The sequence below is a fragment of the Bombus bifarius genome, unplaced genomic scaffold (genome assembly GCF_011952205.1).
Source record: "Bombus bifarius isolate JDL3187 unplaced genomic scaffold, Bbif_JDL3187 scf7180000007977, whole genome shotgun sequence".
NCBI classification, from domain to species: domain Eukaryota; kingdom Metazoa; phylum Arthropoda; class Insecta; order Hymenoptera; family Apidae; genus Bombus; species Bombus bifarius.
Genome location: NW_022884362.1, coordinates 3,136,481 through 4,181,617, shown reverse-complemented (window position 1 = coordinate 4,181,617; position 1,045,137 = coordinate 3,136,481). Strand labels below are relative to the sequence as shown.

Below are 1,045,137 nucleotides of genomic sequence, written 5' to 3'. Positions count from 1 at the left end.
AACTGATCCAGAGCCGGTTTCTTGGAAGAAAATGCACTTACCTACTTTCATTACCGGGATCACTCGACGATCGAGCTCGCTTTCTGTATCATCAATGGAAACATCAGGCGAATGAATGCACAGAAGGAAGGCTTGTTTACGTCGTCCTTCGCAACAGGATTGCAATTTACCATTCAAACAAGACTCGTCTCTAGTCGGGTTCATTACCAATGTTACTATAACTTGTATGTACTTCATAGAGTGGTTTGTACAACTGGAATTGCATAGTTACCGTAGCTATGTATTACTTGATTATTTTATCAGATATAGTTATTGAAAAGGAATGTGAAATTTATTTTAATTCATGTTGTAATTTACCTGTGTTGTAGCCTTTAGAAAGAGGCAGTTAAAATTTAAGTGAAATATAAGAGTTACGTTTTGTTAGAAAAGCAGTATCCAAAAATTATGAAATATGTGAGGACAAAGATATTTGCCCAGAGATAAGGAGAAAACACCTTTTTTTTTGTTGAATTTAAATCTATTTGATATTATAAGTTTAATCAATACATTTTATTATATAATGTGGTATTATTTTTATTTCATTCAGAGGATACAGTTATAGAGATCTAATAATTAAAACAATCTTGATGTCTAATCATATAATCTATTATCTATATCATTATGCGATAAAGTATTTATGAAGAAATTTCTCCTTTATTTTAGCTTTCATTGGTGAAAAAGATAAAGGAAATTTTACCAATGAATCGCTTTATAGTAGATGATCAGTGTTTAATTTCTCGGACCAAATAGTTTTTCTTAATGTTTGAGAAAGTGAATATAATTAATTCGTTATAAGCTGCATTTTCATTTGGTCTACAATTTGATAAACATACGTTAAATGTTTAATGTTTGAGTAATTACTCCGACTAATTAATACTCAAATACTAGTAAGTATTACAGCTTCAAACAACTAAGAATTTAATATCCTGTTATTCATAAGCGTTCATCTATTCTTCATTTCCATTTATAAAGTAAATTTTTTTAAGTAATAGTGGATACTTAAAGTGAATAAGAATCGAGTCTAAGACTTATGTCAATTTTCTGACATTATTAGCGAAGTTTATGAAATTAGTAAAAACAAAATTAATATCGCCTCTCATCCATTTTCACACATATTATTTTAATCATCTCGTCATATTATACACACGAGCATATATACGATTATGATCTATATGTACATAGCAATATTTTCTTACATGACGATAAACCGATTTAGCAGTTACTCAGCTGACCGTCTTAGAACTTTCCAAGGGGAAAGTTCTTTTCACGAGACTGTTTTCGCGTTCACAGTTGTAAGAGTCGATTTACAATTTCATACGATATCTTTGTTTCCTTATCTTTGTTTCTTCCAGCATTATATAAAAATTCCAAACGTTGTTTTTGATGTATGCAATTATTCTTAAAAAGTACAGTAGTTTTGTTAATTACTGAACGCTAAAAACTGTAGGTACGTTAATCCTTATCTGAAATTTCTCTCGTATCGAAATCGTATATTTTCTTTTGGCACTAATTATATCAATGACTCATTAAATTGATTTAAAAGGAAACAATTAGAAACGTGGTATCTTTTATGTTAATTCTATTTTAATATAGATATAATTACAATGGAAAATTATAAAAGAAGACTAAATGAACATTTATAATCAATATAGCGACCTACTAATTTAAATAATCAGTCATCAAATCACATAAAACGATACTTCTCATTGATAGAGCTCATCTTGTACTTCGCTTACTAAATGATCGATACGAAGAAAGTAACCAAAACCATTTAACAAAAGCACGGCACGTACAATTACTAAAAGAAGTTCCTGCTCTCTACTTGATCATTCATATACTCGCTATTGCTGTCATAGATGAATGTTTGTTAAACATGTAAGCCGCTATAGCGTGTTGTCACTTATTTATGTGAAACTCTAGTCAACGCCGGGTCACGAAAGCTTGCATCAACCAATCGACGATTTCAACGATGACGATAAATTCCGGCAAAGTAGGAGGCGGGTTCTTGTAACTATGGGCTGCAATGTTGAAACCCACGGGCACATTTTGCGTGACTCGCTTAGACGATAACGAACATCGGCCCAGCTACGTATTTCTCGTATCACCGGTCGATACAATTTCCCTCGGTTAACGAGCCACAATGCCGTCACGTAACTTCGCCAGCCAGTCGTTCCGCGATCGTCATTCGTCATTGTCAAAATTCCAGTGCAATAGCCAGTTAAACGTCTAACAGTGGCGAGGAACGCGGAAGGAAGCTCATGCATAATATTTTTGATAATGATAGCTTTCTACAGGGCCCAAAGTCAGTGACTCGACGTGTGGGTGGGTATTATTATACACGATGATGCAAGCTACGAATCTTCATACAACGTTACACCTGTGTCGCGAACGTGATAGCTGTAACCTCGTTGCACACAGAAGAAGGTCAATGCACATGGAGTAATCCTCACCTCGAAGTGCATCATGACATGATCGTTTGGCACGTTGCCAACGCCATTGTCTGTAATTTGTCCTGTAACTCTTAACGCTATGTTCATACTAATTCTTCCCTTCGTAAACCTCTCTGACGCGTTTAATTCGATGTTATGCATTGTTTCTGCGACATGTTATTTGTAACGTTACGTATCTATTATTACAGGATTATCCAAGGTGATTCGATTAGAGGAGCCAGGACAATTAAAGGAAGAATTTAAGGATGGACTGTTGTCACGATTGGTAAGTCCATATATGTAACATATATATTGTATATACATGCACCGTCACGTAATAAATATAAGGCAGAATTATAAAATTGCTTTTTCCATATGTCACGAACATTCAATCTTCGACTTCGAACTGTATAGGAAAGAAAGTGTACAGGATACGTGTTTTTGAGATTTTAGAGATATACATTCCTGTTTTCTTGACATTGATACTTGTTACGAATATGAGATATTAGTATGCAGTATAGTATAAATCATAAAGAATAATACTCTACATATATTATGATTTCAATAGTATATTATACATTCAATAATATTAATACTATATAATTCGTATAAATAACTTCTCAATGTCTGTGATATGAACCTACTAATAAATAGCAATACTTGCTAAAATTTAAAATAAATAAAATCAATCGATTAATCCTATTATTATCATCTTCTTGAGTATAATCGTTACAGAACATTGGAAAGGAAACACAAGTTTCCTTCTCTTTTTTTAAAAAAAAGTACCAATGTAAAATTTGAAACTATGTAGCTTCTAAAAATATGTCAGACAATACGTAACACGTTAAATGTACCTTACAATGATACTTGTTGCAACAGAAATGAATATTCATGCTTCTAAAAAAATACAATGGGATCATATTTTTCTTCGAAATCTTTTGAATGGGTCGCTCTTTCATCGAGTTAAACTCCGTGAATTAATGTATACGCGTATTTCTTGAGTGGTTCAAAGAATAACCGGTGTTGAGACATCAAAGGAAATGTCGTTGTACCGTAGAAAACTAGTAAATTGCAACAAAAGGACGCGTCTGGGAACGTACGAATTTCGGTGGTAGAGATCCGACAGATAAAATAGAACTTCATATTGCTTTTAAGCTTGTGCGTCTTGTGAAAAAGTACCTACAAATTCTATTCTTTGGTTTGCGCGAATTTCGTCATTTTACAATCGCGGAAAGATAGCAACGAGTCGACGCGAGTGAATACTCGCCTTGCAGAAACGTAATGCTGGTTGCCATAACTGCAGGCTGCCAGCTTGATCGTGTAGAATGATTACCAATGATCCGATGGTAACTGGAATCTTGATGAATGATAGAAATATAGATTTTTTTCCTTAATCTCATTACAATACGTTAAATAGTGTATTTTATGTTCAAATTTGAAAAAACCAAAGAAATTGAAAAAAATTAAGTTTCAGGTATAATCTATATTCAAATTTGCTTTACTTCGTTCAAAATATTGTATATTTCTATTTTTTGTCGACGCGCAATAAAATTATTGGATTTTACATCTATCTTTGCATTAATAAGAAATTAATACAACATTTTGAAAAAATGAATGGAATTTAAATACATTGAACTGCAATTTCTTTGAGTTTCGACCAGTTCTTGATAATAGAGTATATACGTGTTCTACACCAATTAAAAATTTTCTAAAATTATCACATGCATACGTACGGTCAAAATATTAAAATTTTATCTATATAAATTTTGATTACGCTAGTATTTTCCCCTGGTTGTGATATTAAACACATTTTGGGAATTATTTTGGAAATTATTTATAACATTGGTAAACTTCATTTCTTGCTTCGTATTAATAAAGAAAGAAAAATATAGACATAATACAGAAAGAAATACCTGAAAAGAAAAGTGATATAAGTTGAAAAAACTGAAAGCGTAAATTGCGTGAGTGCTGTTATTTTCTACGATTATTTTCTGCCACGATTTAAGAATTAATTCCTGGAACGAGGTAAATTTGACTTATACATCACTTTCACACTCGTTCTCACGCAATTGCTGCTCTACAAATACAATCACCAGATCCGCTTTTATTTTACTACCTGTCGTAATGTATGTATATATCATACTATGCTATTATTATGTATAGGTATAGTTCAAGCGAACCGACCGTCCTTTATGTCGAAGAAACGTGAAGGTCGATGTATAAATTTCGTAACTAAAATTCCAATTGGCGAAGTTCCGGTACAAACTTGATACAGTTCAAGCTTGCCGGTTACCTTCTCTTATTTTTATCATAGAAGGAATAATCTGAAAGGTCGTTAGTTGCGACTGGTTATGCGAGTTTGACTGATGGAGAAACAGGAACAATTAGAAAGTTGAAGGGTATAGTTTTCATTCGATCTAAGTTGGAAACGTTTATTAATATTTCTTTCGCCTCTACTATCTCCATTACAATCATTAACAAAATTAAAACGAAACATTTACCTTCAACTTGTGTAAATTATATAATGAGTCGTGGGTGAAAATACTTCGAATTTTCATTGAAGGGCGGTATATCAGAGTTACGATTATAAAAAGTGTTGAGTTGTCCTCGCGATTTATTCCAATCTAATTTACCTTATAATAATATAATTAAAATATAATATAATAGTAAGCGTGCTGAATTTTATTGTGCAGTCCCGCGAGACACGAACTCGAAGACACAGCTTGACAAAGTGAGGGTCTCCTTGAAATGAAATTGTAACGGTACACTTATGACGCGTGTGCAAGCTGCGTTCTCTAAGACTAAAACCAGCACGGAAGCCTACCGTGGAATGTGGAATTTTTATTTACAACATTTTTACAACCTTCCTTACACACAGGGTTAATGATTTTGACAGGGTTTTACGTAAAAAGTCTATTCGCGATACGGAAATGAAAGAATCCTTGACCTTTCGAAATCTCTCCTTAGAAGATCCTGATTGGAGAAATAAAGTTTAAAAAAGAGATAAAATGATTCCATTCGATATAGGTTTCGTTACTGATAATTATTCTGAACAAATACTTAGAGATCATTCTTTACATTTCCACTGCACGTTTCATCAAACATGCTTATCACATTTGATTCCAATGGCAAGAATGGATTCGTACCTTCATCGAAAGAAACAAAAGTTCGACTCGGTAGGCAGCCATGACAGCGATTTGTTTATTACCGAAGAAAAACTCAAGAACCTTCACCTTATTCTCTTATTTTACAAAAAGAAAAAAGATATCAATGAAGAAAATAGAAACAATAATCAAATTATCGATTTCGATTCAATTTCCTCGCTGGATTGCAATGTGCCTTAAATTCTCGATATTCTCTTCGGTAATAATCGACGCGCGACGTACGAATCACAGTGCCACCCATCGTCACCGATGGGCCACGCCGCGATCACGGCGAAAAGGGTGCGCCATCGAAGCATCGCGTCTTCAGACAATACGGACAGATCAAAACGCACGGGGACCACCCTGACGAACACGGGAGGGACTAGAGGATCTAGTAATAACCGAAGCTGATGTCGTGCAACGGTGGTGCGACGCCCTGTGGCAGAGCATAATCCCTAGCTAATTGATCAAGGATGCCGCCGCTTTGGCTACGAGGTTGTGGCTGGGAACGGTGTTCTTGAACAGGAGCAGGGCCAAACTGGGCTGGTCCCTGATTATACAATTGAGATGGCGGCGCTGGTTCTTCAGGTTGAAGGAGAGTGGTTTGTTTAGTGAGGGGGGATTGAGGAGCAGCAGGCGTGAAAATTGGCGGTTTCGGAAGACTTGGCTGCTGTCTGGGCGCCAGTTGCGGTGAATAGACGGCTTCGGTGTGAGTTTGGGGCTGTTGGTAAGCTGGCTGTCCGTATTGAATCTGTTGAAGGGGTGCAGGGCGAGGTGCTGGCGCAGGCGCGACTGCTCGAAGTGGCGCAGGTCTGGCAGCCGGTTGTTGGTACTCCTCTTGGTAGTTTTGTGCTTGCAGAGCTTCCTTGCTGGTAGTGTCGTCAACCAGAGTCGGTGGTGCGACCGTGATACCCTCGCCAGCGGGTTGGAAACCGTATTGATTCGCTCCATATTCGACTACACGTACTTTGCCGGTGTCATCGACGAATCCGTATTTACCCTTCACTTCTCCGGTTGGTAGTTTCGTCTCGATCTTAAAAGACCCATCCGCGCCTTCGAACCCGTACGTATACGAGCCGTCCTCGTTGTGCCTGTTGATCTGCTTCAGGATGGCCACCGGGGTTGGTTTCGGGGTTGTGGGGCCAGCCGATTGCCGATTTGGCGCCGAATTAGCGGCATAACTTCGGGGAGTCGGATGAGTCGGTCTTGGAGACTCGTATGCTGAGTATTCGTCTACGTAGTTGGCATCTGGTTGCTGGTATTGCTGAGCCGATACTACTAGTATGGCAGCTACCAGTAATAGTACCTGGAAGAAGTAAAAAGCTGTGTTTGATCGAAAGTAGTGCGAAGATGTAATTGATTGTAGAATGCTACGTTACGATATAATTCATTTTTATTCGATTATTTAATATTTCGTGGTTTTATGACAGAATACATGCGAAAGATATACACAGTGTTAGTAAATTATTGGCGTCGTCGTTCTTAATCGTGCCTTTCCAATCGATCACTCGTATCTCGTAAGTAGATCATAAAGATCATTACTGCAATTATCGAAACATCTACTACTTCCGCTATTACTTTCCGTCCTAGAATATGGTTATATTTCGCAGAAAAATGTTGTTACACAAGTATTGTAAATTGCTCCATAACACAATCGCTTTTCGTTTCAACGAATCAGTCTAACCAGCACGATATTCGATCGATAACTATGGTCTATTAAAAAAGATTCTGTAATAGAAATATTTTCCAATCTTTTTTGCTTGCAATTCGTGTTTCGCATAATTTATGATTGCATAGTCGAGACGTGTCTAGCGAGCAACGCCGATACCACCGTAAACTTAATCTTCATGCGGTCAGTATCCTGGAAAGTATTACAGAGCTGTTAATCTGAGACTTCATAAACCGTAATTGTTCGCAGAAAGGTCTAAACGCAGTGATGCATGACCCTCCGGGTTACCAGAACCTTAACCGCCAGACGTGACTTTATTACACCACCATCGAGTAGATAACCGCATTCGAAGGATACCGGATTCTTGACGTCGACTCGTTATACACGGTAAAAGTCTTGATCGCCGTTGTATCGGCGGAAGACGAGCGCGACAAGCAATAAATGCGAGTGTTTTGCCTGTATTTATTCCTCCCCGTGGAGATGTACACGATTGGTAAATCGATCATCGTAAATTACACGCCATTCGCCGAGTTTTACCGCTTCCATCTGCGTAACGCACTTCCTGCAGTTCTGCCCGAATGGTCACGAACGAGAAACGCTTACTATCGTCACGCATACTGTTCGTATTTCTGTTCGGCGTAGCTCATTATATAATGTCTTTCTTCGAGCGAGTAGGCGACAAAAAAATATCGATACCGCCCGCGTACGCTCTCATAATTTTTCGAGTAGCGCGGAAAACGCTCGAAAGGTACTTCCGAATTATAATGTAGTAACGCGGTTGTACGTCGTTGGTGACTATTAGTTGCGTAATGGTAATTGTAACGGGTACGCGATATTTTTATGAGCGAATAACGATCTCCGTCGAATCACGCGAATTACGACCATGAGGCGACCAGATTTCTCCCGTGTTCGGAACGTCGATCACACATAAAGGTCTGGATCGAGTGATTGCTCGGAATTAACATTTATCTTTCGCTCGCCTTACGAAACCGCCGAGCAACGTGTCTGGTCTATAAGCTATCCCCTACATCTATCAAACTCTTGCCAGACGTCGCCGAATTATTCTGTCTGCTTTAACGAGTCAAGGTTTTACGAGATCCAGCCGCGGTGCACTAGTAATGCACAAATCACAAGCACAGTTCCGTCACGATGAAAAACGATCACATCACACGCGAGATTGAAATTTTTGCAGATGATAAAGCGACGAACGATAGTCACGATGATGCCGATGATTTACAATGACCGGTAGAGAGCACGCGATTTAGAAGAAACTTTGTCAAAATCTTGGCCCTCGAAGGGTTCGTTAACGAGAAACGATGACGATGGTGACGCACTAAATACGTACCGTCGCGACCGTGCGCATTGTGTTCCAGGTGGTTGGTGTGTTAGTGTGTGTGAATGTAAGTAGGCAGCGAGGCTAGAGTACCAGCGGTTGCTCGAACTGAGGCCCTCATATACCTTACTGGGGTCCCCCGTTCCTACCCCCCTCTTGCCCTCTATACTCCTGTTAGCTCTGGGGGACTTTCACTATCTATTCGACTCCTGTATATACGGCCGCCTTGTCTCGTTACAGCACCTTATATCCCCTAAATATTCCCCACCAGACTAGCCCCGGTTCTCGAGAATCTGGAAAATTGATCGCAACGTGGACCGATCAACAACTTTGACGCCACGTATATGTATTTTATATACGGCTAAATAAGGACTGCGTTCCGCTGTCTTTCCATATTTTTCTCCATTTTCTCCATTAATTGAGATTTTTTTATTACTCATTATGAATTATAATGTTTGTCAAGGAAAGCAACAGCATGTAGAGGTTATGGTTTCTGATACTTTTTCGAATTGTTCTTCAGTTTGTTAAAATTGAGTATTTGATCATATACAGGGAGGAGGGAAAGCTTTCTTAACATTGTTCGCTTTATGTACCGAATGTAATATTTTTAAAGATTCTAACTAGTATTGCATAACTATATTATGTAAAATAGTGTTTATTTCATGTACTGTTTTCTTTTACTTGTTACGCTCTTGTGTTCAATATTAATTATAATTCTGTAAAATTAACGCGACTCTTCAAATTTCACTTTTACAAGGATCTATCTGTCCGCAGTTTTCTGCCTACCATAGTAATTAATTGGAGCTTGTAATTATTTGGTGCGTCGGTGTTCATAGATAAGAAGCGGCAAGGACTGTTTAGACGTCGGGTTTTCGAGCGAGAGAATGGATCCAATTTGTCCCAGTGTCCTCTTATATTACCGTTGCAGTAACTCGTATACGGGACACGTTGCCCGGCAGGTTGTTCTGGTTTCTCGTCACTCTTGAAAATCATTCTTAAGTTCTCGATTGGACTACCGATCTAACGTTCAACAATTTTTATTGTCTGTCTCGAACCTTTCACTGTATGCCTGATTCCTGCACGATCGGTCACCGTATGTGTCTTATTACGGCTGGTATCGGTATATCTACTTCGAATTTAGTGTCTCAAACGCTCAAGGTGTTTATCGATGGTTTGTCGATGGATGGTTTGAATTAAGTTCACAATTCTACGAGAATGGAATTTTAGGAATCTGCGTATTGCGTCGCGATATAGTCACGAAATTCGGGAACTTTTTATTTTAATGGAAGTTGATATAAGAACGTAGAATGTTTGCTTGATTCTGTAAGTTTTCTATTGTATTAGTACGATATATATTTTATATTTAATACGCATAGAAACTTGTATTATATAATCATTTGTAGCCTTCTATTAAATATTTATCACTTAAATATTATATTTTGAAGTTGAGCAGAGGTTTTTTACTTATGAGCACTTCACATTCAACGATATTTTTGCTTTAGATTAATAAATGGTTAATATTAATAAATATTTTAATACAGTATTTATAATGCAATTTTTTTAAATTCTAGTGAACCAACTTTCTACAATTTATTATGTGTCGCTATTCACGCATGAATATATGTATTAGTTTGCGACATATTTTACGGATATCCGGTATGAATATCTTATAATGCGATTGCAGTTTCAAAGTTTGCAATCCTTCTTCCGATATGATATTAATAATAACACAAAAGTAATATTCGACACACGAAGTTGTTCAGCTGCGGGTTTCTAAGGTGAAATTATTATGTAAAAGTGGCGATGTAGATATCGAGGTCACGCTACAGAAATTATACCTATAGCCACTGAATGAAATAATTTAACGAATGCACTTTTACCATGAATACCGGTACCAAAATTTATTCATGTTTCTATATATTCTGGATTTTTCCGATACTGGGTGAAAAATATTTCACCGCGAGAAATTTGAAATTTTGTCTATGTTGGTTCGTTAACTCTCTGAGTCCTGTAATTCCAGTTACGCATGCACTATGATATTAAAATATGAATTTGTACAAATATCTGGAGCTTACTAATTATTTTATACAATATATTAAAAATTCCGTATTTGATACGGATTTTCCATAAAAAGGAATGCATAGAATGAAATTATAGTTTAACAGCTCTTTATTTAAGAGGTGCCATTCTTTTGTATACAACTTTTTACTTACGGTTTAAGTAAATTTGATATAAAGAATATCTTAAAGTAGATTTAATTATTATTTATTTTTAAATTTCTTATTGATTTATTTGTTCTTTTAATAATATAGTATAGTTGGATATTTTCAGCACAAACTACATAATTTAGAACTGTTTAAGAATGGAATAGAATAGCAGTGGTAAATATATTGTCTCTTACGTATATATACTTGTAATTCACTGAAGACAATAATTATTTATCCTTCAGCTTTCTTTAAGTGAAAAAATTTCAAAGTTCAAATGTCATTCAAGTACTACCGTTAGAAGCAGTGTTGCCTAGTCAGTTGTCGCTTTATAATGACTTACAATTAACCAATGGAAGTCTCTGGAAATTAGAAAATATATTTAAACATCGCGATTGTTAAATTAAAAGTTTTCATTCATTAACGTAATAACTTGATGTCAATTTGGAAATCTATTATTTGAGGCGTTGAAACGCAAGAGAAGCGTTAAATAATAGAGTTTAAAGCGATAATCGTATGAAAAATTTACACGAAATTCGTAGACTATATAGCGCAATACTTAATTTTTACAATATCCTAAAAATAACAGAATGTTAATCCTTTGATAGTGAATAAAATGAAAAGAAGTTTTAGATACAAAAAGTAGACGTTTCCAATTTTTATACGAAATAGGTATTAACAATTGTGTTACGCAAGATGACATTTAAGATGTGAATTTTATGATAGGTATCTGCTACATTTGATGATTTACTGAATTACATTCAGACTACATTGTTACAGAGTTAAAATAAAATCTCACTAAAACATAGCATCTATTCTCGTAATAGTTCATTCTATTTTCTATCTATTGCTTTACCGTTTTAATGGTTCCTCATTTTATGATTACTTTGATTGATGTATTAATTTTATAAATTTTTAACGATTTTCCGTAATTTATATAATCGGTTAAATGATTATGACATCGTTTTGGCTAATAGCGAATAAGAGACTGTGCTTGATCGTGGATCGTAGACTAGTTATACATTTATGGAATGAAATGAGACAGAATCAACTAGCTAGCACGCGTTTAATCCTTAATTATAGTACTGCCTGTAACGATACTTTCGATCTTGTAAGAATAATTACGCCAATGAAGTAACGTTCATATAATCAATTCGATAGCTAAAATCACGTGTCAAAGCGCACGTGTTGCTTCTCCAGTAATAACGATGCGATGGTAAACTTGGTCGAGTAAAGATGTGTAGAACGTGTCTTTAACCTAGTTATCGGCTACTGAGAAATAGAGGATTTTAAGATAAAATAAATAATAATAATCTAATAATACAAAAATTGCCCATGTAAGAGAAAGAAGCATACCTTTTTTTATTATATTGTATCGTACGCGTTTGTTTTCTAAAACTTTACGAATGATACGCAAATTCACTATTATTTCTTATTTACTACGATGTTCATGTTTTATATTTTCATGAATTGATATAAAGAAATGGAACCTAATAATTTACTAAATTATTTCATTACATATAGTTCTCACATTATATTGGTGCAAAAGGATCCTGGTATTTTTGGAATTCCTTGGAGTAAAAATTTTCGCGACATTGATAAGGGAAAGGGAAAAAGAGAGCATCGGTTCTATCGGTTGTCACCTTGAAACTGACCGAACGCAAGGTCAAATCGCGATTCGGCAAGACAAAGCTCGGCTTTTAAAACCGAGCTTGATACTCGTCGTTTTCACTTGACTTTTGCGAAATGCGCAACTGACCGCCTTGGTTTCCGCCGTAAAATTAGCGGTCGATCGGCGTTTTGTAACTTTCTATTGGCACGCTGCTCGTTAGATTTGCGGTTGATCGATATATTTTGTATACCTGACGACTCGCTTCCGTAATTTCTCTCGAACGTATAATTTCCAATAATTAAGTTTCTGGTGTTTAAGCCTCTCGTGAAAATTAATTTGTTTATCGGTGTTGCTAGAAAGTCGTACGAATCCTCGTTGCTAATCTAAAATGTAATGCAGACTATCGTAAGAACTAAAGGCGAGCTATTGTGAATTTTTAAAAGCAAATTCGTTTTACATTAATTGCGTGAGAATAATAACTTTTTTTCTCCATGCATTTGTTATGCATTTAAATATATAGAGGAGGTTGGAGAAATATTTTCTTATATCCGTTGTTTCTGCTTTGGCATATGTGTACTGATTAATTGGATATAGATATATCAGGTTTGTTAGAGCTTAAAAGTGTTTTAATAACACTTTGAGTAATTGAGTACACTAATGTAATTTTAATTTTAAGAACTGAGACTTCCTTAAACAAAAGATGATTCATTGAATGTGCAAGTACTTTTTGGATTCACTGTAAATGGAAAGGATATAATGAATATGTAGACTGTATAATGATAGTTTAATGAGAGTAATCATTTTTATATAATTTCCTTTATATAGCGATTGTCGAATTTCACCTTGTTAATTTCTTCTCGCCAGTTTATGTAACGTTTTAAGTAGGTAATATGTTTTACCTTTTTTTTAATGATGCAATCTCTTTTGCGATAACTGTCATAATTTCGTTTTTTGAATAAGATGTTCAAAGAGTCTCTTTCTTTTATATTTCGTTGCGATGAATAGTTTTATGTTGTGATAAATAGAACATCTTTTCTTCTCGAATATATTGTCCACAATCAACAACAGAGCGAACGTTATAGAAATTAAACGTAGTCACATTCTTAAATTCCTCGCATCATTTCGTACTATCGTCTGAAAATAATTAAGAACTCCCAATTTGGAATAAACGGACAATTTGTATAGATTAACTTTCTTTTATATAAAAGCCATGAATCTTCAATACGTATAAGTACTTACGTAAGCATATATATCTAACCGCTTAATTAATGAATACAAAGCAATAATATAAATCGAAATCATAAAATACCACGTGAATCTCTATAATAAATACTATATCATACCCTATATAAGTTTTACAATATGCTTAACTCGTTTCAAAGTACCAATATGAAATTCATTCGTAGAAAGGCAGCAACATTAAGAATTAGCATGAAACAATTAACTTCAATACAGCAACGTCTATTTTTCTAAATTGCCCCGTAATCGCTATTCTCGAACAATGATCGACCTCAATCACAATTCCCACGTAAATCTCTGAGTAACCCATCCACATCCCTCGTATGAATTATAATAACCCGTAATCGTATTACGTGTTGGTAAGAAAGGCAGAAATGACCCGGTGTGTCTTCTCTTTCCAGGAATAATAAAATTGCGTTTTCAAGGTTCGTCGAAAGATTCCATTCGTTGCAATTTAAAGCTCGACTTCCAGCGGGCGTGCACCTCGCGATTAAGAATCACAATAATTGCCCGCCAACGACCCAGATTACATACTCCTTCGCGCGACTTCATTTTACCGATGACCTGTCTGTATGCCGCGTTCTCAATGCCAACCGGTGAAAGGGAGATTGGCCGGTCAATTTCGTGTGTCCACCGAGGAACAAGCAAGTGCGCTGATTCCTTTCGGCCTCTTTTAACTGGCTGAATTGTGTCAGTTGATCTGTACAATTGGCGCCAGGGCACCACCTTCGCCTTCAGAAAGCTGTTTAACTCATTAGGGATCAAGCTATATTTATCACTGTACGATTTTATATGCATAAGGAATTTTATTAAATTTACTTTATTTGATGGATTTTGTGGGATAGGCGTGATAGTAAGGTATAAGATTATGGAATTTTATAGAAAGGTATGGAAATTTACTAATTTAAATTTACTAATGCAGTTATCTTTACAGTAAAATGTAATTTTGTAGAAAATTGGTAGAAACTATTGTATTTATTAAAGTATTTATTAAGTGTTGAGTATGTATTTCTATACATGTTGAATTTTATATTTTCATAAACGCAACATTAATGGAAAGCATAAATAAAGTATTTTTAGACATAATTTATGTTTCGGTGGAAATACATATTTTATGCATCTTTAGTGCCTGTACGTGTAAAGTTAGTCAATCCATTGTTGCTAAATTTATATTATGAGAAAGCTTATTCAAATAGGTCAGTTATTTCCAAGTTGATATTAAATTTCATGGAGAATGTGTCTTCTTTCAGGAGAAGGTTCTCCATATGATGTAATCATATACGGAGTGATTCATAAAAAATTGTCTGGGGTACAGTTACATACAGGGCAAAAATCGAAATAGAAATCATTATAGAAATATTTTGTATAATAATAATGCAAGGAAAATTATACAAGTACTCATATATTGTTTACATTATAAATAATTATACTTTTATGTACAGTTCTATTTGCAAGATAAATTTTATTCCAAATTATTAAATAGAATTTTTTTCTACTCTAAACTAATAAATAAAACTTTATTTACGTAAATGAAAGGAGACAATTTTTTCAATTCAAAACCATATCAGAGAGAATGTACTGAATTATTTCAGCCTCTTAGCTGCCAGATACGAATGCGATTTAGAGCGGAAACATTGCGGGTGGTGCAGAGGCTTCCGGTAGAATCCAAGAGAAAGACTAAACTGTTTTAATATGCAATATAGAACGATATGACTTGTTGGAAGGTATGCAAGGTCAGTCCAAATTGCAAACTCCTGCCTTTCACGTGTCACTCTTTTCGAAGCTACCCTATGAGATTAAATTAAATGGATGGATCTTTTATGGTACTTGACAATTTCCATAGGTAATTGAGCGTACGAAGATGTAGAAGTCAATTACTAGATTACATTGGGATTATTCATTCAGGAACTCACATTATCGGATATTTTAGTGTTAATGATAACGGACGTTGTATTATACATCATTCATGTGAATAATTCGATCACTATCGTGTGTTACCAATTTATATTTTTGTAATTAAATATTCATCACGTTTTGGTAATGATAATACAATGATTCAAGATTATCGTAATTTGTATTGGAGTTTGTAAAGAGATAGTCAAGTTTGCGATATAAGATATCTTAAAGTATTTTAACATAATTAACTTTAATTGGAAAATTCCAAAGCGAATTTATTTTTAGTTTATTTCGTCTCATTGATAATAATTCATGTTAATAAAATAATAAAAACAGTATAAGATTTAATGTATCCTTTGTATTTGTTTTATTGTTCATGATAAAGAACTTCTGAGTATTGTTGAACTAAAGTCTATTGAAAGAAGAATACTAAGAAAAAGAAATAATTACCCATTAATTCTAGCACTAATTATTTGTTTTGCAACATGGCGTGCTGGATATTTGTTACATTGAAGCACGAGATTTTTTATTCTATAAAATCTGAAATATTTATTATGTTAATATAAACTCTGGCGCCTCCTCGTATGTATCTCCTCGATAATGTTTTGTGTTATTGTTACATACATGTATTCAAAGAATTTTCATTGCTTTCATAATTTGCAGGTGTTCTACTCTTCTACACCTTAGTTTAATGATAAAAAGAATTACAGCACGCAATGGCATTATACTTTTTAATTGAGCCATATAAAATCAAATTGGCACGCACAGAAATCAGATCAAAGTTGTTTAACATTTCAAAGGAGTATTGCAACAATTTTTTTATCGAGTTTCGATTGATCTTGTTTTCACCAGCATTCTTTTCAGCAGACAGCCTTCTGTAATTGACCATACTCCACTTTCTATTTCTATGTAACAATCCGAAACGTTATTACATCCACTACGTGTTACTAACAATGTGGTCACGTTCTATCAAAACTGAAGTTATTATTACGAAGACACGATTAAATGGTGTTACATGCGAGATTGAGAAATTCTTTTCTGGCTCGAGCTATATTTTTTGTATGTAATTAATAACAGGAATTATAAGCAGAATTAAGACAATATCTAATTATCAATTTATTCTTTTTGTTCAAAGTAGATATTCAGTAAGTCTGTCGTGAAATCTAAGCATTGCTGGAGGAATTAAAAAGTTGAAGATATATTAAATATTTTTCTGTGATGGATTTAAAAAATCTAATGCCACTATTATTAGTCCATTAACTTAATCTTACTCCATCTTGCGATTTAACACTAATTGATCATATTTTATTGTAACAAGTATCTATCACTTCTAATATTTTTTGATCTTTTTATTGTAATTTTGACTAGTTTGTCAATCATCTCTGTTATACCATCGATAATACGCAGCTCCTTTTATCGTCTCCAAACTTTGTTTGAAAGCATAATTTTTTGCCCTAACCAAATTATCCGCAGTTAAAGGCTCCCATATATGTTGCATTAGTAAGTAACAAGTAAGTAAATGGAGTAAGTATTGGTTTGGCTTTTATCTCGTGACCTTTAAAGTTTGTTGAGTATATTTTATCGTTCATACTCCTTTCCTATAGTTCTAGATTCTATCAATCGAAAATCTTAATCGAACCAGACAGAATTTACACAACATATCCCTAAAGAGAGTAGCAATGGATTGCTATAATCGTGACTATGAACTAATATTCCAAGGATTTCGAAGACTTTGCACTCTTATGAAACATGGCAATAGCAAAACTATTCTCACGTGAATCCACGTACGAACCGAATAGATTATTTCTCCGACATGAGAAACGTCCATGAACGCATTGTCCTATCTTTACGGCCAAACAATTGCTTCTCGTTATTTATGGAAGGCCAGAGTGTATAAATTCTTAATCACGCGAATAATCCGATAGCGTTCCTTTTATGACAATGCGTGTGGTACACTTGTTTCCATTTTTCAGTCTCTCACGTCCCGTGTTTCACGGACATCTTGATGCACCATAGCTGTGTGAAAATATCCACGTAATTAAATGGTAAGAACAGAGTACACGTGCGAAAATTTGATGCGTATCGATAAGTTGAATGAGGAAAATTACTCGTCGATGTTTCCATTTATCGAATCGATCGACTACTGTATAATTGAAGACTATCAGCAAGGAAATGATATTTCTTTTTCCTGAGAACTGTTAATTGGAATAACTGTTTATAGAAAGCTATTAATTACACTAATCAAAGCGTTTTAATCAACGGAAGTATCGATGAGTACGTTTTTATTCATATTTCATAATATTATTCTCTGATTTGATAAGTTTCAGTATAGTTTCGATACATAGTGCTAACATATGTTATATAATAAATGTTAGAGACATCTCAATTGGTAGTCGTATTTTATTAGTTTCGGTTTGATATTTTATTCAAGAGAAATTTTATGTTAGCGTATAAGATTGAAGTAAAATTTTATCGTTATAATACGACACTATTGTAAAGATAAATTTTAATTATCTTAGTAATTCAAATGTTACAGAGTTTTCACATAAACGTAAAGCTTAATATAATAATTCATCAAAGGAATAATTTATGAAAGAAGTTTAAATAACAACAAACATAAATCTAGTTATAAATAAAGATCCTTAATAAAATTCCAGAGGAAATATTCCGAGTATAATTGATCGATCTTCCGTAAATCACGTCGAACGAAACTCTTTTAGTTCGATAATAATAATCACACATCGATAATAGAAAGACGAAAATTGTGCATGTGCGTGACGCGAGTAAAGGAAAGCGAGTTTTAACGATATCTGGCTCGGCAAACTGTGGCACCACGCCTTGCATCAGAATGCCTTGAGAGTGAACGCGGAATCGTAAAGCTGCGTACGAGCATATCGATGAAACACGCACTGTCGTGCAGGAAATAAGTTTGCCTTGCCGCCCGTGCTGCCTTTATCTTTCGTCGAATACCCGCCAATCTTTTGTTCCTTTTGTATTTTCCCTTCCTACCTTTTTATTCTTATTTCTTTTTTGTTAACTACACCTATGTCGCGCTTGATAGAGTGACCGATATTTATTTATAGATACTGAGATTGCGTTGAAGTAGTTTAGCAGAAAGAATGTCTCTTTTTCGTCGCAGGAGTTCCTATCGGCTTATTACGTAAGATATATCTTGTTAGAATAGTAGAAAAGAAAGAAAGTGTAAGAGAGATAGAGCTAGTTTAATATTAGAAAATTATGGTGATAGTATTAAATGTTACATGTGTCTGATCCGCGGAAAGGAGAGAGTCGTCTTTTATATACATTAGTGATTTATTACATTTATTGTATTTTTGTACTTAAAATTTAGTGTATAATTCATTGAAATTCAGTTGATAGTATTAAAAGCTGAACGTCTTTGATTTAGAAAACAGAGCGAGTGAGTGCTCTTCTATGTATCTTGGTTATTTACTACATTTATCATAAATGTTTTTCATCTGAAAAAAGAGATCGTTTTATTTTGTATTGAAACTACTATATATCTACCGAAGCGAGTTCGATGTAAACACAAAATTGTTTATCTTATTCGATGTTATTCAGAAGAGATGCACTTCACGTCCTGAATACCTACATATATTTTAAAATACCGTTTTCATTAAAATTCCACTATGTATTTATGGAATATTATATGCATGTGGAGAAATATAGTTTATTTACAAATACTGTATTACCTGTTTCCATGAACATGTTTCTACACGTACATTTACACTGTAATGATTGTAAAAAATGCTTATTATGCCCTATAAATATGTCATACTAAAACACTTTTGAAATATTTAGAATGAAAGTACAGTAAGAAATAAGAATGGCATGAGCCAGTATATTAAAGAATTGAATTAAAGACAATTTACATGAACTTGAAATTACATATATAAACAAAGGAACGAACGAATCCGAACCTTCAACAAGACCACAAACCATATGAAGACATAACCAAATCCAAATACAATTCTCCATTAGATAACAGGATAAACCAGACAGTTTGGTAAGAATCCGCGATAACGCAACCAATTAAAGAAACTGTTACACGAAACAGGATTAACTCGCTTTCCATTTCACCTTGCGTAACGTACCCGACACTGCCCAAAAGAAAGGAGTTCAATTTTAAACGAAAGCAATGTCTCGCGAGCCGACATCGTGCTCGTATATCGAGTATAGATAGTTAAATAATCTCACGGATATCTGAACTAATCTAAACAACAATGTCTAACAGAGATGTTCGATACAGGAGACGAAACCGATGATATTTAACGTGCAAACTGCATTACATAAAAATCAGTCACAGTGGGTGGGTATTGAAATTCGAAATAAAGAATAGAAGGTCGAAATCGTTTGCATACAGCCTCTTTCACAAATGTTCATTTCTAGCAGAATATATTTTACCAGAGAATGGCAGATTTTATAATTTAAAATCTATGTTATATATACATATACAGCAATATATATTGCTACAATTTTCGTTTAATTAATCGTTGCTTGATAATTGAAATTAATTTCCACGTTTCGTACGAAAGCAGCGGATGTCCTAAGACTTTTGAACGCGAATGTAAGTTCGATAAAGGGCATCAGGATACGCTTCCACGGGAACGATCGCGAAGTAGATCGGCTAGATCGAGAGAAGCCCGAAGCGAGGGCACGTATATTGTGAAAGGTGGGCATGGGCGGTGGTCCGTGGCAGTCTCCACGTATCAGGTATGCGTAACATGCAACTCCATGCGGGACACTTCGAGATCGGGAATAAATGGTTGCACCGGGATGCCGGTTGAATGGTTCCTGTTATACCCACACGCTCGAGTCGCTAGTAATTTCCATTGTCGAGCTTTAACGCCAATCCTCTTCTTAGGATCTCATTTCCTACGCGAAACAAAGAGAATCGACGTGTGAGAGTTCGAAGGTTGATTCGAGTTACCACGCTCTATAGACTGTTACCAGCGTTATAGACACTCCCGTCCATAAATCATTTGACACTTGCCCACTTTGGGCAGAATAATTGTTAGAATGTACAATAGCTTTGACATTATGTTATTTTTAATATTTGAGGAAAATGTCAAATTTAACTCATTCGTTTATTTCATTATTCGTTTCGATTAACACCTGTACATATATTTGAATGATAATGTGACTAATAAGATTATTAACTTATTAATTAGTTAACTATAGATAAGTATGGCTGAGAAGCAATTAGAATTACTCGCATGTTTCATTTCAGTACACGTTAATTACATTAATTACGGAGATGATGGTTTTATTTGTGTGACTGATAGTTCACGCATAAAGATTGATCTTTCCCATATGTCCGAGTATCTTCTATATATCATGCTTTCAAGTAAACGTCAGAAGAACAAGTTTCCGCACTCATTACTTATTGCTATTTTATCATTTCAATTAATCGTCGTTAACTTTTATGACGGTTGAGTGCGGAACATATAGCTTAAAAGAGAAACTATAAATCTGTTCGTCCTTCCAAAATTGTTGAATATGTAGCGATATCAACATAATTATCGCTTATAAATACAATATATAGTCCTATTATTCGATCATTTTCAAATTAGAGAAGAATGTCAGTGATTATCATAAATTTCAAAATCAAAGTAAAATACTAAAACTTCAAAAATTGGAAAAAGATATTAAAGCAAGATATTAAAAGTTACAATAAATTTTCAAATTAAGAGATGCTACCAAAAACAACGATAAATTTCGAAAATAAATTAGGATTGCACAGCATTAAAAATTAAGGGCCAATAAAATATCAAGAAATATTATAAAATCTCTCGAATAATTCTCCCATTTAATACTTTTCGTATTAAAAAACAGAAAATAACTGATTGAGCACAAACTTCGTTATAAAAGTTATTTGGCTTGTCCCAGTCAGACGAGAATGAGAGTTAACATCAGTTTCCTCGTTTTAAATATATGTATGCGCATATCTCGTCAAAGTGGGAAGAAAGCGGTGAAACAGAAAAGTTGCTTTCACATGCAGTTAAGAAACATTAACAAAATGCGTACCATCGTACGACGAACTTTTCTCGGTCTGAAAAGATATCGACTTTTGCCATATGTACCGGACGTTTTTTGAGAAAGTAATTGGCGCATCACGAGTAAACGTTAGAACGCGTACGGATTCAGATGTCGAGGAGAAACTTGGAAGGCATTCGACGAGCGCGGAACAAAGTGGAAGGAAAAGAAAGTTAGACAGCCTCGAATTTCATATTCGAACGGTGCTCTTTACAATTTCATAACTCTCTCATAACGACCGCAGCCAGCGATTATAGATCAACGTCGATTATGTAGAAGAGCGTTGCGACAACCACGAAGCGGTAAAGCTCGCGACATGAAGCGGTAGTAAACGATCGCTGACCATCGTCAACGACGAGCCCCACTTCCGAAGGCGGTGAAACTGTGCGCCTATGGCGATCCAACCGATTTCTGCGAGGAAAACGATCGAAAATTATCTCGTAACTGTTGTATCTGCCGGAAGGGTTGCAATGATTTTGACGTTGAATAACGCAGTCGAATACAGAAAACATCGTGCTTGAAGTCTTGAAATACAATAGAATTCCATATACCTAAATTTGTCGAGGGGCAAAAAGTTTATATAATTGAAGTTCGTATAATAGAATCTCACCAATTTTTCTCACTGCCTTTCATTTTTCGTTTACACAATAAGAACTCACGTTTTGAAATGAACTCAACCAGCAAAGGTTCAGTTGATCGGGCATTAACTAATATTTCGTTTCGACAGAGTTCAGAAAAGTTCAATAGAGTACAAGATGTATATGACATTTATACAAGTGGAACAACCATGAAAAATATATCAGCAACGTGTTTGACATAGGTTTAAAAGGCCGAATATTATCTCTATACAATATGATGTTTAACATTCCAATGTTGTTCCAATCGTCCTAGTATTGGATACTTTGTATTAGAATAGACAACTATAGAGTATCTTTCACATTGGATTGAGATGTTTTATACCATCGTGAGTTCGGATTTTTATATTTTCACATCATACCGATTTTCTTTAGAATTCTTATAATTTTCTTTGTACGTCGAAATTGCATCTCACGACAGTCAGTTCGAACGCCTTCGAACAACAGTACGTCGCGAGTGGTTGTCCTCCTTGATTTTTAAACAGCAGGAGGAAATAAAAATTCGCTGGAGAACGTAGCAGGAGAGGCTCACCTACAGGTGCTCCGGATAATTACACGATGTGTCCGATGCTCGAGAAGCGTGGATGAAATTCCTGGGCGTGGCGACAACCTTCCTTGGCACAAAACACTTCCTTGGTATGTGCATCGGCACAGCTATCTGTTTGCTGCATGAAACTAAAGTACTAAAGTACAAGAACGCAAGGTCGGTCGTTTTGGAAATACGGCTGCTAATACCAAAATATGTTCAGTTTTCGTTACTCGAGACGCAATAACGAAAGGTATCAAATTATGGAAAGCTTCCTTTATTTAATTGGAAAGTTTTGGTGTTTCTCATAATATTTTGGAAGAAATTAAGTAAGTAATTATTATAAGCACCTATTTCAAAAAGAGAAATGTTCTTTGTTGAGAAAAATTCCATTGCAATTTGATTTATGAATTATTTGTAAAGAGCATTCATATATTTTTCATTTTCTTTTTACCAATTGCAACCGCAAAAATAATGACAATATAGGTACATATAAATGAAAAAAGGACAAATAGTAATTTAATAAAAAAAACTTAATGCTGTTAATAAATAATATCAAAAGTAAGAGATAACAGACAACAAATTGTATTACCCTTTTATTCCCATATGACATAATATAAATTTCATAGAAATAAAATAAAAATGAACTATGTGATTATCGATTCTCGTTAATAAAACGCATGGGGGTTATAGAATATTATCTTATATATTTTACATACAGAGCTGCTTTAGATTTATTGCCACATGCAAACCTATAAACTGCCTGCATATCAACATTTCTCATTAAAGCTCTTATCAAAACGCACAACAATTTTGCAAAAGTTCTTTATTACACAATACATTAAGTTATCATAAAACTATGAATGAAATTGATACACGAAATAATATTAGTATCCCTAACATACAAATACATGCACCTTCTTCCATCAATTTATAAACAACTATTCAAAACGTTTCGAAATTCCTAACTACTATAAACGTCCAACGTCTACTCTATTATTATTACATTATCTGTGCTGCATTCTGTATGTCTACCGATTTCTGTATACACATTCGAGGACGATTAATTGGTCAATACAATGCATTTACGACTACCATGAATTCTATAGAAAAGATAACCAGTCGGGTAAAATGCAAATGTGTCGTCGTCGATTGTTCACCACAGAGAAATCTCGCGGGCATAATCGCGACACACGAAGGTGGATCGCCGCCTACGTTGGACGTTGAACGAGTCGTTTGCTTGCATCGTTCGATCGATAGCATCGGAAGGCCACACGTAGTTATGCCAACCTCGCGAATTTTTTACCAACGTGTCAAGTTCAGCCATGGTTGCATTCGTAATTCCACGCGACAGGATGATTAACATTGACGGGAATTATGATCAGGATTCCATTTCGCATAACTCACGAATTGTTCATCCCATTCGAAGGTGGGGCGGAAGAACGAGGCTTGTTCCTCGACATTCCGTTCTTTCTCGATTTTTCTCTCGGAATATTGCGTATCTTTTAATCCTCCAATTCCCATAAGCATCTACTAGGATACATTTTTTTATTTATGATATTCACGATATAAACAAATTGATATTTTAAAGACCCTAGTGCATTTTAGTATCGTATATAGTTATAATATAATATCTATTTCAATAATTTTATGATTAAATATACTATTAATAAGATACTATTAATATTATGACATAACAATTAAGAAATCGATAAGTATGGATTTATAGATCTTCGTGTGTCGCTCGTACGATAAATGGAGGAAGTGGGAAGTCACAGTGGTCAGCTTAGTAAATGAAAAATTAGAAATTGAACTAAAAAATGAAACGATATCCTTAAGCGTTATGTGAACAACTTTCATACCGATGAAATTAACAAAATTTCCAACATTTTATCATAATCTTGTACTATAATCTGTGCTATGAGAGTTAGACGATTAAATTGTAGATGCAGATACGTCCGTACACAAATCAAGATTTCTTTCCTATTGTCAAATGATATACGCGAAGTGGACAATATAATCGTGAAACATGATGCCTTGAGCGTTTAGGTGATACAGAAAAACGGCTAAATAACAAGAAATGTAAATAACTGACAATGAGTCATAGAAGTAAGAACGAAGAGGTAGACAGAACAAGTAAAAAGAACTGGTAGGAGAAGAGGTAGAAAGGCGAGGAAGAGGTAGAATTTTACAAAGGAACTACTTTCAGAGTCTAAATGGACATGTTGGAGTATTACCAAGTGTTTGGAAGATAAGTAAGAGTGAGAATCGTGTAGAATATTAAGTAGCAGAGTGTCTTCCTGAACATACTATCCTGTGTTCTGTAGATTGTTATCTTGAATATTGATGCGTTCGATGCCATATTAAGATATGGGTGATCTATAGCAGCTCTACAAATTATTATCGATACGAAAGCTCAGTTGATTTATATCAACATTCTGCAGAAAAGATTTCTAGGAAATTTTCGAAAGATAAAACGTAGATGTAGAAGAATATCGAAATGTTCTATGAGACGATAGAAGATAAATTACACTATGGAGATACTTCTGCTTAGCTAACATTTGAAGGACGAGAAATTGATGTTTAATGCAATGTTTGTTATTGTAACGGATTATTGTTTCACACTGTTGCTCTTATTAAAAGGAGTAAAAAAGAACGGAGCTAAACAGATATTGTTTTGCGTAAAATGAATATTTTAGATGCCGCTTATATACGTAAATATTATTTAAACAATTACAAAAAGAAACTTTAACTTTCTCATAGTTCGTACAAAAGAATATCCCGATCTTTATAGCTATTTGATGCCATCGACAAGTAAAAATATATTATTAATATGTACATAGATTGAAAACTATGTTTTTAATAAACAATAGCTACATGTATAAAAATTACATTAACAAAAAAAAACAAATCATGAGTATGTTGCCTAATTTGCAAGATGTACGTTTTTAAACTTCCTATCGACATATTAATAAATAAAAGAAATATCTGTCCTTCAAATATTAACATTCACCAAGAAAAGAAACGTAACAGCCTAATTATCAGAAAATCAGCCTAAAATTAATGGTTTGGGAATCGAATAAAAATAAACGAACTGGCCCAAACTACAATCTCTGCAACACGTCCCGGAAATGCCTACGAATAACGCAATATTTACACATGCTAACGTGATCGAAGGATCCCTATCGCCTGTAAGTAACCGAGTAAGAGGCTAACCCGGCATTGGGATCGATGGGTGCCGGACGACCTTGAATTCCGCTTTGAGTCGGCGCGGCTGGATACGCGGGTCGCTGTTGTTGGGCCTGATATTGCGGTTGATACTGCGGTCGATATTCCGGTTGATACTGTGGCTTCGGCTGATACTGCACTTGCGTAGGATACCTGGAAAATCGGGGAACAAATTCTGTTGGTTAATTTCATTGTTTAGCCCCGCGAGTCTAATTGTAAGTCAAGAGTAGCTGTCAGTTGTGCAAGTCACGTTCACTGCGCTTTCGACTGAGATTCACGTGACATTTACAGGGTTCGTTGTAGATACGTGTTCTTTGTCCACGGAAATTTCTCTTCGAAGCTTTAAAATGAACAATGTCGTTGGTAAAAATCATAGTTTGTAGCGAACAGAGTTTTTTTCTTCGCGATACCGGATGTGGCTATGAATATAAATTTAGGTACAAGAATAATATTTCATTACTTTAAGCTAAATCGTTGCAGTGAATAACGTATCACTGATATTGAATATTGATTAAATTCATTTAGATCGAAGATTGATCGAATAGAGGAAATTTTCGTTAATAATTAAAAAGTTCTTGAGTCTTTAAAGTTTGTAGTTTAGTTTTAAAATGCGATCGTTGTGTCTATATTTCGCAAGGATAAAAAAACTGACTTTCGATCAGAATAGTCAATTTCTTTGGTTTGGATCAGGTAAGGATTTTCGATCTGAATAATTAATTTCTTACCTGGGTGGATTATAGATCGGTGCCGGAATTGGTCGCGGTTGATTCTGGACCAAAGGTTGACGAGGTACAGGTTCATATCGTTCTCCGTTTGTATATCGAGGATCCGTGTAATAAACAGAGGGGTCCTCTCTATATTGGCCATCGTCCTCGGGTTGATTTGGATTTGCGATACTGTTACCAGTCAAGGTTGGCGGTGGTACGTTTATACCAGAACCTGCTGGTTCGAATCCGCGTCTGGACGCTCCATATTCCACTTCTCGAATATTCCCAGTATCATCGACGAATCCGTATTTTCCATATACTTCTCCAGTTGGATATTTCGATTCGATCTTGTAAGAACCATCCGCTGCCTCGTATCCGTAACTGTAGCTACCGTCCTCGTTATGTCTGGTCATTATTGAATTAATTAGTACTTGTAGGTTTTTTTTGAAAATATTTTCTTGAATATCGTGTTACGCGGAATTTTTAATTATTTGAATTTTTGGATTGTACGCAGATGTTGGGAGATATTTTAAAAGCAGAAGTTATCTTAATTTTCGTAAAATATTTTCGAAATAGGAATTATACCCTTATCTTCGTGTTACATTCTGAATTAGTATTTGAGTTTAATATTCGATAGATGTTAGAGATCCTGCATTTATTTACTTCAAATACAATAGTATGTTTTATATGTAGCCTATTATGAAATGTTGTACAATACTATTCTGTAATACTCAACCATATAGTTTCATTGAATTTTGTTATCCCTTGTATCAGTCACGCTCGAATCGCGTTCAAAGAAAAGTTACAAAAACGCGCGGAAGTAGACTAGTGTAGCAATACTTGTGTAGCAATAACCTATCTATTGCAGAATTGCATGGAAATGTGAATTTGCCCTTGAAACTACGGATAAACGAATATTTTTACGAAACTCTTCGAAGTAACGCCTACCTTGAGGGTTGCATGAACTTTTAACAGTATGCACATTGTATTGCTTCACAATATATTTATCTAGATTGTCATACATTGCACGAACATTGTCACGTGCGAAAATGTTACAATGGCGTAATTTTACAGAAATTAAGATTAATAAATTTAGATTACTATATAATGGAATCTACATTTTTTACAATATTTTTCCACTCCCCACAAGATGTTAACTAATGTCTTACAATACGTAGCATTTCATTATTCTTGGCTACTAATGGTAAAAATTATAATCGACTTAAGAATACCGAACTTCCTTTTTGGTTAAAGTTTCAGTTTCACATTCAATGTAACTTGCTACACACCGTCTAAAGCTTTAATCCTTTCTTAAACCTTGACCACACAGTTTTAGTCGGCAGTTCGAGTCAAGAGATAAATTGTCTCTGATAAAGGAACGGGGCGAAAGATACATTCGATATAGCGTTGCCTCTAGTCGGTTTAAATCTATGTCGTGATAACGAAACAGTACTCACTTATTTATCTGCTTTAAAATGGGCACCGGCGTGGTCACGGGGTATTGATTGTGCTGGGCGAGCGCAAGGCCGATGCAGAACAAGAGAGACAGCACCTGGTGACACAAGTTTGCATAAAATCGTTGGCATTCGCGGATCACTTTCCAATAACCTCGTGCACAATGGAAAACGGTCGAGATTGCGCAGTTTAAATGAACTTCTACTTTTATTTGCCTTTACAATTTATTTTTACAATTTATTTTGCAAAGGAAAAGGACATTCTATTATAATTTACAGTACTCTGCGTTATCCAATACTTTTATCTTATATGTGTTAATTAATATTGATTAGTTTTTGATTCGATACACGATGGAAATTTATATTTCTATAAAGATAAAATCATAAGAATTACTTGACTGAACGAGAAAGAAATTGATATTAAATTCTAAATTGAAGATGTGTTCAATTTCTTCAAAGCACGTTTCGTACGTGTAAAATAAGGAGACACTTGTACCTTATAAGGTAAATACTAAATCGGGAAAGTAAAAGTAACAAGATATGTTTGTTGAAGCACCTTTGTTAAAGCGTTAGAAAGGCAAAGGCATAAATCACGATCCGATAACCTAGATATTTTATCTTTGTAGTCTCATCAGTGAAAATTCGAACCGCGAATAACAAATTCCAAAGTAACAAATACCAGTAATACAAAACGAGAACAATTTAGTGTTAAAAATTGCGCGTTTGGCTCGAGTTCTAATATTTTAAAGAAACTAATTGAATTTTCAGAAAGATTTAAAAAATACCTATGTGAAGACAATTTTCTCAAATCGAAACCAAATATTTTATTCGTTAAACATACATTTTATGCAATGTATATGAATTTACATTATCTACACTACATCTTGCATTGATATCCTTGTAATTTTACTTTCTTACATACATCTATGTCGAGGTCTATAATCCTGAAATTACAAAAGGGGTGAAATTAGGTTTACTAGCCGCTAATTTCACTCACAATACTCTACAACTTTTCCTTGTTATTATTTTACAATTATATAAAAATAGCTATGCTTATTACTCCCCATTATAACAAAAAGGGAAAGTGGACGTGTTTAAATGAGCCATCAAGCCATGAACAAGGCAACAAAACGATTTGTGAGACTAAGTCTGACACGATGACACTGTTAATGCAAAGTAACATCACAAAAAAGTGCTCTTCCTAATGAAAAAATCATCGATTAAACGAAAAGTGCATCGCAAGCCTTCCATTCACCATATACCACGCATCCTATCAGTAAATAAAAATAAAATCTAAGTTTACGAAAACCGAAAGGAAAGATTTGGAAACTTTGCGAAGCAACTATCTGATAACTTTACAAAAAAATGTTGCAAATCTTTTCTTAAAAAAATGTTGCGAAATTAAGAAACGAAAAGAAACTTAAATGCTACAAATAACTATCATCCGTTTAATCTAATCACCAATACAGTCAAATAACTCGAAACACTGGTTTGATTCCTTCGATTAATTACAACTAAAAAAACACTAGCTCCAATAACAAACCGGTTTATGCCCAATTCCCGTATTCCCGTTTAGTCTATCCGAGAAACAATGAAACACCGTGGCAATGAAACACTAATCGATAAGGAAGGAAAACCCATTTAAACACCAATACAATCGAACATTAAACTCGACACACTGTCCCAAGACTCAAATTAATTACAAATGAAATAAAAGACACTACTGCAAATATAATATCGATTCTCATATCCAATTATCATGCGACTAGAACGACTCGGTTATTCCCAAGAAACAATGAAACACCGTGAATATGAGACACTGATCGATGAAGGAGGAAAAGCGAGGAATACTCACGGGAAGACGCATGTTTCGTCGCTGATGAGGCAGACGCGATTGTGTTATAGGATCGTGTTATACCGACCGCGAGTCAACTTATATAGGTCCCCTTCGGGAGCGGCGGGGCCCGCCCATGGGCCCGACCACCGCCTCAACCTCGTCGCGATCTAAGTACCAGAGTTCACCGCACCGCAGCACGACTTTGAAAATTTTCTAACACGCCAATTTTCATTCACCGTCGAGCGTGACGCGTCTCCAGGGTTTTCGGTCCGTGATCCTCGTTGCATAAACCAGATCGCAGGGGAACCGCGATACCATCGAATCGTTCCGGACAGAGCTCGACGATTGGGACCACTGCCAGAATCGATGTTTCGGAAAAAGAACAAACTTTCGCACTACCACGTGTGAATTGTAATTCGATCGCTGTTTGCGTGATGTTGGTTGAGAACGTGGTATGGAGAACCGATAAAGAGGAAATGAATTGCACGTTTTATTGTGTTGATCCTTTGCTGTTTGCTATATTATTCTAGTTTAGTCCAGAATAGTCGAATTACTTTATCAACGCGAATTTGTTCTTCGCTTGACCTGAAATATATTTTTCGAAGTTCTTATTTCCGTACAGTCGAATCTTTCGACATCAAGTCGTTTGAATTCAAGTAATTTGACTAATTTGAAGGAGAATTTAGTGTGGATTTGAATCTATTGGATTGCTTTTGTAAATTTGAGATTTATAAGATTTTGTTGATGCAATATCAAAATGTTTTTTACAATAGATTCATGTTTTGGAGAGTCTTTAATTTTATATGTTTAAATACTTGTTTATTTATATGCAGGATCGGTTATAATTATTTGAAAGAAATTTATGTTCTTTTAATGTTAGTTATTTGGTAAATTGAGAGATTCCGTGAACTTTTTATTTAAGTGAGATAAGTTAATGTTGAAAATTTACTTTCTTGACTGACAGACCTGTAATGATGCCTGTAAGTGCGTTCAAGCGAAAGCTCTTGACTAAATATGTTTGTCCGAATATCCGCTTATTCGTTTTATACAAACAGGATTCTGCAAGGTGATCTTCTGGAAAATACATACATACTTTTTACAAGGACGTTACATGTGATCTCCACAAAAATAAATTATGTATCTCTTATATTCGTATCTGTATAGTAAACTTGAAGTCTAATTCCATTTCTTATAATCGTTTCTTTGCAAACGTCTCTACGACAAGTTAATTAGTGTTAATTCTCATAGCAAAACAAAATATTAAATATAAAGAAATATCTTAGAAAAAGAAATTGGTATTCTAATATGTATTATAGCATTAATAAATATATTACCTTTTATAATAGTAATACATATATAAACAAACAAATATATTTATACGTTTATTTTACGTATTTTATATATTACTTATATTTAAACGCTTTATGAAAATTTAATATTTTCTATTGTGAATATATGTTTAACAGTATTCTCAGCCATTCCCTGATAATGAAATAAAATTTGTATAATAATACTCCCACTAGACTACTCGTCTTTACGTTTTGTTATCTTGTTTGAAATAGATGGAAAGGGAAGTGTTACTGTCGTAATTACACAAAATACACAAAATGATCGGCTAACCGAGAACGTTCCCGATCATACAAGAGAACATCTTGACATTTATCGTGGCTGTATTAAGAGCATTATAAGACTGAACAGAGTGAAATATACCTATACACTTACACTCCTTTGCCTATTGCAACCTAAGTGCCCGTGAGAATCAATTTCTGTAGAAATACCTTTCACGCTCAGAAATACCTTTTTTTTTTTTAAACGACACCCTCTTCTTATGTAATATTCTTTGTGTTTATAATCCACTTACATTTGCCAGTTTTTATTATGACAGATATAAGAATTCCAGAAATGGCAACACGTATAGAATTCAGTATTATATAATGGTACTAAAATAATACAAAATTAAGCATAATATAAAAAATACTGAAACAAATCGTTCAGTGTATAATTATTTATATGGTAATCTAAAAATTCATGTGTGGTATTTATGTAAAAAATTGATATTAGTAATTACACCCTTATAATTGTTTGGTTCATATATGTATATGTAATTTATAAACATTTATAAAGTCTTGATCTTGCAGGTTAGAAAAAGATAATATTAAAATTAAGTACCTTCATTTTTATCGTTAGTACATTACATTTAAAAAACGGTACAAAACTAACATCTTGTGGTCTACGGATTTACATAACAAAATTTTATTAAAGTTTATTAACTAAATTAATTACTAGAATTAAATTATAATAAAAATAGCGTCTGTATTTCATCCTACTAATATCTACACCTTATTTTCCACATCAACCTTTCCTTTTTTTCTATGATTTACTATTTAGTTGCTCCTTTCACTATCAAACATCCTTTAACTACATATACCTCCACTGCCATTCCAAGAGAATTTTCCATTCATTTCACTGTCTTTCCTATATTTATGGCATTTATCTCCTTTAAACTAATTTTCCAATATTTCAAATACTTCGAATAAGGCATTCGAGTCATCGCACGATTTACGATTTAACATTGTCGAGCGATCGTGATCGTAATGTATAGGTACGTCACGAAGACGCCTGAACGCGGTTTGCAGTGAAAGTACGAAAAGACAGTGCTCCGGAATTTATAGCCGTGGAATGATAAACAGGGCGTTCAAAGTGGACGAAGTTATCGTTACAATTGAGTAGTAGCAAGAGAGTTCAATGCTCGTCCATCGAAGGGACGTTAGGCTCATTTCGTTTACGCAACGCTGTTACGTACGACATAATTTGATATTAATGCCGGTATTCATGCTACTGAAACAGAAGTGTTCACTTTCCTTCTTTTATCCTACAAACGTTTTACCAGTCTTCTTATCTCTCGTACAATCGACATTACTGACTTAGTAAGTTACTTTCTTTTGTTACGGCTACCTCCTATTTTATAATCGCGATGGATAATTAAAATATAGTAGAGTTCTGGACATGCAAGTCGCGTGTATTATTAAGGTTATTTAATTCGATCAACATTTTTTAAAAAAATGACACTTTTTAAATAGATAACTAAATAATGTAACTTTTAAGAATCAAATATTTGTTAAATGGACAACTATATACTAACTAACCGAAATAAAAGTCGTATGTATCAAAATTGTATCAAAACTTTTCTAAAGTATGACACTTTTTAAGGAGATAACTAAATAATAACATTTTTAAGGATTAAGTATTTTTTAAAGGGCCAACTATGTACTAACTGACTGAAGAAATGGTTAAATAATTTTGAGTAAACACGGCGATAATAATGAAGAAATAATTAATGAAACAAGAAAATATGTAGTTATTGCATTATTTTTTATAATTATATATATAATGTTAAATAATAATATAATATATGTATAATTACATAAAATATGTATTCTTCTTAATATTTAAACAAGTCGTAGATAGTACTAAAATTAAAATATTTAATTGAAATGCTGGTAAAGTTTGGTTTTCGAGAAAAGTGTTTATTTTGATTCAACTCAAAGTGCTCTTCTTGAAAAATGACTGATGTTAACATTTTTTCACGAAGACTATTGCAAAATGGATGAATGTAAATACGCACTTACATAGTCTGATCGGAGTTGTGAATGAAGTTCTCCTATTCACCGTAAGGGAACGACACTTTGCTGAGAAAGATAGGCGCTTCAAATTGCGCCTGACCAATGATTGCCGGTTTTACCGCGATGCATAGGTGCAAACAGAGGAAAGGTACTCACGGGAAATAATGGAAAATTAGAAATAAATTAAAAATAAATTAAACTGAATTAAAATTATTATATAACGTTCATTATATACTGAAGGTTTGATTTTGATTCTCATCTTCAATATAACGAAGCGTTATATTGAAAGAGTTTGTTATCTTAATTAGACACAAATGTCCTATTTTTTAATTCAATCATTGGCCATCGGAAATTTAAGATCTTTGTCTTTCAAAAATAGCTTTATCACGTAACTAATTATATCCATGCCTTTTATCAATTTTTGTTTCATCAAAATTTCTCACTTATAACAAGAATTTGTAAATAATATCGCTCATTAAATAATACCTATCGAAAGTAACCAATCATATTTTTGTAACGAACTACTAATTTAACGATAGCTATCGATATTAAATCTATGGCCGTTACAAAAAACGAAGATAACAAGATGAAAAGCTGATAAACGGCCGAGTTGTATATTCATGCAATTACTTTAATTGACTCGTCCGCTGGTTTATCGAGGGCTACACGTACTGGGGCGTGCAGAAAGTTCCGTGACTGTCGATATTTAATCCGATTGCACGTTTCGTTAATTCAAATCTCGATTACCGCGCTATTCGAGTGTTCGACACAAATTTCGATTACCAAGTTCAGCGAGTGTTTTACAACCGTTACACATGATATGCGAAATTAAAACGCCACATAAAATAGGCGGGGAGGACACATAATGAAAAGAAAATTATTATAGCAGCCAACTTTTCGCCCGTACTGTCATATATTTAGCGTATATTTCTTCAATGAAACGGCAAGTCATGAAACTAATGAATACCAGCTTGTGGTCGTATTGAAAAAATGAAGTAAATTTAAGGGCCCGTGATACGCGATTTAGGGACACGTTTTGGCGGTAGGTATCGTCTACTGGAGAAATAGAATAGCTATTTCTACCTGTTTTATTATCTTTTTCGACGTAGATCTCTTCGTTTCTTTCAAAGTAGGATCTGATTCCAATATTTGGTATTCCATTCTGCAATTAGTTCTATTTGTATTTGTATTAATTGTATTTAAAGTAGAAAGCAGTAAATTGGTTGTGATTCTTTCAACTAGTAATTCCTTTAAAAGCTTGTCATTTTTGCGGCATTTTAAATGCAGGATTCCAGCGAATAGTGTTTTAAATAAGCGTTTCATTACATAATCAGAGCGCCTAAATGCTAAAATGAACGTTGTATTTTTTAAATACATGTGGTGGAAAATGTATTTTTGTAGTGAATGAAGCTACATCACTGCTCAAAGGTTTGATATCACTTTTAATATTCACGGTTTGAGAAAGAAGGCATTTAAGTGTTTTGCTTTAGTAAGTATTCTCTGCTCTATTACTATTCTTTTTGCACTGTATTGTTACATCTGTATTTTAATTTTCCGAAGAATTATGTTTAACACAAATCAGCTGAAACGCCTGATATCGGATTTGTTGTTTGTTCTTAGAATTATTAACAAGCCTGTATTTCTGATACTAAGCGTTTTTGTTGAGACAGAGATGTGATTATGTGTACTTATTTATGTTTGTTATATTGCTTTAATCCTACGATAGCGTAACAAGCATAATACATATATTTATAAAAGATTTCTATGAATGTTCGAATATTTATTATATATGAGCAACTGTATATATTTTTCGTATAAATACAGACGCGAATATGTGTGATGGAAATATAATACAAGAACAGAAGGGTATCATGAGAAGCGAGACAGAATTGCAAAGATTATTTTAACCACATTATTCACGGAATAAGTTTGATCAATACAACCTTGGGGCAGTAACTTCGCCAAATTCACGATCTTACGAGTGTCGTCATTAATTCTCGCGAAAGAGTTGCGCAGCCTCAAATCAGCCTAACATCACAATCGCGGCAAATTGCACGATGCTCGTACTATGACTCGAATCAAGCGCCATTCGTCGTTGATGCATCGAAACAGTCTGCACTTACAGATTCACCGTATCGTTCACATTACTTACGACATGGCGAGTGTAAATAACAAGAATTTCAGCTTGATTGCGCGTTATCTTCGGGGCTTCGATGATAATGCTAACAGAGGCTACAATTATGCCGGTGGTTCGCTCCCTTGAGTCAAGAGTGAATCATGGTACTGCAGCGCACTGTAACCGGTCAAACTGCACTCGAATTATTTTCTCCCATATATCATAATCGGGAGCCAATTATTGGTCACCGTGTCGTATTCGGTTCGTGGTCCGAGCGTGCACCTGCAATTGAATGCGATTTGGCTCGCGACGCGAATAAGCGCGCCTTTGTTCGACTAGCATAAATCAGCGGACTTAATGATGCAAACACGCACGAAACATGGTATTTAGCGGTGTTCCTTCGGTAGCTAAGGAAGATGTCACTTCTCCGCATGCAGATCGCGTGTGCAAACGTTGAAAGATTTATTTAAGATCTTTGTACGTGATTATTGGTTTGTTGGTTGTTAATATCCTTTACGTGCGTTCTTCTAAGATCCAGATTATAATTACTCCGATACACAAAAAGCATATCGAAGTGGATTAATTCATTAGGTACAATGACACTAACAGCAAACTTAATATTTACTAACAAACTTTGAGAAAGATATTCGATGATAAATTCTTATACGTACGAATTCTTATTGAAATGTGCACTAAAACTGTAATAAGACTACAGGGTTTTATTTTTTAGAAAAAGAAAGAAAATTATATTTACGTAGAAGTCTCTGTAAATAACTATTTAAGAAGTACAAATATTTCGTTAAGTTATATCCATTTTTTCTATATTTTCCAGCATCTGTTAACGTGTTTCTAGTAATATATATACACATGCACATATACGTTACATTTTTGTATTGTACAAATTTTGTGAATATATTTATTAAAATATAGAATTTAAAAAAGTGATGATAATCCTGTGACGATACTTATAGAGTAAAATGCAGAGTAGAACCATATTGTTAAAAACAGATAATATCTAGTTTGTTTGAAAAATATCAATATGTTTAATCTTGTTGCTAATTTAAAAAAGCGATACTAGGATAGGAAGCAGGTACTTTCAATCGCAAATCATTAATCATTTTCTATCAGTGATAAAACTACTTACGTCCGCATAATAAAACCAGTTCGCTATCTATCAGTAATTAATAACAACAATATTCTCGATCGCGATACTGAATTTATTATATCGTACCGAATTAACTGCACGAGGTAGAAAGGAGCATAATAATATCAAGAAAACGATCGTCGAACTGATCTGAATTCTAATTTTAAATGATTTACAATCAAACATTATTTTTATGATATTCAAGTGTCCTCGCAATGAAACACTCAACTTGTTCTACCTTTATGAAATCTCGAACAGTGAGGCAAAAAGGAAGTAAAACGTTGATATTTGATTTTAATGTTACGACGTGATTCTTACAATTATTTATTATTATTACACGAACGATTGCAATGGTATATTGCTATCGTTATTATCATTATGTGTATTTTCCATATTACAAAATGAAATATTTTTTATAAACCACGAGCTCGCCATAAACTATACTACATCGCGGATAACTGCAATTTTCGAACATTCAACAATAATTTGCACACGTTTATAAATTTCAGAAACAACACTGTTATCGTTGCTATTGAGACAAACTGTAAGCCGTTTTCCGAGTGGCTCAGGTATACGAGGACAAAGAAACGCGTTGAATTTATAAAGAGCAAAGGGACCAGGTTGTAGCAATCGAAATTTTAATTAAATGACAGATCCGCCTTCGTGGTCGTTAAAAGTTCTTTATAACGCATACCATGTGTCACCGTCTTTATTAAATTTCAGTCCACGAAAGAAAGATGAACCATTAAAGTCTGAAATTATATCGCCATAAAAATATTAAGGAAATTTATGTTAACAAATTTAATCTATTTCTTTTTTCCCGTAAAAGTGTGTACGTTATAAATTTGACTAAAAATTAATGATATTCGTAATGTTTTTTCTTTTGTGAAAATGTGGGATATTCTAATTTGGAACTTTGTCACTATATCTAATTTCTAATAGTTATCTTCGACAGAAATTGACTAATTATTTACTTCTTAACAGTAACAAATTCGTATCATTTAATTTGTCCATTGGATATTTACAATATTATTTATATTTAGAAAGAAGGATATCATATCTTGTGAAATGTCTAATCAATTGTAAATATAAAAGTGAAGTATAAAGTCGATAGAAGGATATTTATACACATGAATTACAACTGAGGAAATTCTTCTCTAAACAATGTTTACAAACAGTATTATGTTCTTCAGTAGTAAATTATCTCAGCTAATATACACAATTGACCTACAAGTTTTGTAAAACAACAATCATGAAATCGTCTAATAATATGCCTCAGAATAGACTCGAACATTACAGATAAGTTAAAATACAGTACGCAATATAGAAAGTATAATAAGAGATAATTTGACTTCACTTAGCAGGAAAACTTGCACTTAAACAGCTTTAACAACACGCTCCCGGCGTGTTCACCGATTTAAACAGCAAGTAGCCTCAAATACCTTGGCCGTATGAAAGCTAAAAAGTCAAGAGTCGTATATTTTCCCGCGATGCTCGCATGTAAATGAAAATTCTGTGTGGCGTCCAATTAAAACGATTCAGTTGGTAATAGGACGCGCAATAGCACCATCGGGCCTGTAATTTTCTGTGCCTGGTCGTATCTGATCCAAACGAAAATTGACAGGGCTTTCAAGTGCAATGAAATATGTGGATTACGATTATTGTTAGAAAACTTTCGCAATAACCACGCCCAAGGTTAGAAAAATGAACGATGTCGTGTTTCTTTCGATGCATTTCGCAACAGGAGTGAAATTAAAGTCGATGGAAAGGGGAATTAATTAGATGTAACCGGCTGTAATAGCGGTGAGGCTGCTTATTTTCTTGTTAATTATACGATTTATGTTAAAATATAATAGACAAGGGGATTGAAATTTATTAAATGTCCAATTTTTATCTTTGTCGCGATAGGTTGTCGATAGCGTAATTAATAATTGGTAGTTTATTTTGTGAGTTTTGCCATACCATCGAAATCAATTTCATCGTGAGATAAATACTTCATGGAATTTTAGGAAATGAAAATTTTGCATTTTTGGATTTTTGTGAATTTGTTGAATATTTTCTTCGGTTTATTAAAACTTACTTTGGACAGATGTTCGACTGAATACCAATTTCCGTAGTTTATGAGAACCAGAATTTTCTCTTGGACATTGATCTCCGTTTCTTCTTATCTCTCATATTATTACAAATCATTATACATAAACTGCCCACAATAACGAAATATACTTTACAAATTTAAAAAATTAATATTAAACCTTCGAACTTAGATCGAACCAAGATTTGACAATTCCACGAAATTATCTTCTCGAAAAAATATTGATTTTACAGAACAATATTCGTATATCGTGAAAAATAAATGGTGGAAAGACAAGGGATACTTTCGATAAACAATCCTGCCAAGGTTCTCGCAGGAGTTTAATGAATATTTAATGCACTACATTCAACATTCTCTCGATCTTATTACCGCTTTCCTCTTTTCTTCCTGGGCCACGGCAAAATTGATATATGGCGGCGTATTATCGACATTCGGTCGTTCGATAAAAGCGCATCGGAGGCTCTGCGAAAGTATGTATTATGGGTACAATTACTCGTGACGTCAGTCGAATCCAAAATAAAAATATTCAGAGGGTGCAAAGGCGTGAATCGTTATACCCCGAGCCAGCAATCAATAACCCGGCTTTTAGCGTTCTTTTTTTCTTGGATTCTGTTGCGCTTGGAACAACCCGCGGCGATAGAATTTTGCTTTATTTTTTGCCTTGAAGGAATGAACGCTTATTACGTGTATAGCCATACAATATGCGTTTAATTGTCTAGAGATTTTACATTAGAATTACTGATCAGTAAGATATGAAACTTGTAGCAAAGAAATTAAAGTAAAAACTTTTTAATATGTGAATATGAAATTGTTGAAGATTATAAATATCAATAATTAAATGAAGCAAGGATCATCACTGAGCTCGTATTATTTGTGATCTATTAAGATATATATTTTACTATGTTTACATCGGCATTGAAATTATCGACGACTAAAATACTTAAACTTCTACAAAAGAAATAATAATTAAAAGTATATTTTATATTTATAGAATACGCTTACAATCCATGTATTTTGCAAAGGAATATTCAAATTATCGAAAATGCACCGCGGTAAATCTATAAAATTTCTATGAAAAATCTCGAATTTGTCATTTCGATCGTATCTTGGTAGCTTTAGCGTTAATACATAAAAGATGCTAAAATTGTATTAGTGGTGAATCAGAATGATCGTAGAATGATGACTTTTGTGTAAAAATTTCATCAGAGACCCTTAGAATTGCCAATAGTAAATTTCCCCTCCGATATTAATCACAAATTCCAACGAACTGTAAATGAAATCACGAGGAGCAACGCTTTCGCCTCGATACGAAATTAAATGATCCGTCCAAGGTTTGAAAAGTTTACCACTTGATGATTCAGTGAATGAATTTACCGACATTGCTTAATGAGACTCGTTTTCCCTTGTACGGATTCATTAACGTTTGTAACTTTAACATGATTTGACGCAAGTTAAATTCGTAGCAATCACTTGTTGTATTTATGACAAAGTAATAAATAGTGGATATAGATACGCACACGCGTTCATATACCTATGTATATGCGGGTAGTGAAAGTTTATACAAAGTCGTATACTTCAAATTCTAGATCTATAACTTGTTAACTTACGAAACAAATTGTGCAAATAAAAATTGTATTTCTTGAATCAAAACATGTAAACAACAAATCCAAGAGACTACTGAATTTAACGATGATTGTGCCTTAAACGTTGTACTTTAACGATATTAAAAATATATTAGGTTCTCCATAAGATCGATGTAAAATTTTAGCGCGTTGTCTTCTCTGTAAATATATTAAACAAGTTGTATACCTGTTATTAACGATTGAGGGGCAGCTCATAGTAAAAGCGGCCTTTGTTAAATTTTTCAATATTTTAAATAACAACGCATTTTAGTATTCAGAAGCGAATCTCGCAATATGATGAAATTGATATTACAAAAAAATGGTTTACATAATTGAGATGTACATCTAGAACAGAAATTAAGGTTATTTAAATTCAATTATTTATACAACTATTAAACATGCTAAAGTGTTCTTTTGCCTATCTGGAAAAAGACGAACATTCACAAGGATCACAGTTTTTATGAACCTATCGACCGATAGAAAAAACTTCTTATTTCCTCGATGCAAAATAGATTTAGTCCTAAAAGGGTTACAAGTTCCTGACAATATCGTGTTTCATACTCCAAAGAAACGAATAGATTAAAAGGAAGAATTGTTTACGCGATAGACGCACGCTTAGTAAGGAAAACGCAAAAGTGCAGAACGCAACGAGTATTGGCGAGTAGTCGTATAAGCGAAAAAGGAGTGCATAAAGAGTTGTCAAGGAACGGACACTATGGTGAACTTAATGACGACAAGGGAACGAGTTGTCGGATAGGTTTGCCGGCTATTTGTACACCTCAAACGCGACTCGGCCGAGACTCACATTCCCCTTGAATATTCATAAGATACGCTGGCTTTTCGTAAACCCATGAACTGAACTTTCTCGAGTAATCGCATTTACTTCGCATGCACTGAATTTTCATGCAGAACGGTCTGATTCAAAGTGCAGCACGAATTAATTTCACTGATCATGATTCTAGATTTCGCGCGAGCTTCGACACGTTTGCAAGTTGCCCTTGCCACTTTAAAAACCCGTTAAGATTCACCAGGACTTCGTACAAAGTCAGCTTCATCGAAAACGAAAAGAAAGAAACTAATGCTTAAATGGTTTCTACAAGGATATACTAGAAATTCCCTTGTACGTTTTATTCTTTTATTCTTCCTGTCTTTTACATCGAAAAGAGGAAAGTCTGGTTGGAAACGCATTTGAGAAATTTTACCAGGAAATTTCATGTAATATGGTATGCTTGAATGAATTTAATTTGTTCTGGAATTTGTATAATTTGCTCTAGCAACTGTATGTTATAGCATGCAATGACTGTTATTAATATTCGGACACCACGGTGTTCGAGAATGTTATTAAATCGATTGATTTGTAATGTATCAAAGTATTTATTACTGTTAGTAGAAACAGAATCGTTCTTATTTTATGCACACAATATTCTGCACAATGAGCGATAAACTAAATAATGTCGAAGCTTAAAATCCCCCAAAAATTCGAATAACGAGTAACTTACATTAATTTTATATAAAATATATATATACGTATATACAATATACATACTTCAAATGCATAAATTTAACATATAAATTCGATGTAACTTGCTCGTTAAATAAAATTTGTCTCCAGTAACTGCGTTCGTCTTATCATTAAATCGTTTCCAATGTATTTCGTTTCATTGATTCTTCTAAACTTTCTAACATTTAACTTCGTCGAATTTTATCACACGGTTTTTCTCAAATTCCGAGGACACGATATATTTCCAGTTTCTTTTATTCTCAAGAGATATTTAACTTAACAACACACCCGTTCCAATCACATGACTCACAACGTTATTTATACTCCTTCCACTTTCGAGTCAATCGAACGGCAATTTCCTCTGCAAAGGGACTGCTTTCGTTTAAAATAAGCATATCGTCGCGCGAAAACATCTACCTAAAACAAAATCGAAGTACGCTTTTTCACCTGCACGTCAAGGTCCATGAAGCGAATTGACACACACTTTGACCTCCTATTTGCATGTCGCGGTACGCGAATCACCCGATATTTATAATCACGATTTATAATCATAGTGACGCTCTTCGAAAACCACCGGTTTCATATCCATCGGATACGCCGATTTCCATGCAAAACTCGTGATACGCTTTAATGTGATGGGCTGTCACAGTAAAAACTCGCGTCAGTCCGTACTTGTGTTTTTCTTCATTTGCCGGATGTGAAGGTGCGCGGTTAAACATCATTTCGGAATGATTTTGCCCTCTGACAAGTATCCACCATCTTACCCGTGGAATTGCATTAATATCGAACGACGAATCACGAATAACTTGAAAAGGCAATTACCACCTAACCATCTGGTAACAGATAACTACAATATCGTATTGTAATGTGTGATAAAATCGTTCAAATCGAATTTGTATGAGTAATATTTCACCGTTTACAACTTAAAAATATTAAGTTACAAACTGTGTTCAAAATACTAGTTTCTTACAGAGCTTCTTCAAAGATCTGGCTTTTGGGTAGTTGATGTAAGTATGCATTATCATAAAATACGATCATTATTCATAGAATAGGATCAGAGGTCAATTTTGTTATCTTCAATTTATAATTCTAAAGAACTCTAACTAACTCTCATAGCAGTAACACCTGCAATAAATATATTGTTTGAATTCACTTTTGTAGCAAGAATGCAACGTATGTATAATGTATGTTACCTGTTGCCAACGTAGATAGGTAGATGTAGATAAATAGAAGTAGATAATCGTGAATTTTTTAGCACTTGATCTATTTAAGGTGTTTATTGTTTATTGTACACTTTTCCAATTTACAGTAGCGTTTATTGTTAAGTAGACTTGACAAAGAATTATTTACTATCTGTGTAAAATACTGTATTAGTACTACTCTATCATGTAGATAAATATATTATATGTTAATAAATAGAAAAATGCATTAGAAATGCTTCAACGAATCGTTGATGACTCTACGTTGAAACGACGACATGATATTAAAAAAAATAGATGTGACTTTGATAAATGTTTGAAAATTTTTCATCTAGAAAACCTCTTCTTATTAAGTTCTGCTCAATCTCGTTTGGTTTCTTAAGAAATTTTGAAAGACACAGCTTAATTTACTTTTCAATTATGTTAGTCGACACGCTTGAATTAATCTTCATTATAGCACTCAGCTTGTAATTTAAAAGTGGTCATCGTAAATTTCTAAATTTGCACAACAATTATCGTATACGTCAGAGCAATTTGATAAACGGGGCATTTGCTTGATCTTCATGAATATAAACTTTTAATATTTATCAGCCTACTTTAATCTCAACCATCTTAATCACTCTGCGCCTTAAATATTCTTTGAAGATTTAATTGAATGCCGCCGTTTTTGACTGCATGTAAGTAGGCGTATAATATCACAATTAAAATTTAATTGAATAAAATTCTGTTCGAAATATTTTGATATATGTGCTTCTTCAATGTCCTTGTAATTTATAGAACAAGTTAACAATAAAAAAAGCTATCTCCATCTTTTTATGTAGACCATTTAAATTTGCTTGAAATAATTTAAAAACAATGGAAAACCACTCAGAAACAAGCTATTTCCAGAATAATTATTGCTTTGGTTTAATAAACGTTTTATATATAATTATAATTATAATTATTATTATATATAGTTATTATATATGATTATATATAGAATATATATAATTATTTTTATTCGTGTTATAATATTTGCAACTAAAATTTATGGGATTTTTTTTAATTTATATTTATTTTGTAAGCAGTTTTGTACATAATATTTTATATCTTAATAAAAAGCTATGAAATTAAGTAATAATTCAAACTCCCAAGCGAATAGTGTAAAAGAATCAATAAATAGAACTATTTTCTTATGAATTGACACTGAAGTTCGTAATCTCTTCAAATGTAGTTGTTTTTATATTCCTTATTGTTTGGTCAGAAAATTAAAAAATAAATTTACCTTAAAAATGTATACGCCAAGGAAACCACTCTCAAATGAAAAGCCGTCCTAGTGCATTCTTTGATTAGGTACTGTATAAATAGAGTTTTGTACCAATTTCGATTGAAATTGATCCTGACACATTATATGAATCATCCTGTACATTTTCCTGACAAGGTAACAAGTTATATGTTTTATATAAGTAGATACATGTCGTGTTTCGCGTGAAAAATCACCGTTCCATCGGTTTTTGTTCACGTAAAATCGATCGTTAACGCAGGAATGCGTGCCAGACGTTGGAATGGATGAATTTTATGAATATTTGAACTTGCTTGCACCATTTAAATTGCTGGTGTTCCGGTTACCATAAATGGCAATTCGTTTTCGAAAGAAGAAATCAACCAGTTCACTTTTACATACTATCACAAACTTATCTGACAGTAGATAAGAAGAAAAGCATATAAGATATGAATAATTATATTTCATTTAGGTAATCAAAAGTAAGAGTTTTCGCTTCACTATTATATTATTACCTACTATATCAATAAATGTATTTTGTTAAAAAGCAATTTAAAAAAAAGTATTTTAATCAGAGAGATGTTTGATTTGTTGCGACACAATAATAAACCTACGGTTATTCCCTTTTATCACAATTTTTATTTAAAATAACAAACACTGCTCGCAACGTCTTTGCTCGCAAACATCGGATCTATTCCATAAGTTGTCGAGAAAAAACGAAGAAAACGTAAGATAGTCGCCACGGTTTTTACGCAAACGACTCGTTCCGTCGCATATCTCGATTCCACGCAATCCACATTTTTAACAAACGTGTTTCATTTCGTGGAAAGGCACATACGTAGGTTGCGCCGACCAGCAAAAGCCCTTTAGACGAAGAGTAAATTTCCTGGCATTTTTTATTCGCGTCTTCGCATCGCGAACGATGAGAATTAACACATCAGCTCGTGGCATGAGAAGCATGCGATCAACAGAGAAACCGACGATCCACTTTCCGGACGGGAACGTTCCGTGTCGTTCGGAATGTCTTTTCGGCCGGGAAGAGTCACTCGGAGCTCGTGAGATGTGCATTTTTTGCAAGGCCAACCGGTGCTTATACCTCTACGATTGGGCAGCCGAGATCGTTCTGAGCTCAAATTTCTGATATACAGAGGCGCGGATGATTTTTCAAAGTCATGTTACTCGGAACAACGACGTGGCTGTTCGTGCTCCATTTGCATATGCGTTCGGGCATAGGCCGTTTTTCTGTTTCGCTTGTTTCTTCTCAAAATTCCCCGAACGAGAGGTCTGATTTTTAATAAAAAGCAATTAAATTTTCGAAGATAAGAATTCAAATGGTTTCCAGAATTGATAAAACTAAAAAAAGAAACAACTTCTATTTAGTGAATTGATACTGAAATTTAGAATTTCTTGAATTATGATTCTTTCATATCCCTCGTTGATTATTAAGAAAATTTGAAAACAAATTAAATTTAAATAATTTTATGCCGAATAGAGATTCTGCGTCCAGGTTAATCTAGGTACTACATATATACATATATGCCCTTGTTTCCTTTTAGTTTTTTTCTAGTTTTATTTTAGTTTATGTTATAACGATATCTTATACAGGTTTTAAATAACAACAGATTCGTATACGAGGTACTTTATATTAAATCGTCTAATAAAGCTGTGTCGTTTATTTCTCTGTCATTTAGAAGGTTTGCTACCATTTTCTATAAATACCAATAAACGATCGATTTTGAAATATTCAAGACTTCAAGATTCAGATATTTGTAAATGGTACAAATATTGTTCAAAACAACTGTTGCTTTATTTCCTTTATGAAACTCGTACAATAAACAACATACTGGAAATGAAGAAACATGTCGTAATTTCCAATACGTAGAAAATGCGATATTAATTTTGAGACTACGAAATTTAAAGTGTAAAGATACACAGAATGCATATAATACACAGAACAATATAAATTATAGTGCGTATTACAAAAAAGGTCTCAAAAGTAAGGAACGTGCTATACGATGTGACTATTTGTAGTATTTGTCGGTCCCCCGTAATACACGAAATTCGTCCTGGAAACCTTGACTCGGTTGACTCATTCATAGAGACGCGTGAAACTGACTTACCCAATCGTCGTGAATAATCTATCCGTATAATTAATGAACGATATGGCGGGCTGATGGAACGCGACCGACATTGAAGTTACGGTTGCTGTTGTATCAACGAAAGTGTATCGCTCCCGAGGACAAATGTTCGTGAACGTATCGGATCCTTCGCATTTGCAGTGACATTTTAATTTTATAATCCTGTGGGCCGACGATAAGATTTGTTTCGCGCTTTTCGATGCCTTTTCTCTGTTTTTAACGATGTCAAAAGTATTCCACAAACGACAAATATTCTTGTTTTAACATATACATTGTTGAGAAATATTTATAGTAAAACACATCTATATTCGCGATCATGCATAATTGTTGATCGATCACCACCAACATACGACGATCGGACGTGACCATAATTAATTTCCGCTGCCGGAATTTCGTGTGAACTGCATTTATTAACCGGTTCGATGTGTCGGTATTTATGGATCGTGCGCGGGAACATCGTACCCCGTCCATCATGCTCAAGCAAAAGACAAAGAAATGACCCCCATCTAAGGCACCCCACAGTCACGAACCAAACTTTCCAGCTGAGGATCTCTTCTCGAACGAAATCTTGTCGCTTCGGAACAAAGTCACGCGATTAATAATATTCTTCTGCATTTATTAAGATCGTTGTCAAGGTATGACGAGTAAAAATTGCTCGGAGGCGTGATGAATCGAGTCGAAAGAAAGCTTCCTCGTACATCAGTTGCTGCTGGTAATCTGTCATGAGTTCATTTAGTTGGTAGTTCGTTTTTTTTACATCGCTTAATACGGAGGTTGCTTGTCTTATCATCGGTTATTAAGGGTAATCTGTCATTGGGTACTTCGGTTAATTCTTCGTCTGACATTGTTTGGCGTGGAAGTTCCTCGTTACCCGTCGTAGCATACGATGTTTAGAAAGGATTTTGAAGAATTTAAGCTTGAAATTAGACTAATGAAAGTTTCAATTTTCAAATTTTATACGTAATAATGAATTACCTGCTAGCTCTATAAAAAATTAGGTACGTGATTAATAAATTAATTTTAAATTTCATTTTGCTGTTACATTTTCCATCACTGCGATTTTATATACATATAAGGTGCTATAAAATAATTTTATATGCGTATAATGAATACTAAAGAGATGACAGCGAAGACATAAAAGGAAAGAAACACTCAGGAAAATTTGCATTGCATTACATCGATATTCAATTTTAACTCGTTTATTACACTTATCTCACAAAACAATATGATTGCCTTTCTTCAGAGTTGAACAAAACACAGAATACGTATAAACGAAAGTATTAATTTTGGACGAGAGACGCACTATATTTGTAATTACATCACATCGTGTAGAAGAAATCATGCGTCTCATTATCGTAAAATTGCGCGGCAATTTTAGACGATACGTAGTCACGAACTTTGAAAAATGAAATATACGATGATGCCGAGTCGCATTATAACTCGAAGAAATAATTTATTATCGTACTGTAAATAATTGACGGGCATTTTAATGGTTCTGACAATTACAATGCAATCATAAATAAACGATTCGAATGAAATACGTTTTTCGTTGACCGGTCGACAACCACTGTTGGTACTTTTGGCTGATAATAAAACTACATTTCATAAAAAGCATCTCATACGTATCGAATACGACTTTGAATTATATATTCGGACCTGCGTTTGTTATTTTATACAGCAATGGAATACAAATCGTGTCGTAAAAAATTGCAAAATCATACCGCAAAATGTAAATCGTTCGATCCAAATGGAAAAGTATTTCAAACGTCGTTTGCGTGATTTCGCGTGCAAATTGATAACGCACAGTTATTTCGGTAAAAGGAGAATTAAATGTATAAGGTATAGAAACTTACTGTGGCCGAGTGTGTCATTGTATTTTTACTTTCAGATTGAGTTATGTGAGAAATGTATAAAACTGAAATAAAATAAGACGACGTGGTATGTAGAACACCAAGAAATTCCAAGCGGATTATAAGAGGCTTCAAGGCGAGGTTGATAAATTGAAAGTTGCGACATCTTAGGATCACTAACCTTTCTAAGTAGGGATCACAGTCGCCTCGATAAAAATTGTTAGTTATAATATTTTATGCGATCTTGTAGGAAATTGATGAGTTTCTATCCCAGACAAAAATTTAATTCGAATAAAAATTTTATTAGAAATGAAGAAAACACATATGAGAAATATCTATTGTGAATGCTAAATGCATGAAGTATTTCAAAAATTTTGCTTATTTAGAGAATATTTTCTTGAGACATTATCTTTTTAATTTACGATAAAAAAGTTCAGATTGTTCCAATGTAACTTAAAAATCTCAAATTACAACTAATTTATATTTCGTACTTCGACAAACTATAAATATTCTACTACTAACTCGTGCTTCTGCAATGCCACTTACTCAAGTGGGAAAACTGCTAGATTTCTTCTCATTGTCAGATGATATCTACGCTCGATGTACTTTCTTTGGAACTTTCAATCCGTGAATTATACACGTAGAAATTTCCTTATCGAACTGCGACGTACATCGAGCAAAATATTAAATTTCATTGGTACGATAATAATCTGGCCATATTTCACGCGAAACGATGTCCATAATGCGTGCTGGTAGGCGGGGGTGCTCACAAACATGGTCGGTTTGTTTCATTATAAATATCACTGTCCAATCTTAATGTCAATCTCTGGTTCGAGCATGCTACCGTCTTACGTGCGTGGCCCGACGAAAACGACGAAAACTGGCCGATAATCTTCCCCCGAGGCAGCAGTGTTCGGCTAGTCGATTAATTATGCAAAACGAATGTGAAAAAATAAAAAAAAAAAAAAAGGATTGGGAAAAGAAGAGGCAGCTATCATCGAAATTTAAGGTAAACTAAACGCTAATTATGTCGCAAGTTTGGCACTAAATCATTTGCTTGAGCGGTCATCGAAGAAAATTATTAATGCTTATGTGGATAGATTGCTACTTAAGGTTATAAATTAAGACTAAACGGTACTTTTCTAGACATAATGTACATGTTGGATTAGTTTTTGGTATTGGTTAAGAAATTCTTCCTAGGTGTAGTAAATAGTTCTTAGCTGTAACACAGATTTCATTTGAATCAGAATATGGAGTGTCTGGTCCAAAGTCCTTAGTTTAAAGTAAAATCTAAGTACGTAAATTCAAATGTGAAATGTCGTTTCATTTACCGCATTGATACGTATCTTTCACGAACTAGATCATGTAAGATACGAAACAGATATTATTAGTGAAATATATTGCTATCTTTCATAATGTATTTTATATATGAAACGCATTATATAGGGGATATTGCAAAATATACACAAGAATGAATTGAAACAAGAGGACAAAAAGAAAACTTAAAGAAAGAAAGAGAAATATTAATTTAAAACTCGTAGAATCACCTAATCCTTTCTTTAGGAGTTCAAGTGTTCGACATTCATGCTATAGTTTCCCTTTAGGCCGATAAAAATTTAACTAATCCTTTTAAAAAATTGTGTCCTTAAAAGTCAGTCTGTGTCGTTCGATAAGTAAAACACAGCAGGATTTCTTCGAATCTCGTCAACTTCCGATCTCGACGACCACCCCGTCTTTACTGGCGGTTTCTCACAGTGGTTCGATGAAAAATTTCACGGTGCCTGCTCCCTCGTTTTCGTTCGTTCCGCCGATTAATTATGCGAATGCCGCCTCATTTGTAACATCGAGGCGTTCCTACCGCTTAATGGTTACGAGTTAGCTACGAACAAGTCGCGGCCTCACGGAACCCGGTCTCAGCATATACGCGTCATCGCGTTTTATTTTAACGCGCGTATGCACTTGGTCGCAGTCGTCGACGTATTATACATTCGAAACTGGAAGCTGTGTTAAATACGTGGGAAGAATTGGTCTGACGTTCGTAGAAACAGGCGCTAATTCTAGGATGTAAACGTCAGTATAATTATGTAATAAAAATTTATTCAATATTTTATTAGAATATTTTATGAGAATATTTTATTAGAATATTTTATGAGAATATTTTATGAGAATATTTTATTAGAATTCTTCAAAGCCAAAGGCTATTACCTAAGCGGTAAATAAAATTTCTTATTATGGGTGATTAATCATTTTTTATTTAAAACATTCTATTTCAAAGTTTATTCTTTTTTCTTGTGTCATTCCTCTTACGCATTAAGAAAGTTGAATGAATTGTAAGATTGAAGATGATAATTGCTAGAAACATATTTAATTCGAGCAGCTTCTTTGACTTTAAGTATTTGAAATTCAGTTGTGTTTTACGTTAATCAGTTAACATAAATTAGTCCTCCTTTTTGTGGTTATTACAATAGATAACATCGGGCTGTTCCCTGATATAAATACTTTCTATTTTAGCGTATACGTATTTCAAACTCCGTGGCCTTAACATGATTAGCATCTAAGAAAACCAACGTCAGCAAACCCTTGCACGTATTACCGTTTTATGTTCAGTTTCGCGTAAATCCGCAGAATTGACGTGATCTGCATAGTTTCCAATGTCGAGAAGGCAACAAAGGTCTACCTTAATTATCGAGTACGTAAGCCGTTATATGGTATAAACAATCGTTGTTATCATATAAAGTAGAATTTTAAAGGTATCAGAAGTTAATTTTACTCATAAATCAAGTGATATAGTACGTTGAGCTGTTTTTGTAGAACTGAAACATTCGTAATTAGGTTCAAAACGGAAATACGAGTCATACTACATATCATCGATACGGATTTTCGCCGATTTTTACATGTGTTTGTCCTTGTGACGTCAAACTTCTGACGACCTGAAGCAGAATTTCTTACGTCAAGATTTAACGCAATCTTCATAATCGTCAGATGAATTCTCAGTTCTTTTCATTTCTTGTTAATTTCCTGTAAGCGGCCGCTTGAATTAAACTGTAATCAGTAATAACCCGATCAGATTAATAGGCTTTTTCATAGACTCTGAATCAGAAAAGTGAAGAAATAGACTGTATGCAGCCATATCTTACAAATGATTTCATCTATACCTGTGTCTTTCGAAGTTCAAAAGATTAATGAACCTGTATAATGGATCAGTATTTTCCGAACTACTGATGGATTGCTGTGGTTAGTCATTGATTATCTCGCGAATTTTCTTGTACATTGTTAATTACACTTGAAATTTCTTTTTTCGGTTTGTGTTCTTTTCTCATTCAGAAATTTGTTCCATATTTTGTTTACTGATATTGTATCATATAAATTTCAATGTATGTGTCATGTCTGAATAGTCATATTGATCGGACATACTTAACCTTTCGCATCACAATGTATCGTATGTTTCACCTGAATTAAAAAAAATCATATATCATAGCGTGTTTTGTTGTTTGTATGCGCGCAATATTTGAACGCACGCAATGTTGATCATCTTGATCTTAACGATTAAATACACGTAAATATATTGATTGCAATATACAATAGATTTGTTGATCTAGTCACGTAATAGTCCTAATTCAATATTTAAACAGGTTACTTTTATTAATTAATAATAGTAATTCTCTCTTCGCTCTGCAATTTTTACATTTCGGAACGCAAATACAATTAAGTGAAACTGTTTTTGTATTCGTTCAAGAGCATTCCGAACTGTGTGTGTATATATAATATAAAGTAGATCGTGTTCGATAATTAATTTGTTTTTATTGTCACTTTCAGAATTCCTAATTTAATGATCAGATCTTTCTTGATTATATAGAGGTTTCTTCCCAAGTAAAAAATTATACTATGATTGATATTAAATTTCAAAACAGTGTTCTTAAAATAGCAGCTAAATCTTTCAGACCATAAGACATTTCAAAACAAACTTGCGTAACATTGACGCAGCGGAAAAGTGTAAACTGCGAAAGATCAACTTGATTGGCAATGACATTTTCGAGATGAAAAGTGTTGAAGTTTTCGTGATGAAAAGGTCCCGGCAGTGTTCTCTCTCAAGAATCGTTTCGATTTTAGTTCCGTTCGTTTCAATGACATCATTGTCCGGTTTAGTGATCATGCGAACTCGACAATAATTATGGATTCGAAATGGTTTACTGTAATCGCAGCTACACCGGTTCTACAGCTATTTATAATGATCTGGTTTGATACAGGCTGACAAAACGCCATTAATAAGCAATGAAATATGACCGAGGATATATCATGCTTTAGATTTTTTGTATGCAAAACGACTACTGAGCATCTCGCATTTGCGGTTAAGAGTCATTTGCAGTTTAGTTCTTGAGAGACAAAATTTGTCTTATACTTGAAATTGTCGCCTGGAAATAAAAGATAGAAATAACTTGAACAAGCGGTGGATGTTTCTAATTTTTTATATGTGAAATTGTTTTGTGGAATCTTTATAGTATACGATATAAATCATTTGGAATACGCTTTTAAATTTGCAGTTTATAATGTTAATCTTGAAGAGTAGTATTAATACGTATTAATTATTACAAATTTTATTGAAATATATTACAAATTTTATTAAAATATATTTTACGAAACGTACTTCAAGCCATGTTATCTAGCACATTTACATAACTGTGATCATCATTCAGAAGATTTTCAAGAGGAATCTCTGGTGGATTTACCGAAATAAAATTCCTCGATTAATATTAATCATCAAGTTGCCGACATCATGAATGAAATCTGTCAATGGCATTTTCACTGAGATGCGATCGAAATGTAATAATTATACAGTTTCAGCGTGTGATTCGAAATTTGCGGTAGGTTATGGTTCGATGATTCACAGGATGAGATTGCAATTATTGCTTAATGAGATGCTCTTCCTGGTATCGAATCCATTAATACGTGTTATCGACTTTCTCGATACGACCGTGACTTTAGCGGGATTTAATACAGAGACCTTGACTCACTCATTCTGGTGGCGCATAAATATATTGTAGAAAACATATCTTTTACTGTATATATTATCATTGAAGATAAATGAAGATAGAAACCTGGAGCACTAATTATTTTAAGATCATTAATTGATTCTTCTAAATTTGTATTTTCTTAAAATTAATTTTTGATTTAGAAAAATGAAAGAAACCTTTTTTGTAAAAAGGATTGATTCGATAACAACATGATATTTTATCCGTCTATGTAAGAATTTTAGTTTCTTACGTCTGATGACGTAAACTTTTCATCGAAATAGAACGTAGTATAAATAAAAATGTATTTTCCGAGTCTTTAAATATTAAAAACTTTGTTCTCTCGTAAACGATGGTACTTGAAACTATTACATAATATTAGTAAATTATTATAATTTTAAGTATCTTTAATCTTTATAAATAACTGTCGGATACAAAAACGAGAAAATGACATAGAAATAGTTTTCTATTTTATAATCCAAAATATGCTTGCTGATTTACATATCTTCAATCCTTAATCCTTACATAACAAAAAATCTTTCTCAATGATTGAAAAAAAGGATTTTATATATTCTTGCACGCATTAACATCAAATAAAATTCATCGTTCCCTTGAACCAATATTATAAACGTTTTTTACAGAACGTATTAAATATTGTTTAAAGAATAACTCAATATTATAGTGGAATGTTATGCGTTATTATTATAAACATAAAGAATGTAAATCAGTAAAGTACCGTCCAAATACTATTTTCATGTAAGATTAGATATTTTATAAATCTGTTTCTGTAGATTTCATTCCGAAGAAACCATTAATACTGTTCTTGATATATCTGTAATATGCTAATTTCTCATGACACGTATCATATTTATGCCATTAATCAAAATTCGAGGTTGGCAGATTTTCATCTTTCAAGTAAATCAAGACGCCTGGTTGGAAAAAGACAAAAATCAGGTAATCTTCGATACAATTTGTAAGGGCACAGACGTCCGGGTTCAACGTCTGTTTGATGAGCAGATTATATTGATACATATTCATTAAGTATTTTTTCCCATATGTTGCTCAAGGTTTTACCTACAGTAATACTTTTATTTGTGCTTTCGTTTTATTCAGCAATTACTTTATTAAGAACGAAAAGGACAACAACAAGCAATAAAAGTAGCTTCGTTGGTTAACGATGGTGTTAATATTCTCCGAATGATAGTAATATTTGGACAATAATTAATATTTCTACGAGTATTTAAAAATTAATAAAATTATAAAAGTATAGAAAATGCACATAATACGCAAAAGAAGAGAGAAGGTATAAAATATTCAATTTATATTAAAATATAAAATTTAGTAGGTGAAATAAATCTCTGTTTAAATGCTACCCTTTTAGTTTTGTTCATAGAAATGTAAATTTGCATAAATATTCATAGCCTAGTAATATTAATTCTCATGAAAAAATAAAAAAATACTTTCGGATACTTTAATATAAATGTAAGAGCAAATACTCAATTTTCATATTCATAGAAAATTATTCGTATGTAAGGACTTTTTAACTTTAAAACTGCCAGATTGGTGAAAATGATCAATATGAAGGTTTTTATAGAAATTTTATAGATTTTCAACGATACACAAGACTTTCTGTAGATTTGAATTGTTTTTACAAAATAAACAGATAGAAGCTCATCTTTCTTGTTATACTATATATTTTTTTATATATCCAAGATTTTATTTGTTTTTCAATAGGGATTAATTTATCATGAACGCGCAAAAATGTGTGGAACTTTCAAGTATGTCTACATCCTTTTTAGAAAAATTGAAAGTAAGCATTATTTAAAAATTACTGAGCTCGATATTCGTTATGTAAGAATAATTATACAATGTAGAAATAATTATACGCTCTTAGTAGTTCTTAATTCAGTTTACGTATCTGATCTTTTTTTTTTCTTTTTATTATCCAAGGTAGTTGAATTCGATTTGCATTGGTATAATAATCAAGTGATTGTGGCTTGCCGTATTGGTATACATATATAGCTGCAAGGATAACTGAAAGGTGAAAACAGAATAATTTCAGAGTACAGAGAATACGACCGAACAAACTTGTATTTCAATAATTTATAATATTCCAATTCTGTTGAAATAAAAGTCTTTTTATTTCTAAATATTTCTCATTAAAATCTTTCTCAAGTGTAAATAAGAAAAAGATATACTTCTTAAAATTTCTTATTTCTAAAATTGTAAGTTTTGTAAAATTTGTAAAATTTGTAAGTTTTGTAAAATTGCGAGCTTCAAAATACGAATCAAAAATCTGCGGAAGACGTTTTAAAGTTGTCAAAGAAGATTGAGAGGAGATTCAAATTGAATAAATCGTTTAATAATCCTTTTACATGAGGCGCGTAAAAAGATAGGCGAGAAGTGAAGATAAAGTCACAATTTCAATTCACAGAGCTACCTTGTTAAGATTTATGACGTACACTTGCTTTCCCCATGGTGCAAGGCTTAAGAAGTTGCATACTTCGATTACAAGGCAGCAGAGCAAACAGGACTATACACTTATTTCTTTTCTTGTGGTACATGGAAAGCTAAAGTTGAAGATGTACAACGCAGTGATTAAGACCTTTCGGACGTATTCACGGGAGAAAACGTTTCTATTTCAACGCTTCTGTTAACTCATATAATGACGGTACATAAAATGATTCTAGAGAGCTATATGATGTTTAACATGCATTACATACATATAACAAATATGTATCGATATGCAAATAATGTTGAAGATATTTTATAAGAAATTTTTAAAAGATAAAAATTAAGCTTGATAAAGGGAGAGTAATTCTTCTCGCTAATTCTTCTCAGTATTGTGACAGGTTTACAAGAATTTTGGTATATTAAAATAATTAATGCATAGTTAATTGGTACATTGTTATAATAGTCTGAAATTTGTATTCTGTATTACGCATAATCTTTTGCATTTAACATGATATGTTACTCGCTATGCCACGTTATTTCTGCATATTTCAATTAAATAAAAGTATAATTTTATTGTCTAATTATATTTAATACTTTTGCTTTGGTAAGACTTTGTGGAAATAATATGCTTCTACGTTGATACATGTTTTGAAACGTTAAATTAACTTTCAAAATCGAAATCGCAGACATATTTGATATAAGGAAAGTACCTTTATCTGAAAAATTATTCCTCATTTCCATTATATTTTATTTTATTCGAAGCTACTTTACATTTTACAAGATTTATTCACTTGTTTAACCGATACTTCTTTAACCTTTTTGTTACAAGGAGAATCTGTACGCAGCGTGCGCTGTACGTAGCTGTTGCGTAGATAGCAACTTTGTCAGTTTTGATTAGGTTTGAGTAAGATTTAGTTTAGTTGCGTTCGAAATACAAAGGTTGAAGTTAAGTCTCTTTGTATGTTTATGCTAATTCTAGCCTAGAAATCTTTCACTTTAACTAGCTTAATAGAGTATCATATGCTTATTTGTTTTTCATTGAAATATCGAAACTTCTAAGTGAACCATTATTCCTAATATCTTTTCACTCTTTTATATAGTTACGCACGACCCACGTGAAATATATTCGATTAAGCTTCACGTGATTTATCGCTCGGATGCAATTTATACTATGTAACATATAAATAATAGAAGCAACGATTATGAACGCCAAAGCATCTAATAATTGTGAATGGAAGACGCAACGATGGAAATCTTAGATGTAACGATAACGCATTTCTACTCAGGTGCATTATGTATGTGCATCGCGATGCAAACATTAATTCGTTCCATTATTATGCTAGACCTTTTGTGTAAGTAGCTAAATACTATTTTAAGACTGTGTCGATAATAGTTTACGAGTACAGAAGTTGGATTGTAAGATCTTTAATTTCCACGAGAGATATTCTTGCCTACCATCGTTAATCATACGAAGATAATGCAATCAGCTAATAATCAGAAATCAGCTAATAAGTAGTCGCTTATGTACCGTGTACGGCGATATTCCACAAATCAAATCAAGCGAAAACGTTTCCCAAATTTAAGTAGATACGAAACTTTAAATTAGAAATATTAGATATTTCGTTTAGTTTGTACGAAATTAACCGAAATCTTCGTATTACTTTTCGCTGTGTCATTGTTTCAAATAAAAAAATATCTTACTATTCGCGCTGGATTTGTCTCAATGCCAACTCATAGGCGAGAAAGTTGTACAGTTATTCTTCGAATAATAAGAAACTATAAGAAAGTATACCATAATGATCTCAAGGGCCTTTTTCAGCCACGTTACACGACATAAAAAGTTTCGACCTGTCCACTAACAACAGAATAATTTTCGTTGATCGCGATTACGATTCACACTCCAGAACAAATTTCAAACGAGAAACTTCCACGGAAGCGTTCTTCTATGAAGAGGATCTCAGCAGGCAGCCTACGTCGTTTTTGCTTTTGACTGGAGCTTAGGTCAGCCACCAGGGGGAAAAAGGTATAAGAGATTTCGCATTCTATATGACCAGTAGTTAGTTCGGCGACAGTAAATTGGAAAGCAGGAAATGGAAAAAAATGTAGTCGTATATTTCTTAAAGTGTAAAAATTTGCTTAATTAAAATCTTTGGACGTTTATATTACATCGGCAGAACTTCGGGAGAAAAGGAACCATTTTTTTAACGATCGAAGCAGTTCAGGTAGCTAGTAAACGTCCAACAAGAATTTCGGATTTCTATAAAATTTTCGATTTAATCTCGTTTAATCGTATATAAATGTCGTGATTTTTAAATGAATATTTCATTGAAATTTTGTTAAAAAAGTACAGTGAAAACGGAGAACAATTTCCATTGAGTGAAATGATTACAAATATTTATGCCAAGTACATTATTTCCACTAGTTAGATTAGTAGCAATGGAAAATATATTGGTATTTAAAGAAATTGAGCAGTGCTTCCAAATATTAATTTGTTGCGTAAGAAGCGATCGATTTCATAAAAATATAAAATTTTTCATGATTTACTGGCTAAACATAGTAGCATTTATCACACATCAATTTCATATATTATGAAAAAAAATATATATATATGTATAATTTCATTATATAAAGTGACGAGAGACAAGAAAGTTAATTAATATGGCCACAGGTGAGAAAATTAAAAAGTTATCCACGCCAGAATTTTATATCGCGTACAATGACCGTAAACGCGAAATGATGTGTATATATATCTATGTCTTAACAGAATGAACGCGTTAACATAAATTTAGGAGAGATTAATTAAATGCAGAGAAAACTATAAATTGACTTATCATTTAAAACATCTTACGAAGCAATAACCAACCTGTTCGATAAAAAAGCCAGTAAATTATTATTTCAAAGAAAACTATCAAAATGCTCGTATTATAAGCCGAATGAATTATGTGGTAGTTTTAAAGGATATTCTGCTAAAACGATGCTGAGGATGTTGGGTCTGCCTGTTCAAGATACAACGATGTTTCGTTGAAACGAGCATACGGCGTTATTGTTGGAAATTTTCGGTGTGGTCGACCGACAAAGCTGTACTGTTATTCTTCGAATAAAACGAACCATTAATTTCGTTCTAGTAAACAAAGCTATATCTCTTTTTTTAAGGTTGATAGAAAACAGTACAATGAAATCAAGGGATTTAAGTGACAAAACTAAAAATTATACTGAACGAGTTGCTATTTTTCTTGACAGAAGAATCCATTGAAAGAAAATGATGAGACCAAAATTGAAGCTGGATGACAAAAATGCACCTCTCTGTGAATCATGAGGAAAGTAGCTACGAACAATGAAAACTTTCATTTTTAATATTTGTGGAAGAAATTCGAAATTTCTAAATCAAAATTTCTAAAAAGATTTTTGCGGATTATCGGTATAAATTAAATGTACATTCAGGTCATTATGCATTTATCTTAAGGAACATTCTTATTTTAATTATAGATCTATCTACTGATCTCTTTTACTTTTATTCTTCATTCGCATATAGCAAATTGGATACTTTTTCCATTCTTTTTTTACGTAGATAGGATCTCGACATATTTATTGTTATTCCTTGATCGAAGATTATTACTGATTAATTAGCAATTTTAGTCAAAACGAATCTCGTGCAATACTAAATTCTGTAAAAAAGTTTACTGATTATAACGTCATTGGAATATCAAACAAAAAAGGTTTTTTCCGATATGTATCATAAACTTTTTGTTCAATGGTATCTTGTTTGGCATCGAAAAAAGAAAACATGAAAAAACAAATCAAGCTGAAACCATTATTTGGTTTATTGATGCTTTGGTTTATATAAATGTTAGTAATTAAAGATTAAAGTACTTACTCGCTGAGAATTCTTTATTTAATTATAAATAATTGTATTTGGACAGAATCAAACGAATTAAATATAATAAATATTTAAAAATAATCAGCATAAAAGAGCGTTAATTTGAGAACACTAAAAATTCCTTTTTGATAGATAAATATTTTTCTTAGTCAACGTGATTTACATTTCATATCTAATTACATGCTATTGCTTTAAACCGAGATTGTTTTCCACCGAATTTAATATTCATCTGTTAAGAACATGTAATTCTAAGCAAATGCGATACGTAAGAACCTAAGAACGTAATACTGATTCATTGGTCGTAAAAACGTCCAATCCAACAGAATTTATTTGTTTACGTCAGAAGGTCAATAAAATTACACTTTTACGTATAGCAATCTATATCGTTTTAGTGTTAGCTTTTCTCATTATCACGATACAATTTATGGCAGTTGATAAGTAACACTTGGATACATGAAACCTTCCATAAACAATAATAACTAACACTTTTAACATAAATAACATCATTGGCATTTTTATTTGTCCTTTATGAAGGAATGTGGAAAAAATATCACTGTTAAATATTTGTATTATATAAACATTCCTATAAGACAGAAAGAGAGAGAGAGAGAGATATTGTGAAAATTGGCTCGTTTCGAATTCACGCATTTTCTAAAAAAATCTCGTAGTCTGCGAGATAAAACCATGAACGAAAAATTTAGCCGAAAATCATCCTTGCAATCTAATACCTGCAGAGTAGTCCAGTGTTATATGCGTATCATATATAACGATGTTAATCTATGCCAATATTTTCTAAAGTTAATGTTCGAGCAGTGTCACAAAGTGTACTAGTTTAAGATTCGCTGTTGTCCAATTTAAGAACTCCTGATGTAATAATGTTTGTCTTAAAGCATCTCTCCTCGACTAGAACAAAGTATCCATAGTAAAACTATAGAATTTCTTTCTTAATTAAGACATGAAAATCTGCAGTACTAAAAATCCTTCCTCGAAAAGAATCGGTTTCTTCTAATTTAAAAATTAACGTCGCACCAACAATGTAGGAAGATTAGATTATTTTGTGCACTATTATCTATTCGCCAACTATAGTCCTTGACTTGTGATGAGTTCCTCGAATTTTTATATTTCAATCTTCTTCTCATTTGGCAAATATAAAAGACTTGATATTCCAAGAAAACCTTCAGCATGGAACTGAAACGAGAAACCAAAAGTATTTTTCAACACAAAATCCGTCACAATGAAACTATTCAATTTTATACTTAATTAGGCGAGCTTTCAAACAAAGTAAACCCTTCGAGCAATTGCGAAACATTCCTTTGCTTCTCACGTTCCATATACGTCATATCATCGAATCTTAACAGAATCCGTAAAACGCTTAATTACTTTCACCTTCAATTAAAGCAACAATTCTCATCTCTCAATGTAATCACTCTCATTTATTTCTCTCGCAATATGTACGGACAAGCTAGCTCGTCATCAGTCGCCTTCGTTCAGCGAGCGGAAATTAAGTCGATTCTATCGCGAGATTGCCCATCTGACAGATTGATACCAGCGATGAAACCAAGACAAATCAACAAACCGTGTCAAACATAGAGACAAAAGCGAGAAAGAAACAAATAAGAAAATAAGCCCTTCCTTCTCGTTCCTTTTCGAGCAAAAAAAGAAATGTAGAATGAAAGAAAAAAAAACAAGAACGGCAAACGCCCACCGCGAACGTAGCCGTGTCTTTAATCAAAGCTTTATCTCCGATACACAGCAGCCAACCTGTAATATTCGCGACGCGGCATGTCGGTACCTTCGTCCACGCACCAAGTACGATTTATTGCCGACTGATAGCGCGTCGTAATGCATTCATTATATCGGAAAGTGCACGGGCCGCGGGTGGACAAAAGTCAGCGCGAGATGGTATCCTGGCGGTTGAAGAAGGGCGATTTTTGAGGGACGCGGATCCACGACCCTCGCCACGGCAGATACGCATCCAGATGTCGGCCTTTCGCGCGCCGACCCCATGGCCAACGACGAAACAATGCTCGAGGAACTCGAGGAACAATGCAGCAAGATATGCCTAGGTCGCGGCTGACCTCCAATACAAGCCGACGCGTTTGCGCGATCGGCGGAATTCCAGCGAGAGGCCGCGCGACCGAACAGCCGACAGAGTGGCACAGCCGCTTGGCATGCGAGAAATGCAGATAAAGGGAAAATTTAGCGCCACGATCGAGGGCCAGCTCGATGTACCTTCTATAGGGTCCGTGCATAGCGACCAGTGTTGGCTCTTGATAGGAGAAAAAAAGTGTATTCGACAAAATATGACGCGGAATCTCAGGGTGCATGAGTGGCAAGTGTTAGGAGGTTTAAGAGGGTATATGTGAGGAAAATTGTATACTTAGGTGGAAGTGATGTTTAATGTTTCACCGCAAGAAGCGATAGGATCTTAATACCGCATAGTTTTGTACATATATGTATACAATGAGATTGTAATATATAAATAAGTATTGCAACATGATGTACATTTCTTCTACGAAACGAGTATTGAGTATCAATGAGTATCACTTCTCACTGCTCTAAATCTGTAGGCGCGTTATAGATTCGTTTTCCCCCAATATATTTGGGAAAGCTTGAATATCTTGGGTATATAAAGAAGATCGATGATCTTTGGTTTGATTGATATTGCAAGGGTTGCGAGCAAGAAATGGGAGAAGCAATAGAATTTATTGTGGGATTTAGGTAGGAAAGTTTGACATTGAAGAAGCAATTTGTAGGTTGAAAATCCGATTACCAATAACTTTTCTGTGTAGGTATAATCTTAAAATAAGGATGAAAAAAAAAAGAACTATAGTCCATGGTCTTGTTAAATTATCGTCTCTCAAATAACTATAATATAATTTTAATGAATATCCGGAAATTAATTGTTTAAAAATTTATTCTTCGATATTCCTACTGCAATTTCTTTGAATTTCCTTCTCAAAAAACGTAATTGCACACCGCAGTCGAAGGAATTCTGCGACAAATAATGGTTGCTTCTGTTCGAAATTCTGCATGCCTGGAATCAGATCCGGCCGATTAATCGGTAAACGACATTATTAATTTTCGAGTTGAGTGCAAAAAAGGCATCTGTTATCTTTGCGAATTCGCGAAGAGATATATCGTTTCGTGTAATTCAGCTTCGCGTTTTAGCGCCGGCTTTTTTCAGACTGTATTTATACAGACCGATAATACAACAAGGTTCCTGCTTTAGATGGAATCACGTTTCGAATTTTGCCGATGCTCGATAATCGAACAGTCCAATCTCTGATCTTCCTTTTGCACGCGTTGTGCATTGTTTGCCCACCGTTGTGTATAACTGCGAATTAAAGGCAAGTAGACCAAACCGTTCGGAAATTATCCACGGACATCTTCTGATCGACAAAATATCTTTAGAGTATGTAAAAAGTAAGATTATATGTGACTTTTATAACTATTTTCATATAACTAAGTCTTCAGTTAAGATCAGGCTAGTAGAATGAAAAATACAAGAAATTATAATAAAACTCATTTGGATATTGAATAGAACTTTGTGTGAAATAAAATTAAAAGATGATACTTTGAAAGTATTTTATAAAGATAAATCTATACCTAAGAAGATAAAATTAGAAGGATAAGAATATTGATAAAAAATTGTTTAAAATATTCATAAAATTTTATTTAATATTATAAAGATAAAGATTAATATTAAAATATTATAATGCACTATATACTAAATGGTATTTAGGGGTATTTTTCTGATCGGAAAATATTAAATTCTTAAATGCATATTAAATGGAAGTAAGACATGTAACAGTTCTTGCTAAATATATTCAGCAAATAATAAATTGGTCAGAATGTCTTTTAAAGAAGTACTTGAGTTGGAATAAATCTCTGAATGCTATTAATCTTGTGTGATTCGAGTCAATTTGAACTTGATTCACTACTTACGCGGCAAATTGACCATTTTTTAAGTTAAATTATCAGCACGAATTTCCATAACGTATCATTACTGCTCATTTGCCCTGCAAGGCATTCGTATTTTCCACTGTAGATTTACAGGTACAAATGATTTCTCGGATACATTAGACTAATTTATCCATTTGCATTCATACCAGAAAGAATAATACCTATACTGTTCATCGAGTGCTTGATAAAGCAATTCGTGATCAGGTATAAGAGAAAATGTTTCTTATCGTTACATTAACTTAAATAAAGTCGCAGCCTTCATAAAATTAATAGAGTTGAAAACTCCAATTGTAAAAATACAATTACTTTATATTACGGCATTTATAAGCTATCAATCTGTAAAAAAATAATATTTAATACGAAATATGTTAATGTTTATTTTACTGCATTCGCTCTCGTCGAATATTGTTTTAATTTCAATTACCCTTGAATATGACGTATCTGCCAGTATCTCTAATCCAGTTGTCAATATAGATATAATGGAATCAGAAATTTGATATCATTTGAAGAAACATTTACTCAAATACAATATACCAAATGAGATCAAAAAGATCGTATGGTCTAACAGCTAAATAATAAACTAATTCGGCGAAAGATTATTTACTTATTCAAGTAAACTAACGCGTAATTATTTCAAAATAATACTGATCCAAATATATTATTTAAATAATCATTTTTCAAATATTTTATATAAATAACGCTCGAACTTACCAAAATAGAATACCAAAACGCACACTTCTCTATCATTTTATATTACGCTTGATTAATAAATTACTTTTTATCTGCTAACGCTTTTCTAAACGTAAACATCCCGTCAAAAAATTCAGCTGCTCACATTCAATACCTCTATTCAAATTACTTATCTTTTACTTCAATTTCAATCCAAACTTCCGTATTAATATGCATATTACAGCATCCATAAACATACCATTGAAACGATCCTTTTCAATCACTGTCCATTTCGATAGTCTCAGAATTCAACGATTCGTTAGTAATACCATAACACTATGGTATTACACATACCGTTACACCTATTTGGATGATCCCTTCGCGGCTAATGTACATCGTAAATAGAGTTCAGCGTCCGATATCTATCGGATAAATTTTATTCGTGAACCGTTGGAGCGGTAGCCAGGCGACGCGAGGTATCCTCAAACATAAATTCCGAGCGGGCGTATCGTTAAAATCTCCGTGGAACGTGCGCGCGCGCACACCGCGTCACCTGGCATTCCCGGAGATTTCGATGCGTGGTCGCGAACGAATTCGAGAGCCGGAGACGGGGCCCGTGATGACGTGAAAAACTGGCGGGATCCTTGCGCTCTTAACTTAACGAAGGTCGTCCCGCTTATACGCAAGGTCGGTTATTCATCCGCGTTTATTGCACAAGGATTTCATTAAATCGCTTTGTATTCCCCAATAGTCATCGACGTGGATCTATCGTAACGCCAGGAGAAAATAGCAGAACGGTTCCGTGGCTCGATTCGACGAATCTCTGATGTTACCCGTTACGAAGATCGTGCAACCCACGATCAGAATGACTGGAAAAGGAAGAAGATGATTGCTCGATCGACCATGTCCTGTTGGGTTCTTCCGTTGTACTAATTAACTTTCGATTTTCATCCTTTTATCGTGGTACGTTCACGATTTTAAAATGCCTGACGAGCTCGCGATTTTTGTACGGTTTTATTGCTTTTTTATAAAATTAGTTTGAACGTAGTTTTACGAGCCGAAACCAGTTTCGACGAAATTTTTACGAGGATTTCTTTTCCTCTTTGCAGAAACTGTTTCGTTGCAGTTTACGTCCTTTTGTTGCATCACGCCGGATGGTACATACAACTCGCAACAGCTTCATAAAGATTGATTTTATTGTGTTCCAAGAAACTTATGGACAATCGCGATACAATTCGAAGCTAGCCGCGTGATGCATCGTTCGAGTTTATTTTATTCGGTGCAATTTTCGAAGACTTTTACTTTGTCTCCGAGTGCTTTTTCTTTTAAACAGTACCGAATTTATGCCTGCGATAAACACTTCGATCATGGTAAAAGACTCCTCTTCGTACAAAAACGGCTTCGAATGACCTTCGGAGAACACACTGCACGTTAAGATTTGAAAATTGTCCTTACAGTTTTATGGTTTTCCAAAAGAATCTGATGAGTCACCCTTATATTTCGAATGAATTTGTTAGCTTTTTAGCGAAAAATATTTCTATATCTATCTGCTAATTTGCAGTGAAAATGTTACACTAATAGTCGTTTAAAATTTTTCAGATCGATTTTTACTGTCGATTTTTCTCTTTCTCGTTTGAGTATTTCGAGAAACATTCAACCAATGAGATGTTTATACTGGAGATTGGTCCAACAATCTGTGTAATTAGAATGTTCATACAAAAAATATATATATCGTAAAATTTTCAATCGACACTTCCTATTTTTCTGAGTTTATAAGTTCATAATAAGTAAACACAGAAAAAATGTGACTTAATAAAATCAACTAAAAAAGCCAAAGTAATCGTGAGTCACAAGACAAAATGCTACGCAATAAAAACTTATTGTAAAGATATGCAAAAGGAAGGAACTCCTCGTTCCCCGTGCATAAACACGTTATGTACATAGGTATTCAAATACATGTTGCTGTACGAAAACTAACTAAGAAGCATGTAGATAATAATATCGGTAATAGTATGTTACTTTTATAATATTTTTTAGATAATTACATTCCATTCTTAACATCACCATACAACAACAACGCTTCATGAATACGTTACATACTGTCAGTCGTGTTTCTTTAATCAAACATTCGATCGATCCTTTTTTTTTCTTCGTAAAGGTTCATCCTTTAGGTTGATTCATTAAAATTTACACATCCGATACAACCATGTAGGATGTAATATTTCCGACGTGATTAAGTGCTCCCAATCAGCCGCAATAAAGACATGTACATAGCAAAACGACAAGAAAAAGCTGCCGAAAAAATTCGTTAACCGTTTCGCTGGCAATTTACTCGTTGGAAGTCAGAGAACCGTGAAAAATTACAGAAAAGGACGGACATTAAGGGCACGTGGGCGGTAAATCCAGAAGGCGAGTCTGCACTTTTATAGAGCACTCTTGTCTGTGACAGATCGCTGATGACCTTGAGCTCGTGGTACCGATCACTATCGAACTAATTAAGGTGCCTTCGAAGAACGAATATCACTGTTGAAAACTCGTATACCTTCATACATACATATGTATATACTATATATACTACACGAGAAAAAACCTGAAAGTGTAGCACGATGCTCCGCCTAATTCGGATTAATATTTATTAATAATTCTTGTATTAATTAGTGCTACTCACTTTCACGGCCTCGTGACGGAATCACGTTCGCGCTGTCGCGTCGATGAAGAGTTTTTAATCTTCGATCGTTTTATAAGAGTTCAATGTCAGATAGCTGATTTAGTGCAACTATGCTCTCGGGAATTTGATCAAAGATTTTTTGACGGTCTCATGTTTTCTTTTCGAGAGAGAGAGATATAAGCGAGTCATTTATAAGTTACACTGATTAATCTCATAGGTAGAAAAATGGCGATTAAATGGTGAAATTAAGGGGCGATTGTTTATGCATTTATGGGAAATTAATATATAAAAAAATGTAGATAGTATGCATAATACTTATTATAATGTTTCAGGCGTGAAGCAAGTCTCTATTTGCGTTACATTTCTTTCACTGTGTTTATAAAGATACAAATTTACATAAATATCCGCAATCTAGCAATGATACCATAGGTATAATTTTTTTAAATTTATACCATTTCTTTGCGAAAAACAACTTTCTTGCAGTTTTTGATCCGTAACGCGAGACTTTAAGCTTAAACATCAACTGCTTCATAAACGGTTTCAAATTTTTACATATACAATTATATGTACAAAGATGATTTATTATTCGATATTTAACTGCAGATAAAATATCACGTATAGGTACGTGATTAAAAATAATTCGAAGGATACATTCCACATATTCTTACAGCTGAAATAAGCCGATATTGTCAGGATACAGTAAAATGTAGCATTATATATTATATTAAAGTTTCTTTGACTGAATAATGAGCACTTAAACTACATCATAAATGAACGTTACCTGATCGCGAATGTTAATTACTATTCAGCTTTGTGTGCATGAATAACACGATTGGTGGTACTATTAAGGGTTGGAGGTGTCAGAGCGTGCATTTCATTATTCTTTGCAACTAACAAAAGAAGGAAAAGGAACGCGGCAATACATCAGCGTCACATTTTCCTTGTTGTTATGTTCTGATTAGGACGAGATAAATTAAAATGTCATTTAATTGCGTTATATGTATTATAGTTAACGCTTCGACATAATGTGTAACGTATGTTTTACAATACTTTCACTTACACCATTGCGTAGCAACAAAAACGTAATCAGACGTGAATATCACGGTCATAGCTTTAGCGCATAAACGAGGTGAACTAGTGTCTTGGAAAAAAATGCCGCGATGGCGATCAGGTCGTTACTATGCTTCATTTGCTAGCAAGGGAGCGACCAGAAGGTACAGTAATCCTAGAAGAAAAGTTCTTATAACATCGACGAATTGTCTCTCGGTGGCAAATTTGGGATGTCATTGACTTGGTACAGTTTCTTGTCTTTATCAGTAACTCGATATAAATTCAATCTTTTCAGTATAGCGATACGTGATGTATAAATTAAATAGAAATTAGTACATTATTATGAATCAAAATTAGGTCCACAAGCGAATTTATCTACGAATGTCCCACTAATAATAGAAATTAAAATTATTAGGACAGGTTTTAAATCCAACCCTAATATTGCCGATATTGTAATCATTCTATCATTGATGCGTATTAATGGACAGAATCTAATTAGTTCCTTTTACTTGAATGTAAAGGAAATTTAAAATTTATTTTAAAGTTTATTGAGACTTATTCTTGGGGATATTTAAAGTTTCATTTCTTGTAAAACTCTTTCACTCAAAATTTACGTATGCAGAACACGAATATAGAACGCAATGTTTCGAGTGAACACTCCCTCAATTCGATCTTGTAACGCTAATAAATTCAGGAGACGAAGCAAATTCACTTTCGAGAATTTACCGAATATGACTTGCGTTTCGCATACAATTAGCAACAAATTATCAACTGTGAATTTCTATGCTTTTTACAGAATCACACGTACATGCATTTTACAGAATGTTCACGTAGCTACAGATGAATGATAATTTGAGCTGAAGAATTCTAATGAAGAATTTTTTCATTTTCATAGTACATCATTTTTATAACCCTATAAAGATACTACAAAGTTTGATGTATTTAGACCCAATTAATTAATATGGAAATGCTAATAAATACAACGGTGTTCATAGGATATCAGCCATTCTCGTTTCATTATCTGTCTACTTCCACCATCCATCGATTACCTGTCCCTTCAGTCAATTAGATGAAAACGGAAAAAGCCCGGAGAAATCTTGCCAGAGGAACGCAACATTGCTCGAAATTCATCCGATATCACGGTTTCAGTGTTCAGGAAACTTGATAAGCATATCAAGCAAACATTCTCGTTTCGTTCTCCGCCTACTTCCACTATCCATCGACTACCTGTCCTTTCAGTCAGTCAATTAAATGGAAACGAAAAAAGTCCGAAGAAATGTTGCCAGAGGAACGCAACGCTATTCCAATATTCCCCGATATCTCGGTTCCAATATCCACGAAAGATCCCTGTCCGTTCGATTCGACAATGACACGTATCAGTAGGGGCGCTAGAGGGGGGGCGCGCGATTCGTCAAGCTCTCATGACGTTCCGGTTAGCCGAGGTAAATCGTAGGGAGCACACGGTGGCAGAGGTTGAGAATCGCGTGTTAGAGAGAGGGTAGAGAGGCGAGTAGAGGCGATCGGTTCTCTCGGATCAGCTGTGAGAGCGGCGTGGCGCCGTGTGCCGCGGCTCTGACCCGCTGTCAGTTGCCCGAGCCCTGTGCTACGGTTAGGACCGTGCAATCGTCACCTTTTAACGAGCACGAGACAAGCTTGCGTGATCATCATCGAAACGACTGGGCTCTCACGGCCGCGTCGTCTAGTCCTCGTTGCGAATCGCGTCGTTTCGTCGATGAAGATTGATCACGGTCAATCGAAACACGGTACAACTTGGAGATCAGGATCAAACGAACGTCGTTGATACGTGAACTGCTCGTTGTCCACGGTCGATTTGTAGAACGTGAGTCGGATACACGGATTAGCGAAAGAAACAGGCAAGAGAGAAACAGTGATCGATCGCGTTCCGTTTCGATCGATCCGTGTCGGGGCGCACCATCTGCTTGAAATCGTGCCCCATGATCGACTGGGATTTCTAAAGATCACGAGCCGCTCGTTGAAAGCTTGAAATTGCGCTTCGATCATCCGCGATCGTTGATCCTTACGTTTCGAACGTGCCGACTTGAGGGAGAAAAAGATAAAGAAAGGGAGAGGAGATTGCCGGTTCGAACATCGTGGTGGTTTTTGTGGTGGAAAAGTGATTCGAGGTTAATCAAAGAGAAGCTCGACAAAGCCAAGGGCCGCATGCTTCGCTAACAAGTCTCAGGATGGTCTGGTAGAGGAGGAGCCTGGTGGTTCGATCGCGAGAAATGGCGTGCGGAATATCGTTCGAAGCGACTGCCACGAGCACGGTACTTTTCCTGCTGGTGAGTAGCATTCTTTAAATTATCGTGAACACGTGCATGTGTTTCATTTGGATAGCCGTTTCTAATAGATTTGATAAGATGGTCACCGGTAAGCGGTACTTTCACTTTTTACGCGAAGTCCTGTACGGCAGAATAGGTAGACTCGTATTCCTGAAGCCTGGCTTTTTCATTGTTTATGGCGAAACGAACGTCACATCGCTCGTGGAAATACGTAATGTGTTGTACTCGTCGTCGAGAAGTTCGTTCATGTTCGGAATGTTAAATTTAAGAGGCGAGTTATCGGCTTTAAATCACTCGAGTTCGCGATGCTTTTGTTTACGTGCTCGAAAGACGAAGTTCGAACGTGAATTATTTTTACGAGCGGCTTAGCTCGTTCGTGTGGTCACTTGGTGTAAAGTATCGCCGGTACGGTTGAGGTACTTTCGAGATGCATTGTACTGTACCTAAACGCTATGTTTGGTAAGAGTAACATTCACGGTGAACTCGGTGGAATTTAAACTTGATCGTACGTATACCTTAGACGCACACAATTTCGTGTGCTATCTCGTTCTGTAAGCTTTTAACCAGAGATCGTTGACCCGTAGCGGTTTTAGTAGTATTAGTTGTATATTAAACGAATAAAATATTCTGCAATGAATAATAATGAGTAAATAGAAATATTGTACATATTTTATTATTTAGTAAATATATTTATTTATTCATTATTGCCATTTACTCGGAATACACTAAATTAAATAGAGAAATATAATCTTCAATGTTTCTTGCACAATTTCTTATTAATATTATTTAATTATTAATTAATTATTAAGTAAAAAAAAAGCTCGTGCATATTTATGAAAACGGATATTAATTGAAATCAGATGCATTTAAAAGAATGATATTTAATACCACTTCTTATAATCGAGATGCATTTACGAACATCAGGTATAACATTAATATTTATAACTTCCTGATGTTTTAAGAATGCGTAATCTCATTTCAAGATTTTCAAAACTTACGAAACACTTATGCATCGTCAGATTTTATACTCTCGGTATATATACTATAATATAACTTATGTAATTTATAAAATGAAAAATTTCAATGACAATGTGCCTAAGAATAGTTGTCTGTTTCATAAATTACATTTACTTTAAATAACTCCAAATTACATCACAGGCGTAAATGTCATGAATTCGCCAACATCAACCTTTGTTACGTCCTCAACGCGATCCGTCATATACTTTCTGAAACAACACCCTTTATATACAAACCGTGACATTTTGTCCGGTGATTTCATCAATGTTCCTATAGCATGTTTAACAATGTTTTACTTAATTTCAAAGTTGAATATGTCTTTCGAAAGTAACTGTAGATACTATAAGGTTCTATATAATAATATTCTATAATATTAAGTTAGTCCTGTAATTTTGTCTTAAAATATTATATTTTGTAACTATTTAATTATATTTTACAGTACGATGATTATATATTGTTAACGGGTGAGCATTTTTTTAGCAATACCGTGTTAATGATGTGCAAATTACACCGGTTGAAATTGTTAATTCAGGTATTTGCAATCATCCCTATTACAATAGACTTTCACCAAGACAGTAACGCCTATTGTTAAATTCTGCAATCATAAATCATCTCGCTGCCCTGTATGATCTTTCGTTTAAATAGTAATGGAACATTTATACACGAAAAGTATCAGCGAAAGTTATCAAAATTATCGAAACAATTAATTTTCAAAATATTCGAATTCTTCGTAGAACTTACTCACAAATTCAACTATATATAATAGTTGTGTTATGAACAATTTTATTTCTATTTGTTTCTCCATATTCTAATTTCTAATATTTTGAAGCACTATAAATATGTCTAAAACGATATGCAAATTTTTATTTCAAGCAACAAAGAACTAAAATAAATTGAATTTCATATGAGTACATTTCTATTTATATATTTACCACGGTATCACATATATAAAAAAGATACTCGCACCACTCTTTCGCCAACTCCCTGAATTACCGATTCCATAAAAATTTTCTGACATGCGGATCACAACCTACCCCACGACGACACACTTAACCACATCCGGCGGCACTACCGATCGAAGCAAGGTATCCAACCCGACCACTCGACGATCACTCAAAAAGTCATTATCACGAACCCGTTAACATTAACCTTCACGCGCCTCGAGCGTGGACAGTTGCGCTGCCAAGAACACCTCTTCCTCGCACGCAAACCGTGACATTTCTCCGCTTGATTTCATCAACGTTGCCCCGTCATATTTAATAACGTTCAACGCACTCTTACAACTTTTCTTAAGATGACAACTTCGTTAAGACATTGACTGCCATGCGGATTTTATATATCTTGCCCTTGCTGTTGCGATCGATTGGAACATACTATGCCATAACAGTTAACTTTTGCAAAACATCGTATCGCATAATATTTCACTTTTCTTCTGACAACGTTATCCAAGTCATGAATTTTTATTTAGCCGACGAAACTCATCTTACTTTGATTATTCTAAAAAATTTAGTCACGTGGGTCATCGATAATCACCGTGACAGTCAACGCGTTAATCGTTAGAGAGCGTTATTCTATTACGGCTGTAACAAAACTATTCTATCTCGATGCGTGCAAGCGAATCTAGTGGCATTCACACACAGCATGACACACGCATCGGTAGGTGTACGACTAGAGTCAAGGATACAGGCGTTATCTCGCCGGTGATTGCTATACTTCACGCAGGATACACGGCGAATGGACGATTGTGCATGCTCGACCGAGGTTCACGTGCAAATGCACACACGTCGTCGCCGGTGAACGCTACTCTCGTTATGCAAGCTGGTGGAATGTTAAGCTGCCATGGTTCCTTCGGAAGATTACGCTTCGATGATTTATCTTGTGCAATGGAACTCGCAAGCACAGCTAGTTGAAATGTTCTGCACGAGATCCTGTCATGTCAAAAATCGGCGCAAAGGTTCGATTCGTGATTAGCCGTGTCGTTTAATCCATTAAGCGTCAACGTTGCGTTAAGTCAACATTTCATTGGTTATTCTTTGCCAGTCCATTCACACGATGGAATTTTACTTCTCAACGGCGCGTTGATTAAGAGAAATTCAAACGATTTGCTAAAAATTTCTCCATTGTTACTTCTCCTTCCATCTAGATTCCATAATATTATGGAATTTGAAGGAATTGGAATGTTTAGAGCATAACGATGAAAATATATTCTACGTACAAGTACTTTTATGAGTAAAAGTAGGATTCTAACATGATATAATTGAATATGAGAACCGCTTATTAGATCCAAAGATATAAGCCTGTTAAATGTGGATTATAAATTGACGAATTCCTATAAAACACCAGAGGTACAATTACATGAAAGCAAAATTTCAATATCTTCCATACTTTTTAATGTTTCTCAATATTTTAATATTATGACAAAAGATATTGTTAAAGTTATAAAAATGTCGTAACGATATATGTTTAGTTGCAACAATAAATAAAATAACAATTTTGATAGTATCAAATTGTATAATTCTGTGTAACAATGCATTCCCTTAAATTCCGGTGACACTTGACGTTAAGTACGAACTTATTGTCCGCTCGTTGCGACGAATAAAATACGAGTAATCGATATTCTTTTCACGCATTCCTTGAAACGCCAGTTCGCAAATTTTGTACATTGCACTCACTTTCTCTGCACGTATTGGAAGAATATAAATCATTGCATTAAATTCACCGACCATTGTAACGCATTGTAACGTCCTATTCTTCGGAGAAACTGGAAATCTTCACGTTAACCTAATAATGCTTCCTTTGAACTTGTAAAGTAAATCCTACACACGTTCTATATAAGTATCGTATATTTCTGTAGCATGACATAGTGCATCTATTTATATAAACGTTTTATATGTAAATTTTAGTACAATATCATTCTTCAGTGTCTCGCAAAGCTTTTCCACAGACACGCTTGATGATAGTTTAGGTATATTATATAAATAGTAGGATCTCGTGTGCATTTATTACGCTCTTGTAATGAACAAATAGCATGCTGTGCTTGCACAATACCTAACTACTACAGCTATTATTCTCGCACTTCAATATTTAGTCATAAACATCTCGTTACTTGTACTCGACCGAAATAACAAAATGTTAAACTGATTCTTACGCGTATATTCTAATTGTGTGTTTATAGAACGTATCTCGTACATTAATTAATCATAACCGCTTACAATTAAGCAGCTAGTGACTTAGGTAGGTACTGATCATTCTAATAATTACACGAGTTTCTCATTATAGTACAAGTATAATAGAGATACCCGTGACGACTATCCGCACGTAATTATCTTTCATTGTAATGTTTCTTTAACCCTTTTAGTAGTATGTAAAATGTTTCACAATGTACGTGTATTACGCTCTGCTTACTTATTACTACACTGCGAATATCTGTATATTTATGAGCAACTTAAGGGTATAAGAATGTATATGATATACAAGAATATACGAAATACCAAAAGTAAAATATACATTGTAGTATCATAATGTTTAATGAATTAGTATATTATTCTATACTATATGCACCGTTTCTTTCGCTATTTTTTTGATATCTGCAACACTTTCTATAGTTTCTATATAGAGCACTTAATTCCTTCTTATCGTAGAAATTTCTTAAAGCTCAGATCAGTTTTCCGAAAGACTTCTTTTTCTTCTACCGAAACTTAATGAATCAAACTTTTCTACATCCATCTTCCAATTGTGAAGCTTCCACTCAAATCTACTTCAATTGGAAACCAGAGTATTGTTCAAAATCACTGCTTTCAAGCGTCAGTGTGTTTCTCCGTTATTTTTAAAATTCCCAGCTCGTCAGTATCCCGTGTTCGTTCGAGTCGAAAAACTGAAAATTCCGTCAGGATAATACCGCTGTGGCGTCCATTCGAATTCCTGACGCAACACTCGCGGTGTCCCGGAGCTAAGTAAAAACAATTAAAAGCTCGTATTACTGTATCGCGGCCAAAGAGAAAAGTCGAAGGAATTCAAGACAAGTGGGATAGCATCTGGGGAGGTCAGCCGAGGCAACGTGCGGGCCTCCGCGAGGACTATGTGTGTGCACGTGGCAAGAATCGCGCGAGAGTATCGAGCTTCGTCACGCAAGCGTAATTAGCGGCTGTAAAAGGGCGCCTCGCGGCCGATAGTAGTAACAAGAATTTCGGAGATTAACGACCGATTAACGCAATTAATCGGCCATGCTTCTTTAAAAAGTATTCGGCATGAACGCCTGATTAATAATCCACACGGCGCTTTTGATAATTACGAAGTGGCTGATCTCGATGCTCTGATTTCTATAAATGACCCGTAGCTGGTTACTGAAGGAGGATGGAGGAAAAATGAGATCAAAATTTCGATTACAGGATAAGATTGTTTGTTATGTTTTTTATGAGGCGAATTTATACTGTGAGATGATGTGGTCATCTTGTTAGGGATTGTGATTAATATCTTGCTTGGGGGTATTGCATAATATTTTGGCAATGATATTTTTAATGTTTTGTAATAAATTATATGGTTTTTGTATTATATATCGGTTAGTAGGAAACTTTGTGAGCATTTATTTAGAGGGTTTCGTTATACTTTTTGTAATTTCAGTGATTTAAATCGTTTAGAATAATTTCCTGATAGAATTTTGAATAGACCTGTAGTAGTTTGCAGTGTTAGTTGTGTTGGTTGTTCTATTTTCAGATTATTTCTAAATAAAGTTAAATTTTTGCAATGAGAAAATACGAAAGGATAAGACGCATAATATTATACAGAAAGTGTTTCCGCACTATTGAATTTACCATAGCATTTAAATACGAACAAACATATTTTTCGTGTCATTTGATAGTACTTTCTTACGACTGCAAAAATCTGATACTTTGAAATTATCCATTTTCGCCATATAAATTACCCAAGCTTGGAAAACTAAAAACCTTCAAATATTAAACACGAAATGAAAGCTAGAAATACTTCAATATTCATAAAACAAATCCATCAATTGTTCTCCGCGGTTCATTTACCACGTCAATAATCCGACGAGCTTCGTCCTTTTCTCAAAGTGACCTGGTCGAATAAAGACGCAACAAAGATGAACAGCGGCATGATTCGAACGTTAAAAGCGACACCACGAAACATTCGAATGGTTTTTTAATTCGTCCGCGGCTGCAATACGCGGCACTCCGGTGCAAAGTTTAATTAGTGGAGCATGCAGAAGCACGTTCAAAGGTCCAAGATAATTGGATAACGAGCAGTTTAAAAGACGATATGCCGCGGTTAAAAAAGAGCAAACGAAGGTTACCGGCCATGGGGAAGTGACGACAAACGATATAGAGCGTGCGGGCCTGTCCCGGTTAATTAAATCGCGAAACGGCTGGAACAACGGGGTCCTGGAACTTGGCGAAAATTGATACCAACTGCTGATACACCCTGCTGTGTTAACGAGTGACCACCAATGTCCGGTTGGTGGCAAAAACTGGCGTACATTTGATGCTTGCGATAACTCCTTTAAGTATATTCGTAATGCCTGTATAGACAATGTTGCTACGTTTTGATCGCCTATGCCTTGGTTAATATCGCGAATCTCGAGAGCGCGGCAAAATTTTGATGAGCCTTGCAAATCAGATTTTACGCTGGTACTCGATGTTATTTAGAGCAGAATTTGCAACATTAATATGACACAGTACATAACGTTTCTATGTACGGTACTGTAGATTTGTAGTGGTGGTAAATTTTAGCAAAGCTCAATGTTTGTTCACCCTGTTAATTGAGATAATCGAATTTAAGTTTGGTACATAGTAATTTATTTATGTTTTTCAATGTGAAATTGTACCATTAATTTTGATAATAGAATCTATCATCTTCATATTTGTACTCGATAAAAGAAACTTGTATATGAATAGTTCGTTACATGTAAAATGATTAATTTGATAAACACGTAAATTGTACTTAGAATATAATAGCTAAGTATACTATTAGATTGCGTTGAAAGATACGTATTTAGTGATGTAAAAATCGTAGAATACTTAACAACGATCTATCGATCTAAGAGAAATGTGCCTATATAATGAATACATAATACCTAGAAATGATCATAAACAATCGAATATAGTAATTTCAATAACTAATAAATCCTATCATCTAAACAAAATACTGCATAAATAACATAGTCAGCCAAAGTTCCTCTACAGATACAAGTATGTACATACAACTTGAACTCAATATCTCAGTGCAATATCCCTTTGCGCAATTCCTTACGCAATTTTGCCTCGCGTATGTAAGCCGCAGTGCAAACAAGACTCCTTCAGCGAGAAGAATAGAACGCATCCCTGCGAGTGACCCGCACGTCTCAGATCGTCGATTGAAATGCCACAGAGGGCGCAGTTCGAAAAATTGAACAGCAGGCAGACTCTTTGTACAAAGAGAAAAAGTTCTTCGACGGGGGGTAGACATAAAACCCGTTTAATAGAGGATGACGCGTTTTTCACGCGTGTCACGGCTCGTGGCCTTTGTTCAAAGGTTATAGTGACCGAAGGTCATGGTCAAAGGGGACGATCTTAGCCGACCAGACGATTGGTGCACGTGAAATTGATGTTCTACCCACTGGATTATATTAAATTATTATTAATTACGATTATTACCAGGCCGTACCATGCTTGTGATTAATGCTTGGATTACAAAGATACATTCTCTTTATCCTTTTTGTCTGAAGTGTCTCTTGCGAGTCGAAGTCACCTGCTGTTTTTTTTTTTTTTTAATTTATATATTGCTTCGCGTTATATGGACGTTGCTACAATTTGTTGCATAGCTGACATTATTTATACGGACTTACGGTACCGATAAAAGGTTCAGATTCGGTAGGTATGTTTCAGTAGGAAGCAGTAAGATAAGCTGTGACAAAGATAAGCCGTATATCATTTGTGTTCATGGCGAGTTAGTAAATTGTAATTCATTTTGTACGGTATCTTAAAGTAATTAAAGTTAAGGTAATTAAATGTGATATGGTAAGTTTAATTTTGTCATTTGTTCTGTTTGTCACGTATCGTTAATAATTGAATCTGAGAAAGTAAGTGTGACTGAAACGACCTTTAATTTATCACTGATAAAATATCAGTGAAAAACTATGAAAAACTATGTTAAAGGTTCTAAAAAATGTTAATGTTTCCAAATGCCAGCGATTCAAAATCTTCATAACAGATCTTCCAAGCTTCGTCATGTTTATTTGTCGATGACAAGTTATTCTCTATCAGCCTGACCTAACATGTTCATCCTTTTATCAGATTCGCATATAACTAGCTATAGCATCGCCTTGAGTTATTCATCGTATTTTCCTTCGCTTTCTTTTTCTTAATATTCCTATAATAGAGAGTAAATAATAATTATCAGTTTCATCTGAGAAGAGGAAAAATATTCGCTATTGTTACGGATCAAATATGTTCAACTTTTTACCATACAGAATTTTCATAAAGAATTTCCATAAAACTCGATAAGGGAATATTCGTTAAAATCAGGTTTCAAATAAAATAGTCATTACCTTAATGTGAAAAATTTTCATTTACTCTTGACTTGTATCATCATCTACGGATTACAGGCTTCACGCATGTATATGAGAATATATCACGCATTCCAGAGGTTGCAAAAAATGCGCATAAATCACTATACTCCGGTCACTACCTTACGGTTCTGTGTTTGACATTCGGTGATGCACCTACATGAAAGAACGAATGCCTGATTGACATTGAAAGATCGCGTTGAACTCCAATCTGCCGTTTTTCTGGCTCTTGTTTTGCCACAATGTCACGTAAAATTCTGCAACGTGATAATTAAGCGCCGTTTTCTTATACATCGATATATAAATTTCATATTTTGATTACTTCGTTAATTACAACTGCTTATCCTTCATCATCGTTAATTATCATTTTTTGTTTCCGCTAGTCGATGTATCGATGTTTAAACGTTTATAAGTTAATTTGAATTACAGATTTAATAAAAGTTGTGGAAAAATTAACGACATATGATATTTGATATTACAATTTGACGTAAATGTATAAAATAGTTCTTTATCGATTCAATAATAGCGATAATTAATGTATCGACAAACTTCTTCTTTTTAATCCTTACGCTAATAAATGACTTACATCGACTACAAGAAGTATTGGCACATATTCTTATTCGACGATGAAACATTTTTTTATCAGATTTGCATTTCATTTCCGTAATATCAAATTTTCGTTTTCACGCAGGATGTTCAAAATACTTACTTTCAATTAACCAGTAAGCAAATGTTATAATAAATACAATGACGTGCCCATACTTTTCGTAGCCATTGTATACCGACTACGGTGTACGAAATATTTTTCATTAGAAAAGCATTTGAAAAATTTAAAGTACACGATAATAACAAAACTAATAAATGAATAGGTACTAAATTGATTTCGTTAGCATGTAATGGGAAAAGCTTCGTGGAACGAATTGCGCTAGGAGAAAGAAAGAAAAAGGGTAAACAGAAGAAACGATCCAGTTCTGTAGGAAACGTCAAGTCAATTTCACGCGGGCCACTTTTTGCTCGTCGTTAAAATCCTGCAGCCTTGCGCGTTGTTTCTAGAAACCATCGGTGAAAACCGGTCCATCGATATTACGAGAGACTTTATAGTCCTCTCCTTGGCATCGGTCGCCGATGTTTCGCAGGATGATCGCAACGGTACACTAGAAAAGAGATCACGAAGACCGTTCTGCTACCAGATTCCACTGTTTCGTCTTTGTCTAGCGTTGATTGTCGAAGAGTGTTTTTACGATACTTGGTTGCAGTCCAACTCGTAAATGATCGCTGGAGAACATTCTTCGGTGGGAAGATTGAGATAATAATAATTTCGAGGGAACATTTGGACGGTAATGCAGGGTTGAAACGATGATGGCGTGAAAGATCATGAAAGCGTAAAATCTGACGATTCTTAAGGGTAGTCTAGCGTGTCTGCAGTTTGGATGCTAGCAATAGGTCACAGAATCTGGTACAGTAGATCAGGCTTTAATAGGGATGGCAGTAATTTACGGTATAGATTGGTTTAATGAGAATTTTAAATGAGATTTATGGGCTTAATTTCACAAGCTTTCACAGCTCTTCTCAATTCTGTTTCGTTGCGAGATTTTATACTGGAATCATTATATCAATTCAATTTAACGTATGATATAAATTAATATCATGTATTCCTTGATATTAGCGCTTATAATAGACTGGTAGAAAATAATACAAATTCTTTACATAAAACGAATTAGGAAACTTAATTTTGTATTTATGTTTAATTTACTTCAGGTATGCAGAGGAAGACGAAAGCATTCACGTTGTTCAAATACTGAAGTAGAAAGAGTAACATTTTTTTATACTATCAGATATATCGAAATATATACGAAACATCGGGATTCTGAATCCCAAAAGAGGATCGTAGAATAGGCATATCATACAGTGATTACATGATAATACTACGCGTGCTTAATTCGGCGTAGGTCGATGATAAGTGTTGTGACATCTAGGTACTGTATGTTGAAAGTTAGGTAAAAATTCGTGGGAAGACTGATTAGTGATCTCTACTTGCAAATTAATCCGAATTTTTTGGTCAACTGGATACATTGGAATGCCAGACGTGTCCCACATCACTCCTCGTAACTGTGCTCTGCCACAACGTAACAGAAACTTTCGTAACGCTCGAGTTCCGGCAATACTTCTATCGATCTTTCATCAAACCTTACGTTTATACTTGTAACACTTTTTCTCTCTTGCTGGAAGTTTGAATTGTTTTAGCAAGAGTGAAACGATATTGAAATCGAATCGATACTGTTACAACATGAAATGTAAATTACAAAAGATCGTACTACATGATTTAGTAAACTAAACGCCAGTGGGAAGTAGAATATATGTATACCTAGTAGGATTTGAATGTAGAATAATTTAGATTGTTTGTATATAGCTAATAAATATTAATGCAAACATATAATACGAATGCTACAGATAAGAAATACGATGAGACACAATTTGCCTGTTCTAAGAAAAGTCATATTTCTTAGATAAGCCGAATTTCTCAATCTATGAATAACGTAATACATCAACTATCATCAAGCATGTCCTATTGGAATGCAAAATATAGGAGGTTGCGAGAAAGGTAATAAATCTGCCAAACAATATGAACAGCTTATTAAATTCAAAGGAAAATTTAATAAATCTAACGCTATTTCTATTCACGTCAAAACTGTACCAGAAATTGTAAATTACCAGATATTAGTTAACAATTTAGATATAGACTGTACAGCGTTGCTAATGATCTTTCATAATGTGGAACCAATAAGACAATTCTTTTCAATATATTCAATCAATTTTACATGAAAACTATCTTTTCATTTGATTTTGTCGAAAAAGTTATTGAGTCGCTTAGAAATCGTTCATAACTGAATTTGCCCTATTACAAGACAGATTACCTTACTCAAATCTCCATTCCTTATCGTTTGTTTGAAATAAGATAACAATTCACAATGTTTGTGATAATTTCCTGTCAGTTTCTCAAGTTGCTTAAATATTTAAATTTCCACAAGTGTTGAACAGGGGTGTATAAAAAAAATCAGCCTTCACAAGCATATTATTTTCACATTCCTTTGCAGCTCGCCACCAAAAGAACAATAAAATTCAACTATTTCTAACTTCTTTGCACAATTTCATAACATCGCCATAGGATTACGCGACACTATACCAATCCCAACGGGTGGAAAGTGCCGTTGTCTGTCCCGCAAGAATATTCCCAGTATCCAGGATGCATTTCTTTCTCCTGTCTGCGACCGCAAAATCTCGATGCGAGTTTCTTGTAAAGCTTGTAACGCTCTGTCAACGTTCCGCTGAAACGTCGCGCATAATGCGCGGCTTCTTATTAACCTTGTTAAACGTCGGCAGAAGGTGGCGGTGCCTCGATAAGGAAGCGGAAGAACAGAGAAGATAGGTCTGTAGGTTCGATGTACCGTTAGGAAGCATTAGGGGACGCGCGGAATTTGCGCGTTGCATTGTGGCGAATGTGTACCTAAGGTCGCAGCGGCTTGATAACGGTACAGTGTAACGGCGAAAACGACGAGTGTTTTTCGTCTATAGCACCGTTCAGCCTGGAAAAAATGTTAGCCAGATTTCGTATGCCGGGAGGTCGTCGTATTTTCTTGAGATCAAGGATTATCTCGCAAGAATGAGAGAAACACGAGAGACCAGGTTTAAAAGCTTTTGTGGCATTTAATGCGTGTTCTATAGAGGCGAATAAAATTTTAATAATGCGTTCCGAAGATAAGATACGAACTTTCGTATGGTTGAGGAGACTAATTTGATAATCACGGATTTACATGTTTATCCTTATAAGTTAATAGGATATTTATTTTAGAAAATTACATGGGTTCCTATCTTATAGCGTTATCAAATCCTATCTTTCCGTATTACTATAAATTCTCTGTTTAAAACATCGATTTTAAACATCGGTTTGATTTTAGAATGATGAATCTTTGTTTAATTAGACATTCCATAATGGGTATCCTATTCTAAACTCTGGAAGAAAATATTTGTAAAATCATATTGAACGTATTCCGATATTTTTATTTCGGTATTTAGAATGCAATTCTCTAGTTGCATTTGATGTATTCGATGCTCTAAAATTTAACATTAGTTTCATCGAAACAAGTGCATACATTGTTTAGTTAGTCCATAACTTGTTAAGGTACTATATCGTGCATACGCAGCGATAGATGTAATCAAAATATCAAGTAATTTGTAGGACAATGAAATTATTCTTTATTGTAATGTAATCATTCTCAATTCACCCTTTACTTTAAGCACTCATAAGTATATAAGATTTAAATTTGATTGACCCATAAGGAATTTTTAAAGGATTAGTCGTGCAATGATATGATGCAGCACTTTGCCCTTGTTGTCACATGAGAACGAATCACAGACAACGATCCCTTACCCTCATTTCCTGTGTCACCAATGAGGAACATCCGTCGATAGTTCATAACAAGAACGAAGTGCTTTTGTTTATTACTAATTCCGCCTGGTGTATTGTCAAGTTCCTGTCATTGCACGACCAAATGTTCATCGCGACAAATTGATTCAATCTACTTTTCTCTACACAATACCTCGTCGGTCATACTCGAGTCAGTTTCCTTTTATAATCCTTTGAATCTCAAATATTCTTGTTTTTTTCACTACATTTTTACTCCACATATATGAATAATTAATTAATAAATAATTAAGATATCAAATGGCAATACAATGTCCGTTATGATGAATTATCATAAAAATTTGTTGCAATGTTTCAGTGTTTTTATTGCTATTACTACTAGGCAACAATTAACGCGAAAATGAATTTTCCAAACTGGTTCGTAAATCGAGAAATTTTTCAATCAAATTTCATTCGCACATAAATTCATTTCGATTCAAGAATAATTAAATGGAACTATTTTTATTGTTTATTTTAATATCTGTGTCATATATTATATGCAAGAATTCTTTTTTGTCGCTGATATAAAATGCACTTCATTTGCATAACTTTTATAGGAACCGCAACGATATATGTTTACATTTTTATAGCAAAGCAATGCAAAATAATGCAAATTAGTCCACATTGGAATGAGAAGTTATGGGTGGCGCCTAAGCGGTTGTTTCAAAAAGATGAGTAGACATATTATTACCATCAAAAAGGAGGAACGAAAGAAACATAGGTAGTTAAATTAGTCTGCAAAATATTTACAATTTAGCATAAAATAACAGATGCGTAACTCTGTGAGTATGTTAAAATAAACTAATTTTTAGGTGAAACAAAATACTATTCCTGTTCGCTCGTTTCATTCTTTACGTTATTGAATACTCGTAGTCAATATTATTATTATAAGAATCTGTATCGGATAAAAATAAAAATTTCTCAATTATTTGAATATTTTGGTGAAATCGAAAATACCAAAAAAAAAAAAATCCATTGATGCATTGACAATTAATTTCATAGTTATTCCTCACTAATTATGTCTAGTATTCTTAGACTCGTTGCCCTGTCATGTAATAATCTTTGTAACTTATTAATGTGAAATTACTACAATATACCATAATTGGAATTCAAGTAAGAAACTTTTCTCTTTTTGTCTAAACACGGTGACGGTATAATGTTATTTCATTTCACTTTTAATTCTAACAAAGATCGTTCCATTGCATCCACAAATTACAAGAATAAAAAGTTACATTATCTCGAAAATAATAATACTACCACGATAACATGATCGATAACCGCCTCGTCTCTCTCAATCTTCCATAAAAGTATCTTTCGTGAATACCAGTAACACTCACTAGATAAAAATTCTCCCAAATCATTCGAGCACCCTATAACTAACTGCTAAAAGAAGAAGCTAAGCGGAATCAACAATCAAGTTACCTGTACCACAAGAGGGCAAACAACCAAAAAACGCAGTAACAAAAAATAGAATATTAGAAATGAAGAGAAGCACAAGATTAAAAGTGTTGGGGAATGTCGGCGGGATCAGAAACGCGCGTTCCAAAGTGCGAAACTTTCGCCGCGCGAACAATTCTGGAAATAATGTATGGTGGGCCACACTTGGGACGACGGACGTGCTCGTGTCGGCCGTATAGGATGGCGCCAGGTATTTTTAGACTCGTACGATAACAACGACCAGTCGGATTCCAAGCGAATAACTGTCCCAGGCAAACGAACCACCTTGCAAAATCCCGCTGTCGCTCCAAGATCGTCACGCGGCATCGCTTACAACCACCCCCGCGTCTAGGTTTCTCGCCACGCTTCGCGTCGATGCGATATAAAGCTCGAGAAATGTCTGCCTACAGCTCGCTGGCCTCGCTATAACTCACTGTGTTTTAACTCTAACAGTGTAACGCGGGACTCAGGCGAACCGTTAAATATACAGTGTGTTTCGTAGCTGTAAAACCATCTAAAACTTGCAGTTTTTATATGCGTGTTTCATTACGTGTAACGAAGTATCGAGGAACAACTCGTACATTTTAATTGAAGATAACTTTAAAAAGTTAAGAATCTAAGGTTTATTTGCTTGTTTTCCAACAAGGATAGATTATGTAAACTGAAAAAATGAAAAACGAGCTACTACAGCTCATTTCTAAGTATAGAAACAACGTGACAGAATATTCTAACATAGACAAATGGAACTCGGGACGAATTAAAATGAAATTTCAACAGTAACTTTTACAAGTTTGATGGATTAAACGTTGCTGTGATACATTTTGTATATCTCGTACTTGTATAAGAATTATATTATAATTATGTTATATGTTACATATTTATAAAATAGATGGTTCTTTATCATCTGTATTAGAATTATGCCAATATCTATTTTTTTACTAGATTATTTTCTCCTATCATTTCTATCTATTTATCTCTTTCACACATCTTGTAACATAAGATATTATTTTCAACTTTAATTTTCTAGTTATTTAAATAAATTATTTAAGCGGATCTCTTAAGGTTCTTATCTTAAGAGATTTTGCATCCACAGTAATTTATACAATTCCGTCGCACAGTTATACACGTTTACAAGCGAACGTCGTAAAAATGGTTTCCATATATCGACCAAGTATGCAAGTGGTTCCACATAAATCGTTTAAAGTAACGTTAATATCGTTCGCTTTTTATTTCATTCTTTATTGGAACTCGTTAAAAAGCTATTAATATATAATGCAAATTGACGTCATTGTTTTTAAACACACCGTGATTCACGTTAACATCGATCGATATGCGTTCTTCTGTCGTGTAGCGTCGACATAAAACTAAAGAATTTTAACGAAATCATCAGTAGATCCAGCTCAGGCCAATCTGACGATCAAACAAAGAGATAAACGTTCACTTCGTGGCAACAGATACGAGCTACGAGCCACAAGTTTGCCTGTCCGCCCCGTAGCATTGTCATAACCGTTTCGATCGGTCATGCCGTAACAGTATTGTTTGTGCAAATGTATCTATCGAGCTTCGACTAAAATCCGCTCCGTGTCATTAGGCAATTTATCGGATAAATCATTGCGACACTTTGAAATTGATAGGCGGCATTGTCCCACGTACTCGCGATCTCTATGAAAAGCCCGCTCGAGCGTTAGATCTTAATCACAAATAATTACGAACAATCTCGATCGTCGTTTGCAGATGCCGAGCTCTGACTATTAATCGGTCGATGTGCGTGGTCGCTATGGTAAAATCGATTCTAGATAGTGGAAAATGTTCTTGTAATGAGTCACATGGAAATTGCCGGTAGTGAAAACAAATTGCACGTCTATGCGAAAGATTTTATTACGTTTATGGATTAAAGATTCTGCAGAATCGACGTGTTTAGGATAGTAAAGAAATTATATCTATCATTTAAGCTGCTATTAATTTTGCAACGTTGGCTTCTGTATTTCAATACTCTTGTATTTCGTGCTTTATATTTGAACTGTACATATTTTTCTTATCTTGCTTTTATAGATTGTTTTCCTCTTCATAAATATATTCCTAGTTATTTTTACAAATATCGCGATATTATGAACACGCAATTTAACAAACAAAATTATTTCTTCAAACCAAATTTGTATCTTATTGGTTCATGCAGGAAACGTGCTGCTGATTTCGCATTACAATACTTCTTTTTAACCATCAAATGTTACAAATGTAAAGAAAATAGACATATCGTATCATTGCTGTGTGGTCCTCATTTAAAAATCTCAAAGTTCTTATCGTCGCTATTTGCTGCACATTCAGTACAAGTAAATCTACTTGTATACCCGTTTGGACTAAAAAGTCGTGCGTCACATTAAAATAAATACCCCATGTAGCTTCTTCATCTATAAAAAAAAAAACGTCACCCATTCTTTTCACGTTGCAATAGAATCACAAACTCCATAAAACATTCTCTCAAAGATCTTCATATATATATCTAGCATATCAAAATTTATTTGTTGCACAGCTCTTATCGTTCTTTCTCGAGCACGTTCCCGGAGCAGCAAAGACAAAGCGCCAAAGGGGGATGCTCGAATAAGGGTCAGCTCCTCGTAGAAGACTCGGGAGATTCGGTCAAGAAACGAGATGTGGGTGGTGCTGAAGGAGGACAGGCTTCTACATATAGTCGAATGCCAGTGTAGGGTGGAGTTTTGCGAAGGGTGCTGCGCAGGCAGATTATTCGTACCGGTTTTCTGGAATGGTATGCGTCGTGTAGGTCAATCGCCGATGCGCTAGCCTCTGGATCGTTCGGTATACAGGGTGGTCCTTGTAAAGTGTATGATGCGCGTGGCACCCTGCAAATCGACTTTATCTTCAGCAATTTTCCCTCGAACGTTACGAGGTGTCGTTAAATATTGTTTTAGAAAAATCCACAGAACGTTCCCTGGCTACAGGGCGAGATAAGAGTCGATTGACTCGATTACTGGTCATTAACATAATGCGAGATAATATTTACTTGGCGGTTGCGACTTTTCAACCTCTAACTGCTTCGATCAGATGCAACCCGGTTATTTCGTCAACGACTAATTTACGTCAAGGACTTAACCAGGTGTTGAAGCGTACTGGAATTTATTGAACGAAGATAAGGGAAGCCATGAATCCATCGAACATGTGGTTAAGAGGCGTCGAGACACAGATAAGCGATTTCGCGACTCCTTTCGAGAAACTCCTGTGTTGCGAGTCTAGGAACTTTAAGTTGAGGTATTAACTGGCATATTCCAAGCGGCGATTGATTGCACCGATTGGTGGAAATTAATGGGCGGTAATGTTACGGTAAAAAAGGCCTTTGAGTGGGAAGGAAGGTTTGGTCGACGAAAGGCATGGATGGAAACGAACCAAGGTGATGCACGCCTCCAGGTGTTAATGGCTGGAGTATTCGAATTTATCGGAGCTTTATGATTTAAGACACCGTGGAATGAGTAATATATGAGCACTTTTCGAACAACGTTAATTAATTGGTGTCGTGTGATTCGAAACCATGTTTCTAGGAGAATTGTGGTAATTGGGTTTCATCTTACTGAAAGGGGAAGATACGAAGAAACATAACGTAGTATCGTGGAAACTACAGGTAGAAAACAATGAAAGTGCTGAGGGACCGGGAAGGATAGGAAATCCCTTTAGGACAATGGGTAATTGGAAAAGGTGTACGTGACCATCTTGGGTCATTAACAGCTGTAAAATACATGTGCGTGGTGGGAATACCGAAAACTGTGGTATAAAAGGACGTTTGGTGTAGAAAGTAAGTTACGACTAGTTACTAGTGAGTTACGACTAGTTGCAGTGACGAGTAGTTGCAGCCAAAAGTTAGTCGTTACTCGTGAGTTGTGAGTTGTTAGTTGTAAGTTGTAAGTTGAGTAGTTGAACAAATTTAGTTGTTTCAGTTGTATCACTCTGTTTCAATCATTTTAAATAAATCAATCAAATAAAGATCACTATAGTAATGTGATTTGATAAACAGTATCTTAAACAATTAAGTGCATATATACAAAATTGATCTGCATAAACACCGAGTGACAAGATTTTATTCGACTATTTTGATTAATTTTTGCGTAAAGAAATTATCTCCTAGAAAAATATTTCGTCGTAACTATTAAAGATGTGTTCTATTTATATCTTCAGATCGAGATTTTTTTGAAAACTTCCCGAGAAATTGTCCTTCGTATAATATTCTTGATCGCAGTGTGTATTTCGGCACGTGAATTCGGGCGGCTGTTTGTGAAACTAATACAACGAAGCTCTGCTAAATAAAACAATTAGAACCGTTTAATTGCGCGATCGTCATCGAAAAGTCACGGGAGTTGTAAAGATTGTTTCGGCAGCCTTTGGCTTACGGACCACGCGGAAGGTATAAAAGCGTGTTGCCTGTTATGACATCGTTCTGCCATCACCGAGGTTGTAATTTCTTCGTAACATCGTCGGTTTCGCGGATCCACGGCTTGTTCGATTTTAAGTTATCCTTTTTAGGGCGTAGCTTAATTTACTGCGTGCATGTGATTTGCATCCGTTTAAAGGAGAGGGAGGGAAGTCGATTTATGGCAGGTAAATTCTTAATGAAGTGACAAAGTGCGTGAGCGAGATCGAGAGATTAATTTAAAGTGCGCGGGGAAAGGTCGATCAGCAACCTGGTAATAAATTATTTTATTACAACTTTGGATTTACTCCGCCTGGTGTAGAGTACTTGTTACATTGTATTTTCAAAGCATTTAAATTCAACACGCTGCGGCTCGTTTATTGAATGTAGGTGATTTATAGGAAAATTATAGACTCCGTCTGGAAGAAACTGTAATAACCTCGCAGCACTTTCAATATTAATGTATTCACGTTACTTTATGCATATATAAATTGATTTAAATTTTGGCTCTTGTAATCTTTACTTTAACCGATGTTATATATCTTATGTATGCAATCGTCACAGTTCCTGTGAGCTATCATATTGTATTAGACAAATATTTACTGAGTTAATTAACGTGAAACAAATATGGGTTTCCATAAATGTCTAAACTTTATTTATGACAATCAATATTTCTGAATACAAACGTGATCTCAAAATTAAATCAATAGATAATTTTTCTCGTCGTTAAAATCACTGTCGCATAAAGAAACAGAAAATGTAACCTATCATGCTCTTTCCTCTAATCACAAATATAATTCTTGTTATTCGAAAAGTTACGCAATCAATGAAATATAATGAAAGAAATAATCTATATCACAGCCCATAGAAAACAGTAGCTTTGCGCAATGCTTACTTAACAATGCAAGGAAAGAATGGGAGTAAAATAACATTTATACTTGACGCCGTAAAACTACGAAACAAAGGGTCGTCAATTTAAAACTTGACCATCGGCTATGTGAATCGAGCTGCAGATCTGCCGTGTACCTACACGTGTAGACGCATAGGTGGAACACGATGGCGCCAAACTCATTGACATCGCGCCCATTACTTATTCGCCGATAGGAAGGTCGCAAAAAAAATACCAGGCTAGCCTGCGAACTCTCGATGGGTTTCGTGCTGTCGCGTAGGAGTTTACCTCGTAAATCCTCTTGCCGGCAGGAAAGTAGATCGAAGATTGTGTCACATTCACGTTTGAACCACGTTACATGTTGCTCCCGTTTCGACTTTTAATCCAATTATTTTAATCGAGAGGTATCGCTCGTGTAATTTCTTCCATCCAGCCAGGTATCGTTGCTAGTAATCGTTCAGAAGTTTTCTCACCGGAGCAACCTTGCGTTCAGCTCAGAAAAGTTTCGAGGAAACCTGTATCTGATCTCTTCTTTCCTGCCTTTGCATGTTTTGTTATGATAGTAAACATCGGCTCAAGTATACTTTTTTTACTCTATACTAGTTTAAGGTAGAACTTCCAATTTTTTCAAACAATTCGTCCCTAAACATGTATTATCCTAGTGTAATTTTATAAATTAGTTAATTTCAGTTTTTTTAGAAACTTGGGATCATTACTGTTTCGGAACACTTTGACCAGATTTATACTCATAATGAAATATGAATCACATTCTATGTATTACATTTTATAACAACGAAATAACAAACATAACAAAATGAACAAAATAACAAACTGATGCATGTTAAATAGATTAATACAGAAACTTAAATAATTGTCAAATGTTCTATGATTGTAAAATGTCTGAAACAAAATTTCAACGTAAAGTGGAATTTGTTATTCGACAACATAATTGTTTGTTTCATGAATGTATAATTAATTCAATAAAGAAGTAATTTAGATTTTCTAACTCCTTTTGTTTTTGTAAAATTGGACGAAATTTGCAATCTTTTAGAAGATTTACCTATATCCGATTTGTAGCCTAGTTGTTATTCAGTTTGTCTCAGTATTTTTCTGCTGTTTCTTGTTCGATGATGGCATGAAAAGGAAAACACAAAAGAAAATAGCAATTATAGAGTCAAATGTTTCAACAATTTGGAACGTTAAAACACTTAATTTATCTGTTTTGAAGTAATATATAAAACAACAGGAAAATACAGTTTTATTATGTCGTAAATTTCGTTGACAATTTTATCGAAGACTTAGAATGCGACAAAGAAACTTAATAAGAAAATTTATGTACCAATTACTACGTCGGTCTCGTTTTTATACCGATAGAATACAGATGAAGCATTGTAAATGTAAGAGAAGGCAGCTAATTCTTGATTCTTGTAAACACGAGGATAATCCAGAAAGAATCCACATATAAAAGTATTTTTAAAATCTACCTAGACATTCAACGTAATTAGCTCATCACTTTACTCGTCGTATTTTAATTACAAAGCCTATTTACGTCCGTGATAATAATACTAAAATATATGATTTAAATCTACAATTATATTTATTAATCAAACGGATGACGATGCTACAATAATCATACAGTTGTGTATTTGCAATTGAAAAAAAATTTCTTATAACGTAACATTTTCACATTATGATATGCATAATTTAAGTATTCAATATAGAAGTCACAACGAAACTGAATTTTCATAAACTTGGGTGGAAATTATTCGTTAAAAAAGGAAAGTTAAATATCAAATATTGTATATTATATAGAAATATTAACTTATACTGTTACGAATGATCGTTCAACGAAATTAATATACTTTTTCTCTAAGAGAATACATTTCATATAGTTCAAGTTAACATATATATAAACAAATAAAAACAAATATCTAATGTTCTTCAAGCAGTCATTTTTCGTTAGAATCCGATGGAAATAATCTATTCCATTTTTAACATTATATGTCAAATACACTGTACATACAGATAAGAACCTCAGCATTTACTAACACCCTATCTGTTAATATTCTTACAATAAAATTGTAAATTTAGATCCTAAATGTAAAATGCATTGCGACAAACAAACATACTAAAGTTCACGTATGAACGAGAATCCCTTGTGGTCGCTGGAACTTTCGCTGAACGTCTACGTGTACGGTGTTTATCTAAAACCCGTCATCGGTTACCATTAATTTCATTCAAAATCGACGCCGACTTTTTCTCGAACCCACCGCGTGGTACCCGGGGCGTCGCATAAAACCAATCGATTCTCACAGTCGAAGCGTTTCCCAGCAAGTTTTACTTACCATCTGGCTCCGATACGCCCTGAAGCGGTTGTACTTGCGGAGTCACACGGCTTCGATGGCAAATTCGATAAAAAGACCAATTCTCCGTGGTTTTCCTCGCGCCTGGTTAAAACCACCTGAGAGTTATGTCCGCATTTGCGGAATTTCACCGTGTAGCTGGTTAATCCATGGCTCCCTTTCAGCTTCCTCGAGGTTATGTTTCGCTATGTTTACTGTACGCGTACCGATTTTAGAAATTTAGAGTTGTGGTTAGTGTACGAACATGCAGCACGGCTTGTAAATTATGATACAAATAGCACGAGGGGCGTTCGGCGATTTAAAATAAGACGAAGATTAAGAATTACGAAATAGACAATTATATTATATCGTAACAACCACGCAGTTACGTATCCACAATGTAAAGAATGTATAAATATTCTTTACTATCCTGTGATAGTCCTAGAAATTGAAAGAGATTATTCTAGAACTTATCATCTTTTGTCACTGTATTCTACATGGAACTTATTCCAAAAAATTATTCTTTTTCATTAAAAGAATTATTTATAAGATTAAAAACGATGTAATTAAAATTATTCGACGGATTGACTCAACTTTATTATTATTATTCAGCTAACTTTCAAAATGTAATTTTCTCAAAATCGAAACTTTTATCGCAATTTTACTGTTCTTCTCCCTTTTTTGTTTTTTTTTTTTTTTTTATTATTTTGAGTCATCGAAACGTTTTTAATCCACCTATACCATTTACGACTCACAGTGTATGTCATCATGCAAGTACGCGCGTACCTAATTGATTGTCAAATATAATTTTGTCGAAAGCGAAATATCTAACAGAATATTACTGTCCTCGACTTTTACTTCATTTTAAGCTTTCAAAGCTACCTTACTTCTCGTATACCGCAATTTTCAGTTCACCGTGTACGTTTATCTAAACACTGCCATTCCTTGCGTCATATACATATTTGGGCCGTTGACGCCAGTCGCGGTAGGGTTGGAAGACCTCGCAAGGACGAATAAACAGGCTGGCTGAAGCAAACAGCCACGTGTCCTGGTCCATCCTGAACCGTATCTGTTTTTCTTTTGTGCACGCGACGCGCTTCCCTCACGAGCTTCCTTCGGCCCGGATGCCTGACTACTGTTTGCTTTCTGTTCACCCTGGCAATTTAAATTTTTGGCGCCTGGTGGTCGGCCGTGTAACATAGCTCTATGGAATTTTTGTTGCCCCGACCGTGGTACCAGAACGTGAAGTATCTCGAATCGAAACGAAACGATTTTGTTCATCTCTTTCTTACTGGAGGCGGGACCGTTTCTCATCAGCGAACAATCGACTCGCCCTCGATTGAAAATTGAAGAGCACAGGCATTCCGCACAATCATTGAGGATTAATGGGGGGGAGGTCTGACATCGAGAGATCGAATCGTTGGGAGATGATTGGTTTGCATTGCTTGTTGTTGTATGTTGATTTCGGATAACGACCTAAGGAGAGATGTCTGCTATGTTCAGGATATTGATTACCTATGGTATGATTTGCGGTTTTATTTGAAAGAACAGAAAAATGATCTTTGTGCGGCAACACTGTACATATGTATATTCGATAATTTCACTTATATAATTATTGATGTTATTTTCTATATCGAAATTCAATTCATTTTATTTAATACATATTAGAGAGTTAAAAAATGGTTATCTGTTGTTGTCGATCAATTATCAGCTGTATTATTAATATCTTATTAATTTTACTTACGAGATTACGGATTGTTTCTTAGATTGAAATTTATTTTATTTTATTCAGCAAATAACAAGCAATTAAAGGTTGATTAATTTTTGTTTTCAATTAATTCGAAATTTTAATATTGGTTATTTACTAAAGATTTCCTAAATTAACAATTCATGAAAGAAATTTATAAATAATATTCACTTTGATAACTACATAGAGACAAAGGCAACGTAAACACGAGAATACCGCGTCTTTCCTTATTTTTCATACGTTAAATTTGACAAATTAAAATTGAAATATCTGCCAAACCAATAGGTTTTCGACATAAATAGCTGAACATTTTCTTATAGAGAATGTCCAGCTGAATTGACTAATGTATTAAAAGATATGCAATTCTATTAAAAAAAAAAACATTGGTGACCCTCATATGTCCTCTACGCATTCACCTACAAAAAAAAAACTAATCATGTTAAATTATGTCTCCGTCGAAACCATTCAACTGGTGCCTAAAACACTTTCTATTATCAAAAAACAAGCAAGATATTCCAACTGATAAAGTAAGGTGGACTACCCTGTATATCTATACAGTGATCACAAATTAAGATCTATCTCTAAAAAATGAATGTCTCGCCTGAAGAAATACTAAAAATTATATTTACAAAATCACTCATTCAAAATCAATCCATAATAGAATTTCTTTGTTTGAAGTATTCATTTCCACACGATCAGTATCGCAATTAAACTTCAACCTAATACGGATGTCAGATTCAATAAAAGGTTATGGTTTCTTTCAAGAACAAAGGCTGAAATAAAATTACATGAAACAAACAAGTGAAAACGACGCCAGAAATGATATTTAATGGGAAGTTAAATTGATCCCATCCCCAAGGTGAACTTGAGCGATTTCATTACGACCGGATGACGTACGCGAAGATCCGCGACAGCAGAGTCTTAAGAGCAATTAAACGCTCTTTATGAACGCACAATGTGACATATTTCCTGTTTAATTCCGCGAACTTAATGCGACAACGGGTATGAAGCTAATATATACATGCGTACATACGTCAGGAGAGCTCAGTATGTATTTTTCTCGTTGCGGGGAACTCTACGGATTTGTGCAAATCTCCTATCAAGGAGTTCCTCGAAGCCGAAGATTATGGCACTGGATATGCAGTAGAGTTACGACGTGAACACGAATAATGTGTTTTGTCGAATCAAAAAGAGGAGCCGTATATCCGTATGATTCTAGATGCACAGTGTGAAATCGTAGTTATTGCTCCTTTTTGATTGTTGGGGAGAACAAAGTAAGTTGTGTGAATTACAAGTTCAAATATTTTTTAATCGTTATAGGAAAGTTTCTGATTTCTATAGTGTAAAGTTTTGAAGTTTGGGTACTGGTCATTTCGACTATCGTATGTGTTCATTTTTCTTAAAACAAAGTAGTTGGAAAAATTTGTTTAGCTATAAGTTAGGAAAAGAAGTTGAAATATTTTTAAATTATCCTTTGACTATTTTCAATTTCTAGTTTAAATGGCTCAATTGTGAGATTATTTTATCTATTTTCATCGTTTATTTCAAAACTGTATTGATAACCCATCAGCCAAACTGGAAACAATAAATATTATGTACTTTGCAATCATTTCGCTTTATGTAATGTAAATAAATAAACGTAAATTTACAATCATTTATAATTATTAGTTGCTTTCATATGTCGCAAGAAAACAACATTATTAAAACAAAGTAAACACCCAATAACATTTGCAGCTCGAATAACTATACTAAACTTTCTTATAACTACAAAAATTTACTGCAACATCCAAGAAGAGATTAAGAATCTCGAAAAAGTTGTTATATTTTCGTCGGGAATATCTCGTATCTATAGACATCCCCATAAAAGTAAAAATCTGTATATAAAACTGACTAATGCAATGGAAATGTTGCTGAACGCGCTTGACACGCATAAGAAAGATCTAAAAATAAGATGTACATTATAAAGGGATGGTAGTTTCACTCGAGGGAATGTGTCAGTGGCCAACATCTCTTTAAACCATAAAATTCTTCGTTTTATTGGTTTCCATTGGTTGGCTAATAAATCTACGGCGTTTTTTCGTATTCGTTCTATCATAAAAATGATATCGTTAGAATATAGCATATGCCCGCAAATGGTGGAGTAGCAGGCGTTATTTAGGGTCAGCAGGACCGGGCGGCATTGAACGACCTTCACGAATCAGGGTCCATGTACCTGCCAGATTAACACACCCGGGTTCTATTTTTACGTTCTACCTGTCACGCACACTCGCCTCTACGACCGTCGTAACTGGATATTCGGTGACAAACCGCAAACCGTACTGACCACTGTGACCGCTTTTCGATGCTACATCGACAATTAAATCTGCTCGAGAATACCTTCACCTTTCGTGTCATTTAATGATCATTGCTAATGTTCAAATAGTGTTTATTATCTGTGTTATATTTCCGTGTACGTTGTTAGTTTGACTTTTGAGATTGAACTTAAACGATTAATTACTTTCATATTAATTTCTTAATTAACTTTTTAATTAACGATCTTAACTAACTTTTATTTTCATATATTCTATGCTTATAAGCATCGTTCATTGGTTGAAGTTACGATACGTTTAACTTGACGTTAATCGTTATTTGATTACCTAGTTAGTTGCAGTCACCCATGAAAGACTTCACATTTTATGCAATGAACATTTTTATAAAAATAAAATGCTACAAAATTTCGCTGAGAAATTGGAGCATTCTCTACCGAGACGATGACTGAAAATTGTTTTAGTATTGCTTCATACATAATATTAAAAAATGAATATATTATTATATAACGTTATTTATGCTTCATTTAAACGAAAGTAGCTCTTTCGTGTATCGAAAGACGATGGGATGATTGATAGCATTGGATCATTAGAAAGTTTGCAGTAAAGAAGTTTACAGTAAAGAAGAATGTTAATAACACGAAATCTGAATTGTCAACAAGTTGATCATCGGAATTTGACAGTTATTCTGAGATGTGATGAAACAAGGTGTACGTTTAGGGCCGTTGCTTTGTGTATTGGAAATACTGAAAAAAATTATGTAATGACTTGATGAATTCATTTTGAAAGTCACCGTTATTTCGTATACGTTAATCTAACCTGCTTGATAATATTATGCTAAACTAAAGAAACTTTGGAATGTACTATAATACCAAAGTAAATGTTTTAAAAACTTCTACTAAACGTGACGTTCGCAAAAATATTTAGTAAAATGTCAATTATTTTATTGGTTCGTACAAGGATTGAAACAAGAGATAGAAGACTCTTATAAACAAATGCGCACTCATATCGAAACCTTGAAATTAAACGTCAGAAATTATTCCACAGTCGTATAATTACTTGCACGCAAACATCACACTGATCAAGATATTCAACAAAAAAATAAACACTAATACTTCATGACGAATGATAGCGATGCGGTATGCGAAGTATTTAATAGGAACGCATGAATGAATGCATGTGTAGAGTGTGTGTAATTAATACGACTTTAAATTGACGACGATATATGTGTCGGATTTAGGTTGGAATTTTGGGCGTTCGATGAACCTTCACTCAATTTTACCATCGCGGATATAGCTGATATTTATTGGTACAAATGTGCGCACTACAAGAGGCTATAAGTAATAGCGGCGATCGGATGGTCGAGATGTTGATGACAACGAATTCAGGTTCGATAACGAATCCACGGTCCATGGGATGACGAATGCGATGTGACACGTATAACTCCACGTACAAGTAAAACTTATCTGCATGAACTCTCCGAAACTCCAAGTGGAACTGCCCTTATACATTCCTCTCCCCACCTCTCGGGTCAATCTTTGTTTTTAAGGAAAGCCATATAATCATTCCATCCCTCTGTCAGGTACACGTCCCTCCCGTGACCGTGGCTACGTTCAGTGACCCGCTATGTCACTTCGAGCCCAAGCCCATCGTCATAAAATCGGATTAGAAGATTAAAAATATTTCTTATTTTTATTACTTAAGTGTAGCTATAGTAAAAGTCTGCACTAGGGTATTGGAGTGTTTCCCAACATTCCAAAAGGAAAGTCCCGATGTTCTTTCATCTCCGACATATGAATGTTATTAGAAAAAAAAACGTACGTTGAAACTATATAGGAATTAACTCACGACAGTGTAATTACTTAAACCATAACGAAATGAATGAGTTAATAAGAAATGTAATATACAGGGATGAACTTTCGGATGTTCGCGGGGAGACGCGATTTCGAAGAAGCGCGCCAACGGGAGTCGTAAATTCCCGTTACGATTTGACTAATCGACGCCACGAATCGTTCGATCTCTTATTTCTTGTGGGATAATAAGGGTAGTTGATTGAAGATAACACTGTTATTAACAGGTTACTATATATTTTGACTGATCCAATAACTTCAGTGTGATACAAGATTGAGTATTTGATATGACAACTACGAACGAGTACGACCTGAGACTCCTTTCGTGTTGACGATGATGTTGACTGTTTTTATGTCGATTGACTTGTAGATTCTTGCTGTTCCTTACACTGTCCTCTGACTCGAGTTGATAAACTCCCTGATGAGAAGGACGTCGCACAGACCATTTCACGCGATGTAACAGAAAAATAAATCAGGTTCGTTATCAAAAAAAATGTATAACTCTTGAAATCTTAAATTCTACCAATGATAATTCATTTCGTTATTATCTCACATTTTATGACAACAAAATACAAATGTAGAGATGTTCCCCAGGTAAGAAGCAATATAAGTGCGGAAGGATAGGTCATATACCTGTGATCCTTTACTACACGGGGGTAATTAAGAAAGCCCTTAAGGCAGCCCTTGAGAGTTGCCAGACATTTACGAGACAGTTGCGAGAGAGTTAGGAGCAGAGTGCGGTGTTAAGAGCTGTAACGAGAGTCGAAGAGAACAGTGCTGACAGTGCAGAATCAAGAAGTATTGTGAGACGAGTGGTTAATTGAGTGTTGTGAATTGAATTCTATTAGCTGTATCACATTACTGTATCAAGTTCCTGTTAAGCATTGTTTTCCTGTTTTATAATAAAAATAACTTGCAAACGAACAAAGATTATCCCACGCGTTTATCGAACGCGTTTGCACCGATTGAGCCAACATCCACGCCGCGATCTAGTGTAAACCAGCCTTAAAAAAGTTGAGGAATAAAGAAACGATGTGCGCATATATCTCCGTTCATAAATATGTATCAAAAGACATCAGAAAGTGCAGTTAATTTTAAAAATCATAAAAAACTTATTAAGACGTTTGAATATTATTAACTCGTTTGGAATTTTGGGTCATAATATATTGTACATTATAATATAAAAATTTCGTTAATTATAAATAGGACAATTAAATTCTCTTTTCTTATCTACAATGATGGACATACATGTAAGTAGGTATACGTTCTGCTAACTGTTTGACCGAAATTATATATATTTTTTGGATAGCTATTACAATTTAGCTAATATTTCATGCCATAGCATAATAATTCTGACTCATTTTTCATTTTAATAATTATCGCGTCTTGTATGAGACTAGTAGTTCTCTTAATATGCATGAAGGAAGAGATATTTAGCTAAACTTCACTTCCGGGTTGTGATAACGGATCTCTTAAAAAATCAAGTTTTTAGACTGGTATAACTACGAGTGCTACGCTGTCGTAAAAATGTTCTTTGCGCTGCAGGGGTCTTTGATGTGGATAAGTCAGAAATGATCTTTTGTTTCATATTTTTGGAACGTGAGTTTTTTTTTTATTGGTTTTCGTTATTTAAAATTCACTTTACAGTGGGATATTTTTTATCGTATACGCCTACTTATTTTAACGTTTGCAGCAGAATAAAAAAATGATAGCTCTTCGCCTTTGAATATTCTATGAATTAATTATCGTGAACATAAAACAGTCACGAATTAGAGGGAAAAAATACCTGTGAGATATGTTTCTGTATCTGCAAAACATCAATCGTCGTTTTTATACAAGCTTGGAGTCGTAATAGGACAATTGAAAGTATTTTTTCTATAGGTTTCTAACATTTAAAAATTGTAAAGTAAATGTTTAAATTTTACGATAGGATATGTGTAGGTAATAAAATGTAAATTCTTAATTGTGAATATGAGGACTAGAAATTGAAAGTTTAAAAGTCTTTCAATTTCTTCTCACTTCAGTCGCATATTTTTCGCTATTGAAATACTTCTCACTACCGGGAAAAGAATGATAATGATTAAATCGTGAGAATTATGATTTATGGAAACTAATTGTAAATAAAGCTGCAAGCAACTCTTACAAATACGTATAATTCGTTGCCATAACTCTCATAACTTCATGTAACAAAGTACTGTTATGTCGGAATTCAATATCCTTAGTAGCTCTAAGAAATGCATTTGCCATGAGTTCAAGTCACGGGTTAACAATATACTGGAGTTTACTGATGCAACGAAGCATAAATCCATTCTTTCGAGTCCATTAATTTTAATAATTTAGAAGAAGCAATAAATATTCATACTAGTTACCCTATCTGTTAACTATTTTATGTGTTGTGGGATATGCTTCAATGACAATAATTAGTCTTTTTTATTCATTTTCTCTACTCATTTTCATAGCCTCTTATTCCAGTATTATTTCCATATACATATATGTAAAGAGTTGCATTCTGTTAAACATTCCATATGAAAAAATTAGCTGTTAATGAAATACCTTGAACTAATGTTAATTTTAAAATCAACGAATTCATGTACTACAAATTTATGAAATAATAAAGTACGTAAAAATAATCATATCTGTTTTTTAAACTCATCCAAAAATGATTATTTTGATAATATAGCCGGAAAAGGTATATGATGCTATCTTACCCATGCAGTCCCCTATAGTGTATATTTTCGATGAAAAAGAGAAACTGAGTAAAAGAGTATAAAGGATGTATTATAATATATCAAGTACGAAATTTCTTAATTTTATTCATGAAACCTTTCCCTCGAGTCGACCCCAAAAAATAAACTTTCATAATGTAGTGCTATTAATATTCGACTACCCCATGCAGACCTGTTAAATTTGTCAACTTTGCTGCAGGGAAGCATCTTGGAGAACATTTTACTAAGAAATAGCTTGCATATTTCCGAAAAGAAGTAACAGAGTCGCTTCCAGTCGATATAAGTTATGCACAATTACTCCAAAATGTTCTTGCAGAACGAGCTTTTAATAAAAATAAATAAAAACAATTATTCTAGTACTGAATTACTGTTTGATACATATATACGAGAATGCGTGCCTCGCATAATATCCAGGGACTCGAGCAAGGATCATAAATTATATTTTTGGTGGTATGAAAATTTCATGAGGATTATAACATCGTTATATTTTCCAGTTGCTCTATTTAATTTTATTACATTCTCCAACGTTGCAAGTTTTACTTGAGACCAAAGATCGTTCCTAATGGTCATATATACGACAAAGGAATCACATAAAGATCCGTTTGTATTTCTGGAAATCTCGCGATACAGTATCGCGATAAATTGTGGATGTTTTTTTAATAAATTTATTGAGCCATTAGGTCCTTTTAATTATTCGTAGATGCTTCGAATCGGCCACAAAGATTCCCACCATGTGGAGACGATTCGTGTAACAGAATATGAATGATTTGGAGAATATCTACATTGTCTCTATATTATTTGGAAAAAAGTACACTCGACTGTTTTGTACAAAGTATTGACTGTTTTGTGCATAAGATAAGTTGCAAACAAAATTATTAAAATTATTAATTGTTAGCTAATTTTCTACTTAGTTTTAGTTACCTGTATAACTAGCGAAATTTACACGAGAAACCAAAAATTAGTGTGATTTAGCACTCTATTTGCACTTGTTGTATAAAAGTAAAGTATGATGTTATGAACATGACAGTTGTAAGATCTTGTTGAGACTGAAGTATTTCATCCGCACGGTACAACGATCTGTTGATGACTGAAGTATTTCACCCTCACGGTACGATGTTCTGTTGATGACTGTCCTAGTATGTTGCTTATTCTCTCCACCAGTCGTTGGGTCTCGTCCGTCCGTCGTGCCTTCCCAGCAGGGGGTTTTCTCAGGGGTTTTCTCTGACCTCTGAGTCATGTCCTCAGGGGAGGACAGGTAATTCAGAATTTCTCAAAGAAGGGTTAGGACCTGTCCGGACCATAAACGGACGGCTGCTCAAAATCCCGAACAAATTGTATACCTAGCGAAATTTACTAGAGAAAGTAAGAAATCGTCAGAAATATATTATATAAATTGAATAACTAGCGAAATTTACAGGAGAAAGCAAAAAATCGTCAGAAATATATATACTATACGTATTCGTCCTTAAGTTTTTAAAAATTTATAAAAAACGCAATTTAAGTGAATTTAAGAATTAAAAATTGAAGTAAACAGTTAATTAATATTTTGTAGGATATCCTTTTAACTTTATAATTTCTGCACTTCTTGCAGGCATTGAATTGACTAACTTCGACGTTATATGTGACGAGACCTTGTTCCACTCTAACAATAGAAAATTGTTTAAGTCCTCTTTTAAGGAAATTTTATATTTTCTGAGCTGACGTACAAGGTAATTCCATAACTGTTCTATGGAATTTTAGATATGCCGGTGTATTATGCAGGATCCACATTCTGATATTGTACACAGTATGCTCTGGGTTGTTATCGTGCATAAAAACGAAATCATCCTTAATGCTCATTCTTTCTGTGTTCAGAAAGAAGATTGCATTTTAAAATGTCAATATAAATCCTGTGATTCGATATTTTGTTAATAATTTGTAATGAGCCAACACCAGCTGCGCTCATGCAGCCCCAAACGATTACGGAATCTCCATGATGTTTCACTGTAGACTATAAGTTTTCTGATTTCAGTCCTTCATACTTTTTCTCGTAATAGTACAGTGTTCATCAAACTCGGCAATACTAAATTTACATCCGCCTGTGAAAATCACTTTATTACAGTACTCCATAGGCGTACTAATATTATTATTTACGAATTGCAAAAACATATGTAAAGATAAAATCAGTTTTGAAATAAATTTTTTTCGCAGAAAAATTGACACAATATACGAATTAACTTCGGAAGAATAACAATATCATTACAGATTCGAATTGCTGCTTATTCATTGACGATCGTGTAATAATTCCGTTTATTTTCTCATTTATAAACATTAAGCGTGACATCGACGTTGTTCGAGGTAGAAGTAGAGGCACGTGTGCGATTTTGCAACGAGATTTTCATCGGATGATTCAAGCCCGGTATAAATCACAAAATTTCTCGTAATTCGTCGCGAATACTTGCCTCCTGTTTTAATACTTTCAACACTTCGCGTGCAGCGAATTACTTTTTTCGCAGTGCACTCGGCTGGAGGATAAAAATCGCAACAGCCATTAAAGTCACCTCGTATTTCCCGTGATTTATGACCGACCGAAGCTCGATTGCCGTTTTATATCCTTCGGCGCTTATATAGTTTCTATATGTACACGAGTGTGTTTACGATTTTCTGTTTTGCTTTCAAAAGAAATTCGTTTCCGATTTCGAATCGTTCAAATTTTTATGAATACATTTAAAGAAATAGAATTTATATGAAAAATTGGGTCACCCGCTAAGTATTATGATAAATACTTTGCTTCGAATATTTTATATATTTTTGCACATTATGTACGTATTGAAATCACCACTGACGATAGGAGTGTACGTGCATATTATGGAACACCCTGTACATACTATCAAAGATATTTTCATATTTATTTATCGATGTAACCTAATTACAAATTTGAAATCATGAAGTAATATTATCTGCTTAATTAAAGAGGTTTGCAATGATTTTATTCTTTATAGTTATTGTAGCTACGCAGAGTAGAATACTATAAAAGATTTGGCAAATTGAATTTGATTGAAAAATTAAATTGTTAACGGGCAAAAATAAAATGGATATTCCTATTTGTCAATTCTTTTTAAAACCATCTTGTTTGTTGAGAGACTCGATGTTTAGCTTGTTTAAGAAAGATTATCGTATCTAACACAAACGATGATACTTAGCATTGATAAGTATCGACAAATTGTATTTAATTGTAATGTACTATTACTATTCATTCTAATAGACAGCTTAAATCTATAGTCTGTTGATCTTAAACAAAGATAATAAACGTTGTGTGTAGCTGTTACATATATATATATATATTTACCATTAATTTCTATTCTTTCACGAGATTCTAATGTTGTTCCTGGAAATCGTTCATTGTCAAGATACTTACCAGTGTTGGTATATGTATATGTATGCCAAATAAACTTGGATTACTGTAACACATTTTTTACTAACTTGACATAATCTTTGTCGCACTTATACGTTCCGTGACACGTCGGTTTTGCACGATTTTACATTCAGGTCACATGTTCCACTAATGATCCATGCTACCACTTGTTTTATACGCTCAAATCAATGCTCCAGAAGTGGGATTTTCTAACGAGAGTTTTTAACATCTCGCTGCTAATATGCCTCAGACATTTATAAGTATACACCAGCATGTTTATAAATATTGGAAAGATTGCTTGATTTGTGATAACAGTATTTAAATTCGACAACAATGCCTAAATGAATGATGAATTAACAATCAGGAAGAGCATTCACTACTTTTTTATCAAACCAGCAGATTGCTAATAATATGATTTACTATGAATTATTTATCATGTACAGTAGCTATAAACGTCACTTTTATTATTGTCTATTTTATCACTATACATCTTTTAATTCCATTTAATATAATACTTTATTATATAAAGACTACAGAAGATATTTGCACACTATTATACCTTCTCTGGTATGTATATTAAGACGATGCAGGAGTACGCTTCTGTTTAACTATAATTTTTAACTGTTTCGTTTGTAAGTAGATACTTGACGTATATGTCAGGCGTACATATGTAAGTATGTGTAATATTACGCATCGCCTACTTCAGCAGCAGTCTAGACGTGAATGCACTACGATCGAGTTTATTATAAAGCTACATCTAGCCGAAGGCGTCGAATATATATGTACGTAGGTCGAGACGCACGAGTTTAATATTCACAGGTAATCCTATTCTAGAACCATTGTATATTCTACACAAGCGACACGTGTCGTTTCTGCAATCAGAATTATATCAATTAACATTATGTTCTGACAGTACACGCATACCATTTATACGAAGATATATTATGAAATGATCCATGAAAATATCACTTGATAATCATTTTTATCTAAATTGTCCAATTTGACCAGTATGCAGCATTAAATTGGCGTGGCTACAAAAATAAAGCACACGAATGTCACGTGTTATCATCATCACGCGATTACGGAATTTACTGTTTCTCGAATTGCTTTTTACAACCATACAATCTAACTCCAACCATATAAACAGTAAATCTGACAATAAGCGTCATCACAAAGATAGAACAAGGGGATCGGTAAAAAAAGGACCTTGAGACGCTAAAAAATCGATAGCAAAAAGAAGTAGCACAAGGCCACGGTCGCAGCTTCCTGAAGTTGGTCTACAATCTCTGTTCGGGCATCTCACGATAATCCACGAGGGAAAAGTTAACGAACTTCAGGCGAATTCGATTGGGTGCATTGTTTTTGTCGTTTCATAAACGGCGTCGCGAATTCGCGAGATGGTGTCATGGCCAGAGTGGAAGATGAGCAGCGTCCATTAGATGCAAGAGGGTCTGTCATCATTCACCAAGAGTATCTGACACGAGCGTAAAAGAATTCGGCAACGCGGAACGATCCGTGATCGATCAGCCGGTTCCGGCGTGCGTTGCGCTGCATCTTCGTGCGTATTAAACCGATTTACATCTGGCATAATTTGTCACGGTCGGCCAGAGCAGAAGCGATTCGCAACGCGTCACGGTGATTTATACTGGGATGTTCAGACGACATAATGGAAACAAATGATTGGCTAATGAGTTGTAAATCATGCGGACGAACCGCGTGAAAAGTGACCCCGCGTATCACTCTATCATCGCGTCTCTTGATCGTGGAGGAAATTACTTGTCGCGAAGGTTGTTTAAGGAATTTTGTTATTGCGATAATTATTTTTATTTACCAGAGAATTACGAGTTTATTGTCTCTCCCGCTTTGCATCACTTTTATATCGCTCTTTGAAAAATTCTCCACTATTTCTGATGGCTTAGCATGCATTCCATCAGATTCATTCTTTAGATATGATGACGCACTGTAGCTACTATTTTGAATCAACAGAATAAACCAAACTGTTTTCTTTTTTTGGTGATTTTAGTAAAAAATTGAATAAATTCGAATGTTTCCTTCTTATTACGTATTGAAATCTTTGTTGCGCTCAAAATTCACAATAGTTTTGAATCTATTCGAGTAATGGAATAGCTTTTTTATATGGGAAAACATCTTTTATTTTAAAGCATTTTATGCTAAGCTAATTACTAGTTTCACGCCAATAATTATCAAGCTATGTTTTTGATGTCTTTATTCTTGATATTGCAAACTGATCTTACTACTAATTATAAATAATTGATATCATAGAACGAAGATTATATTATTTCGTGCAATTTACTAGCCGGAAGCAATTTTCGAACATGTCCTTGAAACGTTATATCGAATAAGAAGAAAGATTGTTGGTTGCTGAAATACTATGAAACAAAAGACTGTTCCCACGCATAAGTATGAAGTTCCTTGAAGAAAACGTTTTCAGGTTCTCTACGTGGAGAGGGGAGGAATGGAAATAGCAGCAGATGCACGATGCATCGGTCGGGTGTATCGATAAGGTCTCGACCTGCTGCAACTTCGTGCATTCATTCGTAGCTATTCCAACTCCGGCCCACTTAAACTTACTACCTGTAATCGTCATAATGTTCCGTCGACGGTGCTCAATCACGATAGAAAATACGAAGGCACAATCGGTGCGATTAGTTGACAAGTGGTGGGAAATGAAACGCGTGGCACTTGGAATTATTTCGTTTCGATCGCGAGTTCCATTTATTATATTGCTGACATACAACACCATCTCCCTTGGGTCTGTTGGAAATTATATGGAGTTTCAAATTTTTACGTCAACGTATGTAACACATTCTAACCGAGAAAACGAAGTTTATTAATATCTAGCAATTGAACTGTTCGTACAAACGGTTCGATTGAGCACTAAATTAGTACTTATAAAAAACGCTTATTATTATACTACACTCGCGCTACAAGGATAGAAAAGATTCTACAATCTGAAATAAGTCGAAACGACAGAATGACTTTTTATTATTCGAAGCTTGATTTTCTGCTAAAAATGTTGAAAATTATCTTATAAGTTCAACTTATTTTAGGTCATAATATCTTACCTACCCTTCCGTATCACGAATTATGGCCCATTCTGTGTTAAGATATTCTATGACCTATAATATCCAATATAACGTTCACTCGTAATAGGAATTATGGTTGACAAAAACAGATTGTATCTCCAATGAAGTTTAGTTCGAATTCTAATACTAGTTTCAATTCTTTAGACTGAATGTTACTAAATTATATATATTACAAATTATATACGATGCCTTAATATTTTCATTGATTCAAATTTTCAGCTTCAAATTTAAAATGGTAATTTAAGATAAATAGCATCCGATACCGTATTGTGACGTGAACTCATTATACATGCAATATAACCACATACTTTGTAAAGTCAAGTAGTATTTTTAATCTAGCCAAAAATGAAGATTAACATTAATTACATGACCAATCGAAATATTTACATTCACACCGTACGTATCACATTTGTACTGTTGGTTGAGTGGAGCATTCTGAGTTGGCTGTATCGAGCACAAGCAGGTACAAATGGTTGAATCGAAGCGAGAAATAATTATTATTCCAAGGTTTATAGATTGCGTGCTATCCTAACGGTTTTCGACTCGCGACTACGCCCGTTTATCGTCGCTATGGATATCGTCACTAATTAATGAACGTACGAACGATCACGGAATGGCGCCAGATTTTAGCTACCTTCAGCATGTAACATGGACACCGTAAATTAGCCGCGTCGAAGCCGACTTTTTCCCTGTCCTTACTGTTAAAGAACAAGCACACCTAACGAGAACTCCACGATTCTATTTCCACGTTTATTTGTAATTCATAAGAGACTGCCTTTCGATCTTGATTGAGTTATAACGAACGATTAACAAGGAACGTTACACCGATTATCGCGATTACTCTTGCCAGGTAACATATCCACAGGCGTTTTAACACACGCGCACGCGTGTATGTATGGAAACGAACGTCGCATGTAGAGGATAAAAGTCTTCCAATTGATTTCGCATTGCTCCTTTTTTCGTACATTATAGATTTTGACGATAAAACTGTTAAATGGCAAGGTTATTTTGTACTTTTTATTAAGGTGAACTATGAGTGTTTATTGAAAGTTAGTGTTGGTCTGAATCTAAAATTGTTGCAAATTCATGTGTATGCCAAATTTTTCTGGAAGTGTATATATTTATTGAGAATTATTATTAATATTAGGATTTGTTTGAAGTATTTGTTTATTAGGAATGTAAAGGAATTTTATGAAATTTCCTTCTTAATATCCTTTTATTAACAAAAATGATGTTTTGGTTTGAAAGACCCAACTATTTTTTTTCATTAATAAAGCATCATTATTTTGAATTTTATTGTAGCAGATTGACAACCTCTATAAGTAAATAGCGGTAGTAGTATATTTATCAAAAACTTACACAATTATAATTCTTATAAGGAAAATTAACATGACTGGAACAAAATACTGAGTTAACAGAGCTGATTAATTATTTAATTAATTAAATAATAGGAAACACACGGTGATGAAGTTTTACATTTGTACCTGTTACTTTGTAGATAAAGGATTCAACATGTTTATAGCCAACTGAGCATCTAAAAACATATATCCGAATACCAGACCATAAATAACTCTGTGCAAATATAATTTATGCCCGTATTTCATGAAAATTCAAACAATACACCGAAATAAAACAGAGACTACAGATCATGTTCGATGTAACGAATTATAGCTTATGATATCATCTAACTTTCAACTGCCAACGAATCGCTTCACAAGCTCCACTTTCATACAAGCCATATATATTGCCAACGAAAATCACAAAGTTGCTAAATATTTCTTTGAGACCTATTTCACGAGGAAACAGAGTATAATAGACAAGTCGCACAGATAAGAAATTGAAAGACAGTCAATCACATGTAAGAAGCACGGCTCAGCAAACATAGATACCTTTTGGTTTCTCTAGTCTGGACAATTATTCTACCGTCCCGCCGACGCGACGGTCGGACTCAATAACGCCAGTGCACAAAGTATTGTGCAAGTGTGCGTACTATGTAGGAGTACCTTGGTACGGCCGATATGCCTTTCACATAACTGTGAGTAAATGCCAGGCCGTGGCTCTCCGTACTCCACCTCCCAGATGAGACCTATCCTATCTATTCTGACCGAGCAATGCACAAGTAATAACTTGTTGCCAGGACGATCAGTTATGACGAAAACGCACCATACACGGAAGTTTTCGTGTTTCGAGGTTGACGTAGGGTTCCGTTGATTTAGCGACGATCGATGAAACAGGTCGTTAGAATCGTTGGATAGAGACGTCGATCATCGGAATGTTTTCGTTCCATCGTTCGTTAGATGACAGCTGCTTCTCTGTTTGATATCTAAATACAGCTAGTTACAGACGTCTGCACACACCCCTCAAATCTGGAACGTTGTCATAACATGTGAAATATTATAACGGTGTGTTATAATATTAAATAAATATTATAATATATGATATGAACGAAATATTATAGTAATATATTAGTGTAGTAATATTTTTCACATAACAGCTCGAGTTAATTGAATTTAGACACATAGATAAAAGAATAATTTTTGTATACACATTAAAAAGAATAAAAACATGCAAAATAAAATTTTATTAATGCATGCATACATTTGTTATATGTATATAGCGTTAAACAAATTCATTTTGTATTGGTACTTAAGTTGTTATTTTAAGGAAAGGGAAATTAATATTTTCAATTGCCAAAATTCCTCTATTTTCTTTTTTAATAAGGTTTATAAGATACAAAGTGTCGCATATGCTTTTCATTTGAGTTTTTGCTATTCTTTCACCACTCTGCCAATTTATTTAAAGTTTACACCTATCAAAGATTAAATGTTAATTAAGCAAACAGACGAAATATTAATTAAAAAAAACAATGTGGTTTTGACTTGTAGAGAACGATACTTCATGGAAAATCGGTAATGCAGAAATGGCGCAGTAGATTTGCGAGATCACGAATAGTGGGTTATCAATGCCGATTGAAATTCTGTCTTAGCTTATCGATTATGCAATTAGCGACGTATCGTGAAAGAAGACAGATCACGATTACAGAGGACGGGCCCGCAATCGTGGTCAGCTTGTGAGTGGGAACACAGCATTGATTTTAGATTATGTAAGGTGAACTTTGCAGGAATATCAGAAACTAATCGCATGCGAGAACAACCTCGAATCGCTCTGGCAGTATTATAAAATATCAACTAATAATAAATAGAGCCGAGGAAATAGATAGCATAATCGTGTGTGGAGAGCATGATGGTTTTATATCGAGCGCTCTTAATGGTTCAAGCGACCCGAATAATCAAAGTGCTTATTTAAACGGTTTCCGACTTTTTCAATATAATTTGAATGTTTAATGATCAACGATTAATAATTTGATTCACAGAATTCTGTGTGCTATGCGAACCGTATCTTGTCACAGATTCTCATATAAGAAACGATATAAGAAAGTAATGTTTATTTTTCAGCAACTAGTACAATTTAAGAAAAATTGTTTGGCAGATAATTTTCAGTGCGAAATACTATAAAAACAGAAATCCCATCCTCAATGTTTACTGTATTATAACGATATTAGATTCTTGTTATTATTATTTCATTTTTTTGAAGATTACTTCGTAGCAAACTTGTGAATTGACTGTATCAATAATGAAATTCAAATTGTTATAACTGCGGAAATACTAAGAAATTTTTTACTTTGCATTACTTCGGAAGTAATTTCAGAAACAATTCTGAATGTTGCTTATCCTTAAATATAATATCTATTGCAATTTTCAAATTTGCATTTGAAAGAAGGACGAAAGAAATTGAATAAGATAAACTATTCCGAAATTCCGGATTAAAATCGTGTTGGCCCACGGAGAGAGGTAAGAGTTACTTGACTGACAGTTCACGTGGATGGAACAAAATTTATTTTCAATCGCAACTTTCCCCCCAGACATGACAATCAAAATGAAACCCGGAGCGTGCGAATATAATTATCTAGATCGGAGGAAAGTCGGTGATTCAAATGCATTCCTTAAAGTTTACCTGACTTTTAAAATAATTTGCATATATGTATATCGTGAGAATTATATCTGAAAATATTTTATGTATTAATTCCCACTGATTTACCGTAATATTCTTCCATTCGCTTTATATAACTTTCTAAATGAATATTATAAATATGAATGTACAATATATAAACATTATAAAATCTATAACTACGTATTACAACATATGTAATATATAATATACTTAACATAAAATATTATTTAATATAACATTTAATTTTAAATAATATTCAGTTTATAATTTATTACAAATATGCAAATTACAACTCAAACATACCTATAATAAGAAAATACTAAAATCGTGCGAATTAGAAGATATTGATTCACTGAAAAAGAATGTTCATTCATGTAAAACGTAATTAACACACTTAAATCTCCACTTGATGCAATTGACACTGGCATTGTGATCAATTTCCATAAAACCTCACTTCGTCATCGAAGACGCTAGCTTCCCGTGATGGACATTGCAGATTGCAAATGCCAAGATCAAATGTACGACGTTGACCCATTTTCGAGGATAAATCGCTGACCACGATGCACCTCATTTTCTATGACTCTACTGCCAGCTCGCAATCCTTCTTACACACCCGTCACTAACTAATGTCACATCTTTCTCGCGTTGCACCGGTATAGTTATTTCAAATATCCGGCACGAGAAAAATTCTTCAAATCGCTGCAAGTGCACGCTGTAATCTAAATGTTTCCGTTCTGAATAATTCTATAAGACCTCGAAATTAAATAGACGATGTTAGATGACGAAATAGATGTGGTTGAACGTGTTTAGTCTTGGCAAAAATAAATAGCTCGTTTGTTACGCTTGGAAAATTTTATTTATACGTTTATATTGAGTAATTAGCACTTGCATAAGGTATTAAAGATTGTATACACTGTTGTACTTTCATTATACTTAACGAAGATTAAATGTTCGTAACATTCGTCGTATGTTTACTTAATGTAATACTTAACGAAGTGTTTAATGTTGGTAATTGTTGGTAAGTGTTTAGTGTGTAATGTCCTTCGAAAAGGAGTTCGTCGTCGAAAATAAGACGAAACAGGGAGTCGTAGAGGATATTCACAAAGAACAATATAGGGTGCCGTTCGCTGTAACGAGACTCCTCTGTCCGATGAAAGAATCGCGGAGACGTCCTTGTGTCGGTCGTGCAAAACGCCTTCACGTCTCAATTAAAAGTTGCTTTAAAAACTGACGGCCGTTCGAATCACTTTGCAGCTCGTGGATGGAGAGAATAAAGAGGAGGTTATGTTCCGTGGCTTCGTTTGCTTTCCTTGCCATAGACTGTTTGACTCCTTTCACGAGCAGTCGCAAGTCGGTGTTACGCGGATTAATTTCGAGGACCTTGACAGATAAATGAGCGTGATGCAGTTTTACAGTAAATGGCTTTTGTCCTCTGTCCGTCGCATTTTTTTTTAATTAAAACGATCCATTCGAAAAGAACGCGCGGAACTCGGATAATTTATTGGAAAATGTTTCGTTGATGATACCGGTAATTAATTTGATTGCTGTTTTTTTAATGAGATGGTTTTATCCGTTATACTGGGTGTGATCGAAATAAATGAGCGAACTTTTATATTGAATGTTAAGAGAGAAAGAGTTCTTTTTAAATATAAAGAAAGGTTGTATAAGCGTGGAAGTTTCTTTTCCGAGATTAAAACACTTTTTGTTTGTATTGGAATGTTATAAGAATGACACATAAGAATGACAGAACATGCAGAGTTACAGGTAATGTTATCGTTTCTCATATGTAGAGCTACAAGTACCGTAATCATTTTTTTTTCTTTTGTAGAAATAAGTGATAACAGTACTTGTAACTGACAAGGGCAAGTCACCCTGACATTGAGTGCCACAGTGAATCCTCTACCTAAATGTTTGACAAGCGTAAGAGTCATTTCTGTGAAATTGCAACTCAGATAAAAAGCGTTTATATGTCAGAAAGAACAAGTTTCCAGAGCTATATTTGTACAATCTATTTTCGTCCTGAACAAGTAAAATTCAATGCTACTGCTCAGCTACTTATTTCAGTTACAGCCTGTGTATTTTAAAGTAACTTTAGTTACATATTCATACAAGTAATAGTTTCTGTTATAAAATTTAAGAATAGGTTTATTGTTCGTTAGAGATTAGTTAATACAATGGAAAGTTGAACTAAATTTAGAAATACCTTTTACTTAAACTAAAACATAGAATTATAAATCGTTCTCTGTAATTACAATAATGGAAAATTGGGATTAAAAATAATTAATTTTCCAACACACTTTAATGTAATTAATACAAAAAACTTGTATTAACGTTAGAATATAATAGACTATATAAATTATAATAGAATATTTAACTTTTTAATATTTGAAAATATGTACTGCCGGATTCACCATGGAGATCTAACAATATTTCTTTCTTTATATTCAACACAACATACACTAAGAATTGTTACCCTTCACCAATAATCATATCGATTATTCACAAGAAGAGGTCATATTTATGAATCATAATCATTTTATGATAAAAATGCCTAATTTGAATAATTTCCAATAATCTTAATCAAATGTAATATTATTTCCTTTCACCTTTGGATTATTTGATCTTTGATTCACTTAAACTTAAAATCTATATTCTAGAAAATCATAATATCTTCCCTCCTTCTATCATTTTCTCGTTGATCCAAACAAAGTTTATATAATAGCCATGCTAAGCCTTTCACGATCGTGTTCGATCAGAAATTGCGTTCAGACTGGCACGGGAGACAGAGTTCACGTTTCTAATGTGTGAGTTCTAGACTCGAACACACTGTTAAACTGTTCTCCTGCTCTGCTTTCCTGACGTAATATAGCAAGGCCGCACTAAGAAATTGTTCATTACGATCTGTTCGTCACTCCAATACCCAGAGCAATCGATTTCATAATGATTTGTTATGACGACTTTTCACACCCTTTGTAGTAACAACGTTGGTGAACGTACGACAGAATTATATCAGTGATCTATCTGCAAAGAAATTGTAAAATTATGAAAATACATATATAGTACTTACGTAATTTCGTTTTATGGAATGAAATAAGTATCAGTCGTACGATATTAGAATTCGGAGAATGAGCGAATTTGAAATAATTTAATAGTAATTGGTTAAAACATACTTTTGAGATATTCATGCTGTTAATAAGATAAAGACAAAGATTTGTGAAAATTATGCGTAGGATATAGAAAATGCTTGTTTAAGAACGTACAAACTTATAAGGAACAAAATTCTATGATTCTACGAGTCAAGCTTCTCAAATTAAATATTAAATTGTGTTTATTAGATCTACGTAGTTAGCTTTTATTAAAAAGGGAATCTACTGCTTCCTAGAGATTCAAAATTATATAAATATGAAATAATTTTTCAAATAAACAAAAAAATATACTCACAGTATTATATTGTCTAAAGCATTAAATAACTTTTAATTATTCTGACGTCACAGTTAATTTTGTGAACTTCTGAACCGCCGTTCTTAACATTTTAATATCATTATATTTCATCTAGAATTTTTCTCTACAGTTGTATTTCTGATATTTTCAACTCTACGTTCAAAACAAATAACAAAGAAAGTAGACTTCCTTCGTTTCACGCGGAACTATTGTAGGCGTAAACCATAACAACGGGCTTATTATTCAAAAAAGTCTGGTTGGCATTGTATCTTTTATTAGCATATAAATTATCGATAATATGTTCTCATACGTCTGAATAATGTTTATCGATTGCTTCGAGAATCGTGCGCGATAATTATACGGAAAAAGAAATTGCTAGAGATAATTATCAAAAAAGAAAAAAAGTATCTTCTGGTTAATTTCCTCATTACATTGCTTCTTTTGTTTTTACTACGAAGCTCAGCTGGTTATGTTTTCCCTAATTTCAACCTATTACGATTCTCTTCTGTAATTTGTCATTTTTAATACTGTAAGTTTCGCTTCACGGAAACGATTACCATACATTAGTCGATAGGATTAAAATCGTTTCGCTCAGATAATTGTTAGAAATTATGAGCATCAGATTATGCGTATCGCTCTTAGACATTCGTCACAGTGAACTTTTATGAACACGCATGGAATACGTATATATTTATTGAAATAATGTCATGTGCTTATGTACAGGTAGTATTTTATTTATGATATCATATCATATTCATAATGTATGATAATTCATGATATCTTATGTGATTGGAGAGATATTTTTGAACAATAGGATTTCAAATGTTTATGGAAATTTAGATTTTTATGAAAACCACTAAAAAGATGAGGCCTAAATAAAGATGGTTCATCTTAACTATTATAATACTTTTAATGAATACTTTACTTTCCATATTTTATACAACTGCAAATGGTTGTAATAGATATCTATGGTAGGTAATATATATAATTAACTCTTTCTGTGTATATTTATTAATGTAATGTATTCGTCTATGTGTAACATGTAGTTATATCTATTTTTATATACATTTAATAATATAGAGATGTCTATATGTACTCACTGTATGCATATCCATAACAGGTCGAGGTTACTTTTGATATACATCAATATTTAAATCCTCATCTTTCGTTATAATTTTTCTACGACGATGATATTATGAATTTCTTACTGTAAATCTCCGTCATTTTAAAATCACGAGTTCCCGAGTCAAAAGCGATACTCTTAACCGTGTTGCAGTCTTCCTATCATTTTCGATCAGTTGTATTTTTCTAGCGATAAAAAATACTTTAAGTTTGAATAAAATGTAAAAATGTTCATCGTATCATTTCTCGTTTCAGTTTCATGTTAAACATCTTATAACATTATAAGTCCTTTTTGCTTGTTAAAGTGGAGGCGAGATCGAAATATAGAAGTTCGAGGATCGCAGCAGGGTTAATTTACTTCCTCGTAAGCCACGTGAAATCATTTTAATACGAGGAAACTTTTCCATGCCGTCCTCGAGAGTAGAGGCAATCGTTTATCCCGCGTTTCGCGGATTATAAACAAGCGATGCCGGTTATAATGGCTTCCATTACGACCATATTTCGTGTGAGGAAGTCATACACGTATGCACACATACATCGAGGCCGAGCGATTTATTGAGCTCCGTTGAACTGGCGTAACGCGAAACCGTATTGCGAGTAATTACTTGATGAGTCTATAATGCCTTATAATCAAGCCGTCGCGGGTACACGATCGTATACCTGATTAATTGCGAATTTCTTTATTATTCCGTTGGTCGCGTTCATTGAATCGCCGCGGGACGAATCGACAGCTTCTGTTTTATGAGAACGTTCGATTTATGGATCATGCACTGGTGGACTATAAGGAAAAAGCAATGTTTCTTTCATGGCTCTTCAACTTATGTGTATAGCCGCTTTAAATTACGATGGCTCTCACGTAGCGTGATGTTGTGACCTCGGTGGAGAAAAGGATTAAACAAAGAAGAAATGGGTTAAAGAAGGAAATTAGACACCAAACGAAATTTGAACCAAACGAAATCCTAGCCATGGGTAAATTTAATCCTGTCAAAACGAAGCTTTCAAAATTTCGACCATCTTCTCCTATAACTCCCAATATAATTTTAATTTTTCTTTTTTGGCAATTTTTGGCTATGGAGAAAGAAAAACTGTAGGATCATCAGACATTTATGTGCGGATAACTTTAAAAAAGAAAGATATGTCAAAAAAATATTAGATTGATTCATTATAATAAAACATGATCTAAGCGAGCTTCACGGTATGACTATGTAATACATATTTTTATCTCTTAAATCCCATTTTATTTACAGATCGTTATATAATATCATACATTACTATATTAGAGTCTAGACTATAGTATTTGATGAAAATAATTTCTAATTATTTAATATATAATTCTTCCCTTAATCAAAGAAAACTTTACTTATAGAAGATTAAATCAATAAAGAAAAAAGGAAAGACAAAAATTCCGTGATATTCAATCGACCAAAATCATTTAATTACGACAGACTGGGCATAAGCGAAATTCCAAACTCCTTGGCGCCAGGCGTCGAAACGGCGGTCTTTACCACGGCTGTCGGGTTCCCTGTGTCGAAGAATCCAAACAGTTGCCCACGCACGAGGAAGTCATTAGGATGATGTATCCGATACCAAGGCGCCTCGTCTCAGCCGTTCAATCAATGACCCGAATACTTTTCGTCCAACGGTCCGTTACTTTTCTACAGAAACGGTGTTCGCGTGTTCGCATTCGGTCCTGCTCACTCGCTCGCTTGCTCGGTTTCGTGACCTCGTGCGATTATCCAATACCGAAGAAAGAATGTAATACGTAGACGTTTTCATCTCTCTCGTCCTTAATACATGGCAAAGGTAGATTTTATCTACTTGAGCTGGTTTCGTATATAACAAAAATAGACAACCAGGAGGAGACGCGCCTTTAGTCGCGGTGACGATGTTCGCGTTCCTTCACTCGTTTGTCGACACACTTCGCGCGACCTTTTGATGCCGGCATCAAAAGGTCGCGCGACCCCGTGCGTGATTCAATGACGTTTTTCGTTTTCGTTTTGATCGATGGTTCCGTGGAGCGTAGGTGTTCGGTGTAGACAGTGGTTGTTCAGATTCGAGTAGGTTTGTTTGCACGGGAACCTTTGTCCGTTAATGGACTGCAGATGTTTATGGGGGTACAATATTTCATAATATACGAAGCATTAGATCGTTTTACGAGCTTTGTAAGTTTCTTATGGAAAGAAAAATATGACATTAGGAAAGAACAATAGAAGCAGGATCGTCAATTTGCGGTGTGAAACAAAAATATAGCTCGTAATTGAAAGAGAAAAAAAACTTAATTTGTGCTTTTATTTCTGCGTATTAAAATAAGCATAGGGTAACGTGTGACAATCAGCTCCAAATCTTGGTTTACTCCCACAGGGTTGATTATCTCAAATAATATAATTATCTCGTATGGTTGTTTGTCAAATAACATAATAAAATTCTTGAAAAATTTAAGTACCTATTGCTAGAGCGTGAAAACATTAGCATTTAGATAGTTAGATATTAATAGTTCTTCAAGGATGAATTTAACAAATTACTCTTACATATGTATCTAACATGCCAATTAAATCAATATAAATAAATGAATAGAAATCTAAGCAGTAAAAGAAATAGAATTTTCTAGTCCAAACTCAAAATTTAATTCTTTTATTCATCCAGGATTAACCGAAAAATAAATAGACCGTAGCTAAAAGTTGCTTTCCTGTTTGACTATATAAAGCACGGCTGCACACCTTACGTAAATTATATAGAACTGGAGTGTGGGAGGACTGAAACATTTATTACGGTGTCCCCGAGTACGAAATTACGCCACTGTGCATTGTGTAAGCATTGCCGGGCACACGCATGCTAGTTAAACTTTCGCTGGCGAGACATTGAAAACTGACCCTTACTTTTTCTCAGTACACACGCTCGTTCTGCGTGCACGCAACTCGATAGCACATACGTATCTCGCAGAAATTCGCAGGAATTCACAAATTTCAAGAATATCTATATTCAAGTATGTATTATTATGTACGATATTACAAAAATTTGTAAAATATTCAATGTATTCAAATAACAGCTCTATATAGTGACCTTGAATTCGAAAGTTAACTCAAAAGCAACATCGATTCTTATTATTAAATATCGCAATTAATGCATACGATCGCGTATTAACCGCTTCTTGTCTGAACCATGATTATTCAATTATAATAACAAAAACTAATTGGTCATGGTCGGCACCGAACATATGAATGATTATCAATGAACATGTTTCGTTGCCGTTATTGCTCATACGCTCATTGTTATCGCCGCTAATATTACGTTTGTTAATATATATATATATTATCGTTATTAACGTAGCAGTATGTATATATAAGTGAATGTTATATGCCTTAAGTGTATTATCAAGCCTACTAAAAGTTTGCATCTGCATGATCGTTTATATAATTGCATGTGAATAGTAATTTGAAGTTAGCCTAAAAAAATTATTATAGGACTGAAATCTTGCTTAACGAAGCTGATCGTTTAAAAGATCTGTTTTAAAAATGTTATATTGTTCATACATTGTATATTATAAATATATATTATAAAAATTATTTTTCTAATTCTAATTTATATTCACATTCGTACACTTTATACATTTAAATTCTATATAAGAATATATATTTTTGAAATGGATTAAAATTATTTACTGAATAATATAACATGTCACATTTTGTATGATTACATTTAAAAACATATGATATACAATAAGTGAAAGACAATAACGCAGTAAATAAGTAATTCATGTTGCTTCTGCTAACATTAATTTATATAAATACTATCAAAGAAATATATAATTGATTAAATAATATATCATTCAAATGACAGGCGACAATGAATTGTGCAAAGAGCATTTTCAAAAAAAACAAATAGAATAACTACATTATAAAGCAAGCCATATTACTACGAAAACACATCTACTCTATGTTTATTCTAGCACGAGATAAATATCTGCGTTTATAAGCCTCTTAATTACATTAGCAAGCTGTTTAATAACATCATTAATCTTGTTTATTGCTGTCTCAAAAGTTAACCATGATTACAGTTCTTCTATAACACTAGTTCTACTAGTTCTTCTAGAATAACACTGCATAGAGGAGAACAATTCAATCCAGAAATTATCGTACATTTCGCATGTTACAAAACGAAGAATAGACGTTGGTAAAGTTAGAAAGCGATTAAACGGCAGACGAATAAAGTTCATAGCTTTATAATAAACTGAACGTGTCATAAGTGCCAACTAATCCTTGTTTCATGCTTTAACGTGCCATTATTATATTTGCTTCTTTTAGTCACGTTTCGCAAGATATTTCACTCGTTTTCAGGGTTTTCGTTTTAGACAAGTGGCTGGAATCTCGCAATAAAATCCCGGTGACACTGTTCTCCGGGTGCGATTCAAAGCTTTGGCTTCTTTATTTTGATCATAAACTCTATACCACTTCTTTGTTCCCTTGTATCGTTAACCCTTAACTTGTATCGTTTACTCATACATATGTAGCCATAACAATTTAGACTAACATATTTGGTATTTATTCGGTTGCATTCACTATCCTGTGCCATATATGCGACAAGAAATAATCACTTTTACTGTGTAAAATGTCGATCACTAAATAAAATTAATTATATGGAGCTATTACAATTGTTAAAATGACTATATATGCTATATCCGTCACAGAAATTTTACATCATTTACATCATTAGATGAACAATTAATCGATCAAAACTATGCAACAATACAACTGTACTTGTATCCATACAAGTTAGACGTCCAGAAATCTTCAAAAAATCTTTGTAAGTAAATTATTTATATTTATCTATTATTTACCAGATTTTTATTATGATATAGAATATACAGTTTTCTATAATCCAAGGTAGTAATTTTCAATACTTTGATCTCTATATACTTTGATTCCTAATAATTGTTCAGATTTATCGCATTTTCTCCAAGTATCCTAATACTTACGAACTAAGTATTAAGCTCCTACTTTGGTTTCTTTGACACAAATTTTATTCTACAGTCATCAATAGTTTCACTGCTAAATATCCAAAATCAATAATATTAATTGAGAATTAACAAGTCTTATTACGATATCGCTTTGTCATACATTTCGAAAGATTACGATTTCTCGTAAAAAGAAATGGATACCTAAAGAACGAACTTCCTGTCTCTCCTTACATCACTTTACAGCAGTAACAATTTTGAACTTACTCAACGTCATGAATTGTTTTGCTGCACGATAATTTGCCAGAACGTTGGCATGAGCGGTATCGAGAATATGAAAGAGCGTTATATCGAGCGGAGTGTTAAAGCAGCGTGATTAGTTTCGCCCGATCATAATTCCGCGGATTTTTTTCCGAAAGAGGCGTGGGAATGATCGAGACTGGCGCGCAATCGCCATGAAATCCGAGGAAATTGCCATTGTTGCGCCGAGATACGCCGCTTATTAATTGATTCTTAAACCGTTGTTAACGCGCCAAAGGAGAAGATCTGCCAGGATTCTACTCGGATACAACGAAGCACACGCGTCCTTTCGCTGATTACTTTCGTAAATCGCTATAAATTTCAAGGATACGAAGTTATTTCTGAATCATAACTCGCGAAACGAATTATCTTTGTTACTTGGTGGAAAAAGTCGTAGCGCAAGAATGAAGTAAGAATGTAACATTCTTTGGAAGAGCGCTCAAAGTGTGAAACTCACGGCGATCTTCCCTTTATCGTCGACCTTTTCCTTTCCTGGCGACGCGACGCGACGAGTTATCTTTTAAATAGATGCCCGAAGCTGTTACGAGGTTATTTGGATACCACGTTAATGGAATGTTTTGGTTTATTATTTTCCAGTTAGTAAAATAAGAGTAATAAGGAAGATATGCGAAGAAACGGCTATAGTGCAGTCTTCCTTTGACTTTTGTTTGGAAACGCTGATGTCATGGTGTGGCTTGTATCAAATGGATATCCATATATTATATAAGATACAGTGATTACAAAAAGTATTGTTACGTACCCTTATTTCCTAATGAAGTTTTTTATTAGCTTCTATATATTTCATATTCATAATGTCAGATTTTTATAGTTATATAAGTATCTTCTTTTAATCGTCAAAATGGATATAAAAATCAACAAATTAACAAATATAGATTTATCGTGGTTTTATATATTATATCAACATGAATTTATGTATTTTACAGAATGGAAAGAAACAGGAGTGAGGTTCGTTAAAATTACATATATCCAATAAGGAGACTTTTAGTTGTATAGTTACTTCGACTTTTAAATCAGAAACAGACAACTTGTCATCTTAAACGACTGAACCTGTTCAGATCATTATTCAGTTGGGTACCTACATTGTCTAGAAACAGTGCTATAGTTACTCGAATATAGCGCGATAAAAATCAGGACTAGCTTAATATAGAAAAAACACTTACCTACCTGAAGAACTTGTCCAGATGAAAGAAGAAGGAAGTTCGTGTAGGTACAGAACAGTTAACTGAAATTATATATTTTGAAAGCAATTAAAAATGTTTAATCCTGAAGTAGCAACATTTGTATTTTTTCGTTATAATTATAAATATTATCAATATTTCATTATAATTAAGAATAAAGAATAATTTCTAATTCTTTCATGCATAGATCTAAATTACGAATACAAGAATACATATTTGACCTTATATGAAAAAACATTCTACTTAGATACAGAACTTTAATTTTTCAAGAGAACTAATCAAAATATATGATACCTTACCACATAAGTCATGTTACATTTTCTCACTACACAATAATCAAGTACAAAACTACGAACTTCAAGGTTATTATCCTGTAGAACAAGCTCGTAACTTTCATGCACTCCTCAACATCGACGTCGCCCTCTGTTTCATCGTGCACGTCTTGATCGTCGAAATTCCTAACTTGGAACTTCGTTTCTTAAACCAGGAACTTCCTACCATATTCAAGGTTACTCGTCAAAAATGAAATAATTTTTTTCTCGGAGAAAAGAACGTGCCAATCAGAAACCGTCGTACGTTACGTAAAATTAGTCAATTTGCGTCCATCGGCGAAGTAAACTTTTTCCATCGAAAAGCGTGAATGTCCAAAAAACAAACAGCGACCTTGGACAGATGATATACATACATCGTCATCGACACAGCACCGCAAGGGAGGAACGACCGGAATGAAACGAGATCGAAGCTGAGTACAGCGGAGCTGTCAGGACAAAAGCGCTCATTGACAGACGGTGCGTCGTCAGAAGAAAGACAATTTAGTCTTAATGGAAAAAAGACTCGCTTACATTGGGACAAACGGGTTGGACGAGCTATCTACAGGGAAGGTATCGAATCATGTGTGTATACACGCTGCCACTGAAAAATATCTGGATACTTGCTTCTCTTCAACAACGTGTAATTCAATCACGAGTTTACAAAAGGACACATCCTCGAGTATTGGAATCTGCAACAGTGAAATAAGTTATGGCACAATTTTAAAATACGAACAAGTTAATGCCGAGCCTCTATTACCCTAACTACGATCGAACGTAATTTCGTAATACGTATACCACTTATTCTTATAAAGAAATAAATTCCACAGTGGTTACGAAAATTATTTGCACACCACTGTATTTCCTGATTAATTAGATCCATGTATATTAAATTTCGTATCATCTAGTAATACTCTCAAATTATTACAAAAATGTCATGCTGTGAAAATGAAATGCAAAAAACATTTCATTGGAAGATAAAGAGTGTGTAGTCTGTGTGTCAATAGAAGAAACAATCGAAATCGTAGCACTAAAATCCTAATATCTGAATTAATAAGGAAAGCTGGAAGAGGATAGCGAATTTTATTCATCGGAACTGTTCGGTTATCCAAATTGCCTTGCTCCCGACCTGTTCGAATAAACGAAGTTCTATTCTAAAATGTCAGAATCGACAGTGTACGCTTGTGTGCATGCTCCTCGCCACACCCAGTCGCAACCTTGATTATGAGCCTATATGAGCCATTTCGCATATTCCTCAGAACTTGATACGCTCGTGTCATTTACTTGCTGCGTATACGCACATTGATTCCTCGATCACGTGCTTTACGCCGACACGTCGGCCGACTGAAATCAAACACGTCAGTTCTACCAAAAATAAATAAGCCCCGAGAGGAATGTATTTATTTCGCTTGGTTGAAAAATATGCTGACGCGATGAATAGGAGAAAAATACCCGAGTACACGATTGATGCCCTCTTTTGGTTAGGTTAGCCTCGAGTAAAAATTTTGCTCGAGTATTTTCGATCCTACTGAACGAGATAACGAATTACTTCAACTTACATGGAGTTGTACATTCAGTTGTCGCTCCTTTTGACAGAATGTAAAATGGAAACATGTTGTTACGCTTCGTGCTGAGTTCTTGAGTAATTAAAGTAATTGAGCCCATCTGACTTTAGAGAAGAGTGTCTTGTAAGTGTATCGAGCAAAATCTTGTAACGTAGGTTTATGATAATCGTTGTTTGCTGTTTTGTTGATAGTCAGGGGCAAATGTTAAACGTGTTTAAGATATTTTACTTCAATGATAGTGCCACTCGTTGTCTGGAGTGAGTGTGATTTCATTCACTTGCAACGAAATTGACTTTTCATGACTGGACGAGAAAATTATTATTCTGAAGAAACTGTTCAGACCATTCATAAGTTCTGTTTGATAAAACATAACTCCTGTTACTATATCATTGTATTACATCTTTTAAGTTAAGTAGAATAAATATTAAAACTATTAAAACTATACTACTTTTAGTATCTTCTGTATCATTTAAAAGAAAACCTTATGTAAATTCTTCTATACTTAATTAAAGTTTCTAAATCTAGATCAGATCAGAACGAAGGATATGAAATAACTGTGTGTGTGTGTGTGTGTGTATGTTAGATAACATTTTTTCCACTTTTCGACCAGTTATTGTTAAGTAGGTCAGACAGTTATATATCGCGAAAGACATTAAAAAGAAGCATTGAAACGGGGGCGACAGCAACAACTTGGCTCGCGCCCACTTGCAACTTCTCAAATCCGTGATTCCTTCACGATGAGTTTGCTTTTGAAACGGCGCGGCGGCCGCACCTGTGAATCGCCGTCATTCATATCTTCATTCGTATCATTCGTTGCGTTTTAATTACGTTATTGCGTACGATTGCGTCAATATTGAACTCTTGCTTACAATGCCTAAGAGCGAGCAATCGATATCGTTTGATGTTTTCTTTTTGTAGATTAATTTTAGGACGTCGCAACCGCTTATTGGCGTACCGCGGTAGAAACGGTGTACCTCATTATTTAACGTCACCTTTCAGAGAAGCCTAATGAGCTCTTAAAAACTAGGTTCTCGAGTTCAAACTTGTGCAACATTATGTATGTACAAACGTGTGACATTAATCGTGTTTTAAGTGTTTTGTCTTTTTATCTTTACAACCGATTAAACAAGGATTTATTGCTTAACGACGTTTCCTGTAAAAATTTTCAGACAAATTCTTCTTTGGTATTTTCGTTTAAAGTTTGAGTAAGCAAACTCCTCTAACAATTCTAATTACTCTAAGAAATGATGTGTAATTAAAATATATTAATTACCGTGAAACGTTACATTATTATGGTGTCATTATCTCCATTCGTTTCTTTCCTTCTACTTTTGCATTCCAATTTAATACTACATTTTAGGATTTATATTAATATCCAATGTTCCATATTAGTATTTTCTATTCATATTTGATCCCAAATTTCATATAGATTTTTATGACATAAAGTTTATGACATTTTGCTGTGTTATATTCTCATAATCATATTTCGACTTACATAGAACAAATTTTAAAACAAAAATTCCGGACAAATTATAATTAGGAATTACAATTAGGAAATTACAGTTCCATTTTAACATTGAATCAGACAATGTATTCAAGGTTTGCCAAACCTACCGGTCTAGTCTAATCTTATCGATACACGTAATACTAACGTCCAGCTTGGCTGAGCTCATTCTCACCCTTTCAAAAAATGACGATTCTTTGGCGGTGACGAGGCCTGGCTTTAAAATGGCCGCACCTGCATATTGTTTATAACGCAAGAATATATCTGCTCGATCTGGTCCAATGTTTGTCCGCCTTTGTACCCTTTGTACCCACGCGAATTCCACTGTTTATGACTAACTACTTCATTACACGCGTGTACCCTTAACGAAGTCGTTTTTATTAATAGTAATTGAAACGGTTGATCATCAAATTATCAAATCGAACGAAATTCGTCTCATAACTCGAACAGATTATTTCATAAGATAAATGCTTGACAAGAGTTCGTTCACCTTCGAACACTTGTCAGTAAAGAGACGTTAATTAAATCTGATTGGAACGACGGTCACGTCGAAAATACCGTCGAAAAGAGTCAATGACAAGATCTTTGGATCGACTTCCTTGGGGAAGTTACAGAAAGTTTGAGGTTCTGGGCATAGTGTTTTTTTCAACCCTTAGTATACCAAAGTAGGATTACTCAGGGACTTAAGTAGAATATATTATGATAATTTGGCTTATATGCTTTTCAAAGAGACTTATATCATATTGTTATCAGGTTTAATCGCTGTTAAGGACTGCTCTTTGTAAACCACTATGTTGAGAGTTAAGGAAACAAAATGAATTACTCCATATATAACACTTGCTTTTCTGTTTCTTTTGTGGTCAAACGTTATGTTTAACTTGAAGTATATCGTATTTAGATTATTAAACTGAATTTATTTCGATTAATTCTTTCCTCTTTTATAGCAATATCAATCACGACAAGAGATAATAAATATATTTAATATATTTGTATTTCGTCCAAAACGACGGATTTTGACAAACACATTTAAAGTATATTTACTGTTTTATGAAATTCTCTTTACATTTCATGCTGTTCTTCGTAGTAAAATTAATGTGTACGCCGATCCTTCACATTCCACGGTACGTTTTACGTATTTTATACAAATAACGTAACATAAATGCGAGTCATCTGCATAGGGAGTAAGTGGGCGAACCGAATGACCTCATCCGAGGTGTCCATACGACAATGCGCGTTCTCCTTTCAACAGGAAACCGTTCTAGACCAATCTTTGCTGGTTGTCGTTTGAACGTTGTCGGCCACTTTATAAATCGAGTGGATATCTCTCATGCTTATACAGATTACGTATACATGTACGATTTATGGTAGCGCGCACGAGCCGAAGTTGAGTTTATTAATTCCAGTAAAGTTCGGGATATCCCAACAAAAAAGTTAATTTCCTAAAACTAGCTTCTCGATTTTCTTTCTTTCTTTTTCTTCGTTTTATCGAACCTCTCGTTATCATATGGGTGTGGACGAAAAAAATTTTCGTCAGATACAAATTAGCTACATCAATGGAATTTAATAAAAATTTCGGAGTCGAGCTGGGTGGCGAATCTGACAGTACGATACTTCTTCCTTCTCAGAATCTTCTTTCACAATTTGAACAAAAAAACGGGACATTTTGATAACTGTTGATTTATTTATACGAGAGTGTTCGGAATGAAACATTTAATTTCTTACTAAACGTCGATGTTAATCGTACATAACTTATTTCATTCAGCTCGTTTATCAACACTTCACAATTTACACTTTGAGTTTCGGAATAACGTTGTAGTAATAAATTAATATGGTGCTATACTAAATAACGTAGCATTAGGCAAAGAATTTATACGCAGCAATCTAAAAGTAGTTTTACAAGCTTTTATGGAGGCAGCGATAAAAATTCCTTTCCGGTCGTGGATCTCTTCCTTATGGTTTCGACGTTTTTCCTTATGACAATTATTAGGCATCCATATTAATATATTTTAATATACAAGATGTCCCAGTTTTTTCCTAATAAACTTGTTCTATATGTTTGAACCATGGATATAAATAGAAAAAGTTTATATAAAAAAAGTCGAATGGTATAGTTAAATTCATAGTAGCTTCTTCTTCTATTACTAACTTCTATTACTTCTTCTTGTACTAACGACTTCTTCACAAATAGGTTAATACCTTCGTCTTATAAACGAACTGAATCGACTAATATATTAAAAAATATATAGTACTTACTATACTACCTTGCTGTACTTACCTTAAATAAGATATGAAAAAATTACTTACTAATATCCATGATTTTTCATTTCTATTTTATATGACATCTTCGTAATACAATTATAAATACTTTTTGTTTGCTAAAATGAAAGCAAGATTAAAATATAAAGAAGCATTAATTATCAAACTAACATTTGCGACGAAAGTTATATACATCTCAATGTTCCCAATGAAATTTCATCATATCCAAAAGTGTCCCTCCCATTCAAACGAGCCTTATGATCCTTCAAACATACAATCCTTTTTTTTCATACGCGAACATCTGTTGCAAACGTTCGATCGCCATCGTGCTTAATACCGTTTCGAATCGTTTGTTCGAGCTGACGCAATGGTTGCTGATGACCTTCCGCGGGATTGCAAAAATTCAATTCAGAGCGTTTTACGGCGGATCGAAAGCGAAACGACGATGAGCAAATCCAAACCAAGGAGGTCTCGACCTCTTTAAAATTATTAACGACACCGGATCTCGGGCTTTCGTGCGGCAAATAAATGTTTTTACGCTTCTTTTCGCCCTCTGTCCCTTTTCTTCTGTTCGTTGCCGTTGGACTGTCTCACTGGGAGTCGTGTAATAACGATATAAATTAAGACTTTATGCTCGTAGAAAGCGTACGGTTCGTGGATTTCGAAGTTTTGGCTGATTGTGCGACGAATTTCATTTCATGACTTTTAACAGAGCTTTTGCCGTGAGGTAGCGCAATACTGGTCTCGACGATGAACCTTGACGAAAGAACCGCGCAACGATCAGCCGTGCTCTTTTACGTCCGTTTAAGACTTTTTAAGAACAATTAAAGAATTCAAAGGGATCCCGAGAACTACGGCCAACAGTGTATTAGTATTGCTTGAATATTTATTCACATCTATAATTCATTGGTTAATAGAAAACAGTAATCGTTTTATGTTCCTTGGAATAAAAAAGACGATTGTAAGTATAAAAAGATTTACAAAGATACTTCCACGAAACACATATTAGATACACGTATACTGTTAATATGAAAATTAATTTTTGTCATCTATCATCGCAATTTTTATGGTAAGCCTAGAAGGTTCAAAGAAAATTATTAAAGCAACAGAAAAATCTATGAACAGAACTTACATAAACATGAATAGAATTTATATAAAATATTCCTACATAAATATCTGTATGATTCTTTAATGTAAAAAATATTACACTATCTTAAGTGAACTATTACCTGTTTGACAGTATAAAAGTTATATAGTTCATAATCTTTTAGCTTGTATAAAGGATTAACATATGCATACATGCAGTCACATGAGTATGTGTATACATATGTGAGTGTGTGTGTGTAAGAGTATTCAAGCTCAAGAAACTTTCGAACGTTTTGTAAGGTATAAAAGATATATTGCTCAGTATTCTCAAATGAATATGCAATTTAAATCTGACAGCAAAAACAAAACTGTTAATTGCATGTTATGACTGAGTTTTTACGGACGCACATCCCGGTGAGGAGTGTTCTTTGAAATTCCATGGTCAAAGTCACGCTGTGGATGTACTCACTTATCTTAATTTACAACATTTAAACGCATGAATATTGACCAAAACACTGAATGATTTTACACTGCTTTTAATTTCATTCACACCTGTTATACATATATACATACACAGGACCCTCGTGTTTTCGTTTTCAGCCCGAGGAAGAAGGAAATTGGAAATATGCGAAAATTACTATTTACAATTTTCAAGTTTCTTATTAAGCGCTTATTTCATATGTAAACAAAATATGCCAATTATGTTAATTAGATATTACTTACATGATATTTTGTTTTCATATTATTGCTACATGTATGTGACTTGAAATAAGAAAATGAAGACATATTACATACTGTTATTATATAAATATACTTATATATTATACTAGTATAAAGTATATTTATCAGCATCGATATCGTTCGATATAAGAATACTTTTTCTGTATTATCGATTTATATAAAGAAATTTTAATAGTTTTGACAAAGGTTATAAAACTGAATCTAAATTGTTTGTTTAATTACTTCATTAAGGATACTTACAACACATTTATATCATAAAAACATAATATAACGAAGTGAGCACTTACTTTCATTTCATAGTTTATGTGATGAATCTATCATATCAATAATTATTTAACAAGATAATAAGAACTAACCTAAACTTCCTAGCATCCCACCCTCTCCTGGTTTATACGGCGGAGACCTGCTAGATAGCCTTACTGTTGAGTCCTCTAGCAGATCCTGAGCGAAATACTCTTTTCGCCTTTCTTCACATTCTTCTCTCTCGCTCTAACTCTAACCACTAAGTAAACTAACTTCGAAACATTGAATTTTATCTGAACTTTAACAATTTACACCTATTATCTTTGTTTAATTTATTTCTATTATCGCAAGGAATTGAGGCATCGCGCTATAAGAAACGCGTTCTTAAGGGATGGCGAAGGCCGCCAGTTTTAAATACGCTAGAAAATGAGACGTTTGGGAAGATAACAAGGTGACAACTATGAAACACGAGTTAAAACTCCCCGGCGTAATAAGCTGCGCCTGTTCGTGTATTTTACGGCGGCCATAACATAATTTATAAATTGCTCGGATGCACCTGGCGTGACCTTCGTGTGTCCAATATGGTCCGACGCGATGGCGCTTTATCGTTCGCGCGCGAATTGAAAAATAAACGCGACCCGACATGCTCCGCGCGTCCTCGGATCGTAAAGTACTTACGAACTTGTTCACCGATTCCACGTGGCTTTAATGGCCCTCGCAACAGTTCGCCTAACTTTTACACTTTGCACTTTACAGATACTGGAAACGCCACACGTTAGCCTGCACGATGCATATCTCCATGCAACGTTAACAACGTACTTTTGTTTCAACTGTTCTCTGTATTTCTGTCTTCAGGATTCTCGCCCGTTCCATAGATAGCGATTGACTTGAGGACGATTTGGTTCTTTGTGTTCTTTTATGAATTCTTTACCATTTTAATGTGAACGCATTGTGAGAACCGCATGTTTCAATAAATTCGTTTTGTGAAAGTGGAGATTTTCAATATAAAGGTTAATATTGACAATCTGAAATTCTCATTCTTATAGTAATAAAATTAAGAGGTTTGGATCTTCTTCGGTATAGGTTGTTGAGGATTCATGCGAAATTTTAACCTAGAATTTCTTTGGATAGAACTTTTACTTTTATCAAATAAAATTTCAAACATTTGACTCAACGAATGATTATATATTATAATGCCTTATATATAATAAGGCATTAATTAATAGTAACATTGATGAGTATCTTAGATTTTTTATAATTTATGATCTTTTGGCAGTAAAGAAGCTTGGATGTAGACAATCGAATTATGAAATATGAAAAAGTTTGTTTGCTTATGAAGAGGATTGATGTATACATAGAAGAACTTGATACATTTACATTTGTACAATTAAAAATTGAAAATTAAAAAATACAATTGCATTCGTATCTTCATAGCACAAATGAGTCTGAGTACAGACGCTATGACAAAGTTTTTTACCTAAAATTTAAGGACGCGATATCACTCGAGAAATGAGAGTATTCTGAAACTCAACATTGCAAGATATTAAAATCAAAATAATCACGGACGCACTCGTGATTCTCTTACATTCTCCAAAATGCAATAATACTAAACCACCGCTATAAAATGTTACTTTAAGAGCGATCTTTAATTGCTATTCAACATTATAAATCCTTTCCGCATTCCACTGACCGACCAAACATTTTCCAGGTACTGCTGCAGGCGGCACTGGTGTGGGACGAAGTACACGGTGCTCCAGCGAAGAGAAACGACATACTCGCGGGCACGGAATTTCTGTCAGTCTTCATAAACGGCGCCATGGCCACGCCGCCACAGCGACGTAGGGGTTTCAGACGAGGAGGACACACGTCGTCAACAGGAGATAGCGCGACAGCGGAATCGCATCAGCACGAGGCTTCGATTTACCGAATATCGCGAAATCCTGGCAATAAACAAGTCGTCCCGAGAGCGCGCAACACCAGTGGCCGAGAAGAAGTCGTTCGATTTTATCCCATAAGCCACAAAACGTTAGAAAATAGGCAACAAAATCTAGCATCGTTAATCGACGAATTGAGCACCACCAGTGACATATCTTCGACACGGCTGGCTCCTCAAAGTTCAATAAGTACGACGACGGTCACGTCGACGACAGCTCAAGAGAAATCACCATCGAGGACAAACGCAACGAGCAATTCGACGAACAAAGCAGTCAGCCGACAGAAAGTTATAGGTGTCAGTGTGACGTCCACCGTCGAAGCTACGCCGTACAAGGTCAGGGTGGAACATTACGACAATACAGATGCGACAGTCGTGTCTCGACCGCCAAGCTCCATCGGAATTTCGTCTAAAGATGTTACGAAAGAGTTGAAGAATGGCACGACAAGGCCTCCTACAACGAGGACTATGAGCTCCACGACTGCGAGAACATTGACCACGACTACTACAACGACGACGACAACCACTTCTAAATCGCCGAGAATGACGACACCGTCGCCTTCAAGCTTCGTCACTGAGGAACTTAGTAACATCGTATCAGAATCGAACAGGAGCGAATTCTCCGTTGACGAAGGCTCGCTGAGCACCAGTTGGCGAGTTCAAAGTTCGGTTACGCCTAGATCGATGAACAAACACACTCCTTCTTTCGTTGAACATCAGAAGGAGATAAATAATAATAATAACAACAATACGAACAATCCTTCAGGGGACATGATCACCCTGCCAACAGAGGAGAACTACGAGTTGCCGGAAGAGAACGCCGAATCAAAGGAGTTCAGCGAAGAACCAATGGAAGTACAGTCAGAGCGCTACCAGGCCCAAGGTCGAAAGGCAGGCAGACACTTCGACGCTTCCCACTACAATCGTCCAGGCTCCAAGATGTATAGCCAGCCATCGAAGAGCTATAAGTCACCACGGCCGTACAGCGAGCCAGCTAAATTGTACAGCGAATCAGCGAAGGGCTATAACGAACCTGAGAAAATTTATGGAGAACCAGCCAAGGTGTACAGCGAGCCAGCAAAGGTTTATAGTGAACCAGCGAAGGTATATAGTGAACCAGCCAAGGTTTACAGCGAACCTGCAAAAGTCTATGGTGAACCAGAAAAAGTGTACTCGGAGCCATCGAAGGTTTACTCGGAACCAGCTAAAGTTTATTCGGAACCAGCGAAGGTTTATTCGCAACCTGCCCAAGTTTATAGCGAACCTAGCAAACTTTACGACTCAGAAGGTCAACCATTGAGTCGCGAACGTGGCGGAGAACCAGACGAGCAGAATTACGAGGTGGATGAATCCGTTAGTGTGAGTAGCAATGGAAACGTCCATGGACCACAGATTATGCTTACGGAACCTTCGAACGCTTCCGAAGTGGAAGATGGTCACAAAGTGGGTTACGTGGTCGAAGGTAGGAACTACAGGAAATACAGGGTCGAAGAGAGAACTCCGGACGGTTTTATCGTTGGGGAATACGGAGTGGTGAGCCACGATGATGGTTCTTTGAGAGGTGTTCGCTATACTGCGGATGGCACCATCAATCCTCGACTCATATACGATGCACTAATGAAATTCCTCGCTTTATGAGATGAATCAGCGATGGAAGGATGGATAGAAGTGTAACGGAGGCGAGTCGACTCAATCGTGTCGCTTTGCTAGAAGAATGGCGAGACGAAGCGAAATGACTGATCTTTGAAACTGCTATTCCCAACTCAACTGCCTCAGAGTAATTTTAAGCATCGGGTTTCTTAGAATCTAAGGATCTTCCATGATTGTCTATGGCTGGTGATATGGGAATGATAGATGGAGTATTTGGATTGTTTTTTGGTGTGTTAAGGATTGAGCATAGAAAGACGAGTCAAAGGAGCAACATGTTAAATTTCGACGAATTAAGATCTCGAGTTTCGTAAATTCTTATAAACTGTGCGAGATACTTCATCAGATAAATATTTCACTAAATACATCAACTATAAAAAGAGACGTATTTTTGCATTATCGGCAATTAGATGATTATATATGAAAAAAATATATTTTTACATAACTGACGCAAAATGTATTAAAAAGCAAAGGTAGAATAAAATATTTCTCTTATTTGAAGTACATTGAAACTACATATGTGCTCTAGATATGTGTACTATGGTGTTTCTAAGCGTTATATAGAAGCATATATGTCCGTTGAACACATTATAGAATAATAAGGAGATGATTAATAACAGGTATTAAATAAAGATTATGCTTAGAAAATAATTGAAGAGTGACTCAAAAATACATTAGTAAAATCATTCATCATTTCTTCGTAGAAATACACGTGTAAATTTACTATGAGTCCTAATTTTCTAGTTGAAAATACACCTCTCAAACGAAAACATAAATCACAACTACAAGTACATAGTACATTATTCACAATTTTCTGAGCAATTAATACATTTTATTCGATTATGAATGAAGAAAGTATTTACACTACAGTAGAATTTTATTTATCTAAACCAGTCGGGAAACGACCAACTCATACAAAATAAGAATTTATTGATCCTCCCATTATCTTTAATTTTTGTTCTTATAATAAAAATTCGCTAATTACAATTGCATTTTAATAAATACAGTACTACTGTATGTTCATAAAAATCTTATTAATAGTAAGAATAATTTCAATAAACCTATCAATAACTTGTTTCAATAAAAATTATTTTTAAGATTACCAACCGTCCAGTAACTTATAGAGGGGATTATAATAGAATCATAATAGAAAAAATATTTAGAAATATTATGTGTTTTCTAATATAATATTGTACATATAAATGTAGAGCATCTGACGTAAATGTTACAAATAAGAGAAATATTTCAATCGATAAACTAAAGTATATGTATTTATGATTCATTGTACTTGAGATATTATTATCAAAGACGCATTGCAGAAGATCGAGAATTCAATGTCATCGCGAAAAGTACCATTGTGATAAATGCATGGTACACTAACATAAGTTCCACGAATAAGCAAACTACTTGGACTCGTTAGCATGGATAGTAATCTTTAGTTGGTCGTCACTCTGTCGTTTCTAAGGTCTGGAAAAGGTCACAGCGATCCTCCACTGACTTCGCGATCGGCTCTTTCGTCAGAGAGCTTGAAATTATAAAGAATACAAAGTTAAAGATTATTCATCGATGGTTATGGGAAAATTGAAGCGTACAAAGCGAAGATAGATTCTGAATGGTTTCCCTTTATGCATAAAATGATTTGTGTTCGAAGGATTCTAATGGCAACTTTATCAAGAATTTTTCTTTTATTACGTGACTTGTATTTCAAAATTTATAGAAATCCAACTTAGAATTTTACAATCTTATTAACTTACATCACATCAAAATACATTGATAGATAAAAATATTCGTACAGCTGCAGTGTAGAAATTAAAAAGCGATATTTCGTATATTATTAAATATATTCAAACGTATATGACTATGTACTATTCACAGACATTTACGTTAATGAATGTACAGAAATAAAAGTTAATTGCACCTATTACTGTCCCGGTGCATAATATCTATTGCATATATTAGTTACATATATAATATAGAATACAAAAAATATTGCTCGTTTTATCTCTACGTTCCAACTGTATGAACATTTTTGTTTCTCATTGTAATTCTATAATCAATCTATTATGCATAAAATATAAACAAATACTTGGGTACTTTCAAATAGTGTACAAACGATAAAACAACGATCCAATCGCTGACTCGCCCAAAGCGACGCGACAATGTCGATAGAACGAAAACGACTGATTCTTTCGCTCTTGCCAACGCAACTGCCTCAACGATTAATTTTTAAGAATGGCCTTCCATGATCTCGCTGTTAGGCATCAACATGCGTGTATATCCGTACTGTCAGACGGAGACGGGAAAACGGTCGCTGGACGATTCGATCAGGAGCGAAACACAGGGAATTCGAAGCCCGGCCAGTTTCGTTGCGAAACTTGACAGATGAAAGTGACTCCTTTCGGTGGCGAAAGTACGAACTTTTGTATGCTACCCGATGGCCTTTGACGGTCTCGTCACGCGTCTCGAGTCGTCCGAGAAACATTTCTTTTCCCTTTGTTCGTCTAGCGATTAAACACGTTCTCCGCTGCCACGCGAGCAGGAGGTCCTCGATCATGGCGCCACGTAGTTGCGTAAATCTTTTGTGATCGCGTTAATCGCAAACGTATGTTTCTCTCTTCCGAGATTCGTTAAACTAGAAGGTGGTGGTGGTGATGGAGTAACGACACGGTGTTCGGTTGTTAAGTCGACGATATCGCAATATTAATTATTGTTATTGGGAAGGATACCCTTATTACGATTGGATGCTTGTATTTCTCTTATTTAATTGTTTCTTTTGGTTTTACTGCGTCGCATCTTGTTTCAGCGTTGTACGTTCGTACAATATTTAAAGCTGAAGAAAAGTTTCGTTTGGTTAGTGAATTTTCATATTTGGTGGAGTTTAGAGGGATTATAATGTAAATAATGATCAGTTGAGTTATTCGTAAATGGACGAATGATATTTTATCATTTATGCATGATGTTTAAATAATTTTTGTTACGTCTATTACGTTTCATAAAATTATGCTAATGGTAACTAAATACACTTCAAATTTTCCCATTCATTCCTTTTTTCCATAACTTTAATACCTTCCAAATTTTTCAATTAATCTTTTCCTACGGATACTGTCAGAATCGATATCACAGCGGATATTTCGAAACAATTTTAATAATTTTTTAATTTGAAATTTTTTATGAATCATCTGTATGGATATGCTGCATGTTTTTGCGTTCCAACTTTTTCTTCAAATTCCAAAAGATCCCAAAATTTTTTTTCTAACCAGTCATCGTACAAAAATTAATGGAAGAAAGACACAAATCGATTGATTTTCCAACTAATATCTCGCATTATGTATCTCCATACTTTTTAATATATTGAAACTAAAAGTTTAAATCGAAAAGACCTCGCACGACACAAGTAATGAAGTAAACGACATCGATCTGACAATCCCTCGTCACCTAAAGTTTTGAAAATAGCGACGAACGAAGCAGCGAGATATCCAAGAGAATCGACTAAACATGTATGTCGCGTGCTTTCGTCACTGTGACGCTTCTGTGATGAAAAAGCACATCGAGAAGTCGCAGCTGCCAGGGCCTCCATTTTGGATCACTTTAAAATCTTAATTTCTTCGAAGGCTCCGCCGCTGCGACTGAACTGCTGACTTGTCACGGCAGCGTCTCTGCGCAATTTTTAAGATATAAGTTTCTATTATAGAGCAAGGTAGCGTTATTTGAGTCAGCTAAGTCTTAGCATCATCAAATTCAATTAAAATTTTGCACAGAATAATCAAACTCATTTCATATTGTGAGACGCTACATCTCATAACTATTATATAAAATTGCCAAAAAATTGTCAATTCTTATGCAGATACAAGATAGGATAAAAAATCTAATTGGAAATACGTAAAATTGAACAATTAAACTTACAGAAGTTATTGTTTCATTTCATTCCATCGTAATCTAAGTTCAGTTTTTGTATAATAAAACATCGTTTCTCCCTTTTTCAGTGAATATATTCTTTTTAGCAAAGAAAGCGATAAATTACTGAATCTCGATACAATTTCAAATTATCCAATTACTTTGTCCTCCTGTCACGTTGATATATAAAAACTGAAAGATTTTGGGTGATTTTATAATTATGAGGTGTAGCGTATTAGCTTTTAATATAACAACGAAAGAATAAGAAACTATCGCGTACTTTAGGTCCAACAAGAATAAGCGTCAAGAAGAATAACTTAAATAATCTTATGGTATTTATGGTAATTAGAACCGAGAATTATTAACTAAATTAATTAATTGAAAAACTTCTTATCTTTTGATGAGTAGGAATTATATCCTCGTAGAAAAGTATAGGCATCAAGCTGTTACTAACAACGAATTTAGCTTTAACAACGAATAAATAGCTCAAAAATTGTTATAACAATATTTAGCAAATCGTAAAGCAAATTGCTTAGTTTGATTTGAATAATTCTATCTTACCCTAAGTTTTGTAAGACGTTTCGACGTCAAGGAAGTATCTCATTCGTGGAGAAGACCGTAGAGCGTAAGACGATAACGTTATTTTATTTAGGATTAAATAGCTCATTCTTCCTCATTACCTCAATCTTTGAGATAGTTCCTCCTGCCATTTAAATAACGTGTCACGCGTACTCACCTTAAATTATATACACGATCTCGATCGTTCGCACGCACGTTCGCTCGATACTTTTCTGATAGCCAAGAAGAAAAGCGAATCTCGAAGCGATACGTGCTGATGGATCGTATCGAATCGATGGAACTCGTTCGTTCGAATGTTGCTCATCCTCGTAGGCTAAGTGCGCGTTCATATTGTCTTTATTTTATATGTAAAAGATAAAGTATTCCGATATGTTATACACGTGATACCGTTACGATTAAGTACATTCTGTCTCCCTTTTACGTTAGGCGTACGTAGTCTAATGATTATTATTAATTATTATGCATAGCGCTGTGCAACCATTGTCATTCGTCGAATGCAACTTTGTAATAAATTCCATTGTCATAATATTTTCATTTGTACGATTTCTTTTCACCTTTAAATTATAAGAACTACGATTTACAACTAACGAGATACAGCATATTAAATATCATACGAAAATTCTTTCCTTTTCCATTTTTATACGTTTTTACATTTACTTTCTTTAGTGATAAACACACTTTTATTATAATTAGAATAATTTCCAAATAATAGTAAACCTAACTAACGGTAACTAAAAGTAGGAAAAATACAAATTGTATAGCATCATATGTAAATTTTCAATTAAATATACGTATAGTAAATAGATTTTGCCATTTAAATTCATTACTATTCTATCAGAGGAATTTAAAACTTCATGAATAAATTCGGGTATCTAAATGACTATTATAGAAATAGAAACCACATCAATAAATTGAAAACAATCTTTGCAAAAAAATATTATAAAAGAACAACGATGAAAGAAAAAGAGGACGAAAATAATATCAGCTAAGAAATTTACATTTTTATACGCCTATTGTTAACTTCACCTCGTTCTCGTGAACTCACCATTATTATCGACTGTAAGTAAAGTTCAACAAACATCTTACAATATATACACACTACAGGTCAAGCAAGAAACTTATAATTTACCGTCATGAATACGTTATTCTCTAACATTTAATCTATAACGTTCGACCATATAACTTTCACGCTGCATTTTTAATTGATACATGAACCTCGTCAGTATCAAAGATTTTTCCTACGATTATTATAGTGATTTTTCAAGAGATAATTCCTCTGCAAGGCTACCAGCCGGAAGGTTGAGGACAATAAGCGCACTTGGCAGTTTACTGGGCTAAGAAACGATTTATGCGGTCATTATCGACACGAAGGCAAGCCGATAATAGTAGGGTCGAGAGAGTCGTCAGATATTGAGCGATCAATTCGCGAAAATAAGGGGCTGTGTCTGATCCGCGAGACGTATACAAGCCTAATCATGCGGCGATAATTCACACTTATGAGCTTTAATTCTTACTCTTGGTCGAGTCGCAGGTCCACAATTTTGTCACGACACGGGAGAAAAATTAATTTAAGTGTTACGAATTAGCCAGGGGCTACGAAATGTCGAGCTGTGAGACGTATCATTAAACGAATGAATAAATTCATATACGAGACCTGCAATGACTTACATTATTTTCTCGGATTTTTTCATGAAGTTTCTGATTTTCGTCATTTTTGTTGCATTTGTATGGTTTTACTCTTTTGTCGGTGACTATGATATGATAAAAATGTTTAAATACAGTTCAGTTAAAGATCATTGCTGGTATTATGTTTCATAAGCATGTTTGTTAGCATGTATCAATTTTTATCGAAAGAAAGAACATAATAAATAGCCTATGGATCTTTATGCAAATTTGTTTCTTCGTAGATGAAAAAAGAGAATCTTCAATATATAAAAATATGTTCTATGCTCTAAATGTTATAGCACATAATTCTATTTTTGATATTTTTAGAGAATTTTGTGTCTGCTCATTTCTGCATATTTACAATTGGCATAAATACGTGAATATGTATCTGCGGTTTAGTAATCAATTTAAATGTAGTAGGAAATATAACACAAAAGTAATTCTGACTATAACATAAATTAAATGTCTAAAGCATATTATGCGAAACATTTTGAAATTTCATTAGCATAGTTATAACACTTAACCATCACGATTCTATTGGTAAGGCTTAAAACGAATCTAAAAATATATATAGAAATTACAAAAAAAGACGAGTTATCATAACGAAATATCTATATGCATCCTTTCATTTCATCTTCAAGTTCTATAATTCTATTACATTATTCGATTAATTAAGTTTCAAGCTTAGTCGGTTCGCTACAAATTACAGCCATCGCGATCGTAACGTTCACGTACGTGCGAGAACGAGCGAGATGCTTGGATCGATCGAGTCGATATATAACGCTAAGGAACGAAGGGGGTGTAATAATTTTCATATTCAGTGCAGCTGCACGATGATCAGTAAAGGTCGATTATTCAAGTAGTACGTAAGAAATTATTTCAAGCAAACAAGACACCATCTTGCTAACAGTGCAGCTCTTTCCCATGCCCTAACTCCGACATTAATTGTATTTCGGTTCGAAATATAAATCATATTGCAAGTTCACCGTTATCAACGTACCTGCTGCTTGACAGCCGGGATTGATACAAATTCAATAATTACCCGCGGAGATACTTGTGTTTCCGTTGAAAATCCGTGATAAATAGGTTTTGAAGGTAGCAATTACGGTAACTAATTGCAGACAAAAATAGTTCTTAATTGGAGTCGATAAATCAGCAATTGATGCGATTATTGGGATGTTTGATGAATCTTTTTCTTAAGGTCGTGATTAATGAAAATCTTCGCAGATAAGCGCATTCACATGCGAGTCACTCTATATAAATAGACTTCAACATTATTGAAATTTATTTATTAGTCAATTATGAACTTATTGTCTTTCCCGTCTCGTATCATCTTTATATTGCTCTGTGAAATGCTGTTTATTATTTGTGACTTGGGATGGCTTTCATCAGACTTCTACTGCACTTTCTAGTCGTCTATTGTTGTTTTCATAAAACATTAAAATAAATCAAAATGATTTGTTGTTATTATATATAGAAATTTATGTTATTCGCACAATTCGAAATAATTAAGCTTTAGCATTCTGATGCTCTCCTCATACTCGCTGTTTAATTTGGTTCACATGTATTTTGAAATAATTCTGCGTTAGTTTGGTCGCATAAAGAACCAATTTTATCTGAATTATTTCACCCTATTTGTTTGTTAGATAATATAATTCTGTTCGTTTGAAATGTACTATAATATCATTATATAGTTAAAGTAAGAAAGATAATAGTTAATCTATACTATACAGTCGGGTTGCATTACCATTTTACGAATATTAATATCTCATTCTCCTGATCCTCTAACTCCACATTTTTCCACCCGTCCAGGCAGCTTCGCTTCCTAGATCCGAGCCATATACATCGAAAACCACGATACTCTTTCTTCCCGATGCTCCTATTAATTTACAGGATCGATGAACAGAACCGGTAGCGTCTGAATCGCTTGGAACGATACACGTTTCACGCTTGTCTAGTTGCTCGCCGGCTACTCCGTCTCTTTTTTCATTCCTCTCGATTCCAGCCTCTCTCCGTAAGCCACGATCTCGATTCCACCAAGTTCGTTAAATTCATCCGTAGGCGATAGAAATGAAACTCCGGTTTGAATTAAAATATTCACGCGGTTAGATCGATAACTTCCCCCGCCTGTGTGTGGAACTCCGACCGCGCTGCTTCATTATCCTGGCGCCAGACAGGACACTCCGAGGCCCTCGTGTGTGTGTTTTAGCTACGGGGGCAGTGAACGTCCTTGGTGTCTTTCTGGGGTCTTTCCTCCTCAGGGTACGCTCGTTGCGCCGCCTCGATACTCTTTTTGACGCCCACCCAAAGCCGGTGGGAATCGTGCATCAGGCGGTAAGACGATTTCTATGCTCGATATCGAAGTTTTGCATGGGAATCCAAGCCTTCCTGCGGTTGCTGCTCGAGACTTTTACTGTTTGGTAGAAACGTATCTGTTCCTTTTTTCCTCTTTTAGGCGGTTGGATATCTCGTGGATTGGAGGAGGAGGTTTATATGTTGGGGTCCATTTTCTGATCCTCGAATGGATATTTTTAACGTGCATAGGATGGAAGGGTTTTTATGATGCTCATGGAGCTTCGGCTTGGATACGGATCTTCTGGGAAGAAGGCACGAAAGTGGTATTTTAGAAAGAAGCATGTTGCTCGATACGTTTGGATTCATTTGTTCGTACGCATTATTTAGACGTAATTTATATTGAAGTGGCGGCAAATTGTGTGTTGTTAACGTATAAGCTGTAGTTAGAAAAATTATTTGTAATACCGGACATTCGATAAGTTTGTAATAGAATTTTGACAATTTCGTATGAATTTAGTAATTATATTATATGTATAATAGTATTGGTAGATTAAATGGTCAAATATATATATCGATGAAATTACATTATATTCATTTAGAACTATTTTATGAATTTATAATTACGATTTTTATAACATAATTTTTCTTACATATGTTGAATCATACGTATTTTTAGCTACAATGCGTTCCTTCTATCATAGATAGCATGTAATTGAATGATTTCACGTATTAATTGGTACAACTCGTTTCTTATTCTTTATATGTGACACACGACTATTTATTAGACATTCTATTTACAACTTTTGAACTTATAAGCGTGAGATATTGTCATTGCAAATGATAAAAAGATATCTCCGACTAGAATTCTTTGCATATTAACTATTCCGATTATCAGATTTTAAATACTTTCGCAAATGAAATAAAACGCAAAAAAAATGAATGAACAAATAAAGGAAACAAATTTAAGAAGCACGCATTTAAATTACGAAATAAAATGAAAAAGTAACTAATGTAAGATAAAGATAAAAAACCAACTTTTTAAAAATATTGATATTTCAATTTATCATTGCGAAACGGTATATTATATAATATTACAAATCTAATAAAGAAATAAAACTGTAATATTCGAGTATACAAACTTTCAAATATATCAAAAATGAAAAACTTAACCCATAACCTCCCGATCAATTATTATTATTAAGGGAACAGTATTAAAAGAAATTAAACATAATATTTTCCCAGCACTTCGCGCCTAATCCATCTGCAACCCGAAGAGCACGGTTGTAAAGGTCGGTAAGGTGGAACATTAACTTGCCATGATACGGTCGGATTACCGATGCAGCCGGCATGATCAAAAGCCTTTGAAAAGTTGCAATTATCGGCAAGTAAACATTGCCACGTGACTCTGCCACTCGACATTATCCACACTGGACAAGAAGGGATCAACTGAACGCGAATAATAGAGAACATAGAAATAACGAGACGTTGAGAAGAGGGCGGAGAAAGAGCGACGGTCTCATTGTGCAAATAATTGAGATACTAATCCCCTTTTCCCGAAGTAGTGACAGTCACTTCGATCGAGTTGAACGAACAATATTTAGGAGTGCGTGCTTGAGAGGGCGTAACCCCGAAACGATGCGCGTCGCAAAAGCGAAAAGCAAACTCGGCCTGCGGCTGTACACGTGATTTTGCATGCGAACGCTCCCTGGCTGTGTCTTTGCCTTTCCATCCTCTTTTTTCGTGTCACGGGATAGGTATGTGCTAGGCATATACCAATATTTTAAATATATTCATTTTTTTCTGCCTACTATCTTAAATCTGTTATTGACCTTAGCTGTAGTACATCATTAGCAAATGTAATTTATATCAGCAGGATAATGATCTTGCTGGTAACTCCATTGAACTTCCAGTTTATTAATAATTTTAGGAAATAGAAAGAAAAATGAAATAAGTCGAAGATTTAGATCGGAGGAATTCAACTAATTCGATGATATTTCTCTTCGGAATAAAATTCCAAATATGAATAAGAAAAAGCCGCGAACGTAGGTTTCTTCTTCTTTATAAACCACTTCCATTATACTAAATACTAAAAAATTTGTGAGTTATGTATTTGTCTTTGAAATTTTTTTACCATAACGATACCATCATAAACATTGTGTTCATTGCAGATCGTCTCATCCCAAAATCGATATCAATAAACAAATTTGAGAAACGCAACTAGTTTGATATCTCTGTACAAAATTCAGGATTGAACCTTACGACCTTTAATTTATCAAACGAACATTCAAAACTTCCAACGCAGTCTGTTTACAATCATCTGACGACTCCGTTTCTCTTGAGCGCAAGTAAGGGGCAAGCACAAGCGACATCACAGCAGCCGAAGGAAACCGAGTTCACGTTAGAGAGGGAAGACGCGATCCACGGGGTCCTTTCGTCCAACAATAGGTGGGTAAACACGGAACAAGAAGCTCGGAACCTCGAATGACCGCCTACGGTGGATAATGAGGAAGAAATTAGTGGTGCGTGAAGGTACGAAGAGGCCACCTGTGCCTTAGCCTCCACCGACAGTACTCAGGCCGACGGTGAAACAGGCACTCGTACATATCCATCGTCCTTCGCGTCATCACTCCTCCCACGCCCTTCTTTCTTAAAAAGGACTCGCCTCGTGACGCGAACAAGCACAAAGGTAGTCCTCGAAGGCATTCAGCTTGCATAGATCCTTGATAAAACATTGAATACTCTACGTCCATTCATGTCGTGTGTCGTTTTCCTTTGCTCTCCTTCTGCCTCTTTCTTTCGTTCGTTTTCGTTCTATCGTGGCCCTTCGACCCCGTCGTTGTCCCTAGGAGAAGCGAAGAAAACGACGTTTCATCTCGATCATAGAGATGTACGAGAGCACGCACGATGCTGGTTGTATGTCAGGATATGAGGTTGTCAACCTGTCAGTGAATTTCGACGACGAGATTCTGGTTCTATTTATCGGACTCTTTCATGAAATCTTGGAGACAGGAGAGAAATAGGTTGTTTTGGGGTGATGCAGAATGTGTTTTTGTAAATTTAGTCAAGAGACATTTGGTTCCTTCGGTTGTAGCTTCGTTGATCTTTTTGAATTACACAGTGGGATTTTCACAGTGGGATGAAAAAGATGGAGAGACGAGATATGAAAAATGAAAATAAAATTCAGCGGTTGCAAATTACTAATTTCAAACTTTGCAAACCTAATTTTTATTTGAACATTTTAATTGTTTCAGAAAATTCTGCGAAATAATACATAAAAATTTGGCAGTTTGGAATACGTTTGCATAACCGGTTACTTTAAATTGAATTAATTTAATCTTCCTGGCGTCAATTTTCATTCAACATCTTAAGGAACAGACAGCTCCAATCAGCTCACCTGCAATAAAACCGTAGTCGACGTCCGCCAGGTAGCACGAGACATTCGCTGTTAATTAGATACTTTCGAATAAATTATCGGCAGGCTAAATCCGGTTAGATGGTTGGTTAATTAAGTTCTGCTCTTAGGGTAGCGGGTGTCTTCATATTTTACGAGTGATCGTATACGTCATCAGCGGTGATAATGGAAAATAATTTGTCATTCCACGCAGCACGAAGGAAAAGTAACCAGATCGTGTTAAGTGATTTGTCCTTGCCATCTGCGGGAGCCGGCATTATCCTGTAGAGTGAATGTAGATGGCCCGATTTTCGGGGAGGGCGGCTTTTAGCCCTGTCAGGACGAACCAACGCCGAAATATTAGTGTCAAACAGGACGTTATACATGCTCGAGCACGCAGACGAATCAATCATTTGCTGTTTGAGAGTGTTTCTTAAGAGAGAATCTTCTTGTCCATCCAAACGGTTTTGTGCGCATTTTAGACAGTTCGCTTCGAGATTAATTATCTGTTTTCGATTGGAGTCGTTATACATGAAAGTATTTGAACATTTATTGTAAGAATCTATTACGAATATATGTATTATGCATGTTATAGAAAACATTTTTAAGTTTCATTGATATTCAGTGCAACACGATTATTATGATTGTGTTGGTCAAGTTCGAAATAAATGGAGAAAATATACGTAAAAGTTATATGATATTTATTGCAAATATACATTTTACAGAAATTGTAAAAATACAAGATCGATTGAACAGTCAGTTGATCATCATATCGATAAGTCTCAATACAATAGCAGTATGTAATTACATAATCAACTATACCCACGTACTATATTTACAGTTGATACCTTGTAATTTCTATGTATATGTACGTTCTCTGGTTTGTTATCAAAATATTTACACAATTTACTTTACGTACAGGTACGTTTCGAAATATTAATTGAAATAGTTCTATGAATTAGAAATAATTAATTAATCGAGGCATAACATACTTTGATTATGTACTTAGATGCTAGCATAGGATAGTTTTAGTAACTTCATATCAGAATAAGAATATAAGAATAACGAGAATTACTTAAAGGAATGTTTGTAACCAGACCAAACTACGAGGTCGAATATTTCTTACAAATTACTGTTTGCAAACTTCACAATTTTTAATTTTGTAACTACTTTAAACATTACTACAAATCCAAGAAGCAACTAGAACGTACGTGTGTCGTTCAACGATATACAGGGTGGTTGGTAACTGGTGGTACAAGCGGAAAGGGGGGGGGGGGTGATTCTACGCGAAAAAAGAAGTCGAAAATATAGAATAAAAATTTTTTTTTCAATTTTTCCATCGAGACAATGATCTGCAGTGAGATCCGTTATAACGAGACGTGATGAAGTGCGCGCGTACCGAGCTAAAATTCAAAGTCGATTTTCTCGAAAACAAAGCCTCAAACGAAAAATTTTCATTCTATATTTTCGACTTCTTTTTACGCGTAGAATTACCCCCCTTCCGCTTGTACCACCAGTTACTAACCACCCTGTATACGAATAATTAAATTCTTCATCGCGCAACATTTCCGATCGTCGACGTCTCGTCCATGCACAAAAGGGAACACGATCAAGGTTTGACATTTCATATTCCCCGGAAACTTTCCCACAAACAGTTGACGGGCAAAGACATGCGGGCCGATCTCCGCGAAGGTAGCTTTTTTGTCTTTCAAGTGGCCGAGGGCTTTCCAACTCACATGCGTTTAGGTATTCACGGACAAAGCGGCGCACACGTCGTTTCAACGTACACTTCGTCGCCATTATTTTGACCCTCTTGGTTCGCTCCACCGTGCTCGCACTTGCTCACACTCCGGGATCTTGTCGGCTCCTCGAAGACAAATATTTATATCGCGAACGCCCGCTGCGCCATTGTGAAATCTCGCGGCAACTCTTGCTTCTATTAAGGTGTCGAGCACCTTCTCGTCGCTTACCCTCGCAATTTTGCACGTGGGATTTTACAGAGAGGGGAAATCGTTTGGTACTAGAGCCTCTAGAGCTTCTTACGTCCATCGAAATGTATAAGTGAAATGGGGAATTTGATAGAATCGTTTGTATCGTAGCTGAGAAAGATCTACCTCTCTTGCGCTATTTTTATGTGTAAAATTGAAATTGGTATTTTTAGACGAAGAATAATTTCTTGGAATTTTCGAAAATAAACAATGGCCAAATATATAACACATCTGGTAAATGTTTATAGCTTTAATGAAGTTAATTGTTGACGCGTATTCCAATTTGAGCGTCGATATAATTACATCACAAAAAAGAAAAGAAAGAAGCAGAAGAAGAATGACAAAATGAAGATGATGATAGGAATTCGGAAGGTATAATCATTTTCAAATAAGCTAATAGTAGTTAAAATGTAACTATCTTCTGTCGGAAAGGACCACGGAGATGAACGTATCACGCATGCGAGAGCTTTGTAGGCGGGTGTTGGAAGAGGCGTGGTGACGAAGCAGGCTGCGTAGCATCCCCTCGTAGCTTGAATGATTTTTTCAACAGTAATTTACGCGATAATACAAGTTATAACTTTAAAACAAGAAGGTACTATATTTCTACTTTATACCTGGCATAATTTTATCCCAACTTACTGAAACAAATTTTACTAAACGTATAAATAATCTGCTACTTTATTATTCGTTACAACAATTTAAGAAACTCTTTGTAAATTAGATGCTTTACCATTCGTTTATTCGAATATTGCTAGACATGCGATTTCTGCCGGTGGAAATATATTTTGCCGTCTGGTTGACCTGAAGAAAATCAAGATCGGCGAAAATCTGTTTCCGCGAGACGAATATTATACGAAAGGAATAGGAAAGCTCCATTTCTACGCGGTTGGAGAGGAACGGGCATAAATCGTGGCTGTGATAATGGAATTCTCAACGGGGGTCGCATTGACACGGCTGCGAAGTGTCGTACCGTAGAGGTAAATAGATCGACGTCGTGACGATGCCAACGCGGGTGTATCAAGAGGGTGGTAACCTCCTACTTATAGTTACAACCATTTGTACAAGGTGTATCGCGAATCGATTTCGCTCGGTTTGATGCCCATTCGTCTATATATTAAAACGATCCCACAACGAAATATTTCGATATACATTTGCTTCGCCTCGGATAAATGCTTAAAGCGATATGCATTATGTTCCCAATTTTTATGATTGCATACTTTGAACGATAATTTATTTAGTTTTTGAAATTCTATTATATTAGTATAATAAATTCTTTTAGAGGATTGATTGATTTCTTAATCGTGAACTGATTTTACCAAATAATACTATTTTAATGATTTAACAATTAACAATAGTTATTACAATATTCGACAACTTATTAACAACCAGTTGCTATTTAAATACAGTATTTATATAGAAACAATTAATTTAATTATATCGTGGTTAAATTTTTCTGTAAAATGATATAGTTGTTTAAAGTATAAGAATTATCGATAGAAAGAAGCTTCAATATCAGTCATTATTTTTTAAATTCTATGCAAATAACTAACTTTATGTACTTATAATTAGTCAATTATGCCATTTCTGATACCAGAACTGATAACTGATCCAAAATATTCTCTCCCTCTTTCTCTTTCTCTTTCTCTTTCTCTTTCTCTCTTCCCCTTCTCTCTCACTCCCCGCTCTCCCACTCCCCCTCTCCCACTCCCCCCTCTCCCACTCCCCCTCTCCCACTCCCCCTCTCCCACTCCCCCTCTCCCACTCCCCCTCTCCCACTCCCCCCTCTCCCACTCCCCCCTCTCCCACTCCCCCCTCTCTCACTCTCCCCCTCTCTCTCCGTCATTCGTCAAAGTAAAAAATCATAACATCTCCAAAATAGAAGTCTCCGTTTACTCGAAACTCAGTATCATTTCACATTATATCACTGTACCACGTAAATCTATTTCGATACGCGTCCGATTTTCGCCACACCCTGTGTACGCCATACCTTACGACCAAATGATTAGCTGACGAGGAACGGTCCCCGTGTGAACTCTCCCATAGAAGAAACACGTGCTCCATTTTCCCTCCTTCTCCTTGTAGATATTCGTTCGTTCTCGATCTTTTTCTCCTATCACGCCAGACGTTGAGCGTTGTTCGCATGAATCACGTCCCATCATGTAGATCTCACCCTCGCTCGACCTTCGTTTATCTCATAATACGACATTGACCGGATCCTTCGGGATATTCCAGTAATAAAATCTTTACTTGTCCAGGTAACCTAGGTTTACTTGTCAAATTATCAATTCCATTAATGTGACTACAGTGGATCACTCTATTTTTCATTTGCTGAGTATGCACGTTGTTTCTTCGCGGTATTGTAATGTCATTGAAAATTTAAGTGCAGGTACTAGGTTGGAAGAAGTGCGTGTGAAAATAAAAACCTGTAGAGGGACGGTATAACGATGAACTACGACAGTATGTCGTTATAGTATCTTTATTTTATTTATTTATTTTTTTATTCAGTATTTCTTTATTGCATTAGCACAAAAATTTTTCACCGGTCAAACGTTGCTCACACCATATACTCAGCAAATGCGTAAGTTGTACTGAAACTTCGAAGCTTCGTGCGGAAATAAGAAAAAATAAAGCAAAAAATATGGAAGCTTTCACCTGGAATATCTCAAACTTTTTCTCACATGAATTTTATCGATACTAATTTTCCTGGATTATCCAACTGAAAATGTGCGACCGTTTAGTAGAAACGACGCGAAAGTATTTCTAGACTAGACTCAGGTATAACAATCACGCTTCTGTACACACCAACATAATCCGTAAAAGCTGTTTAGGAAGGGATAATCAAGTGGCTTTTTATGAGCCTTTGAATTAAAATCGCCACTGTCACTTTGACTTAAATATACTATATCTCACAAATCTTCCAGAAAATATGTATTTAAGAATATAATGGCCATTGTAGAAAATTATTGTTATTGCTTACGAACAATATAATACGAACAATAGTTTTGTTGACTTTTCGTGGGATTCGGAACAATCGAGCGTCCTTTACAAATTGATAGAATCCAAAAAAATAAGGTGATAACACTAAAAGGGTTGAAAACCTGTTTTATTAGCTGCCGTAAGCTATAGTTTAAGAAATTTGGAAATCCCAACTTTTTATTTTGTTACGACTTGATATGATTTTTAATTGCACCTTGAGGGAAGAAACAAAAAGAAACCTGAAAAAAGAATGCCAGTAAGATAACCGTTTGGGAAGCGTATCTAGTCCTGTAGTCCGTTGACAAACAAAGGTGATACTGCGGTGAGTATGAGAAACCATGGGTTAAGAATATGTATAATCCCATGGTCACTGATCAAATAGGAATTTGCTTTTTTTGTTTCACTTTCGTCATTTTGTAGGTAGATGAAATTTGTTGGTGTGGTAGAGTTGTAAGTTTAAATATTAAACATTGGAAAAGAAATAATTTATTTTATAAGAGGAATTTTATGTTATAGGAGTTTAATACACTTTTGAAGTATTTTCGAGGAAATCGCATTTAAAAATTTCTCTATTACGCGTATATCAAGCTAATTCTTCACTGATATATTCAAACTCCATTTTCACCAAAAGGAAGCTTTAAACGACAAACTTTTATCTTATGTTTCACATATATTATCGCGTGTTGAGCCTATTGCTGTCTAGTTGCTAATGAGTCAAATACATGTGTACTTACCTAACAAGTTTTCGAAATCGATTTTCATGAAAACAAAGCCTCAACGTAATTTTATTATTCTCCATTCTTATTTTATTTTGAACTATACAATACGGTGACAAAAAGTATTTGAACACCATTGTACTTAATATATTTGTATTTATATCAAATAGTAATTAATTAGGTTCAAACATATTAAGTTGCATATCATTTAGTGAGATACTTTCATATGATTAAAAAAATTTGATATGAAAATGGAACGTAAAACTTGGTAAAAAAATAGTTCGTCGGAAAATAAGGTGTGTGCAAATATCTTTGATAGCTACTGTAGAATCTTCTCTGATTTAATTTGCATCATGGATTTCAGATCACAGTGTATAAATAACAAAATTAATAACACGCAGTTATTTATATGAATAATCACCAATGATAATTCATATTAATTAAAAAAATTTTATTTTGGATGTCAGGTAAAAATTGGCCAGCATCGCGGAACAGCGATTTTAAGTCGAGAAATCATCGTCAGAACGATCTACCTGCGATGGCGCGGCGATATATAGTTAAAATCTTGTGGCGCTTCCGGAAGCGCTTTGTTTGGGGTGGATGGGTATTGAATAGCGCGCATTTCAAACCAAAGAAGCACTTCGTCAAAAGGCGAATCGGCCGGCGAGGACGCAAATGAAAAGAGGAGGCGAACGGCGAAACGGCGTCGACGAAATTCGAGATCTCAAGGAGGAGAAATGAGAGTAGTGCGGGCCTTTCTTAACAAAATAGGATAGAGAGAATAATAAACAGGGACGGGGTGGGAGACGGGTAAGGGAGAGGGAGAAGAGAATTCTATTACGTATTGCTGGATCGAACAGCATTCCTGAAAGGAATTAAGTGTACTCTTTAACAGTTTTATTTATTTAGGTAATCTGATACTAATATTTATTGATTCATTTGTTCAGGCATCAGTGAATTTATAATATCGTACGTTACTACTTCATAAAAAAAAATTACTACTTATAAAATTCATATTTTGAGACGCTGAAATGATAAAGGATGTAAATGTGCAAAATAATAAAGAGACTATAGGAACTATATTCAGAATTGTTTAATTCTAAAATTAACAGCTTTATATATATATATATATATATATATATATATATATATATATATATACAATAAAAACCTAACTGTCTACATTCAATTTAATACACATAAGAAGGGATGATTCTACTTTATAAAAAATACAAATATTCTAAGACATATTCCAAAAATTCTTTTAATGTCGTACCCTATACATGTACCTACTATTCATAAACTTATCCATAAACCGAAGGCCTTTTATTTCAACCGAAGTTTCATTACGAAACTAAGTACTAGTCCCGCAATCAAACCAGCCTTCGATTATCCGGTTTCCTCGAATTACAGGCAAACATTTTACGTCCGTAGAGTTCTACACAAAACGATTTGCTTCCTCTTGTTCCCATCGCGATCTGTTGCGATCAACGAAATGTAGAAAGAGGGTAGAAACGTGTGAGAAGCGACAAACGAGAGCGCAGGTCAGGGAAAGACGAAGGGAAGCTAATGGGGAACGGCAGAAGAGCAGAGTAAAAGGAAAGGCCGAAGTAGGTGAGGCCACCGAATAGGCTTACAAAGAATCGAGCTTCAGCACTGTCAGCGGCTGACAGCGGGCTCGAGTTACGTCACTGGCTAGGCTGTTGTGCTTTTTCAGGGCGGCCATTGAACAGTTCCTTCACAGTCAGTGCGGGTAGGCGAACTACAGTCGAAGGCAAGAACGCTAGGGGATCTTTTTCGTTCGGGAGACAAGAAGACATCTTTTGCCCTTTCATCAAAGAGGTGGGAGTGGTTGTCCCCGAAACGTAACCCCGCCATATTGAATACGTTTGCGCATGATGGAGAATGCTCCATAGCCTTGAACGGGTAATACTGTTGAGAAACTTTCTGTTAGATCGCGACAGACGGTTAAAATGGAGAATTTTTTTAATCATTGTTTATGGTAGTCTCAATTGAAGCTATGCAGAAATTGAAATTATACCTTCAGTCTTGTAACTTTTGGGGGAGATAGATCTGTTCTAAAGATGTTAGGGGTTGAAACGTTTGATTGAGTAAATTTTGAAAATATTATTTATTGGGAAGGAATTTATTGAAATGATCTGAGATGAACAACAAGAAAATTTGCTACAACGTAGGACAAACTGGCGTGGAGTAATTTTTAGTAGAGCTATAGATGTAGGTATATTGCGACATTTTAATGGAGCGTCATCTGTTTTCAAATCCGAGCTCTTGTGTCTTATTCGTTTCGTAAGTGTATATTTTAAAGTGTATTATTAAGTGTATTTCGTAAATGTATATCTTTCGTGTATTAATAAAAGATATTATCGTTAAATACATCAGAATTAATGTTACGCAATTATCAAAAATCGTGCAAGTTTAAAAACGTCGTGATACGTATCAATATTAATATATGTCCAAACTCTTGGCGTATTCAAATATACAGGATCTTTAACCGGTATAAAAAATTATCAACTTTTTACCACTCGTATACAAAAGGAGAGAGAGAAGTTTATTCAACATACTCGACGCAAAAGATTCCCACCAACTGTCCTCTTTTTCCACCGGTAATAACGAGGAGCATTTTCATAGTTCTTGGATAGGTGAATACGTAACCAGAGGCCGGATGTTCCCGCCCAGGATGGATCTACGTCTTGTAAGGTACTCTCAAGGAGTTTCTTCGCCTTCCTTTTCAACCCCTCGAGGTGTAGCGTCTCTGATTTCTGATCTGGTAGCCGGTGCAGCTACTTGTCACTCCGGTGCACGCCCACTTTTCATCGAAAGAAACTCGTAAAGTAAACGACCATCTTCGTTCGTTACGTTTTTCTTCGAGATCTTAACCGACGACTGATTTTCATAACAGTGAACATCCGGCCGACTAACGAACGTTGGCATCGGGACGCGTCGTATCTTCTTTTCAAATTCGTGACTCGTTCACAGAATTTTTTTACCAAGATCATGCAAGAAATCATAATAATGGTCATTCCAGGGGATTAACGTCGTAGGAATTCTCACGGTTGAGGGATATAGTCAGTTTCGTCGCCGATTCTGACCATTCGAAGAATCGATCATTTTTAATAATTTCAAGCATAGTTTCAGAATTGCAATTTTCTATATATTTCTGATAGAAATCAATCATACTTGTCGAGAAAAGATTTGGAGAAATTTTTGAGGATAAATACTAATAAAATGCAAATTTTCTTGGTATTACATGTATGCTTATATAAGGATAGAATAGATAGTTAAAGTATTTATAAATGAAATTCGTTGAAAATTCCTTTGCATTAAATGTAACGAAAATGATTAACGAAATTAGAAATAAAAGTTTCTATTTTATTTTTTCATTGAACTATTATACATTGAACAATGAAATTTTACTAAAAATGGATTTTAGAGGCCCACATCTACTTGGTGCTTAAAAGTTAGGAAAATAATATACCTGTGCCTTTATATTATTAAGGTATATTATTAGTAAGGTATATTATAAAGTCATATTATTAATAATATATCTTAGTACTTTATATTGTAACGAAAAATATACGAGGCACTGGCAGAATAATTTCTTCATGAAATTTAAATAAAAAATTACTTAACTATTATAGAACATCTGTCAGATCTTCTCCAATTTTCATTCTCTCTTTCTGTATGATTTATGATAATAAATAGTTATAAAAAAAAGGTTTTCGATACATTTACAATAGCAAATAATTTAATCAGACAATAGTTTAATTAGACTTAGATTTCTCCATTATTAATGTATAAAGCAAAAACAATAGAATTTAACTTCTACCCTGTACTGTTATGTATCCTGTATATTCCCTGTAGAGGTCCTATAGAACCCTTAGAGTAATTCTGTAGGTTTTAATATTTATAACGGTTAAAAGTTAATACCGATAGAATGTACATACCTACCTACCTGGTCCGTAATTTTTTAGAAACTAAATAGTCGCCTCCTTAATTACGTTCCGAGTACATCCATAGCTCTAGCCTCGTAATATTTAAAAATCTATATAAGCTCTTAATCCCCTCTACTTCCACCTGCACTTTCAAAACTAAGCAGTCAATAAATTATAGTTTTCACAGAAATCAAACATCACTCTCAATTTCGATAAAACTTCAAACTTTTCGCATAATTTCTTAGATAAGGCGATATAATACAAGTGGTCTTTAAAGGTCTTTTGACAAGTTATAATTTCGCGGTCCCAAGGGAGCGCCTCGTTTCCCATGTCAAATTACATTTAACCAGAGATGCGCGATCGTTCTCATGAGGCAATAACCCCGCATATGGCGGATTTTACATCATATAGGACAGCCACTTTCCACCCTCGTTATTCAGGTAAAACGCGAGGGCATCAATGATGTTCGCGTCCATACTGTATCGACCCAACCATATGCTCCGCGTTTCCCATAACGTTGGAAATGCGTACACATTGGCCCTGTTTAGAAGAAGAAGCAACAGGTCTCTTTGCCAGGTCATTGTTCTAATCGCGGTGCAAATAAAACGATTTCGTGCATCACGCAAACAAAGTCCGGGGTAGTTCCGAGTGATGTACAATGTGTTAAAACGAGTATATTACATCGATTACTTGAGAGGAAGCAAAATTTAGTATCTAGTGTAATCAGAAGGAACAAAGGTAAGGTAATCTTAATAATAATCTTAATAATTGATATACAGTTTTCATTTATTTATATTGTTACACTGTTATCGTTTCAATGTAAAATAAATTAAGTTTGATACAATATCTCGAATAAAATTTTGGTTTAAGCTAAAATGTCTGTTGAAATTAGAATTATAATTTACTTACTTTATTACGGAGTTCATCAAATTGTGTTATAATAAACAATTTAATGTCGTATTCAAATATTTTATTACATTGATAACACATTATAATTCGATACAAAATAATTTGTTGATGCAATACGTAGAAAAAATGTACAACTCTTGAGACCATTTGCAAATCATAAAAATGCGGTATTGTTGACAGACGGTAGGGGGTTGCAAAGATTTAAAGAGGCGGGCAGGTGAACTCCATAAAAGGCAGCTTCCCTAAAAATATCCAAGGAACAGAAACAGAGTCAGTCCAGAAGCACGAGCTTATCCTCCATTAACACAGTGCTTGCCGCTCTCTGGCCTTTACCTCCGTCTTATTTTCGATTTTGGAGCCGCTCAAAATTTTGGCGGCGTCCACCGTGCGCCATAGTGTCTGTCAAGTCAACCGTATGATCGCTATGGGATTATCACTTGCTCCAATGATCCTGAACGAGAAGGCGCTTCGACTAGGAAAATGTCAACCTAATTTTGCAAGATTTCTTCCTCGGTCTGGAAGACTACAACGTCTGGAAGGGTCTAGCTTCTTTTCACGCTTAAATACAGGACGCCTTTGATCTTCGACGCAGAGAGCAGACGATGTTACTTTTTGTCGTGAGATTAGACGAAACTTCCGATTTTTCAAAATTTCGTTTTCTCAAATTCGTTAATTTTAGTGTATCGATTCCGCTGAAGGGAACACCTTAAACGTTGGTTGAAATTTCATCGACTGAAATTTGCTTGTCATACTCCTTTTTATTCGGAGACAAATGAAAATTGTATGATTCGGAGAAACATATAATTTCAAAATGGGTAAACTGTAGCTATATATTTATTGTATGGATATTTTAACTTTTTCAGGTTGTAATTTCTGAGAGTATTGGTCTCCCCAAAATTACAATGTTGGATAATACCCGTACTTCGACCGGAAAGAGTTAATACCTTATTGTCTATCTAATGAAAGTATAGATTTATTTATGAACAATGTATGCATTATTGTGTCGAACATTACATATTTTGTTGAACGTATCCTTTACATATTACTTTCATATTTTTGGAGTAAAATAAAAAATGAAAAATACACGTAAAGAAGTGCATCTGCTGCTATTTAGTATAGAATTGGTGCTTTGGCTTTCTAGTTACTTTATTACAAAAGTATTATTTCATTCACGTCATCTACTACGTTATGATATAATATACGTAAAATATTGAATAAAATAAAGTAAAATTCTATAATATACATATAAAAAGTTAAAGTACAATCTAATGATCTATGCGATCTACCAAATAACATAAATTTATTAGAATTCTAGAAATGTACGTGTTCCAATAGTTATGATCACGAATGTATATGGTGCTCACAGTAAACCTGTTAAAATTACAAAACGATTTCCAGTGATATCACAATCTCCACGAATTAAATTACATTTTTTCAGATCCAACTCGGAAGTGTGGTTCTGTAAAAGAGTGATTCCTACGAGAACAGAGAGGGAGGCGCCATAAAAGAATCTCCCAGTGCCTCTTCTGCGGTTTATAAGCTGCACTCGCTAAAGAAACGAGCCTTTCAGAACTTTCTTAAATGAAATACCAGTAAAACGAGGCACAAATATTGCATAGGTTCATCGGAAGATTGTCGTTCCTGCGACGAGCCTCTAGTACTACCGTAGATGTCGGAAGAGATAGCGGCAACATAAGAAACGACTAGAAACTTTACCTGGCCCTTACCAGTTTCTGTATTTAAACAGCTAAGTACGAGACCAATCCTAGGTCCTGCTTACGTCTCCTTTTTGCTTCCAGCTTCCTGATTATCGTTTTCTGCCGATCCACGGTCCTTTTTCACTAACGACTACGAACTAGACCACCCGTCGACCTGTTATTGATATAACTCTTTGTCCGAATTAATGATTATACGAAATAAGGACAATGCATATTGGTGGCACTTAGAGGACAAAAGCTTGGACTGAACTGGCTTTGTGCTGCTTACGAACTAACCCTATTATCAGTATCCTATTCTCGGTCTGGCGAGTGTCTCTATACATACTAGAGCGGATTTCAAAGACAGAAGGATCCTTTGCACCGAAATAAAGGTGTTTCTACGAAGACAAATAATTTGTAATTATGATAATTCTAATGCAGTTACTGAGATTTAACAATCATAATGCGCCAACCTGTCAACCTGCATCGTCTATCGTATTTACAAGTACTGTGATGATGTCATTTTACGTGACAATTGTGAAGTAAGCTTTGAAAATTTACGTAAACACGAGATTTGTTTTCATGTTTACAATCGTTTAACATCACAAATACCTTCCACTAGATATCTCTTAATCCTTATTGAAATGTTTTTCCTATTGTTTACAAATACTTAGTATCTATCATAAAAATCACTAGGACTTCTGTTAGTTACGTTTATTTATATTCTTTTAAAATTTAAATAACTGCTGTCGTAAAAAAAGTAAACTTTTCTATAAAGTAATTAATTGGTTTTATACTATTTTTATATTCGAATTGAAAATGACGAGAAGAAGATATGGGTATTGTAAAATAGTATAGAAAACTGGAAGGAGTAAAACTCTTAACTTCAATTAAGTTAAACATTACATTTCCGGTGAATAAGTAATCGCGCGTTACCTTTGCATTTTGTATGAAACAAGATCGATAACATTATATTCCACCGCCAATTTGTCTCCCCTCCGACCCCTTGAAACAGCAACGGCCCCCTCGTACGATTCACTGAACACAAGTACTCTAAGTTTCTGTACCAGTTTCTGTAAACTCACCGTGTGATGCCAGACAGTTGTGTTTTGATACCAAGCCCGCAACCAGCTGTTTAGATTTGTCTACCTTTTCACCTTTTTGCTCATTTCACCTAACACTCCGATTAAAAACAACGAAAGATAATTCGAGGTTTTTTATATGAGAAAGGGGGATAAATTTTAATTTGATTAAAAATTTAGGGTATTCGTTTCTATCTTTGTCTACTTTACGTTTTGATAGTGCAATAAGATCTATGACTTATCTACATTACGATTAAAATTTAGCAGCATTTTGTTATCTGTATGAATCGCTTCAAATTTTCAAGTTTCCATTTATACATTTAAAATTCTGTCAAATTCAAATATGAGTAAAAGAAAAATAAATAAATAAATAAAATAAATAAATAAATAAAATAGTATAATTACGTCTCTTTTAGTGAACATTCGTCCCAATGTTCCCTGAACAATTGTATTTTGATTACGGACCGTTTAGTTGCATTTGCCTTCTTGACAAAGCGACTCGAATCTCTCCTTCATGTTTTTTCTTCCTTATTGCATGTACCACTGCAACAGAGAATAGAATGACGTACCTTTGTGAAACCTCCTCGGGACAGTTACGTGGATAATCTTCTCTCTCGACATATTGCGCCAAAGCTAAAAACGAGCCACGCTTCGATGAGCATTTGCTAAAGTTGAACCTTTCAGCCTCGAATACCGAGCAATCCGTGGGTTTAGAGATGAACTCGAACGGATTTCACCATCACAAATGTCCCTACTTTTTCTTGGAACGTTCAATTTCCATTTGTTGTACTATTTAAAAAAAAAAGGAACTTATGTTAAGTAGAATTATATCAATATTATGAAGGAATTATAAATAAATTATGAAATTTATAATAGTTTGATTAATTGGTATTTGAGATTACGCCCTCATTCTTGTGCTATCGGTACATTTTATATCAATCAAAATTTTGAGCTTCGTATCATTAAGGAATAATTAACACGTTCACGCCGGCGCTTCTATTTGTTTCTCGCCGTGGGGCAGCGCTCGTATTCGTATAGATGTTTTTTCAATTAGTATACGTTAAATTTCCATTATTCAAATTTTCAACTATATGACAATTTTTTCTAGCTATTAAACGAACTACTTTTCCGGTGGTACACGCCGCCTGATGGGAGATTCGAGCATGAACTACCAGTTGTACACGCCGACGTGAACGTGTTAACAAGATTAGAATGGTTACAATGCAGAAAAAGATCGCACAGATAATTCATCTATCTATTATTTTATTTTTCTATCATGCACATAGTAAGACAATATAAAACACCTATTAAGAATATCTATATAATCATAATTCACTCTTACAGTTGTTATTATCAATCACCACTACTAAATATTAATTACCACGTTAATTTTAGTATTCAAAAATTCGTACTTGTTCTTGTCTCTTATTCACATACTACCACCTATCAATTTCACTTATTAATCTCCAAAAACATATCTCTCTTCGCTAGTTAGTATGTATTTCATTCAGATAGTTGTCTCTCCATTATTTCGTTAATTATTCGTTAAATTAATCGCGGATCCCTCTCCCTATACCAGACATATTTTATCGTATCAATCTCCATACAATATTATGCCTAACAAAAAAAAAAAAAAGAGAAAGAGAAAGAAAATCCACCCCGCGGTTGATAGTATCGAGGAGATCGTTGAAACTAGTATGTGTAGGGTGATCTAGAGCACGATCGAGAGATCCAATCTCCGTAATATTACGTCGGTTATGACGGATTCTTCGCGTAATTCGTGCACTCAATCGGCGAGTGCACGTATACAGACCACCCTAAGCCGAGTTCCCGCACGAGGGGTGCGCTCGTCATCACAAGGGATCCAGCATGAGATAATTCAAGATGGAGTCAGGGAGTCAGGAAGCGACGCATCTGCCTTCGCATTATTCCATGGTGTATGTTCTGTTTAACCTTCTTCATCTCATATCTCTCAACGTTCAACGTTTCAACTGCGATGCATTCTTTCTAATATTCTCACTCTTTTCCGCCTTCCCTGCTTTGTCTATTTTTCGCCCCCTATTTCTTTCTTTCTTGGCTTTTTGTACCTGATGTTTTCCATCCACACATCAGTGGATTTCAAGAGCGACGGATACGTGGTTTTGTTTCGAGTGGAAACGACGTTTAATAAATTAGTGCTTGTATGTTAGTGCTTGAAATAGCACGGCGGTCGGTTTAAGACTTTTTTACGGTTTATTGAGTTTATGACTACCATGGTAAAAAATGTAGTAAAAGAATTGTAGTCATTTATATGTTTGTGGGAAGTTTAAAGAGGCAAGGATATATTGAATGAATATAATAGGTATAAAATTAAACATGAACCATTACTCCAAACAAATAAGAATATCCTTTTGAATAAAGTAATTACATACACATTAAATTGCATACACATCTGCAGTTTAGTAATAACCGTTGATTTCATGAAAAGCTAAAACAGTGGTTTTGCGAATGAAATATTTTAAAGATATAAATAACAAATTCTTTCGTATTTCTTTTCTAAAAAGATACCTGCGTAATGATTGTTCATGTATTTTAGAAACCGGATATAAAATATTATTTCATCTATATTTATAGATTTCATTATTCTTAGTACGAAGATAGATATCTAATATCAGGTTTCAAGATTGAATTGCAACATTAAATGTTTCACAACTAGTCTTTTACAGCATATCTTTAGTAATAGATACAAGACAATATTTCTATAAAAGTATAATTAGTTACGGTAACTATTGAATAAAAATTAGCCCAACCTCTATTAATTTCTAATAAATGCTGTGATAAATAACACATTGGCTGTATACATAATATGTGTAGAAGATATATCAATTCTTGAATGAACTAATTGTACTGCCATTTAATAACATTCATACTTCAGCATTACGAATATCTCTAACATTTCCAAAAACGAAAAGCTAAAATTCATTAATTACCTCAAAATCTTATTCGAATCTATCGCTATCCGTCAAATTCATTCCAACGATTTTTAAACAAATTCCATTCCAAAATTTCACTCCCTTTGAGATTCCATCCTCGAAAAACATATAAATAAAGGAATCAGCAAAGCAACCGCTAAGCTACTGATTATCTGTAATCCCAGTGCAAAAGTGTTGCTAAATTAGTTTGGTTGCGGAGGGGGGTCACTGCTTTGGCGATCGTGTGGCACGAGGTCCACGATTACGGGCAAAAGGGGTGGAAGTGGCTTCGTTTTCACCTCGCTACCGGTTGAATAGCGGCGTGAGTGTGTGTCTTCACAAAGGGTGAGAAGGGCAGGAGACATCTGACGTCCTTATTCGTTCGCCACCTTTCCCCTCTGGCTTGGGTGACGTTCAACCCCCGTCGAAGCAGGGAGGAACCAGCTCCTTTCGAAAGAACCGCCCTTTTTCGAGGGTAGGGAAGCTGTTGGCCAATGAAGCGTTCCGACGACGTTCCACCGTTTGTTTGAAAACGGTCACGAACCGTGCTTACTATCAAGAAGTCCTGGCTACGATGACTGTCAGTCACGTTTCATCGCGGAGCCAAACCCCCTGGCTTCGAGGGTACAGGAAACAACGTCGAGTAGTCTCTCGGTTTTTGGGTTGCGGAAATTCTACGTGCCACATGTCAGTTCTCAGTTAAAAACAAACCACTCGCACGCTGATCTCGCGCGATTAAAAGTGCATCAACTCAAAGTTGGTTCTTCGTTCTTCTTGGGATTGTTCTTGTTTGTTGATCGCAGTGTGTTATGGAAGAGGCAATCCAAATGCAGTCTCAGGAAACACAAATCGGACATATGCCCGTGGTACAGCCGAAGATGTCTGCATCGTCCAGTAAGTTTCAAGATTTATTTCATATTTTTGTTGACGTTTATAGAGAAGTGAAGAGTAGTGTTGGAATCAGTTGTATGTGTAGATAATATGCCGTAGAGCAATATGCAGTGAGGTTATTCTTTTAAATTATTGGTGTGGATTATTTGATTGTTTATATTCGTTGGTGGTATCTTGAAAAAGTGTGTATAAATATATTCTAGAGAGAGAAAAATTTCAGAAGATTTTGTTCTTCGCCCACTGTGCAAATGCTAGTTTATTTTTCGTAATCATTCCTGGAGCAATTTATTTTCAACTTAGAAGTAATTATTTATATTTTGTCACTTTCGTATTTTTCAAGTCTATTTTATTGGAAGTTTTTACATTGTTTATTGTAGATAGGACCTGCTATCTTGAAATACAATTCACATAAAAAGAAGTATCTGAACGATATTTTTCAATTAAAAGTTAAATCGCAATATTTTGAGAATGAAAAATTTCTCAATATTAAATGTATCTCTATATTTAATATGTGAAATTAAATTTTATACAAAATGTTCTATTTCATAGAACAGTGATCATGGTCCTTTTTCGACTCTAATAATAACTAACTTGCCAAAAAGATTTTTTTTCAAACTAAATTTGGAGGCACCTGTACTTTTATAATGGTACCACATAATTTTATCTGTCCAGTAATATTCTACTGCATGATATTGTACAAAGTACCTTTCCCCTAACAACTGGTTTAAGAAATTACTCTAAAGCGTAATAAAATTCGTCATCGATACCTAGGATGAACACAGACATAATTCAATAATGTTGTGTAATCGAATGTAAACTCAATTAATTAATGTAAAATGTAAACTTAGTTTCTTGTTAACACGTGATAAATATCCGAATGGCATGCCGACATTGAAATTTGATGAAAAGTTATCTTTTCATCAATATGTCGTTACATAAAAGCTAATCGATTTGAAATCATAATTCTGCAGGAACGTGTTCGTAAATAGGTAATTATAAATATCCCGCTATTAGGTACAATCATTACATTGACAAGTTCAAGATTTTACGAATACATTTAAATAAAAACTGAAATCTCTGTGTTTACTGTTTACATTCAACCGCAAAGTATTGCTGAATTACATTTCTGCTTGACTTATAAGTAAATAAGAGACTACGTATCAAAATATTTTTCTGGTGTACTATGAATATGAAAGAAAAACGCCTTTATGTATTATATATTATGCATTATGTAATATATTACATATATTACATATTTTATAATATATATATATATATATGTTACGTTATTGAATTTGTTTTAATGATATACACAACACTGAAGAGGATAAATCATATAAAATGACACACATAACAACTATTTTTGACATTTATTTCAACTTTTACTTCAACAAAAAATGCTTTTTAGTTATATTTAATACTAACAAACTATTACTTAAAGCACTCTTTTTCATATTATCGTAAGTATCTATAAAATTGTTACGACTATTATCATGAAATATGATCCATGTAACTGACACTGTATAAATTCATATTAAATCGCTTTACAATGGACGATATTCAAGCACTTTCGCTTGCAATCATATATATGATAGTCTCATAGTCTCACAAAACTAAATTTCTCAGTACAGTTCAATATGCAAATTTTCACGCATAACAATTATATTCTAAATGTTAGTATATTTCTCTGATTCTCAATAAAATTAACTATAATTAATGACAATACACAAATGCAATATTACAATTACGGTAATACAATATAAATTAATGATTTGCTTGATCTTTTATTCTTTAAAATATTTAAACATGAAACTCGAAAATTGTCAATCTAGCAAAATTATTTCATTTGTTCAAGGAAACACCCACAAAGAATTTTATATTATCTTCTTGTATTTTGTTACATATTTCAAGATTTTAGGATTGTTTGCAATCTTTTGTCTTCGATGTGTAAAGAATATATCGTTTGCTAACATTTTTTACAATGACAGCTGTGCTTACCGCTCAAGTAACGATAAAACGGGATAAGGTAAGTTCTAAAATTATGTTTGCTGTAAATACCATTAGGGGCTAGGTTAGGGTACCTAACCTTACCTGGTGTCGCTGTGCTATTATATCACTATATATAATGCTATATATAATAATTACTACTTTTATACATCCTGATACCTGAAAACAGGTATCAACTTTGCCAATTTCATTACATTCATCAATGCTACTAGAAATTAACCTTTGACAGGATAATAAATTTCAACTTCTTCCTTTTTCTCACTGAACAAAGTATATTTTTTACGTTCTTACAATTTCAGAGGTTTTGAATAAAATTGTTATGTCATGTTGGGCTAGAATTCTTGTGTAGTTTGACATATTATTTAGGGTAATTACTTCGAGTAAATAATAATATGAATATTTACGAAGTTTCATAAAAAATTCAGTAACATTAAATTAATTGATCTAATTTGTTGTTTCAATTGTTGTTTAAATTGCTGTTTAAATAACGATACATCAGTGTGTTAATGTAGACTTTAATTTAGGAAATCCAGTTCATCTAAAGAAAATATATGTAAAACTAAGATATAAATTTTTATTTCACATATCTGATCTCATGAGACTGGCTACATTGTTATTTATTTTACGACTACCCACGAAGTGTTTTAAAACGATTATAAAGAATTTTGATAGAACGCTTGAAAGTGATCGTGTATTATCACTATTTCGCATTTTAATTGTTTTACATAGTATTACAATTATCATTATTATATTTAATATTTCTGTTACAAAACTTATTTTATTGCAACAAAAAAAATTAAAAATTATAAATAAAAAAATTAAAAATTATTCTATCTCTCGAAATTAAGATACAAATTCACGTGCAAATAAATGTGATCAATTAAAACACTTTTTCTTCTTTTTTTTTATTAGAACTAATTCTTTCTTTCGGTATTTCTAGGAATCTACGTCCTCCTAATTATTATAGTTTCCGTTTAGTTCTTTTTTATTTCGTAATCGAAGTTATGTGTGTTTCAAATATAGCAATACCATTCTCTTTCTGTCACTTACGAAGCATTAATCACATCGGAGGGTGCAGGGATAATTATCCTGTATCAAAAAAGGGTGCTTGCCATCACGCGGCTAATCTCGTGTGAAACAAATAACATATGCAGTATTTAAACGAGACGGATGATCGTGCATTTAAATGACTCGTCTCCGGTGGCATTCAGCCATGAGAAAATAATGGCAGATGGTCAACATATAATGCGGTAACCACGAATCTCCGTAACGAGGTAACAGGTTGTCGTGGGTGGTTGAATTCGAGCGTCATTTGTCGAAAAATCAATGCATATAACTCGTTGCTGATTGACTTGAAAATTATCTTAAGACCCACTTGGATAATTTTCTTGCATAATTAAATTGGCAAATGTATTTTATAAAATATGAATATGGTAATAATTGATTCGACGGAATTTTAATCTTATATTTTATTGAAATATTTTTTAAAATTATATTCATTGTATTTCAAGGCATAGAATTTTATACAAAGACGTGATGGCCGTGACTTAATGCTAATCTAAATATTTATTGAAATATTTTTACAAATTATTACGATATATTCAAGCGATGTATTAAACATTGCGAGATTTAATACATTGAGAGAGTATTTCTCGAGAGAATATATCTCGAAACTGCTTTAATGACAGTTTTCATCCAAGTTTCCTTCATTTTAATAATCAAAATAATTAATAATAATTAATAGTGAATAGTGAGGCAGAAGAACAGATACATGAAAATCGCGCGGATCTTTCGCCGAAGCGTGAATCGGACATCGCAGCCCCTATAACTGTAACGCGACGAACAGATGACGAATGATCGCGCGTGCGTTATATGCACGTATAGGTGTATATCGGTGGTAGGCGTTTGTTTCCTGACACATGCCGCGAAATTTCCATACCCCACTAACGATGCGCATAACACCTGATGGACAGTGACATAACGGTACGAACAATGATGATGTCACCCGAACTGTTAGGTCTTATCTGAATATCGTTGAGAATGAAAATGTTATTTTAATTAATATGATTGGATAGTTTTCTGGTGTACAAAATTAAAATCATAGTAGAATAAATCAGGAGGAAATCTTCATGATTATATATTTTAAACGAAGTATTATTACTATGATATCATTAATGGATTTCTCCTATCTTAGTAGTTAGAATTTAAATCATTGAAATATCTGAATCGTAAAAATTAATAACCAGTTTATGAAACATGATATTAAATATGCATTGCATGTTAGATACCTATGCGTCTACATTGGATTTCAATTTCATTTCGTAATATTTCACATGAGAAAGATAAATTAAATTCGCGCCATTCCAAATGATTTATGTAGCTTATAATTGAATGTCACGAAAGATTTTACTTCCGTAATACTGTGGCTAAAAGTCGTTTTATCCGAAAATTTCTGAAGCTCTTCGTCGCGCATTATCTCAAGGAAAGATTATATCCTAACTTGCCCCGTTTAATATTTAAAGATTCTACAAATAAAATTCTATTTCTTTGCAAAATAAAGTTGTCAAATACAGTTGTGAACAAAATTTTAAATTCAAGTATTCAAATATTTTATATAAATTTATATAGTCCGAATAATTAATTTTTATTAAACGAAAAAAGAAATAGATAAACTTGAATAGCAATTACGCGCAAGAAAAGTTATCTAGCTATTACGAAGAAGTTCTGACAGAACTTAAAATTATACTCAACTTTTCGTTCGACGTTCGACGTTCGACGATATACACGATAATTTACCCCTTTTCACCCCTTTACCCCGAATCGCGACGAACTTTTCCCTCAATTTAGTTGTCACGAACATCTAACATCGAAGTTGCCCAACCAATGGACTTGAATGATGATAAAATCCAAATAAAATATCGCTTCAGCAGGAGTGAATCATATCCAATGTGCGAATCAATTCCCAAATTAATCATCTGATAATAATTGTTGTCTTACGGGTGTAATATTAAATTATTTACAGATTTTTATATCTTGAACGCATTATATCACGCTCAAAATTATATGGGGAAGTTACCGTCATTCAATTTCTCGGCAATTTATTTATTTTACAGAGTTAAACTATTTTACCAATCTCTTCTTAAACTGCTTAATTAATGCATCAGATTAGATTAAAAATTTAAATATATAGGTTTTGAAAACTTCTGTTCAATAATTTTCGATTACTTACTTCCAATTAAACATTGAACATAATGTTTCTAATCTTTTATTTTTTAGTTAACTTTAGGTTTCTTTTTTATTTCTTTTATTTTATTTTTTTCTTTATTATTTTTTTATTTCTTTACGTATTAAAGACCAAGCAATGGAATAATGTATAAAACTAATATATACACGGCGTTATTGGAAGAAACCTAAATAAAATGTTTTACATATTGTTCTAACAAACTTTACAAAGAAGTGTATAAAACTATAAGTGTTTCAACTTCTTCAGTCTCCCGCAACCATAATGTTAAAATATCAGAGTTCAGATGTTGGATTTAAATAACGTTGCTCTTAATAATGTATTTAAATTTATAATATTCACAAAAAAAAAACGGCTTATACGCAGGTTCAATTTCGTGACAATAATCGTCCTATAGTAGCAACGTAACAAACTAAAATATTTTAAAGCGAATGACGACGACTAATCGTGTAAATAAAAATGAAATTATTAAGAGACGAAGGGAGACGTAGAGAAAATCATTGAATTTTGCAGTCCCCTTTCCATTCGCGATTTGCGTGTGGTTAATGGTAAGCAAGCATGCGCTTTTGCGCATTAAGCCGGTGTCCGTCTCCTTTCTAGACGAGGGGCGAGCTCGATCACTGTAAAAATTCCATGAATGATTGACAAGCCAGAGAAAAGGAAAGCGACGGAAGAAAGATGACCAGCACTTGGTAAAACATAGACTTCGATTCCACAACGATGAAAAATTCAATCGCGAATGACTCGCGAGCCACGCCGGTCGAATGCAAATTTGATGCAACGCTCGAATATCGGCTCGTAAAACGTGCATCGCGTGATTCTACCACGAGCATGTGCGTTCCTTCGTGCACGCCTCTCTTCCGATACTCGTTCATTGTCCTTTGGGAGTTAGTTTCCAATTGCTATTGAGATAAACACTCGTATGCAAGAAACAACAGGCTTCTTTTGCTTCAGTCAGCTGATAAATCCGATGGTTTCACTTCGCTGACTTTATTCTTGCTCGTCCGTTTCTTATATTTTGCAAAGTGAACATTTCCGAGGATATGATTTGATTCATTTATTTTTCAACGATTTTTATTGAATCATGATAAATACAGTTAGATGTATAAAGAAGTAAATGATTCTTTAGGGAATTATTTTGTCGTTTGATTGTCTTACTAAAAAGAATTTGAAACTCATGATAACTTTTTTTTGTAATCTAACTTGCGCTGAAATTATATATGATACTGCAATACTTACTATGTAGGAGAAAAGGGAAAGAAAAGTAAGTTAAGTTTGAATATAAATTATTCTGATTTAGGATGATTGCTTACAACTCTGTTCTTTCGAACTTAGTTCTTTATTGACAGTTTTATAGATCTTCTAAGATACTATATTTGCTGAAATTACAATGTCACAAATCCTTGGAAAAATATTTTTTAAACAATTGTTGCATGCTAATATGAAATTGTGCAATTTCCAAAATCTTTAAATAAAATTATTAAATTATTTTTTAAGAGCGTTTCAAATTTTAAATAATATATACTTCTAGGTGTTCACATCATTTTGTTAAGTTTTTATCAAATAATACCAACGTATGTATCTTATCGTATCAAGAGGCTATTTGGAAAGGCATTCGCTGAAGTTTTAGTAAAACTCTTTCTGTACGTGAAAAATATACGCGTTTGCGATTCAACTTTCCCTTTATCGTGGGAGAAAAGGGTCTTTAGTGTCGTGCAAGGGTGCGTCCCTGTCATTGCAACATGCTTGTCGCAGTAGTTAGTACGCGCGCATCATATTTCGTATAATGCGTACATTTCCATCGATATTTTACGCGAAGATATGCTCGACCCTCTGATGCATGTCTTTCTTTCTATGTTTCAAATTTTAAGTTTCGGGAAAAATGAATAGATTTAGATCGGATTAACTGGCGTAATTTTGTTGGATGAAATCAACAGGTAGTTCCTCGTTCCTAGTTGAATTGATAGCGTTCATTTACGTAGTTCATTTCAAAGCTTTTTTAAATTTAATTGCACTGAAAATATAGAATTATATCGATTCTTCCCAATGGAACTTAAATTGCAAATATCGTTGTGACTTAAAATCGAAATTAGGAAATTTGAGAATTAAAAAATTATTACGATCAAATAATTTGAGATGTTAAATTGGGTAAATTCCAATGCATTAAATTCTCTGTATTATAATTAAAGTAGGTATAACACAAGATAGCTTATTCTTTCATGTCTTTAAAACGAAGTTTATAAGTAAACTAAAAACTATAAAATTGGGACGTAAACAACAATTTATCTTACCTCTAAATATCTATAATCAGTAATTTACTTTGTATATTTCTTGAATATTTTGAAATATTATGTACTCAAATTTTATACATTCTTGCCCATTTAAATTATTTATTTATAAATGCATAAATATCCGTACTCTATTTTTCAGTTTCGTATTAACGTCTTCGTCTTCTGTTGTGCATTCTTCCTTATATTGTTCAACATAAATGGTTTAGCTAATAACATCATTAAATTATTAAATTCTAAGAACATACAATATCCTTTGCGCCACTAATTCCAAACGCGAAAGGATGTTTCACTACAATACTAAATACTGTTACATCCTCGACCATTAACCTCCCAAATAGTCACCTTCAAAAATACCTAAAGGAAAAAACGACGCTAAAAAATCATTTTCAAACCTAACTGAAACTTTCCTTCCTTATCTCTCAAGCAAACACACCCAGATTATCCTTTGTCCAACAACGAATTGGACTGCCGATATACTTTCCTCGTGAGTTTCTCTTTTAGTGTATGCAAGAGAAAGGGGAGGGGGTAGAGCATTGGCGGGGTGCTACGAAAATGTTTAACCTTCTCCCATAATAAGATCCACGTTAAGTAAGATAAAGGAGCCGAGGAAAGGCTGATCAAGGGAGATCAGGTGATACGAGCGAAGTGTCGTGTTTCTGGCTGCTCACTTAAGAGCTGGTGAATGCAGCAGCCACATCCGGTCCATTCAGCCCCATTCACGAGTCTCGTCAAGCTCAATAGCGTAGGCGGAGCCCGCGACAACGAGTTGGTACCCCCATTATAAACGTACCACACCCTTGCTGTTTTATATAGAGGGCCAGCACGAACAGGTATAGAGGCGCGTACGTCCAGGAGGTCGTTCTAACTTGGCGACAAATCGATCCATTCATCGGCAACGTCATTCACGGGATCCGTGTTTTCGATGGTAAATGGGTTCCCGATTCAAAATACTGGCATTCTTCCAACTTAAACGCGCCTTTTTCCTTTCTTCTGTGCCATCAGGAACGGGATAAGAATACTCCTTTTAGGTAAAGATCGATTCAGAACCAGAGACTTCTATCGTGCGTTCTCTTCGCTCGTTGTCGAACGTAAGAAAATTGGTGAGGCATAGAGTATTCGATAACTAAATATGCGTGTGTTCGTACTTTGGAACTTGACGGGTACTTGTGGCTATATGTATAGGAGCTTTTGCTATTTTTAAGAAAATTGTTTCAACGAAGTTTGCATTGAAAATAAACTTTTGAGAACACTGCATGTGAGTGGCACGCGTTATTTTTGTAGTTCTGCCAATTTCATGTCATGCTTTCATTTTCAATCGCTTTTAAACGTTATCGGATTGATTTGATGCTGTACCTACGCTTTATTTGCTTAAATGTTTCATTACGAAGAATGTATGTATGCGTCCTGAATAATAACTTGCTGGCAATATATGTATATGTTTTGTGTAGCATGGAATCATTTCTATTTTCATTTACATGTTTCATATTATAAACTATTACAGAGTAATTATTCTACATGCACATATTGTTCCTATCAATGAAAATTATTTACTTTATTTAGGCTAAAAATGACTTTAAACCTTGGGCTTCTAAAGTGAAAAAGTGAATTATTCTGTAATGGTTATTGCTCATATTGCAAAAGTAGAATTCCTTTATTTTCTTCCTTTCTACTAGTTTAATTATTTGCAATTTTTGGTTCAGATATTTAAAGTATTCAAATTTAAAGATACATATGAACCTAAACTATTACATTACTAATAGCTATTTTTTTTCATTATACTTTCGGCGCCTAATCAATTTATACGAATCGTTTGATTAAATTAATTTAGTCAACTAAATTCGTTCACAAAACTGATAAAAAGATATTTTTATATTATTGCAGGTCGTATTCTTTATGATATTCCCTGTAAGGTATGTCGGGATCATTCGTCAGGAAAGCATTATGGGATTTTTGCTTGCGATGGGTGTGCGGGTTTCTTCAAGAGATCGATACGAAGAAATCGTCAGTACGTCTGCAAAGCAAAATCTAAAGGGGGTTGCATGGTGGATAAAACGCATCGGAATCAATGTAGAGCATGCCGCTTAGCCAAGTGTATTCATGTCGGCATGAACAAAGACGGTAAGTTCCATGATGTATTATAAAATTTATCTGTCGGCTATAACGTAAAATGTGGATAAATTTTCCACATTAGGAAGATGTTAATGTTAGAGACAATATTCAAACAAATTTCTAATTCCTTCCAATATTTTGAAAACGAACATAATTTCTCAATATTTTGTCGTTTATATCTGGTTGTAGAATATATATACGATAACATAATACAGGGTGCGTTACGGCATTTTCAATGAATGTTAGGAAGCAAGTAGTGGAGTTAGAGGCTTGAGTAGGAGGGCGTTTAACGCTTCAGGCTATGTGATTTCATTTGTTATCATGTCGCTGTGGACATCAGACCATCGAGTGTTCGTAGACGATAGTTTCGTAAAAAGTGTCGAGACAGTTAACAGAACTCTACGACTCTTTCGTCGCCATTTCAATATTGGGTGTCATGAGGAAGAATGTCATGCGTCATTCCAAGTCGCGATATAATGTATATGTAATATATACAGGGTGGTTGGTAACTGGTGGTACAAGCGGAAAGGGGGTGATTCTACGCGAAAAAAGAAGTCGAAAATATAGAATAAAAATTTTTCGTTTGAGGCTTTGTTTTCGAGAAAATCGATTTTGAATTTTCGCTCGGTACGCGTGCACTTTATCACGTCTCGTTATAACGGATCTCACTGTAGATCGTTGTCTCGATGGATATAATATAATAGTTGACATCATTGGCTCATACTTTTTTGAGGACAGCGGAATCACCACGATTGTAAACTCAACTCGGTGCATCAATATGATCAACAATTTCTTGAAACCAAAATTACGGAGACTTTCAATCTGTGATTTTTTCTGTGGGGTTACCTCAAGTTATGTGTATACGAAAAAAAGCCACAAATATATGTTAAACATTTATGGTGTAAAACTTTTTGCGAATGAATACAGTGCTAAAGAATTCAAGATAACTATACGGTTTTGTACGCATTTAAAATTCTTTAGAAGATTATATTTATGACACCGATAAGATGGCTTTCTGTTAGAGGTTGCTACCTCGGATATCGATGGTTTCGGGTGTAGAAAGTACCGCACCTGGTCTTAAAATTTGTAAGGGTCGGATAACTGCCATAGTGTGTTCCAACGCCTCGGGTTCGCGTTAGCTTTCATTGTTTATAGTTAGGATGTCTGTGAAACCTCAATGTTTTAAGCCTCTCAGCATTATTTCGATCAATTACAAGGCACAGAAGAATGGATGGATGAGTGCCGAACTTTTTAAAACCTGGCATTTTTCGAAATTTATTCCTAATGTTCAAAAATATCAGCAGAAAACAGAAAGAAAGAGGAATGTTCTGCTTTTACTAAATAACGCACCACCCCATTCCGTTATAGAATTAAATACATTAAGAAATGAACTGTTTGACATTATGTTTCTTCCACCAAACGTAACATCGTTAATGCAACCGATGGATCAGGCTGTAATCGAAAAATTCAAAGGATTATATAGAAAAAATTTGCTTAAAAAATCGTGCTTGGGAACACACAAAACTTAAGTGTAATATAATTTGCAAATAATTTAACATTAAAAGATTGTTGCTATACAGGGTGGTTGGTAACTGGTGGTACAGGCGGAAAGGTGATTCTAATTTTTTTTTTTCTTTCAAATTTTTCCATCGAGACCGCACGCGTACCGAGCGAAAATTCAAAGTCGATTTTCTCGAAAACAAAGCCTCAAACGAAAAATTTTTATTCTATATTTTCGACTTCTTTTTTCGCGTAGAATCACCTCCTTTCCGCTTGTACCACCAATTACCAACCACCCTGTATATTAAACGAAGCATAGAATTTATTGACTGTGAAAAATCTTAGTAAAACATAAGGAAAATTTATTTATAAGATCTTGCAGTGTATGAGGTAAATAAACACACCTCGTAATATATGTTAAATGATGTATTAATGTAAATTTTTGTATTTTTCAAGCTGTGCAGCACGAACGGGGACCACGAAACTCAACTCTGCGGAGGCAGATGGCCTTGTATTTTAAAGAACCCGAAATGATGGCCAGCATGGTGCCCCCACCAACGACAGCTTTGAATCTCGCTTTGCCCAAACCAGCGACAGAATCTCGAGTCTCCGTAGCTACACCAACTCCTCATCATCTTCTTTCACATCCTGTTTACTGCAACAGCTTGGCCATGTCGAAGGTATATATGTATATATTAGAAGAATTTTGCGAATAATATGTTGTTTAATTCACGAAACACGTTAATAAATTAGATAATCGCTAGATTGCGGATACTCACATTTACAAATTCATATTTCTATGAAGCAATGGAGTATAATGAAATATATTGTAATGTAATGTAATGTAATTTAATGGAACAGAATGGAATGGAATAGAATCTAAACAGAGATTAGTTTCACTTAATTAACAAGTACTATACTTCCGATGTTTTATACATTTTTGCATGTCATACGCATTCTGTGTATGTTTGCATTTTCCGTAAATGCATAAACGTCGTATGTCTAATGATTGATATCTGTGAAATTGAGCTCGTCACATCGAAGTGGAAAAGAGGATTGAAAAATAACGTTTTAGGCTTCTATAAATTCGTATATTTGGAATATAAAATATAGAACGGAAGATGAATTTTGGCAAGAATTATCTACGAATAACATTAAATTTTATTCTGTTGTTTAAGATAATTTTATGGAGTATTTTTACACGTAGAAATATTGAACGATAGAACGGTACAAGCTCTAAAATCCTCTATACAGAATTTTATAATTTCTGATTCTCAAATTTTAGAATACTTTCCATTTCTGCAGATGCTAACCAGCTCACCATCTTATTCTAAACACATCCACTAAATCTACAACCACTGAACACGAGGTTTTTATTCAAATTTATAGATACCACTCAACATGGCGGGTTTGCCATCTGTACCGTTGATCCCGGCGGTAACGGCGGAGTCGATCTGCGAACAGGCAGCCAGATTACTTTTCCTGAACGTTCATTGGGCCAAAGAACTAGCAGCAGGAACTGGCCTGGTCCTGGAGGATCAATTGACTCTATTAGAATTCTCGTGGAGAGAACTATTTCTCCTCGCTGCCGCTCAAATCCTTCCAACGTTAGATCCAACTACCCTTCTCCCGCCCGCTCCTCATGGTCTTAGTCTGGCAGTCGAAGTGAATCGATTTAGAGAAACACTGGCTGGTTTTCACGCGATGAATCTCGATCAGCATGAGTTCGCGTGCATCAGAGCGATCGTACTGTTCAAAGCTGGACTGGATAGCGAACCTACTCCAAGCAGTAGAAGTAGCACTGGATCAGCCTCTCCTAATGTTGGAAGTAGACTCAGGGATGCCGCAGCAGTCGCCAGATTGAGAGATGGAGCGCAACTTGCTCTTGGTCAAAGATTAAGTGGTGCATCGTTAGGTGCTCTGAGGTTTGGAAAATTACTCTTGTTGCTCCCTTCGCTGCGTTCCGTTTCTACGCATGCCATCGAGGAGTTGTTCTTCAGGAGGACTATCGGCATCATTCCTATCGAGAGGATCATCTGCGATATGTACAAGGCTGCTTAAATGGTATGAATTCGTTTAGAGTTGTAATGATTTTGATATACTTGCCTCCTACATATTAGATATTTAGTCGGCCAAAAGGAATGAGATGGATACAGTAACCATTTCAGTGCTTCTAGTTCTAAGAACAAAATGCGTGCATTAGAAGAACATGATTGAGGACAATCGTGAAATATTCGATAAGTAAATGAATCTAGAATCTTATCTTTTCTTCTTATCCCCGCATCATTTCTTCTTAAAGAAGCCTCTCAATTCTTCTTTCAACTTCAACAAGATTTGACTCACTCAGTGTATAATTCGATATTTTGTATTAAAATCTAAAAAAGCAAAAAAAAAAAAAGAAAGAGCAAATTAGAAAATAATATATCAGCTGGATTTGGAGTAAAATAGTCAAAAGTTTATAACATTTTCTTGAAAATCTAATATATAAAGTTCATGGAAGGCCAGGCCAACGAACCTCAATAAAATACTTAATGAGGAAATGTCTGTATAGAAAATTGTACAAAGTTATGCCATTAACTGCAAAGATAGAGTTAAATGTATTGAATAGCATCATGTAAAGGAATGGAATATATGAAGCTGTGATGAAAGCATATCAAAAAAAAAAAAAAAGAGACAATGCGTAACTGGAGATAATGTACTAGAGATACGCGATGATAATATATATCCATTATTTTTGTATTATATACAGGGTGGTTGGTAACTGGCGGTACAAGCGGGAAGAGGGTGATTCTACGCGAAAAAGGAAGTCGAAAATATAGAATAAACATTTTTCGTTTGAGGCTTTGTTTCCGAAAAAATCGATTTTGAATTTTCGCTCGGAACCTGTGCACTTTATCACGTCTCGTTATAACGGATCTCACTGTAGATCATTGTCTCGATGGAAAAATTAAAAAAAAATGTTTATTCTGTATTTTTGACTTCTTTTTTCGCGTGGAATCACCCTCTTTCCGCTTGTATCACCAGTTACCAACCACCCTGTATATTTGTGTATTTCACCTAACTTGACCACCTTAAATATCTGGCTTATTTCTTATGATAGGAAAAGATATCAAAGGAATATTCAGTTCGATGTGTGATAGATAAACAAATTTTCTCAAGACCATCTTTTTCGAGATTTCAAGCTCATCGAAGTATTTCTAAATGGGATGACATATTTTCATTACAGCAGTCTTATAGCTCATAAGAAACAAATTCAACGACGAGCACTATGTTAATTAATGGCTAATTAACTTATAAATGGAGGAATCTCAATTTCATTGGAACAATGTATCGTGTACTTGTTCCTGATGCTTAAAAATGTAAAGAAATTATTCATTTTCTGTCTTCAAAATATATTGAGTTGAATGGTGCATATTTCGAACACCTCCTGAAATAAATCTTTTGCATTGAAACATACAAATCTTACCTTTATCTACTTACCGTACAAACATGATTTTCTCGATAAAGGTCACGTAAAGGTCAACATATTGTACATTTGCACCTTCGAACCGAATATTCTCTTCTTTTATTATTTTTTCCTATCATAAGATATAAACAGGACATTTAAGGTACTGAAGTTAAGAGAAATATCCTATATTATATTCTAGATGTCCTACATGTTACTATAGTTATATATATATATATATCATAACTATATATATATATATGTTTTTGTATATAGTTACATATATATAGTTATGATAATTAGTAAATTCATGCACAACTTATTTTATTTTAATTGCGTTCGTGGCAATCTGAAACTTTTTAAAATGTAAAGTTTTGTTATTGAAATTTTGTCAGTAATCGAAGATTTTATATAAATTTTCAAGTAACTAGAAAAGTTACATGTGTTAATAAAATCAAGCAAAATGAACGCCCGCAAGTATAAAATAGATATATGTACTTATGTCTGTACGAAATAGTATTATATAGCAATGACTAATTTTATGAAAATAATAGGCGCCTATAGCGCTACTGTATATTTGAATGATACATAGGGAATATATAAATATGTTACTAAAATGTTACAAATTATTTAATTGTATAAATATACATTCCTTTAACCCGTTTTTTCTTGTTAAATGTAGAAAATTTTTCTTTTCTTCGTTCCTTGCATTAATTTTTAATTTATAATTCGCATTTAATAATTCTTAGTCTTATGAACCGACATCTAAGAAACAATTGAAATTATACAAAAACACATCTGTCTTGGATTATAATTCGTGTTACAATATACTGTTTAAATAATGTAATAATATTGCGAAGTATTTAAAATGAATGATTTAGAAAATAATTCTCTGTCGCCAAGCTTTCTTGCTTTAAAAAAAAAAAATACACACACTTCCTACTTTTCATAGAAAATAAATATTAATTACATTACATGTGATGATATCTATAATGTTATGTTTGATGACTTACCCTAGGCCCTCTCGCGCTACGTCATGAAAATGATAATACTGCTTTTTATTGTTTCCGTCTAAACTGCACACCAATCTAAGATATAGAATGTTAAGAAATGAATAGCAATTTATTTTGATAAACCACTAATAAGAACTAATGAAGAAAAAGAAAAATAAGCACAAACGGAAGGCTAATGCTTTTTTACGGAAAGATTTCGAAACGTCCTGTTTCCGCCGACAAGAAAAAAACTTTCCCCGACAACAGAAACATCTAAATTTTACCTGCGTTTTCCGTGGCACAATGAAACGCATTTCACAAGAATTTTACGGTGATTTGAGTGGTAATCGCTGCACAAAAGTTTCCCGCATCGTAGTTCCTCAAGGCTGTCAGTATATTTAGAGGTATTTCCTACTATGGTAGACCGACGTGTAATCACTAAGGCGGGTAAATAATCGTCTTGGTTGACCGGTGAAAAGGCATCCGAAACATTCAAAGGAAGGTGGCTGACAAAGTCTGCATCGTGCTTTTTGTACGCAAATGTCACGCACTCTTCAGAAATATAACGCTCTGTTATTTTTAACGATGATCTGAGATCAATGATCCTTTCGTAGCTGATTATTTCAAGTTACAATCAAATATACGTGGAATTTCTTAATTGAATTTCTGTGTAATTGAATTTCTTTGGAAATATTCGAATTCTGCCAACAATTACGAAAGCTGTTTACCTTATCAAAAAGTGAGTAGTTATAACATTTATTGCTATTGAAAATTTCAATTATATCTTAATTTAAATTTCTACGTAGAGATTCTTGTTAACATTAACTACAGAATATTAAAACCTGAAACGCAATTTTTTTATTCTTGATTTTCGTCTTATTTCGACTTTAAGAATCAGCCCTTAAATTTCCTTACACCTGCAGCCGAACACCCTGTATATTAGCTTCTCTGTTGAAATTACAGATTAGGTTTCATAAGTTTTGTGGAAGATTAATGTGTTTGAAAAATTTTAGCACTCGTAATGTTTGATTATAATTATTATTAATGTATAATTCATAATAGGATAAACGAAATTTCCTTTGATAATAGCTTTTAATTATTAGTTATAAAGTAGGAAATGGAAATTATCTTTTTCTGTTATATGCTAAGTTGTTTTATTTTCGTTAAAAACAACGTTATAGCTATAATTGGTCCGAGGACACAAAACAGTTAAGAAAAAAATATACTTCAGAATTGTAAAAATGTTCTCACGAATTCTTTCTTCGCGGAGATGAATGAGAAAGCGATGCGGGACGGAAAATGTATCGGCGCTAGCTCCTACCGTGTTCGAGTGACTCTTCTGATTCGCATGACTGAACTCTGAAATGTTAGCACTTAACAATCATTGTGTTTCTTTGCTCATAAATCTGTTTACATCGATACTCAGCACCTCGATAGCTACCAACCCAGTTCCTTAGATAATCGAAGGATCCAGTGATGTAACGAACTTCGAATCATTTTTCGAAAGCGGAGTTATGTAGTCGGAATAATGATTCGAAAGTTACACCGTTGCACAATTATCGAATAATCTACTGCTGTATAAGAATACGCTATATATAGGTTTTGATTACAAATTAAGTGCATAGAGTAAACAGAACACAAATATTATATATGTAGGTCTTATAGATAGAAATGGTTTAATTATGTACATAAAAGTTTATCCAAAGTTTTTATCCAGACATACTTGTAATTTAAATATTCTAATATACAATTGAAATATCTCAGATTAGAACTTACTTTGAAATTTGGTAACAAAAGGCACACTTTTTTCTTTGTTGCGCATATCTTACAACTTTTTAGAATTAACCAAATATAAATAATAGAATAAATAAATTCTACACACTTTGATATAGTATTTCTTTAAAAATATTTTATTATAAAAGCTATTATTACTATTATTGTTTTTTACTGTTGGGTAAGTAGTTGGCGAAGTAGACAATCTTTTGATCATAAAGCGTGGATTAAAAGATAACCACCGAGATCCCAAAGGCTCAAGGATTTCGAATCCAAACATTATGCTCTGACAAATTACTCAGGTAAACAGTCCGCCCAAAAGTATCGGTGGCCGTTACCTACAAGGTAGCTGTAGCTACAGGACTTTAACAGTTCGTAGAATTTTCTGGAACGAGAAGAAGTAAATGGTGTGTTAGCCAGGAATCGAGTTTCCTTGAACAAGATGCGGAAACAAAACAACTGATATGATTCACCGAAAGATAGACTAAATTCCGAAGCGGTTGCTTTTTTGAAATTTAGAAAAGGGATCGAAGTTGTTTCAATACAACTTGGTTTTGAAAGTAGGATGGATTAGAATCATTTATTTGTAATTTGTCGAAAATTCCGTTAAACGTTCAATATTAAGCAATTGAATAAAGATAAATTAAGACATTTTGCAGATCATATTGGGGACAAATCAGGAAGAAGAAGTGAAAATCGCAGCAACAAGAAATCGAAACAAGAAGAACGAAATCGCATCGTGCCGCTCGCAATTAACATCTCGATCTAATGAAACCCTCGAAACACCGTATGTTACAATTTTCTACATTCAGCATCCGCGGTAGGGCCACCCCTGTGCGCCACTCTTCAGAAGAGTGGTGCTTCTCTGTTCGAGGAGGCAGCGCTTTTCAGCATGTAATACTGTAACGTTTCCAACCGAGCGAATAATAATCCCCGATCTCGATGGTGAGATCGTCGAAAGAACGAATGGAAATCACAACGGAGCTAGTAGCAGCGGCAATAACAACGAAAACAACGGTAACAATGACGACGACCAGAACAGAACGATCGGGACGTCGTCGTCGACAACACACCAGAATTCCTTCGCTTAAAATAAAAGAGACCTCCCCAGCGGTTATTGTATCAATCGTATCGATACAATTGCGTAATTGCGCGTGTGTATGCTCGGTACATTCGACCACGAAGTCGACAAGTGGTTCCCACCGGTGGAGCATGTCAGCACCTTGCCGCAAGACGTCCAATGGGGTGAGTAACACGCGGGTCATTTCGAAAAACAATAGCGGGAACAATGTTGGTAGGATTTATACTCCTCCTTTTCTAATTCAATGTATTATTTCGATCGACTGTTTCTTGTCTTTTTGCCTTCATTGCGTTCCTTTTTTGTTACGCGGCAATTTTTCGATCTGGATAGAGGTTCTTGTCGCCGTTTGCTGCTAATTTGTCAAGCACTTAATATTTGCACTTAATACTTTCGTTTCATTTTGTCTTATTACATGGAAATATTAAATAAAAAAATTTAGAATTGGACAAAATGATAATAGATAAATTTATTTTTTCGATTTTATATTAATCTTTCTACTTGCTAGTTGTATATTTTAGTTAGAATATGAATAGATGAAAATATTAATTTTGTAACAACATAAAATTCTACATATTTTTATTAGCATACTTAAAATAGTAAATACCATCTCTATCTCTTTTCATTTCATTTTATATTATTGTTAGATATTTATTTAGAATTTGACAAGCCACATTCCCGAATCACTAAAATTATAATTACAGCACGAGAAGAGAATCTGAGTCAAATCTCAATGAATTCCAAAGTCTACAATACCTCGTACAAGCTTTCTTTGCAATTTTACTTCACCTTCTTTCTCTCGTTCTCTCTCTTTCTCGTTGGCCATTCCTCCCCGTTACTGTCGCTCGGAACAAGGTAACCGGACGAAACAGTAACAAAAAGCTGTCGAGGCACAATGGGGGCGAGGATGTAATTGCGCTCTCCGTCGGTGGGTTAACAAAGGGCACTCGACTATATGTTACAATCTCGATTTCGTCGCCTGATCCTCGAGCGACTAGTCGTCCTCCGCGTCCTGTCGAAGTTTTCGCCATCCGGAATCGGCAAGGGGTGGGAGCTATGACGGTGGTCGAGTGGCCTCTCACAGGTTAGCCGCATTGTACGCTTTGTTTTGAGGTAACAAAACAGAAAATGCGCTCCATACGCGGCCGGCATTGTAGTCAATTAGCGAGCAACTGGAGCACCGCTGCACTGGGATTGCTGCACTTCACCGATTTAGATTTTGGTAACTTTGCTGGGAGACTCGTTACGTCACCGGGAGAGGACTGGCTCTATTCAACTGTTTCATGCTTTTGAGGTGTCGTAGTTGGTTCTGTGTACTTGCAAGATACTTACCTATGTGTACTTGTTTGATAAGCGAATAAGTAATCGCTTCGTTGGTCAGAAGTATTTCTTTTTAAGCTTCTTTTCTCGTAAATTCGCTTAATTCTGCTACTTGAGTCATTTTCGATTCAGCAGTATTTTCTGTATTGTTAAGAAGTGCCTTAAGTTTGAAGGAAATACGAGAATATCGTTACTGACACACATGATCTTTTATTTCTATTTGTGCAAAGATCTTTCGTAAAATATTACAAGCCCTTTTGCTCTGTGAAACGAGGGAACTGAAATATAAAAATTCAGAATCGCAGCGGAGTTGCAACATCCCGTATAAAATTCCTACAAAATTTTATAAAACGACGTCGAAAATTGTATAGACGTCGATATAGAATTTACAGAAATAAATCAATTCTTCGTTTTCTTTCAAAAATTGTTCAAAATTTTTTCGAAATGACTAAAATTATTAGCAAAAGTATTTCGACTTCGTTCAGTTATTTAATAAAAGAACATATAGATGTATCGAAATACGGGAAAGCAAGAGAATACTGCTGAACGTCGCCGCTAAATCACACGCGCTGGAACGTCTTGAATTTAGCGTTAAGGCGCGCGCTTCGCGTGACGAAGCACCCCTGGTTTTTCGTCGTGAATGAATATTTGCACGTGCTCTGGGGCGTCTTGTGTCAGGAATTTAATAAAGCAAAGCCGTGGATGGCCTGCACGTACATTTTCATCGGTTTTGAGCGAAGCATGGCGAACGATAACGCTCCCTCCCCGTTTATGTGAGTACTTAAGAGATGCCAGCTGGGCCCTCCACCCTTCGCGACGTCGACGATCTTTCTGGCTAACGCATTTTTCTTAACTCCTCCAAAATATTTGGCTAATTCATCGGAGGGATAACGTCGGCCTACGTTAAACCGGGAATAGCATCTTTCAGTGTATTTAAGTTGTTTGTGATATAAGTAAAAGATATAAGGCGAGTTTGTGTATTTTTTAAGATGTCAGTAATAGGTTTATTAGATTTATCTATAGTTGTAAATATGGTCATATTTTTACATTGTTATAGAATTAATGAATTATCAAAGAAAAATGTGAAGTGCATGCTTATTACGGTGTTTACTTATTGACTTTTTGTTAATGTCATAATTACATTTTTCGGAAATCGTTCTTAGTTTCAACTTTTCACACTTGATTATAGCGAATATATTATTGTATTTATAAATAAAAGTACAACATTTTTAATAATTCTAATACGCCACGAATATTATTATTTGCGAAAACTTTCTAAACACAATTAGCTACGACAGGGTTCGAAGAATATAAATAATTAAAAATTAATAAGAAGAAGTTTGAACTCAATAAACAATTCGAAGCAGCTTTCACTATCCTTTTACTCCTTACTACTGGCCTTACTATTTATTCCAGAAATAAAATATATAAATAATATAAAATATAATACAATGTAAATATAATATAGCATACCTTCCAGCAATTAACACAATAATTAAAATATTTCCACATTATCGATACGTACACTATTCTAAATGTGATTCTGATTATCCGTAATAGATTGCAGAAAATAGAAAGATATATTGCAAACATTTGTAAATAAATGTTTATATCTATTAAATTTAATATACTAATAACTCAGACCGCAGAAACAAAAAATCGTAATGTAAACAATAATTTTCCTCGACCCAAAAAACTGCTCTTATTCGCTACCCCCTCTTCACTTCTACGCCGTTCTACTTTTTCCTCTAGTCGTAGCGATTCACGTGGGGGGTTTTCGAGTTCCAGCGGCGCTCTCCTGTAAAATGCCGCCCCATTGTTAGCCCCCGTCGACGCGCCCATTATGTCTACTTGGCTGATGGGAACAGATTATGTTGGTCGTTGTCATTGAAGGGCTCATCACCGCCATGACACTGATGCCTCAAGCATCGTAAGGGGGAGGGCAGTAGGACGCACGCTTATTGTCCGAATAAATTATGTCGGGCGTTGATCGTGCCTCGTCGACTACCCTTACCGGTTGCTGAGTGAAATGTCACGGATCGAAAAATAGGGTATCCGTTGTCGAGTGATTTGATTCCTTTATTTTCGCGATCGTCTCTGGCCGCCGTCACGTGCCACTTCCTCTCCACGTTCGCGTTAATCCTTTGAGAGACAACGTTTCTCCGGAAAATTTGCCCCCACCTAGAAAGATTAGTAAATTTTCTATGAGATTTTTGACAGGATGATTTTTTATCTAAGTTTTGACACGTGAAATGTAAAATTCTACATTTATTAATCTCTTAACAGTCAAGTTTTTCTTCAACTTAGACATTAGAAGTAGAAAATGGCTGTCGTTTATATGGACATTTAATAGATAAAGAATAGTCCTAAAAGAAGGAGATCTCCTATCCGTGACAATTAATGTTTAAAACAAGAAAACAATTAAACGGCGAATGCATTGGGTTATGCCCGCTATGGGAATGTATTTTACTTATTAATTACGTGCTCTATACGTCATGGATGTGAGCATCACGGGGTTAATTTATTATTAACAACCTTCATGCTTATATTCCTTTTATCTATGTAGTTTTTTCTATTATGTCACTATCATATATTTATGTAGTGAAGATTAATAATAGTTGAAGTTAATCACGGGGTTAATTTATTATTAACAACCTTCATACTTATATTCCTTTTATCTATGTAATTTTTTCTATTATGTCACTATCATATATTTATGTAGTGAAGATTAATAAAAGTCGAAGTTAAATAAAAATAGACACCATATTTACTTCATATTTTCAATTACGATGCACAGAAACGGAAACAACTTTCATAAGCTTAAGATTTCCAACTCCAAACCTAAATGTAATTGACAATATCGCTTATGTAAATATAATACGATTTAGTTGGTGACCAATTGCAATCATTCACGATCTAACTCATGGTATATCTACTCGTATTGCCTCCACAACAAGCTCCCAATTTATTACAACTGTCACAATAATTATAACAACCGATTAGCTTCAGAGATTCATTTGCAAATGCCTCAGTACATTCAGGATACACTTGTTAAGGCACGAGTTGCTATGTTCGTAATAATTAACTTGGTTAACGTGAAAAGCGAAGCTCCTTCTTAACGAACCCGTCTAATCGGTTAACAGGTTTCACGTTAAAGATTTCGCTAGGAGTGCGCACGCGTAGTTATACGGACGTGCTAACTACATGAAAGTGCATTAAAGGATGCCAACAGGGGGTCGAGCATAGTTCTACCTGACGTGGCTACCGTTCAAAGCAGCTAAGAACCACCCTTTCGGTATTATTTCGGTATTCTTCGACCAAGAAACTCGGCCACAAGTGTCGATCATTATGGATTTTGCAGTGTTACCACGTTCTCGGATTAGACAGAAACGAGACGCACGTTGTTGAACTTCTAGGCGGTTCTCAGTCCGTGTCCTTCAAATAAGCTAAGATCATCGTCCACCTTCTAATCTGTTTTCCGATATTAGTGACTTTAATTGTTAAAATTGGCCGAACTTGGGTTCGACCATTTGACAAGTGTACCAAGGACACTGAGAAACAAAGTCTGTTGAACTTTCTGTTCTTCTTTATTGATCCTTCTTTTGTATTGAACGTCCTGCAGGTTTAAGAAATGTGATTTATGAATTTGCATTTGTCATGGTGAGAAATTGTGCTTACTCATGATCAGATAGTTGAAAAAGAGGGACTCGTTAAATGTGATAGAGAATTGCGGCACAATTATCACATACACTAATTGACTGTCAAAAATATTCCAAATAATTTACGAAGTCTAAGTAGGAGAATTATACATATTATAATGACGAACTTATTATAATTTTTATAAGATACAAGCCTTATACAATCTATCTGTAACATGTACAACGATCGATGAACAAGTATAAATTATCCTAAAATATAAATTAATGTATTATATTTATAATATTTAATGTATGTATTACAGAATATATTAAATATTGTGCCTATTATATATTATCATTCTCATAGTACGTACACATTTGTTCCTTTTTTGAGACATAGAACCTGTTCTAAGTACAAACAAATGGTCGCATATATTCATTATAAAAAAATACGCATTTTTGTATATCTAATTAAAATTATGCACGACCGTAGTTCAAATGATAGAGGCTCAGAATAAATATGAATTCGTATATTCAGAGTTAAACATTATCTTGTTCATACAAACAAGGATCTACCGTATAGTCAATCAGATATCTCTTCCATACATATCCTAGTCCTTATGTCCCGAGTTTCTAGTAATGAACATAAAAATATTAAAGTACATAAGACATCCCTTAAAATGAACCATAAAGAAGTCATCCATTCTGAAAGACTCCGCGTCGTTCCCAAAACCCTTGTGCAAACATAATTTTTTATCGTATCTACGAGAACTACGTATTCCCCAGCTTGATATCTCTGCAAACATCGCGATCCAGTTTCTTTCGATTTGCGGTCCCTTCCATTGTATAACGCAATTCCTTTCGTACATGGTCGCTGTTAGCACACAGGCAACATATGAAAACAGCATGGTCGCGTTCCAAAGACGCGATTAAGACGACAAAAAGCTCGCGTGTAACGTAGACTGTAGACAATCCCGAGACCGGCACGATGGTCTCAGGCTTAAGACCGCATGAAGAAGGATCCACGCACTCTGGCTGATATTCAAAGAAAACGGGTCTCTTCACAATGGCTGACTTCGTAAGGCAAAAATCAGAAAGTTAGGGCGTCTCGTAAGCGAAAAAGGGACGACAGTCGAAATATCTGGATCCCCGAGGGACATGCAGCTGCTGTGAAACACGCAATGATTGGCCACCGTCACTCGTCAGCCATGCTGGATTTTTCCGGTCTAGCTTCTTTTCACAATGGTTTCGCGGTACTGAAAAAGGGTCAGGGGCTCGACGAAATCGGTATCGTTTAGCCGAAGATTCTCTTGCATCGTGTGTGCTTTTTCTTGTACTTTGTATGAACGTTTTCCTTTTAGCTTTGTTCGATGACGTACGATAGGCCTCCGCATCGTAACAGGGTCGTATAACGCGATCAAAAAATTACTATCGCTTCCATAGAAGGCGACTGAAGAGAAATTGAAATGGTTATTAAGGAAATAATTTTCAAGAGACATTTCCAGATGCAAAACATACAAATTCTGAAATTGAAGAAAACTTTTATTGCTTAGAAACAAATTAACACGCATATTACTTTCTACAAGTTTTCTTAATATTAGATAAGTTTAAAAAGGTACAATGACAAATGAAAATTATTAATACTTGTATGCAAGTTCCAATTTTAAACTTTCTTTTGATCATAACTGTATGCGTTTACTTATAGTAAATGTTAAAAATAATTGAACATGTAGTTTATTGTTTATTTATTGAAATATTTCGATACTTTACAAACAAGTTTCGTTCGTTGTGTATATAGAAAGGATTTGGAACAGCAGAACCTTGAACTTGAAACAAGGAAAGCTTCAACCGAGAAAAGCTGAAACGAGAAGAGGGTTGCGACAGATTTGCCTGCGATTGCTGGCCGCGTGCCGCAACCCTATGGATTAAGCGCAATTATTGGAACACTTTGGCAAACCGCAACCCGTTTCACACGCTCCTTCCATATCTTGTTATGAAAGTTACTAACTCTGTTTTCCAATGGAAAAATGGAACAACAACATTAGTACGGTAAATCCGGCTGGATTTACGTCCTATAATTATTGCACCCTATAATTCGTACGTCAATCATTCGAAGGCATCTTATCATAGACTAATATCAAAAGATTAGTAATTATTATAAATAATTATGTTTAAAATATTATAATTAAAATATTCTATATTTTGTTCTATATAGTATATCTATGTTTTTTAAGATAGGCATATAAGTATATCAAAAAAGGCGAGATGTTGACATATATTTACTTATAACTTGATATTTCTTTATATAACTAATCACGCGACATTTTTCTAGATTTCAAAAAAAAACAAGATTTAAAAAACAATAATATAATTGTAAATAAGAAATATAATTCAACAAAATATTAAAATATCTAATCGATAAAATAAATTGACGGTCTTATAACAAAAACAATTCTTGTCAAATTTTTCGAGATTTTATTCGGTCTAGTAATCATAAACGAATAACGTGATGGAATCGATCTTCTAAAAAATTGTCCATAACCTGGCTCATTGCCGATGAAATTAACCGGTTCCATAAAAGTAACCTTTGTCACGCTTCCACGACTTTATGACTTTATAACTAATTAGATACAATTCTGCTATATAATTGCGGGTACACTCACAGTGATTGTGTAATACGATGAATATTTTACTAAAAATAAATCGGCATGTATTCAACAAAAATTACTACAAAAATGCTAAAGTGCTCTTTTGCTTTCCTCAAAAAAGACAGGTTTGAGTAAGAATTATATTTATTGTAAGCCGTTCAATTTAATCTACCTATCATAATTTATACATCTTTCCATTAAAGAACTCATATTTCATGCATTTTTGGCTCTTATGCCGTTTTATTTACGATTCTGAATCGCTATCAACCAGATAATTCACGATTTCGCGTCTATACTTCCTTTCACATTTCATCACATCGACATTCACTGGTTAAACAATAAATGGTCGACCCTTGTTCCGTTGTATGCGTGTGTCCTCGCATATAAACGTTGCAAAAACGTGACTGTGATTGCGGCAAATCGCATTATTGCGAAACACCGGTATGCAAAGTCCATTTCAAGTATTAGGTACCTACGTTGTATCGAATTGGCAATAATTAGGCGCGCACACACACAAAGTGTGTGCATGCGATCTGCTCGCTTTCCATACAAGACACTCGCATAACGAGCCAGCTGGTAGTGGAAGGTCTGGGAATTAATTGCTTCAATTGAAATTTTCGTTTTGCAAATCGAGTCGTGCTACTCGCGTTCACGATTTGTACGAGTTTCGCCGTGAAAATTTAAAATTGTGGCGCTGAACTTACGAAAGGAACGGATTGGTTTTGTGTAGAAATATATGTTGCTTTGGGGAAAGCTGCTTCTGTTCATGAATCAATAAATCTTGTAGTTAGTACGCTTTCGATCTAATGACTTCATGCAATGTTCGTTTCGTTTTCTAGTCTAGTTATTTGTTACCTTACCATAAGAATTTTATCTTTATGTATGCTTTCGAGATCATTTGGTTTTAATTTTCTGGATTTTATGTTATGAGATTTGACTATCATGATTATATCGATAAAGTTCATCAAACAAATCAGAAAATATATATAAAAATTAGAAAATATTTAATATATATTTCATACAGATTAGAAAAAGGTATCTGAATAGTCAATTCTCGATCGTATTACTAAACCTCGATATTCAGGCAGTCATGTTTAAGACTTATGTGCTTAAGATGACTACTCACGCTGTATACTAATTTTTTACTAAATATATGGCTACAGTAAATATCTTGTAATCTCTGTACATATTTTCAGATCAGCTTCAGACTTTACCAACATTATCACGACAATCGTGTCTCATCACAGTGTTAATGAAATTTCGGAATTTTTTATGTAACACATACAATACGAACATAAAAGTTTTCTATGCTAAATGTTCAAATACTTTCTTACTGAATCAATGTACTTCATCCTGATTGAAAACTTAGAACTAGGACATTTAGAACGTGTTGCAAATTACCAATCAGAATGTCTTGCGTGCATATGTGGCTAGCGCATGCGGTGTCAGTCCGTAACCGGGCGTCACATGCGACCCCTTCAGATGCGGCTTGGGTTTTGGCTTGCTATAACTCCGATAATTATGTTACCAATGCGTCGAAGGACAAAGAGCTCTCGAACGACGTGGATGGCTCGCGAACGAGAGCCAGAAGAGAGATGGTTGCTTGGTAGCCCAGCTGCCGGTAATCCTCCCTTTGTAATTTGCCTCCGTGACCCCTCGCCCCACCATTTTGCCAATGGCGTCGATCCTACGTTGGTTTCTTTCTAAAAAAAAAAAAAAAAAAAAAAATAGAATAGAATAGAATCGCTTCAATATAAGACGAGAAACGCATCGCTTGAACTGTATGGTACGTGCGCGACTTAATCGAACTTTTGATTCCTATCTTGTTAGCGTTACTGTCATTCACGTAAATGTATTTTAGTTCGCTCATATAGCTATTGGTTTTAGCCTTATGAAGTTTAAATATTTAAAACATTATTTTATTACAATTAATATTTTTTATATATGTGCAAGCTTATATTTTATAAAATTTGTCCGAGTAATTCGAAGATTTTACACTTCATAGTATATGGTTTGTATATGCATATCGAATGTCGAAATAAATTTATTATATTTATTCTTCTCCCCGCAATATATTTTTCACATTCAAAGACTTTATCGTTTCGTTGCATTATCATCATTTTAAATATTACATTATTACCGTTAAGGAACTACAATTAAAAATGGGAAAATATAAGTAATATAGAGCAAACTTAATATATAAACAAAATCTAGTCCATCTTTCAAAGATAAACCACAAAAATAAAACCTATACTACTACACCATATAACACTATAACTAACTATACAACTGGAGAATATGAGTTATATAACTATATAACTATATCTAAACTACTAAACTATAACAAAACCACTTCCAGCAACTCTATATATAATGATACAAAACATACTAAAAGAAACTAAAATCCCGAAAAGAAGAAAAGAAAAGAAATAATACAAGAAAAATAGGAGAAGAAATATCAATACAAGAAGTAAACTCCGTTCTACGCCACTGGCAGGCGGTTGATGTCACCGTGGCCGTGCCCTTTGGATAATAGAGTCCGCGACTTTAATGGACTCGCTAATCCTCTTCCCTGTTTGTCGGTGAGTCCATCCGGGGGATGTATTCAAGGCATGCACGAAGGTAAAAATCGGGGCAGGGTGGTGTGACTGCGGTACGGTCACAGTTTAGGGCTGTTCTCTAACGGAGACTGCAACGTGTGGGTTGTCGCGCGAACGAAGGGCGACGACAAGGGGGTTGTCGTCTACCCTGTCACGTCCCGGAAAGCTGAAAACCCGCCCCTTGTGCGGATCCATCGGTGCGATGATACCTTGATTTCTCGAGTGACGAATTGAGTGCGCTTAATGCGAAGCGGTGCGTTTAACGACGTAATTTGACGTAATGCCATACCATCTTGAAGCCCCTCGGTTCGCTTGGTTAAGTCCAGTTCTGTCGCGATGGTAAATTGTTGTTCGGTTAACCATGGAATATATGGTATCGTTAAATACGTTTATCAAAATGATAAATGTCGGCTTTTTTCTATTGAAATATGAACAATGTGTATTAGTTTACGAACGTCAATTTAATTTACACTTGATATTATACGAGAGGAAAACACGTCTTTTCATCTGCCCGTTTATGAAATATAAAAATGAAATTATAAAGAAGTGGTTTATATTTCTTGGTATTATCAGTGTATCTAAGTATTTAACTGTATTCTTAATTAGACAAAAATTTAAATCAAGTTCTGTTCTATATCAGAAAAAGAAACATTACGATACCTATTGGTGATAAGGATCAAATTGAAAGGAGATATGTAAAATACACCATATATGTTTAACTTTAATCGTATTTCTATCTTACGGTATTTCTTCTTTATTTTCCATTGAATTACCATTCAATTCTGTACTACTTTATCTTACAAATACCAATATAACAACCTAAAATATCTTAACATCTGTAATATTTAGCATTCAAAACCAACATTCAAAAATCTTAAGAAATCCTATTCTCAATTTACCAATAATTTCATGAATCCTGTCAAAAAATAATTAACCAAATCTGCTAAACACTCTACTTCGCTTTCTTTTATTTTCTACTGAACATTCAAATTTTTACTTTCAAACCTTTTAACAAGAAAAAAATATACAAAAATCAGTTATCATGCAAAAGAACGACTTTCAAATGAAAACCAAAAATATCACTTTTCATGACCAAGCAAAAGTTCTATACAGCAATCTTGCAACCACCTTCCAAGTTTGATTACGCTCTTCGAGGGATTGAGTTACTCAGATTGTTTTGGAATTGCAACAATTGTTGAATGTGTGGTGGTAATTTGGACGAGTACTGCGGCGCGGCGTTAAAATTTTGCTGAGGAAGAGGGCGATACTGCGGTTGCTGCGGAAGAATTGGTTTCTGGCCGCCGCCCAATGGAATTGATCTATAGTCCGGTTGCTGAACGCCAGAAGCAAATTGCACTTGCGGCCGGTATTGCGAGACCTGGGCCTGCGATAGCTGCTGAGGTTGGCTAGGCTGAGCTGGTCCCAGTTTTGGAATTGGTTGCGCCGGAACTGGCACTACGGGTGGACGAAATTGCTGTGCGTGTAAAAGTTGCTGGATCTGAGCTGGTGCTTGGTTCACTGTACGTAAGTGACCAGCTTGCCTTCTGTCGCGAACGTGGTCTGAAAATTTTCAATTTGAGAAGTTAGAATTACGATGGTGGATTGGAGAAATTGTACGAGAAGAGGACGAAATACAAAAGAGATGGCTGCAGTCATTGTTAAACGAAGAATTTATCTCGTAAGTTAAAAGCTAAAAATGAAGACAATGCATACAATGTGCGAAATCTTGTAAAATTTTCAAACTATAATACCCGTTATAATATTTAGTGGACGAAACGAATCTCTGCTTCGTTTCCTTCGTTATGTCTATGGGAATAATGAGTTTGCACAAACGTTTATGATTTAATATAATATAATATAATGCTCGAATAATAAAACATCAAACTGACATAATATAATGTTGGAATAGAAACTTGATGTGAATATTTCTAACAAGTAACTGATACTCGAATGTTAGAAATGCAAGGAATAGCTAAATACTTGAGGTTAAGGTATGACATAAGAGTGTACAGTCAACGAAGGATTTGGGTAAAGGTGAATTGAGAGTGAAAGTAAAATTCCTACAACGATATAGATCAATATAGGTACTGAGGGAACGAGAGCTGAAAGATCAGACTATTAAAGTACAGGTTTGTTGTAATTAACATGTTTTAAAAATAATGAAACTTTACTAAAATACTATGAATATTTACACACAATTATTGTTACAATCTTATTAAGAAGATGCAAAAATGTAATCAGAAATATGATATAATTCGTGAATTTATCGTTGAAAGAACAAAGTATATAATTTACCAATGGTAGCGTATTGAAATTCTTGTCCCAAAAGGTCACCAAACACATCACCAGTAGCATAAATAGGCACCACGGCCAATATTAAAACCTACAATTTTTAACAATTGTTAATATCCATCTTAAATGAATCATAGAACTACCTTAACTAAATGGCCTCACTCGCAATTTTGGAAAAAAATATATCGAAATCAGTTAAATATTTCTTATAATTAAACGAAGATTTGTTCGTCGCTTTATACTATTTATTATCATTACTTTCGAAACTATTTATAATTAGCGTAAAATGAATAATTTAACAGCTTTACTGCGGAAGATAAACATTGAACGTATCTATGGAACAACAAAAGTTTACTCTCTAACACGACTCACTTCGCATCTTGTAACGGAGAGATGAACGTGTTGACAGTAAAATAGAAAATTATACGAGGATAAATCATTTCTCCTAAATGTCATAAAAATGCGTGCATATGTGAAAATTGCGGATAAAGATAAAAGAAAAAATTGAGTTTACGATCGAGAAAGCTGGCTAATGCAATTTGCCAGTCTCTCGCGATACACACCATTGCACACTTGTAGACATTTACATAATTTAAACAATACGAGTAAAGTAACTTTTCACGAAGGAAAAGGCTGAAAGCAGTAAATGCCTGATACACACCTTTCGAACGATGTAGTGGTGCGATTTCTCGCTTGTGATAATAGATTTTTGTGGAAGATAATGTAGGTCAAGTAACTTTCAACGAGAACTGCTATATAATCGGCTATGAATTTATATACCAATGATGTTTTAGTCTTTCCTTATTGTGATAATTTAATTGACTAAATAATTAAGTAGAAGATAAGCAACTTTTTTTTAACTGTTATACATTTCAATAGGTGCAATATGCAATAGTTTTAGGTGAACGATATTTATCAATTCTCTGTCAATATTATCATTAGTTAGTTATTTTAAACTTATTCAACTTGAAAATCTAGGTTTAATCTCATTCACATAATAAATTAAATTGTCATGAATAAAAATGATATTTATCAATTCCTCGTTGACTGACGAGAATGTGAGAAAACAACAAACTTATAATTGATTATCTGAGATTTATAATTAAGATCTACTCTATACGAATTTACTAAAATTAATTACGAATTAACTTCCACTGTGTATACAATGAGTAATAAATTTCTAAGCTGTCACAGGAATAGATAAATCAATCTTCTTAATCTTCCACTTCATTGAGAGAAAATGTATCTTTACATGAAATTGAAAAATAGGAGAAACACGCACTGTATAAAATAATTTTCACATTATTCATCCTTTATCTAAACTGAAGTAAGACTAAAATATCCACACAAAGCATACTTATAAGAACGGCAGCAAAACATAATTAACGTTTTTCAAACAATCTTAATTTATCTTTACTAACTACAGTAAGAAGGATATATAAAAAAAATGGATTTGCTAAACATAGAAAAGTATTGCTTAAATGTTTACAGATAGTATATACGTGATAATAACAACAAAGCATAATTTATTTATTTTTACTAATTCATTATCACTTAGAAAGAAATAAATCAACGTAAGGAAAAAAATTCGCCAAGCAAAGCAAACATTTGTTTAATTTTTCAGACAAAACATAACAAAACAATTAAAATTCATTAAATTTATCTTTAAGCTTCCAATTTATCTTTATCAATACAAAAAAATATATGTAAGAAATATTTACTATATTTACTAAGAAAGCATAAAATTTTACTAAACATAGAGAAGAATATCTTAAATTAGAAAGGAAAAGATACAAAAGATCAATTTGTACTCACAAGGAACTTCATGTCGAAGGTGTAGGCGAATTCGGGATAGGAGCTGAACGAAACTGGCGGCCGCAACGCGACGCACTTCTATATGGGCGACCGTTTCCAGGGTAAATGGTCCGGCCAACCACTAACTTTCACGGTTGGTTGGTTTCGACTGAAATTTTTTTCTCCATCGTACAGGTCTCCCGCCCGTTCGTCACGTAACAAACGCGGCTCATATGAACGGTATGCAGTATTTCTGTCGCCGTTACCCAGGAAGTAATTCGACTAGGTGTACCAGAAAACCTGGAACTGTGACGATTCCATTTGAAATTATGCCTCGCTTAATGATGGGTTATTGTCCATTTAAATCGATTATTTTCCACTTGGTCAAGGATCACTAGGTATTTCATTGAAGTTATTGAAGTGTGATTGCAGAGGGATAATTACTTGTTACTGTGTCACAGATACTGTGTCAAAGGTCATTGAAAATTTTATTAAAAGTAAAAGAATCGAAGATTGTGTACAATTTATTTTTTTTCTTCTGCAATGTTTATTTGCCACAAAATGTTAATAATTAAATTTCTCAGAAGACAAAGTGAACAATTTCATTTCTTATACGTTTTTGCAATATCGTTACTTACGTACACGATCAATATTCAATTTTTCAAAAATTAATGATTTATTTCCAAAAATTTATTTATAATCAGGAGATGATATAAATAATAGTAAATTGCAAGGTAGGTTTGGAAAAGCAGTATTTGTCGTGTCTTCATTTTTCTCTACTTTTTAAATTATGCAACTGACCAATGTGACTTTTGAATGGCTGAATTGTTAGTAGTAATTAAAATCAGTATTAATTAGTATTATACGATGTAGTTTACTTTACTATGTGATTTATGATGAGGAACTAGTATCTCTCTTTTCTAATATATACCTGCCAACTATTATTAAAATACGTTACGAAAAGTTTTTCCGGCGACAATTACGTATTCTCAAAGAGGAAATTAGATGCTCACTTTTTCCAATCATATTGATTCAATGTACAAAGTATCTATTTCTCAAGAATTCTGCTTTTTCTTATTAGTGTTGTATCAACTATAAAAAAATTTTTTTTTAAATACATATGTATAAAATTATTATACGATCTTCTTAAGAAAAGTATGATGTTAATAAAGCTTTTTTTGTAGTGCTTTCAACAATTTTAGTATTAATTATTATTTCGCGCACCATTATGCTGGGAAATAGTGTCCGTAATCGTGTTGTGTCCAAAGTAATATCTATCAGTCGTTCGTTCATAAAAATCTAGAGTCACGAGAAAGTTGCTGCCATTAAAATGTAAAAGTCATATATAGTTAATTATTATTATTAGCATTTCGCCCGTAACACAAATTGTGTGGCTGTTGTTTTCGCATTTTGTAGTGCTATTTGAACATGCCGTGGGTACTTTTATGGATAGTACGTGGATATTAATATGAACAGCTAGTCTTTAATAAATGAGATCTATAAATACCGTGTTCTAATTATAACATTATAGAAAAAGTAAGATTATTAAACAGCAACAAATTAGATTACTCGAATTAAACTAGATTCTATGGCAAGCTAAAGAAAGTTACTTGTATTTATGAGTATCGTTAAGTTTAAATTTGATGTGTCAATATCGTCAATATTAAATTTTGTCAATCAGCATTCCCTTCCAAGTGTAGAATAACGTTGTTTTATCGCACTATTTGCTTTTTAAACTTTCTTTTGTCTGCCACTATATAGATATATATTCCTCAACCACATGCAAGGTTTCAATTTAGGTTACATTATCAAAATGTCAGCTCCCTTAAATGAACTTTTCCTGGAAAACCTTCGTTACACCGCTAGGAAACCAGAACTGCTTTTCTTGAGTGCGTAGTATATCAGAGGTTAATTTAAAGTTACGTAAAAGTCGTTTGATCGGCTTTTCTCTTCGAACGTGATTGACTTTACTGTACTTTGGAATTTACTTGACGGTGATTAACCGAACTGTAAAAAGAAAAAATAATAAAGAGGACTTGATTTGGCAGAAAAGTCAAGAAATCAAACCGACTGGAATAAGAATTAAATTGCTAACTTAAAACAGAGTACACAATTTATGGAATAATACAAGACTTTTAGTGTTCAGTTCCTACTTACAACATTAATAGTAAGGAAGCTCAAAAATAAACATTCAAAAATTGTCCATGGGTACCCTTTGATGAAAATAGAGCTATTAAAGAGATATTAATTATGATATTTAAAAACTGAATTTTTTCATCTACATAAGTGTCACATATAATTTATATTAATGTAAAGATTGTGAATATATGATTGTGTATCTACTTTTAATTTAATAAAACACTACGTACAAATTTTTATGCACTTCTTGCCTTTATTTTTGTTTTCTGTTTGAGTTTAATTTATTATTCTTTAAGTGCTTTGCCAACTTCTAATTTATACCTATTCTTTCCTATTTTTCTCTTATTTTAACAATAACACATAATTCTATATCTTAGTATAGGCTATCTTATTAAACATAGGATTAAGACGAAATCGAATAAAATCTATTTCCAATAAACCAAAAGTTAACATCGACGTAAATATAAGTCACAAATGAATAAAACATGTACGTGGTAGGTAAAAGACGTATTTCTAGTCACGTAACGGTAAAGCTACCGATTGCAGGAAGCATATGCATCGGTCACTTCCGTATTCCTAAGTCGACCGTATTAATATCTCGCATAAAGTGAACCGTTTCTACGGAGACACTTTATATTCGATAAAAAAAGCCACGATTTAATCGATGACTGAACAACTTGCTCGCGGAAACAATTGACCTTAATGTTCTACATTCACCGTTCTACTTCTTGTCTAATCTAACACTATGCAAAACGCTCGAATTTTATTCGCTAATAATTAAACATCATTATGTATATACTCGTGAATAATAAATCTGCTACTTTGTGTCTGTTTCATTCTTAAAAACTGGAGGTCAAAAAGATTAACTTGATTAAATCGCGAGGATGATTGGGTTAACTAGATTACACGTTCGAAGGAAAATCTTCGAGTGAAAGTGGATCATATGCGAAACCGGATATATGAAACCTCGTGCGATTTAGCGCATCGAAATATAATTCCTGTGGTAAACTTGATCATCATTATTTAAAGTAATCTTTAAAATGCGTTACATTATACATTCGTAAGTATAATATTATGATAGACGATTGAATAACTATCTGTCCATGATTTTAATTATATGTACTTATGTCTTATAGTATAATTAAACTTACAAGGATTCATGATTGTAAACTTGACCACGAAATTCATTTCATTCGTTTCATTCGCGTACAATTATAATCTAAATGATTGGCCAGTCACATCGATTGAAACAATTAACTGAAATACGTTTGAGTGAAAAATGTTTTATTAGAAAACGCTGAAATATAAAAACTATAAAAACAGACAAGCTTATTGAATAATGATCGTTGAATTTAATCACAATAATTGTCGTTAATCGAAGACCACGTATTTATGCGTTAAATCGCAATGCAATAGGTCCTTAAAGGAATTCACAATATGGCGCTCTACTTTCATTTTTTCTTCTTTCACCGGAAATTGCATATAACAGGGAACTGTGTATATTCCGCTTATATTTCCGTATGTAAAAATTGATGGAGCACCAAATGACTTCCGTTATAGCAATACTTTTCTTTCATTCCATTTCATGGTTGTTACAAATTACTATTGAGTGTTCTGACATCGTTAAACGAAAGAGAAACGTCGAATATTTTGTGATGCAGTGTTCGATTTCTATAGGTGAAATTTAGATACATCTAAAATTTCAATACAATATGTTAAAAATACATATCACCGATCACAATTACTAACTGCGGATATTTATACATTTACGAGAATTTAAAAATCCAAAAATGCAGAGAATATTATGCGAAAAAATATACAAATATTTAAAAAATATACAATATTCATTAAAATATTATTTGAAAGATGGAACAGAACTGTATTTATGTTTCGTTTACTCAGATGTGGTCATAAAAATATAAATTTGCATAAACAAGCAACTAATGACATAAGTAACAAAATAGAAAACAATATCGTATGTTGAAATAAATATTACTTCGAGTATAGCAAACTGTAAAAGCAAGCAAAAAGCTCCTTCCTTCGACGAGTAAATATGTATTCATCGCTGCTATTGTTATAAATGTCTAATTAAACAAAATTTGACAGAAAATGTTAGTATAAATACTGTAACTTTTTAATTATTAAAAATAATTAAAGATATGCTATTTTCAATGAGTATAGAAGAAAACTTTTCTGAAACAAAAACGAATTACTTCTTAACATGTAGAATATAATATTATCTGAGTATTTCAGTTCACGAGTAACTTAAGTATATAAAATAAAATGCAATCGCAGCGACAGCGTTGATTTCTCTGTAATTGCATACCACGTGAAACGAATCTGACATTGATAAAAATATTGTCGCGACAAAATACACTTTTCTTATACAACCAAAGAATTAAAAACGTTTAATTTAAAGTTCAATTGCAATTCAATTTAAAATTCAATTCTGAGTCAATCTAAAATATCAATTCCAACAATTCCAATTTTTATAATAACTGTTATCAAACAACTAACATTTAAATCAACAGAATAAACGTTTTCATTCTTTCAACGTAAATTCGAAATTAATAATGAAACTTCAACGGAATAACAAATAAATTGATATCAAGTACCTTAACTCTATCTTTGTAATCGCACCGAAAATCTAGAACCCATCGGCGACAATCTTTTCCAACGTGCGAAACGTAAAGACATCGATCCAAATAATTGAAACGACCAATTAAAAATAAAACGGAATATCGAATCAAAAGCAAATATAGAAGATACAACTTAATTGAACCAACGATTATCTTCAATATTGTCTTTCGGTAACAGGACGAACTCCATGCTCAGGTTCTTGTGCTCCAAATTGAGCCTGAGTATACTGTGACTGCGATGCATAGACTTGGCTATATCCACTTGATTGACCTTGGTACGCGTCTGGTGATTGAATCTGGCTTTGATATTGGTTTTGATTTGGATACTGATTTTGACTTTGATATTGATTTTGTTCTTGATATTGACTCTGTCCTTGATATTGACTTTGACTTTGATATTGATTTGGAGGTTGATATTGAACTTCTGGAGCGCCAGTAGGTTTAATTGGTTGAGGCACGTATGGCTTGTCAAGACGATAATCGATTTGATTAGCGATAATGTTATAAGGAATTTGTGCTTGGTATTTCAATAAACTCTGAATTTGACCAGGAACATTGGTGGAATATTGTGGTACTGGTTCAGCTGGTAGTTGTTGCGGTCGTAGCTGTCGTTGATGTGGAGCTTGTCTTCTTGGTCTAGAATATGCCGAACCTGATTGCGGATCTTGTGGTGGACCTCGTATTCGTTGTGGGGCAGGCGCGACCACTGGCGGTACTGTGTGTACGGTAGGAGATGTTGGTTGCTGTCTTAAAAGATCTTGGTAGTAGTTACGGACCTGCTCTACCTGCATTTGGGCGGCTGGCTCAGGATTAAATCTAAAAGTTAATTCTTTCGTAAAACTATTAATTCTTTTATTACTGGTTTAATTTAAGGGTGATTAAATTCAGAGTTATTATTCAAGAGTAATTATAGCAATGCAATATCAAGAGCTAGATGTATAGTGGCAAGTATACGAAAAAATTTAGAATAAGAAAGTATATAAAAATTCAACATAATTTAATTTGTAATTATTAACTGAAATTTTGAACGAGAGGTAATCAATTGAATTTATTCGCCATTGAAAAGGGTGACTATAGGTACCGGTTAGAACTTCAGATTAGTCAACTAGTCCAGTTAAATGTAGGATAATATGGTATTACTAGGCTAACTGACATTTCTTTGCATAATTATCCTATATACAATACAATGATATACAAGGGTAATCAATGAATCCTAGTATTAAGTAACATGGATAATTTTACTCGTTAAATATTCAATTTACCTGTATTGTTCAGGAATTAAGTTGATATACGGAGTTTCGGCCTGGTATTTCAATAGTTGTTGTAGCTGAGGCGGAAGATTGGGATTATATTTAATTTGAGGTTCAGCCGGTGGTTGCGGAAGTCTGCGGTGTTGCTGTTGCTGTGCAGCAGGAGCTTCCGGTCTGTATTGTGGCGCCTGTCGCCTCTGTCTAGGCGGACCACGTGGTTTTCCACGATAAGCTGGTCGTCGTGGTGAAGGGGCCGGTTCCTCTTGGGCTTCGGGTTGATACCGAGGTTGATACTCAGGTTGATATTCAGGTTGATACTCAGGTCGTTGATTACCTTGTGATGCTAACAAATTTTCATATCTACAAAAAAATTTACAATGTATTATATGTATATAGATCACAACTTTCCTTTGTTTATTTCATCTTCTTATTTATTTCGTGTTTAAAAAAAATTAAATAAAATGTTTTGGTTATACCAAATTCAATACGTCAACAAATAATACTAGAAATCATTCTACTAAGATATTGTTAAGGTTCTATTATATCATCAAACTGGATTGAGATAAGTAATATTATATCATTGTATTACATTGAGACACTATTATGTCACATTAACATACTATTACATAATTACATTACATGTAAGATAGCTATCCTTATTACGTCATCTAGCAACTGATAATACTTTATATAACAGTGTTTAATATTCACAGTACTAGTTCTAGATCTTTTAAAACAACTAAATACGAAAATGAAGTTGGAGAAATTAAAAAGTATTATCTTATTATGTAATATAAACATTACCTATATGGTTCAGGAATGATATTAACGTATGGAAGTTGTGCTTGCAATTGGAGAAGTTGCTTGATTTGCGTAGGTGCATTATCCAAAGGCCTCGATTGTTGTAAAGCAAATGGTTCGGGTTGTGGTGGTGGTTGCGGTTGCCTTGGTGCATGAGCCCTTTGCCGATGTGGCGCTCTTGGTGCACTTGCAATTGCAGCTTCCGAGTATTGTGCTGTCTGCTGCGCTCTTGGCTGTGGTTGTCGATCAAATGATCTCCAGTTCACTCTTAGTCCTTTCAAGCAGAAAAGGAATTTAATTTTTGACTTATTCAGAAGACATTACGCATTGTTGCTTCCGCGTGTTAGATTGAAATTAACTTATTCCGGGAAAAAGCATTCCACAGATTTTCAATACATTATAAAAGACTACTTTCATAAAATTGATATTTTACATTTATGTTTTAATTATTGTGACAGTGAAAATGAATACAGTAATTATCAAGTATAAATATGGAGGTAAAACGCTATGGATTCACTTACCACTGGGATCATTATACTGAAGAGATTTCGCAGACCCTGAATTACCATCGTAGGAGCCTTGAATAATTGAATGACTATGTCCATCCGTTGATCCTTGGATGTTGTATGACCCTGCACTAGGTCCTTGTACATTGTAACTTTCCGCTGGGCCGCGACTGGCACCATGAATTTGAAAATTAGAATGACCATCGCTAGCACCTTGTATTTGAGCGTTACCGTCTGTTGCGCCTGTAATACTAAAGCCACCTTCGTTTGATTCTGTAAAATAAAAAGGTTAAACATGGTAAATTATATGTTAAAATTTAAATAAATTAAGTTAGAGAGATCATTACTTGCTTCATACATGTAATATTGTTGCACGAATATTATTAGAAAAGTACTTAATACTTGTGTATGTCTTCATTATCAACTTGAAAATTTGTATTCTTATAAAGTGATTCTTTAGTTAATATTTTAAAATTCAATGAGATATTATTTTACGAAATTATTTCAGTACATTTTTATACGAATAATTCCAAACAAAGAAAGATAAAAAGTAAGACAATTACTTTCGCAGATTATTTTTGCAGATATATTGCCAAACTCTTCTTGAATTTTCCAGAAAGATTTATAGTAATAATAATTATTAAATTGAATCAATATATGTACGTACGCTTTTAATTCAAATATGTAACTATGTTCGTTTCATTAAAAATTAGAAGAACATATTAATTAAAAAACAGCTTATTTGAAACACTATAGAGTAATTTGCGAAATATGTCCAAACTATAATACAAATGTTAAAGTACTTCGACAAGGCTTTAACAAACGATGTTGGGCAAATCTGATCGTAAATTTGTATCAGCCGGAAAAATAGAGCAATGAATTATGCAGAAAGATTTTTATTCTCGTGGTAGTAGTAGGTATCGATATCTTATCTGCTTTCTACCGTTTTGATCTGTGTATTGGATTCCTTTCCCTTCCTCTATTCGTAAACCCTGGGCGACTCGATTCCCGTCACTGGGTCCTTGTATCGAGAATTGTGCCAAGCACGCTGGAACTGTTAGTAACAAAAGAACCTACAAAAGGATTATAAATACAAATTAATTATTTCGTCTTTGTATGGTCAGCATTTATTTCTTTATTGAATTTCATCTATTTTTAATTTTATTTTATTGTAATATGAAAATACTTCTAAATATCAGGAAGTGCTAATTGAACGTATTGAGTAGCAACCCATTAATTAAGCGTTTATTAAGCGTTTCCTGCTATCCAAAAGAGGGTTGTATTACACAATGATTCAAGAACCGTATACTTTCTAATTACAGTGTTTAAGGTATTCTAAACAAAGTTCAAACGACATATCAACGCAATATTGAGTTTTTCATTCTTTCACCGGTATACATCAGTTAATTATAATATTATTATTAATAGATATATTCATTGGAAGAAATAAATAAATTTCCTTATTGATAATGATTTGTACCGAGTGTAATTATTGCCAAAATTATCGTAGATAACTTTCAACTCGAGTGATTCGAAAAGGAACTTAGAGGAATTCGTAGATAATTCGTAGATCATTCGCAAGATACAAGTATCCTTGGCAGTGAAGTGTTTTGTTCTACAAATATTCTCATTGACGCAGTAATATTGAAAGGAGCAATAATAATAAAAAAAATCGAAATAATTCGATTGCGTAACACGAAGTTCTAATCATAGTATTATCTAATATGGTGGAGCTTGGTTCAGTGACAGCTACGATTACGCACTAGTTCATGTCCTGTACGTTTATATGGAATTGCATTTCGAGAGCGGGGCAACGTGACTACGAGGGAAAGTGGTAACTTCAAGACCAGATTCTTCGTGATCAAGCTAATAATAACACATTTCAGGACTATAATGAAAATTGATACATTTGAATGATTCAAGCAACGATTACTCTTATTCAAACTATGCAAATGTCCCAAACGTACAATAATGTACGTACCCACATATACATATACATACTATTGCCTCTTACCTACAACCATCGGATAAGGTTAATACATTCATTAGAGCTCATTAAGTTAATTAAACGAGCTAAATCAAGATTAGTCAAGTTACGTGTCGAATGATTTATCTAATTTCACAGCATCTCCTGTAATGATATTTTATACGTGAAAATGTATACATGTATACATGCATTATCATCTAATTATGTTAACAGTTATGTTAACTATTTTCTTTTATAATTAACGTCCTAAATAAACAAAAAACACTTCAAGAAAATATTATAAATAAATTTGGATTAAAATATTATTTTTCGATGGTAATTCCAACAATTATCGAAACTGTCAAAGCGTTTAACAATAAATTCTTTTTTATACACTAAACAATTAATTTTTTGTACAATTCTATAAATAACGATATACAACGACTTTGATAAGTAGCTTTGTATCATTGAAATCTATTTTAAGAGAACAGACTATCTGCACGATCAGTAGTTGCATTTTAAATTCAATTAGAAAGAAATCGATTAAAATTAGAATTTTACAATTTTTCTATTTATTCAAATAATTCTAGTTTTTTTAGGGATTCGGCAAAAGAATAAAATTCTACTGAAAATTAAATAATAACTATAGGAATTATAATCGATAAAAATTATTTTATTAATATTTTGAAAGCACGATGAATAAATAAGTATCGAATGTCCAAGATTTTAGAAAATTTCCAAGCACATATTATAGTGTGCATCGTTTCCATAAAATGTTCTATCTTGAAGAACTTTACTACGCCAGTCATAAATGGTCTTCACGGTACCAAAGCAGATTTTTCAATATTTCTACTATCTGTAGTTAAAGTTTCTGGAGAAAGGTGAATTTTGGTAATTATCAGTTTAATTAGATCTGAACCCGATAAAATGCCAGTTTCCAGAGGGGAAAGTTTTGCGTGTCTTCGATTAGCAACAGCAATTTCCGTAATCGGGAAAAGGCGACGAGTTGCTATACCTTTCCTTCGAGCATTCCACTCGCAAGAAAAAGGAACGAAATCTATCTGGAAACCGGGACTAAGGCAGTACAGCGTGCAACTATCGAGCACAGCATTGCAAGAATTACACGCTCGCCGGTAGAAAGTGAAATATAAATTAACCGGCAGGACACGCCTGCTTCGATTATCCGTGCAAGAAAAAAGGATCTGCGCTACGAGTTCAACTTGTCTAGAGTCTAGAAGCGACTCCGTGTCAAACCAATATTAAAAAGTCGAACGCGACACAGAATATTAAATTTTCCAGGTCAACATTCTGCTGTATGTTTAGATCGTTTTCTTTATCGTTCCCTTTAAAATTTGGTTTGATCAAACTTATTACTTTCCTCGTTTAATTTTAATTGAAACAATTGATACAAGTTTTTGTTCCATTTTATTGTTTCTTCCTTAATGTTCTATATAAGCCATAATAAGAAAACGAATTAAGTTTTTAAAATCAATTACCAGTATCGTGCAGAATATTTTCAACTTTAAATAGGATAGTCAAATACCGATAATATAATATAATTATAAAATAAGATAGAATAGTAAATATAAAATAATAGGATTGTAGAAAATATAGAATAATAAATGTAATATGTAACAAACAAAGATAAGGGATTATTATTATTATTATTATTATCTAGGATTATTGCACATGTTTTATAAACTTTTTTTTATTTTCTAAAAATCGGCACGTAATATTTTAAATAAACTGGGAGATGTTGTATCGAGCATTTCTCGATCTTCAATTTAGAATGGGAGAAAGTCTTTTCACTTTTACTAATGACATTAAAATATGTATGTGCTCTGTTTTTGTCCTAATTGTCATGTAACTGTAAGACATGGTATCTAGTAAAGCAAACAAAAGAATTAAAACTACAAATGGTATAAGATACAGAACTGTAGTTACTTCTTATGGAACTTTCATTCTGCACGTTTTAAATAGTGACTGTGAGCAGGAAACTAAAAACAGTACAAATGCGAACAAGATTATCTTTCAAGTTTACTATCATTATCTTTTTGGCTTTCTTCGAACTATCATTCGAAGCAAATTAACTGTGAAATTTACAAAATCAATCTTCGTTAACGAAATAATATGTAAACCATGCATATCTTTTATTGCACAGAATTAAAACTTTTATGTAAATTTTTTAATTTCAATACTTACTTATTTATTAAGATAAATGAATGCAATATGTTGTTTATATTCCGACAAGCAATTAATTTAACGACAAATCAATCTTTTTAAGTATTATTTAAGAAATATTAAATTAGAAACATATGATATACAGCGGCAAGCTGTAAATAAACAATAAACAAAAAAATGCTTATTCATAAATTCAACATAATATTACGAATAACCCTATTTTTAGTTTTAATAATAGTAGTAATAATAATAGTAATAAGTGGAAATTTATGCTCCAAAAAATTCTCATTGTTTATTATTTTCTAGGTATCTCAGATTTTCTCGATAAACATCAAAATAATTATCTTATTCGATTATCTTAAACCGATTATTACAACAATTCTCGGCGCAACATAAATAATATTACGGTCACGTTCAGCCGTTGTACTCGTAAAATGGGAAAGCGTGACATTTCGAAGAGAACCATGTCTTCTTAACCATCGATAAATAAATTTATGTACTCATTTCTTGTCTGAGAAATTACTTACAATGTAATTATAATGACAGATTGTGAATCTGCCGCAGAAGCATACATTCCAGTTGTTATGTATTTTAATATAAACTTAGTTTGTCATATTTTTGACGGCATAGTTTTACATGACACAATTATAGTTTTAATTATTGTATAAAGATGTAAAATAATATCTTTTCTTCAAAATGAAATGATTAATGTTCCTTATTATTTAATAAAATGAAATCAGATTTATTACTGTAAGATCAATATCACTGTAAAATATTACAAAGCTCTTAGTCAAAGAAATTTTGAAGTCAAACTTGTCTTTAACACACTAGTGCCCTAAATTCATAAAAATACTCCCCTAAAGCATTAACTATATGGTTATCTATATTCTAGATTATATTATAATTTCTAAGTGACCCATAATCTACACCATAATTGCAATTAAGATCTGCATCTCTTGCATCTAATTTCTATCCTATCCCAGAATGATCATAAAATTATTATTACTACATTAAATTCAATTCTTATCTTCAGCATCACGTAAACGTAATACAAAGGTAATTTCACCCCGAAATAATTTCACGACCAATTTCATGCTACGTTCACGGCACAAACGCGACGACTTTCCTTTCGACAAACAACCCGTGCTCAATATAATTAATCCACGGTGCGTAAACTCGTATACCGTTTTACGAACGTGTTACGGAAACGCGCGTCGATGTGGGACATCTCGTGGTAATTAACCGCACGCGACACGTTTAGTTCTGCTACATTCCAATTTTCAAATCCTAGACACCTATTACACGTACGTCTAAATTTTCCTTCGCATATTACATACTTCGAATATGAACCACAAAATAAAGCGAGGTGGAGGGATAAAATAAAATCACGCATTAAATAATTCCCTTCGTCCGAATGAGAATTCACTAATCAAAGAGCAAAAGTTCTATCATCAAGAAATTAAATTCATCTTATTTTCAATTTTAAAGAAAATTGAAATGAAATGGAATTGGTTTAGATGGTTAGTAAGCGTATAAAAGATACGGAAAAGAGTTACTTACAAGCAAATTCATGGCGAGAAAGCAAGCTGCTCGATGCGTTCAAGGGTGGAGTGTATCTGAGGCGGCCGCGCGGTCACCGGAACAACTTTATATGCGGCTACGTAAAAGGCGCCTTTCGGCGACGGGGATGTGACTTCTCGTGCCACCTCCACCAGCCCCTGGTTTTATCGCCTCTTTGGATTACCGTTCCACGGAACTGGCTTTTCAATTCGCCTACTACCTTTTCCCGCGGTTCCCATCAACTAGTCTCACTACCAACAGCGATGGTTCCTCTATGCAAAACAAGACAACAGTTATGGTCGACTACTACATATTTCACTATTGATATATTGTTGTGATACCGGAAATATTGTAACAGGAAATGTTTTAATTACTCTAGAAAGATTCGCTCCAGCTGTCAAATATTAGAATGATTAGGTACTATAGTTTGAGTGTTTTGCATATTTGATGAATACTAATAATAAGCATTTTTGTATCTTTAAATTTGCCAGAAATGCATAAACATGCAATCCAATTATAAATGGATTTATAATTTATTTATTATTATGAATTGCATTTATAATGGATTTATATTGAATACAATAATAAATATTTTTTTAATACATTTTTAAATACATAGAATATATGAAATTTTAAAAAAGTGTAGGATTTATAATATTGATATAAATAATGATGATGTGGATAAACATAAATTAAATATAACACGGAAGAGATTTCTTTTACTTCACTTTCATTACACATACATGTTAAAATCTATAGAGATACAGATTTTTGCTACTTCCATGCAATATATTGAGAATATAATTTTGCTTTATTATCATTAATTCTCTGAAATAGCTTAATAATAACAATGAATAATTAATTATTTTTTTAAATCATTTTAGCCGCTGATTTAGATCAAATACTAGTTTAACACGTGTAAATAATTTAATTAAAATTGTAATTATATTCTTTTCATCGTTCTTACTATATCAACTATACTAATCTATATCAAGATACAAAAGAAGATTATGTGGTCATTACCGATCATGTTAAAAGTTTATCTTTCATCTGTTAACTTCCTTGTAATTCTACCATATTTCTTCAGACGTGATAACAAAATTGTGCATTTTGATTACATCTTTCATCAATGTTTATTTTTTCCCTAACACTTTAAGAAATTACATTGAACTGTTGCATTCCTAAGCCGTGTGCACTTCAACAACTAACAAGTGTTACGAAGCTCGCATCGTCGTAAGTACATTTACATGGTTTCTCGTTTCTAGTGAAGGAGTACTCGATTGCATAGTTAGAAAATGTTGAAGCTGTCGACAAGGAATGGAATTTAAAGACACGTTTCCCAGATAGCGACCACTCAAAGGTTACTATGTAACTTAAGTAATCATTGCAAACAAAGAAAATAAGACAACAAGCAACAATAAGAAAAATAAGACAAATACGCATCATTTTTGTTCTTTATAGAAGAACAATCTTAAAATTCAGTGTACCATTAAGCAACTCCTTGTTATTAAATCTATTTCTTTCTGAACTTCAGGATTAAATATGTATGTCTGATATCCTCCGAAATATCTCAAAAATATTCATTGTTAAAATATAAATAACACCCTATTTTCTATATAACTTTATGAATTTACCATTTATTTTTTACTATAACAGACTTATACCTCTTAAAGTAGCTAAACTAACAAGTCATTGCCCATTTCAATTAAGTCGTATTAAAGTACGCTTCTTTAACCATCAAATAAAAAATGGAAAATCAACAAAAACAGACTCGTGCCTTTTCGGTATAGTCTCCATATGTGTCTCACATTCAGCAGTCCAAAAGAAATTCACCTTCTCTCCATACTAGAAACTACGAAAGGCAAAAAGAAATAGCAGAATAAGGTCGTAAATGGAATCTCAACGCATCGAAAAAGATAAAGAACGAATATTAAGCAAGACTGGTAGAATACAAGTTAATTGTCCAAAAGAATTTTTATTTAGAAACAGATTAGAAGCATCTACCACAATTGCTATCACAAAGCACATAAAATCTTAAAATCTGAAATTTATGTATCTTTTTATGCAATTAACGATATAGGACGTCTGCTCAAATTCTATATTCACATAATGTTCTCATATATGTATAAGTGCTCTTATAAGTCACCCATGAAGAACAGGATTCTATTTAGAATTCTATATTTACTGTATTATTGCTTCATGCAGTAGAGTCCCCGTTTTATTAAACACTTCGTTAAACAAATTATTCGAAAAGTTGATGCGACAAGCAGTTACCATAAGACCTTACGTAACGCATGACAGCAGGTATTTATCTTCGTATTCAAGAATAAATTCCAGCCTCTATATTGACTATTAGCTTCTGTAGTGAATCTGTGACTAACTCTGACAATTCGTTTATCCTACTATTCTAACTTACTCATTAGATATTCATGAAAATAACCAACATGCAATTATAGTAAAACTCTTCTTCGGATCAATTTCATTGAAACACGATCGTAAGATATATGTGAACGTATTTGCATCAGATTAAATAAGAAATAAATAAACCTTCACGGCATAAAATGAATGAGAAAGTACTTAAGGAAGTCGTAAAGTCACAAATTACCAACTCAGCATGATCACGTACTAGTACAAGATATTCCGTGCAGCATGGTTTTTACGTTTCGAACAATGTATTGCAATCTTGTTAAAGTGTATCGTATCATATCGAAGATTTTATTCTCCTTATTCAATCTTGCCGGAAGAGAATGGAAGGATCCGAACAAAATACGAAAAGCAAAAGGAAAGCATAATACAATCACGTTTCACGTATCAAGTCACGCTGATCCCATCGATTTCCTGTTCTCGCAGGATCTAGAATGAAACCAAATATCTCATGATTCACGGTTGCCTGTAGTTTCTTGTAAATTAAACGCACATCTATTTGAACAATTTGAAATTAATGTTTTACTAAACTACTGAAACATTAGCAGATTATTAAAAAATATTATTATTAGTGAAATCGTACAAGTTGCAAGATACACGTTACTGTAGTACCAATAAATTCTCTTACACAACAATAAACAGCTTGGTAGTAAAACACATGAAATTCTAAAACTATATTTTATCAATCACAAATCAGTTGATTCTTCCACTTCATTTGAAGTTGTAAAGTTATAAAAGAGAAATCTACCATTTATTATTTGTGATCTGTCAATTCTCCAATATTATTAGTTGATAAATCATTCAGAGAAAAAATGCAAATTGCGCACTCTAAGAAAGTGCAAAAACTGAAAACGATTATCCTTTGGCACATCACTCAGATAACTTCTAATTTATTAAATATATTTTCTACTTCATCGAATGAATCAATTAGGCGAAGGGATTAATTGCCATGTCTCTGTCCGTTGCAAAACTTCCGGTCTTACGGTATTGCACCACTTGCAAACGAGGTGAGACCTTTTTAATTACAGGTAGCCTGGACTAAACAGAACCGAACTCATGACATCGTTCTCCTCAGTTCATATATTTTCTCGTACGTTGAGAATTTTACGAAAAACTTGTGTTGCTAGGTTTCATAATGAAAGTGACAGCATTTCTCTGAACAAGGAAGAGCATGTAAATCGGTCTCGCGGCCTTCACGCTTCGTGAACGGATTCGCGTTGCTCTCGACAATTGCGATTACACTCATACACGCGTTCAATGTACTTTGCTGCGCTGCAACTTTCGTTTTTCCACTGACCACAGACACAAATGCATAATTCACCAGCATGTCTTCGAGTTCGTCGATCTGAGAAAAGGTCGATGAAATTATAATCATTATAATTTCGTTCGTGTAACAAATAACGAGGGTAACAGATAGATAAATTATAATTTGCTGAGTGATGAGAGGATTTATTCAACATCGAGGTCGATGGTTACGTGGTGTACTTCATTATATGTTTTAAGTTAATTATATGTTTGCAGCTTTTCTTCTAGGAGGTGTTCGATCAATAATGAAAATATTATACTTGATTGTATATTGTATTTGCATGTCATGAAAATTTTGCGACATATTCTTGACTTATTGTTATCACCAAATCTTCAATCGTCATTTTATTTGTATACAACAATGCATAACAAATGTTTATAATTTAGAGAAATGGTTTGTTTCTATTCTTCTATTATCACATCGAAAATTATTTATTACACGAAAACATTTGTTAAAGTTAGTCTCTATTTGAAACTCGAACGAACATGAAGTGTCGTAATTAAATTCAGATTTAAATATTTACTTTTAAATAATTTGAAATTCATTGAAACTTTAATTAACAAGAATTTGAAGATCAAAATTGATTAAATTACTGAAAGCACTAGTATTATTTTACGAGTGATAATAAAAAAAGAGCCTCTGAGATATGTTACAAATTATTATATGTGAATTATTAACAGTAGAAAACGTTCAAACGTGAAACTTTCAGAAATATTATTATAGAATTATTGGTTACGTTTCTGTTACTTATCTCTTCTGCAATTCAATTGTATTTTACTTGCGAAATCTAATGAAATAAATTCAGCTTTCGATTATCACTTTAATTACGACACGTACGAAGCCACAGAGTATCATATTCCTTATGTTTGGAAAAATTTACACTCCACTTCAAATAGTGTAAAATAGATACAATAACATAAAACACAACATACAGAAATCTAAGAAAACAATTAATATATTCCGTCAGAGAATCTACGATACAAAAATTTCAATTGCTTTCTTAATCAAAAAAAAAAAAAACCATTGCAATTCTACGTGATTTCACCAAATTCCAATCGGAAAAAGAAAAGTCTTCTAATTAGAACATTCGTTACGCGCAGATATTTCCACTTCTTTATCTAATTAACGAACCGACATCGAGGCCAAGAATTACGTATCATTACTTCCTTATACTGTTCATAAGCTCCAGAAGCTTGAAGTCCAAGTTTCTATCCAGATATCATCTGATATCTCAAGGAATATCGGTACGATAGATCCTATGATCATCGATGCAAACAAATCGTTTGTATTTATTTTCCATCTGTCGATCAACGTTCGATATCACGTATCGCTTTCTATAATCGTGGTTCGAGCACGCGTCTTTATTAGAAAGGTGGAAACCATCTGACTTTCTACGTTACACTTAATGAGAGCAGATTTATTAACGAGTAGCCGAGCAGATCGGCAATACCCGCGAAAATATTCTTCCTTGAGCTACGATCTTAATAAATTCCGCTCGGAAGCGGTTCTCGAGAGATCGATAACCATTTCGTAATCACGGTCGAGTTACTTTTACGCCGGAAGTTCCGTTCACGCCACGTCCATTCGTTCGCGCGGACACGCGAGAAACGTTTTCATGGAAACGAAGAATGATTTCCACTTCAGTATGGGAAAACGTTCCAGCACGATAAAGCGAAGGACTTGGTGGGATAGAAAGTATCCGAGCAAAGTTGCTTTCTTTTATTTTAACCCTGCTACATCCTTTAGATCACTTTCGATAGAATCGCGTTTTTCTATAGTTAAATGGTTTATTAAATGTCAGGAAAATATGAAAAAATATTTCTGCGTTTTCGGGTTTTTTGTTTCAACTGTACACGAGAGATTGTTTTAAAATTAAAAGATTCGAGGACTACGGTAAGGTTAACAAACATACAGTTTTTGTATAAAAGTAAGATTGTACTTGTTATTTTCTGTTTACAATCAATTGTAATTAATGAATTATAGTTGTTAAATTAGTGTGAATTGTATAGCGACATAAATTATGTAGAGATTAATTCTTTTAGTTGGAATGTAAAGAAGATCTGAAAAAATATTTACTTCTAAAAGTAATTAATTTTATACATTCTACTTATGGTTATGTTTCTTGTTCTAAACGTACAATAAAATTTATAAAATTGAATTTTATAAATTCAGTTATTATCCAAATCGAAAGATTAACAAATAATCGTATCTATTTAAAGCTATAGAAAAGAACAAAAAAAGATGTTAAAGTTGAAAGTTGGAATTACCAGAGTACACTTCGTTGTTTAGCCAGGAAGTGTAGACCTGTCTTTGTTTTTTAACGCGTCAAGACGAAGAATATTAATCTTCAGCAGTTTTTCTGTGCGACGGAGAAAATCGAAGGTTTGAGGAAAATATTTTAATTTAATTTGGCAACTTATTTTATCACAAGTAACTAATAACTTTGAAAACAAGCGTGATCAAAGATATTCTGTAATCTTTTCAGAGCAATATCTTCTCATAACTCTATTTAATGATTATATAAAAAATACAGAACGTTTCATTAATACAAACATTTGTTCTGAATGTGTTCATGAAAATTCTAAAATAAGATTGTAAGTAAATTTATAAAAGTGATAAATAATTATTTCTAAAAATTTGTAGCGATGAAGAATAATTTAAAGTAGAACTGTAACAAAAATGAACTGAGTTATTCAAATTCACTGTATACCGACAGAAAAATAAGATTTCCGAATATTCGTTTCATGCTAAATTCAACAAAATATCCAATTTTATTCCAGATTTTAAATGAATAAAATCTAAAATAATGAAATAGATGCGAAAATAAAATAAAATAGTTTATTGCCTCACTTCCTCCAACACTGAATTCAAACTAAATCTAAACAGTCACAAAATCCAACATACTAACTACAAGTAGCTCTAAACCCCAAATTCCATCCCCAGATACCCTTTCCTCAAATCCCTCAATCCTCCCCACCCGCCAATCTCAACGCGTCGATCCACCAAATAAACCAAATAAACTCCACCTGTTTCATATTTCAGTCCTCTCAATGCCTCTGACTTTCTTCAACAGGCTTAGCCGTCCCATAGTCGCCTTCGTACTGATCGTTATTTACGTAATAAACCTTGCTTCGATACCGATATGGCCCTTTGGTCTCAGCTGGAAACGGTTTCGGTACGAACAACGATTTTGGTTTGTAAGAAATACTATTCGCGATAACTTCGTATGGTAACCGTGCCTGATACTGCAACAATTGTTGGATCTCCATTGGCATGTTTTTGTCGACGACCAATTTTTGAGGAATTGGCGGCGGTAGCCTCTCGACTGGCACTGATATATGTTCCACTTGTGGCTCCTGTTGCTCTCGTTGCTCGTAGTCCTCTTTGTACACTATTTTGCCTTGCAAACTTCTATCTGCGTAGTCTCTTCTGGATTTCTGCTGTTCCTCTTGTTCATAATTCTCTTGTTCGTATTGAGAAATGCCAGCATTTGCTGGTTGCTGATCGTATTGTTGAGCAATTGGAGCATTGGATGGATAAGCGAAAGAGGCTGAGTCAGGATGGATACTTTGTGGCTTGAAGTCTTCTAGAATCACTTGTTTCGCGTGAGACGGAGCATTTGAGTATCTGTATTGAACTTGATTGAGATCAGATTGAGGTCCCACCGGAGCTTGAGGTTGTGGATAGACTTTGTATTGAAGTTGGTTTGGATCTGGTAGTTCTTGTACAGGTTGAGGTTGAGCGAATGTCTTGTACTGTATCTGGTTGGGAATTTGCTGAGGTTCCGGTTGAGTTTGATGTTGTAAGTACGATCTATGTTCCAAATGGTCGGATTCGACTTGCACGAGTTCAGATTGAGATTGTTGCTGACTCACGTGTGACTGTTGAGGATGAGCTGATTGTCGAGGATAAGCTGATTGTTGAGGATAAGCTGATTGTTGAGGATGAGCTGATTGTTGAGGATGAGCTGATTGTTGAGGATGAGCTAATTCTTGTTGTTGAGGGATTTGGGAATTTTCTAGGCGAGAGTGGAATTGGTTCTGCGCGCCGAAGAACTTCCAATCAACCTTCAGGCCTGTAAAGGAAGATGCGCGTGATAATTAGTAACCGGTTTTTGTTTGTGTGATAAGCAATCTGCAGATATTCGCACAAATGCATATCTTTATAGCTAATACTAATACTACATCTAACTAAATTCTAAATATCTTTATATCTAATACTACATCTAACACACATAATATATGCATAATTAATGTTCAGATCTTCATTAGCAACGAATAAAACCTTATACATAAATCATCTTCAATAAAAGACACTTCCTGAATCTAAAATTTTCTAAACCTCTTACGAAAACAATTACATAATCATTACATCAATTATACAATACACGTGGCAAACAAACGATATACAATTACACAACTATCTAGCAATTACTCTATCTCGGTACAATATGTACATTAGTAACACCCAATTAAGTTGTTCGAGAACCAAAGACAATCGTCTAAACAACTCAATCACGATCAGTTCGTACATTCAATCAGGAAAAATAATTCCGATTCTGAGTAGCTGATCTCTATTATTCATAAAAAATATTTAATTATCCAAGTTTTCAACTTAGCTCTACTCACCATTTGGATCATGGTACTTAATTTGCGCCTGGGGTGTACGAACAGAACGCTGCGCGTTCTGTTCTTGCGCCACCGTCGTCGAAACCAAAACGATAAAGAGGATCTGCGAACAGATTGAATCGCCTATAAATTACTGCTTATGAGAAGGCTCCCCACCTTTGTGAAGGTTCTCCATTTCTCTAAGGACGAACGCAGCGATGCTGTAATAGGTAATGGGATTCGTTAGAAAGTAAAGTCTTCCTAGACGGTCGTCTTTCTCCGCGGCTCATTGGAAATCAACGCCACCGACGACGTCTCACCCGGAAGCGAATTCGTACGATCGTTTTGTTCAATAAAACATTTGACTAGCAGAAACGTTTCCGCCTTTGTCCCGCAACCGCTTTTGTATCAACTTGACTCTGTGCTATACAGAATGATCCACGCGAGGGTCTTTGCAGTCAAACAGTTTCACTTCCTTCTGTAATCGTTCGAAATTATCATAAAGTTAAGACTATGTTCGCCAGCGTTATGAACCGCGCAGAACGACTGTTTAATAACTTTTAACTGTGGGAAATTAAGGCTGACTACGTTTAGGCTCGAATAAACGATTTCTTTCGTAATATCGATTTGAATATTGGATCGCCGATTAGCTTGAATGAATTATGCATATTCGTGGTTTAGAGTAGTTCGGTTGATGTTGTTACGGAATTTTAAATGTTTCTAGGTTGTGACAGCTTCAAAAGCTATATAGATTGTTAATTGTAATTTTTCAGATTTTTAATCTTACCTGTTATTCGTTTTATGTTGAACAGTTCCTTTTCTATAATTGAACGTTTGATAGAATTAAATCTCATGTAAGTAAAATGTAAGATTTTTGTCAATAATTGATATACATATTTATCTAAAATTTAAATGATAAATTATATACATATGTACAAAGAATTTTGTTCAAAGCTGAAGTTCATTACTCTTTTAAAAATTATTTTCACTAATAATTATTTTCTTCTAAAGCTAATTAACTTCGTTGAAATCAAATTTTACTGTGTAATTTCAGAAAAGAAATCTGTTCGGAAGATCCTACGGTCGATTCAAGATTATCATGATTCAAGATTGAATCTCACTCTGTATGTTTTAAAATTAATTTTTCTAAACGAAGTTTGTATATATTATAACACGATCATATTTCATGCACACGTATAATAAATTACAACATTTATAATAGTATATCATATTATATGTATCATATATATCATAGTATTATATAAAATCAATCTTTATTTCTTTTATTAATACTAAAAACGAGAATTCGTCTAGTTTAGAGTATGAAACATGCATGAGTGAATCGAACCTTGAACTAGCGTAATGCTAAGCCACTACATAATTAATTCACGATTTCTGCTCACGGTTCTGTTTACATGCATGGAACAGAATAGCCGCCAAGAAGAAATTAGAAGAATACATTTTTAGAGAAATAAATTAGAAATAATTAGTTGTAACAAATGTTTCATAAATATAATTCAAACTGCTCTGATTTACTGTAATTTTCAATTTCAAATAACCTACGACTATTAGAAGATTTGTAATTAACAAGATCCTAAACAGATAAAGTAATAAAGCTTTTAAACTATAAATCAAATTCTGATTTACGTGAGAGGATTCATGTACTTAAAGAAATATCTAAAAAATTTTAATTTAGCTTACTTACTAGTTTCATTAAATTAATTAAAATTGTCAAAAAGTCTACAAATGTGTAAAAAGAAACCGAGCTCTCGGCATTAAACAAACTTTTCTACATAAAACAAACTACCAGATATAAAACTAAATTAAAATAAATTTCTCCATGCAAATAAGTTCTACGAATGACACAAATGATAACAACATGAAAAATTCAAGTGACTGTGCCAAGCATCTACAAAACACAATTTTGTACCATAATACCGACACTGCTATTTTTCCTACTCGAGCTTATCACGATAAAAAGCAACAAGAAAAGAGACTACTCGTTCCTGAACACTAACTAGTAGTATTCACTTTTCGTAAACATTCGACTCATCGACTCAACGTATCGGTAAAATCGCGATCCATCACTGACAACCCCTTGCAGCACAAATACACTGCAACTTATACGTGTCACTCACTAAAGACTATCGTAAAGGAACAATATAAATATTCGACACTTGATATGCTGTATCTAACATCGATAGAAAATAGAAGATAAAGTTAAAAAACTAGGATCACCATGATACGATTTTGAGCAGAGTCGAAGGGTTTCATGCACTCACTCGAAGTCTCATGGCTGGCTGCGAGAAAATGATGAACGTGGATGCTCGGTTCGCGGGTCTACGAGCGGAAATCAGTCGACGGAGCTACCGTTGCTCTTCTATATACTCGGAGTCGAGTCGGTGTAATTGGTCGGCTAAGCAGACGGCCGGTGACTACCTACTTTTAAAGTAATTCTGCCTCCGGTAACGAGCGAACCACCGAGGCCCTCGGGATATTATCTGGGCCGATTGCAAGAATGCGTCGCTGGCGCAACTTCGTTACAAAGTCGATCTAAGAAGCTGCGGACACTGGGGTGTCCGAGGTTACCGAGATTTGCAACAATAGGGGGAACAGTAATGGAGTATCGACGATCGACGGTAAAGTCTGTCATTGATGATACTTCCAAGAAAGGTAGAGAACCATAATGGCGAGCAAAATAATTTAACTTAATTTTTAAGAATTTACCCCTCTGTTGCGTTCTTTTGGTCATTTTGCATGTAATATATTATATATTATATTTGTATATATTTATATATGTTATATTTTTCTATTTGTAGAAAATCTCTTCCGAAGGATATGATAAGAATTAGAAAAAGAAATGAACGATGTAGCTACTTAGATGTAAGTTATTCGTATGCTTCTTTGACAAACCTAATGTTTCTAATTATAGATAGAAACATAGAGCCATTCTATAAGGGATAAAAAAAAGAGAATACAGTTCCAAAGACTTTCAAAGTCTCTTTATCTGCAAATCAGAATGTAATGATTCAATAGAAAAACAAAAGCCATTCCGTCATACGTGTCGTAAGCGACTGCTTTGCATATAGATTGTGCATACCTATGTTTATAACGTGCAAACGATCTTCCAGAATTGGTATGAACAGCGTTTATTGGCGGGGCCTAATAATGGCCGCAAAAATATTTACTAAAGTGAAGTAAAAATTTATATTTGCTATAGCCAAGGTAGATGCCATCTGCTGTATCCCTGAACTTTCAACTATAAAAATACGACAGGGCAAACCGTAAATTGTAAGACTTGTAAGATCTACAGCTGTATCCTCACTTCTCGTGTACGTATGTGCATCTCAATGAAAATATACGTGTACGATCGATTTCATTCAATACAAGATTTTATCGAGTCTCTTCTGAGATCCTCGTATGTATACATTTTATCATGTATTACATTTTTATCACCTTGTTTTAAGATCTTTTAGATACTACATAGCAGAATCGTGTTAATGTATAATTTAAATTAAAATAAAATTACAAATTGGTAAAATTACTGATATTATTATTACGTATGTTATTAGGTATATATCATTAGTAAAAAGTTCCTGCTTTTAGTAGTCACTGTATAGAACGTTCCATGTACTTATCCTATCAGCATTCGAATATATTCGATGACAACCTTGTTAAACGCAATTTTCAGAAACGTTGCCCCCTCGTTGCGAAAACACGATTCGCGGAACTTGTTTTCGAGGCGAAAATTTATTAAATCGATCAGTGTGAAAAAATGTCAGCTAATGCGCAAAATTAGAGGATATTATGTGGACATTATAGAAGGGAACCATAATACGTTCTAAACGAACTCTAAGAACCTCATAAACCAGACTTCTAAGGGGGCAACCTCGGCTTTTTTTATCGGACCAGAAAAATCACGGTAATTTTCGAAATTACCAGATCCTCGTTACCATCATTACGACACGTACTTCTCAAGAGAAACAGAAACACGAAAGCAGGAAGTTTTTGCTTTAACCCAAAGAACTCCAAGAACGTAATCTTTTTCCTTTACATCAATTTCAGTTTCAAGCATGCTCGTAATTAATATACTAACAGTTGTATCTCGTTCAAACGGCAATGAAGTGTTATTGCACCCATTATACAAAAGTCGACCGATTGCAACATCATTTTGCAATACTCAGTTGAGAAAGATGGTACTTATATATATTTATAAATTTGATTTCGTAATATTTATACAGTTAGGATTAGAGCACAGACGTCTCTACGTTTATTTGAAAGTATAGATAGAAGTATACAAAATGTATACGATACGCTAAAATATATAGTAGAATATCCAAACTAATGTACTTGGTGCAGTTAATCGCCATTTAATAGAGATTTATGTAATCTCTACCTAAGACCATAATTTGCATATGCTTCGCGATCTAGATATAATATTTGATAGAAACATATAAATACAGGAATTAATCAATATTAACTTCGAAATATAATGAAGTTTTTATAACAGATTCATAACTATTTTATCATAAAACAATCTCTGTTCCCTTACACGTAGGTTGAAAGAATGCATTACGTAAAAACAGAAAAACCTTCAGCACAATGCACTTGTAACAAACAATCCAGGAAGAAAAAATGAAATAAATTACATACTCCGCGTATTTTCACCCTCAATTGCTTAATTTCACCGGAGATTAAGTAGAGATTAGTTGCTACCGAGAAAACTGAGAAGCCCAACGATCAAAAGCTTTCTATGCATATAAAGCCTGAGAAGATTTTATTTTATTAAAATAAGAACACTAAAACTCGGGTATTAGTATAAAAATTGTAGATACACTGTTCACACAAAAATCGTATAAAATATAAATGTGACCTATTATTTCTTAGTCGCAATAATTTTATTGCCAAACCGCTGTATTGATAAACTATCACAGTGAATGTCGCTACTTTCCCAAACTTTTCACCGGTTGTATGGAAACCTCGAAAACGATCTATACAGCGTATTTTGGTGAACGTTTAAAGTTCAACGTTCTACAGTCCTCTGATCGTTTCAGTGAATACAAGTGGCAGATATTTCTTTAAAAGTCGACGTGTATAATATTGAACACAAGAAGCACGTTGAACGTTGGAAACTTATGGAACAGTGTAACTGAAAAATCATTTTTTCCTAAAACGTGATAAATATATTTTAGAATGTTATTCGACGTCTCCGTTTAATTATCTTCTGCGTTCCGTAGAGTTTGAAAAAGTCGACGATACAGAGATCCAGCGAACAAGTGGAGCTACAAAGCCGAATGATCGAGATGGAAGAGAGACTGTTCTTGCGAAGTTAATTAATCATGCATGCCTTGTTCCACAACGTACCAAAAAATGCAGCACGAACCATCAGCGAGGAAAGTTCTTCGATGATATTCGAAAGGCTTGACGAGAAAAAAGGATACATTCTGCGGAAATGGGCGGAGAAAGTCCATCGTAAGTAAGAACTACGTTTCCACGGAACTGCTCAAAAATAGAAGATTGTTCGATGTTCACTGCTGGATATTAAAACAATTGGCGATTCTTTTCATTCCACGTGCATGATGAAATTACATTTTTACTTGATTGAAGTGAAGTTATGCAATGGAACATCGCCATTAGCAGGTTTCCTAATTAAAAAGAAATAATTAAAGTACAAGATTTCGTTTGAAATAATGAGAATTTTAGTGAAGTTATTATCTTTCTATTTTGAAAATAATTAAAGAGACGTAACTTTAGCTTATGTAAAGGCTAGTTAAATGAAATGATTTCATTTCTTGAAATTGTTTTTTATTTTAGTCGGTAATTTCGAATAGGATAATGGATTTAATTTAAAGACAATTTTCATAATTTTCAATTTTCGTATTATGTATATATTTAAGTAAATAATAATTTGTCAAATATTTTATTTAAATGATCCTTAGACTTTGAGCACTACGCTTCGTATAATTGCGTCGATCAAATCGAACAAAATCTCATTCGATGATGTTGTAAAAGTTGACTGGCTGACTCACCAAGATGTATAGTAATATGGAAATGAAAGAAAGGAGAGTAATGACGCGGCAACCGAAGGAACGTTAATTATGATAATTGCAGAAATCAGAAGTTATTACTGTGAAACGTTGGCATTGGCTCGTAGCGAAACGATAGAATAAAATTGATATCGATCACACGTTGCAACTACTACAGTTTTATAAATTAACAAATATGTATAGAAAATAGATAACTTCTGAGAGGATAATTTGTTCCTGTAGTTTCTCTCTTTGTCTCCTTTTTGTTTGATGCGAGGTAAATGCTCTTAAAGATTGCCTATAAGGAAATGGAAAGTGGCTCGTTTGGACACTGCATTAAACACGCGCTTCCTTAAAAGCGAATGCTCATAGGACAAAGAAGGAATGGTTTCTGTAAATATATTTAACATGTATAATAGAATATATTGGGTGGTTGAGGGTGGTTACAGAGAAAAAAGAAGTCGAAAATATAGAATAAAAAATTTTTTTTTGTTTTTTTTAATTTTTCCATCGAGACAACGATCTACAGTAAGATCCGTTATAACGAGAAGTGATAAAGTGCACGCGTACCGAGCGAAAATTCAAAGTCGATTTTCTCGAAAACAAAGCCTCGAACGAAAAATTTTTATTCTATATTTTCGACTTCTTTTTTCGCGTAGAATTACCCCCTTTCCGCTTGTACCACCAGTTACTAACCACCCTGTATATGTTATATTTACAACATAAATTTTTAGATATTTCATGTGCTATCTTCTAAATGAAATGTAAACAATCGTGTTTTTCTTACATTCAAATTTCTTTATTATGCAGTTTAGTATCTTTATCTGTTGTGATATATTCAAGGTGCACTAGGTATGTGGCAATATTGAGAATATCTTGGCAATCAATAGATCATAAATACCAGAAAAAGTAACAGGATATTATGTTGTGTGCTGTGTAATAGTAAGAAAGTTAATTAATAGTACAAGGAGCTAAGCAATTTTTCTTTCGTTTTTCACGCTATAAATTTAAAATTATTTCAATATCACGAGTATGCAGGTGTTTTCAGTTGATGCTTGCGAAACGTTTTGCCAGAAATTATACTAAATTCGCTGATTACATACTAGAATTGGGGATCCCGAGATTCTTGTAAGTTCATAAAATGAATGTATTAGCAGAAAGATAAAGTACGATCGAAAAGAAATTATATTTCCCTGTCACGGTTCTTAAAAAGTTGAATATTAAAATATCAGAATTAGAATAATTTTATATATTTTAATACCACTATCTCTATCTAATCTTTTTTAATCAATATTGAAATTTTAGAAGTGAAAACTGATTTCAATTTAAAAATTATTCCATTAATTGATGATCTAATTTCATTTCATATTGTACAAGAAAAACTACTAATCGTTTTCTTTTGCGTGTATAGAATGTATATGTAAAAATGCATATGAAATGATGAAATATTATTACGAAAAACGTAATCGAACGCGAGACTTGTAAGATGAAAATTAGTGGAACTACTTTTCATCTTACAAGAAAGATACATAACGTGGCAAATTATCTAACGAGATTAAAAAACGTAATAACTATACATTATGATATTCTAAAATTGAAAGTACGTTACCTTCTATTCTCTCTCATTCCTTCGCTTCTCTTTAAAACTCTGCCGTTTTGTTAAAATCGTATCTATGAATATCTTCCTCTTTTATATTCAAACAAATAATGAACAAAATTCGTTGAAATCCTCTCTTTATGATATTCAAACAAACGTAAATATAAAGCAACAAATTTATAGAAGGCTATCGTAAAAATACATTTCGTTATATCCAGAGAAACGCTTGTGAAGCGGATGTCGAATTTAGGAACAAAAAGTAGCGATAGAATGACCTCAGATTGGTGGTGAAATACTCATTAGTTAATCGTAATGCGGAATTGCAATAAACATTCTTTATAAATCAAGTTTTCGTAACCCAGTTTGACTACTATTTCGTTGCAGCGAAAAAACTGACTTTGTGAGATGTTGCAAGGGGATGCTAACATTAATAAGAAGGTTTTATATTCTCAAGAAACAATTGCCATATTTCAATTTTCTGATTTGTAGAAATGCATAAAACATTATATCCAGGTTCCAAAGCAAACCTGAGAAATATAAGTCGATTACTTATAATTCAGTAGAAATAGATTGACTATTTGTTCTGCTATAGCGAAAGTAAAGAGAGTTGCAATTTATTTTTTCTATTGTTTCGGAATTAATATAGGTACGTATGTATAATAAATCATAATATATATGTATACGTACAATCCATGTATGTCATATGTAATTTAAATATATATACTTCCTTGATAATCCATCTTACATTATTGACTCTTATTTAGTTAAATATAAAGAAAGATTTCTATCGATATACGTATATTGCGTTAATTAATTTTCTATTATAAGTTCGATTTAAAATATTATTTTATAATTATTTTGTATTTTCGACACTAGCGCAAAGCGGCAGAATCGCGAACCTTTTGTACGAGTTACTCGCTGCTCATAAGATAATATACAAGTCGGTAAGTAAGGGTTCTGATATAATCGGAATTGCACTACCTACAGTTGCAAACAATAGATCATCTGTTCTCACCTATATTTTGTCAGGGCTTGCGCTATTATTTTAACGTTAACAATGATAATTAATCTTAATTCTTTTATCAAACGGGCTAATGATCTTGCTGTTTCCATTTCCAAATTTATTTTAAATTCTTACAATTTTACATTCTACATTATTAATTGATTACATTACGAAAAATTTTTTCATTGAAACATTTTTCATTGAAAAAAATTGCAAATGGGCAAAAAATTTATCTATAAAACTAAAAACAAAATGCAATGTAAAATTGATTATAGCAAATTAAACATCAATGGAAATAGTCGATTTTTTCATCAAAGTACATTATTCAATACAACGGAAGCAGTGTTCAAAATGTCTTGCTCTTTAAACATTGTTGCACTTAAAGTTACATTAAACTAATTTACATTACAATAAAATTACATTAAAATAATTATAATTTTAATGCACATCCGACTTTTCTGCAACAAGATTCTCAATTCAATTCTCACTCAAATCTACGATCTATAACCATAATTATTTATTGTACATCGAATATTGTAGTGTAACAGTGAAAATGCTGATTCAAGAAATGTCAGAGCGTGTTAGAAAGAGGAAAGCCGAGTGGCGGTGGAAAGGCGTGGTAGAAGATCAGAGTGCAATCTGCATTATTCTGTAGCTGAGGCGCGCGGGCGGCCATCAAGGACTCTTCAGGTCAACGTGATCCAATCTGCCGTATAAAACGCCCCTCTCGACGGTCCTTCGAGCACTGTTGTACTTCTCGTCGCCCCGTTGTCGTTATTTCTCCATTATGTATGCGATATTCGTAAGTACTCGTTTTCAATGTTACTTCGAAACTTTTCACCACGCATTGTCAAAATCCAACAAAATCGATTACTTTTTCGTTGCATCTGTGGTATACTTGTAATACCACGTAACAAATATGCCACTCGTTTCATCGTTGTTACTTTTTTAACTCGCCCCGCTTTTGTAGCAGTTCATTTATATCTCATCGAGCGTTAATTCGAAGGAAATACAAAGAATAAGTAATTTTGTTTAGGAGATGCTTATTTGTTCGACAGAACACTGTATTAAATGATTTCCATATGAACATTTTGTTTTATTAAATATTTCAAATCTATTATTTAAGCTTCTATAATTATTTCCTATCTTCAAATATTGCTGACTAACTGATATTAGACATCTTGCTACCATGTAGCAAATATAATGTGTTTAGTATAACTTAAAAAATAAAATAAGATATCGAATACAAATTAATTGAACTGTATAATTCATTGTGACAACAATTACATATCTCGCTCTTCTCTACTTTGTCGTTTCTAAAGTCATGAACTTAAATTTCCAGGCGTTACTATTCTACACGGTTGCATTGGTCTCGTGTCAATCGACGAATAGACAATACCAGTCACCTCAACAGGCAGCAATTTTGAGTGACGCAAGATATCTAGCTGGAGATGGAACCTTTGGCGCCGCTTATTCACAAGAAGATGGTGTGGAATTCAAAGAGGAAAGCGACGTTTACGGGAATCGCCGTGGGTCTTACTCCTACGTCGATCCTACGGGTCAAAGACGCACAGTGACATATACGGCTGGGAAAAATGGCTTTCAGGTACGTTAGAATGTGGCAGAAAATCCTAGTTCTTTTTCCATTTAACATATGTTTCTTTTATTACATATGAAAAATAAAATATCAATATTGACAAGAGCTAAGCTATTACAGTAATGTGGAAATTTATATAAATTTTGAAGTTAGAAAAACTAAAATTATTATAGCTTAGTTTTATATCTCGTTCGGTGAGATAGAAATTTGTAAGTAAATATTGTATAAGAAATTTTTTAATTGATTGATGGTTATTAATAATAAAGTTGTCCCTTTCTATATTTTTCGTAAATCATCGCAATTATGCTACTGCAATTCATCGTTCACCCTCCGTATATTTAGGAACATTTAGTTACTCCTACACACTTGTTTACAAAGATACGATAATTTATTGAAGCACAATTAAGACAAAACACCTTCTAACAATAGTACACAATTTGAATAACTTTTCTCACGATAAGCTATATTATTAATAGCTATTTGAATATCACACTCATATAACAAAACTCCCTCGTTACTAGCGAAATGATTCGTTTATGACATTAAATAGTAAATAGTAAACGTTACAATAGTTGCTTTGATATTTACTATTTAACATTTAAATATTATTCCGATTCACTTTTCCTCTTTTATTTGAACAGGCCACAGGCGACGGCATTCCCGTTCCACCCCCGCAAGTTCCACCTCAACCAGAGTACGTACCTCTACCGCAATACAACCCACCCGATTATCAACCACCGCGATACAACCCATCCTTGCAATCGTATCAACGTCAGAGTCAACCAGTTTATGAAGCACAACCAGCGCCTCAGCCCCAACCTCAACCTCAACCTCACCTTCCACCTCAACCAGTGTATCAATCTCAACCACAATACCAACCTAGACCTCAACCACCACCTGAAATTCAATCCATCCCTTCCTACAACCCACCGCCACAGTATCAACCTCCGGCTAGACCATTACCACAGTACAACGCTATAACGACGCCACCACCTCGAAGGTTTTACCCACCTGGAAAGTTGAACTTCAATAGGACTCCGGATGGCTACTCCTACACGTTTAATAAAAGTTAAGAAAAAGGTAACTAGGAATGGGAGTAACTTCTAATTTGTAATTTGTCACTCGTAAAATTTGGCCAATAATATGGAAGAATGGAATAATGTACGAGGGGGCGCAGGTTGTCATTTTATAAGGTAAATTTAGAAAGATAAAGAACTTTCATCTGACGAAATTCGTTCATATTAAAATTTTAAAGAAAATCGTCTTTTTTCTTAACGATCTATTTTAAACTCGAGAGAGAATTGATTAATTGATTATTATGTGTTAGTTTGTATGCATCTATCATTTTGTCGATTTTCTTCGAGGTGTATGGTTAATATTTAAAACTTACTGGGTTCAGAAATAGAATGTACTTATAAATTAGGATAAAATTGAATATCGTGTAAATTATACTTAAAGAGGAAAGGAAAAATGGAAAGAATAATTAGAATAATTCTATTAATTTGTGAATAAGTCTCTGGAATCCTATTATAGAAATTATATGACGCAAGAGATTTCTGTGTATTATAATATAGATTTTCGCTGTGTATTGTGTAATATATTGTGTACTTTTTGTAATTTATTAGAGTAGAACTAACCTTAGAATATTTGCTAATTTGCTCTTATTATCATTTATTCTGAATTTAGAGAGCTACATTTTCAAGAATTTCCACGTTTTATTTTGTATATCGTAGTTTAATAGTTAACATAATGTTTTTCAATGATAGCCTATCTAAAATCTATTAAACCAAGCGTATCACAAAATTTTCGAAAAATTCTAAGAAATCTACTATCCGTAAATATCATAGGCGGAAATTAACAAACGATAAATTAAATGTGAGAGCATGCATTCATAATTAGGAGATTGTAGGTAGCCAGAGCCTTGTCCATGATCTTACTGCAAGGTACCTCGCGTGAAACAAGTTGAACTTCCTCTGAAACACTGCATACAATCTATATAAATTCTTGAGGAAACGAATACAATATTTATTTTGCCAATTAGGGAGGATTCCTTCGTTCACTTACGTTATCGCTAATTATGGGTATAGTGTCAGGCAAATATTCGCGATAGAATAGATTAGATTAGTTGGAAAGTTCTATCGACTTCTTTCACTTAAAGTTTCTTTTAGTTCGATAATTTATATCCGCAAATATTCTATTAGCCAGAATAAAAATTTCCAATTACAAGGAAGCATTTTCCTCATAACATTCGCAAAGTGTACCATGAAATGGAGAAAGTATGCTTCGTGTATCGATGTGTCATTTCATTATGACTCCTAGAAGAACTCCTAAAAAAGCGAAGAAATTATAAATTCTATACTTCAGAGGGAAAATGTAGACGATAAGTTTGAGTAGCGTTTCAGCAGCGTAAGGCGAAGAGTACCAATTAAAATTTCTCACTGAAGTGTTGGAATGAATTTAAATGGAGAGAAAGGAGAAGCATTAAATAAGAAATGTCGATAAGAATTTCCGACAGATCGGACAGTTCGCGTGAAATTAGCAGCGGCGTCATGTAAACTATTCAGCATTTTACAAACTCCATTGCATCGAATTTTCTTAATCGCTTCGATTGGACGACGCCCTGCGTTTCGCATAGCAATTCCCTGTACAAATGCGAGCACTATCCCGCGCACTTTGGGGTCACGTTACTTTCATTGAACAACCTTTGACGTATCCCATGCTATTGCAACGATCTACGAGGGATCCCACGATCCATGAGGGAGGATACGTGATCTTTTAGGTGTGATTCATACCTTATTGTAAATATAGGTTGAACGTGTAAGGCATCGCCTCTTGAAACAGGTTTCAGTAGGTTACAATAATTTCAATTATGCTTCATATCCTACTATATTGTATTATATCTATTTCTGTAATTGGAACAGAAGACTAAGATAGGATAGAAGTGATCGAACTAATTTCTACATCTAATAAACTGATATAAAAATGTACATGATCTCATTTCCTCGTTATAATGTCTTATTTTTATTGTTCTTGTATTACTACATTTTTCGTCTCTGGTATTATCTCCAGCTCGTTATAATTAAAATATTGTAATAAATAAAATATACTGAAATAATGTGTGAAATTCTAATAAAAGACGGCAGTAGTTGAACAAATGACCAATTAAGAAAATTAAATGTCGGATAAATATTATTAAATAATAACTAGTAATTTAAAATTCAATCGAAATATTATAGTAGCGTATCACGTAAATGAAATCTCACAAGTAAAATAAGTATAAGCACATAAAATAGTGTGCATTTAGAATGAAACGTACCTAAGTACATATACAAATAGAAACAGAAATTAGAAATACTTATTCCAAAAAACATATTTAGACCGTAACCGTTCAAATTTACCTCGTGAAATTTGTACAATATTCGTCTCTTAATAGTCATCTCCTGAAACGCCATACTTTTGCTCTCACCTATCCGTCATCGAATGCAACTGGCACGTCATGTCAACTACGCCCAGCTCGAAACGGAAGGAAAGTTAGGCAAAGACAAAGAAAACTTAGACAAAGGGACAATTATCTTATTATGCTGGCTCGCGAATAATACCCGTGCAGTTGGAACGAAAATAAAAATGTAGTTGAACAGGGCGTCCGTTTATCAGTATTGGCAATACGGGTGCGGCAAGGCAAACCGGCCGTATCGAAGCAGGAACTCGATATCCTTAGTAGTGGACCCAAAGAAACGCATACCGTAACGTTTCGCGTCACGTCGATGTCCTTTAAGAAAGTCGATCACGGAGTTAATTTATGGCCAAACGGGTGCAGTTCACGCTGGATGCAGCATGCGAGCACCGGTTACATACTTGTCGAGCCACTTGAATGCCCTGCATCCGTGTTACATTTGGTCACTTCATCCATTTTTTTCTTTTTCCATTCTACTGTCATAAGTTGATAGATAGAATTATGACAAGCTTTTAAGCTTTTAGTATGTTTCAACGTAGAGAAATTAGTTGCTCGTATACTGAATTTTTATTCAAATTCGTAGGTATTTTTATGGAGACAACTTGTATAAGAAATTTGTCTTACTCACTGAATATCATAATAAGTGACTTACTTCGAAAATGTTTGTATATCATGCGCGTCTTGTAAATTTTTGGAGATTTAAATTTCCCATAAATACATAAATATACCCAATCTAGTTATCAAATAGCTTATTTATAACAAATATCAATTTCTGAAGCTTGATTAATTTAATGAAACGCAAAAAATATTGTTGAATAATATTTATAATATGAATAATGTTTTTAAAATTCTTATGCTATACAAAACAAACAAGATAGGAAAACTAGTATGCCATGTATTACATTACGCGTTTCTCCAATATTAATTCAGAATCATTCGAATATATTTCAGTAATGTGAAAGGCAATGTTTTACTTTTTCAGTTGTCTTTTATTTATAAAGGTATATTGGTTATACATTTCGTTTTATGATTATGGCAGTAATATACTGACTCTGATTAGCTGCGCGTGACATCAACAGTATAAAAGTAATCTAAAAACAGCTGCTAGAGGCAGTGGCATCAATCATTCACTCCTCACAACAGAAACAAACAGAAAATAAGAGTAATAAAAGAGAAAATAGAAAAAAACATAAAAGAACGAGAAGAACAACTCTCATCTTATCTATATTAAACTTATACTTATTTAGAAATTCATATGCCAATGTGCCTCCTTAACACGTTTCAATTTCAAATGATCAAAACGAAATCGGATAAATCCCAGAGAAAAGGCACTATACGTCTATTAAATATAATATTCCACTCTCGACCGTACAAAGTACCACGATTATAAATCATTACGCTTTACATCGCATAAACGTTTCATTTCCGCATGCAATTCTCCTCGAAACAAGAAAAAGAAAAACTCTAGAAGAAACGCTGGATCGCGTTAGATCCTCGATAGACATATTATTGCAATCTCTACAAATTTACATTTTCATCGACGGCGTGCAAATGGCAGGCGTAATTTTTCGAACTATGTCATGCTGATTTCTGGTACTCTTCGTTCGTAAAAATCAAGACCGTAAATTAGTTTTCATATTTGCACCTTCGTGTCGGTCGTTGTTACACTCCGTTTAATCGCTCCATTTAATCCCTTTAATCACCTCTTTTTAATTCTTCAATTTTCTATCACTGATTCATTGTGACATCAAACACAATAGACGGACGTGGGAAAAGTGGAAATCCGCTTACACGAATCGTTCAGCTTTGTATCAAATCTTCAACGACCTAACTCCAACTATTCTAAATTCATACAAACTATGTAAAAGATGTTTCTCGTTAACTGCATTACAAGAAAGGCCGGCATTTTTGTCTTATTTTTCTCCATTTCCTTTACATCGTTACTAATTAAGCCGCTATAAACGGTTATTGTTTATGCATATTTATCGCGCGAGTGTCAGCGAACGTTTTCTATCAAAATTACTCGCAGAACCTCCTTTTCTGTCTTTTCATTCACATTTTGTCTTCATTTTTCGTCTTCGTCCTTCCTTTTCTTCGTAACAATCGCAACTATTGTCGATACGATTAACACTATATTGCACTAGTTAGAATTATACAAAATATATACCTAACGGTATAGGTATAGCTTTTTTCTTTTTCTTTCTTTTTGAAGTATACCATTTTAGGCACCGTTATCCTGGAAGTAATTTGGATCGAAAATAAGCCGGAAATGAGTCGTACGTGAGGCAGGAGGCACGGCAGTTTTAGCAACATTATGTTCTCGCTGACTATATAATGTTTTATTCTAAAGACGAGAGGAAGAAAGCGCTGTAGAAGCGAATCCTATGAAGTTATTGGAAGAGACAGTTTGTTCACAATGCATGTCTCTCGCGGGCACTCGATGAACTAATATTGTGAAACGATATTGCTGCTAATTTTTACATTGAGTAATAAAAAAAAAGCGTACGAGGTTTCCATTGATTAAAATTGAATTGGAAATCGGTAAAGTGTAATAAAAGAATGTTGAAAGATTAAAAGGCATTAGATACTCAAGCTTATAAGTACACGTACTTATAAGTACACTTTTGTTTTTTCATGTTCTCATTAACTGTAATAAAGCGAAAATCTGTCGTATATGTAATATAAACCCTTCCCTGGTTAAGTACATATTCATACTTCAGGTACCAAGGATAATCGTAACAATAAACAAGTTTTTAAGCAAACAGTAAAAGAAATCTGCTTGATCTAGAATAGATTATAGAATATAAAACATCTGGGTATGTTTTGTCGTATCCGGTAAAATATTTGTGTATCAACACTTACGCTACACAACAATAAAAACTACACGTTTGGTATTATAAATCGATAATGTGGCTAATAATACATCGCCTTTGGAAGATCAATGAATTTCATTTAAAAAAGAACAAAAATAATCATATAATTAGAATATAACCTTAACAGATAGTCAAATAAATGATTTTTAAACTAGACAAAAAATTTCTATTTAAAAAGAATTTCTTAATCAAATAATATTCCCGCAAAAGCAATTACACGCAACACCACATACGCACCGTTTTAAAGCGCCGAAACGTATAATTTAAAAAACATAATTACTTCGAAACAATAAAATCTTCAAATTGTGAAACATACGAAACAGGTCGTTGATCGTAAAATGTGTAAAAAGAACTATAATAGCATTGAGAACAAACCTGTACATTACATGGCAGATATTGCTAATGGCTAAAGATAGCGGAAAGCTAGCTATGTAGGAACGTATACTATTAAGTAATCATACTTAAATATTGGCGCAATAGTATAATCTCTTACCATATAAATCAGTATCGCGTCAATACCTAAATACCTGACGAATATAATGTATGTCCCAATTTATTATATATAATATTCGGGATACACAGTAGTACTCCTATGTTAATTCGAAATCTTTAATTTCGGTGATATGTGCAATGCAAAAAAATATTGTTCTCTGTTATTTCCTGAAAGCAGTGCACTTTATGTTTATTGACTTGTGATCAACTATCGGACGAACGAATTATGCGATATTCAAAGGATTCGTACAACAATTTTTAAAAGTTGTATTTAGTTTCCTTTGCAGCGTGAAACAAACGATAAACTGTGTGTATCCGTTAATATTTATAGAGAAATATACTACTGTGTATCTCTCGTTATAAATCAGTACATATTCATTACAATCACAATACGCATGACATCCTATGCAGAAGTTCTGGTCAAAATGGAGTAGAGAACTTGTACTATGGTAAGACACGAATCGATGGCGCATAATGACAGGAAGGATAATTCTAGCTGCATAATCCCGAAGGATCGACCAGTCCACGAGCGATCAATTCGGCCGTTGCAGGATCGCTTCCTTGTTTACCACTCGAATGCTGAGATGGCGTTTGCTGCGCGTGAGGTTCGAAATGGGAACGTACGTGGAACATAAATTCAGCCTTATCTGTAAAATCTGTACGGCACATAAGACAGAAATGCCTCTCAGATGCGTACGCTTGCGGAGGAGCTGTAGATCCCGGGAAATATGGTGCTGCATGTTGTGGCGGAGCCGATGCTTCCAAGTGAGAACTGTAACAGAAGATGTTCAATTACACAACAATAAATTATCAAACAATTAATGATGATGTATGTATTTTGAGATAAATACGTTCATTACGAACAGTTAGAAATATGTTCTTTCTATTTTCTTTTCAATTATTTATAACATTTTTCCCAACATATCGAGAATTAAATATTGCTAAATAATATAATTATATTACTTACATATTCCATGAATTTCTATATTGAAGCTATTATAATAATTGCGTACAAAAATTTTTCAAAATTTCTTATACGCTAATGAATATTGTATTTAATAAAAGTATCTTCTATTAATAAATATTATTTCTTTTATATTCTTTCCAGTGAAAATGTTGTTTTAGAACAAAATTTTAAATATTTATATTTACTACTACAGATGTAAACATAAACAGAAATTACCGAGCATGCTGCATCCATTCATCTCTTGTGGCTAATGCTCGACCGCATAATTCACACGCCCAACTAACTGGTTCTTCCTTCAATTTGTGTATAGTATCCTGCCGAGATTGTTGCTGCTGCTGCGGTTGTTGTGCTTGTTGCTGTTGTTGCTGAGCTTGTTGCTGTTGCTGCTGTTGTTGCTGCTGTTGATCCGAATTCGGAGCTGTAGGTGTAGAAAGTGGCGCCACTCCCGGTCTGTGTCTCAACTTGTTCATATGAATAACTAGTTTATCTCTGCGGGCAAATGCTTTACCTAGAAGCAAAAGCCGTAACATCAGTTAAACTCAAACAAGTACATAAATTATCGTACAATGCAAAGCAACAGTTTAGACACACTTACCGCAAACTTCGCAGGAATACGGCTTCTCCCCTGTATGAATACGCATGTGAATAACGAGTTTATCCTTACGAGCAAGACCTTTGCCACAAACGGTGCAAGCGAACGCCTTTGTCGCCGGTTCACCTGTATTTGTGGCCTTTGACGCAAATCCCGGGCGAGACGTTATATTGTTTGTAGTTCTTAATGGCTGATTTACTGTAGGAGCTCTACTCCCAAACTGCTGATCCATTGCACCAGGAAATGGAGGCATTACACCACCAGGACGCATTGCTGCTGAGTAATCTGGAGACCTATTTCGAATTTTGCAATCAATATTTTAACATTTATATTCTGACAGATAATAATTACTGTGCCTCTTATTATAAAAAAAAAATCATTCCAACGAATAGCATAACAATCTCACTTCTTGTAAGATTTGACACTAGCATAAAAGGAAAACTTACCATGTTCCGATAGAGCGGAGTACGCGTACACCATCGTCATAACCCAAACCATCGTCGGGTAAGGTAAAGGTTGGATTAGGTGTCTGAGGTGTCGCAGGTGGACCAGGGCCAGCAAGCCTCGCTTGTGCAGCTTGTTGTGCCATGTGTTGCTGTACTGCAGCATGAGCCACGGCATGCGCTTCCACATAAGCCGATCGCTGTTGTTGCTGGCTACCATTAGACATCTTGTCCTTATCAGTGCCCTATTAATTATTGTTTTATTGTTGCATTATGTTTTGTACCAGCATAAGTCGTTTTTGAGAAGGACAGGCGCCTTCTTAAGTTTTCATCAAATTTTTTCTTTGATTAGTCATTGAAACAGAGCAAATTAGATGTTAATTCGTAGATGATAAGAGATTAACTGACCTTAGCAATTTTTACTTTTGTGGTAATTTGAAAAATGCCCACTATCAGGTATTCTGCATATTAGTAGCTCTTAACAAGCATATTTATATAATTTAACTATTTTTTCAACAATTAACAGTATAACCTACAGTAGCAACTTCTTAAATTAATAAAATTTTTATTTTTTAAATATTTCTATAGCGATTTGTAGATTCCGTTATGGTGGATACGCGATAAAAGGACCTTTAACTATCATATCAGCTACAAGATAAGACATATAAAGCTTTTTGTTAAAAACTTAAAGCGATTAGAAAGAACTGATGCAAGGAGATCGATTTATTTCAAATTTCGAACTGGACTTTCTCAGAAATGTTGCTATCACGAATTATCAACTTAGTTGAGCAACATGCGGATCACGCTTCCAGAGATATCTTGGTTGTATAAAAATACGAGATTAATTAGGTTAATAAACTCGATTCGTATTAAAACAATCATAAAATATAAGATTATGTAAAATCATAAAAAAGGAGATTGTGGTTAAATTTATCATAAACGATGGAGAAACTAAGTAAGTGGGAAAAATGGACAGATGTATTACGATTTTCAATAACTGATACTTGTCACAATGTTTGGGACAATGGTCATTGTATTAGTAAAATATATTTGCAAAATACAATTATCGACACAATGCGTTTATTTGATTGTAAAATTGAAGGAAATCTGTAGGAATGAACAGCATTTTGCGACATTTCTATCAATTCGAGCACAAAAGCGTAACAGCTTCGAAACCGATATGGGAAAACGATTAATCACGGGAACTGAGCTGAGCGGAGCATGCACGAAGCCGCACTCGGTGCCAAATATCTATTAACGATAATCGATATTTACCAGAAACTGAGTTTCAAATAATTCTTCAGCTAAATGGAACGTATTCGATTCCTTGTGAACTGATGTGAAACATAATTAACGCTTTCCAGAAATGAAAACTTCGGAGGAATATTTTTTAAGTAAAAAAAGTGATGGAAAAATTGGTCATGCAATTTCCTCTAAAAAAACACTAATTGTTGTGATAATTGATGAAGTTCTCCTAATAACGAAGCATTAAGCTTTTCAAAAGTAAAAATTTTTTAAGGAGAATTTTAGAGACAAAGTTCAAAAATATTTTTCGAACTGATAAGAAAATTCAAGTTGCATAATAATGTTCAAAAATCACTAATTATCCGAAGCAATTATTGAAATCGATCTCGACGAGAATTTACGTAGTAAATTCTCCAAAAATTGAAACGTTTTGTAAAAGGAATTCTAAGGAAAAGTTATAGATATTCAACAAGCTGATTAAAAAGTGAAAATCGTGCAATAATCTCTAAAAGCCACTCGTAGGAATACAAGAATATTGAATATTTAGTGTAAATTGCTGGTGATTAAAAATTTGCATAAAAACCGGGGAAAACTCTAATATACTATAAAAGAAGCTGTCGAGAAATCAAAATTTCGTCCACGTGACGCTGGTTCGCGACACGAAGGTATCGGAACAAGCCGGAGAGAATGGTCGTATCGCCGAGAAGCATCACAGAAGCCTGTATCCCCCAGAGACGACATCGAATACATAAAAGACAGGGACTTTCGAAGGAACCGAAAAGATCTGTTCGCGTAGCCTGCTCCGTCAAGGTCCTCCGGGAAAGAACGATGACCGAAACGAGAGAGACAGGAAACGAGAGTGAGGGAAGAACGACCGGGAAGACGAAAGAAGGGAAAGAAAGAAAGAAAAAGAGAGACGGAGAAAGAAGTTAGCTTACAGAAAGGCAGACACGAAGGTTCCCACAAAAGACGAGCAAACGCTATCGGGCTGATCTCCCGGCTCACGTACCTACACACACTTTGTTCCCCTGCAGAGGCCGAGGAAAACCGCACGGTCCCAATCGACTCACTGGGTCGGATGTCCTCGAGGAAAGATATCACTGACACCGTCACAAGGCGAGCAACTCAACGGCACATCACATCAGTGTCCATCGCGCGTCGTCATGCCGCCCGTTCTGCTGGGAGTTTCCGAACTGGGTGAAAAAAATTGAGCGACCACGAGGCTCGTCGTCCAGACCGGAGGTGGCTGGTAGAGACCAGAACACGTTAGCCTTAGACTCCGATAACGAAGAATTTTTAACGCGACAATGACGTTGAGAAGAACAACGGAAACTCTATGACCACGCGCGTTCCTTCTTTTCGCGACGCCACGAAAGAATCTCGCGTTTTACGGGGCAACCAGAGTGTGTCCCGCGGAGCTAGCCGCCGATTCCCGGCGCGGGAGGATGCAAGGACAAAGAGACGAAAAAACGTCTGGTCGAAGCAGAGGGGATAACCCTCTAGCGAGAGAGTGAGGAAGGGAAGGAGAACAGAGAGGGTAAGAAGAAGGAAAGAGAGCAACGACCAGTCGACTGGAGAAAGAACGAGCTATATTCAGAGGGAACGAGGGAAACGAAGGCGACTAAAGAAAAAACCGGAGAGAAAGAGGGACAGAATGTGTATGTGTGTGTAAGAGAGAAAGAGGGGAGGGGGAGAGAAAGGGAGAGATGAGATAGCCGGTGACACACGGATGCAGCGCGGCGTAACGATATCGAGTGGAGGTCTCCACGGAATGCACCGTGGCGATGTGCTGTGGAGAGCAAGACCACACAGGGTGCACCGATCGGACGAAGACAAAACAAGGAGGAAGAGGCGGAGGGAAATGGAACGGCGACACTCGGGTTATGGAGCCAAGTATGCGCGAACTTGGTATAAACGGTTCTATTCGATCGGTGAGACTAAGCGCGTCCCGGTGAGCAAGCGAAATTGGCGCGACTAGGTGCGGGAACAAGCACCGAGCGATACTGAACCGGTAGAAGGGAAAGAAGAATAGGCACGGGAGAAGCGATATGCGGACGAGACGGCGCGGTGCAACGATATCGAGTGGAGATCCCCGCGGAATGCATCGTGGCTGGCGCGACGACGAGAACACGCGAGAGAGAGACAGAGATAAAGAGAGAGAAAGAAACAGAGCGAAAAAGAAGGGGAGATTCGGAGAGCGAGAACGAGAGGAAGAAAGAAGGGAAAGAGAAAGAGAAAGGCAGGGACGCCCTAGAGAGGCAAGTATGCGCGCGAAGAGACCTTCGTGTATACCTTGTGTCGTATACACAGACTACCGAGTCACTCGCTTGCCGGATACACACAATGACGGAAGAGAGTAGCGTAGCACCAGTCGACGGCGGCGTCGGCGGCGGCGCTCTGCAGTGCGTCGGCCCGCTGACCTTGACACTGACATTGACTAAGCGAGCGACTGAAAGAGAGTAGGAGAGGACAGAATCAAATAGAAACAGACAGATAAGGAGACAGAGAGAGACTAGAAGGAGTGACGTATCATTGGATGGTACATATGTGCGATTAGGCTAAACTAAACACGATACATAAACGCGAGCAGCCACCTAGCAGTATATAAGTACCGTTCGCTTCCTCTGCTTTCTTTGCTCCCTAGCTCTCCTCGGTTGACCGCATCAACGATCAACCGGGTAACGAGACTTCGTCGGCCGTTTACGACGGGGTATTCCAGACCTCGAAACAGGTTTTCAGAGGTGTATAGGTCTGCTCCTCGTTGCACCTGTGCCCGGGACAAGGAGATCCAACGGGCCAACTAGCAAGGGAAGGGGATCGAACAATCTTGGATTGGGGAGCGACGAGACGCGTAGTGGAATAGAGACAGAGAGGAGCTGGTGAAAGAAGGACAGGGGAAGGGTAGAAAAGAAGACGAAGGTAAAGGAGAGAAGGGAACGGAGACGTTGTACCCGTGAACGGAAAAGAGTGAGAAAGAAGGAACTAGGCGAGACGTCGAAGAAAAGGAGAACTGACTTTCGCTTTCTGTGCGCGACGCAGCCTAGCCATGGAGAGTCGATCAATAGCGCCGCGACGGTTGCACACACGTATACACATACAGGCACACACATGCGTGCCTTTTACAAACCCTCTATCCCGACTGGTCGCGTGATCTGTCTCTCTTTTGCCCTATCTGTTCATCCGTGTCTGCTTATCTGTATATTATCCCCTCCAGCTGGGTTCTCTGCACGAGGAGTCGCGTGTGTGAGGGTGGAATTATTGGGATCATGCTTCGTTGGCTAAGCAAGGGGTGCGAAGGAGGAACAGAGAGAGAATCAAGGACCTCGAGCTACCGATCAGCGACGCCCCTCGTTCCCTCTCCTTCCTTTTAGTCGGTTGCACGGTTTCGCATGGCCCTCTCTCACCCTCTTCATCTGCTGCGGTCTCTTCTCGCGCGCACATTCGTACGCTTATCGAGCATAGTACAGAGGCGAAATCGGCACGAAAGAAGGTGGAACGGAGAGACAACACTGGGCAGAGGTGGTAGAACGCGAGCGCGTGTCGCGTAAAGGGCTTTTTACGCTGCTCGAAATGTGGAACTCGTGTCGGCCACCCATTCGACGCATAAAGTCACTTTAACGCGTCATGTCGGAAATTGCCACCCGAGTTTACGAGCTTGTAAAGAGTCTCTGGTACTTCCTAGAATACGTACGACCCCCATCGTACGGGGATAGCCTGATTCCTTCTGGCTATTCGTGTCCGGCTCGTACAACGATAAATTTTCCAATGTTGCCCTGGAAAAAATTCTTGCTCTCTCTCCCTCTTTTCTCTTACTCGTTGCCTCCACGAGATACCATGAGCTTTATGTCAGACCTTTAATCTACCTTTATTAAGCGCGCTGTCTCCTCCATTTGTAAGGCACTTGCTCCCAGTCGTAAACCACGTGCTCTCGCGAGGATATTAAACGCGCCTGATGTGTCTCATGAAATCAATTAAGAGCAAATAAACTGGTGCTCCATAAACAAGTATTCCTACGAGTTGCTCGTTTGTTGCTATATTTAGTGGTAACGTTATAAATATACTTTTAACTAGACTTCTTGTGTTTAAGTGAAGTATACAGACGTACCATTCATGCGAACAGAATATTCATTTTTCTTTTTATAGATTAAAAAAGGGTCATATTATACATATAATTTAATCTGTTATTTTTAACTATATAATTTAATGTCGTAGATAATAATAAGCATTGGTCGTTGAATAATGTGAAAATAATAATGGGATGTATAATTATTGTTTTGGTATTAAAGATATTGAAGAAACAGTAACATGTGTTTTAATGTATAACTTTCAAGAAATTAGTGAATGTTTGTTTTTGGAGAAATTAATTTTTGAGAACATTTTTGTTTATTATTTTGAGTCATGCACTATTATATGCATCTATAAATTTATATATAAAATAAATTTAGATTCCTGTTGAACCTTTGTCAGTAAAACACATAAATACATGTCAGTAAAACAAATAAAAGCATACATAGATTATTACCTATTCATTTTCTACGTAATATAAAAACCTTATATTTGTTATTTATTTTTTAAAATATCTAAATTATTATATAAAAATTTAAATAATTATGCTGCATATTTCTAAATTTGTTTGCAATAATATTTCTATAATAAATATTATATTCTAAATTTATATTTACTTAGCTTCTAACATTATAAATCAAAATGAAAATTTCGTATGTAAACAATTAACACCCATATTTAGCTTAACTCGTTTATGCATATATTAAATAATCTGATTTATGTAAAATTAAAATTATTTCAACAAAATTAGAATTAAAGTTCGTTCATGCTTTTCTCACACTACACAATGGGAGAAATTTTATTTGTAGCTTTTCATTCACGAATGACTTAAATTATTAATTGTTAATTAAATGAATTACAGATTAATTTAAACATTTAGACTTACCTGGTTTACCGATGCAGCGAGGTGCTTCAAACTGTCCGCGTAATTTTTTAACACAGTATCGGTCGTCATGCAGCTCACCCGAAACTCGTAAAACATATCCAATTTGTATACGCATCTCTGACAAATATTTTTGGGCAAAGCGTCCTCTTTCGTTATCTGTGATAATATTATTGGTTGAATATTTTGTTTGTAGAAAATATAATCTCCAATATGTATATAAACATGTTAGGTTATATATGTTTGAAGTAGATATCCATACGCATTATAATATTTTGTTAAAGAAATATAAATATAAATAAATATATATATAACATAGTAATTGAAGTGAAATTCAGGAAATAAAATTACAACAGTATATTTATATTTCTTTAACAAAATATTATAAAGCGTATGAGTACCTAATTTAAGCATATACAACCTAACATGTTTGACTTGTCATAATTAACATTTTTTAAATAAATAATAATTTTAAATTGTTGAAAGGTTTTCGGAGTTACTATATATCTCCCTTTTTTGTAAATAATCAACTTTTACTTCTTAATTGCCCTTATTAGTATTACAATTAAGAAATATCACAATAACCTAAAAAGTGACTTATATTGATTATTATATGTACAAAAATCGTGTAATAATTATAAATGTCAAAATGTAAAATCATTAAATCGATACATAGCCTAAGTTGTAATTGTTGAAAATTTCTGTATTTGTAAACTAAAAAACAGAATTATTATAACAGACCATTTAAAAATTAGTTTGCGATTCTTCTTTTCAAAATAATCAATGAAAGTTCGTATTATTTTGTGAACACTTTTGCTTGCTATTTCATTCAATATTTTTACGACATAAACTTCTAATTAGAGCAATGATAAAACGTATTGTAGCAGGTTTCTACAGTTCTCTATTTCCAATATCCTATACGCACTCGTTTTAACATAACGTTGTAATATAATGTTTACCAAAGAGACAAATATTAGTTAAATTTAGCAATAAAGACAGTAAATCTTAACTAATTTTACAAATACAACAAGAAATATGACTTACTACAGCAGGAATGCAGGAACGTATTTTAAAAAGTAATTGTCTCTGTTCGCCTTCTTTGTCGAAGATTTGAAGCTGGTGATTGCTCTTCAACGAACATAATCTACACAATTCAGTGAAACTGAAATCTTCGTTCATTGCCATTCTTATGATTCACGATTAAACACAAACGCTGAACAATTGTTAGGTTATAATGTCTGTGAGGTGTATTTCCACGCACTTTTTCGAGACAACGAAGATTAGCGAGAAAGTGGCACAGAATTATTATTCGTGAACGTATCGAGAAATGAAAGTTGGTTAAAATTTTAAATATTAAAAAACTAGAAGTTTCTAACAAAATTAAAGTAACGCCACCATTTCTTTCCTGCCGTTTCACTGTTGTTCAGCGTGCAGAATGCCTGATCCCACATTGCGCGAAGCTTGACCATCTGGTGGGTGGAGAAGGTAACAACAAAGGGTTGCGTATGATGGTAAAACAGGTAGAAACAGCAACGAGAGCAGCAAAAGTTTTTAAATAAATTATTTGACTAAAATTAAAAAACTGTGATTATTTATTTTACTGATATACTTTTATTTACACAAATACTTTTTTTTATATAAAGACATATTAAAAAGTATTTGTACATACTTGGAAAAATAATATTATTAAAAAATGAGTACAAATAACATTGATCATAAGTATAAAATAATCTAAAACAAGAATATTGATTTGAGATTTTAGTAGATAATATATAAATAATTTATGTAACCGTTTATGTTCGTAACATGAATTCATATTCCATAATTGCACGAATGTATTATTTATTAATAACGAAAGCTGCAAGCATTGCAAAGTTCAGTATAAAAATCGAATATATGAGAGTTTTCCTACTAATTTCTGCGAAGAGATTTGGTTTGTGCACAAGATTGAGAACACTGAAATAAATATTAGAATATACATATACGGAAATAAAATACTGGCATTATGTCTCCTAATATTAGACAAACTGATAATTTTAAAGAAAAAGTTCGCAGTAATTTTTATAAAATGTGGTGTTATTACGGCTGTGCAATTATATGGATTATTTTTGGTTTATACGTGTCTCAAACCGAGCTATTCTCGAACATACTTATTAGTAAAATAACCGAGGTAAGATCCAACTGTTATATTAATTTAAATATTTATATTCGTGATATTAGAATATTAACTTCTTCATTGTTATGAAACCATACATTATATCAATATGTTAATCTAAATATAGATATTTAAATTTTTGTATAATGTTTCTTTCGAGATGATGTTATTTTTCTTTTCTTGGAGACTGAATTTACTATGAAAAATAAATTTTCGTATTTTACAAAAAATGGTTCTTCGTTTTAATGAAAATTGAATAGTATGAACACCGTTGGAAAAGTTGCAAATTATAATAAAATTACCTTTCAATCATCCTTTTAAAACGATGACACATTTGAATTCAGTATAATAAAAGTTCAAACATTACTCTTTCAAGATATGATATAATTCGCTCAAATTAGAAATTTGTATAATGCGTATAAGTTACACAAAATTTACTCATGTAAAATAACAATTTACAGGCATTATCACTGCGTGAAGATTCAGAAATATACAAAGTATGGAAGTCACCTATACAGTTAACTTTTACGTGTCATTTTTTCAATGTTACCAATCCCGATGAAGTGATGAGTGGAAGTAATCCATATTTCAATGAAGTTGGTCCATTTACTTATGAGTAAGAGATTAAATTGAACGAAAGTACTTATGTTGTACGTCTCGTGTATTAAATTTTAATGAAATTTATATTTTTCTAGAAATGCAATTGTATTTATTGTTAACATATTGTTTCGAATACGCTATTTTGTCATACGTCATGTTTTATATTTCTAATTTATGTTTGCTAGTTAGTGTATTAATTAGGAAATATTATAGTATCGTAAAGATATTATATCTTGGAATATTTTAGATGAGTAATATTTTAAAAAATGTGTTTATCGTTTAATTTTAGTTAATTATTTGAATACACATATACCGTAAATATTTGGATCTAATAAGTTTTTAAATATTTATCAATCCTTGTTAATTCGTTTTTTAACATGTATATTATAATACATTTAGTGAAATACTCGAGAAACAAATTATAGATGTGGACGATGCGATGGATGAAATTACATATACAACAAAGTCTATGTACAGTTTTAACAAAGACTTGAGTGTGAAATTATCTAAACATGACAAAATCACTATATTAAATCCTGCATACATTGGTACCATGTCGATGGCAAGTATAATTGCATATGAAGATGAAAGCTCTATAACTCGTTTTTTAGACATCTTCTATTTAAGTTAAAAAAAATAACTTCTTAGTTCGACAATAATCGATTACGTAATTATTCAATAGTTTAATATTATTATATTAACACAGAATATCTATAGTAATCTAATATGTAAAATATTGTCCATACGATTTATTTAAACGTTTATCCTTTCGCATACTGAATTATTTAATTACCTTTAACTGTAAATGGTATGTATAATTTTAATTAATTATGTTTGTATAGCTCTCCAGCTTACCTCCTGAATATATGGAAAAATATGGTAATAACATACCGAAACTATTTCCAAACCGTAGTTCCATTTTTCTGAAAGCTAATCCTAACGATCTGCTTTTCAATGGAATTAAAGTTTCGTGCAATTTAAGAAAATTCCCTGAATTGGATGTGATATGCAAAACATTGGACAGTAATCTGCCACAAGCGTTGAGAAAAACCGACAAGCAAGATGATTATCTACTCAGTATCTTTCAGAGGGTAAAAATTGTTTGCAAAAATAAAACATATTTTTGCAACATATTTTTGTATTTTTAATACTTTGTCATAAAAATTTTTATTAAAAATTCTTTACATATTTTAATAATAATAAGTTTCCAACATTTTCTACTTTTAAATTTAGACAATAATGTCAAGGAATGCAGGAATTATTCAGATATTTTCATAACAGCTAACAAAATGTTTCATGTTTCTAAGGTGTTCGAAAAATATTCATAGTAATATTTAAGTAAATGCGTATATAAATAATACTAATTTTCCCAATTGGTAGATGAACGCTACTTTTCGTGGGCCATTTTCTGTTAACAGAGGTGTTAATGATATAACGAGATTAGGAGATATAACATCTTATATGGGAAAAAGAAAACAAACAATGTGGAACTCTGAAGATTGTAATATAATAAGAGGAACTGACTCAATCATTTGGGCACCATTAATAAAACCATTGCCTTTTGTTTCAACGTTTGTACCAGATTTATGTAGGTACGACATTATTTTTTAAAGTATTACTAAAAACTTTATGCACATTCTCATGTAATACGAAATATTATTTCTTATAAAACTTTTAAACCATGTATTTTTTGTATCTGATATCAGGAAGAAAGAAATCTTGAGAATAGAGAAATAATTATTATTCAAATCTTTTATCTTGAAATTTGTTGTTACTTCATTACACTGGCTAACTGTTAAATAAAAATAACTTTATTTAAGTTAATATACCGTATCAGTTATCAAGATGTATGTGTAGAACAATCGAAGCGGATTATAAAGATGAAATTTCGGTACGAGGTTTAATTGGCTCACGATTCGTCATGAAGGAAAGGACATGGTTTTTAAACACGACGCAGTGCTATTGTTTATTAGAAAATAAAATACCAAAATGTTTACCACAAGGCTTAATCGATGTCTGGGAATGTCAGGTAACATTATAATAAAATAGAAATATCTTCCTTTAATTTAAGATTTAATATTATTACAGAAACTGCCGGTAATCTTATCAGAGCCACACTTTTTACACGGTGATCCACAGCTGTTAAAGTACGCAGGTGGTTTAAACCCTGATGAAAGGCTGCATGAAACTTACATCATTATCGAACCATATACCGGAACGCCTCTTTCTGGACAGAAAAGGATACAACTAAATTTATATTTGGAAAAACAGTCAGTAGAGTTGCTTTCAAATGTCAGCGAGGGATATTTTCCGCTTATGTGGTGCGGAAATGTAAGATCCTTCAAGACAGTTCCTATCATTTTATCTTGTTTACTAAACATATATGATTTCACTTACGAAATGCAATTGATTAAAATTATACGGTTCAATTCTCAAGACATATCGTTTATTATGAATTTATTATGGATATTATACTTATATTATATTACATTTATTATGAATAGCGAATGTGGTAGATTTTTCGATTTCAAAGTTGGCACCAAAGTATTTCGCGAATGATAATAAGAAAAGAACTTTACTAAAAATTGAGTTTATTATGTTATGTATGTATTTGTTCGTTTTCTTTAAAAATGAAAGTATGATAAACAAGAGTAAAAAATATAATGGAATAATATTCGGGAATCTTAGAGACCAAAAAATTAATTCTCCTCGACGGATTCATAGTTGTGCTTGATATTTGTTCAATCATTATATTGTGCAATAAAATAATATTGAATTAACATTTATCCATCAGTAGGCAGGGAATTTAATTTCATAGCAACGAAGCTGATTTGATTCAATATATTTTATTCACTATTCATTCTTAAGAAAGTCTGATATTTCGTCGTCATTGGAAAATTCTGACAAAGAAATTGAATAACATTATACATTTTTACAAACAGATGTTAATTTATGAATACAATCTTTCATTACATCATAGTCCAGATCACATCAAAATGTACAAAATATAATTACAATTTTTCTCAGATATCGATAGACGAACTAATTGTCTAATAAATATTTTACAGGGAAACACGCCAACGTTAGAGATTATAGGATTCACATATCAAACGCTTCGTCTAATAACAATTTTTCGGTATATAAACATAATTCCTTTGATGATTGGAATTCATTTGACTTTCGTCGCTGTAATGTATTGTAATTGTACAAAACGCAAAACACAACCAACATTTGCAGAATCGTTACTAATATCATCAAATTCACGATCCAATAATATCGCACAGAGACCCTCACGTGCACAAGCATTTGAGGCATTTCAATAAATGCACACTACAGTTCATAAGTATTGTGAAAATTTAGTTTAGTTTAGTTTAGTTTCTTTTTACAGCTTAACCATTAACAAACGTAGCAATACTATATTCATTTGGTTATTAAACATGTATACGTATTACATGTATGTAATCATTATTTGTATTGACATCCAAAGGCTTTTTATCAAGTTAGAAAAATCATGTTAATCCGACTTACAAATCAAAAATTGATTTGAAAATAAAAAGTTTCTCAAATAATAAAATAATTCTGAAAGGTTTGACATTTACAAATGTCAGTTTTGTTATTGCGTGTTACCATTTACAAGCAAATTTAATCGCATCATCACATTCTATTATACACAGCCATGTCGATTATACAGAATAAAATCATTACAGTTTGATTTATCCGGAATTTTATGATTAAAATATTGAACAAGTGTTCGGATATTTTTGAACAGTAAACACGATGCTAACGAAGAAAGTTACAGCGCACTAGAGTGTTTAAAAATAATTGATTATTTCTAAAAAATGCATATAGATTTAATGTTTTATACAGTGATAAATTTACAATTTACGATGTTGCATACTATTTACTCTTACAAATTTAATGTAGTAACAGTCGCATCCGTTCGCTTAAATTGGAAATATTAGATTGTTTATTAAAATTTATACACATAGGCAAGAAAATTACTTTTTCGTTTATACAAGTAAATAAATAACTGTATGTTACCTTCTTTTTTAGAAATTTACTATAACTTTAAAATGCGACCACTACTACATTAACAGTAAGTCCACGAACGCTAATCTACTTTATTGCTAAACTCATTTCAAAGCGTACTATATAGTTTAAAAAATATTGTATCTCTAGCTTAAATATTTACAATGAATATAATACACCTATCTGTTTATCCTCTTTAAAATTAGATACGCTTTCTCGATTTTTCTTCCATTACGATCTAATCTTATGATCACCAAATTAATTGTAATACTTCACGATTTTACAATATTCTTTAAATTACAAGAAATCCGTAAATTACAAAAATGCTTAAGTATAACGCAGAGATAAATACACAATGTACACGAACACTCTTAAAAATAAATACTCCATGGGAATGTGAATTACGTTAATGATAAATAATGATAGCTAATATGTCACGATTACTGTACAGATATTCGACAGCGTCTTAAAAAAGATCTAATCTTAATAATTTCAATACATTCACTTCTTATCGAATTTCTATTATTAATAATCTATGCTAACAAATAATTTTTGTACAAAATCGATTTTTATATCGTATACACTTACACGTACACGTTTTTTACATAAATTATTATAAAAGTTTCTTTTACAAATTTCGCGATCTTTAACTTGTATTCTACGTCTGATAAGTAGGTATCACATATATTGTATATCGTAAGACTATATCACAGTTCATAAGTATTAGAACATTAACGAAAAACTAGAACTTAAATAGTTATAAAGAAATTATTAGAATCGTTAAGAATTACTATCTCATTAAAAATCTTACATCGTAAGGAACTCGTATGTGAAACATTAAAATAATATCCTCGACAATTATCTCAAAAATTTCTTTCGTGTCATCATTTTTCCTGTTACATTTATTGTTATCTGATTCTATGAATACTATATATTCTTAAAATTAGTTCTTAAAATAGTTCTTAAAATCAGATTTTGGCCAGAATTTCCTACTTATAATAATTTCATTTCAAATTTTTTCAATGAGCTTTTAGTTAGTTTTTGTCAGCCCCATTATGTGTCTTGGATCATTATCTTGCGTGAATACAAAATTCGGTCCTTTGAATTTGAAAAAGACGAAGTAATTGTTTTTTCGATAATCTACATCAAATATTAATTTTCGTACGGAACGAGCAGTATTCTGATACTTATGAACGGCGGTATATATGTTGACTCGGATACGAGACGTACATAGCGAACGTGTTAATTTTACATTAAGTCCTTTTTGCATATGCAATTATAAATAGATTTAGGTCATTACTTTATTGATACAATTTGATTATATCTATGATGGAGATCCATGAACCGGATACTAACGCTAAGAGAGAAAATATTAAAAGTACACTGTTCTTCCAAAGTCTCCAGTTATACTTACCCAAGTGGCCATCCCAGCACGAAACTGTTTCCACGGTTGCTGGGATTGCGATGCCAAGGATGGAGAAAAATACTGAACCGACTAGGGAAATAAAAGGTTCGAGTTTTGGAACCAGACATGCCACAGCAACTGAAAGGAAAAGAAATTGTTAAATAAAATTCTATAAACAAAAGTCTATACACTGAAACATTTAAAATACGTACTTATTGAAATATATAAGAGAAAAGTATAATTTGTTCGTCTTGATATTTCAAAGTTTATTATAAATACACTTGTCGTTCTTCAAACCAAAAGAATAATCTATGAAGGAAGGCAACATTCTATATTTTGCAATTCTTACATAATAGTCGTCGCAGAAAAATTAGCTAACAAAAATAAAAAAATTTAATGATTCGTTAAAAAATTCAAATTCATATATATGAAAATTCTATGCATTCAATTTAAATATCGAACATAGAGAAGATTTTAGGTATTATATTATAAAGTATTATGAAAAAATATATCGAAATTTAAAAAAGCTGCGAGAAAGTTGCGTGTAGCGAATACTACGTAGAAATCAGTGAACTAGTGTATTTAAATTCAGTTGTTTGACAAGCTTATTAAGTAACATCACAACCGAGGGAAATCACAGCTTGCATTATAAAGAGACAGAGTTATCGCGTCGAAAAGTCGAAACATCAACAACGTAAACAGCAAGGACGTGAATATCAAAGTGGTAGATCCTCAATGAATTAAATGCGAACGAGTCATTGAACGGTTAACAGTGAGTCATGCGGTTACGAAGCCAACAAGTATTCCCCTAACCCGGTCTACGTCTTTCTATTGCAATTCACGTTCCTCTCTTACTTCCTTAGGAAAATAACACACATGTCTGGTACACACTCAGTGGCGTAAACCGGTAATAACCAGAAGGGTAATCACAGCTTGTTATCTCGGCAATATCAAAACGTTAATCCTTTTATCGTGACTCTGCTTAATAAGAACAATTTGTTGCGAGAAAAAACCACATGGAAAATGACAGCAATTTGTGATTTAATTGCATCTTAGGCTCTTCCTGTCAAACAGTGTCGACATGTTCTACGAGTAAAAATAAGTAAGAGAAGGAAGAACATATTGCGTCTTGTAACTATATAACTAGTAAAAAATCGTGTACATATGTATCGTAATAAATTGAAAAGTAGAGGAAACTAATGTTACAAATATTCTTTCTTAACAATTGACCTTAGAATTTATTATCGTTTCCGTCATTTTCCTCAAAATCCGTTTGTAGGAAATTAGTTCGAGTCTTCTCAGATTATAATTGTTTGGAAATGAAAGCAACTTACTTGTAAACAAAGCTATAAACATTCTTATCGCTGTTTCAGATATTCTTTCATATTTATGACTGAATTTCTCTTTCATTAATCTCCATATTATATCGATTGGCACGGTAAATTGCAATCCGTAGGTAAACAAAACCGCTAGAGCGATAAGTAGTTTCACCATCTGTCCTGGGCTGTAAAACAATATATTGGCTTATACAAATTTTATTTCCATTTAAGAGCATTTAAGAACATTTAAATATTGTGTATAAAATTATGATAAAGTATCCTCTATGAAAAATTCTGCGAATTGTAGATACCTCGAAAGCTATCCATATGTGTAATATTAAACTCCAAGAATACAATCATAAATTCTTTCCTCGTGAATAATTACGTATATTTCATGAAGCAGTTATAAATCATTTATAAATTGAAATTTATTTAGAAATTTGATTAAGTGAATTTTAAATTGAATTTAGAAAATCGTGATTATTTTATTAAGAATTAAATATTTTACTCTAATTCGTAAATCTTTATTGAATTGAAGATAAATAACAAATAGTAATGTTTCATATACGTATACAGTATACACAATAGGTTATCTACTTTTTGAATTCAATTACAAGCAACTTAATAAATATTTGATTCGTAATCGTACTTACATTTCTGTTATTGGTATGTTCAGCGTGATAGTTGCGTCAACTGCTTCCCCGTATTTCAAATAACCGAATACACCCAGTGTAGCGTACAAAGCTACCACTATAGTCATCGTTATATTCAGGACACTCGGGCAACCAAGAAAATGTTGCGGATTCCGCATGCTGTTTTCAACAGGCATCACCTAAGAAATTAATCTTTTTATTATACCATTACGAAATCTATAAAATTCTATATTTATAAAATTCATACCACTATAAATGAAATGAATAAATTTGAAAGCTTTCAATTTCAATTAACTTATCACGATAAAAAACTTTGCTACATATTTTAATTAAATGTCCTGGACTTCGAATCTGTATTAAGATTTTTGAACTGTATTAAAAACAAAAAGAGTAAATATCATATAAGAATAATATTATTATATCCAGAATATTGCAGAAATATTTTATTCGTTATATAATAATGTTTAAACTATGGGATCTTTAAAATTTTGTATAATTAGAAATTAATTCATAAAACCTTCGTACATAGTAATAAGAAGAAAAGACTTATTTTTCCAAACGATACTATCTCATATTTATGCTATGATTTACAGCTATGACTATTTTAACAAACAACTAGAGTTTAGTTATTGTTTCAAACTTACAACGCCGATGCCCTCGATGGCGAATAACACAGTAGCGAAAAATATAGGCAAGTGTTCGACCGGCGCTATCAACTTTATGTTCTGTGGTGATTCAGTTCCACTGAAGATGTAATACAGAGTTATCGCAAAACCGACCAACATGGAAAGGTTGGCCATAATGGAGAATGGTACCAGATACTTCAAATTTCGAATTTGTCCCAGCAGCAACACCGCAGGAATCAACGTGAGTATGTACATGCGAAGAGATATGTCCATGCCGGTGTGGTAGTCCACAACCTAAAACAGAACCACCAATAATTTCGTAAGAAAACTTTTATTACAAAGAGCAAAAATTAGAAACGAGTCATTTTAAATTGAATTTTCAAATTCATCAAAATCGAATTTGAAACTTCGTGAGGTCTCGAGACTCTTGGAGCTCAGAATACTTATTTTTTCTAGGAAGCATCTATTTTGTCAGGCACTAAGATCTTAATAAATTCATTCATAAAAATTGAAATGATTTAAAATAGAAAATTCATATTAAAATGTGTGTAAAGCTTATAAAAGTAATAAAATTTAGGAAATACGAAAATTCAATAGAAACTCAGTTTTATGATAATTGTATCCTAGAAATATTTCATTCAAAATCCGCTGTTCATCCAAATTTTACCATAAGAAATTTCCATATCGTTTGAGGGAAAAAATGTAACTCGCATAAACTATTGTCACTATTTTATACGATCGTATAGAGCTTTCATAATTAATCTTTTCGTTTTTTATTTCACATTTTACAAGTGGATCACGATATTTGAACTGAAAAGAAATGAAATATTGCAGATAAAATAGAATTGATGGGACGTCCTGTCTTATTTAGCGTTGAATCATCCGATTAGTTAGTTACAATCCATTCAGACCGTAATTTTTGTTCACGGACAAGCAAACAAGGTGGACCCTGCAGGTTAAACGAGTCAGAACGAGTCTTGAGGCTACGCGTTGGCACAGATTTTCAATTGTGATCAAGGAAAAAAAGAGAAAGATGCACGTGCAACGATGAACGAGGACAAAGGAAACGAGACGATCGCAGATTAGAGTGGTTTTACAATCTACCTTTTGATGTGGTTAAGGAGATGAATATTATTTACAGATTCTATTCGCTTGTAGATTATAGAACAGTAAACATAGAGAGAGAATGGTAGATTATTAATTTGATATATAACTTAATCATAATATCGTACTTACTATGTTATGTTGTTAAAAATAATGTTTGTTAATTCGAATTCTAAAATGGAATTTTTAGTAACCATTACAGCAATATATTATAGCAATATCTTTGCTATTATATTTTGAAACCAAAAATTTGAATTGCTTTTATACGTAGATATTCACAAACAGCACAATGAATAATTATTAGGCAATGAATAATGAAATATGACTAGTTGTCTGAACAAGGAATTATTGTGCATATATTTAAGTAAACTTCCACGTTAATGGCTTATAAATGTAACCGATACGGTGATTCACAGACCACTTGGAAATAGAATGGAAAACTTTTAATAAATATCTATCAACTATATGAAAATTACAAGGAAGAAACGTGATACGTCGCATTTTATACTTTTTACAGGGAATTCATAAGGTTTCTTTAACTGTTCAAATACTTTCCTGAATCTGTACATGTATAATTGGCAGATATTAAGAACAGAAACTCAGCATTCACGAAAAAATTTTTCATGTTAGTATTCAACTGTTGATATCGCCTTTCCTATAAACAAATTCCTATATTTTAATGTAAAATTACATTGCAAAAAAAAATTACTATAATATTAATATATCAATGCGGAAATGTATTAATATAACACTATTTTATGATACAACCAATTATTTATAGTATACGTTGCCAATAACCGATACCAACATAATAAATTATTTTAAATTTCTTCAAATTGGGGAAATAAACGACAAAATGATAATAGCCGAAGCTAATAAATAAATACTCCAATATGAACATTTTTCATTAAAAGAACGAACAATTTCACGTTTATTAATTTGTTAAAGATGAGTAGTAAAAAGGAAGATCCTATTGATCGCAGCGGCAAATTTACGTAGATAGATAAAATTGTTAGGTTGCGAATTTTCCACTCGTTAGTTAAAATTGTGGATAACGAATGTTTCAACGCTGAAATGACATTATCAGACTGATATTCAAATTATCGGTATCTTTCGAGCACCGACATGCTGTTTCAACACTCGATTCAACTGTCGCATTTTTTAAATATAATTCATTGATATCAATGCTCCACCAGCACTTCAACTATTTGTATATCGGAAATATAATCGAGGCATATTAATATTTTTAGCGGAATATTGTGTTTTACTGTCTATTTGCGTTTTAAATTTGTCTGAACTTCTACAACTGGCTATCTTTTATCGAACGACTCTTTGGTCAAAGTATATTATTTGCTTTGTTAGCAGGGTATTGTGTACTTATTGTTTCTTTAACTATCACGAATGACAAGTGAGTACAAGGAAACTCGTTTTATAGTTTTCTACTGCCATTGTTTTTTTCTACGACTGCACAATATAACAGACTGCTATTATAATAACTGTTGGAAACCAGCGTGTAAGATTTACCTGTTTGATCGAGGTCGATATGAATACCACATAGACGCACGTACCGCCCAAGTAAGTCGCACACAATGCAATATTTACTAATATTCGACTTGCGTTCGCGAATGGCCTTAATGTTTTCGGTCCATTGAAAAACGCAGCCTCCGCTGTCTCGGCGAATGTCATCTGTGGTGTTTTCGTTTTCTTGCATAGCACGTGGGACGAACGAACCAGTATGTGGACACAATGCGCGCATATTATACCGATTATTATAGTACCGATTCCACCGAATAACGCTCCGCCATTCTTAACCGCATTTGGCATAGCAAGGATTCCGGTGCCAAGAGACGATTTTAATAGGTGAGCTAGAGCACCGAAGTCTCTGTAACAAGAACAATTTGTATATTTATTATGTTGTACATTTCTCGCGATTTCTTTTTCTAATGGTAGTTCTTTTCTTAAACGGTATACTGCCGGTCCAGAGTAATAATAACCAATGACATTATAAAAGAAGTCAAACAAGACAGTAATTAATAAAACTATCTTTTTCAGTTATTTTGTACTATTTCGTATAGTATCAGATACTCTAATTAAATTAAAATAAAATATATTGAATTTACTTATATCGTAACAATGAAGTGTAAACGATCTTGAAATTCACTGGTCAATAGTATGACTAGATTTTATGTTCTGATATGAAGAAAAGATAACTTACGAATTGGTATTTTTCTTATCACGGTGTTCAAAGGGATTGTATAGTTCGTCCTTCTCATTGTATTCTCCGATCATGACAGTAGCTATTTTTGTACTGATCACAGAAAAAATACGTCATTACATTATGTGTCGAAGATGCTATCTTGTTTCGTGCCTCTTGATACTATCATATATTTTTCAAAGTAATTCAGAACATGGGAGGTTAAAGTGGACAATTGTATAATATTTTACGACGTAGAAATTTATCAAATAAAACCTTTTATTCTAATTGGAGTACATTACTCATTTATAATCTGTTTGAAAGATCCTATATTTTTCAATTTGGTTATATTTATTTATATTTGGTTATATATATTAGAAGAAAGTAAATGTAAATTCTTTTTTCAAGTACCATACGCAAGAAATATCTAAATATGAAGATTCTATAATTAATTCTAGTTAATCAATGATTATTTATCATTGGAGAATAGGGTTTCATCAAGTTTCAACAAATAATTGACATAAATATAGAAATAAACGTGTAGCAACATACACAATACACAGTGCCTTACGTTAATAATGATTGATAACGAAAATTTTATTGAGATTAGAATTATCAATAAAAATTCAAATTCACTTATGAAATTAATGAATTTAATGAAAATTAATACTAATGACATTATCAAAGAGGTTCTACGTCTATCGATAGGAATGATACAATTAATAAAACCTACAAATAAATTTAATTTGATATTGCACATTTAATTAACGTGAATGAAATTGCAAATAAAAGTTAATCCATACCTGCTATTAAATTCCTGCATAGGACTTTCTGTAGGTTCTGACTTTGTACATTTCCCCATGGTGAATCTAAAACAACATATACACAATTATCTGATTAAAATCGCAATATCATTTTACTACATACACGCATAATTTTTAAAATAATGATCTCCGCACCTTAAGACTGCTACTTTTGAATTCTATTCGCCAAAAACTATATTCTATAGTATAAATATGTGCTCCTTTTGTATACGAATATTGTAGATGCTTATAAAATTAAAACGAACATGAATAAAACAAGAGAAAGAACACTTCCTCAACTGTATGCAGATTTTTATCTAAAACTTTCACGAAAAGATTAGGAGTGCGTTCACATATGACCCGTACAAAAGGATAAATTAAATATTTAACATTATATAATACATAGTATATCAGTGCCAATATCTAAAAATCTTAACTGTATATATTATACGTCATAGTACTATGCAAATAATACTTTCGATAAAATAGATTAAAACTTTGCGTATTAATTAACTTCAATATTTATGTATCTACGCTCATTATTGCATTTGTCCTAATTAAAAAGCACATCAGATTTCCAAAAGTATTTTCTAGAATCACAATTAATACATTTGCTACTAATCTTCGATATTTTATCGATCATATACTACAGGAGTGATTAAGATAGAATCTCTGTGAGTTGAATTTCGTGGTAGCAATATTTATATCGTTAAAATAGATAATCAAACCAGCAATGATTAAAATCTATACGACTGCCTATCATATGACGTCACAAATGTCAACATCAAAAATGATGACGATCTCAATGACAATGTCTCAAGTTTAATTTGATTGCCATTGATAACGATGATGTTTGAAAACAAAATGATTTTTAAGGTGGTACATAGGTACTTATGTTAGACTTAAGCACGGCACCAATGTAGCAATCGGCGAAGGTCTTACTTTTATCGATAAAAATTTTCCATACGGATATGGATCGCCATTTCTTACTTATCATTTAGATTATTTCCATGACTTAAAAAAATTTATGTCTGTTAATTCTCTGATCGATTATCTTAAAAAGCTTTAAGCCTCGTTCATATCACATAGCGCTTTGTTGCTTGAACCCATATGGTTTCAAGTAATTTTATTGGTATGAATTTCACTTTGCATTACTGATTCACAATTTACTTTTATATTTGGATTCACCATTATATTTATTAAGAATTCATTATTATGGTATCTTATAATGCATTTCAATAAATTTATTTATTTATTTAATATTTTAATAGTAATAATATAATATATTTCAAAGTTACTAAAATTCATGTAACTTGAAAACTATAGTTTGTTCAGATTAGTCCAATTACTTAGATTCAAGGGACTTGAATTCAAGTGATTTAAATTCAAAATTGTGTTCATATAAGTCAAGCTATTCGACTTGAAATTATATTGATTCAAGTAACGCGACTTCAAGTGGATACCAAATTCAAAATGCATATTTAAAGTGGCATTGAAAAATGCGATTACGTATAATATATACAAATGTTAATTATAATTATAGACATGATAAGATTATAAAATTGTAAAAATTCAAAAGAATTCGGCTTGGTTTCAGGAACCGGTATCAACAAACACGAAATTGCATACAGTGTTAAGTTATCAACAACGATCAGCTACAAAATAAATCGGAGAAAAGGAGAGAAAATAGATTAAAAGTTAAATGAAAGAAAATTGTATGCTATCCATTTCGAATCAACATTATACAAAATAATTTCATGATATTATGTAAAAAAATTTGCAAAATGTTTTAGACGCAATATCTCAGCTCCACAATAGTTACACTTGCATCTGAATATCGCAGAACGTACATTTACATTTATTAACGACAACAATTAACATAAGCGAATTGTGAATATAACACATGATTCAACATTTATTATCGCATTGTATTAGATAATTTATTCACAAAATGGTTTTTATTGTTATTGTATTATAGAAAAAGATACACGTTTTTCTCATACTAATATGCGTTAATAGCAGGTGCAAATGGCTAAGATGCCATAAGAATGGATAAGATGGATCAGAATTGCGTTGCATAACATTCGATGCTACGACGTAAGGTTTAATTCGATCATTCGATACAAAATAGAGCTTAATGTCAGCATTTACGTATTTTAGATTATTTGTGATAACATTTTTCCTACTTTGCGCAAGGTTAGTAAACGATTATTATCGTCGGTTGAATAAAGCAGAAAAAGAAAAGAGAATTTTATGACGAAGGACAGTTGTTGAAAAATCGAGGCACAAGAAGCATAAACTTCGCAAGTCCTTGCAATTATTTCGTTCTTATCTGTCTGGTCACTTTTTTAATGCCACGATGATACGAATGCCACAATGTAACGAGAATTTCACAATATCCATTTTTCTATTTATTTCTATTTATTTTTCCGTGATCACAATGATGTGATCCGTTAAACCCGCAAGATCGAGGTATCGACAAGACTCGTTAAGCAATCGACCGATCCTACGTACGATTACAACGTTCCAACTCAGACATATCCTTGAATGCTTCCATGGTACACAATCTACGTGGGATTTTCTAACATAAGGATGCAAAAACAGTTCACGATGTGGCTAATAAATATTCAGATGTGAGCAAGAGACAGAAAGGAGTCACGAATAACCACAATGCTTCTTAAACGTAAATTATGCTTACTATTAGGCTCTAGGTATACCGAGCTCGACGAGTATGGTTAATCCGATGAGATCTGGAATCCTGGACTGAAAATGTCGATATCTCAGGATAATGTCTGCACGAATTGTCGTGGCCGCTTTGTGCAAATTCGCACGAGCGTGATTTACGAAAGGTCACATTAGAATTGATTTCCTCTTGTCGTAAAATGTTGCATAATGCGCTATTATTGTGCTTAGAGCTGTTCTATTTCGTACGAAAGTACTTTCATTATATTTTAGTAACGCTGTTACATACGAATATTCCGTTATTTATTGCAAATTTATAGGCGGACAGTTTCACTTACAGATTTATGATAGAAAGTGGTAGTGTGCGCTTGCGAGAATCTATAAGCAAGGAAATCGATATGAAAGAAATTGTCTCCTTTCGTTAAAATATTAATAGATAACAATTTTCTATTTAGAAAATATTGTTATCTTTTCTTATTCTTTTTTATTATCTATAAATTTCTGAACATTTTTATGAAATCCCATTATTTTCCGACAGTACGATGATATAGACGACATTGTATGGCTCCGAGATATCTCGTCCGAAGTATCACGTGAACGACATAGTCTGTTAAGATATTTCGTTCACTTATGCGAAAGAGTTAACTCACAGCGTAGTAATAAAATTTAAAAATTGCTCGTCATAAATCCTTATCGCGTGCATATACATATGTAATTGCGCAGATCTCAATTATCCTGGAACACATCGTTTCCTATTTTCCCACCTGTTAACCACATTCCACGATAAATTCACATTTCAGTGTCCATCTGATACACTATTGCACGAACGCAATGATAGTTGACTTCCGGTACACACGGCGGGCACGCGACTCGTATCTCAAATTGAAAATTTATGAATCTATAATCAAGCAATATGGCCATTTTTTACCATTTTATACGTATATTGAAAACTATGTTCTTTCAACCTTTTTCTTATTTTTGAAGAAAGTAGATTTTTTTTAATATTCTTAACCATTTCTTGGAAAATATAGATTTCATTTATGTTAGTTGTAGTTAGTTACGTTAGAATAATCATATGTATAAGTCTGCAAGAAGACTGTGAGTCATTAAAAATAGTTTATATTAATTAATTAATTTTCTATTTGTTATTATAGAATTTATCTTAAATTATTTATTCAAAATATTTTTCATATTAAGCCATCAATTATTCAAGATATCATTTGATGTAATGTATTATTTGCAAAAATTCACAAATAATACGTTCCTACTATCGACAATTTTACATAATTTTAAATGCCGTTTGTATCGAGCGCTGAAATTGCCCGATTTTATGTGGTGCGTAGTTTCCAGGAAATACACACATGTATATTGTGAACAAAAAGATATGTGGTTTAAGAAAATCGTGATGACGAACTTTGAATTACATACATTATTGCGAAAAACATGTTAACGTCAAGATTTCTGTTACGGCAATTAACATGAACACAAAAATGAGCCTTCCGGCGATACATATTCTATCGCACATTGCGGCGAAAAACAGACATTTCCTATAAAAAATGCTCTAAAACGATAGTCTCTAGAAAAAGAGATACTTTGGTTTTTAAGGCAATTTACCTCATATATAATAACTAATAACTTGGTAATATTAAAGCAAAGTATATTAGCATTTTTAATAAAAAAAAGTATGTTAGCATTTTATAATAATGATAATAGTAATATATATTTCTATTTTTTAAGGAATAATAAAAATTTGTAACATTTTCTCCAAATTATCATTTAAAGATACCTAATAAAATACAAGTTTATAATTAGCGATTTTACTTAGATTTCAACAGGCGATTGCAGCTATACGTTCTACTAAAAAACAAATTAATATTTATATTCAATAGAATTAAAATAATTTGGAGGTTTTCTAAATTCTAGTACGTTAAAGATAGTTGCATCAGATAAAGATTAATGCATGTATAATTTCATTTTAAATTCTAATCTTTGTGATAGATATATTAAATATAAACTTTAGAAAATAATTGAAAAGGTAGAAATGATTTTTTTAACAATTTTAATTAATCTTTCTTGTTAAATTTCAAACGTGTACAAGAATACCAACTTATGGAAATAAACAAAGCCACTTCAAAATCCATATCAAACGATTGCGAAAATGTATTTCACGACTACACGTTGCAATGTTTACGTAACGTGCATTCATTTCAGAATCCATAAAAATAAATCCAGAGTCTTAAATATGTCCCTCTAAAATCGCTTGTCTTTTCAAATGGTAAATGAACAGACATATTATCTTTACAACCTACTCTTTTTAACTCATTTAACAATTACACTTAAAGAAACATAATTGTACTTCAGCTCTACGGATTCAATCTTTTTCTCGATCAATCTCATATACCTTGGGCTCTTTAAACAAACAAATTAAAAAAATCTCGAGATCTACCGATAGAAAATTAATTAACATACGTTCGTCGTAATCTCTACATAAAATCTCCTCAGGTGAAGATTCAAAAACGATTTGAATAGGAAGCACAACGAATCGTTCGTGTGGGGCAAATCTTATCGAAATTGTGACGCTCGAAAGTCTGATTTTCGATTTAGGGATATCCAGCCCATCGGAACGCACTGATTATCAATAAACGTTCTCGATAATCGCGAAACGAATCGCTCGTTCAGAGATTATTTCATCGCATAACGCGAATTATCAACAGCTACTTACATATTGCTTTAAACGATTCTTTTTAGCTTGAAATACGTTGCTAACACATTCTACATAAATGTACTTACCTGTATTCTCGGTCGTTAATTCCGAATTCTCTTGAGAAATTGCTGATGCCTTCCGATTGTTCTATCAAGGACATCAATAAAAAAGTTCGATCTTTGATCAACTTGCAATTCACATTCTCGAACGAGCCTCTTGGAAAAGATCCTTCTTCCTCGAATCGTTTTTTCACTGATTCGATCCTCCTGAAGACTTGAATTATTTCGGCCTCCTTCCCGTATCTTATTTATCTTTCAACACGCAATAGTAATCTCGTAGGAGATAACGATTTATCGGCGATTCTTAGATGAGTCTTGACTACTATCGTGCAGTATGATTTATTTTGATACAGCGCTAGATGATCCTCACACACGAAACTCGACTGTAAGTGTGCTTCTGTTTCCACAACCCAGCTTCTCGATCGTCTTTCGATGATTGATATTTTATTATCACCGTTAATTACTTGTTTATACTAGGTTTAAGATGATTTAAGGGCAATAAAATTCATACGGCAGTCGCTCTGTCACCGTTGCGAGGAAACGTGCGTTAAAAGTATACAGGAAACTGCAGAAATTTGTCAATTCAACGAAGAAGACAGCGTTGTTGATGGGTACAGCTCGATGAAAATTTTGAAACGCGAAAGCGTTAAACCTGATGAATTTCGGCTTTTCAAGCGACCGCGTTGATGTTAACGTCGAGACGTTGTCCTGACGTTGTACTTACTTCGCCACTGTCAGTGAACGATCTGTTCTATCGTTTCCTTTTATGCGTCTCGCAGGAACTCTCAATTCCATAACCTTCAATTTTTTCTATATTCCCCAATTCTTCGAGCGTAATTTAATTTACTTTCTGATTCTTACGTTTAAAAAATCTTTCCAACTATTCCACTTTTACTAACACTGTTAGTAAACTGTAGACTCCCTAAAAATCTTTTTCCTTCGAATTTGTCAAAATTCCTGCTAAATTACAGGAAATCCTCGATGTTTCTTTAATCAGCGTCTTCTTTCCAATGATATGGCTGGAGAGGTTCTCGCAGGAAGAATGAAAGATATCGTCCACGAACGTTGAAAAAGTGTCAACGTATTAGCAAGGAGGAAACGCGGCGCAGGAAAACTCGCGCGTGGAACGGTGACAGGCGTCGTACACGACTGGCCAGGTTTTTTCGGCGTTACGCAGGTATATATACGAGCCGGTGTGTATAGAGACAGAGACGCGCGATTCAACTCGCTAGTGTCCCGCTAGAATTGACGTCGTAACTCGAGGGAGGGGAGATAGAGGCCGTCCTCCTAATATGTTCTATCGAACGTGCTCGCGAAAAGACGGTTGTCGTTCGAGCGAGTCGTCCTTAGCATCGTGACGATCGCGCGTACCGAGGGCCACTGGAACCACGCGAATCGACTCTTGCTCTACCAAGCCGATCTCGTATCGTCTGTATTTCGCCTCGTCCCTTTCACCTTCCTTCTATCTCCTTCCGTTCAAATCAGCTTCGTCTTTTCGCCCAATTGAAACGATCATTCCCTCCACCGAGCTACCCTCTCTAATGTCACTGATCTCCTGAACTCTTTTCCCTGGCGACGCTCTTTTTCCTCCTGTCACCTCTTCGCCGACCCACTTCGTGATTTCGAACGTTGCGTAAGTGGCTCAAGCGGATGAATCACGCCGCACTGATACAGTTTCGACGTACGAGAATGTCAAAGAATTTGGTTTATGGGGGAAATGGGGTAATTAGTGATAGTTCGCGAGAAGAAGATTGCCCATTATTAGACTGCGGATTTTTATGAACTTATGGGAAATTTGAAGATAGAGAAATGCACAGAATGCACGTAACATGCGAAGATATATAAAATATACGAAGTACAGTAAGCTTTGCAATATTTAATAAACAATACAATTTTCCACGTAATTTCCACTTTGTACATTATATTTATAGAAACATGAATTTCCATAAATATCCATAGTCTTGAAATTGCTTAGAGGAAGGAAAATTGGGAATTACTAAACTGCGGATATTGATATATTTAATTTAATTTATAAGTGTAAAAATATATGCACTTGTGACAATATTTATTGGATTAAATAAACCCTTCTACTTAGATTCTATTTCTTTGACTATGTTCACAAAAATTCAGATTTACATGAACATCAGATATTTGCAGCCTAGTAATTATTTAGAATGGGGAACACCTTGCCGATTTTAATAGGGTTGAAATATTTTGTCAACGTCGATGTACTTAATGATTTCCCAATGTACTTTAATTTACGAGTTACAGGCAAATAGTTACAGGAATTTAGCACCTCATGAAAGATAGACTTCGTTAGTGTTTAAATATTTATATGGTTATTCGTAAGTAACTATACGTAAAACTAGTGATGAGGAAATACTAGGATTGGCAATAATATCATAAATTGGTATTAGTAGAAATTCGTCTTCAGATTTTTGTCTCTCGATAATCGTGTTTACGTAATTACATTAATAGACTGATTTACATTCAGAAATGAAAGAAATTTTGGCTACTTTTAATCATTAAGAATAAATTAATTAATTGCTAACACTAAATGATAGATAATGATGATTAGTGATTAATAACGTTATACAAAGAATGGTAAAATGGGACGAGATATTATTCTACGTGTAAAAATACGTAAGAAGATGTAGAATAGAATTTTTCGTTCAAGGCCTAAAGACAAATATGAAAATTCGTGGAATGCGAATAATTCGACAAGTTCTTAAATAAATACGTATGTTTAAACTCAACCGTCTCGAAACTAAAACTTTAAATGAAACAAAATTTCAAACAAAGAAATGTTTATTGTATGCGTGCTATTAACAGTAATTAATATAATTTAAATTACAATAAATTTTAATTAATAATAATTATTCTTGCCTCACAATTAAATATATTTATTTCTATAGCGTGAAATTTGAAAGTGAACTTTTCGACTGTCTTACGAGTTAAATTACATTTTCTTTATAATCAACCAATGAATCCTTTCGAAAATATTTTCTATCAGTGATAGGGTCTCTTTTACAAATACGATAGATAAAACATTTTTCGAATGAATAAGTTGTTTTATCACTTATTCGTATGTTAGTTAAAGTTAAAAAATGGAGCAATCAGGTATGTTTGCGACAATCAATAATGATTTCATATAGACGGTATTAATTCTCCTTCCACTTAAGATATGTTCAGGTGAAATTATAATCGTAACTTGGAATGTTGAAACAAAATAAAGATAATGAAATTACAAAGATAAAATTCATTTTAAGCAGACGCATAATTTATACATTTAGATAAAATAATCACACTGAAACCTCGTTTTTATTATTCAAGCTTTACGAATTATAATCCTATATTATCCACGAAATAGCATAACAATAACATATTTTACTATTTATTATGTGTACATGTTACATATACACGTAGTTACTATTTAAATCAGTGATTGTATTGATATCAAAGAACTTTTTAAGTCGTAGAAATGTTTTTATCAGTTTAAAAGATTCTGCAATTTTGATTTATAAATCGAAAATCAAAAGTTGAAGATGAAAGATTTATCAAGCAATAAAATATTTCTACGAGCTTTGACGATTACAAACTATAGTTTTATTACAGCATACTGAGTTTCAAAAAACAATTTAATCGGATCATAACATGTTATCCTGTGTAACTGTGATGGTTACAAGGAATTAAATTATTGTAGTTGATTTATCCGTAGTTCTATAATTAAAATACATCTTATAAAAAGCAACGATATTAATTACATTTTTCTGGGTACTTTCGAGCGGTAATATAATTTTAAATATATATATATAATATATATTATTATTATATATATTACATGCAATATCATTTTTGTAATGTATTTTGTAGGTATAAAAAAAATATATATAAAAGAATTCAAAGCGGAGAATCATGTCTTTTTTGGATAAGAGAGCATTAACGGATAAAATTGAGAAGTCCGCATATTTTGAACAAGAACACGAACATAAAGACGATTAGCAGGAGTCCATTTGTATACCTATAATTGTCTGCATAAATATTCAAATCTCTACGCTTTACATATTAAATTATTCATGCTGATTCAATACACATTCGTGTCAGTACGATCGTTCACGCTCGCCATCGACTAACTCTCTAACTCTAACTTAATGCAGCAAACGAACTTCGAAATATAACGACGCTTCGTAAAAAAAAAAAAAAAACAAAATAGGAGCGCACTTAGATTTGTTTAAAAATTCGTGTGTAGTTGGTAGTTGAAATGATTAAAGTTAGGCACGTTGCTGGGGATGGACACTCGAATTTCCTGACTTGGCATTTTCTCGAGATAGAGGAGGTGCAGAAAATAAGTAAGTGATGAACACATATTTTGCGGAAAGAGAAGATCCAACCCTTACGTATCGGTTACTGCGTAACGCGCGACGTTGAAATGTCCGATTAGCGATTCGTAGGCAATAAAATAATGAATTGCATTGAGTTTAAGAAATGGAGGAAATGGCATTTTGATTAAAAAAAATTCGATCATCACTGGGTTTTTCCTGTTTGTAAACGGTCGTCGTCAGTTGTTGATCGCTTAAGTTATTTCTAAAGACTCGATTTTATGATCTCACTGTTGCGCTACAACAACATATATCATGCAAACTACATCTCGATACATAATTATTTATAGAATTTTCTCGTTAGCGGCATGCTTACGTAAGAGTTAATACTTCCGGAATTTAAACATCACGCCTTTCTGATGATGTTATCTTTGCAATTATGTGGAGAATCGGTTTCGATTTATTCCTATAAGAGTGAAAAATACAAAGGAAATTAAGACTTTACGTAAGATTTTATTCGAATACTCGTCTTTGTATTATTCTCATATTGTCATTTTGAATATTTCTAATTTTTTTCTGTGGTATTATATTAAGCTCTATAAAATAAGTAATTAATAAAAAACAAATATCAGAAAATAAGTTTACGGAAGTTTAAGCTATCACGTAAGAAACATTTATACGTATGTAAATATAAGCAGTTTTTATGAGATACGAATTCATTGACTTATAAAACTGTTTGAGATCCCTTGAAGTTCTGGCAGAGAAGCAATAGAGCAAATTGATTCGCCGTTTTCACTAATTAACTTCAATAATCAGCATCCTTTCTCTTTCACACCACCATATTCTTTGATGATAGACAACATACTCTCGATTGTTCCAAAAATCTGATAAAAGATAAAAAGTTGGAAAATTATTCGATATGAAACACAGATCTTTTAATCCAATATTATTTCATCCATTTAATCATAAAAGTCAATAAACAGAAATGTTCTATCATCCAAAATCTATTTATTCCATTTGGTTCGGAAAGAGTGAAATATTTTTATTCTGTTTGGGGCGGAAAAAAGAAAAAAATAAATATTTAAAACAACTTAAATTGTAGAGTGCAGTAAATTTTCATCTATAAAATCTATGAGTACCGCATTACATCTATGAGTGTTCAGTCAAGTTACTTAATTCAAGTAAATGAACTAAAAAATACGGAACATTAAATCATTGAAACGTTTTAATGGAAACATTTTAACTTTTACTTCGAACTGTAGAAACTCGACTGGAATAGAATCCAATTGGAAAAATAAATAGGACTAAAAAAATTAGAGTGCACACGATTTCCAAGTAATATTGAATTGGTTATGTATCAAATGGGAACCTAAGCAAGAATCTACTGTTAAATTATAGATTAGATTTTGTATTTTGTTTTGTAATCCAGCAAAGAAATATGTAAGCAGTTGAAACGCGACTAGCGAAATATACATTCTGCATTTTGCACGTTTTGTACTTCTACATTTTGTACACTTTAAAATATCTTCATTTGAAATGAAATAAGACATAAGAAAAATAGGCACAGCAAGTAACATAAAGTGCAGGAAAGTAACTATCGTATGATGAAGTATGAAACAACTAGGCCTTAAAATTGACGTAAAAATATAAATGATAACGTTTATATAAATGTTTGAACTCAAAGTTCGTCATTTCTACTTCTCACTGAAATTGCATAATTGTCTAGCCGCTAATTTTGCCCGCTAATTAGGGGAACCCCTCAAATTGTTAAAGTTCTATAGCTTGACAGAGTGGATAATCAATTTTTATTAGAAAATTGATATCTGTATTAATTTCCTTATCTTCCTGAATGGTTTTCTTATAAAAATTTTCGTTAAAAATAAGAAGGCATTATAGATATCTTCTCATGATTGTCTGTAATTTGATAAAGCGTCCTTTCGACGCTAACAATTTTTATTACGATACTAATCTTAAAGTTGTTAGAACTCCACCGTTGAAGGACAATTTATTTTATGTAGATATGAATTTTGAAATATTTTAAGAAATATTGTGATTAATTAATTAGTTAGTTAATTAAGATATTATTAATGTTACAATTAATATAGTACTTCATAAGTTTGTTACTTTATTATGACGATTAATATTAAATACAATTAATTAAATAATAATAATTTGGTTACTATACTATTGTTCACGACGATAATAATTACTTCATTATGTATATAAGAATTATGAAATAAAACGTAGTGCTATATCTATTTAAATAATGGTATGCAATTTCGTATGTCTGTAAACTGAAAAATAAGATGTGAATTGAAACTTGTTTCTTCTACTAAATATTATAAACAGTACTTTATTCTGTATATTTTATATATTTTTATACGTAATGTATATTCTACAAATTTTTGCAGTTTCAAATTTCCCATTAATGCAAAAAAAAATCGGCAGTATAATTACAATTAATTTTAGGATTATCGTATCAACACGAGTAAAAAGGAAGCAATCTAACACAACAAATCACATTATTAAATGGTAACGAATCAATGAATAACGTTTCGCGTCAAGCATAGTACGCTAATTATGATCACCATGTTTATCACTGGATACACGCATTATCAGCATCGTTAATTCGCAAACTTTTAACTCGTTTAATGAAGAATCCGTATTACGTAACATCGATGATTGTACAAAACTCCCAGAAATTATGTAAATGCTCAGGGATTGCGTAAAGTATGTTGAACGAGCGAATTATGACATTCACTTTCGATACTTACCAATAACAGAATCCAGATCAGAGTAATACCGATGTTTTTTACGAGAAGAAATCGAGTAGCCTGTTCCCATTTTGTTGCAGTTTCTATCACTACAGGAATCAATAACATAACTGTGGTCATGCTTAATGCTGCGAGAAGGCTAAGTAGTGGGACCATTTCTGGAATCGAAACTGCCAGTATTGCTGCGAATGTTTAAAAAAACAAAGAGTTGGTAACATCAAATAAAATGTCGAATAATGTTGTGAGATTCGAGAAATTTTAGAGATAATAAATTTATAATGTAAGAAATAAATGTGAAAGTTGATGATATGTGAAAGTTTTGAGGTTGATAACAAAAATTTCAAAGAAGCTATAATATTATTTTATTACCATAATATAATAATCGTTTTATTAATAGATATTTTAAAATAAAATAAGAATATACAGTATAAAATAAATTGTAATAGTGCGATCTAATAGTTGTAAAATATTTCGTCTTATAAGTCAGTCCTGGAAAGAATACATTAAAATTATGTACTAACGATAAGTATGAAGCAAACAGAAAGAGAAGCAGAAAGGAAAAGCAAGACCAAGATTAAAATATAAACAAATTGTAGTAATTAATATGAAATAAATTCACGATTCGTATATGTTATTTTATTAATTGATTTAGCTTACTCGTTGCAATTACGCCGCAAAAACGGAATATCGCTTCTCCATAACGAACCATTTTGTTAAATTTCGACCGAATCATCGGCCACAATATTGAAATTGGTACATAAAAGACCAATCCAAATGAGAACAGAACGGACAAAGAAATGGTTATTTTAACCGATTTCGCAAGTCTGAAATAATAACAATGAAATCATTTTTAAATAAAGTAATTTCATGTGAAATATTCGGTTTAAATACAAATTCAAATAAAAATGAAGTAACAAGAAGAGTTTGATTTTTATATAAAGGAATCGATACAAAAAATATGGAAGCGAAAAATAAAAATTTATAGATATATTTTTTATTCATCCTATTCTCACGTCTGTTTAAAAATATGCGTTCTGAATTGATGGGGCCGCAATTGAATTATGATAAGGATAATGTATTATCGAGTATGCATGTACCTTTAAGCTCTCGATATTACGAGAATGGAATTTGTTTATTCATGTTACAATAACGTGCATTCTTCCATCGCGAATAAGAAGAATACTTTCTTCGAATCGCGTATACATAACTCGTGAATGTGACAGATTAAATAAAGAACAGTCGAGCAGTATCTGTCTCAATAAAATAAAAAACATTTTGAAAGAATGTTGGTAGAGAATAAAATATAAAATAGGAATGCGATAGTAATGTTAATAGTCAACAGAAATTTCCCACAAACCGTAACGATCGTGATAAATGAGTCTTTTTAACGAATGAATAAAATACAATGTTTATGTGTATTTAGTAATATTCATCAAATTTACACCGACAATACTGTTATTTATTGTACAAGGATAGTAAGATAGAAGTGATATAAAAATCGTGTATTATCTGAAAGAGTAAACCGAAGCGTTTGTCTAATGCTAAGTGTCGACTTGAGAGTAAAATTATCGCGTGTTGCTCTCGAGAGCGTTTCTTTCATGTGGACATTGCATTTAAAGTTTAGTTACATGTTGATATTTACGACTGATAGTTGCGATTTATCCTCGTATGGATACAAATCATATTACTATCGGACAATTACTCGCAGCAGTTTCGAATTCTTGAGAGAACTCTCGTGCGAGCTGTCACTCGAATCTCTCCTGTTCTCAGGTAAAACAACGGAAACCAATATCAATAGCTAGATCAATGATCAATAGCTAATGTAAAGACATCTCGCAAACTGTGGCCAATAGGGTGATTATTATTTTCGGCTTTCGAATTTTTTTCGTACTACCTCCCGAAATAACTCCAATTAATAAAATTTATATTAAAATAAAAAAAAAATATATATATATAGATATAATAATATATATATAGAAAATCAGCATATGACTCGAATAGGTACTAGACGAGTTTCAAATTTCTTTTTTAATAATTTATTATAACTTTACGATTTGTCCAGTAAATATTAAGCAAATTTTTATACGCTAGGTTGGTTTACGTAGCCCGTGGATGACAATCGCCTGCATAATGCCATCTCAGGATGGGTTTTGAATCTCAAATGAACACGATTCTGAGAGCTCTGTCTGACAGGAAGTTCTCGGTGAGTTTTCTATCGCCTACCTGAGAGTACAAATTCCAAAGATTACTCTCGAATGGACTCTTAATTTGACAGTAATCTCGCGAGAAACTGTTGGAAATGAATACTTAGCATAAAGCTGTAGACAATGTCACATTATTCGTTAAGAAAGATACGGCTTGATTGATACGAGGAAAATTATCTTCGATTCAGATATCATAACGCTAAAATATTTGCTTATTATCACCTTGTAACAGATGACATGTAAACGGGGATCATATTTAAAAGTTTAATATAAAAGAAGACAGAACGCCATGTTTTCGAGATCTTATTATAAAACTTGTTCAATAAGTATCATATTTGAAGTTGACAAGTGTCTGGTAATTTATGAACGGGACTATAACTAATAAAAGTCTTATCAACAATGAATGTTTGCAAGTCAAATCATTTAATTGAAATAATTAAAAGATTTGATTGAATTCGTTTTATTGAAATGTTTATAGCACTTTCTTATAAAAAACGATCGATTACTCTTCTATATCCATTCTCTATTTTATCCGTATACCAAGCGGAAGATTAACAATTAATTTCGCAATAAAATTTTTATTTGCGACAAATATCATCGATAATCAACATGATTATTATAAAGCAGCAATCTTGTTAACGAACAAATAAATTAGACTTAACATCCTTTCAAAACACAATTGATCGATACATTTTTAATACCAGTTGCACCGTTGAAATTACACGTCATCATCATGATCTTTCTTATAATTAACACATTGAAAACGTGTGAATTAACGCTTTCCATTTTTTAGATATCAAGAACAAAGTGCGTTAATCGACGTTTTCCATTTTATTTTATTTCACATATCTCCCAAAAATATACAGAAAATGAGGTAAAACTTATTCCAAAATATACAGTAAGACAACTACGTCTTTCATAAAATTAAGGAAAATACACAAAGAAACAAACGAACGAAAATAACAAAAAGTTTCGTTTCGAAATTACACTCCTTTTTACGCAGAAAACGCATCATCGCGCTTGTCTCGAGTATGAAACGTTCGTTGAACACGAACAGATAGGAAAAAGTCGTCACTGATAAGGAAAGTATTCGATGAAATGTAGTAGTTGCACACGTATGTGTATACAGTGGCTACAAAAAGCATTTGCAAATATCTTTATTTTCCAATGCAGTATTTTTTTAATTATTTTTTTATTTTTCCATTATTTACGTTTCATTTCCATAATATCAAATTTTTGTAAACTTATGAAAATATTACCAGAGGTAAAGTACTATCATAAGAGTAATACGAACTTTATCATAATTGTATCTAATTAATTAATATATACACACAATTGTGGACAAAAATAATACATAAAATAATGAAAAATAGAAGAATAAAAATTAAATAGTAGAAGTGAGTACCAACGAAGTTTAATCGAACTAGTACTAGTGTTATATACTTAAGTCATATTTATTATACTCTTATACTCTTATAGTACAAGGATTAATTAGTAAACAATTGAAATTAATATTTACATTCTTATGTAAGCCTTGTTTAACTAAATTTCATTGGCATCTATTTCTATTATCTATCCGCTTATTTTTATTCGTGACTGTAAACGTAGTAATAAATGCAGTGATATAGGTATACAAATATACTTTTTGTAGCCACTGTACAAATAACAAAGCGAAGATAGATAACGAAGTTTGCATGATAAGGAATGCCATGGAACACGTGGAAATTATAGTATTGATTGTGAGATTCCCGAGGGCATACATACAGCCTACATACCGAAAGATTTCACGAATTTATCACGAACAAGTCGATCGAATTTTATAACATGTCTCAAAATTAAAGAGTTAAATGGCTACGAAGCTTCGGAAAAATATTTCCATTCTTCTTATATTTGCAATTATTCTATAGAAAAGTAATATGAATTATTGCTATCGTTATCGCAGTTGTCCTTGTGGAAGAAACGTCGTGCTTGTATAATTGTGTTTTAACAATTGCTGATTGGAAATTGCTTATATCATAATTGCATATATCAATATAGTGTGCGAATAATATTATGTCTCGAAAAATGATTGATAGAGGTGCAAAGGTTTCGTGGAAAGTCGCGAGGATTTTTATACAGTTGTGCTTAATCCCCTAACCTTGATATTGAAGTGTCGTGAAAAACGTTAAGTATCTTGTTTAAAAATTGGGATTAAGAAGTGCAAAAATGTATTTACGAAATGCAATATACAAAAATATGAAAAATATTCAAAATGAAATAGATGTTATAATGTTTAATAGGTGAAATAAATCTTTATGTAGATCTAATTGCCATAGATATGTTAATAAAAATATGAAATTACATAAAAATCCGCAGTCTAGTGATTAATATTTGAATATTTAATCATTGAAATTAGATATCACGAAAACTTTTGACTCAACTTTAGAATTTAATTATATAGAACATATACTTGATAAATACACAATTTTTTATTTATATATGTATTTTTTTAATGTAACAGAAAAATTAAAAAAAAAATTACAAAATTTGCAAGAAATGACACGATTCTTGTTTCATTCGAAACAACATTTTGCATCCTTACTCGTTCGTACTATTCCACTAACAGTTCTTCTGATAAATTATAAGTTACAACGAATTCGAATGGTATTATCCTGCAATTAGTCACTGTCAAAATGCAGTTAAATTACCACAATCATATTGCGATAACTCTTAGTCCCTTTTCTTCCATCATTTCATCATTTCTATTCAATGCGTTATTTTATATACGTTAAACATCACAGGACAGAAAACAGCATGACAGAAAAGACGTCAATATTGTTCCAAGAACGCAATGTTACACTGGACTATGGAAAATTACCGTAACTTACTGCAAATAAGCACTTTCGATTAAACACTCATAGAGCCCAGATAATTCATTCTTCTACATGAATTCATCGTAGATGAATCAAATAACAAGTATGTATCAGTACGTTCTGCTTACCAAATACGACGCACCATTTCGTTATCCTAATTTCTATCAAAAAAAAAAAAAAAAAAGACAAAGTTGTCGACAGAAATACGTACTCGATGCCATACGTCCCAGAAATTAATACCCTCCTATTTACAGTTAATGTTCCGTTTTTAAGATTAATTACGATCACATACCAGAGAATTCGCGCACGTTTGTTTTCATTAAATACGGGCGATTATTAACGTCGATAAGATATATCACGTATGTTACGCAAATCATGTTTTGGCTAGGTGGAATGCGAAATGTTTAATAACGGGAAACATAGTACAAAATAAAACATTATTATGTGCTTTGTCTAGACAGATATCTGTACGTGCTAATAATTACGGAATAAATATCATAAACGATGTAAGCACATATAAAGTAAGTGTACGTAAGAAATGATTTTTAACACGAAAAAGTTGCAAATGAGATACGTATAAATATAATAAACATGGATTATATAAAAGTGCTAAAATGATCTATTTTTACTTTCAGGGCTGTTGCAAAATAGAGCATTAACACGTATAATCATAATAGTTAAAACTATAACGTGATAGATAAATTTAAACCTAATCCGATACAATTTTTACAATTTATCCTGCCTCTAAATGTATATATTCTTTCCAGATAGGTGATAAAAGCTGAAAGTTCATGGCATGCAAGTGTTAAACGTTGTCAAAATTAAGTGTCAAAATTAACAGAAATGCGATTTTTGTTTCAATTAGAAATCTTCGCCTTCTGCATTTACTCCTACCTCTTCGATTGTAAATTTAACGAAACTATTTGCGCATTGCGAATTGATAAATTCTTATCAAAAATTTCATTCAGATTATATTCTTATATAAGCTTTATTTTTAGCGATAAAACGCAAAAACAGTAAACGATGAAATTTTGTATGGAAACATATATTTGGTTAGCAATGTATCAACCTCTTAACACACAAAGACGTCTGGGAGACGTCAATTTTTTCGTATGTCATTTTAAATGTTGACGTCTCCGAGATGCCAAGAGTTGTGCATAATTTTACGCTGAGCTGTATTAAATTTGCATAAATTTTTAGTACGCATCGAGCTCTATTTCGTTTGTATTATATGTCATAAAGAGTTAAGAGAAGGTATGCGATGATATTGTATTAAAAAGAATACATTAAATACGTATCTACTTTGTTTCGCTACATCGACTAATGTCTGCGAATTTTTCGCTTGATACACGAAGACCTGGATTAATATATTAATCAAAGCGATATCGTTTATCTCTTCGTATTTCCTTATGACTATCCAAGTTATCACTTTGTAAGAAATTGAAACGTTAATGAATTTTTCCTTCTTTTTTTTTTCGTTTATATTGAAATATTTTATCCCGTTAACTCTAAATTGGCACGAAATCTCGAAATAGACGTAGCTTAAGACTCGAAATGTAATCTGTTAATCTGTCGATTTATAATTTTGACAATAATTTTAAGGTGCACTTAAAGATGAAATCTCATTAGTAAAACTTGAAGAATACCTAGATTTCTGTACGCGTTGTTGTTCTACTGTGTTCTTTTTTTATATATATAATATTACGCAAAGAGTTGTATTCTGCATAATAATAATAATTCACAGTCTAATTATTGAGATTATTGTTTAAGGAAAGATTCAATTAACACGTTAGGTTTTTAAATGATTCTCTTCGAACCTATACTTGACTACGAATATATTCGCAGGTTATTGCAATGACCAAACACTACTCGTTTGAGGATGCAACGTGTTGCAGCGCGTATTTGCAAATAAAACGATCAGCATGCTACTTCCGTCGTCAAAACACGTCCTTACGTGCCACTTTCTTAACGCGTATGAATTATGTATGTTGTGTTTCATTCACAAACACAGGCTACTTATTATTTCGCGGAGAAATTTCGGTAAACATGCGACTCGCAAAAGGCACCGATAGTTTTTCGAGAAAATAATATGAATATCCTGACGATGCACCGAAATGGCAACGAGGAACATTGCAACAAAGGAGTCGTTGGAGCCACGAAATATAGAAACGTAATTACGTTTGTCGTCTGTTTGAAAACGTGTTTATGCAAAAAAAGGGGAAAAAACATAGCCTTTCACGATTGATAGATGATGATGAAGAATGTTTTCGCAAATAAAATTTCAAGTTTATTTACTTTTGGACATTTCTTGATTAATACTCTTGTATGTGTATATATTTCCTTTCTTCGTTATTGAAATTATTTGGGTTTCTGTAAATCATATTTAACAATATTGTTTCTTTCGTACAATATCAAATTAACGATTGAACGATTGAACAAGGAAGCAGGAGACGTTAATTCGAGTAAATTGATTTGAGTTATCGCTCACGACCTATTCTATTGCAAATCATGTATCTTCATTGTCACTTACGTATTTCTATGAAAAAAAAGTACTCTTTCAATGATAATAGACAACATATGATATACAGAAACGCTATTTTTACTATGCACAGAAAATATCAATATTATCATAACTCCTCTCTTGACAAAAGTATCTTGAACGCGTGTACAAACACTTTGAACAAGTACATATCGTACGTAGATCAAATACAGTTTGGAATATTATTGGAGGTAAAATATATTTCATGTTATGAAATTTTATCTCGATGACATTGTTCGTAGTATTTGAGCGTATTTGATAAACGTTTTTGCTATTAAAGACATTCATAAGTTTCGTTCCATTAGTTACATTCGTAGCAATTATAATTTGTTTATTATTTGTAAACAGCATCTCTGTTTTATCCACATTAAAATTTCTTATAAAACTATATCATACTTTACCAAATTAAATCTCCTTCACATTTAATAATTTTATAAAATTAAATTTCTCTCATTTACATTTATTCTTACCATCCCTAGCCTACTATCTTTAGCAAATACATATTACGAGAAAATTTACTTATCTAGCAGTATGATTGAATATTAAGAATATGTGAACTGATGTGCGAAATAATGTTGTACTCGAATAATATACGCGTGGAATACGTTTGTCCGAAAAAATCTTTCCTTTGATTATTTACTTGATGTATATGGTTATGTATTGTCAATACATTAGGTGAAAAATCGAATCTCAAGAGAAGACAGAACACAGTGAATGCAGTGGAATTTAATATCGATTAAATTTATCAATACTGTATGTACATTACATACTAATTTATCAGTATCATTCAATCATCAGCTTTCTAGAAGCTATGATACCATCTTATATTAGACGATCTTAAGGTTAAGATCTTAGACTAACTTGATTATTGACGTGAGTTAGTGATGAATCTAGTTATTTTAGTAATATTTCATAGTTAATATAGTGTTAGTAATATAGTAATAGGATTCTGTATTACCTATATTATTAAACAGAAACCAAATTTTGGAAAAAAGTGTAACAATTCCTTCTCAATTCTTATTCTGATTTCACAATCTCTCTTACATCTTCCTTAGTCAATTTTCCGATGCTCATTCGCCTAATCAGTATTTTAATAATCGAAACTGCTTTCGTTTGTTAATATATCCTATCTATCGCTTCAGAATATCCGAAAACAAACAAGTTTTATCATTTTTTTATAGCGTGTTTGTTTTTCTTCGTTCAATTTAAAACATTATTTCTTAACAGGTTATACGTAGTATAGCATAACTTTACTTGAAAGATAAAAATACTACTTGAAATAGTCTTCAACTTTTCCGTACTTTATATACTTTAACAGGATACTAAACAGGACATTTTTTTTCAAGTTGAAAGTATATTTGACATTTTTTTTTTTTTTAGGTTGAAAGGATCATTGAGAAAAATCACTTACGTTTCCTCCAGCGGTAAATTTTTAATTACCGTGTCGCAGGTATTCTTCATATACTTGTTATAACCAAGGAAGCCAAACATCGTGCACAAGCAGGTATTAAGCAATATGTTGCATGTTATCAATCGTGGCAAATGTTCCGGATTCTTCATCGAGTTCTCCAGTGGTAGGCACAAGGTCACATTATGAAGAGCGTACAGGAACAGATTGCAATACATCGGAACTGGCAAAGCTTGCGTAAAAGCTTCTAATCTTGCAGGATCGGGCAAATCTTCGAAGAGATAGTACAGGGTAACGGAAATACCAATTAACATAAACAGAGCACCGACCACGGAAAATGGTGTCAGATACTTCAAGTTCGGAATGAAACTCAATAGACAGACGAAGGGAAACAATGCTAGTATGTAGATCCGATCATCCATTTTAACGTCGAAGAAAAATTCAATCAGCTGAAAATGAATAATTTTTTTAGTAATTAATAATCTCTTCGGTAATGAATAATTTTGCAATTGTATAAAACGTAACTTATAATGAATTTCGCGTGGTTGTAAAACTCGTACGAATGTAATCGCAATGGTATGATAAATAACGCGCATTGGATGCGTTGTAAGAACATCTAAACGAATGGAGAAAGGATGGTAGTTTGTACTTTTCTGAGGTATATACGCGTATATACGTTGTACGAATGTAAGATAATATGAATGATCGATCAGATAAAATATGCAACATATGATGAATAGGTTCAGAGTATGTGGTCATCTTCGAGAGATGAATTGTTCGGGTATATCATACGAATTGCTTAAGCTCTTAATGTATAAATTTTTCTTTTTATTTAGCAATGAAAAATGAATGGACCTTTTACATTAAAAGACGACTAACGAATGAAGATGCATATCTTTCATATATCTTTTCTAATATAAATGGTCTAGGGCAATGATGATTTAGTGCTTGAATCCATAAAGATCAATGACTAAAGCAATCAGAATGTTTTTATGTCTATGTTATATCACAGATATGTGCGTTAGGTGATCAATTAATGAGATTTTTCGGTATAGAAGAAGAGATTCTACATTAAAATGTTTCATTACGTAATGAACTTCTGATTCGCGAATAATTACAATACAAGAAATAGGAGGCATGTTAATGTTCATATAACTGGTGAAAAACAAAAGATCACACTAAAATATCACAGTTATCTTCCACATAAAAACTCTATTTGCACAAAAGGACTTAAGGTGTGTGTAAAGCATTTATTTTTACAAGCTTGTGCATAATGATAGAGTGAAAACGTCGAAGGTAAATATTAAATTTAAGATCGCCAATCAGTTATCTCAGTACCTAAATAAATTAATGGCGAGTTGAGAATTAAATAGCTAAATAACAATACCAGATATTTATGCTTTACCTTATGTTTAATTTATGCTTATGTGTATCCAATTGTCATTAAGTTATATAAGCAGAGTTCAGTTTTTTATATGAATTTCATTTGAAATTTAATAACACAGAGTACTGCCAACTGGTGATACAAGATGAAAGAAACTAAATCTACGTGAAAATCATGTCGAGAATGTAAGGCAATATTTTTACAGGAAATTGTATACAGGGTGGTTGGTAACTGGTGGTACGCGAAAAAAGAAGTCGAAAATATAGAATAAAAAGTTTTTGTTTTAATTTTTTTTTAATTTTTTTAAAAATCTACAGTGAGATCCGTTATAACGAGGCCTGATAAAGTGCACGCATACAGAGCGAAAATTCAAAGTCGATTTTCTCGAAAACAAAGCCTCAAACGAAAAATTTTTATTCTATATTTTCGACTTCTTTTTTCGCGTAGAATCACCCCCCTTTCCGCTTGTACCACCAGTTACCAACCACCCTGTATATTATATTCATTTATACATTACACATTAGGCATTATAATGATAACCTAATCCTAAAGCAAATTGCCATACAGATGAGTCTCTATATTTTGATCTCAATAGGTCATTGACTAAAATTATTTCAAAGATTCATGGTAGGTGTTATTAACATTATATTTTCGAAGATAAAAAATTATGATAAAATCTAATCGCCTATTTGCTTATAAATATTACGACACCTGATGATCTCATACAGCACATGATAATTGATCTAGATAATTGAGAAACTAATTAGTCCAATAGAACTCCGTACTTGTATAAGATAACAGTTTGAGATACGTAATAGAAAATTGCGAAAGCTATTTATAAAAATCCTCAAGAGAAAAAAAATTTAATAATTATATGATAGTGCTTATACAATTCTCTAACCTAAACTTCACTGTGAGGATTTAAGATAAATTACATACACAACTCAAACATTTGATTTATGGAATCGTTTACAGAGTGTGTGATCAAATAACGGCATGTAAAGCATAGTAGAATATCTGATATAAACATAATCAAAACCTTAATAACACGAATGTCATAATTGATTAAAACAATAATAGAGTAAGTGACAAAAATATCGTTTGATTCTACCGTGCAATTCTGTCTGGTATTATATTGAATATGTGAGTGCTCTGTAACAGTTTCAAACGAGGTTTAGTAATTTGCTAATAGTTTACCAGGTTTGCTTTATTTTGCAGTAAGTGTCTTAATACTTGTGAGGATCAATCAGACTTAGAAGTGTATCAATCAGAAAGGAAGTAACAGTTTTCTATAATTCTGCAATTTCAATTGTACATTAAAAAAAGTAATATTTAATTTTCTCTAATTTCTCAATGCCGTAAATTTTGAAAAGGAGAATCACAATTAAAAATTGTGTCATCGCTATGAACTTTAATCATGTAACATATTAAACTGTTTGAATGCTAGGATTCAAATGGATGATTTACGAGAAGAAAATGTATAGCTGAAAGTATTAAGTGAACATTTTTATGTATTCGAAAGAAATTTTATAATTCTGTAAATCTAATAAAAATGACTGTGATCGCAGGGTCGTTCTTTCGATATGCATCGGCGAATCGAAAGAAATAGGAAACATCCAATGAAAAACCAAGGCTGAGTTCATTGAAGCAAGGAGTTCTGCCTGATATTCTTCAAATTCTGATCATTTCTTTGTACTGTAACATTCAAAGATAATAAATGGAGAATGAAAAATACAGAAATTACTAATGAAGCTGCATACAGAATTTGCAAGTTATTTACTAGAAACATGACAGATCATACGCATAATTACTACTAAAGACAGTCCCAGTAAATATTCTGCTTCATTAATGTAATGCAGAATTATTTAAATATTTTGCAACTTCTGCGAAGCTTATAATCATAATAAATATTTCCTACCATTCATATGGATGTCAAATCTATTTCAAACATTAGTAATACAATTATGGTAATCGTGTTTCGTTACAGTTCCAATGAAATTCCAAAAGATTTCATTTGACAAACATATCTATCTATAAGAAACTTTCATGAGTGTTTAAATTATTCTTGTTAGCCGCTAAAATTTGCATTCAGTCGCAAAAGTCTACACGTTTATATCTCTTATTTTTAACATAATTGACGTTGATAAAACCGAAGGTTACATAATTTCAGAAATAAAATTTTTCCAAGACTGTTGTCTTGACTAAAGCTAAATACTCGTAATATTTTTAATCCATCCATGAATACATTGTAAGACGTAGGAAACAAACAGCATATTCGATTCGTCGATGATGAAAAGAAACGACCCCTCGACCTCAATCTTCGTAAATGGAAATGCTCCTTACGACTCGATCCTCACTTGCTGAGACGAAGTGGAGACATAAAGGATGTATATCACTGCGGCCTGAAAATGCACGAAACAGACGATCACGTTGGTCACGATGCCAAACGTTTTCCCGTACTTTCGAATCTCTTCTGGACCAGTTTGGAAGGACACCTCCGCCGTTTTCGCGAAATCCAACATCGGTATGCGATTGCGTTTGCACAACACCTGAGCGCATCGCACCTGCGTTCAGAGAACTCGTTTTCAGTTGCGATTCCGCGTCGTGAAACGATTTCCATGGCGACCGACGCTTTGTAAACAAGACACGATCTTTCCAAGGGGAAATATTTGAATACGGGAAACCGTGTAATTTTTCACGATATCACTTTCCAAATATTGTTTCTTTTCGCATGATGTTTTCACGTGTACTCGGCGGTAATTGGATCTGATATTTTGAAAACTAATTTCGGTGCCTTTATAGGTGAAACAATGTATTTTTGAATACTTTAGTGATAGAACGCATCGATTAAGTTTTTAAAAGCTGCATCTACTTCTTATTAATTTATCGATTGTATTATAATATATATAATTACAGGTCTACAAATTTCTATAAATTTTATCAATACTTGTAATTTTGTAACGTTAATAGTCTTTTTTTCTTCTCAATTGTTCAATTTCAATGACTTGCCAAGATTTTCTTGCACAATTTAACTGATATTATTAATGGAACGTAAGTTTCAAGTAAATGGGAGTAATTAGTACTAATATTCTCTTTTACAATCGAAACAAGATTGATAATGAAAGAACAACGAAAGCATAAGAAATAATTTTTCGAAATTACCAGCAATTTCATTGTTCTATTTCATAGTGAAAATTTACAAAATTGTAAAATCGTAAGTAGATATAGAAATAAGTCTGCGTATGACCGATAAACTCTAATTTATCGATTCACTAATATCATTATTGGTAAGTTATTGCGTAACAGGGCCTTGATCATGAAAAAAAACGAAATGTTACATCCGTGGTTATAATAATCGGTAATGACGTAACATTTGCAATAAATGAAGACCTTCGTTCTTCGAAGACAACGTTTGTTTTCCACAGTTATTACTTTAAAGATTGGTTTGGTACACTAGACACTATGTTTCTCCAAGATTCGTTTCTTCCTTTGGCATTTGTTTATACTTGTGTCTCATTCACTTTGTACGTACCCTAATATTTTTGTCACTTTGCAAAAAATTTGCATATTTCCTTTAGAACAAATATTTTGGGTAGAAATAGAATAACTCCTGTGATTTTTTCATCCTATGTTATTTGAAAGTCGAGTATTATACGTATCTAAGATCTATTAATTATTTGTCAACTATAATAACAGAATAATAAAAAAATATTCTGAAATAGAAATGAATGAATCGTAACGTCCTTCCTTCCGAACCAAACAACTCTGATTTGGTACATTGTTTTATATCGATGAGGATGATTAAGATACTTGACTTCGCGGCATTCTTTTAATCACTTTGGATCCAATTATGTTTCTCATTCTTATCGAGTTTCTTGAATTGGAGGAAAGTATAGGAGAATTGTTTTATTGATATGCGTGGTTATAAACGTATGGTAGTGTGTTTCTCGGAATATTAAAAATCAATTTGCTCATCAAGACAAATGGTAAAACCGGTCATAAAGATTCGAGAATCACAGCAGATTAAGATGTTTACAATAAACGAAACATTTTGTATATTAGATTTGAATTAACAAATATTCAATTCTATGTCGATTATGCGAAAAATTTTCACACATATAGGCTCCTACAATTCATATTCGAGAATAATTGAAATGAGAATAATTCTAATTGCCATATTGTAATATAATATAAATTGTTTACTCAACTATTGTTTACTATTTATTATTATATTTTAATATATCAATTAGCATAAAAAATTACTTGAAAATGATTTATTTAATTTTTGATATAATATGTAATTGCTTTCTTCAATAAAAATAAGAAACACCTGTATTCTGATTGTAATAGACTTAAAAAGGCTAAATTGAAGGGAAAGTGACTTGTTCTGCATATGTTCTCTATACTTAACTTTCACCAGAAAACATTTAACCAAATAATACGAATAATTCTGCCCTACTTCTAATTCTGCCTGCTTCATCGCACCTTTAATCATTTTCATATGATTATACAACGCCTTACGTGATCGTTTCGGTTAGTTAATCATTACAAAAGTCTCTCTACTTTCATTCTCTTTGGCTAGCTTGTCCTGTTATATCCAAGTTAAGTACTTACCAGTGCCACCACGGTATGAGTGCACAATAGGCCAATAACGATGCTGCAAATCACTGACATCGCGTAGCCAGCTCTTCGGAACCCATTTGGCAAGAAAAGCACGCCGCTACCAATCGAACCTTTACACAGATGCATGAATGTGGCAAAATCTCTGGAAGAGTTTTTCAAATTTCAATCGAATTATTTGAAACTAATTAAATCGACGAATTGGAAAACGACACAAGTCCAAAATAATTTTATTTCGATTATCTAAAATTTATGAGACGATTTCAAGCATAGTCGTGCATGAATGTTCGTCGGACTTAACACAATTGTGTTTTAATTGGGCCAATAAAACTAATTTTGTTAAATTACGAAATCTATTATATCGAGGATAAAGCTATTTCGTAAAATATCTGAAGGATACAGCTTTTGGATTTGTAATGTTCTGCAATTCACCGATTTAATTCATTTATCCGTTATGCATGTTTTTGTTTATTACGTGAACGCATTTTTCATTTTACAATATGCAGCTCGTTCTTGGAACGGCAAGGAATTAGTAGGAAAAGAAATAGACTTTTTCTTGCCAATCTCTGCTCAGACTATAATTCCATTTCGTTTGTGCAAACTCAACTACAGCACTAACTTCAATTTTTCCTCTCTTATTAGAATTATTCTTTAAGTAAGTTAAAATATCTACTCTACTGTATAATACTTGAAGATAAGTTATGTAATAAAAAGAACTTGAACTTTTTACTGGGAAAGATTCGATAGGATGATATATATTATCGATCATTAATATATTTTTAAATACTACGTTCAATTATAATATAGAAGATCCACTAAATCCCAATTGTTAGTTTATATCTGTCTAAAATGTCTTGACAGTTCAATTTTTAAACCAGAAAAAAGGTCTTTGACCTCATGTTTCGTTTCGCATAATTAAAAATTACGACTATCGTGAAAGATTAATGATCAAGTAAGAAGACGAAGTGCATATTATAGCTTCTACGCTGCATTTAAATAATTGAAAACCGAAAGATTCTATGATCCACTGGATTACTCGGAATCTACAAATTCAATAAAACTTCTATGAAACATCACTTTTGTTTAAAAAAAAATAAAAGACAATCGCGACGATACAAAATGGAAGAAACTTCTGATAAACCTAATAAAGATCAAAAATACTAATCTACACCATATATATATTTTTATTCCATTTTTTCTTATAAATCGCGAATATTACCATTAATGATAACATCAGAATTAAATTTGAAACTTTAAATTTTTAAAGAAAAGGAATAAAGAAGTAAATGAAGTAACAATTCCTACGAAGTCAGCGGTCCCGGCGGACGATGCGCGAAAGGATCGTAATCTTCTTCCTGGTGTTCGTCCTGATTCGCATTGTCCACGCGTTTCGCTTCTGCAAACCTGTGTCATCGACAAGCAACGAGGAGGACAAATAAAGAACATTTCAAAGCGGGTCTGGGTTAACCTCACTTGTCGGCCATATCACGAGTTCCGTAGAACTCTGCAAGGTCCTTCCCCTTCTTTTTTCTTCGTTGAAATATCCGGAAGTTTCGTTGCTGGACTTCCAACGATGATACGCGAAGGCAGTTGAATTTCAATCGACGACCTCGTACACTGCCAGACAATAACTGACTTCTGTTTCTTGACCCATCACGATCTTCTAACTAGCTTCTTTATCGCAATATGAAAATGTATAATGTAGCATATATTGCGCAATAGTTCTTCTTGAACGTGAAAGCTGAAGTTCATTATCTACTGTCTGTTTCCTTGCTAACCGTGGAATATCAACATCTATCAATCTAATTACTGTCTGTATCTTCTCACACAATAGCTTTAAATTGCCTATAAATGCATAAAACGTTCACAGTACAGTAATTGTCGCGTCCTTCGTTCACCAGATGTAAGACGGAAAAAATTTCCTTACGAGAAATTCCTGTATACTGTTAACTAGATTTCCGTGTGAAGCAAATTTATCCTCTTTCATTTTTGTAAATTTGTGCACTGTACAAAGGATTTAGATAAGACAAAACGTCTTAGAGGAGGGCAGGGGGCATACGTGAGATAGTTAGATATTTCTATCGTTTCGAAAGTAATGTTAATTGCGTACTGTTAGAAATAAAATTATGACTAACGAGGTAACATATTTCTTTTTAAATTATTGTTGCTCGTTTTCTTCGCAGAAAATACAATTGGCTAAGGGTAAATGTTTTTTAACCTATCACAGATCGTAGGTCTGAATAAAATTGAAATTATATTATTAAGTGAGACAAAATATGTAAACGCGCGTACGAAACGTTATACACATTATGGAAATTTTCATTTTGTTCAATTTTTAGAACAACTTACCTAATTACTTGAAGGATAATAATTAAAGCGTCCTCAATAAATATTCATATGTAATAATTATACATGGAGTGACGGGATATGATTATTATGCGTTGACAACCTGAATATAGTTAACATTACTTTGCTGTAAACAAACATCGATGGCTATTCGAACAAAGTTGAAACTTCTGCGACTGTTGGAAACTTTATAGAGGACTAAAAATACTACCTAATGTGAGAATAAAAAATTCATTGTTCGAGTTTATGATAATAAATAAATATACACTTATAAATTTAATTTCTTTGAAGAAAATAAAATTTGAAAAATTAGGAGTGTTTTGTCGGCGTTGATTATTACTCGAAGGGCTTGGAAACAAATAACTACAATGTTATTTAAGTCGTTAAAAAATACCATCGCGAAGTAAAATTATCAGAAACAAATCAATGGATATACATAACGCGAGATATATCTTTTCTAGAGCAGGTAACGAAAAACTACATTCGCTACGTAATATCGTATTTATTAATCGGATCACATTATCGCAGATATCGTTACACAGATTCATCTGTACATTTAAACTAACTTTTTTTAAATAAATCACGATGCCGTAATACGTATATACATATATAAATTGTGTCGGGCGTGGTATCGATAATAAAACCACCGTTTAGTCAGTGAGCCGAAGCACGGTGGCACGAACCCGATAATAAGTCTAATAATCAATTATAATACAACGACGATGAAGGTACTATCATCGAGAAAAAAGGAAGTTGCTAAGGTCGGCACAGTCCGCTCGACACTCTAATCGCTCTCGTTCTCACAGTCATCAATTAAGGTATAAAAATAATAGCCTCCAGTCAGCACACTAAATTAGTCCGCCAACTGTACATATACGAATGTGCAGAATTCATATCTGAGCATTTATCGTCCTTCGTTTCTCTTTCTTTATTCGTATTTATGCGTTTTCGTCTCGCGACACAAAGGTAGCGGCTAAAAAACGGAAACTCATTCGCAAGTCACACGGCTTCGGTTTTGGTTTTTCATTCTCCCTTTCATTCTCTCTTTTACTCTTTGTTACACGCTCGCACATTCGCACAATCTCTCCTTTACTATTCGCGTAAAAATAGTTAGGCACTAAAACAATAATATAAGTAAAATCCGTCAGTCCTATGTGAGTTCAGCTAAAAGTTAATCACATGTTTCTTCTTTTAATCATTTTTTCTTCTCTCTCTCTCTCTCTCTCTCTCTCTCTTCGTACAGTTAACGTACATTGTAATAACTAGGATCACTGTGATTAAACGCACGAATGCTCGATGTCTTGACGGTCGCTAACCCTTTTTCCCTTACTTTTTATAAATAACGAAATTGGTTGAAGCAAGGAACTGTGTGGTACGTAGTGTTTCTTACCGAGTCGTTACATTCAAGTCATACGATCCGACTAATTCTAGGTCCGTTGACCTATCAGTCTACCTCACGACAGCGAATATGCTTCCTCTTTTTATAGTAAAAACGATATGCTTCTCTTTGACGTTCTCTTTTCTCGCTTTTTCAACACGCAGTTATTCGTTTAGTTCTTCTTTTCTTGTTTTTATTACACGTGTATATTTTTAAGTGAGAATATCTGGGACATTTGAAGATTCGAAAAATTTCGAAGAAAAAGAATTCTCTTTTTGATGTAATCATATTTTCAGGAAATTGAAAGGAGAATGAGAATTTTTAGGAGTATGATTAAAAGTATTTTGTTGTACGCTGCAGAAATATGAGGCTGGAAGGAAGCAAAGCATGAATACAAAATATACGAGAGAAATATATTAGGTGGATAATGGCTCTGGACTTCATTCCATAGTTTCTAATGTTTAGTCTTCGAGGAAACCAAAACGAATGGATAGAATAAAGTAAGGATAGAGGCAGGGAAAAGAGCAACAAGATGCGAGGAGAAAACCAAACGGTTAAATAAGTATAAAATAATACAAGAATCTTGAAGGGAAATAGATACGAAGGAAGAAGATAAGAAGTCGAACTGGGAAGAAATTACAGACACATACCACAGACAGAAAATGACAGGTATTAAAGAAGTGCAAATGGAAAAAAGAAGGGAGAAAGACCTTGCTGAAGCCCCAGCGCAAATGAACAGGACAGAGCAGTCACAATGGTAATATAGTGGAATAGTAGAAAGCAGATATAACACGCATTATAAGGAAATTAGAGATAACTAAAGAATGAAATATTTAAATGAGCACTACGAAGGCAGAGATCAAAGCTTACTGCCAGGTTCAGATGTGCAAACGAAGAAAGAGGAAATATGTATGTAGTGAAGAAGGAAGAAGTCACTGGAACATATGCTGCATGAATGTAAAAAGGTGAAAGTAACACAGTTAAAGGAACAGTAAAAGAAATACTAAAACAGGGAGAGAAAAAAGGAGCGGAATGAATGCGTTTACTGCTGGAAAAACGGAGAATCAAGGAAGGACAATTCAAAGAAAAGACAATTCAAGAATACTCTTGAAACTAAAGTTCACATTCAAACACACACACACACACACACACACACACACACACAGAATAAATGCAACGCCTCATCTTGAGTTCGAAGGGTATGAAGTAAATCTAATTACTAGTATAATTTGAGAAAAACTAAATACGATAGCAACATTGAATATAGTTTGGATAATTTTAGATATAATTTAATTTGCTTTTATAATTATATTTTTAATACTTATATATAATTTAAATATTCAATATAATTAACAGTTTGGTCTAGGAAAAAAATAACATGTCCATTTCTGTAGAACTTTAGATAAATAAAAATAATATGAGAATATTTTTAAATATTGTTAAACTTGAATAATTATAGTAATTTTGAATAAAAAAAGTCATTTGAACAAAGGATAAGAATTCTTCGAATATTGAAAAATGCCCCAAACAAACACTTAATCGTAACAATCATTGAGAAATTTCTACACGACTCGATTAGAGCAAAAGTTTGACAGTTAGTTAAGATCTAAAATTTATGAATATCTATATTGCGGTGATCAAGGATATTGTCAAAGATACATTTTCACACTATCTCACCCGATATGTGTGTTCCTACGAAAAGCTTTTATACAATCAATTCGTACACTCGACCAGGCTTCTTTCTCTGCTTCTTCATTTTTTCCCTTCCAGAATTTCCAAGGAAGAATTTCTAGAGACTCAAGAATCAACATCGCGGTTTTCGAAAGGGTGTCTCCTTATGAATTTTCTTCTTTACATATGAAGATATTCTCTTCTCTATGTATATGAAAATCTGCGCGATTGTACATTTCACACGCACACAATAAATAAATTACATTAATCACAACGCAAGTTTAAATGAAAGGTACAAATGCTATATGGAATATGAAACTGTCGAATTTGCAGCATGGAATGTGTTAGTGATCGTAATATCATTTGTGTTCGGCTATTATTAATCTTTTCATGCCTACTTACATACAACGAGAAAAATAGTTAATTTATAATTTTCTATTATGTCAAATATTGAAGTAAACAATATTTTATCAGCAAATTTGACTTTGAAACGATAAGATAACAGAGTGATATTTTTACCTCTATTTTATAATTAATATAATACGTTTCATAAAATGATACAAAATTTTCATCAATATCAATAAAAAGAATTGAATATTTATAAACGAATTTGTAATTTTAGACTCATGATGGAGAAAATTAATTAAAACAAAATTTTTAGTAAAATGGCGAACGACAAATACTTCGATTCATTGTTCTATTACTGTTCATTTTACGAATACTTTGTTCTTATTTATTTTCTCTATCAAAAGTTTAAACATATTATATTGCAAAAATTGTAATACAGCAAGTAAAAATATTATAACTGTTATTCTGAAAAAATAGAATATTTTTCGATAACTTTACAAGGATAATTTTGATAAAAAAGGAAACTAACGTCTCGCATGAAAAGACTAATAGAATCAATTCGGTGTAAATAGAAAGCATATAAATATCGAAAACATTTCCATCACGTCATTTATAATTCTATACAAAAGATGATTCGACAATAACAAAAGCAATTTTGTAGCAGCAGATAAAGATACAGTCTTAAGATATAAAGATACAAATCTAAAATGCACTGATGTATACATTTCGAAAAGTCCATCAATGATTACATGAAAATAACAAAAAACTTGTTCTCTACTGGACTGGTTTATCAAGTAATCAAAAGTTTGTCGAACAAACTTATTCTTGAAGTTGGTTGCCTAAGTATGCACAACTGCTTGGTGCAGTATATGATACGAAAAAATGCAATTCACCGATTTATAAAAATCTTTTGAAGTGGACCCTATTAAAATACAAATTATATTTCTCAAAATACTTCAAACCTTCTATCAATAAAAAAATGTCAGAATTAACTGAATACTTATTGGACAATTAACAAACGCAATAATAAAAATTGTTCTTTCTTTTTTGTGTCATAATTAACGATGTTGCAGTATTTGAAACTGAAGATATCTTTTAAATATATCATGGATACAGTGAAAATCCATTTATAATATATTTCAAGATTTTCACTCATTGTGTAAAGGTACTCAAGAATAACCATATCCTCCGTTCAACGTGTCGTACATTTCGCATTAATTTATATACATTAGCAACTCGTTATAATATGTTACATGTAATTCAAAGTTGATAAACAATGAAAATGTATAAATGTATGTATTAATCTTTAAAGTGTGAAAAAGGTAACTTTGGTTTAATTTGACCAAAGTTCATAGAAAAAATGTCATTTTTTTAAATTATATTGTTTCATATTATGCGATCGATTATCGATTGATAAAATTATTTTGGCTCACATTCTCCGATTAGTCTATTCAACTGTTTAAATTGATTTCATAAAGTTGCTCGCATGTATAAAATAAGAAATTAAATTGACGATAATTTTCGCAATCATTATCGTCTGTCGCCATGATTCTTTTCATCGGACTATTAAAAGATACATACATATTTAGAATGTTGCACTTTCAACAAATAAGAAAATTTGGACCGAAAATTTGATATATCAATATATCTTCCATTCGACACTGCAAATGAACACACATCGATGTATATGCCATACGTGATTCTCAATCTGTTTGTGTAAACGTATATAATTTTCATACTCGAATTAGAAATCAATCAATTTCATGTCAGTTATTAATAGAATTCCATAGTGTCTGAAATAAAGTCTGATTCATAAACTGCATATGAAAATCACAAAAACGTACCGAAAATGTGAAGTGAAAGTGGAACAATGAATAGAATGAGATGATAAGTGGAGCAATCAGCTTCTATAAAAATAGTCTATGGTCGTCAATCTCATTGTATATTAAAGAATCTTGATGCTTTAAGCTCACAGTTCATGATCTACAACATTATTTCCTTGGCAAAAAAATTTGTTTTCTTGTCAGATTTGTCTTTCGCTTAAAACAAAGCTAATAAAACATAATCAACTGCAACTTTGAGAAGAAATTATATAAAATTCTATATTCAAATTAAACAATACTTCAGAAACATCGCTAGTCATAGCAGACGTAGAAAATAGAAATATGTCAGATAAAATCAATGTTACAGATTCGTAATAATGGAAATAATCTTCAGCACTTGAAGCCTAATGCGAACTTTCTTAATCGTTAAACTACATAATACTCAGATTAATTTAAACTCGTAACTATTGAGCTTCTTATTCAAGCGCAGAATATATCTTTCTTTATCTTCAAATGTCTTCCTTCTTATCAATTAAATGAGCCAAACCATCAAGATTCTTTAAGTATTTTCATTGACAAGTTGACAAACTATGAACTTCCCGATTTAGCTGTCATTTGAAATCAGACAACACTCGAGGGAATCGCATTCAGCAAGTCCTTCGCCACGACGAAGAGAAAACTCGTCCGATAACAGGCTTTCTGGCAACATAGCTGCTGAATCTATGCTATCGAAATAACGATGGGGCCAGACAGAACTCTGCCGAAAACGTCTGATTGGCGAACCAATGATAAATTCCACTTTGGTCGTACCGGTCACTGACGAAGTCTCTTGATTCAAGGAATCCGGATACAAAGAGGAATCGCTGTGCCGGAAGCTGCCGTTCGTTGAGCACCAAGAACTCGGTGGTTCGGTGCAACTCTGAAAAACATCAATACCTATTATTGATTTTTGTTCCACTTGCTTCTACCTGCGAACGAGAACTCGATTTTTCAAGATTTGCACGTAGCTTGTATTTCACTGCGTTTCAATTCCTCTGAGGCAAAATACACAACAAAATCCCACAATGATCAGTGCTCTTATACCGTCTCTGGTATTTTACATGATACATACTAATATGATGACTATCGAAAGTGTCTCTAATATATGAGAATGCGGTGTGCGTACGAGATAAATGGAAGTTTTCTGAACCACTTTTGAATGTTTCTGAATGTCTGAAGTCCGATACAGATATCTGCAGTGACGATCGAAAGTTCGGAAGGTATCTCTCAGAGGTATACTACATATTTGTTAGATTAAACGTTTGAGAAAGTTCGATGAAAAGATTTGATATAGTTTGTATAACCATATGCTTCTATAAAATGTAACTAATAATTACAATACGTTATTAGTAATTTTAATATAAACTAGTAATGAGTGGTTTCAGATTTACCACTTTCTAATTATTATTGAGAAAGAGTCTTGAGAAATTCTATATGACTATATGTAATTTCACATGATTTAATTAGAATAATTAAAGAAACTGTTTTAATAATTAAATTTATGCCTAATTCGCGATTATAGCGCAAATGAAATTTGAATTTTTTATGAGATTAGCTCTGTTCAATTTCTAATAACAAGGAAATACAAGCCAGTTACTTTGTCTCGTTAAATATAAAAAGGAGAAGAAATAGATTTAAAATCTCACTGTATAAAGCATAATAAGGTAAATATAAATTCGATGTGCAGAAATTCAATTTGAAGGAAGTGTAAAAAGCATAAAACAGTATAAAAATAAAAAACATGAAAAATACATAAAGCATAGAATACTCTGCAAATTCTTACTTTCTCTTATAATATTGAATTGTTGCATCAAATAATAATAGATCATTATATTTCTTATTTGTTACTGCAAACATTATTTATCGACAAATCTTATTCCTTTTATCTTTATTAGCAATTATATCTTATCAATATTTTTCTCCTAAAATTTCTTTTCAAAATCTCCTGATAAAAAGAAAAGGCAATACGTATTAGAATTAAAAATATTTTACTCTAATCTAAACTGTTCTTGAATTAATTTTGTCTGCATGAGTAACTTACCAATGCATAATTGAATCGAACATCCGATCGTCACTGCAAATATCGAGAAGACCGCTCGCACTTTAAAGAGTGCAATGAAAAACGACGAGATTGTAAATTAGTATTTAATTCGTAGTATCACGTAGCACTGGACGTGAGGTGGACAATGAACCGCAAGGCCAAGCAGGTAAGCGTGTGGTCGATTCATTTTCCTTTACATCAATCATTATAAGTACGAATCTGCGAGCCACGTCATGGCTCTCGAGGCTATATCCGCATACAAGCAACGCTAGCAAATAAGATCAAACTTGAGCAAATGAAAGAGCAAACAAACTGAAAGATTAATGGACATTCAAAACGAGGGAATCTTCGCTAGCGCGGCGTGAAAATTTACGGTAATATCGTGTTCGACGTGCGTGCTGAAATAAATTGCCCGTTTCTTTTTGAATTCATAACTGCAATAAATGTAATCTTACGACAAAGTGGTGGAGAGACGGAGATATCGACGTCAGGATGATCGAAGAGCCAAATTATCCCCGACATTCGCTTTCCGATAAAATTATCTGTCGAATTTTATGATTTATAACTATAAGGATATTGTAGATTTTACTTACATTAAACATTAATCGTTTCACCTTAATTTGTTTTCAATTATTCGAGTCACAAAATTCGACAAAGTACGTTATATCAATTTGCATGCATCTTTTTGTTGCAAAACATAACTAATACTACTATGGGGTCAATAAGAAAAAGGAAATCAGGTCATAATCAATATTTTATGCAGGAAGATGTGTTCTATGGGGTGGTATTTAAGTATTCAATGAGTCAGTATATTGAAAATATAGAAAATCAGATAAATCCCCAAATGAAATGTGTGAGAAACTGAGACGTCAAGTGACATAAGAGCTAAGATTACAGATTAAAGTTTAATTATATGGGTATTCCCAATCTGAGTTATCATCAAGTTATAATACCTTATGCAATCTCATAACATTCGATTACTCAAATCCTCCCATACGTAGAAATGCAACTAATGTCTTTTAAGTATGAACGTATGTTAAGGTCGCGCGTCGCAAGTGCTGCTACTTTTTCTTCACTGAAATAAAACAAGGAAAGTAATATAATATATGGCCGATACCGTGAGAACCAATTCAACTAATTTAGATGGAGATTGAAGGGAGGCTTACTACGGGTGCGTGCGCATGCCAAAAACTAAAGTGAAAATAATAAACAAATGAAAAATAAAAAAAAAAGAGGACAACTACAAATGTGTGTACTACTTGACGAGACGAGAAAACAGGAAGATGAGGATAAAAACAGGCTCATAGCTCACCACATCCAGGAAGAAGCATCGAAGCAAATGATAATAAAAGAAGCATAACTTACGAGAAAAACCGGCGGCACGCGAGAAGGGGCCATTTTCTGTATTGGACCGCCGGGGACGGGCTCGAACGCACGCTCGCCTGCGCTCCAGATCAGACATTTTGGTTGTGGATCGTCGGGCGATTCGTCGTAATTAAGACAAATGTCGGTCGAGAGTCTCTGTATACGTCAGAGTTTCAATAACGTTTTCAGGAATGATCGAGTGTATCATAGAGGATGATTAGATCGGAAACGATTCCACATTTCGATAGATAAGAGTTAACGTACGTTAAGGACGGGTGCTGTCGCGGAGGAAAGCATGGACCGCGGCGAAGAGAACGACGAAAGATAGGACCGATAGTGAAATTAAAGAACGTTTTGTGAGTGTGACGCAACGATTAGTAGTAGAACCAGCGTTTGACTGAGAAAGATTGATTATACATTGGTACACGGATGGCGCAAGAGGTGAATAGAGAATAGTAAAGATTAGCGAGTCAGCTGTATAACCGATGAAACAAATAAATTCAATCGACTATAAGTAGCTACAGTGAATGACCCTTGGTCGTTGGTTAACCGGGCTGTCTTTTTGTTGTTTTATGGTGAGCACAAGTCAGCGTGTCGAGACGGGAGAAAATTAGAAGGTCCGAGAGGCGTAGGAGACGGACTCGGTTCGAAGGGGGCCGCAATTAGAAGCAGCAGATATCCCTAACAGTGACTACTGGCCGTCCTGGAGAAGAGGATACTGGTGGACTCTCTACTACATCGGGCCGTTGGACAACGATGACTTCAGCCAGTTGCTCCAAAAAAATTGCTTTACGGATCGTACCTTGCCGTTCTCGGTATCAACAGATGTTGACGCGCGTGCCAGGCTGTAGGAACGGCGTGCAGGGGCGGGCGGTCTTCGAGGAGGAGTCGTCCCAGGGGATGAGGACGTGCCGAGGTTGTTAGACTCCAGCGAGTCTCGGGCGCGGGACAGCGAGGAGGATTTGTTTAAGGAGTCTCGGCTGGAATTGTTACGCGGCAGGGACCTGTTCAGGGACTCCCTGTTTGTCTCCTTGCTGTTTCCAGTTCCGTTATTATTTCCACCGCCGGTGCCGTTGTTGTTGTTACTATTCTTGGTCAGGCTTTTGTTCCCGAGGGAATCTCGATTTGAGTCACGAGCCTTCGACAAAGACTTGCCACCATGACTGTCGCGACTAGAATCACGCGGCGGCCTTGTTAACGATTTCAACGATTCCTTGCTATCGTTCCTTCCGTGGCTAGGTGGTCTGGGTGCTGCTGCCTTCGTCGTAGCACCGGGTAAAGGTATACGGCTAGGACGTCGCCGGGGCGACGGTTTCACCTCGACGGCTTGATGATGATCGCGAGCCGACTCTGTGCTACTTCCTGGCTCGAGACCATTCTGCTCACACCTTGGCTGATCACCGTCCGCCTCCGGATCTATTTCCGTTGGTGGTCGCTGCTGAAGTCTTTCTAGTACGCGAACGCGCGCTCGTGTACCTTCCAATTCGATGTTTCTCTCCTCCAGCTGCAATATATATTAAAATGTCAAAATTTCGATGGGTACAAGTAGAGATAGTTAAACGAGTGATCTAGAATTTCGGAAAATATATTCGATTATGTATAATTAAAGTGTTATACTATTATGTAATATATTAATGTGTTATATTGAACACATATTATGTACTTAGTATTCGTTTATCTAATGTCTATACGTATGAATATTTACGTATTTTCATAATTAATCATTTATCGTATAAACGTAATTAAAATTATGTAATTATATAAATTACCTGGAAACGTAAGTCGTCGTTTTCCTCCCGTGCCTTGTCTAATCGTTCGGAAAGAGTTTCTGTACTTTTTTGTACTTCATCTAACCTTTTTTGTAGGACCTGTAAGATATCGATTTACCTTGTAACATTTTCATTTAAATATGTGTAAGATGTGTCATACTGGAAGAACTACTCCCAATACAACGATATCTGATATTTCATAGCCTATCACTCAAACACAAAGTTAATGAATTTTTTATATGTTGTTAATTCTTGATGGAAATAACCAACCACTGGTTAAGTTAACCTCAAAATCAATCATAATGCCTCTACTTTACAAATTATATTAAAATCCTAGAATATTAAATTTTGAAGGAAGAAATTTTATAAATCTTAGCTATTTACCTGATTATGGACGGTAGTAGTGATTAAATGCCGCTGCAGCTCAAGAGGTGAGTTTTCTCGTAGAATGGCAGCTATCTTCTTCGAGTCGACATCCTTAACGTGCGCAACTCTGGTAGGTGACACAAGGACGGAATCCAACGCACCCAGACGTGCTCTCCTTTCATTTACACTCGCCTCCACATCGATATCGCGTAGCTCCTCATTATGGGCTGTGACGTCCAACAAAACGTTCTTCTCTATGGTCCTTGTCCGGAAGCGACTTTTATGAGCCTTTGTGGACGTCGCAACCGACGCAAACGCCGAAGACTTGCTTTTAATATTGCTAACGTTATTGCTTTTCGGCGGCGAGACGACAGGCGCCGCGGATGCTATGGGTTGCAACCTCTGAGCACCTGGCGCAAGGACATCCGCGGATGCTTCGCTCAGTCCAGCCCGGAGTCGATCCTCGAGACCAGTTTTCAAAGCAGACAACGCGGCTAACTCGGATTGAAGTTCCTGCGCTCTAGCTCGACTGGATATCGTCTCCGCCTCGAGCTCTGCCACCTTATCCAGAAGTTGCTCCTTCTCCCTCCTCAGCGTCACTACTTGAGAATCTTTGTCTTTGTCCTGTTTATCCTCTTCGGTCGGTATTGTCGTTGTCTTTTCATTCTCCAGACACGTAACCTTTCTCACAGCATCCAAGATATCGGTAGACGCTAGATCTTCAGATGCTACGCTCTCTAATCGACCTTGCAAACATTCTACCTCTTCTCTGAGTCTGATTCCCTTACGATGGATCACGTCCAGAAGATTCCACAGCTCGTCTTCCGCCTCGTCGAGAACAGTAGGTCTAGGACTATTCGGCCTTGGCGCTATCGCTGTTGAAGCACTGTCCTTGGAAGATGTTTCCGTGCTAAAGCCAGAATCCTGGACCGTGGCGCTACAGTTGTTCTTCGTGCCGCCACTGTGCGAGTTACTGCGACTCCTCGGCAACGAAGACGATGAAGATTCAGCACCTTCGCGCGGAACTCGTCTCCTAACCTTCCCGGGCTCCCATTCGTTGATTCGTCTCGATGATGGACTGGATAGCGGTAAAGGGATGTGGGAATTTTGGGTACAGGACGATGACGTCACAGACGCTCCCGCGGATGCCGTCGCGGCCATCTTGTGCCGGAGGTTTGGGAACGTCTCGATGACGAGGTCCCGGAACTCGAGAAGGGCGCCGACCTCATTCTGGAGCTCCTGCAGGGCGATCAAGGACTTCGCCTGCTCGTTTATCAGGTAGTGAAAAGGACCTGGTCGTAGGGGCATGCAATCCATGCCACCGCCACTGCTGCTGTTTCCACCGCCACTGCTGCTGTTTCCACCGCTGCCAGTACCACTGACGCTTCCGACGGCGCCTTCTGTTAAGGCAGCGCCAATGCCACACTATGCAAACAAACAGATGTAAAGGTCAAATTTTTGTATATATATATATATATATATTTCAATAAACTAATATAAAACAAAAAACATTGTGCGTTTATTATTTCCTTATAAAACGAAAGAAACTTTTCGAACAACCTAATATATTTTTTTGTTTGGGTTCGACGATACAACATTTGGAAATTTGTGATTAATTATTATCGTTAGATGATGTTTTAAGGGCGAGTGCAATCAATCTTTGTGATTCTATGCATTGAGCAACGTATTTCAATTTTTTCGAGTTGCGGTATCTTTTTATAATAATCAAACATCTCGCAGATCTTTTGCTTTATTTTAATGTATCCTGTTTTTAGAGAATGAATTTAATTGCGAATCGATTGCAATGGAAATTCTAAAATTATTAAAGGCGTGCTGTAGCAAATAATACAAATAACGTGGAATATTTATTTACCACATCTTTACTACGAACCTTGTGGCAACCGAGTATTTTGAAATATATATATAATATCTATTCAATGCTTTTGTAAATTATAATTTCATTTTATACAATTATGCTGTATTTTCGTATCGCCTATCTTTTAAACTTTCTTCTCTTTAATACCGTAAATTTAATGAGCATGGCATTAGATATAAATATGTTTAAAACAAATTGGTTGGTAGATGATATTGCATGTTTTTATTAAATTTTTCTTACAAAGTAGGCGGTATTCGTCTCGTGTTTAACTTCCATAGCTAAGACGCACGAGCTGTAATAACTTTAAGTTTCTAATTTTTCTAACAATGAGAAATTGCTACTAAATTATTATACATGTTTTCCAAGATAATGTTCCGAAAAAGGAAAACTTGTTCGAAAACGTCTATGAAGGGCATTAAGATCATACTCATTTAATCTGCTATAACAGGAACATTATTTACTTTGGAGAAAAGATTATACTTGATTACAGTTTCTTGTTTGATACGAAAGGAAGAATAATTGCTCTAAATAAGCTTTTCGGTGTCGGTACAATGATTCGAAAATAAAACACACTAGTGCAGTGATAAATAGGTAAAGTACAGACTTTAAAAAGTATATTTGTTTCGTAGTAATATCTTTAATCTCAAAATTGGGAAACAGGTTTCAAAAATCACAATACAACCGGGAAGAAACTCTACGCCAAAAAGTAAGTCGAAAATATAAAATGAAATTGCTTCCTATGAATCTTATTGTTTAAGAAAATTTACCTTGGATATTCTTGCGTGCACCTAACTATGTCATAATCAAACTCAATCTCTTTTTTTCATTCTATTTAAAGTCGTCCCGTCTACCATGGTCATTTCGAATACAAGGTATCACACGAAAAGGTTCTATTCTACGTTTTCGATTACTTTTTCACACAGAATCACTCCCTTTCCGGCTGTAGCGTCGTGATTGCAGACGCACCCTGTATATATATGGAACTTTCGAACAATAATTACTACCAGTTATCCGCTGTAACAGCGAAGAACCAAGCAATGAGAATTTAATACAACGGAAATGAGTTTCTCGATAACTGGTGCTTGCATAATTCAAGTTCTTCAATTAGGGTTCTCATTAATGCAACAATGAAACCGCAAATGAATAATAATATATGTAAGTATTTTATACAACAAACTGTATTACTGCATATTATATTACGAATAAAGTAAACCAAAGTTTAACTTTTTCCTGATCTTTGCAAAACTCTTTGAAAATTTGTTAAATTTAATCAAGATAAAAAGGAATTGTTACGGAGAATCAAAGATTTTCTTAAAACATTAAAAGTCCGGTCTCGAGTTTTTGCTTCGTTGAAACGAAAGCGAGATTGGGATATAATAAATTGAAGGATTGCAGCAGGATTAAGAGACATAGGAATAAATCCAAGGTGTTAGAGCTCCGAAGACAGTATAATCACGTTGCGACGATGCAATATGACTGCAGGTGAGGACGAGGGTACGAGTTGCATCTAGGAACGACACAAATGCAGGAGAAACGTCAACTTTCTTGAGCGAAAATAACACGTGAGCAGAGATGGAAGTTAATCGCGTACATGCTCACGAAACGCAAAACGCGTGACAGGTGTTGTCGCGTGTAAGACGTGTCTCGGTGTTCCGTCTGTTTCACTCGATTGTCATCTCTTACATGCCACGGCTCTACGACACCGCGAGCACGCGAAATCGTCCTGCTAATCTGGGTAATTTATTGCATTCGAAAGTACAATTTCTACCTTTGGTTTGGGTTAGGCTTCTTAAGGCCCTCGCAGACTGATTAATCTATCCTCACATCATACATCACTGGCCTTCATAGTATCGATAGATTATAGACGGCTCATGCTGGATGAAAAAAGTTTAGGATTTTTAATTTTACTTCGCATTCTACATTCTCGATACAGAGGTTAGTAATGAAATGAAATAAAATCCTAATTTTAGATTATTTATGATATTAATAGCCGAATGATATTAATTAAGAGTTAACGTTGATTTTCATATAAATGATATACTGTGGCGTACAAAGGTTTTCAATCTCTGGACAGGTAGATTTTTCATTGTATATTTCAGAAACAATATTGCAACACATATTATTAAGTTGTTTCGAAAGTTAAATTCTATTTTATATTTGACTAGAATGAAAGAGGATTATTTACAGTATAAAAATATAAGATATAAGATATACAGACAAAAAGAATATGAATTTACATAAGCATGCGCATTTATTTATAACATTTTATTGTAACAACTTCAAAAAGTAAAAAGCATCAACCTTCTACAAGAAACTAATTGTTCGATCCAATTCCTTTTATCTGATCGAAATAAATTGATAAATTGCAAATCTACTTATCTGTTTAGACCTTTACAGTACACTATTCCTTTCTTTATAATTCATTATCGCGTCGATTTGTCATATTCAACGATCGCAATTGATCGTCTTTGATGCTTCGCTCATTCATATTTTATTCGAAACATGTTTCTTGCTATAAAGCGTATGAAATATTATGCGAGATTTATTTCAATTGCACTAGTAGATACCTACAATATCAAGAAAGAGTGCATAAAAGAAATATTTCCGATAGCGTTCTAAATTTTTATATTGCAATTTCTTAAAAACTTGTAGTATATCTGATTGAGCAATTATAATTTCTATAAATAATGGCAAGTAACATTTACTTCTTTGGAGTTGCCTAATTAATTCTGATCACTGCGGAACATGTTCTATACCAGTTTCAAAGGTCGCAGCGAAGATTCTAGCAGAAATTTCTCCGAAACTCGTTGAAGAATTAATTAATATCCTTATTGTTTGATTCGCGCTCTCGCTCTGGTACGTTTTCATGCATTTTTTCCTACTTTTTACTGACGTGGAAAGCAGGTAATCAATGAAGTAAAACAATAAGGTATCATGATGCGAGATTTTATGTACTCGTTTTGTTTGTACTTGTACGGTCAATGGCATTTAGAATGGATCGAACTATTCAGTAATCTTTTTTTTTAATTTTAATTAGACACTCGAGAAACCGAATAAAGTATAAAGTGTCTATAGTCATCTTTGGAACGCTTCCACGATTTCTATAATTTTGTTGTAATTGTTTTATTTTCACAACGTCTTCTTATTCGTTATTGGCAATAATCGTTACTTTCGTTATTCGTCGATAAAGATCACGAACACCGCGAGTATGCTCGTGTCAACTCGACGCGCAACATGTGATCGGTATGCTTTCCAAGGGGATCTAGGGAGAGCTGAAAAATAACGTGTCCGAGTACGCGCGATGAGAATAAAGCGACGAGAATCAGGTTATTGGGGCCTAATATCCGTCCGTTTCTCCGCTGCGAGTCGAGCCGAGCAATTTTCGAACGCGGATTCAACGCGATGAATGAAAACGCACGGGGTTTACGCGTTCGAAGAATTCTCATTCGAATGGATACGAATTATGAATCGAGAGCAGAAATTGCACCATGGTATCGGTGATTTTGTTATCGATTCTCGTTGCAAAGCATGATTAAAATTGATGGTGCCTTCGTGGATTCGATCGGGACGATGACTCAGAAGCACAGATAAGGCTGAATGGTGGGAATGAAGCGAGCCTGATTTCCAATGTAAGTTTTATCGTGGTCGTTATACAGTTTGAAATATGAAGAAGTTAGCGTCCAGCTTTTTATCTATGAACATACAAATGTTGGAGCAGTAGATTGTGATTTAAGATAAGCGGTTAATGGTTTTGATTAATAACTGCACTGTCTGTAGAGCCGAAGAGTTTCATCATGTTCGATATTGCCCTTGTTAATTTAGATCAACAGCAATACGGCTATAGCAGCGATTTTCAACCTTTAGAAGTAACAAAATAATTATTCAAGTTCTGCGACACAGCAAAAAATATATTCGGTTCAAGACAGGATATTCACACCGGATGGCTAATGTTGCTTTTATGCGACAGTCTAAGGGAAAAGAGGTCAATGCTCCTGACTAAATAGGTATTGTACGTTTCAAAAATTCTTGCGGTGCACCAGCATGCGGATTGAAAATCGTGGTACGGATAACAGTGCATGTAGACACGTGGTTTTACCTAATCCATGGGCCATGATCGAAAGAAAAAGAGATTTTGTTTCGTCGTTAAATTGAGTATTTTGTTTGAATTTCGAATTCTACTTTTGTTATTTCATGTTCTTTATGGAAGGCATTCCATGAATGCAATTTTGATTGTATTATTTGTTTCATAAATTAAGAAGCTGTAGACGTAGAAATAAGCGTATTTGTCGTACTGTATAAAACATTTGTGGTTAATAAATTAAAAAATCTTTCTCTCATTTCTACGAATAAGAAGACTTTTAATGTCTTAAGGAAATCTCTGAAATAAAATTAAAACAAGAAATCCCACGTATTGATAACGGTTCTATCATATTGTGCTCAAACTTGAGGCACTTTTACATTTTAATATTAAAAAAAATACGAGTCAAAATTGACTAAAAGAACGTAACATGATTAAATATACGGTTTCGTACAGATTTCTCATACTACGATTTAATATAAACCGTGGTATAAAACTTCCTCCTTAAAAAGCTGTAAACTTAGAATCTTAAGTATACGGTGTTGTACAGATTTCTCGTTCTACGATTTACCGGATAGCCTGTACAAGGTGTCCTATCATTTTGTGCGGCACTGTATGAAACGTGAATGTCGCGCGAATGCGACAAATCCCTTCCGTGTCATCTGCTCTTTCTAAAAGAGCCGCCTAAGTGTGCGTGCCAAGCGTTTCCGCCGATGTTCGAGCATCGTAATGCATGACACGACTAGTCAAGCGGTAAAGCAGGAAAGTAAGAGAAAACGGGGCTTTTGTGTCAAAGTGCCCCTTGTAATAATTCCCGTAATGAGCGAGGAACAACCGAGAAGAAACGTGGCGGTACAATGCTCGTTGAGCGCGCTCCTTTTCGGTAGCCATGGAAAAAACACGGTGTATCCTCTTTCGCGAAGTGTGCCTCGATTAATAGAGATTCAAAATGTCATTCAACTGCTGGATCTTTGAAGAGAAGTTGCTGTGCAAAGTCGAATTGGAAAGTAAGGCTAGAAAGTAGCGTTTTGATCAATTTTTTTTTCAACTTTGTAGTTTTCTCTTTGTTATGGGAAAATAAAGCGATCCACTTGTGTTGCAATTTATCGTTTGATTTAAGTAGATAGAATTGTTGGTTTTGATCAATTTATTTTCAACTTTGTAGTTTCCCTTTGTTATGGGAAAATAAAGTGATCCACTTGTGTTGCAATTTATCTTTTGATTTGAGTAGACAGAATTGTTAGTTTCAATCGAAAATAATGATTTTGTTGATTTGTTCTGAATTCTTTTTTTATATATTTGTTTCATATATGTGCAACAGTAATTTATTTACAATCGTTGCTAATAATTAATTGATATCTTTTATAGAAAAATTAATTGCTTTTGTTAAATCATCTAAATATTATCTTTTTATGGATTAGGATAATTTAGAATGAGTCTAGACTACTTTAGTGCCTACATAATAAACATTACCGTGTAATTACATAACATAAACTGTAATGTTAATATAAATTATAGCATACGACATCAATCATAAATGTAGGTTAATATCTTTTAATATTATACACATCAGCAGTATCATATAAGCAGTTCTATAGAAGCATACATTAAATGATATACATATAAAGCTTTCACAGAAAAAGTTCTATGTTTTACCTGTTTCTTGATAAATTATTTTTAATTAGTAAACATTATTAATTGGCAATTTTCAAATGGGAACGAAAAATTGTTAAAACAAAATCCACCTTATCGAGGAATAATTAATTATTTTCTTCATCGTTACGCGTTACAATTCTTTTTCCGTTTCGCTTACGAAGAATCAAGTGGGTAGCTGTTTAAACGTAGAAACGTTACACAACACAATATACGTATGCATTATCGTGCATTACTAAACATAGCTACTTATTTTACTTGCAAACCAACAAATACCTACATGCACCAAATCATCGAGTGTAGATTAACGAGAGGAGAAACTATTTAAACTAAACTGCGATTTTCAACTGGAAGACTGAAAAATCAGACCAGAAGAAACCGATCAGGATCACTATCCGAAGGAAAACTTTTTCTCCTGTTTAAGTGAATAAGAGCAAAGCATGTCTCGGCTAACCGATCATTACACAGTTGAATCTCAAAACGAGATAAAATACTCGAAATAATTGTTCGATTACACGTTGCACGTTGACTAGTACGACAGAGAAAAGGTCAGCAAACTTTCACTGAAGTGAAACCTTATTTTAAGCAAACATTGAAGGGCTGTGATTAAACTATTATTGCATTACTACTCGGCAATTACCGTGTAATAGACACGCTGACTATTCATTAAAGAAACTGCCTGTACAATTGTTTCACGTCCACATATTGGGGATAGATAAATTACTACTGGAAACACCGTTTTACTCTACCGTATAATCATATTGCTAAATGTATAACGCAGTTTCGCAACAGCATCTTATACTTTCTCATAATTTTTTTTCGTTCTATGATTCGAAATTTATTTTATCCGAGAGATTGCTATCTATCGAAGTCTAACGCTAAAAGTGCACGAATTTTCTGTCTCTCATATTCCGTTCGAATATATCCGTTTTATTACTAATAATTTATCTTAAAAACAATTTGGTATTCCTTTAATCAGTTAACTGCGAGATTTGGTTTTAAAAATCTCATGGGATTAGATCATGAAGTGCGTAAATAAATACAAACGACGACGAGTATATACGTCAAACGCTGTTAACTAATTAAATAAAGGAACTCGAATTTTTCATTGATAAATTTTCGCAATAAATGTACTTGGTGAAAACGATAATTTTTAGCGATTAAAATATATTTATAGTTACTGTATAATTATGTCAATATGTTTATAATTATATGTATATAATCTGTAGTATTATTTATCTCAGCTAGTCCAAGTAAATATAATCCTACTGCATCTCAAACTAAATTGCCTATACAGAAAATCATCCAATATAATTAAGTACACTATTTTATTGTTTTCGTGTAATGTAAACGTTTGCCCAGATTTATTCAGCGGATTCAATATCGAGGAAATATCTCCCACATGAAACGCGTTAACTCGTCTTGAGAAATAAATGCACCGCTTGCTAATTAGTATCAGACAGCACTGAAGTATTACTAATATCGCGAGCGAGCGCAACTGCGTTTAATAAGAGCGTTGCAGTAATTCGTAGATTGTATCAAAGATAGAATTATATTATAGAGTGAGCCGGCTACGGAGGTGTAGCCAAATATTTCTGTTGCTAACGGAGATTTTTTTACTCGCAATCTTATACAACCCTAGTAAGTGATAGTTAATAATTTCATTGTGTGAAAAGGCCCTGAGATATTTGCTGAAATAATAAACTAACAACAATCTGATTCGGTATCGTCGGAACTTTTCTTCAAATTATTTCGATTTAAGATATATTAATACGTGAGAAGAAATAATAAAAAGAAACATATGAGAAAATCTAGAATCTAATGAATTTTATTATATAACTCTTCAAAACACTTCTAAAAATAAATTCTATATATATTTTATTTATATGTCCAAAAATAGTTCTCGTACAATAACAATTAAAGGAAAATTGTATAAGACACAATATTTTTAATTTCAGGTAACTATGAATAAGATTAAATTCTAATATTATTATTATCGTTTATTATTATCGTATAACGATTATACGTCGCGTAATATTGCCATAAAAAGCTTGCTATTGTTATAAATACTATTATAATTTTTGTATATTACAGGAAATCCTATGAAAGTTCTCATGTTTAACTAAAAGACAATTCCAAGCATAATAAAAGCAAAGTTAATTGATAGTCATAGAAAATGCTATATTCTACACGAGTAGATATAAAGCGATAAAGAAACGTGGGAATGTTTCAGCGCGGATTAATATAATATCTATAATACAGGAATCAAAACTGTATTTATATACATACATATTCAATTAATTATGCATTTTTACCGCCATATAATATCAAAACGATTAAAGTGACAATAAAGATCCTTCCACTTATGAGATTAATCGAACCATGTGCGTAATTTGATATATAAATTAGTTTCAATAACTGTGATTTATAAAAGGATTATTATATTGGCTCGATAATACGGCATAAATTGGTACGTTCAGGGAAAAGCAACAGGATTTAAAATTAATTTACGAATTGAAAGTCAGGTGTAGAATCACACGACGCACAAACTATAATTTTCATAAACAGGTTTCTTGAATGATTGGAAAGTATCGATGAGGAAATGATTGAGAATCACTGTACTATTGTGAATCTCATAAGGTTCGAAAAGGCAGTAGGACGGCAACGTTGATGGTAGGCAAGTGATGTGCAACTTCCGCTCTAACGACATTTCCATTGGCTTTCCATGTAATGTGTTAATTAATCAATCCTTACATTTTTTAAATGTTTTAACTCTAAATCGTTGAGTAACCTGAGTTATTGGTTTTGTTCAGAAGAAATTACAGCTATTTCATATTGCTATTAAGTTATTATTCGTTAGCTTTCTCTAACATATATTCGATATCATTCAACATCGATAAATCCTATAGTAAGTAAAATATTGTACTTGTATCTTATATATTTATTTATTATTTATTTGGAAACTAAAATAATTTTATTTCATCTTAATATGAAGTAAAATTAGCGTTGAAAGTTATTTTTGGAATACAAGTGAGAAATTAGTTCAAAGAAAAGTATATATAACTTACTATTTATATATATAATTCAAGTAAAATCAGATTGTATAATGATTTATTAATATATCGTAACAACATATTAACCCATATATTTATATATATATTCCAAGAATATTCCAAGAAAATCGATTCCAAAGGTTTAACATAAAGAGTTTAGTTTTACGAGCTATAAAGATCAAGTCTACTTTCAACGGTAGTATATTTACTTTCACTCTTTATGCTCTTATTTCTTTTATCTTTCTTCGCTTCCTGTTTTATCACATGCTTTTGTGTATCTTGTAAAATAGGATACACTCCGGGCATTAGAGTACCATTGAAACCATTGAAAAGGTTTGAAATGTCAATAATGGTGTGAATCGCCTGATGGGAATGAATTTGTGACATCACTGCTTCCATTTTATTCAGATTCATATAACGTAATAATTTCCTTACCTTGATATTTAGTGGAATCAGAGAATACATATTATTTTTATTCTTATGGGTATTTTACCTGTATCATTTAAAATAAATTTAATAATCAATCTATCAATCTATTCTCACGCGATGAAAATGTAAATCCTATTCGACGTAATAAAAAAAAAAAATAATAATAAATACTACGAAAATGGAACGTAGAAGGTTATAAAAAAAGTACTTAATTGGAAAATAAACAAGTTTCGCGGATACTAAAATTAGAGTGGAATACAACATTTCCTTAAACAAAAATTAAAATATCAGAGTAGAATACGATCGTCTAAAGAATAATAGTACAGAATATTGTGAACAAATAAGGAATATGAGAGAAGGTGCTCGTTCTGGGAACAATATAAAATCTATTTTCTTGAAATTGCTTGGATCGATGCTGGGCCGTATCAGAAATAGGCATTCGATCAAGAAGAATGTTCACGGACAATAGCAGGCGCTAGATGGCGGAGAGAAACGATGAGCAACAAGAACACGGAACGTAACTCAAGGAACTTGAGGAACACTCGACCCTGAATGAGATCAACGATCGAGTTCAGTGTCAGATCGCTGGAAAAGGAAAACGGGGTGGGTCGAGGGGAGAGTAGAGACGGACATCGTCTACTCTAACCTGTCACGCGCGCTTCGAAATGAGAGTATAGCTGCTTAGCCTGGTCTGCAAAAGCAAGGATTTCCTGATCTCCTGTTTCTGTCTGCCTTCACATGGCAACGCGCGCCGCTCATTAATCTCCCTAGCAATTTTCCTGCAAATTCGTGCTACGCTCTTTTGTTTCGCTCGATTGTTACTAACGACAACCCTGAACAGGCAATTGAAATAATTGTCACGATCTCGCATGAAACTTGCATAAAATTACACAGGGTCACGAAACTACTCGAATATTCGTAGACTTCTCTTATGAATATATTAGATGCGTTATGTGAAACATTTTGAAATTTCATTAACATTTTCATGATATTCGACTATCATGATTGGATTGGCAAAGCCTGAAACAAATTCGAAGTATGAAAGTTACAAAATATTTAGTACAAGTATATCTGAAAATCTTGTCTTGTCGCTTAATTACTTATATTACATAATTTTTAGTCAATTTATGTACCTACGTATTCTGAGATAGATCATGGATAAATATATACGTATTAAAAATTTGATTTGATCACCGCAGTTTTTTCAAATTTAATTATCTTATATTTCTATCTGTGGACGACATAATCATTTGTCAATCTATTAAAGCAGAACGTCAAGCAATGTCAGTATTGCAATCGTAAAATGAAATAAAAATACGCAATATGTTTGTGATGCGTTGCAGATGAAACTGATAGTTTGAAATTAGTATCGGACTATAGTAATAAACAGGTTGCATAATCTGTGAAGATTCCACGGATTATTTCTGCATTAATTACAGATAATTGACCCAATTAAATGCATAATCGTTTGCTCGTCTCCTTGAAATTCAGCACCGTAATGTTGCATCAATTTCATCGTTCTAATCTTCTGAATACAGTAAATTTCAGCTATTATGGTTTTTAATTTCGTTTAGAGGTAGTACTAAATTTTTATTTTGTACAGAGAAAACAAAAGGAATTAAAAAATAGAAAATAAATTAATTTTTAATGTTTCACTGATTAGATATTTGAACGGTTTATCGATTGATCGAATCTTTGATGGCAAAGAGATTTAATTTCTGTTCAAATGAACATTCACAGACTTCTACTGATATTCACAATTATTTCCGATAATTTCTTTAGCGTGCATTTACATACAAATTACATTTCTAATAAACTTTATATTGCAGTGCTTCAAACGAAAATATCAGATTCTAATAGCGAAATGCGGAAATAATATCTTAAATTTAACTTCGATCGACACGTTAAAGCAGTTAACACAATGCTTCAAATTTTATTAACTCGAAACTAGTAATTTAGCTGTAATTGAGAATCGTTATATTGTTGGAACGAGAAGTTCCTGTCTGCATTCCTATAATTATCTATTGTAATTTTCAGTTTCAAATACAATATGTATCATTTAATTATAGTATAAGTATACTTAGTAGTATAAGTATAGTATAAGTATGTCAATAAATTTGTATCCAATTAAGGTAGGAATGCCATATTGCTGTTAATTATATTCATACTACAAAGGAAAAATCATTTTAACGTTTCTCTTGAAATATTACACTCCGATAATTGGCAACGAAAAAATAAAACTCCAAATTACCAATATTCAAATGTTTCATTGACGTTCGATAAGTGTACGTCACTCAATTGACATTTAACCATTTACAACATGCTTAGGAGTTTCATGTAATTACCGAACATAGAATAAGATCATTTAACGTCACTCTTGAAATGTTATAGTTCAATAATTAAATTGTTCATGTTGAAAACGGGTAGTGGACTCAAATAAACGATAAGACATTCTAAACGAATAACACACGTGAAGACATACTATCATCGTTGCGCTCTCTTAGGGAGAAATATGGACAATAAATGGTCAGCGATTTTGCATTCGATCCACGTCTCAACAAAGAGGAAGAGCACCGTCGAGAAATCTCGGAAGTCATGATTTATACCGGTTATATTTTTACGTTGCATTCCCGTTCCTCTATACCGTAACTCTTCCACAACCCATGAAAGAAACATTAGAAAATCGTTCTACTGTTCGGTACAGAAGCTATTCCACACTGTGAAATTCCTCTAATTTTTATTGCGACAAAAAACATGCAACGATTGCCCGCATCCGGGGTGAAACGTATATATGTAGAGTTTCTTCAAACTTGATGTTTTATTCACTAGGAATAAAACTGTCAGATTAATTTTCGATGACTTTCTAAATAACGAATGTTAGATTGATTTTCTGAAGTTAATCCAATACGTTAATTTATTGGTAATATGAAACGATTTTAATATCTTATCCAATTTTGCATTCTATTGCCATATCAATATCTTTATAAGATTAAATCATTTGCCTTTACATTTTAATTGAATATTATATTTAACTTTCATATTTTCATTCAATTTTTAGTAATGTCGCATTTTGTCCCATAAACCGGAACGTAATCGTAGTTACATTTAGCAATTTACAACAAAATTTGCATAATCATATTATATTTTATTATTTATACCAAATGAGATGAGAAATGCATCTAAAATGTATTTTAAGTTCCATAAAAATTGTTTTCGAATTTGTATATAATTTCCATATTTATTAATAAACTGAGTATATGCTGCTCACGTACATTTGGAAAATAAATGACAGATAATTCTGTTGCAGAAACAAATTTTACGAGTTACGAATTAAATCACCAACGTCATTAGTATTTGTAATTTATAAAACTATTGTAAACGCTACTTGTTAAAACAATAGAATTCTACAAGTTGCAATTCTATATTTTGGAAATTCATCACTATTATTAGTTAGTGACTTATTGTACAAGAGAACGGAGGAAATCATTAATTTTGCAGTTTCCTAAATTTTGTGAGAAAATTTGTGAGCAAGTGGCCAGCGAGATATCAGCGGTTGCACAACGTCAGACTTTTCCCAGTGCGGGCAACTGATTGCAGCATTTAATAGCCTTTAGTGTATGTTGTAATTTTCCTGGAAGCATAATGCGTCCCAGTTGAGGAAACGAATCCCACCTTTACTCGTCAACGATGATTCATTCCAGGCTCGACAGACAGTGCCGCTTCCTTTTGCCGTTATTAAACCCGTCAATAAACCCAACGGCTCTATCTGCCTTGCCAACTTAGAGTTATCCCTCGAGGAACTAATGTCGCCTTGCAAATTGCACGAATATAACAATTTTCAGTTTATACATTTTTTCTTTACCTTACGTTGTCTAAAATTTAGAAATCTACTCGATGGTAATGGAATAAGGTATCCGTATTGTTAATGATCAATTAGTAAATATACCGTTTACAGTTACTGCAGGTATCTTTATATTATCGACCTTTTTCTACCACATTTTTTATACCGTATATTCCTATGTTTTTAGAATGAAATTTAAGAATTAAAAGTGACGTGTTATTTATATGTCTATTAGGATGCTTCTCTCACATATGCTAATTGCTTTATGAACATCGTAAATATTTAAAGATACGGATATTATTTCTTGATCGTCAATTAGCCAAATTTTTATTTATGATAAATATTTCAAAATAATATATAGCTTCAATTTAAGTACTTTATATTAAAATTTACGTTTTGTTCTACGCGTTAAAATTATTTTCGCCTGATTAGGATTCAACGTTGATCCATTCCTAAGACGAGCGAATAGTTATATACTTGATCTAGTCGTAGTTATAAGTAAGTAACTAAGTAATTATAACTAAATTGATAAGGTGAAATAGTCCCTAGTGTTTTTAAAATAAGCGTTCTTTCTTTATAGTCAGAAAAATTATTATGAAAAATATATTATGAAAACTGTTCCTATCTTCCTAATTCACCGTGCTACTTAAATCAAAAAGTGTTTAATACCAACCATCGTACGAAAACCAACAATCGCACGTAACATCAAAAATAATGGCAAAATTAGTGAAATAGGATGTAAGAAATGAAATAAAATAATCACTATGTGTACTCACAACTCCACGCGTAAACATATATCTACGGTAGGACATTAACACATTGAACTGTAGGTACAAATGGAACCGTAACTTTCATGAAACGAAATGTATTTTACCTGCAACAACATTAAAGAATTTATTAAAAATACTGTCATATTATTTTTCTATATTTAATTTATGACAAATAAATAACTCGTGTATTTCGTTAGATAATATTTAATACTTTTTATTAATCATTATGCACTCCAAACTTTGGTTTCAAATTCATTATTGCTAAATTCAAATATATAAGAATAATAAAGATCAAAATAATTGAAATCGACTAAAATTATATTAAAGAAGTTTAAACGAAAGATCTTCTTAATTTAGATGCAATATTGCAAATAACAATGGTATTGTAGAAAGGAATTAAGCATATAAGAATTATATGTTCTATAATATATTATTATATAATGTTACTATATATGACGTTATGATATATTGTTATTATATATTATATAACTATTATAAGTAACAAATTTTTAAAAAACCTATTTCAAACTTCGTCTTCTCCAACGATCAATTCTTTCACCGTGTCGATTTCTGTTGCATTCAACACTTAAATCACATTGATAAACTTAAATCGTAGCACAAATATTAAATATTAAATCACACACAGTTTAATATTAAAGCACAGTTCGTTCTTTGAAAAAAAATAAAAGAAAATGCTACAGATACTTTGGTGATAGTAACACACATATAGTCGTATTCAGACATGTGCGTTTACCTTCTTGCTCAGGCAAAGACTGTTCGGTAAAGACGTTAGCAGAATATACGAATATTGCACTTGGAAAGATAGTTCCGTCATTGGTTGTTGGGCGGTTCTAAAATCTAAAATGAATGGGATCCGGGTAGTGACAGAAGGTAAGATTAGAACATTCTAGACAGTAACGCAGGTATAGATCAATAAAGTTATTTACTTTATAAATAAACCTAGGAATTAAGAATTGCCCAGCACTTGGATTTAGGGATGGGTTTAGGGATTTTCCAAACAATTGCTTTATGAAGGTTACACGTTACTTTACAGTTCCTGTTACTTTACAGTTCCTGTTAATCTTTCTTACACACTAGATTCGGGTTGAAGTTCGAAAGTTTCTCACAATGAACATTCCAGGCTAATGAATGTTCCAAAAATAAATTCAAATCTCCTTCAAACGATTTTGATTTCTCTATATACAGCTCAATTTCTTTCTACTGTAGGAATGTTATTCTTATAACTATACCAATATCATTCAATGCTCTTAATCTTAAAATTAATTAAAAGCTGATTTTCAAACAATAATATTTCAAATAATTTCTGATTATATCAATATCGCCAATCACATCAAAAATGCAGATATTTCTTCGCAATTTTTTTCATACACAATTTCAGACACATATTATTCTAAAGTGAATAATATTAAAATAATTCTAAAAGCAAATGTTGTTATATTGCAAAATAATCCCATATTGTTTACAACTCAAGCGCAATATTGATAATTCGGATTATATTTGTAAACAATTTACTTAATCTGGGCATAGAATAAAATTAATTCCTTTATGTTATATTTCAGATATAAACAATGAAGTAGCTTAGTGGCGTGTGTATGTGTATATAATAAAAATTGTCTTTTACTTTTATTACATATGAAATTTACACAAATTTGAATATTACACGCGCTTTAATTACATATTTTATAACGTAAAGAAATGCAAAATTTAACAAAAATCGCACCATTTCTTAAACCGTTCTCGTTAAGCGATTTTTGACTTGAAAACGGCGATCAGGAACGAATAAAACGATGCGAAGTTAGGTCATAATGTGGCGGATGCTTTAAACTTTAAACTTTAAACTTTAAAGGAACAAAGTGACCTCTTCCTCGACGAGTCACGCGGCAAAGAAGGCCATTACTGATCGAGATATCCGACCGATTCGCCGGAATTTATGAGCAACCCACAGACAACGCGATCTTTCCGAATGATCTTTGGATAAACTTGCCATTATCGTTTTCACCCGCGACGATTTGCTCTATCGTCCAGCCTCAGGTGCGAGGAATCTATTGTTCCACTTAAGGACGGTTTATTTTCAGCACGTGCGCTCAGAGGGTGTATTAACGAGCAACGCCTTTTCAGGCGTCATGGATTTTAATGAAATAATAAAGAGCCCAAGAGCAGGTTCTCTATGTCGTACAATTGTACGTAGGGCATTGAATATCAGAAATAGCGCTGACAACATTCGCCTTTGAATCGTATATTTGGGCAGAAAGCATTTTTTAGTAGTTTTAGTAGCGGATTCGATACTAGCAGTCTTGATTTGTTTAAAGATGTCCGATAGATGAAATTATTAGGTTAAAGTGATTGGTCAATTCTTTTGTTTGTTTTTTATAAAAAAAAAAATGAATTTCTGAATGTTTCTTTCAAACGACCTAACGATTGGAAATATGTTGACAAATATTAGTAAGGTATAAATAATGAAATAGACTTATCAATATGCATTTATTGTATCGAAACAAGAAAAAATTGTTATGTAAATACAATATGATTATGAACGAGATACTAATATGTATTAATTATTAATTAAAAGAAGCATATACGTATATAATAATGTAAATACTTTAAACTACTTTGCGGATGTCGTCGTGGAGGATAAATTGCAAAAACCCGTAAAACGTGTTGAAGAAATTTAAAACTTTATCTATTTAAAAACAAACTATTTAAGTCTTCTAAAAAGAAATTTCTTCATATAGAAAAATTCTTTCACTTTTCAAACACTTTATAAATTATCCGTAACAATATTTCAACTTATTCTAAGACGAAACCCTTTTTCAAATCATGTCATCTTTCTTAACACACACTTACAAAAATGCCATGCCTAAACATTAACAAAACTTTAAGTAACCATTTAACAAAACGAAGACGATGTCGCACAAAACACCTATTCACAAAAAGCAAACTTTAGTTTCCAGTGTTCCCGTCTTAAGAATCGTGATGATTGTATGACGATCATCACGAACGTCTAGCCAAGATAATCAGAACGAAATTTAACACCTTGGAGCGACGAAGTACGTATGTGGTACGTAGTGCTCATCTAACAAGCAATGCTTATCGTTAGATACAACATCCAACAACAAGGTTTCGAATTTCAAGAACGAAGGAGCTTTACAGCCGTTCCGCCTGAACGTTTATACCAGTATATTCACGGCACACTTTCTCCCAGCTTTTTACCGACGAGCCAGCTTCTTTCCGGTCGCAGGCCGACTTACACCGCGCCCAGAGCAAACATCTTAATACCATTAAATGCAGCTCTTAAGAAGGCAACACGAAAAGAGATGAAACACGCGATCGTGGCCGAGAAAGAAAGCGACTTTATCGCGAAAGAGAACCCGTGGATCACGTGGTGTGATTCACGAGCCACCGATGCTTATCACGTGGCTTTTCTTTTCACCCTAGGAAATAAGTCCCTGGACAAGGCAAAGCGATTCTCCCCTAGCCTCGAAGCACGGTAATCATTCGCATAATAATGCCCTAGCCGGGCGCGGCTTGCGCGCTCCTCTGTGTCACTCGTATAAGGAGCGAACCGGTGCCTACGCGGTCGTTCCGCCGCCTTTTCTGCTCGATCCTTTGTGCCTATTTCCCGTATGGCTTGCGAGCAACGAGGAAAGGAAAGAGAAGAAGATCCTGTCCGCCTCCACGTGCTGCAAACTCTTCGTTTGCTAAGCGAAGTATATACGATATACAGTGACAAGCATGTAAATAGGGAAAGTCCAAAAGCAATTGAATTGAATTTGTACTTATTACCTACTTGAGATAAAAATTGTGAAGCTAGTTTATGTTGTAGAGCTTGAGAATGCGAAAAATATATTTCTAAGCATATATTATACACGAGTACAGAACATATATTTTTAACCATACATATACTATAAACAACAGAATAGAGATAAAACTTCACGTAATATAGTAAGTTAAATTTTTACGAGTAAACATTCTTCTAGTTATAGACATAAATTTGTACATTAAAAATTACTTACATCTTAAGCAGTTATCTTTTTCTCTTCAATTAAGAAACTAAGATATTCTTCGTGCCATTAGACAACTTCTACTCAATCACTCGTAATTTTCACGATGGAATTAATTTTAAATGCTAAAAAAAAAAAAAAAAAAAATAATTAACAAAATCGCAACTCTTTCCCGTTACAAAAATTCAAATTCTTCGCATAACAATGAAATGACGCCCCAGAGCAATAAAACTTAATCTTCCCTCTATCGGAGCACTCTGAAATGTTTAATATCACGGTATCATCTAATTTATTTACACTTCTCTCGAAAGGATCAATTATAAATGCTACAAATAACAGTTTATCCATTCGACGAATTTGTAATTTCTCCTACCACTACCTAATTCCTTGCAAAAAAACTAACGCGGGTTCCAAAACGACGAAAACCTCTCCACCAGTCGTGCCAAATCCCTAGAGAGCGTTTCATGTTCATACCAAGATGGGTCGCAATACCCGCTGCTTTCTTTACTAGCGGTATCGCTCAGACCACCTACTATGGACTCGTAGGCAGCCACATTAATTAAAGCAACATTACACTTAGTTACAGGTAACTCTAAATGTCTTTGGCCGATGGAACGCCTTAGGGGCCAAACCGTGAAGCCGTAGGAACGTTGATAAGAGAGAAGACGCCAATCGAGCGAAGAGCGGCTTGCCCCGAGCAAACGATACGCCGATTCGCACCCGGACAAGGCTACACAGTCCGATCTGTGCCCGCGGCAAAGCGCCCGCTTGCAGAAGAGAGGTGGTGGCCTCCCGTCTCAAGGACACTGGTTAATGCATCAAGGTTTGCGTTTGTATATACTGTCGTATATACGAATATGTAGTAGTGATGGACTTAAGTACGTTACAAGTATGTCGAACATTGGCTGACCAGATCCCAGATCCTTTATAAGTATTTCGAGAAAAAAGAAAGAAAAGAAAAGAAGCAGTACTTTCAAGTAAATTCGAACGTGAACACGACAGATTCGTGTTCTGTATGAGTACTTTGAAAAATGAAAAGACTAGCTGCAAGTAGATTCGAACACTGATGGAATAGGTTCGAGACTTTACGAGTCTCCTCTCTTACGATCATTTTTCTTGATCGTTATTGAAATCCTCTATTGTAATTTTCATGCATGATTTACATAATTTTATGTTAATACTGTTTCGTAAGTTCGTCACGCGAGTCTTCTTCTTACTTGAAGAAATGTCTATTCGTTTTAATATCAAAGTAATTATAACTAGATTTTCAAAACTCGCAGGTACTCGTTCCATGGTTCGAACACATCTCTCGTGAAGATCGAATACTTTGCCAGGACAATGAACGAACCGTTTACGCTATGAGTAATATTCGAACCTTACGAAGAGAGTCATATTGAATATGACTTGGATTTATAAGTACGTATTAAACTTGATTCCATCGCTAATGTGTAACTGTTGTCACGATGATGCGGTGGCAGACATGCAAACACGCACGATCAGCAGCACGTCTCGTTCCGGCAAGTTCCCTTTCGAGTCGAACGGTAGCCGTTTCTCAACCCATTATGATATCGACGAAGAAAAAAAGACGTTTACCTGAGATCGGCCCCGGCGAGATTTTCACGGTGAATCACAGGTCGCTTTTGTACCCGTGTCAATGAAATTTCATTAACCGTCATTTATTTCGTTTACGTATTACGACTTTTCTTTTACGGTAGAACATTCCATTTATGGGAACTTCGTTTATTGGAACGTAGGTAATGCCGGATTATCTGAACTTTTATCGATTCAATCCACTTATCTGGATCTGAGTTCCTATTATGCGATCAAAAAGTAATAGCTAGTTGGGAGAATCGGCGATCTTTTATGAATTCCATTTATGTAAACTGTTCTAAGTTCTACTGTATACCCATTTAAACGGAATAAACGTTTGGTGCTCTTCGTTCTTTACGATAGAATGTAGAATGGTATTCCAATTTGGTATTTCTTTCTCTTCTTTTCTTTCTTTGCACGATTGAAAGGATTATCAAAGTTGTTAAGCAGTCTTCTGCGTTTAATTCTAATAATTGCTAACAACTTTTATCTGAAATAAAGAACTTTTATTGTACATTGTGTTGCTGTTTCCCCTCTTCTTAGCCGTGAAAGTATTATTAAAGTTGCTAAGTGTCTTTTCTATGTAATCCTGATAATCCCGAACGTCTGTAGTAGAAATTTTCATGTTACGAAACTAGTTCATCTATGTAGTGTGTCGAAACTTTCCCAAACCAAAACATCTCCGGAAGAAGTGGCATTAACATCTTCAATTTTCATTGCTTTCTAAACAACAAATTTATAATTAAGATACTAACGTTTACATTTCTAATTCCTTAGATCGAACATCGTGGGTTTCATTTGCAATTCTCTCTTCTGAAAACTATCACCTCGACTATGCTAAATTATGCAAACGAAACGTTGTACAACTTTTTTAACAACAAAATTCATTATTGCCTCTTAGATTTAAATGGAAAACATTTTAAATTAAAATCAGCAGTTGTTGCGTAACTATTATAAATAAAATATCGCTAATTTGCAAAAGAAGATCCTCTTAGTCGATTTTATAATGAATTAACGTACGCTGAATTTATCGGCTGAAATGATTAAATACGATTAGTATTCCGATAATGGCACGGGAATGATCCTACGCGCGAGTCTACACGTACCACTTCAAGTTCATGGCTCTTTGAAGAAATTATCAGCCAGACCATCTACAGTTAACAATATGTGGGTGCCAGCATGATGAAGCAAGAGAAAGGCCATGTTAAAGTTCACGCAAGGATCACCTTGATGAACTTGTTACCAAGTAACCAAAGAGCCATAAAGTATGTTTCTTACACAACATCATGGGCCAAATACGGCTGGCCACTTTAACCATTTTCACGTGCCATGTATGCTACTTTGTTGTTCTTTTTGCACAATCTTTTTTATGCCTCCACACTTCATTTTGACGCGTATAAATACTTGTTGCAAGTAACACTCGTGTTAAACGTTACATGGTGCTTATCCTCTTTTTCAATTCGTGCGTGTCGTGCTGTCACGGGTGATTCATCTTATCGATAAATCGTACATAATATGTCGTTATGTTTTGGTTTATTTAAATTTTATTGTATTATCCATACTATCGACTCGTTTTTACAACGAATATTGTTATTTATATAAATTACGTATATTTAAGAATTTATGACTTATCAAACGATATTTCGCATATTTAGAAACGCTTAACAATTTTGTTACGACGAATCGTTTCTAAAACGTAAAATGAATCATTGATTAAAGAAAGTATAGTTTCCAGAAAATTATGAGTCTCCCTTATTGAAGATAGAGGATGAGTCACATAGAGCTAATATTTGTTCATTCAACAAGATGTTATTGATGATCATTACGGAATTATCACAATTTTACTCTTGAAGATTTCGACCAAGATTATAATATTGACGTCTCTATATATCTTATTAGGTAGTCCTTTTATACTTAAACTCAATGTAACCAACATAGTGATAAGCAACTGTAGATAATTTGGAATTTGCAATACGTGCATCAGCAATTGCTTATGACTCAATCTAACATGTGTATATATACACATGTATCATAAATAAATGATTAATATCTGTCAGCAATCATACTATTAAGGGGTTAAAACGAAACAAAAAGTACAGTACACACGAGGATCAAGACGAAGAATGATGGGGTTTCCGATACACGAAATGATCATTGACGAGGAAACGGTTTCTACGTACGACATGCGAAAATTTCACCAAACTTTCTCACGCGATTTATTCCCACGTATTTATCATAATCACATAAATCGTGACCCTCGGAAGAATAATTTCTAAATTCGATTGAAAAGGTGTCAATTTTTTGTATATCAGAGAAGAAAGATTTAAGAAACGGGTAATTATCTACGGAAAAAAGCTCGCGAATGGCAATAATTGGGCGTGCATAAATTAACATACAACACATGCCGAGTGTGTATTAATAGCTTTCGCTATTTAGATGTGAATAAGATTGACGTTCTTCATCCACATTGTTGATTTATACACTGTTAATTTATGCAAACTACTATTGTTTCTTTTTCCTAGCTCTCATATTCCAAGCAATCTTAATGAATTACTACTTTCATTGAACTTATACCGATCTTTCCAACGAAATATCGCAGATAAATGAAATAAACGAAACGAAATGAAAAATGTGTTTTCTACTTTCTACGAACTCTCCGATGATTTAATGCTGCTCTTGTGGGTGTAATCTTACATTTTGTAGGAATTAAAGTTACTATCATTGTACGTTGTTTTATTGCTATTCATACACCATGTTATGTATGTGAGGTATTTGTAACGATTCTATTTTTATAACTAACACCTTTCTTTATGAAACTTACATTAATGTTCGTTTCATTACAGTTATCATGTAGGGCGTTCTATTTTTCTCAACAATGCATAATAAAATCTCGTGTCACGTTTCGTTAGTAAAAAGATATTGTGATACTATATCGCGTAATAATATCTTATCTGTAATAATGCAATTATATTTGCTTTATAATATAAATAAAACCAAATACGTTCCGCCGTGAAATTTCATAATAATTCATTACCAGTCTACGAGCTATTATCCTGTTTCTTTATTCCCGCTTCGCGCTATTCCTACCGACTATCCAACAAACAGGATCACTTTCTTCGAAGGTAGAACTGCCTCCTTGCTAAAAGGAAAGGAAAACCGCCTCCGGCGTTTAATTACACCGGTACATTAATCACACCCACGTTGCGTAAGGTGGACACGTGAAATCTATGTCGATACGTTGCGATTCTCTATTTTCCAATTATGCACCGATGCCGGAATAATAAGCGTAAGCAGATCGAGACAAATGCCGCCCATTAAGTTATTTCACCTCGAAGCTCTTGACCTTCGACATTCAATGGAATGCTCTTGCCCGAGGAGGACGATGATCCTGAAACGCGCAGACCTTGACCCGAGCTATCCGACTTCGCGCGCCGTTTCATCGGGTTTCTGATAAACGGCTGGTACTCCATTTTCCAAGATTGTTAGATTACATAGTTCCTTTATTTTCACTAACCACACTAAAGGATCAAGCAAGGTGCGACAGGAGAATAATCGAAGGAATACTGATCGGTAGTAGACCGCGGATTGTTATACATTTAGACGAAATTCGAAAATATAAAAACATACAAAATGCATGTAATATATACAAAAATGTATAAAATATTCGAAAAGAATATTTGTTATAGCCTAATGTAATAGGTAAAAGACAAATCTTTGTTGAAGTTCTGTTTTTTAATTATGGCCATAGAAATATAAGTTTGTGACGATAATTGTCATTTAAGAATCAGATAGGCGAAGAATTATTAAACTCATAGTTAAATATAAAATTCTCTAAATAGTAATAATTGGTAGTAATTGGTGCATATACGAACTTTTAGAATAAATAGCTGAAATGTGCTAAATTACGATTGAATCTTAATATTAATTAAAAATTTCATGATTTAAATAAAAAGCTTTAAAAAATATAGATGGAATTGATTATTATTGTATTTACAACAGAATTATGAATTTAATATATTATTATTCATTTAATGTACTACCTACCTACTTCCTAATAGTACTATTTCATTAAATCTATAATTAAATTTGAAATGCTTAATTATCGAAATAGCTTATTCGTTTTTCATAGTTACGCTGCGAATGTTAATGCGTTTGTGAAAACTTTAAATATGTAAAAACACACAGCACATTAATACTAACTAAAAAATAGAATATTTCTTATAATATTTAGCGAATGAAATTAATCATTGCTCAAGTTCCATTTCATTACTTATGTTCGTAAAAAATCGCACATCCGTATTCTATAATTGATATCAAAAGTTATATATGAGTGTTAATAATTTCAAAGGAGGAAAATCAAATCGAACGAATCAACTAGAAAGTTCGCAAGTAAAACCAATTATTTATTGCTTGCAGACACGTCGAATTTATGACGTTGCGTAGAAAGCTGAAAATATTAGACACTGGGTTGATCGACTGCTTGATTTTGCATATTGATGATAAGACAGACTAAAATTGGTTATTCAATATCGCTAGAAAGAATCGTTGCATCGATCATCGCAACCTTCCTATTGTAGTTTAAAAATTTATTGTAAATAATTGAGATATAGAATAATTCGAGAAACAATTTATAAGATAATGAAGTTTGTTAAGAAATTACGGCAAAATGCAAAATAAAAAAAACAGCCTGCATGATGTGTAATTTTTATTTGGAGAAACCTTTCGTGAAATATATGAAAATCTAACCTGAAATATCTGTATTTTTGTTCTTCTAGTGTGAGTATATGAAATTTAAGAGAAACTTTCCTTCGTAATTGGAAAAATTTAGAAAATAAACTTAATATTGATATGAAATATTACTACAATTAAGTAAAGTGAAACTGCCGTTATATGAAATTTATCGGTTTTGTGAAAGTGCTCTTTTTGAAATTGCTTTATTTTGAATTTTAACTAGTTCTCTAGTGACAAGTTTCGATCTAGAAACGATGTCAGTTTCTATAACAGAGAACGTATAAGCGATTATTAATACAATCACATTTTTCATTTCATGCGAAATTACTAAACTGTCTGCTTTAACCTCGCACATTAATAATATACGCGAAGATCATTGACTGATGAATTCGTATCGCCAGAAACTTCAAACTTAATACAGCAATTTATTTACTTCCTATTTTCTCCTAATTGCGATCTTCTTTTTAATATGTACGCAGATATAATTCACGTAGAAACAATTTATAAAGCGTAACGGAAATATTTCTTTAAAAAGAAAAAGAAAAGAGGAGAAAGAAGTTGTACTTTCCTGTGAAAACAGAAGCATAAAAATATCTTTCGTTAGTCTTTGCTCGACAGGCTATTTGTGCAATATACCAAACAATAGTGGTATGTCGTGCAAGAGAATTTGGTGACCGAAGTCTTGAATCAGTTCCAGATACGTTTTGTTACGACGAAGCAGAACGAAACGAAGTAAGAAGTGTTAAATAGAAAATTAAATGAAAGCTTCAATTAAAGTATGCTTTCAAAAGTACTTGTGCCGTTGCAATTCCTTTTCATTTCTTCAAAAGATATCGAATTTAAATTTATAACAATATTGTTACAAACGAAACAAAGTAAAAAAAGTAGGAAAATTATTTACTACGTATAAATGTACCAAATGCCTATGACATAAAAATTATTTAACTCTAATGATAGGCAATTAAGATCAATTAAGATATTCATTCAAAATGATATCAAATAAGCTTTTTTATTGCATAAAATGGAACGAGATTTCTAATCTTTATTTGAAAAAACAACCTACTTCTATAGCCTACACCTTACATTCGCGTTGCACTTATAGCTACAATAAACAGTAGCAAGACCATACCATAAAATTCATTAACGCAAGAGTATACAAGAATTAAATTTTTTGCCTCGCATAGTACCTACTAATGATGTATCAATCATCTAATCACCATTAGTGAAACGTTAATTAACCAATCACGATTTACGCCGCGGAAAGATCGTGAAAATATCTACACACATTATCTCGATAAAAGCGATAAATACGAATCTAAATATCGATATCTCTACAAAGATTGAAGAACAAGAAACGCGTATAGTGTACTTACTTGAAATCTTTTGAAGGAGTCGAAAGTTTATGATAGCGGTAAATGCTGACGCTGCAAGAAATAGAACTACGGATAATTTTATGTTCGAACCGATGTTCTATTATGTTTCTACACGGTTCACTGATCAAACACGAGGATTGTCAAAAAGTAATCAGAAAAAACTAAATTTTTAAATGACCGCTGAGAACTAGAGCAAAACAGATCGGATCTGCTTCTCCGACTTTCGATCTCGGTTTTGCTCCTACATTCGAGCATAAGTAATTCGTGTCATGTAAAATAAATAAATAAATAGTTACTTGAAATTGGAACAAACATATCGCAGATATGACTTTCACCTGACAGTTCGATCGGTGGTTAGATTCTAACGCTTAAATTTTAGGTCAATATCACTTTTTACTGTAGCTTTCAGTTTCGGCGCGTACTAATTAGACGACTAGATCAAGCGAATCGTTTGATATCTGCTTCGTAAGAGGAGAGTTTCCGTTCAATACGTAACCACTTCTAAATAGATCATAGCAGAAGGGTCGAATTATTTTTAATGAAGTACGTTCTAATTTTACTAAAATTACATGGTGTACTGAACTTTGATATTTAACGTGATATTGAAATGCACTTGGATGGTTTTCTTTTGGGTGAATCTAATAATAAGAATATCGATGTTGATTATAATGACGATCAAGAGACGCGAAGAATGTGGACGAGAAATTTAATTTTATTATACACAATTGCTGGGATTTCTATTATGATTACACGATGGATTTGCACAGATACAAATTCATACTTTTACCAACGTAAGCAAAGAAACAGTACCTAAATAGAGGTACGTTTTATCCTTTTAATATTATAATCGATATTCGACTTTGAACATCTTTTTATATGTTTCTGCATTACATATATTCTGTTCATGTTTGCATATTTAAATTTCTCATGAATATGTAATCATCCATAGTCTACGGTATACGCTAATATGCATACACAGGCTCAATAATGTTAATTACGATGTAAGTTTCCTAACGAGACAATAACTTTCGAAGATCTTAATAATTCGCTAATGATCCTACTGGATTACGTCGTTTCCCTAGAACTATCCTAGCACTCATGAACTTAAATACAGACTTTCAAACAACCGTAATTACTACGCCAAAACCACAGAATACATCATTAAACTTCTCAAATATCACACTGACTTACCCCTACGAGCGACCCAGTTATTCGAGCGCAGGCTTTTATTGGTCCTGCCTGCGTCTCTCATGTGTCTGCCATGTGTTTCTCTCTCTGTGGAATCTCAGTCAAAAATGAAAATCGAAAGCGAACAAGCCAGTGTTCGCAAAACTAGAGGCTCACTCATTCGGTGACCCGATTGTCCAGTCCCCGAGGGTTTACATAATACGCTCGAACGTGTCCTGTTATGGAATCTATCGATCGCTGCATCGATATAAGGCGATACGAGGACCAGCTGTCATCTTGTCTCTGATCCTGTCCCTGTTCTGGCCATGGAACCGTTATTCAACCATGAACCCGATTCACAACCCTCTTACATGAAATTAATTCGAGCTTCGCCGTTCCTCTCTTAAAAGTCGAGTCATCATCTTTTTGAATTTCATCCGCTCGGATATCTTCTTCGTGTAACAGTCACGACGCGCGAGAAGCGCGATATGATTGAAGCTGCATCCTGACTCAAGCAACAACGAAGAATCTTTTACTGGTATTTCAGTGTTTCTTCGTGTTTCTTCACGTTTCTGTTGTCTGTAACAAAACTTACTACTTGTCGTCTTGTTATCTGCCCCTGTTCGAAGCTTAAGCTGGGTCCTCGCTAAAGCAACAACAAGGAACTTTCTGTTGATGTTCCATGTTTCTTGAAAATGTTGTTAGTTGTTGTCCAATGATCCTTCAGCTTTCGTTATGTTTCTGTTGTCAGTAACTGAAGTTAATACTCGTTGTCTCTTTCTATTTGGAAAGACAAGGATCAAAGAAAAATAATCACACATATGGTGATAGGAACAAGCATTCCTTCAGTGTATACTTGCTGCCAGGAACGAATGTTTTTGTTTGGATTTGGAAAGCTCGAAACCCGAAGAAAACCAAATGTTTTTCTGATTACAATGGTTCAGTGTGAATACAACGTTTGTACAAGTTGATACTTGTTGGCTACTATTTGCAACAAGCAGCAACAACACTAGCATCTAGATCTTTCCATCCTCGTTACTTTATGAACTAAGAAAACTCGACTTAAGCTTTATGAAGTTTAATATTACAGCAGCAAGAAAATAGCGAAATAACCATAAATTCTCCTGTCTAATGAATAGTTATGTATTAGCTACTTATCCACACGTAGTCTAGTTAACTAACTTTTTTGAAGAACAAAGATAAAACTGTTACATAAGAACTAAGGCGACAAATAGACAACAAATAGCCAACAAATAGGTTTTCCGTTGTAGCTTCACTGAAGAAGCAACATAACATGCTCAGGACGAAGGAACGTCCACGTGATTTTGTAACACGCGTGTCGCCGGCGGCTCTGATAGAAACGCGAGTCTATTCGACGAGTTTAATTTATTTTCTAGCATAATTAATATTCGCTCGCGTTGCACGTGTGCCGCAGTAAGGGTGAAAGCACGAAAGTGGGCACGTCACCTTTAACGAGCGAGACGGATTAAGCTTTTTATCGAAGACAGCCAGAGTCTTCGACTAAAATTATAGTTCGCCGACGAGTCGTTAGCCATGGGTTTTTAAGGTTTCAGAACTCGTTCCGGCAGAGCGAAATTCTTGCGTTACGCGTCTTTGATGAACGAAAAATATAAGATATCGTACGGTCTTTTGCCGGACAATTACGCGAGTAACAACGCGAGCTAATGAAAATTTATATTTTCACTGACTGCGGGTATTCGAAATCTATTCCGGATTCAAATGTCCTTTCATACTATCAGATTGTCTGAAAATTTGTTAAGTCTTCATTACATTTAGACTACGCTGATATTTATGTATTTATGGAAAGCTTAAATTTGCAGAAACGTGTAATTGGATTTATTAGATGTTTGATTTGATTTGATAATATTTTTAAAGCAATTGCATATATTCGATCAAAACTTGGCTAAATTGCACCAAAACAGCAAGAACATTAAATCTTTACAAAACTGAAATTAGCAAAATACAGTTGTCAAAGAAGTGTATTGGTTCAAATGGTTCTTACTTTTTGAGGTAAATATCCGTGTTTATCTCGAAATAGTTATGCATACAATAGCCTAATAGAATTACAAAAGAAAAGAGAATTTCTCCATTTAGACTCGGTTGGATCTATTCATTTCAAAACAAATTACACTTATCGATGTCGTTTATCTCGAGACGATATGAATTAGAAAATTACATTATATTTACGTAAAAAATATATCACAATCAATAATATGATCTTTGTTAATCTTTAGTATTATCTCCCACCGTACGACTTGTTTTCCAATCTTTTCTTTTTGCACAAACTTTATTGGGTAGACACGAAATAATCTTGAACTACATTGTTAACGTTTTCATAGGTTTTCCATTTTTCCACTCAGATGATGCTGAAACGATCTGAATAAATGGTGATCAGATCGTGTTAAGTCAAATGAATATGAAGCATGCTACATAGTTCTTCAATTATATTCGTTAATTTTCCTTTTTCTGCATCACGAAACTTACATTCACTCGATTGTTCTTCTGATGGAGTACGATTTCTCTTTTATTGACGAGATATTGCCAATGTCATATTGGTTATTTTTCAAAATAAACTTATAATCATAGCCAAAAAAGGCAATAAAAATTATTTACTACAATATTAAAGAGTCACGTTTATTCAAATTTATAAACAAAAAAAAAACATTTTACTATTCCGAGATTTATATGCATTACATCACCATCTATATTATAAAGTTCTAGAATATGTATTATGAGTCAGGTGCGATATACATATGTAAAAAATGTATTATACAACAGAAAAATTGCATAAAAATGTATTACGTAATAATCACGTTACTCGCGTGTAATGTAAGTACCACACTGAAATTCTCTGAAAGTTTTGACTTCTCTGACTACCTGTGAACAAAGTTTACTACGCTACTTGCACACTATTACAAAATATAAAATATTATTTCTAGATAATATCTAGCTAATTGTATCCTGAAAACGTCTTATATTGCATTATTTGCTGGAACAGAGAGATTAATGCATCAGCAAAATTCTTTAAAAAAAATTTTGCATTCAAATTATATACCTATAATTAGGACAACATTTCCTCAATTATTAGCAATATTGAATTAATTTGTCAGTTTTGTTCAATTAAGAGTCATTTTAGGATATCTTTAGGATATATTTGTATTTACGTAGGTAGCATATTTGTATTTAAAGTTATATCTGAAGCGATGATTTTGAAAAGACAAGTAAAAATTGTATTCTTTTATAGAAAACGATATCATTTCGTTTGAAATGTGTAGAAAGATAAATAATTCTCGTAATACGTTTATACAAACTATTTAAACTTAATTAAAATTTTTTATCGTCCAAAGTTACGAAAATTTTAATAATTTTATACACTTGACTAGTTTTGTATCGTAATAATATATCACGCATAAAATCCATATCTAAGGATTTAAAAATTTTTGCCGTATCACTAAATTCAATGAGAAATTTTTACGAGAAACGAAAAACAAAATGATACAATATATTTTTTAAGGCTACTGAAGAAAATTAAATCGCATGTTTACATAAATACAGACGTTTTCTTTCGTAGCCTCCAATGTTTATTCATTTTATTAAAAAGATTTATATAAAACTTTCATATATTCTTTTATTAATTATCTCCTATCCTTGTACAACTGTTACTTTCTACTGATTTGCAAAGTCAAATCACCTAGTACGTCAATAGCTCGTTTGGATAACATATTCCCAAAGATCCTCTATTGTTCTCTGGTCCAGTGATTTCATTGCTCGATGTAGAGTAGTTCATTTACATTTATACGAAGCATCTATTTTGTAAACTTTCATAATATATACAGAAACGTTAAAGAGTTTTTAGAGTGAACGATTTAGAGAATATGTAGGTAATTATTTCCTTATCGTTGAGATTTTTTGCATTTTTGGAATTAGGTACAAAAAATACGTACTTTCAACCTTTTACAGGTAATAAATGTCCAGTAATTTGACGCATAGGAACTCAGGATATGAAATTTATAATACTATTGACGCTTTGCCAGAATTTATCTCCGGGTACATTGTTAAAGGCTTAATCTCTACAAATTAAAAGTCTAATTGTGAGAAGAAATTATCTTAATTAGTATTGACGGTAGAATATATTCACACACATATAATTCAATTTATCTGTTGAAAAATATGAATTGATAATATCCATAACAACTTCAATAAAATTATACACAGTTAAACAGATAATTTTCTGACGTCAAAAATTTTATGAATTTGATAGAAGTTCAGTGATAAAGTAAAAGCGAAAGGTTGATATTATAGAACGTTCAATCATTAACTGCAATGTCTTTTTCTTTACAATTTCGTATTTTTACTACCGAACAATCGGATCAGACTCGTGTGTATTTATTACAATATCATAGAATATTCTACATGAGTTACTTTCTAGAGGAACTAATTATTGTATTATCTAGACATCTAAATTAATATCTCTTCCACTTGCCTATCGTTTTAATTTTCCATCTTGTCTCTCCAATCCATTTCAACTCGCAAACTTTACGAAAAATGCACACATACACACACACACACACTGTATGTATATTAAGATAGAACACAGCCTTCACCATGAAATCTAATTAGCAAATATAATTCTGCTCTCCTTCTCTTACGTCATATTTTATTATCCTATTTATTCGTTTTCACAATAAAGAAATATATACGTTACACAAGAGTTTAAGCAATCTCCCTAACGAGACCGATATATTAATTGTTTGGAGCAAACGTTCGAAAACGTTAATCAACATAGCGGCTTGTTGCATAAATCTCGTGTGTAATTAATCAGGAAACGGATGAAAAATGTTTCATGGAACAACCGGAGAGACAAATGGAAAAAACGAGTCTTCTTACGGAGCTCTGCTGTCCGTGGCCGGTAACAGTGGCTGAATTTCTAAGAAACTGCGGTTCAATTAAACCTAATTATCCTGCTAGTTCCATGGTTTCCTTCCTTTCCGGAGCAGAACGGTATCCGATTAATCGATAAATTAAATTCCACGCCGCGGAAGGAACAGCTAACGGGAAATAATCAGAGTTTCGATCGTGCCACGTGGGAAGGAACATTTCCGTTCGCCATTCATTTCTGTATGACAGGCCACGTGTTTACGTAACGGACGCATGTTTCGTGATGCGTTTTCAAGACAAAATTGCAGGTTCGTCAATTAGATTTGACTAAACGACTCGTTCAGTTCATCTGCACGCGTACAGCGAACTGGATCTCTCTCGGCAATTTGGAACGAAGGTATGACGAACCGGAAATAACAGCAAGTGAAGATCTTGAGATCTCGGATTTATTTTGACATTGAACGTAATTATACGTAAGGATAAGATTTATATTATAACATCGAAGAATATGAATTCTTTAATTAAGCAGTTAAATGCGTTCGACGTGTATACATGTCAATCCAAAACTTTATTTTGCTACAGTTGAAGTGTATACACGTCGGCTAAAATAAAAAATTACCATTTACTATAGAAACACAAAATTTTAGTAAAAAGTAATATAAATTACATTTATCGGCATGTTTCCTTTACACTTCCTGTAAAACTATTGTCTTTTATAAAAAAAAAAGTTTGAAAACAAAAGTTCGGTTATTTGATTATTCTCTTTGGTATATCGGTTATGGTCCGTATAATGTATCGCTTTTTATAAATTGGGTTGAATATTTTCCCCAATGTATCGTCTATTCCTCGAATTCTTTTCTGTTCTATTTACTTTACTTTATTATTTTTTGATAATTTTTAAGTCTTTAATAACAATACCTTTTTCAACAATGGATTGCTAATTTTTTATCGAATAAAAATGTAATCCTTCCTCATTTTGTTTTGCTTTTTTTGTAGGATTTATAATAGGAGCATTTATCATGCGGTCGACGTGTATGCTCGTCATCGCTTGATTTTACACCTGCGAATCCCGTAACAGATTTTTGAAACTAAACTCCGCAGTTAACGGGTTAAACTAACATTCTATAATCTCTATCTGTCGTTACACGAGCTCCAAATCAATAATTCTTAAAGATTTTGGTAAATTTCTATTCATTTCTAAAGTCTACAATCTTATCTTTTGTTCTAATAAATATTTACGAACGAGGGTGTATTTCCAATTGTTCAGACGGTGCAGCCTTACGGCCGATTCTCGGCTGGCACGATAAAAGAAAAAGGAAGTGGAGACACGAATTCGCGTCTTCTAATTATCGAACAGCACGAAGGTTCTAGGTGCAGCCACGACGACATAGCCACACCTAAACGACAATAGGTTTACTGGCCCACAAACGCTTAATCTGTAATTAAACTGGGTTTGCCTCGCATTTACCTAATTTATTCCCGAGCAGCGCCCACTGGGACCTGCGTATTATTTGCTAATTTTCCCTCTAATAGGAATGTCAATTAAGTTTTAACAACCTAATAATAGTCTCACTAATAGGCCGTACTAAGGGAATATTTACATAAGTTTTAAATTAGCAAATTAGTTCAAATATTTAAATATCTTTGTTATTCAATTATTTTCAACATTATTACTATTAGTAAGAAGCATAAAAGTTAAAGAAGTTTCTTTCTCCCAAGTTTTTCTCCGCAATTAAGGGAAATTTCTGGTTAAGATATTTTAATTATACATTTTTTTACTACCTATGAAGGTATTAGAATATTTCTACGAATTTATCAAATGTTTATATCCCATATTTTATAACATTAAACGATTGGAAAGCGTCGAAATCAAAATATATCTGGACAAATTTGTCGTCGTTATTTCGTTTCACCTCGTCATAATCAAACTATATTTGTACACCTCCAATTTTATTGTTTTACCGGCGAAAGTAAAATCCTACGTCAATCCTACACAGTGTCTCCATTTCAAAATAGTCGTATTCCGTATAGCCAATTTCAGCACGACAAAGTGGGCGATATTTCAAATAGGCTAACCCCACCTCAGTAGAAATTACACCAGTTCAAACAACGATGCTGATCACCTGTACGCAAACATAATATGATTGAAAATGACATCGTTTCATTTTTACGAAGTGAAGTGAAACATGAAACGGGAAAAAGTTGGAAAATATAGAAAAAGTTCAGGTAGAGCCATAATAGCGGAATATGTATGTATGTAAATACCATCTAACGTAAACCGAGATGATCCTAGAAATTTGACTATATGTATATGTATAGAAAGATCAGATATACAAAATACAAGTCCTGGTTGACTATTTACACAGGTGTGGGAATTGGATCCAAGATAAATTTGCAGTAATAAAAGATAGCGTCTTTTTTTTATCGGAAAGCAGATAATTATATATAAAAAATTTTAATTGTTTATGAAATAACGTTAGGTTACAAAAAAAGACATAAGAATTATTATGTATATATGTAGTAAGTAAATTTAATATGAAAAGAAATTTTAATCTTTCTTGTAATACAATTAAATAGACACATGTTATTATATCAATTTGAGAATATTAATTCCATGTATAAGAAAATTATAAACAAAATCATTTTATCTTTGGAAACTAACGAAATATAATAATAGTTCAATGACTTTAAATGTAAATAGAAAAAATACAGTTCTGCAACATAGAATGGCGTCGAATTATTTCAATTTTATCGCGCAATCTCTTTTACGCTCACTGTGATAAAAATATCGATAAATTCTGAAAATGTCAAGATTTATTACGCTGCATTGGAAAAGTTCGAAAGCTAAACGTTCATAACTCGTGTTCACCGTGCTGATTCTCACCCATTAAGATACGTATCTACGACTGGCAATACCGAAGGAATTGGATGAGCTCTCACAGTTGCTCTCTCAGTACACCAAAAAAAAAAGCACAGATCTCTTAAATTATACCTTTATTGCCCTTTGCCAAGCTAAAGTGTTCGACTCGCGTCGTTATTACCGCTTCTCCGCAAGCTGTTCATTAGCGTCCACTTTTCACTCGAGTTTTTCCCGCCGGATATTTTGTTCACGCCATGAAAAACACACGATGCGAAAATTTACACAGAATCACGAGCACAGCCGGTGTTCTGATGAACACTAAAAATCGTTTTCGTTTTCGTGCCCATCCTGAGGCGTGACCGTGAACGTTAAATAATTGAGCTCTTCGACAATCACTGACTTTTATTCGCTTTATACACGCAGTGCACTTATTTGGTCAGAGCAAGGCGCTTTCTATCACGGTTTCATTAAAAATTTTAAGGATACATTACTTATCAGGAATTCTTCTGCAATCTTCAGAAAATATCAAACGAGCGTGTTTTTAAGTATACCCTTTAACCGCTGATGATAATTCATAATTCATGTGATTAAATCATAAATTCACTTTACGTCATAGCTTAGTTTTATCGGACATTTTGACATTTTAGGATATTAATGTTTAATTTGAATTATTTTTCATTATATAAACTACAGAACGCAAGAAAATAAAATATAGTAAAAGTTAAATAAAATTAAATTGGAGGTCGTCATTCTACGGTACTAGATGAGAAATACTCTCCCTGCTGATCTTTCGGCCGTTTTCAATCCAATTGTACTTGTCTAGCATTAAAAAATACATTACCGCTAAAACATTGTTAAACGTCCTTTTGCTTATCGAGATAAGAGCGAGGTTGAGATATAAAAATTCAAAAACCGCAGCGAGATTAAGCAAATTTTATGATATCGCATCCGGAATAGTAACAAAATGAAAAGAACTAGAATAATAATCGGTTGAAGGATAATCGATAATGGAATTTACATCATCGATTGAATTCTTACTTTCGCTCGTTACCTTCTGCACCATATTTGACCAAGAAACGAGTACTGTTTGATCATTTGGACAATTACGGTGAAAAGTAGCGCAACCGTAGTTTTCTTCCGACAGTTACAATTTCGCTTTCACGACTCTCCTGAATGGACGACTGCATCGTGTAATATTACACCGTCTTACAACGTTCACTCTTACATTGCCACGACTTTGTTCCATCGATATTATTTGATAAGCTTTTACTACTTAATATCTATATATCCTTAACAGACTGCATGGAGTGAAAATGAAACGAAACGGTCACCGCAATTAACCTCCGTGTTTAGAAATCTTCTCAACTCTCTCTCTTAAAAACTAGAATATACGTTATACCATCTTATATAAATTCTTCAAACTTTCATGAAATACATTATCTTTCTTTAATTGTTAAATAATTAAATAATCGAAATAGTAAAAAAGTATCTTGCTTTTGGCATTTATATCTATAATAAATATCATTTGCTTTGTAAAACATGTTATCAAAAATTATAAATTGATGAAACATGTCCACATACGCAGTAATAGTAGTATTAATGAGAAATTTTAACAGAACTGGAAATTCTCTTTTATGAAATGTGCAGTTGTTTTATCGCGGGAATAAGTAATAAGCTTTCTATATAAAACCATCATTATTAACGCGTAGGATGATTTAATATATTATATCGCTTCCTAGTTTCCCCCAAACTGCTTGAAATACATAATAAGATATGAACTATTTGCTAAAAGTATTCGGCCGAAGTAAGCAAGTAATTCCATCCGCTGGCATGTTTTTACATAATTAACACGCGGTTTACTTGTATTGCGATTTTCTAATTCTTTCGCAAACTAGTCAGACGCGGTTTCAATGGAACTCGGATAATCCTCACAGCGTGACCATGAGAAAGTAAGGATACGTAAAAAGTGAAAGCAATGTAGGCCAATATTGAAACAAAGGATGCCATATTGGTTAAACAGTCATAACAACCTCGTTACGTCATTTTGTTTTAAATAAGATAGAATCATCAATGACATTTGAACGACAAATTCGCGTAAAAATAATATTCTCATCAAGAATACATTATCTACAATCTTTCCATAATTCGAAGTTTCGTGTTTGAAAATTTTGATTTTATAAAAATTAAAAACTGATATACCCATTGTTTCTCCAAAGCATAAATTTTAAAATAGATACCAAAAGTAAACGTATTTCATGAGTAACGTCTATGAGATAAATCAACTATTTGTTTCGAAAAACAATTCTTTTCCTCACTTTTCATTCTTACGATAATTGATATTAATCCTAAGTTGCGTACGTGTTTATATCCCAAAAGTACGATATACTATACGTGTTGAACAGTTACGTATAAAATTCTAATTATCAAATATGTTAATTCACCAGTCAAATTGCGTAAAGTTAAATAATTTACACGGTTAAAATAATGTTTAGTTGCAAAATATTCCTTTTGGTATATAATTGCGCTAAATATATGTATATATATATTTTTTTTTCTAAACATTCATCAAAAAAGAATAAAGGCTATATTATACCCAATTTAGAATATCTTTCTCTTCCATTGTACAATAAAAACACTTGTTTGAAAACTTCATACGTACATGTTCTCAATCATGTAAATCTACATTTTAACGAGGGGACTATCGTGTTTGAAAATCATTAGCCTGCGTATTATTCATACTCAACGACGATGATACCGTTAATGCAAAAGTATCAAGAAGACGAGTTGACCCATTTAAAGCAGTTAATCAGGTTTAATAAGAACATAGGATGAAACTGCGCGCAATAAGTGCTAATAAGTAGTTCGATCCCGTTCGATTGAAGTAGATTCAATCAAAACATATGTCTATCGTCGGTTTTATCGATTTCGAACGTAGTACGTGCAACATAGAGAAACTTCTTCGGAAGAGAAAGAGAACTAGACGTGTTAAAGGAAACGAATGAGGTCGCAGGATGCAGCCGAGTGCCACTTCGTAATAAAATAATTTACGCTTTGCTGCAGAAAGTATTCCGCAGCAGTATACATACCATGATGCGTAACGTTATACAAATGCAACGTGTTTAACATAAAAATGCCCTGTATTGCAAAATGAATCGTTTATTTAATGTTAATTCTGTTACTTTCGTCATTTTCGAAGAGGATATAGAAAAAATTGTAAAATGTGTTTTTACGGTTGATTAGAATGAAATAGGTGATTAATCATTTGTTTCGAATCCCTCCCCACCAAGTTATAGAAATATATACGTTTTCTTTACCATTTCTAAAATAATAAAATAGTAGAGTTGAGTTAAACGCACATATTTAACAAGAACATTTCCTTGAGATCTTTAATCGGTTGTAAAACGAAATAACTGGATATAATTAAATGAAAATAAATACAGATGCCTGGAAATTTGCACAAATCTAACACAGACAATTTAAAAGAACACAAAGCAATACAAGCTAAGTAATTTGTAATTCCGCGTAATCCTTTCGTTCTATCGCTAACAACCCACGCAAACAGTTAATGTAACCATTGATAATGGCAGATATTATACGGAATTAAATATTAAACACTCAAATCTTAAATCTTAAATCACTTCTATTTTTTCTACGGAATTTTCCACTTGTAGACACTTGTCAACAAGGAGATACATAGCAGAGCGCAATTTACGATGCTCTTTCAGCCCCTTGTATTTGCGCAGCACTGTACTGGCATCGGCGATTCAATAGGTGCATACGACAGTATACACGCAATTGCGTAGTAGCGCGTGTTAGACACATGCAAAATCAATCATCGCGATGCTGCCCCAAGTATTCGAGGTTGACGGACTGTCTACCCAAACGAAAATTCACGTTTCGAGGACGATATACATTTGAATACAATGGCGTGTTTCAATTTTAAGTTTCACAATGTCGAATCTTAAAATTGATCGTACGTAGTCACGAAACGAAAAGCTATTAAGCTTAATCACTAAAATATTTATGATAATCGATGTAGACAGCGAAACGAGATAAATGCAATTTTATTTAAGAACTATAGAATTGCTTATATCAATCGACGAAAATGCTATGAATTTTTCCATATTCACTAATGAATTACTATCTCGCTTCCTTGCTGACTTACTTGTTCTTGAAATAAAATATCGTCCGTTACCATTCCTACCGTAGTTTCACCACGACTCATCACACGGCTTTGAAGTTGAAAGTTTAATATGCAATTGCTCCGATCATTAATAACAACTATTCAGCATCGTTTTCTCCCGCGTTAGAAGCGTTTGCAACATTCTTAATAACGTCGGAAGAACGATCATCAAGCAGTATACAAAGCCGTCTTTTATCTTCACGTTTGCTTTTACTAGTCGTTGAATAATATCCTACCAAAATAAATTTAAACACCTGCTGTGGCGAAATCACGCGATAGAAAATCTTTCGGATAGAAGGGAAAAATAACGAGTCGTAAGTTCCAGGTAATTTAATAAATATCAGGACAACATTTATGACACCGTGTTGGTACGTACCATCCTTATTGTCATAAACGTCGACCTATTTTTATTTGGCGTTCAGTCACCCAGCTTAACTGTAGGTCTTCTACTGTACATACAATAGACCCCCGTTCGAAAATGCCGTGACAACGAACCGTTCCTGAATTCCATTCGTGAGCGTGCAGTTTGCAGTTGGTTCAGCCGATATTGCGTTCGTTATGGAAATAAATACAATGAAAAATCCTAGGTGAACTGAATTAGGAAAACCGATGCCATTTTAGTGACTTTTCACGTATGACCTACATTTACAATTCTGCAAAATGAATTATGCATACAGCGAATTACAGAATTATTCACACAATGGAGAATATAACAGAAATGTATAAAATAATAAGTAATTACAGGACATAATTGTATTATATCTTGGCATTTCTGTAACATTGTTCAGCCTATCTAGTCTATTTTAAGGTGGATAGATATTTTAAAGAATTTAACAATTTTAACAATTTAATTAGTAGGAATCTTAACTTTCTCGTCACCTTCAATTAGTTATTACAATATTTAGAATAATTAGAAATGTTTTATTGCTCGCTACATGGAAGGAGAATCATTGACGATTAAACAAACGAACGTTCTTTGGCGGTGAGCTATTAGTCTACTTAAAGCGCACATGCTATAATATCAATTAGTAAACGATTTCTTTATGCAACAATAAGAAACGTTTAAACCTGCGTTTTTATATTCTAGCTCTTTTTTCTTTTAATTTAAATGTTTAGTTAGACTCTCTTAAAATTTCAGTAACGCGGCAACTAAATTAAGACACTTGAATTCGCATACAAAAATTAAATTGAAAAAAGTAAAGAAGATCAAATTTATGAGATATTCATTAACATTAACGCAATTCAGGAACTCATACCATCGTGCACCGTTCTTTGCTTCATGCTTATCGAGCACAGGATCGCCATTCATAGTACGTGGCTCTGTACGTGCATTGAAGTCGTATGACAAATTAGTAGATGAAATAAATTTCTGCTTAGCTCCTATATATCTTTAACTCTATTCACAAAAACATAAATTTTCATAAACATTCGCACTCTTATCGAATTATTAAGAACCTACGCATGCTTATTATTAAAAAGATAATAAAAGAATGGAAAATATATATCATATTATACAGTTTGAGAGGTAACTGTATAACACTGTATCTTCGTATCAGAATAAAAATTTCACGCGTAGAAAGTATAATCGACCAGTGATAATAATTGATAACGCTACGTCAATGGTGATAAGAAATAGTTTTCGGTAGAAAGCTAACGTTTCAACTGAACCGATGATAAAACAGACATCTCTTACGAATGAACTCGGACATAAGCAATATTGAATCGTGGTTATTATGTAATTATCATACTTCCCGTAGATATCGAAGCCTAGAAGCGTAGTGAAAAGAAACTCACAGTTTAAAGTGTTACAAGAGAAAACGCATGCTACTCGAAATAGATATATAAAATTATGGAGTACGCACAGTGTAACAAAAAAGTACCTAATATCGTTCTATTTTAGACGACTGTTACTTTTACTGTTGCTGCCTTTCTCTGATCGAGATACAATCAATTTTCTAGGTTATTGGTACAGTACATTTTTTCAAATACATACCGAGTCCGCAATAATTCTTGCACAATTACTGATGATTTTTCAACCTTCTTGTTTAATTTTCAGAATTTTTTCGGGATCTTTCCTACGTCGGCGGATATTTTCTTAATTAATCGAATTTTTCTCAAAAAAAAAAAAACCAAACATTATTACCTACCATCTTGAGCGATATTTCACTGCATATTTTTCTTAGACTTGTATAAAAGTGCTAAACTTTGCAGAAATTAATAGGAATGAATTAAAAGTTCGTATAATTTTATTGAACTGCTTTTAAAAATACCAGGTTAGAATTATTCTTGGAATTACCACAAAACTTAAATATTAGAATTTTTACGTTAAGTGGAAAATAGTCTTCATTGTATGTGATGTAATAAAATCCTGTAATTTCCTCAAATGTTTTGAGGAATTTAAACGACTCAGTTTGCCTACAAGGTGTAAAAAAGTATATTTACAGAAGAAACATGCAAAATGGTGCTATCATATGAGAAATACGTGGTATGAAATATGAGAAAGTCATGAGAATTTCAGAATGATGTAAGTGAAAATATATTTAGTATGACGCTATTATCTTCAATGTATGTATGTCTAAATTCATTAAAAAATTCTTCACATAAATTCACAGTTGTTACAAATCGTTCTCTTGTTTTTTAAGGAAGATGTAGTTGCACCATTTTTCCCCTCAACTTTTCATCATTCTCACATATACCTTCTAACAAATAATAATTCTTTATGTTATAGATATTACCATTGTTATTATTACCAAAGACTTCGAAAAGAATTTATTAGCGTATCGAACATAACGAGAATTATTTTAAATAAAAATGTTCAATTTCGAAGGAGTTATGTCCTTACAAAATTAAAGACTTAAAACCGACGAGACTTTCAGGATAACCTAACATAAGAATTTAAGATAGAATCTAATACGATGCAACAAAAATCTGAGAAAGGATCGACAAAATTTCTAGAAACTCTAGTACTCTTTACGAATAAGGCATCAGCTTAACGAACTACGAATCTGGAATAAATACGACGAATCAGATGTAAGATCAGAACGCGGTTATTTCATGATAAGTTTCTACCAGCTCTCACCATATATAATATTTCCGCAGATGAACGAGGGAAAGTATAGCAGTATAACTAGGCAAAATTTCGATACGCTGTATCCGTGAATCGAAAAGAAAGAAAGGAATCGCTTAACAGAATGATAACGTATTATCTGCGTAAGAAACCGATATCCTAAATGCGTTCGAGTCCAACCGAGCGCTTTCTAGATGGAAAAGCATGAATAGTCGGAACTCCCCGATGGTTCTGCGAGTCACCGTATTTTCACATCGTTAATAAGCAGGTAGCTTGCACTCTGATAGCGACGATGATGCAGTTGCTGACAAATGAACGAACAATGAAGCTACCTACTTTTATCGCTTCCCGTGTTTGTATAGTTATGTAAGCTAATTGACCACGACTACGTCTTCTCCAGTTCGCTAATTCGCGACACGTATTTTGTATTCAAGAAGACAGGTGCTTTAAACGTGTATATAGTGAATGGGAACGATGTTAGAACTTAAAGACTGAGATTTAACCTTTTTGACTTGTACTTTTCTTTTTTTTTTTTTTTTAGAAATTGGTAATATAAGAGATGTATGTTCCAAGAGAAGATGAGAAGATGAATAGATAAAGGAACGTGGCTCCGATAGGTTACTTTTGATGGATCTAATACAATTAGAAAAATAGAAATGCGTATTGAAAGTTTCACATCTACAAATAAGATCGTATCATACATGTTCATACGTACATATCTACATTTTTATCGTCTATACATATTTCAAGTGTCAGAATTCAAAGTAAGTCAACATTGTATTAGAACATCAAAACTGTTAAAAGATGATCTTAAGGGTTAAGAATGGAAAATTAGAAAAATGATATTTTTGCAACTCCGTTGTTTCCTGAAGTCTACTGTTTGCGCCAACGTTATGCGTTTAGTAAATAGATGACTTTTTTGTAAACTTCCAGATAATGTCCTGTTCTTCCCGAGGTAGGTTACTCTTAAAATAGTAAGGACGAATTAGAAACTTGATCTACGAAACTCAATAATCAGTCTAGATTACGTTATAACGTAAATATTAATATGTTATTTAAGCTTTTATTTAACTCCTTATGATCGAACAATGATGTAGATATGTTCGCGTATCAACCAATCTGAGAAAATGAAATTACAAAAATGAAAATCACACGATACGTTGTATAATACTTATCACTATTCATTATTCAGAGTATATTTTCGACTCAGACAGATGAATCGTGGTTTTCAGATAAAGAGACAAATTGCAAGTTACAACAATCGTCGATATAATCTAAAAGTCACTTTGACCCCTGCTGCCAGTACTTACAAAAACATATTACTACGAGAAATAATTTTCATGCAACATAAATTGTAGGTATGTTTTTCTAGTAAGGAAAAACTTGCAAGAAATGATGCAAACCTTCGCTGAAAATAACATTTAATCAAGCGTGCATTGTACTATTCTGACTAATAACTGTAATACGTAGCTTCATACAGGGAAACTATGTTCATTTTAAAAAAGGGGAAAAGGATCATAAATACCACGTTTTTGCTGTACATTTTATGTAATCGTGCTAGTATCCTATTACATATTACTGCTATATAGTCGAATATTTTTTTTATGTTTGTACAATATTTAAGAAAGATTAATTTCGAAGAAAATTCATTTATCTGAACAAAACACGCTATTAACCATCTTCCTTGGCAATATCGATCCAAGTTCGTAAATATTTGCTGTACGATGTATACATATGCATTTTGAAGCAAAGAAGCATTCATTCTTCGTTTAAATTAATATATGTAGTTCTTTCACCGCTAGAAGAAATGACTGCTAAATTGCTTGGATACCGTATATTCTGCATTCTAAATAGAATTACCTAGCCGTAAAAATTAACGTTGCCTCCAGATACTAGTAATTACAAATAACTGTACCGAAAATTGAATCATTATTCCAGTAGTCAAACGAATTTACAACTAATCTCAGCTTTTTTTGAACTATTTTATGTATCTCAACCATTTACGCAAAATATTTGAGAACTATTTGAATAGTTAAAGAGTAATCGCACTATGTTATACTCAACGCTGTTACCCAATGCGTTACATGCCCATAATTGACAAACGGTTAAAATATTCCTATTTATTCAAGAATATCTGATGCAATTCATCCTTCAATCAAATAAAACTAGATTACATAATTCACTACAATAATTCCAAACAAGATAAAAGTAGTATTTCCACGTCAATGTTAAAAGGATATTTTCAATTTTTTTTTTTTTTTTACCCCACTAGAGTGTCCTTTTATCTTCATATCACTTTAATCCTAAACGTGATATCAAAGCTCCAAACTTTGTACGTACAAAAACGAACAATTATGAGAGAAACATATCACAACTCTCCCTTCCATTCTACGCGCGTATGCACTTATAACATGATGCAGGTCTGCGCCAGAGGAAAAACAATAAGCAAAAAGGAAAAAGGGGAAATACAATAAAAAAGAAGAGAAAAATATATCGAGTGAAATCGTGATTACATAATACTAGACAAAATGTCTAATATTCATACGTCTCGAGACTAAGCTCCGTATGAATCACACGTGGCCATTTTCCTATTTTATTTTATTTTCAAACTACCAACGATACAATGAGGAAGTGCACCAACTAACTTGGTTGGTTAGTTAGCATGGACGAACTCTCGGCAAACAGGTGTTCTGAAAATGTAGCAGATGGCGGATGATGGGAATCAAGACAGAGCAAGTGAAATCGCGTTGAAACTCATCGGTAACACGAATATCTTGTGCTCGAGAAGGAAATCTTGTTTTATCCTGGCACGATTGTTTCCTCTACAATATCTCTGTACACATATCGGGGCACGCTAGAACGAACGTAATTTCTTCTAAAATCTACTTTATTATAGCACCTGTTCGTTTTAACATATATTGAGACAGAAGATATTGTGAACACTTCCAATAGAAAACTTTTATGCCCATATTGTATGTATTCTGAGAAACATTTTGAAATCCCATTCGTTCGTAACTAAATTTATTTAAAAGATAAAATCGCCCTTAAAGTTTGATAAGGTAATAACACGTAACTAAGAAAATAACAAAATATATGTGAGTCAAAATTAACTCAACCCTCGTCGTCCAAGGGTGGAAGACGAGTATTACAACTACGACGAGAATTTGGCGAACAACGTGACGAACATTCAATGGCAAGTAAATGTAAGTCGTAATCGTCTTCGCTCCTCAAATAGTTTCTATCGTCACGTTTATCATATGTACACACGTGTTCACGAAACTTGGAGAAATCTTTTTTCGCGTAGAACCGCAAGTGTTTGAGATTCACCGTAACATAAAGCGATGTAAAGTGTTGATAACGTGCCATTATGGCTAAGTAGCTACCGACCGGCTAGCTTGACCATGGATAAAACAGCGGCCACGCTCTACAAATCAACAGAGAAAATGCATGAACGCGGTGCCATTTCGTTCTTTTATTTGTACAGGATACTCGTCCGTGGATTTCACGGTACGCAGACTCGAGACGCGACTTTTTGCAACAAAATGATCCTGCGTAGAAGGAATTTTCGCTTAAAACGACGATTGACGCATGTCGAAGGGTAGCGCTGGATGTAGCAATTTTTAAACAAAACGCGCACAATTATCGACTACTATCTTATAGTGTATTTTTTTATCGTATAGAGTATAAAATATTGTGTGTTTGAAGAGATTAATTTTTTTTTTTAAATAACGTTGTTCTTAATAGTGGTGTATATATAATAATATTAAATAAGGTAAATCTTGTCTATAATAGAATCTATTAATCCTGATGAATTAGTATTCTAAATATTAAGACTCGAAGGATAATGTAACACTATTGTAAAAATGAACAATGAAGAATAAAAATTTATAAACATTGTAATTCATATTTCTAATGTGTTACTTTAAGACTAAATTGTCTCTCCAACTGATTGTCATTGTTAAATAATTTGGATGAATAAATCGCAAGACAATCTTCATTTTTTATTCCTGTGATATCGTATCAGATGCAAAATATGGAAACACTCTACGGTACTAAATTCTTAATGATACATTATTTGTATGAAAATTCGACATATCTGATAATTTGGTATTATTATATTTCATAATATGCTTTTTCCAAGCATACAGAATTATAGAAATTCTACTGCATGTAATTTGTATGTCGTAATTCCCAATGCGAAAAAAAAACTGAAATTAATGTTAGAGTTCAAAGCAAAGTGTGTTACAAAACCATGTACGCGTCGTCTCTATTAAATCAAAACCATAATTCGTGCCACGAATGTAACTTGATATTATAAGGCAATTAACATCGTTGAGCACTATATCTATGTCCGCTTTAGATATCACCATACATACTACCATTCCTCCCTTGGAAAATGCAAAAACATTTTCCATATGAAAGTTACTTGACTCGTGCTTCAAATTAATTCGATTTTATTGTAGATATTGTAACGTTTTTATTTTTTACGTTGTAAGTATTTACAAACGAAGAACAAGAATAAAAAGAAATTTCATCAATTTTCATTATCAGACAATTGCCTTTTGTAAAACGAAAATTTCACAACGATATCGATGCAGAATATGCGAATCTATGTCTGTCAATTTGCAACTGCATACTTTTTATCCTGATGAGTAATGCTACTTGACAGGTGTCTCATTTATTTTATCTATCTCCATCTAACAGACTATTCGACAAATAAAGATAAGTCGAGTAGCGTTACCAATTTAGAAAGATGATTCATTATTCAACAGGGTAGTCTTTACTAAGCAGATGAAAAAGAAAAAAGATCAATCATGCCACGATATAGTCGTTCTAAGAAGATCGCATTCATATTTCCTTCCTACTATAACAAAAATAGGAGCATCAATTTATCAAAGTGATTAAAAACGACGATAATCAGTACTTCCCCGATATACTTAAACCAGAGATAAAATATATAAACCGGATATAATTAATCAGCTGCTAGCAGCAATTGACCATTGACAAGTACTCAGACAGAATCCAGAGACCAAAGGTTAGCAAATCCTTGGAAAAATCTGCTTTGATAAGGAAATATTATCACGTTAGAACAACAGAAGAATAAATAATTCAAGATGAAGCATTACTCAAGGTGCAACTATTACACAATACTAATTTAATAACTAGACAGTGAATTTCTATGCAAATTTATATTTTTATAAATAAAAAAGTGAAGCTTAAGCAAAGATTTGTGTCACCTATCAAATATCCCAGTGAATACTATATTTTGAATATACTATATATCTTTGCATTTTATATGAATTCTACGATATGTATTTTTACATCTTCGAATCTCACATCCTCGTAAAACCCCTAGTCTGTTAATAACCTATAATGTATCTATTTTTAAACATCAAGTACCTCCTCGTGCACAAAAATGGCCATCGAAGATCCGAGCCTGAGTCAAATTGGTCGCATCCAGAGCGCATCTTAAATAACTTATAAGGACGATACGCAAAAGTACATCGAGATGCGATACGGTATCTGACCACTCGTAATTAAGTGCCTGCTGCCGGTTGTAGTAGCCGCAGGACCGGAAACTCCTACCTTCTAGACACCGAGGATCTTTTAAACGGTGTACGATAATTGCGGCGCAATCAACGACTGAAAAATTGTCCACCATGTAAGTACTCTGTCGATTGTTCGCGCTAAGGAAACCAGCCAAAAGTAAAAGTGCTCTCTCGAGACTATCGAACTGATCGCAAAGAGGAAAGGAAGGACCGCACAATGCGTGAACAACAAACACGCATTAACCCGAGGAAAGAGAAGGGCAACTGATGGTTACTCGACGGGAATGTGTGAGTACGTGAGCGCAATTACTGTAATATTTGCACGTGTATCAAGAGTATCGTAACGGAATGGAATAGCGTTGTGTGTTAAAATCTTATCAAACACGAACCGTGCTCGCTACCGTCGCTGGTGGATACGAAAATGCATTACGAATTGATATTTACGATCAGTTCTGGAATTGCTCAGAAGGAAAGTGATTTAACGGTATTTAACTAGCGACTATAGTTACACGGGTTTACTAAAGTTGAAGAATGATGTTTTGCATTTTAATGGTAGCGATTCTTATTGTACCGCATATTGCTTATTGTTTGTAGTGGGAAATACGATCCTTCTTTTTCGAGATTGACACTAACCGTTGAATAGTGATTATAGAATGCCTTATCGTTCGGATTTAAGACAGAAAGATTAATAAAATTGTGTACATGAAAAGTTTGAACTACCAAACTAAGATTTCATTCAGTTAAATATGAACATATTTTTCATCTGAATCGAGTGCATATACGTGTGTCCTTTGTTTTTCATTATAACACGTATTGATTAAATGCTTGTTATAAATGAAATACGATAACTTTCCAAGAATGACACTTCGATACTTTATCTTCGTCGAATTAAAAAGATAATGATTATAAAATTCCGTTTTAGTAAAAAGTAAAAAAGGATCATTAATAGAATTCTATCTTCAGAAGATTTATTGTTATATATGTATATTTATTATTATATTATATTTTTTCATATTTTCAAATTTCTATCAAGTTAATTATAGACATATGTATTCGTTCATTTGTTTGTTACGTGTAGAGTACGAATAGAATATAAAACAATAATATGTATGCGAAATAATATCTCTTTTTCAAGAGTAGTATTGTACTTTATAAGAGAGTGCTTTACAAGATATACATACTTTTAAAGAAACGCACAATAAAAGCAATTATTCTCTGTAAATAATAAGTACTCGAGTTACAAATTCGAAAGTGTTTTTCACACTCACACACACATTAGTACGAATACACGATATGCATATGTATAACAGAGGTTAGTCACATAACGATTTTGCAATACATTCACGTAAAGGTTAATGATACGATATTTGCAGCTAAGAATAATGGCCTTGGACCGTATTTACGGGACATAAATTTGAAGCACGAGACATTTGAGCGCTTTCGCGTAATCAAAGTTGATTACATAATTACAATCTTTAATTATTCAGTACGAACACGCCAACAGTGAAGATTGAAAGCATACAAATTTATCTGATACATTACGTGAAAATTCTCGATACGAAATCGAGGACTCTTGTACTCTCAAGAGTGAGTTATTGTTGGTTTTGCACGCAACGTTTTCGCCTTATTTCCCTTGAATTCGGAGAACTCTTTGTTCAAGTTAAAATCTACGCAGTCCGTGAACTATTCGCCGAAATATTATCGTTCTATTTACACAGCATTAACAAACTTCCGTATATTTACACAGTATTAACGAAGCTACTATTTAACGACAAATTTTAGTCATAATCAGAAACAAACATTCCTATAGATCACGTGCTAGTAAGTATACAGAGCGATGTGGATAAGTAATTATTATTAAAGAAAAAGGCAAATTCTACGAACAGACTGATAATCTTGAAATTGTGCATTGAATTTTGAATTTTTGTAGTACGATGGTATTCCGATAATCCGATATTCAATAATCCAACGAGTCACGAATAATCCAATTTCCAAACGATAGAAATATACACGAAAAAGAAATTAAATTACATATTTATTTTATTTGACACATTAAATTCCAGGAAAATCATAAAACAAAATTAAAATGTAAATTCAAAGAGATATCAAGATCAGCTTCAAAGGCAGAAGATTAAATTCAAGTGAATTTGATAATGAATGGTTTTGATAATTTCTAATTTTTATACATTGGTATATTTACCCACACCCGATGGGAAACACTCGGGCATCGTAAATACATCATTATATAGACACATAATTTAATAAATTAGAGATATTCATTATTCGATATTGAACGTGTGAACGGAGCTTAAGAGAAACTTTAATTCGTGGAAGTTTCTGGTTTGCTTGGCAAATAAGCTATATACCATGTACTTTTCGAGAACAATTACAAAATACACGGTGGTCTGTTTAACGAACCGTCAAACGCGGCTGAAGCATGAAATTCATACTGCCCTAGGCAGGCTTGTTTAGAAGAATTGTCGCACGCTATGCGGAACACATAAGCTTACTTCCATGACAATTCGCAGCTCCAACGTGAAATATAACTACGAGTAATTGCGAATTTTATATTTTGCGAATCAACCGACCGGATTATCGATATTTCACGGTATAACAAATTTTCGAGATGTGCCAAAAATATTGTGCAACGAGAACAAATTTTACTAAACCGCAAGGGATTACTTTCCCCCAATTAAGTACCATACCAAAGCAAGAAACAGTCATATCGAATCGAATTACAATGAAAATCATTGAAACCTGTCAAACGAAAAAAACTTATCACCTTGTATAAACATCCAAAAATTCCCCGAAATCTAGAAAAACCCCCAAAAGAACATCACAGTGGAACATAAAAATGTCCTCGCTCGTCGATCAATTCTTCCAACGATCTTTCGAGTTGATTTAAATAATGATGCAACGCGTTCATGTAATAATAAAGATCAAGACATTGATAACATTATGTGGCAACGCTCTTTCTACGAGACACAAACACTAAGATTAAATGAACAACTGTGTACGACTTTAACTACAAAGCACTACGTAATATAACTGCACTATACTCGCCAAATAGAGTACAGCTACATACGTTAGTTACGCTATAATATAAATTACTAAATAAACTAAATTTTATTCGAATTACACAACAACTGTAACGAGTTAGTGCTCCGATATTTATAGCTTGTACTTTACAATGCGTAAATCTCTCTTGAAATTTAGAAATTAAAAAAGAGAAAAGGAAATTGATCGATTCGTTTCACAAATCCTTTCGCAAGATACTACATAGAATTATGATTAATCATCTGGAGATATCTATTTTAGATTATTCGTGAACGCACAGGAAGCGGAAGATAACTTCAAACGCATTGCTTACAAGCGTGTGCTGCGCAGTCACGTGTACACACACACCGTGAAACGACTGCTTAACACGTTGACTGTCACTGCGAGAATTATTTATTTACTCCGTGAAATTTATCTTATTTATCCATTCAAAAGATTCAATAACGTTGATCAGTGACGACCACCATGGCGGTCAACGTGTTCAAAGACAGTTGATGATGTTCGAAACGATAATGCACGCACGTTCGTGATGCGAAAGAGTTTCAACGCACACGTGGTTCGCGATGCAACGGCGTATATACACGTGTTGACATTGCATCCGAAGTACAGCAAAGACAGGGCCGTTTCTCAGACTGGCTTCCTAATCCGGTTAAATGATGGTAGAGAGGCAGCTCTGCGGCTGCTTCTTCGACTGCGGCTCAATCATTCCTTCTCTGAGGCGTTACGAGGCCGTTCAACCGTCTTTGAGAGGAATGCCACGGACTACAACCTATCGACTATAGACGCGATTTTCTACCGATCCCCGCGAAACCGATCTTCCCGAGGATCCAGGATGACAGCTTATAATATATAAATATATTTATTACGTTCGTTATCAATTATGCTATGTTTGTTTGTTATCGCACGTATGGATATACGCGCTTTCAAATTTAAATTCAAATAAACTTTTTACTCGACGTTTGTTCCGACGTAAAAGGAAGTTACCTGTCCATATTAGATATCGTGCTTTTCATGTTTACCTCATTTCTGGTTCGTAGATCCGTAAGTTAATGACAAATTGAAAGTTTCGTAAGAGTTTCGTCACAGTATTGAAAGAACATTAACCATATAATATTTAATTTCAAGATGAAGCCAACGCATACAGATTTTTACGCTCTCGAGAAAGTTATTTTCTCTCTGAAGAAAATCGAGATACGTATGCGAGTTAAAAATACAAAGAAGTTCCAGTAAACCTAAACTTTCATGTTTTTACGCCGATAAATGTTTTATACGATGAAATACATAGGTATTACTATTAAATATGTTTGGACCATTCAAAGGCATTTTTGTAATAAATACAACATTTATATAATAAAAATTGTATTGAATTGGCAATGGAACAATAAAACGCGCGAACGTATAGTCCGAATCCGGTATCTCTAGGAACTTCATTCCTGGATTATCTTAACTGTCTGTCCCCTAACCACGTAATGTAGCTAAATTACATTTTGCTACATTATTCTTATACAGGTATCATTAACTTGACACTTTACACCGACTACAACATTTTACTTGAACTCGAAAATTTCCCTTATCTCTGTTCAAACGCGGAAAGAAAATTTCACACCCATGATAAAAAATTTATAGCTTACTAAACTATCCTGTTACCCAGAACAGAACCCATATCAATACCTGTTTCCTACCTGTAGCTATCATTCTCGACACTTTTTCAAGCGAACTTTCAGGACTCGAGATCTGTATTTTTCCGAAGATCGATACTGCAAATTGCTCGATCATTACTATGTCGAAGTAACGATTATGTAGTTTCGTAGATAGTCATCTTAATCTCGTCGAAAACCGCCTGTTTTTAATCCTGGACAAGCGACGTGGCTCGAACAGGGTGAGGGTTGCAACACACGCTCCGCACACGTGATAAAAGTGGAAAGGCTCTTGGACTGTGGATACAACATAATTATGCTATGGAAAACGTAAGGTTTCACTATGCCGGATGAAAAGTTCCCTTTATAATACATTTCGATTCGATTATCGCAGTTAAACTATGCAAATTTATACTTTTATCTACTGTAGGTAAACAATTGTTTTACTTGGTATTATTAGTGATTCATCGAGCTTCGGTCGTGTTTCTAATAGCGCGTCGCGCTTTGTTCCGGCATTTCGGGTCAACTGAAAAGGTGAACTGCAATGTTGTTCATGAAACGTTGGAACAAAGCGATGATTTATCTCTAATAAAGTTTTAACCTTCAAGGAATACTTTTTTAACCGTTAACAGATATTCGATATCATAATCCGCAATAAAAATCGACTGTATTTAATCGATAAGACGATAAGACTCGATAAATCAACAAGCAAAACCGAGAAGCACAATTATGTGGTAAGTGCTGCTTGTGTTCAGCTTTCAGAAAGCTTGAACCATCTTGACCGATATTTTCCCGACTGAGCTCTTCTTTCCGCGCTTCTGCTAAGTGTTGGAAACAGGGAGAGATGTAAATAAGATACAAGCGCGAGACTGATCTCAGGAAAACTGAAGATTCTAAGAGAGCTTGCGCTGGGATAAATAGAGGACTGGCAATAATTTAATTAATAATTTAACAATTACTTTTGGAATTATTCATTATCGTTAGTGAAACGAAGGATTTACAATTTATAACGTACTTTATACAATATTTTTATACGATATTTGAGAAATCTTGCAAACGTTTATTTTAGGTACTCTCACGTCTGTATTTTATAAACTAAAGTGATTTTCAAAGTTTTGTTACAATTAGGAGAAACAACTAACGAATATCTTGAAATTTAAAATTTATCAGCATCAAAAGTATGTACAATATTCTTCATCCTCTCTTTGTTAGAAATATTATATCGCATTATTATAAAAATATTATTATCATAGAACTTTTCATAATTTCTTACTTCTATATAAAATTGGTTTCCTATATAAAGTTTTGCTTGCTGACAGGTTTTGAAACATCTCTTTTACCTATTTGAATATACGTAAAACCGCAAATTAAGATTGTACAGAACTACAACTGGTAAAAGTCATACATAATCACTGAAACGTATTTGTCTGTCGGATACAAGCTCAGCTGATTCTAGCCGATTACATCAAATCTAGTTACACCGATTACAGCATTCTCGTCTATCTTCTCTCCTTTATCCTACATTGCGGGAATAAGTAGAGCTTAAAAATTCAAGGTTAGATCCTCTTATTACTCTCTTGTTACTCTCAAATTCAAATCGACTTTATTATGAATTAGGTTCATTATTTCCAACATGTTAATTCTTTGATTCATACATTCCACTTCTCTCAGGATTGACCGAAATAAAAAGATACAAATCGATAACATTTAGATACATACCTGATCGTATCTACTTTTACTCAAATAACAACAGTTAAATCAAAGCTCTATCTACTTCCTAATAAAATAAATAACAATTAATAAACAAGCAATTCCCTACGTAAAATCTACGAATAATTTTTGAATACGTAATTACAAATCTACCGTTATAAAACTACATACTTCGAAGTTGTTCAACAAGCTTGTTTAGTTCATTCCTCCTTAGAATCAATTTACGATTCGAGACAGAGAAACGCATTGCGAAACATTAACATCGAAAATTATAGATTTGCATCGATACTTAATACAGACAGATTTAAGACAGACTATCTGTTCACAGCTGGCTGACGAAACGTTCTTCGCAAATTACGAATATAACCTGTTCGATCTAAGATGACAGAGCATACAACATCGTCCATCTCGTGCTTTCATTACCGCGTGAAATAATGCCACAAATCGCGGAGAAATATAGGTTTCTTGTTTAACATGGAACGGTATCCAGCTAGATACTTCGCTCTTAATAACGGCGAAAATATAGTAAATTGTAAGATGGCTGGAGATTACCGTGTAACGCGTTATTCTTTCGTTGTAACGGGAATCGAATTGCTGGCTGCATGTTGCGTGTCATTCCCATTCTGCTAATTCCGTTCCATTCGCGACCAGACATTGTATGCCGATCTTTCGCGATATCACTGTGCGACACGGTTGTAGAACGATGAATTAATATCGAAGCGATGCAAATTTTTAAATAAAGCTGTGTCACCAATGTCGTGTTATTTATTACACTCATACATAGAAGAAATATGAAAGTAAGATTATTCGTAGGCACGTTGTATGAATATATGTATTACGTATGTTACACGAAACATTATAAAATTTCATTTCCACTGTTGCTAGATTCCGACTATCGTATTCCACTATCAATCGACATTATATTGGTAAAATTTGAAATGAATCTGAAAATGTATATAAAGTTACAAGATATTTAATACAAGTATATATTTCGCAGAAATCAAAACAGAATTTAAACAGTTTATTCATTATATTAATAAGCCATAATATTCAGTGAAATTATATTTAGTATTTATTATATACATAAAATCATCATTTGTAATATAGATCGCATCTGATCACAGTTCTAATGAAATTTCAAAAATTTGGGTTTGGTTTCCTCTATCTTAGAACGTGTCTATCTCTAACATTGCCTAACCAAAACACAATAAGTATATATAATGAATTTCAAACTGACTGAAAAAGTGCAAACATATAACATAATAACAATACTATACATTTCATTACAATTAGACCGTGGGTTTTTATGCAATTTCATACTTCTATCAATATAACCTTCAAATGAAAATTATACACAAAGATTTGTTTCATCGATTAAATATTATAACAAGTATGTATTTCACTCTAAATATTTCTTACGTTTTTCAATATTACACGTATTTTGTATATTTTTCATAACGCGCATAAAAATCTGCAGTTTAATTAGAACGCTGTAATTCTAATTATTACAAATACAATTCGCAATAAGTTCATCAAATACAATCGATTCATTCAATTAAACAATTCTTTCGCTGAAAATTCTTTTTTCCTCTTGGAGAAAATTTTTGTTTTAACATTTCTACTAGCATACTTGCTAAGCATCAAAATGCTTGGCCACGAATAATATCACAGAGCTCGCAAAGAAGCCGCTGCAAAGCGACCAGCTCGAACCGGAAGACACATATCGAGAGGTTACTGCGGTTCAAACGCCTTGCTCGCTTTTGATTACAATTCAACCGTTGTATTATTTTTCCTGGGGTGGCAATGTCCGATGTCTATCGTGTAGACTCGTGTCCGATAAAATGTTACGACGCTGACACGTTGCAGGCAACGCAGACGAACGCATTTCAAACCCCTCAAGAGTATCATACACAATGCACCTCGAAGTTCAATGTGCGTGCGTAAACGAACTTGTACAGCGAGTGCGGTAAATGAGCCACTAGAATCGAAATCGGCGCATATGGTGAGCAAAAATTCAATGCGCGTGGCATGTGCAAGCTACGAAGCAGTACAACGGCGTGAGCCATTGATTTTTTCTCTGGGAAGTTTCACCTATTATTCTGCATGTTTAAAAGAATTTGTTCATAAAAGAAAAAACATTCGTTCATAACTTATTCTCGCGTATTTACCATCTGCTAATATGCAACAATAAACAAATATTTGAATCGTAAATTATAAAATTTACAAGGTGATTGTAGATATTTTATCTATCGGCTAATATCCTCTTTCGTTCATTTTAGCGTAAATCTACAATACCTTTTTAAAATAAACAAAATCTAACAATTTTTTATATTATTCCCTAAAATGATTAGTTTTATTTCTATTACCGATACGCTTCGCGATTGTTCCAACGAGAAATACGTCTATATACTAATTCACGATATACAACTCACAATATTTGGCTAAAAATAGGCGAGCAGGATGTACTTAAGAAGACCAAGTTATCCACATAGACGATTTTACGTTTCAATGAATTTGCACGTTCGATGTGCAATCTAATGAATTTAATTTCCAATTAGAAATAGAAATAGAGCTTTGCAACGAAAGGTCAACGGAAATTGTTCTCTTGTAAAAAAAACACCTTCAAGTTCAACAATGTATCATTGGAATGCTCGCATTTACGCGCATTTATGTAATACTGCAACGAACTGGCATTTTTAACAATGATGCACCAATGCGCAGGTAGGAAACGAGAGACCAGACGAGTGGAAGGTTGGAGAAGTCAGCCAAGCGTACCGGCGAACATCCGCTTCCGCAGGATGTACGATTGTCATTTTCTTTTTTAGGCTTCGACTGTCCTGACCACGGCAATTCATTGAAAACTAATTTCCCCTAATCGAGAGGAAACGAACGTGTCACCAAAAATCAAAGCTACAAAATATTCTGTCGAAACGTATAAGTTGATAATAGAAAATAGAAAATAATTTACGTTCATCCTTGTACACATGCTCGTCTCGATTAACTATTTGACAATGTAATAAAATAACTAAGAATTTAAAACGAACAATTTAGAAAATAATTACGTATTTCTGTATCGTCAACATCACTTGCATTTTTGATATCAAAGACAAAGAAATATATTTTCAACTTTCTATAGGAAATAATAATAGAAACAAGATATTAATAATCGTATCACGTATCGTACGTACATATGTATAAGATGTGAAATTCGTAACAATTGAAGTGTGAATTTAAATAATGTTAAAGAGTCATTCTTTGCAAATGAAAGAAAAAGTACCAGTTATTTTCGATTTGGTTTCGAAGAACCAGGAAATAGAACACGTCGTCAGACTCTGTAGATAGAAAAGATAGAACTGGTTAAAATAATAATTTTGAAACGAAACTCACACCTTTGCCTTTGAAGAAGGACGACAAATGTCATTGCAAAGATTACAAAAACGATACATGCGATCGAATTTCATTAGGAATACACGATGTGTGCTTATCGACGTAACCCTAGATGTATACCGTCTAATCAAACAGGTAACCAAACACTCGACATTACGCGCAGATCTACACCTTGTTTGCGCGTCTACATATACAAATCACAATCAACAGTTTACACAATCGAAGTTCATATAATACGAGTTCACCAATTTTCCTCGCTACATATTTCGATTTTTCGTTCACTTTAAGTGAACTTAACCAGCGAAAGTTGAATTAATCGGATCTTAACTAAAATTCCCACTAAATGAAGTTCAAATAGACTTTCGCTGTGCATATATCATAGTATTTGTAATAAACAAGGTGTACGTTAACTGGTGATACAATTGAGAAAGGGATGAATCCTCATAGAGAAGTATCTGTCCAGTATACGTGTACTAAATGCTAACTGTACATTTCGACCTGACTGACTTCTGTTTATGGAATTTTATTATGTCAAGAGTATATTTCAAGAACAAATGTGTTTCACAAGAGTTCAACGAGAATTAAATACAATCATAATTTTCGTTTTCCAAGAACTAAAAGTGCGCATTCTGCGTATTTGTCGTACAAGATTATTGCTTTATCTTGCAAAAAAAAAAATCCCCTGCAAAAAGTGAACCTCTCAAGCGTTCGAATAGAATCTCGATTGCTCGCAACGAAATCTTGAGTCGGCGCTATGTGGCGTCTTCCCGCGCGTACTATCAACGCATGACTAAAATCGCTGAAATATAACGCGGGGAATTTCTTTAGTTTCCCAGCCGGTTCTCGTAGTTAAAGAGTTAAACAAGCTGCTCGATACGATACACCTATGTTTCATTTAGATACGCGTATACCGTCCCTTTCGATCGTTCGAGTCTTCTCATTTCATCTCTCTCATTAACGCTCAAATTACTCGCGAAGATCGTACGACGCGTAAAAGTGCGGTCAAAGCTTAGTGGAATGTCTGTTCGCCTCGCTTTATTAGGCGATCACCGATCTACTGGTATGTACACGGTATCGCGTACACGGCATGCAAACGAGCCTCCTATCTTTTTCTTTCTTTGCTCTTCAGCATTTCTTTCATTCCTCCGTTTGTACGGCCAACCTTTCGCGTCTTCGTTCGTTCTATCGGGAGTTTGAACGTGTGTGGCCGTTTCTTCGTTCGCCTTGCTGAGGTCGCCTAGTTGCAAAACTCGTTCCCCGGGCTACAACACGCTCGCGGTTATCTTCGCTCGGGGAGAAATAAGAGGGAAAATAAAGGGAACCAAGAGGGAAGGAAACGAAACGAGACGATACACTTGACGCCAAAAGAACGTTGCGTACGAGAGGCAACAGACCGAGTGCTTTTACGATACCATTCGGGTCAGACTAACTGGAAAACTATTTGACTAAAAAGTTTTTGCTCTTCTGTTGCTATGGATATGTATCGAAATTGTTCATCTGATTCTTTACCATGTAAAATCAGGTAAAGTAAACAGAGATATTGCTTAGATCATGTTGGTTAGATTTCGATAAATTAGATAGAGCACGTAGAGAGACGAGCACATAATGTTTCACCGTAAGTATTAGGAGTCCTGATATTACTGATATTTAGAGTACATTAAATATTTCTCACTTTATTTTCCAATTGTTTGATTACGAATTTGTTGTTTCAAATGTCAACTAAAGTAAAATTTGTTAAAGTCAATGTAATATAAGCAGGCTGTTCGATATTGATGTATTTAATTATTATTTATATAAAATACCTTTGAAAACGGCAGACTGAATATAAATCGATTACAAACAAGAAAAGTCGGATGTGATTCGTAACATTGCACGTTATCATCTCGCACAGTTTCACAAAGTTTATGTGCTGTTTCTAATACGCTCGTTTTCGAAACGCGAAGAACAATTCAAATCTCAAGAAGACCAACGCTTTACGAGGAAAGTAATATTCTGACAAAATTATAGAGTCGAAATGCATAAAATTCGTACGAACTGCTATCTAGCATGATCAAAAGGTACTAAACGAAGCATTAAGTCTTCTGCCTTCGTTACAATAGCTGAAAGTGTTTTAAAAAATTCATTTTACTCTGAGAATTAGTTCCGCGATTGCTTACGTTTCGCTCGCATCTGTTAACGAGAAAAAATATCCGGCAGTTACTGGATTATCACTTCGAACATTTTACGTGTCATTCAAACTTTATTCTCGAGCACTGCAAGAAAATTAACAACTTCCTGACGCAACAACCTCTTAATGCATTTAAACTGTTTTCGAAAATTTGCTAAGATGACAAACGTCGCATAGAAGATGCCAAACATAATGAAACTGCATCTAGGTGAAACGGAGATAGCTTTCTAGAATCGTTCTTTACTCGGCTTTAACAAAAAGCTGCACTATTCGCCAGTAAAAGTATTGCAAGAAGAAGCCATTGGCGAAAATAATAAAAATAATTTCGCACAATTTCGCTGCTATATTTTCACCACTTAAGAGGACTATTGTCGATGTAGAACTGAAAAACGGTGGATTGAAGATTTTAAATTATGCGGTCTACAATAACCAAGATTTATGCTTGGAAAGTTTCATAAACACAACATTAAGTTTAACTATGTTGAAAGTTTGTGTCTCTGTTGGAATTTATTAACAGATACTAAAAATGCTGTGCATTAGAGCATGAGTGCATTTAAAATAGTCGGAACAGCACTTAATGACTCGAAACGGGCTACCAAGATTATCTTAAACAAGTGTATAATATATCTACAGAATATATTAAATATAATTTATACTCACTAATTTATGAGATCGCTTCAGAAGGTACTGTCTTACCTGAAACATAAAATAAAGCATACGATTAGAGAAACATAAAACTTCAACAAGGAAAACAAAGGTGTTATTTTATTTCTAATATTCCATGCTAAAAACATAACAATTGCTTTCGATATTTGGTAAAAATTAATCTACGATTATTTAATAGAACTTAAAAATAAATAAAACTGATATATAATTTTCTCAAAAACATGAAATCATCGTAAATCTCTCCTATTTTCAATTCATTATTTCTAATGTATTTTACAAGTACTTGTGCTTCTTTTCTTAAGTTCATTACGTTTACACTTTAATACAAGTTTGATACTTTTAGCGTAGTTTGAAAAAACACAGGAACGGAATTAACTTGTTCAGTGAACAACGCTCCTAAGGAAGACTATTACAGAGAAAGTTTTCCAATCATGAACCTACAACATTACATTTGTTACTTTAGGAAGCGCAGCACTAGTTTCAAGGAATTGTAGTCAGAGAGAGAAAGAGAGAATCCAAATACTATATTCCTCGGAATTAACCATCGTCATAATCGAGGTATTAAGGAAGTGAAAAAAAGTTTTGTTATAGTAAAATCATTCCTCGCTTCTTCACTTTCTCAGGCCTGTAATTTGTTCCGTAAATCATTGTTTCAAATGATGCGCACCATTCAGAAATTTTACAAAAAACTGTATAATATATTGTAAAAATATTAATCAAGAGAATTTATTTCAATAAACACTCAATCGCGTAGGTTTTAAAATGTTTCTCACAGTCCATTATTGGCATAACGAACAATTCGGTCTGCCAATTTACCCACGCCTACACAACGAATCGCACCGGGATCCCAATTTTCCTGCTTTCTAATAAAACAAATAAAAAGAACCAAACGAGAAGCGTTATTTTCTCGATTGCGGCAGCAGGCTCGTTAGAAGACCCGAACAGAGTTTCAGTTCGTGGTTGCGAAATTGTAGATTCATCAACTACAAATGAGAATTTACGTCTCATGAGGTGCGGGCAGGAAGATATATACATAGAAAGTACGTGCATTGTTCAACCAAAAACCAACCAATTTAATACTTTTAGACAATATCCGAACTGCATCAACATCTTTTCTCATTTCGGTCTAATTGCAAGCAATCCCACAAAACTTGACACTAATTAATCCCAGCTTTACATACATGCAGCTTCGCGTTCTTACGAATGAAATCTATATACCTAACAATTCTTTTTGCTCATCTAAGAACATTTTTCTACGATAATTGAGGATGAAAGACGATAAACTTTAAACGAATTATTCTTCTTTAAAACTAGAGTTCTTCTTTCATATCTTTCGAAATGAAAAAATTGTCGAATTTTATATCCATTTACACTATTAACTGTAAATATCAGGACACACACTCGCTACATTTAACTTAGCCAAATTTTATTATTTCTATTTACTAGTCGGTACTTTACATCATACGATACATACGATGCAAATAACACATACAATAAATATATAATAAGATATTCAATTTGAATTAAATATTAGAAGAAGCTGTACTGATATACTTATGACCAGCTGTGTTATTATTCATTATTTATCCAATAACAATACTTTATTCTCATATAACACGTTTCTCATATTATAAGAATATTACCCGTAATATTCACCAACACAGGACTACAATAATAATAGAGAATAAAATAATTGCATCTTCTATTATCCATAATTTTCTAATTAAATCACATCCTGCCAATAATAACCAAGTATCGAAATATATTTTTCGCGGTGCTATCCGTAAGAACAGAGCGTGGCGTGGGTCGAAAATTGACGAGTTCGACTCGCGCCGTGGCATCGCAACGTTCCGGCCGCGGCAGGATGATATAGGAGTTTCACGCCAATTTATAATCCGAATAAATCATTCCGGGGGTGGGCGTCGAGCGAGCACGATGCAACGATTTCCACCGGTACGCGGGTCAACGATCCAGAAACGAACATCGATCCCTCACGCGATCTTGACGAGTCGCTGGTCCAATAGAGCGGCACTTCCTAGATCCCACTCACGTTTCTTCGCCTTTATGAATCCTCTGGTCCTGGCGATGTTCACGATTGTCGCTGATAACAGCGACCAAGTCGTACACACGTGCACGTGGCTTGTTCTTATTCTCGTTCACGTGACGCGTGTGGGCTAGCAATAAATACGATGCACGAGGCCGAAAGAAAGAAACAAGGACAGGGAGTAGGAAGAGAGTAGAAAGAGGGCGCATCTGCGGAGACAAGAACAACGAAAAGGAGGACGAAGAATGCGGAAAGAGAATGGGAAGAGTAGAAAGTTTGTGTGGAACAGAGTGTTAAAGAAAAAGGAACGTGAAAGCTTAGGGACGTGTTGCTGCTAGAGGAAGTAGATACCTAGAGTCGATAGAGATTTGAATATGGTCTTTTGCAATATAAAATTCGATATCTTGGTATTCTCGATGACTTTTTATAGGACGATAGGAAATAGAAGATTAGTCCCAAATTGTTATTCATAATATAAATAATATCCCGTTTTCGAGCAAATTGTTATCAAAATATTTATTTATTTTTTGTCACAAATTGAACAGATTTTTTACTGTATATAAATCGTGTAAAAAGAAAATTGGACTTTTCCCTAGATTGTATTATATCAAGATTCTGTGAAGAATTCGTGCAAAGATTAATTTGCACGTAGAAGTATTTTTGTGCTAAAAATATGCTGTTGAATTTCATTGCGAAGTTAATAAAACAAGAGTTTTCCTAAGTAAAGCTATAGCTAATAACTAGGAATTAAATAAAACACAAAAAGTCAATTAAAAAAACCAAAGAAAAAGAAATGACAGATGAAACAACTTCATAATTTGTTGGAATTCGTAGAAAGAAAGAAGAGAACTACTCAGCCGTTTAATATAATAAAGAAGAGCAATAAAAACGTTCATCCTAGTAGAATACTTCTTACAAAGACGTCGATAATCTGCTATTTGATGCACAAACCTGGTGATCATACCTAATAAATCGTCAATTTTAAAAGGAAAGAAATGGAAGAACATAATGATTCAGAAGAAATACAAAAATTGATACTGCTTTACAGAAAAAGGAACAAGAATAATAACAAAATAGAACCGAAAGAAGGATAGAAACCCGTGAAATAAAAGATAAAAGGAATTAAATGGGAAAAAAGGGAAAGTTAAAAGCATACGGGAAGAACAGGTAAAACAACGACGATGGAAAGCGAACTCGTGGCAAAGGAAAGAAAGATATAGAAGGACAACAGGAAGGAGAAAATCATTAAACGTCAGAGATATCATCTATCAAGATAGATCGATATAATTCTCGAGGCTGTTACGTAGTAACCAATGATACACTTACAGGTAGGCAGGACAGTACAACTCCTCTCTTTTGCTTCATAGCGGATTATTGCGAGACACGTTCGGATCGGACGCTTGTTTAAATCTTAACGTCATGATGTTCGTAGAGAATTGTACGATAGGAATTCTCTTATAATGATTGTTAGATAATTCTGTCGCGAGTGAACGAAACGACAACATGGTCAATCATGCGAACATAATTTGTGTCATGCTTGTAGCACATTCTTGTGCACAAAATGATTCATTATGAATGATTTACGCAATAAAAAAGTACCGATGCACGAGTACGTATTTTTCAACTTTATGTGATATCTCGAAGGGACAATTCTAAAAATTGACAGAATTTCATAATAGTGATTAATAGATTGCGGATGTTCATAGATTTATGAGTTTGAAGGTAACACAAAAATACACAAATATACACGCTTCTGGTTAGGTTTCATTTGTTTAATCCCATTCAGAAAAATGTGATTTTGCATATATAGTATAGTATTTCTTTTCATTACTATGGCATAACCGTAATTATTATCAATGTATACTAATTTGTATCCGTACAGTAATTGGAGCTAAAATACAGGAGAAATATATTATTGCACGCAGGGCCTGGAAACATCATGACCCGAAAACAGATTTTTGAATAATAAACATGTCAGAGAATCGAAAGAGCTCGTGGACACGGTAGAAGAAAAATTCTATATGAAACTAGAGTCATAGCATGATGCTTCGTTTAACGATTTTAACTTCGCTTTATGATTACCTCAATTGTAAGTACGCCAATAGAAGCACAATTTTTATCAGATTTGCGAAACTTATCTAAATCTGTTACATCCACTTGGTACCTACAAATTTCCTGTTATCCATTTACCAATTTAAAAATTAAATACATACACGGTCGAACGTTACACCTACAAGACATTCTCGTACCAAATTCCGCGTACGCGTATATCTAATCACCGCGAGCGCCATTTTAAATCTGATATCCCAAAGGCAACAGAATATTATAATTATCTTTAATGCGAGCAATCTTCATTACCGTGCACATTCGCCGAGTAATTCGCGATTCAGAACGATAACGTGGAATGCAAGTGCGTGCACCGGATGACAATATGTACAAACAACTACATATACCGTCACGTAAAAAGACTAACTCGTAACAAACATGGTAGAACAATGAATGAAAGTCGATTATTACGAGCCAAGGATAGTTATCTATCGCGGAAGACAAGTGCCGCATTCCATACGTTCAATATCGATGCCTCTTCCCTACTTAAAACTTTCGAATTCGTAGATATTTGCTTAAACATATTCGACGATACCTATCGTTTCTAATTATGTTGATTTCGAACGTGAAATTAATATTATTAAGTACTACTAATAGAATAGAACTTATCCATATTATAAATTTGAACGTATGTAGTAAATAGAACATTGGCAACGATGGTATTGCGATTATAAAGTACATCCGGTAAGTTCCTGAAACGAAACTGTACGCGTGTTCTGTATCGCGTGTCTGATTAGAATTACTTTATTTGTAAGACTAATCTGTGCTTTCCTTTTGCCACGAGCAAATAACATTATTTGACGAAGTAATTCGTTCCTTGCGGTACAGGCTTTCCGTTTAATAATAAAAAAAAAAAGAAAATAATAGTAACACGCGATGTAAGGTACTGAAAATTAGAGAAAAAAAAGGATGATTAAGAATAGTTTTTTAAATGACACTCATCCGATACGTTCGTATTGTACAAACATCAAGCGTGTGTATTTAACAATATTTTTCAATATTTAATGTCATTGTTCCTGGTTAAAACTGTTCCCCTTTGCATCGATGTATAATTAATCTTCATTATTTTTTATATTCTTGTTTACACGATAGAAACTATGTAACAGTAAGATTAATCGAGTTATTATATTGCATAATATGAATACTGAAAAATCGAAAACACGAAAGTTGAACGACCTTTCGCGATAAACGTCGATATTATTGCTAAATAATCTGTATTGCGCCACCCTTTATTATGATGTCTCCTTGGCGAGAACATTCGAAAGAGCTCGCAGAAATAAAAGTTCGCAGCAGATAGATATATCTTGGTTGCATAAGAATCACGAACACGTATGTAAAACAACCATTGCCTCGTTGTCGCGTCGCTATTCCAACTTTGTGTCTATGATCGATAACGGAAAGAACTCGTGGGAAAGTTACGTGATACTACCATGAGATTACGACTATTCGATCGTAAATTCAATTCCAATTCCGCGCAACGAATCTCGACCGATTTGATTAATTTTTAATCGATATCAAATTTTAATGAAATCGCCCATCGTATAGCGAAAATCACATCGAATAATAATGGAGATGAAGCGAGATTTGTGTATTTTGAATTATTCTCTGAGTTTAGTATTGCAGTTTAATTATGTTACATACAGATATGCAAGTAAGCAAATATTACCAATAAAAGCACAAATCAGAACATTCCTATCACCTCTTCATCGGTAAGAGGAAATAAATGCTTTCTTAAAGCGCATCTTATCTCGTTATAACATTCCGTTGGTTCGTGTGAAGAATTTAAAGGAAACAGAAATATAGCCTTGTTTCCAGATGAATTGTCAATTAAAACTTTAGAAAACGACGGCATAAAGCATTGGTAATGACATTTTTCCCCCAATTCAATCCAACATAGCTGTATCATCAATGAGAATTTATATTCCTCGTATCAATTTGCATGCGTAGCTGCGAACGCTCGTTTCCTCGAAGGCGTTTTAATTTTATGGATTTCCAACTTTTACATTCATTTTAATTAGGTGTTAAGTTAAAGTAAGCTACAGCTCTTGATCTTGATACGACTCTCTCCGAAACCAGCGAGTGCACACTAAATAATCATCGTTCGAGACCGTAAAATTAGAATCGAAACGCGAAAAATGCAAATACGCACGTCGTTGAGATATAGCGTTTAAAATTTTAACCTATCACAGACAAAACATTTTATCGCCAATTATCTATATCCATCAGCCAGATAAATATTTTTTTAAGTCGAAACGAGTATTATTCCTAGGTTATTTATGATTTATTCCTACTTAGAAATTGTTATCACGTCAAACATTTAATTTGATGAGATATTTTTGCATTATCTTACATAAATCGCATTTTAATCATTTTACTTTCTCACCTTTTATCCATAGAGTTGTTCGAGTTAGATCTTTTAAAATATTATTTTCAAATATTTTCATTTATTTAAATATTCGCGTTATTAATTTACATTTGACTTTAGAACAATGAATGTAAGTTCTACGTTGATTACAAATGTTTCATTGTTTTTAGCGATTGTTATAAACTGTTAAACCTTGAGATTCTTAATTTTAATACAGAATACGAAACGAGTACACAGTTAAACAAGCTGATTGGACACGCGTACTGTTGATTGTTTCAGGTCAGCAAGGTAATAAAAATGCACCGTTATTCTGGGTAAGCGAAGTTTGTCGCGGTGATTCGTTAAAATTTATTTCATAATGTCTTTATCGTGAGATAAACGTCAGAGTGCATGCGGCAGATACCGATCGACTGGCTAATCCTGTAATTTGCAAAGCCTGTAGCTCGGTAATTAATTCATACTGAACGGGGCTGAAGCTGAACGAGAAAAAGGAAAAACTTGATATTCTTTCGAAGAATAGTCATCTGATTATGGATATCGTTGCGGTAATTAATTGTCGAGAGAGATTAGATAAGAAGGCGCTGCTCACGGAAAAGAAAGCAGTCACTCATCAAGAGAAAAGTAAAAGGAGTTAACGTGAAATTTTTCATTAAAGAATGTTTCCTTATGCGCCTGACAATAAAAGGAAACTCTGTATAAGTCATTAAGCTGACAACATGTTTTGTCCATACGATACTCTTGCTTTTTTCGAAAAAGGATAGCACAGTACTTTAAGATAAATAAATCGAACGAGATTAAGTCACGATTAAATTGCAATTTTCTTACTTTCATTTAATTACGTAACACGAGATTAACACTTTTTATTAATAAGGTGTATAGAGTGTCCGACTTTAATTCCTAATTACAAATTATACGTAGATTACTTGCTGTACAAAAAATGGTTCACTGAAGAATTGAAAGGGAAACATAATTCAATGTAATTAATTTTTTGTTACGTAAAAGTCATATGTAGAACAAATATGTACTATCAGTATATATAATCGTTTTTTTAAATGAAGTAAGATAGTATTTAATATATTAATCAATGTAGCTCGTTATTTTCTATAAAGAAGCATCAGGCTATTTATATTGAAAAGCCATTTTTAGTTTAGCAGATATTTTAATTTATATCTTGGAAAACTTATCGTATAAAAGACGAGAAATTTGTCATATCTTATACGATAAGTTCTACAAAATAAAAGTTAATATATCTGCTAAACTTATGGATCTTCGATATCGAAGATTTTAAAGATATTGGAGATATTTTATAATAAATATTAACAGATTTTACTAGATATAAAATTGGATATCCTGCACATGCGTAGTTGTGCATTTTAAAACATGCTTTTTATTTTATGATTTCTGTGGAAAATGAAGCTATTATTATCTTCTGGCATACTTATTCATAACATACACGTGTACACAACTATAGATCAGATCTAGTGTCGACACATTTCTGTTTGGTAAAAAATGAGCGTTAATCATCTAACGACCAGTCGTAAAAACTTGCACCGTCCTTTTGTGACCCACTTCCTTTCTTTTGTTTTGAAATGCGAATTCGACGGTGTACGGATAACATTTGGCAATAATTTTGTTAAGAAATGAAAACAAAGCAAATAAAATATATGACGAATATTGTATAGTGATCAAATAAAAATTGTATGTGTGTTCATAATTTAAAGAATGAAATTGAAGCTTAAAAATTACAAAACGATATTTTTGTCGCGTATATTATAAGCAGTATTGGTAGTCTTATGTTTCTATTAAATATTATATAAAAAATTAACAAACACAATAGTATGTTAAAAAATTGCGATAATTTTAATCATGTCAACTAAAGACATTAGTTAACTGATTATTACGATTAAAATATTCTATAACTATTATACATTATTGTCATAAATTATACAATTATGATAAAACATATATCTCAATAAAATAAATATTTATATTTAAATATACTAACTTACCAGCTATCACAGTTATTGTTAATTAAGATTTTCCTTGCCAAAGCAAAACAATGATTGTAATTTCTTCAACATATCCTACGCCACAATACGACTGAATCAAAACATCGAATAGAGGACATACTAATATGTATATCACCTTCAACGAAGCTCGACAACGTAATGATTCTAATCGATCATCAGTAATCTAGAGGCAGGTCTAATCTAGACATCAAATATATTTGATATATGACTCAAATAGATACGTAACATTCTAGAAGTATGTAGAAGCCGCAACAGATACCAAAAAGACATCGAAACCAAAAATATTTCCATGCGAATGACGACAGTATTTATTTGATTAAAAAAGTTTGTAGCGGAGTTCGTGTCAGTTAAAAACAGTTAATAGAGGAAAACGATGAACATCCTAACTGTAACTTAAAAAGTTCGATGAATTTAAAAATATATAGCTACAAATGAATTTCAAAGGTACACAGATTCTCTTTAAATTTCGCATTAACGTTTTAGATTTAAAAAATATATTAAATACGAATTAATAATAATATACACATTAGTAATATATACACGTATATATTTTATTCAATCGTGTTTTATACGGTACTAGTAAAATCCCAAAAGGTTTCATACAACATATACTATAAAATATCGTATTATACACCAAAGCTCTCTGTAATAAGAATTGTGGTAAATCAAATACTGTCGTGTATCACTGTAGCTCGCTTATACGGACAAATTTACAGAAGTCCTGCAATGCCGAGAATTATATCCGACTGGAGGCACAGATCGCCCTCTTTCAGAGACCAGACTGTGTGCGTAGACGCACGCACGTTCTTTTCCTTCCTGCTGCACACGTATACGTCTCGTGACCTTATGTAAGCCAGTGTGTCGGAGGCGTCCATCGATATTTTCGGCGTCGTAATAGGAATAAGCGAAAAAAGCAAACGAGAAAGTAGCCCGTAACCGAAACTTCGTTACTCAGACCGGTTTAGGTACCTTTACGGTTGTCTTTAATTACGTGGTGCAATAGCTAGTGGCTGACCACCGTGTTGCTCGAATTTCTTCTCTACGTGCTGATGACGTGATTCAAAGAAGACAATTATACTCCGGAGTCCAGAAAAAGACGCCATTCATCGTAAATAATAACAATTCTTATACTTTCTTGTTAAACTTTCAGTTCCTTTCGAAATGTCGAATAACAAAATTCTTTGACAGTAGATCCCATTTTCGTTAATTTCCTACTTAGACGTGTAGAGTTTCATAAGGTAAAAAATTAGGTTGAGTTAAGTACGAGCTAATATTAGAAAGGTTTGGTTTTGACGTCCCTTATTATAGATCACGTCATATGATTTTTTTTTGGCTCAAATGAGATTATATTATTTTACATTGAAGGATGATCTGAGGACTTTTTTGGAGTTTTAAGGGTTTTTATATATGACAAATTTCTTGTTGTATTTACTCAGGTACGATATATGGTGTATTTTATTACATGTGCTTTTTATATTAGGATATTATATTTAACTATACTTAACTATAATGTTATATATAGAGTTACCATCTTTTTTTCTCACCTATTAGTCGCATAATAATAAATAAACACGCTGTTTCTATGTATCTTTAAGATTCTTCCACCTTTTTTTTTTGTTCAGATAAGTAGGCACTGTAGATTTGGATTTATTAAAATTCTATTCGATTACGCCATACACCTAAGCATGTAGTTTGTAGCAATGAACTATGCAAAGATGTTTCCGCGTCATGCAAAGTTACACAACACGTTGCAATGCTACGAATGTAACCCTTTGCCCATGCAAATCATCCAAATAGCAACATCGCATTACCGTCACCGTGGATATATATAATTGCGATCGATTTTATCGACAGCCTTAGGACGCAGCCGATAGAAACTTCGAAATCTGCGCCTGACTCAACCACAGGACGGTTGTGAAATCAACGAGCAACGATTTCACCGGCAACTAAAGATCGTCAGAAGCTTCGTAGAAGCGATTTAACATGAAGTTCGTGGTAAAAGAAACAAGGGCCAAGGTCTGATAGATTAAATAAAAGGAAAAAGAACTACAGAAACACTGTAAGTCACATTCTCCAAAGTAATAAATAATTGTATAAGATATTAATTAAAAGATATTAGTGGAATTTGTAAACGACAAAAATTGAAGTTGATATGTACGAAGTACGCGAAGTACATAATAATTGTATAAAGTAATTCAAATTTTCCATCTTTTCTTAAATTTTAACAGTTTTTAACAAAAAATAAACGAAAACAACGTCGCGACGATATTTGCCACTGATTAGCCAATTTATTTTTAACGCCACGAGGTACACGAAATTTATTATCATTGTATGATACGGGACTACGATTTGTAATAAAAATGTCTCAAAGAAATCCAAGCGGGAAAGAAACGTTCTCACGATTACTCAACAGCTTACAGGACAGAAGTTAGCTCTCGAGAAACAGAAAAGACATTAAATGCAATTTTAATACCAGCACGATAGATATGCATCTATGTACACAAATCACGGAAAGCGAAACAATGATCGCGCGAATTGAACGGTGATACTTTATCGTCGTTGCTAAAAGTGTCGACACTTCATTTATTTCCGCGACGCCCACAATCCGTCAGTGTGAATGTATCTTTATCTTTAATGCTACGTGCACGGCTACAAGAATTATTTAAATGTGCCAATACCATTCCGGACAAGGCAAAAGCGAGTTTTGTAAGCGAGTAACGTGAATATTATAAAATGATTGAAAGAAATGAAATTAATTTTTCTATTTTATACAATAACAAATATCCGAGAACAGATTAAGAGTTGTACAGAGAACTCCTACTTTCATAGTTATATGTGTATTTGTATAAATATACATATATAGATTTATGTTCATACAAAATGTAAAATATTTATTATCGTGCACTGTACTTTAATAATAATAATGCCATGTATACAATATAATATTATACCAATAAAAATAATATATCAGAATAATATATAATAATACTTCAAGGCAAAATAAATTCCATTTGAAATTATGGCAAAGAAAGATTTATGACGAGTATGTATCATCAAACATCCGACATCTTGACATTCAAAAAATTCTCAAATAAACATTTTTTAGTAATAAGTTTTAATAACTTGGTAGTATTTGATAAATATAATAAATATTATAAATAGTTACTTTCTAAATTTGCAAACTATTCGAAACTTATATTATGCTTTCTTAAATATCGTCGTAAAATAATGATCAAACGCAAGAGAACAATACCTCAATACAAGAATCTTATATATCTTTTCCTATCTCACACGACATCGCTCATCTCATTTTGCTCTTTAAATTACGAGCAATACTAAAATTTGTACGATCATATGAAATGGCCTGAAAAGAGGCAAGCACAAACTCACGAACTTGGACGTTCTGCCACGATAATCGAAACGCGTTGCACCATAATTACATTCACCGGTGTAGGTTGCCCTTCGATTTTCGTGACGCCCGGCCGACGTGAATTTACCTTTAGAACCACGTGCGAGCCTGATGCATGGTCGAGTACGTATATAGCGGGCGTCACCGGGAACTTTAGTGCCTGACTTGCATACATTATAGTCTTTCACGCATACACCGTATCGTTGTCCATAATCTCGTACGTTTCTTTCACAGTTGGAGGGACGAGGACGCACTGAACGCGAGAAACACGGAGCAGGATTTCTCGGCGTACAATTAAACTGAGCTGACCCTTGAACCCTGACGCTTCATACGGCAGATAATGCAGGCGAGCTCCAATATTTGTCCGGATTATGCAAACCTCTACGGCACGGAATCCGGTTTCCAAATACAAGCTAACAGATCGTTCTACGTGTAGGTAGTTAACACTAGAACCTCGAATGAGGTAACTTTTTTCTTACTTTTTCCTTTCTCACTATTTTGGTAGTCCTAGGCCTGGGAACGTGATGCTTGATTACTTTTCATATTTTTGTTGAAACTTTGTGTAGGTATACAGATCGTTGTTATATCTGTATTTATGACATTACGGATAGTGATTATATATAGATGCTAATTTCTGCGAAATATCGTAGAACATAAATAACAGAAACATATTATACATATTTTTATAATTGTAGATTTCTCTTGTCTTCATAATTTAAAATCACCGTTTCATTGTGATATTTCGTTAGTTTAGTGCCAACAGAATATATGTATGAATAAGAAGATACTTGAATAAAAAAATAGTTCATTGATTATGAAGCTAATGAAAAGAATTAGTGAACGTAACCGAAGGAGGCGATGATATAACATCGTCGTAATTTCATCTCAGCTAATTAATTTACGTCTAACATTCTAGAAACTTCTTTCTAACATGTATATCATCTCCGAACAGTTATCTTCGATTTACGATCAAATCGATTAGTACATAACCATAACGTTAAGGTGCAAAAAGTTGTAATAAATTACATGTTTTCTCTGATAGTCAAACAAAATTTTAGTTATGGATAGTTAACACAAATCCAACGATTTCGAACTGAGAAATTGCGCGTATAAACTAAAACAAAAACGTATGAAAATCGCAAGAAACTCATCACTGACACGTGAACACCTACGGTTCTTACGGACCTGAGCATCGTGGTTGTTCGATTAACGAACCGTGTCCTACGATATCCGTCGTTAATTTCAGCCTGCCGGCACCACGAGACCATCAATCAGCATCGATCGAACGCTATTATGCAGAACTATAGCAACTATTCGATCCATCAATCTGATCACGACAAAAAGGCCTGTTTTGTTCTTATAATCTTTAATGGGTTCAATCTTGTAATCGCTAATGCTGCAAACTTGCTATAATAACTTCAATTAAACGATCTGGAAATTTATACGGGTGTATGTTATTCGTTTTTTATTGGTTTAGAATTTAATCAAATATTTTATGAGGCAACCATATTAAAAGTATAGTATATTATATTAAGTTTTATAACGAATAGATACTTTATTTTGCATACTTCGTGTATTTTTATATATTACGTGTAATACGTGCATCTTTGCAGCTTCAGATAATATATCTGGATAAAAGATTCAGGATTTATAGGGACTTCTCAACTTGAAATGACGTACATCTATAAAACTTTTGAATTTAAAAATGTTTTCATACATTCCTTTAGCTACGCCAAGCATAAAAGAAGAGTATATAATTAAATTAACATTTGTAGCGATATATTAAAGAAAAAAGTAGAAATTATAAAATCCATATGAACTTCAATTCACATTTCATGAAATGAAATGCTACGCTATTCTTTTTATTAGCATTTCCATAGAATTCTCTTAATAGGAATTATACGTTTAGAATTTCATGAATAGAACATCGTGTCATTAAAAAAACTCTAATTAATGCTAAGAATTTAAAAGCGTACTTTCTAAGAAGACAAAAATTGTGATACATCATAGGGTTATACCGTTTGTTTGATGTATGCCCACGTAAAGCAAACATTAAGATAAAAGTAAAAATATTTATCCACGTCTGTTCAACAAAGAAAACAGATTTAAAAAGCTGTGTCAACTTCTTGTAGTGAATTTTTATTGAAGAGCGTTTTGATTATGTAAAAACTTTCACGAAAAATACCGTGAAATTGAAACGTTTATAAGAAATAAGCCCACACATATATGAAAATACTGTTCATTCGTAATTAAAACAATGTTGTATTTGGTTGTTTGAAGTCTTTTTGCAAATTATATACACTATATACTATATAATTTGAGACATTAAATTGGTTACTATAATTTATTGTTATACAAACATACAAACTGGTCTAATCTCAATTAGACAAATTGAGAAGTCTCAAATTCTCTCATTAATCAATAAGCATTGTACTTCCTGTAATTTTTTATTTTCACTTTTTAAAGTACTCTCTCCTCCTTCTACTTTTTAACTTTACTCGCTGCTTAAGTGTTTAATCATTCACTCTGCTCATCATTTTTTCCAATAACAAAGCACCATAAAATAAAACAATGCACATATCGTGATATTAATCTTACAGTCTTATTTTAAAATCTTACTTCAAGATATTTCGTTCTATACCTTTGATGCAATTTATTGTAACGGAAGTACTGACATAAGAAATCGACTGACATTCGTGTTTCTTCTTCACTGGGCCACAATCTTTTATGACTGATATAAATTAAAATGCAATGCACCATATGACAGTACACATAAGTCAAACACGTCCTCTTTACTAACAAGGTTCGACAGAAGTAGGTCGTACGATCTGCTTCTTGTATTGATGCGTTTTATTAAATCGCAATATATCGTAATCTACCGGTGAAAGTAACATAACTTTGAAATATATCAGTCAATCCTCTACTTTCTTAATATGAATTACATCCGCCTTTACACGATAAAACATAAAATTCCTTGTTATTCTAGTTATGTATTATGCAATTCACATCGTTAAAATAAATATATTTGAAGAAAAAATATAAAAGACTTGTTATACACGTTTATGAGAAATTAATTTCCTTAATTGAATACAACGTACAGGTAGACAAGCATTAAACTGAATGAAACCTGGTCATAAATGTAAGACAGACACAATCCTGACAAAATGGATGATTAACATATATCAATAGCGACTTTCTTTATATCTTTTATGCCTGAAAACTTAAGAGATAAAATATTTATGTAACTTAGTATGATCCAACCCTCCATAAAATACCTCTTTTGAATGAGAGTATGTACTTACATTTCAAGTTAAAAAAGTACGATTTTAATGCACACGCTGGAACGTATTTGGCATAACAAGAAAAATTTACACGATTTTATATCTATATATCATTGTAGGTATAAAAAAGTATATAATAAAGGAGTTAGTGACGTAACTCGAGTCCTTGTCCTCTTTCGTTTTTCTCAGTTGGAATTTTCGTTCAAAATTCATATTACGTATTATGTATATATTAAGTATTGTTTAAAAATATTTTAGTCAAATGACAAAATATGAATAAAATTACTTTGTTTGTTAAAAAGATAACTTGTACTCTTTTTAAAGAAGAATGTATCCCTATACAAAAATTCTAAAAAAAATTTTAATATTTTATCTTTTATCTTTATTTTTATTGTCCGATTTTTATCTAATAAAGTTGTCCATTAATTCTCGAAAGAAGCAATAAACCGAATTCTACGGTGAATTAACAATGCAAATGATAATCAACAGTTATCAGAATAATAGGTCGATCCACGATCACTAAAGTATGAAAAATATTTTCTTTGGCAAGCGAACACGCGCATCGATATCACCGTGATTTACTGAAATAACACGTTGGATCGAGCATGCAAGAAGTCCTACTGCTTTCCGCGTACAAATACCACGCTTGATAGTCGGCCAGCCTTGCAATGCGGAGGATCGAAACAGAAGTTTATTTCCGTGGAAACGTAGTGCAAACGACCTGTAACGTTTTATTACACATTCAATCCAGCTGGAACGCAATGGAATTTGTGTGAATCAGGCACTGTGGAAAACGCGCTCGACCAAAGCCGATTAAGATGATAATTAGAAAAATAGAAACTATTCGGCGAGCTTCGAAGGTTAAATGAAATTTGCATTGTAGATATACGATAACTCGATAATGATTGAATAAAATCATTTTTCCTTTTCTTATTAGGCCAACATTCTTGAACTTCTTTCCTCCTACATTCTTCGAACATAAAATTATTGTTCTTTTGCTCATTCAGGTTCTTCGTTCGATCGTTTTGAGAATGTTTTGCTGGTCGTTGCTGCAATGATTTCTAATTAGATACAAGCCTTAAAAGACTTCTTATAGATTTTCAGTATCATAATGAAACCCGATTATCAATATCGCCTATGTAACCTCGAAATCGTCGATCGATCGCGGCGGGAGCCTTGATCTTGCCGAGTGAAAACTAGTTTCGCAAGAACTGCGGAGCAGTCACGCCTTCGCGCTTCCGGATTTCTGATGCAGATTAGGTATTAGTCAGCAACGGCGTATTCTTTCACCCAATCAAGTAGCAACGGACACTTGTGCCTAACGACACGTGTATAATTTACTTGACGAGAAAAAAAATAGAATAATTGCGGAAGCAATAGGCGATCGTTCGATAGAGATCCATCGCGATCGCTGCGTGTGTTACCAGTCGAGGATCGCGGAATTTTATACATTTAACAAGTTACTTTAGGAGAGGGAAAGAACAGTTTTGAGACGTGGTGGAAAAATAAATAACTGCAGTTTAATGGATCATTTGAAATATGAGTGAATCAGCGCTCTACGTTCATCTTTGTATTGGTGGTATTACGCGTTTGATTGATTCGATCGTAACTGAGATAAGAATGAAACGATTCTGATCAATCATTAGAGTTTCTAAGAGTATTATAGCGCTTTTTCCATCGTTTCAACGATCTTCTAAACGAGATTACGCTCCTCGATCGACGAGCTGTGAAGAATGATAACATTATTTTTCACTGGTTAATGAGAGATGTTTTATAATAGAAATTAATGAAGACTGAGAAAAGAAAAGTTTCTATAAAACGTTATTTAAGATACATCTGATGTATTTAATTTAAGAAATGGTATTTTTATGAAGAATGATTTTACAAACGTTAGCAATGTAATGAATACTACTTTTATATAGTAGATAACTTTTCATAATTGACAAGTGTTGTACAATTCTTTTGTTACCTGACGAGCTTCTTATCTTCAGATTCTTCACTTTCTTAATCATAAATCAGATTGGAAAGATTCTTTTAAACTAATACAGCAACTGCTCGTGTTAATTCAACTATTGATATTTAAAGAAAATAAAAATGTATTTATATCATTATATATTGTACAGTATATTGCTTTATTTTTTAACAGGTAATTTAAGTTTAGAGTCTACTAGCTCCATAAAAAGATAGTAATTTGTCCTCCTAGTTATTAATTCATCATTCATTCATTAATTTGTACACTTTAATACAATTCACATACTGTCGTTATGAATTGACCAAAGTGTACGAATATTTACGAACGACACCCTTCGGTAGGTACAATTTAATCTACTGGATAGAAATATTGAAAATATTCTGGAAATATTCCTTCATAGAAATACAGAGAATTAAAATTGAAATTTTAATCAGAAAGTCAAAAATAAACGTGTCATATTTCGCGAACTGTCACATCCTGTTCCTTGATCCATGTACGAGCACAGTCTGCGAAAATTTTCTCGCGTCTTGTATTAATTTCCGGTCAGACTCGGTTCGAATTGTAATTACTCGACATTCCTCACGGAATCGTAGACACGTATTGTTGAAAAATAATGCGATGCGTAACGGCGTGCAGATTCGATCGATTTAGATACCGTTATTTTTCTATGAAAAGTATTATACTCGTACATTTTTGTACGTCTTTCTTTCTTTTCAATGAATTCCTAACACTTTGCTACACGAGCATCCTCGACACTTGAGAAAGCAGTAAATTTAATTTACAGTTGGAAGACTTCTTCATTTTACAATATATTAACGAAACTATTGTATACTTAAGAGAAAAGAAGGATAAAATGTTCGTATAATTACTTAGATTCGCATACCTTGACCTTCGTTATATTTATATAAAATGAATTATTCCAATTCCTATTGCATTCACACGGATCTTACAATTACATTTTAAAATTGAACTATAAAATTATACAAACGACAAAAATTTCATTTAATTTACTTTTACTTATAGATCGTTTGTATTTAAAGTAAATTATCATGTATACATATATATATATATACGTACTTCGAACTCTGTTAAGAAATCTTAACGTAGAAAATTTAACCTAACTTAAAACCGCATAACATTCTTATGCAAATATAATTATACTTTACTCAAAGCAAATTTGAGATACGATAAAACGAACAGAACGAATCCGAACGCTAATGAGTCTACTATTTACTGCATATTTAAAAAAATGCATTCTTTGTATGAAATAAATTCTTTTATTAATTTGAATTTTCTCGTTTTTATTCTTCCATTTTCAAGTTTAACAGTAATTTGAAATTATTATATTCTAACATATTATATTTATATTATATCTTCATAGATAAAAATGAAACCATAGAAACAATATTATTTTTTATTTAATATTTATTACCACATGCTTATTAATTCCTCGTTATTTAATAGGCAAGAGCGAAGGTATTCTTGCAATAGCCTTTTCCATCTTCATTCCTCGTCCGTATTTTCGCTGCATGAAAGAGAAATGTAAGTCTGTCGAAGAAGGAACACCTGACATTTGATTCGACAAGTAAGCGAGTGAACAGGACAGTGAGTCGGTGAAATATCGGACGAAGGTTATCGTTAAAAATTACGCTTTTTCCTATGGAATTGACTGCAGAATGAAATGAAGGACGTTCAATGAGGCGTGAAATAGCGGTAGATTCCTTAAAAAGTTAAGTGACTTGAATCGAAGAGCATAAATTCAATCTAAGATAATATGGAGATTATTTGTCTCTTTCATTCAAACAGTTATCGATTGACGTTGACAACTTTATTCTAATTTATTCAGTTTACCCTCGCTAGAGATACTTTCACGCGCACTTAAAATAACAATATGAATAAAAGATGGTAGTTAAATACGTTTTTGTAGAGAATTATATTCACTTCTGTAGAAAGTAGCCTGGAATTAAAATAAATAAGTACTCGCTAAGTATAAAATTATACAGCAACATTGCGCACGAAATCGTGATTATAAGATGTAAGTTTCAGTGATGTAATTTGATCAGGAACTTGGCGATTACGTTCACGAAATCGTAAAATACCGATATAAAACATGAAGCAGGTAATGTAAATTTAATTTTATTTATAATCTTACAGACGTTATCTAAAAAATATGTAATCCTACGCCGCATAAGTATATAATATAAAATATATGTTTAACGGTGTTTCGCGTCTAATACTTTAAGAAATTCATGCAACACCTTTTCTTTTTCTTTCTTTCTTCGTACATAGCTAAATAAAATCACAGGCGCACGTACAAAGCATTCGCTCGCATACTTTCAGCTACATCTACTTGACGCATTTACGCTCCAAAGTACATCGTAAACACCGAAAGAAGCCACGCATGTTGCAAACTACGTACATCCAAAGCAAGAATTTAGGAAAAGATAGGTCGTTAACTTGTTCCGCTACGTGTAAAGGATCATTATACAAGAACTTTACAAGGAGAAACGGTATGCTACGTCTACGCGTATGTGCACGCATTACGATGACCTACCAAGATGAATTGCAAATTCATGGTACTTTGTAAGACAGAAATAGACTTTTAAACCAGATGAAAATGTCTGCGGACTAAATACGCCACCACGATGCCCTATATTCAGCAGCCAAATACAGAAACAGAACGCGGGACAAATGTAGAGGTATAACGTAGTTACATAGCAAACATTTGGGTTTAATCATAGCATCTTGTTTTCATATCATCAATGTCTTCAATCGTCTTTTCTTTTATTGACATTTTATTGACCCGTTGCATTGTTCAGGAGGTTCTAAAATAAGAAAACTATTTCACAGTGTTTTACACTGACAACTAGCTATTTTATTGCATTTTCATTTTTATAAAATCAGTTTCATCAAGTCACAATGTCGTACAATATGGTATAACTATAACAATAATGATAATAATAATTAAATTTACTTATTAAAATAGGTAAGTATAACGATAATACACCCGAGACTTGGTTGTCAGGTTGCTGATAACAAATTCCAAATATATCCCTCTCAATTTTACCTTAACTAAAATAAATTAATTAAATATCTTACTTTATTTAATGAAAATGGAAAAACAAACTTTTCCACCAAATACATTAGAGGTTTCGAAATAAATACACAGTAGAACGGTAAAGATTTCCCAACTTAATATGAAATATAAAACTCGAATATTGGACATAATTATATAGGGAACGGCGCGATGATCATTGAAAATTTGTTAACTTTCGAAAAAGTTCCAGATTAGCGTGATAAACGGCCGATGGAAGAGTAGATAGCAATAAACAAGGGTAACAATAAAATTAAAAGCGAGATAAGCGACTCGATGGCGAAACAGTCATACGCGGCGGAAATGGAAAGAGAAATCTGTTCATCAATGTTTTTTCTGCAGAAAAGATATGAATCCTTATATATAATTATAGAATGCACGAAGTATGAAATAACATTAACCTCCGGGTGTGTAAAAGTTAGACAATCAAATTGAAATCAACCATTCTTTATCTTTTTAAAGTAAAGAACATCTGTTCTAATTATTTCCTTAGTTGCATTATATTCATTCTAAATGAACGTCAATATTATACTTTCGAAATATTTGAATTTAAAAAAGGAAACGCTACACGAAAAGTACACGAAAAACAGATTGGAAAATCTTTATCGAAATAGAGAGAAATATAGGAAGAAATTGTTGTTCGGGATTTAGAGTGGCCGTCAGGTTATGCCTCAGACAACACATTTACCTTTTTTGGTGAACTCCGAATTGTCTACCTCCCCAAGGTGTAAACCTTACGACGCGGATATCATTAAGAGGCTAAGAAACACTCTAAGTGCCCGATGGGTCAGGGCAAAAGTAAAGAGCTGACAATACCAGAGGATATATACCCAGGAGAGTACAGTTAAATCGTGGAAAAGCCGGGGACGGAAAGTCAGGATTTATGTCCTAAAGACGAGACGAAGCTTCGAGTGACAGTAGCAACAATGTCTTACCACAGTCTTCATCAGAGCGTCGTACTGTTCGTGTTATACTACACCGTATTCTGTCTCAACAAGATCGTACAACCGTCAGAAGGTCAAACTCTTCGTGTATACTAAAGGTGCAAATACATTATCAAACCATAATAATACTCGATGTATTTAATTTACCTCCTCCTTGAGCTCCTCAATCTCATTCAACCTTCTCCTTAATCTCATTCAAGGTTCACAATATCAACCGATTTAGTTGAGAATTCGCAACAATTGTATTTCGTTAATGGTTGATTTACGTATATTACAGTATAGATATATAAAAATATAAGAGTTCCGACAATTGTTAAAAATCTCGTTTGTAGAATTCTAGTTTTCAGACTTATCGAAGTATCAACATACATCTGAAATATTTAGAAGAATAATCTTCGAACAATCGAACTATCAAAAAGCTTTGTGTAAGAAATGCAATGTAATTATTATTTTTAGGACCAGGGAAAGTTAAATCTCTCATTCGAATATCTTAAAATTACGCATTTCAAACATTCCAGAGAAGAATATCCGAAAAATTCAATTGTTTAAAAATTCTACTTGGAATAATCAGGATAACTGTAACGATAAGAAAAAGTTAAATGATTTACTGAACGATGAAGTCATTTGAGTAAATATTTCTTTAAAAAGCTATTTCATTTCGCTCGTTACAATTGCCGTGTCTCATTTATTGCGAAATTGTACAAATTGATTCCTCTCAGATGGATCGCGAATTTCTGCTTCCTCGTTTCTGTCGCTAACTACGTACGAGATAAAGAATCAAAGTTAAGAATAGCACGTCAAAAGCATTAACGCGTGACTTCGTAAATCTCTCGGAGGACGCGAGTCTATTTAATTGCGGAAGCTAATGACAGTTGATGGCTGGCATACTTTCGAAAAATAAGTTTCGCAACGCACATTTTAACGAGGTTGCAAAGACATAAGAATGGGTACCCATAAAATGTTCAACGTAATTCAATCTCAGTTTCCGAGACAGAATCATCTGCGTTCATTTCACGCTAACAGCTTTGTTCTTGCTTTTCCAGCATTCCGCTAAAATTCTATATTCTGGGAGAATTGTCGTTTTATCGTTGCATTCCGTGAGAAATGGAATAATTTAAAAATGCATGGAAATACGGATTCTGTCGAAACGCTGTGTTATTGGATTCATTATGAAGCGGCACAATGGCAAACGAAATGAAATATCGCTGTGGTAAACGAACATTTACGAGTACTTAGAACTTCAGTCTAAATGGTATATTCGTAATAACGAAACTCATAAAGATCATTCAAAGGGCTTCGACCCTTCGGTGTAATATACAAAAAGCGCTATTATAATGCGAGCGCACGTGCAGGAAATTAAATCCTACGTATGTGTGTAAGTGTATGAATAACAATATATATTCAGCTAGATAAAGATCATTCACTTTGACCACTAATATATGTACATCCTTGATATTTTTAATACTCTTTATCTGTTTTCATTGACGATATATATATGTACATTACATTTTTTATTATAATCTCTTAATATGAATTTATACTATTAATGTTACTTACTGGTGTTATACAAGTTTCTATATTTATCATTTTACATAAATTCTCACAATTTAGATAGCTTCGTAACATTATAAAATTGTGCCAACGAACGATCATCGATGGACTGCGGATTTTTATACATTTATGGGAGATTGAAAGGTAAGAAGATGCACGATATATACATAAAACGCAAATATACGTTATAATACTTAATAAATGAAATACTACTTACACTGAAATACTAAATACACTGAAAATCCTACTTAGGTTGCATTACTTCAACAGTATTTATAGAAATATTCATTTGCTCGAATATCGGCAATCTGATCGTCTGAACATCTTAATAATAGAATACATTCGCGAATCGCTAATTACAAGATAAACGTACATAAGGCGACAATTAGTCGGCATACATTTTCTCTCTGGAAAACCTATGGGGAAAGTAAAAGGTTAGACCGCAGGAGCGTGTAGCCAGAGATAGAGATGCGTTCACGCGCATGCAAGTTCAGCAAGGACAAAGGAACGTGTCGAGGATGATGGAAAGCGAATGCACGTCGGTAATATTTCGTCTGACCGCGTCGACCAAACGCTCCGTGCTAGTTTCACCAGTGAAATGCAAACCATTCTTACGCGGCCAGCTACTGAAAGTGTCGGTGAAACCATCTAGCTTCCACTAATAAACACTTGCATGTATATTTACGATTTACGATACGTTCACTGGGCGTCTTCGTCGGCCAACCGAACAGATGTGTGTCAAAGGGTTCGTCTCCGGACAGGATGTCTGCTTTTCCTGTTATACATTCTCCTCCCGCAACGGAACTTTCGTTTTTAAACTTCTGGATCACGTTCGGACAGAGAGCTGGTTTGTCAGAGCAAAACAATAAAATAAAATATCGGTTGGTTTACAGCGGGATCGATGTCGAAACCGGTATCGGTAACGAGGAGTCCGATGGATCAGCAACGCGGATGGTAGTCAAGGATATCAGGTAAATTGCTTTTCGAGCTAGAATTTAGAGTTTCAAAGGCACGCACCGTTTCCAGGAAGCTACTTTGAAAAAGTTTCGAGCACTGTATTTACGTACAGGAAGAGCGAAGCGCAATTTTTATGACGGACCGAAGCAATTATAGATGATTGAAAGGTACAAGTACCAAAGCAGTTTTGAACTTCGATCCTCGTACGTAGTCGTCGGCATTGTGCTTTTGAAAATGTAGCAAATTGTTTAACATAATAACGTATCATAGGAGTATGATACAATTGCTTGCGTTAGAATTTCTTAATATTTTTTCTTCGATTTTATAGCCACGCCAAAGTATTCATTTTATCCCTTCGATGGTTCGTTTAACTTTTATTACTGCCTCAAACAACAACGTTGCTGAAATATTGAAATCCGCGAAAGCACACTGTGTAAATAGATTGCTATTTACGAGGTAAAGTACTCCCAGAACCTAACACAGATGTATTAAAGGATCAGCGTATAAAATAACCACCTTGGGATACTATCTCGTGCCGCGCATCTATTTAAGTTGCCCAACAATCTGGTTACTATAAAGCACCTGTACAAACATCTGCGTCGATTTGCGCGGTCTACGGTGTCTACAGGAATTTTATAACAAACATCTTGGATATCAAATAACTACTTACACCAACCTATGTTTACAACTTGGAAGCGGACAATGTATGGAAACGGTTATTGTGGCTCGGATATAAAAGAATCATTAAACGTTTACAGACGCGTACAGTCCGTGCATTGTCCCAAGTCTTGGAAAATAGACGTTCGATTCTTTCAAACGATGTTCTGATCGTGAACCATGCCACGATGTAACACGTGAACAGTTTTCAATGCCAGCGACTCATTTCCTTCGTGAACAATGGACGCGACAACGTAACGTACACCGTATCTCTCTCCGTTTAATGTCACTTTGTTCGAGTTCGTAAATTGGTGGCATTGTGTAAAACTATAAACGTTAACCGAGAACAATTTTTCTGATTTTAGAGTAACGGGTGAAGGATAGATAGGCAAAATGGATAAAAGGAATATTTATAATAAATAGGGAAAGGATAAATGGATAATGCGATAGAGGGAACTATTTTTAAAAGCTATTCAGGTTGGTGGGCGGGGAATATATATAAACAGAAATATTGGAACGATATTTCAGTTGGTGGGGGAAGTATATTTAATTAATAATATATAAATTAATGAGAGAAGCATAAATTGATAATATAGAAGAAGTAAATTATAGTCTATATGGATAGGAATATTTTTAAAAAAGTATTTGAATAGGAAAAGGATAAATAGACAATGTGGATGGAAATATTTAAAAAAGTTTATTAAATTCATGGGAGAAGAACAAATTGGCAAAACAGATAAAACCGTTTGAAAAAATACTTAAATCAATGGAGGAATTAAATCGCCACAATATTATAAGAATATTGAAAAAGAAAATTGAAAAAGCATTGCATTACTTGAATGTTAATTCATTGCGTTTTAAAAATATCTGTTTTTCTTTCAATGTTGACTTGAATAATAAGTCGATATATACTTTTTATTAAGTCTAATACTTTGCAAAGAACCATTAATATCCCCGATTTTTTAAATACAGATATCGCGATCAATTCATACTTTCCGCACTTTCGTGTATTTCAAATTCTTTTACGTGTAAAGTGAATGGAAAGAGCGTGTAGGTAAAATTATATCGGAATGCTCGAAAGGTAACTAGCCTTATTCTCACCTTCAATCAATAATGATGATTCACAAATAGTCCTCATTATCTCCTCATGGTAATAAGATAGGGCTAAAGAAAGGCATAGAGAATAGAAATACGTATGAGTCATTTGCATTAATTATGAAACAATACCCCTAGGAAAATACGAGAAAAGGTCGAATAAATGGTATCTACGATTATCATGCTTCTTAATTAAATATTAAATCTAGGTACTAATTAGAAAATTGATCAAAATCGGGATAAGTTGGGGTACATGGTAAATTCTATATCACGAATCATTATTTTTTATTTCAAAATTAGAACAAAATGTTGCGAGGAATATTTATTTAATTTTCTACCAACTTATTACGATACGATCATTTTTATTCAGGAAAAAGAAACTGTTACATTTAATTTAAACAAATTATTTTTACACTATTTGTTTTTAATTGGAGTTTAATGCCGATTTTATACTAGTAGAATTCTCTCGGGCTTATCATTATTAATATCTGATTTTTTATTATTATATTATTATTAATTGTCACATAGCACATTTAAGTATGCATTTCTTTGTGAAAGAACGAAACTTCAAACACGTAAAATATAACTATTACTAAATTACTCAAAACTAAATTTAAGAGATTCACTACAAAACCAAACTATTATTCTATAACTGGAATTTCTACACGTTTTCGCTAATTCGATAAAATAAAATTCTTACAAATACTTTTAATTCTTATTCTTATGTATATTTCAACTTAAAAAGTATTTTTAAAAAAGTATTTCAACTTAAAAAATCCCTAACAATAATTCCAATTATAAATACGCTATAAATATTCAGAAATAAGAGGGAATAATTCTTTCCCCTCCCAATTTACGAATACTTGGTAATGCTCCAAAATATTTTCTTTTACACTCTCAAAATTGCACGCTCCTTCTTTAGAACCACAAAATCTTTTGTATACTTTCAAAAATATCCAGGCTTATCGTCAATAAAAATCCATGTTTATCATGTCAGAAGGACAGGCTAACCGCTCGATCATCATACCTCCCCATAATTTATCCATTAAATCCTCTTTTAAAAAATTCGCGTGCTAGACGTAGATAATGTAGAGAAGCAACGTCATGATAATAATAAATTTCGTCGAAACATAAAAACCTAATCTCTTCTGTCACGTTACTTCGTCAAACTTTTTCTGCCCGATGTATTTTTTTGTAATTTCCTCTTTCCTTTCTCCTTCATTAAATCGCAATGAAATGAAACGCAAACTCTGATATATCTACCAACTAGACTCGTTTATACAACAATTACTCTGAATAATTAAAACTCTAAGACACTGTGCCCATATAAATCAAACCATCCGACTGTGAAACATAAAACATGTCTGTGTCCATTCACGAAAAAAAAAAAGAAAAAAAACGATACATACTCGATCAAGAACAGTACACATTTTTGCTCGAAAAACTTCGTAGAAACTTCAACGAATCGCAAAGGTGGCGCAACGCTAAAGAGTAAGTGAGCACCTCGAAACGCTTCGCTGATCAAGAAACTGGTCAAAAAAGGACCGCGACAAGACCAGAAATTACTTATTAGCCTGGCTATTACGTCTCCACTAAGAATGAGACCCAATCCGGCACGAATTCACAATATCCGGAAAGAAACACGTGCGTTCCAAATAGTTATTAACGAGAGGAACAGTGATTCAAAGATGCTCGTGAATAAAAAGAAGAAAGAAAGAAGATAAAGGACGATCGTGCGAAATGTAAATCGGCGGTGAATTTTTCAAGTCGATTCAAAGCGAAGCCGCGAACAGAAAGAAACTCGATTGAAAGGTCGACGCGCGTGTCCTTAAAGAGATCGTGAATAAACGATGATTCGAAGCTGTTAGGCGAGGGTTGGAAATTGAACGTAGAAACTCAAGGTTGCGGATGCTTTCCAGCTTTGCACAAGTAGAATGTAGGCGGGTATTGTCATGCCGTGGTGAACGTTGTCCGAGTTTGAATGCGACATCAGACCGACGCGACGAGACGATAACTCGGCATTAATACGAACAAACGCGTTCCCTTCGCGGCTTTAATACTTCAAACGATCGTGTAGCGGTTTACGCGATTCCATTTTATCTTTACGTCGCGCTTCGCCGCTATGCTATTTTGAACGCCGACACTGCGTTCATAATTCGTGTGCATTCGCGCGAAAGGACATTTTTTTCTCGCAAACATCTGTGTCAGACATTACAAAAATGGAAGCAATTAATATCCGATTAATAGCGTTGCAAAACAGCGAAGGCTCGTTATTAATAAAAGAAGCAAGTATGGAGAAAATTAGCGATAATTATTATATTATATTATACATAGTTTATAATATATAATTATTATATTATGTAGAATAGAATATATGTATATAAGTAGTATACGTATAATATAATAATTATGTATTATACATAATATAATAATTATGTATTATATACTGTTATTATGTGTTATTATATAATATTATTATTAACGTAATAATTATCGCTAATTTTCTCCATACCTGTTCTTTTTATTAGTAACGACTGCTCACTCCCTTCAAACAAGTACATCGCAACAATAGAAAGTATGGATACTGGTTGTGAAAAGTTCATAAACTGATCACATGAATACGTAACCAATTCGAACAAACTTTACACCAGTTGTTTGCAAAGCAAAAAAATTTTGAGTCCACGCGATCGTTGCAACAACCATCCGAATGTTTTTTAATTAAAAGTTTCCACCAGTTACGTTAAATTCCATTCCTATTTGGCAATCTCGTGTACTTGCATTCGTGTCATTTAATTGAAATCGCGTGATCGTACGTGAGAGAAAGCTCGTGTCCGATTCGAATTGCATGTTTAAAAAAGGTCTGCTAAACATTATTATTCGATAGTTAACGAACAATTGTGATATACGTATATGTTCTATATATATACATATATGCAAAATTTCACATACATTTACATTTACAGGAAATTCTGATAAAATATTAATATAAATACTGTTCAATGCTACACTTGCAAAATTGTAAAATATATTTGATCTATCCTATTGCAAAATGCTAATTTTAATTTTGCGAGTTAATGAAACATCGCTAAATAAGAATTTCAATAAATAATACTATGTAATGATACTATATATCATACATTATAGAAGTTGATAAATTCATAGCTACACAATGTTCTTTATTTCATCAATGCTGTGAATTTCACATTATACATATGCGTTCACTTTTAATTATTGTATTATTGCATTGTGAAGAACCATTTCTTCCACTTAATTAAGCTTCGTGAATAATAGCTTAAGTATTCTTTAATATCTCTCAATTAATTTGAGGCCCTCTTCCTATTTCACAAATACAGACCGTTCGAAAACAAGGATCCTTGTAAATTGCACTACCGTACAAAAGATCACTACGAAATGTAATATCTTAAAATAAGGATATCAATAAAACGAACGTTTTAATTGCAAATAAAATTGACATTTACGAACCGTCTTTGGACCTATTAAAATTTTTCTCTAATAAAAATTACATTTTTGCTGCCCCTTCCTTCGACGTTATATACTGTTTTCAATAATTATAAGCAAATTAAGTTGAATAATGAATCTAGAAGATAATCTGCTCGACGTAATAACGAAAAAAATATGGTCATTAAAAACGAATTAACCTTCAATTACTCGTTAATCTCATATTGCTCCTATATGATAATTAGTCGAATAAGAATTGTATTGTGTATCTTGTCTATAAAAGTTTATTCATATAATTGACTGTTACTTCGATATCCAAAAGTTGTAAACTTTTATTATACCTTATTTTTTGATACTTTTATCGAGTGTTTTATCATTAATTATTAAAGCATTTGATATAGTAATCTCCTAATATATTATCTTTTTCATTTAGCAAGAATCTCATTAAACGAACTGTGCAAGGCTTTCAAAGCCTCACCTATGTAATTTCTATTCACCGATAATTGACTACCGAATTGTATAAGCCATTGAAATTAAATATCCCACGTATTGTAAAACATTTTCATTCTAATACATTTACACACAAATCATAACATCGAAGACAACTAGATATATTTTAGAAGCTGAGAATAAATCCCATAATCATTAGTGCAGTAAAAAGACAAGTACGAAATATAATACTTTATTGATCAATTCAATATTCTTTTTAATTGGCAATATTATCATAATGTGGGCAACGGTGTATTCTTTATTTTCAAGTGAAAATCATTCTTCACTCTCTTGATATCTTTACATCGAAATTTATACAAAAATTTTCAATATTTAAACTTGAAACTTACTTACAAAGAGCAGCATTTGGTTTACCCACGTAAGAATTAAATTAAATTGAAATAGTTACATACATTAAATAACAAAATATTAATTCACGCAACTAACTGTAATCATAATACAAAATTCTATTTTAATCATAAATAACCTTCGTTTATATTCCTCAGCATTAAACCAATATTTCTTTATATTAAAGTAAATATTGGAAAAAATTGGTAAGTATTTTCTAAGATTAAATTTCATTGAAACATTTCAACCTTTAACTCGCAATACAACTTTTCACTTCGATGAATCAAACAAATTAATAATGCGAACGTAAACTTGCCGTATGTAAATTTTTGCACATAGGCCAACGTTCGAAATACTCAGATGGTATGAATAACCATGAAATTAACATAAATTAGAAAATCTGCTGTTCGCGTAATTTATGCGGGATGAATGCCTCCCACTCGCGATTTCTTAAACAGACAATGCGCTATTAAGAGCGCGTTACTAATTACATTTATCCTTGTATTTCAGTGGCTAGGTAGTACAAGCGCTTTAAGGAGAGATCGAACACACAATTCCGTGTGAAAATGCAAGGAAAATTCTGCGCTGAAAAACCACGATGTGCAATAAAAATGAAGTAGGAAATGAAGTAAGGTATTTTAAATGGCAATATTTCCTTCTTATAACAGAATAATATTACGGTAAACGCGTTTTCTTCTTTTATTTCCGAGATCTTAAAATACAGTACCTCACGAAAGTGTTATATTGGAACACTTGTAGAAACTTTTACACGATTTACAATTATTTCTACACATTTCAGAATTCTCTTGCATAATTGAATCGATATTGGTAACGAAATTTTTTACGATACAAAAGTTATAAATTTTAGCGGTACTAGCATATTCTCTTGCGCAATAACTTAGAATGCTGTTGCAACACCCTTTCAAACTGATTAACTTTTTCGAAATTACATCAAACGATTTGTTTTTTTGTGAGGATGTTAGATGCGTTATTTAAATTTTCATTACATGCTCGGATAAAAAAGTTGAAAAATGCAATTACTTTCTTCTTGACGACTCTGACCAATTGCCATTTTTAAAAAATTGTTATTCTACGTCCCTTAGCAAAAACTTCTTAACTTCTTAAAATTAACTTCTTAAAACAACCCAAGTCGTTTGGTCTAATTTTAGAAAAGTTGTTCAATTCCAAGGAGTGTTGCGACGGTTTTGGAAGTCGCTGCATTTATTAAGAATATGTACCTATATCTTAAAAATGTATCTATCATTATTCTAGACTATTATAGACTAGAAAAATATATAATATTAACGTTTCACGTCGTACGAAATCATACTGTTACTTTTCTAGATTCGTGCAACGGCGAAACGCATCTCTTTTCCTTCTACTGAATACACAGTGACTTCCTCTTTCAGTTCCTGATTGTACTATTCATACGTGAATACCATTCATTACGAATTAATTACAAACATGCATACTAGATAAGTCCGACAGATGCATTCATGTACGTATTCGCGGGTAACAGATCTATCGAGATACTGAAATACTGATGCATCAAAAATTTCTCTCTGGATTGTGACAACGAAATAAATATTCGAGCAGATCGTAGCTATGAGACATCCTCTAACTTTATTCTAAATATTCGTGATAAATTAAAAAAATTCCAATTAAGTTTAACAATTACATGCGAGAATTAATTAAAATTGTAAACTCGTACAAATGGTGGCAATTAATAAACGCTAACTACGGGTACAATTAGTAACAGCTGCAAAATTATGCGTTCCAGGAAACAAAAAATGTAGCCTGTTCCTTAATTTAATCTGAAAATTAAGACGCGGTGCTTTTTTCGCTCCTTTGATGTAAAATTCCTCAGATTGTTCGCAAAAGATACGATTGTGGGCAGCAGAATATTTGATAACTTGTATCAGATTACATTAAATCTGTTCTCTAGACAATTCTTATCGAACTCATTCTTTTGTGCGAAATTCTATTCTGCCGACACGTTCAATAATTAGAGCCGCACTGCAACACATATTTTATCAACTAATCAGAACAGAGGATTATGAAATAAAACAAATACGCGTACATAATACGAAATCCTGGAAAATTCTGTTAAAATATATTTCAAAAATTTCTTCGTTTGATATTACTTTTTAGATAAGCGTCGGGGAAGAATTTAAAGAATTATTTAAATTAAAAAATTATTAGGTTAAGGAAGAACCTTTTTTTAACTCTTCTATAATCTCATTGTTTGATGTTACGTTACTGTCACATATTAGAAGAAGTTAAAACTAATATTCTTCTTTTGTCGATAAAATTGCGCAATTTATATAAGACGAAATCAATTGACGAAGCGAGTTAGTGAAACGTACATCGACGCATTTACGTTTGTAAAAAGAGATTGATGAATAAAAACATTAACAGCTAGTTTACGTCACGAGTACAAGCATTAATCACATGTATCTGTTGTACTAAAATTTTCATATATATATGCGTACATTTTCTACGATTATTCACCGATACCTTTACCTTAACGTGTAACAGCGACTTCCTGTAGAATATAACATAAAAGGTAAAAAGCTAATGATCAAACCTGTGTCACAAATTATGGTCCGATATCGTAATAACACTCTTGTATCGTTCATTATTTAAATAACATCGAGGCAATAACTTCGATATACATACATAACTCTGCTTTAAATATATATTATTAGTCTCTGAAATCAATAATATGTAACATGCTGCGCAATAAATTACTGTTTACGAACCTGTTTGACTATTTTTCATTTTTTGACAAATGCAAAAAATATAATACATTGATAAATCGTATAGAAAATTTACTATTATGATTATTATATTAATATTTATTAATTCGATTACTATCGGGGATTATTCTGACCTCTTAATTTATTTGAAAAGACACGCAATTGTATCTTTTCTATTTTACTACCTTTAAGTGAAATTTGCCACCACGTATTTTCAACTTCATAAAAAGTTCGTTATAAGCAGCACAATTACCGTGGAAAATTTATATACGTCTGTGATCATATATGAGTTACACGCAAGATTTTACGTCTCAGCGGCGGAAATAACTTGTGCAAAGAACAGGAAAAACAATAAACAGGAAGGGTTCGCGCAGAAAATGCGCAAATCCATCCAGACTAAACAGGAAAATTACATCTTTACACAAAAATACTGGTTCGGTTAACCGGTTCAATGTTACTGGTTTAATTCGGATAAAACTTTGTCTGCCATTCTTGATATGTGATATATCTTCCTAATAATATTATCGAATAATGCAATTTATTATCAGATACAGCGTACTTTAAAAATAAAAAATGTATAGGTAGTTCCATATAGAGATGATCTTAAAACCGTTTAATCTTTCTAATGATATTTTTCTATCGGCTACAATATTCAGAACTATAATTTGATCCCGTGGAACATTTATATGTCGGGTTAAGGTTGGAATTTTGGGCGTTTGATGAACCTTCGCTCAAATTTACCATCGCGGTTTTAGCTGATATTTATTGGTACAAATGTGGTCACTACAAGAGTAGTAGCTATAAGTAATAGCGGCGATCGGATGGTCGAGATGTTGATGACAACGAATTCAGATTCGATAACGAATCCACGGTCCACGGGATGACGAATGCGATGTGATACACGTATGACTCCACGTACAAGTAAAACTTATCTGCATGAACTGACCTGCAGTCCAAGTGGAACTGCCCTTATATATTCTTCTCCCTACCTCCCTTTGTTTTTTAAGGAGAGCTATATAATCATTCCATACCTCTGTCAGGTACACGTCCCTTCCGTGACCGTGGCTACGTTCAGTGACTCGTTATGTTACTTCAAGCCCAAGCCCATCGTCATAAAATCGGATTAGAACATTAAAACTTAGAACATTAAAATTTCTTAGTTTTATTACTTAAGTGTAGCTATAGTAAAAGTCTGGACTAGGCTATTGGAGTTTTTCCCAGCATTCCAAAAGGGAAGCCTCGATGTCCTTTCATCTCCGACATATATATTCGGAAATTAATCGTTCAAATATTTACGTTCGTTTGCTGAAATATTGCCTGCAATTATATAAGGAATAATAGAAAATATGTTATTTCGATAACCAGCAATATCAAAAATCTATAATTTTTTTTTAATACATTGCGTGTTATCAGGATATTGTAGGAATGTGATATACATAACACAGATCATTAATAAAAGAAGGAAATTTTAAGAAATATATTAGATAATAAAAACACGTTTACTAAAAAAAAAGAAGATCGTTTCTTTATTAAGTCTATCATATTGAGAATTACGGTTTCAACAGCAAAAATCAGTATATAGTTGGTTCATCATCGTTGCGGCAAATTGGCTTGCGTATTACCCTGTCTACACTTAACATGCCGCTGAAAAACTGCGGCGTTACGTCCTGTCCTATTCTTTGATTACGTACTTCCAGATGATCGTTTCCCGACATGCTACTAATTTCACTCCTAAGATTCGATAAAAATGTATTATTACTATTGCTCGTCGAGTATAAAAAAAGAAAGAAGAAACTCTATTCAGACGATAGATTTCAAAAATTTTCCAAAGATTTTAATTCCTTTTAATAAAAATCCCTTAGAATTCCTTTTAATAAAAATATAAAAAAATATAGAAGAACATAGAAGTACATATTTAACTCGTTAAGAAATTCTATAATATAAATCCAGTTCGTTTACTGAAAAAATTTTCAGGACAAATCCGGTTCGTTTACTGAAAAAATTTTCACTGATGTTTATTTTTACTCGTTTGCCTTCCTGCTTAACTTTTGCAATTTTAGCTACAACTCCAATTTTTATAGCATAGTGTACAAGTTTGACCTGTGTCACGAACCAATAGATAAACAGATATTATAATCGTATTTCATTTTATGAGGAGATCGATATGAACTGTTCAATGTATAGAATGATTAATTACGAATACACGTTGAAAACTTGAATGTTCGCCAATTTGAATTTCTCAGCTGAGAAATGTCCCGTTTAATGAATAATGGGAGAAACGTGAAGCTGTATCCTCCAAGAATTTCAATGGAACGGAAAGCAGAAATGTCCCGAAGCTATCGCATACGCGAAATTTATAGTTAACCTTATAAATCGTACAATAAATTTCGCATGGCTGCAATGGAGGATATAGGGAGGTTACGCATAGGTGTCTATGTATCTCTTCCTGTATCGGTTTTATCGTACATGCATATCTAACAATAAAGCATGTTTTACGGTTTATTTGTCGCTCATATTGCCATAAATATTAGAAAATTTGCGCTCACATTATTTCATTACTGTTTTACGCTTTGATTGAGAAATCGATAAATTCAAAAATAAAGAAAAATCAATAACCGATATTTATTTAATTATTAGAAATAATTTAATATTTATTGTTCCTACTTTTAACTTTCAAAATTACATGTTCCAGCGTAATTAAATTGTCCATCCTTGCAGCTCTGTCATTCTTTAAAAATTTCTCAGCTTTCGTGTATTATAGAACTTTGTCAAATAAAATTATTCACAAAGTATCTCGGCAAGAAGATACAAAATTACATTTCTCATTGAAATTACCGATTTTGAAAACTACGCAAATTTAAACATTTTCTATTCGTTTTCATCATAAACTTTGTATAAACCCATTTTATTCTAAACTTTATTATAAGCTATTTCTCGTAAAAATATATTTTCATAAGAAGCATTAGACTGTTATATTTTAATGGTTTCTATACACGCCACGTCTTGCAGGCTTCTTAAATCAGTAATTCCGTTAAATTACTCAGAAACGCTGGTTTTATCCTACTTAACTCTGCAGCATCTGTGGCCAGCATCTATAAACCAAATAGGAAATCTCTGAAAGCTAAGAAAAGGATCTTCCAACGCAAAGCGCCTGAAACGTGGGATTTACCAACGAATTAATTACGACGACGATATTCCACAGCGAGAAACGTTCGTCATCGCGTAATACGATAGCGTGGGCATTTCCATAAGCGAGATTAGCGTTCGTGGACGACGATTGAACAGACTGGCCGGAAGGAAAGACGTTCGTCGTGGTTTTGTCTGGACTTTACGACGCGGTGCGTTGCGTGCGGATACGTGGAAGACCCGTAGGACGAGCACTTTTACTTTCCAAAGCGATAAGTAAAACCGTGCGTGACGCCCGTCACATACGAACATCTTCGCACACCACGGAAAACAGAGTCGGATGAACGCCTACGAACTACGAAACGAACGAACAACGTGGGTTCTCACTAAAAACCCCCTCGATGCGCATGCACGCACGCCCACCCACCTAATCATCGACGTATCGTGTGCTCACCTACACCACCTTATAGCACGTACATATTAAGAAAATCGGAATAGAAGCTGTTTAATAAGCCCGAAAAAAAGACGTGTCAAAAAAGTGAACGTGAACGTGACTAAGAATAGCGTTCACACCTTATACGATTCGTACAATTATGTATCGACTCGAGGCAGACCGCATTCTCAAAGTTTTATGAATCGAGAGTCATATTTTCGAGAAAGATAATTTTTTGCAACTCGCTAAAAAATCGTACGAAGTGTAATTACTTTCGAGGGTTGATTAAGAAGCGGTACTAAATTGATATAGTTCGATATACTTCGATATAAGAGAAAAGTAGCATAGTAATTCTCATGTTATCCGATGAGAATCGAATTCCTGACGAACGTGTAAACTACCCTCGTATTTTAACATTTAACGCGACACATCTGCAATCAACTCGCGACTCACGGTGTGAAATACTCGAATTTCTACGATTTCATAGAATTATGAAATTTAGATGAACAGAATAATAGGAACCAAAAAGATTCTGGATATTCCTTTTTCGTAAGTACGACGTGAATTTGATAGAATTCAACGATGTAAATTAATTAAAGGAAATTTCTGTTCTTAGTAACCTAGAATCGAATTTTTCAATGACCGCGTACTTGCTTACTTAGCAACGTTCTATTGACCTAATTGAAATATGTACGTAGTATGTAACGCAGTGATTAAAAAACAAGGTAATATATTGGAATAACGAATTATGTATTTGATTGGTATCGAAGGTATAAATTGTTAAACCTTCGTATTCCGCTGATGCCGCTATGTCGTATGCGAATTCTCATTTAATTTTATTTTTACCGCTATGAAATGGAAGAAGCCAAGAAAGTTACCGTATAAATAAAAATTCATAGACATTTAGAGTTTTTCTCTTTTCGAAATGTAACTTTTGAATTTCAAAAATCTCCGCTGCAAAAGAATGCTGGAATTTCTAGCTAATCGTACCTAGAACTTCCGAGAATGCATGAGATTAACCTCCTCGTTTCCACGATGACCGTATGGCTACATATTTAGAATTCTAAAGTAGAATGTTACTTTCGTCTCGGAAACTAATCATAGAATTGCGAATAAGTTTTATTCCATTTGTAAGCCGTTCTTAGATATTTCTAAATGTCGAAATATTTGTACGAATTACTCGTTTATCATGAAACAGATAAAAATATCCTAAATAAATGATGAAAGGGTGAATCAACCGTTTTGCTGATGACCTCTCCCGAGATTGGAAAATATATTAACATATATTTATACGCGTCTTCGTATAAAATATGAGATGTATTTAATCAATGAATGAATAAAAGAATTGCACGCTACACTTCGTTATTAGCGAACGATCCTCACATCTATTACATATACATACGTAATATAAAATTACACAGCAGTGTCTCCCATAGACAACGCTAACATAATATACCTTGATTTCTAAAAAAAAAAATGAACATAACTCATCGTGGTAACATATAGCCCCTATCAATTTGCAACGTATAAATTATAGTAGCATTAAATTACTGCATCACTCCCTTAATCGACTGAAGAATATCCACTTGATGAAGAATAAATTTTTTAATTATCCGATAAATTGAATAATAAATACTTCTATGCAATACAATACGCTAATTTATACCGGATCATAAATATAATTATAAGTCTACAATAAACAAGAATTTTAATCTATACATACAAGCTATAAATATAGACTAAAATTTTCTGCAGTAAATGCAACATCAATGCGCTGATAATTAGCCATTTCTCGAAGCTTACGTAAACTTGACATAATTAGGAATAAAATGCTCCTTTATTCTCAGTTAACGATTGATCATAAATCAAACACACGTGTACGCTTCATGGCGTACTACGAAACACGCGATTAAAGTTTGTAAGACACACCGTACGTGATAATGCGACGAGAAAATTCTAGTAGCGAAGCAACGAATCACGCAACTCGAGAATGTTAATTTCGTATACCAATTCGTCTAACTACATCTGTTAATCTTTAGCGATCTCATCTTAAAAAGTCAGATTCATCGCCTCAAGGGTTTATGGCCAATAATTAATTCAATAACACTAAATGACAAACATTTCACGTTGATAAACTTCAACTTCGTTGATAGTAACACAGTCTTGTAACACGTTCACTGTATACGTCTTGAATCTGAGTCGGTGTTACAAATATGGTGAATTTAATAGAACTCCATATTGTAATTGAATTAATTTTCTGTGATTTATAACGTTGGCACACAGAAGTATAAAAACGTAACTATTAATCGATTAAGCTTGTTTTCTTGATATATGTTTCCCATTTCCTGGCAATCTGATGCTGCTGCTATTGTTTTCTTTAGATATAAAAAGAAACAATAAAAACTTTTCACAAATCACCTTACAATTACCGGTCCTTTTTAACTTTTTCAAATGTCCTACTTTTTGTTTTATAAATCTATTTAAATTTTTGAAAAACCCATTAAATGATTCTTTCGCGAATAGAACCTTTCACAAAAACCAAAGCATTTCTCCACATATTTTCACTGCACACACGCATCGTGATACAGTTTAAATTCACACGGAATAATTATTCTAAATTTCATTAAAGTCACCCATATCTTCCGCTCGCCTAAACCAACATTAAACAACTACAACGAACAGCCACGAAGATTTTAAAAGCAGGCGGATAGTACGGAACAGAACATTGAAATAACACTATTTTCTAAGTCATGTAAAATCTGGTAATCATCGATCAACTGTTTCCAACATCGGTTACATTTTCACGTGTTACAACCTAATAACACAGACATTAATGAAAACCAGATCGCCAATGAACGCGTTAACCTGCTGCTTAATGACTTCCTAGACCATCAGCGTATCTTGCCAATTCATCATCTCGCTATAACCACAGTTCCATCCAGATACTTGCCATCACGATTCGGCGCAGAACCCCTGGTCGCGAGTTCCGCATTGGTTGCAGTCGGCGAAATTCTTAACTAAAATACGCGAGCCAGGATCACGAGACAGCGGTTAGCCGTTCGTTCTTCCGTAATCGAAAATTTTGCAAAGCTTATCGGCACGCCACAGTCGCCCGTACACGACTATATAGCTACCCTGGTTCTCTATAACCGTACCACACAATCGACCGACCAACGAATCCATATTCCGTGCCAGGATGCACCTGCCTCCCTGACAAATCGCCAAAGTTATTCCAACGGCAAAGCACGATTTACCCCTTCATTAGAGTCGAAGAATCTGTAACGAGAAGTAGGTGGTCGGAAGGAGAAGCGAACTCGGCTCATGTAACCGCAAGCACGCAGTTTTAAACGAGAGAAATTTCTCCGTTGCTCGAATTTCTGCTTGCATAATCAGTACCTACGCGGAGAAAGTGAGGTTCTTTATCGGGAGACTGGTGCCCGGAGAATGTCAGCGTTTTGTCATTTGTTGCCCTTATACGACATTTTTCATATACAGATACGTCTATCACTGGCGAAGCGTGATAGCTTTGATACTTTGTTATTCGGGGTTATTTGACACCAAAACTGCGGGGATAACCGAAATAAATAACGCGTAATATTTTGTAAGAATTATTGTATATCATAATATTATGTTATTTTATATCAGAATGTTCGTAGATCTGCGGTGGAACAGTTTGAGGAGTTCGAATGATTTTTTTGCAAAATATACAATTTATACTGAGTTCTCGACTTTCTTCGAGAGAGAAATATCATTTACCCGTTGTATAACCAGTTTTGCATAATACTTTGTACGATAGTATTATCAATAATCCTCTTAGCAACGATAACACGAAAATTACAGATTTACGCGCGACTAGTAATTGTAGCATAGACCTAATTTTAATGGTCGGTTTAGCCTCACTACGTTATCTGTCTGATTACTTTATCTTCGCACGTGTACATTATAAAATCAATTATACGTCATACGATTTCGACAGCTGTTCCTATTACATATTTAATTTTCTTCGATTTATTCAGCCTCACTTTCGATAAGCTTTGCTCGACTTGCGCATTCAACGTGTTGACAAATTAAATCGTAGAATCCTAGATAACACAAAATAAAGCAAAGCTGATATTCTTCGCTTATTTTTCTATTTTTCTTATTTTGTCCCTCATTCGTGCACATACAATGTTTCACGAAACGCACAATACACGTTCTTCTCCGTGGCCAGAGACAAAGAACTCTATAAATAACAGATGAAATTAATATTTCAATGTGCATTACCCCACACGACTTTCTCAAATGAGGTGACCGATAGATACAAATGTACTTGGTGTACACAAGCGTACGAAACGAATGAGTCACGATCAGACGTAACCACGGCTCGGTCGAACGCAGCCTGTAATCAAATAGGATCTCCGTACGATCCAGTGAGCAAAACGCATACTCGTGAAAGTCCGGCACCTCGCGTTACGAGCAAAACTCGTTCAGTTACACTTCACTGTCTGAATATAATAAAGCCAATACGTTTCGATAGAAACTGAATTCGTCCATACTGCCGATCGGTTCGCGTGTTGCAAAATCGAAAACACGAGGAAACGAGTTCACGTACATACATCGTGAATCATTCTCTCCGTTAATTGCTCCTTCGACCGGTGAGAAGAAAGAATTCGACCCAATGATCTGTACGATTCGAATAAAAGATGCATTGTATGGAAACAGAAACGGGTATCGATTCGTACAATAACAATGGACAAAGTTCGTTATTAAATAGAGATTGTCATTAAGTACAGGAGAAGATTTTGTACCTTTCATTTTATATTGTATTTCGTTACTTCACGTGCATACACGTACGTGTGAAAATGCTCATGAAAGTATTTAAAAACTTATCCGCGATACTTATTATTCGATACTTTGATAGTAATTTAATTTTAGTTTAATTTATTTAATTTGAAATTGCAAGATAGACAATTATACATATATATAACTGACGTGGTTGGTTGTAAAAATATGAATGTCATACAGGTGTTGCGATATAAGAAGCAGTCCTGCAGTAGAGAAATAGAAGAAATAAAACACGATACATAGTTGAGATTTTGTCACATAGCGAATAATAGCGAATGTATGAAACGAACGATGCTCTATCCAGGATGTCAAGTTTCTAATGATCCTGTAATTCCTTCCTTATTGCATTCGGAAGTAGATTAATTGTAATTTCATATTTTCATTACGCGTTACACGGTTGATTCGATCAGTCAAATTGTAAATCAGGAAACCAAAGGAGAAATGGTACGCTACATGAAAATCGATTGGCTCGGCTCCATGCCGCGGCGTAACGATGGTAGAATAGATGCAATGTTTCCTTCGTGAAATCACCTCGACAAATCATTTCACTTCGTGCAAGGATCTCAGATTTCCTTTCCATTGCCTTTCATACGCCAGACGTGCTTTTGACTTCTCCTACTTTTATTCTATCCTCAACTAGAAACGTCTGGACAATTTGTCCCTTATAGATTGTACAGACTGATCAAAATAACTAGAAATGTACAGTTTTAATTAAACGCGAAATGGACATGTAACATGTACAATTAGTACTTAACCGGTATTTATGATTAATACCTGATAGTATGCTAAATCTCTTGAATAAACTGCTGATCCTCTAACACAGTCTTTTCTGTATATTATAATTGACATTCTACCACAGTACAGTTTAATCTATGTATTTTTTCTCCATATTCAAAATTAGAAATAACTTTTGCAAAAAAAATTAATTCTGTTCCCTTATTATCTTTTCCGTTTAAACCGATCCGATAGTGGCTCGGTTAAAGAAATACGTACAAATTATATTAGTCTTCAGTTATTGAAAAAATACATATTCTTACTGCAATACGCGCTAGAACTTGTGCAAAACGCTACACGTTTAACTGCTCTACTTTTAAATTATGTGAAGATTAGATAAGAAATATAGAGATCGAAAGCAGAGTAAATAGCATACGCATTGTAAACTGTTCCTTTTTTCTCCCCCCCCCCTTTTTTTTTTTAGAACGACAGACCTAAAAATTTAAGAGAATAGCAAGTGTGCCACCGTTAGAATGATCCGAGTAGTTCGCAGAATTTGATGACATTATGTTAATCGGACCTACGAAAGCATAACTGGAACTAACAATGAATTGCACCTCGAATAGGGTTAATCTGGTTTACGGAACCGTGCATTGTTATTTGAAGAAAATCGAGAAAATACCAGAAAATGTAGGATAATGGGTCTTTTAAGAACACAAAATATAAGCTTATTCTTTTGTTGATTCAATGCATATAGATATAAATTATTTCTAGCCTGAATTATTACTTAAAAGAAGGAATGTATCACGTATATCAACGTCGTTAAAATACAATGAAGCAATAAAGATAAACGACCAGAATCAAGCACAAAGTGGCAGTCTTTATTTATTACTGAAAATGCATGTAGAAGTTTGTGGAATATTGTGTTCCTATTGTGTGTTGTATAAAACATCTTGAAATTTCAGTAGTACTGTGACGAAAATATTGGCAACACTTGAAATCAATTGGAAATTAAATATAGAAATTACAGAATATTTACTGTGAACATATGTTCGATAAAAAATTAGGATACAGCAAGAATAGATATCATAAGAATATATTAAATGTTAAAAATGCTTCTACTGAATATTACGGTCTATTAATACAATAGTGTTTAAGCAGCATTTTTTGCGATCTATGCGATACTTGCACTAAATATCTCGTAGTTTCTATGTACATTCTTAGATTTTTCTCCAACTGTACCGATACAATCATGATTATCGAGTCTCGTTACAGCGCTAATCGAATTTCAAAATGTTTCGTATAAAACACGTAATATATTCGCAAAAGCCTTCTATAGATGTTCGAATACTTTCGTGAGCCACTATAGGTACACGCCAGCGACTGGCTGTCCCAGCGTTCAAAAATCAGTGAAAAATTAAGGAAGTAATTTTCACTACACATCAACTTTCATTTGCACAATTTCTTTCTACGAACTTTTATTTTCTAATCCCAAATACACCGCTAACCAATTTCGAAGGAAAAAAATTCGCGTCACAGACCAACAATCGCCTCTTAAAGTTCACTCGTCTGTGTCGTTCGGCTCGGTTAATAAGAGTAAAGACGATCTACCGGTTGAAACTGTTCCCGACGATGCGGCGTTCTACCGAGAGTATCGGCAACATTCAACGAATGCAAACCGACCACAATAACGATACCGTTACCAATTTTTTAGCGCGGTTAGCACGCGAATAGGTTTACCGAGGAGAGCCGCACGATGCGCCACAATCTTCCACTCGATAGTCATGCCACTCCGCGCAGTTATACACTCGATATCCTTGCGCTTCGACGTGCCCTGCGGCTTGCGAGTGCGCTACGAAACATGCGCACGCGAAAACCAAAACAAAACAAGAAAATACTGCGCGTGCAACGTGTTTCACCGCAAATATTAGATCGAGTAACGAGCGCGGATCAATTTTAAAGGGACGCGCGCGTTTCGCAGACCAGATGTGCTGTTGATGATCAGCGATAATTAATGATAGCTAGATAAAGTGATTCGGGGCTTGAAATGTTATTGTATGTTTATGTGGAATTAAATAAAAATACATTTATATGAAAAATACTCGATTCGTTTTCACGTGTTGCACGTATGCACCACGATTTCGGAGTCACCCTATTCATTGCTTGTTGCCTCAGTATCGAACCAGTCGCTATATAGAACTCATGGTAGATTGAGAATCATAATAACGCGAGTCAAGAATTTGAGAACCTGAATACAGTTACGTATTTTAACTTCAAAATTTATCGTTGGTTTTATGACCAATTAAATTATTCTCTGCTACCATACATCTTTATGACTTGAAGAAATATAATCAACGTTTTGTGATAATAAACGTAGAACGCTATTTTATGGAAACTAGGCAGTGAACTGACCTACACCATTATGCTTCTTAGCTACATATTAGCTGCGTATATTATACACCAACATTCAAACACATGGAATTTGTTGTATCGACATATACAGGGTGGTTGGTAACTAGTGGTACAAGCGGAAAGGGGGTGATTCTACGCGAAAAAAGAAGTCGAAAATATAGAATAAAAATTTTTTTTTAATTTCTTTTTTAATTTTTCCATCGAGACAACGATCTACAGTGAGATCCGTTATAACGTACCGCACGCGTACCGAGCGAAAATTCAAAGTCGATTTTCTCGAAAACAAAGCATCAAACGAAAAATTTTTATTCTACATTTTCGACTTTTTTTTCGCATAGAATCACCCCCTTGCCGCTTGTATCACCAGTTACCAACCACCCTGTATATCTATAGTCAATAAATAATGCTACATGCGCACACATACACACATATATGGATATAATGAAGTAATAGCTAAATAATTCACTTAATTTTCAACACACCACGATTCGATTATAACGCGCTCTCACGCTATCAAGTAAGTAGTCTCGAGCGCATCGGAAATTCGTGAGGCCATTCGACGTTAAGCAACGCGACACGAGTCACCGAGTTACAACACAACCTCGAAACGGCACCCGCGACTAATTAATGCGTTTCGCGTGCAGTTTCAGAGTACCGAGATGTTGGAACGTTAACTTCGACAAAATTTACCTGTAATTATATTTCAAAGGAAAATAAAATTTCTCAGAAATTTTAAGAGAAAAGTAGATAAAAATAACAATTTCTGATCCTACTAACTGCCTCCGAAATAGCTTCGTCTTTGTAATTATTATCCTCTTAAACACACAATTGCTTGTATACAATAAACCATTATTCAATAGTACAGATACAAATGTGAAATCTATAAAAGAACAAATCTAGCATTTTGCAAATTGCTTGCAACAGATAACAAAGAGAAATGATAGTGTATAAATTAGCATTCCGGATAAAAATGTTTGCAACTGTATAATTATATGTAATTCTTATTACAATTTCTGGCTAAAACAATTAAGACACTGATAAGATAACATGTTTCCGGCTAATTTAATTACACGAACTGTGTCTTTATTGTTCGTAGATTATAATATCTGTTTATAATGAAAAACGATTAAACGTTGGTATTATTTTGTGTCGAGGACAGAAATGCTAATGGCATATGGTTCAAGAAACGAAGGAAGCTCGCGTTCGGAACCTCACGACGCGGATTAAATAATCGATCGAACTCGGACTATCATTTAAATCACACTGTAATTTTCGTGTTCACAAAACGCTTACCCGATCGTACTCGATCCACTAAATCCACTTTCACCGTTTACGGTGCTCTGCAGATAAAGCTCGTGACGATCTTCACTTTGAATATAGACCAACGGAACGCTTCGAGTCTCTTGGTCTCTAAGCCTTTCCGCTTGCGATCTAAAGAATACAAATATTGTAGTCCTTCTGAATGCGATGTTTACACGGTTCACTGGCATCTCAAACTTTATGGCAATTCGGAGAATATTCGAAAACGTGAACTACTTTTCTTTGAAATAAAAAACGAAACATAAATACACTGTTCAAAACCCTTTGTAGTCAAATTGAACTGTTCGAGAATTGAACTCAGTCTGTGGGAGGGAACATTTCTCTAACTAATTATTGTTAATAGAAACACTATTCTTTTTCGAACGGTTTTGTGAAAAACATATAGGATATTAAAGTTTGGTCGCAGCTTTATCGTTGATTAATAATTATCGAATTTACCCGATCTGCGAAGACAAGGCTTCCCTAAACTGCATAATGTTCCTCGCCGCGGCAGCGTCGCGGTTCAGTACACTCACAAAAATTCCATTTGTAGTCATCGCTTCGGTGGTGGTCACAGAATTTGAAATCGTTTGAACAGGTTGAGTTTGTACTACTGTAGCGGTCGCCGGGTATTCGCCTGCAAGGAAGCCCGACTAGATTTCATGACGCACGAATCGATGAACTTTATATCGTACTCGATTTCCGAGTCGCATAAGCCGTGATGGAAAGAGAATGAGAAAAGAAGGAAACATGGGAGAATCGTTCTTACCGGTAGAAATTCATTTAAGAAACGTAAAAAAATTATGAGACAAACGAATATTGAAAAAAGAAAACATATATGTATATGCCGTGTTAATTTCTGTTTTACTTAAAAAATGAATTTGTTGAATAAACGCGAAACGCAATTAAAATTGTATTTACGTGCACTGTATGTAAAAATGTGTGTTATAATTTTATATATTTTATATAGTCGCATTTGTGGGACAGCCCATTCAGTATATTTTGTGATTTTATGAATGCAACCGAACTTTATCCAATAAATTCTATAGTATCTACGTGTTATACGATATACAGAATAAATATCAAACAATGTAATTTGACGATGAATTCTTGCGAAAACGTTTCATTAAAAATAAATCAATACATCGACAATCTTTCAATAAATTCATTATGGTTACTTTCTTCTCGAATATAGAAAACATCTACAATATATTTTCGTAGAAATCTAATAAAAGTGGAATAACAAAAGAATAAATAAAGAAATAAAAGGCATAAGGGAGCTAATGTATGAATCATTAAACACAAAAATCACTATAGGAGAATCAATAAGCCCGCATGAGAGGGTCAAACCCTACTCTACCATCGTAATCAACGATTGAAAATACTTGTATTGTCGTCCGTGTGCACGGTGGAAGTGGAAGGTCCTTCAGGATTCGAAGGGTCACTGGGAGTTTCGTACCACCTTGTTTCGACCACATGATTCTCCGGCCAGTCGACCGAATCCCTGTCTGCCGGTATATCCTGTTCATTGATCGACACTAACAAATTGCAGCTCGTCAACGGTTTTATACAGACAGATATAAAACACGACAACTATCAATATTTGATTTTATATCGGTAGATTTTCAAATAAATGAACTGCCAGATAGAAATTTTCAATATTGAAATGACACTGAGCAGCAAAGATCGTGAAAGTACATGCTTATATTTGGAACACACAATTATCATTAATAAATTGAATGACTATGGGATGTGGAGAAAGAGAAATTGAATAATAGTCGTTGCTTTATTAACGCACACTATTTAGTGATTAATTTCAATAGTATTAGTTTGTTACTATACACGTATTATTTTGATATTGTTAAATCGTGTTTATTAAAAATGTACGCTGGCTATTCCCTATAAATTAACGCGAGTTATTCCGAATGAATTATTTTATGGTAAAAATTGAAAAAATTGTGACAGTATCGCCTTTAATGTATTTTTGATACTGTAATGCAGTACCTATTTGTATGACGAATACAATATTTCTTATGGGGGAAAGTTCCTGACATATCTATAACGATAACAAATAAAGCAACTCCTAATGATAATCTGAAAACGTTTCAATTTGCCTGAAGATAGATATCCAAGATAAGATCCTATGCAATTTTCATATGGCGTTTAAATGATTGTAAAAATAAAAATAAAGAAACTAGTTGAGGACATTTGCCACAAAATCTTCGTTGTCTTCACACGCATAAGAAGAAAGAGTTTAACTAAAACTTTCTACCTACTTATGTAAACATAGGTTCTATGCAAAGGATATTGAAGTCTAGAAAAGAAAATATAAGTTTTATATTTTAAGAAATATAAAAACAAGCCGCCTGCAAGAAAACAACATTTAACTTATCATAACTGAACGATAATGAAATTTTCTATTTGATTGTTAGTTTAAACTAAAGATTAAATGCTTTACGAAGAAGAGAAACGAAAGCTTTGTCGTCCATGGAAGATAAATTCTTTTATGGAATATGCTTAGGTTAACGACCAAGTATAATAATAATTTACCACTCGAGACTTCTAGCATCACGTGAGTTAACATACTTTCCGTGATTTCAGATACTTCAGAAGCGCCATCGATCATTTCCCTCTCGGATTCGAGTTTTCCTCCATTCTTCAATCTCATCAAACGTTTCAGGTAGGAAGCGGCATTCGGTAGCTTCAATCTGATCTGTTCGTTATGATCGCTAAACGAGGTTTCGTTGAAAAGCAAGACGAAATATCGCGGCACGTGAGACATTCAAATTGTTAAATAAATATAAATGCTCAAAAACATTTTCTTTACCCGAAACTTATAAAGGCCGGAACGAGAAATTAAATTAAACCAAATTAACAAGTGCATGCTACAGAACAGTTCGTTCGCAATTTTTTTGTTATACGAATATTAGTGATTACTGATTTAACATTTGGATACGGATGATATTTCTACATTTGCTGCTACGTATATTAATATAACTTATATGGATATTTTTCTTTCTAATAGAATCTTACATATTTCCTTTTTCGATTTTTAAATAAAATGGTACTTTACGCATTTTTAGTTAAATATTAATAAATATAAAAATCATTTTATAGAGATTTCATAAATCTAACCAAGTAATAACGTTAATATTGAAATAAAATTATTAAATACATTTTTCGATGTGGCGTTAGATACTACTTGAATTATTTAATGATAAAAATAAATAAGACTAATAACTTCAATAAATAATACTTTCTTTGCTAGTTAATCTAAACGGCATTCAAATTTGTAAATAAATTATTACACACCAATTACATTACATTTCTTTTTAAAAACACTCACAATGCAATATAACAAATATAAAGCAGCAAATTAAGAAAATCACATACACATATGTATAATTAATAAAATAATTTAAAGATATCGTACATCTATAATAAAATAAAATAATACAAAAGTAAAACATATATAAACTGGGAATTTTCTTAAAGGTAAATAATAGCACCGCTTTATACTTAAGTAACCGAACTACAAACGATATTATAACAAATTCATAAAAGATTACGACTAATGCAAACAAGATGAAATTACATTCGCAAACAGGAGAATTATTCATTTATAAGAATATCAAATTTATTAAAAGTAAACAGAATTTTCCGAGTGTCAAGCGTCCAAGTTTAAGGTCTCACTCACCTTCTTGGTTATGTTACTCACGATAGACAGACTCATATCTTTAACACGTTTGTCAATGGAACCCTGCGAGTGTAATTCCCCCCCGTTGTTCGCCATGGAGGCGTTATTTTCCGCCACGTTTTCCGATGAAGGCCCATCACTCATAGTGAAAGTCAAAAAATCCACGAAGAGGTACACGGAAACTAGGCGTAGACCTTGTTACTTGTCAATTTTCACATCGTGCGATTTGACATTACCCGTCGGTTTTTATCGACCGTCACTTTTTCGTTGACATCACCTTCGTTGTTTTCCTTCGCTCTTATTACAACTTCAACATTTAAATAGCAATCGGTGAATTGCTACGTTACAAGACACTATTTGATGTATGTACTTTCAAACGAAACTAACCAAAAAAAAAAGAAGTCGTGGTACATCGAGTTACGTATATTATACACGGGTGATATCTTATTATGCACTGTTCCGCCTAAATTTCACGTGATTATGACAGTTTGTATCAAACGAGCCTATACGACATTGCCAAGAAATAACTATCACTATTATCTATATCGGGAACAGAGTATAATCGAATTGTATCAAACGCATTCATTTCCAAAACGTTTACGGTAAATGAATTTTTCAGTACTGAATATTATGTATGAAAAATGAAACACAAATGCTTACAGGTTATCGAAAGAAATTAACAATTTGGAGTACATACATACTCGATTGGGAGGACATGGCGATGCAGGAAGCAGTGGTTACCGGACACATTGTGTCACCGTGCGATTACCACGAAAAATGACAAGCGATAATTCACTTACCTGATAAGCGTAAGGTGTACAAGGAACGTAAAATTCTCTGCTCATAATAATCGAAGCTCGGAACGGTTGTAAAATCCAGCTGACGAATCTTGTGCAAGTGTCAAAATGCCGGTGGCGCCATCTTGAACTCGTCTGGAGTCGAGGTCGTCAAGCTGTCACGAGGAAAAATTCACGATTTCTCTCAAGTGTAAATGCCATTTTTGTGTTTCCCTCATGAAGATCTAATCACGTTAGCTTAATCGAGCCTGTACACTTCCATACGAACTTCAAAACGTTACGAGGAACTCGAACACATGCGTTGTCAAATCACAGTACAAGTCACCAACACACAATACACATTTCACGCTGCTATTAGAATAAGCGGAGCTATCAAATTAATCACAATGCTCTCGACTGGACGGTATCGTTACAGATGCTTGAAAAGTCAAGTGGTAAATCCCTGTTCGCTGTTCAAAACTTCTCACGGAACATTTATGCGATCAGAATTACGGCATTATACCACCTTACTACGCCATTTTCATGTGCAGCTGTCGACTTAACTACAATACGAACAAACCACCGTTCGCGTCCACTGGCAAGAGCCGACTGCCGCCAATCACGAACATCAAGCAAATAATAATCATGGCTACCCAACGTTTCGTTACACTAACGCCATCAGGCAATTTATGTATTTGAATCGCAACTTGACTTCCGTCGGTAATGTAAATGACGACAAATTTTTTTACCTTTGTTAACGGTCTTTATGTGTATGCTATTTTGTATTTATCAACATGTATAAACAAAGCAAGAAAAAATATACACATAGTTGATAAAAATATTATTTTTATTCTGTATCAATACATTATATGTATTTCCGTATCGTGATATAAACCACGTGTTAAACGTCTTCGATCAGTTAAAAATAAACCTAATGAGAAAGATTCCGAACGACCTTGTAGTTGTAAGGACTTGCGCAATCTGATATATACTTTTTATACATATACGTATATAGTACGTACATAAATTTCTAAATATGGAATAATTCCTAGAAGTTAATCTCCGAGTTTTTGATTTACATGTATGTATATTAATTTTTAGGATCCTACAAAACATATAGCGTAATTTATAATATGAAATAATTTCATTGTACTTCTTGAAACTAAATAAATTTTTCATAATATAAAAATTTCTACCGAAATTCGACAAATTTTATGTATTTTTAAAGAAAATATGGAACATTAAAAATCAATAAAACCAAAGTATTTAAAAAATATAACCTAATAAAAGTTCATATTTCAGTCTTTTATCGGAAATTTATAAATTATTTACAACTCGTTGTAAAGTTCATTCTACAATTTGCATCCAACACTGACACAACAGCATTTAACACCCTTCGCTCCTACCAATGAGCGAGGTGGATACTTCGAAGATGGATGTTTCTTCTTTTGTGATTCGATCACTATATTTCGCGGTATTAAAATGTCATTCCATGGAATCTCGACATCGTCAGTAACGCAAGCTTCTTCCTGCACTGGCTGTATATCCATTGGCTTCTCGAGTACAAGATCACTCCATGGAATTTCTAGTGTAGAATCGCAACTATCGGGGCTGTCTTGTTTTGATGGTAAGGTTTCCGTAATAATCAAATCTTTCCATGGTAAAAGCATAGTTCCCAGAGATTCTTTTTCCACTGGTTCTTTGTCAACATCTGTGTCATCCGTTTGTCCATTACGATCGTTCAAAGGAGTTAACGAAACTTCTTGACGAATTTTCATGCCGGCTGCTGGTAACGCGATATCCTTCCATGGCAATTCGATCTTCGAATCACACAATATAGACACATCTGAAAATTCTTTGCGTAAGTCCCTTAAATACGGTTCATGCCACATTTCCTCCTCTGGATTATATACGAATGTTTGTCTCTTCCTTTTGCATTGATCTCTCCGTTGTTGCCTGTGCAACTTTTGTTGAATGCATGTACAGCCTGCTATTTTCCTTTTATTGTCAGTCATAATAATAGGATATTGTGAAATATACGTATTTCACATTCAATAATATTAAGATGTGTATTGATATTTCGATATGACTTGTTAATTTTATCTATCTTATCTAACCTAGTGTTATAATTGGGATCAACGTAGTTTGTTTTGTTTTGCCATATATATCATTATTAATCGGGTATATATATGTATGTAGTGAGAAAAATAATTTCTTGGAACAGGTGATGTCATACTTAGATAAGCACACAAAGTGTATAATTTATATAGTAATAACAATTTTTCCCCCATTATCTCCTTTGTATTTCGGTTTAATTATTCCGAAATATAGATTTAATTATTTTAGGTTAGTTACTATACTTCCTTTAAAGAAAGGAAACGGCCTAAGGTGATAACTGAATAGGATGTATTTCAAATTTATATGATCATTGTTAAACTGATGTAAATACTTACAATTAGTATCAGTGTCAATGTATATATGCACATATATAGTACAATATATACAATACATACATACTAAAAGCAGAATTCGTTTAATCACGCGCATTGGCCAATCATTTGTACCTCTCATCACGACATCTACCGAGAAATGATAGTATAATGTTAAAAATCCACTAGTTGCCGATAAAAGGAAATCCGTGAAGTCTCTGGCTTAATTTCACAATAAAAGGTGTAAAAGAAAACATAATAATATTATTTTTTATTAAAATGTTTCCACTATAAAATTTATCTGTTAAAATAATCATAAGTACAATCACAAATACTTTGGTTAAATATGGAGGAGAAGGTGCAGAAATAGCTGACGGATACTGATTTGACCAACGCGGTAAGGCTACGTTTAGAAGGCAGCCATCTTGCAATCCCTAATCAAAGATCTTCGGCTAGCGGCTATCGCTGTCTGATTTTCAGCCGGTTAATATCAACACACAGTTCAACAAATGGCTTTAAAACGAATTAATAAGGTACGTGAATGATCAGAGGTGTTCGTATTGTACAAAGACAATCGGGTGTTGATGTGATGTGTGTCGAATGCGGTTGAACGCCCTTAACGATTTTGCAGTGAAGCAATGTGAGCCAGCATTGAAAATCATGTTGGCTTTTCCCTTTTTTTTTGCATTCTTCGGTTGTGCTTTGATTTACTTGCGTACCCGTTTATGTCGACATAGTGCATTACGCACGTTGCACAGTGCCACTTTGTGCCAGTGGACGTAGCTACGGTGACAGTGAAAATCTGAAAAAATTTTAAGTGGCTAGCCGATAAATTGCCGGAAGTAACGTAAAACCGTGCATTACATCTATGTATACATATATGTTTACTCATATATACATATATGCATGAAACTATAGATAACTTAGAAATTATGAAAATTTCATTAGAGCATTCATATTCCATTTGTGGATGGAAATAGCATTAGAAATTTTCTAAGTGATCCATCACCTATTTGTATCATAGCTCAATATAATTTTCACCATGTGACTGTAGCACACATTAGTTGGATAAAGTGAATCATTTAGGGATTGATATACTTTTTGTAATGCCTACCAACAATTTGACCTGTCAGTCGTTATAATATTTTTTAACCGAACCATTATTCACAGTGGCAGGGCAAAAAATAGAAAGTTCTGGATGCATTGTTCTATGAGTAATCATATAATATACTATAATCATAATGAGTAATCATACTAAGTACAAAGTGATATGTCATTTATCTTAGCTTTGATTCTGTAACCATATGCTTATTACAAGTATTTGTGTAACAAGTACTTCAGGTATTTAAATCCGTAGTCATACTTTGTTTTATCACATCATTAAGTAGTATTCGTTTGAATTAATCCTCCAAATTATTATAACTTCACTATAACTTTATGGCTATATTTTAATATCTGTATTGATACTTTGCATTATTTTATCTTATATTATAATACTACTATTATAGTATCTTTGGATGATAATCTTGTATATAAAGAAGTTGAAGTTTTTCAAAGTATATGATATAAATGATTAAATTATACTGTATATTTATGGATTTGTATATTATATAAAATCTCCTAATTTATTTGTATCTTATATGTACAGGTGTACAGGGTGTTTCATTTTTATCCCACCAAGTAATGTCACTATATTCTATGATTAAAAATAAGAAAAAGAATGTTATATAAACATAGGATTGTACGTGTCTTATTACAAAGTTATAATAAAGATGCCAAATTTATAAATGACTGAATCCTCTTTGTTGGTTGATCTGAATTCTCATGGTTGACCATGTTTACTAAAGTTCTTGTTCAAAGTTTTGTCTGTTCTTGTAAATACTAAATTGACCTATGAGGTTGTTCCATATAAAATCAAACAAGAAACCAGTTATTTATAATTTTGGTATCTTTGTTATAACTTTGTAATTGAGCATTTATAACTATGTTTATATAACATTTTTGTCTTATTTTTAATCATAGAACGTGCTGACACCATTTGGCAGCATAAAAATGAAACATCCTGTATACATGTATGTAAGAATGTTCTAGAATACTTTGTTTACACATGTTTCACATATAATCTATACATCTATAGATATATACATCATAAAACTTAAAATTTCATCATGCACTGTATGAAGATTATGTTATTAGTAGAATGTATTATTTAAAAAAAAAAATTAGTTTAAAATATAACAACTTTTTCAACATGGAAACATAGAATAAGTAGAACAAGTTATGTATTAGAAATATGAATTATTATATATAAAATACGAATTATTTATAATTATAACTTCATTTATATTATATACACATAATCCTCAGAGAAACTCTTTATTTATGTTACTAAAATTTGTTGGTATATTTAGGAACTTCAGGACCTTGGTAGAGATCCACCTGCGCAATGCTCTGCCGGTCCCGTAGGAGATGATTGTAAGTTCTTTGAAAGTATTTGTTTCTGCATGTGCTTCAACTAGAAATTGGCAAATCATAATTTGCCTGCATCACTAGTATAATTGTTATCATACTTTATGTAAAAGCACATTATTGCATTTGTTTTTCTAAAAGATATATGTTAATTATTATCAATGGTAACTGGAACTATTTTTTCATTATTACTGATCATTTTTACAAATTATATAATTTTTTGATGTTGCTATAATTATATATTAATTGTTTTTTAATTTTTATGATGATCAATTATGATTTGTAGTGAACTGTAATTTCTACATCTAATCGTGTAATTGCTTTCAGTATTCCATTGGCAAGCAACTATTATGGGACCAGTAAGTATATAATGATCTTAATACTATTTCTGAATTAATTAGATTAATATTTATTAACTTAAAAGTACATTCTTAGAATTATTAATGAACATATAAATATAATTTGTGAGTATTATTTTCAAGTATCTTCGCTTTCACTCTGATACTTAAAGGTAACTTCTAAAATAATGAAACTCATATTATGTTACTTATGACTAACAATTCTACTTAAAAATATAAAACCTAATGCATGTTATCTTTACTATGATGTTTCAACAAGATTTTATGAATCACCTCTAATTCTGTTAAGTCATATAATCCTATTATGATATGATAGTTGTATAATGTAATTATTATTTGGTTTTTACATTTAGAATAATTATGTTTACTACTTTTTATTAACATTAATATTGCGAACTAATTCATAATTTAACTTTATTAAATATAATTTAAATAAAATCTTTTATTATGAATATAAATAAAAGCTACACTATATATGTTCAAAGTATTTACAATTAAATATTATCACATAATTAGGAGTAAATATTATTTTCAGCCTGACAGTCCATACCAAGGAGGAGTGTTTTTCCTTACAATTCATTTCCCCACAGATTATCCATTCAAACCACCTAAGGTATGTTAATTACTTTTTCAATAACTCCTTCTATAACAATATACAAGAGGCATATTAATTCCTTATGTATATATGCAGGTTGCTTTTACAACTAGAATTTATCATCCAAATATCAACAGTAATGGGAGTATTTGTTTGGACATTTTAAGATCGCAATGGTCCCCAGCACTTACCATATCAAAGGGTGTGTACAAACTTTTGAACACAATGTGAACATAAAACTAATGAAATAAAATTTTTATGAAACCTAAAGTTTTAAGATAGTCTTTAAGAGAGAAAATTCTCTGTTGCTTTTTTAGTTTTACTATCAATATGCTCCCTGCTCTGCGATCCAAATCCAGATGACCCGCTGGTACCAGAGATAGCAAGGTTATATAAAACTGACAGGGAGAAGTACAATGAATTGGCACGTGAATGGACGCGCAAGTATGCCATGTGATGCGCCAATCTCCGTTGACTTCAACATCCAAAAGCCACCCACAAACAGCCCCAGCCTATTGCCACTTATGCATCAGCACCGATTGAAATTAGCTATGGCTCGTCTACTTTAAAACTTAAGCCAATACTCGGGCTCGAAGAATGCTCAGACAAACGTGATCAAACTGAAGTTCCCTTCGTCCCGAGAGGCCTGCGAATATTGAGACGTTGCCACAATGGCAATTAAGGCAATTTAAAAGGTGGTCACATAACATTATATATATATATATATAAATCAGGAAAAAAAGAAACATGTCCGCTTTGATTTTCATAAATAAAAATGGAAGTAAAATATAGGAGAGTGAAAGTAGGATTTGTATTTGAATTTAATAGTTTAATTTTTAATTATTGTGCTTATAATATCGCAACATTATATACCTACTTTCTCAGTGAAATGAAAACCTTGAACTGACAGTACACCTATTGTTAGTCTTAACGCAGGTGAGCAATGTTTGCCCGTCCCTTGGAACGATACGGTCACTTTTTTGTAAGACTGGGCTATATATAAATACTACTGAAACTATACCTGTATGTTTTGTTCAATTATTAAAATTCCTTACCTATCTAACAAATTCTACGAGTAACTCGAAATTTATGGTTTGGTTCCTGTGTGTGTGTAGCAATTTAATTATGCATATCGTTAATCGATAAATTGGACTATACATTTTGAAATAATTCAACGTATACAAAATAAAAAAGTTTTGGTGACTTAACTGACCGCGACATAAGTACCTGCCGTTCATGGGCCCGTGCGATATTGATATCAATCAAAGGCATTCACGATTTCTTATGACGTGAAATTGACGTCGTTTGGCTTTATTTAGGTATAAAAAATGTAGTTATCGATGTCACTATTTATCGATAAATGATGAAAGCGAAATACGTTTTATTTAAATTCTTACCTAAAACATATTACGAAATAATTAAGAAATGTTTTAATGAGCTCTGGAGCTTAACAATGGATTTGTAAAATCCTATGAATTCATTTCATAATAGTGCGTCATTATAATTATCAGTAAAGTCATGCGTCGTACCTTGCGAATTAAGAATTCGCCCGTCGCTATGTTTTACTCTCGAATCAATGCGTTTATTATTGTTTTGCGTGTAAATTTTTCTTTAAGCGATAATTTTTTATTATTATTTAGTATTTGTCTTAAGCTTCCTTTTCATCCACAATATAAGTATAAGTACCTTCTCTCTCTCACTTTCTCTTTTTCTCTCTCTTCTCTCTCTCACGTCCTATTATTATATTACAAACTCTTATACCGTACGAGAAAAATAACCGTTAAGTAGATTTTAGTTCCCTCAAGTACTCACGATATGTTTTCGGTAGTTACATATTTTCCTATATATTGTGGCTGCAAAGGATTCCAATGAGATATCAAATTGTTTCTAAAATCCATTTAACGCAATTTTTACGGGAAGAAAAGGACGTGTTGTCATTCAACATGTTTATTGTTAGTTTGTTCAAATTAATCTAGGAACAATGCACCTTTCGTTGGTGCTACCAGTGTTTCGGCTTTTAATCATAGAAAACGAATACAATCCGAAATATCGTAAAGATGGTCACTTAATTAGAAAGTAAGTAAACGATTTTGTCTTGCGAACAGTGTAAAGTGCGTTAACGAGCAAGTCTTGAATGTAATCGGTGCTTAAAATATGGCAAGCTCACGGAGCAAGTACGAAGCCTAGAAAAGACAAATCGATTAGTATGTAATATGGTATATCACTTGTTAATGTCGATTTTGTCTCATACGAACGTCTACTACTGTAATTTAATTACAACTAAAAATGCGCGGCAAATCAGGTATTTAAATATTTGCCTCGGAAAGTGGATCATCGTTCATCTCTATTAGAAGGAAAACTACTCATGTGTAATTAATTATTATTATCACATCTCATGTGTAATTATTATTATACATATTATAATTAATTATTATTATTTTAGCATTAGCCCTTTATATAATAAATTTCACATGATGATAAGGTATAATCATTCTAATCACTTATAACCATAATTATCGGCTATAAAAGAATTGTTTTGTTATTTTCGTTCTGTTCTAAATTCTATATAAACCTACATTCTACTTATTACTGATATTATTGTTTTTTCTCTGCATATTTAAAATCTGTAATATACTCCATGATCTAATTTAGATTTCGTAAAATCGACAATTTAATGCTTCTCAAATAAGAGTTCCTTGTTAATTTTAAATACAATCCATTAGGCATTTAAAGAGAAAAGAAGGTATATTGTAAATATTTGGGAATTATCTTTCTTAGCTTTCAAACTCCCAGGATAAAAAGAATTTTCAGAAATAGAACTGGTGTAGCTGATTGATCCAAAGTTTCGCCACCGTATAGGATACAGGATCAATGTATGACGAAATTGAAACAAATAAAGGACCTTTTGTATAATCAGACTTGGAAGTAGCAGATGTCTTTGTCAGACTTTCACAATGAACGGACTCCGTTCGTATACGTTGTAGGATCTTTAGATATGTTGAAAAAACTATGAAGCGGTGAAAGTAGCAATGCTTTTCCCCTTTTGCCCTGGCTGTTCTTGACCGCAGTACGTCTATTTTACCGCAGTGTTAGCAGAAACCTGCTAAAGCAATGTAGTTAATGATAGAGATAAGAATATCTTTGCCCGTTCAACAAGATTCTTTGAAAAAAAATTCGATAGAAACACGAATTCAGCTAAAATTCATCCATTTCAAATCATGTTTAATCACTTTTTTCGAGTTAGTAGTCTAGTTAATGTCCCAGTACGAATGTTTTGGAGAATTTTGAAATTAATCCAGCTACAATGCCAGTTACAATGATTAAAAATTAAATTATTGATAATGTAGATAATAGAACTAATAATATCGAACGATAATATCAGTTCATTAATAAACGAAATAAGTCGAATGCGAATTCACTTCTTTTACTTGATCTAATTTAAACATTTGATTTCATTTTATTTTTACTTATTGAAAATTAATTCGATCGAAAGCTGTTCCTGTTATGATTTTTGAAAATATAGAATGCAATAGAAATTGAAAGTTCGAAAGAAACGGAAGAAATTTAGTTTTTATCGCGAAAGTTACATAATATACATTGGAATATTTATAGAAAATATTTAAAGAAGTTTCGAAAAACATTTTGCAGATATATGATCATTGCAAAAATAATATTTATTGTGCAGTATATGTATTGCCAAAATGTATACATCTCAGTTAAAATTTAAGAATGAAAATTTAAACAATTTATAAATCTGTTATCAAACATCATCCTATAACTTCAATGTATACTATGCATATCTTTTCTTCAGTCACGTAGAATGTGGATTTATGAATTAGTAATAAGTAGTTTCAGCAAATAAAAAATCGATTAATAATCAAAATTTCCGTATTAGTATTTGTATATTCGTTAGTGACGCATAATACTTTTTATTTATTATAATTCTACTTTTAGCATCATAATATATAAAGAATTTATGGAACGCCTACTCACATTATTTAGTCACCGAAACACAAACATCTTTTTGATTTTTCCAAAGTCTTAAATTTTATCAATTATGTCAATAAACCTCTGAATTTTAATATTTACATTATAATAACGATATAATAGGTATCTTCTTGATGCATGGAGAATGTACTCTTTATCTCAGATCATACATTAAGAAGAATAGAAAGTTTGAGAAAACGAACTTATACCTGATCCAATAATATTCATATCTAAGTGTTCTGTTAAGATATGTATGTGTAATGTTAATAGATTTACACCTGTTGCTAATCAGTTTCTATTCTTTCAAAATGTTTTTCTCACGCACATGACCTTCAAAAATATTCATAGCACGGCAATGTTCAATAACACATATCTCTCAACTAGTAATTTTAATTTAATAATTTTATGTAAAAAATGTAAAAAGACAAATGTTTCAATAAAATCCGCAAAAATTTTGAAATATATGCAAGCGATAAAACAATAGCAATTGGAAGGCAGAAATATTTTAAGAAAATTGAAGTGATTTAATAATATATATTTGAATTAAGAATGTTGGTTTTACAATTTAACACTTCGTTTTTAGTCGTCAAGTGACACAACAGCCAAAAAATCAAAATATAGACCAGTTATATTTTAAAATATTCTTCTATGTTGTCTGTAACTTTGCTACGATCTTCGAATTTTTATACTTCTATCTTGCTCTCATATTAGTCAAAAAAAGAATTTGTAATGTTTCAAGAAGACGTTTAACATACAGTTGAAACGAGGAAATACACATGAGACATTTTTCATAGTTTGGCCAGACTGTGAAGATATTCTTTTTCATAAGAAAAGTATAATTGAGACGAAAATGACGAAAAGAACGTAGCAGAGTTAGATACATGTATATACTAATACGTATACTGTCAAGAATACCAACGATAATATAATTGAGCATAAAATGACTCTTATCAATATTTTGGCATTTGGGATTCATATATTTGTTTATAACAGCATTGCTAAATTCTAATTCTTTTAATTTTAATTCTTTTTAATATATCAAAACATTTATTCCAGCCAATAAAAACACACATTTTATCTGTTGTGCACAGTTTTTTGCATCATAAGAGATAAACCAAGTAACGTCGAAATTTAACATGAAATATATGAAACACGTCATATTAATTAATATCTGATTTTACATCAAATCAAATAATAAAACACATAAGACATATGTGTACACTATACAATCTACATACTTAAAATATGTATAATTAAAATATGTATATTTAAATTCTGACCTTATTTAATTTATTGTTTAATATGCAAAATAAATAAATAAAATTTACGTTTCTACTAATTACCATAAGTTTTTTAATATATTAAAAAACAATTAATTCAACAACGTTGCTGTAAACAAATATATATATATATATATAGGACAATAATCTTGCGAATACCGTGGTATTCGAATGTTCATGCGTGTTACTGTATGCGTAAGCAGAAAAGTAAGATTGGCACGAAGAGACGAAGTAAATATAAAAACTCGAGTCCATCGCTAGTCTGTAGTACGAGAACGTGTTTCGATCTATCGAGCGGCGCTTTGGACCGTCTGGTTACGGTGCGGTTTGTTCAGTGTCAGTGCTGTTCTCGGCACGCTCGGCGATCGAGGTTGAGAATAAGGTGACTTCGCTGCTGGTGGATACACGATTGTGAGAAGAATGTGCCGATAGATCGACAATCGGCCGACTTCCTGCACCCGCCGCGACCTTTTCAAAACGTTGATTGCGATCGCTCAATAAACGCGTATCGCGAGGGCTTCTCAATCAGACGACAAGCCGCAGCCAAGTGGTACGTAGCATTAAAAGTAACGATAGTCAGACACGTTGTTCGCGATCATTGCCAGAGCTTAACAAAGAGAAGACGTTTTAAATCATTTGAAAGTGGTATATATCACGCTGGTATTGCAATTAGCGTACATATTCGAGCTGCGGTGTCGCGTTCACTCGTCGAGAACACGCTTTATGTTTACGAACAAACGCACGCATTCATCCAACGACTGATTCTTCACTGAGAGTTTTCACTAACAAATTACATTGTGTTACATGACCGAGCGTAATGTGACAACGTAAACGAGCCATATTTTCTACGTCGTCGTCGTATTCGTTGCCAGCTTTGCAAAGAGCACTATACTTTCGAGCTAACAAGTGATGAATACCGAAACGAATATTTGAAATATTGGTAAAAATTATAAATATCATCATTACGTGTATTTTGTCTTTTTTATAAAATATTTCACTCACAAACTTTGTAGATATATTCTTTGTCTTTTAATGAAAACGTTTTTATATGTTGTTCATTATAAAGTAACGATAAATAAATATTTTAGTTTTGGTTAGAATACGTACACGTAGCGATTGGTTGATTGTTATCAATGTAGATGAACGAAATTAAGATTACGATGCAAGAATCTTAATTTCTTGATAATTAATAATTAATTTTAATTATGAATTGTGCGGACTAAAAATTGAATTAAGTGGAAGACTACTCGACCTCTTGCTCCTTATACACTTTGGTTTCTATTTAAGTATGAAGATAATGTTTGAGGATATTGATGCGTGTATCTAACATGAAATTAAATATGCATGATGACTACTTTTGTTTAAGCGGTTTAAGTGCTGAATGAGAAACTACCTTTTAACATGTCCGTTCGTTTAAATTCCACTTTTAAATACCAGAACTTTTAGATAAACCCATTTTAGATATATATTTTGTACTTCTAAATCTAACTTTATTCGTGTGACATACTAAATCTATCATTTATTTATTAACATATCATATGGCAATACGATATAAAGTTCATAGAGAGAAAGTGTGTTAGGAAGAACAAGCTATTTGAAATATTGAGAATCTAAAGACAGAGAATCTAAAAGTTTACCTAAATCGAATAAAATAAAAAGTACTATTGCGTATAATATTAAATTCATAAATTTATCGTTAAACTTTATTTTACTAATTTCCACGCACTCTAATGTATTTCAAACGGATATTATAACACGGACGAAAGAAGATTGACATTTTTTCATTGTAACTTACACATATATTTTACGATAAATAAAGAAAATTAATAAAAAAACAAAGAAAATAAATAAAATAACGAGTATGGTATATAATAAAATCTATACAAGAAAATATCTTAATACAGAATTACCAACTATAGCACTCATCTGAAAACGGAAGCGCAGAATAGACATTATTAACAGGTTCCACAGGGCGCATTCAACTTTCTCATAGATTAAACACGAAAGATTGTTCGGTACGCAAGAGAGAGTGAACAGATGTCTTGTAAACACACAAAATAACCAGACTATTGTAAATCATAGTTTCCCGGATATTCCTTACCGAACATGTTTCGAAAGTTTACGATTTAAGAGAATCGGCATTTATGCCGGAGAAAAAAAATTCGGTCGAATCGCGGTCACTTTCATGCATAATATACGTGTTCATTGAGAACGGTTCGGCAAAAAATGAGACATTAAAAAATGCAGCTCGTTTACCGTGGTTTGTAATTTTCTTGTTACATTGTTTCCATCTGGCGTTTGACAGCTTCCTTCTCGATGACACAAATTTCTAGCTATATCCGTAGTAGTGGCAGGTACAGATAATTAAAAACTTAAAAACTTTGGACTTTTATGACATCTTTTTTCTTGACATCTCGTGTCAGCTTTGTAGTATCTTATTTTTTGCAAAGAATTCGCGTGTAAAAGGATAATCGCGTGCACGAGATTTTGTTCGATGAAGATTTCAAAACCGCTTGGAGACCAGTTGGAAACCTTCCTCCTGTGTCGTATGGTTGATATTAAAGCCACACGGATCATCGTGACTGATAAAGAAGCATTGAAAATCACGAGTGAATGCAATGAAACACGAATACATTAACGAGCATAATGAAATAAACGTTATATTTTGATGGCACTTCTATTCGACTTAAAAAGTACCTCGAATGACTCCTTAACGAAAATCTAACACTGCACCACCCAATTGGATTTTTTATCCATACGTTCCAATTGTATATTCGTGTTGAGAAATCCGGTTCAGTATACTATAATTTTGTATTCAGTGTTTTATGATGATATCCACATATTTGCATTACACGTGTATATGCTTGTAATTCATCCTATCAGCACGTGAAGCATCATGTACATATTTGAAACTTAATTGACTTAAATAGCGTTCTTGAGTGTCTAACGTGTCAGAGTGATAATTTTCTAACTAATTTAGAAATCTTCACAGCAGCTAAAAAATGTTTCAAACGTATAATAAACCTTCGGAATAAATTAAAAAATAAACCAGTGCTATGAAAGTAGTTAATTCTCGTTTTAAGATAAACGAAGTAGATTAGGCTATATTATTTGCGTTTTAACAATTATGCCATTAACAACGAAGAAAAGATTAACTTATTGAAATTTGCTAGTAATCTAACTTATTAACTCAAGTCAAGGCTAACGCGAACAAATCTATATCATCACGGCCGTACACGTTTTAATTTGTAATTTGACTGTATTCACGAACATGCTTTATAAAATAAAGCATATGTACTTTACGGTATCAATGCATCATGTTTGGTTAAAATTGTCGCTTAATCTTCTTTTCTATTTACAGACTAGAAGATAGCCGAATTTGTTCAATGATGAAATTATTAGCAGGCGTGGAAGAGGTAAGCGACCAAAGCGAGAAGCAGTCGAACAATGAGGAACTGCACAATAACAACCATGAAAAGCAACAAAAAACAGATGTCACGCAAGAAACGATGAAGTTGATTAACGGCGAGGTAAGCGCACGTTATTATAATTATTACTACTCGTATTTATTTATCATTTATATTTATTCATGGCAAATATATGTTTCGTTCTTCGAGATAAGATAATAGATTCCGACAATGAGTTATTTAAAACAATAAAAAGTTGAGAGACCGACAGACGATATCTTTTCTTTCTTGGCAAAATCTTCTGCAACTAAGTAGATAATCAGTCGAAAGGATGCAATTGCATGTTTTGAGTTCTATTATTATATGTTTTAAAAGTTGAAGCTTGGTACAGAACGTTGTTTAACGTGAGATGAAGATAAAAATTTTGTATAATGTCAGTTATGTTTATCGGAAATAGAATAGAATAGTCATATGAAACGAAAATGGCCGAGACTTTTTGCGAAAAAACATCGCGCGTATTCCAGCCACAACTTTCACTTTGACTGGTCCGTAATTACTGTTAGATCACACAGTAGCGTATTCTACAATTGTGTTGTGCCTGGTATGCTCTATTTCTGTTTGACGTACAAAACCTTCAGCTTTGCAAAACGTCGATATGCATTTCCGAGCATATAGGTTGTTCACCGACGTGTATGATTCTGCTTTAACGTGATTCCATACCTATCAAGGTTAACGATGAACTTCCAATACAAACAACGAATCATCGGGCAGTATTAACACTTTTTCTCTGCATAATTTTGCTTGAAATTGTTATCGAAAAATAAAAATTCTGGGTTTGGGAATAAAACGGACGATTGAAATTTCATGGAAAATTTAAAATGTACAGAATACGCGTTATACGAAGAAATATATAATATGTTGAAAATAATTGTTCATTAGGTAATATTTAATAAATTAAACGAATCTTTGTTTAGGTTTAATTCTTCCGTCTACGTTTATAAAAATATGAAATTGCATGAATGTCCAGAGTCTAGCGATTGTTTTATATCGCAGAAACGAAAAGATCAGTAATAACAGTAGAAAGTGAGACGATATATCTGTATATAATATTTCTTTAGATATTTATGGATCTTATATCTCTTTTACTGTGAAATCATGTTCTGGTAATACGAGTTCGAACAATGAAAAATCTACTGTAATTAATTTGACTGAAAGTGTTTGTTTTCACGGAAAGAGCTTTCGCTTCAATTGCAATTAGAAGATCAATAATACCATGAAAAAATGAAAGAAACATCGATTTTTAAATATCTTAATTACGAAATGATCACAGGATATTGGCGATTTGAACTGTGTGTTTTTTTTTACGTTTATTAATATGTTTATTATAGTGAAGGCTTAAGATTGTTTGAAAGTTTCGCGACACGTTGCAATCATCATGGTAAACAGACATAATACATACATAACTATACTAGCTGCGGATGAAGAAAATAGCAAGGCTGGTACCAAGTAGTACTAGAGCTGCTATGCCGAAGTGAAAAATCGATTTCGCTAGTGAAAGATACAGGAAAGATAGAGAAGAAAGCCCGTAGTATAAACTTGACACACTGAGATGAAAGGCAAGTCCCGTTGTGGCCTACTTTACTACTTTACAGCTTTCGTATCTCAAGATAGCGACCAAATTTTTGCTCTTATATTCTGAGATTGCCTATGATCTATTGTGCGTGATATGCTTAATTGCAATGAAAACTATCACGTTTACAAAGAAACGCAAATAATTCGCAGAGAAACTCATCTGATTAAATTTGTAAGTTGTAAAAGAAATTCTGACATTCAATTGCCTTTTCATTCTGCTTAAATTGTATAAACTATTTGATTGAATTAACTGTTAATGATGCGCGAATGCAAATATTATAAATGAATTATTAGAAATTTCTATATTATAGAAGAAATTCTGTCATTCGTCTGCATTTTTATGTTGGTTAAATCGGATATTCATAAATCACCGAACGATCTGGTTAAATCAGCTACTGATGATACACAAAGACAAACATTTATCAATGAATTATCTCGTGTCTTCGTCACGGATATGATGTAAACATTTGATATTTTGCTTAGATATAATGTAAATATTTAATGTAACATGGCTCTTTTTAACTAGTTTTTAGTCTACTAAGTTATATAATAAAAATGACTCAGATTAAAGTGTATTTAATAACGAAATAACAGATACTGATTGCACAATATATATATTAGTGTTATTCCAGTTCGCTACGAATTTCAGAGGCATAAAAATATCTTCTGTTTATTTATAATGTGTTTACAACGTAGTATTTGTTTATAAATGTAAATATTTGTCGATTCTTATAGAACGTGTTTTCATTATTATATGATCATACAAAAAGCTTTATCGTAAATTACAGCTATAGGTCATAAACCAATATAACGTAGAATTTTTTACTACCCTGATGTAACCTGGAAATAATAATAAATCTAAACATTACACACATTTTATCTACAAAATTATGTAAAGTATTACCTAAGTCCAGTGATAAACTTTCACTCTAGTTTGGTCTTAACAAAGTTAGGATTACTACAAATCGTATATATATATATTTTCATGTACATATAAATTTTTACATCCATATTAACGCCACGTATATACTTATATTTATGTCAATGTGCATTCCTTCTTATTAGTTTACATAGATCTATCTATTGTAAAAACCCCCATCTACAGTACCGACGTTACATAATATTCTGTTGATATAGAAGAAAAGATATAACTAATGAATTTATTATCGTTACAAACTAGCGAAGTGTTAAGTTGACAGGAATAACTCACTCTTAATTAAAATACTATAATCTCATTACTATTATTAATTAGCATTGCGTAAAGTATAAAATATACAAGTATAATACATGATATAACATTTTCTAAGATCGAAATTATTTTTTTTAAGATTGAAAAATGTTGGGTACATTTTGCTCTGAATACTCTTTAGAATTTTTCACCATTTCACCGAATTAATTATTCAATTAAAAAGCTACAATACTTTCAATACTACTTTCATCGTCCACAGTTTAGTTAGCCTAACTTAATATTTAAAAATAAGAGTATCTAAAAGAACAAGATCTTTTAACATTACTAATAAAAAAACCTTGTTTTGTAAAGTTCTTGTGAAAAAATATTCCAACACAAATACAATTGTTAATAGAAGTACTTAGATGTAGTTGTAATTCCTTTCAGGTATACCGTAGGCTTTCCAGAAAGGTGGACGAGTCACCTATAAAAGATAAAAAGATTACGCTTGACGATGAAGAGAAAATGAGACGTCTTCTTAATTATGAAGAAGCTCCTGAATATCTTCAACATAATCCTTATATTCGTCACGGATATCGAGGATATCTTACAACAAAATTATGTATCGAGAGGTTCGTACTTAACATTACTCGATATCAATATGATTTCTCGATACGTATCAAACGTTAGAAACACTTCCGATAATACAAGAGAACCATACATATTTTCCACAAAATCTCACGTTCAGTCGTACTTACATTTTTTAAATGATATGTAGCTATTATTTGTAGGTATATATGTAATACGAAAGGTTAAGAACTCGAATTACACATTGTATAAGAATACATAATAAATAATTTGAAAGGATTTCTAAATCTTTTCCAATAATAAAAGTCTTTTTCTAATGATCGCTTATAATATTCGTTTGATAATTTTAATCTACAGTTAACCCGTGTTGTAAATAAAAAATAAATCATTACTTATGTCTTGAATGCACAAAAACAATTTCGAAAAGGGGAATATTTATTTCAGTATATTCTGGTGGACAAATGAAACAGTAAACATATGGAGTCACATATTCGGATGGATGTTATTTTTCGGTCTGACTCTGTACGATCTTTGTCTACTAAATATTCACGCACCCTTTGGTGACAAAGTGATAGTAGCACTTCTACTGATCTGTTTCCAGGTAATATTCAGAAAATGTCTTTTTCAATCGTAACAATTCGAGTATTCACTATTACAAATTTACAAAAATAAATTGTTTAACATATGACAAATTAAGAAAGAGTACAAAATGAATTGTTTCAGGCGTGTATGATATTATCTTCGGTGTACCACACGTTTTCCTGCCGAAGTGAAAAAGATTATTGGTGTTTTCTATCATTTGACCTATTTGGCATTGCTTTGAGTCTTTTATCCATATATATGTCTGGAGTTTACTACGCTTTTTGGTGTCACAAGGTAAATAAACTATTATCAATTATCATACAACTTCTAAATTATGTATCGTCAAAGGTAGTATTTAAAAGTTTAAATTCAAATCTAGATTTTAATCAAATATTGCGCACGTTAACTTTTTCCCTACTTAGACGATCGATAAGGTAATCGATATAACTGACTTGTGTTTAAGAAGTTTCGTGCTACGTGTATTATCGATTATTTATAAGAACCGGTGAAAGTAAAATTTTCTTTGAACGAAAGAAAATATTATTCGATATACTATCCAAACAAAGCAAACACGTATAAAGTAAAAATAATAATCAAAGTACTAAGAATGTCATTAAATAAACATAATGGCTATTTTTATTTAATTAAACATCCTCGTATAACATTTATACTAGAATTTGTTAATATTAAAATACAAATTAAATTAAAAAATAAAGGTTTCTTTCGTGCAGAAGAAATTATTTATAATTACTAAACAGTCGTAAATATTTATTATTTCATGCAGGAGTTGCAGAGATTTTATTTGATAACGGTGTTGGCAATTTTTATATTTGCAATGATTCTGCAAATACCAAAATTGAATGTCAATGGAAATGTCAAGCTAGTCGTTTTTGTCGCTTGGGCAGCTTATGGAGTGCTGCCAACGCTGCATTGGAGTATTGCTATGGGTGGCATGGACAACCCGATCGTTAGAATGTTGCTTCCAAGGGTGCTAGGAATGTATGTTATTAGCGGTGTAGCGTTCGTTATTTATTTAAGCAAAATCCCGGAACGATTTTGTCCAGGTAATCAGTCATTTTTTATTTTCTAACCAAAATACTGAAATTAAATTAGATGCCTAATTTTTTGTTATAAAGAACTTCTCATAAAAAAAATGAGATACTTATAATAAAAGAGCCGCCTTAAGTTATGTAACATTATAACTTTGTTTTTAATAATATAGATTATTTCACTAACTTTAATTAACCATTGTTTTATTAGGTATTCAATCAATAAAATATAACATAATTAACAAAAATCCGAAATTCAGATTTTGCTAGTAACGTTATGAAGTTGGATCGTATGAATATTTAATACAATTTATCTGACGTCAATCGACCGATAATTTAAAATGGAGAGCGTTAAATTGAATAAACATGATATGGAGTATATTTCCCATCCAATCTATAATTTTATTTTCATTACATACACTGCCGATCATAAACCTTAAGTACATGCTACTACATGCAGCAGTTGCTAATGTTTAATACGAATCGAATGCCTTGCAGTGCTTTTACTTTCAAATTACTTTATTATAAAATTATTATTTCATTCTCACATCATATATATATATATGTCTGATAATATAAAATACTAATTAAAATAAAATGTGTTAAAGTTTTTCAATAAATGTAAGCAATAGGTGTCAAAATACCTAGAGTGAAATTTGTATGAATATATTAGGTTTGTTATATGAAATTTTCCAAACTTCATTAGCGGTGTAACGAGACATGATTATCGTAATTATATTGAAAACTAATCCGAAAATCTATATAGAAGTTAGCACACAATTTATTGCAAACATATTGCATTCAGCATGAGTAGTGGTACTAAATATATAATTAACATTAAATATAATCTCATTAAATATTCTGGTTTACTAATAATCAGTAAGTGACTATTCAAATACTTTAATGATCTTTTTGAAGTGTATGCTTGCTATAAATATATCCTAATTCTTATATACATTTTCAGATTCGTTTCTAAATTTTCTAATATAATCATATAGTTATGTTTCATTACAATACTAGTGGAATTTTCAAAATATCTCATATAACATACATAGTATATTGAGGAAATGTTTCTATAAATATTCAAATACTTTCGTGTATCAATGTACCTGCTGGAATATTATAGGACTATATTATGTATTATATCCAAAAATATTGAACAATGTACGGATGGTGCAACAAATACTGCTACTACAATTTTCGCGAACCATTATATGACTAGCATTTGTACGTATTTCTTTCTGTTGGACACAAAAGAAGCTTTCACAGATATAATTGAATATAAAACGATACGTGTATAAATAGCGAAATTTATTATTATTGTTGCGTGATTGATATATTATTAGTGTTTTATTTTGTTGAAGGGTGGGTAGATTATATTGGTTCGTCTCATCAGTGGTGGCATGCATTGGTTGTATTGGCTCTTTATTATTGGCACAATACTGGAATGCTCTACGTGGAATACAGAATGAACCACGGCTGTCCAAGTAATATAAGATTATTATGACAGACAGACACTGACGATCATTCAGGTATAAAATACATATTTCATATAAGAATGATAACCAATTAAAAAAAAATTAAGTTACTTAAGCTATAATTCTATATTTTACAAATATAATCTTAAACTTGTTATATATTTTCCAAAAAATTAACTACTTTTAAAGATCACATGGAAGATACATGATAAGTCTATATTTTTTAACTTTTTTGTTTTCAAGAAAGTATGTTTAGTTCAAAAACTACGTCGTGCAAAAATATATTGTCTTTTAATACTAAATCCAACAATTTTTATATACAACCAGTAGAGTAACTAATGTTGTGGCAATCAATATTTGTAAAATACTCAAGAATAGAGAGATGGTAAGAGCTCGTGTTTTATAACCAAATCGAATGAAAAAAACGATTTAGATAATATGTTAATATCACTTCTTTATAATGGACAAAACGCATGACTTATCAGGTTTCTTTTCTGGTAGCCTTCATTTGCAATTTTTAAGTTTCAAGCTGATTGCTTCTTTTCCTTGTTTTATTTAACCACATTTATACGATTGTGAATTGTAATAATGACGTAACATGTATACGTAATTATTTCAGGCCATGGTTTTATCATGGAATGTGCTTGCGCTATGGAATTCAATGTTTGGTCGTCAGAATATTACAACAAACTACCGTTTTACGCTATTGAGAGAAAGACAACTTGCGTAATCGTGAATCCATTGCAAGCATACCTTCATCGACAGGTGTTCTGATGTTACAGTGCGTGAAATCTGTAGAATTTAGTTAAAACAACGTTAATACGGGTCCTTTCAAAGTATCTGAAACGTTCTAATGTTAGTCATTTTTATTTATGTTATATTTATAAATTTTAAATAGACGTACTGCAATTTCTTTTTATTATTTCAATTTTTATAACAGACATCTTTCTTAGACATTTATTTTATTCCCATGTGAGAAACAAGCTTGCGCAATGCTTTTATTGCAATAATTATAATTTACAATAAAAAGCAAGGTTGCAAGTATTAATTGATTATTATTAATAATATGTAACTCATAAAGACGCAATGACGAAAAGTATTTTGTAATTGCAATTGGAAATTTATCCGCAGGTGGCAAAAGTTTCTAAGTTTGTACATAATTGACGCAACAGATATTTATTATTTAATAAAATAATAACATTGGAAGAACGTGAAGAAATTGAAAGAACTACTTCTGCAGTTGTATGTTATTAAATAACATTTGTAAAAATTGCATTGTGTGATAGTAAGGTAAAAGTAATATAGTAAAGTATACACATTGATTTGAACAGTGCCTGAAAACTTGTAAATAAAGAGTTGTAAATGAGATAAATGCGAAAGTTTTCTACAAAAAAGAAAATAAGAAAAATTTAGTCATAAATTTGAACGTTTTGCTATATAAAAGATACTTGATTATTATATAAAAATTATTTATATTCTGTTTTCAAACATCATAAAAAATTATACCTTGTTACTTCTATAATGGCAATAATAATATATTTTTCATTAGCTTAGATTTTTTATTAACTGATTCAATAATTGTAATTCTCAGTTATAATATTATGACCACTAAAAATGAATCAATATATTTAGTTAAACATTACATATTAAATTATACAAAATACCTGAATTAAATATTTATGCGATTAATGTCAGCTATAGACTTTGTCTTCACTTAAAATAGCTGTGAAAAGTGTTATTTTGCATAACTATTTGCAATATTTGTTTCAATATCTTGCACGGTTCAATACATATCAAAAAAAATTACGAATGTCCATTCTGTATCTGTAAACAAAGTAGTTTAAATAATTACACTTTTATCAATTTTTTATATGATTTTATCTGAAGTAAGAATTACGTATTCTAACAAAATATAATTGTAATAGAATGTTATTACTTCCAACTGTTAAATAAAATCGTTGCCTAAAATTATATTGTTTTTATTTATTTTTTACTAATTTCAATAAATAATTAACTTTTTAATGTAATATAACAATAAATTATATTAAAGTATATCAAGTAAAAATTTTTTTACAATTATTATCTAAGCCATAAAAAAATATCTATAATATTGTTACGATATTATTGTACTTTTCCAAATTATTTACTACGTATTTGCAACAGTAAAATGATGATTATATCATTTATTAAATTATAAAATAACTTCTTCAAATAAATTTTAATTTTCATAATATATTTTAATGCAAGGAAACTAAAGAACAAAATGTAATTTGTATTGGAAACAAATTCATTATGTACATATATAAAATATAATAAAGGACTTATTTGTTTTTAATTTATCATATAATATATTGAAATCAGTTGCATAAAATTATAAAAAATGACAAAAAAGTAGCAAAAAAATAAAATATTTAATATATTAAGAAAGTTATAAAGATTATATTCGTTATTTCTAGTATATAGGTCGAGGATTATTTCTACAGGCATTTCACTTTCATGAATGTCGAAATCACGATCGAAATTCATAAAATATGTACGTCTGGATTCTATATCATGGATGTCGAAATATATATTCCTATATGTACAGATATGTTACCAAGCTTAAGAAAGCTACATTCCCTATATTCTCACTAGAAAGTGATTAAATATTTTCCTTTGTACTTATCACCGACAATTAGTCAAATCTGTATCTAAATTTTGACAAACTTCGGACTTAATGGTATAATCATGTATTTTACAAATTTTTGAAGTAATTTTTATAACGGAAAATTAACTCACTTAAAGAATTAGTGCAAGAAAATAGTTTTGAGTTTCGTGTACTTGACACTTTTGAGTAGCCTTCGTCTTCCCATGAGGTGTTTAGTGGAGCAAGACTCATTTTCATTGTATTGACTGTCTTGTTCGGTCGTAGTGTACGAATTTCTCATATATTTATCAAATACGCATCTTTTAACAAATCAACATGCCGAAAAATAAGGGTACGTAAATAATTGTGTTTCTTTGTATTTTTTTCCTTTGTAAAACTTGTATAGAATTATGTGCAGAAGGTCGTGGACTTTCTGTACAATGTGGTTAGTTTCTTCTAACCTGTTAATGTCAAGTATTTCTTTAGAATCGTTGAATATATCGTTGATAGACAGAGGTTGAATATTTTTTTTTGCAAAATTTACGAGAAATAATCGGAATAATAATTTTTAAACTTATTTTTTTTTAGGAAAGGGAGGTAAAAATAGGAGAAGAGGTAAAAATGAAAATGAAACAGAAAAAAGAGAATTGGTTTTTAAAGAAGATGGTCAAGGTAAAAATCTTAGAAATGACATTATGATATATATCTGTGTTTTATTATTTAAATCCTTTGAATTGGGTTTATTTTTTTCAAAATGATACCATATGTTAATAATATTAAGTAGACAATATTTTAAATTGATAAAATAGTTTTATAACTTTAAAAAAATGTTTAGTCCATATAATTAGGAAACATATTTTGAACAACTAAATTTTTATATTACTGCTTCATGTAGAATACGCACAAGTCACAAAAATGCTTGGCAATGGGAGGTTAGAAGCAATGTGCTTTGATGGAGTAAAACGATTGTGTCACATTCGTGGAAAATTGCGGAAAAAGGTATGGATAAATCAAGGAGATATAATATTAATTGGCCTGCGAGATTATCAGGATGCAAAAGCAGATGTCATATTAAAATACACATCAGATGAAGCAAGGAATTTGAAAACTTATGGTGAATTCCCTGAAACTGGTAAGTAATCACTATAAAATACTCGAAATATGAATGTATGTTCAAACTGTGAAAGTATATAAGCTAAATTCGTGAAATTTACTTAAAAATCATGTTCTACCTTTGTTTTTGATATTTTTACAGTGCGTATCAACGATACTGTCACCTTTGTGGAAGATGGTTTTGATGAAGATATTGAATTTGGTGATGAAATTAGCGATGATGATGAAGATGATGTTGACACTGTAAGTATCTAATATCTTCAATAACATTTACAAAATATAATTATATGTTTCTTGTTGTATAATTTTAATTCTATTTGTAAGTAAAATATTTTTGGCTTTATAGATCTGATAACCTTCAATATAACTATATTTGAAAGGTATGGTACAAGAGTGCATGAAGATACCTATTTGTTTCACAAGATACTATTATTTGTTGAGCAATTAAGATAATTAAAATTTTTTTGGAATAAGTAGTCAATTTCTTGTATCTATAAATAAATTTTCACTTGTCCATGTAATATTGTGTTGCAATCTAAAATTGTGAAATCCTGAATTTTCAGGATTCGTAAGTGTCATTAGACATATGGTATTCACTATATAGCCTGTCTTTTACTTTCATATGATTTTAGGTAGGGATAATATCCCATGTTGAATGGGTATCAAATATGTCAATTTTTTAAAATTAACCTAAAAATGTGCATTGAATAAAGTTCAATGTTAGAGAGAGTAAGCTTTTAAGTGTGCTGTTTGCCCAAATTGAGCTGCGAATACAAATAGTTATGTATTTATGTATAATATCAGTACATTGTTCTTGTAGTAAATTTCTTTTGTATATTTCTTCGTTAATAACTAAATAAAGTGACATACATGCACTGTCATTGCAATTTTGAACAGGGGAAGTAGTGAGCACCATACATCACTGCAATTATACTTCTATATGTATCAAAGCGTTTCATTGACTCATTTGTTACATAACATGTACAATTTCCCAAAAAATGTAATTATGCGATTGTATTTTCGAATAGGTCAGTGTAATATTTGAATAATGTAATATTGAATTCAAATGTTTTCATAGATGAAACTAATTTCCATAAAAGGTGAACTGCATATCTGAGAATTACACATATTTATTTCAAGAAACAAATTATTCGTTATATGAGATTTTTTACAAATATTATTTCATTCTTCTGTACTTTGTATTAAAAAATTGTCAATACAGTCAAATCATGTTAACTGCTGTATAAAACATTAATTCCATGAACATGTATTAGATGAAATTAATGTCAACTGTTAACAACGAATAAAAATATATAAAATACTAAGTTTCCTATATTCATTCAATTCCTTCAAGTCCATTTAACTGTAAAAAGAGTTATTTATGTAAAGATTACAGTTCTCCTCAAAAAGTTAATACGAAATGAAAGTTTACTTATTTAATAAGAATTTAGTAGGAATTTAATAAATTATTCCCATATACCATAAATATTGAGTAGCTAATATTGTTTCATGCTTAAGTATCAATGAAATTTCAATAATGTCTTCTCCACGTACTTTCTGACTTTTGCATGTTTAAAAATTTATCGTGATATACAACAAAAATTACTAAAGTATAATAAGTAGGGTTGGGTATAATTTCATATTCTTGATGTATCATCCTTTTTTGTTACAAGTACATCAAGAATTGTGATGCAACAGTTTATTTATTACATTGTCGTTGATAACTCTATCACACAATAGTATATGATAAAATCATACCTTTTCTCCATTTCTGTTACTTTTTGATATCGTACGTGTGTACAATGGCTTTATAATTTTAATATAACATTGTATTAGTTACGTAGGAGTAAAGCGGAGGAAAATTAGAGTAGCCGCATAGTGTATACGCGTTATTCATAAAACCAAAACCAAGAAATATACAAAATTACGTCAGAGCTAGAAGCGCACTGATGCGATACTGAATGTTAAATACATTTTTATTTGAACGCAGGTATGGGAGGACGTCAAATCTCTACATATTTTATCTACGTTGATAATTGTTTTTACGCGAAATCGCAGTAACAGAACAATCATAAGATATTAAAACGACTCTATTATAAACTTTAGTCAGAGTGCCAACGTTTACCTTATAAATTTAAATCAAGTTCTATGATCGTCCTGTACATTTCGTTAGAAGAATTAGTTACAACATTTCACTGAAGTACTATTAGTAAAAATTAGAATTAAACAAACGAATTAACGTTTCAGACATTTAATTTCGTATATAACTTCGTATTAAAGTTGTTCGGATTGAGGAATGAAATAGGTTTGTTCTACCATGTTCTTGATTTAAGAATGTATGTAGTGGGTGATAAGCTTAGGCAATTACAAAATGTGTACGTATTTTTTATAGCGTAACATTACTGGCTTATAGAAAATATTTATGAGAAAGATTTATAATTATGATTTTATAGTTTATGAAGATACATACATTATACCTGCATACTGTAGACAAATAAGTAGCATATAGAATAAATAATTTGAACTTTTTCTCAATTAAGAATTAAGAATTTAATTATTGCCTTATAAGCATATATTATGTTTAATAAATATATATCATTAGAATTATATGTATATATTATATTGACATTTGTGTTTAATTAAACCAATCTTTTTTAATAAAGTGAAATAAAATAGAAATAGAATTTGTACGTACAATATTCGACAAATTATAGATACAGACTTATACGAAATTCGTTATATGTAAACAAGTAAATCTGATTTATTTGTATTTTAAGTAGAAAAAACAGGACTAAAAAGCATAAACTAGCCAGTGAAGTTACGTGGTCGACACTGTATTTGCATATTTTTTATCAACGTACTCAATAGAGTATAGATAGTAGTTATTAGTAAAAAATGTACTGATATACTGCAGAAAAATGACAGTGAATAAAAAGATTCTGTCTTCAATGGACTGCAATAATAGTTCGTCGTGTTACATTGGTTTCTTGCGTCTCGTGTAAAAGGGAAAATAGTTTTTTGTTTTGTAATACAAATAATGTATCGTAACAGTCAGAATATTTAAATGCCAGTATCGCAACGTCCGTAATGAATTATATAATAAATGTTACGACAGTACATAGGAGCATAATGTTTTATTTTGATGCGTGTGTGATTGTGCCTTTGGTCCTTAGGTCAAATAGGCTCTAGGCAAGTCTATTAAACATAGAATAACAGTCATTATAGATAATAATTTATAAACTTCAGATGCATAATTATATCTTCTCAATATATTATACATTAATAGAATAGCTTATTTAAAGTATGTATATTTATGTATATATGTATATATATATTTTTTCTTTTAAATACATACTATATACGATTCCTTTCTGTGCCTTTTAAAACTGTGTTATACATTGAAAGCTAACGCTGCTTAAATATTAAGACGTGTTTCGAGTCGTAAGAGTTTAAACAACACATTTTTCTCTATAGTCATCATGCCATTTGCCTCCTCTTTCGTTTCTCTTTTTTCTTTTATAATAATTTTAATAATTTACACGATCGCGATACGAAGAATAGATCGTCGATTAACATTCCCTCGAATCTCGAGATTTATGCATGTAACATTTGTCCAATGATTCCGCTATATAAATAAAATATTCATGTTTTAATCTTGCAATTATTACAATCGTATAATAGTACATTTATATAAGTTACGCTAAGAAATTATCATATATACAATTAAAAATTGTTAGGAAATATTCTTTTAAATAAGTTAAATTTACATTGTATTATGATCCACGAAAACATTTATTTCTTGTAGCTATTCAAATCGGTAGATAGACGGACATAGTTCGCACTTTCCCAAACAAGTTCCCCTATTTTGCACCTTGTCCAAATTTCCAATGATTCGAATAACAACAAGAATTTGTTTCTTCTTTTAGAATCTGTGTATGTGTGTGTATGTGTGCAGTTCATCATCAAAAAACGTGACACGAGTGTTGCTGACCTATCAAGCGGTATATTGCGCGGATAGATACACAATCATCCTAAAGCTAAAACGAACTGCCAAGTGGCGAGTTATGCAAAGTCACCGAACATCTGCTCTTTTTCGATTCCATCTCGCGTATCTGTTCCATATTTCAAAAGTGTCTATCAAATATATATCGCCGTAATGTTTGGTCGGGCCTGCATCTCAGACGAATATTTTCTTTTACGATTTCATCTTTCTTTTTTTTTTTTCTCTTTGATTGCTTTTGTCCATATTGTTCCTGTAAGCGTTTGCTCCTTCGTTAGTTTTCTCTTTCTGTTTGTTTTTTCGCTTTGAACAACACGAGAAAGGCGTTGTACATGGACGGGTTGGCTTAGTGAAGACTAGCGAAGTCAGCTAGTCGGACTAGCGACGACATACGTTATTTAATCGCAAGATTAAACGTAAATATATAAGGCAACTTAATGCAACCGAAAGGCAAGCAAATCCGAAGCATAGGCCATGAGTGTGAGAGTAAATTGTCGTGCATATTTTTCATGTGTTTTCACCAAGCACCGATAGAATAATTCGCTATATTATTTGATATAGACGCGAACAGGATCTATATCGATAGATAGATACTCTTCATTTTTTGATTTTATTTTTATTTTATTTATAGAATTGTCTCGTTTAACGTTCGAGGATACGTTAAATCAGACAAGACAGGTGCTTCCTTCGATTAGTGCTAGAGAATTTGCTTTTTTTTATAATTGATTTTTTTCGTGTTTTATTATGCACGATTAGCAGATGACAAGGAATTTCTTCTTGTTCCAATAATCGCCCACGAGACCCTTGTTGCTTCACTGTTCTCGCCTTTCTTCCATCATGAATCGATCGACGATCTTTTGCATGGACTCTCGCAATTCGTCTGGACCACTGGCGGTTCCGCTGGTCGTTGTGATTACGTGTACGGTTCTCGTTATTCTGCAAAGGAGTAAATTTTAGCATTGTTTATCTTAAACACAAAGTCAAACTAATGACATGATAAATGAAAGATATATTAAGCTTATTCAATTATAGACATTAAACTAATTTAAGTTATGTAACAACGAATAAAAATGTTTAAACTCAAATAATGAGTTTTACTTCTATTCTATTTTATTTCGAATCTTGTATTAATAAATTCACCAATTTTTTTTTCTTTTTTTTAAGAAGACCTAATTCTTTAGATTATAAATATAAATATTAATAACACTTTCAAATACAGTGAATTTGACCCAGTTTGACTGGAAATTTATTGAAAATGATTCCGTTTTATAAATACCTTTCCTGAGTTTCAGGGTCCTCTTCTGTCGTTGTCGTTTCCATGTAGGATGGCTCGCTAAGTTGCAAAAAGTCAGATTCTGCGTAACAAATGAGAATTTATGAAAAGACATGTTCCTGCGTGTGGGATATACAATATCTTACTATTTTAGCGGTTCACATAGATACAAGTACCAATCGTATATATCTTTCAATGTTACATCATGCCCAAAACAAGGGGTAATACTAGACACATATAAAAAAAGTAACAACATCGCTATACATTTGACGATACATAATATATAATACGCATTTTCACTCAGCCAACTATGCAACCGCTTTTCTTACATTTCATGTACATTATCTCAACATTTCGTTATAAATATTTTACGTATTCATTTAATGGTCGTGTTTAACGATGTTTCAGTTCATAATGTCTGCCACAGGAAGTGAATAATATATCATTGAAATTATACTATGATATATGAAATATAATATTCGACTCCCTATATGCTCGATTATGAAGTACTTTACGCATGCGATCTACGATTATCAGAATAATCTTGATTTGAATTCTCCTTCTTCGAATTTCCATTTCGTCACGTGTAGTACAAGTACTATGGCACTAATAGCAGCGCTCGAGAGTCTATATAGATTAATTTGTAATCATTAAGTATGATATAATTACTGAGGCACGTTTAAAATATTTCTCACAAGATAGGTTTCGATTCTTTGGATTTTTCATTGGTGAAAATCCTCGTGTTCTGAGAGTAATGGAAGGAAGACAATTGTGTTATATTTTTACGTAACGTTACGTAACAAAATATAACATTTATAAATTAATAACTAGAACGTTTATATGTATTAAACGCATCCTATTATATAGAATGCAACAAAATATGATTTAATTAATGGTTTACTTTATTCGGGGATATTTCATAGGATACTGTGCATCGATTCTACTACATGAACATATATTTTTGAGATAAACGCTGTGTTGCAAAAAAAAAAAAAAAAAGAAAAAAGACAGACTATTCAAATAAAGCACACACATTACTTCGCTTCAATTACTTCAGAATCCCTTGGAGTTTCACTGACAAAGCAAAATGAAAAGAAACCTTCCTTGTAAGCAGGACTGTGCTGCACGCAGCGAGCTCGTGTGAAGCGCTGATAAAAGCTACTGAATAATAAAGCGTTTAGCAGTTAGTCATAAGATATATAAGTACTAAAACTTTCCGATACAACAGAAGAGTATTCACTACGGTGAAAACTGAAATGGGGATTTCTTCGGTGGAAAATAAGTAAGATTACGTTTGTAAGGATAAGTCTACAAGTCGTATACTCTAAAAATCGAGTCTATCGAGTCTTGACCAAACGCTACCCTACGTAAAAGGATACTAATTTAATCGTCATGAAACTATGGAGATACAGAAACGCTACGTCAATACACGCTATGTCGAACAAATTTTTAGACGAAAACGATATATTACTCGTTCGTACTGTAAACATTTTTCTAAAAAAATCATTTCCAATGAATAAAGAATCAATATCAAAGTATATTCGAAATTCCAACGACTAAGATAGAAAAAAGTATTTGCAAATTATACACTCGTCGACAGTTCGAGCTTTATCATCGTATCAACAGTATCGTACTTACAATTTTCGACCGAGGAAAACGCTCTCTCGTTTTGACCGTAGCTCTTTGAAACATCCTGTATATAGTGGCAATAAGTTTAAAGGGGCGCGTACTAACTACATCAGTTAGTGTTGTTAGACGAACGGTCAAGTGTTATTGCAAGTATTATTACGGTTTTGGATTTATCGGCTTTCCTTGGAAACGGAATGAAAGAGAGGCAATTTTGTGCATTCTCATATATTTGCGTTCCTCCAACACTTTTCTTCCAAACATTTCTCTTCCTTTCAAAGACATATTTTACGAATAGGAAGATTTGTAGATTTATTAGGCTTGTACGTCTTTTTAAATATTTAAAACACACGTGTTCGAATATTTATTTCAACGTTTAAACGGATGAATATCTCTTTTAAAGTAACTTCTTCGAATTTGACAAATATGAATCTTTTATTTAACATGCTAATCGAAGAAAACTAATTAATGCCCAAAATCTCTTGGACATAAGTAATCTTTTAATTTATAGATCCCCTAATTTTGATTTCTATTAGGAATAAATCATATAATATCTATATTTGCAAAAATGAAAATTAATTCGTTTTTGTTAATGTCAAATGAAAGTTTCTGGTTGCGGTATAATCCGGTTGATCAGTAAACACATTACACTTTTACAAAATTACAAAAATATTTATATTGCATAAAATTTGTATCAAACTTGCAAACGACTGCTTGACTTTTTTCAAAAAATTTGACTGCTCGATTACGAGTGTAGAAAAGTACTAGCACTAGAATTAGTCGCGCTTCTATCGTTAATTATCGAAGATTAATCTTTAAACACACGCGAAATTATTTGATCAGAAGAAAAGTACAGGATCATCACAAGTGCCGTGTAAACTTGCACAGAATCACGTCGGAAGTGCATTTGACGAACGAACACGATTAGTGCGATCGTTCAGCCATTAGCGTAATAACATTTTTGCAAACTCTAAACACAAAGGTTGGGGCGTTTCCAGTTTCACACAGGTAAGAATCTAACTCTAAGATAAACATTCTGCATTGACAAGCTGCATCGATCCGTACGAAAAGTACCTTTCGAAGCGGTGGAACGTTCATTTGGAACTCAATCTGTCGAGCGATCTTGTATGGTGTAAAATGGTTCGTGTTCAGACGCACGTGTACATAGATAAAGGTTACTTACATGACGATTCGCCTAACAATCCTAACGTGACTAAAATATACGATTTGTTGGTCCCTCTACACTTTAGCTTTATCTTGAGTTGCTTATTGTCAGAAGAGCTAGAAAGGGTAAATAGTGAAAACTATAGGACGCATGAAATTAATGTGAGAATTCGAGCTCTATTATTTTAGTTTTTCTTGGGTACGTGCATCAGGCGTAGAGAAACGCTATTACGTGGAGGGATGAAAAAGTGGAATTATTGCCTTGTAAAACGCTGCAAGAGACAAACTTAAAGATTGGTATAAAATGCGATAAAGTATCATGCGAGGTGTCGATTATATTTTAAATCATGCAGCATTCGATATGTCGCGTCGATAGAATCGATCAAACGTGTGAGAAAAAAAAAAGCTTGCATACGAATCCTTTTGAAGATTTATACTTTCTCTATTACCTGTTTCGTAAGTACATGTACGATGCTCTATATCTCTCTTGAATATCATACCTACGTGATGATTATCATTCTTGCAATTACATGCTCTAGATATTAAAAGCTAAACCAACGTAGTAGAAAATTAGTTTTAATAACTGCAGTTATTATTTGTCTACGATTTCTCTAAAATTAGCATTAAATCGTGTGCCTGTATTTATCCCATTGTTGCTTTCAATATTACTATAAGGTATATTGAATAAACATATATGTAAATCGTCAATATTCAACTTCTCTGGGACTGTGCATACTGTAAAAATATCATTTGTTTCTTAAAACACTGTGTCTAGAAATGTGTAGTTGGAGGGTTTCTTTTTTTAATCCTAAGCCTATACATATATATGAAATACTTTATAAATCTTTATCAAACACTAATATCATATTCTGTTAATTATGGTAAAATTATGAAAAACAGATGAAAACGAATTTTCTAAATTTTATATCACAGGACGAAACGTTGTATTACTATACTTATTTATTTCTTTTCATTCGAGAATCAATGTTTAATTTACAACGACTTTCAGTTATCATATCATTATTATCATATTATTACATAAAATATTTGAATAAATTTAAGAATAGGTATAACATACAAACGAAGAATTTTAATTCCACATATTTGCTAGAGAAGTACCAACATCGAAATACTATAACGTGACAGCATTTGAAATGTTACGCGTCTTTAAAATCGTTTCATTCTTACTATTAACAGAATAAGTATTTAATGTTTAATCAAACATTTATGAACTCTAAACAACCTACTTGAAAATATTAATAAATTAATAATAAACTGATACGGAGGTATCAACTTTGTAAAACTTAAACTTGATAGCAATTTATGGTGTATCTAGAAATTTATATATTTTAAATCTTTCCCAATTCAAATTCCTCATAATAGAAATAAATAAAATGAAGGGTAAATCGTACCCAGTTTGCCTCGGGTCATTGTTAGAGAGGGTGTAGATGGCACGTTGGAACGTTCGTGGCTCCAAGACAAGAATTATTGCTAGTAGGACCACCAATGTAGCGGCAGCTACGCTCATCCAACATGCGCAGCCCGCTCTACCGGAAGTCTTCGTCCTAGGTGTTCCCTCAACTGTACTTCGCCGTGTGCTCGAGCAAACCGACTGTATCGAACTGTCTGTTTCTGTCGCTTAAACATTACGTCCTCCTATGAATTTTTTGCTATCCGATTTGCATGTATACTCTTTTGATAAATTGATTCGACTGAATTCTGCGATCCCACGCCGTGATTAGTATGAAGAAACAGCGGGCGAAGTATGCGAAGAAAATAGCAGCGATCATCGCGTCGATGTGTTCGATCGATGCTTTTGATTTTTTATTTTTGTCACATGACAAGGATATTTCGTGTTTTTAAACATCGATGACCCGAAAGCTGAGAAACTTCCGCGTGCGTTATACCTCTTGTTATTGACGATAATTATGTCCTTTTGAGGATTAATTATTGTAGATAATCCGGGTTAAATTCACCCCAAACGTAAAGCTTTTGTTGATGACTTTGCGAAGCCGAAACGAATTTTTTTAAAGATTTGCCACTGAATTTTTTTAGTGGATTGTTACAGATATTTCACATATATGAGGTACGATATGGCCAATGCGTTATAGGATCACCCAATTAATGCGACTTCAAGGCTGATAGTAAAAGATCTTGTAGATTTTTATCGCGTGAAATGATTAATATTCGTCGTGTAATTCTTGGTATGTTGAAAAGTTTTGGGATTAAATGGAAAATCCTGTGTATGTGATCTTTAATACGTGTACCATCGCTATTTCCTTTTGTATTAATGGATTGGTATTATTATGTATTATATTATCGATGTGGAATTTCGTAAAAGATATCGGACTGATTCAATCTAAAAAGTAATATCATATCTTTGTATCAGTACGCGTGAAGGTATTTGCAAAATTTATCAAGAAACTTATATTTTATAATTTTGAAAAATGTTTAATTCGATATTCAGTTTTAAATTTTCGAAAGTGATATGATATATATTTTTCTATAGTAACTAAAGATAATATAAGATAAAGTTTTCAATATGCATAAATACTTTCAATTTTTTAATTCGTTTCTCTCTTTCTCTACAAGTAAATTAGAATACGATATTTCTTTTTATATATGTGTAATTTTAAAAATTCCTCGGGTACAATGTTTGACCACGAATGACCATCAATGTGAAAAGTATGCTAGTCCCAGAAGCACCTGATTGCAACTTTATCCGTTTAACCAAAACCAACGATAGGGGGGAAAAATAGGATAAAACTTCTCTTTCAACGAAGCACATTGAATCGATCACCAACAACCCTATGATGTAATACTCGCCCATGATAACTTCACGAAGAATAAAAAAACCACACACGTATGCAGATTTTACGACTGCATTTCACAAGCTTTGTTTTTCCTTGCGAATGGTTATCATCGTTTTATACGGTCAATATTCTTCCACCTTGTGCAAATACACCTCCAGTTACAAATGTTATGCAAGCTTAATATCATGCAACATCGTGTGCAAATAAAAGAAATATATATATATTAAATTAGCCACTGACACAATTTGTTCGCAATTTATCAGCAAGAAAACCATATTCAATTATCTTCGTTGTCTAAAAGTCCATCTTTTCATTTAGAACTGACTTAATTTCTTTTAAAAGTAATAATTATAAAGTCATCTATCATTTATATAAATTTCGAATGATTGTATTTTTTACTGAATATCCTTAAGTTTCCAAAGCCTTTAAAATATACAGTTTTCTATAGCTCGTCCTAACATTTTCTTCTTAGTTAGTTCATCCTAATCTATTTCCTTTCCAAATGTTAACACTTATTCTTAATTCGAAGAAAATCGTACGAACGTCGTACGTATATCGTTTAAAAGGCCCGAATTAGTAAGTACGGACTTTGCAAGCTAAACCGAGATTGGAACAAAAACGATAAACAGGTGCAGTTGCATGCAAACAAAGCGTGCCACAATAAAAGCATACAGAAGACCGCAAAATTCACGTTCTCGGATTTGACTGTCTCTCGGGTAACTTGGTTAGCGGGATATGTACATTGCTTACTTAGAAGGTTAGCTGTGAGTGCGGTACCTTGGTCGTCCTCCAACGGGGACAGTTCCGCACCTTCGTGCAGTGCTACATCAGACCCGCTGGAACTGCCCAATGTACACCTCTTGCTTGGAGATCTTCTCCTCGATCGTGGTGAATCGTCACTTTCAGTATCGCTGTTTAAATCATGCCGCGAGCTACCATTTTTAGTATACATGTCGCCATTACCGGAACTAGGCGACGTGTCTTGAGAGAGTTGGCTCTCCCATTGCTCTACTTTCTCGTCATTCAGGAACGAACGATCTGTCAGACTGCCATGGGCCCACGGCTCAGACATCTCGGTAGTGCTCTTTATGATCTTTGCCGATAGCTGTTCGATATTGAACGGCAAACTATCACGGCCTTTTACAACTGGCATCGGTATATCACCGTAATCGCCACTAGCCGCCATCGCTCGTGCGATTCGTCCCGTTTGTTCCGTGTCAATGGATTCGGTCGCGAAACAACGTACAGTCGTCACCGTCTTCGTCACGATCTCCCTCGAGACCACTTCGTCTGTGACGCTTCTCTGAACCTTCGATATCGTTGTACGAGTCGCGCTATCGTAACTGCTTGGCAAATTCTCTACAATCGTCGTCTCTGTCGTGACAAATTTATCCGGTCTGGATAAATCTGTTTCTTTATCTTCTTTAGTCGTGACTGTTACGGTTTCTACTTTCTTTACGGTTTCACCTATCTGTTCGAACTTCTCAGAATCGAATAAATTATCACGCGTATCTGCTGTTTCAGTCGTAGGTCTCGTTTCGTCCGATACTTCGGGTTTTATCGAATCGCTCTTCTCCTTATCTTCTTCCAGTTGTCGCGCTTCTTTCTCCCCGAGCGGTTCCTCTGACAGCTCCTCGAGCAACTTGTCAGAGCGTTCTACTAAATCTATCGACCGCGTGGCGAGTGAATCTATCGTCACTTTTGGCTGATCGTCGTCTGACTTTAGTGTTTTACGTTCCTTCGACTCGGTACTTGTTATTGTTTTGCTCACCGTCGTTTCGTTATCCATAGATTTCTTTACTTTCACCGGTATTTTACTTTTTGGGCTGCTCTTTTCCGGCGAATGCCCTTCTCGGAGCGGCTTCGATTGCTCGTTTGTTTTATACTTGAGACTGTACGGCCTGCAGTAGACTTCGGAAGCTTCTCCGAACTCTAGATCTGTTTCGATGGACGACCTGGTAGAGTGTCGCGGGGCGGGAACAGGTTGCTTTGTTGGAGCAGAAGTAGCATGCCTCTCTACAGTCCCATCAATCTCAGCCGAATCATGCCCTGACCCATCCAAAAGGACATGGACAAGAACAGGAACAAGGACATAAAGCACATTGATACACACTAAGAATTTCAAGTCTAGCCCAGCTGCGACAGTTGGACTGAAAGATTCAGCGTGTTCTGGTCTCACAAACGTACTTGTGTGTACGCGCATACACACGAAACTCGTGTGCCCACACACGCATGCATATTTTACCGCATTATATGCCTGTGTGTGTGTGTGCAGCACACATCTACATTTAGTTTTTAATTTAGTTAGTATCAATACTGCAACAGGATTAGTATGTTTATAAAAACACTCATCATATATAAATGGTGTCTAGTCGTGGCGCCTGAATCTTACTAAAACGTACCCTGCAAAACAACTACGTTTCATAGTATCAGAACAAAAAAATTAGAAAGGAATACTTCTTATTTCTCTGTTTCTTTTCGATCTTTAGAGTTTGCGGGGAATCCAACTTAAGAAGCGTGATTCTTGTGAACTGACTAAAAAGCGATTACTCCTTGTAACAATGAAGAGAATCGGTGTAATAAAGATAATAATTTTTACTTACCAAACTAAGTAAATATAAAAGAAAAATTCTCTAAGCTACGTCGTCTCAACTAAACATTTATTTATTCGACATTGCTATATAGAAGATAGATCGAAGGCGTCCCAAGTATTCGAATTGTCGTACAAAGAACAGAACTTTTACCGTTACTCGATGACGTTTACTCTATTATGCCGCAAAGAGGTATCTATTTAGTAAGAAACGTGCGCACAATATTAGTGTGAAAGCGTCGGCAGGTGCTAACTATGGAAGATAAAGCTAAATATAAATGAGGGCACCAAAATAGATTCTGCTAATGTATTGATCTTGGGCCTGCGATCTGTGTTCGTGAGTTTTTATACTTTCTTTGGCCATACGTTACCTGATTTTGTCGATGATAGTGCTTGATCGGCTAAACTCTGTGCTCGTCTTGCAGCCTCTTCGGTAACATCTGAAAAAGTAGGTAAACGTGATGTAAGAAAACGGATAATGACAATTTAAACATTGAAAGCAATGATTTGACAAAGATTAGATGAATGATGTTTTCCCTGCATGGCATACCTCGGTTCATGCTTCGCTAGTTGTGGTTTCCTGTTAATTCAATGAGATATATTACTATATAATAAATATAACGTATGATACGTATTTATGTTATGCTATAACAATAAAGAAATGAATAGTGAGAAATATGGTTTTTGTTGCTTTGGACCGATAATCTCATTATCGATGGATAATAAAACATTTGATCGTGGATAATATTAAAATATAGCATAAAAAACCTGGAAACATGCATTAAAGAAATGTTAAAAAAGTTAAAACGCACAAACTGAAAATAATAACAGCAAATAAATAGAAATAATGTAAACACGTTGTTTTGCATATGTCTTTTACTACGGTCGATCACGTATTTTCTTTTCGTTTAGATTTCTCATACTATAAAGTGCATGTATTAGATCGATAATTACATAAACTGTCTATACACGTGTACGCTAAAAGTAAAACAGATTTTAAACAAAACCATAAGTCATAGTATTCTTATGTTATTACTAAATCACGTATTCGTGATAAACATTATTCCTTTATTTTTGCAATGAAGATAAAGAACACGCTGTTTCACTTTATAGTACGTTCGACGTTCTTGCTTTATAAAAGATCATATAAACATTAGTACACTAAAAGTGATTGAAATCAGAAGTGTTAGAGTTCATTATGAATGACAGAGTGCAATGGCCTCTTTGGCCATTTTGGTATGACTACCAAAACATAAGTTATAGAAAAGCGTCAACTTAATTAATCATGTTACACACAGCTGGTATGTAATATGGATAACGCAATTATTGCAAGATACCTTCGATTCTACTGTCAGTGTACTCGGCGGGACTGGGTGGTGGGGTCGCTGCCGTCCGCACAGACTTTCTTACGACTGTGGTGACGGTCTGTCGTGTGTGAGGCTCGAGGTGCTCTACTTCGCTAATCACGTTTACTATTCTAACCGTACTACTGGAACTATCCGACGAACTACTGGAGCTAGTTAATCGGTCTCTCGAGGAACTAACTTTTTGTGGAATGCGAGATATTTTCTTGGATATCGATTCGCTGACACGATCATCGTCTTTAGTGCTTACATCGGACAGTCTGAGCTGTGCCTCGGAACCTACGCCAAAAATAGGATCGTGTGTACCGAAAACTAAAGGGGTAACAATTTCTGTCGTAGATTTCACGTCTCTCCCATGTTTTAGAGTTCTTGATTCGGGCTTCGCTTGCTTGGCGTACATGGTGTCCACGTTTTCGTACAAATGAACGTCTTGAAACTGTACTTTGTCCCACGCTGCATCGCGATTCATTTCTTCTAAAAATGCAGTTACGCCGCTTTTATGTTGGCTGCTATCTACGACGTACCTTTGTTCTACTTGACTCGGTAACATTTCTTCGAAAGATCTTTCTGTATCATACACCTTTTCGCCAACAGCTTTGCCGGCATCCGATACCTTTTGTACACTCTCAGACACCTTCGTGCTGACTATGGTTTTGGTTTCTTTTACGCCAGTCTGAACTTTGTCTTTGGTAGCTCTCGCATCTGCAACGGATTTACCCACAGCAGCATCAACATCTTTTCTTTTTCCAGACGCCACCTCTCGGGCACGAGCTTCTTCCTCTACGGCCTCCTTTTTCGTTTCATCGACAAACTCTTTCACATCGCCAGATACTTCATCCGCAGCGTGTTTTGCGCTTTTAATGAGGCCAGAAAAGAAGCCTCCACTCTTTTCCTTGACCTTTTTACCCTCCTTCGAAGCTTTGTCTTTCGCTGTTTTTGCTCCATTCACGACTGTGTCCACTCCAGATGAGACTTTTTGTTTTACGATAGAAGTATCCTCCTTAACTTCTGTGACCAATTTTTCTTTCGCTGCTTTCGCTCCATCGGTCGTACCCTGAACAGCTGTTCCTACTTTTTCTTCCGTTTTCTTAACCGCATCAGTAGCTTGAACGCCTACAGCTTTGCCAGCATCCGATACAGCATATGCAGCACCAAGTACCTTTTCACTGATTTTGTCCTTCGCATCCCTTGCAGTAGTTGAAACTTTCTCTCCAACATCTTTTACATCCGTAACTACTTTATCCTTAGTTGCCTTACCACCCTCAGCGACTTCTCGCATAACAGTTTCTGCTTCTGCTTCTACGCTTTTCGCTCCCTCGATAACTTTATCGCCGCCAATTCTACCAGCATCAGATACCTTTTGCACGGCACCAGTTACTTTCTCACTAACTTTGTCCCTAGTGTCCTTTACACCAGCTATAACTTTGTCCTTGGTGACTTCCATACCAGCAACAGCTTGTTGTTTTACCGTGTCAACTTCTTTTGCTTTGCTAGCAAGTGCTTCACGAGCACGCATTTCCTCTTCAGCGGCTTTTTTCTTCGTCTCATCAACGAATTCTCTGACGTCTCCTGAAACCTCATCTGCTGTGTGTTTGACACCTTTGATCAATCCTGACAGAAAACCACCGGTCTTTTCTTTAACTTTTTTAACTTCCTTTCCAGCCTTATCCTTTGCAGCTGTTGTGCCATCCACCACTGTGTCTATTCCGGATGTTATCTTTTGTTTTGCCATTTCAGTCTCTTCCTTGACCTCTTCAGCAACCTTATCTTTTGCGGCTTTCGCATCATCAGCCACGCTTCGTGCAGCTGATTCTACTTTTGCTTCGGTGTCTCTGGCTCCTTCAACTATTTTATCAGTAACTGCTTTGCCAATGCTAGTAACCGCCTGTGCATCTTCGGATACTTTCTTGCTTACCTTATCTTTGGCGTCTTTGGCAGCGGTTGTAACTGCATCTTTAGCATCCTTCGCGTCAGTAACTACTTTATCCTTAGCTGCTTTAGCACCTTCAGCAATGTCTCGTGCAGTTGCTTCTGTTTTTGCTTCTACTATTTTCACTCCATCGATAACTTTTCCACCTACAGTTTTACCTACGTCTGATGCTTTATGTACTCCTTCAGATATTTTCCCAGAAACTGAATCCTTTGTCTCTTTTACAGTAGTTTTCACATTATCTTTTACTGATTTTAATTCCGCAGTTGCTTTATCTTTAGCTGCGTCGATGTCTCTCGCCTTTTCTGCTAGCGCCTCGCGTGCGCGAGCTTCTTCCTCGACAGCTTCTTTCTTCGTTTCATCCACGAATTCTTTAACGTCTTCGGACATTTCATCTGCCGCATGTTTTACACCCTTAAATAAACCAGAAAAGAAACCGCCACTCTTCTCCTTGGCTTTTTTAGCTTCTTTCGTAGCTTTGTCCTTAGCAGATGTTACACTATCTGCAACTGTGTCTACCCCTGAAGATACTTTCTGCTTTACAATTTCAGCATCTTTCTGAACATCCGTGACTACTTTATCTTTTGCTGCTTTTGCTCCACTCGCTACGTCTTCTGCAACTGCCGCCACTTTATCGTCAGCCTTTTTAACACCATCCACGATGCCTTCCTTTAATGCTTTACCAGTATCTGTCACTTTTTGCTTCCCGTCGATCACTTGTTCGCTAACTTTGTCCACTTTGTCCTTGGCAATCGTCTTTATTTTATCTTTAGCGTCCTTGATCTCAGCAGCGGTCTTATCCTTTGCTAATACTACGCTGTCAGCCACATCATGAACTTTAGTATCTACTTGTTCTTCAACTCGTTTCACACCATCGATTACCTTCTCTCCAGCAGCTTTGCCAGCATCTGACACCTTTTGCGCAGCTTCAGATACTTTTTCACCAACTGTAACCTTAGCATCTTTCACAGCAGTTGCAACTTTGTCCTTTGTATCCTGTATTTCTGTAGCTGTCTTGTCTTTTGCTGCAGCCATGTCTTCAATCTTCTTTTCCATTGCTTCATGGGCACGAGCTTTTTCTAAAGAGGCTTCTCTCTTTGCTTCTTCGAGAAAGTCCTTAACGTCTCCTGAGACGTCATCAGCTACCTGCTTCGTACTCTTAAACAATCCAGTTAGAAAACCGCTACCCTTTTCTTTAGCTTTCTTAGCTTCTTTGGCTGCTTTGTCTTTTGTCGCGGCAGCTTCATCTACAATTGCAGTTGCTCCTGATGAAACTTTCTGTTTTACTGCTTCAGCGTCGTCTTGAATTTCCTTAGATACTTTGTCTTTCATTTGTTTCGTCTCAGTTGCTATTTCATGACCGACTATCTCAACTTTATCCTTGACTTTTCCTACTCCACCTGTAACTTTATCTCCAACAGCTTTACCGGAGTCCGCTACCATTTGTGCACCCTCAACTACCTTCTCAGAAATTTTATCTTTAGCGTCCTTTGCGGCTGCAGCAGTTTTATCTTTAGCATCTTTCACATCCGCTGCTACTTTATCGTTCATCTCCTTTGTGGCATCGACTATTTCTCGAGCTGCACTTTCGGTTTTCTCCTCAGCCTGTTTCACTCCATCAGCTACCTTTTCACCAGTAGCGTGGCCTACGTCTGATATCTTTTGCGTGCTATGTGATAATTTAGCAAACACTGTGTCCTTGGTATCCTTCGCAGCAGTTGTAACCTTATCTTTTGCGTCTCTTAATCCTGCAGCTGCTTTATCTTTCGCTGCGTCAATATCTTTCAATTTCTCCGCTGCTGCTTCACGAGCACGGGTTTCCTCCTCGACAGCTTCTTTCTTCGTTTCATCTACAAATTCTTTGACGTCTTCGGACATTTCATCTGCTGCATGTTTTACACCCTTAAATAAACCAGAAAAGAAACCGCCAGTCTTCTCCTTGGCTTTTTTAGCTTCTTTCGCAGCCTTGTCCTTTGCTGCCTCTGTACTTTCTACGACTGCATCTATACCAGATGATGCCTTTTGCTTTACTGCTTCAGCGTCTTCCTTGACTTCTTTAGCAGCTTTGTCTTTTGCTGCCTTTGCGCCATCAGTAATACCGTGAGCAACAGTGGCCGTTTTATCTTCAACTTTTTGTACCCCATCGACAATTTTCTCGCCAATGACCTTGGTAGTATCTGATACATTTCGTATTCCCTCTGATACTTTCTCTGTGATTTTATCTTTTGTGTCCTTTGCAGTGGTTGCTACTGTCTCCTTAGCATCCTTCAAGTCTGAAGCTACTTTGTCTTTCATTAATTTAGCTTCATCCGTTACTTCGTGAGTTGCTGCTGCTGTTTTATCACCAATAGCTGCACCAGCATCTGATACTTTTTGCAAGCCACCAGCAATTTTCGCCCCAACATCATCTTTTGTGTCTTTGACGGAGGTCACGATTTTGTCTGTTGTGCGTTTAATTCCAGTAACTGCACTATCTTTTGTTCCAGCCATATCTTCGAGCTTCTTTTCCATTGCTGCGTGTGCAAGAGCTTTTTCTTCAGAGGATTCCCTCTTCGTTTCTTCGAGGAAGTCCTTAACGTCTCCAGAAATTTCATCCGCAGTGTGCTTTGTTCCCTTGAACAATCCAGAAAGGAAACCGCTACCTTTTTCTTTAGCTTTCTTTGCTTCCTTAACAACTTTGTCTTTGGCAGCTGGTACAGTATCTGCTACTGTATCTACTGCTCCTGATACTTTCTGTTTCACAGTTTCAGCGTCATCGCGAACTTCTTTAGACACTTTCCCTTTTACTTCTTTCGTCTCAATTGCTATTTCATGAGCAACTGCTTCAACTTTATCCTTAGCTTTTTCTGCGTCATCTGCAACTTTATATCCGACAGCTTTGCCAGCGTCTGAGACCTTTTGCGCACTCTCAACTACTTTCTCAGCAATTTTGTCTTTAGTATCTTTTGCAGTCGCAGCAGTTTTGTCTTTAATATCCTTTACATCAATTGCCACTTTATCTTTAACATCCTTTACATCGGTCGTCACTTTATCCTTCGCTGCTTTTGCACCATCTGCTACTTGGTAAACGGTAGCACCTGCAACTGTTCCAATTTGTTTGATACTGTCTGTTACCTTTTCGCCGGCAGTTTTGCTAGTATCGGATACTTTTTGTGTAGCTTCAGAAACTTTATCGCCAATTTTATCCTTGGTGTCTTTTACTCCTGTTACCACTTTGTCCTTCGTATCCTTTATAACTGCGATTCCCTTATCTTTCGCTGTGTCGATGTCTTTTAATTTCTCTGCTGCTGCTTCACGAGCACGAGCTTCTTCTTCGACAGCTTCTTTCTTCGTTTCATCCACGAATTCTTTGACGTCTTCGGACATTTCATCTGCCGCATGTTTTACACCCTTAAATAAACCAGAAAAGAAACCGCCACTCTTCTCCTTGGCTTTTTTAGCTTCTTTCGTAGCTTTGTCCTTAGCAGATGTTACACTATCTGCAACTGTGTCTACCCCTGAAGACACTTTCTGCTTTACAATTTCAGCATCTTTCTGAACATCCGTGACTACTTTATCTTTTGCTGCTTTTGCGCCACTCGCTACGTCTTCTGCAACTGCTGCCACTTTATCGTCAGCCTTTTTAACACCATCCACGATGCCTTCCTTTAATGCTTTACCAGTATCTGTCACTTTTTGCTTCCCGTCGATCACTTGTTCGCTAACTTTGTCCACTTTGTCCTTGGCAATCGTCTTCATTTTATCTTTAGCGTCTTTGATCTCAGCAGCGGTCTTATCCTTTGCTAATACTACGCTGTCAGCCACATCATGAACTTTAGTATCTACTTGTTCTTCAACTCGTTTTACACCATCGATTACCTTCTCTCCAGCAGCTTTGCCAGCATCTGAAACCTTTTGCGCAGCTTCAGATACTTTTTCACCAACTGTAACCTTAGCATCTTTTGCAGCAGTTGCAACTTTGTCCTTTGTATCCTGTATTTCTGTAGCTGTCTTGTCTTTTGCTGCAGCCATGTCTTCAATCTGCTTTTCCATTGCTTCATGGGCACGAGCTTTTTCTAAAGAGGCTTCTCTCTTTGCTTCTTCGAGAAAGTCTTTAACGTCTCCTGAAACGTCATCAGCCGCTTGCTTCGCACTTTTAAACAATCCGTTTAGGAAGCCGCTACCCTTCTCTTTAGCTTTCTTAGCATCTTTGGCTGCTTTGTCTTTAGCTACAGCTACACTGTCTGCTACAACGTCTATTCCAGAAGAAACTGTTTGTTTCACGGCATCGGTGCTATCTTTGATTTCCTTGGTTCCTTTATCTTTCATTACTTTTGCCTCCTCTGCTAATCCATGAACAACTGTGTCTGTTTTGCTTTTAGCTTTCTCCACACCATCTACAACTTTCTCGCCAATAGTTTTGGTAATGGCTGATACTTTCTCTGCTCCTTCTGATGATTTCTCCGAGATTTTATCTTTCGTGTCCTTTGCTGCAGTTGTTATCGTCTCTGTAGTATCCTTTACGTCTGCAACAACTTTGTCTTTCGCTGCTTTGGCATCATCAGCCACCTTGTAAGCAGCAGCTTCTGCTTTAGCTTCTGCCTGTTTTGTACTATCTACTATCTTATCACCCACAGTTTTACCAATATCTTTCACTGCTTGGACACCATCAGATACAGTGTCACTAGCCTTACCTCTGGTGTCTTTTACAGCTGTTGTCATCTTAGCTTTTGTATCTCTCACTTCTGCAACTGCTTTATCTTTTGCGAGATCGACATCTTTTAGAGTTTTTTCCATAGAAGCACGAGCACGTGCTTCTTCTTCAGTTGCGTCTTTCTTTGTTTCATCATAGAATTCCTTCACTTCTTCGGAGACCTCTTCAGCTGCGTGTTTTGCTCCTTTGAACAGGCCCGAGAAGAAACCTACACCTTTTTCCTTAGTTTTCTTTGCTTCCTTCGTGATCTTTTCCTTTGCTGTATCTGCACCATCTGCAACCGTATCTATATCTGATGAAATCTTTTGTTTTACTGCAGCTGTATCTTCTCTAACTTCTTTTTCCAGCTTTCCTTTCGCTAATTTTGCATTTTCAGCTACTTCGTGAGCAGATGCTTTTGCTTTATCACCAGCTGTTTTTGCACCAGTTGCGATCTTTTCTTCCACCTCCTTGCCAGTGTCTATTAGCTTCTGAGAGCTGTCAGCTACTTTCTCGCTGACTTTATCCTTGATATCCTTTACAGTTATCGCCGTTTTGTCTTTCACGTCTTTCATATCAGCAATCACCTTGTCTTTAGCTGCCTTTGCACTATCACCTATTTCTCGAGATGCAGATTCTACCTTTTCTTCCGTATATTTTATTTCCGTTGCAACTTTATCCTTCGTGTCTTTCGCGGAGGTCACGATCTTACCTGTTGTGTCTTTAATTCCTGCAACTGCTTTATCCGTCGCTTCAGCCACATCTTCGATCTTCTTTTCCATTGCTGCGTGCGCAACAGCTTTTTCTTCTGAAGATTCTCTTTTTCTTTCCTCAAGGAACTCTGTAACATCGTCTGCAACTTCATCTGTTGTATGTTTCGCACCCTTGAATAGACCAGAGAGAAAACCGCCTGCCTTTTCTTTAGCTTTTTTAGCTTCTTTCGCAGCCTTATCTTTCGCTGCCGCTGCAGTATCTGCTGCTGAGTCTATTCCGCTTGCTATCTTATGTTTTACTGCTTCAGTATCTTCTTTAACTTCTTTCGCTACTTTATCTTTTGTTGCTTTAGCATCTTCAGCCACACTTTTTGCAGCAGCTCCAGCTTTTGCCTCCGCATCCTTTGCTTGTTGAACAATTTTATCAGTGACAGCTTTGCCTGTATCTTTCACCTTTTCTACAGCACCTGTAACTTCTTCACTTACTGTGTCCTTCGTATGTTTGGCAACTGTTATTACTTTAATTTCTGCATCTTTTGCACCTGCTGCAACTGTGTCTTTAGCATCCTTCGCTGTCGCAGCTGCCTTTTCCTTCGTTGTTACTACGCCATCAACCACAACATGGATCGCGCCATCCACTTTTCCTTCAATACGCGTCACTTCATCAGCTGTCTTTTTGCCGAACACTTTCTCAGCATCAGACACTTTCTCTACAGCTTCCGATATCTTTTTGTCTATTGCGTCTTTAGTATCCTTCACAGTTGCTGCTGCTTTGTCCTTCGCGGCTTTTGCTTCTGCAACAGCTTTGTCCTTTGCTGCATCAGCCTCCTTTAACTTTCCTGCCGTTTTCTCACGAGCACGAGCTGTCTCTTCTGCAGCCTCCTTCTTCCTTTCATCGACGAAATCTTTGACGTCTTCGGAAACTTCATCAGCCACGTGTTTTGCGCTCTTGAAGATACCTGAGAAGAAACCACCTGCCTTCTCTTTTGCTTTCTTTGCGTCCTTGCTAGCTTTATCCTTCGCAGCTGCGGCGCTATCTGCAACTCCATCAATTCCAGAAGATACCTTCTGCTTTACAGCGTCGACATCTTCTTTAATCTCTTTTGCAACCTTGTCTTTCGTTTCCTTTGCACCATCACTTACTCCTTTCGCTGCTGCCTCAACCTTCGCTTCTGCACCTTTCACTCCTTCGGCTACTTTGTCACCAACTGCTTTACTGGTATCAGCTACTTTCTGTGCACCTTCAACTACTTTGTCGCTGACTTCATCCTTGATGTCCTTTGCAGCAGTTAGAACTTTTCCTTTTGCGTCTTTCACATCTGTAGCGGTTTTGTCTTTCACCTCCTTTGCTCCATCGATTACTCCCCGAGCTACACTTTCAGTTTTCTCTTCAGCTCTTTTTAGTTCATCACTTACTTTTTCACCAACAGTTTTACCTGCATCTGATACCTTGTGAGTAGCATCAGACACTTTTGTGAATACTGTGTCTTTAGTATCTTTCACAGCGGTTGCAAGCTTGTCTTTTGCATCTTTAGCGTCTGCAGATGCTCTGTCTTTCGCTGCTTCCATATCTTTTAATTTTGCATCTGCAGCAGCACGTAGACGGTCTTTCTCTTCTGATGCTTCCCTCTTCGTTTCCTCAAGGAATTCTTTAACGTCGTCTGAAACTTCATCTACAGAATGTTTTGCACCTTTGAATAAACCAGACAAAAAGCCACCGGCTTTTTCTTTAGCTTTTTTGGCTTCTTTAGCAGTTTTATCTTTCGCTGCCTCTGCTGTATCTGCTGCTGAGTCTATTCCGGTTGCTATCTTATGTTTTACTGCTTCAGTATCTTCTTTAACTTCTTTCGCTACTTTATCTTTTGTTGCTTTAGCATCTGCAGCCACACCTCTTGCAGCAGCTTCAGCTTTTGTCTCCGCATCCTTAGCTTGTTGGACAATTTTATCAGTGACAGCTTTTCCTGTATCTTTCACCTTTTCTATAGCACCTGTAACTTCTTCACTTACTGTGTCCTTCGTTTGTTTCGTAACTGTTATTACTTTAATTTGTGCATCTTTTGCACCTGCTGCAACTGTGTCTTTAGCATCCTTCGCTGTCGCAGCTGCCTTTTCCTTCGTTGTTACTACTCCATCAACCACAACATGGATCGCGTCATCCACTTTTTCTTCAATACGCGTCACTTCATCAGTTGTCTTTTTGCCGAACACTTTCTCAGCATCAGACACTTTCTCTACAGCTTCCGATATCTTTTTATCTATTGCGTCTTTAGTATCCTTCACAGTTGCTGCTGCTTTGTCCTTCGCGGTTTTTGCTTCTGCAACAGCTTTATCCTTCGCTGCATCAGCCTCCTTTAACTTTCCTACCGTTTTCTCACGAGCACGAGCTGTCTCTTCTGCAGCCTCCTTCTTCCTTTCATCGACGAAGTCTTTGACGTCTTCGGAAACTTCATCAGCCGCGTGTTTTGCGCTCTTGAAGATACCTGAGAAGAAACCACCTGCCTTCTCTTTTGCTTTCTTTGCGTCCTTGCTAGCTTTATCCTTCGCAGCTGCGGCGCTATCTGCAACTCCATCAATTCCAGAAGATACCTTCTTCTTTACAGCGTCGACATCTTCTTTAATCTCTTTTGCAACCTTGTCTTTTGTTTCCTTTGCACCATCACTTACTCCCTTCGCTGCTGCTTCAACCTTCGTTTCTGCACTTTTCACTCCTTCGGCTACTTTGTCACCAACTGTTTTACTGGTGTCAGCAACTTTTTGTGCACCTTCAACTACTTTGTCGCTGACTTTATCCTTGATGTCCTTTGCAGCAGTTAGAACTTTTCCTTTTGCGTCTTTCACATCTGTGGCGGTTTTGTCTTTCACCTCCTTTGCTCCATCGATTACTCCACGAGCTACACTTTCAGTTTTCTCTTCAGCTCTTTTCAGTTCATCACTTACTTTTTCACCGGCAGTTTTACCTGCATCTGATACCTTGTGAGTAGCATCAGACACTTTTGTGAATACTGTGTCTTTAGTATCTTTCGCAGCGGTTGCAAGCTTGTCTTTTGCATCTTTAGCGTCTGCAGATGCTCTGTCTTTCGCTGCTTCTATATCTTTTAATTTTGCGTCTGCAGCGGCACGTAGGCGGTCTTTCTCTTCTGATGCTTCCCTCTTCGTTTCCTCAAGGAACTCTTTAACGTCGTCTGAAACTTCATCTACAGAATGTTTTGCACCTTTGAATAAACCAGACAAAAAGCCACCGGCCTTTTCTTTAGCCTTTTTAGCTTCTTTAGCAGCTTTATCTTTCGCTGCCTCTGCTGTATCTGCTGCTGAGTCTATTCCGGTTGCTATCTTATGTTTTACTGCTTCAGTATCTTCTTTAACTTCTTTCGCTACTTTATCTTTTGTTGCTTTAGCATCTGCAGCCACACTTCTTGCAACAGCTTCAGCTTTTGTCTCCGCATCCTTTGCTTGCTGAACAATTTTATCGGTGACAGTTTTGCCTGTATCTTTCACCTTTTCAACACCACCTGTGATTTCTTCACTTACTGTGTCCTTCGTATGTTTGGCAACTGTTATTACTTTAATTTCTGCATCTTTTGCACCTGCTGCAACTGAGTCCTTAGTATCCTTCGCTGTCGCAGCTGCCTTTTCCTTCGTTGTAACTACGCCATCAACCACAACATGGATCGCGCTATCCACTTTTTCTTCAATACGCGTCACTTCATCAGCTGTCTTTTTGCCGAACACTTTCTCAGCATCAGACATTTTCTCTACAGCTTCCGATATCTTTTTGTCTATTGCGTCTTTAGTATCCTTCACAGTTGCTGCTGCTTTGTCCTTCGCGGTTTTTGCTTCTGCAACAGCTTTATCCTTCGCTGCATCAGCCTCCTTTAACTTTCCTACCGTTTTCTCACGAGCACGAGCTGTCTCTTCTGCAGCCTCCTTCTTCCTTTCATCGACGAAGTCTTTGACGTCTTCGGAAACTTCATCAGCTGCGTGTTTTGCGCTCTTGAAGATACCTGAGAAGAATCCACCTGCCTTCTCTTTTGCTTTCTTTGCGTCCTTGCTAGCTTTATCCTTTGTTGCTGCTGCACCGTCTACCACTGTGTCTATTCCAGATGATATCTTTTGTTTCGCTATTTCAGTATCTTGTTTAATCTCTTTAGTTACTTTATCTTTCGTTGCCTTTGCGCCATCAATCACGCTTCGTGTAGCTGATTCTGCTTTTATCTCAACATCCTTTACTCCTTCGACTATTTTACCGGAAACTGCTTTACCAGTGTCGGCTACTTTCTGCGTTCCTTCAGATACTTTTTCACTTACTTTATGTTCCGCTTCTTTTGCACCCGTTATAACCGTATCTTTAGCGTCTTTAGCACCTGTTACAATTTCGTCTTTAACATCTTTTGAGTATGCCGCTGTTTTGTCCTTTGTAGCTTTCACGCTGTCAGTCATACCATATATGATAGTATCTACCTCTTCTGTGACTCGCTTTCCTCCATCAGCTACTTTTTCACCAACAGCTTTACCAGTATCCGAAACTTGCTGCGCAGCCTCAGATACCTTTCCACTAATCGCATCTTTAGTGTCTTTTACAACAATGGTGATCCTTTCCTGCTCTTGCTTTGCTTCTGAAACTGCTTTGTCTTTCGTTGCATCGAGATCTTTCAATTTCCCTTCTACCACTTCCCGTGCACGATCTTTTCCTTCAACGACTTCTTTCTTTGTTTCATCAAGAGCATCTTTGAATTCTTCAATAGCTTCATCTGCAGCGTGTTTTGTACCTTTGAATAATCCAGATAAAAATCCACCTGTCTTTTCCTTGGCTTTCTTAGCTTCTTTCGCAGCTTTATCTTTTGCTGTTTCTGTGCCATCTACAACTACATCTATTCCTGATGATATTTTCTTTTTGGTATCATCAACATCTTCCGTGATTTCTATTGTTATTTTCTCTTTCGCTTTCTTCGCATCGTCTACTTTGTCTGGTACATCGAATGATAGATTTGCAAGGTTTCTTGTATCTTCTAGGAATTTCGCAGTAGCTTCTCGGATTGAACTATCTGGACTTGTTACTGGTTCTTGCGGTGGAGTGCTCTTTTCCCGGGACCTGCTTCGCGATGCTCTAGTCAATTTTGGACTTCGGAATTTGCTGAAGATTCCACTTCCCTTGTCTTTATCAGCAGAGTCTGCAGATTCATCAGGGGCCGTATCACTTGTTACTTTTTCAGGAATTGGCTTCCAATCTTCATGATGCAGACTGTCTGCAATCTTTTTCGTGTCGTCCAAAAAAGTGGCTGTCAATTGTCGTGTTTCTTCATCTCCACTGTCGAAGGATGTTTCTTTAGATGAATTCTTTTCTCTAGATGAACTTCTCTTTTTACTTTTCAGTTTTGGACTCTTGAACATGCCGAAGAATCCGCCGCTCTTATCTTTACCTTCCTCATCTACTTCCTTTTCATCTTCTTTTTGTTTATCCGGTGATTCTAACTTTGCTTCTGGCTTACCGGTATACCTTTCCACGCTGTGTTCTTTCTGGTCTTTATGTTTCTTAATATCTGATTTTCCATTCATTTCTTTGTGAGGAGTACTTCTATCTGTGTCTAATTTCTTTTTTACTTCCGAGATATCATATGAGTGTCCGTTTATTTTATCTTTAGGTGTATCTTCCTCATAATGAACCGACGACGAAAACGTATGCAGGTCTTGTTTTGTGTCAACTTTAGGAGCAGAAGGAACAATGGTAGTTTCAGCAATCTTTCGTGTATCGTCCAAGAATTTCTCTGTGGCGATTCGAAGTTCTTCGTCACCACTGTCGAAAGATGCTTCCTTGCTTTTCTTTAACTTTTTCTCTTTTGATTTAGGACTCTTAAATATACCAAAGAAACCACCACCCTTCTCTTTCTCTTGGTCGCTTGCATCACTTGCCATAGTTCCAGTACGATCATCTGATTCTTTAACCGTTACTTTCGGTTCCTCTTTCACTTCCCTTCTCTCTATTTGAGTCGAGCTCACTGCGATATCAGGTACGTGTACATTCAAATCACTGCGCCTGGAGTCATCTAAGAATTGCATGGTAGCCAATTTAACGTCAGGTAACACGCTCGTTTCAACAGGTTTGTAATCTACGTGTGTATCATATGAAACGAAAGTAGGTTGCTGCGTTTGATGTTCCGTAACTGTAGGCACTGGTACTTTTATTTCTTCGTCGCCACTGTCCAAGGACGTGTCCTTCGATCCTTTCGACTTGCTCTTCTTAAGTTTGGATCCCTTGAAAATGCCTGAGAGTATGCCTCCGCTCTTATCTTTTGATTTCTTCGATTCATCGTCTTGCTTCTCGTCTGGCTGTGTAGATGGATACTGAACACTGTAAACGGTCTCATAAGCAGATACTTGCTTATCAACCGCGGGTTTCGTTTCTTTTGGAATGTTAGTCTTGGCAACAGCCTCTTTCGGCAATTCTTGCTTCTGTTCGTCTTGTGGAACTTCTTTAGCTATTTCTGGCAATTTTACATCTTGTTTTTTAATACTTATGCTAGGAGTTGTTAGTTTTTCATCAATTTCCTTACCTTCTTTAGACAGCATTTCCTTTTTGCTTATGATAATCTGTTTACCATTGGAGATCGTCGCTGTGTCTGTGGGTATCGTTTGATCTATCTCTTTAATCGTGATAGTCTGAGTAATCACTGGCAGTTGACTCTTATCGTCGATGGCTGAAACTATAGTTTTCGATGCAATAATCGCATCTCCCTTCCCATCGCGAATGTAACGTTGTTTAATTATCGGTGGTTCGATAACTGGCGTTCGATCGACAATTAGTTTTTCATCGGATTTAACGACCTTATCCTTAGGTTCTTTGTCAACGAATTGATCCCTAACAAAACTTTCAACTATAGCACCTCTTGCCTCTTTATTGTCCCGCGCATCATCATCACAAACCACCGACCACCCTTCCTTCGCTAACTTCTCCTTCTTTTTCTCTGCGTCTGCTATTACACCTGTTAATTAATTATTACATATTTTAGGCATCTGTAAACGTTGCAAAATAGGAAGAACACATTTGTTTGTTTTATTTCATTTCGTCATCATTAGTGTAAGCCGGCTCGCTCGATATTGCTCTTTGAGAACAGCGGTTAGACTCTCGTGTGGTTTTGTGCGTGGTACGTGTGTGCTATAGAGCAGCCATCTTTCCATCGAATGATTACACTTATATTTAAACAAATAACAATCTAATAAAAAATAAAAATAATAAGCATTAAAATGCTGCGAGGAACGAATTATGTATTCTATAGAAAATCTAAGTTTAATTTGTGAATACATATCAATCGCGTCAAATCGCCGCTGGTACATAGCTTTAACGCTACAACAATTAAAATTTACGATATTATTGATATTTACGAATAGCGAATTGAATCGTAATGGAAGAAAAAACTATTAAATGGCGTGAATTTATCTTGTTTGTATTTTTGGAATAACAAGTTTCACCATTGTTCATATAAATTTTTAGTGTGAATTTTCACCATAAATTTTTTCTGAAAATGTGTTATTTTTCAGATAAGAATGTCGAAATAAGTGTATGCGACAATGACAGCTGCTCTGTGCGTCCGCACAATTAGGCCACACAAATTTGGCCACTCATGCAACGCTAAAAAATTGCAGCAAAACCTTGCTGAAACAAATTAATGGGATGTGTCGAAGAAATAGAAGACTATTAGTGGATCATTAAGTGAAGACACTGAGAGTTCGCATTATAATACAGTAGATATGAGATGTAATTGAGAGGCGATAAAATAAATAATTCATTACGTAATTAAAATAAAAGCAAGCTGATAAATTTGAAGAAATCCGCATCAGCCCTCCAGAACCTGTCAGTGAAAGTAAAAGATGATAAAGTAAAAAGATGACAAAGTAAAAGAAGTAAATGTTCTAGTGCCAACAATGTTTCATAGTTAACAACTTTCACAGATGTGAATCGTGTCCAGAGTGAATGCAGTGCTATACTTTCAAAAATCACCTAGACTCTAATATCAAAAAATATATCTGGTCAATAGTAACATTGTAAGTAATGATTCCTGATAAAAAATATTTCCAAAACAATAATTACTGCTCTCGACTTTATGGTTTAAATTATTGTTTTGAAAATAACAAGCAAGTAATTAAGAATTTATTTGTAGCGGTGTATAGTACATAGCGAAAATCATAATAAAACTAAGAATAGAGCGAAACTTTTATGATAAACAGATGATATTTTCAATTTATTGAAAGAAACACAAATTGACAGATCACGTGTGAAATATTGAAAATGATACAACATAAAAAGACATTGATGTTTTATTTTTTTTTTATTAACTGCGAAATTTTAATCTTATAATTAACCGATTCAAGTTTATAATGAACATAGGTATAAATATGAAATAATAATAAAGAATAAAGTACAATCTTACAGAAGTGTAGAATTATTTTCAAAGTTATATTCTTTAAATCGCACATGAAACAACATTAATATTTTATATTACATTTTTTATTTATTTTCGATTTTCGGCTTATGCTCGCTATATCAACGGAACAAATAAAGAAATTAATTTGACCAAGCAAAATAATTATTATATATTAAATTATAATAATAATATAATTTATTTAAATTATACAAATAACACACAGTTTTGCAAATACTAAAAGCCATATACAGCTATTAGCATCTTAATGTTTAACAAACTATTTTTCATTAGTTTAATTTACATATAATATGCAACAGTTGAAACACTAATAAAGGATCATAACTCCCTTATTTAAGTTCTACAAGTTATACGTTTAATTAATATAATGGAGAGAATATACATTTATATACAGATAATACATAAAAGTATATTGAAAAATCATTACGTCTATTTGCATATCGAGATATACTATAGCTAGGAACACGATATCACTAAAAAGCGAATTCTTGAGAACTATTTAGCACTAGCGACTGAAACTTTATCAATAAGTGGTTAATATAAGTTGTTCTGTAACAAAGCGTGACATTATCGCGTTAAATTAATCATGCTGCTACAGATTCTTTTTTCCTTTTGTAAAGAAGTATTATCGTAAATGATGATTTCCATAAGTCGCGTAATGAATGTAATTTTTTTTATTATTATTTTCTGAAGTAGCTAATCGAAGCACGGCCCCTCAACCCACCATTTTTTTTTTTTTTTCAAAAAAAGCTCAAATTACTTACCAGAAACTATTTTGTTGGCGTCTGCGATCACCCTCTGTCGTTTTTTGTCTTTGTCGTCAACTTCATCGCGTGACTTTTTGCTCATCGTATCGGCAACGTGACATTTGTGCTCGAGAAATTCGGCCATTGTGTCCCCTAATTCTTTCTCCTCGCTTGCGTATTTATCTTTGATGGGGGTCGAGGTTCCATTGAATACAGTGCCGTTTGTGATCGTGACATGCTGTATCGCTGTTAAGTGCGAAGAAAATGTGATTTAAATGCCGTGAAAAATTCAGGCTTTGTTAAAGCGCCAAAACAATATATACAGGAGAAGAAGGGGATCTGTTAGAGAGTATTATCACATAGCCTGAATAGACAACAATTTAATAACTATAGAAATCGATTTTTAATTTCGTAAATCGTTATTGAGAAAAGAAACAATATGTGTTTCATAAAATATCGCTGAAGTTTCTGAAATGAAACTTATGAATGTGCAACTGCAGCAAGTATGGCGCTATGTAAACAGATGTTACAAACAGCGATATCATTAATGTGCCTTCTAAGAAGTGTGAGGCGAAACTTATGATTTCACATACTTTTTCTTAGCAATGACACGAAAAAGGAGCCGGCGTGTTATTCATAGAAATAATACAGGCAGTGATGTCATATCCTTTCTGGTATTGTAATCGGACAAGTGTAACGTTAAACGTCATTCAATTTCAAGAATACTTTCTTTATCGTATCAGAAAGAGTTTAATTTAGAAATTATAATTACTTAAATCACATAATAAAAAGTACATACATGTATCGCGTTTAGTGTCACTGATATTCAGGTCTTCCATAGATCCAGATTCCTAAGAGCAGAATAAATTACTTCGATAAAAATGCGCTTTCGAATAAAATAATAAAATACATAACTTTAAAAATAGAACATCGATGTAAAATATAAATTACACCGTGATACTAATTGTTTCTCCAAAATACAAACCTTGCTTTTGTTAAAATCATCATAGTCAGGATTCATCTTTGGATCCATCGTTGCATCACGGCGAAGAGAAGTGTCCCTTGAAGGACCCAATTCTTCTTTTAAGGAATCAAATCCAGGTTGATCTAATCGAACTCTCGCGACGGCCTTTTCTACGTCATCAGTGACCAATTCGACATTGAATATACACTTTCTCACAATGTCCTCGCGGCCAATTTTGTTCAATGCTTTCTCTAAAGTATTGCCTACACATACAAATATAATTTTTAAATAAAACAATAAATAATAACATATACACTTCCGCCCATAAGTTTGGAGCGTGTTACGATATCAAAAGAAGTAATGACTTTTTAAGCAAATAAATATTTTATTTATAATATTATTCTCCCATAGTAAGCTGTAATTAATTCTATTTAAAGATGAAAGTTAGAATTATAATACTTTTATTGTTTTATTTTATTATTCATCATCGCTAAACTATAGTTTAGCTTTAAAATGTAGAATTATTATATTATTACTCTAAACGTAAAATTCTTATTGCTCAGAAAACTACACGAAAAAGATTGTATCGTCGAAAGAGCAAAAGGTAGCCCAATCTTTTGAGCGGAAGTGTATGTTGCAATATTAATATTCTGTTAGTTTCGATTAAGTTTTTATTATTTTAATTAAAGGTTTAAATATTTCTTTGTTTTTATTACACAGAAGTACACACATCTTTCTGCAATAATAAAGGAATAAAAATAATAGTTATATTATTAATCTGAAAACTAGCAATTTTTACTTATTAGATATATCATTGAAAATACAATTACAATTTAAATACTTGGACGCTATAATCGCGGTTTTATTTGCGTATTCGCTCTAAACACAGAAATGTAAACGTAAAAAGATTGAAGCTTGATACGAGAAATTATCGAAATTAAATGGTTATAAAAGATCGCCGTACAACTGATAAAATATTTCTGTCAATCCCGTCACACTTAGCAAACACAAAATAACGCTGACGTAACAACAATATTAAATATGTATTTATGCTGGTCGTGGAATCAGATACCTAACGAATTCTTTTCTTTTTCTTCGGGTGTAACACAGAAATTCTTTTACCGTCCCAAACGTATTATTTTCGCATGAATAATAACTTTTTAAAAATAATTGGTCAATCTCACAAACTAAAGAAAGTTTATTTATATTCACGTCACTTCAGAAGAACCTTAAGGATGTATTTTCCTTGCTAATGATTGTCCTTGACCTAATACAGACCTGAAGTTACAGTAATCTGTCGTCTTGGACAATGTGGCCGCCTAAACAATAACGACAGTTCACTGACGTACGTGTTAGTCGCTTCGTTTTGATATTCTTGATATAAAGATATAAACATTTTTGCGTTTATGCCCTCGCAAAGATAAAATAAATAAGAACGTTCGAATAAATTGAGCAGATTATTATAGGAACACGGAACTTGGGAAACGACCGAATGCACTGTCACTTTCACTGTATTCTTCTTGAGGTGGCGCGTACTTCTGTTTGTTTTAACCGATTGCAGAACAGAAACGATGTGCTACGTGCATTTCTGCTGTATATCAGCGTCATTAATACTGGTAAAAAAAGAGGGGGAAAGCAGTCCATAGGTTTATGTCAGGCATAATAATGCAGGATGAGATCACCAACTACGTTGCTCCTCAGATTCCACGCGTCTTAGTCAAACGCGCCTGCCTGATTAATCGACCTTGCCAAGAAACAGGTTCTGTTTAAATTTTACTATATATTACTATATCTAATGTTTACCAACGGACATGACTTCAGGAAAAAGAGCTATTCTATTAAGATTTATCCTGACGCGCAAAAATGTTGAAAATAAAATTATTTACGAAGAAAATCTGAAGTAACTGAAACTGAGATAACCGAATTAATCGGAACGAGATTGTAAATATAGCTTAATGAAAATTTCGAAGTAAAAGCGAGCGAATGGTAGAATTATTAGAACTCCAAGAACTGAATCATATCGAATCGAATTGAACTGTAAGTGTATTTATAAAGATGAAATAATGGAAATCAGAAACAGAGTTTCGACATCGACAATACTTGTTTCGTTATCGCTCAATTAATGAAACTCGTCAAATAATGACTAAAAATATAAATGATCATCTTGAGTTAATGAGTCTTATCGTATATTTAAAATTTCTCTTTGGTCACCAAGTATTCAGATGTTCAAAGTCTATTGGAACGTCCCAGTGAATATGTTACTCGCGTAAATATAATCGACTATTCATCGATAATACTTTCGAGAATAAAGATACGACGGTCTCATTAATAAACAATTTTAAAAAACATATTTAGATTGTCAGTATATAAGTTTGTAAATATGATAAAAATCTTGGCATTCGAGTTAATTACGGAAAATAATTGCAAGATACACAGTGTTATGAAAACTTATGTCCACGTTATATAAAGAGCATCAGATGATACGAAGAAATCGGATTCAACATGCTGAATGAAATTTTAGATTTTAAATATTCAAAAACAAGATCGGTCGAAAGCGATATTGTATAACGCTTATAAAACCTACCTGTAGCTTTGTTTCCATTGCTCTGCCAAACTTTAAGCATCGCTGCGGCTTGCTGGGCTGGTTTATTCGCATACTCTTGTTTAATCGTTGATACCTCGTTTGGCGGAATATTTAACTCTTCCGCGAGTTTTTCCCAGTCTTTATCCAACAGATTTGCGATATCAGTCAACCGAATGGTTGCTCTGTGAATAGCATCTGGACGACCTACAGACACAATTAACGTCAGTGATTCATACAAGCTCGGATTTCGTAATCAGCGTGAGAAATTCACGTACTTATGCCACCGTCGCGTAGAAAACTATAATTCTTCGACAGCTCTAACAAATCCACCTCCGAGGCAGCGGGTTCCGAAGAAATTTTCTCTGGCAATAAAATATTTAACGTGCAAATCGGCGTCTGTGGCAACTCGCCCTTAGGAACCTTCGGCTCGCTCATGAACATTATGCGACCCATCATGTCCGCAGCGTCCGGATCCTTTATTCTCGCCGTGAACGGAACTCTATTCTCTTTGAATGCTCTGAACGGTAATTGAAGCTGTTCCCCGCTCTTCAATACTGGCACAAGGTTACCCGAAAATTCCATATACTGTGTTTTACCTTCCAGTACCTATGGGAACGTTTCCATGGCGATTAACGCGTGTTAACAATGCGGTAATTACAACGAGTGATTCACGTAATTTCTTATGTACATATGTGTATTTACCTCGACGTCTCGGCTCTTCGCAACTTCCGTGAAGTGCTCTTGATTTTCTAAAGTCTTATCTTCTTTATCGTCGGTCATACAAAATACGCGCAGCCTTGCCTCCAGTGGATCTACTCGCTTTGCAAATACTACAAATCTGAAGACGAAATAGGTATCGGTAACATTTCCTGTCTAAACGTGATTGTAATCATGCAGGTAAAACGTAATCGACTTGATATTGCGAAACAGAGTCTGCGCTGATCAAAAACACTATCTCTTTCTACGGTATATATTATAAAAATCGGAATTCTTTTTCTATAATAGAAAATTGGTGTTCGAAGGAGCAGATACATGGAATGAAATGAATATTTCTATGAATAATCGTCACTAGGCGATGCACTACTCAAGCTAAGCGAGCTCTCTCCTTACTCGTCTTACCCCGGCATAGAAACGATATCCGATTTTTAGAAGAAATGTTCTACCTGCGATTACAGTACGGATTATTTGTCTTTTACACGATTAATATTAGGTACATCAAAAACGTACTTAGCCATAAAAGGTACATGTGTCGCGTGTGTGTATAACTCCGTAGCCATTTTCGTGGCTTCGGAGATATTCCGACAATCCATTAACCAGAAGCGAGCAGATACCGTGGTAGTAAAGGAAACGCAATCTTTCACGAACGTCAATGGCGTCGAACCGGTGACATCCTCCCAGACTGCCCGAGACTGACCCCCTGAACGACATATATACCAAGTCCAATAACATTATTAAAATATGTCCGTGCTGCGAATGGAGAATCGGCAGAAGTGATATGTGTGGGATATCAAATCCGATGCGACCGAGATTAATTACAATACGACGCTTTTAGCCCGGGATATTCGCGTCTGCCCTTTGATTGTCGAGTATTTTGTACACTACGTCTTCTACGTTCTCTAGTTTCGTAATGGAGTAAAGAATAATTAAAGATTGAAATATTGAAAAGAAACTTAGGTAAATGAAATTGAATAAATCTGCAGAAGCCGTTATAGAGAAAATATTGTTTAAGAAAACAATCGAAGGGCTCGTACAGTTACATTGGAATTGCAATACATTGCAGTGGGAGGAGTTAATCTTGCATTCTGTGTCAATGTTCGTTTAAGTCGTAATTAGGACAAGCAATAATCTTAAATTCCTCTCATAAATCAGATTATCGTGACACTAATACCGGGCTTAAAGTATCAAGAAATGCGAATACTTATTAATATTGTTATAATAAGAAACTTTTCATTGTCGGAAGATATTGCGTAAAAAAAATATAATCGTATAATAAATATGTAAATATAATTTTCTTTTGTAAGATATAAAGTAATTAGTACGACGAAGACTACGTCATTTCATGTTGATTCAATGATATCCAAATGAATTTTTTCATTTTTAAAAACAGGAAAAATTTACATATTTGAACAATCAATGTCCTTGCGTGACGACACGAACAGGAAGAAAAACATTAAAACAGGACAGTTCTCTTTTGTCATACGAAACCAGTAAAAGAGAACCGGTAAAATTTGTATTTAATATCGGTCACCATAAGTGCGTTGATGTACGTGCTGTATCGTGTGTGTGTGGTAATGTAAGAACCAAATACACGCTGACCGAATGATAATGCTTGCCAAATGAAAACAAAGCGTCATACATTGGAAACCGCGCAGGAAGCAAACGCGACTCGTGTGAATATGCTTTTAAATAGTAAATAAGCGATAAAAGAAAACAAAAGTGTGTAAAATAATCGTAATAAAAATCGCGGCGCAATGCATGTCGAAAACATATCTTCCTGCTTTTTTTTCCTTTTTTTCTTTGATCGTATAAAATGTATTAAATGTTTTTAAAATGTTTGATAATTTGTCAACCAAACAGAAACGAGAATCTCGTCAAAATATTTTTATAATAACGTGTGGAAAAATCAAAATTGAGTTTTATATACTCGGAAAAGCTTCGTTATACACAAGTAAAACTTGTAAATAAAATAAGTACAGCGTGACTGTAACAAACGGTAAGATTAAATAGACAACATTGTCAGTCTTTGTATCGGTAACGTGTCGTATGATACATATTAGAATGATCTAAAAGTACATATATTTTGGGAACACAATTTTATAGAAGTTATAAATTACAAGCCTAATATCGAAGCGGTTACCAGTCAAACGAATGTGCTGAAACAAAAACTTTTGAAGTTAACGCTTACAATGAGCTAGGTAGTAAAATTTTATCTACGTTAATTAATAATCCATACCTAAATGACTCAATCCTAACAATATGCAAGCATTAACAATGAATCACAACAAGATATGTATACAACAATGGTACTCAACGAAATGTTTCTATGAAACATGCAGCTACCATCTCCCTTTTAAATCTCTATCCGAAGGTCTCCGGGACGTATTAATTATAATCGCACTTAAATTAATCTCCTAGATAACATGTACAACCTCCTAAATATTAAATAAAACACTCCAAACCTACTTCTTACATCGCATACCTACGAGATCAATAACAGAATAATTATTCTAACGAGATACAAAAATATCGTTAACGTAGTCCCGATGACCTGAGAACAGACGAAGATGCCTACCGCCCGCGCCATGCCTACTAAACTACAAATTGATCTTCGAATGCGTAAGAAGTCTGATAAGAGCATATATACACCAAAGGTGTTGCGGCGAAACAGTTTCAGCACTTATCGGTAAGAGATTTTCCAGTAAGACGGTACGCTGCTCTACAATATTACGTGCAAGCATATATTACCAGTTATGCTGCACAGAAGTCTCAACGTCGGTGCGTCTCCTGAATATTGATTGATCATGCCTTTGTTGGCTGCTTGCGGCACCGGTATAGTTAAGGTTATCGGTTTGTGGAATTTTCTTCGCCTTGGCTCAACGGTTACGATTGGTGATACCGCCACTCTGTTACCAAGCAACTTGGCTACAAGATCTGCTGGTATTGGATGTGCCTAAATAATAATATCGTTTCTTTTTAATTTATTCCAAGTTATGTCACAGATTGTATTTGATGTAATTGATTTTTCAAATATTCTATTATATACTACATGACGTTCATCCGCTTATATCAAATTGTTCAATAACGCATGAATGTATATGGATACTTATTACAGATTCTATGTAGCTTCTATGCGTAATCTTTACGACTACTATAATCGTATATTATAACCGCATAACACATAATACATTCATAAAAGATTTTTGCAAGTGTTTCAATATACTGTACGTTGGTATGACTTAACCATTCTATTTAATAAACTAAATTTGAACGCCAATTAGATACCTCACTGTTTTAATTTTAATTTTAGTTTTCAAAAAATAATGAAAAGCATCGAGAAGAGAATAACCACCTGCAGTCCAACTCTGATCTTTTTAGTAAGAGCTGCTGGTGGGAAAACAGCCTGAACTTGTGGAACAGCCGATGAAGAAACTGTACCACCTTCTGGCCCAACTGCATGAACCTCTTGCCTGATGCGAGACACTACTGCGAAGTAATGTGGGAAGTCTGCAGTGAGTATCCTTACGATTCGGGAAGTTTGGAGATCCTCGAGCTGGCTTAATTCTGCGAAAATATTTATACATATTTCGTTAAGTTACTTACACAAGTAACGCGAAGAACTTAAATATTTTTCAAACATAGATCTTGCTAACTATCCTTATTCAAAACATTTGCGAATTGCATTATATACTCTTGTTTATAAACTGTGAGCTATTTATAACGGATATAGAGCAAATAACTAGTTGTTAAAACACTTAATAATTGTTTACATCAACAAACATTGGCAAACATTGGCAAGACTCTCAAGATTCCAATTGCACATTAGCGTTTATACTCGAGTCATTTCCTGATATACGAAAGAGTATAACATGTGAATACTATTAATATTATCTCACTCTCAAGATGTTATCATTTGATACCTAAAATCTTCCTACTACTTTTTAGATGGTTGGGCTAGTACAAACAAATGGAAATGACGATTAACAGATAAGACAGTACTTTAGTAGCACTTTGTGAGATAGATGTCGTGTAAGATAAATTATACAAGATTAAATATGTATATCTGTCCATATGTATGTACTTAAGAAATGTAACGACGAACATATTATTCAGTACGATTTACTTTAATACGAAGCAAAGAGTTACAGGATTTGTGATAAACAAAAGCTAAATTGAGAAAAGATGAGAAAATAGTCGTACCTTCTCCTTCAAAGCTCTCGTTAAGCACATCTTGGACAGCCTCCTCGCTGGCTTCCAAGGTATGCTCGCGCCAAGTTTCTCCATTATCCGATCGAAGTATTACTATTTCTCGTTCCTTGCCCCGCAACGAAGCAAAGTGTGGTACTTCTATGATGACAGGTCTATTCGAAAAAATTATTATTATTACAAAATTTGATAATATACTCATCATTTCTAAGATTCGGTATTCGTACATTGCATTTTACGTTCAATAACAAATTTGTCTTATCTACGAACGTAATATACATTTGAATTTTTATATCACTTTTTACAATTTAAAGATTAAAATTTCGTATAAGAATTAGAGAAAATTTTTTTACAAATGGTTTGAACAGAACTCTTCAATTGTAATAATTAATCGAAGCACGACTTACGTTTCTCAGGGCATGAAAATTGCATTTGCACATTAAGCTGCACTCCTTAATCGAGTATAATAGCAAACGAATTTGGGTCACCAATGGGATAATCTCAAATCTCTTTGTTACATGCCAACGTTATACTTTACGATGAATCATACGATAATTTATAGAATTTAGAACAATCTGGAGATATCGAGAAATTTTTAAGTGGGATTGCAGAGAGCTGCTATATGCGAATCTTTGTACATACTTAAAGAACAATTATCGTTTGATAAGAAGAGAAAAATATATTATTTTATATTTAAACTATTTAAACCAACGAAGACGTTATATCTGGAAGATACTTAAACCTATCAACAAGTTATTAGTGTCAATAATGTTCCTCAATCATCGTGATATCAATACTATTTAAATGCTAATACTTAATGAATTAATTAATACGTCGCAATTGTTTTTTCGAACAAATTGAAGACGAATTCAAAAACTGTACATTCTTCGTTTAATAATGCTACCTATATTCCAAAAATCAATTTTTTACAGCGACTGCATAGGCTAAAATATTATCTTAAATAAATTGCGGAAAAAATTCAGAAACTAAAAATTTTTCATTTACGTCCGAAAAATCGATTATCTGAACTAATATTAAAATGTTACTTTAAATACGATAGATTAAAAGCAAATATAAGAGACACTTGTGTATATCATGTACTTTGCATATTATGTACTTACCCTAAGAATTTGGCACCCACGGGTCCTAGTTCAAGGATACGGCTGGCAAGAGCCTCCCCTTCCATCAAAGGCGGTGGGTTCGTCAATTTGTCCCTTCTCAAATACCTGCACGTAACGCGCATAGGCATTGCGGCTTTTCTAGGAGGAACGATTACACGTACACCACTATGTCTGCAGCCACGCATCGCACCACCTCGTGCATCCACCAGAAAGGAAACCAGGAAGCTATCGTTTATACAATAAACATAGTTATAAAGAAAATTCACGCGTCGATCGTATAAACAGAAAGGTACATATCGCCTTAGCTTATAGCATTACGATATGTCGATACAGAAAAAGACTTGAAAATAAGAGCAATCATTGCATGGGGGCTAATCATTATTTGGACACGTACTCATAAATCATTATTCAACACTATTACATACGAATATTGTGCGAACATTTGGCCGTTCGATAAATAATACGATCATGCTAACTGCTTCGCTTAAGTCAAACCAATTATAATTAAAGAAAAAAAAAATATTTTTACTAATGTGTATACATAATATTTACACTAATCTAGATCCTTCAAAGAATTAATACGGCTTTTTCGGCACATATTTGAAATTTTATGTACATACCAAGATAACGTTACGTATAAAAATAGCGCTAATTCATCGAATACTTTATTATAATATCTATATCATTTCTAAATGAACGAATAAGTATTTTATAATTAGTCTGTTTTTAACGATTCGTAGTAAAAATATTTTAGAAGGCCAATTAAAAGAAACGATTGAGTTATCACATAAGCACGCCAAGCCGAAAAGCAACGTTCACGATAAATTTTTACTAAAAGCATAAAGTTAAATACAGAAATTATTCTTAATCGTGTCAGGTCATTCTGAAGGCGGTTTTATGTATACGGCGTAGTTATTAAATGTTTCAATTTGTTCCGTAAACGTTACAAAAAAATTATATATGCTTTGGATATGATTTATTGCTGCGTATGAGGGGTAACTGTAAAAAAAAAAGAGAAATAAATTAATTACAAGACAACAGTGTGCAAAGATAAGTTACATGAGAAATGGAGCAAATTAAATTTTAAATCAGATAACTAAAATAGAAACAGTATGGCTTGTGAGCTTGTGTGAAGGATTTGCTGTATGAATATTCTATGTCTGCAAGCGTAACGCTAATTAACACTGAATACTATCATAAAAAAAGAAAAAAGAAAAAGAATCATAAAAATTGGTTGAATTGGAATTCAAAGATCCATTCGATTGCTTCCTATTGATTGCTGATTGATGACTGTGCTGGAGGACGAGTTCCATAATGAACCTGAGAATTATTCACAAAGATGTTGCATACAACGTGTGCACAGTGAATATAATTGATGTAAATGATTCGATATTTCATTTACATCCACGTAATGAAACGTCTTCACGAATAACATTCTTCTTTTCTCGTACATTAAATAGTCTAAAAATATCGATCATACATAAATTGTACGAAGGTTGCTCAAGTGAGATGATGTAATAGAACTCTTCAATATACATCATGTTTCTGGAATATATTACAGCTTTTAGCTATGACAAACAGATGATGCTTAATACATATTAAGCGTTGTATTTACGTAGATGTAAAATTCTAGGAACAACTTCCAACTATAAATAATGAAAATTTATTAATTCTAAATTGAGATTTTTGGCAAAATTGATTTACAACGAAACATAATTTTTGTTGTAATTCATATTATCATATCATCAACATATTTCCCCTGAGATATATTATTATTTCGATTTCCTGTTATTTTATCGCATAAATTTGATCTTTTCGATTTACGTATATTCATTGTGCACTAAAATATTCTGTCTAAGAATACTAAAACTTGAGCGACTACGGGCATTGTGCGTTCAAAGGAAATGTATCAAGAACATAAATCAAATTGAAGAGCGATATGGCAAGTAGCAGAAGCTAAGATTCAAGAGAAGATCACTTACTTTCTCCACTGTGGAATTCTGCGAGTAGCGCAAATAAAATAACAGAGAGGATCGGGAACAAAATAAAAAACGCGTTAGTATCCATTCGTTCATAAAAATGGTGGTGAGAAGATGACGACATAGATGGAGTCGAGATTCTAAACTAGCGCAACTTTACAGATTTTCGAATATTTCTCTTGTCATTTCTTTCCAGCACGTTCGCATAACTTCGTTCTCTTGGACGTTCTTTAACTGCCTCCGTGCTTATCATGATGATTGTTTCTCATTCAATTTTCGAAAACCCGCAATCATCACACGCAAGCCACTTTTCTATTATACAAAACTACAAAAATGGGGAGCAACAATAATAATTATGTATTATAGTGGAGACGCAACGAGGTCACATCATTCACACTCTGCGGAAAATAGGTATACGTTAGGGTGGCAACGTAAAATCGATTGTTCCGAAATCTGTAATATCTTCTTTTCAATTCGATCGAATGATTTTTCGTTCATCGCGCAAAGCGCATAAAAATAATTCTTTCTACGTTACGCACAGTATTATAAATATAGTATTATAAATGTATCGTCAACAGATTTCGTTACATATGCAAAAAATAGCTCAAACTTGTCATAAAGGGAGAAGGGAGAACAACGATACGAGCAGCAGCCACTATATCATAAAAATGTGTCCAAAATGGTTATCTATTGGTAATTAACTATCATTAAACTAGAGGACGAACGATTCTCTTCCTATATCTACAAGAGCACTTTTAATCTTTATCACGATATTCCATTATTTACTAAACAACTATTATTTCTATGTTCAGTTATTCATAATTTAGCTAATATGTTCCTTTCAACTATATTTATGTTCCATTAGGTTAATTGTTCAGTGTTATTGTTCAGTATCGAATTTATTGAATTCATTAGTAAATCCAGGTCTTTTTCGCAAAATGACGTCAATATGTTTTACGAATGAAAACAAGAAATAACAAATACAAACATAGACTGGTAGTAATTTCATTTAAGAGAAACGAGGTATCGACGAATCGGCTTTTCAATACAATAGTTCAACAAGTATTATCAATAGCTTGAAAACGATCGATCGGTGCTTAATATGAAATACCAAGCTGTTGGAATAAATATTTCATATGTATATTTAGAGTCTTTACACGCTAAAGAAAAGATATCAACGTACTAATACAGAAAATACAAAGAATTTGTGTCGTAAACCGAATAAGAAATTCATATTGTGATAAATGCAATTTTTTGTTAATCAAACATGTCCATAAATATGAACAATAGAAGTAAAGTATAGGAATTGAAGTTTAATTATCGTTGATTTATATCGAACGAAAAACCAGCTCGTTATAACTTCGTATTTCTATTATAATTTTTAATAATATATTTATGCAAGACTACCTGTAGATAAATCATTTTCTTACTTTCATTCGTACAACATGCATGTACCATTTGATGGTAAAATATGAGATTCTAAATGTAATATTTAAATCCCATATTGACATCATGACATATTACATATTCTTGTGCATTTGCTTGAGAAATTATTAATTAGACTGGACTACTGTCTTTGGCCATGATCCATATTATATATATAATTTATCGTATGAAAAGAATATATGAAATAAATACAAATCACCAACAATAGATACATTTACGCAATTATAAAAGTTACAATTCAACAAAAAATACGATTATCTATAGAATTTATATACACGTTTTAAGATTGTAATTTGCTTTATTAAAAGATCACAAGCCACTTCGAATCAACATGACGTTTGGACATATTATATTGTAATAGACATAGACATAGTACTTTGTGTACGCGAATGTAATGTGTTTTCCGTCATGTGTTCGTTTTATACGTACGATACTTTTTCTATATCTAAATATATTGTATGTAAAAATGCCTAATCACAGAAAGGAGAGTAATAAAAAGGGCATGGTGTACCTGTCCCTCCACATTCCTTGTCCTTTCGACATGGTACCAAGAGCTGCCAGCGATGTATTTAGGGACTCTAGGGACGCTCTGATCTCAGAACAAAATCTAGTATGATTATGGATAAAAAATTCGTTTCATGCGCATGCTTACTATTTTTGTTTTTCTTTGTTTGCCGTGCACGTTGCACTTTTCTCTGCTGTTTGCTTTAGGAAATCTGTGCACTTGGAAAAACCATTCTACATTTTCAGAAACAAGTACGTGCAAACACATGTGCTCTTGTATATGGTTAAATGTATAAGAAAAACATTCTGAAGATATAAGAAGGTAACTCGAACAAAACGTTGTTTGTCCGATACGATAAGTATCCTGTCCTACTAAACGCAAAGAGAGAATCCATTGAAAATGTAAAATACAAAAGTACCATTGTATCAAACATACTACTCTTTCTTAATTTCTTAGTAACAGAGAAAAAATTAGTTTGTAAGATATATTCAATTTGTTATTCATTTAAAAATATTTATAAAATATCAATGTAAAAAATGCAAAGAACAAAAACATTAATTTTACACCGCATATTTCTAATAATATTTAGAATAAAATAGAAGAATGTGTGATTTGTTCACTTCGTGTTTAGTAGAACGTTATACTATGTACTTGTCTATTCCTCGATTAAGTACGAGACTTCTGAAATTGTAACAACCCGCCTGTTATTAGTAAGGAACATGGTATCCAATTAAATTACACCATCAAAGAATCGTTCATCCCAAAGATATTTCAAGAACAACATGCTTATTAACTAGATAATCTAATATTGCTACGAGCAAGACAGGATGTAAACGAGGGCACCAAGCGGTTGGCTCTTGTTTAGCTGGTTGGCCGATTACATAAACGTTGAACTGAACATTCTGAATAGAATTAAAAAGAAAGTAGCTAAAAAATAGCTTGCTGTGAGAGATATGATGTGTAACAGAAAACTGATTAGAGTTCAGTTACTGGTTTGATTCTCGTTGGCTCCATTTGAAACATTCCGTGACAGTCCCCGCGATGACAGTTACGCTGTTATGTTTTCATTATGTTCGCGATTATGTAACTACGAATTATGTCAATTATTACGTATGTCCCATAATAACCTCTTTACTTTCTACATAAAGAAAATTTAACGTAAAACTTTTATGGAAATTTTTTTTTTAAATTTTATGGAAAGCTTTGAAATGCAGATTTCCGATTGTAGCGTAGTATCATTTTACGATCCACTCGATTTTAACCTTTTTATTTTATTATTTATCAGTTTGATGCGGTCAATGTATGAACGTGTCAATTTTGGTACATGTACGTCGTTATACGATAAAAAGGTATTTTTATTCGCCGTACTTCGTTAGTTTGTCTACGCTAAAAAATACGTGAAGCCAACTAAAAATTAATTTGGAAGAGTTCTGTGAAAATAGAAAGTTCAAGCTCATTTTATGCGGCTCTCGTAAATATAAATTCTTACAATCCTGTACCACATTTTGTTATTATATATCAGCCAATGATCTAGGTTAATTAGAGCAGGAGTCTTTCACCAATGCACACCGTATCACACTATAATACACAATATTATTGTTTCATGATATGAACATTATTATTGTTCTCTTTTTTATGTACGCCACTGCTTGCGTACTATATGCTTCTACGTTCTATATACAATTTCCAACTGTATCAAAATTACAATAGACGTTATTTCCTACAGGTGTGTATAAATAGAATTCCGACAACTTTTTCCAATCCAATACGACAAACGCCAATTATAGCCTTTTGAAAGAAACAGTTTTCCGATACTGCAATTCTTGCCCAATGAAATGCATTACGCCAACTTTAACGAAGAACGTATTTCAATAACACAACAAAGCTTTTGCGTAATTATCTTAGATTATCAAAATAATCTGTGTTATAAATTCAGTTATGTGTAGCAACGAGCTTTTTTTTTACAAGCATGAGAACTTAAAGATTCAACATACATTTTTTATATATTATATTGAATTTCGACTACAGCTTGAAGTTCGTGTTAATCTGTACATATTTGATTTGTATCTTATTTACGTTGCGCAATTATTAAGTATTAAAACAAACCATGCAAATATAGAGATCGGCTTCGTTGACTTTCTATCTCGGTAATTCAGTTAGTAGAAGTCGGATTGAACATCCTCTTTAATTCGTCGTGCATGTATAGTATGTATACTTCGCAAACAATTTCCAATTCAATAGATGACGATGCAAATTTTCAACTGGGAAAATTTTCATAAACAAGAAAGATCGATCTGAGAATAATCGAAGAGAATTTGGAAAAATTTCGAACACCCTCGCAAACTCTGCAAATTAGAACCAATTGAAACGTATTCTAATATGTTGCAGACAGATCTTACAGATATGTCTTTGCCCGATAAAATACTTAAAAACGCAAGTAGTTTAGATATATTTTTAAATATGTCAATGGGGTAAGTTGTATAATAGTTAACAAATTTTTGTCAGATATCACGGTATATGAAGATAATTCCAAAGAATGTACAAATTAAATAGATTATAGCATGAATATAAATATACAAATTTTGTCAAGCACTTTATGATACAAAAGAGTTGCTCAGAGCAGTATTATACAATTATGAATGAATAATACAACCTACCCTAAATTGTACAATTGTTTGACTAGTGTTAGATGAGTGGTGTTTATAGAATAAGAGAATGAATAAATTAATACATACCCGACGTGTACTGGGTGCCTATTAATATCAACATTGTCTAGTTTGAGATTGGCAGCGTTTGTACGTTGATAATTTTCTTTTGTGATCATCTCGGTTATCATTGGTGCTATAAATCAAATTTATTATTAAACATGTAACGCTTCCCCTATATTAAATACGTAATATGGAAATAATTAACGCGAGCTATCAAGTGGATGCATTTTAGATATCTTCAATGAAAAATTTATCAAGTATGGATATGCTTCTATTGTTCTTTTAAGTGTTTTTCTGTTTAATCATTCGGAATACGACGCCCACCATAACTTTGGCCGTATTATTCGTAATTACATACTCTGCTCGTATATACAAGAAAATTGTGGAAAGTTCAAATCGTTCACGTAAATATTTTAATATCTACTATCAACTACAAGATTTTTGAAGACAGAAGAAAATGGAACGTATTGTATTAATTCAAAAAATTAGAAAATTAATAATATAAACGTTACCATTGTAAATAATAAAAATTATTTGTAAATGAAGTTTAGAAATATGTTATGTGGGATATATAACGCTAATGAATAAAGAATAAAAAACAAGATCTGAAGCGAAAATAGTGCTAATAATCTATGTACTTCAATACCGCATCTTTTGCGTAAGAACACATAAAATGCATCGTGTGATCCGTAATAAAAAGCATTCGTTCGAAAATTAAGAAACTAAATTTCTTTTAGAGATAGACGGATGCAATATGAAATAAATTTTATCGCGTGACGAAAAATGACAAGTCGAAGTCAACTGTCTTGGACAAAGTACTGCTTATGTATACCGTTTCTTTAGTCGTCCTATTATTAGAACAATAATTGCGTGTTAGTTATTACATACATTATCGAAAAAAATGATCGGAAATGACGAAGAGTTGTAATACATAAATAAATTGTATCTTGCATCATATTCTAAGTCTTGATGTGCCACTTTAACATCTTTGTACATAAGTGTTATAATTATTATATGTTATTTTTATAATTAACGTTATAATTATAATAAAATTATAGTTACCAAATAATTTTTCAAATAGTTTCCCGAATCTTTTGATCGTACAACGAAAATTTAGCTCGTTCGAGTTTACTCCTTAAATTTCACGTTTAAAAATGTTACAAACAAAAGAAAAATTCATATACGTTGAATAGACGATAGTTCTGACGTATGATTAATTAATCCGGAAGTGATAAATACACGCCTTTGTGCAATTTTCAAGACACTATCTATTATCACTGCACCAATACAAACAACCAACACTTCAAGCATCTTTTGTAAAGCAAGACTCATTAATTTATGACCCTCCATCGTCTCGAATGACCTTTCATTATACCTTGTTGAACTCTACAATCGCTACCGCGCAAAGGATAAAAAACACAGCACTCCACTTAGAAGAAATTAAATTGCCCTTGAAACCTCTTCCGTTTCTAGGAGCGCAAAATTAATTCTCGTTTTGCATTTTCCGTCAATACGTTGTACCATTGATTTAACTAGATACTGTGTCGTAATGTAAGAAAAAAACGAATAAACGCGATATGTCTATGTAAGGTGGAAAAAATAAGCAGAATAATATTCAATAATTTTCGAACTATAAAATACAGAAAATAGCATTGAAGTATAATAAAAAATTATTACTAAATAATATTTCTGCGTTATATGAAATCAAATATTACCTGTTTACTATTCTTGTGTTATTTTATTCTTTATACTCTTATAGCACAATATGTAAAGGTCTAAGCGTTTGAACTCTAGAAATTTTTATCAGCATTCCATAGTAAAATCTTTTTCAATCAAAGCTTTCGTTAAAGAAAAAGAATACAGAACTTTCCACATTTCTCATCTTTTATCGACGATAGCAATACAAGAAACAATATTTATATTATCATTATTGTTGTCGGGACATTAGTGGAGTAGAAAGGATTAATTAATAATAAAGTAGGATGTGATAATTAAATATCTGATATCGTTTTGACAAAGGTTTGAGACTATCCTAGCTTTGAATCACGCAATCATCAAAATTGATACATCCGGATGTAAGCCTCATATTTTTGGAATATATTTTCCAAAACGACACGGTTCACATTTGGAAGCCTCGATTTTGACGATATTCTTTAGAGTTTGGGTAAATGAGATACTATTATCAGTTGAATAATCTACATAATCAAATCTAATCAGTTGAATCTACATAAGTAATTGTACGTTATAAGAACAATGAATTTGCAACAGGAAACATGAATTTCACGTAATTCTTACCTCCGGAATGTCGATTGTCTCTCTCGTCATCTGTCACGTTGACGCGCATCGAGTCATCCCCCATGGATTTCATATCGTCAACAGTCATGTATCGATATTGCTGTTGGTCGCTAAGCATCGGATCTTCACCTATGATAAACGTAAAGTGCGAATTATAATGAGCGGCAAAAATGACGCGAGCGTGTTTGCAAGAGCCAAAAAGAGGTTCGTAAAAAATCTAAAGTACTGTCGAACTTGCATGAAAACAATATAAAAACGTGGTGAGATATTATGCACCAACGTAAACAAATGAATATGAGAGCCTGCAAATAAACGGAAAATCATTGCCATAAAAATTATCCCAGTCAAGCTTAAAGAAGCAAAATGAAATATCGTGTCATTATGTACTCAAGAGTGTTCGTTATTTTGGCCTTACTCGGAGCCTTAGAATATTAACGATAAACAAATGAGACTGTGCACGATGTGTCAATGACCGTCCAGAAATTTATATTCGTGCGAACACTTCTCATACCTGATTATATGAGTCGAAAATAACAGAAATTGAATATGGTTTCCACTGCATATATGCAGAAAAAACACTTTTAAAAAACGCTGCTTAAATCGTATCAAGAGACTTCGAGTGTTTCACGCCAGGCAGATAACGCTTGTAATATCAGTTGCGCGAAACATATAACTCATACAAATATTTGAGTAATTCTCTGCGACGATTCTCCATAATCAATTCATTCGTAGTTAATTCGATTAAAATGGAATTTGAATAATTTTTCACGTATCGTTTCCTGTTTGCTTATCGTACACATTCGCATATGTATATAATCACAGGCGATTGAGGTTGAGAATCGTCGAACGTGTTTTCAGATACTATTAAATTTCTACTTTTGTTCTATAGTTCGGTCGTAAAACGCCGTAAACGTACCATGAAAATACTTCAGAAAAGAACTAGAAAGAAACGTGAGCGTATAAATGAACGCGTACAAATAGTATCGTATTTTTCACAAGACTGAGATCTACTCGCTTATCCAATCATTTCATACAACTTTAAACATGCCTTATCAGATATGCCAAGAATATGGAACACAATTATCTAATAAATGGTCAACCTACAAATTTACAACCCACGTTGAATAACGCCGCTGTAAAGACTAAATTAATCTGGCACAAACGAAATTATACATCGTTTCCTATTCCATCTTAGGAACGTAATGTTGTCAACTTCGAAAATAAATGTACGCAAATTGCGACACTGTTCGAAGAAGATTATAATATAGCGAAAAAATATTAGTAACGAGAACGCCAACGTGGTTCGTTCCTTTGTATATGACAATGCGAGTGATCAATTTCAAGTTTTCCGTTTCTCGCTCGATGACGTTTCAGGGTCTAGCCGTACGCATGGAAATGATGTCACTCGTTATCTCGAGAGCTGCCTGAAACCCGTGACTGTGGAATCGATAACATCTAAAATTAATAGAAACACGAAGCAACTGGTCCACAACCGTTAGGCACATGGAGAAACTGTACCGCGAAAACTCTAATTTTAGAATTGTTCAAGGACAGCCTACCGAAGTAATTCTATAACATTCTAAGCCTCTAAGCTTCTATCTACGAATAGTTGACCTCATAGGCAGTGACCTATATCCTCCTGAATACACGCGCGCCTGTGAAAACTAACTATGTAATCATGTCGAATCTTGTTGAATGCAGTTAGACCGGCTCCGTCATAGACCAGAATAGTCCTAATCGTAATCAACGAGACACTTAGTTTATGTCACGTTGCATCGGTGTTAATCGAATTCTCGATTCCACGTATCGCGAGCACCGTCTGTTTTCGTCGATCGATCACCGCCACCGAGAAGCACCAAGTAACTTCAAAAATAGTATCACTCACTACGAGAAAACTCTGTCAAATCTCAATATATCCGTCGGTGATCGCAATGACTGGGTATCGCCGTTCGCGGCTTTGACACTTTTAAACCAGATACTGAAGTTTCGCGCGATCGTGACGTTACGCGATTCCGTTGATTCGCGTCACGCACGTCAGCAGCGCTCGATTTACAATTGTAATAAACATTTACCGCCGGGTTTAATCGCATTAATATCGCCGTGGTACGACCGAGCCCGTTGGCCTCGACAGAATAAATCGTGGAACATCAAAGACCTACGAAAAGAATACGAAACCATCAAATCATTTATTTTCTTTTTCTACGGTAAAGAGAACTGGTTGGCCTTGATCATTGCCCCTCCAGTTAGCGTTCACAATATCATCGTTCGCGACTTATGTCACCAACTTATGTCCGTCTCATTGTTATGTCATAAACGAGGATCACAGTCACGATCCTCATGCCGCTCAATTAAGCTGCCTAGCTGTAGCCAATCCATTCCTCTCTGTCGTTTATGGCCTGATAGTTTCAACACGTTCCGCCACCGTATTCGGTCTCGTTTGATAGATAATCGTTTGGATGCGATCGGTCGGTCCCACGCGACGAATACGAATGCGCTTCCTATGACCATACACCGGCGGAACTTGGGAACTTACTTCCAAACCGGAACAATCACGTTCCGAACGGTACACGTTCTCCAAGCGGATGCTACACAAGCGTCTCGTGATACAATTCCGTGGTTACAGTATCCGACGTATCTCCGAATATCGTTTTCGAAGCACGTACGGTACTCTGCGTGTAAATATGCGTCTAATTTTGTCCTGGTATTTAGGTTTATACGGCGAAAAAGACGTGGAAATTTATAGAACCTTCACTTTACCCTATCTATTTCCCCGCTAATATTATTTTCACGGACGGAAATGTAAACATTTCGTCGAAATTATTGCGCGAGTGAACGAAGTTTGTGGCACCATTTAAATGTTTTGTTGCACAAACGTGGTGATGTTATTCACATATCTTATCTATATATATTATCTATTATATATACACTTTTTATATAAATAAATTTATCTATATACTGAAAATAGATGGTTGATTCCATTCGTACATATCTCGCGTTAACACGCGTATATTCTACGAATCGTTTTGAATGAAGATGCATTTGTAACGTGTGATAATATTAAACGATTAAAATATTGATTCTCTAAATACACAGGCTTGTGCAAGTATTCTAACGCTTCTAAGCATCTTTTATCAATATACTGTGCGCGCTGTACGAAACATTTTGAAATTTCATCGGTGCGACTGCGATTATATTAGTAGAAGTTTAAAATAAATTTGAAATATATAGAAAAATTGCAAAATATGTAGTACAAAAGTATATCGCAAGTTTAAACAGTCGATTATTCGTTCAATTAATAAATATTTAACAAGACTATTTTTAACACTTATTATGTACTTAAGATGATTCATTAGTAATTTTTTATCAAATACACGATTACAATAAGTATCTCCTAATTTCTATATACATTTTGATTTCAAATGTTACTAGTGTGATCAGGACAGTGGTATCTCATTACAGTACAAGTAAAATGTCAAAATGATTGATATGATATACAATATGATATGATAATCTATAGCGTGCAATGACATACAGTATAATCGTATTTCACCGTATTTTTAGTTGAATATATAATCATAAACTAATAGATTATGTATTTCTAAAAAAAACCAACTGTTTTAATATTTCATATTTCTTTGTCTCTTGGCTATGAATATTTAACTTTTGTTAACACAGTCAAGTCTGGAAAAACAAAGTCGCGTGCCGGAGTCTTCCATTATCACTTCGCAAGCATTGGTTATCGGGTTAAGAGTACTATATTAAACACTGTTTTTTCGATATTTAATCATTTTTATAATCAAAATATTTTTCAATATATATCTTAATCAACGGAAAAAAAATTGAAAACAAGAACAACGAAAAAATTCAATTTAATTAAAGAATGAAGACAAATTACCTGTCAGTAAACCGGTACAATGTAGAATTTCATACACTTATAATACTTTCATTAAATATCTCAATTTCAACACGGAATTACCGAAACCAAGAATCCTGTTTTAAATAAAGAACGTAAATATACAAAATGTTCTGTATGTATGTCGTGTTACGAAACTAAGACAACTTCGGAATTTACGATTTACTATGATATTGTACATATCCGAACCATGTGACTGACATAACATCTTTGCCAAAATTTTGTGCATGTAAGCAACATTTTAAAACATCATATACTTGATTCGCGCCTGCAGGCATGTCAGCTTTCCCATTTATTAATTTTTCTGAATAATAATCGAAAAGAGCACGCAAAACGTCGATTTAACGAACCAAACGAAGAACACGCCCAACCAGTAATTTAGAAAAACCTTGATCACTCACGCGATTAAAGCGAATATTAACCGTGCTAAAATTACATTAAGCTAAAGACGATCGTAAAAGAATAGATGAACATATTTACATGCGCTGTCGCTGCTCCTGTTGCTTGTACACCCGCAACACGTTATCTTCTTCGATTGCTTCTGCTTCGATCGTCCTCCTTTGGCCATTTTGACGACTATTTTTCTTTTGCACCACGACGAGGAAAAACCCGCGAAATATTTATTAAACAGAGTTTCGATAAAACGCGTGGGCTAGGAAACTCTGTATATCGAAAACACGGAGTGAAATTGTAACGATCACACTCTTCCGTGGATAAAAGTTTAGTACATCGCCGGAACTCTGTACTCAGCCCAGTGAACACGATGTACTGACGGTGTACGCTCCGTACAGGACTAATTACATCACCGACTCAACTAGCCGTCGACGATATGCGAGTTAGGTTACACGAATTACAATTAGCGCACGTTATCGCTACGCATCCATTGACGACGTCCACCAATTGTGACCGGCTCACTTCACTATCAATTCCTTCCTACTGTTTGTTTTGTCGTTCTGTGCACCGTGCAGGCACCGAAAATCAACGAAATGACGTGGACCGATATAATATACACCGTTCCAAGGTGTCGTTATTACTGAAAGCTCACGTTATGCAAACCACAATACGTGTAATCACCTGATTAGATTTGATTTGTTAAATTGCATTAACCGCGCACGACCTGGATGCTTCCTTTCTTTCGCGGTATTTCGTCGCGTGCTAGCACCGGCGGGGTCAGGAACAGCGACTGCTTTAAGATTAATACAAGTTCGACGCAAGACTACCTAAGAGAAACGTGACCTCATTTCATGAATCACCAATTTTATAATAGTAGCTGCCTCTGAGCTTTTCCGCTACTTTATTTACATCTCGAAGTATTCGCAACTCTTTTCTTGAACGCTAAGGAAGCGTGGTCATATGCAACTGTTGGCACTGAATGGGCTTTATCAAGACATCGTACGAACAGAAACAATCGCGTAACGTGAATACAGGATCATGATGCTGTGGTTAAGGACTACTGATCTTCTGTGAAGCATATTCGCGAACGTTAATGAGAATCTGATGTATAATTCATCTAGAAACAGATCTTGCGATGAGGTTTTTCTTTAGTTTTCTCAATGACATGAGATGCATGACGCTTCCATTTTCTAGTTCTTTAGCGATAGAAATTTTAAGACATATGATCGCTCTTCAAACAAGTCGAACGTAGTCTTAGTGTAGACAACGATGAACGTATAAAGTTCTCTGTGCTTCGCGAAGTACGCACTGTCCCATTTAAGATGTAACGTGAACGCTAACTATCGCAATCAGAATTTCTGGATCACTTTCCTGCATTCCACGCGTCGCGAACGTCGCGAAAACAAATTGCGCGCCGATTTAAAAAAAAAAAAAAGAAACAAATTCGTTATATAAATTCTGATATTTTGGTCGTGAATCGTATTTGGCGACTTGCCAGCTAACAGGGGTTCGACTAACTGCACGAATAATATGGTACAAGATGCACACCGGCTGTTGCATAACAGCTGAAGCAGAATGCGTATAGGTACGTGGATGATACGTCAAAACAGACCATACAAGCCTACTTCTGTTCCTGTCGACTGGCATAATGATCGCACAACTCGTTATTATGCAAATTGCATTAACAGTAGTAACGCGCCCTACTTCGTTAACGTACCGTTTTCTGAATTTTAGATTCGAAAATGCGAACGCATGACCGACTTTAACGCGGCATCGTTAAATTCAACTTCACTTATTTAAAATTGTGATTAATTTCATTTCGATAATCTCAAGAAAAATTATAATACTTTTCAGAGTTTGGAAGTTCCTCTTGAATAATTTAAGAAGAATTTTCTTCTCCTTTTTTTCATAAATTAGAATAATGTTAAATGTATCGTACGAATGGATCCATTACGTTGTTATAAATATATTGCATCGATAAATTCTTTATATTCTAGTTGGTTGATATTAAGCCTTGAATATTGATGGCATTAATGCACCGTGGAGACAGAATTAAACTCTTGCTTGTATACGCTATAATATATGTAGAGTCCGTGTAAGACATTTAGATGCGACAAGTAATGAATAGATGATAATGATCTTGCTGAACTGCAAGTAGCAAGAATAGTTTCTGTATATTTGCTGAGGATTCCGCGACAAATGTAATACAAAGTTATAGATGGGGACATAGATATTTAGGAAAATAAATAACATTTCACTCGACGTGTTTTCTTGAAAACTTTCTTGCCCCCGTTTATAATATCCAGATATATTAGTTGCAATTAATATTTAATAATCAAACAACATTGAATTAGTAAAAGTGAAAGTATCATCGTATCTTCTATACGAATCGAATATTTATTGGAGTTAACGCGACTGACATTCCCGACGTACATAATATCATTGAATTTCGATAGCATTTAAAATTATTGCAGCACAACAAAAATCGATTATAACATTTAAAACTCAAAATATAAATCTCATTAACAGGGTTGTACGGCTACTACAGGTGTATCCAAGATACGGAGGGTTGCAACTTTATAAAGGAGAAATGGACCGACAAGGAAGGTAAACGAAACAGAGTGTGAACAAATAACGGTTTAAGGATAGGTATATGTCTGTGCATGTCTCTGTATTTATGTTTCCACGAGTGAAAATAGAAAAGAAGAATTACAATAGAACGAACTGAAAGTGGAAAATACGCGAATCTCTCGTTCAGCCCTTTTTCGTTCATAAAAATCAATGGTATCGCGATAGATCGAAAATTTTGTAACTGTTGCAACACGAAAGTAAGAAAAAAAGAGTCAAGAGTTTAATATTAAGCAGACTTGACCAAGAATTAGTGAATATTTAAAATGTAAATGCATGGGCCATTTAATAGCTGGCATGAAAGTAAAAAATACTGTTACGATTACGTAAGTGAAATCGACAGAATATGAATGATCCAATGCGCGCGTACTACTCGAGATTAATTTACGTACCCATGTGCTAATATATGTATGTATGTATATATGTATGTATAAATACAGTATGTTGCGCGCACGTGTGATATGTGAAAGAGTGACAGAAACAGAGTACAGACAACTTACAGGTATAGGTCATTTGGCCCCGGTAGTAAGAAGGAAGGTACACGTGTTGCGCGTGTGGAGGCTGCCCGTACACATTCATGGCTGCCATGCCGATTTCATCACCACCTACATTGTACGCCGTCGAGTAAGGTCATTTTTTATCAAAACGCTAATTTCGCACCATAAACACTGTTTCTAAATTTCGCTATCACTGGGTTGTTAAATAGCTGACTTTACGTGGCAGAAGATAGACCTACCGCGAGCGTAGTTTGTTCGTTTGCTTCGACTTCAAAAACTTTTATTAACTCACGTATTTGATAAGACATTCAACGTTCAACGTTTCAGCTATTTAAAAAAAATGCATATAAATTGTTTTTACTACTCTCTTTATATGTAGTAAAATAAAAATTTAATTGAATATTAAATAAGAAATAATACGATTGAAATTAATTTGATATAATTTCTAATTAGAATTTGATAGAGAATAGCGAATAGCTATTTTTATTCTATATTTGTACTTCATGTTTATTAGTGTAAAAGAGATATGTAATTGTAAATTTTAATTAAGCAAACAAGCAAACCTGTTAAATCTATTGTTTGTTATGATTAAGTTTACATAAATTGTTAAAAAGGAAGAGAATTTAGTCTAAAGCACGTTGCTGTTAACTACTTACTATGTATATTAAATCTTACACAGATAACTATAGCTTTGTTTAATATAATTTAGCCGATAATAGACTATGTATGATGATACTACTATTTCCGAACAATAATCTTTTATCGTAGAATAGATTCCAAATTGGTACTCACGGATTCTAATAAAAATAGTATTACCTGTGTAAGGCAAATACGACATTAACGTGAAAATTTTACTAGAATTGAAAATATTTACAATCTATGAGATTCCATAACAAATACTCGACAGGTATTTAGTTAATTACTAACCTTTATTTATACGACTAAAGACTACGCTTCTATTTAGGGAAGTTAAATATTTTCTTCAAAGATAGCAACAACCCAGTGAACATATGCTAAATACATGCTCTTGCGAAACTGAATGTAACATAAACGCAACAGAAAAAGCAAATAATATTTCCATATAGCTCTCTGACTTTATTTCAGAAATATAAAGTCAATAATTATAACTTCTTATAAACATTTCTTTCTTTTCTATTAAAGAAAATTCATCATAAATGGTACATATTTATCATCCAATCTATAAATGTCTAATACATATGTAATATGGTTATCAATGTCTTTACTAATCTAAAATGGTTGTGTATTTGTGATTCCTCTCTAAATAGAATCTTGCTAATTTGTATTAAGGAAAATTATTGCAGGATTCATAGTGTACATGCTAAAGTTCATACATTTGTATACTTTCATGCATTAAATAATTACATGCATTTCTAGAGTAAACTATTGTTGTAATGTAACTAAACGAAAACGAAAAGTGCTATTTCAATACGTCCTCTGCGTGTGTGTATCTTTTTAACATTTTATATCTCCTAGTGCAAGTTATTTTTTAATTATGTATGATGAACTGCAGTTTACAGCCAGTATAATATATATGGAAGAACAGATCTACCATAAAATGCTATCGAAATATGTATATAAGTTCACGATAAAGTTATACCACAAAATTTGTTATTGTTATATACCAAACGTATTGTATAAAAAAATATAATAGTAGAAGAAACTTATTCTTGTATATCATTATAAATCACTTTACGTTAATCTGGTCTAAAATTTCAGATTTGTGAAATAATATACAGATTATTATAATCTTTCCCTAATAAAAACAGTTTAATTAATTATATATCTATTATTTTAAGTAAATACTTAATGCTTAAAAGCATAGTTCCATGCAATAAATTTGCACATATGTTGTGCAATAATTACTAAAACAAGGATGTATGTAATATTTTGCTATATATAAACCGCACTATATAAGCTGTCACATCTATAAAAAAGCATGATTACAGAAGCAGACCTACATATATTACAAACATATTAGCAAATACCTAGTGATTATTGTATTATCAATTACTATGCGATATTCTAGTAAAATAATATTCTAGGAAATGATAGCAGATCAAATTGGAAACAAACAAATTAGAATGATAGATTAAAATTTATCTTATTGTTATATAATACAAAAATATGCTGATTTAGCCAATTTAAAGATGTAGTTTGTTAGTTAATGTTACTTCAATATTTTTTGTGTTCGTATTTAGATATTTAATAAATTTTGCAAAACTACACAAAATATATTTATCATTAGAACAGTATCTGAGATATTATAGAATAGGAAATATTAAACACAAACACTTACCCCCTTCGTCTTCGCTATCGCTCATAAACGTCTCTTGCATTGATTCAGGAGCTTGTACTCTGTATTTTTCTTCAATAGTAACTGTATGAGTCGTTGTAATGACGGTTTCTGTAACTACCTTCAGTGTCTCGATGACGCTAATGTAACCAAGTTTTTGTGCAATATCTAAAGCTGTTTGTCCATTCTGTAGGAGACAGAACGTTATATAATTAGAACAATTAAATAAAATACTAAAACAAGTTTTTCATGAACTTGACATACATTAGTAGTAGTGTTCGGTTTTGCTTTACCCTCCAGCAGTAAATTAATCACTAACGTATGACCCTGTTGGGCAGCTTGATGCAATGGAGTATATCCAGCATTCGTGCTACTGTCAACAACTGCTCCAGATCGTAAAAGGAATCGTACCATCGCTGCTTGACCAAAATGAGCTGCCACGTGTAGCGGAGTATAACCAGCCTGTACCACAAACAAACATCTTTCTTAATCAAAAAACATTTTTAAAAAATTTCAATAATGAGAATTTTCAGATTATTATATTTCGTTATTCTAAAGCAAAAAATTGTTAAATGTGGATCAAACATAAATAAAATTATATACCAAAATACGTGAATATAGCTTTAAGGCAATATACATTGAAATAAGGAATAAAGTTCATATAAACGTATAAATTGAATTCATTTCTCAAATTATACCTAATGTGTGTACTAAAATTTGTTTTTTATATTTCTTATTTTTTTGTAATACACATATTTAATTAATAATATTTTTAAACAAAACAAAATATTGCAATTTCCATAATATATCATACCTTTGTTTTAGCATCAATTTGAGCACCATTTTTAACGAGAATAGAGGCAACATTAACTTTGTCTTCTTGTGCGCACAAGTGAAGCGGCATGAGACCATTCTAGAGAGAGAAATAATTATTAAACAACGAAATCAGATGTCATAAATATAATAAATTGTCGAAATTTATACTACCTTTGCCTTGTGATTTGTATCTGCTTTGTGCTCAATAAGCAGCGTTGACATATCGGTGTGGCCTTCTTGTGCACTCAAATGTAGCGGCGTAAATCCTGCTTTTGATTCTGCATTTGCTTTTGCTCCGTATTCCAATAAAGTAGTTGCAATATCCATCTACATCAAGCCCAAAAATTATGTTTACATTATTATAAAAGATATATTATAATATTTAATTTACTCGTATCTTTTAAGTTATTTACCTGATTCTTACGTGCAGCAATATGTAATGGTGTATGGCCATTTTTAGCCATAGCGTGAGGTGATGCGCCCTTATCAAGTAGAAGTAATGCTACATTTTGGTGATCATAATGAGATGCCACATGAAGTGGAGTCACTCCATTCTACGATTAAACAAAGAAATTAGTGTTTGACATAAAAATCATATTTAACATTGATAACGATATTTTATTTAAAGAAATAAATAGATGGCAATAGAGGTAATAACTTTTATAACTGTTCTAACCTTTCCTTGAGCATCAACTGGTGCATTCTTCTGCAACAATAATCTCGCTACATTCATGTTACCATACTTAGCTGCCAAATGTAAAGGAGTGAATCCCTTTTTGGTCGTCGCGGTAAGCGATGCACTGTTTTCTAACAAAACGGATGCAACCTGTCATAGAACAATAAGTATATAAATTAAACTTAGTTATAATTATTGATAAATAATTAAATATGATATACATATATTTAAAATTTTACCTCTTCTTGACCTTCTTTAGCAGCAATATGAAGTGGTGTATATAAATCTTTTGTAGTAGCATCTACATCGGCACCGTGTTGAAGTAATAACATCACGATATCAACATTGCCCAATCGAGAAGCAACATGAAGCGGAGTTTGTTCTTCCTGCAATATTTATATCTTTCAAATCTACTATGACGCAATTAAATTTACTAAGTATTTACAAATTTCTAATATTCAAATAAGAAAACAATTATAAAATGGAATAAGAAAATTGACGTAAAATTAATATTTTTGTCACTATAACATGAATATTGAAATCAAAATTTACTAATACTGAATTCTTTTCCTTTACCCTTGCTCTGGCGTCAACTTGGGCACCATTTCTAAGAAGTATCCTGATAATATCAGTCTGATTCGCTCTGGCAGCTAAATGCAAAGGCGTTTCGCCTCTTACTGTCGGTATATCGGGACTAGCTGCGTGTTGCAGTAAATAAATCACTATATTCATGCACCCCATGAAGCTTGCTACATGTAGAGGCGTCAATCCAGACTAAGCAATAAAATGAATCTATTATTACTAAAAAAATCATAATAATAATCTTCTTTTATTATTATATCGGTATAACGTATCGATTGTCTCTAATAATTTCCGTTTCTAATTAGAGGCAAATATAATTGATACTATAGTAACTATGATGTATACCTATGATGTAAGGTATTAAACTAAAGAAGTTAAACTATTGAACTGATATGGAAATGGAAATAATACCTCTGTAGTGGCTTCGATGCTAGCTTTGTGCTTTAAGAGGAGCTCAACGACCTTCAGTCTGTTCTTCTTGCAAGCAATATGGAGTGGAGTAAAGCCGTTTAGAGCTCGTGCGTTTGGATCAGCATTTCTATCGAGTAGAAGCTTAGCCACTCGTACGTGTCCGCAATGAGCTGCCACGTGTAGCGCCGTCAAGTAATCTACCGTCACTTCATCCACGGGTGCTCGATGATACAATAATATCCTCGCAGCGTCAACATGGTCTCCTTGAGAAGCCATGTGCAACGGCGCAAGACCATTCTGTCAACAGAAAACAAGATGCAACTAATTCAGTCAGAAAACCCCTTACCTTGTACCAAAAGTACTCTTCAAGAAAACGCTTACCTTCGTCTTTGAACCAATTGGTGCCCCTTTCTCGATTAAAATGTCAACAACTTCGTGATGACCAGATCGTGCGGCGCAGTGAAGCGGCGTAAGGCCATCTCTCGTTTTCGCTTCGATATTTGCTCCCTTGCTCATCAGAAGATTCACCATTTTTATTTTTCCCCATTTTGCTGCAACGTGCATCGGCGTAATATTATGCTGCAAGATAGAAAGATAGTTATATATACTTAGCGATTATTCAAAACACACAGTGAACTAGACAAGTGGACGACGTAGTTATAAATAGGTAAACAAGCATATGTACATATATTTCCTTATTTACATCTATTACTTTCGCAAAACGTTATCACGTTTCTACAACGACTTTTTTATATTTTCAACCATATCGCACCGTTAACAATATCACATATATTTCTATCACGTGCAGCTAAATTACCATACGTGAACCCATTATCGCAAATACCATATATATTTTTACAATCATATCTCACTCGTAATTGATACTCTAACATAAATATTTGATATCTTTCGCACAATCCTCAATCACGTGGCCATATCCGCAAATTACTCATCAAAGCCGTACTATGTAATCCGGTCTAGATTTATCGTATACAAAATTACAGTCCAAGTTACTTAGAAATTCCTCACCTTCGCCGCAAAATTTACGTTTGCTCCTCTGTCGTAAAGCAAGGAGGCAATTCGATCGTTACCATAATGAGCAGCAATGTGAAGCGGTGTAAAACCGCTCTTCGATGTTACGTCGGGATTGTGATCGTTCTGAAATAAAAATAAAGAATTATAAATTTATGGACATTGAATCGATTTCTTTTCGCATACCGATCACATCAGATTGAATATATATATATATATATATAGGGATATAGGGCTTCAACGACAAACTATTGCAACATACTTGTAAAAGTAGGGCAGCTGCTTTGCAATCGTCTTTCTTGGCAGCAATGTGGAGGGCAGGCAATCGAACTTTACCACGAGTGTCATTTTCCAGCAGAACTGCTACTACCTTATCGTGACCCTGTTGCATCGCTACTGCTAATGGGGTGAAGCCATCCTATGAACACAAAAAGTATATTAGATTCATCTTATACGTACTAACTACTACATAATTTTTACATTCCATTAAATACGATACAAAATTTCTTAAATATGTACATATATAATATATTAGAATATATTGTGATACTGTGACGTATCAGCAGAATTAAAATACAAATTTATGTTTTATTGTAATAATATAATGGGAAGTCATATCCGAAGAAGAAAATAGTTGAGACGTTAAAGGATAATCCTACAGTGCAACTGAATTATGCGAATATGTAAAGCTATCCGAGAAAAATAGCAAAGGAGATGAAAGTGGTTGGTTAAGAAATAGAAGGAAAAGAAATATTGTAAAGTATGGCAAATATTGTAAGGAAAAGAAAAACGTGAAAAATATGTAAAACAAATGGAAATACTTTTTCTTGCACATTCCCTTCATTTTTGTATATTTGAATTTTTCATAAATGCATAAAGATCTACAGTCTAGTAATAGAAGCAAATCTCAATTCATTAAATGTTTAATTAACGAAATCAAGCTTGTTTACGTACCTCAGTAGCCAATGTTTGATTGGCACCTTTACTCAGAAGGAACTTGACTACAGAATCATGATTTTCCTGTGCGGCCATATACAGTGGTGTGAACCCATTTTGCGATTGTGCATTCACAGAAGCACCTCGTTGTACCAGCAATTGTACCACCTCCTCCTGTCCAGCTATGTAAAGAGATATTAATTTCAACTCGGAATGCTCATCCCACGTATATTATGTTGAATACACTACTTTTTACAAAAAAGAAAAGCTTGGAACACTTTGTAACTAGAAAAGAGAAAAATACGTATTTACCAATTTTAGAATATTTGTACTAATATTAATGATCATTGATAAGTCACAATTTTCGCTTTTTGTAGCAATTTTATTTGCAAAATAAAATATCGTGCTGTTAGCCGATCTTACTTTACAACAAAATTGCCTTATTGATTTTGGTATTGAATATGTATCTTTAGTAAAAAAAATTATACCATCTTAAATATGTTGATTATTATAATATTATTATAATTATACGAACGAATGATATCTTTGAATTCTTCGACGTGCTTTCGAAAGGCTTATATCTTTGAACTTAACCGGTTTTTCTCTTTTTCAATTATGTCATATTGCAGTAAACCTGTTTTAGCCATCAGGTAACATAAAAATTTAAAAAATTGGACTTATTTTACTATCTACATATAGAAACAGACTATATATTTGCCATAAGTAATAGTCGAAGATAGAATATGCGCTGAATACTAAGCAATTAAATTTATGCTATAAAGTTATACTGGAAAACTAGTGTTACACTAAAGAAACCAATAGTGAAAGTGTTAAATAACTGGAAACATATATTCGATTGCAATAACTCCTTCGGCCTTAAAAAATACGTAAATGATAAGAATGGTAATGCTTCTACTTACCAAGAGAAGCGATATGTAATGCCGTATTTCCCTTTTTGGTAGCAGCATCGACCACTGCTCCACGGTTAAGAAGTTCTCGGACAATTTCCAAATGTCCATCTTTAGCTGCCAGATGTAAAGCGTTTAAGCCATTCTGTAATTAATAGATCCTCGTACATTTTCAGCCCATTAAGTTCTCTATATTAAATCTATCTTCCAACAATAAAAATCCTCCTTTCCACCAAATTATATGCTTCTAGAGTTAAAAGTTTCGTTTTGAATTTCAGAAAAATATGCTATATGCTAAATATTTTCATAAAATATTAATCCGTAAAAGCTATCGTTAAAGGAGATCAATTAGGTTTACGTTATCATGAATGCACACCGATATAAATATATTTTTTCATTTACTAAATATCAATAGAGTCAAAGAAATGTTTTATTATTGTACATAAATGCTTTGTTTTTTATTATTTTCGCAAATGTTTTATTATTATTCAATGTTAAATAAGAAACAGAAAAGTTATCGTTTGCAAAGTTTACAAATGACGACAGTATTGTCATGGAGCGATAATATTTCATCCGTGATACTTTCTATGGATTAAAAGTCTTTTCTTCGGTTGAAACTGAGGCAAAAAAAAAATGAAAAATCCGGGGACCGCGGTATTGGCAATATTTTATCGGTATTTGGCGATTTTCATAAATCAGAGAATCACGTAAAATAATAAGGGGAAACTGTGCTTACAGCATTTGAAGCATTAATGTCCACTCCCGATTCCAAGTACTCCAAAACCTTTTCCAGCTGCCCTGCGCGAGCCGCACGAAGAAATGCCGTACTAGGGTCGCTCTGAAATACCAAAAGAAGAAAACGTTGTAGTAATAAAAAACTGCATCGTGAGTAAAATAGCAAGGAATACGTTGGAGTACGAACACGCCGACTACTGAATAATTAATAACGTAACTCTGCTTGGATTGTTTGGATACTTTCTTTCGCGGTCAAGTATTACGCGCGTGTTTAATCATTCGTCACGTTCTTCTTTGCGGTTGTTTTGTCCTACACCAATCAGATATGCTCAACCGAGCAAAAAGTACATGAATGTAAGTGGACACTTGTCACAGATCTCTTAACGTATCGCTGAACAGATAATTGGCCAACTAGATATCATTTTTCATATATAGCTGAAATAGGTGAAATAGCGTCCTCAAATCTTTTACAAGACGCAACCTGCTTTTTTATAAATTATAGAATAACCTACAAACTCTTTCTCACAGTTGCGCAAAAAAGCATTCCTAATGGTTAAGTATCATCGGATACAACTGCTAACGGAATAATCCAACGTAGCCATATTAGAACGAATAAGTGAATGGAATGTAAAACCTGATAAAAAGTCGTTTTATTAAAAGATGAAAGTATGTAGTACATGCAAATACTTTTAGTAGCCACCGCTCATGCGAAACTATATAAAATATTTAAAGTAAAATATTCGTTTCAATACTTATACAGTAAACGAAACAAATTTTTAATTGAATCCCTTCTTTTTTAATTATATTCTTAAAAATATTACTACTAATTAAAAATGGGAAACCTTCTATGAAACACATTGATCAAATATTTCACCAAGTTTAGGAAAATTACTTCTAAAGTGATGAAATTTGATTCATAGAAAAAAGGAAGGAAATATAGTAATAGCAAATACCATATAGTCGCTATTAATCTATTAAATCCATACGCGTTTCAACTTATCGTAATTAGTAAGAGGCTGACAAAGTAGGTGCGCCATATTACGCCGTTTATCCCGAATCATATTGCGGATAAGTAATTAATGTAGAACGTGGGGTGTCCGCGCCGTGCTGTCTGCGCGAACGAGATACGACAACTGTCTCCTTTTCCCTCTTTTTACTGCGTTCGCCTTCACCCTATTTTTCGTTCAATCTTTCTTTCTCTTCCCATCGTCATGCTTGGCCCATTTGATTCTTCGTCGGGGACGAGCGCGCCTCGTTCACGACTCACGACTTGCAACTGGTTTTATAAGTTGCAATATATCGCTTCTTCTTCGGCCTACGCACCAACCGGCAGAATAAATACGTCTGGCTAGGGATATTGTTGCAGTTCAAGGGAACGCGAGACAAGGATTTTTTTCAGATTCAGCTGTCTCCAGCGTATTTCTTCATGCATTTAAATAAATGTGACGAGTAAATTTTCAGACAGTCTTTAATTTACGAACGCAGAGACATAGCTACCGTTGTTACTTATAACTTCAGGATCAACGGCCAAAATTAATCAATAGAATTATATAAACGATTTAAATGTTACAAATTTAACGTCGAATTAATTTAAGTTAACATTAAAAAAAGACTGTGTTGATAATGTTAAAAGAAATTTATAATAAGACATTATACTGTTTATCTTACTCGAATATATTCTACAAATTTCAATTAAAGTATTATTTAAAATATCTATAACACAATATTTTGTTATTATTTTTCTTACTCAATAATACGTAACGCATAAGCAACGTATGTATAAAGTGTTTGTACATTATTATCTTCATTTTGGTATTTACACGTCCTATATTTTTATTCATTGATTTTCTATGATCTAAAATTGTCTCAGATTTTCTAAAAAAAAAGATTCGCACTATCAAGACAAAATACAAAATTCCATCAAAAGAATAAAATATTTATATTTTAATGCATCGAATATGGAGAAACGCCTTGATTTAAGTTAATCTTTAAGCCCGAATATCTTGGAATTTGTTCATAAACTTGGTAATTCGGGCCTGTATGCAAAGTGGTCAAATATTCGAGGACATTTAAATTGCATTACGAATGCATGTAATTTCTCGATATGCATATGTACTCATATCTCGTGACAGATCTACAGTGTACTTAAATCAACCGGTATCTTGTATGCAAGTCGGGTGTAAAGAACCTCCTGCGCTTGCAAAGTCCTCCGTCATGCTTTAAATAATTCAGCGAACCGTTACTCCGACACGTGGATAGTCCCTTCTATGTCTGTCTCTCCCGTCTTCTTTCACTGTCTTAAACTACCTGCCCCATCCCATTTCTTTTTTTTTTTCAAGGTATGCTGCATCTTCCATGGTACAACGACGAAGGTCCGAGACGAACGCCGGTCACTGCACTCATTACTCTTTGCTTTGCCGTGGAAACGTTCATCGTAGACTCGCGTAATTCTTAAATTGGCGCTCGTTATCCAAACGTGTCGGTAAATTATTAATGTAGTTCAACGTTTCCCAACCATTTCCAAGTCGTGTGTGACCCCGTTTTACAATTGTCAAATAATCCCCTCAAATTTACACAAAAAGATATTTTTAATAGAATATAAGTTTAAATGGTATTCTTTAGTTTACCAAAAAACAGTATTAAAAGTATTGATTAAATATTGCAACGCAGACATACCGCAGTGAGTAGATATTAAAATTTATCGTAATTTAATGATGAAAGTGCGGATTTTTATGCATCTATGCGAAATTTAAACATGCAAAACCGCACAGGATGCATACAATGTAGAAAGATACATAAAATATTCATAGTATCCATTACAATTTTTAATAGATAAAACGAATTTCTATTGACGCTCTATTTCTTTAATTGCGTCCATAAAAATATAAATTTGTATAAATATTCGAGATATAATTAGGATAATATCTGATATGAAATGTCATCCTGTTATAAGATGTGTAAAATAAATGTAAATGTAGATAACAGCGGCAACCCACGAAGGAATACTTTATGACTCCTAGAAAACACTTTGTAGTACCTTAGGGGTTGCGACTCACGTTGAAGATGATTAAATTCTACCCGAGTAGAATAGATTCATGATAAATATTATAGCCATATGGTTTAAATATTTACAAGAAAGACTATTAAAACTTTTATGCTCAGGAAGATTGTATAAAAGTATATTTCACTTGTAATGAGAGAATACCGTAATTTCATCTGTATCGAGATCTCATCTCATATAAATTAGCTTTGAACATGTGACTGATACAGGTATCTATGTAATGCAATTTAATCGATCACAGCGATATAAAGGACTAGAATCATCTGTATTTAAATCCGAGCATAACATCAGAGAGTAATTGTTATTGAACGTATTTTATATTATTCATATTCATGATATGTAAGTATTACAAATGCTACAAATAACGATTTAATATCTGATGAATATTAAAAAGACTTTCTTTTAATCTTGAAATACACAGTACCGGTTGTCAGTTTACTTTCCTTTTTTAAATCAACTATCACGACTACAAGGGTTGGTTTCTATTTACAGGTGTATGCAACTGACTCGACATAGTTTTCCTTAAAAGGTCCACGTTGATTGGATACCTTCGTTTGCACAAGAAGAAGTGCATTGTCCACATAGCTTGCTTTGAAAATAACAGTGAAAAGAAGACGTCAAATACAACATATTATTTAACATATATGTATACAAAAAATTTCTGAAAGCAACAAGGATAGAAGTTATATTTGAAATCAATATTTAATGAATTTTCCAGCCAGTTGGTTTAAAAAGTTAATTAAGACATATTTCTCTAAAGAATCTCAGACAATGATAAACAAGGTGCTCCGTAAATTAACTTGAAAGCTAATTATTTCACATAAAATTCAATTGCTCATATAGCTTCTGTTGTATGATACTATCTTATCTTTCTACCTCTTTCTATCTCGATTCTTCTGTTTATTCTGTGTACTATAACAACAATATATGAATATCGTCACTCAAATTTCGATTATTATAATAAATAGCTTGTAACTATTAACTTGAAAACCTATTAGATAAAGAAGTCAAGGTATCAATAATAAAGTAACTGAATTTTTTCAAAATTTTTTAGGATCTACGATATGAAAAAAATTAAACTAAGAGTACTACGAAGGATTAATACAATTGATCCTATTGTATAGACACGTATTATACTTAAATAAATATTTCTACTGTTTAATTAAAACCATTATCTGTTTTAATTTCTTCTTACATTTGTACTCTATCTACAAAAATTATAGCAATTTTTACCGTATTGTTATGCACGATTTAGGATATCTATATATGTATGTATACGGAACAAAATTGACCAAACCTATGTCAACTTTTGCATGTTAAGGCACAGGAAGTAGCTGGTAAGAAAGCTATGGCAACTAATGACTTACACCCAGGTGAATAGATAGCCTCGGTCATTGTCTGGCTTGGGACGCTTTAAGGGCTTCTACAATCCCTTAAGGGAAGACGAAAGAACACTACGCATTGAAAACGAATAGCGTCGTTTAAGCTACATTATCAAGTTCGGTACAATTTATGTTACTCTTATACACCAATATCGAAGGTTAAAAGCAAAACTAATTTATAGAATACGGTGTTACTTTTATACAAAACAGTTACTTATACTGATAGAAATTTTAACAAAAGCTAATAGCTAGAGAGTATTGATAAGTTTGTTGAGAACTGGTTTTTTTAAATAACAACTCATGGAGAAGTTTCTATACGCGGGAGAGTTTCAATGCTTTAGTTTCGAACAAAGTTACAGACACGGAGGTATTAATGTCTGACTTTTTATTTCTGTCGCGCTTATACGAATACATATATGACGCAGAATAAAAAAATCTTGCGAAGAATTATTGACATAACTCGAATTAGTCCAACTCGTTATAATGAATTAAATAAATAATCGAGAATTACGGCGATATAAGCCGGTTTATTGTTATCTTTCGTAAGATGAACCTTTGAATTTGTTATTACGAAAAACTTAATTTTTCTCTTTTTTTTTAATATTAGGGAAGCGTGTTATGGTAAAAACTTAAAGTTATAAGTTATAGCTTATGTTATCTGCTTAACTACGAAATTGAACGGCTGAGAAACGATAATAACATATAGAGAGATCGCGCTAAGCACCGTTGTAATAACAGTGACATAAATATAAACAGTTTAACAATATCGCACAGTGATTTACGCATTTACGTTAACATAATCAAGATTCTTGCACTGTTAGACTTCGACGTTTCGAAGTGTATAATGATAGCAAGTGTAATAGCTATGCGTCTTCCTGCAATTTCTGGCTACGTACCAAGCTAACTATAGCTATGCCATGCACCAAACGCACTCCTATAGACACAGAGTGCGTACGAATGACCGCTTCGGGTTCACATTGCGACCAGACAACCGGAAATACAGGTTGACGCCGAATAATCACAGAGCCGGTTCATATTGCATATTCGCGACCCTGACTTCATCATCTATTATTAGCCACTGGGTTTCTTTAGACATTTAAGTCAGTACATATGTATACGTATGTATATGTATATGTATTATTAACAGATTAGATGCTAAAGTATGCGCGGATGTCTCCGAATATTACAAACAGATTAGCTTAGAATACAACCTGCTCCATAATCTCAATTGACGCACCGTGTCTGGTAATTAGACAATTACTTATACGCGTGACTTTACCGTTTAACATGTATGAGCGTATATAACATTATATAAATTATACAGTTATTGAAAATTCTATGTATTTAAATTATCTATTAAATGTTATAACGAGTATAATCTATTCTGAATATTTTATATATTTTTACGGGTTGTATCCATCCTGTGCACGTTTGTACTTTCGAATTTTCCATAAATCTAAGTCGTGTTTACTAAACTGCGAATGTTCATGAGGTTGTGTGAGATTTAAATATATAAAAATATTCGTAAAATCATGAATCTGCGTAAACATACGCAGTCTAGTTATTGTGTTATATAAACAGCATTCTCTTAACTCTTTTACTGTGAATTTATCAATTATATACCGAGATATTATTAATATGATAGCTTGCTACAGAATCATTTTTATCCGTTTATACGCGTTACACCATAATTAATTGTAGGAAACTCTCCAATTGTCACAAGTATATCTTTCTATATTAGCGGTACTAGCTTCAACGTCTATCAATTTCGAGAGTATTTAACAAAAACGTTGAATCGTTGAAAACACAATCTCGAACAAGGCAAATCGAAGATCGAACATTGGATCAAACTTCTGCGCTTGTTAACGTGCAAATAATAGGAAACGAATCTCATAGAAAAAGAAATTTAGATCATGGTACACGTGTATTTCTAGTACTAATCGATCCATTTGTTTCATCGTTCTACTTTCAGTCCAAGTCGCAGACAATGCACGTAAACGTACCAATTTTTTATCCCGCTGAAAAATAAATCTCTTTCTCTGCTTTCCAATAACGAAATACCTTACCAGCAGCTAAACTAGAAACCCGACGATACAAAAATCGTGAAAGTAACAGAGTCTCGCTTTTTCGAGTCGACAACAGGAAGGGATCCACCGGCTACTCTCGTTTCTATCAACGGGGAACAACGACCCAACGACGGGAGAGATTTTAGCCCACGTCGATGGAGCCCGGGAAAATTAAGCTGTGCAGAAACCAGCACGAAGGACGGTAATTAAGGATACGACAATGGAAAAAGGAGGACGGGTTCATCGACTGCGTAAAGAAGTAACAGATGATAGCGTCAGGATAATAAGGAACGGAAGAAACGGAGCATGCAAAAGTCGGCAAGGACAAGAATGCGAGAAAGAAGAAATAGAAATAACATAAACTTCGAAGCGTGTTCTCACGAGCTTACTGCACACTCGTGTTCGAATCAATGCATTAATGTAGAAGGGACCTGTTGTCCTCGACAATACCTATTATCCCGTGAAACGTGAAGTGTCTATGTCTATAATAAAATCGGAATGATGAAATCGACGGAAATACCGAATTGTTTGTTGATGGATATAGTTGCAACCGGTGGTAATTTTATGCCTGACGTGTTCCACTCTTTTGGAATTCATAAGATTTCACATTTACCGAAGTGTTTCACTGTCGTTTATTTATGTGCTTAAATCGAATATGTCATGTAAGAATCGCTCAAGAAGTATTATAACAGTTGATTATTTGTAGTATTAGAAATTTGTAGCAGAGAAATCAGTTTTAGCACGACTATGTCTATATTTGAAATTTATATTAAGACGTGTGAACAAATTCAAAAGCTATTATAGCGGTACATAGGTGTTGTTTGAAAGCGCGTTCATAATCTGTCGTACTTTTATTATTTCTTAAATACAATTGTATGTAGAGCATTGCCACTTCCATTTACTTTCTGCGTTTGCCTCTACTATATTTGCGAGGACGAGACACTTACAATAATCGTGTTTAACATTATTAACATTAACGATGTGGATTTAAAAAATTATTTTGCTGTAATTTTGTGCCACAGAAGAGTCAACTTATAATAATTTTATTTTAAAAATTAATAGAAAATTAAAGAACCTTAATGCGCGATACAGAATCCATTTTATAAAAATAAGTATCATATTTATAAGTTACTCTATAAATTCTCAAACATATTTAATAAAACTCAATAACATATCATTTATATGGCGATACACAAATTGCACACGATGATTGAGTAACCATTAAAGTTGTAAATATTAAAAGGCAATTAATTATTCTATATATTACGACCATATTATTTCGGCGAGCTGAGTATTCCCTCTGATAATTATTTCATGAAATAAATAATTAGCCGTTGCCACTGGTAGTAGTATAATCAGTAATGTTGATAGTAGTAGTAGTAGTAACAATGAAATGTCGGCGACACTGATAATAGTAGTACGAAGTCGCAAGTATAAACGTAGGAGGAAGAAGTAGGCATTAAAGAGCATCCTATTGAGCCGGTATGCGTGTAATCAAGGTATCATTACTAAAATACCGTGTTTTTTTATACCTTCCGTGGGAACGAAGTATCGCCAATGTCACGAAGTATTCTAATTTACTTGCTTATCTTGATCCAAGAGCAATCGTGCCTTAATTAATAGACACTTTGTTCAAATAGCAGCTAAATCTATTTAGTAAAAAGCACTAACACTAACGATTACAAATTATAGTATATTTCCTATAATAGTTCCTATCAAGCATTAAAAATTCATAGACCTTGTTTGATAGTATGATATCCATATTTGCTATCAAAAATGTATCAATAGAAAATGTATCGACGCAAAACCAAATAAAAAGAATATTCGTTCTATTTAGAAAAAATAATTCAGACATGAATATTTCGATATATTTAAAAACTTGTGCATTTATATATACACACATATAATAATGATTAATCGTAATCTTGGTACTATCGGGCAAACACAAAATTATATTAAAGGCAATTGTAAGTTTCCACGATAAAATATATCTACGTACAATACAAATCCAATTTAAAAATACCTCGCTTAAAAATGCATTACACGCTCGCAACTAATAAAAAAATACTTCGAAATGAAATCGTCAAAGCGAGTTGTACATGTTACAGCTACGCAATAAAAGTTGGAATATTGTTGGGAAAAGGCGGCACGAATATATGAGTTACCCATTCTCCATACTCTTTGAGCGTTTTATTTATATCAGGATCCGTGAAATATGTTTTCGTTAATCAAATCGTTCCTCGAACTTTTGACAGAGAACAGGACCGACATACACTTAACCGAGACCTCAACCTACTACACGCCACGATGCTGGGCATAATGGTTAAAAATAACACCAAGGTATCGTTCGAATCACGACCGCAAAACATGCTCGTTTCGCGTACAAACTGCATCATTTTCGCGTCTTTTTTTCGCCGACAATCCAAACCGAAGAAGGCTCCCCCTTTTCTTCGTGGCTTTAATTAAATTTATCAGTGTAGCTGAGAATCCTCTTAAGACAAGGTTCCCGCGAGTTTTACAGGGAAGAACTTCCCACGGATACGTCCAACCCTCTAGCTAAACAATATCTTTCACGATGATCTCAACTCGCGGTGTCGTCGTTTATCAATGAATATTACCCGGTATGTTTCGACTGAATACGTGCAAACATTGGGAACGAACGTATACGCGAAATATAATTTGAATACGACATGCGGGTTTTATGATAAATACTTAATTCGTATAGGTAGATTAAATCCAAGGTGAGATCGTTACGTATAAAATGTTAAACTTTCAGCTATTTTTAGCGTCTAATCGCGAGGAGTGATAATACAACAATTGGTATACCTTTGTTCATATTTCAGTATCGCTGCGCAAATTTTTCGTTTGCTAATATTTATTCTGAAAAGCTGGCGAGTTGCAAAACTCGCAATATTGTTTCTTCTAGAAGAATAGGAGAAACCTGTAAAGAGGAGCTGTATAGATACCTAAGGTATTCTAGGTATATCCGCGAAATAAATTGTGTAACCAGAATTTTATTTATTAAATATTCGTTAAATTATATCGATAATCGATATAAATTAATAAAAATTTTTGCTTGTTCAGTTATGCCTCAAAATGTATGCGCATAAATTTCCATTTATAATTAAGTGCATAAGAAACGATAATAGTACTCAAAAATATAAATATTAATACATTTATTTATGTAATTTAGCTACCGCTTTCGAATTTAATTGACGATATGATCAAAGCACTTGAAAATACAAAAATCTCGGTAATTCACTAGAGTGTATGTATTTCGTAACAGATCCAATATGGTAAAAAGTTATTTCCGAAAGTTCATGAAATGTTTTGCTAAAAATAATTACAGTATATATATATGTATAGAGAGAAAGAGAGAGAGAGAGAGAGAGAGAGAAAGAGGTTTTACTTCAGTATACCTAATACCGTATATAATTCCTATTTAACATAACGATAAATAAAGATAACAAAAGCCACATATTTTCCTTATTTAATTAACCCATTATCAACATTTCTACCTGTGTATTTTTCTAAACATAGCTAAGTTTATTCCCCGAAGTTGCTACAAAGTCGCGGAAAAAACTACGCAACGACAAGAAGGAAACTTTTTAGCTGTTTACGAAAGTAAACAATTTACGTCTTTAAGCGAAACTATGCAGACGATGAACGAGAAGGTACGTTAAACGATAACAACTAAGCAAGTGTCTATCAAATTAATTCAAACGTAGTTTCGCTTTCAGAATCAAATCCCCTACCAGCGCGTGTTTCCAGCGGTGGTATCATGCATGAGCACCTCTTGCATAATCGCAGTACATTAGAGACGACAAATGACATCATGTCTCGCGTCGTAAGCGTGAGATCATCAGGTGCTGACTGCCTCGATATTACAGGTTTTTACGATGATTTCGCCTCGACTTCGTTCGGCCAAGTCAAGCCATGACGACGGTATTATATTCAATGTGTGTACGAACGTGGCCGATTTACTGAAAAAGCTGATTCTCGAGTCATGCCTTTCAATGAGATTTAAAAGGCATGTTCCTTCATATCCACGTGAGCCCGATTACGTACTACTAACAACACTCTATAAATAGAAAATGGAACCAAGATATTTAACCTCGGTAAATGTAAGATTATTGGTTTACATGGTGCACAAAAGCTGTTATTCTTTTACTCGTCTGTGTTCGAAGAGATTTATGACAGCACTACATTTCTTCATTGAATGCAAATTGTCTGATATCTACTACAAATATCCGACGACGCACTTGGCCGTTCTGTTTTTAAAAATTGTTAAAACTTTTATACCGAGAATAAATCGTGGAAGTAGGAGAGTTTTAATATATTGGAAATCAAAATACTACTCGATTTAAAAATTCAGTAGTTTATGAGTAATAGGAAGCATTAGAAATTGTTAAAAGTTTCATAAATCGAATGAGAGAAGAAAAATTATAATATATTGCAATATACAATCATTGAAAAGATATTTTACATTGAAGTGTATAGGAAAATTTCATGTACAGTTAGAATATGTTTTCTTGAACAACTCATATCCACGAATACATCTTTTTAATCTCGCATTAGCAGTTAACCTTATGTGAACATTGCGTGCCTTACAAAAATATGGTTAAACAATATGCGAGAAATAGGCAGCAGACAAAATGTATTTTAATTCGGAATTTGCTTTGGGCCAATATATACAGAACTCTCTCTAGCTTTATAAATACTGTATAATGTATTCACAAATTGTGTAATCGAATTAAAAGAATCTTTGGTGGTTAAGAAGGTTATTATAATAAATACATAATAAAATATTTATTTAAACAGAGAAACAACAATGAAAAATTTGATTAATTTTCTTATATAAATTAACGAGAGAGAAATGATGATAAAAGATTTAATAACAAATTTTCTCCGTTAATAGATATTTCTAAATGTTACAAATATTTTCGTTAATTTATTTAGAATCTTTAAATTAATTTACGAAACATGTAAAATATATCACAAGCTATAGACAATAGATTATTCAATTGTGAAATACATTTTATACTTTCAAGCTCTGATAGCAGGATGATCAAGATGGTATCGTTACCGTTATAATAGTTCAAGTACCGGATACATTCGCTCAAGAAGCACTTACTTCCTCGCTATCACTGGCTCACGAGCATTCACCAAAATTTGATATCCTTTTTGCGTTTAAACGTTGTTCAACATTTGTAAGCTTTCTACCTCGATCGCTGCCACGAAGAAAGATGCGATTAAATAATTTCATTTAAAAGCACGTTTTCGATGAAATTCCCTAGTGATTAAACACGTCTCCTTTGAGAGCGTGCTTTCATCATCGTGATATTAGAGGGTACAAAAAGGAGCTATTAATTATATCACAACGAATGGTCTCATTTTACAAAAGACCGTAGACAACGTATTAAAGTTTCTAACACGGTTATATCATAGAGTTTCATTTTGTAACTTCCTTTTCTCCGCGATGTTATATCGTGAATGGGAGAAATTAAGTGCAATCATGCTCTCTAGAAATACAATAAAACTTCTTTAAAATAGTTTTTAACGTTAACGAGGAAAGAAAAGCTGAAGCTCCTCGAAGTAACGGCAGTAAGAATTTTACGATTATAAAGAAAACGTTGTTCTAAGGGTATGACCGTTAGTTGAGATATTAACGAAATTCCTGAATCATGACTCAAGTGACGTTCCAGTCTGACAGCAGCCGATCAACGACCAAGATGATAGTATGATGTCAGTTCTCGTATAGTGAGTTGGACGACGGAAGCACTCCCGTTAAATCGGTTAAATGTTTCCTCCGTCCCTTGTCGGGAACATTCGGGGTTATTGTGACTGACAGAGATACCTCCACAATCAAGCACGTATTCAGAGATACGCGGCTGCACCTTTTTTACGAAGGTAGATCCTGTGATTTACACGGTATCGTCGCCGCAACATCGGCGAAAATTGGGTCATGAATTGTTGTCTGCTCTTTGTCGCGCGTCCCAATTTTTTGCCTCGTGTGTACCGTCACGTAAATGCAGTCGTGAGTCACGAGGTAGTCATGTAAGGGTGAAAAGATCTTGAAATTGTAAACAACATTGAGAAGCAAATAATCTGTAATCGTTCGACGCGTTATTCCCCTTTTGCAGAGATTGAAAAACTTGCCAGGCTATAGACGTAAAATGCACTTGATATTTAGGTATCGGAGAAATCGTCTAATTTGAACTAACTTTAACTAATTTGAACGATTCGCTAGCTAAATACGAAACGATAAACGAGAACTTTATTAATATTATCATTACGTCATGTTCGCTTTAGAAAAATCTTATAAAAGTATTCAAGTTATAATTATGGATATTTTATCGAAGGAAATAAAGTACCAGGACTAAAGACGAGGAAATTCTCTTTGGATTTCTCAAGGGATTCTCCTTGACAATACAATAATACGAATAAAAAACATAAATTGATGGCAAATAAACGTAATAAGTTATGTAAGTTAGCAAGTTTTCTGTTTCTCGCTGTGTGTAGTGACGAAGTTAAATGTTGATGTCAAATGATTGAACCCTGAACCTGTTATACCGTTATATTATACCGGGGGTCATAGTCTAATTGTATGGCACGATATAAACCAGTTCACCTTCGATATATCATTTTTATAACAACGATGATAATAATAATCTCCAACACATACGTTTCGGAGGTAAAAATCTATCCAATATTCGCGTATCTTTGCGACACGTTCACTTCCGATTATTCCAATAACACCTCGTTAAAAGGTACCCTTATCTTTAACTAACAAATCTGATCGATCTATCGATCTGACCTTCTTGTTCCTTTCGTAACTGCTTATTATTCCACTTTGAAGTAATGCATTTTCTGAAATACAATACGTCGATACATTCTATCCAATACGTATAATATTGCGGATTCTGCTATCGACGTACGATTTATGGTACTATATTTTATATAGTAGAGTTGCATTATGTTGCAGAACAAACGCCACGGCCTATGGTCCAAAATACCGTTAGAAATATTTTATGAAAACTGGTCTCGAGGTTTTGTTTGTTCCTGAAACTGGAATATATGTCAGTTTACTTCAGCCAGTAACGTAATCTCTTCATCGCCGCCAACGCGTCCTTTTCATTGGGGCTTAATTAAATGTATGGTCGACACGCCGTGGCGCGCCTCGCCGGAGGAAACGAGAACAGGAGAGCTCCAGCTTTGACCGAGGGGGGCCAATGAAGAGCGTAGTTGAAAGGGTCGAGGTCGTGCCCGTCGCGCATGCGTTTCAAACGAAAGGCAGATATTTCAGAATTTGTCGATTCGACTCCCTCTCTCTTCGTCTTTCTTTTGCATTGCAGAACAATTTTTTTATTAGACGCGCGACATTACTCATCCTGCCGTATCGGCACACCTAATTAAAACTTTTCTCGTTCGTCTCGTGATATGTTGCAATTTCGCTGGTTCGTTTCATACAATGCATTACAAATATTTGTTCGATCGTTCCAAATAATAAAATACGTTGTTCTCGTCTCGTATCGATCGTCTCGCGTTATTTATTCGTAAAGCCGAATAAAAAACGATCGTTAGAAAAATAACTCGAGAATATATTAATATCCACTTTCGATCACCAATATGCTAGAATCAAATATATAGAGTGAATAGTGGTTCTATGGTACAGATATTTAAATAATCCGCAGAAAGTAAACGTATAATTTCACTCGATCTAAGGGTGAAGTGCATGAATAAGTGAATAGCACTTTATTTCCATCGTTCCCGTTTTTCCTACAAAAGTAGGCTAAGTAAATAACGGCGCATAAAATTAATGAGCAGAGGAACGATTCAAATCTTCGATGCTCATAGAAAAGTTAAGTTATAATTTCAAATGCGACAATCTCCGGCTTGCATACGATAGATCGATGGCATTAAAAATGGCATTAATATTTATTCTAATATAACGATCTAAACATAATGATAAAATAAATTACCAGATTGAACGTTATAACGATGTATTTCTAATCGAGATAAATCGTTTCTACGAATTAGAAGAATTAAATAATGGGGATACGTAAGTCACGATTACGATCGCCAGTCTCATCCACTTAGATCCTACTTGCCGATATATTATGTCGGAACGAATTACGAAATATCTGGATCGATAATATCGAAGTTAATATTTCATTCGTAATTTGTGCAACTTTTATGTCGAGATACCCGACTTTCGGGTCAGACGTGATTTCAACCACAAAGTAGATCACTGTACCGCTTCTACTATTAGTGTTGCAACCTTTTTGGCGCTACGCTTGCTTGATGCAATTTAAGATTGATTTTGGGTTCTCCGCAAACCTTTTAGCAAATGTCTCAAAATTATAGCGAACATCAATATAATACTTGAAAAATGACCAATGAACGTCATTTTCGATGTTTCCAACAGATCATAATTACATTGAATTAACTGCTTTTTATTGAGTGACACTCTTTCTTCTTTTTTATCTCCATCACTCTGTACACTTTGCTCTACACTGGACGTTACAACTAAATTCAAATAAGATATCGCGTAATTGTTTCTTCGTTGAAGCAGCGTTTATAACGAACATGAACGATGTACTGTATGACGTAATATTTACTCATTGTGTTACATTTTTAAAGAATAACCTTTATATTTAGCTCGAAATTGTTGCTTTCGTTGAAAGGGTTCCAATATACTATCGATCAAAGGAAAGGGTTATCGTCCCCATTGCGTAACATTAGCAAGTCTCGTCGCAAAAGGTTAAAAGCATATATAATAAAATAGCACTATACTTTGATCTTAAAATACGTCCCTTCACGCTTTCCCTATATTTTTAACAGATGCATCACGATCAGAAATATGAGGATATTTACTTATTACATTTATTGAGAGAATCTAAGAAATTTTGAAAAATGATCAGCAAAACATAGAAACAGATTTAATCAAAAACTTATTATTATCCGTGTCCAAGAGATGGCAAAGGATAATATAAAAAATATTTTTCTTTTTATTTCTACACCTCTATATTAATAAAATAATTGTACGAATGCTTTCGTCTCTCGCTGCATATATAAAATTTGTCTACGGAAAATTCACTCGCCAATCGCTACACACGTGCACAGACCAAAAAGTTAGGTTTTTCATATTCGTGAACATGCAACGGATACACCGGTTTAGCCTGTTATCAAGAGTCCGACCCTATCCTTCCGAATACGCAACACCAATGGGATTAAAAATCATTTGGCAGCGTCTGATTCTAAGGTTTCTCGGCGTACCACAAGAGACACTTAGAAAGTCGGAAGTGTAATGTATTCCAGCTCGTGTAGCTATCAGCCGGCGTAGAAATCGGTGTATTGTATGTCGATTGCAGACGGTTGCAACGAGACACTTCCTGACGCGGTGGTGTACCAAAAGCCAAAGAAGAGAAAAGGGCACGGATGCAATAAAGGAAGGAAAAGCGACGTAGAAGAAGTGAAAAACCTGGCAGAGAACGAGTCATGGCTTCGTAGTATGTATGTATGTACGCGAACGAATAATAGGTACGTGTGCATGTACATAGGTATATGTGGGACAAGCAAAATGGAGTCTGGAGGTTCGGGTCGATATGAACGCGGCAGCGCTATTGCAGCAAACCGCCCCCTATTCCTATCGTTCCGCTTACCTCCTTCTTTGCGTCCTTCCACATCCACGTACCACCCCCTTATCACCTCACCTACCATCGCTCAATCGCTATCGACACCGTTGCTTAATTAACATTGCTCGATACAAGCATCTTTGTATAGTGCAACGTGTCACCGAGATACGACCGATAGATCAAACGCTGATCGGTTGCTCGTGAAACAATGAGACTTCGCGTGGAAACGTATAAGCGAGCTTTTTCTGCCTATTGATATATCTTTTATTGTCACATTTTGTACGTATTTGTCTTCGTTCGATTGGAATAACATCGAACGGATTCGATCAAATGAACACAGTGAGTCACGTAACGCTGTTTGTTGTCTCCGAAGCCGTTGTAGATATCGGTTTGCTTTCTTTTCTAAATTACGTAGCAGAGAAAGCCAGTCATTGTAAATTGGGTAACAATTGAAAGAGGTTCCCCTCGTCATTCTAAATGTAACGGCTTATTGATATTTTATTACTTTAACAGCTGTTGCCAACTGAGTAGTATTCGTTTAAAACGTGTTAAAAAAATCTGTATAGTTACAGCAGCACGCACTTTTGACGCTAGGTGTAAAAAAATAATGAGAGAGCGAACGTTTATGCAATAAGATGATATTTTATTAATTCTTATATTAGACGTTTTATTAAGATCGAAGAATATATTGAATATATTGAAACAATAAAGAATAATATTTCACGGTATAGATACGATTATAACTTGATTTTCATTGATTGCGATAAAAATAGCAAAAAGATATATGCATTTTAACGTATCAATTATCTTTGTCAGCTTTAATTTTAATATCTCGTTTTAGTGAACTTTCATAGGGAATAGCGTGATGTTATGAAACATCTAAAGAATGTTGATGAAATTCATATCTGGCAGAGGATAAATTGGACACAGCGTGTCCATATTTCGTAAGTTTTTAATGAAATTCCACTTCGCTTAAGCTCAATAATATTACACATTTTCTTATATATTAAAAAAAGCCGTTTGCACACTCAAAGCACGTGCAAGCAAACATAATATAGAAAGGCAGTGAATATTTGATATGCCTGCAATCGGATTCTTTGGTAATTAAATTGTCTAATATGATAAAAACACTTGGGGCTTCAGATGACAGTGCACCGCCTATTTATGTAAAAGTACGGTTGATGCCAGTTCTACGAATAAAATACACTTTATTTATAAAATACTACCTACGTTCATTCCTATGAAAAATAAAACTTTTATGAATTTTTAAGCCCTAATTGGATAAGAATTTTCTTGTAAAATTCGATATAGAATGTATCGTACGAATCTAATTCAGAACGATCTAAATCGTTTCCTTGCAGCTACATTGATTTTATAATTTTCCACGCGCTGCGCCGCTACGATACAGAGTTAATATTATCTTGATAATCTCCGCGATTACACTCACGTATAGAGAAAAAATAACCAACCTAACCCACGGCTCGATAATTGATACAGGTTGTTGCTCCAGGTGATGCCTAACCTTACCCATACTGATCAGTATAGTATTGATTAGTCAGTAACTAGAAAGTAGACATTTATTTGGCATCGTAATTTTAATTCAATTTTTATTCGTCGTATAAATATTATTAAAATTCATTCAGAAAAAAATAAATCGTCGATAATATTGTTCCGAGGTAAACGTAAAAAAAGAATTAATTTCCTATAACACGAAATACGTAATAGTAGTAGATATTCGATTAAGAATTGGAACATTTATGATAAATCCATCCACTAGTTTCACCTTCGTTTCTTTTCTCTCCTCTTTTATCTGTAAACACCTAGCATTCGAGCTAGCTGTGTGTGTGTCATTAACAAATTGCCGACAGACATACGATCAACACACTGAAATCAATGTCATTGCGATCGATCTGGTCGTTATATGAAAGAATCTGCACACACAGTTTCCATGTCATTAACTGCACGTAGCAAAGCGTACATGCATGATACTTATAAATAATATTCGGCATATATTTTCTGTAAAAATATTTAACAAGCCGATATAACGTAAATAAAGGACATGATATTTCTCGATTACCGAATCCCAACTAAAGAGTGTTGCAACAAGGTAGCCTTCCAGTAATTTGAATAAGCCAAAACAAGATCAACTCATAGTCGATTGAAATTAAATCGCTTCCTGAACACTATAAATACATAATCAACTAACATTCGAAACAACAAACTTTTACACCTTCGAACGTCAAATCTTCGAGTACCAAGCCTAAGTCATTTGTCTCCTCCAAACAAATATAATCTAAATATCGAAGTTGTCTTGTCTTGAACCTTGTTACTGCTAATCCTACAATAAATTAATCAACCAATTTTTATCGGGCACTAAAAGAAATCTCCTTGTACCTCATAACTTCAATCGCCAGAGGTAAATTATTTTCCGGTTGTTGTGTGCACAGCAAATTTCGAGTTTCTTAATTAGAAGCTAAACGACGGAGTGGAAGGATTCGAAAATCGTTTGAAACCGCTTACTTACACGAGGAGCTCACTTCTCTTAACCCTTGAGACTAAATTAAATGACGTTGGGATGCCATGAACCCTAGTTTAGCGATGAGAGGGCCAGGGCCAGGGAAAGGGTGGCAGTCGGGTTACCGGGTCGAATACGCACGAAAGAACCCATGAAGAAGAGGAAGTATTGAGTGTGCAAGAAAAGGCCAGGACCCTTCAAGCCACCCTCCGACTGTTTCGTCATTCGTATAGGGAAGCATATACGCGGACAAAGACCAAGTATCACGCTCCATTGGTGCAACGTCTATTAAACGATTATTCGGAGAAGACGCCTGGCATTTCGAAATCGTCACGTTTTAATAATCAAATTAGCCTGCTGTTAGTAACACATTACAGCCGATTGTTGGCCCGATGAATAACTCTAACCACCTACAATGGTTTTAATGACGGAAGCGTTTCATGAGATGTTATTAAACTGGGTCACGATCACTGGCGTCTTCGATATTACGCGTCTGCATCGTAAGAACGCATCGAAGGCACAATGCCAAATTTCTTTGAGAAATCCTAAAAGCTGTCGAGAAAGTGCACTTGTTTTCTACAACCACCACATATGTACGTATGTATATTGCGAGTAAAATTAAAGCTGACCTTTTTTCATTCTCTCAGACATTTGTATTTAAAGTAACCTTTCTATCCTTTCAAACAAGTTGATTGAGATGCGTTACATTTCATTTCGACTTTCTTAGAACCAATGATAAAATAAGAATTACGTAAAGCTCTTACGTAAATAAATTAATATTATTAGTGGTATCGTGATAGTTGTGACAAGTCACAAATTACAAGCTACGAGTAATAATAAATTTTCTTGTAGAACAATAACGTACATAAATTTGATAATCGAACGAACAAAACTCTGAAAATAAATTTTACAACTTGCAATCAGCTTTGTGCAAAGTACTATTTTACAAGCTATCATCGCTTAATTTTACAAATCATATGTACATTTTAAGAAGTTACAACAAGAGACGTGGAAACGCATATTATGATGCTAATCATTAAATATACAATATATGTCCATATATTACACGGTACAAAACATTACAATACAAAAATCTTGCATCATTTACCAAACGGAAATATTTTATTTTTATGAATCGACACTCTGACATCATTTTTACTGTTTACATATTTATTTCCGATTTCCTTCCCACTTCCACAAAATTTATGAACCAGCAAAAATTACAAACTACTGGTACCACGAAGCAAGTAACTAAAGATTCGCTTCTCCAGTAACACGATTAGCCGTCATTATGACTACGATTATTATTAGATTATCATCGTAGTTAATCCAAGGCTTTTTCACCTTTGTACTATATCGAAGATATATGTCTGATACATTGAGGAAATATATCTATATCTTATACACGAAACTAAATTGAACATCGTAACAGGAAGAAAGTGACGTTCTCCAGTTTGAAACTGTGGATGCACGTGCGTGGAACAAGTCGAAGCGTAGGGAACAGGGCTTTAAGTTCTCTGCTCAAGCATCGACGCTATTGCGGTAACGTGCCGAGGCAAAAACGTTTATTTTCAGTCTACCTTTACACCCCACTGGAAGGAACTTTACACGTAGATGAGCCGAGCTCGCATGCGCGCCTGAGTTCGCGTATCTCTTTATGTGGTTTTGCAACCCAGTTCCATGCGGTTGAGAATTGACAAATAGAAAACAGAAAAATTGCACATACCGCGTGAACGCTATTAGGCATAGCTCACTGGATAACGATGATTAAATTAACGAACGTACGAAAATTTATCGCCACGTGTCAGTCTTTCCTTCGAACGACTGTTCAGGGACCGTTTTAATTGGTCTGCCTTTCGCAAAGAACTCGGTACCTTTTCGTACTCGAAGCTTTCTTTCCCCTGTACGCTGTTATCGACATCCTGCCTGCTATAACAAACGCGTTTTACGAAGCAAGTTAATTATCTTGTAGCGAAGAAAATGGGAGATAGACCAATCTCGCAAAAACACGATAGTGAACAGAATTTAAAAGGCGTGTCGGTAATAGGTATGTATGTCAAGATTACGGAGACATGTATGGAACATTACGTACATTACACGTTGTGCATAGTGCTTTTATACATCAGAATGTAACGATCGTCATGCGTCATTAATCCATGATGCAAAAATAACAATTACACATGCAGGAAATTGATATTAATGGCTACCGCGTTTCTTTAGAGATCGCTACGGATAAACGGAGCACAAGAAACTCTTAGATGGGAGAAACAAAAATTTGTACATGCAGTTTATTATATGCAAACGAGCGAAGACTATTTTCTTTTTATTGCATCGTTGCTTATTTTCTTTATAAGAATGTAAATTACAGCTGAAAGCATCAGCGATATTTCTATTATTTATCTGTTATAATTCTAGCCACATATAGCGGAATATTACAATGTAAATTACTGAGTTAATATGCAATAACAAAGTTGGAATTCACGAAAATCGAGAGTCATGCAGTATTTTCCGCATCTTCGAACTATGTACCTATTTAACTTTCAAACTATGAGTCGGATAAAAGACGCTTTTGCAAACGAACATAAAATATCGTGATATCGAAACACAATGGAGTTAAAACTCTTCGAGGAACTTGTATCTACTTGATTTCAATGATATTGATAAGCTCTTTAAAACTAATTTCAATTTATGATCTCATATGAAAGTAAAATAAAAAACATAGTTTCCAACTAGTTCATCGTTAACTTCTTTTGTTTCAGTGGCAGTTCCTTGCACCAAATTCAACTCAATTTACCTCGTAATCACTATTCAAAATAAAAATTTGAAATCCGCTCTATACGTTTTAATCTCCTTCGACGTACAAGAGATATATTTTAAAAAATCCTGCATTACAGAAAAATATACAAATGAAACATTTACATGCTTTATACGCTTCGCAATGCGTAATATAAATTGAACAAATTTTCATTTCACGATTACACGTTAAATCCCCGTTCTTTGCTGATTACCATAAAAATTGCATTACTCGTTTCCTAAACGATTCCTGCGACCGGATGAGTGATACGTTAAAAAGCACACGTATTCGTAACAAATGTAGGCGTGTGTTGCATTGCGTTGCATTGTAAGCAATCAGATGTAACCCAGTCTCGTCACATATGTCTTTACGCGCTAACTTCCATAAATTTACGCACAGTATGACACGTCATGCCGCGAACAATACTTGTAGGATGCTTCCCTGCATGAAGACCATGAAATTATAGCGGTCATGCCACTGAATGTCACAAATAACGAGACATACATCTCGGATAAAGTACACGAATGACCTAAATTCATCATCACCAGACGCTACAGGGCCATCACGCCCTTCATCATTCGCAAATTCGAAGTGAATGTCGGTCGTTATAAAGTTCGATACGAAACGCTTAAGGAAAGTCTGATCAGAAAACTGTATATCTGTTACATATTTCAGCGTCACCTTTGTGCTTTTATCCTATCACTGATTACGTATCGTACGTAAACTAAGTTGAACAGCAACAAAACTTCCGTCCACTGCGATTATACCTGAATCGATCTGACTTCGTTTGTTCAGATATCTATAGTATGACTAACGAAACGAGTTCATCGAACTGACCCGCCTCCATTATGTACATATCGGAAAGTTCAATCAAAGATCTTCAAACATAAACGTGGAGAGATTCTTAAGAAAACTCGTAGATCTCGAGTACTCAATAAGCAGATGATATCGTTCGATGCTTTCAATTAAATCTGAAGGTTCAAAGTCCGACCTAAACAAAAATTGTATACCTTTGTCTTTTATTAAATTTGAAATTAAATTACAGGAACGATTACTATGTATATGCATAGTTGCGCGTTAAACGATTTGAGATAGTAACCATGGCCTCGTAGCATGAATGAAGGTTCATTTATGACGATCCATTTACAAGGTCCATACTGATAGGATTATGACGTAATTTTACGTGAGCCCAACGTGTACATTGTACATACCGAGTAGATAAACGGAGTTACGTACAATGTACGAATTACAGATGCCGGGCGGTATAAGTATAGTAACTAAGTTTATGTAATCTTTGTGTGCATAAAAGAATTTCGTAGGAGTACGGAGAATTCTGATAAGTGATGCAACAACACTCCCTCTGATAAGTTATCAGAAATGCATGAATTCTCAGGAATTCGGGGGGAAAATGTCTTAAAAGTACTACAAGATGTAGGTATTGTACTGATAAAAATATTCACGGCTGAATATTAATATTTAGTAATTTAATACTTGGAAATATTATAACCTGATGAAATCTATATAATTACATTAAAAATATTTATTTTATTATAGAACGAAACACACTGTTTGCTGTTACTCGTTCATAATGTGTCAAGACAATGAAATATTATTCATTAGCCTATTTAAATTCATACAGATGTCGTACATAATTATTTCATTCATAATATCAACGAAGTATGCATAAATTTATGCGTGTACAATGTGTACAAGTCCTCTCGTGTTTTAATAATGTATATATTTTGTATCTGATATCGAATGCAGAACATTGCCCTCACTGCTATTGTATTGTAAGAAAATCGCATTTCAGATATCAATAAAAGCTTTCTTCTAACGGACAAAGATGCGTGATCATCTAACTCTTCTAAAAATAGTACTCCGTGAACTCTTTTTAATACTCTTTTTTCATAAAGAGACAAATTCAATGATATAACATAAAAATAATTATCTTTAGATTTTATCGCATTGTTATAAAATGAAATTTTATTAAATTATTACGTTAAATTATACCGAGAAAGATATTAAATCAAAATTTATGACAGATTATTATCGATACGCTTTCAAAGAATACACGTTTTCGTTCTACATGACTAATATCATGTTTGAGGCAAAATGCGTCTCTGAAAAAGAAATAAAAAGCTCTGGCTCGTAACCCATGCACATTTCTTCAAGTATTTACAGCCCGCTACTTTTTCTGGAAACACCCTTTGATTCATCAGTACATTCGAGAAACCAGAAAAAATACATCATATAAAAATAGACGCTGAATAAATATATCAAAAGACAAGTAGGCACAAAGACGACGTTCTACACTTATGTGTACACGATACTACCTCTTGGTAGTGCCAATAAAATTCCTTGCACTGCAGTTAATGCAAGAAAACGCAAGCATTAATATAATTTTACACGTACCTCCTTAAATACTAAAAATAAATATTTATAATATTTTACTGTTGACCGTATATCCATTCGTTTCGATTTTCGACGAATCACGCAAAAATAGAGATAAAATATAAGATATGATAGTTAAAAATATCGAAAATCGAATATTAGTTACTTCATAATTTTATGTATGAAGGTTAAATCATTTCCTTAAAAGTTATTCGCTTATCAGCATATGTTACAATAATTATTAAATTTAAATAATGTTTCGAACGTTAAGATACCGCTTCTAATTAAAAACACCACAAAATAAAACATTCTTGATACAAGCTCCGTATATAAATTTTTATTTGTATCATGAGAAAAATAAAATACAAATACTTATACGAAATAAAGAAACTTGTACGATTACATTCAGAAATACAGAAACTAGTTTTACGAACAAACTCGTTTTAATGTCGAATGTATAATTAACTTTAGAACTGAATAGAAGATAAATAGAAACGGGTTTTATTGTGTACTGGGCATAGTATACGCTGGACCCATTAAAATCCTGAACACATAACGTGTATTCCCCATCTACAACTTTCACAACCTACGTCCTACGTTAACCATGACCTTTGAGCTGTCCGCTGGAACAATCATTCACTAAACTTAATACAGCTCTTTGTACGTTAATGTCGCTAATAAAAAGCAAATATATGTATGTACGATGGAAAATTCATTACTCATTACAGCAACAGCCTCCATGTATGTTCTTACCAATTTTTTCTATTACTTGAAACGTTTATAACTTATGAATAAGCAAAACTATGCTGGTATTCATGTTCAAGGTTATTATTCTATCTCTATTTTTATTCTTATTTTATATGCATCGCTATAACTTGCTAATGTCTACTGATAATGTATAATGATAAAAAGCAGATTCTGTGCTGATAATGAGCCATCTTAAACAGACCTGAGTATCAATTACAAGATTTTGTAAGATAAATGTAACATTTTTTACACTGTTTTATAAAACAACATAAGTTCCTTAGATTTACACGTAAACCTCTAACAAAGTTTTAATTAAAGAAGGAATACCGTTAACTATTTGTTGCTATTTCTACGCATGTAAAAAAGTTGACCGAAATAAAAGATGTTTGAATTGTGAAAATATGTCTTTTAACAACATTTAGTTCTGAATAACGCAATAAATTATACATTACGTAACTCCGCGAATTTATTGTTTAAATGCGTTAGTATTCTGGATTGTAATTAAATATCAAGAGCCCTTTATAAAAGTACCTTAAGATAGTTTAACAAAGGATGCTGCAACATTACCTTGTTGACCAGATTGGATTGATTTAAACCTAAACAAGTACCCTATCGACCTGAACAGAATCTTTATTAAGTGCATTTAATGAACGCCGAGCAACTTAAATGATTGTACTGTTAAAACATCGTAATGATAAAAAGGTGGAAATTATGAATAATCCTTTAGAATTCTTCTTAGTCCAAAAAGAACAAACAAATAAAATAGAAGTTTATTCATTCGACTATCGTACATACGACCAACTATTTTATACAAAAATGATATATTAAAACAGAATTATACGAATTTGTCTATCTGTTATAGCAATTTCGATTTTTTAATTGTTTGTAAATTAATAATTCGATGTAGAGATTAAATAGAAATTTACATTTTTCTCTTGTTTATGAAATATACATGAAGAACTAGAAATGAACTATCTAATTTTCCTAGATACTTAATCTATCAAATTGTCGTGTCATCAAATTGTTACGCATGAACGAATAAATAGTAGTAGAAGCCATGTGCAAGTTGTAATTCTCTTGAATAAATGCTATCCATTGGCTGTCGTTGTTAGCTGTTAGATACGGCAAAGGGGGATCTAATGATCGCCTGCCAGTTTCTTACGGTACTGTAAGTACTGAAAACCGGATACACAGCTTCCAGTGTCATCTTTCTCTCTTTCATGAATATTAAATTACTGCATTTCATCAAAACTTTATGTTTTCTAATCTTTCTCTCGGTTGAGATCAACTAAAAGAGAGATACTTACTCATCTCCGTTAACGCAATAAACGTTCTGTAACTTGAGATCGTAACAGTATGTCAGGAAAAATATGAGAGCAAACACACGTGGCTAGTACGCATAATAAAATTTATAACGAAATGTATCCGTATAATAAAATAATAAAATTGAATGCTACTATTTGACATTTTGCTGAGTAAAGCTTATGGAATAAACTTAAATGTAAAAAAATTGCATTTTTAATCAAAATCGTGGATATTATACTTTCAAGTATTTTCAAGCAGGCATTGTACCAAATAAAAATTCTCTTTCTATTTTCATATTTAAGAATTGTAAATTCTTATAATTTTTTGGCAGAATAATTGAGGGCCACGCATGAATAAGGATGCACGTATCGTTATAAATCATTTCGTTGCTCGTATAAATGCGTAAGCTAAATTAGATAAAATATACCAACAAATAGATATCATTGCTGTTTACTGTTAGCCTGTTTTCATAGATTTCACATTAATAAAAAATCAATACAAGATACACGCTATACTTAGCTATTCCATTAAACAAATTAACGATTATATTTAGAATTGAAAAATTACTATTACGCTATCTCGCGGTTTGTAATCCAAGACTAAAAAGCCTAACACACATCTCAAATGTGAAATAACTTTCTGACATAAAATGAACTTATAATTGTCCGTATAAAGATAACATACATTATCAATAACTTATACGAACGATCAACGACTAACAAAATCGTAAAATATTATCCAAGAGACATAAATAACGTTACCACGTACCGTTATAGACTTAAATATTAAAAGTAAAATGAATTCCATAGAAATTCTCTTACCTGCTTGCCAGCGCGTGGTAAAGTTTCCACATTGGTACCGCCGACGACGGGCGCTTTTTCCGGTCCTCCATTCTGTTGGCTGACATTTATGTTGGTATTAACATTCGCATGTACATTGGCGTTAACATTGTTCACGTTGTCGGTAAGGTTCGTATTTCCCACACCGGCATCCCCGCCAGTGCCAGTTCCACCCCCGCACTTTCCTTCCTCGCCCGTCATCACTTCAGCCTCACCCTCCGCCAGTTCACCCCTGTCTCACCCTTTCGCGTTCCGCGCCTCGAGCCTTCCTTCCGTTCACTGATTACCAATGTCGGTACGCTGGCCAGAATCCGGATATCTGTTCAAACGAGACGACGAATCGTCGATCAGGAGAAACGGGTCAATCTACGGATTACCGAGCTGATTGGTTAATTCTTTGAAATCTTATTCCTCCTGTCTCCTTCGTTGCTGGCACCTTCGCTACTCGTACTACCACGTCTATACAATATCGATCCAACTGGTGACAAAACCAAAGTACTTTGAAACCGATAGGAAAAAGGATAATCTATATACGATTTTGAATCGTATCTTGAAAACTGATTTTGTACTATAATCGTATTAAAAGTATCTAACAGACGAGGTAATGGATTAAATACAACATCGTTCAACGCGCCGAGAATAATTATTCGTAAACGAATTAGAAGAATATACTGTGAAACAAAGCAGAGAAGAGAAATTGAATCGACTCGCAGCGTTTAAATTACGCACTCAACGTAAATATCGAAAAATATTTCCCGAAGCGATTAAAAAAGGATTGATCTGCGACCTGACCTGATTAGCACGTCACGTCCAAACATACCCTTTCTTTCACAGACACGCCACCAGGATTCATTAGAAAATGTAGAATTATTTTCGTTCACTGGTCGCCGCTATTTTTAGGATTCTTAACGTGCGATACGGGTGGTATAACGGTATATGATGAGCTAGCTGTAGCACGTTGCAGACAGACTTCACAAGGCACATGCCGATCGAGAACCAATCGATTAATGCAACGAGTATTCATCGAAGATTAAATAACCGGAACTAAATTGCCATTGGAAATGAAAGTCGTGTTCCATCCACGTTTTAACTACATCACGAATTACGCCCGCGTTCGATCGCGGTTTAATTTTAGCCAATCTCACGCAGGCCAGTTTCCACTGACGTTACCGAACCAGCGACCAAGCCGTCTGTGTAGAACTTGTGATGTAGACCAATCCACTCACGGCGGACTGACTATAGGAAACGCTACCGTTCATCGGGAGAAACTGGGCAAAATAGTTTCCGGTAGCTGTGAGGGACTCGAGTAATCATACATGTAGCTCTATCGTCAGTAGTGGAACCAGGGAAAATCGATTCGGCCGTGCCCGTTTGAGCACTGCGCGCTTCTCAAGTGTGCGAACCGCCGCGATAAAAGCAGTCACGTCGCGCGGGACGATCATTTTGACTTTCAAAATCAAGTAAGTAATGTTCCATACACCAGCACCAGCAGAAATCGACATATTTTTTGGTCAGAAACACGATAGAATAATAAATATAAAATCTGGAAGAAACATTTTCTCGCTCCTGTTTGATACATTCGTGTCAAGCAAGAAGAAATTCTATAATTCAAAAGATGAAATTAGGTAACCTTTATTGAGACGAGAAAGGCCAAGGTATAATGAGAAAGTTCGCGCATGATAGATGAAGCATGTTTGATGTTTCTGAAAGAACGTAAAACGATAAATAAGGAACATGAACTCCATTGTTAATCCAGAGATCGTTACGTTATACGTAACCTTCTGGATAAACAGAACAAAACGTAACCGATAGAAAACGTGTAATGAAAATAAGGCTCAAATATAAGCTCATTTATAAGAACGAACTTTGTCAATTACGATATGTGACCGATAGGGAATGGACCCTCCATATTTCTCTAAAGCAGAAATTCCTACCTCGGGCTATTGTCAGAGTCACTGTGTATACATATATGTCGACTATGCCGGCCTTAGTTCCTTATTCCCTATAAAATTATACATTACATCTGACAATCGACATTTGAGAAGTTTTCGTGAGCTTCGTTACTCTCTACTTCCATAGCTGAGTATAGTAAGCACGACCTACGAAAGCGGGTCAACTTTTGCCGAATAATCACTTCTTAATCAAATCCTGATGTACCGAAAAATGACGCGACTAACCAGAGAGCTACAGGGTGTTGTGGCGATACTTAGGATTCCCGAATACCAACCACAGGATACCGAGGCACTTTTCCCATTAAATGTTTCTTCACTGTCAAATCACACGACGTTCCGTCATTTTTTTACTTTTGCTGTTGCGCGAACCAAATCATATATATATATATATATATATATTTATATATACTACTCGAAAGGATTCCGTCTGTTTAAGAAAGTTCCGAGCGTAACACGACCACCCTCCTGAAAACTCCGTACGGCTTTGATCGGTTTTATAACTTTGATGGCGACGGGTACGCTCGAAGCGACGCCTGGTGATCATGTTCCAGATGCGCTGGCTATCCCCTCTTTTCAATCGAGCATCCCGATTACCATCACTGTGACCAGTGACTACCTCGTGTAGGGCACATAAGAAACTTGATCTTTTGTCAATAGGACGATATTGGAATACAAATATTTTAAATTATATTACATAAAATTACGAAACATACTTGTCTACTGAATTCAATAGTTACGACATAGTATTCTATACATCTTAGACATTAATACAAATAAAATATTGTTTTTTTATCATTTAACGTCGATCATAAATTTTATGTTTCTAATAAATTTACAGTTTCATTATTAAACTTCAATATTACAATTATCTTCAAACTTTAAACATTTGATTAGATTGTACGGCACCTTTAATAAATTTTAATAAATTAATAAATGTTATTTAATAGTTATATCATAAATCAATAATTTAAAGGTGAAAGTTATAGCTTTATACAATTCAAACCGAAGTTGCTTTATTTTTCTCCTTTATCTTCACAATCAACATTAACATGCCGTTACATTTACATTTGCACATGATTCACATGATGGTATTTATTATTATTAACACTTAAATACTGGAATGAGAAATCGTATTGAATTTGTATTATAAAATTATAAAAGATAAATTATTATTTACATTAAAGTTCACTGTAACTTATACTTGTAAAGGTATAATACATAATGTATAAAAAAATTTATATGCAGTTAGGAACGTAATAAATAATAGTACGATTTTTAAAATGCAATAATTTTTTAGGATTGCTACAAACGACTTGAATTTTTTTTAGGAGCTAGAAGGATTAATTTCCTAGATGAAAAGCAACAAATTTTTTTTGTACATTACAGTTGGTCAAAATCGCGAAGAAAATAGTAGCTAAAGATCATTTTTACCATTTTTTTCTCTCAACCTGTAACGAAAATTTAAAAAATCCGTTTTGTAGATCTGTATTAGTTATACACATGCTGAAAAGCGGTTAACGTTGCTATGAGCTACAAACAATTAAAAATGATAAAAATGGCAGATTTCTGCAATTTTATTTATTACTCTACGGCCTATAACTGTGATAACTCTACATTTTGTTCATCTTTCGATGCCTATTGCTTGTTTCTGCATCAACCGATTTCGGTGAAATTTTCGGCATATGTGTGAAGGATATAAATCTACAACACGTATTTTTTAAATTTTCGTTACAGATTCAGATAAAAAAAGTTGTAAAAATGACCTTAAGTATTTTCTTCGCTACTTCGACCAACTGCAATTTTTTCATAAATGTTTTTAAATCTCGTCTAGTAAACTAATCCTTCTAGCTCCCCACAGAAGTTCAAAACTTTTGATCAAATTTTGAATAAGTTATTCTGTTTTAAATAGAGTGCCAACATTTATGTTTCCAACTGTATATTTTAATATGAAACAGTTCACGACGTGCCTAAATAAAAATACATAAATACTTAAAAAATTTTTCTTAATCCAAAAAAATCACATTTTTAATATGAACAGTAAAAAAAACAGTACTTAATTAATTCTTATGTTCTACGATATAAAACGAATCGAACTAAAAACTTACATAACGATCAATATTGATAAATTATTATTACCTAAAAAGGAAAAACTGTTTTAATAATAACTGTGTAACATATTTGTTAACTACAAAGCATTTGCCTCGTTAATATTTTGTAAGTATACTTCCGTATTTTGTTTTCATTCTTGTGTACATGTAATTGATAACTAAAGATAATTAAATAAAATAGCTTATAATTAACGTAAATAAAACTATATTTATAGCTATAAACCATCTCTCTAAATACATATGTACTATTATTAACACATTGTATCAATACGTCTTGTGTTACCCGAATTACCTGGGGGTGTATACAAATGTATTTAGATAAATCCCTCTGTCAGAAATCTATTAAAATATACATATTTATTATATATATATTATATATATATATATTTATTATATATATATATATATATATATATATATATATATATAATAAAAACAGTCGTTTTTTTAATGCTCAATCACTACGACTTGTTACAATATTTTCTTTATCATTTGATGTTAAAATTTTATTTATGGTTACAACTGAGTTAAATTTTCTACTATGTATCTAAAGAATAAAAATTAGATATTATTATAATATTTCAAATTATGTAACTTTTATTCGCCTTTACATCGCTTAAACCTACACTTATATACATATTTACTTATTTAATATATAATCACATTACTTTATACACTAGACAATGTAGCATACCTTTTCTATGTAATATGCATATTTCATTACAATGAAAATATGTAACATATATAATAAAATGATATTTTATAACTAAGGGTATTATTTATTACTGTCGTAATTAGAAAAAAAAAAAGGAAAAATAGTGAAATGAATTATAAATTATATCATAGTTAATTTCATTCACAAATCAAACTACATGTTTAAATGATCTATTTCAGTGAAATTATTATGACATCTTCATGACTCTTTGAGTATTTCACTTCCTTTATAAAATTTAAAAAATTTATGGAAGGTGATTTATGTGAATTAGTTTATGATACTTTCCATTGATGACAACAATGAATGATGAGGAACTCTTCTCATATGTCTTAACAAATACTTTTTACTGCCGTAAGTTCTTTTACAATAATGACAAGGAAATCCAAGTCCATAATGATATGCTTCATGCCTGGACTTCATAACATCATAACATTTGTTATTACATATAGAACAGGTGGTTACTTCATGATCAGTATCAAAATGTATTTTACGAGATGTGGTATTAGAGAATCGTTTAGAACAATAAAAACATTGAAATGGTACTATAGGATCAGAATGTTTATGCTTAATATGTTCATCAAACTTTTTATATGTGTTTAGAATGTCACTGCAATGATGACACTTAAGCTCCATTGGTACAAATATAAACCGTTTTCCTTCATTAACAGAACACCAATGCTTATTCCATGCAGTAGCATTAGGAAGACTAACTTTACAGTATCCACATAACAGTTGTGATCTTGAATGATGTTTATTAGTATGAATCTCGAGAGCTTTCTTAGTATAAAATTTAGAACCACATACACAAATATTATATCTTTTAGCAAAATTTACTGTAACACTATTAGATTGTTTGTCAAGTTTTGACTTAACATCCTTTTTGTAAGATATATTATTTGGTTCCGCTTTCGTTTCTTGTTGCTTTTCTTCTTTGCACAAATTACTTACTATTTCACTTGAGGAACCAGAAATAATATTACAGGGATTGGTTGGTAAATCTTCTTCAATGTCAATATCAATATTTTCATCAGCAGATTGGATCTTCAAAATACTATGTTTCTGACTATATTTAGATAATTTTAGATCTTCATTAGACACATTAGAATCTTTTGGATGATTGAAATCTTGTAATTGTAATCTTGTAACATTATCTTCACTTGTATTATCTTTGTCAATAATTTCATACGAATCATTCTTTTTCTTTATTGTTATGTTAATTCCAAGCCCAGAATCTCTACCAGAACCACTTCTTGTATCATATCGACTTTTTCTATTTACATTACTTTCTATTATTGGTTGCTTCACATCATTTGTGATAGTACATGTTTTTTTATGCATAAACAATGTATAGGGATTACGAAATATTCTTCCACATAAACAAATATGTTTATGTTTGTCATAATATTTTATATCTGATATATTGTCACTCGTATTCTCATTTTGCATAATTTTCTCTTTATTTTTATGGAATTCAGAATTATCATTATTTGTATATTCCAAAGGGGTGCGCATAGAACTGAATTTCGATTGTAAGTATATTGGAGAATTGAAATATCTGTTTGTGGATAAATGGAAATTCTCTTTCGTTTCTCCACGGTTACGATGAATACGTATATGTTCATAAAAACTCCTCAATGTATAAATACCAAGGCATATGTCACATTGACGAGGGCTTTGCCTGCGTTTCCTACATAATTTTCGTCTTTTATTTTGAATAACATGTTCTTTTCTAATAAGCTTACCCACAGTTTCGTTTTCGTCATTAGAAAATTTTCTTTTTAATTTATTGTTTTTTAAGACAGTACATGTTTCATTTAAATTCTTTAACATAAAATCAGGGGATTCGATTTTATGATAATCAGTTAAGTGTTTTCTTATATTCCTTACAACCTGTTGACACAATGTGCATGTTGATAAGGCTGTAGAATTCCGTGTACAGATTACTTTTTCATTTTGTCTTACTTCTTTAGTTAATTTCTTTTCTTGTTCATTTTGCGTAGTTCCATTGATATGAATATCATTATTATTGCGTACAAGACTATTAGATTTACTTCTTCTTGAATGAAGATTTGGGACAACTTTATTATTATTATTTGATGACGACACATATTGTAACAATGAAGCCTCAGTATGTAATTTATTTTCACTTTTCTTTAATGAAACCTTTTCAAATTTATCTTCCTCTTTCTCAACAATATTAGGATCTTTTTCTTTCACTTTATCAGGATTTTTGAGATATCGTCTTGGTGCTATATAAATACCATGTACTTTCTCTGAATGATATCTCAACCTCCGATTTTCAGTATATTGCCTTCCACATATAGAACAATGAAATAACTTTTTTTTGGATTTCACATAAAATTTAAAATTTGGCAATTCCGTGTTGTTGTTACCTAATACTGGTTGGTATTCGATATATAATGGTTTTGAAGTTGTTATTTCCGACGGCAGTGCATTAGATGTATCAATCTTAGTTGTACCTTGCACATTTTTTATAACTTTTAGTGTTTCCCATATTTTATCACATCTTTCAAGTAAAATAATGGGATCTTTTATTTTATATGGAATAGTCAAAGGAATTGATGTTACCTCTCCTTCCTAAAATTATGAAACACATAAAAACTGTTATATATGTACACGAGTTTCTATTTCATTAATATTTTACTTAAATAAAATTTATATTGTTATAATAAATAGTATAAAGTACAGTTTAATATCCTTCTTTATCTTTTACAATGTCATATTAACCATAACTTATAAAGTTAAGTAACTTAGTATAGTTTATATAACTTTCTTCCATAAGTATTCTTAAATAAATGTATAATTATCTTAATGAATAATAATAAAATATGTACTTCATAAAATATATATCTAGTATGTTCAATGTTAAAGTTAAAATTATTATTACATAATTATTAATAAAAAATTATGTTATATATCAATATTTATGTATATATGTTTTGTAATATATTAATCTTCTTTTGAATTTTAATAATTCAAACGAATTGTAGTCAAATTTATATTATCATAAAAAAAATATTTACTCTGCAATAAAATATCACATTTACATTTTTATATAATACTGAAACATACAACTTATGTTATGATATGTCAATATCAAAAAGATATGTCAATTTAAAATTCCCGCCATTAGCAAGCTGAGACACAAGCTGATCATCCCTTTTATAATATATAAATATGAAGTGCATTTTTTAATTATAATACCAAACCAAAATTTACTGAACTCTTGACAATAGTAAACTATCTTCATCTAATAATATATTTAAAACTAATTACATCTAAAAATATCTAGTTTCTATATCGAAAAAAAGAAGAATGTTATATATTTGAAAAAAAAAAATATATATATATATTAATAATTATTAATAATTATATAATTACTTACCACATTTGATGTATCTTCAATTAAATCAGTTGTACTAGAACATAGAGGTTCTACTTTAGGTATACATATTAGTAATGGTTTATGTTCAAATTCTTCAATAAATTCATCATCTCCGTAATGTTCATCTTTTTGATCAGGAGATACGTTTTCGAACATTTTAATTTAAGAAGAAGGTTAAAACCTAAATAAAAATTTGAAGTCAATACATTCTGAATATAACCGTATATAAATCACACTAAACGAGCCGACATTTTATTTCCCCCGTTTCACTGCTTATCACTTCCCACCAAAACTATATATAGTATGTAGTAATATATATATATATATATATATATATGCACACTATAATATATAACAAATATATTATAGTGCTTATATTAAACAATTGGTAATAGTTATGCTAAGGTAAATAAACTTAGAATTTGTATAAAAGTAGTCACAGGATTGTTTTATTTTATATTGACTATATTACTATCTTAGAATCATCACAAAAATAATAATACATTTAATATACAGATTACTTACGTATATATTATAATACAGTATTTAATATTTGGTTATACACATTTGAATGAAAGTTTCGTAAAATTCGATTGTATATGAATATGTAAGATATATTAATTTGAGGTTAGTTTAAGACAAAAACATCCATCAATTATAATACATAATACCAAATTTTTCTTTGTTTGTATGTAATAAAATATAATACTGCATTTAACATGGAATTTATTTATTTACATAGTTTATGTAGACATTATGTAGACACAATAATTCTATTGTGTAATTTTTCCAATTCTTCTATATGTTTGTTTCTATTTTCTTGGCTATTTAAATAATGAAATATTTAATGAAACATTGATATATGAATATTTTGACAATTTCAAATATGTATGTATTAATCTTTTTTTAAATATGTAATAATAAATAAAAGTATTTACTGTTATATTTATTTATAGTATACAACACAATTCAAGATGTAAAAAATAACATAAATTATTAACATGACTTAATGTATGAAATTTTGATAATAAACTTAATTTTTTCTTTTTAATAAATTCTTATAATCTATATTAATAAATAATATTAATTAATAAATGTAAGCATACTTTTATTAAGCAAATTCGATAATAACCTAGGTACCATAACATAACAAATTTTTCAGTTTATTAAAATTGAAATTGTTAAGTTGAAATCTTTCCAAACACAATGTAAATACAAATATAATGAAATAGATATTTTTATAAACACTGATATTGTGTATTATCATACCAAACATGACAAATACGATCAAATTGTTCAGTGCCAGGCATTACAGATTGTAATTATTTTTATTTCATTTAATTTTATTGCGCTATTTGTTAAATCTTTTACCCAAGGCACACAAAATAGTGGTTGCAAATTATATGTACATCTTGAAAAGGGATCCTTAAAACATTAGTCCGTCCCTGTTTGCGTCACATCATAAGACAACAACTCGGTGAATTCATTGAGTGAGGCCCAAATTATTTAGAAATATTAGAATTACAGCCATTTCTCAATAACAGTATTTCGTAAGACGTTTCAATCATACTACAGATATAAATAAACACAGTTGTTCAACATATCTTTTTCACTGAACTAATAAGACAACTGACTGTCGCATCAATAGGTTGCGTTATGTTACAAATATATTTTTACAGTAAAGGTTTTTAAACTGTCAGCAATTTTAACTTTACACAAGTATATAAAGCTAGATTACTTATCTAGGCTTTAGGTTCTCTAACATAAAAATTATATCTAGTTTCTGTACTTACATTAGCTGCTGCATCGAAGTCTGTTTCAACTGAGCTCCACACAATTTGGCATACGTTCACGAGTGTGTTTTATAGTAGAATATGTACAAAAAATAGATTTTTCCTGGCAAAACTGATGCGTATTCAAACAAGAATCACTTGAAGACTTGTTTCGAGTTGAACTGAAATCTCAGATTTTCAATAATTGAGATTTTAGGGAGAATTTTCTTGAGCGTGTCGCTATGAACGAACCCACTTCTACATGTGATTGAAACTAGCAGCCCACTTGCTCCAAGCAGACTTTAGGCTGCGTCCCAACCTGTAATTGCAGCCTCATGCCCTTTCAGTGAATTGGCTACTGTACATATAATTTACAATGTAATAAAATATTTACTATAATCTTCTTGAAGATCACATGGTTGACGAAGCCAAAAAGGCCTAGTCTGTTAGGATGCAAAAAATATCATACCTATTTCGATATTGTGTCAGCCACAATTGGCTTCCTACTTTCACAAGTCACAGTATGACAATATTCTAGCGTTGTAATCAAAGCAAAAATGTCGAAAAGCAGACAATTTGTTATTTTAACTTTCACTCGGTTATTTTACATATAGAACCGTTCAGTCTAACCGAAAAGCTGTTTGTCCCTATTAACTCTACTAACCTCATAAAAGAGATCCTAAATAACGACAAAGAGGAATTAATGATAAAGGAGGTAATATGATATAATATCAGAGAATTCAATTCTGCTTGGAGTTTAAGAGAAAATCAATATATCTGCGTGGTACATACACGTAACCTGCGACACTCGCGCTGTAGACATCCGATCTGCTGCAACGATGATCTGCTGTGCACTTGAAGCACAATTATAACATTTCTTCAAATTATAGATCATATCTGCTACATTAAAAAACCTCGTACTGAATTTGTTTAACATGGAAATTCGGTTGGCTTGAACTTTTCAATACTCAGCACAATTCAATGTAGGATATAAATCCCACTTAAGATGGATGATATTCATTACTATGGATTTATGCAGCCACTTAAACCTAACTTAATTAAAAATGTTGATCTAGTACACCTAAGTAGTTTGTTAAAAATTTAGAAATATTACGAAATAAACATTTAACGTTATAAATATCTTGTCTAAACAGTTTATATGACCATGCCCTGTACTGATGTTAATGGCAATTTGACATAATATTTACACTATACAGTACTAAACTTAATCCAATCTGATCTACTAAGATATTTCCTGGATGGGACAATTTAAGAATTAAAACGTGTATTACATGTTTACAATACATGATAAGATAAATGCATAATGATTTATATTATAGTATTTATCAAATACATGATAGTTTATATCAAATAGACAATAGTTCTTGTACAAATTTTATTGCCTGAATTTCACCAATAAGGCTGGATGTCTTGAAATCTACAGACTAGTTTTATTAGTGTCTTGTCACAAGTTTATTAAATATGACAATATGTTATGAAATATTATAATAACGTGTGCTATTAACAAAAATTAAATCCCTGATTTCGTATTCGTTTTGTACTCGTCTCGTACTTCTATTAATTTTGAAGATTTAATTATGTCAAAATGTGACTGTATAAAAAGAGTTGGATTTCCAAATTACATTTATTACTGTATTACATCTGAGAGAATCTGATTCTCATGACTTCACTATCGTGTCGATTTTGTTTCTACAACAGTCATATCGTCAGAATTGCGCAAACAAGGTCATCCAAGTTGTATAACAGTAATTGCGCCGGATTTACTTAATTCTCTATAAAATTATTACAATAATGAACATTTGTTTCCGGCAGTGTATATATAAAAGCATGAACACCTATTCACAGATGTCAGTATTTTCTAAGAAAAAGATGTGTGTTCTTATTACTATTTTACTACTTGTTACTTGTGATCTATCTACATCAACTGAAATTTATAATAGAGGTGTTACAGTTTGTAAATGTAAATTTAGTGACGAAATTCTATGTGATAGATTTTTTAATAAAAAGTAACATTTTGTTTAAATACTTAAATATATTTGCAAAAACTTTTATCTAAAGATTTCGTTATATAAAGTAATATTTATAAATTACTTATATATCTAGTAATACATTTTAATGCACTATCTCACAACTCAAGAGAAATAATTAACTTTTCTTGTTACAGAAAATAATAGATTACAAATAGGTTCCCAAAATGCTAAATTTTTTCTGGAGATACAAGATTGGCTGTTTAAGTTGAGAAACCAAATTCACGAACGATTATTTGGATTAACAACTACGTCAGCGCCTCCTTTGACAATTGAAATATTAAACTTAGATAAATTTGAATTACAAAATGCAATAAAAAATCATGGATGGCATCTATTAAATTTATGTAAATAAAGATTATTGTGTAATACTAAGTCTATAACTTTTTTATAAATTTATGAATATTAGAGTAGAAAATTAGAATAAAATTAAACAGTAGATTAATGAAGATTAAACATAAATAATCTTTTGTTATAACGTATTAACGTTAATTATTATATCATTAATATTTCCTTAGTTTAATTCATACAAATTTTTATAAATTGTAGCCATCTTATCTTTTGATCCTAATCAAGACTGGGGATTTCGTATTGGTGACTGGTATTTTATACAAAAAGGATTTAATCAAAACGAATATGAAGACAGTTCTGATGAGTTAAATTTTCAAACACCAAGTACCAGTAAGCCAAAAGACACGACTAAAATAGAGACTGGACAGACTTTTGACTTTACAAATGATCCAGAAGTTACGGAATCATCGCAAACGATTTCATCTATAACCACGCCTGTGACGCAACAAATTGATCCGCAAACAACGATAAGAAACACTGAACAGATTGATTCTTCCGAGAGCTCATCATTAACAATGAAAGGGTTGGAAGAGAGTGAAACCGATAGCGACTTTGTTCAGAAAGGGTCTGTAGAAGTTCTTATGGGATAATATAATATTTTATGTCAACACATAACAACATCTCGTAATTTCTTTAAATCCGGCATTTTTATTAAATTGGTCATTTTTATATGAAAATACACATTGATGTTATTAGAATATGTTTGTATATCATACAATGTTCTCACAATGCTTATGGATAAAATGTTATATAAACAGTGAGGTATAATAGAAAAGGGTACTAAAATGAAATGTTTCCATCGAGAAGAGTACACTTTTATTCCATAAAATTTATCATAATTATCTGGAGCAATAAATGATTATAATAATTTTTACGTCCCTGTGGAACAAATCGTGATCTTCATGATGTCTTATGGATTTACTGTAATAAAAAAAAAAAATATGTCAGTAAAATGTTCAATTTCAACATTAATTAACATTACACCCCACACATGCAAAAATGTTCTACTTCTACTAGAAGCATGAATCAGAATAACAATAAATACATATTACTAGTGTAGGAGATCTTCAATATAGGATTAAGTGTTCTTATTTTACTTGGTTCTCTAATGTTTTTTATCTTACACTTATTCTTAAATAATGATAATACAAGTAATATATACATAAGATCTACTTTTTAGATATTACTGAAATATTATATGTAAGATTCTGTTAGATGTCCCTAAATTTTAAGGCAGAGAGTTAATATTAACTTTGATTGTATCAAAACTAATAATTCTATAATAAACTACAGTTAAAAATAGTTAACACATGATTGGAAAATATATGGACAATTTTTAATTCTAAATTATTCTACAAGAAACTAATAAGAATGTGGGAAGAAAATTGTTACAATACACGAAATATACAGGAATCCAATTAAACTATACTACAGGAATCCAATTAAACTATACTACAGGAATTCAATTAAAATTCATATTACATAAAAAAGATCACAACATAGAATATATTTAACCAAATCTAGAAAGGAAGAAATAAAGAAAACATAAAAGAAAAACTAAAACTTAGAAGTTTGCATGCTGACCATATATGAGCATCTTAATTAAGTTCCCTCTTCAGGCTTGTAGTACAAATGATGACCATTTGACTACTTCCTTCCCTAGAATGTAAATAAAAAGCGTATACCACTGAATAGCATGCAAAAATTATGTGTTTCTTCTACATATAATCAAATTATATATATCATATAATATTTTATATGTACATTTTACACATATAATAGTAAAAAATTTATTGTATCCAAATTAGATAACAGTTATATTATTAATTCACAAATCCAGTTTCTCAGTATCATAATAATTTATTTTCATACCATAGAAATAATACAAAAATACATTTACATAATTTGAAACTAGTTAAAAACTATTTAATCAAATCAATACAAAACAATTTCATTGTCATACTTAATGTAAAATTAAAATACTTTATATTTTACTAAAAAACTAGATATGTGTTAATATTACTATTATCTACATTTCTTTTTCATGTTTAAAAATTGTTATGTTTACGAATGTTTTTGATTATATAGATATATAAATTATCTGCCTAGTTCAAATATTATAAAACTGCGTTGAAGAGAATGAACTCATAAATCTAATTATTAGTATGTTCTTCTAAAAAATTTGCAAATTAGTTAGAAGGTATAACTGATGAAAAATGAAAATGCAGAATTAAAATCTAAATAAATATAAAATTTTTTTTATTTAATTTAATACTTAATTTTTGTTTATTATATTGCTTTTCTCAATGATTGAAATTTGTAATGATAAAATTTGTCAACCAACATTTTAATAATAATAATAAGTATTAGGTTGTCCGAAAAGTGTCTTTCTTTACAGATACATCTTTTACAACAATGTATCTTTATACAAACATGAAACCTAATCTGTCAAACATTGTGATCTTTATCTTGATAGAACAAAATGGATCATGCGTAATTCGATAAAATAATATAATAATATAACGAAAAAAATAATTTGATAAAATAATATAACGAAAAATGTTGTGCATCCATTATTTCCTTATAAAACGAAAGAAACTTTTCGAATGACTTAATATATATGTAATAATCCAGTGTATATTGAAGTTCAATGGAAGTATGAATAAGATATCTATGTAAATCAATATCATTTTGCAGCTGACAGACAAAAATTAATAAAAAAAAATATATATATGTATTTATCAGATCCTATTAAAATATTTAAATTGAAATAAAATTACAAATAAATAATATATATACAAACGTTATCATCAAATAAATATATATTGCCATCTCCACAATTATTTTATATTATCAAAAATTTTAATAAACTATTTGAAAACTTATTAATTATATTGTGAATGTAATGACATTAAGTAAGGGATATTATTTAAAAATAATAATGAATTGAAAAATAGGTACAGTATTATCTTACCTTTTTAGATGCAGCTCCTACTTTACTCTTCTTTGTACCCCTAACCTTCTTCATTCTGTTTTTACGTTCTTTTCGCTGCTTTCTTGTCTGTTTTTGTTTTTCAAATAGTCCATGCCTAGCTAACCTGTATTTAGGTTCAAATTTTTTTGCAAAGTCCAATGTATCATAGATTAGTGCAAATCCAGTTGATTTGCCACCACCAAAATTAGTTTGGAAACCAAACACAAAAACTACATCTGGCATAACTTTGTACATTTTAGCTAATTTTTCTCGTATTTCTGTTTTTCGTACTGATGAATGTCCTGGATGGAATACATCCACAACCTATAGAAAAAACATTGTTTTATGAGTACAAAAAGATAGATGAATACAATATTAATTGTAATAATAATAGAAATTTCTATCTTCATTAATTATTAGTTGGTGTTGAGATAATATACGCATAAATAGCATGATACACTTTCACATGTGATATGACAGCAAAAGACAAAAATCTAAGGAAATGTTACTTCAACTAAAAATAAATAATAAATATTAATATACATACCATTTGTTTTCGGCATAATAACCGATTGCTCATGAATTTTCTGGTTCTAATCGTAACAGCACCTTCCGTCTACAATAAAGAACAATAATCCAATTTCGAGGTTATGTTTTGATTTTCATTATCTTCATTACAATTATATTGTCTTACATAAAGATATTTGAAAAGATATAAAAAACATTTAATTTCATAATTTCACTTTTGTATTTAAACAAAATATTTCTATTTACATTTCATTCTTCAGTTATAGTGTTATACCATTAACGAAGATGTCACGCTATAATAATATAAATGTTAGATATTCATAGAGATGGTATCAATGAATTATATTTGTAAAAAACCAAGTAATTATACATCACTGATAACATTTTAAGGAAATATTCCATACTTTGTTCAACGATTAATTAATAATTTTGGGATATAAAATACATACCATTTTGCTTGATTATGGTACCGCTAGCAAGAGGACTGTTACGGAAACATGCAGCGCGATCTATAATCTATCCGACGAGACATGACTCTCGAATGTTACTAGTCAGCAGCCAATGGTTATAACCACAGCAATCAAATTTTGTTTACGTTTACTGCCTCGTTTCGTTGAACAGACTATACATATTACCAAATATACCATCGCAATTATTCTATGTCACAATACAAAATTTTTCTTTTTGTATTAACTGCATAATTAAACAAAATTATTATTTAAAATGTTATACAATATTGTTAAGTATTTTAGATGATATGTAATCATTAAAAATCAGAGTAATGTAACATTGTCTTTATTTAGACTTTAAATTTTATTAAAATATCTAGAAGCTTTCAATAAGTATTTAAAACAGCTTTATCACATTATTTTATAATAAAATACTATTTACTTAAAATAGTATTACTTTTAATATTATTAAAAATAAAGAAATATTTTTAAAAAGTGTTGTTCGTATATTTGGATTTTTGAATTTGTATTTTACTGTAAGCAAAATTGAAAATTTTTTTAATTAAAATTTTTCTTTATTTCACTGTAATTTCAAATCACATAGTAAATTGTGTAATATTAATTTGTGAATTTCTTTGTTTTAACATACATAAACTAATTATTTACTACTTTATCGATGAAGTATTGGGACAAATATTCGTGAAACTCTTAAGAAGACCGTAATTGCATTTGGCGCTGACTGCAATTCTTCGACCATCTGATTGGTTCTCTTCCGTGTAACGTCCATTACTCTCCTAGGAAGTTTCGAGAACGGGTACGGTACGGGCAGTAATATTGGTGAGAGTTCTATACGCTTACAACCGTTCGTCAAATAGTATTACGTGGAGTGAGACGAGCATTAACAGCACACGAATATTTTGCACGAGTAGCTTTCTTTCTGCTAGTACAGGTAAGACTGAACACAAATAATCGTAAGGTTCAAAATATTTTAGAAAATACGTCCAAACGGACAGAATTTTCATGGTTGAATCGTGCGATCGATTATGAACTCGCGAAATTTTCTCGAGGTAGGAATTCGCATAGCGGTAACGTGTAGAGTCAATTTATGGTATAGTATGAGAATATTATGGAATATTGTAGCGATTTTCAGAACATTTTACTGATTCGGGAATTTAAAGTGGATGTTTGAAGGTTGAATAATAGTTGTATGCTTGTTGAAGCATATTGTATATTACGAAATACTCGTCAATAAGTTTTATCATAGTACAAGTCGTGTTCGTCCATGACTCGCACTTTAACGTTGAAAAATGGTGGATGTTCCCCTATTGCCTTACTCGTTCGTGTCAATACCAAACGTGGTTGAAGTTGCAGAGTATAATCTGTCACTTAAGACGTAATAAGTTCTAATTAGATCTCCAATTTCACTTGTACCGTTGAAATTGGAAGATAACGCTAATTTTTTTTTGCTTTGGAAAATCATTATTTTGTCCTTTATTACTCTTTTGTTACTCAATTTTTTACCGGCAGTCCAAACCTCCAGTATCTGCGTATGTATATGTGCATATACATGTATGCGTTAGTAGAAGGATCTAGAAAGTGTAGTGTTCTTTGTTCGCGATACGACAAACACTGCGTTAGATTGGAACGAGGTTTTAATTTTCTTTTTTATGTCAATTAATTATATTTTATCATCTTAAAATATCATGTCGTCGCCATTTTGAAACGAAACACGCACATGGATACAATTTGCTGGACTTTTCTACGAGCGTATTAATACACTTTAAAGACTTCTCTACGTTAATTATAACATTTTTATTCAGCTTTAAGTCGATTATAAAGGTCTCTCAAGTTTTAAATAATTTTTCTTTTTCATTTCATATATATATACTTCTAATTATGCTATATCGATATTAAAGTTAGAAGTATTTGAAGTTCAAGGTCATTACAAGTAATTTCCATGTTTAAAACGTGTATAACGTATATAAATATCAATAATATATTTTAGTATTTTGATCTTAAGTTATCTGTCTCAAAAACAATGAAGAAATATAAAGTTCTTTTTCTTCAACCTTTTGCGTTTATCTATACTTAATGAATTTTAATGCAAATACATAACACTACATGAGTAATGAGTTCATGGTACATGTGTCAGGGACATACGTCCCTAAATTGCATAAAGATTAGTATCTCAATTTGGTGTTTGATTTTTGCTGTTGTATTTTTTTTCATCATGCATCTGTTTAATATTTTATAAATATAATTAAACAAATAATCATCTAATAAAAAAGTATAGTGTATAACTGCGTGATACTTTTACTATACTTCATAAAACTACTGTAACAGATATTAATACAAAACTGTTTTTGATGTTTAATACATTGTAACATACATGGATTTAACTATATTTCCATATATAAATTGACATACTATATGTGTATTTACCTGCAATTTTATTTTATTATTTTGAAATAATTTTGTTCTAAAAGAAAATTTACATTTATTGTCATGAATATAACTGGTCTGCTACATAAAATTAAGTATTTATTACGAAATACGTACATCATGCATATTAATGTGAAAGGAAAATTGTACAATAATGATTTACATATTTATGTTATTCAAGTTGAGGAATGTTTTCACACTAGAATAATCAGCCTCTAATATATATATCTAAATATATTATATGTAAATAATTAGTATACATAATGAATAATAAAATCTAATATAATATATACAATAAACGTTATAACATTAATTTTATCAAAAGTACCTACATATTCTTAATAATTGTAAGAAGAAAACGAAAAAAAACCAAAACATTATTTTGATATGTTTAATAGTTCGCGTTAAAGTAAATATCGTTAAGTGATTATAAAGATATTAAATATGTAAAAATGATAGATAATTAAAATGCATAATCATAATAATATTTTCTCTTTATTTGGTCTTTAGCAGGAGCAATATAATTACAATTGAAGATCGTCCAAAGGAAATAAAACAATAAAAATGGTAAAAGAAACTACGTTTTATGATGTTTTGGGTGTGAAACCTGGATGCACACAGGAAGATTTGAAAAAGGCTTACAGAAAACTTGCCTTAAAGTACCACCCTGATAAAAATCCTAATGAAGGAGAAAAAGTTCGTATTTTTAATGTAACAATGTGCTAAAGATTTTAATTAAATGTTGTAAAACAAAAGTTTGACTATTAAATTTAATTCTCATGTTACAGTTCAAACAAATCTCACAAGCGTATGAAGTATTGTCGAATCCGGAAAAGAAGAGAATTTATGATCAAGGCGGAGAACAAGCTTTAAAAGAGGGTGGTGGAGGAGGCAATGTGTTCTCTTCGCCAATGGATATCTTTGATATGTTCTTTGGTGGAGGTTTTGGTGGAAGGGGTCGTAGGAGAGAACGCAAGGGTCAAGATGTTATACATCACTTATCCGTTTCACTAGAAGAATTGTATAAAGGAACCGTACGCAAGTTAGCTTTACAGAAAAATGTCATTTGTGATAAGTGCGAAGGTACATATTATATAGTAATATTTATTAAAGATGTTTTGAACGTGTGAAATGAAATGTTGCACATTAAAATATTTTTATCAGGTATTGGTGGGAAGAAAGGTTCTGTGGAACAATGTACAACATGTCATGGTTCTGGTATGCAAGTTCAAATACAGCAACTAGGACCTGGAATGCTACAGCATCTGCAAAGTATATGTGTAGACTGTAAAGGTCAAGGAGACCGCATTAATCCACGTGATCGCTGCAAACAATGTGGCGGCAGAAAAACCATTAGAGATAGGAAGATTTTGGAAGTTCATGTTGACCCAGGTATGGTACATAACCAGAGGATTGTTTTCGCTGGAGAAGGTGATCAGGAACCAGATTACGAGCCAGGAGATATTATGATTGTTCTTGAAGAGAAAGAACACGAGATTTTCAAGTTAGTATTTTATATAATTGTTATGTTTAACATACACATCACATTTAACAGTATTGTATCATATTTGGATTATAATGCTTATTAATTATATTATTTTAGGCGTTCGCGTCACGATTTAATTATGAGGATGCAATTGGAGCTTGTAGAAGCTCTTTGTGGGTTTCAGAAAGTAATTCGTACTTTAGACGGGCGAGATTTAGTTATAACTTCATATCCTGGATCTGTTGTAAAACATGGAGACCTAAAGTGCATTCTGAATGAGGGAATGCCGATTTACAAAGATCCTTTCACACACGGCAGGCTTATAATTCAATTTGTAGTGAATTTCCCGAAATCTACGGATCCGTCTGTCATTTCAACACTCGAACAATGTTTACCACCAAGAGAAGAGGTTATAATTCCAGAGGGAGCAGAAGATTGTTCTCTGATGGACTTGGATCCAGATCAAGAAGTGAAGCGAAGAGAACAACGACAAGCGTATGAGGAAGATGAAGGAGGTTCTTCCGGAGTTCAATGTGCCACGAATTAACTCAATTACATCAATCTCACAATAAATATGATCATTCTTTCATTTTAAACTTTTGTCCCATTCGCTCGATTCTGAATCATATGTATTAACAGAAGGACGAAAAAATGCGGACACATAACAGTTTTTCAAGACAGATGACAAAAACCTGAGAAAAATGTTTAGATAAGTGCACGACTGTGAAACTTACACCTGCGGAATCACTATTGATTCTGGTATAAAGATCACATACACAAATACTGAATTGTATAGGAGACCTTTAAACGCTGTTGATGGTACATTTATTATCACTTCTGAATTAAACTATAAATTCTGATGGAAGCTGGTAAACTGGTTACAAATTACTTCATCGCTTGCTGTAGAAAAGTATTTAAAGAGATGTACTTATCAGTAAGCAGAGTGATAAGGAAAATTGAATTTATTCCACATCTAATGTGATGTCGTGTAACGTTAATAACGAAAGCAAAACATAATCAAGTCCATCGTATAACGCTGAACGTTCTGATTACTTTCTGCTATTTGTGAATATCTTTCTGTTCTGTTTTGTTCTCGACTTTCATCGATACGCGCATACTGCGAATGCGAGAAGTAAAGTTAGACAGTCGAACAAAATTAGTAATCTTACCTGTATTCGTATATTCCTTGAAGTTCTTTAAATTATTAGTATTTTAATACAATACAAGCTTCTGGAATTTAAATCGATGTCTACATTAGTAATATGACGATCGTGAAAATAGTATGAAATATCGATGAACACATTTATTATAACAGAAATAAAATGTAATCTTGATCTATAGACTTCAAAATTACTTTTTTTTCAGTGGTACATTATTCCATTACATGTAGGTAGTGTTTAATATTTGTTTATAGTCTCATATAGTGACATATGACGATATTAAAAAAAAATCTTGTTTATTCAAAATACAATTCGTGGAAAAAATGTGGTTCCTGTGTGTGTATAACTGGACTTATACCTGCGCGTATTCATTATCTATTGTAATAAAAAATAAGATTTGTGCGTTCTAGTATTTATTTATAACCATAATACTGGAACTGAAAGTAAAAAGTATAATTTCAGTAAATGCATTCAGTAACGTTATAAAAAAGTTGCTCTTTTTAATATCATAATATATTTCGTTAAAATTGAATAATGCGCGTAAACAACTGTCCATTTTAATGGTTGTACGGCTGCATTAAATTAAACACGCCTTCAATCTTCACATAATTTACTGTATACTAGGTCATGTACTCGCCCGTAATTACTATAGCGAATTAAAATAGACGCGTATTATAATCTTATTTATTATAGATAAATTGGTGATTGATTAGTACGATTTTCAATCGTGTCAAATAAATTGGAAAAAGTATAATGTCAAATATGTCAAAACAAAGAAAGGTGTTTAAAATTCGACCTCTGATCCCTCATGTGCATGTTATATTTCAATTTTCTTCACAATCAACACATACATATGTATGTGTATATATACATATACTTTTAAGAAAATTATTTTCCTAAATTTTCAGTTTTAGTTTAGTTTAGTTAAGTGTCGGCACTTACGAAAGATCTATTATGCACGTATAAATTTAAACGGAATACGCATGCGAGTATATTAAATAGTGGCATTAGTAGGAGTAACAATGTTAACGTGCCTTTGAGTTACGTAGAATAGCCTAACGATGGCGATATAATCGCGGCGAGGGTCGATGTTTTTGTAACGTGCGTATACGAGTGCCCGAAAGCTAGACGTCGGAGATGCCGCAAAGGTTTCTGGGTATGCGGAGGGAGCCATATTTTTCCAATATCAGTTACGCGAAAACAGCGTACGCATAAGATCTGCAAAATGGAATTTCGTTCGATGGTTGGTGTCGAAGAAGTGTTTCACGAAAGAAAGTGATTACGAGATAGAGAACGAGGGATCAGTGCGAGAAAGCGAAGTAACTGTGCTAGTCAGAATATAATAAGCGTGCGTTTCCACGCGATCAAGAAGTGAGGTTCGGTGAAAACGATGAGCGCGGCCCGCGCAGGTGTTCGAGTCGAGAAGAGGGTTAGTTAACTTAACCCGAGTTCGTAACCGCGACTGGTGGTAGTGGTGGTAGTACTAGTGGTGGTGGTGGAGGCAGTGGTGGTGGTGGTGGTGGTGCTACTGCTGCTGTGACGATGACACAGCGTCATAACACGACGTACGTCCGTCCGTGCGATTTAACGCGAATTGTTACGGCAATATAAAGTGTTTTTTGTACCGAGAGTGCATTCGCGCCATTACCGATCGAGTGAGTCGTGGCTCGGTCACTATTAACCTTTACGTATTCAGTGTCGAAGAAAATGGCTTTCTTCTTTAGTGTGTGAACGAAGATTCAGAGTAGCGTATTTTTTTTTAGTGACAGTGGCTCGTAATGACATAATCGAATAATATTTCGTTATTTCTCGGTCGAGAAGTGCGTACATGTGAAACGGAGTAATCAGAATTGCGACCGCGAATAACGCGACGGGACCGTGGCAATGACACAACGACCTCAACGACCTGACTTTCTTACATAGTTCAATTTTTCTTGTTTAGAAGTGTGGCATTCTTTTTCACCAAAGTTTACTTAAACGTTACTCGTTGGCATCTGCAACGTTGAGAAAGGTCTCTGACTCGTAACGTCGTTTTTTCGGTGTAACCTAGTACACGCGTTACAAATAACAGTGTGTTGAAGAGTCTAGGTTAGTTGAATGCTTGGCCCCATTGTGTTGTTTCGACGCGACTGAATCGGTGAACGAGACAAATGAGAGAGCCGTCGCTTTGTAAATCGACCTTGTAAATGACAGCAGAAGCGTAATTTCCTAATAAACAATGTTATCCGCTTGCTCTACATCGAACCGGTATAGGGAATGACAATTTCAAAGGAATTGTTTTCTTCCCACTGCAGATGTCATAGGATTTATTTAACGAAACACGATTTACTTATCCATTGTAAGTAATTATTCGATTTTGAGTTGTTCTTTCGTAAAAGAAATTTATTGACCCGCATAAGCATACAATCGAAAGAAAGCGAAATAACGTTCTTATTATCGGAGCAATCAAGTTTTCAAAACAAAAACATATTAACTAAATGGAAGATGTCGACTCGTCTTATTATTTTCTTGTAACATGTGATCGTCGGATAAGGAGAATAACACTGACGTAATTTTACTGTGATTTCCGACGCATTAAAATCACGAACAACCAACGAAACCAGTACCATGGTAGAGTGCACCGATCGTAAGAGAGAGGTTAGACGGACATTGACCGGTGAATAGCGCGTGTCTGTGATCCGACGGATGCTCTCCAATTTCAAAATCTTGGCACCGTTAATACGAGTCTGTAATTAGAAAGAAGGAAAGTGTTTGTGAACGTGCATGTGATTTAAAAATTGGCGAAGAAATTAAGAATCGAGCGAACGAAGAACAATCGGTGAAACTATCCATTTGGTATGCCGTGCGCGGTAAAGCCAAGGATGTCGAAGAACGAGAACGTGGATGACAGGTGTGAGATTGTAATGATCGGTGAGCGTGCGTGGCCAAGAGGAACGACCGAAAGAACGCGGTGGATTTCGGTGGTGGGAAACGCGTGATCATTCCCGTTTATGGAGGATGCAGCAGAACCTGGAGGTGTCTCCACGTAGGCGTGCTACCTGCGTTCCAGTGATGTCGGTGTCGGGGTTACTTGCAGCGCTGCTGGACCTGGACCATGGCCGGCAAGCCTGAGCAGCCGTCCACGCACCCTGCTCTCCCGAATCACGGTCATCATCATCATCATAATCGACAACAGCAGCAACAACAGCAACAACAGCAGCAGCAGCAGCAGCAACCACAGCAGCAACAGCAAGAGCAACAGCATCCGCAGCACGCACAGGGGATTCAACAAAATAGCGTTCTAGTCTACGTATCGGGGGAGAATTTTGCGTACGCGACGGCGGTCGGTCAGAATGCCGCCGCCGCTGCTGCTGCTGCTACCGCAGTCGGCTATCAGTCTCCGCAGCAGGCGACGTACGCCGGCATTCTGCCGCCGCAGGTGGCGACGGCGGCGGCGACGTTTCCCGCCAAAACCGCCATTTATTGCAACGATAATAACAGCGCCGTTGGCAGCACGGTTGCCGTAGCTGGCAGCAATAATTGTTGTCGGTTAAAAACACTCGAGTATGTGTCCACCGATGGAGAGTCGAGCCGATCGGCACGATCCATGTCAACCAGTAACACCGAAGACGAAGAAGATTACGGAACGATCGTTTCCAACAACGGTTTATTATACAGACAAACGAATCTAGTTGAAACAACCAGCACGTCCGCGACCACAACGATGACGTGCGTAGTGTCGGCGTGCGACACGAAGAATCCGGCGAATCGAAGTCCATTGGAAAACGACTCGAATAATACCGAAAACCTCGCAACCAATAACGTAGAGCCGATCGGCAGGGTGAACGCCGGTGAGATGCTGCCCAACAAGTTATTTCCATCGAGAATCCACGGTGAAATTTATCCAGCTGGAGCGAGACTAGCTGACACGGGTTATAACAATAGCGGCAGTCAAATCACGCAGGGTAATCTCGGGGAGGGTTGTATCAGTCTTTTAAACGACGACGCTTGTGTCGCGTACGTACGGCAGGGAAACGAACCGTCTCAAGCGTCCGCGAGTGTTTTTCAAGGCGACAGTGTCGAGCAACGTATCAATATGGACGAGAAGAGCCGGCAACAGGACGGTTTCGATAACCAAACCGGCTCGTCGCTTTCTTCGTCCAGTTCGAACGTCGGTGTTGTCAGTGGTGGCGGTAGTGTTGTTGTTGTTGGTAGTGGTGGTAGTGGTGCGACTAGCTGTGACTCTGTCCGATCTGATACCGGTGAATCGTCGACTTATAGTAGCCTGAGCAGCCCCGAAAGTCAAAGTCAATCGGCACACGACGGCTTGTCTGCCGCGACGACGGTTAACGGCGGCGGTTCGTGCGCGCAGCAGGCTGCGCGTCAACCGCCGCTTCCGCGCATCAACAACCCGAACAATAACAATAATCAAGTTCAACAAAATGTAGTGCTGACGATGAACGGTAGTGCAGTGATTACGCAGCAGCAACAACAGCAGCAGCAACAAGCGATTACGGTACCACGTGGATGGAAAAGGATATGCACCAACGGGGTCATCATTTATATCAGGTGAGTTCTCTTTCGTTTTTTCCCGTCACGATCACTTTCTAATTGGCTTGTGTGCAATGTGTGTTCACTTCGTTTTTCATTCTGTTGTTGCGTAATACGTTGGAACCAAAATGATTATATTTTCTATTTTCGAGTGTTGTATTTCGGAGTATAATAATATTATTTGTACGTATGGTAATTATAGTAGATGCTTTTGTTTAACGCGATATTTGAACGATTCAGTTATTGCTATATGTGTAATGCAATGACGAAACGACTATCGTAATTCGTATGGAAGACAGATAGATTTCAATGTATAACGAGAAACGAAATTTTGTCCAATTAAATTTCATGAAATGTATCTTCATTTTTTACGATATAGTAATTTAGGTTATGCAACTTATATAATGCATATCACATACTTCATGATATGCAGTTTTTAGAATGACTGCGTCTGTTTATTAACATTGTATTATTCTTAATTTGCATTCACGTTTGTATTAATTATTCATCGCTTTAGTCTTTGTAAATTATCTTAATGGCATCATTGATTTGCAAATATTCCGAGTTAAATTAAATAAAAAAAAATTGAGCGGAATGTGAATATACAGATAGAAAAAATCGAGATTTTCACGAATTGTTAAATATTTTCGACGAAATAAATAATTCTTCAAATTACATATTATTAGTTAATTTATAGTTTAAGCTTGAAATGCTATACGTAGATGATTATAATTCAACTAAATAAAGCTAAAGCTAAATAAGCGTATACAATCGCGTTTCTATTTCAATAAAAGACAACATTAATTTTACCGAAACGGCATTTTTATTAAACGCGAAAACTCGAGATCTAAAATTGGTAGTTTCGCTATCGACATTCGCTTGCTTCGTATCACACGAGAAATAAAGAAATACGATTGTTAATCGCATAAAATCGTTGAGCGCACGTAAAAATTTCTATTATCGCGTTATTCAGAATTGATTTCATCGGGGTTTGTCTCAGTGGTTTGCGGGTTAGTGGTATCGATCCGCGGTTAAATGCTCTTGCTAGAACTTTAATTTCGCTAATGGAATTAAACTGCGTCCAGCGTCGGGCAAATAAGATTAGCGAAGTGACTGGTAAATTAGGATAGAAACCGGGAGACACTGCCACGTGAGAGATTCCCCTCTTTTGTGCGTAAGGTCGTAAGGCATGGTGTGGTCTCACAGAGAAACCAGATCGTTAGTCAAAAATGACTTACGGCAGTTCGTTCTGATAATAAAGCATCGAGCGTAACAAGCGCTCGCAAGATTCGTCACCTAAGCACAGAGACACTCGCCTCTTCTCTCGTCGTAGATCTTAAAAAGGTTTTGTCCCCTTTCCGTCCTTTGTAATCTTTCCCGACGTTCGAGTAAAAAACACGAATTTTCTGGGAGCCAAGGCTCTCCGTTGAACGCCCCCTTTCCCGTCGTCATCCAGTACGTTGAAAGCGAAGGCGTCTTCCTTCTAACCCCTCATTGTACTTTTATGGTTCTTTTCAAAGTCCGTTCGAGGGTCACTTTCATCTTTTCCACCGTGCCTTTTTTACGGTTGTCTCCGCCAAGATGTTACGCATCCTCCCACTGTCTTCCTTTGCTTCCTCCGGCTTTTTCTTTTTTCTAAGGGCACATTTGTCCCGTCTGCGCGCAACGTGTAAAAATTGCACGGATTAAATTCTCTGACGTGCGCCGCGTAGGTAAATAAATTTGTAGCTGTTTGGCGTAGAAGGAAGGTCGTTTCGTGACGAGTATATGTGCTGTTCTCAAGGATCTTTTTATCGGATAGTTGATACAACATCGTTTATCTCGTAAATAATTTTCACATCCCAGCGGTTTTCAACAATTTCTTGTCTGTATTATAAAATTCCCTGTACGTGTATGTTTTGTATATAAACTATTTCCTTTGGAGCGGTTATTTTCTCTTTTTCCAAATTAGCTAGCAATAATACAACATTTAATCGACGTATTCAATTTGGATTTTAAGGGAAAATATTTAAAATGCATCAAGGATTCAGACATACCTGATTTTGTTAAATTACAATACTTATCTATTCCCAAATCGCTTTTTAAAGTAAAATTTCTTAGAGTAAAATGCTTTGCCACCAGTTTATCGTTTATTGTTTTCTCTATTAGAAGAAGCGTTAATCGAATTATGGATAAAGAGGAAATTCCAAAAGAACACAAAACCGGAATTACAAAAACATCTTTCTAAAACCATTGTACGAGGTCTAAGCAGACGTAAAATCGTACTTTGTGAGTGACTTCAGATGGGCGCGTAGATGCAGCTTTCCCCAGGTTAGTTGACTTGGCGAGTGACGGGATCGGGGTCTCGACAATCGTGCAACGTGATTCTACACGGATCACTTGGGATCAGCTGCGACGGGACGCATCTACCTTTATGTCGAACGAGGGAAGTTGATTCCTTGAGATGCTGCAAAGCGCAAAGGGTATCGTCTCGTGGCGTAATCGTGTACCATAGCGAAGAAAAGGTCTGACCTGGTCTGTTGCAAACCTCGTTAAACGATCCTTCCCAGGCTGCCACGAGTCACGGTTTAAACGACGTCTAAAGAACCCTGACAAACAATACTTCGTTACCTGAATGGTCAATTTCCTTTTCTGACCGGAGAAGAATCTTTCGGACGCATGATCATTCCGATTTATATTTGTTTACATATATTTATCTGTTTCCTTATTCTATCTGAAAACAAATTGAAACGCTTTCATTCTAGTTGTCTCCTATTTGCTAAAGCGCTTGTTCGAACAAACGAGAGGGACAAAGAATTATGTTCTTGCCTTGCTATCTGTTTTAAAGTATCAATTTCTTTACTCTCGCTGATTGTATCGTTTCCCATGTAATAATTCGTTGTTTACTTGATAAGAAGATTATGAGATTACGAGATTTGATAAGAAAATTGTTGCAAACTCGTACAACTTTTTACCTTCTTCTCTACGTTAGATTCAAATATCTGCGAAGCTTTATTTATAAGATGGACATCGTTTCGAAACAATGATTTCCTGACTGCGGTTCCTATAGGATCGTTCTTAAGAAGTGATTTATCGACGGCATATTGGCCGTCAGTAATAAAAAATCGTTGAACCGTTGGTCGAAATCAGTGATCGCTAAATTATGGACCTTGACGAGGCTCCTTATAATCGTGATCCGACGTGTTCATTAAGAAAAAGATTTCTAAGATCGGCGATGCTGTCAAAGTAGCCGCATAAATTGCTCAAGACGAAAACGATGAATTCATCTTACGTTCGAAAATTCTGCTAGCGAAGACAAATAGTTTTTGTCTTGCCGGATAAATCGTCGATATATCTTGGCTGTAGGGCAAGGATTCCTTCAAAGATTCTTAAGCTTCAGCATCCTTCGTCCAAGGCGATGTATGGCAGGACAGATTCTCACATCGGCTCGTGTACAGGAAGCGGAGGAATGGTCGGAAGGAAGGAGAGAGGGGCATATATAGGAAGGGAAAAGGAATTTCGTTGAACTGCGGTGTTCGTGCGATCATTGATTTACGATGGTACGTCGTAAATACCACCGGTGATGTACGACCATGCTTCCCCTCCTCTCTTATCCTTTACCCCTGCATACTCTCCCCTGTTTTCCCTCGTAAGTTTCTTCTTCACTCTTCTTTCGCCTTCGCCACCGACGTTCCCTTTACGGACCTCTTCTTGATTTATAATATCTACTGGCCTGTTGTCTCTTTTCGTTCTCTCTTCTCGTACATACCTCCTAGGTGCTCGGACTCTCGGTCCTCCCTCGGCCTTCTCCCTTTTCTCTTTTCTCGTGTGTACCGTCGTGTTGTCTGCTCGTATCAACCGTAGCTTCAGCTTTGACGTTCGTTCTTTCGTCTGCTTCTCCCCTCCTTTCTTTTTTACTTTTTTGACCTGACTCTTGTCTCCTATATACATATCTACTATTCGCGTTGAAATGGTAAACGTTCTGCGAGATTCTCGGACGCAAGTTTGCGATGTCTGAGACGTTTGGTCGTGGTTCTTTCTTTGATATTTCTCTCGGATACGAGCAAAGTAATTTCGTGGAAAGCCTATGATATTCGTAGCGCGACTATCGTATCAAACGCCAATAAAATTTTTCTCGTAGTGAGAAGTTTGATAATGGAACAAGTACAGTTGTACACGCGCAAGTGTATTTTTCAAATTATAAGTCGATCGATCTCTCCTTATTTGATACGTAATTTAAAAAACAAAGATTTCTTTTTTTCAATCTTGTGATGAAAAATTGCTCCGATAAAAAGAGAAGAGTTTGTAATCCAAAACTTGTTACTTCTGTATGTGTGTATCTCCCTCCCTCTCTCTTTCTCTCTCTCTCTCTCTCTCTCTCTCTCTCTCAACGTATTAATATTTTTAGTATGTTATAGCACAAGAGGTGTCAGATTTTAGTTTATGTTCACATCTGTTCGCCAGTTTATGTATTTTTATATATAGTTTACGTATTTCCGTGTTTTAAATTAAACTAAAGACGGAAGGACTAAACGTTTGCCACTTGAAATTCGAGGTAAACGAAGCGAGCGAAAGGAATTATCATCAAGGATAGGAAATTGATGGCAATGAAATATTCACCTGCTCGTTCTTGAAATTATTCGAACCCTTTTGCAATTATAATTCCATTCAAATGGGAGGTGTTGGTACGTTCAAGAATAGTACCTTGAAGTGTCACGACGTATTAATATTTGACCCGTTTAGATGGATGTTTTGGCATGTTTGTTTTTAATGTAAATCTATTTAAATTAGTGCTGTTGCGACGCAGTTTGCGAGATTCAGCACAGATACTTGGCATTGCAATTATTCCTGGCTGAGCACTTTGAATATTCATTAGAATACTTACTTTGCATAGTGTTAAGTGCCATCATGAAATTTGTAATTGCGCTAGGGTAAAGGATAATCCCGTGAGCGGTTTCCATTCTATGGTCTGGAATGTGTTTCAACGTTATACTTATACGACCCGGCTTTGCCTCTATTTTCGTTTATACTTTCTTATCGATTCTATTTCTAGCCGCGAGTATGAAGTAACCACGCTCTAAATTTGATATCATTTAATTTCATATTTTATTTATTTTCCATTTTGTATTTATTTTCATATTCTATATGATATCTTCTATTTTCTATTTGCGCTTAGTATTCTTTAATCATTTACTAACTGTTCTACATATATATATAATATTATTAACAATTTTATCTTTCTTCTATATATGTAATAATAAATATTCAATATCTTTTATATTAATAATATCGTATCTTGGGTATAAGAGAAAAATTAATCGAAAATATAGAAGTTTCGCTTATTTTTCTAATTTAAAGTTTCCTTAAGAATTACATTTCATATAGCGAAATTAAAATATACAATACGTGTAATATTTATCTGTTAGTAGTTGCAATAGATTGTTGCATTTCTCATCGCATATTATTATTTGTTATTTATGTTTCTTAAACATTCGATGACGATATGGATCGAATTTCGAAACAAATATTAATTACTGGTTGAAAGCAACGAGTTGCTTAATAATCTCGAAGGATGGTTGTATAATGGTATTATAAACAAGTAATTAACCACGTGGACGTTTTCGGTATCTGATTGAGTACGTATAAATTGAAGCGCAAGCGATTCGATCGATTGTCATTGTTTGTTCTGCAACGTCAATTGTATGTTAATTATATCGGGTCTATTAAAGTTTTTCTTCTAAATTGATTACGTTTATGTCACCGTTACACACTTTTCAAAACAGTATTCCAATTATTAAGCACGTGGGTAACAAATTTTTATAAAAAAAGTAAATTTTTTAAACTTAAAAAGTAAGTTTTTTAAAAGTAAATGTGTTTTAGAATATTCAACATAATTTTTAACTAGTTTCATCGTAGCTTTGAACTAGTATTCCTATCCAGCTTGATTTTACAAAATATGATTTTCCATTAAAAAAATTGTGTTATTTTTTTGCAACTACTTTAATCACTATGTGTATGAGATGGCGCATAAAATTCTAATGTTCGATGAGAAATAAAAATATTCGTTCAGAAAAAAGAAACAATTATGGATTAGATAAATAAAGTGTTAATTACTTTGTGTACTTTTCCGACCAAAGGATTAATCACATATTTATACGCGATTCGTGTATGCAATCACTTTAATAGAATGATTCATGAAAACGGAAATAATATTAATACCATTTACAAATGAACCTTTTCTTCCGAGCTATTCACTTTCTATACACGCAAATGAGAAAGACAGAAACTTCTGTTTTTCCTTTGTGAAAAGAGTGCTGATTAAAAATACTTTTATAAAGCTATAGGCGTCTGTATGCGTGAAGCAAAATCAATTTTCTTCGCTTATGAACACATACATATATGCCTGGAAAAAAATTCCATTGCTGTGGCCTACGAACGCTTGTATGCCTTCAGCGAAGTTTCTAATTATTTTCATCGAGCAAAAGCGCGCATTACAGCTGTATCTTCCTCGAAGTTGAAAGTTGAAACATCGAATATTTTTTTTTTACAATTTACTAGACTTATACCACAATTAGTTCATGTATACTTGCTCGTAATCTTTATAAGAAGAAAGAAAACTTTATTCAAGTCATGAACGTATCTTGTCTCTCTAAAATATGTATACGCAAAGATATAAGATAAAGTATTTTCCACGAAATACAAGAGAAGGATTTGTACCGAAGATGTTAAAATTCACAATTATATTAATCGTAAACATTTAAAGGAAAGTAGCATTTTCAATAAATATAGAACAGGTAGAGTACTTAAGATAATACTTACATATGACTATCCATGCTTTTCTGATGTACTTTCACGTATCATTCGGTACTCCGAAAATACCTGTCGCATTTACTCTCACGGCTCTCGGTATATCTTCTTCTCACTTGGTCTGGCAGCGCGTGGCGCGTTATTTTAAAATCGAAATGTTCCTAGAGCGTGTACCGCTTTCTAAAACGCATCGTAGAGCTGACGACTCGTCACGGCATTTAATCTTCTTTCCCCATTGGTGAACGTGTCTTTTAATAGAATCATATTCTACCGCATTCTTGCGTGTTGATGTACGGCGATTATTATCGAGCGAAGAATCGCTCGCTCATTTGTAACACAAACGGCCGCCGGTTGGCTGGCAGGAAAAGTGGCTCTGCCGTGAAATCAATGAAGATCGATCGAAGGGAAAAACAACAGGCCGCTCGCAAAGCGTTCGCAATATACGATGTCTATATATTATGTACATTACTAAAAAGTATTCCAATACGTACTCGTTTATTTTTGACACGACGTATTTTAATCGAGAGGATCTGCGCTTTTATTTTATCCTTCGTTGTTACGATATCTGTGAACAGTAGGTATGTCTATGCTAGTCCATACATTTACGAGCATAGCTATAGAAATGGAATCTGCATAAAGATTTGGTTCATCCTGTAAATATCGTAACGAGTATTTTATCTTGGATATTTTTGCATAACATATGCTTTCTGTACAAATTGAAACGTTTAAATTTCCTATAAATTGCATAAACATCTGTAATGTAATAATAGAAAATTGGCTATTAAAAGATAATGTGTACCGATGGAAGTAATAATCTTAAGAATTAGGATAGGACGAATAAAAATCGCGTGTATCTCCCAAAAGAGAAGATCCATCATTTTGTGAATTTTGTAACGTTAAAGTATTAATAGCAAACATTATACGTGTCTCTTTACACATTAATCGTTGATTCTTTTTATTCTCTATAAGATAGTTTTGCGGTTTTACGGTTTAAAAGATATTTTAATTTTAATTTTGTAGAGGTCGCCGTATGAAATAATTTTTGCATCGACCAAGAGTAACTAAAATACGAACGATTTCAAGATACACGGAACGCTATACAGCCATTTGTAATTCCACGTAACTTCGTCACTCTTCTGTGTCCCTATTAATCGTAAACGTTTGATGTAAAAATAAAAGTTTTATCTTCAGATCGCCCAGTTCGTAAACCATGAAGCAGATAAAGAATATTCTTCCAAACTGATAAAACCTCCAGGTACATAAATTCAAGCGGTGGTACCTAAAATCATCGAGCGCATTGACGATTTTCATTCTAATTAATGATACCAAACTAATTAAATGAAACTTAATCGAAACCAATAATACTGGCAATTTTTTAAACAGACAATTCCAATTTCTAATCTATCGATCTCGAAAAAGAGGTCGTAAATGTCTGCGGTCGTTAATTCCCTCGTATATTATACACTTTGGTAAAATGCAAATACTGTTACCACTAATCGATCAAACTGTCCGGATATTTTACGAACGGTAGCGTATGTGTGGCGATGGAAAATTAAGGTTAGCAGCACGAACGATTAGACCGTTGCTTTTGGGACGACGCAGAAGGAAATGGCGGAGGCGAGGGCGGTGGGTCAGCAGGGCCCCGGTCCGAGCAAAAGGGATAAAGAGAGGGATCACTCGGCCACGAGAGGAGACGAGAGGAGAGAACAGAATGAGCGATAGTTGCGCAACCACACCTCCACCGGCGTCGAGCGGCGATTACGCAAACGTGATAATTAATTGCCAGTGTTCTCTGTTTAATGACTCGTCAAGTCGTTTGCTAAACACGCCAAATCACCGGTACGTCACGAAAATCGCTATACAGGTGCATCGTTGCGTGTCGAAGCTGTTAATTCCACGGCGTAGTTGCATAACCGTCGCGGCGATAAGATCCTCTTTTCTCTTTTTTTTTTCTTTCCTCTTTCTTTCATTTCGTTTTTCGTTTTTCTCGCGAACTCTGTATACCTCGTCAATGGCTCGATGTAGTTTAGATTTTAGCATCGTTTCTCGTTAACCTCGGGATGCGCCCGTGATACATCGTACGTTGGGACGATGCTCGTGAGTCATCGAGTTTGATTGATATCACGCGAGACTGTACACTATACGTTATACGTACTCGTTCCTCGTTGATACGAAATTTATAACCTGCATTTAAACAAGGTTTCGGAAGGTGATTTAAATTTGAGAAAATTTCGTATTTAATCATGTTACGTCTTTTGTATTATTTGCCGCGTAATTGTGTTTCCTTAATTTTTCGTATATTTTCGACTTAATTCTGTTTCTAACACGATGTTTCTTCTTTTTTCTTTTTTTATCTATTACGAATCAATTTAATTACGAAGTATCGCGGTTGATTTATGTGTGTGAACAAGAAAAGTCGAATGAAAAGAGGAAAAGTTGTGGGCAAACAGGAGTATATTCTATAGGATATACATATGTGCTATCCAAGTGTATCATCGAAGATCGGACGAACTCAACAGAAGGTTTAGGTAAGAACGAGTTTCGCATAACGTCGGTAGCGTAACGGTAACCCTTACTGCTTACGAAACCGGCGGTCGGGTGTTCGAATCCTGTAGGAGCTGAATCTGATTTTTCGCTCGAGTCCTACGGTATTTCGCGACATCAATTCATAATTGGTTCTACATGTTTCTCGTTTGGAGATATATGAGCTCGAAAAAATATCAAATATTTCGTGTTGCCCGATGATGAATGAAAAAATAATCGTGGCCAGGGTCAATCTAGCAGAAGAGGCACACGTGGCTGGGGTACTTAGTTACCGCGATGTTCTGCCTCGGGAAGGTCTGAGATAAAGTTGCCTCTCTTCCAACAGGGAGGGACGCTCTAGAAGGGCGATCCTTTAAATGGGATACGAGAAAACCAGAAACAGCGGTAAACCAGCCTTCTGTCGCCGTGGACGCCAAGTGTTTCTCTTCTCCTTCTCTTTCTTCTCTATGGTTCCCCCTATTGTATGGTTCCATTCTGCCCTGTCACGTTCTTCATAGTTTCTCATAGTGTTTGCCTCATTTTCACGTTTCTCTCCGACTGCTCCTCTTAACTTCCTCTCCTCAATCCCTGCAACCATGTTCCTTGAGAATACGAGAGAGATGGGAAAAACTGTGGCAGAGGTCGGCTGGCCATACCGATGGAAATTCCCGTGACTCGCAATTTCAGTACAATCTGCAAGCCATCCCTCCGCGTCTTTGTATCTACACTCGTATTTCGTGGACTCCTTCTAAGGTGGGATGGAACTCAATTCAGACTAATCTGACTCTGGCCCGTTTATTAAAACCTGAGGGCTGTCTTTTTTACGACCGTTGCCGACCTCCTTTTCCTTTTTACCGACCGGAGCTCTCGTTTGTCATTTAAACACAAGTAGTCTTCTCGCTCGTTTCTAATTTATCATCTGATGTTTAACAATGGATCTCTATCCGTTATAATCGTACGATCGAATCTTGATTACCTTTAATCTTAATCTAATTAACTCTTCGAGTAGGTTAATTTTAATTAAATATTAAAAAAGAATGTATTCCCAATTTATTGTATTCTGCGTTTAACAGAAGGATTGCCGTATAAATTTTACCAAGTCAATCAAGAGAGAGTCCGTTTGTTGAGCCAAATGTGAAATTATTGTCTAAAATATAATGTAGATTTAGATTAGAAGTTTTAAGAATTAACAAAAAGGTATTTAAGATGTATAAATGGTAAAAAAACAAAGATATTGTTTGACCATATTTGACTGTTCCTTACGATCTGTGCTAGGTGCCCTAAGAAATTTATTTAATCGAATACGAGCATCGTTAAATCAAATATTTACATCAGTTGGTTAAATCTTAAATCAAATTCTTGTGGAATAACGTTCATCGCCTGACGGTCTTATTTCCGTCAAGGTCCTGAATTGCTTTCGACGCATTTTGTATTGAGTAATGGGCTAATTATAGTTTTCACTTGTTCAGAAACTGTGGTTGGCATCGATCGTCGAAATAACGTTCCACGGGGCGTATCGAGTTTACCGAGTGTTTTTAAGTTGCTCGTCTCGTTGATCAGAATTTTCATCGCAGCCGATCGATCGACGTTACCATCGCTTTCTTTTCTTCCTCGTACTCGTACGATAAAATCGTTCGCTGTGAAGATAAACGATGATCGGGATGTTCCTGTTTCGCTGTTCGTGTCAATTTGTTATCGTCATTGGCGCGCGTTTGCGATCGCGTACACGCGTTTCTTGTATATTCTCCGCCTGCTTTTTTCTCTCCCTTTCTTGTTTTTTTTTTTTTTTTGTTTTGCTCCCCCCTTAGTTCCCTGGCGTCGAAGATCTACGCGCAAGAATACACGCGGTGTGTAATTTATAGCTGTGCTGATTGTACGCACTACGGCGCCGCGTGGCGTGTTTCTGAGTCGATAACATCGAGAATACGCACCTGGTTCTACGGCTGATGCGTGTATCGCGTACTCGTCGTTTCACTCTGATTAAACAAAGATACTTTTAAACATTGTTGTGATAAGTCTTCGTTAAACACTTGAAAAATCTTCGTTTGCTTGCGATTACTCGCGCGGGTAATTTTCATGCGTAGCGCTGTTCGATCGCACTTTTTCCACATAAATCTTGATGATTCATTTTCTACGTCTTACGAGTACTTGTAGAACTACCTTTCTTCCTTGCGCAAATAAAAATGTAATCTTATTCATTAACATTTCTTTTTTTTTATCATTTATGCGTTGAGAATTTTTTAAAGCAAGTTGATTAGCAACCGCAGCATTTTTTGAAACTAAAACTTATGCTTCGAAAGGATAAAGAGATGCTGAATTTTTATTTATACATGTACAATAATCTTTCTGATCGTTTTATCGTATACATTCGAGAACAACATGATATAATAATTTGCGCGTTGTAAATGTCGCCAAAACGACATCGGTGGAATGTAAAGGGTTAAATTTACGATATTAAGGTAATTTCGAAACAGATGGACTTCTCTTAATCGACCGTTGCGGGTTGTACTTCCGCTGTATAAATGGCTAGCCGGTTAATCTGAAAATATACGCTCAATATCATTTGTAACGTGTAAATAAAATAATATACGCACATGTGCACGTATATTTATGAATTTAGGTGGGAAATAAATAATTTGGACAGCTTGCTAATTGCTAATCCTAATAAGTCATATTAAATTATAATGTTAAGAAAACAGAACTTCTGAATTAGCCTCTTTATACGTATATCCAATTTCCCTTTTGTGCCATTTCAATATAAAATCTGTGCGGTGTATTCACTTGTGTTTCACTGAATTTTTTCCTTCATGGATCTGTTAACAAAAGATATAATCGATTAAAGTGGAGCTTATTGTATAATAAGAAGAAGTCTAGTGTATTTTAGATGCTTGAATTATTATGTTTGCCAGTGCTGTACTAACAATAAGTTATCTTCTTAGAACGTGCGGTAATTACAACACACTATCGTTATAAATAGCTTCGAAAACAAATTTGCTTCGGTTTATCTGACCTTTCAACAAAAATTATATTATTGCATTAAGCTGGTTTATTAGATTTTCTTGGAAATCACCCGTTGTACGTAAAGTAGAAACTTATTTTCAGGCAATAGAATAAGATCTTAAAGTATCTTAAACGATAGGATAATACTGGTTGTTACAGCTATGAGAAATAATATTATGCTTACTAGAAATTAAAGAATTAATCTTGGTGAAAATGTTACAGAAATATAATATAAAATTCACAGACATTAATTACAATCGCTATAATAATGCAGCTGTGACGCATTGCCCATTTTGCTCGGTTCATTAGTTCATTTCTATCTGAATTATCCCCGTAATTAGGAACAGTTCATACGTTATGCAAATATTATGAAACTTAATTTAACGTGAAATTTCATGCTGATCAAATTTCCGGGGAACTTGACTGACTTAAATATTTCGTTTCGTCGATACTCGTTTGCCGATCTAAATGCTTTTTTGATTTCATTTCGTCGAAAGCTGACGTACCGTGATTTGATCTTGAATCGTTATCATCGATCCAGAGCAATTACGGCTGTCATGTGAGCATTATTATTGCACGCTGCGAACTAAATTAAACGCGTAGGAGCACAGGTAATTTGTACTGATAACGAACCTCTCCCACACAAATGTCGTCTGCATGGAACCGACCGATATTCGAATAGTCCGCGCGATCGTGATCGTGATCGTAATCGTGACCGCTTTTTAATCGTATCAAGCTTAGCATGATCGTAAGAAATTTTCGTTCTCCTTATATAATTAACGTGCCTGCAATATTCCAGTGTAATAAACGAGTGCTGGAATTTGAAACGTACTCAGATAAATTAACGACAAATTGATAAAAGATAACGAGACTTGTACGATACAGTAGCTATACATGATGCATATTTCACACTCCGATACGGCGCTCGTTCGTTCGTTTTTTGATGACAGCGTGATCGTAATGTGATCTTTAAATAGATTCATTGAGCTTTCACGCGATGTAAAGGGGCAGGGCACTTGACATTGCAAATATCGATTGGATGGTTCATGCGGGTTCTTTTAGACGCGCTATAGGAATTATTTCGGCCGCGTACTACTACACGAAAGTTAATATTCCCCGATCACGAATAAGTCGTATTACCGATTATCATCGTTTCTAACTACGTTTGCTATGTCGGATATACGTTGACGAGATTAATTTTGAACGGCAAACAACGCGAGATCTTCGATACTCAAACTATTTATAGAGGTATCAGCCGTCCTCGTAAAACTTGTATGAGCTCCGCTTAACCAAAGTCTAGATAATGTCGCTTTTAATTTTAAAACGCTTTTAGTGCAACGATAAAATGCTTGCACGCCGCCCTGGCGATTTATAGCGGTGAATTTTTTATGCTTATTTTGCAATACCGCGCGGTACAATTTTAATTTTACGTTCGTCTAACATTGTCCTCGTAAACGGTACACGGCGATACACGTCACCGCATTAATGAGACACAATCAATCTCGATGCAACCTCGTCGGTGGAATTTTCGCGTTGTAGAACGCTTCGAACGAAGGGAACGCTTTGAAAATGATATTGCAGTCGTTTTCGATGATAGAGCTACTAATTTTCAGCCACGATGTAGGAAGTTGCCGGTTAACGAGGATAATAACTCATTGTGATCGAGTAATTCATTGTATTTCATGAATCGAGTTACGTCAAGCTAAAACTAGGTCTTATAAAACGTGTATTAGATATACAGTGGTTACATATTGTGCAAACGCTCAGACCAACTATCAAATAGAAATGTTCTGTTTTGATTTTATGTTATTTTACGCGTAATTTAACTTTGCGTTATTCGAACTCCTTAAAACGTATTCGATTCAAGAATTGTTGGTACTTTGCGCCAAAAATATCGATGAATTGAAAATAATTGATACTTTGCGCGACATTTCATTTTCTCGATAATTAAGACATTATCTCGAGTAACAGTACTTTTTCAATAAATTCATTCTTATTATCTACTATTCTGTTGTTAATATTTCAAACGATTTACTCGCATATTTGACTTTCATTTTTCTCACAATTCGTTTTGTACGCGTTGAAGTGAAAATTAAGAAAGTTATACTGTGTAATTTAGAACTTCATTAACTTCTCGAGTATTTGTAAACGAAGACAGAGTGAGAGAGAGAGAGAGAGAGAGAGAGAGAGAGAGAGAGCGACCATAAATTACTATCACCGAGAAGCAAATATGTAGAAATTCGTTTCTACGTAGCATCCTGTATTTCCTAAAAATATGATTAGTTGCCATTATGAGATCACTATCGCGAATGACCTTTTGTACACAATGCCGCATTTCACTGTACAACGACAATGTACACGTGTCGAGATTTAATTTTCTCCTTGTATTGGGCGGAGTTTAGAAATCATTCGTTGACGTGTCCGTTTTCTATTAATAGGTTTCGGCTAATTTATGGGATTTACGGATATAAAAGCTGGTCAACCAGCGAAATCGGCTTATCAGGAGATAAAGCGACGATGTATTCTGCTCGCTTTCTACTTGCACGGTTAACATGGGCCACGATACCGATGACAATCTTTTTAATTTGTTTTCTTGGAAAAGGAGCACCTTACGTCATCGTAGCGTGGAAAGTGGCGTTAGCTGGGACACGGAATAAACCGTTCAATTACCAGCGTTATGGACATAAAATATTGACGTGAATTTGCCTTTGAATATGAAGATTACATCCTTTCATTTTAGTAATTGGCTGGTTGTAGATTTTAGTACGGTTATCTTGTTAGATATTTCTTTTCTTTCTGTTTAGTAAGGTTGTAATTTCACTTTGATATTAAATTAATTTCATTCCATTCAATTATCGAACGCGTTACAAGGGAATAGTTTGAATCTTCATATTGAAAAAACCGGGAAAGGAAAAGAAAAATATGAAATAGTATTTTAATGTTAGTTATTACTAGATTGCCGACATTTATGCATTTATGGGAGATTTAAATGTGGAAAAATGCACGTAATATGCAAACATATGTAAAATATGAGAAACACAATAGGCGTAATAAATTCCTGCTTAGGTTCTATTTCTTCACTTATGTTGATAAAACTATGAATTTCCACAAATATCTGCAGTCTAATCGTTTCGTTCGTATTACATAGTAAAATTACATACGCAGAATTGGAAAGCCGAGAAATTTTTCCTGAAAAATTCTCGGTTTCTGAACTGTTACAACTTCGTTGAGAAAAGTCGTATAACGATGGACTTGGGGTTACTTTAGAGGCCAGAGTCTTCACTTTCACCTTGCTAAATTGCTCTGCCTGACGTTTTTATATTTACTAGCAAACAGAGCAAGAAAGCGAAGATGATTTCCTTTCTTGAAAATTTTGCGCAATTAGTGGCCTCTATAGAATCAAAGAAACGCTTATTCGGCACGGAACCCCCATAAAAATAAAAACCGAAACCTCTGCTTTATTGCGGCTCTTTAAAACTTAATTTATGTCTTCTGTTATTTTACCGTGTTTTAAATAGAGGATTAGAGGAACATTCGGATTAGTAGCAATCCGTGCAGTGATTTTTAATTCATGTTGAAAACTAACATTTCAAAATAGTTTTTTTTGCATTTTAAACGTTCGGTTAAGTGTCTATTCAATTATGCACGAAGGTGTTAAACTTCATAGAATGTTGAAGATTGAAAGAATAGTATCTACATATATATTCTTAAGAAGCTTAAGAAGCTTAAGAAGCTATGCTTGAATAGAGGTTGTATCGGGTCTGTAAAGTAAACTTGTATTGTTAGTCGTTCTTGTAGTAGGACATTTTACGGTTCTTTTGAAGTGCTAACAGAGTTACTGATTGTCCTTCAAACAATAATATATCATGTTTCCGTTTACGAGAGAACAGGCAATAAGCACGAGAAGTGTTTAGGTAATGGATTCAAAGGATTAACCTTTGCCTGTTACTGGTTTCACATTTACTACCTGTAAAAGTGTTTGCACTGACCTAACTCAAACACGGCTTGGGTTTCCTTTGCACGTTCTGTTCCTTTATTTTGGTTTTTTTAACGAGCCAAATTAAAGTGGCTGTTTCGGTAATTTTTACATATTTCTTCATAGATCTTTTTAATATCTTATCGTGCAACGTATTTGGTATAACGATTATTTAAAAAAAAAAATTGGATATAAGTCGTGGCATTGTATCAAATATTCGATTTGAAAAATGTTTAAAAAATGTACTTTATAAAAACCAGGATATATGTATGAAAATTTACCAGTCTTTTCTGCTTGTTTTTTTTTTTGCGTACATTTTTTGTTTCATCAGAATAGAATTATATAACTATATTGTCTGCTTCAGGTGGTGCAAAATTATTTTACAGAATTTGTGTCTTTTTAAATAAAAAAATAAAATTCCTCTGATATAAATGTTATTATACGTACGTATATTAATATTATTTAATATCCGTTCACTGCGATAGAGAGAGGGAAGGAGGGAGAAAGAGAGAGAGAGAGAGAGAATTTCTCCATAATAAATAAATATTTCTATATTAACAGTATTTTATATTTTTATTTTATTAATTTAAAAATTTCGTAATAAATTGTCAGAGTGCGAATAAATCGCTTTATTTAATTTGGTAAAAAATTTCATAAAATCGTTGATACAATATAATAAATTTATTTAACGTATTATTTAATCTTTTTTATTATTGTTTCTTCTATTTACGATCCGAAGCATTCTCCTTTTTAATTCAGTTCCGTATCACAATTCTTAATGCTAATTATCATAAATATCATTGGGCTTCTACCTATAGCCAGAAGGCTAATGCAGTTTGTCTTGTATTTAAAGGAGAAAATAGCGAATTTCCATGCTATCCGCAATAGAAGTAAATAATGAAACGAAAACATTCGATATCGGAGATGTGACAGAAACTCGAATTTATTCGTTTGAACTGTACTTTTTACCAATACGATCTGAATTTATCTTCTGTTGACGCATAAATTTACTCGTTTGCGTACCGTCGGCACATAATCTTCCATGTATGAATTATTCCTATAACTCACAGTCGAATCGATTAACGCGAATATTGAAGGATGCGACTAGCATCTTGATTACCTTTTACCTCGTGCCTTGACAAATCAGGTTTGGTTTCAATTGGCGCAGAATACCACTATTTGTTCCACTATTACTGTTGCTATCGGATTTCTAATGAAACGAAACTGAAGAAATGGAAGCTGCGTATCTAGAAATTCGTCTTGCCTTCTCAACGTTATAACAAGTGTTTTACTTTGGGTGTTTTGCGTATTTTTACATATTGTACGTATTCTGTGCGTTTTTCCACATTTAGATCTCCTATAAATGCATAAACATCCGCAATTTTATTTACCGCAAAAACTGGAAAAATTACATTTTTATCATCGACATCGATTTCTTTATAATAACGGAATTGAGCGGCTATTTAATTTTATAATATAAAACAAATTTTTTCAATTAAAAATCTTACTAAAAACGAGACATTTTTTACGATAAAGTCTTCGATAAAACACGTGTCGCAATTTGAATAATAGTAACGATCGTGTAATAATGACAAAATAGGAAAACCATACTTTCTATCGAATTGCTGATACAGCCGAAGATAAAGCAGTTGACCTTGAAAATAATAGTGTATTTCATTAGTCGTCGAGGGAGACTCAGTACCTATCTCATTTGTAGTTAACAGGAAATTTTACTGATAATCGCCTATCAGTAGAATTATTTTAGTAGTTTAGTTTCCTTATCGATGTTTCAATAGAAAAAAAAAAAGTTTGTGTTTAATCTATAAAGAGTCGTTCGAAATTACGTTAGTGCATAAAATTTAATCTTACGTATTTACGCTTAATTCTTTTCTCTTTTTTACGCTTTAACTACAATGAAAAAATATAGAAAAGACTGCTGAAATATTTTCTTTTTTTTTTTTATTTTTAGTATTTTTAGCGCGAATAAATGGAACACGCGAAACGGCAAATTCTCTCCATTCTTTTCACGCAATTTTACGGCTGACTTTGGTCATGATTTTACGTATACATAGATACTATTTACTGAAAGTATACGGGGTGGCGTTATTTAATAATTGAAAATAACTGTGTGAAACTTGCGGTACCTTTCTGAATTCTTTTGGCTCCCTCGTGAAAACTTCAACTTCTCACCCTCGCTCCTATACCCCGCTCTTTTTTTCTTATGGGGCTGCTTAAACTTTCGACGTTCGTGATATTTTCGAACGATGCAAACTTTCTCGTCGAATGGTTTCAAGATGACGCTACTTGAAAATACAAATTACGAGGAAGCGTTTAAAAGCGTCCTTCTATTTTCAAACTATTCGTTTTTAATTTCAATAAAATTAAAAAGAGTATTCTCGTTTCGACCGAAGAAACTTCTGAATTGCCAAACGGTGGTTGTATAATATAATAAACACGTGAACGAGTATAGTCTGGAATTTTGTCCAGATTTTATTTTTTAACATGAACGTAATATTTTTGCCTACGCACAAAGATGTTTTAATTATAGCGGGAAACTCTTCGGAATTTGTATAATTTTCGATCATAGAATAAATAACGGTTTGAAAATTTCATGCTATTTCGATCGTCCTATTTAGGAAAATGATTCGTTTACACGTCCGCCAAGTACGCAACTGAAATCTGCAACTGGATGATTAAATTTATACCGGGTACAGAGGGAAAGTGCTAGTTGTAATACATTATGCTTCCAGACTTGATTTATGTTACACATGCAGTTGCAGTATGATCACGATCCGTTCACAGTAGGTTCAAATTCTATTTAACGCGCTGATGGGAGACGTGATGGGAGTGTAAACGCAGCGTTTACATTTAAATCGTACGGTTCCAGTCGTAAAGCCATACACGAGGAGAAAAAGTTCCTGCGATAACCATCGTGTTAAGTAAACAGTGGTATCAGGAACGTGGATCTACGTCAAGAAATACCATTCGATCCGGTATCTATTAATTATAATCGATTCGGTTCCTTCCATATCCACTAAAGCTTTTCAAAGAAGATTTAACTGTTGCACGAATATATTTGCTGCGGCAATTCAACTTTCACGCTATGTATATCGTGAGAGAATGTTGACCTTCTATAGAGGAGGGTTTTGCGAGTAGGATAAACGAGACGAAGGATAATTAATATAGTTGGTACGTTGCATCGCGATTAAAATTAGTAACGCGGAATCGTCGATCCCCGAAAGCATGGTGCGTCGACGTGCAGCAACGTTTAAGCGTTTATCGGACGGTTAGAGCAGAGAGACGCGACGACATTTGAGCACCGTCATGATACGCAGCGATGTGGCGCAGCTTTGCGGTAATTACTCGGCAAAAGGGCACGCGGACAATAATATTGCGAGAAAGAGAAGGGAGCGCGGAAGGGAAACACGAAAAGCGTGGAGAGGAAACGACAATCGTCTGGCAAGTAATTGGCGCAACGAACCGACTTAGACATTCGTCTCTTAATGTGCTCTTTCTGCAGTATTTCGATGCGAGAACTGGCTGTCGGGATACGAGGACGAAACGGATGCTTTGGTAAGAGAAAAGAAGAGGGGCAGAGAGGTGTAGAGAAATTGAAGCAAATACCGGTGACGAAGGGGGTGGCAGCGAACAGAAAGGTGTAGGAAAGCAAAGGAGAGAAACGGAGAGAAAGCGAAAGAGGAAGAGGAGACAGGGTGAACAAAAAGTACGTCGTAAAGCCGGATTAATCCGTGCCGGCCTCGGCGTCGTCGACGACGACGCCGCCAGTGCTCATTGATTGCATGAAATCGGGGTTTCCTGCTTTTCCATTGTCACGTACAGGCACGCTCGCGTGTTGTTTTCTGCCTACGGATAAATTGGCAAGTGTGCGCCCCCGTAATCAATAGGCAGATCGGCTTTGTTGGGTGGGCGAGGGTGGGTGCAAGGTCGGCTGGTTTGTATCTCACGTGCACACGTGTACGCTGTACACCTACGCGTAACACGTACACCTGTACACGCGTCAATACGATACAACGAGCGTTGCCGTACTAAACGCGCGTTCAGAGGTCGACAACGAATCGGTCGTGGCGCAATTTCACCGTTTCACGGCCTAAAATTCTCTGTTAAAATACGTGCAACGGTGGTTTCACGGCCGTTACGGTAGAGCGTGTGAGACTTTTCGCGAGTGCAACTTTTCTTCTTCGTTGCTTCTAGCGCGACGCGACGGTGTGACTGTACGCGTCGAAGCGTTAATCGTAATGCTGTTTCGTTCGTATGTGACCCTCGTGTTATTCTCGGCGTTTTATAGTCGACAATGGCAAGGTTCAATTTTTTACTGGGTAATAAACGACGGATTGAACGATGGCGATGTATGCGCGAGGTTTAAAGGCTGTAGTTGCAGTCAAACGTCGAAGTGCCACTATAACCGAAATTTCATTCGTTTCCGAGGAGACGGATTATACAGTCGTCTGTAGTTTCTCGTTTGGCAAATGTAATAGAACAAAGACTTTTGGCAAAGACTTATCAAACTACTATATATAAATGAAACTGAATTTCATGTTTACGGAAGGGCCGTACCTTGGCAGAGAAACGTTTTCTGTATGTAAGATACGTTTAATTGCGCAGGTATGCGCATACAAGGTAAATCATTTCTTTTTACGCGACCAGACGTTGCAAGATTCACACGTATCTATAATTTCTTACGCTTCTTATTTTATTTGAAGCACGACCTCTTTGTATACGCGGAATATTAAAATTTTCTTCAACTAATAATTTTCGCAATACGCGAATCTGCGTCTACGGCGCTTTAAACGATTGCTGCACAAAGACGCAGGCGTCGATGCTCGAAGCGTTAAGCGGCTCGAACAAAGCCGGAACGTTTATTCGTCGAGTATTAAAGTTTAAATTAAGCTTGCCTGTTGGTTGGCGAATAAAACTCGCTTGCTATGAAATCTCGATCCGACAATTAAATCGAGCGAACCCTTTTCCCCTACGGGGCCGAGACTCGGATCGTGCACCGTGATCTTGAGTCACGGTGATTGCATGGAACGCAATGGTGGCACGCGATGCGATTGCGCGCGGCTCTTTGCATTCGAGTTTCGTGTACACGTGAATTCACCGGGTTGGCGCACGCATGCACGTTTTTACGCATGTACAGAGGGTCACGCATACGGCCGCCACATGATGCGTAGTAGGCGTGAGCATCGACACACGTACGCGGTCCCAGGTTCGGTCACGATGCGCTAGCATGTGTACGCACATGTTCACGTGCATACGCATGCGGTGAATGCGCTATACGCTGCATGGAACACGTATTTATGTCACGTGTAGCCGTCACGTTTCGGCTAGGCACGGTTATTGCTGAAAGCCGGCCGGAAAACTAGCTAGCAACGATGGATCGAGAAAACTTTACAAAGAGAGTGAGAGGCAGGCGGTGTACTGGGTCGATGAAATGGAGACAGGAGCGTGAATGTGTGCATTTCGGCGCCACGGACATTGATCATCCGCTCTTTTTCGTCTGGTTCTGCTGCAACATTGCGCACATGTTCGTTCCAGATTTTTGGGGATCGTGTGTAATCAACGGACCGATGCATCTGAACAGGGCTTCTCTCTCTTTCTTCCACTCTTTTTTTTTCCGGTGCTCTTTTTTCATTTTTTCGGGAGAGATCGTGGTCGTGTTTACTCGTGTGGAGAATCCGTGATATCGAGGAAAGGCTTTGAATTTTTATCTGCGAAATTGTATTCCATTTGTCGTTGTGCTTTGTCGGTGCTTTCAGAAATACTTGATACATGCACGCTTGAAAAAGTTTTACTTTGAATAACGATGCACTTATTACGTTCGTTTCGAAACAGCGCGCATACGTTTCTGTGGGTTTTTCCTTTTGAAAAGCGGATAGAATTTCCAGTAATTGTTATATCGAAATACGTATTTTAGAGATGACAAATACCTTCGCTAAAGATCGTCGTATTTCTTTCTTCGCTGTTAAATCTCGTATGTTTCTTTCGTATTTTAAATTAAAGTAGATCTAATCGATAAGTTCAGATAACTTTACATTGACAATCTGAAAGCGTTATCTTAAGTGCGCTTCTATTCCTGTTGAAATTACTAATAACCTTTACCTTGCATCTTTTAAAGATATAAATGATAAGTTTAATTTGCTTCCAGGGTAGAATTTGTTTATGTACGTTGGCACTTGAATAATTGATTTTTAGAAAATTGTTCTATAAGTTCAGATAACAGAGTGCGGGCTTGATAGATAAGTCTCGTTATAAAGATGGGAAATATTATAAAATTTATCAGCACGATACCGTACTCGTACATTTTTTTCATATACGTTATGTACAAACCGTTCTTTTATAGATAGTAGAAATAAATAAGAAATCAATTTTGTTTTCATTGCACTTCATGGATACAGATTTCCTATCGTGTAATGTTTCTATCTCTATTTTTACCTCGGTTCATTTTTGTCTCCGTTAGAATGCCAGAAGACAGATACAATGGAGAGATAAATAAAATTATACGGTGTTATAAAAACACGAGAAGATAAACGACGAAGTTTTACAAGACTTGGCGATATCGCTCGTTGTTCCATACATATGTATATTGTGACAAATAGATTTAAAAAGTTACAAAAAGTTTATTCATCCTTAAGAACGTAAATTTTCGGACTGCTCGTTCTCTAAATCTTAATCTTTTTTTTATGTTATTATAAATATCAATAAAAGAAGCTAATTTTCAGAAATACATTTCGCGTCTCTGATTCTATAGAAAGAACAGACGAAAACAAATTATCGTAAATTTTACTGCTATGCGCTGTTGAAGAAACGTATCGTACGATAATACATCATTATGTTTATCTTATTCCATTGTACGACGATCGTATTTTTGCTGTTTCAATAAACTCTTTCTCATTCTTTTTATCCGACATTAAGTCGAGAATAACTTCGCGAACCGATGAAATACGAATATATGAACACAAAGAAAATATCGTTGCGAACATATAGCTTCTAACAACAAATTTCCCGTTCGCGACAAGATACGCTCCCGATCGAGTTATATTTCGACGGCGTGGCGGTGCTGCGTGGCGCAGAGTGGTGTTTTCATCAGCGGCGCATGGTAATGCAAGCATTCCTAAAAGTAAATGTCGCCGGTGCTGTATGGTCGCATAAAGATCATATAAACGCGTGCCTGTGGAATGGAAAATATTTTCGCGACTCGTGCCAAGTCTTCAATAACCCCGGGACGCGTAAATTTCCCACGTTTATAGTTGTCTGGTGTTTCGCGAAATTTATCTGTCCGCGAGAGTACGGCCGATCGTTTTCGCGATTCTCATTTTTGTTGATTCTTCGCCGTACGATTTCCGCCAATTCTTGTCCGCATGACGCGATACCGAGTGCTTGATGCGATCGAATACATATTTTAAAACGTTCGTCGCACTTTAAATCACGAAATACATAAATTTTCGCTGGGGAAATGTATACCGATCTTCCTGGAGACATTTAGATAAACGAATATACGACACGAGAATTTATAACGTTTTGGAACAGGAATTAATATGCGTCGAGTCACGCAACAGTCCGTTAAAAGACGATATAGGTCAAATTTAACGAGTATATCAGAAAAGAAGAATTACGTATTTTATCCTGTTATTTGGTTAATCATCTAATCAGAAATTCCTGTAATTGCGGAATTAAAAATTAGCAAATACAAGTCATTTTCAAATAGACCGAATTTCATTCTTCCAAATATTGATACATACTATTATAATTTACATTTGACATTCTTGTAAAAATGAAGGAAAAAATGTAGGGGATACGTATTATATATGTTGCGAATTATCGACTAAAGAGCAACTGGTCAGGTCAAACCTATCGGTCGATATCGCGTACCTCGAATGAATTAACGCTCAAGGTGCAGGAGGTTCAATATATCGAGTGTTAGAGTAATCCAGCATTGTGTTGAACTTGTTGTATAAACGTAACGTGTGATGTGTTGCACGGCGGTGGTAAGATCTTGTTGAGAGTAAAGTATTTCACTCGTACGGTAGGATGCCTGACAATGAACTGTTCTTCTACGTTGCTGACTTTCCCTACCAGCCGTTGGGTTTCGTCTGTCCATCGTGCCCTTCCGGTTGGTCCTTTCCCGGAGTTTTTTACCTGACCTGAGTTAGGTTTACAGCTCGGAGAAGACATATAATTCGGAATTTCCTAAAGAAAGGAATGCGCCTGTCCGTACAATGGACGTACGGCCACTCAAAATTCCGAACAATATATGTGCAACAGATTGGGAAATAGAATGACGAGTTAACTGGTTTTTCTCAGTTAATAGAATCACATAGTACTAGGACGATTATGTTTATACGTATTAACCTATATAGCCGCACAAATGTTTCGAAATTTGTCGAGCTTTCGTATTTTGTCATGCTACTTGTCGCGGATAAAATTATTGAACGAGTGGTTCGTAAAATAATTTAATTTAATAGCATCGGTAAGTTGCAAAGGAGTCTGGTAATACGATCTACGATTTTATCGCGGAAACAATTTTTTTCTCCTTGCTTAAAAACTATTCGGCGAAAAATTCTCAAATACCTGTCTGATACACTTTTACACGGGCTTAGAGTGTGATCTCCTAGATGGCTCCTATATAAAAACTTGCTGTCGTTGACGTTAAAATGCACGTTGACTTCCCATGTTTTTAAATTCACTGCATTTTTCCAGCCACGTTTTTTGCAACGCTCTCCACCACAGACGCACACGTATCTCGAAATAAATGTAACGTTTCGACACGCGTTCCGTCAAAGTGCATTTACGTGCGGCGGTAGAATCCATCATACCCCGCCATTGAATTTGAATCCGTGCTTTTGCACTAACACATTCTTGTCGGCTGATGAAACAAACCGTTCCGGTTTTTTTTAATTAAAAATAATACGGGCTCCCTCCCCCGAGGGGAAGGATTTTTTTTTTATGCGCAGTTATTTCGTTGCGTCTATTTAGCAGCAAAGCCGTGCTTTGTTCGAATCTGGAGCGTACCAGTTTTCTAAATTTTCTAAATCGAGATTCGTACGTACGAGCAGAGTCGTACGTGAGCGGAATTTATCGTAAATTATTGTCTTTCGTTTCTGTGGGATGCTTTTCGTACGCGAGAGGGAGAGGGGAAAAATACATTCGAACGAAGCGAATAAAAAGCACGAAATACTGCCTTTCAATACGTCCCGCTTTTCGTACAATTCGTTCGTACGATATTACCTTTTTTTTCTCTTTCTTTCCCCCTTTTTTACTGGTTTTTGTTTCGAAGTTTTAATTTTTTTTAAAAGCGTCGTATTTTCACGATTATTCGCGCTGCACGTAGAAATTGAAGTGCAGGGTGCAGGAGCACAGTTAATAACCGATGGGAAATTGTTTTCTTTTCTCTTTTTTTTTTTTTTTTTTTATCGGAAGCTTCCGTTCTCTCCATTTATGCAGTAAATTAGAAATATTTAAAATGTGTGATATTTTTATTATCATACGTTCGTTCATTGATTATTAAGAAAAAAAAGAAAAAAGAAAAAAGAAAAAAAGGAAAAAAGAAAAAAAAGGAAAAAAAAACGGTTACAGAATTCAATAATTCTTCATTTCTCTAGAGCGAACATTATCAAAGCATAATTGTCAGACGTGCCGTAAAAGCAAAGTAATTTAATTGCTCCGCCATAAAAGTGCTATTAAACCATTTAATCGTTTTTTCCCTTAATTGGATTGAAAACATTTCTTTTTCATTGGATTGCTATTACGTTCGCAATGATACTACGAGCCACTAAAGATATTATTTGGGCAATTATCGTCGAATTAGGAGTCAAGAAAAAAACCTCGACATGTATTTGTATCGATCGAAGAAAGATTTCTAGGTAACTGGAAGTCGAGCAAACGTTATTTTCGGTTACAACGTGAGATTTTTTTCGAATGTCACGGTTAGTCAGCAGAATCCAGCTAAGTGAATTAGACAGATAAGCAGTTTTTTTGCCATATCCATTAATTCGTTTCCAGGTACGGATTCTAATAGTCGGCTTCCACAGCGAAGCGACGCCAAGTGCATCCGCATCGACGTGTGCATTGCGACGCGTCGATTGGCTGACGGTAATGTCACTCATGTATACGTCGACTGCGTCAGTTCGCGTCGGTAATGATTACTGCGCCACACAGTCGACATTGCTCGGTGTGCATCTCGCGCGATCATTGTGAGAAATTTGCACGTCAAAAATCACCGAATTACGCCATTCCAGGTATTCTATCTAATGGAAGTCTTCGATTTCTTACCGAAAAAAAAAAAGAAAAAAAAAGGGAAAGGCAGAACATTGTCGATAGTTGTACAAGAGAAAACGCGCGTTCAGTTCGATGTACACGTTAAAATAGCAAATAGAGCATCTTGACTTAGCAATTTCTTAACCGCACTCTGTTTCTTGTTTAGAGGTTACATTTAATTTTTCTTTTCAAATGATTTTCAAGCAAATGTAAATAGGTTTGGTTATATTATAATAATATAAGTAGGGTATCTTACAAGAATAGAATAATATTTCCCTATAACAAATCGCACCTAATTATTTTCTAATTCGACCAGTTACTATCTAACACAGGCATTTAAAGTAATTTTACGCCCGTATAATCGCGTTATACGCTTAACTTTAAGAAAACGTGTGAGGGAGACATTGCTAAATTACCGTAAGAAATTCTTTCCGGGGAAAATTACTTCTCAGAAGTGTTATAGGGCAGGTCCTTTCGGAGCAATCGGGTTGCGAGTTGCTTAAACGAAACACGATCTTTCGGTCGTATACACCGCGTCGCGTAATGCGATTCTCGTTGGAAGATCGTGCAACGAGATGCACTGCGTCGACTGGGCCGAACCGCGGAAATGGAATACGGTCATTAGCATCGCGAGGAGGGCGCAATCCAATTAGTCTCTTACACCGAGGTTTCGTGTGGATACTAAGGAATCGAGGAAAGGCTGGAAGAGAAACGCGTAGAAACACAAACGTGCACAGAGAGGCAGAAAGAAAGAGAGAGAGTGAGAGAGAGGACGCGCGTGACGGAGCAACGTGTACAGAGAGGAACAGTTTGAATAGCACGATTGAAAACAAAAGAGGGATGAGGAAGGACAAGCGACTAGCTCCGTTCGCGCTTGTCTTTGATCTGCATCGACGATTATGCGAATGCATTTCGATGCACATTGCACAGCTCGCGCATGCGCGTTACCGTCAATAAATATTTATTGACGTAAGACGAGACGGAGAATAACAATAAAACGTTCCGGTGTTTCTATTTGTTTTGCACCCTTGCAATCGCTCTTTACGCTGCACTCTGCTTCACTCTCGTCCCCCCACCCCCTGGTTTTGCTGTTCTCACCCGCCCCACCCCATCCCTCCCCATCGCTCGTTCCTCCTGCGCTGAGCTTGCTGCACGTGCGCGCGCATCTATGTACGTGTTTATTGATGTAACTCGAGACGGTCGCACGCAGTTAACAGCCCGTAAACAGAGAATGCACCGGGAATATACGAGTGTTTTTCGTGCTTGCCTCTGGCATCCACTCGGAGCCGAGCGCCGCTCGAGATTTCTTTATAGCATTAATCCTGGAACGTTATGTATCCAACCGGAGAGCTTTACTTCGCTGCATCAACGGCGTTATTTTCTTTTTTCCCTTACCGTCTCGTTGATATTGAATCACCGTGAATTATGGAGCCCACGTTCGAGCCTCAAACGCCCGAATATCGTTACGTCACATTAAGTCTTAATAAACTGACGCTTCCTTGTACGAAGAGCAATTAATTTGTTCACTCGCTAAGCCGATTTGCCATTTATCTACCTAACAGTTGTTTTCCCCTCTTTCCTTCCCTACTATTTTACTTTATCTTAATCTGTTAGGGTTAAATTAAATCCTATATGTACCTGGTTAGGTAAGATTCGTCATTATTCGCAAACCTACTGCAAAATCACGATTAAGTCTTATCTGGTAGTCTATTCTTGGCCAATGTGCAAGAAAGCATTAAAAAGCATCAGGACCCTACGAATATGCCTATCGAAGTAGTCTACGATTAAACTGCAGTACGTCCTTCGAAATCTCCAACACGCTTTTTTAGCCAACTGCCGAGGTAATTAGTCTTTCTCGTAATATCCTATTAACCTTTCGCCTTATATTTTTAAAACGAGCGTTAGCTATTCATTGCCGTAACACGCTGTTGTTTGTGCATCAGGCGCAATATAATGAAATACGAGGGACGTCCACAAAGTACTATCCGTTTACGTATAGAAGCCATATGAAAGGATGGAACGCACTTATAGAAGGTCACCTAGCTTCATTCATGCATTGACACAAGTTGTGCAAAATTTTGTGCTTAAATATTTAATATTGCCGTTGTGTCACACGTTTAAAGTGACGATGCAAATTAAAAATCCCACCGATGACGCTTTTATGCTTTTCGAAGGCTGAAAAAATTCTTTCAAAAGGAATTCACCACCGAATTACGGCAATTAACGGCAATAGAGTTATGGATGAATTATTGAAAGATCATGAGTGCGGGAATTCAATAGGGACAGAGAAACTGTACGTGACGATACATTACAGAGATCTGCGATTTCATTGCAAACGATATTCATTGTAGTATTTTGCAAAACTTAAAGAGTTGTTTACGATCGATCATGCCTCATAACAAACGATGGCTTAAAAGATTGCGTAAGACGATGGTCATGTGAACTGGCGGCGGAAGCGAAGATATACAAAAACTCGTATAACGTTACGATAAATGTTCAAATAGGGCCGGTGGTTGTATTGAAAAGTAATTTATTATATATATTGAAATGACAAATGAAGAAGACTTCTTAAGATGTATTTCCATTGTTGCTATTTCAAAACGGATATTATTGTATTGCAAATTGAAGCTAAACTTAGGACTGAAAGTCAATTTCGTTAAAAATACAGTCCGCCTTTGTTGCACGCGAACTATAACCTATGCTAAGGATTGTGACTTTGTAAGAGATTGACAGAGTAACTCATGAAAAACTAACTATCTTGGATTCTTCATCGATCCGTTATACCAACGTATAGCAACGTTCGTGTTCTGTAAATTAGTAACCATTTCTAAAATCGAAGTTCATATTAACAATTCCAAAGTTACGTATATTCTTATTGCGCTCGAAAGAACCTAGCTACGTGTTTTAGTAACATCCCCCTCACACATGCACAGAGTTTTCTTTTTCTTTCTAAATTACAGTCATGCACACACGCATATATCTACATACAAGCGGATCGAAACGCGGTGTACGCGAATACATTCCGTATAAGGGGTGCGTAGGGAAGAATGCGAGCTTGATTTAGAATCGGAGCCAAGCTCCGGGCGATTTTGCGGAAAAAGCTGAAACGGGAGATTAGAGTGAAAGAAGGGGGGAAGTCCCGGTGTTCCCCCGTGCAGCGCCAACACAATGGCCGCGATTTCACTCAAGGGCAGGTAGCGACGACATAAACGAGTGATTTAACAGCAGGTTAGGCATTATTCTATTCGTATGCCTATCGAATATCCCGTCTGTCTATTCATTCGTTCGCCATGAATCTACATGCATCCGTTCGTTCGCCGAGTGCCTGGAAGTTCACTGATCCGGATACGCATCGCAGAATCGCGTATGACGCTTTTGCGAGGCTCGTGACGTGATCGGACGATGCGAATTCTGCGTTCACGTTGATCTTGCAAACGATAGAAAGGAGAAATCAAGGGAATCGTCTTACACGAAGTATAAAGTTGTTAGGTCTGTTGAAATGTTCCGTCGTTTCTTTTTTTCGAGCCATGTTCATCGCCAAGTTTCACAACACTGTGTTTTTCATGGCCAACTTCGACTTTATGCTAACTTCGATAGATTCGAAGGTCGAAGCGAGGTTCACATTAGTGGAAATTAACATTTCGAATTTCTTATTCGTATTCGATCTTTATTGTTCTTAACCGATCTACAGGAAGCATCAGGAGCTTGGAAATATAGATTGAATTTTGAAACAATTAGAGAGGGAGGAACGGTGTCTAAACATTTAAATGAAACGCGTCACAGATAAAATGAATTTTATTTACGCAAACGTGACATTCGAGTTATATGAAAGTTTGTGTGAACATTTTTTTACATTTCTATAGTTGGACACCGATATCGGTATACAATGTTATATCGCGATTGTTTAAAAGTTTTTGTACGTTGCAATAAAAATACACTTGTTGCGTATAAATAGATATCTACATAATAGCTTTGTTTACCGCATCACCATCATCGACTTCCGCAATTAATAATTTCAATAAAAATCATGGAAAAGTATTTCGCTGTATAAAAAACGTAACTTGTTTACGCGTTCGGTTAAATTTTGAAACTCAGACGTTACTCGTGACAAATCGTTTGACCTAGAGTGAAACTACTAGAAGCAGCTCGTAATATCGTATACCGTAATTACATCGCAAATAGCAATGATTTAACAGAGCGCGCTTAATTGTTTGGTGCTTCTTAATACGCAGTTACACACGAAATGAAATATAAAGCGCACCCTAACGCGAAATATGAAGCTATCATCGACACGTTATTTTTAGATGAATAACCGCCGCGCGTGTACATGGAAAAACGTCAATCATTTTGCACAATGTATGCATTTCACGAGGTATCGATGTTTTTTTCCTATCGCGTGTGCGCGCTGCAGTCCCTGATGTATTGTTACGAGCATCAATAATGTTTTTTGATTTATTCAAACGACGGAATTTGTGTGCTCGTCGGATCGATTAAAGCTAAAGGGATGTATCGTGGCACATCGTCGCATTAAAATATTTACGATATCTATATTCGGTCTCGACGTCAAATTCCACTCAACAAACATTCACCGGAATATCGATTTAATCATCTGTCAAACTTTAATGAGCTTTCTTGTCCGTATCTACGTTATACACGTATGGTGATTTATACACCGGCTGTTAATTTTTTATTGCACTCTGCCCCTCTCACTCTCTCTTTCTGCGCGCGAATACAACGCTATACGCAAACTATTTTTGTATTCCATCGGAACGGGTGACAACACATTTTCTCCGATCTTGACTTTGCACGTGTATATGTATAGGCAGACGGTACGAAATCGATTTGCAAGGTAAAACCTATGTTTCGAATATCTTCGTGAAATTTTTATTCGAATAAAATCACGAGAACTACGGATTGGAACGAGAAAACGTTGAATTATTCATTTTTCAAGCTATCTATTCTTTTTGCAAATTACTCGAGATCGAAGATAAGACGAGTCACGACTCCCACTGTTCCGTAATTGCGAGTCGATTAAGAAAATAATCGGTTGGTAGCTTGCAAGTAGAGGAAAACAGGTTTGAATAATTATTCGGTGTTTGTAATCGAGCAAAGATGTAATTGCGCATTTCAGTAACTACATTATCGAGCGTTATCGGTACGTATGTACATACATTACATGTTAGCTGTCACATAATGACTCGGTTACTATGAAATTTATCGTCTGTAAGCAAACCGGTGCACCGCGGTGTCGTTGAAAACGAGTAACTTCTCGACGAGATCAATCATGGTAGCTAACTTCAAAGCTTGTTTAATTGGCAAAGTGACTGACTCTCTTCATCATAGCTATCTCTACCAACACGCTATACCCAGGTGGGCGGTTCGCATAGGTCACGGAGAGTACGATTGACCTCGACATCACTGGCAATTTTATCGTGCGCTTTAAGTTTACGATAACGAAACGTTCGACTACTTTAAACATCCTAATTCGTCAAATTAATGTGTGAAATCAAGGCTATAAGCAAAATTTTATGCTTAAACATACGTTACATATAAGAAGGATACTGCGTTTTTAGTTTCATACTTCAGGTAATTTTCTGATCCAAATTTGTATACGTATATTTTGTCAAAAATTGAATCATTTACAATCACCGAGGTATTTTTTGTTAATATTAGAGATATCTGTTTCTATTTCTATTTTTCAACCGTATTGATTCAGTGGCTCTCGTAGTTCCTGAATTTGAAACTTTTTGCAGTTGGTAGAACATCGCCGGTGAACGTTTTGACTCATGTTAGAGTTAAAACCACTGACATTACTTTTTACACGTGACACATATCACGGTATCATGTCACTAGCAGTAAGAATAAAACAGATTTTAGTACCTTCAGTAGCATACTTGAAATGTAAAAGAGAATGCAATCTTAAGCGTGCATCTTATTAGTTGCTGTTGTATTTACAATCATTTTCCGTGTTACGTTACAATCAAAACATTGCGCGATACGTTATTTGAGAAATTAAATATCGACGCTACAAACGCGCTAAAGGGTGGTAAAATATTTAAATTTGAAGTGACGCAAAGTAATAAATTGATTGAAATATGAAAAATACTAAAACGGACTAAAAATACATAATTATTTCTGTGCCTAGTAAAACTACAACAAAACTCGATACGTCGAATGAAAAGGTCGTCACTGCTGGCGCGTTCGCGTTTCATCATTTTCAAAATTATAAGAGGATCGCGGGAGAGTCGCGAGTATAATTTTCGGTTCGCAGTACTCGAATTAATGTCAGAGTGAAAACGCATTCAGATAGGTTGCTTCAGTTATCTGATGTAAGTGGCAATTTTCTTGAATGCATGGAAATCTCTTTGAACGCGCTGAGAGAAGTAACTGCGGAGAGCAACTACACATCGAGTTTCCGAGAATTACCTGTGTGGTTTCACGATAATAATTGCGATGAATGGCCTTTCATTGCCGCAGAATGAGGGAGTTTAGCGATAGAGCTGTTTTACAACGTGGATCGATGCGTTAAGCTGTCTTTCCTTGTTAGAAAATAATATACTCGTACGTGGGTTGACTTACAATGTACAATTCGCAATGCATCCAGTGCATCCATTGCGATTTCTAGAACGTATTACGTTGTACCGTGTACGCTTACGAATATGCGTGTAAGTGCGTGTCGTATGTATTTATCGTGGTATATAAATTAAACGTTTATTTTTATCTCTGTATACTACTCCAGCATCTCTTTTTCTATTTAATCGTTGATCCTTGGAGTACGTGACTCAGAGGCACTAATTAACGCATGAGCGCTCGCGCCGTGTGTAAAAGAATTGTCTCAATTATCCTTTACGTAACAAGAACACCTTCCTCTTTCGTGTTTAGAGAAATCAGTTTCAAATAAGAAACAAAAATGTTTTTCCTTCGTAGTCGTATGATCGATTCATATCATGTATATGCATTCGTTGTACGGGAAGGATTAGTTTTTGTAGAAGAAGAATTAGTATCCATTTGATAGGAATATTATCTTTGCATATTTACATTTTTCTGTAATTGGACGTAGAAAATTATTCGGAACACTTTTATACGCAGAGTGATTATCTGTAATATATTTAATTATATGCTCGTAATAGTAATTAATTGTATACTGTAATATAATTACACTTGTAGTATAACCAATTATAGGGTCGTTGTAGTGTTTTTATCGAGGATAAGGATAATCGAGATATATTTGAAACACGTTTAAACCTCGCCACATTGCTCGCGTTTACGCGTGCATAAAACACGAGTTGCGAATCTACTTCCGTTGGCAATAATACCCATACCGGATATCCGTATCGACGTTACAAGTTTATACTTTACATCGTGATACTAACACGTATACCGGTGTCTTCCTTCTTCTTCCGTTTTATTTCAATTTATTTTTTATTTTATCATCTGTGTTATGCTTCTTTTCGTGGCAAAAAGAAAACGCGACCATTAACTAAACGTTAGAAAAATGTTATCATTGCTCGCATGAAATAACCATTGAACGAAGTGGCCGCGTTCGACGTCAGCTTTGCCAGCGCCTCAGCTTCGCGTTTCTCCTTCTAAAATCTCTCTCTAGCCGAGTCACCGCCTCCTAGCTGCTTGTCGTTTCTGCATATTTTCCCGCAGTAACGGAGGCAGTTGAACCGCCGAGAATTCAGGGAGCCGTGTACCGCGTCTCTTTCATGCACGATCATTGTGTTTTTCTCTTTTGTCGTTCAAATCCCTTTTCCTCTTTTCTTCTGCCCGAAAAGGAAGTCAGGAAGATAAAATCTTGCTGCTTTCTTCCGGTTTCCTCTCCCTTATTCGCGGTGAAATCTAAAAGAATTTTTGCGCCGAATAACTTTTGTCCTGCATTTGTACAAACGGACGTGCGTTTAGTTCATCAAATTATCGTTGCGAGCATCCCGATTGAATTCGTAAATTATCGTTAACTGTTTGCAAATCAGCAAGTTGGAATTAACGCCATGTTTCGGTGGAATTTCTTGATTTATCGACGACACGATGCCGCACGGCCTCGCTCGACTCGACGCGTAATTCAATTACAAGAAGCGCCGTTGAATATTTTACGCGGGCCGGTTGCGGTGTGGCGCATCGAGCGAGCGAGAGAGAGAGAGAGAGAGAGAGAGAGAGAGAGAGAGAGAGAGAGAGAGAAAATGAGAAAGAGCCTCTCTTTTTGCGGGGCGCAGTTGCCGAAACATGGCCAACGAGAATATCGCGTTTGTTCCCTGTTCGCGTCGCCGCGCCGATCGATTCGACTCTTTCAATTTCGCGAATCCCATCGCTGCGCTCCTGCCTTCTCAATTACACCGCTGTTCTAACCTTTATTGCGCCGGCATCGTCCCCGATATATATAACATCGTCAAATCGGGTATTCTTGCGCAAGCCTCGCCTATCTCGGAGCGCCGGGCAATACCACTACGTAAGGTGCAAGCAAAAGGGGATGATGACGCGGGGCTGAGGTTCTGAGAGGAAGAGGAGAAGCGAGATAGGAAGAACGATAGAGGTAAGGATAGCTGGCGAAGAAACAGAGGGGTTGAGCGGGTGCGCGAGACAGAGAGGGAAAAGTGGCGAAGCAGCGGCTACGGGGGTGGGTAGAGCGCACGAGGGTGAGGGGAAGAAGGGATGCGAGAGCAGCGAGAGGTGGCAGGGAGAGAAAGCAAGAAGGTGCAGCGGAGAAGGCGATCGATGCACCGTCCGGGCCATACGGCGGTGCCTGAGTCAGCCTTTCGCGAGCATTGGCCGCCGGCATTACGGCTGCGCTCGTCGTAGAAAACCGGCAACTGAGGAGCGGGTTGGGGGCTGAAGGAGGAGAACAGGGGGGTGGAAGACTGAATCGTTTCCGCCAAACGCAGCCTCTGCAAGTACCGGCTGGTTACCGCGGTAGAAGTGACGTTCCAAATGAATATCAACAAGCGCACAGCCTCCAGATGAGATGAGATGAGATGAGACGAGACGAGACGAGACGAGACGAGACGAAACGAGATGAGACGAGACGAGATGAGATGAGAGTACGGCGAAGAAGAGCTGGGAAAGAGGGAAACGAATTTTATTTCCGCGGGCGTGGCGCGGGTACATAAATGGGATAGTTTTTCTTCGACCGTTCCATTCTTTTTCTTCTTCATTTTCGGTTCGTTCACCGTCTTTTGTTTGTTACTCGTTCTCGTCTCTCTTTCTCGATGTTCCATCGACCGTCTAGGTAACGTTGTACTTACTCGCTTACTTACAAGCTTCAGGCGTGGCGGCCATTGGTTCTTAGAACACCGTTCCACCACTTGAAACGGGAACGTTTTAAAGGTTACGATAATGCGAAACGAGAAATTTCTCTTCAGGAAGATTATATTGAGACGAAACGGGTTCTCCGAAGGAAGGGCGATCATTGTCGCGAACGTAAAGTATTTTATAACTTACGTATCCTCTTTAACGAAAATCTGTTTCACACTCGGTTATACCGTGATAATTTATGGAAGATTTAAATGTATCGTAGTCAACTCTATAATTCACCGTGATACCTACATAAATAATATTTTACGCTTCGCGCCTGCTTAATGAATGCGCCATGTATGAGAACTATGAAATATACAAAGATAAAAACATTCTTCCATTTTCAATTTGGACGACATAATACAAAATTGCGTGTCATTTCTCCAGCTGGTGTATATATAATAGCAATGCGTATTCAGCGTAAGAACGCGTCCTCAAATCCGTGAAATAACAAAAGTCCGATTCCTCTAACAAAAATGTACCGTATCATCCCTGTACAAAATATGATTATAAATCTTTTTGTATCTATAGCGGCTCTGATATATACCGTTGGAAATCGAGACAGTCGATGTTTCGCGTTTTCATCGGTTTTGTTCGTCGTGGGAGGTCGCGATCGAATTTCACGAGACGGTTGAATTGCACCCGCGGATATTCGGACATATCCGGTCGTATCCGCAGGTGGTCGGCTGCAGCCGGAATGTGACAGACAGCTCGGCTGCTAATTGCATCGGGATAACGCTCGGAACGCCGGGGAAAACGGTTCGATCTCCGCCTCTCTTTACCCGTAGCAATTGGTCCACGAAGGGGTTGGAAAGGAGAGGCGGGAGAGGAAGGAAAGGTGGATGGAACAGTAGGAGAAGAGCTGGTGGGATGGCGAGCAGAGATCAAGAGAAAGAGGAATAGAAAGAGAGGGAGAAAGAGAAAGAGAGGATCGTACGAGAGTTTCGAGCGTGGTCGAAGCAGGAATGGGAGTCGGGAGGGGAAGCCAATTAATTTTACGATGGCAAACAGTGAGACTGTCGCAACGCCGTTTCTGCAGTTCACCGAAGTAATTAAAGTTTAAATTGTTTTGAAGAACAATAACGCCCCTACCCTCGTCTTTCCGTCGGTTTCTCTGGCTGTCTGTTCGTCGCGCGTCTACTCACGTCTGCGACATTCCGCGAGAAAAGAGAGACACGGAGAACAGTCCAGGGACGGCGATGGAACGCGGTCAGAGTCGAATTGAGACGCGTTACAGGAAGTCGAGGGAGGATGTCCATGTCACGTTTACCATTGGCCAGCTTCGTTCCTCTCGGTATCTGTCGAGCGACACGCGATACGCTTGATGTCGAGGTCGGTTGATAAACCCTCTCTCGAGTGACGTGTCTTCGTTTTCGTTTAACGCGAGATGCTAACCTTCCGCGCGTTTAAAATTTCAAGCCCCGCGATTTCATCTAAATCACGGCCCTATCAATTCTACAGCGTAACGAAACACTGTTACGCGCTCGGCGATTTCTTTTGGCTACGCTGCGAGAAAATCGAGAAAAACGAATATAAACGATAAGCGGTCGAGTAATAATTTTCTTACCAGAGAGATCGAACATCAGGTAAATGCGTTTACTAATCGTTGGCTATGATAAGTTGCCTTTTTGTCGACGAACCCTAGCCGGGCCATTGATTAGCTCGGCATCGACCTTCCTGCGGTGGTATCGCCTCGACTCTCCTTCGTCCATTACACGCCATCGTTCTAATTATTATCCCATGGATCGAGACCTTATCGATTCGTCTCACCGTGTAGCCGAGGGTAATCGAGGTTCAAACGAATGTGACGAATCGCGAGAAATCAAGATTAAGCGGGATCGTGAGGTGCAGCTATTAAAAGCGAGCACTTTTTTCTTTATTGTAATTTACTTGACAAATGGAAGAAAATTATTGCGACGCTATAGCTACTACCGTGTAAGACCGCAATTATTCGAAGATAAATAACATGTTATGTTGAATATAGTACGTGAAAAGGGCTATTAATAAACAAATTAAGTAATTTGAATAAGTATCTTGTATCTATATTAAATTATTAAGATTGAAAAATAATCAAACGTGCGATGCCATTTTTTTCTTGCATCGAGATTGCACTATTTTATTGCTCCTCGATAGTCGTATTTATCTATGTCGTTTTTTAATTAATTAATAATTGCTTTAATTAATAAATGCATTACGTGCGAACTTTTTATTCGGTATAACTAGTTGCATGCATATATGTACCGAAGAGATACAATCTGCAATATATATTATACAAACAAATATCGTATGGAATGATACAGTATCCCTTGTAATACTCAATCCTTGAATTATTTAATACGTAGTAATCGCCGAATTTATGCATTATCAGTGTCGCCTGGATTGTAACTTTATTATCGAAGTTAAATCTCACGATATTCGATAATTTATTTACGAGAATTTCGCTATCATTAAATTACTATTAAAGTCCTTTATTAATTCAAACTATCGCTGCACACACAAGGGATACGCGCTCGAATTTTCTTCGAACCAAAGCGAAAACGTTAGCAACGAAATATCGATCAATCATATCGAATTATTTAACAAGATACACTTTGCAGATGAAATCCATCGAAACTCGACTACTGCCAATTAAACGTACGACGATTTATCAAAGTTCACGGAAACGCTTAAAACCAATCAAATCTTTACTGACGGTATGCGCTCCGGTTAGGTTAAATTAAGTTGTTGTACTCATTTGTAACCTCGTTCTATCGACTCGAGTAATCTCGCCTCTGTACATGGATGGTAGCTGGAATTCTTTTCCACGCTGTTCTTAGAACAGCGACGTGGCTTTAAGTAAAATCTGGAGCAGTAAAAATCGAACGCGCAGGTGTCTCCGACGAATTAGCCGGCGCGGCTCGTAAACCACGCTATGACTAATTATCGGCATTGACGCGGACTAAAGGAGCGGAAGACCGGTTGATCGAGGCTGTTGGAAGCTTATGCCGGCGGAGAATCAGAAGTTGCTAGGCCCATTGCTGCTCTCGCAAACTCATTATCCGAGGCTTGTACCGAGCCCTACCCGTCTCTGCACCTTTCTCCGTCCCACCTCTGTCCTCTCTCGTTCCTTCTCGTACCCTGCACCTCTCGGTACTAATTATAACCGTAATCATGGCGCGCATTAACTCTCCTTGTACAGGTAATTGTTAATGAGAGCACACGAACCAGATTGCATTATTACGCTGCCGCTATAGCCCCCAATGGTAATTAGAGTCGCCTCCGATCGAGTGGATGTCTGTTCTCTCTAACCCAAGCTAGCCTCTTCTTCGTCTTCCTTCTCTGACTTCTTCGCATTTTCGAGATTCGCCCGCTTTCCGTTACACACCGTCGCGTCGGACAATTACGATTGTCTTCTATCGTTATCTGGTTGAGAGTTATCCAATGGACGAGCTCTCTGGAAAAATAACCCATGTCGTAAATTGTAGGGAATCGAGTAAATTGCGTTAAAAATTTTAGCACTAGTTTTGAAATATTAGATACGTTTCGATGGATAATTATAATGGCTGTTAAAAAATCTCGCCTTTTTTAGAGTATTTATAAAGTAAATTAAAATTACGTAACGAGTGTATATATTCATCGTAGCCTTGCTCTTTCTCAGGAAACTTTTCAATTGTAAACGTCGCCAGTTTCCAGATTAAACAAAGTTACCACCAGCTACGAACGAAATGAGTTATCGATCGCAGTAGGATGTTTGTAGCTTTGCTGGAATGCAAAATTTAAAAGTGTTGAATAGGATATGAATGGTTATAATGATGTAACAATATGTAATCTTTATGTAGATGATATGCTAAAATCGAATACCTAATCATAATTGTATTATATTATTGTACAATCATATTTTTATTTTGCAAGATATTAGATGTTCAGTCGAGTAATACAAATAGTCCACGTAGAAAAAGGTACAAAGATACAAACTCGAATTTTGGACGATTAACGATACAAATTATTTACGTAGCCAATTTCATATCATTTTTGTTACACGTTTATATTCGTACCATTATATTTCGTAGTAATACTTTTCCATTTTAACGTTGATCGTGTACATATATACAGGGTGGTTGGTAACTGATGGTACAAGCGGAAAGGGGGTGATTCCACGCGAAAAAAGAAGTCGAAAATATAGAATAAAAATTTTTCGTTTGAGGCTTTGTTTTCGAGAAAATAGACTTTGAATTTTCGCTCGGTACGCGTGCAGTACGTTATAACGGATCTCACTGTAGATCGTTGTCTCGATGGAAAAATTAAAAAAAAAACAAAAGTAAAAAAAAAATTTCTATTCTATATTTTCGACTTCTTTTTTCGTGTAGAATCACCCCCTTTCCGCTTGTACCACCAGTTACCAACCACCCTGTACATATAGGTATACGTATTTATTTATTGGTCTCTTATTTTAATTTAGTGCTATTTCTGGCACTGCGTTTATTTATTTGACGGTGCTTCTGCGATGGGAATTGAGATGGGAAAATCTATAGGGGTAAAAGTTCTATCTACTTACTATATATGTACATACATAGTTCTTTTGTATCGATTGTACATACATAGTTCCTTGGTGTTGTCGCGTGATCAATGCGAACGATGCCAAACGTTTGGCACGCCGTGATTGCAGTCCCTCTATCAGATTTCTCCTTGACCTGAATCCGATCGTGCCGATCCGTTGTTCATCATATTGAACTAAACTAACCTCGAATAAATCACCCCTTAGTTGATAAATCGTCGTAGTTTTCCAACGATCATTAATTTCACGTATACGAATGTTCGGATGGACTATAGAAGCACGATAATTTGGCACAAGACTACGTCATGGTTTTTGTCACTAATTTAGGAATATTCGATCATTGTTACCAGCCAATTTTCTTATTATGTATTGGCACGAGGAATTTTTAAAAGTTTGTTACGCAACGAAGATACGCAATGACTCCGAATTTGGAAGTTTTAGACCTGTTTCGTGATTAGGCAACTTTTACAATCGTTACGGACTAAGTAATAAAATAACGTAACATTGTTGAGAAATGTAAATAAATCAATTTATATATTATTTCGTTAAGGCCTAAAAGTTGTATTAGAATAATAAAAATTTTATAGGAGCGATTTACGTAAATATCACAAATACGAGACAAATTTATAATAGTTTATCACAACGCTTTTTCCAAAATTATTTTGTTTCAAACTTAACTGTATTAGAATGTGTACTAATACATCGTTGTGTATATTACTTGACCTCGACAACAATGGACATATTAAAAATAGACAGTGTCTTTGAAAATGATAGTATCAACGAAGCTTATTTGCGTTTCAAAAATACATCCGCAGGTTAAGTAGTTTCGCGGTTAATACGAAACGCAAAAACCGTGAAGTTGTTTTATCGTTTGGCACGTTCGAGTCGCAATAAAACCAATTGTACGGAAATATCGCAAATCGAACGCGAAGCCGAGAACTTTGTAGCGTTACGCGGATACATTCGGTGCATTTAATTACATCAACAGCTCGTATTTACAGATTCCGTTTACGTTACATCATCGGTCTTTTAAAAGTATGGTGCGCTCGATCTAAGATCCAATTGCAACCATCTGTTGTTCATCATATCAGGTTGCGCGAGTCTGTAACGTGAATCTGCCTTATACTGATAAATTGTTACGACCTTCTTACGGTCGTTAATTAGACCCACTTAAGCACCTTGTTTTAATCTGATCTCTTTACAGGCCGATTCGAAAATAATATCAACGAAAGTCCTCGTTCCCAGTTTCAGCTCTCGCTTAATAAAACGTGTCCCGGCCACGCTTTAAAATTAACGTATCTGTAAATGGAAACTGATAAATTACGCGAGAAGGTTAAACAACTTTTTGATACTATACCATTCCCTTAGTGTGCTATATCGTTTACATCGAATCGCCGTATTTACAAGGTCGATCGGTTCCTTTTATAGCTTTTCCTCTTGTTTCTCGTTCGATGCTTTTTCGACGGTTTCGAAGGAGATCTCTCGTTAGCCAACTGACTCCCATGTAATATCGACCTTTGCCCCGTTCGAACTCACGATCGTGCCGTTCGTGGCACAGATGCGGCAGCAACAAAGAACAGAGCGTCAGAAATGCCGGTATGCGCTCGATTCTAATATTAGAGTTCGTATGGGCCGCGTCTGATCAGAAAATTTCAGCAGCGTGGTTCGGAGTGTGTAGCGGGTCTACTGCACACGCAAACACGGGGATAATCAACGCTAACTTGGCTCTAACTATTCATAGCACGTGCGCAATGTCGTGCCCGGCACGTTGCCCAGATCAGGCGTCAACTCGTAATGCAGCCTCTGCTCTCTCGGTGCATTTACCCATACTACGTTGCATGCTTGTGCACCGATCGGCGCTGTATTATCGCGTTGATCGTTGCCACGGTGCGATTTGCTCGTTGGATTTTACTCGTCGAGAGTATTTACGAGACGCGAGACGCGATATCGCTCGGTACAGCGTTAATCGTCCGTCAAAGAGTCGATTTTTTGTAATCGAGTTTTTAAGTTGGTTTATTGATAGGATCGAAGTGGCAACGATTGGCATGAACGGTGGCTCGGCGTAATTACAGTTTAGGTATGATGATAACAATTAACGTCCATACGTCTTTTTAATGTGACGACGTCGGTGTGATTTTGTAGCGGTGACGTTGTACCATTTGGTAGATTTATATTTTTAATGATATCATGTATACAAGCGGAGAAATGATTTAGCTACTGGAATTATCCAGATCAATGCTCTATATCAAACGTAGTAAAGTAAATTATGGCGACATACTAGTGACTAGCCGCGCTATAGCGAAACGTTATTCGCCAACGCATTGTATCGGTTAAATCTACCTCTAAACGCGTTTCTACGACGAATAAGTTAGAAAGAAATTACGTTGCAAAGAATAGCATCGTAGGAATGGTGAGATTTAAGAGATTCGTGCTCCATCGCGGTATGGAAGAAAAAGATTAAGAGATCTGCATGGTTGGAAATCGAACCCAACGTTTTCTGATGACGCGCCTACGTAGCATACGTATGAAATCGGTTGGTCGGTCGGTGGCGCGCAATCTAGCCAATTCATTTGCGAACACGTACGAAATAATTGATGGTTGGCAGAGGTGGAAATAAAAGTACGTTATCCGCGCGAGTCGCATCATTAATCCCGATGCCATTATATCTATTCTCCGTGCATCTTGGCCGATAAATCTTGCGGTACAAATTAATAACACAGCGTCTAGACCGGATCAATCTCATTGCCAAGGTCTGCGAGCGCACGCAGAAAAAGGAAGAAAGAATCATTATCCGACGGCGCGGCGTCTTCGAGAAACTCGTACGAGCTCGCGGCAAGAGCAATTTGCTCGCCTTGAAACCGCCGGTAAATCACCTTGCACTTCGCGGCTCCTGGTGCTTTGCAAATACTTTTTTCGTCCTTTCGCGCGCACCTTCGTCCTTTGATAAAAATCCTTAAGGCGAACTCAACTTGCTTCTGTCTCTCTCTTTCTCTATAGTTTTCTATTCTATTCGCGCTATACATTCGCGTCCAAGATCCGCTGGACCTTTTATATCTCGCGTCCAAGATCCGCTACCCCTTTTGTATCTCGGTACAACAATGCTGTTCTCATGGCGATTCTTCACCAGAGCAATTTGCTCACCTTGATGTGCATGCCACTTTAACCATGAGTTTACGTATACGTAACAGCGACGACCGAGTACTACGCGCATCATGCACACGTGTTGCACACGTGGTGGCACTTGCGAGCGTTCCACACGCGGAAAAATATCTCTAGCCTGCCGGCACTCTTATTATTGCTAAACGCGTCATCATTAAATAAATTGGCTTGGTTGCTTGCTTGGTTGCTCTTAGCATCGCCGCTTTTACGCCACGTATCATCTCTTCTCTGCACTCTTCCGCTTTTTCTCCGTGTTCTGCTTTCCCTTTCGCTGTCGTGCTTCGTTTCGGGGCATCGCGCGTTTCCTGATAAAGATCGATTGGTATTTTTTTTTAGTATCTGCGACGAGGTTTTAGTATCTCGAACGATGTCGACGAATTTACGAATTGTTACCATTTAGAAACGTATTACTTGGCCAATAGGTAATATCTATCGGTTACTATAATATAGTTTTCACCTGAAAAGGGCGCGTATTTGTCATTTTGAGATACGTAGAATAGGTGTAAGTTTTCTTTAGTTAGATTAAGAAATTTTTTCAAAAATATCTGTTCTCCAAATATAGCAGTCTTGCTGACGATTGTAACATTTAAGAAATAAACGTAGGTTGAATTCTGCGCAATTGTACAATTGTCAACTACGTTTTATTATTTAAATTACAAATATGTTTGCAAGACTGTAACGTGTCTGTGCTAGTCTTTAAGTTGTGATATATATCGATAAGACATAAAATAGATAATAAATTCGATTGTGCTATATTTTCTACTTCCGTTGCATATTGCAAATAGAATTTTCTTTGTGCGCAGAATAAATTATATTAAATCTTAAAACAGTTATGTATTGCATCTCAAAGTTTACCAAATTAACACAAATAGATAAACAAGTACGGTTGGCTGACAACGTTACTCGAAGCAGTATTTGACATTACTCGATTGGATTCTTGACGCACCAGACGTTAATTACTTGACAGCTGACACGTTAATGACTTTTAAATAGATAGATTCCTGTGAACGTTTCCATGAATAATCGATTACAAAATGATTACTAGATGAAGGTCTAAAAGATCGAAGTTTTCTACGTATAAAATTGCACAACGACCGCTCTTCTCGTCTTAAAATCACGCGATAAAAGAACGTATCACTATAAATGAAAATATAAATATAATGCTTCATTTTCGAGTTTCGCATTTATTTCTATCACAAGACTTTTTCATATTTTTTTAAATGTCATTAAATACTTATTATTAACACGAAATAAGAAGGCACATTTTTATTTTCATTCGATCCCAGTTTCCGATACGAGAATCAAAAATATTGTTGCTAATAATTGTGACATTTAAAATTGATGCGTATCGTTTATATCAGACTTCTTAATATAATTCTACATATGTAGTACATAAAACATCGTACTTTCTATCTACACATGAGTCTGTGTAATATAACAATGATTTTCATTGCGTTCTACATATTCGGTATCATGCTCGTTAATTTCTTCGTGTTCGTTAAGTACGAGAAATTTCCTCCACGATATCATACACTGCAATAACAATCTTTTACACTCAACGTTCTGTGTCATTCCGTTAGATGTTTAATTTTCTGAATCAAAAGTGGAAACTCTCGAGGCGAACTTTCTTTCCATAGCTTCGTTTCAACTATTCAATAACTTCCTAATCCATTCATGTTGAAACAATAGAAAAGTTTGAATAGCAGAACCTTCAGAAAGTAAGCCATTCTGATGGTAGTTCTTCCATGCCCGAAGCTTCTACCGTGTACCAATTTGAATATTCGCATCGAAGCGTGTATGTATACACTGTACACGTTACACCACGTTGTTAGCGTAGCCAATTCGAAAGCACATTTCGCTGGAAAGCCTTTACGATGTCGTCCAATTTCGCGCATGCAGCAGCAACAGCACGCGTTGCTTAACCAGAGATAAGTTGAGCAAGAGGATAACGATGAAAAGGTCGATGGGCAACGGGGGCATTTCGCGCGGATCCAAAGAGCTACGGATAGGAGAAATCGCGGCGCGTAATGAGAAGAGGCGAATCGAGCGATAGTTATCGTTGAAATACCGTGTAAGAATGCCGCAAATGCGTGTACCAAGCCGACATTATCCTACAAAGTGTCGATTAGCCGTGACGACGATATCGCGTATGGAGTTACATTACCAGTCTGCAAGATGTTGGAGCAGCAGGCGGGCAGAAAATGGACCTGCGAGACGAGAGACCAGACACGACGAGACGAGACGAGATGAGCGAGAGACGACACGTATTTGCCCTTTGGCAGTTTAGCTCGTCGCCTTTGCTCGTTTGAATACAGGCACCGCGATCGAATAGATGATATGTAATCTGATTTTTCGTGCTTAGCTTTATTAAGGACAAGGATGCGAACGTATTATGGTGTCCTGTTTCAATTACTATCGGTGGTCGCTTTGTCCTTTTTACAACGTAGGGGTTAATAAAGGATTATTACGCGTACCGTAATATTATACGCGTATCTGTACGATCGCGTTAAAGCTTAATATTTTGAAAACGGCAGACGTTTCGATGAGATTTTTCGCGGACGGAATCACGGTCGGTATAATTTGACTCGAGCGATGAGACGTTTAATAAGAGCGGAATACAAATTTCTTTTATCATATCAGCTTTCGTTATATCAGTTTTTAAGGCGTTGATTCTAACAGATATATGATTTCTAAGAGAAGATTTAAATATCTGTGTACTTCTCTTAAATGTATCGCGTAGTTTCAAACGATGCCTGAAATACATAGTTTCTATCTATTAACATCTAAAAACATAATCTCTGATTTCTTCAGAAATATTTGGTTTTTGTTCGATTCCAGCGCGATCCCAAAGAATACAAAACTATAATTGCTAAGTAGGTACATACTTTAAAAAAAAAAAAAAAGAAAAATGGAGAACGACCGTTCTTTTCTGACCTCGATAAACAACATCCAACGTTAATCACGGACAAAGCTCGACGCATGTTTAAGATAAGCGTGGTGCTGCATCGAGAGCTGAAGGATCGAGCATTCTTAACGCTTGTCGTTCCAAAAAAAGGTTTAGTACGAGCGCACGGCAAGACGGTTACAGTCGAGCTGGTAAGAAATCAGTCTTGGACAGGCAACAGGAATCGAAATAATACGCGTGGCGAGCGCGGAAACTACTCAAGAATCCGAGAGGACGAACGTAGAGTTATGCTAACGAGGCTGGCGATTTGCGTTCCACTCTGTTTATCGTGGTGCTGCAGCCCTCTCGAGTCGACGCGCGATTGGCAGAACGAGATTAGACCGCTCACGGGCCACCACGATAAGCCCTATTGTTGGCTTGTTCCCGTTCGCTTTTAACGGCGTCCCATAAAAGTACACTAGCCCGGCTTTTCCACGTGTTTCCAGGTGTCGTCGCGTATACCGCGACACTGGAAAAATCTTCGTCTCTAGCTTTGTGCGCTTCCGCTGCCTCTCCACGCGCGCGTTTAACGACGTTCACCGCTACCGCTATTATCTATCGACCACCGTTTTCTTTCTCTCGTAATATTGTTACCGCGTGACGTAATGGTCAACTAGCAGAAAGATAGTCGCCTGTCTTACAATGCTGACACAACGAGTTCGATAAAACGGAAATTACTTTATCACGAAGTAGATTACGTTCGGTAAAGGAGAAAGTCCCCCGTGGTATTCTTTGCCCGTTTTATTAACGAACATTAGTTTTATCTTTTCGATTGTTAAGATAATAGTAACATTTATACAGATGGTTTGGAATATTGTAATTTTATTCGAATAATATATAGCAGAGAATACAGTATCTCAATTAATAGCGACCTACGTAGTAATATATTTTCAGATCTGTTTCCAACTTTACCAACGTGATCGTGATAATCGGGTTCCATAGGAGCGCGAACGAAATTGCAAAATATTTCCCATAACGCGCATAATATATTCGTAAAAGATATGTACGAGTATTTCTCATACTTCTTTCCATACTGTGTACCAAACGGCGCTATAGTATCGCTTGGTACTCGAACGGTTCAACAGAGACAGTCCTTTTAAGTCGAAAAATATAGTGGCGAACGGATCAGCCCGTGTTTACGGCTGCGAAGCCAATCTTCTTCGGGGCGCGGGGCAAATATTTTCTTTCTTATCAATTGCGCGCCAGCATCAATCTTACTTGCCCGTGTCCTGGCACGTCAGAGGGAAAACGTACGATTCGCTCGGACGTTTTTGCGGTCTAGCTAATGGTTTCCGCGATACGATCGAAGGATCGCCTGAGGTCGTATCTTTATAGCGCGTGCAATGACTCCTTTACCCAGCAGTGCACCGCATGCACTGCCCTCATAAATCCGTCAACCAAACATCATTAAGTTGGTGTTATTGGTGCTTGGCCGCGACTGGCGCAGCAGTCTCGGCAGTTGCAAACAGACCTCGCTATTCTCGACTCCGTTCGCTGATGAATCAAGACAGCTCGGTACGCTTTAACCCGGCAATTCCATCATTTTGAAGGGAACGCTCGATCTACGTTGCTTGTAATTCAACGGAGACACGAGATGGTAGAACGTTTGATATACACGTTGCCTCGCACGACGATTCACCTTGATTTAGGTCGTTATGCGCCGCGTTCGTTCGCTCGTGCCTCCTCGAGCTTCTCTCTACGCTTCGTAAATTAACTCGACTTTCTTTTCTTTTCTGTTTTCAGGTAAGCATAGAATCTACGAAGAACGATGCGATGCAGTCGAGGTATTCGTTAGACTCGAGTGAAAGTCTGTACCGTAGTACGTATATTAACGAATTATTATGTTTAACGTTGCTTTGACGAACGGTTCTCGAAGCGGCAGCTGTAATTGACGACGATATGTGTTAGCGATGCGATGTTAAGATACGCTCCAGCAGCAAAGTACGATAAGCTTAGATCGGAAATTCGGCAATTATTATGTATAGGTCGTTTATTATTAATCGTAACTCTAATTATATACGATTATTGTCGAAAAAATCGTCTAATCGTCTGTTGCCTTTAACGCTGTTGACATCGTATTTTAGACCTTTGAAAGCGTATGATCAAATCTAACTCGTTCCGTAATTTCACGGAATTATCACCTCTTACATAGCAAAATGTCCGCTGCAACGATAATAATCATCGCATCTTCCAAGTAATCCTATATTATGCTTTCGTACACCTTTGCATTATTTTCTTTCGGTCGTTAATATGATACGTTAGAACGAAGTTTCGTTTTTCTTACAATTTCTTGATCATCGTTTTTTCCATGACAAAATGTATACTTGTTACTGTTCGTTTAAGGTGAGCGAAGAGGAAAAAGCCCGCTAATGATAGTTCTGATGAATATCCGGTTATGGAATGTGGAAAAGGAATTTTGTGTCAAATACACTTGAATGATTAGTTCCGCGTTTGCTCCGTCACGTGTATCGTGATATAACAGCCACGCTTTATTCCTATACAAATGTGGCCTTTCCCTCCGAACGCTCTTCCTGTAATCGTTGAAGCACACTTCGATGAAACATGGTATTTATTATAGTACCATGATTCCATTAGCAAGTACGATGGAAGATCTTCTTGATCTTCGGTCCATTTCGATCGATGTTCAACTTCTTTTGAATCTGTCGTACCTTTTGTGGTCCGTATAAATCGCTCAAAAGTAACTTGCTACCGTCGTATATCACTTTTCAACGACTTACAACGAATAACGTTTCGATAATCGTACGGACCCGCGCGAAACAAACGCGTTCCTTCGAGTTTGTAATGAAATTTCGTACGCGCTACTATGCTACTCTACTTTCTAAAATACAGCGAACCATAGTAGACGTACAACACGCTTTCATGGAACAATGATAAATCGTCTAATAAGAGAGGTAATTTAGGAAGCCAAGAGAACGTTAACGATTCGTATCAGAAAGATTAAAGTTTTATCCTCGCAAATGCAATATACTAATCTTGTATTATTACTATACTAATTATTTATACTAATATTGATATACTAATATCATTTCTACCATGTTTTACGAACACGGTGTCCACGAACTTCTTAACGAGCCGTAACAATTTCTAAAACACTCGCGTAATTCCGACCGATCCGATAACGAGTCGCTGAAACTCATCCGGGATCGAAACGAAACGCAAGCCCCATTAAAATAATTTGCCAACAGGAGAGATTACTTCGTGGCCGGTTTATCTCTGCACGCGCTCCCCCTCGTCCGGATATCGATTATCGTGAATTACAATTTCCTGCAACGGCGACCGTTCTCCGGCTTTCCCACAAACGGATCGGCCCCAGCTTTGAAAGACGCGTAACCTGGCTTCTTTTCGATCTTGACGTAGACGCCGACGATGTTATTTACCGGTGCTTTTACCGCGAATCGTTGACGTCTTACGATCGGCAGTAAAATGGGCGATAAACTTAGCGAACGGTGCGACAAGCAACATCGGAGTACAATCGAAAATGGAAGTCAAACAAGCGGTCGAGGGGATTTTACGGGCTCTGAAGGCGTGCTTGGGAATACTTCGCGATGATGTATCACGCTAGACAGTTATGCTACTCTCACCTTACGCTTGTGTGTCCATGGATGCGTCATTTGTATATATCCGTCATTATCGTTTGTGCATGCCAGATGCGCGCGCGCGCTGCAAATTTTCGCGTAAGCGTTGAAATTCGCACCGATTCATGCGCTCCGTTCGTCTCCGCTGTCCGCACACGCAGCCGCCAGTTTACGATTCGCGTAGGTGTTCTCCGCACGTAGCTACGCGTACTCGGAAATGCTCTCGCGGATGTTTCATCGTCACGATGTGCCACGGTCACGAGTTACATCTCTGTTCTCTCAAGATTTCCCCTGTTCTTTACTACTTTATTACTATATAGAAGATTCAGCGCAATAATTTGGTAGCAATTGGCAACATCAGTGAATCGACAAGTTACAAATTATACGCTACTCTTTTAATTATTTAACGCGCCTGATCGTAGTAACGCGTACGGGTTCGCATATTTTTTAATCTAGTTCTAGTTGTCGATTATTCGAGAAAACGTCGATCTACATTTTTGTCGTACCGTTTCGCGTAGATTCATTGTGCCTTTTGAATTATATCAGTGGCTCGATCTATATATATCGTTATATATCCTCGATCAAGATACTCGTAGATATGTTCTCGAAACCTATGCAGCTATTGGAAAATGAAATATTACTTCCCACGAGTAGTTATTTTGCAGTGAAATTGATTTGTATTCGTAAACGCTAAATTACATATCGCACTTGCCACGATCATGTAGGAATCATAATCAGTAGCTTTCGTTCTCCAATCGATTTATGCATTCATAAAACGAAGCTTCGTATGAAAAAATGCCTCTTTACATTACCTACTTTTGCTCCTTCGTATAGCCTCGCTCTCTATTCGTACTAACAGTTCGAATACTTTATATATTCCTGTCGCTTAAATAATAGTTTCTCCGGTTACCAGTTACCCTCGATATACGGATGTAAATATCGCGTTGGTCGCGGGGTGCGAATAACAATTTTAATCGACACGCCCAGTTGCTCGGTATGAAAATACAAATATCAGAGTGCGTTGGCCGAGTTTGTCGACGCTTGTCGGCACGGCGATACTCGCGCTACCGGGAATTTGCCTCTCTAATAAGCGGCTATCGACTGGAAACTCGGATAACTCGTGTGAGTGAAAGCTAATGATTCGTTCCGAAGGAGAAAGTCGGAACTCGGGAACCCGGAGGCCAGTGACACGCGTCTCTTGTCAGCCTCGTTTGCTCACCAGCGTCGCCATGCGACCGTTGAAAAATCGTGTCGCGTGAGTCACGAATCGGCCACGAACGGAAACTCGGTTCCGAGCGGTTTGCAGACCCGGTCTCTGAGCTTTCTGGAGATACGGTTTCACGCGGCCAATACTCTACACACACACCGACACATTCAGAGCCATTGTGTTCCGCGAACGGTCCAATTGTTTCCACGTATCGATCGTAAATTTTCGGCTCCAACCGGCTCCGTGTGTTCCAGGATATCGTATTGATTGTTGTATTGAACGCGTCACATTTTCGAATTGTTTAGGGATCCCATGGAATTTATAGCTCAGCTCGTGCGACTGTGCTCTCCACGTAGATTGTCCTCCATTTGACATCCTGCATGACGATGTGCCAAGCTTTCCTATCTCAGCTAACGCTATTATAGTTTACGTAACCCAATATCGTTTTCTGTATTGTGAAATACCCCCGGCCATGCAACAATATGCTCTTCAACGATCGAATTTAAGATCAAAAAGGTAATACTGGTTTTTTGTTCGTATTGTTAGGTCTGTGATATGTGCCATGATATGTAGCGAGGTTGTAAAAATTTGTCAGTGGCCGATGTAATCGTGTTTTCGTCGATGTCGGGTTTGGAACGCTAAATCGTGTTTCGAAACGCTACAGCTACAATAGAACGAAGTCCGCTGCAGCATCTCGTCGTAGATTTTCGATTACTCTATATCGGTGTTTCTCTATCCACTTTTTGAGTTGCAATTCCCTTTTACAGTAGTCAAATGCTTTGCCATTCGTCTCCCTTCCGATAGAACAGAAAAAAGAAAAAGAAAACATTTTTGATACGGTAAAGAGAACATTAAAAATCGGCATTCTAGAATATAATTTTAACCTGATGATTAATTATCTCGTAATATATGTAACACGTGCTTAACACGATCGCAGTGTCCTCCGGAAGATACTTCACGATCCACAGGTTGGAAAGCCGGGCTCTAGATCTTTATGTCTACTCGTTTCATAAATTAAAAAAGCAATTATATACAGAAGAAAATTGGGAAGACTGTGTTCAGAGCGATGATTTAATCGGTGCTGCGATTACCAAAGTACAATCTCGTATATCACAGGGGTCCAATCCCTAAGATGTCCCTTGGTATTGTTTCTCCATAATTTAATTTACAACCTGCTGTACGATAATCGCTCGCTGATAAACGCTGTCGCCACTGAAACTTTTTCTCCGCTAGGGTGGTGGAGTGTTCTACCGGTAATTTCGGTGGTGTGTGTACACGCGTGCGATAATAACATTCGTTACTGGAATCGTAAGGGCGTAAGCGTAGTTTGCGGCGGGAGACACGGAATTACTGTCGGCCGTAGCACTCGGTTTAATACGGCGATTAAAACGAGCCCTGCGTTTATTAACATCGCATTCAACGTCAGTTTCTTTTTTTTTTTTTGCTTCATTATCAATTTCCACTCGAGCGAGCATCGTTGGTTTCGCGCGGCTGTGCCGTATCTCGTGGTTTTCGAATAGAAACGCGACACAATTCCCGTGATTTGTTGCTCGATTAATGGAAGCATGTACGGCCCGTTCAATCGATCCAATATTCGCACGCTATCCGCGCCCTCCGTTTCTCCTCTTTTTCTCCCTCTATCGTTTCCCCCTCTCTCCCTCCCACTCTCTCTCTCACTCTCTCTTTCTTTCTCCTTTACCTGTCTCCACACGGTTCCTCTCCTTGTTTCTCTCTCTGACTCTCGACGTCGAATACGATATCATCGCTAATAGCAGCGACGTCGTTGCTGGCGGCGACGCGAGATCGCTTACGATATTTTCTCCGGAAGGTTTTAAGCGAGTCGCAGCCGGGGCTGTGCGGATCGATCGCCGGATAAACCGGCCGATAGACACAAAGCATTGTGGGTAGGACGATGCAACGGCATGCGAGAGCTCGCTCGCTCGCTCGTATTCACCAATACCTTCTCAAGGCAAACAAAACGACGAACAAATGCTCGATACCATACTGATCCGGAGCTCCAGGGACGCACCGAATACATACATACTTTGCTTCTTCCGCTCTCTTACGGATTCATTCCGATTTCCACTGCTGCGAGACTCGTTAGAAATATTCCGCCGACTGTCTCCAGACGAAAGTCTCGAGACGGACGTGATTCTTTTCTTTATTGCGAAAGCTATTTGTTTGAAATTGATTCTGCAGATTTTTACTTTGGTTCGTCGAATGAATTGGGTTTATCTTAAATTGAATATTCCGTATCGGTAATCGATCGATGTTTGTAATGTACAATAATCGAGGAGAAAGGGATAGAAGCAAGGAATGTCACGAAGCAATCTTGATAGTTCAGTCAAACGGTAAAAGGACAAAGTTCAATGAAGTTAATCGTATTGTTTGCGATAGGAAATTTTCGATAGAAATTGGAAAAAGATGAGCGAGCAACGAACGAACGGACAAAAAAGAAAAGAGAAGATACGTCTACTTCTTAAATAAAATTCTGACTAGAAAGTTTTCTAAGGTAATAAAATTCCCAGATGATACTTTTTGCAACCTTCGCATATATATACTACGAGTATATTTCAAACCAAGAATATAGAATCGATATTTGCTTCATAGAATTAACAACTTAAAGAAAGACGTATGTGGAATTACCGCACGTAAGAAGTTTTCTAATCGAAGCTTATACAAAGCTTACCAAGAGTATCGTACTTTGCGTTATCTTCCTGTCTTCTAATATCGTGTCACACGTGCGATATATCATAGTTGGAGCTTACCAAGTAACAAGAGTCCAGACAAATCTCTATTTCAGTTCCGAATCGAAGATTATCAGATCCAAATCGTACGTAGTATCTCGGCAATTTTCCTAACAACCGCAATGCTCTCAAAGTAAATACGTGCATAGTTTTTAATTCCAATGCGCACACGTAATCATAAAAGGAAGGACAATGCAAACTATTCTATATCCGTTGGTACGTTGTTGGTAAGTTTCCTATCCTTTCAGGATTTCTTTGATTTGCTCCTTTCCGCTTTTTACGACAGTTGAAACCAAGAAAATTTATTACCTTGAAGAGGTTTCCGATTGCTCGATACACGACAACCGGAGAGACGCAACGATATTGAAAGCGTAATCCAGTGAAATCGTAATCGAGCGATCCGGAGAAAAGCCGGTCGAGTATTTCGACCGATCCGTTCCTGCAATAGAGTCCATCTCGGTACCGGTGCACGGAGTGCATCGTGCACTTCTCCCTCCCCCGTGTGCACAGCTTCGTCCTGTCCCACCCGCTCTCTCTTTCTCTCTCTCTCTCTCCTCTCCTGTCCTCTCCTCTTCGATCCGCGCTCTCTTCGTTCTATTCCAGAGCTCGTTATTGAATTTGTGCGTCGGCCGAGCGAACCGACGATATCGCCTTTCAATATCGCTTCATTTGGCTCACGTTCATTCGATTTGCGGGAATATCTCTGACTGTTCCCCACCCCCGTTCTGGCTGCACCGGCGTACGACAGCGAACCCTCTCTCCAGAGTTCCTCTCTTCTCGTCATCGTATACCTCAGACTAATCCTTTTTAAATATTCCATTCGGAATCAAGCGGAAATTAATCGGATCTTCGGGCCGCCGCCATCGCCGTTTCGCCTCGATCACGCTGCTCCTCCGCCTCTATCCTCCTGCTCACCCTTAAGCTTTGTTCCAGGTTCAATTTGTTCGGACTTAAAACGACGCCGATACGTTCATTGAATCATCAGTTAATTAAACGGTTTGTTACCGATCGCCGATACGTTTGCTGCAGATGGAAGTAAATTGGATTTACGTAACTGAAAACGAAACGTTCGCATCGGATCGTTAATAACTGGTAATTGATAGGGCGAGGAGTCGCGATGAACTTTTTCCTTTTCGCGATGGATCGTGGTGGGTGTCGTTGGCTGACGATTTGTAAGAACATTCGACGTATCCAACGGTAGGTTATATAGCGGCTATAAAAAGTATATTTGCGCCTAACTCTATCTCCCGATGAAGATATCTATCTCCCTCTTTTTTTCTTTCGGTTATTCGCTACTATCTTCGTAGTATCGAATTTATCGAATGTTCTTAGTTTGTATACGAAGGTACCACCAAACGATACGAAATTCGATATATTTGAGTCTGATTATTTAGTATGTAAATACTGTAATAAATACACTGAAATCTAAGGTAACCGTAATGCAATAATCGCGATATGTTTGTGATGTATAAATACGAGCCGATAAATTGAAAAAATAAAGAAAAGTGGCACTGTTACCGACACTGTTTCTCAGCTCTATCCTGAAATGTACTATTATCTGTGTCGTATTCTCGCAATGAATAATCAACAAGTCATTTGTTCCTTAAGAATTATACGTATAAAGAAAGTGAAAAGTTGCCAAATGACACGTGTCACGATGAAAGTTTTCAAATACTTTCCCGAGTCTGCGTATATGATTATAAAACAATGAGAAGAATATCAAATTCTCGTTCGGGACGTGCACGATCGACAACGATCTTTCGAGTCGCAGTTCGAGTAAACGTGAGAAACTTTGCGATGCGAGATCTCGAGGAAGATCGTCGAGGAGCCCGAGACTAAGCGCGTTACACCTGGCCTAACTCTCGGTGAATCTTTCGGATATGATAAGAGAACACCGTTTACTAGTCGGTGTAGTTTATCTTGGCCCTGATGAACTGTTATCTTAATTATATATCGCCTGGCTGACGAAGCCGTGGCGGCACGTTGCACCACGCTTTGTAATAACATCGTAGTTACGTTCAATACAATATAATAGCATGTTTCTACAGTGGTGTAAAGTCTAAAGTTTACACGATAATAAAAACAACCAAGCTGTGAAGTACAGACACGTTGTTGCTTGATAGTCGCGTTTTAAGTTGTTCGAATTCCTGTGGAAATGTAGTAGTAAACGAAATATGATAAACGTAGATATTTAAAGTCATCTCTTTCGTATAACAGCGACATTCGAATAGATTTCTATTGCATTGTCGAATCTCTCGTTCGACTTTTCATTCGTTTAACAAAATCGATCGTGCTCGGTGATGGATGAAATAAATACTTGTCGACGTATGAATTCTCATCGATATACCGGTATTAATATCCTTAGGCGAAGGTCTCTCCCTCGATTCCCCTTCTTTTCTTTTGCGCGAATCGTGACCTCCTGCTCCCTTCAGCCTACTTTCACCGAAATTAAAAGTACTCCTTAAAGCGAACAATCTTCGTCCCTGTAATCTCGATGGTTGCGGAATTCGGATCGATTCGATCTTCCTTCGTGTTGCAATTGTTCTTCGCCCAGTCTTTTCCACGTGAAATACTCGACGGAAGAAATCTAATTGTAATATGTACCGTAAAATGTAATAAAATTATACTATTATACTAGAAATCTGATCGAAGATAGTGGTAAGATGATCGTAAAATCGAATCTCAGTGAGAAACAACTTAACCTCGTGGGAACCTAATTACAAGCGTTCCATCTCGTTGACTATATTCGTATATTTGAGCCAGAGAAAATTCCGTAGTGATTTTGCAAGCGCGAGACGACCGTAGTAGCAGCGTTTCTTGTGCTCGAAAATTTCTAATCGCGCTAATGATTCAGCGTTAGAGGATTGTCTGCGTATGCCAAGACGAGAAAAATCGACTTTGATGTTTTACAAAGGTGTAGTAAAGACTATCTCGCGGAGATAATGGCACGTAAAAAGGCAAGGAGCGGTTGTTTACGATCGGAAAGATGTTAGCTGGTTACTTTGGAGCGATCGACGAGTCTCGGGAGGGCCGATGCGTTGCCACCCGCATTGGCAAATTTAGAGGCTGTAAAAAGAACGATAGAGGAAGCGAAGAAAATTCGACGTATTGTAAAAGTTCAGCGAGAGAGACTTTCAGGGGCCGTTCGAGGTAACCAGCTGTCTGTGACCGGCTATAAACGACCGAATAGACCGTAGCTTTCTCTGTACTGTGATCGTGATTTCACCGTGATCGTACGATGAAAACGGTGATCGTATATTTCATATGTACTCTCACCGACAAAAGTTTCACGCTGCCGCCTCTTCGAGCCGCGTGAAATTTAACGTCTATCCCTTTGCATCGTAAAAAAGTCAGCGAATAATTCAAGCGCACTTGTTGAGCTTAAATTGAATGTCGCTCCTTAGTGGGTATAGGTCTATTCGCTTGGGAGTATAGCGTTTTATGTAGTGTTCGTGACATAGAAGAAAGTTGAACGAATAATTTTGAATAATTCGAAAAAGTTTAATATTTATTAATATTAAGTTTTTAATATTTAAAGGTTTAAAGTTTAATATTTATTAATATTAAATTTTTCCAATTATTAATATCCGACGATTAAAAGAGTAGTTGGTGGAAAGAGATTATTTATGTTACTTGTGACGGATGAGCAAGTTGACGAATAACTTTGAGTGATTTAAAAATCTCGTACTTTGAGATATCTATTATCGAAACGCTTTAAAAAATTTCATAGTCGAATAGCTAGTGAAAAGAGACAGAAGTTGAAACATAGAGTGGTTCAAGATTGTTTCACAGTTTAGAAAATAAGTGTGATTAATGTATGTTAATTTATGATTATGATAATATCGTACTTGTGAATAATGTATGTGCAGTATCGTGTTACGTGATAATCCTATTACTGATAATAAAAATGCTATAAATTTGTTTTGAAATATCAAACTGCGAATATTTGCAATATTTTCTTCTATCGTGTTATTGTTATGTTATTGTAAAACATCGTTATGTTAATAGAGATTAAATTAAATTAAATTTCAGAATTTTTCAAAGTATGGAAACGACATATTTTTGAGTAAATAATATAGAAAATGATACGTAACAAAATATTTGCAAAAATACTATAACTTTTGAAAAGGAATACTTATTATTAGATATTAATAACCCTTTGCTTTTCCTGTTTAACAAATAACGTATGAACGATGTAGCATCTAGGTAACAAATTGAATTTTCATGATGCAGTAATTAATCGTTGACAGTGCTAGATTCTGAACATTCGTCTTATATTTTTTCAATAAAGATATAAAGTTCAAGAAAATTTTTTTTATTACTTCACGTTCAATATGTATGTCCTTCCACGTCAACCTACGTTAGTCTAGTCGCATTGAACTTTGGAAATTGAGAAATAAGAAAATGATAAAGTTTTTACGCATCGCTTATTTAAGAGCTGTTTCGCTCTATGAGTAATAATATGGTTGAGATCAGCTTGTAAAATTTAATTACACAACGTTCGACGATTTTTTAACGATGATAAAACTTGATTTAACACGTTCATATTCAGACATTGTCGTTTAATTCTTTTTCAAATGTTCGTCAAAACTGATAAAAGTTCCCATAATTAATTTTCTACATTTCGGTAACGTTTATTTCTTGTACGTCCTTTATATTACAATTCATTTGATTTATCGATCATTAATTGAATATTTGTTTGTAGATTCGAATATTTAATCTGAATATTTTTTGTCTGTAAGCATTCTGTTTCGATGTTCTTTATCGTATTTTATTAAAATGCCTCGCGTAGAACACGGTTATTTATCGCAAATTTCGATTATCTTATCGTTAGCTGTTCGAGTCTCTGACAAATAAACAATTATTTATGTTGTTATTTATTAACACTTATCTATACGTATTTCCTGACTTTGCATTTTATGACATTCCAGAGATAAGTCGATATGAATAAAACATGAAATATGCATTCCACGTATTTTTTTTATACCAAACTCCGTCTGAAATCTATGCTAATAAATGTTGTTTCGCTTCAAGATATTGACCAGAATTACCAGAAAGACCAGAAATATCGTTTCCGATATTACGTATTTTCACGCAGCTTTACGCTCCTTAATGTAACGCGTAGCCAGGATTAGTTTTCTGAACCAATTAAAAACGATGAAGCGAAAGAGGAAAGGCAACTGCGAAGCTATGCGACATAAATTCGGTAACGTTTCGCGTGAAAATTTTTGTGTTTATTGAAAAAGCTGGAAAACACTTTTGCGAGTAATTATAGCATAGAAGAAGATACGTTCAGGCGGACTATGTTCGTTAAATAATTGCGCACACTCGATAGAGCTTAAATGTGGAAACGTGGATTGCAAACGGGGAAGCCAGATATACGCGTCCCTTAATACGTTGGAATCCAATTTATCGGAATACTGCGCATTGGAAATGGTAGTTACGCGATTCTTGCCCGCTTGAAATGTCAGGCCACGTTACACGTATTACGTGTCGAATACGTCTGTTCATCGGTGCAAATATCCACAGAATCCAACGTCGATTGAAGAAAAAGGATATATCGATCTTACGTTGGCTTGTGTACAGTTTATCGTATCAACCACAAGAACATGATGGAAACGGAGATATTTTTTAGGAACGAAACCCAAGAAAAGTTGAGGCGTTCGAAGGATTAAATTAAAAGCGTTCGCTGTAGGTTATTGAATATATGTGTATTTAATATTAAGAAAAAATTGGATGTATTATACGTCGTTACATTTCCTCGTGGTTCTTTTAAGTCGTTGAAATTTCGTTGTGTTTTTATATTCGTTTCGTTATTTACAATTTTTCTATCTTTTTTGAGATCGATCATATGCTTCTCTCAAAATTCCGAAGATTATTAAGAATAAACTGCGAATTACCAAAATATGGAACTTCTTGTTCTTATAATTTTTAAGAATGTGATATCGCACGAGGAACAAGTGTTTGGGTACGAACTAATTTATTTAAATGACAGTATCGGATGACAAAGTAATTAAGAAATTTATTGTTGCGTCTTCGAAGTAACGAATAAAGATAACAGCGCTATGAACGGTATAAATATAATTGTACAATGCATATCGTTACGCGTCTAACGTTTAAGTCGAAACTGTTTCAATGTCCCTAATGTAATTCCTGCAACAATTTTTTTGCAATAATTTCCTTGAACTGTTACAATATATACAGGTACCATAATTTCTCATAATCTCATAAACATAAACATATCATAAAAGATCAATATCTCAATACCATTATCGAAAAATACTTAAAAATACTTAAAAAAAAAAAAAAGAAACAAAAATGGAAACAACTTTTATTTAATTACGCACTTGGTTGAAACCTATTCACTTCTTATAACGTTAGTAACACAAAATCATTGAACATGATTCTAATATCAATTTACAAATTCATAAATAAAGTAACACCGAGTGAGCGCGTGTTTAACAAGCGGGATTAAACGAACAGGATGAAAAACGATATAGAAAACGGTATGACAAATCGTTTTCGAACTCGCCGGTTAACACGGTGTTTAATTAAGTCATCGACTGCGAAATACGAGCAACAAACGCGCATGCCTAATAAGTTCGTATAGCACGGCAATTACGCGTCGCGGCCGCGTGACGGTCGTGTTATTTCGCAAAATCATTAAGTTCGCGTTTGCGGACCCGGCATTTCCGGCATGGTTTCGAACCATAGGTGACGTAACTAACCCCGATTAGAAAACGTTTTATTGGCGTGTATCGCGTTTCCAGGCGAAGTGTACGCAAACAGTATCACTTTATAGAGGCTGCCGTTAGAGTCGAAGTCGGCTATACAAGCGGAGCGGCGAAAGTAGGCCAGAAAGTTATGCCTCGGCTCTTTGACGTCTCGCTCCGTATCGTTAGACCGATTAATTCGACGTCCCGTTAAAAAACGAACATCGCCACGTTTAAAATACACGCGATTCGTGTCCGACGTTCGACCTTCGATCTTATTTTTAAGCCGGCACATCGCATGGATCATCCGCACAACCATTTTATCGATGAGATCCGCGTTTCTTACGCGCCAACGCGTTCCATTCGATCGATAGGAGAGAAACAGTTCATCTTTATCGCGTTATTATGACAGGCTTTCTTATTATATAATAGTTACGATCGTTCTATCAGTCTTCTTTTTAAAAATAAAGCAGGACGTTGTTTGTTTGAACAAATAAGTAAGCAGACTTTGAAGGTTCAATGTGAATTTTCACGTGCGGTTACCGAACGAATGCAACTTACATTTGACGGGAATAAATCGTAACGGTGTAAGTCAAGTTTTTGAGAATTTTAATTTAGTTACACGCGCGTATCTCAACTGTTACAATTCGAAGGAATGGTTTTAACGAATTTGTTGCGATAAATGTAGAATATTACTTTATGAAAACTGGCAGTTGATCGACTTATATCGCTATGATTTTCAGCCGGATATTTGTTCTGTAAATACGTATGTACCACAATACGATTTTATCTTTTATATTTCGTATAGGCGTTACTGTGTAAGATATACGTTCTGCGTATTTTTGCGCATCTAAATTTTCTATAAATACATAAACATCCGCGGTATATGTGTTATTGTGTATGAAAATAAAGATTAACGGTATTCTTCAAATTATAGGATTATCGATTTACTGGATATTCGTTAGTTTATAAAGCCTCACAAATATTTGATTCTTCCGATAAATCAATATTTTCGGTTGGAACGTTCTTCGTATTCTTCTACTTTTTCGTCTCGAAGAGAAGTAACCTTTACACGAAATCCAGCTCGTTCGTGCTCCGAAAATTATTTTTACTTCTCAGTCAGATTTCAAGTAACCGTTTCGATATTGATATTACGCGCACTAGGTGGGAGAAGAGATTTAACGCTTTTAAACTCGAACATTTGAAAACGTTGAAGTGAAAGATGCAGAACAATCGTGAAACTCCGAGTCGAAGATCTGATTTTGTATAAAGTAGCCTCTCCTTTCTTTCAATTTATCTCTGTCAGAGTTGATTTATGAACCTACGTTTCCGGGCATTTTGCTTTATTTTTGCGACTATGCATTTTGTAACTCTTTTCTACGTTTGACAGGAGAGTAAGTACAGAATGAATAAACAAACGAATCATACCGTACTACTAGCTTGAACGATCGTTTCTATTCGCAAAATAAACGTATAATATCGAAGATAGGATTCGTTGTTCAGCGAATAGTTTAATTATGTACATATGTTACCTGCGTAATTATTCAGACAAGTTAGAAAGCAGATCTTTCCGCAACAGATATATCCCACAAAAAGTTAACCTTAGAAAATTATAGCTATATCATTGAAAACTAAGTGATTTAACACACATGTATATACCGTCTTCTTGTTCCAGAGTATACACGTTTACTGCAGAGTCCTTCTTGCTCAATAATTAACTGTAGTTGTGGATTGACAAGTTACAAAGTTGTACTACAAGTTGTAATTTACGTGAAATAGATTTGATCAGATGATTTGTAAAATTTGTCTTATTATCAACTCTTTCTTTTTTTTACTAGAAAATCTCATTTTCACGGGATAAAATTTATTAACGCTAATAGCACATTACTTATAAATGGATCGCGGATATTTATGTAAATTGATATTTCTATAAATACATCGAACGAAATAGAACTTAAATAGGATTTTGTTGATTTCTACTACCGAGTATTATAACGATTACTTTCGTTTATATATTTTTATATATTCTTGCATATTGTATTCTGAGTATCTTTTTCACCTTTCCAAATATACTGCATGAAAATATGTTTTTATATCGAATCGCGCTAACAACGTCAATCCGATCGCCATCAAGACGACTCAGGAAACTAAAAAGAAAAAAAGAAAAAGGAAAACAAAAAATAAAACTGTTCACGTAGAAACGTTCATTCGTCTGCTATCGTCGTGATTTTCCAAAACATTTACGGCACTCACATTTGTCAGAACAACGATATTTTTATCCATAGTCATCGGGGCGGTACAGCAGTGCACATTTGACTACCATTTTTAGTAACAGAAGGTTCGTGGAATTACAGGTCTCGGTACGGACACACGCAAGCGCGTCGACGAAAGTTTCGCAAGCTCTGTCAGAAACTCTGGTTTGGACGCGAGCGGGAGCCCGTTTATTTTAGAATTTCGTAATGCGGGACGAAGACGAATTTATTCGATTGCTGAAACACGTGATATGCTCTCGGCTTGTACGTGCCACGATAATACGAGATTTGTTACATCAATAAACCGCTTAATTTACGACCGTTCTCGACGTTTGTATTAAGTTTCGTTTTATTTAACATAATACGCGCAACGTATCGTTATCGTTTGACGAATATAAAATAAATGGCTGCTGCGAATACGGGAATACGCCATAAAAACGTACACATCTAACGATCTTGTTTGACGAATTTCACGTGGTTTAACGTCAGAACTCGAGGAATTTCATACTTTTTACCTCGGTCATGTCAATTCCGTGATAGTTTACTATGTACTTAGCTTCCTTTAAGAGGAACAGATACGATTACGAATTCCTTTTTCTCAACCAACGTAGAATACCTCTGTGCGAATATAAAAATTTATTGTCGGAATCATTTCCGTTAATCTTAAGAAGTAGACTGCGGATTTTTATGCGTTCATAGGAAATTTATATGAGGAAATATATGAAATATTCGAAGTGTGATGTAATTGTTACGATGTTCACTGGATGGAATAAATTTCTACGCAGATTCCATTTATCCAATTGGATTCGTAGAAATACGAATTTGCATAAAAGTGCGCAGACCACCAAGAACGTTAAGATGACGAGGAGTAAAAGGGGTTACAGTGTAAACATTTTCTAAAATTCACATCACGCTGATGTTTACGGTACGATTTCAAACGAGAATACCAGCCAGATAGCACGGCAGTACCTACAATCTCGAGTGAATGTTCTGGTAATTTCTGATTACAATTCTCAACTGTTTTACACAATATCATCGTCTTGAACCAGGAGTCTGGCCTCGATTTAGCCGGCGGGCGTGTTGTCCAAGTTGGAAAGCTTTTCGTTACTTTCTAGCGCACAATGCCACGCACACACTTGACGCAAATGTCAATCTTTCTCTTCGACGTTGTTGCGTGCTTCTGGGAACGTCGTTGCTTAGCGGTTGCACAAACCAAGCTCGTCAATGCGCGCAGCGATACAACACGGATCGACTCACGGTTTCTTCCTTTTGTAATTACGATTTCTCCGGGCAAGAGATACGAATCGAGCCTCGTTTCCCGGGGATATTGACTCGTTAATAGAGACGTTTGTCTCTCCACTCGACGGTGATGTACTCGTTTCGTGTACGCCGATCTAGGCCTTGCGATGCGATCAAATTTAACATGTGCTCCATGAATCTACGCCAATTCCGGTAGAAAAGTTTCATATTTACAAAGTACGTATTCTACCATTATATATGGTGACCGAGGAAAGTACTCGAATGCTTAACATTTTTGTTAAAAATATCTTCTACAATTTTAGAACCGTGTACTAGTTACCCGAGACACGAGATTTTGTATAACACGTGACATGACACGACAGTTGTAATTAACAGTACATATACTGCATCTAAAAATTATTCTTCTATAAAATCCTAAATTCTATAAAAAAAAAAAAACTGTGCTTTATAGAGAGGCTGACAGAAGAAAGTTCAGAATTGATACTTGTATATACCAGCGTGGGTAGTGTTAAATATTTTTTCTGCACTAGAAACACTCGTAGATTGTATTATATTATACATTCGTCTCTCGTAATTCAATTTTGTGAAATTACGTCGTTCCTTCCCGTTTTATTCTTTAGATGTTCCCTCAATCGTTGCTGTACAGTAGACCTAACTGACTCTCGTTTCTCTCCTACTCATCGATGTTAATCGTAATCGAAGGAAGCAACCAGCTGAATGAAATTCGCGTCGAATTAATCGAGATCTTTTGCAGAGTATCGAACATTTTCCAGCGTATCGGAGTCGTGAGAAAGAATGCGTAGGCCAGCTCGGCGAGCCGGAAAATAAATGATCCGTTAATCGATGACGCTGTATTCAAACATCGGATCTAGTGGCGTACAAAATCAAGGGAGCAGATGATTTATAAGAGTAAAGGCGTGGGAATGAAGCGTGGGTCGTGGCGGTGTCGAGCTGGCAAAAAAGCTGGTCCGACGTACGAAAGGAAGAGGGACAAGCGGAAAGGCACGAAGAAGAAGGAAGTTGTCCGCGCGCAACATGACAAACCGGCCTCCGGTAAAACCAGATGCGGGTGCGCCTTGCTTTATTGGTACACGTACTATAAAGTGTATTATTTACGGTCTATAGGCCGCGTTACTGCAGTGTAAACATCGACGATGTTGCATACTATTGCCTTGGGTCATGTTTTAAGGGGCCTATCTCTAAATTGAAGAGTGGAACGTAGAATTGAAAGTGCGAGAACTAAAGTTTCGTTCATTCAAAATCTTGTGTATCGACGTACCAAAATTTATTTATTATATGTATCGTAATATATAATTTTTAAGGTGGTTTTTCTTTCGAATATTTCAAAGATCTGTTAATTAACGACAAAATGCGTATAGTATGTATTTACCGTAATTGGTTGTACGTTTAAGCAGAAACAAAATCAATAAAAGTAATATCGAATTTAATTTGTCTTTCGAGTTGATAATCTCAATTTTTATCACAGATAATATTATCTTGCAAGTAGGTTCAGTTAGTCGTAAAATAGATATTGCGTAATACAAGCTTCTTATAGACGTTAATCTCTTTTTAATCGATTTAATCACGATAAATTAAAAATACGTAAGATTAAACGTATCGCGCTTGTAAATTAATTATTCGCTGAGATATGATAACTATATCTTGACATATTTAAGGCAATTCCAGCGAACACGCATGGATATGACGATTTCATATCTAATATCTTTTTAAAGTGCATCCTTTTCGAAGAAGTTCGTTTACCACACTGACAACGTTTTTTTTTTATTTTTTCTTCTTTTCACGTTTCTGTACTTTGTTCGGTCTTTTCCTCGTATCTCCATCGTATGCCATTCCATCGTAATTATAGCGTGGTTTTTTCGGGAAAACCAAGGGAATATCTCGGCTCATGCAACGTGGCCTTCGCTTTCTTCGCGTCTGATTTGTAATTCAATTTGATACAGAATTAATAATATCCGAAGCAGTATAGCGAGGGAATTAAAAAAGCAACCGCGGGGAATGAATTTGAAAAAGGAATATACCTGACAGTAATTAGCGGATCGTCGTAACGAGTGCGTGTATACCACGGCGCAAGAACGTGTACGTTTTTAGGAAATAATTGGCATAGAGACCTCGGTGGTATTTCTTTTTCCATCGCGTCGCTGAAACAGTCCGTAAAATTTCTCAGGTGTACACGGCCGCGCAGCAGGTCTTAACGTCGCGGGTTAATTATCCGCGGGACTACGAAGGCGATCCCTGCTCAAAACTCGAGTAGTAACACAGCGCCACGCCGCTTATAATTTTAGATTCGCCGTGTTTAAGCACCGCCGGCAGCCTCGCCGTTAAAATTCTTTTTGTCAAACAAACACGAGCTTCTTTTACATAACTAATATTCACAAACAATCGCGAATCACGCCAGCACAAGGTAATTACGTGCACACGTTCGCCCCGCAAATTACAGTTTTTCATGACTGCGAGCGATTTAGCTTGTCACTCATTTACGCGAGCGTAAATTCTCGCGGGAACGAAATATTCTCTCTACTGTCGAGGGAAGCACGGCAAGCTCCTGGGTGCTATGACGGCAGTTTTAAGTTTTTGCGTCGCGCGGTAGAAACAGTGGCTGCGTATAACAACGAGTAGATATTCGTTTCAACGCAATACGGCGACTGTATTCGTGCGCGGAACTTTGTTTATGGATCACCGACTCGACGACTGGGAGGTCTGGCCGATGTTGTCGACCCGCTCTGGCTATAGAGCAAAAGGGTAGATCGCCCTTCCTCACCTTGCGTGGCGTATTTCCATTATGTACGCCTCTGTCATGCGGGGGCGCGAAAGGGTGCTGGCGCCAAGAAGGGCAACAATGCTGTCAGATGCCACCTATCTCTGTCCGCTTCTCTTTCTCTTCCCCTCGTCACGTTGTTCATCTTTTCCCTCCTTTCCGTATTTTCCACCGTTTGATTTCTCTTTCTGCCACGCGTGTCTTCTCCACCCCTCGTGCGCGTTCCACCCCCTTGTTTTTCCTATCCCTTGCTGTATAGTAAATGTTTCCCTTACTTTCTCTCCAGTCCACCCTCTTTTCGCCAGTTGCCTTTGCCTCGGAGTATCCGTAGTTTGTTTCCACCCCATCCTGCTCTTCTCGCCGAACAACCGGCAAAGTACGTATACACCAGGTTCCTTTCGCGTGCTACTCGCAAAGTTTTTCTTTCTTCTTTTTCTTTTTTTTTTTTTTTTGCTAGCAACCGCGTGCGTGAAAAGTGCAAGCAATCGCGAGGCTGTTGCGAGAATACGCGCCAGGGTTCTATGCGTGTTTGCCTCGTGGCTAAGAGCAAAGGAGAAACGCAACGCGGATAAAATGCGTATCAGGGGCGGAATAAATGGAGAAAGGAAGAGCAATTTGACGAATAGATTCTTCTTTGTTCGCTTCTAATCCCTCCCTCTTTTGTCATTGCGTAAAACTCGCTTTAAAGATGTCTCTGTTAAGTTGGTACAGAGGAACGCGTGATTTTTGTTCCAGGAAACTTTGATTATGCCATTTGTTGCGCTCTTGGTCTTCGTTGTTTTTACTTATCGAGTTGATTTTGACGCGTGAGTCGTAGCATTAAATTCGGCTTATGTCACGTAATGTTCTTGCAACGAATACATTTTTACAGATAATAAATTCGGAATAGATTACTCGCAATATTTAAAAAAAAAAAATAATTTTTAGTGTAGCATGATGTTGGTAAACAGAAATGTTTTTTAAGCGTAAGCATTTAAATACGTAACGAGGAGTAGAAAACGCTTGATAAACACGTGTTTAAAGATCGATTATTGTAATTTGATATGTAATTTTGTATTTTATTATATGAATATGTAATAGGTTTACGTTATTAATCCATAATAAACAACGGCGCTGAATAACAACGAGCGGAAGGTATATACATATCAGACAACGTATAACAAGATAATTTGATTCATAATCTCCACCTGCGAATCTTGTATTCAAATTGCAGGAAGACACCTCGCATACCTCTTGTGTGAACAAGAAAATAATGTGTTGTATCGTGTTACGCTCTTTTATCGATTTTAGAGATAATATTTAAGCGATGCAATGCATTTTGCATATTTCTTTAAATAACATATTTTCGGATCAGTTCCATCGTTTACATTTAACGCGTTCTTAATTATTCTGATATTTGTTGCAAAGACGAAAATACGTTTCATTTGTGAAAATACTGATTTTCAATTCAATGTTAACCAAACATTGCGTTCTTCGATGACAGTAATGCTACAAAGCTTCAAAGCTTTTGTATTTTAATACACCGTGTATAACCTAAGTTTCTTGGAATACTCTTTGATAAAATCGCGAAAAAATTAAACGTTTTGAGTTCGAGATATCGTAAAACTATCAATTCCCTTCTGAAGTTGCATCTCTATAAAAATAATTAGAAAATGTAAAGAAAGTAGCCTAAGTTTCTCACAGCTATCTGAAAAAATTACTAAAAAATTAAATGTTTCGAATAAGAGAGACTCCTTCGTGAAATTGCACGTCTACGAAAATAATTAGAAAAAGTAAAGCAAATTTCTAGGATAAAAGATGAAAAGCTTAAAGCTTTATTTCTACGTTTCTAGAATATAAAAGAACACGCGTCTTAGAGATTCGTTCCAATGTTACTTTACTTCCAGTGGTTTGATGGGCATAACAGGATCGGATGAAATTTCTGCGGATCTTATCGCGATCCGATTCTTCTCTATGGCTTTCGTGCGAACGTGTCAACTTGTCCGATAACAATAAAGCCATTTCAATTGACACATATTACACGTGTGTATGAGCTTAAATATACACAGGCAGAGAGCTGACGTGTGTGGTCACGCTTCGTTGTACGCGATCTCATTGTCCGCGGCATGATTAGCGAAACCGGGTCACTTGCAGTGCAGCACAATGCAATCATTTCGCATGCAAACTAATCTTCCTACCACCCACACCGTTGTACTTTGTACATGTTTACTTGGATCCGCTCGTATCCTCATCAGGCGGCTGCTCTTTGCTATTCGAAATTAATCTTTCCAATATGTATGCAATATGTATGCGTCAATCGATTTGCTTAAACGCCTACCTACGATGTAAGCTTTGTTTCCGTAATGTCATCTTTTTACCTGAGTCACGTAATTACTAATACCATATTACGTATTACGTACGACAATGATATTCGAAATTTTAATATAATTCTAAAAAGGGAAATACTTAAACGTATTCCTGTGCCTCATCGTGTATAATTATTTATCGATGTTGTAATAATACTAATTATCGTTATCGTAGGTATTTTGTTAATCCTTTCGCTATTATAAGGAACTCTAGTCTTTCATTACAATGCAATTAGAATATACGAGCAGCTGTGGTCGTTTGCTAGCGAAGCGCTCAAATTAAACGATAAAATATGGGCAAATCACGTGTCAACGTACGTACGTATTTATGCAAATCCATATTTTTATGAGCGTGATTAAAGGAACGAAAACAAAGTGGAAACTAATTTCGCTTTCTAAACATTGTAGTAACTTTCTTTATTTCGTGTACGTTTCGCGAGAGACTCGTATTTTAATAAAACGTCTCGTTGTCAAGCTACGCACAAGCTACAATTTATTAAATATCAAATTTATTCTCATTCACGGTTGAACACGTATCGCAAATATTTCGAACGTACCTCTTAAAAACAATGCAATTTCCGAGTTTCTTTAACGCGATCAAACAAAGAGCCGTCGTATTCCTGCATTTCTTATTTTACCAGTTACCGCAATGATGTTTACAATGGCGGAACGCAAGTGGCTTTTCTGGTGGAACGATTTCCGTGTCATTCGAGGGAAGCTACGCCTCTCATACCTCTTGCTCTCCTTGTCTTTATCCGGGTTTCCTTCTTCTGTATGCAAATCAGCCGACACCTACCTACGTGGCGCTTCGTGTCTTATCTTCATCCCTGAGAGGTTGGTTCTTCGTTCGAATAAGATTGCGTGCAACCTTCGTTCCGAGTCTTCCTTTACCGCGTCTCTTTTCTTCAGACGTACATTCATTCTGGACGTTCTGACGTATCTTTGACGCTTATCCTTTGCTGATAACGCTTTACGAGTTTCCTCCGAGGGTTGGGAAAAAATAGCAAGGGGTTCGAAGCTCCGAATACGCGTTCAGTAAACTACCAATTACGTAGAAGCCTCGTAGAAGGGAAAATAACGTAGAAGCTTTGCGATTATAGACTTTTTCGCTGACGATACAGTAGCCATGCGATTGGAATTTCAATTTTTCTTTGATGTTAGATCCGACGAAGTGTGCGTTGCATCGTCTTTTTCGAGATACGTTTCTCCCTCTTTTTCTTGTATCAATATCATGCAAGAGTATTTGTTTAACGCCGTGAACGCTTTCGTCTGCTCTGTCTGGAAATAAAAAGTAGGTAATGTTCGTTACATCTAAGGAGTATAAATATATACGAACGTTATTCTAACGAATTACATCTGTCATAATAATTCTAAGAACCAGAAAAATTCGCTGAATCGTTATAGTTTCGCTACTCGATACGTCTGATCCGTTATTATTGCACGATTACATTATGCATGCACCACTGAAATTTAACTAGATTCTATTGGGAATTGACGTTTTCGATTTTTTCTAAAATTGTCGTAGTATGTTCGAACTGGCCTATGCTCAAATTTAGTTGAAAAAAGTCGCCATAAATTTTCAGAAACAGATAATCTCTCCGACAATATTATATCGTCTTCCAACTTTTTATATTTCGACGGTTAAAATATACCTGTGTTTGAACCGCCTACGATTTATGGAAATCCTCGAATAAGGCTGTAAATACAGAAGCAATATCTCACGGCAGAACTTTCAGATCGATCTAATAAATTTCGCGTATCGAGAGACGACAGCTCGCGTCGATTTGATTCAACGAATATTCGATTTATTCAAGTTTCAACAGATTAGACCGTTGGGGTACAGTAATGCGATGAAATTCGCGTTGGAATTACAGTTATTGGAAACATTAACGTTACACAGTGTTATTGATAGATCGACTATTAGTTCGGTATTATTTGGCCTGACATTTAGTAATTGGATGGTTTAATTATTTTGATCGATTCGCTGCCTTAATAAGGCAATTAAGCGAGGACATATTATGTGGTATTTAACGCAATTACCCACGGTTCCCGATAGTTCGTATAAATAGATTAATTCGCTGTTGCATATTAGGAACATGAAATTATAGTCGGCCGTGTGGCATTTCTAATTATTTCACGGAAATATTTTGCTCGTAATTGTCAGAATTGTGTGCAGCATCTTCGCGAAAGCAAACCTAATGCCACTAAAATTTCAAAGAAAGCGCATTCTGTTGCGCATATCCAATAACCAAGTGCATAAAATATAACCGAAAGCCTTCACCGGTACCCACTAAAGGCAACCAAACGAAAATATCACGAGCAGCCAAGTCATTTCACGCGAGAGGTTCGATGATATTGGAAAGGAAGAAACGCTGCACTCTAACAACTGTCTACTGATAAAGACATAAAAGGCGAACGATTAGAGAAAATGGCATAACTTCTGGCAAAATCACAAGATCTCCTCCTTAAATAAACTTTTTTTACAAAAAAACTTTTACAAAAAAAAAAAGAAAAGAAAAGATACAAATAAGCAAACTTAGGATAGGTCATCCCAATATTACACATTCGCAAGTTATCAAAAATAAAAGGATCTCTGAACTAGAATATTAAAATTAGACTAATATGACGCAATGTAAAAAATGTTAAGTTTCCTAAAAGACATATCTCTTGCATCGGTTATAGAAGTATACAAAACTGTACTAATTCGTCAACTATTGATAACCGAGTAATTGTTTGTTAGCTAATCGTCCTAGCTAAAATAATTGTAGGAAATTAAGCGTGTAAGTACTATTTAAATATTTATGTATTTATAAGATACATGTGGTTGTAGTGGTTGATATTTCGCCAAATTAAAAGAAATTGTCAGGATAGACACGAAGCATAAAAAGTATACTTAACAAGGAATATTTCAGAATTCTCGAATGTCTACGAGTTATTAAAATATTCGCTGGATAACTTCTTTCTCAGTATATGATTAATTCTCAATGTGTTACTCACCGATGCGAACACACTGTTCATTTTCTATTTTACGGTTCGACATATTTGGTAGCTGAAATCATTCGCAGAAATACGATTTTGCACCGATTCTGCTTAAATTGCGTCAGATAATCAGACTAACTTTGCTAATATACCTTGTTAGACCCGTATAGAAGTGTATAGCTACCAAAATAGTCACATTTTATTATTGCTATGCTATCGAGCGTTTGAAAACTGCTTCTATTCGCTTGGCTGATACGATCGAATCGTAGCAGCGATTCTCTAATTGTTTCAAAATATCGTGATTCGAACGTTGATCGAAAAAATAAATCGATCGTAAATCATACACGAACAATGGCATTTCAAGGATGGCTTTTCACAGCGTACGAGGCAGGACAAAGGGGAATAAAACTAGGGGAAGTCGAGCGAAGTGACACAGACGCCTTACGAACCGGCGAAAGAAACAGTTGCGTCGTCGGTAATTGCGCTGGGCTTTAATTAACAAAGCACAATGGAGGGAACGTACCCATTGCCACCCTCATTGTCTTCGGGTTAGATCTGTCCTAGCGAGAGTTGCCTGTACGTAACCTATAGCCGTGGTTGTATATGTGCACGTACACAAACGTAATGCCGCGCATGTACACACTTATCGTACAGGGTGGTGGCGTTTATCCTCGTCGCTGTTCCGAGCGACGGTCGATTATTTAACGCAATTATCCGTCGTTCCATCGTGAAGCAACGACGACGCTCTCTCGCTCCGGTCTCCTCCACCCTGCTGGTTTCATTCGCCATTGTTTCTTCTCGGTCGTATCGATTCGAGGTATGCTCGTTCGACTGGTTGGTTGCTGCCCCGTACGGAATGAAAAGCAGTCGGCGGCCAGAAGAAGAAGAGGAAAAGAGCGTTGCACGGCTGACCGTTCTTACGGAGGTGATTCTTTTGCCGGGAATTTACGAGCAGCCGGGCCGACCGATTAACCGTTAAAGGGATAACTGAAACCGCTTCGAGCCCGCGCCTTCCGCGCTCCTCCATTGTGAAAGCGTTTCGGTGTTCCTCGTGGGACGTTCCGACGTTGTTGATCATTGTGTCGCGCGTGATAACATCGTTACGCCGTTGAAAGATATCGCGGAGAAATTACCGACGACTCGAGGAAATTGCTCTCCTTTCGATTCTCCTTCTCCTTTACCAGCAGATCGATATCGATATCCGAATCCCATCCCGATCCTTTAGCGAGACGACATAGGACGCGATATCTCGGTATTCAAAGTTTTTACTCGTGGCGGTCGAAATCGAGTTCAGTTGGGAATAGTCGCGTTAAGGGTAAGGAAGAGGGGCGAGGGTAGTTGGATTCACCGGATGATTGTTATTCACTTAGATAGGGGCTGTTTTAAAGTTTCGAACAGAAGGACTCGCTGTATTCCCCCGTGATTCGCCGGGATAAAGGAAACCTGCAAATTGTTGTTGCTGGAATCGAGGACACTCAGCCACAGATTCTGTTGGCAGGGGATGACGGTAATAGTATTAGGGTTAGTGGCGTATCTCGAGTGGTTTGAGCTGCTGAAGCGGCGGTAAGATAGCGAGCGAGGGCCATGACTGGATGCGAAGAAGAAGCGGAACAGAGGTGAAAAGGTAAAATAAACAGAGAAATAGGGTGGTGGCCCCGGGGGACCGGGAACGAGAGAAGCTCTGGCCAGGCTGACTTTATTGGCCTGAATTGCTAGAGGATTAATTTCGCTGGATTTAAGTGGAATGCCGGCGTGGAACGGCGTCCATTAAAAATGATAATATTTGGACGGCCGATTACCCTCGTTTGTACGTCCCCATTTTTTCTCCCGTAAATTAGATTTTCCCCAGGAAACTTAGCGAGCCGGTGGTAGTTTAAGAGGCACGATAAGAGAAGAATCTTATTGACCTTAAAATTAGATCTCGGTATACTTTCACGGCGCGACGGCGGCCAGAAAAATTGCTGACAATTTTTACGTTGACCCAGTTCCCAATTTTCTTCGCGTTTTGACGACGATTTGTCCGGTCGGTGTAGATTTCTTCGTTCCTTCGGAATTTTATGGCCCATACTCGGTGACTACTACCGCTCTTATCGTAAGTGGTCAGTCGTTACGACTCCTTTGCCAAGAATTGAATTTCATCGCGCGGGGGCAGATTATTATTCCGGTGAAAGAGGTTCAACGGAAATCTTAAAATTGAATTTCTTCCCTTACATAAAGAAAGCTTACTAATCCTTACTGCGCTCACGATGCTACGTTAGATTGGATAGGAATATCAGGATGGAAATCTGCCTCCTAATTGCTCGCGTACTCTCGTTCTCCGTTGAAAAGATCTGCAAGGAAATGCCGTTCATTAAAAATTATAATAGCGTATCCTCGATTACCTTGCCTTCGAAAATTGCAAGCTACGCTTTTCTTTCGCGGATCAAATTTAAGGGATAAGTAGATTATTCGCGAGCCGGGTACGAGGAGCGGCAGGCTTATCTTGAAATTAAAATTTCCCTATTCAAGGGGAAATATCGACACAGCTGGAAATTGATCGTAACGCCAACGAGCATTTATTTTTATTTCCACGTCAGCCTCGATGAAAATATCACAGAATCACAGCAGCGAAAGTCTTCGCCCCAATTACTCGATAGTTCGTTATTCTCCAAGGCACGGTAAACAAAGTAAACGCCGTTGAAACGTCGCCGCCGATGTTGTCGTTGCTGTCGTCGTCGCCAAGCGTCGATAACCGTGTTAAATTAAATTTTTCGTTTGTCGCGTTTTTCCTCCGTACGGCAACGCGACGCTACGCGCTGGCGTGGAATCTGAAAATTGAAATTCTTTCTTTTCATCCGGAATAAAAGAGAACCGTGGAGAAAAATTACCGGCGACCTCGAACCTCGTCAGGGCCGTTGCTCTATGTCGCTTCACGGTATATTACATCGGATCCGATAGACGCGTCGCGATGAAAATCTCGTTCCTGATCGTTTCTTCGACGAGGGTGACTGTAAACAGGGCAAGCTTATCTTACCCTGTGGCTCAGGGGCAGACCCTTTAACCGAAACCAAGCAACCTCGTCGATAAACCTTAAGTTCCGGGGACGTGCATGCCCGGCAAGACGAGGTGAAACGAGAACAGGAAGGGAAGCTGTGTATTTTCCTTATGGAAGGACGTCGTATTTAGGGAGAACAGTTTGGTAGGACGCACTTTCAGCGTGAATCAACTCGTCTCTTGATCTGTCTATTTATAACAAGATGCGAAATGGCTTTTCGATGATAACCTTTGGTGGTAATTCTTATTCGCTGTTAATTTAGTTGAATGCTAATGCGTTAGTTTTTGATAACGATACTCGTGCTGTTTCATTGATATTTCAAATGGATTAGATCAATTCTTTATGGCGAAGCAGTCTCAAAGAACGTCGTTAATTCGTATTTCAAAAATCGAAGAATCCCAAGTCGAAGAGCTTGCTAAGCAAGAAAATAGTTTTACGAGATCCGACGATTACAAATTTCAGTTCTGTCGTTAATATCGATTTTAAAGATTGATTAATCTTATCACGATATTCTATTACACGTACCTATGATCATTGTAAAGAACAAAATAGGTTAGGTTTTATGGTCATCGTAATTTTAATGTAAATTCATAATTAGGACATATCCTTTTAAAAATCAGCAACAAACAGATAAGTTTTCCAACTACTTATCGATTGAAATCTACCACGATCACTCAAATCTAATTGAATACAAACGAATATAATTCGAAGGAATGTGTCGCGACCACGAAAAATTAACTATACGTTCTTCTAATAAAAAGAAAGAGAAACAAAGAGATAGAAACCTGGAAAATACCCTTGAATATCGATAGAACCTACAGTTTGTCATTTTCTTGAAACCTTTTATAATCTGAAGCGTTTCTCGCGCTCGATTAAACGCAGCTCGTTACGCCGGTGCTCGAGTTCACGATTAAAACGCCGACTAATCGGCCCGTTTAACGAATCAGTAGACACGGCTTGATTACCCAGAAATCAGAGAGCCTCTGACGCGTAATTTTTCAGACCTCGTAACATCGCGAAGGGCAGCAGGCTGTTTCTGGCAAGGGCTTCTTCTTCCCTGACATCGAGCGGGCGTCGAGGAACGTTTTCGTAGTGGTATATATCGGGATCGATGTTGGAATACGAAAACAGCGAAGAGTCAGCCCTCCGGTTTTCAACGACGCCCTCCGTCCCTCTGGTCCCCTTTCTTCCTTTCCTTGCCGTCGCAGTCGCATTTCCGGAGTCTTTTACCGGCGGAGCGTGTAAGCTTGCACAAAGAAGGCCCGTGGAGGAGGTAGGTCGCAGCCGGTGACTAAACTCCACCCTCTTCGCCCCCTCCCCCCTTCTACCCCTCATTCCAACCACCGCTGTGTGCCGGCGAACTTTTAGAAACTGCAATTTCTGTATACCTTTATCGCTGCCCGCCGCCAAGCGTAATTCCGATCGCGCTTGACTCAGCTTTTGCATAACCGCATAACCCGGAGCAGTCCCGTCGGGGTAGTTCTAGAATTCATAAAAGGGTAAAAGGCTAAAATTGCAGCACGTTCTTCCCTTCCTCGTTCTCCTTCGGTTTCTATGCTCCTTCGCCGCCGTCCCTCGGTCCAAAAACCCCCCTTTCCTACGTTATTCCGTGCCAGTGGCCGACGTTTCACCGAGTGAATGTTCCACCGGCAATCATGTCTATAGCCACCCGGGCAAATAGCTTTCTTGATTCGATGGGGCGAATTTTTATTCCGTTTAGCGGAACAACCCGACTCGTGTACCTATTTGCGACAGACGGTTTTGATCTGCACGGGTTCCTCGCTACTTCAGATTTTAGCACCGACTCTGGTTAAATGCGCGAGAACCCGGAGCTTGTGTTTCGTCGCTACCTGCTCTCATTCTTATCTCATTTTCAGCGCTCCTCTTCCCCCGTTCCGTAGCTACGGTTAAAAGGCAATGGAGTAAGTTTTTCTCGATTCATTGGACTTTGACGTAGGAAGGATATTTTGAACGGATCTTTGTCAATTTGAAATTTGTCGTAATTTTACAAAGCGTATTTATCTTCCAGTCTTATCTTCTCGATACCGTACAGTTTTTCTTTTTAATTCACCTATGCGTTTATAAGCGTCTGTAAAAATGTTTAACGTAATTATTTGTAGGTTTATCGTATTTATCTTATCATCGTAGCGCTATCTCTTTGATATCATACAGTTTCTTAAATTAACCTACGTTAAGTATTAAGGAATAACCGTAAGTCTTTTTCAGTGTGCGTTATCGAATTCTGTCTTTCGATATCGTAGTTTCGCAAGAGAATTCCACGAACTCCTTTAACAGCTCTTTCCTTGCCGTTTCTTTCGCTTAAATTTCAGAAGTTTGTGAAATTCAACGAAATCGAAATACTTGTATCGTTATGAAAAACTATCGCTGGATCCCCCGATGGGTGGATCAACGTTTAATACGAATATACCAAAGAACATAAAACTCCAACAACAACGTCCAAGAAGAGTTATTCGATATTCAAATTGTTTTCCCATTGCATAAAAACGTATCTCTCAGTATCGAGCAAGTCTTGCAAGTACATTAACGAAATTTCTTAACGCCGTAACTTCGCAGAATCTTTTTCGCGCGACGAGCAGAATCTTTCCACGAGCATTTCGCTTGGATGAAAGAAGAGACGAGAATAATTCGTTGTACTCGTTCGAAAGAGAATTTTCGAAGTCTGGAAAACTGTAACTGTATAATCGCGTTTTCGAAGCTTGCCATTTCATTCTGCCCGGCACGGCGTGGAAAAGTGTGCGCCAATTTCAGAACATATTCCGTAAATCCTTTTGGTTTCCGTTACTTTTTTATATTCCGCGGAATCCGGTAGACAAGAGACGACTTTGACCGAGACTACGACGAGCTCACGCTTGCTCGCGTACGCCTCGCTTCTCATCTCTTCTTCTCTGCAGCTCGGCCCAAGCCGAGGGAATCAATAACTCCTCGCGACGGAGTCACCCCCTCGTTCTTCAGCCCCTAAGCAAAGAACCCTGCCTCTATAACCCCATAAAACGTCCACGGGGATGACTCGCATTGTCGAGATTTCGAAGTCGCGCAGTTTCTCGTCGACGAAACGACTCGAGGTGTCTTGGAAGGTGTCGCCTTTTCAATGGGTTCTAAAGATATTTACAAAACGATGAAACGAATTTTAAGAGGGATAAAGATTCGAAGAATGCCCGGAACGTGTTTAGCTGCAGCTTTTACGAAATGTGGGACGAAAGGGGATTATCGTTTGTAGCGACGTTTCGGAATCAAGCGAGTTGTCGTTGTAAACGACGTGTGTCGTCTTACTGCATCGTTATTTCATCTTTTACTTCTTCGATTGCCACGTAATCCGTGCACTCGTATTTGAAGATATTAGGAAAATGGGCTAGCGAAGTACAACTTTTTTTAAATTCTTAATTATGACGATTTTAGAGCAACGTTTTATGTATTTTTGAGTACCAAACCAGTGTATAAAATATTTGCGTACATCTTAAACATCAATGTTACTGTTGCTTATAAGATCCAACTTGTAACAATATATTTTTATCGACATGCCACAGCATGGTAATCCGTTATTCCGGATGTTTCATAAAGTAACGGAATAAAATTATTTCTGTTATTATGTGCCGAAGGTTTTTTTTTTTATTTCCAACAGTTCAAACTTAAAACGAATAGCCATAGGATATAAAATAGACAATACGTACATATTAAGAAGATCTTCCGAATTTTCTCTTACTTTGTTTTCAGCAGTGATTCAAAATAAATAGCCGCGTGTACGACGTTCGAATCGATACGATGATTATCCGATATATCGGCGGTGGTAGAAGCAACGCGAATATTCTATTCTCGAGCGAGCGTGAGTAGCGGGTAGCTATCTGGTGTAATTTATAGCGAATCAACGGGTATCGTAAAACGCAAAATGGTGACCGTGATATCGTGTATGCTGCTCGAAAATGGAGTTACACGGGCGAACGAGTAGCATCACTAATTTATTAGATTCTGGAATGCGCACTCGTAATCTCATCGATCGGTGTATTTGTCCAGCTGAGTGCACCCGTTAATCTTGCGCAAATGAAATAATGGTTTCAAGCTTTATCGACGGATAATGAATTTTAAATTGGATCAGCTCGACGGCATTAATTCCGCGTTCGCCGCGCGTGATCCGAGACCGGATTGCAAATTAGATTATCTATCTCTATCTCGGTCTGTCCCTCTTCCTTCCCCCCTCCCCTCTACCCTATCCCCTCGCCACCCTCCTACACTCCGCCCGCTGTTTTTCTCCGTTTATTTGTCCCCCTTTTTTCCGGTAGACACATATCCGACTCTTGGTCGGTCCTCGAAGCTAAATGGCACGATAGCACGAAATAGAGGCGCGGCTGACGCGCCTCATCTACATAATAAAAGTGGAAAACCACCAGATATGAAATCTTAACCAAACTGTATTACGTTCTACGTGCCTTCTAAATCGTAACACGAAATAAAGTTTCCTTTTAATCGGCGTTCGCGCGATCCACCTTCCCGCGGGATCGTTTTCCTAATTGGCACTTGTGTTCGCCCGGACGATCTTCCCTCCACTCCTTTCAGCCATGGAAATTTTTCTGATTTACATTTCACTCCCCGACCTTTTTGCATTCTCTTGATAACTCGGCCGAGTCGGTTGCATCTGGTTTGTAACTGGTGCGCGTTATCCGTCCTTATCGGAAGCGTACGTTCGTTTAAAATCGCCGCTGCTCGACGGGGTCGAAAGGAAACCTGCATGCCCAAGTGGTTCCGCAGCTTTTTTTTTTTTTTGTTCTTTACAAGCAGAGCTATTCGATCGATGTTGCAATCGTGTAGATCTTTTTGATACGACCCGAGAGAGTGCATCGCGTTGCCTTTCTTAGTTAGAATTTTATTTCTTCCTGTTATTTTCGTTTTTCTTCCTTCGCTTGGAAATATTCGATCATTGCTTCGTAACAGCCTGTATAACGTGACTGTATTTACAAGACAGAAGATGCGGGAAATCTCACGTATTTTAGCACGTTTTCGAAAATTAGAAAATGCCAGAAACCGTGCAAGTCCTGTAGTATATTCTTTCCATTCGTAGAAAGAAATATACTCTTTGAAATATGGTCGTCTTGTCGTTTTTTGTTTATTGCATATTTGCATATTATTTGCATATTGGTTTAAGATATTCTTTTGTTTTTATCTCTAGTCCATGTAACGATAGATTTATCCAAAAAATAAGATAATAGCTATTGTAATGCTACCTCTAAATACAGAAATAACAACATTTTTAATTACACAGTAAATAGTAGGACAAAAATTTAATCGACGCGTTCAATTTATACGACATACGAGTCGAAAGAATCATAAAGACGTACCGTTTATTCGTTTGTCGTTAAAAAGAAGTAACGAGACATCGGTTGGAACGAAGCATTTTTGATTCTGTTCTGTCGGATTTACGGACAATTGGTTCACGCTGCGCGTTCCTGGCAACCCGGGAACAAGTTTTAAAGCACCGGCACGCGCGCGATTCAGCGAAGAAACGTTACAAACAGGATGACGTTTTCCATTGCGGAGCTTCTATTTACGGAAGGATATTCTCTAGACGTCGTATATTCGATTCCGCGCGATACCGATATTACTCGGCCCCGCTGGGGATTCCATATCTCGACGGTTGACACGGCTTTCGCGCTTTTACGACCAGGCAATTTTGCGCAATGGGATCCCCGGTAATGCGAATTTACGTAGCTGCCTGGCTCCCCTCGTAACTCTCTTCTGCTCGTTATTCCTCTCTCTTTATTACGATCTCGGCAAACTGTCGGCACGTAACGATAGTTTAAAGGTCTTCGAAATCTCTTTCCAAAGGATCCACTAGATGCGGCCTCAAAAATTCTTCTTCGATCATCCCTGATCACTAGACTGTACGGATTTTTATGTGTTCATGAGAATGATGAAGTTGCTGCAATGAGCAGAATGTAAGGGTACAAATATATGAAAAATATGTCAGTAGTCGAGTTACGTGAAACATCCAAAGCGTGGTATTTAATCGGTAAAACTTCCTGTAAATTATTAGGTTGTCCGAAAAGTTTCTTTCGTTTCATGAGGAAATAATAGACGCACAACGTGTTTTGTTTCATATTATTTCGTCGAATTACGTACGATTCATTTTGTTCCGTTGAGATAAACACCATGACATTTCACAGACTTGGTTTCACGTTTGTATGAAAGTGCACTGTTTAAAAAAAAACACGTTTGCGAAAGAAAGACACTTTTCGGACAACCTAATATATTCACAGAAATTTGAATTTACTTAAATATCCTGATTTTTTACTGATTATGCTCAGTTTTTTATCGAAATTGTTTATTCTTCTTTTTGGAATTTATTCTTTATACGCGTTTATTCTTCTATACTTCTTTTTGGAATTTTTGAAAGAATGGGATAGTCTAACAAGAAAATTAAGTTGAGTGTTCTACAATACACAACGTTTAACTAACATGATATACTAGATAATAACAAGATAGACCTATAAGAAGATATAAAATTATAATTAACCAAGGGAGGATATTTAATGAATATCCAGATGTAGAACTATAGTAAAGGAATTTCGCGCTAAAATAAATATTCCGCAATTGTTACGCTTAAGCTAGATCAATCAATTCTCTTTTCTTTGCTGTTTTCAGGTAAGCACGATCTGCAAAAGGATAATACGATGTATCGACGGTATTTGCTTGCGAGTGAAAGTACGTGCATCCCGCGGTATGTATACTAATGTATCATTATAATCAACGTCGCATCAGTGAAAAAGTTTTTGCAATACGAACGCTAGCGCAAAATCTGATTACGAAATTCGAAGATTTTATATATAAAACATTTGTTATATTAATCGCAACAGCAATAGTATACGATCATTTTTAGTAATCGTAATCTTAAAATAATTTCCTTCTCTCTTCGTCCTCGCAATTTTGTCGAAGAATCGTCCAAAACATGTGATAAACAGATGCCAGAATGAAGTTTGGCTCGTCCTGTGATTTGTCAATTATCGCTTCATGCATAGCGAAACGTTCAGTTTTTAGTACCCGTTTAAGACGAAGGATGACGAAAAGATCAGCTAATGATAGATTTGGCGAATATTCGGTAGTAAAACGAGAGAAGAGGAATTTCGTGCCAAATATTCCTTCATAATTAGTTCCATATGTCTCTTCTCGGTGTCGTGATGTAAAAACGCGTATGTGTCACTTTTTTTTCCAATAACATCTTCGCGTAATTGTGAAAAAAAGCATTCATTACAGCATCACGAGATGCCATGATCTGTCTTATAATTGATCGTGATCGAAGACCTTGATTTTGAGCTGAGTTTACACGATATTCAAATCTTTTTAGATCTATCATGCCACCTATATGTTTTCCAACGATTCGTAGCGATAAAGCGGCATGAATTATTTAAGCATCCCTATAAATTCATAACGACATTTTATGTGCTTTTACGTTCTTCGTTCTTTAAAATCACTCATGGAAAATGTATACGCTGAACATGGTAATAATTCAACCAGGATGGGATTACGATTTCTCGTAAACAGAAAGACCAGGATTCTGTTTCTTCAGATCTTACAATGCAACTATTATTTCTAATATTCCTTCCGCGTTTTATGAACACCGTCCTCGAACTTTTCTACGAGGCTCGTGTCTTCTACTAGCGGACACGAGGGACAATGACACGATCCTTTTGAATTCGCGATCGATCCGTTTTGAAATAGACGAACTGTTCTTCGATCGACTTTTTGTCGTGGAACGGAGACAAATGGCTTTCGCCAATCCGATTAATCCCGCCGCAGTTTACAATTCGAGATGCACCGGTTAAATAATTACTTAGCGAAGTTACGGGGCTTCGCGAAGTGAACGGGATAGGCGCGATAATGCACGATAATTCGTTGCTACATGCGTTCGCGCCCGTTCGCGGCCACCGCAATTTTATGATTACGTTATCGGCGTCGTTATCGAAATTGCTTGACCGCCATGATAAATAGAGTCGCGGGAATTGACCACCTAATTTTCTCGACCGTGCCGAGAGGAATATCGTCTGCGTCGCGCTTGCGAATGTCGCGACAATCGCGTCAACTGCAATTTTATTTCTCTCTCTCTCTCTCTGCTCTCGATGATTTTTTTTTTTTCTGCGAATTTCTATTTTTCTCTTTCCTATTCCCTCGCGTTCTTTTTTCTCCTCGTTGCTGTTTTCGATCCGGTATTTTCCGCTAGGGAGGATTGGTTTTGTTACGTCGCCGTGCGACTTTAATTGTCAATTCACCGGCGTACCAGTTTTTTCCCTGCCCCGGTTCGACGATGGATTTCTCCGATCCGGAAAATGAAAATGCATTTCGTGCGTTTTATATATGCGATAAGCGCGGCACGATTTTGCTTCTCGAACAATGCCGGGATAACGAAACAACGAGCGTTTTGTTATTGCCTTCGGCTTCGCTTTTTTTTCCTTTTTTCTTTTTTTTTTTTGTTACCGATCGCTACGGATTAATTTATTCAGCGGTATCGAAGAAGAGCTTCTCTTCGGTTAAATCTACGGTGGCTGAAAGTATTTGAACGTTTTTAAAAACTATTGACAAGTACATATATATCGTGTATTATGAGAAATATTTTGAAATTTCATTAGCAGCGTAATGAGACACTCGTTGATAATGTCGTGATAATATGGAGAAAATTTGAAACCGATCCGAGACTGCGTATAGAAATTGCAGAATATTCGTTGCAAACTTCGCTAAAACCAAAAAGTATTTCAGTACTGAATTATTGATTACATTAGTAAGCCGTAATATTTAGCGATACCATCTGTAGCTATGTAGATACACGTTTGATACGTTTCGTCTAATATTCATATCGTGTACTAATCTTTTACTAAATTTATGCTTGCAGCAAGTGTATTATGACTTTTATATACATTGCCAGATTCCTTTAAAATTTTATTCGTATAATCGCTATAGTCGTGTCTCGTTACTGCGCTAATGAAATTTTAGAAGGCTTCGTATCATGCACATTGATAGAAACTTTCTATGGTAAGTGTTGGAATACTTTTGCCAGCCACTGTATGAAAACGATTAGGGAAGTTGGATACGAAGTTGAAGTACACATTGAAACACGTGTTCGGAATAATGATTATTGTCAAGATAAATGCTCTAATGGAATTGCGTTTTCTCCTTTCGCTGTATAAATTTTTTGCACTTTTCTTTCGTAGGAATTTAAAAGTTTTAAGCGACGTATCGATTTTCCTTGCTGTTCTATATCTAATACCATTAAGGTACGGTTATCAGGAGTTACAGGGTATGCGAGACATCTTACGATATTGCGATAATGGACACAGTATCGATTATTGCTAGAACTCGTTCCAAATACTTCGATATTCTCTATAATAAATTTATGAAGCAGGTTACTTTAGTTACTGTATATGTGGAATAACGAGGAATATCGGTTTATTGCATGAACAGACAGTATACAATTCGATTAAAAAATAAGGACGAAGCATGTCAGGCCATGTACGTATTTTACTTTTCTCTTTACATATCTTTTTTTAATCTTGGTCTTTGCGTTAAATTTGCCTATTGAACGGTTAAGACTATAACGAAACACGTCTAAATACGTTTCTCTAAATCCACTTTTTAAAGTTTCTTTGAAACATTTTTCTTGAGAAATTGTCTTATCCACAGAATGTTTATCGTTGAAACGTAATAAATCATACAGAAATTCGAAACGATCTGAATCGTAAAGGATACAATTTCTTGGATATCGTTTTCTCAACAGCGGCAGAATAAATCGCACGGAAATTCCAAAGGATCGAAATAAAAATAAAAATAGGTAATTATCTTTTCCACGATAATATCACGCGATAAATAAATCGCGCGAAGACTCAACGACTCGAAATCCGAGGAATCAAAGATGATAGAATTTCTCGAATATTGCTTTCTCAGATGCAACCAAGTGAATCGTGCAACTTGCAAATGATCGATACCTTCCCTTCTCTCGTTATATCGCTATTAAGAGTTAACGCATTAACCGAAACGATGACAAACGCAATCCGTAGGCTCTATGTTTCCACGAGAAGCCAGAGAACATCGTGAGATCTTCGTGGCACGCGGTAACCAGCGGGAAGCTAACGAGAAAATTATTACGTTCAACCTCTCGATAGGTTTAATCGAAGATGTCGAAACCCTAGTCGGTCGTAATGTGTTTAGCGGGTTAGTTTCGATTCGCAGTCACGGCGTCGCGTCGGGGCGCAGTTACTTGGATTTGTATTGCGAGATGGGCGGATTGGTGGTAAGTGGGATGGTAAGAGGATAGAAGAGGGTGGACGGGCCATGTTAACCCAGTTTCTATCCAAGTGATCAATACAACAGCGTTCGTGCACCGCCGCAGCCACTTATTCATCTTGAAAGGTTCACGCGTTGTTTACCCTCTTCGGCTAGATAAATGTTATTTCGTTTATGCTCAGCGAGCTGCAATACTGTTTTCTCCGGAATACTATTTTCGTTGCTTTCCAGGGTTCGCTTCTCATACACGATTATCACAATAATTGCCACGATTAGCGCTACCTTCTGTTAATTCTCTTTGCAAATAGAGGGTTGTAAGGTTGCAATTGAATAAGCCGAGAATATAATTGATCAAGTAGAGAAATTAGTTTGGAAAATCATTCCAAGGCAGGTAGAACAATTTCGTAGAATATCTGGCGCCGATTGTGCGTTATATATTTAGCTCGCCACGGGACGATAAATTGCTAGAAATATGCAAATAATGTCGAATCGATGGGTGTAATTTTTCAATGTTACATCTTGATTTGATATTCCAATTTCTTTGCAATTTCGTTGTCAGTTTTCCGATATTACTCTTCATATATGATTTTTCAATCGCGTCAATCGCAATCGATCGAAGAAAAATTTCAACGTATGTAGTACGTAGTTTTCATATATTATATTTCACGATTCTCTTATTTTAAACGAAAAATCAATTTTACGAAACGCGTCGAATTTAAATCTGAATTCCCGTAAACCAATCGATCAACTATTTTTCTCCTTTACAAGTTGTATCACGAGAACGTTTGATCTGCTCAAATACCTCGTTGCCTTCTCGATGATAATACAATTTTCTCCGGCATGTAGGAAACCTAGGTAAGGCCATAAATCACTTTTCAAATTATCAGGTCTACCTTATTCTCCGCCCATCATTATGTAGTAAATTGCGCATAATTTTAGAATCACTCGTCGAACCGCATTCTAACACCACTTTCACAGCAACCAAAAACCTCAAAGACACTTCCTCATCTTTCATAAACAATTTCTATAAAAATTGAGAAGAGAGAACGTATCCACGCAGTGTGTATATCGAATCAAAGATATACAAAGGTAGAACGTTGATTATTAAAATATCGACGAAACGATCGTTTATTGGAATATCGACCGGTAGAAAATTTCGACTGTAAAATAATTAGACAACAAAACTAGAAATTGACAGAAATTGTTTCATTTTATATAACGGTCCTTATTCCCGTTTAATATTAATATTTATAAAATAGTTTATAATAGATGATCTTCTCTCATAGGGAAATGAAGTTATTCTATTATTGGAAAAATTCGATTATCCGGACAGCGTGTGTTACGATTAGTCCGGATAATCAAGGTTCTACTGTACCCGGATACCGGAATTGCTCTGTATTCCCATCTCATCTAATATTCAAACTCGGCTCTATAACTGTAATTTGTGACACAGATAACGTACTTACATATGCAGCAGTAATCTTATCTGCATCCTGCAATACCAGGTGAATTTATAAATTTACTGTACGTGTTTTAAGACTTTTTTGTAAAACTAGCATATTCTATCAGTAAAGACAAAAAAAATAAAAAATAAAAACAGAAAGAAAGAAGAGAAAGACATATCACTGTCGACGGTAGCTTATCGTTCGAATCTAACAGTTACTCTCAGTGCCGATTTAATCCAAGATCGCTTTACACCATCAGATTCTATTCGCGTGGAACTTTAAAGAAAACTTCGCGCGATAACAAGGAATTCAATAAAAAATTCGCAACGTAGTGAATTCAATTTCTGCACTTCGACACTCTACTATGGAACGTAAATAACACTGATATGTCTTTTTTTCTTCTTTATTGAACGTGAAAGTCGGTTCTCGTTCTTATTCCATATTTTGTCGTAACTTTTCAGTAAACCATTTACGAACTTGTATTTACGTATCATTTCGTCCTTATTTTTACTCACAAAATATCCCAGCTTCGTTTCGCGAGAACACATCCTTTATAGCCGAGACTCTAAACAACATACACCATACGTTACTCTGACAAGAACAATTTCGTGTGCCGGGGCAGAGAATCGGGTAAATGCCGCGTGTTAGTCGATTTACTATGCAGAAACGAAGAAGCAAAGCGGCAGCATCGTCGAGCGTTAACATCCAGCTCGGTTTCCGGGATCGCTGCCGGTATTTTAGAACGCGAAACAATAACCGTAATGCCCCGTATCGCCTAGGCGTATCATTGAAAATTATTCCACAGAAGGTAGGAAGCATTTGGCCGGACATAAAGAAAGAAAGGGAGCAAGTAAGCAGCCGAGTCTAGTCGGATATAACAGGCACTGGAAACGGAGGAAAACGACGCCGCGGCGCGTTTGTGCGTTCTCAGCGGCAGACCAAGCATTGATGCAAGCGAGCCACCATGCAATAACAGTAAAACAGCAATATTGTTTTCTTGCGAGCGTATTCGCTCGGAATGCACGCTCCGAATCACATATACATACAGTCTGCTGGCCATAAGTATTTGGACACTTTCACATTTTTGTAAACGCCGGTAGTTTTCCCTCTACGAATCTTTTTTATTAGAATTTTTCTTTTAAATTGCGCGCGACGAAAGTGATTAGAAGCGCCTTTCTATGAATGAAATGAAACGAAAGATCATTCTTGAGACCATCACTTGAGCGATTCGCATTACTAAAATATCGATGGGAGCACCTAGCAGAGAACGCTTGGTACTGATTTCTTTTGGGGAGATATCTTTGAGAACACGCGTCGCAGTCAACGTGTTAAAAGGAAAATTATGTATCCAAGCTACCTAATATATCTTCCCCTATTTGGACGGCTGCAGATTTTTAAGATAGCGATAATTGAAGACGAATAAAAATCGAGAAGCTCGTAACAAAAGCGATCGTTGTCAAATTTTTCGACATTTTAGATGGACCGTTCGAAAATATACGAACATCTGCTTATCTTTGTCAGGCTGTATCTTAGCTTATACGATATATTGTATATATTATATACAAGCTGTATATAACAATACGGTTGTCCAAACCACAATAGGCGATAATTATAGACAAAGAGAAATTTATTTCATTACGTGAAATTCATAAGTTTCTTTGTTACGACCAATGTCCAACATACGAGTACTTCGCGGTGTAAGTTCTGAAGGATATAACAATTCTTAAAGGTACGAACTTCCTAATGATTTGTCAGCTCTGTCTTATCACACTGTAAGTGTTCACGTACTTATGAGGAGGGTTGAAAGGTAGAGCAGTTTCGCGTGTGGAAGTTCGCTCGAAATCACACCCTCGCCTCGCTGCGATTTCGCGGCGCAGCTCGCGGATCTTCTTCGTTGCGGAGAAGTTAACGACGTCACGCGGCCGTTTCACCGTTACCCTTTATTTGTTCATCAAACGAGAACGCCTCGCTCGACCGGACCTTTTATTCGGTGCGAAAGAACGCCTCTCTCGGTGAAATAGCGACTCGTGCCTGGCTTGACGACGAGAACGAGACTTATAAAGCTGCCGTTGCCGGGGCAGCGTTTTTGCACGTCGATCAGTACAATGTCGATCTGGCCATCGGACGTGCCTCGCTGGAGTTGAGGATCACGATGCCGGCGCTCCAACTCTCCGAGCATATTCTTGCCTGAAGATTCGTTGCATCGACGTTCGTGTTGAATGGTGGCAAGACGTCTTCGTTTTTACCAGCCACGATGTTGATAGGATATGTTGAATTAAAGTTGGGAAAGTTTTTGTCACGAGTGATGGATTAATCTCTTTGATCGATCAAGTATTTGATTCGTATTTCTACCACGAAGATTTTGAACGCGAATTTAAGTTACTGGAATATTTATTAGTTTCGCACTTGCAGGTTTTTATATTTTAGAACATTTCGCTTCTATAATTGCGAAGAATTTACGATATATTCCAACGTTTATCTCGTCGTTAATAACGAGTTGAGTAATCTGTTTTCGATACGTAAATCGCTTAAAAATTGTTCATAACCAAATTACGTAGCTCGACTCAGGTAACCGTCAGCTTACTTTTGCATTAAATGTGACACACGAATTCGCGATTCTCTTTAATAAAATCCCATTCGAAGGAGGAAAACTAACGTGCAGATTGAATAATGCGCAAACTCATTCTTCCTGCGGCGTTCTCTAAGGACCTGCCATAGCCCATCTTTGATTTCCAATGACGGGTCACGACTGGTTGAGTTTGCAGCGCGCCGCATGAAAGGGGGCAATCATTTTCTCATGATCTCTCGTCCCTCCCTACGGGGCCGATCACTTTCTATACATACACACGTACACCGGCTTGTAACCAGCTTCGAGCACGTATTCCACGGCGTTTGTTCGACAGCCGCGTGTATTAACGCCTCCTTATGGTAAGAGTCGTGCCCTCTGTGCTCGGTCTCGCCAGCGTTCACCGTAATCTCGAGCGAAGGATAAGCCGTGACAAGCGTGATAATCGCGCAGCAGAAAATTGCCCTTTCGGTTTACTAAACAGATAATTAATTAACGTGATTGACAGAACGAATAAACTATACGGAGCCGCGTCCCAAAGATATCGCAACATCGATACCGACGTTGTCAACTGGATAAACGCGATGGAAACGCTCGCCGCACCGGAAATCTTAGGCGCTGGGCTGTTAGTTCGCGCGAATCCTTGGGTAATAGCAATGCCTTGACGATATCTCTCTGGGTCATCGTGTGCGTGTAATTCGATTAGAACGCGTCGTGTCGCCGTTAAGCGTCGAGTAACGACGGCGTGAAAAAAAGTCCGTTAACAACGTGACCATCGTCGAGTAATGGCTTTTGATCTCGCCAGTCAAGCAAACGCGGCAAAACACGTGTACGCCTTGTGAATGACTCTGGTGTGTACACCTAATGAGAGAGAGAGAGAGAGAGAGAGAGAGAGAGAGAGAGAGAGAAACAGAGAGGGAGAGAGAAAGAGAGAGGAAGATATATAAATATATACACACATATATATATATGTATGTATGTATAATACATATGTATGCATACAGGGAGAGCGGTTGGTTCATCTCGATGCTGTGTGGATGCATGTGCTTGCATCGGATGCGTGCATGCGTTGCACCGAGGATAGGTGCACAGTGCACACGTCCTCGCCTGAACGCGCCGAAGCCAATTAACTGTAACCCGCGGGATCTGCTTGCCAAGTCAGGCTTACCAGAGTAATGCCCTACGAAGCCCTTCGTCGAGAGGGGTTCGGGTCCTGCGAGATATAAGGCTAGACAAGAAAGACCGTGTACGGTTTACCTTTGTAACTTGGTAAGCCTGCTGCGAGTAATGCCGCTTCGCTCGTGAATTTGATTAAATATGCCTCGGACACGGATACGATCGATCAATCCTTCGGATTAACTGAAGGGATGGATGCTGTTGTAATGTAATTACTCCGTGCATCGTTTGTACAGGGGTGGATCATTTTGTGGCAGGGTGAATTATTTTTTGAAATCGAAATATGAAGAGGTGGTAATGCTTAAAGAGTGCTTCGATAAAACGGTTAATCGCTTTCGATAAATCTGATTGATGAGAAATGTTTCTTTTATGAAAATTAATATCATAGATTTATTGGCTATATTTATCATTTTGTTATCACACTGTTTGTTAGGTAAGGTCCATTGGTATAGACAATAATGTATAAAATATAGGAAATTATTAGAGGGCGGATTTTTAGACATTTCTGAGAAATTTAAATGTACAAAAATATTGAGGATGCATTTAATGTAATGGATACAAAAGCATTTGCACAGCATTGTATTAACTATAGCAGGTACATATTTGTATTCTAATTAATTACTGTTAAATAATAAATAAAATAAAAATAATATACTGTTTTTGTATAGGTAAACGAATTTGATGCAACGAAACTGAAACGTATATTTGCAAGTACTTCTCGTAATCACTGCTTATGAAATAGAGTAGTTACAATTTTTAATATGCGAATCAGATTCATTTTCTCAATCGTGTTTATAAAAACATAAAGTTGCATAGATATTTAGTTACAAATATTTACTTCGATACATAAGAAACTTACGAGTAATAACAAGAAAAGACAGGAATACATATAATCAGAAAAGGATTATGTTACTATTATATATCAAAATTCTAACTTTGTGCAAGCAATAATTCTTTTAGATCGAAGAGATTGAAATAAAATAAAACTGAAAGGAAATGTAAGAGAAACGAATCGATATACAATGTCTTATCTCACAGAATTCATTATACATCTACGTGCTCCTTTTACAAGCAATATCGTACCAATACCACTTCTAATCGAATAATCTTCGTATTGCTTCTAAACAGCTTCCATAATAAACAGGTTCTATGTATTTTAAAGCGTACTTTGTCACAGCGGCGACTCTGTACTAAACCTCGCGCACGATATAAAAAGTATCTAAGACTCGTAAAAACGAGGTCAATAAATTCGCGGAAAAAATTCCTGTTCTTGGTAGCGTACGTAAGAGCCGATATAATCGCGTGCTTTTTTTTTTATTCAGCAGCATGCAAGCGGATTGCTCGACAAATATTGAAGAGCGCGCAATGATCTTGGCGGAGTGGCGAGCCGAAGTTTACACTGGTTAGTTAACTGGAAAATTAAACGTTGCACTTTGGATTACGCCTTCCCGCGGCGTTAGTGTTGGCGTGAATTTAATTAAATTGTGATAAACGGAAAGACTGGCGTAGCAAAGTACCGTGTAACAGCCGCTGTAATACTTAGCCGCTGCTTAAGAATTCTGTCGAGCCGGTTGAGCCTTTCATCCTAATCGTCAATTGCTTAAACATCTTCGTATATTAAACACATACAATGAAAATGCATACCGTGTTTTGTAGATATGTATTTCGGTAAAAATAGATCACGGAGAAAAAGTTTTTGATATTTCGATTCCATCTAGATTATTGCAACTAAGTTATTACCGTTTTTCTTTTTGAAACTGTTGTTGCTGTTTTATATTGTGAAAAAAATAGTGTACAGAAAATAGCTACTATACGCGAATTTTTATTTTTAGTCTTCTTAAAGAAATATTATTAAAAAAGAAATCATTTTTTTAAAGAAACTATCACAACTTATTGATCCTAGTGAGTAATATAGCAGTAATAGAACAATAATTCCATAATTTCATCATATTTGATAACATTTATTCAATTCCACTCAAGTCCATTTTCTATTTAGAATCCAAAAATTTGTCGTTTCTGTATTAGTTTCATCTTAATTCGCCACTAAAACTCATTAAAAACGTGTTTTCTCGCAACACTTCTTTTCTATCCCCTGACTATCAGAAAAGCTAAACACCGTGATCAGGGCACGAGAACAGTAGCTATGTATCTTTTCGACACTTCGTTAACCGTATTAATTTGGCGATTGCTAGTCCCAGCGTTTCCTCTGAACGCGTAATTGTCAGGCAAACAGAGGCTCCACTGGCCGCGCCAAAGTTTGCATTGGTTGGTTAAGTGGAAAATTAGACGTTGCACTTTCGGTTAAGCGTCTTGGCACACAAGTGCACGCGCGCAATTACGGAGCGGGCAACGCAAGCGGATAGCCAGCTATTCGGTCGTATCTACCCTACGTAAACGCAAAGCTCGACCAGGATATCGCGTGCGGACAATGATCGCAAATTAGCGATCGCAAATTATTAACGAGCCTACGCAGCGAGGCGTGACCTTCGTCGAAGTCGTCGACATCGACCTCCTTCGACGAGCAGTTTGCTCGTTACCACCTGAAATCTACATCCGACTGAATAATTGAAAGAAAAAAGCAAGCTTTTAGAGATAACTGCGCGTTGCACGGTGACTTCCCTTGGCCCCTGAAACGGCGAGGAACGTTACAGGTTTAAAGGTACAATGTGTATCGCGTACAAATCATTCGGTGTAGTTTATTACGTAGTACGTTTGGATCAAGCGTAGACTGCCAATAAAAGGAAAAGTTGATGATGGGACTTAAATTTGTTCAAGTTGTTAATCTTCGAGACTCGTCTTCCAGTTGATTTAGAATTATGTAATTGAGCGTGTTAAGGCTTTATGCAGTCGGTAATTATTATCTTATACTGGAAATCAGAGAAATTTGCCATTAACTCATTGTGGAATGCAGTTGTACTTTTTAAGTGTTGGTTATTTTTACACAATTTTCTATAGCATTACCTCGAGTACCTTTAAGGTAGCTCAAATTGAAAATCAACAAGCTTCTAATTCATAGAAACAGTTATATATAGCTGTATATTTAAGCTGCTTCTTCAACGAATCGCATTAAACTAAAAGCGATTCCTATTTTGAAATTGTCCACGTCGCGTCGTAATTGTGCAATGGAATGACTGGATTCTTCTATCGTTATCGATAAACGGGTCAACGAATCGAAATAAATAACGCGTAATTAGCAATTGACTAGCTGCGTGGCCGTAATCGTTACATCGAATAAAATAATATTTTCTAAGAATTTCCTTTGTCGATGAAGCAACCGCGGCTTTTCTTTAGAGAATAGAAAATACAACTTGATGTGTAGTCTTCAATCGGATTTATGAAGTGTGTTAACAATAACGAATAATCATCCAAAGAATATTGTCGTAAACAAAATTACTTAATCGTGGAATAATATTCAGATAGTTAAAGATACGATGAAAACTGATCCTATATCCAATAGACAATGCAAAATATTCCTACAGGTGTCTGTATAAACGATCGATTTTTCCATAGATCTCATTTTCGCAAGCTATTAGTGCAAAAAATGCTTGCGAAGCTTCTTATTGGTAGATTTTCGAGGGCGACGGTCAATTGCGACGATTGTTGCTCCGCAGCATCTTGTTACATGGCGAAACGGTGAATGTATCGCTATTATCAATGCGGTGGACGATGTTCTCAAGTAAGTACTTAGCTTTTCATCCGAAGGCAGTCGTGACATCGTTGCACCTCGATAGGGTTACCTGGGCCGTCTAACTGCAACGTTCCGCTATCGCCGTAAATTAAGAGTGACTGACAGACATCAGAGAGGAATTCCAAGGGGTTCTCGCAACGTTGCTTTGTACCATGCCGCGTGCATAGCGACCGTGCACTTTGATCGTTCACTGTCCATTATTACGATAGTACTTGCGGCGTCGTTCTACGAATAAAATAATTTCCTTTGTAACGAGGTTGAAAGACCGTCGGGACGATAAGGATTGAACTAACCGCTTAGATCGTTCGCGATGGTAATAAACCGGCGACTTGCGCCGTGATTCTTTAATGAAAATGTTTGCGCGTGGAATTTCGCGTCGTATCGGCTGGAATGTGCTTCGAGAATAACCGTTTAGAAAATTTATTGTTTCTACTCCTTGTACATCGTAAATCAGTCATCGGTTTATGGTTACGTATACGTGTGGCGCGATAACAGTAAAAAAAAAAGTAGATTTTGAGGTAGAATACATATAATAGCTATAGGTCAGACATAATACATGGACACGATTAAAAATAAACGGGACGCGAGAATGATGAAATAAATGTACATTTGATTGGATTCAAGAAAAATTTAATTACGCTTGCAAAAACTATCGTAGATTTTTCAGTCGAGTCTCGTTTCAATGCAATCAGCATTGACCATGTTCACGTTTAATGTCATCGTTTATTATACTACTTGAAGGACTATTAGAAAAATAGAGCGTTTTGGCAATATCGTGACGGTGCTTGGTCGTTATTAATTCAGATTAGAAGAAGTAAAATGCAAAAGTAAAAACGTGGGTCGTTTCGAAAGTTCTCGGTATATGGTACAAATCCGTAGTAGAAGCTGTGATACTTTTAGTTTACCAGATTTGTCATCCGAATAACTATAGTACAACAAATCATTCTGTTACATGGCACAAAATCAAATTCAAAGAAGGAGACTCTTTTATCAAGAATACACGTCCTTATAAAAAATCTATGAATAGAAGAACGATTTATTACCACACTCACCTCATTCACCAAATTTGGCTATCTCTAACTTTTATCTATTCCCACGATTGAAAATATTTCTTCCTGGAATGAAATTTTTAATCAGGTAACGAAATTAAGGAAGCCGCTGATGAATATTTTATTGTCTTGACGAGCCGGAGTTTCGTCACGGTATAATGACTTTCGAGCATCCTTGGTACACGCGTATCCACTTAAAGCTTGATATATTGCTAGTATAGGTGTATTAATATATTTAAAGATCGAAATATAATAATATGCTGAGGAACGATAGTTTCAAAATGATATAGATCGCCTTTCTATTCCATTTCGAGAATTTATCAAATGACCCACTTACGCTCGTTAATCCGACGATCTTTCAGACGTTCTATTTCCAACCACAAACAAATTCATTTGCCCATTATGTATCATACCTGTGGCGTAAATCGTAGAAAACAATAACTGGAAAAAGAGAAGACTATGCATGTACGTTTCACGTTGCGATAACGAAAGATACAAATCATCCGTGGCGTAAAGTCGTTGGAAACAAGGCCCATTCGTACATTCATCTCGTTCGTTCGTTTCACGTCAGTTACTTTCCACCCATCCATTGGTCAAACGGACCGATATTTATTTCGCGCGAAGAAAGCAGGGCGTACGGTGGAGCGTAGTCTTTCGAGTTGGGGCTGCGAGATCGAGGAGGATGAAGGTGAAGAAGAAGAAGAAGAAGAAGTAGTAATAGTAGAAGAAGAAGAAGAAGAAGAAGAAGCAGAAGAAGAAGAAGAAGAAGAGGAAGAGGCCACGTAAGGTCGCGAACGACCATTATACAGCAACAATAGCCTCATTGTCCACTGTTTGCAATGTGACATGCCTAAGAGGCCTAGCTAGCATCTGAGATCGTATCGTGCGATAATATTGTCCTGTATACTGCTCGCTGCCAGCTCTCCTTCCTAACCTTCCGCTATACCTTTCCCATACCGAAGCGTCCTGCTGTCTCTTCCACGGTCTTTCCTCACTTCTTGTCTGACGTGAAATATTTTACGTTCGGTCGTTGCTTCGGAACGTGCCGGATATCTTTTACGAGCCTCTCTCTTCCTCTCTTCTGTCTCTCTCGCTCTCTTCTTCTTCCCTCCCTCTTCTCCGTTACCCGAATAAATTATATCCGTGATATAACCTGACGGTTCGGTTACGCTCGAATTAGACGTCTGCCTTTGAACTCCATTCGTAGCATGAATTCACGGCGCAAGATAGAAGTCGCGCTAAATTGTCACGACCGCTTGAACGCATTTCCTTTGCATCGCCGTCAGAGGGAAGAGATAAACGCCCGAGTCAAAGATCGGTTCGCATGCTCCGATTAGGATTTACAACAGAGTCCAACCAACAGGCAGAGACAGCATTTTTTCCCGAGATTTTCAGCCAAAGAGCAGGAAGAAACGTCTGGCGGTGGTTCGGAACACAGAGTCGAACATAGCGGCGATCCGCGGGGATAGAATATCAAGGGATCTAAAGGCTGCAGGCCTGCGAAATGGCATTCCTACGTGACAGTTGTGCCAAGCGCAGGAAAATCTAGATCTCGTTTAGCAGCCGAGAAACTCGGCAATCTCCATCTCTCCGATCCCTACCCCTGCCCCGTAGCAGTTAATAACTCGGAGCGCATAGAGCCGGCGAAAGGAGTCGGATCGGAATGCAGTCCGTGCAGGAAGTGACCGATCAACGACCCTCCAATGCTTTCCAGCCGGAAGCTAGTATGATTGACGCGAAATCATTCGCGGAATTATTGACATTCGATACCGTGTCGCGAATCTGTGGCAATACGAGCGAGTACGTTCTTTCACAATCCGGTCGATCGTTCTGTTCACCGAACGTTTACTCTTTTACTATGCAATCCGAAAGAGATTCGATGGAAAGTATAGTAGGCATTATTTTCGCGCTCTAAATGTCATCGTACGTAACGCGGTTATCAATATTGAATCATGTATTTATTTACTTACTATATTATTTATATTACTTAACGTTATGTTTACTAATATTCGCTTGCAAGTATTCGGACGCTTTAGAATTTGTAGCAACAGTAGCGAATGTTAGTAACGTATTAACGATACTCGCTATTTTGTTGTAGAATTAATAACAATTAAAATTTAGTATTCGTTAAAAAAATCGGCCGAGAGTATATTAAAATTCGATATTATTGGTTTCTTGATCTCTGAATCATCAATTTTCAATTCTCCGTATTTTATCGTAATTATACTTTACCATGAATATATTTTACTGCCAAAGAGTTAAACGAACACGTCCGCACGAAAAACAAGTCTACACTGTAATTTTTAAGGCCGTATCGTGCGAAACACGGCGAAAAACCTCCTTTCCCCAGCCATATCTGATTGGCTGGGTAAAAACAGTGCCATTTGCGACGACTCTGTCCGTCGCTTATTCCCGGGAATACATTTTTCATGGCGACAATTGTTTCGCGTTTTTATGGAAATTGTCGCCAGCGGTTCGAACCGATCGACGTTTGTCGCTGTTTCGAGTTGCCGTGCCCCGATATCGACCTTCTCTTTTAACCTATTTCTTTCGATGCAACTTCGCGACTCATTTACATTATTTGCCTACATTATTTCGTCGACGTTCAACCAAATCCATACGATGGATGGATGGATGGATCGATCAATCGATCGATTGACCAAGCGAAAGTAATTGGTCACCGCGCGATGAATCGGAATGGAAAATGAACGAATTGCATCGGAGGACGCGAGAAAGGTCTTCAGAACGAGCGAACGAGGGAAAGGAAAAAAAAAAGGAACCGATCGCGTTGCGGCAACGGCAACAGCGTTGTATTGTGCACTCTGGATCGAGTCGATCGGCCGGCTGTTGGTGGGCGATACGCTATTCTAAATAAGTTTAGCTGGCTGGGTTATTGCCCTCCGGTGAACCTAACGGCATGGCGGCCGACTAGCATTTGTGACATTGTGATTGCTGGTGTACCGGCGAAGCCGCGAATGCATTGCGGTCGCACCGCGGCACTTCGCGGTCTTCCATCGGCGCACCGCTCACACCTAGCGACTTCGATTCGCGATTGACAGTTTCCTTGATTCTGTCTTTTTTCATGGTCGATTGATCGATTCCTAGTTGCGTACATCGCTCGATTCCACGTTTCTCATCGATTTGTCCGTTTCTTACGATAAAATGGAAATCGAAGATTTCTTCTAAGTAATCTTCATAACTGGTTATCTTCATAACATTATTGGACAGTGAATAAAACTCGATAAGTTTGGTTTGAGTTATTTAGGTGCGAAATGTTTTCAGGTTTCGATTTGTATTTCATGCGTTACGTTATCAAGGATATTTAAGATATAAATTAAGATCGACAATTTTACATCGAAGTTATCAAAATATGTAATTTTACGGCAGCAATAAAAAAATAGAAATTCCTGACTCATATGACATAATACGATTATTATCATGTCGAAGGTGATGCTCAGATACATCTACATTCTGTATAAAGAGAAGCGATCCAATGCAAATGTTATAGATGCGTTGCAGATGAATTTACGTCGATGCACCATAGATATCGAATAGCAAGGAGCAGATTGACTGCTGAATCGTTTCTATGACTTCTAGGAAATATGAAAATTCGCGTAAGATTTATTGCTTCTTATATGTTATTTTTCCTTCGAATTTTTCACAGCTGTATCATCGGTACTAATAACAACTAGGCATTCTTCCAACTATACATTGATTTGTAATTAATGGCCTTTAATTAATCAATTATGCTGTACTGTCGATATTTAGTTTAATAATTTCTCTTGATTAAGTCGTTGCATAATTTATTCTGCTTAGATCCTTCTATTCGTCATTCACGCTCATCAAACGCTAATTATGATTAATAGTTTCTTCGATCCTCAATTTTAATACGCCTGAGTATTCGTATTAACCTTTGACCTGGCATCGAATAAGTATTACATAGAGCTAATACTCCGTGTTATTGAAATGTTGTATAAAGTATAGGTTACCCGATAGAATCATTTAAGAATATTTTATTTTGTTTTTATGACACGCTGTTTGTATTTCCTGCATATTGCTCATGCTATACAGGTTTAACAGATATAAATGTTGTTTCAACAATCTTTAACTTATGTATGTAGTAACTGGTAATAACCAGACTTTTATTCCATTCGATATACAGAGCAGACAATTCGATGAAATCAACTAGAAATTAATGAGTTTTATATTCTTTTATCAAAACTTTATCAATGTATACGTTTTATTTTCGCTTATTGTTGTATAAACGCTATTAATAACTAATCTTAATAAAATTTAATTATAACCGTTATTATTCATATACCAATTAACACTAGAATTATCAATCTTTAATCATGTTATGTGACCTCCAATTTCGTGCCCCAAATTTCACTTTCGTTCCAATAAACAAAGAGATTTTAATATTTCGAGGAAAATTGAAACGTGAAATTACATATATCGATGATGACCTCCGTTTTATCCTTCTGCTTACGAAATTTTCTAGGTACATAAAAATACGATTGAATCGAGAACGATGAAAAGCACGTAGCAGTGTTAATACCTCAAAATTTAGAAACACTTCTATCTCAATGAAACTCAATGTTAATTTCGTAAAAGCAGCTGCATATTTTTAATAACTATACGAATAAAAATGGTGAAACTTGCGATTTCGAGGAATTTGGTAATCGCAGTGTTAAAAATTCACCGTGTGGCACGATCATTTAACAAGCGAAGCCTGTGTACGGCACTGTAGCAGAATTTCGCGTTTATAGCATACCAGCTGAAAAATACGCTATCGAGGCATCTTATATTCGATCACATGTCATTCGAAAAATGTCATTCCGCGAAGCTCGTTCTATTTCAAAATTCGAGCGTGGTAACTCTGGCGGAACGTCATGCCCGTTGGAAAAACTGTGCGGAACAACGTCCAAGTTCATTTGATCCCATCCGAAACAGTTTTATTTCGAAACCCGTCAGTTGCATTGCCCGATATAGAACGAAAAGCATCGACACGTAGTCGAGGATTCATGGCCGATTTAATAACGGATTAGGGAATATATCCGCGTGTGATTTAATAAAGCATACCAGTTGGCGTATGCGCGCGCGCGCGCACCCATGCATCGGTTTTCGTTAATTAAGACTTGGGCGCATCGTTGGCTCGCGCAGATGCCTCCGGTGAATTGAGGATTCTTGGCAACCTCGATCGACCGCAAGGAACACCGCACCGACGGCGAAGCGCGTCCTGTAACGCCAGGAAATTAGCGCCGGCTCGATAGTAAACACAATTATGCGACAAAGTAAAGGTGCGCGCGAAGGCAAACACTAATTTGCGCCGCAAACAGACCTCGTCGCCGTAAGCCTCGGGATAAACACGAACTCGCAGCCTATCCGACTTAATAATTATTGCGTATCTATTTATAAGCTGTCATCGATTCGTGTTCAGCTCGTCCATTCTCATTTCGTTTCTTCTTTTGGATGGTTGGTTGAGAAATCGAGGATCTTTGGACGGAGACGTGTCGTGGAAGATAAAGTATCGATAATTAGTCAGATGATTTCCTTAGATCCCGATGACAAACTTTCAACCTCTTAATATGTATAGCCGAGCAAGACGCAGGCGTAGACAACTAATCGTTTTTCTATTTATACAAACACTTGCTTACAAATCCTTCCATCTGCTACCTTGTGTTTTGCGGCTTATTGTATTAGGAACGTAAGATGTTAAAATATATCATTACATAGGGAGAAAGCAACTATGCAACGGCGCAATAGCTTTTTGACCGAAAAGTCGAAAAGGTCGACGAAGATCGTAGGTTAAGGTGTTAATTATCTGAACAGACTTATAATTGAGTCACTAATGAAAATTATGCTGGTCGACTCGACGAAGAAAAACGTAGAGAAAAACGACGATTATGAACGTCGTTTGTAAAAACTCACCGTAAAATTTGCAATTTCTGAAAATTAGTTCCTGTTTTTCTTTTCCTTTTTTGTATACATGTTGTATAGTGATTATATTATCTGTGTAATGAAGTTGAGAACTTTGTAAAAAGTTAATCAGTTTGGAGTTAATCAGTTTGGTTTCTGAGAGGTCCAATTAGAACACGTTTCGTGTTACGTTAGTTTCGGCCGATTTTACATTCGGAGTACGTGTATTGTAGTTTGTTTTATATATATATATATAGGCGAGATATGCTAGTTGCTGGAACGGGAAGTTCGTTATCAGACATTGATTAAGCTAGGTAGTATTTGACGAGTTAACAAGTTCATACTTCGAGGCGAGACCATACTACAGATAAGTTCAGAAGAGCGATATAGGCATCTCGTTAATTAAAACTATGTTATAAAATCATGCATATTAAATACTATTTACAAAAACATGCGTCGTATATATTCTGTAAAGTTCATTGAAAAGATAGCAAATAAGCAAAATAGAACTAGTTACGTTGTTTATGTAGATTTAGAAAGAGTACAAGAGCGTGGAAATAATCGCATAATTGGTGCTTGTATGCACAGGTCTTTAATTGCTATTAAATGTGGAGAAGCAATTTAAGAACAAAAAGTAATCAGACAAGTAGTAGATATTAATATGCAATAGGATATCTCTTTAATGGTATAATTACAGGCATATAATTATCCTATATGTCTTGGTACATATTTTTTAATCTAATCTAATAATGCAATTAAAGCACCACTACCTGTTTTCTTACTTCTTTATCATATTTTATTAAATCGACCCACAGTGCTTCCTTATATAATTTAATTATCCATAGCAAAAGTTTAGAGACTGCCTTTTGAGTGAAAAGTATGTCTCTAATTTCTCATTCTGGACATTCTAATCTACGTTGGTCAATGAACGTCTAAGTAGGGATTACGTTGACCCAAATATGGGTCACGGTACCGTGAACGCGTTAAGGAATATTTTTACTTGTTTTCGTAATTTTCTGTGGCAAGTCGCGTTTGACGTAGATTAACCCTTGAATGTACAGGATTAAACATTATCTACAATGTGTATATGCGAACTTCTTAGATACGTTTGCATTAAGAAGTCTTCTTTACATTGTCAGAAGCCGTTTAGGTTTAAAAAGAAACCTAAGCTTCTCAATCTGACGTATAATGTAAAAATTGAAAAATTTGATGATAAAAAGTGTCAAATAACAAAATAGTTCTATAAGGACCAATGATTATAAAATGACGGTTCTAGTTTGACGTATTGGCTTTAAAAATCAATCTAATCGCGTTGTAATATTCTATTACACACAGCTATAATGATAATAAAGAATAACAATCTTAACACACCAATTTTGTAGTTCAATCACCTTCTGTCAGAAACAAGCAAATGTCCCGATACCCTTCGACGATAGCGTACGATCATTTGGAAAATCTCAATTTTTCACTAATATTTTTATAATAAAACCAAACAATAAAGGCTGACGCGAAATTATCCTGGATACACGGTGAACAAATTAGTTTTCTATCAAAGAAAAATATGCATCAAAGAGAATTAAATGATACCAAAGCAACGATATTCGATCAATAAGAAATCATTAGCGTCGCTGTGTCGCAAACTTTCATAAAGGTTGAACCATGATTTGTCGTCGATTGTTCGTTACCGCGATCTTTTTTGAGATAAAAAAGAAAAAAAGAGGAGAAAATCTCGGCAACAAGGGGGGCAGAAATTCACGAAGGCTGTAGTTGGATGCAAATTTGCGACGTGACATTGTCACCTCGATACTAAAAAGCAGCAGGAACGAGGCGTCCCCGGTTCTCCATTGTACAGTCGCCTTTCCCTCGCCCCACATCCTCGCCGGGGCGTCGTATAATAAATGCACGTTTGCAATCTGGGTTTACTACCGGCGAATCCGTTGGCCCATTTTCAGGCCACTTTTCTGCTGTTTCATTCGCACACGTTGCTCGTTACACGAGAGAGGCCACGCTTTTGTTTGGATCTTTCGTGGTCTTCATAAGTTCCATTAGCCGGCTCCCAATTTGTCCGATTGCCACGTGAACTTTGCGTCACAAAGACGTTTCCTTGATGCAGATTATCTTGTATTTCAGTACAATAGCGGACCCACCTTTAAGACGTGTCACTGTTGCAAGACACATTTAGCGGTAAATACTGTCTTTACATATTCGCTCTACTTTCTTTATATAATATAAGTACACTACTGGACATAAATATATATTAGATATCTACTCGTTACATTTATTAGAAAGCGCTGACAAATTGTAGATTATTTGGTATTCTGCATTCCGTAGTATATAAACGCATAATAGACAACAGAGTTCTAATAAAACAAATTGGAAATAAAAGCAGTGGGAAGCATTCAATTTATACCGAGTATTAATGTTTGTATTTGCCAGTGTACATACAGTAGCATACAATGGCACGAGAGAAAAGTGCTTGCAAACAAGAACGATGTTTTGAGAAGACAGGATCATAATCGATGAAAGCGTGTTGGATTTTAATCTCTGGTTCGCTACTGTATGTATGTGGAGGAAACATCAGGCTGAAACATTTGCGTTGCCACGTTTCGTTACAAGTCGCTATTATTTTAAAACATTTTTTTTCTTTTCAATAGAAAGATTAAATTTTACTACAAAAATGACCTACGTTCTGTAGCAAAAATCATGCTAGATATAGATAGGCGGTGTCTTTTTATTTTCAATGCAGATTTTCGTGATACGTTGATCTATTTTAGTACTGTATTCAGACTTGCAAAATACTCAGCAACGTAAGATAAACATTTTAGCACATAGCGAATATTTTGCCCGAAACCCATTTATACGTTTGTAGATGTAAAAAGGTTAATGTATAGCTAAGTACTTTTACGAGAATAGTCGAAACGATAAAGAAAACAAAGTTTGCAGCTTGCCTGTTTATCTCTCATGAAACAATTATGAAAAATGCAAGAAAATGTAGCATATATTATTACAAGTTCGAGTTATATTCACAAATTATTATTTCAGAGATTCTCACATTAATCTTAGATAGAGAAACTTGCGCGAAATGATAGTTTATAAATTATGCGTTAAATATTGTTTTGTCAGGGCGTGGAGTATTAAAAATATTCCACGAGGAATCAGCAAACGTTACCAAGAAATTTGTTTAATTGAATTATGGTATTTAGACGATCGAATATAAATATCAAACAAAATAAACGGAATATTCATATTCATTTTGTTTAGAATCGCGAGGAAGTCGCATGACTTTTTATCGAAACAAAAGGAAGCCAAATACATCTATGATATTTGCGTTTCGAAATTCCTACACTGAAATTGCTCGTCACGATTTATTCTTATTTGAAACTGCGCCCGATATGGAAATTTGAAAACTGGTTCTAGATGTTGAAAGTGCTTCACGATGCCGGAGATTTATTGTGCCCCTAAAAACGCTCGTATACACTCGATGCAGACCAATTTATCTGGTTTCGAAAAAAACGGGAAAAATGTAGTGCAATGCAAACACAACCGTCTTTTAACTGAAACGCTGTACAACGCTATCTGTTTTATTATCTTCAATTTTTTGATTGAAACAAATCTATTGTTAGAAAAAAGAAAGGGACAATGAAATATTTATAACGCAATGGTAACGATTACCATGGATAGTCAAAATCCCATAAATAATAAATCTAGCATTGTTACAGCCAGAATTTTTTGATATTCCTATATTTCTAGTACAATGGAATATTTTTTCTCTTATAAATAACTTGCATTCTTAGCATGTTCGAAATCTGCACCTATATAATGTACTAAATTATTAGAGTGTCTTCAAGAATAAAATAAACATATTTTAAATCGTTTCAATAGCATTGGTTATGCATGTACGTGCGCGAACTCTACCAACTTTTTACTTCAGTTTTAAATAAATATCGATTTTACCTTGTACACATTTTTTCTACTACAGGGTTTGCTTCCATTACAATTTTTATACCCTCTACAGTTTATTCTCTCTACAGTTTTTTGAATACCGACTGATATTTATTCTATCTTTTTTAAATCCTCGAATACTTTAAACCTCAAAAATTTTTTAAACCAAAATACCAGCCTCGAATATTCTAGAACATCGTTTTTCTATTAGTTTCTTACTATTACGATCCAATGGGGAATGACTTTACAAGAAATAAAACTACGATTCAAAGAGAACCGTTTCAAGGTACGTACCAAAGTGCAAAGTTGTTCAGAGCAATAAATTCTACACTAATTGCACAACATCGTTTCACATGCCATTTCTTCTACCATTCAAAATAGCTAGAAACCATAGTTTTTAATCCTATGAATGCCAAATATGCTTTCTACAGACAACGTACAATCGGTTCTAACCAACGTTGCGAGTAAAATATTTATCGCTTTGCTTTTATTTTATTACCGTGCAAAATATCAAGTTATTACATCGACTGCCTGTTAGGTGTAGCAAAAGCAAATAAAATAGACGAAACGTTCGTTTCTTTTTTGTGTCAAGCAAGTAACGAGATTTCGCCCGACGTACCTACGTACGTACTTACGTGCATAAAGGGTTACAGAGCGAGCTGCTTGAAGGTTGCTTTACAACATACCTGAAAGCTCGAAAAGAAATTGCCGGTCGCAGCGGGAGGCGAGCGAAAGAGCAACGGCGTCGGTAGAAAGTTAACGAGACGGGTGGATCAACAACGAAACACGGTGAATGGCTGCAAAACAAAGCAAAGTGGTTCGCGCAAAATCCTGCGGTTACACATCAAGCCATCGGAACGATAATTGAAAGTGACCGTACTCGTACGGTCGAGCGCGTATCAGTCGGACGACCACAAGCAAAGGCATCCGAAAGGCTCTCTGGCTTCTTTCTCGGCGTTAAATAAAATCCTTGCGGTTTTCATGCCGATTTCACTCTGGCATTCGACGAAGCGCAGTACCGTACTTCCGCATTCCTGTGTTTATCGGCCTACCGTCGGTCAGCGCACTCGAAAAGAAATTTACGAGCCGCTTTGCTCGGCTAGATTAGTCTCCTATTAACGTTGTTGTCTAGTTGCAACGCGCCATCGATAGTAAAGATGCTCTTCTCGCTTGCTGTGCTACGCGCTCGAAAGAAATCTGGTGCCTATTGGGGGCGGTCCATCGAGAAATCTCCGACTTCTAGTTAAGGCTGACGATTCTGACTTTGTGGTTTTACCGCATGTTGTGCAATTCGTGTTCTTTTTGCTGCTTACACACGAACAATGTTACATAATACACTAACTTTATATTTAGTTTAGATATTATGTCGATACGATATGTAATACGATTTGTAAGCCTCCTTCGCTTCTAATACGCTTTCCTCAAGGAAAGATTCTCGGTTCCCAAGATTCTTATTTTCTAAAAAGAAGAGGCTTATTTTTCGCATCTGTCCATCGATCGTTTAACACGTTCGTCGCCACGTCGCACATATCTATGTGACGGGTATACTTCCGTGGGGGCCCCGTCACAAAGTATGGGTGACGCTCTTCTTGTTCGAGTTAATTAAATATAGGATATTATATATAGAATATACAACATAAAAATATCAAAAACATATTATACCATGCTTTTTATTCATTTATATTCTGTATAATATATTACATTATGCTATATCGCGTGGTATTTGTTAAAACGTTCCAAACACATTTGGGGTGATTTTGGGCACTTCGAACAATAGTTGTGGACTCCGTCATCACTATTCTCCTCACTTTCAAATATATTTTCACGCTGTTTACTGAACACTTTGAGGATGAAAAAATCACCGACTAAATGAAAGATCTGAGATATCTGCCACGAGATCCCTCGGAATACTCTAGCTGGAAAGCTTATCGCTTTCTCCACTTCGGAACTAAATAATCTTTTCTTTACAATGAATCGAAGGCGATAAACAATGAATTCCCGCTTGTCGCTCTATTTACGTTTTGCATACCGGCGGTCGAATTTGGGCCCCGCAGGAAACTTAGCCGAATCACGTTGGGCGACGAACGTGTTGAGATGCTATGAAAACTCTGTGTGCCTATGAAATCTAAACTCTAAAATTTATCTTAACCGTGATGAAATTCATCACTTAAACCTTCCACCTTGATTCATTGGTTTCGTTTGGTTAGGTTATTTAGTATCGTGGTGACTATCGTAAGAGCCAGACTAGCATAGGAGAGCGAAGTAGTCCTGGTACGTAACGGTTGTTAGCAGGAAAAGATGCTCACAGTTGATTGTTAACGGTCGGTGAAATGGAAACGGTGGACTGTGTTGTTTGGAAATAACCGCGTACAATGCAGATGGATCATTAACGATGGATCTTTACGGAGATACAGCAGCTCAGTCGAAGGAGGAAGTCGTTTGAAATCCTCGGAGAGGCAGGTCGGTCGAGAGTCGAACGAGCTCTCACTGCTTCCGCGACAAGGGAAATCGGTTGCAACGAAGGATTATTAGTTTCTTCGGTGAGACGGAACGCAGCGGCGCCGCTTGACACGGTTTACCACGTGCAACCTCCAACGCCCCGATCTACTTTATCGTTCCAAGTTTCTATTCGACGAAGTACACGACCTAACACGTAACGGCGTTATTAATATAATACATTAGCTCGAACACCGATCGTGTTTATGAAAATCGTTCATTTTATTCAGAGCATGTTCCTTCGCGATGGATATAGCTGTGGAAATAGTTAAATAATAAATGTATAGATGCCATAGATTCTTCAGAATGTGTTTTTAGGATCATTCGAATATCGTTGCACATATGTTTTTTTACAGTTTTACAACGTCTTCGTTACGATTCTTTTATTGGAATTTCGAGTTTCCGAAGTAAAAAGTACAGACATCAGAGAGTGAAGTAGATGATATACGGACTAATATCAATGAAATGAAGTTAATAACGTTCGTTTCTTGCGAAATAATGTATTCCATCTTCAAAAGGTTTATATCTTTGAGTCTGTTAAGCTTTTCAACTATTGCGTATTGAAATGCTTCTTTTTAACCACTAAATAAATTAAAAATTGGAAAGTCAAGAAAAATAAGCTCATCATATTTTTCCCCGCGTGGTATTCGTATGTAGTGGAGAGAATCAATGGAGCTTCTATCGCGCATGGAAATTTCGGTTACATCAACTGCTCTGAACGAAGATTTTTATTCCACATTTTCAACTTATTTTTGCATCTACATTTCTCCCCGATTGTCCATTCGAATGTTACGTACGGTCGATTAAATTCACGCGTATTTCACAAGTTTTCAAACACGATTTTCTCAGAGAGAAGAAAGGAAGAAGAAAAGAAGAAGAAGCGAGCCTTGAAATGGAAAATCTTTGTTCTATCTTTTTTAGCATATTGCTGCATGCATAATCTCCTCGCTCGGTTGTATTATCCATTCTGAGATACACTATATGTACACGCGTTTGATTGCATCTTTAGTCGACGAGTCAGATTACCGTGACATGCTCGTCGAATTACGAGCGTTGTAATTTGGCGAACTGAGCACGCGATACCGGTGATAAATTTATTATTGCTCGACCGTGGAATCATCGGTGAATCGTGGGACGAAAAGACGCGAACGGAAACACGAATCGACGACAGACCGCGGCCGCGACGCAGCGTAACGATACCCGATAGCGGAATAACAGTAATCTCGGACGATTTATGCGTCGATAAAATCAGAGACAGCGGACGCTGTCGACTGGTTGAATCGAGCTCCCAGCCGATGACATTGGAACGAAGGTTTCAATCGAGGCCCCGATTCGTTCGTTCCCCTCGGACCGCGCCTCGAATTTAGGTCATGGCGCGCGATACGCATTATTCTCGATTCTACGCTTTCCATACGGGTCGGCTGACGTTGACTGTCAGTCGAGTCTTTTTGTCAATAAAACCGTGCCACGATAATCATTCTCGGTGTACCAGGCCTCTCGATGTATGTATTGCCGAATAACTCCGAACTTTGGTACCCTGCTTGCCAACTACATATTTGCACGAATGGTTTCGATTTTAATTTTCTTGGGAAAATAGCGACTGTTTATTCGAATTTATTGGAATCGAGAGAGCAGATTTTTCAACAAGGCTGCAACGTTTGATTTTGGAAAGAAAACTGACGTGGAAGAAATGGAGAATAGGATTTGCGAAATTTAGACAGCGAAGCTAAGAAAACATTGTGGTTACATATATAGCTACATGGTATATCGTCTGTAGTGAAAGTCGCAAATTATATAATATTTAACACGCAATTCTCCAAATCACTCGGTATTGTTACCTATCAAAATCAATATGTTATAAAAATTGATTTAACGTAACTATTCTATTATTATTGAGCTTTGTTCATATATTTCTTTATTAAGATGTTTTATAATTGAAAGATGTCTGTAGTTAAAAGTTAAATCCTACTCTATTATATTTACTTATTATTTTACTGTTATAAATATGCATATTATTAGCATACTTATTCCACCAAAATCGACTGATCCATTTGTAAGAATTATTTTTTCTAAATATCAAAGTAAATTTTAGAAAGTACAATTACAATCGTCACGCTTTTCTCGCAAGTAAATAAAATTTCGGTATAGACGGTTGCAGAAATTTTCTTACATTCGATCTAGACTTAGAGAAACCGATCGATCGTCGTTTTGATCTTAGGGTATGTTACGTTTATAGGTATGCTTGTATACTAGGAATACTATCAAGAATCAGCAGCTCTGAACGTTTGTGTTCACATGGTTGTAGGTATTATCTACTAGTGTTGCAACTGTTAGGCGATAGTAAATTCTAGCTATAGTGCTATTGTCTGAATAAATAAAAGACAATTGTTGTAACGTGTGCCATAGAATTGTTGGACGATATACTCGATTACCTGCATGATAGCATGTTACTTGGTAGTGCATGTTGTTAGTTAAGTAACATCGCTTGCTACAAATGAGAATTATAGGATTAAACGAAATTCACGATGAGGATATGGTTTTGTTGTAAATCAAGTTATTTGATTCTATATTTGTTCATTTTACAAGAAGAAACGTGACGTATTTTCGAAATGTTTATACAAAATCGATACCTTTACAAATTTTTATTCGACATAGACATAAACACGATATTCCTTACGGCGTACAATTTGAAAAATCGGTGCATTGTATCAACATATTTTTTGTTAAAATAAACCCAAGCGAAAGGTATCCATAGTTTGCGGTAATTTCCACAATATTGAAAACCTATTAGAATACCTATCTGTTACATTCAATACGAAGTTCTAACAAAACTCCATCGTGTTTGGTATTTTACATCGTAGAGTACGTATGATGCGAATAAAATAACAGTTTCGTAACCAGATAGCTAGAAAATAAAAGCAGCGAGAGGCATTCGATTCGCGTCAAATATTTCTGATCGTGCGTTTAATTTTATCGCGTTGACATTAAACCAAACTCGCGTAGAAGCAGGAAAAGAGTCGCGTTCACCCCCAACGCAGAGTTCGTTACTTAACTAGAAATTGATTTATTCCTTAAAACCTTAGACTCAATGAACATAGATATCTGTGTGCAGTGCTCGATAAATTTTCACGGAAGGTTGTTTCGATTTCGATCGGATTCTTAATATTATCAAATTATACGTTGATTCCTAGCCAAGCTACCGTGGTTGCGCGGTAAGTACATACCTCGATGGTGGATAATTGCATTTGATCCGAAGGCGATATCAAACGGCAAATTATACGAATGACGCGGATCTCGCGACGAATACACGTTTGTGCAGCTAGTCTCGTACTTACGTCTGTACGTATGCAGATGCATAAGAAGCGTATACACGCAAGAACGTGCACGTCTCGTTCGATATTTATAACTTGTTTAGAGAAGCATGCGGTGTGAGGTTGCTGGTGAACGAAAGTCAACGTACGAGCCACGGCTTCGCCGTGAGGATGTAATAAACGATTGTCTTGCTTTTGAAGTGGCTCGAGGAATGCTTTGGACGAATGACGATTCGAGGTGGAATCTGGAGTAGGATGTACTAGCCGGTTAGGCCGGGACGCGTGTTTGCAAGCTTCTTTACTCTTATCGTTGACTTTTGCTTGTCAAGTCGGATTACGGAGGAACGACATGCAAATCGGCCACAATGTTGTCACGGTGTGCGCTTTATGAACCGAAACGTAGACATCAGCAGCGCGTTGTAGCTAAGCGAAGAAATAACCGAGCATGATTTCTGCATAGTCTGACACGATGTGGATGCACTTAGACGCACGTGCGACTGTTAGCTCTGTTAATTGCTTGTAAATATTGTCGTTTTCTTTTTCAACCCTGCTGTGCAACTACATAGTCGTTGCTAAAGCGTTAAAATTTCTGTTTCTCTTTTGATTTCTTGAAAACGTATAAAACTGGTCACTAGAAACACGTTACTGCGAACGTTGTACTCTCGACAAGAATACGAAATCTTTTTTTTTTTTTTGAAGCGAAGTTATTGTCCGAGTAAATGGCGTGAGAAAGCTTATACAAATGTTCTGTAAGACGTTCAGTCTTTCTGTTTTCTTAACATGTTTTTGACTGGCAGTGAATATATCCACCTTTGCGCTTACATTATCTTATGCAATTTGCGCAATTGTAGAAATATGGAACTATATAAATCGTTATTATAGCGCCACGTTTGGACATACGTTAACTTACGCAACTTTTTCGAGTATTACATATCGAAGTTTACGTAACAGCCAGTATTTTTCTACTTAACTTTACTCGCAAAGTTACGTTACTTCGACTTTGTCTAAATTGCTACGATATGCGGCAAAACTAATTTCAACTTGATTTACGTCGCTCCATCGGTTCAACGCATCGATCCATTACACCAAACATTGGTCGGAAGACTAGAAAAAAGAAAGATCCCTCCACGTCTATATTTTCATATGATAAATTTTTCTACGTCGCACAGTGTCGAAGTTCGTACTTCTAAAAATATGTTTCTTTGGTATCTTCCGTAGCATGTCTGAATGCAATAAAGATCAAGGTCAAAAGTAATTCCACATATCGGTGGATCACGCAATAACAGAGTGGAATGGCGAGTAACGCGTTTCGTTGTGGAGCAGCCGAAAGTTTCGATTGTCCCTATAAGGGAAGAAAGATACGGCGCCGTGTGAGGCAGGAATTCGTGGCTCGACGTTACAGAAACACGTCTGTAACCTACCCGAGCAGGTTTTCGACCGAACATTTGTAAGATAACCCGTCCGACAACATACCCAACGATCTCAGCGGCCTAATTCTCTTGCTCGGTTCTCTCTCCTTTAGAGAAGGAAGCCTGTAATCGCGTGTTTCTAATAGAGCTATACGATGAAGCCTCTCGAGCCCTTTCACCTTTGAAACTACGACACGTGACCCAGAATGCGAATTCAGGGATTCTAATAGTGTCATTAAAGTCCGATTCGCCAATTTTCGAGATTCCCGCGATCGATCGCACCTACCGCTCTCCATCCTTCGCGATAATTTCATTTTCCGCTTCGCCGCGATTCCAGTTGAATATCAGTCGAGTAGAACACGTTCGTTCCGTAATTTACATTGTTGTGGCTGAGTAGAATGGAATTAAAATTCAAATTAGAATCTACCTCTATCTTCGTTAGTTTCTCCGTTTCAAATTCCTCGATCGAAATTTCTGACATTAGCAGCTCGAATTTGATCGTAATAGTGGTTTGATGAATACAGCACGTTGATGTGCATAGAATACGCGTGCTAGGGAAATCGTTTTCTTCTTCGTGTTTCCTTCTTGCGCGAAATCCTGTAATCGCGTTTTAATGGAACGAAGGAAATCGAGAATGGAGCTCTTTCATGGCTGAAACTGCATACGCGTCACAGTCTACGAATCCCGAGGTCACTGGATCATCGTCGCAGTTTAATTCGAGAGTCGTCGCGGCCGTTTCATTTCAAATCTCGAATTGAATTTGCGAAACGACGTTTACACTTCGTTAAATTTAATCTCCGGGTATCAAGGTAGATGAATATAATTCTACCGACAGACACAATTTTCTATTAGCGAAAATACAATTACATGGTTGAAACGAGTTACGCAAACAGTGTATTTTAGCGAGTTACTAATTAACCGAACGACAAATTAATTTATTTTCGATAAAAATTATATAGAAAGAATATTCCGCAAGCGTTAAAGTGCAATACGAAGATGAAATTCAGGCCATGAAAGTCTAAAGTTCTTGAAATAGTAGCTGCATCGTCGTACGAGTAAAAGGAAACTGTCTTTTCTATTAACCGTCGTGCGTGACGCAAAGTATTCGCATGAACTGCGATGCTCGTTCCTATTAATCGAATAGCTGCATAGGGAACGAACGTTCGAGTTTTCGTTTGCGAGCAGCGCGTCTGCTTTCAAGGAAGCGAGAGACTCATCAATTTCCAAATGCAATGAATCCGATTTGCATTCCATTTCCATTTCGAAGCGCAGACGTCAGGTCGTTAGCTCGGTGAAAACCGCCGGCAGAATCCTTCCGAGTCGGTCGAATGGACGAAAATTACTCTCGTACGCGCATTTCAGGATGCAATTTTCTCGCTGTTCGCCTCGTGAACCATCGATATCGCGACGCTTTGCTGCCGACTACCTGCACGCTGTCAGACTATGCATCGGATACCTAAATGATGACTTATGACTCCTAATTTGCACCATTCGGGCCACCGTTCACCTTTATCGTAAATCAGCGGCCGTGACCGCGTCGAGCGTGTCTCTTGAGAACCCTCCTCGCGTGGATTTCGTCACGATTTGAATATCGTCGAAGCGGTTGCATCTGAAGAGCACCGATCCGGTTCGTTTCTCTCCTTCTCCATCTTTCGATCCTTTTCTTCTCCCGTTCACGTTTCTGCCTTTTCGAGGTTCCGTCGAAACGGCATTATCATAATAACTGGTAGCCCAATAAAGTCGTGGAGAATCTGATCGGTCCGGTCGATCTTCGTGCGACGCAACGCGACGCGCGTCTTCCATACATACAGGTTTCCATACAGGTAGGGTAAGGTGGGATTATTTGAATCAGAATGACATCTCGGACCAGTTCAATAATTTACCTTGAAATTCGCCAAATTTGGTTACCAAGCATTTTTCGACAATGTACGTTTACGAAATAGACCGTTCAGTTCGTTGTGATTCAATTTGTTGCGTGATAAACGGCGAGATGTATCGCGCAAGTGCATCGTTAGCCATAGTTTTTACTGGTAAGAATCTTTTATGTACTTTATAAAAAACATATCGAAATTTCACTGGTATTGAAGGAAGACACAGCTATCATAATCACGTTGATAAAGTTTGAAGCAAATCTGGAAATGTATATGGAAGCTACGATATATTTAATGCGACTATACATGTATTTAACATAGATCACAAAAGTCAGTTAGATAGTCAGTTATCCGTTATATTAATGAACCTTCAATATTCAATGGTACTATCTTTAACAGCTGTTACCTGTTTCAGGTGAATACTGTCCCATCTGCTACAGTCTCTGCAAACCTATTTACATAGATAATGATAGGTAATTAGTATCCGTCTGTATAGGTACTAATTTCTTTTACTAAATGCACATTTGCAGAGACTCAAACGTTTCGTAGCTTCTATGAAAGCAGATATTCCAATTGGTTTAAACTACCAATGTGATCGTGACATTTATATACATGCCATTCCAGTATTAGTGAAATTATAAAATTATATACGTATATATGAAAGTTTCCTATGGAAATATTCAAATCAATGTATTTTGTAATAAATTTCTATCGACAAACACTTAAACGCGATGAAAAGTAATTACCAAATGGCTGCCAGTGTTTTTGAATTAATACGCAGATAGGATGATATACGGTTTTACCCCGGTCTACGGTTTTATACGGGTTTCCCCTACATTTCGAAAGGTACGCGTGAGCGCTTCGGCCACGTATCTTTGTAAAACGGAGAGAGTCGACACAGAAAACCAGTAGAGCTGGGAACTGGTTTTCTGGCGGACGATCAACGCCCAGGGCTTGTCACGATGCCGGGATGCCGCTGTTGAACGAAGCTCACACGCGAGCCTCTCTGCTTGTTTTATAATGCTAGTCCGATCGGCTGTACCACCCGGGAAAGAAGCGTTCGTTGATTGCTCGGCCAGGATGGAGGCACTGGGCCAGAGCAGCCTTTCGATGAAGCGATTACGAATCGATGAAATTTTCAAATATTCGCGTCGCAGCCGGTGAGACGCTCCGTGATCGCTTCCCGAGATCCTCCTGATAATTTTTTTCTTCGCAGGCAATTACGAGAAAATTGGAGCGCACCAGATAAGAGTTACACTTGTTGCATTTTTTCTTTTTCGTTTTTGTTTTTCCTTCTTCCTTTTTAATCGAGCAACGATTAAACGCAACGTTGCCCTTGTGGATATCGACGCGTTCCTTCGTATGATTTCCTTTTTTCGTCAAGGAATGGAAGGAAGCAATAATGTTGAGTGGCTGTAATTTCAAACAGAGCGATTATCGCGTATTTTCCAAACGCATCGCTTGTCTAAGAATAAACGCAAAGCGGTTTTCCGAGATTTTCGCGCGAACTATTTCGCGAGGTAGCTATTCCGAAACGTTTAAAATGTAATTTGTTGAATTTGTTAATAATGTTTTACTAACTGGGAAACTTCGATTAAACAAGTTATTATCTACAGAGGTTAGATTTTTCTTTATGCACCGGCGGATGAACATGAATTTAAAAAATTCACATTGAAATACGATTTCACTTGAATGAGTATGTCAAGCGTTTATACGAACGATGTTTTAAAGTATATTCTTGATTACTTGGCGATAAAGAGATTAGCATACATGTTCGAATAAATCTTCGCTAACTATCAATCTCATTAATCAGTTTAATTATCCTTGCCTCGATTAAGCGTATAAGATCTCGAACAATTAATCTCATGATTCCTGTAATTTCCTTAATACAGTTGCGATGCTTAAAGTTATCTTGGATGACTTATTTTTGAATAATAAAGATGTATCAATCGAAACCAGGCAAAATTTTCTTTATATAAATACCTGAAGTATTTAAGAAGTTGTTAATAACAGTTCTACGTATAAAGATTCTTCTTGGTGTGCGTGATACTTTTACGCTAAACCATGTGGCGCTATAACCGTTTTGAACGAAAATATTTTCGCTTATTCCATTTTAGACAGCGTATACCGTTGTTGAAACGTCGACTTCATGCCAATTCTAAGTGGAATCTATTGTACAATAATCGAAATTACTAAATATGTTACGTTTACACATAATTAAACATCTGTTTTCTACGAAAGTATCACGAAGGAATAAATGTAGAAGCAATTCGTTCTATTTGAAGTTTTAAGAGAATTTTAGCGTTTGCGAAGGATATCTACAAAAGGAAAAACACTTTTCCAGAACACTTATAGAAAACCAATCGTATCTCAAGAGCTATTTCAGAATCAACGTAGTAATTTTCAACCTGGAGTTTGAACCGTTATATCCAATATACGTCTAACTTAATTAACCCATTAACTCTGCAGCCGATATAAAAATACCTAAGTTAATTTCTCGCTAAGGTACCGAAATATCTAAATAAAAAATATAAATCTGCAATTTTAAATCTCAACCTAACCGATTAATGTGCAGGGGAAAATTATAACGTCGGAAATTGCTACTTCATGACACTAAGTCAAGAGTTAAAATGCCTTCGCAAACATTTGTCTTTCGATCGGTGAAAACCCAGCCAAAGCTACGGTTTAATTGGCAAGGTATCCTGTTAAATCGTAGGAAAACTGATGTTTTAATATCGCAAATTACGCTTGAGATAACTCGGATTAAGAAGGTCCCAAGGCAGGGCGGCCCGTCCGACAACTTAGTAATTAAAATAGTATCGCGTTTACCTGGTAAGTTCGGTATTTGCATGCGCGTGTTCCAAGGGGTCTGAAATCGAGTTACCGGATCCCACGATGGCGAAGGAGACCCGGGGTGCGCGGTAAATGTCAGGCCAAAGTTTTCAGTGTCGAAAACTCGGCAAGAAGCTGGCATGGCTGACGCGGTCTTGCGGAAAACCGTCCCCGTAGCTGCTGTTCTATGGGATGCCGCCGACATTAGCTGCCCGTGGAGCCCACTTTTCGCACCCTCGTCGTTCCCGCGTATAATTGGCCCATTTAGCAGTCGCTTTATCCTGTTTTCCTTTCGGTTACATGCGAAACGATCCGCGGCCCGACCGACAATTCTGTTCATTAACGAGCTTCCTTAATTGTTTCGCCGTCCCCGCGATTCTCGTTGCCCCTTTCTGGACCTTCGTCAACGATAATGAAGAAAAACGTCGCAGACCGGAGAAGTTATATAAGTACGATATTCCATATGAAAACCATAGGAAAAAACGTGTATGTGACGTTCTGTGTGCGTTATGAGGGAACAGTATTAAAATTCAATATGTTCGCAAGTAATGTCGTTCGATTAAAATCCTCTTTTTATTTCATGTCGAAGTTATATATACGTCTTTTCCAATCATTTGGATATTTTAAACATATCGATTTTGACGAAGTTGGTTATATTGTTGATTAACAACAGGTTTCTTGTCAATGTGACTTTATTGTCAATGGGACCATCTTAAGATAAACTCGTAGATAAATGAATACACACGTAGTTATATAACCATTCATTATCGGAATTTGTCAGTTTATTTTTGAAAGATATGTTTCTAAGTGAGCAGGGTTATTCTTCTTTTCAATTATGTCAGTAGTTATATAAACAAATTCGCGTCAAGATCAGGAAACCAGCAAAAATGATCTATCATGTTTCTTCCACGTGATCTTCGTACGCAAACTAAGCATCTTCTATATGTATGGCTGATTGAACGAAATAGATGTGATTATTAAGGACTGTGTAATGTGTGTATAATTTTAGACAGAGTTACACAGAGCTACTCTTGAACGTTGTTTCATTAACTTTAATCTGTTTGAAAGGAAATCTTTATCTTAGAACGAAATAGAAGTTTAACGTAAGTTAACGGATGTAACGGATGTTCTCTCTCTTAGTGCACTTTTTATGCGCAGATTCTTAAACTACCTCTGAATCTCTTGACTATCTCTAACACCATTACAAACATCGCATATAATGTTCGTTCGTTTATTCCAGCAGGATTTTCTACGTCATCGTCATTTATAAGATTAAATTATCGAACGTGTAACGTCGCTTAAAACATTTTATTCCTACTTTTAAGCTATTTTCCGTCCAATTTCTCTGGACGTAGGTACACACCGTGTTTAAATTATTTAAATCGCTGTAACTGAAACTTCTTATTTTCAAAACAAACATACGCGATTACGAACAACGCAGAACTGGATTGATCGAACATAATTAAATATTCCAAAGTTGGTCACAATAAAAATTTCGCTAATAGAAGCTGTAAATTCTGCTGATCACGTTTTCTATACGATGATACGAAGCTCAATATACATATGTAAATATATTTAGAAGAAATCCAATTGGAATCAATTGCAATATAACAGTTTTACTTGGTGGAATTCGATTACTATCAATAAGAAATGCTGTTTCATTTCCTGTATTTACAGAATGCATTACCTATTTACATTATTCAAACTGGTTTCGAACGCTGGAATTAGAACCTGTGGAGTCTGACAGTTTGAGAATATAAATACTTCGTATAATTTGTATGTACTTACTTCGACATTTGAAAAAGCTGAATCTCGTGAAACTAATACTCGACCCCTGTAAGATGAGAAATTGCATGTCATAAATGTTATATACCTACAGTATGTCGTTCTTAACATTCTAAACACATTGCTAGATTTGTGGTTACAACATATGAATTTTATCAAAGTGTAGAAATTAATGACTGCAGGTACGTGGTTACTTACTACCGAGAAAGGAAAACTGGTTGAGTAAATTCAAATCTCGATAAGGTAGACTTCAATTCTTTATAAAACCATTTTACATTTCACAAATTGCTTATAAAGCAGTCAAACCTATTTTATCCAGATTTAGACCTACGTAATTGTTTTTCCCCCCAAAATCGCTAGTAAGATTTCCACAGAAACTTCACAGTCACGTGCAGAATTTAGTCGCACTTGTTCGCCAAAACCTTCGGCATGTGAAAATAAAAAAAAGGAGGATAGCACACGTAAATGATAAATTCATGGCGTCTTATCGAATCGAGCCGTGTCTCGGTGGTTAATTCGTTTCTGTCGCGTCACGCGATTGCGCACGTATGAAACTGTTTATTGTTACACACGTAGCGATTTACGATTCTGTCTGCATGCCGATGTGGCATAGAAAAAAGCTCAGGAAACAAGGTGCTGGCCGTAATTTTTAAGCCCGAAGTTCATTAGCATATCTTATTATTCGTTGGAAGTTTCACTTATTGGGCCGCGGCGTCGTAAACTCTTTTTGTGAGATCGGTTGCACGGCACGCACGCGTTGCACGTTGATCGGTCTTCCGCCTCTATTCGGGTGGTTCCACCTGCCCTGTGCGCGAATCGGCGATACGCATCGCGCTCGGCGTGCTCGTTAATGGTGTCGAACAGCATCAAACAACGCGTGAGCGATGTTCGTACCACGGTTAGGGCCGACCACCCATTGGAGCACCGTAATAATCCCAGCCGATAATAATTAATCTGCCAGCGAGACAGTAACCGTGCCAGGAGACGCTATATACCTATAACGTAGATACCAATTGCTCTCGGACGTAATAATCTGCGGCGAATTAATTGTCGCCGCTTCTAACAAGCCTACCTTGTGCTCCGTCCATCTGTGAATATTCTATTGTTCCTGATATTCCTAACATATTGGTTGATATTTAGCAAATGTACGATATGATACGTTGTACGCTTTTATACGTTATAAACTATATACGTTATTGTTACTGCTATTTTCTAGTTGTAAAATTGTGTAAAAGTGGCGAATTCTTTGACGATGTGGCTGATATAAGTTTGGAACCAGATCATTGGTCGTTTCTTTATTATTTGATTGCTTAAAGGATGAGAGGTAAAAGTGTTGAGAAGTTTATAGGCTTCGAGATGTTAATAAAATCGTAGATTAATGGGTACAGATAATATGAACACATTGATAATGATACATTGACGATAGGATTTATCTGCTTAAGAGGAAATAGAATTTGTGGAATAGAATTATATTACACTCAGAACTTTCTATGGAATTAATATCAATTGATAGAAATTATTTAATCGAACCGAAATAGAAGTAGAAAGCTTCTTTGTATTTAATCCGATTTATTTCATTGGTTTGTAATTACATTTTTCATTTTATTTTTGTTTTTAGATCCCATACCAAAATTGTTACACTTTTTAATATACATGTTGCTTGCTAAAATCTTTGCTCACTTTACAAAACAGTGCAGTTTTCTTCCTAAAGCCTTTGCATCATTTTTAACTCGATCGTCTATTTCTTCCCTTAGAATTATTTCTTTAAAGTGTTTCCTTCTCTTCGAACGAGACCACGATTGGATCGATCAAAATTCAACGCCCGTAGCCGAGTTAAAAGTGCAACCGCACATTCACGCGCGCCAGAAGCAATAATCGTTCGCCTCGCTTTCAACGAAAGCTTTTCCGAAGTTAAAATTTCCGGCCAATTAACGACGGCTAATAACGTAGAACGTATCAACCGATATACATACGTTATAAATCCTTGTGCAGGTCGTGTGGCTCGTTTAAAATTTGAAATTCCCTGCGACACTCCATCGGCCGTAGGACGCGTTCGAAGATTAACGTGAAATTTAAGACGAACGTCCATCGTTTGCTCGCTATTACATTTTCTTCGGTGCCTGCTCGTCGTTGTATTTCACGAGTGTCGACCGTATGATATTATATGGTAATTTCGTATCTGGTTATGGCGCATTTAGCTAATCACGGTATAAGGATTTTATGATGAACTGACGCTTTTCTGATTCGTTGATCGTTCGGTGGTTTCGTTCGAAAGGATCGAGCTACATTCCTGCGAAAGGAACGACTTGGCTGCCTCGATCTCGTTTTTCTACCGGCGGCTGTCCGTTTCCTGCGGATTATTCGACTTCGAACGAGAGACTCCGGCGCGGAATCCGCGTGGCGAGAAGAAGCGAAAAAGAAAAGCACGCACCTGCCCAGCTGTTTTCTCGTTGTAACGACGTCGCCGACGATTACATGGGATATAGCAATTTGTCGATTTATTAATCCTTCCATTAGGGAAGCCTACGAGCTTCGGGAAAAACGAATAACTTGGTAAATGAAGGGTGGACGTTCGCTAGAGTGGAAGGAAAAGATAATGACGAGGCGAACGAGTTTATTCCTCGACGTATAATCGAACAGCGTTGGGAGGAATGTCAGAGAACCGCGACGCGAATGGCAAACGCATTGTAATCATTTAATTGAGGGTAAATGGAAACGTGTCATTACGTTCTTCTTCATGCTGCGGCGTGTCATTTGCATTTCTTTGCGGAAGGGATGGATGACTTTAACGAGTACTAGATTTTACGTTTCGAATTCCTATTGGCTGTTCGTGTGATACTCTGTGATAGAAATATGTTCGTCCGATTGTATTTGATATTGGAAGAAACGCGTAGCCGTACGCATTGAATGTGTTAGTTTATGACAGTATTTCTTCTAATTTTGTTTCAATCTGATTGTTCCTATATTGATAGTAGTCGCACGACTATATACGTAGAAGTGGTAATATAAAGCGCAAAAACTATTACTGTCAGTAGAAGCTAATCATAGAATTATAGATAAGTTTTATTCCATTTGTAAACAACTCCAAATATCAACATGTTTGTGGTATCTCTTATCTGACGTTAATAGGTTGAAAAATACTAAACAAATTTATTTATTGTATATTAGAGTTATGTTTTTTCCACTTCTAGGAATTTGCGTATTAGAGTATATCGCGCAATAACTTGGCGCTTCGAAAAAATTGAACAATTTATCGAGAAATTGCGCGAAACGTATACTCCTCTTTCTTGCATGGTGTGTTACTTAATTTGAAAATGGAACGATTAACATTTTATTTCCGTAGGAAACTAATATCCATATTCCTGCCCAACGAAAACCACTCAACCCTTCCATGTATAAACAACATCCCTCTCTTCCTTAATGTATCTACAAAAAAAAAAAAAGGGAAGCTGTCTAAACAATTTGCCAGAAGCAAATTGCTCGCCACTTTCCGAGATGAACACATTAAGGAGGATCGGCATACCTGGTGAATCTCTCACTTCGTGACCGGAAACATTCCCGAAGCGAAGCAGCGTATCGTAGGGACGCGGCGCAGGACGAAAACGGGTGACAAGGGGAGAGAAAGGGCGAGAGAGGAAGCGTACAGGAAGAAGGAAAAGAGAAAAAAAGTACGCATCTGCCGAGTCGTTCTCATAATGACCACGGGTGTGATTACGTGCAATTACCGCAAAGAGTGGCTTCAAAGATCGATGAGCGCCGTTTGGCGGAAGAACAAGAGACGCATTGGTCGACGAGGATGCAGGTGGACGAAGGGAAGAGTCGCGGCCTGTGCAGAAACAGCCGAAAGAAAAAGGTGGCGAGAAGAAGAGCAGTCGGTCGAAAGGTGGATATTTGCGCGTCCGCGAGAGTGGCCATGCCATAAAGACCATGACGGTTAAAATATTTTAAGCCCATTGACCTTAATAACAGGTCTACGGTTGCTGCTGCTTCGGCTACCAACCAACCAATAGCGTCTCTACTCTTCACGTAACTGCCAACAGTCCCCTTTGTTTTCTCTTTCTGAAACGTCGCTTTCCTCCCTTCGATTCGACCGTGTTCGAGGGTGCTGTCGGTATTTAAAATTAAAATATACGGCTGCACAGCCCGCGAGATAAATTTTAAGCATCGAGGGTGCGTCTTGTAATCTTTCAGTATTTGATGATCATTAGTTCCTTTCGTTTTGTATAACGAAGATGTTTCGAGAAGCTTTTCGAATAACGTTTTGTCGTTGATAACGCGGAAGTTTATTTGGTTAACGAATTGCGCATGGATGGGAGAGTTAAGATGTTGGTATTTATACAGCCAAATGAGTTTACTTCGCTGAATATTATCGAATACTTAAAAGAAGTATTAGGACGTCATCTAACATTGAAGCAAGTTACACATACGGTAATACGAGTCTGGGTATTCAAACTATATAATCAACATCATTTCTCTTGTACCTATATGTCTGTATTTTATAGATACATAACTAATAATCAATTTTTCAAAAAATTCCACAAGTTCACTCACTGTGAGGAGATAGTACAAATAATCACAAGTACCACGCTGAATTATAAAAAATAATATTCATAATATCTTTCTACTATTTAATTTACGAAGTTGGTCAGTGTTGCCTCTGAACAGCTCGTGTATAAAAGATCAGCGTGGAGATGAATTTTGAAACAAATGTATGCCTGAAACTCCATCTTTGTCGAAACTACCCAAGAACTTCAAAAGTTCGCTAAATTTCGTTCCGATATACTATAATTTATTGAAATCGTTGCTTAAAAGAGTGACGTTTCCATTTGGAATCGTCCCAAATCGTAACCGCGATATCGCGTCCGTGAACCTTGATCGTTTGATTGACACCATCACAATTTCGCAACTTTTTTCGCAACGAGACGCTGGAATTTTCCCTATAATTGTTTAACTTTTTATACCGCTTGATATCTTGTTACATTATACACTTATATAGTATATCGGCGTATCGCAACGTAAGAATTTCCACAAATTCGAGATCACCGTATCAGACGCTGTTATTTTTTCTTCGGTGGTTGCCGTTCAATCGGCACGAATATCGCAAATCGTTTATTAGTAATAAAGAGTTGAAGCATGGACGGGGCATCGATACAACCGGAGTACGGGGACGTTCGGTTAATTAAATTTCCAGGTAATATTGAATTTAAGTGGCAGGTCGATACGGTGAGATGGAGCAGCATCGAGCGAGAGGTTTATTTATGCCGTTTGATCGTCCCAGGGATCGCATTATGCCGAACGATTATTTTTACGTTTGTTTTCCGTTCGAGAGACGACCGAAGGAGGCATTGGCATTGGCATTAAAATGGCTACCAGTTCTTCTCGAGTGGCTCTCGAGCGGAGCGGAACATCTGTCGGAGTGGCTTCTTTTGCCCCCTTCTAACATGTCTCGAATCACGCGGCTCGGTGTGACAAGCCACGGGATTGAAGGGCACGAAAAGGGATTGAGGTTTCCCGTCGTTCACGAGAGAAGATTAAAGTCTTCCTCCTTACCTTCTTCTTTCTCCCTGCGGATCCTTTTCCTCGCCCTATCTGAAAAATTCAGTCCCGAATATCACCGAGTATTCGCGCACGTTTTTCGATCCCCGGGATCCGTCCCGGTCTGTTTCGAGGGAAAGCTGCTTTTGTCGACAAGATTGACTCGTTTATAAATAATGGATTCCGATATCGCGCCTACTTACTTTTATCGTCTCCTGTCAAAATTCGTATTTTCTTCGTCCGCTCTCCCCGCCCAAAATTGGATAATTTTAAATACATGAATATCACATCGTATTTAGATTGCTGCTTACTTGAATCTTTATGTAATTTATCCCTGGTTAAAAATTGATAACGTTGTGCTTTACAGTCGTAAATTATGAACGCGTGCTTCTGTGAATATTTCATGGATTAAATGGTATATACCGAGTCAGTTACTGAATGTTTATTAAATTATTAGTCAACTTGGTCATGATAATAAAGAATTTATTTTATTACATAATAATAAAGAGCGATACATTGCTGTATAGATAAATATTAAATAATCAAGGGTAAATGCTTTACGCAAATTCGCCTACGTAATAACAAACGCAAAACGTATTTCCATCATTTCAAAAATATTGTCACATAATGCTTTAAATGTATAATTTATATTAAATATACTATTATGCTTTTGTTCTTATTATTATTGTACTATATCAAATATTGTTTCTTCAAAATGAACAAAGTTATAATGTAGAGATGACAGAAATATTACACGGCGTTAAACGATGCAATACGGTAGTATTAAATTACCTGAAAAAGGAAAGATACAAATAAGACGTTTCATTAATATAACGCTAAACGCCGGTTGTCTTAAACGCAAGAAATTCAGTGAATCAAAATCTATCGAATAACAAGGAATCGCGTGAAATATTGAAACAATCAGCCAAGCATAGTCTTCATCTTTCACTCCCCTAGGTTATCATCAATCAAGAAACTCGACCATAAAACGAGCTTCCCTTTGATCCCGATTCAATCAGAAACACCTTTCGCTTCGTCAAGATTACCGTATCCCTGGGAGCACGAAATATTAATCTCCCTCCGATCAGAAAAATCTCTCAGAAGCTTTCAAATCGATCCGTCGATTCCCTTGGCAAATCGCCGGTTTCGCGTTATCCAAATCGTATTTGCCCTGTTAATTCGACGTTTGAAAGAAACGCTCGACCGTGTTCCGATCGTTTATCTCGTAATTCGTGGAGCGGCTTGGATTCGGTAGCGAAGAGGAAACTAGTTAAGAGGATCATCGAAAAAGGTGACGAGGCGGGCCACGAAATCAAGAAGCTGATTTGCCTCCCTCGCGACGATCGATCATCGGCTAATGCCCCGATAGGAGATCAAGGACGTAATGGCAGCCAGTAGACAGGATGATAAGGCGTTGCCTCGCCTTCCAGCTGTTCGACACGCATACCGACTTTTTGTTATTGAGGTTAGGATCGAGGACACGAAGGTCGTCGAGACAGGGGCTAATCCTATTGTAGGGGGGTATAATTGGATCGGTTCGCCTTCCCTCCCCTTCCCTTTCTTCTGTCCACTTCATTCGTTTCCCCTTGTAGCACCACGCTCGCACGAACAATCTAGTCTGGTGGCGACTCGTCTTTCGGCAGAACTGCTTAGCTCTTCGCCTAATCCTCGATATCCCTCGTAACTTCGTTAGACGACCTTTCAGGACCGTTCACGTAGCTCGGATTGACCGGCGAGTGCCGAGCATTCGTTGAAAAATCAATCTTCCTATGTCGAATCACTCTGGTGAGTTCTTTGTCCTATTTCTTCTCGCGTTTGCTTCGAGAATTGTTTTAAGCGAGCGGTGAATTTTTTAAGCAACGATCGATTCATTTTCAACTTCCTCCAACTTTAACTTTCTTCTTTTTTCTTTTCTTTCGATAAATCGGAAGGGATGCTGCATTGATTTTCGCTTGTTTCAGTATCTATCGGCAAATATTTTGAAATACGTGTATTCGAAACTTATGAAAGCGATAACCACGAAAATGGTATTTTCTGTAATTCGGAAACTATTTACGAAAGTGACAAGCGTTTTAGCATAGGGGGAATCATGGAACAGCGTGGCGGTTTCAAGTGTCATTCGCAGATAATTTAATAATAAATATCAGGCAGCATAACTCGCACCGGTGGTCCCCGCATATTCGGAACGTTGGCCGCTACACGGTGAAACAAACCGTGTTATCAAAATAAAAGGATGATCGATGACCAGAGACGTAATACCGTTGAAAGATAGTATTGAACATTAATTATCCATTACGGGCATTAGTGCTTCAACTAGAATGGATATTCCATTATTAATCTTGTTAACCGATCCGACCGCCCCGGTTGTACCGCGACGCGTAATTCATAAACTAAATCTCGTTTAATGAACGGGACCTAAGCGGGATTTTATAGTATCGCCTACGTCTACACGCTAGAACGAGAAATACGGTTTAACTATAAACACCGTTAGATAAGTTATTCTCTTTGCTCTCTGACCCGAATGCTTGATCACGGTCTCGTTACGCGGCTACTGTCGTCATAAAAGCGAAACGAATGTAACCCAATGTCGCAATAAATTGTTACAGAGTAACTGTTATACGATATATGTACTCGCTAGTGCAGCAGTAAATTCTCCGCGAAATTATCACTGACCGCTCATTCACGTTCTACGAGCAAATCAAACAAACTGGATTTCGAACGTCGTTCGTTTGTTAAGTGGAAAATCGCGAAGTCGATGAACCGGAACACTCAATTATAACGCGCATAGCCTTACCTATGCATTCCTTCTCGTAATCTATTTTCAGATTAATATTTTTTGGATACTTGCGGTGCTTAATGGTGCATAATACGTACGATATGTAATGTTTTCCTTTATTAGGTGTTACAAATATTCATCGGTTTTAGAATTGTTTAACTTTCTTATCGAGCCCAGTCTTTGGACTAATGTTACATCGTTATATCGAATTTTTCTGGAATTAAATCGTTTTGTACGTATTTCAGGACGAGTGAATTTTTCACTAATTATAATTACGCTCATAATTATTACATAATATTTGTTATAAATGGATAGGTTAAAGTATTTAGATTGTTGTTACTACGTGCGAGTATATTAAATTTTGAAAATTAAAGTAATCTCTAATGATTTATCGAAAGTTCTAATTAAAGCTGTAAAGTTCTAATTCGAGCTGCCAACATGTTTACAGCATAAATTTCATGCATTCGAATTGACACTTATTTTGATGATATGCGTGATAGTGCATAGTAGGACGCAGATGATTAATTAAAAATTAAACATTTCAATGATTTTAAATTTTTCGTTATATCTAGAAATGAAGAATTTTAGAACTTCTATTATAAACTTGATATTATATTCAAAAATTCCACATAATCGAACCAAAATTTCTCCAAAAATTAGAACGTATGGTATCCGATCACACGATCGTCGAGTTAACGAATCCGTAGGAGAACTCCATCTAGTTCTCCTCAGCAGCGTCTGAAAATCTTTCTCAGCTCTGTGTTTTACTTTTCCGACTTGGTGTTTCCTCGAAGCACGGTGCGCGCTAAATCTCGGGTAACGATCAAAAAATAGCGAACAGGCATAGTGGTTCGTGATGGACAACGTAACAGACGAGAAAACACCGAATCGGGAAAGAAATCGTAAAATTAAAGGATCGTTGTCAGCACGCGAAGTGTGTAACGACGGGACCGCACGATTCCACGCGTAGAACTTGTACGCTATTATCGCGAACGTCATTGTAAATCTTGGTGAAAACGTTGAAGTAGGATGCCGACGGTACTTAAGGATGCGATATAAGGAAGCGACTCGAGGTATCTTCACGGAGTGTGGAACTGACTACTCGTTTAGCCTAAGCATCCTCATTAGATAATTCTCCGTTGGTCCATCAATTATGTTGTGGATCCCAGTCACCATGGGCGGTCCTTAGGGATCGACGATCTATGGACTAACGGGTCGGTGTTGAAAGTAATCGAATTAAAGAATTCTCGCGTCACGATCAGCCGTAAAACGCCCGGACGCTCGTTACTTGGTGTTTGCTTCATTTTCATTGTAATCAGACGGAGAAAATATCGTGTCGTTAGCGTGAAGCGTGGGTGTTTCTCAGAAACGTTTTTGCGTGTCTGAATATGGGTACCTTTAATTTGTATCGTTTTTTAAATTAGATACCTCTCCTTAAAGTAGAGTTTTGAATATCGATAAAAATGAATTAATTTGCTTTTGTCTTTTAAAATGTCGCTTCGCGAATAATTAGTTTTCTAACGCGTGTCGAATGGAAATTATCTATCGCTAATTAGTTAATAATTAATTTTCTATTAAATTCCTTTACAACTATCACGACGACTTTCATTGTTTTGAATTCAGCATAAGGAATGATTCAATGGACATAATACGCGCAATATACGTGCGATTTTAACGTACATTTCAATATATGACGTGTTAAAGAGATCAGGGTCTTTGTGCAAACATATTATTGCGTTTGAAATACAATTTTGGTAATAAATTATGTCGTTTTACCTGATTAATAGCCTAAGCGTTATCATACCATTTTTGATCTTGTATCTTTACGGCTAGGAGGTTAATGACCGATAATAAATTCTAACAATGTCTTTCTACAAGTTTGTTACACAAACTGAATACTTGATTTCACTATATCGCTAATGAAATATAATTTATCAAGATTTACCTATGACTCCTTCCTTTCTCTTGCGTCTATGAATAACGTAGTGAATGAACGAGGAAAAAGAAGTTCCTTATAATATGATTTTGTAACTAGCTATTAGCATAAATTAGCGTTTCTATATTCAACGCGAGTTTCTTTTGACCTAGAGGAGAAAATGAGCCGAGATTCCTATTACCATTATTATTTACCAGATTAATTGGATGATCTCCGACAGAGAAAAGGCAATAGTGTTTGTACACGTAGATAGTGTTTGTACTGTAGAATCGGGAAACTTTTTCAACACTTGTTTAAATTCTTGAAATTACTGAAATTATTGAAATTTCTCCAATAATTTTACATTGATATTAATTTAAAATGGGATAAAAAATTTCGTAAATGTATTGTTACGAAATTTAATATTGCGATTAATGTGACATCGAATATGGTATTAGTAAAGAAGGTTATTTTTAATGCAGTACATAAAACACGTAAACAACATTATTTAAATTGCATCAATAATCTTTTATTAATATTGATGCGAAAAAAGCAATTTGTTGCGTACATTTTGTAAAATACCAAATCTAATATGAGAGGACGACATTGATGTGACGTTAAATAAAGTAATTTTAAGAAAAAAAATTTTACTCTTCTTTTATTGTGAAACATCCCCGGAACCTCGTTGAAATCTTTAAACGCGCGTTGCCAGTTGGGAATTAAGTGAACTTGCTTAAATTCCTACTTTCCTTTTTCGAGGTATAAAACCGAGTCATAAAGTAAAGTATCGTGGTAGGCTACCGTTGCATGTAATCTAGCAATCGTGCAAACTTTTTATCGATTCGAATATGTGACAGTCTAACTATAGTTTAATAGTTCTGAGGTTCGCGTTCGCGAACTTTCTAATTATACCCTGACGACAAAATTTCGCAGCTACGCCGCGCCATTTAACGCGAGTTACGTTCAAATTCGCAACAAATTTCGCCGTAACAAACGACGCTAGTGTTAACTTTTGCAAAACGGCCGTAGTTCCTGCGTAACGTATGATAATTTGCAAACACGATTATTCCAAATGCTGCTTTAGATATAATGGAGATACAATTTTCTTATCAAACATCGACTCTCTGTTGCGTATCAAATATTACAAGACTTTAATGCAATTTATTTGACTCTTATATCTGTTGGAAAATTTTGTTAAAAATGAATATATAACGGATATCAAGATTGAACATTTATTGAGGAATAGTGGGTTATCAATCGAGTTGTATCCGTCGTTTAAATAGTCAATTTTACTCTGGCTGGAGTGATCAATCAATTAAAATATCGGCTCTATCTTTTTTCATATCCGAATTAGTTCAGCATTACTGCTGATAATATAAAAGAGGATTATTTTTGTTGATGAAAAGTAATAATTTTATAATCATTTCTATCGAATAATTTTATCACGCTATTGTTGGGCTGTCAGAACTGAAAATAATTATGATCTTGTGTGTTTAATATTTCAATATCACTTTATCATTTTATCAGTTTTGGAAATTCAGAGTAAGCTAATTCTAAGAAATTTGCTTAATTATTCATAATGTTGTGAGAGTTATAACCCCAACATTTAGTAAAATAATATGTTTTGTTAAATTTTGCAGAATATTCTTTCTTCGATCTATCGTTTCAATAATATCAAACATGTAACGTGTTCTTGAAACTAGAACCAGATCGCTTTTCCTCTACCGTATTTTGAATTATCGTTATATTCGATGATAATACATTGGAAATAATATTCTTATGAAACGTAATCGTTACATCGATTATTCAATATCTCTGAATATCTCCACGCTTACATTTATTATAAGACGTTGTTATATTAGGAACACGCATAATTAATATATATCGTATCTGAATATTTATCGAGAAAGAAGGGAAAAACGTAAATATATATGTTTTACGAGTGGAACGATTCTCGTGAGGAGAATTTTCAGCTTCGTACGAGACGTTCGCAGCCCGTTTAAACAGCCGATTACAATGTCTTCGGATGCTCGTCTCGTCATATTTTATCAGGCGAGGCAAAAAGGGTAGACGCCGATCGATCCAAATAATATCTGATTATCATACCAATGCCTCGACATAAGGCCGTGGCTCGATTAGCCGCGGGCGGCGCGTTTACGTATAAATTATTCGTCACTGCCGTAATTATTTCTACCACGGTCGTGCGTGTCGCTTCCACGAAGGCTGATTTGAATATTTCGAAAGTGGTCTTTCGTTTAGACGACGGACACGTAGTTATTAAAGTTATACCTTCGCCCGTGTCGGTGGATACCATGGAAAATAAAAAAAGGAACACGGGAATAAATTACAGAGTACAGGGCGCGGATCCTTGGTGGCGGCATGTAAAGAATTTAAATTGTTCAATTGCTTGCGCGTTTCACAATCAAAGAAAACTCCCTCCCCCGTGAGCGTCACAAGCGTTTAATCGCCGATGAAGAATCGCCTGAATAATCAATCTCGTTCGTTCGATGCTCGTCGGCCGATAAATATCTGCTGGCACGTTTAACGAAATGCGGGTGGTTGCCTTGTTAATTGTCGGTTGAACGACATGAAAATCGATTGGCTTGTTATTCGGTAGGAATTTTTATGTTTCAGCAAGTATCTGTATTCTTGATTGAAAATTAATCGAATCGCCTCTTAACCCTTTGAGTAGCGAGAAACTCTTTCAAAATATTTTTTATCGTATGAGAAAAAATTGTTTTTTTTTAATAATTGTCGATAATAGGAATAAACCTCTTCGGGCGATCTTGTAGAAGAAATTTAATTAAAATTTGATTAAAATTTTACCGAAAATAAATATGCTTTTGCCGTTTAATTAATTAATATCTTACAATTAGGTCGGTAGAGATTAAATTTGAAGTCAAATCGAAAAAGTCAAGCTACAAATAGGTTAATTTTAGCCTTGTCAAATGTAAATATGATGTAGTTTATTTTGGAGAGAATTAACCTGACATGTATAAAATAGAGATCATTAAGCAAGGGGATTGTTATATCGAAGAGATTGGCAATTCGAGTGACGAGTTAACTCCTTGGTTAACAGGTTAATACTTACGTATTATGCAATTGAAGAAATCTTGGAATTTTCCGTACGTGTCGTGTGTTTTATTACAACGAGTAGGGCTCGTTAAAGTAATGTTGCGTGATTGGCTTCTGTATGTACATGTACGTATCTCTCTTCGGGCGAACATATTTTTCACGCTTCGTAAGTAAGTTAAATCGTTTGAAATCTGAGAAAATTCCGTGATACTTATCGGTATTTCTATTACATTATTTAACAGAACTTTCAATAAAAATAAAGCTTCAATGGAAAGGATTTGAGGGGTTAATAAAGTATCATTTTCGTTGATATGAAAATAAAATGAGAAGAGCCATGCGAAACTCTGCAGCAATAATCTTATACATACATGTTAATTAAAAATAATATTCTGTAATTGAAAGATCAATTCGAAATCTCCATTTAACTGTAAATTAATTAATATTACATATTTATAGACAATCAATTACAGATTTCGTAATGAATTATATAAATTCATATTTAATTATAAATTACTAATTTATGCCTGTAAATGAAATCCCATTAATTATCATCATTTGTATCGAAGTAGAAGTTTCCATAGAATCTTTCATAAATTACTCCCTTAACCAGAATAACGCAATCTAATCAAAAACAAAAATTCTACGCAAAATATATACCGCACGAGAAATGTATTTTTAGAACTTTTACGTGGGATGTATATTTCACGATAACAAAATAATGTCGCACGTTGCCGTTAATCGACCGCTAAATTTCTATTTGTACGCGGGGCGAAATGGAAACGAGGATGATTATCGGTTACATGGAAACGAAAGGGAAATCGTGGTGCGAAATTGGCGAATTTTCATATTTCTGGATCAGTGCGGCCGGATTGAAACCGAACGGCTCTACGATCAATGCGTCGAGCGTTTGCGCGCTCGCGTTGATACAGGCGACACAGTTAAAATCGCATTATGCTAATTTTCATTTTACATTCTGGTAATTAATTAAACATTCACGCGATCCAAAATACCGTGGATATCCGCGTGAGCTCCGGTATTTGGCGATCTTTTTCCCCGGCGATCTCTCCGCTGAAATTCGCCGCTCGATAAAATCGACCGGCGTTTCTCTCTCGCTACGCCACATCCCAGCCGTTCAACTCTGTAATTAATGAAACTGTATCCACGCGGTCGTCGTAATAATATCGTTGCAAAATAGACAGCCGAGCTTTCATGGGACATGTTTCGAATATTTGCCGCGTCTATCAAACGTGCTTCCGAGGTTTATTTATGCGACAGTTCATTAACGTCGCCGTATATTTTTACAGGTTTTTCACGTGCTTCGTGGTTTCTTCTTACGGTGTAACACTCGACCGACAAAAAGCTTAGAACTACATAATAAGGTTTTATGTAGGAAATTTGAACTTTCATCGGTGATTGTCGCGATTGATCACAGTTTCACCGCGAATGTTTGTGCAAATTCATATTTTCGGAAAAGGATTCTATACAGATAAAATTCATATAGATAGATATTTTTTATGAAGCATTTGAAACTTTATTCGAGTTTATTTCAGTTTATTTGGTTTACTCGTATATTTACAATTTTTTTATGTAGAAATGTATTCCGCCTTGTAAATATTACGTCGATCACTTTACTTTAGATATTTTGTGTATTTTTCTACATCAGATATTTTATATTCCGTATTCTTTCATATATTTAAACTGCCCAGAAATGCACAAACATTCGCAATTTAATGATAACATACAGCGTGTTATGAAAGAGTTGTACGTTGTAATTAAAACATAGTTTGCACTATTTATTCAGCTGTTTTACAATACAAATTGTTTGACATTCATTAATATGTTATCCTCGTGCACCTGTAATCATATTGCCTTCTTCTGTATGCTGTATACCTTCGAACAAATTATTCCAAAGAATCTTAAGATACTATACTCTAAGCTTTTTATATCTATTACATATTTATTTTCTTAAAGTATAGTTAAAACATAGTTCAGAATTTCAGTAACGTTTCGACAAATAACTACTTTTAAAGACTACTGACTACTGACAATGTATCAATAAATTGGAGGAAAATTTATAAGAGAACTCAAAAATAATATACGATACAACTATTTACGTAGCTTTGTTAGTCATTGGAAATTTATTGCTAACGATACCTGATAAATGAAAAGGATAGTAAAATTGGGCTCAATGTATCGAACTTCATAATTTCAACTGCGTGCCAAATCATGTCATAAACAGCCATTACCTATAATTTTTTGATTATATATCTCTTAAGAGTCATAATACTTCTAAACGTTTTGACGGTAGTGTCTATGCAAATCGTTGTTCGTTATCTAACTGAAGTTGTTGGATTAAATATTATTTGACATATATTGAGATTAATCGATTCGACAAGTATCGTTCGTGAAAATGAATGACCGATTGATCTAATCGAAGGATATATGTTATGCTAATGCTGAAAAGTTTTTAAGGTTCGGTATGGAACGGGTTGCGAAATTAATCATACTTGTGTCAAACGCGTAAGCAAGGAATGATAATAATATGAACCGCGTATATTGCAGCTCATTATAATTCTATATCGCCCACTCATATATCTTGTCGTTCCTTAAATTTCCTTAAATTTTAATTTGACGAATTGAAATTTTATTTGTTATTCTTTTGCTGTCGCTGCATTCCTTAATTACTTATTTTATTAGTATTACATTAGTTTCTTTGTGAAAATTATTAATTGGCAAATGTTATCTGTTTAAAATATTCTATAATGTTTATTATTTTATATTTTACGTTCTATTTATTTCAAACATATTTCTATACAGATACATATTAAACGCGATAGATAATACTACAAAAAATATTTTTTTTTATTATGCCTGGGAGAAACATTGTATTCATTCTATTTTTGTATGTTCTTCGCGAGTAAAGATAAATGCGATTCATATCTATCCCGGAACTTTTGCCGCTAGATGAAGCAAATTGAGAGATCACGAGAATACAGGGTAGCAACGAAGGGAAGGATAATTAATCGTGACGAGTTGTTGCGTTATTGTTCCCTTCGTTTGGAGAACGAAGCAAGGATAATCGAGGGACAGACAGGTTGCGAGGGTTGGGGCAAAAATTGGATATAGTAGTTCGAGATGCTTATCGTCACTGGTGAAGATGGTCGTTTGTATTAATTAGCCGAGTACTTGCTCGATTTCTTAACTCCGCTGTGATTGCCGCTAAATGAAGCGTGTTAACCGCGTCTGGTAGTCGGAGTAACAAAGTACCAGCGATTTACAACTCTAATTTATATCATCTCGGTCGCGAACAAATTGTTCGATAAATTTTCTTGCAAGAGTGCAATCAAACCTTGATGCAAACCGTATGCGTATAGCGATTTATCTCGTACGATGGTGTGTTTTGTGAAATGAACACGTTTTCGAAGTATAATTACAATTATAAGAGTAGAATCTTAAAGTAAGCAGGCGTATGCGATAAAAGATCACTTCTTTACAAACGTAAGCTGATAACATTAATTATTATTTATCTGTATTAGTTAGTTATCGTTGAATCGCGGATATCTTCGGAAAAAGAAGAAAAACTACACAGAGATTTGTGTCGCTTGCTAAATATTATAACGAGCACCTTGGATATTTTATATATTTTTGTGTATCGTTAATGTTCATTAACATTGAGGATTTTACATTGAGTTTTTACAAGATACCGGCACATATGTGTACGTGGAGCTCTTTTTTAATTTAAGCATGATTCCGAAGGATATAATGAACAGATATAATAACGTACATATAGTGAACGATATGTGAAATCGTGTGAAACACGATATATTACTGGGAATAAACGTTTCTGAGTGAATGAGATCGTTTCATAAATAGTTAATTTTAACTTGCAGTGGCTGCATATGCAATTATCTTTTACTGGTCTTAATAAGTTCGCCCTTGAAACGGTTAATTATAACATAGGAATATGACTAATTGCTGATGTAAAAAATTTCACAGATCTGAGTATAGGTTGAAAACAACCTTCGCATAATAATATTATAACCTGGTGGTAGAAGTGAGAGAAAATTGAATGAAATTTTCATGCAACGATAATAATTGTCTGGTATACACGTAAAAACATACAGAGTGTTCGAAAGGATGAAATCATATGAATATGTATGTACATTGAATTTAGAAGATCGAATATTTATACACGACATATTTAAAAATACAAGTACGTTTATAAATGATTTATCAAGAAATTACGTTTCAGGTTAACACTTATTTAAGCAATTACGTGTACACTTTGTATGAAATAGAAAATTAATTATGTCTTAAGTAAAGTTACGCAGTTGATCTTACGTTCGTTATTAACTCTTAATAAAGATTGTTATTTTTTATCGTCTGAAATTATAATAATTACCATAAAACTATCATAGATAATAAAAATAAAGATGTATGAAAATGTCCAAAGAACTGAGAATACATGTAATATTAACAAATGGTCCGGAGGTAATTACATATATAACGATATGAAAATAACTATGTAATTACGAGTGCTCTTTGTTCAATTATTTTATAACGATCAAGTTTGCTATCTACGCTATTCAAATGACGGTCTACTATAGTGATATTATGCAGATGTGCAATTAATGCTAATATTACCATTGATTCGGTAATTGCCTGACATGTATTTAATAATTACAATAATGGTAATTCCGAGCAAATGCCATGAGTACTCATGAAATTCAAATTAAATGTTTAATTGTTCAATTGATCTGATCCATTATATCAATGCCTATGCATTATTCGAATCGAAAGTTGTTCGTGATTTATTTTGAACGATCGTTACACGCTATGTTCTCGATTGTTTAATTATTTAGCGAACGAGTTCAACGTCTTTTCGATACTTGGACAGTGTTTGAACAAGTCACGATAATTTTGTTTTATCAATGGCATCGTTGTTCTTATATAACGGAAATACTTTTCCTTTTTAACGAAGTTGGCGAACGATTGATACTTCGTTGCGCAATATTTTTCACTTTCTAAATAATGAAAAAATGTAAAGCAATGCGCAACAGATCTTACAAATATTTTCTGGCCGAAAATATGTTAGTCCTGTAAATTGCTAATTTGATTGTTAATAAACCTGTCTAATGATCTATTTTTTCTAGAAGCCATATACGTATGTATTGCTTCATAAGTTTGAAATTAATACAGTAGACAAAAATATATAACAAAAATCCAAATACACAAATATATAATATTATAATATACAAAATACAAATATGATTAGAAGAAGGCGTAGTAAAATGGGATTTTTCTCGTTTCTGCAATTATTTCACAATTACATCGATACAAAATATACAAGAAACATTCGTATGTATGTGAACAGTTCTCTTTCTTACGATATCTTAATTTGATTATTAATTTCGATACGTACAGACCGCACAAAGGATATACAGTTTACGTACTTCGAAATTTCTAATTTCACACGGTTAAATGTCATATAATCTGATGTTCGAAAATTACTTTTCTATAAAGTCAGAAGTCGACGTTTCACCTGCAGCTATTCGTGGAAACCCAATCGATACAGAAATAGAAGCATGTCCTTACGTTCAAATGATATTCTAAAAGATTTGATTACTCGTATCGAGTATTAATCAGTACGCGTAATTATGTCGTGGCTCACGACGACTACTGCTGCGTTATTACTGTTATTTGCTCGTCCGGTACGGTCTCGTAGCCCTGAAGGATTAAATTCAGGTTGCCTTCTGATTCACAAGGTCAGTCTCATTCCCTGCTGTCACTCTGTTGTCCATTTATATCCGTCCAATCAGCCAGGGGTTCTCACCGTTCCATGTTCGTGCCGCATAACGTGAATACGTCTTAATCAAGTCAATCGACTTCTGCGGTTTCGTTATAAATAGCGTTCCCATTGAGAAGACTCTGTGCTCGATATCGCGATATCGAGCTCGGTTTAAAATTAAGCCGGCTTACATTTTGCAGCCCTCTTTGCTTTCCATCGATTATCGATACGCGATGAGAGTTTATAGAAGCTGCGATATCAGCTGCGAAATAATAAGAAAGAGATACACGTAAACTATAATTCCGAACCGAATTTGTTTTTTTACGATTCGTATCAATATTGACGAAGGACCTAAGTACGTTTTTCCATATTTTTATAAATATTGAGAGTAAATAGTGGAGAAATAATCTTCAAAAATAGAACTTTGATCGTCTGACCGGAAAACTTTTGTACGTTGAAAACATATTCGCCGTCGTATTATCTCTTAAAAGGTAAGGTTTCCTTCTCCTAACAATTGAATAAGCTTCCAAGAAAAGCGACGCGTCGTTAGAAGTCAGGCAGGTCCGTGGAATTGTTTTCCGATCATCTTTAGTCGCACGTTTTACGATCTCAAATCCTTTAAAAACACAGCTAAGAAAGATGAGGACGACCAGCCTGTCGTAGAAACGAAATCAATAGTTCGTGATAAAAATAATGCTAGTGAGCGTAAAATACGCGATATCGATAAGGTAAAAAGCTTGGCAAAAGTCAGTTTCTGCCTCGTCATTTGTCTCATCGGCTTCCGGTTGCTAGCAGTTAACTCGACGAAAGATAATCTTCTTAAGAAAGTTCCTTCATTACCCGGTTAATTGCATCGCTCTTGGTTGAGCGTGTGTACACCTTAAGCTCGGTTCTTCATCTCGGTTCAAGGCGACAACGGTGTCATCGTTGCCTCGCTGAACGAAAGAGAAACTTTAAACGAGCTCCCTCATCCGCCGATTTTGTTCACCGCTCGGTCATTTAATAACGACTGCAATTATGCCGCTATTTACTTTGCAGGCACCTCATAATGCCGGGAAATCGCAGGTAACTCGAGATGTGCCGGCCTTGGTGGCTTCGTGATACCTGGATATCGGAAAACCGACCAAGGATCGCCGCAAATGTGTATCGCGTTCTAGCACGCGCTTCCGATATTTCCCGCGAGTATATCTGCTCGACTGACGTCTTCTTTTCTATCAGATTTGCTTTATTCCACTATTTTCGTGTATATCATTTTCTGTTCTATTTTATCCTGTAAAAGTCGTATTTCTTTTGTAAATACGTCTGATAATCGATGAGAAGAATTACGCGATTCGCGGCTGGTCCTTTAGAAACGTCAGGTATTTTTATTACCTTATTTTTCAGTACTTTATTTTATTTTGGAATTTACGCGATAAAAGCTGTTAATGCAGCTTTTAAAGTGGTCGATGATCGATTACAAATCCCTAATCGCGCCTCCAAATTCGATCGACGTCTGGTATTTTTATCAGGTTCATCGTTCGTTTCTAGAAACGCAAAAACGGAAAATTTCTTACTAATTGTAAGCTTTGAAGATATTATCTCGAAGGTCGAAGGGAAGTTAATTTTCATAACATTCCTTAGTCGAATGGTAGCGGCTAATATAGTGGTAATGGTGATTAATTTAATGGTAGCTGTTTACATAAAGATATGGACACGTTGCAACGTGTATATATGTTACGATAATAAAATTTAAAATGGTAATTTAGCGTGTTTTTTTAAATGCTTGAAAGCGTTTTCCTTGAATTAAAAATGCTTAGGTATGTTACTTGCGTGTTATTTATGCATCATAAAATAATTAGGAATTTTTAGGAGTTACAGTATTCATTGAAATCCTCAATCTATGGAATACTTAAAATAAATTCTTTCGGAATAAAATGTAATGTTATGTTCGCGAATATCCAACAAGTAGAATATGTTCGTATCTTTTTTGTAATATTTTATTAACTGGCGTCATTTCTATTTCTTTTCGAGGTCTAAATTAAATACGTGAACTAAATTTTTTTATTGCTGTTAGGTAGTTCTCGAAAAGTCCTTGAGTAGCGTCGCAGAAATCATAAAATATAAAATTATGTTTCGATCATATTTTATTCCCTTTTTTCCAAAAATGTAAATAATGTTTAAATATGTACACGAGTGATGTAAACAATGTACAATGTAAATATATGTTTGCCTTTCATTTGAATAAAACATTCAGAGGTGTAAGTTGTCTGAGTAAATTAATAGATAATTCAAATTCATCGAGTATTCTTGAAAGCTAATGCAAACTTAAACTTTACACTTGGAATTTCATTTAAATAGTTTGTATAATAAAATAGTTAGGTACTTGCATTTTAACGACCTGTGAACGTTGAATCACGGTTTTCGCAATTCATTTATTTAACGAGGAAAATGTGTTTCCTTCGGTTATGCACACACGCATAATTAAATGATTCAACCATGACTGTTTATCGCATTTTCTCGTATTTTTATCCTTCAGTTGTTTCCTATTCTTTCTTTGCGTTATGGTTATAAAATAATTCATATACATGCGTTTTATGTTACGACAATTAGCAAACGTACAATTACAAATGCCCACACACGAAACGTATTAACGATGTGTTTACTGTTTGCACTTAATAACGCGATTGCTGCTATTTATAATTAACGCGTACTTTCCTAGAAATCAATACGGAAAGTTTTTCCGCGAATAAGTGCGTTTTTAAAGCTATGTATTCCATCACCATTCGATCAATAATTGTGCTTCGTGTATACAGGGCGCTTCGTGTTATCAGTTTCTGCTAGCGTCTTTCTCTTCGCAAGTAGTAAATTCGTGAGAACAAGCAGGACAAAAAATTTAGTATATCGTATAATACGATGATAGGATAACCTGAATAAATTCTCCAGATTTGTTCTTTAAATTTTGCTAAACATGAATATTTTTTAATTGAGAGTAGCTACATAAGAATATAAATATGTAATTTGTTTATGTTTCTTAACGATCTTTTACATTATAAAGAAAGCGACTGTAAACACGAGTTTAACAATTTATAACGCAACGATATTCGCAACGTAATATCATTGAGACGTAAGAATGAAGAAATTTTCGAAATATCTTAGGGTAATATCTTATGACGTATATTGGAAAAATTTATGTTGTTGTCTAAAAATTTATGTTTATTTAGTTGTGTCACATATAAAAAATAGAGCAAGCCTTGTAGTCTTCCATTTTTCTTTTTTCCACATTATTCGCACAGAAGATCACAAGAGCCCGAACGAGTTGAGCTGAAGAGTTTCAACGTATAAACAACTTGTTATTGATAATTTGCGCTATCACGGTGCGGTTCTTCGGCGCCCTTTATTAACCGTGCGTTATTTTTGATCAAGTTTATTTGACGCGACATGAAATGAACCGTATCGTGGAATAAATCGAGTTGCTCCTATAATTTGATCGCCGTTGAATGAACGATTACGCTCGATTGTGAAAGAGTACGGATTCGCGTTTTCCAGGTGTCATTAATGAAGCGACTGTTGTCGGTAATTTGCTGCGAACGAGGCAAACGGTTTCGTACGATTAAATTAAACTTGCAGAGAACGCCAAATATACGAAGTTCTGGCGCATGTTGTTTCACATGTTAAAGGAAGCTTGGAAATAAATTAATTAAAAACTAATTAAATTCGTTTATTTTACGAGAAAGATGAAACATTTCAAACAATTAAATAATACCAGAACTAAGAAAAGTTCTAAAAGAGGCTAGCAAATGAATTGATTCCTTTCGCAAAATAGATAAAATGTTTTTAAATAATAATTAAGCATTACGAACACTGACAAGATATAAGAAAGACTCGAGATATGTTTTACATTTTTAATAGATGTTGCCAAATAAATTGATCGTCTGTCTAATAAAAGGAAGGATAGTCGAACGATTCATAAAGATCTTTAAGAAAATTTCGATTGAAAGTCGGGAGACAATCATAAATTCTTGAAGAATACCATTGCATTCCATTATGAAACCGCATAGTTCAGCGCTAATGACGTTACTCGAAATCATTCGGTCGTAGCGTTAATCGGAATTATCGTTAGAAATCGACAAGAATATTCAACGCAAATATCCAATTTCCACGAACTCATTATTAAAGTTTCTACCATGTGTTCTCAAACTGTGATTAGCTAAAACGTTTTAAACTTCTAGAAATTCTTATTATTGCGTTAGCCGTGTATCGATGCAAACTTGCACGAACATTTAAATTCCAAGACAAACGAGCTGGAAACAAAGGATGACTTTAAACGTACATCGGAAACTCCGGCGGCGTTTGTCGCATCGCGGCAAAGTAAACGTTATTTTCCGTGGATCCACACGGCTCGTGATTTCGTGTAGCGAAACGAAAGCGGGCAAACGAAGTTTGTCGTCGAACAGCGCGATGAAATTTCCCAGAGAACAAAAGTATCTTTTGACAGAGTTGTTCCCGAGCGATTTCCAGATATCTGTTCTCCGGTGCATTCTCGAGTCTTTGCGGATATTCGCCGGGGAAGACTTGGACGATTACTCGATCGCGAAGGTACCGTGTACCTTCTCTTGTCGGAAGTAGTTTTCCTCGTGAACTCGAACTGTTTCTCGTGAACAGAAAACTTGCGAAGTTTCGGGGGCCGTTGATAGAATTTCACAATATTTCCAGCAACTTTCCGGACGAGTGTTTACCGCGGAATTTGCGAAGCGAAGATCGTGAAAACAGTTTAGAAGTGCCCTCGATCTCCGGTAAATGCGACCAGCAGGAGGCACGATGAAATATCGAGCTTTGAGTTATCGGGGGTAATGCTCGAGCAAATTTTGTTGCTCGTAAATTCGAGCACCTCTTGTTTTCTCGAACGAACTAGTTCTGAATGGTTTGATACTCGTTCCGAGGAAATATGTCCATTGGAATTGCAATCTGTTACGCGAACTTTGCGTTTCTGCCGTTCTGCTTTTCATGCCCTACTTTGATTAAGATCCTTCAGTGTTTTTTAATTAAAAGTTTCGGTGTACAACGAAAGATACCTGGAAACGGTGGCACGAACATCAAAGGGGAAAAGTAAAAATGCAAGTCGGCAATTGTATACAGCATGTAGTTCAATAATTACAGTAGAATTATTTACCTTGTTGTTTTAAAACCTGTTGGTATCTTGGCTGTTATTTCAGTTTTCTATGTACGCAACAATTACTCGTAATAAATGTTATCATAAAATCTAGTCTTTGTACTAGTTCCACGTACAGTGCGTTATTTCTGTATTGAGACGAATCTATTAAGATATAATATGATAAATGATTTTGTAACAATTGTTACAAAATTGGAAAACGTTTTGTTACTTCGAAGATGTTCAACTTATGCAATAAATTAAAGATATCTATCCTATTTAGACAATTTTTTTAATGCATACCTGTAAATGAAGAAATTGTAACAATTTCATTTAAACGTTTCCCGTATTCTGGAACTGACAATACTTACGAATCTGTAATAACGAAACTGCGATAATCATCGAGAAAGTGGATGCGAAATAAAAATTCTTTGTAAGGGATTCGTTATTGGGGAATTACTTTGATTAAATGCGTGCGTTTAAAATTGTAGGGACATTTTATTTACAGAAATCCAACGTTAAATAAGTCATCACGAATCAAATCCTAACTGTGTGTGTTCGCTCAATAATACCACTTAAGGGGATTCAAATAAAACAGTATTATCGCGTACACACGTGAACATATCTCGAGTCAGAGACATCGCTTCCCCTAAAATTCCTAATAAAACTCTCTCGATATAACTTGACGTACCCACGGTCTGGCGATAAGATACGCGTCTTCTGGAAGACCCGTGGGCCGTTGGAAGCACGTAGGGGCTCTCTTTGGTCTTTCGATCAATCGGCAAACGCCCCGTCTCGGTTGGAACACCGCAAGGATCCGAGGACATCCCTTCGCAAGGATTTGGAGCGAAGCCAGAAAGCGATACCTGGAAATCTGTCGGACAACTCGATTTCGTCGAGAGCACGCCGGAGAAACTTGTTTACCGGTCTGATAATGGTATTCTGTCGGGTGCACCGACAGTTCTCGTGTTTCTGCGGCACTGTTAATGGACTTACGACGAATCGCCAGGATTTACACCGGATTACAAACGCGTTTACGACTAATCTCTTCGTGTGTGACCAGTCTGCCCGTTGATGGTCTATCTTTCTCTCTCTCTCTTGCCGGTTGTCTCTCTCTCTCTCTTTCTCCGCTGGTATCTCTGCCTATTTATCTTTCTCCGTTCGCAGTTACGCGCGTCTCCTGGTCTCCGTTGCCGTTTGTGTTCATGGTCTCAGAGGCAATTCCCGCCAAGATTAGTGGTCTAGAACGTGTTGTCATGCAATGCGATCGGAACTGTGCGTTTTCGGTTCCAGAGACCGGTTGCACGTCGCGTCGTTTCCATGTTTATCGACGTCAATTTGTTGGGGGATATCTCGACGAAGGTAAATTACCGCGTCCTGAGATTCAATTGATAGATGGCAGTTTAGAAGCCCGCTTCAAAGAGAACCGTTTAACGCTAAAACTACCGAAACTTCGCAAAATAACGAGTTTTATTTTTGAAATTTCTCCTGAAACGATTCAGAACGCGTAAATATTTATTATTCCGCTGCTGTAATACAATCTAAATTGTAATTACTTGTATACAGTACATCTAGACACACATTAGGAACTAGTTGTCCACGTTAAAATTATCAACTTCTAATATGACAATATAGACAATCGTAATTAAGGTAAAAATTCAAATTAGTTTTATAACAATGATACATTAGTTCCTCTACAGAAATATCTGGGAAATCAATCTCGACAGTCCCAACCATATGAACACAGGATCTTCGTTAAAACTGAATATCTCGTGCAATGATCGATCCTGCCTTGCCATTTCCAATTCCACATTTACGCATCCAAACGACAAATCATCGGGCCAAATCTGTCGAACGATCTTCCGAATTTACTTTCTCCAATTTTATTCGTTTCTCGCGTCACGCTTGTTTATCCCGCTATCGAAATAAATATACTCAGCTATATGCTCGACCATCTATTCGCAATTTAACCGTAGTCCGATCGTCAAGCGTTCACAGTTAAACACGCAGCCATTTTCCAAGCTGTGCAACACCAGAGATTCGCAATTCGGCTCGCGTCCATAAATCGTGGCCCGACCAAAACGGTGGAGAACGATCGACAGGGGAACTTCGTCGTGTCGTTCGTTGGATGTCCATAGCCATCGGCCGAGTTGTATCACCAGAAGCGGTAGTTTCTACGATCGGACAATTTGCTTGCATAATGCGACACCCACGCGGCTCCCACGCGCCATCAGTGGCGGTTGAGAACCGCCGTTCGAGTTATACCAGCTATTAGCGATCATTTACGAGGACGCCGTTGGAATACGATCGAATACGATTAGGCGGAAATTGATCGACCGACCGTATGAGAAAACTCCAATTGTTTCTATTTCGCGTTGCTACACTATCGTTTATAAATGTTAAGGCACCTGCTAGTTCCGTACGAAATAATTAACTTGGACCAATCGATCAGAATTTTTTATTTACTCGCGTCATTACGTATTCGTGTGAAATCCTCGTTCAATACACGCAACAAAAATTCGTTGGAACTAATTTGCAACAGTCACGGGTGTAGAGAGCGATTTCGAAATCGTGATGTGAAAACGAAACGAGAGAAAATTAATTTTATTACAGGTAATCGATGAGATTGTTATAGAACACTGAATGCATGGATTTTTAATTAATCAATTTCTTATGAATTCTTATTCTCTTATATTCTCCGTGTGAAGTAATAAATTCTTCAAGTTTACGTCGTTTCTCGATGGTCGGACTGCGTACGTTTATGTATTTATGTGAACTTTGAAGGTGCAAAATGCGAACAATAGTATATCTATGTATAACATTCAAAGTGTAACTCTGGTTGTAAAGTTTAATGGACGAAACGGATTTCCACTTAATAGCTGCGTTTTTTTGCTTGTGTTTAAAACCTGAATTTGCAGAAACATTCATGGTCTACCAATGATTTTTCAAGTTTACCTAAATTATCGCTAATGTATTAATACGCTGGTGTATGTTTCCCGATATTGTACGTCGATTTCAAATTAATTCGCGAGATTCGATCATCGTTGAACACGATACATTAAGCCATTGATACGGAACGACGATGTAACGACGGGAGTAACGGCGATGGTTACTTACGGTTTAATGGGAAATAAAAGCGAGTCTGTTGCTTCTTGAGATCATTCGTTTTAATGGGAGGATTATGTGCAGCCTGGGAGGACTGAGTTTCTTACGAAGGATTATGGATTAGCGAAACGATAATCTAACATTCTGCGTATTCGGGATTTCGTTCGCTTATGAAAGGAAACGTATGATTGGTTATAGGTTTCTGCTTTAATCTGAGACATGGAAAGTAGTGATTGCAATAAATAGAAATTTGTTGCACTGGTGGAAGTTAGAGATACGTAATACCATTACATACAACGACGTAGTAAAATAGATATGTACTTATATAGCGTATTAATAATAGCGATGATAGTATGTATAATAATAAAATACGATCACATAACAGTAACTATGATTTTGCTACATGCAATGGCATTTCCAAGTCATATTGTGCTATAGAGTGGTTATGATGGTTAATAGAATGTAAGAATTGAGAGGAACCGAGAAGATCAAATGAAAGAAGGTTTTATTGCACGATTTTGTCTCGTCTTCATGAATTTATTTATTGCAGTTCGAAGGGAAAGAATCTTACAATGAAATGAATGGATCCCTTGTTTAAAGCGATCAACCATCGAATGGAAAGATTTAGTTTCAAATCTCTAGTTAGGAGTTTCATTTCCTCGACCTATTTCTCGTTTCTTTATTTTTATTAGCCACGAATACTATTTCAACTTCTAATATCGATAAATGTATATTTTAAAAATGTGCTTAATTCACTGTTGGACCACCATGGCACCATCTCGATAATTTTTATATCTTTCGATATCCTATTTTATGTTCCAAGAAGAAAATCCCTGTTAATGTAACGTTACAAATTCGGGGAACACTTCAATCGTTTTTATAAATAGTAAATATAATGTCCCCAACTTTTTTTTATTACTTTAAAGATTCTTTGCCGTTTCAGTGACATTTCATTGCTGAAAGTTTACGTATATTTTCAACGAAACATCGCGATCAGATTATTAAAAACTTACCGAAAGAAGTCTATCCTTGACTCTTTAAATTCTTCTATAATATCGTGCCGTTCCATATTCTCTCTCTCCCTCAAAAAAAAGAAGAAACAAACCAAAAAAAAAAAAAGAAGAAAAGAAAAAAATTAAAAAAGAAGAGAGGAAAACTTTCTCAGAATCGCCGGACCATCGTTCCCCACTGTCTATAAAAGAAACGAAGAAGGCCGGCTGTGAGCATCAGCATCAATGTTAGAAACATAGTAGAAGCGAACGAGTTGACTACTTTGTCCGACAAGTAACGACTTCGTTACTCTGGCTGGGAATTCTAGCGAGAGATCGGACACGCCTTTCCGCGGCGTCATAGTGGCTTAAGAAATTACGTTCTTGTCGGTGATTCCGCGAAGCGGCCTTCCGTCGAGTCCTTAACTTCTTTAGGGCTTCATTCTCGAAGATCGTAAGGCGAATCGTACGTACCTTTTGCGGCGCTTGTTCTCACTTAACGAGATGCGTGTTCTCGCGCTGGGAATAGAACCGGCCAGAGAGCAAGCCCACCGAACCCTTTCTTACGATCGGTCTTTTGCAATTCTGCCAACAGCGTGCCGCAGGCCTAACGTTCGCGCCGCGCCGTGCCGGTTTGTTTGAATACCGCAGATTATATAATAGATACGCTGTACGCCACTCTAAAGGCCCTGCTGTGTTTTTCCTTCGTCGCCGCGCCGGTAGCCTTCGACCCAAACTAGCGATGGAACTGACACGATACAATGTTGATGATACTCAAACAATTCGATACTAATCCATTAAAATATGTCGACTAGCACGCGATCTTTCTTATATTTTGCCCTGGGAGCTGCAGTACATTGAAATATAATACGCTACAACATTCAATTTTTGTAAAATATTACACCATATGTACGCACTTTTGTCCGAATCATTCGTATCGTTGAAAATTTATTAATCCATGAAATTTATCTCATTCTAATCGTTCTAAACAAATTTAGCGACGTAGGTCATCGGCAAGTGTTGAAGTCAGTGTGTTAAGAACCAAGCGGTATAGGTTATCGTATGATTATAAATACTGCAATATCTTTCGATGTCTTTCAGCTAAAATCGTAGAATCTACGAGGAAGAAATAGAAATGCGAAAAATATTAAGCGTTTGCTTGAATGCCGTAGAATCTATAGCGTGGGTTATATAATAGATACCTAAACTATACTAAAGATCCCTAGTCCCCATGCGGTTTCCCTTTCATCTAGTTCTATCGCTAGATATTCTCATATCGATCCCTACTACGTTCGTATTGTAACGTATAATATTGATATCAGTATCTTCATGTAGTATCTATCTATGGTATATTAGCGTTTTAATAGAAATATCAAACCGAGTACTGGTATTTTCGTAAAAGCATCGATCAAACATAATAATTTTTATTAGAATATTTCATACATCAGCAAGTAACGAGTTCTACAATTTTGCAATTTTACATACCATAGAATAACTAAATGACTGATTGTTTGCGAAAGTTACTCATAAAATTGAGTTTCTTTGTTATCAAAATTACTGTTCCTAATAGAAGATAGAATTTTATTAGTCACAGTATATATCAACTTCTAACTTGACCTGCAACCAATAATATTAATTCAATTGCGTACGAGGGTCTAGGTATTGTTATTCTCGTAAAAATGTTGGTCGTTTTCGATACCTACGTCCTTGATACGATATAAGATGGAAATATTCGTACTACTATACGCTATCGATAAGTATCGATGCGGTATCAGTCCCAACACTAGCTCGAACACGTTTGCTCGTTGGGGATAGCTGCCTTCTCGGCTCTGGCCGGTGAAAACATTATTCCTGAACACGAAAACGGCCAATTACGAATCTCTGACGGGTGTATTTTAGAAACAACAAACGTCAACGGCCAGGTAACGTGTGATTCATTGCATTCGAGCAACGCGGATAGAGCTCGGTTGCGTGGTGAATAGGGTAATAACCGGTGCCATACGATGTAACCTGCTTCTTCTTATCGTCGTACAATAATATCGTGTAGACCAATGCGGAAAGGTTTTAACTTTTCGTTGACTGCGCGAAATCCGACTGTAAGACGAACGGCTATTATCGTTTGATATTTGCTTGGAATTGTTGCTGCGTTTCGTGCAAGGGAATTCTGGTAGAAGCAAATGATTATGTTAACACGTTGTTGCAACTTCATTGTATTCCGATGCACTTTACATGTTGGTTATTCGGATTCTTCAGACAGAAATCATACGATGGGAACTTTTTGTCGGTGGTAATTATAGTTTGTTTAACCTGGCTGGCAAATTATGTGAAAGAATTTTAAGTGACCGTGTAATTGCAGGACATTCTTTTTTCTTCATTACTTTATGAATAAGTCCATTAATTGTAAATGAATATGTTATTGCGTAAAGAAACATTGAAAAGCGGCGCTGTTAGAGATATTAGAAAAAAGAAGTTACATTAATATGTTATTTCGTCGTAAAAGGATATTTTGAAAAGATTGAATGCATAAACATTTTTTGTGACTACGAATAGAATATTTTCACATTTCAGGTTTAATTTAGAATAAACTTCTGTATTTAATGGCAGTATCGATCAATGTAAATGTGTGAGAAGAACGTTTACGTGATAAATGTTCATACGCAAATGAACACTTTGCAAAAAATTTTCCACTGGTACCATACATCGACCTTTGCTTCTTCTCAAACAGTCTGTTTTTCTTATCTAACGCACGGATAAAAAATGAACGGCTAAAGTCTGACCACGTGAAAGAGCGCTTCTTCTACGGCTATTAGAAGAAATCGATCTATTAATCGACTGCCGGAAGTCGTCGGCTGAGTGAATCGACTGCTGTTATTCACGACCTACCAAGAAGAAAGGGGCCAAGCTGCGTCATTTAACGTGAGAAGCAATTTCATGGTTGCTCAATAGAAACACGTCTTTATAAGCAAAAGTCAGCGAAGGCTATCATTTGTGTAGCCTAATCATTTAACGCTTGACGTAATACTTCTCTATTTGATTATTGAATAAAATTATTAGATAGATTTATGCTTTAATATTTCTCTCTTTTTTTTCAATATATTCTTCTTCGATGTACTGTTTTTATATCTCAAAAACAAACAAAGAACATTGACATTGCTTTAAAATAAAATTTCTTTTAATACAATAGGAGCTTGATTAATCGGATTGCGTGATAAAAATAACAGATAAAATATAGTGAATGTATAATAATAATAAAATATAAGGCTTGCTTTTTCGTATTGTTGCACAGTACTACAATATTATTTGTAATGTTCAGTGATATATAAACTATAATAAAGATGCATTTCTAATTTCTACGTCTTTTTTAAATTCTATTTGGTTAGATCAGGACGTGACTTCCGGAAGGACATATACAGGATGGTTGTTTCACAGCTCCACGTCCCTTTGGTTGATTTATGGCAGCTGGGACTGAAACAAGTATAAATCTCTGTTTAACTTCCCTGTTAAGTCAGAAGGTGTTTAGTATACTCTTTGTAAGGTCACAGCTGTCGTACAATTGCTTAACTTACATAATAAGTTTTTCTTTCCTGAACGTATTTCTTAGTGTGACATAAGATTTCGTGCATTTAATAAACGTCGTAATTACTAATACCAATACTAACACTAGCTAATCAACTAACAATTATATAATACTACAAATATAATACCAAGAAGATTAGAAGAATCAAAATCTTTCTGGGAACTTTAACGCTTCTAACTTTTGTGTTAAATATATCACAACTAAACAATTAAATTAAAAGAACTTGCGAGATGAAGTAGAACATAATAAAGTATGCTAAGAATACGTAACAGATTAAAGAAAATATATTAAAAGTACGATGATTCCTATTATATTGTACATAATTAATAAATTATTAATCACTTAATTCTTTCAAATTCCCTTTTCTATCATACAAACTTAAAGCCCTATTTTAGAAACTTCATTGCCCAAAATTCGTTCGAATAAAAACATTACGATTACAAAGGATCTCCTATCTTAAACAAGATCGATCGGAAAATCATTCATGGAAGTAGGATCAAATCGAAAAATCCTCGCTATCATATAACGGAAGAGGTCTGGCGGGGCTGTCGCTTCGTAGCCAAGAAAGCACAACCGATGTTGCGTTTGTCTCTCTTTCCACGGCGTAGTTTGAATATTCAGTGGTTTTCGTGGCTAAAAGGGGCGAAGGGCGAACAGACCTACGAGGATGAGAACGGGAATGAGAAAGAGAAAGGGCCGCGCGAAGGAAATCCAGAGGCACGAGGGATAAGCCAGCTAGAATCTGGTGTACATCCCCGTTTAGCAATTAGCATCTTGTATTTCGAAGCCGGAGTTTCCTCCGGATGGAGCCGTAGGAAGAAAGCAGAGCTGAGTCACGAAGTCAGCCCCTTGCTTTCCTGCCAGTCGTCTCTGAATATCGTTAGCTTCGGCGAATTTAATTCGGTGGTCGTAATTTAGCACGCATTAGTGATGTTCCACGGTGAAATTCCGCACGATGTTCGCTATTCGACGGCACGATTAATTTCTAGTTGAACTTTGTTTTCCTCGTCGAGAACAGGCTGTGCTGCTTCTTTGTCGGTTTCTATACCTGTACTCTTGTTTTGTTGCTTTGTAGGATACAACGGGGACAAATGAGGGGTTGAACTCTCACCGATGAAAGAGGAATGCATAGTTGTTGTTTTTCAATTTAAACAGGTTAAGGGGAACGAAGAATAGAAAGTATAAATATAAAAAATTATGTAAATATCCAGTAGAATAGAATGTATTAAACATAGATAAAATATATTAGCGTTAATATATTTTAACATCTCTATGTAATAAACAGGAAATACGAGGATAACTAGTAGAATTATTCGATGCTCGGAAAAAATTGTATTCTTTGTTATTGAAATTAAATACCTCGGCACATAAATGTTCTTAAATCTTGTAGTTTAATTAATTACTAATAGTAATAATTAAGTAATACTAGTAAGTAATTACTAAGTAATAATTAATTTAATTGTGTTCTGGTATTACATATAAAAAAAAATAAACGACAAAAATTTGACTCTCTTATATATTTTAGAAAATTTATTAATTTAAACATTATCTTTAATTCTCGAGTCAATATATACGATTCAAACTTACGCACAATTTTTATTTAAAATAATTTTTAATATTATTATTTTTTTTTTTTTTTGGTTGTAATGTAGCGAATGCGGGAGATCTCGCCACATTCTCATCACTTTTCTCACGATTTGACACCTCGATCGAATAGTCAGATAGAAGAGCTTGACATTTGACCCGTCAGACGGAATCGAGCTTGTGGTTGAAGCTTGCTCTTTTTCCGTTACCGGAAACGCTAGTAACCAGAAACGATCGACAAAGAACGTCCCAAATTTCCAACCCGAACCACGATCTGCTATCCATGAATTCTGACTTACACGTGTCTATGTCACACGCGTGCACCCTTGTCCGAACACATACGATCATTCGAGGAACATGCATACGTGTGCAATGTATGCAATGTATACCGTGAATCAGGTATCCGCGTGATTTAATCACATCGCTTTGTCTGGACGAAGCTGTTTCCGGTATCGAATTATCCGAGAATCGCGTAGCGCGATGTAATTGATTGTTGCCGTGCGTTTGTATGTCGTTTGCGTTTATTGGCGTATTATTTTTCGTATAATTTTCAGTTAGACGGAATAGTACTGGGTTTCAGCTTTAAAAACTAACAATTATAATTTAGTACATATATATTATTAAATATATTAACAAATTATCATTAATTGAACATTATAGTTATCGTCTCCAAAATCATATAGAAAATACCTAGATACACAATGTACGTATATAGTTCTCAAACAGTAAATGTTTTCGATGAATATCGAAGATCTTTAACAAACTATTACCAAACCGCAGGATGATAAATTAATTACGCAACACAAAGTAAAAAAGAAATTACCTAGTCCTTACTTCTTCGACATCATGTTTATTCCTCTGTCTATTATCCAAGAAATGAAACACTTTTACCAAATTCATATCTATTTTTCCAACCACGGTAATACCATCTCCTCGATTCGATCCAATTTCAAAACCTCTTCAACGCGATTCCCATCCGAAAAAGGGATCTCTTTTGGCGAAGGAAAGCCCGTAACATAGGTTGAAGCGTGAAACGTGATCACGGGATCGCAGATCGCAAAATAATCGAATTGTCGAGCGTTCGATCAGCGACGCGGAGCGATACAGCGGTTGTACACAGAGGTGGGCTACCGTTCCGTGACGCTGAAAGCATGTACCAAAGTCCCTTTTAGCGGTGCTTTCAACGCTTTTCCCGCCGAAGCTGTTCTGGCTCGTTCAAATATTAAAATAAGCGAACGGGAGAAGCGGAAACATGCTCCAGCTTACAAAAGGAGATTTTCTACTTTGCCGTGACCCGGTGTTCTTCTCCGCGCAAGGAGAAAAAGAAAGGGAAGCCAGGAAGGGAGGCAAAAGGGGTTGATAGACGGAGGGTGGAAGCGTTCCGCGTTCCTTCAACCGCCTTTCGCTTCAGAGGCAAAACAAATTTGCAAACGGAAAGACACGGGCTACGCTTCCGTCTAACTGATCCTCTGGTTATTCGTTCGCGTATGAGAAGAACGGAGATGAATCTTCGTGAATATCTCACGAGACGATATACTCTTTTGGTGAAAAAGACAAAGAAGAGGTATATGAGACATCAAGGTTTTCATCTGTACGTAATATTAATATCTTTGACAATTGTTGGAAATCTAAGGAAAGATACGACGTTCGAGTCTTTTTAGAAACGTAAAATATCAACTCAGAATTAGCACAGAATTAGAGTATCCTTTAAGCTAATTTCTATCAATACGATAATTACTATAAAATAGAGAGCAATAGAGAGTTTCGTATAAATAACTGTAATTTTAATTTACTAATAGTAGTTTCTTCTCTCTACGTACATGTCACCCTATCGCACTATATTTCCTTCCGTTTATTTTCCATGTTTTCGTTTCAAATGTATCTTCCCTATATACGAGATATCTGAAATTTGACAAAATTCTTATCGACACGCGTGATCTTTTGTTTTACTTTTACGTTAAACATCTTGAAATACTACAGATCTTCTTGTTCGTTAAAATGAATAAAAATTGGAAAATTATTTTCTCGAAGGCGAGATTGAAATGTTCGATCGAAAATGAAATTCGAGGATCGTTGCAGAGTTAATATCAAATTACAAATGGTTTGCGATTTAAAATTCTAGATGTTTGCACTCTCCGTTAGATCGACGAAGATACCTACGGATCGTGCAAGACTCTAGCTACGACTATATCAATCGATGTATCCTGATAACACTTTCATTTATAATTTGACTATATCCTTTTTATTAAACGTACGCTTGGGGGAAAACGTCTCCTTCACGACGCGACGCTGCGCAACTACATACACTTTGATTCTATTTTAATACCGCGAACGATCAACACCGCGGTTTGCGTCATTTTATATTTGACTTGCTGATTCGTGGAATAACATGATTCCACGAATCGCCAACATTTTTAGAATATCGACGAACCGATGACGCGTGAGAATGGTTCGACGTTAAACAGCAATTCCGTTTCGCTAGGGGAGTAGCAAGAATGGTTGTTAGGGCGAGACCGGTTAAATTAGCTTGACAATATTTGAAGACAATATTTACTTACCAATGTCTTAGAGTTAATGGCTGATACAATTGAATTTCGAATATTGTAGAATGGAGTGGAAAAATATGTATTGTGTACAGTGTTTCTTGGGCACGTGCCATCGTGTTGACAAATGATTATTTTTCGCCTCTTTTGATGTTGACAAAAAGACACCTAAATTACATTAATTTGTTAGTAATTATATACGTCTCTTTCTTACACTTTTTCATTGAAAGATGACAAAGAAACTTGAGATTATCACGGAACTATTGTAAATTATAAAGTATATTTTTCTCGGAAATATTTATTAATCAGAAATGAATATTATATTAATATTGTGATATCGTAAATAGTAATCTTATCGTTTATTGTTTTATATTGACAAATTACATTATTTCGGTTTATAAACAACTTAAATTCGCTTTCGTAATATTAACTTAGATAATTTAGCACTTAATAACTTAATATTCCATCTCCATAACAAAAATTCGTATTATAAATACAAAAATCATATGTTTATCATAAATACAATTTTTTCCGAGAAATAATTCTTACATGAACTTCTCTTCCATGCAGTTTCCTTGTTTCTAATGTAATTGTATACACTATACGCGTTCGAACAATAATTAATGTAATTAAGTGAAAAAAAGAGAAAATTTTATCTTAACGTGGGTTTCTAAAATCTGATGAATTCTTAAAGAATCAGTTACGTTCCACAGAATAAAAGAGTTGTGTGTATTTATAATTTAATATTATGTTTCATAAAAGATTTTTAATCTGTCAATATGAAATGCAACGAGAATACACTTCCTTTTCCTCTTTCCATCATAAAAGAGGAAAAAGAAACCGTGAGCAAAGAACAGCGTAAAAACATATACGGCGAAGCATTATCGACGCGGCAATCTCCTACTGCTCGTCAATTTTTCTTATTGCTGGATGTGCATTTTACATTGTTGTACACGTAGTGGAAGGACACGGAACGCATTCAGCATGTTTATCGGTATAACAAATCAAGTCTCATTTGAGAAATGGATCGTCACGCCGGTGTGCTGCGCGCGCGGGGTTCGTCTTCTCTCGCGCGGATAATATTAAAAATATCACGTGCACGTGTACAAGCTGGCCGGCTCGTACGGATAGAGTCATTTTATCGTTTCTTTTCTTTTGTATGTTGCAGGTACGTTCAGTGCATTTCTCAGCGGGCCGACACCGCTAGTCCTGGCGATCGTGCTATTCTCACTGCGATCACGTATGTATCTTTGCACGTGTACAGCGTGTCGATATTAATAATGAATGAAGCTGTTGCATATACGGCTCGTCTCGTTCGCTCGAAATTCGCGCATGATCTCTTCTCCCGGTCGCTTCAATCCTTCTCTCCTCCTATTGCACGATTATTATGTGCATATTTCATTTCTTTTCCGTAGCCTGCCCGTCTGGAAAAATATCGTTCCCAGGCTGGAATACCGCTTGAATAACGCAATTACAACTATTGATACGATTTTCTTCTCGAATAGTTTTGTTTTTTTTTTCTCTTCATTTCTTTTTGCCCCCGCATTTTATTATTTCTTCCTTCTGCTTTTATCTTGGTAACACATTTGTTCTCATTGCCTGGGTTAATTGATTTCAAAAGCGTCCTCTTCTAGTGGTTATAAAGATGGATTTTTAAAAATTTCCAATTCTAAAATTGATATTTGGCTGGAACAAATTCCAATTTAAATAGTATCGCTGCGATTTTCAACGGAGGAAAGATTCGCGTTCGAAAACCAGCAAATAGATCGAACGTGATAGAACGTTAGGTATTTCGATAGATTTTTTTCTTTTAAAACTCTGTCGGACCGTAGTAAAACGGTTTTATAGCGGAGTGGCACTAAAAGGGAGAATAGAATACCACTACGAGGGCGCTTTGTTGGGGAAAGGTTACAGATGAAGTGGAATTTATCTAAAATTTAATTTCTGTTCCAAATAATGGAAACAGAAAACGTATAGAAGGTACACAAGTTAGAAAGAAAGATTACGTAACGGAGTAATGCGTAAAGATGTTTTATTGATAAAATTTGAATAATGTATACGCGAGCTTACATGTTGTTTCGTCGAAGCACAGAAAATGTATTTGATTATAGTATATTTTAATAGCTCACTATAACATCAACAAGATAGAGAAAAGGAAATTATGACAGTGACGTAAGTACTTCAATTTCTTCTAGACAGAAATGGCGACGGAAAAGATATCAAGCAAACCCTTGGAATTTTCTCCAACCATAATCTTCGGAAACAAAATTCAAGGATGTACATTAACTGGGAAGATTTCGAATAAAACGTCGCATAAATAACATTGGTCTTTAACGAGTTAAAAGAATATATGCAGATAATTTGAGAAAAAGGCTGCAAAATTTATCAAATTATTCTTCTAACTATGCACATATACATTTTCGTTGTTATTAAAATCCTACAAAGAGAAGGTGATAAATAAGTCAGCGCTATTAAAACTAGCAATGTTCAAACCCATACTCTCGAACTGTTCAAACCTTTAAAAAAACAAGGCTAATAAATTTGAACACCGCCGGATAGAAAAATGAAAGTAAAAGAGAGAAGATAATACGTTTACTCTGTCCATACATACATATTCTCCATAGGATTGTCAAATCTTCATAATGAATTAACCGATCCTCCCCAGTGAGTAGACGTTTTTAAATGGCGAGCGAGTCTACCCTCTTGGTGGATTAACATAAAAATAAAAAATAAAAAAAAAAGGCACGATGGAAAAATGCAGATCGTCGCGTTTTCACGGGAAATTTGCATGCGAAGCGTAAAATTTCTCTACGACCAAACGGCAACCACTCGGTTTCGCTGAATTCGATTCCCTTATCAGTTTGATCCCCTATTTTCGCGTCGTGGAAAATCAAGGTGAAGCGGGAACGCGGCTAGGGGAATCGCGACACGGTGATTTAAAACGGCAGAATAGTCGATGGCGAGTGCAGGGTCGTGGAGCGAGGAGGAAAGAAGATTATAAGTGTCGCGTTCCATTTACTACTCTTCTCCTGTTTTATCCAAAGAGGTTTTTTACGCTCGACTCGAGCTCCAGCTCCGGGCAATATCCATAACAAAGTCCTTCAGTCCTTCTTGTCTGCTCATTTTCCCAGGGACCCGTTAAATAAATCGCCCGTAAAAAAAGAGACAGTTTGTTTTAAATTTCGAGTAAATTGGTGGAAAACCGTCCGTTCGTCGATGTTACTTGTGAAAATCGTTTACGTTTGTCGTTCGTTTTACCAGCAGCATATACATTCACGATAATATCGATAGAAATTCCATATTTTTCCCCTTTCTTTTTTCATAATGTATTTGTATTGAATATTTATTGCAAACAAAAAAAAAAGAAAACAGATTTATGCCGTAGAATTTGCACAATTTTGCATTTCATTCTTTTACTGTCATTTTAGTATTTTTCTGTACTTTCCTTTCTCTCTCTTCTTTATTATTATTGTTAACGTGAAATATGTAAGATAACGATTGTAAATATTCTAAATAACTTTCAAATTCTAAGGAAGATGAAGTATTGTTTTAATGAATATTCGTATATATTACAATTGGGCCAAAATTTCAACAGAATATTTCTTCTAAATAGCCTAATTTCTAAGAGCTCATCCATCCGATCTAAGACGAAACGGAATAAAAGCACGATCGCGAAATGTCAAGCAATAAGTTGAAAATTTATTCAAAACCACTGAACAGTATCATAAGTATCATCAACATGGAAAAAGTGAGAACGAGCAACTATCAATCTCCGTCACGGAGCTACACGAACGTCAGACGTTCTTTCTTCAGTAGGATGCGAAGAAAAGTCTCGCGTTCGCAGTCGCTGTCATCCCCAAGTCCTTTATCATCTTTCCTGTACGAAAAGCGAATCGACCCTGCGTATCGTTGAACACATTTGTTTATCTTCCCTAGCTCTAATACATCGCTGTAAACACTTAAATCGGGCGTGCAAACAGGCGAAACAAAAACACCAGCACGCCCTTTCCCCGCTATGTTATCCAGGGGATGATCAAAGCACACCTTCAGCTTGCGAAGCTTTTTAGAAATCGCTTTTATCTCACGGTGCTCTGTCGCTCAAATCGACGAACGTCATTCGTATTTGTCCTCGCCCTTTGTCCACGAAGAAGTGGCTTCCAGCAGCCAGTCAGAAGTGGTAATACACTATGGCTTCAGGCTGGACAGTTCCGTCGATTTCCTTCTCGGGGGTGAAAGTGGGACCGGCTACAGGCTGCTTTCACCAGAGAGTGTCTCTCTGTTTTTCTGTTTACGCGCCGCGAGAATCGCTCGAAGAAGCCAGGGGATGCTGCCTGGATATCCAACCGTATCCTCTCTGGTAAATACGAGGGTTATCTGACCTCTTCTACCGGTATTTTGTTGGCACTGCTCCTCGTTGGCGTTGATCACTGGCGTCCAACTGCTCTTTTGTCGCTTCCATTTCTTCTCTCGACCATAGATACACAATATTGAGCGAATCGACGATTCTGGCGCTCCTTTTGTTTGATTCGGTTTGATTTCCTGTCCGAATTAGATCATATCTTGACCATTGAAGCACGAAGTATTTATTTTTCATAATTTTCCACCAGGGTTGGGAAATAAGTATATATTTTAATTAATTCGTCCGTTGACTTTATTAAATTTGACTGATTCAATGTCCAATGGAATTGCACGGTATTACGTAAAAGTGGAAAATGTATTTTCACGCCTCTATCAGTACTTTTTCATACGTAAAAGATGTCACAAGGAATGTCACAAAATAGACTTCTTTTCTTCAGAAAATTATATGTTACTCTTTGATCCTTTAGTAAAGGAACATGGTTAAATAAAGTTGAATGCAATTATTAGTTGTAATATGCAGTTTATATCCTTATTAAACATTAGGAGAAAATCAATACGAAATCTGAATTTTGAACGAAACAGGTACACAGTATAATTCTGATCTTCTGGTAGTTTATCGAATCGCAGGTTGCACTAAAGTTGACACAGGCAGTTAGTTAAGTTTAGTCTTTCGGTTTACGTACTGTACATTGTTCTTAGATATGAATTTCCAGGAAATATCCTTACCACCATTGATGGTTGAGGGAGCGAAGTTGGGATGTGATTTCGTAATTAAATGATCCGGGTTGGAATTATGTGCACTTCACTAAATGAATGGAGGGTAAGGTAGACTCGACAATTTGGAAGGTGATTTATGACCGCACACTAAAGGGAATTGTATTAGCGTTGGAGGTGCTATATGTGTCAAACAGTTAATAATGTTTAAAGTCTAAAGTTGATTATATCAAACTTGTTTTCAACACCACAGATTATCTCACATTCTAACTATTATTACATCGCCATTTAGCTAGTAGAACGACTAAACTGAAAGACGTCAATTTTTCAGGAAATACTTTTGAGATAGAGAACTTAAGATAGCAAATTATTAATTATTCAATCATGTAGCAACGAACGATTTGTTATTGGATTTAATCAATAATCTTTGGTTGTTGAGTCTCTGTACACACATTCGCTATGAGCGTTATATAAGTAGACGTTTAAAAATTAATTTATATTTTGGTTTTAAACTGTAAAATAAATGAATGTATAACTGATGTTCTCAGTTTATTTTAAAAGGTATATTAAAAAGGTATATTATTAAAAAAAGAGTTAAAACAACCCTATTTTGAATTGTAATCCTGTTCTTCTTAGATACGCGGTATAATCTTATTAAAAACTATATTGATCTTATCATTTTGTTCGAACAAATATAAAGTTGTTGATTTTTACATTTATTACTCTTCCATATAATAAAGTTGTAACCCTCAACTATGTAGACTGTACACTGATTAGTAGAACACACGATGAAAAAAGTTTGTACGCTATCGAGAAGGATAATCCAAAGATGGTCTTCTAGGAGTTCTGTTAGAACGCTAAGTGCATTTGGCCAGCTTCCAGCCGAACGACGACTTGCACGGCTTTCCTGGATGTGAAATCACCGTGGTACATCCTCGACTCCACCCACCTGTCTCCTTTTTTTTCTTCGATCCCTCCGGCACGTCTGTCACGGTCCTTCCAACGTCCAATCCCCTCGAACTTTTCTCGAAGCTTTTTCGTCGGTCTCTCCTCTACTCGAATTCTCTTTTCCGCCGGTCGTTGCTTCCTCGTGGCAGTGTTCTTTCGCGTTCCTAGCCGTAGTCAAGGGTTTTTCTTCCAAGAAGGCGAGGTGATTTGTTGTAAAATCATCTGGTGCCTGAGATAAGCGAATCAAAGTTCAATGACCGAGCGAATCGCGACGTATCTTTGCAGTAGCTGATGGAATTTTTTATAGATGAAATGTTTCCTTTTTATCAGAACGATAAAATATGCTTTGGGAATATCCAGTGATTAATTCAGATAATATGTGTTTTTTCTGTTGAAATTATTTGTACAAACTGATACGATATGATGTAATAATATTATGCAAAGTTAATTCGTGTAAATTGATAAATTACATAAATCGATTTACTTTTACGGATTTTTGAGAAGAGAATTAGGCTTATTAAAGAACGTTACTTTACTTTACTTGCTATTACGAGTTTTACTTGCTATTGAAATTTTTATTTATCTACGACATATGTAGCTCTAGTAATGCTGCAGGTCATAGAGAAGTTTCGTTTTGCCATTAGAATGCCTCTTCATCTTTTTGCTATAATTCTTAAATCTAGTATCTAATTGTCCTATGTTCGTTGACAATGATACCGTCTGTAAAAATCACATCTGTCAATTTTTCATTAGCTTGGGTGTATTGAATGAACCAAAACTACGTTATATTTGACGTATAAATTTCATGTTTGTAGCTTTTCACGCCAAATCGTCTCAATTTTTAATCGTCTCAAATTTTAATAAAATGAACATGCTACGTGTATTACTTTCTCACCTAGCGGAAGCACCACGACGATACGCACCAAGTAAGCTGAACCTCGACGTACACCACACCATAACCGAGTCACACAAATTTTCTCGTGGATCAGTCTTCAAGGTAGACATATACTCAAGAAACAAATGAATCGAGTTTACCAAGGCGCGATGTACACCGCGAAACGAGCGTTCATTTATCATTGAGCGCCTTATTCGAGGATTTCTTTCGAAGGTTTCGCAACGAGCTGACGGCAGATGAATCGTCGGAGTCCGTTGTGTCTGAAGGGAGAGGTTGCTCTCTCGTCAATGCCGAGTTCTCATTCGTTTGCTCCGAAACCGTCTAGCGACGACGAGAGACGAGGCCGTAGACTAGAGACCGGGGTCTGGTGATTGTGGGTGGTGGCAGCCTTGGACCAGCAGAAGTAGAAGGTTCCCTTGTTGGTTTCGTTTTGGTCCGGAGCTTCCGTATCGGCGTTCTTAGGGCTTTGGGGCCTGGCGAGAGGCAACTTTGTAAGAAGCACTCGAGCGACAGAACGTTAAGGGGCGCCGCGTAGGGATGCGAAAAAGCTTGCTGAGACACATTAGTCTCGGCGGGGGTCAACGAGTGAAAATAAATGGCCCATTACTTCACCGAGAGCCAGCCTATACTACAATGTCTCCGGCATACGCGACCAGACCTTGTACCTCGCTCTCTTTCTCTTGCTCTTCATGGGCTACTTCGTTCTTCTGGAATTTCACGGGGCAACGATATACGAGCCAGCACCGAGGATAATAGAACGTAAATACCGCGATGAAACGATAGAACCTGTTACGCCGTTATTATCGGCCCTCGGGCTGTCCTTGTTCCACGGCCAAGCTGTTCGATCGATCACCTTTCCTTCGTTTTTCGTTCTTCCCATGGAACTTTAAGAAAGAATCCGTCGATCCAATTTCAAAATAACGCGATTGTTAAACAGTGTTCGGGCTCCTTACGCTCTGTTCTTAATTTTAAGATTTTTTTATTATTGGTTTTGGTGTGTAATGAGATTTAATTGAATGTATAAATACATAGATGATATCTTATACCGAGTCATATTTATTAATTTTCTTGTTCCTTTATATGCGTTTACAACAAATTTTAATCCTTTCAAGATGGAATATTTTTTAGTTCACGAGAACAATTGGTCTTTTTACTAGAGTTATTCACGATAGAAACTGATTTCCTGGAATAGTTTTGTGAAGTAGACATAATACCATAAAAGCTGAGACTTGTTTTACCAAAAGTAGGTACCCAGATACATTCTTCGTGTAGTTAGTTAATAACTCACCGAACCACTATATCATGTAACATCGTGTGTCAGAGGGTTAATACTCCAAACAGGATAGTGTTAACTAGTGTTATATTATTTCGCTTTCATTTTCAATTCTTTAGAATCTGACAGGAGGGTTTTGGAAATGCCATCTTCCGGTGCAAATAGTATGTACTAAAAGAAAAACAAACAAACAATTTTCATAATACTTTATGTAGCATTAAAAATGCAGAAAGCATATTGTAATATTCCTAAAGCATGAAAGAAAAAGAAGCTTCTATTCTTTAGGTAGTAAATTAAAAAAAAAAAATCTGGACGTTAATGCATTTAAATACGAAGATTCCTAAGTAGAAATTTCGATCTTCTTCGACGTTGTTCGTATGCGCCCATCGATTCGCAGCTTCCTCAAATTCCTCGAAAGGAGAGATCGCGTATTTTCCCAGTCAGGTTAGCCGGGCAGTGGTTAAGAATCGACAAACTTGTCGTTTCATCTTGCAGTGGCAGTGAAATTAATCGGCGAAGCGGGCTGACGCGTGCCCAGAATTACTTTGGTGAGCCTTTTTGTCCAGGAACAGGTCGAAGCAGAGGAGCCTGGATCGAAATTGTTTCTGCTCACGAAGCTCCTCTCGAACCTTCAGCTTAATCGGACAGAGGACAAAAGTTCTACGTGTTTGCTGGCTTCTTTTTCTCGTGACTTTTGCGTTGCGGCAAGGATTCTTCGAATTCTTCCAATTCGGTCGAATCGTGATTGAGCAGAATTAAAACTTTGCTGGGATAAAATAAGCTAGAGCAAATTTCATTTGGAGAAAAAAGTAATAATAACGATATTTCTGCTATTCATTTTATGTTAAAATCAAATAGATCGTTTTTAAATAATTTTCTATTCTAGTTCATTTTTTCCCTTAGAATGATAAATAACTTGGATTTTAATAACAATGAAATTCTAGAACGAGTATTGTACACGAATTTGAATGATAGATAATATATCCAAATTATTTTAAAATATGCCAGCATTTTATTAATTTTGCGTAGATACTCTTCAATAATATTGTTAATATTAGCATCAAAGAAATTGTTCTAGAGTACATTTATTTAAAGTACCCAAAGTACCACATGAGATGAAAGATTATTTCATTTAATATCTAAATAATAAAACAATCTGAAGATAAATTATTTGCTTATTCATATAAACTAAAACATGTACCTGCATGCTTATTTTAAATAAAATGATATATTATTGAGATAGTTATATTATTGAAATACTTTTCAAATATTTTGAGTAATATTCGCACCTGAAATGGAACAAATATCGATACATACGTATAATTTTTGTGAGATGAATACTTTTTTTTAGATTTTTATATTTCGTTGAAAGAGGTATTAAATTTCGGTCTGAATTAAAAATGTCGAATAATAAAACCTTTTCGTCAAAATTTATATTAATCAATTTTCAAATTGGTAAAAATCCATTAAAGACGAAGATTATATGCATATAAAAATGAATGATTATTACAATGCTTTGTAAAAAACTGAGAGATTATATTTTACGTCAAAAATAAAATGATAAAACGGTTGGTTTTTTCCGATAATATTCATCGTGCCGAAAAAACTGTACAAAAGTTTCCAACGATAAAGTATTGTCCTTTTTAACAAAATGTGCACATATTTAACATATGCACTCTTTTTGCATCTAGCAAATATTTTTGCCGCGTTTGATTATTGTACCATAAATTTTCAGTGAAGGAATATTTAGAATATTTAGCATTGAATAAGTTTTTGATTGACCCAGTTGGAAACGTTAACGTTGAATAAATGAAGCAACGTTCAAAGTGAAACTTTGTTGAAAAAGGTATAAATAAAAACAAAATGATATCATTCCAATTTTCATTTTATTTATATTATCAGATTAATTTATATATGAATTCTTTAAATTTCATACGGCCTTTAATTCTGTGTAGACTACTTTCATAAAAAATATCGATAAATTGATTGCTAAATGAAATGAAATACTAAGCTCAGACGAGAACAATAATTTAAATCAATTTGCAACGATTGCCTCAGCCGCTACAAAAATATATCGCAAGTGATTCACTTAATTGAATGTTCTCGTGGATATCTGTTTCGTTAATTAAATGCAACAGCACGATCGGTAAGATACTTGGAAAGCGAATATCAAATATTAAAACGCGATGTTCAAGGAGAAAGCATTCTAACGGCTAGAGTTTCGATGTAATTTATTTTCTAATTAACACAATTGCAGGTTTGCTCGGTGATTCGTCGTTGTAGCAAAAACTCGCTCGGAGGCGTTTCTGTGTTGATAATTTAATTCGAAAACTGAACAAATTGTTTACACTTGCGAAAGAAAGAAACATCGCTGTTGGAGATTAATTAATTAGACAGGCGATTTATCAGCGCTGCGTTTCCCGGACAGAGAAAAAAAAAAAAAAAATAAAATGGGGTCTATGCGAACAGTTGACGAACGACGCTCGGTAAATTGAAATACGTCAGGAACGAAGTCGGCTCCGTCTAGTTGAAGTTTTCACTTATTTATTATTGCTAATTATAAAAACGTATCTTTTTGCATTGGTAAATAAATTGAATCTTTTTAAATTTCTATTCGTATTAGTTGATATCGTTGGATCGTAAGCGATCTTCAGAAAAGCTCCACAATTAAGTTAATTTGACTCAATTTATGGATCATCTACGATCATCTACGATACCAACTAAGAGTTAATCACCGCATTATTGTATCAGTACCTGATTAACGAGGTAAAAAGCGAGAAAACGAGAGAAAAATGCGAGCAAGACGAGAAAAGGAAGAAAAGGAATAATTAAGGAGCGAGCGAGAGTGAAAGAGAGAGAAAAGGAATAACTTAGAAACGAGAAGAGAGAAAGGAATAATTTAGAAAGGGGGGGGGGGAGAGAACGAACCATAGCTCTGGCAAACAAAATGCAACACCTGCGTTTACTTCCGACAAGTACCCATTAACACCTTGCAGTGCGTTTCGCATTACCGTTTCAGAAATTGAAAGACTGCTTGCAACACAAATAAACTACCGTAGCCAGTGATCTTTTCGATGATAATGTTGATACTGACGGTTAACTGGCAGCTCAAACGAAGGAAAAGTTGAATGAAAGGGGATATCGGTCAGCGTATTATTATAGAAGCGCACAGTCTTGCTATTTGAAACACGCACAGCCTGCTCATGATACGCACGACCATTAGATTGCAACGTGTTTATTTTAAGCTTTGCTAAACGATAAAGCGGACTTAACGAACTGTACTGGAATTATTTACTTATTTAGTCGCATATACAGTTACGCATATCGAATTTCATCGACTTTTGCATGTAAAGACACAAAGTTGACGAAAAAGTTTGATCGCCATCGATCGTTCAAGTTGATACCGTGGAAAAATAATAAACTTTGTTATAAAAGTTTAGTTAAAGACACGATGTATGTGGACGGATAACGTGACCTGTATGATAAGGTATGACATACATACTCTTATCAACCTTTTTTTAAATTTTAAATTATATTATGTGTTTGTAATGCTTCCTACATTTATATTAAATTATTCTTTACCTACATCCATATTAAATTTATCTAGAGATCGCATTCCTACATTGAATTTCGTCCAGAGTCGGACGATATTTTTTTAATTTAAATGTTCTAGCTATAAACGTATCTACGATAAAAAATGATTTTGTAATAATAGATAAAAAAAAGAAAAAACTCTAAATTTGACACTGGCAGCGTATCTGCCGCAGTTAGTTGAAAGATAAACACCATTTTTAGAAATAATGGAATATATCATATCTCAGCACAGTTAAGAGGTGTATGAACTTTCAATTCGAACAACACTACCTACAGACACTTGAAGCGATCGAAAGCATTTCGTTTGGTTTCCATTGGTCATTTCGTTCCACCAGAACGGAACGTAAAAACTCCATCGGGAATTCGTTCTACGCGAGCGTTAAAATAGAAGATCCGTGTGATCCGTAAGCTGTGGAAAAACACGAAGTATACGAGAACGAAGAGAAATTCAGCGCGGACGTCGGCTTAATTACGTTAGTCACATTATGCGACGTTTCTCCCTTGTTTCTGCGTCGTCGCCATGAGATCCCCGGTAAACGACGCTGGTGTCAACGTCGTCGTCGGTATTGCGCCAGCCCAAGCGTCGGACTTGCCACTATGCGAGCACCGAGAATCGACCGAGCTGTCGTCGACTGTCCTTTCTCTTCTCGACACATTTCTCTCTTTCCGTGTCGTACACCTCTTCGTCTGCCTTCGATCGATCTCGTTTTTTCCCTTTTATCGTGTTCAGCGTTAATTTCGTTCGGCCAGGTGCAGCGTTAATTTCGCGGCTCGTGCATTATAGCCACCTCAAGCGAAACGAGCCACTCTGCCATACCGCGTTAAGGCCATCCTTTAATAAAAGTAACGTAGCATCGAAATTCGGCCGTTCTAAGATCAACGTTACGGACAAAGCGTGGGAAGAAAGCGCACTGTTTCGTGGAGATTTGTTTTAAACGGCCCTTATCGGTGATTCTTTAAGGACGCAGATTGGAAACTTGTAATATGGAGATGCAGTGATACAAAGATATTTGCACACAGCTGTGTTTGATCTTTTTCTATTAGATTCTACATATCATTTCCATAGTACGAAGCTTTTATCATCATATGGAAGGAGTAATAAACGATAGAAAATTGATTATATTTCGATCTAATTAACTAATATATAAATGCAATAATAACAAATACTTTTACGTTAAATAACAATATTTTTATAGCCATTGTACGTTTTGTAAATCGTAATGTTAGGTTGCGTAATGCATGTTACTTTTCGACGAAATTTAGTTGTTTCAAGATCATAAAACATTCGAAAATCGTTTTCATCTGTGTATTTCTACTTTCCATGACAATTTTCTAAGCTATCTTTTATAGAAGAGGATTTAATATGAAAATATGACTGAAGATTAACGAATAGAAGTTTCGATTAAACCAATGAATATTTCCTCTCTCAAAGAACAAAAACGACAGACCTTTCCAATCAGCACGATACGTATAATGTATAAAAGTTCAAAAATGATCCGAATGGAGATCATCTTGACGCTACGCCAATGACGAAGGGGACAGACTTTCGTGGAAGGTACAAAATGTGCAAATACCAAGTTTAAATTAGTCAGATGGTGTGACTCGTCACGGTTTCAAACGTGTACGCATTTTCATTAGGTAGACACGCCAGGTTGCCCTCTTCGATGAAAGATATCGCGTCGGTTGACGTGTTCAGCTCGAAGAATTCGAATGGTGGGGAACACGCTTCGTCGCTTGTTTAGTGCGAAAACATTATCCTTATCCAGGTCGGTATAGGTAAGAGGATTAATTAAGTTTATTAGAATCACGCGCATTTCCGCGGCGATCGCGCGAAAAACGAGACGCGTACGAGCGGATAAAATGTCCACTCCGACGTTAAAGTCGACCACATCGTGTGATTAGAGGACACGCGATCGAACAGTGAAAACGAGAATCGCCGCGTATCAGGTTCGTCTTCTAATTTTATGACGTGATTCGAAGCGAGTTAGCAAAACTAACATTTTGTTATAGTAACCGGATCATAATCCCACCATAAATTAATGTCACTCGTATGTAGATCTACTGATTCTTCGAGCTACGTAATTAAATGAATTATTGGCGAAGTTAATGACGTACACGAAGATATAACAACGTTGAATAACTAGTTTTTCGTGCGACATCTGATCTATCAATTTGTATTTAACTCGAATTGTAAAAGTATCGAATCCATTAGTACTTAATACGTCATTGATGTTTTCTAAACCGTTTTCTAAACCTCATTTAAAACAGGTGAAATTGATCGACGAGATAGAGTCTAGGAAGTATATCGTGTTGCTTTTCCCTAATTTTTATCCAATTTATGCGAAGAACAAGTTACTTCGATTGATTCTTAACAATAGAAAGAACAAGAAAAAGAACTAAAAAAAAAAAAAAAAAAAACAATCTTCACCAGCGCTGAAACTACGAATCCGGTTACAAGCTGATTTTAAACTTCTTTCTTTACATACAGGTGTTTCTGACAAAACCAATGTTGATTCTTTTATTCAAATAGATAGATATTATCTGCGTATATATCGGCTAAAATATTTGGCTACCTATAGATTACAAGCCTGTAGTTCTATATAATATTAAAATACTCCAATTTTATTCTAACTACACTGCAAACGTTCATGCAAATTCGTATCGTTATCAATCGGAAAAATGAAACCTACATAAAGATTAGTTTCACCCACTAAATTTTCCGCGACTGCTACTAAATGTCCTTTACTTTGGGAATCTTGCACACGTATTTCTTATATCAAGTGAATTCTATGCAATTTCTCACCTTCGAATTTTTTATACGTACAAATATGCCTAAGAATCTAATTATCATTGCTCTTCATTGATCACAACGATCATTGGAAAAAAGAACCAAATGAATGGAATATATAACGCAACTGAATTGGAACGTCTAACAATTGAAGAGACAGCAGAAGTCGACGAGCGGAACAGTCTGAGCACAACGATTTCCTTCCCGTGAACGGTTTATCGAGCGCAACGTCGTATCGGTATTGATTTTTTCCAGCGATTTCACACGGCATTCCAAACACTGTCCTCGACGTATCATCGCTGATCGGGGCTCGGCTAGGTCTTATCGTTCCCGACGAGGCCCCGATCTCTTTTTTATCAGGGCGCGGGCACGAAGAACGCGTTCGACAAGAATACGAGGCTGAGGAGAAAGACGGCCGGGGCAACTCGAAAGAGGGGAAAAGAAAAAAGAAATCGACGATCGCGGAGGAACGGCGTACATGTAAGTGGTAACGCTTCGTGCATGCCAATCGTAGCTCGTATATCTCGTGGTACTTAGGTTGATAGTATCTCGGTCGACAGAGGGCGCGCTTGTTCAGCTGCACCAGCCAGGACTCAGTTGCCCTTGGAACAGGATGTTCGGCTTTATCCTGTCCACGGTATCGTATCGTGAGATACAAATTGTGCTTTCAGCTTACGATGATCAACTGCTTCGCCCGTAATTCGAACGTTCGCTCGGGATTCCGGATTCCATTCCCTCCACCGAGCAGCTAAGAATTATTGCTTTAGGGAGATTGTCTCGCGCGATCGAACACTTTCTGTCTGCTTTAAGCGAAGAGTTCAGGCTGCTAGTAGAATAACCTGCTTTTCTGAAATTCTGCTCGATCGAGTAATCTAGTAATATCGTAATCGTGAAGGGTTCCCTTTCTTTGACCTTTTTACTGCGTTTCGTGCCGTGTACACGTTATAATGTGTATTATTGATTAGATACACATGATTGGGTAAAGATATATGTTTATGAACAACTAAGGAAATGGAACTTAAAGTCTCCTTCATTAAATATTAGAACGAATATTTGAATTTGGATATTTCGTATATTTCTGTGTATTATCTGCATTCTGTACAGTTTCTCACATTTAATGAAAACAAAATTTTCTATCACAAGTGTTGAAATACTTTTGTATATTTATGTATTTTAATCTCAAAACACGATCGAAGATTTGACGAAAGTTTTCATTTTTCTCAAATGACATATTTAATTATCTATAATTAATCTAGTAACAAAACTGTTGACCAATTGTTAAATTAATAACATAAATTATAAACCGGGAATAAAACCTGTAACATCCTATCAGAAACATCAAAACCCGCAGAAAATCGTAATTTTCACGAATGTTTGCGTCGGAAGAATATTAAATAATGTTTGTATTTCAAGCTTAACGTAATTTTACTGTTAATTTGTTTGTGCGTTCAATGTGCTTGTAGTTTATGAAATCGTTTACATACATTTCCTTTATTTTTCGCTTATAATTCTTGCATATACTGTATTTCTTTGCTGATAACTTATGAAAATGTTTTGCTTGTACTTGTGTGGATATTTTATAGGATAAGATAAATCTAAGGGAGCAAAATGTACACGAAAGCTAGCAATGAAGAAGACAAAATATTGACGTGTAAATTGTACTATATTACAGAATGTAGTTTACGGCATTTATTATTTAATCTCTTTTCATGCGTACATTTTATTTTATTGTTATCCCGGATATGAGAAACGCAAGGATATATATGACGTGTATATTTTTTGCAGTACGTTACGGATAAAACAAAACGTATGATGGTTGAATTTTAAGATCAGCTGTTAACTATTGCAATATTTATTGCTCATTTGATATACGCACAGATATACATAGACCTGTTTATACTCTGAAATCAGAATTTTTCTTTCATTTATCGTTTCTTTATTTCTCGACATTAACATTTTTAATTCTCCTCGCATATCTCATAACTATTTATAGAAACGTGTGAATTAAACTTTCGAATTTATCATACCATATCAGCAAGATTACGTAAACAGTATAGTTATAAATAAGTTTAACAATGCCACGCAACGATTATTTGCGTTATTCCTTTAGCATCGCGACAATGGTATAATACAAATATTTTTATCGTACTTATATATCCAATTCTTTTACAAATTTTTTGCGACAAAAATCGTCTGTCATGCAATGAATTTTCATCAATATTTGCTTATAAATATTGCTATCACTCAAGCTAACGATCGACATGTTCAGGATAGTTTTTACAGAAAAAACCTTTTCGAAATGATTTTTATTACTCTCTTTATATGACAATTCTTTTTGCATTTGAAACTACTATGGATGTCTTGCCCATTATCTCTGATAATACAAAAGCGCAAATATTCTGCAAGAAGAGTATCTAACGATTTTCACGATCTCGTAGATTCATTCTAATCATCGTCATGATTTACGAAAAAGAAGTATTATCTTAACCGATAACAATTATAGTATTAAAGATAATCGTTTTAGTAAAACATTGGAATCTCCTCTACATTTTTAAATGTCATCATGTAACGTTTTCTATCCTGTGTTTTATTATCCAGAAATTCCAATCTACGCGATATCTTAGTCATAAAAAAATACTAATACTCATATTAGTAAATATCGTAATATTTACACGATTGAATGCAGTACGCTTGCAAGATCTACGCAAGCAATCGAAGTGTAAAAATTATAAACAATCTTACATTCAACCGGATGAATAATACCACTCGATCACTATCAATTCTCATTTCCATTCAAACCAGTATTCAAAAGAAAGAGGATTACCTACCATGTGACAACTAAAAGAAATATCATTTGCGGCCAATGGGACGATCGTGAAACAAGATTATAGCCGGCTTTAATTAACGATTATAGAGCGTCGGCATCATAACTCAAATTGCCGACCGACGAGTATCCGGTGTGCAGTTCACCCCTTTTCGCCGCGTGGACCGTGCGGTCACTTTAGTTTTCCCATCTCTCCATCCTCGTTCGTTCGTGGCGTTCTCATGGCTCTTACGCGATGGTTTTCACAGTGCGGTTAGGCTAGCAGAAAAACGTACGATCCAGCGGATCGTAGCTCGCGGCTTCTTCTTACCGCAAATGTGCGGCACGGTCAAGCCGGGTCGCCGCTGATATATTAACCGAGAATCAGAGAGATTAAAAATGAATTTATTATCGTCGGGTACGGCAGGAACAAGGGGACGAGGTGGGCCTCGTGGTTGGTTTGCCTCCTTCCCTCTCCTTTTCTCTTCCGCTGTTTTTCAACAGCTTTCGTAACGCGCGATCATTTTTACTTGGCACAGAGACGTAGATTTATCGTCGCGGAATTAACGTAACAGTTTCGTATGATTAATGCAGGACACGGCGTATTTTCGGGCCCCGATAAACGACTTCGCGGGAAAACAGACGACGCACAGGAGGATACGATTGCGCGTATCTCCGTCCCGGCATCTGGCTCGCGTGTACACGACTTTGTAAAACACACTAATACCATCTTGATCGGCGAGATTCTTAATTGCATTTTAAGAGAAACAGAAAAAAAGGAAGGAAGAGAAAGGCAAGGAGGAAGAGAGAAAGAAGACAAGAACCCGGGCAGGTAGGTAGGAAAGAGAGAGAGAGAGAGAGAAGCTTCTAAATTACGACGTTCGTCCCGAGCACTCTATTTAAACGTCGTTTATGATACCGGTTCGCTTCCCATGGAAACGCAGTTTGTGGCACGGGGAAATTAATTAATACACGTGAGGCTGTATAATGCAAAAGGAACACAATGCCGAAACGGGTATAAATCTTTATCTTTCCCTCGCCGGGCTGGAATTCATAAATTGTTGCGCCACTTAGCTCCGAATGACGAGTAGGCTCGCGTATGAAACCGAGAGAAAGAAAAAGAAAGAAAAGAAGAGGAATAGGTTCAGAGCGCGTGTACGCGTTAGCCTGGGCCCTCCGCGAAGGCAACAAGACTGTTTTCAAAAATGATTTCCGAGAACGAGCCTTGAGAGATCTCTCACCGATTGCCGGTCTACTCCCACGTGTCCAAGACAACGCAGCTCTTTTGCCGACGCGACGCGTGGCTCCATAAGCCATAAACTCCGCGAATCGTTCAAGGTGAAGCAGCCCGCGAGACCGAGCCATCACGGCCGAACACGAGCAGGCCTGTGGAAGTCGTGTATCACTCTCACGTACCCTTGACTCGACATCAGGGCCCCGCATTTTATGTCTGCGACCAGAGAAGCTTCCACAACCTCCGAGCTTCAACCTCCAAACGACCCGGCGTCACTTGTCGCGAATAAATTAACCTTCCCGCCACTTTTTCGCTTGTCTCGCCTTCGACATCGTTTTTTCGCGCTCGCTTCACGACCTCCGGCGTACGCAACAAACACATTTAACGCCTGATCTGCTTCCTTTGTGTGTTTACGCTAGCAGAGTTTATATTACGCAACTTTTGATTGCCTGGTTTTCATTGTGTGTCGTAGAGCAATGTCGAGTTTAAAATAATACAAATTTTTACTGTGCACGTACGATTTCAGAAATGTTACTGGTGCAATAGAACTTTAGTTATTATCAGAAGATCGATTATCGGGAAATTTGAACATTATTTAATTAATTATAAAATCTTGTAATTCATCGATTTGTTAAATTCAAGTATGTCTGTCGTCCTTCCAGAAATAATTTCTACGACGATGTAAATTCGAGTGGAGAACTCGTAACATAAATTGATCGACGTAATTTTTATCACTTAGGAATTCGTGGCTTTTAATTCTCTCGTATTTATAGATTACGCGTTTCGCCAAGCAACGTTGTGTATAGATTCGATTAGAAATCAGTTCCAGAGACATCTCATTTGCGAATGAAACATGGCTCACGATGCGAAACTTTTACCTTTAGAAACAAGTCTTTTGCAATTTTCTTTTACATGAAACGACTTAGATATCTTCGACTGTGGACGCGAAGGAGTTAAAAGATTTGCTGGAAGTCGTGCTAAACATCTGTGCTATCTTGGCTATCACGATAGTTTCCTGATTGATGTTTATTGCTTCTTTCTAGCTAGTAGAACCTTCGTTTGAGATATTGTGTCATTTTTTTCCATTAATTCCAGTTTTATGGCTCTCAAAGTGAATTCTTAGAAATTTATGTATCTGTTCGAGTAATATTTATTCTTTACAGCGTGTGAATTTACATACATTCGCGCGACAAATGTCTTTATGTTTTAATAATTCTAACTAAGAGCCAACTTCATCAGTAGTCAAGCCAAACAGTAAAAATCATACTATCGCAAATAATGAATTAAGATGGGGAGAAATTTCGTAACTCTACAAAGATTATATTCTCTCTATATCTTCAGTTTTATTCTACATAACTGAACATATTGATATGCTACATTTCGATATAGGTATCCGAATTAATCACGCTTCTCTCGTACAACAACATCAATTAACGATATTAATAAAGTAATAAATTAGAGTCAAGCTGGATAACTTGCAACGTACAAGATTTATTTCCAAAATTCGTAATCGCTACAGTATATTAATCAAACGGAATAATCAGCTAACGCATAATTTGTAAATTTATTTCTTTCACAGAATTCTGGTTGTTTCTATTAGTAAAAATGCTGCGTTAATTACATTTAACTATAGAAATGGGTGCACGAACGAAATTCTGTGTAACGTCTTCCTGAAAATACGCGTCTCAGGGCGCATGAACCTCGCGTGATAGTGATTCGTTCCAGTTGGTAGATCGGATCCAGTTCTTCACGTTGTTGGTTGTTCTCATGAAAATTCACGGAATCCTTGACCCAACTGTGTTCCGTGTCCGTGAGTCGTAGCCGCTGGTTGCATCGTCCCTGGTTCACCGCACGGTTTAACCTCCAGACGGAGCACAGTGTGTGTCGCGTCTATCAGATGGTTGTGCTGGTCCGCTGGCTCGGCAATGTCAGTACCCACGACGGCCAAATGTGCCTGCTTCTTCGTGTATCCCCGTTTGTACTCGTTCACGGTCTAATTCTCCCCGGACGGCGATTCGTTTCCCACATTTTTATTCCCTCGATTTCGCCAGCTCCTCTTTCTTCTGCCTTCGAGCCGCGTATTTATCATTGCCGGATAGAGCAGAGCTGTAATTTCCCCCACCGGGAATTTTATCCTCCGAATTTCATTTCCGGCAACGGCTATAGATGGCCACATCCCTGGTGAAATCGGGCTTAGAACATGCCCGAGGTAATTGCGATATGATTCGAACGCTCGATCACGCGATTTGTCTTACTTATCTGCGTTTGTTTGACGATTTGATGGATCGACTGGTGGAAAGCCATTAAGGGAATCGATGCGCGAGGTTGTTTCACGTGTAAAAGAGATGTGGTATGTTTCAATGACGGATTTAGGGTGGAAAGAGCGAGGTGTTGATTAACCGGTGAATCAGCAAATTTTGCTCGACGAAAACAAAATTACGAGAACGATATTTTAATGTGAATAATACCTTTATTTAATTTATATTTTACACCTTTCAGTATATTTCACCGAATGTTTCTGAGTCTTTGATTCTCTATATTGTCGTATTTTAAAATTATCTCATAGAATACCAAAAATCAGTAATATGAAATATACGTAACGAAATCATCGATAAATGGTAACGATAAACGAGTGACACGGTGGGCAATTCAATACAGTTTTGTATATATGATTTAATATAATGTCTAAATATTTATTGAACATTCATGCCCATCTAATATTGTAGTATAACGAGTATGGAAAAAGCAGATAATCGTGCTGCATGATATTAAAAATAATCAATAGAACATAAACCATTTTTCATAAGAATTGTTACATACGAATTTTATATCTTTGTTGCGTCAAAATCGCTAAAAGTCATATTCAATCGGTTAATGAAAATTTGCGAACATTGTTATCTTAGCAATCTGTTCCAAATATGGCGCAAAATTCTCCTATATACACACGTAGAAATGAAAAGAATAACACTCACGCAACAACGTTTCAATCGGTCGGTTGTTCTAGCTCGACCATTTGTCACTCGAGCCGGGCATGATTTACCGCGATCGTCGTCGGACACGGGAAAAATATTCGCGGACACAATATCCGTAACTCGGGTGTTTGCATTCATCGATCTTTATTCGGTGAAATAGCTGAAGAGGCTCGTCATACATTATCATAATATTAGCATCGATGAATTCGTGGAAGCGACTAATTTGCATTTCGAGCTCGCTATACATACTACGTGGTCCGCGGCGTGTTTCGCGTACATCTCCATCGGCCAGTATGTTTTGCTGACTATTCAAGGTCAACCAGAACTGCCACGTGGCAGTGACACACGCGTGTAAAGCCGAACAGAGGGTCACACCGAAGGAATCGAAGAAAGACCTCTCATTGGAACCCTACGCGTCATCTTGACGCGTCGTTACCATGTAAAAGAATTTTTCTTCCTTCTTTCTCTCCCTTTTCTTCTCCTCCTCTCCTTTTCCCCTTCCACTTCTTCCTATTCGTTGATGTTTCGCACATAACCGACTCAAGGCGAGGACGCATTCTTCTTTTCGCCTCGAGACACGTAGTAGAAAGATCAAAATTTTTGCCTCGTATGATTCGCACGAACGAGCCACGCGAAGGAGGTATCAAGCAGGAGAGATTGGTAATTAGAGGTTGCGATCTGTATTGAGCATTAAACGTTGTTAGTCGTCAAAGATTTATCGGTATTCTGATCACATACCGAACGACCGGTTGCGCTGTGTTAATACGAGGGAGTGGCTCGTTATTGAATAATTGAAAAAACCGAGGCTCTTTGTATCTCTTTGTTCGTAAAGGGTATTATCCGAGTGTTTGGAGTTAATTGAGAGACTCGAGGAATAGCGTCGTACAGGCAGCGAAGATTTTATCTTGAGGAAACTTCGAACAAAATTGTACTTCGATGAGGAATCTGTATAATTGCACAAACATTAGGATAGTTTGCTATAGGTATCCATGAATGTTTGGAAACTCATGCTAAAATTTTCTACAAATATCGATCGTTTCTTGTATTTGTGTATGTCGTATGTTGTGTGTAAGCGTCAAAGATGTTCCCATTAAATATTGATCTTTATTATTATGAGGAATAAAACTGACTATTTAAATATCTTCGTGATCTCTGCTAAATATATTTCCACTAAATATCTCGTAATTTCTATATACATTTTCAGATCTGTTTGAAACTTTAGCGACATATCCTAATCTTCCCTCGCAAGAGAATTTCAATCAGGATCTTCTTATAGCGCTAACGAAATTTCAAAAAATTTTTGTATAACACACCTAACCTAATTCGCAAAATGTTTCTGAGTGGACCAAATATTCTTGTGCACCAGTGTATATACATAGATACATGTTTGCCTGTATTAAATGGTACAAATTAAAAATTATTTGAACAACTGATCGAGACACTGAGAGATAAAATCTCGAATTCGCGAATTTTGGCTAAGAATAATGGACAGAGCTTCCAGATAGGATGTGATTCTGTCTTTTCTCTTTAAATCGCCAGTTTATTCATCCGGAAACATCGAATACACCCTTCGGGACTCCTCTGATCGATCGTAACTCCCGCATGCATTTACCGATGGATGAACTTATAAAAGTTTCCGTAGGGCCAGTAGCGTTCGATCGTAAACTCAATCGCGGACGGCAGACGAGTTTCTGGCAGATTGTACAGAAAACGAACATTGGCAGTTAGTTTGGAACAGCGATTGCATCCGCTGTTGTACAAAGTGTGCGTCTCCGACGATATTTCACTGCGATAGCGCTCTTTTGTTTGTTACGGAATTCAAAATGAAAAAGTGTTTCTCTTCTGCTCTTTTTTCCACTGAAAACGCGTTATTGTTGCGCGGTAGCTTTTACTTATACCTCTACAACGATTGCACGACTGCAGAAGCGTGTACCTGTGTACGTATCTCGTAGACGAATTATTTTCAGTTCATCTTCTTTCTTGTTTCCTTTCCTTTATACGCGAGCAGTTTTCGTTGTTATTTTTCGAAAATTAAAGGTCATTTGAAAAGTATAAGTAAATCTGCGTTTCATTCAATTTTCTTATTAACAACGAAACGTGAGTTGTGAAGTTTGATTTCAAATATTAAATAGTCGTTTCTTTAAATTGGCAGACAAATATTCCTTACAGTAGAAACACATTGATGCCACTCGTTTCTCATTTTCAACTTAAATTGTGTCTTATTGTTAAATAAAAAATTGACTCATTGATAAGGAATCAATATCATAAAAAGATAGATAAATTTATAAATTATTATGTTGCAAATAAAATGAAATGAAAAAATGGAAATGAAAGAAAGGTGATATGAATTGTACATTCAAACGTAAATTGTTTTGTAAATTTATTTTTCCCCGAAATATCTTTGGTCTGAGTAATAACGTTTATTCTAACATGCTGTCCATTGACTTGTCTGTCTTCCTACGTTATTTTGTCTAAATCAACAAAAGCTAAAATGCAATTGCGTTAACATGACTACATAATATAAATTAATATAAGCCGTGTACGGATTAATACTGGCACGTATTGCACGATTCAGTATCATCACTCGTAAAAGAACGTAATTTTACATCAGCCAACTATAGTTTATGTAATGATGTAATTTTACATAGCTGCGAATATGTTAATATGTATGTATTTTTCCCTCAACTTCGATACAATCAATGATTTATGACATTTGTCAGGTTTTAATATGAGTGAAATAGGAGTCCAAGAGATACTTTTTTAATTCGTTGGCAGATAAAAAGTTCGATCGTTTTGTCACCAGATATGATCGCGGATGTGAGTCAGGCTTGTCGTCATTTAATATTCATCGTTTTGGAGAACGACGAGGCGTATTCTAACGTGTCGTATATTTTCAAAATAGATAATGGAATTGTTAAATTCTATTCTGTCAGGACTCGTTTGGGAGCCGCCGACATTTTTACGTCGGGCTATATAATTCTGGCTGCACAGTTTCATCATGTAATCGTTTATTGCGTAAACTTATATAAGCTAATGTCGTTTCAAACAGTGATACATTCATGAAAATAATTCTTAGAATTTTTTTACTATTGTGTGGTAAAAGATTTATATTCTGTATTGATTGGATAAAAATAATTTCAATGAAATTACAATTGAATAGAAATGGAATGTCTCTACTTATGGTTTGAGCCTATTTATATTTCATTCATATGAAGGATATTTATTTCTGAGGGAAAGTTTTTTTTATTAAACTTTGCAACAGTTTTATCGTTGCATAAAATTACTGATGTGGCAACTTTACATTCGAATCTATTTTTGAAAACAAGAAGATGACGAATTTCACAAGCTCGAAACGTTTTATATAAACGTCTTGTATAAATTCATTATTCTATTTAATATTCTAATTTAATATTCTACTAATTGCAAGTTACAATGATAAATATATTAAAGTGTAATCTTAATATTGAATATGCATCTATACATATAGAAATTTAATTTTTAAAATAAAAATAATAAATATCTAACTCCATATTAATTGTTGATTAAAAATTAAATTTGTGCTATTTTATAAGCTGGGTAAGTTTTACTGACATCTCTTATAACGCGTGTAGTCTGTCTTCGAATTACGCTATTCATTTCACAAGTGATTATGCGAGTAACAATGGGTTTGATAAGACAGTCGGTATCTCCTTTGTTGCTCATCGACGATAAACATAAGTTATATAACATCGTAATAACAGCAGCATTTATAATTGGGGAATATTTGTCAAGGCTATATCGACTTTCTACGCGATGATTTATTCTGATTCGATAACATGGATATCCTTAAAACATTCATTAATTTATTAACAGACATTTTCCACGACGACGTAGAATGTATGACTCATTACTAGAGAATATTTAAGACAACAAAATGAAAGTGCAAGCTAAATGTATATTAAGTTTCTCAATTTATAAGTAATCATTTATCAAAGGAATGAAATTAACGTGGAGACAGATCCAATGAAAAGAAGAGTGTTTAAAATAATCAAACACTATTATCGTAACAAATTAACAATAAAATTAGGGAATATTATGTATTATAGTTTCGTAAATTAATACATGTTCTCATTGTCAGAAAAAATTTTCGACTTTTAATGCGTCGAACGACGATGTTATCTAAGAAATTTATGGAAATGCCTGATGGAAAAATTATTTCTAAGTGTTCTATGTGTGTGTAATGTTTCGAAGATAAGTTATAACATTTAGAAAACATCTCTATTGTAAAGAAATATGTTCAATAATTATTTCTAGATGTGTATATGATTACATATATGTTCAAGAATATTAGACTTAATTCGTTAAACAAAAACTAATGCGACGTTAAAAGCTATTAAGAGAGAAGCTGAAACCGGAAAGGTCTAAATAAATTTTGAAAATGGATGGAGTATACACGAGACATTGCATCTATTTATATTTATTATTAATCTGTTCGTGTAAAACACCATTTATATATATCTTTTATTTTTATCAAAAATTTTTTAAACGTTTAAACGCGTACGATATTTCATAAAGGTTTGCTTTTTAATGACAAAAGAAGCGATCTCTGAATCGGAACATCGAAGAAGAGGAATGTGAAAAAGTTGTGACGTTTAGGAGCTATTTATAAGCGTAACGAAAATACGAGCACTTCAATCTCTTATGTTTACAAAGACGAGCACAAATGACGCAATCTGAATATTCGCTTCATTACTATAGCACTTGAATGCTTCCTTCCATCTCGACCAAGGTGAAACTTACAATGCACGCATTGTTTCGGTTCAAGTGCCAACTATGAATTAGCATTTACATACCGCGTGCTTCATTATGACATTCTACTATATTCCGGTTTTTATTAGTACACTTATCGATTATTTCGTAACTACGGTTTCGTAACTAGAACAACATTTTTATATTTTATTCATTTAATAATTATATTGTTATATATTAATTTAATCAGATTGAAATATACTCAGATTTATTTTATGTCAATAAAAACAAGAAATTACAATTTGAAACAGTGTGCATTTCAACTAATTTATTATTTACATTTTTAGAAATAATTCACGTTTGTGGAAAGTAAGTTTATTTTATGTCAAGATTAAATAAATTTCATTTTCAATTTGACTACTGTTCGTTTACTATTTTATATACGTACAGATTTCTTGCTATAATGAAGATTCTTTGCGTTGAATATCTGTGTGTTTTGGACTATGAATATTCGAAATCTTCGTTCTGTCATATTTATAGAAAAGGTCTCCTACGACGTAAATTACGAAATGCCATCCATTTCATAAGCCGTTATATAACCAATTATTGCAAATGATCGCAGAAACTATCCGCGATCAGATCGATAACATATTTTATTTCAAGTTTCTCGAACAAGCAACGCGGAATTATATAATGGAACAGAAATATCTTGCGAAGTGGTTGATAAAAATTCATGCAGTCACTACGAGTCGCTCTAAATCTTCTCCCGCAGGACAACTTGTTAATCATTAAAAAAACTAGTCCCTGTTCAAATGCAAGCGGATATAATTTTTCAACTAATTAAAACGAAGACGTGTGCGTTGATGTTTCATCGCTGTCGTAAAGGAAATTAGTCGAGATCTTTTATCGATGCGGTGACAAGAATCGAGGAGAGACTATTAAATTGACGAGAAGACACGTGAGCAGGAAAATGGATGAGACGCCGTCTACGTGGCTCAATGTCAAGCTGCAATCAGCTACTGACTCGGAGCGAGCTGCGTCCGTTCCAGATGACGATGATAGCAGTAAGATCTATCAGAGAAGACGTGTTCGTTCCAACGAAACGCTATTATCGTCCTTCTTGTATGGTGAAATTAATTGATCTGCCTTGGAATAAGATATCGAAAGTTCTTCGTTTCGTCAGAAGGCAGGACGATGTAACGCAAGTGAATAATAAATATTTTTTAAAACTAGTAATGGTGGAAAATTACGGACAAGATCGTATTTCCTTGTTTTAATTAGATACCATTATTCTAACCCAACGAGATTGAAGAATACACGCATATTATGGAAATCTGCCTTGAACGAGAAATATGCTATTACCGTTGGTTAATAGATTATTCCAGTAATTGATCGCTCGAAGATGTAACGCGATGTCGTTGCTATGAGTTTGTGAGATTAGAATGAAACGTTTTGTATGAATTATGTATAAACGAGATATCGCTCGAGTTAGAGAAGAAATATTATACATTTAACGCTCGCCACTTGCGTTACACTTTCGATCAAGGTTTCTGTAAATGCGTCCATCAAAAGAAACGGTTATCGTTCCGCGGATCCGGAATTAATTAGAATTCCGAACGTGATGTGCGTGTTCGTTTCGCAAATAAGACGAGAATGGAAAAAAAAGAAAGAAAAGGACGAGGAATGAGGAAAGCCAGAAAGGAAAGAATTAGAACGAGAAAGAGAGGGAACGAAGGAACAAAGCTCGGCGAAGACTATCGGGCGATACAACTCGTGGAATGCTATTTTCGTTGAAGCCAACGAGATTCTATCCATACAGAAGGTGACTCATTATTACCGCAGAGGTCGTCGAGAGGAGAGACAGGGAGGCAGAGAAAGAACACGAAGGAATTATGTTCGTCGAGAACCGCAAAGACGACGATGGGCGCCTTTTGAATAACCACCGGCTGACCTCACTGCTTTTCTATAGCGAACGAGACGCGTGTATAGCGTGTATACACTTCGTGAAGGTACATCGATGATCGTTTGTCCTGGTGGGTCGGGATTTTCGTCCGATTCGACGTGTGCACATCGCTTCAATTATCGTTACCGAGAAATGTCGCTCGTATATATTCTTTGTCGCGTCCTTGCTCGCTTGCGAGTCGAGCCGCTTAAGGTGCTCGATAATTGAGCGGTTCAAGGCGATCCTGAGAGCGTGTCCTCCTTGTACTTCCTTCAAAAAATGATTCTTAAGGAAGGGTTTCGAGACGCTGTACGCGACGTTCGTTCGCGGTAAAATGATTATGCGGATTGTTTCTCTGCGATCGTAAAGGGACGTCCATTGATACTTTCGAATGATAAATTGCTCTCGTGATCACGCGGCTGACGATGCGAAATTGCTATCACAGGGTCGATGACGCTTCCAGTCCTTTAATTATAATGTAATACCCTGAAACGCATGGCTGAGCATTTTAATGGAGACAGGGCAGATGCGTTTGGACGTTTGTGCTTATTTGCGTTTCGTGAGCGGTTACATGATTGCCAGTGGTTCGGTAATTTGTAATCGAGCCGAGAATATATAAAAACGTATTTTCGATTTTTAATCGGTGGCCGATCGAGAAATTTTTGGGTAACACGGCGACGATATATGTATTTGCAAAGATATATCGTTCGACGAAATTCGGTGAATTTTTGGGTAGGCCATTGATAAGTTTACATTTGCGCAAATAATGCGACACGCGGTATGCAAATAGCATGTTCGCTATTTGAATTTGAAAAATATTTTGTTCACGAAGACGGTGGATTGGAAATATGAGTGTTGTGTCTTCGATTATAGAAAATTGTGTCGTTTAAAAGGAATGGATTGTTCTTGTTGATGGAAATGTTGTAAATAGCGGATTAGAATAAACTTTAGAACAAATTTATACCAATTTATCGCAACCGTGGTACAATTTGAAACAATGTTAAGAAGTGAATGGTTATGTAAAATTTGTTAGGTTTAGAAAATGAAAATGAAACGATACTTGATCCTACGTTATGTGGATTTTACTTCTAATGGAAATTATATACATACATAGTGCGTAAGTTATGCTGTGTTTTTCTTTTGCGACTCTTTATTCCCATTTCCATTTAATAAGATTCAAATACTATTCCAGTGACGTGAATTTATATTGCATACAATTGTATTCTAATTACATGGTAATTATTTCTTATTGAAAAATTTCCCCTCTTTAAATTAATTTGCATTAGGAAGGCTTCTGGATCGAATGTTAGAGTTATACAATAAATGAATATGCTTTATGTTAATCTTGAATTATATTTACGTTGAATAATATTCCACGTAGGATATGATAGCTTCCTGAAGGTTTCTTTATAAATCTGTTGTTTTTTACGCTACTCTGATGCGGTGCTATTTTCCCTGATTACTTTCGTTCTTATAATTTCAGAATTTCTATATTCAACAACTTTACATTTTTTAACAAGTATTATTATGTATGTGTGTAAGATTGTGTAGTTCCGCGTTTGTAATTCCTATACGAATTCTAATTTAGATGGAGCGTGATAAGAAACAAGTTCAAAGTAAAAGATTCATGATAGTTTAAAATTATTAATTCCTGATATTAAATATTAATTCATGATCTATTTTTAAAGAGTTCGTTTACAATTTCATAGTAGGTACATTCTGCATTTCATGAATTATTTCAATAAGATTTTCAAATTGTTTCCTCCGACCAATATAATCATGCCAATCGCGTCTCATTGCGATGCAAATGAAGTTTCAAACTGTTTTATATGAAACGTACATTGCGAACATAAAAGATATGCATGGTGAGTGTTTAAGTATTTTCTTGACTCAAACGGCGTAAGGGAACGATATTCCTTGACGTAAAGTATCCAAATTAAATATCCATCGCGCAGCGAAATCGATGAAATCAACATGGAATACAACCTTTCCCCATTCTCCGCGTAGTGACATCCAAGCGTCACTTCAAAGGTATTCAAAGGTGATTTAAAATCGAGAAAATCGTGTACGATCGACGAAACGATCGTCCGCCCGTTTTCGTATTCAAGTCGCGTTCTCCTTCGACCGAATCCCTCCTGGACGAACGACAGTGCGATATAATGAACGCGATGAACAAGTACGTAAAGTAATGCGGTGCGACGCTATGCCGTAAACGAACGGGCCCCAGTGGAACCGCTTTAATTGCGGACGATTATAAATGCTTTTTGCGAACCGATCGGTATCGGATCAGCTACTGGCGTGTCCATAGGCGAGGTGTGAACCCAAGATAATATGGTAATGGCCCTGCACCGATATTACGACGATAAGGCCGAGAGAAGTTGGCGAGAAAAAGAGCCGGAGAGTACAGTAAATGTGTTGGTAGAAAAACGTGAGAGCACGTGATATTACATGCCGCGGGACACGCATGCCAGACCATGCAGAATCTCACCGGTATCTTTTCTAAGCATTTACGAGCGGAGTTCGGGTGCTCTTGTATCGCGTTGCGAGATATATAACGCGTTAATTAAATTCTTATCGGACCGATTATCGCGTTTAATCCGACCGGCCGCTTCGCTCGCTCGCAAACTTGCTTTATGACGCCGCGAGTTGCGCGATCGAGGATCGTCTTCATGATAATGAGGCGAATAATATTCTAGGTGTTGCCCCGGCTAGGGAGAGGCTATAAGATTGTTTGGATTTTTCTACGCTGATATTATGTACTCCTTGGAGATTCAATACGAATACCTCGGCAGACATTGACACTAGACAGAGCTCCATTCGCTTCACTTTTAAGCTTATTTGACTTTTTCTTGCGAGATTTGTAAAAAATTTGGGAAAGAAAAGGTGTAAATCCCTTTCAACTACCTTTGTTATTTCATATTCCCAGGAAGAAAGGTTCAGTTGTAGAATGGAAAAATTGTTGGGATGGAGCTGTTAACGGGCCTTCATTTATTATTGTTGTAGAATAATTTACGCATTAAAAATTGTCTAGATAAAGTGAAAGATATCTTTAATGCAAATGTAAAACTTCTGTTTTCAATGACTTTCGTGTCATTTTCTTCGAGACAGAATATAAATCCATATAAAAAAATCATACACAAATATTCTGATTATTCATGATGCTTGACATTGAATAGTGTTGATATTTTTATAACAATTCTCTTCTTCTTTGATATGATAATTAACGATAGAAAGGTATATAATGGATGACATTAACTCGTCAAAACGATATTTCATACGCTCCAACCTAACATCCTTTACTTAATATATTGTAGTCTTATACAAAATTATGTTAAACCATTAAATGAAATTTCTTCGCAAGAAATGTTTTTGTGCGATATTAAGTTTCTTTTATCGCAGTTTATACGAAATTAAAGATCTGTCCATATCGGATAGTAAAACAATATGAAAAGTGGATATTTTAAATTGCAGCCGTGTTCTATATCGAGAACACGATTCCACTGGTTATCTTCGCTCCAATTCATCCAACTCGAAGGCAAAGACGTCGAAAAGGAGAGAAAGGAATAAAGGGTTGGTGACGTTCCAGTCGTAACCGGGATTTTCAGACACACAGTTCCATCTCAATCAGCGTGAATATGAATAACAGACGATGTGGGCTGTGCTCCAAGAACGAAGTTACCAGGCCGGATGTGCATGCATAGATATATCAAACGTACATTCGTACATGGCACACAGATTATTAGCTTCACTCAGACACGAAGTATTAAAGTTGAATGATAAAAAAAAGCATAATCGAACGTAAAAATGTTTTAAAATCGTAATAACGTATCCCTTGTGATAAACTTTTTTCTTCTATTGCACAGATCGAATAAATCTTCTTTTTCGCTATGTTTATACAATCGAAGGCTGCAGGTGGAAAACATGTTAAGTTACGTTTCTCCTTTTATAGAAAGCCAATTATAAAATTCAATATATTTTCACCCAATTTCACGTTAACATTATTTTTGTATTTCATTTCGAGCTAAATATCTTTTTATCAGATTTGGAAATATTAACGTTAGTATTAATTAAATTAAAATATTAAAATATTCAGATTTTCTTATACATTTCACAGATTCGTCGCATATTTTTAAAAGACATATCTTCGAACCTATCAGGTTATTTTTCTTCCCTGGCTATTCTATATTCAAATACTTTTCTTAGCCTAAAATAAAACTTTTCCAAGTCTAAAATAAAAATCAGATCGTCATCAAAAGTAGACTCATATGTTTCTCACTTTGGTCTCCAATTAATTCTTTATAATTCCCGCTCACCAGCGATTTTCCTATTCCGTTTCGTTTTACTATAGAGATAAACCAACCGTTTCGTTTGTTATTTTAATATCGCAGCAAGGTAATTACTTTCCCGTGCTTTTACGTTGCTTTCACATTTTACGCGAGCATAAAGACACAAGGTCTTTGTATTATTTCCGAACCGAATCTCACTTTGTTTCATCAATCTTCTTTCATTCTCCATTATTCGTGGCTTCGGACATATCGTCACAGGTCTCGTTCCTTTATGAAAACGGCGGCAGCAAAGGACAAAAAGAGACTTCCGCTCGTTAAATAAATCGATTTCCCTCCGTTTCCTCCGGCCGTGGCTTTTTAATCCGTGACCACTTTATCCTGCCTTCTACGTACACCGAGAGATGCTCGTCATTATTCGCATCCTCTCCTCCTTTATACGACGAATTATCAGAGATTTATGCCCGCTTCGTGTCTCGAGCCGCGCATAACCGGCCGGCCAATTATTTTCAATTAGCTCTGTCGTGTACACCGGCTCATAATTTCCTAGCTCCGTTTTCGGCTCGTCTCGGTGGACGAACGAATCCACCGGAGGAGAAACTTGCAGGTTCGAAGATAATTGTCCGAGCACCGACAATTGTCTGTAATTTTCTTCTTGTCAAAACGTCGTCGTTGTGTAATTGTCCCGAGTCCACGGTCGAGGACGTTGATGTCGAACAAAAAGGAAATAAAATAAAAGCTGAGTGGTTGAATAAGTTCTAAAGTGTAATAACTTCTTGTGCGCGTGAAGGATTCTTAAGAGATTTCAGTGTACTTAAATACATAATCTTTCTCGCATTTGATTATACTTTGCCAAATTATGGTCATCCGATAACTCGTTGTTCACTCTGCTCATTATGTTTATAGCTTACTTGAAATCGTGCAGGAACTTGCCACTCTATTTCGTGAGATTGACTTTCCATTTTTCATATACTTTTGCCAACTATCGATGGGTTACAAGTATCACAAACACTTTTGTGGGTTTCCTTTTATTTAACGTCTTTTTATATATATATTTTTTTCGTACTGAAATACACGATATATTATTGAATCATTTCAATCGTCGTGAAATTTCAATAAAATCAATAATTTTAATTAACGTGTTATAAAATAATATGAGAACTGTTGTAGTAACAAAAGATTGATCAAAATCAGCGTAATATGCTTCGCAGTAAATATGAATCGTGTAGTTCGAAATTAATAAATAAATTATAATAATCCTTGGATGAATATCGATACATGTATGTTTTGTCCTCTACGTAAGTTATAGAGTGAAATTAATAAATCATATAATTCGGGGAACTTAATAGGTCAGTTGGAATACGGATACATAAATAAAATTTCTGAGACTCGAATGATATCGAAACAAGTTTCTTCAGTTACATTATTGAAATAGAAGTTCTAAATTTTCCTCTTCGAATAAATATTTCTGCATGTCTATAAATGTGGTAAAACTTCCTCTTCCCGCTCAATCTTTGTCAAACGAAGTTCGTTCGCAGACGATGTCCTCCATAAATTCTTAACGTCAATCGAGAATAAGCTGCCGAGCAGAAAGTTGACCTGTTTCGTCGCGTTCTGTACGAACGCGGGACGGCGGATGAAATTTCAAAAAGCGTCTCGTCTCTTTGAAACGTGAGTTCTGGTGTCGTCGTTGACAGCTTCAGTAAATGTAACTTGTCAACGAGCCGGTACGTAACTCGCATCAGAGCCATTAAATGTTCCTCTGGCATCAGAGTCGCATGCACGAGGACTTTGCTAATTGCTTGTGCATCATCGTGGATTTCACTGCGTTCATTTTAGCCCATCGAATTACAGGGCCGATGCAGGTCTGCGCAAAACACCGATTTCCCGACTCTGTAGGTCATTATGCAATGTTTGCTTGCCTACCGTATATTTCAGTTCACCAACAAACTCAACGCGTGTTGCAAAGCGACTGCTCAAAGCTTGGTTTCGAGTGGTACGTATCTTAAACTGGTGCGTAAATATCGAGGTCGAGTGGCCAACACTCTCTCTATTTAACACGATTTTTAATAATAATTTCGGAAGCTATTCAAAATATTTTCCCAAATTACGAGACTTTTAGACAGCATTTTGAAAGCCATACGAAATATTTGTCTATTACATGATTTTCAGTAATGTGTATTTTGAAAGCACTTTGAAACAGAGGACAAAATTTCTAGCTTCTTAATTAAAATGTCCTATCTAGTATTATTTTCATTTTTCAAGATACGTTGAAATATTCGCAATTTCCACCGTTTTCCATCTTTCAAACAAAATTAATTACGCGAATTATTATCTGTTGCGAAATAATAACCAAATGATAAAGTTTATTTTTCCAATTATAACAAATTACTAAAATCCTCTAACTTTATTATCGAATATTAATATTATTAAATATATATATATAAATTATTATTAATGTTAATTATAATATTATTACATATTAAAGCACAGTTTATAGCAAATATTAAGCACCTTTAAATCTCTCGAAACGAGTTCTACACGAAGCCACAGCGATATTCAGCATATTTTATGCGCGATGAATGGATTTCACAGGACGATGCAAAACTGCTTGGAAACTGCTTCAGCCGCAAAGACGGTCAACTAAGTGGCTTGGCTTGCGGCCGGCTTGTTACAGGACCCCGTGGTCGATTAGCACGCCAGTGTCTTGCAATGTTGCGTGGGTGGCCATTTTTCGCCATGAAAACATCCGTTTTGTAGATGGCATCCAGCGAGAAACAATGAACCGCATTGTTAAACGTCTAAATCGAATTGGCCACGTAACAGTTATTCTCTGCAATCTTCTTGCAATACATCTTTCGTAGACTTTTCTATTCATCTCGCGTCCTCCCTATCTTGTAGCTATCCGTTTGTGCTTATTTGCAAACGAGAGATTCATGGAACTGTTTAATCCAACTCGTCGATCAATTATATCGTCAGACATAAATCATGTCGTACAATTGCAACGTTTCGGCGTTTTATTGCGAGATGTATGCGTAATGATTATATCTGGACGTGACGGTTGAAGAAAAGAGTTTAATTTTGCCTAATTTTTGTTTCGGTTCGGATCGATCTACACGATTAAAAATTTAGGAAAATTTGGCCCACATATCACGAGCAAGATACGTATATTAAAATGATCGATCAAATTTCTACATACACCATACATCATTTCATGTTTCTATTCCTTTCTAACTTTGTATCTGAACTTCTTCAAGATATTCCATTTGTATAACTTCAAAATTAGAATATCTTATACTGATCCTGAAAAAGATACATTCTCTAACTTCCACCAACATCTTAATCTCTGTTTACAACTACCAGGCGTTTCATTTTTCTTCACGACACATAATTCTTCAACGATGATACCTTTCATAACGATCGTGGCGTTACAACATAAAAAGGTATTAACATCTAGGAGTCTCCGAGATACACAGTTCTTAAACTACATGATTAATAACACAAGACCATCAACGCCTGAGAAATACGAGATTCTTGAAAAAAAAATCATTAATCATGTTTCCGTGAAACTGTTGAGACGGATCGTTGGTCTACTCTATGCCGCTCTCCTCAGCGTTTATAACTGATCAGAATGTAGCGAGATAGCTAATGTACAAGGAACTCGTAAAACATTAACGACTTGGTAACGTGTCTCCCACATTCTCTGGCGGGTGTCTCTTTCCTACCGGCTGATCTTGCTGAAGCAACACGTGCTCCTTTCATTGTCAGTGTTAAGGTAACAGGGATCGGTAGTAATACAGTTCTGTGGCGGCGTGTATGCCCACGCCGTTGAACCGCAGAAACATTCGGGCCGCGAGCCTTCGAAGGCTATTTTATGGAAGCGAAACGAGCGGCGCCCACGCGCTCAACGTGCTCTCGCATAGCGCTCGATGTGCCAGATGATACTGACGCCGGTAATACCTACGTCTATCCATCCACGTTCGGCCGCCGGTATATATCTTCCCATTAGTCTCTGCCCACGTCGGCCAACTTCTCGTGGCACGTGGGTCGTTGACTTTGACTGACTCGCCTGCTACACGCTCCCCGTTCCTATCTTTCATTGTCTTTCCTTCTCTCGTCTTTACCCTGCCTTTTTTTCTCATTCCTCGCCCTTCGTTATTACCTCGTTCGCTACCTCCACGTTCGCAACCGTTTCTTGCTCTCGATCGACACAGGTCCATTTTATTGAACTCCTTGCGAATGAAGAGTATTTCGATGCTTGTTGATTTTGGATGGATCTTTGATATCTTCGAGATCCACGAAGATTGGTTGCGTTCTTACGATCTAATTTTAGAGAGTGCGGAGTGTTACAACGTTATTGAAATAATCAACTGGATTCAAAGCTTGCGTAATAGCGAAAACGTTTATGAGTGATACATTGATAAACTAAAATATCTGTTACCATCGCAAGCAACTGCTTCTTCGTTAAAATGCATGCTAAATATGGAATTATATATTAGGTTGTGCGAAAAGTTTCTTTCGTTTCATAAGTTGATAATAGATGAACAACAATTTCTGTTTTATATTGTTTTATTGAATTAGGTATGACCCATTTCGTTCTATTCCTATCATTATGTTCATGCATAAACTAATATAAAACAAAAAACATTGTACGTCTATTATTTCCTTATAAAACGAAAGAAACTTTTCGGACAACCTGATACATTGTAATAGGAATCAAAAGAAGTCAAAATTAATATAAAAAATTGGAAGAAATGAAAAGTTATCAAATAAAACAAACTGTTGCTGCTCTTAATTGCACTCTGTCGCTTAAGAAACCTACAAGAATGGCATTCAACGTTCGATACTAAAAACAAAATAGGTAAATCTTCCGTTCGTCTGAGAAAAAATAGACTTCCCTCTTCCTTAATTGCACGTCAATCCGAGCAAGGATCGTTCGTTTCACCTTTAAATACCCAGTAAAAGATCCGTTGAATGGGAAGATTAAAAGGAACGTTGGACCATCTGTACCATTCCCGTGGACGACGAGTCAGTTGCCTTTTATTTTTTCCTCCTCCGTTCGAGCCTTCTTAATTTACTTACTCCCTTTACTCTTTCTCTCTTTCCGGCTATTTTCTGCCCGTTTTTTCCGGACAAGAATTTTAATGCGGGTTTTTCGTGTCGGCCCCGCGCCACCCTCTCCAGAGCCCGTGTCACAGTCTGGCTTCGGCCATTTCTTCCGGCGAAACGGGCGAAACTTATCGACGTGGTCGGCATTAATTACGCCGGCTACGCGGGAGAGTGAGCTCCGCTTCGGGAAGTTATTTCGCAGGCCGAGACTTTACGTCCTTTCGACGTTGTAAAACGTACGTACAACGCTGTAAAGGGTGCCACGGCGTACCGGACGTCGGTAATTTATGCGACGGATTTAAACCGCGCGCTCTCCGCGCCACGTTCGAATGAGTTTCACGTACTCCCAGGAAATCGTCCAAGAAGATCGTTAGTGGCGTGATTGAGCCCGGCCCAAAGATTTATCGAGTCATTGTGCCGCTAAGCTGGCTCGCATTTTACCGGATAACACGAACTTTACCGGAGGACTTCATTATCCCGACGATGATTTGGAATTCCCGCGTCTAACCCGCTCCTCCCCCATCCAAGCGTAACGTTATCGTTCCAACGATTGAATACGGAATGGCCTTGGCAAGAAGAAAGCCTCGTTCGGCTTCCTGAGATTTCATACGAGAATCACCGCGGATTGTCTGATGAACGCTGAATTATCGTAGGAAGGAGCCCTGTTTTGAGATGTTTATTCGCGGATGCGCGCGTAGGCGTAGCAACGTTTCTACTCAAGCCGATTCTTGCCTTTTGTGAGTTGCAAAATGTAGGATTATGAACGTTCTGAAAGCGTCTCGCCGTAACGCGTAAAACCTTTTTGCGCCGTATATCAGTTTGAATCGTCGCGAATGCAATATTGTGGATAACCATATCTGTTTCTCGTGCATTTCAGGCTGGAAAATATTGCGTGGCTTGTTTGGGTATCATTATACAGCTAGGTTTTTATCTTAGTATTTTTTCATAATACTAAAACTCTTTTTTTCAGAAGTACGTTTCAGGCCTTTATGGAAGCGATTGTAGATGAAATTAGGTGTCACAAATTGGTTGTTTACGACTCTGCCTTTCTGTAGAATTGGACAATATTGTGCTTTAACTCTCGCGTAGGCAATCGAGATATTGCGACTATCCGACAAGTAGATATGCAGATTTTGAAGCTTTAACATGTCAAACTCTTAGATAAATTTCGATGTAAAAGTATCCAAAGAATGTTTCCATCGAAGAAATGACAGAGTTGTTGAAAGAGAATATATCAATTTTCGATATTTAATAAATTTCTATTTATATTACTTATATTATATGAATTTGCATGAACGTCCAGTTATTGATAATAAACGAAGCTACAGACGATAGAAAAATTATCTTTTCTCTTCAAACATCTTTAAAAAATCTCTTCAACAAATATCTGTACAATGTATGAAGATTTGCGTATTAAAGTATTTGCATGTTGCAAGTATCTATTTTATTTGATGGCAGGAATAAATAGTGACGTGCAAAAGGTAATTAGTAATGTTAGGATTAGTTGAACGTTATTCAGCGTAGAAGCATCGACGTTGCTCAGATGGATCGATACATGGTTTTTTTTTATACATAGTAATGTATAAAAAATTTGTGCGTTGATAGGTCATTTTTCTCTCAGAACACGGTATCGTGTGGCCAGTTTTTGCTGAAAAATCCAATCGTTGGTTGAACGTGTCGAGTTCCGATAATCTTTCCTGTCGATATTTAGACAGAGTAATATTTTTGCGAGAGAGCTTCCGTGAAACAGTTCAATTAAAATAACTTCCATGTTGCAATATTTTATAGAAGATTTTAGAATGATATACAGTTCATGTTATAGCCAGGATATTCGTATTTTTCTTTGCTTTTTTTTTTTTTAGTAATAAATCTTTTTATGTTTGTATTCGTTATTTGTAAAATACAAATAAAATGGAAGAATACTGAAAAGTGGCGTTGCAGAAATAACTGTAAAAGATTCGTTACACTAGTTCTGTCTCAGTATTTAATTAACTTTTTAAAATACTTTTGTAATTTAAGATTAAGATATCGTACTAATTATCAACTCCGGCATAATTTAATATTTTCATATTAATATAAATTTTTTAATAAAATTATGTTACTTATTTACATTTACATATAACCACGTTATTATCGTTATCGGATCTGAAATGTAGATCTACACACACGTGTTCGTATTTCTTTGTAATATGAAATTGTAATATGAAGTATTTCATTTAATTCGATTATTTCCATTCATATTTGTTTATGATGCATTACATATCACCCTAAACATGCAACAAAGAGTAAATTCATGATTCAATTGCTCTATACTCTGTACTCTATACAATGCAATAGATTGATAAACAATTCCGGTTTGAACACGTTAAAGAAATTAGTAAAAAATATCTCTACATTACGACGCTCAAAAATTCTTTCTTCGGTTAGCCATCCGCAATTACAAACTGTTCCTGAATCTCGAAAACTGTGTTTCGATCCAATCAAATGTTATCTTGAACCTGGAACTATTATCTGCCGAATAGAAAGTCAAAGTGACATTGTTCCTTTCGGCCGGCTTAAAGGTTTCCGCAACTATGCTGATTATTCGCAGATCAGGTAATCCCATCAGACAGGCCGTGAAAGGAGCAATTTGTTCGTCGTTCACCGATTACTATCTCGTGTAACTTCTTTTTCTTTTCCTCGAAGCAACGCTGTGACACCGAAAACCACTAAATGCCGCTTAAGTCATTCGACGTACAAGCAGCAGCGGAGGGCCACCGGCCGTAATTGCACGACATTCCTCTCTTCAGGAACGGAGAGCACCGTCATTATACAGGTGGGGCACGGCAATTCGCCGTTGCAGCGCCTTCTGCGACCTTCTTTTTATTTATTTATTTTTTTTCAGCGAACTCGCGGACTCTTCGCGATTCGCCGCATTCTGCCGATAAAACTTTGGGATTCTTGGCCACTCGCTTCAGGACCAAACGTGTAATTGGGATTTCGAACTGTTCCTTTTTTTCTTTTTTAATCCTTCGTCTTCTTCGTGGTCGTTGTTGTCGTCCACCGTATTCCTCGTCCTTGTCTTCACTTTCATCTTCGTCCTCGTTCGATCACGAATTCGGAAGTTTACGACGATGAGTTTCCAGAATCTCGAGCCACCACGAAATTCGCAACAATGTCCTGCCCGTTGAGAATATAATTAATATTCACGGTTTTGTTGCTTGTCGCGAAGAAAATATGTAATCGGAGGTTGATCGAAGATGCCGCGCTGTCTTGTTAGCCGGAGCAACGCGGAATTAATTTAAAACATGCGATGAGAAGAGGTTGCGTGCGCTTATCAATTGGCAATGTATCTGATTATGGTGCTATAAATTTTGCCTGAATATCCGATCGAAGAATGTGGCTTTTCTTTTTATTTCAATTTCTGTTTATTTTTATTTCTACCTATATTGTTTCCTAATATAAATTTAAAAAGATTTTGAAGTTACTTCGAGGCTACTGCTATATTACGTCATTCTACCAAATTAAAATCAATGTTTCGTCATGCAATTTTTGTATACGCATTATTCGTTTTCTGAAACAATTATCACATTTTTGAACGAAATACCATTGAACTGGAAATCGGTTTTCGATGATCAAACCTGTTGCGCAAGTTCAGCTAATTAGTGGCTGCGGAACGTTATCAAAACTCAATTTACTTCTGTGTAATTAAGCGACTCTTTCGGTATCTGTATTTGCATTATGTTCCGACTGTGTGATTAGCATTACATAATTTCTCGGTGAAAGGTTTCCAAACTTGTCTCGGGACCAGCCTTTCTAACTATAGCGAATAACTTACGAAAAGAAAGAAAAGAAACTTGATCTTTCGCTAATTTCATTAATTATGATATAAATGAAATTATTCGAACATGAATGTGGCATTCGAGTCTCTTCCTTGCTCACCGAATCTATATCATACAATATAGAAAATTTAACCTACCTATAAATCCAGCGAGATGTCACACGACTACTGCTACTCTAGAAAAAGTCTTGCGTCATTCGTCAGAAGGAAATATGTATCACGGCCACTTTATCAATTTACACGGTGCATCTCTCGGAATAGGATTAAACAAATCGGATTTAGTAGAAAGGCTGGGCGCTGGCAACATCGTATCGCTGGAATAAAGATCATAAAGGCCGGGCTCGTAAATGCCCATCACGAACCAACCGGCCTATCGTTTCGATTCGCTCGATCAACGGCAGGAAGAGTCACTCATGTCGGAAGCAAAGTCTTTGGCACAGTGCCGGGCCGGCATGCATGGCTCCTATCTCGAACTTGCTGCGAGTTTATCGACGTCGAATATTGCTGGTACAAGCGAGGACGGGTTTATACGTGAATAACAGACCACGGGTAATGCACGGGCCGTGTAATTCAAACGCAACACAAAAGTGGCCTGTGGTAACGCAATCGACGCATAATTCGTAACGAGCAAAAATACTGGCTCTCCAGACGTTCGATCGGCCCGATGCTTAACGTGTCCCCGGTCCATTTCGCTTGGGTACCGTGTATGCGCATGCGAACGCAGCCTTACGCCACGGTTTTCGCCTCTCATTGGGACAGGCGTGACCTATCGACGAACATTTACCGGACGCCAAAGGCGATACCTTTTACGTGATAAATTATTGCACAGTGTTGCTTCTCGTTCTCCTTACCGCGGTATCTCATTATGTGTCGTGCATCGGACCGAGTTTCTCCAATCACTGCCCTCCCTCACTGTTCCTTCTCATCGTCTGTGGAACCAACAGCGTTTCTTTTTATCGTACTTGCCTCTTTTTGCTCTTTTCACCTTCGCCGGAATTCACCGAACGAGTCGTATTCGAATGTTGCATCATTACATCTCATATGTTAGCTAGCATCTTGGATTGTAGAGATGTAACAGAGTAGAACAGGTGGGAAATATCTATTTGGAGTAAGAAAGAAGTAGATGAGTTAGACGTAGGTGGTTATATCGTTGCACAACGGCGTTATAGAACTGAAACTTTCCCCCTTTCTACCTTTTCTTTGCCGTAAAGGTTTTTCACCCTTCGGAGATCTGAAAGGGGTTAATTAAATGAGGGTGCGATTGCTGTTTCTTCCTTTCAGAGCGGAATTGAACGTAACGTCTTGAATAGCTTGGTGCATTTATGTCGGAATACGAGTTAAGAGCTTCCTGAATTCTTCATAACGCTGTTGGAGGAGCGTTAGGTAGCTAAAACGGACACTGCTGGTATCAGAGCTAAGTAACTTCTGATAAAATGTATTAAAAAGATATGTGATGCATTATGAAATATGATTTAGTAATGAACTTCGGGAAATTCAGAGGAAGTCCATTTTTTATTTTTACATAACTTTTGATCATTGAACCGTCGAGAGAGAATAATAAAAGAATTTATTTAATTCTTGAGAAAGTTATAATTATCATATCAGAAATAATTAAGTTTTGTATACTAAAATATAACCAACATTCGTAGGATATATATTTTAATATAAAATATCGTAGTTTGAATTCATAATAATTAATACTGCAAAATTAAATTAATTTCTAAACGGATACAAACTGTGCTATATTTTTAAACGAAACAAGAAAGACCGCAATTAATTGTGATCTTTTCCTTAATCATCATAATATTCTAGAGGATTAGTATAATAGTAGCCTCCTGTATTTTTCAACAATCGTATTTTTCGAATGGTTGTTTTTCTCTTCGTCCCTCGTCAATTGTATTCCAAGTGATAACCCCGGCAGTGGGATTAATCGTCACATCGGATCGTTTTTATTCGTAAGTCGGAGGAACGTCTTCGACAAAACGATAATAGCGTCGCGGTGCTCCCGATTGAGTGAACGAATGGCTTCCATGCATTGTCAAGGATCATTAAGATCGGTGGAACGAAATCTACCTCCTAACGAGCATACTCCGCTCGCGCTTGCCCATGCCTCGTTATTGTTGTGTATTCGTTCTTTTAACGACGCGAATTCGCTTCGCGTTAATCGATCAAGGAGAACACAACGATTTGGGACGAGGAGCATCGCGTGGTCGTGCATAACATTCCCATGGTCATTGCTCGTTCGTCATTCTTCGTTTGTAACGCGGTTCGTTAAAACGTTCAGGATCTCTCTCTCTCTCTCTCTCTCTCTCTCTCTCTCTTTGTTAGCATTTATCTTACGTGCAAACGATGAATGGATATTTCCTGCAGATAAAAAGCAACGCTTTGTTCTTCTAAGCTGAATGGAATGGTAAGCAGCATGGGATCATAAGAATATTAAAATTTACGGTACGGATGTTGGAACATGTTACTTTGTTGGAAATTATAGGTGTACGTGGGACGTTAGCTACGTGGCCGCGTAAATGAGACTTTAATATCGATATACAGCACCTATTCAAAAGTTTGGTATCATTACCTTATCCTGTATCCCATCGCGAATTCCTAGTGTTTAAAGCAAAATATTTCCACAAGCTGCAATGTGTGTAATTCATATCTCGGCGATGATAAAATGACTTTTTCTTCAAATTATGTTAACGATTAAGTCCATAAACCCTAATTATATGCTATTAGCCGTTGCAGAGTAATTTATAATACTACATTTTTCCATGTATTTGAGTAATTAACCTTTTAGCTGCACGGCTGAAAGCCTTTTTGATATACATATAAAGATCGAGGTAGTTCTTGGTAATATCCAAGAAATGCACGCTTACATTTACATTTACAAACATTTAGGTACTTTATATGATTATGGTGTAATACATATGGGTGCTAATCAAGGTAATTTAATATATATTATTAAGCAGCTAGGTACTAATACGTACGCCTCCGGCAGGTGATTAATTTCTGAAGACTTGCGTGTATTGTTTACATTACATTCGCAGTCATATTCTGCAATTATGAAAAGTCATTTTACTACATAGTATAAATTATCAAGTATATACGTATTGCGGGTGTTTACGTGTATCTGTAATCTACACGTTGAATGAAAATTTTACTTCATATATTATATATATATTTATTTTATATATTCAAGTATGATGAGTTCTAATCGTATAAAAATTCTTAGCCTTTTAGTAATCACGTCTGCATAGATTCTATGAAATGACTGTATATAGAGAATCATTTTCGGAACAAGCGAAAGGAAAGTGGCGTTTCTCTTTAACCTTTTTGAGAATTCATTATAGTTACTAAATGTACTAAGAAGTGTTTGGCTACTCTCTTTATTTTGAATCGCTTATAATGTTATAATATACGTGCATGTTACAGTATACTGTAAATAATATATAAATATATCGTGTTACAGGTATGTCTACTAATGGAACGTTACAATTACCTAGTACAGAATAAGCGTGGTACGTACTTACATATATATAATATATTTATATATCGTAAATATTCAGTATATACAATGAATGTCTTTTTGAAACTTAATTTTTTTTTTTTTTTAACAAAAGATAGATTACAATACTTAGAAACGAGTAAAGGAATTGTTCTTACAATTCTTAGTTTTTCTTATTTAATTTTCAATTTATATGTTACATTCTACAGTAATTTTACAGTAATTTAGATGAGTTGAAAATGCTTTGACAATAATATCTTATTTTTCTTGTAATTTAATTTGACTTGATATAAATTTGTACAAAATATTTGTCTGTTAATACATTCACTGCTACTAAAGTGTATGTATCTGTTCCTTAAATTGTACTCTCTTGTCTCGTTAGAAACGTCTTCATTTTAAATAATACCTAATTCTTGTTCCAATACACTGTCCTAGGTAACTTATCTGAGATATCTTGACGATACGTAAAAAAGAAATTTGAAATGCAACGGTTATATGAATATGTTAAACGCAGAATGTAAGCAATTACGAATGCATTCGCTCTGACATATTTAATCGATTAATGGACGATGCTGCAATGTATATACCTAACATCTAATCACATCTTACAAAGCACAGACAAAATGTTCAATCGTTTCTCACGTTCGACAAATGGGCTAACTATTGAAAGGTTAATTTTGTCATTGAATAGGTTTCATAATAGCACATTTTTTCTAAAGTTATCCCGATTAACAATACAAATGTCGAGATGTAATCTTTCATTTATATAACAAAACAAACAGCGCGCGAGCGCTGAAATCTTGATTACGGAACTGATTAATCAAACGTTTGATCATTCGGGCTGCACGTCATCCAATTAGTCCGGATAATCGAGATGCAACATTGTATCTATGATGTTCCGTATGCACTCACGTTAATTATTGTACTGGTGTATTATATAAGATACGTTGGCCCAGAATGAAGCATACGTGGCTGGAAACGTGCATCGCAAAGCAAACTTTACGCGGTTAGCAAACAGCTTATATGTCATACCACCGTATTCGCGATTGTTACATTGTTTCTACGTGTTACAAAAGCGAACGGATGATAATTAATATTATGAAGCTTACAAATTTTCTACATTCTTTATCACTGTTAATATAAGTGCTACCTGGATTAAAAAAAGCTATTCTCCTGGTTTAATAATATTTTTGTAGTTAGTAAATATAGATCTAGACATGTGAATTTTATTGTAGAAGTGGCAAAAATATTTTTTCATTTGAGAATGAAAAATAATTCCTATTTGCATTCGATATAAATGAATTAAATATTAAACACAAGAATATAAATTTGATATTAGAGCAAAGAATTTAACGTATACAATTTAGATTATTCAAAAAATTCAGGGTATATACATATATCATATTACATTTTTTACCCCCCAGTCGCCGGGGTTAAAGGAACGTCCCATGGCAATTTCCTCGACAGGTGAATTGTCGAATGTCACGGATTTCTTTCCCGCCGAACGACCGCATAGATTACGTCGTTAAACAGTATTGAAGCCGAGGACGGCGTCGGCCGCGGTGAATGGATACTTTAAATGCGAATTTGCTGGTGCATTAACTTCGGGAAAAGTGCGCCGCTAATGTGGCATTAACGCTTGTGGCGCATGCACAGAGTGCAAAGCCCAGGAGCCGTGAATCATGGTCGGTGTCCGGTGTGCCATGCCATGCCGTCGCCACGTCTACGTGGCACTGGGGCTACGTGCGAAACGTGCACACCATCGGGTATCGTTCTCCCATTCAAGAAAGTTATTATACCTTTTGCCGCATGCACGAGCTTTCCCTGCGAGATATCGCAAATAATACGCTTATTGGCGAGTCGTCGACGATAGCGCGAGTATAATGAAAGGGAAGACGATTTGCGATTAATTCGTAAATTCCTGCTTTCCCTCTGTGGATCGATGTTTGTGTAGAGAGCGCAAGAATAGAAGTGGTTTCCGTCCGCTTTAGCTCTCGTCTGGCTTCTGTCTGGAAGTAATAATGGATTTCTATATAAATGGTTTCAGGTATTTTAGATTGTCGTGGTCAAGGTTCTTTAACCTTGAAGCCTCGAAGGGAATGTCGGTAAAAAAGTACATTATGGCAGCGCGTGTATGTTAGAGGCAGGTATGTAAATACTTATTAAAAATCCATTAAGCTGCTCCAAGTTTCTACACCTTACGAATTATTTATATGGATAGGAGTGAATTAAAGACAAGCGAAAAAACGTATTAAGTGGAAAATTAAAGATATTGCTCTGATACTCATGACTATTGACAGTCACGGTTAACGTTTTTTATGTGTTTGTATAATGTTATGTGATAATTACTGAACGATATTATAATTTCAGCTCAATTTGTGGCTATATGTATATGTGGTTATTAAAAATCCATTAAGTTGTTCGAAATTGTGTATTTTACGGTACAATTACTATTGAATTTATGGGTACAGATAAAGTAAAGATAGGGGGAAAAAAGTTGTTTTAAGTGAAAGGTTAAAGTGATTACTCTAAAAGATATTGATTTACTTAAAGTAATGTCTGTTCGAAGTATCCATATGATTTTGTTAACGAGAACTGATTTATCCATAATGTATTATAAAACTAGGTGTTTTATTTTATACGCTATAATTAATACACGATATTCTGCATGATGGCCTCTTTAAATAACACATTGCGTGGAATGCTGCAAGCTGGTGTAATTGCGATATTTTATATTCAAATAAGATAAAGTTATGTACCTTTGCGGCATAATTGGGCGTAATTAATTTTTCCTTATTCATCGTTCCATTTTTGCTGGGTGTAATTTATTTATGATACTTGCGAATACAACGTAGAGAAATTTTGTAAGTGGATATATGAATATTTACATTATGTTATTTATAGTGGAACCATATTTTCAGTGTTGTAATTCCTGTTAGGGGTATATTAAATCGTTTTGCAATTGTTTTATTTATTTATTTACTCTCTGTTATATTTAATTTGAATAATTATTTAACAAATTGGTCACATGCTGTGAATTATGCGGTTAGTAAGCTATCACGCTAAACAAATGTATAAAATTGTTTTAAAATGAACGCTTGCATAGCTTTCGCTGCTTTTTTCTTGCATCTGTTAACATTTCATTAAAATATAGATATCGCAATGAGCAATAATACGATATTCATAAAAGTCCATTTACATAAAATAATTTTTCCTGTAGAAAATTTAACAAACCCAAACTTATTTTTTGAAGTATATATTGCTCTCGTTCTCTTAAGCAATTGGATCGATGCCATCAAACGAAGAATTTAAGTGCATCGTTATTATTCGTATCACATGTATATTGAATTAATGGATAAGTGTGCCAAACAGCTGGTAAATTTCGCTATAATTAGGACTAAATCATCTAACGGCGCCAAAAGCGCGTATTCCATCATTCTCAATTCTACATTGCAGAAATCACCTATAAATGCTCCGAATTGAGATAAAAATTAACATATTTACTATTTACGTGGGAATGATTCAAAAATACCTGCATCTGCAACTAAACCGAAAACTAAGTACGACGTTTGTTTATTTCACCATATCGCACTTGGTTGTATCAATTGGTAAATTATTTTACAAGAGTATCTAGGAAAGAAATGCTGTCAAAAGCAATTGAGCTTCAAACTGAAAGCATCAAAGACTAGAAAAAGGAGCAATAAAAGGATCGTTAGGCCGGAAAGGGTTCGATTTCCAATGCGATCAAATCGTCGTGTCACTTTTACATTGCACGTATGTGTTGCATCGCGGTTGCTGTTTACTAAACGGACATATTTCGGCGCCTTAGTGAAATCCTAGTGACCATTAAAGATATTCCGATCGCGATGGTTGTCTGTCAACGGGACGCGTGTACCATAAATCGAAGTGCAGACGCGACACAGAGGCATTGGGGGGAAAATATATTGTTATTAGGGGACGATGCTAACTGTATGATAACGTTGGGCCTGACCAATGTTGTCACGTAACAGTTTTAATTACGGTTGTCGGGACTAATGTGCTTAGCCAAGCGACGCGAGCTGTTGTCGCTTACCGCGGCGCACGCGACACGAACCAGCGCCAGCTGTCTTCCGCTTTTGCCACCTAACCACCCTCTTTTTCTTTCCGGCGTGCTCACGCGCGCTATTTCGTCGACAGCTTCGTGTAAAGTAGCTTTTTTTTTAACGACCATAAAGGCTATTAAGTGTAATAACGCTAGATGCACGACTGAGATTAATCGACGCAACGCGAATGTTCGGAACGTACGAGGGATTTGTCGAATGCTGTCGGGCTATTGCGAACTTTGTCACTATAGTTGAGGAATAAGATATCGAGAATAAAATACGGTACAGTGCAGAAGTTTTAGACCGTATACAATTCTTCGGAAAAGTTTCTGCACGCACTGTGGAAGGATTATTTTTATTAAAATAAATCTTATCTTCGTGTAATATTATATTTTTTTGTTTATAAAATATAATAAGTCTTTTGAACAGTACAGTACATATATCATCATAGTCTAATGTTTTCGATTTATAATTCAGGTAGCAAGAGAAAACATGTTTCTTCTTTTCTTTATTTATTTCTTCAGCGTGTTTATCGATAGATACATACACCTCGTATACATCAGATTTATACATACAAACGAAGAAATATAAGAGCATATAAATAACGAAGAATGTAATGGGTACACCGCAGACGTTGTGTAAACGCATATTTTTACAGACACTGATAAAGAAAATAAACGCGAATAAAATTATGTCTTATCTTTGAAATATTTTATATACTTTGCATTTGTGCTCACATCCATATCTAGCATAAATGCATAAACATCTGTAATCTAATCTAATAATGAATAATAAACAAGTAAACATAGATGGAAAGTAGCAAAATATTATAAAATACAAAATACATATGTATCTAACGTAAAATCATCAAACATATAAAGAACAAACAAATCTTGCGAATAGATCCACATAGTTACTAGTACACGTTATAATATTATTTTAATGCATTGCAACGTATTCTTATCGACGTATAACCAATGTTATTCAAATATCACGCAGCGACGTATTAATTACGAACGAGAACTCCCTCCTTGATCGTTAAATCTGCGGATTGATAGTCTCGAACGATCAACGAAATAAAGAAAAGAAACGAAAAATGAAGCGCGCTTATACAGCTCTGTGCAACAGCGATTCACAGTTCGAGCGTTCAATGGACAAGACAACGCGTCCTGTCATTATATCGTTTGTTCGCGTTTCAGTGGCCAGCAATTTACCGTCTCCGGCATTTTGTGCTTCGTAAACGAGCAGAGGGGAACTAGTTTTTCGTTTGGCCGGGTAACGTCGCGATTGGCCGGTCACTTGCGCGGAAACAATTCATAACGGTTGCTGATCGACGCCAGGCGTCGGCGACGATAAGCGGTGCCGACGGCACTGATACAGCCACTGGCCGATAGGACCGATAACAACCATCAGGCCACGTGCGTTCGGTGCAGCCGGCAATGCGTCACGATAACTCACCCCTGTTCTTTCGCATTGTGTGCCCGGCACACATAACGGCGTTGTCGCGTGAACTTTATTTCGATCGTGATAGCGTTACTTTTTCTCCCTTTTCTTTCTTTTTTTCCTCCCTCCCCCTTTCTTTTCGAAGAAAAGCTTGACTAACAACATTCTTGCGCCGAGACACGACGTGCGTTTCGGCCGACAATTTCCAAGTAGTCGTTAGAAAGTGGAAGGTGTAACCTTTGATAAAAAAAAAAGTACCTACTGCTTCTGGTGAAGGTCTCCTTTACGCTACGAGTCAAAGTTCGTTCAATGTCGGTGGATGAAGAGATTAGCGGTCTTCGCGAATCGGGTAGGTTGGAAAATAGTTTTATGATTTATGGAGATCGTTGTATTAAAATATTGAATTTCTGCCGTATGTTTCTTTGCATCGAACGTTGGTCTTTTAACTAGGTAGGAAGTAGGGAAGATAGAATTTTGGAATGTAATGTGAGATTCTATTGGAATAGACTTCTTCTGCAATACAATTGAATATTGAACTCGTCTTGTGTCTTGTCTCTTTTGTATCGGACGTTGATCTCTTGAAGATAGAAAGGAGATAGAATTTTCAAATGTAATCGCATATGGTATATTATTCAAAATACAACGCGTAATTTGCCGTAATTATATATTACGACTATAACGTACATTTATAAGTAGAAACACGAAAGAAGTTCCAGCATCACAATTAACCAATTTCTAAATGCGAAGATCATTATAAGTCGTATCTAAACAAACTAAGAATAATTTACACGGTATAAATTTCCTAAATGCCTTGTCACATTGCTGATCAATCTCGTAGCTCATTCATCGTATATCATGGAACTCGTATTGTTTGAATCTTCAGTCACCCATCATTGTGATGGTTTTATGACAGCATGAGAATGAACGCAAGGGAAAAGCAATAGAAAAATTCGCAGCGAAATTAAACAATTCGCTTTAATTGGAGTCTAAAGGACGTTAACGTGTTTGTTTGCGCTGCGGGAAGCTTCGTTTAGAACGAATTGAACCGGCTAGCCAGCGAGGATAATTTGTTCGCTGGTCGTTCGTCATTGACGCCTGTCCAGCCGGTTTTATCTTTTCAACGTATTAATTCGCGTCGACGTGCTGGTCCACGATTCACACTTCATCGACTATATACTACTAGGCTGGGTTTCGTTGGATTTTTGGAAACACAAATAGATCCGCTCGCAAGCGCGTACTTGCAATGCGACACGCCGAATTTTGATCGCTATAAAACCTTTGTTGAAGACAAGCTTGAGTACTGTTTGAATAAAATATTTAAAAAAAAGATTGTTTAATTAAACGATACATCGTCTTTATTTAAAATAATTTTATGAGCAATCTCAGGCTATATCGTTTTGCACTTAAATGTACGTAAAATATCTGTAACATTTAAGATTGAAATTAATATTAACATTCACATTATTTGTTACTTAATTCGGCGTTCAATTAAAATAGGAAATTCTACAAAAATGATTTTACGTTGGCCGATGATATAATATCGCGTCTCCTGATAATTAAACTATAATTGCACATAAGAATAATATATGCGTTGAATATATGTTTTATATTTGTCTGCATTAGTGATAACAAATGATACAAAGGATGACGTTTAAGAGTCAAATCTTCGAAGAGAAAATTAAAATTATCAGCCGTGAATGTGTTAAACTTTGAGTGTGTTATTTGTGTATCTTTGAGTAGTAAGTAACCGCAGCGATGTAAGTGGGGGGAGGAGGTAACATAATCTTAAGATATTTATTATTTTCGTATTTTATGCGATGAAAGTCATTAATTTTGTTCAATGTGTAAAGTACGATACGTGTAAGTTTCCAAATTTATCACCGATGATATGATTACAAGAATATTTACATTTATGGTTTCAGTGAAATTACAAACAAAAAAGATTTTTATCAGCCAAATTACATTAATTTAAAGTCACGATCGCATAAATTTGAACATAATGGGGTGATCAAGGTTGTTGTATGATCGGTAACGAAACCATTTATTTCGAAATGAATATACTGCAAAGAGAAAACAATGATAATTTTAGACATTATTTCTGTGTCGAAACATCGAGACAAGAGAGATTTTTAATAATTAATTAAAATGAATTATTTCATACGTAAAACTTCTTTTATTTTCCAAATTATATAATCTCAATAAAATACGATGAAAAATACCTAAAATTTGTACACGTAGTATGTGCGAAAACATCATTGCATTATGTGCTATTTATTGTTGTATTGTCTGTATAAATCCATTATAATGGCGCTTTGTTTCGTTGTAGCGTGATTGAAACGATTCAAATGGTTAGTTGAATTTTCTGATATTAATTCTATTGTATACGCTTCAAATGTCATTTGAAACAGAATACAGAAATACATCGATGGCTATATAAATCTATTGTCGATATTTTCCGTTTATTAATATTATCATTAGGAACTAAATCGTTAATATTGTCAGGATTACGATTAACGCAGATTATTAAAAAAATTGAATGAAATCGAAAAATAAAACTATCTCCGACGCTTACTATTTATGTATCTATCAGTGTCCAAATTTTGTCATTATATTTACTGCGAATATACTTACTAAATGTGTACAATTTAATTCGTAAAATTTAATTCGATGCTCGGTGATATTTTCTTCGTTCGATACGGCGTTTCTATATTCTAACGTGAAATTGCATTCTACAATTAACAGGGGAAACAATTATCATAATGTATCTTGTTGCGATGTATATACGCAAGAGAAACTCAATTAATTTCGAGATAATTATCGAATTCGGTGTGCTTTGACATTTCTATGTCGGAGGAATTTGCATAAAGCTACCTGTAAAGTATTAACCCAATTTCGCTGATCTGTTTTACGTAAACGTAAACTGCCGAACAATTAATTCTATCGCGAAATCGAGTGTCTTTCGTGAAATATAGATATTTAATATCGTAATATTTCGGCCGAACGTCCCTTGCAAATTTATTCACGCGTTTGCCCTTTTCTCCCCTCTTTTTCTTTCTGTTATATCGACAGTTCACGGCAGTTTTTCACGTCGTATCATCGACACGGTCAATCGTATCGAAAGAAAGTTTAAAAGGGGGCAATTTCCCTTCCGGTGTATCAATTGTTTAGGGAGAAGGAGTGAAGTTTCTATCTTTACGGAGCCCTTGGGATGGTTTCCACATACTGAAAGTTTCACCCAAAGAAATCGGAGAGTGCTCGTGAAAAAGAATTTCTTGTCCCTGTCCACATGGGGCAAATTCTTTGTGTGCATAAAACATATACGTACAATATAGATTTGCCGGTTATCTTCCTGTTTTGTTGGGTCTGCGAATATAGATATTAGTTTTCCTCGGTGAGATTGTATTTTCATCAGTTTCATATGATATTTCTTTCCTTTTTCTCTCTTCCTACTTCAATGGCGAAATGTAATTCTATTGTGCAATTAATTAACCAGAATGTTGTTCGAAACAGTTGATATCGAAAACAGATTTTGTTCCCATCTTTGATAAAGCTTTGATCTAGAGATTGGCAGAGTTAATTAATACAGAATACCTACGACTGCGTATGCAGTTTGCATGTAAACTTCGTGCATTGTGTTTATTGAGACATGGTAATATTTGCTTATTAAATGCCTAAGGGCTTATTGGTTGTTGTATAAATGGTACTTTTTATTTGTTAAATTGCTCGTCTTTGTTGCTACAGAAGGCTCGATAGCTGAATAACTTTCTCATTTTTCAATCGACGAAATCTCAATGTATCGATATACTGGGTGCAATACTGTTGAGATTATTGTTATATTGTCCGCAACGTCTATAACCTGCATGTTCCTACATTATCTTCAGTGTTTGAATATTTGTTTAATATTACTGTGAGAAATAATAGTACACGTAGGTACAAAGTGGTCATTGATTGTTACAATTTACAACTAGATTACGTGCAGCGAAACAGTGAATCCGTTGATATCATAGGGATGAGACAGTCGCACATGTGCAACAACTTAAGTCAACTGAAACTATAACTTGAGGCACGTATCGAGAATAGAGACAGGTATAGCAGGAAGGCTAAGGGAAGTTCAGTCTGACAACAGAAACAGTAACAGCAACAGCGGCAGCAAGCCTTAATACAATGAGATTTATCGACGAGATCCGCTGGACCATTATCACAGCTGGGACGAGCTTCCCGTCCTTTATTTCGGACGAGGCGGTGACGGAACAGGAGAAGCGTGAGGCAAGGTTTAATCTCACGGGAGAAGACATTCCACTCGACAAGTGTCCCCGAACGATTCATCTTGAAAGAAACAGTTGGCCTTTTTTTGCGCCACGTGACAGACCCTCTTCCAAGGGTTCTCCATTTGGTAGCGTGGTATTTTCTTGTTCTTCTCCCGTTTTTGCTTTGAACGCCGCCGATATCGTGTCTATTTCTGCCCAAGACGTAGCTTCTTTTGGTGCTCTTGTAATTTAACGGAATCTACTCGTCGTGGGACACGTTTCGTATCTGGTGTCGCGCAGATAAGATTATCGGGATGCGTTCGCGTGAAATTTGTCGGCGTTACGCGAAATAGCACGGTTAAAGCGTTATCACGCGATACGTTCTACTGGTCTCTCGTTCGATGAGAGTTTCGAACCGCACGCTTTCTGCGTGCCGCGTCGTTTACACTTGTTTGCGTTTTACGAGCGTGAAGCGGACGAAGGGTAGGAAAACATGTCATTGTCGAAAATCAGATAATACAGCTGCAAGTTTCTATTATAAATGTGTTTCTATTATCTGAATACGCCATTGTGTCATAGTCTTGTTCGAAATATTGTACGGTATTCTGCCTGGAAATAGAAAATATCTACGAGGAGCTGCGTTTATTGTGCTGCTGCACGCGACTTAGCGTGGATCTATTGTAATTTAATTCGGTAAAAATGGAAATTCGTAACAAGTATGACGATGTTGTGTGCAAATCATAGGCAATGCTTATGTTGTGATTTAGATAACCAAATAGCATAGAAATAACGGAATTGGTATTACGACATCTCAATGAGGTTAACATTTTTTTAGCAAGGAACCTGAATTTGTTCGAAGCAATGGAAGATTATATTTGACCATTATCAAACTTTTAACAGATTAAATTATAGGGTTCTAAAACTATCCAAAGAACAGGTTGAATTTTAGATAAAACTGGCTTGTAGGAATTGTTACTTGAAAAGGAAACTGAATGAAGTTAGCCCGATAATTATAATTTCCATTTAATTTTTAGAATTAATAAAATACAACATAATTGATGTCCGTAAGCTAATTCTACGTATGTCTGTATGTTGGGTTTTGTGAAATGCTTAAATAATTCGATAATTACGAGCGTTAGATTAATTACCAATATTATAATTAATAATTATCGGTACTCGTAACCATATATGTAATGAGCCGTATTGAATTGCGATTCATGATTTCCAGCTTACTGATCCTATAGCTGGTATGAAAATTAATTTGCTAACTACTATAGATAATAATCATTTCAGATATTAGATATATATGTGTAGACAGTAGCAATTATTATTAACCTGAATTCTTTATTTAATTACGAGGATCGCTAACGATCTTAGTTTCTTTATTTAATTGATTCTATTCAATTGTAATTTATTGTATTAGTTTCTCTGAAAATAATATGAAATTTACTTTTTATAATCCGGCTTTTATCTATTTACGAAAAGAGAAAGTCATATCGCGAGAAACAAATCTGTGCCGATTATTGTTATAAATAGATCATAATATAACGATGCAACGATGGAGTATAGCAATGCATATCATAAATTGGGTAACGCGTATGGCAAACAATACAAATATAATATTTTTTCAATTATTTACTAATCTCACACTTTTTCCTTGTTAATTTCTAATATGTTCGGATGATGTGAATTACTTATTTGTTTATACGTATTTGTTGTTATATGTACGTCGTTTTTTCCTAACTTGTTGGATACCATAAATGCTTGAAAGTAATATACGTTCAATGTTACACAGTTTTGGGGTTTTTATGATTATTTATCGTTTCTTAGCTTTGGCAGTATCGTTTGTACATCATTGTATCACCAATGTATCATTTGTTATCTCTGTACACCTTTTGTATCGAAGAATTGGAATTTAAACAACGAAGGTTCTATCCAAATTGTAAAGTTAAATCTACAAAAACCGTAACTTCCGAATCGCAAGGTTAAATTTATGAAAATGATAACTTTCCCAAATCGTAAATTTAAGTGTATAAAAATTTCTTCGTATTCTATTAATTTACAATTTCTATCCTGGATATAGCAGTACATTTCCACATAAACCGTAGCCATTCGCAGAAATCGTTTTAAGCGTTCGTTGACGGGAAATCCAGAACAGGATAAAGGCAGCGTTGTTCGCGAAATCGTCGATGAATAAAACCGCGGGAATTCTAGCTGGCGAACAATAACGAGCTTTGCCGCAGTGTTTGCACACGTGTCCCGAAATTCCACGAGGATCCGTGGCTCTTGCGAGCCTTCGTAGCCCATCCAGGGATTTATTTTCGTTCCAGCATCGAACGGTCGGTCTCGTTGTCACTGTTACGACTGACAGTACCACTGGCGCCGAGGAGTCACTCTCATTCGTGTCGACACGACGAGATTGAGACTCGCCTAAAAATAACCGTGAACAAATTATGAGCCGGCCGACTAACAGCCACGTTCTTTTCGGTCTGTCCTCCGATTCACTGTTGGTTGATCCCCGTGCGAGCCAATTCGACGTGAAATTTCGATAAATCAGCCGAGACGCCGTAACGGCGGGGTTGCGTTTTGGCCCGACCTGACACATGTGGACGAAAACGAATTGTAGATCGTTCTTCTCCCTCGTGTTCGCTTTCCATTAATTTCGATCTACGTCCAGCTTTTTTCAGCTTTTCGTTCGTCGTTATTTAGTCATTTGTACGTGTTTTAGTTGAGTTTTTTTTTTTAATTCATCGCATATGTCTCGTTAGGATTGAAATGTTCTGCAAATGTAATGTTTAATTGTAAAGAAGAATGTTATGTAGTTAATTAAAGAACGTTCGAATTTTTCATTTTTTAATTGATTCTTTGATACTTTAACAAGCTTCTAATAAAACTTCAAATGATCTTTGTATAACGTTCGCTTCTTAGTTAAAAAGTTTACCTAGAATAGAACATAATGACAAACATTTACTGGGTAAACATCTTAAATATATCTTTTTTTTTTTTTTAATTGCATAACGAACAAAATATAATGAATCATATATATCAAGCGGATTTTAATCCTGTAAGTCCGGTTTAATGTAATTAATCGTAGGAAACCTGTTCGATAAATAATGTTGGCGATTTAATCGTCGCAGTCACAGCTGGCATATATTTGCGCAAATTTTATTAATGTATGCATGGTTCAACGTGTGGAAGGTTATTAATATGATCTATATTAACGTTCCACCATGACTGAATATAAACTTTAACACGAGGTAAAAGCGAAATCACTTCGATATGTTATAAATTGAAATATAAATTAATCGCTGACAGATAGCGTTACAATTCTTTTCTTAATTGTATATTTTGAAATACAATTTATTATAGGTAAATTGAATTATGTCGCTGTCCCTCTGTTTCTCTGAGAAGAAAGTTATTTCAAAACTGCAACAAGTGGCACAATGGATTCCGGTACCTGGCATATGCGATGTCACACAAAACATCTTCTGTTTCTTATTGCAAAAGTGAAATCGCCCTTACGATGGGATACATTCATGTTACGATGAGTGTTATGATACATAAAAACTAAGTCATTTATCTGAAAAAGATTATTGATACATTACGCTATTATTCCTTAATCGTCTACTAGTAATATGCAAGTAATGGAAATAATAAAATAGTTGCTGTATTATTATGATTTATACTACATTATATATATTATACTATGATATTTAGTTTTATATCAATAACGGTATTATTAATCAAAAATGCTAATATAAATTATGTTTTATAGTGTAAGGCTACTTTTATATTCAAAAGTAGGTCCTCAAATTTATTCTCATTTCATCAAAAAATATTTGAAATATAGCATTAAGTTCCCCGACCTTTTGTCAGATAATTAGTCATCCGTTAATTCTGAGTCAACACAGTGTTCATATTTCTCTCTGACAGTTATTTTCCATAGGCATTATTTGTCACTGAGCTCACTTTCTATCTCGTAGTTCAGACATGTCTACGAATTTGATTGATTTGTTTACATCCTTTAATATCTAGGCAGAAAGTCATCTGTGCTAAGTAAAAATAGAATTAGCATATGCTTAAGTTTTAAGTACAATCTGTATAAATAGTTATAGTTAAAATTGTATGCTGAAAATAAAATAGGGAGAGAGAGTTGCGTTTCCATCTGAATAAAAGTTGATATTAATTTTGTTAAAATTATCTATATATTCTCTCTTTCTCTTCTTATATATTCTTATATAATTATAAATATTACGTTCTTACATAATTATAAAGAATTTGAAATCGCTCGCTTTCACAACTTTGGTAGTTCCAACGTTAAAATGTTTCATATTAACAAACCGAGATGTCCACAAGCTAAAAAAAGAAATTATCGATAATATGAAAAGTGTCAGTTATGTAAACGTCAAGTGACAAACGTTGAATCTAATTAATTAAAAGCTAATATCGTCGAATAAATGTAAAACCGACAAATTACAATGCGTGATAGAAAGCAACGTAATATCGATTGTTAACTAGAGATAAAAAAAAAAACAATCGACGAATGTTCGGAAATAGCGCAACACATTTTTTTCACCCACGTTCGACATTCCATAGCCGTGAAAGCTGTCTCCGCTTGTATATTCATCACGTCTGAAACCGCGACCGATTCCCGGCACTGGTCGTTTTGTCACGCTTCAGCGTGACAGATCCGCCTCGATCCTCTTTCGAGGACACCGAACGGGAGACAAATAAAGCGCTTACGTCGATCTCAAACGGCGGTTGTTTCTCGAAAATGAATTGTTCCCGGAAAGAACGTTTGAACGGGGCCAACGTTCGACTGGCGCGAAACTGTCTAGATATTTCTCAGAAATGTATTTAATATTATAATTCTGAAAACCTTATTCTACTTAGAATTCTGTTAATGGTTAATTCTGTCAATTGCATACGATTTCTTGTGCACGTGTTTTTAATAAATATTATTGTTAATTAGTATTCTAAAATTAAGAATAAAGCAACAAAGAGAAAAGCGTGACTGAATAAAAATAACTACATTCGAACGTCTAGTGTCAACACACTGCATTTAATGGTAGTGATGGATCGTGCATGCATGTCTGTTAATAAACTCGCTCACGTCGGACCTGTGAAATTCAATCACAACGCGATAGCGACTGATTTTAATGCGTAATGAGCGCATGCTAATGCCGGGCTTGTATTAACCGAGAAGTCGGGCAGATAGCGTTCGCCCGAATCGCGTGCTAATTATGCGAAACAATTTTTTAACTGAATCGGAAACGATCGGGATTGTTCATTTACGCTTATCGACAATGCAAATCACGACGCTTTATCGACTGCCCGGTGTCGGCGCGTGGATTTACATTTTAATCGCGATATAGTACGTGAGCTCTTCGAAATGACGAAATGAACGGCGTATAAGTACATCGAAAGGAATCAATCGACTTGTGCGAATTCTAATGAGATGTAAATTTCTACGATCCTCTTTTTTCCCTGCAATTTGTCGTCAAATTTGTCTCGTCTTATTTAAACATTTTTTCTTTCAATGTCATACGAATACGTTTGCTAACGTCCAATTGATTGTTGATATTTCTTTGTTGCATTTCTAGTAATTCACTTTTTTTTTCTTCTTAAAGAAATAAGATTATTACCGAAATTTCATTGTCACGCTTCGTGTTATCTTTTCGAACCAATTTTCGCTTATCATTTGCTGTATACGCAGTGAAAACATTTTTGATCACCCGAATGGAAAGTTCAACGAAAGCTCAACGACTTAATACAGGCGACACAGTATCGCAGCTGGCTTGAACATGTCAAACTAATTTTCAAGATCTTGAAAACCTCTACGATGAACTCTTCGATACAAATGGCTCTGATTACACGGATTTTACTCACCACTAAGAGAAATCGAATTACTCTTCCCTGCGCTCGTTCATCCAACGTTCGGCAGTCGGTGACGCTTCGGAGCGCGCGATAGAGAGCATTTGTCGTATCGCTTATAAAGAGGTCGCACTGAAAGGATCGTCTGGGCGGAAAAAGAGATGAACGTAAGAGAATCGAAAAACAAGAGCAAGCAACGACGACGAGCATACGAGAGCGAACAAGGAGAAACAGAAAAAGGTCGTGCGAGCACGGAACAAAGCCGCTGCTATTTTTGTACGTGAAAGGCTGCCTTGGTGTCGCACCGATGGCATAGGATGGAAGAGTGCGAGAGAGAAACGAGAGTGAATGGCCAGGCCGTGATTAGTGATGTGAGCTGTGATACCAACGAGAAGAAGAGAAAGGCATACGAAGAACATGGGTAGCGAACGATGATGACAATGTCTCTTACCTGATTTGGATTGCCGGTTGACGAGCCCGAGAAGCAAGATCCTTAATTCGTGGACGACGGATGATGGCGGACTAAAGGGTGATACGGGGGTCGACATTGAGGCTGAGCAGAGGGGAAAGAACAATCCAGCTTTGTCCTGTCAACTGTCTGCGGCTAATGAGCCTTTCCTATAGTCTTCCTGCAGTCGCTCTCAGCTCGGCTGTTCGAGTCCGCGTCACGGCTCGATACCCGCCAATAAACCATTTAATTTTGCACTATCTTCACCGACTGTATGCGTCGAATTATTTGATCGGGACTTTAGCCGCATATACCAACGATCAGACGTCTCGACCCAGCGACCAACAGCCTCGAACCGCAGTTAACGCGAGAATTGGTGTAATTGATCGCGTTATACCGCTTCATTGACGACCGGCTACATATCAACCGATAACGCTGGTGACGACGAGAAGGAGGCTGAAGAGACGAGCGTTTGAATTTTGGAATAGATCTTTGAAATTGAATTTGCATAGACTCTAAATTTGGTCATTTATCTGACGATCGATAGGAGAAAAACGTATTAAGTATGTACATGTTTATTGATCTTTTGATTTAAAAAGAAGATATCATCGTTTTAATGGTAAAATTAAATAAGTTAGAAACGCGGGTCTAATTGGCGATATATCGTGTTTGAGAACTACCCCTCTGCAAGAATGAAAGGAGAACGTGGCTTATCGCGTTCGCCTCCCGTAATCTTTATTTATATACCTTTGAAACTTCGAGTGTGCTAATCAACATATTTCTAACATATTAGTATCGACAAACTTCTTTTGCTTGCCAAAATAACTAGCTCTCTGCGAGTTACGTAGGAGCCTGAACAACGCCCACGCTTTAAGAGCCTTTACAACACCAGCCAACGATTTAACATAGGTGTAATAACGTGGTGAACATGTTTATCCATTAAGCCGTGCGAAGAAATAATTAAACAGGCAGGTAGACACGACAGAAACTGTGAGAGGGACAGAGAAACGGAGAAAGGGAGGAAAGGTGGTGGTCGAAAATAAATGAGCGCGGGTTGTCGGCTCAGGAGAAGATCGGCACCGACGATAACGCCGGAATAAAACCATAATATTCGGGAAGAAAAAAATGTAAAGCAGCGTCATTTAAATGCGTGTAACGAAAAGAACTATGCACCGAGCGACGAGGGGGTGGTTGACAGGGGCTCGCACAGGGATTCGCGAGGAGATCAGGGGTCACCGGACACGACACGATCGCGTGAGATTAGGCTCTTTCATGTGTGACTCACGCTGGCAGGGAAAGTAAATGAGTGCAACTGCACCGGTACTTCTCCTTCCTTTTTTTTCTCCCCTGCCTCTTTCTTCTCCTTTTCCTTCGTCTGCTTCGTATCGCGACCAAACTTCCCCCGTTATTGCACACCGACCCTTTCACTCTTTTCACGTACGGCAATCGCGGCATTAACTTATCACCGGTCACACGCACGCCGATCGAATCGGGGAACGCAAACTCGAGACCCTCCTTTCTCCCTCTTTCTTTTTTCTTTTCTTCTTTATTTTTTGTATTTTTTTTTTTTTTTATTTTGTACGTTTCGTTCTCTCGTTTACTCCAGCGCGACATACGGAATAAACTTTACTTACTTTACTACTTCCTCGCGTGGGAACCGCGTACTCTTTGCTCACCGTATAATTTTACGAAGACTGAGAAAACTGGAGGATTTATAGCGCGTTAATAGAGACTTATTTTTCCTTAAATATGAAAATTTCGTTTTCTATCTCGGATTTATAGTTGCAAGGTAAAAGGTATTTAAACATTGCTTGTAGACCCTTTTATGAGTATATTGTGTGTTATATGAAACATTTTGAAATTTCATTAGCAGTGCAACGAGACCCAGTTATTATGGTTATACTGTTTCTACTGCAGACAAAGTTTACGGAAATTACAGAAGTATTTAAACGTTCGTTACATTAATAAACCTCGATAATACCATATTTAACATTTATTCTATGCCCAAGATAGTTATTTCATGTTGTACAGTAATTTTGTACTAAATTTATGTTATAATAGATATCTGTTAAATTTTACACACATCTTCAAATCGGTTTCAAATTATACCAATATAGTCGTCAGTCAAATGTTTTACACAACACATACATACATATGTATAATATGGACATAAAAATTTTTTGTGCTATGTACTTTTGTGAGTCGGTGTAGCTATAACGGCACCACTAAAATACAAAGGTTTAATTAAACCAAATTTTCAAACTCTTAAAAAGTAGCAAATATTCTCGTCCATGTTGCAAACTTTAGAATGGTTAATTACGTATAGTTATCCGTAATACACAGTTTATCCGGGACGTGTAAAGGATTTCTTTGTTATTTACGAGGTTGCACGGCGTCGTTGTTAGCAACCGAGGCAATTACACCGTCGTTACACTGCAATTATACAGTAACCAAAACAGCCCGTGCCCTTCTCTCGCGTAGCGCGATAAATTCAATGTGTCTGATTAGGGGTTGAATAGAAACGACCTTGACAGCACCCTAACGCACGACGTAATGCGTAACTTTGTTACTTCTATCCAGTTGAGATCTTTATGCGAGAAAAACTGCGACTGACTTGAAGAAAAAGCTTCTGCTAGCTGGAAATAAAATGTTGTTCAAGTTGAATATATTTCCATTGAATATTTATGAAAGAAATATTTATGAGAAAGATTTTTCAGACAGTTTGTTAATATGTATGAATTTCGTTCGATGTTCAGTTACGTTAACAATCTATTTCAAGTTTTCATATATAGCCCCCTTTTTTTTTTTACAAACCTATCGTACAACTTAATATTCACGAGATTTTGCATATAAATTGTTTTTATTATAGAGCTGAAGTTAAAATAATTTATACATAAATATGTTGACGTGTTTCTTTTTTTTTATTTGACATATAACAATCTGGAAATAAAAGTTTGTTTTGTAAACGTAAATTAAACATATTTGGGAATGTATAATAAAAAGTAATTATTAGACTGTGAATATTTATGGAAGTTCAAATTTGAATAAGGACAATTAATGAAATGGAACCTAGATAGAAAATTGCTTTACGCAGTAAGAATTATAACTAATAATTATTACATTAATTAAATATAGGCATTTTTGCACGTTGAAAATTGTTATAAACGCGTAAATACCAGCAGTTTGGTAATTATGGATATTAAAGAAGATTTTAATTGATATTTTCATACTTTGTAGGAAAACCAAGACTAATTTCATTAACGTACAAACGACGAATCAGTTTGTACATAAAATTTCGCTACAACTATTCCCTTTCATACTTTTAAGCGAGTCATCCTTTTTCTGTGTGTTTTATCAATAGACAATATCATTTATAACTATTTGATATTATCGTAAGTAATAATTTGAAAGTACGTATTAACGGATATTATCTTCATATTACATTCGTTTCTCTTCTAAAGCGAAATGCTAATCATATTTGACTGAATGTAATTTAAACATATCGAGCCATATTTCGAATTTCAACGAGTACTTTTACTTACGTGCGGCGAGATAGATTATCGAACGTACGTGAAAATATGTTTCACCTGCCCTTATTAATAAAAACGTCTTTTCCATTTCCTTTTTACACTTTAATAACGTAATTGCAAAAAATGCAATCCCACTTTGGAGAACAAGGTTACCCCACAAATTGACCGCACAGTCGAATTAAAACTCGAATTCATTAACCTTCGGGTAGCCAGGAGTATTATTATACTAATGTACTACATCGAAGCTTATTAAAAAGAATTCCTCGGAAGGAACACCATATGTATTTGTGGCGATCCAGCGTTCATTTCATGCACGTCTTAATTAAGCGCATACCACTTGCAACCTGCACAAGAGTTGCAGAGCTCGTAATTGTACATTAATTCCGTGAATCATTCGGTGCGTACAAGAAGGGAGATCGATCGGCGGGGTAGTGCTGCTCGCTCGTTTCGTCCGGGCTACAAATTTATGCGGTATTCCCGGTGCATATTCGCGATATCGAGGGTCGATGAGCACGAGTTTCAGTGCGGAAGTCACATAATTAATGCTTTACGGTCTGTTTTTCGGAACGATCGACCCTCTGCTCCGTCTCGCGAGCAGCCAGTAATTCAGGCAAGTCGAACAGGCATCGGTAGCCGCTTTTCATTTAACCACGCGGCTACGGTTGCGATCCTTTCGATTTCACGCCGCATCGGCCGAGATCGACACCGATCGATACGGGAAATTATTGGTTCCGCGCGTATACACACTCTCTCTGCAATCTTTTGATCCGCTTCATTCGCATCGTTCCTCGTTCCCCTTTGATTCGGATGACGTGCAAGTGATTTCGCCCTACCTTATGAATATTCATGCGCCGCCGTGTTCCTCTGTAAAATCGCTAATTATTCGATTTACACTCGCTGAAGCTTAATACCGTCGAGTTTCAAGCTTTTAATGCAAGGTTCGTATCATTTGTTAAGTTGCTGGGGTATGCTTCATAGGGTGACGTATATACCTAATTATTTTTCACGTTGAAGCCACGAATGGAGTAATGTATGGCTCGAAAGTTCGATGGTATTATGAAGCAAATATGGGATGGTTATTTTCATTGCCTTTGAAAATTATTTTTCTCTAAAGTAATTATGATTATACGTATTTTTAGTTCTTTGATATGTGTTTTCATGTATTAGTTACGTTCTTGCGATAAATAAAAAATTAAAGGACGTTTAGGAAAATTGGAGCAGCACATATGAGGAGAATAAAGTAAAATTAGGAAAAAGATAATTTTTTTTAATAGTTTATTTTTTTGACTAGTAAGGAAATTATTACGATAAAAGAGACTACTCAGTCAGCTATAAAGGAGCATTTGTGAAATTTTAAATAAGAGCATTTCTTAATTTTTTCGAGATACAAAACTGATTAAATATACACGGTAATCTCGTGTTTTATAGTTTGGATCATAAATCTAAATATAAAATCTAAAATGTATTTCTTAATTGGTATCGTTATGCATAGGTGATTACAATAATTCAAATTAAATTTGGATATGATAATTTAATTTCTAGATGTTTAATTTTATTTTATATTTCACATCTTGTGTGAATAATGTGCATTTTTTACATTTTTAAAATACAGATACAAGATAAGATGAAATAGGTGAAGTGATTAAAAAATTAAACAATTTAACCCACACTTTTTTGTGTCATCGACAGTCCAATGATATTAATGACCGTTTAAAATCCACACGGATTAGGTCTATAATTTAATAAATAAAAGGATAATGATGCGTGAAGAGACAATTTTTTAAAAATTCATCTCAAGATTCACAATTATTCGTACCTTCTCGCGATAAAGCAAATCATCTGTTGTGTCAGAATTTATATACCAACTATCTATACGCCCGCGTAATAAAGTCGAGTTCATAAAAAGCAGAGTTGATCACTTTGGATTGGCTTCAATTATTACATAGATATTTCGTAAGCATTTTTATTTTACGATTTCATGCTATCTACGTAATAAAAAGCGTACCCAATTTCATATTTCGTAAATTACTTGCTGCAAGGCGAAACGAATCGATTCGCCGATCTCGATTTCCTTCGTAGCCCCGATTTCCTGTGTGCCCGTATTGTACGGTCGTGCTTTTGGCCGTTTCGTTCTTTCTTTCTTTTCTTTTTTTACTTGGCATCGTCCTCGTTTCGACCGATTGATCGTCGTATTAAATTGTTGCTTCGTTTCACTGTTTCAGGTAAGAAAGGAATACGAGGGTCGCAGGCTCACGGTTCTACAATTATTGTTTATCCCACGGTAAAAGGTAATGGAGTGTAATTGCGCGTTCTCGATTAAAGGAGGAAATTGGTTGTTCCAGCTGGGCCGGGTTACACGATTGTTCGTTATGATCAGGGAAGGGGAAGGGTGAGGGATAGATTTGATCCACGAATTCCAATCGCATCGATCCGACTATTATATTTCGCGAGTTATCTTCGCTTTGACGATAGAGTTTAATCCTTGCCGATATTATCGGAAATTTATGGCCGCGTGATAGGGGCGAACGCTGCTTCTACGTAATTGATTAATCGCGAATCGATGCGAAATACGTGGATTTCGTAGCCAGACCGAGGAAATCAGATTTGTATCCGTGAATCGTCGAACACCGTTAATATCTGCTTCGAATTACTAGCTGTAACCGGTATAACTGGTACATTTAATTTCTGGCATGCTTGTAATCGACTTTCGATTACTTGATGTCGAATCGGACATTCATACAGCGCAATATTATAGGACAGTCAAACGAAGTCTAAATATTCGAGAAGACAGATGAATAGTCGTTCGGTCGATTTTACGAGATGAGAATGTTCAGTGTTTTAAAAACAGAATAAAAATTTCGATCGTTTTCAATATGTCATCACAACTGTGTTTTGTTAGCCATGGTTGTTTTTTTTTTTTTTTTTTTTTTTAAATGGCGGAAGAGTTTATTAATTTGATTAATGGATTTTATTGTGTATATACATGGGTACTCTTTTACTGACTATTTGCAATTAGCTTTAATCCATCATATATGACAGATTTACATTATGTAAGTGGGTCATTTAGATCTTTGAAGATATACGCAGAAATAATATACATACTATATTTGGTGAAATACGTACATAGCTTTTTTGACAAATCTTTCTTATATGTAAATTTTGTTAAATGTAGATTACGTAGATATCATCCGACAAATTGATATTTTCAACTCTGAATATTTAAAAAAGATCATTTGTATCGTACATGAAGCGAAGCGGTTGAATGATATTTTAGACTCGAAAGAACCCACGTATTCAATACATAATAATTCAGTATAACAATTCATCAATTTGATATAATAAAATTAATCTCTAATTTCTCCGTCTCACGTACCGGTCGTATTTTTCAATTAATCAGTTTTGATCAAATGTATCATTCACTGTTTTATTTGTCATTCTGTTTTGTTGTTATTCCATTCTACACACGCTATAAACCATTCTTCGAGTTTCTCTCAATTCTTGAACACGATTTAACATATTCTCATCGCGTGAATTTGATCGCAATTTTTCATGACGAATTCTGATTAATCGTGCGTTTCCTTGATAATTATGGTTAAACTACCATGTTTTACATGAAACTAGCAGATGTCCCAATACTCATGAACTTTGGAGAGCATCGTTGGCAATAGAACAATCATTTAATACGAATTCCATGAACGAGACTTCTACCGCGTCCCCTTTCGATACAGTAACACCTGTAGTGGCAGTAATAGCGACGATAACAGTAACGCTGTCGACGCATCGTGTGGCATCGTCCAGACCGACGGTACCGGGGCTACCAGGGTTTCCTGTCCGTTTTAATTGGGTTATTAACGGGTGCGAGCGTTTCCTGCCTCCTGTGACAAACCCGGGGCTTCGAAACGGCCGACCTCGCGCAGCTGCTGCCTCGTCGCGTAGCTGCGCTACCGGAAACCAATCTGTTCCGTTTGTCTTTCCTTTCGTTGCTTGCCTGGCCGTCTCGCCCGCCCTGGACATAAATATGCATCGTGCCACTTAAATATTACACGGCTGGATATATTTGTATCGGCTGCTATAAGAGAACCGTGACGACGAACTTTCCACTCCTCGTTTTCGGTGCAGCAGGACAGTTGCGAGCTGCGAGACGCCCTCCTCCATTGCTTACAATCAAGAGACTAATGCTGCGTTCCTTTCGTTGCGTTTTGACATACGGTGAACAGCTGCGTGATGGATATTTATCGACGTGTCAAGGAGAATTGCAATGGCCGTTTACCGTTTGATTGTTTCATTGAACTCTAATTTACGAGCGTATAATCTATAGATACTGAGTGCAGTTAAAGACGGATAGAAACCTAGAGACAGATCTTTCGGGCTTATAAAATACTTTCGTTAATGAGAGTCGGATTTATTTGTAAGCATTGCTTTGTATATACTATATTTATGCTTTAGGGAATGTTTATTTCATATAGTTTTCCATCATTTCGTCAATCGGTGTACCGTATTGTCTAAGGTGCGTTATGGGTTCTAAAATAAAGATATACACAAATAAAAAAAATTATTGGACGAAAGTTCCCCGTAAATTTGAAAATTAATCATCTTTGAATTAATGTTGATTGTCAGTTTTCATTTTGCTCTGGTGAACTACGACGAAGCTGGATAGAGATTGTTTGCACTGGAATTGCGATCTCTTCCTTCAATATTTTTGTTAGCTTTATCTTGTTGATGGATTTTTTCGAAACTGGACGCGTCTAAATTTAAAGAAACACGATATTAATTAATTAATTGCGATACACGTCGGTTCAATTATTTTCCATTAATTTTCTATTCAACTAATTCATCTTTAACTTCTTCAATATAAATTAATCAACGAAAATCAGGAGCTTCACGTTATTGAATATTCGCGCAACGTACTATACTCTCGCGTTAAAAGGATCATTATACGATACAAGAAACTCAGTCCCAAGCTACAATGCGTTACATATCAATTTCATCGAAGAGCAACGAAAACCTTTCGCACGCAAACCGGGTCGAAGCCTCGTTCCCTATTCGGTCGAGCACCATAATTATTCGCGGCGTTGTTTCCTATAAGCGACGATTGATTGCGTGCCAGCGCGAAAGCTGTCCTCGTGCACCTTCGACCGCGGCGGATTAGTTGTTCGCGTTATATAACGGGTCTCCATTCGCTGCCGATCTATTTCCATCGAGACGAAGTTATTTCGAATCGTTCATAAATGATTCATGCGCGTGGTATTAACACCGCGGAGAGGCAAGAAACGATGAAAAAGAAAGAAAAAGAAGAAAAGGGAAAAAGCTGAATTGTCCTCCCTCCACCGTATTCGGTGTTTATCCATAAAACGAGTCGCCGATCGACGACGGGAACACACCTCGGGACGTTTCTCCACAGTGCAAGAACAAAAGAAGCAATTGGCCACGTCGGCATCCTCGCCGAGGATTCCCATGCATATGGATTAAGACGCTCCACATCTCGTCGAGCCAAGGTGCAGGATACGTAATCCTGCTGGCGCGCAAGCAAATCATGTTTATTCAGGAACGTATACATAGTAATAGAGGGAGTCATCTCGTGTGCGTACGATCGTAAATGTATTTGTGCTCATGCTAGCACGGGTTATATCGGTGAAGGTGTGTCACGGAGACCAATGTGTCTGGTGAACGTATTCGCTTAGTGCCTGGACACTTGGATAGTGATGCGTCCGAAGGTCGATGATTGTCGTTTAGTTTTTACGAGAATCAAATCGGGTCTTCTCACGTGTTTGTCTCCTTTTTACGAGAGGCCAAATGCAAATAAGTAAGAGGCTATGAATATAGTTGCAGGAATCTATTCGTACGTCGGTTTAATTGAAGGCGGTTAGGAAAGAAGCTAGCGTAAAGCGATGAAATGACTTCTTCTCTCTTGGCTAACTCTTTAGGGAAGGACTGTTTCTTATTTCGCGCGTTGAGATCGACCAAGTGTTTTTAAGAGAGAGGGATGTACAGTCGTGGCCTGAATACATTTTTCACGCGCTTAAGGTTTCGTTAAAATTACGTGAAAGTAACATTTCTGATTAGAGCGCTGACTGATTGTCTTCGCTTTTCATCTGCATTCGGATACAGATACTATATCGAATATAATAATATTCTATAAAGACTAAGAAGCGATTGTTGTTATTATATCTTTTTACATATGCTTAACAAAGTTGTGTCTTTCGCCTCGATGCAAATCTCGTTCCTTCGATTTTTATCCGAGACCTTAAACGGGAGGTTGGTTCAATCTCTGCGCGCCTCCCGATCCATCGGTCGATCGTTTAACAAAACTGTCTCAGTTTTTGCCCGTTTTTCCTCCGATCAACCACCGGATTATATCCAGACAGATTAAACATTTGAACGGGATCAACGGGTCTAATGAAATTTGCCGCTCCTCCGCGAGAAGGGAAATTCCATCGTAGCTTCGAACGTTTACAGAGCTAATAGTTTAACATGCGTTTCTGTCGGTCGCGGCCGGAATTTTCAGCGGCGCGTCGTCTCGCGAAACTCCCTTCGGGGATCCAATAAAATTTCTCATTTGCACGACGGCGGCTTGTTGACTTTCTCCAACGCGTTGGCGTGACTTTCGCCGCGATCCGACACGACATATACGACTCGCGTCGATTTGACAGTTTCGCGATTTATAGACGGAAACGTGGCCTCTTTTTTTCCCTTCTTTTATTTTTTCTTCCACCAACGACAATTCGCTCGTTAATTAACGAGCAAACTGTCTGTCGGCGAGGTGGCCTCCTTTTTTGGTTACGGACACAAACGCGGCTGTCATATTTCGTGGCGGCCGGTGCTCGAAACTTGCCAGGGTCTTAAGGTGTACCGGCAGAGGCGAGCTGCACGCCGTATAGGCGCGTATGCACCGCGAACAATGCATATTCATGAAGCGCCGTGCATATTTACGAGCGGCTGTTCGCTCGGGATCCGTGGCACAACTTTACAACGCTTTCGGTCTCGGCCATCCTCGTACAAAGGAAACCGTGCCCTACCCAATACGTCGTCGCTCGATATAGTGTTTCTAGATCGAAACTTGCTTGTCGAGGAAGCTCGATCTCACCGTTTCGTACAGATTCTGGATTTTGCGAAGATGAATCCTGCGACAGAAAAGAGGCGAAGGTTAGATGTTCTCGGAATTGGTTGATCGCTTGTAAATCGATACGAATATTTTAGTAGATTTTTCATTATCTCTGTGATACGATATAACTTTATCAAACGCGTGGTAGCAATTTTACGTATTAAGTAATCCAATTAAACGCGATTGTATATGAAACAATTTATATTTATAAAATCAACAAAAGCAATTTATAAAATCATGCTCACGAGCTCACAAGGCGTAACGATCGTACGATTCGCGTTGTTGTCGCAAAGTGGTTAACCATTTATCGATTACATTATACTAAATTCGAAAGAACATATTTTGAACAAATTTTCTGAACTATTTCTACTTCCTTTGCTCCTTACGTTCTTCCTTCGTTCGCTTTCGTGTTAACGGAGAGTTTTCGTGAAATTATACAGCAGATGTAACGTTTCAAGTCTGCAATTGAAATTGCGTGGAAAGAGCGGCGTTTAAACGAATTTACCTGGAAACTGACTGTTCCTGGACTCTGTTAATTTCAGCCTCGAGCACGACTGCCAGTCGCCCTTTATCCTCTAGGAGCGAGCGCATCAATTTCCTTCAATTAATTACTGAAACGGCGGTGTAACAATTCCGGCGGTGGGGTCGCTCTATTCGTGAAATTCAGGCATGTCCTTTTATCGCGAGCGTCGTGAAAATTAGGTCAATTAAGCGGCAATTACCGCGAATGCGCTCGAGCGGGGACACGTGCGCGAAAATCATTAGAATGTTCGCGTCCAAAACGAGAAGAAATATCGTGACAATACGCTGCGTCCGGATCGGGGTTGCTCTAAAAAGGAAGAAAGTACAAATAAGTCGTCCGGTGGAACGATGTTATTAAAAGTGGCTAATTGCCCCGCTTTATTATTGTCGGCCTCGTTGGCAGCCTCGAATAGGCGAGAGGCTGTTTTTCATCCGGCAGAGCTAATTAATGATCCGCGCTTCGAAGGGAAGGAAAGAAAGAGCGAGTAAGAGAAAGGGAGACAGAGATAGAAGAAGAAGGAACTCACGAAGAACTGAACGCACTCGTTAAAGCGCTTTATCGGTGGACGCTTGCGGAGTAAATGTTGTCGAGTGCGCCACTTTGAGCGTTACTCCTTTTATATTTTATCGATGGAGATTCGTATAATCGCGACGATGCCGACTAGAGAAAAGAAAGAAGCTCTCGGGCTCGGTAGAATTTTCCTTTAATTACATTAGCTGCACGAGAAAGCGCCCTACCAGTCGAGCTAATCAAGATTGATCGATCGATCGAACGATCGATTAGGGGCTCTACCCGCCTCCCGTTGTGCAAGAAACATTCTTTTTAAAACATATACTTTCAGAATTAATTGTTTTGCCCGTTGAACCGCGATACCCACGTTACCTCGAACTTTATTCGCAACGTTCATTTTCCACCGGCCGCTTATTAATTATGTTCCTTTTCTTCGTTGTTTCACCTCGACAACCGCCGGAGACTTTTACGGTTGGCATGCCTTTCATCCTGTCACGCTCGCCGTCTAAAAAAAGATTAATTAATGGTAAACACTTTCCTTGTTTTTACGGACATAGTAATAACGGAGATAAATTTAATTACGTCGAGGGGAGAGACCGCTTTTTTAGCGACTTGGAGTTTTCACGTTTTAATGCGCCAGCGGCGGTAACGATCGCAATGATTGCTTCCATCTGGGCGAAACAAAAATTGCAGATTGCAAGCCGTTACGAGTTCCCAGTTTTTTCAAGAACAGCAGATATACCTAGTATTAGTAATTAATTAAGCTTTAATTAAGTAGAAGAACATCGTATCCTGAATATATGGTATCGGTACGTTTATTAAATAGTTCACGTTTCAACGTTGTGTTTCTTTAAACTGTTATTCATTTTTTCTATGAATTAGATTTATATTATATTTGTATTTATCTATATAAATTCTAATAATATATATATTATATATATTTTAGTTATTGATAATAGTGTTAATATTGAATGGTATACTATGTGTCGATGGTCTATATCATAGTATCATTTTACGATATTTCTTTAAACATAATTTCTTTTAAGAGTATTTTTCAAAACATTATTTCGATAGTAATAAGCTAAATAAGAAACTAGGATCTTACATAGACGTAAGTTTATAAATTTCTTCCCATCAGAACTATCAAAGATATTATCTGATGAACTGCAACAGACGAAGAAATCCTTTGAGTATTTCAAATTGTTAACAATCTACCGGAACGCGATTGCGAAGATCTAAATTTATTTGACTTTTGATAGACAAGTTGCTTGATTTCCTTTGATCTGAGAGATATTTCTTTTAGCGTGGAACTTTGAAATGTTACAAATCCGAAGTTGAAGTCAAATGGAGTATTTTTGGTTCGATATTTATGTATTCTTTTTGAACGACATTCCGCAAAATAAAATTTCATCATGAAACAGGACCTGTAACGAGAAAATCTCGTGCTTTTGAATTATGTGTAGCACAACAGTATAAATGAAAAACGACATGGAAACTTATACAAGATGTAATAAAGTTATAATTTCAGAAAATTACAGAAAATACTTTCACTGTAATTACAAGTTAACTTACATAACTATATACAGGTAGAAAACTGGGAATTTAATATTTTAGAGGAATTGAGAAAGGTAAAAAACGTGTAGTCAGTGTGGAAGTCAAAATTGAGAAAGGTAAAAAACGTGTAGTCAGTGTGGAAGTCAAAATAAATTTTTTGTATCGCAACGATATATTAAAATATCGTATCACGAAGATAGTCTATTACCAATATTAATAAAAGATAATATAAGTCGTAGAATTTCGTTTTTTCTTTTTACACGAAGTGTCTTTTTTTTTAGTTTAAACACATTCACAGTTGTAAATTATAAATTAATGTATGCATATATTTTTACATATAACTATCTTGTTCCACATTCTCTAACGTATTCATGGCTGCAGTTTAGCTGCATTATCTGTTGTAGATAAATAAATGAAGTTGCAAAAGCATATATAAATATGAAAGTATATGCTAACTACATCACATGAAAGTATCGACTTTAGAATCCGTATTACTTAAATATTTTTTTATCTTGCTTGATTATACCTTCTATAATATACGAACAAAAAAAGTACTTTAATATTTAAATATGTTTTACATTAGATGGCAACTCCATTCCAAGTCATTCGTATTAAAAATGACCATCAAATGTTATTACATCGAATTACTTAAAAAAAAAAAAAAAAAACACGTACGTAAACAGGTTTAAAAAAGTACGACCAATATTGTTTAATCTCTTGATTGCATCAAGGAAAGGGTTTCTCATTTAACTGGATCTTATACTTTTCGCTTTCTTTTCTCTCACACTCGACAGAGCATTTTATTAAAATTAAAAAAAAAGACTCGATATAATGGACATTGTTAATAATTATGCGCGGCCTTCTTCTGATATTCCACACATCGTTGGAAATTTTATTACTTATTCGACAGAAGGCAGTTCGAAACTTAACATGGAAACTGTCTCACGGTGAACGGTCGCCCTGTTGCATATTCGGCTTTTTGCATTTTTATCGACATGGTTGGATTGCCGTAATTAAACGTCGACGGTTATCGGACACGATAAAGTGTAATTTTAATTGTGTTACCCGCGTGAAAAGATATTAACGCGTAATTGATTCGAGGCTGGTTGGAAATTAGCCTCGAAAATATAACCCTGACCGCGAGTTAATTCTTATCGATGGAGACCTCTTAAAATATTATTAACACCAAATACATGGCCGCCGGTGATTAGCGAAGATTACTTTCTTCTCTTCGCCCCGCGAACCACCACTTTTTGTTCCTCCTTTTCCTTTCGCCTTCATTTTTCTTATGTCCTTCCATAAATAACCGTAATTCGTTGCCTTTAAACGATCGCTCGGTTATCAGGATACAATATTCCAGTTATTTTTCAGTGATAACTTTATATCGGTACGAAAATTTATTAACGTGTTCTCAAATATATTAATTGTACGAAGTTTATATATTTTTCTTTTATAGAATTATGAGAAAAAATTTGTGACGTAGTTGAGCTTGCAGATTTTAATAAGATCTTCTGCCTGTCATCATCAATAATCACATAAATGTTTTCACCACTAATAATCGCACTAAATTTTTCTTGTCGGCATTATGAACGATATATCAAAAAAGCTTCCCCAATCTCTTTTATGCAAATATATACAGGATGCCCGAGAAGTGTCTGTGCAATCTTTCGGAACGCTAACCGTTGAGTATTCACTGTCCAATGCAACCTTTTCAGAATGGCCAAATTTGAAACAAATATCATTCGTTCGAGAAAGAACTCCTTCACCTTAGGATAATTGACTTGTTCACACAAATTTTCCAAAAATCTACAAACTGCGATTTACCAATTATTCTCGGTTATTATGACGATTATAACAAATGCCAGCAATACCTAGATAAAAAAAAAAAAAAGAAAAGAAAGATGAATTTCTACCGCAATCGCGTGAAGGGTGTTACCTAGCAACGCATCTCTTGACAAGATTAAAAATTATTGCATTTGGCGTATATGACGATGTGTTCGTGTTCACGAACGTTTGCTCTCGTCAAGTTTCATCGTATTTGGCTGGCGAATATATCCGTATTCGCGATGCAACAAGTTTTACGCGTGCATAGATACGCGGCATCGGTGAAATTTTAATCGGATTATATGAAAAATTTTCTGACGCGTCGGCATCGACAGGGATGCATTTTCGTGCGCGGTTATTTGCGCGGTCCTCAAACTTCGCGCCAAGATAATTGTATAAAATAATTGAATAATCATGACAGAGGCTGTTGCACCATGCATGACACCACGACTGCCTGTCATGCTCGTAATACGTATGGAAATTTTCATTTCGGCCGAAGTCGCCGGTTTATTGAATTGACGGCTGAAAATTGATAGCGCTTTTTAATCTCGCTCACCGTCAACCGACAAGTTTTTCTCCTCCCATCCTTTTTTCTCTTTCTTTTTTTTTTATTATTCTTTTTACGCGAATAATCGCGCGGTTCTGCGAAATAGCAACTGTTCGTGTTCATTAATTCTCCGCGGAATTGTTATACATTTTTTTTAGTCATGCGTTGAAAGTAATCAACTACTGCCGGCTTATAGAGTGTTTATTTACAATGAAGGTTATTTTAGCCAGGTTATTTTCCACTTGCATTAAAATTTCTATCTTCGAAATACATTATTCTCGACATTTGCAGAATATGTTTTCTAATTGTTATATATGGAAGTTCCTATTTTTGAAATGTATTAGTTTAAAGTTATAGTTATATTTGAGAAAGGTGGCCAAACTTATGGGAGTTTACAAATTTTAATTACAAGTATCGTCTACCGATTATTTTACTTTAATTAGCGATTTGTTAAGATCAAGTTTTGTTTATTTATAAGCACCGCTCTAATGAGTACTTATCGCTTTTGTCTGTTAACTCATTTAATAGAAAAACCAGCGGCGAGATAAATATTTTAAATAATTACTTTATTATCTGGTTGTGTACTTTTGAACATTGATATAAAAAATTGTTGCACGAAGAATATCAGAAAGTACAGAGAAATTACTTAATATCGGATTACCTTATCAAATTTTTAGTGATATTTCTACATTCTCCGTCACATGTGTGATTGGATAATTTGTATCGTTATGCGATAATAATTAAACTACGTGCCATCTGTTTTGTTAGACGAATTGTTTTAATTAAAAATATCGATCGGCGAACATCGAAATAAACGCTGTAGTTAGTCTTTTCCATTGAATATTTTCGTTCGAGAAAACTTATTAAATGAACAGAAACGTACAACAAAACGATAAGTATCAGAATAAATATTATTTCAAAGTTTAAAATTGATACATCGGTACGTCTTTTCAAAAATATATTTAATTACCATGAACCACGTTAAATAATAATTTGCCGTAATAGAATTATTGAAACTTCGTAATTTCATATATTCTCGGTAGAACATTTATTAATCGACAAAAATATCTCTCGGAGGAGAATTCCATCTCTCACTCAAGTTTCATTTAATTTTTATATTTGTATTTTATATTTTCTATGCTTTCTGTGCTTTTTTTTTTTAATCATTCGAAACACAGATGACCGATAACCAGCGTTGCAATCAAGGTATTAAACTATCTGAAATGTTGAAACGATCGCATCGATGGTCAGTTCTTCCGTCTTAATTTCCGCCGGCGTGAGTGATAAATTCGGCCGCTTCTAATCGACTATGTTACACAACGAAAGGCTGACCGAGGCTCGTGTGGGACATTAGCGGGCAGCGCGTGTAATCGAGTTACGTGGCGGCGCTTCGGCCGTATCGTTAGCCGAAAGCGAACAGTTTGCGTACAGGTTGTACTACGATCGTAAAACGTAGACGCTGCACGATGCCGCGTGATTATTCCGCCGATGCGAGGCCTCTCAAAATTTACAAACACGTAACGATGTAAGCGGCTTAACATTGCACGCGAGAGCTCCTGTTACGTGAAACACCAGCCGTGCCCGATAAGGGGAGCACGACCCGTTATCATCGATCATCGTTAACTTGCCGACAATTAGACCCCCTATTCCTCCCTTCGCATCGACGCGCGATCCCAAGCCTCGTCGCCGCGATATATTCACCTCCGCCGACGATAACTTCTAAATACGTAATTTCAATATTCTTAGGTAATTGGTGCTCGTGTTACCGTGTTGCCGTGCCAGCACGATTCACTCCTATATTATGGGACGATCGATGTTTTGTGCTTCTAACGAATTACAGCTGTGGTCGAAAGAGAATTTCAGATTAAACCTTTGCACTCGTGTGTGCTGTTCCTTCTAAGGGAACACGGAGTGATCGCTGGTGATTATATACCGCAAAGTTACACAAGCTGCATGTCTTTTAAAAATATATGTTTCTTTGGAGATTCGTCTTCGCATTGTACGAAGAAAAGTAACTTCGTACTAGATATTCTTTATCATGTTAGTGACAATCGTATGCGAAACGTCGTTTCTTTGAAGCTCGAATTTGACGCGTCAGTCTCACCTGTTCAGGCTCATAGGCGATCGAATTCGCGAGTTGATCGATTTTGGAGATCGCGTAGAAATCCGAACGGAATACGCACGAACGCGTGATGTTACGCGCCGTCTCCGCTTATTTGCGGTGGGCACGTAATTACGAGGCATTCAAGGCCGACCAGCTCGACTGCTGGCACTTTGTGTAATTTTTAGGAGAAGCTTGCTTGACAAATTATCGTTATACACGGCCCTCAGACGTGCACCGGTTGTCCTCTTGTCATTGTTCTTCGACGCCATTACATTATTTATACGCCGCTTGAAAATCTCTCGTCCCGCCTCGTACACCTTCATCGATGCCTCTTTATGTTTGCTCGCCGTTCCTCACGTTCATTCGCGATTTCTACGCTCAAGTGTGCCTATTCATAACCTCGGTCACTTCTGCATGCGAGTTTCTGCCGCCTGTCGCGATTCTCTCTTATTCCTCGATGATGATGTAGCACGGGATTTCCGTTCACCAGCGATTTTCTGACGAACATTCGTCAAGTGTGTTTGTCGGACAGACACATTGTTATTGTTAGATATTTTCAGATCTTACATCGACGTACGCAGGAATGATTTGTTAAGAAAATATCCTGTGCCTCTAGCTTTGTGCTTTTTGTATTCTTCCGAGTATCTGTATTTTTAGAAATTGAAGTATTATGAATCAGTCAAATATCCTCTGTTGATAACTTCTGAAAATTACTGATTTTTTCCGGCAGTTTTAATTTTTAAGCTCTTGTTGTATCTGAATCTTAGATTCCTCGTGGGCATTGCAATACCCATTCGTTTTGGAGGTCTTAAAATTGCCGCAAGTTACTACGCAAACAAATAACGAAATTATCGACAGTATGTTTCCTTGACATTTGTGTACTCGACCATTGTGCAAAAAACCGTTATAAAACAGTTTCTATGATAAATAGAAAAGGGAAGTGTAATTGCGATCGTTTTCTCAAAAAGGGGATACCATGATTTCCTAGGAAAAGAACGCTGCGCGCAGTGTTGTACGAGCCGGAAAGCAAATTACGTAACTGAAATTGAAAGAAAAACAGTACACGGCTCTACTCGCATGGCAGAAAAGAAAATGTAATAAAGTCGCTCGAGGCCAACGGTGTTGATCGTACGATCAATGAAATTACAGAACTAACGTACGTATAACTTTGGACTACTCCGGAGAGCGGGGAAAAATATAAGCCGCTCCAATTTCACGTCTCCGGAGAAAACGCGTATCATATCGTTACTGATACATCATGGCTTCGCAAATGAGTTAACCTGATGGCATTTCAGTAACACGCGGCAATGACAAATAAATTTCTCCGCGTCCATTAAATTTCGCCCCTCCGCCAAGTTAATTTTAAACCTGTTTTGTTTTCGTGTAATTTTGCAAACAAGCCGGATAATGATATCGAGTAACTTTCGACGTAATTTTAAAACAGCTTGGGAAATTAACTTGTAATATATTATACGAGCTGATTATTAATGGGTTGTGTGTAAATTGAGAAAAGGAGTTCGAATATCTCACTATTTAATTGGAAGGAGATTTTTTTTTGCAAATAGCGTAAGGTTTTCGTGATATGTTTGCTCTCGAAATAAACACACGGTCTAATAATTTGATAAACTCGCGGGTACGTTACACTCGCAAATTGTATCCACAGTTTCAAATAAAGAGGTTTGCTATGGTTTTTGAAATGATTTTATTTTATTGCTGAAAGTGTACTCTATTAGAAAAGAAAGGTATTTATTATTGAATTTGTTTTACAAGAAATTTATTTTCGAATCTGTTGACTCGTTGAGAGGTCGAGCATGTACATATAAAAGAATTGAACTTAATATTTGTGTAAAATATCCATGTATTTAATAATCAACGCGTATCTTTTTATTTATATTTCATTTCGCGTTTTAATCAAATTTTTAATTCTCTGCCAATCAAGTCAAAAATTCAATTAAATCGTAATATTCAATGCAGCTTTTTATTGCAGATAGAAAAATAAATAAATCTTGTATGAGTGTGAATAATTAAACGCGCATCGAAGTGATAAAAGAACAAAAATTACCTTTATATCGTAGCGTTGTCTTTAAACGAGATACGAAGTCCAAATAAATGTTAAATGTTAGTTTAAAATTAATTATAGCACTTAAATTAGGTATACAAGTAATTACATACTTAACTAAATTCCTCATATTTTGCTAAAACTCGAGCTATAGAAATTGCAGAGTTAAAATATCGATCCTTATTTCTAACATCTATAAATTATAAATCGAACAGTCACACAAGACGAGATAAACACTTTGTAACTAAACGATCAGGTCACTTTCATTTACCTATTCCTCGAGAATTTGCGTATCGATTCAAGTTTAATTCAAGGCTCATCTAAGCAAGCAGCCGAATCCTCATCGATCACCGATACGTTAACAATAAATTCATTAATTAGAGAGCTGCGCTCGTGCGACGAGAAATCCACTGGGAGCTCCGTTAATTTTATCATCGATTGCATTTCGATCGGCAATTGCGGCCGCTGAAGCTTTCGCTGATAAATTGAACATGGGCGATAAACCATTACATACCGAAATGCATTCCGCGTGTCTTTCGTGCACGCTCGGCCTCGCGATGAAGTGACGCGGCAACGAAAAGGAATTCCTCGTCGATTCCGCTTGTCGACTCGATCAACGGCTACATTTCGATTAACAGAGAGTCGTCGTCGCGCGGGCAAATTGTCGCTCGCGAAACGGCCCGATAACGTTATGCCCTGCAATAAATTAAGCGACGTTGATAAACTGGTAGCGCGTCTGTACGAGCAGAGGCGCGCGAGCGTTCGTACACGCGCGAAGGAAAACGGAAACCTGTTCCATTGGAGCTGACCGCTTATCTGAATCGCTGCTATCATAACTAGGGGCTCCCGTATATATACATACAATACGTATAGTGGCTGCGTGCGTGCGTGCATGCGTGCCATGTAAAATGAATTTTCCATTAAGCAGTGGTCAACGGTGATTCACGAGGTTTACGCGGCACGGTGTCACCGAGCACGCTGTCAAGGTCTGAGTCACTTTACCAGGCTCGTTGCTACAATTTCGCCTGGGGTTACCTGCGTGATAAGAAAGCGGTGTACGTTTTGACTATTTCCGGAGCGGAATTTTTCAAAGAAACGTTTCTCGGCGAAATGAACCTTATATTAATTTATGATTGGATATTATAATTCATAATTTTCCGTAGATAAATATAGTTTAGCTTTCTTCTAACGATCGGTAGGATAAAACGATTAATAAATTTTAGTCAAACATCATAGCGTTTTTTAAACAAACCAATCGGTTCCCAAAGGTGCAAGACTCGATATTATAATTTTATTCAATTAAGAAAAATAAGGCAATATTAAATGTAATTTTACAGTTCGAAAATTGCTCGTATCATGAGAGTGAGTTATGATATGTATTGAGATATAATACTTGTTATTTTTTTAGAAGTATTGTTATTTTCTGATCAACAACAACGATTTTAATTATGACAAAATTTCAATTGTACATATTAGAATGAAATTTTCTAAATAGTTCCATATCTTTGTCGTGTGCTTGAATCTCGGGATATACTAAACGAGTGTTAAAGAATATATGGGAAAATTGCTCAAGGGTTATCGATTTCATATTGATATTTTTGTAGTAAACCAGAAAAACCCGGAAAGATATCTACAAATGAAAATGCATTAATTCTTCCTGCAAACTGCTAACTCCTTCTCATGAACAAGATTTTTCGAAGAAAATTTTAACTTATTTACATTACATTAAAACAAGACAGCGAAAGTGGTAATTAATATCGCAAAACGAAGATTACGAACATCTGTTCGTTTTCTTCATGTAGAAATTGCCGAATAACAAAGTATACAAACAAACTGTAAATGCTACGATGTAAAGCTCAAGATAAATCGTAAACCTGTTCTCAATCAGCATACAAGTTACTAATAGTGGACACGTATGTAAATAAAGTACATGTCATTAGTAGTCTATACGACACTTTTTCTTGCAATAATTCAACGCCAACTCAACGTCCCGTACTGATATGGAATCGCGAAAAGCACGTTAATCCCCATCATCAGTCGTTTATGATGTATGTTTGCGCGTTCTTTGAACCTCTTTGACGGTTACTTGATTCACTTATTGATCGCGCGCATAGTAAATCATTGGTTGTATCGATGAGATAGTAGATCGCGTGGTCGTTGAAGAATTTATTGGCGCAGATGGTTGACTGAGTGTACCATGGCAACCACTCGCAACGAGTTGGACGTGCAAATTTCACGTTCACTCGGTGCGGAACAGTGTGTATTGCCGTGTCATGTATTCGTTGCAAAAAGCACTTTTTACATCTTGTTTTTTTAATATTTTCAATAATTGAGCCTCGTACTACTGAAAGGTGTAAATATACCGCTTTCGGCTCTGTAATCAATTTTTTTCCGAGATTCGTAAACTCTGTTATATAAGTTTCTCCTTTTCGTATACGGTAGTGAACATTCTGTTGCTCCAGAAGCAATTGATCAATCCGTAGCACGGTGAAAGGCACGGATGAATAACCGAGTGAAAGCTGCGAATAAATCGTAATTATTGTGACTCTGTATATCTGATATCGCGCTGAAATTACAGATTCGATAACACGATACGATACTTTAATTCCCCTCCACATAGATGCGCTATTGAAAACGCGAACCGAGTTGAAACAGGACAATGTAGAAAGGAACAAATAGTACATAGCGCGGCTCACAGCAAACATCGAATAAAACGTAATACTCTAATTCGGTAAATTTGGAATCGCGATGTAATTACGAAATTAATAACACGTACCGGGGGCTGCGTGGATGCAAAGTTGAAATCGAGGCGGAGGCAATAATTGCCAAGTGTATTAATAAATGCCGCGTCGATAACGCAGATGCGAGCCGTGTAATTTCGTTGGGAACGTTAATATCGCGACGAGATTTTAATAAAATCTCGCGCCGTGACGATTCGAGTGACAATCAGAGCTGGGTTGAACACGGCCGATTGTTCTCGCCGGGCTTTTTGTTTGCCCGGCGATCGGTTTATCGCGAATTCTCTTATTTCCGATTTTTCTTTCGAGCAATTCGAGCAGATTGCGAAAAGAATCCGCTACGTTTCCCATCATCGAAGCTGGCCTCTTTGCTCGACGGAGCACATTGTATCGGAATTGGGACGAGATCCCCATTAAAACTCTGCGAACCGACGAACCGTTCTCCTATATCGCCGGCCCCTACTATTGTTCTCTCTGTTCGGCTAACAAACTGTTTCTCCCACTGAATCGTGAACTCTCTCGTGATAGCGCGTCGAGCAGAACCCGAAACGTGACTCGGCTTTAATACCCGCTTCCCGAGGAGAATCGCATCGTGAACGAGCGCATTTACGAAAAATTTCATTCCGGATATTTGTCGAGCAATTTCCTTCCATACGAGGATTACTCGCCGATGACAATTTGATTTCGATCGATCAGAAAAGTTAAACGCGAATTCCTACGCCACTGATTCTTTGTCACTTAAATTGTTTTTCATAGATAAAGTTAAAAAGACTACATTTACAGACATTGAAATTTTTCATTTCGGATTAGTATACCCGAAAATTATTCTATATTTCGATAAAATGGGGAAACTTTAATAGAACGTAATTAGCTTGATATGTATCTCGATTGTGATGCTCAATTACATTTCGACTTATTTCTCGTTCATGATATTCCGTTACACGTAAATATCTCTCTGTGAGGGAATCGTAAAATTGATAAAAATATGTACGAACATTTACACGTTGGAGAAAATCCTATTGGGTTAAATCAGATACGTGATACGAATTTATTATGCACTAAAATTTTCTGGATTGTCATCAAGGAATTAAATTTGTAACACTGTCAACCTGTCATTTACCGGTTTCAACGGCCACATTTCAACGTCCGCGCTGGCGAATGCAAATTAACTTCGCTAACTTCATAGATCCGCGACAGTCCAATTACTTTACGGTAGCGCTTTTATAACAAACAGCTGCTTGATATAATATATATGCTTGTAAAATATTATTTTCAAATTATTAGCACAGTTTCACAGGAAGCGTTAATAGATTGCATAATGAATTATGCAACCTGATACTGTAATGAGCGCAAGCTGAATACTGTAATATTTTGAGTGTAACGTTACAAGATACATAAATGAAGAAAGGAAAAGGAGAGAGAGACGGAGAACGGAGTTATTTATAAAGTCCTTGATTCTCCCCTCGTCTTTCGTAGCCCCGTTTTATATTCCTCTTAATCTCATATTACAATGTAAATAACGTATATTACAACGTAACAATCAGATGCATAATATAGATAAGAAAATTTTGTTGTACTATCTTATTTAGAAAACAGCTAGTGGAAATGGAGTCTCTTTTTAACTCTTAAACGTTACCTCGTGAATGGCGTCTGAAATAGCTTCTGTGTTACTTTTAACAATCCCTGATATATCACATCATAATATTATTCATATTATACGCTAATTACCATAATTAATACTACTTGTCTTCATAATAACGCCCACTTTTTTTTTTAATTTTAATGTCCCTCCAGTCGTGTGAGCTGTTCTTTTAATCTACAGATTTCTTATGTAGGAATGGAAAATCTTCCTGGGAAAATAATATTTCGTTATTTCGAATAATAATAAATACATTTGAATAACATAAAAAGTAATTTTAGTATACACTTTTACGTGAGCTCAAGGCAATGGTGTTACAGTAAATTTATGATACATATTGTTCTTCAATATTACCTGTTGAATATTAACTCTCCTATTGTGTCCGAATCTATGTATATGAATTAGTCGTATGTTTAAATTAACAAACATATTTCAATTAAATTAATATAATTAGGTTTTTGTATCGGATAATTCAGCGAAGTCGGATTGTTTGCTGTTTATTTTATCACATATTATATATTTTAGCTCTATTTATGCCTGTTTTTCTATTATTTGAAAACATGTTATATGTGTTAGAATATATTAGAACATTTTTTATGTGCGTGCGTGTGTTTCTTTTTTAAAGGTGATCGAAATTTGAGAAAGAGATCAACATCCTTTCTATATCTTTTTCGTTGTTTATGCGTACGAACGAAGCGATTAAAACGAGCCCCACCAAAATCGGTGATGAGCACCCTTTTTTGCAAGTTTGCCAGATTTTGTACCAATCTATCTTGTCAATAATTAAAACACATAATTTTATGAACATAACAGGAGAGCGTTAAAGATATCAGCTTGATTTCATATCACGTTGTGACTCTTCTAACAAGAAAAGTATAATAATTTTCCTATTCCATTCCAAACAATTACCGGCAAACGATTATACGTAAGATATTCCTAAATGAAAAATAAATCCTTCTTAAATATTTCACAAAACCAAACAAAAATCATCGGAAACAGAAACACTATACCGATACAACGAATGATATAGGATTTTCGGAACAACGCGATATTATTTGCACGATGCAAAATAAGCTAAAAGGAAGGAACAGTAAGTTAGGATGGAATGGAGTTACTCGCAGAGAGCTCTCCATTCTTCTCTCGTCTTTCACGTGCTCCTTTCCCGCGAGAGCCATAAACGCAGAAACCATAATGTACCTCCGGCAAATGAGCAGTTAACCCCGATTTAGCCCGCGCTTGCGCGGCCGTCGACCATTAAATAATAAATCAATAACGCTAGCTAATAATACACAGATTTACCAAGGCCCACAAACAAAGATACTCGAATATGAAGGATCACAGCTAAGCTGCGGAACAAACTCGAGAAAATCGGAATGTTCGTGATCTCATTGCCTTCGCGTTCGTTCTATGTTCCCTTTCATTCGACTCTTTCTATCTGCCCTCGATAACTTGTTCTGTCTGTTCTCTTCTTCCCTTCCTCTTTTATTGCTCCCTTTCTCGTCTATATCTGAGACGTAATCGCGATGCTTCCACGGAACGTTTCGACAGCAGCGATTACGAGAAATCGGACGACGTTGATCTGTTTTCCCCGGTGCTCGGGCAATTTCTTGGATTCTTCGATTTCTGCCCCATGCAAATTTACCGTGAATTTATAGAGCCATTACGTAGCGAGCTTCTTTTACCGCTGATCCACCCTCGCTGGTAGAGTTGGGGATGCTCCTTGATCGATGTTGACTATATATGTATCTTGACTACATGATACCCTACTGTTATTTATGTATGTTATTTACGAGAGATAGCGATATGTAACATTTGTTTTGGATGTCTTTGAATATTCAAAGGTATCGGTATTCCACTTAGGGAGAGCTCCCCAATTCTGTTCACGTGCAATATCCTGGTTATCGAATGTAATAAATTATTATGTGTAAAATATTAGGTCTAAATATTGTAGAGTCGAGAAACATTGTAATATGGTAACGATGATTTCTTTATATTTCGAGGTATAAAGAAGATCTGTATATTAATTTTGCGTTTTAAGATAATTTAAGAATTTTGAGAAAGCTTAAAGATAAATATACCATAGTATCTTCATAAAATTCCTGTCTTTGTCGAATTTAAACGATTAACCTCCAAATATTCTCAATGCTTCCATTTCTAAAGAAACTGTTGTCCTTATATTATATATTTTGTTAAACTTTGATTTGAAGGATATTTCTCATAGATAAAGCGTAGATAAAAATGGGACGCTCTATATAAACAAATTGAATCTCTTCGTTGAAGTTTTATTTCCTTCGCCAACCATTCAACGTGAATCCGCATGACAACACTTTTACGAGAAATAATGTTTCGAAGGAGATTTCTTTAAACAATTTCCGCGCGAATTTTTCTACGGTACCGCTTAATGGTCAGCAGATTTTGTCGAATAATGTGGCGAGGTAAAAAGAATCGCTGTAACGGGAAGTTGCTAGTTAATTAATATGCCGCTGCTACCCGTTTTCAATAATAATTATACCCTTCCGTCTTTCTGACTTGGCCGTGTTTTTCATCCGAGCATAATCACCGCATCCACAGGCGAAATCCTTGGGTGAAAAGAAAACGAAAAAAAAAAAAAAAAAACGGAGGGAAAAAGGTGCACAGAAGGATGGAAAAAGGAAGAGAAAGAATAAGAGAAGGGAAGGAAAAAGTTGGCCAGGTTGCTTCGTAGACGAGGTTGCTGGCAATTACGCGAAATTAGCGGACCACCGATATTATTCGATCGATTATCTCGTTTTCTTACTCGGATATTCCGAGCTGCCGATTCGTGAAATATAGCTGGCCATCGTTAACGCGAAACAGCAGATGCGAGGCGCGTTTTATATTCACGAGGAAGCCTATTTATTCGGTTAAGACGTAGCGAAATAGAACGTTGCAATTTCCTGCTTCCTTTCCTCTAATTGAATTAATTAATGAATCTCAGCTTTGAATTTTCTGACAGTGCAGCGGTCTTTATGCCTGCCACTTAGTCGTTTTCCTTTGCAGGGAAAATCATCTTCGGTTAGGAGGATGTTCTGGCAACTATTTTGCTGTTCAGTAACACGCAACGATGTGTTTCTCATATTCGCGGGAACAGTTATTGCAATTTTCAAAATAGATATTGCAAATAACCAGTTTACGTTGTCGTATTTTACGATACATAGAGGTATTTTAAGATTTTATTGTACTACTATTTGTGAATAACATCTAATTCATTATCGATTTAAAAAATATACTGTGTTTATAGACGCGTACAAATACATGCTTTTAAGCTGTGACGTATGATTTATCCCATAAATGATATATGACAGCTTCTACATGATAAAAATGCCATTAATTTTAAAACGAAGTAATTTAATCTAATCTTAGCCTAAACTCTAGTGTCGTTTATGGTGATAATTAATTAAATAAATTGGTATAATTAAATTGACATGTAGATATATTGTGCAAGTTTATGTGTTCGTAGGAAATTTAAAAGTGCAAAAATATGCAAGTATCTGTAAAATAATCAAAAGAAAATATTTGTTATAGTACCTAGCAGATATAGATTACGATTCCTTAATTATATTCATAAAACTATAAAAATGCATAAACATTAACAATCTACATATTAACAATGCTCTATGTAGCATTGTATGTGTAAAAAAATTAATTAAACAAAGCAACGTCGTTTGGGGAAAATACGTTGTGCGTAATTTATACTTGCGCAATAAAATATTTAAAAAATGACATTTTTACTTCTCAAGAAGTAACATTTCGATTGTGTATTTTGAAAGAAAGTTGAAGAGCACGAGCGAGAAATTTTAGAACTTTGCTGTCGTTTGTTTTTCTTCGGAGACTTTTATCCTCAAGGAATTAAAAATAAAACAAGCGTAAAACAACAGGAGAGAGTTATTTTCGTGGTTGAAGTGTTAATCCTTAAGGTTGTAGGTCAAGATATTTCCGGCAATGCGCGGCCCTAGCCAGCGCCTATGGCCGTTAAGTTATTAATGGTTTATTAAAATGAAATTCAGAGAGTCACGTGCCCGCCACTACAGCACGCTTCCGCTTGTTATAATTTTGAATTGAGCTACTATTCTATCTAAAGATCAAGCAGGTGTATAAAGTTCGAAAAGAAATCACAAATTATGCAAAGTGATGATTGAAATTAAATAACAATCATAGTAATTATATTATACTATTATATTATGTATTTGGTATATATTCAATTAACATTACAAAAATCCTTTTCCACATTTTTATTGACTGACACTCGCCAATCGACTACAAATAATTAACCTGTGACAAATATGCAGCTTTAAAGTATAGATATATAGGATGAACCATACAATTGCTTCAAGCTATGGCTCTTTTTTTAGTACGACTAAAACGCAATATTAGAGAGAAAAGATGACTGTTGCCAATAATACTACGTCTGTAGAATCATACATGTACCTTCTGTACGTACAAAAATGCATACATATTTAACGACCGTATTATTATTTCAAGTAAAAGTTAGATTTACAATTTGTCGTGGAAAAATCAATCCTTTCGTTTATATGTATCGCGTATAAAAAGTATCAAAACAAAATGATTGCGAACGGATTGACTAAACAGATGGACAAAAGGTCTAATTCGATTGAATCGTTAGAAACAAGCTTAAAGCACAAAAACACCGGAATCCAGACAAGGGTGGTTCAGGAAAAAGACTCTCGAGACAGACGTTATCCGACAAAGGCAATGCTTCTTGTCAAGAGGGACAACTATTAAGCTTTCTATGGTTTCGAAAGCGTATGCATCAGCCATTAACCGAATGGCTAAAGGTCCATAAAATCTGTCCCCCCAGCTGCCACGGGACACGGAGGCGGTCGCGCTCGAGCGCGGGTGCTTCCTGGAAGGAAATCAGGACCGATTTGCACGGTCGTTTGTCGTAATTCCGGCGAGCACGGCGGTTTGCATCTTTCGAGCGATTGATAAGCTCCTTGGTACAAGAGAGGCTGACACGGATGAGGGTGGTTTCTCGTGCACCTGGGCCCGTAGTCGTAAAGTTGGCAGTAAGCCTTGTTTATTGGCTCGGGCCGCTGGCAGTGATCTCTTTTATTTGAGCCACGACCAGCAAAGAAACCAGGGAAATTCCATTTGTGGCCAAGTAAATAAAGCTCTAAATTTTCGCAGGAATTATGCCGTTTTCACGCTTAAGCAACTCCGTCCTCTGTTCGCCGGAGAATTATGTCCGATAGGGGAGAAAGAGAGCCAGAACCCAACGGTCTGTTCTGGCTGGCGTGTTGTAATTGAATCTGCCGAATAAAATACATCTCGCGCTCGCGTGTCTTGAAATTAGTTTAATCGCGTCTCACGACCGATCGCCGATTCGAATTACCGGCGTGCCTTTCCGCGGAGAAAAATCACCGGACGTGGCCCCCCACGAACGATGTAGCTATCCATTATTGGTCTTGTGAACGCAGCGTCTTGCACGCTTGTGCTGTTAATTATCCATCCGATCGTGCAATTCCTTCGGATTATCGGTTTTACTTTTCATAAATTCCATCTTTCTTTTTATTTTCTCAGAGAGATTAATAGGTACTTTGGCTGGAATTGAAATATAATGGAATTATTGTAAAAAGTTATGTGTGTTTAATCAAGAATTATTTGATGACTATACGTAATAGAAATATTGGTATAGTATTATTAATCGTTTTTAGTGATTGGAGATAATAGAAATAAACAAGATTACATTATTTCAGTATCAAAGAATTTTGGAAATATGTATTGATACGATATATTTGTAATAGTATAGGACGATTAATTTTCCCTAATCGAAAGATAATAATGATTTGGAATCGATCATAATACAATTGCGTTCTACGTGTATACATTGTAATCATAATCGTGGATTATTTTGGATTTATTATGCTATTTTAGTGTACTTCATAAAAAACAAATAACATACAAGTTAAATTACTATATTATATTCAATACTTTTATCATTTGATATATCTTATCATAGTTTTCTAACTTCTCTTCTACTTCTTATCTCATCTACACGTTTACGAATGTCATCAAGAAAATTAAGTATAAAATGAGAATGTAAATCACTTTTTAATTTTAGTCCTCTTTTGTTTACTATAGTTATAAAATATACAAAGTGAAATTATATAATATATTACTTACAGGAAATACTGATAGCCTGTTATCGACTACGTTGACGATCAATATGCAATATGCCCTGGAAGCTTTTTATCAAATATAATCGCGCTTGTCGAGATTTCATATCATTTGTTCCATTGTAAATATTTACTTAATATTTTCATTTATTTGATTATCGTTTCGAAAAACGTTTTAAACATTTTATAACTGATTGTATGATGCGCGAATAATTTCTTGTTTCGCTCGTTTTTGTAGAAAAATTGCTTGTTGTTTATTAAAATTTCCCTTCGCTTCGCATGTTTATTTCCATTAGTCACGGTATTAAATTGCTCTGCAGAATAAACACTTTTCCGAGTTATTTCACGTTAACATTATTTATATCATTCGTGAAGGAAGGCCGTATGTCATCACTTAAATTTATCTTTCAAAATTTCCTAGTTTATCTCCTAATTAATATTGTTGATAAACAAGATTGCAAACCTTCCACGACATACATTAAATTCCATTTACTTTCCATATATTCATCTCTTTACTTGTATGTTATCTTATTTATTTACATTATTTCTTATTAATTAATTCTTATCTTACTGATAGTTATCCAACTCTAGTAAAGTATACACATAATCGTCTATATCAGTGGAACTAAATAAAAATATAAAGCTTGTACCAAGGAAATCAAAACAAAAGATGAGAGTAAAAAATGTGTATATTATAATGCAAACAGGGAAACATGTTTTTCATATCTACATGTACTTACATTTGACATGAAATTGTCAAAATTTTTATGAAGAATTACGAATTAATCATTTTGTCCTCTCTGGTAATAATTCTATTTATATTTTAATCAAAAATACCAAAGTCGACATATAGAGCAGGGAAAAAAATCGTTTAATTTGCCACGTCACATCGTAAAGTTCATCGTTTCTTTGTTACCTGCCTGGTGACCATCGCAGAGAACGTACATAATACGTACATAACCTACGTCTACGTTCAGCATAAGAATTCACGCTATGCAACGTTATCAACGGAATTCGCAACGTGAGCCGCGATAATCTTATCTGCTAATGCGTACATTGTTGTTGATAATCGTACGAGCTCGTTCGTAGTGAAGTTCCATCGTAAAAAGTCTGGGAAAGATCGCGGTTGTAGCGGAAACAAATCTGCCTAACGCCGTAAATATTCATGCTAACGTTTACGGGTTTTAGAACGTTTACTCGTATTTCAGCGTGAGAAGGAAATATAACTTTGTTCCTCGTGTTGTTGCTCCTGTTGTTCGTGGCAATTGCTGGCGCAGTTCCGATTCGTTTTCATTAACACAATTTATTTATAAAATTCTGGAAAAAGGTTTCTCTTTCTGCTTCCGCCATTTGATAAAATATTATTGTCTTTTCATCCTTGTCCTTTTATTTGCGATAAAAAATTATATTAGTGAGTTATAGTTATTTTCTTTCTATAGAGATTATAATCACTGATTATATCTTAATAAGTATAATAGGTTTTATATTTTGAGAATTTAGTTATTATTAACTAGTTAACAATAAGTATCCTTCTAACAAGTATCTTAATATTTGTAATTCAAAATATTCTTTTTTGATTATCTTGTATATTTATTACAAAAAAAAACATATAACTGTTTCCATGTTTTTATGACTTCAAATCAATCTTCTTTTACCAAAAATATATATTTCATCATCTCGAAAAGGATAAAAGCATTATGTAAACGTAGAAATGAAAACGCGATTCATTAGTACGAGTCTGATTTTCTTTTAATCAAATAATTTCGAAGTCTATAAATTATTATTTTTATAATTTGCTACAGGCGCATGTGTAGTCACTATAGATAGACAATGTCGTATCGTTTCTATAGAACGCGAACTGCTATTCTATTTCTAGAAACTAGGAGGTAAATAGAATTAAAATTTTCTTACGCGTCTTTTCAATGAAATAAGGATTTCATTACATTGATCTAATATATTATTGATCACCAGTAATCTGTACAACATCTAACTGGTTAAATACGTTCACGTATACCAAGTACGGACAGTATTAAATTACATTTTTCAGTCAGAGAGAGTGCACAATTAATTAAGAATCTTATCATTGGAAACAAATTGCTCTTTTTCCACTCTGCCTGCCATTCCATCGCCTTCCCATACCAGCGAGAATTAATCACTTTCTCTCGTGCTGCTCCCACGGAGGCAGGAAAATCGCTGGAAACGGTGAGAAGCATAGTGAAACGAAACGAAACGAAAGGGAACGAATCGAACTCGATCTCGACACCGATCGAGCAATCATCGTGTACGCGGCTCACTGGAAGTGATCTCGGGATCGCCGTGAGCGTCTTCCGCGTACCGGGAATCCATCGTCGAAGAATGAAGAGAGAATTCTCTCCGCGGGGTGAACTCCGCTGATTTTTTCTCGATCCGAGGCGTTTTCGACGTATAACGGCTCTCGTTTCTCCGCACGGGACGATTACCCGGCCATGCAATTTATGTCGGCAAATGACTGCAATCTACGGCTGATCCAACGTTGCGAAATGGTTGCCTATTGGTCTCTGTCTGGCTCGTTGCCGGGCCGAATCGCGCGGCCCGCGAGTCCAAACTCGCATGCACAAAAGTGCAAAACAGCCGAAGGAAACAAGCGGTTCGTGATCGGCCGCCGTTAACGTTTCACTTTTCGTGGTCGAAAATTATTCGATCTCCTCCTCGTCTCTCTCTCTCTCTCTCTCTCTCTCTCTCGCAGCCCTCCTGCACACTGGACTCCCCACTCTCTGGACGATTGCGCGTTGCTTCGCCCGATAATATCGTGCCGCAAACCTGGCCGCAGATAGAGACCACTCTCTTCGAACCGTAATGGACACCGAAATTGATCGAACACGAACGATCTTGCGAATGGGATTATTGATTTGTGGCGGCGCGTTCGAGTTGCGCTGTTTTCGTGTCCTGGACCAACGCAGCGGCGAACGAGGCTGAGCTTCGTCTCGATACGAATGCTTCCCGATCGCCCCTTTCGTTACGTGTTCCGCTCGTTTACGCGTTAACCGCGTTTACCGTTTTTTCTTCCGTTCGAGACTGAAACGCGTGGATTTTTGCCGATAGCTTTACTCTTTGGTAAGAGGATTTTTCTTAAAAGAAATGAATGGGTGCGTGTGGTAAATTGGTTGGATGCTGAACGCGGAGGAATTGGGTCGGTTTCACTTTTTAAACCTTCGTGGGGCTATTTCGAATTCAGACCATGATGCATTTTTTACGGGGTTCTGCATCATATTCGATTCGATACGCGTTTTATAATTGGTATCGTGCGATTTTAAGTCGAAGATATTTTAATCTCGCATTCTATAAAATTTGGTATTATACATTTAATGTAATTATTAATATTAATTCAACTCCTGAACATTGTGTGGTTTACGGTATTTTCTTAGAGAATTAAGACTGTATCTACTGCGATAAAAGGAGTGTTGCGAATTTGTAGAAGCAACATTTGAAATATTTCTGAATTCTAGAGCTAATAAGTTCTGTCAATTTAGACTTTCGTAGCGTAATAGAATAATTGATTAAAGTAAGATAAAGTATAAATTAAACGACAAAAGTGAAATACTTGCAATGAATGATCTCAGTAGTTGAATTCAATTTTTCGCCCAAGAATTAATAATCGCTATTATAACGTTGACGATTGTGAGCTATAATCATAAATTTAATATTTTTTGCACGAAGAAATAATTTGGATGCCAGTGTATTAAGTTAACGTATTTCGACAGACAATTGAGAGACGACGAAGATATTTATTTGAATATGAATTAAGTGAGTAGTAAGTTTTTTCCGAAAAGAAATTGTTGGTGAAAAGATTAAAAGAATCGTTTTAAACTGACAGATATATGAACGTTTTCAGCAAAGTAACGCACGACTGTATGCAGACATTTTGTGTACATTACAAGCGTCGAGTGCGGTTTCTTTAAAGCGCTAATAGAGGGGGAAGGTACAGTTAATATCGAGACTTCCGGGTGTAAAGCGTGTCCTTTTGGAAGACTGTTCTGACGGTTTGCCAGCAGCATTGCAATTAGTTTCGTTAGAAGTTTGATGACGCATTTATGTTGACGCGCGCCTTACAGCTATAATCTATTTAAAACCTTCATGCTCCAGCTTGATCACGGATCACTGATCACCAACCACAGATTTTTTAACTGGTTAGAAGCGACACTTGAGGTGGTATTCGTGCAGTATCTATTTTCACTGATCTATTTCCACTGCTTTTAGGTCTTTAATAGTATACGATATAACCGATTTATATGCCAATTTATCTTATTATGCTAATTTTTCGTTAATGTTACTCGTACATATCATAAGATTTAATAAAATCTAGTTCTAGTGTTTTTTTCATTCTAATATGTATAAATATTCGCTTAATGTACTTTCCTTGCATAATATTAGCAATTTTAGAAAATAATAAAAATCTGGGTTACGAAGATTTTAGAAATTCCAAGATAGAAACACGTAATGAAAATGGACGTTTTAGCGTGTACGCTCTGTATGAAATTCTTCGATATAGAGTATATCCAGATTTGAAATTTCAGTTAATATCTTTCACGAGTATAAATAAAAAGATATAATATAATGAATATTATTTGACGGACCAATAGTCCAAATTTACCAAAGATAATAGTAAAAGTATGAAATATATAGTAAAGTACGTAAAAAAAACAATGAGACATAGGTATGAAAGATTTACTCTTACGATCTGTGTCAATATATCGTTTACAACAACACACATCGAATATTAATATCTAAAAATATGTCGATGATATTGAAATAACACGTATATTGCCAGGATATACAATACAAGATAATTAGATGCAATTCTTGAAAAACAACATAAATTCCTCTTGTCCTACTTTAATCCTCTTTTCCAAAACTCCATTGTTTTCATCTTTAATAGCAACAGGAATAACTTAAATGTTCAATTTAAGCGATACGCCATATACAATGCTAAACCCTAGAACACGATGCGAAACGTTGCAGAGTATCACGAAACGACTTTAAAATCCAATTGGACGTCACCGTTCGTGTTTAATCCTGTAAACGGCAGACTTATCCCTTCGATTTGAAGTTGGATCGCGTATAATGGAGAGACGTAGAGAGAAAGAGAGAGAGAGAGAGAGGTGTGCGTCGCGGCGCATCGCATCGGAGCGTCGCGTTCGCGTAGCTTCGTTTTATAGTTAATCGCTCTTTATCGAACCAGTCGGCCGCAGTTTCCGCGTAAATTATTGCTGTCATAAATTTATCACGGAGCGGTAATTATCGGGGTGAAGCCATCCGTCGGAATGGCCGCGAATTACGAGCCAATTCCAATTGGTACGCCTCGGTATATCTAGCGTTGCGGCCTGCCTTCGACGATTTATCACCCGTGATCTTCGTTTCTCCGCTTCTCTCCCTCGCGCCACCCGCTCCTCTCCTCTATCCCTTCGCCTGCCATCGCGTTTAACAATTTCGATCGCTTTACGGATACTCCGCTCTCGGATACTCGCGATTGTTTGCCTGCACAATTACGCCAGACGACTGGAATACCGCTGAAACGATTATACGAACGTGTTCGAAGGAGAATCAAATAAATCTGAACGTTCCCCTGAAACGTAATCTCCAGTCTTCGTTGTGTATCAGCATTCGATGAATCGTTGCGTAAACCTCGCCAGTATTCCCTTTGTACGCCAGCGATTCGAACGATGGTATGAAGCATCGTTTAGGCAAGTTACCTGAATTCTAGCGGCTTGAATTCAATCAATCTGAGATATAGGTATGTAACAGTTTACTCGATTTGAGATGTCCTCTCAGATTTTTATTCTGCTGTTCTCCTTGAGAAACTCTCTCCTGCGGTTCTTCTATGTGCCCCGAAATGAACGTTATATTTCAATAGATGTTATTAAAATGTAAATAGCTTTGGAATATTTAGTTTTAGTATTCGATATAATTTTATACTACCTTTTCTGCGTTCCACGCTTTTCATGAATAAAACGGTCTAACGCAGTATTATGTAAATATTGTCGGGGAAAGCTTTAGAAGCATATAGCGATTTCATCAAAACAAGCAAAAAAGTGTCAAGCGACATTCGGTTTAAAAACTGCATGTTTCTGAGTTGCGAGATGTTTTTGTCAGTAAGATATTACCTTTGCAGCATAAAGTACGTTCGATATGTCCCCAGTCCGCTTCAACGCACACTTTGACACGTTTTCTCATAGGAGCGCGCACACGTTGAATGAACCTCGGCATTTCTTTTATCTCTTGGCAGCAGATTTCTAGGATCAACTGCTGTTCGTTGTAACGAAGCAACTGGTTTACTATACGCTATACTTTCATTCACTAAACATCTCGTAACTTCGAAACTAGTGGTTTTTGAACTCATGTTAATATAAGACATCTTTGCTTGTTCTGACGAGTACTACATGCTCTTAAGGTTTCTCCCCGTCTTTTTTCTGCACTTTGTATATATTAATATGTCGGAGATGAAAGAACACCGGAGTCTGTAATTGAACAATTGTAGTTATTCAATCCGATTGTAATTGTTCGAGAGTTGTGATAATGAGCTTGGGCTCGAGGCGACAGTTAGTCGCCGAACGTAGCCGCGGTCACGGGATGAACTCTTTGTCTAACAAAGGTATGGAGTAATTCTATAGCTCTCCTTAAAAGAAATATTCGTGGCGACACGCGACAGTAAACATTCCAACGGTTTCTGTCCTGTGGCTCGCCACACGCAGACCCTATTCTTCGAGTAAGATGATTGTCAGATGTCGATGCGTCTCCGCAGTACATGTTCGGCTAGCTCGAGGGCCCGTTATAAATCTTAAGATTTAGTCAACTAAAGTCCTTCAAACAGACAAACAGTCTTTGTCCCAACTACGGGAAAATAGGGGAGACTTATTTTTCAACGAGCGGCGTCTCCCACTAGCAACTTTCCCTCGAGGGCGGCTAGCATCTTTTTCTAACCACCGATATGGAGATTGACCAATTAGCAGCAACGCCAATTTCCCTTACTTTCTGAACGAAGGCTTTTCTCGACGAATCCGATGATCTCGTGTCCTTAGACACACCCCATTATAGTTTTCCTCCGTGGCATCATCGGGACAGGAAAAACATTCTCGTTCGCGATCTCACTGATGAAAGGAGTAACCCTTTACGACCAGTGAATATCACGCATCCGACTTAGATTTTGTGAGTATGTTCATCTATCATCCCGTCGACCGCGGATTCGTTATTGAACCTAGGATCATTGTCATTAGTTTCTCGAGTGCCTAACTATCACGGTTACTTGTCCGGCTCTATAATAATCGTATTTGCACTAGTCAATGTCTTCTCTATTGCATAACGACAACGTGTAACCCAAACGAAGATTCGTTTCACGCCCCTAACCCTAATTCTAATGTCCGCTCCGACAAATATATATTAATTATAAAATATTTAAAAAAAAACATGTCTAAAAGGATATTTTACAAACGTGAAAAAAAACGAATAGAACAGCATAGTTAAATAAAACTGAAGTTTGTTTAACTATTCCTTGATTTGAAAGGAACAATAATTGAGGGCGTTTGCAAAGAGGAAAGCGACTAAATCTCTATAGTAAATACGTAAAAAGCAGACACATTTGAGGCTGCTTTAAGACACGAATAAATTTATTAAGACGCGAATTCAGAATCATTTATTCATTGAAGCACAACTTATAATTATTGAAAACTTCGCGCAACTTAATGTTGCCAGTGAAAAGGACGTGGGTTACATTTACAAACGATAATAAAAGACCATTACTTAAAGAATATTACATTAATATTACATTTTATTTTCCCTCTAAGTGATATTATTCTTTTTGAAATACAAAATGAGATCGTCGTAAGCGAAGAAGAGCATTCGAATTTTCTTCTATCCAAGAGATCATGTGTTCCTATGAATTCAATTATTGGAAATTCTACCGCGCATTACATCGCATCTTTCCAAATACGTGCACAATACCCATACTGTTGAAATATTTAACAAGATTTTATCATCGTTCGGTATTTCCAGCGTGCTATGCAATTGATTTTCAAGTCATGAATTGCAGCATTATGGAAGAAAGGATTCAGCTCGCCTTCCCACGTTCTGTCCCGAAGACCGCGAGCAGTTGCGGTTTCAAAGAACATGTGGACGCGTTCTGGCGCGCGTAAATGTTACCACGGAAAAGTCCGTATGAAGGGTAAACTGTTCATAGATCGTAGATAAGTATAGTCCACGCGCCAACGGCATTCCCAACCTCAGATACATGCACGGACACGAGACTCGAGGGTTATGGGAACCTGACCGTTCTAATGTCACGTCTTGTCAGCAGCACGCGTGCAATATTGTTGGTCAAAGGATATTGCGATCTGAATATGAAAAACGTGTTCACCACCTTCCAACTTATCCTGCTTCGAGCATACGTGCGTTAAATTAGTCCTATAAAACGAGATCGAATTAAAATTTACAGACGCGACGTGTCTTTGCTTTGAAACACGTTGACTGACACCGCGAGTGAATGTTGTATATTGTAAAGAGTTTTTGAGTTATTTGGATTCAAGGAATTTCCAGTCGATTGTTATTTGTACACGTGACAGCAATAGCATTATTACTTCCTGGATTCCAAGTTAAAGTGAAAAACTCTAATGTTTCTTTCCTCGTAAGAAAATATAATGCTATTCGTAAAAACATTCTACGTTTTTCAATTATTGTAGGATTAAGGTCAGAGGCTCTTATCTCTTCAAATCTCCAACTTTAATTTGGTTATTGAAAGATTTTAATATGCAAATTGTGAAGCACGATCCATCTTTCACGGCGTTTCTATATCGCTATAAATAAAATGAGCTATACATTTACTTTATGAAATTTCTTACGCGTATCATTTTCATTAATCTTCTGCTGATCCTGGAGAAGGATAAGAAGAGTAATTTATGCGCAAATACAATTACGAAAGAATAATTCGTTTTTGTCTATCTGATTGATTTAATCGGTCCTGGAACGAGTTGTTTATGTCATAAAACTGTTTTCATTATCATAACGGTTTTTTGTTATTACAGTAGGGTACAATGTCGAGTAGGTAAAGCAGCTTGTTGATCAAACCATTTATATCGAGGAATAATAGCTATGTTCATATTTCACTGACCTTGCTCCCATAAAATTACTACAGCGGAACGCACCTGTTATTCTATATGTCTTAAATATAAATAGTTTCTTACCTCATTTTACGTAATTTTCATCCTTGTTTTAAGCATCGTACATTGCGATATGATCGAAGATGATGCAATCTGGAAACGTTCCTGGTAAAAAAGTGCAAGAGAAATATACCCGTTAATTTAATTATATTACATTAAAAATTGTAATAGATTTTTTTTCAGGTATTACAAATGCACATGAAAATAATATTCTTCTTTTTGCTATAACATGATAGGAAAAGAAATTCTTTACGTATTTTTGTCCGCCTCTCGTGACTCACTCGTCTGTTAGCATTTGTTCTTCATCTCGCAGATACTTCAATTTAAATGAGCGTAACTTCATTTAAAAATAGGAAGCTGTCCTTGCGGAAAGAATCATGACAAATCGTACGGTAAACAATAGGTACGGTACAGCTTCAAGAACAAGAATGATTCGACAAGGTCTGGGGTGGAGCCCAAAGGGTGGGTGGCATCGTAAAAGCTGATGTTGGTTTCGTTGGTGGCAGAATTCGCTTTACGAGGACAAGCAGCTTAGCCAGCCTTTCCAACCGATATAATTCATCCACCGTGCCTCTTTACTCTGTGCAACATGCCTCGGCGCACTTCACGTGCTAACTGAAATTGGGAGGAACTCCTCGCAACCCTTATTTATGGAATCACAGCTGTGTTGTTGAATCCGTTGTCGCGGTTTTATAGGAAAATAAGTTACCGGTCTCGTCGTTGTTCACGATATCGACTCCTGCGTCGCAAAATGAAAAGATTTATCTTTTCACAAGAATATTATCAAATACCTGTTTATCAGCTGCTACTTAATTGTTTTATCTTACGTGTCGTTTGGAACACGAGACAAGTTTTATTATCATCTTTATTAGTCTTTGATATTTGTTGCTTCTTATTTCGATTTCACATAGAATTTAGTTTTAATTTTTTCGATTTTTTTAAAAATCTCTCTATCTGTTAATAAGAGCGAGGTTAGTATAGAAAAGTTCGAAGAGTTAACGCATTAAAATGCAGTTGCTGACGCAACTACGTACGTAGTAGCTTTTATGTCCTCTCATGATTAATAATCGAACACATCAATTATCAATAATACTGAGGAAATAAGGATTTCTTGCGCTTGTTTCAAATAGGTTATAATAATAACTAATACAAAGTATAATATTCGAAAGCTAACTCTCCAAGTGCTTGTCCTAGTCTTAAATGTATAACCTTGTAGTGTTCTAGATCTCAATAAAATTGCCAAGCGTGAACATGTTAATTATTTTGTGCTACTTTCAAAATAAAGTAAAATACTTTCAAAATACGCATCGTGCTGATTGTCTGGAGAGGAGAAAAATTCGAAATTTGTAATGTCACGGGTAAAATAATTTCTCCGCTGTATAAGTCCTGAAATATAAATATTTCCAAGTATATTACTTCCAATAAAAATATCGTTAGATATAAAATAAATTCAATCGTCGTAGACATCCACGTTATATGGATTATTTATCGAATCGTATGCACGTTTTCATATTTCGTTACAGATTTCCTTCGTGAAAATGTTACGGCATTATCTATGATACAAGCTTTCCTCCATTCTTAGGCGAGGGAGGTTATGCGACCACGTGGAGAATTCTCCACCCTCGATTCTTATTTTCTCTGGTAGTCGGGAATCCAGTCTGGGTCTATGGTTCCGTGAATGTTGATACATCGCCAAGGATTTTGCATTTCGAATCCGGGATAAGAGGGTGGCATGGAAAAAGTCTGCTTTACGAACCCCACAAACCTGGCTTCATCCTCGAATAGACTTGCGAGAACGTATGCATTAGAATCAAGTGGAGATATGAAATTTTAGGTGGAAACGTAACAGCCTCTGATTCTTTTCTCCCTTATTTTATGTAGACAGCTATTTATTGCGATTATCGTAGTAAAAATTCTTTTATTTTATCGTATTCTTGAATCGACAAATTTCAATAACGAATGAAATTACAAATAGGATATTACTAATCCAATAAAGATTCTTGTATAATAAAATTCTCTTCTATAATTACAGAAATACAGTCGATTGTATTTATAAAGAAATTCTGTAATGTACGTATCTTCTTTCGATATAGACATTTTTTGATATCGTAAATATTGTTCTTCGGTTACTTTAGAATAGACTAAATCATCAAGCAGGTAAATCCAAGTTGTTAGCTTCCAATGTTTCTCGACAAATTCAATCCGAGGTAAATTAACAGCCCGAGTAGATAGCAAATTTGTCTTACCGAGACGGAAAGTAATTACTCGAATTTTCGTAGTTGATCAACCACGCTCTTAATTACTGTGCCAACTAGTTCACTCAGATAACAGATAACAACAGAAGGTTTGCATACAATCTCGATGCTTTCAATACTATTTCATTCATAATATAGTTACGCATACTCTCTATTACAAATTCTACATGTGGCAAAGCACTTTGATTACTATGCCAACGTTAATAATAGTCTGAATATAATTCCATCATAGATATAGAGAAAGTTGAGATAATTCACCAGCAACGTAAGGAAGAAATCTTATCATTAAAAAAATATTAAATTAATGCAACATGTATCCTTAAATTGATTCTGAAACTGTTCACAGTAATTAACAGTGTTGATTATCTTGGAATAATTCCCAGTAAATTATATAATTATATGTCTTTTGTCTTTATTCAATTAAGAGGTGTATACAAAATTCTAATATCAAGCATGTGAGGATCTGAAACTCGTAGAATTTGTGTTTAATATGGTGTGAATATGTAAACAAATACCTTATTGTTTTCCTTTATTTATACTTATCCATAATCCAGATATAACTCGAGCATATTATCAAGATTTCTAAATACTAATGAAATTTGATTTACGCGTATATGCTGATCGAACCTACTTACTTTATAGAAACTAAAGTAAAAAGGTTATAATCAATATTCCTTTTCTTGGAGCAAACGTCCTGCTTACAAAGACCCTAACTTATTGGAAAGTATAAGCTACATGTTACGTGTATACATCAGATATCCAGCCCTGAAATCTTCAACCAAATACACAACTCTACCATAACTCAATCTCGGTTGCCAATCATCTTGTTAGAAATACTTCGATAAACCTTTGCCGTAGCTAACTCACTATTCCATCACTCGTTCGAGAACCCGGCCTGAATTTCACGCAATGTGTATACACAACTTCAGCTAACTTCCTGCAGAAGGCTAATAATAATCCGCGACTAACTCGCGGCGAGAGTGAAAATATGTATTTCATAATTCATAGCGGACGTGACAAAGGGTGGTGAGCAGACGCGAGAAGGGGCTGGTGGTGGGCTGGCAGCACGGCGAACAAATCGAATTCGGCGCAAATTAGCGCGAACGTGGGTGCGCGAATTCGTCTTGTTGTCACGAGAAATAATTGCCAGGAGGATTCCTATGGACCGGGATCGGACGGGAAAGGCGAGCCTTCCCCCGAGGTTATAATGCCGGGATGAAGCGCCCGAGGTTATTAGTTTAGGAAGCTGCAAAGTACTCTGAAACAAAGTCTCTCTGTCCCTCTACAAGGTAATCAATATACAAGCGGGCGACCCTGCCTCCGTTTCAGCTCGTTGATTCAACCCGAACCGCCTGGCGAAGATCCCTTCGTCGAATTAGTTGCTTGCAAAGCATCGCTGTCGGGGATTCGACGTCAGAGAGCGATAGGTGATAAACCGTCTTTCCGTTCGACGGCCTACCAGAGACCAGATCTCGTCCTTCCCTTCACGTTATGACGGCCGTGTTTCCAGATTAATTGCGGAATTTCAATTACTCCCAGCCTCTAGACCGCGCCAAATGAAAATGCTAACGAGGTAAAAATGCAACGACGCTTAATGCCGGGAGATTGAACGCGTTAATCGCGCAAATTGTCGGCCGAACGATGTTACCAACGTGAAACGCAGAGAGACCTTTGACTACGCTTAATGCGAAACATTTTATGCAGCTTTTCCGGATTACGTCTTCCGAAGTTTCGTTTGCTTAAATACGGCGAAATAGGTCAGATGTTGACGGCGCGTAAAAATGATTTATACAGTTGTTGATATTCTACGGTGTTTCTATTTGGATAGTAATAAACGAAACAAAGGATCCTTCTATTGTATATTGTAAGTAGAAGGTTGACGGATTACGAATGTTTAATTAATATGTGTGAAGATCACAGAGGAAAGATACGACGAGTCACGTTTTTTGTCCTTCGGAACAATTGCAAAATCCAATGTTAAATTTGTCACGTTTATACACTTATTTTTTTATAAAACGTTGTAAGATACATACTGAAAATAAATTTTAGCCACGCGTTTCTGTAGTTTTTGGTATATTTGGTCATCTTTATTCAAAAAAGGAACAGACTTAACTAGCGAGTATTCGTTAAACAATTAACAACGAAATTCTTTAAACTCGAAATGAATTAGTTCTAAATTTTACTATATAAATATGTACATGTAAAAGAAATCAAGAAATAAGTACAGAGAATTTGTATAAATTCATGAACATCGTACAGATTCACGAAGAAAAAGGTGCAATACATAAAATTGATAAATTCGACATTAAAAAACGATTATGGTAATTTCTACCGAAGAAACGATTCGATTAACAAAATTAAGTATAAAAATACTAAGAAAAGAACTACAAATTTCTGTGAAGGAACCGTGGTATATAGAAGTCGTAACTCTCAATCGTAAAGCACCCTTTGCAGAAAATTTGCCAGCAATCCAAGCGATGCAATAACTCGGTCCCCTTTACGAACATCGATAACCGTTTTCATTTCACAGGGCCAGTTAGAATTATCGGCAAGGATCCCCTCAGTGTAATTCGTTGGTCGCTCAGCAAACGTCCTCGAACCATTACTGTCCGGTCTCACCAAACAAGCGATGTCTGTAGGTAATAAACCGTCTCCTTCCAGCTCATCGACGCAGCCGGTGAAATTATGAAACGCCTATTTGCCGCTCCCCTCGAAACATCGACTCCCTCGTTCACCGCTACAGCTTCTTTATGAGTTGGTTAATTTATCTTTGATATCGCTCGTTGGCTTTCCTTCCAATGCTGGAAGTATGGCGCAGAAACACGATTGAAACTTCGCACAGGGAAAAATAAGAGAAGACGTTTTAATTTTCGTACCGTGTTCGTACCGTCTTCTCTTACTTATCCCACCTACGTATTTACAACAAAAATATTCGTACACTTACGTATATCACGCGTGTTATATAAAAGATCTTGACATTTCATTAGAGCTATAACGAGACGCGATTGCCAAGATTATATTGGGGAGATTTGTATCCAATCTGAAAATATACATGGAAGGACGAGATACGTATTTACTGCGAACTTATATTTAGTACAGAAATTAATATATTCGTGATACGAATATTCATCTTAAATCATATAAAAAGTATTAAAGATGGTCCCATTCTATATTGAAATTTATTAATATTGTGTACGATTGCCTGTTTAAATACAAATGATTTTCTATCTCTGCATGGTATTGTACTAAATATCTTATAACTTGCATATACAATTTTCAGAATTGTCGAAAATTCTATGTAATCATGATAGGTAGATGTCATTACAATACTAATAAAATTTCAGACTGTTTCGTAGTAAGTACGCAAGTAATATATTCATAAAAGATGTCGACGAGCGTATGAATACTTTCGCGAGTCACTGTACGTGTAACCTTCGATAAAGAATTTTATTTAAGGATCGTCTTTCTCGTCTGTCGTGCAATATATTGGAGTTAGTAATGCATACTTCTTTCTTGATACTTTCATTGCCTCGATTGTAAAAGATTTCTATGGACGACCGTGTATGCTTTTTCAACGTCTTTGCGTTTCTCTTTTGCCTGGTACGCTACTGCTTCGTTTACTAACTTTTTGTCTTATTTTGTTACAGTCCAAGCAGCACAGCGCTGGGTTCGCTGGATCAACTGAAGGAGTACCTGACAACAGTGGGAACCTGCAAATGCGGTCTCGAGTGTCCGCTAAGACCTGAACAGGTCTTCAACTTCGACCCCAAGGTATGTTCGCAGTCATTTTTATTTGGGCTCAGTCACGATCGTTTCACGTATACCGTGCCTGTTAAATTGCTGCAATTATTGTCGTACGAGCATACGCGGCGGCTGTTAGTCATTTCAAACATCGGCGTATTGTTCGAAGGCTATTTTCATAAAGAACTGCGCAAGCTTTATTTAGAGACGGATCATAAGTTGCACGCGTATTGTGACCGATTCGATGAGCATGAAATATAGGTTGGAAAGAAACATTCACATTATAATTTTCTTTCGATGTTAGAGGCTCTGCGTTATTGCTGCATCAGAGCATTCCATTCACGCTACATTATTTGAATCTATAATATTAAATATCAAGGCAATTAAATGATAACAAAAGTTTTGAGATTATCTGTTACGCAATTTCTACACTTTTACGATTAAAGGATGATTCGCGGTATCGTTGGATCATATGTGATCACGGCAATTTGGATCAGAGACAGATTATTTAATTTTGAAGCATGCTGAGGCAATGCCATTGATAATCTTCAGCGCGTCAAATATAGAATACAAATTAAAAGGAAATAGTCTAAGCCTAAATGATTTTTGCGAATCACGTATGGCTCAGCAATATCGATTAAAAATTAAAGTAGAAAGCTGCAATTAATATTGGATACGCAATCACAACGAAGAATAAGTACGAAATTACTGAAATTCTCGAACAGCACTTTCACTGCAGTATCTACATGTTTAATGAACCGATCATGATATACTGTACAAACCAGCGAAAATTCCAAATTCATCAAGCACATATTTTAAATACAATTTCTTTTTCTGGTGCAATCGAACATTTTTCAAATACATTCGCGGAAAAAGTGATATTTCCGTTGGCGGAATCGATATCCATCTTGGAGACGTCCTTAAGAGGCCGACCGCGATTTAAAGCATCGGTCGATGAAACGCAATTTAAATAAATCAGCCGTGTAGTTTGCGACAAGAAGTCCGAATGGAAGAAACGAGGCTCGTAAAAAGCGCGGCGCGTACGTCGATGCCTGTCGCGAGTAAATCGCGAGTCGTGTAGCAAAACGACCAACGATGTTCTTGTCGTAATCTGGCCTGAGAAATCTCCGTGGCCGACGTTCCTCGTGCAATGAGTCAATACTCGATGTTGCGCGAGCGATGATGCTGTGTAAACGCGCGCGTGCAACGTCCGGTGAAAGAGAGAGGCGAAGAAGCGTGTAAAACGCACGGCAGACTGGCTGGAGAGCCGCGTCGAATCGACGATGCTCCTTTGGAATTCATTTCGCGTTTTCCTCGCGAACGATTCCATCGTCACGCGTCTCGCGCTAGTGAAAGTCTATGGGATGCATGACTCGTTGCAGCACAGCTACGCTTAATTGCGCTCGGTAGTCGAACATTGTTTGTCTATTTATCGGGTGTCTGTGGAGATATCATTAAGTGCGCGAAATGTTCACGTCGAATGCGTGGAATACGTGCAAATGACGTTAGGGAAAATATTGAAAAGCTAACCGAAGAATGGGATAGGACTGACGAACTTCCTTCATTTTCTTAGGTTGTATTGTACGTTTCATAAGTATCATAGTACTCACATGTATATTTATTCATACGTATCAAGACATCTGGTCTCGTAGATAATACATAATATAATCCTATGTTTTTAAAGCTTATTTTATGTACATGATGTAAATCTTTCGATAAACAACAAAAGGATACTGTACATCAATACGACACAAACGATACGATTCATCGTACATAAATAGACTGGGAATGTTTATGCACTTCTAAAAAATTTACGAATTTTGTGCGAACGAAAAGTACAACATATCTAGAGAAAAATATGTAGCGTAATATTTTACAGATAAAAGAAAATCCTATTTAAGTTCCCTTTGTTAATTCTTTTCATAATGATATGAATTTGTATAAACATTCAGTCTATATGCGAAACAATTATCTGTCAGCCAATAAGAAGAACTTCGTACATCACTTCGAACCAGCTTGTCGAACTATATTATTACTTAGACCGCGGATTTTTATGCATTTATTGGAAATTTGAAGATGCAAAAAATCACAGAACGCGTACAATATAGAGAATGCATATAGACGTATAAAATATCCAAGCTATAATATTCAGTGAATAAACCAATTGTCTATCATAGTTGCTCCTTTGTAATTAAATATAACTATCCGTAGTCTAATTATTACCGCCGTTAATCCTCGAGACTATGTCAGACACGTCGTATTGACGAACTCGTCGAGAGGAACTTGGAATTATGCATGTTCGCTCGTAATGAAAAATTCGGTCTCGTTCGAAGATCCCTTTACCTCAGTCATTTCAATAATTCATAGCAAAAACCTTCTAACGAATTGTTCTGACTGGCTCGGAACACGAAAGGAACAGGATGATAGAATATCAAAAGGAGGAGTTGGTCCGTCAACAAACGATTACTCCGCACTCCGCAGCGAGTTAACCGGTTAACCGAACGTAATTATCATCGGCGCGCCAATAAGTCCCGAAGAAGCTTCGCAGACCGAGCATTAACAACGTTAATTTGGGAGGCACACGGCGGCGCATTGGCGCGCAAATTAAAAATTCACGAAACTACGGGACAAGAGGGTGGTTGAAGAATAAGCCAAAGCGCCCCGACAGACGGGCGAACGCGCTCATCAGTTTTGTTTAATTATTCCAGTAGCATGCGACGATATACGAGGAAAACGTATAATTATCCGTACACCTGCTTGCTAACCGCTCACTCAGCCGGTGCTTACCATCCCGTTGCGTATGTACTACGTACAGTGCGTTAATGCGTTCCTTAATTAAACTTTATCGTGTAGCATCGGTTTACGGGAATTCATAGAAGCATCGATCCGGGTTGACCTGTTGACAACACGACGATCAACGTGCTAATAATTAATAATCATTTGCATATCTCTGACATGGTGGCGTGCTTACAATATAATCTCCAGCCGGGTTTATCACTTTATCGACCAATTATCGTTGCCTCCAGTCATTGTCTCGCGGTGACGATTTCGCCTGATCTCTCTGCGCCGAATTATCGATCACTCTGGGAGTAATAGCTTTCGATTAACGGCCCAGATTGTTACGTGTGTTCCCGTGCATGCCAATAAAGATATACTTGCCTGAAATTTCTGCGATGTTGACGCGCCTCGGTACGCTGATATATGCTCCGCAGGCATTTCACATGCTCGTACGTTGCGTAGTTGAATTTCCGAGTTAAGTGACGGTGCAATGATCTTTTAAAATACCTGAACACTTGGAACGTTAGTTCTTGAAGTAGAATATTTTTCTCTCTCTTTTTTTTTTTTTTTTGATAGAGATCTAAAGGAGTTTGGTAGGTTTATAAAATAGTAACGGTAATTTCCTATTTTATGGAGCAAAAGTTTCAATTCCGAAACGAGTTTCTTAAGCTTTCCTTTTAAAAACAAAATTTTAAGTTGATTTTATAAATCTGGCATTCCCCAAGGTGCTCAAATTCCACATTCCAGACGTAAATTTATTGCGATGCGGTATCGATCGACTGTGTCTGTTGGCAACTGCAAACAACATTATCCACGCTAATCACGAAGGGTCCGTCATAAATTAGACTCGACGACGTTACAATTTCTATTACGTATGCGGCAGTAGGCGATTCGTCTCGCGAGACGAATTCTCGTCGCGTAACCAAGAGGACTGGTCGCTTCTGGCAACGGGCCGGCCAGATTGTATCTGTCTCGAATCCGCAATACAAACTCTCTATCTAGCTGTGTACAATGAGACTGCCAGTCTGGACATTGTATGATTTGAGGAAAAAGAGTAGCAAGGTACATGCAACAAAATTGGCAACCATCAGGAAAAAAACTTCCTAGTTCCCTTTAGAGCGTTTTGTACGCTTTTAGAAAAGATATAAAATTACTATAATATATATATCAAGTATAGAAGATATATAACCAAATAAAATATAATAACAGATTAACACTAGCGAATTGGTCTTACGCGACTTGCAGTCAAATGTTTTAAGTACTAAGCACGAGCATGGAATAGAATCTAATAAATAACAGGTTTTCGCTGGTAAGGTGGTCTTAAATTGCTTGAATTTAGGTAATTCACTAAACGAGATTTTATCATAGATACATATCCTAATGAAAAATTTGCTATAATATCACAAACTTTATTTCACAAATAAGTATGTAAAAAATATTCTGCCCTGTAAAGTTTCTATTACTTAATAACTAACTTCTAATTGCATCTCTTAGAAGTAAAATGATATGCATACATAGGAAAACGCTGACTTCAATATATCTTAAAGCACAGAGTTAATCGCTTTCAAATTATCCGCTTAAATTCCTACAAGTACTAAATACGGGTTCGTCGAACGCATTAAAGCAATAAATTCAATGATTCGATAAAACCGCTCATAAACCCGTCTCCTTATAAACGGTCAAGTCGCGACCATTTAAGTCTTCATAAATCCATGGAAAAAAATTCAACGTATACGCTATGGTTGCATATGAATTCAATGGACCACGAATTCGCTTTCCCTTTTCCTCGTCCATCGACGTTGCGTTGTTATATCAACGTCGAATTAATCGGGCATCGTGTGCATTCACGAGGAGAGCCAATCGAACCAATTAAAACGAGCCGCATCGGTCGTAAGAACGAAGACTTAAAAATTCGCGGCTTCGACGAAAAATATCGAATCGATGGTATCGGGAGCACCGGGAACGGGCTTTCTGTTCGCGAATACCCAATTACAATGGTCAGACACCGTAACTATCCAACAATCTGAGCACCATATGTAGGAGACAGCCTTAACGTTTCCCCGGGAACCTTTGATTCGGCCCGATTCTTTATCAGGCCACCGGTGTTCCTGTCCAACGTTCTCTCCCTCGCGATGCTCCTTTTGTAGCAGCCGACGTTTCCGCCTATTGTTGCGTGTACACCGTGCGGAATCATCGAGCCACGGAGCGATTTCTCAGTTTCCTCGTAGGTAGACACAGACCGTGCCAGAGCAAAGCGAAGTGCGCTCTCCGTTCGAGCAGGAAGTTTGAACAGAGGTTTGCAGCTTTGCTCTACGAAACGTTTTCGGTGGAATCGTATCGTAGATGGAGTTTGCAGGGAATAGGTAACGTTGGACAAATTATTGATACGTTAGACGAATTGCTGAAACGATCCATTGTACGCATCGCGTCGACGAAAGGGGAGAATGGTTTGAATTAAAACAGAATCGGTGATCAGTTGGTGAATGAAATCGTTCGCTACCGTGAGGAGCTACCGTGAATAGACGGCATTGTTTCCGATTTGGATAGAGCATGTGCTGGATGAAGGCTAAGACCAAGAGCGTATCACGGATTAGCGTTTGAGTATGTTGAATGAAAAATTCATTGCGTATGTATTTGAGAGGCCTTGAAATAGTTTAACGCATCGAATACTGAGGCACTTTTGATATAAATAATTGTTATCGATGGTGAGGAAATATTCGACGATATAAACTGCTTGATATATTATGATAAATATTCTCGCGATTAAATTTAGTAATTATTTGTAAAGATAGTTGAAAGGAAAGGAAAAATAAATTATTTCGATAGAATTGATATATTGGAATTTGATAGTAATATTTTCATACGTGTAATACGCGTTAAAGAGTTTGTCTCGCTGGAATTAAAATATAAATAGTTACAACGCAAGTTTGTTCAGCTTTCGTAACTCTTTTTGAAAATACATGATCTTATTTTTGCAGTCATATCAATGTGCTATTCGAAATTAATTAAATTACTAATTGCTTTCAAGAATAAAAAATCAAATATAAATTAATAACAAACACTATTTCTTTCTTACAACGATATATAGTTATTTCGACGTGTCGTAACTGTTACCATTTTCATCGAAAAAAGAAACATATTTGACGCGCGACATAAAGTTTAAATTACTCGAAATTGAATATATCAAAAATACACATGTATCACGAGAACGTATGTGGCATTTAATAGAATAACAAATCTGCTGAAGCTATTTACAAATATCTTCATTATGTTCCATAAATATTCGAGATGTATTACTTTCAAAAACACGATCCCTAAATACCTGGAAACAACAGGAGCACCATAAAAATACCAATAGCTTGGAAACAAGGTATCTCGTACTGAAATCGCACGTGAAGTTATACCCCGTCTTTCACAAACTGCTCTTCGCAATGGCTACAAATTGCCTTTTAGCACTTGGTGCTAATACCAGTTACATCACATTAAACATCCGTCAAGTCGGTTTATCTTTCAACTTGGGTTGTAATTCATACGCGAAAACCTTACCGAACTGTATCGTATTATTACCTTGGAAACAACTCGTAAAACGTAGAAACCGTAAAACGTGGTCGTTTAAATGTGTACTAACAATAAGTTTAACGTTTTGGCTCGATGGTAAAAATTGCGAAATCCCGGCGGTCGCGTCGACAACTTCCTTGACAGCAGGCATTCGCGTTGAATTGCATTTCTGGAGTCTGCAGCCGTAGCAGCACGGCTGAAACGTAAACGTGGCGAACAATTCTAATCTCGCAGACTGACGGTTCGACAAGGTGCTGTGCACGTCGTTGCCGCGAGTCCAAACACACGAGATGGCTCGCTTCTCTTCAGAGGAGTTAGTTTATGGAGTTGTTGCTATTCATTATCACCGTCACGGGCCCGAATGGCTCGGCTGTGTCTCGACGGATGTATTAGCGAGTGCTTAAGCGAACGCACGAGTTACACCATGACGTTAACAAAGGGTAACCGAGCACCCTTTTATTACATCGAGCTCGTCTTGTTTAAGCCCGTGCGTAAGTAATTTGCTTTAATGAATTTGCATCCTCTCCCGTTGCGAGGCGCACGCGTACGTCGTTTTCTTCTCTCTCTCTCTCTCTCTCTCTCTCTTTTCCTTTTGTATTTTCTCGCGAGCCTTGGGTCATATTGGATTAGCAACGTCTTCGAAAGGCAGTCTCGATTTATGACCGACTCTTTGTTATTTCGCGAGATAATCGACGAAGAAAATAATGCCTGCCAAAGCGACCTTTGTCTATGGTACTCGTGACGTGAATGGATCTTGGGTGTTGGATCTTAGCATTGAAAACGAGCAAAATAGAAGAAATTGAGTTTGGCTTCATTATACGAACAGTTGGTAATTATTCACTACGTCTAAACAATTATCTTCGTCTGACTTTATAAATTATAGTCTTCAATTTAATCAACACTTTTAAAATTGTTTAGTTACTTTTAAATGACGCTAAATTTTATATTTATAAATTATTATTTCGCTGCGGTCGCCACTTAAACGTTCAAACGCTCGATATCGTTGAACGTCGATCAAACGATAAAACAGAATTGGAGGGAAAAGCGCGACAAAACGGGCACGAAATTACATCGCCGCGTCGGACAAAGAGGCAACTTTTCACCGGGACGACGCGACGCGAGAAAAAGGTAAGCCAGCATCGAATTACTCAACCCCTTCTGCATGGTCGAGCACCGTTCTGCAAATTCCATTGAATTCGAAGCACGACTTCCGGGTTCGCCGCGCTTCAAAGGTGCACGCCCTTTAAAGCGAGTCGATTTTTAATTTTCAATCGAGCGCTGAGCATCCGTCGCCGATTAATTCCCTGAAAGAGGAGACAGAGAGAACAGAGAAAAGGCGATAGAAAAAGAAGATAGATAGATAGAGAGAGAGAGAGAGAGAGAGAGAGAGAGAAACATAGCGTGGAACGAGAACAAGGTATGACTTTCGTGGATAAGACGACGAAGCCACGGCACAAAAGAGCCTCCGCCTCAAAGAGCGGTCTTTGTAATCGACTGGAGCCATCGGCAGGGAAACGAACTTCGCTTGTACAAAGAAAGTAATCTTGTACGGTGTCTCGGTGGAAAAGGATCCAGTCGTTGGCTGGCTGGCTGGCGAACCGCACAAAGTTTTCGCTGGGAAAAAGAGAAAACGGGACCGAGGACCGCCGGAGGAGGCGGAATTCGCGACGGATCCCCCTTTGTAATTGGCAAACGGTCCCGGATGAAGAGCGCCACGAATAAGTCGTTCGACTTTGATAGTTCGCTGCAACTTTATGACTGTCGAGCTGAGAGCCGCACCGTGCACACCACCAATAGGGAATCCTATCGGGTACGTTTGCGTCTTTGTTAGCTCCGGCTCAACGGAAATATCCTGACGTCTCGGAATTTCTTTGCTGGAATTTCCCTGGAATTCTCGAATCGAGCTGGCCTGTTCTTCGCGGTAACCGCGTGCCAATTTATATTCATGCTCGTGCTTGTATTGTATGTCCAGGAGATGTTGAATGGATTGAACGGGCAAAGGTTGCGATGGAATTTTTCGCCACGCGACTTGTTTCCTGCTTTATATTCTCGGAAAATTGTTGGGAAATGTTGGACAGAGTTAAATTTTACGTACATATTTTAACTTTTATAAAAACCTGTTACGAATATATTACGTATGTTGTAGGAAACGTTATGAAGTTTCATTGGCAGTGTAACGAGCAGATTGCTGATGTTTATGCATTTATAGAAAAATTTTAATATCTAAAAATACGTGCTATATAATACATATAATACATAGAAATGTATAGAAATATGTGAAATGTCCAAAGTGAAGTATTTTTTATAATATTTAGAAGATAAAATAAATTTGTAGCTCGATTCGAATTTGGAAATATTTTATTAATACATATATTCTAACCATAAAAGCTTTGCACGATAAATGTTCAAATATTTTTACGAATACGTATTGACCATGTAGATGTATCGCCATGGCATATAGCGATTAAATGCTAAATAGTTCATTCAATTTTTACTCTTTGTGAAGACTTTAGTAATTCAGTCAGAGAAGGATCTTCTACAACTTTATGTGTAGTACTCATAGTATTTTCGAATTTTTATCGTACGAACGAATTTTTCATGTTGAATAAAAGGCGCGCTAAATCCTCCTTACTGGGATGAATGGCGCTTTAATTAAGAACCTTATATGAAATTTAAATTTTCAGTACGATGAATAACTTTCGTTCAGATTCGTTTTTAAAATAATCCACGCAATTAGAAAGGGATACACACAAAGAAACCGTGATCTTCATAAATCATTCGTATGTAACACGTTATTTTAATTGTTATTCAAATACAATTGATATTCGGTTCATAAGGAGTTTTATATGAAATTCCCTTGCTATATTTATATAAATATATATACTTTCAACAAATTTGTATTTTACCACACATACTTTCGTATCATATGAATCACATGGCACAATTTTTCTTAAGACAGTATTGCTCCTTTAGGATTTATAATTCTCATTTTAGAATTCGTACGCATGAGAGGATGCTTTCTGTGTTGCAGCAAATAGTAGGAAAATTGCAACGAGCTGGTAAATTTTGCACGTGCACGTACAATTATTTCCTCAGAGCGAAAAGCATGACTCGATGTTTTTCTTACATATTCCGCAATTAACAAACTGTATAAATAGTTCGAAGAAATAACAATTAAAACTTCCCTCGAACCCTTCGTTTCGCGTTAATTCTGGAAAAACTTTCGGCTTCGTTAAGCGGAGAGACGTTCTACGCTCATGCGCTTAATTTCTCGATGGAGGATGATTAATTGCAGATCTTCTAGTCGAACAGATTATAATTTCAAATTTCATTCAAATTACTTTAACAATTTTCAATTAAAGAATCCTAAAGGACGAAAGGATTACCATTTAGTCTTTTTCCAAATGTCGGATTATCGAACGAGAAAGATAACAAATTGAAGCAAAGAGAATAAAAATGATTCGAGTGTGGAAATTTGAACGAGCAAACGACGTCAAGTATTTTCGACGTTTGACAGTAAAGGAATTAAGGTCGCAACATTTTCATGCTGTGAAATATCGTCGACGAAACTCTCGTGCTACGTACTGTACTTGACGTGTAAAACGTGTTCTGGTTCTAGATTACGCATACATATATACACACACGATGCACGGATATCGTGCACTCCCGATAATTCCGAGGATAATTCGATTTTCTCCGAATTGCCGAGCTTGCTCCGTTCAAATTGAATTTCTATTAATAAAAACGGATATCGGTCGCTTGTGTGTACACCCACCCTCCGCACCCTCCGTCTTTTCCTCGCTAATTCTTGGCTTTCTCCGTCCTTCTTTCGATATTACCCCTTTTTCCTGAACTCGCAATTTTTCTCCGCTGCTCCAACCACACCTCTTTTTCTTTCTTATTTCCAATTATTTCTACTTGTTACCTCGTGACTCTGTTCACCGTTTATTCTCCCACCATCTACATACATTTTCATTTCGTTGCTACATCCTTATATTCCTCTCTTTTGCTCCTCGATATTTTTCTCTTCTTTTTAACTTCCCGGAATTCTCCTTACCCCTTCCGATCAAATTTGCTTGCTGTCAGTTTTCTTCGTTAGATCCTTATTTTCTTAACAACCACTATTGCGTTTTACCCCGTCGTTCCCTTGGTTCCGATCCCTCTTTATCCAACATTCACGCGTATGCTCACGGTTTTCACTTATTTTCCTCCGTCACCACCCTTTCCACTCTCAACCGAACCTTCCTCAGCCCCTTTGATCTGTAGTTTCTTCTTACATCGCCCGCCACAATGCCTTTCTTCATTTCCAATTACTTTTACTAGCCACCTCCTCCCTCTTCACCTTTTCATTTTCTCAATTTCTGCCTCCGCCTCTCGCCCTTCTTCTTCCACTTCCTTTCTTCCTCACTTCCTCTTCTTAAAGTCTCTGTCTATTTCTTCTCGCGTTTCCCAGTTTCTTCCTCGCCTTGTCCGCCGTAACTTTCTTCCTTTTCCTCCGAACGCCCACTCGCAGTCTGTTCCTTTCTTTTACCTCCTCCCCGAGAGCCACCACCCTCTTCTCGTCGTTCAATCTCCCTGTCATCCTGCCAGTCTACCGCGACGTATAAATTTATTGCTCTCATTAACTTGAAATATGGCATCGAGTACGCTCAAAGTTTATGAACGTTAATGTGACCGCGATGAATTAGACCACAGGCCGGTCGTCGTTCAGGCGATGCTAGCCGTACCAACACCCTTGTTCCATCGAGGAAATCCCATTTGACGAGAGTACGATCCACGGAAGACGATGGGGAAACATCGTCTCCGGTACTGTTCCTCCAACATCAATCGGACCATCGATGAGCTTTTCCAGTAACAATTCCGAGACGATTCGCTCGTTTTCGATACGCTTGGCCTTACAGCTTTGTTCCCATTTCAATTGAATACCACAGGGAAAAAAAAACATGATATATTTTTACCGATTTTTTTTTATTTTAATGTCACTTTATAGCTAAAATAGAATATTTTAGTACGACGAGATGCAAGATTATGGCGATGTAAACCAGAGTTTTGAAAATCTGCAGTTGATCGGATTATATTGTTATATTTAAAAATATATATAATATTTAAAAGTATTATCGCATTAGTTTCATAACTAATTATTTAGATTCGTTCCAAGCATTTGGACAAAGCAAAAAAAAAAACTTTACTATAAAAGAGAATCATGGTAATTTATAAATTAGGAAAAAGATGCAAGAATTGATACAACGTATAATGAAGAATAACGTGATATGCGTAATAGATAATAACACGATATAAAGAATAATAACGTAGCATCTTTATATCTCACTAATTACTCGAAAGTGAATGCAAGAGAAAGGAAAATGATATATATTATCACCATTATATTGCATTATCATGTATCTTCGTGTTCGTATCTATGTTTTACATGTATCTATGTACCGATCATAATTGGATTCGAACGATTAAACGCAAAGCATGCATGCACATTTGCAAAATTGCATGGAATAAGCTTAAATAATATTATCACTTTCGAAACGGCTGAGATCGTAGCCGGGCCATTCATATGCAAATACTGCGAGTTAACAGATGCTACCTATTTACGTGTAATCATCCGTATTCAGCTGCCAATTACGTGGATATTTTCCTATAAACGACAGCTCGACGCTGCGCAATTATGCTTCGAACTTCCATAGCCTTCTATACTCTTAACGGACAGGCGGATCTAAAAGCGCTAATAAGGAATAATCACATTTATGAAATTAAATAGTCACGCTAGATACACGCGCGTATTCTCTTCTATTCAAGCTTCGATCATTTTCTCTATTCGAGAATGTCAACGATTCGCTTGGAACATAATTCAACTATAAACACGTCGACGAGACCGATTTACGGGGACGTTTAAAAACGCATTAGCTCGCATCAGGGCAATGCGACCAAGCGACTTGTCACTCGACTAGTTTCGCCAGTGCCATCGACGTCGATTACCTCTTCCAACGGTTTTCCGACAACGGATTGGTTTTCATTATCGCCTCGAAGCTGCCATTGGAAAATTGCATTTGGACCGCAATGAAAGTATTCGAAAAGGATCTGGCACGAGTAAATGCAGCTGTCACGGATGTAAATAGATTTATTAGATTATCTGCGCTGTAATTCCTCGAAGGACCCGCAGGCTCGGGGAGTAGGAGAGGAAGAGCCGCGCTGTCGGTCGACAATTAAATTTCCCCTACAAAACGGTATTAAAAACGGCGTGGAAAAGCCGGCGCAAGTGACCCGTGAAGCGATCGTTAATGCGATTTCAGTTCCGTTCGGAGGTTATCTCTCGAGAGAAGAGAAAGAGAGCGGTGAAAGGACATGGAACGAGGAGAGTCAGAGGGGACGGAGAGGAATGGGTGAAGGTGGCGCGGCAGCACCCCCGCGGCTGCATCACGAGGGGCTGCATCGCAGCGTATTGAGAGAGCATGAGTAGTAGAGAGGAGGGCATTGCCGGGGACACTTGAGGTGAATGTTTTGCGAATGGTCGGTAGATGTCTGGTTTGCTCGAGGCTGATATCGACCTGGGTCTCGAGTCTGGAGCCGCCGCCTTCGACCCCCTCTACTGTTCTCTACCAACACACCATCACCGATTCACCACCGGAACAGACTGACTCTACCACCAGCGTATTCACCGGCACCGACATCAAGAGGCTTGCTCTTGCACCGCTCAAAGTTCATGTCCGTTTCATATGTCTCACCTCTCGTCCCTTCACAGATTCCTACGTTCCATCTCGCTCTCCTGCACGTCGACCCTACGGCGATCCGTTTCTTCCTCCCTCGACACCCTCGCCGCTTTGTCCCTCTCTTGGTTGCTTGTCCATTCTCGTTGCTCTACCTCGTCCCGACGTTTCGCTTGTTCGTCTCCGCCGTGAACGTCTCTCCTTTAAACTCCCGGGACTTGCTTGGCCCACCCTGGCCGCCAGCTTTTCACCCCTTTCCAAGCCTCGACTTCAACCCCGTACCCGTTCGATTTATTCCTCTGTTGCTCGTAAAGAAGAGGTTCCAGACCCATTCTGATACGTGGTCGATCCTACCGCGCTCCTGCGATTTGATCCTTTGGATTCTGATTCCTGCGCGATTCCTGCGAGACCTGGATTGAAATCGAACGGTGGTAGGGGGGATTTAAAGTGCACAGTCGAATTGATTCTCGAGGACAGAGCCGAAGGCGGGGGTTCCGGATGTCAGCCATGACTACGTAGAAATTGATTCCGAGTTTCATTGTTCCTTGCTAGAAATTGTCACAGGAATAATGGAAATTAAAAAAATAAACGAAGAAAGGATCGGGAAGCTTGCGCAAATAAGAAAACAAAAGGGAAAGCAATTTCTGGAGTATTTCACTGTTAATTTCGCTTAAATCTCTCTTTTCGTTTGGCTAACACTCCTCGTTTCAAGTTCATCGAGAATACTTCCAAGCCAACATATGATCAAAGTAAATGATCCGTGAGAGGCAGCTGACGGCGTATCAATTAATGAAATCTTGCCTCTTTAACACCCCGTGTGTGGGTCGACTCGTTTCATCTCCATGGTCAGGAATCGTCGTTGATCCGGATCGACGGTGATCTATAGTCGTCGTTCACAGACGACAGACACGGGCGATGTTAGCTCACCTGTAGTCGAGAGCGAGCGGAGATGAGCGCGCATAAACCAGAAATGTCGTGGAGCGGGACAAAACGAGACAGGGTGGAAAGGTACAAGCTCGTATAGGATACTGCTAAATCCTGCCGGTGGCCCCAGTTTGTCCGTGTAATTTATGACAAGCCCGAGATAGAGAGCGAGAGAAATGAACAGTGAGTGAGTAAGAGAGAGAGAGAGAGAGAGAGAGTTGTAAAGAGGAAGAGAGAGGAGACAAGTAAGAGGGTGAGAGAGGGCGGGAAAGGGATGTGCAGAAGGACGGAGACAGCAACAGTAACAGTCTGCTTCCTCCCGTGAAATATAATTCCCGGGCACATTCACGGTTGGATAATCCACGTTCGCTTTGCATGAAAACTTATTACGCCGCCGGTAGCTTGGCCAGGACCGAGCCATTGTCGGCCTTTCTCTCCCGTGGCTCTCTCCTCTTCAGCGTCGAGCATGACAAGAGCAATTACACTTTTAAATTACGTTACACGATATTAAGCCCTTCCTTTTCTTTTCTTTCTCTTCTTGCCGCCTGGTCTCCTCGTTTCTACCACGTTTTTATGTGCTCCACTTCTTTCTGCTACTCGTTCCCTCGTATATTTCCGCCTAGTTTATCCAGGTTTCTAAATTTTCGGTCGTACCGGTAGACTATCTTGTTACTTTCTCTGCTCCGTTCTGCGGATTTGTCTGGCATACTTGCCCGACGTTCGTTCGTTCGCTCCCCGCTGCTTTTATTCCAGCCCGTTCACCGTGCTTTCCTCTGCGACCGTTTCTCATTGTCACCGATTGCTTTTTCAGCGTTGTCATGCGGTCGCTCCGTATTCAACGGTGAACGGCTGTCAACGGTAGCCTGCCTTCGCATTGTTCCACAGTTTTGCGCACTGTACTTTGTAGATTTATCGATATCGTTTTGATTCATTCGTTTCACGAGATTCTTAACGACTCGCTGCCTTCCCTTCCGCGATAGTTCGTCTCGATGTAGATCTAAGATCCGTCGGCAGTCCGCATGAAATACTTTTTCACTTTCTTGCCTTCCTGCGATATCCCTCTTTCCCCGCGCTTCATCCTCGCTTGGACGGAATAATAATTACCTTTTCACCACCAACGCGAAGCGAAACGAGGGAGGGACGTTTTAATTATTTTATCGCGTGACCGCCGACCGCGACCTCTACTCTTTTCTCCTCCTGCGCTCCCTTGTTCTTCGGAGCCTCGCGGAATTGGATATCGCGATACGCAAATGTGACTGACGTTTCATTAAATATCGTCCCAACGATGCCATTCTCATTCGAATTGCAAACGCTACGATCGGATGTTGCGTTCGTTCAGCGAACAATGGCCAACAATCCGTCTAATCGGACGAGTTTGGAATGGTGGAAAGAATCAGAAAAATATCAATGACAGGATTGATCATTGTTACAGCTTCTATACGTGAGATCGACTATACATAGCGAATAATTAAATTTTATTATAATCACATTTTATTCTTAATAATTACGTTCTATTATTTACTAACTTATATCTAACGTTCCAACGCTGTCACATTTTAACAAATATTTAAATATATTTCATATAGTGAACTAGAATTAAAACGCTATAACGAAGATGAGTAAACGTAATAATTAATTCGTATCGTCAAAACCATTTGCTTGTTTTTAGTACTCAACGACAGAAACGAAAAATCTGGTCGCTTTGATCGGTTGGTCGAGTCTCTTCATTGATTCTATTATCGATATATAATGTTCAAATAAAGTAAATATATAAATCCTGTAGAAATAACTTATATCTTTTCCGCTACAGTAAACTTTTCAGACGGGCAAGTATTTCGAACAAGAATCGGCCTCGACATACGTTTCCTGCATCATCGAAGTAATCGTGATCCAAATACACGAAGCAATTTCACGGTCGAACGTGAACCGCGAACGGGCGGTTGCGCGCGATTCGCCATTATCTCGATTTATTAAGGATACAACGAACAAGGGACGATTTTTCACGGTCTGCGAGGTTCGAACGCGTTTAATCCGCGTTCACCGAGCTCCGGGGCGAGCGCACGCGAACAAACTACCCTTGAAAATTCCACATTTTTCGGTGAAAGCACCGGCCGAAATCCGCGCGATAGAAGCATCCGGAAACACAGAGCGAGCGCAGGACCCGAGCGTAGGAGTGGGTAGAAGAGCAGAGAGAGAGCCAACGTTGCACGTTTTCTTTGACGCTGCTGGCCCTAATAAATCAGGGAGAGACCGAGCTCTGGATACACGATTGTACGCGGAGAGCACCGGGGGACGCGTGCACCGGGTTATTCGTTGGCTCGTTCCACCGGTATTTCCGCCAGCTATTCAATTTGCGGCCGTTTCGCGCCCCGCCGCCCTCTTCCTCCTGGACAAATGATTTCACGCTGGAGTTGCTCCCTCTACGGGTCGTAGATGTCCCACGTTTCGGGTAAATTTAGAACGAAATGGATGGAATTTCGAGGAGCAGCCACACGCGCCACCGATCGATTCTTCTCTTTTCTGTGTACCCTGTCGTCGTTGACCATATTCGCAGATTTAGTTTCACGGTTAAGGATGACTGGCGAAGCTCAAGGGTGGCCGGTGAACCTCGGCCGAGAAACTGCATTATTGGCTCGTGTGCCTCTCTCCATGGAGGGCCATTTCAAGTTGAGTATTGCAACTTTCACGCGTCGTTAGGGACCCCCTGCTATATTTTAATTATGAATTAACTCTTGTTTCGTGCTACGACTTTCTCCTATCGTTTTATATACGTAGTTGTATGTACCATCGAAATTCAGGTAGATAGCTCGGTTATTTCTTGGCAAATTATATTACGATTTCATTACCGAATTACGAAGGAGAAGGTTGATAATGAGTTTAGTGTTTGTCGTTATATGTTACAGATCGAAAGAAAGATTTCTAATTCGAAAATTAACTTGACCAAATCTAATGAATAACTTACAATACTAATCGGAGATTTTCTTCTCCACAAATACCGCGTGTCTTTGATTTTACGTAATTGATAGCGAAAAAGAAAAAAGTAGAACGTTTAATTTGAACTAAAGTAGTTCATAAATTATTTTACTGTATTGCAACAATTCACATTCAATACGTCGCATTTATAATTTCCCACATGTTCGAAAATACGTTTGACACAATTGACGGGACTCGTGATCAAAAAAGGGACCCATAATCGTCGATTGATTCGATTGGCGGCCGGTTTTATGGAAGAAAACGCAATTTACACAGTTTGCGTACGACAAATAGGGAAGGTGTGCCCCGTGTTAAATCGACAATATTTGTCATATCGATGCAGATGAAAGGTGACAGCCGTAATCCATTATGCACTGGATTTCTAAATATCGCTTTGTCCAGGATATCAATGTCCTGCACGCGAGCGACGATTTATAATCCAATGATATCCATCACTCCGGGCCGGACATTAACACGTGTATCACGTGACAGTTGAAACTCTATGAAATTCGATAAAACTTCGCCGATATTCTCCGCATAAATTTCGGAAACCGCGGCAGACGCGCGAAATATCACATTAAATCCGTATATAATGAAACCTCGCTGGGCAAACACGACCGGTCCTATTTGGAATAATTTGCTCGCATTTATGATACAACATCCAGGAATTACGCATTCGTAGTAAATATTTTCGTATCGCTAACTGGCAGCGTATTTAATGGTAAACGTCATGGTGAACTTTGTATTTATTGAATTTTCGACAATTTCCGTTGTAATTTACATTCTCGTTCCAATTTACATCTGTTCTCGAAAGGTTGTTTAAATAATACGATAAATTAAATTATGCGAAACGAATAATCGATGTTTACAAAATATGGGAAGGGTCGAGACTTTCCGTCCTATAAAATATATCAAAATTTTGGTAAAGCTATTTATATAACAGTGTGAGAAACAAGTTTGTTTGAACGATAAGCTTTAATTGCGAATGCTTAATGAAAAATTATATTGGGTAGGGAAATTTTTGGGAAGTGATTATAAATTGATAACAATTCGATCTACTGTAATTTTAAACAATGCTTCATCCGATTATCAATTATGATTGAAACATTTTATTATGACCATGTAGATACGATTAAACTTTTATTCAACGCGATCAAAGATTAAATTAGGTATTAATCATCAATCGAATTTATAATCAACTATTAAAATGTTCTTCGAGTCTAGTTGTTAATGGAATTCATCCAGCACCATACGCATTTACATACATCAGAGAGAAGTGTCATTAAAGTCTAATTAAAAACTAATAATCGCTTTACGATTGATGATTAGCGATTAATATACATAATTGTCAAGCGACGACTAATTTCATTAATCAATTACATAAATCACGAATTTTTACGACTAAGATCTTTTAAGTCTAAACATTAATCAATTAAATAAAAAATTATAATCGGTTGACGTCCAATACTAATTTACAGAATAATTAGGCAGCTAATAGTGTTTTCAATAGACATATCATTAATTTTCATAACGTAATGTTCTTCACAAACTCTTTACAAGTAATTTCTGTAAACATATATGCGAGTATAGCTATTTTAACGCATATACAGGGTGGTTGGTAACTGGTGGTACAAGCGGAAAGGGGGTGATTCTACGCGAAAAAAGAAGTCGAAAATATAGAATAAAAATTTTTTTTTTAATTTTTTTCTTTTTTTTTTTAAATTTTTTCATCGAGACAACGATCTACAGTGAGATCCGTTATAACGTACCGCACGCGTACCGAGCGAAAATTCAAAGTCGATTTTCTCGAAAACAAAGCCTCAAACGAAAAATTTTTGTTCTATATTTTCGACTTCTTTTTTCGCGTAGAATCAGCCCCTTTTTATCAATAATAGGATCATTAGTATTAATAGAAACGAAAAAGAATACAAGAAGAAAGAGCGAGAGAGCATCCCAAACGTTTATTAGAAATTATTTATCGCGCATCAAACGCAGCGAATGCGTTTTAAAAGTTTGATTCAGAGAATTTTTTTTCCAATTTCGTTAGTCACTGATATTTTATTCGAGCGTTCGGCGAACAATAGCCAGAGCTTTCGGCGTTAAAAGCGTGTGTCGCAACGCGAAGTCGGATAAACGACAGACATTGTGTCCGCGAGAGACGAGTGTTTTTTCATTTCCACAATTCTCTCTCTCTCTCTCTTCCTCTCTTTCTCTCTTGTTGTCTCTGTTGCTCTCTGTCGTTGCCCGTGCCGTTTGCGTGGCGCCTTTTGTACGAGCGGCATCGTAGCTCGTTCGCTTTCCCGTTAATCAGGAAATAATGGATTCGAGACGACAATTTATAAACGAACGGCAACAAAGCACAATGCTAATCTCACTGTGGAATTGCCGCATCGAGTTGTTGCGTGCGTCCGTCGCCAGTACGATGGAAAATGTGTCGCAACGTGACACGCGGAGATATGAAAAACAAATGAGAAAAATATCGGGGGAAAAAGAAAGAAGACATCGAAATAAAAGCGAGAAGAGAATATGGATACGGTAGTTACTGTACACGCGATGTAATATTCGTTGTCGTGACGGTGGAATTGTTACGGAGGTAGGGAAACCTTGGCTTAGACAAAGATCTTTGCAAATTAAACACTGATAAATGGCCCGATTAAACAATGTTTCACGTTTTATCGCGTTTTTCTTGCAAGTGCTCCTCTCGAGGAGAATACTCGTGAACAGAACACGAAGAGCTTTGGGAAAGGGTTTTTAATTAAAATTGTTCAGCACCGCAGTCGCACGAACAGGGCAATGAGCATTTCGTTCTGTATGAATATATTCGTAGCTTTAATAATAGCGCGTTCCGTAAGGCCTTCTGTGCATTTAATTTCGCTTCACGTATTATACATGTGTCTGCATGTATATATGCTTAGACATATATATATATATTTTTTTTTTTGCTCCATCGCTCTCCTTTGCCTCGGAGTATTTCAGCGGGGTTTCTTCTCGAATCAAATTTACGAGTTTCAACGAATTCGCTTTATTTCTCGGATTGAATGCAGCTCGTTGAACGTACGCCGTTCGAGAAAAGATTGAAGTAGCTTGTCCTATCCAGCGTGAAAAATTTTATCGCGTCGTGCGCGAACCTATGAAATATGGGAAGAGGACCGAAACAGAAGAGATAAAGTAAGAAATAATCGAACGTTCGATTTGATCGAATAAAATTTCAGGAATTTATAATTCCTTATAATTCCTTTATAATTCCTCTTTTTATAATTTGGATTTGAAGCTTCGCTCTAATAAAATAAGAAAATTACAGTTTCTCAGTCTTACGACGTACGGTTTTACAATATCGCACGCGTTGCGATCAAATAATTTTATTTAGCGTTGATTTGCAAAAGATGTATCGGCTGCATCGAATATCGAGTGTCAAATTAAAAGTCAGTAGCCGATCGACGGAAAATGTCGGAAAGCGACGCGGAAAATCCAATTCCACCCCATCGCTGTCGGAAGAAGGGAACGACTTTATCTCAGGTGCACGACGCGACGTGGTGTGAGACTTTTTATCGCTTCCATTGCGATTCTGTTCGCTGCTTGGTTTTCCAAGCGACGCGACGCTACGAGGAGATCGTAAAGGCCCCGGTAATCCGGAACTGGCTCGGAACAGACTGTCGTATCTCAGGGAAAAAGGAGCATCGAATTCTGAGTCAAGTAAACGCGAATGTCCCCACGAAATAAGGAAAGGAACGTGTTCCAAAGGATGAGGAAGGGAAAAGGAGGAAGATAGGAAAATCTTTCGCCTATTTGGCATTCGCACGCATGTATTTCGTTCCGTTTCGTTTTCTTTTGTTCTGTTCGAACTCCGATATTGTCAAGTGGCGAGTAGACGTCGGTCTCGAATGTCTTTTGGCCTTTGGTTCCTTGAGTCGCGTTTCGCGTGTGCTTCTACAGATAGGGAAATACACCGTTTGCATGCATTTCCCGTTCTGAGCCCGCAATATTTCCGCGGCAAAAGGGGGATACAGATAGGGTTGGCTGTGCTTTTCCGTGTTGTCGGACGCGCGTGTGCAAGCGCATCGGCGCATGGAACCGCCTTTCCATACGGGATAGTCGAGACAGATCCGATCGTTTCGGATACACGTTGGTCTTTCTTCGAATCCGTTCAATCGGTATCGTTCATTCTCTCGCCATTGCTGCAGTTTCAGTTGCTCGCAAGTAGAAATTTTTTATGTAAATTCATGTTTTTGAGAGAACAATTAAAAGAGTATTTTTTAGTTTTAATTAGAAGAGTAAGATTGAAAGAATAACATTTCGATAGAGGGGGGAATTGTGAAAAGGGCCATCAGACTCGTAAAATTCTAACGAGGCATCGTTCTTTCAGCCTTAAGGTATCACGAAAATATAATCGTTTATGGCAGATGTGTTGGGAAGGTTGTAAAAGATGTAGACGAAGTCGACGGTATACAGAATGGCGACTTGAAACTTTTTTGTTGCAAACGATCGTAAATTCGAAATGAATACGCGAACCCATGTATAAAACATTAACTACTTTAGAAGATGTATTTCTTAATTGCAATGAATGCTTAAAGAATGTTTGGTAACATCTTTTTACTCTGTTTGGGAAGTGCATGTACGCTATTGATTCTTCTAAAAAAAAAAAAAAAAAGAAAGAAGTGTGTCAAAATGATAGAGAGAACTTTTTCAGTAACAGGCTTAGTTTTCCAGAAAATTGAATTTGGAAAACCATCGAGGACGCGCATGCACTCGACTAGAATCTGATTTAATGAATGTCGTTGTAGATTTCTCTGGTGCTCGCAAAAAATTTATTGCGGATTACAAATTGATGTTACATGAAGGGTAATTTAGTTTACGATTTTTATATTCTGTTAGCTCTTTGCAAAACCGTAATAAATTCTTCCTGTCTTTACATACAAAACTATATTTACCTTTCGATCTATTAATTGGGAAACACGAATTAATTGGCAATTATCTACAACTATGGAATGTAACAAACGAATATGATATAACGTAATAAACATTTTTAAAAGTGAAAAATATAAGATTGTGTATATATTTCTTTATTATCAAATTTAAATTCTGTGACTAAGGACAATTTCTAATCGCGAATTTACGTAACAGGTTCGATATTGCCAAATCCATTTTGACAAAAGATGCGTGTAATTGTACACGTGTAACGATGTTCCTTCGTTGAATGTCTTGTAAAATCGGTTCTGTATAATTCATAATAGGATAACTCATATAACATTCTGTAGCAATATAGATATTTACAAAATGAAGTCCTTGAAATTATGCTGCACTTGATATTTAGTACTATACTTCTGTTTACATCTTTGATTGCAAATATATTGTAAAAATAACTGTATCAAAATATACTGTAAATAATGACAGTAACAACAAGTCCGTAAGAAAAAATAAATTTATTAATGAAGTCTTAACCAAAACGAAGATTCGATGTATCTGCTTTACGTAAAAAAAATATATAACATGTTTCGAACAATGCGTTCAATTTATTGAAAATCCTTATTGCAAACAAAGAATCTACTAACTCTCCCCTAGCTAAATGAGTAAATACATGAGCAAAATTGCTTTTCGACGCAGCCCAGAAGATATCGTAGGATCGAGCTATTCAGAACACAAGCATCCCTTCTTTTCATCAACTGAGCCGGTATGCAAATGAAAGGCCTCGTCCTGTAACATTCAGCTATATTTACCGAAGCAAGACGTGGACGCCTATTTCGATACGTTTGTATATTTGACTACCTCATTGTATCGAAAGTATTGATGGACTTGAGAACTCGATAGAAGCGGACTGGGATCCCAACATGTACATATATAGCGGTGTATTGTTAAATTTGAGCCGGGAAGCGCCAGGTCATCAGCCGTGCTTCGCCCCTTCTTCGTCTGCGAGCGCTTAATGGCACTTTAAACGCCCCGACACCACGTGGCATCGCTTTGTGAACAGGCGAAGCTTTTATCACGTGCCACTGCGATTTGTTTGCACCGTGAACAGGATTAAACGCAGACCGTGCAAGTTTATCGGCGTTAATCTTGTGACTTTTTCGCGGCCGTCTGCCCGTTCGTTCAACGCGGCATTTTTCTTACGGAATATCGAGAGAAAGAGAGAGAAAGAGATAGGGAAAGTTTTTCCCGGTTCCGTGCGTGAGAACAGATAATTTATGGCGTTGAGAGGTGAGACACAGGGTGTTGCGAGGCTTTCACTGAAAAATTGTCCGATGGTTCGGCGAAGTTCAACGCTGTCGCGTTAACGTGCTTTATGGAAGTTGCGAAACCTGTTTCTTCGCCGAGTTAACGATAATCGTTATTGCGAGCAGAGTTACTGTTTGTCCACAGGATGGATAATCCTAGGTTATGGGGTGATCTTTATAATAATATATTTCTTATGCTGCTCAGTTTGTTTCTTACGTTCATTGGGATTTATGATTTCATTTCGCGAAGAATGAAGAAGAAAGAAACAGTAGAGCGAAGAAAGAAGAAACCTTTGAAAGAAGTTTAATTAAGAATGAAAAGCAACGTTTTTGTTTATCTTCGGTAACGTGTACACAGTGGATGAAATTTGTTATAATTATATTCTATGTATCTTTTTTCTCCGATATCGACAAAAAGATATAAATATCCGGGATGATTTTATCATTCATATTATCGTAACCAAGATCTCTAATCCTACAAAAAGCTGTACTTCGTTAAACAGAAAAAGCTATCCTTTTGATATAATTACTGACGGATCACAACATCTTCAACCAAAAAATTAGAAATTCCACAAAACCGGTGAACGACAAAAACTCACGAGATCCTCGAACTGCAATACGAGGGGAACGAAGTAACCCGTTGATTCGAGCAGCTGCTTGCCACGTTCCCAGTTTTTGTAACTTTTGCCCACATCCCCTTTGTCTTCGAGCACCCTGTACGGCTCTGTCCTCGGCCCAATCGTGATCCGGTATTCACGTGCATTTCGAATTAATTGAACTGCACCAGCGGTGTCAGGATACAATGTAACATTGTGCTCACCGAGATTAATAATAGTCGTCGCGCGTTGCGGGTAAGGCGAGGGCGGTGATCGGAATGAAAAGCCACGGCAGGTATCAGGACGAGGGGACAGAGTGTTGGAAACGGGATCGTCCGATAAATAAATGTTTTTCAGGGCAGGAATCTTAAAAATGCGGCTGGCTTGGAGAGGAGAAACGAACAAGGGAGCTGGGGATTGATTATAATAGACAAGGCAGAACAATAAAATAAACTGTTGCGGTAGGGTAGAAGACAGTCGTTTATGCCTTGTGCGATTGGAAGTTTTTCTTGATATTAGGAGTCATGAACAAAAGAAAGAATTATAACTTTTTCTTTTGTGTGTCTTTTTTAGCGGTAAGCATACTATGTATCGTGAAGATTTGGTAGTAATTTTTCTTTTCGATGGATATTTGCTTGTTGCGCTTAATAGTTAAAAGTAGAATAAAGAACATCTTAAATTTTGTAAGTTGATTATTTAATAATGAAATTAATATTCGCTGAGGCTTAAAGTAACGCAAAATCATTTTTCTGTTATTCCAAAAAGATAAAGATGATAAGGAGATAGAAATAAATAATTCAAAGAACTAGTTTATATATTACAGGCACGTTTATTTTATAGAAAAAAAGTTTCTTGAATCAACACCAGCATACTCTGGTGTTAAAGCGAAAAGACTTGCGGATTTAACTCGTAACGATAAATGGTTCACTTAAATCAATAATAAGTTACAAGTCGCCAGAGTCTGATCGTTGATAGTAACTTTAGAGCTGCATCATTTACAATGTAAATAGATTTGCGCGTACAGCTTATCTCATATGCAAAAATCACACTTCTGCAGTAAACCAAGTGTTACATTTCAACGTCAAGTTCGGTGAAAAAAGCTTCGTATCGGACGAAGAACATCATTACTCTCGGCGGTAAGCGAAACGAAAACCAGAAACGAAACTATTTTCGAGCCAGCCGGTCGTTCAATTTCAGAGAACGAGCTCGTTGGCGATCTACTTAACGCAAAAAGACACCGATAATAAAGAACAATCCGTCTCTGTCTGACCAATTTATATTCCCAAGACAACGACAGAGCGCCGCGAGCGCGGAATTATAACACGCCGTTCCTTCCAGCTGCAACCGCGGAGTCGGAGCTGCACAACGAAACTATTTCCTACGATTAATATCCGGCCGACTTCCCGTCGCACTCCCCGCCGATCGAACCGTATTTCCCGCCGCGAAATTAACATTTCAATAAAAGCCGAACGTCGTCCCGATCCGGCCGACAATCCAGCGCCAAAGAAATGATGGAAAAGCTGGATTAAACGTAGGATTCAGATCCGCGCTGATAACGCGTACAGCGATACGAATCTCTTCGGGATACGTCCGGAGAAATATAAGGCAACCGACGAACAGAGAGAAAGAGAGACAGAGCGATAGATAGATAGATAGATAGAGAGGGAGTGGATAACAGAAAGGAGAACTAAAGAGAGACAGAGAAGAAGAGAGAGAAATACGGATACGAAGAAGCCAAGGGGATAGGCAGCGTTGAATTAAATTGCTTTTCAGAGGTATGAAAGTGGTGTTTTACAAGGCGCACGGAGTAAGATCAAGTGCGCCCTGGCAAGCTGCCACGCAGTCTTGCCCCGATAATAAATGCTCATTCAAGAAAAGGAAAGAGCCAGAGGGGGGAGTCGGTAAAGGGACGATGCGGTTCGAGGGAAAGGGTGGAAAGGAGAAGGGAGGGGGAGACTGGTCGGCCCTGAGACGTTTTTCTCGTGTCGTGGTCAAGCTCGGCTGTAAAGTGCAAGTCGAGTCGGCCTCGGTGAGCCTTGCACTTGGTGCTGGATCGTGAGTTCCTTCCTCTTCTTTTTCTTTCTTTTACTTTCCATCCCTTTCGTCCCTTTCCCCCTCCTTCTCGTGCCCCTACCCATTCTTTCTCATCGGTTTCTTCGCTTTCCTCATCGACTCGATAGCCCGATTGTTTTTCGTTGATGCGATTCAATCGCGTTACGACACGCTTTCTTTCTGTCTTTAACAAAGTAACGCTGTCGGTAATCAGCCCCGATTGTCCATTGAACCAGCTAAAAACCACATTGTAGATTTTGTGGAAAATACTGGAATCGGTTGATTATCCGCAGCCGAGGGATTTCTTGCTTGAGAACGCGTCTCGATCGCAACGAGCGCCCGAGTATCGTAAATTGGTCGCGGACAGGTTTTATACGATGCCCCGATGGGATTCTTGTTTCGATGGGAATACGTGTGCCGTGTTATTGAGAAGAATAATAGGCACGGGAAATAGGGTTTCGTTTCGTTTTGATTGTTGACAAGTAACGCTCGTTACAGAGTACATACGATCCTTTATTTTTATTTACTTGAATTGGTTCGTTTTCACTTTAATAAAGCTAGATATGACAGAGTAACCTTATTCTATTCGAGATATCAATAGGATTATGTAAAATTTTCGTCTTAAATAGAATAAGCTTTATTTATGGGGCATGAATAAAATATACAGTCTCATAGTCGACAACCACTATTCAAACACAGATAAGAAGCGATGTTTATTATAACAGCAATTCTGTTCATTCAATGTTCAATATAAATAGCTTGTACTAATCATAAGTTAATTATCTCATTTACTTTTCCAAGTTAACAGATACTCCGACATATTAGTTTCCTTATTTTTATTCTTTCATTAAACAAAAGTTCCTATCAATTCGATCCGACTATTAATTCAATCCAAAATTTATCTATAAACTCGAGTTATCAAGATTCATTTATAAACCTACGGACCTGCAAAGTTCCGCATAGAATTTGAAGAAGAAAAAAGAACAAATTACAACAAATTGTTAACTCAATCCACGAGGACACCCGTAAAATGCACAAGTAATAAACATTCATGAGAGAAGTCAATTCTTATCAAATTTTATTTGCATACCTACTTGCTTATGGCTCTCCGAGTATTTACGTACAAAAGCTAAAAGCTAGAAAACTACGAAGTTATTAATTTCGTAGTAAAATATTTTAAACGCTCGTGCTACGAAAAACGTTGGCTGAGAAGCGCGTATCTTCCTTGCGCGAACATAAAAATTTTTCGTTGCAATTTGTATCGCGGTAGTATGGCGGCGTAAAAGCGTTCCTTATGCGCGCGCGAAATCGCATTTACGGCCGATACGGCGTAATAAAATAGCCGGCCGTTGCTTTTTCTCGTGGGTGTTAATTTCATCCCCCGGTGCACGATCCCCGGGGCCATTCCCCCCGGCTCTGTTCCTTCTCTCGCAGCGCAATTGTTTCCGATGCGCCGATTTAACGAGCTTCCGATACCCCTCTTACTCTATTCCCGGAACCGTGAAATCGACGAGGAGAGAAGGGCAAAGAACGGTGTCGAGAGAATTAATGAATTTACTGGCCGATCATTTAATTTCCTCTTTCATGGTCAGGCGTCTGAAATTGCTGAATTTTGTCCACCGTCCCTTTCTTTTGACTCTGACCGGCCAGTAAATCGATTAGACGATACCTGACGCGTCACTACCACGTAAAATCGATGAGAATTACCAGGCTCGCGTTTTCGATTACCTAATCAAACGGGGAAGACAAATCAGGAAAAAGAGTAGGATACGCTGGGAATTGGAGCGCGAGCTTCGTGTCACGGTCAACTCCGATCCTTATTTTAATGCGTTCATCGACTTGCTTGATAAGTCGTTTCGTTGCGCAATCGTCGCAAGTTTCCACTTCGTGCAGGTTTATCAGGTCATACGTTTGCTGAGGTCTGTCGTTTATCTGATTAAATATCGTTAGTTCTCTTCTTTTATTTTTCTTCCTTTTTTTTTTTGTTAGCGAACGTTCGCAAGTTTAATGTGTTAACTTGATGATGTAGCCGGAAATTGGATTTATATATATACTCACGATTAAACTGTGAATAATTATGCAAATTTATAGTTTTAAGAATACATATGAGTTAAAGGATCCAATGTAGATAGGGTTTAACTTGCTAAATGTTACAGCCAGATCATATTCTGGATATTTTGAGATAGCTTCTCCTGGATTCTATACATCTTCGCGCTTTTAAATTTCCCATGAATGTATAAAAATCTGTCGTCTGTGATTTACGAAACAGAAAATGAGACGAAAATAATGCGGTTTATCGTCCCTTGTTCTTTTTAAGTTTAACCGAAATTTTCTCCATTGTGCTACCATGCCTATCTTTTGCTTTCGCAGGATTAAACGTTAGGATAGCTAACTAACAGTACCGTGTCAGATTATTTTAAAAAAGTACAGTTGAAATATTTTAAACGAACATAAGGCAATTTAAAAGATATAAAAACTTCAACACGTGGTATATACCAATACTTTTCCTATTGTAAAGTTCCCCTCTCACCAAATATGTGATTCCGAACATTCGCACGACAATGTGACAGTTTTTTCTATCGTTGATTATTGACAAAAAAAGTAGATGATTAGTAACGAAGTATAAACATTGAAACGAAACATTTTTATCCATATTCCACTGACCTATCTACCAAATCCCCAAATCGATTCCAATAACAGATGCTATGCTAATATTCGACCACATATCGCGTCGCGTATGCAAACAAGCTGACTAGTAACTACCACATTAGCAACGAACGCACGAGTAACGTTACGCCGTGTCATGTGCATCGTGTACCACTAACATGCCGAGCGTTGGAAAATCTTTCGATGGCGCGATAATTAAAAGGGATCGTGTGCTGGAATTTACGCGACGTGGCAGTACACGATGATTTATTTGAGAAAGTTGGACGCGGGAGTTGGCTCGCAGGTAAGATCGGTTTTCTAGCAGCGATTGTTCGTTGGCCAGGTAAACGATAAATTTTCCTGTGTACATCGTGGCGAAACACGATGGCGGTGATCTAATTATCGGTGGAAATTGTCCTGGGAGCCGGATGGGCCACCGGCATAACCGGGGATAGACCGGATCGGCCCGATAGAACGACACGGACGGACAGACGGATTGATGCGTAGGCGGATATACGCCGATCGATTTGATTCTCCACCGTTCTTCTACCAATCAATTCGAGTTCGCAGCTGATCGCTCGTACACGCGCATAAACAGCTTCGAGCCTCGTGCTGCGCGCCTCATACCGAACAGCTTCTCGCAGTTTGCCTGCCGAGAGTTGACTTTATCGTGACGTATCTGTTTTGCCCGCCGTATATTCACCTGCGCCAGTGTAATTCCTGTCAGGGGATTGTGCCAAGGACCGTTTTGACCTGCTGCGATGGCGAGCCGCGTCGCGAAAGTGGTCAATGACAGCACGTGATGCGACCATGGAACCGAATCTGGCTGCTTTCCAGTGTATAATACACCATTCAAAAGTTTGGCATGACATTGATAACGATGGATACTGGATGGAGAGATATGTTAGGTGTATAGTTCTTAATATAGTAGCTCGCGAAAGTGTTCGAGTACCAATCGCAGATCCCTTTTTGTGAATAGACTTATCATGTGCATTGTCAAATCCTCAAGGTTCGCTTTTATGACAACAATGTTAGAGCACGAAGTCCGTAGTATTAGTAGTTACTCTGTAGTAGTCTCCAATAGTATCGATAGTTAGTAATATCGCTGCAAACTAGAAACTCTTTCATGATTTTTAATTCTGTTTCCATTCATCATGGAAATAGATTATGTTAAAGAAGCTGTAAATCGATCATGTTCAGAAGTCGATACGAATACGTAGATACTCGCGTGTTTGGCTGGTATTGTTGAAATTGTACTAATTGGCCAACCTTATTCGTTATTTAACAAGATCGCACGCGGCGTTCTGTCTTCGATGAAATGTCACAATGGCGTGATTTCATCGTGACCGCTAAGATTAATACCGCGTACTGTCTTAGCGTACAACGAAAGAGAGAGACAGAGAGAGAGAGAGAGAGAGAGAGAGAGAGAGGGCCAGGGAAAAATATCGGCATTAATTATCGACGTTCCAGCGGTGATTACGCGCGTCGCATACGGCCGAATCCTCGGCTGTCCGCGCGCGCGTAGACGCATCTGTGTACGAGATGGAAGTGCATACACATGAAGAGGGGCGGGCAGAAGTGCGGGGCAGCTCCATCCGGTCAGTCCGCATTTAATTAAACTTGCACGATATATCGCGAATATTCGATTATAGACAAATTAGTTTAGTCCCCCGAGCGCGGTTAATTTCACGCGAGACGAGACGCGAGCGCATTGCCATACACATCAAATCGATGGGAAAGCTCGGCTACCTGAAATTAACGTAAAAAGTTTGCGAGACCTTTCATTCCTCTTTTTTTCTTTATGGGATACAAGCGCGGGATGACGTTATTAAGAGTTTTCATCATGCTTAGACCGGTTTTTAGTTCGATCGAATTTTAAAACGGATATTTTAGCGATTGTATGTTAGATCTCAAAATTTATTGTGTTTCTGGTCAAAAATTTGACGCAAGATTACTGAACAATATTGCAAGTTCAATTCTTTTCCATTTTTTTTTATTATGTTTGACCATTTAGAAATTAACCTTTGTATCTTTAACCTGTTTTCTGTGGTTTAGAATTTGGTGAATATTTCTCGGTTATTTTCACTTCTGAAACCTTGAAAATCTTTTTTTATATCTATCTAGAATCTGCAGATGAAATATATTAGAAGAATTGGATGAATGTTTTGACTATTCGTTACAGCTGATAATTCGTATTATTAAATCTTATTGACATTCGATAAACGTTTATTATGGTAAATTTCTTCTTTCTTACTATGATCAATAATAATTGACAATAAGATAAAGTTTAGTGATAAAGATAGTATTCGCCTGTCCAATTGGAAGAAACTACACTCCATATGTATGTGTACGTTTAATACTATTTCCTGTTAATAGAAGAGTCAAAGAATATCGAAATGAGTTTTTTAATTTAAATTCTTAATGCATCGAGGATTAGATGTTTTCAAAGTCTTATTTACATTCATATTTTTGCGTAAAGCATTCGTATTCCAAACATGGATTTTAATCGAAGTTTCACATTACAAAACGGACAGCAATATAACGCTTGTCAAGATTTAGTGATTCCATTTTTAAAAAATACAAAAAGTACAATATTGAAGCGAGGTATTAACAAAACACATTGTTCTATTTTTAAATAATTCATCTCAGCGGAAATATTGCAGGTATTTCGTTTTTTTTTTCTAATTACTTACTGATATTATTCGTTTCAATCAATCACGTGTGATTGTGACATGCATATAGTTCTGCATAGCATTTTTATTCAATTTAATTTTTGGCATATAACTTTCGTGACGTTTGGTTTTAGCAAATCGTTCGATGCAAATAAGCAACGAATATTGAGCTTTATGCGACAGTTCTGCATTTGATTTTCAAATTGACCGAAAAGTCGGAAAATTTGAAATTCAAACGACTATTTTCACGCAACGTAATTTTTTTCGATGTTGGCATAGAATGATCCCGGTTCATTTTTCGTCTCATTAATCCATCCACGTACGTGTGAATGACTACGAACTTTATTATTAGATTTATGAAGACTAAATATACACATCCACGCAATTCGAAAGAATTATTTGCACCTGCTTTTTTATCTGAATGGTAACACTAGGAATAACGTATAATTACCGAATGCTTGAACGCATGAGTTTATCAAAATTTTACATTCCGTTCTCAATTAATCAGCTTTTTATTACAATTGGCGCGATCTGCATATACCGTGACAATGATTTCAAACAGATGTTTTAAAAAATTTCAGCACAACAAACAGAAACTCCTACGTAGATGTAACACAATGTAGATAATATAGTAAATACGTAGATAGTACATGTTGTAACAATCCGAAGAATGATTACGTACATTCGTCATGCAGAAACGAGCGATGCCGAATTCAATCAAAGCCACGCTTAATAAACCCGACGGAGAGAACAGACACGAGCAATGGTGCACTTAATCCAGCGATCATAATACGTGCCTCCGATAACAGGCTCGGAGGGCTGAGGGATAATCGGTAGAGAGAGATAGAGTGCTTGCAAGGAGGTGATTCATAGTCGCCGAATAATTTCAACCGGGGAAGACAATAAGCTAAGTGGCGGCCGGGGCTGCGAGGACGCCTTAACGTTATTAATTAACCGCGCAATTGAGTGAAGATTAATCGGTGGAAGGAAGAAGACGAGTCGAGGCAAGGCTCTGGTTCGATGGTGGTGTACGCGGGGGTTGCTGGTTTCGAACGAGGAGGGTACGCGGAACAATAAGATCGCTGTGTGGGATAGCGGAGCATCGCTGAGTCCGGCGATAATTTGAACGCGTGTCAATTTGGCGGCGGTGCTTCCCGGTAATTATACTTTCCCGTTGTCATTAAGCGTCTCCAGGGACGCGTAGACGACAATTTATCCCGGAAACACAGCGCGAAGTAGCGTACCGCGCGCGTTTCAATGAATTAATTTGATGGACTTTTGAGGCGAGCTAAAACGCGCGCGCGATTTAATTGCGATTTCGACGTCGACGCGCGCGGTACCCCTTAAACAACCGTTTCATTATTCGGCTGGGAACAAGGGAAATATGATTTCGCGTCCCGACAATCGACCGCGGGGCTGCGGCCGGGGGGTTGGCTGGTGAAAAAGCGCAGTAAAAAGGGTGGCCCTTGCAATTTTAAAGAACATTATACTACGTACTCCGGTAAAAAGCGGCGACGCGAATTGGAGAGTATGATTGAAGGATTCAGTCGTAACGATTCCTCTGGCTTATGGATTTTCTTTCTGTGTATTCCCTTTTGGCTAAACCGTATTGACTCCTTTTAATGAGTTTGTTGCGGCGAATTTATAACGCAAATGGAAAGTTTGAAATGCTACATATGTGATTTTATTAGAATATTAATTAAGTGGATGTTTCTTTCTCCTATTATTATTATTGTTATTATTGTTATTATTATATCTTTTTTCGTACAAACCATCATTTTCATTTTTTCATACAAGCTTCCTATTATTATACTAAATAATACAATTATCGTCACAAATGAACGAAGTTATAAAAGATAGGTAATTGAGAGGCGTACTATTATATTACATCTCTATATCGTTGTCTTTATTATTATTTATTTATTTTCGATCACTATATTCGTGTATTGTATTACTATTTACATTAATTATTCTTAAGTGGGTCTTAACTTTTAGTTCGCATTGAGGAACTACAATATAACCAATTAGAATTTCTTTTTCTCTTCTATGCATTTCTTATAAGCAATCCTAAATATTATACGTACGTGCGATTCAAAGATTCAAGAGAATTAACAAAGTGGAATTTCTAAATCGTTCTAATGTAATGTACCAGGAAGTCGTAGCGCAAGTTACCGTACCTTTCATTAATTATTCGTATCATTTTTTTTGTTACAGGTAAGTGCGATCCGGCGTTTTACGTAGAACCGAGTTTTACGAAGGTATGTGCACACGCGATGAAGAAGCTTTAAGGGTAATTCCGTAGGGGAAACAATGAAATCCCTAGTAGGATTGGAGGGTTAGCGGTACAGGGGTTGTAGGGTTTGCTGGAGGACCAAGGCACAAGTGGCTTTCCCTCTTTTTCTCTCCTCAGGTTTTACCTACGGTTCTTTACTTCCCGAGTCGAGACGATTAGGCTTCATGCGTACACTTCACTTGGAATTTTCATCCCTTTGTCTACTTTCGAGGGCGTCCCTCCTCGACTTTGCTTATCATTAATCCCTTACACTTCCAGACCAAGAGCTTATTTTGTCCCTTGTTTCGTCTTCTTCCCGATTTGCTACCTATTTTCTCGCGCACGAGCAGACTTTAAAAGTTGAATTGTTGGACTACGATAGACGATAGAGACATTGAAAGTTAGAATCCGAGCGAAGGATTTGGCAACTATATATATTTTGTTCAATCTTTGAATCGAGAAATTAAATCCTCTTTTCCGTAGATATCAATTCGATGATGCGAAATTCATACGTAAAAAATGCAAAATTATTTAATAGTAATTTAAAGAATTTTAGTTTCATATTTTACGTTGTTTAAACTTGAGTTTGGAATAAAACAAATTTTAATAAAATTGTAATGAAAAGCGAATATCCGTAACTATATACGTATTGTAATTATTTTATATATCGTTGGATACAACAAACAAATCGAATCAGGAATTTGAACATTTGATAATTATCAACTTGTTACATATTATATAATTTGAAAAAATTACAAATTAAGTAGAAGTATAACCTTTCACAGATTATTATATGTATTCACATACAAAGCACATTAAAAGCAATTAAAACATTTGAACTAGTTATTGAATTTACTAGCAGTAAATTTTAATATGAAAGATTGGTTATTTAATTTGGTTTCGAACTTCCAAGGGAACAGTCGCAGATAGTCTGACCATTCAACGCTCGAAATTACTGAAAAATTAATTTCATTCAATACGCGACATTCCTTTCGTCTGTTTTAATAAAGACCATTGTTCTGCTCTACAAATTAACCGCACAGGTTGTCACCGGGAGTGACATGAAATTCATAATAAAATTCTCTCTAGCTCCACTGTCCTCGTACTTTCGATATATGCGACAATTCGTTAAACAATATGGAATTTCGATGTCTACGGGAGTCGGCAATGATTACAATTCTTGGCTAGCGAATGTACAAATATTTTATTTTTCTAATTTTAATACTATTTCATAAACAGTAAATTGGCTAATCTTGGCTACTCAAATTACTATTACTCAAATTACTATTCATATAAGAATTAAATTGTGGACATATGTGCAAATTCATATTTTTATAAATACAATTGAAAGAGCCTAAGTCGAAATTTGTTTTACCTACTAGATATTATAAGATATAAGATATTATATCATGTACGTTTTGTGCGTTTGCATATTTTCAAGACTCTCATAAATGCATAAAAAAATTCACAGTATATTAATTTATCACTGCATCAATTTATCATTATTACAGAGGTTAATTCATCACCGAGTCTCTTTCATCCAAGAACATTGCATCTTCTCATAGCTAAGTAATTCATCCCGCTTAAATGGCATTGAAAATATCTCGAATCCACTCAAATTAGTTATACTCATCTCTAAATCCTATATTATCCAGTTTGTATATGATATTTTTTAGAAAATTTAAGACGCGTGATAAAATAATAAAGGTATGGAGCACACGGATACGGACCATGCCAGAAAGAGTATGAGTTATAATCTAAATAAAAGAAACGCAAGAGAAATTAACAAGCTATTATATATAAAATTCTTTTACTTATTATTCTCAATTTTACTTAAAATTTGTAAAATATTGCTGTATCGAATAATCAGTCTATAGAAACTGGGAATATTTTATGGTTCTAATACGATAGTCAGGAACTGTATGTTATACGCGAAGATATCCAGTTCCGTAGAACGAACATTGGAAGGCACGGTCTGGTTATTCCGCGGATAAATAGATTTTCCATTTGGAACAGTTTTGGACGAACGTTAGAACGATTCATTGGACTTAGACCGGAGTTGAATACGATATTAGGGAAACGTTACCTCTGGTTACGTGCTCTGAGATTCGTGATCCGTGCGTCTTAGACGTCTGTTATAGCGTAATAGCCCTCCTACGTTATACGCAGTGCGCGATATTGGTCGAAGCCAATTTACACTCGAGACAAGTTAATGATAAGCCAGATTGCAATGATTACGTAACCATTTGGAAGATATTAGTTAGAGACATTGCGGCTATATTTATTGAAACACATTCCTATTCATAAGTTTCAGAATATTTATGAAAAGTAAAACGAGTTTGAAAAAAACTCTGCGAAATTGTTAAAAAATTATCCTCGTTTCGAATCTTTGATCGTAAGTGAATGTTTAAAATCCTATTAATTAAGACAAAATAAAAATTCCTTCTCTCTTATATCAGTCTCGCATAGTACTTAACAACGCATTTGTATTTTGTATTCTGTATATCTAACAAACTTACTTCAACTCGATGTTCGTTAAAAGATACGAACAAATTCTTCGCGTATAGAAAATTTGTAAAATTATCTCTGACATTACGATATCCCTTAAATTTTGGATTTTTCTATTAAAAAACGAATTCTCCCAAGGGAAACTTCTTTGAGAATATTTTATATGAAAAGATGTTTATGTTAATTTTACAAGTGGTTATTGTTTTAAAATATCATTGCGATTAAATTGTAACTCAATGCCAGCGCACGTTTATCATTCCTGCGTAATCACGATCAACGTTAACGATCTCTCCTCATATTTTTTTCATATTTTCAAGAAAGTAAAAGATGTGGACACGCTGGAAGCAGGCGGTCGTAAATGTGAAACGCAATGCGATTTCGTTCCGCATATTTTAGACGATAGTTGCGTGGATCTTCCATCAACGCGAGCTCGAAGCGATAGCGCTAATAGAAATTCGTTGAAACGCGTACAAACGTTTGTATTCGGCAAAATGTGCATACGCGAGACGATCGTATGCATCAGGTAGATCTGCATCGAAGATATTCTGAGCGAAAGAACGCGGAGAAAGAGAACGATCGCGATGGAAAGGGGCAATGGCAATGAATCGTGGAATGCGCGTGTACCAAACTCTGGATAATAAAATTACCCCTTTGCCGTTGCATAGAATAACATCGATAATAAAATCTCTGGTCGCGGCGGTGATCGTGTGCTTGTGCACTCGTCGCGAGTAAATCACGAGCGGAAATCGATTTATATCGTTGAACGGCCAATTACTGGCAGTTAGTAACGCTCCACTGTCGCGGATCGATGAAAATCACGCAACGATATGCGTCGTTGCACGTTACGTTTGTTCGATCATTGCGAACCACTTTTGATTTCAAATTATGCGGCTTTGTTGCGACTCTCGGATCCAAAACGGCATCACGATGTGTTGTGTTGTTGTTGATCGGATTTATCGATATGGATGGGAAAATTCAGGTCTACGTTATATAGGGGGATTTGCTTTTTATTACAATTCGCTCGATAAAATTTGAGCAAAATTTTCTTTTCAGAGAAAGATTCGTTGCGACGTATAGGAGGTTAAATATAGAAATGTGTTGTTACGTAATACGATTAAGCTTGATCAAGCTGAATGCAAAATCATTTGCCAAACTATCCCTCGATAAAGCGAATGGAAAATTTTTATCAGCACGGAAACACAGGCGAAAGTTTTTTTCATCGAATTTGTCTCGTTCGACCATTGTTGTAACATCGTTTAATTAGATTGACGATTTTCACAAAGTATCGTTTCAAATACTTCGCGAGTAACGAAAAGAAAAAGAAAAAAAGAAAAGGAATAGGAGGAAGAAAAAAAAGATAAAAAAAAGAGGGAAAACCGTAATAATAACAAGCGCGGAGGACACGCGACAGAGGAATTCGTTGGAGAAACCGCAAGTTCACGCGCGACTAATTTAAATTCTCAATCGAAACGGGATAGAGTAAAATATTTAAATGGCTCGTTCAAATGCAAACCGATAAGTATTATTGCGATCGCGAAAACGAATCGCAATCGTCCGTTACGTTGCGGTCTGTTCGCATGAGCCACGTAGTAATTTAAAATTTGCGATTCTAACGGCGATTGCGATAATTATCAATTAATTGGAACAGCAACGATAAACTCGATGGACACACGCGATTCGCGCAAGCCGCTCGTGAACCCGTGTTACAATTAATTGCTGATTAACGGACAACAATCGGTGTGGGGTCAAATCAGAAATCGAGCCATATGATTCTATCGAAATCCGTTCATTATCTCTGTTGGATCTCTGTTGACCACGTTGCGTTCGACATTCGAAATCGTGAGCCGAGAGAGAGAGAGAGAGAGAGCGCGGGGGAGGGAGATACAGACAGGCAGACAGACAGACAGACATACAGACAGAGAGTTGATCGTGCCCAGTTAATTACTATTCGATTGATTTACTCGAGCTTTGGCTTCGCGATACATCTTGTTAATGAGGACCCAGGCGAAATTCTCCGAGCAGATGTTTCGCAAAATTTGGTTCTGTCAATTACAACCGATTCTCCGGTCTTGTTTTAGTTTCCTTTTTCTTTCATTTTGGAACTTATTGATGAAGGTTCACATACTTCGCGTAAACCGATGGGATTTGACCATTTAAAAAGAAGAAATGTAATTTTTATATACGAGATTCAAGAATGCGCGCGAATGTGTGTGACCTGCAAGTACAAAACTCGGAGTTCACAAAGATCGTGCCTTTTTGTTTCCAATACGTCAGTTACGAGATTCGATAAAAGAGCTCACCCGCCACCTCGTTTTCCATGTTTTCGAGTGGACGATTCGAAATCCTATGAAAGCTTATGTAGGAAAGAAAAAGACAGAGACCTTTTCCCCGCGGCGAAATAGAAATCCAAAATCCGATGGAGGTAACACGACGAACGTTCTTTCACGGCGGCGAAAGGAAGGAGAAAAAAGAGGAAAAGAAAAATCCTGAAGCGAATAAAACCCTGACTGGTATCGAACCGTTCTCTTCTGGTTTCTCTTCGACGCGACGCGACGCGACGCCTCCAAGTGCAGCTTATAAAAACACCGTAGACGTTTGCTTTTGTCCTGGCGTTGCCTCGGGTCTCGCCCGAGAGCGATGAATAATAAAAGCACTTTGCCGCATTACGTGCAAGCTCCTCGCTTTCTCCTTCTCTCTTCCTCATCTTCCAACAGCGGAATCTGATCAAATCTACATAATTTTGGATCAGCATTTTCGCCCTCCGAGAAAGTGGATTTTTATTTGAGCCGAAATCGTCGCCCAATCGTCCTTGCCTGTTGTTACGCACTTGCTGACGAAAGAAGGGGGGGAAATGTTCATTTGGATATTCTGGCGATGAATTAATTATACGGGAGAGAAAAAAAGAGGTTATTTTTTTCCAATATGCTGCTCAATTATGAAAAAAGGCACCAACTGCTAAAGAAGTTATTTTTTTCCAATATGCTGCTCAATTATGAAAAAAGGCACCAACTGCTAAAGAAGTGTAACACGAAATTTTTTGAGGCTCTGAACAGTTGCGAACATTTTGTATGTTGATTCAGTGATAAAAGATAGTGGAACATGATGATCTACTAAGAAGGGAAACAGTGATATGTTTTGTGCGTAGTGAGTTGTAAAGATTGATATCAGTTTTAAAATTGCTTACTTTAACAGGTAATACTTTTGTCTGTAATAGGTGTGCGCTTTTTGGAAAAAATGAATAATTAGCATACGTATCTGTTTTTCTCGCAAGTTTTTTTCTTGTGTTACAGTGATAAGAATGAATTAAATATTTATTCGTTTTTATTTTACCCTTATGAAATATGAAAATAAAAATAATTTCTCTAAGATAATAAATTAAAATTTTCATATAAAGAGATTTTCTCACTCCTTTTATTTTCTATTCGACGATATTTCGTTTAAAATATCTTATAACGAAGATCTTTCTTACAATCTTTAACCTTGTTTGAAACTTGAATTTTGTAGCTGGAACATATCCCTGTAACATAATATAATTTGAAAATTACGTATATTCCAATAGTAGGAATAAACACATTACGATTCAGCGATAAACACATTACAAATACGTAGTCGAAAAAAATCAAAAAAACTCAGCAAAACACACATGACGATTGCAAAGGTTTTATAGTAAAGATATTTTCACACAGTCTCGCAATCTAAAAGTTAAACTACAGGAACGCGTAGTAAAACGACAATCGTTCTCACTCCCTGGTAATGTCCTTCATTTCTCGCGCTTCAATTTACGTTGACAATAAAAACGATACTCGTTAGAAAGAAACGCTGGCGCACATTCATCCTTCGAGCGAGGAGAAAGAATGAAATGAACGGTAGTAAGGATATAATTCGAGGAGCAATTTGCAGAATCACGAGTTCTTCCACTCGTGATCGCTGTTCGAAAGGCGAGCTTTATATTCCGGGATCGGCGTCATAATCTAAAAGTGAAGCCGGAATGAAAGATGCTGAAGATAGAGGCACGATACAAAAGGGCGAACCCGTGATCTCGCAGTTAACTGGCGATCGCTATTTTTCAGCTAGTCTCGAATCGACTTGATTCTCACCCTGCAATTTCTTACTTAACAATTATCACCGGCTAGTCTTGGAACAGCCATTTTACACTCCTAATCGGAAGCTACGTGTAGGTTCGAGGCAATTGTTCTTTCACGTTCTCAAGTTTACCATTTTACGATACATATCAATTTTTGGTTAAATGTCAATTATTTTTGAGAGGATCATTTCTTGAGATAATTTTCATTATATTTTAATATTTTATTGTTTTTAAAGCACATGTTCTGTATTTTAGATAAATCATTCCTACAGTAGAGTATATTTAATCACTTTACATTCTAAGTTATTAATATTACTATATTGTTATTAAAAATTACCTTATTAACATTAATGTTAAAAGTTTCAATTTTTACATCTCCCTTATGTTCTCAAAGCACGATTTCTGCATATAATCATTTTCATCTCTTAACAGTCTAGTTCACAACTAGCCTAATTCGTTTCCATTTATACTTTGAGCTGTATGAATGGAAAAACGATTCCTACTATTAATTACATGGCAAAGACTGGTCATACAGGGCTCGGCTCATTCCCGGAAGACTAATTTTGCCCGGTGGTCTCTTAGAGTCAAGTCTTAATTATATCGACGCAGTTGGCCGGGCATACATAGAGGCGGGGTCACGATTACTCGGATACAAGGAGAGACGCGGCACGGACGAGACATGATTGGAAACTGCGGTCCGCCATTGTGATCCTATTTACGTGGTATTAGTATGGTGTCAGACTGCAACGGCGTGCGAAATTAATCTCGCCCGGCGACAGAAGCGGTGCTCCTCTGTGTCCGTGGGGACAATCTCTGCTCCTACCGGTTGTAACAATGCGCCACAGGTTACCAGCAGTTTGGAATCCCGCTATGAATTCCCGCCCACGCACGGATTAGATTTGTAGCAGCGACAAACGCTCGCACACAATCACCGACCCTCCGACACTGCGAGACTTTCTGATTTTTCAAATCGCACCCTCTTCGCCTGTTCTCCGCTTTCGTCGAGCAGAGACTATGACACCAGATAAATGGTCTTTCGCGACGCGTGCCTCGATTAACACGTCCACTTTTCTTTTATTTCGCCTTTATCCTTTTGATCTCGTCGTTTCTATTTCTTCTTCGTCTTGTCTCGTCTTTAGAGAATTCATTTTGCAGAAGAATAATCGCAAATTTTAACCTTTACTCGGAGGATGAATTTCAGACAACTACGTATCGTTCTTTTCGAGGAAAATAACGTGTACATATAAGTGACAGAAAAAAATTCTCATCATTTTTGTCCCGTGTTTTGCAGTCTTGTTTGTGCGAAAGACGAATGCTCTTACAGTAGAACTCTATTTAGGCATGTGAATTCTATTTGTCTGAACGAAATTTTACTTGATGTTCAAATAGCTGAACTTTGAATAGTTGAATTTGTTCGTCTGAACGTGAGCTCCTATTATATGAACGAGAAGTAATGGATAGTAGGGATAATTGGCCAGCTCCTATTATGCGAACTCCGATTATATAAACCGTTTGTCCCCTGACAAGTTCAGATAAATGCAATTCTACTGTACATACGTATGGCAATATCATTTAAGAAGATAAAGAAATTGCGTTCGATGAGTCTATTGACTGCGATCGAAACTAAATAGGGCAGCTCGATTGGTTATGTTTTAACAAGCTGTTGACTAATTAAAGGAGAAACGTATCTATAAAAATTAGTCCTAATTTTACCGCATTTTATCTTGTTCGCATGAACACTTAGTACTATTAAAAATGAATAAAACAATAATGATAATAATAACAAGTAATAGAAACAGAATAGGAGCGTTTCAAAAATTCTTTCAACTTCGTTTTACATCGATCTGACAACGAATTGGTTTCGTGTCAAAACTCGTATAGTCGAGATGAAAGTGTGTAATTAAACCTCATAATCGATGTTCGCATCTACCGAATTACGAAAGGCGAAGCTAGATTATCGATTGGCCTTTCAGAAATTCTCGCAAGAGCGTACGAAGTCCTCGTCGAGATGTCTCATATCTTGGATACGCGAGAAGCTCGGTTACAAAACTCGTTCCTTTTCGATCCCTGGCACTTCGTTGAAGCAGCGAGCGAGCCACCGCTCGCGAATAATGTATCGATACCTTATCTATTTATGCGACAGACCTCGATGCCAATCTATCCATAGGGGAACAGGCTTGAAACAAGCCCGAGGAGAAGAAAGACTGGTAATCGATTTTCCTGACGTGGAAAGGGAATTCTGCCTGGCAGGCAAATCGTTTCCGCTCCTCGCCATATATCCGTGGAATCTTATTGGAGAGCAGTTTGCTGTCGTTGCCGGCGACCATTCTGGGCATGTTCAACTTTCCTCGACCAGGATCCTCTCCAGCCTGGCGATATTTGTCGACGACGAGAGGGAAACGATCGGATCACCGGGAAACAGAAGACGAATCGCACCGGAGACCACTGAATACGTTCGCCTTTTTTGCAGTTCAAAGACAGCAACCAGATGGAATCATTCGGCGTATTCTCTATGTACGCGTAGAGATTTTTTATCTTTTCTGTGTGTCTGTCTTGGTTTCGTAGACGCATTATTCGAATGATCCGTAAATTGACATTAAGATGATTTGTTTTGTCATTCATTTACGATCGTTCGAGAGAGACACGTATGTGTATATACGTATAATAAATCATACATATAATGCTATATTTATTTATTAGCATATGAAGTGACAATAAATTCTTTATAATAATACGTATATTTGTTATGCTACAAAGATATTGAAACAGATAAGCAGAAAAATTATGTTTGTACAATTCTGTTATTTCAAACTATAGATTATACTAATATTTTGTAAGGATCTTAGTTTACCTTTAAAGTAGCATTTGATTGAGCTACTTGGCATAGGAACAATTAACTTTGAAACATGGAATTTATTTTAATCAAATTAACCTTGTTATAAAAGGTGTACGTACATTTCGTAACTGACTGTATTTGCCTGAGTATTTCGAAAGTATCAATTTTATTTTGTTTCAACCATTTGGCATATTTGTTTTGTACTGTATAGTCAGTGCAGCATGAAAAGTATAAAATTTATAGAAATTTAATCGTTGATATTTTAAATCCAAAACCCTTGTTACGAAATCCGTTTCATTTCTCTAATTTATATTATTTATAAGTTATGTTATTATGTTCAACAGGCTGACCGATCTAATTTTAATATATTTACCTTATTTCTGCTATCTTATGCATTTCCTATTTAACGAGTGAAAATAGAAAATAACCAGATAGGTATATAACACACGATATTTATTTACATGGAATGATAACTTCTATGATTAAATTTTTGTATCTCATTCTTATTCCTATTCTTATTCAACCAATAAAAATAAAGAATAATTAACGAACAGACGTGATACGTGATTTTTACGTGGACAATAATTACTAGAATTTCGTTTCCAAGTTCTTCCACAAATTCGATCAAAGTAGTTAACAAAATATCGCGTTATAAGAAAAACGATTACTCAAAGACTAAGTCGATATATTCCTCAGTATGTCAGAAAGTTTACACGGTATCAGCTGCACGAACCTGACCTATGCAATTATACCTGGTTGCAAGCAGCCGCAGTACGGACAATTTCCTCTTTACGACTTGTCTTAGTATCCATTAAATGTTCCAGCCAACATAAAACACTTAATGTACGTATCTACGATTTCACCGTACCATAACCCTTGCAATTTTTATAGTACCTGGAATCGTTATTGTGATCGTAAAAGAATGGTAATGGGGCCCACGTGGATCTCGAGCAGAAGTAGGCCATCATGGAGCAAATATAAAAGGTCGATCGAAGATTCAACTAATCGACGAAATGTTTTATTCGAGATGGTGGAACACGAAGGGTACGTGTGAATTAAAGAGGCGAGTTGAGCGCCACTACGACGACATTCCATGCTGCTGTTAGCCCCATCGTGTGCATCTATGGTGTGCATCCACGGTGTCCGTGCACGTGCAGTAAAGATCTTGTGTATGTACGTGAGCATAAATACGCGAATGCATAAATGGGCGCATATCCATCGCGTTGCAATCGCTCGTATTTTGCGCTTTCGCACTGATAAAGCTTGAAATACGTATATACGTACATTCTTGTACGAAGAAATATCCGATGCCTGTTTTTCATTAATCTGTTCTTCGATAATTGAAGAGGGAAATCATTCGTATAAAGTATTCCGAAGCTTGCACTCTAAATTCAAACTTTGTTTTACACTGGTTTATTTCGCGAACTCTTTACAGATATCCGTTTCAAACTTCGTTTCAGGGAATGAAAGAGTAAAATTTCCTTTCTGAGAAAGAGCTCGCAAGATAAGATAATGAACTGAATACGTATACTGCGTCGGCGATTTTAACTTTGGTTTTCTAATATTAGCTACTTATAGTGCAATGGCTCTTAAAGTATTCTGTCCTTTTCATATTCACGAAACAAATAAGGATTTTATAGTAATTCAATTACTCAAGTAGAAATGACACTCGTTGTTTAAATATATTATATATATATTTATCGTAGCCGTATATTTTCCTTTTTCGGAGAAATGAACTGTTAACTGTTAACAGTTCTTGCATATACATATGTATTTTTACTAGTCCTTCTTCATTATAGGAATTGAATTTTTTTTATGGATAATATTCTTAATTAAAGTTGTTTTATACTAATGTAATGTTACTTATTTATGTATACATATATCTTCTTGTTATTATTGGAAAGAATATTTATTATGCATCCAGGAATTAATTTACCTTTTTATAATATTCATTTTTATTTTAATTTTGAAATATATTTCTATATTTTCCCCCTCGTTTCGCAGTATTTACTTAACCGAATATATTTGATAAGATGTTAACTGAGATTCCTGTTGCATAAATACAATGAACGAAGCCACGCGCGTTAAAAGGTATAATTCGGTATAATTAAAAGGTATAAATCGTTTATTTTCCATTGCATTTGTAAATGCATGGAACGATCTGGATCGTGTTTACTGCTGCAATTGCGAGTAATAATATTTTTGAATTGGTTATGTCATGCATACGTATGCAATAAAATTTGCAGGAAACGACACTCGGATGTAACATCAAATAATAAATTTATCCACCTGAAATTCGGTTAATTTCGAAATACAAAATATCCCGCGGTAGTTTAATGAGACTAATCGTTGAAACCGCATCATGATATTTTAATACTTTCGTATCAATTCTCATGAAATTGCTTGCAAATGTTACCATGTCCGATTTTGTTATTTTAAGTAACATTACTTAAGAATTTGATCAAAATTTTCATTAGTATATTTATATATATTTATATATCTATTTTTATATGTATCTTTATATATAAGTATACTTATATATAGAATGGGAGACACATAAAAAGTGACAAGTATTTTTTAAAACTGTCGCAGGAATTGATTCTTGAAAGATTTAATATACAAATAGTAGGAAATAATTTTGAGAGCTTTCTAAGAGTTTTCTAAAGAGACGATTTTCTTCGATCTTGAAAGACTTATAGTCCTTAATAACATTTATTCCAAAAATTTGTTTTATTCAACATAGTTACAGAATCTATATTCATTCTTATATTTGTATCCCTTGTATCACATAACTGAATTATGCGATTTCATTATTATTCTATATTTCAGTTTCATATTTTTAATTTTCAGACTCCAGTTTCTAAAGCTTACATTTTACTTTTTGTCAAAATATAGATAATTGTTTGTTGATATGTGAAGAAGTGAAAAATTGGGAAGGGAAGTAAATACGTAGTAGATAAAGTATTTCAGGACATGTAAACTTTCCATAGTTATACTCGTGCTTATATTTTTATTTAAGCGGATATAAAGTTGCATTTGCAAAGATTTGTGTTGCCATTAAACTGCCATGCCGTAACAAATCAGACGGTCGATAAATGGAATTCGACCTGTCTCGAAAGAGATGAATAAGCATTGTTGTACAAAGCGAAATTAGCATTGGACTCTTTGAACGCGTGCGCGTAGGCTTGCACAGGTGTATATGTATGTGTAAGTTCAAGGATAAATCATGCCTTCAAACCAGTTGTCTCTTATAATGGTTTCACAGTTTAACTCCCGCAACGACCTTGCAGCCGGTACAAAATGGCCAGTGAAGAGTATACTTTATTCATGAGACGATCTTTCAAAATCAATAAAAATACACAGACTAAATTGCTTTATTTTCTATGCACAATGGATTTCTTTCGGACAAAAAGGTACTTCTTATGAAATGTAAATGATGCGTGTAATACGATCTAAATTAAGCATATACTCTAACATACTTGAAAATTATTTCGGTGTATTAGTTAATAATGTTTTACTTATTTACAGGAATTGTATTAATTCTTCGCGCGTGTTTGTCGTTATTTTCTTCCAAATGTTTGTTCGATCGCTTAACTTTGCATTTATATTTATTTTCTTCATAGTTTGTTAAAGAATCAAGTTCAGATAACGTAAACAGATGAAAAGTAAAACTTCTTTTTGATTTTACTTCTTGCTATTTATCATAAAATATTTCACACATTGATAGCTTTTATACAATGCATTTAATAAGAAATATATTGTAAGTATATTTAGACATGCAACAAACTATAGGATACATATGCTATGAAACTTCAACTACGTACATGTATCTTGAATAATACAATATTATCGAAAAAGTGGCAGAACCTTAAGATAATACATATTTCACGATTCGAGTCTAATAAGCTTTCTGTTCTTTTGGCTTTTTACCTTATTACATGCATTTCGCGTTTCTTCATTTTCTGCCATTCAGTCTCTTACTTCATTTAACATTCGCTGCATACATCGATAAATCATTCCAAGGGGGTAAGTACCATACTGATGGCGCATCATTAATATTTCACCCTATCATATTAAACGTCGAGACGTCGTCACTTGTCTGACAAAATATAATGAGATTTACATAAAAATAAGTAACGAGTGTCATTACCTGGCTACATGTACAAAAAGAAACGAATGGAAAATGACGAAATTTTAATTGCACTCGTGAATAATACGATTCAGCTGGTCGTTAGTCGCGTTCATCTATGTGATAATATCCTTTAATTAACAATGGCAAAACTTTGGATAGAATTTTCCTTTTAATTAAAAAGCTAGATTCCGCGCGAACGATAAGCGAATGTGGTCTCAAAGAGCAGAATTCTGACTACGCGCTCGAAATGCTAATGAAAAGCGGCGACTTCTCAGAGCAGCGCAGTGGTTAAAAAAAGTGTTTGATTCCTTTTAGTTTTTAGTTTATGGTCGCGTCGCAGCTCTCGCAGTGTCTTGGTCATTCATAAGAATTTTTCCGTCTGTTTATCGCGGCCTAAGTAACGCGTTGACGTCTCTCGCGGGAATCTTGGAACTTTTTCGTTTGTTAATTAGGGTTGCTACGCTCGCTAGTTTATTCGAGGAAAGAAGATAATGAGAAGTTGGAGCAGCCAGATTACGTCCACCGAGTAACTTTAATCACAGCAGCGAGCGAGCGCGTGCATTCAATTAGCAACAGATATTTAGTCGACTCGGATTAGAAGTTGAGCGTTATACATGGATGTCGTTAAGTGCTTCTGAAAGTGAGTTGCACAGAGAGAATATGAGTCACGTTCTCCTTTCGACTGCAAGAGCTTTTCTCTTTAGGGCAGAGCAAGATTTTATCAGCGATTCTCTTTATTCAGTCCTTACGGCTGCTACATTAATTCAAACGTAAATATTCCTGTAGTTTATAATGAACATCGAGGTACATGTTTGAAATTGTTGATAGTAGGCATTATTGTTAATGAAACATTTCATTTTGTTACTGAGTGTTTACTCTAATTGGGTAAATCGTACGAATTAAATTTGAAGAATATATCTAGCTATATGTGTTAATCAAACACTCTATTAGTATTAAACCTAAAGTCAGCGTAGGCGAATTATTTTTAATTGTAATAAGTACAGGTATCATATAATCTATGAATAATAAAAAATATATCTTACATAATCATATTTTTATTTGCACTAATGTAGGATATTTCATAAGATATCACCTTAGAAATAAATTCAGTGCAAGAGTAATCGAAAGTAAATTAGAAATATTATTAAAATTATTAATTCCCTTTGATTCTTCTCAACTTCACTCGCAACGGAGATACCTATACCTTGATCTACTTACCAGGAACACCCTGTATATATAACGTTCGAATATCTCCTTAAACGGAACGCAGTACTTTTCCACGCAATTTGATTTGGAAATCATTGTTCGGTCCACTGATCTCCTAACCACAATCGGCAATCGATCGAAACGGAAATCAGCGTGGACGTGAGCGCAGTTAAACTGGACTCATCGAAAGCGAGTTTTGCCACGGGAAAACATGATTCACCGTAAATTCCTCAAAGAAATTTTGCCTCTTCCTATCTCTCTCTTTCTCCCGATTCATCCGGCCAGCCCCGTCCTCGTCTTTCTCTACCCTCCAGAGACTGGTTTTGCGCGCTTCCAGCCAATGGACTCTCGATTTCGAAGGAAGAACGAAGGAGAAGCGGCAGAACCAGCCACCCAACAACTAGCACTTGTTACGAGCGTGTGGTGTCAAGTGCAGAATAGCGAGGATGATCTCGTGCCTTCATCAATGATAGGCATCATCTGAGTCGTACTTTTTGTCCTTAGGCAATTATTAATTTTTTAATTCTCCCGATCGAGGGAAATTGAACTACGTTTTTGTTCTGACGAGGTTGTTGGGCGTCTTATAAATCTCGTGAGTTTGATGGCGATTATAATGTGATGAATGGATGGGATGAGTTTCAAGGAACTTCAAGAACTTTCTTTAGCTTTATTGAATTTTCTTTATTATCATTTTTAATCGTTTATAATAAGATATTACTTCACATGATCGAGATTCTTTCGTATCTTATAAACCTCACGAGTTTGATGCTACTTATAAAGTGGCCAATAAACGCAGCCAATCTTGGAAGGCATTGTAGACTTTCTTTTATTTTATTGAACTTCGCTTACTATTATTTCACACCGTTTATAATAAAACACAATTATTATAAATTATTAATCATTTTAAAATATAGTGAAATTTCATAGGTTTGTAATATGTGAAGCGGATGGTTCACGAATGGATTAGATTTTGAAAACGCTTAAGTACAGTGGCTATTTTTATTAAATTCGTTTATTATTATTTCTTGTCGATTTTAATAAGTAATCTTACACGTATGTAAAATCTAAGATGACGATATATTTACAAAAACAATTGGGACTACATTTTTTTTCTTTCCATTTTTATAGGGACAAAAGTTAAGAGGGAGGATTTGCGCATTTGAATTCGTGTAATTGCGTCGAATGAAGTTGTACGTAGTTGTTTGTACACGCGTGTATATCCTCCGTGAAGATTTCCTGGTTTTACTGCTAATCCGTGAAGCCATTCGTGACTTATTGTTAGCTCACGATGAAGAAAGATTCCCTCGTGTAGGCGCGAGAGCTGATTGGGATTACGTTTGGCTTCTCGTTTTACAAGGGAGTCTTGTAACAGCGGTTCTCAAATAGCATCACTTGAATAATTCATTGTGCTTTTTATAATCCCGAACATGAAATACGTACGGCGCAAACAGCACGCTGATATACAAAGAACCTTATAATCCTCTAGTTTCTAACTCATCAGTATTATAAAGCTATATCGTGTATACGATATTATTACGCGAGATTACTTGGGATCAGTTTAATCCTGTACAATTGTATGCTTTCTTCGATAGATTGGCGCGAGCTTGGCTGAATATCGTACGAGTAAGAGAACGAATAAAATAAACTATTCTTCCCATAGATGGACTCGCGTTCAATTAAAAACAAAGGTACAAAAAGTAGTAATGTGGTGCAGGATTTGGTGGAGTTCCGTTCGCGCTATCCAGAGATTTTATTTCGCAGAAATCGTGAGGCAACGTTGAATGGAAAATCAGAACCAGAGGGACTGAGCGACAGAAGCTAACTGTTCCACGGTCGAATCTAGGCTCTCCTGTGGCTCGTGAATTCGCCTAGGTCGCCGCCGCGTAACCGGAGTTCCGTTTCTGCGGCGAACAAATAAATGTCGAATAACGATAAAAGGCACGAACCACGGTGTATATATCCCAAGACGTGTTCCACATTGCGATTCAACGAAGCGTGGCGGATTCACGCGGCCGCGCACGAGCGTTCACGATCCACGCGCGTACAGAGACGATGCGATCGAACACGGACAAACCTCCTACAGCTCAGTCTCGAGGGGAACGCGCGCGTCTGCGTGACCCGGACATACGCAGACACGCGTACAATCGCGATCAAACAGCCGCAAACGTGAGCAGACGCGTGCAAACCGAGCTACAAAAGAAGCAAACTATACCTTAGAGTACACACGAGAATACTTACGCGGGTTAGTTAAGCTCCTCCGCCATAAAATTCTTCTCCCTCTTCAACATCCTTTTCATCCCTCCTGTTCGGTCTCTTTATATCCGGTCTCTGTTCCTCTCGTCTGGTTCGCGGCTCGTTCCCTTGCCACTCGCGCCTGCTATTTCTCTCCTCCCTTTGACTCTTTCTTTCTCTCTGCCTTTCTCCTCTTCTCTTCGTTTCCTTCAGCTTCAGCTTTGGTTCTGGCTTCGTTCCTTCCTTCCCCGGTGTTCTCTCCCTTTGCTCCTCGACCGACACTCAAACGGATGCTTCATCGTGCGTGACTCAAGGTCACCGACTCATGCGCCGTTGCAACGTGTGCAGGGCCTCGTACTATGTGTACTCGACTCGACTTGACTCGACTCGACTCGTCGCGTCGCTAACAGAAAGACGCGTGTGTTCGATGGCGCGCGCGCGTGCCGACGCGTACAATCTGTGTTTCCAGCGAGTGGTCTGCCAGGCGCGTCGATTTCATGGATGTGGAAGTAGAATCTTTGACGCAGGATTGACTCTTGACTTTCGAGGAAAGAGATGCTGAAACGACGCGGTTCGTCGTACGACGAGCGAACTCGTTTCTCTCGATTGAATTTTGCTCGACGAGAACTCGATTAGAAGCCTGGAGAACAGCAATCGGCCGATTGTTTCGTGTGAAAAATGATCGGGGCATCATTAGTTTGAACGAGTCGGGCCGAGTTTGATTATGCTACCGTCGCTTCGTGAGGGTTGCGTGTTGATTACGCATGCGAAAGGTAAAAAGGAGATTTAAACCATGACGTTTCGAAACACTCCTTAATCGGTTTTCCTTTTTGTTTGTCTTTAAAGATATGTTATTAAGTTGCATTTCAGATGATACAAAAAATTGATGGTGAACTGATGGAACATGTACGAACACTAATCAGTTCTATTTCTGTATCCTTGTGTGAAAGTTTTTCTCTTTTTAAGGTTCTTCTTTCAATTAAAGAATTATGATTTTTTGTCATACTTTAATAACATGATATGTATTTATAAATGGCATTGAACGCTTTATCTCAAGTGATTAATACTCAATAAACTATTCCCAAATACTCTTCATTGTTCGTCTATATTTTCAATTATTTTCACAATTTTTAAACCAGCAATATAGATATCTACGTTGATGTAATTTCTACTAAATTAAGTTACAACGTAAGAAACTATATCTCATGTATTAAAACCGAAAAAGTCGGCGAATTGGAAGTTTAAAAATATTAAAATAGAAAGTAATAATTTCACGTCATAAGCGAACACCCATCGAAGTTCGAAAACTAAAATTATTTTCCTTTTCGTGGCACCGTTTTAGACCACTCGATCATACTCTACAATAAAAAAGAAAAAACAAAAGCACAACAGCTTTAATTTGGTTACGAGAACCACATCGACGAGAGATCGAACGAGAAGCGAAAAGCGTCACGAATTGAGGGCCAGAGTGCACGGCCATTTTATTAGATTCATCACGCCCTCGTAATTCTTCACGATACCGCTTGTTGGTTCAACTCAGTGCCAAATAAATCAGCCGGTTAGGAAAGGTTATGCCCGTCGCTGTACAATCTGCGGCGCGCCGTTTAAATGTCATTATAATGGCTCCGTTTGTGAAATACAGGCGGAACAGGCGACAAGTCCCGGGACTTGTCCCGCACGATTTCGCGGTGATTTCGATGCCGCAATCTCGTTTCTGATTCACCGTGTCGACTCGACTAACAATAAGCAAGTGACTGTACAATGGTTGTGACGACGAAATTCGAGTATTGAATTTTTAAGCGCTTACGAAGAATTTAGGTTAGATATTTATGGATAGGTATAATTCGTATTAAATTGTAACTTGACGATCTGGATAGCGTAACATATATAGGTAAAGATGAGATTTTAAGTTCGATAAGTTTGTAAATAGAAAATATCCATCGATGGGATAATCGTTATTAAGCTTCCATATCATTTTCCTTCTGTGTGACTTTAAAATAGAAGAATTTAATGACGACATATAAACATATTTCTTTTTGAGCTTATAATTAGTCTTAAAATTGTATTGTACAATATATACTTCTTGTTCTGATATTAATATAGGGCAAACTGTCATACAATCGATTATTCAATGTTTTTATTGAGACATAAAACGAACCGGTTACATTACGATAGTATATTTATGTCTAGAAATATCTACAGCTACTTTATAAATTTCATTAATTAGGTAATGAATATGAATGATTATTGGTTTCAAATTTTGAGAAAAGATAAACATACATTTTTCTACAAATGATCAATTATATTCTGATAAAGTAGATATCAGAGTGAAAAACATATATAATATAAATTATTGTACATTGTACAAGTAAAATGTAAATTATTGTATTCGAGTTCAAAATCAGGCATTGAATCTATTACATCTTTTCATTGAACGATCCGTACGCGTAAAAAAGTTAAATAAGTGAAATGAAAAAAGCAATAGGTGAAAGCGGCGTTAAAATAAATGTTCCAAATTTTGGAAGATTATGTGCTAGTGTCACAGCTTTTGAAACACCGTGAATACTGCTTAATCGTATACTTCGATACATTTTCAATGTTAGCTAAATATTGGTCGATTTATCGTCAAACACATACACTATAAAATACTCATATTGCGTAAGTTTGTAGACAAATATTAAATATTTCAACCTTATCGTTAATAGAAACAACGCTGTTGGAACCTACGTTTCATTACGTTCCTCGATTTCGCCATTGAACCGTTTAATGGTCACGAGATACACAGACTGTTATATTTTACATTAAAACCATCGCCACGAACAAACTTAGTAGCGCATTAATTTTGTCGTTATCTTATCATTGCCACTAACGAGTCCTACTTGTTAAATTCAGAAAATGTTCGGTTCACGCGTTGTGAATTGTGGCAAGTCAGCCGAGTTTATCGATGGATATCGTTTCCGATTATGCTAATAGTCGGACGTTTGTATTGGCCGGTTAAACGACGACATATCGCGGTCCTGGACAGTTACGTTATTTGTTTGTACTCGTTTGCATGGCGAACAACATGTCGTGCCGTTTATCCGAGCTCGTTATCTTTCTTCCCTTCATAAAAGCAATTCCTCGCTTCGAGACCCCTACGCTTCTCTTTCTTCGAACAGTTAATATTCCTCACCTCAGGCTCATACTCATTTTTCTCTGTTCTTTATTTTTTTTTTTCTCTTCCCCCTCCTTTGTCGTGCTTCTGAACAGCGCCGTGCAAACACCTTGTTGAACAGAGGTAAACAGCGGAAATTATCGTGCTGTTATTTAAACGTTAATATTTAAGCGGGAAAATTTATGGTCCTCATGTATATTCATACGCGAAACGTGTAAAGACACGATGTTAATCGACTTTAATGAGGCACGCGAATTATGTTGAATCAAGCCACTTTCGCGGCTAATTTAACCTTTTAAAGAATGACGATAGCGTTTTTATTTGACAGCCGAATTATTTTTCTGTGCAGTACGTTCGGCTACGCGTATCATTTTTAACACGTTATCCTTTAAATGTAAATTCAGTCTACCATATATTTAATAATGCAGTTTTATTATCCTGGGTTAACATAGCACGGTTTTATTCGAGTAATTAAGGGAGCATATAATTTCTTTCCATGAAGGTGGGATTGGTATAGAAAAGTATTACGCTATTTAATGAATTACATAATTCCTTTCATTTATAGTTACATTTCTCCGACGAAGAATCTTTTAAAAATATTTCCCCCAATAATAAATGCAGAATAAGGCAATATCAGCAAATAATAGCGAGGCATGGTTATAGAAATAATAAGATAATGAAACATAACGAGGTTTATTTAAAGACAGACGCTCAATTTATTCGATTATACAGACATCTTACGTGCTAACAAACATAAATACGTATCTACTAAATTACAAAGAAATTTTACAAGTACTAACATATTACAGTAGATAGGCTATCAAATGACAACATTATGCATATAAGGGAATAGTCTCTTTTTTCTTCAACGTTCTCATAACCTATTAAAGCTATTAACCGTTAATTATTAAAACCAACTAGCACTCGAAACCTATCTTACAACACGTTTTTCCAGTCTCTTATACGCTGAAGCGTTCGAGGCATTTCAAGCTGGTCGCCGTTAACCGATCTCGGGGTGATTAGGAGTAACTCAATTTCCATGTTAATGAGCCGAACGAGAACGCCGCGTGGAATAAATAACCGGTCGATTTTTCGACGAGTTTCTGGGAAACGACGACTTTCAAGCTCACGGGAATATCGGAATGCCGACGGTGTCTATAAATTCTGGGGTGGAAGCGTGCCGTGTAATAGAGGGGTGGAATTCGCGGCGGAATAGAGAATCGGCTCGTTATTAGCACGTCTACACATAACTCGGACTCATCGATGCGTACGTTCCTGCACCAGAACGAAACCTATAGAATACATATTTATGGCCCACGTACCATAGAAGGAGACCTTCTTTTGTCGGGTTTACGCTCGTCCAACGATTCCAATGTTTCGTGGCGTAATCGTGACGCGCTCTCGCTTCCGCGTCGCTTGGTTCGACACGCCACAAATTACGATCCCGGCCGATTATGCGTTCGTTGCCAACGGCGAAATTAATTTCGTTAAACGGATCGCCGCGTCCACGGATTTCATATACCGCTCCCTCTGTTAAATAATCCATGGAAAGTCGAGTTGAAAGCAGCTATCCCACTCAAAGGCAAGCATTTGTAACGTTTTAACTTTCGTTCGGATTGCTGAAGTTGGACATTTAGAGAAAGGGGATTTATAATCTGATGAAAAGTCAAGGAACTCGTGAAACCTTCATGTGAAAAGTATTAACGTAAATCGATTGAACTGTTTTTGCCGCTGATTAATACACGCTCGATTTTTTACAAAATCTTTCACAGATCGCCTTCAACGTCTACAAATAAGGTTCGTAAAATTGGTCATCAGTCATGGGAACTTTAATAGAAATATTTGCAACATTCGAAAGGATACTACTGTACTACTTATGAATGAAAGTATGCGTCTGTACGTAAGAAGCAATTTACGATCTGCTTTCAACGAAATAACGATCCTGCGTTCATGGTGTATTCGTACATTTTATATACCATGTTGTATTTGCAAACACGGGCGGTAGATCAATTTTCAGCGAGTAAATTATTCTTGCCAAGCGCGATAACGGTTTATTATATTTCATATAACATGCTGTTCACTAAGCGCAAATGAAGAGCGTAATGGGTGTCGGCGTGTAATTTGACGTTAATAAAAGTATTTATAACGCTCGAAAGCAATCGCGGATCAACTTCTGCGAGTGGAAAGCACACACACATCAAATAGATATTCACTGTTTTATGAGGTAATTGTCGATATAACCGTATGAAATATATTTCAGGGAACGAAAACCGATCGAGTTTGCAATTAATACGTAGCGATGTAGCGTCCGAATTTGAATCTGTTGTTTAATCTCCGTGACTTAATGTGAAATCGATTTTTGATTTACAACGTACTAAATGGAGAGAAATAATGAGTCGCGTAACAGCGAGTAAAATTTTATATAGTTTGTGGGACGTTTTATACTTTCCATCTATTTATACATATTTCACAGTTATTGGAAAGTTATTCGTACAAGTCATCAGTTATCGGAAATCATCGTTTGAAATAACTGTTCAATGAAATATTTTACACACCAGCCTTAAAACAGGATACGTATAATTGTCATCGCGAAAGTCCGTGTGACAATTTACATCAACAATAACATAGGTTCCTAATGCTCGAATGAAAAAATGTGCTTACAAAAGCGTACATACGGTCAGTATGTATATTTCTAATTTAATTTATCGTCCCATTATCGTCCTCTGTTATTTTCGTATCGTCACGTTACTCACACAAGAACGGGCGCTCGTATATTTCAGGCTGAAATCGTAATTTTAAATTGATTTCGCGTGCAGTTGCATGTCACGGCAATCGAAAGGATCGGGCGGCGGAAAATTCTAGGAAATCGCGTAACCATTCGGCGTGACGTCTCGACGCGCGGTCCAATTGGCGCGAACGAGCCGGCCGCGTTTCGCTCGTAAAATTTAGTTTGTTAAATGCGGTTAATCGTCGAGCCAGGGACCGCGATAACCAGTAACGCCGCGCTCGCGCGTTCACCGGAATATTTATGGCGCACGAAGCAGCCGTGAACCCTCTCTCGCACCATAGTTACGCACACACCAGTTCGATTCTGCTTGTTTCATGCTGTGCCTCGGAATTCAAGGTCGATCCGCGTATCAAACAATGAATTGCACTTTTAATCTCGGCCAATAATTGAGACGGTGCTTTGTCGAAAACGGGATACAAGACGATTTATTGTCGATAAGCCGTAAGATTTCTAACGATTCAAGTGACTGTTGATTGATATGGATAGACGGACGTGGACACAACCGAGTTAATTGTCCGTCGTTTGACATCAATCATCGACAGACCGTCCTCTGTCTTTCACAGTCAGAGGCAGAAATTACCAGTGGAGTTATTACTTGCACAATAGAGAAATTTCCTCCTTGGCGAAATAGATTTATCCTGCATCTATCCGCGTAAATAGAATGTTTAATTTTTCGCGTTTTGGGTAAGACTTGGTTAGCTTAAGTTTATTGTAAACGAATATTAAACGATACAATTATCGATCATGATCAATATCGGTTTATTTTGACGTCGATTCGTTATGAACCGCTTAATGGAAAATTAATATTAATGGAATTTTTTGGTTGCAAGATAAGTACAGGCAACGATATGTAAGATTTACGTGGATGGTTTTATTACGAATCTTGAAATCTTTATGCGAGTACGAACAGTAATGTGTTTTAATTATTTATTTATTTTTTAAATTATTTATTTCGTCACATCCGTTCTTCTCCGATTTTCTAATGCAGGACGAAATATTGCTATGTAATGCAAAAATTCGAAAATAGATTCAGAAATAAGCGCAGAAATTAGATTCTTCCTCTGAGCAACTGTTAGCTTCCATTGAAGTAAAAATATATATATATGCAACTTCCATTCCGATGATCAAATAAAATTCCGATTATACGTAGAGTTTTAACTGCTAAAACTTGAACACATAGACATTTACACATATTTAGATTACCATCTAAACACGAATCTTGATTATCCAATACCAGAGGAATATTTCAGGAACAATAAACGACCCATTTAACTGACTTCGTAGAAACCAATCTCACATATTACAAACACGAAAAAGGTACTCTGGGAAAAGGTACGCTCGTCCACTAACCGTAACTCAGTACTACATTCAATGCAGGGCAATAACGATCAAGTATATAGACAGAGAAAAAAGGTTTCGTCGGCCTTTTAAACGCGAACCATAAAAGATGGGAACAAGGTTCGAACGATGAGAACCGCTGATCGTCAGCGAGCAAAATTCCGCACAGGAGGCACGGATACGGAGCGGCACGGTTTGGTACGGTTTGCCCATGGTATGCCGCCGTAGTATAGCACAACGGTGTCCCGGCACCTCTTCGTTCGCGTACTCGTACTGTATAGGAAGAACAAAACGCGAGAGCAGGGGGAGAAGAAGAAGCCCGTGCACAAAGACAGAATGAAAGAGAGAAGGCAACACAGTGACCGTCCAGTTCGTGGCCAGAGACCGTGGTCCCTTTTCCTTGCCTCTTCCATCCCCCTTGGCCCTTCCTAGCATCCCCCTCTCGTAATAAAACGATCCCCCTCGACCAATTTACGCCTTCGAGATCCACGCTGCCGCGGGTTGGCTCTCTAGCAGCCGGTTCATAGCCGATAACTCCATTCCGACGCTGGGTCACGACTTCGTGGTACTGTTCACGGTGTCGACTGGTTCCCCTCTGTTTCCCACCCCCTTCCTCCCTTCCCATTCCGTCGTTCCTCGATTTCTTTACTCGCGTTTCTGTCTCTAATTGCGCCCGTTCCAGGGGACATGCATCGCCGATATTTATGCCGGTCGTACTTTAGTCGAGCACACTGCCACGTCGTCCAGATCCCTATGGACCCTTAACGACACTCACAAACTCTTCGTCTCTCTTTGTGCACGACTATTAATAAAAATCGGTCGTCAGACCGGAATCACCGTAAGCAGGCCGTAAGGTTAGGTTGACGTTTGACGTTGATCTTTCATGGTGGATACCCCTGACGGATTCCATCGGACAGGTCTACCCGATTGTTCTAATGGTCGGATAATACAGTGACTTTAATGAGATAGCCGTGTTTGGCGCGTACGTACATACGTGTCAATCCAATTCCTCGAGGATCGTTTTTCTATTGTGAGAGATGAATCGAGTTTGAAAATGAACAAAGCTGCTGGCGAGTTGAAATTGTTTTACGGTGATTGATGGCGGATGATTGGAACTCGTTGTGAAGTGGAACGTTGAACATTACGTGTATTTCGTTTTAATTGATTTCGTTACTTTTAGTGGTATACACGCACAATTATCCTATTTAAAAATCCTATTTAAAAGTTAAATATTGTTTCGTGAAGTCATATTCGATAATCCTTTTGATTGATTTTATAGTCAATTGACTATTTTTTATCGAAATATCGTACGCACTGTGAAAATGAAAAGAGTACACGTGTATTATTCAAAAGTCGATATAGTGAACTAACACCAGATTACTAAAAAATTACTTTTTGTATAAATCCTATTGTTAGACAGAGATAGAAATTCTTTCTATTCAGTTCTTTGTTTGATCGCTATAAAACACAATCCTAGAGTTATCTCTATTACAAATACAAATATAAATTCGACTTTGGTGACGACAATGACTCAGCCTCTGACAGATAAAGGTTAATGTAAGTAATGCTATAATTACTACAAAACGAATACGTAATGTATCATCAGGACAAAGGGTTAAGCGTGGCGTTTAATCCGAACATCTCTGCGCTTTATAAGAATAAATAGTCGAAGAGCAAAAAGCTCGTTGTAACTTTAACTTTGATTGTCACTCGGCGTATTGCAACGCGTACAATCTCTTTGGAACAACGGGCAGTCGACGGTTGTCTTCTCGCCTTTTAGCTCCGCAGGAATAAATTTGACGTTTCGGCGGGAACAGTCGTTCCCGCGGAGTTGCTTGAACCGTGACGATCGCCGGCGAGCTTCAAGGCCGATGCAATTATTGGCTTTATAGATGTGTCAGATGGATATTTACTGCACCGTTTGTTTTACTCCGGACGCGCCGTGTAAAGCTCCGACCTAAGCCGTCGCAAATAAGCGCGGCGTCTCACGGAAAAAACGTCGACATTCCGGTCTCTATTGGTTGATTCTGGTGATATTTCAACGACCAATACCACGGAGCAATTTATTTGGACGTCGAACAAACGTTCGACTGTTCATGCTCGTTCTCTGGATTCCAATTTTCTCGATCTCGTTTCGCCTTATAATGTATTAATTGTTTCCTATTTAAACGTTAATCGCTTGTTTCGCGATTTCTCAATGATTATAGGTACGCGAATAAAGTTCCAAGTAGAACGTAACAAACGCACGAATATTTAAAACAATTTCAACATCTGTTTCACTTAATAAAGAACTATCTTTATATACACTCGGATCAATTTCGCTTTTTCATACAGAAAACGATCACAAGAGCACGCTAACAAGGAGAATGGTCGAATTCGATTAGAAAAGGATTGGCGTAATCGTGACTAACACACTTCGGTCGTCGTTATCCAGGTGCTTCTTCCCGCGATTATGCGCCACGATGCAACAACGTTTTTCGCTGCAAAGCGCTCGATGCACACGATGTACATAACGCGATGGTGCGGCGTCGCAGATTAAAATAAACGATGCATTTAATATCTGGCTGGTACGAATGAAATAACCGGCTTACTCTTGAACGTCTGCACCATCATCTTCATTTCACAGAGGTCGGGAGAATGACCCGCGCGTTTTTAGCGTCATATTTATTAACGCGCCTACGAAGCCACATCTCTGCCAGTTCATGTTCTGTCCACAGACATTTCAATTAGAATTCAGCTCTCCATTGTGCTTGCCTCCGGCCCGTCTCTGATCCGCTTGGAAATCTCTTTTTATAACGATGAACATAGAGACCGTTTGCTACTTGTTCCGGCATTTTATTTCTCCTTTTCCCGTAGAGATATTTAGAGAATTTGTATATAAAATTTGTTAGGAAATGTTTAACTTTTGAGAACAAATGAGAAATGTGTTATCACGAAGAACTTTGCAATGGATTTAGATGTTATATTAAAGAAAGGATAACGTTTCTTCATATAGCTTAGAAATTTATTGAAACAATATACTCAGTAGCGTATACAAAGTAGTTTCTAAAGTAAATTGCACGAAACAATTATATTTTGGTTATTTAGAAAAGCAATCTTATAAAATACTACTTTTGGCGAACATATTAATCTAAATCTTTCAAAAGCGACGATCTTTTTTCACCAAAATCTACTGCTTTTCGGCTATTCTTTTTCCCCAACACTTTTTACAACCACTTTTTCCCACGTAGCATCGATATTTCCATAGATGAAAATAGGATACAAATCTTCACAAAGCTCGCTACGTTCGTCTCAAATTCGCTCGGATTTCCAATAACGGCGATCCTATCGATTTTTGTTTGTTTTTTTTTACTCTCTTGCTACCACAAGAGGAACTGTATTCCCCCGAAATACAACGCTCACATTTTTCCAGATAGTTTCTGTAAAAAATGATAGAAGAAGCGAATCACGCTATCAATATCGCATTTATGGTGTCGGCTTATGTGTGCGTCTGTCCTTTTTCTCAGTTACGGTATACACAAAGTTCTTATTAAAAAAATAGAAAAATAACACGTTGACGAACACTCTTTTGTAAGTAAACTTTAACAAACAAAATCATTTTATCTAGGCATAGGTACCGTTGCTTTGCCACGATGATGACGCATCTCAAAACTCGTCAATTTTAAGATATGCAGAATAATTAAGTCGAAAACTGTTTTAGGGAAACGAGTTCGTCGTAATCACCTGCTAGAAAAAGTTATACTATTTAACGAGAACGACATTATAATTCAAGAAGTAATGTCTTGAATCCTTTTTGGCAAGAAGCAACACGCGTGAATGATATTTTTAAACGATTAAGATATTTATCGTGTCAAATATTTAAATAAAATTTTCTCGATACTTCATGAGATATGGTCATTCCCTGCCAGTCATAAGACAGCCTCTATATTTAGCCATATACATAGTTCAATATCTAAACCGATAGAAATTCTACCAGCATAACTGTAAATAACGCATCTCGTATAACTTTAGTACGCGATTGCTTTTTAGCAGAAACGACCGTACAGAAAGGGTTAAAAAGTTGCTGCACGCGAATCCCTACATCATGGTCGTTATTGCGACGCCGTATAGTGAACCATGGATGCTAGATCGTTGCTTGTAAAACATCGCGATAAAAACACCAGGGTCAGCAACATGACCTCTGGAAAATAACGATTTGACTTCGCGCGTACGAGGAGGAGGTTGGCTTGCCTGCGACGGCGAACACGATGTCCTGTAAACTGTAAAAATTTTTTGCACACTCTGCGTGGGTCGAACAATTACGAAAACACGCTACGCGGCCCGATCTAGTCGCCGTTTTAACGTTCACACTGAAACAACCCTTCCGAGCACCAACAGCCTCGTAATCGTAATATAGATCGTATGGGTCACGTCGTGCACTCAAGCATTCCATAAACTCGACTAACTGCCGAGTTAAAGATTTCGTGCAAACGACGTGAAGTAAATTGATCGTGCAACGATCTTCGTCCTGTTCGAGGCGTTGAACGGAAGCGTCTGCTTGTTTCCCGTTTTTCTCCGCTCTTGCTCCCGTTTTGCTACCTCCTACTTAATCGGATACGAAACGGTAACGGTTTTAGGTACGCTTTTAGGTACGATGGCTCATGAAAATATCTGAATAATTATAGATACTTTGTACAAATGTATTATGTGTAAAAGACTTTGAAATTTTAGTAGCATTCTCACAAAACGAAAGTGTCATGATTACCTCGAACGTAAAAATTATCGGGCATACACTTTGAAAAGATTACTAAAATATTTGTTCAGTTAATGATCCATTATGTTAATCTGTGTTAAAATCTGTGTTAAAATTTGTGCTTTGGATTAGTTTTGAAATTTAAACGTCGCACGTTGTAATCCCACGAAGTTGTGTCGAAGTTCGGAATGCAGATCGGTTTAATTATAGGATGTTATCCGCGTTGTAGGCTTTAATAACCTGGTTCGCGATGAATATAGTAGTTCATTGAATTTTGTAATAGCCAGTTCATGGCAATTACTACAGTTAGGTAAACCAATAGCGACGTGTAATTGCCGTAACTAAGGGAACGTGAGATCCATTGTAATCGCTGTTGAAAAAGACGAAGAGTTACGTGAATACTTTTGATAACGTTATCACGATGCTATTTATATAATATATCCTTTTAGCGTGATGGAAATTCTAATGTGAAAATGGAATTTTAAAATGCTGTTTGTATGTATAATGAACGCAAATTGAAACAGCTTTTTATTTCTTTTACTCTCTGAAAAAATTTCTCATTTTCAGAAGGAAAGATAAAAGAGCTTTTTTGATTCGATATAATATCATTTATCTTTCATTTAATAGAAAGTTTAATCGTCTTTTAATTTGATTCTCGAAGGCTATAAAATACGCGCGATTTTTGCGTATTTCAGTTGAATAAGATGATATCATGGTGAATTGGGTTTTTCTAAAGGAACTATTATCGTGTTCCAGCGAAAAGCTTCCTTCAGCTTCATGTAAAACGGTAATTACTATTATCGTGTTTGCAGATAATTATTTCACCGGTTGGGGAAATAATTGTCCAGGAATCCTATTGATCGATAAAGAAAACGTGTTACGTGGGAATAAAAATAGCAAACCGATTGACTGAGGACTATCATGCGCGAATATATACAATTCCCTTTGCTATTGGAAGTAATTACTCACTTAATAATTGACATTCATTGGTAATCATTAATTATACTATGCGTTATGTATCTAGTATAAAGAATGGTTGAGATAATTAGTCTCTCTTATAAGAATAATTTACACAAAGTAATAAAATATTTTAACATTGGATATTATTAATGCTAGTATAATTTACTTTTTCAAGTATATATGGTTAAAGAATAATATTTTACTGTTTCAAATAAAACAACGACATTTACCTTCCTTCAGAGATAAAAACTTATAAATAATCGTAATTGACATGCAAAAAATGTAATACATAGTTAATCAGTGCCATGTTATCAAAATCGTCCTTTTATTACATTGTCAAACTAAATATATATATTTCTGTACCTTAAACAGTGCACCTCGAGCAATTTTCATTATACAATTTCTTATAATTAATATTAAGTTAATATTAAATATGAGAAACCTCATAGACGTTATTTATTCGTAAGAGGCATATCTTTGAAGCTTAGCTACGAAATAACTCAAAATAAAAGGATCAACAAAAATGATTTGTCGTGTTTTTCCCATATCTTCTTCATTTACCGTGAAAATAATACTTTTTGTTCGTTTGTCAGTAACCTCCTACCCTTAAAAGTTTAATTTTTGTTTTAATTTGATCGCTACACGATTTATTGAGCTCGTAATTTATAATACTGTTGCCTGATATGTGATATCGATTGAGATTTATACTACAAATTCACGAAATTACTCTGTGGTCTTTGCTTCAAAAGCAAGGGCAAGCTGGCTTAATCTCGAATCAAGACGGTCGAGATCGTCTATCGAATCAATCCACCCTCGTCATAAAACTTTTCTTGTCGTGAAAGGAGCATTGGAAAAAGTCTGTTTCGGCGTGTCTCCGTTCGGACTGATTTCTTGCGGGCAGTTTCGATGGTCGAGAGATAGTTCGTTGATCGCAAACCTACAAATGCTCGTGTCGCCTTGGCTGCCATAACTCGCAGAAAAACTCGTCCGTACTCGTAGCGTCCGCAGTTTCGTTCGTGGCCAGAACGAAAGACGATTTTATCTGTTCAGCCGTAACTAATACCAGTTTTTCGGCGTGCCGGTCGATTTCTTGCCAATCAGCGGTCAATCCGTGGCTGGACCTTTTATTCCGAATCGATTAAATCACCGGATAAATAAACCATGGCCAAGCTTCGTTTATTCTTCGTATTACAAAGTCCACCGGAAGGGATGTTTGTAGTTATCCCTAACATAAGAACCAAAATGAACTAGCTACTGGTTATATTTCAATGTAGTGGCTTCTGTGAATTCATTCACTTATTTACTCTTTTTATTCTTAGTTAATGATTATTATCATCTAGTGGTTTATTTTTCAAGTGGAGATTTATTGATACACAGGGCGATTGATTGTATTGATTGAGGTATTGATTGTACAGGGTGTATAAGATTGTTCGTTTATAAGTAGAACTATCGACTTGGATGCGCCACACAGTGTGTTCGTTTTATTACTTTCCGTCGTTTTTCTCGTAAGTGTTAGATTCATGAGGAAGGAAATCCGAATTCATAGTTCTCGCGTAATAAAATTATGAACGTTTTTAAATCAGTTCCAGATTGTCGCACTTGTAACAATTAATCAGAAATTGACAAACACGAGATCTCGTTGCTGTAGATGTTTAACTGCTTCGATAAATTCTAAACGATCAGAAGAAGTACATATATATGTATACATAATTGCGGTTGTAAAGTTCTTTTAATCCATGCAGTGTGACACCTTTTTTTTTTTACTTCAAATACGGTAATCTATATCTTTCTAGATAAAAAATCAACAAAATACCATTTTACCAAGAGTACTATCTTTCCTATCTATGCTTCAATAAATAACAACTTTTACGCTACAGTAATAGAAATCAGGATCAGTACGGAGAAAATTATGGTACACCCGTTGTGTAGAGAAATATGTGCGCTGCATTTCGCATAGTTGCTGGAAGATTTAATCGTCGACTATCGGCACGGAATAGTTACATAATTGCTGGCATCCCGCAACCGTATAGAGTCACGTGTGCCGGTTTATACGAGGATCTGAGTTTTTGCTTTCTAACTACGATCCGTTCAATCCGTCGTGGCTCTTCTTGCTCGTTTCTTTTGACCGATCGAACGATCCTCGGAAATTCTGCGGGTATCTGTAATTGATTTTAGGCTTAATTGAATACAGGATGGGTGTTTCTGTTTGGTCGTGATTTATAGTAATAATGGTATTTCTCGTTTTGTCCCCGAAACAATATCGCAACGAATTATATCGATTGCGTTATTCCGTGTATTGCGATAAATTATACGAGATTTTCTGTGGATGAGGTAGCACTTTAAACGATTTCAGATTGTGGTAATAAACGTTATAAATTGCATTGTGTGCATGTAGAAAGCAGGTGTTTAATGGTCCGCGTTTGGTAATAGCGATTATTCAATTAAAGAAGTGTAATATTTGGTACTGAAAGGTCCGATATAAATCGTAATGGCATGTTAATGAAAATACGTCGATACATATTTATCGTTGCATTACGTATTAATTTATGTTTCATTGCGAAATAAACTGATTCATAGAATTTAATACAAATAGATATGCAACATTTAGCGATAAAATAAATATTATATCATATGTAAAAATATATGCAGGAAATTCACGTAGAAATGGAAGAAAAACGAGTGATTGTAATGTATATAAAGGAATGTTTTTTCATTTGTATATTATAAAATAATTTGCACTCCAAATACGAAAAAAAAAGATTAATAAAATACCTTTACTTAATATCGTAAATATTTCTTATAATTTATAATCAGATTAGCATTATTAGCGTACAAAGGTATTGATAAACAAATTTCCGTAACAGTGGAATTTTTTCTAGCTCACAAATCGCACTCTTGCTGTAAAAGCGATACGACTTAAAAGATATGTTAAAAAACGGATGGTTCATTAAGACTTTTTAGTATTCCAAACCGACAATGATAAAAACGATACTTCGTCCTTTTTTACGAGCGTTAGTTTCCTTGCTAATCAATTTGATTACAAAATAACGTATTGTATTACATTCAAAAACAGTATTTTGCAGTTTTCAAAAATCTAATATCACCGAATCGTGTTATTAGTTAGGATTACAATACGCTCGTGGGCGAAGAGAATAGATTCTGGTTAGCGATAATAAACGTCTCGCAGGGTCGAAGGTTCAAACCGTTCAAGATAAATTTCGAAGCACCGAAAGACATTAACCAGGAAAAAAATATTGTAGACACTTCCACGTACAAACTTATAGATACTCTATTCATAAACCGCCCATTACTCGTTATCGCGTAGATTATTGCAAGTGTTTCCGGAAATAAGGCATCTTATATTTTTTCAATTGCTTCTTTGGAATAATTTTAAGAGCTCTTTCACAAGAACAGAACAGAATAGAACAGAGCAGAACAGCATCGTACTTACGTTGCGCGTAAGTACCTACATACAGCTATCGGTTGTTCAACAGGCTTAATCATCCGCTGAAAGTCCCGTATCGCGGACGGTCTCGCTAAACAGCTCTATAAAAACTGTTAAGAGAGAGATCCCACGCTATCTTCTGGCCTAACGATCACGAGCTCACAGCAGCGCGACTTACACATACCTATACACGTGCACGCATAGAAAGAGAACACTGGCAACAGAGCACACACATAGTTACTGGAAGATTTAATCGTCGACCATCGGCTCGGAATACTTACATAATTGCTGGCGTCCCGTAACCGGTATGGACTCACGTGCGTTGCTTTACGAGGATTTATGTTTTTGCCGCGCGGCCAACTATCTCTGGCCCTCCTCTCTTTCTCTCTCTTTCTCTCTCTCTCCGTTCTCGTCGCTTTGTCTCTACCAATGTATTTCTCTTTCCTTTTCACTCCATCTGGTTCCACGAGTACCAGCATGATTAGACGCTCGCACGGAAGCGACGTACACGTCGGTAATTGATTTTAGATTTAATTTAATTAAGCGCCGATGCGCCGGCTTTCAGCGCATTTGCTTGGCTTTTAGCGTCTGAACCGGCAAACGCGAGTCTTATTGCGCCCGTTGCTCGTTGGAATTCACGATCGTGTCACTCGGATGTCATAAAACTGTTTGCACGCCGGTTGGTCCCTCCGCGGAGTGACAGTCGGGATTTCTTTTTTTTTCGAATGGACGCACGCAAATTACTCTGTGCAAGCTATTACATATTCCGAAGAGTGCCTGCCGATGAGCATCGTCTGAGTTTTCTGATCGTGGTTAATCTCGTCGGTCTCCTGAGCTCGCATGCTATCTTATCGAGGCTATTTTTGACCGAGGCATCTATAATTGGCCGAGGATCTATTCTCGATCATCGAGCCGCTTGTTGACGAGGTATTAAACAGAGTAACATCGAATCAGTGCGTTCTTAGTACGCTGTTCGTACGTGCTTCTAGTTTAGTTAGCTTGTACTTCATTTATTTTCACGGATGCCTCGTTGTGAGCTTGTACCTTTTTAGGGATCGACCGAAAATCGTTAGATATTTTTCACGATGCGCAGCTGTTGAGAAGACTGTACTTGTACAATAACAGGTAAAGGATACCTCGATGTAGAGTTACATTTTTATTTTACTCTTTTAAAACGTGTCGTAGAAAACGCATACCCGAGCTGTTCACCTTAAAAAGACGAAACTTTGTTACGAAAAAGAATGAAAATTTTTAACACGTTTGAGAAATTGTAAATAAACCGAACTTTAAAATAAGTTGGAGGATATACAGCGTACGTACAGGTTGTGTTGGAAAGTAAGCCAGAAGTAAATTAATTATTGCGTCTGTTAATATAAGCCTTTTGTGCTGTTTGATACGAATAAATGCAATAATTTACGTACTTTATTAAAATTTCCATTTTGAACGTTGCTTCGCAGAGGTTACATGTTTATTCAACACGTTAACCGGAAAAATTAGACGAGTTCTATAACTGTACTCGATAATAGTCTATTGTCTGGAGGTTCGTGGCAGTGTCACGCGTAGCCACGCGGATTTTTGTTGTGCAAGGACCCTAGGCGCGCGTCGTTAGAGGTAAACGCCGGGCAAATTGCAACCCCCGGCGTCGGCAATTTGTTTGCGGGGATCGTTTGATGCAACGCTGCCGCATTAATTTTCAGAAACGATCGGCAAAACACACGTCTCGATCGGTGGTAATTCCATGGCGGTCGCGACAATAGCCTCTCTCGCCGGTGTATACTATGCTCAGTTTTATCATTCGCATTACGCTGTCAGCGCATAAGCCATATTGAGCTTCGTTGCAACGCCGGAGGTGAGCCATGCATTATCGTTCGGCCGTTATCGATTACTTCGAGTTTCTGTCGACGTAGCCTCGCGACAGGGCTACCTTCCGCCGCTGTGAACAGAGACGTGTATCGATTCCGTTGAATTTCAAATTTATGTTATTTCTGTTTATGATATAGTTCGACGAACAGATTCTGCGATGTAGATTCTCGTTTCTCTTTGATTCTCATTCGAATACCCACTGGTTTCTGTTTGTACGCTTTCTTTAATGCTTCATAGTTCCTTCTCTGAAGCGTTATGCGATATCGAGAATTATGGAATAGAAAGCGTAGAAAGAAATGTAAAAATCGTATCGAAACGATGCGATGTATCGTTTGATATGCATCTTGTATCGGCAATGAGCTTTTTAGTCCATTGATATCTCTCGCAAGATGATGTATTTTCCATGTTTATTATCATATAGAAGCCAACTAAACGATTGATACATTTAAAAATCTAAATTTTTATTCGCATGATTATCATTCTATGATCTTCACGTTAAATGGTAAAAGGAAAAAGAGTAGTCATTTTTATATATTCAATAATTTGTATAGCCGATTTTACAATTACTCAAAATTGTAATCAGACGTGATCTTTTTCTTTCATGTGAAAAATAATCTCGCAAATAATATAAGAAATATAGTTAATAATTTAATTCGTTATAAATTACATACGAGTTAATGTACTAGGTATTATATATATTGCATTGCAGCAGAAGGTGATACCATGCACGCGTTCTACGCTACTGGATATACTATTATTGGCATGAAATTTACGTCTTGTAATTTATATCGTTTTAAATTTATGCGCATAAATTGGAAATCAATATCATATGATTGACTGCAAAATAGGCAATGCCATCATTATTGACGTCTATCGAAATATCATTAGTCACGGCATTGATTGTGCAATCAAAATTATGATTCATTGAAGGGGAAAGTTTTCATTACAAACTGGATTATGGTTTTCATAAGACAGGAGTTAACATTTTTGTTCCTTTTAAGTAACGTAATCACAACGACCTATGTAGTAAGAAGTTATATCTGCAAGAGTTGATAGTTTTCTTTTCTAAATATCCAACAAATTAATAATTATACTACCTTTAAACTTGTATGTATTTAAAATATGATATACAAAATCTATACGTCCATTCATGAAAAGCTTTTTATAATTTGTCAAAAAAAAAAAAAAGAAAAAGAAATAATATTATAGATTCCACTAAAATAAGATAATTGAGTCTTGAAAACAAAAAAGTAGGTATATCTTATTTTCCTTACAGTATTCTCAGGCATGATATATAAAATTCAGAAGTAAATTGTTAGCATAATATATCAGAATTTTCCCTTAATTAAGACACTAGTTGCTCGGTGCTCGGATTATTACCGTAATTCATTACCAGAGAAACTCTTTTCGACATTTATATCACGCGCGGCGGTGCGGCCGCAAAATTGCTTCCTAAAAATCAATTTGGTACCTAAAAGACGTTCATAAGCTTCGTGTTCGTATTTTATACTTAATCATATTTAATTGCGCCACATCAGTTCTGAACAGCTGTTCGATAATTCAATCCAATAGAAAGATTTTAGTTTAATACTTCGAATAACTTCGGTAAACTGGATTATGGACCCCACATATAACGTATCGATTCTATAATCGACTGCGAAATGCTCGCGCTTCTAACTTTCATAGAGTTGTAAAAAGAGATGCGTTTTTTTGTGTTCCATAAACTTCTCAATGCGTCTCGTTTCACTTTAACCGTCCGTTCGAAGGAAAAATGGGTGTGCATCGGTTAAGAAACTTTAAAGTTCAGTTAGTCACAGATATTTGACCATCGATAGAGCAAAAGTAACGACGTGTGGTTGAAATCCTCAAGTGAACGAACTTTTACACGATCTTACAACGTGATCGACGAAAATACAAGTCGCTGAATGGAATTCGTCGCTTTAGTTTAAACGATACACGTAAGGCGACAACGCCGGTTTCGCGGTACGTCTTGAAAATTGATTTTCCTTCGACATTTATCGCAAATCAATGCAGCATTCCAACCGCAGCAAGCTGCAAAAGTGTCCATAAAATGCGGGCGTTCAGCCAGATCAGATCAGCCGTGACGTAAAACGGGCTGCAGCCTCAACCACGATACATTATTTCTTGGTGCCAAGGCGGCTCGAAATAAGGGGCTGCCGCGATGCCGGCGAGTGAATCACCCACGAGCTCGATTCTATCATGCTCAAAAACACTCCTCGCAATTCATCGCGACACGTCTCGCCTTCGCAACTGCCTGTCCATTTACATTTTCATCGACGATCGATGCTATAAATTCCGACTAAAATCTTCGCGCCAATGTTTTTCTCTACAAACCTTGATATATTCAACGATTTCTTCGGCTCAAAGAGCGGTAAGATCTTTTCTCTGCGTGTACACGATTTAAAAATACAAGAGACGAATTTCGCGAAGAATTCTGCTCGATTTATTTTCAAACGTATTTGTACTCGATTCTCTCGACTTGTGTTTATCTTTGACTCGCAAGTTACGATATATATGTTTGACAAGTATAAACTGATTCTAAAATATTACTTCGTTCCGATGTTACAGGAAATTTATAGTTTGCGGTAGTATGAAACTTTGAAGCTATGGTATTCCATATTCAATGCCAAGTTCAGTTTGATGTAAAGGCGCACAGAGGATGGCTCATATCTATCGTCGCTCACAATGACGACGTTTATTTCAAATAATTCGTAAATGTTTGTGCAAATTCATGTTTTTGTTAATACAATTAAAGAAATGGAATCTTAGGGGAGCACCTTTTAATTTCTTATAAATGTACAAACATCAGCAGTCTAACGAAACTAAATTAGAAGGACATTTGTAGAAATTTATATTTTTAGCAATAAAATGGGATAAATGGAACCTAGTTAGAAAACGGTTTTCGAACATTTACGAAATATTATAAATATTATGATTTTTGCACACTGTGTATTATATAAATTCTGTGCGTTTGCTCACCTTTGATCTTCTCGTAAATGCATAAAAATCCACAGTCTAGTTACTCGTTAGTATCGATTATCAATTCTTCAGTTGGCAAATAGCCACCGCGTAGATTGAATTGAAATTAATTTCGTAAAGATTAATCCATCTTCGGTATCACGTTTTAGGATTGAATTTAAGATAGGATCGTAAGAGAAAAACTGTTTCAGGGAGTCGATGGAATCGCGGTTGTTACTTCGGGTTCGTTGAACGCCTAAGAAAGGAAAGGATAAGGAAGGAAAGGAAGGAGGGAAAAGGGGGTTGGAAAAATGTAACGATCGGGTGGAGGACCGTACCATTTTTCCAGTCCGTGCATGACTTACGGTCCGTATTATCGTTACGATCTTTTTCCTGGTTGGAAAGAGGGAAGCCGGGCCGTCGTTCGATAACGTCATGAAAGTGAACACCGTCTTGGTTCAAGCTTCTTTTATTGAATCCACGGGAAAGCGTTCCTTTTCGCTTCGGTTCTACAAATGAGCCTCGAGGAAGCGACTTGAGACGAAACTATTATGGCGGTGCTTCTATGTGGCCGATTTTATGGGAAACTCGATAATTCGATTGACGATAAGTTCTTTTAAATAAAAACGTTAAATAAAGACGTTTCTGATTCAGCGAGCCCCTCTTTGTAGGTAAATTGTCGATCTGTCTTTTTAACGGTAAAGTTGTCAAGAATGAGAAATACACAATTTGTATGGAAGAAATCGAAATGAACAGAATGTTGAAAATATATAGCCGTAACGAAAGATAAGAAAACAAGTTTTCATCCGTATATTTTAGAAAAAAATCATCGAAGACCCTGAAAATGCGCAGTTCTAAATCTATAAAATTTCTAGGAAGAGTTACGAATTGATCTTGCTGCTTACAATTTTAGAAAGTGAGCGAAATTATTACGACTGTATAAAGAAATCTAAGAGACTAAGAGTTGCTTCAGTAAATAATATAATTTATAATTTATAATTTATAATTTATATTACGTGTAACATGCAAAAGAGAAAGTAACAATAAGTTAAACTGTTTCGACGAAACGATACGAAATAAAAAAGCTGAAATAAAAAGATAATGCATCTTGTTTTACGTAAGTGCTATCTCTTGATCGACGATTAAGATCTCAATTTGCAAGATGTACATACATATCAACTCAAGTAAGGAAACCGGAAATTCGCGATAAATTCCAAGTACGAAAATTAATGTCGTAAAGAGGAAGGGAGAAAAGAAAGAAGTGTTCGGACGCATGGTGACTGCATCCCCTGTTTTACACCGCGGTGAATACGCACTGCATACTGAGTAGAACATTACCGACATTATAAATGAGAATCGTAAAATATTAGCGCACGTCCTGCGCTACCTATCTTCCTCTCTTTCTTTTTTCGTTATTCTACCGCAGCTTTCCTTTCGTGTTTTTCTTTTCTTTTCTTTTTACGCTCTGGATAAAATTGGTGCAAAGCGTAGTTGTGAATCGTGGTATGAATTTTTGAAATGTTTTATGAAATTACTATTTTCTTCGTTTTCCTTTTTACGTCTGTCCTTTTTCTTCTTTTCTTGCGAACTTCATACCTTTTATCGCGAACCGAAATACAAAGCCTTGTTTAAAAGACAGGTATCTCAACAACAGGTTGTGATCGAATTACGGGCGTGGGTTATACGTTAATTGGTCGAAAGCTGGCAAATTAATCGTGGATAATTTTCGACGTCGATATTCATTAATTAATTATCAATTATTACCGGTCAGAGGTTAATAGGATCGGTAATTTTATTTAAGCGATTAGATTGATTATTTTATAATAAGGTAATGCATCGTGATCATAGTTTTCATGACAGTGATTTGGTCTATGATAAATTCTTACTATTTATATAATATTCAATGACTATGTGATATTAATGATTTTATAATCATATTTGTTTTATTATTAAGATCGATGTTTGTTTATCGAATGCCGTTTTATTAATGTTTATTCCGTACCAAGATCATCGATCTTATCTTTATTCATTACATTGTAATCTTGTTAACAGTCTTTAAATTAATTTTACGAACTTGTTTCTCCATACATTTATTTCAATATCTTTACCAAGTACTATCTAAATGACAAGTAAAGCTATTAACTTAATATTTGTAATCTGTATGTATCTTCGAGCCATGTTTAATCGCAACGAGAATTTCCTCTCAAAAGAATTACATTACACAATCAAGAACTTTTCTACGTCAATTATAAGACTGCAGAGCATTTATGTAATTGCACGCTACTTCATTTACACATAAATTTGACCGTATCTTTTATTTTTAACACTCGGATATTAATCTATCGCACAACCTTTCGCACAATGTATAACTTCGTGTATTTTTCCCCATCTAATTCTTCTTCGTATTGTACTTTCTTCTATATCGTCACAATCTTGATTGCATGCAGTCTCGATTCGTGTCGCCGACACAGTGCACCAGTTACAACCGATCGAACCGACATCGTTAGTAGATACATACATGCGATACGGCATCGTTTTCGGGAAAATGTTATGAAATCCTTCCTGTCATCCTATTTCTATCGCCAATTCTCGTACGTCGGTAATAAATTCACGTCAATCACGCGTTAACGCATTCAATCTAGGACATTTATCAATGTTCTCCTCGGCGACCCGAATATCTTTTTTCTATCGCGTTTTCATTACTTATTTGCCTTCGAAAACGCTACAGAAACATATAGAAATAGTATAAAATGGTATCATAACGAAGAAGAAGTTGTAGCTTTAAGTACGACTTTTGAAGACACGAATCAGCCACTTGTAAGTTGTCACATTATCGCGATTTTACTACAGTATGAAATGAAGATTGATAAAATAGGGTTTTACAGTAACAAGTAACTTCGTCATTTGTCAACACGGCTGAATAGTAGTCGTAATAATATTAAATCTTATTTCTTGAAGGATAAGGAAAGGTATAGATTTTACATTCAAAAGTTGAAAAGTTTATTACCGTGAGTATTAACTTACTTATCAACTACGCCGACTATGAATTTACAGAAAGTGCTAAAAGTGATTTAACTTTGAATTGCTTTTTCTTGGTGCACTCAAATTACTGGAAAATGTAGTTGCCTTCTTTTTCCCCGACATCCTTACTAGTTGCTCCTTTCCTTTGCAAACATGCTCGTACGTATACTTGTACACATATGTAAGTACGCGTGTGTGCAGTTAGCTTGCTTTACGCCGATGACTTCCGCTCTTTCGTCTCTTGATCGCTGGCTCGACGCGACGCGACGGTTCGCGATCCACGGGTAGCTCGAAGGCGGATAATTAACGAGCGGAACGGCAACGACCTTAAGAGTTTCGCGCTCGTCTCGCGCGATATTTATGTTATTCGTTAGCGAGTGCAATTTAGGCAGCCGGCGAAATTAATTGCACGCCGCGAGGACTGTACTCGGAGAACGAAACGGAGAAGCAAACGTGAAGAGAGGAAAAGATGGGGCAAGGAAGAAGAGAAAAAGACTGCCGGTCAATCAGCCGGTCAATATCGACGGGAAGGTGATCGGTTGCGCGAACGCGAAACGTGAGATTGACTGTTACGGACAGTTACTTATAGCTTGATAATTGGTATAATAAGTTGCGGGTGAGCCGGTTGCCAGCGGCTCGTTAGTCGTAATTCCTTTCGGCGGGAACGATTATTTATCGTCGCCGATCGCGATTATATCATTGAAGTGGGCTTGGTAGCTGTTATTGATAGCCCTCTCGCAAGGATGCAAATAATCGCGAATCAAGTTAGCATACAGAAGAAAAAAGATCCAATTCATTGCTTTCCGCCGTGATTAAGCGACAATGTTCAATTATTGTAGAGCGCGAAGGAACTTCGATTTCACGGCGAAAGGAGATCGTTGAACGATAGCCATTGGTTATAGTATGCAATATCTCGGCGATTGTGCCGTAAAGTTATGGCTGTTTCGATAATTGGAAGTTGTAAATACATTTCCCTTCGTATCGTTCTTTTTACGTGCATGATGATACGAGCCATTAGACGACTTAATATTATCCATTAAAGCGATATTAAATAAGAATCACCATGAAAACTCTTAAGTTGCATTTTAACGGTTGATTATGAAAATAAATAAAGTTGTTTTATTGTTTAATGTAGGTATTCGAATATAGGAATGTGAAACGATACGAGAATTATTGTTCAATAAATTCGCTGAATTTCCATTTATGAAAAAGACGGAAGGCAGTAAACATGTTATTGTAGAATATTTTATGATAATTCTATTAAAATTCGGAGTTACCTTATTGATTTATTAATATAAATTACAGCGTATTAATTTTTAAATCAATGGATATTATTCCTCTAGTAGCATGATTTTTATCGCGTTTAATATTTAAGCAATAAAAGTAGGATACATCCTCGTTCTTCATTCAAATTTAATAATTAAATTTCATCTATGATAGCCCTTAATGGTTAACAAGAGTAAACTGTTAACACGAATAAGTTTTGTAGTTGCGTAAAAATATAGAGAATTTAATTAAAAAAATGAATAGGCTATGTAATATCCAAGTGATTGAATATGATAGATAATTAATTCGAATGTAATTAATTTAAAACAATATTATTAACCTGATTCTTCCAGTTAACAGATTAAATATCCTAAATTAAGGAAATCTAAGTACGACCCTATGAACACAAGAATACTTCTTGAGTGTTAACAAGCAGAATGAGAATTGTTACATAAGTCCAATACGCATCAGAAAAACCAGTCCCAATTTTGCTTCCATGTACCTAAATGCAAAATATCCAACGATAAATACAACGGAGAATTGGCTTCGAATTCAAGAACAGCGGTTCTTGGAGATTGATCGCAAACGAAGAGGTAAACCGCTGCCGCAGGGAAATACGGGTGTGAGTAAATATCTGAGGCTGTTATTCGTAGAAGGACAGCAGAGAACCATGGTCGTATGCGAAATTTCCCACGGCGTGTACGCGATTGAATCGCGGGCCGGTTGGCGTTACGTAATGCGAAGGTTGCAGCTCGAAAAACAATCGGTACGCGGACACTCAATCAGCATGCGACCCGTCGAAAACGTTCTTTGCAATCGAGCATACACGGGTTTAATTGGCTGTAGAGCGGACGTGCACGCACGAAACGCGACACGCCATTGTTACGCGGACGGTCCAATTTGTGACGCGGATTCACCCTCTGATCGGCCGTCACAATGAAAGTCGTAAAATCGCGGACTAATGGCGTCGTTACATTAATTCCGACTGGCACGGCGGTTCACGGGAAACAAGAAAGGCTCGACGATATGCGCGAAAAAACGTATAAAGCGCTCGATCTCGATATCCGGCCGCGCGTTTATTCGTGTGTGTCTGTGCTGTTGTTGCTCTTGGTCAAAATATCTATCGAAAATTCGTTGTCTCGAATAAAACTGAAGGCCATAGAATGAAAGCTTGATAAGTCTTTCTTTTTTTATATGACGACTATATGGAAAATATAGGATAAGTCGTAGTGTAGTTTTGTTCTAAGAACAAATAGCTGGTATTATGAAATTCTTGAGGCTTAAAATGTATCTAACAGAAACAGATATTACTTTTGATTACTTTTTCTTTATATAACAATGAAGTCATTGGCAACCATTTGTCCCCGTACAATGGTTACACGGACAGATGTTTGATTATAAAGCGTTTATAATATTAATACATAGCTTGATACTCATTCGGTTATAAGACGTCAATCAGATTTATCGCTGTATCTACCATTTATATTCTTGGTGTTTTTTTAAATTCATTCAAGATCAGCTTCAAAGCTGTCTTGATGTTTAATCGGCTTCCTTCACGTATAAATTTAAGATATTCTGACAGAATATATCCTATACTATATATACTGTACTATCCTATACTATATTTGTAGATTTCCAAAGTATCGAAAGTAGCATACTTATTACCAACGGCACGTGTCTATCACACGTTGTTTACAACTTATTTATTTGCGTAATTTCTTATTCACACTGCAAACTATCTATGTAACGTGTTTGTTAACGAAACAATAGCAAGTAGGTATAACAATAGATATTTGTCCATCGCTTGTTATCACGTTTTAAAAAGCCCTTTAGAGTTGCAAAACACGAGTTGGCTGGTATTCATACACACATATTGTTCGCGCTACCTTCAAAGTGTGCTTTGTGCACATGTTTGGAGTTGGAATCTCAAACATCGTTGATGCACGACGAGTACAAATATTATTTTATTTTTCTTGTGTCTTAAAAACATGCATAGGCGCGAGCTTTTGTACATTTTCGTTTCAATTTATTTGTCTCCGATTTATTCCTAAATACGAAATATCGTTTACCAAGAGAATATCCTTTAGGGGACCTTTAGTCCGTCCTTTACGATGCAAAGTAAATTATATTAGAGATATGTGAGACCAAACATTTGTAGGAAATATGTCAAGTACTGAACAGACGTTTTAAGAACCTAGGAAATACATTATAGCGCTGTTTAAGTTGAGCAAGAAGCGGCATATAAATGTGGACCTAGAGTTTAATAAATCTGTTCGTTGTTGTGGTAAATGTGAGTTATAAATAATTTATATTTTACGTAACGCAAGTTTAAATCTATTAAATTACTTTAATTGAGATTTTTATACTGTTCCGTGTAATTTGATAGCTGTGAATAACTTATTCTAAGCGTGTCGAATAATTTACATAAAGTAACACGAAGTGAAAGAAATTTGTACAAGTATGCATAAAGCCATAACTAATTTTTTAGAGCGAGTGCGAGAATATTATATTCACGATCCAACGTGAAGATAATAAATAAAATTCGTTCTGTGAACGATCTTCCATTATCGTGTTACTCATAGCGTTCAAGGACCAATGAATAATTTGTAATGCCGCAATTAATTGTAAATCACATTTCGTGTTATCAGAGATAATTGTTAGATCAATTGTTTCGGCAGAGAAGTGACAATTCGAGAGAAATTCGGCGAGAAACTCGTTTGCATGAATGCGAGAGAACGTTGCATTGGATATAGTGCGGAAAATTAACATTGTGCGATCATTTTATTCGCAACGTTTCAAAGAAACGATAGAGCATTGTTTTAATCGTTTCGAAGATATTGACAGAGATACCAAACACATATAACAAAATGCTTAACATAATAGAAACAAATATTTCGCTGTATACAAATACATGATGAAATAAAGTTAAGAATATCGCTTTAACGAAATCGAATGAATACAAAACGAAATTCTATACAATTTTTTCTCAACGAGTAGCATATTCATTAACTCCTTAAGATTTATGTGTTTTACGAAGAATATCAATTTACGAACACCTTCAAAATTACACAATCACGTTTCACTGGAAATATACGACCCGGTCGAAGATTGCTTTGAAAGAACGAATTATTGCTTGTAATTCACTGGTCGCTTTGGCGCAACGATTCGCCAAAAGAACAGTCGCTTTTAATTAACCATTTTTCATCGGCGTTGGACCCACGCGAGAGACCCGATGAATTCTGTTGTGCAACCATCTTGCATCTCGCCTTTCAATTATTCGCTTCACCGTAAACGAATAGGAACGAAAAGAACGAAGGATAATAAAAAAGGGCTGCGTTTGTCTCTCGGTGAACAACGGTCACTGGTCCGTTAAAGCCATGGTATTAAGGTCGTTGCTGTCGAGGAACGATGTCTAGTTTGCCAGGAAAATGGATTAAACTGCGGTTTCCGTCGCTTGGCGTGATTATACCGTTTGCAAAAGGCGGCGTTGCAATGAGAAATAATTCTCTGGAAAACGGTACGCTTTAGCAACGTTTCAGATTATCGAGCGGGTTATTCGACCGAGAATACGCTCTTTTTGACTATACACCACTACCTGTGCATAGAACTTCAATCGTTTCCTTTTGTGGAATAGTTTTGATCTCGATATATGTTTCGCTTTGACCTTTTTCAGTTTCAATCTTGATTCCGTCTCTGGATAAGACTATCGGACGAAGGTAGATGAAAAAACGAAATTGTTACCGACAGAAGTGTGTGAAACTTTGGTTTAAAAGTTTGTTCTAATCGACAGTTAGAGATTTAATTTATTTTCTTGATTGCGTGTGACTAGTTAATAACAGAATTGGTATTTGATAAATATTTGACTTGTAGATGTACGTTGAGATAGAAGAAATGGAATTATTTGTATATCCTAGTATTGGACATTAGATTTTTTTAACACTAGAATTACCACTGATCCAATCGAAATGACTGGTATCAGATTTTTTGTTTTTGCAATTAGTAAGAAGCTATTGCTTACTTCTATTGAGGCAAAAAATATTACATATACTTATCTATGTCCGGCATAATTCTAATTAATTCTAATTAACTATGAATAATATATTTAGATGCAGATCTTGGAAAGGTCGGTAGTTAATATTTCTCACAATATTCGCAATAAATTTCTTTGTTACGGCGTTCATAAAACCTTACAATATTTTTGCGCAAATGATAAATATATTTAAATATATTTAAGCATATTATTTCTTATTTAAAAAATCAATAAATCTGTTCGTCGTCTGCAAATTATCCAACAATAATATTTCCAATTAAATTGTTTGAAGGTAAGGTCAAAGGTAAAAATATTCTCAAAAATACATATGCATATCAACTTAATTTCAAAGCAGCATAAAAGTTTTCCCACAGCCGAAACCTTGAATGAAACTCTTCGTTTCTTCCGATCGATTTTATCGCTCAGCATTAATATTCGCATCGATGGTCGTAAATAAAGATGTCCTTCGGATTACGGAGGCCATCGAAGGAACGAGATCGATAAATTTGATCGGTCGTGATTCACGAATCGAGCTGAATCTCGAGGGCATCGTTGAATGAATCGCGCGACACGATTTCGAGAGAATCGCGAAAACAACCGATCAACGGTGCAATTTTATTCAATATCGCGACGCGTCGTGTCGCGTAAGTGGACAAGATTAGCGTTTAAGGTGATCATCGTTGATGAGCGGCTCGCCAGAAGGAGAACGAATAATAGACCGGTCGGAGGGAACACGTTCTGATTGAGTTAACCGGCGGCATACGTCATTATACGCCGACTCGTCGGTTCTCGACGCCAAGGCCGAGTGCCGCGAATACGTGTAATCTCGACGTCGTATTCAGGTCGTTCTTAATTAACCTGCCAGTACTTCGGTCTGTACCACGACAAAACTTCGACATGTTTCTCCGTCGTTCATCGACGATTACGCTCGACTATCTTATTGCAGCGATTTTTAACCTAATTATTTAATCAGAGGCAGCGACCTCTTTTCCCTGAGATTATTGAATAAGAGATACGTTGTTTCGCAACAACTAAAACGACCATAATTCTCTGGAACGAATATCCTGTTTTGATTAATTTCAAATATAATATATTTTTTAGCGTGTCACAGAATTTTAGTATAATAATCGTTTGTGTCTTGTATGTGTCGCGAGACGAAAAGGATTGAACATCTTTACCGATTTATGCCTTCGAGAATAAAAATCATTCACGCTTTAAATACAGGCCTATATTCGTCTGTTACTCGTGGGAAACGCAGAATGAATTCAACGCTTGGAAACAATGGAAAATGATGCGGACGACCTTGCACTTGTGTTTCTTCGCATTTTTTTGCATTTTAATAGTTTCTCCACGCCACAAATAGAGGCATTGTGCGTTTATGCTTAGGGGAAAGAATAACGTCCGCCGACCGCTGTTGAATCTGATTTCGGATTTTGATTTCTTCGCTAGTGAGTCACTCGGTTTGTGCAAAGTTTCTTCGTGGTAACGTCCGTGGTAATAGACCATCGAATATCGGATTTCTTGGATTACAGAAATTAACTAATTTGCACTTCATTTCGTGATTATTTAATGTCGTTGATGTGAGCTGCATATGTAGCTGTATATTAGTTAATTTTAGTATTTTTTCTAAATTGAAATTTATATTTCATGTGCCAGATCATTCAACAAATGTATTATTATACAGGAAAGGTATAATATATGATAATTAAAAATAACATATGTGTAGATTATGTATATTAAAAAGAAAACAATATACGAGGTGATAAAGAAATAGATAGCCAACGTTTGGTACTCTGTTCTACTGTTGCCAAGGATGAAAAAATGTCATATAAACATAGGTCCGAAAATTTTCCTTTTTACTTATATCGAAAATTCACTGGAATAATAGCTGTCAGACGTAGAATTTCAAGCACTGTCAGCATTTCTTTTGCTAGAAATAAATATGTGTTCAATAGTAAATCAATATGTATCTAAACGTTTCATAGTGTAGACAATGATATCAGAATGATTTATTTTAATATCGATATTATTAAAAAAATCTATACGCACTTATATAATTTATTATACAGACTATTTGAAAAAAAAAATATAATATTATGTAAATTATATTTATAGAATATTTTTTGATACTTGCCTATAGTGAAGTACGTATTTTCAAGTTAAGTAACAAAATAAAATTTTGTACGATAATATTTCGTAGAATTTAGTAACAAAAAGATGTTAAAAGTAAAAGTAAATTGTAGCTTAAAAAAGTAGTTACTTATGTAATACACGTGTGTATTAAGATGTTTGCGTGAACGGATGTATTTAGTATTGTACTAAATACTTTATTCATATTTTTTGTCATACAATATTCAGGTATATAATTTTTAAAGTAAAAATAATTCACGGACTGAAATAATATCTGCACAAAGAAGGAATTTACAAATATTATTTCACATACTTTTTACGTAATTCAGTTCGTATCTGTGTGTATGGCAGACTGATGTAGGCGTATATGTAGATAGATATGGCCACATCGAATTCTAATAAACAGCCTCCGGAAAGCCTTTCATTTTTGACGTAGATCAGATTGAGATAGCGATACTATTTTTTAGCTTTTGACAACGATTGCGCCGTATTCGATTTCTTTTGAATATGTGTACGTGTATGTAACCTGAATTAAATCATCTATGTTTAAGACTTTACAATACGCTATTGTACAAAATATATGAGCACGAAGTATACGAACAGTTGATTATTTTGAATGGAACTTGATATAGCTAGAAAATTGCAAATAGAAAAAGTCATACTTTATTAAAGTTGTCATAGAATATTATAATATGATAACATTTATTTTTCAGAATAAATATGTAAATGGAAAACTTGGTATTTGCAAGTTTCAAATATTATGAAATAGTTTTGTCTTTAAACGATTTAATATCTTCAGCTTTTCTGATTGTCAAATTATGGATAACATAGTGAAAGTTTTCTAAAATTGTTAGGAAGACTATCGTGATTAATTCTAACAACAATATTCGAAAACGATTAACACATCGACGAATCGTGTACGTTTAATTTTAACATACCTACCATCGTTAACATTATAAATAAACAATCTTCCTACATTTGCTAATTCCATAAGAAAACGGTGAGCGATACTTTCGATCGTCGGTTTGTTATTAATTTATCATTATTAGATTCACGAGCGACAGTGTACCTAATCCGCACGCAACTATTTCACATATTAACTTAGTTTTACAAAACGAAAAGGTATATAAGTGCCTAATGTGTTTTTAATTCAACTCGAAATTCTTTCTAATAATATTTTCTCATGTCTGTCACTTACATTTACCAACAGTATTAACGCTTTCGAGATCGTTGACGTACTATTACGTCCATTTCTGTGCCAAAGGAGTTAGTCGATAATTACTGCGTCTCTTCGTGTGCAATTAGTTTCTCGTTTTCCTGTTACGGACAATTACCGATGTTGGTTACGAAACCTTCTAAGTCGAATAATTACAGGGTATTTAAACACTTTTTTGCGGAAACCTATTTTCTATAGCCTATATTATTCGTAACACTTCAAGCGTGTATAATGATACAAAGCATAGAAAATAAACTGTGATACCTTGTAAACGACAGCTCGTCGTATGCTTATGAAATAAGTTTGAAGATTCGTATTTATTGCCTTTTTATAGCTGCGATATCACATTATAAATATTTAGTTACGATGATTATGTGTTAATACGAGTTATGGTACGTTGTTAACTTATTACGCGATGATTAAGTTTTATTTTAATTAATTTAACTTATTCGATTGATGCGATAATTAAGCATATCAAAATTAATTTGTGTAAATTTATGTCTACAATTATACAATCAAGGACTAATCGTTTAATAGTCTGATAAAATGACGAAGAATTTAGAATAAATTATTTCGAAAATAATTACTTCTTCGTCAAGATATCGTCAAGATCTCTTACATCTGTAACGTGCGTATAAAAAAAATAATAAATTATAGTAATTACATGATGCATGATAATATCTCAATAACTGTCTAGTCTTTTTTATGCTGTTGAAGGCTCAACGTTACTCGGATATCAGCTTGCATCAAAATTGATTCAGGTTTATACAATTTCATAAAATCTCTCGTATAATTACGAATCAAAAAAGATCGATTCATCCCTGTCTAATATTTATTTCCTTAGTTCTACTCTCTTTTCCGCTCTACAGTTAAAGGATTTTAATTTGAACGAACATATCGAAAAGTCGAAATTTGTCCAACTTTATACAGTTTCATAAAGTTTCCCGTATAATTGTAATTCAAGAAAGCTCGATTTTTTCGTGACGCTTACTCCATATGTATATCATTCCTTTTTAGCCATCTCACCTCGAGCCGAAACTTCGCAACCATATGCTTGAAGCGTTAAAATATCCGATCGACAGGTGATCTCTGTGGCAGAAGTTCGACGGGAATTTATTTCACGAAGAAACTCGATGGTAGCCAGTCGAAGTTAGTTTCCTTCCAATTAGGCAGTCAGGAGGGCGTGAATATTAACCGGGGCGTTCTCATCAAAATATCAATACTGGGCAACGTCGGTTCGCTGTTATCGAGCCGCGATCAAGCCTGGGTTATGCAAATCCCCGGCCTGGCCTGGCCTTTCGCTTTATTTCCCTTCTCGTTTCGGTTGTACCATTACCTTCACAACGAAACCGCCAATAAAAGCAACCGCAAGGATCTTTAGCAATCCTCGGAACAAACGGTCGTCGTCGCATACCTCGCAGCGACGCTGGTTACGTAAGTAAGCGGCCCCGAAAACCTTTGGACCACCTTCGGGCTCGCTAAAACACCAGATAATCTGCCCGTTTCCTCGGCGATTTCGCCGCCGCTGTGTCGCCATAATTGGCGAACGCCGGCGCGCGAGCATCGCGCAAAAGCGGAGTCAGAAAGTCGAAAAGGGCCAGCGAACGAGAGCAAACGAAGAACGAGAAAGAAGAGAAGAGAGAAAGAGCGACAAAAAGAGGAAAAAAGAGGAGAAGACCTCGACCGGACCGATGCTCATGAATCTCATGATCGATGCGCGATGCTCGTGCACGGAGTTAAAATGTGTCCAAGTTGGAAGGCCACGGGCCGATGTCCGGTAATGGTCATCCAGGACTTCAACCGTGTTACGTGTCAGCCCGTGAGACGTTCCGCGGCAATTTACGGCTACGTACACAGTGCCATTACGACGCATCGTAAATAAGACGGTGCACGTTGTATGCGGCGCGGCAGACACATACACACGCACGCACACACACACACATACGCGTGTATACATACATACAGTGCAACGCAGCTTCATCATTTTTACCGCTCATTATGCGTGGGCGCCGTTAATTTCTGGTCCACGGCCGCGCGTTTTTGTCGGCCCGCTTTCGCGATCTCTGTAACGTTGTACTTTTAAGACCTCCTTTTTCTTTCGAACGTGACTTCGAATCGAGTATCCGACGCTGTCGCTGCGTGTTTGGAGGAAATGGTGTATTGTTTCGTTAACGACGAACAAATTAAGGATCGTGTAGTAGTTTCGATATTATTGGCGAGTGGGTGGTAATAGTTTGTTTTCGACTACGCAGTTTAAGTCGATGGTATTTAATGGATGAATTGCGTTTACGTAAGCAGTTAGAAAACTATCATTTATGTACATTTTTTGTTTTCCTTTCAATATCTCCTTTAAATAATTTCCTTCGACTAACCTTGAGCGCGTAATTACGCTTTGCATTGAAGTAATTGCTCTAACAGATAATAGAAAAAATAAGAAAAACGGCAAAATTAGACTTGTCACATTTTTCTGCTACGACCTTTATATCGATAAGGTATCTTCCAGGCGTGGATAATGTTACAAATTTATTACTTTGAATTCCTCCATCAATTGGGATGATTTTTGACATTAAATTTTTCAAAAAGAAAAGTTTATTTATATTTTACAAGGCTCTCAGAAGCATGTGTGTACGTTGTTTCAATCTACATATTTTAGTTTGAAATCGGTTTATCGATGCCGGCGAAATATCAATAAGTGTTGATTATAGTTATCGTTTCATAACAATGTATGCCAATATAACGTAGCATCTATCAAAACGATTCAATTGAACCATATCGTGTATATTTATATCTCATACTAATAGTTTATACTTTTATCGTTCTGCTTTCATTCTAACGATGTAATATATCACACTGTATTTGTTCGTTCACTATTCTCTCGCATTCACCAAAATCTAATTGAACTATTTTGTAATAGATTAAGAATCAAACACGTATAAATACCTCAACAACCAGTGAATAACAATGATTAACAATAACTGTTGTTATTAGTAGCAATAATTATTATTACAATTTCTTCAACAATGATCGGCTAGCGTTCGAAACTTCTATCAATTGCATTCAACGTCGACAGAACGACGAGCTTTACGTTATCGAATAGGAAACGTTTCGTTTATTTTTTATTTACTTTAATTTCTGAGAATTGACATTTTCTTAAATTATCGAACCTCGTTATTACTTCCGGGATATCGCCTAATTTACGGGAATAAATACCAAGCTACTTGCGAATCAAATTGTTCGCATGGGCGAGGACACATGTGCGCCACTGCAATTACGCGTAATTGGATAATTATCGAAACGTTGGGCGAATTGTTCCAATAACCGGAATTTAAACGTTCGATGCATAATACATCGGCGTTGTTTGAATGTGACAGAAATGCAGGAAAGCGGCGCAAGCCAGGCCGCATCGCGGTCTTGTTTCGTTTCGTGGCAGGAAAAGTAGGTCGTAGGCGGAATAACTCGTTTCATTACGTGATTCCGCCTCTTTATTTCAATGTCCGCGCCCGTATAGTCAATCTCTATTATCTGTGTCTCGAGGGTTGTAGCCAGATCGCTTGAACAAATGCCAAAGGTTATTTCCTCGTAAACTTGCTACGTTATTTCCCGAAAGTAGGAACGTGGCCTTTTACGAGCCTTCTTTCGCTTGACTTCGCTCTTTACCAACTGACACGATGAAACCGCGAAATTATAAAGCTGACACCAGATATGACCGACTAGTAAGTGTGTGGATACTCGGCTGAATTCGTGAAAGCACAAAAACGTGAAATACAGCCCCGTTCGCAGGTAACAGGACATTTACGAAAACTATAATCTTCTTGAAAAGAGACATACGTATAGTGATGGGCGAAAATTTCCAGATAAACCGATCTTACAAATTTCTCTTGAAAGTTGGAGATTAGAGGAATTTTACCCAATTTTGACTATAGAAACATATGCTGTATAAAAGAAAACGCTATAACAACTAAACGTTTATTGTTTAAATGTGTCCAAAAGATCGTTAAATCAACGTGTTAGTAAGCGTTAATAATATATAAGAGAACATATTTGGTCGAAAATCTTTGCATACCATCGTACATTTCTTGTCTACGTGTGACAAAACCAGCAAAAATATGTGAAGTAACGCACCTTTTGTTTTATTTGTCTTATTTGGTTCGTCCATCTTTCGTCATCGTTTCTTCATTATATCTGTTGCCCTTTATTAGAAAAGTACACAGAAGTATGAAATAAATTCACCAACGATATTCGATCTATAAGAAGTCATATTGGAAAAAAGCTTGCAACAATGCTTTGAGAAAATACACACTAAATAATTTATCTATTTGTTAATGTATTCACCTTTACAATTTACACCAAATCAATACAATTTGTTGCTATTGTATCGGCTTTACTCAACAAATATTTACGAGGTTTACTCAACACCGATTGTATTTATGCACATAGATATATGTAATATAAAGTATCGTTATCACATAGCATATCGTATTATCATGCACTTATACGATTTTCGGGATTTTCCAGAAATTCCCTCGTCGTGAATCGATCGTTTCTTGTATGAAACATACACAGTATAGTTTACTCGACGAGTAACTAACGACTTGGTCTATGTTCTTGTTTCAGGTTGCGTCACGACCTTGGAGCCCAGATCAGGGCAAGACGCGGGAGATGACCAAGCTCTGCAACCATAAGAGGAAACTTCTGCTGCCAACTACGGCGGCCGGCAGTCCTGTTGCATCCTGTACACCGACGGTCTCTTCTTCGCCGGCTTTATCCACCGGCCCGGTCGCAACCGCGATTCACGTGAACGCGGACTCGCCCACCTCGCCGGACAAAGCCAGGAAAGGTAAGAACGTGACCTTGCGTGTGCCAATTCTGTCTTACGATTAGTTTCGACCTACCGTATCGATTGCTTCGCTCCTTCTTTCTTTTTCTGGTTTGAGAAAGCCGAGAGTGACGGCGTGTTTCATTTCTTCGTGATTTGCATAATTTCGATGTCCGAGTAGATTATGGGTTTGAATAGAAAAGGTGGGCGATTTTTTTTGTACAGAATATCTTGCTACGGAGATCTGAATGATGTAATAAATGCGGATGAATTTTTTACCGAGTAGGGGAGCTTGGGTCAAAGTGAAATTCTTAAGATTTAATCACACTGACGTATAGGAAGTAACGGAAATAAGTTTACTTTTTATCGTATTGCATTATATAGTTTTGTTGTGTAAGATTTACAATCTTTGCAATTTGACCTATTACTTGTTCAAAAAAACCTTTCGTCATTTTTTAGTTTAGTCGATTAACTTGGTGAAGTAAAATATAAGTGACAAAATAGATATGCGAAGGAAAATTTTGATTGAATGTCAGGTTATAAAAAATGTGTTATAACAAGTTTAAGAAGAAATAAAAAAGGGGGAGTACCCTCAAAGTAGAGAGAGATGATTTTCTAAAAAGTAGGTAAAGCTAAGGAAATAGAAGACATTTTATATATCATTACATACCTAGAAATAGTAAATTCATGAATAAAATTTTGAAATTTTTAATAGAAATTCTAAATACTTTACTCTAACAGTATGTTATCTAAAACTGATAATTCCTTTTGTGATACATAAAATAATACGTTAATTTGCTATCTCATTTTCGCCGCGGTTTCTATGTTTCACGTTGGTTAAGATATTCTTCGGTTTTACTTCAAATATAAAATTTCATTTTAAATACGCGTACGTTTTATCGTCAATAATCGTATGTTGTAAGCATTTATTCATGAATATCGAATAATCGGTAAATAAAATAATTATAAGTAATAATTCACGAAAATATCCTACGTAAACAGATCGTTCACCCGGAGAATTGAATTTCTCCTCACATTTATCGATATGCTTCAACATAAAACCAGTTACGCTTTAAAGTTTACTTATTTAATGAAGTATCCCCATTTACATTTATGAGTTCGTAACATAGGAAATTTTTATTGTGTACAATCACTTACATAATCGTTGTGCTAAACACGAAAAGAGCCCATAAGACAAAACAATGAATTGAATAAATTTCGCTGAGAGTTTTAGTCTTATTTTAATATTAGCGATTTTCGAATTGATAATTATACTGGCTCTAATAAAACTTCGTTCTTTTCATATTTCCAAAATAAATAAGAACTTCGTAAAATAATTGAATTACCTCGTTAGAAAATATACTTGGTATCCAATATATTCACTCTTATTTTCAAGAAGTTCGACAGTTGTTTTAAAACAGTAACTTCTATCATTATATGGTATGCCCCTTTGGAAATAAAGTAGGAAGAAAGAAATCTTTTCTAGCTAAATAATTCCAAGTTACTCGTTTCATAAGAGATGATCGTGACGTCACCGATTCGCGAAGAAGTACAGACGTTTCCTTGCATGTTGAATAACAAACGCGGAATCGAAGTAGCCCAATTAGAGGAGGTATTTCTCGATCAGATAGAGGGGAATAGTCTCGCAAGGAAATTGCATAGAAGGAATTTTTCCATCTAGGGAGTTTTATCCGGCGTTCGAGGAGGCGCGGGGTGGTCGATCGATCAAAATCAGAATTTTCCCTGGGGAAAAGTTTCTTGGCGGATTCTCGAACGAGCCACGAACTCGTCGAACTCGATCGCATTATACATACTCGCCAATCAATCTCACGTATACCAGCGTACGCGGCGGCCGAGCACGTACACATCCTCCCACCCATCAATATATCCCCCGAAGAAGTTTTCCCATCGATCCGTCGTATTAACAAAGTTCCGCCAGTTCCGGTAGTCAGAGCGGCGCGCCATAATCGTCGGGAACGTTTATTCACCGTCGTACTAGAAAACACGCGGCGAAAACTTTTATTGGAGGACGACCAAAAGTTTTTCCTCGTGCATCGCGCCTCGCGGCTGCCGACCGAGCCGTGATCATTAGGGCGCAGCGAACGGGAAAAAAGTCCCGGGAAGAAGAAAAGGAACGACGAAATTGCGACATTAGCGGGGTCTGTTGCCTCCATCCCCTTCTCCCTTTCTTTCGTTTCGTCTGTGCTTCCTTTTTCCTCTTTCTCTGTGCCTCTCTTTCTTCCGCGGTCCTTTTCGCGTACATAGAGACGGCATTAAAGCTCCCCGATGTCGGTGAAAAAAGGGATGGAGGTGGCGAACGCGACGTAGGAACCGTGGATGGAGGCGTTGGCCCCGGGGGAAGGAGGTGGAATGATGTATCACCGTGGCGGCTAAACTCTCCGTCCGGATTTCATTACTAAATCCTATAACCGACCGAGCGGGACCGACTCTTTTCTTTTTTCCTCTCTCTCTCTCTCTCTCTCTCTTTCGTTTCCTCTTCCCTGCTACCCGTTCACTCCTCTCCTCTGCTGCTTCTTTATTCTCTTTTTCGTCTTTTCCTTTCTTCATCGCGTCGCTAATTAAACGGCTGTTATTCCGAGCGAGCCTGTGCACACACAGCGAAAGCCTCGCTTACGGTTTTCGCTCGTCGGGAATGAGAAACAATAGTCCGACTGTGCATTGAAATTCGTCGAGTGTATTTTGATCGTTCGCTGGTTTCAGGGGCTGAGGGATTTAAAGGACAACGTTGCTGATTTTTAATCGCCTGCTCGCAAACTTTCTAACTGTGTTTCATTTCACCTTTTGTCATCCGAGCTCAAGCATTTCAATCCTTCCGCCATCGGTTTAGCGTAGTGGTTTTGGTAGATTTTGTTCATTCAGGAATTACGTTAGGTGGATATTGCAAAGTGATCGAGACAGTGTAACAGCGATATGATGGGCAAAATTTAACTTAACGTTTTGCTATATGACACGTCTAATTTGATTATCCAAAAGTCTAACGTTATTGTAATTACTAACGTTATTGTGTCACAGTTTACGATGTACGTAGTAAATTAACAACAAAGAATAATCACATCATTTTATTAATTTGATTGTATACAAATTGTATACTGATCACTTTCGATAAATGAAGTAAGCGCATTTGAAAACAGTTTTATCGTCACGTACAAGATAACTGAATTACCATTTCGGAAGGTTCATAAAAACTTGCTTCACGAGAGGTAGCAGAAAATTAACAGGAAAGGTTAATGGAAACTATACATTTACGATTAACATACGCAAATGGAAAGAAAAGTACCTCGAAAATCGAAAGCATAATTTATCTATTGTCCACAGAATTGACAAATTTTCAAGCTGGATTCTATCAAAAATTACCACATGAAATAATCTGCTTCCACGCGTTCGATATAATATTCTTCGAAGATTTATCTTTCTCGCGATTACGGTATTGCATCACGGAATTGCGCTCCTCCCTATATAAATGTACATCGTCGCCAGTGTTTCTGTGGAACTTTATAGGGCCGTTTTAACATCGACGCTCACGTTCGCGTTCACGGGCGTCGCTTCGATTCCAATTTTCCGGTGATATAAAACGACGTGGCCCGAGAAAACGTCACCCTGTTTCTCTCCCTTTCGTTCCACACCATCTTTCTTTCTACCCCTGGTTTCCCTCTATCGAGGCATTTCAACGGCGGAGGTAATACGTTCGCGTGGTGTGCAAACACACACCCTTCAAATCGCGGACGGGGATGGAAAATAAAAGAAATAAGCCGTGGAGGGGAGAGACGAATCGAATGAATCTTTATCGTCGTCGCTCTTCCACGAATACGAGTCTCAATAACGAAAGTCGATTTCATTTCTCTCCTCTCTTCTTTTCGGTTTTGCTCGGCTCAGCCTGGGGAATGGCTTTTATGTACCGCAGTTTGCCAAGGGACTCGACCGAGAAACGAGAAACGAAACTCGATCGACGCTATTAATGGAATTCCGACGGCTGGTTACTCGTATCTGGATTTACTTTCGTTTTTAATATGCGTTCATTTTCTAGACCAATCCTATAGACGAGAGAGGGGGCGAATGTTTGAGCGCGCAAACAGCATTTCTGGAATTCGTATCGCGGCTCTCGCCTGTAACGATTGACTTTTACGCCTCGCGTGAGGCACTCTGTCAGCGGATTCGTCGGTGTGTTAATAAATTTTCGAGATCCGATTTCGTCAGGTCGACGAGACAAGTGTAACGACTAATCGTGACACGTTTAACGAGGTCGATCGCTCGCCGTTACATTTTCCTTGTCCCGCTGAACAATTTTCCGTGGTAAACAGGCTCTCTCTGTTACCCGATCGATCACGTTCGTGTTACGACGGCGCGATACGCTTTGCGCCGTTTGATATCCCGGAGGAAACGATTTCACAGAGAGCGAGCTATTAGTTACACCTGCAATTTTTCTTTTATCATCTTACTCGGTACGTAAAGATTTTACAACTACGAGTTCTTGACAAATTTTGATTTTCATTCAACTTCGTCGCTTTTCATCAAAATCAAATGTTTCGTTCGTCAATTATGCAACTAATCTCGTACAATCTGCGTTATCGAAAACGGTGATTAATATCAAAACCAGTTGGTTGGCATAATACTCGACGAGCATTAGCAAACGACCTTAGAGCGTGTGCCATGCACAGGTCATCAGACAGTTTAAAGCCCACTCAGGTAAATCCTCAGACGATCCACAAATTTGCATTTGGTTGTCTCTGTCGCTACAATTCCGACACGGGACAGAAGCTTTCCATCGGTGTTAGAGTTGCACAGAGGACGCGAGCTGGCCGGAAGAGGAACCAATCGGCCGGCTCGTGTCTTCTTATCGTCCGGGCGATCAATAAGTCCCGGGAGGAGGAAAGAATCCGCTCACCATTCGCTGCCAGCGACGTCAACGCGACGATGTTAGTTTGGATGAGGTTGCTTGGTGGGGGCAAACGCGAAGGAGAACGAGGACAGAGTGGGTGGTAGCAGTGGTGGTGTCGATGGTGGTGGTGGTGGTGGTAGTGGTGGTGGTAGTGGCAGACAGAGAGTTGATAAGGGTTAATTTCGTACGAAGAGGCAGCGGCGCCACGGCGCTCCGAATAGGTGAAGAGAGAAGAGGAACTGCGGTCCAACGTCTGTGTCCGGTTGTGATTCTTGCGCCTGCCCCGAGTGATGTTCACCCCCGCCGACACCGTTTCAAACCACCTCCGGCTCGTCCTCGACCGACGTCCTGTTGTGGTCGCGCAAGCGCATTTTACGCTGCTTCCGTTTAGTCCGCATCAACGGCTCGACCACGTCGTAACGTCCGATCCACGCTGGGATCGTCATGAGCGAACAACTGGGGAAGTAGTCCTTGGCCGAGGTTCAATTGGATTTCAGTGATTCGAGTGCCTTCGAATCCCGCTGGTCCGTCAGCCAGCCGTAACGAGAAGTTTTGCCTCGGGACTTCTCTACCAGAAGATCGTTATAATTATGGCCGTTGGTTCGGTTCAATTGGTCCCTGTATCGAAATCTCCTGACATCGAGTCCGCAACTTCGATCTATACCGCGAGAGTTGCTTGAGAACGATGGGAACTATCTTTGGTTAGCATATTTCAGCCGTATCGAATATTGTGTGTTCAAGAGAAATTAGGCTTCTCCATTCGTTTTATTATTTAATCTCTTATATTATATATATTTTTATTGCAAGACATTGAACAAAGAGTAATTTGAGAAATTACATCAGAAAAGGCGCACTTTGTAATTTTCCCTTGCAATCGAATTTGCAATATCTTTCCTCGTATTTCGAGGGATCGAGTTTCATCCTTAAGCGATAGCCTATATTTCATAATTGCTACGTCATCTCTGCTTCGTCAGATTTAATGGCGGCAACGCTTACAGCCATAAGCCATTGACTGCAGATTTTTGGGATAAAGGGAGAGGGATTTTACGCGTTCACGCGAACCTCCCTCGAAAGCCACGAAATGCTTCAAAGATTTTACGCAAATTTTCACCCCCTTGAAAATCGGGTTAAACTACCGTCGTTGCAGACAACTTGGCCTTACTCCTAGGTGGATTCATTATTACATCCTACCCTACCTCCCTTTCACCCATCCGTTTTCCTCGTCCTCTTCATCTTGCTTCTCCCGCTTCCGAATTGTCTTCCCCCATTGAAGCCGTGGAGAATAATTATCCGCTGTAGGCTTACGGATAAAAGACCGCCATTGAAAACCATCCCCTTTGCCACCCTTTTGCCATTCTGCTTTCTGTTATCCTCGTAAATCAAGGTAATTTTATAGTGTGAACGCTTGTTATGGCTGCTTGTCAACCTTTGATTGTGAGGGGTTGTATAGTTTCGCTTCAATTCAAAATATGAAACAGTTATTTGCTTCGCTTCGTTCTATTTTTCATTTTCTTTGATTCATCAATTTTTTTTAAATACTAACGAACCTATAAGGGTGATTTTCCTCCATTCTTGTATCTTTTAGCATCGTTTAAATAGTTCGCGTGCATTCCCGTGCATTATTTATTTTTCTCGTATGTAGAAACAATTAGTATGAACACGATGAAAATTATATACGTTCTATAAATATTATACTACTGTTAATATATAAAACTAATTTTCATTAAATAGCTTCTATTATGTAAAGAATAGTAATTATTTTCATTGAGAATGTGTCATACTATAAATCAGCAATTTCTGCGACACTTCGTGCATTTATCTTCTGCACTTGGAAAAAAGGCAATATTATAACCATTTATCTTTGTAACTGATTTATACAAAATTGGAAAAAGTTATACGTTCGTTTACAAGTAAAATGTGTTGGAAAAGAAAGGTAGTGAATAAAACGGATATGAATCTTGGAATTGTTACGCTAAATAGGATTTAACCTTGCGGTGGGACTTCAAATGGAACACTCGTTCATTAAGAAACCTGAAGCAGCGCTTGAATAATAAGTGGAGGGTTAAAATTAGAGTTAGGGAAATGAGTCGTATTTTAATTCTCCATGACCTTGAAGATTTAACGTGCCCCGGAATTCCATTAAGAATTAATATCATTTTTTTGCATATCTTAAGTATCCAATAACAAAAGATGATTTCTATCAACGTTTAATTATATTTTTCAGATGGTCTCAACAAGAAAAAGAAGAGGAAAATAGGGGGGCTAGGAAACATTTTCTCAGGAGTCTCAGTCTCACAACTTATGGCACAACGCGAAAGAGCTATTGTTGCGGCATCTGGAGTGCAAGGGTCACCAGTACCAAATGGATCGCAGGTAATGTGATATTAATTTTAATTAATCCGAAGAGAAATCTGCTATTTTAATCCTTCCATAGTGTATCCCGAGAGGGATTCGAACGAATAATACTGCGAACTTTACATTTTAAATGAAATTATACGTGACGTAATTATTAATATTTATTTCCTATAAGAAGTTAAAATTGTATTACGTTAATATCTAATTTTTATTCAATATAATAATTATGTAATCATAATAAAACAAGATAATTATTTTCCAAGTTCGTTCGCTGTTCTAAATTTTACTTTATTGTATTGTCCAAGAGTCAATAATTACGGTCTGTTTATTGTAAATAATAAATTTACCTGTAATAGATAAATCTTTATAAATAAATAAGTTAGGAGGTAAATTTTATTATTTTGTAATGTATGTCGAATACTATGTATATAGTATAATGTTTACACGTAAATGTTTTTCATATTCCAGGTGTGGCCTATTGCGATCCCTAATTTGCAAGTTCAGCAAAGTAATCAGCAGATATGTCATCAAACATTAAATTCACCTTCTCAAGCACAAGATATAAACGGCTGTGTAACGAGAAATCCTCAGCAAAGGATAGGTCAGCACAATATGTCGGGGATGTTAATGGGAAATTCCCTGATCATGAATCAGCAGGGCGCCAATTTTAACAATATGACTCAGCAGCAACAACAGTTGTTGCAACAGCAACATCAACAGCTTATATTACAACAACAACAACAACAGCAGCAGCAGCAGCAGCAGCAACTTATGCAGCAGCATATATCTCAACAACAACAGCAGCAACAGCAACAGCAACAGTTACTGCCTCATCATCAGCAAATGCAACATATGCAGATTTTACAGCAACACGAACAACAACATCAAAACACGGTCGTGAATCAGTTAACGCAACAGCAAGCTCCTCACTATCTTAATCAATTAAATCAGCAGCCGTTACACATAATGCAGCAGCAGGACCATTTGAACCAGCAGCAGCAACAACAGCAACAGCAATTGCACATGCAACAAATGCAGAAGCATAAGATGCAACAGCAGCAACAACAACAGCAGCATTTGACTCAAGAAGTTGATCAACAATCAGGAAACTACAATCCTCAACATTCGTCAGAAAATTATGTGCATCACATGCAATCCTCACAAGTAACAGCTCAATCTGCTCTTCATCCGCAGTTGCACCAAATTCATCAACATCAGCTGCAACAACAAACGCAACAACATCAACCCAATCAACACGTAATGCAGGCACAACCAGCGGATCAATTTCAAATGCAAATACAACAACTCCAGCAGCAACAGCAGCATCAGCATCAACAACAAGTATCTCAGGTGTGCGTGCAACCTCAGTATCCTAATCAACAGTTGAATCATCATTCGTTAGACGTAATGCAACAACAAACAATCGGTCCCGTGATGAATACTGCTGATATGCAGAACAGACATAATCGTACTTCTTCTGTGACGGATGAAGATTTGAATGCGAAACAAATTCAACAGCAGCAGCAGCAGCAGCAGCAGCAGCAACAACAGCAGCAGCAGCAACAACAACAGCAGCAGCAACAACAACTTCTGCTGCACAATCACGCTGTACAACGGCACCATGTCGTACAAAATGGGAACTTATCGAATAATTCCCACGAAAATATGCAACGAATGTACGCCCAGAATCAGGTTCAATATCCTGTGAGAAGTTTCGATGCTTCGAAAGGAGCTATCGTAGATGTTAAACATCAGCAACAATACGCTTTATCTAATGTAGCGGGAAGGAGCCCGAATACCAATCATGCTGTTGAAACGCAGTCTGGAATGGGACCAAACGGGCAACCCGGTAACGTGCATTTCAATTCGAGAACGCCACCTTGGCAACAAAATCGGTCAGCTTCGGGTTCTCATCAGCCTTCTCTCGTCACAGTCCAGAACATCACATGTAACTCCTTCGATCGTGTTCCACCTCTACATCACCACATTCCACAAGCATCCACTTGGACTGATGAAGTTGCACGCAAGAAGGCCAAACCCAGTAAAGTAATGGTGAAGAAACAACGTCAGCATAGCGTTACAGATGTTCGAAACAATAGCCTTGATCAATCAACTTCGAGTCCAATAGATGAATTCAACGAGAAAAATCAACAGAATAGTAATCAAATTGGTTCGACCGTCAATAGCAGCGGCCCGTCGTTTTTGGAAGATCCCAGCGGTTACCTTGCGCAACAGACTGCTTTGTTGAATAGCACGATATCAAGGCAAACCGGTGTTAGTAGCTCTCAAGTGGGAATTGTCAATAATTCGAAAACACCGCAAACGAGTCATGGTTCGCATTTGCCTAATAACACTTATCTTCCACAACCAAAGCCTTCTTCCGGCGCCAGCCCCACGAGCACATCGACGTTTAATTCTGTGAAAAATCACGCAACCTCGCCCGTTGTTGTACACAGTAGCATGACTCCCACCTCGAGCAGTGGAGGAACAGATTCGGAGAATAGTCCTTGCCAAGGTTGTGTTACCAGTGCTGATACTCAATCTTATGCGCAGGATCAATATAAACAACAAATGCAACGTCAGTACCTGATGCATTCTGATCAACGCGAGGATCCTGTTACATCGTCCACGTTTGGAGAACAGTATCAGAACAATCAGCAGCAAGCTGATTCAAGACCGATCCAGGGTGGTACTGTGAGTACCAGTCATGGATCTCCGATTGGTACGAACAGTCCAGCGAATTCGGACACGCCAGCTTCGTCGACACCTGGAATATCGCAGCCGGCAACGCCTCAAAGCCTCATTTCGTCGCAACCGTCGACGCCACATAGTTACTCGCAACCGCCAACACCTCATTCGCATTCTACGTCTGGTCAGGTGCCATCTCAACCTTTAACGCCTCAGGCTCAACAACCCTCACAGTCTTCGATGGGTAGTGTTGCGCCAGAGCAACGCGCGGAGACGCCTTGCTCTGCTACAACGAGTTCAAACGTAGTTCCTTCTAGTACGCCATCGTCGCAATCATCCACCCCCGGTTCAGACAGCATGACGTCTCAAATAACAAAAAGGCAAACCACGAGACAGTCGTCTTTGGATGGTTACCAGCCACATCCTCATACTGTGAATGCAGTTTCGAGAGTACCGATGAATCACTTTGCTGGTACGTCATCGGTAATAACCACAATGGCAAGCGGCCATACGGTTAGCAGTAATACCATCACATCTGTGCTAGCTGGAAGAGCAAATACCGCTACGGTTTCGATAAATACACCTTCTGGAATACCAAATCCCGCTATACCAGATATACTCTCGAATAAATCACAGCATCCAGCGTCTTCGACAACCTTAACGAATGTACCAACCACTGTTGTTACTACGACGTCCTCTCTTCCGAATAGTCAATCGTCGATAGCGATAAGTGTGTCGAAATCGCCATTAGAGATGGTTCAAAGCGTCGTTAGTAGTATACAAGTACCTCAGGCCAGTACCAATTCACCAGTACAACCTCAAAGTCAGCAACAGCAACAACAACCAACCCAACAACATCCTCAGTCCAATGTTCAAGTTCATAATGTTCTTACGTCAGGCGGAATATTAAAACATCCTCCTGGATCGACTTTACCTCCTGGTCATATATTAGTGTCTAATGGTGGTCAACTTATAATGGCTAGCACGGGTTCAGGAATCAACGGTGTAATGGCACCACCTCCTCCAAAAATCATTTCCAACTCTAATTCGATGCCACCATTGTCAGTGTCACCTATGGTCACCAGTGTGACAGGAGCTGTCAGCCAGGTCATTCCTGCGGTGGGCGTAGCTCAGCAAGTTATTGGACAGCCCACGGTGCTCGTCAACACTATTCAGACTCCTGTACTTATACAACCTAGTGTCATGACGATGGACAGTATAGGTCAGAACGTTCAAATACCGCATCTAACTGTCGCGACTGGAAACGTGATACAAAATGCTCAGTCAATCCTAGATGCGAATCAGGACGTTACGAGAAACGTCAGTGCGAATCAAGGGATGGTAAATCGGCAACCGGCGTTGCTATCGCCCGAATCAGCAATGAGCAAAAAGAAAGCGTACAAAAAACGAAAGACGAATCCGCAGACAGTGGCCTCGATGTTGCATATCGCTTCGTCCCAACAGAATACCGGCATGCTGATGCAGTCGCAGTCCAACTTTGCGCAGCAGAACTTCCAGACTCAGAGCATAGGCGGTCCGATGCTGCAGGCATTGACAATTGTTCCTGGCAAGGGTGGAGCACCAGCTCAATTGGTAATGAATGGTCAGGCCGGTGCAACATCGGCTCAGTTCAATGCTCAACAAATTATCACGAATCCTCAACCAGCTCAGCAAATAAATCTTCTGCAACCAGTGAATTTATTAAACGGAGCTGCTGGCATGGTTCAAAATTTCCCTACTATTCAACAATTCATCGTTCCTGGTATAGGAAGTATGGTTATGTCTGCTGATGGAACGGCGACCTTGCTGCAAGACACAGGAAACATCGGTATGCAGTTGCAGATACAGAACGTAAACGGTCAGAACGTGTTAACTCCGGTGCAAAGCCACAGTGGAATATTCAATCCGAGTCAGAGCATTTTAGCAGCTGGTCCTGCTGGAATGGTCATTCGAGCACCGCAAGCAACCGGCGGAAAAATTATTCAACAGCATAGTCCTGGCGCACAATTCCTCTCACCGAACAGTGGCCAATTCTTAGTAAATGGAACAACGTCGTTTGGGAACCAACTGAGTCCGATAGTAGCAAATGTCAGTCCGAACCAGCAAGTGACTTTTAATGCCTCGCAAGTTCGACCGACAAACATGCAGGGTCAGCAGGAATTCATACAGATGAACGGGCAGACGTTGATGGTACCTTGTGGGACGGCGCAGAATATCGCTGTTTCGTCGGCCCCTAATCAACAGAACACAACATTCGTTCAGCAAAATACTACGATCGTACAGCAACAAACGACCATGGTATCTAACAATCAGATACCTAATTTTCAAGCTGCAGCTTCTAATGGAACCACCGTCGATCCTTCGTTAAACATTGATCATAATCAGTCGTATATTTTGAGTTCTGGAATGATTCAAGGAAAGGCGCCCACTTCCCCAAAAAGTAGCGTGAATTCACCGTCTTCGGAGCAGAACGTTGAACAGCAGCAATACGTTCTTGCCAGTAGTAGTACGACTGTTGTTGAGAAAACAGCTCAACAGAGCGATCAACACAGTCCTCTGATGGCAAGACATTCTGTTTCGACTCAGACAGCTGGTAATCAGGCGAATATGGCTCAATCGGCTATGATGAGACAAGGATCGCCGCCGGATACCACCACACACAGTCCAGGGAATAGTCAAAGATCGAATAGTCCTGCCGTGGACACTACAACGCATGGAGCAGCTTCACCTGCACCGCCAATTACAGCTAGACATCACTCGTCGTCTACGGTAATATTGCATTATTCAATACAATAAAAACAATAAAACCATAGAAGAAAAACATAATAGGTAACTTAGAAATTAATTTTCTGAAATATGTCAATTGTTATAATATTAAATATATCTTTGAATGTTTACAGAATATCATAGATTTATTTATTTAATATACATATAATTAAAATATTTTTCAGTAGAATTAAGTATTTTTTCATGTGTTTGTATAATTTTAAAGCACTAAGTTTTTTTTAGATATATAGTTTTGATAAAAATTGGCATTGTAGCATAAATTTGTCACTGTGTGTTTCAAACAAATCAAATACGAAATTCTTAGATGCTTTAAAACTCTGTGAGGTTAAATAAGTGATGTGAACAAACGTAGATTGAAAAGAAGTGAACGTTGCGAATATATAATTTATATTTATTGCATTTATATGATTAAGTATGGCATACCTGCTCTTTTATATCTAATTCAAGTTCAATTATATATAATTTCAGACTAATTATGTTTTTCTATTTTTTTTAAGTTTAAGAGACATATGAAAGAACCTTAATATATATAATTAATATGTGTGATTTTTTATTTTAATTTTGTATTAAAACAAAATCTACTTGTACCAAAAAAATATTTCTGAGTACATTCAAAGCGTTTTTGTTTATTGAAATGAAAACAAAACTGTGATATATAATATTGCCTTGTTTGTATTTTTATCTCAACTAATATACTGAACGCGTTAAAATATTAATTTCCAGCCAATGGTTCATTGCGTATCAAGTAGCGAACCGGATTCAGGCGATGTACCAGTGGCTTCGGAAGATTGGAGAATTCAAGGTATCACCACGAAAGAAATCACGCTTAGTCAGCCAGGTCTCCATGGAAAGACATATGTGGAGTCGACGGTGACTACTGGGATCCAGGTTGGTACCCATGTAGAGCAGGTCAACCGTCATCTAACTCTAACAGACATGCACCAGCCAGCCGATACGACACACCCTGAAAACACATACGCTGACTCACAGGAGCATATGGACACTTCATCACCAAATCATTCCATATATTCAGACACAATGGACCAGAATCCTGTCGAAGATCACCTAAGCGTCACTAAAGAAATGACGGACGTCTCTTATACAGAGGTTGACGTCAATACGTTGCCGGTTGTAGGTCATGGTCACTATCAGCCGATCCTCTATCATAGTCAGCATTATGTTCCCAATACGAACGTTTATCGACAGCAAGCTTTAGTGCCAGATCATGCGCATTACACTATGTTACCTCAAACGAAATTCGATCCTAAATCTTGCGTCGAAATCGATCAAATTGAGTCACAAGTTTCACAACATCTTCCGGAGCAAGATGACATAGATCAAAATTCGGAAGAAAAGCCTTTGGAGAATCAGAACATCGGTATTCCTTATTGTTCACAAAGCGAGAATTATCAGAAATTTGTAAATATCGGTATCGCTGCGTCAGCAGGGCTTTATCCACATTTGTATAACTATAGGTCTGATCCTAATAGCATTGCTGTCGTGAACTATTCGCCTAATAAGCAGGCCTATATGAATCCATACATTTACAATCAATTCGTATATGCGCAAGAAGCTGACGACGGTGAGGAGACTGACTCATCGTCGGAGGACTGAGCATCTTTCTTTCGTACGGGTCGATTAATTAATTTTGTACATTTTCAATTACACAACCAGTGGCATTCCCTACTTGCAAGGGCATAATACACGTTTCAATCGAGTACTATTAAGTTTGTAATTAGTTTGTATTTAACGTTATTAATTTTTACGCGTAGATAATTCGTGGGCCGGACGATGTTCAGCTCGCTTTTTTTTAGCATTATTATTTAAAGCATACATTGCAATAATGTAACTTGTATAATTAATCGTGTGTTAACGAATTGCTAAGCAAAAAAAAGAAACATGATTCTTTATAATGGCAAACAGAGAAAAAATAAATTTTTGCTAAACAGTATTATTTTTGCTAAAAATTATCTGACATACATTATTCCTAAACGTTCAAAACAAAAGAGAAAATACCTTGCAATGAGCATGCGTAATCAGAGTTTGGATTTTGTCATCTTGGTATCATTTCTCGTTTGCATGCCTCGAAGAATGAAATTTGAACGTGCCATATTAATTCGGCCATTGATAGCGTAGAAAACGTAAGTTTTCTATAATAGTAGCTCTTCGAACGCTCATCGCGTTAATATTTTATTATACATTTTTTGTACATTACTTAGTTGAGTTAAAAATCGTTCTCTGTTCAAGTAGTTTGTTTTGTTTGTTTATTTTCTTTGTTTTATACTACTTCATTCTGTTCACTTATGTTTTTCACGCTCGGTCGAAAGAATGATGAGAATCTTGCTGGAGAAATAGAAGGGTTTATCGAAATAAAACGAGCGATTTGGCAGACGTTAGATTGAAATGATATTAGCATGTGACTTGGTAGGCTTGTGCCTGAGTTGATCCAGTTGTATTTGACAGATCTATACGTCAGAGACGTTGAAGCAAGCCGAAGGTGTGGTGAGCACAGTGAGGTGCGAGGGCAGGGAACATGCCCTCGGCCGCGGAATCAAGCGAAAGCTGGACTCCATCCATTCCATGCATTCTACCCTGCATGAAGACCAAGATGGTCAGTATTGTATGGTATTTTTAGATATTAATCGTATATTAGTTATATAAGTAGCTCGGATATTAGCATCGAGCCACATTTTGATAATCAACTTTGATAATTGTTGACGTGAAAACTGTGTTACTATTGTAAAACACATTAATTCTATCGAGAAAGCTCCGAACGATCTTTCAAATAAATTATGCTATAATTAGTAAACTTGGTTGTTAAAGATTGATTTTTTTTACATCCTGTATATTTTGTATAGAATCGAAGAACGATTGTATAGAATTGTCTTATTATGAAAGTTATCTTATCAAAGTGGTATCTGACAGTAGTCTTACATTGATAAGGAATGTAATTTTATGCATGGTATAACTTTAGAAATATTATAAAATAATTTATACGTAACGAGAAGATTTCACATTGTTTGTCGATGATTGTTATAGAATGATTGTTAGTAATAAGAATCCTTCTAACTCTAACATTTTCATTAGTCCTTGATTGATACCGTTGGTTTATAGGTGACAATTTGGAGTACGTTTAGTTATTGCAGTAGTCACTAAATTGTGTTCTATATTCTAGAATGAAATTCCAGATTTAGTAAATATAAGTATAATAATTGATAAAACAAAGTTCTAAAATAAAAATGAAGTACTCTAAAACTGAGCAATTTATTTCAAAATTTTGTGGGTTACCTGTGATCCAATGGTACTAATCAAGGGTCAATATTTTAGTTAGACATACATCTGCTACACTCTAACGTTCCTTCATGCTACCTCGTATTTTGTACAAAGCATGTTCCGTTATGTACGTAATTACGTTAGTTTACGATTGTTTGTGTGCTTGCTCAGTATTTGTTTTCGTTCGCTGCATGCGTAGTGGCATGATCAATTATTGCTTGTTGCATTGTATACGCTTTGGTAACGCTTTTTAAGCAATATCCAAGATTTACTCATCTCCAAAGTTAATATGAATAATCAAAAGAGAAAAGTATTTCCACGCCTGATTTTATTTTCGAGATTTATCGTCCATTTAATCAGTTTCTATAAGATGTTAGTAAAATTTATTTTTAGAAAAGGAGTATATATTTTCTTTTCGACAAGAGATATTATTTTTCGTTTTTTTAAATTTTCTTACATGTTACCTTATTAAGATCGTGATATTCTTTATTTACAAAATAAAGAATTCGAAGAAAATGTAAAATATTCCTTTTCAAACGATAACTTTTTCTTGGCAAAATTTTTTCTTCGATGTATCATTGGACTGTATTATTGTTCAGCCAGAAAGAGAAAAGAAAATAAAAATTCGTTGCAATATTTCACAAGAATTCGAAGCAGGTAAGTGGTGTCAATACTAAACATTTTTGTTCGTTAAAAGATCCCAGGAGAGGAGACTCGTTGCTTTGCTATAAAAATGTAACGGCGGTGACGTTGAATTAATAAATTGTAAATAATTTTCATAAGGATTTATTCCATACACATTCCTACTTTTTTTTGTACTAATTGGCTGTCAGGTTTGTTAATATTCATTGTCCACGTAATTGTCACATACCACTGAAGGGGCCAAGGGGCTTCAGTCATACGTTCATTTTCGGCGCGGGTGTGGCTCACCGGTCTTATTTGTTGCGGTCATTTTCTTGTACATAATCATCCTCACGTGTCTCGTGTCGCATGTGCATAATATTTTGGGGAGGGAATTGTTGTTTTCGCCCTGGCCACGCCTGTGAACTTGGGACGTGCGTGCGCAAAAATTTGTCACGTAAATCCGCGGCTTTATCACGTTCGTAATTCGCCGTTCCAAACGGGAGTTTGGAATTTACGATTCGAGCGATTCACCGTTTGAACCTGCGGAAATAACGAAAAATTATTGTCCAATGAATTTTATGGATCTGTTATTTTACGATCGAGTCACTACGGTAGAGTTATATGTATTCACGATTCAAGTTACGGACGAAAACGTACGGAAGAGTATGATATCGAGTAACGCGGAACGTCTACAAAAAGAAAGCGTACAGGTTGCATTCCTCAGAGCAGGACTTATTCTTTAATTGTCGAGTCAGAAATAGAAGAGATCGATGGACGAAGTCATTGCATGTGCTCGAACCATCTGATACCTTATTTTGCCACTGATCTCGCCTACCACCGTTTGTATGAAGCTACTAATCATTTTTTAACGAGCACACGCGCGAGCAAGGAGCACATTTCAAAATAAACAACCCTACAAATACAGACGTAGTGGTATCAGTTAGGATGTTTCAGAGTAATTCATCCCATTCGTAAGGCACGCACAAAGAGCATACTCATTTCGCTGTTATGCGTCATGCACTTATTGATCAAAATTAACACACAATCTTAACTAGACGAAAGCTCGCGGGATCGTGTTGCGAAATTAAATCGATACTTAAGTGGCAGATATTTATGCGTTTATGAGAAGAGTTGCAAAAAATGTACCGAATGCATGTTGTATGAAGAAACATATAAATATACAACTTAATGTACATAATGGTTATATTTAGTAGGTGAAACAAATTTCTGTTTTGGTTTTATTTTTTATATACGAATTAGCATAAACATTCGCAGTTTGTTATTATTATTAATTACCACATTTTAAGAAGCAGAATATTTGTGAAACTCGTAACACAAAAGCAGTTACGCTAATTCGCATTTAGTCAGCCATTCGAATTAATATTTAATATTGAACTCGCTATAATTTGGAATATTACATATTATTCATACATTTACAAGTTTACTTATTTCTCGCTGTATTTCTTATACGCAAAAGCTATATCGCTTTTATCAAGCTATATATTTTACAATCGTTATACATAAAGCTATATATGAAAAGAGCTATTTATAACAATTATCCATAACAAGAATCTATAATCTTCTACAATTCCTTCTCTCACACGTGAATAAAATTCCACCTGTAGAAGGTTGAAGTCGTAATATTTTAAATAAATTCCAAAACAGAATGTATTTATCAGTACCATAGCAATAATATCGTCTATCGTTACTACTTCAATGATCGCTAAATTACGGGAGTACAAACTCTTCGGAGCTCAATAAAAAATCTCACGATCCCCCGATGCTCGTTCTGCTTTCCCGGATACAAGTCTGGTTTCACCATCTGTTCACCGCGCTAGATCGAAATACATATCACCGTCTGGTGGCTAAGAGAGGTAGCGTGAAATAGAGCGAGAGTGAAAAGAGAAATGCGTGCAGCGAGAAAAAGAGAACAATAGAGAAACCGAAAGAAAAACACCGTGAATTGTTTCAAAACCCTTTAGTAACGGAGGCAAAGTCGGAGGAGAAGAGCCAGAGGAAACTGGAAGTGGGTGAGCTAGTATGGGGCGCCGCAAGAGGAAGTCCGGCCTGGCCGGGCAAGGTCGAGTCTTTGGGCCCACCGGGCACCATGACTGTCTGGGTCCGTTGGTACGGGGGCGGGGGCGGTCGGAGCCAGGTCGAGGTCAAGGCTCTCAAGTCCCTCTCCGAAGGCCTCGAGGCGCACCACCGTGCGCGAAAAAAGTTTAGGAAGTGAGTCGCACCACCTCGTTCGGGGATCAACTTATCAGAAACGGGTTATCGAGCCCTCTTAGGGACGATGGGTACCGCGGGGATGAACGATCACCATTTACGAAACGATTAACGGTATACGACGCGTTTCCCAAGGTTTCATTTGATTTACAAGTTTTGCTGGTTTATCGTGTGTCTTTTTCTACGAGTTGTGAACAATGTATATTTGTTGTCGCATGATCTCTCTTAGATATCCTTCAATGTTATATTATTATCCTAGATTTGATTTTGATATTTTTGTTTTTAGGAGAGTTTCATATTATGTTTCTGGATTTTATATTTAATGAGACGTATGGACGTATCGGTGATCATTTTTCAAATAGATCTGTGTCTTACATTTTTTCAATAATGTTCTTCGTTTGTACAGGATGTGGTTAAATTGTTTACCGTCAATTTTTCTAATTTGCATTTTTGATTTGAGATAATACGAATAGATTTGGTAAAATCGCTACATACATATGCACTTGTTAATATCCAGTATAGGAAAGATTTACGATACAAACTTTCAACTTGAGACAGAAATACATAGAAAAACGGTATAAAATGTATACCTTGTAAAAGATCGTTTTCTTTCTATTCTTCTATTTATTTCTATCCGTTGCGCTGGAGGAATTAAAGTTTTGATAAAAATCCACAGATTTAAAAAATTTAACAATCTGGATGAAGCGACTCTGATTGAAGGATTAACAAAAATAATAAATAACTTTTTGTACAGTTCGGATTTTCCTATCACTGGAATATTATGAGAAGCATTATTTTTAAAACCACAATATATTTGTCGCACAATTGAATTTTTTACAACTGAAGATAAATAACGCGATTCTGTTTCGTATTTTGTTATCGTTTATCCTATCATACCCGATACAGATAAAAAGTATATCAAATTAAGATTGATAAGTGTTTTACATAGTTGATCTATACGTGTATCTAGTTACTAACAATATATAATATTTCTTATATTATTTTATACGTATTATTACATTTATAACATAAACAATAATCTATAAATGGATCAACCTTGTCAAGCATTTATTAACAAACCAACAGCCAATGTTATCGAATCTCTGTTTAATATAAGAAAACCTGTGCGTAGCTGCGATTGTTAATTTCACGACACTCGTTTAACAGTAGAAGGCTTTTAAGGTAGCCCTTTTAGAAGATCCCTATTGGAAAACGCTTTTACTCTGTCTCTTTGATCGCAGTTGCGCGTTTTTAGACGTATTTTAGTCTACACTCTGCAAACACATATGCAATTTTATTTATATCGCTTAGTATTGCTGTTTAAATATAACTTCTGTATTCTTTGTTTAGTAGTAAATTCTTCGTAGTCTCGTATATCATTCACAAAAAAAAAAGGTTTATTGTCACGGTTACACGGCAGATAACGAATATCGGTAAAATTTTATGAAATTCTTTTCGATGTGGATGCAGTCTGTGATGCGTGTAAAATATCGGATAAAAAAAATGGACGTGACAGATTTACGGTTGAGAATCTTTTAATAATAACGCCATTCGCCGTTCCAAATCCGCTTATGGAGGATTCGACAGCCGGATATTTAAATTTGTTTGATTGAATCGAAACTCTTATCGACAGTTGGAAAAAGCAATTATATGTTCGATAAAAAAATTTTTTTGTTTCGCTTTGCCGATTAATTGGACTGGAGGAACAATAGCTGAAATAAAAGGCGAAAATTCTAGTAAACTTTAAAACATCCAAATTTTAATCATCGTATTTCCAAACAACAATTAATTTTTCAATGGATCAATTATCTTTTTTTCTTTCTTTTTTTTTGCTTAAGAAAGAAAAGGAAAAGATGTTCAGAAACTTAAAGCAGAACTAAGACTGTTTGAAGACTAACGTATTAAGGGCCAACGTTGCATTAACGCGACATTTAATTTATAATCTCTTTTAAGTCAATTTAATCAGTTACTCTTTTACGTGACATTGTGATTAGCAAGAGAATTTCAAAGATGTGATTAATGTTTTGTCACTTTTTCTTCTTGCATTTAAATCCTATATTCGTAAGAATACTTAAAAAAATTGAAATATTCGTAACATTATTGAAGTTTCATATAATGTCATTCAATTTTTAAACAAATGACTAAAGTTTATTATCCAGTGACTCTATGATAAAATGATAAATATTGCTTTTAGTTATTAATTTTTCCTCAATTTATACATTTTCTTATCATTCGTATATTGTTGTCAAGATATTCGGATACTTATGTATGTGACCCGTAGTGTAAATTACTTCATTTACATCTTTCGATATTGTTGCATTTGCATAACTCGAGTATATCGTTCGAATGCTTGGTTCTTAATAAGTTAATGTTCGAGAACTACCAAAATTTTCCTATAAAAATGTCACGCAGTAAACGGTGAATTTTCAACAATTCGTAAGGAGTCCTTCGTCCGTTTCTTTGATCAATTCATGACTGTTTCGATTCATTTAACCAATACCCGACCAGCAAAGTAGTGTCGTAGCTGCGTAGCGCATTCTAGACGTATCGCGGCTTTGCTGTTGCTCACCAAAACCGTATCCGGACGCACTGAACGTTCCTTTCGACTAACCCCACGATTTTCTTGTTTGCCCCGTTTCTTTTTCTAGAAGTCGTAAATTGAACATGCAACTGGAGAACGCTATACAGGAAGCAATGGCGGAATTGGACAAAGTCACGGAGTCAAGTAAGGATCAGAAGATTACCGGCAGGTCCTGTAAAGTGACCGGAAGCAGGGGACCGGAAAACGGCGGTGCTTCGAAGCAAGAGGGGAAAAGATCTTCGAAGAAGTCTATCGGATCTTTGAATCCTGTTACAGCAGAGCAGAAAGAGTGTAGGTGATCCGTGTCGATTGATTCTCAAACGACTCAACTTAGATTACAATGATGCGACGGTGAGATCAGTTCTGTACGAAGAAAAATCGAAGAGGCTGTCGAAGCGTTTGTTATTAAGAGATTTCGGCACTCGACTTGTTCTACGTTGTTTTCTAAATTTCCGGCAGACGATTTACTGTTTTCGCTGACAATGTGTGGAAGTTTCGTGTTGTATTCGATAGGACTAATATCGGAGACGTTTTTAATCGAGTACGTCGACAGGTCAAAATTTTATGAAGATGCGCTACTTTATAATTCTTATCGAACACGGTTGATTTTATCGAATACAATTCTCGGAGCTTCAGATTTTCCTAAAGCTTTACGAGAACTATATTTCAAATTTTTCATTCGATATATTCAATATTGTCTTCTGTATTGCGATCATATCTTTGTGTAAAATTGAACGATATTGAACTAATTGTATGATAGAGCTATGTAAAATCACGAATGCGGTTATTTTACATTATCTGGGATCTTCTAAGTAAGTGTGATACGGATTCAAATTCTTGTAATGGTTGATATGTAATATAACGGATAGAAGAAGTCGCAATGCAGAAGTAAAGATTGTTGAATGAGAAGATCGTAGAATAAGCGAAATTAATTGTTGTACATACATTTTTCTTCTATTGGAGTAAATAAGAATTGTTCAATTCTAGAAATTACAGAATGGTAAATAAGTATAATTCTTTAAAAAAAAAAAAAAAAAAAAAAAAATGGAGAAATCAATATCGTGGTCCAGTTTGTTGAAAGCAACAAAATGTCGAATCCATAATATTCGAAAATTCTTACGGTTGCCCTGATAGAATCAAAAGTAGATAAAAGTAGATACGAATAATTTGTTTGACGTTTTTCTTGTGGCACACAAGCACGTTTATTTTTTTTGTATATAAATATCGATGATACCAGGAATGAAAGTTTTAGAGACGCTGATGAATTTTGTCGTTCAATACATATGTTAATAGAGGAACAGAAAGCAGAAAAGTCAATCGAATGTGATCGAAGCGACTGAACGTAGAAATAATGAAAAATATTATGTAATCGAATTACAAAAGATTTTTATCGATCGAAAGTCGGTCGAGATATATCTCGACGTGATATAGGATAGTTTGTCGTTATTTCTCCGCAATAATTTGCTGCTAGCGAGCGTAATTCTAGCAAACACCATTTTCCTATTAAGCATTGCTGTTCCAAAGTTGAATTCTTTACGAATTGTCGATCACTCGCTAATTCAAGAAGCAAATTGTTGCCGAACATCGCGTAAATCGTAACAGTAGAATCTGTTAGATCTTTAATTTGTTAAGAATATTTTAAAAAATTTACAGGACATATTACCGAAACGAAATTGTTGAATTATCTATGCGCATCAAAGCACGTACACGTAAATATTTTTCTTTAACGCCAGAATTAGCAGGAAAATGGGCGAAAATTGTAAAAATGTAATAATCACGCAATTAGAAAGTCATTAGTGGAAAAAAAAATATATTATGTATCTATGGCCGATCTGACATCGCGTGGAGCTGGCCTACAATATGTGTCTTCGTGTTACTTATATAGTTACATACAGATAGTACGATCATTGAGTTGAGGAAAGTTTTATTTGAGAAACGAGGAAGTGGTGCGCGTTTACCTAGCTGGTGCATCAATTGTAAAAATACTGAGCAGACTATAGCCTTTCTTTCTTTTCTTTTTTTTTTTTTTTCTTCTTTTAGTTGACACGTTTCTGTGGAACGTAGATTTAGTAAAGACGAATGTATTTTATTCACTGACTCGAGCTGTAACGAGATAGATATACTCTGCGAGTTCGCGTAAACGAACATAAGCGATTCTTGCAACTTTCGAACTAGAGACGTTGTTTCGAATGTTACATTAACATTCACAGACATATAGGATGTGTGATAAGGGGCATAAGAGGTATTTGTATCTCCAAGACTTACATAAAATACGTGTAATGTAACAAGTTAGAATGTACGATCAGGTGTTCGATTTTAGAATGACGAACACACTTTCACGCGTCACCTCGTTTTTCTTTTCCTGTTTTTAAAACCACGTGCGAGTGTGTTTACGCTTGCATTGAAGATATAGAAACAAGTATGTGTAGTTTTTAAATGATATTTTTGCGAAAGAGTCAACATCACAGTACCTATAGAAAAAAATCACCGTTTCCAATCAATCATTTTTTAAATGGCTATACGTAAGTATACAAGGAGTAATTGTTTTACCGGGACGTCATCGTGTTGCGCTGTAATATCGAATAGTCTCGACACGTTGAAACTCTTTTTAAACTTGGCCGGCCACAGACAGCCGGTGTTTTTTGATCCGCGTAATAATTTTCTAACGATATATTCTTTAGATGGTAAAGTAACGTATCGATGCCATGGTTCGATATTCTATGAACGAAAAGCTAAATGAATCAAGTGTACATAAGAAACAAACGATCGAATTAATTAAAAACTCGAGGTCTCTGCGAAGTGTCGTCATTTGATTTTAATCAGACACACGCTGAATTTCCACTTTTAACGAAACGGGTCTTTCGAGTAACCTAAAGTAAATTTTAGTTAAAAAGAAAAAAACAAGAAGTTAAAAAGAAAAAACAAGAAATTAAAAAAAAAAAGAACACAATGAAAGAGGAGTAGAACGCCGAAAAAATTAAAAAGTCATTGCGAGAACACTTTTCCATTTTCATGTTCTTTCTGAGTGCGTGTCTAACACGTATTTTGTTTTAACGTTTCCTTTTGTCTTCTTCTTTTTAATCTCAATCGTACGATAGCGTGTAATTCATCTTTATTTTTATATGGTCGCGAAAATCCAAAACTATACCGCGTTATTCAGCGCACAATTTAACTCCGAGACGCGAGAAATGTTCCTTTGAAAGCATGTACGCATAAATATGTACAAAACCATACAGAGCGAATCTTTAAAAGTTAGTAGGATATACGAGTATTAAATGGATATTTTATTTGATCGAGTGTCTGGTCGAGGAGCCATTGTCCATGAAAAAAGATTTCGAGCCAGGAAAACCTTACGACATTAATACGTTGCTTATCAATCTGAGATGAGTAAAACAATTTTCCAATTTCTCAATATGTCAATAAAGCGACAAATGATCTTTTCATCTGTGAAATCTTTACGTTGATTCATGTTCATTTTTACTATGCAAATTGTAAAAAGTTCGACTAAATTGCTAAGAATTATGCTTTCAGGAATTCGGTTTTGAACAACTTGATAAGCAATGTGTTAAAAGAAAGACATTCAATAGATCTAAACACACGACAGACAGACAATAAAGAAAATGCAAGTATCAAAAGAGAAAGAGGGTTGCGCGAATTTTTTTGATGACTCGTCACTTCGACTTTCGAAGAAGAACATTCTCAGTCGAATGAATTCCATAAACTGTCGATTATTCGTTGCTAATACTATGAACTTGTAGACAGAAATAGTTGGTATTTCTGGTGGAAAATTAAATAATTTGCAAAATTTCTATACCTCTTGCAAATTCTTGTAACCGTCATTTTTGTAACTGGTCTCAATGTTTTACTATGAAGGAAATTTAAAAGCCTTTCAAATATAATATTATTATGTAAAATATCCAAAATTTCCGAGGACCAATAATCATTTTCTAAATTGTTTAATTATAAATGTCACTTTTACAGTAAAAGGGAGAATGGTAATAAATTCATTAGATTTTTCACTGTTTGATCAAATCGCTTCAATTAATTCTGTAATACTGTAAAAATACAACGATATATAAACATATTTATCCAAGTTACATATTGGAGAAAATAGCAGTTATAAGTAACCGTGTAACAATGTAAATTATAATTTGTACCGAAAGTCGAGGAATGTTCTAAGTTTTGAAACGTAACGTTAAAGTAAAATAAATTAAGAAATTTAATTTCTCGAATAACAAGCTTAAATGATAAAAATATTTTCTCTGATATGTGATATCAAACAATAACTTTCATAACACGAATTAAAACATTTGATACATAATATAAAGTTTTGTATGACTACGGTTAGAGAAGACGAACATAATAAATTTTCAAAGTTTGATCAAGCAGTTTATGGAGAGAGAGAGAGAGAGAGAGAGAGAGAGAGAGAGAGCGAGAGCGAGCGAGAGAGAGTGAGCGAGAGAGCGAGAGAGAAAGAGAGAAGTTAGTTTTATCTTATGCAAATAGTCGACAAAAAATTGAGTTAGTCGAATGGGACTAACTAAGATTCTAAACGCAAGGACCATTAATGTTTATGCTGCTCGAAACTACGAGTGGCACAGTGTACGAATTTTTAAGGAACAGTTTTCTTCTATTATCTATTCTAGCAACGAATAATCGTTGTGACTCGAACGACAGAGAACACCGCGTTTTTCGCTTACGAAGTCTCGTCGTTCACATTTACTTCATCGATCCTAATTGGTTGTTCACGCGCCTCTAATTAACGACGGTACATCAAATAGAATCAAAAGCTCGCGGCAAGACTTCATGTCGTCGGGCCTTTCCTCGCAAGCACGTTCATATTCAAAAGTCTCGTTTTCATCGACGACTAACAACGAGACGATTAGCAAAACGCAGCAACAAAGAGACACTTAGAGCCTCAGGAAGACCAAAATGATGCATTATCTCAGATTTGTAGATTTTCGTTTTTTTTTTCTTTTTTTTTATCAGTGGCGAAAGACATATCACCGGCCGCGGATGACGATTTTCGATGACGATTGATATAGCTTTCTCTGAAATAGGGAAATAAATGGAAAGCGAGGTAAAATGGGATAATAATGAGAAACACGGGTGTCGAAAAGACTTTACGGGGATCGTGCGATAGGAAACGCGCAAACGGCTGGCATCGCTATTACACAACATGGGACCGTTTAAACATAAGACACTTATAATTTTATTGTTCGATTCCTTCGCCCAGTCGGTAGCCGTGGGGCGGAATGTAATTTTGTCTTGCGGCTCCTTGCTAATTTCGTAACATCGATCCAGAGGTCGAATCAACACGTGGGGGAGGTTTTTTGTCCTTTCTTCGCAGCGTATTCACGCGCTAAGCGGGAGATTAATAAATTTATTAAAAAAACGAAAACGAAAAAAAAGGTAAAAAAAAAAACAGTAAAGACTTACCTCAGTAACGTAATGTACGCAAGAATCAAACATCTTTATGATCGAGAGTACGTATACACCGTAGAGCCGACGTCCTTTGTATATTTTCCGTATTGTACATAGTTATACATACGCCTTATCGGTAATTATCGCTGTACGATAACCGTCGAACTGCGCACTATTTAATATGTATTTATGCGAATCATTGGACAAAAGAAGCTGCGCCGATTTGGTCAGCAACGTGCTCGCAGAAAAAGCGACGTGGGTAGAAAAGAAGATACTTTTTAAGAAGAACCATGCTTCAATCAGTGGGAATATTTTTATTTATAAGTGAATTTCGTTTTTGATCTCTTAAATCGAAGAATAAAACGAATCGTGATTCAATATTCTTAAATAATCAATTTTGTACATATACGTATGTTTATATGTTACTTCATGACGTTTTATTAGTGTATCAATATCGTTGAAAAATGATTGAAGTGTGTAGCTCATAGCACTGTTTTTATATGTGTAATTTTTCCTATTTGATTTTTTTAGTTATTAGACGATACTCTTACTGATCATTATCCGGCCTGTCGGGTTATCTAGTTGAGATTTGTTTTCGTAGAAAAGTCAATTTTAATAAATAAATGTAATAAACACTTACGTATATCTAACTTTGTGTTTTCGTCAAATTTTTTATATACTATTATTTTCCGCGATTTTCTCTTATTTTCTTTCTTTTTTTGTTTTTGCTTTTCAGTAAAATGAAATTTTTCAATGAAATTTTTCAATGAAATCGTGATAAAAGTCATGGTTAAGGAATGTTTGAAAATTCCAAACATCGTCAACCTGCGTTGCTTTTTCTCGATACGAATCAAACGTCGAATCGATAAACATAGAGGATTGCGAGCACGATAATGTAAAAAAAGAGGCCTACGTTAATCGACACTTTATCTATCGTCTCTTTTTTTTTTGCATTTCCTTTTCTTCTTGCGACGGTTGGACGGGTACGATCAAACAGTGACTAAAGATAGTTAACGCGTTTAGCCAAGCGGTACGACTAGTAATTGCGGGAAACAAATTTTTTGGAGAACTATATACCGATAGTTATCAAAGTGTGACTGAGGAGCACGAGTTTTTTTGGCAAATATTTATTACTATTATTATTTATCAAAAAATAAATAAAAAATGAGGAGAATGTAGTTATATTTAATGGAGCGTTTCGTTCGCTTGTTATGTTTTGAGAGAGATCTAAAAAAGAGAGGAGAATGGGGTGCGGGGCGACTTTTGTTTATTGTCGCGTAATGTATTGTAAGAGTGAGAGAGAAAGAGCAAAAAATTTGGGAAGAATGACAGGAAACGAGTGAGAGAGAAAAAATGTGAGGAATAGAATGAGAACAAAGGTAAAACTAACAAAAAAAGAAAAAAGAGAGAAAAAAGGAAACGATCGAAAATGCAAATTTTGGGAAACGAAGATAGATTTAAGAAGCACCAAAATAAAAATGAAAGAACGAAAAACTGATTAAACTCCTTAGGAACAAACGATCCAACTGTAATCACGATTGCCGTGTAAAACAAATTTAGGAGACGGATGCACTTCTTGGTGTACAATATGACTATTGACGCAGATAATAGCTATACATATTACGATATCATTTCGTCAGTGGTATTACAATAAGAGATAATAATTTTATATTTACAAGATAGAAGATCGTTGAATCTAAATGAGTGTAATATACGTCTGTACTATGAAAAGAAGAAACACACGACACACGGAAAGCATATTACACATATGTATGTATACAGTATACTACCCTTCCACTTCATGGACACTCCCTTTTTGCAATCCCATTCCCATCCTCCGCGTTCCCAAAATTCCGTGCTAGGACAAAAAACTAGGAAAGCTAGCTTATTTAATATATTTGGCATGATATTTATATATATATTATATATATATAAATACGACTATATATATAAATATATGAATATAAATACGGATATAAATATAAATATAAATATGATTATAAATATAAATATAAATGCAAATATAATACAAAGTATAAATATATATATAAATATAAATAAATATATATATATACATGAGAGATAGAGCATAAAATAAAAAAAAATGGAATAGCCTCGGGTGGCAATATTTGCTTGTCCGAGGAAAAGTATGAAGCTATGTGATCCACTACTACTAGTAGCTTTTAGCTGTAAAGACTTATACTTTATTTTGTAAATTTTGTTTATACAATGTTTGATCGTTCACGCATAATACTATTGTATGTGAAAATAAGTTAATAAATCATTAACATGTGAAGTTATATAACTGTGAAATGTCTACTATTCTGCCTTCTCGTCATTACGTAATCACATAATGCATATAATTAATACTGGAACTTTCACAATTTTTAAACTGTTATGTAGTATTATTTGATGCTATATAATATATGAATAAGAGGTATAGTTACATTTTCTTTTGTACGAAATAATTACAACGGATGATACATAATTCCTGTATGACATGTTCTTGTCACATTTTTCAAATTCTTTTCATATTAATTTTAGTAAATGGTATATATACGAGGTACAGTAAATGTCGGTAAGAAAAATTCTTTGCATCATTACATACGCCTTTTGAAATAGCGTAATTTTGTTCTCTGTGAGAAGTTTTTCCATATGAAATAAATAAATAAAGCAATATAAATGAATCAAATATTTCGATATCCTGTTCCCGCGCGTCTTCTCATGTTTACGCGCGTTCCCACCAGTTTCGATCATTCAGATAAGTGAACGAGATTTTATTGATATCTTCTTGTTAACTTCGATCGCTTACATTTTAAACTTTATCTGTTTGCTGTGTGGAACTGATTCTTCTACGTTACATCTTAATCCGAACATAGATCGATTGCGATAAACTATATCCTTAATAAATGAAATCGTGTACTTTAGAATACTCGTGATTCTACACTTTGCCGTCTCGGCTGCGCTGTAGTCTTTCTCTGTGCTGAATCGATAACATCGCATGCGATACGAAATTGATATGGGGGTTAACTGAGCTCCAAAACGTGGGATACGAAAAAGAATTAAATATCATATCTATGTAGCATTCTCGTCTTCATAGTGGCAGCACTGGCAACAGAAGTTGCTTGCAAGGAGGACAGTTTACGGAGATAGCACGTTATAGGACGCATGCTTACGGCAGTAAGAATTGGAATTGTAAACATGATTTGTTTTGTAGCAGAAATGATATCAACGGTGAGTATTCATTAATACATTTTCTTTCTTTCGATTCAAATAGATTAAAGATTACCCCTATCACATATATTGCATTGATTCAACTAAAATTATGTGAAATTATAAATAATTTTGATATTATTCTTTTAAACGATACAGTGATTAACATAATATAATTGTTATGCTATAGGAAATTGACAGTGAGTCATGTATGAACCACATAGATTCAACTGTGAGTGACATAATGTACAATCATGCATATAAATTGTTTGGACTCTACGTTGGTGCAGAAAATTTATTTAAAGGGCAACAAGGTGCTGTAAAAAAATATACTTTCTGGATATGTTGAGAAAGCTCGTATAAGCGAGTTCCAATGTAAAAATTAAAGAAGTATGTTTGTCAGTTATGATATGTAATATAGTAATAAGAGCATATAGGAAATCTTAAAAGTAGTCATGCACTGCGATGCGATTATAGGTTTGTCTAAATGTATTTTATAGGGAATGAAACAAACTAAGGATTGACAAAAGGAAATATCACAGAAATGATGATACTGCGTTACAGGATTTTTGGATTCATTGGGTACATATGTGAATAAAAAACCAATTGTCGAACCAACTGAAGAGGAAGCTGCAGAATTAGAAGTAATATTATGTAAAAGAAGCAGAAAAAGAAATCCACTTAAGACAACACTACATTACATACTACTCTCTTGTGATAACTTTTAAATATGAATATCATTTGAATAACAAGTAGAGATTATATAATGATAAAGATAGACATATCATTTTTCTATACACCAGAGTATGTTGAGGTAAATTTACCTCAACAGATGCTTCATATCAAAAGTACAAATTCATATTTGGGAGAAATATATAGAGGGTATTTCACAGATTAGGTGGTTCCTACATACTATGCATTTATTGCTTTCTAATAGCATAAACTGTAATGGTGAAGGTACGTATGTATATTTAAATTCTTTTAATATATAATAAATTCAAATAATAAGTATCATACCTTATTGTTTGCAGAATTTTATAAATGTCAGTTTTCATAGATACTAAATTACTTATACCTTTTACAGGGGGATATCCGTCCGGGTAAAATAACATACCAGCAGTTCCACCTTCTTCTAATCAAAAGTGGCTAGCATGCCAATATATAAATAATAAAATTGTTATATTTTCTCCATTGAGCAGATTCAAAATGAATTGTAAGAAGATATTTACGGGCCATGTGGCTCCTGCTTATGCGTGCAGTTTGGATGTTTCTCCTGACATGAGGTAGAAAAATTTTCACTAATTTTTATAAAGTTGCGTCTAGCATAGCATGACTTGGTATCTTTATACAAATTTTCTTTAGGTATGGGCCTGGAAAACAACAAAATCGTGTGAAAATGAAAAGCACATATTGGTGTCTGTACTAACATGTTATATATCCTTGTGAAGCTTAAAAAATAGTAACATCCGAATGGGACAGACACGTAAAATGTTGAAATTAAGCATATACAAAAACTAAGTATTTAATCGACGGAGGTTTTAGTACTCCTTTGATGTAATACATATTATACATATTGCTTTTATGAATGTTCAATTGTATTTTTGTAACACATTAAATGCAAAGATAGGAGGGCTATATAGAATAGATCTAAGCTTCTTTTTGAGCAAACATTCTCTTTTTACCATCTTGTAAATTTGTATACGAAGAATTTGACAATAAAGTAATATTTTCATAAAATCAGTACATATTTAATTCAATCCATCTCTTATTAATATTTAAGTACAAATAATTCGTATAAATTCATTACTAAATAAAATATAAAATATAAATTGAAATGAAATAATAATTTCGTATATAGAACGCATACGAAGTATATTGAATAATACGAGTAGGTAGATTTCATTTACCTGGTTTAAAATTCTATGCAATGTTAGAGACAAAATTTGAAAACATATATTACGTACGATCACATAAATCTATATTCATGGGTAAGCAATTTTTTAATCAGCGTTGATTCTCCTTTCACGCGGTATGTAGTATGCAATATTCCGTTTATAGCACGTCGTAAAGTACACTTTGCGTGTAAGTACCTCTGAATTCTGAAGTCGATGTGTTCAAAAAAATAAATATTTTCGAAAAAGGTTGTTAGTTGAAGTATTTTTACATAGAAGTCGGCGTTTTTTATGCAAATTAACAGACTGCAGGTTCACAGTTACGAAAGCTTTTTTGTAATTTTAATACTTTGTTCAGTGGAATCATTTAATTTGACGCTGCATAAATAACGTCGCCGATGCTAAATGCAAACGCAGCTTTCGGAAGTTTGGCTCTTGAATTACTTTTCATTCCGCTTTTGCTCCTCTTGCACTTTGAATGAGGTTCAATGGTACGCTAGGGGGCGAGCAATCCCTGGCCAGTTAATCCAGAAAATTCCACCCGTTATAGTAGAAATCACAAGGATGTCTGCGATTGCGTCAAATCCCTTCGTTTTTCCAATATTTTCCATAATTTTACAATTTTTTACTGCTTGTGTGTAAAGACTTCTTTTTTAAATAAAAATTTTTATAACAATAATAATTCCTAAGTATACAACTAAAAATCGATATTATTATAAAATTGAATTTTATTTTTCATGTTTACATAAGCTTTTCCTATAAGAGCTTGTAAAGAAACGTTACAATTTGTTCAAATTTTGAAACTTTCACGGTATATCATTTTTACATGATTACTCATCAAAAATGTCATTGTGCACTTTTCGATCGTTATTTTATTTCTCTTTTGTAATAATTTTATTTTAATCGAGAAACGTTATTTACCTAAAATTCTGAACTAATCCATATGAAATAAAGGAGAAGTTATTTCTTAAAAAGTTTGATATTTAATCTAATATTGTGCTAAAATAAGTGGTCTCTCAGCGTTTATAAACACAATATAAATCCGCTGCACACTGCACCGAAACAGATTAAATGTTTTCGGATCCTCGAGATTAAAAGTAATTTTTGCAAAAAGCTAATAAAGTACCACACCAGTTTTCGGAATAATTTCGACATGTTCTTTGCGTTCTTTGGTTTTCGCGTGACAGTTCGTTTCCTTTTTACTATGGTGCTTCGAAATGAAAATTAAAAACACGAACAATTAATTCATAAAATTGTACGGAAGTTGAATACACGGTCGTGATACACTGTTTCGTAAAAGTTTTGCATTCGAAAAAAGCTAATCATGCGCCAGTGAAAAGTAACATATTGTTCTCTACAAAAATAAATTCATTGATATGAGAAACGTCGGCGAGTTACATGAGAATTGTAAACAAACGTCATGAAATTTCAAAATGTCACGATCGATCCGTCAAGAAAACAAAGATTCGAAAACGCGGTTCGGAATAAAATTGTCGTGTAATTAATACGGAAAATTTTGTCGACGATACGATTGTGCATGTCACATTTTCAAAGGGCTCGACTGTTTCAAAGCTTTCGACTTACGCAACGTCGACGTAATATATTTTCGAATAAAGCTCGGCTGCGCGTGCATCTGCGAGCGCAGACGTTCTACAAATACACACGGTGCTCCATCGAATCAAACGACGGAGAAAGCTAATTAAAGGTTCATATTTTTAAACGTCGATATTTCAACGAACTCGCTGGGAAGGGAGTGTTGAATTTCGACATGCATTTTATATGTACGTTTTGGAGAAAAAATCTCAAATATTTTCATGGAAGCGATATCCTCAATAAAGCTGAAAAATTAGTTTATTATTATTCAGATCAAATAAATTTGAAGAAAGGTATGTAATTATTTTCATATCTATGTACATTTCTTTAAAAAAACAGTTAAAAGTTAACCGTGAAAATTTACAAAGTAAAAATGCATTTAAAAGACAATTATAAAATGTTATTGTCATAACGAAAAAGTAATATTATGATATTATTTGTGCTAAATATAATGAAAAGAATCTGAAGAAATAAAACAAATGTTTTATCGTTCCTTTGAAAATTAAATTTATCACATTAAATTTATTATACAATATTAGGCAAGTTAATCAAGTTCGTATATGTTTTCCAAGAGTGTATATAAATAAAGGTATAATCCAGTATCATGCCTTTTTGCTACCATTGCATTGTATTAGTTATTAATTAATACCGACACAAAAATCATGTTATTTTGTCAAAATCTTATTCTTTCATATAAATAAACAAATAAATAAAAACAAATCGCACACAACATAGGCAACATTTTTATTTTAGAAAACTAATGGTATGTACAAAAATTATGAAATTCCTGAGATTGGATTTATTTATAATTGCTAAAGAAAAAAGAGGAATTCTATCGAACTGGCGCATAAGCACTTTTAGACATTGCGTAAAGTGAACTCAACTTTTAGGGGCAGTTCGTCTTCGGGTTGCGGCAAACCGTTTCCTTATCCGTACTTTTAGCTTATGTTGCTTGAATGGACGAAACGATAGAGTAGACTGAGCAGCTCCCTGCTTTTGATTTGGAGAATTCCGCTTGAAAGCATTGAAATCGCAATCGAGCAGACATGAAAGAAAATACATTCTTTGACGTTTGCATACCGACAGTAAATTTAATATTCTTTCCTTTTAAGTCACTAAACACCGATTATAATTCGGTATTTAATAAAAACAGGCAACTAATGAAAGCATCAAAGTTGCCTGATTAATTCCCAGATTTCAAATTGTAGTTACAAAGCAAGAAACTGCAATCCCTTTTATAATCCCTTTCTCTTACAAACAAACCTCTGCCCATACGGAATCTTTTTCAATTCAAAATTTGTAATCCCGTTGCACTCTTCGAAGTTTTATGTCTCAACATCACTTTTGCTTCGACGATCAAAAGAACATTTAATATTTAAAAACAAATTTGCGTATCAGACCATTCTCCTCGCATTTAAGAAATTTGTTAACAATGAGAAAAACACGTTTCGATCCAAAAACGCAGCACGGTTAATAACGATAAGCGATAGACGGAATTTTTGCTGAAATACGAAAGAAAAATACAGCATCAGATGGTACGGGTAATGAACCTCCTGTCGTATGGAGTGCACTCGATAAGCTGTTCACTGGCGGAAGCTGCGCCACGCTGGATCGCTTAACCGCTAGTCCGTCCGGCAGCGGATCATGCCGATATGATTACCGAATTATGCGAAGCTCGTTGCGCGCGACCGCGTTTGTCGAGCCACGGGGTACATAACCAATATTTAACGCCTATTAGTGCCAAAGAGAATTTATCTTACGGCGCCACGGGGGTCACACTTGAACGAAGGGGTACGAGGCCAGACTACGCCTGCTACCGGTCGAACAGAGGGTGCACACGAGGGTGAACTGGCGTGAGGGGTGTAACGCGTGCAAGCCGGTAGTCGCAGAAATTACGCGACAGCGTATCTGCTATTGATTTACTGGTAGCAGGTGCATACAGACCGAGTGAATCCTCGTTGGCCATATTATCAGGATAGATAGGTCGCTCATCAACTATATCTTTACAGTTATCGCACGTCTGCCACTAGTTGTCCAAGGATTTAATCCGTTAAACGGGAAAAAGTCTCGCGAGAAAGTTTCCGTTAATCTGGTTGGGAAGGTTAATGGACGTGGTGAAAGAGAATTTGAAGAAACGACCATCGGGTCTCCGGGTATGGCGGGTCAAAGTGATTTTGGTGTTTGTAACTTTACTACTTTGTACTTAATTAAGAATGAAGTTGCCGGCTTGAATGGCGTGTAAAATTTTACGATTCTGTGTGTGGGGATTTAGGTGAATAATTTTATGTTCTGCGGCGTGGAGGTATGTGATATAAATAAAGATAGGATATAAATAAAATGTGAGTGATTGATAACGATCAAGTGATTTTATATAGAAATATAGCAAGTATAAAGAAAATGTATAACTTTCAAATTAAACAGAGGAGGCCGTGAAGTAAATTTTACATTTAAGACTACATTTACAGATTTATTTGATCCGATAAAATTTATGTAACATTTATAGCAAAAGAAACCATTAATAATATATAAATCTATAACAAGTTTATGCTTTAATACAAATTATAGTTATATTATATATTATATTAATACAAATTTACGTATGCATACTATGTCAATAAAATTATTACATTTCTTATCACAATTTAAAAACTAAAACATTATAATGTTAAACACATAAAATTTAATTGGCAGAAAAATATAATAATATACACATAAGGACCCGTTATGTGCTTGATATTATTGAAATTAGAACTTCACTTATCACAAAAGGGTGCTCACATTTAATATTGCGAATAATCAAACATTAATTATCATTGGCTTCAGTTGTCATGACTGGCTTTACCAGTTGCATCAGGTTCACTAACATGATACAACAATCATCATAATTGCGATCATTGTTCTCAAGTGACACAATTTGTCTTCCCTGTCTAAACGTTGTCATTGCTTTACAATAACCAATTCACCAACGCCGACACATTGTCGAGTTGTAACCGAAACGGAACACAACTGAAGATCGTCATAAATCATGTTACGCATCGCGGATTGTGACAAATGTTGAATGAATCATAATTGTCTAGTTTGATATGCTGGTTACCAAGGAGGGAGAACTATCGAAAATAGATGATCGAACTTTAATTGATAATTTGATTGTAGACCAATCATTTAAAACAGAAAAAACTAACAATATTATATTAATAATTAAATTCGTTATAACTTTCCTTCCAATTGTGAGAAATATTTAACATCACATTAACAATAGGCCACATAATTGTTCAATGCAAGAAATATTCTCTATATTTGTAGATAATATTTATATGTAATGCATATAATATGATATTAATAATATTTAATATTTGTAGATGTACAAATAATATTTATAGGTAATAATTCAACATTAAATACATAATAAGCGAGTATGACAATAAATATACGCAACAATTTATACATGTAAAATAATTCATTTAACTTCAAAAACATTTCAATAGATGTTAAATATTAAATTTCATATTTTGCGTAAATTTCTTCTAATTACGGTAATTATTTTTTTGAATTATTATACATATTTGTGCCAAATATATTCGTTACATATCTGCTGAAATAAATCTCCGATTTATCGTAAAAGATATTAATCTATAACGCCGAATCGTTAAAACTTATAATCGAATAAATTTGTTACACCTGAACCGTGCCTTTTTATATTACAGCGTCGTTAACAAATCGCCGGCTGAAATTGAACTTTTAATTATATTCCGATGATTGGAGCGTGCAAATAGCCGACTGATTTCTTTTATTCGTCCTCACTTACTGTCTGACTGGCCGGCGAATATTAATAACACTGGATTCATGGATCGCTCAAACCGCAGAAATTTCAGACGGCGAGACATCATCCCGTGAAATATAATCTTTAACGGTTCTAATTAATTTCTCTTGCCCGCGAGCTCATACTACCCTCGTTTTCCACCTTATTTTCTTTTGCCACAGCAATTATACAAACTTTGGATTTCCATTGGAACGACGTTTCGCTTCATCCCCTACCCACCCGATTTGGCAACAATCGCAAGGTAAGCGGATTATTTAAGGACTTTCCGTAGTGCATACCATGCTGGAAACCTTCGCAGTCACTATTCACCAATGCGTCCACGCCGATTCTGGTTTTCTACGAGAAAAGGCAGTCGCACACGGAACCCAGTACTTTTAGTGAACTTCCAGATAAATCACATTTCGCCGAATCGGGAGGAAGAGCAAAATAAAACGCCGTTTTTATCGGCATTTTAATTGCGCACTGGCGTCGTTGTTACGTAGCTTAAATTGCTTAAGATCTGTGATTAGTCACCGGTGACTTTTCCTTCTTTCCCTCTCTTACGCGACTTATTTCATGACCTGTAATCTATGCTTATCATGTTTACATTTGTGTTATAATAAAGAGAAACACTGTATAAATAACAATAAGCAATTATTCATGTTAATTACATAAAGATATTATACATATATTTATAGTTTTACTATTTCTTATTTGCTTTTAGACTTTTTCACGTACTTGTATTATGTGAGTATTATTATTATGAGCGTGCTTTTTTAAATTAATGGCTATTAAAGGTTCATGTGCTTAAATCTGCGAGTATCCATCGATATGCATACAGTTAATAAATTATTGATAACAAAATTTTATGGTATTGTTTTCTTATAAAAGAAAGAGATTATGTAGTAAAAAGAAATATACTAAATTTAATTAAAGTATGTCTATGTCTAAAATATATAAAATTCAAGGAAAATATAAGATGATTTTTTATAACCGAATACAGATAATAAATATGAATATGGTTGCAACAATGAACCTAAAAAGATCCATAAAAAAAATAATATGGTAATGGCGTAGTATAGCAATAGCGTAAAGATAATACTCATATTCCCGTGTGCATTCGCGTACTCGCGTTTAGGAAGCTTGAGAATAACCGTGTCTCACCCTCGTCTGACCGTTTGTTATCGCTTTTCGGTTCGATAGGAACGCACCAGAGGCATTTACTTTATCGAGATCACCCTACGGTTATCCTATTCTTGCGCGGCAAGATCTGCGTATCCATTCATTCGCAGTTCTGTTTATCTTCTGACTTTATCTTCGTTCTATCTCGCATAATGGCAATGGTTTACCCTATATCTAAACACTGGTTTTTCTATAGCGTTGGATGAGACGAACAGTACTCGTAAAAAGAGGATAATTAGTAAATAAAGCAAAGCAACGAAGATGCAACGAATCGATCAACAAAAGTTATGAAGATAGAGTGACACTAAAGACAAGTAATTGGCCTATCGAGTGAAAAGTTCGCCTGGAAAGGCAATAGCGGCACGAGAAATGCTTAAAAACGGTAGCACGAATAATGTAGCAGCTCTTTCTCCATTGCGAATTTCCTAGGCATTTCTTTTTCGTCCCTCCCTTGAGAACCTGGTTGATAACGTAACGAAGAAGGAAGCGTCAGCGCCACGGCATACGTCGTCTGGAGTGGAAAAACTGATTTATTGCTTCGTAGCGTCGCAACGCCTCCCAGCACAGGAAAGAAGTAAAATAACTCGACTTCCGCGACGCACGTGAAAATTCGGCGACAGTGTCTCGCTTGGATTCACAGGGTGACTTTCTTTTTCTAAAATGCCGCTCGTACACGGGAGAAAAATTGCAAGATTTGCCATTCCGAGGCTGTATTAACGTACGACGATTGAATTTCTATAATTCGGCTTCTTACAGAGGACGTCTCAATTTTATTTCGCCAGGAAACCATTCAATTTTCGAGCTTACTCGTTTGAAACGCCATAAGTAATACGATGGTGTTAGATTGTTTCACAGCTTTGACGTAAAGTTTCATGTAAGCAATTTTGCCCGCGTTTCCCTTTTTGCTGCGTTTACCCGTCCTGGTTTAACAGTGCAACGCAGAATGGCTTTGCAATTTTTATATACATAACTGAAGTTCTAAGCGTACAATAAGTAATGTTTTGCTCACTTTGGGCGAATAGAAAACGACTCTGAAAAGCGTTTTTTGGAAATAAAAAAGCGCATACGGCTTGAAAAAATACGTAGGAATTCGCATCGAATTTAAATAAATATTCGTGTATTATTTTAAACTTATAGTATAAATAAAAAAATTGATAGAACGACATAAAAGCGATATACCTATTTTATTAGTACGTACTGCTATGAAAAGATAAGAATGATATTAAATGTAAGTTGCAATGAAATTCTATAAAGCATTTTTACCTTGTCATCACGGCTTTGTTAAGAAGTTTCATTACAATTCCGTAGTGTATCATTCTCTTGTACAAATTCTGTACAATGCAAACGCTCATTAAAGCCAGTACTTCTTGTAGCAGAAAATTGAAACTTGTCCTCCTATTTTATAGTCTATACGACATTCTATGTAAAGGCACTGTACCTTTTAATTTATGGCTAACTTCACAAAAGCTTTATGAAAAATTTGAGACAGTTAATTGAGGGAATATTAAAACGCCATATAGATGTATAATATAATTTTAATGCTGGAAATGTTTAATCTTTAAACCTGCACGTAAAATGTACATATTATACATCATATACAATATATATATTGTTTATAATGTATAATATATATGCATATAAACATATGTGTAAATATGCATAATATATGAATGTGTAAATATGAATACGTGAAAGCTGTTCACGAGATCCTAAGTTTAATTATGCTCCAAAGAAATTCGCTTTAATTAAAAAGTGCACGGCAAAATGTACACAGGTGTCTGCTTTCCTACGTGTCGTGTTCTGTTAAACACGCTTTAATTATGCTTTAAATGCAAAGAAAGAACACGTCGCACATTAACAACAGCGATGCCTAGACGTATTTTAACTTTATAAGGAATAAATACTTTAGCAGCTTTCGCCTTTAGAATGTTTATGTTATAACGACATAAAAATATCAGTAAGCTGAGATTTCGGATTACGAAGTTGAAAATTAATAAACTTACACTGTATAATTAGTATTCACTCGTTATGATCTTATTAAAGTACCTTATCGTCTAAATGAATGGACAAAAATGAAATTTTTAACAATTGAGAAACTTTCTGGAATAAAGATTCCATAAAATAATGTCGTGAATGGGATAAGTTATATTGGAAGTTCTAGTCCTTGTTCTTTAATACTCACTATGTTTCGACCGATAATTATAATGGTTCTTCAAGAATTTTGTTCTTTTTATGTCTATAAAATAAATAAGTATCTCATAAGAGATAAGTATAAAAGATAATTCAAATTTTTGACTGAGAAATACAGATTCCTACAGATACCATACCTACAAATATTCTTTTTGGTAATTTTTTCGATTAATATTCTTTTATTAAAACACATAATCTTTACTTTTAATATCGGAAACTTTTTGCTTTTATCCCACTTCGGTTTGCTTTAGTTCATGAGAAAATAATATCAAGAGGCCATAAATCTACTTGGTTAGCGATGAAACGTGCCCTAAAGCCCTTCAAATTTAAATGTTAAGTATAATGGGCATGTCTCCGTCGCTTTAATCCAAGCCCTATATGAGAATCTTCCATTTACCGAGTTTTATTTCGCCCTCGAATCTCGAATATTAAATATTCTATTTATCATAGCATTTCTGTAAAAAGTAACGTAATTTCACATCACACAAAGAATTTTATTTTACTTTGTTAGGACGTTTATTTAAATAAATAAACGTTTACTCATTTAAAGTCTTTCTTAAGTAACAAGGGAGAAACGATTGTAAATACGATACTAGTTCTAACTGATTTTTAGAATTTCTAGAAACTTTTAAATCAACAACTTCTTTCTTTCAAGAAAATATTATTGTGACAATTCGGCACAAATTTTCACATAAGTATTGTTATGTATTATTATTTACTATTTCTCGAATAACCTAGAATATGTATGAGACGAATATGAGAAAACTGATACAAAAGTATATTTGTCAATTACTGAGAATTACTCGAATATTTATATCAAAAATCATCGTGTAATCTGTTTTATAACCAATATTTAAATAAATGTAATATAATTTAAAGAAATAAAAAAATATATTAAATAAATGTTTAAATCATTCGCGTTAATTTATACATAAAGGAGAAATTTAAATTTTAAAGCACAGAAGCTAATCCGATTTAATGTTTCCAATCGATTAAAAGATTAAAAAAAGTACTTCTTATCCAATATACAATCATTTAAAACTTTTGATGTGAAGGTTTCGTAAAAAAGGAAGGAAAATTATTTCTTATCAATTTCATTAAATCTTTATGAAATGATACATCTTGCATTTTTAGGAACTCGTTTTTCAATTGTTATCGTAGACGCGTGTACCTGTCATTGGGAACATATTTTACAATACTTATCAAACGTGCTTAACTGTTTTATCAAGAGTGCCGAAGGTATGAACAGGTTGGCACTTCTGGCCGGAATCAACGTTCCCAATTCGTGTTATTGATTTATACCGAACTATCTCGTTTTCCCATGCAGCTCGTCCGCCCCTCAATATCTCGCTGCTTCTGAACGTTTGGGGACAAGATATGTCGGCAAAAGTATACTACCCTAATGCATGAACTCTAACCCCTGCGATCTTGCTCATACCACCGGAACATTCGTCTTGTCAAACGAACGGAAGTACACGATTTTTCTCGTGGCGGAAGTACACTCAGATGGTGGCGTATGGATGAGTTAGGTAATCTTTTGCGCTTAATAAGTCGATCAGCTTGAAGGGTGATGTGAATTTTGCGCTTCGAGATCTTGGTGTACTTACAAAAAGATAAGAAAAACTTTGAAAATATCTTCCATCGAAGTTTGAGCTCGAGAGATAAATGAGAAACAGTTTTAAAGTGGAAACATTTGGAAACTGATATCTTTTACATTCGTCTTAAAAAATAAAATAATGATGCGTTCGTACACCAATTATTTGTAGAGTTGTATTTAATCTAATATTTTATTATTTCATTGTGGCGATCATTTATTGAAATGAAAATGTAGAAATAGTTTGTGTAAAAGCAGATGGTACAAGGGATAAAAAGTCTACTTTTATTATGATTTTTAAATACGAATTCTGCTGGTAGTATAAAGTAAATATATTTTTTCTCGATATTATAGAATTTTTATAATGCGTATTATATATATATCGGTATTTATTATACAACGTATTATTAATTATATATCGGTAATTTTATGAATTTAATGACGATTAGAGAAATATATTTTCTTAGAACAGTAAAGCAATTTTAAACTGTTGTAACATTGCGTATAGTAACTTTAACAGCGAATTCAGACAAATAGAATGTTCAGAAAGTATGTCAGTTGAACTGAGACAGCTGTGAAGAAAAATGAAGCGTTTTCTGTACACGACATTACGTTTTAATCTTACTGATATCTTTTCTCTAAATTCCACTTTCTTTCTGAAAAAGTTGGGATGAAGTAGAATTTTTCAGTCATGTTATCATAAAATAGGACATGACAAAATGTTCCTCATTTCTAAGAGAGAAATTTATCAAATATGCTGCGCCAGACATCCAACATAAAGAAAAATCTAATTGATCAATATTTTATTGTGAAACTATGATTTATTATTCTTATAGCACGTTCTTTCAAATATTCATCCGTAATATATTTTCATCTATTACATTATTATATTTGTTACAACAAGATTGGCTTACGGAAGAGGCACAGAAAGAAAAGGAAACGGAAAAACCAGAAGTGATGAACAAGAAACCTTTAAGAGATAAGTAATACGAAGAAACGATCGTTTTGAAAAATAGAATTATATATAATTAACAGATTATATTGTAGAACAATAAACAGATATATAATAATTTATATATGCACATAATAATATAATGTCTCGGAAGAAATGCGTATTACCAACGTTGTAAACAATTTCTAATAGATGCCTGAAAACCAATTTTCTACGTTCACGAGATCGCCTAATATAGCACGTAATGCTTCCTAACTCGTACTTACTTAATTAACAGTGTAACATTATTAAACCATATGACAAGAACTTATATATTCAAATGAAATGGCGTAATCCGTGGCATAACGAACTAACAATTTTGTCGTCCAGTAATTCACTGGTGCAAAATAATGCAGTTTAGCTTTAATTATCGTAATCCCAGGGTGAAACGAAGCATCAAATACGTGGATGGCTGACGTCGCCGCAGCGAATATTTCAACATCGGATTCGCGCGAAAATGCCGAACGCTCTTCGCTCCTAACTCGAGGCTTCGAGTGTTATTGGTGAAACGTCAAGCGCAGGGAAGAGGAAAACGTTTGCTCGGGGCCCTGTAATTAGGATGGTTTCGTGAAAAGCCTTTATGAAGAGCAGAAGGGATGGTTACACGTGGCCCCGTAACAAGACGTTCATTCATAACCCGTTTTTAGACGTAATGGGCTATTTAAGGCCACTTAAAGTCATTTACGATAAAAAAAAGGACGTCGCATCGTCGTTCGCGAGCTTCAGCTACCTTTCAACGTGCGCACGCTCACGCCAACCGACCGGGGACTTTGATGAGAAGAGACACGAACGAGAAGAAAGCGGAACGAGGCAATGCAAGAGCAAACGAAAAGAAAATGAAAAAAAAAAGAAAGAAGAAGGAGAAAGCGACTGGTGTCAAGAAACGGAGCTCTAGTGTGATTGTACGGGCGAGAGAAAGGGGCGCAACTAGACACATAACAGGGAGAAAACGGCGTTGTTGAGACAAAGAGCATATAGCCGAGAGCATGGTTCTTTATTTGACGCTTTTAGAAAAACGATGGGATTAAAGATCCGTGCCACTTGTTAAGAAAGGACGCTTTTAAGGGCTCGCGCCGTCGAGTTTGATCAAAAGCCAAGGGTCCATGTAAACTGTCCGACGAAACACGTGTCCCTTCCTTCCGTTTGTCCGGAGGGAGAGAGCTGAGCCGGCCTCTCTTGATTTTATCAATAGCGCGCAGTGAAGCATTGTCGAGAAATTCCTTTCGCGAACTGGTTGCGCTCGGATTTTGCATGAAATATCACTCGAGTTGAAGGTAATTACAACAAAAAGAAAAAGGAATAAACGGGGAAAAATGGGAAAAAGGAATAGTTGGTATTCGCGAGGCAATTGAAGGTTAATCGTTCGAATGGACGTCGAATGGATTGTCGACGTCGTCGACGATGTGAAATTAGCTGGACGCGAACGAATACGATTTTTTGAACGGGTAGCTTTCACGAAAATCCAATAACGAGAGCGGAAGCATGATTATCGGCTTAAATTAACACGTAGATAAGTTGCAGCGAAAGAAATTGACATTCTTAAGCGACCTCGATCTTTGGACAGATAGAAGAAGAAACGGAAGAAAATAAGATCCTTCGGTGGTATTCAAACAGTTGGAATATCCAATTAGGAGAAGCTTAAAAGATCTTTGATGCAGTTCGTCCTTGATACGTGAAAGGCGATTAGAGGTTTCCACGAAATAAATGGCAGAATAAGAATCTTTGCCTTGGCAGTTGGCACCACACAATTAAACGAGATGTTAAAAGAAAGAAAAAAAAAATAAACGGATTAAAAAGAACTTTTATCTCGGAAAGAATGATATTAGGAAAAATAGATCTTCGTGAAGGGAGAATGTTTACGTTTGTAATTGTAGTTATTCTATCCATTAATGAGATCGTCAAGGAAAGAGCTTAAATTTGTCTTTTATTACTCTTACTTCCACAGACGCCAATTTTTTTTACAGTAGAGGAACGATGGAACTAAGTTGGCGCTAGAACAAATTTACTATGTTTACTTTTAAGAAAATGGTCGAGCCAAAAAAAAGAAAATGTGAAACAATTAAAATGCCGAAAGAAAAAGTTTTACGATGAACAAATAGTTCTATCCTTTATTTTGAATGACTGCAATGAGTCAGACTTTTGCGAAATCATCTTTCGAAGCAGGTTAATTCGCTTGTCAAATTTGGATTACAATATTTCAATATTTCAAACAAAACTGTTAACCATGAAATCATTTTAATTCTAAAGGAAGAAAAAGAAAAAATTATGGGTACAATGCAGAAAAAGTTATGTATTGCATAATTAACTGAGCTGGTACAATTTTCTGAAGAAGCGACAATTCTACGTATCAACAACTTCTAAAATTTATATATTAAATATAACATATTACTAATCATAACTACTAAGTGTAATTATTGCAATAGAAATCAATGCTTAAAACATATCATACCGCTTAGAATATCAAAAACCATACATAGAAATATAGAAACCATGATAAATATTTCTTATACCGATATAACTTATACCGAAGGCCAATAACTATAATAAATATCGAAAACTAAAATAAAATACAAATAAAATCAAAACAAAATAAGAAGTAAAATAACAGTAATATCAACACTGAATATAAAAAAAGAATACCGATAAAGCTTGAGGAGCAGTATCGCATTTCACGTTTAATTAATTCCACTCAAAGGTAACGCACGACTTTTGAAATAGAATCTGAAACAGTTTCCGTGTGAGGAATTAGAAAAAGGGCACCCACGCCTCGATTAGGAGGAGCGTCAGCTGAAGGAGCGGTTTCCCATTCGTAATGGGTCTTTCCTAAACTGCGTGGCGTCAAGGCGCGCAAGTAAATTGTCCATTAAAGTACAGAAGTTGAGGGGAGGGGGTGGTTCAGGGACGCCGGCTGGCAAAGCAAAGCGAGTAAAGGCTTCACAGAATGGAAGGGCACAAGTTTTGGCTAATCAAGGGGAACGGCAGGTGATTACTAAATGGACGCGGAACTAATTTCACGAAGAAGGAGTAGCGCCATCGTCCGTGTTGAAGGAATGCACTTACACACCAGGTCTGATCCGATAACGAGTTTGATTATAGAAGTCTCTCAATTTCTTCGCAAGGTTGCGCCCTTGTTTAACTTTGTCTTTCGGTCGGCAAACAACCGAGAGCCAGCCAATTAATGAAAAACACCACTCCATCAGCTACTTTCACTCCCTTTCTCCTTCCACACGATTCCGCAGAACGTTCAAATCGGCCAATCGTGTGATTGATCGCTGTGAATACTGCACCCCTTTTGCTTCCCCCTCCCCCATAAGGTTCCTAATTAAATGAACATTTTTCTTAGGCACAGGGCGTAGAAAAATCATCAGATAAAGATAGACGGCCGCGTGGTTTCCTGTTATTTTTTGATTCAATTAGATTGAGTGTTTTTGTATATAATACAAAAAGTATATGTTAGTTATACACAGATATAAACTTTTCATGATTTTCTTTTCATACATATTTAATTATAAGTATATTATGAGTTTATTTTGTCGAAAATATAGTGAAAATATGAAAAACGTTGGAAAATCGCAGCGGGATCTACTGATGAAATAAGATTATAAACTAACTATATAATTACATTTTAGATAAAATATTTCTGACTCGATTCTTATTTTCTTTAGTCAAGCATCCGTCAGTGATATAACAGAGAATATATTACATTTTCTCCAATTATATTTCTCCATAAAATAATAAAATAAAATTGCCTTATAAAGTATCAGTTATCAGATATTAAAGCAAAAAAGAGCATATATATATATTATTAAAAAATATATATGTATAAAATTCTTTGCTTTAATATCTGATAGTCTACATATATACTTAGCTAATTAAATTGAAAAGTTTTGTAAGATTGCCCTAACTCTGTGAATCATCGATTCAATCGTATTCGCAAATGTCTCGCATAATCTGGCGTAGAAAGATACCGAAAGATTATTAATTAAATGATTCCCTGAAGAACGATGTCGTGCAAAACGAAGAACTGACCATGGGAAAGATATATCCGTAATAAGAATCCTGTGAACGTCGATTCCCAATTGAACCTCAGCCCTTGGGAAGAGAAGATAAGCCCATGGATGACCGGGACGTTTAGCAGAATTCGTTCGTGCCGATCGATGCTTTCCATCGCCGACGTTGCGGTGGGGTATAAACTCCTGCGACCCTCGCTACGTGACTCGAATTAACGATCACAATTAACGCAATAGGTACGTAGCCTGTTCCTATCCTGCGTTCGGCGTCCCATAGCATCACCTGCCGCAAATCACTCGGTCTGTCGTTGTTCGACTGTTATCGGGGCAAAAAGCGGAAGTATGTACTCACTCAACGCGCCGCGCCATTCGATGGTCACGCCGATTTTTCATAGACACGCCACGGTCTGCCGGCTAATCGAGATTGTCTCTGCAGTTCTGTCAATTTCCGCTTTACTCTTTGCTGAAAATAATTGCGCGTTGTATCACGTACAAACCTACCTTTTACACAAGATTTACACGAGTAAATATTTTTCCATTGGAATGATTCTTTAATAATTTCTGGAGAAAGCGAAGTTACGAAAGTGTCGGATTCGTACCAATAATATTCGGACTGTACAAAATTGGAGTACGTATGTATATGCACAAATATATTTATTTAAAAAATGGCACGATTCAAACAAATCCTTCAGGAAAAGCGAAAAGCTATTTGCAAGCTTGCTGAAAAAATTATTTACCGAATACGTAACGTTGGTAAAGAGAATGGACTCTAGTGATCAAACATTGTTTTTTTTCATTTTTCATTCTATCCTTCGAAATCTATCTTTGATGGTTTGGAGGTTCTTCTAACACGGCACTGAATTATGTTCAATCGTTTGCTATTTACATATTGGCAAACAATCATAATGTCTCACTGAGTGAGATATTTTCTCAGAGATGTTCCTTTAAGAACGTACGCGAGTTGCACAAATCGTTCTGTTTCACTTTAATAATTACAACAGCTGCACGGTCGCTTCTCGTTTGAAATTATACGCTCTCCCGATATTAGCGGCGACTCGGTATTACGTTGCATTAATGATAGCGTACGTGGAACGCTGCTGACCCTGCGTATCGACGCGTCGTTGGGACTAGAAATTAATTTGCAGCGATTTCGTCAGCGCGACACGTTCTCCATGCAGAGCTTTATCGTTTTCTGTTCATCCTGGTAACATCACACCGAACTCGTTTACACTCGATGCCTGGATCACTCGGCCGGGATAGACTTCCGTATTATCAAAATAACGCAATTATCTTGACATTATACGCGTACACGCGAAATGGATTTGCATTGTTCCCTCGCCGTGCCGGTGTATCGGCCAGCATTGCTATCCCAAAGTATTTATCTCTGTTATTATGCTATGGCGTTTGTATTAATTATCGGAAAAGGGGTGGATTCGCCTCGTCGGCAAAAATTCCCAATCGAAACGTAATAAACGTTGCTTGATAGAGTCGATTGATAAGTTATTTGTTTATCGGAGAGTTATTTTTAGCATAAAATAAGCGAGCAGTTTTATGGTTGGTTCATGTAAACGTGACAATAAAAAGTACGAAGTACGTGCATATACGTGACGTATTTCATACCGAAACGTAAAAAGGAACGTAAAACAAAAATGTAACATGAAGGATGGAGGATCTAAAAATCCTAAGAGATTCTAAGAGAGAAAGATCTAAAGAAGGAAACAGATCTAAGAGGAAACAAGTACAAATATTAATACAAATATTTTTGGATTATATTTATTTGTACCTCTGATATAAAATAGTACTCGCGTTTATATAAAAAATGGTGCAACTTGCGATATCCTGAAAAGTTCTAGTCAATATAGGTTTACTTTTCGCAATAAAGTAGCGAACCAAATGCAGCGAAGGTTATATCGTCAAACCCAAATATTCTCTTTTAAATTTATGAAATTCTAAAGTATATTTTTGTTGTTTTTACTTACTCCTATTAATGTTTGTAAAATGCTGATGTTAAAAATTTCACTGCACATAGATTTATCTTTTCGTAAAAGTCGTTTGTATAAAATCAAAGGTCCAAATTATCTTATCTACTTGTTGAAAATGACATTTAAGTTTGCAAACAATAAGTTTATTACATATTGCTGTGAAATATTTTATTTTATAACTATTTACGTATTTCAATGTCAGAAAAAAAAGTGTCTATTTTTATTGGTAATACATTGTGATTTTTCTCGAGGGAATTGCGTTTCATATACATTTAATTAGCAACGAAATGAGAATTATGGATTCCGACACATTTACTTGTGTAACATTTGTAACTGGTCCAATACTCAAGAGATCATTTGTTATTTGCGAAGTAACATTCGCTTATGACTTTATAATAAAGAATTCATAGCAAAATTTTATATGTATGTTATACTTTATAAACATTGTCCACACAACAGTTTTTCTTGTTTTCACTTGTAGTTTACGCTCCTGCAATTTATTGGAGAAATTAAGGACACATTATAGGTACATGTGTATAATAGTATAAATTATATAAAAAGCAGTAATAATTATGGGGCTCAGGACAATAATACTTAAATATGAAAATATTTAAATTTGACTAATGTTTTGCTTTAAACATCCATCATACTATATTGAACTTCTATGTATCAGCTTTAAACTCACATAAATCGTACGGCAGGATTTAGAAACTTATGTTTCTGATTATACTGCAATATTTTCAATCCTTTCATAAGCTTGTTACTACTCCAGGCTTTTGAATGTAAGCCATTTCCGATAAGTATTATAACTTGACGTTTCGCCAGGCTTCTTCAGAGGTCGAATAGTAACAATTGTATTGGCCCAATCCATGGAAGACTATTATTATTCTAATGTATAGACTCATTTCTATAAACAAAATTAATACAATTAAAAGGAAATTGTAGAGAATTTGACGAAAGGAACACAAAACAGTTGTTCCACTAAAGAATTCAAAATTTTTTGTTTTAAGACCGACAAAATGACGAGCTAAACTGCGTTTAAATATAATATTTTAAATAATAATTAAAAAATTTCCATAGAAATTTTTAAGAATATAATTAAAAAACTAGAACCTCGACAGAAGCTTATTTTACCTATCAAGTATTATCGAAAGTATTAGACTTTGGATATTTTTTCATATTCCGTACATTCTGTGCAAACTCTCGTTTAAAATTTCTGTTTCAAACTCCCTATAAATGCAAATAAATCTGCAGTCTAGTTATAAGTATTCTTTCACCTACTTATACAGCTACATGCTTTTTTTATTTCCTACTTGAAATCAGGTTATTTGAATCCGAATAGCTCGAATTCAAATAATTTGACTAATCCAGACGAGGCTTAAATCAAGCAGTTTGAATCCAACTTTGAAGTAATTTGACTAATCCGAACTTCAGATGCCGCGCGCAAAATTAAAAGGAGCAACTAACGTTTCTATAACGTATTACTTAAGTAACACTTTCTAGATACTTGGTCGAATTCGGTATGTTCATGCAAATCGGCCGACGGATGCGCGCACGAAGGCGACGCGTCTCGACATCCTTTAATTAAATCCGCAACCGCCGATTCAACTCGATGCCACTAATCCGAGCACCTTGTCATTGGGTGCCGTGATTACAAGACTAGTGCTAATAACCAGTAATGTCGTCCTAATAACTGCATTCGGCAACTCCGTAATTGTAGCAAACTCGCAAAATCGAACTGAGACACATTCTACGAGTTACGCTTGTTTCCTTCGAATACGTATTAGCTTAGAATGCGCGAATTCTCCAGTCGTTTGTTAATCTTGCCGTGGGAATATTGTAGCTTCGTTCGATGTTAGAAAATGATTTACATGAAACGCATTGCAATTATTCTCACGTTAGGATTCATTTGAGGAGAGGGGCTAAGCTAAGTATTAATTTTTAACGAACGATATCAACAATTCTTTTCTATGATTATGTAATATGTATAACGAGATTATATTGTTGTTTTGAAGCAGAGTTTTCTTTTCATATACGGGTAATAATAATACAGTGATACAGACCATACCGAATGCACTCAAATACGAAAGAAGTAAATTAGATATAATTTTTAAATAAGATACGTAGAGTAATTTACAATAGGATTCTGTGATCTAATGAAAAAGTTATAGCAGCGCAGCAGTCGTTTTAAATGTTACCTTGGGATGTATTCTGTCATTAGTTTTGAAATAATAGAAATTATAACACGACAGAAAGAGCATTTTAATCGACGTTCTTAATCTTGTTAATCACACGTTTGTCACGGCAACAAAAAATACGAATGCAATTTTGAAAACTGTATGTACGAAATCGTTTCAACGTGTTTGCAATTCGTATAAACGAAATTTTTACGTAATAACCGTGTTATACAAATTTCAATAAACGACTATTTGTAGCTGAATCGATCCGCGTAAACCGCTACAGTTTTACACGTTTCCGTTTTTTAATTGAATCAATTTTTACGTATAAAAATGAGTTTCGTTTATACCCCTCGTTGTCCTCGATTCATCGTTGTTATCACGTCTCCATGAACCTATAAAACAACTATCAGGACCACACACATTAGTATTCAAATTTGCGTCACACTAATTTATTTTTATTAAAATCTATTAAAATTACTGCTATTAGAAGAAAGAGAGAGATGAATGATATGTGTGCTCTTGATAATAGATAATTCTGACTATAAACTGTATTCAGAATAGATTGCCTACAAGCGTTCGAATACTTTCGCGAGTCTGCGTAGCTTGTTTTGCATAATCTGTTGAAACGAAACGCAATATGACTCATTATTTCGTATTACGTCTATTGCTATTAGACATTCTGTCGAAACGCAATTTATGTTACTCAATTTCAATACATAAATTAGATTATTGAAAGCGATTACACACAGAAGTACAATCTCAGTTGCAGCAATATTTTTGTCACGATAAAATGAATAAATATATAAATATTTTTCCACAGAATAATCGATTCAGTCAGTTTTGGAACGGTATTTAAATTGCGTTGAAATACCGCACTAGTTGACCGCGGAGCGAAGATTGCAATATGACGGTGATTACGCAACTCGAGCGTAATAATTTCTGCTTATCGGCGAGCAATTCTGAAGTACAGCATCTAGTCGACGCTTGCATAAACGCAAACTTTCGCGGGTGTTCCACGACGTGTTGATCTTAACCCCGTGTTCAACTCAGCCGTGTAAAATCTAAATTGCATGCAAGTTCTCGGGCGCTGTGCTGCTGTTACTCGCTGACGAAGCAAGAATCCATGAAACTATTCTGTTGCTCTTTCATTAACGACGAAGTGGAGTTATGACTGTGCGTATGTCAATGAAAACAGGTCATACTCTGTTTGTATAGGTACGAGAAAGAAAAGGGGAGACGAGGTCGGAAATAACGGGTTCGCGATACACGAGGAAACTCTGAAACGGTTATTTTGATTTCATTCTTCCGTTGTTAATTGAAGCGGTGCTTATAAAATCATCGCCTTCGCTTGGAGTGCCTGTTAAGTAGAAAGCGCGTGTATACTACTACTGTCGCGTGCGCTACTATTACTGTGTCCGGTACTATTGCCAACAGTAAATCGCATACAATACCAGTTAGTTAATGTATCGTTAACAAAGCAATTTTTGTATCAAACGTGAAAAGAATAGAATGAATAGTAAAACGATATCGGACAAAGAGCTAAACGAGTGCTGCATGAAAGTCTCATCAAGTACTCTTACTTTCTGCGAATTCCCTTTGGATACCGAATGAACGGTAACTGTTTCCTGCGTTAATTGTTTGCCTGTGTGTCTCGCAGGATATTTCACGGTTATTTAACAATTTTAGACGATATAAGAAGTTTAACAAATTGAAGGGTCTGTTCTTCTGAAGTAGTATTAAAATTTCTCAATAAAATGTATATACACATATACTGTGGATTAAGTTAGTTCTTTTTGTACGTCAAAGGAAGTAATCGAAAATACGTTATTTTAAAAAATATGTTATTTCGCGTTAAAGAGGTGTACTTAATTCATACATTTTTATATACGAATTAAATTTTTTTCCACATTTCTGGAATTTTTAAAACAATTAAGTCATTATTATATTATATTTTATTATATTATATATTACATAGTTATTCTTGCCATTAAGAAACATTTTAATAGAATAGTTAGAAAAATAAAAGTACATATATAAAATAATAAAACACGAATTGAGATGGAAGAGAGCCAATTATTATTAGTGGCTGTGAGCTATATGATTCTGTACATATTTAATAATTTTATCTTTATTGCAATTGCAGAATGTAGAAGTCACAGTATGTTAGAACTGCGGTGAAGTGTTACCGTATTGTCAATCTTCAACTCAGTGTAACAAATTATCATGAACTGCAAACAGCATACACATGCGTTTGTCAATTTGCTCAAGGAAAAAGAGTGATATACAATATCTTCGATTATTCGTTCGGTAGTCATCATAACCTTTTGAATAGATGCAAATAACATGTGCGGACCGCGATCTTCCGTTCGCGGATCGCGATCAATCTGCTGCATGGTTTGGTTCTATTGTGTCGCTGTAGAAAGTCGCTTAGTATGGTAATTTCGTAATTTGTTTCCCATTGTGTAGCGGCGTATGATGTCGCATCGGTCGATCGATCTCTCGTCGGATGCAACCGCGTGAAATTACCGGGCTGTCGACGGATACTAGAATCACCTAGCAGAATATTCGTGAATTTGCATCGGTCCCCTTTTTACTTTAAAGTCACATATCGCTCCCCTTCATCCCTTTAGGCAAGATCGACTGATTTTCCTTTGAACCCTTTGTCGGCTGTTTTTACCTTTGCCCTGTCAACTAGTTGTTTGTTTAACAAAATTTTTGCATTTGTGTGTCCATCAAAGACGAAATTTTTGTTATTTTGTTATTTATTTGTTTTATTTAAAATAAATGTTTATATTCTTTAATTTTCGCAGAGTTTAACTTGGATCGTAGACAATCGTAATTTTTGCTTATAATTAAACTACGCAATTAAATTCTTCAATCACAAAGTTAGACATTTTTTCAGTTTAGTAATTTTGAACAAATTGCATGATATCGAAATGTGAATCTTCAAATAATTGATTTAAAAGTTCACTAAGAGGTAAAAAAATTACATTATCAAATTTTTAAAGTTATCTATTTACAAGACAAATTGTTAAATAAGAGGTTATTAATGAGTTAGTTTATATATAAAAGTGTTATATTTTAATAATTCTTTAAACAATAAAACGTTATGATCTTACTATTATTTAAAGGTGACGTATTATATATATGAGTTAAAAGTAGAAATGAAAAAAAAACACGTGGGTTGTTACGGACATAAAATTGGCTATTATTATAGTTATTTTATTCAATTTCTTCGTAAAAATTTTCAGTAATCATAAATCAATAGTCGGATAAAATAAAAACGAAATCCCATATATATCTTTATTACAATTTATATTTGAATTTATTTTAGCGGCTGAATTTTAACGAATATTAATTTTACACGCATGATATTACAGAGACGATGAAAAGTGAAATATATAGATACATCAAGCTAATAGTGCTACTGAAAAATCAATCCGATTAATTCTTTATTGAATAATTTCCGATAATGGCGGTCTTAATTAAAGAAAAATAGACAATGGGTAGTATTCGTGGGAGAAAAGAAGCTTAACTTAAATCCCAAATGAAGTTTTTTTGTACTCAGTAAAAGTTTTGCATTATTCAATTAATTTAAATATAGGTATTAAAAACACCTAAGGATCAATTGTTAATGAAAACCATGTACATGAAATTAATAATTAAAATTAAAATGAAGAATAATTAAATTAACTGTTAAAGCTCAATAAAAATAGATAGTTGTATAAACCAATTTAAAAGTAATTAAATGTATAAACTACAGAATTAGTAGATTAACAACGAGATGTAAGAAGATAGGAGATTTTTAAATAAAAATATTATTAAGCCCAAAAGATTGACGATCTAAGTGACGATTAGCTCATCTTCCACAGCCAACAAGTTGATAGTAACATTGACCAATAAGTGTACTTTTATCACTACGTACTCAATAAAAGCTGAATTAATTTGGCCGAATAATGGTTAAATATCAATAAGTATTCTACACACCGACACGTTCATTACCAGACAATATTCTACGTCGAGGTCAAAATGAAAATTCCTTAAGGGAAGATCAAAAGTGAATTCTATCGTGATAGCGTTCACGTGACGGAGGATATTTTAAGCGTCGCATTTGCATATAATAGCGGCTGTAAATCGAATCCCGGGGATAGAAAGATTCGAGAAGTAAAGCTATGTCGTAAAACGCAAAAGATCCCGAGAACGGGGATCGAATGAAAGGGGAGGCCAGACGATCTTTGGCGACGAAGCACGCCATTACCGAATCTCGACCAGTCGTCGTCGCGAAACTTTCCCCAAGTCTTCCAAGCGATTTTCGGGATTGTTTTCGGCAGGAACAATCAAAAGCATCGATCGACAAGAAAAAGGGCCACGTGCACTTCTCTGGACAACGTCTAGTAAATCCGGACTAATTGGCTCGGGCAACGATATCATCTCTCTTCTATTCGCAACTCTCGTATCTCCAAAACTTTTGCTATTTCTACGTCAACGGTCCTCAGTCGGACGAAGCAAAAGGTGTTTGGTGTCTACCTCTTTCTCTCTCTTTTTCTCTCCCCTGTAAAGACGCACAACTTTTCTCATGACAATCTTTGGATCATCTGCACGTTTCACTGATTAAACCATACTTCAACGAATAGTATTTGAACGTTTAACGATTCCGTCCTGAGGCTATGGTCCGGAAAATGGTAATTTCGCCCTTGTGAGATTGTTTTAGCTGTCGTGAGAGTCGGAATCGCAAAAGTTTGGGAAATCTCTATGATGAAATTAGGGTTACGATTCATCAGGAAGATGCGGACTTTGACCGCGAGACGAAATAATGGAATAATTATACGAGAATCGTTCCAGCTTTTTGCGAAATTTTCTTCTTAATCCGTTTAACTAAACTGGCGTAATTGCATATGTCTTTTATATTATAGAATTCTGACGAGGGATTGGTAGCCCATAATAAAAAGAATATTTTAAATTCCATTTGTAAGCGTCCTGGAACTCGTAGAATTTCATCTATTTTATTGAGACTGATAACAGCGTTAATGCGATAGTAGTTCAAATAAAACTGATGAATTATATTAATCTGTATTAATAGCTACAACTGTTTGTATTATTAGTTATAATATGTACTATATCATTTTGCAATAACAATTATAGCACGTAAATTGCTAGCACCTAAACTGTGATTTCAGTAAGTGATCTCGATTGAACGTAATTAAATCGTTCATATAATGAATTACTGGGAATTTTTTATTTATCGGTCATAAACGAAGTGATGAAAGTTGCAACACTTTATAACTAAACAATACATTTTTTGTAACAGTATATTCAATTTTACATGCGTTTTAATCCAAAGATAATTTTCATTGACGGAATAATATTTATTTGTTTAAACCAATTCATGCTATATATTATGCTATTAAATGTTAACCATTGATATCAGCTTAGAATTTATTTGCAATTAATTGTAAAAATACGATCCACGTATAAAAATCGAACTCGATATATCGATAGTATAAAACTATCTAAATGGGGAACTTGCATTGCATTCCTGGTTGCCATTTAGAGGAGAGAAATTTCATCGGTCGGATATTCGGAATACTACTGGAAACGTTCAAAATTCAGTGTATATTCAATAGATAATATCGATGTTTCAAGCATGGTGAGGGTACTCGTTTTGTTCTCGTCGAAAAATCATTTTGACGTAGTAAAATGTATTAAATTTTTACACATTTTTGCGAAAATATTCCTAAAAAGTGAATAAAACACAAGTACAAATATTGATTAAACAAACGTTAGGTGCAAATATTTTGTCCGTATCATATGTTATCGTCTCATCAAATATTTACTCGTTCTACTTATCTTGATCGTATATTTTAAAGGAATTAGATAATCGATTTACAAATGTATTTATATTTATCGTATAAAATAATATTGAATATGTAAAATTAAACCCTGTATACTGCGTATACAGGGTGGTTGGTAACTGGTGATACAAGCGGAAAGGGGGTGATTCTACGCGAAAAAAGAAGTAGAAAATATAGAATAAAAATTTTTTAAATGCACGCGTACCGAGCGAAAATTCAAAGTCGATTTTCTCGAAAACAAAGCCTCAAACGAAAAATTGTTATTCTATATTTTCGACTTCTTTTTTCGCGTAGAATCACCCCCTTTCCGCTTATACCACCAGTTACCAACCACCCTGTATAACCAATAATTTGGAAAATGACAACGTAAATACCACGAGCAAAGGCGTTTTCTTTAGTATTTACTGTGGCTGGCAAATTTGTATAGCATATACTATCTATTAATAAAATCTCCTTCCAACTTCCAACAGGTTCGCATAGCGAGATTTATTATATCGTCTTTAGCCTTTTGATAAAATTTATAAAGTAAAATTTATAAAGTAGATCAAAGAGCTCCTTTTTGTTTAATAAGCGAGATCAACGAAGTAATTACATTCGATACAGCTCGGCGATGGAAACGTCCAATATTCCGTTGAAAAGTTAACTAGGCCGAAAGAGGAATTTTCTATATGGAAACTTAGACGCATCTCTGAGTATTGTAAAAATCGGGCGAAAGTTGGCCCCGCTCGCGAGAGAATGGAAGTGGTGCTCTTACGTAACTGGGACGAGCTTATTAGTAAAAATCGCTGAAGTTTGCGATTTAACTTGAGCCACGAGCAGGTAAAAGCGCGGCGGATATTTCTAAAGGAGTTGTAAAACAAGTTCCAAAGGTTTCCTACGATTCTTCATGCTTGGTAAATTGATTCGCGTAACCGAGGAACTTTATTTATACACTTTGGAGAAATGAAAGCGGAACAGGTTGTATGTAACCGCTGGGGCAACTCCGAAAGCTGATGTTCGAAATATTAGTGGTTAGAACTAATTGAACATTATGAGTTCACGTTGCGGGGATTGGTAATTGAGTTTGTTTAGTTGAATACATTACAAAAGGTATCTTAACATTATGGTATCCTGTGGTGCCAGAATGAGAAATATCTGTTAGCTGATTTTTTAATACAACAAAAGTTAAGATTTATATTGTATTTACTTAAATATATTTGCTATTATTCTATTATTTGTATAGTCTAAAAATATTGATATAACGTATGTTAACGAATAAATAATTAAGACGTTTTTAAACACTGTATTTAAATATTTCAATTTTTTGTCAATATTTGGCATAACTCTTTTATGTTATAATTGTATTATTCTAGTACATTTCGTGCAGTAATATATTACCAGTATTAGTTTAGTATCAACTGTCAGATTTTTAATTTTCTTAGGTAATTAATAATATTCTTCAAGAAAAATTCAGTGTAAAACTTAATACGCTTTCCTGATAGGATTTAATTAATTTTTTATTAGTAGTACCTTGTATCAAGTAATTCGAATAATATTTTTAAAAATCCATATCTTTATATTTTAATTTCTTATCTTTCGTTATACAATTTCCGAATATTTATGAAGTTGCGTCAGACTTATTTTTACCTCATTTAAGAAATAATTCTTCATAAAATGCTAATTAATTATTAACAAAAATATTAGTACGAAAATATTTTCGTTCTCCTTTAAAAAAAACGTGATTATTTCCGTTGTTGTAAATCCAAAACAAATATTTCGAGTTTTTATTTAATCCCAATAATTGTATTTTTTAATTAGCTCTAGTATATTTCCACAATAGAAATTTGTCGAGAACGAGCTCACGGAAAAATGGTTTCAGCAACACGGGCGGAACGTTATACAGGGCAGTTAGAGCAATTACCGATTGACAAATCGATCTAGGCGGAAGTAACGGAAATGAAACGATAGAGGTAACGGAATTAGAGAAAAAAAATGAAACAATCAAAAAATTGAAAACCGGTAATTGGAACTTTTTTTTCCTTTCATTGGTAGCGACGCGCGTTTTTGATCAAAACTTCCGTTCTCGTGCGAAAAACGAGTCGAGGGGAACATAGGTAGGTTGCGTGGCAAAAGAAGGATGAAATATGACAAGGAGAAAAAAGACGGACGGATACGTGTTGCTGGGTAGCTACGTAAACGTGAAATTTTTCCTGAGCGCGTAAACGGGTAGAGTGCGTGCGCGTACGACCCGCCACTGACGCATTAAATCAATTTTGCGTTTCGACGAATGAAGAGCAAAACCAGCGGAGCCAATGGCGATGCAATTGGCATGTTTCTTTCTTTCCCATTGTTCAGGTCGACCATCATGGAGCATATCGGACACGAGAATTGCGACGATTCACCGGTAAAAACTAAATTGTGCCGCAATGCCACGACGAGATAAATCTCCGCTGTGAAACGTCGAACGCCTGATAAAAGCAGTTTTCGGGGCCGCGGGGAGCCCCGCCAGGCTACGTATTGTTTCGAGATTGAACGTTTACCCCCTGGACCCGATTGTTTCGTCGCGATAGGCGCGATCAACGACGAGCCCATCTCCTCCCTTCGTCGCCCTCAATGGCTGACTTTGCAGCTGCTAACCAGACAGCCAAGCAGCGCTAAATTGCCATCGTCCCCTGTTTTTCATGTCTGTCGAAGAACGGCAAACTGTTGACGATTGAGATACGGGTAGATATTGCGGATCGCCGCCGCGCCGCACGTATCAGCAAATGCGTATAAATTGCGCGTGTCTTTTGCCGATGTACGCACAGAAAATTGATATGGTCAGGATCAAGCTTTGGTCGCGTTTCGTATTTTGCGTCCATCGTAAATATTCGATTTTTATACGTAATTCGATAACATCCGTTTGATAAACGCGATGATACTAATGGTAAACGTACTTTTACGATTGTTGTTCTAAAGTAATATTTGATTTTGTGTTTGTTAATCCGAAAAAAAAGGATGAATCGGCTTTCAGTGTGAAGCTGTCAGGTCTGTTTTGTTAATGTAATATGATACAAAAAAACTATGTAAATGGAGAGCAGAAAAATAAAAATTGCAACACGATTAAAGTAATAAAAGATTGTAAAATAATTTTGATATACAACGAAGTATATATGCAATAATTGGGTAAATAGTAGGATGATTTCTATGTAAATAATTTTTACGTATGTAAATATTATTCGTAAGTGTGAAATACTTTAAATATTTTAAGGCAATGTGGTATCTTAAATCGGTGCCTGACTAATCGCATGTCTATACTACTGAAACATCATCCATGCATTAAAATACTATTTCTTTTACTATAGTTATTGCAATATTTTTGATTGTAACTACATAATTCTATATAAATTTGATGTTTTTTAACGAAAGGTTATATAATGATCACCTATGAACTTATTTTTGCACATGGATAATATTTTTTTGCTTCTTAAAGTATCTATAAAAAAATGAATTATTGCCGTATACTATTTGATCAATCACAGCACAACGAAAATGTTATTAAAACGCTTTAACAAACATTTTAACATTCTGGAATATTATTCCATTGAATGCTAAAACAGAAAGTACATTAATATACATACATGTATCCTTACAAGCGAATATTTTTAACGAAAATTGATGACACTTCAAGCTCACGAAAGCTCTCGAGTTTCAGTGAAAATTGAGCGTAAGTTCTGATGGCCCTTGAAAATGAACAAATCGGACATAAAAAAATGAAATTTTTAGCACTATTTTAAAATTCGACAAGCGGCCGTACACACGTACTTTTTTCATAAATTGTTGAATACAGTAACGATTCTGTTAAAATTACAATTTTATTCAAATGATCCTTTCGTAAGTATTTCAGGCTACAACTTTCATGTTAAAAGTAACGACGCCAGCGGTTACCGTAACACACCGACGTCACAAGAGTATACTGTTGATTTTCGTTGAATAAATATCGTTGAGCGCGCGCGCCTAACAAAACGTGGAAATTCTTTCCTTTGAAAAATGAAGCGCCAGCAGTCACGTTAAATTATTTATTTGATAAAGATTACTTAACAAGCGGTATACGCCGTACTTTGTCAGTACGATGGAAAATTAATTGGTGTAATTAAAAGAAAATTAAAAGTGCCCTTCCATCTCGTCCGAAGGCTGACAGCGTCGTAGGAAAGCCGAAGTCGATTTAATCCCGTTGTCACCCAGAAGGAAAAGAGCTCGCCTTAAAACGAACCAGCACCGTGCATCACGCCAATGCGAACTAATTTTAAGAACATTCCCCTAGGGGCAGACCAAGAACAAAGAGGGAAAACTAAGCCTGGCAGAAAAGAAACTTTTCTTCGGTTTCCCTCTTCCTTCTTCCTTCGAGCAATACTAATTGAATTCAATTGCGGGGAGATCATCGTGTATGTGAAACGTGTCCTTGAATCGGCAACGTCGGGAAATTGGGTATCTATATATGTATATCTGTTTACTAAAATGGTTTCTTTAAAATTTCATAGAAACGGTAAATAATGGAAATTCAGGGAAGGCGTATCTTTTTCTTTTTTTGTTACTACTAGTGCTATCTGTTTTGTAAAATTATATTGTAAATGTGGCAAATTCATGAATCTAACTTTCTCTTATATAAAATTGATATATAAAGTAGAAATGTTAAAAATATTGAGGTTGTTCCATATGTAATGCGGTCTTTCTGAAAATTGAATTTAAGATGATAGAACTTGTGACATTTTTAGAAAGAGAAAGGATGAAAAGCTTAAAGGATTGATGACAAATAATTGTAAGTAATATAATAAAATATATTATCGATTTATTACTGACAAATTTTGTCAAATGTTTTACTTCTCACATTATTACGCAAGTTATCGTTTGGTTATCGAATGTACAATAATGACAAGAATGATTTTATACGAAAAAATAAATCGATAATATAGAATAAAATTTGTTCTTCTGGGTCTTTATTTCTCAGAAAATCTAGTTTGAAAATTAGTAGAGTAATTCACATAACGTAATTCGCGATAAAAGTAATTAAAAAATACCAAGTGAAATTTTTTATCGAGCATTATTTTAAAAAAATTCGACCTTAGGAATGTACAGATACATTAATTATTAAATAAAATTTAAAAGTCGAGCCAACCTTCTTACAGATCAACTTTATCATGCTTGTGAATATATAAATTATTGGTGAATGGTTTATGAATATAATACGATAGTTTTGAGTGTAGTATTTGTTTTTCATTATGCTACAGATACTGCTATCGTAATACTCCGTGCGTTTCACATTCAGAGCTTTCCTCAACGAGGTAAAGAAATATGAACGGACTTATTGTGTTAGGATTGTACCTTTTAGGATGAAAGCACTGAAGTGGCATTATAGAGTACCAGACATAAATATATCGTTTAATCGGTTAACTGAGGACAGGTTTCTTCTTGAAAGGGATTATAAATATTTTAGGTGTATTAATTTATTTTTCAGGGGCTTTTCAATCTTCAATACACTACATTTGTATCGTAAACTTATTAGAATTAAAATCGATTTAGATAAAATGAATTACATGTAATATCCTTCTAATTTTATATTTGATGGAATCTTGGACAACGTTTCATGGAATTTTGTAAGTTAATTGCTGATAACTTCAGAAGTATTAATATTTAACACAAATATCTCGCGTCTTTTCAGTTTTCCAAATGACAAATGGATGTTCAAAGAGCTATATGTTCACAACTTTACTTCGTTCCCATTACATGGAAAGGCACTCAGAACAAAATGGCACCACAGTGATTACATTTATTTCACTCCGTTCATCATTTATTCCAAAGTCACACGAAAACAGAGTCGAAACTCGAACAAAATTTCTAACAGTTACATAGCGTTTTCAAAAAGGATTCAATTTTCCCGCGAACGTAAGATGACTGCAAATTTTCTCGCAATCTTTTCTCGTGTTTCAAGGGCCGACTCTTATCCAAAGGCACATGGTACGTGGAACGCGAGTATACGTAATATCTCGAGCAGATACGACTTCAAACGAATCTCTCGCGAGGTCGTTGTTGAGCTGGTTGGTAGAGACGGTTCCTCAGAAATTCCCAAAGATTATATCGAGATGATTCGGCTTCCGGCTGAACGGGATTTATTACCATGTAGAAGGAGGACGACCGGCAAGGTTTCGAAAACGCGTACAGTCAGCAAACAACGAGGGCTTGCTCGTAGCATCTTCATCCGACTGGAAGGTTTCTACGCGGTCGTGGTTATCGGCGTTTCTCCAGCGTCGCTCAACCGGATGGGGGCGTCATTAATGCTTGCTTAACAAGAGTTATCTCAAGTGGGCACGCGTGGAATTACGAGTGAGTGGCACAACCGAAAATTCTCTTCGCCGCATCGCGCCGAATCCTCTCTTTTCCATTCGTTGCCGGCTACAACCCCTCCACGCCCCCTCTGCCCACGCGGAATTTACCCTCGTTCCCCGAGTTATCTTGGGGTTCCTTTTATCCCAGCGCTTCCCTCGTTCGTTCCTGAAATCAAAGGGACACCCCGTTGTTGGTCGCTCGTCCGGCCAATTTCATTACTACGTCCCGCCGCCGGCCAGGACACCTACCATCCCCCCGAAATGGAAAACGAACGCGCTCGTGCGCCCTTTTGCCGATCCTGCTAAAGCCCTGTCTGAAAGAACTGTATCGCCGAATTATTTTCTGCCTGTTCGTTCCTTGATTTCTCCCTCTTATTTTGTTGATGGGATGAAAGGAAAGGACGCATTTCAGACAGGAGATAGGTATCTATGTGATGTTTTTTTGGTGCCAGGGAAAAAGTACTTTATTGGTTATTGGTATAGAAAGTGGATTTCTTGTGTACTACTATTGAATCAATTAGGGTTCGTATTATACCATATTTGTTATAATCTTGTGTAATTTCCGGACCCTCTTGAGCTGATGTTATTAGCGAAATTTTAAATGTCATACGATGTAGGTAGATCGTTGATTTCTATGCACTTTTGGCAATCTTAACTTGATGTTGGAACAATGCAGGTGATACGTATTCCTTTCACGAAAGCGAGAATAATACGTAAACTGAATTAATGAAGACGTGTGAAGACATTCTCTTTAGAAAAAAAATAGTTTAATGTTTAAAGCAGACGTTACTATTGCTTAAAAACGGCGATACTTAAAGTAATTTTAGAAATGAAAAATAAGAGACTTTAAAAAGGTTCGTTTATTAAATGTTTGTTTCAAATATAATTTGTCGCTTTCTACCGACAATAAACGGAATGCGATTGAAAACCAACGAAGTTTTTCATTAATACCTCTTGATTTACCTAGCGTTCCATTGTATCGGTTCGATTTTTAATGGAACTCGTCAACATTGAATTTCTAGAAATTCAATTAGTGGAAGTGATATTGGACATCGTACACGTAATAAATGCTTACGGTGAAAATTGTTTCGCGAACGAAACGAAGATAGACGGATATGAAAGTGAAAGCAGTTGCGGAGTCGCGGATATTTTGCATATAGAAAAAGAATACAATTATCTTATTAAAATTCATTTAAAATAAATTCTGGTACGTTTTCTGTTCATTTTTATTAACTACGCTTAATGGAAAATTGGAAGATTCACAGACATATAAAAAATAACAAGTTTTAAAGCGTTAATCCAAACAAATAAATTTTTACATTTTTAATATAATCAATATAACTATTCGCATTTCCAAATTCAAGATTCAAACATATCACAGTTTTAAATTTATAAATTTTAATAGTACTTGCTTTCTGTTACGAATAGCTAATTATCTGGAACACGAATTTTAGATCGATGATATCGTTTACCTACGTTAGCGATTTTTTATGAAACGAAATTGACTTTAAATGTTCATGAATATTAAACAATTTCAGCAAGTAATTTGCAGTTTCCTTCAAATTGTTATATTAATAATATAACATTTATGTATTATTTTATTATATTATGTAATATTTGATGTTCTTCTTTATTCTCTTATTTATACAAAATCAACAGACTTATGTTGTTGCTGCAACGGCAATAACGATAACGAATTGAAACATAATATTTATGTTTCAAAATTCAGAGCTGGGTAATTAAAGAAACAGTTATTTCCACCCTTTGCCTATCGAGATTCACCCTCGTTTACAACATTACCACGACCCTTCGGCTAGCACTTCCCTTGACTACCTTCCCGAAATCAAAGGAAAGTCCCTGCTCGCACGGTATCATGGTCAATTTCATTAGGTCCGCTCTGTGTGAATGGCCAGACACCTCTAAATTTTCCATCGATTTCTCGCAGATTGACCAGAAAGTAGTACATCTCAAACAGGAAACTGCAATATCAAATGAAATAAACATTGGTCAATAAGTATTTCGTAAGGATTATGGTCTTTTATAGTTTATAGCTAAAAGTTAAACAAAGATTGTGCAAAATATAAGTTATGTCCTGAAATAAAATATAAATAAAGAGTTACCTTCTTTTCAAACAAAAAATACAGTATTAAACAACTATGCACAATCGCCTCGGAAAATAAATTAACTATCTTATAATTAAGCCTTCAGCGGAAGCGTTAACTTGCTTTCCGAGGTGGCTAGGTATATAATTTTCATTTGCAGTATGTTTACTTTTGCTGTTTACAAGATTTTCAGTCATAGACAGAATTTGAATGCAAATATTATTATGGAATTATTGGTTTAGTATAAAGAAAATATGGACGAACAAAGTACATATAAACATATATCTTCATCATATTAGCAAAGTCATTTAATATACAGGGTGGCCGGTAACTGGTGGTATAAGCGGAAAGGGAGTGATTGTACGCGAAAAAAGAAGTCGAAAATATAGAATAAAAATTTTTCGTTTGAGGCTTTGTTTTCGAGAAAATCGACTTTGAATTTTCGCTCGGTACGCGTGCACTTTATCACGTCTCGTTATAACGGATCTCACTGTAGATCGTTATCTCGATAGAAAAATTAAAAAAAAAGAAAAAAAAATTAAAAAAAATTTTTATTTTATATTTTCGACTTCTTTTTTCGCGTAGAATCACCCCCTTTCCGCTTGTATCACCAGTTACCAACCACCCTGTATATTAGTGAAACTATCTATCTGTATTTATTTTTAACTCTGTTCATCGTATCAAGTATACATATTAATGTACAAATATATCAGTTAAATGTCATTAAAGAACTAGTTTGTTATTATTATTTTTGCAACTTTACATTATTATTACTCTTATTATATTTGTATTCTGATTACAACTTTTTAGTAAAGTATTTAGGGACCAATGTTTATTGTCACTCATAAGATGTTGTTGCTATGTTCTACAGAAAAGCTGAGACTTATTTGAAAGTTTCCTATTTGAGCAGTATTTGTTGAAAAAGCTATCTCAAAGATTTTTCACGTTGAACAGGAGTCATTTGTATTCGTTCAACCATGACACATGTTTCACGGAATAGCGATGTACGAATTTTCACCAGCTTCCACATTCTTCGCTATTTCTGCGAAATTTGTAATACTTTTACAGCGGTTAATTGGTTTCAACATTGGGCTAATTCACTTAAAGAATGGTTAAATAACCACCTTAAGAACTTTCGTTTTATTACTTAGTCACCAAGCTTGTTCAATATCTGGCACTTTAGCAAGTTAGGTTTCCAAAGTTCTGTAAACTAGATTTATTTTTAAATGCTATTAGTTAATCTACGAACTGCGGGCGAATTCCATGCCTGAATTATGCAACGAGACGCTTCCATTAACGAGGAATAATGACTTATTTAGCCCTAACAAGTAACGATATAATTACATAAAATTCATTCCCGTTCCTTCAAAAAACGGGCGTACAGTTCGATTGATTCTTCCGCCCTAAGTTCGTCAATATCAGCGTAAAACTTAGTTACAAGCTGGCGTAGTTATAAACCTTGTTCAATCGATGCCATTACTAATCAGAGCGTGTCACACAATTAATCGAATTTTACTTTGAAGTTGACTGACAAAATTTTATTTCAAATGGGTAGTGGTAATTAAAAATTTCGAGCTCGCAGGCTAGGCCGCTCGCAAGTCGACGAGATTTCGGTTTACTTTAACAATTGGAACTTTCGTTTACTCAATTAACCTTCCAGTGTGCGACATTGATTGAATAACCTTAATTAAGTTAATACAGCTTCGATCGTTTAACAGGGAAAATTTCTAAGGCCAACATTAAACTGTATTAAACTAAACTCGACGTATGTTTATAAATGCATGTTTCAAAAGTTTCTTTCGTTTCGTAAGGAAATAACAGATGCACAACGTTTTTTGATTATATTATTATATTGAATTATGTATAATCCATTTTGTTTCGGTAGAACAATAAACAATAAATAAAGTAAAAGGAAAAAAACTTTTGGGACAACCTAATATATTGTTATATATTCTTATATTAATTTTCATACATTATATTCTTATGTACTCTTTCCATTTAATGAAATAATTTGTTCTATGTAATCAATCGGGAAATGTAATTATTAGCGCTAAAAGATAGAAAGTGATCTTTCATATATCAAAATGATAGTTCTTGCGATACGTATGAGACTGAAATTGTTGAAGAGAAAATAAGTGAATAATATGGTTTTATCTTTCCTGAAAGATATACATTATAATTTTGTTAATATAATAATTACGCTATGAACATTTATGCAAATTAATATTTTGGCGAAACAGATAAAAAGATATTGGACACATAAGGCTAAAAGGCGATAAATTACTTATAAACTTAAAATAGCGAAATATTACGTATGAAATGAGAAGTACATTCCTTTTCGTTTGTCTAATACATGACATCATAACAAACAGCCGACTAATTTCACGTAGCTTCATTTTTCCCTGGAAGCTGCTCATTAAGCGCATCCAGTTGAAGCATTTGCCATGGCAGAAACCCTCAAGTTCCGCCTCACCGCTAAACGTTACACTCACAGGACAGTGGCGAAGGGCACAAATACGTTCCCAAGATTCCAAGCGCCGCGCCAACGTTAATGAAGAACGACATTCTGGCCGGGCAACAGAAATTCTCGTCGTGGTAAGCGACGGACTGGCCACACTGACATGCACACGGACACGGGATCAAGGTGGCGGGATACGCGTGTATTTTTAGACGTCCCTCGGGAAAGAACTCGTTGAGGATAGAAGTAGGGTCGCCTTTTGTTCGACGCTGGTAATGAGCGACGCACGACACTCGAGAGGGATGGAACCGGTCCCGCTTGGAAATGGACAGATCGGACGTTTCCGGGCTTAGACGCCGCGCCATCGTGTTGTTGCCACCGAGAGGAAGAAAAACGAGCGCGCCTTTTCCTCTCAAGCCCTTTTGCAATTCTCCATGACGGCGTGTAACGAGCAACCGACGAAACTCTAACGAGCCCTGCCCATGACTCGCGTTTCATCGCAAATAGTCCTGCATAGCCACCGTCTCCCACTGTCGTCCACCTCCATCCTCCTATCCTACTATTCGAGTTTCCTGGTTAATTTACCACGGAAGGACGACCGTCAGCTCTCCGTGCGGTTAACACGGATCTCGTTGACCCGTGATTTTTCTCGGATAAGGTCACTCGATTGCGCGTTAGCGGTCGAGATTTGTCTGCGGTGATCGTACTTGATCGCTGACCACCGCTCCTATCTGTAAACGTTCCGTTGGAACGAATAGATTCGACCTTTTTTTTGCAACACTCGCGTGAAACATGAATTTATTCGATATTGACATTTACGAATGGACGATAAAAATAATTTATTTAATATTATTATTTTGTCTTTAATATCATTCTATTGAGTACCATTTTGGAGGAAGTAATATAGTTTATTTGTATATCGTGTTTTTAAAGTTCAACTTTCTATTGTTTGAATTTTATCGCGGACGTTTACACTCGCCGCGTACCTTTTGATAATTCGTTACAAGGCAATTATACCAGTTAACGATTAGGTGAAACGCTTGAGATAGATGACATTTTGTTCTTTAGCCGCGAGTTCACCCTTCGTTGAAATCAAAAGTCGTGGTGAGTTAAGATTTCGCTGATTACAGACAGTAAAAATGCGCATTTGATTCCTTTTGTATTCTTTAGCAGCGAAGTGCCTTTCTTGTTTTTACTCTGCCATGGAAAGCTTGCTCGGTGACTTTGCCTTTTTCGAACTCTTTTTCCTCGCAACAAACGTCTCGTAATTAATAGCCGTAATAATTGGAGGACGTAGCTGAAGTGGAAGACAAAGGATTCCTTAAGATTCAGTCATTTCATCGGAAGTGATATTTTGCCCAATCTATAGAGCAATTTTATTGAGTTCCCGTTTTACTAACACGTTGCGCGATTAGTTCCAGCTTGAATTTAATTTTATTTGACACGTCGAATTGTTTGAGGCACGTTGATATATTAAATATTGAAATCCTTTCCCGTAAAGAAATTTTTCCCTTTATATCTAATCGCAAAAATGTTCAAATAGTATTCTTGCCAAATGAATGCTATTATATGAAATGAATTGTATGAAACATGTAACGACATTTCTGGTGTAGTGAATATAAAATATAATAAATTGAGATATTCAATTTTTAATACTAGTTATACTTCTCCAAAACTTCGTCGATCTGTTAGCTTTGAGTTTAACAGGATCTTTCCATTCTGAAATATGTCATATTAAAAATTAAAAAGTAAAAAATTACGTACTTATTAGATTTTTCTTCTAAGTTCCTTTGTTTAGGTATTATTGTTTTAATTGTGTAAAAATATGAATTTGTATTTTTTCCTTCCGTTCAATCTCTTACTAATAAATCAAATTTACAAACATGTTAAAAATTCACTGCGTTGAGAAGCTAACATTAAAATAAAATTCTAAGGAATAACTGTTAGAATTAGTTTATAATTTCCTTGAAGTAAGTTTGGCGGTGGAAACTTTTTGATGCCACTGGAAAACAAGAAATTTCTGATAAAATTCAATCTTGTAAATAATTTACAGAAATTAAAGTAACGATGTTTCATGAGTATGCGGCAAACAAGAGGGGAAGTTCATTGGAGCATGTCATAAGAGAAGTTTAGTCAAAGAACGTTACTCTTGCAATGTTCTATATAGTATCGGAAGAAAGTTGAGTTCGTATAGCTGGAGAAACTATTATAATATCGAATGAAAGCGAACGAATGCAGAGGTTTTTTTGTCAGAAATTTCACCTGGTAGCTAGATAAAAAGGATATACTGTTTCTTACCCTTTCGATTTTTTAGTATTTTGTTAAGTAAATCTACCACAGGAAACATTTCCAGTGTCGTCGGAAAGTAATTAATGTTAAGAACAAAAGGATTCGAGAATGGCATTCCCTAAAGTAAAAAAAACGAGAGGGAAGGAAAGGAAAGGTCTTTGAAACTATGACATTTTCATTTAAGTATGCTGTTGTAAAAAGGAATTCGTTTATTCTTAAGCAAAATAAATGTAGTTTCTGATCGTGATGTTGAATATTTTTGTCCTATATTTAAGAAAGAAAATTTGTAATGTAACATTTTGTCGTGCTTCTTATAAAATGTTGTAAATTATTCTTTTCAAATACTTTGATCTTATAACTGTACATTTCTATATGTTTGTTAAAGAACTCTCATAACTGTACACCTTCGTATCTTCTTTAATTTTACTACAACCTTCGAATCATTTTCGTCACAACCAGATTTCTCTGTAATTAAAGAATTTCTCATTATACGATTCTAATTCATTTTTGAAAATAAAGGTAATGGAGCCGTGAGATTAACTCAATAACATCGATTATATACAAGGATGAGTCAATGCGAGAAATACGAACGCGTGAAAAAAGTCCATCCCATTACTAGCGTAAATTATCAGCTAGCCACTACTTTACAAAATACAGATAGCACATTCCCAATTTCTGAATTCTTCATTCAAGAAGTTTGCATGAGATTTCGCGTAATAATTCTGAGGTTGCTATACTTCGTCATCTGTACTGTCATCTTTCCAGTTATATCTTTTTCATATGGCCAAACGCATGGGTATCACATGGTGAGTTTCGGAGTATGTATAAAGTTGATGTTCTTATTCTTGCCTCTGAAGTTTACGCAATAACTTCTGTGTCACAGCTGCAGAATCTGGCCGAGCAGCGTCATGGAGAAAGATCACTTTTCCATTGGGTTTTCCAAGTCGTTTCTTATTTATGGCTGTTCGTACACGTCTTATCGTTTTACAATAATCAAAAGTGATGATTTGTCCGAATTAACCGTGGCATCTTCGAGAGTCGTTAGAATTATCGGTAATTTTTTCACTTAATAACTTCTTCAAATAATTCGCATTATTTAATCAAGGATTGATACTTTGTGGCATTTTACCCATATAACGTACAGGCACTAATTGTTTATGAATTTTACTAACGATTGTAACTTTGTCCATAAAGATTCATTGGAAGCACGCATTTCAATGTCGCGTGCATTTTTGTACATTTTTTATAACGAATTTCATGTTTATTTTCATAAGCGAATTTTTCATTTTAACTCAAGTGGTATCTCTGATCTGCCGCGATATTCCCTTCATATTTTGTGTAATAACTTCCTTGTGGCATTGCTTATGCAACAGTTATTCCAAAACAACGAATCTTGTGTAATATAATGGAATATATTATTATAAAATTATTATTACATGTTCATATATAACAGTATTTGAAATTTAAATACAGAGGTAGATAACATATTCCCAGATTTGTCTCAAACTATATAACATAATAGTAATCATGATAGTCGAATTGCATAACAAAGCTAATGTTTCAAAATGTTTAGTACAATACATATAATATATCATACAAGTGTCTACAAGTGTTGGATACTTTCATGAGACTGTGTATGTGTATAATGTGTACATGCAAAGCCGTGCAATTTTTCCAACTTGTGAATCACAAAATCGAAAATCTTTCGTTCTTTACAATCCAGTATATGATTGCTACAGAAAGCTATCCTTTTCTCGAATTATCGCGCCATAAAAATAATACACCGTACCATTTACCTTTAAATTTCCTGTATGCACCGGTTACGCAAATGTTGCGGTAATGCGAGTTTTCATGCTCGCTTTTTCTAACCGCGGAAGTACGCGAACGAAACAATAATTTTTAGTATATAGGTCTGGCTTCGTATTTAGCGCATCGTTATTATTTCCATTCATACGAGTGAATATCAGTGGAAATCTTTCTTTCGTGAATTTCATATTTCAACTTTATATTATAGCTTTCATTATAGCATTTTTAAAATGCTTTCGTCAGAATGACGAGCATACTGTAAACACTTTTTACTATTTTGGATCATTTCTTAAAAGTATCTTACGATCACGATTTTGATATAGATTTATCTGTTTCGTTACATTTGCCGATACAAAGAAATATATCAACTCAAAGTTATTTAATATCGTGGTTCGTAATTTCAACATTTTCTTCGAGTTACTTTTTTGAAATGATTTTAAGGCTACTTTTGCCAAGTTTTCTAGATCATGGAGTATTTTTTAGTTTTATCATCGTATTCTTGTGATCCTGATAAAGAATAAGAATTAGTCAACGATATTCTTCAAAGACTGTGAGCCTTCAAATGATCTAGAATGGAAAAAATTAAGATAGTTTTGTTGTGATAGATTCATATGCCATGTTGGCAAGATTCTTTCTTTTCTAACATATTTTACAGGATTGTTTCTTTTCTAACATAAAATGTAATATTCATCATGATAATTGTTGTCGTGTTTATTTCTATCGTATCCCATAGTTTTACTGGTGAGAAACAGAGTGAATTCTCTTATCTGAATTTCAATTGCCTGGCTATGGCAAACTGTGTGAAAGATAGCTTTACTTTCTCTTTATCAGGTTTGTACTAACTTATCTTGAGAACTTTTACGAGGCCATTATAATCTAATTGCATTGTACCAAAAACAGATTTCCACTTTATATATTTCACAGTGTTTGACATACTTATGTGTTTTAAACTTGTTTAAAGCGTGTCCTAGCTTAAATAAATGAAGACAAATATTAAATGACAAATGAACGACAAGTGAAGAACGATACATTGTATGCGATTTTCTGTATATTGTATGATATAGTTAAATATAATCCACCCTAATAATCTATTTATTAATAATCTATTATTTCTCATATTTTATATTCATTTTACAACTTAGGAAAAAGATATGTACGTATTACGTCTCGTTCATAACAAATATCTTTCTTAACATGCAATATATCTTTCTGAAATATATTGTTCCATATAAGAATTTTTTAGATAATAGATATAACGTGGGATTTCTTAAACAGTCAATAAACGTATCATCGTTATAAGTTACGAATAACACACTAATCTTTTTTTTAATTCGTGTAATTTAATAATTTTTGAAACGTTACAAGGGTAATGTAATATGCTCTGTTAAAAGGAAATATTATTTAGCGCAATATTTTTTGACTATATCTTACCGCATTCTTCATCATCTTGGTCGTTTTTTCCTGAGTTTGCTTTTGACGAAAGCATTATATTCTGTAGCATTCTTCGCAGTACTTTCTGAAATTTTTTCCCCTCGGGCCTGAGACACCTCGGAGATTTGCACGTGGCTGTTTTATGGATATAGATGCACTTTGGTTCCTTCGACTACTATTTTAAAATTGAAAAATGTTACCTCTGTCTACCAGGAATGTATTATTCTAGTGGAAATTGAGGGCGATTTTGTACAACGTGGCAATATTTTCAAAATTTATACGCAAAATCGAGGCAATTTATACACGATGTTTTGACAATTCTGAGAAATAATTTTGATTTTACAAATCATTTGGAAATGTTGATTTCACTTCTCTTTGCCGAATATTCATATTCGTCAATATATTCAATATCGGTGGAAAAGATTAATCGTAATTGAAGTGAAACAAAAGAATGGGGCGATGATCGTATCAGGAAATATATTCTGGCAAAAACGCATTCTTTTAAAAAGATTGTTGGACATCTCTAATTGAGAATATATTGAACATTTCCAGGATAGACACTTAAAATACATCGTTTATTTCTTCGTTTCAGGACTTTTTTTGTAAAAATAATGAGTAATCAAAGAATATAAGCATTTTTCAATTTTCTTGCCTAACGTACTCTTGTAAAACATGTTGTGTACATATACATTATATAGGCGTATACACGTTTATAACTATTATCGACGATAATTTGGACTCTAGATACTTGCTTTGTATCATCAAAAATAATTAATTGCACGAATTAGTGCATATAGAACTTTGATACAGTATTTTATTAGCTATAAAGTTTATCATTACATTATCACAGAAGCACTTATAATAAAATTAAGAAGCATTAGTAAGAAAATTTGTAGATAAGACTTGTAAGTACAAACTTGTTTTAAACGTTAGTTTATTTCATTAAATCCGCAAAAACAATTAATTGGAGGACTTATTTATCCTATTTGTATTCCTTTTAGTTTATATATAAATTTTAAGCCAGGAAATATTTTCGGGCTGCAACAAATTTTCTTACGATTATATAAAGACAAGCAAATTACTACTAATATTACAACTTCAATTAAGTGTAGAAATGAATAAATTTAATTAAATATCACAATACTAAACCATTCGAAATTAAACACACCACGTTCTATTACTTACTTTATCCTCTTGTTTGTGATTTCTTCGTTTTAAGCAGGATTTAAGTTTTCAGATCCTTCGGGTTACCTCATTCAGCGAGGAAAAAAGGAATTTGTAATCATTGTGAGCCAAGCAAAACGTGTACGAGCGTAATAAAGCATTAAACGGCCGCGCAATGCAGCTGGTCAAAAATCAATGACAAAAGAGCAATGCATAGCAGTTACTGGCAAAGGCAGCGAAACGAAGGTAAGATGCGGCGACAAGGGAAGATGACGATAAAGCTTTTCTTATCTGAATTTCAAGCGCTAGCCTGTAAGAAGAATGTTATGCCCCTTGTCTTCCCGGGTTCTCGCACCACCCGTTGCAGCAAAGTTTCACGATATCGTCGACGACTAATTAAAGTACGGAATAAGAGGGAGCAATTACCAGGGCGGTTCCATTTAATTTCGTGGGCTGATTTAAGACGCGGCCAACGAACGAAGTGGATCGTGTGACCCTTTATATGCACCATCGTTCGTAAGTATGGATAATAATATGTGCACTGTAGGAAATGCTTAAGATTATATATCTACACAAACACACTCTCTCTCCTTCCCTTTTTCTCGATTTTTTATTTGTGATGGAAATTGTACAATCAATATTGTAAACGTGAATGCAAAATTTCTTCTTTTTCTGATTTGGGTCCATAGTTAAAACCGAGTATATGCACTATAGGATATTGTCTTTGATTGAGAGTATCGACGATAATATTGAAAATCATCAAATTCTTCGGATTCACAATAGGTATAGCTGTCATATATCTATCCACTTTATCATGTGTTGTGTACACAATTTTCATTTTGGTGACTTATACCATATTTCTGATATAACGATGATGTAATGTGTTTCTTGTTTGCGTTTAAATTTAGCAGAGCATTGAATGCCAGTTACGGTAAAACGTAAGGAATTAACAGTTCAAGAACCTTCTTAAATCATAACTTTGAATATTTAATAAAGATATTAATTTTCTGGATGAATTTCAACAGGTATCCAAATAGTACATAGTTATAGTGACGATAGTGTAGCTTTTGCGGAATTGCGTATGTATGTATCAGCGGTCGTAGCTTCTGCTAGAACTTTCGTCCCCGTTTTTATGAATATTGCTCTAGTATAATGTAATTTAGTCGTTATTGGATAATCCTTCGTCTCATTTCTCGAATGAATTTTCAGGAGAAACTTTATTGACGTATAGTTAAATATTTTAAGATCTTCGATAATCGGTTACAGTCTGTAAAATTTAAATAAATCTTTCCCTGATTTTGCGGGCGATTTATTTTTATGGACCTTGCATTGAAAAGGTTAATGACTCTTTTATGGCTACACTGAACATCATCTACTAAATTTTATCTTTTTCAGTATTGCATCTCGTCTGGTAACGAGATGTTCTTTTTGCATTTTTTTCTGGTGCTTGATTAATTCTAGTACCACTCAGTTTTGACGCGTATAAAATAATTCATTTTCTTTTCGTTAGTAATATTTCGTTGATAATGAGAACCACCTATTTAATTGTTTCATTCATTTCTACATTTCTCATTTTTAGAAGATACATATTTAGAGTTTTTCATATTGTATTGATATCGAGAAACTTCTTTACAGTTGGTTGTTTTATTTTTGAACGATGTATATTCGACGAAACATCTTATATTTCCATTTCATTGTTAATCATGTTGTCATTTAAATAAATTATTATTTCATTCTATAAAGTTTTACTTACTTTCATACCAAATTGTAGTAGGTCTATAAATATCGTTCATGTTTTTTAAACTGTTTTAGATGATATTAAATATCAAGAAAATAGTAATAACATTTTGTGTTTTTCCTTTTTATCCTGATCTTGATACAACAAGAAAGAAGTTGTTATATAAAATAATTTAGAAAAAGAACTTTATGCAATGAATGTGGGAAGAAACTTTGACGCAGCTCTTTTTTGACTGCTCGTTTTTACAAACTTTGCTGCTAAGACAGTGCACGTTCCGAGGATAGTTGTATTCCAGGTTTTGGAACTGGCGGTTGCTGGAAGACACTGATATTTTTCTTCCTTTAAAGTACAAAGATAACATCGTAGCCAGCCAGAGATGGAAGAATTTTCTTCTGAACTAAGGTTTGCAGTTTTTACGAGCTCTGTGATATTAATAGTTTTATGATAACAGTAAATTTAACGAAATATTTTATAATTAGATTGTGGATATTCATACATTTATGGAAAATTTTAAGATACAGTACAATGTAAATTCAAAGGAAAGAATTCATTACAGATTTAATGGACGAAAGAAATCGCTATTTAAATTCCATTCATTTAATTAGGTTTACAAAATACCTGCATACAAATCCACATTCTATTTATAATTATAGTTTTTAATTCTTATGAAAAATTCTTGGCTGGTTTTCTAAGTTTCAATAGTTTCTTATTTCTCGATAAACTCAATTAATTCCTCGTGCTTAAATTATTAAGACCTGTAAGAAATTGAAACAACAGAATATTTTACTATTAGATCTTTTCACAGATTACGTTTCAATCCGAATATCATTCTCAGTAATCAAGAACTTCGTGTATTTTAGTTATTTCTTGCTACTGAATTTTCAATTTCTGGATTAGATAGAATTTACAAACAATACAACTGAATTTCCAAGTAGTAGTTCGCATTGAAGTGATTTCGAAGCTTGCAGGAAGACAAAGACAAGGATACTCAGGACTGATTCAACTATGCTGACGTCATTTGAAGTGCAATGTCATTTTGCAGAGAATAGAATTGTTACGTGCCTCTCCTTTAACCACATTCTGGTTGCTTAGAAACATATTCAACATTCTGTTACGATCCAACATTGAAATTATCGACCTGTAATGCGTAATTGAATATGTCATAATTGTATAGATAGTTATATAATTAAAATGGTGTGACGAAAATAAATAAGTATATATGTATAGATATATTTCGTCAGTATACAACACACAGCTATAGCAGAAATTGGCTCGGATGAATATTATTTGGTTCGAAGAAGGTCACTTATTATCGTCAATATGCTATTCAATTTTTGCCTTTGTATTACATTTTTCGAAATTCCAGAGGACATCTTTGATTCTTTAGATGGGCATCCAAATTTTGTGCTTTGGAGATTCAAATATTTGCAGTATAGAATGAAGATATTACGTCAGATACATAGATCTTTGACTGATATGATATGCAACATATGTGGAAATTTGTATCGATAGATTCAATGTATGCAATTACACGCTTAGATGATCTTCACGCAATATAAGCACGTAAGTAGATGGTTTTATAAAATTTGATAAATGGTCTATTATCACGCAACGTATGAACATTTCCACTAAAAATATGTACCTAAAATAATAACTACTTTTGATTGCGACATAATGAAATTGGAGTTCTATTTACATAACGATAATGATGTAATTATTATTACCTTGTTGATCGAAGCTTCAGTGATACAAATGTAAATTGTTTGTTTTAACAACTTATATCAACACCAATTAAACTATATCAACAAATCCGAAATAATACTAATGAATATACATATATATATAGAGAGAGATGTTTGTCACATCTTTTGTTTAAATTTCAGTTGCTAAATGTTAATCTCAGGAATTGTGCTGTACCATTCATTTTACATGGTTTAGTATAATTTTTCGTTCTACTTTACACTTCATGTTTTAGAAGACATATATTATATGTATATTGTACTCTTACAAATTGTGTAGAACTTTTTATATGTTTTAAACGTGCGAAAATCATCACGCTTAATCCCAAATAGCAACGCTAATTTAATTAATCTAGTCCATTGACACAACCGCAACGCAAAGTCATTCAGAATCCACCGAAGAAATTCTCCGATCAATATTGCATTCGACGATTTACAATTGGCATATTTTTCAATCGAATTGAGTGCGAGAATGGACGGCACAAAAGGTGGATTCTTTTCTACCCCGCTTTCCTTCCAATTCCCTCCTTTTCAATCCCTAGACCGTACTATTCTTATTCCCCGGCGCATTTCTTAATAATGAACCACTTTAATCCTGCTCACGAGGAAATATCCGATGGTTGTATTTCTAGTTTTTCCCTCGTCGGTGAAACGAAACAATTAATCAATGATTAAATAGATAATTCACAAAATAATATACACATAATTTCTAAAACTTTTAAACGAGAAAAATCATAAATTTTTCATTTATTCATTTTTCTACGATGTTTCTATTTAATAAAACGAAATTTAGAAATAGGTATTAAAATCTAAGCTCTCGGGGCCAAAACTGAAGAGGAAACAACTTTTGCTGCGAATGAGAAGCGATGCTGAGAATACACTTGAAGACTGAAATGCATGGCGCCATATGTAAATATTGGCTCTATAGCACGTAGCAAGAATGTGTGTTGTGTGTGTGAATTCTTTAAAAGTGTGGCATGGTTGGCTTAGAGAAAGTTTCTCGATAGTTATAAGCAAATTGTTGAGAGGAATGTTCGACAGTTGTCAGTGAGTCCTTGTAAAGTAGTTAGGAAGTTGTGAATCGGTGTTATCGGTGAATCGGCAATTGTTAATCATATTTATATGGAAATACTTAGATATCTTTATTTATTCATCTAATGTCGATTCCGTATTAACAAATATGTTCTATTTGTGCTAAATCTTTTGTCAGAAAATTTCACAGGCAAATAAAAATACATATTAAATGTCTAGGATTAATTAAGGTGAAATGAAATTAAACTGAATAACAAATTTTTTAATTATTTCTCTCTAATATGCAGATATATCAATATATCAAGTGTTTCTAATCTTTTTTCCTATACATCCTATTATTATGGAATTATGGAAATTTAATTAAAATATTTTTTACGCAAGATTGTCCAAAGAAAAAATTCGTAACAGTAAACATGTAAACAACTTTCTAGAGCAAAATTCAACAAACATTTGATAGTCCTGTGTCTTCGTAGAAATCTTACGCATATACAAATTTGTATCATGCCAACGATAAAAAGATAATAAATGTGTGTAGATATGGAAACAACCTTGACTAACTACACTGCCACAGTTTATTTCATATCGACACCGCCACTTATCGGTTCGTCATTACTGTTTCTTGGCCATTCCATTCGTATCGTTCGAACTTCTATCCTCACAGTGACTGTATTGCAATGTTCAACCTTATCCCCATGTATAGTTTTTGAGAATAATTTCTTTCTTCTTGTACATAAAAGTCAAACTTCTCTCTCCACTCATTCGCCGTTATAATGAATTTCCAGTTTCTACTATCAGTGATTAGTTGTGTAATATTCAGTGTTAATGGTGCAAGAATCTTGGTGTTATTTCCGCATCAAGCAAAAAGTCACTACATCGTGTTCGAGCCATTGTTGAAGAAACTTGCTGAAAATGGTCATCAGGTGGTGTCAGTGAACTTTTTCCCTCAGAAAACGCCTTTGCCTAATTTTACAGATATTGATATAAGTTCGAGTCTACCAAGTTTGGTTGGCACCAAGACAGTGTCAAACTCTTTTAAAACATTTAAATGGGAAGTACTTAGGGGAGTGCTTAGTCATGGTGCACCATCATGCGATCCTGTGCTCAATCATCCGGCGTTGAAGAAGCTTCTGCGATCGAAAGAAAAGTTTGACGTTTGCATCATCGAGCTCTTTGCCACTGATTGTTTTCTTGGTATCGTTCATACTTTGAACATACCGCTTGCAGTTGGAGCTACCAGTAGCACCATTCTACCATGGACGAACGAGATTATGAGGAATCCTGAAATCCCTAGCTATATCCCGAACTGGATGAACGGTTTAACGGATCAGATGAATTTCTTTGAGAGATCCATTAACTTTGTGGATTTTCTAGTCACCAAATCTGCATACAGGTGAAGCGAATTAATACTACTGTATCGTGTTTACTATTGTAGAATCGTTGTAAAATATTATACAAATTCATTTGCACCTACAAATTTCCCATAAATATATAGAAATCAGCAGTTGAATTATGTTAAACTAGATGATTATGTTCAGAGATGATACGTAGTATTGAATTAAGTGAAATGAGACATTTATAAGCTTCGTTTGTTTTCAAGAATTTAACATAAGTATAATTTTGTATACACACTGATGGCAAAATGATTTTTGTTAAAATAAAGCGTTAAAAAGTTTCACTGCGGAATTGGTGCGTTGATTAATTAATTTTTATGCCATGATTGGTAACAAGTATTTTATTGTTGCTTCACATATTGTGAAGTAAATATATTATGATAAGTTATAACTACTTAAATCAGAATGCCTATTTTATAAGATGTAACACAAACTTGTATACATGGTCGTCTTCCAATGGATGATCTTCTTTCAATGAAACATAGTATATTGTACATTTGTTTTTACGAATTCTCTGTAATATTGCAATCGTAGTTTTATTTATGCAATAAGTAATTATTCAGACGGAGTAAAGGGTAACAAGCTTCATAAATCTTCTAATCGAAGTAGCCAATGCTGTTCGTGTCAGAACGTTAAACAAAGTACTTCCAGATTTTCTAATTTAATTCCTTATCCGAGTATCTACTTCACGTGGAATCCGCCGTGTCAATACTCGACACTTCCAATTCTGTTACAGATACTTATCAGATAAGCCAGGTCACGAAATTGCCAAAAGACATTTCGGTGACGATCTGCCCGACTTTGACACTCTAAGATCGAGAATATCATTGGTATTAACAAACGGACATGCAGCAGTTAGCACTCCGCGAGCCTTGGCGCCAGGATTCAAGGAACTGGGTGGTATTCACATACTGTCATCAAATCCACCATCGTTGCCGGGAGATCTTCAGAATTTTCTTGACTCGCACAGCAAAAACGGTGTTATTTACTTTAGTCTAGGATCGCAAATAGACTCGTCCACCATGTCGGAGCAGGCGTTAGCAGCTTTTTACAGAGCATTCGAGCAAGTACCGCAGCAAATACTATGGAAGTGCACCGGAGGGAAAATGCCCACGCTGCCCAAGAACGTTAAGTGCATCGAATGGGCGCCCCAGCTCTCCATATTGTGTACGTATATATTCTTCTTTACTAGTACCGGAAAGTTTAAGCATCGAGAGAATATTATCCTATGGTGGCCATAAAAAACCTGCGAATGCTTTTATGCGTGGTTTTTGCTGCTTTCCGTGTCGAAGGTTCCGTAACTTTCTCGTGTTCTCGGCTCGGGTTTTCGATCTGTACATTTATGAGCAAAATGTTGATCGACTGAACAGAGGTATGTTATGTTGGAAGAAAATAGTATGTAGAAAGAAGTACGTTATGGTGGAGTAAAAGTATATAGTAAAATTCTGAACGACGAACATATTCTAGTAATATTTATGCTATGTACTCATTTTAATATTAGTCTTGTCAGTACCTTTAATGATACTTAAATAAGCGATAGACGGCGTGAAAATACAAACTGTAGCAGTTAATTGTAACGCAAGAAAGATCTGATTACATAATTCTTTTTGTGAAAAGATAAGTTTAGTAAGAGTAAATCTAGTCGCTAGAAAGCTAGGAATAAAGTTTCTACGAAGGGTCGTTAGAACAAAAACGATTTAAAATATTTGTTGGATGCACCGATCAAAGATACATAAATTTCATTTGTGCGTAAATTTGCAGCCTAGAAGTATCGCATCACGTTTTCTGCACATTTTCTAAAATAGAAAGAGAAAAGGGAATATAAATCAAAGAAAGAGGAAAGATTGAATGTAAATTAATGGAAGTAATTATTTCTTTAGTAATTATTAACGTTTATTATACTGACAAAAAATCTATTATCTTAAAGAAAGGAGACGTATTGGCGTAGAAGCTGACCAAATTATCATTACCTTTTCATTAAATATATAGAAGATAGTATTAGAATAGTAATGTAGAATATATTGCTTAATATAAGATATCGTGTTTATCATTCTCTTATAGTTTACATTTATTATCATTAATTAATAATAAGTAATAATAGTCACTAATCAATAGGATTAGTAATAATAACTTAGAGTAATTCATAATCGTACAATATTTAATGTTCATTTTTACAGTGACATCAAAAAATATATTATTTTTAATATATAACATGTTTTGTACGAGGAAGTTGAAAGATATAAATAAACATACGTATACTTTTAAGTTTAATAATTTAGGCGCATTGATTTTATATTTTTTGCGCGTTGAATAAGAATACTTTTAAGATTATATTTTTATCGTGAAATTAAATGAAAAAATTTATTTTTGTTTTGCGTATCCTCAGTTACAACGAGTAGTTGAATTTCAAATAATTCAAAGGTTTCGATTTTTCCCTTGACCTCCTGGTTCGTACCAATAATCTGTTTCGCGTATCTGTATTCGTATCAATAGGACAACAGTACATTCTCTCATACAATCGACAACTCCATTTATGATTCCGGATATTGAACCCTGAAATCGAATAAAACTGATTTAAAGTATGCATTAACGTTAAATAATTTATAGATCAATTTGCCCGAATATCGAGCACCTTTTATACACATTATCTACATATACTATCTACGTCCCATTTGTTGCCAATAATCCAGTTTTGTGTAGTCAGATATAATTGTAGTTTATTTTATAATATGATATTCAACGCTATCTATATAGCGTTTAACCTACCTCAAGTTTCTGTACCTCTGTCGTTTTAAATGTCCTAAGGAAACACTAAATAAGATGAATCCCCAAAAGGAAGTACATAGCTGTTACCTTCTAATGGAAAAGTGATATCTTTCAATTTATGCTCGTGAAAATTTTAAACTTGTTTAAGCTTCAGTAAAACATGAAGTATACATAGAAATAGTACAGAAGAATTGGATTTTTTCAATTTATAGATACTTCTAAAAATTGATATCAGTTCGTTATCAGTCAAAAACACGTGTATCTCTACTTGACTAATCTTTAAATGCTCTTTCCTCGATTACTAATTTTCCATTATTTTTGATTCTTTCTGGCTGTCGAAATATTAAAAATGCTACAATACATAAAACCCTGACCTAAATATTCTAAAATACATATGGGATTTATATCGAACCAAAGGTGAAAAGGAAACGTAAAGTAGAAATCAGTTTTATAAAATACTGAAAACAGAATGGTAGAAAATACGATGTGAGTTCGTTGAATTATTCAACAGAATTTTTGAACCGGCGAAAGAGTAGAAAAAAGTCATAAAGCATATAAATTTTGAAAAATTAACGAATACCTTTGAAAGCGACTGCATACTAATTCATGAATTGAATATTTTAGACATCAATAGAGCTGCACTGCTAAATACGTATATGTATTTATTCCTGGAAATAAAATATTTGCATTTAATAAGACATTCATAGTACTATGTTTAAGCTATAAGTATTTAACTTGTACATTTTTTCTATACTACAAAATGAATAGTAATTTTTTATTTTTCACACAGAACACTTTTTTTGATATTTTTCCAGATTATATTAAAGAAAAAATGCTTTAGAAAAAAGATATGCAAGCGTGCCTTATGCAGAAGTAAATTAATCCTCGAACTTTGAAAAATAAGGTTAAGTGCATCACTATTGTCGAGCAACAAGCCTCAAAAAGCAACTCGAAACTTTCTTTCCTCTGAGATTGCCTGCCGAAAATTAGTTTGTTCAATACGAAAGAAGTGGAGCTTTAAAAGGAGAGCAAATCAATGTTTTGAATTGTAGTTACATAGATATATAATGAGCCGCGATTGTGTAATGTTTGCTATTGTTAACAGAAAGATGAAAATTTATAAGAAGTATTCCAATAATATTCCGATCGTACATCAACGAACTAAATCAATATAACATCTAAAGTGAATAGAACATCTAAAGAATATGAAAAATAAGATACATTTCTAGATATATTTTACACCATATAAAACTCATTTCTGATGTACGATAATATGCGAGCCATATAATTTTTCAAATTAACTTCAATTTTACTTTTATTATCGATCATTTTTATATTTCTCTGTGTATCACGTTCCATATTTATTCAATATTTACAATGCTTTTTCTTTTACTAAAATAAATATATACATGATAAAATAACATGTAAAATAAATTGCAAAATCTCATTTGATTTAATGAATATGAAAATAGATAATGAAAAACGACCAGAAATATTCGCCACGATTTTCAATTCCCCAAAAACCAGATCTACCTTGTAACACCTTGCTGTCTTTAATTATTATTCGTGAAAAGAGTGTTAAGCTGTGAAAATTTCTAAATCACGTTACTGACAACCGGTACATAATTTCCTTTGGTCGCAGTTCGCTCAGCTATTTTGTTTCGAATAAAATCTGTTTGTATGAGCCATTATTAAAGTTTATCGAGGTAGCGCTGTATTTTAATACCGCGATATCGTATGATTTGACATACGTGTCACGTTCAGAGCGTTATAGAATTCTGTACAATTCACGGATTTAGTACGTCGTAAATAAAGAGCAAGTTATAGGTCTAGGAGAATAATGTGTGAATTAGGACAGGCTTAAATTTAGGCTAGGTCTAGGTTAAATCTTGGGATGGATCCAAATTTCCACATACGTTACCTGCATGTTCCATTTCGTATGCTGTTAGCAATCAGATCGCTTTGTATGCAAACGATCGCTGTTCAAGTAATTGATTTAGACGCACAAACGAGATTCGAAGCGTTATTGACAAATTTGTTCATTATTCAATTTCTTGGTACATTATTCCCTCAAATCGTTGTCTTGCGATCTCCCGGAGTATTTCAATGAAGCTTCCCTAAAATATTTTTTCATTTCAATTGAAATTTCTTCGGCGTTATGTCTTTTTGTGAATATATGTAGTGATATATGTACATGTGAAACTATAACTATTCAACTGGAAGAATAATATTTGTTTAATTATGTAATCAATGCCGTCTTTTTGAATAAGTTTTTTATTCTTTTTGTTTCTTCTATTATTCCTAGTTACAACAATCGCTTGGTGTAAATTATTAGCGATGCGAAAGAATGAAGATGTAACTTAAGAATACAGATTACTAAGTAACGTGTATTTATAAAATCGAACTTTTATGTGCATTATAGCTCCCTAGAATGTGTAAATCATTCCATACAATATGTTCTTATTATTGAACCTAACATTTATTATTTTCACGGGATCGCTTCACGAGAAAAAAAAAAAAGAAAAGAAAAAATATCACAAAAGGTTTAACTTTATTGGTTTGAAAATTACCAGGTCACCCGAATGTGCGGCTATTTATTACACACGGCGGATTGCTAGGGGCTCAAGAGGCAGTTTATTGCGGGGTACCGATTCTCGGTATACCTCTGTTTGGAGATCAGCACTTGAACATGGCCTACTTCGTGAAAAAGGGCTTGGCTCTGAAGCTGGATTACCGTCAACTTTCATACGCGCTAGTATCGAACGCTTTGAACGAACTGCTCGTGAACAAGAGGTAATCAGAATCTTCGTTCTTCGTGCAAATGGAAATTTCATAGTTCGGGTAGCGAATCGAAGAATCAAGTGAGAGAAAGAACGTCAAAGAGATTTTCCCGCTAGCTCTACTTCATCAGCTATCTATAGACATAACATATTTTCCTTTATGACTATATGCGCACAATTGAACAAAATTCTACAAACTGTTTAAAAATATTTCAATTAAGTATATTATGGTACTTACGAGATAATCGAAGATATTTATATTTAGCAATACGTTTTACAAAGAAGAGACTTTTAGTAACTCCTTCTTCAATGAAATTTCAAAAATTTCATTTTCCAAGAAACTATACCAAAATTCCAAGAAACACAGATGGCGTATGGTGTTCGGTGCACAGATACTCTTCATCATCTGGAAATTGTAAACATCGGTTAAACGTTCTCGCCCGTACAGATGAGGGTAACATCGGAGGAACGTTTCTGCATTACAATTGTATCGGCGGTATGCATTTGGCAGATAGCAATCGCCTCCCGATAAACGGGCCACGCGTACTGAATTTCATCGTCGATTTTCGAATCGATCGTACATTAATTACTGCAAACTCCCCTCGCTGCCTCCCCCATTAATCGCCCGTCCTGCTACAAATCATTGTTAACGATTACAATTACTCCCAAGTGTAAACGTCTTCGTCGGTGAACATCGCAGATCTAAACGGTTTGAAATTTTATCGGCGCAACCGTGAACATTGTCGGTGAATCTATTAAATTTATTAAAAACGGTCTATTAAAATTGTAGCATGAATCTATAGGATTAATTAGCCAAAGTCGAAAACTTGCTTGTTAACTTGAATCGTTGCCGCGATAGGTAATCAAGTACAATAATGAAGTTAGTGTACTAGATTACATACGATACGTGTTTTAGCCGTGTACGGGATAGTTTAAACTGGAAGAACATTGGAAATTGTTCGGTGCAAATCGAGGATAACAATGTTCCAGTTGCCAATTTTAATTATACTGAGAACTTTTTAACTATCATGTTGTTTTTTAATTACGCAAATCATTTTTTCTGGTACACGAGTCGACAGAGTAAACATTTGTTGACGTATTGAATCGTTTAAGTAGAGTAAACGTTTAATAAATGAGAGACGTCAGTACTGAAAGCTGAATTTGAAAATTATTTAGTTTTCAATTCTTTATTAACATAGCTGCGATCCTCGACATTTGTAAATTTGATGAAAGTTTCCTTTCGTTTCGATCGAGAAAGGGGCTTTAAATGTTTGAAGAAAGTTTTCAGAGTAAACTTGAAATGAGAAACTGCACATTTGAATAATGATTCTTTCACATTTTCTTTAAACGTAAAAAATTTTTATTGGAGAATAAGGAGCTACAAACTTTAAATCGTTGGTCCTAATATTGAACTTAATGGATTATCATAGAGAAGGTGTTATTAAAATATTACATTAGTTTTGAAAAATATATGAGCAGTTAACAAGTGAAATTTACATACGTATATTACACACGTATATAAACAAGATAAAAAGTTTGCGGAGAGAATCGCGATAAGAAAATCTGCATCTCATAGCTAAACATAGGGTTTTACGTAGAGCTGCAGAGTAAAATAAAAGGCTACGTTAGCAGCTGATGCAGAGAATTTGTATATTGCAAACAATAATATAAAGTGTATTATCTCAAAACCAAGAGTCATACAAATTTAATACATAACAAATCCTTCAATTAATTGCAAAATAATTATCGAACAATTATTGATAAAATATGTGTACGTTCTTTATCACATTATTGAGATACTTAACATTAATTTACATTTTTAATGAAATATGAATGTACTTTCAAATATTTTAGAGAATATATTAAAATTAATGTTTACTGAAGTAACAAATTTAATAAATCCATAATAAATCTATAATAATTAAAATATAATTAATAAAATTATTATGAAATATAATAAGAATCATCTTGCAATTGAATATTTGAAAATGTTATTAATCAATTTTAATATTATGTGGAATATGGGGTGGAAGATACAAATAATTATAATATAATTCACAGCTACACGGATATGGCACGAAAAGCTTCTTCGCAGTTCAAAGATCGGCCAATACCGCCATTGGATGAAGGAGTTTATTGGATAGAATATTTACTTCGTCATGGACCAAATTCTTTAAAAACAGCAGCTGTAGAGTTAACATGGTATCAATATTTATTGTTGGATGTCATATCTACGATGGTAATCTCAATTATATTTACAATTTGGATCGTTTATAAATTATTTAAATTATTATTTTGTCGAAGAAAAATGGTGTCAGTAGACATTAATAAGAAACGATCATAATTACATTGCTATTCTTGAGCAAGATTCTAAGGAATTTATTAAATCTAAGGATTTATTTTTTAAATAAAAATGTTTATTCGAATCATTTGTACAGTTTGTTACATTTGTTACTCATTTTTAATGATAACATAATTGTTCACGCTTTTATATAAAAAGATAAGAATATTTGTTATACTACTTTATATTATAACAACAACGGTGGTGGCGAGAATATCTGGTCGAGTAGGGATCTAACATTGTTGTTCAGGACGCAAATTACAGTTCTTAACACTTTCACGTCGAGGCCGTTTGGCTGGAAACCTACACCTCGTACGGCAGCTTTGTACTAAAAACTTCCGCCGTTCTGTTGGCAACGTACAACTTATACGAGAAATCAACAGTTCATGAAAAATTCTGGAACTTAAATAATGATATAATTCACACGTTAAGAACATGCGGAATATAATTTTTTCATTTGAAATTTCGTTCTTGTAAAAATCGAGTTTCGACGTGTTTAGCCCGATACAATGTGTGTTCGATAAATTTTCAAATTTCATTTCCTGGAAAACGAGATGTCAAATGAAAAAACTGCATTCCACATTTTTTTTAGATTTATCTTCTCATGTCTGTAGAATAACCACTTGCCAATTTTGTCCGATCGTATTCAATCGGGAATTAGCCAACTTCACGTGAATTGACAAGTTGTTAAACTCGATTTTCTCGGAAACGAAGTTTCAAATGAAAACATTTTATTATAGATTTCCGATTTATATTGTATTATGGGATTTGAAGCAATAGATACTAGTATTATACACATTGTTCATTTGCTGCGACGATGACTTACTGGTATAGAAAAAGCAATTTTTGCTTCAACAGTTCGATTCGTTTTTCCTAAAATTATTATTTCTTGATATGGCAATCAAGTAACGAATGAGGAATAAAACCAAATATTTACATTCGAAATAGTTAAATTCCTATGGCGAACCATCCTTTTTCCAATGTATTTTGCCTAAGAGACACTACAGTTTACAATATCATCAATATTGAGGACTGAGACAATGCATCGAAAATGCTTTTAAAAGCTTTGAAACTCGCGTTTACTTATAAAATATTTGGCCGAACGCTTTACGAAATTGCCTGACTAAAGTAGAAACTTACGGAAGTATGTTTAAGGGAGACATTTCTTCTAGGATAATAGTCAGGTTGTAAAATATTGAAACTTCCTGTGTATTTTTGATATGCTCCTATTCAAATTTCATAAATTTTCTGCGTGAAAGGTTGATCTATATTTATTATCTTATTCCTTCGCTCAAAATTTTGTAGTTTCTCGATAGTGACTACGTATTATTCCCATAATACATATTACATAATAATATAATAACAATATCCTTATTATTGGACACATTATCGTATTTAATCAAAGTGTAAAGAGACTGATTTTTGAAATTAATTCTGAAAAAGGAGAACAAGAACAAGAATATGTAACAAAAATATTTTAGAAGAGTATATCTCTGTCTATCCGAGATACCCTGAAAACAAAAAGAACTGAGTTGTACTTGTAGAAAATACTGCGAGTGTCAAGAAATAAGTTTTTCAAGAGAAAAAAAAAACTTGTGCACTAATGTAGTTCAAATTCATGAAAAAGGAAAGTGTATCTGTAGAAAAGCCTGTATGTGTCACCTCCTAGTTGTGAAGAAAACTCGAAGTTCTATTCGTTCAGATAAATGGCACAGATAAAATCCACGGATGGAATTTTCTCAAATCATAGATCGAACTTCTTTCCTAAATTTAAAGTCCAAAAATGAAGATTACAATGCACGGTATGATTTTTCCTTGAAACGGTCTTGTGATAAATTAATATTTTCAATTAAAATCCAATACAACGCGTAATAACGCGTAATTTGAGTAAATATATACAGTAAATGTATAATTACTGTAATATGACGATGTTACACATAATATTATACAAATCAAACATGCACGAGGCAAATATTTACAACAGAAGATCATATTCGCCAAAATTCAGGCCGCTTCCTGCGGTCGAAAATTCGTCGAACAAAATATCTCGCACCTGCATAGGAGAAACAGTAAATATAACGAAAGCCGTGGCTTTAGAATTTCAAATACCATAACAAAGAAAGGAGAACGTCATTATATTAGTTATACGTGCCATCTTACGCGACGAAAAGAAGCTTTTGCATATTCCAGCGTTATATCACTCGTGCTTTATTATGTATGCACGAACGTGAAGTAGCAAAACAGGAAGCCGGAAAAGTCAGCCGCGCATCTACCGCTCAGAGAATAAAAGCGCAGTTATAAATTGGGGGAAATCGCGTCTCTTTCGCGACTCTGAATGCAATCTAATAAAGTGTTTAGACTTCCCGGCCGTCGAATAAATCCCGAGGCGACCAGGAATACGAAATAAATGCGCCATATTAATTTAGCCGAATTTATAACGAGACGGGGTCTCTTGGTTTCCGTAAACGTGGTTCGTTAACAAATTTCTTCCCTTTGATATTATTAAATCAGAGATGCTTAAAAAAATGTGACGTTTAAAGATAATCGAATTAGTTTCTTTATAAATGTCATGATTAAATATACAGAATACGGCTGAGATAGTACAGGTGGCTGAAGGATGATGCCTCGTACAGAAATAAATCAAATGTGCGTAAATGAAATCTTTTAAATTCCTGATATGTCAACGTTCGTGAATATTGTTTGTAGAAACGTATGAAACGTAATTTTTTCCACATTTCGGAGCATTATTTTGTTCATTTTCAGGCAACGAACACGTATATCGTGGAACATATTTTATTTATATTATAATATTATAATTTCAGTCACATAGTTCAGACGAATGTCGAGCATACTATTAATTTGAATGAAACGTACATATTGCTTTGACCTGCTTTCCAAGCTTGATTCCAACCGCGCACGTGTTGCTACGTCAAAGTATTCTTTACACTCCTCTGTACGAGAATTACATTAAAAAAGGACATGCAAGTTTTTTGAAGCATTACTATCGTAGCAGTACGGAACGAAAAGTTTCTTTGATATATTTTTTCTGTCAAACAGGAATTAAAAACAAAATTTTATATCTCAATATATTTTTATCTAGTTGTATGACGCGTCTTATGAATATTGCCATTGTTGTGTAATATTTTTGTTTCTTCGATAATAAGTTTTATTATAATATGTTTAATTATACTGCATATTATAATACAACAGATATTTTTATATATCCTATATATCTTAATAATATATTTTTACATATCTTTAATGACCTCCTTTTCTTTGACAGACTCCCATTATAAAACGTTAAAAATCCTCAATCTTCCAACTAAACTCACAGAAAAGCAATCAAAGAGCTAAAAGAAGTTCGCATTGAAATAATTTATTGTAGCGAGAAATTGCCTTGAAATATGAAACTAAAGTAGGAGTACAGAGGGATACGTATCAATAATTCTTTAAATGCAAATCTTTATGATTTTTCTTTCTCATTAACCGACTTAGTTCTCCCATTTTGCTCAATATATCGGAATTAAAAAAATTTTACTAAAAATTTAACTTTTTTCTAATATAATCAACGATTTCGAAAATACCTCACGCTCGTCCTAGTTGAAAGCTCTACCAAAGATGATTATAAAGTGACTTCTCATTTGTCTGTCAGGTTAACCACAATCCATAAATTTAACACGCTCCCTACTTCCAGAACTTTTTATAGATTTTTAGCAATTCTATGATTATGATTTTATGATCATAATTAGGTATTGTTAATGGAGGCGCAATTCACGGAACGTTACTTTTATCAAACTAATCAGTTTACTGAAACTAGACGAGTCTAGTTCGTTCCTCCTGCGCTCATTAGCTCGTTCTATGATCTTTTTCTCATTGTGACATGACAACAAGAAACAACAGGAAGAGGATGAGCTGTTACTGTCTAATGAGCCTCGTGCACTCATTTAACTTTCATGAAAGACCGTTTATATTGTGTTCTGCCCGAGCATCGAGATGAAGTTGCATTTGCAAACAATATCGCGAGTTGAAAGAATAAACTTCGCATCGCACATTTTCATCCTGGTAACATTTTGGTTTCGAACTAGGAGCTAGTAAAAGAATAAACTTGGCAATTTCCAAATGACTGTCTTTTACATGACCAGCATTAGTGTCGCTTATTTTGCTAATAGTAAAAGATTAATCAGTCTCCGTTGGTTTTTATAATTATTACAGTTTAAATAGATAATAATATTAACTGTAAAATCTTGAATTCATGTTGTTACATTACGCTATTATTAATATCCTGAGATCTTAAATCATATTCCTACTTTACGCTGGAACTAAAAGAATTTCAATTCTGTTAATGTAAAATAATTAAAAAAGCCGAAACTAAATTTCTAGTTATCACAAAGCTGTATTTATTATATCATGAAACTGATTTATTAAAGTGAAGATTCTGCGTTGATAAGAATGTATTAATGACTTAACTACGAGTTACCAAAAAAAGAAAAAGAAAATTTGTATACTATTTGTCGCATTGTTCTAATAGTATTGTAGTTACTATATCTTAAAATCAAATCCAATTTGTTTAAAAGAGATGTGAGAAGAGACGTGATACTTATTATTTTCGTACCACATACGACGTCACCGATGCAATGTAGTTGTGGTTTGTATTGAAACTTGACAATTCAAATAAACAAACAAATTACGGCCTATGAAAATAGCAAAAAATCAACAAAAAGAGCAGAATGATCACCAAAATCTTGTTCTTGTGGATAAATATATCAATTAAATAAGTCAATGTTCACAATTAAACTATTTTTTTTTTTTTTTTTTTACGTGGAGAAATCCTCATGGACATTCCGCTGCTGCACTAATCGCGTAACAGCAGAATAGTGTCGGACTCCTACCGACTAAAACTCCACGATGACCATCTTATGCGTGTGACAGGGGTGCTCCAGGAACCTCTTATGAATTAACTTCAGTTGCACCCCCTTCTCGCGTCCTCTTGTTCGAGCCAGTCCTAGTACCTCCTGACTATTGAATTGGGGGGGGTCATTGCCCCTAGCGCTGTCGCTCCTTCGCTGTTCGCCTCCCTCGTTGATCAGCTGGGATCGCCACCGGTCCCACGTGTCCTCCTCAGCGGTTCCTATGTTGTTTGGAGCCGCCTGCTCGGTCAGATCTTCATCACAAATAAACTAAAACTAAGGCGTAAAACAAATGCGACGCGACTTCAAATTAAAACTTGACAGTAATGTTGACCTGACCTGAAACATAAAAACAAGGCTTAAAACTAAGACATAAAACTAAGGCTTAAAACTAAGACATAAAACTAAGGCATAAAACTAAGACTTAAACCTAAGACTTAAAAAATTAATTCTAAGATTAATGTTTATAACTTGGACTTAAAATTAAGACTTGGACTAAGGTTTAAAATTAAACTCAAAACAAAGATTAAGTCCTCCGCTGTTTCTCGTCCGCCTTTACCGTCCAACAATGAGGCTTAAAATTAACTTAATCGAAGTCTCAGAACTAAAACTTACTTAAACTAAAGTACATTAAATTACAGTCATACTGGCAACCTTTCGTATGAAGGACTTTAACTTGCTGCGAAGTTTAAAAACTGAAACTAGAAACACTGTGAAATCAATTGTTTCATTTAATAATTTCATATTTAAAAGGATCAAATAAAGGAGCCGTTACCTTTTCGCTTCTGTACAAGCAGCGCGTACAATGGACTTAGCCTAGCAGATATATATATCTTAAATTTAATTAAAACTAAAACGCACTCATCACACGCGTGATGCCCCGCGATGATCCAAAATCCCAGCGATGCGCCACGACGGTACCCGACGTCTCACGGCGGATGCTAATAATTTACTGAGGTACGTAGGATTATTAAGGTACCTTACTAAGGTATAAGACCTATATTATGATCAATTAAAGTTAAGACGTTAGATACTTAACTTGAGAATTACGACTAATGGTTAAATCTAAAACTTAAAATTAAGCAAACATTACGCACCATCTATCTCGCATAGAATGATCACATGGATATTTACAATCTTGAAAGTAAGCATATATGACATAATATATATCTCCTACATGGCGACTACATGGATATAAAACCTTAAAAGTAAACATGCACCACGTAAAATAAGTTTTGTATAGAACGACAACACAGATCATTACAAACATTATCAAACTTAATTAGAAGTGAAAATTTAATAAAAACTAAGACATAGCTACTCCACGATGTCCTTGCCATATTCCATGACATCTCAAAACGGATTGTCAATGCAGCTTAGATCACCAAAATAATTTGAGAAAATTGATGACCTAGACCAGACTATGTTAGCGTAGTCCTTGGCTCGCCATGGTCTTGCCAAAGATTAATTAACTCACGGAAAAAAGACTCCACGAAAACTCCACGAAAACTCCACGAATACTGTATGAAATCTCCACGAAAACTACACGAAACCTCCACGAAAACTACACGAAAACTACACGAAAACTCCACGAAAACTACACGAAAACTACACGAAAACTCCACGAAAACTCCACGAAAACTCCACGAAAACTCCACGAAAACTCCACGAAAACTCCACGAAGACTACACGAAGACTACACGAAGACTACACGAAGACTACACGAAAACTACACGAAAACTACACGAAAACTACACGAAAACTCCACGAAAACTACACGAAAACTACACGAAACCTACACGAAACCTACACGAAAACTCCACGAAAACTCCACGAAAACTACACGAAAACTCCACGAAAACTACACGAAAACTCCACGAAAACTACACGAAAACTCCACGAAAACTCCACGAAAACTACACGAAAACTACACGAAAATTACACGAAAACTACACGAAAACTCCACGAAAACTCCACGAAAACTCCACGAATACTGTACCAGATCTCCACGAAAACTACACGAAAACTACACGAAAGCTCCACGAAAGCTGCACGAAAACTCCACGAATACTGTACCAGATCTCCACGAAAACTACACGAAAACTACGCGAAAGCTCCACGAAAGCTGCACGAAAACTCCACGAAAACTCCACGAAAACTCCACGAAAACTCTACGAAAACTCTACGAAAACTCTACGAAAACTCCACGAAAACTCCACGAAAACTCCACGAAAACTCCACGAAAACTCCACGAAAATTCTACGAAAACTCTACGAAAACTCTACGAAAACTCTACGAAAACTCTACGAAAACTCCACGAAAACTCCACGAAAACTCCACGAAAACTCCACGAAAACTCCACGAAAACTCCACGAAAACTCCACGAAAACTCCACGGAAACTCCACGGAAACTCCACGAAAACTCCACGAAAACTCCACGAAAACTCCACGAAAACTACACGAAAACTACACGAAAACTCAACGAAACCTACACGAACGCTCCACGAACACTCCACGAAAACTACACGAAAACTACACGAAAGCTACACGAAACCTACATGAGAGCTCCACGAAAAATCCTCGAAAACTCCACAACTCCATAACTCACAATGATTCCACAACCCATAAGCAACGATTGACCCGCAACTACTCGCACCTTACTCGTAACTGCAAGTAGTCGTAACTCAGTCGTGACTCCTACTACGAATTTTCACTACTGATTGTTCTCCCTACCAAGACGTCCCTTTTATACCTGAGTTTTCGGTACTCTTACAACGTACTTCTCTTCACAGCTGTTAATGACCCAAGATGGTCACGTACACCTTTTTCAATTACTCATTGTCCTAAAGGGTCCCTGGTATATGGTCCTTCGTGATTTCTCATTCTTTACAACCTGTGGCTATTGATTCTGCCACAATACTACATTATAAATTTTCTTAACTTAATTCTAAGCTTATTCTGTTGTTCAGCAATTAATTTAACTGAAAACACTTCTACACGCGCCACTCGCATTTTTCGAAGTTGTTGGAAATAAAGTGTATATTTAAATTGTTAACTCAGTGTTTTAATCATTCAACCACCCCCATTTTCTTAACAAAAATAGGGGATCGGCCGATTCGTAACGTCGATTATCGTCTCAAACCGAGAAGTTACGCCTCTCGTTGACGCGCTATACTGTGAACGCGTTTCCTTGCGAAACAATCGAACAAGTTGAATTATTAATTTGATTTAAAAACGTCTGTAATTTGTATTAAAAGTACGATACAATTTCGTTTACTCGAATCTGTTCTTAGAATTTCTCCTTCATATAATAGATTTCACGATCAGATAAATGTGTTCAATGATATTTATCTAATCGAGGATTAACAAAACTTTTGTTTGAATAAACGGAGCACCTTCAAATCTATGATTCAAACGAATTTATAATTACAATCGTCGCAACGACGCGACGTTCTAAATTCTAGAGAGCGTGAAAAACACCATGATTTTTTCGAGATCATTATTTCAGGACGTTAAACACAGAATCCTATTTAAATGTCACGTCTGTGCCGTTCGTGTCAATGATTTGAGTCAATTATTTCTTGTCGAAAAATTCAATAAAATATCACTTCCAATAAACAATTGAAATCTTACTCAATTGTATCTCAATTCAGTATTGTCACAATACTGACAGTATCTATCATTTTAATTTCATAAAAATTAAGTTGAAAGTTATATTAATATTAAAGAAGATATAAGTGGAAACTCCAAATGAATTCGAACGCTTTTTTAAGACATGGATACTTACCGATACGTAAGGTACAGTGACATTTACATAATACATATTTTCCATTTTGTTCTCCAAATTAGCGTTGAAACGGTACCATTTAATGTATCACAGTCATAAGACAATTTTGCACTGTAAAACATTGTAGTTTCTGAATATCATTTACTTTATCCACGGTACGTAGAATTGAATTTAAACAACATTACATTACTCATAAAACATTCTCTCATTATTGACATATACAATTAAGTAAGTAAGTTTTCGTTAACTATGATCATAAATATATGAATTTGCATAAGTATCCATAATCTACCGACTGGCATATTTTATTATATCGAATCCAAAGTTTACTAGTTCTATTCTATGCTTCTAATATTCTATTTTATAGTTCTAATCTAACTTTTTCATTTATAGGACGATTGTTCATACGTTTGGAACATTCCCACTGAAGATCGTTGTAGATGGGTGAAAGAAACCAAAGATTGTTTCACGGATTCCGTAATTCAATATACGGAAATCCTTTTTTGCTCCTTTGGTTCGGAGAACACGTTTTTATTCACTATAGGACTGGCGATAATGGTCATATGGCTTTTATATCTGTTTTTAATTTTAGGAACTACAGCGGACAATTTGTGAGTAGCTATTTCTAAGATTAAAGGCTTTATATCTTTCTCGCTAATTATTAAAATACTTTGTATTTAACCTTTGAGTCAGCAACTAGATATCCGAATAGCCATTTATAAATTCTTTAATAATCTTTTAAAAACATTCCGTCCTTTCTTCTATATCTTTCTTCTATAATAGGTTACAAGAAATAATTAGAAGATTCGGGAATGTATGAAAGTAGTATTATCGCTACGTATCTGATCTATAGGAGTAGGATGCGTGATAACGACTTTGATTGCCTATACGAGAGTTGAAAATTTGTTTCTTAAAATTTCATTCATCTCAATTCTTTTATCGAAATTAAAGAGAATCGTCTTTGCTAAATATTTCCAAATGTTTGTAGTACCTTAAAAATTTTGTTTCTGGTCTAAAGAACAGGAAAGTACTAGTTTTATAAAATTACGATATTAGATTATTATTCACTGCTCTGTTTACGATTTTTCATCCTTTGCATTATCTCATTTTATTCATAAGATAAGACAAAGAGACTTGGAATAATTTATGATGATATTCATAATTATTTATGAAATTCGATTAGGCAAAGGATATGGTTTTTATATTGGATTCCATAACGTCTTTTAATTTTGATTTGGTCTGATTCGAGATTTCGAATTATTCTTCATCTGCGTTATGAATCCTTAGCTAATTAACTAAAACTAATTTAATTATTTAATAGATATTAATGTAAGACAATCGCAGATATGTACTTCAATTAAGTATTAAATTATTATCCTCAATAGAAATTATTTGGTAGAATCCGATTAAGATTTACAAAATAGATTTCATTTTACAGATTTTTGTTTCATTTATTAGAATATCATGCTAGAGACATATATCTTATTTTGCTAATTATTATTTTTCTCATATATGTGTGTTTCTCCTCTTTAACGAAATACAAATATACATTTCACATCTCCATTTACAAAATTCTTTTTTTTTTTAGTTTTTAAATTCTCGTCGTAGGAAGCGTAATTACTTTTTTTTGTCAAGGTACTAAGGCATCTACCAACGTTGCTTATTTCGACATTTTATACGTCATAGACGTTGTACGCAGGTTTGATCAAAAGCGAGGAAAATCGCGGAATGATAGTTAATAAAATAGTTATGGGGGAAATAAAATTTCTATGATTTTCCATAAAAGTGCCGATATCGATGGTTAGGTGACGCATAAAGTCTTTCACGGCACATTGTGTTCAGTAAAGGGTGAATTATAGCTCATCGTGTGCGTGCGAATCGACATATTCTCATGCGGAAAGCGATTCAATTTTAATCCAAATGGTCGACGAAAGCTTTATACCCCGTCATTAAAAAGAAACCATCTGCCCCTACAACACGGTTACTGGCCTCTTGCTTCCCTAATAAAATTCTAACATGTATGTATCACGTATATAACTTAAATGCGACTTAAGCAGTTACAATCTATTGCCTATTGTGGCTGCTCTCAATAGATATAGCTATGATCATCCGGAATATTCGATGCAATGGGTCAAAAGCAATAGTCCATCCCACATGAAAAGGATCGAATAGTCAAGTGATATGATTTCACAATAGGATTTAACAGAAGTGTACTGTGTTACTAATATACATATACAGTGGTTCACGAAAATATTCGTACATTTGCTACAAAAAATGTTGATGAATACATTATGTGCATTGTACGACTCTGTTTGAAATTTTGTTAGCACCGTAATGATTCACGACTAGCGTGATTATAATAGTAAAATTTGAAATCAATTCGAAAACATTTATAGAAGTTACGAGACATTTATTGCAAACATACACTGAATGAAAGAAAAATTAGTATATAACATGAATACAATAATACAATACGATACAATAATTAGTGCTAAAGATTGTATCACTAAATAGATTTTTTAAATTATTAATACAGTGCATTGTTTACTGTTCAAATATTCTCGTGATCTTTGCGAAAAGTATACTTCCAATTAACATCTTGTATCTTATACTATTTCAGATCCGATTCAAATTTTACCAACATAATCACGATAGTCGTATCTCAATGCTAACGAGATTTCAAAAATGTTTTATGTATGATACTACACATATAAAAAGTTTCTAAGGGCGTTTGAGTGCTTTCCATTTATCTTTTATTACTTTCGACTATTTTACATAGAAAATAGCAATTTTCTAAGTAAATTTTCAAAAGTTAGATGCTTCACGTTTATTGTTACATCCCAAGACTCTACCATATGCTATAATCCATCCGTCTGTCAAAATAGCCACCAGCTATATACTCAGCTACTTACTCAGACCCGCAATAATCCTAAGGAACTGGTATAAGATTTAGCATTCTTTACTTTACTGTCGAGGCTCTTAATTACTACAAGGATATTTCAAGTCGAGACGTTTCTTCAGGTTATTACTCATTCCGGCAAAATATAAGAAAGGCAGGTTTTCCCATGTACAATGTTCGAAAGCCACTTCCACTCGCAAATGACCGTTGATGGGGGAGGTCAGTACCCATCACTAGTTCCTTATACATCTAGGGCCATTGTCACAGAAGACAATTGCTATTGACTCTGCTGAAAACACTTTTACACGTATCACTCGCATTCTTCAAAGTTGTTGGAAATAAACTGCATATTTAAACTCTTAACTGAATGTTATAATCATTCGACCAATTCTTTTTTGTCTTTTATTCTATTATCTTAAACAAAGTAAGGGATCGGCTGATTTATAGTGTCGATTATTGTATCATAACGAGAGTTTACGACCCTCGTTGGCGTGTTATACTGTGAACACGTTTCCCTGCGAAATGGTCGAACATTTATTTCAACGTAAAAATATCAATACTGATTTGAGTCAAAAATTTAAGATTCGAGGCTTAACTATTTACTTTATTTGATTATATCGTATTAACACGTATGAAAGACAGATGATACATAAATAAAGCTGAAGGATATGACTCAATATAGACACTTTTAACATCAAATACATTTGCGTGTCCTATTGGTATTAAATGGTTAGAGTTTTTCCTTTTATCTTTGAAGAACATTTAATAGGATTAATTTTTAATTATGATAAAATGACATTACAAGATCGTTATTGAAGGATAATCTTTCCTGTGAAATTTATTAAAACAATTAAATCCAATATCTCTTTCTACGTGAAGGACCTTTCTGCCGGACGTGACAAAGGAAAGGAATTAATTACGAATTTGCTCGCCAACTTTTTTGTCGTATATCACGTCCTCCATTGCTTTCTTCTCCTCTTTACTCCTCCTTCAACGCTTACAGCTAAACGCGTATCGGATGAAACCTAATTCATTTAACGTGCCGTACGGAGTGTATTTAGAAATGCGGTTACATCGAAATTCGATTCACGATAAAAAAAAAAAACGCACATATCTATGTACATGGGAATAAAATAGGCAGAAATGAGATAACGTGAGTAATTTGTTGCTCCACGTTTGCAAATTAAATATCGAACCAAAGCGATTGCGATCGTCGTAAATTAATCATTACCGTTCTTCTTCTCTAGACTCACGTTTCATCTTTTAATACGATCACTGTGTATATTTCGACACACGCTTTTACGATATGTACATGATATCGATTTGGCCGCGGGAGGCAAATTAAAAGTTAGGAAATATTGGGAGAAACTTTCATAGGTATTGGGAATTTTTTGGAAGAAGAGCACAGAAAATGATGGTGAATTGAATAAACTGCACTGGCAGTTTTAATTAGGTTTTCCTTCTTGGAATGAAAATTGTAAGGGGATTTGTAATTAAATAGCTCCTAAAAGGTTTGTTACTTTCATAAAAATAACAATAGATCAATTTTTTATTCGATGAAACGAAATGAATGGAAACAAATTATCGATATTTATATTAATTCCGTTTCGAAGCGTAATTTAGTCTTACAGTTATTCTTATGGTTACAGAGCTGATATTCATGAAAAATCGAACTTATTACATTATACATTTTCTGTCGATGTAAATAAGTATTACGATTTTTTTATATTAATTTACGATGTCTATTAATTTTTGGTTGAAAATCTTTCTCTTTGAAAGTTTCTCGCAAGAGGAAGTTTAGTACCGTGGTATTTAACGATCCTAAGGATCAAAGAGTCAATTTTATTTGAACTGTTCGTCATTAAAGTTAATGCTCGTTTAATCGTTATATCGAACGAAAGACCACACGATCCTGTGTTACACGCTTTTTCTTACTTTTACTTGTAGAGTATAAGCCAATTTTGCATAAAAGATCTGGGACATCCTATAGAGATAGATTTCATCTAAACTGATCTGTTACCATACCATATTGGATGTAACACCTATAATGAAAATCCGATTAACACGAGACGGTGTTTGTCCGAACCATGTAGCCCATTCTCAACTCCAAACACCCTACGATTGTCCCACCATTTTTTCATTTCCTCTGTCTGTGTAGCTTCTGCCCGTCACTGGCGGTGATAGCCAGTGTTTTGCAGCTGTCGGACAATATAGCCGGGGTGACGATATTGGCATTCGGAAACGGTGCTCCTGACATCTTCACGTCCCTCGTATCGGGTACCGACGAAGGGATAATAATGTTCACGGAATTAATCGGCGCCGGTGTCTTCGTGACGGCGATTATCGCCGGCTCTGTTGCGGTAGTCAAGCCCTTTCGAGTCCTGTTGAAACCCTTGATGAGAGACGCATGCTTTTACATCGTTACGGTATGCTGGATCAGCTACGTCATAAAAGATGGCACGGTTCACCTTTGGGAAGCTATCAGTACGTACACCTTTCTCAATATCGAACCTTTACGAGACTCAAATCGCGCCTTTTATTCCGTTATCTTTGTTACCCGACTCGAACGCTGGATTCGCAATCCCCTCAACTTTCACATGGAGGAACCTCTCGAGTCGAATGTTCCGAGGAAGCGTGGAACTTTGAGGAAACTGTAGAGAGTTCTTTGGAACGTTGTATGTTACGTTACGAAGCCTGTTTTAGAAAGGGCTTTGGTAACTGAGTTAAAAATCAATGCGATCAGCCGCTCCTGTAATTTTCGATCTTTTCTGGAAATTTAGTTTCATAAAATTTAATCGAAATAAATCGTTAAATTTTAATTGCAGACCAGAAAAGCACGATCTGTTACATTTTTCGCCTTTTTTAGTGGAACATTTTTGAAATTCAACAAAGGGTTCACGGAGTTGAAAATGAACAATCGAAAAGGATTTGAAACTGAACGATATTTCTATTGTCTATAACATCGAAAACATTTTCTTCTTTTTTGATCCATGTTTACTGTGATCTTTTTCCTCTATATGACAATTTCCTTTAATCTTTCCCAATGCTTTTCTTTGACATCCCGTATTTAACAAGTAAAATATTTGTTCAGCTATCCAGAAGAAATATTGTTCTTTTTATTTAGTTTTATTTTAGTTTTTCTAAATTACTTTGAAAATAAAAGTTTTCATCATTCGTTATCATTATTTTATAAGACTTGGAATTATAACAATAGAATTATTTGGAGATTACTGAGTACCTTATATGCATGAATTTCATATATCTCCGTTTATTTATTCGTTTTTCGATATTCCTTAAAAAAGGATTGAGGAGTAAAAAATAATAGTACGCCCTCTAGATCTGCATAAAATTATCTGGACGAAGTGTAGAAGAGATATAAAGGGGGTAAAAATGGGGTGGCGATCAAATATGCCATGCTTCATGCTCATGCTCAGAAACGGAAAAATTTATCTACGGGTGAGAGCTATACGTATGCAGTTTAATTTGGCAATAACGATAACTCTGGAATGAATTTAATTAAGCAAAGCCACGATCTTTCTGCCATCGTTCCGGCTTCCTCACAATTTAACCCCCACGAATTTCTGCTGCGATTCATAAGCCTCTCAAACTTTAAAAGACTAAAAAAGTTGATAAAAAATTTACAAATATTTCATCGAAATTTCATTCCAATGATCCAACAATTGAAGTCGGTACTTATTCTCGATTCGTATCTAATTAGTATATTGAAGTACTTAATGCTGAAATGATTAGTATTGCAGTAGATTGAGGAATATGTAGCCAGTATTCTAATATTTACTAATTACTAGAAATTATTAATAAAGAATGATACTTATTATATTTCCCATCGAAGCACAAAACACTCGAAAAGTTATGGTATTTTTATTTATTTCGCGCATATATGTATGTAGATTTCATTACTGCGTCAGTTGTCATTGAAAATATTCAGTTTTTCTCTGAATTTATGCAAAAAGAATACATACGTCTGTTACAAAAAATGGCAGAACGGTTGTAAAATATTACTTCATTTTCTAGATAACAAGCAAGAAATTAAATTTTCCTTTTCGTACGAACAATAGACTTTTTTTAAAAGTTACTTATTTATTTCAAATTTAGCTTTGAATGAAAAAGAAAGAAAATAAAATTTCCAATGAGATTAATTCAATTCATCACCTTAACCCATAGTCTCCAGAAAGCTCCACGATTGTTAATTTCAATCGACAAATTTATTGATATTGATCATTAGAACAGCGCAATTAATTATTAGCCCAAGTGTTCCATTGTTGTGAGTTTCTCAGAATAATTTCACGCATAATGGGCGCGAATAAAACATCCGGCTCGCTGCGATGCAAAAACGAGCAAAACTAATAAGTCCTTTTTACCATTCCCTAATTTAAGGAGAGATTTACAATGCGCCGCAAGTTTTTCCGTGTCACATTGCGCTTTTGTGGCAATTAATTACTCTGACTTTTGTGCGCACCTGCATGACCAAACGACGGTAATGCTTTTTAATGCTGATACATTTTAATTGCAGGCTTTGTTCTTTGCTACCTATTGTTCATCAGCCTGGTGGTGATAATGCAGATATACGAGAACCGGGAGGAGAGGCTAAAAAGTGCGTTTAATGCTGCATAACTTTTCGAAACGCTTGATAAAGCATCATTCAGTGGTATGACCAAATCCGGGCAGGAAGAAAGGGGTTTCCCAGAATTTCCATGGGAAACAAAGGGTTTCATATTGAATCCTGGGCAAGCCCTATTCAAACGAATAACTTTCCCTAGACATAAACGTAATTCAGACGTGTAATGTTATACTCGAAAATGAGAATATGAAAGGAAACATAAACTGGAAACAACAAAAGCAGCTTGAAAACTCGATTTAATTAAGAAAACGATATTGTTCGATTACAATTACGCGTTGTAACGAGTGGAGGAGAAACTCTTCGATAAAGTTTCAGTCGACTATATCGACGTTGCACAGTAACGAATGTGGCTGACGATAGATTTTTCCGATAAAAAATAATGGAACAAATATTTACTCGATTTCACAGCCATCTGTATTTTCCTTGTTAATACACATCTTGTTTTCCGTCTCAAACAATATAAATCTTCTTTACATACTAGCTATACAGGTTGTTCACGTCATTAATTCTCGGCATATTTTTTTTAGAAATAGCATAGATTCGTGAGAGAAGCAGACAAGGAAACAAAAATTTAATATTTTCTATAACTAATGCGATGTCTGAATACATATCATAAATCCGTTACCTATAGTTCTCGGATAATGACGAGAACGTGAATATTTTTACATTTATAGCTATAATTTTGTTTACATTATATGCAAATGAGAAAATTGTTTCGAAAGGAGTTTAATAACATACGACGAGAATAGTATTCAAAATAAAAATGAAAAGATATTCCGCAGGTTTTAATAGATTTTAATAGACCTAACCCAAAGCATTAGAATTTCATATTCGTATCTGGTAAATATAATGTTATAAAATGTACAAAATATTTGCATAACTTTTACTATTGTTTCGTAATAAAATAAAATATAACTTTAATATCAGTCACGATAGATTGCCAATGGCTTAAAAAGTATAGTGAATATTTTACAATAATAATAGTTCTATGAAAAGACTCAATCGATTGATTCACATCACTCTATAATTCTCAACTCATTAAATACGAACAGGAGGAAAATAAGTACTTTTGTCTTTTCAAACAATAACTACGACTTAAGAAAAAGAATAATTTCCACCGACCAGAGAAACAAAATACGAAGAAATCATGTTTGAATGCTGTGGAACCTCTGTTTAACATGTACTATGTGTACTGTTTGTTACGTTCCTTGCTCGGTTTGCAACCGAAGCCAAACATTACGCGGACGTATCTATGAAAAGGCTGAAAGCATTTCGAAACGAATACTTCTACTTGCGAAGACAAAAAAGGATGTCGACGCAAGTGTAGTTATCGATCCTTTCCCTGCAAGGTTCCCTTATGTACTTTCGCAGGCAGGATCCCAAGCGTACCCGATCCAGATATCCTGCGCACTTACTTGGCGAACAAGGACAAGGACATCATTCCCAGGATTCCCGTAAAGGGTCGTGCCGTTAGGTTGCGAACTAAGATGGGTATGCATGTTATTTCCCCAATTGATCATGCACTTTTCTCGCTTTCATTAAATCAAAATCACAGTACATACGCTTTCATGAATTTTTGTGTAGACCTTTCACAAATGTTTCACAGTCAAGTTAGAGTATAGTATAGTATAGTATTCGTCTAGAATCGCATTCTAATTCGTCAACTTTCCTTTCTTACGCTGTTTTGGTATACGTATATCTATGCTATACCTCAAGTTTATCCGATATCACGTAGGTAATTTTTTTTTTTTATTTTTTTTATCGTTTATTTAATACGCTGTATACTATGTATATGTTATAAAAATAATTTCTATGGAAATATTAATTTCCGTTAAAGGATTATTAAAGAATGCAGAAACTTACGTGTCAAGCCAAATAAATTAAGGAAGGTTAGGTTCAATTTCTGGACTTTCACTCCTTGGAGAGTAGACACCAATATACCATTTCTTACGGAAAACGTCCCAAAGGATTATAAAATATCATAGAAAGATTTTCCTATCTTTAGTACGATAGTTCTTGCAGAAACAAGTTCATATAGTTATATCTTACGTAAACCAAGTCGCACGTTAAAAAATACAATTAATATTATATTATAGAAATATTATTTATTAGTAAAACATTTAGTCCTTTCTCCAGATGTTTCATACAATAATAAATCTTCCACGTATCAGATATTGCAATTGCGGTCGAGCTGGGGAAAGAACAGAGGCAAAACAGGACAACACTGCCAGAAGAGATGGTGGTAGAAGACGTCGACAGGCCAAAGGGACTTTTCAAGGAATTTCTCTATGACATTAATCCGATAGGAGAAGAAGATTGGACAAGTGCAAATCGACTCGTTAAATTTATTTTAATCATACGTTCGCCCGTCATGCTTCTTCTTCAATTATTTATTCCGCTTGTGAACATGACTACGGTAAAGAGAGGTTGGACCAAGTTGCTAAATTGCTTCCAGCTGTGTGTGACACCGACGTTGTCGTTGTTTCTATTAAACGGTTAGTTGTATTAATTGTCGCGCCTTTTACGGCCGCCGTTATAAATTGCCAGCACTAATAAAAGCTGGAGATTTCGCGGAAAAATTTTAACGTGGTGAAATATAGGTAAGCATGCCCATTTTTGTAACATACAAATTGCCAGAGTTTAGTCGAAATTAAAACAAACTGTCACAGATGTTTATACACCGATTCCACTTCTTTCAACCACTTTTTTAATATTAATATATTACGTAATATTAACGTACCTATTCCAACTGACTTTCTGTTCTTTTCTTCTACATGACTATCCAGGAAGATAAATTATTATTAAAAATTACATAGTCGTGTAACAATCAAATAGCGTGTCTGATGTATGCTATCAACCAGATAAACACTTATTTTGAGTTTTAATCGTAAGATTAATTTAGTCGAGAATTTCTCACATACGTTATTGAAAACGATAACTACCGAAGTAATAAGAAGTTTTCTAGCTTTCATTAGTAGTTAAAAATATCTTCGGTCAGCTATCACGACTGCCATCTCATTTTCACCCTCGTTCCGTAGTTTGGAAAACACATTTTGGCCCGGTTTCAGTGGTGCCAATATTCCTGGTGGTCGGTACCGTAATTGGTGTAATTGTATTTCTAATGACCCACGTGGATCGCGTACCAAAGTTTCATAACGTGAGTACTTTTTCTACCTTTTCGCCATTCGCGCCAAGCTTTCGTATCCGCTGCGCTCTCATACAACTGCTTGCTCATAACGGCCGGCGACAAATTAATTGCAGGCTTTTGCATTTTTCGGATTCTTGGCTGCTATGCTGACGGTCTATTTGGTAGCCGGGGAGGTGATGGCAGTCCTCCAATGCGTAGGATACGCTTTCAGTATATCGGACGCCATGCTCGGTATTACGTTCCTCGCGTGGGGAAACAGCGTAGGTGGTGAGTGCAACAATATTATTGTAAAATAATTCGTGCGTTGAATTGCCTCTAGCTTTCCTGTTGTTCGACATGGTCAACTGAAACCACGTAATTACATTATACATTAACCCTTACATGAAAGTTATTTGAAACTTAATATAGGCAAATCATGTATAATTACACACTTGCACAAAGTTACACTTACAAATTCACACTTACAAATTATTGGAACTTACGTTTGAATTTAAAATTAGGATTTCACGCGTCATAGACTTTTGTGCTTACGTCTACATACTTTTTAATATTAACACGTCTCATGCGACGAAAAATTGTGTATTTTCTTTCTATCATTTTACATTTCAAATTTTTCTAGTCATATGAAAGTACTGCTAAATGATGTGAAATTTAATATACCTGAACCTAATTAATTATTAGTATGCAAATGCTATAATAAATACAATGGTGTGCAAATTACTTTTTGTAGCCAGTGTAAATATTATCCTCATGACCCTTAAACTACATTCCACCATCGCATGTTTTTATCGTCTTTACTTTCCATTAAAAACCGTTCAATAAAGTATAAATAAAAGAAGCAAACTCCATAACGCACCCCACTAGCTGTTGAATATTTAAAAAGTAGCTACACGAGCTGTGTAGCTCTTGGTTGTGAATCCAATCATCTAATATTTCACTTGAACGTTAACTATAGACCAGATATTGACTGAAATCTGCTTATAGATCTCATATCGAACGTCGCCATAGCTAGACAAGGATTTCCACGAATGGGATACGCAGCTTGCTTTGGCGGACCGATGTTCAATACACTCTTGGGATTGGGACTAACTTACGGAATGGCAGCCAGCAAACACCCAGAGCATCGTACAAACATGAGAATGAGCGATATGGCGCCTGGTTGTTTGGCTTTCCTTCTGTGCTCATTAATAACGTCTATTATTTACTTAAACATTACTGGGTCTATAGCACGAAAATCATACGGCTATCTCTTATATACTATATATTTCACGTTTATTCTCATTCAGTTCCTCAGCGAATTCAAAGCGATTCATCCACTCGGTACCGATCATCGACCGTAACTAGAATCGGATAAAATTCTTAATGAATAACTTGAATCGCACTTGCACGGTAATGCTGAGACAAATACGCGAAAAATAAATAATACGTACATATAATATCGACTATCTTTATAAAAGAGCAGATTACAGGAAAAGAACCCGATTATTTCTTCCGAAAGTGTAGTTTCAAAATTTAAATACGTTGTCTCAGTCCATCCTATATTATCGAAATTGTTTTTGTATTTAATTTTGGAACTAAACGTATATTGTTTCACCTACTTCATAATTTTAATGATATCGCTTGTCATGATGTTAAAATATGGAAGATATTCAAATATATTTATCTTAATAATCGTACATTTTTTTTCAAAATTTTGTTATAAATTAAAAGTTACATTTAATAGGCTTATATGCATGTGATAGGTTGTTTTTGTCTTCAACTATATCATATCAAAATACTATTTTTTAATCAGAAAATGACATTAAAATCAGAAAGTCGACAGAAATGTTCTGGTTTCTTTTTCTTGTAATCTTCAAGTAGAAAGTAAGTATGTTGATTTAAATTAAACCATATATTTATTATATCTTGCAGTGTAAATGTTAATACTTTTATACTGTAGGCTGTATTTACGTTAATATTATGAGAACTAAATATTTTATTCTAAACTGAAGTATGTTTATAGTTAAATTCGCTAAAAATTTATGTACATCGCCATGACTTTCATTTATTATTCGGAAATGAAAATTAAATTTCAATTAACCAAATTTTAACTCAATCTACTAGTAACGACAAGAATTTGTATTATATGGAAATGATAGAATGCCTATAAAACATTATAAAGTTACGGATCGCCCGCCCGTTTAACTTTGCTTTCAAGCAATAAATATGAAATTAATAATAAACAATATTATAAGCATCAAATTAATTGAGTTGATATTAATAACCCTTATGGTGTGCTGAAGTCATTTACCTTCAGTACTTTAATTAATAATACTATCCATTATATTGTATACAGAAGAAATAGTTGATAAAACAAAATTTTCGGTGTAAATTTTCTTTTTATTTATTACCTGCTTTTCGCAAAATGGGTTCCATATTATTTAATAGCAGCGAAATGGTTATATCCTCCTAGGTTTTAACACTCACTTTGTCAATATTCTGTGAGTATAATCGAGCAAAAAATATTATACAAATATGAGACATTTAAAGCTTTATTAAAAACTTATAATAAAAATACGAAATTCGAAAAGAACAGTAGACACTTTGGGCTCTAATATCGTCTCCAATTTTATAGTCTCCCATTGGACTTTTATGCGAGGATAGCTTTAAAAATGAATGATATATGAAACCTGTATCAATACCAGGTGAATTGATAGAGTTTATTGGTTCATTGCGATGAAATAAAATCAAAATATGATTTGTACTGACAGATATTTTGTAGTAATAAGTTCGATTTTTAGAATAAGTTTGTAGGATATTTTGAAAGTTTTTATCAAAATAATACTATAAAAAGTATTCATACAATGAACGTTCAAACATATTTACATTTTCAAATAACGAAATAGACATTCAACCAGAGTAAGAAGCTGACATAATGAAAACTACATGAAAACTTCGACTCCTTTTACGCAAGAAGTAATAAAAAGGTCTTATTTATAGTCCGGAAAAGGCTAAGCATGGCTTTGAAGATGGATATTCACTTAAGGGAGGGTCGAAATAATAGCGAATGAAGAACATTTTGAGCTACGACGTGATATACATTTTTTACGTATAGCAGAACCCCTAATAAGTGATATCACCACCGAATCCACCCCATAAATTATTTAAGGAAGGACAGGCTCAAGGAAAGAAAGAACGCGGATTACATGGAAACGGCAACGGTGCAAAAGGTTTTCTTGTAAACGATGTCTGCAAATGAGTCAACATCGTAACTATGTGGACAGGGATACATTTTTAATGGGCCAAGGGGCTGCTACATAAGCATTCGAGAAGGATATACATTATTCGAACGTGTGAAAGCAACAGTCGAGCAATGTTGGGTCCTTTTTCCGACATTTCCCTTGAGGCTAGCCGAGGTGTTGCGTTTTCCAACTGAACTAACATTATGGCAACTATGTATACTGCCAGACAAGAAAACTACGACTGTGTTGGTATGATTTCGCTCTATACACAACCACTTTTGCATTTTCTATGCTATCATATAATTTAGGGCGATCCAACAACGATGCAAACATTTAATCGAATACATAATCAGGCGTGGGATGTGCCGCGCGTCTATCGGTACAAGATAAATAAGAAACTGGTACTTTCAATATCACAGATGTTAATTTCATGGGCGAATTTTCCATTACACCATTTACGATAAATAATTTTCAATTTTCACACAACGTTGTATTAACAACGTTAATTAATCTATAGTATTCCTCAATATACGATGAAGTTAATTTTGAAATTTCATGTTATTAATTATCATAATAAAACGTTTATTAATTTTCTTAGACAGCTAGAAAGCTTGAAAAGCTAGAAAGAAACAGTGATTAAAAGGTATGCAAGACTATCGTTTAATTCGATGCCTGATACGACAAAGCATCAAATTATTCGATGACTCTGACCAATACTGTCAAATTTAATCAAAAGCAGTATCAACTTTGTCACTAATGATCGAGAAGTATGCGACTGGAAGGAATGGAAAAAAGTAGCTAATGTACTATAAGACGATAATGTATTATAATTTATACTATAAAATGCGTGTAACTTTAAGTTCATAATCTACATTAAAGATCCAAACTTTATTAAAAATAAAAAATGTCCCAGAATTTTTGAGCGGAAGCGTATATGAAGTTTCCAATAATAATTACTAAAGACACCAAGTATTATAGACTTATTTTATTCATTGTGAATTGGCGTCACAGAATTTGGAGATATAATCATTTTTATACGGGGATATTAAAATTATTGCAAATTAAAAAAAAATTGTACGTGCAGATTATTAAATCTTAAATCAGCAGCTAAAAATCTAATTAAGTAGGGAAGCCTTTAATAAATTTCTTTCTCGTAACAACATCAAAAAGATTATAATGCAGAATTATGCTGATAAAGTATATTAAATGCTGTATTAAATTCAATAAATTAGAAAAATTTGTCGTCATTTTGACATACTTTCAAATGCTTCTGTAAAACTCTCTGTTCTAAAACGCTAACATCAACTAAAATAATAAAAAATATAATATTGTAAAGTATTTTCTTATAATAAATTGCAAGATAATATGCAGAAAAGAATTTGTTTAAAATTCTCTTCATTTTACTTTAAGAAACGTTTATTTTTTAAATTGCCTATCATATGACTTTGTACTATTTTATACATAGTTCGTACAAGGTTTATAGGTACAAGATAGAAACACATGTCGAGATATTGATTTTTTAACTTTTACATAATGTTCACGTTCAACACGTACTCCTATGTGATCTGTTGTGTGCGTACAGAATCATGATGGATTGGGTCACGAAACGTCATATTGTATCGTATAAAAAAATCAAGGACCGTGTCAGCTTCTTGTTGCACTCACTTGTTAACAATTGCCATACATGCGTTTGAATTCCGGTCGAAAATCACGCTTCTGTCAACTACTGCGATCATTGCAAAACAAATAAAATAGTTTCCAAATATTTGGACACTGACTCTAGTAGTAATTCTGAAAAAATATGTGCAAATACGAGAGGAATGTTTTTAAAAAGTAACAGAAAAAAATTGAGCGAATAATATAGATGAAGATATCTTTATGTTTATGCAATGTATAAAAAAATAATTATGTTTCAAACAACCTACAGTATAAAGTATAATATAATAACAATACACAAATATTAAACAGTAATAATATAGTATTGGATAAAAGTACTGACATAAGCAAGGTTTTCCTGACATATCAACAATACTGTGTAAACTTGCAAAATGTACGATTGTCTATATAATTTTTTAAAAGATATAATTAATATAATTATTTTCAACCTTTGCTTCCGATATATTTAAACGTCGAATTCGAAAATTATATTTTACAAAAAAAGATTACATAAAGAATCACGGGTTTTACAAATTTACACACAGTTTCACAAAAGCGGTTGTTCCACGTCAATACTTTTGCTCATCATTGGATATGCAAATTCGCAGAAAAACCAGTAATCAACATTCCTGATTGTTTATTATCAAAACAAGTTCCATGATTCGAAAATTTTGAACGAAAATCGAAAATTATGATTTGACTGCCTTATTTAGTATTCTATTACGTTACGAACAGATAAAAAACATGTCCCCAATGACCACACTGATGTACCTACATTATAATTTATACGTCGTAATAATGTGTTTCCGCGAAGATTGGTAATCACAAAAAGAATTGGAAATAAGCGTCACCTTTTTAACATCCAAAATTATTCCACTTCGTTACGCCGAAATTAAGCAGTTTGGAAATACACGTGAAATACTATCAGAGAAACTTGCAATTCTTCGACTGCATAAATGTTACATAAATTAAACGCTATCTGTCCTTCCTCGAAATATTTTAATGAAGCAAATAGTATAATTTGACAGACATCAAATATTCACAGTTCAGTAGATGAATTAATAAGATTCCATTTATTATCTCTCACGGTGGACGGTTTTTATAGGGCCATTAGATGGCATCTCGTTTTCCTACGCAGATACCAGACATAATACGAGATATCTAATGTAAGGTTCGGCATTGGCATAAGCGTCTAATCTCTGGCCTTCTTATCTAGCTTTAGTGGATTTTCGTTGGCGCGGCGCGGTGAAGGAGCGAAGGAAAGAAAAAGTAAAACTACGGAAAAAGGGGAGAACGGCCGACCAAAATGGTGGCCAATTTGTAAGCGTGCAAGTTAACGAGCCCATTCACCGAAACGGCTATTCGTCTTTCCTGTAATGCAATCAGCAGGTTTCACCGCGCACTTTTGCATTTCATTCCTGCCTGCGCAAGCACTTGAACGCCTCTGTTCCACTAATTATCTATAAAATTAACGACACGTCTCCCCCTGTTCGAGTCGATGTCAGGCAAGCCTGCTAGCACATAATTAACCATATTCCGTGGACGGACGACGTCATTATGGGGTAGCTTGGAGCAGGCTCGTATTGTTCCGTCGTTAACCCTTTCATTTCCGTCTGCACCGAGAATTTCGACGTCTCTAACTATTCGTGTGAGCTAAATGTTAGTTGCCAATTACAGTGCATGATATATGCACAAATATTGTACGATTAATTAATTGTCTTGAACGTCTCTTTTGTCATAATATGCTTCAATGGTATCGTTACTTATTGTTGAAATAACTTTAAAGTCTCCGTGCTCTTGCCCCGCTTTGTACATCCTGACGATTAGAGTCTGGATCGTAGAAACACAAGTTTTTCAGAAATTGAAGTATAACAATTGTTAATATTTTGCTATTGCATATATATATTGTGCGATATTTATTTTCTTTCACGTAAATATTATTTAACTGGTCCATATGAAACGTTTTTAGTGCTTTTTTTTATGAAATAAAATTTCAAGCATCTATTTTCTTTAAAATATCATATCCTTTAGAAAGCGGTAGCCTAATGTATCTAATTGTTATAGATTATTTTCGCCTATGAAAAACCTATGAAAATTAATAATTTTATTTGATATTCGTTCAAATTTATAGTGAATTTATAATATTTCGAGAATTCAAAATTAAGTAATAAAAAATGACTATTAAACCGTTAAATAATACATTTTTTTATAGAATATATGAAACTTCAGTATATCTTCAAGTACTCAGTTTATTGGCAATATACAAAGTTATATAATGCACGCTAGAATTAGCAGTTCGCGAGATTAAATGTTTTCTACAACTTCAATAAATATTTCGTGTTACGATTTTGACAAAATTTTCAGTCTACCGGAACTTACTGTTTTAGTTACACGTACATACGTGTATCTATGTTACTGCAATATTTCTTGATACATATAGAACGTTATGCACAATTCCTCCAGGTAGATGTATATATTTAATCAGCAAAACGTTTTATAACGGTGCACAACAATACCTCTTCTTGGGATTCAGTATATTAAACTGACAGGCTTATAAACATTCCAGCAAAGGAAAAGCGTATATCTCGACTGTACTTTGTCTTTCCTCCTTACCATACTTTAATCTTACGTTATTCAAAATTCATCTTACCTTCCTTCCTCCGAGGTAAAGTTAAAAGCGAATCTTTCGTCCGGTCTTCTTTGCATATCATCGCATATTACTTTCAAAAATTACGGTGTTCATACTCCGCATGAGCACAATGCACAGAGAGCACAATAGAGATGTTACAATAGACGAAGACTCGAAATATATTAAACTAGGGATTAGAACGTGGCAAGAGTTTCTTACGTAAATTTCAATGTATGTGCGATAGAAGACTGTAATTATAATTTGCTCGGGTAGTTGAGCGTAAGAAGAATGAAAACATGCGAACAAATAGCAACGCTAATTAAAACGTAACGTTCATTTTGCAGCGTTGATATGTAAAATATCTCACGTAATTAAATATTCCCCACATTAGTAAATACTAAAGGTTCACGATTCGTGTTCGTTTGATCATGAATATTCCCCGGAATATATTCTGTATCTCGCTTTCATTCGCAAACAATTTCACCGACAGTTCGGGAATGGTACGAAGGTTAGTCTGGTCCTTTGACCCTTATCGGTCAAGACCGGCCTCGTGTTCGTCGTTCGTTCGATCTTAGTCTTTGTGATAACATCGCGCTAGCAGATTCATTAGCCACCGCGCCAAACATCCTGGATTATACGATTTGATAACGCAACACGTATCGTGATGACTAATGCTATTGTTTGATTTTTACCTTCGTCACTAAAGATTTAAATTTATTATGCTTTTCACAGAAACTCGATAATTGAAATTTCATTTCAATTCGATATAAATATGAGCGAAATGGCGAGTCTTTTTCTTCTCTCTTTTGTTATCAAAAAATTCCAATATATTTCTCATGACAGTTCGGAAACTATAATTATACCAATTTAATCGTTTACTTTTTGTATCCTTCGTTCCTTACAGGTAAATATAAACAATACGTGTCGTTTTTTGTTTACTTCATTTTTGGAAAATTGCATCTGTTCCACTTTTGCATTGAGCATCTCAAAATCTTCAATGAACTGTCTTTGGCATATACATAGCGTGTTCTACTAAATTATAGAACACGTTGTTCAGCAATATTATAATTTATGAGATTAAGAAAATAAGTTATGTTGTTTGCGTTATCGCGTATTCTAAATACATATGTATATGACATTTGCATGTGCAACAGACCGTAAAGAAAGACGCGAGAGAAATATTTTGCGCGGAAAATTATAAAAGGGGACGATAACAGGGCATTATTATTATTATCAGATCGTTTTGATAATGGTACGGTATTGTTGCGTTCTGTCCCCTTCGCCAGTGTCGCTCGCATTTTCGAACCATTTCCCTTGCTTTCTGGAAATGACATAAAGAATAAATACGATACCACCACTGAAAGTGTGTAGGAATTAAAGTTGTTTTAAGAATTAAAAGATCCCTGTAGTAATGTAAATTTTACATATTATCAAATTCATTATTCTTTGCGTATCTTTCATTTGCTAAGTAAGGTAGAAATAATTAAATCTGCATTTTTCACTGACGAAATAAAGGTACTGTTACGTGGAAATATATTCTGCATTTTATATCGGTGTATGCTACGTTGAAAAGCTTATATAAATGAAATATGCATTTACATTATGAACAATTCATATGAGTTTTGCTATGCTTAACATTATAATATCTAAACAAGTTCATGATGTGAAATTTTCAATTCTATTTCTGAAACAGTTTTCTATCACTTACAGCAGAAAACTCATTTGTCCTAACTCAATTATTCATAACTTCATTGTACAGTTACTAACTGGATTTTAATTTCTATTTCTTTCGTTTCATGAACGCAGAAGGTGTACTACTACATTTTAAATTTATTAATTGAATAATCCTTAATTTTTAATCGATGACAGAAAATTGTGAAATGTTGTACTCTTTAAGTAAACTATTGCTTTGAAATAATCATATATCGTTGACTATTATTGAAATGACACTAACATAAAAAACAAGATTGTAATGAGAAACTCGATGCATGCAAGCGTAGGATACATTGAAAGATAAATAAATCTTTTATACTCTTTTATAGTGAAGACTTTCTTAATCTTTAAAAGAAAGTGATATTTTCGAATATAAGTACCATAGATATTAATCATTTCGAAACTGTTCTTGCGTGAACACATTCTAAGAAAAGATGCATTTTAAAAAGATGAAAACGATTAACAATTCGCCAGAAATGAAAAATGGCAAACAAAGAAGACAAATTGATTGTCAAGGTGTTCCTTTAACGTCCTCGAATATCTCTGCGTGAAGGATACGTCAAACCGAAGAAAAATGGTTTTACATTTATCGTATGCAAGAAATAAGAATCAATTGCATATTATAAAACTCTGCGTTACAATGATGTCTTTCTTGTTTCCGATGCAATGAGAGTGTGAGAGACCAGGAAAAGATCCGCTTCAGTACACACAAACATTCATCTGCAATTGAACCAAATTCTCTTTTCGTCTGGTTTTCACCTATCAGTGTAGTTGTTGTGAAAGCTAAGTTCAAAACAATAGAAATTGTTCGCCTGTCGAAGTTTTATAAAATTGGAATAAAAAGAAAAATAAAAAGTTATAAAAAGCATGGAAAAATGCATCACCGATCAAGAGCCAACAAATAATTCTTTGTTTTCATCTCGTATATGAAAACCAATGATCGTATTATTTGTAGAAAGATCTGATATAATATTCACACTGAGATAATATCTCAACAGCCTATTGGATCAGTGTCAGCCTTCTAATGAACGCATTGGATGAGGCAAGTGACTGCAAATAGGATCGTTTACATGTGTGAAAAGCGCGTATAAAGCAGCGTCTCGTAGTACAGAAATATGAAAGCAGAGGGTAACATTAACGTCGGCTCGGTGGTTCCATCCCTTCGTTGCGCCGCGTCGACCGAGCCTGGCCATTCTGTCTTTCTCAATACAGATATTGTCCAGCCATTGTTCCCGGTGGGCTGTTCAACGCGTGTGCCAACAGAGCCACTCATTGTCTCTGGCCAAAAGTTTAATTCCGGGCTACCTCTGCTCTCCGTACCATTCTTTCGACGTTGCTAGAACGCCGATGGGACAATGAACAAAGATGACTTGCCAAGAGGAAAGTTTCGTTACCACGTTCCAGTTCTCCACCGACTGTTGGACGCTGTTTTTTACGAGCGGCTACATGGTTCACAGGTTGGAATTCTTTCAGGAGCGAATGATTTGAGTCCGTGAACGGGATGCCTTCTCTACGTCGAACTTCATTCGAATCTTAAAGAACTGCAGTCTTTTCACTAGAAAGAAACTGTGTTGTCGTAATTGCCACGGCTTTTGTAGAAATAAGTCTTTTCGTTGAAAAATACGATCCTACTTTCGAATGAAATAGCCTCTCTTGAACCTGGTGAAAGCTTATTGTTAGTAATTTATTGACCCTGTCTGTAGATTCAATTCTTTTGTTAAATATCGAAAGGATTAAGTGATTGCTTATGGCAGTATGGCTACACGATAACACAATGTTTCAATATTTTATTTTGCTACACGCAGAATTTAATTTTTCTTTAATTTGATTAAGTGCAAAATATACATATAGTTTTTTTTAGTGTAGTTTTAAATTTTAGTACACTTTTTATTTGCGGGCTTCAATTAGTATGATCATTATTTAAAAGAATTTCATCATTTTGTTTCATTTGTATGTTCATTGTTGTGGCTATTCTCGTATCTTGAAACATTCGTTACTTTGGAATTTTTTATCTTTTTTGCGCTGAATAACCGAACACCTGTTATAAACTCAGCATTACTGAAGCGTAATTCAGAAACGATATGTAACAATACCAGTTGCCGAAGTTTCAACTTGGAGGAAAATTCGTGACCTTTTCGGAAACTCCTACAGAATATTCTTAAGTACGTTGCACGAAGATTCACTCTTCAAACAAGAGTATAATCGAGGCTACAAACGTATATTCAAATTCTAAATTAAATAAAATAACGTTAAACTATTTGAAGTTCTCTCTAAAAATGAACTATCCTGGCTAAATAATTATCAACAAATGTTTAGTTTACAAACTTCATGAATTATCGGAGATAAATAACAGTGTAAGAATAGCTTTGATATTAGTTACTTGTTCCTTTACGTGTTATTAAATATGATTGCATTATATTGCGTAAGGAAAATAATACATAATATCTCAAATCTGTATCGAAATAAAACGTTTCCTCATTTGCAAATATTCCTAGGTACGTATCTTTATTTATTATACAAGGATATTAAAGAATTATTCTATTATAAATTTGCAACTTTTCAAGCTGTATCGAATTTCCAAAAGTACTTCACGCTCTTTTGGAATTATTTAAAAAAATAGAAAATTATTTGAGTACCCTACATACAAGTAAAATTGTAATAACACACAATAAATGATTTCGGTCGCCTGAAATGGTCCGTGCGACGTCCTTTATTGTCTGACCATCAAGGCCCAAACACCATTATGCAGACCCTCAATAAACCTAAGGCCCCACCATAAACTGAATCTTATTAGCTTGCAGAACCTTTAATCCCGCAGGTGTTTTCGGTTTATAGCTCGCGCTTAGAACAGTCCTTAGGTTTATTCGACGTTCTTACAAATTACGAAGAAAGCGGGTAGTTACCTAACGGAAAAAGTGGATATTTGTCTAAGGGAAAAGCCGGTTTTCCCATGAACAAGGTTACCCACGAGCCACGTCGGTAGGAGGCTTCCTGATCCAATCTTCATTTATTAACGTTGGCTATAATCAATAAAAAGTGTGAACAACGAATCCATGTTTTTAATTCAAAAGGCACACCCACACCGAGCTTCCTTCCGTAATCACACAAAACGAACTTCACTGGTTCTCATAACGACAGAGCAGTCACTTCAACTCTCTACTAGTTCTCTGGACTACAGAACAGTCACTTATGCTCTAGACTTGTTCTCTGAACTACAGAGCAGTCACTTCATCTCTATACTTCGTCTATGATATCAACTCAACTTCTACTTCTTCTACACCAGGGGAGTTCTACTTCTTCTATTACATTACTACATTCAATTGTAAAGGTCTTGCTCTACTACGACATAACATTCAGTGTATCTCTATCTTCATTCGTCAAATAATCGTCTATGACATTTATATCAAACGTAACGGCGTAAGTCTTCATTGTAATAAGTTGTTTGAAATATAAAATTTATAACCTGTTAATCGCAGTGTTATACCACATCAATCACCCCTATTATCCCAAAAGAAATAAGGGGATCGATCTGTTCGTGGTGTCTATTATAATCGTAACAGGAATTTACGACCCTCGTTGACGCGCGATACAGGTATTACTAATCAATTTACGAGATTTACAAGTTAATTACAATACCGCCAAATTTCTCTTTAAATTTTGTCAACATAGTAACATGATTTATATTTCGTGTATTGTATGAACGGAAACTAATTCGCTTCGAATATCTTTTAAGTAAATTTCCAATAATCGACCACAAAACTGTTGCATTGGCCGCGTCGGTACCACGCACACAAAAACAAATGATTCCGCTAGTACATAAAGTACATAAAACTCTAATTCACGAGCCGTAATTAATTGTAACCTCGCTGTAACGTATGAAGACGAGCTGTTCAAAAAACCGTTGCGGTAGTCAGAAACGTACAAAACAACAGTCATTCAGTTACGTTCAATTAAATTTAATTATATATAAAATGCAGGTCGCGATACTCGTAGCGCTCGAACTGATGCAGCATGAAAATATATTTTCCTAACCACTTCAAATTGGCAATTTCGAGAGCGACCAAAAACCACGTGAGATTCGCGTTGAATCGATTGTATGTACGTCGTCCCGAACAGTGTGTGCCAGCCACTGGATTGTTGTCCGTACAACGAGAATCCGTGGAAAAATCCATGTTCTCGCCAGCCAAAACTTCTTTTCATCCGTGCCGTTTATTTTGAAGTGAATATGACGTGATGTATGTATCATGAACAGGATGAAAGAAAAGAATGTTATGCGCGTGTGTGAATTTCTTGCTTGTTTCTCTGCTTTTTTTGGAGTAATGCTTGGAACGTTGAAAACGGGAAAGAAGTTTTGTAGAAATAATATTTGCATGCAAATAAAATACTGCGCGTTTTGTTAAAGTCGTTGAATATTGCAATGTTCTGTTTATTATGAATGTTTGCCGTGGAATATTTAATAAAAACTGCAGAATAAAATTTAGCTTTCTACGTGTATTTATCTAGACGAATATTTCTGTGGACATTTTTAGATTTATTTCAGTTGGAAGTTTATTCCAATTGTTGGTGCCAAATAATCGAACTATAAATGTTTACTGTGAAACTGTAGAAAATGCTACAAGTACATCGTTTAGACACGTGGTTCAACATACTCAACGAGGAGCGTATTCGCTCGTACAAACAATTAATAAATAGTTAATTAACATGTACTGGGCCAGAGTTATCGTTCGTCAAGCTGTCAACTGAAATATTGTACATGTTACAATGTGCAAACTATGTTACATTGAATTTTCAATTTTTATATTATAATAATTCAGAATTCACTGTTTATTATTAGACAGTGGATACTTACGTATTTATACAACCTTGAAGGACGCAATATAGTATAAAATGCGCGTAATATACAAAAATATATAAAATATGTTTGGTTTATAATATTTAGTATGCAGAAAAAACGTTATTATATCGAAGATAAAAAATAAGAAAAAGGAGATATTCGCGAAAACAATTATTTTTGACTTATTTTTTAGTAGAAGCATTTAATCGCACCAGAACTAGAATTTAGGTTGTCAATACTAATTGAGAAACAGTAGAATGAGAAAAGTAGGTCATTAGATTATTTCAGAAACCAGGTAGTAGATGTCAATATCCAAACTGCATTAATCAAAAAGCAAATACGATCCTCAATCGTAGTATGATAATATCGTAGATTCACGTGTTCAAAATTATATGCCAAAATCTCTATTAAATCTGTCTTTAATTAAGTTTTCTTTACTACATTGGGGCGTTCATTTCTCTGAGAAGAATGCTTTAGAAATATATGACAAAGAGGGGTGAATATATTAAGAATAAACCCTGTTAACATATGATATAGAAATTGGATTCGTGCCCAACAACTGCCATAAAATTTCTGACTAGTCTTTCTTGCGCCAACTCGGGTTAACATCTTCTTTCACGGTTTTCTTCAAGGTTTTCTTTCAAGTCGATGCACCTTATCATTACGACTATCTAAAACAATTAGCTAAATACAAAATACGTTTGTCGTTCCATCTATGAAAATTAGTTCAATCCATATACAACATAACGATGAATATATATTTCCAGAATCAATTTACTTTAAACTAAAATCTAATTAATAAGTGTTGACTAAGTTCGAAGTTAGAACATAATGTCATCCAGAGGCATGAACTGCACTTTACTAGACATATCGTCCTCCCTTTTCTACGATATCCTTAGCGTGCTTTTTCTAGGGCACAAGTACAACAGTATCTGTCTTGTTTCTGGTGGACAGAACTTTGATAACAACGTGGAATTTACTTCAAGTTACGACTCTCTCTCCTTTAGACATATTTGCGACTAGAACTGTCAGAACTACCTCGCGTCAAGAACTTCCGATACGATTCGTTGGAAAGACAAAAAGTGCTAAAAGTTCTGAAATTTTCAAACTAGATTCCCAATTGCAACATACAGTCGATGTTTAAACATGATTTACACGTCTGAACAACCACACAAATAGTTCCTTGCAATATATTTCATTAATTTTTAACGATGAATTAAAGAATTACATTTCTTGTTGCGTTCAATACAAATTTGATTAAACTATCGCTTGAAGGAAAAAGCTATCACTTGAAGAGAAAGCTCAGGAAGAGCGAGTCGATGGGTAAATTTGGAAACACAATGGAAAGATTATTTGGATTTACTGGTGGAGTGAATCTAATATTATTAAAAAAGCGGAAGATAACGACAAGTGATAAAATCGATAAGTGATAAACGATAAGTGAAAAATTTCACGTAAGAAGGCAGGAATATAGGAAAATTGTTAAGAATAAATTAGCGATATCGAATTGGCTTTGGACTAACCCAAGGACCAATGTTGCATTAACGCAACATTTCATTTGCGATCTTCTCTCACGGTCAATTTATAATTATACTCTCCTTTTTAACATTGTTGTTACAAAAGAGGATTCCACCCATTCATGCAGTATCTTTTTTTTTATCGTTATATTCTCTTACATGTAGATCCTATAAAGCATAAAGTTATGACAAATCATTTTTAAAAATTAGGTTAATTTTAAATAAGAGTTCTATAAAACTGTAAAATTTCATCAGAATCGACATGTCACATTCCTTACTAGTTCTTAACAGGATAATTAGCAGTAGCCCTAATTCTCCAATCTGCAATTCCTTCAAATTAATACATAGTATCATTATGTTTCGAGGCAGAACATATTAGAAGATTTAAATAAATAGTTACAACGACCACATAATAAAACAAAACTTTGATTTGATATAAGACGAAAAATTCTTGTCAGCAAAATTTCTAATTCCACAATATTCATCGCCATTCATCGCGTCTATCGAAGAAAAGACTTTGTCCCTTGCGTAGTTACGTATTTAACTATAAATGCAACATTCTTTGGATGATTGCCCGATGTCGACGAACAAAATTTCTCAGGTCACTTTTACGTACATTTGCATAGGTTCTTTGAGAGGCAAACGTCGAAGATATTGAACATTACCAAGCCAGAAAAATTCGACGATACAGCTAGGTACTCGAAAATGCTTGACAGTGGCGACAAGCTGGATGAAGCTGTAGGAACTCGAAAAACGACCTTTTCGGTTCGCCACGTCAGCGAGCTTCGATATTACCTTCTCTACTAAAGGTCATTCAATGTATTCACTTGGAAAGACCGGAGATAGTTATGCACATTGTCTCTTCCTCAGACTTTTTCCTGCACGTGTGCATCCGATAACAGAGAAACACGTGCGTACCTTCTCCCCTTCGTTCGTGGTGCAGGGATTTTATGTCGGAAGCACGTATCACTGGAAATCTAACGCGTGCTGGCAATACGCGTATATTATGCGTTATGTCATCTTTTCAGTAAAACGAAAGCGAGTACGCAAATGCCAAAATGGAAAAAAGTCGGTGGGATATCATTTGATATTTGTAATTGGTTTAACGTTAGAATTGTTAAATTCGTCCGAATGATACTTATAATTTTTTAATTTTATTTGTATCGGTAAATAACGTATATACTCGTTCATATGTTAAATAACTTATTAAGATATTATTGTATTATTGCATAATGATCGTAATAATACATGGATTAATTTTAACATACAGTTACAGGTCAAAGTTAATGATATTCCCAATGGAGTGTAAATTGAATACGTGTAGGCGATAGAGTAAATTTAATTCTTTTGAAATTTGTACGATCTTTTTAAATTGCTTTCTAGCCTGCGCGACTGTCGTATGAAAACGAGATTTCCTGCATTAATCATATTTTAGTAATTCTTCCCATTGGTCCGCGCTATTGTTTTATAAATTGCTTCATTTTAATTAAATCTGGTTGAATTTAATTTCGTAACGATCGACGTTCTGTCGACTCTGTAGCACACGTGCGCTTCCTGCAGGCAACATATGTGTATGCCTGTCCTTGCTGTACGCTTGAATATTATTGAAATATAATCTGAAAACATTAATAGCCATTTGTTAATATCCGTCGACAAACAACTGTATCACCTGAAAATGTTTCATTAATTATAATTTAAATATAATTTCTTCTGTCTCTGATTCAAACAGTTGCTGCAGTAAAATGTTTTTTCAATTACGTTTCCATTACATTTTCTCCAGATGCGTGTTATTCTTTTATTTTAATAATATCTGTCGATTTGTCTATATCGTAAATGATTTATAAATTCAATAAATTCAAATTCTAAAGGGAACAGTCATATTATCTTTGTCACTCGTGTGAAGTTTCTTTTTTAATAATAAGGGAGATCATTATCATCGGAAAGTTCTTAGAAATTATTATTCCGCCGTATTTTCAAGAATCAATAAACAGCTTGCTAGAAACACTAGAAAGCTGTTGTTTTTGTTGTTTCTTGCGATATCGATATTGACCGGCCGATACTTCGGGACGCGTCGTCAAATACCACAGCTAAATAAACTGAATTGCTCTGCGGCTTTGATATTACTTTCGGTGAACTTCCGTCATTAATTCGGCGAACTTTAGAAGAAACGATGAAAGCAATATCTGTCTTAAGAATAGCTGCGTGGAAGTCTGTGTCCGTGTAACAGATTTCAGTGAACTGTCACACTGAACATCGATGTAGTTGTTGAAATGAATTTCGTGCATCGGACAGATAGGTTATTATTTTTACAGAAATCGAAGTAATCTCATTGAAAGTTTGAAACACTCCAAATCTGATTGCGTGACCGATAAACATTGATCTTTGACCGATAATCATAAATTGTTATATTGTTAGTTATTGTTATATATACATAAATGTTATATTAATAACATTTATATATTATATATTTATATATTCGATACTAATATTTGGAATACCACTTCAATGATTATAGACTATAATCAATATGTAAACTATAAATTATATGAATTATACAAGGTATAACATGAACGTACCAAGTATAATTTAACACGTTATTGGCGGTCTAACTTTTTATCTTCGTATTCATTCTCACACAATTTTTATATTATATACGAAAAAGATTCAAATATTGACAAGCATCGCAAAATTCTCTCTTTCGAAGCCTAGAACAGTAAACGATTTAGAATTACAATTACGATAGACAATTTTAGCTCATTTTTAATGTAATAATTGTTCTTGAATGAAACTGTACAAACTTACTTTTTCGTTGCAAGAAGATAGAAAATATTAATAAAATAAAGTTAAAATTACACGAACAAATCTGCCATAGCTGAGTAATTTCTAAGACAAAATTTTCATATTACACGAATGTATATAACTGCAAGAATATGTATGCCAGAAAGATAAATTTGCATGATTATTATCATGACTATTCATGCCGTTGATGTTTTAAATGTTTTATCATCATCATCTAGTAAATATATGCAAAATCCATTTATAATGTACGGAATGCTCTGAAAATGAAAATGTATAAAAAAGAGCAGATATTAAGAGCGTATAAAGCGAGTGTTCTAATATCAAAATAATATGTAATCCAATTTTATATATGTATCTATCAATTCGAATTTATTAGCAGTATTGATTAAATCTACAAACTTGAGACAACCCTAACGGATGCTAAGATATTTCAATTAATGAAAGCAACTAAAATCAAATTAAATTGAATTAAAATTAAGGAGATAAAACTTAAAATTAATTAATGAGAATATCGTAGTGAATTAAGAAAACTGGACAATTTCACAGTTAACAGTTAATAGTGTTTCATAAATTTAACTGTACGACAACATTTAATACACAAGGGATTCGATATCTTCACAAATATGATACTACGGAATACAATCTCTTGTGTAATTAATCTTTCTTGAATAATATTTATGTACGATACCACTAAATATAGATAATGGCGACAACGGTTAAAACAAAACAAAATAAAATTGATATTGATTCTCCCGACTGTTAGATTTCTTGCGAAAGGTAAAGTTGTAAACCATTTATTATTAAACTATTCAATATACAGAATACGTATTATGAGCAGACTGTTAATGTTTATTTAAATTCATATTTCTAGAAATATAATTAAAGAAATATTACAAAATATACGTATTAATTTTTTCCGCTCTTTAAATATTATAAGGAATAGCTTATTACATCAAATATATGCATAATATACATTAAATATTTTATACATTTTTGCACATCGTCTGTATTTTGTACATTTAATCTCTGTACATTCTTATACATTTAAGTTTTCCTTAAATGCATAAACATTCGCAATCTAATTATTAGTGGCATAAAATTAAAGCAATATAACACAAAATTCTAATATGTAGTAGAAAAAATCATTTTGATTTATTTAATTTTTTATTAAAATAGTGTAACCAGCAACTGGAAGACTACTACACCGAAAGACTGATGAAAGGTATCAGAAATAGTTTTTCAAACAGCGATATAAAAGTGGTACGAAACGGAATGGCAACAAATTCATAATTTGTTAATATTTAGTGTAAAAATGTTGACCGTTTTTTCTTGTATAAAAATAGTTTAAATAACAGGTCTGTAAATGATATTAAACTGTTATTTAAAACTAAGCAAAAAGAGTGACTATCTGCAACTTGCTATGCTTCGATGTAACTTTTCGCGAGGCTTTCTTGAAGTAACGTTTCGAAACTGATACATCGATGCTACAGCTACGCGGCGGAACATTCTCGCGCTGTTTTTTACCATCCTCGCTTGAACTTTCCAACCCCGACCAGTTTTCTTCCGCGCTTGCCAACTCTTCCCGCTCTTTTATTCCAAGATTCGTTGAAGTTTGATATTCTACCATGGTATATATCGTAACCAGATAATATACATATATTACGTGACTGAGATATAATGATTATATTGCTTGCAATTGTAAAACGAAAAACGATCCAGCAATGATAAAACACATAATAGTTACGCATGATTTCAATCAGGCAGTTTGATACTAGTACAATGCTTTGATGAAGGAAGAGAGAACAGAAAGGCACTTGGGCACAACTACTTGTAGGTAAATGCATATACGGAATTCTTTTCATGCTTTTGTCTTGTTTCACGATACTTCAATTCATTCATGATTGTCTCGAGCGAACAAATAATTTCGAATAACTAAAATAGAATACGAATGAATATGTTAAAAATCGTCATATCATTTTGCTGGAAGTACCGACCACTTCAATTATTCCGGATGGAAGTAAATGGACGAGAGTCTACGGAAAGAGAACATTACATTCATTCATATTATATGTATAATTATGTGTCGTTTTAGAGGACATAGAAAAGTAATGAAAAAATTTTCGTTGTCAGTTTTCATGTGAAATGTGATAGGATAAATGAAAAATTTTCATTTTAGCTTTTAGAAATCATATAAGAGCATTTTTTGTATGAGTGATACTTTATATATTTTTATTTCAGTTGCATGAAAGAACAAAAAAAGAAGATAGTGACTTCGTCGGAAGACTGTGGAATGTCATTGATGTTAAAATTGATTTTAAAGAGGAGAAAGCGAAGGAAAAAGGTATCAGGTTTCTTCCTATTTCGTTTTATTATCGTTAATTATGTTCAAGATTTTCGCTTCATTATACATTGATAGTCAGGAAAGAATTTCCTAAATATCACGTTGGTATATTTATTATATATTTGTTATATTTTATAAATATTACGTCATTACATTATGTTTTAAATAGAACACCATTTTTAGGCAGAAATTCAGAAATTGAATGTATACTTCTTAAATAAACAGATTGTTATTATATATACATCAATTATTACTTTTAAATTAAACCTGATGTAACAAAAAATGAGATGTTTTTTTGTAAAAATAAAATTATTGTTCTCTTTCGAAACACGAAATGTGCACGATGAATTTGCGAGCACAGAAACATGTAACAGCTGAAACCTCACTTTCCAGATAAATTATTTCTATTGCAAGGAAAAATTTTAGGGCGAATGATTGCGTAAAATATCTGTTGTATGCATGGACGAACGTAAAAATGAATTTCCATCGGTGTATTTGGCGAAGCGGAAAGGCTTCTACAAACGACAACTTTTGAAAGGAGAGCAGTACCGAAAGATATCAAATGAAGGATTTGCCGCATTTAAGGCCTCGATAACAGGTATCTCTTTACGGTAGAGCATTGAGAAACACTTAAGCGGCAAATAGAACAGAAAAGAAAGATGATGAAGGTGAAAGGTAAATGGAGTGAGGAAATGCACACACAAGGAATATTCGTGTTATTTTACTACAGCGAAGTTGTTTAGTAAAATGTATAGCGTGTTAAGAATTTGATAAAGTTACGCGGTCGAACGTAGCAGTATTAGAAATAATGCAGCTTAATCAGCTGTATATAACACGAAGAAATTGTGTTACTAAATTTCTGGGTAATATTAAACGATAATGCCATTAATATTGAAATACACAATCTTCATCGAATCTTTTTTTTTTTTATTAACGTGGAGGAAATCCGCACGGACACCAGGTCGCTTCTGGGGAAAAGCGGCGTGGTAGTGCCGGACTCCAACCGTCCCGGCTGCGATAGAAAGGGGCCCGGGAACCGGTGTGAGTGATACACCGGGCCCCGCCCCCCCCGCGCGCCTAATACCACCGCTTGATGGAGCGGTGTGTGGCCATTGTCACACCGGCCTCGTCGCCGGAGCCACCCTAGCAGGTAGCCCGGTTCCCCTACCGGGCTGCTTTGCGGCCCCGGGGCGCTGAGCTATTGCCAGCGCCTAAGTTTGCACCCCACCGGGGGGCGCGGCGGACCTAGCGCGATCTTCATCGAATCTGATAGAGTTTTTACGAAGGTTAGTTTTATCCAATCGTTTATTTTCTCGAAAATCCTGTCCAGTGTGATCCAATGTATTAATTTTATAATCATAATTTATTAAATGTTAAAAATATTACACGCTCCATATTTCTATTTATATCCGGGAAACATTTTCGTAACGAATATCTATATGATAAGATTAATACAGATTAAAGACGAAATCGTATAATGGAAAACATACAAATTTATCATTGCTTAAAGCAATTATATTGTACATATATTAGTTACATAGAAATGAATACACATTGTACATGAAGTCGATTATTGTTTTTCATTTTATTTGGGATATTTCTGAAGATAATAAGTAAAAACTAGTAAGATCGAAAATATTAAGTTGAAAATGTCGGAACCCTTGAAATTGTGTACAATATATAAATTTATAGGTTCTTCTATAAGCAATTATTATATTTGTACAATTTTCGATTATATAAATACCCACTTATTAAATATATCTGAAAAATATAATAAGTTGTCTTCTTGGTTCGTTAACTAGTTAAAGAATTTGTCTGGTATTTACAAAGATGTTTCGTAATATTTAAAGGACTAGTACTTGCTATAAAAATGATTAAATATATAAAATATGTAAATATATAAACCTATTTAATCTAATAACAGAACGTATATTATACGATAATATAATTTTCATAAACATGTGGAACATGAGTCATTAAACTATTTATTTTAGTCAAACATATACTTTAGACTACTTTAAAGCCGTTAATGATTTCGCGAATTATAGCTAGTGACTTATGTATGTATGTTATCTATACATGTATTTTGTTGCGAGTTGCAGTAAATGAGATGTATATAGTAAGAAATCCTACTTCAAAAGTCATTAGCGTAAAATATTTAACTTGAACTAAAATTTCTATGTAATGGCCCCATACAGCCACGGATGTTACCTAGTCAAACTATTTTACAACTTCAGCTTCGAAACACAAAGTAGTATTTAGCTTTAACTTTTAACTTATTTTGGTCAAATACAGTACTAACAGCTTGTATTGTCATAATAACACATAATAAATAAATTAAGCGCTTTATCCACTTGCGCTACCATTTAATTTACAATTGAGGATGCTACACGGATCCGAAAGGAGGTGTGACGTACTTACTTTTGAAACAAACACTTTTTACAATGTCTATTAATCATGTAGAAAAATTTGATGTAGGAAATATACATCATTATATATGTTTTTGATATTATATATAATATAATATATAATATAATAATATAATATATATTATATATAATATCAAAAACATATCATAATAAAATGTTCGCCCTTATCGTTTCAGAAACAGAAAAGTGACAGCAAAATATCATCTTCTAATTAGATTTCAAAGCTACTTTGTGGTGTTCTCCCTAGAATTCTATTTGAAATTCAAGGAGCTCGTGATTTTACTTACTCAGAATATCTGTAATAATTACTTCTGGGTGGGTTCTGATGATCTTATATACAAAAAGGACAAGTGTGCGTGAAGGATGGAAACTTTCTGTGTTCTCATGATTTTCAACGGATAAAAAGAGAGGAAAACTTTTAATCCTTCAAAATGCGTACAACACAGGGATTTAACAAACAATTTCCGTTTCTACAAAGGATGCTTTATTTGAGTGAGAAGTCGTAGGGACGTTGCAAAGAGGATAAAAGTTGATCTGCGAGGAGGGTCTGTCTTATGACAGCGCAGCCAGCGGGTCTGCTCTGTAATTATTTAAAGATACTTTAAGATTTATGGTATACTTTGCGTTTAAATTCAACCTCAAAACTATTATTGAGCTACCTGGGGACTTCTGAATGTTAAACAATTTTCGAACTGTTACTGAATGACAACTTCAATCGTCTACCCATATTTCTTGTAAATTGATGCATACTTGGATATATGAATAATTAAAATTTTTTTTTAATGAAATTAAATTATTATTTGATATCAATTTCTACAGATTATATACGTTAAATTGCGATAATTCATAAATTATTGAGTTTTAAATACCTAGTTTAGGTGCATCTTTTCGTATTAAAAATTAATTCGGTTAAATTAAAGTTCGGAATACATACAACGAAATGTTTATAACGAATCAAATCAATTCAATTGTTAATATCTTAATTATGCCATATTTTAAAATGGGTATTCTTTGTGAAAAAGACCGTCAATCTGATTATGCTAATTATATTTAATAAAAATGATTCATTTCAATCGTTTAGAAGCTGTAAGGTACCAATATTACACATACTTCATTAGAAAAAAACTTCTGTTCTAAAAAATGGAAAGACGAGATATTTTTCACTATGCTATGTGCTTTCTTTCAAATATAAAATTTACATGCACGAAGTACACGTAAAAGGCGGCATGAAATTTGATGGAATACTGGATTTTTTAATAATAAAATCCGCAAAAAGTGTTCGGTTAGCGGATAATGTTTATCCGAATAAATTAAAAGAGCCTTTGTCCGAAAACATGACAGGGATAGGTTCATAACCCCTGTTGTGCTGAAATTTTAGCACGGCTATCTACAACGATGCACCAGAAAACAACATGCAAAACAATAGTTGAAATTTTAATGGCCCTGCATGTTGCTTCTAAATACCAACATTGCAACACAAAACGATAATATTACAATATTCCACGAAAGATATGCTCGTTATTAACACATTTACTGCAGATAATTTCAAGCAAACTTTAAGGTAGAACACTGCATTATAATTAAGACGAAGAGACAAGAATTTGAAGAGTTTGCTATTAAAAATATCATCTCTTATGGATCAATATTATTTTTAGTTGAAATAAATACAAGAAATTCTCTTTCCTTAATGTTATGGATCGGTCTATTTGGTCGTGTTTTAGCATGAGAAAAAGCATAATATTACGTCAACGACATGTTGAATAACAGAACTTGTCACGAAAATCGAAACAGCGGTAATGTCAGAGTTTGCAAATCTGATATAGATTTTGGGAATAGATTCGTAAATAAATTTACACGTAGAAATGTGTGAATTGAATAAATGACATTTAATGCCGCGTGTATTGTCAATTAACGGGAAACGGGAAAATTGTCAGAAGCCGCAAACGTTGCAAAATAATTCCTTCTACACGTAATTGCCCTTGCACTATCAAAACGCGAAAGGATTCGATTTAACGCGGTAGCCCTCAGAGCTAGATGCAATTCACCGATGGGTGCGTTACGGCGTTGCAACGTCAGCTAAGGGATAAGGGTGGTTGAGGTCGATCGTGTTTTCTGCTGGGAAATGGAATTTTCACTACTGCTGGACGGGAGTTTTGTAGTTTCATAGGACATAAACGAGAAAAGTCGATACGGCACTGAGGGTCGACAGTTGCGGCGAAACGACCGGGATATATTAATTGCCACTGACATTAAAAGAACGAGTATAGAGGAAGGTGAAAAATCGTTAAAAAGAGTAAGAGAGTGGGGCCGAGTAAAAAAGAAAGCTAGCGTTCAGGTTTAGCGGGAAGAGAACAGCGAAACGGCCGAGAGACAACTAAAACTGCTTTCCACGAAATTAATCGTTCCGTGTTTTACTATGTTGAAATCACGGTTATTAAAAATACAATAAAAAATATACAATAAATTTATCGTAATTCGCAGCATGTAGATATCTTTTACGCTTGATGCACAAGAAGTAAACTTAATTCTATTCGATTTTTATTAGTAACAAATTAGTTACATAATTTGTAGCAGTTGCATTTAAAAATATAGAATTTAATAAAAGCTTTGAAAATACTTAAGTGGAAGCAGTAGAAATAAACGAGAAAGGAGTAATTTTACGATGCAATCGACACCATTCGTAAAGAATCGAAATATTTCGAGTTACCTTGTGATACTATCTTTCGATGACACTAGGAACTAGAACGACAATTGCGATCGTGTCGTAAAAATCACACGGATCGAACTGGGAGGAGCTTTGCAAAGCTGACTGCTATCAGATTCGCTAACTTTTACGTTCGTTCTACGACATTGGACATCGTTACTTCTATTCGCCCCGACTTCGAGACGAACATTGTTATCGTCGCGTACTAGTCAACTTAGGAAGACCGATTCTAATCGAATTTCCTTCATAATGGCAACAAACAGCTGACGCCCACATTTATTAAAGATAGGTAGAAATCGTAATTGTTTCTTATGACTTTCAATAAAACGCATATATTTCGAGTTCCTTGTAATTTTATACCATTGTTATATTTATATACACATGAATTATTAATACATATCAACCTCAGTGCCCTCATAATTTTATACCATTTACTTCTTCCTCGATGAATTTTTAAATAACAATATTAAAATCTAGATTTTAATAGCGATCCTATATTAATGACAAAAATATACAAATTAGTTACTGTTTACGATCATTTCTTTAAGCAACGCGTTTTATACGATAAAGTCACAGTCATTTTTCCAAATATTTTATATTCTCATCTTTGTCATTATATCTGCTATTATACCTAAAGCATCGGAAACACATACGTATATTTAATTTTACGTGAATATTCCGTTTTACCTGATTTTACTCCTCTTTACCAACAACAAAACACACACGCTTCTAAAGCATTTAAAACAGTAAAACAGAAAGTCCACCATTAAACAGTTGTTTGAAACTACCCATTTCAGAGGTAATAGCGTTTATCTTCTCTTTGAAGACACCGGCCAAAAGCAATAAAAGAAACTCAACATTTATGTTTTATATTTTTTCCCTTTCCCTTTTGAATTTCAAAATACCCCTGTAGGCTATTTTTGGGACTGTAATAAATATTGGCTCCATGTGTGCCCGTATGAACGTGGTCTCCTTTACTATGCAAAAATAAATTTCCTAACAGAAGGAAGTAAAGGGAGGAGAAATAGAAACGAGGGAAAAGAAGACCAGATATAAATAGAATAAAAAATGTACGGGAAGCGGAGAAGAAATGACTTTGTAGAATTGATAAGTTGGTGGAGGCGACGAAAAATTGTTCGTCACTTGGGATTATTATGAGAGTTGGTTTCAAGAGGGTGGAGCATGTCTAGCGTCCGCCAAGACGGTAGATTTATTCTTGCAAAATAGTACGGCGACGCTCGTGAATATCGTTTCCGTTGAACGCGACGCTTTTAATTAAATTGCATATCCGTACAGGCGTGAAACGAATAAATTTTCTGGGGCTGACGTGTGACTTGTTAACACCGACGATTGTACTTGGCCCCTGACGTCTTGTTTGCCAGCGGCAATTCGTACATAATGCCAGGCATTGAGAGAGGTCGAAGAATACCTAGCGGAAAGAAAGGGGCGAAAGCTGTGAGAAATTGCTTGGACGAAGGACGTTGGAGGAAACGCGGCTGTAACAAAATGCCAGTTAAGTCGGTTAATGAATTTGTAATTGGCCTTCGTTTACCGATCAATGATGCAAATAAGAATCGCGTTATAGACGAGCGCCGTTTAGGAGATAGACGTTAAATTCGTTAATTATTAATACACGTACTATTTGAACGACGAATATCATCGGGATCGTCAGCAAAAATGTTTTTGTTCCGCGAACAGCGTGGCGCTTTCGACGCTGCGTTTCGACTTTTTCATTCGTCGGAATTTTCATGGAATTTTTACAGTCGCCAGGCACAATAACGTGAAATTAAATATAAAATTTTAGAGAAATGAAACAGTTTTCGAAGAGAATGAATTCATACAATTTTTACCAACGTAAATTGTGCTTTCTTTTTAATTTGTTGCCAGCTCTTTCGTATCTCCAAATATCTCGGATTTCTTTTTTAACGACGTTATGTATAATCGAAGTATGTATTGTGAGGAGTAATATCATACTAGTGAAAAAATATATACAATACAAAATATATTATGTATACATATATATTATAATGTGCAGAATGTCACCAAATATGTGGAGAATACTCATAGGATCGATTCTGCAAAACGATTAAAACGATGAAAAATATTCATGTGCAAAAATAAAAAAAAACGCTTCCTTATGTAATATTAAAAAAGACTTTATTCAAGAATATGAAGATTTTCTTGCAACGAAAGATCTTCTGATCTTACAAAGAACAAAGTTTACCATGTCAAGAAGTTCAATCGCCTTCAAGCATTCTCAACTTCGGTTATGATTTTTCATTGACAGAAAATGTATTAGAGATGATGATGAAAGAAATATCTTAAGTTAAACAACCCCTGTCGAAAGAAATTTATGATCGGAATCACAAACGTAGAAAGTCTATTTCAAAAAGGGGCTAAGGAGAAGAAATACTTTAACATTCTATGCAGCTTTTCTTTTAATAAGTATTTTAAAATCGTACTTACTTTGTGTTCCTTATGAAAGGAATATTTGTTGTACTAAATTTATTTTAATAATAAATAAAATTTTTATCAATAATGATATTAAAACATATTTGATCTGTAAAAACTATACACGTATTAAGACGCAAAAGAATTAATAAACACAAAAAATTATATGGGCATTATCAAAGTCCTTGAAGACTTAAAAAATCTATAAAACTTATTATCACGCGTGAAACTTTAAGTATTAATTTATAAAGGACCCATATATTCAGAACATTATAATAATAACCTCACTGGTTTTATATAATAAAATAGTTTCTTTTTCCTGTTTATATCCGTTACATCATTTAGTCAAAATTCCAATGGATTAATTCTTTCCATGAATATTATCACGTTTTAATTAACATTATTAATATATATGTATATATATGTATACCTAAACATAAAGTGTAAGACAAACGAGACGAGAAGAATAAATGACGATGTTTTGTATTCCACACAGAAATCCCCTTACAACTAGTTAATTGAATAATATCGATAAACTAAAGCTCTTGTAATAATGATTAAATAATATCTGTAATAATTGATTACTTTATATATTATCAAATTTCTATCGCAGATGCACATTTCACTCGTTAGTTTATAATAATATACATAAATGTAACTTTGTATTTATATTATTATAAGTAATAATACGATAAAAATATAGTAAACAAGCAAATTTCTATTTCATTTACTTCTGTCAAACATAATAATAGAAAATTTCAATATTACGATAAAATTTCCATTTTTTCAGATACAATTTGCATTTGTTTCTAACAATATTATGGGACTCGTGACCTCGCTTCGATTTTCCTGCTGGGACAAATACGCATAAGAAATCGAATGGAAATTTTTTATAGTGTCTACAATAAAATAGCTTTACAGTTGACATAAAAGTATATCAATTTTGTGAAAATACGAACGCGCAACAAAATAAAACGTAAGTTCCCATTGTTTCCAAACATTTCGACGTCCGACATATTTTATAACCAACATTTACTCGAAAATAAAATCTAGGAAGTAAACATTTATTTTGATCCGTCAGGTCACAATATTTCAAAAAAATAGAGCACGCTTGCAAAACATATAATTTAAGAAACACGTATGTTTTACTGATTTATTTATTTGATTTTACAGTAAAACATCTAATTTTTATTCGAAAGTAGAAAAATGTAGTTTAATTACATTTGACATTTTGTTTCTAAATGTAACGGATGATTTAGCTCACGCTAGATAGAATCAATAGTGACAGAAGACGTTATAAATCCAAAAATGTAATAGTAATGCAAATGTAAATCCTAATAATAAATTAGAATTTCCAACCAAATTTTAATTTTTGCCCTTTTTACTTTAAAAATAATATAATAATTCACATAATCTATAATCTTATTCTGCTTGTGATATATAATGTACAGTATTCGATTAATAGACATTATACTTATATAAATCTCATCGTACTACTTACCGTGTTTTATACTACTTCTAGTTATTTCAATTGCAAAAGATCTCAAATGTTTAGTCGTAACCAATAGATTACAAATATTAATATATTTCCATATTATATTTTATTGCTGTTATTCCATATTCCACTGTTCATTAAAATATATTCCCATATAAAGATATATATATATTTTTTAAATATTGATTTATGCTTTATATGAGAAGGCAAAGAATTAAAATATCCAGTTTAATTATTTGTTCAAATCTTTCAAAATCAATTCATTCGCGAGAAGAAAAGTAAAGTGAAAGAAATGAAAGAAGAAAAACTGATGCGTCGAGTCAATGGAAACAAAAACGCCAGCAGGGATTCGTACGAGAATCGTAGCAGACGAGACACCTGATGTCGATAATTTCCATTCATTAACATTAATCCGTTCACTTTTCTGTCAGATAATGTGACTATAATCGAACAATGAAGGGATAGCATGCGGTTTGTACCGGGAGTATTTTGCAAGTATTGTAGATACCTGGCATTCCCTGGGGCTACCCTCGACATTCACACGTGCGCAATCTGTAATACGTATATACATACACGCGTGGTTGGTGGTGTGTATGCGGTCGCACGTACATTCGGGCTCACGCTATTGCATGTCTAAAACCAGGTCTACACCTAACGAATGAACCGGAAAATAGTAAGCGTGGACAAACGCGAATCTGTAGGGCATTCGATACAAACGTACAATTCGTAGTAGTGTTACAATATCGGTAATCGAACGAGGCAGAGTTTAACGTAGATAATGATTCACATGTGTATGAATTTTAATAATTTTGTTAATTTTAGTTATCTGTACTTGTAATAAATATTAAATACGTAGTTTTAAATATACGTATACGTATACGTCAACATAAAACGTGTTAAAAAATATACATTAAAAGATAGAAGATTTATAAGTAAAGGAATTATTCAAGAGATTAGGAATTCAGTTAAGCGACGAGTTACCTCGTCTTCCTCGATTAAAGATAAAAGACACAAGATAAGATTTTCAGTTTTCAGTTACCATTTTTACACCAGCCGCATTTTTCTCTCGATATTTTAATGGAATATTTATATTTTCTTATTATCTACGCCCATAGAACATGATAGTAAAATTTTTACCAAATCCTATAGGTCACTCTGTATAAACACGAATATTTTCCTTTGATGCACGAACAATCGACGGATCGCGTTCGTTGATGCTCATTCATTAGTCACAGACTCGGCTTAACATTTCGAGTTTCCTACCGTTCACAAACGTCTCGAAACCCTTCGTGCACTCGATCCTATCTCATAGTATGTATGCCCACCTTCTACGTCAGCCAGCTATCTACTAATTAACAGTGGCTATTAGCCAAGCTGGTCAATTATACCTGAATTATTCTCCTACTGATGTCCCATCGATGACGGCTGACCATTGACCATAGGCCTCGGAGTGCGTAACGATTTGTCAATCGCCACGATCCAATGTTTGCCGAAATGACTCGGTCGATCTACATTTCGATCACGAAACAACTGACTCACGTTTACGATTTTCGATGGAAGCTACCATTAATATGAAATCCGGAAATAGGATCATAGCTGTAGCGGTTGGTTGATAATAACCTGTAGCCGAGGTCAAACTCTCGGTAAGGATTCATTGAATTCGGAAGCTTTCTCGTGTTACAATTGTTGACTGAAGGATTATCAAAAGATTTGTTAACTATACTGTGAAATGTTGTTAATGTTATCTGTTTACAACACCTGGTCGATGTTGGATATGTATTCTACAAATATCAATTATTATTAGACTGCGAATGCGAATTTATATTTTTATATGAAGAATTCTTTATTATATAAAATCTTTTTATATAAAATAATTTTTTTTGAAGAAATAGAATCTCAATGGAGATTTTTTCACTTATGTAAATTATAAAGACTAGTCGACTTTGGATATTTCATACGTAGATATATTATATTTTCAGATGATATATGCATGTTAAAAAGCAAGAATAGAGCATCACGAATAGAGTAGTGAATTAACAAAACGTACGGAGGTTTGATTGACGCAAAATGAAAATTCAAAATACAATATGTATAAAATATAATCCATGCGTGTGGAAAATAAATATTAAAACATATTAAAACATGTACAGGGGAATAGCTTCTGATTGAGAAAATAATTGGAAATAATAATGAATCAATTTGCAAAATACTCAATATGAAATCTTTATGTCGAAATTTATTTAGCGGACGGTTTCGACAAAGAGTAATTTTTAAAAAATTAATTTTTCAGCATTCGGTATAGTAACTTTATGCTGTTAATATAAATCGTTGCATTATAATATTTAGAAATGTAACAAAAAATTTATTTTCCTTCCAGCCATTCGTAAAAATAATAAATTATTTTTATGAACATATCGTTAACATAATAAACGTTAATACAAAGAAAACATTAATATAATGAATGACCACGTTTTATTGCAATATTTCATTCTATAAATATTATTTTGACAAAGCGACATAAATTATTCGCTCCACGCCACTCAATTTATACCGTGACGAACAAATCATTAAGTTAATAACATACCTTGAGTAATTCGATCCATCATTCCTTAGCCACTAACGGATTATTACTTTGATCAGTCGCTTGACCAGAAAAAGAAATGGATTTTCCTTGAGAAGGGCTACTGCAACGTGACAGATACGTTCTTGACGGGTTCCGTGATTAAAGATCGTCTAGGCTGGTAAGCTGTTCGAAGGGTAACGATGACATCTATTTTGAGGCTACCCCTCTGTCTGATGTCCCTTGTCGGATGTCTATCCCAGACTCCCTTCGTTGATATCTTCGAATCCCGATAACAATTCCTACAGAAGCCAGCAGCTGTATGCATGTATTCCCAATTTACTGGTACCTAAATCAACGAATCAGTGATTAACGTTGCTATGTTCGAATATTCTGGAGTTACAGCGCAGCATTTCACAAACGTTGCGCACAGACTAATTAATTACGTCACTTAAGGTTACTAATCGCGTAAGATGCATCTTATATCGAGCGCATTAACGGGAAATGCGAGTATGTAGTCGGTTTTGCTAAAACCATCATGGATTTTATGGTTGGAAAGCAGTTAAACATTAACGATCGCGATAACAAAGCGATTAAACATGAAAGTACGTGGAAGAAAACGAACTATGAAACTCTGTACCATAAAAAGTTGATATAACAAAAATAATTCTTTTGATTAATCAAATTATAGTAAATAATCATGATCTAGTAATGTATTTCGTAAAGTGTATAATTAATTTAACAGTATTTTATAAAACGTCAATGTCAAATAAATTTTGGTAAAAAAAAAAAAAGAAAAAGAAATTAAGTTCAATTCGATTTTGTAAACCATAACGTCGTAATTAATTATCGTATTAAATTTTCATAAATCAAGTTATTAAATTTTCTGAACGGATACAATATAAAAAGATGTAGCTACATGAATTTTGAAAAGTTATAGTACACGATCAAAAATACATTCGGTTCGATGAATGTAATTTGTAAGTTATTAACAAAGAAAAAGAATAAATATATATTGAAGCCTAATTTGTTCAACGATTTTGTAATCGAACAATACACGGCAAATAATAATTTCTTTAGAAAACCGTACGGAGATAGAAAAGGATTTTTACCTAGTTATGTTTAGTACAACACAATAGTTTTACAATTATCGTTTTATCTTATTGTTTAATTGAACCGCAAGAGATAATTACGTTCACTTTACTTTGTTACAATCAGATGACTTTTCTATTGACCAAGGAAAACCGATTTTGTTGGAGAGAAACGCCGGTTTAATAAAGCCATCTCTCTGGTCAAATATGATTAAAGGTCAGCCTCGAGAGCGATTTAGTGAAAAGAGTAAAAAGATATCTATCTTAAGGTATAGCATCCTCTTTCTATGGTATCTGTTCCTTTCCGGTATCTTTGACCTTTCAAGATCAGAGCTACGTCTGATCCACGTATACAGTATCAACAGCGCAATACTAGTATACATTACACGGTAGCGATAGGAGTGAAAATAAATTGGAAGCGTTTCCTCTGAACTTCTTTCAGAATTGGTATCCAACAAAATCGATCACTATACAGCTTTCTACGATTCGATTATTGTTGGTAAATCGTTTTCATCACGTATAAAACGAGGAAAGCTTCTAGAAAATATAAAAATCTACCGAAGATATACATGTATCCTGTTTAGATAGTTTTTTTTACTAAGCATTTGAAACATCGCGCGTAGTTTATTTCAACTGTTCAAATACCTACAATACAATATTTGTACAGACAAAGGTACGCGTACATAAATCTCTAGTGGAATCCACAAACTAAATTTACGTTGAATGTCAGGATAAAATGTTATCAAATGTACTTGTAATTATATTGTCTACATATATTTTATAATTGAACTAAATAAGTTAACGAAAAGAAGAACAAAAGGTTTATATAGAGATGAGTTTAGAATAATGCAGAACAAATTCTTTTTCCTGAAATACTTCAACGTCCTGTTTCAATACGCAATATACATTATACATTATCGATTGACAAAAGATTGTGAGGGTTCGACGACCTAGCGTTCGATTTGCTGTCAACCAACCAGGCGATTTAAAAAATTATGTACTCCGAAACATGATATGCACGATTGATTGATAAAGAAATGAAAAG

At 35.2% G+C, this 1,045,137-nt stretch overlaps 27 protein-coding genes and 2 long non-coding RNA genes across 72 annotated transcripts; 13 read left to right on the top strand and 16 right to left on the bottom strand.

Annotated features, from left to right (window-relative positions):
• Positions 1–5,366: 5,366 nt before the first annotated feature.
• On the bottom strand, positions 5,367–8,759 carry LOC117204099 (DNA translocase FtsK). The gene is made up of 2 exons (XM_033441143.1): positions 8,626–8,759; positions 5,367–6,917 (listed from the first exon to the last, which is right to left on the bottom strand). The coding sequence occupies exons 1-2, from the start codon at positions 8,641–8,643 to the stop codon at positions 6,003–6,005; spliced, it is 933 nt and encodes a 310-aa protein (XP_033297034.1). The 5' UTR covers positions 8,644–8,759; the 3' UTR covers positions 5,367–6,002.
• Positions 8,760–25,675: 16,916 nt separating this feature from the next.
• LOC117204100 (global transcription regulator sge1-like) lies at positions 25,676–30,127 on the bottom strand. The gene is made up of 4 exons (XM_033441144.1): positions 30,024–30,127; positions 28,172–28,266; positions 26,733–27,119; positions 25,676–26,160 (listed from the first exon to the last, which is right to left on the bottom strand). The coding sequence occupies exons 1-4, from the start codon at positions 30,033–30,035 to the stop codon at positions 25,962–25,964; spliced, it is 693 nt and encodes a 230-aa protein (XP_033297035.1). The 5' UTR covers positions 30,036–30,127; the 3' UTR covers positions 25,676–25,961.
• Positions 30,128–69,757: 39,630 nt separating this feature from the next.
• On the top strand, positions 69,758–135,034 carry LOC117204098 (uncharacterized serine-rich protein C215.13-like). Its single transcript, XM_033441142.1, has 2 exons — positions 69,758–70,547; positions 132,232–135,034. Exons 1-2 carry the CDS (start codon positions 70,491–70,493, stop codon positions 134,092–134,094), a joined length of 1,920 nt encoding a protein of 639 aa, XP_033297033.1. The 5' UTR covers positions 69,758–70,490; the 3' UTR covers positions 134,095–135,034.
• Positions 135,035–162,772: 27,738 nt separating this feature from the next.
• On the top strand, positions 162,773–176,299 carry LOC117204236 (nuclear receptor subfamily 2 group E member 1). Its single transcript, XM_033441441.1, has 5 exons — positions 162,773–162,886; positions 163,003–163,093; positions 172,511–172,747; positions 174,695–174,918; positions 175,628–176,299. The coding sequence occupies exons 2-5, from the start codon at positions 163,009–163,011 to the stop codon at positions 176,297–176,299; spliced, it is 1,218 nt and encodes a 405-aa protein (XP_033297332.1). The 5' UTR covers positions 162,773–162,886; positions 163,003–163,008.
• A 16,218-nt stretch (positions 176,300–192,517) lies between these two features.
• LOC117204229 (cell division protein ZipA-like) lies at positions 192,518–195,937 on the bottom strand. Its single transcript, XM_033441430.1, has 3 exons — positions 195,840–195,937; positions 194,028–194,115; positions 192,518–193,292 (listed from the first exon to the last, which is right to left on the bottom strand). The coding sequence occupies exons 1-3, from the start codon at positions 195,849–195,851 to the stop codon at positions 192,874–192,876; spliced, it is 519 nt and encodes a 172-aa protein (XP_033297321.1). The 5' UTR covers positions 195,852–195,937; the 3' UTR covers positions 192,518–192,873.
• A 4,434-nt stretch (positions 195,938–200,371) lies between these two features.
• Positions 200,372–204,235, bottom strand: LOC117204202 (adhesive plaque matrix protein-like; the record flags this gene model as incomplete). The annotated part of the gene is given in 5 exon segments (XM_033441387.1): positions 200,372–201,412; positions 201,859–202,206; positions 202,651–202,921; positions 203,169–203,426; positions 204,097–204,235. Coding segments are annotated over 5 exon segments (1,677 nt in total), but the record flags the coding sequence as incomplete, so codon positions are not given.
• Positions 204,236–214,518: 10,283 nt separating this feature from the next.
• Positions 214,519–219,613, bottom strand: LOC117204227 (putative cyclin-dependent serine/threonine-protein kinase DDB_G0272797/DDB_G0274007). Its single transcript, XM_033441428.1, has 3 exons — positions 219,480–219,613; positions 217,219–217,321; positions 214,519–216,665 (listed from the first exon to the last, which is right to left on the bottom strand). Exons 1-3 carry the CDS (start codon positions 219,489–219,491, stop codon positions 215,638–215,640), a joined length of 1,143 nt encoding a protein of 380 aa, XP_033297319.1. The 5' UTR covers positions 219,492–219,613; the 3' UTR covers positions 214,519–215,637.
• A 6,848-nt stretch (positions 219,614–226,461) lies between these two features.
• On the top strand, positions 226,462–230,596 carry LOC117204212 (procyclic form-specific polypeptide B1-alpha-like). Its single transcript, XM_033441404.1, has 3 exons — positions 226,462–226,625; positions 227,166–227,429; positions 228,062–230,596. The coding sequence occupies exons 1-3, from the start codon at positions 226,611–226,613 to the stop codon at positions 228,491–228,493; spliced, it is 711 nt and encodes a 236-aa protein (XP_033297295.1). The 5' UTR covers positions 226,462–226,610; the 3' UTR covers positions 228,494–230,596.
• Positions 230,597–231,842: 1,246 nt separating this feature from the next.
• LOC117204095 (endothelial zinc finger protein induced by tumor necrosis factor alpha-like) lies at positions 231,843–243,619 on the bottom strand. The gene is made up of 6 exons (XM_033441135.1): positions 243,479–243,619; positions 242,438–242,593; positions 236,245–236,486; positions 235,802–236,091; positions 235,423–235,714; positions 231,843–235,011 (listed from the first exon to the last, which is right to left on the bottom strand). The coding sequence occupies exons 1-6, from the start codon at positions 243,617–243,619 to the stop codon at positions 234,732–234,734; spliced, it is 1,401 nt and encodes a 466-aa protein (XP_033297026.1). The 3' UTR covers positions 231,843–234,731.
• An 820-nt stretch (positions 243,620–244,439) lies between these two features.
• On the top strand, positions 244,440–247,705 carry LOC117204047 (sensory neuron membrane protein 2-like). Its single transcript, XM_033441047.1, has 8 exons — positions 244,440–244,604; positions 245,051–245,205; positions 245,589–245,751; positions 246,032–246,280; positions 246,570–246,777; positions 247,010–247,218; positions 247,278–247,520; positions 247,694–247,705. Exons 1-8 carry the CDS (start codon positions 244,440–244,442, stop codon positions 247,703–247,705), a joined length of 1,404 nt encoding a protein of 467 aa, XP_033296938.1.
• A 314-nt stretch (positions 247,706–248,019) lies between these two features.
• On the bottom strand, positions 248,020–264,147 carry LOC117204243 (proton-coupled amino acid transporter-like protein pathetic). The gene is made up of 8 exons (XM_033441452.1): positions 262,795–264,147; positions 257,323–257,388; positions 256,541–256,633; positions 255,850–256,207; positions 253,240–253,515; positions 252,596–252,774; positions 251,958–252,127; positions 248,020–250,761 (listed from the first exon to the last, which is right to left on the bottom strand). Exons 1-8 carry the CDS (start codon positions 262,866–262,868, stop codon positions 250,520–250,522), a joined length of 1,458 nt encoding a protein of 485 aa, XP_033297343.1. The 5' UTR covers positions 262,869–264,147; the 3' UTR covers positions 248,020–250,519.
• A 5,527-nt stretch (positions 264,148–269,674) lies between these two features.
• Positions 269,675–270,736, bottom strand: LOC117204247 (proton-coupled amino acid transporter-like protein pathetic). Its single transcript, XM_033441457.1, has 2 exons — positions 270,518–270,736; positions 269,675–270,042 (listed from the first exon to the last, which is right to left on the bottom strand). Exons 1-2 carry the CDS (start codon positions 270,591–270,593, stop codon positions 269,801–269,803), a joined length of 318 nt encoding a protein of 105 aa, XP_033297348.1. The 5' UTR covers positions 270,594–270,736; the 3' UTR covers positions 269,675–269,800.
• Positions 270,737–291,662: 20,926 nt separating this feature from the next.
• Positions 291,663–410,219, bottom strand: LOC117204242. Of its 7 annotated transcripts, XR_004487036.1 has the most exons (8): positions 409,644–410,219; positions 298,032–299,438; positions 297,648–297,746; positions 296,681–297,382; positions 295,879–296,034; positions 295,467–295,588; positions 294,969–295,055; positions 293,335–293,352 (listed from the first exon to the last, which is right to left on the bottom strand). XR_004487036.1 is itself a non-coding variant. In XM_033441449.1 (6 exons), the coding sequence occupies exons 1-6, from the start codon at positions 409,686–409,688 to the stop codon at positions 293,038–293,040; spliced, it is 2,724 nt and encodes a 907-aa protein (XP_033297340.1). In that variant the 5' UTR covers positions 409,689–410,219; the 3' UTR covers positions 291,663–293,037. The 7 variants fall into 7 exon arrangements, 3 of the variants coding, with proteins under 3 accessions (XP_033297340.1, XP_033297341.1, XP_033297342.1); XR_004487034.1 differs by lacking the exon at positions 295,467–295,588 and having other exon boundaries at positions 293,218–293,352; XR_004487035.1 differs by lacking the exon at positions 294,969–295,055 and having other exon boundaries at positions 293,231–293,352.
• On the bottom strand, positions 393,844–408,116 carry LOC117204244. Its single transcript, XM_033441453.1, has 5 exons — positions 407,697–408,116; positions 406,532–406,684; positions 405,606–405,783; positions 405,141–405,278; positions 393,844–394,069 (listed from the first exon to the last, which is right to left on the bottom strand). The coding sequence occupies exons 1-5, from the start codon at positions 407,926–407,928 to the stop codon at positions 393,910–393,912; spliced, it is 861 nt and encodes a 286-aa protein (XP_033297344.1). The 5' UTR covers positions 407,929–408,116; the 3' UTR covers positions 393,844–393,909.
• Positions 410,220–410,884: 665 nt separating the features above from the next.
• Positions 410,885–412,164, bottom strand: LOC117204245. The gene is made up of 2 exons (XM_033441455.1): positions 412,073–412,164; positions 410,885–412,002 (listed from the first exon to the last, which is right to left on the bottom strand). Exon 2 carries the CDS (start codon positions 411,632–411,634, stop codon positions 410,972–410,974), a length of 663 nt encoding a protein of 220 aa, XP_033297346.1. The 5' UTR covers positions 411,635–412,002; positions 412,073–412,164; the 3' UTR covers positions 410,885–410,971.
• Positions 412,165–412,261: 97 nt separating this feature from the next.
• Positions 412,262–416,491, top strand: LOC117204246 (ubiquitin-conjugating enzyme E2-17 kDa). Its single transcript, XM_033441456.1, has 6 exons — positions 412,262–412,581; positions 414,460–414,523; positions 414,845–414,876; positions 415,412–415,489; positions 415,568–415,673; positions 415,789–416,491. Exons 1-6 carry the CDS (start codon positions 412,558–412,560, stop codon positions 415,926–415,928), a joined length of 444 nt encoding a protein of 147 aa, XP_033297347.1. The 5' UTR covers positions 412,262–412,557; the 3' UTR covers positions 415,929–416,491.
• Positions 416,492–420,953: 4,462 nt separating this feature from the next.
• On the top strand, positions 420,954–432,137 carry LOC117204092 (progestin and adipoQ receptor family member 3). Of its 4 annotated transcripts, none has more exons than XM_033441132.1 (8): positions 420,954–421,288; positions 424,100–424,268; positions 427,393–427,577; positions 427,978–428,134; positions 428,257–428,409; positions 428,900–429,179; positions 430,529–430,696; positions 431,262–432,137. In XM_033441132.1, exons 2-7 carry the CDS (start codon positions 424,125–424,127, stop codon positions 430,669–430,671), a joined length of 1,062 nt encoding a protein of 353 aa, XP_033297023.1. In that variant the 5' UTR covers positions 420,954–421,288; positions 424,100–424,124; the 3' UTR covers positions 430,672–430,696; positions 431,262–432,137. The 4 variants fall into 4 exon arrangements, 3 of the variants coding, with proteins under 3 accessions (XP_033297023.1, XP_033297022.1, XP_033297024.1); XR_004487013.1 differs by lacking the exons at positions 420,954–421,288; positions 431,262–432,137 and adding exons at positions 421,361–421,565; positions 430,129–430,391 and having other exon boundaries at positions 430,529–430,670; XM_033441131.1 differs by lacking the exon at positions 420,954–421,288 and adding an exon at positions 421,369–421,565.
• On the bottom strand, positions 421,213–421,507 carry LOC117204094. Its single transcript, XR_004487014.1, has 2 exons — positions 421,417–421,507; positions 421,213–421,345 (listed from the first exon to the last, which is right to left on the bottom strand). It is a non-coding gene; the product is annotated as an uncharacterized LOC117204094 (long non-coding RNA).
• A 1,324-nt stretch (positions 432,138–433,461) lies between the features above and the next one.
• On the top strand, positions 433,462–435,493 carry LOC117204254 (eukaryotic translation initiation factor 1A, X-chromosomal). Its single transcript, XM_033441483.1, has 5 exons — positions 433,462–433,620; positions 433,857–433,940; positions 434,164–434,400; positions 434,524–434,624; positions 434,728–435,493. The coding sequence occupies exons 1-5, from the start codon at positions 433,605–433,607 to the stop codon at positions 434,731–434,733; spliced, it is 444 nt and encodes a 147-aa protein (XP_033297374.1). The 5' UTR covers positions 433,462–433,604; the 3' UTR covers positions 434,734–435,493.
• Positions 435,494–437,500: 2,007 nt separating this feature from the next.
• Positions 437,501–529,257, bottom strand: LOC117204252 (ankyrin-3-like). Of its 28 annotated transcripts, XR_004487044.1 has the most exons (41): positions 528,989–529,257; positions 526,794–527,130; positions 500,075–500,176; positions 499,351–499,483; positions 498,449–498,612; positions 497,757–497,912; positions 497,492–497,620; positions 496,844–497,041; positions 496,463–496,759; positions 496,046–496,243; positions 495,709–495,855; positions 495,470–495,619; positions 495,207–495,347; positions 494,965–495,120; positions 494,792–494,890; positions 494,242–494,439; positions 493,981–494,164; positions 491,667–491,771; positions 484,233–484,361; positions 481,965–482,070; positions 479,236–479,313; positions 475,300–475,524; positions 474,173–474,333; positions 473,325–473,536; positions 472,721–472,925; positions 472,209–472,223; positions 470,483–470,672; positions 469,958–470,093; positions 469,531–469,861; positions 469,256–469,459; positions 466,693–466,934; positions 466,507–466,558; positions 465,726–465,953; positions 463,075–463,503; positions 460,580–463,005; positions 449,185–453,106; positions 448,219–448,287; positions 446,008–447,306; positions 443,857–444,082; positions 439,658–439,736; positions 437,501–439,317 (listed from the first exon to the last, which is right to left on the bottom strand). XR_004487044.1 is itself a non-coding variant. In XM_033441475.1 (39 exons), the coding sequence occupies exons 2-39, from the start codon at positions 527,010–527,012 to the stop codon at positions 439,194–439,196; spliced, it is 13,680 nt and encodes a 4,559-aa protein (XP_033297366.1). In that variant the 5' UTR covers positions 527,013–527,130; positions 528,989–529,256; the 3' UTR covers positions 437,501–439,193. The 28 variants fall into 28 exon arrangements, 11 of the variants coding, with proteins under 11 accessions (XP_033297366.1, XP_033297368.1, XP_033297371.1 ...); XR_004487039.1 differs by having other exon boundaries at positions 460,580–463,503; XR_004487040.1 differs by having other exon boundaries at positions 443,857–444,076; positions 460,580–463,503.
• Positions 529,258–531,448: 2,191 nt separating this feature from the next.
• Positions 531,449–537,705, bottom strand: LOC117204076. Of its 4 annotated transcripts, XM_033441104.1 has the most exons (5): positions 537,557–537,625; positions 537,234–537,443; positions 536,786–537,122; positions 534,993–535,173; positions 531,449–534,184 (listed from the first exon to the last, which is right to left on the bottom strand). In XM_033441104.1, the coding sequence occupies exons 4-5, from the start codon at positions 535,146–535,148 to the stop codon at positions 531,854–531,856; spliced, it is 2,487 nt and encodes an 828-aa protein (XP_033296995.1). In that variant the 5' UTR covers positions 535,149–535,173; positions 536,786–537,122; positions 537,234–537,443; positions 537,557–537,625; the 3' UTR covers positions 531,449–531,853. The 4 variants fall into 4 exon arrangements, with proteins under 4 accessions (XP_033296995.1, XP_033296998.1, XP_033296997.1 ...); XM_033441107.1 differs by lacking the exon at positions 537,234–537,443 and having other exon boundaries at positions 537,557–537,705; XM_033441106.1 differs by having other exon boundaries at positions 537,429–537,567.
• Positions 537,706–538,131: 426 nt separating this feature from the next.
• LOC117204077 lies at positions 538,132–540,103 on the top strand. Of its 2 annotated transcripts, XM_033441109.1 has the most exons (3): positions 538,265–538,727; positions 538,950–539,159; positions 539,362–540,103. In XM_033441109.1, exons 1-3 carry the CDS (start codon positions 538,577–538,579, stop codon positions 539,751–539,753), a joined length of 753 nt encoding a protein of 250 aa, XP_033297000.1. In that variant the 5' UTR covers positions 538,265–538,576; the 3' UTR covers positions 539,754–540,103. The 2 variants fall into 2 exon arrangements, 1 of the variants encoding a protein (XP_033297000.1); XR_004487009.1 differs by lacking the exon at positions 539,362–540,103 and having other exon boundaries at positions 538,132–538,858; positions 538,950–539,083.
• LOC117204078 (40S ribosomal protein S24) lies at positions 539,955–543,233 on the bottom strand. Of its 2 annotated transcripts, XR_004487010.1 has the most exons (5): positions 543,115–543,233; positions 542,685–542,753; positions 542,138–542,461; positions 540,748–540,822; positions 539,957–540,084 (listed from the first exon to the last, which is right to left on the bottom strand). XR_004487010.1 is itself a non-coding variant. In XM_033441110.1 (4 exons), the coding sequence occupies exons 1-4, from the start codon at positions 543,115–543,117 to the stop codon at positions 540,082–540,084; spliced, it is 399 nt and encodes a 132-aa protein (XP_033297001.1). In that variant the 5' UTR covers positions 543,118–543,233; the 3' UTR covers positions 539,955–540,081. The 2 variants fall into 2 exon arrangements, 1 of the variants encoding a protein (XP_033297001.1); XM_033441110.1 differs by lacking the exon at positions 540,748–540,822 and having other exon boundaries at positions 539,955–540,084.
• Positions 543,234–543,893: 660 nt separating this feature from the next.
• On the top strand, positions 543,894–548,708 carry LOC117204140 (dnaJ homolog subfamily A member 1). The gene is made up of 5 exons (XM_033441273.1): positions 543,894–544,063; positions 546,067–546,252; positions 546,345–546,639; positions 546,721–547,060; positions 547,160–548,708. The coding sequence occupies exons 2-5, from the start codon at positions 546,121–546,123 to the stop codon at positions 547,587–547,589; spliced, it is 1,197 nt and encodes a 398-aa protein (XP_033297164.1). The 5' UTR covers positions 543,894–544,063; positions 546,067–546,120; the 3' UTR covers positions 547,590–548,708.
• Positions 548,709–549,293: 585 nt separating this feature from the next.
• Positions 549,294–930,813, top strand: LOC117204137 (protein split ends-like). Of its 3 annotated transcripts, XM_033441269.1 has the most exons (9): positions 549,302–552,750; positions 814,333–814,456; positions 902,357–902,579; positions 909,680–909,828; positions 910,279–915,267; positions 916,009–916,173; positions 917,749–917,896; positions 921,165–921,411; positions 924,060–930,813. In XM_033441269.1, the coding sequence occupies exons 1-9, from the start codon at positions 551,297–551,299 to the stop codon at positions 924,289–924,291; spliced, it is 7,731 nt and encodes a 2,576-aa protein (XP_033297160.1). In that variant the 5' UTR covers positions 549,302–551,296; the 3' UTR covers positions 924,292–930,813. The 3 variants fall into 3 exon arrangements, with proteins under 3 accessions (XP_033297159.1, XP_033297162.1, XP_033297160.1); XM_033441271.1 differs by lacking the exon at positions 921,165–921,411 and having other exon boundaries at positions 549,301–552,750; positions 924,060–924,355; XM_033441268.1 differs by lacking the exons at positions 917,749–917,896; positions 921,165–921,411; positions 924,060–930,813 and having other exon boundaries at positions 549,294–552,750; positions 916,009–917,234.
• LOC117204138 lies at positions 754,260–769,453 on the bottom strand. The gene is made up of 2 exons (XM_033441272.1): positions 768,964–769,453; positions 754,260–754,875 (listed from the first exon to the last, which is right to left on the bottom strand). Exons 1-2 carry the CDS (start codon positions 769,058–769,060, stop codon positions 754,547–754,549), a joined length of 426 nt encoding a protein of 141 aa, XP_033297163.1. The 5' UTR covers positions 769,061–769,453; the 3' UTR covers positions 754,260–754,546.
• A 2,319-nt stretch (positions 930,814–933,132) lies between the features above and the next one.
• LOC117204139 lies at positions 933,133–934,366 on the top strand. The gene is made up of 3 exons (XR_004487024.1): positions 933,133–933,586; positions 933,714–933,912; positions 933,992–934,366. It is a non-coding gene; the product is annotated as an uncharacterized LOC117204139 (long non-coding RNA).
• Positions 934,367–982,634: 48,268 nt separating this feature from the next.
• LOC117204226 (UDP-glucuronosyltransferase 2B17-like) lies at positions 982,635–991,325 on the top strand. The gene is made up of 4 exons (XM_033441427.1): positions 982,635–983,384; positions 984,122–984,552; positions 988,725–988,944; positions 990,993–991,325. The coding sequence occupies exons 1-4, from the start codon at positions 982,765–982,767 to the stop codon at positions 991,273–991,275; spliced, it is 1,554 nt and encodes a 517-aa protein (XP_033297318.1). The 5' UTR covers positions 982,635–982,764; the 3' UTR covers positions 991,276–991,325.
• An 8,604-nt stretch (positions 991,326–999,929) lies between these two features.
• LOC117204046 (mitochondrial sodium/calcium exchanger protein-like) lies at positions 999,930–1,012,133 on the top strand. Its single transcript, XM_033441046.1, has 9 exons — positions 999,930–999,977; positions 1,000,360–1,000,577; positions 1,005,024–1,005,349; positions 1,007,397–1,007,477; positions 1,008,876–1,008,995; positions 1,009,676–1,009,999; positions 1,010,543–1,010,661; positions 1,010,766–1,010,919; positions 1,011,637–1,012,133. The coding sequence occupies exons 1-9, from the start codon at positions 999,930–999,932 to the stop codon at positions 1,011,990–1,011,992; spliced, it is 1,746 nt and encodes a 581-aa protein (XP_033296937.1). The 3' UTR covers positions 1,011,993–1,012,133.
• Positions 1,012,134–1,045,137: the final 33,004 nt, after the last annotated feature.

What these genes read in the sequence shown, in the direction of transcription:
- LOC117204226 (XM_033441427.1), top strand. Translation starts at nt 982,765, where the DNA reads ATGAATTTCCAGTTTCTACTATCAGTGATTAGTTGTGTAATATTCAGT. An exon ending in GCCCCAGCTCTCCATATTGT is followed by an intron (nt 984,553 to 988,724) that starts GTACGTATATAT and finishes GAAAATTACCAG; the next exon opens with GTCACCCGAATGTGCGGCTA. An exon ending in GAACTGCTCGTGAACAAGAG is followed by an intron (nt 988,945 to 990,992) that starts GTAATCAGAATC and finishes TATAATTCACAG; the next exon opens with CTACACGGATATGGCACGAA.
- LOC117204246 (XM_033441456.1), top strand. Translation starts at nt 412,558, where the DNA reads ATGGCTTTAAAACGAATTAATAAG. An exon ending in CTTTAAAACGAATTAATAAG is followed by an intron (nt 412,582 to 414,459) that starts GTACGTGAATGA and finishes TGGTATATTTAG; the next exon opens with GAACTTCAGGACCTTGGTAG. An exon ending in CGGTCCCGTAGGAGATGATT is followed by an intron (nt 414,524 to 414,844) that starts GTAAGTTCTTTG and finishes AATTGCTTTCAG; the next exon opens with TATTCCATTGGCAAGCAACT.
- LOC117204245 (XM_033441455.1), bottom strand. Translation starts at nt 411,634, where the DNA reads ATGACTGACAATAAAAGGAAAATAGCAGGCTGTACATGCATTCAACAA.
- LOC117204244 (XM_033441453.1), bottom strand. Translation starts at nt 407,928, where the DNA reads ATGTCTCACGTGCCGCGATATTTCGTCTTGCTTTTCAACGAAACCTCG. An exon ending in GCCTTGTCTTCGCAGATCGG is followed by an intron (nt 405,279 to 405,605) that starts GTAAATTCGATA and finishes TGTATTCTTTAG; the next exon opens with ATCGCAAGCGGAAAGGCTTA. An exon ending in AGTGGATCGAGTACGATCGG is followed by an intron (nt 394,070 to 405,140) that starts GTAAGCGTTTTG and finishes ATCGAATCTTAG; the next exon opens with GAGTGAAATTAGTAGCATGT.
- LOC117204092 (XM_033441131.1), top strand. Translation starts at nt 421,543, where the DNA reads ATGACCGAGCGTAATGTGACAAC. An exon ending in TTCTACTGATCTGTTTCCAG is followed by an intron (nt 428,135 to 428,256) that starts GTAATATTCAGA and finishes GAATTGTTTCAG; the next exon opens with GCGTGTATGATATTATCTTC. An exon ending in CCCGGAACGATTTTGTCCAG is followed by an intron (nt 429,180 to 430,528) that starts GTAATCAGTCAT and finishes ATTTTGTTGAAG; the next exon opens with GGTGGGTAGATTATATTGGT.
- LOC117204140 (XM_033441273.1), top strand. Translation starts at nt 546,121, where the DNA reads ATGGTAAAAGAAACTACGTTTTATGATGTTTTGGGTGTGAAACCTGGA. An exon ending in ATCCTAATGAAGGAGAAAAA is followed by an intron (nt 546,253 to 546,344) that starts GTTCGTATTTTT and finishes CTCATGTTACAG; the next exon opens with TTCAAACAAATCTCACAAGC. An exon ending in CATTTGTGATAAGTGCGAAG is followed by an intron (nt 546,640 to 546,720) that starts GTACATATTATA and finishes TATTTTTATCAG; the next exon opens with GTATTGGTGGGAAGAAAGGT.
- LOC117204095 (XM_033441135.1), bottom strand. Translation starts at nt 243,619, where the DNA reads ATGGCAATGAACGAAGATTTCAGTTTCACTGAATTGTGTAGATTATGT. An exon ending in CTCCGCTCTATCGGAACATG is followed by an intron (nt 236,092 to 236,244) that starts GTAAGTTTTCCT and finishes AATTCGAAATAG; the next exon opens with GTCTCCAGATTACTCAGCAG. An exon ending in GAATGGATGCAGCATGCTCG is followed by an intron (nt 235,012 to 235,422) that starts GTAATTTCTGTT and finishes CTTCTGTTACAG; the next exon opens with TTCTCACTTGGAAGCATCGG.
- LOC117204077 (XM_033441109.1), top strand. Translation starts at nt 538,577, where the DNA reads ATGAACATTTGTTTCCGGCAGTGTATATATAAAAGCATGAACACCTAT. An exon ending in AACTGAAATTTATAATAGAG is followed by an intron (nt 538,728 to 538,949) that starts GTGTTACAGTTT and finishes TTCTTGTTACAG; the next exon opens with AAAATAATAGATTACAAATA. An exon ending in ATGGCATCTATTAAATTTAT is followed by an intron (nt 539,160 to 539,361) that starts GTAAATAAAGAT and finishes TATAAATTGTAG; the next exon opens with CCATCTTATCTTTTGATCCT.
- LOC117204247 (XM_033441457.1), bottom strand. Translation starts at nt 270,593, where the DNA reads ATGATTCGGTCGAAATTTAACAAAATGGTTCGTTATGGAGAAGCGATA. An exon ending in TTGCGGCGTAATTGCAACGA is followed by an intron (nt 270,043 to 270,517) that starts GTAAGCTAAATC and finishes AAACATTCGCAG; the next exon opens with CAATACTGGCAGTTTCGATT.
- LOC117204076 (XM_033441107.1), bottom strand. Translation starts at nt 535,148, where the DNA reads ATGTTCGAAAACGTATCTCCTGATCAAAAAGATGAACATTACGGAGAT. An exon ending in TTGAAGATACATCAAATGTG is followed by an intron (nt 534,185 to 534,992) that starts GTAAGTAATTAT and finishes TCATAATTTTAG; the next exon opens with GAAGGAGAGGTAACATCAAT.
- LOC117204227 (XM_033441428.1), bottom strand. An exon ending in TAAGTACCATGATCCAAATG is followed by an intron (nt 216,666 to 217,218) that starts GTGAGTAGAGCT and finishes CTTCCTTTACAG; the next exon opens with GCCTGAAGGTTGATTGGAAG.
- LOC117204047 (XM_033441047.1), top strand. Translation starts at nt 244,440, where the DNA reads ATGTCTCCTAATATTAGACAAACTGATAATTTTAAAGAAAAAGTTCGC. An exon ending in TTATTAGTAAAATAACCGAG is followed by an intron (nt 244,605 to 245,050) that starts GTAAGATCCAAC and finishes AACAATTTACAG; the next exon opens with GCATTATCACTGCGTGAAGA. An exon ending in TACTCAGTATCTTTCAGAGG is followed by an intron (nt 246,281 to 246,569) that starts GTAAAAATTGTT and finishes CCCAATTGGTAG; the next exon opens with ATGAACGCTACTTTTCGTGG.
- LOC117204078 (XM_033441110.1), bottom strand. An exon ending in TATTATGCCGAAAACAAATG is followed by an intron (nt 542,462 to 542,684) that starts GTATGTATATTA and finishes TTTTTTCTATAG; the next exon opens with GTTGTGGATGTATTCCATCC.
- LOC117204254 (XM_033441483.1), top strand. An exon ending in TTTTAAAGAAGATGGTCAAG is followed by an intron (nt 433,941 to 434,163) that starts GTAAAAATCTTA and finishes TGCTTCATGTAG; the next exon opens with AATACGCACAAGTCACAAAA. An exon ending in TGGTGAATTCCCTGAAACTG is followed by an intron (nt 434,401 to 434,523) that starts GTAAGTAATCAC and finishes ATATTTTTACAG; the next exon opens with TGCGTATCAACGATACTGTC.
- LOC117204242 (XM_033441449.1), bottom strand. Translation starts at nt 409,688, where the DNA reads ATGAGCAGAGAATTTTACGTTCCTTGTACACCTTACGCTTATCAG. An exon ending in CTACTACCGTCCATAATCAG is followed by an intron (nt 297,747 to 298,031) that starts GTAAATAGCTAA and finishes GATATCTTACAG; the next exon opens with GTCCTACAAAAAAGGTTAGA. An exon ending in TTGATACCGAGAACGGCAAG is followed by an intron (nt 296,035 to 296,680) that starts GTACGATCCGTA and finishes TGACGTATACAG; the next exon opens with AGACTCTCGACCGACATTTG.
- LOC117204046 (XM_033441046.1), top strand. Translation starts at nt 999,930, where the DNA reads ATGAATTCGAACGCTTTTTTAAGACATGGATACTTACCGATACGTAAG. An exon ending in TAGGTTGCGAACTAAGATGG is followed by an intron (nt 1,008,996 to 1,009,675) that starts GTATGCATGTTA and finishes TCCACGTATCAG; the next exon opens with ATATTGCAATTGCGGTCGAG. An exon ending in GTGGGGAAACAGCGTAGGTG is followed by an intron (nt 1,010,920 to 1,011,636) that starts GTGAGTGCAACA and finishes ATCTGCTTATAG; the next exon opens with ATCTCATATCGAACGTCGCC.
- LOC117204229 (XM_033441430.1), bottom strand. An exon ending in ATTTCAATACGCTACCATTG is followed by an intron (nt 193,293 to 194,027) that starts GTAAATTATATA and finishes GAAAATTTTCAG; the next exon opens with ACCACGTTCGCGACAGAAGG.
- LOC117204243 (XM_033441452.1), bottom strand. Translation starts at nt 262,868, where the DNA reads ATGTCCTTGATAGAACAATCGGAAGGCATCAGCAATTTCTCAAGAGAA. An exon ending in ATTAACGACCGAGAATACAG is followed by an intron (nt 257,389 to 262,794) that starts GTAAGTACATTT and finishes ATGTTGTTTTAG; the next exon opens with ATTCACCATGGGGAAATGTA. An exon ending in GTTTATAGCTTTGTTTACAA is followed by an intron (nt 250,762 to 251,957) that starts GTAAGTTGCTTT and finishes TTTTCCTTTCAG; the next exon opens with TTGCTGTGGCATGTCTGGTT.
- LOC117204236 (XM_033441441.1), top strand. Translation starts at nt 163,009, where the DNA reads ATGGAAGAGGCAATCCAAATGCAGTCTCAGGAAACACAAATCGGACAT. An exon ending in TGTCGGCATGAACAAAGACG is followed by an intron (nt 172,748 to 174,694) that starts GTAAGTTCCATG and finishes GTATTTTTCAAG; the next exon opens with CTGTGCAGCACGAACGGGGA. An exon ending in ACAGCTTGGCCATGTCGAAG is followed by an intron (nt 174,919 to 175,627) that starts GTATATATGTAT and finishes TCAAATTTATAG; the next exon opens with ATACCACTCAACATGGCGGG.
- LOC117204100 (XM_033441144.1), bottom strand. An exon ending in ATTTTAAAGCAGATAAATAA is followed by an intron (nt 27,120 to 28,171) that starts GTGAGTACTGTT and finishes AATAATGACCAG; the next exon opens with ACATAACGAGGACGGTAGCT. An exon ending in CCGATCTATAATCCACCCAG is followed by an intron (nt 26,161 to 26,732) that starts GTAAGAAATTAA and finishes CCGATTTTCCAG; the next exon opens with GTATCCTACGCAAGTGCAGT.
- LOC117204212 (XM_033441404.1), top strand. An exon ending in CTGGGAAAAATGGCTTTCAG is followed by an intron (nt 227,430 to 228,061) that starts GTACGTTAGAAT and finishes TTATTTGAACAG; the next exon opens with GCCACAGGCGACGGCATTCC.
- LOC117204138 (XM_033441272.1), bottom strand. Translation starts at nt 769,060, where the DNA reads ATGTCGACCCCCGTATCACCCTTTAGTCCGCCATCATCCGTCGTCCAC. An exon ending in CAACCGGCAATCCAAATCAG is followed by an intron (nt 754,876 to 768,963) that starts GTAAGAGACATT and finishes TATTACTTCCAG; the next exon opens with ACAGAAGCCAGACGAGAGCT.
- LOC117204098 (XM_033441142.1), top strand. Translation starts at nt 70,491, where the DNA reads ATGGCGTGCGGAATATCGTTCGAAGCGACTGCCACGAGCACGGTACTT. An exon ending in GCACGGTACTTTTCCTGCTG is followed by an intron (nt 70,548 to 132,231) that starts GTGAGTAGCATT and finishes AACATTTTCCAG; the next exon opens with GTACTGCTGCAGGCGGCACT.
- LOC117204252 (XM_033441471.1), bottom strand. Translation starts at nt 527,012, where the DNA reads ATGACGGGCGAGGAAGGAAAGTGCGGGGGTGGAACTGGCACTGGCGGG. An exon ending in CAATTGGTTCAAAGACGAAG is followed by an intron (nt 496,760 to 496,843) that starts GTAAGCGTTTTC and finishes TTCTGTTGACAG; the next exon opens with AATGGTCTTGCGCCGTTGCA. An exon ending in CGCCAACAAAATAGTTTCTG is followed by an intron (nt 463,504 to 465,725) that starts GTAAGTAATTTG and finishes ATTAATTAACAG; the next exon opens with GTGTAATAGCAGACGCAGAG.
- LOC117204137 (XM_033441268.1), top strand. Translation starts at nt 551,297, where the DNA reads ATGGCCGGCAAGCCTGAGCAGCCGTCCACGCACCCTGCTCTCCCGAAT. An exon ending in GGGGTCATCATTTATATCAG is followed by an intron (nt 552,751 to 814,332) that starts GTGAGTTCTCTT and finishes ATTTTGTTACAG; the next exon opens with TCCAAGCAGCACAGCGCTGG. An exon ending in GACATCACTCGTCGTCTACG is followed by an intron (nt 915,268 to 916,008) that starts GTAATATTGCAT and finishes ATTAATTTCCAG; the next exon opens with CCAATGGTTCATTGCGTATC.